Below are 1153433 nucleotides of genomic sequence, written 5' to 3' on the forward strand. Positions count from 1 at the left end.
ATACGCGCAGGATAATCGTTAGGATTCCTGTCTCTATCTAAAAATTGCGTTTACTAAATGAATACATTATTTCCTTCTTAGAAACGCAGTGGGCTTGTGTACCTGCTACAAAACAATACTTTTTGTATAGCGCTTCATATTATTGGCTAATTTTCCAGTAGTTAATAAAATGACATCACAAAGATGCAAGTCTAGGTTTGCCTTGCCAGAGTCTAAACCGAAGCCTTGGGCCACGAATTTGTCAGGAGTTTAGGTAGAACTGACTGAGGCATCTTGCAAAAAAGTAAACAAATGATACACACATGGGCACGCGCGCACGATCTCCTGAGTGTCACCTATAGGCTACTATAGGTATTGCCTTTCACTTTAGTGAGGGTCAAAAGTCTGAATATCTGTGAGCTGGGTAATATTAACGGGTGTTACTGCACGGAATTTATCACTGCACAAGAGTTCTATATGTAGTACAGCCATTGATATTATTAAATCCATCCAGTTTACCTGTTAATATTGGAAGCACAAGGATCGCTAAACCTTCATTTCAGGATAAAAATATGGCCGGAGGACCAATCACTGATATGAATCTCTTCTCTGTGAAATCCCCTCCGAGGTGTTGAGACAGGAACTTTCATCAGTAAGTGAATTTAAGGAACTGGGAGGGATGTGGTTCTGTTTTGTTTCTTTTGAGCAAATGAGAAAAGCGCAAGTGCCAGAAATCTGTGGATGGGGCATTTTGAGCATGAAATAGGAAAGTTCACATCATATTTTTATACTCATTCAAGGGTGCCCTTTTGTAAATGGGTGCCCTTTTGTAAATATGATTTGTGTAATCAACGTCAAGCTCTGGTCAACCAGTAGCATCTTCAGAACGGGGATTGGAGAAAGGAGGAATGGGGTGAACAAAGGGTCAACAGATAAAACTGGCGGAGCCATATACAATTGGCAAATGAAACAAGACGCGCTCTGTGGTGGAGGAGGGGGAGGGCAAAGTGCAGGCGCCGGCGCCGAGTGTGAGAGAAAGAAGGACGGACATGAGGGCCAGCAAAGTGACGCGGGCATTGAAGTGAGGCGCGCTGGGTAAGGGAGGGCCTTCACACTTACAATTAAAGAAGCCAAATGGCAGCTGTGCACGATGGCAACTGTGCACATCACGCGCACGCTTGTGTGCATGATAGTAAGCTGGTGGCCGGCAAAGTAGCTCTTTTCTAAGCAGCTGCTAAATGTCTCGGTCAGGCTAGCGCATGTGCTGGATCAGGCCGAGACCTAAAAACCTCACGTCTGTGATAAATAGCATGCAAGGTCTGGCTGTACATAACTGAAAAGGAATGTTCTGTCATTGAAGCTATTCCCATTCCTGGAAGAAAAGAAGCAAGTTTCCCTCCCTTTTCTGGGTCATTTGTGAGGACTTTCTTTGTACTGAGATATTAGGTGTGAAAAGCAAACATTAGGTGTAAACTTCAAGAGGCCTGTAAGATATGGGAATGGGCTCTTGTACACTTTGTAGCTAAGCTGCTGGGACACTTTATTTATTAATGTTATTCTCTACCCTCGAACAGCGTCTCAGTAGGATGGTTTCTCGTTGAACAGCGCGTAATCGCATCACACACAACTTTCACCCTAAAATAAAACTCCTATTTTTAACAGAATCATTTTGAAATCCAACACCCCCATTCTTAACCAACATGCTGATTGCTGAATGAATACATAGGGGCAGATTTATGTTAACTGGCGCATCCCGAGGGATGCGCCAGTTAACGTGCGCCACAGTGCGCCACTGCTCCGCCACCCATGGTGCGCCGCATTTATGATGCGGCGCACCATGGTGCAAGGCAGTGAAGATGCGTGACGCATCTTTCGGCGTACCGGCGGCGCATTGCAGGAGTCATGTCGCAAGTGCGACATGACTCCTGCAATGCACAGGAGCCCCCTCTTCAATGCATGGTGCGTCACCCATACGCCTGCTTCAAGCAGGCATAAGGAATTGACGTAGAAAGTGACTGAGTGAAATCTCATAGATTTCACTCAGCCACTTTTAGGAGGCGTTCCTGCGCAGGAACGCCCCCCCCTGCGCAGGAACGCCTCCTTATGGCGCAGGGCTTTCCAACGTGACGCATCTCCTAGATGCGTCACGTTGTAAATGGGGCGCATTGTTTGCGTCGCCGTTGCGTCACATTAAGTAACGCAATTGCGGCACAAGGAGGTGCAAAGTCCTCATAAATCTGCCCCATAGACTGTGCGCACGTGGCGTAACCTTGCCTCCTTAAATTGACTGTATGTAAATAAAGCTTTTATATATCGTCTTCACTTGAGATTGGAGAAGAAGCTATTGCATCCATTGCAAACAAGCCATTCATTTGACCGCAATGTCAGTAAATTACCACAATAAAATATTGCTGCCAATATGTATGTGTATTGATTCCAGAATATTCACATATGGATGTGCTGCTACTTGTACACAAAACAGTTTTGCAAAATCTCCAGAATTTCCATGACATTCTGCTGAGGCTGCAACACTTATAAAGACCTTTCAGTACCCAGCCACCCAACGTTAGACGTCAATTCACAATATATTCATCTCTTTCTTCCTCGCTCACCCGGTTATCACCAGTTCCACTATAAACACCACTCACTGTGCGGCTTTACAGGAGCTGCTCGGTTGCTGGCTTGGGTTTTGGGTCAGTGCTGCAAACAAGAAAGTGTTGGATCTTGGACCCACCAAGGAATGTCGGATGGTTTCCCTTCCCATCCAGCCGGGTACTATGAAGTCATGTGACTCCCACAAAAAAATGTAACTGCCCAAAACGCACGTGGTTCTCTGGTTGGCTCGTGCCCCTAAGACACTAGACTGAAAACAAGAACACATCTAGGACATGGGGCATCAGGCAGATGACTACCTTTGGCAGGAGGACACATTCATTTAAAATGATGTCGCTGGAAAACTCTGCTACGTGGAGGATAGCAGAGTTATTTCAAACTCCACACTCTGAGCAGAGTGCGTAGTGGCAAAAACTCTGTGACCTCCGCCAACGAGCCGAGTATCCCACCCACCATTAATTTTAACATATAAAAAGTGAAATGTTCGATTGGATTTACCATGCTAAATTATTCATATGCAGTGAATTTAAAGTTTGCATCATTATCATAATATACGTGTAAGAAATTGGGCTACTGGTTGAGGAGGGTAAATCCCTACTCAAGCAGAAACCACATTACTTGTCAGGGTGAAGTCACAAGCAAGCCCCAAATTAATCTGTGCTCGACCCTCTGGTAGCTTGGTACAGAGCTCATCTTAGAGGCAATGTGTAAAGTATTTGTGCAACTCTTCAAACAGTAGTAACAAGAAAACACAACACAAGAGAAATCCCACTCCAATTTAGAAAAATAGAGTTGTAGTAAATAAATCAAGACCACAATGCGTTCTGCGGGAGAAGCACCGCGCTGCGGAAGAAATGCATCAGTTCTGCTGGATCAACAGATGCGGTACAAAAGGGGGTGGTGATGGACGGAGCATCTGAACCAATGACACACTCACACCCAGTCAAAAGATCTAGGTTTAATCCATCAGCGCTCTTTAGCCCACTCTGCCACCCCAGTTCAGACATGGCCATATGCAAATCAGTCTGACCCTGTGCCACAGATGGGCTGGCAGAGCACCTTCAGGCCCACTCCCATTGGTCCAGGAATGGCGTGGCAGGACTTGGGATGGCAGGGGTCACAGATGAAAGAGTACAGGTGCTGGGTTCAAGGTGGTTGGAAGCCTGTTCTGTCGCTGAGGCTTCTGATCAGGAGGCCAGCCAACTAGCCCCTGGAGTCCTTCTGGTGCCCTGGGCTTTAGAGATACAGGTTCCGTTTTTCTAACCCAGTCAAGAGGGCAGCAGGTCAGCACGGTTCTTCAGAGCAACAGTCCAGAAGAAGGGCAGTCATTTCAGCAGCACAGCAGTTCCTCTTCCTGGTAGAGTCCACAGGTCCAGAAGTGTGTCGTGGATATTACAGAAGAAGGGACTGCCTGCTGCCAGAGGACTGCCCTGCTGCTTGAGGCCTGTCCTCCTCTCTGAGAAGGAAGCCTGGACCTGTTCACTTCATTCCAGGCTACCTGAGTAGCTGCAGGGGTCAGCTGGCTGGCCTCCAGTTCTGAACTACGGGGACACAGCAAGTTCCAGAGGCCTCCCTGCAACTTCCCAGATGACCTGCTGCAAGGGGCGCTGCTTCTTTCTGCTGCTAGAGTAGAAGTTTTACTTGAGCGGAAGCTCCCTCAGCGCAAACCCAAGGTTTCTCAATGCAAGCGGTAGTGACCATCCGTGACAACGCGCATTGAGAAGTCTTGCTGGGAAGCAGTCTAGTGCTGAATTTTGCTCGCTTGCCAATGGTAAGAAAAACTCCTCGAGCTCCGCAGAGTGCGAAAAACTGCAAACTGTGCGAACAGAGCTTAAAACCCACCATGCAGAACTGAAAAGATGCTGGTGTGCCAAAGAGCATATGTGAGCTACTTTTATTAATAATTATTAATAATTTTCCTGCAGCAGCCTCATGAGCACACCAGCTCTAAAATGTGTTAGTCTAACCCTTGATGCATGGTACTGGGGAGGGTTGGGGGTCTACATTTGAAGGGACCTTAAGACTAGTTTAAGTGATATATCTTCTTTTTCCCTCAGAAAAATGTCTGGAAAATGTGTGCAAAGTGTGCATTTCAAAACAGGTTTAACCAGACAAAACTTTGTTTGCTTTAAGCACCATTTAAAAGCCTTCTGCTCCTACTCCACGCACCTCTCCCCTGCTCTTTAACCCATTCTCTTTCCACTCCTTCCACCGTATGCTTTTTCTCTCCCACCTCCCTTGATAACTGCCCCTTAACTCGTCTTTCTCCTTTTGCCTTTTTTCTTTTTGCCTCTTTTATTCCATGTCTGTCCAGTTCATGTTCCCTTTTGCTCCTTCTTGCTTTTCCTCTCTGTCATTTTCTGTCTTTAGCTTTCTGCTCCTTTCGAGTACACCCCTCCCTTTCATCCTTTTCTCTCTCTCTTTTTTCAATTTTATTTACCCACTCTTTTCTGTTCCCTCTTTATATATTCTCATTAATTTTCTGTTTCTTATGCTCTTCTTCTGTTTCTTCTTCACTTTCACTTTCTTTCCAGCTTTTTGAATTGTTACCATCTCCTACTTTCTCTTTTTTCATCTTTTCCTTTCTTTGTGGCTCTTTGCTTTGTCTCCAGTTATCACGTTCTCCATTTCCCACGTAGTTCTTTTGTTTCTCAGATTCTCGTTCTTTCCAGTTACTCCAGTTCTTAAGTCTTTTTCTTTCTCTCACTATCTCTCCCTCTCACCTCTGCCTTTTACCACTCATTTTCTCATATCTTCCTCTTCTTTTCAACCTCTCTCCCCTCCACTCTCTACCAGTAATTGCTTCACTTTGCACAGTTTTAGTTTCATGTGGCCAGTTCCATTGATACAGAAAGGACTAAAAGGGAAGTGGTTGGATAAAGCATGGCAGGCAGAGAGCACAATCAGTCATGCTAGTAAAACCCATTGAAGCAGCACAACATTTCCAAAATATTTTTATTGGGATTTTTTTAGACAAACACATATGACAATTAACATTTAAACATTTCGCATTGTCCATACAGGGTAACATTCCATTTGACTTAGGTGCTGGTAGCATGGATTACAAAGGCTTGGACATCCCTGTTCAAAAACGATTTTAAAACATATAACATAAAACATATACTTGTGGCTCTTCAACATTTCATCAGGCTTCAAGCTTTGCCCTTTTTGAACAGTCTTGGCCTTTGGGTCCCAGTCTGCCTGTGTTATTGGAAGGATCAGGACAACTCTTGCAACCCCTTGCCTCCGGTGAGGCACCACTTACTACTTCTTGCCTCCTGTGAGGCACCACATACTATTCCTTACCACCTGTGAGGCAGCACTTACTACCCCTTGCCTCCTGTGAGGCACCACATACTACCCCTTGCCTCCAGTGAGGTAACACTTACTTCCCCTTGCCTCCTGCGAGGCGCCATACACTATCCCTTGCCTCCACTGCTAATGATTTAACTGAGAATTGATCATGTAACCATGACTTTTGTGAAACCTGTGTGTGCAGGACAGCTTTCTCTGCCTCATCTTCAGGCTCCTGATGACAGGAGGAGGGGGCAAGAAGGTTTGAGAGAGGATTCAGCTACAGAATGTTGTTTAACTCTGTAGACGGATTACAGGATTGCACATGTGAGGGGTCTTGTTCAACTACGATCCTCTCACACAGGCACAATCCATTTTGTTTAGCAAACATACTGCGCAAGGCAGGCACAGTATATCTGTTAAAAGGTGGCTGTCGGGTGCACATCAATGTATTCCTAATGCCAATGAGAAGCCACAGAGAGCAGCAGGGGCAGGGTCTCCAGCACTGTCCCAGCTTCTAATAGGGCTGTGCTTTCAGTCCTAGCAAGAAGCTGAGAGAGGGCTTGAGTTTGGGTTTCCCCTTTTCAAACCTGGCCCTGCTGCTCTGTCTAGCTTCTCGTTAGGAAACATGGCTTGCTGGTTCTATTGCACAGTGCCAGATTTCTGTACTACTGCTGACAAGGAGCAACAAGTTGTCAGCAAAGGAAGCAAGGTGAGTATAAAAAAAATATTCTATGTGCAAGTGTGTGTATGTGCTTGTGTGGGTGTTTGTGAGTGATTGAGAATGAATGAGACTGAGTGAGAGAGTGTGTGAGTGAGTGGTATGTATGTGTGTGTTTGAGTGTCAAAAGAGTGAAAGAGTGAATCTGAGTTTGAGAGAGTGCATAAAAAAGGTAGGGTGAGTATAAGGGACTGAGTGAAGGAGTGTGAGTGTGCTAGAAAGAGTCCATAATTGGAAATTATGAGAAGGCATGGATGTGAGTCAGGGTTTGTAGATATCATTGATGCGGCAGGTGCAGTTGCACAAGAGTCTAGAGTCAGTGAGTGTGCAAACATGAGTGTGTGTAAGTCTTTGTGAGAGTGAGAAGCACTGAGTTTGAGTATGTTTGTATCTGAGTAATAGTGAGTGGGAGTGTGTATGTGTAAGAATGAGTAAGTGAGAGAGTGTGAATTAAAGTGAGTGAGGGAGAAGAAAATGAATGTGAGAGTGAGTGAGAATGAGTGAGAGAGTGTGAGAGGAAGAGATGTTTGTGCGTTTTATGATCATACGTCTGCTGCTGGCTATGGCATACTAGGTGTATGGCAACACCCAAGGTAACACGCTGCTACTGGCATAGTGGAGATAACATTTTGGCATAAGGAAGGACACACATGGCAAATAATTCTTGGCATTCCGTGGAATTCTAATTTCTGGCCTCCACTGCTGGGGAGTCCCCCTTTCCCAGCCAGCTCTGGCAAAAGCCTTTGAATTGTGATCAGTAATGATCTAACTATGAAGGCCCAGATTAGCTCAGTGGTCTCCGCTTGTTTTTTCCATCTGCAAAGAATCCGTAAGATCAGCAGATTCTTGACCACAGAGGCCCTGACCCAGGTCGTTCTTGCCCTGGTCATTTCTCATATTGATTACGCAAATTCCCTGTATGCTGGTATGCCAGCATACTAATTGCATCGTCTGCAATTGATGCAGAATCAAGCAACCAGGCTAATCCTTGGTCAGCTTAAAAACCATCATGTTAGACCATTGTTGAAGAGCCTCCATTGGCTTCCTTTGTCCCAACGCTATCTCTTTAAGTTGGGCTGTACCATTTTTAAGCCCTATCGGGATGCGTTCCTGCTTTTATCGCTTCAAAGATACAGCGGTATGCCCCCTCTCGCGACCTACGTTCTTCCAACAAGAACCTGTTGGCCCAAAGGTGGGAAAAGGGCACAAGGTGGGTGCCTTGACTGACGTTGCCTAGCGGGGAGGTCCTCAATCATACCAAAGATATCGCGAAGACATTTGCAGATCACCTCAAAAGAATATATTCTCCTTCCACTACATACACAGCAGAAGACTCACATCAGCTTCTAATAGATAGTGACGTGCCAACCATCTCGGAGCTAGATAGAGAAGCGCTAGACAAGGACTTGACAAATCGAGAGATCCAGAAAGCCATTGGTCAAATTAAGTCTGGGAAAGCGATGGGACCGAATGATACCCCCATTGAGTTCCTCAAAGTCATGTCCTCTCAGGTGTTCCGGCACTTACAGGCTATGTACAAGGAAAGCTATAAGAGGGGGCACCTGCCATCAGACCAGCGTATAGCTAGTATTGTTGTTATCCACAAGACTGGAAAACCAGTGGACCACTGTGGCTCATACAGACCTATCTGGTTGATTAATGTGGAGGCGAAGATCTTGGCGAAAGTACTTGCCACACGACTTGGGACAGTGATTTCCTCCTTGGTACACCCAGATCAGTCTGGTTTTATGCCAGGAAGAAATACGACTCTTAACATACGGTGACTCCATAACATGATGGCACGCAGGGAATTTATGGCGGAAGATGCAGTTATATTGTCCTTGGATGCCTCAATGGCATTCAATTCCATAGAGTGGCCGTATTTATTTGAGGTCCTCACTAGGGTCGGACAAGGCCCTAAATTTATAGTATGGGTTAAACTCTTGTTCACTGATATACAGGGGCGGGGGAGAGTAAATAATTATATGTCCCGGGTGTTCACACTGAGAAGGGGCACCAGACAGGGGTGTCTGATGTCCCCACTGCTGTTCTCCCTTATGCTGGAGCCCCTGGTGGCCTGGACCCATCGAGATGTGATGGTACGTGGCTTGCGATGGACGGTGGAATATGAGGACAGAATATCCCTATATGCCGATAACATATCATTGTATCTTGCCTCCCCTTACAAATCCATACATGCTGTTTTGAATATCTCTACAAACTTTGGGAAATACTCAGGGTATGCAATTAACTGGGGCAAGTCTGTGCTGTTCTTGCTACAGGGACAAACCCCCCGTCTCCCCAAAGACTGCACACTAGAAGTTGCTGTGGAAGGATTTAGATATTTAGGAGTCTTTGTTACACCGGACCCGGCTCTTTTCTATAGACATTGTTAGACCTGGAATCTTTGGCGTGGTTTCCCCCTATCTTTTTGCCTCTACCTCCTGTATTTTTGATGCTGTGATTTTGTTTTTGCTGGTTTAGATGCTTTGGACACTCTGCCACTGCTGATCAGTGTCAGAGTGTAAGTGCTCCCTGTGTAAATTGTTATTATGATTGGATATACAGGATTGGCATATTTGTATCACCATGAAGTCCCTAGTAAAGTGCACTGGGTGTGCCAAGGCTGGTGATGACAAATGCTACTAGTGGGTCTGCAGCATGGATTGTGCCCCCCACAGGAGTAGCCCTAAAATGGTGTCTCAGGCCTGCCACTGCAGTGCCTGTGTGCAGTCTGTGAACTGCCATGTCCTCCTGGTCAGTGTCCCCACTGACTAGACCTAACCCTTCCCTCTCTGTGCACATTGGTCACCCCTATGGAAGGCCCAAGGTACCCCCTTGGGCAGGGTGCAGTGTATGTGAAAGGTAGGGCATGTACTTGTGCAGGTGACATGCTCTGGTAGTGAATTACAGCCATTTTCGTTTTTCACTGCTGCAAAGCTATCTTGCTCCATAGACTATCATGGGGGATGCTGGCTACCATGGCTACCAGCATATCTTCCCATTGGAACAAGATAGGACATAAAAGTCTGGTATCCCTGAACTCAGAATTTAATAACACATCTTTTAGGAGAGGTGGTTTTTAACTCCTGTGTTTGAGAATAGCACTTTTAGAAAGTTGCTGTTCTCTTGTCTGACCTTTCTGTGTGCCTTGGCCTGTTTGTGGATTGACTGTCTGGTTTGAGAGTGACAGGGGCTGGGGATTCCCCAGGAGGCTGGCTGAGTCAGCCCTAGGCTGAATGACTGCATTTGCAGCGTGAGTGGTGGGAGGAGATAGCACCTGGGCCTTAATAGGGCTGTGCCTGCCTTCCACAATGCTGGCTCCACCTCCTGCTGGGCGGCTGACAACCCTGCCCCTCACTCTGAAAGGAAAGGAGAAGCCAGGAAAACAAAGTGCTCAAGGAACACCCAGAACTGGTTCAGACCGGGCTCAGAGCCCTCCTGCACAAAGGGATAAAAGACTTTTAGGGGTATAAGTACAGGACCCCTGACAACATAAAATTAGATCATCCTGGAATCAAGAAGGAACCGCTGCCAAGGAGAGAGCTGAAACTGAAGAAGGAAGACTGTCCTGCTGTTGCTCTGCTGGACTGACCTGCTGTTGCTTTGCTGCCAAGTAGAGGGGAAAGACTTTGCTTGGTGCTGTGACCCCTTGCTTGAAGGAATCTCCAAGGGCCTGAGAGAGAGCTGGCTCCCTGTTCTGAAGTCACAGGAACAAAAGGACTTCACCCCCAGCTTCCCTGAACTCTAATGAGAGAATTCTGTCCTTCCTGGAGTGTGTGGCCCATGTGTGGTGCCTCTGGAAGTTGTATCTGTGATGGGAAGCTGGAAACCAAGATTTGAGAGACTTGCTACAAAAAGTTATCACATCGCTCGCTTGCGGAGTGCATCCCCGGCAGTGCGAGGAAAATCCCGCGGCTTCGAAGGTCGAGATCGTCGCAGCGCCTGTTGTCGCTACCAGAGCAGTCGCATCCTTCCTTTGCGGGATGCACCAGACTGGTGCGAGAAGATTACCATCGCTGCGAGTGTCGTCGCAGAGCCTGCCGTCCCTGGGTGAGATCGCTGCACCACTTGCTTGCGGACCGCATCACGTCGCTGCGAGTGTCGTCGCAGAAGCCATCACATCGAGGAGCTGCGAGAGAGAGATCGCCATTGGTCTGTGCATCATTGCCCCGGAGATCGTCGCAACTCCAAAAGATCGGCGCATCATGCCTTTGCGAGAACAAACTTCCTACGGAACCTACACATCGGAATCCATACAAGTGGCCTCCCTCCCTATACAGACCGGACTCGTCGCAACACGCCTGCTGCTGCAGTGGGGTAGTCGCATCGCCTCCCCAGGGTCTCAGGAGCAGCGTATCACTTGTTTTCCACCGCACCAGCTTCTGTTTTCGGAACTTTGACGCTACTAAAGGTACTGTTGGCTAAACGTGACGCAACTGTGAACTTTTCACGCATATGTGGATTATTTTATTGCAACCTTAAGAAATCTATTGCAACCATATTCTTGAACTGTGTATGTTGGATTTTTGTCGTTTTGGTCTTGTGTAGTTTAGATTAAATACCTTTATTTTTCTAAACTGTTGTGGAGTCATTTTTTGGTGTTTTCACTGTGTTACTGTGAGTGTTGGTACAAATACTTTACACATTACCTTTGGGTAGCCTTGACTGCTCGTGCCAAGCTACCTAGAGGGTGAGCAGGAGTAATCTCAGAGGGGTTCCTCCTTACCCTGACTAGAAGCAAGGGTCCCTATTTGGACAGTGGTACCTACCCCTGCCAACTAGAGACCCCCAGTTCTAACAGACATAAATTGGCAACCCCGTTGGTCAGACTGCGAGCAGACGTAAAACACTGGAGGTCACTGCCTCTATCTTTGGTGGACGATGCCGCTCTTTTTAAAATGCTGGCGCTCCGGCGATTCTTATATATTCTTCAGATTTGCCTGCACCGGATCCCGGACACGTACTTTGTAGCAGTGGAGGGGTACGAACACTGTTGTGGGATGGTAGGGTCCCTAGAGTTGCATTTCAGAAACTAACAAAAAAGTGGTACGACAGGGGGATAGAGTTGCCGGACCTATCAGATTTCGCTAGCCCAAAAACTAAGAAAGGGAACAAAATAGGTCCTGATAATACTCTAAGAAAAAAACTGGGGAAAAAGAGAGATAGACAAAAAAGACACTACAAAGTGAGGTACGAAGAAACCACAGACCCAGGAAGTAATACAGAGTAATCAAAATATACGGTAAAAAATTCAACTCCTAAAATTACATCAGAATCAGACCTCCACCAATTACTGTGCACAAGACTACAGGAAGTGGACATAAGTAACAGGGACTCACACGCCATGCTGGCAAACAGACAGAACCATGTTTGAGCGAAATACTTAGCTCAATCAAAAGCTTGCATGAGGAAGTAAAAACAGACAACAAAAAGAACCATAACGCCATACAAAAATTGCAAGGAGCGATCAAAAAAGTAGGGCTAACATGCTCGGAAATATCAGACAGAATGGTTTCTGTGGAAACGCGTACCGAAAATTTGAAATAGCCGTTGCTAACCTCCAAACGCAAGGCAAAGATCAAGATGGTATCATAAAAGATCTAATGCAAAAGGTTGAAGATCATGAAACCCGAGCGAGACAAAACAACCTCCACTTTTTAGGAATCCCTGAAGGCATAGAAGGAAAGGATATAAGGGCCTTCATGATCCCCCTCCTTAACACAGCATTCCCGGAACTACAGTCATGGGAAATGGAGAGGGAGGTACAGCGTGTGCACCGCTTTCCTTCCAAACAACCATTCACACTACCCAAGAGCAGTACTGATATACTTCGGGAATTTTCTGCTTCGGGAAGCCATATATGATCTAGCAAGGCCAAACAGAAAAAGGGAATACAAAGGGTTCAAGTTCTTCGCACGACCGGACTATGCTCATGTCACAGTGGAACGGAGGTGGAGGCTGCGGCAATTAATTACACCATTTGAGCAGATAGGAGCCACCGTTTTTTTACAAGAACCAGCCAGACTGAAAATCATTATGAACGGGTCACATCGAAGCTTCACGAGCGAAATTCAGGCTAAGGCAAACCTCAAGGAAATTTCTCTCTCAAGCAACTCTAAAGCAGAAAGTCAACAAAAATCAGCGGCAAGACAAAACTCAGAAAGCAAATGATGAAATATAAGGATATTCACTAATATACCAAGGAACTTTATTCTGGCAGGCGTATACAGTAATTTTTATGTCCAGCACATTAGGGTTCGGGAGGCGGGGCGGGCTGGGGCTCTCTGACCAGACCGACGCCCACACCTGGGTACCTTTGGATTCAGGAAACCTCAAGGGGTGGTGAGGGGGGAACGGGAAGGGAGGGGGAGGGTGGGTGGGAAGAGCACACAAGCAAAGAAAACACGGGTATTCACAGGCAAATCAGGATCCAAAATAGGGAAAAGAAAAAGAAAATTGACACAGCCTCGATATAAAATTGTAAACAGGAACAAAGATAATAAGACAAAGACTTGTATAAGGTTGACCCAGAAACTACAGAAAATATGGCCAAGTTAAGGATTTTAACTATTAATATTTGCGGCCTTAACGATGTAAAGAAAAGACAAAGGGTGGCAATCGGTCTCAAGACAATAGGCCCTAATATTATTTGCATGCAGGAGACACATGTTGAAGGGTCTCAGCAGCAACTATTGAAAAACATGGGTTACAGATTGATCATCTCAACATCGCAGGCAACAAAGACAAGGGGGGTAGCCATTCTCGCATTTGGTGGGGGAATGCAGTTTACTAGGTCTATAGCCGACAAACTAGGGCGCTGGGCAATTACAGAATGCCTATATGGTCAAGGGGAGAAAGTCACGATTTGCTCCATATATGGGACATTAATATATGACCCCGAATTATGGATGTTCATTTTAAATGAACTAGCCCACTGGTCACCACCCTTTATCATATGTGGTGATTTTAACCTGAATTTACCCCTGGACTGGCTTTCAAGGGCAGACTTTACATACAAAGTAAGGAAGCCAAGAGTATTCAGCACACTACAAGAAATATGCATCACACTCTGGGTTAGGGGATTGCTGGCAAGCAAAGCACCCCACAGATCCGGGCCATACATTTTTTTCTCACCCACATAATACATTTGCAAGGCTAGATTACATACTGATCTCCAATACACTCTCATGGAAGTGCTCAATAGAGAAACTCCCCCGAGTACTATCCGATCACAATCCCCTAATTCTCAGCATGGATATAGAAGGTTCTGGGTTTAGTCAGAAGCGATGGACCTTTGAGCGGGCCTTACTTTAGAATGAGGAATATTGCAAATGTCTAAACAAATGTATCCCAGAATTCCATGAGTATAATATGGGGAGCGCTCCAATCGAGATCGTCTGGGACACCCTAAAAGCAGGAATAAGGGGAGAGATGCTAAGATTTTCCCTTAACCTTAACAGGGATGTAAAAAACAAAATAAGAAAACTGCAGGATAGGCTAATCAATACAGAGGAAGATCTGATGAGAGCAGTACAAGCGGGGCAAGAGATAGAAGAAACGTTGGCAAAAGTAGCTATCGCCAAAAATAAAGTGGCAGATATTTTTACAAAAAAAGCTATAGAAAATGCTATGGTGAATAAAGAACGCATATACGAACTTAGAGAAAAAGTAGGACACCAATTGGCGGTGTGAATAAGACAAGAAACTATGGCAAATACAATCAAAGAAATTAATAATCCTAAAAATGGTCTTACACAAAACCAACTAGAAATAAGAAATGCATTACATGATTTCTATCAGGAATTATACACAGAAACTGGTAAGAATCAAGGTAAAATTGAACTCTATCTGGAACAGTCTAATAGCCTACAACTATCTATGGAAGACCAAGAAAGTTTGGCGAAAAGCCCAGAATGGGTCGAAATCTTACTATCAATTAACAACCTACCCCCTGGGAAAGCAACTGGCCTGGATGGGATCCCCGTCGAATTCCATGCTAAATTTTATAAACCACTGAAGGAAATCCTAACAACTTTAATGACGCATATTTTTAACGGGGGGCAACCTCCAGGCTCATGGGCCATGGCTAAAATTGTAGTTTTCCCGAAAAAGAACAAAGATCCTGCACAACTGGGATCCTATCGCCCAATTACATTGATTAACTGCGACTCTAAAATATACTCAAAATTACTGGCAACAAGACTGGCTCAATATATACACAAAATCACATCCCCACGACAACACGGCTTTATTCCGGGCCGATCAACCACTGACCATATTCAGAGGGTCATCACACTCTTCGACATTACAGAAGTTGCAGGAGACCCTCTGGCCCTAATCCTTTTAGATGCAGAGAAGGCCTTCGATAGGGTCTCCTGGCAATACCTGTGGACAGCAATGTCGAAGTGTGGTATTGGTAATCGATTCATTAACGCTACCCGTATGTTATACACAAACCCTGAAGCAGTTATCACAATCAACGGAGAGATGACCAAGAGCATTAAAGTTACCAGAGGGACCAGACAGGGTTGCCCGTGCTCTCCCTTATTGTTTGCCATCTTCATTAATCCTTTCATCCTGAAATTAGAATCCAATTCGGCCATATCACCAATCAAAAGCATCAATGGCAATACTAAGACGCTAGCCTATGTGGATGACATAGCAATAGTCACCAGAGACCCTAACACAGCAATTAAATCAATAGAAGAAGATGCCAAACAATTCGGGGAGGTCTCAGGATACAAACTTAGGGGCACATTACGATCACGGACGGACTTGCGTCCGTCCGCGAGCCCTGAGCAGGAGGGAACATACGCATGTGCTGTGGCGTTCCCTCCTGTGCAATTAGGATGTGACCGCCACCCTGGCGGTCACATCCTCTGTTTTTAACATTGCGGCCGGTGCGGCTTCAAGCTGCACCCGCCGCAATGTTAAAAACGCATGCATTTCATTTACATGCACAAAGCGGCAGGCACCGTGCGGTGCCTGCCGCTTTCTGCATGTAAATGCAGGGGGGTACCATAGGTACCCCCCATGTGCACCCCCCACCCCCTTCACCCAGGGCGCCCGCAACGGAAAAGCCGCCGTGGAAAAGCATCTCTTTTACACCATCCTAATATGGCTGGCGGTGTCTGATAGACACTGCCAGCCATGTTACAGCTTTTCCGCCGCGGTCGGAAGGCGACCGCGGCGGAAAAGCTGCGGGCGGAATGCCAGACCCACCAACCATCCTAATGTGGCGGTGGGTCTTTCGAGGCTCCGCAGCAGTTTTCCCGCATCCTCCGGGCCGGTGGTAGTCGTTAATAATAAAATCATATTTCTTGATGATCGGCTAGTCACCAGCGCCATTTATCTAGGAGTAAATATAACATCTGACCTAGACAATCTGGTCAATCTGGTCAATATTAATGTGGAACCCCTAATAAACCAAACAAGCAAAAACCTGCGTAGAATTCACAATCTTCATCTGACCATAGTGGGAAGATGCAATGCCATCAAAATGCTATATCTCCCAAAATTCCTGTATTTCTTCCGGACCATCTGTCTAGACTTCACTACACAAATATTCCAGGAAATAGATAATTTATTCTCACAGTTCATATGGAATTATAAAAAACCACGTAGGGCACTCAAATATATTACCCTCCCGAAAGACAGGGGTGGGCTTTCACTACCGAACTTCAAAATATATTGGTGGGCCACTATCATACAGTATAGCAAAAGACTTCTGACCTCGTATAACTACGTAGAATGTCAAGAAACGATTCCGACACCACAGGGTTTAATATTAGGTAAAGAAACAAGAGCACATCTCTGGCAACTAACTTACAATTGCCACTATAAAAAAGTACGATTTAAAATCCTAAGGGGTTTATACTCAGCCTGGAACAATGTTCGAAAGATATGGGGAATTGGGAGATTCTCATACTATACAGCGCTAGTGGGAAATGCCATTGTACCAGATATATTTAATGACGTGTGCATGAAAAGGTGGCAAAGGGTTGGGATTACCCAGTGTGGTGACTTTTATTCCAACACTGGATTCAAATCATTTGATGAATTAAAATCAGAAATGGGACTAAGCTAATCAGATTTTTTCAAATTTCTACAAATTAGAGATTTCTTAATGAAGAAAGGGGGAGGCCTGGCCAAATTCGGAAAAATTCATATAATAGATACAATAATTGGTACCCACACAAGAATAGGGGGTATATATAACAACCTGATATCCGCTTTACCAGATGATGTTTCAAAATATACATTAAAATGGCACGAAAAACTAGAAACCTGTAAGAAATCATATAAGGCATCTCAATTATGGCTAATGTCGGCAAACCTTCAAGCCCAATATTACAAAACTTTTTTCCAGTTATATTATACCCCGAACAAGATCGCCAAATGGGGATCGGGCAGAGGTACAGAATGTCCTCGATGTAAACAGCACGAGGCAGATATCGTACATATATTTGCGTCATGTGTCGCACTGGGTGCAATACGCAGGGAAATATCCACCTTTCTATCTAAAATCTTTAAATTACAATTTGAAATAATGACGGCAGAATTAATACTAGGTCTAGATGGAGATACCAGGCCAAAGGAAATTCAAGGGCTTATCTCTATTTCCGCGACTGTATTTAGATTATGTTTGGCTTCGGCATGGCTAGACGATAACCCTCCGGCTTCTGAACAATGGCAGACTCCTGGTCACATATAATTTAGAAACGGCTATATACCGAAAGAAAGGTAGAAAGAAACAAAAGACGGGTTAAAAATTTGGGACCCACTTACATGTTGGATACAGAATCTGGGTTGATAACTTTTTATATAATTTAGTTTGTTTTCAACTATTTATCCAGAAAATGCATACTTTGGTTATTATAATTTGGACACCAAAACAGTCAGGTTTTAAGTACCGTGTTCCTATTTTTGTTTTGTTTATGTATAAAGTCAAGCTTGGAGGGGTGGGGGGTAGCGGGTATTAATAATAATTCTTTTTTGTTGTAAAATTAAGGAGGGATAAAATCATGAAAATGCTTCAATAAAGATTGGGGGTGGATGTCGGGTGTGCGGCCGACCTGTTTGCCGGGGCTGGTTTTGGCGATTTTGTTACCAGGGGCGATATTGCATGCCCCGGTAAGAAAAACGGCCCTCCAAGGGCCCACAAGCGGCCCCCACCATGGCGGCCCATTGGGGAAATGCCCGGTGCCCACTACGGCCAGTCCGACCCTGCCAAGTCGAAGTGCTCAATGCGTGGACAGAATCGGCTGTTAATTACTTCTTTATCAAGAAAAGCATCAAACAAAACACTATGGGGCTAATTAACAAGCCCCTTGCACTGCCGCTCCATCACTTTTAATATTGGAAAAAGTGACATACCGGCGGGGCAAAGGGATTGTAAATTCACCCCCTCATTTGTATCCACAATAGGGGGTCCATTTAGAAACAGAAACAGAGTTTTTTGTGTTGAAACAGGTGTAGTTCAACCAGGAGTTGTCAGGTGCAGCAAAATGTTCAACCATGTTTACTTAGTATTATGCAGAGATGCCCAGGTGCTGCTCCTTTAAAAACAAATCTGCCCTCCTGAAAAGCGCCAAAACCCTTGCGCTGAGAGTGACATCTCTTAGTGATTGAATAGTAATCATGAAAACAAGTGTTGTGATTGTACCACTTAAGTATGTAATCCTGCTGAGAAGCGCCATTTGACTTCATTTAAAAGTGAAGCAGCTCTGCTGACAAGAGCTGCAAAGTAGAGAAGGGGCACTACAAAAGGACACCTCTGACTGACCGTGCAGCAGCATTTGTAAAGTGCCTGTAAAGGCACTGTTTAAATGTGATTTTAGTGATCATAATCCAGTCATTTTAGAACTGAATAAAGAATGTGGTTTGGGACGACCCACGAGTCATGCAAGGGTGGAGGTCAGTATTAAACCAACTGATCAGGGCAGAAAGTTGAAATGGCCAAAGATTATTCCCGAGATTTTTGTGGATACTCTTTTCTTGTTGGTAAATGATATGCTGAATATATGTTTAGATGCAACATCTGAGGGCATACCGGGTATTGAGGCCTTTACAGCTATCTGTAAACAAATATCCTTGAATCTAATGGCCCCAGGTAAAATGGGGTAACAAATGGCCGAGAAATGGTTTGATATCACATGCTCACAGGCACATAGTAAGCTAATGAGTGCTATAAAACAGATCCCACAAAATAGGACTAAACTGACCATACTAGGAAAGGACTACAAGTTAGCTGTAAGAGCCAGGAAGAATGATATCAGAAAGGAAGCTTGGGAGGCTTTGATGTCGGTTGACGTTCTTAAAAATAGTCGCAGTTTTTGGGAAATTGTCAATAAGCCCTTTTTTTCGGACAGTGGTAACACCGTGGCTGAATGTAACATCACCGAAGCACAGTGGTTAGCCCATTTTGAGGGTATATACGAGATTCCCCCATCTACAGATTCTGTATCCTGTGATGTCTAAAGAGATTTAACTCCGCCTTTGAGCTTTAATGAGGAGGAAGTAGTACTGGCCATTAAGGCTATGTCCAGTAATAAGGCGCGGGGTCCAGACGGTGTTCCAGCCGATTTGTACAAAACGTATCCCGTTTTTTGGGCAAAAGTTCTGACTAAAATTTTCAATACGGCAGCAAAGGGAAACCACCCAGCTTCTTGGGCTACATCTATTATAGTTCCCATTTTTAAAAAAGGAAGTAGAGGAGATGCCCGATGTTACAGACCGATCTCCCTAATCGATTCTGCTGTAAAGGTTTTGGGGAGGGTGGTCATAGGAAAACTGGTGGGATGGTTAGACGAGAACAAGGTAGTATCGAATTTTCTGCGAGTAGCCCTGCTGGTGTCGCAATTCTTGTGTGCTCGAATGTTTTAAATCCTGTGTATATTTTAAATAGTGCAGTTTTAATTAGTATTGTGGGACGTGGGGCAATCTGTAGCTAATTCTGCTCGCATTACAGTGAAAAGGGAGACTTAGGAAACATTTCGGGGGCATTTAAAAAACGTACTCACATTTTTCTGTGCCTTTCATCTGCAACTGACCCCAGTCCGCCGCGGCTGCCGTGCCGTTTGTGCGGAGGGCGGTTGACTTGACTCAATTGGATCTGCTTCCCCTTGAAGCCAGATGCACCCTGACACAGGCACTCGTGACATCCCGTATGGATTACGCGAATGTCCTGTTTTTGGGCGCCACAGAAAAAAGTTTAAGACGCTTACAAGTCCTTCAAAACTCGGCAGCTCGTCTAGTTCTGAGACTCCCGAAAAGAGCAGCGTCTAAAACTGCTCTTGCGGCTCTACACTGGCTGCCAGTCAAAAAGAGAGTGACGTACAAAGCTCTCCTCACATGTCATCGGATATTATGGCAAAATGCTCCCACCTATCTCCATGACCTAATACAAAGATACGAGCCAAGGAGAGCCCTACGCTCTGTAGGCACGGGACAGCTGATGGTTCCTCGTGCACAAAGAGCCAAACTTGGGGGTAAATCCTTTAGAGTCTCAGCTGCTTTAAATTGGAATAAACTTCCAATTTGCCTCAGACTGGAAAAATCTGAGATCAAATTCAGGAGTCTCCTAAAAACTCACCTGTACAATTCATAGTGCTGTGGCGAATTTGCTGGTGTTTCTTGATGCTCGCTGCTCTTCCTTTCCACAGGAGAAGTGTGGCTCAATGGTTAGAGTGGCAGACCCTGATGCAGAGGTCTATCCCGGGACCAGGGTTCAATTCCCCTCCTCGGCGGGTCTTGGGCTCAAAAATTCCACGGACCTGATAATTCTCGCCTCGGTGCCTATTCCAATCATGGAGTCCCACTCTGCAACTCTGGGCAATAGCTTGCTTAATCTCCACAACGCTAAGGATGCCTGGCCTCCACCTTGGGGGTGCCCAGGAGTGGACACCTCACAGGGAAAGCCAGGATGGGTTCCACAGCAGTATTCGTACAAGCGCCTTGAGACCCTTGCGGGTGAGTAATGCGCTATACAAGTATCAATTTACATTTACAGCGCGGGGACACGCCGAGATGGCGTCACCAAGCGCTCTATAAACTACATTATTATTATTATCGAACATAATTCCTACTTCCGGAAGGACGTGGTCTAGGCGTCCGCCGGAAGGAAAGGTATTTAGCCATACATGTATCGGACGCGCAGCGGACGCGCAGCGGGCGCGCAGTGGGCGCGCCTAAGGCAAGCCCGTCTGCGCCCGGCCGCGCCCGGCCGCGCCCGGCCGGGACCAGGGGCCAGAACCCCTGTTCAAAGTTCAGTTAATCCCGGTAATAACTTAACATATTCTAAATCAACTTTGATCAATCTAAATACACATATCCACTATAATTATGCGGATTGCATTAAGGCTTCACCCGAATTGAAAGAAGGGCCATTCACTTGCTTAAAATGCAAATGGAGTAGCCTCACAACTACTGAATCTGCCCACCACATAGGGAATAAGGGCGCAAGAATTAAATGTCTTTATTTCAATGCAAGATCAGTACCGAAGCATTCACAGGAGATTTGGAACTCTATCAACGACCTGATCCCTGATTTAGTCTTCATCACAGAAACCTGGTTAAGTGATACTAATGGCCCGATCTTGCCACCACTCTCCCCCCAGGATATAAAATCACACGCCTGGATAGACAAGGGAGGAGAGGAGGGGGCCTCGCCATTATATCCAGGGACAATTTTACCTGTCTCCCTATAACAACTACTCTGTATGATGAACATGAGCTACTAGCTTTTCAGATATCTAAAGACAATCATATTTTATTAGGAGGTGCTGTAGTCTATAACCCTTTGGGACATTACACTGACTTCAGTGCAAGGCTACTCTCACAAATTTTTTCCGCATGTCTCAAATATAAAAATGTTATGATAATTGGGGATTTTAATATTCATTTTGAAAAAACTGACAGCCATGCCGCCATGCACCTTAGTAATGATATGTCTATACTCCAACTTAAACAATAGATTCACGGACCTACACATAGCGCAGGCCACATGTTGGACCTGCTGTTTGCTAACATAGACACCATTTTGATTGAGGAGATCAAACCAGTATTATGGACAGATCATTCTTTAGTTCTTTTTTCGTTTGATTATGCTATGTCATCCGACAGGCCTTCTTTTTTAATGCCGGAATTCCACAGGCCTTGGAAACGTTTCACTCCTGAAGGCTTTGAATCTCACTGGCCTGCTAATACCACTCCTGACCTTTTTGGCACTTTATGCACGAATACTATTGCCCAGAACTTGGAAACCGGGATTAGCAACACGTTGGACCTATGCACCCCCAAAATTAAATCTAAAACATCGAAAAGAGTTATTTCCCAAAAATGGTATACTACTGAAATTAAAGTACTAAAAAGAAATTGTCAAAAGAAAGAGCATATATGGCGAATGTCTCGCTTAGACATTGACAAACTTATCTATAAGAATGAGCTTAGAGCGTACTATTTAGCTATAAAAATAGAAAAAAACAACACTATACACAAAGAATAAATGAAAATGGTAATTCTGCTAAAGAATAATATAAAATTATAAATGAATTATGCAAACCCAACTGCCTGTCCCAAGCATTACATCCTTCAACAGGGAACTGTGAAATGATTAGCAATTACTTCACTGAAAAAATAGAGGAAATATATGCTACATTTAACATCAGTGACAGTATGAAAGTACCTACCTGTTCCCCTGAAAACTCTGAAAATCCTATTAATTTAAACAGTTTCACACCGATAACAGAAGATGAAGTGGCCAGCACCATGTAGAAATTAAATCTGGATCACCCCTTGATCCCTGCCCTCATTTTATTTTTAGACAGCTTATACCGATTTTAACTCCTGCCATTACGCAACTTTTTAATAAGTCTCTGGAAACAGCTGTGTTTCCGGAGATATGGAAACAAGCTATAGTTATTCCATTGCAAAAAAAAGCGGGTTTGAATGTAACAAACCCAGTTAACTATAGACCTATATCCCAACTCCCCTACCTTGCAAAAGTGCTGGAGAAACTGATAAATAGACAATTGTCTAAATACTTAGAGGATAACAACTTACTGGACCCAACTCAAACAGGGTTCAGAGCTATTAACAGCACAGAAGCCACTCTTCTGGCTGTTATTGACAGCATTGGAAATTCTCTGGACCACGGCGAAGCTGTGGCCCTGATCCTGCTAGACCTGTCGGCGGCGTTCAACACGGTCTCCCATCATCTTCTACTAGAGAACCTGCTAGAAAAAGGGATAAATGGGAAAGCGCTTGAATGGATTGGTTCATTTTTGCAGAATAGAACGCAAGTGGTACAATTAGGAGCCTTTCTATCCAAACCCAAGCAACTTAAATACGGTGTTCCGCAGGGAGCATCCCTCAGCCCCACATTGTTCAATGCCTATGTTTCACCTTTGGCACAAATTGGAGCACGGTGGGGTCAGGGGGTATGCTCTTATGCGGATGATACGCAATTTATAATTAGGCTGGGGAAGGGGCAAGTGCAAGTAGACAGCAAACTGAGGCTCAACAATTGCCTAACGGAAATGGCAACATGGATGGCAGAGCATTGTCTCAAATTAAATGCGGACAAAACCGAGATCTTATTGTTCGGTGAGGCAAAACACATATGGGACAACTCTTGGTGGCCTGCCTCGCTGGGAAACCCTCCGTCACCTAAGCATTCAGCCAAAACTTTAGGCATCACCATTCAGGACACACTATCCATGCAGGCCCATATTCGAGCCCTGTGCGGGAAAGGTTTTGCCACACTAAAACTTTTAAGAAGACTCTTTGCACGGATCCCCTTGGAAAGTAAGAAATCAGTCACACAGGCCCTACTAGTAAGCAGGATGGACTATGGGAATGCACTCTTTGTAGGCATGCCTGACTACCTATTTCAACAACTGCAGAAAGTGCAGAATGCTGCAGCTAAATTAGTATGCAGGAAGGGTAAATACAGCTCGGCCAAGGAATGCTTGAAACAACTTTATTGGCTGCCTATGCGCCAAGGAGCTTGCTTAAAGCTCTTGGGCCATGCCCATAAGATACTTAATAATAAAGGACCTACTATCCTTCAGAATAGGTTACACTATTACCTTCCTGCCAGACCTTTAAGATCACAACATCTTGCCCTTGCCATAACAAATAAAGTAAAAAAGAATAAAGCAGGAGGACGCACCTTCTCTTATCTGGCTGCACGTCATTGGAATGAACTTCCAGTGGAACATAGATTAACTACCAATTCTAATCTCTTTAGGAAAAAACTTAAAACACACCTTTTTCCTAAAGACTGACGCACGACAATTGGCTAATTCAGCTTTCATCTGTTACCAGAGTCCTTAGCGCCGTGACATCCTTTGGGATAATTGATGTGCTTTATAAATAAATAAATAAATAAGTAAATAAATATGGTTTTAGAAGCGGTAGGGGGACCCACGACCAGTGTCTTAACTTATCCCTGTTAATTGGTAAATATACCTCAGCCAAAGGGGGAATACTCCAGCTGGCGTTTATGGATTTATCGTCAGCTTTTGACCTGGGAAAAAGGTCAAAGCTTTTGCAGGTTCTCCTAGAGATGGGGATGGAAAAGAGTCTTGTTTATTTTTTAGCTGACCTGCATCAGAACCTTTCTGCACGGGTACGGATTGATCAAGATGGAAACTGCACCAAGCACTTTAGCTCTGGCCGTGGAGTCCGACAAGGTTGCATTTTAGCACCATTACTTTTTACCCTTTATATTAATAATTTAGGCCAGTTTTTAGATGTAGCTAGTTTAGATGTCCCTAAAATTGGTCAGGAGCGTTGCCCTGTGCTTCTGTATGACGACGATGCGGTTTTGATATCTCGCACATCAGTCGACCTACAGAAGCTGCTAGAGGGATTTGGACATTTCATGAACTCATTGGATTTAAGGGTAAACATAGCTAAATCACATGTGATGAGTATAGGTCGCCAGAGTAAAAGAAATTGCAGGCCTTTTTATTGTGAAGGCTCCGAAGTTACCAGGGTAACCTCTTTTATGTATCTGGGGGTTCTTTTTGATGAGAACGGTACATGGGTTGCTCAACATAAAATTAAGGTTAATGGTATGGCTAGGGCAATTGCGGCCGTAAATGGGTTCTCGAAACGGCTGGGGGCCAAACCTGTAGAGGCAATGTTGAACATTTATAAATCAAAATGTATTGCAATCGCAACATATGGTTCCTCAATTTGGGGGTATAGACCCATGGAGGGTTTACAGATTGAGGAGAATACATTTCTAAGGGGAGTATTATCGGTCCCCCAGTCAATGCCTACCTATGCTGTTCATCAGGAATTGGGGATGGGCTATATAACAGATAAATTTAGGCTGGCTCCAGTCATTTTCTGGCTTAAATTATGGCTAATCCTGAATTAGATCTTAATCATAGACTTATTAGGGATTGTCTCATTCTGGATTATGTACATAAGATTAGGTGGCTTCTTTATGTAAAGGAAACTTTGGCAAGTGTGGGCCGACAGGACCTTTTTGAAAACCCTGAGAAAATTACAAGAACAGATTGTAGCTGGGTGAAAAAACAGCTTTTAAATTTATGGGCCGTACAACGAGAAGAATTAGAGTTGATAAAAGTAACGGTAAAAGCACATTATCTTTTAAATACTTCATCCACGCTGGAACCCTACCTAAAAATCGTTACTAGGCCTTTTCACCGTATGCTTTTAACACGTTTTCGTTTTAACTTAATTTACCTTTCTCTAGGAAGCTCTAAGGGGTGGTGCAGTCTGAAAGAACTAGGGCCCTGTGGTTGCGATAACTTCTCAGTTCAGGATACAATGCACCTCATAATGTTTTGTGACTTTTATAGGAGATCAGAAAGAAGTTCCTATTCCCAATACTAAAAAGAAAGGGTTTTATTCAATTAAAGCCAGCCTTGTTGTACTTACAGTTATTAAATGATCCGAATGAGATTTTTTATATAGCCAGTTTTCTTGTGGCAGCTGTTAGACTGAGGAATAGCCGCAAGAAAAGTCCACAACTAACGGGGTTTTTGATTACTTGCTTTTTATCCTTTTGAAACTATTTTTAATTACGGTCGAAATCTTAGTGCTGTGTATATTGAATTCTCTGGATGCGCTGTCACTTTCCCCTAAAAATGCACTGCGTTTGATCAGCACTGTATTGCACCTTTTTGCACATAGACTGTTGTGGCCGGATTACATTACATCACATTGTATTTTAGGTATTGTAATTTGTATTCATGCATTTATATGTTTGTATGTTTGTGCTGTACTTTTATTGTTTTAATTTAACCGAATAAAGTGGTTTGATGATGATGATGAGGTGCAGTAGCCACACTGAGATGTGAAAGAAGCCTCATTGGAGGTGTTAAAAGTATAGCTCACATGCTTAGAAATATTGGTACTGCCCCTTTAAAAGTACTGTCACATTTGAAGTATATGCAGCTTTTTGAGAAATAGAAGGTCAGGTTAGGCATCAATGAACAGTTTGCTGTGCTAAAGTTGCCATCTTCCCAGCTTTCAGGAACATGCAGAGCTTCAAAGAGACAACCCATTTTTCCCATACTTTGTGCTCTCAACCTACTTCCAGTTTGTGGATCCAGATAAGCCATAGATTTCAGAAAAGCTGACAAAATTCCAAATACAGCAAGGGGTCATATGTATAGATCGATCAAGAAACGAACTGTTGAAATAAAGAAATATTTAAAATGAGTAGGAAAAAACTTCTATTTTTCTTCTGTAGCTTTTTATTACAATGGCTGATTTACAAAAGCAATATACTATTAGTCCGCTATTCTCTTCTGGTTGTGGGAATTTATAAGATTTGTAGGTTCTTCAATAACCCATGGTACGCAGAGTCAACAACTGAGCTGCATAGTGCAATGTTTTTCATTGTGTACAGGGTATAGACCAAGTCATATGGTGAAATATGCAGATTAAAAAATGGGTATGGCTATGTATTTCTGAAATGGGCAAAAGATGTGGAATTTAGGAACATTGAATATTTGCACATCTCTAAATTCATGGGTACCCGTATTAGCAATAGCATACGATTTAGAGTGTAGTTTTCGAAATGTCTTCTTTCTTACACACTTATCTTATCTTAAGTGCAATTTGTATAGCGCACTAACACCAAAGGCTTCTTGGCGCTTTAAGACAGAGTGAGTGAGGGTGAAGCGTGAGTGGCGAGTTTTAACCAAGGGGAGGGAAGAGGTGAGTTTTAAGCAATTTTCTGAAGTTCAGGAGGGAAGGGGTGGATTTGATGGAGAGAGGGAGGAGATTCCAAAGCCCGAGAGCCAGGTGGGAGAAGCGACGACTGCCAAATTTCTTGGTTTTAGCTTTGGGGGTGACTAGTAAGTGACGGTGGGTTGGTCGATGAGGAATGATTAGAGATTCGAGAAACGCGGGACCGGAGCAGTGGAGAGCTTTGAACGTGAGCCAAGCCATCTTGAAAGCTGCCCTTTGGCCTATTGGTAGCCAGTGCAGTCTGTAGAGTAGAGGTTTTGCCGATTGCCATCTAGGAGTTTTATGAATGAGACGGGCCGCTTGGTTCTGGACGACCTGAAGGCGGTTCAGCAGGGTTTGTGGGAGACCTTAGTAGGGGGAGTTGGAAAAGTCCAGACGGGAAAGTACAAGTGAGATGACAACCTGGGTAAGTGCAGCGGGCGGGAGTAGGTGGAGAACTTTACGGATCTTCCGGAGCTGGTACATACAAAATGAGATTACCGCACCCACTTGAGCTTTGAGGGACAGTTCGATGTCGATAATCACTCCCAGACTCTTCACTGATTTGACCGGGACTGGGGGGGGGACCTAGCTCAGAGGGCCAGAACTGCGAACCCCAGTGGACATGGCTGAGTCCAGGGAGGAGAAGCTCTGTTTTCCCGGGGTTTAGCTTCAGTTGATTCTGGTTCATCCAATGTTGGATGTAGATTATGACTGCATGAAACGTATTGATGGCATGAGGTGAATTGAGAGGGAGGACAATCTGTAAGTCGTCGGCATAGTTGTAGACAATAATGTCCCATTTCTGAAGTGAATGGATCAGGGGCCGGAGGTATAGGTTGAACAGAAGCGGAGAGAGAGAGGAGCCCTGAGGGACTCCACAGGTCGTGGGGGTTTTTGTTGCGGTATGGGGGCCCAGGCGAACAGCCTGTGTTCTTCCAGTCAGGAAAGACTCGACCCACTTAAGGGCGGTACCCTGGATGCCTGCCTGTCCGACACGGTGGAGAAGGATGTTATGGTCCACTGTGTCAAACGCGGCCGAGAGATCCAGGAGTAGGAGGGCTTGGGGGAACCCCGCATCCGCATTGCTCCTAAGTGTGTCCAGGACTGCCAGAATGACGGCCTCAGTAGAGTGGGCGGGTCTGAAGCCGGCTTGGTTGGGCTCAAGGTGGCAAGAGGATTCGATGAAATTTGACAGACAACGGGTGACGTGGGTCTCCATTAATTTGGAGAAGTAGGGAAGGAGGGAGATGGGACGATAGTTGGATGGTTCCATGGGGTCGGCGCCAGGTTTCTTGTGGAGGGGTACTGGGATGGCCTCCTTGAGGGAGCTGGGGACGATGCCACTGCTGAGTGAGCCATTCAGCAGGGGTAGAATACAATCAGGTAGATTGAGGCAGATATTCCGTAAGACAGATGGCGGACAGCAGTCATTAAGGGAGCCAGATTTAACACGAGTAGCGAGTTCACCTAATGAGATAGGGTTCAGAGCAGGGAAGGTGGTGAGGGTCAGGGGGTTATTAGAGGAGGTATCCGAGGGGTGTGGGTGGGGTGAGGAAGGGATAGAGTTTTTAATTTTTATGATCTTTTCCACAAAGAAGAGGTTGAGAATGTCGCATGCCTCTTGGGTGGGGGTCTGGGCTGGGAGGGTTCTGTCGTCTGTGGTAAGTTCATTCATGACTTTGAACACCTCCTTTGATTTGTTGGCCGCAGACGAGATCCTATTGGAAAAGTGTTCCGATTTGGCTAGGGTGATGGCAGTTTTGTATTCTCTGTGCGCAGCCATGTAAGACTGCCTGGCTGAGTTGGAATAATCGCGTCTCCAGATTCGTTCCAACTGGCGCGTTTTTAATTTGTGTTGCTTGAGGTCGTCAGAGAACCACCTGTGGGAGTTGTGATGCCTAGTGCGGGGAAATTTGATTAGGGGGGCAAAGTGGTCGCTGGCCGACTTCAGCCAGGATCCGATGTCGTTTTCTATTACGTCGAAGTTATCAGTGGGATTAAAGACTGGACGGTTGTCGGCCAGGGTCGTGAGGAAGCCCTGGGAGTCATATGTGCTCCATTTTCGTGAAGAGCCACCAGCCATCAGAGGAGCGAGAATCCGGCCGACGACATTGATGGAAGTGTCAACTAAATAGTGGTCTGGCCAGACACAGGGGGATATAACTGGCTGGGACAAAGCCAGATTGCAGGTCCAGATCTGGTCCAGGATATGGCCCTTGATATGGGTGGGTCGGGTGACCTGTTGGGTGAGGTTCAAGCTGTTGAGGGTCTCAAAGAGTTCTATGGCATGGGGACCGGCGTTGGTGTCATTGAACCAATAGTTTAGGTCGCTGAAAAGGGCAAAGCTGGAGTGTTGCGTTAATAGATTGGACAGCTGTTCGCTCATGATGGTAGAGAAAGATGGCATTGGATGTGGAGGCCGGTATAAAAGGAGGAAGGTAAGGGCACCGGTGTCAGTTTCCACGCTAATAAGTAAGTTGTCCACCTCAGGAAGGGGGAGGGAATAAGAAGAGAAAGAGTTCAGACGCTTAGATATGATGGCTGCCACCCCACCCCCGGGCCGGTCGCCGGGGCGATCGGCATGGAGAATGTAATAGTCAGGGGGAGGGCCGCCAGAATATCTGGGAGGGACTCTGACGTTAACCATGTTTCCGTAAGCAGGAGAATATCAGGGTTGTTATTAGACAACAGGATGAAAATGTCCTCATAGTGTTTTACTAGAGAACGGGTGTTCAGATATGACAGCCTGATGGAAGTAGCGTTGCTGGTCGGTTTGACTGAGAGTGTGCGTCCGCATGAAGGGTGTGGGGCAGGGCGCGTAAGGCCGGCTGTGTGTATACGGCGGTTGGTATTGGGAGACAGTGGGGGGGCAAGATGCCGTAGCTCTCTGAGAGATTGTGACGAGTATGTGATGAGATGACCAGCGTGGCTTGCCCTTGGGCCCGGCCTGGCGCGGAACGGGCGCAGACGGGCTTCGCTTTGGCGTGCCTTCGGCGTGCAAACGGTGCGCCCGGTGAGCTCGCCTGCTGCGCGTCCGAAAGATACACATTATTTATAGGTGTGGAGGGGCGGCGTCGGTGGGCGTGGCCTCAGAAGGGGGCGTGGCCTCCGTCCTCGCCGAGATGGCGGCAGGAAGAGATTGTTTGCTCTGGGGGCCGCGGCAGCGCTAGATCCACTGCGCGAGCACAACCGGAGCTAAGTAAGTGCCAAGTGCAACAGGTTAAAGTGACAATCAATGCATTAGTAAATTTTTAAAATTAGGTAAAAAACGCTCTCGGCTTCCGCCTCAAGAGCTCGGTTCTGCGATGGAAAATTCTAGAATCTGTGCGGAGCCACAAACTTCCTGCCACCCAGCATTCCCCCAAGTCTCCCGATAAAAATGGTGCCTCACTTGTGTGGCTAGGTCTGGTGCCCGCGACAGAAAACAACCCAAAAAGCAACATGGAAACACCACATTTTTCCACTGAAAATGTACCCTTTTTTTTGCAATGTAGGTATCTGTGGTGTATGAGCTGTAGCTTTGCTGGCACTTTCGGAAACTTAGCAAACCTGTAAATTTTTTTTAAAATGGACAACCAGGGAAGTATTCGAGTGCATAATTTAATAGGCTCTCACCAGGTAATATTACCAAGAAGAGGCTGCAAACGTCAAACTTTGGTAAAAACACATTTTCTCTCATTTCCATGATGGAAAGTTTTGGAACCTGTGGACAGCCACACATTTTCTACCACCTTGAGGTCCCACTTGTCCCCCAGTAAGAACGGATTCTCACTAGTGTGGGTGAGCCATGAGAACACAACACAAAAAGGCCCTATAGCGCTACACTGAGAGGAAAGCAGAGTAGCTGCAATATTTGGGGTCGTGCTGTGGTGCACCCATGCAAACCTACAACCCACAGACTTTATTAAAAACTAGACAGCCAGGGGATTCAAGGGTGGTGTGCCTCGAGTGAAGCACAAGAGATTTTTGTACCCACAATGCCTTGCAAACTACAAACATTGCCTAAAATCACACAGTTTCCTTACATTTCTGTGATGGAAAATTCCGGAATCCCCAGCAAACCACAAAATTCCTGCCACCCATTGCTAACCCACGTGCCAATGAAAACGCTGTGCCACTTGTGTGGCTAAGACTACTGCCAGCAACAGGAGCTGATCAAACCAAGGTCAATGGGAGCCATTGCAAGGGGACTCCCTGACCTTTGTTTGATCTGTTTCTGTTGCAGATGATCGGTGGGCCTCAGTGAGCTTTCTGTCCCTCGGGGGTGGTGGGGTAGATTGGGAGTTAATCACCCCCATCTGCCCCTTGTGGATGGGACAGAAAGACTGCCAGCATACTTTTTGGGGGAAGAGGGGCCATGGCTACGTCCATGATGGACAGCCTCTTTATATATATTGTTTATATTTCTCTGGTGTCTAGTGGTCTTTTTGCCCCACCAGGGGTTCAGATTGCGAGTAATCACCCCATCCACCCCATGTGGGACAGAATGACTGCCAGCATATTTCGGAAGGATTCGGGTTGGCCATACCCATATTGGGAAGCTCCCACCCGTATTTCTTTTTATATGACCCTGGTGTCTGGAGGGCCCCTTGTGTACAGGTTGGGGTAATCACCGCCAACTGCTCCACATGGGGTCAACAAGAATGCCCACATAGTTATGGGTGGGGTGGGGGCATGACCATGCCATATGGGCAAGCCCGATCCCTCTATTTCTTTTAGATGTTCCTGGTATCAGGTGGGCTTTCTTCTCCCCATAAATCGCCCAGGAGTGCCAGAAAGACTGTCTGTATCATTTGTCGTGGATGGTGGTATGGCCATGTCCACACCTCTATATTCTTTTTTAAATATGCCATGGTGTCAGGTGTGCTTTTTGGCCCTCCCCCCCTCACGAGGGAATATCGGAGTGGTTACCCCATTGCCCCCAGGAGGGCTGAAAAACTGTAAATATTAAATGTGCTGGGGAGAGTACAAGCTCTTGCCTAAGGGGCTACTCCCACTATCCCTGGTGTCTAGTGGGTGGATGCCTGATTGGGGATCGCTCTCCTGTGGCAATACCCAAGTAGGGTTCCACTGGGCAGAGATATCATTGGATAGGAGGGTGTCTCCTCTTCCCAACAATACGCCTCGCACCCCAGTCAGTGCTTGGGGGGCTAAAATGCACTCTTGCTTGGGTTGCCGATTGAAGGTGTCTTGTGGGTTGGTAGAAGTTGAGCTGGTGGTTGAGGTAAGCTAGACAAGTGTTGTGGAGAGTTTTTTGGGCATGGTGAGTAGCTTAAACTTGCATTTTTCTTGGACTGGGAGCTAGTGGAGATTTGAGGTGTGGAGAGTGTATGTATTTCACGGGATGTTAAGGATGAATCTGGTGGCAGTGTTCTGGGTGGTTTGGAGTTGGCGTAAGATATGGTTTGGGATTCCGAAGTAGACGGTATTTCTGTAATCAAGTCTACTTGTGATAAGAGCCTGGATGACAGTTTGTCTGGTGTTCAGTGGGATCCACTTGAAAACCTTGCGTAGCATTCACATGATGTGGAAGCATGAGGAGATGGCGTTTATCTGTCTGCTCATGAAGAGGTTGGTGTCCAGGATGATCCAAAGGTACTTGGCATGGTACGCAGGGGTGGGTGGGGGGCCAAGTTCAGAGGGCCACAAGAGGCATTCCAGGGGGAGTGGTTGTTGCTGAAGATTAAGACTTCGATTTTGTCTGTCCTGCTAGATATAACAATTGTATTCTTGAATAGATATACACTCAAAATTTCCAGTTTTTAATATCGAGTTACATTAATATTGAGTAAAAAAATATAGAATAGACACAATATCGAATGGACAGAATATAGACTACAAAAATATCGAATAGAATAGCATTATTATCGAATCAAAAATATAGAATAGACAAAATATCGAATGGACAGAATATAGACAACAAAAATATAGAATGGACAGAATATAGACAGCAAAAATATAGAATTTGAGGTAAGTAAGTTAATATTAATTTGTTTAAGTATTTTTTATGTTAGTATATGTTTGAAAAGTGTATATTTATTTTATAATTTATTTTAATGAATTAATTTTATGGTATTTAATTGTTGCGTAATATAATTCTGTAGCGGGTTGTGTGTTTATAGGGGAATAGGGTGGGAAGTAATTTAATTATAATTAATTAAATATGTTAATTTATTTATTGGTATTTGTTTTGAATTAATTGTTAATTATTAACTAATTAGTAATTAATTAAAATATAATTGGTAAATATTTTAATTAATTGATTAATTGCTAATTATGTTAATTTTATTAATGTATTTTCTGTAGCGGGTTGTGGGTTTATAGGGGAATAGGGTGGGAAGTAATTTAAATATAATTATTTAATTTTTGTAATGTATTTATTGATATTTATTTTGAATTAAGTGATATTTAAATTTTTAATTGGTAATTAAATAAAATATAATTGGTAATTAATTTTAATTAATTGATTAATTGATAATTATGTACATTTTATTAATGTATTCTCGGTAGCAGGTGATGGGTTTATAGGGGAATAGGGTGGTAAGTAATTTAATTATAATTATTTACATGTGTAAATTTATTTATTGATATTTATTTGGAATTCATTGATATTTAAATATTTTAATTGGTAATTAATTAAAATATAATTGGTAATTAATTTTAATTAATAGTTTTATTGATGCTTATGTTAATTTTATTAATTTATTTTCTGTAGCGGGTTGTGGGTTTTTCGGGGAATAGGGTGGGAAGTAATTTAATTGTAATTAAATAAATATTGTTATTTATTTATTGGTTTTGTTTTTTTGTAATTTTTAATAATTTTTTAATTGTTAATTAAGTAATTGTTAATTGGTAAATCATTTGTATTAATAGGTAATTATTTGTAATAATATATTTTTTTGTATTTTTACTTGATTAATTATTATATTATATAACATTGTTAATTACTTTTAATTAATTTGTATTTTGTATTAACATTTAATTTATTTTTATTCATACATGAAGTATTTACTTTCCCTACTGTTGCACTCTCTGGAGTGGGAATAGCAATTTTTACCCCTACGCTATCCAACGCTTTCCCTACTGTTGCACTCACTGAATTGGGAATAGTAATTTTTACTCCTACGCTATCCAACACTTTCCCTACTGTGGCACTCTCTGGAGTGGGAATAGTAATTTTAACCCTCCTGCTATCCAACGCTTTCCCTACTGTTGCACTTTCTGGAGTGGCAATAGTTCTTTTTACCCCTACGCTATCCAATGCTTTCCCTACTGTTGCACTCTTTGGAATGGGAATAGTAATTTTTACCCCTACGCTATCCAACACTTTCCCTACTGTTGTACTCTCTGGAGTGGGAATAGTAATTTTATCCCTCCCGCTATCCAACGCTTTCCATACTGTTGCACTTTCTGGAGTGGGAATAGTAATTTTTACCCCTACGCTATCCAATGCTTTCCCTACTGTTGCACTCTTTGGAGTGGGAATAGTAATTTTAACTCTCCCGCTATCCAACGCTTTCCCTACTGTTGCACTCTCTGGAGTGGGAATAGTAATTTTTACCCCTACGCTATCCAACGCTTTCCCTACTGTTGCACTCACTGGAGTGGAAATATTAATTTTTACCCCTACGCTATCCAACACTTTCCCTACTGTTGCACTTTCTGGAGTGGGAATAGTAATTTATACCCCTACGCTATCCAACGCTTTCCCTACTGTTGCACTCTTTGGAGTGGGAATAGTAATTTTTACCCCTACGCTATCCAACCCTTTTCCTACTGTTGCACTCTCTGGAGTGGGAATAGTAATTTTAACCCTCCCGCTATCCAACGCTTTCCCTACTGTTGCACTTTCTGGAGTGGGAATAGTAATTTTTACCCCTACGCTATCCAACGCTTTCCCTACTGTTGCACTATTTGGAGTGAGAATAGTAATTTTAACTCTCCCGCTATCCAACGCTTTCCCTACTGTTGCACTCTCTGGAGTGGGAATAGTAATTTTTAACCTCGCGCTATCCAACGCTTTCTCTACTGTTGCACTCTCCGGAGTGGGAATAGTAATTTTTACCCCTACGCTATCCAACGCTTTCTCTACTGTTGTATTTTCTGGAGTGGTAATAGTAAATGTTACTCTCCTGCTATCCTATGGTAAAAATATAGTATATTTTTTATTAATATTATGTTTATATATATATATATATATGTGTTAAATAATTTAATTGTATGTTTATTTATTTTTAACCTAAATTAATTATTTATTAATTTTAAAGTTATTTAAGTATTTTAAGTATGTTTAAGTTAATTATATTTATTATTTCATTACTTTTACATTACTTTTAAGATATTTTAAAAATGCGATATTTTGACTAATTATATTTTTACATCGATATTTTTGATTCGATATTTTTGTACTTACCTGTTTGGAGATAGGAAGTCGATATTTTGGTATTCTATATTTTTTAATCGATATTTTGCTACATCGATATCTATGACATCGATATTATGTCAGTGATCCTCTTGAATGATCTAGTTTAACACATTTATAGTGAATTAACTTGTTTAACAATTTACAGTTTTTTTCTTAATTTTATTATTTGTTCTTTCTGTTATTCAGTTAAACATGCCTATATTATCATTCGTATTTTCCTTGTTTTTCTTGTTCTATATTATATTAAAGAAGGAAGATATGTTGTATGCTCTTTGCCCGTGTCTCATTCTGGCTGATGTGGTGAGATTCTGGAATGGAGTCTCGGGGGGCTAGACTGCAATGGTGAATGTACGTACGGAAGGAGACGGAGCCGCCCATTGTGTTTTTACTCAACTCAATTAAAAAAAAATGTCAAGTGAGATTGACCCGGCAATCCTTATCATATTGTTATCTTGGGACATTATACCCAGGCTATCCTGAGGCATCACAGTAGAATTATTATGGTCCAACAGACTAGTACTGTCAAGAGATATCACATTAAGTGCATCGTCAGACACCCCCAAGGCTCTCCTATGACTTTACACTAGGTCTAGTGGGGCCCAGCACACTAGTGCTGCCAAGAGATATCACACTAAGAGCATCTTGAGACATTACACCCAAGCTATTCTGAGATTTCACACATGGGCTATTGTGAGAGGTTGCACTAGGAACGATCTGATGCAACACATTCAGGCTACCCTAAGACGTCATACGACAACTCCCCGGAGACACCCTATTAGACCAAAAACAAAACATCACTCAGGGCTACAGTGAGGTGATGCACTCAGACTATCCTGAGACATCTCACTAGAGCTTCCATGAAACATCATATTAGAGCTACCTTGTGGCATCTTATTGGAGCAACCTTGAGGCATCTTATTAGAACCACTGGATGTCCCATTAGGGCCACCTCAAAATGTCACACTAGGGATACCCGTAGATATCACGTTAAGGGTAATTGGAACCTTTTACTAGAAAAAACCTATCACACTAGGTGCCCCCAGAAACAGAAGATTAGTACTATCCTGAGACATCAGACTAGAGCCATTGTGTCATTACACCACACTGGGAAGTCACACTCTCACTAGGTTCAGACTCAACACAAGGACCCTACGGAGAAGTCACAAAACTCTTCCTAATCTGAGACATCACACTCTTGCTACCCTGAGACATCATTTCATTTCATTTCATTTTGGAATTTTGTAAAGCGCTTGGTAACGCACACCGGCGTGTCCCCGCGCTGAAGAGAACCTGGAAGAGAGTCAGAGGATTATAACAATGCTAGGCGGAAGAGATAGGTTTTGAGGGTTTTGCGAAATTTAGTCTCAGAAGGTTCGAGACGCATTTCAGTGGGGAGCAAATTCCAATTCTTGGCTGCAAGGAGCCTGAAAGATCTACCTCCCATCCGAGATTTACGGATTTTGGGGACAACAGCCAGACCCATCCCAGAGGATCTGAGCAGCCGCTCAGGTCTGTAGGGAGTAATAAGGCTGTTCAGCGGGCCGGGTGCTTTGCCTCCAAAGATGCGATGGCACATGCAGAGAGCCTTGAAGGTAATCCTTTCCCGGATAGGAAGCCAGTGAAGGGACCTCAAGGCAGCTTTAGAGGGTGCTCTCCTGGGGAGTCTCAGTACCAGCCGGGCTGTGGCGTTTTGTAGAACTTGGAGACGGTTGAGACTTTTGGCCGTAATACCCAGATATAATAGGTTGGCATAGTCAAGTCTCGATGTGACCAAAGCATGCACAAGAGTTTGTCTGGCACCAATCGGTAATAGGTCAAGGACCTTGCGAAGGCTCTTCAGTATCCCGAAGCACATTCCAACCACCCGGTTAACCTGGGGAGCAAAGGATAGATCAGAGTCGAATAGAACCCCAAGATTTTTCGCCTGGTGGCTCGGCGTGGGGGTAGAGCCCAGAGAGTCAGGCCACCACGCTGAGGACCACACAGACGGGCCTCCCCCTACCACGAGCACTTCCGTTTTGGACCCATTCAACTTCAGGCAGTTGTTGGACATCCAGGAAGCAAGTTCCTGCATGCAGGCCCTGAAGTTGAGTGCCGCAGTATCGGGTGCCCGTGACAACGAGATGACCAGCTGTGTGTCGTCAGCGTACGACACCAGCTGGATGCCATGCCTTTCCACAATGGTGGCAACAGGGGAGGCGTAGAGGTTAAACAGGGTGGGGCTGAGGGCCGAGCCCTGGGGAACCCCTTGTTCGAGATTGAACACCCGAGAGTAGTGTTCCCCCTGCCTGACCTGAAAGCCCCTCTCAGACAGGAAGGACTGCATCCAGCTGAGTGCCATCCCGTTTACCCCGCCATTGTTCAGACACTGCAGCAAGGTGGAGTGTGCTACAGTGTCAAATGCGGCACTTAGGTCGAGTAAGATGAGAGCCATGGTATGCCCCTCATCTACACCCTGCCTAATGGTCTCAGTTGCCAGGAGCATCGCAGATTCCGTAGAGTGACGCGCCCGAAATCCAAACTGGGTCGGATGGAGAAGGTTGGCATCTTCCACAAAGGTCATCAATTGGAGATTGGCGATCTTCTCTGCCACTTTGGCCATATAGGGAAGGAGGGAGATAGGTCGAAGATTGTCTAGCCTATCCCAACTGAGGTTAGGTTTCTTTTGGAGCGGGAGCTTCCATTTTTTAGGTACGGTGCCGCTCATAAAAGAGAGATCCAAAACCTCTCTAATGTAAGGCGCAAGAGCTTCCATACTCCCTCCAAGGAGTTTAGGTGATGCCGGGTCGCGGGGGGAGCCTGACTTAATCGAGCAGCAGATTTGCTGAAGCTCATTAGGTGGTGGAGTAACGAATTTGCTTAGGTTATTTGCGCCTTCTTCTGATGGTAAATTTCCACTGAACTCTATTGCCTTCTCCTTACCCCCTGTGAAGGCGGAATAGATAGTAGCCACTTTCTCAAAGAAGTAAGTGGCGATACGATTACAGGATTCCTCTGAAACCAAGGAAGGATCAACAGAAGAGCTACTTAGGGAGATTTCTTTATATATTTTAAAAAGCTCTTTCGTGGAGTTGTGAGCTTCACCAATCTTATCAGAAAAATAGTTGGTTTTGGCGCGCCTAATTAGCTTATGGTATTCCCTGCGTTTGTCTATGTAGCTCAGTTTAGCTTGGTCGAGGTAGGCCACCCTCCATTGTCTTTCCAATTGCTTGCATTTAGTTTTGGCTAAGCGAAGTTCTGCATTAAACCAGGGGGCAGATTTGCGAGGTCTGCTCCCGGGTTTCTTATAGCAACGAGGGGCTGTGCCATCCAGGGCGTTGATAATGCGTTCATCAAGTCTATCAGATGCTGTGGCAGCATCCTCCCCTCCTGGGCTGCCACCGTTGATAAGGGCGGCATCAAACCCGGCTTTAGAAAATGCAGCCCATCTACGACTCAGATATTTAGTATTGTAAAATTTTTGGACGTTGCTGGCAGGAATAGTTATAGTAAAAGGTACTAAAAAGTGGTCAGTCCATGGGAGAGGAACTGGAGCCTGGACTTCTACGTCTGCCCAGTTTGCAAAAATTGGGTCTAGCAGATGGCCCTTGATATGGGTAGGGGCTCTAGATCCAATAGATAATTGGAGGGATTGAAGCTGCTGGTAGAAATCGGTGATATCTTTGTCTGCCAGGTTGTCCAGATGGATGTTGAGATCACCCAACAGCAGAAACTTATCCCTACGCAGGGCTGTCTCCGTAATGCCTTCAGTCAGGCTGGTGACAAACTGGGTGGAGGGACCAGGCGGGCGGTATATTAGTAAGCCATTCACCGTGTTTCCTGTATTAACCTTGATGGAAAACGCTCCTGTCTCGCTATCCGTGATATCGAGAGGTTCTATCAAGCAGCTCAGTGGCTTTTTAAAAATTATCCCTATCCCCCCACCTCTGCCTAGCGGTCTGTTCAAGTGCACCAGATTGTAATCAGTAGGAAGAGAAGCAACTATGTCTGGTTCTGAATTAGAATCCAGCCATGTCTCCGTGAGGAACAATAGATCAAGTTCCATGTCGGAGAGCATATCATAAATATCAAGGCTGTGTTTCCTCTCTTGTTACCCTGAGACATCACACTCTTGCTACCCTGAGACATCACGCTCTTGCTACTGTGAGACAACATACTCTTGCTACTCTGAGACAGCACACTCTTGCGACTCTGAGACATCACACTTTGAAAGCTGAGGCATCACACTTTTGCTACTCCGAGAGATCACACTTGTGCTACACTGAGTCATCACAGTCTTGCTACTCTTTGGCATCACACTCTTGCTACCCTGAGACATCACACTCTTGCTACCCCGAGACATCACACTCTTGCTACCCTGAGACATCACACTCTTGCTACCCTGAGACATTACACTGTTGCTAATCTGAGACATCACACTCTTGCTACACTGAGACATCTGTGTGGCATCACTCTTGCTAATCTGAGACATCCCACTCTAGCTACTCTGAGACATCACTCTAGAACTCTACTGGGAGTCACACTCTCGCTACCTTGAAACATCACACTCTCACTCACCTGAGACATCACAGTAGGGCTACTCTGAGACATCACACTAGGGCCATACTGAGACATCACATTTGAGGTGTCGTATAACATTAGAGAAGAAGAGCTAACAATCTCGGATTTAATAGATGAGCAGCTTAATATAAAAAAGGTCCTATAAATTTGTATGATAGCAATGCCAAAAGGATCACAGTTAAGGCCTTCTACATCTGTACACGGCCCCCAGGCAGGATACTACAGCCCCTCTGGCACATCTAGTAGCTCACTGTGGCTGCTATATGGATGGATGGATGCTTGAGACTGTGTCGGTGGTCAAAGTGTGCTTACAGGGCTTGCAGAAGATCACGTGGGGTGAAAAATACCATGAACTAAGATCGGCAGTGACACTTCATTATTTGATTTGAGCTAGGCATTGAGTGACGTTGTGGCATACACTACACTTTCTGACTTGTCGCATGGGCAATCGGCTGCCTTTGCACCGGTGATGGCGTTCACCCTGGTGTACAGGATGTATTCTAGATCCTGCGAGGGTCTTCTGGATGCCCCCAGCTGGACATCGGCCTGAGCCCTGGAGTAGACCACCTGCTCCGATGCTTTGATGGACCGGAGACTTCTTTTGTCCTCTTCAGTACTCAGCGTTGCGTAGTGCAAGCATTCCTGGATCCCACCAAGTGAAAAAGGAAACACAAGACACCTGTTAACATTGCTGGCAGACAAACATTCCTGGACATCAACTCATGGCAAAGTTCTATTTGTTATTACACACCAAAGCAAGCACAAATGTCCTTTAATGTTACTAGAATATGCGTAATTGGGTCAAATGTCCCTTTGGTCTTGACCCTCTACGCTACCCGGCAGTCATTTTGTGATTTTGTATTCACTTGAAATATTTCCTTCTCAGCAAATTCACATCACAAGCTCCCTGCATGGGACTACACAGTTTGTTGAATGTTATTTCCAAGTGGCAGCTACCGTTTAAAAAATATGACGGGGCTTGTTGGTACCAAACTCACCCTACATAATGCCGCACTTCTCCCCGGTGTTCCACGAGCAGCAATGGAAGTACTTCTTTCCTGCTCAGTGGAATGCAACCAATCCTGGAGCTGCTTTCATCAGCGTGAGAGCAGCTCTAGGATTGGTGGGAGCAGGCTAACCCAGCGCTCATTTTATTTTTGTGTGTTTGCCTGCTACACTCAGGCAGGGCAATGTTATTTCCCCTACACATTTCTAGGCACTGCTGAAGAAGGGGCCCAAGTCCCACCCCACTAATGGCTGATGTTGATCACTGCATCCACAGATCAGGCAGTGGGGTGACTTACCGGTGATGCCAATCACCACTTTTAATGAGTACAATGGGTTGGTTGTGTCCTTGAGCTTCCTGACCCTGCACAAGATTTAGACAGTGTTGATCACAGCCAGGCACTGCAGAAGGTGTGTGCACGCATATATACACACATTCTTCCCACAAACCTAGGCATATGCATGATGCTCATCTCGCACTGGCTTCACTAAGTACTTGGAACAGCAGACTACTTGCAGAAAAAATACTGCAGCACTTGGTAAAATTGCTGTGAAACAAATGCAAGATGTCCAAATACCTTGTTGCAAAATACTGGTCGTATACTGTAACCAGTGTTGTAGTGACCAGTCAAGATTTGCTTAGAACCATCCTATGTACTAATAAATCAGTTCTTAAAATCAAAATTACAGATTCGCAGTCTGATCTAACTCGCGAATATTAATGAGGGAGGGTTCAGATTGCAACTCACTGTGAAGCCATCAATGGTACAGTGGCCTGCTGGGACCAGCAGACCACCATATCTATCATTTCCTTTCAATAGAGGAAACACTTTTTTTTAAATGCAACCAATTTTCCTTAATGGAAAAAGGGCTGCAATTAAAGCACAACGTTTTCTGTTCATTTGAGAGTTGACAGTGGACCACTGCATGCTTTTCAACAATTCTTTTCTTTACAATCACAAATGAGAAGAGGACCCCTTCCCTTTTTCTGATGTATTACCACCTCCTTTGAGGTGTCAGCAAATGTTCAATATTTTGCAACTGAATTTCAGTAGCAAAACATTGATACAGTAGGCAATGACTAGAACATTTGCTGGGTCTGGTGGCTTAGGGGACTAATGCCTCCACTGGCCAAGCGGGTCCACTCAGGCTTTCATCCATCCGAGGCCAATAAAATGAGTACCATTGCATTGGGTAACAATGAACATCTGTTATTCAGCACCAAGATACCCTTGGGTGAATGTGCGCTTTACAAATACACATTTTGGGGTCGATTCCGATTCGGGAAAAACCGCTCCGAATAGCAGTTCGGAGCGTTTTTCCCGTACGAATCGTACCCTGCAACGTCCCCCGTACGTACAACAAAGAACGATTCGTACCGGGAGCCGTACTACATACGAGTCGTACAAGACACTGTACGACTCTAATCTCTGTACGATTCTCCCTCGGAACCCGCTGTACGCAACATCTGTACGGTTCGCGGCTGGTTTTTACGACCCAGCAAGTACGATACGTGTCGGGTACGCACCGTACAACCCTTTTTCTACGGGAGCTGAAAACAGCCGTAAAAGCAGAGTTTGCACCGAAACAGGTACGGAACGGCCCCCCGGGTACGGTGCGTACCCCCCATGATCGCAGGGGTATGCACCGTACCCCTGCGATCATGGGGTGTACGAGCCGTACCCCAATTGTACGATGGGTGTACGAGCCGTACCCCCATTGTACGATGGGTGTACGAGCCGTACCCCCATTGTATGATGGGGGTACGGCTCGTACACCCATCGTACAATGGGGGTACGGCTCGTACACCGATCATACGATGGGGTACGGCTCGTACACCCATCGTACAATGGGGGTATGGCTCGTACACCCCATGATCGCAGGGGTACGGTGCATACCCCTGCGATCATGGGGGGTACGGACCGTACGGTATGTATGTGTTTGTGTGCTTTTCCGTACGACTCGCCCTTACCTGACGTGGACCGTGCGCATCGCGTCCTCATACCCCGGTCCGGATCGTACTCGTCAGGTCGTACGGCATGTGTACGAGTCGTACGGTATGTGTACGGTTCACGGTTTCAGCCTTGGAATACGTACGGATCACGACGATTCGGACGGATTCACGGAATACGGATCGTACTTCACGACTCGGACAGACGGTACGATTCATACGGAGAGGGCTCCGGATACAATTCGTACGGACGGTTTTTTTCCCGAATCGGAATCGACCTCTTAATGTTAAGGTTTGTCTACACCTCTTCCAATTAGAGAATAGGTATCTAATCATAATTCCATTTGTGGCATCTGAAAAACGTTTCTGACTCCTAAAAAGTGATTAGTACCTAAAAAAGCATTTTGATGGCCACAGAAGCAGGATTGGAGTGTTTGAGAGCATTAAAATGCTTAGTAAAATCAACCCGCAACCCTGTGGTGAGTATGTTTCTTTACCCCCAATGGTGCTGGTGATATTGAACAATGTCATGAGTATGAGCTCTTGCAGGAGTTGTGAATAAAAAAAAACACGATAAGGGAGCGATCCCACACCCAAGAGAAGGGGTACCACAGGTAAGTAAAAGACGAGATTCTCCTGGGAATTGTTAATCAAGCTAACATCAGTGCTACTCTTAGATTTTACTCTAATAGTGATCTCACTCTATTATCTACACTCATACACAACACACAGAAAGTTACCAATTGTAACCAAACATATGTGAATTTTATTAAAATCAATTTTGTCATTTTGATAAATAGTGACTTTGAGTATTGTTTGACATAATTGACTGCTGGGGTCCCACTGGGTCATTTGTTTGGTTACAATTGGTAACTTTCCATTTGTTGTGTATGAGTGTAGATAATAGAGTGAGATCACTATTAGAGTAAAATCTAAGAGTAGCACTGATGTCAGCTTGATTAACAATTCCCAGGAGAATCTTGTCTTTTACTTAGTTGTGAATCAAAGCCTTGATCTAATGAGAGTTTAAAATCTCGGCGGCCATCTTGCCATGAATAGGGGCCATGCCCTGTTCTCTTTGCCAGTTACTCCTAGGTATAGCATATGGTTGGAGACTTTCCTGTAGGGATCAAGTTGCAACCAGTTTCATGCTACCTGGAGACCTTGGTTTCCTGAGATGGAGAGCAGCACGAAGGTGCATTTTTGGTATATGAATGGAAAATTCCAGAATCGTCTTTTAAGTCGGAAAGTTGTGACAATATGGGGATGGCAGAGCATTACACAACTCTGGTTTTCTTTGCAAAGACGCTGAGGGAGAAACGGTCACATGAAATTAAACCAGGTAACTCTGAAAAAATTGTTCTTCATTTTGAGAGAAAGAATGATGTTTTCTCAAGACCATTAAGTATCTAAAAGCTAACGGCTCAACATATGTCTAGAACAAACCTGTTTCGAGAAAGACAATCGGGAGAACAATGGCTTAAAGCAGGGTTAAGAGATGCTACAGATATAAAATTAAGGGGGGTAGTGGTGGGACAGACAGTCGCACAGCAGAATAACAAAGAATTGTAAAGGTGGTCTGCATGTTGGAAAAATCCAAGTATGAAAAATAATTAGTTTAGGTGCCAACCAGGGTAACAGAAACACCCCACTACCTTGGGTGTTGATGCAAGGTTCTCCGAAAAGATTGCTGTGCTAAACTTTAGACAGATAGATGTATCCCCGCACTGAACAATATTACTACAAGATTGATTTTTTTAAATTGAAAGACAAGATCTATGTTTTCTATCGATCGCTCAAATCACAGGTTATAACAATATTTGGATTTGTACTGGGGTTCTCTCAAATGTAATAATCAGTGTGACATTTAGTCAATACATACTGTACAAATATTCGTGCAAGACAAATATTTTTTCAAAAGTATTTCATGTTTATACAGTTATTTTTTCAAGGTCCAGTTCTTGTTGCTGGAACAGAATAGCACGGTGAAATAGAGTTATGACAGCCTACACATGTTTCGTTACATTTATAACTTCTTCAAGGCTTAGCTACGTAAGGGGAGATCCTCAAATGCTCATAGAGAATCCGCCAATGTGGTGTTATCTTTATAATGAAAAAGGGTAGCTAAGAAATAAGTCCTTATATGTGCTGTTTGAAATCTGTTGATATCTTTCAAATGTTGTGAAAGATCCACAGGGAGAAATTATTTCAGCAGTTGATGTGGTCTAGACTTCTCAAGCATTAAAGTGCTGGTCAGAGAGAGTATAGGATATGGGCATGAACTTGTCATAATTCATGAGTCGATTCTCCAAATAGGTAGTTCTCCATTCCTAATCTGAGCAAGGTTGTTATCAAAATACGTTGGGCTGCCGGCGCTGTGTCCTTAGCCCTTGCAGTGCCGCTTCCTTCAGACTCAGGCTCAGGCTCTGTGTACTCAGTAGGGTGAGTATTTAAGAAAATCGGGTGGTTCTTTGCCCGCCCTTCCTCACTCTTTCCTTGAAGACCTCTTACAGTCCCTCTAAGGAGTCCGCGAACTGCCGCCCTGCGGCCTCGCCGAAGCTCCACGACTGCTTCCTTCCACCGTGGGAGAGAGGCGGGGGGCGGTACCAGGCTCACACACATCGACACCGCACTGAGCCGAGCCAAGCCGTTCACCGACATGACTGAAAGAGGGCTCCGAGAAGATACGGCTTTACACCCCCCTTACATCCAAAGACCGTCGGGAATTAAACTGCGGGAAAAAGCCGGTAAGAAGCCAGTGAAAGTCAATAGCTACACCATTCCTCCAGGGACTATGGAGAGGTCCGTTAGAGACGCGCGCACCGCCCTAACCAGCTGCCGCCATGTTTTGAGTGTGCCTTTCAGGAGTTCTTCCAGAATATCTATAAGGAGAAGATTACGGAAAACGCAACGGCTAGGGACTTGTGGTTAGACAAGGTCGGACTGCCTACCCTCTCATTAGAACAGAGTGACCGTCTGGACAAGGAAATATCAGAGGCAGAAGTCAGAAAAGCTATTAGCCTACTGAAGCGGGGGAAGGCGGCCGGGCCAGATGGTCTATCTGGGGAGTTGTACCGCGTATTGGGTTCCGCTATTATTCCAGCATTGACAACCCTCTTTAATGATATCTTCTTAAATGGCGCGGTACCACCTGAGTCATGGAGGGAGGCAACGATTGTTTTGATCCCCACACCTGAAAAGGACCGGACCGACTGCGGGTCTTATCGGCCGATTTCGCTACTAAACGACGACTATAAGATCTTCGCCGCTATTTTGTCGGCACGGCTTGGGAGCGAGATCGGCTCAATCATACACCAAGACCAGAAGGGATTTATAAGGGGGTGTCAGTTGGCAGACCTCACCCATGACCTGGTTGGCGCAATAGACATCGCCTCAACTTTCTCTCTTCCCCTGGCTATCTTGACTTTGGATGCTACAAAAGCATTCGATAGGGTCAATTGGCCCTATCTGGCCGCGGTAATGAGAAAGTTTCAGTTTGGGGTTAAGTCTTGTCGAGTCATCAACCTTTTATACAGGGACCCCAGGGCCAGTCTTTTGGTCAATGGTGCCTGCACTGAGCCCTTCCAAATCATGAGGCGTACCAGGCAGGGCTGCCCGCTCTCCCCTCTCCTATTCAATTTATATATTGAACCTTTTGTGCAAACCTTGAGAGAGGAGCCCAGTATCCCCCCTTTTGAATTTGGAGGTTGGGAGAAGCGGGTAGGACTCTACGCTGATGACATTCTTATCTATACAACCGTTCTGGTTCAAGCTTTTCCCATAGTAGGCGGATCTCGGGTTATGAAATCAATGTGGGGAAAACCGAGATTAAGACCTGGAATTTAGACAACTCAGTTTGTAGTGACCCCTTCCATGCGCTATCTGGGAATAAGGATCACCCAGGATACCAGCAAGACGGCACAGATCAATCTGGACCCGGTCTTTCGGGAATGTAGGGAGCTATTAAAATCTTGGTCTTTCCTCCCTTTGACCGCTCTTGGGAGAATAAGTTTAGTAAAAATGTCAATTCTCCCCAAATTTACGTTTATTTTTAATTCCATCCCACTAGCTTTTGACCCAAAACAGCTTTAAAAGTGTCAGCAGGAAATTAATTCTTTCATTTGGAGATACAAAGCAACTAGGCTGGCATGGTAGAAATTAAGGAGGAGGAGGGAAAAGGGAGGGCTTGCACTGCCAGACCTACAATACCACGCTTGGGCATTCCAGCTGTCTCATTCAAGGATGTTGCTGAAAACTCCATTAAGTTCCTCAAACGGGAAAATGTTTAAGGCCATGTTAATCGGGGCGAATTTGCCACTTGACGGATTTGTATTTAAGTTTGGGGACCAGAGGTTTTTTAAAAAGGTGAGGTTAAAGATCTTACAATCATTGGACTCCCCGGGGCTTCCCCCTTGTTTAAAAGACAGTCTTCCAGTCCCCGTAAAGGAGGCAGGGATTCTAAGATGGGGAGAGTTGCTAGCAGGAGGATCATTGGTAGAATGGGAAGAGCTTTATGAGAGGGTTGGCCCAGCCTTATCGAGATTCAAGTATATACAACTAGTTAGTTGGTCCTGGGAGTTGTTCAGGAAAAATGTCCAAGTAGGGAGGAGTAGCTTCCTGGAACAACAACTGGTAGAGAGGCAAATGGGGGGTAAAGAGGTAGCCTTTTGGTATTGGTCTATTCTGAGGAGGTAGATGGGGAGTTTACTCTCCATGAGGAGTTGTGGGGATTGGATATGGGTGCTCAGTGTGAGGACTTATGGACAAGATCTTTCACTCTCCTGTATAAAGCTGTTAAGCCAGCTTGGTTGAGGCGAAATCACTTGTTTACAGTACATCGAGCCTACCTTTCCCCCTTAAGGCTATCCAAATTTCAGCCAGGAAAGTGTTGTAACAAGTGTCACCTCCCCGCAGCCTCCGATATCCATATTTTTATGGAATGTCCCCTTATCAATGCTTTTTGGGATGAAGTAAAGGTTACCTTGGACTCAATTCTTAAAACAACAATATCCCTCACTCTGCCACTAATAATATTTGGCTTGGATGATAATATTACTAGGCCGGACCCTCCTGTTTTACGCAATTCTCCTCGCGAGATGGCAGATTTGCAAATTTTGGGTCGAATCTTAGGCACCATCGCAGGCAGGTTGGTTAATGTCCCTGTACGAAACATCAAAGGTGGATATGGCCAGGTCCTGCAGTAAACGAAACCTCACCTTCTGGAACCTGCTGGTTCAGTGGAGCTAGATTGATCGCCAGGTTTGCGGGGGTTTTCTTTTGGGTTTTTTCCCCCCATGTCCGATGATTATGCCTATACACTCCATGGTCCTGTTTGTGGTACCGCCCGATAAAGATAACGAACTTGGTCCAATGGGCTGAAACACGCCTAGATAGAGTAAAATTTCCTGAAAGCATCTCCAGCCACTCTGGTATCTCTGTCTGGGCTTGGGAAAAGATCATGTTCTTGCCCCGTGCCTAAAGGACACTTAAGGTGGTTGGTGTTTTCTTTGAAACGAGGGTCTGGCAAATGAGGACAAACAAAAAAGAACTGAACCTTAAAAAAGTAACTGTATAAATATGAAATGTTTTTGAAAAAATATTTTTCTTGTATGAATATATGTACAGTATGTATTGACAAAATTTCACACTGATTATTACATTTGAGAGAACCCCAGTACAAATCCAAATATTGTCATATTCTGTGATTTGAGCAATCAATAGAATATATAGATCTTGTGTTTCAATTTAAAAAATTCAATGTTGTAGTAATATTGTTGAGTGCCGGTATACAGATGTCTGTATAAAGATGCTATAGATATGTGCTGACAAGGTATGGAAATATATATGCACATTGATGCGTCAAGTGTGATGTAAATATTTTAGATGCCCAAGCACGATTGAAGGATATACTGAAACAGACATGAAGATGTGAGAAGAGCATCTAAAACCATAGGTATTACTAAGTGAATTAGAAGGTAAGGAAGCATTTGGAATGCTGCTGCACGTTGAAATGATGATAATTTCCATACATGATTTCTGGAAGTAGTTCCAGATCTCCTTCACTGCTGTACCCTCACCCTATCCATTTCCTCCAACCTGGCCATACTGATAGACTGGGAACAATTGCACCAGAGTCAGTGGTGACAGAAGGTGGGCTTCGGATGATTCTGATCATCTGGATTTTGAATCGTGGCACACATTCACACACACCCACGCACACACACAGGCATATATACTTCACATGCATGTGGACGTTCGGTACACATACAATCACTTTCTTCACAAACCTACATACATACTACACAGACTAAGGGTCTGATTAGGAATCTGGCGGGTGGCGCCGTGGTGGCGGTTCGGCCACCACTGCACCAGCTGTCCAACCACCCTATTACAACTAAGACTGTCAGGCCGCCATTGCACTGCTACAACCGTCAGGCAACCGCATTTCCTAGCGCTGGTGCGGTGGTCTGAGGGCCGAAATAGGCCTGGTTGTGTCCTGAGGAACAACAAGCATATTACGGTTTTCCTCACCGCAAGCGGCCCCCTCTTGCCCCTGTGCACAGGGGTGTATGCAAAGGGGTACATGTTGTGCCCCCCTGTATTGCAGCACCCCACATTTTCTGCACAGCAAGAAATGCACTACATGGTGCATTTCCTCCTGTGCAGGAACATGCACTGGCGGTCCCACAGTGGTGCTGTTTCAGGCTCACAATGAGCCTTTCTAAACAGCACCACAGTGGGACCCCCACACCACCCACCCGCCGGACCTAAAAAACATCTAATCTGGCGTGAAGTCAGAAGCGAGTCTTGGAGGTGCAGGAGCGTTGCGGTGGAGTGCCGTCCACTCCAGCACCACCAAAACTCATGATCAGGCCCTAAAAATCTTTACACACGGTCTTCACACACACACACATTCTTCAAACACAAACTAGCTTCACACACATATTCTTAATGTGCAAACATTCTTAACACACACATGGTTCAGACACACATGCATACATTGGTTACACATACACACACACAAATGACAACATTCTTTACACACAAATAATCTTCAAATATATTCTGGCAGTGAGAGTGCAATGCACAGAGGACTTATGGAGAAGTCTCACCTGTAGTAAGGTTGTGGTCCGATCATCCTCGCTTTGTTTGCCTGAAAAAAAGGGTTTTACAGTTACAACTCCAGTCAAACATTCTCCGAACTTTTTCACATGCCTATTAATACATCTGGGTGTGAGTAATTTGCTTTTGTGTAATTACACAAAATTATGTGAAATTATACGTAATTAAGTGAAATGCAAAACTGTCATTCTGTGTTTTATTTTAGAGCAAAACGGATTGTTACACCAATTTGGCACAAGGACATCTTCCTACAAAAGCACTGCAGACGACACCCTCTTGGCTTCTGTTGTTCCTATGGTTTAGCGATCATTTCTTTTTACCTTGAATCACACATTATTACACAAAGTGCATAATGGTGTAATTTGGGGAATTTCACATAACAAGCGAAGCACAAAATTCCCAACATTAAGTAAGATTACCCAGGCCAAATAATGCAATCAACTGGGTGTGACTGGCATTGGGGTTGTCAGGAGGTCTGAAGTATGAAGGTAGGTAACATCTACCAAGACCTTTCTTTATTAAATGTAGTTCATTTTAAGAGCTCTGTTATCTTCCTCGCTCCACTAATATCTTCAGCCTCTCTCCTGGTACAGGGCTGCATCTAGAAAGCTTCCAACACTATGGGGAGACTGGGAAAGGTTTGTAGGCTGGGTAAAGCTTGCAGCACTGAGAGGTGAAGTAAATGCAGCCAGGACACAGAAAGCACCAGCTGAGTAGAGAGTCAAGCCAGGCTACTCACACAGCTAGCTTACACTTGTGAATAATTCACACATGTAATTTACTCTTACATTTATGAGTAACTTGGCTACTTTTGGCTATTCGTACAATCAGAATGTAAAGTTACTGAAAAGTGTAGACTTACGTCTCCACCCCCTAAAAAAGGGGCTAGAGCCAAATTTACAAGTACAGGTTACTACTGATAAAAAAAGAAACAGTAATCCACACCACACATTGGCCAACCACTCATATTACAACACCCTGCCATAGAAAATAATTGAGACAGGGACTTAAAATACAACCCCATCAGAAATATTATAAAAACTGAATTAAATTATTTACAATAGTAAACAACTATAAATAAATATAATTTAATGTTTAAAGGTATATTCAAATAAAGCATATGCATTATTTAATGATATATTTCAACAACATTTTTAATTAAAAATAATACAAGATTTTATTATGTTTTTTGCATTCCGTGAATAGTCTGCTATGTACAATGCACTGATCTGATGCAAAAGTGTATTTTTCTTTTGCTGAATTTGTCAATAAAGGTTTTGAACAAAATAATAATAACAATAATAAAAGATTGAATTTTAATAACATATATTTAAATTTCTTTGAATTAATTCCATACATCACTTTTAATATTTATTCATGCATAATAACAAATGTAAACAAATTTACAGTAGGTGAGAAATATTTTTCTCAATTCAAACTTTAGAATACTACGGGCCAGATGTACGACCTGCAAAATAGCACCTCACAAATTGCGACTCATTTGCAGCTCACAATTTACAAGCGCTATTTGGCATGTACAACAGAGTGTTTAACACGGTTTGCGATTCCAAATGGGGTCACAAATTGCGAGGCTCATAAATATTAATGAGCCTCTCACAATCTGGGAGCCCATTGGGATTGACAGGCCCTCCCAGAGATGGTGGCCTGCTGGGCTCACTATGTCTGGGGCTGCTTTTTTTTTTTTAATGCGGCCCGTTTTACTTAAAGGAAAGCCGGATGCATTCAAAAAAAAAAAATGAAACGTTTTGGTTTCATTTTTTAGGGCAGGTAGTGGTCCCTGGGACCACTGCCTGCCCTTAGGAAATATTTGTAGAGCCAGTCACAAAGTGGAAGGGGTCCCCGAGGGACCCCTTCCATATTGCGACTGCATTACCACCCTCTTGAAGAAGGTGGTAATTTTGTGAGTGTTTTGCGACCACAAATCATTCATACATTGCTTTGCGGATGCTATTAGGAAGGGAACACCCCTTATATATAGCGAGTTGCAATTCCTAAATAGTGAGTGGCTAATAAATTGAGACTCGCTATTTAGGAATTGTACATGGCCCTGGTCCATTTTGCATGCGCAAACGGGTCTCAATCCTGTTTGCCCCTGCAATTTAGGGTCGTACGTCTGGCCCCAAGTTTTATATAATCCAATATATTTAAATTAGGTTACCAGTGCTGTAGTCTTTTTTGATCTACTTCTACAGATAAATTAAATGCATATTTATATTTAACATAAAAGCATTTCTACTAATTTATTATACAGTTTAAATAACGTTTTACATTTTCCCTAAACTTTATAATAGGGAGCTCTCCACCCAGGAATCTCCACACGACTGTGTATTCTCCCTATAGTAAGGCATTGGAAAAAGTAAAGAGGTTTATTTCACTCAAAATAAAATAATAAACATACTTTTATGTTAAATAAATACATTTTCAGAAACTGACAAGTTGATGTTTGATGCCGCATTGGCAAAAAATATTAAAGCTGATATTTGAATGATCACATTCATGCTCAGTTTGGTAATTTTCATTTCTGATTTGGTCTCCTCGGTGAGAGATCACCAGAGTGGACTTGTATGGCTCTTATATTATGATTCACATGCAGATATTTGAGCATCTATAATGAGAAAGCAATGGTGATATTATCTGTGCTGAGCAGGCTGGAGGCTCTAAGATAGGTGCAACTTTCTGATACCTAAACCTACACGTTTTCTGCAGCTTGCATTATAAAGCTTATGTATGAACCTGTAATGTATGCCTGCTCTGCTACCTACACCCTGAGATTGTGGATTTCTTGGATTTGTTAAACTCATAATTTTTCCGTCATGGCCATTCCAAGTAGCTTCTCATTATAATATACGATGGAAAGTTTGTTTAACAGTGGAGGGGGGTATAGTGAAATAATGTAAATCGTAGAAGTGAAGAAAAATGCATTGAAAAATGAATTTTTTTTTCTGAACTACTTGTTGTAAAAGAAATTTTTGCCATAAATTGTATTGAAAATCCATGGTTTTGCCAGAAATTTGCCAAGTGCTCTTGAAACAAGTAAGCTTTCAATTATCCCGAGCTGCATAGGGCTTGTTAGCAAATCATCGAACTATGGGTGTATTTCTTTTTTTTTTATTTTTTTTATTTTTTTTAATTTTATTTCAAAATATTTTATTGAAAATAAATTTTACATATACAAAAACAAAACAGTTGTCTTACTTTGGGCAGCTCTTACAATGTGTACTTTATTGGTGGTCTTTATTGCTGCAAAATGCACAATTTGGTTCCAGTTTTACAAATGTTCTTATGGGCAGAACCCCCTTCCAAGCTCTCCTCCCCCGAGGAACTCACACTTTGCACGCTTGTTCTGTGGTATTGAAGGCGGGAGCTCCCCACAACTTTAAAAATGTCTCCAGCCGACACAGCCCCTTGCACCCCTTGAGGAGCGAGTTGCCACCACTCACACCCCCGCACAAAAGCTGGCCTCTGCCTCCTAGGTAGGAATGCCTTTACCTTGCCTGGGGATCGCCGCATAAGCCACAGCACTACTGGAAAAGAGAAAGAGACCTGTTACCTGCTGAGCAGAGGGCGCAACATATGGAAATACGTCAGGGGTGCTGCAAGGCTTACCTGCTGTCTGGGCAGCTCTCTGAAAAAAGTAAAGCAAATTAATATTACTGAGTGAGCAGATTATTTTCCATGCATTATTTTTAATAGCTATTCTGATGTTGCCCCCACAGAAAATGTGGTGCCAACAGGGGGCCTTATTTATGAGGCCTTGCGACAGTTTTGCGCTTCCGTTGCCTCACTTTTTGTGACGCATCGGCAGCGTAAAACATGCCTCCTGTTGCACCCTATTTACAAAGTGACACATATAAGCAGATGCGTTACTTTGTAAACCCCTGCACTACATTATACCTGCGTCAGGTATAATGTATGCAGGGGGGGCGTTCCCACGTAAGTAAGCCTCGTAGAAGTGACGCAGTGAAATCTACCAGAATTCAATGGGCCTCTTCTAGGGTGCAAATGCGTCAATATCTTACACCTGCCTCACAGCAGGCGTAAGACTGACGCAGGCCCTTTCACATGGGGCTTGCCCCCTGTGAAAGACATTGCTGGAGTTGCGTCATTTTGTGACACACTCCAGCAATGCGTCACTTTTGTGCCAAACAGATACGTCAGAAATACTGACGTATCTGTAACTCCTTGCGATATGATGCATCATACATTAAATATGACACAATCATGTCGCAGGGAGGGTGCACTGAGAAGTGACGCGTCGCTGCTTTCACGCAGGGATGCGTCACTTCTCATAAATGAGGCCCTCATCAATAAGGCCCTAAGGGGCATATTCATAAGCCCCCTGCGCCACCGGTACGTCACTTTTCCCATGTTAAAAATGATGCAAATTTGGCGCAAGGGGATTGTAAATAAGCCCCTAACTGTGGCCTATGGCGACCGTGTTAAGCTGCCTCCATTTTTGTGTGTGACTCAAAGTAACCAAGAACGAAATGCGCCTCTAAAGCAGTATTTTTACCTGGATCTACCATTGAAAAAAATGATTGTCTGAACTTTACCATTATATAAATCAGTTATTTTGCTAAGTTTTAACCCCCATGCAGTAAACAAACTAATAGGTTAGCACTGTGAAAGATGCGTTATGGTTATTTTTTTAAAAAAATTTATAGCAAGCATTTGCCACAAAAAAGAAAAATTAAAAAAATGAATTGTGGTTTCTACTTACATGCACTATAAATGTATTGCATAAAAATCCTACACTGATGTGGCCGTTTACTGAGGGGTGTTTTTAAATGACAAACCTTTTAGTTGTGCAGTTCTCACCTCGCTTCCGGTTACGTAGGCAGAAGATCCACAAAATAGAGGCAAGAAGCAGGCAGGCCACGCCTATGCCGATGCCAATTACCATCCAGTATGAAGGGAATCTGGAACCTAGGGTTTGAGCAGCTAAAAAGATGCAGAAATGGTGAATCATTAAGGGTCATATGTACGAAAATTTGGAATGTGTGAAATGTGCAATTTGAGTTGGTTTGTTCAGGGCGCGTGCTGGACGGGGTGGTTCTGAAAAGTCAAATTAAAAGTAGGTCCTGGAATAAAATTGAAGGCCCTGCTTTAATTAATGGTCTTTTGACAAGCGTGGGCCGATTGACCCCAAGGTTAGAGGAGGCTACTACACATTACACCAATTGGATTCAGACTGCATGTAATGATCTCCTTCCGGAAAAAGTGAGGGTCCCTAGAAGATCCCATCCTACGGCCCCTTGGTATACAGAGGATCTAAGGGAACAAAAACTCATCTGCAAATCTTACGAACAGACATTGAGAAGAGATTATTAGGAAGCTGCCAAAAAAAGTTATTAACAAAGTCTCACAACTTATAAACAAATGATCTACAGAGCAAAAAAGGATTTTTTCTCAAACGGCATCAGTCTTGCTGGGAATTCGGCCAAGGAAATTTTTAATATAGTGTCTGACTTGGCCGCCCCTCGTCCCCAAAAACTTGAATCAACACTGGAATTGTTTGATGATATTGCCTTGTTTTTTTTTAAAAAGCTCAATGTTTTTTTTTTTTAGCCTTTCAACACCCAAGTGGGATGGGGTTGAGGGCATTTTTGGAAAACAGTACCAACACGACCACCCCACTGGCTGTTTTTGATCAATTTGAGCCACTTTTTATTACTGAAACAGAGAAACTCTTGGTGACAGCCAGGTCAGGCTCCCCCTATGATCCCTGCCCGGTGTCTGTAATCAAACGGGCTTCAGGTCCAGTTGCCTGCTCACTTAGCTCCTTATTCGGCTTAATGTTTAAGTTGGGGATTTCCCTAGAAGTTGGAACATCGCCTCAATTCTCCCCCTACTGAAAAAACCCAATTTGGATCCTAAAGATCCTAATAATTTCCACCAAATATCTTGTCTTCCGTTACCAGCTAAGTTGGTTGGAAAAGGTGTGATTAGACAACTCAAGTCTTTTTTAGGTAAGACAAAAGGCCTAGACCCAACTCAATATGGATTTCGAGAGGGCAAGAGTACTGAGTCTGCGCTTATTAACCCCTTCGCTCATGACGAGCTCAGCTCGTCATGAGCTACGGCACTCCGGTGCTCATGACGAGCTGAGCTCGTCACAGGTGTATTGATTCCCATGGAACGCTCAGCACAGCAGGGGAATTCTCCCTGCACCTGAGCGTTCCACGGGCCATGACGAGCTGAGCTCGTCATGAGCGTCGAAGGTGTTAAATCCACAGAAGAGATTAGAGAAGCGTTGGATAGGGGTGGTGAGGCCACTATGATTATGTTAGATCTGTCAGCTGCCTTTGACACGGTCCATCATTACTGATGGACCAGTTGTCAACATGCGGGATCCAGGGTATGGCCTGGAAGTTGATAAAATCCTTCCTCATGGATAGGTCTCAAATTGTGGCACTGGATGAATTTTGTTCCAGACCTTTTGCCCAGCCCTGGGGAGTCCCACAGGGGTACTCCCTTAACCCAACACTTTTTTAATGTTTATGTTTTCTCTTTGGAATCTCTAATTGGTGTATACGGTTTTAACCTTACCTCCTATGCAGACAATACTCACATTGTGGCGCCCAGCATCCTAGGCAGAGTGCAAGCATAGACAGTCGGTTTCACAATTGTATGGAGGCAGTAGGGAGGTGGATGGCCCAAAACTGAAGGAAACTTTACTCAAGTAAGACGGAAGTCATTTTATTTGGAAATGACCCGAATTTCTGGGCCCCAAGTTGGTGGCCAGATTCTCTGAGCACCCTCCCTATACCTACTAGGAAGGTAAATAATCTGGGAGTCATTATTGATGATAAGCTCAATGTTAGTGATCACATAAATGCGGTGGCTTCAATCACTTTTTACACTTTGAGAATGATTAAGAAAATTTTACACCAGCAGACAATAGCGGACAGTAGTTACTGCACTTATCATGTCTAGGTTAGACTACATGTAATGGACTCTACCTAAACTTGCAAGAATGATCCATGAATAAGTTGCAAATGCTGCAAAATGCTGCCACTAGATTGCTTACTAATACTCCGAAATGTATACCTATTCTTAATTAAATAAAAAAACTCCACTGGCTGCCGGAGAGGAAAAGGGTGCGCTTTAAGGCCCTGTGTACTGTGGATAAGGCTCTGCAGGACATTGGCCCAGAATATCTTAAGCAGCAGCTGCAATGGTACCAACCTATAAGAACACTGCGCTCCAAGAGGGCAAAGTTGGTTTCAGTACCAACCACAAAAAAATCTCCATGGGAGGAAGGAGGTTTATAGCGTGTGCAGCAAGAGCCTGGAACGATCTCCCCTTTTACTTGTGAAACTCCACGGATTTGTTAACTTTTAGGGAGCAACTGAAGACCTGGCTTTTTAACTTATAATCCGTGTCTTCGTCTTAACACCCAGAAAAAAGGAGTCAGCGCCAGGACACCCTTGGGTAACCGTTCGCTCTATAGGAACGCCAATAACATACCATAACATAACATTCGAGTTTCTTTTGCCATTCCCAGTATGTGTCGCAAATACACCAACCTTATTAATATTAATGAAGTAGATCTTAGTTTGCAACCCATTGGGAATCGCTAAAATCACAGGGATGATGGCCTGCTGGGGTCAGTCGACCACCATGTCTGATATTTTAAATGAGGCCATGTATTTTATTTTTTAAAGGAAAACAGGATTCATCTCAAAAACAAAAATTGAAAAGTTTTCTTTTCAATTTATAAGAGTAGGTAGTGGTCTGTGGTACCACTGCCAGCTCTTAAGAAATGCTTTTACAAACATTCAAAAAGGGGAAGGGGTCCCTTGCGGACCCCTTCACATTTGTGTATGGGTTACCACCAAGCTGAATTTAGTGGTAAATTGTGAATGTTTTCCGACCACATTTCAGTCGTAAAACATTCATACATATCACTGCAATTCTGTATTAGGAAGGGAAACCCTCCACTTGCAATTCTTAATACCGAAACGCAAATCCAAATTGCTATTCGGTAACTGGATACTGAATTGCTATTTGGGTTTGGTACATGTACAGGTACATGTAAAAATGTCTTTTTGTGTTCGCAAACTGGTCAATTCTGTGAATTAGCCCATTGGCGACCTCAAAAAGGCTTTGTACATGTAGCCCTAAGTCACAAGATGGTTTAAAATGGGGATAAGGCAAATTTGACACCTTGTGCAGTTAGCAAATTTTGTGAACTGTGCAAAATTCCATCTGAGTGTGCAATTTAAAGCAGATGAATGTTTCTCAATAAATGTTCTTTTGCTGCAGACGGCCAGCTAAAACTGTATTTGTGGAAGTACCGGTTTCACAAAATTTACTTTTTCTGCTATCAAATTGTAGCTAAAAAACACTTGGCACCTTTGTAGCCTGGTACATTTTTGAATAAAGTTTAAACCTTTCAATAAGAAATTGGGTTTGTAGTCTGTGGGGAGACAGGCAGTAGTTTTGATCTAAGCTGTTATCTTACATTATGTTTTATATTTTGTATGAAGCAAACAGCACCACCATCCAGCTTCAAAGCACTGTTAGAAGGATACTACCAACCTGAAAAACTTTACTGTGGTCTTCACACAGATATGGATTTAATCATGAGCAAACCAGACAGACAAAATTGTAGATTTTAAATCGCAGGGAAGAGAGTTCCATATTTGTAAAAACATCTGCGTCTAACATGAGCTTTCCTAAACTGTGGTAATTAATGAAAAAGGGTAGCGCTCTATTGAAGAGAATGTAAGGGGTGTAACAACTATATGGGAGCTGATGAATAAGGGAATTCACCACAACAGAACTTGCAGATAGGTCTTCAACTCTCCTTAGACTTGAATGGGAAGCCAGGGAAGGAATCTAAGAAGTGGCTTGGCCTCAGAGATGCATGGATCACCCAATACCTTTTGTGCAGCAAGATTCTGAATAACTTGAAACTTACAAATTACCTATTAAGAAAAACCTAGAAATAGTGCATTAGAAGAGTGAGGTCTGGAAATTTGTACTGCACGTCTTATATCTAAAGGTAAGCATGAGACAAGTTTTCCAAGGATATAAAGCTGGAAAATACAAAAAGATAGGTAGAAGCCTCTTGGGGGCCGGAGTGTGGAGACGCTGTGTCCCAACAAACCTGGAACGCTGGACATTAGCGTCCGCTGCTGCAGTTAGCCAAACCTGAGGCAGAGATATGTGGTGAGGAGCTCTTGGCATGTTGAAATGAGGTAGGCCCGACAGGAGGGAGAGAGGATGAGACGCCCAGTCCTGGCCCTCCTCGAAAGTGGCATGGACCCCTCATATAGAGCTGTTGTAAGAAGGTGGGCTGGTATATGCTGTCCACTAGTTAAAGTGGGCACCTTGTACCAGGCCACACAACCCTTATGAAGTATGAGGTTAAAGATAACCTTATTGAAAGCTATTCTAGTGGTAGCTAGGGAGAGCAGCCTTCAGGCTTAATCTCGAAGGAATGTAAAGCAGCTTGTTTTACCAGAATATCACCACCTGAATGACTAAATGAAAAGAGAACCACACAGTAGTTATATAAAAATATGTATTTATTAATATAACTATCTTACTAATCTCTATACGAGATTAGAACATAAAGCACACAATACTGTAACAGTAGAACATTCTTAAGTAGCAAAATACACAGTGGGCTCCAGGGGGAGACCGAACCATATGCTAACAAAATGGTATAACAATCACAACTTCAATAGGCACAGTGCCTAGAGCACGAAGAATCGTTGGGACCCCAAGGAACCACCCCGAGGAGTGACACAGGGAGCCCACGGAGGGCGAGTGCAGTGAGCAAATACGACCTTGTGCTCCGTACAACTCGGAAAGTTGCAGTTGGAAAGTTAGAGTTTAAGGACACTTCTAAGAGGACTTCAAGCACACCCTTTGGAACATAGGAGGTTCTAGAGCCAACCCACCAGTGAGTACCAGAGTACCCTTGTTACCTATCCCACAGGAGCCGGATGCATAGGGGTCAAGTGGTGTCAGAAACCTTCGTCGTTTTCAGTGGAGAGCTGTAAAGGTGAAGAGTGTCTGTTGGAATCCAAGCCTGGATTTAAGGTGAGAAGAACCTGAAAGCAAAGGGGACAGTTTCTGGTTCACAGCAAGTGACTATGGGTTCGGCAGTCGAATGGGACCAGGAGACGTCGAGGATGTCCAGGATCCGGAGGTGAGCTTTCCCACGAAGGATTTTGGTGCTGAGGGGTCGATGTCCGGCTAGAGCACCAACAAGCCTTGGCAAATGCAACCCACATGGTCAGAGGAAACAGGTTACAGTGAGAACCATCAAGGTCTAGGGGACTCTCCAAGCAATGGAGAGTCAGGGCACATCTGAAAGCAACAAGGAAAGCCCAAGAACAAACAAGGTGACCCTCGCCAGGACCCACAGGCCAATGGACCAGGGATCACAAGGAGGCCTCAAGCAAGTTTACAAAGCACCAGCCCACAGAGCACTCTGTGAGTGGAGGCCAGATATCTTCAGTGCAAATACTGCTCGGGGTCAGGACTACATGGAGTCCAATGCACCAGCTCAGGGATTGCCAAAAAGCATATGCACTTGCAAAAATACGCGTTGCATAGGGGTTTGGGTTGCACAGCCCCCACAAGGGATTCTGGTCTCAGAATCGGCGAGAGGTCAGATCTACCTCAGGGACCTTTGGGAACCCACCTCCTATGTTGCTGAAATCTTCGGAGTCCGCACCAGCTCTGGAGAAGCAAACCAGTCAGATGTATTTAGGGGCCTGCTGCTGCAGGGGAGTAACTTCTATACTCCAAGGGAGATTCTTCAGTCGTGCAATCCTAGTGCAGGCAGTCAAAGTACTTGGCTCCTTCTTAGCAGACTCTTTTTCAGGTAAAATCTATAGTTCTGTAGTCAGGTAACCCACTTTATACCCTTGGGAAGGGGTTGGATGGATTCTGTGGAACCTCATAGGGGAGGGGCAGGACAGAGGAGTGGCTACACCCATGTCCTTTGTGCAGTTTTGCACCAGAGCAGGAGCCAATGGCTCCCAGAACTGGTTTGAGCTGGACTATGCACAGGGACACAAAATGTGCTCCCACCCAGCACCAATACACTAAATACTGTCTGGGAGGTGATCACACCTCCCTGTGACAGTATGCCTATGGCATGCCTTCCTTTGCTCGAGCTTGGCTCAGCAGCAGGAGAGCAGAATCATGTCTGTGGCTGGCAGCATCCATTTTTTACTGCCCAGGTTGAGAAAGCTGGTACAGGGTAGACCGGTGACCCGCAGTAGTGGTTTAGAAGGGTAGAATCATACTGTAGAGATGTCTCTGTTAGAATGTTCATATGTATCTAGGTAACATAGAATGTTATCATTGAAAAGACTGAGGCAGTACAGAGGAAGCTGCTGGATAGAGGAGCTGGAGTTTCCTGTGTCATATCTTCATTAAAGTTATATATCTACAATCCTACAAACATGCAATTTCCTTTATTTCATCTTTACAATGGCGACGAGGATGGGATGATTGTGGATATTTCTGCGCAAGGGGCAGATTTTGGATTCTCCACGCTTGGTTTATCTTTGTCTGATAGATAAAAGAAAAAAGCCTCCTCCACACTGTGAGTACAAATGTTTACCTCTTGGAACTTTAAAGGAAATGTATTTGGCTTCACAAGGACAGTTCTGAGTTTAATTGGAACATTTTAAACTCAAAAGAAGTATTCTGAATTTATTTGAAACATTATAACGATTTAATTTGTGATTTAATTCGTGATTCAAGCTCTGATTTAATTAGTAGTGGTCTTGGATTTTCGATTTTCCATCCGTGGTTTCTTCTGGGTTATAAATTCAAAGAACCCGAAGAAGACAAAGAAACGGAGCACTGAATTTACTGAAGTAAAATAAAAAAATAATTAAATTGATGCCAGTTGTCGATTTCAGGAGTGCCGAGTGAATGCTCCACTGAATGCTCTAGCGGATTACAAAAGCCTGCTTCGAGTCGTTTTCAATACTATAACAAACTTCTTCACATTGGCATTAATTTTGGTAACGTTTCTTACTTCAAATGACGCGCTGCATCCGAACCTTCCGATGCTTTGAAGGACGCGCTTCCATTTCCGCACTTCCTTGTTTACTCATCGTCATCGCCGTGTCATCTGGAAACTATCTCCTTTAGAAACAAAGGTAAACCACGTTACGTGGCGGCCATCTTTTGTCGTTGGGAAGGATTCATACATTAACATTGAGGATGCGTCTTCATCGGACATTAACATTGGAAATGCGATGTTTATCGTAATTTGATCTATAAATACTGTGCTTTAACTGAAATTCTCACAATTTGAAGTGAGTGAAGCGATTTCTAGTGCTTTTGGATGCTGATTACTTTGCTGCATTGAATTTTCATGAACTTTCACAGGATTTCAATCGATTTGATTTTCAAGTAAAGTAAAGCTAATCTATATTTATTTTAGTTTGTTATTTTAACTTCTTTCTTTATTAACCAATTTTCTTCTTACAGGGACAGTGTTGTATTTGAACCTTGTCAATAGTTTTACTTTATCATGGCTGACCAAAGTTTGTCTGCTCCTCCCTCTTTTCTTCCTACTCCTGGGGAGCCTGCTATTCCGTGGAAGTAGTGGAAGAAGTTATTTTTAACCTATATTCTGGCTACAGGTGCAGATAAATATGGGCCGGTACGCAGACAAGCCATTTTACTTCATAATTTAGGGGTTAAGGGTAGGAGATTGTATGAAAATTTACCCGAAGTTTCTTTAGGTACTGGTGATGGTCAGCCTATTAATTTATATGAGATGAGCACGAAAATGTTAGATATCAGATTCATTACTAAGGTCAATTTAGTATTAGAATGGGTACAATAGGTAGATGAAGATATATTATCTCATGTAGCAGCTTTGAGAGGATTATCCTTGACTTGTGAATTTGAACAATTGGCAGACTCTTTAATACGTGACCAAATTGTCAGATGTACAAATAATAAAAGAGTGCGTCAAAAGTTATTAATTAAAGATTCTACATTGGAAGAAGCAATCCAAATTGCCAAAGGTCTGGAGCACACTGATATTTGGATTAAAGAAATGGATAAGTGCACTAATTCTATGGTAAACAAAGATTCTGGATCAAAAATTATGTCATCTAAAGATTCAGAAATGCAAGCTGACATCAGTGAGACTAAAGCAACTAAACCTAAGTCACCCTTTAATAAGGTTGTTGATAAATGTAACGAGTCCTCTCAATTTAAAGGACCTATGTCTTTTGGGTCACGACCTGTTACTTGTTATCATTGTGGTGCACCAGGCCATATTGCTTCTAGTACTAAGTGCATGGGAAGGAATGCAATTTGTAGAACTTGTGGTAGGAAGGGACATTTTGCTAAAGTTTGTAAAACCAAAATGCCTGTTGTACATGAAATTCATGATTCTTGTGAAAGTGTCCATGAATTTATTCCTTCCATTAATGTTGTTACTACTCAAACTGAAATTTTCACTGTTAGAGCTAACTCTAACACTACTGATTCTTCTATCAAAATGGAGAGTACAAGCAAGTTAGAAAAACCTCACTATATAATCGATTTAGATTCTAAGGGAGTAAGAATGTTGATTGATTCTGGAAGCCTCTATACTCTTTTGTCTAAAGAAATGTACCTTAAATCTTGGGGAGAGTCAAGTAATGAAAAAGACTGGGATGCTCCTGACATTAAAGCTGTAGGTTATGGTGGTAAAACTATTGATATTTTGGGGTTGAAATGGATGGTGATTGAATTTGAATCTATAAAAGTTTATGGATGTGTTTATTTGACTAAGCAAGAGTCAAATTTATTAGGATGGCGACATCAAAAAGATTTAGGGATTGTCTTGAATCCAAATTCTAGTGAACCAGTTCAATCTGTAATTGTAAATAATATTGATGACTATCTGCCAGATTCATGAAGCTAAATTGCGATCGCAATAGCTGAGAAAAGCTATTGCGAGAGCAATTGTCAAAAACTGTATTCTTGATGAAGGAAGCGAATTCTCAAACACAGAATAGCGAAATCGCAAAATTATTCACAGAATCCCGGCAGTAGCCCAATAGCGAATCGGAAATTGCGAGAAACCACGGGATCTGCGAATAAAATAGCAAAATCGCAATACAATCGATATTCAAGAAAAATCGCAATTTGCGAAAAACCCGTAAATCGCTTTTTGCGAGGCGCAATTTAAGGACAACCCAAAGCAGGTGGTAACCATCAAAGCCAAGGAAAAAAAGATTTGAAAAACCGTTTCCCAATCAGTAACAGGTGCTGGCCTGACCAAACACACTTAAGGAGATGCAGCAGCAGCATTAGGAGTCTCACAATGCCAGGACTTTACATGGTGGTCAGGCGGCGAAGGCTACAGCGAGCAGCACGGATGAGACGTAGGATCCAGGAGAGGATATTCCGCCAGCGGGTCACCCTGCTGGGCCAAACCAGAGAGCAAATATACGCAAAGTACCGCCTGAATGGGCCAATGATCATCCAGCTAATTCAGGACCTTGACCCCCTGATGCAGCACCCAACAAGGTGGACCAATTCCGTGCCCACACATGTCCAGGTATTGTGCAGCCTGCTCCTTCTGGCCTCCGGGAGCTTCCAGGGGATAGTTGCCGCTGCTGGGGGGATATCCCAGCCCACCATGTCCCGCTGCCTAAGGAGTTTCCTAGATGCAATGCTGACCCAGCATTGCATCTAATCAAATCCAACCACATCAAATTTCCCACCAGCCAACAGGACTTGGATGAGACCAAGCATCAATTCTACAATGTTGCGCAATTCCCACATGTGATAGGATGCATTGACTGTACCCACATCCACATCTGCCCACCAGCTGAAACGGAGTACATGTACCGCAACCGCAAGTCCTACCACTCACTCAACATCCAGATGGTGTGCAATGCTAAGACATACATCACGGACATAGTGGCACAGTACCCGGGGAGCACACATGACTCCTTCATATTCCGGCACTGCGGCCTCCACACACGACTGGCCAGGGGAGACTTTGGGGAAGGACACCTACTTGGTAAGTACACTTGGCCCACAATGTTACACCGTGATGAAGTAGCTGCGCTGCACAGGCACTGACCCTCTGCTCCTCTCATTCAGGTGACAGTGGCTACGCCCTCCGTGAATACCTCCTCACCCCATACCTCAACCCTGCGACACCACAGCAACGGCGTTACAATGTAGCACACATACGCACAAGGAATTGCATTGAGAGGACATTTGGGCTACTGAAGAGCAGATTCCGCATACTGCACAAGACTGGTGGGGCCATGTACTACAGTCCTGATGTGTGCTGCCGCATTGTGGCTGTGTGTGCTATACTACACAACATTGCTACCAAGCGCCGGATACCTGTAGAGATCTCTGGCAGTGAGTCGGAAGGGGACGACCTGCCACCTGCACATGTGCGTCATGCACGCGGGGAGAATCCAGCTGAAGGACACAGACGCCGCAACCACATCACAATGAACAGTTTCTAGTGCACCCACTCCCCTCACCCAACAATTCACAAATGCATGCCAATGGAAATAATGACAGGAGGCCGATGTACGATGCTAGAATAAATATTATTGTTGAAGGCACAATAATAAAGACATTTTGCAATTATTTACATGTGAGTCGTATTGCGCAATACTGCTCTAAATCATACACAGGACATGCTTCTATCATCAGCATGTCCCTGCCAAGTCAAGTGCGCCTCCGGCGCGCGGCACCCTATCGCCTCTCAGGCTCATCCTCAGGGACGGCACGTGAACCCGCAGTGGGCCTGCTGCTGCGGCGTAGGACACCGACCTGTGAGGCAGACAGGCTGCTGACACTGGAGGTCACCTCACTAGTGTCGTCCCCACCACCATTGGCTGGGCCAGTTGGATGTAGTGCCAGTACGGCACTGGTGACCTGCTCCAGTACATGTGCCACATCCTCGCAGCATTGCACCATCTGCTGCTGCATAGCCAGGGACCGACGTGACAGCTGGGAGGTGGCATTACCAATTTCGTAGTTCGAGCGCGTGTAGGCAGATAGGCGCGTAAGTAGCTGGCGGTGGCGGCGGCGGGCGATGTTGCGCTGCGAGATGATGGCCGCAGTGTTAGCCTCCATGGCAGTTGTCATCCGCTCTATCCTATCCGACACATTTGCTACATTTCTGCCAATGTTGTGGAGCTAGAGTTGGATTGCCCCTTGGCGTTGTGCCTGCAATTGATGGATGCGCAGCATCCTGCGCTCTATGCTGAGCCCTGGCACAGGCACAGCTATCCCCCTCCTGCCGCTGCGTGCTGTGCTCTGCTGGCACTCCCTGCTATGCCTGCTATGCTGGCTGGCCGCTGGCAGTGGGTGTGCGCACTGTCGCTGCTCTAGCAGCACCAGATGTTGAGGGTGCCGCTGGTGGTGGTGTTGCGGTTGCCAATGGTGCAGTGCCTGATGGAGCTGGCGCAGATGGTGGTTGTCTAGCAGCAGAGATTGGAGCAGCGCCTGATGGAGCTGGCGCAGATGGTGGTGCTCTAGCAGCAGGTAATGGAGCAGCGCCTGATGGAGCTGGCGCAGATGGTGGTGCTCTAGCAGCAGGCAATGGAGCAGCACCTGATGGAGCTGGATGTGTGGCTGTTGGCACCTCCTCTGCATCCTCTGGTGCCTCGTCTATCAGCAGCCTATCACTGTCGCTGCTGTTGTTGTCAGCGCCACCTGTGAGGGAAAGTGGACGTAGATTAATTGCATGTATCTTTCACATGTGCAGTTGGTACATGCATGCTCGCTGACATTCCCTGACTGGCTGTGGCATTGCGTACTTTGGGACATGTCTGGCTGCATTGGACTTTTTGTACATTGTGGGCAGACTACATGTCCCACAATGCTTTTGAGCATATCCTAATGTGCATGGGTTGCATGACTGGGGTTGATTATGGGAGGCTATAGGGTCATGGCCATTGTTAGGGGACAGGGTCGCAGTCGCATGCCACTTACCTTGGCTATCTTGGGTGGGTCGGTATGAGTCCAGAGGGATGATCCCTATACACGCCTCTTGCTGAAGTGTGTCCTCCACACGATCCTCCATGGGACTGTTGGTTCTCCACCTCCAGTAGCCTGGCTCTCGCCCAGCCTCTCTGCCACCCTCTCCTTTGGCACGACCTCGGAGGTCGTACACCCTCTTTTTTATGTCGTCTATCGACCTGTGTGTCACACCCACAGCGTTGACTTTGGCGCCGATCCCCAGCCACAGTCGGCGTTTCTCCGCCTCTGGCACCCTCCTGGAGTCCTTTCCAAATAGTTTTGTGTGGTTTTCACACACTCCATCTATTAGGTGCTCCAACTCCTGCTCAGAAAATTTAAGCTTGCGCTTGCGCCCGGTGTCACTGGGCCCTGGTGCTGCGTCCTCTGCCATTGCTGCAGTCTCAAAAATGAAAGATTTCAAAGTCTGGAGGTGTTCTGGAAGGTGCTCTGTGTGATGCAGCTTCAATCTCTGCCTCACTGTTCTGAATGGGGGTGGGAACTGCCTGCTTCCTGGTTGTGATGTCATCACTGTGCTCGAAATACGATTTCCCGTTTTTGCGATCTCGCTATTTGCAAGATCGCATTTTGCGATCTCGCAAATTGCGAGATCGCTATTCCTACACGGATTTGGACGGAAATTGCGATTTTTCTGCGATTTTGAAAATCGCTATCGCATTTTGCGCCCACTTGCGAATCGCTTTATTTTATCGCAGATTTTGATGAATGCCGTTCTGCGAATTCTAAATTGCGATTCACTGTCAATCGCAATTCATAATTCGCAGAATTAGGTTTTCATGAATCAGGCTGCATGAGTCTTTGATAATGAGCAAATATGGTGATGTTTTTACTGAGGAATTGGGGAAACTTAAGAATTGTTCCCATAAGATCATTTTTAAGAGTAATGCTACTCCCATTGTTCATAAAGTCAGGTCAGTGCCTCATTTAATGAGGGGTCCCTTGCAAGAAGAACTTGATAAGTTATTAAAAATGGGTATTATTGAGCCAATTGAGGCTTCTGAATGGTTGGCGCCCATTGTAGTCGCGCCAAAGAATGGTGGAAAGAAGATTTGTTTATGCATTGACCTCCGCGATTTAAATAAAAATATATGGGTGGATCGTCAACCCTTGCCCAATATATCAGAAATGCTCACTGCAATGGGTGGGGGGAGTGTATTTAGTGTCATGGATATGTCAGCAGCGTATCATCAGATAAATCTTGATGAAAAATCTAGACATTTGACATCATTTGTAACTCCCTTAGGTGCATTCCGCTATTGTCGAATGCCATTTGGCCTAGCTTCGGCCTCAGCAGTTTTTCAAAGACTCATGCAAAAAGTGTTACAAGGATTGAAAGATGTACTCTGTTTTCAGGACGATGTACTCATTGTGGGCAGGGATTATGAACACCATGATGTAGTAATGGAAGATGTTCTGTGTCGGATGCGAGAAAATGGTTTGACAATCAAGAGGGAAAAATGTCAGTTAAGAAGGGATGTAGTGTGTTATTTGGGTCATGAGATCTCTAAGCACGGAATCAAACCTAAAAAAACATTGTTTTAGATATCAAAGATGCTCCTACTCCAACAAACAAAGAACAACTTAGAAGTTTTTTGGGACTAGCAGAATACTGCTCGAAATTTGTAAAAGGATTTACGAACATTGTTGAACCTTTGCGATTACTAATGAAAACGGGTGTAGAGTTTGTTTGGAGTGAGGTTTGTGAAGCAGCGTTCAATGAAGTCAAAGAAGGGATTTTGTCTGCTCCTTGTTTAGGACATTTTGATGTTAAAGCAAAAACGTATGTCACAACTGATGCAAGTGCTGTGGGGGTATCGGGGCAGTCTTGTCACAGGTAAAAGATGGTGAAGAAAGGGTAATAGGATTTGCATCCAGGAGATTACAAAATGCTGAAACCTCGTACTCTGTAATAGAAAAAGAGGCGTTAGCATGCTGTTCGGGAATTAAACACTTCTAGTACTTTATTTGGGGTATTCCCTTTAAACTTCGAACAGATCATAAACCCCTCGTGCACTTGTTTAAAGGTGGGAAAGGATTAGAAGAGAGTGTGACTCCCAGGATTTCAAGGTGGATTCTTTCTGTATTGGATTATAATTTTGAAATTGAGTATTTGAAGGGTTTAAAAAACGTTGCGGCTGATTGCTTATCTACAATGCCTATTAATGTCAGTAAGGAGGAGGAAATTGTTGAGGATTTGATATGTTATACTGAAGAACAATCCTTTGATAAGGAAGAATGGGAAGCAGCAATGTTGGATGATGTTGAGTTAAAAGAGGTCATTCTGGGAGTGTCTAATGGTTGGAAGGGTGATTCTAGTCATGATTCGTCTTTCAAGGGTTACAAGAATGTGGAGGAAGAGTTGAGTGTAAGAGATGGAAAGTTGTGGAGAAGAGATAAACTTGTACCTCCTCAAGGTCTTAAAGCCAAGATCATCAATATTGCACACGAGGGTCATATGGGAAGGAGTATGACTAAAAGACGCATATGTCAGTCATTCTGGTGGGCAAAAATTGATAAGGATGTTGAAGATGCTGTCAAAGATTGTTATGCGTGTGCTGCTAGTAACAAAACTAAGGTTGTTCGTCAACCACCACTTTCTTGTGTTAAGTTTCCTGTTTGTCCTTGGGAAAGACTAGCAATAGATTTCCTTGGTCCCATTTCTAGGTTGGGGTCAAATTGTAAATTTTTAATGGTTTTGGTGGATTACCACTCCAAGTGGTTTGTTGTGGAAACAGCTGACAGTATTGTATCTGAGAAAGTCATAAGATTTTTGGAGAAAGTCTTTATGAATGAAGGAATTCCCAAGATTCTTGTGTCGGACAATGGTCCTCAGTTTGTTTCTAGGGCTTTTGCAAGATTTTCTTCGTGGGAAAGGTGTGAAACATGAAAAAGTTGCTATGTTCAGACCTCAAGCGAATGGTTTAGTAGAGAATCAATCGGTTAATAATGGATAACATTCAGCTTTCTTTGTGTAATGGGTTGTCGTGGTCAGATGAGTTAAGGAAATTAATTTGGTCTTATAGAGTGACGCCTCATTCGGTGACTGGTGTTTCACCTTTTGTATCACTTAAAGGAAGAGAGCCGGGGGTTAAGGAAATACCTGGGTGGCTAAAGGACAAGGAATGTGTGTGGGTGGACCGGGAGAGTATTGGTAGAAATGTTAGGTGTCAACAATTAGCTGCTGCTTCTCGATACAATCAAATGAGAGGTGTCAGGGTTCCTACTATTGAAGTGGGTGACTGGGTGGTTGTGAAACGGGGTGGTGTTGTTGTAAAAGGTGATAGTAAATTTTCTAAACCTTTTTATAGTCAAAGAAGAGAAGAAAAGTGTGGTGGTATTAAGGGATGGCTCCACTTAGAGTTATGGAAACTTTTCTAAATGTTCATCACCTTCATAGTTGCCATGCAATTGATTACTTTAATTTGGTGTATTTGTATAAGTGTATGTATAGCTGTTCGAATATTCAAATGTTCAAATGTTTTGGTTATTTTTTTTGTTGGGGGAAGATGTGTAGAGATGTCTCTGTTAGAATGTTCATATGTATCTAGGTAACGTAGAATGTTATCATTGAAAAGACTGAGGCAGTACAGAGAAAGCTGGTGGATAGAGGAGCTGGAGTTTCCTGTGTCATATCTTCAAATAAAGTTATATATCTACAAACCTACAAACCTGCAATTTCCTTTATTTCATCTTTACACATACCTGCCACACCAGTTACTGGTGTGGAGGTATGATTCCAAGGTGTTTGACACCAAACACAACATGTTACTAAGCAGCCGTTTTAAAGTTAGCAAAGTTATAATGCACTTAAACATATATGTCTGGCTGCATCACAGACCACCCCGGAGAATGGTCTCCAAAGGCTGCAGAGGGTCTCTGCTCATGCAGGGGCACCCTCTCACCTAAAACCCAGCACCCTGCCTTAAAGATTGATATGGCCTGCCATGCAGGTGACTGGTAGGTTCTTAAGTATAGTGATTTAGATAGATATAGTGAACCTATATCTCAGTAAGTGGTGCAAGCACTGTCTTACACAGTCTGCTGTAGCAGGACCAATGTGCCATTTTGAATGGCCTCTCAGAAGGTGGCATACTACATGATGCAGCCCATGGGAGGCCTCTGGGGTACCCATGCCCTGGGTACATGGTGTACCATATGCTAGGGACTGATAAGGGTACCCCAGTATCCAATCTGGAGTGTACCTAAAGTACATACATAAGAATTTAAGGGGAAAAGCAGGATCCCAGTCAGACTAGTCAAAAACAGTGATACATCAGCAGAAAAGTGGGGGTAACCATGAAAAGTAGATCCTACTTTTGCCCTCCCCAAACGCAAGGACATTAAACTAACCTTGACCAGTTGAATTTTCATGTTCTAAATGGAACTATCTGGAGAGTCCATCTGAATTGGCATGGCTACTCCCAGGTCTATGTTCCACTGTATAGTCCATTCCCTGTAGGGAAACAGAACACTTCAAAACTTTGGGATGTTTACCCTTCATCTGTTTTAGCCATAACAGGGGCTTATAGTCTGTCTGAACAATTAAGTAAGTGGCAAACAAGTATGGCCTCAGCTTCTTCAGAGCCTAAACCACAGCAAAGGCTTCCCTCTCAATAGGTGAGCAATTTGTCTCTTTGGGGTCAGCCTTCTGCTTATAAAAGCTACTGGTTGATCCTGACCCTCTTCATTCAGTTGTGATAACACAGACTTTACCCCCAACTCAGATACATCAGTTTGAACAATGAATTGTCTGGAATAGTCAGGACTTTGCAGAATGGGAGCTGCGCACATGGCCTGATTCAGGCCATTAAATGCCTTTTGACAGATAACTGTCCAGTGAACTTTTTTAGGCATTCTTTTGGAGGTTAAGTCATTCAAATGGATCACTATGGAGCCATATCCTTTGACAAACCTCCTGTAGTACCCAGCCAGGCCCAAGAAAGATGTGATCTGAGTCTGGGTAGTTGGGGCAACCCAATCCATGATGGTTTGAATTTTGCTCTGCAATGGTTGAAGCTGGCCTCCAACCACAAGGTGGCCCAGGTACACAGCCTTCCTCTGCCATATCTGGCACTTAGTGGCCTTGATAGTGAGGCCTGCCTTTTGCAGGGCCTCCAGAACATTTCTCAGGTGGACAAGAGGGTCCTCCCAGGTGGAGCTAAAGACAACAATATCATCTTTATAAGCTGCACTATAGGCTTCCATACCTGTGAGCACTGTATTCACCAGTCTTTGAAATGTGACAGGTGCATTCTTCAATCCAAAAGGCATCACCACAAATTAGTAGTGCCCATTAGGGGTTAAGAATGCTGTTTTTGGTTTAGCTTCCTCAGCTAATCTGATTTGCCAGAAAGCAACTGCACAGTCAAATTTACTTAAGAACTTAGCAGAGGCCAAAGTGTTCATAAATTCATCTTGGAATTGGTTGAGCATTAGTCCTAGTGACTGCATTGAATCTCCTGTAGTCAACACAGAACCTCATCTCTCTATTACCACCCTGGGTGTGGGATTTTGGTACCAAAACTACTAGGCTAGCCCAAGGGTTATCTGAGGGCTCAATACCTCCCAGTTCCAACATTGTCTGGACTTCAGTCCTGATACTGTCTCTGACATGATCAGGTTGCTTGTAAATCTTATTTTTAACAGGCAGACTGTCACCTGTGTCCACCTCAGGTGTTCACCAGGTAATATGACTTGGAGTCAGTGAAAACATATGTCGATACTGATTGACGACATTCCTGCAATCAGCTTGTTGCTGGTCAGTGGAACAGAGACCAACTCCATAGTCCACTATGTCTTGTTTAGGTGATTTGAGAGGTAACTCCCATCCCTCCTTAACCAAACACAAGGGACTACTAACTGGATGTTCAAAAGGGCTGTAACCAACCCCTTCTGAGGAACCTCTCTGTAGGCAAAGAGAAGGCAGGGCAAAAGGATATCCCATGTATGCCTAAACTTTTCTGGGAGACCTTTTATCATGCCCTTGAGGGTTTTGTTGAATCTCTCAACTAACCCATTGCATTGTGGGTGATAGGGTGTGGTGAATTTGTAATTAACTCCACACTCCTTCCACATAGCAGTCAGATAACCAAACATGAAGTTTGCATCTCTATCTGATACTACCTCCTTGGGGAAACCCACTCTGGAAAAGACTCCCAGCATGAGCTGTGGTAGTCCTAAGAAGAATTGCCTCCGATTACCTAATCCCATTGTTCACCACCACTAGTATAAATCTGTGACCAGATGCAGTTGGAGGATCCATGGGACCAACAATGTGAATCCCAACCCTCTCAAAGGGAACTCCCACCACAGGTAGTGGGATCAGGGGGGCCTTTGTAGTACCACCTGCCTTACCTCTGGCTTTGTGAGTAGTACAGGATCGACAAAACTCAATTGTGTCCTCAGACATGTGAGGCCAGTGAAAGTGAGGTACAAGCATGTCCCAGGTCTTAATTTGGCCTAAATGTCCTGCTAATGGGATGTCATGTGTCAGTGTTAATAGGAATCCTCTAAACGTCAGAGGCATAGCCCACCTCCTGGTAGCACAAGGCTTGTGGTCTCCACCCTCTGAATATAGAAGTCTATCATTCCAGTAGATCGTGTCAGACTAACTGGCACTCCCAGCAGCCTCAGCAGCAGCTTGTTGTCTAAGGAGTTCAATAGAGGGGCAGCTCCTCGGAGGAATCTATCATCTTGGCGGAAGGTGGACAGAGAGCGGTGCAGTCAGAGGACAACACTAGCCAAATAGACTCTCTCCTGCACGAGATGAGAGTGGGATTCAAAACACTTGATGTATGATTTGACAACCTGGACAAACATATTGTTGAAATGGGCTCCAAGATACAGGCGCACAACAGGCGTCTTGACGTGGTGGAGTCCCGCACCTCGGACTTGGAAGACGGAACAGCGCAGTCGCTTAAGCGACTCGAACTCGTAGAACGTATCATCAAAGATGTCGCCATCAAGAACGAAGATTTGCAAGCGTGCATTCACCGAAATAACATTCGAATCATAGCCGTGCCCAAATCCACTGCTACTGACCGCATGGACACTTTTGTAGAGACAATTCTGATTGACCTCTTTGGTAGAGACTCCTTCACCCATGGCTTTTTGGTAGAACGTGTGCATCGCTCGTTGGGGCCCAGGCCCAATCCTGGTTGCCCACCCAGGCCCATCATCACTCGCCTCATGAACTTCAGAGCCCAGGACACTGCTCTCCATCTGTCTTGTGAAAATGCCGAAACCATACGGCAGGGCTCCAAATTTTCATTATGTCCAGACTTCACCATCATGGTCCAGGAGGACCGGGCCAAGTATAAGGGAGTCAAGGCCACACTCAGGAATCTAGGCCTGAAGTATGGCATGCTGTACCCTGCTCATTTGCGAGTCGAGATCAATGAGTGGGCCCGCATCTTTGACAGTCCCAAGGAGGTGCAGGAGTTCTGCCATACATACAAGCAAAATAACAAGTGGCCTGGTGAAGAAAGTAGACTCTCCCCACCACAAAGTGGCTCAGATGTGAGTATGGAACTTTTTTCCAGATCAGGAACTGGTTGAACTCTCTCTTAGGCATTTCTTTTCATAGATGACTGGTAACATTGGGATTTAGTTAATTACATACATATTTCCTAGATGCCACCCGGCGGTAAGAACGTAGCCTCTACCCTGTTGGTGTATACCGTGAAGTTGTTCTGTGAATTACGAATGTACCTTGTTTGGGCTTTTTGCATTATCTTGATGATTCAATTGGTACTATGGCTTTCATCAATATAGTTGATATTGCCTCTCTGGTTGGGCGGGGGGGCTGGGGGGGCCCTAGTTTCACTGGTTTTAAGATTCACTGGTCAAAAATGCGTTTGAATGCAGTCATGAATAGCATGAATATACGTTTGCTTCTCTTCAAGCTTTGCTTTTTACTACCCACATGTCCCAGTTAAGACACAACTCCGGCCCCTCAGATTTGTCGCTGATGACATGGAATATCCGAGGCCTAAATAATACACGTAAGAGGCAACAGGTAGTGCATTATTTAATCCGTCATGGACATAGCCTTCCTACAAGAGACCCATTTGTCCACAACTGATAAATCCTGCTTTGCCACTAGCTGGGAAGCCCATAGATACTATGCAAATTTTAGCAATTACACTAGAGGCACTGCCATTCTCATACACAAAGGGGGCCCATTCAGCCTCCACTCTATTATCCTTGATGTTGAAGGTAGATATATAATTGTAGTCAACACATTAATGGGACAACAAATAGCGATGGTGTGTGTGGGGTGATACAAGATGATACAGATGCCCACAAACCCCTTCCTCCTTTCTACCTTGCACTAATTGGGTCCACCACCCATAATGGGTAAAGACAAAGGGTGCCACACGCAAATGCAGCCCAAACTAGACACGTATACTACTGCCTTGTCGGATTCTATGAGGCTGCCTGCTGTGTCCACCCCTGACCATGGTCATCTGAAGTCCACAAAGGTGCTGAGGATCTTGCAGGCACTACAGTCCTCTTGGGAGGCTGTCAAAGCCAAAACTGGGGAGGTGGGCGCTGATGTCACTCTCTTTCACCAGGTTCTGCAAAATGTGGTGGGAAGCGTAATCAAGGTGGAGGGTCTCCGACCTAGATGATGTAGTGGCGGACCTTAAGACAAAGGTGATAAAATTGAGCTCCACTAGCCTCCCCTTGGAGGCCAGGGCTGAGGACGCTGAGAACCGGTCCTGTCATACAAACCTTCATAGTGTTCCCAGAAGGAGCACAGACATCAGCCCTGGAGGAATTTTTGGAGTTTTGGCTTAAATCCTGTCTCAGTGGTTTGTGGTTGCTTTATCCCAGAAACCCCTGCTGGGGGCACCCCCAAACCCATGATTTCCTGGATTTTGAACAATGGGTACTGAGACAATACCATGCACGTAGAGTGCATGCAGAGGACCCTGACCTTTCAGTCTACTCATATCACGGTCTTCCTGGAATACACTAAGGTGATCCAGAAACAATGTAAATCCTTTGATGCTATCAAAGCAAAGCTGACATAAATGTCCCTGCTATGCATGTTAATTTTCCCAGCAAAACTAAAGGTAGTCTTTAACTTCTGCTCACACTTCTTTGAGACTCTGGGAATGGACCACGGAAAAATCAGAACTCCGATGCAATAAGGCTCTGAAATTGGGACCCAATCAGTCTCAGACATCCAGCTGAACCCAGGCACCCAGAGCTGAGCAGAGACCCTAAATCCCGGAGGGGCTGCGTCCGGCATAAACAATTTCCAGAGTCATTGGACTCAGACCATAACTGCACCGCGGGAAGAGAGACTTCACAACGGCTTTACCCAATGACCCCCATTGGCGGGAGTTGGGCCATCTCAGAGGGGGAGGGCTCACCTAGATGAGGCTGCTTGACCTGGAGCAATGGTTTGAAGATGATATTTGTCCATGGACTCTACCCCATGGCTTCAACGGGGGGCGCCTTACAGGCTCTGATGTATATTATAAAGACAACTGTAGACGTCGATTGGAATGAGATCCTGCATAGGAGAAGGTTCACTTCTAATGCCTTGTAATGAGCTATGTCCTTTTTCTATTGTTTAAGTGTTCAGGTGACGGATGGTTCTCATGTGACAAGGGAGGACTTTGGAGGGAGTCGATTTTTTCAAGGGTATATGTGGGTTTCGGTTCAGTTCTTTCACTGTTTTTCCAAGCAGCCACAAGCACACACCATATCCTCTTTGTCATGCCGTTGGTTGAGGGTTACTCCCGATGTGCATCCACACCACACATACCCATGCTAAGTACGGACAAATTTTAGGTAATCCCTTGGAACTTTAATGGCCTTTTAGATCGCATTAAAGGCACCATAGTCCTCCAAATTGCCAGGCAGCTAGGGCCAGCTGTACTTTTCTTACAGAAAACCCATTTTTGTATTTTGGACATTAATTGCCCCCTCGGATGAAGATTTGGCTATGACAGGTCTTTTAATCTGGATTCACTCAGAGGATTCAGGGGAGTGGCTATGTTCCTTCAAAAGCACTCCCCCCTCACAGTGACACAGATCACTCATGACCTACAATGTCGATAGGCAGGCATTGAGGGGATGCTCAAGGGGAAACACCACACCATCCTTGGCATCTACATACGTCTCCAAGAATCCGCACACACCCTAACAGGAATTGTGGCGGGGTTCCCTGCGGGATCACTATCCTTGGGGGGTTAAACATTAATGCTGTACTGAACCCTGAGGCAGATGCAATGGAAGCACCTCTGAAACATCACCTGGAGAGACCTGTAATGTTCAGGACATGCATGGATTCCCTGGGGCTTTGTGATGCGTGGAAGGTCTGGCACACCTCAGTCTCATTCAAAACCCTTTTCCGTATTGACCTGCTGTTCTTGCCCACCGCGAACAAGGTTCATACTACGGCAGCAAGCATTCTCCCTAGAGGGATATAGAATCACTCCCCAGTCTCCCTTTAGTAGATTCCCCAGTGCACTACAAGCAGCCAATCTGGCGCCTCAATGCCTGGTTCCTGACAGATAACTAGTTTGTATAACATCTCTCTGCAGAACTCCCAATTTCTTACTAACTCAACGAAGGCTCAGTAGCAATAACAGGCACATTATGGGTGACCAGTAAGGTGTAGTCAAGGCCTATCTTAAACACATTGAGAGCCAAAGGTACCGCCAGGTGACTAATCTCAAAACCCGAACACTGAAACTGGGGGACAAATGTGCCTCCGACACCTCAGAAATATTTTCCGGCAATTGCAACTCGACAGAGTCCTATTGTGCTAAACAGCCGTGTAGGAGGCTTGCAAATGCTGGAGAGAGACTATGAGCATAGGGACAAAAGTAGAAATCTTCTAAATTGATGGGTCAAAAGGAAGGCAAGGAAAAAACTAATCACAAGCACATCAGGGCGTTCTCTCCACCAGTTCCTAGAGAATGCCGCTGTCTTTGCGAATTGCTATCCAGCGTTATATGCTCAAGGTCCCCAGCCGGCCCGGAAACAGGAGAGGCCTCTCCGTACCAAACACCTTGACCTCCTGAGGCCGAAGCCGGGAGAGACGCATCGCTTAATTTTAAAACTTTGATTGTACTTGTTGTGATTTTAAACAATACTTACCTTCACTCTCCCTTGGGCACCACCGCGCAGCGGTTTAGAACGCTGCCGCGGGATACTTTCTTGTGTTGCCACCATTCCCCGGGACACACAGGCCACGCCCACTACCATCAGGCCACGCCCCCCCCCCCTTTTCAGGGTATTTAAAGCGCGCTGATTCACTACCGCGATCCAGAACACCTTGACCTCCTGAGGCGGAAGCCGGGAGAGACGCATCGCTTAATTTTAAAACTTTGATTGTACTTGTTGTGATTTTAAACAATACTTACCTTCACTCTCCCTTGGGCACCACCACGCAGCGGTTTAGAACGCTGCTGCTGGATACTTTCTCGTGTTGCCGCCATTCCCCGGGACACACAGGCCATGCCCACTACCATCAGGCCACGCCCCCCCTTTTCAGGGTATTTAAAGCGCGCTGAATCACTAGCGCGATCCAGAACACCTTGACCTCCTGAGGCGGAAGCCGGGAGAGACGCATCGCTTAATTTTAAAACTTTGATTGTACTTGTTGTGATTTTAAACAATACTTACCTTCACTCTCCCTTGGGCACCACCGCGCAGCGGTTTAGAACGCTGCAGCGGGATACTTTCTCGTGTTGCCGCCATTCCCCGGGACACACATGCCACGCCCACTACCATCAGGCCATACCCCCTCCATACTTCCTATTTAACATGTGCATCTTCCGGAAGCGCAGCGGACGAGCGCAGCGGCGCGCCTAAGGCAAGCCCGTCTGCGCCCGTCCGTGACCAGACCGTGGCCGGGGCCAGGCATGCTGTCGGCGAGGATGCATAAAAGGGTAGGATTGTGTGGTCGCGGGAAAACCTGCGGCCTCTCAACACCACGGCTGACGACTGCGCTCATAAGACTGACCTTGGGACTGCCGCCCTCCCTCAGGCTTGTGGGGCTTGTGGGTTATCATTGGGAGCGATGGACGCCATGAGGGTGGAGGGGTTTTCTAAACCCAAGCCACCGATTAGCAGAGGTCTCAGAGCTGGGCTTCTGAATTGTAGATCTCTAGTCAAGCATGCAGACGATATCTGGCTGATACTGGCAGGGCATCAGTGGGATGCTCTGTTTTAACAGAAACTTGGCTCAATGAGGATAATATGACCGCCATCGCGCTGGCAGTACCCTCCGGGTATAAAATATGTTTCTCCAACCGGATAGGCGCAAAAAGAGGTGGGGGTGTGGCTGTCATATTTAAAGAGCAGCTTACACTAACCTCTTCCGCCCCTACTCTTCTTCAGGGACTGGAGGGGTTACACTTTTGCTTTCAGGTGGGACCCCAGCTATCCCTAGCGGGACTAGTTATATACCGCCCTCCTGGTGGGGAGGATCCCAACCTGACTACTCTGATGGATACTATCGTTCAGAGCTCCCTCCTTTATCCTCAATTTCTCGTTGTCGGGAATTTTAATATCCATTTGGACAGGGAGGACTGTGTCCCTGCAGAAATACTGAGGTCCACATTAAATGCAGCCAATCTGAGACTCATCAACGAGGGCCCCACGCACAGAGCGGGCCATACGCTTGAGTTAATATTCTCTAATATTAACAATGTGGCGGCAGAGGCGCCATTACCGTTAGCTTGGTCAGACCATTCACTGATTCCATTTCAACTAAAGATAGCGTCTGACAGAACTGTGACAAGCAAGTGCTCCTTTATGAAGAGACAATGGAAGAAGCTAGTCCCTGCTACTATGGGCCCAGTTCTGGCTCATAACACACCTACTCTTACCTCAAATGTCAACACAGACGCACAGTTACTTAATGACTGGGTCGGGAATATGGTGTCATCCATTGCACCGGCAACACGCGCAATATCTAAGCGAGATTCCCCATCCGCTCCCTGGTTCTCTCAGGACCTCAGAATACAGAAGGCTGACTGTAAGAGGTTGGAGAGGCTTTGTAGGTTAAATTACGGACCCCTGGAAAAAGTCCGATACAAGGAAGCATCCAAAAAATTGCATAAAGCCGTTAGAAAGGCAAAAAAACAGTTTTATGCTGAATCAATTCAGCAGGCAGAACATTCGAGCAAAGAAACCTTTAAAGTGGTACAGTCTTTTTTCAAATCTAGGTGTGTTGAGAGGGAGGTTCCCCCGTCGACCACGCTGTGCAACAGTATCTCAGACTTCTTTGACTCTAAAATTAAACAAGTCTATGAGTCCTTCGGGCCGGAGAAGAAAACGGTAAAAACGGATCTGGTTGTTAAGGTGGAGGATGGTGATACTTTGACACAATTCCATCCGATAGCTCTGAACGTGGTTATGCAAGAACTAAGTCGCTGTAAGTCAGGGTCACCTGACGGCCCCTGTCCTCCTAAACTTTGGAGCACCATAGCTGATTTTGTGGCCCCCACAATACAGCAGATATGGAATATGTCCATCTCCTCGGGGGTGTTCCCGAATATATGGAAACATGCCACTGTCCTCCCGCTAAAGAAAAAACTAAATGGGGACCCCAAGGACCTTAGCAATCTTCGTCCTATTTCTCTGTTGGCAGCACCAGGCAAAATGCTTGAGAAAGTAATCCAGCGCCAACTGAATAAATTCATTGAAGAAAATAAAATATTACATGAGACGCAATCAGGCTTTAGACCCGGCTTCAGCACTGAGACAGCACTAATTGAGGTGGCAGAGTCAGTGAGGTGGTCGATGGATTCAGGAGACTCAGCGATGCTGGTGCTCCTGGATCTGTCGGCTGCTTTTGATACGGTCGACCACGTTAGACTGCTGTCGCGACTGGCTGAGATAGGCATCCAAGACCAGGCACTGGGGTGGATACAGTCGTATCTGACTCAGAGAACACAGAAGGTGGCGCTGGGGACCGTTTCTTCAACACCTAAGGCCCTCAGCTGTGGCGTCCCTCAAGGATCGGCACTTAGCCCATTATTATTCAATATCTGCCTGGCTCCACTCTTCACGCTGAATGCCAACTGGGGGGTCAAGGCTATTTCATATGCCGACAACACCCAACTGGTGTTTCCATATTCTGAGGTGTCGGAGGCGTCCTTTTCGAGTTTCAAGGGCTGTCTCCAAGATGTGGCATGCTGGATGAACACAAATAAATTAAAACTTAACGCTAACAAGACGGAAGTGATCTTTTTTGGCAAAGGCCTCCCTCCTCCATCTGAACTCTGGTGGCCGGCGGAGATGGGACTGGCCCCTTCGCCTAGCCATACGGCAAAAAATCTGGGGGTGCGGTTGGATGACAATTTGTCCTTTGCCTCGCACATCCAGCAAGTAGTTGGCTACTGACTGTGTAAGCTGAGGAATCTCCGTAAGATTCTGCGACTCTTACCAGAAAGCTGACGAAAAACAGTAATCCATGCCACAGTGACATCTAGGCTGGATTACGCAAACGGCCTGTATCTGGGCTTACCAAAGTACCTTATACAGCGGCTGCAACTGGACCTAAACGCGACTGCAAGACTATTAATGCGGATCCCTTTCAAGCATTCGGTCTCTCCGCACCTTCTTTCACTTCATTGGTTACCAGTATCAAACAGAATCAAATTCAAGGCACTTACGCTGGCCTTCAGATCTCTGTATGGCACCTGCCCAAATTATCTGAAAACCCGGTTGCCAAGATACACCCAAGCTCGCTCTCTCCGATCCAATGGCTGCGTTCAGCTTGCAGTTCCTCGAGTAAAAAGGGCTTGGCTGGGAGGACGTACTTTTTCGGCCAATGTGGCGGCACTTTGGAACACCCTGCCCCCAGCTCTTCAGCAGGCCCCCTCCGAGCTCTGCTTCAAGCGGATGATGAAAACTTTGCTTTTCACCCAACCGCGCTAGGCGCTAATACCCCCAGTCCTCGTGGTCAAAACCTGTTCTTTTAGCGCCGGGACACCTCCTTGCGAGGTAGCTGTTCGCGCTTTATAAAATTACGTATTATTATTATTATTAATATATCCCTTGCACAGCTCGCGAACTCCTAAAGAGATTACCCATATTCCCTTTTAACACTGGGAATAAAAACATTAAGCCATCTAGTGTTTGAACACGGGCAAGATTCCGGGACTGGATGGATTCCCTGTGAATACTACTTTAAATTCAGAGATATCATTGTTCCGAACCTACTACATCTGTACATGGAAAGAACACAAAGAGACTTCTTCCTACCCCAAATTGGACCATGCAACAATAGTAGTGCTCCTCAAGGAAGGCCAGAAGGGAGACAACTATGCCTCCTATTGTCCTATCTCCTTGATCAATGCTGACATAAAAATATTGCAGATTAGGTTCCAGCAAGTCCTGCATAGACTTGTCCTCTGGACCAATGCAATTTCGTGCCTAACCGTAGCACTTGTCACTGTATTAAGCATGCAAACATCGTGCTGGCTCAAGCCCATTTCCTACAGGACTTTGAGAAGGACCTGCACCTGGACTGTCGGTATGTCTGACTCTTATATTGAGAGCCCTTGGCACAGGTCCTGATCAATGGGGTTCTCTCACACATGTTTCTGATCCAATGGGGAACCAGGAAGGGTTGCCCTCTAACCCCCTTCTCTTCGCACTTGCATTAAAACCTGTAGCTAAATTGATCCGCAGCGATGAACAGGTATAGGGATGGAACTGGGAAGGGTCAAGCGAGGAAAAGAGCGTCCTGTACCCGGATCTCCAGACATCAGGACCCTGTATTCGAGAGATTCTGCTAAAGGTATACGAGGAGACCCCAGGTCTTCGGCTCAACTGAGTCAAATCCCTATTGGTTCCATTGAAGCAAGACAATAAGATAATCACCTGGCATTCCATTATATTGATCTGCTACTTAAGTTGTAATTATCTGGGGGTCTATATATCCGTAGTGCCAGAGCTCACCCTTCTCCTAAGTAAAACCAATGCAGATCTCTATAAATGGAACACGTTCCCTCTGAACATCATGGGTAGAGTGGTGCTCATGAAGATGATGGTACTGTAGACCTTTCTGTATGTACTGCAGATCTTCCTCCTCTTCACCCCGAATACCTGGTTCACGGATATATCCGTCTTGTTACGGTCTATTCTGTGGAATGGACAACTCCCCGCATAGCCTTAGACAAATGCTAGTGATTGGTTTATGGTGGTGGGTTCGGGCCTCAGACATCAGATCGTATTACCACGCTTCCCTACTCTTGGTTATTAATGAGTGACTGTGTGTGGGTTGTAATGACCCAGTGTACCAATTGGTGCTGACAGCACTGGGGTTGGATAAGGTGCTGCAATACTTATATGGTTCACTAATTCCCAACCATGCCATGGAGCCTACAGTAACGGTACTACAGATTTTGCAGGCTGCATGTAAGTTCACAGGATGGGTCACAAGACTGACACAGCAGACACCGCTATGGTGTGGTGACTGGTCGCAATACCACGCACAGTTAGGGGATTTGAGAAGGTGGATTAAATTGGGATCATTACCCTGGGGCACATATTGCATGGATCATACATGCTATCATTTCAAGACCTACAAACCCAATTCAAACTGTTAGACACTCAATTTCACAAATATTCACTAATGGGGTACCAGCCCAGTGGCGGTCAAGCTACCGTTGGGTCAACTGGGCCAGGGGGCTATTGTAATTAATAATATTATATCCCATGAGACGATTGTTTTGTAATTTATATTTAGGACACAATATTTATATCAGACAATATTTCTGCATATGATATTCTGGAATTACAATTTAAATTTGGAAATCTTTACAATGTTTGCAAAGCTGTTAAACTGCATTACAAATTCTGAAGTATGTAAAAGAATAGCACTACAAGTTAGTGCAGTCAATGTGATTATATAAGGGATAAAGTACCCCCTGTTGTACATTATAAGAATATTGAAAGTCATCAAGGAGTTCCATAGCCATATTGAGGAACTATGCAGCTTCTTTATAAGGTTATGGAACTCTGAGGTGACTTACATTATCCTTATCATGTATGCTGGAGGTACTTTAACCCATACAACACCTTTACCATAAACCACTTAAAACCTTGGTACATAAATCTTTCATCATTACAGTTCTGTTGTCTTTTCTTTATAATTGGCGACTGGGTGCTTCACAAGTCGTTGGTTTTAGAGCTATTAGAGATGGCCGTTTATACAGGGATTGCAGGATCCCATGTATTATAATAGAATAATAACTGCCCACCTTGAGTATGGTGAATTTTATGGCATTGGATGCTCGAGGACTCGCAGGTTACGCAGTTTGGACAAGTAACGGGTGTGCCTATTTAATGATTTTTTATTAAATCAGCAGATGCCATCTTGAAGATTGCCGCTTACCCTCTAGCAACAGCAGTTGTGTCCCGTTTCCACGCCCTTTACGATTAATCATGAAGAGCTCCACCTCACAAATGTATGTTCCTGCGTCATTGGGTTGCACATCTTGAATTTCTATGTCCGCCTTCTTCTGTGAGGTGAAGATGGTGTGGTCTGGCATGAAGACCCTACCGCTGAACTTTTCACTGCTGTTGGTCACCTCGGTCATAGAAGAGATGGAGGGATTGATGAAAAACCATTTGTAGCCACCGATACTAGACTTCTCGCGGCTATTGTAAGAGCACTGTAATGTCGCTGTTTCACCAGCTCTCACATTTATATTCCTTGGCTGAGAGACAGTGACTTCCTGTAAGGAAATCCCTGAAAAAGAAATGAAAATACATTAAAAAAATGTCATGAGAGTTATACTGACAAGAAGCTAGCGGAAGACACAACCATACAAAACTAGACATGTTTCACCCACGCTCTCGTTTAGCTATTCAGCCTTGATCATAAGCCATCAAAATCCACTGGGGTCATGTTAATCCTAATGCACTTAACTCTATCCAGAATGTAACTTTGTCACTGAAGTCCAGCATGGAGGCTGATCAAGATTTTATGCACATGGATATACGATTTTTGTTTCAAGCATTAAAAATTAACTTTTCAGGGTAGACCACAAATTGTATAGGAACAAAATGCCAACTGTACCCTCACCTCAATCAATCAATCAATCAATCAAAGCATTTATATAGCGCACTACTCACCCGGAGGTTCTCAAGGCGCTGGGGGGAGGGGGTCCGCTACTGCTCGAACAGCCAGGTCTTGAGCTGCTTCCTGAAGGCGAGGTGGTCTTGGGTCAGGCGGAGGTGGGTCGGAAGGGAGTTCCAAGTCTTGGCTGCCAGGTAGGAGAAGGACCTTCCTCCTGTGGTGGCTCTTCGGATGCGGGGGATGGCAGCGAGGGTGTGGCTGGTCGACCGAAGCTGGTGTTTGGGAGCGTAGAAGTTGAGGCGGCTGTTGAGGTATCCTGGGCCTTGGTTGTGTAGGGCTTTGTGTGCGTGGGTGAGGAGCCGGAAGGTGATTCTCTTGTTGATCGGGAGCCAGTGCAGGTCTCTCAGGTGTCCGGAGATGTGGCTGCGGCGGGGGATGTCCAGGATGAATCGTGCTGAGGTGTTCTGGATCCGCTGGAGTCTTTTCTGGAGTTTGGCGGTGGTTCCGGCGTAGAGGGAGTTGCAGTAGTCCAGACGGCTGGTGACGAGGGCCTGGGTGACCGTCTTCCTGGTCTCGGTGGGGATCCAACGGAAGATCTTACGTAGCATGCGCAGGATGTTAAAGCATGACGAGGAGACGGCGTTGACTTGTCTGGTCATGGAGAGGGAGGAGTCCAGGATGAAGCCCAGGTTGCGTGCGTGGTCTGTGGGTTTGGGTGCGCTGCCCAGGGCGGGGGGCCACCAGGAGTTGTCCCAGGCGGAGGGTGATGATCCCAGGATGAGGACTTCCGTCTTGTCCGAGTTCAATTTCAGGCTGCTGTTCGTCATCCACTTGGCTACGTCTGTCATCCCTTCGTGCAGGTTGGTTCTGGCGGTGGCGGGGTCGTTGGTGAGGGAGAGGATCAGCTGGGTGTCGTCGGCGTAGGAGATGATTTTGAGGTTGTGCTGGCGTGCGATGGCTGCGAGGGGGCTCATGTAGACGTTGAAGAGTGTTGGGCTGAGCGAGGAGCCTTGAGGAACGCCGCAGATGACTTCGGTGGCCTCCGATCTGAACGGGGGAAGGCGGACTCTCTGTGTCCTTCCGGCGAGGAAGGAGATGATCCACTCCAGTGCCTTCTCTCGGATTCCGGCATTGCTCAGGCGCTGTACTAGGGTGCGGTGGCAGACAGTGTCGAAGGCCGCGGAGACGTCCAGGAGGATGAGGGCCGCTGTTTCTCCGTTGTCGAGCAGGGCTCGGATGTCATCGGTGGCTGCGATCAAGGCGGTCTCGGTGCTGTGGTTGGCCCGGAAGCACGACTGCGAGAGGTCGAGGGAGCCGTTCGTCTCGAGGAAGGTGGCCAGTTGCTTGTTGACGGTCTTCTCGATGACTTTTGCCGGAAACGGGAGCAGTGAGATGGGGCGGTAGTTCTTGAGGTCGGTGGGGTCGGCTGATGGCTTCTTTAGTAGAGCGCTGAGCTCGGCGTGCTTCCAGCTCTCCTGGAAGGTAGCGGTGTCGAAGGAGGTGTTGATGATGTCCCGCAGGTGGGGTGCGATGACAGCGTCGGCCTTGTTGAAGACGTGGTGAGGGCAGGGGTCTGTTGGCGATCCGGAGTGGATGGAGTTCATCGTGCGGACGGTGTCTTCGGTGCTGATCGGGGTCCAGGCGTGGAGGGTAGATGTGTGGGGTGGTGGTTCGGTTGTGGCGTGCGTCGGTTGAGTGCTGAAGCTGTTGTGTATGTCCGCGATCTTGTTGTGGAAGTAGGAGGCGAGGGAGTTGCAGAGGTCTTGCGAAGGGGTGATGTCGTTGTTTCCGGCGTTGGGGTTGGAGAGCTCTTTCACGATGTTGAAGAGTTCCTTGCTGTTGTGTGCGTTGTTGTCCAGTTGTTCCTTGAATGCGGTTTTCTTGGTGGTGTGGATCAGTTGGTGGTGTTTTCGGGTGGCGAGCTTGAGGGCAGTCATGTTGTCCTGTGTTGGGTCTCTGCGCCAGGTTTTCTCGAGTGCTCTGCAGTTCTTCTTTGAGCTCTTGAGTTCGTCGTTAAACCATGGGGCTTTCTTGCTGCCTGGTCTGCTCGGCGGGGTCTTCAGAGGGGCGAGGTCGTCTGCGCAGTCGCTGATCCATTTTGTGAGGTTGTTGGCGGCCTGGCTAGGGTTCGCTGTGCAGGTGGGGGGTGCTGGTTCAGGGAAGTAGCGAGCTGGTCTGCAGTGATCGTGTTCCAGCTTCTTCGGGGAACCTGTTGCTGGTGGTGGTGGATCGTGTTCTTTCTGTAGCTGAAGTGGACGCAGCTGTGGTCCGTCCAGTGGAGTCCCGTGGCGTGGCTGAAGGCGATGTCCTTGCTGGAAGAGAAGACCGGGTCGAGTGTGTGTCCGGCGCAGTGGGTGGGGGTGGTCACCAGTTGCTTGAGTCCGAGGTTGGCGAGGTTGTCCAGCAGGGTGGTGGTGTTGCGGTCATTGTTGTTCTCCAGGTGGAAGTTGAGGTCCCCGAGGAGGATGTAGTCAGCGGAGAGGAGGGCGTGTGGACTGATGAAGTCGGTGATGTCTTCGCTGAATTGTGTGCGTGGTCCCGGGGGTCTGTAGATAAGGGTGCCTCTGAGGGTGGTCTTGGGGTTGACGTGGATCTGGAAGTGCAGGTGTTCGGCGGGTGTGAGGGTATCGGTGGTGTTGGTCCTGATGCGGATGGTGTCCCTGTGGATGATGGCGATGCCTCCTCCGGTCTGGTTGACGCGGTCCCTCCGGATGATCTTGTAGCCGTCCGGGATGGCGATGGCGATGGCGATGTCCGGAGCTGAGGAGTCGTTCATCCAGGTTTCCGTGAGGAAGGCGACGTCTGGGGCTGTGGTGTCGAGCAGGTTCCAGAGCTCGATGGTGTGTTTGTGGACGGAGCGGGTGTTGAGCAGGATGCACTTCAGGTGGGTGCTGCTGGAATTCGGCTTGGTGGGTGCAGGTGTGGCGTGGGTCCAGTTGCAGGAGAACTTGCAGGAGTGGCAGCTGAAGGGTCCGTGGGTGCGTCTCGGCGTGGATCGGTAGCAGCCCGGGGTTCGGCCGGTGTTGAGTGCGTTGAGTTCGGTGGCGTCGTAGGTCCGTCGGGTCGGCTTCCGTCGGTGGGGGCCAGGGGTCCTGGCACTGGGCGCAGTCCAGGCACGGACGGGCACAGACGGGCTTACTTTTGGCGCGCCTTGGGCGCGCTTAGGGCGCGCCCGCTGCGCGTCAACGCTGCGCGTTTGCCACTCTGCCATATGAGGAGAGTGGGGGGGTGGAGCGAGGGAGGGGCAGCTGGGAGGCGGGAGTGGGGCGGCGAGTGGGAAGGGTTCAGGTGGAAGGGAGCGGGCCGCAGGGGATCAGCGGCGGGGAGCGGGGAGGTGGAGGGAAACGCGGCGGGGGCACAGCGGGAAAAACGGCGGACTAAATAAAGAAACACCTGAGTCATACCACCCGTGGTCAGTTCTGCAGAACCCATAAAGATGCTACAGACCAGTGGATCCCAAAAAAAATGGTGGTATTTATGCAGCATCAACCTTGCTTCAAATAAAATGAGTACAAATGGTAGACCATTTATACCAGAATGGTATTTGGACATAATATCAAGTTATCCATATCGACCTAAACAAATATTGTGTTTTTAATAGGGGTGGCCGGGTTAATCTGCTCTGCGGGTGGAGTTTGCAGAATTTTATGACTCCACTGGTGAGTGTGGAGTTGAGCAGAAACTATGATTCCATCACATGGAGGAGTTTCCCCTTGCCGCCCACCCCTAGCGGGCACATGGACAGGGTGGCAGGCCCGCTGCTTCGGCTGAGAAGCCCGGTCTAGACAGGTGTCTGAGCGGAGCTTCCAATGGCATCTCAGCAGCAGACCAGCATCCAAGGCTACCTGGAGAAGAACAATATCAGAGCCCTGCTGGAGGTAAGTCGAACCGGGACGGGCTCGCCTCCACCAGTGCCCACCACCTGGTGTCTACGGCGGCCCAGGGACTCACGCTGCCCTGTTGTGCAGGGAGCCATCAGAGCGTGCATGCGATGGGGAAAAACCAAGTTCCCACCTGCCCACCCCCCTGGTACACTGCCAGGCTGCTTCTGCACTCTCTGATTGGAAGTTGCCGGGGTTGTCAGGTGTGAGGTGGCTGTTTTGGGCATTGTGTTTTACCCCCTGCGCTTCTCTGAAGCGGTCACTGCAGATGCTCAGGAGGTGATCATACCTCTGCGCCTGTTGCCAGGTGACTGGGGCTGGAGATGGAGCGCATACAGGTGAGATGGCCCTGCATCTGGTGCGGACAGCTCGGCAGCACAGTTCGCTCATTTGAGTTCTATTTTCCCACTGTGAACTTTTGAGATGCTGTCCGAGTGGAATGCTGCTTTCAGCAGGTTGAGTTGGTCTTTGGGGTAATAACTGATGGCCTTCATGGCCCTACAGTGGTCCGTTGAGGAGGATGGAGGCAGATGGAGTAAGACAAGCCAGGCTTCCACTCCAAGATGGCAGCCTCCTGCTATCTGAGGCACAGGATGCAGACAGATTCCATGGCAGGAGCAGAAGGCTCAATGGTTGGCCTCTGTACTTCAGCAAGGGGCAGTGGAGCTAGGGGGGCTGCAGGTTGTGCGCCTAATCCAGCAAGCAGCAGTAGCATGCAGCATTGTATGCAGTTACCTGTGTAGGCAACGTTTGTCATAGATCCGATCTCCCACGGTGACAACAGTGTATGGCGGAGTAGAGCTCCGCGGAATTCCACTTAGTTTTTATACAATGCAACGGAATTCCACGTAATGGAACTCCGTGAACTCCGTCCACCCCTAGTTTTTAATATTGTGACACTTTGACATTGTGGTGCGGAAATATTGTGGAAATAAATGTAGCTTTTTAGGTAACTAATATTGTTTGCTAGAACGTATATGTCTTTAATATCGTTTGCAATAATATTGTTGTAAATATCTGTAGTAAGTAGGCACTTCACAACGTAGTTACTTGAAGAAGAAGATTTATTTCCTACAGGTGCTGCGCAGCAACCAGAAGAGAACCAAACAAGAGAAGGAATTATTATTCCACCACCAAAAATGCCTGCATCATACATGATAATAGAAAGAGGCTACCACACGTGTGGTCAGAGAATTGGATAGAGTATACCGAAGATGATGGAATGTTAGCATTTACAGAACATGGTACATTTAATGGTAGAATATTGCACAATTTGCGAACTCGCGAGAATGAGCTAGACCCCAGACCAAGATTAACACAACATGAAGCCCTAGAAGAGCTAGAGACAGAGGCTTTTGAGCGAGATAGATCTCAAGGTGACAGAAGTTTTAGTAGATTTTATCCCAGATTTCCAAAAGAAACTCGAGATAAGCAAATGAAATAATGCAGACAATCTATGCTAGTTGAAGGATTATATCCTGTTTTTACCACAGAATAACCTACTGGAAGTAAATGTACTGAGAAAACAAAATGTTTAATGACTAGTGGTGGGGATTCAGATGATGATTATTTAGAGGATTTATTAATGAATAATCCGCCACTTTATCAAGAAGAAAGCAATAGAGCTATCCCTGGTGCTCCGTTTCTACCACCTCCTTTGGTTCCACACATTAAACATGAAACCTCATTGGAAAAAGTACTACAATAAAGAGAGAAAAATGCATTAAATAAACAGCGTCATGAGTTAATTCAGAAAATCACCCAATTAAATACAAGTCCTGAAGCTTTGACAATACCAGTAACTATAGGTCCCATAGTTCCACTATATGTAGATAAGCAAACTAGTCCTAAAATTCCCGTTCTAACTACACCCATAGTACAGTCTAGGAAAGAAACCCTAATAGTTGATGACCAAACAAGTGAGTGTGAGTCGCTAATTTCCTTGATGGATTTACCTATACGGGAACCAGTGTGTGACTCAATCTGGAAAATTACTCCTCGATGTGCAAAGGAAATTCAGATTGAAACATCCTCAGGAATGAGAAGTGCAATTGTAGTAAGCCCAGACAAATTGGAAAGGTGGACCCGAGACATAGAAGAGCCAAAGACACAGCCAAAGGTATTGGAAATATTCAAATTAAGGGTGGAATTAGAAGAGATGGTAGCTGGAAATGTAGGATTCGAAAGGTTAAACTCTTTTAATGAAGAATAATTGTTGTTTATATGCAGAAGTATTATTTGAAATACAAAAATATATCATGAGAAATTGATGAATTTGGCTTCTGAAATGGGAATTGACATTGGCAAATCAAAGGTATTACAGAAACCATATAGAGCTGAATTTTCTGACAAAGATTTGGAAAACATGAATGTGTCAGGATGAAAATTGCAGATAAAGGAATTGTTGTCGTTGTTACAAAAATGGGGAGATCGAGACAAATGGAAAGCCAGATGGACTAAGAAAAAGGAAGAATCCCAGGCAAATAGAAATGTATCTGAGTATTTACTAAAAGAAACAGAAAAGGCTGAAAGGTTGTATCCAATGAGAGAAGTGCCGGGAGGAGGTTATGTACATGTCCCATGGTCCCGACAGGATATATTATCATTTACTAATGACTTCCCAAAGCTTAGAGAAAAACCTGTTGAATGGCATCGGCAAGTTGAAAGGTTTGTGAAAGTTTCAAAGGTACTGTTAAAAGATCTAGATGGTTTATTTGACATTCTTGTTCCAGCTGATTTGTGGACTGAGTGTAAAATTACAGTGGATTGGCCAAATGAGGAATACCCTAGAGATCCAAAGACAGTAGCCCTGTCAGAAGAAGTAATGAAAACGTATAATCAGGTAATAACCTATTTAAAGGGAAAGATTCCCCCAAAAGAAACAGACTGGACAAATATAGACAGAACCACTCAAAATAAAGATGAATCTGTACATACATATTGTGAACGCCTATTGCAGGTATTTAAACAGTATAGTGGTTTAGAAAACATTGACAATAAGGAAATGACACATTTTAAATATCGTTTTGTGTCCGGACTAAAACCAGAAATCTCCCAAACGATTAACGAACATAGATTATGTTGGCAAGCAAAGCCTGTCGACGAGATTCTCAAGTATGCAAAATACTGTCAGGATGAAATTGATAATAAGCGAAAGAAATTAGAAGAAAAAGTAACCTGGGCTCAAGTAAAAATGGTAGAACAACAGGAACTTCAGTTAAGTCAGCAAGCAAATAATCAGAAAAGAGGGGATGGCCAAAGTGAATAAAGTGGAGGTAAACCCAGAGGAAAGATGAGTAAAGAAGAGGCAAAGAAATTTTTTCCCTGTCATGGGTGAGGAAAATTGAGGCATTGGCGGAACGAATGTAAATTAATACAGAATAATAATGTCCAAAATCAAAATTGAATAAATCAACAGATGCAGAATGAGGTGTCAATGAGACAGCCGCAACAGGTAATACAGAATCAGTTACCTCATGCCCCTATGCCATATTTTGTGAATCCAGCCAAATACAGTGTGGGCACCGGATTTCGGGAGAGAAGTGGTAAGAAAAATAGTGTAACATCGCAGTTTCTTTTGCAGGATACATTTTTCGAAACAGAGAACTACTGACGGTGCCTGAGAGGGGTGGGAGAAGAGGAATGCGTACTTGCCGCATCCTTACCGGTAGATCAGTCAGGTCCTTACATTGAGGGAAAAGTGGAGGGAAATGATGTCACCTTTTTGTTGGACACTGGTGCTCCTGCGAGAACAGCAGACATCCCAAACCTACCTCTCTCGGGAGAAGCGATCCAAGTAGTGGGCGTTTCTAATAAACAAATTAGGACCCCTGTCACAGAGCCAATGGAAGTCTGTATCAGTAATTTTAGAGCCATGCGCAAGTTTGTAGTGTGCGACTCTAGCCCTGTAAACTTACTAAGAAGGGATTTACTGTGCAAGATGAATTGCACAATCTTTTGCACTCCAAATGGTGTTGAAATTCAGACTCCAGATGAAGACGGATTGTACAAAATGATGTTAGCCAAACAAGAAACAGAAGTTAAAAAGATGTTCCTAGAAGATTTACCAGAAGAACTGAACACCTTTGTGAATCCTGAGGTATGGGATTTTTCTGTAAAAGAAGTAGGTCTGATAGCAAATGTCGATCCCATAAAAGTGACAGTGAACGAAGGGGCAGTTTAGCCAAATATTCGACAGTACACAATGAGTCCTGAAATAAAAGCAGGTGTCGCAAAAGAAATAGAGCGTTTGGTTGAACAAGGCATTCTAGAAGAAATAATGAGCAGTCCTTGTAATTCACCTATAATTGACATAAAGAAACCAAATGGAAAATACAGGGTGGTCCAAGACCTTCGAAAAATTAATAAAATTGTCGTCCCCTGTTGCCCAGTAGTACCGAATCCAGCAGTAATTCTGTATCAAATACTATGGAGGGCAGGATGGTTCATAGTAATTGATTTATGCCATGATTTCTTTTCCATTCCATTGCATCCGGACAGCAAGTTTTTATTTTGGTTCAAATTTGACGTTCCACACGGGTACACGGAAAGCCCATCCATCTTTAATCACTGGTGCTGCCCGGACAATCTGTTCTGGTGCTGGTGCTGGCTGTTCTGGTGCGGAATATCGATGATCTGTTAATAGCATCGAGAACCAGAAATGACTGTACGATTGATTCCATTGCATTATTGAACCATTTAGCAGAGGGTAGACATAAAGTGTCTCCTGAAAAATTGCAATACTGTACAACCTCAGTCAAGTATCTGGGACACCAGACAGAAAGAGAGGTTAGAAAAGTGACATCCAAAAGAATCAAAATAATTCAGAACATGAAATTACCCCAAACTCAGAAAGAAATCAGAATGTTTCTCGGAGTTGTAGGTTACTGCAGGCCGTGGATTGTGGGATTTGGAGTGCTAGCTAAACCACTGATTCAGCTGACAAAGAAACAGGCAAAAGATCCAGTTGAATGGGATGATGAAAGCATGACTGCTTTTCTATAATGACGCAACTGCCTGTGAGAAGCACCAGCATTAGGAATGCCTGATTACTCAAAAGAGTGTGCACTATTTTGTGACACAAGAGACATTTGTACTCTCTCAGTTCTAATCCAGACCCATGGGTTAATGCGACGCCCGGTGGCATATTTTTCTGCCACATTGGACCCAGTGGCATCAGCATTGCCAGGTTGCCTAAAATCGGTAGCTGCAACTTGCATGAGTCTTGAGCAAAGTGAATCCATTGTCATGGGACACCCTGTAACAGTATATGTCCCACATGCAGTCCTGATTCTGTTAACTTGAACACTAACTCAGTACTTAACTCCTAGTCGGATGACCAAATATGAAAGAATCATTCTTGGTTCAGAGAACGTGACCATAGTCAGGTGTACTGTTATAAATCTGGCGACCTTGTTACCAAATTCACACTTTGAAGAAGTAAGGGAGGAAGTCGAACATGATTGTATCGACCTCACTGAATTCAGTACTAAACCACGCGCAGACATACAAGAAGAACCTTTAAAAGACCTAGAACATGAGCTATTTGTAGATGGCTTGTGTATGCGCCATGAGGAAGGAGGAATAATTGCTGCTTATGCTGTGTGTACATTATCTGGTATAGTCGAAGCATCCTATTTACCAGGAGTCAAGTCTGCACAAGTAGCTGAATTGATTGCTTTAATAAAAGCGTGCAAAATTGGGAGAAATTGGAAAGTAACCACTTACACTGATAGCCAGTATGGGTACAGGGTTGTGCATGACTTTGGCCAACTATGGATGCAAAGGGAGTTCATGACTTCTTCAGGAAGGAACCCCTATTAAAAATGGACAATTTGTAAAAGAATTACTTGAAACAATTCAATTGCCAAAAGAATTGGCCGTGGTCAAGTGTGCTGCTCACCAATCTAGATATTACAATGTGACAGCTGGTAATCGTTATGCTGACCAAGTGGCCCAACATTGTGCCAGATACAGAATGGCAGTAAACAGGAAAAATCGATGCATGTGGAATCAGCTGCCACCTTATGCTGCTGAGAGGATTAAATACATGGGAGGGAGGGAGGGAGGGATTTTCAAAACGAAGCAGAACCCAAAGAAAAAGAAGATAGGGAGAAAATAGGGTATCAGATAAGACCTGAAGACGGTGTGATAGTTTACTTATATGAGAGACCAGTACTACCTGATTGTATGCTTGCACCAATGGCCAGGATGTACCATGGGAACTCACACATAGGCAGAGATGCTATGATAAGATTGTTCAGACAGGATTGGTTTAATGCAAAGTTCAGGAACATAGCGGAGAGTCTTTGCCAGAGATGCTTGATTTGTCAGCAAATTGACCCTGGTAGGAAAACTGCGGTTTGTCCTGGGAAAATTGGGAAGGCAGAAGGCCCATTTATCAGATTACAACTTTATTTTATTCAGTTAACTGTTTGTCGAAGATTAAAACATGTTCTTGTCATCGTATGTTTATTTTCCAAGTGGGTAGAAGCATATCCAACCAGAAGGAATGACAGCTTAACTGTAGCCGAACTATTTTTAAGAGAGCTCATTCCTAAGTTCGGTTTTCTAGTAACGATAGAATCAGACAGAGGGTCTCATTTTAATAATTAAATAATTCAACTAATTTGTGAAGCATTCAAAATTGAATAAAAACTGCACTGTGCATATCGCCCAGAGGCCTCTGGAGTGGTAGAACAATTGAATGGCACAATCAAAGCAAGATTGGGAAAGATGTGTGAATCTACCCAATTGGAATGGCCTTATGCTTTACCTCTTTCCCTGATGGGACTCAGAAGCATTCCAGACAATAAAACAGGCTTGAGTTCCCATGAAATACTTATGGGAAGGGTAATGAGGCAGGCAAGTGTGCCAGGACACAAGCTGTTAACTATATCTGATGATTTAGAGTTGGCTGACCAAATGTGTTCTATCTCTCACCAGGTTGGGGAAGACGCTGTTGCCAGACAATCAACTCCAGCACATGATTTGAACCCTGGAGATTGGGTAGTGATAAAAGATCACACCCGGGAATCTTGCCTAGCACCAAGGTGGAGACAGCCACGCCAAGTGATACTGGTTACCACCACAGCTGAAAAGTGCAAGGGAATTCCAAACTGGATCCATGCCATCCATACCAAAGGGTCACAGAACCTGACGAAGTTGAGGCTGAATGTTGCGCAGCTGAAGGGTCTCAAGAAGTTGATCCTGAAGTAGTTGACGAAGAACAACCAAGCACCAGTCAGGATGAATGGATTCCAGTGGTTGACATACCGGAAAAAGAATAAGAACAAGAAGCCAAATGTATTTAGATAGTCAGAGTGATAGTGAGGATGAGACAGGAATAGAAGAACACACTCAGATTACAGAAATCCAAGCTAATAGTAATCTTGAGAAGGACCAGGTGAGCAAAGAGCAATATACTCAGACCAACGAAACACCCACCGGAACACCTGTGTCTGAGGAGGGACAGATGAGTATTAGAGAAAACGCACAGGCAGAAGGCAATCAAGAAGTTACAAGACCTGTACATGACAAGACAGGATTAGCAAAACGGGTTCGGAAAGAAGAACAAATTCCAGGCCCAGCAAAGCAATGTACTGAACCATGCCAGACTAGTGTAGAAGAACCCATCCAGGCAGAAAAGTCATCAATAATAAGCCATGGACAAGGTCAGATAGAGAGGATACTTGAAGACAACGAAAATCAAATTGTGCCACAACTCAAAGAAAATAAAAGAACATCTGAAGAATCCAAAAGCACAGTACCAGTTAAAAGACTTAGAAAAGGTGATATATGGCCTGGTTTTGATAAAAGACTGAAATATCACCTAGTCACAATAAATGAAGAACCTGAACAAGTTGATGAAGTAACAAATCAAATCGAACCATCAACAAGTAATCAAAGAAGAAGAAGTCCACGCTTGAAAACACTGAACAATAAATTCAAAGGTCCTAAATGGACTTATGTTATTCTCGAAGAATTCGAGAATCTGGAAATCAGTGACGAAAGTGATGAAGAATTGATTGCTGATCAATCTATCGAAGAAGTGAGACCAACTTGAGATAAAATTCACAGGTACATTCTGTGTAAAGTTTACAAAGAGGGGTTAAGTCTCCTTAGTCAAAATGGCTGATGCTAGAGTTACTGGAAACTCAAAGGACAGGATTCATCAATATCATCAAAGAGGTGATTGATGGAGCAAGGCTTCATACGTACAGAAACTTGCTTGTACTCAGCCCTCTCTATAACTAATTAATCAACCTGTTTTGTTTACTAATATTTGCATTGCACAACATATTTAGTATCTAAGGGGAGCTTTCCTATGTGCTTTTAATAACATTAACCCGAATGCATTCAAATGGCCGCCGAAAATGCGGGATCGTTTCTGCCCATGCGTCTGCCACATCTACGTGGTGTGACACATCCCTGCTTTGGTGGGAATTTCTTGCATCTGTGCACTAGTGCCAAGATGGTTCCTTCATGTCTCACACACTAAAGCACCTGCTATTGCTTCAACTAAACTTTGTTCGTTCTGCTTAACTATTAATGCTATAGTAAAAATAAAGTAATGGGGTTAGAGTAAAACTAAGTGGTAAACAGTGCATTCATTTATTTTTGTATTCTAATATGTTTTTCTTTGACTTTGTTACTAGCTCGTATTTGGGCCTAAGGGTGACATGAACAGCCATCTTGAAAATGGCTCTGCGCATGAGCCGAGAACTTTTAGAAACCTCAAGCAATGGCATTGAACTGGTGCCAGTGACTGTCTTTCCGGCAACACGCTTGGGAACCACGAATACAGAACCTGGGAAAGGAAAAGGACTTGAAACTTTGTATATTGAAATTAAATAATATTGCTGGGTGGAATAAAATCATGGGAAAGTAAATTATGGGCAGGAACTTGATCAATATAAAATGAAAATTACCTCATCTTAATATGGTGTGATGACCTCTCCAGGTCTTTCTGACCAATCACTGAAGGAGAACACATAGATTTGCAACATTTAGGGGTGGTACAATGCCTTGGAAAATGGTATAACTAAGGTAGGCTTAGTTAGAGAAAATTGTCCAACTTGTCTGATTATCTGACCTGTCACTGACCCAACGCATGCTATAGGCGATCGAGAGCAGCGGTGCTGGTGGAGCACTCTGTCAGAAGAATTGGGGTGTTGCTGAGGGAGAATTATCAATTATCCAATATGGGTATCAGCATTTGGCGTAGAGAGGGGTGTGACGCTGGCATTGCACTAGTGGAGGTTACCTGTCCTGATCTGCACATGTTCTGTCCTGTTGGCACCTGATTAGTCAGGAGCCCTATCTTTGCCCCAGCATGTGGCCAGGGTTGGTCCTCACACCATTGTAGGTAAATATAATCCATGTGGTATGTCCTTGTGCTATTTCCCTTTCTCACCCGTCCCAGGTACCAATGTCTAAAGGTGTTACTGTGATTTCTTGCAAACTTTATGTCCTATTAATCATATTCTTACTTGTAAAATTTATAGTCACTGTATTGTGGATGCTGACACAACAAAACTTGCATAGAAAAAGTGTTTAAAACTTCTCCTGAGTCTGTGATTATTTCAGGAAAGGTAAATTATTAAATGCTACCTATTATGCTAACTCCCTTTTTGATCCCTAGGACTAATAACAGAGGTGACAAGGATTGGTAAGTCATGGTGTACAGGTATAAGTCCTAAAAGGAATTAAGGAACAGATAGGCTGTAAGTAGAAGCAGGATTACTAGTTCAAAGTGTGAATGTTTATGGGCCCAGGTGAATATGGTAATTGAGTTGGTAGTCCCGCGCGCCATCACTGTTAGGCAACTTAATAGGTTGTAAAGTGGAGTTCTGATATTAAAACTCTTCTCTGCGCCAGAACATACTACACAATCACCCACTTACAAATCATTGCTTTATCCATCTGAGGCCACCAAAAATACTCTTGTAACCTCCTTTTAGTAAGGGTCTTTCCCAAATGTCCCTCATGTGCTCCTCATACTAAACGTAACCTCAAACCATCCGGAGGAACCAACCTGTCACCATGCCCCAATAAACCATCTTCCACAGAGAGTTCCACAGAGACCTTCACAAAAGTCTGCAAAGCATGGGAAACATTTGTTTCTCTACGCCAACCATCTTTTACATACTTAATGAAGCAAGAAAGCACATAGTCCTTAGCAAGTTTATCTCTCCATTCCTTTTCACTAACTGCAAACATGTTATTCAGAACTAAACTTGCAACAAAACATTCATCTTCATCATATTTATCCAATTCACAATTATCATCAACAGGAAATCTAGAGAAATAGTTAGCTCTCCCATTTTTGTTGCCTGGGATATATACGATACTTCAAAATCATATTGTAACAGCATTGTAGTGGGGGTTCCTCAAGGTTCCATCCTGAGCCCCCTCCTTTTTAACATCTTTATGGCCCCCCTGGCGGTGACGGCGGAGTCTTTCGGCGCCCGGATTGTCACCTATGCTGATGACACCCAGCTCCTCTTTGTAAGCAACAAAGATGGCCTGTTCGACGGTGCCCAGGTCAAGGGCTGTTTGAGCGCTGTTTTTGAGTGGTTTGGACGTCATGGGCTGAAGTGCAACTCCGACAAGTCGGAGTTGCTCTTCTTTGGCTGTACCTCTGAGCCTGATTGGAAACCCTGGTGGCCGCAAGATATGTTTCCTCCCACTAGTTCATCTTTGAAAGCCAAAAATTTGGGAGTTATGATTGACAACGAGCTATCTTTCGGACCGCCTATTTCATCTCTTACTGGGAAATGTTTCGGCATCCTTCGGATGCTTCGTAAATTCCTCCCTCTAGTTTCTATCCAGCACAGAAAAATCATTGTCCAGGCACTGATTGGCTCTAGGCTGGATTATGCTAATGTTTTGTTTCTGGGACTTCCCAAATATCTGGTCAGGCGTCTGCAAATCGCCCAGAATTCTGCAGACCGAGCCATCTTTGGTCTTCCAAGAAAAGCCAGAGCCACTGATCTTCTCTCAACACTACACTGGCTTCCAATTGCTAAAAGGATTCTGTTTAAAACTTTGACCACGACTTTCAAGGCCTTACATGGCATAGGCCCCAAATATATTTCCAAACGATTGTCCTGGTATAACCCCCCAGACCTCTCAGATCTTCGTCCCTATCAAAAATGAGTGTTCCCATTATCAAGCGTGCTACAGCAGGAGGACGGTCTTTTCGCTACTTAGCTCCTCATGCTTGGAATGACCTCCCAATCTCTTTGAGACAGACCTCTAGCCTTCTGTCCTTCCGAAAGGCCCTTAAGACATGGCTTTTCCCTTAATTTGATGCTGCTTCCTGTGTCTGCACGTCCTCTCAGTGTTATGTTCTCCCTTCTTCGGTTGGGTTTCCTTCGATAAAGCGCCGGGATACTCCGTGGAGTGGCCGTGCGCTATAGAAGTATAAAAATAACAAAAAAAATAAAAAATAAATAACATAACATAACAAACAAGCTATTCTCGAAGTGTGTTCCTTCAGCCTTTCTCCTGATAGAGCAGAGACAAGAGGACTATGATTAGTGAGTAGTTGGAAATGTCTTCCCCAAATATACAAATTAAATTTCCTCACAGCCCACCAACAGGCCAAAAGTTCTCTTTCGATAACAGCAAAATTGAGTTCAGTACCACGCAAAACCCTAGAAGCATATCTCAGAGTGTTCTCAGTCCCATTGACACATTGAGCACCCAGCCCTAATCCGCTAGCATCAACAGTAATAATGCACATAGCACTTGAATCAAAAGGTTTGTGAACCTTAAGACAAACTAATTGCGTCTTAATCTACTCAAAAGCCTCTTGAGATCGATCATCCCAAACAAATGGGACATTCTTCTTAAGCATATTGGTAAGAGGTTGAGCCCTGGAAGCATAGTCTTGAACAAACCAAGAATAAAATTCACAAAGTCCAATAAACGACTTAAGTCCAACCTTGTCTATGGGAGCTGGACTGTCAACAATAGCCATGACTAGACCAGGCCTAGGTTCAACACCCTGCTCGGATAGAACATGACCCAAATATTCAACCTTTTTGACCTTAAACACACACTTCTCTTTCTTCAAAACGACTCTGCTGTCTTGCATAACCTCAAGGACATGAAACAGGGCCTCATCATGAGAGTCACTTGCATCACCATGTATCAATACGTCATCTTGGAAGTCAACAATACCTTTAATACCTTTAAGCATACAAGACATAATTTTTTGAAAGACAGAGGACGCAGAGGCCAACTCAAAGGGCATACGCCAATATTGGAAAGAACCAATAGGTGACACAAACGCTGTGAGATGTCTTGTAGAAGGATCAAGGACAACCTGGTGGTAAGCCGACACCAGATCCAACTTGCTGAACCACTTAGAACCACAGATCATGGTCAACATATCGGAGATCTTGGGAAGGGGATAAGAGTCCACCCAAATGTTTTTATTTAGACTGCGTAAGTCGAAACAAACGTGAAGATCTCCACTTTCCTTCTTTGCGATGGCCAAATGGGACAACCAAAGTGAAGATTCAATAGGTTCTATGATTCCTTTTCACACAAACCATTACATTCTTGTTCCAATTTGTCCCTGACACTGAACGGTACATTTCTTAGCCTGTGCTTAACAGGAATAGCCCATCCTTAACTCTTATGACATGAGTGAAACCTTTAATCTTGCCTAGTTCCTTGCCAAAAACAGAAGGATAATGCTTAGACATTCTGTCAACGAAATCATCAGAGCCAACAACTGAAATTTGATCTTTTGTACCAGGTCAAAGTACCATTTTAAACAAACCCTGATGGAACCACCCCATAATTGACAACCCTTTGATGGCCACCTAAACTTTCCCATGTATTCTCTTCCCCTGAATTCCATAGAATCTTCAAGAAATCAAGCCAATTCAATTCTCCTCCCTTCATATGAAACAGGGGACCTATCTGGTGGCATCAAAGAGCGAGCACCCCAAACCTCAAAAAACAATTCTTGAGTTACCATTGTTATTCTTGCTCCAGAATCAACTAAAAACTCACATTCTTGCCCCCAATGTTCACATCTACATAAGGGTCGACACACTCAGAAATGTCCCCTTTTGTGTCATTCATGTCACCCACATCACCAACCATATCTTTGAGGTCATCTTATATGTTACTGTAATTCACAGCACTACTCTCAGCAATAGACACATTCGCAACAGATGAAGTAACTTGTTTAACTTCAGAGACACAGCGCTTCCCACTTTGACAGATTTTAGCAAAATGTCCCATTTTACCAGAAACTCTGCAAACGCAGGGCCCGATTCACAGAACTAACTTAAGACAAAATCCTAAACTTACTACCATTTTGGTATTCACAGAAGGCACTTACTAATTTTGGTAATCACAGAAGGCACTGACTCATTTCAGTATTCACAGAAGTTAGGAGTCCTAACTTTAGGACTCCAACATGCCTTCTGTGAATACCGAAAGTCTTAAAGTTAGGATTTTTATCAGTTTAGGAGTAGTAAAGTTAGGACTCCTAACTTTAGGAGCAAATATTGCTTTATCTAAATTGTTTGTTTTTCAAACGTGAAGTAGTCTTACTCTTATTGACCTTTGTGCGGACCACTGTTACAGATTCATTTGTTACAACTTTTTCATCCAGTTCCTCCACTGAAACTTTAGGAAGCTCAATGCTCTTTGCCGTACATATAGTCTCATCAAGAGTGGGATTGCCCATCGACAACAATTTCTGTTGAATATTCTTGTCTGAACATTTATAAAAATATTGATCTCTAATCAATTGTTCTGTGAACACCTCAAATTGACAGTCCGCACTCAACTTCCGCAATGCAGAGATAAAAGTTTTAACATCTTCACCAGGTCTTTGCTCACGCTTAAAAAACATATGTCTGATAACTACAATGCTAGGCTGAACATCAAAACGAAGTTCCAGTTTCTTGACAGGTAAATGTTTGTACACAGATCTACCTTCAAAGCCTAAAGAACTGAGGAGAAGACATTTTCTACATTCCGCTCTAAAACGTGATGCACCAATAGCACCAATATAAGTTACAAAAGCATCATACCAATTTCTCCATAGAATTGGTGGATTATCTGGTGATTCCAGAAAAGTTGGAGGGAGGGAAACATATTTAATTTCCAAATATGGCCAAATACTATAATGAGTAAACAAAATATATTAACACATGTAAATAAAACCTAGATAAAGCAGAGTAATAACAATGAACTTGCACACCTACCCACTGTACATCATGCTTTCAAAAGTATACAATTTTGTCATGTATGCATTAAGACATGTACCAAATCTGTTAAACAGGAAATTTCTCTGAAAAAAAATAATAATTTGGCCCACTGAAAAGAAAAATAATATGGAATAAGATAAACCATCAGAAGTGTGCATATCACTGTGTCTCCATACGTAAATTAAAACTTCAGTTATAAATCTTAAAAGTGTACAAATAACTGTACTCTAACACACATGCAAACTTTTTGTAAATTAAGGGGTCGATTAGGATGGTGGACTGAAATGTGTACCGTCCGCTATGGTCGCGGGAAAAATACTCCTGACCGCTCCACGGATAATCCACGAATAATCTGTGGTAGCGATTAGGATATAACTGACATCTAACACTGACCGCGGCGGACGGATCACATGAAAGACCGCCGCAAGCGGACGGTACCACATAGATACCCTCCACCGCGGGCCAACCGCCGCACCACCTGCGGAGGGTACGGCCGCACGATTAGGATAACCCCGCAATCCCTGCGGAACTCACCAGCTCCCACGACCGCCGCGGAATCATCGACAAACGGAGAATGACTGCGGAAGGACCAAACGAACATCACCCCTGCCTTCAAACCGATTAAAAAATGGCAGACGGAAGGAAATAGAAAACACACAAAACAGGACACCACCCACCTGAAACACCCACCACCAACAACTACACGCCCCAAGCCCCCTCTCCCCCAGCATAAACAAGAGCACCCAAGTCACCACACCCACAGAACACCTGACTGGCAACAAACATTGGGACACAACAACCACACAGAGTATAAAAGGAATCCCTCCCATTACCACAATCGTTTGCATCACAGCACAGCTGAAAGAAAGAGGCAGATTAGCACAAACAGCAGACACACACAAACACACATACAACCTGCACACCAACACACCCACCACACAAACCCCCACAACACCATCCCTACATACCACACAACTGCACACCCCACACCACCCCACCTCACCCACACCTTGCACATCACACACCATGGCACCCAAGAAAAACCCCAAGTTCACAGACACTTAGTTGAAGGTCATGGTTGATGAAATCATCCGTGTCGAACCACATCTCTTCGGCAACCTAGTCCAGCAGACCACCTTGGCAACCAAAACCAACATGTGGAACAGGATAGTGACCAGAGTGAATGCTTCAGGGACTGTGCCACGCACCAAACACAAGATCCAGAGGCGGTGGCACGACCTCAAGGCAAGGGTGAAAGGCATCAGGGCCAAGAACCACCTGCGGGCACACCACACTGGCGGTGGCACTCCCCCGGAGCCCATACCTTTTGCCAAATGGGAGGAGAAGGTGCTAGGCATACTGCACCCTGAGAGCCTGGAAGGAATAGAAGAGGGACTTGAGGCTGGTAAGTACAAACCAATGATCACTATCACACAGCACTACAACTCCCAACAGGCCCCCATGTCTACAGGGAGGGTGGGGGTGGGTGGGGGTGTTGGTCCAGCACTACAACTCCCCACAGGCCTCCATGTCTACAGGGAGGGTGGGGGAGGGTGGGGGGTTGGTCCAGCACTACAACTTCCAACAGGCCCCCATGTCCACATGGAGGGTGGGGGTGGGTGGGGTGTTGCGGGGGTTGGTCCAGCACTACAACTCCCAACAGACCCCCATGTCTACAGGGAGGGTCGGGGGTTGGTCCAGCACTACAACTCCCAAAAGGCCCCCATTTCTACAGGGAGGGTGGGGGAGGGCGGGGTTGCTCCAGCACTACAACTTCCAACAGGCCCCCATGTCTACAGGGAGGGTGGGGGGTAGGTCCAGCACTACAACTCCCAACAGGCCCCCATGTCTACAGGGAGGGTGGGGGGGTTGGTCCAGCACTACAACTCCCAACAGGCCCCCATGTCTACAGGGAGGGTGAGGTTGGGTGGGGGAACGGTGGGGGTTGGTCCAGCACTACAACTCCCAACAGGCCCCCATGTCCACATGGAGGGTGGGGGTAGGTGGGGTGTTGTGGGGGTTGGTCCAGCACTACAACTCCCAACAGGCCCCCATGTCTACAGGGAGGGTGGGGGAGGGGGGGGGTGGGTCCAGCACTTCAACTCCCAACAGGCCCCCATGTCCACATGGAGGGTGGGTGGGGTGTTGTGGGGGTTGGTCCAGCACTACAACTCCCAACAGGCCCCCATGTCTACAGGGAGGGTGGGGGGTAGGTCCAGTACTTCAACTCCCAACAAGCCCCCATGTTCACATGGAGGGTGGGGGTGGGTGGGGTGTTGTGAGGGTTGGTCCAGCACTACAACTCCCAACAGGCCCCCATGTCTACATAGGTCCAGCACTACAACTCCCAACAGGCCCCCATGTCTACAGGGAGGGTGGGGGGGTTGGTCCAGCACTACAACTCCCAACAGGCCCCCATGTCTACAGGGAGGGGGGTTGGTCCAGCACTACAACTCCCAACAGGCCCCCATGTCTACAGGGAGGGTAGGGGAGGGTGGGGGAGGGTAGGGGGTTGGTCCAGCACTACAACTCACAACAGGCCCCCATGTCTACAGGGAAGGTGGGGGGTAGGTCCAGCACTACAACTCCCAACAGGCCCCCGTGTCTACAGGGAGGGTGGGGGGGTTGGTCAAGCACTACAACTCCCAACAGGCCCCCATGTCTACAGGGAGGGTGGGGGTGGGTGGGGGGTTGGTCCAGCACTACAACTTCCAACAGCCCCCCATGTCCACATGGAGGGTGGGGGTGGGTGGGGTGTTGTGGGGGTTGGTCCAGCACTACAACTCCCAACAGGCCCCTATGTCCCATTCCAGAGCAAGATGGAGTCCGCCCACCATTTACTGACCAGTGCATCTCCTCCCTCAAAACCACAGGTAGGTAGCCATCTTCACAGGGGCACCATCCAATAGCAGGACCGGACCACACGTATACAAGTATTGTCTCCCCACCTCAACAACACCTTAATGCCCATTACTGTCTACCACACCAACATGATGACACCAACAACCATGTCCTGATTGTATAGTAATGTGTAATGTAACAACAACTAACCTGTCAAGTCCACATCATTGATTGTTAATTTTTTTTCCCTCAGGTGATCGAAACTTGAAAGGCAAAACCAGCACCCGCCAGCACCAGTCGCCCCCCTCACAGCCAGGACTCTCAGGAGAAGAATCCATGGACACCTAGGGTGCAGAGGACGAGCTGGGCCAAGCACACTTCCAGGGCCATCAGACTCCCAGGACATCCCTGCCTCCACCACCTTGGCCAGTGTCACCACACCAACACCTGCCATTGTGAGCTGTGCAGCTACCACCACCACCACCACTCCTGCCTGTGCCACCCTGCCTGACCCATCGTCACATGATGGGCCATCGACATCCCAGGCTAGCAGGGAGAGTGGACGGGTGAGGACACAGGTGACGCCACAGGTCACAAACAGGAGTGTAGCTGCAAGGCGAGGTCGTGAACAACACCCAGCCCATCCTGGGACAGAGACCCTGGATGCCATTGCCAGAGTGGAAGCCTCCTACGAGCGGTCGCAGGCACAGGCCGATCGTGCACACCACGACTCGCTAGACACCTGCCAGCTGTTGCGGTCCTTGGACACCCGATTGGGACAAATTGTTGACATCATGGGGCAGCAAACAGCTCTTTGGAGGGAGTGGTTATCCCGCACCACACCACCTCCCCCTCCCCCAATTGGCCAGTGGGACAGGGCACCAACACCACCTCCCCCTCCCCCAAGTGGCCAGCGGGACAGGCCACCAACACCACGGCCTCCATCCCCTGAGGCCACTGACAGGGAGGTGGACCTAGAACAACCTGCCCCCACAGCTGGCACCGCTCCGGCTCCAAGACGGAGGGGCCGTCCGAGGCTTGATCCAGCTGACAGCAGTGGCAATGCACCATCCACCCGCTCAAAGAGGGGCCGCCACTGACTTCACCCTTCAATGAGCTTGGCATTCACTCTGCGAACCATCTTGCCCCACAATGCCAAGCATTGGCACACGTCTGTTGGACAAGGTGTACATCACACAATGTGGTGTCCCCATGGTGTTTTCATCTGACATGACCTTCAACTCTCACTTCCCCACCAACACCTATTTATAAATATGCACAAACAGTAATCCACACCCTGTAAATAAACACCACGTAAACACTCAATGCTGTGTGACCTCCATGTTTCAATCACAGGTTTGTCTTAGTGCAACCCGGGTTGATCGTGGAATCTGCTCCGATGTTATCTCCGCCACATTCTTGCTGAGACTGGAGATGTCGTCCCAGCGCTTGTGGCAGTATGTGTGTCATCTATTGCACACCCCCACTGCCCATACATCACGTGCTATGGTCCTCCACATGGCCTTGCGAAGGTGCAGCTTGACCTACCATGATGGGAGACAAAAGGGGAAAGTCAGTGGACATTTGGCCATTCACACAGATAGGAGCAACACGTATCCTTCAGCAGCCATGCACAGTACAGCACATGTGAAGGTCCCACAGCACACCGCCAAGATTTCAGAAGCCAGGAGTCAGTGACCACCTCATGATCACCAACATGTCCCCCACTGCACTTACCACTTGTCCGGGGGCACAGTAGAGTGCCCCCCGCAGTCATAGTGGCGGAGCACACCGTCCACAAGGACATCCAGCTCCGCTGCGGTGAAGGGACGAGACCGGATCTCTCGCACTCTCGACAAGGCAGGGTCCCGGACTGTGGCACAACAGCAGCAGTTGGTGGATTGCTCAGCAGCAGCTGGTAGAGGAGATGGGTGCAGGCAGCAGTTGGTGGATTGCTCAGCAGCAGCAGGTGTCGCGTTCTAATCTAGGACCCTGATCGATACTATGACCTTATGTCCCTAAACGGCTATAATCCCCTTATTCCCCTATATTGGCATAACCGATCAAATGCAATATTCAGAAACTCGTCTCTGGCCTTACACGAACAGAGCCACATTTCAGAATCGCTTCCTCTGCAACTTCCTTTGCAGCTAATTAGTGCAATGACATAGCAGAAGTTACTATCTAAGATTCCTAGATTAACAATCCGAAGCTTCTACTTCTATTTTTAGATACATCTAGAGACATAATAACTTTAAACCAGCCTCTAGCACATTTTACTGAAATGCATTTATATGTGATGAAATTATCTCGCCTTTTTTTCTGTATTCAGAGATATTTCATGTGTAATTCTTTTTGCAAAATCGTTCATTGATTGCATATGCTATAATTTGAATGATTTCTATGCTTCAAAGACGTACAGTACCTACATTTTCACGTATTTCAAATACGCCTATTTCAAATGCATATATGTATTTTGGGTTGGGCAATGTTACACATGCATCTTATTGCTCTAGTTTTAGTAATTTGATGGACATAAATTTGTGGAGTGGGTATCGCGTTCTAATCTAGGACCCTGACCGATACTGTGACCTTATGCCCCTATACGGCTATAATCCCCTTATTCCCCTATATTGGCATAAACGATCAAATGCAATATTCAGAAACTCGTCTCTGGCCTTACACGAACAGAGCCACATTTCAGAATCGCTTCCTCTGCAACTTCCTTTGCAGCTAATTAGTGCAATGACATAGCAGAAGTTACTATCTAAGATTCCTAGATTAACACTCCGAGTTCTTCAACAAGATAAAAACTCAGCAACCTGGGAAAGCCCCGCTTGCTATGTTTTGATTAGTAATAGCACTCTAATGAGCACTGATAGACGATCACTTCCTAGTGACATCTTTATTGACGTCTTATGTCCAAAAACTTACGTCAAACAAGGCACCTTTCAGGTATAAATATTACCAACGTTGCCTTCAGCAAATGCTGAAGCTGTCTCGCTGAAGTTGCTGCTGTTATGCTGATGATAGCATCGCTGCTATCACTACTGCTATCACTGCTAACGAGCAAACGATGGTGTGGTGAACTTAGGAGCTGAACAGCCGTCCCCTGCAAGAGCCCAGCAGATGCAAGCTGCCCACGGACGCTGCCCCTCCTCTTCCTCAACGCGCTGAAAGAGACGCTGTCTTTTCTCCTGCAGAGAAATCCAGCTCCTGCGTTTCCAGCCTAGTTTTGCGAGTGACTGGGATATCGAGTCCCCTGAAGGAGATACCAGACCTCCATCATTCTATTCCAGAGGTATGGTGTTGACTAAACCCTTAGAGAGACTTCTTGAAGCAAACCTTGGCAAAACCAACTTAACTTAAAGTTACTTACTTACTCCCCTCCCAAGTATTAGGCTTAGGTCAGGTACACTGGGGTAGGCATAGTTAGAAGCACCAGTTGAGTATTTTAGCCTAATGTATATATGAATGTATATATGTTTTATTCATTTTAAACCATTGTATGGCTAAGAAACCACATCAATGCTTTTACAGTATTATTTCGCAATACTCCTTTTACTGTACGTACTTTTTATAATAACAAGTCTTGCAATTGTGGCAATTCATTTCTCTTGTACGAGAAGAAAGACTGTTCAATAAATGTTACCTTTTATTGAAAACGCCCGTCTCTCTATTCTCTACGTATTGTGAAAGTAATCTGCACAACAACTGACTGAGTAAAATAACTGTCTATTGTTTCACACGACCCTAGAGATTGACTCTTATCTGAGGAGCAAAGTTGTCATGTTGCACGGTTGTTGGAAAACTGAATCCCTTCTTGTCTGTACCAAGGAAGCTGATCACTTCCTATTCAGAGAAGAAAGTTTCCAGTGACCTCTGAGCTAGTTGGTAACAAACCCAATTAAGTTTAGCATAGTCAGTGGAGGCCTGGAAGATCCGCACTTCTACGTCGATACTACTGTTTATGTTATTCCAATGCCCAGGGCCTATTGGGAAAATAGGAACTACACTACATGGCGCCCAACATTTGGTAAGGCGATAAACTAACGCAAGACGTTAGAGTAACTCAGTCGTGCATTTTTCACACAGACCCCTTTCTCCCGTAAATACTCCAATAGACGTCTGGAGTGGGTGAAAGGTTAAAATCCGCCCTAACTCAGTCGGAAGAGATTCCTATGTAAAGCTCTGGTTTATTCAACGTTGAAGGATACAGTGTTCCAAAATATTGTGCACCTAATCTTTGTCTCCTTGGAGACCTGCTCTGCAAACCTTGCATTTATACAATGCCAGGAGAAAACGGAACCACTGGGGGTGCAGTAAATGCGACTCAGCAGGGTCCCGACGGGACTACTGAACCGGGTGCAATAATTATCCCGGCACATTTGAGAAAATCTATAACGTTAAAACTTATAGAAAATGGACTGACCACACAAGGTGGCACAGTCGTCTTCGTGATAGAGGCACACGAATATCGGCAGACAGAGGTATTCTATTCATGGATAAAATTTCCAGCGGCAAACGCTGCAACACATGAGTTCCATTATTATAAAATAGAGGATCCACCGGGAGAGTACGCTCCTTTTGAGGAGATTGAAATCCCATTAAAATACCAAGAACATTTACTTTGGTTTAAAGGCGCCCTAAAACATAATGATCATATTACCAGGCTCGGTCCACTAGGTAGACCAGGAGCAACGTGGCCGGTTCTAGCCAGCTACACACCACATCCGGACATTGAAAAAATGTCAAAAGAAGAGCTGTTAGTACAGCTAAAGACATTAATTAAAATACATAGGCAATTAGTCCAATATGTAATGCGGACTGCTACAGTTCAAACAGCTGTTAATACACCACAGCTGACCCCTCATCAGGGGAACACTAATAAAATTACACCACAGAACATACAGTCATGTCTTGGTAAAACACCCGTAAAACGGGAACAAATTCCTTTCTGGTTAGCGCAGAAAATTACTCAAATAGAGGCAGTATTTCCAAATACTACCCCTATTGAAAAACACAGGATCCTGACCATCTGCCTTCCAATGGGGGTCGCACCACACATGGAGGACTGTGACACTTGGGGTACAGTCTTTGCTTCCATTTACACAAAAACACATGGTGTTCCGTCTATGGCAGTAATACCAGAAGTGCTAAAACAGATTCAAAATGAATACGGTCCAGAACCTGCTTTAACTCTTGGTATGAAATTACTGAAAGACTTCAAGCAGGTCTCGGCTATATTATTAGCCAACATAAAAGGAGAAGCAGCATCTGTGGCGATCCGCCAGAAGTTGAAGGAAACAGATATAACAGATCAACCTATTGAGCTTGCCAGAATCATAGAAAAATGCTATGAAGAATTAGGTAGAGACAGCTTGGGTGGAAAACCAGTAAAGCCCCAACTGCTCGAAAATCCTGAAAAATGATTTATTAAAAATAATTCAAACACTCCTAAAAAGAGCTGGGATGGAAATAAACAATCCACTCCCAAGGAAAAAGTTTTCCAGTCCAGAGGAAGGTCTCCTCGACGGAGGGAAAGAACTCCGACTCGAGAACACCAGTGTCAGGACTATGCCGACCCCCATTAAGAGACCTCTGTCAGTCCCTGCAGCTAGGGGAAGATTTCCTGTTTGGCGGTTGTTTCCACTTTGGGGTTCCCTGCAGAAATTAGCTCATGACCACTGTCTGACGGAGGCGTAGTACGCCTCCGGCTTGTGCCACCATTTTGATGTGGTTAGCGTTCTAGCCTTTTTCAGCAGTCCGCCATTTCCTATTCCCGCACGTTCTATGTGGCGCACTTCAACTGTCCCTTTCGAGCAGTTAGACGCCCTGAGTTTGGCTCCTGTCAATTCACCGCGTTCTTTCATAGTTTTCCCCTTTTCCAGTCAGCATTCTCAGAGACTTAGTTCCGGAACCCTTGGAGCGTGTTTACGTTCCGTTCCCGTTGGATTCCTGCATTCCGGATTGAAAGTCCCCCCCTCTTGCCGCGGCCAGTGTCCGGCTGTGCGGACTCATTCAGTCAGCGCTCCTCGTCAGAGTTTCGTCCCGGTGGGCAAGTACCTTCCCGCATATACTCAGAATTGCGGTAAGAACATTTCATTCTTCCAGACTTGTTGGTGCTATCCTTGCCCAGTGCCTGTTGGTCCATTCGTCTGCTTTAGAGCGTTCCTGTCAGTAGGAAACCTGAACTCCTGTGCAGAACTATCTCGAACTTGGCTCCCTCCTAGTTTTCGTGACAAAGACTTTTGAGAGTTTCGATCCGCTTCTGTGGTTCAACAAGTAAATGAGAGTATATATTATATGCATATGGTAATACTGTTGTCTACCACATCTATTCTTCGCATCACCATTTCTACAACTCTACACAAGCAACAAGAGTTTCCAACCCTCATATGAACTTATTGGGACTCAGTAAGAGAGAAGCTAACTCCACACTTTAACCAGGTATGATTGAGGAGAGTTGAGGGTGTGAGAGTGTGTTGCCCATCTATTATTAGAACGTTAGTAATGTTCTGCTCCCTGTTGCAGGTGTTCCCCAGCCACTCCTTCCAGAGGTAGTTGCGAAGACACCAGTGTGGAAGACTCTCTTTGTTGTTTGTTATCCACTTCCCCTTTCCCTTCCATTCCTGGGCTTGGAGCAATCCGGGTGCAGGGGTGTTTGGGAATTTGGAAATTAGCATCGTAGAAGATAGCCGCTCGCTCCCACGGAGATCCGGATATTTCAGGTACTGCTTCTGACAGAGTGAAGTGCCTCAATTATCTTCCGTCTGGGCGAGATGGCCGAGGGATTGGATGTCAAAGCCTTGACTTCCGTGTTAGAGGGACTACAGAAACAGTTGAGTGAGACGAGGGAGGAAGTTAGGAAATCTAACCAGGAGGCTAGTTATTTACGTCAGAGATTAGATGAGCTAGCAGAGAGCCCGCGCCCCAATTTTGGTAGTATAAAATCATCTGCCTTTGGTTCCGCTCCCTCCTCATCCTCCTCTTCGGAGTTTACCACACAGGTGGTGCACGCAATGTCCCCTACCATTCCGTTGGCCCCACCCGAGAGATTTCAGGGAGATCCCCACAAGGCCCAAATCTTCCTGACTCAGTGTTCGTTGCATTTCCTTTGTAAGCCCATTCTGTTTAAAGAGGATCAGTCTAAAGTGGCTTTTGTGCTGTCCTACCTGAGCGGAGATGCTGCAGCGTGGTCTTTGCCTTTGGTGGCAAGCAACGATCCAGTGTTGTATAAATTTGAAGAATTCAAAGCTGAGTTTCTGTGCATTCTCGATCGAAGAAACGTCTCACAGACCACCGACAATGAACTATTAGAATTGAAGCAAGGGAATCGAGATTTGGTGGCTTATTTGGCACAATTCAATAAATTGATCGTTGAAACGAGTTGGCCCGAGGCTAAGCGGGCGGCCATTTTCTACCGAGGCCTCAAAGATGAGTTGAAGGACGGTTTGGCGCAGATTCCCAAACGACCCACAGATGTGTCAGAACTCATAGATCTAGTATTGCAGATTGATCAGCGGCTTGCAGAAAGGGGAAGTGAACGTCGAAAGGATGTCCGCACTCTTCCGCCACGATTTGATCGGTCTCGACCGGAGGTTGCAAAAAACCCTGAAAGCCAAAATCAGGAAGAGCCGATGCAGGTGGGAACTATTGGAGGCCCTCTTACGCAGGAGGAACGAGAAAAGAGACGACAAGGTCGATTGTGTATGTATTGTGGGCAGTCGGGCCATTTTGTCAGGGAATGTCCGAAGAGATCAAAGGCAAGCACGTGGGTAAAAGATCGGCTCCACCAGTAGACGGAGTTGCACTGGTGGGAGCGAGGGAAGAGCCAACTCCCAAGCCACAACTTTTAGCTAATACCCTGCAATCCGCGGCCCCGCATCTGAATCTGCTGTGTAAGATAGAGTTTGGAAAAACTCAGAAGGATGAAGTTTCGGTGATGGTTGATTCGGGGGCTACCGGGAACTTCTGCGACATCCAGTTTGCCAAAGCTATTGGAATACAATTCGAAAAGAAGTCCAGACCGGAACCGGTGCGAGCAGTGGATGGCACCCAGTTGTCGTCGGGACCAATTGCTTTTGATACTGAATTGATGACTGTGGTGGGACCCGGTGAGCATCGAAGCTTCATTCGATTTAACCTCATCGATGCCCCTCAGTTCCAACTCATACTGGGGTTGCCCTGGCTCACCGAGCATAACCCGCAGATCGATTGGTCACGGCGTTCTGTAAAGATGAATTCCGGATTTTGTTTAGAGCATTGTTTCCAGTCGACTCCAGAGAGCCCAAGTTCCACGTTGTCGCAAAACCTGGCCTATCAGGTTCAAATGGTGTGTGCTTTGGAGGCCCCAGAGATTCCAGAAGAATATCAGGACCTGAAAGAGGTATTCAATGAAAAGGAAGCTAAGAAATTGCCACCTCATCGAGAATATGACTGTCGGATAGAATTGGAGCCTGGGGTGTCTTTACCATGCAGTAGAATCTATGCACTGTCGGAACCGGAGAACCTCCATTTGAAGGACTATATTGAACAAAACCTAGCCAATGGGTTCATCCGCCCTTCTCAGTCTCCAGTTTCCTCGCCCCTCTTCTTCATTCCCAAGAAGGATGGGACTTTGAGAACTTGCATTGATTATCGGGCCTTGAACTTGGCCACCAAGAAGAACCGTTATCCTCTGCCCCTCATTTCGGAACTCCTAGATCAGGTCAAGAATGCATGTGTGTACACAAAATTGGATTTACGAGGGGCCTATCATTTGGTGCGTATGGCCGAAGGAGAGGAGTGGAAAACTGCCTTTCGAACCAGGTTTGGTTTGTATGAATACCAAGTGATGCCCTTTGGGCTCTGTAACGCCCCCGCTGCTTTCCAGCATTTTGTAAATGACGTGCTTCGAGAGTGCCTGGACCGCTTTGCAGTGGTCTACATCGATGACATCCTTATTTATTCCAACAGTTTAGAGGAACACGTTCATCATGTACGAGCCATCTTGAAACGCCTGCTGGAGAACCATCTGTTTGTCAAACTTGAGAAATGTGTCTTTCACTCTTCCCGAGTGGAATTCTTGGGCTTTGTTTTGTCTCCGGAAGGAGTATCCATGGATGACTCTAAGTTGCAGGCAATTAAATCATGGCCGGCGCCCAGATCTGTGAAGGAGATCCAAAGTTTCCTGGGATTCGCCAATTTTTATAGACGCTTCATCCTGAACTTCTCGGAGAAGGTGAGCCCAATTACTAGACTGCTAAAGAAAAATGTACGATTCGTCTGGGAGCGTGAATCGGAGGAGGCGTTTCAGCAATTAAAAGAAGCTTTCGTGACAGCCCCAGTGCTACAACACCCTAATTTGAGTGAGCCCTTTTTTATTGAAGCTGACGCATCCAATTTGGCCATCGGAGGAATCCTGTCACAGCGCCAGAAGAACACTGGCCAACTCCATCCAGTGGCATACCATTCTCGCAAACTTACTCCTGCAGAGATAAACTACTCCATCGCTGATAAGGAGCTTTTGGCCGTCAAGGAGGCATTCAAGGTTTGGAGACACTATTTGTTGGGAGCGAAACATGTAGTCACCGTCTTCACCGATCATCGAAATTTACAGTTTCTCAAGTCAGCTCGCACGCTCACCCCCAGGCAATTGCGTTGGTCGCTCTTCTTTGCAGATTATGATTTTGTCCTCACGTACAAGCCCGGGTCCTCCAATGGAAAGGCGGATGCTCTTTCACGTTTGAGTATGGGAGAGGAAACCAAAACCAAAATGGAAGGGTTTATCATTCCTGAGGAAAAGATAGTGGCCATAGCTATAGAAGACGATTTGGAGACCCGAATTAAGGAAGAGTTTGCCAAGGCCGAATTTTCTGATTGGGAATCAGGCGGTCCAGATCGCAGTGTGAGAAATGAAAAACCCTTCTGGCAAGAAAAGATGTTTGTTCCCAGTGAGAAATTGCAAAATGAAGTCATTCAGCATTTTCACGACCACCCATTAGCAGGCCACAGAGGAGCTAAGAAGACCTTGGACTTAATCAAGAGAACCTTCATTTGGCCAGGCATGGACGCTCAGGTGAGGCAGTACATCGCCACTTGTGAGCCTTGTGTTAAGGGCAAGAGTATGAGGCAGTCCCCACAGGGCCTTTTAATGCCGTTGCCTATAGCCCCGTCTCCCTGGCATTCAGTCTCCATGGACTTCATAGTAGACCTGCCTTCCAGCCAGGGGTATTCAGTCATTTGGGTGGTGGTGGATATGTTTACCAAGATGAGCCACTTTGTCCCCTTGAGGTCCCTCCCCACAGCGTCTCAGTTAGCTACCCTGTTTGTGGAACACATTGTAAAATTGCATGGGGTTCCAAAGGTGGTTATTTCCGACGAGGGCCTCAGTTTGTCTCTCGATTTTGGAAGGCTTTCCTAAAGGGTCTAGGAGTCGACTCTCGTTTGTCCACCAGTTTCCACCCAGAAACGGATGGACAGACCGAGAGAGTGAATCAGGACTTAGAACAATATCTCCGATTATATTTGATGGATCAGGAAGGAGAATGGCCCTCTTTGTTGAGTACGGCAGAGTTCGCGTACAACAATGCAGTCCATTCGTCTACTGGGTTTTCTCCCTTCTACCTGAACTCAGGTCGGCATCCCAATATGCTAGTGGGTCGGGTAGACGTTGAGGTCCCAGCAGCAGAAGAGGTGATACAAGAGTTACAGAAATCCTATCAGGTAGCCTCTTCCAACCTCCAGAAAGCCAAGGATGCTTACAAAGTACAGGCAGATAAGAAAAGAAAAGAGAGTCCCATGTATGAATCTGGAGAAAAGGTGTGGATTTCCACTCGACATATGCGGTTGAGAGGAAATCGAAAGTTCCAACCTAGGTTTGTAGGTCCCTACCCTGTGGTTCGAATGATTAATCCAGTGAGTGTGAGGGTGGCTCTTCCCAAGTCCTTGAAGATCCATCCAACGTTTCATGTGTCATTGATTAAAAGAAACCCACCAAACTTCAGGCGTGTCCTACCACCAGCTCCAGTTCAAGTTCAGAGTTCAGAAGAATTCGAGGTTAAAAGAATCCTAGACTCCAAACTCAAGAGAGGGAAAATCTTTTACCTCGTGGACTGGAAGGGTTATGGCCCGAGGAAAGGTCATGGGAACCCAGCAGTAATGTTCATGCCCCAAGACTGGTCAACGAATTCCACAAGGTTCATCCCCAAAAACCCAGGGAGGGGGCTTTGGTGGGGGGTACTGTCAGGACTATGCCGACCCCCATTAAGAGACCTCTGTCAGTCCCTGCAGCTAGGGGAAGATTTCCTGTTTGGCGGTTGTTTCCACTTTGGGGTTCCCTGCAGAAATTAGCTCATGACCACTGTCTGACGGAGGCGTAGTACGCCTCTGGCTTGTGCCACCATTTTGATGTGGTTAGCGTTCTAGCCTTTTTCAGCAGTCCGCCATTTCCTATTCCCGCACGTTCTACGTGGCGCACTTCAACTGTCCCTTTCCAGCAGTTAGACGCCCTGAGTTTGGCTCCTGTCAATTTACCGCGTTCTTTCATAGTTTTCCCCTTTTCCAGTCAGCATTCTCAGAGACTTAGTTCCGGAACCCTTGGAGCGTGTTTACGTTCCGTTCCCGTTGGATTCCTGCATTCCGGATTGAAAGCCCCCCCCCCTTGCCGCGGCTAGTGTCCGGCTGTGCGGACTCATTCAGTCAGCGCTCCTCGTCAGAGTTTCGTCCCGGTGGGCAAGTACTTTCCCGCATATACTCAGAATTGCGGTAAGAACATTTCATTCTTCCAGACTTATTGGTGCTATCCTTGCCCAGTGCCTGTTGGTCCATTCGTCTGCTTTAGAGCGTTCCTGTCAGTAGGAAACCTGAACTCCTGTGCAGAACTATCTCGAACTTGGCTCCCTCCGAGTTTTCGTGACAAAGACTTTTGAGAGTTTTGATCCGCTTCTGTGGTTCAACAAGTAAATGAGAGTATATATTATATGCATATGGTAATACTGTTGTCTACCACCTCTATTCTTCGCATCACCATTTCTACAACTCTACACAAGCAACAAGAGTTTCCAACCCTCATATGAACTTATTGGGACTCAGTAAGAGAGAAGCTAACTCCACACTTTAACCAGGTATGATTGAGGAGAGTTGAGGGTGTGAGAGTGTGTTGCCCATCTATTATTAGAACGTTAGTAATGTTCTGCTCCCTGTTGCAGGTGTTCCCCAGCCACTCCTTCCAGAGGTAGTTGCGAAGACACCAGTGTGGAAGACTCTCTTTGTTGTTTGTTGTCCACTTCCCCTTTCCCTTCCATTCCTGGGCTTGGAGCAATCCGGGTGCAGGGGTGTTTGGGAATTTGGAAATTAGCATCGTAGAAGATAGCCGCTCGCTCCCACGGAGATCCGGATATTTCAGGTACTGCTTCTGACAACCAGTCTCCCCAGAGGGAGCCCTCTGAGAAAAGATACAACCTTAGAAATAGGGATAATTTGAAGAAGCCTGATAGATATCAAAGTATTGATACACGTCCCTCTCGATCTTTTTCGCAGAAATCGGAAAGAAGAGGACGGTCAGACCAGGAGAGCACACCAAGTCCAAAGACAAGGAACCTGCTCAGAGTAAAAAATCTCAATTTCCAAAAAAGAAGGTAGCCAGTGTTAGAGTAATCGAACATGCCAAGAATACTGAGGACACAGTTGAAAAACGGGGAGTGGGCACAGACAATGCTAGACAATGCAGCAGAAATCACTATAGCCCGCAAGATCTTGATGAGTCATCTGGAGACAGTGGACACGAATAAATACATTCAGGTTGAAACTGCCGACACCAGACTTAGCGAGCCTCATAAGATATACGAAATAACATTGCGTATAGAGGGTGATAAGACTAGGAAAATAAAGGGTCTCTTTTGGGATAAATTCTCAAAAGGCTATGATATTCTCTTAGCTGAAAAAGATTGGCCCCCAGAGTTTGTCAGGGAGTGCTCTCGTGGCGAAGAAATGATTATGCCTGCCTTCTCGAATCACATTCCGATTCACAAAAAATATACTTATGCAAGGAAATGGGCAGTAGCCCAGGCACCGGCATTATATAAAAATCATGTAGGATGGGATGAGGACTCACCTCCTCACAAAATCCAGTTAAAAAGTGAACCAACTGCCCAAAGGCAGTATTCCATTAAGCAAGAAGCTAAAAAACAAGTCAGGGAGATCTTAGATCAACTTGAATACCAGGGGGTGATTGAAACATGCACCTCTCAAATGAACATCCTTTGTTTCCTGTCTCCAAGCCAGACAATTCATATCGTCTAGTTTTGGACTCCAGACAACTTAATGCATGTTGCAAAACTTTTGCAGTACAAAATTCACATAGTGCTGCACTAATGAATAACATAGTTAGGAAAAAATATAAAACGACATTAGACATATCTAATGTTTTTTTTTGTCAAAACATTGCACCAGAAAGCAGATACTTGACCGCTTTCTCCGTAATGGGGTCTCAGAAAAATTTCTGTAGGCTCCCACAGGGGTTCAAGAACAGCCCAGGACTATTCTCAGCTAGAGTAACGGAGTTACTACAAATATATGATGATGAGGCATTATCTTACGTAGATGATATCTATCTCACAGATGACGACTTGGATACTCACTTGAAAAGAGTGAACACCATTATACTTGGGTTCGCAGCAGAGGGTTACAAATTCAACTTTAAAAAGTCTCGAATTGCCCATCTGACAGTATTATTTTTAGGATACGAATTATAAAGTGAAGGAAAAAGCCTAGCGGACAACTTCTTAGAGAAGTGCGCTGTACTCCAAGCTCCAAAAACGCTGAAGAATTTACAATCGATTCTAGGTTTTCAGAATTTCGGAAGAACTTACATTCTAAATTATGTGGAGAGGGTTAAACCTCTCTACGAACTAATTAAACCTGATTTTAAACAAATCACCTGGACTCAAAAACACACAGAAATTTTGAGATCACTGCAAACAGACATGTTATCAAAAACAAAATTAGATACACGTGACAACACACGCGTTCTTGTAATCCGAGTCATCCCAGGAAGATGCGGATTCACGTACCTAACGTCTAATGAGGGAGAAAAGGTACCAATAGCTTACAAATCACATTTGTACACAAAGGCTGAAATAAAATTCAGTTCAACTGAGAAAATTCTAACTGCGGTTCAGACTGCTGTAGCAAAAGAAAGGCCCCTAGCACAAGGTAAACGAATGATAATCGTTACACCCATACCAGCTTTAGAAGCTGTAACTAAAGCAAGCATTCCTAATGCTAAAGCTTTGCATCCAAGATGGATCCAGTGGGTTAATTCTCTTGCTGCAACAGACGTAGTTTACGAATTTGATCCTAATTTAAAGACACAGGAATTTTTACAATATGAATATGAATGTCCTCTGCCAATTGAAATCCTGCCTCTCGAAGAATACGGAAGTATTATATATACTGACGGATCAGCACAACCCGCAGTTGGGGGCAAACAAGCTTATAGTGCTGCGTGCGCGATTGTTAAAGGTCGTTGGCACAAAGGAAAATTTAGACCAGTGGTCACTAAAACACAATCTCTAGGAGATTGTTCAGCTCAACGAGCAGAATTGGTAGCATTTAAGATGGCGCTAGAAAATACCGATCGCGAATTCCCCACACTCATAGTGTGCGATTCATATTATTGCGTACAATCTTATAATGAATACTTGCAGAATTGGGTGGAAAATGGTTTCAAAGATGCAAAAGGTGGCACAATCAAGCATAAAATGCTTTGGGAACAGGTAGTTCTTTTACAGAAAGAACTACAAAAGACTCACGTGATACACACTCTGAGTCATCAACGTGATGACGTTCACGTTGCAGGGAATTCATTGGCTGATGAAGCCGCGAAGGCAGCTGTGCAAACGGCTTCCGTAGCTGCGATTACTCGGTCACAAACAAAAATAGACAGCGACATTCTACAAGTTGTCAGTGCGTCAGTAAAAGATGATAAGAAAACACTCCCAAAAGGCTTTCCAGAAAAGTACTTATATTCAACAGATACAAATAATGTTCCTTTTGCTCGAATCCCTGGAGTGGGGGATACAGTAATTCCAAACATGGAACACAGGTTAGGACTAATCAAAGCGGCACACAAAGGGCTTGCCTCGGCACACGCTGGCGTTTCGGCAACAATATCATTATTAAAACAGAGATATTGGTGGCCTCGCATGAGAATACAAACTAAGAAGTATGTATTAGAATGCGAAATATGCTAAAGAATGAAAGTATCAACAGTAAAACGACCAGCGCAGACTCCCCTTCTCATCTCGGATAAACCATGTGCATGTGTTTACCTGGACCACTGTGGTCCCCTACAAAGGGACGGCAACTATAAATATATCATGGTCGCAGTGGATTCCTGTACGAGGTTCATATGGATGTGGCCCCAGCGCTCGGCTGATGCCAGAACGGTTATAAAAGATCTGCAAGTCTTTATCGGCACATACGCAATTGCCATGTTCCATTCTGGCCAGGGTCCTGCTTTTAGCTCTCGAGCTTATAAGGAGGCCATGGCCAGCATGGGAGTTGGGTTGCGGTATTCTTGTCCGTCGCACCCCGAAGGGAATAGTGTGGCTGAAAGAAAAAACCGGGACATAAAGCAATCTATAACAGCGAAGGTATTAGGTTCGGGTGCTGGGTGGGTCAAACATTTAATAAGTGTCCAAATCAGTCCTAATAATTTGCCAAGAAATTCTCTAAAAGGTTTCAGCCCATACGAACTATTGTTCGGAACTAGAATGCGAGTTCAGGACCTAGATAGTCAAGTATCAGTGGTACAAGATAAGAAAACAGACTTTGACATCAAAGATCGTTTGGCTGTTTTACAGGACTTGAATGAAACAAGAAAATCCTTAAGCAACATAAAGTTAAAGCAACAGCCAGCTAACACTGACGAGGCACCACAAGCAACAGCCCCAGCAAGGCCTGTCTGGATTCCAAAGATTGGGGATCTAGTCAGGGAAAAAATAGGGGTGAAGAAGGAATTTGGGCCTTCTTACAGAAAAGCAGTACCTGTCTTGGCAGTCACTGGAACAAGATCAGTAGTACTACCGCCCCTTGCTGGTAAAAAGGAGAACAGAGTTGTATCTATCGACCTGGTAAAACCACAAGCATGTGGCCTATAATCAACAGTAGGCCCATTGGATTCCCGAGAAACAACAGAATACCCAAACTTGCAACAATCCAAGAGGTTCAAACTGAAAGACTAATCACATTCGATCAGTCTGCAGTGCACAGAGAGGGACTATGCAATAATGCCATGGAACTCGTGCCTCTTGAGACACAGATTGAAACAGTTCATCAAGAAACACCAGTCTACAATGATGTGGCATCAGAAAGTGCTACCGAAAGACAGATTGAAAGAACAATCCCAATAATTGACAGAACTGCCTCTGGTTATTTCATCGACTTCGACAACTTTTCCGAGGATCAAAGCAACCCCGAAGTGATGCCAGAAACAAAAAAGACTTTTAAAGAAAAAGCAACAGAACTCTTTCATCAACTGAAGGAAATCTACCTTATTTCTCAATGGTTAGAGTTCTGGTTTGGTCTAGGTGTATTTTTCCTCCTGCTTTGGCTCATCATGGTACTTTGTTTGGGAAAATTCATTGAGGGAAAATATAGTACAATGGACACAGCAAGTCAGAACATCAACTTAGTCCTCAAACCACACAGATCATCCCACGTGAAGAAAAGAGAACTGTCAACAGTGAATGTCACAGCCATTCCAATACCCGGTGGGGTAGTATGGGAGAAAACTGACTATGAGATCTATGGTCCGGTCGAGATCCTGAAGTATCCTCATCAACTGAAGATTTCCTTAAGTGACTTTGTAAAACCTAGTACATTCTCTGATGATTGGGACTTTGACAGTATTAATAACATGATGTCTGATTTAGTAATGTCAGCTAGATTCACAGAACATGATTATTTACAAGGTTTGTCTAGTTATGAACAAATGTTCTGTTTTACACATTATGGCGATCATTATTTGCATAAATCTGCACAGCCTAGAAATGTTTTTAAGTATAATCAATGGGAACATTGTGCTACACCACCTAAAAGCAGTTCTAAAACATTCTTTGAGAAATTCAAGTACTTCTCAGGGTTTAACACCAGTGATGCAGAAACGTTTTATTACAAACTGTTAGATAAAACAGGATTGAAAACAATGCTGACAAACACTAAATTGATATATTCAGAAGCATTTTATGAAAAAATGATGACATTTGGTTTTGATTATTGGAAAAATAACATTGAAACAAAAACCATTTGGGGTACGAAAGAGTGGCAGGTACAAGGCCTAGAAGCTTTATTCATAACCTGCATGATACCAGAACAAATGATGTTGTCTTGGCCTAGCTAAGATTAAAGACCTTAGCAAACCGTCTATTCCGAAACCAATACCTGAAAATACAACAACAGATATTGAGATAGACGTATCTAAAATTTTACATTTAAACAGAACACATCCTGATTGGAAAAAGTGGTTAATCTGGCCTACTGACACAAACAACTGTCAAGATAGATTCCTGAATAAAACACAGGGGTTAAAAATGACCAGACAAGACCCTAGATACTCCCAGAGACAACATCCAGGGATATTAACAACAAACAGTGTAGGGAAACTCTGCCTCGAATGGCTAGGATTATCCATACTTGCTGAAATTAAGCAACACTTGTCTTTACTTAAAGAGGGTGCTGATTTGCGCGATTTTATAATGGGACCACGCAAACAGCGTCAAAAGCGTCTCATAGCGACCAGTATCTATGCTGCATACAACGAGGCTTGGAAAGTCACGCAAATTGAAACAGCAGAAAAAACACGAGAAATTGATCGTATTAATTTGGAAAAATCACTTTCTGTAGTGGACAATGGGTTAATGACTCTGTCCTCCAGAATATATTCGTTGGACAATATTGTATCCTCTGCCTTTGATATAATAGACAGAGACTTGCTAATGTTACAGCATGGCCAGTCACAATTACGTTCTATTGTACAATTAAACTGGACGCTGCAAAATCTTCGTTCAGGCTATGTGCCTTGGCGTTTAATTAACACAACGTCATTGTTTTCCACTTTTAACCTTACTGATAAACAAATCAGCTTGGCACAGAAAGGAGCAGACTATACAATCCTGAGCATCGAAAAACTTGAGAGATTACCATTGACAATGTCAGAAAGTCCTGTCATTGAATGGATAATACACGGTATTATCACAATTCCGATAACAACTTTCTGATTTAAAAAGTGCCTTGAATACATACCTACTGGCCAGTATGAACGATTGGGTAAAGGTTATGTTAAGTCAGCATGGAAATTACCATACACGCATTCATGCTATAGTGACAGCGACAAAAATGTATTTCTTAGTGGTGAAAACTGTAAACGTTCACTAAGCGGTATACTTTTGTGCCAGGGTATTAATTTACACGGAGCCTGTGAAGGTAATTCGAACAACCTTTCATGCCACCAGCTTGTCACATCTGCAACGCAGATAGAGCCTTTCTTTATGCAACTCGCAAATGGGAGTTACATTCTAAGAACGGATCACAGATGTTGTGGCCTTTTGCCAGGAAAAGCGTATCTCGTAAGCGTAACTTCCATGGTCAAATGCTGTATGCAAGCATTGTTCCCGAGCAGCCCTGGAGACATAGAGACTCCCATCTGGCCTCGTCTGCATTTCTCTTCTATATGAATTGATACTTTAAGCAAAATGAAGTCTGTGCTTTTGCAGACAACAGTGCCCATCACGTCATCAAAAGAGACGTATGATCTCCTAGTTGCAAGGACAGCTACGGAGGTTCATGACCTTTTATCAACAAATTGCCCCGTGCATTTCATAGAAATGCTTAGCCAACTCCTTAACATGTCTAGTGCCACAGGCATCCCAGGCATATTTAAGACGATTTTTACGGGACTGCTAACACCATTTCAAGCAATTCTGGGAATTGTTCCCAATTTTGTCCATTCAGTTTTTGGCGGCATACCCCTATTTTTGGGCCTTGTAGCAGGGATTTTATTTTTGACTCTCCTGCTCCGATATGGCAAGCCACAGCTCAGACATGACTCCTATGGGAATGGAAGGAACAATCCGAGCAGTGCGCTACCGGAACAGAATAACTAGAGTCCTTGGATTGGCCAGGCTGAGAGATCTAAACATGACCTGGTTCCTTTCATTCAGACCTATATGGCAAAACTGCATCTTACCTGTACTTCGATGTATGCTATGCGGAGATGAGTGCGTGTTGGACACCTGTCTTGCACTTCCATCAGCAGTACCAATGGATATCAATACTTTGCTCAGTCCGATAACGGCTCACGCATTGTGTTGTCCCCAGCGGCTACCAATCCTGATGACGGCATTCGTTGAGACTCCTGTACTATGACTAGGTGGTAACAGTGGAGCGAGTGACAAAAGCAACATCACCCAGGTACAACCTTCTGTGAACATTGCTGATCCAGCCTTTGATGACAGCAATCATTCTCACACCTGCCAAGTTACAGCACTATCGAATTTGGTCGAACTGTCACCTGATTTTGTAGACCAATTCTTTGAGAGCCTGTCTGATATGATGTTCTCACCCGAACAGAAACAATAACTTTAGAGAAGCATTCCGATACACAGCGTTCCCATGAACTCTAAATTCGGCCTTCAGTTTTGAACAACAAAAACTGCTAAAAGCGTTGGAACTCTATTTTCCCCGTTCAAGAAAAAATTCTTTTGAATTGAACACTTTTTAATTTTCACCTTTTTTCTGGCACGAGAAATTCTTTGCTTAAAGTAGAACTATTCATAGAGAACAGAAGCTTCTACTTCTATTTTTAGATACATCTAGAGACATAATAACTTTAAACCAGCCTCTAGCACATTTTACTGAAATGCATTTATATGTGATGAAATTATCTCGCCTTTTTTTTCTGTATTCAGAGATATTTCATGTGTAATTCTTTTTGCAAAATCGTTCATTGATTGCATATGCTATAATTTGAATGATTTCTCTGCTTCAAAGACGTACAGAACCTACATTTTCACGTATTTCAAATACGCCTATTTCAAATGCATATATGTATTTTGGGTTGGGCAATGTTACACATGCATCTTATTGCTCTAGTTTTAGTAATTTGATGGACATAAATTCGTGGAGTGGGTATCGCGTTCTAATCTAGGACCCTGATCGATACTGTGACCTTATGCCCCTATACGGCTATAATCCCCTTATTCCCCTATATTGGCATAACCGATCAAATGCAATATTCAGAAACTCGTCTCTGGCCTTACACGAACAGAGCCACATTTCAGAATCGCTTCCTCTGCAACTTCCTTTGCAGCTAATTAGTGCAATGACATAGCAGAAGTTACTATCTAAGATTCCTAGATTAACACTCCGAGTTCTTCAACAAGATAAAAACTCAGCAACCTGGGAAAGCCCCGCTTGCTATGTTTTGATTAGTAATAGAACTCTAATGAGCACTGATAGACGATCACTTCCTAGTGACATCTTTATTGACGTCTTATGTCCAAAAACTTACGTCAAACAAGGCACCTTTCAGGTATAAATATTACCAACGTTGCCTTAAGCAAATGCTGAAGCTGTCTCGCTGAAGTTGCTGCTGTTATGCTGATGATAGAATCGCTGCTATCACTACTGCTATCGCTGCTAACGAGCGAACGATGGTGTGGTGAACTTAGGAGCTGAACAGCCGTCCCCTGCAAGAGCCCAGCAGATGGAAGCTGCCCACGGACGCTGCCCCTCCTCTTCCTCGACGCGCTGAGAGAGACGCTGTCTTTTCTCCTGCAGAGAAATCCAGCTCCAGCGTTTCCAGCCTACTTTTGCGAGTGACTGGGATATCGAGTCCCCTGAAGGAGATACCAGACCTCCATCATTCTATTCCAGAGGTATAGTGTTGACTAATCCCTTAGAGAGAATTCTTGAAGCAAACCTTGGCAAAGCCAACTTAACTTAAAGTTACTTACTTACTCCCCTCCCAAGTATTAGGCTTAGGTCAGGTACACTGGGGTAGGCGTAGTTAGAAGCACCAGTTGAGTATTTTAACCTAATGTATATATGAATGTATATATGTTTTATTCATTTTAAACCATTGTATGGCTAAGAAACCATATCAATGCTTTTACAGTATTATTTCGCAATACTCCTTTTACTGTACGTACTTTTCATAATAACAAGTCTTGCAATTGTGGCAATTCATTTCTCTTGTACGAGAAGAAAGACTGTTCAATAAATGTTACCTTTTATTGAAAACGCCCGTCTCTCTATTCTCTACATATTGTGAAAGTAATCTGCACAACAAATGACTGAGTAAAATAACTGTCCATTGTTTCACACGACCCTAGAGATTGACTCTTATCTGAGGAGCAAAGTTGTCATGTTGCACGGTTGTTGGAAAACTGAATCCCTTCTTGTCTGTACCAAGGAAGCTGATCACTTCCTATTCAGAGAAGAAAGTTTCCAGTGACCTCTGAGCTAGTTGGTAACAAACCCAATTAAGTTTAGCATAGTCAGTGGAGGCCTGGAAGATCCGCACTTCTATGTCGATACTACTGTTTATGTTATTCCAATGCGCAGGGCCTATTGGGATAATAGGAACTACACTACACAGGTAGAGGTGATGGGTGCAGGCAGCTGTTGGTGGACTGCTCATCAGCAGCAGATAGAGGTGATGGGTGCAGGCAGCAGTTGGTGGATTGCTCAGCAGCAGCAGGTAGAGGTGATGGGTGCAGGTAGCAGTTGGTGGATTGCTCAGCAGCAGCAGCTAGAGGTGATGGGTGCAGGCAGCAGTGGCTGGAAGCAGTGGATGTGTGCTGCAGAGATTCACACATATATAGGGCCCTGAGCTGATATCAGTGGCACCCGTCTGCAGCAATTGGTTTTCCCGGGCTGCCTCTTTCAAAAAGAGCCAATGACTGGCCCTGCTACGGCGGTGCACGGCTTCCCCTATTTTTTTAATTCGCTTACGCACCCCGCGTTACCTGTTTCCATTGGCTACATGTGCAAGGACCGTCACGGTCACACACCGGCAACCGCATGTGCGCGCTACTGTGATGGTGCATCATTTGAAATTCAACACTCACTGGCGTTGCAATGGCGGAGCACGCTTTCCGCGGGGGAGGGGCATGCTAACACACACATTTGAATGAGCAAGTGGGAATGGCAGTTGGTACCCCCCCCCCCCTTTCAGTCACATTGCAGCACCCACCGCAGACCGCCGGGCCTTGCCCCTCTCATGTGCTGCTACTGATGTCCCTGCTGTATGCCATGGACTGTTGATGCACTTGACCCCTCTCATGTGCTGCCTCTGATGTACCTGCTCTGTTACGAACACTGCCCTGTTGCTGTTAGGATGCTGCATTGTTCCCTCTCATGTGCTGCCTCTGATGTACCTGCTCTGTGCCTTGCCATGGACTGTTGTTGCACTTGGCCCCTCTCATGTGCTGCCTCTGATGTACCTGCTCTGTTATGAACACTGCCCTGTTGTTGTTACGATGCTGCATTGTGCCCTCTCATGTGCTGCCTCTGATGTACCTTCTCTGTTATGGACACTGCCCTGTTGCTGTTAGGATGCTGCTTGTGCCCTCTCATGTGCTGTCCCTGATGTACCTTCTCTGTTATGAACACTGCCCTGTTGCTGTTAGGATGCTGCATTGTGCCCTCTCATGTGCTGCCTCTGATGTACCTGCTCTGTGCCTTGCCATGGACTGTTGATGCACTTGGCCCCTCTCATGTGCTGCCTCTGATGTACCTGATCTGTTATGAACACTGCCCTGTTGCTGTTAGGATGCTGAATTATGCCCTCTCATGTGCTGCCTCTGATGTACCTGCTCTGTGCCTTGCCATGGACTGTTAATGCACTTAGCACCTCTCATGTGCTGCCCCTGATGTCCCTGCTGTGTGCCATGGACTGTTGATGCACTTGAACCCTCTCATGTGCTGCCTCTGATGTACCTGCTCTGTTACGAACACTGCCCTGTTGCTGTTAGGATGCTGCATTGTGCCCTCTAATGTGCTGCCTCTGATGTACCTTCTCTGTGCCTTGCCATGAACTGTTGATGCACTTAGCCCCTCTCATGTGCTGCCACTGATGTCCCTGCTGTGTGCCATGGACTGTTGATGCACTTGGCCCCTCTCATGTGCTGCCACTGATGTCCCTGCTGTGGGCCATGGACTGTTGATGCACGTGGCCTCTCTCATGTGCTGCCACTGTTGCCCCTGCTGTGTGCCATGGACTGTTGATGCACTTGACCCCTCTCATGTGCTGCCTCTGATGTACCTGCTCTGTTACAAACACTGCCCTGTTGCTGTTAGGATGCTGCATTGTGCCCTCTCATGTGCCGCCTCTGATGTACCTGCTCTGTGCCTTGCCATGGACTGTTGATGCACTTGGCCTCTCTCATGTGCTGCCACTGATGTCCCTGCTGTGTGCCATGGACTGTTGATGCACTGGACCCCTCTCATGTGCTGCCTCTGATGTACCTGCTCTGTTACGAACACTGCCCTGTTGCTGTTAGGATGCTGCATTGTGCCCTCTCATGTGCTGGCTCTGATGTACCTGCTCCGTGCCTTGCCATGGACTGTTGATGCACTGGGCCCCTCTCATGTGCTGCCTCTGATGTACCTGCTCTGTTATGAACACTGCCCTGTTGCTGTAAGGATGCTGCATTGTGCCCTCTCATGTGCTGCCTCTGATGTACCTGCTCTGTTATGAACACTGCCCTGTTTCTGTTAGGATGCTGCATTGTGCCCTCTCATGTGCTGCCTCTGATGTACCTGCTCTGTTACGAACACTGCCCTGTTGCTGTTAGGTGCATTGTGACCTCTCATGTGCTACCTCAGATGTACCTTTTCTGTTATATCCATTGGCCATGCTCCTGCCTACTCTAGGAGTAATTTACTAATATGTGCAATAAAACAATTTATTCATGTGTAGTGGTTTCTGTGTGTCATTCCTGGTTGTCTCCTTGCATTGTTGATATATTGGTGCTATTGTAAATGCTGTTTCCACAACATGCACCTCCCCCTCCCCACGTCACAGCCCTGGCAGGTACTCCCCTTCCGGCAGAGATTGTTGTGTTTGCGTACCTGCGTTGTCGTGGGCGACGGTCCATGACTTGCTGGTGGTGGAGCACGAAGAGGATCGGAAATGCATTCAGAGCTGGGTCCATGACAAAGATCTGCCTGTGGTGGGTATCTCTCTGCAATGTTTTGCCTCTCCGCTGTGGTGAATCCGCCATGTTCAGTCTGGTGGTTTTTCCGCTGCGATTTGCTGTGTCTTATCCGCTATCGTAATTACGTCGACAGTCGGAGAAGTCATTCCGTACGGCGGTGTCTCTGGTTGGTTAGGTCCGCCGCCGGGTCGGGTGTATTTCCGTGGTGGTGCTTGTTCTTCCGCGACGTACGTAAATTTGACAGTGCTTCCCATCCTAATATGGCAGATGGACTGGCCGCGGTTGGCGGACTGAAAAAAGGCATTTTCCACCTACTTCATGCCGGCGGATGTCCTTCCGTCCGCCATCCTAATGACCCCCTAAGTATGCGTGTCACTGTACTTTTACACATAAGCAACACGCAAACAAACATGTAAATTAAAGTGTGCGTATCACTGTGTTTTGAAACACATGAGAAACCTTTGAAAATAGAGTGTCACTGTACTTCAACATTGTCCCTTTTTTTTGTGCTCCAAAACTTTTCTTCACCTCGTTTGCATAACTATCATAATAAAAGTATGCACAAGTATAATTTTAATATTCAAAATGTGTGTGTCGCTGTAACACGCTGGTAAAAACTCCTTGAATGAAAGTGTGCATGTCACTGTAATTCGCCATGCAAAAAAAAAATGTTTGCATCAATGTATTGTGAAATGACCACTTGACCTGCAACAGTGTAGCACCGATGAATGCACAATGCCAATTTGTCAATAAGCGACGGACAATAACGTTGAAAACAAAACGGTTGCTGCGTCCTACTTAGACAAACACTTGCTCCAACCACAAAATGGCCGCTAACACGTTCCTCTTCTTTCTCAATCTGCAAGTTTGTAAAACGTGCCACAACCAAAATGGCGTTTACGTTAGCATAATAAACAACTGGTACGCTGACATTTCCTTAGATACGTTCAACCATTCGTCATGTGCATGTCAGTGACGATATCCTCTATTCCACCGTAGCCGCTTAACGAAAAGATGTCATTATTTTACTTGACACAGAAATACCACAATCGTATTTTCTCGTCTCCGACTGTGAAGAGCAAATTCACTGCTCCTTGAAGATACCGGCAATCTCAATGACGATGAACGAAGATAGCCGGCAACCTCTATGACGATGAACGAAGATAGCTGTGGGTTCTGTGGACACTTGCACCCCGTCGCCACAAATTCTGTAGTAAGTAGGCACTTCACAACATAGTTACTTGAAGAAGAAGATTTATTTCTTACAGGTGCCACACAGCAACCGGCAGAGGGAAACATCTGACAGCAACTGACACGACAATTACAAGTCACTATAAACATTTCAGAATAGAACCACTTTGCTCCCTAGCACGAGCGTGCTACCACGTAAAGGGTATGAAGAGGAGACCACTTCAATATCATGTTCTAATTGTATATGTCATATATTGTATGAATAATTGTTGGTAATTTTAAATTATAGTTTTTAAATGTAAGTTCTTTATCATTTTTTATTTAATTGTTAATAGTAATTTATAGTGTCATAGCAGGTTGTGAGGCTTGCTGGGGTACAGGTTGGAAAGTTAGTTATGTATACTTAACTAATAATGAATCTTTTAATTAATATTAATTAGTTAACTGATAAGTTGTATTTTTGGTGTGGTTGTTTTGTTTGTATGAGTATAGGGTGGAAAGTTAATTTAGTAATAATTTATTAATTATCAATTCAGTGTTTGTTATCAATTAGGTAATTCATGATTAATTAGGTAAATTGTGTAAATATAAATGTGTTTGTTGTTTTTTAAGTGTAGGTTGTTGGATTTGTAGGGGTATAGAGTGGGAAGTTAGTTACGTAATAATTAGTAATCAATTAATTATATATTTTTTATTAACTATTTAGTTTGTTAATAGGCATGTAAATTATATATTGTCTTGTGTTTGTAGAGGAAACTGGTGGGAAGTTATTGAATAATTAATCATGTATTAATAATTCATTTATATATTACTTAATATGTTCATTATGTTATTTTTTATTTTAATTAAATTCAATTGTGTGTTGCTATATTTGTGGGAATATAATGTATTTGAATAATTTCATCAATTAATACCACATTTTCAAATCTCAAATTAATAATTACAATGGAAAATAATTAGTCAAATTATTTAATTATATATATATATATATATATATATATATATATATATATATATATATATATATATGTATCCTTATGAAGCCTTAGCGAGCACTTGGGCGTCATTTATACAGAACCACAGTCCACGTACAGTCCAACAAAGTGATCATCTTCCATCTGACACGAAAGTAATCTATTTTATAATGTCTACACTAACTTACATGGTTGCAAATGTCACCTACTTACAAACTGTCATTGGCCAAATTACTTTCCTTAGTTACATGAAAAGACTAGTACTAGAATATTTATACCTGAGCAATAAATGAGATGGAATGTAATTGGTTATATATACAGTGTAGCTTGCACAATATGATGGCCTAAACACCAAACTATATATGGGATAAAACCAGCTAATTCATAGAACCTCTATTCCACTAACCAGGAATTAATTTGAACCCCCCCCATAGCAAGGTAAGCCATTGCCATATATTTGTAAACAATCCATTCACAATCAAGATGGCTCATGGTTACCATGACAACCGCCGGTTACACTCGGCTCCACTCTATCCGTTTCTCGGGACTCGAGGGGCAGCTCTGACTCACTCCGTCAGAACATCTAAACCGCATAGTTTTATCCCTATAGTTTGGTTAAATAAAATCGGTTTAATGTCAAATGATGTAATTTGAATGAATTGAAAAGTACACAGAAACAATAATTTACAGAAATGTCTAATCTAATAATGACAACCAGTATAATTGATATAAACAAATAATGAACTATAACGAAAGCACACTAGCACGAAAATGTAAAGTTTCTAATACGTGTACTTTTTAACTGTTCCAACATGGCGGCACCAAAACACCCAGTCTACTTTCCATGTTGATGACCGAGTAAACTTAAATTGTTTGTTATGGTGACAGCAACTTGTGTGATCAAGCGCTCCTTGGAGTGCGAAACGCGTCACGTGGATTTATGAAGCAATAAACTCAACTTTGTTGGACTTGTACGTGGACTGTGGTTCTGTATAAACGACGCCCGAGTGCTCACTAAGGAACTCCGTTTTCATAAGGATATTGTAAGCCGGTGGCTCCGCCGGAACGAGCCACCTCAGCGGAAGGCGAGGGGTTGTCAGAAAGAGCAATTCGTTCCAAGAAAAAAAAAGTATTATATATATATATATATATATATATATATATATATATATATATATATATATTTTAATATTAATTGTTTTATATTTTTGGACACTTAATAGAGTTATTAAAATATGGTATGTGTTTGAGGTGAATTACATTTTTTTTTACTGTTGTACAGACTGGAGTGGGAATAGTAAATTGTAGACCTCCAGTGTCCAATGCTTTCCCAGCTGTTGCATATATTGGAGTGGGAATAGTAATTTTTACCCCTTTGGCGTCCAACACTTTCTCTACTGTTGCACAAACTGGAGTGGGAATAGTAAATGTTACCACTCCGGCATCCAATGCTTTTCCTACTGATGCGCAAACTGGAGTGGGAATAGTACATTTTACCCCTCCGGTGTCCACCACTTTCCCTACCGTTGCACAGACTGGATTGGGAACAGTACAATTTACTCAACCGGTTTCCCACACTTTAACTACTGTTGTGCAGACTGTAGTGGGAATGGTAAATTTCACCCCTTCAGTGTCCAGTGCTTTCCCTATTGTTGCACCGGCTGGGGTGGGAATAGTACATTTTACCCGTCCGGCATTCAACGCTTTCCCTACTGTTGCAAAGGCTGGAGTGGGAATAGTATATTTGACCCCTCTGGCATCCAACACTTTTCCAGCTGTTGCATAGACTGGAGTGGAAACAGTAAATGTTACACTTCAACATCCAATGCTTTCCCCACTGTTGCACAGACTGGAGTGAGAATAGTAAATTTGACCCATCCGCTGTCCAACACTTTTCCTACTGTTGCACAGACTGCTTTGGTAATACTGGAGCCGGGAAACAACACTTACAAAGCAACTTTTACAACGCACTACCTTTACAACAAAACTTTTACAACGCAACATCCATTGCAACGCATGCCATTACAACGCAACCATTACAACGCATGTCACTACAATGCATACCACTACAACGCATGTCATTACAACGCAGTCATTACAACGCTTACCATTACAACGCATACCTACACTATCCAACACTTACCCTACTGTTGCACCCCCTGGAGTTAGAATAGTAATTTTTACCTCTACACTATCCAATACTTACCCTACTGTTGCACCCCCTGGAGTGAGGATAGTCATTTTTACCCCTACACTATCTAACACTTACCCTACTGTTGCACTCCCCTGGAGTTAGAATAGTAATTTTTACCCCTACACTATCCAATACTTACCATACATGCAATGTAATGGTATGCGTTGTAATGGTATGGGTTGTAAATGTAGTATGCGTTGTAGTGAAATGCGTTGTAAAGGTAGTTTCAAAGAATTTGTTGTAATGGCATGCGTTGTAATAGAATGTGTTGTAATGGATGTTGCGGTGTAAAAAATGTGTTGTAAAGGTATGCGTTGTAAAAGTATGCGTTGTAACGACATACATCCACTGGGGCCCATTAGGATGGCAGGCGGGTAGCCCCTGCTGGCCCGGGAGGGAGGGTGATCTGCCCGCCATCCATACCTCAAAGACCCCCGCCATATTAGGATGGCTGGGGGGGGTCCAGGGCGGACGGAAAGACCGTCCGATGCTTTTCTGCCGGTCGACTCGTCAACCGGGCGGAAAACATGATTAATATGGATGCAGTGTCTGCAAGACACCGCCATCCATATTAGGATTACGGCGGAGATCAGCCTTTCCATGGCAGCATTGCTGCCATGAAAAGGCATGTGGTCTTTGCTTTTGGGGGCCCGTAGCGGGCCTACTGGGTGTTGGGGGGTGTGGAGTGCACATGGGGGGTATCTATGGTACCTCCCTGCATTGTCATGGACAAGGTGGCTCGCACCGCACTGTGTCTGTCACCTTGTGCATGCCAATGCACAAGGTGCATTCCCAGCATTGTGGCAAGCAATGTGTGTGTCAATATCAAGTTGGCAAGCACGAGCACGAGCGCGAGCGCGGAAAATAAACATCCCGGCGAAATTTCTCAATGTGGGGGGGGTCAGGTTTTTCATTGCAAGTCGCGAGTAGCGTATCCTCGCGACCGCTTGTGATGAGAAACTGCTTGTTTGCGTTGAGAAAGCTGCTGCTCGCATCTACTTGATCATCAGAAAAGGGAAAGAATGGACTGCTTGCGCTCTGCAAGGTGCCGTTCACCATGATTGCACAGTGCAGACAAGCATCCGCACTGTGCAATCACCGTGAACAGCTTTTTTATACGGGACTCCACTGCTTGCCGAGCTCCGCGTAGCGCAGCGGAGTATTTTTGCCACTTTGCGGAACTCGGCAAACCCCGCCCAGGGTTACTAACAAGCAACACCTTGCCGTATCAGAGCTATCTGTTGATCTCATTCCTATGTCGTAGTGTGAACTTGTAGATTCTTGCAGAACATTCAGCCAATTAGTAATTAAAACAAAATAGTATTTGTTTCTGCTTGTGGCCATTAAGGATAGAACACAGAAGGATCTCCTAGAGACAGGCCTGTGTGGGAAATGGAAAAGGTCTGACGTCTTGGAATACAGGTGCACATAAGGTGAAGAAACAGTATTCCTATGATGAGGGGACTCTAGTTTAGGGCCAAAGAGCATCAGTTCGATTTTGGAATATGCTCCCTGTTTTCATCATGGGTCGAGTCATAATTGCAAACATGGTGATGCTTCCTCAATGGCTGTATACTTTACAAAATTCTATGTACTGAATTTGCAGTGGCAACCTTTACGTAGTCTTTTGGACTCATTAGTACGGGCAGGCAAATTAAGTATGGTTCGGCTGGAAACTGTTAAGGGGGACAGAGAAGAGGGAAGCCTGAAACTGCCTGATCTAGAGTTTTATTGTGTAGCAGCAAGATTCCAACATGCTGTGCAATGGTGTACCAACGAAGTGAACTAGGAGAAGAGACTCCTTGTAGGGACCTTAGGAGAGGCAACACTGTCTGAAATAACTCAAATTGTTCACCAGGTGTAGCTTGCATAGGAGAAGGAAGTTAAGACAGTTTTGAAGTGACCCTCATTTTCAAGTTCTCTGCAGACCTAGTGGTTACAGTAATTTCGTAGGATGAACCTGGTTATGTCAATGGCCAATGGAGCAAGGGAGGGTGCCTTTCACTGGGTGACTTGTGTCCCTTCGAAATATTCAATACCTTCAAAAAGATGTTAGAAATGTTTGAGGTAGGCATTGGACAGTTCATGCGAACTATAGGGCTGTTGACTATAGGGCCATAGGAGCTTGCTTCCCTCTGCACATTGTTCCTATGTGACAGATGAAGTAATACACAAGACAAAAGCCCTGTATTATAGGGCCTAGACAACAAAGATGAGAAGCTCACCCTTTACAGAATTTGGTGAATTTAAATTTCATAGACATACACTATGAAATACTGTAGAGCATTACAATTACTTCAAAATTATTGTCACTCTCTGAACAAGACTAAGGTCCTTATTACAAGTTTGATGGTCTATAGGACCGCTGAACCTGTGGTGGTGGTTCGACCACCGCAACACTGTGGGCCCGCTCGCAGCATTATGAGTGTGGTAGTCAAACCGCCATGAGACCCCCGGCACAGCCAGGATCAAGTATCCCACCGGACAGGCTGTCTTTCCCTAGCAGGAATATGCTGGCTGTGCTAAAGCCAGTACCGCGGAGCATATTGCGAGTTGCCATTTCACCACCCTTCCCTTGGTGGTGAAACTGCCATGAAAAGGGTAGCCAAATGGCAATAAAGGGGACATTAACATGGCTTGCTGCCAAACTTGAGCCTGGGGGTGCATGCCGAGGGGCACATGTAGTGCCCCCCTGTATTTGCACCCCCATCCCCTGCGCGGTGTGGCATGTATGCCACACAGTGCAGGAAGGTGCAGTCGGTGTTCTGGCTGCGGTGGTCTGCATGTGAGGTTCTTCTATGAGCATCACAGACCGCAGCTGTCAGACCACCACACGGCCCCCCGCCAGACCTGGACTGAAGTCTTAATCTGGGGGTCGGCAGCACCATGAATTTGGCTATCCTACAGCGCATGGCATGTTGCACCGTCCGCTGTAGGACTGCCAAAGTCGTAATAAGGCCCTTAGATTTTAAAGACTTTATTTGGTTTCAAACAAACCATAGAATCACATCATAAATTACGAAAAATAAAATTTCCTTTAAAAGATAATAAGGGGGGCGTGGCCAAGATGGCGGGCTGAGAGGACGCACCATCCGTGAGCTCCCGTAAGCCTGGGCCCTTGAACCGCTGGAATTCGCTGATCTCCCCCCAAATTGCACAGGGATCGGCGCCAGAAGCGAGGGGCACACGGCGGATCCGGTAGTTGTGGCGGCGGAGGCCCCGGAGTGGGCCCGGGCGGAGCGCCATCCGAGCGCTGAGGACACCGGAGTTGCGAAAGCCGTGCCCGCGAAGGGGTGAATTCGGAGGCGCACGGTCCATCTGGTGGTGACGAGAGAATCCTGCCCGACACCCCACTGAGACCCAGAGAGGAGTGCGGACGCTCCTGAGTCCCGGAGCTGCTTCCGACGCATGGGGATCCGTGTGGGGTTGCCGCGCGGAGCCGGAGGCCAGGCCTGTTAGTCGAAGCTGTGCGACTTCCCCCGCTCCCCTGGAGACCAGCACAGGAGAGAGGTGGGTGGGTGGACGGCCGCCTTAGGGTGCCTCCGTACGCCGCAAGCTGGGCCGGTGCCCGCGGCGGCCGGGCGCACGGAGGCTGAGGTGACGGGAATGCAAACAGCCCGGGAATGCAACCGGAAATAGGCCTCTGAATGCGCATCCTCCCAACGGCCTGCAGACGCTCGGCGCCGGGGGTGGGGGAATCATCGATAACCCCCCGGCGCTGCGAGGAAGCCGGTGGACTACCATAGCAGGCACCAGAAAGAGCAAGACTTGCGGGGGGCCCGAGGAAGGGCCGCGATAGCAGGCACCAGAAGGAGCGAGACTTGGGAGGGCCCGGGGAAAGGCCGCAACATTGCGGCGGCAGAGCCACATAACCTGGGATATCCCCTGCTCCTTGGACAGGGGGGTCGTGGTTCCGCAGCAGTACCGGCTCACTGACAAGAGCCTAACATCCCGGTGGGGGGGAGGCAGTCGGATTGGCGGAAGGTGCCCCACGGCCAAGCTCAGGAGTCTCTTGACACACTATTGTGGTGGTGGGCGCGAGGGATCGATTCCGACCGCCCCCTCGGACTGAGTCCCTAGGTATATCCCGGGGGCCGGCACGCAGAGGCAGAGCTAGCTGCGACACTCGCTGGAATGGGACCGAGTCCTACGGGGAGCTTCGCCAGTCGATCAGTGGACACCTTGACCTGATGCAGGGTCGCACAGTTCCCGCCCGACAGCCACGCCATTGGGCGTGCCTCTCCATACTTATGATGTCCGGTAACAGAGGGAGCAGGAAGGGAGACCGCACGTTGCCCGAGATACTGAGCAGGGGTACCCCAAGACAAGACAGACAGCAGCAGACCCCAGGCCCCTCAAATGGCTCCCGGGGGGCGGAAGGAGGAGAACCCCCGGTGACCAGATCCTTCCTTGAGTCGCTATTTAGTTCCCTCAGGGAGGATTTTCAAACGCTAAAGCAAGAGGTGGCCGGAGAGGTCCGAGAGGTACGGAGAGAAGTAGACTCCCTTGGCGAACGAGAGGCTACTGTGGAGGACGCCGGCCACTCTCGTGACGAAGAGATAGCGCAGTTACAACAGGATGTGTTGAGGCTACAGGACCAGGAAATTGACCTCCAAGCGCACAATGAGGATCTCGAGAATAGGTCTCGGCGCAATAACATCAGGATCCGGGGGATTCCATCTAAAGAAGAGGGCAGTGATGTCGCTGGATACCTGCGGGACTTGTTCAGAGAGGTACTGGGCGAATCGGCAGACTTCCCTATAAGAATTGACAGAGCGCACAGAGTGGGCCTGCCGCGCCAGACCTCGACGCCGCTCCCTGATATCTTGGCCTTCCTACCGGACTTTCCATTGAAGGAACGGATTCTTCGTGAGGCACGGAAGCGAGAATCCCTACGCTTCAGGGGGCATCAGGTGGCCCTTTTTCAGGACTTGTCAGCAAGCACGTTGCAAATAGCCACGTTGCAAATAGCCACAGATTTTCTGAGGGAACATGACACGCAGTACTCCTGGGGCCATCCCTTCAGACTCATCTTTCGGTGGAACGGGACATTGCACCAACTTCGGTCCCTGCAGGACACCTGTGGAGTGCTGGGGATCACAGCGTCGGACGAGGATGCACCTACTCCCCGCCGCCGACGGAGCACTAGAGACGGTTGGCAGACGCTCCAGGGACGGCGATCCCCTTCTGCGCCCATACGACCAGACTCACCCACCATCAGAGCGGAGATGGACAATGCAGTGCAGGAGGTGACCAGAGAAACGGCGTCTGGTGATGTGGCCTTGACGGCCTGAGTGTACTCCGGGGGGAGATCAATATGGCTTCTTCTCTAATGCAGGTTCGAGGGTTCCGGGGAGGGAGGAGGAGAGCGGTGCGGGGGTGTTGTGTGGCTGGACGTCCACTTGAATAACTTACCAGGGACCTGTCCACTGGGGACCGGACTTGGACAATGGGGTTTCTTGAACAGTTGACCGAGGTGGAGGGAATGGAGGGGGGAAGTTGGGGAAGTTTTGGGTTGGGAGGGGGTGATGAGAGGCGGGTTGTTTGCAAGTGGGGACAGTTGGGAAGGGAGTGGGGCGGAGTTGGGAAGGGGGGGAGGGTCATCCAGTGCACTGTGTGGTTACTAGATATTTTGGCGATATTTACACATCTTAGTTTGCCCGGACAGGGTAGCTGTGCGAACACCTAAATTTTCTCCTTAGCCTTGCTGCCTATGGTTACGTTCTGGGCGTTCATGCACTCCGGTGTATCCGAGCGGAGACTTCATGCCTTTTTTCACATCTTTTTCTATGCCTCCTGACACTTTTAAGGTTGTGACCCTGAATGTCAGGGGTCTGAATAACCCTGTCAAGCGGCGGGCAGTGCTTTCTCTCCTGGAGAATACTCGTGCGGACATATCTCTTCTCCAGGAGACGCACCTGCTGCCACAAGACACACATAGACTGCGTTCCCATAAATTCTCGTCACAATTCTTCTCTTCCTGCACCACTAAGACAGCGGGGGTAGCAATACTGGTAGCCAGAAACTTTAAGGGGGAAATCCTCCACAAGCTTACCGAGCAGAAAGGCAGATTGTTGGCATACCGGTTTAGGATTGGGGGTCTAACTTTTACGATCGGGTCCCTGTATAGCCCTAATGAACAGCAGGAACGCTTCCTGCAATTGGCGGTTGAGGATATTACTGTCTCCCAAGATAGGCATATTATTCTAGGGGGAGATTTTAACATGGTTTTCGATTCGGCTACGGACAGGTCGGCGCAGCGCTTCCCGCAGGTCGGGGAGTTCTCCGCCAGCTGTAAGGCGAGGTTAGCGGAGGTAGACCTCCTTGATCTTTGGCGACACATGCACCCTACGGACAGAGATTATTCATATTATTTCCACGCACATAAGACGTATGCGAGGCTTGACCACCTTCTGGTCACGTCTACGGTGCGAGCGCTGGTCTTAGGGTCAGACATCGGAGTGTTGTCTCTATCGGATCACACCCCGGTCGATGCTACGTTGTGTCTGCCTCCGGCAGCTCATCCCCCCAGAACATGGTGCCTCCGCGACACTCTGCTGCATAGGAAGGTGGACCGCATTGAGGATGCGATCCGGGAATATCTGACCCACAACGACAACTCTGACACTGCTCGGGCCACACAGTAGGCGGCCTTGAAAGCAGTCCTCTGAGGGGAATTTTTGGCGATCTCCTCAGCTGAAAATAAAGAGCGGCAGGCCAAAAGGGGTGAACTCACCAATAGAGTCCTCAAGTTAGAACAGATACACCGCAGGACAGGGGCCCCCAGAATTTGGCGGCAGCTCAGGGAAGCGAGAAAGCTTCTGGCGGCCCTGGACTTGGACCGAGCGGAGTACGCTGCACTCCGGCTGCGCCATACCTTCTACACAGGGGGGGACCGTTGTGGCAAGCTGCTGGCCAACAGGCTTCGGGTGACGCGTCAGAGTCAGCTGGTGAAGGAGATCGCTGGCCCTGCGGGGACGGTAGAGACGGAAGATGCCCACATCGCGGCTCTATTTCGCGGATTTTACGCGGATCTCTATACTAGTGAGCCTCCGGATGAGACGGCCATGGCCTCCTATCTGGACTCGGTTTCCTTGCCCTCTCAGGATCCCCTGCAGGCAGAGCACTTAAATCGGGATATCAGGGTAGAGGAGGTGATTTCTGCTATTGCCAGGCTTAAACATGGCAAAGCGCCAGGCCCGGATGGATACACCACGTTCTTTTACAAAACGTTTTGCACGTCGCTGGCCCCTATCCTTACTCGTCTTTTCAACTCGTTTGCCGAACCGGGGGCCATTCCACCTGATCTTTTACGGGCCTCCATTACGGTTATCCCCAAGCCGGGGAAGGACCCGAAGCACTGCGGATCTTACAGACCGATATCTCTCCTGAATGTCGATTTGAAATTATACACGGGGATCCTAGCCGCCCGACTAGAACCTCTCTTACCCGGTCTTATTGACCCTGATGAGGCTGGTTTTGTCCCGGGGAGGCAGACGGTTGACAACACGAAACGGATCGTCCACCTGCTGGAAAAGGCCTCCCGGATTCCGGGGGAAAGAATGTTGCTGGCGGTGGACGCAGAGAAAGCGTTCGACCGCGTGCATTGGCCTTACCTGGAGCGAGTTCTGGTGAAGGCGGGCATAGGTGATAAGTTCCGCTCCATGGTCCTTAACTGCTACAAACAGCCAACTGCTGTGGTTCGTGTGAACGGGTATAACTCTAGGGACTTTATCAACGAAAGAGGCACTAGGCAGGGATGCCCGCTCTCGCCTTTGCTCTTGGCTCTTTATATGGAGCCGTTCGCCCAGCGGATCCGCGACAATCCGCCGGTGGCGGGGGTGCGGATGGGAAGTTTCACGCACGCGATAAGCCTCTACGCTAATGACGTCATCTTATCGCTTGACGAGCCCCAGACGGCCCTGCCGGCCTGCATCGAGGAGATGGCCTCCATTGGCGCGGTCGCGGGGTTTAAAATGAATATGGGGAAATCAGTGGCGCTAGATATTTCCCTTGAGCCGGCTACCAGGACCCACCTACAGAACCAATTCCCCATGCTCTGGTCATCAGAGGCGGTACCCTATCTGGGAATCCAGATAGCCCCTACTTTACCGACCATGGTAATGGCCAACTACACGGCCCTGGGTGCGAAAATCAGGGAGGAACTGGGCTGCTGGAGCCGTGGCACTTTCTCCTGGTTGGGCAGGATAGCCGCCATCAAAATGACGGTCCTCCCTCAGGTGCTTTACTTGTTCCGGGCCCTACCGTTCCAGCCACCGGTCGGATAGATCCCGCAACTACAGGCGGACGTCTCGCAGTTTGTCTGGCAGGGGAAAAAGCCTAGAATGCGCAGAGCCCTCTCATTGTTGGCCCCTGAAGCGGGAGGTTTTGGGAATACCTGATTTCCGTAAATACTTCCAGGCAGCGCAGTTACGTTATCTCGTGGAATGGAGTAGGTGGGAGTCTGATAAACACTGGCTCTTCCAGGATCAGGTGGTAGTGGGCAGACCCCTGCAGGAAATCCCATTTCTGCGCCGGATCCACCGGCCCAAAAATTTGTACGCCTCCTTTGTCATGAGAGTGCCCCTGTGGGTCTGGAATGCCACGAGCATTACGCATGGCCTCACCTCCTTCCCATCGCCGCTCACACCGTTGGTGGACAACCCGGACTTTAGCCCGGGAATGGAAAAAGGAGCATTTACACACTGGAGGCAGGCGGGGTGTAGAGCCCTGTGTCACATGTATAGCCCGGAGGGGGTTGTTCCCTTCCCGCAGTTTCGCCAGGAGTTTTCACTCCCTGAGACCGAGAGGCACCGCTATATGCAGGCTCGCCACTGGGCTCTTCAACCACAGGTGAGAGAGACGGCCGACAGGCACTTTCTACCATACGAACGGTGGCTATTGTCGCGCACGTCGGACGCGAAACTGATCTCGGATCTATATAGGTTCCTACAACCGCCTTCAACACACCTATACAACCCGGGGAGAGAACGGTGGGAGCGGGAGTTGGGACAGACTCTGAGCCCCAAAGAATGGGAACACATATCCTATAGAGCAAGGCATTCAGCATACCACATGGGTCTTACTGACACACTGACCAAGGTTTCTACCTATTGGTACTACACACCAGAGCGGGTTCACGAATTTGACCGCAGCAAGGAGGACACATGTTGGCGAGGGTGCGGGCACCGTGGTACACTTCTACACATTCTATGGGATTGCGCACATCTGGAAACCTATTGGAAGCAAGTGCTGGATGAAATTGATTCTCATTTTGGCATTGAACTACCGCGCTTCCCCGCATACACCTTGCTGGGGCTCCCGAACGGACTGATGTACCCCCTCAGATCCCGTACGGGAAAGGCAGATAGCCATTGCACTGGGTTCAGCAGTCCAAAACATCCTGATACATTGACGCACTACCACGATACCCTCTATCACGGGCTGGCTCCATAGATTATGGCACGTGTTGGGCATAGAGAAATTGTCGCTCACGATGGCAGGGGATGTAGCGCAATTTAATGAGCTTTGGCAACCATTTCATTCTTTATTGCTCACAGAATTTAGGGAACTTACCTGCCCCAAATACCTCCGCCTCAAATACCTCCGCCTCATGCGGCTTACGAGCCCAGCAGCACCGGCTCCATGACTTGAAGGGAGACTCACTTCCCCTGTGGGAGGTAGCTTTGGTATACACTTTGGATAGGGTCTGTGCACTGGACGAGGGGTGGGGGGGCGGGAAGGGGGGGTCGGGACAGGGGAGTTGGGAAGTTGGGGTTCTGGGGGCGTGTTTACAATGAGAAAAGTCATCTCATGCGGGGACATGCATGCTAAGTACTGCTGTGATGGACTTACGCACACGAATTGCACCTGATAGTTTTTCGCCAGGGATGAGCTCCGGCCACCCTCACAATACGCTTCATGATGATGTATGTTTGTGCTTGGATGTTGTGCTGAATAAAATACTTTAAACCTAAAAGATAATAAATCATGCAAGCCAGTTACCAAACAATCAATGATTAAATTGCCTTAGTGCATAAAAGTTTAAGATTAGTTAATACAATTTTCTTTAAACCAGGTCATTAAAAGATTAAAATAGGCAGGAGCCGACCACTAATTAATCTCTATTTGCCAGCTAGTTTCCTACATTCAACTACAGAGGCAATAAATGCATCTATAAATAGTTAAGCACTACTCACAGGTTTGGAGCAGTTGTAAATATTCCAAGCCTCTTTGCATTTCCTAGTGTTTAAGTCCCTCAAAAGAGGTTTTAGTGTCCGGATTCTTTGATATTTATACAGCTTACAAAACATCATCATGTGTACCTCAGCTTGAATTGCATAGGCATAGTATCAGGTCTTTTCAGTATATACATTAGAGGGATAGGGCACTGGAAAGTGTACCAAGCAAAGCTGAAAGCTCAATATATAACATCTTTGGTGATGTGACACCATGAACAAGTATGGCTCAATACCAGGTGATGAAACATGGGAAGCATGACACTACCAATCTCTTCCTCGGTTTACACTTCTGTCTCTCTAGATCTAAAAAGTTCACTCTTCACCAAGGGTTTGGCAAATTTGGTAATAAACAGGGGATTTTCATACACATCAGTTCTATTGATTGCTCACAGTTCATTATTCACTAATGTCAGACATTTAAATTTATGGGCCCCTGCACGTCCCAGTAGAACCAGCAGGAGCTGCTCTGTGAATGACTACATGTTGGCGAATACTGTGGATTCCGGTAGGCCTAGTATGCACACATTGTTACACCTAGAACGTACTTCCAAGTCCTCGTCGTGCAATGTCGCCAGTATTTTGCCCATTTGCAGCTGTGCTGTTCTAGTTTCGAACTGCGCTTCCTCCGCCTCAGACACCCTGCACTCTACCATGTCCATCCTCTCAGCATGTTTATCCACACGTTCAGACATGCGGTCCATTCTGTACGATAAAGTGCCAACCTTACCATCTATTGAAGGCAGATTTTGTTGCATAGCCATTAATATACTGTTGCATGTCCTCACCAACTTTGGCGGCAGTGTCCCCTTGTTCTGGTGTAGAGGATTCAATATCGTCTTCCGGGGCCCCAGTAGTTTTGTCCCCTTCAAAAGTGATCTTGGGTTGGGCTCTATCTGTTTACCCCAGTGCTGGGCCTACACAGTTCTGCAACAGGGGGGTGGCCAGCTTGCAGAAGGGTCACCTGGTCACTTGCAAGCACCCCCACCTTGTCGCTCTGTTAAAAGTATCTTGCACTGTGGGGTCGCGCCGGTGGGATACGGGCCATGAAACGCTGTTCAGTTGCTGGATGCCGGGGGTGGGGGGAGAGGTGGTATAGTGCCTCAGAGCAATCACTCACCGATACTGGAGCTAGGTGTACAGGCCACACCCAAGCGGCGCGTGGCCCCGCAGCTGGGGGGCCTCCCGGCTTCGTTAGCTTCTTGTCTCCTGCTGTCACTGTGGCGCCCCCTGAGCCTTCACTAATTATGATCACAGGATCCTGTATGCCAGTCTCCACTGTCCAGGCCCTCTGCAGTCGGGCAGTGCTGCTCTGCCTTCCCCTCTGGCTTCAGTCCCCACACCTGAAGTCGGTATCTCCCAGTGCGCTAATCTTTGTCCTCCGAGATGGGCGTGCACAGGTTACGCCAAGGTCCCCAAGCACTGCACGCAACTGCCCTGGTCTCTGCACCGTGCTAGGCCGCATCACACGGTTTCCGTTGTAATAGTTTGATCTGGACTAGCGACACAACATCTGCTTAGTACCAGACGATATTTGTCCTGGATGCAGGCAGATTCCTTCAGTATAGTACGTGGGCTCCCGGAGCTCGTTCAAACTGTGGCCATTTTGTTGCTCCGCAGGCTCCACTTCCCTTGTCACTCATATTTGAGCACTCATTTACAACCACTGTCAACCCCATGTTCTCTTAAACGCCGGTGAGACTCTCCAAGCAAATTAACAATTGCTCTCTACTCCCCATATCCAATCTTACATATGCAAACTCACTATAATGCTGACACATCTTCACCACTATCAAAGTCTCTTGTGGATGGTCACTCAGCATTTGGCTTTTCTGCATATCATAATTTGTACTTCTATTCTGGCTCTTTCACATGTACTCACTCACCTTCAGACTCACTCAAAGTGTCACTCAGGCTCGATTCCACATCCAAACTTACTCAAAGTTCTCTTACATAAGGTTGTCACACAAAGACTTTTACACACATGTTCACTCATCAAACACCCTCCTAGACATGTTCATTCACTCTAATACTCTATTACACTGCACAGCCCCTCACATACTCTGTACTTACTTATACTTCTATAAGACCGTAAAATTCTCTGCTACATATCTCATTAGTTATAGAGTCTCACCTACAGGCTCTCATATGCTCATTCACTCAGACTCTCTTGGAGCTCAGCCCCTGCCTTGGACTCCTTTTCAGATGCTCACTCTCAGTCTCTCTTACAGCTTCTGACTCACCCTCAGGTTCACTTAATGATGCGGACGCCCACTAGGGGCCTTGAATATGCTCATTTACACCTTTGACTGCCGTGCATAAGTTTACCCACCATGATGCATCATTACACATACATACTCATCCTTAGACTCTCTATCACAAACTCTTCCTCAAGCTCTCTTACAAATCTTCACTCTTCCTCTGGCTCTCTTACACATACTAATCCTCATGCCCTATTTCACATTCTAGTTCATCCTGCATCTCTCTTCTGCATACTCATTACTTACACTTATTCTCCTTCAGACTTTTTTTTACATACTCTTCAACCGATCGATTATGATCGATTTGCAATTTCAGTCAGAGGCAAAAGGCTGCAGTATCTATAGTTGTTAGCAGTAATACTCACCTGGATATTATTTTATTTGGAGGGCGGACAGAGGCCATTCGTAAGTATAGGTAAGTGGGCAACCACCACCTGAAGTGTAATACACACGGAAAATAAGTTCAATATGGTTCTTTTTTTGTTATTGGGTAGGGTGGACTGTTCAAGTCAAGCCATGCTGCAACAAAGGACTATCAAAAAACAATGGTTCCAGTGGAACAGGTAAAATAATATATAATAAATACTGAACAATGTCAAATAATAGTGTGAAGGTTACTGAGGATGTAGGAAGGAGAAACAAAACTCATGACACCTATTGAATTACCATCAATTGTTATTTTTGCAAGAATACAAAGAGTATGCAGTAAAATACACTTAGTGTACAAGTAACAATGTGAAGACTTTAGAAAAAGGAGGGCGTCCCAAGTGTAAAGTGTGAACCAAAGGAGTGGTTAAAGCACACAGAGGAGACAACAAGTGACAATATGTGCACGGTTTCAACAGGGGTATATTTACAAGGGAATGGGAAAACGACCAAATACACAATATTCAATGATTTAAACAATGACTATTGAATTCATAGACATTGATTGAAAGGTTTATTCCCAATGGGCGTCGACGGCATTTCGACCCTTTATAGGATGGAGGGTCTCATCAGGACAGGGACAATGTGGGACATCTTTAATAAGACAATCAAGAGCTCGTGGTGGAAAGGTGCCAACCATGCGTGAAAGGAAAGAATAAACGTACTTACAGTGAACCCTGCTGGGTACTCACTGTAAGTAGTTGGATAGAGCACAATGGAGTTAATCTTTGGTGGAACCAACACGCAATGCGTCTGTTTGTTAGATCATACCCCGAGTGCTGCAATGAGCACGAGTTCGGCGCTGGCCAGGAAGATGCCTGTTAGTCACCGCAATTAGCTTCCGTCCGATTGAATCCAATCGGACGGAAGCTAATTGCGGTGACTAATCCAATCGGACGGAAGCTAATTGCGGTGACTAACAGGCATCTTGTACAACACTATGTTGAGGCTGGGCACGATGAGAACGATATCAATTGGTCCGTACTAATGGGAGTGAAGGCGCAGAGTAAAATGATGGTACAAACGACCCTCAATAAATTGGAGGCAAGGATGATTGAGAAATATGAAACTGCCAGGGGAGGGCTCAATGACCGTGATGAAATTTGGGCACTGATAAGACCTTAGGCTCTTGATGAGTTGTCTTTGGAAACTCGAGCACCGCCACTGTTCTGAATGTATGTATAAGCTATTGTGTATATATTGTATATAAAATATCCTTATGTTTGTATTGGTTTTGTTAATGAAAATGTCATTTTTTCCATGGTATGAACACTTGAAATGCTGTGCCATATTGTCACTATGTATATACTTCAGTGTAATTGCTTGGAGATGACCATTCACTCTATGACCACCCCGCGCCCTGTCCCTCCCGTTCCACCACGGGCCACCACCACTAGTTGGCATTTATTGTGGTTAAGTTGTACGGGGGAAGTAGTGTACAATGTAGATGCCTTGTGTACTTTACACCAGAAGTCTTACCCCACCTCCTTATAATTCCGCGTTAGTTCTACCCTGAGTATAGTTTTTAACGTTTGATTAGGCAGTTTACTTATTGTGTTATATTTAGCTGCATGTACTTTGCACGTTGATTTGGGCAGTTGCTGTCCCGAGTAAGGAGGGAGAAGGGAGCTTAGTAGGGACAGAGTGTAGTCCCCTTTCTATGCTTATTGCGTGCACTCGGTACGTCCCGGTCACGTGGGGGCCCTTGGCGAGGACTGTGGATTTATGCCGCGAAAGCTGAGTCAGTGAATGATCCGACCTTGATGGCGACTTGTTGCTGCGGTTCTTTGGACTGCTGACTTTTTCGGTGAGTCTTGGAGCGCGCTTGATACAGGGATTTCGGCCTCTGACACAACGTGGGTGTGGTTTTGATCTGGTTGGTCTCCACAGTAACGCGGTTCCTTTCTTCCCCTTCGTCCATTCCAGTTCTCTCAAGATGATGTTAGAACCCTGCGATTGACCCCTTGAACAAAAGATAGGACAACGAAAGGTAGGACAGTCGGGTTTGGGGTGTCTTTGTACTTGTAAGTGGTTTTGCCATCTTAGCCCGCGTTATACCCCTGGGGTTGTTCCCGACTACCATGTGCCTTCATTTTGACCCTCTTTTAGAAATAGTTGGTGTTTGTCGACATAGCAGGTGGCTTGCCACCGTGAAGTTCAAGTAAGTAGGCTGGTGCAGTTTTGTGGTTTCGGGAGCATTTGCTAATAGTTTTAGACATGCGGTGTTCACTGATTATGCGCACCTTTTCTTACTTTGAGCACAGATATACCACCTTGATGGTTCTTTGCACTATGTGGACCTGGTGCACAGACTTCCCCGACCCTTACTTTATTGATTATTCTTTTAGGGGTTGTTACGGTTTCACAGGTTGGCCGTGGGGTTATTCTCTACTCTTCTCTCCCTTTCGAGCTTGCTGCTTGGATTTAATCTTGAATGGTAGAGACACGTGACCTTAGTTGAAGTAGGATGGTGACGGTTGTGGACCAGGGTGCGGTGGCACGTGGAGTGTTGATCATCTACCTGCAAGTTAATGTATTGTATTGTATGTATTCTAGGTTTTGTTTCCCCCTACTTTTGTCGCCCTGTCCTGAGGAGGCCTAATTCTTTGGAAGGCCGAAACGCGACAGGCGTCGACATTTCCCAATTGGAGGAGTCCTGTTGTTTTCAATTTATTTGTGAGATATACTTCACTGGACACATGTGAAGAGTGGGGTTCCACAAAGTTTTTTGTTTGGAACTGGTGTGTCTGACTACCTCCCAGTGTACTACCTAGATTCAATAGGAGGACACTTCTGTAGTACTGATCCATAGGGTGAAAGATAGGAAGTACTTAACAGAGATATATATATATATATATATATATATATATAAATTATACCCCCTTTATTTTGTTATATATTGTTTTTGACATATGTTTTTGCTGTATAAAGTGTACATGTTGTTCTATTGTGTATAGTTGTTGTATATAGGTATGTACATAGATAGGCTTATTTGTTGTATATATGTATACATTTTTTGTTTATGTTTCGTGATATATATAAAAGAAATGAAAAAAGTATAATTTGAACAGATTACAAGAAATAAAATATGTAATCTACTCCTCCTGTGGGTGTGATGATATTAGAAAACATTTGAATAATTTTGCAGTGGAAGTTAGCCACAGGACCAATAGGAGAATTTACGGTCATCTATTGTGAAAATGTGTCCATATCTGTTCCTCCTTTTGCCATTTTTTCCTCTTCTATATACTCCTCCTATCTTTAGGCGTTAAAAATACTGGTAATAAAAATGTGCATCCACGCACGCCAGAGCATGCGCATTTCTTACGAGAAAAGCGCATGCGCTGGCGTGCACGCATGCGCAGTTTTATCATCAGTATTTTTAATGCCGAAGAAGACGAGAATTGCAGCCCGGGGACCCTGATGTTTAAAGGGTGTAGGTGGGCGGCGGGCCAGCTCCACTCCGCTGCGGCGCTGCCGAGTTTTGCCTACTCCGCGTTCTCTGCATAACACTGCAATCAGATTTGGCTTATTGCTCCACGCAGTCAGACAATTACAATACCCTAATTCCAGATAAATGCGGACCCAAACACATATGGGGACCATACCAGACTTATATGTGTTACTGGTGAAGCGGAGCACGAGGGACCCAGCCAAACAGGTGTAGGATAAGAGACAGGGTAGGCTGTGGGGGGGTGCTAAAGGTCACATAAATATACATAGTATGCATGTGGGGAAAAGGAATAACTAGTTTACAGATGCAGGCACCCGTCGATGGAGGGCACACATAGATCAGCAGTGTAAACAAGTGGTGGCGAGTAGTGTTACTATCGAACTGACGACAACGTATTATTATGTGATGTTTGCGACGGTACGTGATATTTTGTTTATATATAATGTGCTGCTTGCCTGACTGTAAGTAATGAAAAACCTAAATAAATAAATTTAAAAAAATATATGAGTGAATAAATGTGGGTCAGAGGGTGAGTAGAAACGCGTGAGAGACCGTTAAGTGTATAAGGAAGCGTGAGGTTCAGTGACCAATCATACAAGTTCCTAATGGGGATAATATGTAGGACAGCCTGTAAATTAGCTTGTGTGAGTGAGACTGTAAAAGAGAACCTGAGAGTAAGTGAGCATTATGACGGAGACTAAGAGTTAATGTTGAAGAGTGGGTGAGCATGAAGAAAACAACTGATGATGAGTACCAACATGAAACATGTTCTTTCTATAAGAAAGTGAATTAATAATTGTTATGGACGATTGGCCACCACAAGTAATAAAGATACTAACCTTTTAGGTCCAGTCAAATGTTTCTGTAATTTAAACCTGAATAAATAAAGCATTTAGAAGTACCAAAACAGCTACAAAATCAAAGATACAACTGTGATGGAGCCAAGGACAGATATACTAAGTGGATTGGTCCTGGTGAATATCTGAAAGTCAAAAAGTCAAAGAAGTTTTCAAATCCCAATGCAAAAAAGGGACTTTGTCATTTTTCAAAAAGAAAAATCCTCCCAGAGTGGGTCCTCCCTGAAACTAGCCACCAACTGTGGAACCCAAGGCCGGATACTTAAAACTGATTGATCCCGCAAGAGATCCACTAGAGCCTTTGAGATCCCTTGATGAAAATGTTCTAAGTCTTAATGCAGAATGGGACTTAGTGTTTTTTACCTATGGTGAGGGGGCCTGTGAGCAGGAAATCCAATCCAATGCCGTGGAACTGTTGGTCGGATACTGTTTCTTGTAGATCACGTTGAAGCTCTCGAGCTCTGGAGGAAACGTGTTTAAAAGTTTCCAACCTTTCTTCTTGTGTCCAAACAACCACATGAGTACACTTCTAAGTCACAAGTTCAGTGCCTAGCTCCATAGAGAGTGCATGTCTGTGTGAATTGCTGGAAAAAATATTTTTAATTTGCCTATTGTTCTAAGCCCATGGAGGTGTGTACACTGAACAGAGTTGAGTAGAACTGACCAACGCCAAATGGCTTTAAGAGGTGCATGGCATTGCAAGAGTAGCCCTGCTGCTGCAAAAGACAGATCGGATCTCAAGTAGGTCAGTCAACCACTGTGTGCTTTGCTTTTAAAAGCAATGTAGAGCAACTGTTGTGGGGGGACCTTAGATTGGTAAATCCACAACATACCTAGTGGTGACACGAATAGTTAAGCATTTTTATATGACAATGGACCACTGTGAAAACAAAAACTGGCAGACATACACAGTAGGTAATTTGGGTCAGATATATTCAGCATTTTAAGGAGAAATGTTTTATTAGAATGAGTTGATAATACCAATATCTATAGGTTACAGTGCTTACAAACTGCAGAAGTCCTGATCGAAGTGTTGTATAAAAAACAAGTTACAATATTAATAATGATAATAAAAATAATAACAACTTGTTTTTATACAGTGTTTCCTACCTGAAAACAGAAATATGCTCCTAGAAATAGTCTATCCACACTTGTCCAAAAATCACTGAAAATACAAAGTGGTCCCGAAAACATTTATACCGAGTGAACAGACTTTGGTATATTATTATTATTATCACAATAATACATGTAATATTGGTGTTAGTATTTTTATGTTGAGTAACAATAATAACACTAATGCTAATAACAATAATAATAACAAGAACAAGCACAATAATGGTATCCATGGAGTGGATCCATGCAGCCTGTGTGCATACTGATTGTGAGACAGAGATGAGTCTGCACATATGTTTTTATGAGGCTGCACCAGGGCATGTCAGCCACACCTGTTTGAGTCTGGGAAAAAGAGGGCTCTGGCTGAACTTATGCAGATTTCGGGGGGGGGTGTGGGTGGGGGGAATCCTTGGGCAGAACTCTCTACCTGTCTGTCTCTCTCTGTCTCTGTATCTTTCTTTCTCTCTCTCTCTGGTGTTCTGTTTGTCTCAATGTATCTCACTTTCTCTCTCTGTTGTCTGTATCTCTTTCGCTCTCCTTTTCTCTCTGTCTCTCTATCTCTCTCTGCCTGTTTCTCTTTCTTTCTCTCTCTCCATATTTCTCTTTCTCTGTATCTTTCTCTCTCTGTATCTTTCTCTTTCTCTCTCTCTGTATCTTTCTCTCTCTGTATCTTTCTTCCTCTCTCTCTCTTTCTGTTTATGGCCCTATCTCGCTCTCTTCCCTATGTTGACCTCTCTCTCCTCTGTTACTTTCTCTATCTCCACCTTCTCTACCTACCCCCTTCTCTACCTCTCGCTACCTGTCCCCAAAGCTCCACTCTCTACCTTTCTACTGACCTCGCTTTCTGTTCCACACTCATTGCTGGATGTTTCCTCTCTCTCTCCATACATTACTGTCTATCTCCCTTCAAGTTACTTTTATGTCCTGATGTCTTCTGTCTGTTTCTTCTCTTTCAACCTCACCTTTGTCCACTTCGTCTCTCTCTATCTCCACATTGTAGAATGACGTCTCTCTCTCTGCCTCATGCCCAGCTTCCGCCCCTCGTTACCTCAACTCACCAATCACAAGGGCTTGGATAAGTTAAAGATAAGTAACACATGTAATGATGTTTTGAACGGGGAACCATATGCCCTGCCCAGGGCTTCATAAAACCTAAAGACACCGGCAAACAAAACACAGGCAGTGCGTGAGCGATGATGACAGGGAACACCGCCCACCCCCAAACCTCTGCTTGTGTCGGACGCATAGCTATAGCAATAGTACAGCAGGTGCAGGGGGCATCGGGTCCGTGGATCTCAGGGGCCAACTTCAGTTCAATTAGAGATTTTTTAACTACTAATTAATGTGATTGAGGTACGTTTTTCATGCTTGCACAAGGTCCTTGGCACCCTTTCTATGCCTTCTATACAGTGTGAAGTGAGATTTCTTGGAGCTGTTATGTGCCATATTACATTTTGATGTCAGAATTCACAGATCGTAATTTAGAAGAGGGACTTTTTTTGTCGCACTTCACTTATAACAGATGATTGGCGTTATAAAAACTAATGCGCAGTAGGAACATTAAAGACAGTGCGAGATTCATATAGTCCATTTTTTTTCTGTCCCATTACCATCATTTTCTATGATATCCCATATGTTTAATGATAAAATAAAGTACACGCACAGATATCACATGTACCGCCAGTCGTGGCCGGCATTACGCGCGGGTGGGAGGGGGGGGTGGCAATGGGGTCGTCGTGCCGCAGAGGGGATGGGGGGGGGACGGGATAAATAAAATAAAAGTTAAACTTACCTTTCCGCTTTTCTTAAGACCCGAGACTCCAGACTCCCGACTCCCGCCGTCCTGCGTTTCAAATTCCTAGGGTGCTTGTCATCAGGAAAGCAGCAGGCAGCCTCCCTCCCCTCCACTGCTGCATTGTGATTGGTGAGGCTGTGCCCCACCCGGGTCATTTTCTCTATGTATGCTGCAGCATACATAGAGCACAGGGAGAGTGGGCGGTGTTGCTCGAGGGCAGGGGGGAGTGGCTTGCCCACTGTTGTTCATAATGACTGTTTGGGCGGCCTTAGGCTGCCCAAACAGTCAGTATGAACTACAGTGGGAAAGCCACTCCCCCCTGCACTCGAGCAGGACCGCCCAACCCGAACCAGGAACTTCTGCTTGCTCGCCGTGCGAGAAGGCAGAAACAAATGGTACTTATTACCATTTATGTTTCTGCCTTCTCGCACTGCGAGAAAGCAGGGTGGCGTCGCCCAAACGCCCCTATAGAGGAGCCGCCACTGATCATTAGATGATTGCACCTGTGATGACATGCCCTTGTGCAAATCACTGTTGTATCTCAGACATACAATGCAGCCTCCTGCTTTAGATATGGATGAAAACGTACATGGTGTTATCTATTTTAGTGTATTTCCTATTATTATGGTAACTTGCTTTTATTGTAAGCCTTTCAAGTTCAATGATTTACATTCTGGAAAGTTAACCAGTGTCAAGGGTCATGAGATCACTTCCTGTGATGTCATAAAGGGCATGTCAAAGTGTGTGATACCTCTTTCACTACCTGGCATTTTAGTGAATTGACATCCATGTAGCTCTGCTGTCTGAGGTGAAAGAGTGTAAAATGTGTGAGCTTGTAGAATAGCTCTGGTGTCTGAGGGATGGATTATGGTGAGATGTACACCAGCCTGACAACTTGTCTTGTCACTAAGCCTCACCCTAGTGACAAGGGCCAGTGTGTGGGGGGGTGGGAGCAGGTAGGTGAGTTTGAGAATCGTTGTTTTGATGGCCTTGTGACCCACTCTGAGACTGACTGTGTATTGTAGTAGTGGGTGGCCCATTTGTAGCTCAGCTACAGGTCAATTTTCAAGTCTGTTGCTCTGCAGCGGTCTGAGCAGCAATGACAGGTAGGTGCACTGGCGATGCTTCATCCTTAACACAAGTGTGACTATAAAGCATCACCAGGCAGCAGACACACATGACCTTTGAACATCCCAAAAACAGGTACCCTCAACTGACAGAATACTGGTTTATGTGAGAGCCTTAGACCTCATGTATGTGCATGGAATGCATGCGTAGCTAGACAGGGATACGTAATTTAGCCCAGAAAAAGGCTGCAGACCTGGCTGGGCTCTGGGTGTAGGCCGAAACACGTTGGCATAGACAAACTAGGGTTAATTGAGAGATTAAAGCTCAATGGAAAGCCTATAACACTTTTTTATTCATATCCCCAGTACCCCACAAATAAAGAATTAGTTTGGGTATAATGTGAGCTATTTTTAACTCTCTTTCCTTATCTGGATCCCTGCTCGTCCAGCAAGACATTATCTAAGAACTCCCATCTTTTTGGTTGAGTTCGCCCTGATGGTATTGAAGGGGTGGTGGGTGGGAATGGGCGCCAATGATGAAGCATGTCATGATAAAGTGAGTGAGGTGTGTCTGTTCCAATATCTTTGGATACCTTGGCAGGACTATGAAGAAGTTTATTTCTCAGACTCTGTCTATCTTCTCTTTCACCCAGTTGCTTGATTGTGAGAAAAGTGATTATTTGGGACAATGAAAATGGGTATGTAGTATCTCGTTCTCAGTGTGTGACATTTTACAAATCTCCCTTTGAACTTCCTGGTCCTACTAGGGAGGAAACATGGATTAAAGCTCTGGGTATCTTTTACTGTAGGGAACCAAAGGAATTTCTGGCTTGGTGATTAAAAACAACAACAACAAACCTCTATTGAGGCTCAAGAATGGACCCCAGTAACTGATCCACAGAAGTCTTCCCCCATATCAAGTCAAGACATTTGGGCACAAAGAGGGCATGAAGCACCCAGAAAGGGCATCTGCCCTCTTTCACATCTGGCATAGGCAAAACTCTGCTCCTAAGTTAATTAACAGAGACAACGAGGAGAGCAAGCTGAAAACAATTCACAGAGACATTTTAGGCCTTTATTACAAGTTTGGCAGGGTATTGGGCCGTCGAACCCGTGGTGGCAGTCCACCCACGCAATTACAGGTATAGCAGTGGGACCTCCACAGGACCTCTGCTACCGCCGGAACCCTTGATTCCATGATGGTGGTGCAGCTGCTAAATCAAGAACGTACTCAGATGCTTTGAAATAGCAATTTTACATGCTTAATAACATGTTAACAATTCACAAAAATGAACTTAAACAATGAAAACATTAGGCAATGAGAGAGCTGATGATTTTGGGGTCCCCCATAACCTAAGGGGAGGACCAAGCAGATGCCTTGAACACATAGAGCATAAACAAAAAGCACATTTTGTTGAACTTCAGTGGTGGTCCCATCCTCTTAGGGCCACCCCCAGCACAGTTATTGGCAAAAAAACAATCCCAACCAAAGCCCTGTAAAGCCTTATGGGACGAGATTAGCAGTGGACAGTGAATATTATAGTATCCAATACCAAAATAATTCTACAAAGAGCTCCAGTTCACCTAGTCGTTACTAGATGTCCCTCACGAGTCAAATGCAAAGCATTGAAATTATTCTTACATCAAGCTGCAGTTCCACTAGTCGTTACTAGATGTCCCTCACGAGTCAAATGCAAAACCATTGAACCTATTTCATCAAGCATTCGCATTTGACTCGTGAGGCACATCTAGTAACCACCAGTTGAACTGCAGCTCTTTGTAGAAATATTTTGATATTGGATACTATATAATATTCCCTGCCCACTGCTAATCTCATCCCATAATGCTTTGCAGGGCCTTTGGTTGGGAATGTTCTTTTGCCAATAACTGTGCTTGAGGTGGTTCTCAGAGGATGGGACCACCACCAAATAGTTCAATAAGATGTGCTTTTTTGTTTTCAAGGCATCTGTTTAGTACTCCCCCTAGGTTAGGGAGGATCCCAAAATCTTCACCTCTCTCACTGCTTGCTAATTTTTCAGTTTCACTTTTGTGACTATATGCACTTTAGCATATAAAGATAGAGATACTTATTTCATCATAACTGACACTGCGCAGGATGCCAATTGCAGTTATTTTGCCATTTTATTCACAGTGCAAACAAGTACACAGTGTAGCAGACTATACAGTACTACTGCTGAGTTTCCTGATTCCACAGTTTTCATGGTGGTGAGCCCCATGAAAGCTGTGGTGGTGAGGAAAGTAAGGGGGGCCTACAAGGCCATGGGGCTGCCTGCAGAGGGGCACATAGCATGCCAACCTGTCTGCAATAATACCCAGTTCCGGCATGACTTGGACTTAATAGTCCATGCCATGCAGGAACTTGCTTTGGCGTTCCCATTGCGTGCCTTTCTAAGGCTCACTGCCTGGGAACACCTCCTGCCAGACCAGGCAAAAACTCCTAATCTGGCGGGTGGTGTCAGTACGTTTTTGGCAGTGTACCAGCGGTCCGCAATCCGCTGCTACACCACCAAATTCATAATTAGGCCCTGAGCCCGTGGCCTCAAGCTTTGCCCACGTCTTGACAAGAAGGCAAGTGTTGTGCAGAGATGTTGATGGTTGCACATTTGGCTTTATAAACCTTTCAGGTGCCTATCCCCAGGTGTTATGTTATGTTATGTTATGTTATTGGTTCTTGTAACGCGCACAGCTGCCCCAGCAAAGGGGCGTCCTGGCGCCAGGAGAGATAAACACAACATCACAGAACGCAGCAAAGTCAGGAAAAATTAGTTAAAAAGAAAAGTTTTGATGGCACGTCTGAATAGCAGTAAATCCTCCATAGCTCGGATTTCACTGGGAAGAGAGTTCCACAATTTGGCCGCTAATACCCGGAAGGAGCGGCCACCCATCCTGCTCAGCAGAAAGCGTGGAACAACAGCCAAATTCTGGCCCATCGATCTCAAGGATCGAGAAGGAACATATGGGGTCAGTAAATTCCTCAAAATAGGTGGAGCCATACCTTTCAAAATTTTAAAAGCTAGGCAGAGCACCTTGAACTCGATCCGGCGAGCGACAGGCAGCCAGTGGAGCGATTGCAATGCTCTAGACGCCGAGCAACGACGAGGCAATCCTAGTACCGCTCTTGCGGCGGCATTCTGTACTCGTTGTAGCCGCATGAGTTCTGCCTTGTTCGTACCTGCTAGTAAGACACTGGCATAATCTATCCTGGATAGGATCGAGGCCTGGACTACAAGCTGTCTAGTGGGGGCGTCGAAAAATGTAAGCACCGGCCTGATACCCCTGATTATGCCGAAACAGGAGGCAGCCACCCTCTTAGTTTGGCAGATGAAGCTCAATGTAGGGTCCAGCCATACCCCGAGATCTTTTATCTCGATGGCAGGAGAAGGAATCGTTCCTAGCTCGGGGGGCCACCAGTTGTCATTCCACCATCCAGGTTGCTTACCCACCACCATCACCTCGGTCTTCTTTGTGTTCAATTGGAGGCAGTTTAGGTTCATCCAATTGGCCACGGCACGTAGCCCCTCACAGAAGTTGTGGGCGTCCACAGCTGAGTCCCCACTTAGTGTGACCGCCAGCTGCGTGTCGTCCGCATAGGACACCATTGTCAGGCCCCAGCGTTTGACTACCGCAGCCAGCGGGCTCACATAAAGGTTAAAAAGCATGGGGCTCAAAGATGAACCCTGTGGGACTCCCAGGGTGAGCGGGTGAGAGGTGGATTTGCCAGGTGGTATCGCAACCTGAAAGGATCTGTTGGTGAGGAAAGAGCGGAACCATCCTAGAGCCGAACCTCTAACCCCAGCTTCAGCTAATCTCCGCAATAGGAGCTCGTGGGACACCGTATCGAAGGCGGCACTCAGGTCTAACAACAAGAGTGCCGCTGTTCGTCCGGTGTCCAGCACGGAGCGCAGATGTTCAACCATGTATAACAAGGCAGTCTCCGTGCTGTGGCCTGCACGGAATCCATTTTGCGTGGGATCCAAGATGTTAGCTTTGGCAAGATGGTCGGCCAGGATCCTATTCACGTGGGCTTCGGTGATTTTAGCAGGCCACGGCAGCAGTGAGATGGGGCGATATTTCTCGGGTTTTACCGGATCTAGGGTAGGCTTTTTTAGGATGGGGGTAACTACCGCTTGCTTCCACTTGGTGGGCACCATCCCTGAGGTCAGAGACGTGTTGATAAGGGCCAACAAAGGAGAACGACATGTTGCCTGCATGTTTTTGAACTGAGTCGGTATGAGGGGATCTGCTGGGGAGCCAGATTTAATTTTTTGGCTCAATAGATCGAAACCCTCCTCAGAAAGGGGGGCCAGCATATCCAAAGTTGGAGCATTGCCCTTTGGACCGACATCTAAGTCCAAGTGGTGCACGGCAGTTGGGAAGGTGCGATAGATTGTATGCACCTTTTGGACAAAGAAAGAGGCCAGACTCTCACAATGAGAGTCTGTACAAATTTCTGCAGCAGAGGCCCTCTTTGTCGTCAGGTCTTTTAGGACCTTGAAGATAAGTTTAGAGGGGTTAGGGCTGTTCCGGAACTCCTGCGCATAATATGCAGCCCGCGTTCGGCAGACCGCTCTATGATATGCCTTGGATACGGTAAGGTAGCAGGATTTGCGCACGGGATCATAGGCTTTCCTCCATTGCCTTTCCGCTTGCCTGCACTCTCTCTTGAGAGACGCCAAGGTCTCATCATACCACGGGCTATGAGCCTTAGTACGGCACTTGGAACGTACCAAGGGGATAAGGGAATCCAGGGCCGTTTCAATCCAATTGCAGAAAGAGTCATACCCTCCGTCGACATCCGAAAAGGTAGGTAAGGGAGTCTTTCCAAGTAGGGAATGAAAATCTTCTAGTTTTAGTTTGCTCCACTGGCGAGAGAAAGAGGTTTTGTTCTGTGCCACAAAGATAGGGTCTGTCACAGGAATAGCTGCCTTCACATGGCACATGGCATATGCTTTAGCTGTCATGCCAGAGGTGTTTCTACTTTGCAGGTGTGGGCCCCTTTGATTTGTGCTTTTCCCTGCATGCAATGCTTATTTTTTCAGTGATTCAGCTATTTCCACTTCTCTAAACAGCAACTACATTTTGACATGTACTTTTTGTAATTCATACTAGGTTTGATTTTTGGTGGGTATGTGCACCAGAGGTGCTTTTGGAGTGATCTTTATTTTTTGCATGTCATGCAGTGGAGCCATTCATTATGAGTGTCGGGCTACACCCATCTCTCTATTTTCCAGAGCAAGATGAGTCAAAGGTGTACTTGACAGACATTAGGTATGTCAGGCAACCAGGTGCTTATCATCGAGGCGTTTTGGGGCCAAGGTTTGCGGTGCGGAAGATCTTACAGTCCTGATGGCAGTGGCATATTCTGCCTGGCAACGCTTTGTGAAGATCCCCATCTTGATCACCAGGTGGAGTGTCACTGATAGAGTCAGATCTGGGCACATTAGGTTTCAACCGTGAAGAGCTCAGGGCTGACTGTCAATCAGCGAAACATCACACCAACCTTCCTCATCTCGGCACAGAATGGGGTGGGATCAGCATGTCTTTACAATGGTTCATTCTTGTTCTCTGAAATGCAACAGATCAATCATCAGCAGTTGAAATAACTTTGAACCCGAGGATGACCCTGGATCATCAGCCAAAAATCCCATAAACACCTAGGGCCGGATTTGGAGTTTGATGGGCAGGGTACTCTGTCACAAACTTGGCAGAGTATTTTGTCCGCCAAACTGACCGACTGCCATGTAGAAATTCAACAACCATGGCTTGACAGAGGGGGGGGGGGGCATTGGTTTAGGTGCAATAGATAATCTATCCTATTTTGAGTGGACCTTAGGTTGTTTTCCTATCTGTTCAGGACCATCAGGACCACTTAGGGGTCCCAAACTGAAAACTTAGAAAAATGAGCGCCACACTCTGGGAGGCAAATCCAAGGGCAATTCATGGCCATTTATTCCCATTTATTCTTTGTTGTTCAAGAAGGAAAAGTTTAATGGGCAGGTACCTGAAACATGGCGGCTAATCACCAAAGCTGCAGTGCCTTCAGAGGAGCCACTGTGACAGCAGCTCCTCTGAAGGTACAGAGATCTATGCAGGGCTACTGGTCATCGTTAAGCATAAGGGCAGTAGTCCAGCCATGGTGGCAGAGGAAATTACCTCTGCCAGCGTGACATGCAGCCAATAATTTACACAAAAGAAGGGTTTTTCTATGATAGTTTCCCCATGTAAATCAACTCTTGCTAGTTATTTTCCTCACAATTTAAATTGGGAAACCTTTGTAAGCTTGTAAAATATTGAAAAACACTATGAAGTATTTTAAGGAATAATATTTAGAATTGGTGCAGCCCTTGTGATTATAATAGAGTAACAGCTGCCAATCTAGAGTTGGGTGAATGCAATGTCATTGCATGCTTCAACACCCAGAAAGTGTGAAGTTTGGAAAAGTAAAAGGTTGCACCTCTTTGATAGTTATATTATATCTTGAGGACATTGCACACAATGCCATCTTACCCTTTTGTACCAAAAGCTGTGTCCCATTTCCACGCCCTTTGTGATTGTTCATGAAGAGCTCCACCTCACAGATGTATGTTCCTGCATCGTTGTGTTTCAAGTCATGAATGTCTATGTTGGCCTTCTGCTGCGAGGTGAAGATGGTGTGGTCTGGCATGAAGACCCTTCCACTGAACTTTTCACTGCTATTGGTCACCTCAGTCATAGAAGAGGAGGAGGGATTGATGAAAAGCCATTTGTAGCCACCAATGGTAGTCTTCTCACTGCTATTGAAGGAACACTGTAAGGTCACTGCATCACCCGCTGTCACGCTTGTATACTCCGGCTGAGATACAATAATATCCTGTAGTGAAATTCCTGCAAAAAATCATGAAAAAATATTTTAAGTTCATTTTTAAGGACAAAGTGGCCATATTTTACCCTATTCTCATGTCTTCAAATTCAGCCTTCACCATAAGCCATCAAAAGCCACTGGTCTGGATTTTCCTGATGTAGTTAACTTCGTCCAGCCAGTTCCACCCGGATGCGATCTTTATCAGTGAAGACTAGCATAGAGGCTGGTCGGATCAACAGGCTTAAAAATTAGAGGAACAAATATCCTTGTGCATGGATATAGAACTCTTGTTTCAGCCATTATAGATGAACCTTCCAGTGTAGACCACACATTTGACAGGGTCCAGATACTCATTTTGCCCCGCAATAGATCATTGCACCAGTGGTCAGGCCTGCAGAGGATGCAACAGACCATTAGACTACAACCCAAAAATTGCCACACCAATGGTGTGATTTATATGGTTTAAATCCAGCTCTAATGCTCGAGTGTTCTCCTTTTCTACCAGAATTCCTCGTGGCTTCCAAAGAACACCATGCAATGAGGCACCAGACACATAGTGCGTTTTGGTACAATGTCTATTCTGACTGGCTCAGTGGCAGGGGATATCTGCTCTCCTGTGGACATCAGAAATGATGTGTGCTTTGTAATGGAATAGTCTCTCTCTTTGGCAGCCAGGAGTTGAAGATGTGGCCTAGTCCCAACTTCCATGTCTGCTCTCTTCATCTTAGGATAAGTACTCGGTCCTTGTGCCTTAGTTTCCATCTCTACCTACAGTGGATATTCTTCAAATGGGTTAAATTCTAGTAAGAGACCCTTTTAAAAAGTGTGATATTTCCCATTGGTAGAAAGACTCCTTTGCCATAAATTATTGATGTTTCCTTCTGTAGCTGACAGTCCCTGCTTCTACCGGTGATCTGCCCAGCATAGGCAGACCTACTGTGAAATAGCATTCATTCTGTTTCCACTACTGTAGGTGTTTGCAGACGTACCCTGAGATAAGTTAAAGCTTGCTCCTTGGTATTATTTCCTGTTTCTGGATAGAACATAGGAAGATTCCTGCAGATTATGTACCTAGACTGATCTAAGTGGATGCAATATATTTGTTCATACGTTGGAGAGAAATTAAATTGATCTGAACATGCTACAATGAGAATGTAACATGTTATAAGAGGTTTTCATCAAAAACGTGTAGGAAACAAAAACAAAAAGATCAATAAATGTAAATGTCTCATTTCTATACCTATGTGGCACATTTACCTAATATCACGCAATATTGTCAAAGAGAATCTGGGACCATAATCTTGAGGAAAGATTGTCAAAGCCATGTGTTTGATCCACACTCATGCTGATGGGAAAAAGGCATATTTCGTATACAAATTCATAAAGAAAATATACACAGGTGCAAAATTAGATGTATGTGTGGGCACACATCTTTTCCTCATAAAGGTTCAGGTATTCCATTTACATATTGATTGCAAATACTTTCTGATCAAATTATTCTGTTAAAAATATTGTGACTTCAAAAGTTTTGTGGAAAAAAATATCAAAGGTGAGTATATCTAAATGTTTACTTTTTTACACTATTAAAACTAAAAATATGAACTTTCATGTCAATTTCCACTATGTTGTTCTGTTGTATTGTGTTATGTGTTTATTTTATTGTATATGTTACTGTGAAATTTATTTTCATTGTTTTACAAAAGTATTGTATTTTTTATTGGTTGTTGAATTTATTGGGGAATTGAGTTACCAATAGTTTTGCATTATAAATTATTGTTAATTATTTAAAAATGTAAATTATTTGTGTTGTAATTGCTATTTATTTGTTTACATGTTCAATATATTTTTAAAGCATTTTAAATTGGAGTTGTGTGGGTTTATTGGCAAATTGAGTTGGTAATGTTGTAAATACAATTTACATAAATTGATATTAATTGAATACTGTGTAAATTAAGCAAATGTTTTATTTGGAATTTATTATGTTTAATAATTCTGAATTATACAATCAATTATATTTATTTTTTATTATTTTGTTAATTGTCATATGGGCTGTACTAGTGTTTAGAGTCTTTATAGTGTAAATTCATTAATTGCTTACTATGTTAAAGTGGTAATATCCAACACTGTCTTTTATTTGTTTACATGTTTAAAAATGTTATAATCATGTATTTTGGAAGGTTGAGTTTATCGGAGATTAGTGGATCATCTCTTAATTAGAATATTTCTTAATTTATTTTGATCAATCAGTTAATGAATATGTTAAGTTTTCACTTAAAATGTATCTTTCCTTCAACATTGTTTTTTTAATGAATTATGTGAATATATGTGTAATTTAAAATGGTTCATTGTATATTGGGGCAATGAGCCTGTAGTGTTTTAAAAAATATATATAATAATTAATTAAAGAGTAAAATATGTAAAATGGAAAGAGCCCCCGCAACAGAAGGCGGGGACAACTACCACCCAATGGGAGTTGCCATCACTAAGACAAAAAAAATGGAAAGACCATCAGCATTGTCGTGATCAGTCCCAGTGCAATGTTCCACCATGAAGTGCATACTCTGTAGGGAAATGGACCTCCTCAGCAGTATAGAATTTTCACACTGCATTTGCCATCTGAGGGGTCTGTTGTCTGTCTGACCCCAGAAATAGGTTCCTAACTGTTGTGGATTTAGGGGCCGATTAGGATGGCAGGAGGACTTTGCCCGCCCGCCACCCTCGCGGAAAACGGGACCGTCCGCAAGCTGAGCGGCGGTCCCGCAATGCATATTAGGATGCGCCCACCACAGTGGTGAGCGCATCATGCATTTTTAACATTGTGGTGGGCGGTGTTCTCAGCACCGCCAGCCACATTGCTAAAAATGCATGTATGCATTTGCACAGACAAAGCGTCAGGCACCGCGTTGTGCCTGCCGCATTGTGTATGCAAATTCAGGGGGGTACCACAGGTACCCCCCTTGTGCACCCCCCATCGCCCCTTCACCATGGAGGCCCGCAGGGGGCCCCTGAAGTGAAGACTGCATGCCTAAAGGTATCTGTTCAAGCCCATCCTAATATGGCTGGCGGTGTCTGATAGACACCACCACCATATTAAACCTTTTCCGACCCGGTCGCCTTCGACTGGGCGGAAAGCGGCGGACGGTCTTTCCGTACACCACGGTCCCCCCGCCATGCTAATATGGCAGGGGGGAAATGGGTGGCGGTCGGACCTGAATATCGGGCGGATCGCCACTGCCCGCATGGCGGTGGCGATCCGCCCGACATCCTAATGGGCCCACTAGTTTTTCCAGTGTCCAGACCACTGCAAATGCCTCCCTTTCAATTGCACTTCACCTTTGGTCCCTGGGAGGTAACCCCCTGCTGATGAAGGCTACAGGTTGGTCCAGACCCTTAACATTCCACTGTGAGAGAACATTCCCTATCCCATGCTCTGAATCATTTGTCTGCAGAAGGACTTTTTTGACAAGTTGAGCCTTGAGTACGGGTACTGTATATATGGCTTTCTTTGGAGTGTCAAAGGCTTTTTTGCCATGCCTCCGTCCAGATCACCTTTTTGGGCTTCTTTTTAGAAGTCAGCTCGGTCAAGAGGGCAACAGTGGTGTCATATTCCTTGAAAATCTCATGTAGGATCCAATGAGACCTAAGAAGGCCATCACTTCAGTTTCAATCTTGGGGGGCACGATAGTTTGTAGCTTGAGCTGGACAGGTTGTACAGGGTCCCACCCACTTGATGGCCCAGATACACCAATGTGGCCTGCCCTCTCTGGCAATTACTGGCCTTGATGGTGATAACTGCCTGGAAAGGGCCGAAAGAATGTCCCTGAGTGATACATGGTTGTCCTCTCAACTGGAGATTAAGACAGCAGTGCTTTCCAGGGAAGCTGCACTGAAGTCTTTCTGTTCAGCTAGGACCTGGCTGGTCAAACTCCGGAAGGTAGCAAGGGTATCATTTAACCAAAAAGGCATCACTTTAAACTGACAGTGCCCTTCAGATGTGGAGAATACTGACCTCTCATCGGCTCCACTGTCAGGTCAATCTGCCAGTGCGTGGATGTCACATGAAAGGTACACAGAAACTTGGCAGCTCCTAACCTACAATGACATTATCGGCTCTGGAAGATGGGGTGAGCATCAGTCCTGGTGACTGAATTGAGCCTCTATAGTCCACACAGAATGGGAGCTTGACAACTCCAGCATCTTGGAAACCTCATTCTTGATACAAGTCTAACTTCCTACGACCGCTTGTAAATTTCCGGCCGGCAAACTACTGTATTAATTACAGTCTTAAGACTCTGACTCTCCCTCCACTGTTGTAAGGGTATGCGTAGCCAGATAGGTTTGGTATGGAGCCCGAATATCCAGAAATCTGAATTTGATGGGCAGTGAGAAGCTGTGAGTGATGAATGCATCTTACTGTACGCTAGATCTCTATGCCATTCTATGATGGTGGTTAGCAGGCCTCGTCCCCAGTGCATAGCCATACTATGTTTGACTAGTAAGTAGACCAAAGTGGTGAACATTCAGATTGCTGGTAGTATCTCTTTCACATAGCCTAGAAGTGATATCAGTGGGTCTGGTCATTTTGGTATTTCTATTATTTTGTTGAAATCTTCAAAGATGTCATCCCAGTTTGCGCTGACACCTGGGACAGCCCATGCAAGATTTAGGAAATCTGCACCTGATGAGTGACAACTCATACGTTCAGAGCTGTCCTTAAGTCCAGATTTGTGTAGTTGGTCTCATGTGTGGGAGTAGTTTTGGGTATATTTAAAGTGTAGAAGTATGTCTATTACCGAACGAGATGCTTCTACTGAATGACCAGCAGTCCTTCTGCAGCACATTGGCCCACTCCATCCAGCACCTCAGGTGCAGGCGCCCCTCCTCTGGTAGGTGAATATATGTGTGATATGATGCCTTTGGAATTAAGGGATTGTATAACATATGTGAGAGTGCTGAACGGCATGGTCTCAAGGAGCGCCTCTCCTAAGGCTTCCCAAAAGGCATGTCACAATCTAAAGTACAGGAAGAAGTCTAAGGCGTGTGATTTGGTTCTAAGCCTTTGAAATGATTGAGGAAGATAAATATAGTGGGCCTGATTCACAAAGGTAAACTGCACATTTGTGAAAGTTTACTCTTTTACAGTATTCACAAAACTGCAACTTAATAGTAGGTTTGGGGGTGCGAGACTCCACAGTCAGGACAGAGAACTTTGCACATAAAAGGATGGGCCTGTCCTATCTTTTTATTTACAGTTCTGTGACTACTGAAAAAGAGTAAACTTACACAAATATGTAAGTTTACCTTTGTGAATCAGGCCTAGTCTCTACTAACAGGTTGCTGATGGGAATTATCTGCAGTCGATGTATTCTCTCGGGGATGCCCTTGTCCACACAGACCGCAAGCCACATGGCCCACCCAATTCGCATTGCCGGGAAGTACAGTTGGTCATGGCAGGTCCCTCGCAGGCATCGCCAGACATGCGCAGTGCCGCTCATTGGACCTGTAGTATTCTATCTTTTGGGGGCAGGGAGCTAACTAGTGCCACCACTTCTCTCCCTTACCACAGATGCAGTAGGTTCTTGGAGATGTGTATCCCATAGTGGGCAATTTGACCTTGAGCAACATTTTAATATAATTTAATATCTGGGATAGCCCCTCCCCCCTTTTCATATGGCAATGTGAGTGGAGTCCACTGCTGCTTGCCAGCCAGGCCTGCCTCAGTGTGTCTTCGGAAGCAATACTGGGATGTTCTGGAATAGGTAAAGCAGGCAGGGCAGCTCCATCATTTTCATTAGTGATATTCACCCTACAAGTGGTAAATACAGTTTAAATACAGTTTAATCCACCTTTTCATCTGAGGCGGAGGCCTGGTGAAACACTACTCTACTGTCTCTGCCTACTGCGTCTAACTAATCTTGTGCACCTGAGGCGGAAGCCGGGTGTTAGCCTGCATGTAATTTTAAAATAGTGTGTTATTTTACCCCCTTTCATTTGCGGGATAATTTTTGTATTTTAAACTGCCCACTGCCTAAATCCACATACCGCATTGTTTGTGCGAGCCCCTCCGAGCTCACAGACGATTAGGTGCTGTGGCCGGAGACGCGTGATCAGCCCCCTCACGATTTCGGTGAGAAACTACAAGTCCCAGCGCCCTTGAGCTACAGAAGGGACTACAAAGGAAGATGGCCACCGCTTCGCGCAGCGAACGCGAGCAGCGGGCGCGCCATAGTCACGCCGGAGTCGAGCCTGAGTCCAGCCCATCTGCGCTCGTCCGCGCCGAGGACGGGCTAAGGGCCAACCGCTATGCACAGGTGATGAACCTATCTAGAGGGGACATTCTAGCCCTGAATAAAAATGTACATATCAACTGCAACCATGCACTCAATGTAGATAAATGGGTGGGTCCTATCAGTTGTCCTGCCTGTAGATACACCTTGGAACCCCACCACTTTAATATTAAGATAGAGAAACCCAAGTATATGAAGTGTGGTCTGATAAATGCGCGATCAATGTGCAAAAACTCCCTCCACATATTTGATCCAATCAATGAAAATGAGCTTGATTACCTATTTATTACAGAAACCTGGCTTTGTGAGTGGTCTAACCCAGACATAGTGCATGCCCTACCCCCTGGTTTTTCTATTTGCAGACAAGATCGCGTAGAACAGCGTGGGGGCGGCTTGGCTTTCATATATAGGGACACTATTAAATGCTCAGTTAGGGAGCTTCCAGACATTAGAGGAGCTGAGAGCCTGAATTTCTGCATACAAGTGCACAACACTTTCACCTTTTCGGGGGCATTGCTATACCGCCCTCCCGCCAACCCACGCAGTTTCTTGCCAGCGTAGGGGAAGTGCTGGGTGATCTGACCCTCAGGTACGCCAATTTTACCCTTCTAGGAGATTTGAACCTCCATTTAGACGACCCTAATGACCAGTACGCCTCTAGTCTCAAAGAAACGTTGCAGGTTCTAGGACTAATGCTAAGGACTCTAGAAGCTACTCATGAGGCGGGGCACACCCTTGATTGCGTTTGCTCCAATCTAGATGAAATGACGGTAAAAGGCCCCGTACCACAAGTCTGGACGGACCACTACTTTATTTAATTCAATATTGAATTAAAGGTGAATGAGATGATGGCAAAGGAGGTAGCAAAAAAGGGGAAAACTCTACCTTGTTGGGGAAAAATCATGGAGCACCCTGACCTTGGCAGATGGGCCAAGGAGAGTAAACCAACTCTCTCAGGGAACACCACGATAGACTATCAGAGGTTTGAGAGATGGATGACAGAGATTGGGAATAAGATCAGAAATCCAGAAAGAACTGGTACCATGGGGAAAAGGAGACTATCCGCCCCCTGGTTCTCAGACAAACTTAAAGTACAATTAGTGGAAGTCAGACTTTTAGAGCGAAAATGGCGACGGAGCTATGTGAATGAAGCAAAGGAGATATATAAGAGTGCAAGGAGATTATATCATGCCTCTATTAAAACTGCAAAAATCAAGTATTTTACCTCCTGCATCGAAGCATCTAACAACAAACAAAAAGAAATGTTTAAAATCGTTAATAGCTTCACTAAGCCCAAAGTTCTTACCCAAGAGATTCCACCTTCCCAGACACTGCAATGACATAGCCAACTATTTCACCCAAAAAATAGACACCCTCACAAAAGACTTTCCCCAATTTGAGAAAGAAGAGCCTGGGAATGAAACGGATATAAACTTGCATCAACCCAGATGAGAAAGCTTTAGCCACATTAGCCTGGAAGACTCCCATCAGGGAATATCTGCCCTAAAATCAGGATCCCCTTTTGACCCCTGCCCCCCTATGCTGCTTAAGTCCATAATACATGAGGTCAATCCATGTATTAACTCCATCATCAACTCATCCCTCCAATCAGGGGAGATACCCCCACAATGGAAGGTGGCGGCAGTGAGACCGCTGCAGAAAAAGGCTCTACAGGACCCTACAACCTTGTCCAATTTACGTCCCATCTCCCACCTCCCTGCTATTTGTAAAATTACAGAATCTTATGTCAATAAACAATTGATGGCATTTCTGGAAGGAAATGACATCCTGCATCCCTGTCAAGCAGGTTTCAGGACTCACCACTCCACCGAATCTGCACTTCTGTCATCTACCGAAACCATTCGTGCTGCATTGGATCAGGGAAAGATGGTTGTCCTGATCCTATTAGATCTCTCTGCAGCATTCAACACGGTTTCCCATGCTATCCTTCTACATCGCCTTGCTAATGCAGGCATAGCAGGAACCGTGCGCGAATGGTTTAAAAACTATCTGGCGCACAGGCGTCAGATCGTTATGCTGGGCAATCTCTGCTCCAAAGAAAAAACTATGAAAACAGGGGTTCCGCAGGGCTCAAGCTTGAGCCCCACTTTGTTTAACCTATATATGGTCCCCCTACTTAAATTAATTTCCTCCAACATTAGTACAATTGCCTACGCCGATGACACCCAGCTGGTTTTGACTCTTGATAAGAATCAATCTAATGCTGAACTGACATTGAGAGAATGCCTGTCAGCAACCTTTAAGTGGATGACACACAACCACTTAAAATGTAATTCGGCTAAAACAGAGATTGTGCCTTTTGGTCCTAACAACTGTTTCTCTCCACAGGATTGGTGGCCCGAAAAGGTAGAAGCCCCCCTAAGACTATCAATGCAGCATGCAACTTGGGCATTACATTTGACAATACCCTGTCATTTAATCAACAAGCCAAAGAAGTAGCAGGGGTATGCTTTAGTATCATTAGGGGTCTCAGAAAATTCTTTCACCTTCTCCCTCTGAGTGCCAGACGAACGGTTGCTGTAGCACTAATAACATCCAGGCTGGAATATTGTAACAGTCTGTATGCAGGGCTAAATAAATCAGCCCTGCACAGACTTCAAATGGTCCAGCACGCAGCCGCTAGGTTGGTCCTCAGACTGCCCAGAAAGTCCTCGGCCTCTGCAGCATTGGATGCCTTACATTGGCTCCCGGTACATAAGCGCATCCTGTTTAAGGTTCTCACCATCACATACAGAGCCTTCTATCATCAAGGCCCACTGTATTTGCGCAAGTACTTTAGACAATACCATCCGTCACGGGCACTCAGGTCCTCCACAGCAAATTTGCTCCATGTTCCCAGGTTTAGGCTGATGACTAGAGGAGGGAAATCCATAGCAGTTATTGGCGCCAGGGCATGGAACAAACTACCCCTTTCCCTGCGTCAAACTGCAACAGAGCATAAATTCAGAAAACTATTAAAAACATGGATCTACTCTCTATCAGACTCCGGATGCATAGCGTTACTCTGATCCTCCCCGCAGACAGGTAATTTCACCATTGACACTCTGCTGTTAACTGATAACTAGGAGTCTAAGCGCCAAGATGCTCCTTGGAGTGGTAGCGCGCTATACAAGTGCCAATTCACATCACATCACAATTCACATCACATCAATGTCTGCCTCTGATGTGTACATTACCCCACCATAGTGCGTTAAAAGAAGTTGCCCATGGGCAGGGTCAGTGTTGTCGGCGGGCGGCCCCAGTAAGGGGAAACATCAATGATTTGCCCCAGTTCACCCCAAGGCCAGCCAGCTTGCCATAGCAATTGCTCTCTGATGGTATCGGTGAGAAATGTTGCCCAGGATCTCAGACATAAAGAAACATGTTGGCCGCATAAGTAGACAGCATGAGTCTGCAACTGGGGAATTTGAGGCCTCATTCTGCATGTAGTTCTGACATGGATCAGGAATCAGGAATGACTCCTCTTCCCCAATCTTGGCCAGATCACTAAACTTGGAGACCCACTCTACTGAATCAAATGCCTTTTCTGCATCTAGGAAGTCTGCAGCAGAGCTGATATCTGGGTTGAGTTGCTCCCAAAAAAAGTTCCAAAGTTGAATTGAGTGGACCATCCCAGTATGAATCCTCATCGGGGTACTTAGGTGGTAGTCAAGGATCTTTCAATTATTTTGGTGTCCACGTTTAGCATTGACAGAGGATGGTATGAGGAGCATAGGTCTGCAGGCTTGTCCGGTTTCAGTATCATGAATTTTAATGCATCACAAATTGTGGGGTAGGAGTCCCCTGGCTTGACCATGTTTAAGAGAGCCTGGGGTTCGGGCGGATATGAGTGAGTGACAGTGATTAAATGGGAGCCAGAGGATGGGCGGAAATGTGTGAGTGACAGTCAAGTTGAGTGTCATTATGTAAGAAAGTGGGATTTTTAGTGTAAATGTGTAACAGAGAGTATTGTAAGTGTGTAAGGGATCATGTGGCTCAGTGACCAAGCATATGAGGGCCTATTGAAGAGAATGTAGAAGAGAGCCTGAAAGAGAACATGTGTGAGTATCAGACTAACTGAGAAGGGAAAAGAGAGCCTGACAGTAAGTGAGCACTATGAGAGAGCTTGAAGAAGAGAAGAACTGAGGATTATCAACATGGAACACTGTCTTTTTGCCGCCTCTCTAATTCAACTCCTGCCCTGCTTTCCTTTCCCTTTGTACTCCATCCCTTTCTTATCTTCAAACTCCCTCTCTGCTTCTCTCCTTTTCATACTTCTTTTCTCTTTGAGAAATGATTGTGATAGAGAATAACGAGTCCTGATTCTCGACGGGGCAGAATATTGTTACAACAATATTGTGGGGCACAATATCGAAAGGTAAGTCCAGAGAGGAAGGTAAGGTTTACTACTTTTACTCCGATATATGTGGAATTACGTATAGAAATTGTAGGGAAGCTTACGGTTCAATATTTTTCTTTCAATAATGATATTCTGTCCCATCGAGATTTGGAACTTGATATTCCAAGTTTATACTTTGACAAACTAATTTCTATTCCCTCTTTTGATTGTACTCATTCCCTCTCTCGTACCCATCTTGCCTCTATACTGTCTACTAACTACCTTATACTTTCCCTTTTCAACAATCCTCTTCTTCTCTTTGCATTCCATCTTTCTCTCCTTTTTCTATTCCCTCCGTCTCACCATGCCAAACATCTTCTCAATCTCCCCACTATTTATGTTGACCTCTTGCCTGTTCATACACTTGCCCTTTACTTGCCTTACTCTGCTCTCCTAAGACTCATCTATCTCTCTCTTTATACTCATGCATTTTCCTCCCTGTGTATGTTCCTTCCATTTGCCTCTCTCATCTCCTTACAATGCTCTCCTTTATTCCGCCTCTCCTCTCTTTTTACACTCAATCCTTCAAACTCTGACATGGAGCTGCTTATAGTGTGTGTCCATGTATCTCCAGCTCCTTGCCTTGTCTTTTCGTGTGACTACATCTCTGACCATTCCTGTGAGCTACTCATTCTATCTGCCCATATCTCCTTCTTTGACTCTCCCACAGCATATCCGTTTGCCCCCAGCTCCTCACACTGACTTTCCATGTGTCGTCCATTCTTTTCACTGCATCTGTGTGTGTTCTCAGCTACTCACACTGTCCTGTAATGTGTGCTGGCTTGTTTCAGCTCCTCACAGTGCCTTCCTCCTATGTGTGCCCAGCTCCTGACAGTGCCTTCTTTCCATGTGTCCTCAGATCCTCATAGTGCCTTCTTTCCATGTGTCCCAGTTCCTCACAGTGCTTTATGCTTCCCTAGCTCCTCACAGTGCCTTATTCTTCCCCAGCTCCTCACTGTGCCTTTTTTTACATGTGTCCTCAGCTCCTCACAGGGCCTTCTTCCATGTCTTCCCAGCACCTCACAGTGCCTTCCTTTGGTGTGTCCAAGCTTCTCACAATGCCTTCTTTCCATGTGTCCCCAGCTCCTCACACTGCCTTTTCATGTGTTGCCCGCTCCTCAAATTGCCTTTTAATGTGTCCTCAGTCTTGGTTCAATGTGCCCCCAGCTGCTCACAGTGCCTTCTTTCCATGTGTTTCCTATCCTGACAATGCCTCTCTTTATGTTCCTCCCCTCATACTGTCTTTCCATGTACCCCCAGTTGATCACAATGTCTTGCCATGTATCCTTAGACCCTTGTGCTATCTGTCTATTTCTCCACTTCTCCACAACCCCTCAAATTGCCTCGCTGTGTGCCTCTAGCTCACTACAGTATTTGTGTTCCCAGCTCAACCGGTTGTGCATAGACCCCAGATCTCTCCTCTCTTCCCTGAGAAGAGTAGGGGGCGATGACTGTTCTTCCTTTATCTAAGCTGATCATCTACCCATCACCTTATGGAGCGAAGAAAAAAACACATTTCTGATTTTCAATGGTTTTCCCGGGCGAGGCAACAAGTAGGTTATTACAGTTTCCGGCTGATGCTGAATTAACCTGGGGAAAAAGTTTGCTTAAGATTCATAGCTTGCGCTATTTCTGCTTGTTTATGTTGCATCTATTACTGTTATTCAATATATATATATTGTAATTTGCATTTGCAACTATTCATTTTATATTGTTATGTTTTATCTCTATTTCCATTCTGATTTCTCGTAAATCTGAGGCAGTATCAAAAAGCCATGGATGTTGCGGGAAACAACTCCAGAAACACTCATTTGTGCAGCCCCTTTAATGCAGAAAACTGCTTAAATGGGAAAAATATTTCTGAGGCAGCATTAAGCCAAAAAAAGTGGCTTAGTGCTGCCTAATAAATATGGAGCAGGCTCCTGCGCCACAGAACGTCACAAAACCTGACGTTCTGGCTGCACAAGAGGCCTCATAAATGAGGCCCTCATGCTTTACCTTGCCTGCATAAGCGGCACTACCATCCTAGGAAGAGCTGTGACACACTTGCTCGGCCGACGATCATCCTTTCAAGTTCCTGAATTTGGGTGTTGGAGCAGTTTCCCTGCTCAAGGTGAGGATTGGTTGAGTTGCTCCTAGTGGAGTAAATCTACTGCCATCAATGTTTCTGATACTTTCGGTCACGACACCTGATGTGATTTTGACAAGCCCATCTCCCTTCCTCTGAGGACCTTTCTCGTGACCAACTGCTCCCACCCTGAGGAGAGGCTGCACCGTCCCCTGCTTCCATAGGGTATATTATCCATTTGATATCACTCGGGTTGATCTTTGTTGTCCTCGGTCACCAATTGGACTGGATTTTTTCTATAACCGTTGTCGTTCATGCCTCTCAATGCAACTAGCTATTGAGAGTCTGAGAGTGCCTAATCCGCATCCCATGTTCTCCAATGGAACTAGATGAGTTAGCATGACTATTATATTAAATCAATCAATCAAACAGTATTTGTATAGTGCTACTAATAACCCATAACAGTATCCAGGTTCAGGCTCAGTCGAAAAACCAGGTCTTGAGTCTCTTCCTGAATTCCACGAGTGAGGGTGATGTCTAGAAGTGGAGGGCAAGGTTGTTCCAGGACTTGGTTGTCAGTTAGGAGAAGGAACAGCCTCTGCTGTAGCTTCGGCTGCCGTGCGGTGTTTGTGCGAGGGCGGTGGAGCGAAGGTCTCTGGATGGCTTGTGGAAATTCAGGCGGTGGTTGATGTAAGCTGGTCCTAGCTCATAGAGGGATTTGTAGGGCTTTGTATTCATGTGACAATATCTTAAAGATTCTCTTTTGTTCACATCACCATTGAGTTGAGAGTTGGAGTGTTGGCATCCACTGCGACATCCGAAAAGATAGTGTGTGATCCTACACACCTTTTAAGTGTCAGCTTGCTGTTTGATCCACCACAAATATTTCTGAAAAATAAAGGGGAGCCCTCAATTGCCTGGAAAAGGGTGGATAGTGGACTTCTAGACATATTTGGTTGCTTCTGATGCAGTAGAATTACAGTTGAGTGGAAAAAATGAATCTTGTTATATTGTTAAGGATCCTATTTTCCGCACAGTACCAAAAGTCGAAGGACGTGATGGAGAGGAGGAGTATGATGATTTTGAGATGGCACCGATGAGAATACAAAGAAGGTTTAAGCCCACAATAAGTTTTATGGTTGGGCGTTATCATTTTTATTCCAGGAGACAATAGGAGTGAGATTTGTTAGATGAATTCCTAAGAGCATTGAGTGGATTATTCATGACATGTAGCTTTGGGAAGTCTACTGATGAAATGATTCATGACCAGTGAATGCCCAACACTAACAGCAAACAAATCAAGGAGAAGTTGTGGGTTATTGGCGAATAGAGGAGGAAGTCATCAAGTCCTCCAAGGCCAGTGAACCATCGGTTTCCTGGGTGCGAGAAGTTAATGATGAAAAATTCATTAAGCAAGCCTAGATAAGTAGAGGCAAGTAAACCTAGTAATAGTGATGGAAAACTGTCATGCTTTAGCTCCTCACATCTGGCTTCATTTAAAAAATTGCCCTGCCCTGTGTAATGATTTTAATGTTTGCAGGCACACCGGACAACTTGTAGAGTGTGACAGTGGGCAGATGTTTAGAGAGACTAAGAGTTTCCCAAATTTCAAATGACGCACACCATGGCGATCTGGAATCAATAGAATATGAAGAGAAGCCTGTTCGAGGAATGGCTAAGTCGTCAGAGGAGTAGAAAGTTTGACTGAAAAGGAAAAGGATACACCTCCAATGTCTACCTTACAGGCCTTGAACAATGAATTAGAAATACGGATTGCTATATACCATAATTACTAAAGAAATACAAAGGTTGCCCCTTTGGTTGGCTCACTGTTAAACCCGGGTGTAATGGCTGTGGCCTTTCGTAGAATGTCAATTGATTTTCTTGGTTATTTTTGTACTGATGCTGAGGAAAAAGAGCATGCATCAAAATGTATGTGACCACAGGAGATGTGTGAGTTTTGAGATGGCAAGACCAGAGACTTTTGTGTACAATCCTAATGCCTCAGAATTAGTTTTAGTGATACAGTAGGATGAACTGAGTCACACGTTGATTTAAGTTTTTCCTAAAACCACATTTTGCATCAAATTAAAGAATTGATATGTGCCAGTTACGCGGAGGCTAAGGCGTGTACCTTTTTGCATAAGAAAGGACTTGCAAAAAGGATTGCAGGATCTCCTTTTAAGAAAGATTATTGAAGAAGCAAAATCTTCAGAATGGGTGTCTTCCATTGTTTAGACATCAAACAATCAATGGTAACCTTTTCTTATGTGTGAACATCAGGGCTAATGTGAACATCATAATTGATGAGTATCTCTTACCAAGGTGAACAAACTCATATCTATTCTAGACAGAACTGCAGTGTTCTCAACATTGGATTTGTGAAAGGCATATCACCAGGTTGAATTGATGGCTGACTTAAAACCGCTAACTGTCTTCATCAATTCATTTGGTCATATTCCAATACAAGAATATCCAATTTGGCCTGTTGTCTGCATCTATTGTCTTCCAGCGAGCAATGTATCACTGTAACCGGGTCGGGACGGGTGGCCGGGAAGACTGGTGGACACCTGATGACGCCTCCCCTTCTGCCCCACAGTCGGAACCACCGAGGGATGACTGGAAACCACGACAGGAATTATACGAGGAAACAGCCGAAGGCTCCTTTAACTGGGCGTACGACAACGGAGAAGAAGCCACACCTACCTCTGACGTGGACGCATCGGGATGGCTGAAAACGGGGGAAGCCCTGGACGCGGCGTGTGACGTCACCGACGGTTCGAGAGGAGAGCGCGAGGAGAATCTTACGGAGGAGATCGAGGAGGACGGACGGACCGGATTACCAGAGTACAGAGGAGAGCCAGGAGGCCAACGACCCTGTGTTCCGCCGTGCCACACTCCCGAGGGAGGAGTGTGGCTTGCTCAGGTACGGCGGCGTTGGGCGGCTTGGGTGGGGAGAAAGAGTGCTCCCAGTAAATAATTAAAAGCACCCCGTACGTACCTTTCCTTGGTGTTATTTCCCGCTACCCGTTCCCGCAACCCCTCCCTCTACCTTCCTTCCTCACCTCGCTCCTACTTCCCTGAAGCACTAGACACGAGTGTGCCTGTTCGACTGCACGTTTGCACCGGTGTCCCATCACTACCACTTGGTTCCCCTGGGGGTTGGACTGTATCAGACTTACGAATAACGGCCTCCCTCTTGTCCGTTTTCTTTCCCATTTGTGACTCCTCCATCGCTAACCCGAGGAAGGCGGTCCCGAGGGAACATCACGTGCCCAGAACCCTGGAGAAAGACGGCCCCACCACGGACAACCGGGAGTTCGCGAAAGAAAGGCTAACTTACAGGACAAGACGAACTCTCAAAATAAAGCCAAGCCTAATCCGATATTCTAGTCAGCCTCTTACTGTTGCGGCGCCTCACCCCCGCTTACAATCACATTTTAAGGAAATGGATGAACTATTAAAATGTTACCAGGATTATATTCTTGTCTTTTCCAAAAAGAGTCAGCAAAATTTTGAGGTTTTACATAAGGCTTGCTCTAGATTAGAAGCCAGATTAGAAGCCAATGGCCTAACTCTTTCTCTAGATTAGTGTAAGCTTTTCGAGCAGTAAGTTAAGTATCTTGCTCACAGTTTATCAGCAGGGAGCGTAGTTCCCAATAAGTCCCTGATCAATGCAATTAACATGGCTGCATGACTAAGTAATAAGGGACAATGTTTTTGTTTTGTCTATATAAATATTATTCTTGGTTTATTAAAAACTTTGTAACAACCATCAAACCCCTTTGACTTCTGCTCTGCAAGGACCAAAAGGACAAATAGGGAGAATGGCAAGAAGAAGCATTTAAGTTGATAAAATTAAATATTACAAATGCTCTCACATTGAGACCCCTCATGAGCAGCAAGAACTGCACCATTACCATTCATTTTAGTGCATTTGGTTTGGGGCCTGCGCTGTTACAGCAGCAGGGCCATGACGAATGGGTGGTGGGTCATGCATCCAAGACTCTTAATGACACTGAAAGACTGTATGCAGTAATCAAAAGAGAACTGATCGCCTCTGTCTTGGTAATTAATCACTTCCAACATCTCATATGGGGTACCAAATTCAATTTCCAAAGACCACAACTCTCCGGTCAATAATTTGTCACTAGATGGTAGGTTAAATTCTATGGCCCGCATTGCCAGGTTATGCTCAAAATGACAAGAATATACCGCCGCCACCGCCGAGAGTCACACGTGGGCAGAGAGCAGACCATTGGACTTACCACCGACACCGCCGACACCGCCAAGAGTCAAAGGCCACCGGACTCCGCGCCGCCGCTCCGGGAGACTACAACTCCCGGCAGGCCTCGCGGTGGCGCGTGCTGAGTGACGCGGGTCGCGCCTTGAGAGCGCACACGGAGGCATAAATCAACCAGAAGCCCGGCAGAGCGGGGGAGACATTCAAAATACCGCCGCCACCGCCGAGAGTCACACGTGGGCAGAGAGCAGACCATTGGACTTACCACCGACACCGCCGACACCGCCAAGAGTCAAAGGCCACCGGACTCCGCGCCGCCGCTCCGGGAGACTACAACTCCCGGCAGGCCTCGGGGCGGCGCGTGCTGAGTGACGCGGGTCGCGCCTTGAGAGCGCACACGGAGGCATAAATCAACCAGAAGCCCGGCAGAGCGGGGGAGACATTCAAAATACCGCCGCCACCGCCGAGAGTCACACGTGGGCAGAGAGCAGACCATTGGACTTACCACCGACACCGCCGACACCGCCAAGAGTCAAAGGCCACCGGACTCCGCGCCGCCGCTCCGGGAGACTACAACTCCCGGCAGGCCTCGCGGCGGCGCGTGCTGAGTGACGCGGGTCGCGCCTTGAGAGCCCACACGGAGGCTTAAATCAACCAGAAGCCCGGCAGAGCGGGGGAGACATTCAAAATACCGCCGCCACCGCCGAGAGTCACACGTGGGCAGAGAGCAGACCATTGGACTTACCACCGACACCGCCGACACCGCCAAGAGTCAAAGGCCACCGGACTCCGCGCCGCCGCTCCGGGAGACTACAACTCCCGGCAGGCCTCGCGGCGGCGCGTGCTGAGTGACGCGGGTCGTGCCTTGAGAGCGCACACGGAGGCATAAATCAAACAGAAGCCCGGCAGAGCGGGGGAGACATTCAAAATACCGCCGCCACCGCCGAGAGTCACACGTGGGCAGAGAGCAGACCATTGGACTTACCACCGACACCGCCGACACCGCCAAGAGTCAAAGGCCACCGGACTCCGCGCCGCCGCTCCGAGAGACTACAACACCCGGCAGGCCTCGCGGCGGCGCGTGCTGAGTGACGCGGGTCGCGCCTTGAGAGCGCACACGGAGGCATAAATCAACCAGAAGCCCGGCAGAGCGGGGGAGACATTCAAAATACCGCCGCCACCGCCGAGAGTCACACGTGGGCAGAGAGCAGACCATTGGACTTACCACCGACACCGCCGACACCGCCAAGAGTCAAAGGCCACCGGACTCCGCGCCGCCGCTCCGGGAGACTACAACTCCCGGCAGGCCTCGCGGCGGCGCGTGCTGAGTGACGCGGGTCGCACCTTGAGAGCGCACACGGAGCCATAAATCAGCCAGAAGCCCGGCAGAGCGGGGGAGACATTCAAAATACCGCCGCCACCGCCGAGAGTCACACGTGGGCAGAGAGCAGACCATTGGACTTACCACCGACACCGCCGACACCGCCAAGAGTCAAAGGCCACCGGACTCCGCGCCGCCGCTCCGGGAGACTACAACTCCCGGCAGGCCTCGCGGCGGCGCGTGCTGAGTGAAGCGGGTCGCGCCTTGAGAGCGCACACGGAGGCATAAATCAACCAGAAGCCCGGCAGAGCGGGGGAGACATTCAAAATACCGCCGCCACCGCCGAGAGTCACACGTGGGCAGAGAGCAGACCATTGGACTTACCACCGACACCGCCAAGAGTCAAAGGCCACCGGACTCCGCGCCGCCGCTTCGGGAGACTACAACTCCCGGCAGGCCTCGCGGCGGCGCGTGCTGAGTGACGCGGGTCGCGCCTTGAGAGCGCACACGGAGGCATAAATCAACCAGAAGCCCCGCGTCGCGGGACGCGAGCGGGACGCCCGGGCGAAGCCCGGGCAAAGGGCGGGCCCTCTTAGGCCCTCATAGGCCCGAGGAGCCTGGCCTGTGCCAGACACCCTGCCCGATTGCTAGTTGCCCAAGGACAGCAAGACATCATAACTGTAAGTTGGCTAAATATTGAAGCTACCCAACATCGTGAGTCTGTAAGATATTGACAGTCTGAGATTGGTATTTGTAACTGGCCAAAACTTTCACCTGCTTTACTGTTGGATATTACTTGGGTCTGTCATGAACTGCCCAGAGACCAGAAGCATGGCAGCTGCTGGAGTAAAGAAGCTGACCGGTACCCTAGATGAGTTTATCGTCCGTACCCATGCCCTTATTGATGAAGGGATTATATTGATGGACAGAAGGGTGTCCCAAGATTTAGCTATGGCTAAGCGTTCCTCTTTAGGCCATATTGCACAAGCTTGTACTCCTAATAGTGTATCTGCTCTGAACACTCTTGTAATGGTACACAAGGATGAGGGCTGTAATGTGCTAGGCTCCCAGGAAGGCCTGGAGGCAACCCCTAATCTCTCCTTATTAGTGGATAGCGGCCCGGCTGCTAATGAGACTGAAAACATAACTACCGCTAGTACTTTAAATGAAAGGGGTAGGAAAGAGGGGGCAATCCCTAAACAAAAGAGTAATAAACAAAAGTCCATTAAATCCACCTCTCGAAAAGGGAAAAAAGCCCATATTTGTAAGAATCAAGACCCAATTCATTTGGATCCGATGCCCTTGAATGTGAGCACCAATTTAGCTGTTCATACTCATACTAATGACATCATGGGAGGGCCTCGGGCAAATGTGGGCTTACCATTAAGTCTACCAGATGAAACTGTCTTAGATAGTAGCTTGGAGGGAATCATGGAACTAAGCGGTGAAGTTGACAATCAAGCTAGAGGTAGTGAGGACAGTAGTAGCCTAAGCATGGTTAATAATAACATCTTTGAAATGCTAAAAATCCTCCTAGAACCGATTGAGGTTAGGTTACGCTGTTTGGAAACTATACTGAATAATATTCATAAAGACATTAGTGCCCCTAGCTTTAATATGAACAACAAAGTTCCACAAAAAAAACCACTACGAATAGGCCACCCGCAGCTGCTAAGAATGTCCCCACCATTAATCTACCTCCAAAACCCACCACTAATCCACCTCCAAAACCCATACCAACACCTATAATTCCCACCACAATTGACAAAGTAGCGCCACTCACACAAACTCCCAAATTACAACAGGACAAAGATAATTTAGAAAAAAGGGAGGTGCGTAGAAACATACACCTACCCCCAAAAGCTGCACCATATGTCGTGGTCCTCACCGGAGTCCCTCAACCGGATTCCAAATCAAACGAAAATAATGGGGGACTTGTAAATAAAACAATACACTGGCTGAATGATAACTATCCTCTTCCCCCAGCCATCAGAAGTAACATTCTGATGGTTGAAAGGGCTCCATGGGTTGGGTATAATAATAAAAAAAGGACACACGGTGACTGCGTGGTGATAACATTTGAGAACCCACGCACTGCCGAATATATCACAACTAGGCCCCCAAGAAACCATGGTCTGTCCATTGTGGCTAGGGCACTATCTTACTTCTACCCTGAGGGTGAACACCCGGATAATAGGTGGAGTTGGACCAGGGATAATCGACACCAAGGTGGTAATAACGGTCAGGCTTTTGAAAATAACTACTATATCACACAGTGGGATGGGAGGTATGAGGATGGTTGGAATGTAGTGAAACATAGAGGGAGGCCTCCTTACTTTCGCCCACAAAGTTATGATCCAGGATGGCCAGGCAATCTGCAATTTCCTCCGATCTTTCCGTGTTATAACCGGTTCGATTGCTTGGAAGCGGTGGATTGACTCCCCAAGACCAAGGAAGAAGCTCTGAAGGCAACTAAATCTGTGGCCTTGGGTTTGATAAACCTTTCGGGGCGTGAAGAGACACTAGAAACACGAGTGGGGGATGAGACTACACAAGGGAGCCAGGTCAGACAAGCTGGTGTTACTGTAGACACTCTACCCACAGAAGAAGACTATTGTAAGGTGGTCTTTTGGAACGTGGCGGGGTTAAAGCAGAAGATTTCCAATCCATCCTGGGATGATGCCATTACTGACGTGGGTATATTAGCCCTTCAAGAAACTTGGGCCACCGCGCCAATACATCTCAATGGCTATAAAACTTACTTCACCCCTGCGGTGGGAGGAGTACACGGAAGACCCAAGGGAGGGTTGACTGTGTATATATCCAATCTGCTAGTTTATGATAAAATCTCCTTTTCCCCTGGATCCAGCTACTATCAAAAAATAGTGATAGATACAAGGAAGGGTCCAAAGATGGTTCTTTTTAACTTTTACAATAACTGCTTAGGTAGCATGATTAAGGATGTACTTGCTGCTCTAACCTTAGATATGCAGTATGAACTTGATATGAGTAAAAGGGGCGAAGTTATGTTATTATGGGGGGGTGATTTTAATTGTACTCTTTGTAAAAAGGGTCAGAAGGGTATTTGCGGTTTAATGTTGGAACAGGATATCAACCTGACGCATTTTGAACATACCCTATTAGGTGATCTATTAAATGAGATGATTTTTAATTTTGATTTTGGGTTCTCAAATGAATTAGCCCATCACACAATGTCATTCGTTCCAACTTTTGTTGGGCGGGGGGCCTCATCTACTATTGATTTTAGTTTGTGTACGCACAGCTCTGCGGGCAGATTGATTAGCTCGAGTATCATGGACCTACCACTGAGTGACCACCTTCCACAGGTATTAAAAATGGAGAACATATTTACTGTACCCGATAATAGAGTATGTCCCAACCAAATGGTCCAGGATGTGAAGTTGGGTACCCAAAATGGCTATAACCTTAAATGGAGTAGAGTGGTCCCGGATGATTTTCTGTTTAAATTACTGAATACGTGCATGAGTAGTTTTTTGATCTGTTTAGATGAATATGCCGAGAGCAGCGAAATAATAACCCATTTTAATATCATCTCTACCACAATTAAGGAAGCACTGTGGGTTGCAAGGAAAAATTCCCTAAAGTCCAATAGAAAATGGTTTGATAAAAAGTGCACTAAAGCCTTAACAAAGCTTAGATACGCGATTCATAAAAGACCACGGTATGTAATCCTAATTAGAAATTCAAGGAGGGATTATAATATAGCATTGAAGGACAGGAAGGCCACGATAAAAAGGGAAGCATGGGACAACTTATGTGCGGCGTCACAATCAAAGGATCCGGCTGCTTTTTGGAAGGTCATTAACACCCCCCTCCTATACGAACAAAAATCACGCATGGAAATCGCCGTGTCAGAAGATGATTGGGTGGTTCACTTTTCCTCCCTTTATAGGGCTGTGGAACCAATCCCTGAAACAGGCCAGGACGCGGTGCTGTTAAATTTAGATACATCTAAAGCCCTGGTTGGAACCCTTCCTGAAGTTCTTGCGAGCTTGAAGGCGACTAAGGGGGGTAAGGCGGCTGGACCAGACGGTATACCAGCTGACCTCTATAAGGCTAACATCGAATTATGGGGGCCACTGCTAGTCCAGCTTTTCAATGTTGCTTTGGCAAATAGTCCAATTCCTACTTGGTTTACATCGGTCATAGTCCCAATCTTTAAGAAAGGGGACATGCTAAATTGTACTTGTTATAGGCCAATTTCTTTTTTGGACTCTTCCATAAAAATTTTGGGGAGAGTGGTTTTAGCTAAATTGCAAAGCTGGGCTGAAGATAATGGGGTGTTAAGTGATTTTCAATTTGGGTTCCAAAAGGGTTTAGGGACCATAGAGCAAGGATTGAATTTGTTCACCTTGCAACAGAAGTATATAAAGGTTAAAAAACAACGTCTATACCTCTCATTTGTTGATTTATCATCAGCTTTTGACTGTGTGTCTCATAATAAACTGTGGTCAATTATGGCTGAATTGGGGGTAGACAATGCTATCATATGCTTTCTGAGAGATCTATATTCCGGGGCCACCGCAAGTGTCCGATATGGGAAAAATGGTGAATGCAGTAGACAATTTGGGATTGGTCGGGGTGTCCGCCAAGGGTGCGTTTTAGCCCCCTTTTTATTTTTGTTATATATAAATGGAATGGAGAAGCACCTCGTGCAGGAGGGTAGGGACATGCCTATGGTGGGTGGAAGGCCTGTCCCTGCCCTGATGTACGCTGATGATGCTGTTTTGATGGCACGCACCCCAATGGCTTTACAAACTTTGGTCACATCTTTTAACAGTTTCATGCTTGGTTTAGATCTGAAAATCAATTGTTCTAAAACTTTGTCTATGTATTGTGGGACAAGAACAAGCAAGCACTTGAAGCCAATTTTTATAAATTCCAATCCCCTAGAAAGGACCCCCACCTTCCCATATCTGGGGATACTGTTTCATGAAAGTGGCTCATGGACTACTGCAATTCATGCTAGATCTTTGTTATTTTCTAAAACTATTATGGCCCTAAAATGCTTTATGAAAAAATTAGGAAAAAAACCCATAAAGGAGATTTTAACTGTTTACAATGCGACTTGTTTATCAGTAGTTACCTACGGATCAGGATTGTGGGGTTACTCAAATATTAGTTCAATTCAAACTATGGAAAATAAGTTTCTATGTCACATTCTGTCCGTGCCCGTAAGTACTGCTACGATGATATGCCACGCTGAATTGGGAGTACCTTATGTTACTGAAACTATCAAAATTCAGCCAATCCTTCTCTGGCATAGGGTCTGGACAAATGATGAATGTGTGGTTAACCGGGCTATTTTAAAGGATATTCTAGCATTGGACAATATTAATGACTTTAAATGGATATGCTATGTCAGAAACTTTCTCGAAGAATTAAGTTGCCCCCAATACTTTGAGGATCCACTATCAATGGCATACATATCTAGAAGAGACTTGAAAAACTTGTGTATGTCGTACCTCAGGGAAAAAAGACAAATAGAGGAGGCGAGAAAAAAGACTGTTTCTGCCAATCAGGATATTTTATGTGGTGAGAAATTACAGCCATATTTATCATTGTATATGTCCAACCATGAACGCTTCCTTTTGACCCGGTTTAGACTTAATATTGTTTTTAGGACATTTTCTTTCCCTGCGATGAATTGTTGGTCGAAGGACTTATGTTTTTGTCCATGTGATGATGTATCCCCACAATCTGACATACATATATTATTTTTTTTGTAAATTTTATACTTTTTTCCGAAGGAAATTCATCATCCCTATTCTTAAAGATTTAAACGTATACAGATGTCGCCTAGCGTTTTTAGAGTGCCAGAAAATGGAAACTGTTTTTATGGTAGCCTCACTTGCCGAATTTTTAAAATCAGTTTTTAAGTGTCGTAAATCAATTCAAATGGATTAATTTTTTATGTTGTACACATGTACTTAATTCTGGTGTTTTCTTTTTCTCTGTGATTTTAAAAATGTTTACTTGACCCCTTGTAAATTGTACCTTTCATGCTACTTTTATGGTTATTCTTCTTTTATAACCGAATAAAGTATTTTTGAATCTTGACAAGAATATTGCATCCGTTTTTTCCATGTTCCTGGAAAAGGTAACATATGTGCAGTTTTTTTTTTCTAGAGCACCTTGTTCGGATCAGGTTGGGGATGAGGATGATCAGGACATGAAATTTGTGCTTTTCAAAATGTACCTTTGATGGGAGAGGTATGGTTCATTGACGATGCAACTGATGAAGACACTCTGGTGGCTGATGAACAAAGTGTGGCAAACAACATTGTGTTTAGGAACGCACAAATGTGAGGGTCCGGAAGCAGTAAGAGGAATCATTTATTAGGATAGTGACTAAGTTAACACGGGCATGGCGGCCTTAAAAAATTAGTTAAGAGGACAATTTTGGTGGCCAAGAATGAACAGTGAAGCAGATCACTATATGAGGAACTATGAAGTGTGTCAATTGTGATAAGACCCCAAAGTGTGTCACACCTGATGCATCCAGTTACCTTGCTGTGTGTTGTTTCCTCCTGAGGCGGAAAGCCGGGAGGTTGTGCTTTGCGTGTGTGGACCTCCTTGTTGTGCTATTCTCCCACCATTATTTTTAAAATCGTTGTATTTTACATTCCTTTTACAAACCTACCCAAATATTAATTTGGAACATACTTGGACCCCTGCTGACCACTCGGCAGTCGTTGGCCCCCTTTCCCCACATTTGATGCTGATCATCCGGTGTTCAGCCGACTGAGGCGCTGAGACATACGGGCCTAGGACCTCGGAATCTAGCAGCGGCCATCTTGGGGGTAGGCTACACCTGCAGCGCTCTAGTCTCCAGCGCATAAAAGAGACGGGCATGGCTCCGCGCAGCAGACGCGATCTGCGGACGCGCCGCATCAGCGCCGGAGTCACGCCTGAGTCCAGCCCGTCTGCGCCCATCAGAAGAAAGCGCCAGAAGCCAGGATGGCTGGCCATTTAAACACCCAAGTCCCAGTCAGCGCCCTGTATTCTTTACGGACATTACATACACTCAAACCCCTGTGGAAGCCTTGTCACCATACGCTTCTACCTGAGGGGCTACTTGACGCTCCCGAGTGCCAATGCTTCGGGAGAGGGACTAGCTCTACCCTCCCAGACCTATGTCATAAACGGCCCAGATCAGGGAACCACGACGTCCCCCCGCCGATTAGAGAGACCGGGTTCCTTATCAACGCTCGATCCCTAATCAAAAATAACATTGCTTTCAGAGACTTTGGGCCCGATGTAGGTAAATCCCATTTACCGATTTTGAAATACCGAATGCTACCGATTCGGTATTTCAAAATCGGTAAATGGGATGTAGGTCCCAACATCTGGAATCGTTACTGATTCCTTACAAATTCGGTATTTACCGATTCGGTAAATACCGAATCGGTATTTGCTATTGAATCCTATGGGCCTTTGAAGCCCATAGGATTCAATTCAAATACCGAATCGGTATTTAATGAATCGGTAAATACCGATTTTGTCAAGGGTGCAGGGGGTGTCACTTTGACACCCTCTAGCACCCCCAAAACGGGCATGTGTGCAATGTGGCACACAGACATGCCCTAAGGGCACGTCTGTCTGTCACATGGCACATGTGTACATGCACAGATGTGCATGTACACAGGAATCGGTATTTTACCATGGATTTGTATTCCATGGTAAAATACCGATTCTGTCAGCCATGTGCCAAAGGTAAATAGCCTACCTACATTGCATTTTCGGTAATTTTACCGAATCGGTAAATATTACCGAATCGGTAATTATTTTACCGAATCGGTAAATATTACCGAATCGGTAATTATTTTACCGATTCGGTACATATTACCGAATCGGTAAATTTACCGATTCGGTAATGATACCGATTCGGTAAAATTACCGAAAATGTGCCCCTACATCTCGATAGCCCTTTACCGATCGGAAACGGCCAAAAATCGGTATTTTCGGCCGATTCCGATCGGTAAAGGGCTACCTACATCTGGCCCTTTATCTCAGACAGAAAACCATCCTGGGCATTTATTACTGAGACCTAGGCTTCAGAGTACACAGGGCCTGAGCTCCTAAATGCCATTCCCGAGGGGTACTCCCTGGTAAGAATGGACAGAGAGGGGTGCTGGGGGGGCTGGGAATACTTCATAAAACTTCTATAAGATGTCGGACCGAGCCTCTCTCCTCACCGCGGGACTCCTTTCAGGCCTTGTATTTTGCTCTCAATCCCTCCCCTACGGTCTCCTTTTCCGGTATCCTGATATACAGGCCCCCGGGCCCTAGGTACGCTTTCAGTCATGACTTGTTAAAATTGCTGGAACCCTACATTGATAGACCTAACCTGTCCATACTTGGAGATTTTAATTTCCATTTAGAGAATGACAGCTCTGCTGATACTGCCCTTCTGCTGGATTCTATGGCCCTTTCTGGCCGCAGTGGCAGAATCAGTGGCAATAGAGGTGTCGCAAATAATGGGTCTATCCTTTAAAACATCTAAGGTTCCCGAGGAATGAAAACAGGCAAAGCTTCTTCCCTTGCTGAAGAAGACGGGTGCTGATCCTGCTGTGCCGGGCAATTATAGACCTATTTCCCTGCTTCCAGCCATGGCGAAAATTGGAGAGAAACTTGCTTTTCGTCAGCTTAATGCCTTTGTGGAATCTTCTGAGGCTCTCCACCCTGCTCAGTCCGGCTTTCGTGCAGCACATAGCACGGAGTCAGCGCTGGTGGAGATCACAGAGGCTATTAGGGAGTGTTTGGACAGTGGCGGCAGAGCGGTTCTAATTTTATTGGACCTCTCTGCCCCGTTTGACACTGTCCCGCACTCTCTCCTCCTGACTCGATTGGCTGAGATTGGTGTGCTGGGCTCAGCACTAGAATGGGTGAAATCTTTTTTGTCCGATAGGTCCCAGCAGGTTTGGATCCCACCTTTTTCTTCCTCGGCCAAGCCTCTTACTACCGGGGTACCCCAGGGGTCTACATTGAGCTCCTTGCTTTTTAATGTGTATCTTACCCCGCTCATAGTGATGACTGAACAAATGGGGGCCAAAATTATAGTGTACGCAGATGATACGCAACTTTTATTTACATGGCCTGATACAGCACTCAACACTGAGGTCATTTGTTCCTGTCTTTCTTCGGTTTTTAACTGGTTAGCAGCGGCACAGCTGAAATGCAACGAAGACAAAACAGAAATTTTGTTGTATGGCCAATTTCCGCCTAATTTCAGAGAACTCTTGTGGCCTCCGGATTTTCCCCAGCCAAGCTCAGTTACCATCCCTGCAAAGAACTTGGGAGTATGGTTTGGGGAGGATCTGAGGTTTGAGGCACACATAGAAAAACTTACAGGGGTGTGCTTCGGATCTCTCAAGGCTATGAGAAAGTTATTTCCATATCTCCCATCTTCGGCAAGAGAGTCGGTCGCGAGGGCTTTAATACTATCACGGCTCGACTATACCAACTCTCTTCTTAGTGGAACCCCAGCCTTCCTAGTCGCCAGATTACAGATCATCCAAAATGCGACGGCGAGCCTTCTCTGCAATGTGCCCAGTAGAGAGAGTGTGCGAATCCATCTGAAAGAACTACACTGGCTACCAGTAACTCAAAGGATTACTTTTAAAATCCTAACACTAGCATTTAAAGCAGTCAATGACCTTGGGCCTTTGTATCTGAAGAAAAGATTCAGCCGCTACACCCCCACTCGATCTCTACGCTCAGCTGATTGTAATTTACTGAGCGTACCCCGCTTTCGGCGAGTGCGCCTTGGGGGCCAGTCAATTGCTGTCCTTGCGTCTTCGGCCTGGAACACTCTGCCTTTGTTCTTAAGATCAATTCAGAATTTTGTACCTTTTAAGAAGGCACTGAAAACGCATCTTTTTAGGTTTCCTTATTAGACTATTTTTAAATTTCTTCTGTTTCCTTTGGCCACCTGCTTGTTTTTTTTTTTTTTCTTTTCGCGCCAGGATACTCTGGTAGTAACAGTGCGCGTTATAAAACAGCTAAAAATAAAATAAATAAAATAAATTGTGGGCTGACTCAAGGAGTAGTAGGCTCCACCCACTCAGCCGGACACACCCTGGACGGGGTCTTTACCAACGACCCCAGGGTAGGGTTAGGACCTCCCCTCCCCCTGTCCTGGTCAGATCATCTGGCCGTCCCACTTAATTTTACACCCCCCCATCCTGTTATATCCTTAGCAGATCCCAGTAAGTGGGAATTAAAAAGGAATTTTAGGGGTCTAAACAACGAGACTTTAGCCCCTCTGATGGCTAGTCTTATGCCCACCTTAGCGAGAGATACTGATACTGCTGCTCTTGACCTCTTTAACTCTATCTCGAGGGCCGTGGATATCCTGGCCCCGATCAAGCAGCACTATTCTGCTAGAAAGCGACCCTCAGCACCCTGGTACTCAGACACCCTTAGGCTGCTACGGGAGGGTTGCAGGAAGCAAGAGAGGCTCTGGAGATCACACTTTGACCCACACGAAAAAGATAAAAATAAAAGCTTACTTAGGGACTATAAAGCCGCGGTGTTGGCGGAAAAGAAAATACACTTCACCAAATTGACTGCCTCCCCCAGTTCCCCCAGGGAACTGTTTAAAATTGTTGATTCCCTGGCAGTCCTTCAATCACCCGACCCCATAATAGCAACACAGGAACTCTGCGATCAGATTTCAACCTTCTTCCATGTTAAGATAACTGACATTTATTCAGGCCTAGAAGCCCTTAACCTAGACCCAGGGGCCCCTCCTGCTTCAGTAGCACGCCCCTTGGAAGAAGTTTCGGTGAGGGCTCTGGGTTGCGATCTCACTAACTTCCCTCCGCTTACACTGGTGCAACTGAATCTGCACCTGGACAAACTTAAATCCGGATCTCCTCTTGATCCCTGTCCTTTGAAAACTCTTAAAGAGTGCAGTTTTACCTCCTCCACTCTTGGAGGTAATCAATCTGGCAATCCATGAAGGCGTCTTCCGACAGCGCGGAAAATGGCCATAGTTAAGCCCCTCCTTAAGAAGGCCTCTTTGGACCCGGCGATTTTAAAGAACTTTCGCTCAATTTCCTTACTCCCAGCCCCCTCATAAATGCTAGAGGCCCATCTAAACAACCACCTGAGTGCCTTCCTGGACAATTCCAGCCTATTGGACTCCTCTCAGCACGGTTTTCGGAGGGCACATAGCACTGAGTCCGCCCTGACAGTAGTCACAAACAACATCCGCACTAAGGTCGACAGTGGCCAGACCACCCTTCTGGTCCTGCTCGACCTTACAGCTGCTTCCCTTCCATCTTGGCCAAGCGCCTTAGGGGGATAGGAGTGGACGGACCAGCGCTTAGCCTCCTGACATCCTTCCTTGACCACCGTGAAGAGAGGGTCAAGCTGGGTGATTTTCTCTCCCCAGTCAAGCCTGTGCAGTGTGGGGTGCCTCAGGGTTCGTCCCTGAGCCCCACGCTCTTTAATATCTATGTGGCACCCCTTGCCAGGCTTGTGAGATCATTTGGGCTGGAAGTCCTATCTTATGCTGACGACACCCAGATTAAGGTCTCCCTCTCGCAATCTGTAGACATCACGGCCAGAAACTTCAGGAACTGTATGGTAGCAGTGGCGGGCTGGGTGATAAGGAACTTCCTCAAATTAAATGGGGAGAAAACGGAGGTCCTTATCTTCGGATGCAAGGATGAGATCTGGTCGATGGAGTGGTGGCCTTCTGCTCTTGGAGCATGCCCCACGCCCTCACAGTTTGTCCGCAACCTGGGTGTAATTTTTGACACCAAGCTCTCCTTCAACAAACAAGTCAGCAGGACTGCCTCAACCTGTTGTGGGGTCTTAAGAATCCTGAGGAAAATTGTACACTATATTTCCATCGAGGCCCGAAAACAGGTCACTGTGGCCCTCATATCCTTAAAGCTAGATTACTGCAATGCACTATACCTAGGAATCAGCAAACAACTAGTCCACCGCCTTCAAATAGTGCAGAATGTAGCAGCTAGGTTCGTTGCTGATGCCCCGAGGCTCTCATCAGGCTCCTCCATTAGAAAAAATCTGCATTGGCTCCCCATGCAGGCCAGGATAGAGTTTAAGGTCCTGTGTCTCACCCACAGGGCCCTGTATGGATCCAGTGCTGAAGACATCAGACCCCTTGTGTCCCTCTATAACCCCGGCAGGGCACTTCGCTCAGCATTTAAAAATCTTCTTTCTGTGCCACGAGTCACCAAAGCCAGGTGGGGCGGGAGGGCCTTTTTCTCCCTCGCCCCCAGGATCTGGAACATACTTCGGGCTGAGCTTAAAGGACAAACCTCCTTTCCTCTCTTCCGAAAGGCATTGAAGACCTGGCTCTTCAGGGAGGACTACCCATAGCCGGCTCACTCCTTTCTCCCTCCATACTGCTAGTACCATCCTCAGCGCCTTGATGCCCATGGGCAAAGTTGCGCTTTATAAATTCTTACTCACTGACTCACTCACTCACTCACATGGCCCCAAGTCCCATGGCCAAAGGCATCCTTTGATGTGTCCGGTCACTTTAAAGGACTACCAGCTCATATGCATATGCCGTTGTGATAGTTGATTATTTCTCAAAATGGGCTGGAGAACTTCTGTTGAAAGAGTATCAACTTAGGAAGTTTTGAATATCATGAGGTAAATATTTAGCAGAGCGCAGTACCCTGAGTTTAGTGTCACTGACAATGGTATGCCTCCTCAGTCTATAATGCAAGGAGTTGGGGAAGTAGGAGAGATAAGAAATGCTTAAGAAATTTGGTTGGGAATTTATCTGGATCCAAGGTCTTTCCCAGGGTCAGAGAGGAGAGTGCCTTGTTGATCTCCTCAACTGTAAGCAGTAGGTCGAGGTCATGGGCCATCGACTGGGCATCCAAGGACAGCTGGATTTCGCATAGTAGCGGAGACGCAACTTCCCATGGGGGTGTGGGCGTTGTTGCGTAGAGCATTTGGCAATAATCCGCAAAGAGCTGTGCCTCGTCTGTGGTATGCTCATGGAGGCAGACTGCGGCATCGCGGATAAATTAATTTGTCCCCACGTTCGACGTGGGGTCTAAACACTCCAACACTGCCTGGCTTCCTCCACGGAACCCAGCCTCAGCTTAGTTTGCGGTCCAGATCAGCCGATATCTGTGACAGTTTGCATGCCTCTTTGCCCAGGGAGATAGAAAATTGTACTGTCTGCTCTTGAGTGTGCTCTCAATCCCACATAATACCCTTGGGGTTATCATGGAAAGCAGAAACCACTAGTGGAAACCCCTATGTAGTAAAACCACCACCCTTCGGGAACCTCGGGAAAAACCAGCATGGAACTACTGGTCTAAGCAACCAAAAAAAGGAACATTGCATACCCAACAGGTGAGTCTCTTGAAGCTACTACTTCTGGCTGGAAACATTTCTCATACTGTGAAACGGCTGATCATTAGATACAATCCAGGAGGTCATTAACATTCCATAATAAAACCTTAAGCATCATTGACAGAAGGGAGGACCAAAGGGTTGGCTTTCTCCAAGTGGAGAGACCAGGAAATCAAGTGAAAGACCGTCAGAGTGTGACTTTGGAATATGGTATGCCATAACACATGTGTGTAACATGTAAGAAATATATCAACCATGTGTGTGGTCAAACCTAAACAAACAAACAAAATAACCCATCCCGCAACCGCTCTCCTCCCCACACTTCAAACCCTGAAGTATATGTCACCCCAACCCCAAACATAGCAAGAGTCAAATAGGGCCAAGGGCCATCTGAATACTCCCAGTGGCCCCCACAGAATGATTACAGGGCCTGACAGCAATCTCGGTATACCCTGCTACAATATAACAAGCAGTCAAACAAAACCTGCAACCCCAAACAGTGTGTCAAAAAGTATGCCTAGCAGGGAAGCAGTGTCTCCTCAATGTACAGCCTTGTCTGGTTACCAGAACAGTTCCACTCAAAGTGTAGATACAGATTTCATGAAAATGTCTCATTATCATCATCCTGGGATTGGAAAGGGTCCGAGGTGTCAGAGAGCAGGGCTTCTGGATCAAGGGTGTCAGGACCAACAGCGATGTGAGCTTGACGAGGGCTGCCTCCTCTGCAGGTCATAGTGAGAATTCTGGGAGTGGGGTCATTTACACCAAGGAGGTTTAGGATAGGGAATGCACCCACCTCCCCGATCAATGACTCGACCCCTTCCGGTCTGTCAAGATGTAGGAGTAGGAGATGTAGGACGACATTCTGATACTATGGAAGGGGGACCGAGAGAGCTGCAATCAGTTCTGCACTTGGATTAACCTACAGAATCCCTACCTTAAATTCACTGGGACTATGTCAGAGACAGCTTTGCCCTTCCTTGACCTCACGATACGGCTGGGACCAGCCGGTCTGAGTACTACTCTGTTCCGTAAAGAGACGGACAGAAACAGCCTCCTTCTGTTCAACAGTCATCACCCCAGAGCACTACGCGAAAATCTTCCCTTCGGTCAATTCTTGAGGATACGTAGGAATTGCTCCTCTAGGGATGATTACAGACAGGAAGCTAATACCTTACAGAGTAAACTGCTTGACAGAGGGTATCCCACCAAATTGATACGAGACTCTAGTAAGAGAGCCCTTAACAACCATAGGGAGGCCCTTCTGGAAGTACACCAGAAAGAAAGCGACAATATTATGACATGCGTCACTAGTTTCACCAGAAATTCAAACTTCATTAAGAAAACAGTGAACAAGCACTGGGGCATTCTCAATTCAGGGGGCACTGATTTACCCAAGCCTAGGTTTGCATTCAAACGGACAACGAACCTCAAAGACTCCTTGATACACACACGTCCTAAGAAATCACCTGTTGCTGGACAACGTACATTATGGGACCTCCCACCCGTGGTTGGACACTACCCTTGTGGGGGCTGTGCCGTATGCCCCCAATCTAGACAGTGCAAAGAAATCACGTTAACAGACTCTTTCACCTGGAGACTGAATAGACATACTAACTGTAATAGCTCCAAGTGTGTCTATCTCCTTATCTGCCCTTGTGGCAAATTCTACGTCGGGATGACCATGAGACAGGTCAAATTGAGAATAACGGAGCATAAGAGCAACATACGATGCTCCAAGACTCATACGAGACTGTATGAACATTACCAACAACATAATCACCCGGCCGACAGCATCCAATGGTTAGTGCTCGAGTCCCAACCAGCTATGACTAGACAAGCTCTGTTCAGGCTTGAACAGAGATGGGTGCATCGCCTCCAGCTAGACACAATAGGACTGAATGACGCTATTCCCTGGGCGAGTGTCTCGAGGTAGACACCTTATTCTCTAACACTTGTTTACCCCTACTGTAATGGTATCACTTCCCAGAGATTCCTCTCCCGCCTTATATATCTCTGACCAGCGGTGCAACATTAACCCCTGCCCAACCCCTTACCACTTACTGTTACCGTCTCTGCCATCCCAGTCCACCTTGATCCCTCCTAACAGTACACCTGTAGGACATTACTTCACGGACTGACTGGGTCTAGCCATACAGTCCCGGCAGCTAACAATCATTGCAGACAGTGTCTGGACATTATGCGTAGACTATGACACAATAGGCGCCTACATCCGCACCTTTACACCCCTTATGGCTACTTTCGTTAAAATACTCAATCAGGCACTTCCTGTTACGTTTCCCCCTCTGGTCTAATGACACTTGCCTTCCTGAGATATTGAGTTTGAAGCCTTTCGCGATCTGTTCAAACATGATTGCCACCTCCAAGATGGCCCCTTTACTTAGTCATTCGAGCATCTAGCTCTGCCCATTGCATCAGACCGGTTACTGCGCATGCGCGTGACGCATTCCAAATGCGCCCTCACTCCCTTCAAAACGGCGAACACCGGCAGAAACCTCCACCAGCTGCTCCGCACCCTGACCAGGTGCCGTGAGCGTGAGGGGTAGGTGTTCCGCCGATCCAGTGTCTTCAGCAAGGTAAGCTTCACCTCGAGACCGTAAAAGCCCCATCGTCTCCATGGAGCGTTGATGCCGAGACAATATCGGGCGGAGTTATGCGATTACCGCGTTGGCCCCGCCATAGATCCCGCCACAGATCACCCTGCTGTTCGGAAGCCTGCCCTGAGGCCCCGCTATGCAGAGTCTAAATGATTCAATTATGCCTCGCCTGGCCACTGTTCTGACCCGCCCCTAGCCCGCCGGGTCTCCATCTACATAGAAACAGGGCAGGCTGTTGCTTCACATAAGCCTCCCTGGGGTCCATCTGAGCGTATGTCTAAGTACAACATTTTAGAGCATACTATTATGGCTCTTTTTGACCATGTACCCGCCCCCACCCCCCACCCCGCCCGTCCTATTTCTGAAAGGGGCTGAGGGTTGTACTTCTCCTGCCTCCCTGTCCCCTATCACAATGGATAGGAGTGGTGTGAGTGATACGTTTCCAGTGCTGTTAACTAGGGAGTCAGAGTAAATGGGGAATATCCCGCCCAGCCCTTCTCCACACCTGACACGACTATGAACTGCTGCTGGGTGAATGTTTTACACGCTATCTGGGGCCGCTATTTGCTACTACTAAGTGTACCACCATTCATATCTACCTTACCTGTCTAGGTTATCAGCTACCAATTTTTACATCCAATAGGTTTATCCAAACCCTATAACGCTGGCCTCACGGGAGCAAGCTGCGGGGCCCAGTCTTTATCCCCTTAGGGTAAGAACTTGATTAATGCTGCATGCCAACTGTTGTTTCCGGAGGAACGGGTTGTTATCTTGAAAGCTTCGGTTATATACCAAAATAAATTTTCTTTTAAATAAACACACAATGGTAATTCCCCTAGTGTGACATCTGGGTGGTGTTTGCCAGAGAAGGGACATTGCACCCAAAATTCCCCGGTTCAATTGATTCTCCCTTCCACACCACCCCCCTTCACCTTTCACAGTGTGGAGCCTGTGTCACAAGAGTCACGCTGCACGATTTGAGCATTGAGTCACTATGTTTCATTTGACCTGAGCTGTTCTTTCTTTCTTTATATTTTGTTTTCCTACCTCTAGGTCGCCTAAATAGAGCAGGACCCCTTGGCCCTCTTGTCCTCCGACCCAGCGAGGTTGTATGTGCTTTCTTTATATAGATAGAGCATTGAGTCCACTTTTGTTTCTTTGTGTAGTACTTTACTTTAGGTCCTGACGAATCGCCTTCTGGCGAGAAACATGTTGACCACACTAGGGGGTAGAGTTATTGCTCTGTACACCTTTACGGTCTCTAAACTCCCCTCCCACCCCTTTTAACTAAGGAATCAGCCACGTTATTAAAGTTGCAAGTGGACTGACTACCTTTTTTATCGCCTTCACTCACCATTGCACTGACTACACCTTCTCCCATCCTCACCCACATCCACCATCGGCTAGGAACTAAAAGAACCCCGTCAAAAGAGTACCTTTGGGCACTCCGTCGGACATTGCAGCGCCGGTCTGACGAGGGGCAGTGAGCCGATGATGACACCGGACACCCTCCAGTAAGGGTGTGTTTCACGCTTATTACTTTGGGTGTGTGAGGCTCTCTAAGTTCCGACTAGGGAACCCTTTCTTCGCAGCCACGGTATTGATTATACCAACTCCCTGCTCCACATTGTCTTAAACACCCCCCCGGGGAACTTTGTACTCTGCTGCTAGCTTTACTTTAGGACATGTACACTGGACCCCATTAAATATCGTCCGCGTCTGTTCCCCTTTTGTTAAAAATCTTTGCGTGGGCCAACCCACGGAACCGTTTAGGCTACCTCCAGCGACAGTTCGCTGTGAGGCCCACTGGGTACCTCGAATGACTTGCTGCATTTGATCGTTCCCCACATACCTTTTACCTTACCCTTCACTCCCCACGACTCTTTTCCCCCGGGTGACCGTCCCACCATGGAGGACGTCCCGGGTCTTAGTTTCGATGAGGAAACTATAGCCGAAGCCCTGAGGGATACACCCTCACTCCTGGGAACATCAGAGGCTGCCGCCACTGGCTCCTCTACTGACGACTGGACAACACTTTCCACCTTGAAAAAAGAGTGGTTACGTATTACCATGCATGGACTTATGATGGCTGAATACCTGAGGGCCAATATCGCCCCCCAGGGACTCATAGTCAACCTTTTCCCCAGGATCTTCCTAGAAGACAACCAGTTCAAAGGGGACTGGTGCCAGGTCTCCTGGAAGTGTACGAAAGACCTACTTTTCTTGATTGTCAAAACAGCCAAAAGATTGGCAGATGCTCTGCTGGACAAAATTACAGCTATAGAAACAACGATGAAGACAGCCGTTAGTAAAAATTCTAAAACGGCTTTCTCAGCTAAACTCGCGGAGATTAATCAGGAGATTGCCGATAATCAGGAATATCTCCTTAAACAGAAACTGTCCAAACTTGAAAAAGACGTAGCAAGGTTTGAGAAAGAAAAAGTTTACCCTTACCTTAAGGAAGGATACACCAATAAGAAAACTGGGTATTCCTCCGATGAGAATTCTGGCCCTGGAAGCCGAAGAGGGTCCTCAAGCAGTGACTCGAGCACCGGCACCACCCATAGCAACAACCGCCAGCAACGGCGCCCCAACTGGAACCGGGGTTTCCATCAAGGACCCTTGTTCCACGGACCCCCACAAATGCTGCCTCCATGGCAATACCCCTTTTACCCGCAAGGCCCCCCACAATTCTACCCCCAGAACCCTTTTCACGACAGAGGTTGGGGCAGAGGAAAAGGGCGCAAACGGAACGGCACAAGAGGGGTGCAGTGGCAAGACCAGCCATCGACATCAGCCCCGATGGAAACCAGGAGTGCAGCGAGGGGGAGAAGAGCTTAGTGGTCAATCTCTCAAACAGAGTTCTCTCTCCTATAGAAATGACTACTCTTGAAAAGGGCTTAGGGTTTGTTCCCACGCCCATCCCGGACAGGTTTACAGAAATATGCGAGATTAAACAATTTTTCCGCAAAGTACGCCTTAGGACCTACTTCCAGGACCAGCCTTCCAGTGAAAAAACAGATACGGGTCTACATAACCCCTCCACCTTTACCCCAACGGACGGGATGGTCCCCGCTGAGGTATTGACCTTTGAGAAGGCTGTACTTAAGTCCTTGGAGAATAAACCAAACTCCAGTAGTTATAATAATCTGAGCAAAGCTGAAAGACAAGCAGTCCTATCCCTTGGCAATGACACCGCCATCGTGATAAAACAAGCTGATAAAGGGGGAGCTACTGTCATACAAGACGCCATCGATTATGACACAGAGTGTAAGCGCCAACTGGCCAACACTACCCATTACAGACCCCTCCCAGCAGATCCAACCAACAGACTAATCACAGACATCTCCAGTCTGATCATTGAAGGTGAAGCTAACGGCTGGATCTCTAAGAAAGAGGCAGAGTTTCTCCTGACGAAGCACCCTGTGGTCCCATATTTCTATACTCTGCCCAAAATTCATAAAGGGACCAGTCCAGTCCCAGGGAGACCCATTGTCTCTGGGATTGGCTCATTACTGGAACCCTTATCTAAGTTTTGTGATGTGTTTCTTCAACCCATTGTAAAGGAAATACCCTCCTACCTCCAGGATACAAGAGATGTCTTACGTCTCATTGAGTCCATTGAAGGGCGAGAAGATGTAGACCTACTTCTCACGCTTGATGTAGAAGCGTTATATACGAACATTCCCCAAGCAGCCACACTAGAAGCCGTGGAATCCGCCCTGATGCAGCAGGAGTGGTCCTCGCCTACCCCCATATCTTTCATCATGGCATGTGCAAGTATTGCGCTGACGGAAAACTTTTTCCAATATGGTTCACAGCTGTACCACCAGGTCAGAGGTACCTCTATGGGTTCGACCTTTGCTCCTAGCATTGCCTGCATTTACATGGCGGCCTTTGAGAACCAGATCATCTATCCCGACTCCAACCCCTTCCGAGAACATCTCACGCTATGGCGTCGGTACATCGACGACATTCTGATACTATGGAAGGGGGACCGAGAGAGCTGCAATCAGTTCTGCACTTGGATTAACCTACAGAATCCCTACCTTAAATTCACTGGGACTATGTCAGAGACAGCTTTGCCCTTCCTTGACCTCACGATACGGCTGGGACCAGCCGGTCTGAGTACTACTCTGTTCCGTAAAGAGACGGACAGAAACAGCCTCCTTCTGTTCAACAGTCATCACCCCAGAGCACTACGCGAAAATCTTCCCTTCGGTCAATTCTTGAGGATACGTAGGAATTGCTCCTCTAGGGATGATTACAGACAGGAAGCTAATACCTTACAGAGTAAACTGCTTGACAGAGGGTATCCCACCAAATTGATACGAGACTCTAGTAAGAGAGCCCTTAACAACCATAGGGAGGCCCTTCTGGAAGTACACCAGAAAGAAAGCGACAATATTATGACATGCGTCACTAGTTTCACCAGAAATTCAAACTTCATTAAGAAAACAGTGAACAAGCACTGGGGCATTCTCAATTCAGGGGGCACTGATTTACCCAAGCCTAGGTTTGCATTCAAACGGACAACGAACCTCAAAGACTCCTTGATACACACACGTCCTAAGAAATCACCTGTTGCTGGACAACGTACATTATGGGACCTCCCACCCGTGGTTGGACACTACCCTTGTGGGGGCTGTGCCGTATGCCCCCAATCTAGACAGTGCAAAGAAATCACGTTAACAGACTCTTTCACCTGGAGACTGAATAGACATACTAACTGTAATAGCTCCAAGTGTGTCTATCTCCTTATCTGCCCTTGTGGCAAATTCTACGTCGGGATGACCATGAGACAGGTCAAATTGAGAATAACGGAGCATAAGAGCAACATACGATGCTCCAAGACTCATACGAGACTGTATGAACATTACCAACAACATAATCACCCGGCCGACAGCATCCAATGGTTAGTGCTCGAGTCCCAACCAGCTATGACTAGACAAGCTCTGTTCAGGCTTGAACAGAGATGGGTGCATCGCCTCCAGCTAGACACAATAGGACTGAATGACGCTATTCCCTGGGCGAGTGTCTCGAGGTAGACACCTTATTCTCTAACACTTGTTTACCCCTACTGTAATGGTATCACTTCCCAGAGATTCCTCTCCCGCCTTATATATCTCTGACCAGCGGTGCAACATTAACCCCTGCCCAACCCCTTACCACTTACTGTTACCGTCTCTGCCATCCCAGTCCACCTTGATCCCTCCTAACAGTACACCTGTAGGACATTACTTCACGGACTGACTGGGTCTAGCCATACAGTCCCGGCAGCTAACAATCATTGCAGACAGTGTCTGGACATTATGCGTAGACTATGACACAATAGGCGCCTACATCCGCACCTTTACACCCCTTATGGCTACTTTCGTTAAAATACTCAATCAGGCACTTCCTGTTACGTTTCCCCCTCTGGTCTAATGACACTTGCCTTCCTGAGATATTGAGTTTGAAGCCTTTCGCGATCTGTTCAAACATGATTGCCACCTCCAAGATGGCCCCTTTACTTAGTCATTCGAGCATCTAGCTCTGCCCATTGCATCAGACCGGTTACTGCGCATGCGCGTGACGCATTCCAAATGCGCCCTCACTCCCTTCAAAACGGCGAACACCGGCTGAAACCTCCACCAGCTGCTCCGCACCCTGACCAGGTGCCGTGAGCGTGAGGGGTAGGTGTTCCGCCGATCCAGTGTCTTCAGCAAGGTAAGCTTCACCTCGAGACCGTAAAAGCCCCATCGTCTCCATGGAGCGTTGATGCGAGACAATATCGGGCGGAGTTATGCGATTACCGCGTTGGCCCCGCCATAGATCCCGCCACAGATCACCCTGCTGTTCGGAAGCCTGCCCTGAGGCCCCGCTATGCAGAGTCTAAATGATTCAATTATGCCTCGCCTGGCCACTGTTCTGACCCGCCCCTAGCCCGCCGGGTCTCCATCTACATAGAAACAGGGCAGGCTGTTGCTTCACATAAGCCTCCCTGGGGTCCATCTGAGCGTATGTCTAAGTACAACATTTTAGAGCATAATATTATGGCCCTTTTTGACCATGTACCCGCCCCCACCCCCCACCCCGCCCGTCCTATTTCTGAAAGGGGCTGAGGGTTGTACTTCTCCTGCCTCCCTGTCCCCTATCACAATGGATAGGAGTGGTGTGAGTGATACGTTTCCAGTGCTGTTAACTAGGGAGTCAGAGTAAATGGGGAATATCCCGCCCAGCCCTTCTCCACACCTGACACGACTATGAACTGCTGCTGGGTGAATGTTTTACACGCTATCTGGGGCCGCTATTTGCTACTACTAAGTGTACCACCATTCATATCTACCTTACCTGTCTAGGTTATCAGCTACCAATTTTTACATCCAATAGGTTTATCCAAACCCTATAACGCTGGCCTCACGGGAGCAAGCTGCGGGGCCCAGTCTTTATCCCCTTAGGGTAAGAACTTGATTAATGCTGCATGCCAACTGTTGTTTCCGGAGGAACGGGTTGTTATCTTGAAAGCTTCGGTTATATACCAAAATAAATTTTCTTTTAAATAAACACACAATGGTAATTCCCCTAGTGTGACATCTGGGTGGTGTTTGCCAGAGAAGGGACATTGCACCCAAAATTCCCCGGTTCAATTGATTCTCCCTTCCACACCACCCCCCTTCACCTTTCACAGTGTGGAGCCTGTGTCACAAGAGTCACGCTGCACGATTTGAGCATTGAGTCACTATGTTTCATTTGACCTGAGCTGTTCTTTCTTTCTTTATATTTTGTTTTCCTACCTCTAGGTCGCCTAAATAGAGCAGGACCCCTTGGCCCTCTTGTCCTCCGACCCAGCGAGGTTGTATGTGCTTTCTTTATATAGATAGAGCATTGAGTCCACTTTTGTTTCTTTGTGTAGTACTTTACTTTAGGTCCTGACGAATCGCCTTCTGGCGAGAAACATGTTGACCACACTAGGGGGTAGAGTTATTGCTCTGTACACCTTTACGGTCTCTAAACTCCCCTCCCACCCCTTTTAACTAAGGAATCAGCCACGTTATTAAAGTTGCAAGTGGACTGACTACCTTTTTTATCGCCTTCACTCACCATTGCACTGACTACACCTTCTCCCATCCTCACCCACATCCACCATCGGCTAGGAACTAAAAGAACCCCGTCAAAAGAGTACCTTTGGGCACTCCGTCGGACATTGCAGCGCCGGTCTGACGAGGGGCAGTGAGCCGATGATGACACCCGACACCCTCCAGTAAGGGTGTGTTTCACGCTTATTACTTTGGGTGTGTGAGGCTCTCTAAGTTCCGACTAGGGAACCCTTTCTTCGCAGCCACGGTATTGATTATACCAACTCCCTGCTCCACATTGTCTTAAACACCCCCCCGGGGAACTTTGTACTCTGCTGCTAGCTTTACTTTAGGACATGTACACTGGACCCCATTAAATATCGTCCGCTTCTGTTCCCCTTTTGTTAAAAATCTTTGCGTGGGCCAACCCACGGAACCGTTTAGGCTACCTCCAGCGACAGTTCGCTGTGAGGCCCACTGGGTACCTCGAATGACTTGCTGCATTTGATCGTTCCCCACATACCTTTTACCTTACCCTTCACTCCCCACGACTCTTTTCCCCCGGGTGACCATCCCACCATGGAGGACGTCCCGGGTCTTAGTTTCGATGAGGAAACTATAGCCGAAGCCCTGAGGGATACACCCTCACTCCTGGGAACATCAGAGGCTGCCGCCACTGGCTCCTCTACTGACGACTGGACAACACTTTCCACCTTGAAAAAAGAGTGGTTACGTATTACCATGCATGGACTTATGATGGCTGAATACCTGAGGGCCAATATCGCCCCCCAGGGACTCATAGTCAACCTTTTCCCCAGGATCTTCCTAGAAGACAACCAGTTCAAAGGGGACTGGTGCCAGGTCTCCTGGAAGTGTACGAAAGACCTACTTTTCTTGATTGTCAAAACAGCCAAAAGATTGGCAGATGCTCTGCTGGACAAAATTACAGCTATAGAAACAACGATGAAGACAGCCGTTAGTAAAAATTCTAAAACGGCTTTCTCAGCTAAACTCGCGGAGATTAATCAGGAGATTGCCGATAATCAGGAATATCTCCTTAAACAGAAACTGTCCAAACTTGAAAAAGACGTAGCAAGGTTTGAGAAAGAAAAAGTTTACCCTTACCTTAAGGAAGGATACACCAATAAGAAAACTGGGTATTCCTCCGATGAGAATTCTGGCCCTGGAAGCCGAAGAGGGTCCTCAAGCAGTGACTCGAGCACCGGCACCACCCATAGCAACAACCGCCAGCAACGGCGCCCCAACTGGAACCGGGGTTTCCATCAAGGACCCTTGTTCCACGGACCCCCACAAATGCTGCCTCCATGGCAATACCCCTTTTACCCGCAAGGCCCCCCACAATTCTACCCCCAGAACCCTTTTCACGACAGAGGTTGGGGCAGAGGAAAAGGGCGCAAACGGAACGGCACAAGAGGGGTGCAGTGGCAAGACCAGCCATCGACATCAGCCCCGATGGAAACCAGGAGTGCAGCGAGGGGGAGAAGAGCTTAGTGGTCAATCTCTCAAACAGAGTTCTCTCTCCTATAGAAATGACTACTCTTGAAAAGGGCTTAGGGTTTGTTCCCACGCCCATCCCGGACAGGTTTACAGAAATATGCGAGATTAAACAATTTTTCCGCAAAGTACGCCTTAGGACCTACTTCCAGGACCAGCCTTCCAGTGAAAAAACAGATACGGGTCTACATAACCCCTCCACCTTTACCCCAACGGACGGGATGGTCCCCGCTGAGGTATTGACCTTTGAGAAGGCTGTACTTAAGTCCTTGGAGAATAAACCAAACTCCAGTAGTTATAATAATCTGAGCAAAGCTGAAAGACAAGCAGTCCTATCCCTTGGCAATGACACCGCCATCGTGATAAAACAAGCTGATAAAGGGGGAGCTACTGTCATACAAGACGCCATCGATTATGACACAGAGTGTAAGCGCCAACTGGCCAACACTACCCATTACAGACCCCTCCCAGCAGATCCAACCAACAGACTAATCACAGACATCTCCAGTCTGATCATTGAAGGTGAAGCTAACGGCTGGATCTCTAAGAAAGAGGCAGAGTTTCTCCTGACGAAGCACCCTGTGGTCCCATATTTCTATACTCTGCCCAAAATTCATAAAGGGACCAGTCCAGTCCCAGGGAGACCCATTGTCTCTGGGATTGGCTCATTACTGGAACCCTTATCTAAGTTTTGTGATGTGTTCCTTCAACCCATTGTAAAGGAAATACCCTCCTACCTCCAGGATACAAGAGATGTCTTACGTCTCATTGAGTCCATTGAAGGGCGAGAAGATGTAGACCTACTTCTCACGCTTGATGTAGAAGCGTTATATACGAACATTCCCCAAGCAGCCACACTAGAAGCCGTGGAATCCGCCCTGATGCAGCAGGAGTGGTCCTCGCCTACCCCCATATCTTTCATCATGGCATGTGCAAGTATTGCGCTGACGGAAAACTTTTTCCAATATGGTTCACAGCTGTACCACCAGGTCAGAGGTACCTCTATGGGTTCGACCTTTGCTCCTAGCATTGCCTGCATTTACATGGCGGCCTTTGAGAACCAGATCATCTATCCCGACTCCAACCCCTTCCGAGAACATCTCACGCTATGGCGTCGGTACATCGACGACATTCTGATACTATGGAAGGGGGACCGAGAGAGCTGCAATCAGTTCTGCACTTGGATTAACCTACAGAATCCCTACCTTAAATTCACTGGGACTATGTCAGAGACAGCTTTGCCCTTCCTTGACCTCACGATACGGCTGGGACCAGCCGGTCTGAGTACTACTTTGTTCCGTAAAGAGACGGACAGAAACAGCCTCCTTCTGTTCAACAGTCATCACCCCAGAGCACTACGCGAAAATCTTCCCTTCGGTCAATTCTTGAGGATACGTAGGAATTGCTCCTCTAGGGATGATTACAGACAGGAAGCTAATACCTTACAGAGTAAACTGCTTGACAGAGGGTATCCCACCAAATTGATACGAGACTCTAGTAAGAGAGCCCTTAACAACCATAGGGAGGCCCTTCTGGAAGTACACCAGAAAGAAAGCGACAATATTATGACATGCGTCACTAGTTTCACCAGAAATTCAAACTTCATTAAGAAAACAGTGAACAAGCACTGGGGCATTCTCAATTCAGGGGGCACTGATTTACCCAAGCCTAGGTTTGCATTCAAACGGACAACGAACCTCAAAGACTCCTTGATACACACACGTCCTAAGAAATCACCTGTTGCTGGACAACGTACATTATGGGACCTCCCACCCGTGGTTGGACACTACCCTTGTGGGGGCTGTGCCGTATGCCCCCAATCTAGACAGTGCAAAGAAATCACGTTAACAGACTCTTTCACCTGGAGACTGAATAGACATACTAACTGTAATAGCTCCAAGTGTGTCTATCTCCTTATCTGCCCTTGTGGCAAATTCTACGTCGGGATGACCATGAGACAGGTCAAATTGAGAATAACGGAGCATAAGAGCAACATACGATGCTCCAAGACTCATTCGAGACTGTATGAACATTACCAACAACATAATCACCCGGCCGACAGCATCCAATGGTTAGTGCTCGAGTCCCAACCAGCTATGACTAGACAAGCTCTGTTCAGGCTTGAACAGAGATGGGTGCATCGCCTCCAGCTAGACACAATAGGACTGAATGACGCTATTCCCTGGGCGAGTGTCTCGAGGTAGACACCTTATTCTCTAACACTTGTTTACCCCTACTGTAATGGTATCACTTCCCAGAGATTCCTCTCCCGCCTTATATATCTCTGACCAGCGGTGCAACATTAACCCCTGCCCAACCCCTTACCACTTACTGTTACCGTCTCTGCCATCCCAGTCCACCTTGATCCCTCCTAACAGTACACCTGTAGGACATTACTTCACGGACTGACTGGGTCTAGCCATACAGTCCCGGCAGCTAGCAATCATTGCAGACAGTGTCTGGACATTATGCGTAGACTATGACACAATAGGCGCCTACATCCGCACCTTTACACCCCTTATGGCTACTTTCGTTAAAATACTCAATCAGGCACTTCCTGTTACGTTTCCCCCTCTGGTCTAATGACACTTGCCTTCCTGAGATATTGAGTTTGAAGCCTTTCGCGATCTGTTCAAACATGATTGCCACCTCCAAGATGGCCCCTTTACTTAGTCATTCGAGCATCTAGCTCTGCCCATTGCATCAGACCGGTTACTGCGCATGCGCGTGACGCATTCCAAATGCGCCCTCACTCCCTTCAAAACGGCGAACACCGGCAGAAACCTCCACCAGCTGCTCCGCACCCTGACCAGGTGCCGTGAGCGTGAGGGGTAGGTGTTCCGCCGATCCAGTGTCTTCAGCAAGGTAAGCTTCACCTCGAGACCGTAAAAGCCCCATCGTCTCCATGGAGCGTTGATGCCGAGACAATATCGGGCGGAGTTATGCGATTACCGCGTTGGCCCCGCCATAGATCCCGCCACAGATCACCCTGCTGTTCGGAAGCCTGCCCTGAGGCCCCGCTATGCAGAGTCTAAATGATTCAATTATGCCTCGCCTGGCCACTGTTCTGACCCGCCCCTAGCCCGCCGGGTCTCCATCTACATAGAAACAGGGCAGGCTGTTGCTTCACATAAGCCTCCCTGGGGTCCATCTGAGCGTATGTCTAAGTACAACATTTTAGAGCATAATATTATGGCCCTTTTTGACCATGTACCCGCCCCCACCCCCCACCCCGCCCGTCCTATTTCTGAAAGGGGCTGAGGGTTGTACTTCTCCTGCCTCCCTGTCCCCTATCACAATGGATAGGAGTGGTGTGAGTGATACGTTTCCAGTGCTGTTAACTAGGGAGTCAGAGTAAATGGGGAATATCCCGCCCAGCCCTTCTCCACACCTGACACGACTATGAACTGCTGCTGGGTGAATGTTTTACACGCTATCTGGGGCCGCTATTTGCTACTACTAAGTGTACCACCATTCATATCTACCTTACCTGTCTAGGTTATCAGCTACCAATTTTTACATCCAATAGGTTTATCCAAACCCTATAACGCTGGCCTCACGGGAGCAAGCTGCGGGGCCCAGTCTTTATCCCCTTAGGGTAAGAACTTGATTAATGCTGCATGCCAACTGTTGTTTCCGGAGGAACGGGTTGTTATCTTGAAAGCTTCGGTTATATACCAAAATAAATTTTCTTTTAAATAAACACACAATGGTAATTCCCCTAGTGTGACATCTGGGTGGTGTTTGCCAGAGAAGGGACATTGCACCCAAAATTCCCCGGTTCAATTGATTCTCCCTTCCACACCACCCCCCTTCACCTTTCACAGTGTGGAGCCTGTGTCACAAGAGTCACGCTGCACGATTTGAGCATTGAGTCACTATGTTTCATTTGACCTGAGCTGTTCTTTCTTTCTTTATATTTTGTTTTCCTACCTCTAGGTCGCCTAAATAGAGCAGGACCCCTTGGCCCTCTTGTCCTCCGACCCAGCGAGGTTGTATGTGCTTTCTTTATATAGATAGAGCATTGAGTCCACTTTTGTTTCTTTGTGTAGTACTTTACTTTAGGTCCTGACGAATCGCCTTCTGGCGAGAAACATGTTGACCACACTAGGGGGTAGAGTTATTGCTCTGTACACCTTTACGGTCTCTAAACTCCCCTCCCACCCCTTTTAACTAAGGAATCAGCCACGTTATTAAAGTTGCAAGTGGACTGACTACCTTTTTTATCGCCTTCACTCACCATTGCACTGACTACACCTTCTCCCATCCTCACCCACATCCACCATCGGCTAGGAACTAAAAGAACCCCGTCAAAAGAGTACCTTTGGGCACTCCGTCGGACATTGCAGCGCCGGTCTGACGAGGGGCAGTGAGCCGATGATGACACCGGACACCCTCCAGTAAGGGTGTGTTTCACGCTTATTACTTTGGGTGTGTGAGGCTCTCTAAGTTCCGACTAGGGAACCCTTTCTTCGCAGCCACGGTATTGATTATACCAACTCCCTGCTCCACATTGTCTTAAACACCCCCCCGGGGAACTTTGTACTCTGCTGCTAGCAAGATGTAGGAGTTCACATTCTTTCATCGCCCAGGCCCAGGCCTGCTCTGGAGTGTCAAAGAAATAGGTTGAGGAGTTAAATTTCACTTTTAATCTGGCTGGAAAAAGAAGAATATACTGTAGGGTTGAGAGCCTGAAGTTTCTACTTGACATCCCTGAAGGAACATCTGTGCTGCTGGACTGTACGGGTGTAATCAGGGAATACCATCATATTAGTATTCTGAAACTGCAGGTCTTAGTGTTGTCTGGCTTCAAGGAGAATGACATCTTGGTTTCGGTGATTGTGGATGCATGCTATGAGGGAATGAAGGTGGAGCCCTGGGGGAGCTGATGAGCCAGGGACTGATGCCCTCTCTCCACAACAAAGCTCTGGGACAGTTTGTCAGAGGGGATCCAGATTGCAACCAGTTTTCCAGCAGTTGATTGGTGCCCTCCATCTGAGAGAGCGCAAAACTGAGTTAGAAATTGTAGGGGTGCACCATATTCATGAATAATCAGCACCCAAATATATAAAGGACTATAATCATGTTTAATTGTGATGTAGAGCTATGAAATAATGTGCCAGAAGTTACATAGAGTAACGTAGACTGTTTTGAAAGCACTAATGCCATGTTAATCTAGAAATATTGTTTGCAGTGAAGTATTTACCCAATTCATTAATGTATTAAGATGTTCGACTAGAAACTCAATATTGTATTCATATAACGAGATAGAAGTGCTTAAGTTAGTAAATGTGTTTAGAAAATGTATTTTTGCTATAATGATGAAGGCCTAATGAACGAAAATGTATTGCTCATGTTAGGATGTGATACCTAGAAACGTGCAGAGGCCCAGGTGGGAAGAAAGATTGTGTAGGCCGGACTGAGAATGTTTCACTCGACATTAAATCATGGAAATGTCTTTCCTAGAAGGTTGCTTTAGAAAATTAATTGCAAGTAGCATAGAACTGTGAGCCGATTTATGTGCGTTCTTTTGCAGGTGCAAGGTTAACTAGAGATTGTAGAAAAAGGGCCCATTGTGTATGAGCGTTAGGATGGTAGTCCCAGACATGGAGGAGTGGCTGCGGAATTTAGGGAAGCAACTTCAAGAGAAGAAGACTCTGGGACCCAAGGACGTTTTTCAACGGACAAGGATGAAGATGTCGTAATGGAAATTACTGAAAGTTAATACCTTTGAGAGGGGCATACCTTAGGGCGTGTCGTCCATATTGTGGGGTTTTGTATTAGGGACAGCACCCCGAAGGAGAGGCAGAGCAGATGCGCATGAGGGCGAAGGAAGATGTTGGTCAGGCAGAGAGCTTTGCTATGCGAGATGGGTTCTTAGGCTAAGTCTGAACAAAGTGAGTGTGCTTCTTTGGAAGTCACTACGGCTGACACCTTTGATAGGAGGGAACTTTGTTAAGTAGGGATGTCACTTCGTATGGTGTAGGGACAGATTAATCTGGATTTATTCCTTTCTTTTCCGATGCCTACTAAAACCCAGGTTATAGCAATTCTTGTTAGCTTGATGATTTTGGAACTGATAATTGTATTGCTTCTTAGTCGATTAAGACTTTTCCGTAGAATTATGTTTGTATTAGTGCCTGTTTATCTTCTGAATCTTTTACTGAGGTGTTTATATACACAACTGTTTTTGGCTTTATAATAAATCTTTAAACTCGATCTTATGTCAGTGGTTCTTTGGACAAAGCAATGGGGATCGTTCAAGTTGATATTACACTGTTAAGACAAATTGCCTTCTACACTCTATGACAGGTAAAAAGGTCTAGTCGACCTGTGACGGGATTCTAGAAAATGCTATTCTGGTTCTAGAGTAGAAATCCCGCCTTTCCAGTTGGTATCAGAGGATGGTTTATCTTCTGGAGTGAGGGTAATCTAGGTTAGGTTAAGATTTCCCCAAGGCCCATAGAGATCTGGAGATGTGCGTCCGCAAAACCGCGGACGGAGGATGGCGTTCCACGGACAATGACGGAGAGTGACGGTGCGGCAGAAAGTAGCAGGTCGTAAGAGAGTGAGTATGAAAAGGGTCATGCGTGTTAGATTGCGGTGTGCATTGTGTCGTTGAATTGTGTTGTCTAGCAAAGTTGAGTGCCTGTAGTGTGAAAGGAGATCAGGTTGTGAGCGCGCGCAACCGGTGAAAATCTTAGACTCAAGGAGAGTTTAAGTGGTTCGGGTGTATCGAACACTCACAGTAATTGTCGACCATTGTAAGGGGGTCATGAGGTACCATTGATCGCCCGCAGGACCGTGATAGGGGGAACGAATGTGTGAATGCGTGGGTAACAGACGCTGGTCGGAAGTTGCCGTGTGTATGTAACCTATCAGAGAGGCGATTGTCTGGTCGTTAAGTGGACAGAAATTTGCCAGTTCGGTGACAATTACAGTCAGACTGTGGACGTACAGTCAAGGAAGTGGTTGCTTGGTCGGAAGTGATCATTTCAAGTGTATGATTGGGACGCATGCATGACCGAGAGACGAGCGGAGAAAGGAGGCGAACTGCTGCGAAGCGGAGGCGAGAGACGTCTGAAAGAGCCGCGCTGGGATAGGACGGTTAGTGTGAAGCCGCGCTGAGATTGGGCGGTTAGCGAGAAGCGAGTGATGTCAGAAGAGAGCCGCGCTGGCATAGGGCGGTTAGAGTAAAGCTGGGCTGGGATTGGTGGATTGTCATCAGGAAGTAAACGAGCACCGTAAACAAGGAAACGTTGTGGGTTTCATCATGAAATGTCTAAAAGGATTGCGAAGCTGTTTTAAGGGAGAAAAGAGGCTAGAACCTTGGGGTGGGGAAGAAGCTCCACCCGAGGATACGCCAGCTCATTACATGGCTACGAATGTGGGGTTGCATACCATATTGTGGCTTGAGAACTGGTGTAAGATGACTGACGGAAATGAGGAATTGACTTTTCCTAGGGATGGAACGTTTAGATTGGAGGTGTTGTACCAGTTAAAAGCGACTATGGCTTCTTTGCGACCTTTGCCTAGACCAACACAGTTTGAAGCATTGAATGCATGGATCAGGGCAGCCTACGAAAAGAACAGAGATAGGCGACAGGAGAGAGTGAAGAGATCAGTTAGGGCGGTACAAGATGCGAGATGGGATGCACTGGCCAAGAGGTGGAGAGTGCAGACCATCGAAGGAGACAGGTTATACCAATTGCTGGAGAATGTAGGAGAAGCTCAGAAAAAGAGTCCAGAAGATGATGACAGTGAAACAGACGACAGCCTGATAGAAAGACTGTTGTCGGAGAGACCACCTCCATACAATCCTGAGATAGAAGGGAGGCCAGCACCACCAATGGGAAGAGAGACATCTGTAGTAGACGGTGGAGTTCTAAGAGAGAGCGACTTGGGCCCAATAGGGGACAGGTCCGGCTCAGTGGAAGGAGAGGGGTTATCTCAGCAATCCCCAGAAGCGAGAGTAGTGGGAAGATTTACAGTACAGAAAATACACTGCGAAGAGGGGACCCGTGCTCAGAGGCTACCAGATGCTCTTACGGTACCTGTCACCATAGGTCCCATAGTATCAGTGTACAACCCAGAACAGACACAAAACGAGAGTCTGCCACAAATAAACAGAGAAAGGAACACCAGCGAAGGTAGAAGTAATGTTGCGGACGAGTGGAACCAATGGTCCAGACCCATAGAAAGGAGCACCCCTTTGGCAGCATCAGCAGACTCATCCAGAGAACAGGGAGGTTTGAGAGGACCGATGGATCTGAGGGGACCACGACCAAGACGGATTAGGGAATTGAGGCCAGATTTGAGAACCTGGGAGACGGTCGTAGATACCCAGCGCGACAGGTCAAGGGATGGCTATGGAAATGGAGGTCAGGACAATAGGGGGGTGTCTCACTGTACGTCTAATGGAAGCAGACAAGAATGGGACTGTGGGGGGGAGGAAAATAGAGCCCCCCCCTGCATCTACAGATAGAAAACAAGACTGGGACCGTGAAAGATGGGAGTGAGGAAGTGTCCCCATAACACACCCGAGGAGGACAGATGAGTGAGTCAGGAATGTAAGGGAAGGGACTCTAGTGAAACCTCTAGTCAAGGCACATTGAGGGCAGCGATAAAGGCAAGGAGAATCGATGTGCTGAGACTTAAATCAGAGGTGGAGGAAATAATAGAAGGTACAATACCCCTGGAAAGAATAGAACTCTATGAACCGGATGAACTATTGTTCGTAGTGAAAGATGTGACCCGCAAGGCTAGGACAGCTCACGAGAAGCTAACTGAACTAGCGGACAAATATTCTGTGGATTTGACGAAGACCAAAGCATTTCAGAGTGGCCATAGGTTGCAGTATTCGGATCAAGATCTAGACGAGAAGAGAGTGATCGGATTAAAAACCCACATCAGAGAATTAATTGTGGGAATCCGAACATGGGTCCAACTGGACAAATGGGAGGAAAGATGGTCAAGGAAGAAGAGCGTTAGGCGAAGCACTATAGAGACAGCACCGGGAGCGGGGCTGATGCATGCAGAAGCATACCCCTTGAGGGAGGTGGCTCATGGGGGATATGTGCATGTACCTTGGAGTAGGGGAGATTTGGCTGCCTTTAGGAACACATTTCCTAAATTGAGGCAGAGTCCAGTAGAATGGTACAAGCAGGTAGAGAGGTTCGTAAAAATATCAAAGGTACTGTGGGTTGATTTGAACACGTTGTTTGACATCGTGGTTCCGGGGGACCTGTGGGTAGCATGTAAAGTCAGCGTTGAATGGCCCACAGAGGAACCAGAACGAGATGCAGCCACGAATGGTCCCTCACCTAGGGTGATGATAAAGTACGAGCAGGCGATTACGTGGTTAAAGACTAAGGTACCACCACAGGACATAGATTGGGTGAAAATAGATCGAACTAGACAAGAACCGAAGGAGACAGTTCATGAGTACTATGAGAGATTATTGCAGATATTCAAGCAGTGCAGTGGATTGGATGTGATGGATCCAAAGGGACAGTTTGTGTCCAAGTTTGTTCTGGGACTGAGACCCGATATCTGTCTCATGATACAACAACATTTGATTTGTTGGCAGAACAAACCTCTAGACGAGATCCTGAGGTATGCCAGGTACTGCAGTGATGAGATAGACTCTAAGACTAAGAAGCTCAAGGATAAGCTGATGCTAGTCCAGATGCAACCGGGAGGACAGGGCCAGTCTGGAAATGGAACATTAGGGAGGAAATCGGGCGGTCAGAAAAGAGACAGTGAGGATGGTCTGAGGCCAAGGGTAGACCTGGCGACTCTGAAAAAGACAACTAAGTGTCATCAATGTCATGAGATCGGACATTGGAGACGCGAGTGTCCCCATAACCCGGAAAATCAGGTACAGGAAGAGGAAGAGGAGAGTCAGGCTCCTCAAGTACCAAGGGCAACAGTAGCTAAGTTCAAGGCGGCAAAAGGGAGGACTCCTGCTCCTAGAGCTCCGGTTCCCCAGCCACCGAAGATTACGGCAAGAAACAAGGTTTACCAGCAGATGCCTCTCATGGTAGACGGAGATGAGTACTATCACTTTGACCCAGTGACAGGACGGTGCCTAAGTGAAGAGGAGGACTGTACCCTAGGAGCAGTGTTGGAGATAGACCAGAGGGGACCCTTTGTAGAAGCTGATGTAGCTGGACACCCCACCACCTTTCTGGTGGATACGGGTGCTACTCGTTCTACGGTACGGTCTGAGGTAGTTCCTAACTTGCCCCTTTCCGGACAAACTATCCAAGTTGTAGGGGTCACAAATAGGAGGATGACAAACCCACTGACTGAGCCAGTCCCAGTAAAAATAGGGAATTTCAGGGACAACCACCAATTCGTGGTATGCGATTCTAGTCCTGTGTGGCTGCTAGGAAGGGATCTGTTGTGTAAACTTAACTGCACCATCTACTGTACACCTAAGGGAGTAGAGTTAGAGACAAATGATTATTTATTTATTTAATATTTATTTAAAACATTTGTATAGCGCAGCTGTCACCTAGCAGGTATCCTGGCGCTGAGAGATTACTCCTAAAATGGTAAGTATCAGGGGGCTGGGAGCGGGTTGTCGGAGAGGGAATTAGGGAAAAAGCCAGGTTTTAATCCGCTTTCTGAATGGAAGAAGTTGCGATGTTTGGCGAATGTCGACAGGCAAACTGTTCCAGAGTTTAGCGGCTGCCACTCTGAAAGATCTTCCCCCCGTCCTGACCTTGTTGAATCTAGGTACCATGAGAAGGCAGGCTGAGGCGGATCGGAGAGTTCTGGTAGGGGTGTACCAGGTAAACATTTTTTGCAGGGATCTGGGTCCAGCTCCGTGCAGTGCTTTGAAAACAAGGCAGAGTGCTTTAAAAGCTACGCGTTGCTTCAGAGGGAGCCAATGTAACTCTGCTAAGGCTGCTGTGGCCGAGGATCTCCTGGTCCAGCCGAGGGCTAGTTTGGCGGCGGATGTCTGGACTCTTTGGAGTCTGTCCAGCAGAACAGCTGGGGACTCGAGCAGAAGTGCATTGCAATAGTCAAGGTGACTAAGGATAGTACACCTGACTATTAGTGCTCGTGCCTGTGCGGGAAGAAGTGGCATGATCTTGCGTAGAGAACGCAGTAGGGCCGAGCAGGTGGAAACTGTTTTTGCGACCTGCGTTTCCATGCTGAGCTTATTGTCCATCATGACACCTAGATTGCGGACAGTGGTGACCGGCTGAGGTTTTTCTGGGACTTCCGGGGGCCAGAATTCTGCGGGAAACAGGCAAGGAATCCGGCTTCCAGCGCCGAACAGAACCTCGGTTTTGGAGGAGTTGAATTGCAGGGAATTTTTGTGCAGCCAGCCAGCTGTGTCTCTCAGGCAGTCGTGGAACGATTCCATGGGGATAGAATCTTCCCCCTCCCAAGAGAGGATAAGCTGGGTGTCATCCGCGTAATTTATAGCTTTTAGCCTGTGGAATTTGATCAGAGTGACTAAATGTTATGGCTGTCTTTTTGCCAGCTCTCTGGAGAAGGAGAATGATGGAGAGTGACTCCAGCCTATCACCCTCATAGCATAGGGATTAGGCCGATAGACAGGGATCCTGTCTTACAGATATAAGGGCATTTTCGTGCCATTTCCCTTAGAGTAAGGCTTATGAATTTAAGTGAGGGGTTAGATATATAAGTATTAGTCATGATTTACTCATTTGCTAACATGCCGATCTGTTTCTCATGGAGCTATGTATATTATGGGCTCCGTAGGCCTTAAGCGAGACAGACTCCATTTTGCTTTCTGCCTGGTAGCTCGAGAAGGCTTTCTAGGTTAAGAGTGATGTTTTAGTTTCAAGCTGTTGTTTGCTTGGAGAGAACCGGTTCAGGCTGACCCTTATCGAAGGAATGTATTTTTCTCCACTCCGAAGACACAACTTCAGGCCGGCCGGCTGGGAAAGTGTCCTTGGTACGGGGAGGTACAAGAATTTGGTGGGCGGCAGGTTACTGGCCGTGAATTTCCATGAAGGAACGGGCTTTGATATTAGCGAAGGTGTTGGTCTTTCAGTCAGTTAGTCCGTAGGCGGCATCTAGCCGTTAGCATCTCTACCATTATTCATTTTCATGGTGGACAAGTCGCCATCTTTGAAGTCGGAGAAAGATTTAAGACCGAAACTCTCTGAAAATAGACTGAACGAGAAGTGGCGCGGAGCGCACTAATGCAGAGAGAGAGAGACGGTAGCTAATTAACAGCAAGGTTCCGAGGTCCTGAGGGAGAGCAGACGAGTTTGAGCCTAGCGGTGCAGACGTGTACTTGTGACGGCTGAGGGTGACTGCAAGGCGAGCCAGGACCCAGAGACGAGACAGGAGCCTAGATGACTGCCGAGTCCCGATTTCCCATTAACCAGGTGAAGTCCGACCGATTCTTATAGTGCGTGCACTCTAATCTTTATCTTTTATTCCCTTTGCAAATGTAATGCTGCATAGTAATGTGATTTATGTTTATTGTCAATAAATACCCTAATTCATATAGAATTATCGTGTACCTGGTGCTTGTGTTCGATCTTGGTAAATGGCACTCCTAGTTGAGCATTGTTTAGACGAACGGATGAGAAATCCCGATCAGACGAATGGTAGCCAAATAAAGAGGGAGTGAGTGGACCTTTGATGTTATGAGCACGGAGTACATTATACAATCTGAATCCATATCCAAAGTTATTATTTTAGTTTTATCCTAAGTAGACTGTTGAGATATCATCCCAATAATGTTTCATAGGAATGTGGTCGTCGTTGATATGCGGCGTTAATGAGAGCGGCGGGAGGGACACCGCCGTGTAAAGCCACCGGATTGTGGTATAAGACTAAATGAGAGCGTCAGGGGGGATACTGACGTGTATGTTTCGCAGGATCGCGAACGCTTTGGAAAAGGGAGCATTGGGTTCTGCAGGCCCGTGTGTAGACACGCCGGATTGTGTGTCAGATCTGCCCTGGGGTAGAACGGTCTGGGTCAGAGTGACCGCGAGACCAACCGATGTGAATAAGACATTGTAGAAAATCCATATATGTATATTGTTATTCCCCATTCTTAGGTGCAACCTGTATATTTATCTGTATAGCTACTTATTGTGGATACGATCTAAGAAGGGAAGGTGAGTACGTTTTGGCTGGGTCACAGGGGCCCCTGGGGGCTGATCCCATCTAAACAGAAAATCCAGCCATTACATCAACGGTTTGAGATAAACTTTAAAAAGGATCGGGCTGATGGACGAGCCCTGGGGCAACCCGTGAGGTACTGGGAAGAAAGCGGATTGAAAAGGGGGAAGGGACACAGCCTGCTTCCTATCTCGCAGGTATGAGTGGAACCAAAGCAGGGCGGTGCCGTCGACCCCTGCCTCTCTGAGTCTCTTTAGCAGAATCACATGGTTGACCGTATCGAATGCGGCAGACAGGTCCAATAAGATCAAGGCCACTGCATGGCCCCTGTCTGCGTGCATACGAACTTCCTCCATGGCTGTAAGCACAGCTGTTTCGGTGCCATGGGCTGGGCGAAAACCAAATTGGAAGTCGTCCAGGATGTGATTCTGCTCCAGATGTGTCGATAGACAGGAGCTGATGATGATGATGCTGCCTTTAAAGTGGCAAACACACACGTGTGCATAGAGCTGTATCCTGCACTAACGGTGGAAGAACTCCCCTGGGATTTGAGAGAGGCAGTCAGACAAGAAGTTTGGGACTTTACAGGAGAGGAGATTGGGTTGATCAAAGGAGTGGAGCCAGTTAAGATTCAAGTGAGACCTAATGCAGAGTTTCCAAGAACACCCCAGTACAAGTTGACTCCAGAAACAATTGCGGGAATAAAACCTGTGATTGAATCCATGATTAGACAGGGAATTCTGAAGGAAGTAATGGGCAGTCCATGTAACTCTCCGATCATGGGCTTGCCGAAGCCTAGTGGGAAGTTCAGGATTGTGCAGGATTTACGAAAAGTGAACGACATAGTTGTTCCATGCTGTCCAGTGGTACCGAATCCATCAGTGATATTGTTTCAGATTCCAGCACAGGCTGACAGGCTGAGTGGTTCACAGTGATTGACTTGTGTCAGGCATTCTTCTCAATACCATTACATGAGGAGAGCCAATTTCTTTTTGCATTTAAGCTGGAAGATCGCGTGTTAACATGGTGTCGTATCCCTCAAGGGTGTACAGAGAGCCCATCGATCTTTAACCAATTGTTAAAAAGGAATCTCGAGAGTCTAGTACTGCCCCAGAACTCGGTTCTCGTACAGTACATAGACGACCTTCTTGTTGCGTCAGAGACAGAAGATGCCTGTAGAATAGACACCATCGCTTTGTTGAACCATCTGGCAGAAAATGGTCACAAGGTATCTCCCAGCAAGCTACAGTACTGTCTGTCTGAAGTCCAGTATCTGGGACACAGAATAGAAAAAGGCAAACAAAAGGTATCCCCAGATAGGATAGAGGCCATAATGAAAATGATGGTGCCCTCGACACAGAGAGAGGTTAGAATGTTCTTGGATATGGTTGGCTACTGTCGCCAGTGGATTGCTAACTTTTCCCTGAAGGCGAAACCCTTGCAGAAACTGACGCTCAAAGACGTAAGTGATCCGGTACCATGGGACACAGACTGCATGATGGCTTTCCTTGAGTTGAGAGAGGACTTATGTCGTGCTCCGGCTCTGGGAATGCCTGATTACAACAAATTGTTTTCATTGTTCTGCTGCGAGCGAGAGGGTTGCGCGTTGGCAGTTTTAACCCAAGATCATGGAGGTGTCCGTAGACCAGTTGCTTATTTCTCGGCTACCTTAGACCCAGTAGCCGCAGCGTTGCCCGGATGTCTCAAATCCATTGCTGCAACAGGTGTCAGCATTGAGAGATGTGAAAGCATTGTGATGGGACATCCATTGGTGGTACATGTTCCACACTCAGTAGAACTGCTAATGACCAGGACCAAAATGCAGCACTTGACCAACAATAGGCTCACACGCTACGAGCAGGTTATACTTGCCGCGGAGAATGTGACCCTTAAGAGGTGCTCGGTTTTGAACCCTGCTACGTTAATGCCATTGCCAAATGTCTTAGATGATGATTGTAAAGATCACGACTGCCTTGAGGTGACTGAACTGTGCACCAAACCTAGACCAGACATTGTCGATGAGCCATTGGAAGACCCTGATGAAATTTACTTTGTTGATGGCTCATGTATAAGAGACAGTGCTGGACAGTTAAGAGTGGCTTTTGCTGTTTGCACGATTCATGGGATAGTCGAAGCTGCCTGCCTAGAAGGAGTACACTCCGCTCAGGTAGCTGAGATAATTGCGTTGACGCGTGCCTGTTTGGCAGCCAAAAAAATTTGAGTCACCATATACACCGACAGCCGATATGGGTTTGGTGTGGTTCATGACTTCGGTCAGTTGTGGTCTCAAAGGGGTTACATGACATTGTCAGGTTCCCCTATCAGGAATGGAGAATTTGTCAGGTTACTGCTGGAGGCTCTGCAGGGTCCAGCAGAAATCGCTGTGGTGAACTGTACAGCACACAGCAAAGGTGCTGATTTTGTGTCCTTGGGTAATCGTTATGCTGATGTAGTTGCACGCTATTGTGCAGAACAAGGTTACTCATTTACTAATCAAGTTATCGAGGGAATGCAGGGAGGGACCGAGCTAAACATGATACTTGAAGTGGCTGATACCTGGGATGAATTGAGAAAGATGCAGGAACAAGCGTCAGACTTCGAGAAAAGAGTGTGGGTGACCTCTGGGTGTATCAAAGGGGAATTGGACTTGTGGATTTCAGCTGATGGGAGAGCTGTGTTGCCGAATGAGCTGGTGAGCCCAATGGCTCGACAGATACATGGTCCTGTGCATTTGGGAAGGGATGCAATGATGCAAGTGTTAAGGCAGACTTGGTACAATCCCAAGTTTCGAACGGCTGCGGAAGCAGTATGTCAGAGGTATGTTACGTGTCAACAAATGAATGTTGGGAAAAGGACACCAGTCACACTGAGTCACGTTGGAAGGTCTGGTGGGCCTTTCAATAGGATGCAACTGGATTTCATTGAAATGCCGAAGTGTAATCGCCTCAGATATGTCTTGGTGATTGTATGTGTATTTTCCAGGTGGGTTGAGGCATACCCAACTCGTAGGTGCGACACACTCACAGTAGCAAAATTATTGTTGAGAGAGTTAGTGCCAAGATTCGGGGTCCCGACCTCTTTGGAATCAGACAGAGGGACGCATTTTAACAGTGAAGTTGTGAAAATGCTCTGCTCTGCACTGAACATTGACCAGAGACTGCATTGTAGCTATCGACCAGAGGCTTCTGGCATAGTAGAGCAAATAAATGGAACACTCAAGGCTCGAATGGCGAAAGTGTGCTCATCCACGTCCCTGAAATGGCCAGATGCTTTACCGTTGGTGCTAATGAGCTTACGTAGTACACCAGACAGGAGGACAGGACTCTCACCCCATGAGGTGTTGATGGGGAGAGCTATGAGATTGCTGTCCGTCCCTTCAGCAGCCCTGTTAAATATCACAGATGATCTGATTCTTGATTACTGCAAGGGACTATCTGATGTCATCCATTCTGTGTCTCTTCAGGTGCAGACTGCTGAAATTCCGGCTTCTAGAGACCTTTGTCACGACCTGTGTCCAGGTGACTGGGTCCTGGTGCAGAAGCACGTGAGGAAAAGCTGCCTGGATGAGCGCTGGCGAGACCTGTTTCAGGTTATCCTGGTGACGAACACTGCCGTGAAGTGTGGTGGGTTGCCGAACTGGATACATGCTTCTCACACCCGAAGAGTTCCAGCACCCCTGGAAGAAACAGCTCCTCTCGTGGATGGAAATCCAGCTGTGGAGGAAGATCCACTAGAGGGGACAAGTCAAGCTGTGGGGGTGTCTGAAGAGGCTGGTAATCTATCTGACCGAGCTGAAGAAGATCACAGTGACAGTGACACGGAATCTGCCTCTGAAGGGGGAAGTTGCTGTGAAGGTGATCTCAACCCAAAGCAAGCTGAAGGCAGTGATGAGCAGGTTGTGCCAACGAGAAGCAGAGGAGTGAACAGCACAGAGGCAAGTTGGCCTGAGAGGCGAAGAAGGCTGAACGTGAGGCTGACCTCTGAAATAGATCTTGCACCTGTATCTGAAGAATCAGACCCGGAAGGGGGAAACCAAGAGTCAGAGGAAAAAGGTCCGAGGAGATCAAGGAGGGTGAGAGTACCGTGTCGAAGATACGCCACCCCGGAGTGGACCTACCCTTTGACAAATGCCAGGTGTACTGAGGTCCGGGAGGGTGAGGTCAGTGACTGTGACCAGTACGATCCCCAACGTTAAGCTGGAAGTGATACTGTTGGTACCTGGACTGGAAATTGAAGGCATACTGATGATCACAATTCCTAATCCCCCTTACCTAAGCAAGATACATGATTTAATCCTGAATAGACTGATCTTTCCTACATTTGGTCCTGAGATACCTGCCTATGAATCAGTAGTCCTTCGAATGGAACTCTTGGATTACTTGCTATGTGCAGTTGGAGCAAATATCATCATTGATCAGTAAAGACTTTGTAAATAGCTGCAGAATTTACTTAGAGCCGAGTGGAAGAAGAAGAAATTTAGGGACATCCCTTAGAGGACGGAGAAGGGTCAGGGTTGCCTGGAGGCGGATGGAAACCAAGAAATGAAAGGGGATTTCTGCTTCTAGGTGTGGTTCGATTCATAAAGCCAAGAGAAAAGACTTTGTGTTGCTGCTGAAAACGAATCGCACTGTTTGAGACCATGGAGGCTGGGAACCCGACTCGTAGGGCAAAGTGTATTATAGGCACACTTATAGGGGTAGTGATATTCTTTATATTTTTAGTAGTTTTAGTTTCTTATTTAGCACCACAAGAGCAGGAAGTGGAGGTCAAGGGAACGCCTACACCTACCACTCCTAGCCAGAAAGAGGTTAACATAGGAGCCGAGAAAGCTTTGTTAGTAGAAGAAAGCCGTAGATTACATGTAGATTTGTCTAAAGGAAACTTTGGAAAGAATGCGTATGCAAAGTTGTTGTATGAGTATATTGATGCGATGGATGCGAAAGATTGTTATGTGTGTATGCAATTGCCGGCTTCAGTAGACGAGGGTATTAGATACCGTTACCTGCCATTGACATATGGAATTTCATGTAATTTGCTGCTTAGCATATATTCTATGGGCGAAATCATTTTGAATATTTATTTTCGAATTATGATGCTGTGCTTCCAGAAGTCCCTAATTATAAACACTTGAACAAGTGGGATTATTATAAGTCAGAGGATAGACTTAGATACTTTTTCATTCCAACACGAGAATTAGACACCTCATATGCTCATCGACACAATTTGACCTGCTCATTGGCAGAGGTGGAGAAGAAGTTCATAGAACAGGTAGAGGATAGGTATCAAAAACAAAAGCAGTTGCAGGCGTCAGGGCAAGGCAAAGTAGATTGGACGGATGAGGAGAAGTTGCATAAGACAAGGGGAAGCTATGGTCCGATAGCATTGGACGAGGTACAGAAAGGGAAGTTGTGCCTGCACAGGCCAAAGACATCTTATGAAAATGTGTATGTGGGTCAGACAACTTGTGAACACACTTTCACATTGGAGTATTACACCAAGGATTTCCTGAAGAGTGTGGTACAAGTGATCCCTACTGTGTACTTTGTCTGTGGGAAAAATGCTTACGTGAGGTTGCCGGATAAGTGGTATGGGACATGCTACCTGGCGATTATTTTTCCTAAGATATATCACACCGAGAACTTTGCTCTTTTGGAAGGTGGACACTTGACGAGGGTAAAGCGAGGAGAGAGTGCTGGTGTGATAGTGGGGGATGTGTTTGGAGCTGCAATACCAATGTTGGGAGTGATCTTGAATGACGTGAAGATACGGCGGTTGGCAAATGTGGTTAATGAATTGTCAATGAGTACAGCTAAGTCATTGGTGTTGATTGAGGGTAAGATGTTGTCGATAAGGACAATGGTTTTGCAGAACCGTCTTGCTCTAGACGTCCTTCTGGCGAAAGAGGGCGGAGTCTGTAAACTTTTAAAGGTTCAGGAATGTTGCACGTATATTCCAGATAATTCCAAGGATCTGAAGAAATATATACGTAACATTACTGCAATTCATTATGAGATTGAGGATCTGACGCAAGAGAATGCATGGGAAATGGTCGGCAAGGGATTTGGAAAGGTTGGGAACTGGTTTGCAAGCCTGGGAAGGAGTTTCCTTGGATACATACTGAAACCCCTTATCATCGTAGTGGCATGTGTGATTGAATTATGGGGCTTGCTGAGACTGTATAAATGGTATAGGTCAAACAGGTTGTCAAGATCGATGAGAGTACAAGAGCAGAGAATGGAGAACTTGCAAGACAATCAATATCGAAGTTTAAGAGCATTGGAGATGCTCAAGCGAGGGAACCTTGCGACAAGTTCTGTGTAGCTCGGTCCTTACCCTAAGAGATGTTGGGTTGGTGGTGATGACACAGGTCATCAAAGGGGGGACTGAGAGAGCTCAAAACTGAGTTAGAAATTGTAGGGGTGTATCATATTCATGAATAATCAGCACCCACATATATAAAGGACTATAATCATGTTTAATTGTGACGTAGAGCTATGAAATAATGTGCCAGAAGTTACATAGAGTGACGTAGACTGTTTTGAAAGCACTAATGCCATGTTAATCTACAAATATTGTTTGCAGTGAAGTATTTACCCAATTCCTTAATGTATTAAGATGTTCGACTAGAAACTCAATATTGTATTCATATAACGAGATAGAAGTGCTTAAGTTAGTAAATGTGTTTAGAAAATGTATTTTTGCTATAATGATGAAGGCCTAATGAACGAAAATGTATTGCTCATGTTAGGATGTGAGACCTAGAAACCTGCAGAGGCCCAGGTGGGAAGAAAGATTGTGTAGGCCGAACTGAGAATGTTTCACTCGACATTAAATCATGGAAATGTCTTTCCTAGAAGGTTGCTTTGGAAAATTAATTGCAAGTAGCATGGAACTGTGAGCCGATTTATGTGCGTTCTTTTGCAGGTGCAAGGTTAACTAGAGATTGTAGAAAAAGGGCCCATTGTGTATGAGCGTTAGGATGGTAGTCCCAGACATGGAGGAGTGGCTGCGGAATTTAGGGAAGCAACTTCAAGAGAAGAAGACTCTGGGACCCAAGGACGTTTTTCAACGGACAAGGATGAATATGTCGTAATGGAAATTACTGAAAGTTAATACCTTTGAAAGGGGCGTACCTTAGGGCGTGTCGCCCATATTGTGGGGTTTTGTATTAGGGACAGCACCCCGAAGGAGAGGCAGAGCAGATGCTCATGAGGACGAAGGAAGATGTTGGTCAGGCAGAGAGCTTTGCTATGCGAGATGGGTTCTTAGGCTAAGTCTGAACAAAGAGAGTGTGCTTCTTTGGAAGTCACCACGGCTGACACCTTTGATAGGAGGGAACTTTGTTAAGTAGGGATGTCACTTAGTATAGTGTAGGGACAGAATAATCTGGATTTATTCCTTTCTTTTCCGATGCCTACTAAAACCCAGGTTATAGCAATTCTTGTTAGCTTGATGATTTTGGAACTGATACTTGTATTGTTTCTTAGTCGATTAAGACTTTTCCGTAGAATTATGTTTGTATTAGTGCCTGTTTATCTTCTGAATCTTTTACTGAGGTGTTTGTATACACAACTGTTTTTGGCTTTATAATAAATCTTTAAACTCGATCTTATGTCAGTGGTTCTTTGGGCAAAGCAATGGGGATCGTTCAAGTTGATATTACAGTGTTAAGACAGATTGCCTTCTACACTCTATGACAGGTAAAAAGGTCTAATCGACCTGTGACGGGATTCTAGAAAATGCTATTCTGGTTCTAGAGTAGAAATCCCGCCTTTCCACATCTCAACATCTCAACCCCATCCGGGAAGCCAATGAATCTGAGATTGTTCCTCTGCAACTGGTTTTCTGCGTCCTCAGCACATTCTTCCAGGGATACCATAGTAGAGAGCAATTTTGAGACCCAATCCTTGCGGGTGGCAACTCGTCTTTCATCGAGGAGACTCTGGTCTCGGCCTCCATCACCCAGCCAGCAATATTGTGGAGGTCTTGCCGAATGAAGGACATGTCCATGCAGACTTCACCCCCCTTAATTTTGACCTCTTCCCTGGACTCTTGAATCACCTTAAGAATAATCTCAAGTTTGGCCTGCAAGGGGAGGCTCATGGGGAGAACAGCAGTTTCATGTGCACCAGAGGCAGGCCTGGTATATTGATCAATTTTTTTCTGTGTCGTCACTGGGGGGGGGGGGGGGGGGGGTTGCCTGTCTCACCCCATCTCCAAGTGTGTGTCAGTCAATGTCATCAGAAATGGGTGACTGTACCTCCTGTTGCCTGCTTACCCCAGTAGGGCAGCACCAGCAGACAGCAGAGTCGGGAGGTCGCAGGTATCCCCACTCCAGTGTGTCAAGTCAGAGCATGGTGCACTTCTGGCATATTCTCTCTCACCTCCGCAATCCCCTCTAAAAAACAATCGAGGTCTCCCCAATGTGTGCGAGTCACCCAGACGGGTCCAGCAGAGTCCAGTACAGTGCATCAGTACTGCAACACAGTCCCAAGAGTGGGGGGGTGATGGCGTGGTCATCTCTTAAGAACTGGTGCCCCCACTCCAAAGCTCATGCTGCTATACTCAGAACCCCCCACGTCATCAAGGGAAGCGGGTGGGGTGCAGCATCTCAACCTCCAGGGCAGCCTCTCCTCGCCACTCTAAAATGGGCCCATGGCAGATAGGCACACATGTTTCCTAGGCGGTCACACAGAAGCAAATGGGAAGGGTGCCCGTGGCCACGAATCTCAAAGAAGTTGAGCTCTCCACCACCATCTAGGGACTAGGGAGACAGTAGTTGCTGTGGCATGCGTCCAAGGGGGCCCGCCAGTTATGGTGAAGGTCTCATGTGGTACACTAACATGGGGGAGAGAAAATCCAGCCCGAGGCAAAAAGACAGCCACTCTCTGCTCACCACCGTCTGCCAGGAAGAGCAGGGTCCCAGTTTCGCCTTCAGACTATATGCGGTTGTGGTTGTAAAGACTGTGGCCTTTCGGGTTCTGCGGCATGCTCAGTTTCCTGGCCACAGTCTTGAGGCGCATGGAGTCAGTGAGGGTCAGCGCCGCCGTGCCCAGCAGCGTCACCTACCCCTGACAGCTCGGTCAAGTCATCTGTGTAGCTATCCGCTGAGATTCACGGGTGCATGACCTGCAGAGCACCAGGCCTCCCAGTACCTGTGGTTCATCTCGGCTCTGGCTCAAAAGGAGGCCGCCATCTTGCTTTAGCCTCATGGTGAGTGTATAATCTCTGGCTGAAAGCACGCCCCCTTCCACCCAGCATGTTGATCTCCAAGCGTCTACCCGCTGCAATGTTGGTGAAGGATGCGATGATGTTTGCTATCGGGCAAGGAAGTCAGAGGATGTTCCTGGGAGCCAGCCTAAAATACTGCTCAAGCCACGCCCCAGTGTTAAACATATGTTAACTGCAGTGTATGACCCACAAACCAACGGTCTTGTAGAACAGGTCAACCGTTACCTCAAGGATAGTTCAAACCAGAGGGGGACCCCACATCAATATAAGGCAGGTTGACGGGGAAAGTAAAGATCAAACAAGAGAGGAGAACCTGCCCTGTAAGGTCTAATATATGGCCTCGAAGAGGTCCACTATATTATGAGACGTACCCAGAACCCACGAAGAACACTTCAAAAATACATTGACTCTGATTTATCAAAATTATTTTTTATTTTAAAGTTCATTTTTCTTATAGATGGGTTGACCTTACAGGGCAGGTTCTCCTCTCTTGTTTGACCTCAAGGATAGTGCCCACATGGACTTGCAAAATGCAATGCCTGTTTGTAATTAAATCAGGTAAAGGTTGCGGGGATACCACATAAGTCCTCATTCTACCTGACTAAAGAATACAACACAGGGGTTCATGCACTACACTTTCCATCCATAAAAGGAGGGAGGATGTGGGTTAACGGCCTGAGATGCCCACTTTGGAACTGGGTAAGTAGGTTCTAGTCTCGCGAGGGCTCAACATCCTGTGATTCTTGACAAATCACTTAGGGGCAGATTTATGTTGGGGATGCGCCACGTTTGCGTCACGCAACTGCGGCGTAAACGTGGCACATCCCTACGACCCATTTACAACGTGACGCATCTAGGCAGATGCGCCACGTTGTAAAGCCCTGCGCCACTTGGCGCAGGGTGGGCGTTCCGGGGCAGGTGCGCCTCGCAAAAGTGGCTGAGTGAAATCTATAAGATTTCACTCAGTCACTTTCAGGCCAATGCTGCGTCAAAACCCTGCGCCTGCTTGAAGCAGGCGTAGGTCTTGACGCAGCATTGTAAAGATGGGGCACCCCCGAGCCTTGCTGGAGCTGCGTCGCGCTTGCGACGCAACTCCAGCAATGCGGCACTTTTACGGCACAGATGCGTCACGCATCTGTGCCGTTTTTGCCCCATGGTGCGCCGCATTGTAAATGCGGCGCACCATGGGTGGCGGAGCAGCGGCGCAAGATAACTGGCGCATCCCTGGGGATGCGCCAGTTATCATAAATCTGCCCCTTAAACTCACCGTGCCCAATAAAAAAAAAAAAAATGTGTGTCCTTGTTTAATGTAACTGGTGCTCACCTAAAGCGCTCAAATTCCTTCGGGTCGAGTTCAGGCGACATGAAACTACAACATCAGAAGGCGGTGTTGTACCGTTGATCGGGTGCAGTTTCCGCACCCACTTTCTCAGGAAAATAAACATTAATGACCCGCATGGTCTGATTTCCACTTTTGATGCCTGGTCCTGCATAGTTTTATCTCCTTTCCTTTACAACTAATTTGCAACGGTGTGTTTTACTCGGTGACTTTTTAAATTGTTTTTCTGGGGCGGAGTTGTCTTTAAGTTAAAACGCGGCTTAGCTTTTCTTGGTCCAAGATCAACTGACATCACTCCCTAAAACTGACATCAGATATGGCAACAACAAAAAAAACCTGAGGTCACATTATGGCATCGCTCAAGGAATGTCTAACTGTGCTATCACTCCAAGGAACTGACACAATACTGTAATATCGCTGTCGGAAGCTGATATCCCTCTGACTGACGTCACTTGCAGGGTCACGAGAGCAGGCGATGACGTCATTGTAGGAATATGAGGTCGGACTACGAAGGCACTACAGGGACAATGTGTGCCCCCCGTCACCTCTCCCTCCAAATCCCCCCCCCCCCTTTGATATCAACATCCTATGCAAGTCCATGTGGAGTGAGTCCAGAGTGATGTCATACTTTCCCAGATAGCGCGGAGACCACCGGAAGACTCCGTCCAAACGCTATAGACACGAAGACTGACTCGAACACATCCGAACACGTATTTACAAACAACCAATTATCAACAGACATTCTAGATTTTAGAATGAGCTTTTGATGATGTCTGTGGCTTTCATGACTGACTCTGACGTCATTCACTGGATGGCCACTTAAAAACTGCAGAAAGGTCACATTGTAAAACGATGATTGGTGAGGCCCTTAACTGGAAGCAGGGGAAACAAATGAGGGGCAAAAACGAGTGAGGTCTGCACCCCAAGACCCCTAGAAAAACTATCTGAAGGACTCACCTGACATCGCCATAAGCATCGCTAAAAGACACAGAAAACTCATCTCCAGGGCTTCATGTGAGGTCTGGCCAGGCAACGAGGACCATCGGTGGCTGGGCAGGGGCAGGAAGCGACGCCACAGCAGACGTGGGGTGGGCTCGTCTGCTCTGACTGGAAATGAGGCAGGAAGTGATGTCGTGGAACTTGTTTTTACCTACCTAGTGAAGAGATCATATCTATTCAACAAAAATAAGTTTAAAAAGGTCAGCTGTGGTCAACGCGAGGCCAGGCTTCAGTGACAACGTCAAACGATAGCAGCGCAGAGTGACCACAGCCACAAAGCGTCTTCGAGAGGAAGTTCTCAACTTTGCACATTAAATGTGGTTTCATCATTTCATAACTCTTAGAACTTCGCTTCCCTTTATGAGGACACCCAGATACCGAAGGACTCCAAACAAAGCTTTACCGACCTTGGTTGAGGGAGTCTTCCTCAATTGCCATTAGTTTTAAAAATGTAAAGATTATCGCAGATAGTCAAGCCTATGTTGCAACCTGTCCTTATAAGGTGAAGAGCTGTTCATCTCTGAATCCTGATTGGCTGGTGCAGTGATAACACTGCCTCAGAAGTTTTTGAAGCCCTTCCGATGGTCTTTTCATTCTTCAGGGACCGACCTTTGTCGTGTCCCTAATATAATGAGGACAGACACAAGGATGTATATTCAAGAGCTTTATTCTACACGTCTTATTCTATCCCTGTCCCTACTCTAACTGCCCCTATCCTGTCCAGTCCCCTCCTCTTCCTTTCCACCCCACTAACTCCGCCCACCCAGCTACTAGAATGCTGATCACATAACATCTCCCCCTTTCTTAACAAAATAACAAAATGACATGTTAATCCATTTCTTCAATGAGTCTCTTTGGTGGCTGTATGTCTCAACGGGGTCGCGTAGACATGGTTCTAGTAACAGTACCACTCAAGGGTTCACTTGGCTGACCCCTCTGCTCTCGATCACCTTGGTCAAACTCTTCCAGAGTGAGCATGTCAGTCCTGTTCACCAAAGGTCCTTTCACATCTCGTGGACATTTCTTGAAATGCGAGATGTTTCTAGTGACTCGCCGTTGCTCAGATTCTGCGGTTAGCATGGTGCCCTTCTGGTGAGTGACCAATAAAGGTTCATCTCTGAATCGACAGTCAGTCTTTCTTTGCTGATCCTGTTTGACAAGAACATAATCTCCCTCGTGCAAGGACGATGACCGCGCTTTCCGGCATGTATTGTGGTAATGAGGCGTAGCATAGGCTTTTATAAGTCTTGTAATTCTTGTCAAAGTCTTTTTGTCGTGTTTTGTTGGTGATTATCGATAAGGAGATCCAAGCGGGTTCACAGGGGAGTCAGTGGTTGCCTATTTGTTTCCTTTTAAGTACACCTCGTTGCCAGAAATGGAAGCCATAAATGCGGGGAGTCTCAAGAAGATGGCTTTATTCAAAGCAACCACCAACAGAGTAAAGATGTGCACAGCAGCGCGTCCAAAGCCAGAATGTCCCTCAACAATCCATTAAGGCAGGAGCGTTCCACATTCTACAGCTCAATATGAGATGTTAATTACAACACATATCTCTAATACACTGACATTATCTGTTTACAGGAAACTTGGGCACTAATCCCCACAGTACTATACGGTTTTTATGAGATCGTTAAGCCCGCCACTCCTACAGTCTTATTCAAAAGCCCATCAGGTAGCCTCTCAATTTTCATAAAGAAATCGGACAAAATTGAAGCAACTCCATTCAACCAAAATTAGCAGGGGCTGCAAGTAGTATCAATAAAAGGGCTAACGTTCGGACAGAAGGTCCTTCCTCTGCTCCTTAATAATTTCTATTTTAACCCTCAAAAAACCCTGAAATCTCACACAACCTCACACGGGGCGGAATCCACCAGGACAAGACCAGCATATTGACCTCCCGCCGGAGGTAGAACCTTATGTTATTGTACTTACCGGCGTACCAGAGCTGCCAGCGGGAAAGTATGAAGGTCATCAGGACCTTAAAAACAAGGTAATACACTGGCTAAGCAAAAACAGGCATCTTCCACCCGAAATCGATGGTGAGATATTGCTTGTCAGAAGATTAGGGTGGATAGGAAGGAGGCCAAAGGACATTCAGAGGGACACCATCGTCATTAATTTCAGAGACCGTAGGGCAACAAATTACAACAGAGACTGGTTCCCTGATGGTTATGGGGGCGGCATATGTAAATGTAAATGTATTTGTACTTGTATAGCGCACACCTACCCGCAGTGGGTTTCCCGGCGCTTGTACGAATACCGCAAGGGAACCCTTCCTGGCTTTCCCTGTGAAGTGTCCACTCCTGGGCACCCCCATGGTGCAGACCAGGCATCCCTCGCGTTGTGAGGGCCGTTGTGGAGACTAAGCAAGCTATTGCCCAGAGCTGCAGCGTGGGACCCATGATCAGAATAGGCACTGAGGCAAGAATATCCAGTAAGGGGAATTAATGAGCCCGAGACCCGCCGGGGCAGGAATCGAACCTTGGTCCCTGGCCAGAGCTCTGCATCGAGGTCTGCCTGCTCTAACCATTGAGCCACACTTCTCCACCAGGGACTTAAGTTACTTTTACCCACGTGCCCTAATAGGGACAAATTCTAGAGCCCACTATCAGTCCAGCCGGAGTATGCAAGGTACTGCCGTCAATGTTACCACCCTTAATAGGTTTGCCCCACTTGAGGGAATGGAGGGAGTAGACTAACGCCCAAGTGGGATAAAGGACTTGCGGGAGGATCATGTCTAATCCTTATCTGGTATCAGTTTACCTGTAATACAGGAAGCAGGTGTATCCCATGTCTTGTTGGACATGGGGGGATTCCTATTAGTAATAACAAAACCCACGTAGGTCATCGGTATCTGTCCTGGAATTTAGCAGGGTTAAAGGACAAAATGGACCTTCCTGATTGGCTAGATCTGGTAAAACATCACAAAATCTTGTGTTTTCAAGAAACCTGGACGGTGAAAGAGTTTAATTTATTGGGCTACAAAACTTTTAACACTCCGGCCATTGCTACCCACCACAGAAGAAACAAAGGGGGCTTATGTACCTACACTGCAACCACCTCAGACATAATAGTCCACAACTTTATAACAGAAGACTGTTACCAGATTTTGGCATTTAGTTGGCCTGGTCAGTATAGAGGGGCAATTATACATTTTTATAACAATGCTCACCCTTCTATTTGGGAGGAAATCATCACAAGTCTTAGAAATTAACTTAGAGGGCTAGAAAATTCAAGAGATGGGGACTTACTAATATTATGGATGAGAGATTTCAACTGCTCCCTCTGTACTACATACTCCACAGGCCCGCGCCCTTTGATGGGTAAAAGGGTGGATTCTTTGACTCACTTTGCCCACTCTAAGTTAGGGGATTTGCTCAATGCACTAATATATGAGTTTGATTTGTGCTTTATTAATGAAAGCTGCTCACCAGAGGAGAGTTTTAAGCCGACCTTTATTGGTAGAGGGGCCAACACCCTAATCGACTTTACTCTCCTATCTTCCAGATATCAATCACTCGTTACATCCTGGGAGACACTCAATGTCGCCATGAGTGACCACTATCCTATCTCCTTTTGTTTGAAAACAGAGGGTGGGATAGCAATTACTAAAGCCTCATATCCCACTCCAATTAGTTTAGCAAGCACAAATGGTTACACCATTAGATGGGCTAAGGTAGATCCCAAACTGTTCGTTCAAAAACTAGTTACGAAAATGTATGACCAACTACTTATCTGCCTTTCTACAACAGCAGGAAATTGCCAGGTTCTAGATGCATTTGGTCAGATTACAAATGAGATTAAAAAAACAGCTGACAATATAAAACCCAGATTAAGAAACGCAAGAGCTGGTTTGATAAAAACTGCCCTAGGGCACATCAAAATCTGAAATCTGCCTTACAGGAAGTCCCTAGATCTATGGAACTAGTAAGACGTAACAGGAGAGCTTACCTGGTAGCTATGGATAGAAGGAAAAAAGAGTTAAAAATAGCAGTGTGGCAAAATCTCCACGACGCATGCCTAGTAAACGATAACATAGCGTTTTAGAGAGCAGTGAATGCCCCGTTTTTAAAGGACAAAGAAATGGATTCTATTGATATGCACATTTCTGGTGACTCCTGGGTTGAGTACTTTACTAACTTATATAATAATCAACCCGCGCCCGGGCTAACTATTTCTAGCGTTAATCAATTGATCCCACAGTTAGAGCCAGAAGGAGCAGAAATCTTCCCCTTGGAGATTATATTTGAGCATGCAGAGGTTGTAAAGGCAATCGAGGACAGTTCTGCAGGGGAAGCACAGGGACCAGATGGGGTCCCAATTGATTTGTATAAATCGGAGCTACCTCTCTGGTCCCCGTTGATCACTAACGTCTTAAACCATGCAAATGGTGTTGGCTTCATTTCAACTTGGTCAGAGGCAGTGGTAATACCCATCTTCAAAAAGGGTGATAGAAATAACCCCGCCTGCTATCGCCCTATCTCCCTACTGGATGCCTTAATGAAGGGGGCGGGAAGGATAATCCTCAATAGGCTCCAGGAATGGGCAGAGGAAAGGGATATCATCACTGATCTGCAAAACGGCTTCCATACTGGGAAGGGCACAATCGAACAAGGCTTAAACCTAGCACTGTTAACTGCAAAATACACGGAGGCTAAAAAGGAAAGCCTGTATATAACATTCGTGGATTTGAGCTCCGCGTTCAATTGTGTGGACCATGCGATGCTGTGGAACATCTTATATGATATGGGCGTGGATCAACGGATTCTGATATTTATAAGCTGTATAGAGATGCAGGTGCTAGAGTACGCTATGGGGCGGGGGGTGTGCTCGGACAAAGTTAACATCAGAAGAGGTGTGAGGCAAGAGTGCATCCTTGCACCCTTCCTCTTTACACTATACATTAACTCAGTGGGGTATCGCCTCATGGAGTTTCAGTTCAACTATCCAGCTGTGGGGGGGGGAAGCCCATTCCCATCCTCCTGTATGCCGCCGACGCCGCCTTAATGTCACGCACCGTTGTCGGTCTACAGAGGGCAGTCACTGAATTTTCTGAATACATGGGCGCCCGCGGCTTAATAGTAAATGTTGCAAAAACGTATTCTATGACTTGTAGTACCCTGAAGAAAATAAGTAGAGCCATCTACTTGGGAACCAAAAGGATTGAAAATACCAGTAGTTTCTCCTACTTAGGAGTTACATTTGATAGCAGAGGGAGCTGGAAAGAGGCAGTGTGTACAAGAAGATTGGCCCTTAGTAGGGCTAACGGTGCTTTGATTAACTTTTCAAGAAAACTAGGTGGGAGACCAGTGCGGGAGCTCACCCAGATTTACAAAGCTAAGTGTAAACCCATTGGTACATATGGGGCTGGTCTATGGGGAATGGCCAAAGCAAATCAGATACAATATATCGAAAATAAATTTATTCGCTATTTACTGGCGGCACCAAACTCAATGCCTACCTATTTTTGCCATGGGGAAGTGGGGTTACCATACATAGAAGATATTATTAAATCGTCCCCACTTCTTCTATGGCATAACATTTGGGTGACCACAGAAACATCGCTAAACAGAGATGTGGTGCGAGACTGCCTATCTCTAGACGGAGCAATAAAAATCAAATGGCTCAACTACATCAAGGATATGACAGCGGAGTTAGGGCATAAAGAATATTTTGACAATCAGTCCTGTTTAGAAAATAATTTCGAGAAGAACTCTTAAAAAATCTTTTATGGAACACCTAGATAAAAAAGGTGGCACAAAGAAAAGCAGATGCAATCTGTCATGGCGAATTAGTTGCTGATCTCTCATGTTGGGATACAACCCAACTTACTGCTAGATCCCAGCCCCTATTCAAGAATGTTGTTGACCAGGATGCAGGCGCACATTTTCTTTTGCCTAGTGTCTTTTCCCAAATGTAATGATTGGTCTCTTCACCTAGAGAAGTGCCCCGGTGATGAACTTTCATGCCAGACTAAGATTCACTGTATCTTCTTTTGTAAATGTTATGTTATCCCCAGGAACAAGTTTTTGATACCAATTCTAAGGAACTGGGGCATTAGAGGGTGCAGTGCCGCTTTCTCTAGATTGAAAAAACTGGAAACAATTTTTTTGATGAAATCGGTTTCTTTTTATTTAAAGATTGTCATTGCCTTGAGGAAAACTTTGTGACATGGGCACTCCTTGAACATGGTTTACATCTTTCTGGCCTCTTCCTTTTTGTTGTGGTATATGATTTATTCTCCCTATACATGTTATGAATCATGAACTTTGATGGAAATGTTTTGCTGATTTTAATATTTTAAATGAATATTTTTAGATGTGCTTTTATGATTTTATATAAAAATCGAATAAAGCTGAATTTTGACCTTTTGACCACACAACCAATCTTCTTTGCACTAGCTTAGAAGAAATGATTTTGTCACATCCCTCCTACGAAGTAGTGATTGTGGGGAATTTTAACACTAAGGGCCATATGTATGAACCAAATTCGCATTCGCAAAGGCCGAAATTCGCATGGGCTGTATGGATGAAAATTCTGTGCAAAATAAGGAATCGCAAAATTTGCGATTCCTTAAATGCAATGTATGAAGCTAAAGAAAAATTGCTAATTGTCACTAAGGAATCGCAAATTACCACAAACTTCAAGTTGGTGGTAATGTGCGAATTTCTTGACAAATGCCAATTTTTGCATTTTTCTAAGTGCCATTTGACGCACATACATACCCTTAGGGCATGTATGTGCACCACATGTGCACCCATACTTATTTCAGGGGTGCAACAGGGTGTCCTTTGGACACCCCTGCACCCTTGAAATTATTCTCAATTTGCGATTAGCAAATTGCGCATCGCAAATTGAGAATAAATTCCCATTCCTTCCTATGGGCCAGGAGGCCCATAGAAATGAATGGGAAAGTATTCCTTAATTGCGATTAAGGAATTTCAGGAAATTGCAAAAAAATTGCGATTTTCTTAATATATACCAATTAGCGATTCTGAAATAGCAATTTCTTAAAAATCGCTATTACAGAATCGCTAATTGGTATCTTGATACATATGGCCCTTAGTCCCCTGGCAAAGATCCCAAGAAGGTACAAATGAACAAGGAACAGGGACAACTCAATGGACTACTTGCCTCTTTCATCGTATTGTCAGCGGATCAAGTTACGTCACACCCCAACGTAGAAATCATGTCCTGTCCCACATTTAAAGATATTTCAACAATCGATTATATTTTAATGACCTTGCCCCTGGCAGGTCACCCGCACAATTCTGAAATAGCAAATCGAGACGAAAGTGATCACAAAGCCCCTAGCCTTAACATTGGATCTAGGACTTCGGCTGCAGACAAATTTCACGTAGTGGGTACTTCATCAGGAGCAAAATCAAAGACCCTAGTCAGGAGAATCGAATGGTGCCTGTCCCATTCTGCACAGGTGCTCACATGGCATAGCAGCCTAATCAGCAAGCACAGCAACTTAACTGGGGAGGTGATTTTAAATCAATAGGACAAAATAAGCAAAGGGTCTGGAAAGCACAATACAAACACTGGTACAATAAAGCACAGTACCCCTGGCTGGAGCTGTGAAGAGGCTCTGATGACATCACTCTTCCGGCAATGATGGCTTTTTAAATAATTTGACACTTTAATTGTAAAGATGCTCAACCACAAAGTCTGAACACACATGGCTCAGGGTTTTACTGTTCACAGTATTAGAGTGGTGAAGAGCATTGTTACCTAATGGAATGGTGCTAACATTTGTTACCTTAGAAGCATTAAGTGTTGAGCTGGGCCTGCGAAGATTCAACCATTGACTTTTATCATGCACAAGTGGCTACAGATGCAGCCATACTTCAGCCTTGCCACTACCTTTATTTAGGTTTTAATTTATAAATTTCATCCTCTTTAGCGTTAAAATAAAGAATTTTAATTCAAAAAAAGCACCAATATGTATCAACAATTCCGAAACCACGTACAGAGCATCCAACTCTAAAAATAAGACAGTGCTAATCTACACAGGATGTAGTTTTCAAACTTACACCTCACTTCACTATGAATAAACTCCACTGCAGCTTTTTAGAAACTCTCAGTCAATCCCAACAACTGTAATCAAATGATGTTTAGCTTGTAACAGATCCCTGCTGTAGGGCCTCAACCATGCACTTACAGCCTTGTACCTCCTACCAGCTCAATGCATTGGGTGCCATTTTGGAAATCCACAGCTCACAGAGAGATCTTTTGGTCTCTCAGCTATCCTCCATCATGTTTACCTGATCATCTGAGACTGCCATTTTTGCTGATCTTCAGACATTGGCTTTGGTGGACACCGCCCATCGTCTTACCACCGCTGCAGCCTGTGAATTATCTGGCTAGTGGGCTGCTGGCCTGTGCTGCACTAATAGGTACCTGGAACCAATATAAATACCAAACTGGCCCTTCCATTTGTGGCACCCCAAGCAGTCCCTGTCTCTTCAGCAGTAGGTCATTGCACTTGTAGTTTTCATTTGATCAACTATCTGCTTGGCACACAAAGTGCTGTTGATTGAAAATTAGGACTGGCTAAATTGTCTCAGATTAAATTAGGTCACTTAGCAGTTATGAAAGAACACATTACTCACCATATGTCAGGCCTCTGTTTTAGAGGTGGATGAGGAGAGTATTATTAGTTTTTCAGATGTTTGATTTCAATTCCTTTCAGATTGATCATGTTGTATAGCATTCTCGTGTCCTTCCTTACTCATCTGTTGAAGCCAGTCATGTACAGATGCATCGCAGATCTTTCATCTCTATGACACTTTTGCAGTTTGTTTGTATAGTGCTTCAACATAAATCACTGAACACGTTTGTATTTTCTGTTGTGTCTGTATTGCAGTCAGAAGGGCTGTCATTAAAAAATGTACATTGATTTATGCAAAAGTGGATGTTCTGCAGTAGTACATGAATATATGAATGCTCATTATTTGCCAGTAAAAGGATTCCATTCTCTTTTCCTGTGCCTAGGCCCAGCCCCCACCCACTTACCTGGGACCTGTTCTCCGATCAGGTTAGGCCCCACCCTGTTCAACATCTATATGACCCGCTAGCCAACATCATCCAATCCCAAGGCATCTCCATCATCTCATATGATGACAAAAGGCATCTCATCCTTTCCCTGACAGACAAGGCTACCACCTCCAGAACCAACATCCCTTACTGCATGACTATAATAATAATAATAATAATAATAATAATAATAATAATAATAATAATACTTTATTGTATAGTTAATAAAAACCATTACAAAGTATAGATACGACAATATACTAAAACACAAAAAATTAACACTGCTGTGTAAATGATAAAAAGTTATTAAAATAAGAATGTCTTTCAAGTTTGAAGATAAACATGTTACTGATTCAAGACTTTGCCAGTGTTCTTTGCTTTTTCTCAAAATTGTCAATGAATTTGGCTGCCCTGCAAATGAGTTGCGGATCTACTGAGCATAGAATTTGTATGATCGCAGACCGGCAGGTACGTATTCCGTATTCCTTAAACTTGGTTTTTAACCAAATTCGACGTTCCTGAATCAGAGCCGGACAAATACAAATCAGATGAATGAAGTCTTCTCTTCCTGCCCCACATAAACCGCATCCGTCACATTCTTGGGGCTTCCACTTTGGTAAATCAGCATTTGTTGGGAAGCTACCCAACCTTAAATTGAGGTGTTTACGTTTGATGAATGGCGAGAAAGCAAGGTCTAGGAAGGCTGCCGGTACTAGTTTTTTATAAGATTGAATTGCCATCCAGGCATGGGACCGATGACTGAAAGTGAATTTATCGTCGAGCAACGAATGCCTGTTGGCAGCCTTCTTTACCAACTGTTTAAAGGAAAGTACTGGAAGCTTAGTTTCCCAGAGTGCAGCCAACTCAGTTGATTCTAATGACAATTTAAGGTACTTGGCGTAGTGAGAGTTGGGACTCTTGCTAATTGTTTCCCACATGGCACGATAGACCGCTATTTCTTGGTTCATGCAGACATCGTACCAACATTTTATGGTCCTATACTTTTTCAACAGCACTTGGGATTGCAAACCAAATTCAAGTCTAACTTGTGCGGGCGATGCATTGCTTGGTAACGCAAACACACGCTTGTAGATTTTCATTTGGACTTTGTCCAGGAGTTGTGCTCTCTTGCCATGATGTAATACGCTCCCATAAGCTATTGTTGGGAGTAACTTAGCTTTCATTATTGTTAGCAGGGGGGAGACCAGAGGACCTTTGAGTTTGGTCGCTAGGCTACTAAAAGCGTACAATAAGACCGTGCCCTTCTTTTCAATGCTATTGAAATGCGTAATGAAATTAAGGCGCTTGTCCAGTAGTATCCCGAGATACTTGTAACTTTCAACCGCTTCCAGTTTAACATTGGCGATTGTGAAGGTTGGTGGTACTTTGTGGCGCCGAGTTATAACCATGGTTTTTGATTTTGCGCTGTTTATTTCTAGAAAGTTCTGTTTTGTATAACAGGTCAATTCCTGTAGTAGACGTTGCAAGCCTATTCTCGTCTGGCTTAGTAGGACCACATCGTCGGCATAGGATAGGTGTGTTACACAGAGATTACTTAGCCACGGTGGATGAGCATTGATCTGATCAAGTCTTACTGTTAGGTCGGCCATGAATAAATTAAAGAGGTGGGGGGCCAACACACAGCCTTGCTGTAGTCCATGAAAGGTATTGATCTTCCGGGTTAACCTCTGTCCATTGTCGATCTTTACCTGCATCCAGGTGTTACTGTACAAGTCGATGATCGGTGTTAGGATTGAGTCTGGCAGGCCCTGCTGCTTCAATTTGGCCCATAGTAATTTCCTGTTGACACAGTCGAAGGCCGCCTTAAAGTCAACAAAACAAATGTAAAGTTCCTGATGGCTTTGTAGACTTTTCTGAGCAATCAAGCATAACGCCATTGCATTTGCCATAGTTCCTGTTCCACGACGAAACCCTGTCTGATTTAGCGGGATTTTTCTGTTCATATCCGACCATTGTGCTAGATCGGCTAGCACCAGGGATGCGTAGTATTTTGCTTCCGCATCGATCAGGGCTATTAAGCAGTAGTTAGTTGGATTTTTGCGGTCTCCACCTTTATAGTTGGGATTAATGATAGCACTCCTCCAGCTTTCCGGGATCCGACCTGAGGTGCTACTTAACCGAAACAGGAGATTGAATTTGCATGCCTAAAACTTGGGGTCCGCTTTGTAGATTGCCTGCGGTATGCAATTCGGCCCCGGCGCACTATCTTGCTTGCTTTTCTTGATTATTTGAAATATTCGGCAATCGTCATCTGTCCACATTGATTGGCTCATGTCTTCCTGGCGATTGGTCATGCCATTGGTGTTAGAAACAGCCATGCTTTCCTGGTCCATAACTCTTAGTGTTTCACATGCAGTTATTGACGTTGTAATCTGGTGTGCCAATGACTTTATCGAGAATGTATCGAGTATGTGTTGGGCCCAATTGTTTTCAGTGATGCATGTCATGCTTATAGGTTGTGCTGCTCTATTAATGGAGTTGACTTGCATCCAGAATGCCCTGGAGTCAGATTTTTTATATTATGCAACAACTTAGCCCAGAAGTCATTGGCTTTGTTCCTTTTTTCCATCCAAACGAGCTTCTTGTATTGTCTCCTTGTTGATCGGACTTCTTGCCAGATACTTGGATTTTTTCTTAGACCTTGTGCTCGTCTTGTGAGCTTCTAAAGATGTTACTTCATAGAGAGTGTAGTTTTTGTAAGTTTGGTATCGGTCTTAGGATAGGTCTTCCTTTTAGCGTTGATACTGGACCTTGGTAACATTTCCAAGAAGTCAGACCAAGTTTCTGAGCATATGTCCTTCTCTGCAGTGGATGTTTTTGAATAGTTTCTTAGCGTCCAACGCTATTTGAGGTAGTGTGTTGCTCGTCCACCTTAATCGCTTCGGGTTAATTGTTGAAGTTATGCCTGGTATGGTTGGTGCCTTTACGTACCTAGAAGATCTCAGTTTCATCTCGATGTGTTGCATTGAGTGAACGCTATCTAGTGAGCAGATTATTTGGAATTGTTTTATTAGACTCAGCAGGGGTAGTGTTACTATTGTGTAATCCAAGATGGAACTTGCATTGTGGCCTATATAGGTGGCGGCAGGGGGTTTATCGTGAATGGCTATTCCATTTATAACCCGTAGGCCAAGGCGTTCAAAGTCCCACATCCACTGCCTACCCACTTTGTCTGTCTTCATGACCGATACAATCTCCTGGGGTTCAACATCCCACAGTTCGTTTGCTACAGAGATGTTGTCCTCATCTTCCGGATGGTGTAAAAGGTTAGTGTTGAAATCACCCGTGACAATAATCTCCCAACTTGGTTGTTCCATGAGGATGTTGGTTACAACATTAACAACACGTTGGTAGAGAACTGTTTTGGCTATTTTTTTCGGGTGGGCGTATAAATTAATTAGAATGATTGTTCTCATCTTGCCTTTTATTGAGCTCTCCAGTTTAATGATTTGCATATCTGGTGCTGATATAGCCATTTGCGAGGCATTGATCTTCAGTGCAATGGATATATATATTGAATGTCCCCCCCCTTGCGCGCCCATAGCGCTGAGGACTCGTTGCACTTTCATGGAAACATAATCTTCCTGGTACATCAATTGGCTCAGTTGACCACGTTTCCTGCAGTGCTATGATGTCATATTGGTCCCAGGTAGCTGTCTTTCTGCTATTGTTTAAGATGTTTTTCGCTCCTGTGATGTTCCAGGAGAGCAACTTTATTAGGTTTCCTTTGATCTCGCCTGCCTCGCAGTGGGTTCAATTAACATTAATGCCCAGTATCTCTCTCAAGTGATTGTTAATGGGAGTTTCAGCCCCCCTGGCACCTTGAAGTACTGAGTGAGTGGTTCGGCTTTTGTAGTCATCTCTTTTCCCACATCTTCTTAGCAGGGGTGACGGATAACCCTTTTTTTTTCTTCTTTCAGCGTGATTCCCCGCTCTTCAAATTTAAGTATTTCAGTGAGAATGCTTTCTACTATTTTTGCGTTCCTCCAGGTAGCAAGCGTGCCTTCCTTAGCCACGTTGTCCCCTAACGTGATAAATACAATTGATAATAAATCGGCGGATGTTAGGTGGCTTAGGCTTGGGATTGTAGATGTCTGATGGAGAATATTCCCTCGATTTAAAAGGTCTTGTGTGCCTTGGGGCTCGTAATTGGGAATAAAAAGTATCTTTCCTGCTGTTACTTTTTGCATCTCCGTAGCTCGGCCGCTGCTAATCTGTGCTTTTTCATTTGATGAGGGTCTAGTTGACTTGTGATCATCGTAATCCTTTGCATTAAGATGGAGATATTGCGCTATTTGATTATACGCATCGTTCTGAGTTTGCTTGAGTGGCATACTGGCCATGGCCTTTACTTCCCGGCCTGTTCGTGTAAGGCCGACCTGTTCTGGGTGGTGCCCACTAACTGCGGCGGCAGCCCAGGGGCATGGTCCTATCCTTTCCACGTTTGTAATTTCTGTAGTTTGTTGCATACCATTGTTACCTGTAAATATCGTTAATTGTAATTAATCATGCATATTTCTGTCCGCCTTAGTTATTACTTGTCTATTGATCATGGGGCATGGTCCTATCCTTTCCACGTTTGTAATTTCTGTAGTCTGTTGCATACCACTGTTACCTGTAAATATCGTTAATTGTAATTGATCGTGCATATTTCTGTTCCCCTCAGTTATTACTTGTCTATTGATCTTTTGGTCACTTTTCCCTGCAGTTGGATTATCGCTTGGTATAGTGACACTTTTCCCTGCAGTTGGATTATCGCTTGGTATAATGACACGAATAGGGGGAGCTTTTTGATTTTTGTCCGTACCTTTAACAACAACCCAATGGGGTCCCTGATTACTTGGTTCATGTTTGTTGTGTGGCTCGATCCCATTTATGAGGTGCCTTTTATCCTCATGAGAAGTGCGCCCTTTTTGAAAAGAGATAGACTCGTTTTTTGGTGGCTCACACTGCAGTCTATCTGAGGTTTTATTTAGTTGTGTAATGTTGCTGGGCCCTTAATGCGTGCTCCAGTCAGTGCCATTTGCGGCGGTCGTTGAACTCGAAAGATCAGTGTTACTGGAGTTCCCGGCTCCAGGGGTTTTAGCAAGAATGACCCCCTCTGTATGCGTAGATTTGTTTGATGTCGTCAGTTGGGTCATGTCCTTAGGACTTTTAGTTAATGGTATTTGACCCTCTTCTAGGCTTTTCCGATTATTGTATTCTTTTTCTATCCCGATTGATGACTGGTGTGTCCCCTCTTTAATATTAGGTTCATGCTTTGGTTTGATTTTTGCCTGATTAAAGATAGGAAAAGTAACCAGCGTCTGCTTATTTGCAGGTGGACAATTTGGCAGCTGATTTCTGTTTTTTCTTGCCCGTTTTTTCTGCCGCTTGGTTAGACCTTTTGGGTCGTTTTGATTTCTTGCCCCATCCTGGTTTGAATGCTCTATTCCTAATAGATTGGAACCGTTGTTTTGTATTATTAGGGGTATTACACCTGTTATTTTGTGTTCCTCTATTATATTGTCAGATATCGTTGTCAGTTTGTTTTGTTTATTTTTTTCCACTGCTATTTGCCGTGCTGATTCGTCTGCTTGGTCTGCATTAAGTTTAACCGGATATTCCTTTTGTGTGGTCTTACAATTTTCAAAATAGATAAGGTCGCATCCGATTGATGTGCTGTTGTTACTCTGGTTAGCTTGCTTGCATTCCAGTAATATGTCTTTAAGTATTGAAGGCAAATCCTTCAATTTTTCCAATATTGGATGGCAGGTACATGACTGGGATGCTGCCCAGGGTCGGATCTGATCCTTAATGGTGTCGGAAATGCTAGCCATAGTATCTAACTTTATGTTTATATTAGATATGTATTCCGCCATTGTACTCATAAGATGTATATAAATGTCGAGTTTATCTGACTGCATATTGAGAGTTTTTATAGAGGTTTCCAATATGCACCCCTGTGCACTGTGCAATGTGATTATAGATTCCAAGTTTTTGTTGATGTCGTGCCCTATTTCATGCTGGTGCTGATCTCCTGTGTTGCAGTTGGAGAATAATTCCTGTGAAACTTGCTTTTTAGACATTGCGTCATTCTGCCGCCCTTTAAATTTTTGCCGTATTTCTGGGCGCGATTCGGGGCTATTTATTGTTGCAATAGCTGAGACACTTGAGATCTCTATTATTGAAATTTCCTTTTGAGCACCAACGTCAGACACTTTTGAGGAATCTATTAGTGCATTAATGTCCACCTCCTGATTGGTTACACTGGATATCTCGACTATTTTATTACTTAACGGCTCCTTGATTGGAGAGTTTTTTGTACGCCAGCCGATTGGTGATGCTCCCTGGTCCTCCTTTACGGTGATGATTGATTTGTTGGGGATTTGTAACCCCTCAAAGTTGCTTTCATTTGCTTCCTGGCCCTCCTTTACGGTGATGATTGATTTGTTAAGGATTTTTGATCCCTCCAGGTTACCTTCGGTTGCATGGATGTACGAGTTCCTTTGTTAAGAGTTGGCACTTGAGGCGCCCAACAGGGGTTAAACTCCTTTGTCTTTTCTACGGATTTATTCATTACTGGGGTCATGCGTGTGTCCAGTCTTGTGGTTGATTGGCTGTATGGTGGTACCTTGTATGCTAATTCATACGTGCTAGTTGTAGGAAGGTACATCCTGACTATGGTTGCCCCCAACTTTTTGCCCTGTGTTTTAGCTGGTTTTGGACATAGTCGACCTGGGACCCTGCCAATCAGGACCCCAGGCCTACTGCTCTCTCTTTAAAATGGATTCCATGTACCCTAGGTACATTTCCAATTGGTACTGGGCCACCCTATCAGACCCTGTAACTCAGGGCATAGGTGTACCCAGGGCTGCCAGGGGCTGCAGCATGTATTGTGCCACCCCTGGCTGGCCTCCTAAATTTGACACAACTGGCTGCATGACAGCTGGGGCAAAGTCGTGTAATCACCCTTTGCTGTAGGTGTAGTATACCTATACCTAACCCTAAAATGGACACACAGATTCCTATCAGTCACTCCTATGGCAGGCCTTGACAATCCTGAAGGCAGAGTGCTTGGAATCGTGTGAGATGGTGCTCTGGCATGAGCTGAGCCTGTCTGCAGCTTGCGGAATCAAGTCCTAATAGCTGTTCCATGATATCGCATACCATATACTCTTAAGTGCATTATAATCCTCGCGGTTAAATGCTATCTTTGGTATTGCTTTATCAAAACATGTCGAGTAAGGTGTCATACGAATTGGAATACTAACCCCTCGCCAATTCTGGCGACGGGGTTAGCATTCCACCCTTCTAGAGGGACACGACATGTATGTAACTGTGAACCCCGGTTAAAGTTAACTGAAGCCTCAGCTCCACAAAATGGATGCTGCCACCACAGACACGAGTCTGACCCCCTGCAGCTGGGAGTCCTTCCAGCGAGGGGAGCCTGGACAAAGGGTTTCCTGTCAGGGGCGGTGCTAGCACCGTCCCAGACATGGTTTTGTGTATCCTGGGTAGGCAGGGCTTTACAGGAAGGTGACTGCTGAGTGGCACCCCGGTGCTCACTACGCATAGGCCGGTCTGAACCAGTTCCAGGGGCACACCAGCCCCTGGCCTGGGGAAGTCCGGCATGGCTGAGGGGTGTAACCACCCCCCACCTAGTCCCACCCATAGGCAGGACCTAGTCACCGGGTCAGCCCCCTTTTTTAGTATAAAGATGGGAGCGGGCCCCCTGTTAAAATTAGATCATCTTTGGAATCAAGATACCACTTTCTTCGAAAGGACTTCACGATTTCTTCTTCAAGATTCTCCCTTGTGGCTAAGGAGTAGTCACCCTGCATCCGCAGGCACCATCCTAAAGAACACTGCGGTCTGCTGCAAGTCCTTCATCACGAATCCGACGACCCAGCTCGACGAGACCCGGCTTCCCTGGCCCCTCTGACCTCTACTCACCTCTACAGCCCAGCTGAGAACCGTGAGTGCGACGAGACCTCAAGGGACCGACGATCGCCAAGACTGCACGACATCTTTACTGCAAGCCCACCGTGTCCTCCACTGGTGAGTGCTTTGGGGTCCGAGAAGCCCCGACCCTGCGCAGCTCCAGCACCCAAGATCAGCCCCCCTGCATCTCCACGATCTGCGTGGGGCCCTTCTGCTGTTTGCTGTGCACCGCGTTGTTTGGCTACTAGCCGGCTGGCTTGTGGCCCTCTGAACGACGCCCAACGACTTCACGACTGCTGGTCTGGTTGCTCCAGGCTGGCCTTTGCTTCCTTCTTCAAGAGAGGCACCCCGGACCCTCCTGGTCCACTCCAGACGCCATTTTAGGTCCACCGCGTGGGCTTGAATTTGCCAAGGCTTTGTTGCCCAATCCTGGGTCCAGCGACGCCGACAGCTTCTATCTTCGTGGGACAGCTCGATCCTCCATCCTGGTCGCCGACAACGCCTCCTGGTCCGTGAGATCTTCGAGTCAAGCGTCACCCACTCACCTAGTCGAGGTGGCTACCATCCGGTGCCCTCCTGGTGCCCACTGACTACTGGCTAGTAGTCTCGAACTTGGTCCCCTCTGCTTTCAGGTGTCATCTATCTTCAAGATCCAGGCTTGGATCCGACTGAACTTTCTTCACTGGTCACCGGCCAGCATCTTTTCTTCCGGCTCCTGGTCCGTCTACGAGGATTCCCGACGTCTTTTCAGACCTATGCAGCTGCAGCCCCTGGGCTAGGTAACTTCGGCATTTCGGTGCCCCAGCATAGCCTCACTATCCAAGGGTCAGAATCTACTTTCGTTTTCTCCCTACCAGGTCGGGTTCGCCCGAGAACACTAACTTTCTAATTCCTAGCTACCATAGACTTTTGTCCCGCATCTCGCGTGAGAGTGCACACACTGCACCCGAGTCCCCTAGGCCTCCTAGACATAATCTAACGATTCCCTAGTCAAGTCCTAGCGATTCCAAAAGCTATTAGTACTGTACTTACCTGCTAGGAATTTCGCATTCCACTTTCAGAGTATATGGTTTTCCGTGCCCCTCGGGCATTTGTATATACTGTGCTAACTTAAGTATTTTTGTAAGAGTTTTGGTTTGTGCTTAGTACCCTGTCCTCATAAAGAGTACAGGGCTGTTGTGATCTTTAAATAAATAACTGTTTATTTTCATAACACTTGTGTGGTGTCCTTTCACTTGGTATTCAAGGGGTATATGTGTGGTAAACAGCTGGCTTAACGCGCCCTCTCGAGTCTTTAGCCTTAGACTGCTCGTATCCACGCTACTAGGATAGCTGGTCTATAAGGTTGACTTACAACCAATCATCAATAAGGGTTGCTGGACTGATACATAGTGTTCACTAGAATAGTGAGCACTGCATATCAGGCCACCTTCTCACATTGGTGAGCAGCGGTTGGGATTTGAGCTTGCTGTTGTTTTACCACACGTATCCTAAGAATATCTTGTTGAAAGATCACATAAGTACTGTTAGGTACACATAACTAAAGCTTAGAATACTCTGAGTTCTACTGAACCAGCTGTTGTAGCTCCTCAAGGCTTAGCACACCTTGGCTGCAACTCTTAGCAAGGGATCAGTAGGTAAACACATAGTGTAGGTAGGTGCATCACTTACACCACACTAGAAACAGTATGTCGGACAAAGGAGGAAACACTGAGGTTCCCCTTGTGTCAGTTGACCCTCCACAGGTCATCCCTTCAAGATATACTGCGCTTAGCTTCCATGAGTTACGACAAGTGTGTACCTCTAGGAAGATTAAGCAGGGGTCTAACCCCACAACTGCCTTTCTGATTGGTCTCTTAGAGACTCATGATGCAAGGAGGGCTGGTAACCCAGACCCTTCTAATCCAGATGGAAGTTTGCCCTCCTTACAGGGTCCCTTTGATATCCATCCCCTCCTTGAGGCAGATGTTGCTGAGGATGAGGATGAGTTATCAGGGGATGAGGCAGATAAGGGACAGGTAGAAGTCAGCAGACTAAGCAGGTCCAACTTAAGCAGACATGAGCTTGGTACTGGGGAACTCCTGGGCCCACTCTCAGGTCAGCTTAACATTGGGAATGGACGAGTTAGGTCTCTATCAAGAGGCTCTAGCAGATCCTTTCGAACCAATGGCTCTCTCAACTCTTCTCACAGAGGAATGTCTTCCCCTAAGAGGAGAGTGTATGAAGCTGAAGAAAGGGCAGTCAAACTGAGGATTGAAAGGGAAGAACTTGCCCTGGCCAAAGAGAGACTTGCCCTTGCTAGAGAGCAAGAATTATGTGGGCTAGTTCCCACTGGTGGCAGCAATAAACCTAGCAATAGGGAAAGGAGTTTTGATACAAAGCACCTGAATAAGATAGTGCCCCCCTTTAAAGAAGGGGATGACATCCACAAATGGATTACTGCTTTGGAGAGAGCCTGCACTGTGCAGGGTGTTCCCCAAAGTAAGTGGGCAGCTATCTTGTGGCTCTCCTTTGATGGTAAAGGTAGAGATAAGCTCCTCACCACAAGGGTGGAGGATGCTAACAATTACCAAGTCTTGAAAAATGCACTGGTTGATGGGTTTGGTTTAACCACTGAACAATACAGGATGCTGTTCAGAGACACCCAGAAAACTCAGTCTCAAGATTGGACTGACTTTGTTGATTGTGCCACTAAGGCTTTTGAAGGCTGGCTACTGGGTAGTAAGGTTACTGATTTTAAAGGATTGTATAATCTAATTATGAGGGAGCAAATCTTAAATAATTGTCAGAACCAGTTATTACATCAGCACCTGGTAGACTCTGAGTTGACCTCTCCACAGGAATTGGGTAAGAGGGCAGACAAATGGGTCAGAACCAGGGTTAGGCCTAAAAACCAGGGTGGTGACCAGAAAAAGGAATCAACCAAGCCTCAAGAGAAGGGTGGGGATAAATCCACAGAGAAGACTTCCCTAGGGCCCCAAAACTCCAACAAGGGTGGTGGGTCCCAGAACACTCCTTCAGAACAGAAGAAACCTTATTGCCATACCTGTAAACAGGTGGGCCATTACAAAAGTGATGCCAGTTGCCCTAAAAATGGTAATAAGGGAAATACACCCCCAGGTAATACTCCTAAACCTCCTGTTACCACTAGTGGTAATCCCCCAGGTGGTGGGAGTGCCCCCAAGAATGTGGTGGGCATTACTTTGGGCAATCAGGAGGACTATGGCTTAGCCAGGTTCCCTGGCCACACTCTTGTCTGTGAGACTGGCATGGGGTTTGCCAACTTCACTACTGGACCCCACATTTTGGGAAAGTATAGACAAGAAGTGTTAGTGAATGGTCAGAAAGTTGAGGCATTCAGAGACACAGGGGCCAGCCTCACCATGGTGAGTGACCATCTGGTCCCCTCTGCTCAACTGACCCCTGGTTTTACTTATCAGGTGACAGACATTCATGGAATGAAGAGAAGGCATCCCATGGCAGTAGTCAAGCTCAGCTGGGGTAATGTCACAGGGCCCATGAGAGTGGCAGTGACAGATAACCTACCTGTAGATTGCTTACTGGGGAATGACCTGGAACTCTCAGCATGGGCTGAAGTGGAACAAGAAACTCATTCCAGAATGATAGGCCTATCCAGACAGGTTAGTGGGGCAGTAATAGCTACAGCCCCAGTCCAAGCACCAGTCCTCCCTGAAAAGGTTGGCAAGGTTGAAATGGTCTCAGCCTCTACTCAGACAGATAGTGAGGTTGTGAAGCCTGAAACAATGGATCACTCCACTCAAACAGAGAGCCTTGAGGAGGAAGAAGAGTCTCCCCCCTCCCAGACACTAGGTGAGAGCCAGCCTCCTCAGGGAACTGACTCTACCCCTGTTGAAGGAACTGCCCCAGAGGTAGTCAGGCCTAGCCTGGCAGAGCCCCTGATGGCAGTGGACCCTTCCCAGGTGGGACCCAGTCTGGAGCAGGTAACCTGCACCTCTCTACCCTGCCTCAGTCAGCCCAGGGCTGAAGAGACCAGGGAGGCCAGTGGTGGACCCCAAAGGGCCCCCTGTCCAAAAGAACCACTTAATCAGCAGATTAGGGTCACTGAAGCTGGTAAACCCAGCCAAGTGAAAATAAGTCAGACTCCTGAGGGATCCCCCTTAAAAGTAGTTAGGGAACTCCCACAGCTGGACACTGTTGGGCACAGCCAAACATGGGGCCTAAAAACCCCAGACCTGACCTGTCCCTCCAGTAAGCCAAACAGAGGGACCCAGCCTCCAGCTTTAGGTAGCCAGAGGCTGACCCTGAGAGCTCAGTGCATCTCAGCTAAAGAAAGAAAGGCACATATGATGGATGGTGATTGGAGGAAGTTGAGCCCAAAGGTAGAGGAGCCTCACTTCAGTACTCCATCCCAGCATCAGCCTTCTTCTTTCCCAAGACACACCAGAGACAGAGATTCCCTATGGTGGAGACCCTCAGATACCCTTAGGGTGAGGGGTTGCCTAGTGGACCATGACACAGGGGGAAACCAAGCCAGAGCTGGTCCTTCCTTATATGGCCACTTAGGTAATAGAGGCTTACCTGGACAAGGATAGCCTTATCTCCTTTCGTTTGGGGGGGGGTTGTGTAGGAAGGTACATCCTGACTATGGTTGCCCCCAACTTTTTGCCCTGTGTTTTAGCTGGTTTTGGACATAGTCGACCTGGGACCCTGCCAATCAGGACCCCAGGCCTACTGCTCTCTCTTTAAAATGGATTCCATGTACCCTAGGTACATTTCCAATTGGTACTGGGCCACCCTATCAGACCCTGTAACTCAGGGCATAGGTGTACCCAGGGCTGCCAGGGGCTGCAGCATGTATTGTGCCACCCCTGGCTGGCCTCCTAAATTTGACACAACTGGCTGCATGACAGCTGGGGCAAAGTCGTGTAATCACCCTTTGCTGTAGGTGTAGTATACCTATACCTAACCCTAAAATGGACACACAGATTCCTATCAGTCACTCCTATGGCAGGCCTTGACAATCCTGAAGGCAGAGTGCTTGGAATCGTGTGAGATGGTGCTCTGGCATGAGCTGAGCCTGTCTGCAGCTTGCGGAATCAAGTCCTAATAGCTGTTCCATGATATCGCATACCATATACTCTTAAGTGCATTATAATCCTCGCGGTTAAATGCTATCTTTGGTATTGCTTTATCAAAACATGTCGAGTAAGGTGTCATACGAATTGGAATACTAACCCCTCGCCAATTCTGGCGACGGGGTTAGCATTCCACCCTTCTAGAGGGACACGACATGTATGTAACTGTGAACCCCGGTTAAAGTTAACTGAAGCCTCAGCTCCACAAAATGGATGCTGCCACCACAGACACGAGTCTGACCCCCTGCAGCTGGGAGTCCTTCCAGCGAGGGGAGCCTGGACAAAGGGTTTCCTGTCAGGGGCGGTGCTAGCACCGTCCCAGACATGGTTTTGTGTATCCTGGGTAGGCAGGGCTTTACAGGAAGGTGACTGCTGAGTGGCACCCCGGTGCTCACTACGCATAGGCCGGTCTGAACCAGTTCCAGGGGCACACCAGCCCCTGGCCTGGGGAAGTCCGGCATGGCTGAGGGGTGTAACCACCCCCCACCTAGTCCCACCCATAGGCAGGACCTAGTCACCGGGTCAGCCCCCTTTTTTAGTATAAAGATGGGAGCGGGCCCCCTGTTAAAATTAGATCATCTTTGGAATCAAGATACCACTTTCTTCGAAAGGACTTCACGATTTCTTCTTCAAGATTCTCCCTTGTGGCTAAGGAGTAGTCACCCTGCATCCGCAGGCACCATCCTAAAGAACACTGCGGTCTGCTGCAAGTCCTTCATCACGAATCCGACGACCCAGCTCGACGAGACCCGGCTTCCCTGGCCCCTCTGACCTCTACTCACCTCTACAGCCCAGCTGAGAACCGTGAGTGCGACGAGACCTCAAGGGACCGACGATCGCCAAGACTGCACGACATCTTTACTGCAAGCCCACCGTGTCCTCCACTGGTGAGTGCTTTGGGGTCCGAGAAGCCCCGACCCTGCGCAGCTCCAGCACCCAAGATCAGCCCCCCTGCATCTCCACGATCTGCGTGGGGCCCTTCTGCTGTTTGCTGTGCACCGCGTTGTTTGGCTACTAGCCGGCTGGCTTGTGGCCCTCTGAACGACGCCCAACGACTTCACGACTGCTGGTCTGGTTGCTCCAGGCTGGCCTTTGCTTCCTTCTTCAAGAGAGGCACCCCGGACCCTCCTGGTCCACTCCAGACGCCATTTTAGGTCCACCGCGTGGGCTTGAATTTGCCAAGGCTTTGTTGCCCAATCCTGGGTCCAGCGACGCCGACAGCTTCTATCTTCGTGGGACAGCTCGATCCTCCATCCTGGTCGCCGACAACGCCTCCTGGTCCGTGAGATCTTCGAGTCAAGCGTCACCCACTCACCTAGTCGAGGTGGCTACCATCCGGTGCCCTCCTGGTGCCCACTGACTACTGGCTAGTAGTCTCGAACTTGGTCCCCTCTGCTTTCAGGTGTCATCTATCTTCAAGATCCAGGCTTGGATCCGACTGAACTTTCTTCACTGGTCACCGGCCAGCATCTTTTCTTCCGGCTCCTGGTCCGTCTACGAGGATTCCCGACGTCTTTTCAGACCTATGCAGCTGCAGCCCCTGGGCTAGGTAACTTCGGCATTTCGGTGCCCCAGCATAGCCTCACTATCCAAGGGTCAGAATCTACTTTCGTTTTCTCCCTACCAGGTCGGGTTCGCCCGAGAACACTAACTTTCTAATTCCTAGCTACCATAGACTTTTGTCCCGCATCTCGCGTGAGAGTGCACACACTGCACCCGAGTCCCCTAGGCCTCCTAGACATAATCTAACGATTCCCTAGTCAAGTCCTAGCGATTCCAAAAGCTATTAGTACTGTACTTACCTGCTAGGAATTTCGCATTCCACTTTCAGAGTATATGGTTTTCCGTGCCCCTCGGGCATTTGTATATACTGTGCTAACTTAAGTATTTTTGTAAGAGTTTTGGTTTGTGCTTAGTACCCTGTCCTCATAAAGAGTACAGGGCTGTTGTGATCTTTAAATAAATAACTGTTTATTTTCATAACACTTGTGTGGTGTCCTTTCACTTGGTATTCAAGGGGTATATGTGTGGTAAACAGCTGGCTTAACGCGCCCTCTCGAGTCTTTAGCCTTAGACTGCTCGTATCCACGCTACTAGGATAGCTGGTCTATAAGGTTGACTTACAACCAATCATCAATAAGGGTTGCTGGACTGATACATAGTGTTCACTAGAATAGTGAGCACTGCATATCAGGCCACCTTCTCACACTAGTGTTATAACAATCCTCGTTATTGGATTGGGCCGGATGGATTCCCTTTATTGTTTGATCTTGAGTTATGGCCTTGGTTGATAGTGACAGTGTTAAGGAAGTTCTTTCACCTGTATTCACTTTTTTGTTAGGTGAACATCTTATTGTATATCCTTCATTGTGGCAATCCGTGGACCTGATTGATCCTGTTTGGGTTGTTAATAGTTTCTCTTGTCCTTGCCTTTGAACTGAGTCGTGCTTTTTATTTTCCTTATGCACTTGTGCTTGAAATTGAAACATATTTTTCTCAGTGGTGGCATCCATACACTTGGGTATTTCCTCTATTCCATTGGCCCTGGCTACATTGGTGTTTAAGACGCTCAAAGGAGTCCTTATGTCTGTTGACCTTATATCTACTTTTTTCGGCGACATTGGTTTTTTGCAATCCATTTGGTGTTACCGGCATTGCATGAATTGCAGTCATTGGGTCTTTCAAGAAAGTAAATTTGCCGGTAGGATTCATGTTGCTGAAAACTGAGTATATAGGAGGTATTAATGCAGTGGTCGCACTCCCCTCAGCGGGGGTAATGGGGGTTTTGGTCTTGGACTTAACTTTTTTCTTTACATTATTGGGTGAGTTTGTTCGTGTTCGCCCAGACCTCATCCCCTGTTTCTTTTTTCTCCACGCCTTGTATTCGGTATGAGGCAGCTTGGGCAACTTAGGCAGTGAGTGGCAGTGTTTGGACAACGTTTGTACAGTATTGGGCTAGTGTTAGGCGGGGCTGGATAGTAAATGGGCGAGGCGAGAAATGGAAGTACGGTGGATCAGGTCTTGCGGCGAGCGGAGCACTCAGGCGGTGTCTTCAGCCAAATCGGACCTAGTCAGATGGGCTTGGGCTGCCCCCGGCTCTTTCTTGGCAGCTGCCTCTAACGGCAGCCGCGCTCGTGCTTTAAACCTGGGCCCTTCCCTGTACTCGGCTATGCTTGACTGGCCAATTTCCCTTGGGCCCCCTTGAATCCTCCTGAATCCCGGGGCAGTGGCAGTGGCAGTGGCAACAAGGATGAACGCCTGTATTGCGCTATTGCAATCTCGTTGCTCGTTACTTGCCTGCCCAAGCTGGATGCCAGACGCCGCGCCTTCCTCTCCTCCTCTCCTTCTCTCGGGAGGCAAAGCCGCTCCTCACCGCTCCTTAGCCCGCTCCTTTGCGGCTCTCAGCGGCTACAAACTAGCAAAACAGAAAAAAACAGACAGGAGGGCGGGTCCGTAGGTCCGTAGGCGGAGCAGGTCGCGCCGGTGCTAGTGTGGACTTTTGCTGTACAGCCGTACTACTCAGCACCTTGACCGATTTCAAGATGTGACTGTAATCACTCGACGGGCGGGCAAGCAGTCCTAAGGGCTCGCTTCACACTTCACCTCCGGTCTCCTTCAGCTTCAGCTCCGATGCAGCCTCTGCTCTGCTGCACTGAGGCTGCTCTGGGGCCGCGCACGCGATCGCCACCTAGCCAACTACTGCATGACTATAGTATCAGACTGAAGGATAATAAACTACTTGAAGCTCAATTCCAGCAAAACAGAAGTTCTGATCTTCGGAAACAAGACCTCCCCATGGGACTCCACGTAGTGGCCGTCAGAGCTAGGGCCAGTACCCACCAGCCATCCCAGAAACCTCTGGATCATCCTAGATGACAAACTCTCAATGGTACAAGTCAACTCAGCAAGCACCTCCTGTTTCCACATCCTAAGCATGCTGTGTAAGATCTTCAAGTGGCTGCTACAGAACACCGGATGGACTATTACCCAAGCACTCATCACAAGCAGGCTTGACTACGACAATGTACTCTACACTGGAATCTCCAAGCAACTCCTACAGACTCCCGGCCATCCAGAACACTGCCGCAACACTCATAGTGGAACCCCCACGCCGCACCCACATCACACCAATCTCAAGAAACTCCATGGGCTACCCATTCACAAATGCAGCCAAATCAAACTACTCATACATACAAAGCCCAAGACTGCATTGGACCAACATACTTTAAAAGTCTCATAACAAAGCAAGAGGTTGCTCATTCTCCTATATAGCACCCAAAACATGGAATGACCTCCCTCTGCACTTCAAGGCCTCCTCACTTCCTAAGTTCTACAAAAAGCTGATGACCTGGCTCTTCGAAAAACTGTGTGGGGATCATACGACAACTCACCTGCTCAAGCGGCTGGGTACCCTCACCGGTGACTAGTGCGCTCTGCAAATAAATATAAAATAAAATACCACAACACATCACTCATTTGTTGAAGCCAATTGTGTGCACATGCACAGCAGATATTTTAGCTATATAAAATGGTTGCACTTTTGTTTGCCTATTGCTTCAACACGTGCCAATCAAGCACTTTTATACTTTGTGTTGTCAGTATTCCAGCCAGAATGGCTGCCATTATCAAATGTGCATTGGTTTATACAAACGTGAATGTTCTGCAGCAGTACATTAAGGTATGCATGCTTGTTATCTGTCTGTAACAGGATTCCTTGGATGAAGAGTAAAATAATACTAACAATATTTCTAAAAAGGATTTTTGACAGTTCTATGCACTTTTGTAAAATATGTATTTTTGAAATAGCAAAGTTGTGGCTTAAAATAAAGATAATGGTTTAAATCTTGGAATGCGCATGTTATGTGATCTTGGAAAATTGCTCACAACTGGTATGCCCTAATTCCCTAATTGCCTAAAATGGAAGCATGTAGAGGTAAGTAATTGTGCAGGATGTGCATAGCTGCCACCCTTCAACATCCCAGGAGGGTCATCTTCACTTTGGCTTATATTATTTTAGACAACTGTTTCTACATACTGCTTGCAGCAAGTCACTGAATCAAAAATGCTTTTTGGATAAAGGTATTTCTCTGTGACATCTGTGTACCTTTTTATTTTTCCTCTCCTGTGTACCTATATACTTGTCCTCCGATGCCTTCCACATTACTTCTCAGCCATAGCGTGACTGATAATTTTCTTGGACAGTACAAAATGTGAAGCTGGTAGGAAGATGAAAGATGAAGTGGAGGGAAGTATTTTATGATTTCTGATAAATGTTAGGGCATTGTCAAGCTGCAGTCTATATTTTGAGGTCTCACAGTGGCTTGGCTGATACACATGTGCTGGGATATTTCCCGCATCCCCAGATGTTAGTTTGGCAATGGTTGATTGGAGGTTGTTATGAGTCAAACACAAGTGTTCCGTGCATGTGGAAACGACAGGCTGACACATCAGTCCAAGACAGGCTGTATCCGATCAACATATCTAGCTGCAATTATGATGGACTTCATACTACTAGCAGCAATAAGTGTTGTTGAGAGAATATTGTTTTGGCATTAGTCAAACACCCAAGAATGTTCAAGGAGCACGTGGGTGTGTATGTGTGTTATTTTGAGGTTTTTGAGTCTCTCCACCATATTATTTGTAAACCTCTAGAGGTTAGCTTATCATAAAATTGTGTACACGGGCCTAGACCATAATATCGGTAAAACTATCATGATCAAGTGTTCCGGGAGGAAGAGATTGCTCATTGTCCTGGGAACAGCTCTGGGTGGGAATACAGGCTCTGCATAAAAGTAAAAGGCTTTCCTCAGTTTGGAATTTAGCAGTCTGTGGATTTTTTGAAGTAGGGCAAATAGGAAGTGCTTCAAAAGAGTAAATGGTAACCCCAGGGATACTTTTACCCCAGTGGTTAGGGAGGATTCAGGAGTCAACCCCACCATCTAGGTGATGCCAGAAATAAATGTGGCACCCAAGGCACTGTCGTCAGAATCCTTTTGAACCTGTAGAAGTCCCAGAAGGACTGGACCTGCTCCGCCTTGTACCACGATAGCGAAGTAAACGTCAAGGGGCAGTTGGCTGACATCCTGAGTGACTAAGGGCTATAAATAGCTCCAAGGGGCCTTTTCCTGATGTTTTCAGCTGACCAGTGCTAACTAGACCTGATCTGGACCAGACTGGTGGCCTCAGCTGGATCGAGTACTGTTAGACCTGGCATCTTTGGCGTGGTTTCCCCTGTCTTTTTGGCTTCTACCTCCTGTATTTTTGATGCTGTGCTGGATTTCATTTTTGTTGGTTTAGATGCTTTGGACACTCTGCCACTGCTGATCAGTGCCAGAGTGTAAGTGCTCCTTGTGTAAATTGTTATTATGATTGGATTACATGATTGGCATAGTTGTATCATCAAGAAGTCCCTAGTAAAGTGCACTGGGTGTGCCAGGGCTGGTGATGACAAATGCTACTAGTGGGCCTGCAGCACCGATTGTGCCACCCACATGAGTAGCCCTAAAATGGTGTCTCAGGCCTGCCACCTCAGTGCCTGTGTGCAGTCTGTGAACTGCCATGTCCTTCTGGTCAGTGTCCCCACTGACCAGGCCTAACCCTTCCCTTTTTGTGCACATTGGTCACCCCTATGGGAGGCCCAAGGTACCCCCATGGGCAGGGTGCAGTGTATGTGAAAGGTAGAGCATGTACTGGTGCAGGTGACATGCTCTGGTAGTGAATTACAGCCATTTTCGTTTTTCACTATTGTAAGGCTACCTTGCTCCATAGATTAACATGGGGGATGCTGGCTACAGTGGCTACCAGCATTTCTTCCCATAGGAACAGGATAGGACATAAGAGTCTAGTATCCCTGAACTCAGAATTTAATAACACATCTTTGAGGAAAGATTGTTTTTAAATCCTGTGTTTGAGAACAGCACTTTTACAAAGTTGCTGTTCTCTTGCCTGACCCTTCTGTGTGCCTTGGCCTGTTTGTGTATTGACTGTCTGGTTTGAGAGTGACAGGGTCGGGGGATACCCCAGGAGGCTGGCTGAGTCAGCCCTAGGCTGAATGACTGCATTTGCAACTTGAGAGGTGTGAGGAGATAGCACCTGGGCCTGAATAGGGCTGTGCCTGCCTTCCACAATGCTTGCTCCACCTCCTGCTGGGCAGCTGACGACCCCGCCCCTCACTCTAAAAGGAAAGGAGAAGCCAGGAAAACAAAGTGCTCAAGAAACACCCAGAACTGGTTCAGACCGGTCTCAGGGCCCACTTGCACAAAGAGAACAACGACTTTTAGGGGTATAAGTACAGGACCCCTGACAACAGAAAATTAGATCATCCTGGAATCAAGAAGGAACCTCTGCCAAGGAGAAAGCTGAAACTGAAGAAGGAAGATTGTCCAGCTGTTGCTCTGCTGGATTGCCCTGCTGTTGCTTTGCTGCCAAGGAGAGGGGAAGGACTTTGCTTTGTGCTGTGTCCCCTTGCTTAAAGGAATCTACAAGGGCCTGTTTTGAAGTCCCAGGAACAAAAGGACTTCACCCCCAGCTTCCCCTGAGCTCTACTGAGAGAGTTCTGTCCTTCCTAGAGTGAATGGCCCGTGTGGTGCACCTGTGCTGGGAAGCTGGAAACCAAGATCTGAGAGACTTTGCTACAGAAAAGTTATCGCATTGCTCCCTGCAGAGCGCATCCCAGACAGTGCAAGGAAATTCCCGCTGCTACGAAGGCCGAGACCGTCGCAGCACCTGTTGCCGCTGCCAGACCCGTTGCATCCTTCATATGCGGGACGCGCCAGACCGGTGCGGGAAGACTAACATCGCTGCGAGTGTCGTCGCTGAGCCTGTCGTCGCTGGGTGAGATCGCCGCACCGCTTGCTTGCGGACCGCATCACGTCGCTGCGAACATCGTCGCAGATCATTGCATCGAGGAGCTGCAAGAGAGAGGATCACCTCTGGATCGCGCATCTCGCATCGCGCCCCGGAGATCGTCGCAGCCCCACGAGATCGTCGCATCGTGCCTTTGCGAGAACAAACTTCCTACGGAACCTACGCACCGGAATCCATACAAGTGGCCTTCCTCCCCATACAGACTGAATTCGTCGCAACTAAGCATGGGCAAAATTTGCGAATTCGCGTTCCGTGAATTCGTGGATTTCCCTGCGAAATCGCAAAAAAATCTGCGAATTCGCGAATATTCCAGCGAAATCGCTGATTTTTTTGCAATTTGCCCTGGAGTACTTTCTACTGGCTAATCCAGTAAGTGCTCCCTCATTGGGTAAATGTATAGTGCTTTTACTACACTGCAGCTGCGTAAAGGGCCAGAAGATGTGTCTCCAGTGACCATGTGTGCCTGTAACACAGGCACAGGCACACATGGTCACTGGAGACACATCTTCTGGCCCTTTACGCAGCTACAGTGTAGTAAAAGCACTATGGGGCAGATTTACAAGCTGCTTGCGCCTCTTTTGCGCCGCAGTTGCTTCACTTTTGTGACTCAGCGGCAGCACAAAAGATGCGCTATGGTGCTGGTTTTTAACAACGTGACGCATCTGAGAGATGCATCACGTTGTAAAGCCCTGCGCCATCAGGAGGTGTTCCGTTACTTTTAGGCCAATGCTGCGTCAAAACCCTGCGCCTGGTTGAAGCAGGCGCAAGGCTTGACGCAGCATTGGGGAGATAGGGCCCCCCAGAGCATTGCTGGAGCTGCGTCGCGCTTTCGACGCAGCTCCAGCAATGCGCTGCTTTGACGGCACAGATGCGTGACCCATCTGTGCCATTTTTGCCACATGGTGCGCCACATTGTAAATGCGGCGCACCATGGGTGGCGGAGCTGCGGCGCACAATAACTGGCGCATCCCTGGGGATGCGCCAGTTATTGTAAATCTGCCCCTTTACATTTAGCCAACAAGGGAGCACTTACTGATTAGACAGTAGAAAGTACTCCAGTTGAGTAGAGGTATTGCACAAAAAGGTGGCATCTTCGAGGACAAACACGCAGGGCGGGATACGTTCTGCCCCCTGTTAGACTCGTTTTTTGTGCCCTTCTGCCCTCTGTTACACTCAGTTTTCCCTTGTTTTTCTGCCCTTCTGCCCTCTGTTAGACTCGTTTTTCCCTTGTTTTTCTGCCCTTCTGCCCCCTGTTAGACTCGTTTTTTGTGCCCTTCTGCCCTCTGTTAGACTCGTTTTTTATGCCCTTCTGCCCTCTGTTATTCCCTTGTTTTTGTGCCCTTCTGCCCTCTGTTAGACTGGTTTTTTGTGCCCTTCTGCCCTCTGTTAGACTGGTTTTTTGTGCCCTTCTGCCCTCTGTTAGACTCGTTTTTCCCTTGTTTTTATGCCCTTCTGCCCTTTGTTAGACTGCTTTTTGTGCCTTTCTGCCCTCTGCATCACCACATCATCACTCAGCGCTACCCCAGCATCACTCAGCACCACCACATTATCACTCAGCACCACCACATTATCACTCAGCACCACCACTCAGCACCACCACAGCACCACTCAGCACCACCACAGCATCACTCAGCACAACCACAGCATCACTAAGCACCACCACTGCACCACTCAGCACCACCACAGCACCACTCAGTACCACCACAGCATCACTCAGCACCACCACAGCATCACTCAGAACCACCACATTATCACTCAGCACCAACACAGCACCACTCAGCACCACCACAGCATCACTCAGCACCACCACAGCACCACTCAGCACCACCACAGCACCACTCAGCGCCACCACAGCATCACTCAGCGCCACCACAGCATCACTCAGCGCCACCAAATTATCACTCAGCACCACCACAGCACCACTCAGCACCACCACAGCATCACTCAGCACCACCACAGCACCAATCAGTACCACCACAGCACAACTCAGCGCAACCACAGCATCACTCAGCACCACCACAGCATCACTCAGCACCACCACATTATCACTCAGCACCACCACAGCACCACTCAGCACCACCATCGCATCACTCAGCACCACCACAGCATCACTCAGGGAAGAGGTGTGGCGCCGCGGCTAGGGCGACTGACTCCGGAATCCGGGGATCACGGTTCGATCCCCGGCCCCGGCGGCAGGTTAGCCCAGCACCATGTGACTCTGGGCAATAGCTCGCTTAATCTTCCCGTCGGCCCCCAGCGCCTAGAGACCCTTACGGGTGATTGTGCGCTTTACAAATGTGGATTATTATTCTTATTATTACTCAGCACCACTCAGCACCACCCCAGCATCACTCAGCACCATCCCAGTATCACTCAGCACCACCACAGAACCACTCAGCATCACCACAGCACCACTCAGCACCACCACAGCACCACTCAGCGCCACCCCAGCATCAATCTGCACAACCATTCAACAGTAACTGGTTCAAATATGTTCTCTCGATGTTTCAAGCTTTATTACAAATGTCACAAAAAGATGTTAATATTTCACTTCTGTTCTTGGATTTTCGTCACAATAAAATACACTGAACATAATCTTCACAAAAATTATTTACAAAAGTTTAAGCTATTGCCATTATAAATTAAAATCACTTTTATTTAAGTATTAATTATTTAAAAAAGTTAAAAGCTATTGTAATGTGTAATATCGATACATCTAAGTCACGTAAATACAAAACATGTTGCATTACAAATGCTATAGGTGTCACATTTGCGAAAGTTATAACTATTGGCATTGTAAATGACAAAGCTATTAATTTAGCTATTTTCAAAACCAACACATAAATAAAAAAAATTGTCATTTACAAGACCAATAGCTCAAACTTTCCTAATGCGAGACCTATTGCATTGCAAATGCTTGTTTTTATATCTGTCAGTGCTTCCTGTTAGGGTTTAATTTTCGTGACAGGCGCCTCATTGCCTACTTGTAACTATTCTCTGACCCTGCTTCAAGGGTCAGAGCAGGGTCAGAGAATAGTTGCAAGTAGGCAACAAGGCGCCAGGAAGCACTTACAGGCTTACAGCAGCAGGTGCCCAAGTTGAAGTAAATTTCTTTGTAACCCTTTTGTAAAAGGTTACAAAAAATTAGCTTCAACTTTTGCACCTGCTGCTGTAACCCTGTAAGTGCTTGGCTGAAAATTCGTCCCCGCTGATTAGCAGATTTTACCGTGATTTCGCGAGATTCGCGGATCGCGAAATTGCAGAAAATCCGCAAATTCCGCGACCGGAACAAATTTTCAGCCCATGCTTAGTCGCAACACGCCCGCTGCTGCAGCGGGGCTGTCGCAAAAGCCTCCCCAGGGTCTCAGGAGCAACGCATCGCTTGTTTCCCACCGCACCAGCTTCTGCTTTTGGAACTTTGTCGCAACTAAAGGTACTGTGAGTTAAACGTGACGCAACTGTGAACTTTTCACGCAACTGTGGATTATTTTATCGCAACCTAAAGAACTTTTATCGCAACCTTAAGAACTCTTTTTGAAACCATATTCTTGAACTGTGTATGTTATATTTTTGTCGTTTTGGTCTTGTGTAGTTTAGATTAAAGGCCTTTATTTTTCTAAACTGTTGTGGAGTCAATTTGTTGTGTTTTCACTGTGTTACTGTGAGTGTTGGTACAAATACTTTACACATTGCCTTCTGATTAGCCTTGACTGCTCGTGCCAAGCTACCTAGAGGGTGAGCAGGGGTTATCTCAGAGGGTTTCCTCCTTGCCCTGACTAGAAGCAAGGGTCCCTATTTGGACAGTGGTACCTACCTCCGCCAACTAGAGACCCCCAGATCTAACATTGTTGGTCAGCGGTGGGGATTTTAACTTGTATTTGTACTAGAACCACAGCGATTGGTGTACATCACTAGTAAGTGCAGACCGCTACGCCACCGCATACTACTGTTTTTGATTTTTTATTCTATTTTTGAGTAACTCTTCAAAGCATCATGTCTACTGAAGGAAAGGCACTCAGTGAGGGGGCAGAAGTAGAATTGGAGTTTGTCTTTGGAGACTTGTATTCCTACAGAGCAAAGGATCTTAGGAGATTCCGCCAAGAGTTTGGATGCCCCGTAAAGAGTACCTACAGGAAGGATGAGCTGCGGGAAATCTTGAAGACCCATTGGGAGGCACAAGAGGGAAATGATGATGTGAATACCGGGAAGGGTTTTCAAGTCACAGATCTGCCCGTGGGCATAGTGGGCTCAGGAGTTGGCAGTAACCATTCCAGTAGGGGGCTGAACCAAGAGGAGTTAGATGAGAATCAAAGAGTGAGAGAATATGACTTGGAAGTCATGAAGATAAAAATGAAGCAATTGGAAATGGATAAAGAGAGAGAAAAGGTGGCGGAGGAGAGCAAAAGTGCCCGCGCCTTGGAAGAAAATAAATTGCTTCTGGCTCATGAGTTGACCATGAGAGAACTGGATCTTAAAGCCAGGGAGCTGGATGCCAGTTCAAATGGTGGTAGCGCGCAGCCAGTGCATGGGGGTAAAGTATATATTCCCATGGACTTGGTACAGAATTACAATAGGAGTGAGGAAATTTATGCCTGGTTTACCTCTGATGAGATTGCATTGAGAATGAATGGTGTGCCTGAACAGCATTGGGGGGGTGGGCCTGTGGAAACATTTTGAGGCTTCTGGGAGGAGTGCTCTAGAGCCCTTAAAATTAGCAGGTGCCATGACCTACCCCAATATGAAGGAGGCCCTATGTCTCAGGTATGGACTTACTCCAGAGCAGTACAGACTGCAGTTTAGAAATTCTAAGAAGAAAGAATCTGAGACTTGGATGGAGTGTGTGAATTTGTGCTCGCTTGCACTGGAAGGTTGGATGAAGGGCAGCAAGGTAACTGATTATAAGGGGTTGTTGCATTTAATTAGTTGGGAGCACTTGAGTAGTCTTTGTGTTCCAGAGTTGTGCCAGCATCTTTTAGTCGGCAAGCTGACAGACCCCATTGAGCTTGCTAAGAAGGCGGACTGCTGGACCAGTACCAGGGTCCACAGAGGAATTGTGGGTACCACAGCCAAAGGTGGGCAGGGCCCCCAGCAGAAGAGTGGGGGGACAATGGTAACCAAAAGGAGTCCTTGCAAGGGCCACAAAATAGTTCCCAGGAGAAGGAATCCCAACCCCCCAGATCTAGACAGCCATGGCCTCCTAGGGGCAGGCGGGACTACAGAGATCCCAGGGGCAACAGAGGTCCACCTACCTACTGTCACTGCAATGAGGTGGGACATGTTATCAGCCGGTGCCTCAAAAGACCCCCAGCACCCACTGGTGCTCCAGCCCCAGGGTTAGCAAGTGTAGCTTTGGGGGGGGTTTGGTTTCTAGTGGGGAGGTGGGGCTAGCAGTTATGTCCCTTGTCTCTTTAGGAGACCAAGAGATGGTCCAGGAAACCTTACTGCCCCCGAACACTAAGAAATATGGGCAGAAGGTGACCGTCAATGGGAGGGAGATAGAGGCTCTGAGAGACACAGGGGCCAGCGTGACATCCGTGAGGTGTCAGTGGGTATCTGAAGAGCAGTGTATCCCTAATGTACTCCACCCTGTGGTAGCAGCTGACAGTTCAGTGCGCCTCTGCAAAGTGGCACGTGTTCCCTTTGAGTGGGGGGGGAGTCTCTGGTCTTTTGGAAGTTGTTGTCAGTGATGCCTTGCCTGTATACTGTCTGCTAGGTAATGACCTGGAGAGTTCTCCATGGAAGGATGTAGAACACCGATCTCATTTGGAGATGTTGGGGTTGCCTGTGTGGATCTGTGTGACCACGCGTGCTATGGCAGCCAGTAGGGGTGATTCAGCAGAACTGGAGCCTGAAACAGTGGCCCAGAGACCTGCCAGGAGAGGACAGGGCAGAGGGCGCGGGAAACCAGCCCCAGCCGTTCCCATGGTCCAGGAGGAAGCAAACCCTGAGGGGGATGCCCTGGAACCTACAGGGGAGCAGGTAGCTGAACTGGGCGACCTACCTGAGCTGACCCATTGGCAGCAAGAAGGTGGGCCCTCCAGGAAGGAATTCTGCCAGGAGCAGAAAGAGTGCCCGTCTCTCGTGGGTCTGCGGCAACAGGCTGCAGACCAGGTAGCAGGTGGAGCAGCCAGAGATCACTTCATTTACTGGGAAGAAGACTTAATATATAGCGAGCCTAAGTTTGCTGAGCCCGGTGCAGCCCGTGTGCTGGTGGTACCCGCGCGCTTCAGGAACTTCCTACTGGGTCGGGCTCATGACGTGCCTCTCGCAGGACATCTGGGGCAAGACAAGACCCTAAACAGGCTTGTCACCCACTTCCACTGGCCCCAGATGAGGAAGCACATTGGTTCCTTTTGTAGGTCTTGCCAAACATGTCAGACCAGTGGCCAGACTGGAGTGAAGTGCAAGGCACCCCTCAAACCCTTCCCTGTGGTGAGCACCCCTTTCGAGCGGGTAGGCATCGACATCATGGGGCCCCTAGACCCCAAGACAGCCTTAGGCAACAGGTTCATCCTGGTCTTGGTGGACCATGCCACCTGGTACCCGGAAGCAGTCCCTCTCAGGACAATGACAGCCCCCGTGGTGGGACGTGCGTTGATGGGGATCTTTTCCCGTGTGGGGCTCCCCAGAGAGGTGGTCTCCGACCGGGGTACCAGCTTCTTCTCTAGGTACATGAAGTCTCTGTGGGAGGAGTGTGGGGTAACTTATAAGTTCCCCACTCCTTACCACCCTCAAGGAAATGGGTTGGTTGAAAGGTTCAACCGCACCCTGAAGGGTATGATTTTTGGCCTTGAAGAGCCCATGAGACACAAGTGGGACGTCTTGTTACCATGTCTGTTGTTTGCCTACAGGGATGTGCCTCAGAAGTCCTTAGGGTTCAGTCCCTTCGAACTCCTGTATAGCCACCCTTTTAGAGGACCTCTCGCGCTGGTGAAGGAGGGGTGGGAGAAATCCCAGGGGAAAACCCCCCAGGATGTGTTCAGCTATGTGTTGGCCATCCGCAACCAGACACAACGCTTCAGGAAGCTCGCTCAGGAGAACCTGGAAGCTAGCCAGGAAGAAATGAAAAGATGGTACGACCAGAATACCACTCTGGTCGAATTTCAACCTGGGCAGAAAGTTTGGGTGATGGCCCCAGTGGACCCTTGTGCGCTCCAAGACAAGTGGACTGGGCCATATGAGGTGGTGGAAAGGAAAAGTGAAGTAACCTACCTGGTTAACCTGAGGACCCCCAGGCAGACCCTGAGGGTCCTGCATGTGAACCGCCTAAAGCCACACTTTGAGAGGTCTGAAGTGACAATGCTCATAGCTACAGATGCTGGAGGGGAAAAGGAAAGTGATCCTCTCCCTGACCTCCTGGCAGCTAAGGAGCAGGACGGGTCAGTGGATGGTGTGGTCCTCTCACCCACCCTGACCCCAGAACAGCAGAGGGACTGTCGCCAAGTGCTGGGTCAGTTCGCCCCCCTGTTCTCCCTGACCCCAGGAATCACCAATTGGTGCGTCCATGATGTGGACACTGGAGATAGTTTTCCTCTGAAACTAAAATTTTACAGGGTAGCTGACAAGGTCAGGGCCAGCATCAAGGAAGAGGTTTCCAAGATGTTGGCGCTAGGGGTGATTGAGACCTCCAGCAGCCCCTGGGATAGCCCAGTGGTGTTAGTGCCAAAAGCTGCTGCGCCCGCTGCCCAGTACTTCAGTACATTTGATTTGACTTCTGGGTACTGGTAGATTGCCTTAACTGATGGGGCCAAAGAGAGGTCTTCATTCTCAACGCCAGAGGGGCACTTCCAGTTCCGAGTCATTCCCTTTGGGTTGAAGAATGCCCCTGCCACCTTCCAGAGACTGGTTAACCAGGTAATGACCGGGCTGGAGGAATTCAGCACCGCATACCTGGATGACATTGCGGTGTTCAGCTCCACGTGGGAGGAACACCTGCACCTCTGTGAAGTGTTGAAGGCTCTGCAAAGGGCAGGCCTCACTATCAAGGCCAGCAAGTGCCAGATAGGGCAGGGATCTGTGGTGTATTTGGAACACCAGGTGGGGAGCGGCCAGGTGGCGCCCCTACAGGCAAAGATTGATACGATTCTGGCTTGGGAGCCCCCCCAAGACCCAGAAAGAGGTGGGAGCCTTTTTAGGTCTCACCGGGTATTACAGACGGTTTGTCAAGTGATATGGCACCATTGTTGCCCCCTTGACAGAACTGACTTCTAAGAAGTTGCCCAAAAGAGTGAACGGGACTGAAGCCTGCCAGACTGCTTTTGATACCCTGAAGACTGCCATGTGCACAGCACCGGTGCTCAAGGCACCTGATTTCTCCAGTGAGTTCATAGTGCAGACAGACGCTTCAGAGCATGGTGTGGGAGCAGTACTCTCACAAATCACTGAGGAGGGTGGGGACCAGCCCGTGGCTTTCATTAGTAGGAGACTACTCCCGCAGGAACAGAAGTGCAGTGCGATTGAAAGGGAAGCTTTTGCTGTGGTCTGGGCCCTGAAGAAGCTGAGGCCCTACCTGTTTGGGACTCACTTCCGTGTTCAGACCGACCACAGGCCCCTCAGGTGGTTGATGCAGATGAGGGGGGAGAACCCAAAACGGTTGAGGTGGTCCATCTCCCTACAGGGAATGGACTTTACGGTGGAACACTGCCCTGGTACAGAACACGCCAACGCTGATGGTCTGTCCAGAATTTTCCGCCTTAGTGAAGAGAACTCCCAAAAGGGTGGGCAGTTCCCCCACTTTCAGCTGGAGGGGTCACGTGTTAGACCTGGCATCTTTGGCGTGGTTTCCCCTGTCTTTTTGGCATCTACCTCCTGTATATTTGTTGCTGTGCTGGATTTAGTTTTTGCTGGTTTAGATGCTTTGGACACTGATCAGTGCCAGAGTGTAAGTGCTCCCTCTGTAAATTGTTATTATGATTGGATATACATGATTGGCATATTTGTATCATCAAGAAGTCCCTAGTAAAGTGCACTGGGTGTGCCAGGGCTGGTGATGACAAATGCTACTAGTGGGCCTGCAGCACTGATTGTGCCACCCACATGAGTAGCCCTAAAATGGTTTCTCAGGCCTGCCACCGCAGTGCCAGTGTGCATCCTGTGAACTGCCATGTCGACCAGGCCTAACCCTTCCCTTTTTGTGCACATTGGTCACCCCTATGGAAGGCCCAAAGTACCCCCTGGGCAGGGCGCAGTGTATGTGAAAGGTAGAGCATGAACTGGTGCAGGTGACATGCTCTGGTAGTGAATTACAGCCATTTTCGTTTTTCACTATTGTAAGGCTATCTTGCTCCATAGGCTAACATGGGGGATGCTGGCTACAGTGGCTACCAGCATTTCTTCCCATAGGAACAAGATAGGACATAAGAGTCTAGTATCCCTGAACTCAGAATTTAATAACACATCTTTTAGGAAAGATTGTTTTTAAATCCTGTGTTTGAGAACAGCACTTTTACAAAGTTGCTGTTCTCTTGTCTGACCTTTCTGTGTGCCTTGGCCTGTTTGTGTATTGACTGTCTGGTTTGAGTGACAGGGGCTGGAGATTCCCCAGGTGGCTGGCTGAGTCAGCCCTAGGCTAAATGACTGCATTTGCAACTTGAGTGGTGGGAGGAGATAGCACCTGGGCTTGAATAGTGCTGTGCCTGCCTTCCACAATGCTGGCTCCACCTCCTGCTGGGCGGCTGACGACCCTGCCCCTCACTCTGAAAGGAAAGGAGAAGCCAGGAAAACAAAGTGCTCAAGAAACACCCAGAACTGGTTTAGACCGGTCTCAGGGCCCACTTGCACAAAGAGAACAACGACTTTTAGGGGTATAAGTACAGGACCCCTGACAACAGAAAATTAGATCATCCTGGAATCAAGAAGGAACCTCTGCCAAGGAGAAAGTTGAAACTGAAGAAGGAAGATTGTCCAGCTGTTGCTCTGCTGGATTGCCCTGCTGTTGCTTTGCTGCCAAGGAGAGGGGAAGGACTTTGCTTTGTGCTGTGTCCCCTTGCTTGAAGGAATCTCCAAGGGCCTGAGAAGAGCTGGCTCCCTGTTATGAAGTCCCAGGAACAAAAGGACTTCACCCCCAGCTTCCCCTGAGCTCTACTGAGAGAGTTCTGTCCTTCCTAGAGTGCGTGGCCCATGTGTGGTGCATCTGGAAGTTGTACCTGTGCTGGGAAGCTGGAAACCAAGATCTGAGAGACTTTGCTACAGAAAAGTTATCGCATTGCTCGCTGCAGAGCGCATCCCTGACAGTGTGAGGAAATTCCTGCCGCTACGAAGGCCGAGACCGTCGCAGCGCCTGTTGCCGCTGCCAGAGCCGTCACATCCTTCGTTTGCGGGACGCACCAGACCGGTGCGGGAAGACTAACATCGCTACGAGTGTCGTCGCAGAGCCTGACGTCGCTGGGTGAGATCGCTGTACCGCTTGCTTGCGGACCGCATCACGTCGCTGCGAACATCGTCACAGATCATCGCATCGAGGAGCTGCGAGAGAGAGGATCACCGCTGGATCGCGCATCGTCGCCCCGGAGATCGTCGCAGCCCCTACGAGATCGTCGCATCATGCCTTTGCAAGAACAAACCTCCTACGGAACCTATGCATGGGAATCCATACAAGTGGCCTTCCTCCCCATACAGACTGGATTCGTCGCAACACGCCCGCTGCTGTAGCGGGGCTGTCGCAAACGCCTCCCCAAGGTCTCAGGAGCAACGCATCGCTTGTTTTCCACTGCACCAGCTTCTGCTTTTGGAACTTTGTCGCAACTAAAGGTACTGTGAGTTAAACGTGACGCAACTGTGAACTTTTCACGCAACTGTGGATTATTTTATCGCAACCTAAAGAACTCTTTTTGAAACCATATTCTTGAACTGTGTATGTTGGATTTTTGTCATTTTGGTCTTGTGCCGTTTAGATTAAATGCCTTTATTTTTCTAAACTGTTGTGTAGTCAGTTTGTGGTGTTTTCACTGTGTTACTGTGAGTGTTGGTACAAATACTTTACATATTGCCTTCTGACTAGCCTTGACTGCTCGTGCCAAGCTACCTAGAGGGTGAGCAGGGTTTATCTCAGAGGGTTTCCTCCTTGCCCTGACTAGAAGCAAGGGTCCCTATTTGGACAGTGGTACCTACCTCTGCCAACTAGAGACCCCCAGATCTAACAAGTACTCACCCCCAATTGATGGTCTTAGACCCTTGGCGGTGTCTAACAGGGAATTTGAAAATATCTGGACATCAAGATCTCTAAAGGACTGGGACAAACTACCTCTGCGTAGCTAACCAAGGGACGACCTCAGTGAGCTAAGAAATCAGATTCTTCCTACTCAGAGCTTCTCCTCAGCAGCAAATTGTGAACATGGACTTCTATAATAATATCACTCATCTTTTTCAGGCAAGTTCACTGCACATCGGGGACATATGCCGCTACTAAAATTTATGTCAACCTCTCCTCTAGAGGTTAGCTTATCATAACATTATGCACATGGTCCTTCACCATAAGATCGATCAACATACAGGCTCTTCATAAAGGTAGAAAGTTTTTTCCATCAGGTATAAGGGACACTGTGGGATGGTTTAATAGTAGAGCAAATACGAATTGTTTCAAAAGTGAGTAGGAAATGTTGCTCAGGGGGCAGCATTCCCCCTTCTGGGTTTTGTACCTACCTGACTGGGGGGACAAAACCTGGAGCCTTTCAAGCTGCCTGTTACCCAGCATTTGGTTGTGACAGAAGAAGCCCCTTTGAAGTAAATTATGTACCTATTGCATCCCAACTGGTCTTCCTGTCATGTGAAGGGAAACACGCATCACACCCAAGCCACTGCCTCTACTCTGGGAGCAGTTTTCACGCATCATCAGGACTAATTGGCCACTGGCCTACTGCTAAAGAGCTAATGCAGATTAGCAAGCAGAAATATTAAACTGGAAAAGATAACTTTTTAAAAGTTATTTTTCCATAATTTTTATTCAAAATTCAACTTCAATAGTATTTGAAAAGAAGGTTTGCTCCTGACAAAGAAGGGTTGTTTTGGCAAGTCATATTGCAGATTTTCCACTGCAGTAGTCAGTCTACACAGGATAGGCCCGAGGTCAATGATTTCCTGGCACTCTAGTGGATGCCGGAATATGTACTGTGCTCCATGAGTGGCCTGTGTGCACTTTCTACAACATGTACAAGGGACTTATTGGTGGGGTAATTGTGCCAATTAAGAATAATCCAATTTATCCATTTTTAAACGAAGAGCAAAGACAGCAAGGCAGATAGAAAAAACAAATTCAGGACGACCAATCAGAAAAGGCAGACTTACTACAGAGTGTATTTGTTTGCAAACATATTCCAGTTTGCAACATTTGATCATCATAAAGTGTGTATCTGTAATTACTATGTTGTAGATTCGGTTTTCAATTTTTAGTAACTTTTATTTTCATTAGTATTTGTTATTTTATTACTGTCATACAGTATTTTATCGTAGTCACTTTCTAATTTATAGAGCATGTGGATATATTTAGGGAACTATTTAGAAATGCATTGTTTACTTTACAGCAATGGGATTTTCATTGTAATATTTACATTTGCTTCTGAAATGTTTCAGTTGGATTTAAACACATTTTCTATTTGCCCACCATGTCACTGGGCATTTGCCTGATTAGTAAAAAGAAACGTCCTAGGAAATTAGTGTCTTGGCAGGATTTAGGTGAGTCCCTTTCTGGTTATATTTGCAATGGTATCACTCTGCAGTCATTTAACAATTACTTGTTATTACAATGTATTATCTGCTATTTATCTCTTATTGTACTGCAGTTACAATACATTTTGTCTGGTATTACTCTTTTACTACAGTACATTTGCATGCACTCTGCTTTAATTGAATAATGCCATTATCATGAAGTTTCATATTCCCACTATGTAATCAGTAAATATTCATTTCTCGCTCCTTATTTATTGAATATATTCCTTTGTAAACGTTTGGTATTTGCCTGTTATCCTGCCTTAACATTTTTCTTATTGTATATTGGAGATTACTTTTTTAGTACAGTTTTTGGCTGTAGTGTATTTTCATTATTTAGTTTTAGTAATAGCAATTATTATTATACAATATTTCTAAATATGTTGTTTCGTAAATAGCCCTTTTTCCACAACTACCCCAAACTTTTTCCTTTCTTCTCCTATTTTTATGACTTCGCTTTTTTGGGCTTTAGGACTCTGGACACTTTATCACTGCTAGCGAGTGCTAAAGTGCATGTTCTCTCTCCCTAAAACATGGTAACATTGGCTCCTACCCAAATGGCATCTTTCATTTACCTATAGTCCCTAGTAAAGTGCACTACATGTTTCCAAGGCCTGTAAATTAAAAGCTACTAGTGGGCCTGCATCGCTCATTGTGTTAGCCACTTAAGTAGCCTTCTAACCTAGTCTCAGGCGTGCCACTGCATGGCTTTTGTGTACAGTTTACTGGGACTTCAACTTCGCATTTAAAACTACTTGCCAAGCCTTAAACTCCCCTTTTATTATACATATGTCACCCCTGAGGATGGTCCTGGGTAGCTCTATGGGGCAGGGTACTGTGTAAGGAAAAGGTAGGGCATGTATGTTTTTGTTTTACATGCCCTGGTGGTGACAAACAGCTAAATTCATTGTTCACTGCTGTGAGGCCTACTCCTCCCATATACTAGTATTTGAGATTCCTTAAAACATCTTTTAAGCTGTAACTCCTGATTGGAAAAGAGTAGATACTTCATGTTTAACATCTTTGGAATGGTGGTGATAAATCCTCTTTAATGGTAACATTGGATTTTATATTACCATTTCAGTAATGAATTCATCTGCACACTGATAGTCTTACTGGGCAGGAAGGGGAGAGGGGGCTCACACTTAAATCTGAATAGGTTGTGTATTGCCCTCACGCAAATGGCTGATTTATCCCCTGCTGGTAGTCTGGACCGAGGGCTGGGCTGAAAGGGATCCTTGTGCACTTCAGAGAGTTCCTTTGAAGTCACCCTCTACTTCAAAAGCACTTTTGGGTGTAATGCCACGGCTCTTACCCTATCAAATCAGTACACTACTAGACCTGAGAAGAACTCTGCTGGAGTAGGCTGCTGTGCTAAAGAATTCATCATCATCATCAAAAATATTTATTTCGGCTAGATTGCCATAAAAGATAAAGCACAACAGCAATACAAATAAAAACAAACAATTGCTTCCCGGACAGATAATCAAAGAAAGTTGTGTTATATAAACAATAGCCGGAATCCTTAATACATGTCGTCATGCAAGAAGCTATAATGAGTCCGTTGAGGCGATAAAATTAATAAAAGATAAATACATGTTGATGATGTTTAAAATTATACAGATAGTCTACAGCCCTGGGTGCAAGAAGCTGTGATAAATCCATTGAAACAGTAAAATTGTTAAGAGGTAATTACATTTAAGGATAGTTAAAATTATAGAGTTAATCTACAGCCCTGGGTAGCAAACGTCTTCTCTTCTGCCAGAAGGTTTCCAAGTATTTGGCTACCGCAAACACTATCATGCTAGAAAGGTCCGATTTGAAAACCCTGTATGCTTGCAGGCAATGAGTAAAGCCTAAGTTTTTGCAGGCCGAAACTATCCACTTCCTTCTCGCCTGCCCATAGATTCGACAGAAAAACAGTATGTGCAACTCGGTTTCCTGATCGTAGTTGCACCCGGGGCAGTGACTAAAGGGGGGGGTCAGACCATTTACTAGTGAAGGCTCGGATTGGTAAACTTCCGTACCTCCACTGTAGGTACAGTTTCCTAGTATTAGATGGAAATATAACATCTAGGATTCCCTCCAACTTATAAGTATCCTTGATCTTTAGGAAGGAGTCGGTCAGGGTACCTGACTGTATGCCCTGTCTCTGTGCCACAATTTTACTTTCTCGGTAAAGTGAGAGTAACTGTTTCCTTGAGACCGTGGAGCAGGCAGTCGCAGGGTCAAGCCACAGATCAAGTAGTCCCATGCGCATAAACTCACTTTTTATGTGCCGGAACCAGGGGATATTCCCTGCACTCGGATAGTTCACGATTTCCAGGAGCTCAGACCTATAGCTTACCAACTCTGGAGAGGTCCAAACTCTGCGCCAGAAGATTAGAGGCCTAACTCCCAGATCTTCGTCAAGTGGCCTTAATCCCAAATCTAGCCTCATTGGCAAAAGGGGGGAACTAGGGGGGAGAGATAAAAGCTGCCTAATAAATTTGTTCTCCGTTACCACTAGCTTGCGATTACAAGTATGGCCCCAGAGTTCACTGCCATACATGACCGCTCCCCTAGCCTGCACTCTGTATATCTCTAGCGGGGGATCAATTGCCTTGATGGAAGATTTGTTTTTGTTTATCAGGGCGATAACTCCTCCCACTATTTGGGCCAGTTTGAGATGTGATTTTGTTTGGTGATGACGCCAAGACATATGCTCATTTAGAGTGACCCCTAGATATTCAAAGGTTCGGACCCTCTCCCACCTATTTCCGCCAATGCATGGGTTAGGGCGTGTTTTTGGTGGGGGATTAAAAATCATATATTTGGTCTTGAGAGCATTAATCTCAAGGCCATGGATTCCACAAAATTCCTCAAAAACCCTTAAGGATTAGTTGAATCCCCATGGGTGTCTTAGACAGAAGCAGGGTGTCGTCAGCGAACATAATCGCCGGCACCCTGCTTCCAGCAAGTTTGGGGACATCACCATCCACTACCCCGTTTAGGTGAGAGATTACCCCGTTGACATAGAGGCAGAACAGGGTCGGTGCTAACACACAACCCTGTCTTACCCCCCTGTCAACGGGGAATCTATGAGATAAAGCACCATCTCAGCCACATCTAACCTGCGCATAATTATTTGTGTGCAGGCGGATGATCATATTTAGGAGATGTTGTGGTACCCCCATGTTGGACTGGACAGACCAAAGTTTTCTGCGGAGTACGAGGTCAAATGCCACCCGTAGATCTACGAAAACGGTATAGAGGCTGCCACCCTCCATTTTTACTGTTTTTCAGTATAAAAGAGCCAAGCGAAAAATTTGGTCTCTTCTTTCTGAACCCCGCTTGGTAAGGGCTCAGAACTGAGTGTTCAAGCATCCACTCCAGTAAACGGTCCAGAATTAGCCTTGCGAAGACCTTTTGGGGGACATCTATGAGGCTAATAGGCCTGTAGTTGGCTGGGAGCAGAGGAGAGCCCTTCTTGAAGATCGGTACAATCTCTGCTCCCAGCCAAGTACTAGGTACCTCCATCCCACCCAAAATTGACTTAAAAAGGACCTGAAGGTATGGAGCCCATACAGTTGGTTCATGCTTGAACAAGTCTCCAGGGAGCCTGTCCAAGCCCGGAGCTTTCTCCACTCTTAGTTTTTCAATTGCAGCACCAACCTCCCCAACAGTGAATTCCTCCTGGGCCAATTCCGAAATAGGGCCCTTCACCAGATTGGATATATCCTCAGGATGATCTATGTTATCCGGGGAATATAGAGTGCGGAAGTGGGCCTCCCAAACACTAGGAGCAATGTTGGCTTCTACTGCTGGTGTTGGGTCCACGGAACCATTTTTAACGATCTGCCAGAATTTCCGGGCATCTTTCAGAATAAGAGCACCCACCATTTCAGACCAATTTTCGTTATCCCACTCAGTCTTGGCAATCTGTATTTGATGTCTGTATTCTGACCTTTTTGCCCTAACCAACACGATGCTAGCCCTTTGCTTCATAGCCTCAAGAAGTTCAGCTTTGGCCTTCCTGCATGCTGTGTTATACCATGAGGCTTTTATTGATTTGCTATGCTTTTTTATTACTCGCGGGTTCAGCACCTCTGCTATTGCATTGGTGAGCTCTAAGTGGAGATCACCAAGTGCATTGTGTTTCTCCGCAGACGGGCTTAATAAAATGAGCTCTTCTACGCTTTGAAGTACCAGTAAGATTGTGACATAAAGCCGGGAAATAGATGCAGGGTTCTCTATGACTTTTCCCCATCTTATTCTGCGTCTATCGCTAGATAGAATCGCACTATGGTCCGGGGGGGTGTTAAGGGTCTGGTTCTCAATGAAAGTGCCAGGAACCTGGAAATTCAAGACCAATGGATTGTGATCGCTTTCATCCCGTGGAGTTACCTGAAAACTCTTTACCATAGCCCAGTTACGGGTTTCTCCAAAAATATAGTTTATACGTGACTCGTACCCTGGTTTGTTATAAGTGGGTTTCGGGGGAATGTGCCCGCTGACCCGCCCATTACAGGCCCTAATAGAGTTGTTAAGAGACAGGGCCATAATTTGGGTAGCAAGCGGTGTCCAGGACTTAACTGGTAAGCCCCCAACAGATGGTATGTCCCATAGATCATCATCCTCCAGTGTGGTACCTTGCAGGAAGGCTGGCAGTGGCTCGAATTGACAATTAAAGTCACCCCATACCAGATATGGGATGCCTTGGGGGATAGACTCAAGGAAAAGAGATAGATCCTCAATTGTTCCTGAGTCACTAGTCACGCCAGTTGGTCTTGAATATACATTGAATAGTATTAATTTAGCCGCATTGGGCCATTCCAATGCCACACTTTGGATATCCGCGGATTTTTTCTCCAATTTCGTTGCAGAGCATCCCAAGTGTGAACCCACCCAAATGAGTAGTCCACCTGATGGGCGTCCCTTCCCACCCCATTTTGCCTCGATAGAAAATGAGGCGAAACCAGTGCGGTGATGGTCTTCCCTTGCCCAAGTTTCCTGAAATAGGCAGACATCTTGTGAGTCAATGAATGACCCCCAGTCTGGCAAGTCGAATTTATTTGATATTCCTGCCAGATTCCAGGAAACAATTGACAGGGAGCCATGTTCCTTGTTTGCTATTATTCTAGGCTTCTTAGCCCCATTTACAGCCAGGGATGGTAATGCCTGCATTGCGAATGGGCTACTTGATCCATTTAGGTGAATCGTATCCTCGCTATTTGTATTAGGGGGGAGACCGGTGAACCCATTTGGCTTTCAATTACAATATTCTCAACGACTAGTTTAGGGAGTCAGTCTACACCCTCCAGATCCTTTAGAGGATCAAACCTATTGTGAAGTGATAAAGGGTGCACTAGCCTATGGAATGGTTTTGCTCCACGAAATCCTCTCTGACGAAAAGTAGAAAAAGATTTTTGGGGAACGTTGTTCATACCCCCTAGGTAAAAGTACTCAAGGCCCAGAGATTGGATATCACCCTCTCTGCCAAATCTGGGTTCTCTCCGTATAGTCTACAGCCCAAGTGTCTCTAAAATTCACTAGGATGCAATCCCCTTCAAGGTCTTTAGGGTTGTTGCCCACCCAGTGTACCCTTCTGACACCCAATAACTCTGTACTCGAGGATGGAGGATGGACCTATTCCTATCTAGCCAAAAGACCACCTTGTTCCAACCCCCAAAGATCGCACTCCCACTAGAACTATTGTATAAGGTGCAGCCTCTGGCGGAAGGTTTACGCTAGGGAGTTGGTCTTTACTAGCTTCCTTATCCTGCTGGAGTTGCCTATTTGGCCTTCTGTCTGAAGGTAAACCGCTAAATAAGGGCTGAGCTGCACGTACCGGGTCCATTACCTTCCCACCCTGCCTTGATGTACCTACTTGATTCTTCAGTGCAGGTTTTGGGATGGGTATATTTAATTTTTTATCTGTTTTTTTTTTAGGTTCCTCAGCTACAGCCCCAGCAGTTGCAGTACTGGGGCCCGGGCCCCTTTTAGTAATCCCCGATGGTCTATTATGGGCATTACCCTTGGCCAAATCAGCTAATAGGAGTGAATTTTCTCCAACCTGCTTTTCAATCTGATCTAACTTAGAGTTGATCATCCTGGTTCTCTCTAGAAGTGGCAACATAAGGGCTTTCATCAGGATCTCAATTTTACCCAGGAGATCACCTTCAGGGACTGTTGGACAGACAAAGGGGATAGTGACGTCTGTGCCGGGCCTAGGAGAGATGGAGGGTTGGGGAACAGCTTTCGGGGACAAATCTAAGGACTTCTTTTGTTGCTGATCAAGATGGCCCATTAGAGAACTGCCCCTTCTTTTCCTGCTATTAATTTTCACCCTATCTGGGGAGCCTTGAGACAAACTCGGAACAGATTGGATAACAGGCCCTGGGGAGTTATGCACCCCAGCGGTGTCACTGCTGGGGGCCGGGCTCAGGGAAGATAGATTTAGGCTCGAACTGTCTGATACATCCCCAACATCCACCAGCCTAATTTAATCTCCTGCGGTGTTAATTGGCGCAGGGGAAACCGTCGTGCCTATGCGCCCTAAAGAGGAGCGTTTCCCCGTTATTAAGTCCAAGGAGAGATGTTTTTCAACATAGGCAATCTCCTTTTCCAGTATGGTGGAGGCTCTCTTAAAGAAGTTATCCAGAGTGCCAGTAGCCATCCCACCGGAAGTGGGGATTGCAACATGACGATTTTTCCCAGACCGTAGAGACATACTACTGATAACCAGGACCAGCCAACAGTTTTAAATAGCAATCACACTCGTACCTGTGGGCCTTCAGAATATATCGAAACTTAATTTACTGCAGTTACCACACAAGAAAAAGTCAATAAAAAGGGGGGGCCCAGCCTGGCCTTGATCGTCCTTGGACGGCCTTAGACGGCCCGCCCTTTGCCTGGACTTAGCCCGGCGATTGCCCGCGCTCATCCCGCGTGCGCGGGAATGAGAGTGGCTAAATAGCGGGAGGTGGGGGCGGGAAGAGGACCAGCTCCGGCAGATGACCAGCCGCACTGCAGGCTGGTCCTCGCAGTCCCACCGGTGGCCTCGGGGTCAGATAATCCTGCAGATGCGCTGTTCAAATGCGCCCCTTGAATCCTTTGACGAGTCCTTTCTCGAGTGGCTCCCGCGAAGCGGGGGCCGCGAGGAGTGGGGGCTTAGGCGGCAGAAGGGATCCTGAAGAAAAGCGGGAATCCGTGAGTCCTGGAGCCCAATGGAGAAACAACAACACCAAGTAAGCGCTGCCCCAAAGAGTCTTTTTAGCAGGCAGGAGGCGGGGCGGGAAGAGGACCAGCTGCAGCAGATGACCAGCCGCACTGCACGCTAGTCCTCGCAGTCCCACCGGTGGCCTCGGGGTCAGTTAATCCCGCAGATGCGCTGTTCAAATGCGCCCCCTTGAATCCATTCACGAGTCCTTTCTCGAGCGGCTCCCGCGAAGCGGGGGCCGCGAGGAGTGGGGGCTTAGGCGGCAGAAGGGATCCTGAAGAAAAGCGGGAATCCGTGAGTCCTGGAGCCCAATGGAGAAACAACAACACCAAGTAAGCGCAGCCCCAAAGAGTCTTTTAAGCAGGCAGAAGGCGGGGGCGGGAAGAGGACCAGCTGCGGCAGATGACCAGCCGCACTGCACGCTGGTCCTCGCAGTCCCACCGGTTGCTTTGGGGTCAGTTAATCCCGCAGATGCGCTGTTCAAATGTGCCCCCTTGAATCCTTTCACGAGTCCTTTCTCGAGCGGCTCCCGCGAAGGGGGGGCTGAGAGGAGTGGGGGCTTAGGCGGCAGAAGGGATCCTGAAGAAAAGCGGGAATCCGTGAGTCCTGGAGCCCAATGGGGAAACAACAACACCATTTCAGTAATGCATTCATCTGCACACTCATAGCCTTCCTGGGCAGGAATGGGAGAGGGGGCTCACACTTAAATCTGAATAGGTTGTGTATTGCCCTCACGCAAATGGCTGATTTATCCCCTACTGGTGGTCTGGACCGAGGGCTGGGCTGAAAGGGATCCTTGTGCACTTCAGAGAGTTCCTTTGAAGTCACCCTCTACTTCAAAGGCACTTTTGGGTGTAATACCATGGCTCTTACCCTATCAAATCAGTACACTACTAGACCTGAGAAGAACTCTGCTGGAGTAGGCTGCTGTGCCGAAGAATTGCCACTTTGCCATGAATGTCTGTTGTAAAACTGCTTCTCTCCCCTGCTGAGGCTAGTGACTGAACCCAGAGTGACTCCGAGGCCTTGCTGGCTTGCCTCCTGTTTCCTGAAGTCTCAGGGACACATATACTTCCTACACCTATTTTGGAGCTCCCTTCTGTTAGTCCTACCCTTGCCTGGGGTGCCCCTGCCACACTCTAGGCGAGCCATCGCAGCATCATCTCTCCGCACAGCGAGCATCACCACCAGTGACCACGAGGTCTTGTCTGACGTCCGTGGCGCCCGGCCGACCCTCTGCACCTCCAGGATCATGGTCAGCGATGTTCACTGTGCTCCTGGCGAACCTCTTCTCCACAAATGGGACTCTTGGCTCAGCTTTAGAAAATAAAATATCAGCCAGACCTGTTTGGAACTATATCCAGCCAGTGCATCACAGTCACCCTGTACTTTCCCCGGGCATAGTGTGACCTAAAGTAATCTTTTAGCGCTATTGACTTCTAAGCATTATTTATGGTTTATTTTTTTTAACATTCAGAACTCTAGTTCTATTTATTGGATATTTGTCGGTTTGGAGTATTTTTGTAGTGTATTGATTGTGTTACTCTGTGTGTGTGTGCACATATACTTTACACATTGCCTCTTAATTTAAGCCTGACCCGCCGAACAGGTGCGCATCCTACCAGCCTTTATCTTTGCTTAATCAGGACTATAAAATCCTAGCTAAGATACGTGCAATCCATATTTATCTTTTAATAGATCAGATTATAACCCTTTTTCAAACTGGTTTTGTTCTGATCCGATCTGCATCTGTTAATCTCCGTACGGTGTTTGGAGTAATTAATCAAATCGAACCAACCCTCCCTGCTGTAGCTATACTTTTAGATTTTTCATTTCTTTGTAATGGCCCTTTCTATATGCTACCCTGGGTGAGCTGGGCTTTCCACAAGCATACTGTGATCTTGTATGCCTCTTATATACGGGCCCGGTGGGCCGGCTTCGGGTGAATGGCGAACTCACAGAGCAATTCGAATTATCGCGGGGCACCAGGTAGGGATGATCGCTTTCACCCCATCTATTTATTGTTGCTATGGATCCTCTTGTGCATCATCTCAAGGAGCGACATCTGCAGCGGGGACTTGGATTTCATTGTAGCCCTTTACTAGCCTCGTTCAAAGTAGATGACAACTTTCTATTTGTTTGTGAGCCTGGCACTAACCTTCCTCCACTACTTCTGGAGGTGGTATGGTTTGGTGTTTTCTCCAGGCTAGTTATTAATTGATTCAAATCTGAGATATTTCCATTGACTAATGGCACACTTCCCCTGCAGCTAGATTTTCCCCTGCGCTGGTACGATGACCCCCCCTTGTTACCTTGGCGTCTTTTTGCACCGTGCTGCCTCAAAAGTTATTTGACTAAACAATGCACTTGCTTTTGACCGGTTATCATCCCAAATAGATAGGTCAATTAAACTTCCATTATCATTTGCTGGCAGAATTGCTAATATTAAAATGATCATACTGCCCCGCTTTTTGTATCTTTTCCTCAATATCCCTATTCCACTCATGGCTAAATTCTTTCAGGTATTGCGGAGCAAGCTCACCAGGTTAATATGGGCCGGCAGGCAGGCACACATTAGCTGGCAGATGCTGATAATGCCTTTTCAATGTGGAGAGTTGCAAGTCCCGGATTTTTACTTGTACTATGTCGTCGCACAGGCACAATATGCATACTCTGGTATCATCCATATGCTAGGCTGCAGTACTTGAAGCCAGAATGTTCACAGGTTCGCCCTATCTCTCTTTCAACAATTATGCCCCACGGACTAATGAGGTCTCTCTCGGAAATACAAATGCCACATACCATGTCCTGGGCCTGGGAGAAGCTGTGTCAATATGTTAATGCTGAATAATAATAATAATAATACTGAAGTTTATATAGCGCAAACAACTACCTCACAAGGAGGTGTCCTGGCGCTTTGTAAGCACCGCAATAAACTAAGTATTAACAGAGTAAAACAAACAGGTTAATGATTGAAAAACCAAGTCTTTAGCTGTTTCCTGAAAACGGGCTCAGAATTTCTATTACCTTTACTCTCGGCACCTGCCACTACTCTGCAATACATGGATTCCCCCAGCGACTGAAACATTGACTAAACAGACACTATCTGTTGGAAATGGCCCTTTTTGCAGAGTTATTCCTAAACCCTTTGCTTTTTCCTGACCTGTTTGTGTTGGTTTTATGACTCTGGGCACTTTACCACTGTTGATCAGTGCTAAAGTGCATATGCTCTCTGTTGTGTAAAATGTGTTATGGATTGGTGTTTCCATGATTGGCCTATTTGATTTATGTGTCAGTACCTAGTAAAGTGCACTGCGAGTGCCAGGGCCTATAAATCAAATGCTGTTGGTGGGCTGCAGCACTGGATTGTGCCACCCACGCAAACAGCCCATAAAGTGTAACTCTGGCCTGCCATTGCAGAGCCTGTGCGCAGTCTGGGGCTGCCATGTCGACTTGGCAAAGTGCACACACTTGCAAGTTCCTAAACCTTCTCTTTTCTACATGTGAGTCGCCCCTAAGTTAGGCCCAAGGTACCCCCTTGGGCAGGGTGCATTGTATGTAAAAAGGTAGGACATGCCCTGGTGTGTGTGGCATGTCCTGATAGTGAATTACAGCCTACTTCGTTTTTCACTATTGCAAGGCTATCTTTTACCCATAGGCCAGAGTGGGCAGTTTGATTATAACATCCTATAATCCTAACTGACTCAGGGAACATGGTAGAAATTCGAGTTTACTATGCCTGAACTCAGAATGATAAATACATATTTTAGTGAAGTTGGTTTTAATATTCTGTGTTTGAAAATACCACTTTTAGAAGGTAGGTATTTTCTGACCTAACCATCCACCCTGCCTCTGCTAGCTTGTGTATTGTCTGTCTGGTTTGTGAGTGACAGGGGCTAGGGGAGGATCCAGGAGACAGGGTGAGTCAGCACAGGGCTAAATAGACATATCTACACCTAGATGGGTGGGAGGAGTAGCACCTGGCTCTGAATGGGAATGTGCCTGCCTTCCACAATGCTGGCTCAACCTCCTGTGGAGCATCTGATGACCCTGGCCTACATTGACAAAGGAAGAAGGTGCACACTTGCAGGATGCACCCAAAACTGGTCTGAACTAACTCCAGGCCCCTCTGCCTTCAGAGGACAAAGAAAGTGCTGGTATAAATATTGGGGCCCAAAACCCCAGAGCTTTAGATTACTTCTGAACTAAGGAACCTGCCAGGAAGAAGAACCGGGATATCTGGGGGAGGAGTACGGCCACTATGCTGGGTGTTGAGGGGTTGGCCTGCAGTGGTTGCTTCTGTCTTGGGTAGGCAAATGACTGGATTGTGCTTTCATGTGATTAATTATCAAGGACCCCCTGAAGGAATTAAAGCACCAGTCCTAGGTCAGGGAAAAATAAATGAAATAAAACAACCTAGGCACGATGGCATTGCATTTGTCAAACTGGAAGATAATAAAGAGGTGGGACTACACAGGATCAGTTTCTAGCATTTAATAATATACGTATTAAAATAAGAAAAAACTTAGAACCATTTAATATAAATAAAAACTTTGAATCAATACATCACAATACATAGGGATCAAAACTTAAAATAAATCAATTAACAAAACATAATATAAACATCACAATTTAAATTATCTCACAAATATCACAATTATAAAAAGTGGCAAGATTAATCTATATTTCTCGACGCGCGTTTCGGCGACCAGCGCCTTCTTCTGGAGGAGCCACAGTATGTTCTAAAAATAAGAAAAATAAATTAAATCATCTATGCTTGAAGTCAAGAAAATGTAAATACATTCGTATAACTTCAACCTGTAACGTCCTCATAACCTCTTAAGTTTGACAATATTACATCACAAAAACAAACCCGAGATGGGTTTTCCATTTCCTTGTACATTTTACAACTGGGGAGGCAACCCAGTTTAAGAGGACGGACGGGCCAGGATAGCGAGGGGGGGGGGGGTGGCCCTAAAGGATAGATAGGGGGTAGACGATTAGGTTAGGGTCCCATAGGGACACAGATATTACTGACATGGGTGGGAATAGAGCAAACATGTCTCTAGGTCAGATTTCATTTTATGAAAGCACAAACAAGTTGTAATGTTCAAGGCATAAGGATAATATTGATATATTTCAAACTTTGGATATCACACCATGAGTTTATAAGGTAAATTGGTTTAAATATAGGGGGTAGATGATTAGGTTAGGGTCTCATAGGGACACAGATATTACTGACATGGGTGGGAATAGAGCAAACATGAGTTTATAAGGTAAATTGGTTTAAATATAGTTCAGTTAAACAAATATATACCTAATTATTCTACACGAAGGTGGCGCTATTCATAATGTAAAGATACTAACTTAAGCATACGGAGCATATATCTCTTTAATTTTCTAATTTAACTCACCTATTTTAATGTGATGTGGGGGTAGTATAATTGCCAATGATTTTGTTTTGACGTGCAGGCCTCAAGCTCTTAGATAAAAATGAGTCGTTCTTGGAACTAGAAATAAACCATCATTCGATGTAAAGATTGGAATAGTTAATAAATTCCTATATAAACAGAACTACATAGCAATACACTCCACGGTTTAAGAAAGATGGCCATTACTGATACACTATGGAGCCCATAGATAGGTAGTCTATTGCTTATGATATCTTATTAATAATTACCTTAATGTCAAAAAATTTCTCAAATACGGCAGTTGGCACAAGGAAATTTCACAGATATTCTATGTAGCATGAATTTCTATAAAAAGAGATATGCACATTAGAAGCATGATACCTCTTCTTGGATCGAATACCTAATTACACTACGATCATAGCTACCTGGTTGGCTGTTGGATTCAGCCTCACTGATATATCGAGGACACTTTATGTGACGTGCAGGCCTCAGGCTCTTAGATAAGAATAAGTCATTCTTGGAACTAGAAATAAATCATCATTCGATGTAAAAATTGGAGTAGCTGATAGATTCATGTATAAGCAGAAATACATAGCAATGCACTCCAAGGTTTAAGAATGATGGCCATTACTAATACACTATGGAGCCTATAGATAGGTCGTCTATTCCTTATGTATTCTTGTTAATATTTACCTTTATGCCAAAAAGGTTTCTTAAACACGGCAGTTGGAACAAGGAAATTTCACGGATGTTCTATGTAGCATGAATTTCTATAAAAAGAGAAATGTACGTTAGAAGAATGATACCTCTTCGTGGATAGAATACCTAATTACACTACGATCATAGCTACCTGATTGGCTGCTGGATTCAGCCTCACTAATATATCAAGGATACTTTGTGTGATTCAAATTCTATAAACAGAAACATATGGATTAGACTAATGAGTGCTCAAACACAGAATATTGAGCCTCTAATAGCGTGTAAGGGTTACGATGGTAGATACCTGATTAACGCTTTCATCATCCTGCTGTTAGAGTTTTCTCCAAGGGCTTGAAGTAGAGCTTGCCTCCTGTTGGAAGTCTCAGGGATAGAAAAGACTTCGAAGAACTCACTGGAATCAAACAACCTGCCAAGAAGAAGAGCTGGAAGAGCTGCCAGGAGGAGTACTGCCCCTTTGCTGTGCTGTTGCTTTGTTGGGTTGGCCTGCAGCTGCTGCTTTTGTCTGCCTTGGGCAGTGAAAGGACTGGACTGAACTTTCTCTACTTGTGCTGAGTATCTCCAAGGGCCTGAAACCAAGCTGGCCTCCTGTTAAGAAGTCTCAGGGACTGCAAAGACTTCACCAACCTCTGGGTACCGCTCCTGGAACCTCTGTTTCAGTTGCCACAGAGAAGAGGGAACCACAACTGACTCTGTCACCAACTCCGTCACTGGCCTTGTGTCCTGAAGGTACTGCAGGCTGCACCGTCTCGCCCTGCACCACACACCTTGGCCTCACCGCCGCCGTCTGCACGATCATCACCGAGCCGCTGCCTGCACAGCATCGAGAAGCAACGCAACCTGCACCGCCTTGCTTCACTTCGTTGGCCTGGTCTCACCGACACGATCGCCGCTGACTCGACACCCGTGACCGCCTTGTCACGCACAGCTGTCCGGCTTGGCCAGCACCAATTCCCGCCAACAGGCTCTGTCGCCTGCATTGCAACCTGCCAGCACCGCATCGAGCACCGTCTCGCCCTGCACCGCACGCCTTGGACTCACCGACGCCGTCAGCACGATCGCCACCGAGCCACTGCCTACACTGCACCGAGAGGCACCGCGCCCTGCACCGCTTCCACTTTGCACCGTAACCGCGACGGACGCCACGACCGGCTGTGTCACCTGCACCGCAAGCCTTGATCTCACCGACGCATCTAGTCAATCGTCAACAAGCCACTGCTCACACCGCATCGAGAGGACACCGCATTGTGCACCGCTTCCACTTTGCATTGCAAACACGAAAGATCCCAAGACTAAGCTTGGGCGAATTTTGCGAATTCGCAATTCGCGAATTTGCGGATTTGCGAATCCGCAAAATTCACGAATTCGTGCGAATTTGCGGATTTTTTTATTTTTGCGAGTTTGCGGGTGTTCGCGGGGCACTTCGGGTGTTCCCGAGGCGCTTTGCGTTTTCGCTGTTTTTTTTTTTGCCTGGTTAATCACTGCCACCCTCTCGTTTTTTATGCCCATCTGCCCTCTGTACCACTCGTTTCTGTGCCCTTCTACCCTCTGCCCCACTCATTTTTTGTCCCCTTCTGCCCTCTCTCCCACTTTTGTGCCTTTCTGCCCTCAGCCCCACTTAGAATGGCGCCGGCAAGCTGCCAGCGCCATTCTAAAATAGCTACAAATAGCTTCAACAGGATAGATAAAGTAAAACAGGTGCTCGAGTTGAAGGTCAAATTAAGTTACACAATCATTAATCACCCCAAGTTTGGGGTGATTAATGATTGTGTAACTGAATTTGAGCAGCACCTGCTTTACTTTATCTATTAGAGCTTCCTGTTGAAGCTGACTTTTGTAACTATTTTAGAATGGCTCTGGCAGCTTGCCGGCGCCATTCTAAAAGAGTTACAAAAGTCAGCTTGAACTTTTGACCCAATCCGTTCTGCTCGCGGATTTTGTGGGAAATTCGCGAATCTCGCGGATTGCGAATTTACCGAAAATCCGCAAAATCCGCGAGCGGGGCGGAGTTTCCGCCCATGCTTACCCAAGACCGACTCGCACCTCCATATGAGCCGCTCAAAGAAAGGTACTGTTAATGAATCTGTTCACACTGTTGCTGGCCCTTACTGACGAGGTCAGCCGGAACTGCGAGACACTGTTGTTTTCAGCATCGCGGTAGACTCAGACCTAGCTACAGACTCGTAAGAACTGTGTTTTCAACTTATTTTTGCCATTTAAAGACATCTGGTGAATTAACTATTTTTAAAGTACTGTATTGTGGATTTTTATCGTATTTGGTCTTGTCTTGAGTATATAAAAATATTGGATATTTTTCCAAACTAGTGTGGTGTCCTTTTGTAGTGCTTACACTGTATTACTGTTGGTTATGTACAAATGCTTTACACACTGCCTCTGAGATAAGCCTTACTGCTCGTGCCAAGCTACCAAGGTGGTGAGCAGGGGTTATTTTAGGAGTGTAACTCCCTTATCCTGACTAGAGTAGTGGTTTCTGACTGGCTTTGGTGCAAACCTTAGCCAACCAGAAATCCCATTTCTAACACTATTTCAATGTGAGCTACACACTATAGGGGATCTATTTCGGGATGCTGCACTGCAATCCGTACCAATTCTTGCAGAAGGGCACAATGAGTCCCGGATGTACCATTTTTATTGCACAGAACACAGGTTTGCACACACGCTGCATTGGGCTCCTCGACCGTGGAGCGGAGGGATTTCCCGCGCTATCTCACATCTGCTAGCAACACCCATCTGGTCTCCCATCTGTATCACTTAGCTCAGACACTCCGGCCCCCTGCGGGGCGAAGGCTTGTGTTGAATGGGAGAACGATCTGGGCCAATCTTAAACAGATAAAATTTGGGCATTTTGTTCTGAGCAGACCCGGCTTATACCTAATAATTACAGACACAAACTTCTCCACTTTAAATATCTTCATAGAGCCTACATCACACCAAAACTCCTTGCCAACATGGACTCCTCTAGATCTCACAGTTGCCCTAGATGCATAGCAGAAAATTACGGTTTTATACACTTAGCATGGAACTCCCCGCCGGGCAAGGCATAGTTGGGGAAGTTTTCTGCCATCTCACATTGATAACTAATTTTGAATTGACACCTTCGCCATTGCTGGCACTGCTGGGATATGTCGAACATCTGGGTGCTGGAATACGACGTTCATTGCTATTGGCCTTCTTCTTGCAAAAAGTCAGGTCTCCAAGCAATGGGGCAGCCCCATGGCCCTAGCAGTTAAGGCCTGAGTGAGAGATTTAATTTATTGCGATATGACTTGTGATACCTATGCAACACTGCTGCCCCTCTCCTCCAGGCCCTAAAATATATGGCAGCCCCTCCGCTCCTACCGTTTGCTCCATCCCAAGGAGACGGACTAAAGATGTACATCTCCAATTGTCCCAGGGACCCTTTAAACAGCAAAGGGGAGGGATTGTGGAGAATGCCACATGAGGACATGTAGCGACCACATGTTAGAATATACTGATGGCATACTATTGTACCTCCTGCTGTAGATTCTATGTACCTGACGTTGCTGTGCTCCCCCACTTTTTATCTCCTTTGTTCTACTTTTGGTGCTTCTGCAGCTGGACATTTCACAATTAGAACAGGCCTCTGCGTTGCTCGCGGAATTTTTCTACGCTAAACTCCGCAAAGTTATTAAAAAAATCTGCAAAGTTCCACAAGTGGCAGAGTGCCGTGCAAACTGCAGTTTGTGCTGGTATTCCTGCTGCTCAGGTAGAAATTCTACCCGAGCGGCAGCTCGTGCTCGCGAACTTACCGTTCACGATCGCGAGCAGGGAAAAAACTCCGCTGCACTACACGGAGCGCGGAGTGCAGAAAACTCTGCAAACGAAGCGGAGTTCACAGCCAAGGCCTAGATTAGAAGTGCTATTGATTCTATCACTGTTACTGACCTCTTAATGATGCTATGGTCAACATTCATACTGTGCTGTGTGCTAGGCCCTTATAGGAAAGTCAGGGTGTGATGTCAGTGGGATATAAGGAGTCTATAGTAGCTTTAGTTGTGCTTTCTGTCTAGGCTTATCACTTACAGAGTATTTTGAGGTGTCATTCATCCATATGGCTACACTGAGCGGGACAGAGTCCTCAATGCCTCTTCCCAGCGCCATGTACCTTTCAGTGGCAGCTCCTCTGCTTTCAGCAGGGGAATAAAGGAAATATAAAATTATAATAATTCATTGTTATTATCATTTTATTTGTTCCTGCTGTGGCGTCTTTGTGGGTTGGGCGGGGCTGCTCTGCTCTCAGAGCAGGGGAGAGGGGTGGTGGGCACACTGTAAGTACACAATGACTAATTAGTCAGCCCTCTTGGGCTGGCTAAACTGTCATGCGTACTTTGCATGTTCTCCACCCTGGCTGCATTACAGCCTGGGTGGAGAACTTGCCGAGGCTTCGATTCCCTGCCTGAGCACTGATCCATGGTGCTCAGACCAATAACAATGCTGCATTGCAGCATTGTGATTGCACAGGGGAGCCTGGATGAGGTTCCAGTGCCTGGCTGGGAGAGGCACGGCAAGAAGACGGTGGAGAGACGCAGCGAGGACAGACTAGAGAAGGAGCTGATGGAGCGGAAATCTCACGGTAATCTCTCTTTAGAAAATTTAGGAAATGCAGCAGCACTATTACCTTTGATCACCATTATCCCTGTTTCCGCTCAAGGAAATAGATCTTGGCTACCATGTTTTGACCAAACACTCCTACATAAACATGGGCAATTAGTCAATTGCAAATAAACAATTTAGTCAATAATGAGTGTTGTGAGTAATTTTAGAGGGATATATTTTCCAATTAAAACTTTAACGTTCTCTGACACTTCAATCATTAGTCAGGTATCAATCAAGTTACGGAATTGAAAGTAGAAAATGTAAGTTAGTACAAAGCATCATAAATTGCATACAAGCGTTCCATAAAGAAACAATCCCTGTCTAAGACAGTGAGGTACAAATGATGTCAGTCACAACTCATGAAGAATAGAAGCAGGAGTGAGCTTAACATAAAGCTAAATCAATCATTAATGATTGCAGAATCTCCTATCAAGAGAAGTAAGGCATAGAGCAAATAAGCCTTAACAAAGCCAGTTAGTCAAAGCATAAAGTTTGGGGATTTTAATAAAAGTCAGAATGGAACTAAACCTACATCTGAACTGCCTTCGTCTGTCTCCATTATTCTATACATCAAGTCTGCCCTCTCTTTCCCTGCATCTGCAAATCACATCTGCTTGCTCCCTTCATTTCTGCATTGGAGTCTGAAACTCCTCTGCAGCCTTCAGCCTCTAAATCTGTCTGCAAGGTTTCTGCCTATCGCAAAGGTCTTTACAAGAGTTCTGAAAAACTCCCAACTATGAATGTTTTTATCAAAGAATAATGTTACAAAGCAGGTGGCGTGACTTCATCTCCATCCTACTTTAATCCAGCAGTCTCTACAAGGACAACTCCACCCCTGGGAGGGCTGCATACGTCATTTTATCAGACAGGCAAAAGTCCCTCCCATGGCACATTCTACATCTTGTTTAATATAATTTCATCTCCTAACCCTCCTTTTTTTAAAAAAAATATTGTATTTCTAACTAAACACATAGCATGAGCTGGAAAAGAACCTTTTAATTAGCAAGAAACTTTAAATAGAACATGGTAAGGCACCTTTTAAAATATGTATGTTTTCTAGTCTCACTAAAGGAAAGAATTAAATGAGTCTTTGTTTAAACATTTGCAGCAACTACAGAGATAAGCTCTGTGGTCGCAGCTGTAAATTATGCCACTATTCGGCCTTCACTGGGAGAGAGAAATTCCTAAAAACTAAATCACGAGCTGTTTCTGTTTTCTACATTATGCCACTATTCTGCCTTCACAGGGAGAGAAAAATTCCTAAAAACTAAATCACGAGCTGTTTCTGTTTTCTACATTATAAAAGGTTGTGCTAATTCGAAAACAAGTTATATTCTACTAATGCACATTTTTAACACTTTTACAAGTTAAAATCACATTTTCATAGGCAGAACAAAATCTAAACTAACTACATTTAAGTCAGGCTATGAAATACTTGCACATGGGTTACATAAACTGCTAAATGAAAAGTGTTTGGCCAAAGCCTGTGAACTTTCAAAACTTAATGTTTTCACTTTGTAGCACTAATGTCTGCGTGTCACTTTTCAAATGCAGTTTAATTCATGAAACAGGTTTTCTACTAGTGATGGTATATTTCAAAGCACATGTTTAGGCTCTTTCAATCCTCCCTCTGATGATTCAAAATCATCACACCTCTGAGGATTTGTAATAATCGCACCAAGTTTATTTCACATGAGCACCATCATCACTAACATAATCAATATATTTTTCCCTACCTAAAATATTGCTACTCGTCTGTGGTGTGTTTGTAGATGTGTTAATTTCATTAATAGACCTAATTTCTACCTGGAATGTAAAAGAACCTTACTAAAACTAGTATCATCAGTATCACTTGTTATTACAAAAATTTAGCAAAATTGAGCACATAACAATTTTACATCTATTTCTAAGGCAACACAAGTGTTTCTCCAATCAGATCATATATAGCCAAGATCAAAGTTCAGTGCAGAGTTCTGTAAGTAGCTTCTTAAATAGATTAGTTCTCAGCAGTTCAAATTTCTAAATAGACATTCCTTAAACCTACTCCATGTTCTTCTCAAATGTTATCCCTCACTCTTCTTGTAGCTTTTTCTCAGACCTAGGTTAGTCTTCTGTAAAATGAGTAACTAAAATAATAAAGATTTAACAGAACACATTTTTTTTTAAATAATTCTTTTATTTTCAGCTCTGATAGTTCTCAGTCATTCTATCAGCTTTTCTTAGTTCTTTTTGTCTCGCACTTGAAATCATGGTGTCTTATACAGTTTAGATCCTCCATCACACAGTTCATCCATTATGACATTCAGTACTTTGTCCACTTTTGTTTCAAATTTGTTCTGATTCAGACGTTTCAGCTATGAGTGCAAATGTTTTTTCAGGGGATAACTGCAGACTTTTGGTATAGCCCTTTAGCCAGCTTTCTTCCAGCCCCACTCGTGGGCCCACAGAACTTGTTCTTTCTTCAGAGGCTCGACAAGGCTCTTACACCACTTCAATATCAATTTCATCCAAGCCAGGTTCCACTTCTTGCTTTTCTAGTCCCACCTCAGTTTGCTTTAGTGCTGCTTCAGACTCAGTGTATTCCCCTACAGGGTGGCTGATCCTCTCCCGTGGCCTTTAGACCACTGCTAGCATCTCTTCTGGAAGAGGAGCTGTTTCATCATGGAAACACGGGACCCTATGAGTATGGAAGACGTGCACCCAGATCGAAAGGCCACCACACTTCACAGCAATCATTGTTACCTGGATTATTCGGAACGGGCATTTCCATCTTGATTTCAACCAAGCCCCTTACAAACGTCGCTCTCAATCACAACATCATCTCTCAGACCGAGGTTGTTGCACAGTTCACTATGCAGATCTTGTATGGCAGCTGCAACTTGGTGAGAAACTGTATACGCCACATCAGCCAATCCTTCTCAGCAATGGCGTATCTTCTCATCTGTGATTGTCACAAGTGCTTTTACAGGTACATCATTAAGTCACTTCAGTGATGTTGAGACACAGACTTTTGCAAAGCGAGACTCTATGGTGACTTTGTGTTGCTTGATTATGCTTGAAACTTCGGGTTGATAGCTACAGTGCAATCCTTGTTCAGTCTATAGTTCTGCACACATCATTTTGAGGACCTCATTGATAGAGTGGGTCTTTTGATCTGATTTCAGAGAAACTGGCAATCTATACCAGGAGATACATTTTTGCAATAACACATATGCTACCATGTGGTTGTCATTCCTCTGGTTGTTTAGGAATCAGGAATTTCAATGATGTTCTTTTGCATTCTATTGAAGGGACCTTCTGATCTCCCTATGTGACTCAATGTAGTGTGTGTTCTTTTCTCTGCATTCATTTGTTGACATGTCACATCTCATAGACACACTGCTTCTTAGGCTTCCTAAACTTTTGCTGGTATCTATTTTTCCTAAAGAGGTGTTTAATTGAAACCCTCTCTAAGTGTGTCCAGATTGAAACAAGGCTGCATGCTTGCCCCAATACTTTTTATCCTCTTTATGGCAGAGTTATCAGCCACTCTCAATGAAAGCAACTCACATGCTCATAAGCTAGGGGGCCTCTAGCTATCTAATCTATTCTATGCAGACAGACACCCATAGGCCTTTAGTGCTTGCTCGACATTACATCTCGATACTCGGAGGGTAACAAACTCAGCATTAACCAAGAAAAAACAAAAGTCATGAGCGTGCACATCCGCAAAATAAAGTCAAACCACCACTGGCATCTGGCAACACACAAGCTGGAAGCTGTACAAGACTATAAAAACCTGGGAGTTATCATCGATAACAATGGGAACTACATAGCACAACGTAAGGCCATAAAGAAAAGGGGGAATATGACAGCAAGTGGCACCAAGAAACCTAAAAAACAAGATCTCTGGCCCAAGTTTCTTCCCCCTAACCAAGGTGATCCAGTCGAAACATATACCGTCTATCAACTACAGAAGCAAAGCCATGAGAGGGAGAGATACTGAAACACTGAATGGCACTATAGCAAGAGCATTGCGATTGATCTATGGGTTACTAGGGTACACATCCCTCACACAAGTGAGGCTAGAGTATGGGATACAAAGACAAGAGACAAGAGCTGGCCCGTAAAGGAGCATTCATCAAAAGCTGGTGCCAAATCAGATGGGGGCAGCCAGAATCACTAGACGTCTGCTTGTGGAAATAACTGCAAACCATGGAGGCATGCTCAGCCAGACGCTACTTGGACAACTCACTTGATCAACTGGGGCTTTGGCACCTTTGGGAGGTATCAGGGACCTATGCAAGCTTGAAAACAAATAGTAAACAACACTGTTAAAAAAGAATCTCTCATACAAGACAAAGCTACTCTGTCAGAGCCCGCAAATGGCTGGTTCACCATACAATCTTACAGCAAAGCCTCACCCCAAGCATACCTTCACACTAGCTTCTCTAAAACCACGAAAGAGAAGTTTCTGAAACTCTGCCTAGGCATATTGCCATCCGCATATCACATGCCACCGTAGCTACGCCCTCCAAAGCCAGCAATCTGTCGACTCTGCGGGGAAGGAGAAGAGGACATAGTACACCCCATCACCATATGTAGGGAACTAATACGGGAGCACCGGACCCTTCTTAAGACAACTCTTCAATAAGACACATTAACAGACTTGTAGGCAAGAGGTGTTAGCAAGCTTCTCCGGCGAGGAAGTCCAACTAAGCTGCAGCTTGGTAAAATTCCTAACCGCAGCAGAATCAAGTATTAAAAGAAAAACTAACCATCTAGCAGGCGGTAATTCAGCTGGGCAGAACCTGGTACCCTAGCCCCCTTTGCACAAGACTCTGACTGCACTGCAACTTTACTGAAAACTCTAGCACAGTCAAGCATTGGCACATCACGCAATTTAAATTGATTAACTGCTTCTGTATGGTCGAAGGGGCAGCCCTCCCATGTTCTAACAGCCCACCAAAATAGCAACCGGGCTTGGAGCTTCATGTTGTGGAATTCTAGCACTGAATTTGTTAAAATTTGTCGTTCTGGATTTTATTGTTTCATAGAATCCATTTCTATTTTGTAGAATCAGTTTCTTCCAGCTCTTCAATGGTTTTAAATTAATGCATTTGTTTTATTTTAGCACAAAGGTTTTAATCAACTATGCACTCAAATAAAGAAAGATAGCTTGATGTACGCTCAGAGCCAACATCCGATGCAACAGTGGGTTAACCTTTGCACTCAGCACTTTATTTACCTGCTGTCTAAAAATGAATGCTATGTGGAAAGCTTATGACAATTATCACAACCTCTGCAGAGGCTAAAATGTCGTTCATGCACTTTGCACTTACCCTTGCACACTTTGGCACTTTGCTTTTTGCTGCTTTATCTACTCTGCTGCTAAGTATCCGACTAATGAGGACAGTTTTTCCTGCTCTGCTGCTAAACTTCTGTCTACAAAAAATTGTCTGTCTGCACGTTTGCCTTTTAAGGTCTTAACTAACTCCCTTGGGAGTATGGGGGTTTATTTTAATGTCTTTTTAATGGTGGTTCACATTCTGTTTTAAACTGGTGTCCTGAAAATATGACATGAAATGCATGTTTGTAAAGGTTTTAATTAACTGTACAATAAAATACTACTACTCTCTAAGTTTGTGTGTCCATGGATGTATCGTGTCATTGAAAACGTCAAACTGTTTGGCAACACTGGTCCCCATCAGCAGATACTTGGATGTCATTTGTGTTTTTCTCAAAATCTGTTCTGATCCACCCTTGTTGTTCTGCCTCTAAAACATTTTCTTGTACCCCTTTCAACTCTTCCCAAGTGTACACTATTGGCATCAACATTGGGTAGACAGCGTCCTTTTAAGATCCACGTGTGAAATTTCTCTTAAATGTGTATGATAGCAGGACACATTACTGGGCAACCAAATTACCATCTCTCGTTCCCATGACAATAGTGAATCCCATTTGAACAGCTAAACTGCATGCTATGTTAAGGGGATTCAATTTTATATCTTGTGCTGAGGAAACTTTTTGAAGCCATGAAGTTTTGTCAACATAGTTCATGGTGTACACGGCATATGCTTCGCCTAATGTGCCATTGTTACCTCTTAGCCTTGGGCCATCTACAAAATGGACATGATTGGGTTCAATCAGGGGTTCATCATTAGGGTCTAACCTTGGCTTCATGCATTGATCCATGACACCCAGACATTCAGGTTCAACTTCATCACAAACAATTTCCGTTACTGGCAGTGGACTCAATACATTTTAAATTTAGAGATGTTTTGATCACAATAATTTTCAGTGGCAACTCCACAAAGTAAGAGACCATTTCAGTTACTGGACATTCCATAATTATATTCTCACTCTTTTTGTGATGGACATCAACCACAGCTACCAAGTTAAGGCAGCTGGGCATTTCTGTGATGATAGGGTCAAGGGACGTTGGGAAACACATCACAGACTTTTAAACATCTTCATGTTTTTGAACAGGCACTGAGAGAGCGCACCCTTCCCTCTCACTGCAAATTGGTGTATATTATTTTAAATAAACTTACATCCCTAGTGTCGGGGCACAACACCCTTTCTCTTTTGACTCTAGGTATGCTTTTGTGCAATTGTTGTCCAATGGAAGCGGATCAGAAACATCCTTGTGTGTCAGCCTCAGTAAAGGCTTAGCCACTAGGAAAAAGTTTGGTGTTGACTGTCTACAGTAGCCAACCATTCCCCAAAACATCCTAACTTTTCTCTGAGTTCGAGGTGGATTGATCTTGTGAAATGCTTCCACTCCCTCTGGTGACACCATTCTAGCTCCTTTTTCAATTATGTTTCTGAAATATTGATCTCCTTTTTGGCAGTACTCCTGACGATCCTCACATAATTGCACTATGATATAAACCTGACAAAAATCAGTAACAGAAAGCCATTCTTCAGTGTCAACTTGCATGATGGTGTTGCTGAATACATGGCATCTGATTTAAATTTGACTAAGACTGGTTTAGCACGTTTTATTAATCCAACATCCCTCCCTGTGACCTCACATACTGGGCTCATTGTTTCTTTCACATCAGAGGGTCATTTTCTAACTGTCACTTCAGAAACCAATCCTACAGCTGTCTCTTGCTGGTCCAATTTTAACTGTACATCCTCATCAGGAGTCTGATATTCAATATCCTCCGGTGTACAGTAAATTGTGCAGTTTAACTTGCACAGCAAATGTCTTCCTAGCAGACCTACTGTGCTTGAGTCACAAACATCAAATTGGAAACTTTCCACAAATAAACCTGAATTTGCTATAACCTTCTCTAAAAATGAATTTGCAATATGTCTGTTGAGAACTCCTACGACTTGGATCTCTTTACCTAAGTAAGGTAGGTCTGAACTTCCACTGTTCTCTCAATGGATCTGGTGATATCAGAAATGTTAGGGCTAAAACTATCACTTTCAAATACAGCAGACTGTTGAAATATGTTCTGATTTTGGACCTGAAAAAAATTCAGATTTGTTTGGACAACTGATTTAAATACATTTTAGGGATTCCCATATATTGTGGTACCATCTGAGCTTGGAGAACTTGTGTCATTGGTACATGACAATTGTTTCTGAATTGACATTTGGTTTTGCTGAACTGGCAGATTTTGCATCTGCATTTCCCCCTGTATTTGCACATTTCCATCTACTGCATCAGGTTTAAATCTATATGGCTGAGATACCCGCCACCCCCTCTCAACACAATCCCCAAAAGGAGGGAAACCGGAAACAGTTCTTAAAGTTTTTGGATGTGGGAGGGAGTGACCCTCCCGGCCGTATTTATTAAAACAAAAAATTAAAACATTAAACGTTTCATATTATGTACAATTTCATTATCACATTGCGATGTTTGGCTAACCTTAACATATTCTCTAATACAGAGGTTCTCCTAGCCGAACTAGCATCCTACAAAAACATTTTCTAGAAACACTGAAATTGTACATCCTAACGTTTAAGGGCCAACGGCAAGGTCATAACCGGTGTCAAGATCCCTAACCAGACTTACCCCTCCCACTTGGGAGGGGCGACAGCACAGAGGCTTACCTCAAGTGCAACTACTAACAATTTCCCTTGACTTGACGGGGGCACTTAAGACTCGACGCCATTTAAAGGTCGTTCGAAGACTTGTGTGTGGTATCTAGAAGGTATCGTGGACCTCCCCCCACCCCACACAACTTACCGCATCTGCCGTCGCAGATGACACTGGCCCCGGGAAATTCCCCAGGAGGGGGCTGTAACCCCTCCTACAAAGGAAGGGGCCTTGACCGCCTTTCCTTTACTTCCGGCGACCCGCCCTTAGACGGGACCGCCTCCCCATTGAGGGGCCAATGGCCACCTCTCCCGAGCGCTCCCATCCGTGTTGGGTGACGCCCACTCATAGGGATCTTCTAATTAGTGCTCACCGATCATGACCTTACCGCCTACCAAAAAATAAATACGACAATTCTTACTCAAACCTATGAAAACATTGGTCGCTACGACCGAAAGAGCATGCTTAAAAATGTAACACTACATCAAATCATTTTAATCGTAACAACCTACACGATATTCACCATTCTTTATTAAGATCAACAACAAACTGATACTTTCACAGCCTGTAAACGAAACGGAAAACATACTTATAAAATTCACTTTATTGCACAACAACTTGCTGTCCTCAGGGGCTGGTGGGTGGGTCAAAATTGGCTCTTCGTTCTGTCCCGAGCTCACGTGTAGCGAGGAGGTGCAGCTTCGGAGCACAAGAACAAGAGGACGTCTTCTGGTCTTGCGTCTCTTTTTATCCGTCTTCAGGGCGGGCGTAAACCCGCCCCTGCCTGCCCCTAGGGCGGGGCTGGTTACGTTGGTGTCTAGGCCAGCCCACTCTAGGGCGGGAAAAAGCGCGCCCCGGCTACGCCGCTTCGGGCATACCAGCCGAGACGCGCCTCCCGCCCAAAAATGGCTTCCCGGGGGGATCGAGGCACTCCGCCATACGTTCGGGGGGACCGAGTGGTCGCCCCTTTCCATATGGCTGAGATACCCGCCACCCCCTCTCAACACAATCCCCAAAAGGAGGGAAACCGGAAACAGTTCTTAAAGTTTTTGGATGTGGGAGGGAGTGACCCTCCCGGCCGTATTTATTAAAACAAAAAATTAAAACATTAAACGTTTCATATTATGTACAATTTCATTATCACATTGCGATGTTTGGCTAACCTTAACATATTCTCTAATACAGAGGTTCTCCTAGCCGAACTAGCATCCTACAAAAACATTTTCTAGAAACACTGAAATTGTACATCCTAACGTTTAAGGGCCAACGGCAAGGTCATAACCGGTGTCAAGATCCCTAACCAGACTTACCCCTCCCACTTGGGAGGGGCGACAGCACAGAGGCTTACCTCAAGTGCAACTACTAACAATTTCCCTTGACTTGACGGGGGCACTTAAGACTCGACGCCATTTAAAGGTCGTTCGAAGACTTGTGTGTGGTATCTAGAAGGTATCGTGGACCTCCCCCCACCCCACACAACTTACTGCATCTGCCGTCGCAGATGACACTGGCCCCGGGAAATTCCCCAGGAGGGGGCTGTAACCCCTCCTACAAAGGAAGGGGCCTTGACCGCCTTTCCTTTACTTCCGGCGACCCGCCCTTAGACGGGACCGCCTCCCCATTGAGGGGCCAATGGCCACCTCTCCCGAGCGCTCCCATCCGTGTTGGGTGACGCCCACTCATAGGGATCTTCTAATTAGTGCTCACCGATCATGACCTTACCGCCACAGGTCCGGATAGTTGACCGGCTATCCGGACCCCCCACAAAACTCCTGCCTAAAGGTCATGTTTTAATGTTTTTAACCAGGCTAAGAAGTCTCCTATGAGTAACTCATGCCCCACCCTTGACAAATGCACACCATCCCCCAAATACATACTGTCATCGTTAATACAACTATGTGAGATCGAATGCAATGTCTTGGAACGGAACAACCTACTCACTTTGTTATTCAATTTTTTAACAGAATGATTCAAAGCAGGGATCGAGATAGCCCCCCGCCACACTTTTCGTGGGATCATATGAGACCACGCAATTATGCACCCCGGAACTCTCCTCGCTAACCAACTTACCGTGGAAAGCATAGCCTCCAGGAGAAGTCGTCTACCGGTGGTGACCAAATCATTGCCCCCCAAATGCACTATGACTATGGACGGCGGTGACCTCATCCGCTCTAACAAACCCTCAAAGAATGCTTGAAACTGGTCAATACAGAGACCGCCTCTTCCGTAGAAGGACACTCTGTACCCGTATTCCCCAGGTACGTGAATCATGTCACCTGCTTTGAATACGTCTGCGGCCCGTCTCACGTATGAGTGGCCCACGACCCACACCTCCTTACTCTCAGCCGGTGATGTCTGACCGCTGGCCTGGTGTTGGGTCGACTGCACAGTCCGCCCTGCCGCGTAGGCTTGCGCAACTGAAAACAAACAAAAGACAAGAAGCGTGAGTACATGATTACAGCTTCACAACATGTGCAATCGCACATACCTCTTATAACAATTGGAGGACCAACGCCCCACTCGTTTCACTTGTTCTACATTAAGACCCCTGGCTGTAGCTTCAGTGGCAGCCCCTATTCGAAAGGAATGGGTCCCAAATTCGCCCGGGTCCAAGCTCGCTGCGGCAATGGTCATTGCAAGCACCCGCTGAAACTGAAACCTCGTCAGCGGGGTGGCGTCTGCATGCCTCAACAATGTCCCCCCCCATGATGCCACCCGTCGTGCTAGGTAATCTTCTAAACACTGTACCGGACACATGGAGGACCCGGAGGTCCTGCGAATGATCGTGCAGTCCCCCCTCCCATCTTGATCGGTCTTGGACCTGAGAAAGGAGACAATCATCGCATCGCCCCTGATCTGAACGTGTTCCCTGCACAAGCCCCCCGCCACATCCTGTTTGCTCCTTGCAACCAGCTCACTTATTCTCATAGCCCCGTGAAATGCCAGCGTAAATGCAGTCCGGAACAAACAGGTCTCGAAAGGAGACGAGCATGTGTTAGGGAGTGTGGCCAGTAACTGGGACAACCTATCTAGACCTATCGGTCGTCTTACGTCTACTCTGCGACCCTCTAGGCGTTGCCACCCACGCAGCGCCTTTTGTACTGTAAAAGACGCTGTCGGGTCCTGGATGCCATGGGCCCTGGCAACAAAGGAAATGGCGGCACGATGCCTTTGGGCCGTAGCCACCGACTTCCCAGCCCTACGTAAGGACATCAGAAAATGTACTACCCACTCTTCCTGACCCCAAAGTCCCCCTCTCTCAGCCCCCAAAAAGGCTAAATAGGCCTGAAACGCCCCTTCATATGCCTTCCTTGTCCTGGGTGCTAGACTCTCTCCCACGAGGTGACGAAGTTCGGGGCACCGAGAGACCAGAGAGCTTCGGGGAAGGGTGCCGGCTCTGGGTCCGCTGAAGGAAGGAAACCCGAGAAAGCCTGCATGTGAAAACGAGACAGTGCATCAGCAGCCTGATTCATCACCCCCGGGACATGTTTTGCTCTGAAAACCACGTTCAGTTGCATACACAGTAAGACAATTTCTTTGAGCAGCCTCAAAATCAATTTACAACGGGCTGCCTGACTATTGATGCATTCTACAACGGTCATATTGTCGGACCAGAACACGACAGAATGATCTCTGAACCCCTCAGGCCAGGTTCTCAGGGCCACCAGAATGGGAAATAGTTCAAGGAAAGCAATATTACTCGTCAGCCCCTTCTCGTGCCACCATGGGGGCCACCTTTGTGCAGACCATTTCGTGCCGAAGATGGCGCCAAAGCCTATGCTTCCTGCTGAATCTGTCCATAGCCCAAGCTCTTCGGAGGACACGGCTGGCTTGTTCCAGACGACTCGACCATTGAAGTCCGCCAAAAATGCTAACCAAATTCGCATGTCCTGGCGGACCTCAGCCGATAACCTCGTACGATGATGACCCTCCTTTAGGCCAACCATCGCTTGGGCAATTGAGCGGGAAAAGGGGCGGGCCATTGGGATCACCCTCAAGGCAAAGTTCAACTTTCCCACCAATTGTTGCAACTGATGCAGTGTAACCTTAGATGCATTTAAACATACTTGGAGGGCTGTCCTGAATTTCAACACTTTGATAGCTGGTAAACGGAAACACCCCTCCCTTGAGTCCAACTCGATCCCCAAAAACTCGAGGCAAGTCGTGGGACCCGTAGTTTTACCCGGTGCCAATGGCACGCCAAAATGACCCATCAACACACAGAATTCAGCTAAGGCCTGGGCACATTCGGAATTTCCGGCGGGGCCAAGGAACAGAAAGTCGTCAAGGTAGTGCATTACATTTCGGAAACCCGTTTTCTTAGTGAACACCCATTGCAGGAAAGTACTGAATTTTTCAAAATAAGCACATGATATAGAGCATCCCATTGGCATACACCTATCCATGTAAAATGACCCCTGAAACCCGAATCCCAGAAGACGCTGGTCGTCTGGGTGTACCGGGAGCAACCGGAACGCTGACTCGATATCTGATTTCGCCATCAACGTTCCGGGCCCCAGGCGATTCAAGATGGCTACTGCCTCATCAAACGATGCGTATCGCACCGAACAAACTTCTGGATCAATTGCATCGTTCACCGAAAGACCATGTGGAGCAGACAAATTATGGATCAAACGAAACTCACCTGGGTCCTTCTTGGGGACCACCCCTAACGGAGAACAGACAAAACCCGGTACCGGGGGTACACTAAACGGGCCGGTGACCCGTCCCCGGCTAACCTCTTTCTGAATCTTCTCTTGCACTACAGATGTATGTTGAAAAACGGAAAGTTGATTTTTGCACGTCCCTACACCCTGAAAGTCCCCCACCGGGATGCGGAAACCATGTGTAAAACCGTTCCGCAGCACCCCGGCAGAAGTACGATCCGGGTATTCGCTGAGCCAGGGAATCATTGCCAAGGTATCAATCGGGGTTGGTAAAGGCGCCCCTCGGACTATCTTAGACCTGTTTGGCGCCTCCCTTTCCCCCATTCTCACTCGTTCTGGCTCTGCACGATGACTCAGGATGGGACGACCCACAAGTACTACATTCGTGTTTGAATTTACACGATCCCGGAGGCCTGGTACATTTCCCTTTGTTGAAATTAAAGCAGAAACCCTTTCTCCCTGTATTGCCTGCGGGTCTCGAATAATCGTCGGTGCTCGTACTTGGTCGAAAGGGCGTCCCCACATTTTGGCGGGAGTAGTCAACAACATTGCTCCCAACCAATGGCATTTTTAACATTCCTGATTCCTTCATTTTATCCCATGTCACAGAATCGTAACAATCCCAAGTCAAACTCTTGTTATGCTCCTTTTCTTTCCTGAACAGATTGTCATAACAGAACCAATGGTTACCTTGATACGCTGTCGAGTAACCCATAATTCGTGATTGATAAATGGGAAATTCGGGAAGCAACTCGGGCCTACGTTCCCCCAAAATCGATGTAAAAATACCCCACGCATTGCCCCAGTTGCCAATATTCTCATTTACCTTAAAGGCGGCCATTTTTGCGCGCCAAACACTTGGATGCATTAAGTCCTTCTGACTTTTGACATGCTCTACCTCATAATGATCGACAAGCAGGGAGAATATATTCACGTATTCCCCCGCCCAAATCCTTTCTTTTATTGCTAAAGGAACATGCTGCCCCAATCTTTCTCTACGAGAGGGTGCTGACTCGTCCCTTGCGATCGGCAATGGCCGCTTACCTGAACCGGATGCTGCTTCTGCCACTTGTGGCTTTTCTATCACTGCTACCGGTGCGGTCACCTTGGCTGCTTCTTTCTCCTTACGCAGCTTTCTTACCAGCGCCTGTGCCTCGGCAGCCGTGGCGCCCTCAGTACTATCGCCCAACCATGCTGCTAGCTGTGCTGCCAGCTCGGGGGGCATATCCTCGTTGGTTGTCGGGGTGATGACAACTGGGATTGGATTCCCCTCCATCGGTAGCGGGGTCGGCACCTCGAGCGGGGCAGAGGGAGCCGGGACATCGCCCCCGGCTGGAACCCTTCTCGGCCTCTTAGGTCTCCCTCCAGCCGGTGGTAGGCCCGATCCCTCCTCACCGTCTCGCTCCGCCAGCCGCTTCTTTATGTCGGACATATCCTTACAAAGGGCCCGAACCATCTGCTCAGTCGTCATTCTCTTTGCGCCTTTCTTGGGCATCTCTCCGACGAAGTATCTAGAAGACAAAGAAAAAGATCAAAACGCTCAAAATTGGCTCTTCGTTCTGTCCCGAGCTCACGTGTAGCGAGGAGGTGCAGCTTCGGAGCACAAGAACAAGAGGACGTCTTCTGGTCTTGCGTCTCTTTTTATCCGTCTTCAGGGCGGGCGTAAACCCGCCCCTGCCTGCCCCTAGGGCGGGGCTGGTTACGTTGGTGTCTAGGCCAGCCCACTCTAGGGCGGGAAAAAGCGCGCCCCGGCTACGCCGCTTCGGGCATACCAGCCGAGACGCGCCTCCCGCCCAAAAATGGCTTCCCGGGGGGATCGAGGCACTCCGCCATACGTTCGGGGGGACCGAGTGGTCGCCCCTTTCCACACTTCCTCTTCCAATGCTCAAATCTGTTACAAAGAAGGCAAAAGGTCACTTTCTTCAGATCATCCCCAGTCCTGCAGTGTTGCAGATATCTAACATGAGCCTGGCAACTGACCCTCAGTGCACCTGTACTCACGCTAAGGTGTATGTTTTGGTCACCAGAGGTGTGTGGGTGGGGATACAGGCGATTCAGAAGCGTTGGTTCTCAGCTGTGAGTACCGGCTGGTTTAACACAGTGATCTTTGACAGAACACTTCAGAAAACCACAAAGGCCTAAATGGTGCTTGTAAACACAACATTAGTAGACCTCTAATGTCTCTAATTTTTAAATCAAAGAACAGTATTGCACAAACTTTTTTTTTTTTTTTTTGTTTTTTTTTTTGGTGTAAGACATTTATTCTTGACCAAGGATAGAGAAGATGTACACTGCGTCACGCCAACAACCCGGAGGCAGGCCGCTATCAGGAAGGTCATACAGAGATTACTGAGAGACAGACTGGAGGCCATCACCCAGCCGGTTGAAACATATAGATGTAATCATGAAATACAATAAAATGTTGAGCGTATGCAGTACAACTTCAGCAAGTAAACGGTCTTACTTTTCGCACAGTGCTGTCGACATTTGAAAGATATTTGAAAGCAATAATGCCGCTCCTAAGTATGTAGCGGTCAATCACCCGCCACAGCGGTCAATGAAAAGGATGTGCCTGTCAGCACCATTTTTCTCCCAACAGACCCCCCCAACAAGCCAAACCAGAAGCAACAAACATTGGTGCAAGTACATGGAAAAAACATCCACACAACATGTCAGTCCACAAAGAGGTCATATGGGCCAGCCTCAGGTCATGTAGAGAAAGGGCTAGCGATATCCAGGGCGAGAGCGTAAAGTTACCTTGTCTGCTCACGTATAGGCGAGGGGTGGGCGGGCGGTGGGGGGGGAGGGGGGCAGGGCGAATGACTAGGTCACAAGACTACCAGTGGGGCGCGGGGGGCCAGGGATTTGATCCGGGTCAGCGTGGGCAGCAGTCGCACAATGTGCGTCCGGGCAGGGTTTGTCAGTGTTAGCGCAGGATTGCGGGATCACCTCAATTTACTTACGCATCGCGCACCTTCAGCCCATGTCGTCTGAAACACTCGTATCACGCGAGGTACCTGGGGTGTCTGAGCTCGTGCGTGCTGTGGTCCACTGTATAAACGGGCCCCATATGTCAGCGGGTCTGGAAGCGGTGGGCATGGTCTCCCAATAATGCGTCAATTGCGTGTGGCCGTAAGTCACGTCTCTGATCCAGCTCTCAAGAGAGGGGGGGGCCGGTCTGCCCCATTGCAGTGCTATCTGTCTCTTGGCATATAAGAGGAGTAATGCATGTAGTTTCCTGTCACAGGGCTCAGTAGCCTTAACATACCCCAGCAGACCCAGCAGTGGGGAAGGTGAATCCTCCCTTCGGGTGAGTATTGCACAAACTTTGAGTTTTGTTTTCGAGTTCTATGCTGTTTTTAGTATCCTTCACAAAGGAAACATAGTTGAAGAAAAGCTGTCTTCAGCACAACCGCACGTGTCAGAAAGGAAGTTTCTTCACTCCTAAATTTGGTCAAACAGAGGGGCAGATTTACAAGAAAGTGACGTATCTATAGAGATGCATCACTTTCCCTGCGCCACCCTAAAAAATGCTAGTGCCACCATGGATGCACCGTATATACAATACGGCGCACCATGGGAGAAGGATTGACAGATGCTTCAGAAATTCTGACGCATCTGTTGGGGCAAAAGTCACACATTGCTGGAGTCCTGACGCAAGCCCAACGCAACTCAAGCAATGCATTTTGTGGCCTATTCCCACTACACTCCTCAGTAAGGTTTTGACGCAGTGGCGTCCTAAAAGTGACACAGTGAAATCTTGTAGATTTCACTGCTTCATTTTTATAAGGCTTTCCTGCGTAGGAATGCCCCCTGCATACATTATATCTGACACAGGGCTTTACAACGTGACACATCTCCCTAGATGCATTGCGTAGTAAATAGGGCGCATTGATTGTGCCGCCGTTGCGTCAAAATAATTGACGCAATGGCGGCGTAAAGAGGTGCAAGGGGATTGTAAATCTGCCCCAGAATGTTTAGCCAAGAGCAAATACGCTAATATGGTCATAAATTTAAGAAGAAAGCATTTTCAGTAAGATGTATCTCTTGGAAATGACGACGGGAGCAGTGACCAGCAGAGGGCGCCAGATCCATCTGCTGACGGTCCGGGCTCCTGCTGTTTATGTGTGTTGTTTACGTCCACTCGTGTTACAATGAGTCACCCCACGCCGGATCCCATCTACACAAGTGTCTCCTAGAGAGGCTGCGTTGCCAGAGCACAGATAGTTGCTCCAGTGATGCCCTATTTTAGAAATATGCCTTTGAATTTTTAGGCATTCAGTGAAGCCAGGAATGTGGCGAATTCTCTCTCAGCCACTAGATGGCAGTGTATAATTGTAAACACTAAAACGATTATCACAGTGGTGCTTGATGACAGCGAACCTTAAAATTAAGGCTCACAGTTTTCTGTTTTTACTGATTTATACAGATAAATACAGACAAAAAAACATCGGGCCATATTACGAAGAACGGTGATAGCATTATCGTTGCTTTAGCGGCAGGAAACTGCATCTAAAGCGGCGATAAGGAATTTGATAATATGTCCTTCTGAAGGGAAACAACAGTTACAACGCAACTTTTACAACGCATTCTGTTACAACGCACACCATTACAACGCAGAATCCTTTACAACGTATGCCTTTACAACGCATGACATTACATAGCAGATGCTATTACAACGCATGCCATTACAACGTAAGTATTGGTAAGTATGTCATTTTATTTAATCATTTATTTTTAAATTTAAATTAAATAAATGTATTTAAGTAATAGTATATTTTTAGTTTTGGGTTTTGGGGTACAGGGGTATTTTTAGGGTTCAGGGCTGTGTATGGGTTATGGGGTACAGGGGTATTTTTAGGGTTCAGGGCTGGGTTTGGGTTATGGGGTACAGGGGTATTTTTAGGGTTCAGGGCTGGGTTTGGGTTATGGGGTACAGGGGTATTTTTAGGGTTCAGGGCTGGGTATGGGTTATGGGGTACAGGGGTATTTTTAGGGGTTCAGGGCTGTATTTGGGTTATGGGGTACAGGGGTATTTTTAGGGTTCAGGGCTGGGTTTGGGTTATTGGGTACAGGGTTTTTTTTAGGGTTCAGGGCTGGGTTTGGGTTATGGGGTACATGGGTATTTTTAGGGTTCAGGGCTGGGTTTGGGTTATGGGGTACAGGGGTATTTTTAGGGTTCAGGGCTGGGTTTGGGTTATGGGGTACAGGGGTATTTTTAGGGTTCAGGGCTGGGTTTGGGTTATGGGGTACAGGGGTATTTTTAGGGTTCAGGGCTGGGTATGGGTTATTTGATATTTGATATTTATGTGCATTTGTAAAGCGCTAGCGTTCGCTCCCAAGGGAGCATCATGGCGCTGGGCAAGCTGCGGAGAATAACTGAAAGAGTGAGGTGTGATAAAGGGAAAAGCTAAATGGCAGCCAGGACGGAGGAGTCTAGTTGTTTGTTGGTAGACCCATGTCTTGAGAAGTTTTCTAAAGTTGTTCTCATTTTCTATGGATCCGAGGTTGACAGGTAAATTGTTCCAGGCTTTGGCGGCCAGAACATTGAAGGATTTCCCACCCTTGGTCTTATATTTGAATCTGGGGATTAGAACCAGATTTGTCCCAGAGGATCTCAAGCAGCGCGGGGGGTTATAGCGCGTGAAACGATTTGCGAAGTAGCGGGGCCCTGTATTTTGCATGGTTTTAAAAACTGTAAGGAGCAGTTTAAAGAGGATTCTTTTATGCAGTGGCATCCAGTGCAGCGAATTTAGGGCTGCAGGCGCTGATGACCTTCTGGGGAGTTGTAAAACCAGTCTAGCTGCAGCATGTTGGATGCTCTGCAGCTTTCTGAGAGTAGATTTTTTCACTCCGGCCATAAGGCCATTGCAGTAGTCAAGTCAGGAGAGTGTGAGGGCTACCGCGACTGACTTTCTGGCTGCAATTGGGAGGAAATTAAAAAATTTCTTCAGAGATTTTATTAGTCCAAAGCAGCGACCGGCAGTAATCTTAACGTGGTCATCGAAAGAAAGAGATGAATCGAATTGCAAGCCTAGGTTTCTGGCTGATGGAACTGCACTTGGGGGGGCCTCTGAACCTGGGGGCCACCAATCTTTCGGGCAGAAAGAAAGATTTTTACCTAATGGGATGATTTCCGTCTTAGCACTGTTGCATCTAAGATGGTTCGTGTTTAACCACTTAAAGACATCAGAAAGGCAGTTTTTAAACCGGAGATCTGCGTCAGTCCGCTGTTTGTCAATGGTGACGACCAATTGAGTGTCGTCAGCGTAAGACGTGACAAGAATCCCATGTGATTCTATCACAGCTAAGAGGGGTGCCATGTAGATGTTAAAAAATAAAGGGCTCAATATAGACCCCTGGGGCACTCCAGATGTGATGAATTTTTCGCAGGATAGGTGGGGTCCAAGGGACACAGTCTGAGACCTATTTGATAGAAACGATGAGATCCAGGCCAAGGCTGTGTCTGTCACGCCAATCTCTCGCATTCGATTAATTAGGATGGAATGCAAGATAGTGTCGAACGCTGCTGTGAGATCCAGCAGGATGAGGACTGCTTGCTTGCCCTCATCCCGCAGGAATTTGATGGAATCAGCAAGCTCGATCAAAGCTGTTTCGGTGGAGTGACCGGAGCGGAAGCCCGATTGCTGAGGGTGTAGGATATGGGGTACAGGGGTATTTTTAGGGTTCAGGGCTGGGTTTAGGTTATGGGGTACAGGGGTATTTTTAGGGTTTAGGGCTGGGTTTGGGTTATGGGGTACAGGGGTATTTTTAGGGTTCAGGGCTGGGTTTGGGTTATGGGGTACAGGGGTATTTTCAGGGTTCAGGGCTGGGTTTGGGTTTATGGGGTACAGGGGTATTTTTAGGGTTCAGGGCTGGGTTTGGGTTATGGGGTACAGGGGAATTTTTAGGGTTCAGGGCTGGGTTTGGGTTTTACACTAACTGGATTTTAAATATTATTTTATACACCTACACTATTTGAAAAAAATATTTAAATATCTTTACAAATATATTAATAGAAAATGTATTTAATAAATAAAATGAAGTCAATATTTATTAATTACATTTGTTAAAAAATAATATACTTACCTAGACGTACGTTGTAATGGCATGCGTTGTAATAGCATCTGCTATGTAATGTCATGCGTTGTAAAGGCTTCCATTGTAAAGGAAACTGCGTTGTAAAAATTGAGTTGTAATGGTGTGCGTTGTAAAAGTTTGCGCTGTAACGTCATGCATCCCCTTCTGAATTCCCATAGAAGCCTAGCTTCAGGTATGGGGCGAGATTCTAGAGTGCAGTGAATATTATAGTATTAGCTTTCAGTTGAGCCTGGAGAGCCTAGCCCTTGAGGAATGTTTTGATATTGGATACTATAATATTCACTGCACTCTAGAATCTCGTCCCATAATGCTTTGCAAGGTCTTTGATTGAGATTGTATTTTTGCCCATAACTGACTGTGCTTGGGGTGGTCCTAGGAGGATGGGACCACCACCAAATCATTCAGCATGATGTGCTCTTGGTGTTCAAGGCATCTGCTTGGTTCTCTCCCTAGGTTAGGGAGGACCCCAAAAACATCACCACTCTCACTGCTTGCTTTCTTTTTATTTTCACTTCTGTGAGATGACTATATGCATTTTAGCATGTAAAGATAGAGTTAGTTGTTGTTTAACTAATGGTACTGTTTGCTATAATTTTATTTACACTTTTGTGAGATGAATATATACGTTTTACCATGTAAAGATAGTTATTTATTGTTTTACTAAATGCATGTGAAATTTCTGTTTTATTGTTGGAAAGTGGGTTATTGGTAGGGGCAAATGTATGTCTGCCAATGTTAATAAGGCAACTAACACATGGTAGGACCCAGCATAGGTCTTAAAAAAGCAGACAGGCTTAACTTCAAAGACAGGTATGTAAAGCATTTAAAAACACAATTTCAGTAAACAATTAAGACACAACACATAATAAAAATCCAACACCAATTTATAAAAATAGGACATATTTTTATCTTTTAAATGACACTAAAACAAAACAAATCCACTGTAAGGAGCCAGAGATATGAATATTTAAAGATTAGTCACTTTCTAGTGCTTAGAAACCAACAGTGTCCCTTTTAGTCATTTTGTTCTCTCTGACAGGGACACCTTTAGAAATTGTTCTGGAGAATCTCACCAAATGTGCTGTGCGGCCTTCTCAAGCAAGCAGGGACCAGTTAGAACTCCTTCCTGAACTTCTGCTTGGGGGTCCCAAAGTATCCAACACACAATCCAAGGTTCTGGAATCTCCAAGAGGGTCCTTAAAAAGTGTGAAACTTCAATTCCGCAATCCACTTGAACAAAACCCTTACAAATCCACTGGTACTCCAGGCTGGGAATTCTTTGGGGGGATGTCCCGATGTACTCTGTTAACCTGTAGCTTGCAGAGAGTCCACTCTTTAGTACTTTTGCAGCAAGGTAATCCACAGGGCTGCAGTTTCAGTTGGTGCAGTCTTCAGAGGTCAGGCCTTAAAAATCTTTGCACAGCAAAACCTCTCAGCAGGGCACTTCTTGCTTCAGTAAGTTTCATACAGTAGATCTGGAGGGCTCTGCCCCTCTCAGATAATTATTCCAAGTTCTCTGGGTCAACAGGAGGTCACTTCTGCCCAATGGGAGCAGGGTAACTCCTCATAGTTATGACCACATCCTGTAGAGTGTGGCAATATTTTGTCCCAGAGTGCATCAAATCTTCCAAATCCATATGGCTGATTTTTCAGCAAGGAGGTAAGAGCTGGCCAAAATCACCCCCTGGGATGGCTTATTTCCATAGACTCTCCCCCTACCATCTGCACATACCTTCCCTAATCCTGGGTCTGGTGGGGGTCAACAGTGCAAAGTGGAAACTGATACTGTGGCCATCTCTCTGCCTTTGCAGACCATGGTTTACGACTCCTCCCCCTGGCCTTGCATTTCTATTGAACAGCACACTGCCCTGCCAGCAGAGCCAGTTAACCCCAGGGGCTCTTTATCACCTCTTCAAAGCATCTTGGCTAATTCACTTAACTCTGAACAATCAGGGCAGACCCCTTGAAGGCTGATTATTGGATCCACAAACAAGAAATTCTAATAACTTCTGGTCTGTACATTTCAGAAGAAATTCAACAATATAATATTGTTGGATTGTTCACTATCATTCTAGGAAGTTTTTGAAAGGTAGCTCTATCTCCTTCCTATCAGAAGTTATTATTTAATAACTTCCTGCAATGTTAACCTATGGGCCATGGGATTTGCAATGGGGAAAACATATTTTATAAGTATTTCCCTAATATTCGACAGGATTCCCACCCCCTGTGCAACCAGGGGAGACTTTAGGGGTACTGAATCTGCAGAAATGTTGCAGATCCTCCTTACCCAGAGCTCCTAGCATGAAGGTCAAATTTGAGCAGCACTTTAACACAATGTGGGGAGTGAAATTTAAAAATCACTTTACCCAGGCATATAACAACTCATTTTATAAGGGTGTACCTTATGCATATCTGACCCCCCCCCCTCCACCCCTGGGATACCTAGGGAAGACCCAGGTGGTCCGTAATATACCAAAACATTGTAGGTTATCCATTTTTAAGTGCCCCTTACACCAAAGTCAAGTTTGGGCACAATGTACTTTTTAAAAGCAGTCCTGGCACCCTGGGCTGTTTTTAAACTGACCTCAGGCTTCAGCAGTGCACACATGCAAGTGCAGAAAAAGCTGCTAGCCTCTAAACCGCCATGTCCCAGGGTACTGGGGACTTCTATATAGTTTTAACCCCCTGCCCTATTATGTACTAGGGGCTTATGGGATAGGTCATGCCAATTACAGGGATAGCCCACCATAGTGTACCCTAGTGTATGTCAGGTGTTTTAACTGTATTCTAATGTGTTCCTTTCAGCTTAGCACTGGCCCTGAGCCTGGTTAGGCAGAGCCCAGGGTCAGACAAAATCAGTTACCTCCAGCATCAGTCAGCAAAAAGTTAGGGGGTGCCCAGGATGAATTTGCAACATTTATTAACTGAAATGAGGTGAGTTTCTCAAAAACGCAATTCATGCAAAAACTCTGGAATAAGCTACTGCACCCACAACCCTATGATAAAGCAATTTTACCTTTACATGCAAAAAGCATATAACCAATTCATAAAAGTGAACTTTGAAAAATATCAGGCAATGACAGAGGTGATGATTTTGAGGACCAAGTAGATGCCTTGAACACAAAGAGCATATGATTGTGCTGACCTCTGAGGCGGAAGCCGGAGGACTTGTTCTTTTAAAACTGTTTAATTGATTCTGTTAAAAAATCTATTTACTCACTTTCACGGGCACTGTGCACCGCGCCGAGCAGTCCCCCGCAGACCCCCTGACACAGCGGATCTTATCGCTGCACCAGGGATTCCCCTCCATCGCGGTTACAAGGCGGAGACACGTCCACACGGGAGGCCACGCCCACCCGCTAGCATACTTAAAACGCCGATTGAAAGCGCGACAGTAGATTGTGCTGACCTCTGAGGCGGAAGCCGGAGGACTTGTTCTTTTAAAATTGTTTAATTGATTCTTTTAAAAAATCTATTTACTCACTTTCACAGGCACTGTGCACCGCGCCGAGCAGTCCCCCGCAGACCCCCTGACACAGCGGATCTTATCGCTGCACCAGGGATTCCCTCCATCGCGGTTACAAGGCAGAGACACGCCCACACGGGAGGCCACGCCCACCCGCTAGCATACTTAAAGTGCCGATTGAAAGCGCGACAGTAGATTGTGCTGACCTCTGAGGCGGAAGCCGGAGGACTTGTTCTTTTAAAATTGTTTAATTGATTCTTTTAAAAAATCTATTTACTCACTTTCACGGGCACTGTGCACCGCGCCGAGCAGTCCCCCGCAGACCCCCTGACACAGCGGATCTTATCGCTGCACCATGAATTCCCTCCATCGCGGTTACAAGGCGGAGACACGCCCACACGGGAGGCCACGCCCCCTTCACCCCCTACAAATGTGCCAGCCACGCAAGCGCAGTGGACGAGCGCAGCGGGAGCGCCGTTTGCGCCCCGAAGGCGCGCCTAAGGCAAGCCCGTCTGCGCCTGTCCGCGCTCGACCGGGCTTAGGGCCAGAACCCATGCCGGAGCCAGCTCCCACAAGGGTAAGCTATTCGCGTTGAGACCTTCTTAGTCTCAGACCCACCAACGATAGCATTTGCAACTATGTGCATGATCTAGACGGACCCTTCACTAGCTGCATCATCTGCAACCCAATCCTGCTACAACTCCCCAAGCCACCAGTCTCCCCCCCGGGCCTTAAACTAGCCGCATTAAACTGCAGGTCTCTACCCATGCATGCTCTGCTCATTAATCACCTCATAGCAGACCACGACCTGGATATTCTGTTCCTCACAGAAATGTGGCTCACTGACCACTCGGATTCGGATGTAGTCATGGCCCTACCCCCGGGCTTCCTTATCCAGTCCCAACCACGTCCCACGGGCAGAGGAGGCGGACTTGCCATCCTCTACCGGGATCACTTCTCTTGTAGATCTAGCGATGCCCAAATCCTGGATTCTGAAAGCTGCCTTTTCACCATCCAGCTAGCCCCGACAAGTACGCTGTCTGGCCTACTGGTATATCGTCCCCCTGGCCATTTTGGCCCTTTTGCGGGCGCTCTCCTTGAATCTATATCATCCTTGGCCCATCTTACCTCCAACTTCTCTATTCTAGGAGACCTAAACATCCACTTCGACGACCCTCTAGACACAGGGGCATCCGACCTGATCACTGACCTGGCGGCCTACGGCCTTCATCTTACCAACTCCGGAGCCACACACAATAAGGGACATCTTCTAGACCCAGTGTTTACTAACATACATTCCCTACAAACCAAAGAGTCCTTTCCCCTCCCGTGGACGGACCACTTCTTGGTCGCTATCCACTTGCCAGGGGCATTCAGGAAACCCCACAAGCCAGCTACCTATACCAGGGACAGGGCATGGGCCAGACTCTCGGCGGAGGACTGGACCAGAGCCCTAAACTTAATAACCCCTGGTTTTCCGGATGACCCGGCCACTGCCGACAGACAGTTCAGGGAGTGGATTTCCACCTCCCTCGACTCCATCCTCCCCATAAAAACTTGTGAGGAGAAAAACGGGAAAATTGGCTCTGCCCCTTGGTACAGCCCTGAACTTAGATCTCTCCGCAAAGAATGCAAAAAAGCAGAGAGACTGTGGGGAAAGGACTGGCTCCATTCCAGTAAGGACACCTACCGTAGGTCGGTGAGAATCTATAAATCCACCCTGAAGCTTGCTAAAGCCTCCTACTATGACGCCAGAATAAAAAATTCCACCAACTCGGCGAGAGAATCTTACCTCATCGCCAAAGAACTGCTTAAAATACCAGTGCCACCTTCTTTGCACCCACCTCCACCGGACAGAAGTAACGAACTGGCAACCTACTTCGGTTCCAAAATTGCCCGGATACTATCCCCCCTCCCACCCCCTAGTCCATCCAACCACACGGACATTGAGGTGGCCACCAATCCTATAGGTAACACCTCACACCCTCAGCTGTCCACATTTAGAGCAATATCTCTGGACGAAGTAGTGTCAACCATGGCCAAGATGAAAAGCGGCTCTCCTCTTGACCCGGCCCCTGTCAGATTCCTGAAAACAGTGTCCCCTACCATAGCTCCCACTATCATGGAACTAATCTACAACTCTCTATTGCAAGGCTCTGTTCCTCCAAGCTGGAAGAGCGCTGTTGTCAAGGCTCTTCTAAAAAAACCTCAACTAGACCCCGCGGATATGGCCAATTACAGACCGATCTCGCTTCTCCCATGCATTAGCAAGATGGCTGAGAAATTGGTTAATGTGCAACTGTCCCAGTACCTCGAAGCCAACAATCTCCTGCGTCGGTCTCAAACTGGATTCCGCCCTGGCCATGGCACGGACACCTCCCTCCTCACTGTCATCGAGGAGGCAAGGTGCATTCTGGATTCAGGAGGGTCAGTGGCTGTGATCCTCCTGGACCTCAGTGCAGCCTTTGATACGGTGGACCACCGTGTCCTTCTCCATCGGCTGGCCGGGGCAGGAATCGCGGGCGCTGCGCTCGCTTGGATAGACTCCTTTCTATCAGGCCGCTCATTCCAGGTTTGGGACGGCAACTCACACTCTGCCCCTCTTCCACTCTCAAGCGGAGTCCCCCAGGGGTCGTCGCTTAGTCCCACCCTGTTTAATGTATACATGGCCCCTCTTGAGGATGTCGTTGCCCCATTCGGGATAAAGATAGTGAGCTACGCGGACGACATGCAACTGGGCGTCTTACTATCTCACCTTGACAACCACCCAGATAACCTATTGAATTGCCTCCAGGATATCCACAACTGGATGTGCGAGTCATCTCTAAAGCTCAACGGAGCAAAAACTGAAATCATGCTCATGGGCAAGAAATGGACAACCATTCCCCCTTCGGTCTGGCCAGACGTTTTCGGTGAGGTGCCCACTCCAAAAAAAGAAATCAAGACACTGGGAGTCTGGCTGGAACCTGAACTGACCATGAAGACCCAGGCAGCCAAAATAGCAGGAACCTGTTTTGGACTCATGTGATCTATCCGCAAGATCCTTCCACTTCTTCCTCCCTTATAAAGGAAACTACTGGATCAAGGTCTGATTCTTGCCCGGCTAGACTACAGCAACGCCGTCTACCTCGGTGCCCCTGAATCCACCCTGGCTAAACTCCAACGCACGCAAAATGCGGCTGCGCGGCTCATTATGAGTCTCCCCCCCAGAGCCTCGGCCAGACCTGCGCTCAAGGACCTACACTGGCTGCCAGTGCGTCAGAGGGTAGAATTCAAGGCTCTGTGCACTGCCCATAAACTCATCAACGGCCTAGGCCCCGCTGTCCTGAAAGACATGGTCACCCCCTACATAGCCCCCAGACTCCTGCACTCGGACAACGAATGCTTAGCCATTGTCCCTAGATTCAGGAAGGTACGCACCGGCGGTCGACGCTTTGCAGTAAAAGCGTCCTCAGGATGGAACTCACTCCCCCGCAGCCTGCGTCTGGAACCCTGTCATTCTTCTCTTTTGTAAAAAACTGAAAACTTTTCTTTTCCCCAAATAGTACCTCCCCAATCTCCCCCCCCCCCCCCCTCCGGTCTCCACTAATTTCACAGCGCGGGGATGCCTCCGGGTCACCAGGCGCTCTATAAATCGCTAAATAATAATAATAATAATAACAATCATGCTCAATGATTGTGGTGGTCCCATCCTCCTAGGACCACCCCGACAAAGTTATTGGCAATAATGCAATGCCAACCAAAGGCCCAGCAAAGCATTATGGGGCGAAATTCTTGAGTGCATTGAATATTATAGTGTTAGCTCTCAGCTGAGCGGGAGAGCCTGCCCCTCGAGGAATGTTTTGATATTGCATACTAGAAAATTCACTGCACTCTAGAATCTCGTCCCATAATGCTTTGCAGGGCCATTGGTCGGGATTGTATTTTTGCCCAGAACTGTGCTTGGGATGGTACTAGGAGGATGGGATCACCTACAAATCGTTCAGCATCAAATTGTGTTTAAGGCAGCTGCTTGGTTCTCTCCCTAGGTTAGGGAGGACCCCAAAATCATCATCTCTCTCACTGTTTGCTGTATTTTCATTTTTACTTTTGTGAGATGACTATATTATGAAAGGTATGTGGGGTTTCTGTTTTATTAATTGGCATGAGACGGAGTTGCGGAGCGGAGTTCACTGAGTTTTTGTTCAACTCTGCAGAATTCCATGTAGTGGTACCCCGCTAACTACGCCCACCCTTCCGTATTATACAACAAATCCTGATAGCTCGTTAAAGCTGCGTTCAAGCTGCGAATGAATGCGACAGATAAATTGCAGAGGTAGGAAGCTGTTTACACTTACTGGAAAATTATGCTTGACCAAATTAACACTTATCTCAACACACACCAACAAAACAATAAAGTTTATGAAAATACTTTTGTTTATATTTAAAGAATGGCTTGTGCGTGTCTTGAGTCAATTTCCCTTCTACGGTTTTAACCAACGCGGAAAACTCTAGAACATTTGCTATAAAGTGATTTTTTTCCTTATTTGCTCCAAATGACACCAAAATAAAATATCCATATTCTTGTGGTTAGGGCAATAACATCTGCTACAGGTGTTAAATTAGAAATATTGCACAAATAAATAAATTGCCACCATTTAAAAAAAAAAAGTGAATTGCTCAGTTTAGTCGACCTTCTCGAAGTTGCTCTGCCAAAAGATAAATATAGCAGTCTCCAATGACCTGATAGCTTCTGTTTAGCTTGCTTTGTTTGCAGTAAATTAAACACGCAGAACCACAAATGCAACTACTTCAAAACAGAGATTATGAATCCTCTTATTAGTAATTCTTTTTCTCTCACTAACTTCGTGTGCTTGTTTCTCAATGAACAAATTGCCTTTCCAACATGGTGTCAGTTTTAATTGGACTGAACTGCCCCTCCACCCTGGTCCGATTTCAAGGTCTTTCAAGAGTATGAGTTTCACTTTCAGAAGAGAGCCTCCTGGTGTGACATCATCAACAGTATTTACATATTCATGATGATCTGCGATTTCAAAAGAATGAAAGGTAAGGCTGTTGTTAAAGTGTGAATAACTCACTAGACATCTTGGACTACATAAGAAACAGTAGCCATAGACAAGCTCACGTTTGAAAAGCACCCTTACTTTGAAATATTATGAAACGTAGGATTTATATATCCGCTTGATCGGCTTCAGGTTTGTTCTTGCTTTTGCAGCACATATACTCAAATTGGAACATGGGGCTTAAATAAACAGTGAGCGGCCATAAGCGCTGACTAGCAAAAGCACCCATTGGAGGCCTAGGGAGAAGACGCTGTTCCTTGACCGCTGCCTCGAACTATGGATCTCTTGACTGGGGGTGAATGTTTGCAGTTGTTTTGCATTACGTCCATCAATTGTGTGTCTTTTGCTTTCTCGCCCTAAGTGCGCCAGGTATGCCCAGACTTGGGTCCTGGGCTCACTGTGCCACTGGAATCAAACTATCCTGGCTGAAGAGGGGTGAAACCCCGAAACCAGTCCTAGGATGCTTGTTTCCGGTCCAGGGTGGACCTGGCTTGGCAGTTCGGGCTGGACTGGTCTCATGAGGCACAGGGCCAAGACTGATTTGCATATGACCATCTCTAAACTGGGGTGGCATGGTGAGCAAAAGAATGATGGATTTAACGCAGATCTCTTGACTGGGGGTGAATGTTTTGATTCGTTCTGCATTCCGTCCCTCAAATGTGTGTCTTTTGCTTTCTCGCCCTAATGAATGAATTTATTCTTGTAAAGCACACTTATACCCCAACTGGGGTTTCCTGGCGCTGTATTCATACTGCTGTGGAACCCTTCCTGGCTTTTCCCTGTGAAATGTCCACTCCTGGGCACCCCTAAGGTGAAGCCAGGCATTCCAGCGCTGTTGGGCCGTTGTGGAGATTAAGCAAGCTATTGCCCAGAGTTGCAGAGTGGGACCCATGATTAGAATGGGCACCAAGGCGAGAATTATCAGGTCTCTGGAAATTGAGCCCAAGACCCACCAAGGCGGAAATTGAACCCTGGTCCCGGGCCAGACCTCTGCATCAGGGTCTGCCGCTCTAACCATTGAGCCACACTTCTCCACAGTGTGCCAGGTATGCCCAGCTGTGGGTCCTGGGCTCACTGTGCCACTGGAATAGAATGGAATTGGATTTTTAAAGCGCGTGGCAACCCGTGGGCGTCCCAGTGCTGAGTGTGTGGAGCTGGCTAAGGAGCAGGGGTAACCTAGGGGAAAAGGCTGGTTTTTAGGAGTTTGCGGAATTTAAGTAGGTTTGCTTCTTTGCGAATGTTAAGGGGGAGAGAGTTCCAGAGCTTTTTGGAGTTATGGGAGAAGAGGCATCCACCTGTTTGTGCCTTCTTAGTTCTATGAGTTTTTGCAAGGAGGCGATGATTGGATCTTAGCTCTCTGTTGGCTTTGTAAGGAGTGATGAAGGCTCTTAGAATGGGGGGGCCTTTGCCCTGGATGATTTTGTGCATTATACATTGGGACTTAAATATAATTATCTCCTCGATTGGGAGCCAGTGGAGGGAACTTAGGGCAGGTTTAGCTGAGAACCGCTTTTTTGTCCCTGTGAGCAGTCTGGCTGCCGAGTTCTGGACGAGTTGGAGTTTGTTTGTGACAGACTCCGGAGAGCCTAAATAAAGGGCGTTTCCGTAATCTACTCTAGACAAGATGAGACCCTGAATGAGGAGTTTTCTAGAGTGGAGTGGTAGTAGAGGGAGGATTTTCCTTGCGGTGCGGTGCGGTTCGAAGCAGGCCAAAGCAGACAGCAGCGGTTTTCCTGGCTTGGGTTTGGAAGGTGAGGTCCTGGTCGAGCCAGACACCAAGGCTTTTTATTTCATTTTTTGGAAGGGGGGCTGGCCCCATGCATGTCGGCCGCATGGAGTTGGGGGTGAATGTGGCTTTGTTGCCCAGCACCAGAAGCTCCGTTTTATCTCCGTTGAGTTTGAGGAGGGAATTGTTCATCCAACTGGAGATTTCTGAGAGGCAGGACCGTATATTTTATGGGGAGTGATCCGACTGGTTTAGTGAGACGACCAGTTGGGTGTCATCTGCGTACATGATCAGTTTGATACCGAAAGGGGAGACGATATCCTCCAGTGGGGACATGTACGCATTAAAGAGTGTATGGCTCAGAGACGAGACTGCGGCACCCCGCATTGGAGAGGGATTGCTCGGGAGCGGACGTTGCCCTCTGATACCTGATAGGTTCTGTTTTCTATGAATGATTTGGGCCATGCTAGAGCTGACCCTGTGACTCCCAGGCTGTTGAGACGGTGAATGAGGATACAGTGATGAATCGTATCGAAGGCTGCGCTTAAGTCCAGGAGGATCACAGCTGCTGAGCCTTCTGAGTCCAGGATCTTCCTTATCTATTCTACAACTGCCACCAGGGCGGTGTCCGTGCCTTGTCAGGAGCGAAAGCCTGTCTGGGAGCAGCGTAGAAGCTCACAGGCCTCCAGGAAGGCAGAGAGTTGTTGGGTAACAACTTTTTCTGCAACCTTGCTGATTCCCGGTAGTAAAGAGATGGGCCGGTAGTTGGCCATCTCCAGGGGGTCTAGAGGAGTTTTTTTTAACAAAGCTCTTACTGTGGCTCTGACAGAAGAGGCAATAGTGGGGGTCAGTAGCTTCAGGATATTAAGGGGTGCGGGGTCTAAAGGAGAGCCACTTTTTATTTACTCTAAGATTGGGGGGAGCAACTCCACTGTTAGGGGGGAGAATGAATCTAGATGGAGTGCGTCATTTGAAGGGACTGGGGGAATGAGTACTGGTAGCTGATCGATGGTTGGGAGGGTTTTTAGGATATTTGGGATTTTAGTTGAGAGGAATTCTGCAAGTTCGTTACATCTACGGCCTGAGATGTCGGGGGTAGGGGGAGGGTCTGGGATTTTAAGAAGTTCTTGAACAATGCGGAATGTCTCCCTAGATGAGTTCGCAGAGGCTTGAATTTTCTCTTCAAAGAAGGCTGCCTGGGTAGTTTTAAGGGAGGTTTTATAAGACCTGATGGCTGCTCTATATTCTGTTTTGTTATTAGTGGCCCAGTTTTTCCTCCAAGAACACTCTAACTTTTTGCATTGTTTTTTCAGGTCGCGGAGTTCTGGGGTGAACCAAGGGGATTTGAAGGGTCCGCTCTTTTTTGGTAGGATTTTTCTGGGCAAAACTAGGTCAAGTGAGTTTTCAATCCAGGTTGTAAATTTCTTGTCTGCTACCAGGGGATCTGAGTCATGTGAGGGGGCAGTCCGCTCTAGTTCGCGTCTCCATTCGTCCAGGGGGAGTTTGGACCAAGGTCGTTCAATCAAGCTATCCTGGCTGAAGAGGGGTGAAACCCCGAAACCAGTTCTAGGATTCCTATTTTTGATCCAGGGAGGACCTGGCTTGGCAGTTCGGGCTGGACTGTTCCCATGAGGCACAGGGTCAAGACTGATTTGCATATGGCCAGGTCTAAACTGGGGTGGCATGGTGAGCAAAAGAATGATGGATTTAACACAGATCTCTTGACTGGGGTGAATGTTTTGATTTGTTCTGCATTCTGTCCATCAATTGTGTGTCTTTTGCTTTCTCACCCTTAAGTGCGCCAGATATGCCCAGACATGGGTTCTGGGCTCACTGTGCCACTGGAATCAAGCTATCCTGGCTGAAGAGGGGTGAAACCCCGAAACCAGTCCTAGGATGCTTGTTTCCGGTCCAGGGAGGACCTGGCTTGGCAGTTCGGGCTGGACTGTTCCCATGAGGCACAGGGTCAAGACTGATTCACGTATGACCAGGTCTAAACTGGGGTGGCATGGTGAGCAAAAGAATGATAGATTTAACCTAGATCTCTTGGCTGGGGGTGAATGTTTGATTTGTTATGCATTCTGTCCATCAATTGTGTTTCTTTTGCCTCAAACTATAGAAGCACAGGGCATCAGGGAGCACACAGATCACCTACACCCACTCACATTATGACATAACACATAAAACACAATACATGGATGAAGAGCTGTTCACCCTTTTTTTTTAAGTGCCTGAAAAGAAAGTAAAATAGAAAAAAAGAGAAGCTTATTGGCCCTGGGCGATACTACAGGAGAGTGAAGGAGTTGTGAAAAGGAGAGACATCTGATTCAGTGTCTATCCCTGCCCTGGCCCTTCCTAACGGATATCTGATGCAGACACAGAATAGGCCCCTTGGGATGGGTGGAGGACTGGAAGTCATATTTAAGTCTGTGTTTGCCTGCACTCTTTCCCCTCAAATAATTCCAGATTGTGAAAGTACTATGTTTAAAATAACTTTGTCTCACAATTTTACTTTCTCTGGACTCCTAGTATACCGACCTCTGGGCCCTGTCAAGGCCTTTCAGGAAGCCCTAGTACACACTATCTCCACTCTCACTCTAGGAGCAGTGAATTTTAATATCATAGGAGACCTGAATTTACATCTTGAACTTACTAGCTCCCATGAAATTGCTAACTTCTTGGGAGATCGGGAGGCTTGCCAACTGACTCAACTGGTGAAGGGACCGTCACACACAGCAGGTCATTTACTTGATCCTATATTTACAAATCTCCAGTCTTTGGAAGTCAATACCCCATTTCCTATGTCTTGGATGGATCATTTCCTTATTTCCATTCGTCTCTATATGCCAGGTACCCATTTGGCAACCCCTAGACAATCTTATATGAAGCGACCATGGCACAAACTAGACATGGCTGCCTTTGCCACTATTTTAAATGTGTCCTGTACAGACTGTCCCACTAACTTAGAGGAAGTGGATAGCGCTTTTAGGGGCTGGATCAATAACTCACTTGACCTCTTTATCCCTATGAAATTGACAGGGACCAAGCCCACACAAAGCCATGCTTGGTCCAATGGGACTCTTTACATAGAAAAGAAAAATAATTACATTTTGGAAAGAGCCTGGGGGCGAACGTATGACGTTGCCGCAAAAATAACCTACATGACTGCAATCCAAGCCTATCAAAAATTAGTTCAGAAGACTAAAACTGTGTTCTATGCTAATTTTATATCTTCTAGTCCCAACCCCTCCAAAACTATGTTCTCCTTGATGAAGGAAATGGTGAAACCTCAGGCAGGGATATCCAATATTACATCTACAAACACACAGTGTGAGTCACTAGCAGAGTATTTCATCAAGAATATGGAAAATATTTATGGCACTCTTGATACTAGGCAAGAAGGTTCTAAATCTTTAGAAGCCATTAACCCCTCAGCCAATTCTTCACTCTGTATCTACTCTTCCACCCACGTCCATTAAAGATCTGGATGCCTTAGCAGCTAAGGTTAAATCAGGCTCTCCCGATGATACTCTAAAGACTGATGTTTTTAGAAAACTTAAAAACTGTCTCATGATTGAGGGCAAGGAACTAATTATAATTAATAAGTCTCTTCTGCTGGCGGAAATCCCTAAATCATGGAGGCATGCTAAGGTTATCCCCTTACTAAGAAAGCCCACATTGGACCCATCTTTATCAGAGAACTTATGGCCCATTTCACTGCTTCCGTATCTAGCTAAGATTATGGAAACTCATGTTAATATCACTCTGACTCGCTATTTGGAGGTCAATGAGATTCTGGATAGTTCCCAAAATGGTTTCCATTCCAAACATAGTACTGAGTCGTCTCTTTTGGCGGTCACCAAGCAATTGTGGGCCACGCTGGATGAGGGGAATACGTCAGCACTGATACTGTTGGATCTAAGTGCAGCCTTTTACACCGTCTCTCATGAAATTCTGCTTCAAAGACTAAAAGAGATTGGTGTCAAAGACAAGGCACTGACCTGGTTCTCATTCTTTTTATCCGAGCGCTCGTTCCAGGTACATGCTCCTCCCTATGCATCCAGTATTCACTCTCTGGGATGCTGAGTCCTTCAGGGCTCGACCCTGAGCCTGACGGTATTCAATGTATATGTCCGCCCACCGGCCCTATTGGCCAAAGCACGTAATATCAAAATTGTATCATATGCTGATGATACACAACTAGTCTTCACCTTCTCTGACAATAGCGATCTTGACCAACTGAAATTTCGTGAAGATCTGCTGGCCATTTCTGACTGGATGGCGGGCAACTATTGAAAACTCAATGCTTCCAAGCGGAGGTGCTCTTACTCGGGAATAATACACATCAATGGGAAAGTCAATGGTGGCCCACAGTGTTGGGCCCCCTCCCCTACGGAAAACGGTAGTCAAGAACCTAGGGATACTGAGATGGGGACCTTTCATTTGAGCCACATGCTGAAAAAAGTAGCCAGGCTATGCTTTGGTTTTCTCCGTGGCCTTAAACCCATTCTGGGTTTTTTTGATGCCCCAATTCGGCAAACAATTGTCCAATCTGTAGTCCAGTCACGGCTAGATTACTGCAATAGACTGTTACTAGGGGCAAATAAAACTGTGACCAAAGGATTTCAACAAGTACAGAATGTGGCTGCACGTAATCTTTTTGGCGCACCCAGGCACTGCTATACTTCCAACCTTCTTCCTCGTCTGCACTGGCTGCCGATTGAACAGAGAGTTAAGTTTAAAACCCTCTGCACCACTCATAATATTCTTCCTGGTCAGGGCCCTCAAATTCTCCAGGGTCTGTGTATGACCTATGTCCCCTCTCGGGCCCTACGCTCTGCTAATCATCATCTGGCCCGCACCATTTAAGTGCATAGGCGTGGAGCAAGGGGCGTTCCTTCAGGGCTTGTGCCCCGATCTTGTGGAACTCTGCCCCTCTTACTGCCCGGAGTACACAGGATCCCTGGATTTTTATAAAACTGATCAAAACATGGTTCTTTTCCACCATTTAGCTCCATTCTCTTTACCTCTCGTCCGACTGCACTGGGACGCCCCGTTGCTAAGGCAGCCATGCGCACTACAAGAACATTTAATATAACATAACATAACATAACATAACATAACATAACATAACATAACCAGGAAGACAAATTACCCACCAGCAAGCAAGGAATTTTAAAAGGCATTTGATTTGACAAATGAAAAGCGATGGGAGGAGTTCAAGCCCACAAAGTACATATAACAGATCATCATGACAGCACAAGCGCTGTCTAGGCTGGACCTAATAAGAGATAGGGAAAATAAACAGTGAACTCATATTTTTACTAATTGAATACATTCTGTTTAATGGGCTCAGTGTGGAAAGAGAATCCACCTGAATACAAGACCCTTTACAGTTTAAGGGCCCGATGTAATTCTTGTCAGTGAGGATACTCCTTCACAAAGAAAACAGAGTATCCTCACCATCAAGAATTTGGTCCACCCGCTGCATTTAGATGCGGGAGCACTCTTGGGTTAATCATGGCAGAGGCTACTCTGTCTCTGCCGTAATTAATCCCCTCCAATGGCCCTGGACAGTACAGGTCCAGGGAGAAATGACTACATGTCCACCACCCAATTTAGGGGCTCATTAGGATCGCGGTTTTCCTACATCCTCCGGGCCGGGGGAAGCCACCGCCGGCCCGGAGGATGCGGGAAAACCGCTGCTGAGCCGCAAAAGACCCACCGCCATATTAGGATGGCGGTGGGTCTGGAAATCTGTCCGCGGCTTTTCCGCCGCGGTCGCCTTCCAACCTCGGCGGAAAAGCTTTAACATGGCTGGCGGTGTCTATGAGACACCGCCAGCCATATTATGATGGTGTAAAATGTATGCTTTTCCGTGGCGGCTTTTCCGCCGTGGAAAAGCATACGTACCTTCACTTCGGGGGCCCGTTGTGGGCCCCCTGGGTGAAGGGGGGGTGGGGTATGCACATGGGGGGTACCTATGGTACCCCCCTGCATTTGCATGAACAAAGCAGCAGGCACCGCGCGGTACCTGCTCCAAGCAGCACCCACCGCAATGTTAAAGATACAGGATGTGACCGCCAGGGTAGCGGTCACATCCTAATTTGGACGGAGGGACTGCCGCTGCCCCTGCGGATGGTCCCTCCTACTCTATGGTGGCGGACAGACTCAGGTCCATCCGCCATCATATTCGGCCCCTTAGTTAAGCAGATATCTTTTTTGATGTTCCTTACCGCTAGGAAAACCTGGCGGTAAGGTACAATGAAAACATTTTAATGCCCCCCTCCATGGGAGAACCCTACCATGGCAAGGAAAGCATATCTTTTTTCTTTACAAAAACAAAATCCTGTAAGGAAATCCAGATTCAAGATTTTCTGTTTGAAAAGAAAAAAAGATTACTGTTTGTTAGAGGGCACTCCTTCTTATGCAGCCCTATAAGAAACAGTAAATTGCACTGACAGGAACCGCAGTGACGGTGTTTCCTGCCGAAGCTTTCATAAATGTATAAATTTGGGGGACGGATTAGTCACGCCCTGGCAGACGCAAAGTCCTCTGCAAGGCCAATGGTGACTACTCCATCCAATAGGAAGCTTGGCCCATCTATGTAGTATATTAGAATTAGTACAGTTGTGTTAAAAACAAGCATTGGTAAAGCCATTAGAGCTTGCCCATACAATATCTATTGGTATTGCCAACATTTGTTTATCCATGTTGCACAACTGCACAGCTGGTGTGCAAAATGGCTGAAAGTAAAGAAAAAGAAGTGATATGAAGTGACCAAGGTTGACCGCATGATAGCGCTTTTATTTTCTCTAGCTTGAGCCACATTACACAGCAGTGAGGCCGCACTTTCTCTCTGACGGGACACAGGAAACACCAAGGACGTGGGAGGTGAGGTGAAGAGGGCAAACAACGACAAAGTGGAAGGGAGATGGAAGGACGGGGCAAGCAACGGCGAAGCAGGAGGGGGTAGGAGACGCAGGGGCAAGCAACAAAGACACGGGAGGATGTGAGAGGGATGGGAGAAGCAACAAGGACACGGGAGGATGTGAGAGGGATGGGAGAAGCAACAAGGAAGTAGAACAGAGTGGGAGAGACAAAGTTGCACAAGGATACAGGAAGGGGTGGAAGGGACAGGGAGCGGTAGAAAGGAGCGGCAAAGAGATGCATTCTAATGGTGTGCTAGAGTAAAAAAGCGTCTGAAAGTTCGCAGCCAATGGAAGGGCAGTGGCTGCAGACAGGAAACTGTACTTGGTCCATGCGGAACAGAACTTGACATACATATGAAGAGAATATGAAAGCTAGTGCTGCTAACCAATGAGGAGCAAGTAAATGTGAGGGATGTGGACGCCAATCAATGGTAAGTAACAGGCGAACTATAAACCCCTTTTTTAAAAAAATATTTTTATTTCACAAGAGGCTTGCAAGTGACAGTGTGTGTGCTGTCTCAGGTGAAATCTAAAAACAATAAAGTGACCCAAAGAATAGAGAGTCTAATCATTTAGAATATTACTTCAGCTTTGAGAGAAATGCATGAAAGAGAGATATAAGGGGAAGAGATGAGAAGAAGTGGTGATGGGAATGAGGGGGAGAAGGTCTATGCGCAATCCCAGTTGCTTGACAGTGCAGCAATCTTGTGCCTTCTTTAGAGGTGGGTGGTAACAGAAACTCCTCTGATTCCTAGAGGAAGCCCTACAGGGCTAGTATCTTGAGGGAAATATCACTGGCGGAGCCTCCTTCAGCTGTTTTATTCTTCCAGAAAGAGAGATTTCCCGTTACCGCCCTACTTGCTCATCAGTAGTACAACTGCCCACCGCAAGGAACAAGCAAGACCCTTCTCTGGCCTGGCTCTCCTTCTAAAGCACTTGAATCTCAAGGTACAATCAATACAAGGACAAGAATAATGCACTTGTGCAAATGTTAGAGGGGTATATTATCAAGGGGGTTTATCTCCGCTTTTTTGGCTTTAAAAGCCAAGAAAGCGGAGATAAAATGATCTCCCTATTACCTAGCTGCCGCTAACACCAGTTAGCGACAGCTAGTAGGAGATAGCGACCATCTTGGGCCCCACTTTGCATGTCAGTGATATTTATCACTAATGACATGCAAAGTGGGCGTGCCAAGATGTTAGCGACTGGAAACAGTCGCTAACATCGCTATCTCCTATTACCAACTTTTGGAGATATTTGCGCTAAGAGCAAATATCTCCAAAAGCTAACACCTGCCCTGAGCAGTTCTTAGCCATGTTATCCAATGGGAGGTGGATAACATGGCTAAGAGCATTAGCTCGGTAATGCATGAATATCACTGACTTTTCAGCGATATTCATGCATTGTGGCCGATTTTTATCGCATTTGCTATAAACCTTGGTAATACCAAGGTTTATCTGCGATAAAAATCGCCGCAGCTCAGCGGTAAATTTTTGTCTCTAACCAAGCAATAGCGATAATTATCGCTATTGCTTGGTAATATGCCCCAGAGTTCTCTACAGTCGGCAGGCACAGGGCCTATGTTCTGCATGCTTATTTTAGCCAGGTCGTTATTTGTGGTTGTCACTCAAGGTCGTTCCTCGTCCAAAGTCTTTCACCAGCACAGGGCCCGGGGTAAACAGCGGGCACGTTTGGCGCTTTTATTTTTATTGTTTTTTTTTTATTGGAGTGAACACCCTCAAACTCAACAGGGAAACAGGCTCACCCACTGGCAGCCGTGATGGAAGTGCATCAAAGTGTAGGGGTACTTCTTTTTCTGGCAATTCCCTTGCACATGCACTCTCGTAAATGTATTTTTACGTTCCATGTAAAACAGCCTGAATAAAGTATTTGAAGGCAATGGGATAATAATACAGTAGCAGCCGGCAGTCCCACACCTGACATGGGACAATTTGGGTTGCTTGCTGTTACAAAGATTTGTATTCTGACGTAGGTCTAAAAGCACACACATTATCTACTTTAATTGAAACACAGGTCTACAATCACCCTTTTCAGGTGGCACCATGCCAGATCGTTAACCGAGAAGCAATGCTCAAGGCTGTCATTTTGATTGTCATTTCTGAACGGTATTCTACAAAAATCTGTTTTATGTTGACTTTGATTTTCTTGTTCATTTCCCTTTCGTATGTTACAGGGTCACCCTGAGGCTGATCGGATTACCATTAGAGATACCGGGGAACACCCTTTACAACGCGGATTTTACTCCGGAAGGCTTTCACAACACGTCCATTACAACGCAAGTCGTAACCACGACTTGCGCTGGAGGGCGCTAGAGGATTGAGAATAGTATATTTACTATTCCAACACCTTCCCTAGTGTCCACGGGGAATGGTGTTAAAATAGTAAATTATACTATTCTCAATCCGCAACCCCAACGCAAGTCGTGGTAACGACTTGCGTTGTAAGGGACGCATTGTGAAAGCGTGCTTTGTTATAGTAAGCATCGTAACGTCGTATATCCGATATACCTTTTCTGTGGTACTTTGAGAGGAAAGTATATTATAAACAAGTCCGATGCCTTAATGGAAAGAAAAGCACAGAGGGACCCTGGAATGCCCACCGGATGCTGGCAGTCGGCCCATCCAAGGAGAGTAAAGATATCCCAGAAGTGCTGGTTCAAGGGCCGGCTCTGATCCACCAGCGACAGGCCGAGGGGCTGTACCTCCTCTTTCGGCACCACTTTTCCCGGACAGCCGCCGGTGTACTTCTGTCTGTCTTAGAGCTTTATTGGTCCTAAGTGTAGTGATGTGGGCCCTGGGCCTTCATGCTACTAATGATGGACATGGACACAGTGTAGTAGTGTACTGGAACTGGCCCAGGGCACCTGCGCCCTCCCCTTTTATTAGCAGGGGCACCTGACTGGTGACGCCTGTGGTGGGTGGGGGTTCAGAGTGGGTACAGCAGGAAGCTGAACTCTAGAACGTGTCCAGCAGGACACTACATCCCTCCCAAACTTTAATGACAAAGAAACAAACAAAAAGTCCAACCTCTGAAGAAAACAAACAACAATACACAGCACCAATGAGTCTCTTCAGGTCATCTGCTGTGCGGAGCTGGAGCACTGGACCACACTGTCAGGAAGCTTTGTTCCGCCTCAGCGATGTAGTTCAGGCTGGCTTGTCTCGCAGTGTTGGAGTCTATCTACACAGTTCAAATAGCGGTGCATCTGGAGCGGTGGTGGAGGTCTTGCAGGCGCTCAGGCTCTAGTGGACTGCAGACCTGCTAATACAGTGGATGACCTTAGTGGATGATGGCCTTCCTTGGAGGAGATGATTGTTTCCAGGTCCCGCTGGCCGTGCAGTTTCAGACTTGCCCCTCCTGCCTGGACCCCCACCCCCGTCACAGGAGTCTCCTAAATGACCTTGTTTAGTGGGGAGAACTGGAGGGACTTCGTGGCCACTTACAGTTGTCTTCTGGCAGGTGCACTTGCTAGACGTGATACAATCGATGCCAAGCAGCCGGTGACAGGTGAGTGGATGGTCACACTGTGAACTGTGGGGTCTGGACGCAGATCTTGATTGTTAGCGGCTTATGGTTGGTGTTCCCGCAGAGCTGTCTCCAGTGGCGTCTCTGCACCCCAGTGGCTGACTTGGGTTGGTGAACATCATTTCTAGTGCTGGCACGAGTCCTCTGTCCTTTCGCTCTTCTCCTTTTCCTTCTTGTGCGCATTGTGGTGGTTGTTTGCCCTGTGGCAACATGCCACTCTCCTCTCCTCCTTCGCGAAGTGGTGTCCTGCCACGCTCTTCTTTGCTTCTGACCAGGTTGCTCGCTAGGATGTGGCATCCTGCTTCATGTCTTATGTTTGCCCCACATGGACATCTCGCTGGTTGTGTCCGGTTCTTAGGACCATCTTTAATTTGCTGCGGACCTTTTGCAGGTCTGTTTTGTCGCTAGGACTTGCTTCTTCTCCTTGAGGACTTTTGTGGGCCCCATCCCAACCTCAGGAATTTTTGCAGTGCTCCTCAGCCAGGATGTCAGGTTCCCTCTTCGATTGAGGGTGTTGTGCTTGCGCCTCAAGCCTGCGCCATCTTGGCCCCTGCTACTGACTCCATTCAGTTATGCTTGGCTGGCCGGTCACTTCTTGTGACATGCTCCTTGCTTGCGGTAGGATGTGGCATCCGGCCAAGTGTCGCCTGTTGTCGGACAACATGTTGCGGTGGCAGCTTGCCACGTGGAGTATGCAACTCTCCTCTTTCCTGTCTTGGGCCACTGGTGACTCCATTGTGAGGCAGTGTGAGGGAGGACACTTATTGCTGTCTTTGGCCCACTGCCGGGCTTTGCCTAGTGCAGTGGAGATGTGGAGGCTCTCCTTGCTGCCTTCAGCATTGCTTCTTCTCTGTGGAGAGACAGCTTTGAAAACAGTCCCAACGAACAATCCTCTCCACCCCCCTCAGAACCTAAATCAACAACCTCAGCGCCTGGAACCCAATCACCACTGAAGACACCATCCGCCTAATGAACTCCATCCACTCTGGCTCACCAACCGACCCGTGCCCCCACCACATCTTCAACAAAGCAGATTCCATCATTGCACCCCTTCTCCGTGATGTCATCAACTGCTCCTTAATCTCTGCTACCTTCCCAGAAAGCTGGAAACATGCCGAAGTCATTGCCCTCCTGAAGAAACCCACAGCAGACCCTGCTGAACTTAAAAACTACCGCCCCATATCCCTCCTCCCATTCCCGGCCAAAGTCATTGAGAAAGCCGTCAATAGCCAACTCGCCGCCTTCCTCGAATCCAACAACTCCCTCGATCCCTCACAGTCCGGCTTTCGAGCCAAACACAGCACCAAAACCGCCCTCATCGCAGCAACAGGCGACATCCGTACACTACTGGACAACGGAGAAACAGTGGCCCTCATTCTACTCGAGCTCTCCGCCGCCTTCGACACTGGCTGTCACAGCACCCTCATACAACGCCTCAGCAACATCGGCATAAAAGGAAAAGCCTTGGATTGGATCATCTCATTCCTAGCTGGAAGAACTCAGAGAGTCCATCTTCCCCCATTCAAATCTGAGGCCCCCGAAGTCATCTGCGGCGTACCACAAGGATCATCACTCAGTCCTACCCTCTTCAACGTTTACATGAGCCCACTCGCTTCCATCGCACGTCATCACAACCTTAACAACATCTCCTACGCTGACGACACCCAGCTGATCCTTTCCCTCACCAAAGACCCCAACACCGCCAAAACCAATCTTCACGAAGGCATGAAAGAAGTAGCCGTATGGATGAAAAACAGCCGCCTTAAACTTAACTCAGACAAAACGGAAGTGCTCATCCTAAGACCATCCCCCTCTGCCTGGGACGACTCTTGGTGGCCTGCGGACCTGGGCTCAGCACCCACTCCCACAGACCACGCACGTAACCTTGGCTTCATCCTAGACTCTTCACTCTCGATGACCAAACAAGTCAACGCCGTCTCATCCTCCTGCTTCAACGTACTTCGTATGCTCAAAAAAATCTTCCATTGTATCCTCACCGAAACAAGAAAGACTGTCACCCATGCACTGGTTATGAGCCGACTAGACTACGGAAACACCCTTTACGCTGGAATCACAGCCAAATTACAGAAAAACTCCAACGCATCCAAAACGCATCAGCGAGACTCATTCTGGACATCCCTCGCCAAGATCACATTACCGGCCACCTGAAAGACCTCCACTGGCTTCCCGTCAACAAGAGAATAACATTCCGTCTCCTCACCCACGCACACAAGGCCCTCTACAAACTAGGGCCCGAATGCCTCAACACTCGACTATCCTTCTACACACCCACCCGCCAACTAAGATCCTCCAAACAAGGCCTCGCCGCAGTTCCACGGATCCAAAGATCCACCATGGGAGGTAGATCCTTTTCCTACTTGGCGGCCAAGACCTGGAACTCACTACCCACTCACCTCCGCCTTACACAGAACCACATCTCCTTCAGAAAAGAACTTAAAACCTGGCTATTTGATAAATAATGAACCCATCCCCAAGCGCCTTGAGACCCTCTGGGTGAGTAGTGCGCTATACAAATTCTTGAACTTGAACTTGAACTTGAGAGGTCTCTCTCCTAGGTGCCTGGCCGTGCTGTCAGGTTTTCAAATGCAGCTCACTGCGCACCTCTGACTTATTCATGGTCGCCCTTGTCCGGTGCTTGGCGTGCTTGCTCTTCCTTCTTGCGGTGGTGGCCGTTCACCAGCAGGGTGGGTGGTGCAATTTCCTCGCTTGTGGTGGAGTCAGACAGCCAAAGAGGGTTGCACGCTCTGTGCGTGTTCTTCACGCACTTCATCTGGGGCTTGCTGTCTTCTTGGACTTTGCTGTTTTTGCCTATTTGACGCAAGTATGGGCTGGTGCAGCTTCAGGCTTCTTGCGGACTCTTTGCTGCTGGGGAAGGTACACTGTCTTGCTACCTTCCTGCCGGACAGGCAGATACGCGGGGGGTTGAACGCTCTTTTTCACAAGTTGTTGCTGCCTAGGGGAGGTACTCTACAGGCTTCTGATAGCCATTTCTCTTGCAGGGCAGATGGGTGCAAGTAGTGCTCTTGTTCCACTACTATCAGGTGGCCACTAGCGGGCATGTATTACTCTCATGGGCAACATCTCCATGTGGGTGGCATGAATGATTACTTATTTTGTTTGAGCGTGTAAGCAAGGCTGTTGTTATGCTGCTAGAGGGACAAAGTTTATTCATGAGGAGCAGGGTGCAGTCAGCGCCTGTCTTAGCTGTCCTTCACAGCCTCTGTCTCTGTTGATCGAGATGGTTGGAGAGCTGTAGATGTCCCTGTTTGTAGCTGTTCAGTCAATGTGGGGAGTAGTGCATTACCAGAGGCGTGGTCGTGGGGCAACGCTGAGTCTCCTGCCAGGGCCGGCGTGCAGTACAACAGAATGGCGGCTAGGTGGCACCATTATGAGAGTGTTTCTTGAGGCATCAGGCTATGCGCTAGTTGGGAGGTGAATGACTTTGGTTGGGGTAGGTAAAAAACTTTGTTGAGCTGTGCCTTCAGTGCGGTTCTTTCACGCTTTGTCCTCTACTTTTCTTTCATTACTGCCAGTGATATGCATCACAGCAGCACTGGAGGTTCAGGTCCTGGGGTGAGTGTAGGCTGGTGTCTTCAGGGAGGGGTGGGAGTTGCGAGCTGATTATATTGGCGTCCTTTACCTCCTAGGCCGCTTCCTCTGTTAAAGGAGCTCTGCGCTGGCTCCAGTGGCAGTCAAGTCCACCACAGCAGTCTTAGACTGAGAATATGGAGCACTTTACTTCAGTCGCCAGCCAGGCTGAGGTGTGGTAGACCACTGCTAGGGGGCGCTGCAGACGGTTTTGGAGGAGGCAGCGACTCTCTTTGCTGAAACCGCAGGCCATGCTCCAATTATAAGTGCTTATGCTCGAGGGGCACACAGTGCTGGGAGGCTCTTATTTTAACCCCAGTCAGGGCCGTCATATGGAATCACTCTGGTAAGTGCTATCTCTTTACGTGCAGGCCACTACTGGTTTCCCAGGATGATGGGCGTTACTTAACTATGTTGGTGTTGTAAAATGGCTGCAGGGAGCATTGCCATTGTTCCTGGGCACTGTATAGCTGCTCCAGGAGGTGTCAGGGGCTCGCTCTACTCATGCTAAAGGGAGACTTCAGTCCTTTAACTTGCCAGTGGGGCGATGCTGTTGGCTCAATGTATGCTGTGCAGGGAGGGTACGGCATCAGCCCTTGACCCTCTCCACCTGCAAGCAGCTGCTGTCTAGTCGACCGAACACAAGTCGGAGAGCATCTCCTGGGGCACTGTGGGCAAGGAAGAATCTATATTCGAGCCAGGTCAGAGTGTGACTCTCCTCTCACACTTGGGCTGGAGTCTCCTCCTCTAAAACATTCTGTCGACCGGTGCCTGATCGGGAGACGTCCGCGTCGTCGATGCTGCCATCTGTCACCTTCACTTTGGGCAGCATGGCAGGTGGGGTCAGACCCACTTGTCGCCATTGTAGTGTTGTGAGCCTTGGCCCAGCATGTTACCAGTGATGAACCCAGACACAGTATGGTAGTGTACTGGAACTGGCCCAGGGCACAGGCGCCCGCCCCCTTTTATTTGTAGGGTCACTTGACTGGTGACACCTGTGATGGGTGGATGTTCAGAGTGTGTACAGAAGGAAGCTGAACACTAGAACGTGTCCAGCAGGACACTACATCAAGCATAGAGCACGGCCATCTTAGGACTGGTCCAACGTAAAAACCGGGACCAACCTAAGCATGGCATACATTAAATACACATTTATCACACAATCAATGCTTGAGCGCACTTTTTGATTTCTTTTAACCCCAACGATTATGACTCTTATGATTTGTTCGGTGAAAGACAATAGTCAAACCAATATTTCATAAACACGCACCCATCTATCAACACTCCCAAATGGTAATTACTGGGTGTGGGCAAAGTGAGAAAAAAAGACTTGGCAAAATAAAACCAAAAGTTAATTATAGCCAGTAAAGCTATGTATTTTGTTTGTCCTGCTGAGCACTTTTCCACTTCTCTTTAACAAGAGTGCACCTGCACACACCCCAGAGCACCCTCCACCCTTGCAGCACCTCTGATTGGAGCACAACACCTGGTCTTTTCCGGCTTGGGAGGAGGTGAGAGGGAGTATTGCAAGCAGCAATATAGCCTGAAACGCCCAGAGCGTAACACCAGCAGGTGTAATAAAGTAGTCCAAAAGGGGGTGGTGATGGACGGAGCATCTGAACCAATCAAACACTCACACCCAGTCAAAAGATCTGGGTTTGATCCATCACCGTTCTTTAGCCCACTCTGCCACCCCAGTTCAGACATGGCTATGTGCAAATCAGTCTGACCCTGTGCCTCATAGGAACAGTCCAGCCTGAACTGCCAAGCCATGCCTTCCCTGGACCGGAAACAAGCTTCCGAGGACCAGTTTCTGGCATTCCAGCCGTCTTCTGCCCGGCTTGCTTGAATCCAGTGGCAAAGTGAGCGAGGGACTCACGTCTGAGCATACCCTGCCACACTTATGGCGGCCAAAAGTGGTACAAAAGGGGGTGGTGATGGACGGAGCATCTGAACCAATCAAACACTCACATCCAGTCAAAAGATCTGGGTTTGATCCATCACCGTTCTTTAGCCCACTCTGCCACCCCAGTTCAGACATTGCTATATGCAAATCAGTCTGATCCTGTGCCTCATGGGAACAGTCCAGCCCGAACTGTCAAGCCATGCCTTCCCTGGACCGGAAACAAGCTTCCGAGGACCGGTTTCTGGCATTCCAGCCATCTTCACCCCCTTTTGTACCGTAATAAAGTAGTCCCCAAACCAAGAGATAAAGAACCAAAGCATAAAAAGACAGAACTTGGTCCCTGCTATCTGGGAGTAAACAAAAGAGCAAAAGGAGGGACAAAGAGGCACGACTGATCACTAGAAAGCAAGGATTTTTAAAGGACACTTAAACAAATAAATTAAAAGCAGGAAGATGGCTGTAAGCCCCAAAAGAAGTATACTAAAGTATATCAATAAAAACTGCTGCACTACGCGGAGCTCCACGAGCCGTGGAGTGTGTTAGATAAATGCCAGTTTGCAGTGATTTTCAGTACCAGGTGCTTGTCCGCACTTGCAATGATCGCAAACTGCACCATGCAGACCACAAGCGGGTGCTGCTTCCTTTCTGGCACTCAAGTCGATTTTTACTTGAGCGGCAGCTTTCTCAACGCGAATGGATGGTTTCTCAATGCGAGCAGTCGCAAGCATACGTGAACGGACGGTTTCTCAACGAGAGCGATTGCGAGCATACGCGACCACTCGCAATGCGAAATATTACCCCATGCATTGAGAAATGTTGCCGGGAGGTTGATTTTCCACGCTTGCGCTCGCCAACTTAATGTTGACGATTGTGAACGAGGAAAAATCTCACAGGGAGGTGGATTTTCCTTGCTTACGCTTGCCAACTTGATGTTGATGAACGTGAGCGAAGAAAAAAACTCTGCTCCGCAACACAAAGCGGAGTTTTTCGGAACTCTGCAAGCTCCGCATAATGCGTATTGCGGAAAACTCCAGATACTCCTCGAGCGGGGTGGAGTTCACCGCCCAGACTTACTAAAAAGTACATTAGAGCAACTGCCATAAATTGAGAAGACAGTATGAGGTAATTTAACCTACAGCCTAATTTCCGATGGGCTCTGGTTAAAGCTTTCTGCATGTGAAGGCAGTGAAGGCTCTGCTATAGTAACTTGGTGGTTCTGTGGACTCTAAATTGAGCAGAGAACCACAAATTTAGCGAATCAATCAATCAATCAATCAATCAAAGACATTTATAGAGCGCACTACTTACCCGTATGGTCTCAAGGCGCTTAGGGGGGGGGGGGTGCCGTTACTGCTCGAACAGCCAGGTCTTCAGCTTCTTCCTGAAGGAGAGGTGGTCTTGGGTCAGGCGGAGGTCGGTCGGGAGGTAGTGCCAGGTCTTGGCGGCCAGGTAGGAGAAGGACCTTCCTCCTGTTGTCGCTCTTCGGATGCGGGGGACGGCGGCGAGGGCGTGGCTGGCTGATCGGAGGTGGCGTTTGGGAGCGTAGAAGTTGATTCGGTTGTTGGGGTAGCTCGGGCCTTGATCGTGTAGGGCTTTGTGTGCGTGGGTGAGGAGACGGAAGGTGATTCTTTTGTTGACGGAGAGCCAATGCAGGTCTCTCAGATGTCCGGAGATGTGGCTGTTTCGTGGGATGTCGAGGATGAGTCTGGCTGAGGCGTTCTGGATCCGCTGGAGTCTCTTCTGGAGCTTGGCGGTGGTACCGGCGTAGAGGGCGTTGGGTGCGGTGCCCAGGGCGGGGGGCCACCATAGGTCGTCCCAGGCGGAGGGAGAGGAGCCCAGGATGAGGACCTCCGTCTTGTCTGAGTTCAGTTTCAGGCGGCTGGTCGTCATCCACTCGGCTACCTCTTTCATCCCTTCGTGCAGATTGGCTCTGGCGGCGGCGGGGTCATTGGTCAGGGAGAGGATCAGCTGGGTGTCGTCGGCGTAGAAGATTATGTTGAGGTTGTGTTGGCGTGCGATGGCCGCGAGGGGGCTCATGTAGACGTTGAAGAGGGTGGGGCTCAGCGAGGATCCTTGAGGGACGGCGCAGATGACTTTGGTGGCTTCTGACTTGTACGGTGGTAGGCGGACTCTCTGTGTTCTTCCGTCGAGGAAGGAGATGATCCATTCCAGTGCCTTCTCCTGGATTCCGACGTTGCTGAGGCGCTGCACTAGGGTGCGGTGGCAGACAGTGTCGAATGCCGCGGAGAGGTCTAGGAGGATGAGGGCCGCTGTATCTCCGTTGTCCATCAGGGCTCGGATGTCGTCGGTGGCAGCGATGAGGGCGGTCTCGGTGCTGTGGTTGGCTCGGAAGCCAGACTGTGAGGGGTCGAGGGATCCATTTGTCTCGAGGAAGGTGGCCAGCTGTTTGTTGACGGTCTTCTCGATGACTTTGGCTGGAAACGGGAGGAGCGAGATGGGGCGGTAATTCTTGAGTTCGGTGGGGTCCGCTGTGGGGACAATCGGCATGCTTATAACGGAGGACCCCATCTGCCAAACTGTAAATGAGGCCTTTAGCTTTAGTAAGCTGCAAAAAAATCAGCAGGCACGTACAGAGCCAATGACTTTGAGCAGATGCAAGTGATATGTGTGGTATAAAATGCACTATTTTACCCCAAAATGTTCTCTTGGAAGAGCTCCACTGAATTTCCTCCACAGAAGGCTCACTGTAGTTAAGGTCAGGAATTACACTACATCACTTTAAAGATCTCCATCAGCTTTGATCTAGCCTTCTGGATTGTGCATGGCTTCCCTGGCAGTCTGAATACAACCTGATGTATGAACCTACAGCGCGGGTCTGTAAGCAAAAAAGTGAAAACACCTCTTCAAACACACCTTGTACCACTCCCTGATGGGCAGGCTGCCAGAGTAGTAGTGAGAGCTACCGGAGGCCTTGGGCAGTGTCCAGGCATGCAGTATGTGGTGCCAATACTGGATGCTGAAGTGGGCAGAGTCAGTGATGGAAGGAAGCAGTGCCAGTGATGGACGGAAGCAGTGCCAGTGATGGAAGGAAGCAGTGCCAGTGGTGGACGGAAGCAGTGCCAATGGAGGAAGGAAGCAGTGCCAATGGAGGAAGGAAGCAGTGCCAGTGGTGGACGGAAGCAGTGCCAATGGAGGAAGGAAGCAGTGCCAGTGGGAAGCACCAGTGGCAGAAGGAAGCAGTGCCAGTGGGGGCAGTGGGCAGCGCCAGTGGTGGAAGGAAGCAGTGCCTGTGATGGCTGTGAGCAGTGCCAGTGGTGGAAGAAAGCAGTGCCAGTGGTGGACGGAAGCAGTGCCAATGGTGGAAGGAAGCAGTGCCAGTGGGCAGCACCATTGGCAGAAGGAAGCAGTGCCAGTGGTGGCAGTGGGCAGTGCCAGTGGTGGAAGGAAGCAGTGCCTGCGATGGCTGTGAGCAGTGCCAGTGGTGGAAGGGAGCAGTGCCTGCGATGGCTGTGAGCAGTGCCAGTGGTGGAAGGAAGCAGTGCCAGTGGTGGGCAGTGGGCAGTGCCAGTGGTGGGCAGTGGGCAGTGCCAGTGATGGAAGGAAGCAGTGCCAGTGGGCAGCACCAGTGGCAGAAGGAAGCAGTGCCAGTGGTGGCAGTGGGCAGTGCCAGTGGTGGAAGGAAGCAGTGCCTGTGATGGTTGTGAGCAGTGCCAGTGGTGGAAGGGAGCAGTGCCTGTGGTGGCAGGGGCAGTGCCTGTGGTGGAAGGAAGCAGTGCCAGTGGTGGGCAGTGGGCAGTGCCAGAGGTGGGCAGTGGGCAGTGCCAGTGATGGAAGGAAGCAGTGCCTGTGATGGCTGTGAGCAGTGCCAGTGGTGGAAGGAAGCAGTGCCAGTGGTGGAAGGAAGCAGTGCCAGTGGTGGAAGGAAGCAGTGACAGTGGTGGTGATGGGCAGTAGCTCCTGAGTAAAGTGTTGGGTCCAGGCACTTACTCCTTTTACAGCTTAAGTGCCAATCTTCATCGTTTTATCAACATTTATTTTACTTCATTGTTGCTCATAAATGAACGCTTTTCACACATTTGAAGATGTCGGTTAATGATCAGCATTATCCTTTATTAGCCAAAGGGTTTAAATGCTCTGAGAAAGACGCCCTGAATAAGTAAATGTGGAACAAACAAAAAATGTTTTTAGTGAGCCATATACATCTTCAAAATGTTGTTATAACACTCATACATAAAATAAATGAAAAGATTGGCAGGCAATCAAACATTTTGTTAAATGAACTGCACCAATGAGCACTGATGGCTGGAGTCAGCCTATAGCTTCATCTTTGAGGCTCTGCCTTCAAATATCAGCGGTTTCTTGACATCAAGAATCTTTCAATATAAACGAAGAAGGAGTCTAGCGCCAGGACACCCTTTTCCTGCATCTTTGAGCAAGTTATGCATTTCTCAATGAATTCAAAATCATACGGGGAAAGCACAGTGTTAGACAGGGAAGCTTGGGAGCATGGCTGAGCAGCAGGGGGCAGGATGTCCGGCAGACGTGTTGCTTTAAGCACGTCTCAAAGCCGACCTCTGCCTCACCAAGGCAAGTCAGCTACAAAATCAAGAAAAACATGTGCGACTGAACCTCTGCTATGAAGGAATCCAGGGAAAATCTAGTTTGCATTAGTAGAAGATGCCATATGTGCGATGTGTGACCGTGGGCAGGTCCACAACACCTCTGTCAAGAGATATCACACCCAGGGCATCTTCAGACACTACACCCCGGCTATCCTGGGACTTCACTCTAGGACCACCCTAGTGCTGCCAAGAGATATCACACTACGGGCATTTTCAGACACTACACCCGGCTATCCTGGGACTTCACTCTAGGGCTCCCCTGGTGCTGCCTAGAGATATCATACTACGGGCATCTTCAGACACTACACCCCGGCTATCCTAAGACTTCACTCTAGGGCTCCCCCAGTGCTGCCAAGAGATATCATACTAAGAGCATCTTCAGACACCACACCCAGGCTATCCCGAGACTTCACTCTAGGGCCACCCTAGTGCTGCCAAGAGATATCATACTACGGGCATCTTCAGACACTACACCCAGGCTATCCTGAGACTTCACTCTAGGGCCACCCTAGTGCTGCCAAGAGATATCATACTAAGAGCATCTTCAGACACCACACCCAGGCTATCCCGAGACTTCACTCTAGGGCCACCCTAGTGCTGCCAAGAGATATCATACTACGGGCATCTTCAGACACTACACCCAGGCTATCCTGAGACTTCACTCTAAGGCTCCCCTAGTGCTCGCAAATGATATCATACTACGGGTATCTTCAGACACTACACCCAGGCTATCATGATACTTCCCTCTAGGGCCACCCCAGGGCTGACAAAGGTTGTAACACTGTGGCCGTCTGGGGATTTACACCCAAGATATCCTGAGCCATCAGAGTACGGCTACCCAGGTCCATCACACTAGCGCTGCCAAGAGACACAACACTAAGGGCACCATGCAACATTACACCCGGGGTATCCTGTGACTTCACACTAGGGCTGTCCTGGAGAACTTGCACTAGGAACATTCCAAGACACCACATTCAGGTTCCTAAAACTCCCCCAAGACTTCCTACTGCCCCAAAACCAAAGCATCACTCAGAGCCAAGGTGAGACGATACACTGAGAATAACCTGAGACATCCCACTAGATCTACACCGAGACATCACAATAAAGCTCCCATGAGACATCATATTAGAGCTACCATGAGACATCCCACTGGATCTACACTGATACATCACAATAAAGCTTCTATGTGACATCATATTAGAGCTACCTTGAGACATCACCCTCGATCTACACTGAGATATCACAATAAAGCTTCCATGAGACATCATATTAGAGCTACCTTGAGACATCCCACTGGATCTACACTGATACATCACAATAAAGCTTCTATGTGACATCATATTAGAGCTACCTTGAGACATCACCCTCAATCTACACTGCGATATCACAATAAAGCTTCCATGAGACATCATATTAGAGCTACCTTGAGACATCACCCTCGATCTACACTGAGATATCACAATAAAGCTTCCATGGGACATCATATTAGAGCTACTTTCAGACATCACACTAGCGCCACTGTGGCATCACACCAAAATGGGAAGTCACACTCGCTAGGTTGGGTCATTATGCACGGACCATACTGAGAAGTCACACTCTTGCTACCCTGAGACATCTCACTCTTGTTACCCTGAGACATCACACTCTTGCTACCGTGAGACATCACACTCTTGCTACCCTGAGACATCTCACTCTTGCTACTCTGAGACATCACACTCTTGCTACTCTGAGACATCACACTCCTGCTACTCTGAGACATCACACTCTTGCTACCCTGAGACATCTCACTCTTGCTACTCTGAGACATCACACTCTTGCTACTCTGAGACATCACACTCTTGCTACTCTGAGACATCACACTCTTGCTACTCTGAGACATCACACTCTTGCTACCCTGAGACATCTCACTCTTGCTACTCTGAGACATCACACTCTTGCTACTCTGAGACATCACACCCTTGCTACCCTGAGACATCTCACTCTTGCTACTCTGAGACATCACACTCTTGCTACTCTGAGACATCACACTCTTGCTACTCTGAGACATCACACTCCTGCTACTCTGAGACATCACACTCTTGCTACTCTGAGACATCCCACTCTTGCTACTCTGAGACATTACACTCTTGCTACCCTGAGACATCTCACTCTTGCTACCGTGAGACATCACACTCTTTCTACCCTGAGACATCGCACTCTTGCTACTCTGAGACATCACACTCTTGCTACCCTGAGACATCACACTCTTGTTACTCTGAGACATCACACTCTTGCTACTCTGAGACATCACACTCCTGCTACTCTGAGACATCACACTCTTGCTACTCTGAGACATCACACTCTTGCTACCCTGAGACATCTCACTCTTGCTACTCTGAGACATCACACTCTTGCTACTCTGAGACATCACACTCTTGCTACTCTGAGACATCACACTCCTGCTACTCTGAGACATCACACTCTTGCTACTCTGAGACATCCCACTCTTGCTACTCTGAGACATCACACTCCTGCTACTCTGAGACATCACACTCTTGCTACTCTGAGACATCACACTCTTGCTACTCTGAGACATCACACTCTTGCTACTCTGAGACATCACACTCTTGCTACTCTGAGACATCACACTCCTGCTACTCTGAGACATCACACTCTTGCTACTCTGAGACATCACACTCTTGCTACCCTGAGACATCTCACTCTTGCTACTCTGAGACATCACACTCTTGCTACTCTGAGACATCACACTCCTGCTACTCTGAGACATCACACTCTTGCTACTCTGAGACATCACACTCTTGCTACTCTGAGACATCACACTCCTGCTACTCTGAGACATCTCACTCTTGCTACTCTGAGACATCACACTCTTGCTACCCTGAGACATCTCACTCTTGCTACTCTGAGACATCACACTCTTGCTACTCTGAGACATCACACTCTTGCTACTCTGAGACATCACACTCCTGCTACTCTGAGACATCACACTCTTGCTACTCTGAGACATCCCACTCTTGCTACTCTGAGACATTACACTCTTGCTACCCTGAGACATCTCACTCTTGCTACCGTGAGACATCACACTCTTGCTACTCTGAGACATCACACTCTTGCTACTCTGAGACATCCCACTCTTGCTACTCTGAGACATTACACTCCTGCTACTCTGAAACATCACACTCTTGCTACTCTGAGACATCACACTCTTGCTACCGTGAGACATCACACTCTTGCTACTCTGAGACATCACACTCCTGCTACTCTGAGACATCACACTCTTTCTACTCTGAGACATCACACTCTTGCTACTCTGAGACATCACACTCTTGCTACCCTGAGACATCTCACTCTTGCTACCGTGAGACATCACACTCTTGCTACCCTGAGACATCTCACTCCTGCTACTCTGAGACATCACACTCTTGCTACTCTGAGACATCCCACTCTTGCTACTCTGAGACATTACACTCTTGCTACCCTGAGACATCTCACTCTTGCTACCGTGAGACATCACACTCTTTCTACCCTGAGACATCGCACTCTTGCTACTCTGAGACATCACACTCTTGCTACCCTGAGACATCACACTCTTGTTACTCTGAGACATCACACTCTTGCTACCCTGAGACATCACACTCTTGCTACCCTAAGACATCACACTCTTGCTACTATGAGACATCACACTCCTGCTACTCTGAAACATCACACTCTTGCTACTCTGAGACATCACACTCTTGCTACCGTGAGACATCACACCCTTGCTACCCTGAGACATCTCACTCTTGCTACTCTGAGACATCACACTCTTGCTACTCTGAGACATCACACTCTTGCTACTCTGAGACATCACACTCCTGCTACTCTGAGACATTACACTCTTGCTACCCTGAGACATCTCACTCTTGCTACCGTGAGACATCACACTCTTTCTACCCTGAGACATCGCACTCTTGCTACTCTGAGACATCACACTCTTGCTACTCTGAGACATCACACTCTTGCTACTCTGAGACATCACACTCTTGCTACTCTGAGACATCACACTCTTGCTACCCTGAGACATCTCACTCTTGCTACTCTGAGACATCACACTAGCGCCACTGTGGCATCACACCAAAATGGGAAGTCACACTCGCTAGGTTGGGTCATTATGCACGGACCATACTGAGAAGTCACACTCTTGCTACCCTGAGACATCTCACTCTTGTTACCCTGAGACATCACACTCTTGCTACCGTGAGACATCACACTCTTGCTACCCTGAGACATCTCACTCTTGCTACTCTGAGACATCACACTCTTGCTACTCTGAGACATCACACTCCTGCTACTCTGAGACATCACATTCTTGCTACCCTGAGACATCTCACTCTTGCTACTCTGAGACATCACACTCTTGCTACTCTGAGACATCACACTCTTGCTACTCTGAGACATCACACTCTTGCTACTCTGAGACATCACACTCTTGCTACCCTGAGACATCTCACTCTTGCTACTCTGAGACATCACACTCTTGCTACTCTGAGACATCACACACTTGCTACCCTGAGACATCTCACTCTTGCTACTCTGAGACATCACACTCTTGCTACTCTGAGACATCACACTCTTGCTACTCTGAGACATCACACTCCTGCTACTCTGAGACATCACACTCTTGCTACTCTGAGACATCCCACTCTTGCTACTCTGAGACATTACACTCTTGCTACCCTGAGACATCTCACTCTTGCTACCGTGAGACATCACACTCTTTCTACCCTGAGACATCGCACTCTTGCTACTCTGAGACATCACACTCTTGCTACCCTGAGACATCACACTCTTGTTACTCTGAGACATCACACTCTTGCTACTCTGAGACATCACACTCCTGCTACTCTGAGACATCACACTCTTGCTACTCTGAGACATCACACTCTTGCTACCCTGAGACATCTCACTCTTGCTACTCTGAGACATCACACTCTTGCTACTCTGAGACATCACACTCTTGCTACTCTGAGACATCACACTCCTGCTACTCTGAGACATCACACTCTTGCTACTCTGAGACATCCCACTCTTGCTACTCTGAGACATCACACTCTTGCTACTCTGAGACATCACACTCTTGCTACTCTGAGACATCACACTCTTGCTACTCTGAGACATCACACTCTTGCTACTCTGAGACATCACACTCTTGCTACTCTGAGACATCACACTCTTGCTACTCTGAGACATCACACTCCTGCTACTCTGAGACATCTCACTCTTGCTACTCTGAGACATCACACTCTTGCTACCCTGAGACATCTCACTCTTGCTACTCTGAGACATCACACTCTTGCTACTCTGAGACATCACACTCTTGCTACTCTGAGACATCACACTCCTGCTACTCTGAGACATCACACTCTTGCTACTCTGAGACATCCCACTCTTGCTACTCTGAGACATTACACTCTTGCTACCCTGAGACATCTCACTCTTGCTACCGTGAGACATCACACTCTTTCTACCCTGAGACATCGCACTCTTGCTACTCTGAGACATCACACTCTTGCTACCCTGAGACATCACACTCTTGTTACTCTGAGACATCACACTCTTGCTACCCTGAGACATCACACTCTTGCTACCCTAAGACATCACACTCTTGCTACTATGAGACATCACACTCCTGCTACTCTGAAACATCACACTCTTGCTACTCTGAGACATCACACTCTTGCTACCGTGAGACATCACACTCTTGCTACTCTGAGACATCACACTCCTGCTACTCTGAGACATCACACTCTTTCTACTCTGAGACATCACACTCTTGCTACTCTGAGACATCACACTCTTGCTACCCTGAGACATCTCACTCTTGCTACCGTGAGACATCACACTCTTGCTACCCTGAGACATCTCACTCTTGCTACTCTGAGACATCACACTCTTGCTACTCTGAGACATCACACTCTTGCTACTCTGAGACATCACACTCTTGATACCCTGAGACATCACACTCTTGCTACTCTGAGACATCACACTCTTGCTACTCTGAGACATCACACTCTTGCTACCCTGAGACATCTCACTCTTGCTACTCTGAGACATCACACTCTTGCTACTCTGAGACATCACACTCGTGCTACTCTGAGACATCACACTCCTGCTACTCTGAGACATCACACTCTTGCTACTCTGAGACATCCCACTCTTGCTACTCTGAGACATTACACTCTTGCTACCCTGAGACATCTCACTCTTGCTACCGTGAGACATCACACTCTTTCTACCCTGAGACATCGCACTCTTGCTACTCTGAGACATCACACTCTTGCTACCCTGAGACATCACACTCTTGTTACTCTGAGACATCACACTCTTGCTACCCTGAGACATCACACTCTTGCTACCCTAAGACATCACACTCTTGCTACTATGAGACATCACACTCCTGCTACTCTGAAACATCACACTCTTGCTACTCTGAGACATCACACTCTTGCTACCGTGAGACATCACACTCTTGCTACTCTGAGACATCACACTCCTGCTACTCTGAGACATCACACTCTTTCTACTCTGAGACATCACACTCTTGCTACTCTGAGACATCACACTCTTGCTACCCTGAGACATCTCACTCTTGCTACCGTGAGACATCACACTCTTGCTACCCTGAGACATCACACTCTTGCTACCCTGAGACATCTCACTCTTGCTACTCTGAGACATCACACTCTTTCTACTCTGAGACATCACACTCTTGCTACTCTGAGACATCACACTCTTTCTACTCTGAGACATCACACTCTTGCTACTCTGAGACATCACACTCTTGCTACCCTGAGACATCTCACTCTTGCTACCCTGAGACATCTCACTCTTGCTACTCTGAGACATCACACTCTTGCTACCCTGAGACATCACACTCTTGCTACTCTGAGACATCACACTCTTGATACCCTGAGACATCACACTCTTGCTACTCTGAGACATCACACTCTTGATACCCTGAGACATCACACTCTTGCTACACTGAGACATCACACTCTTGCTACTCTGAGACATCACACTCTTGCTACTCTGAGACATCACACTCTTGCTACTCTGAGACATCACACTCTTGCTACTCTGAGACATCACACTCCTGCTACTCTGAGACATCACACTCTTGCTACTCTGAGACATCACACTCTTGCTACTCTGAGACATCACACTCTTGCTACTCTGAGACATCACACTCTTGCTACTCTGAGACATCACACTCCTGCTACTCTGAGACATCACACTCTTGCTACTCTGAGACATCACACTCTTGCTACCCTGAGACATCTCACTCTTGCTACTCTGAGACATCACACTCTTGCTACTCTGAGACATCACACTCTTGCTACTCTGAGACATCACACTCTTGCTACTCTGAGACATCACACTCTTGCTACTCTGAGACATCTCACTCTTGCTACCGTGAGACATCACACTCTTTCTACCCTGAGACATCGCACTCTTGCTACTCTGAGACATCACACTCTTGCTACCCTGAGACATCACACTCTTGCTACTCTGAGACATCACACTCTTGATACCCTGAGACATCACACTCTTGCTACACTGTGGCGTCATAATAGGATTCTACTGGGAAGCCACACTTTCACTACCTTGAAACATCACTCTCTCACTCACCTGAGACCTCACACTAGGGCTACTCTGAGACATCACACTAGGGCCATACTGGGGACTCACACTCTCACTACCCTGAACCATCACACTAGGTTCACACTGATAAAGCACATTTGGGTTATCCTATGGCATGAGAGAAGATGCGCTAACAATTTCTGACACAATAGATGAGCCGGTGAACAACAAAGGCTATCCTTTAAATTTTATGATAGCAAAGCAAAAAGGATCACCTTTAAACCCTCCTGCATCAGTGCGCGGCGCCCATGCAGGACACTATGCCACCTCTGGCACAACTAATGGCTCACTGTCAGTGCTATATGGATGAATGGATGCTTGAAGGTTTGCTTTAATGCAAGATCCTACCATACTGCAAAATACATTGTGGTCAATTCACCTAGTGACTATCAGTCATCAAAGCATGTGGCATCAAGAGGTAGTGAGACTGTGCCTGGAGGTCAAAGATTCCTTAGAGGGCTTGCAGAATATCACATGGGGTGAGAAAGGGAACGACTACGGTGAGCCATGATCATTATCAACACTTAATTTTTTGGTTTTGGGCTAGGTGTTGAGTGATGTTGTGGCGTACACCACACATTCTGACATCTCTTGTGGGCGGTGGGCTGTATTCGCACCAGTGATAGAGTTCACCCTGGTGTACAGGATGTGGTCTGGATCCTGAGAGGGTCTTCTAGATACCCCTAGCTGGACGTCGGTCTGGATCCTGGAGTAGACCACCTGCTCTGAAGCTTTGCAGGGCCGGGGGCTTCTTTTGTCATCTTTAGTACTCAGCGTTGCGTAGTGCAAGCATTCCTGGATCCCACCAAGTGAAAAAGAAAACACAAGACACCTGTTAACATTGCAAAAAGGCAAACGTTGCCAGACATCAACTCCTGACAGAGTAGTATTTTTATGACACACCAAAGCAAGCATAAATGTCCTTTACAGTTACTAGAATATGCATAATTTGGTCAAATGTACCTCTGGTCTTGACACGCTAGCCACCCGCCATCTATTTTGTGATTTCCTATTCTCTTGATAGTTTTCTTTCCCAGCAAATTCACAGCACAATGTTCCTGCACAGTACTACAAGCTTTTGTTGAAGATTATTACCCCGACAGAGTGCTAAAAGCTGCAGAAGAAGGGGTGCACTCCAAGTTACACCACACCAATGTCTAATAGTGATTGTAGTCTCCTCAGACCTGGCTGTGGGCTGACTGACGGGTGGTGCAATCACCACTTTTAGTAAGTAGAATGGGTACGTTGTGTTCTGAGTGTGTCCTCGGGTATCCAGACACTACAAGATTTAGACCATGTATTGATCACTGACGAGCACCTCCCAATTGTGCGAATACTTATACACACACTCATGTACACACACATATGCACACAAATGCACACATTCACACACGCACACACATACCCAGGCATATGCATAATGCACATTAGACCGTTGATCTGCCGAGAAGCCGACCGTCCCCTCCTTGGCCTCTGCGTCCGTCCAGCTCATCTCCTCAACTTTGCAGAAGACGCACTCAGGAGCCCCAACGGACCCCTTCCCCCTCACATCTTCCACAGGGCCATCGCTGTCATTGCACCTGAACTAGGACGAACAATCACCTCCTCCCTCATATCCGGCATCTACCCAGGCGACTGGAAGCGTGCGGATGTGAAATCCCTCCACAAGAAACACACGTCCGGCTTTCCTTGCGGAGTGACTGGCTGGTCCCTTCCCATCCGGTGACTAAGGTCGACTGTCTCTGTTTTCCTTTTGTAGGTCCTTTGAGTCAGCCTCGCGGACCCCTTCAGGGGGGACGGTGTATGATCTATGTCTGGATATACTTGTGACTGACATGACAGGTTGTCTTGTGGAGTGACTGAGTATTCAGAGACCTTAGTGTGTGACCTGTTGCTCTTGACGGGAAGGATGTCCTTTTGTTCCATGGTGCGTTCAGGTGGTTGACGCCATGGCTGTTGTCGGGACCATGACTCAGTCGACTCACGGGATTGAACAGACGTGCTTTCTGAGTCAGAGAAGTCTTTTGTCGACTTCCAGGATCGGACAGACGCGCTCTCTGAATCAGAGGAGTTCCAGGCCATACCCCTTTTAAAGGATCGGACAGATGCGCTCTATGAACCAGAGGAGTTCCTGGCCACACCCCTTTTAAAGCGTTCCTTTGAGAGTGTATCGAGTAATGGATTTCTGAAATGAGTAGGCCGTGACACGTTGTTCTTTGACTCAGGGTTGTCTTTAAGACGCTTCTCCGGGCGCCTTCGTCGATTTGTCTTTGACGTTGTTTCATTTGAGAAGTTGTTCAACAACCACATGCTTGTTCTTTGTGTTTGATCTCGAGGTTTTTCATCTTTGCCTTTCTCACATATCAACGACTTCTTCTCAGTTTCTTCGTTGTCCCGGGTGCCATTGATGCGTTGGTCTTTTCCTGTTCGTTGTTGGGGAGGATCAGTTCGTCTTATGCAACCTATTTCTTCTTCCCACTTATTTGGTGCTCGGACACCCATGATACGGGTGTGATGTGTTCTCCTGCTGGATGTTCCCTCAGACTCATCTTCACAACTTGGCGAAGAGTGTTCCTGCGCTGACTTCCAGTTTTGACCATTTTGATTTATTTTATTTTAATTTTATTTTATGTTCTTGTAGAGCACCTGAATAGACCCCCAGAGGTGTATCTCCGCGCTTTTGCCAGTGGAAGAAATACAGATTGTGCTGGTCCATGTTCAAAAGTGACTGATTAGATAAAAAGTGGTTTTTAACTATTTATGAAGAGATGAGTTTTAAGGGTTTTTCGGAAGGTTAAGTGGTTGGTGATTTGTTTTAATGTCTGGGGCAGAGAGTTCCAGAGGACAGGTCCAGTGTGAGCAAGGGCACGACCTCCCTGCCTAGATTTTTTTATTCTGGGTACCTGTAGTAGCTGGAGATTACTGGAACGTAGGGACCGCCCTGGGACATTGGGTGAGAAGGCTTCTGGGAGGTACTTAGGCCCCGTACCTGTCCGACATTTGTGGATGGTACATAGGATTTTAAACTTAATGCGTTGCCGCACTGGGAGCCAGTGTAGTTTAGCCAATAGAGGGCGGGAGGGAGTCCTAGGTTGATCTCTTCTTCTATAGTTTGTCTTCCTTACTCTCTTGTTGTGCAGGTTGCCATCTTGTCCAGGGGTGCCATCTGTCCCACTTGACGCTCCCTCCTCGTCAGACTTTGAATGACACCTTGAGGGTGAAGAACTCCTTGAGGTTGTCCTATGACTGATTGACTCAGAGTACTCCTTGTCACTTTGTCTCTCCCGTTGTCTTTTCACTGGTCTGCCTTCCCTCTCTCTCCTTTTTGTTTTGTGTATTTTCCGAGTTTCATCAGTCCAGGCATCTTGATATTTTGCCTTCAGAGGCAGGTCCTTTGATCTGTCTCTTGCCTTGACGTGTATTCCAATTTCAGCCTTCCTAATGATTTCTTCTAACGACCAATTCCCTCGCAGGATCTTGAGCTTTGTGTCGGGGTTTGCGCAGCATTCAATTATCCGGAGTCGAACTGCGTCCTCATTCGTAAAGGTGTTGAAATGGCAGCCTTGTACCAGGTTTTGCAACCGAATGATGAAAGTTGGCAATGGTTCGCCTGGTTCCTGCCGAGCTGTGTTGAAAATGATGCGATCATGATCCACCTCTGCTTTTGCGGAGAGACGGGCACATAGCTTCTCTTGGAATCTTTTATAGATTTCTTTGTCTTCTTTGGAAAATGTTCTGATTGGGCATCGGCCCTCAGGACCCACCAAATGGAGGAGCAGCATTAGACATTTTCTCTCTCTTTGTTCACCATTGGCGTCCAGGAAGTCACCCAATATTGCCAGGCATTGGTTCCGTTTGAGACACAGACTCCAAGTATCCGTTTGCACCCTTGGGGGTGGTACTTCAATGCAGGGATGGAACCGTTGTGCTACTTCTTCCCCCGCCATGAGAGGAGGATTCTGATAGATTATATTCGCAGGGCACGGGCTGTTCACTCGTCTTCTCGTCTTCTTAGCTGATCCTCTTTAGTCGAGGCCTCCGGTCTGGTCATTTGCTGGCACGTTGATAATCTTTGCAACCATCACAGTATGTGCCAGTGAATCAAACTTAGATTCTGTGCGTTCCGAAGTGTCCACCACCCAGCTGCACTGTGCTAGGCACAGGGCTCCTTCTCTTTCGAGTCGCATGCTAGTGGCAGGTGGTTACCGACTCTTCCGCGGTGATGCTGGGCACGTTTGACATCTTTGTTCGTTCGGGCGTTCCCTGTACACTAGGGCACGTCCTCCAGTCACTTCAGTGTATGTTGTGCTTGTTTCTGGGACTGTCCTTCGCAGTCTTGCCCTCTTCTGAACCTCGTGCGGTTCTGTCCAGCAGCTCCTCTCCCTTTTACGCACTTCGGTATTTGTTCACCATCACCTTTACCCGTTGCTTGCGTTTGCTTATGCTTGTTTGCTTCTTCTCTCCAGCGCTTGTTTATGTTCCCTTATTACGCCTCTTGCGTTTGCTTGGGCTTGTTTTAATATTATACTCCTTGCATTTGCTCGTGATTATTTGTGTCCACTTGTCGTTTTTACCTGGCTCTTGCATGCGTCTGTGCTCGTTTCTTTTCCTCACTTGAGTTGGCCAATGTTTGTTGCATCACCTTTGTAGGTGCTCGTGCTGGTTTGCTGTTTCTCGCCAATGCTTGTTTATTTGCTTTTATCAATGCTTGTTTGCTCCTTCGCTCCAATGCTTGTTTATTTGTTTTCGCCAATGTTTGTTTGTTTGCTTTTGTCAATGCTTGTTTGCCTCTTTCTGCCAATGCTTGTTGAAATTGCTGGATGCCTGACTTCAAAATGGCCGCCCTACAATTACTAAGGGGTCTGTCTCGAAAGGTGCCTGACTCTAAGATGGCCGCTGCCACCGAATTCTCATCTCTCACGAGGCTTCACCTCCAGTCATTCACTCTTCTGGACTCACCGGCAGCTGATCCCAGGGGCAGCACGCTCCAGATTCTGGGTTCCTTCACAGCTGCCACAGTCAGGTGAGGCTTGGGGTGGGCTCCCACTGCGCTTTACTAGGTCCCGCACTCACTCTGCGACCGCGTGCCAATGCTCACGCATCGGGAGTGAGGTTTCCTATGCCGGGACTCCTCGAGCTCCGTCTTGAGCTCAGCTTACGTCGCGCTCATTGGCGCCTGCCAGCCAAGCAGCCGGTGACAGGTGAGTGGATGGTCACACTGTGAACTGTGGGGTCTGGACGCAGATCTTGATTGCTAGCGGCTTATGGTTGGTTTTCCCGCAGAGCTGTCTCCAGTGGCATCTCTGCACCCCAGTGCCTGATTTGGGTTGGTGAACACCTTTTCTAGTGCTGGCACGAGTCCTCTGTCCTTTTGCTCTTCTCCTTTTCCTTCTTGTGCGCGTGTGGTGGTTGTTTGCCCTGTGGCAACATGCCACTCTCCTCCTTCGCGAAGTGGTGTCCTGCCACGCTCTTCTTTGCTTCTGACCAGGTTTCTCCCTAGGATGTGGCATCCTGCCACATGTCTTATGTTTGCCCCACATGGACATCTCGCTGGTCGTGTCCGGTTCTTAGGACCATCTTTAATTTGCTGCGGACCTTTTGCAGGTCTGTTTTGTCGGTAGGACTTGCTTCTTCTCCTTGAGGACTTTTGTGGGCCCCATCCCCACCTCAGGAATTTTTGCAGTGCTCCTCAGCCAGGATGGCAAGTTCCCTCTTCGATTGAGGGTGTTGTGCTTGCGCCTCGAGCCTTCGCCATCTTGGCGCCTGCTACTGCCTCCATTCAGGCATGCTTGGCTGGCCGGTCACTTCTTGTGACGTGTTCCTTGCTTGCGGTAGGATGTGGCATCCGGCCACGTGTCGCCAGTTGTCGGACAACATGTTGCGGTGGCAGCTTGCCACGTGGAGTATGCAACTCTCCTCTTTCCTGTCTTGGGCCACTGACGACTCCATTGTGAGGCAGTGTGAGGGAGGACACTTTTTGCTGTCTTTGGCCCACTGCCGGGCTTCGCCTAGTGCAGTGGAGATGTGGGGGTTCTCCTTGCTGCCTTCAGCATTGCTTCTTCTCTGTGGAGAGGTCTCTCTCCTAGGTGCCTGGCCGTGCTGTCAGGTTTTCGAATGCAGCTCGCTGTGCACCTCTGACTTATTCATGGTCGCCCTCGTCTGGTGCTTGGCGTGCTTGCTCTTCCTTCTTGCGGTGGTGGCCGTTCACCAGCAGGGTGGGTGGTGCAATTTCCTTGCTTGTGGTGGAGTCAGACAGCCAAAGAGGGTTGCACGCTCTGTGCATGTTCTTCACGCACTCCATCTGGGGCTTGCTGTCTTCTTGGACTTTGCTGTTTTTGCCTATTTGACGCAAATATGGGCTGGTGCATTTCAGGCTTCTTGCGGACTCTGCTGCTGGGGGAAAGTACCATGTCTTGCTACCTTCCTGCCGGATAGGCAGATACGCGGGGGGTTGAACGCTCTTTTTCACAAGTTGTTGCTGCCTAGGGTGAGGGACTCTACAGGCTTCTGGTAGCCATTTCTCTTGCAGGGCAGATGGGTGCAAGTAGTGCTCTTGTTCCACTACCATCAGGTGGCCACTAGCTGGCATGTATTACTCTCATGGGCAACATCTCCATGTGGGTGGCATTAATGATTACTTATTTTGTTTGAGCGTGTAAGCAGGGCTGCTGTTATGCTGCTAGAGGGACAAAGTTTATTCATGAGGAGCAGGGTGCAGTCAGCGCCTGTCTTAGCTGTCCTTCACAGCCTCTGTCTCTGTTGATCGAGAGGGTTGGAGAGCTGTAGATGCCCCTGTTTGTAGCTGTTCAGTCAATGTGGGGAGTAGTGCATTACCAGAGGCGTGGTCGTGGGGCACCGCTGAGTCTCCTGCCAGGGCCGGCGTGCAGTACAACAGAATGGCGGCTAGAGGGCAGCATTATGCGAGTGTTTCTTGAGGCATCAGGCTATGCGCAGCGCTAGTTGGGAGGTGAATGACTTTGGTTGGGGTAGGTAAAAAACTTTGTTGAGCTGTTCTTTCACTCTTTGTCCTCTACTTTTCTTTCATTACTGCCAGTGATATGCATCACAGCAGCACTGGAGGTTCAGGTCCTGGGGTGAGTGTAGGCTGGTGTCTTCAGGGAGGGGTGGGAGTTGCGAGCTGATTATATTGGCGTCCTTTACCTCCTAGGCCGCTTCCTCTGTTAAAGGAGCTCTGCGCTGGCTCCAGTGGCAGTCAAGTCCACCACAGCAGTCTTGGACTGAGAATATGGAGCACTTTACTTCAGTCGCCAGCCAGGCTGAGGTCTGGTAGACCACTGCTAGGGGGCGCTGCAGACGGTTTTGGAGGAGGCAGCGACTCTCTTTGCTGAAACCGCAGGCCATGCTCCAATTAGAAGTGCTTATGCTTGAGGGGCACACAGAGCTGGGAGGCTCTTATTTTAACCCCAGTCAGGGCCGTCATATGGAATCACTCTGGTAAGTGCTATCTCTTTACGTGCAGGCCAATACCGGTTTCCCAGGATGATGGACCTTACTTAACTATGTTGGTGTTGTAAGATGGCTGCAGGGAGCATTGCCTTTGTTCCTGGGCACTGCATAGCTGCTCCAGGAGGTGTCAGGGGCTCGCTCTACTCATGCTAAAGGGAGGCTTCAGTATTTTAACTTGCCAGTGGGGCGATGCTGTTGGCTCAATGTATGCGGTGCAGGGAGGGTGCGGCATCAGCCCTTGACCCTCTCCACCTGCAAGCAGCTGCTGTCTAGCCGACCGAGCACAAGTCGGAGAGCAACTCCTGGGGCACTGTGGGCAAGGTAGAATCTGTATTTGAGCCAGGTCAGTGTGTGACTCTCCTCTCACACTAGGGCTGGAGTCTCCTCGTCTAAAACATTCTGTCGACGGGTGCCTGATCGGGAGACGTCCGCGTCGTCGATGCTGCCATCTGTCACCTTCACTTTGGGCAGCATGGCAGGTGGGGTCAGACCCACTTGTCGCCATTGTAGTGTTGTGGGCCTTGGGCCAGCATGCTACCAGTGATTAACACAGACACAGTGTGGTAGTGTACTGGTACTGGTCTAGGGCACGGGCGCCCGGCCCCTTTTATTTGTAGGGTCACCTGACTGGTGACCCTTGTGATGGGTGGGTATTCAGAGTGTGTAAAGCAGGAAGCTGAACACTAGAACGTGTCTAGCAGTACACTACATCAAGCATAGAGCACGGCCATCTTAGGACTGGTCCAACGTAAAAACCGGGGCCAACCTAAGCATGGCATACATTAAATACACATTTATCACACAATCAATGCTTGAGCGCACTTTTTGATTTCTTTTAACCCCAACGATTATGACTCTAACGTTTTGTTCGGTGAAAGACAATAGTCAAACCAATTTTTCATAAACACGCCGCCATCTATCAACACTCCCAAATGGTAATTACTGTGTGTGGGCAAAGTGAGAAAAGAAGACTTGGCAAAATAAAACCAAAAGTTAATTATAGCCAATAAAGCTATGTATTTTGTTTGTCCTGCTGAGCACTTTTCCACTTCTCTTTAACAAGAGTGCACCTGCACTCACCGCAGAGCACCCTCCACCCTTGCAGCACCTCTGATTGGAGCACAACACCTGGTCTTTTCCAGCTTGGGAGGAGGTGAGAGGAAGTATTGCAAGCAGCAATATAGCCTGAAGCGCCCAGAGCGTAACACCAGCAGGTGTAATAAAGTAGTCCCCAAACCAAGAGATAAAGAACCAAAGCATAAAAAGACAGAACTTGGTCCCTGCTATCTGGGAGTAAACACAAGAGCAAAAGGAGGGAAAAGAGGCACGACTGACCACTAGAAAGCAAGGATTTTTAAAGGACACTTAAACAAATAAATTAAAAGCAGGGGAATGGCTGTAAGCCCCAAAAGAAGTATACTTGAGTATATCAATAAAAACTTTGCTGCACTACGCGGAGCTCCACGAGCCATGGAGTGTATTAGATAAATGCCAGTTTGCAGTGATTTTCAGTACCAGGTGCTTGTCCGCACGTGCAATGATCGTAAACTGCACCATGCAGACCAAAAGCGGGTGCTGCTTCCTTTCTGGAGCTCAAGTTGATTTTTACTTGAGCGGTAGCTTTCTCAAAGCGAATGGACGGTTTCTCAATGCGAGCGGTCGCGAGCATATGTGAACGGACGGTTTCTCAACGAGAGCGATCGCGAGCATATGCGACCACTCGCAATGCGAAATATTACCCCCTGCATTGAGAAATCTTGCCGGGAGGTTGATTTTCCTTGCTTACGCTCGCCAACTTGACGTTGATGAACGTGAGCGAGGAAAAAAACTCTGCTCCGCAACACAAAGCAGAGTTTTTCGGAACTCTGCAAGCTCCGCATAATGCGTATTGCAGAAAACTCCAGATACTCCTCGAGCGGGGTGGAGTTCACCGCCCAGACTTACTAAAAAGTACATCAGAGCAACTGCCATAAATTGAGTAGACAGTATGAGGTAATTTAACCTACTGCCTAATTTCCGATGGTCTCTGGTTAAAGCTTTCTGCATGTGAAGGCAGTGCAGGCTCTGCTATAGTAACTTGGCGGTTCTGTGGACTCTAAATTGAGCAGAGAACCACAAGTTTAGCGAATGGGACAATCGGCATGCTTATAACGGAGGACCCCATCTGCCAAACTGTAAATGAGGGCTTAAAGCTGTAATGACAAAGGATTAATTGGTGTGTTTTAAGACGCGCTTTTCGATTAATGTTAAATAGGTCAATGTGATGATGTTCTGTTTTAAACATGATTTTAACTGTATCAATTCTACCAGATCATAACAGTGTTAGTTGTTTTTTATGAAATGATAATTGTGACTCGAATGTGCTTTTTATATGAAATTGTTTTGTGATTCTTTTATGGCAATTCAAGCCGAAATAAAGATAATAATGAATGATTAAATGAGGCCTTTAGCTTTAATAAGCTGCAAAAACATCAGCAGGCACGTACAGAGCCAATGACTTTCAGCAGATGCAAGTGATATGTGTGGTATAAAATGCACTATTTTACCCCAAAATGTTCTCTTGGAAGAGCTCCAGCGAATCTCCCCCACAGAAGGCTCACTGCAGTTAAGGTCAGGAATGACACTACATCACTTTAAAGATCTCCAGCAGCTTGGATCTAGCCTTCTGGATTGTGCATGGTTTCCCTGGCAGTCTGAATACAACCTGATGTATGAACCTACAGCGCGGGTCTGTAAGCAAAAAAGTGAAAACACCTCTTCAAACACACCTTGTACCACTCCCTGATGGGCAGGCTGCCAGAGTAGTAGTGAGAGCTACCGGAGGCCTTGGGCAGTGTCCAGGCATGCAGTATGTGATGCCAATACCGGATGCTGAAGTGGGCAGAGCCAGTGATGGAAGAAAGCAGTGCCAGTGATGGACGGAAGCAGTGCCAGTGATGGAAGGAAGCAGTGCCAGTGGTGGACGGAAGCAGTGCCAATGGAGGAAGGAAGCAGTGCCAGTGGGCAGCACCAGTGGCAGAAGGAAGCAGTGCCAGTGGTGGCAGTGGGCAGCGCCAGTGGTGGAAGGAAGCAGTGCCTGTGATGGCTGTGAGCAGTGCCAGTGGTGGAAGGAAGCAGTGCCAGTGGTGGAAGGAAACAGTGCCAGTGGTGGAAGGAAGCAGTGCCAGTGGTGGCAGTGGGCAGCGCCAGTGGTGGAAGGAAGCAGTGCCAGTGGTGGCAGTGGGCAGTGCCAGTGGTGGAAGGAAGCAGTGCCTGTGATGGCTGTGAGCAGTGCCAGTGGTGGAAGGGAGCAGTGCCTGTGGTGGCAGGGGCAGTGCCTGTGGTGGAAGGAAGCAGTGCCAGTGGTGGGCAGTGGGCAGTGCCAGTGGTGGGCAGTGGGCAGTGCCAGTGATGGAAGGAAGCAGTGCCTGTGATGGCTGTGAGCAGTGCCAGTGGTGGAAGGAAGCAGTGCCAGTGGTGGAAGGAAGCAGTGACAGTGGTGGTGATGGGCAGTAGCTCCTGAGTAAAGTGTTGGGTCCAGGCACTTACTCCTTTTACAGCTTAAGTGCCAATCTTCATCGTTTTATCAACATTTATTTTACTTCATTGTTGCTCATAAATGAACGCTTTTCACACATTTGAAGATGTCGGTTAATGATCAGCATTATCCTTTATTAGCCAAAGGGTTTAAATGCTCTGAGAAAGACGCCCTGAATAAGTAAATGTGGAACAAACAAAAAACGTTTTTAGTGAGCCATATACATCTTCAAAATGTTGTTATAACACTCATACATAAAATAAGTGAAAAGATTTGCAGGCAATCAAACATTTTGTTAAATGAACTGCACCAATGAGCACTGATGGCTGGAGTCAGCCTGTAGCTTCATCTTTGAGGCTCTGCCTTCAAATATCAGCTGTTTCTTGACATCAAGAATCTTTGAATATAAACGAAGAAGGAGTCTAGCGCCAGGACACCCTTTTCCTGCATCTTTGAGCGCGTTATGCATTTCTCAATGAATTCAAAATCATACGGGGAAAGCACAGTGTTAGACAGGGAAGCTTGGGAGCATGGCTGAGTAGCAGGGGGCAGGATGTCCGGCAGACGTGTTACTTTAAGCACATCTCAAAGCTGACCTCTGCCTCACCAAGGCAAGTCAGCTACAAAATCAAGAAAAACATGTGCGACTGAACCTCTGCTATGAAGGAATCCAGGGAAAATCTAGTTTGCATTAGTAGAAGATGCCATATGTGCGATGTGTGACCGTGGGCAGGTCCACAACACCTCTGTCAAGAGATATCACACCCAGGGCATCTTCAGACACTACACCCCGGCTATCCTGGGACTTCACTCTAGGACCACCCTAGTGCTGCCAAGAGATATCACACTACGGGCATCTTCAGACACTACACCCGGCTATCCTGGGACTTCACTCTAGGGCTCCCCTAGTGCTGCCTAGAGATATCATACTACGGGCATCTTCAGACACTACACCCAGGCTATCCTAAGACTTCACTCTAGGGCTCCCCTAGTGCTGGCAAAAGATATCACACCGAGGGCATCTTCAGACACTACACCCGGCTATCCTGGGACTTCACTCTAGGGCTCCCGTAGTGCTGCCAAGAGATATCACACCGAGGGCATCTTCAGACACTACACCCAGGCTATCCTGAGACATCACTCTAGGACCACCCTAGTGCTGCCAAGAGATATCATACTACGGGCATCTTCAGACACTACACCCAGGCTATCATGATACTTCCCTCTAGGGCCACCCTAGTGATATCATACTACGGGCATCTTCAGACACTACACCCGGCTATCCTGGGACTTCACTCTAGGGCTCCCCTAGTGCTGCCAAGAGATATCACACCGAGGGCATCTTCAGACACTACACCCAGGCTATCATGATACTTCCCTCTAGGGCCACCCTAGTGATTCCAAGAGATATCATACTACGGGCATCTTCAGACACTACACCCAGGCTATCCTGAGACTTCACTCTAGGACCACCCTAGTGCTGCCAAGAGATATCATACTACGGGCATCTTCAGACACTACACCCAGGCTATCATGATACTTCCCTCTAGGGCCACCCTAGTGATTCCAAGAGATATCATACTACGGGCATCTTCAGACACTACACCCAGGCTATCATGAGACTTCACTCTAGGACCACCCTAGTGCTACCAAGAGATATCACACCGAGGGCATCTTCAGACACTACACCCAGGCTATCCTGAGACTTCACTCTAGGACCACCCTAGTGCTACCAAGAGATATCACACCGAGGGCATCTTCAGACACTACACCCAGGCTATCCTGGGACTTCACTCTAGGACCACCCTAGTGCTACCAAGAGATATCACACCGAGGGCATCTTCAGACACTACACCCAGGCTATCCTGAGACTTCACTCTAGGACCACCCTAGTGCTACCAAGAGATATCACACCGAGGGCATCTTCAGACACTACACCCAGGCTATCCTGGGACTTCACTCTCGGACCACCCTAGTGCTGACAAGAGATATCACACCGAGGGCATCTTCAGACACTACACCCAGGCTATCTTGATACTTCACTCTAGGACCACCCTAGTGCTGCCAAGAGATATCATACTACAGGTATCTTCAGACACTACACCCAGGCTATCATGAGACTTCCCTCTAGGGCCACCCTAGTGATTCCAAGAGATATCATACTACGGGCATCTTCAGACACTACACCCCGGATATCCTGGGACTTCACTCTAGGACCACCCTAGTGCTGCCTAGAGATATCACACTACAGGCATCTTCAGACACTACACCCAGGCTATCCTAAGACTTCACTCTAGGGCTCCCCTAGTGCTGGCAAAAGATATCACACCGAGGGCATCTTCAGACACTACACCCAGGCTATCATGAGACTTCACTCTAGGGCCACCCTAGTGCTGCCAAGAGATATCACACCGAGGGCATCTTCAGACACTACACCCCGGCTATCCTGAGACTTCACTCTAGGGCCACCCTAGTGCTGCCAAGAGATATCACACCGAGGGCATCTTCAGACACTACACCCAGGATATCCTGGGACTTCACTCTCGGACCACCCTAGTGCTGACAAGAGATATCACACCGAGGGCATCTTCAGACACTACACCCAGGCTATCCTGGGACTTCACTCTCGGACCACCCTAGTGCTGACAAGAGATATCACACCGAGGGCATCTTCAGACACTACACCCAGGCTATCATGAGACTTCACTCTAGGGCCACCCTAGTGCTGACAAGAGATATCACACCGAGGGCATCTTCAGACACTACACCCAGGCTATCATGAGACTTCCCTCTAGGGCCACCCTAGTGCAGACAAGAGATATCACACTACGGGCATCTTCAGACACTACACCCTGGATATCCTGGGACTTCACTCTAGGACCACCCTAGTGCTGCCTATAGATATCACACTACAGGCATCTTCAGACACCACACCCCGGCTATCCTAAGACTTCACTCTAGGGCCACCCTAGTGCTGACAAGAGATATCACACTACGGGCATCTTCAGACACTACACCCGGCTATACTGGGACTTCACTCTAGGGCTCCCCTAGTGCTGCCTAGAGATATCACACTAAGAGCATCTTCAGACACTACACACGGCTATCCTGAGACTTCACTCTACGCCCACCCTAGTGCTGACAAAAGATATCACACTATGGGCATCTTCAGACACTACACCCAGACTATCCTAAGACTTCACTCTAGGGCTCCCCTAGTGCTGGCAAAAGATATCACACCGAGGGCATCTTCAGACACTACACCCAGGCTATCATGAGACTTCACTCTAGGACCACCCTAGTGCTACCAAGAGATATCACACCGAGGGCATCTTCAGACACTACACACGGCTATCCTGAGACTTCACTCTACGACCACCCTAGTGCTGCCAAGAGATATCACACCATGGGTGTCTTCAGACACTACACCCAGACTATCCTGAGACTTCACTCTAGGGCCACCCTAGTGCTGCCAAGAGATATCACACTACAGGCATCTTCAGACACTACACCCCGGCTATCCTAAGACTTCACTCTAGGGCTCCCCTAGTGCTGGCAAAAGATATCACACCGAGGGCATCTTCAGACACTACACCCCGGCTATCCTGGGACTTCACTCTAGGACCACCCTAGTGCTGCCAAGAGATATCACACTACAGGCATCTTCAGACACTACACCCAGGCTATCCTGAGACTTCACTCGAGGACCACCCTAGTGCTGCCAAGAGATATCACACCGAGGGCATCTTCAGACACTACACCCCGGCTATCCTGGGACTTCACTCTCGGACCACCCTAGTGCTGCCAAGAGATATCACACCGAGGGCATCTTCAGACACTACACCCTGGCTATCATGAGACTTCATTCTAGGACCACCCTGCTGACAAGAGATATCACAGCGAGGGCATCTTCAGACACTACACCCCGGCTATCCTGGGACTTCACTCTAGGGCCACCCTAGTGCTGGCAAAAGATATCAAACTACGGCTATCTTCAGACACTACTCTAAGGCTATCCTGAGACTTCCCTCTAGGGCCACCCCAGGGCTGACAAAGGTTGTAACACTGTGGACGTCTTGGGATTTACACCCAAGATATCCTGAGCCATCAGAGTAGCGACATTACACCCGGGGTATCCTGTGACTTCACACTAGGGCTGTCCTGGAGAACTTTCACTAGGAACATTCCAAGACACCACATTCAGGTTCCTAAACCTTCCCCAAGACTTCCTACTGCCCCAAAACCAATGCATCACTCAGAGCCAAGGTGAGACGATACACTGAGAATATCCTCAGACATCACACTAGATCTACACCAAGACATCACAATAAAGCTCCCATGAGACATCATATTAGAGCTACCTGGAGACATCCCACTAGATCTACACTGATACATCACAATAAAGCTTCTATGTGACATCATATTAGAGCTACCTTGAGACATCACCCACGATCTACACTAAGATATCACAAGCTTCCGTGAGACATCATATTAGAGCTACTTTGAGACATCACACTAGCGCCACTGTGGCATCACACCAAAATGGGAAGTCACACTCGCTAGGTTGGGTCATTATGCACGGACCATACTGAGAAGTCACACTCTTGTTACCCCGAGACATCACACTCTTGTTACACTGAGACAACACACTCTTGCTACCCTGAGACAACACACTCTTGCTACCCTGAGACATGTCACTCTTGCTACTCTGAGACATCACACTCTTGCTACTCTGAGACATCACACTCTTGTTATTCTGAGACATCACACTCTTGTTACCCTGAGACATCACACTTGTGCTACTGTGAGACATCACACTCTTGCTACCCTGAGACATCTCACTCTTGCTACTCTGAGACATCACACTCTTGCTACCCTGAGACATCTCACTCTTGCTACTCTGAGACATCACACTCTTGCTACACTGAGACATCACACTCTTGCTACTCTGAGACATCACACTCCTGCTACTCTGAGACATCACACTCTTTCTACTCTGAGACATCACACTCTTGCTACTCTGAGACACCACACTCTTGCTACTCTGAGACATCACACTCTTGCTACCCTGAGACATCACACTCTTGGTACCCTGAGACATCACACTCTTGCTACTCTGAGACATCACACTCTTGCTACCCTGAGACATCACACTCTTGCTACCCTGAGACATCACACTCTTGATACCCTGAGACATCACACTCTTGCTACACTGAGACATCACACTCTTGCTACTCTGAGACATCACACTCTTGCTACTCTGAGACATCACACTCTTGCTACTCTGAGACATCACACTCTTGCTACCCTGAGACATCACACTCTTGGTACCCTGAGACATCACACTCTTGCTACTCTGAGACATCACACTCTTGCTACCCTGAGACATCACACTCTTGCTACCCTGAGACATCACACTCTTGCTACCCTGAGACATCACACTCTTGCTACCCTGAGACATCACACTCTTGCTACACTGAGACATCACACTCTTGCTACTCTGAGACATCACACTCTTGCTACTCTGAGACATCACACTCTTGCTACTCTGAGACATCACACTCTTGCTACTCTGAGACATCACACTCTTGCTACCCTGAGACATCACACTCTTGGTACCCTGAGACATCACACTCTTGCTACACTGTGGCGTCATAATAGGATTCTACTGGGAAGTCACGCTTTCACTACCTTGAAACATCACTTTTTTACTCACCTGAGACATCACACTAGGGCTACTCTGAGACATCACACTAGGGCCATACTGGGGACTCACACTCTCACTACCCTGAACCATCACACTAGGTTCACACTGATAAAGCACATTTGGGTTATCCTATGGCATGAGAGAAGATGCGCTAACAATTTCTGACACAATAGATGAGCCGCTGAACAACAAAGGCTATCCTTTAAATTTTATGATAGCAAAGCAAAAAGGATCACCTTTAAACCCTCCTGCATCAGTGCGCGGCGCCCATGCAGGACACTATGCCACCTCTGGCACAACTAATGGCTCACTGTCAGTGCTATATGGATGAATGGATGCTTGAAGGTTTGCTTTAATGCAAGATCCTACCATACTGCAAAATACATTGTGGCCAATTCACCTAGTGACTATCAGTCATCAAAGCATGTGGCATCAAGAGGTAGCGAGACTGTGCCTGGTGGTCAAAGATTCCTTAGAGGGCTTGCAGAAGATCACATGGGGTGAGAAAGGGAACGACTACGGTGAGCCATGATCATTATCAACACTTAATTTTTTGGTTTTGGGCTAGGTGTTGAGTGATGTTGTGGCGTACACCACACATTCTGACATCTCTTGTGGGCGGTGGGCTGTATTCGCACCAGTGATAGAGTTCACCCTGGTGTACAGGATGTGGTCTGGATCCTGAGAGGGTCTTCTAGATACCCCTAGCTGGACGTCGGTCTGGATCCTGGAGTAGACCACCTGCTCTGAAGCTTTGCAGGGCCGGGGGCTTCTTTTGTCATCTTTAGTACTCAGCGTTGCGTAGTGCAAGCATTCCTGGATCCACCAAGTGAAAAAGAAAACACAAGACACCTGTTAACATTGCAAAAAGGCAAACGTTGCCAGACGTCAACTCCTGACAGAGTAGTATTTTTATGACACACCAAAGCAAGCATAAATGTCCTTTACAGTTACTAGAATATGCATAATTTGGTCAAATGTACCTCTGGTCTTGACACGCTAGCCACCTGCCATCTATTTTGTGATTTCCTATTCTCTTGATAGTTTTCTTTCCCAGCAAATTCACATCACAATGTTCCCGCACTGTACTACAAACCTTTGTTCAATATTATTACCCTGACAGAGTGCTAAAAGCTGCAGAAGAAGGGGTGCACTCCAAGTTACACCACACCAATGTCTAATAGTGATTGTAGTCTCCTCAGACCTGGCTGTGGGCTGACTGACGGGTGTTGCAATCACCACTTTTAGCAAGTAGAATGGGTAAGTTGTGTTCTGAGTGTGTCCTCGGGCATCCAGACACTCTACAAGATTTAGACCATGTATTGATCACTGATGTGCACCCCCTTATTGTGCGAATACATATACACACACTCATGTACACACACATATGCACACAAATGCACACATTCACACACGCACACACATACCCAGGCATATGCATAATGCACATTAGACCGTTGCTCTGCCGAGAAGCCGACCGTCACCTCCTTGGCCTCCGCGTCTGTCCAGCTCATCTCCTCAACCATGCAGAAGACGCACTCAGGAGCCCCAACGGACCCCTCCCCCTCACATCTTCCACAGGGCCATCGCTGTCATTGCACCTGAACTAGGACGAACAATCAACTCCTCCCTCATATCCGGCATCTGCCCAGGCAACTGGAAGCGTGCGGATGAGAAACCCCTCCTCAAGAAACAAAACGGCCGGCCCAACTGGCCTGAAGAATGACAGGCCCATATCTCTCCTCCCATTCACAGCCAAAGTCACCGAAAGACTCCTGAACGTCCAGCTGACCACCTTCATCGAAGAAAACTCCATCCTAGAGTCATCCCAGTCTGGCTTTCTCAGCAACCACAGCATCGAGACCGACCTCCTCGCCGCCACTGACAACATCTGCATGCTGCTACACCAGGGACAGGAAACATCCTTTACCACGCGGATTTTACTCCGCAAGGCTTTAACAATGCGTCCGTTACAACACAAGTCGTAACTACGACTTGCGCTGGAGGGCGCTAGAGGATTAAGAATAGTATATTTACTATTCCAACACCTTCCCTAGTGTCCACGGGAATTGGTGTTAGAATAGTAAATTATACTATTCTCAGTCCGCACCCCCAACGCAAGTCGTGGTAACGACTTGCGTTGTAAGGGACGCGTTGTTAAAGCATGCGTTGTGACGGTATGCGTCATACTGTCATACATCCACCAGGGACACACCGCAGCCCTCATCCTCCTAGACCTCTCCGCAGCCTTTGACACCATCTCACATCGCACACTAGCCGCCAGACTCCACAACTCAGGAATACAGGGATCCACCATCGACTGGATCCAATACTTCCTCTCTGGCAGAACCCAGAGCATCAGACTCCCACCCTTCTTAGCAGTCCATGCCATGAAGGAACTTGCTTTGGCTTTCCCAGTGTAGTGCCTTTTTTAAGAGCACCTCCGTAGGAACGTCAAAGGACCGCCTGTCAGACAATAAGGAAACTCGTAATCTGGAGGGTACATGGCAGTCGAGTTTGGCGGTGCGGGGAAGTGGCATGCCATCCTGCTCCAGCACTGCCAAACTCATAATCAGGCCCTGAATCTTCACACACACATTCTTCATACACATTCTTCACACACACATTCTTCACACACATTCTTCACATACACATAATTCATACACACACACACATATTATTCCCACACACATTCTTTACACACATGCACACACACACACACATACACACACTCATTCTGGCAGTGACAGTGCAATGCACTGAGGTTTTACAGAGAAATCTCACCTGTTGTGGGGGTGCAGTCTGACCATGCGTGCCTTTTTTGCCTGCAAACAAATAGGGTTTTACAGTTACAACTCTATTCATACAGTCTCTGATCATTTTTACATGCCTAACAATAAATAGGGGTGTGCACAAATTGCATAATTTGCTTTTGTGTATTTATACAAAATTATGTGGAATTACGTGCATTTAAGAAAAATGTAAATCCATAGTTCTGTGCTAAATTTTAGACCAAAATGCATCCTCGCACCAATTTGCCATGAGAACATATTTAAACAAAAGCACTGCAAACAGCAACCGTTCGCCTTCTGTAGTTCACACACATTACCAGTAATGTTTTGTTAATCGTGAATGGCATTTAATTTACACAAAGTGCGAAATGGTATAATTTTCCAAGGCCAAACAATGCATTTCAGCTAGGTGTGACCAGCTTTGATTTGTTAGGAGGTCTGAAGTGTGTGTCAAAGTAACATCTGCCAAGAACTTTATCCAATTTACTACATTTCATGAGCTCTGTTATCTTCCTCCCTCTACTGAAACATCTTGATCTTCTCTTCTGGTTAAGGGCTGCATCCAGGAATCTTCCAACAATGAGGAGAGGGTGGGAAAAGTGTGTGGCATGGGGAAACATTGCAGCAGAAAGAGGTGAAGCAAATTGAGCAGTAGCTGAGCAGTGAGTCATGCCAGGCTATTCCCAAAGCCAGCTTACACGTGATTAATTTACACATGTCGTTTTTGCTATTAACAAAAGCAGAGTGCAAAGTTACTCAGAACTGTAGACTTTCATGTCTCCACCCCCTGAAAAAGGGGTGGAGCCAATTTTACGAGTATAGTTCATTACTGCCGAAAAAGATACATGGCCGACCTCTGATAGTGCAACACCCTCCCATAGAAAATAATTGAGACAGGGACTTAACAATTGAACCCATATAAAATATATTAAACAACATTATTTAAGAGAGGCACAAATATAAAAAAATATGATTTATTGTTTAACAGCATATCCAATAAATAATATGTATTATTTAATTATGTAGTATTTAAAAAGATTTTGATTGAAAACAATAAAAGAATAAATTGTATTTAAATATAATTAAATGACTTTCAATTAAGTCTGTACATTGCTTTTAATAATTGTTCATGCATAATATTTTTATTTACAGTAGGTGAAAAATATTTTTCTTAATGTAAACTTCATAAAAATATGTTTTATTAAATTTAATATATGTAAATTAAGTTAGCGGTGCTATAGTATTTTTATTTTCTTCTGCATTTAAATTGCATTTATATTGAACATAAAAATATTTCGATTCATGTATAATAAAGTTTAATTAAATTTTTGATATGTTCCATATCCTTCCACTTTAGCATAAGGTGATCTCCATCCTATGGTACTGTGAAAAAAATATTTTGCTGAAAAACAATAGTAAAAAGACTTTTATGTTAAATATGAATGCAAATTACTTTATATATTAAGAAAAAATGCAGCAGGACTATTAGCTTGAATGAAAATACTTAGTTTCATAAAATGACAAGTTGATGTTTGATGCCACATGCTGAGTTTGGGAAACTTATTTCTGGTTTGGTCTCCTTGGAGACAGATCACCAGAAAGGAATGGTATGGCTTGTATGTCATGATTCATATGCAAATATTTGGCCATCTATATATAGAGGTGGGCAGTAGACTTCGCAAAAGTTTGCTGATTTTTGCAACAGTTTGTCAAAAAGTCCGCCAACCACCGGGTGACTGAGTTTACCGCCCCTCTCACTCGGAAATGCTCATTGATATCAATTCAGGCTTTACATTCTCTGAGGTCTATTGGCCATTATGTCTTTTTAGGTGAAGGTTTTCCCTTGAAATATAAAAATAACAATCATACATAAAAACCAACAAGGCTGACATTCCACAGGTAGTGACTAACTCTCGCCTCAAGGCACTTTATAATCTCACAAACAGCCCGGACTTGCCGTCTTCATAATCAAAATTAGTCTGACATTGGGGCACCAGGGCTTCAACCGTAAGATAACCCACCAATGTTGGCATATTTGCAATGCTAATAAACATGCAGCAATTTTCTCCACAAAAAAAGGTGTCTTGTCTGGTTATTGCTCTAGGAGAATGCTCTATTGGGGAGAGAGGGTGTTTGCCGATATTGGCACTACGACATTGCACCTTGAGTAGCGATGTTTTTTTGACGTGAGTGAGAAAGATGCACGACTCTCAAAGACACATTACCTCCTCCTATATTTTTCCTTAAGTAATCACTTAATGAGGCCGCCGCACCTCACAGACACACCTAGTTCCCAAAGTTAAAACCCCCTCTGCCACCACACGACCTCCTGTTTTAGTTGGGTCTTTGCATATACCCAGTAGGTCGTGACTCTGTCGTTACTACAGGGTTATGTATTTTTTGTATTTTCCTGATCTGGTTTGATGCTCGGAGTCGGTGGATTGCTCCTTCACTCAGACTGTATTCAGCTATTCATCCTGCTGCTTGCTGAGTCGGCTTGAGTGGTGGCATGCTGCTCCATTTGGGCGAAGGTGGGGTTGTGCTCCCTCGCTGTAGAGCGCCCAATGGGAGGCGCTAAGGTTTGGATGAAAGGACGCCGAAGGGATTTTCGGCATGCTTCTGTGTTATTCTTGGCCCTGAGGGGTTTTTAATGAACAGGGCAGCATCAGAGGTGACTGAGCGCCTCTACTGTACATGCTGCCTGTATTAAGCCTCTGCAACAGCTTGGAAGGAAGTGGCTATGAGTTTGGACAGACTGCCTGAACTCTTCGGCCCAAAGGGAGTTTTGGGAGGCAGATGACCACCGGGAAGTCTGTCCCCCAGGCAGATTGGGAGGGTGGTGCAGTACTGGAACTGCCATTTTGTAGTGGGCTACATGCGTAGCCCAATTATAGCCCACACATATATATAAGGGAGTCATTTGGGCTCCCTGCCCCCATTTTAAGTACAGGTGACCTGGTGGTTCGTGACAAGGAGTGACTTGCAGAACTTGTGTGCTCTCATAGACACTAATCCTCCTATATGTTGTTGTTTTAATAAACTATACACAAATGTACAATTCAGCCCCTTTTATTATTAAAACTACTAATCTTTTTTGGAAAGCCATATCTGGTAATGCTATCAATTCTTGAGAGAGTTCATTGAGCTGTGGATATTATAAGACAATGAATACTGCAAAATGATATTCAGAGTTACCATAATTGCCTTCCTCACATCATTCACTAGGTCCTAGTGCTATCACCAACCGTATCTACCGATGGTACTAAACACCATTTGCTTATTTAGGGGTGGGCAGAACTCGGCAAAATATCGCTGAGTTTTTATGTAACACTGTAAATTCTGTGGAGTAAAAAGGTGCAAGGTACGGCCATCTAGAATCTATAGAGAAAGCACTGGTGATATTATCTCTGCTGAGTAATCTGGAGCCTCTAAGATAGGTGTAACTTTTCTGATACCTGAACCTACACATTTTCTGTAGCATTCATTAGCTTTTGTATGAAACTGTAATATATGTGTTATACCTGGTATCAGCCACGGCCGATGCAGGTAAGAGTGGTCGGGTGGGGGGGCAGGTTGGTGGGGAACCCGTGAGATGACCACAAAGGACAATTAAATTAATAATTAATTTTCTCTCATGGTCATCTCTCGAAATCTCCCCCAGCTGGTTCCACCACACTTACCTGCAGCGGCCGCAGATGCCTGGCATCCTTGGTGTTATAATCCCTAATATTTTGGCTTCAAACCTCCTGTTTTTGCTGACTTTGTTTTTGCCAGCCTTAGAATTCTGTGCAGTTTGCCACAGCTGACCAGTGATAAAGTGCATGTGCCCTTTCTATAAAATGTGGTAACATTGACTTATCCACAATTAGCATATTTAATTTACTTATAAGTCCCCAGTAAAGTGTGTTACATCTTCCCAGGGTCTGTGAATTTAATGATATTAGTGGGCCTGCAGCACTGATTTTGCAACCCACTTAAGTAGCCCTTTAAAGATGTTTCAGGCTTGCCACTGCAGAGCCTGTGTGTGCACTTCAACCTGCCATATCGACCTGGAAAGGTAAATTTCTTGCCAGGCCCAAACCTTGCTTTTTAATTCAAGAAAATCACACCTAGAGTAGGCCCTGGACAGCCCAGAGGGCAGGTTGCAATGTTTTTAAAAAGCAAGACGTGTGCTTTTCAGTGTTACATGTCCTGGTTGTTTTTCATTACTGCAAGGCCGTTATCTCTCTTAGGATAACATTGCGATTACCCTATTACATTTTATAAGTGTAATTTCCAAATGGGAAAATATAACTGACTCAACTTTGGTGTCTCTAGTATCATAATTTAAAATCCCAATTTATGATGACATCAGATTTGAAATTACAATCATGAAAATGCCACTATAAGTGGGCATTTTCTTTACTCAGCCATTTGGTGTCTGCAGCCTGTCTCTGATCATGCAGCCTGTCTCTGATGTATGGGTGTAGTTGGCCTATGTGTATTTCACCTAGACAGCCCCACACAATGGGAGCTTAGGTGTGACTTGATAGCCCATAATGGCAGGATGGGAGGGCAGAGCTGGGCACGGCCTCACTTACACCGGAATTAGCTGTATCGGTCCACACATAGGAAGGTGTCCCTTCTTGCACAAAAACAATCCTGCTTGCAAAGCAGGCACCCTAGCACCATGGTACAAGAGTGCCTGCATTCGTGCAAGGCAGCACATTGTGCGCCAGCGATGGGAAAGGGCAGGAAAGTTTTGCATTCTGATAATATGGCACAATTCTGCCATTTCCTTGCCAAGCAGCGCAGCAAGAACACTTGCAGTGCTGCGTCACAATTTGATAAATTTGTCCCAAAAACATTTTTGTTTTGCAGTTCTCACCTCGTTTTCGATTGCGTAAGCATCTGACCAGCAACACTGAGGCAAGAAGCAGGCAGGCCACGCCTATGCCGATGCAAGGTTTTATCCAGAATGAAGGAAATCTAGATCCCAGAGTTCGAGAAGCTAAAACGATGCAAAAATGATGAGCCATTAAGTCACAAGATGGTTTCAAATGAGGTGAAGTCAAAGTTGACAAACATTACTCCTCATGCAGTTAGCAAATGTGTATACTGATCAAAATTACACCTACGGAATTAATGTCATGCAAAAATGTATTTGCACAAGATTTTTTCTCAGTAAATGTTCTTCTACTACAGACGTCCAGCTAAAACTGAATTTCTGAATGTACTGTTTCCACAAAATTTACTTTTTCTGCTACCAAATTCTATTGAAAAACCCTTTGCAGCCTTTCTAGCATTGCAAATGTATGGATAAAGTTTTTAATTATTGTGGAGGAAAACCTTTCTGTAGGAAACTGTGCTGTTGGTCTTTGGGGAGCTTTTGAGAGCTGTTCTGTTACAATATGTTTTATTTTTTTATTAAGCAAACAGCACCACAATTCAACTTCAAAGGGCTAGTAGAACACTACCACCAACCTTATAAACTTTACTGTCTTGACACACAGGTGGTTTTATTCATGGGCGATCCAGACAGAAAATTAGCAGATTTTAATTGACAGGGAAGAGATTTCCATAGTTAGAAAAACATCTGCGTCCAACATGATCTTTCTGTGGTAATTCATGAAAAAGGACACTGCTAAATGACAGAGAAGAGAAAGGGGTGCAACAACTAGATGAGAGCTGATAAATGAGGAAATTCGCTACTGAAGAATTTGGCTTCAACTTTCCTTGGACTTCAATGTGAAGCCAGTGAAGGAAATAAGAAAGAGCTTGGCCTAAGAGAAGCATGGAGAATACAGTATCTCCTCTGCAGCAAGATTCTGAAAAAAAGCCCACAAATGAGCTTTTAAGGAAGACCTAGAAATAGTGCATCAGAATAATGAGGCCTGGGAACTTCTTGTGCAAAGATGGCTGACCATCTTCAATGTAAGGTTTAGCATGGGACATATTTTTCCACTTTCTAAAGCTGATTGATACAAATTTCACAGGTAAAACCACCTTTGAGATCCTGGGGGAAATAAGAGCCTGATTTAAAGTTTGGCGGGGGGTTACGTCATCAAGAACAGGATGGATATCCCGTCCACCATATTACAAGTGTATTATATCCTGGATATCCCGTCCACTGTATTACAAGTGCATTATATCCAATGACTCTTGGAATATGGCGGACAGGAAATATGTCACATTTGTGACAGAGTAACCTGTCAGTCGAACTCTTAATCAGGCTCTAAGACTGAGGGTGTGTGGATGTGATGAACACAGACCAAAAAACACCGTAATCATTGAAGGTAAAGAATCACACATTTGTGGCACGCCCTTAGCCTTGGGGGGAGGAATAGCACAAGTTTAAATGGTGGTGCAAATGTCAATGTATTTTGCAGGTTACACAGATCTCGGCAAAACTCTGTAACATTTTACTAGTAAGTGAACATTTTGGCAAAAAAAGTTTTAGATGAACATTTTTTCTGCATCAAATTTTATGAATATCATCTGACACCAATATTGTGTCATAAATATTGTTTACAAAACAATGGCTCTATTGAAGGTAATAATATTACAACCAATGAGATGATTTGTTTTGTAAATTATATTAAGGATGGAATATTTATGTCATAACATTTTCTGCATATGATATTCTGGTATTGCAATTTAAATTAGGAAATCTTTACATTTGCAAAGCTTGTAAAATGTCAAAAAACATTATGAACTATGCGAAGGAATAAGACTATAAATCAGTGCAGCTTGTGTGATTATATAAAGAATAAAGTACCGTGTGCCATACATCAGGAGGATATTGAAAGTCAGGGCCGGCTCTGGGGTGGTGCGACCGGTGCCACCGCACCAGGTGCTGACCTCCGGTACTGGGGGGGAGCGCCGTGTTTGCAAGGTTATTATTACTTCAAAGCATCTGCTGCCGCATTCGATTCCTCCAGAACAATTTCCAGGCAACCCCCAAAAAAATTCTGGATAACTCATGTGATTAATATTCTTTCTGATGAGCGATCAGAGTTTTGTTTAATTGGGGCTTTGACTCGCTATAGAAGAGCAGAGGGCTAATACCCATGTTGCAAAAAACAAGTACTGTGCAGATTACAAAGTGCATCGAATGTAAATAGACCAGTGAGTTACTTCTTTTAAAAGAGACATCAATGTGTTACTTTCAATTTATAAGTTAAAATCCAAATACAGAGCTCTTAGCTTTTAATAAAGAATTGCAGCACACTGCAAAATTTAGATTTGAGCAGAGATTAATTTTGCAAAAATGATTAATTTGGGTAGAAATCTAGTCTCATTATTAAAGAGAACCCCCAACTATGGTATTCCTTTTTAAATTTTAAGTTTGTGATAGTCTAGACCAATCACTAATAAACTATACTGCCTACCAGTATTGATGACATGTGAATCCTACACCTTGTAGTCCTCTGTTTTATGTAACATTTCCTATATACTGATTTGCAAACATATGATTGATTGTCTCTCTGTAATGTGAGTGTGATGCAACGTGCTCTGACACCTACACTGGTATGAATGGCGCTATATATTAAGTGTGAGCGGGAAATCCGTTACGCTTGCGGATTTTGCGGATTTTTGGGAAATCCGCAATCCGCGAATTTTGCGGATTTCCCGCAAAATCCGCAAAAAAAAATCAGCGAACGTAACGGGTTCAAAAGTTGAACCCCCACTCATGCAACTATTTTACAATGGCGCCAGCAAGCTGCCAGCGCCGTTGTAAAATAGTTACAAAGTTAGCTTACACAGGAACCACTAGATAAAACGAAGCAGGTGCTGCTTTATTTTATCTAAGTGCTTCCTGTGCAAGCTAACTTTGTAACTATTTTACAACAGTGCTGGCAGCTTGCTGGCGTCATTGTAAAATAGTTGCATGGCTGGGCACAGGTCTGCAGCTCACTCAAGGGACCCCTGCGCCCTTCGGGGCGATTGCATAGTAACACACACATGGTCGCTCGAACTAGTTGATGCTCAAATTCAGTGACTCATTCATTAGCCCAAAAACAATCGTGAGCGTCGTCGAGGCTGGACAGGTGTGCCTTCTTCCCAAATCTACCGTGGAAAATCAGCTGTGATGCTGGATAGGCTTTGCATCCTTGACTTTCACAAGCGCAATACCCGTGCTGTTCCTGTGACCAGGAGCTTCTTTCTCTTCATCTGCTGAACTGATCTTTCTCTGACCCTTTATTCACACAAGAGGCACATACCCTACTGGGCACATTGTGTTTGCACGGGTTTCTGCAAGTTCGTACGCGTTTTGTACAATTTCGCAATTTGCGAAATTGTACAAAACCCTCGCGAACTTGCAGAAACCCGTGCAAACATAAAAAAAATCCGCAAATTCGCGGGAATTCGCGGATTTTGCGGATTGCAAGTTCGCAAATCCGCAAAATTCGCGAACGCGAGATTCGCAATATTCGCCCATACTTACTATATATGCATTTAGGAGAGAGTGCTATATATGCATCTGAGAGAGAGTGGTTATGGAGCTTTGGGCACTGTTGAAGGGTGGTGGTGATGGAATCCGTGGTGGAGGTGGTCATGGGAAGGGGGGGGCAACAAACATTTTTGCACCGAGCCCCACCAGCTCTAAAGCCGGCCCTGTTGCAAGTCATTGAGGACTTCCATATCTATTTAGAGGGACAAGGCTGAAGTCTGAGTTCCTCCATTAGGTGACTTGCAATATCCATATCATGTACACAGGGGGCACTTTATCCCATAAAATACATGGTCACACTATCACCTAAACCACTTAAAATCTTGGTGCATAGCTCTTTCATATGAAAGAACATGTTTACAAACATGAAGAGTAAAAATAGAAACTCTGGTGCAAAATGAAACACATCAAAAGATATGTGCTGCAAAACGATATTAGAAACAGTTAAATGAAAGCCAGTTTCTTTTAAAGAAAAGCTGCAGTAGCTCGGACTGTGCAGAAAGATTCTAACTTATAATTATCTAAAGAGTGCAAATAAGATGTTATTTCTGCTTGTCATTGTAAGCTTGAAAAATAGAGCAGGAAACAGAAAAGCAGCGGTTTATTTTTGTTGCTTTAAACAGCTGCTGCATGACCTGACCTGACATTCACCTGGCTCTGGCACCAGGCATTGTGACATCGGAACTGGACTGTAATAACTTATTACAGTTGGGTTCTGACGTCTTTTTATTATAATCGCCGACTGGGTGCTTCTCAAGTTGCCGATTATAAAGAAATTTGAGACAGGTGTTTATACAGGGATTGCAGAATCCCATGTATGTCAACAGAATAGCAACTGCCCACCTTGAATAAGGTAAACTCAATGCCATTGGAAGCTCCTGCAGCCACAGGTTCTGCAGTTTTGAAACGTTATGGGAGGGGTGCCTATTTGGTGATTATATTAACACCTTGGCTGCTAGAGGTTTTCCCCTCCTGTGCTGAGCCTCATCGAACCCCATTGTTCATGACGAGCTCAGCTCGTCATAAGCACAGTTCAACCATGCCTCATGACGAGCTGAGCTCATCATGAGCATCGAAGGGGTTCAATCAGCAGGTGCCGTCTTGGAGATGGCCTCTTACCCTCTTGCACCAACAGATGAGTCCCGTTTCCACACCCTTTGCTGTTATTTTGGAAGAGCTCCACCTCACAGATGTATGTTCCTGTGTCATTGGCTTGAACATTGTGAATTTCCAAGTTGGCCTTCTTCTGCGAGGTGAAGATGGTGCTGTCCGGCTTGAAGACCCTTCCGCTGAACTTTTCACTGCTGTTGGTCACCTCGGTCATAGAAGAGGAGGAGGGTTTGATGAAAAACCATTTGTAGCCTCCGATGTTAAACTTCCCGCTGCTATTGAAGGTGCACTGTAAGGTTGCTGTATCACCGGCTGTCACAGTTGTATGCCTCGGCTGAGAGATTGTAATGCCCTGTAATGAAATCCCTGAAAAAATCATGAAAGCTCATCAAGTTATTTTTTATGAAAGTTTTGCTGACAACCAGGCACACATGAACCTTCTATGCTATGGCTATGGCTGAGCAGCAGGGCACAAAACACAAATGAAGAAATACATAGCTGTAAGAGCAGGATACCACACACCTCCCTCCTTTAAGGAGACAATAACACACAACACTCCAAATAAGAAGGAAACACTCATCATCATAAAAATAGATATATTAGGAAAGTGTAAATACAGAGACAAATCATACACTTACACAATCTCCCCTTTAGCAAGTGGGTGAAATACATGTGCCCCTACGGGTGCAACACATATTCCCTAGGAATAAATGGTGCAAAGTAAATGCCCCATCACCAGAATTTGTACGGGGAGAACCAGGGTGCAAGACATGCACCCCATAAAATGTAACTGTATCACGGTTTGGACAAAAATGCCCAAGACCAGTATACGTAAATAGTACTTGAGGTTATATCCAATATATCCCATCACATAAAATGCAAAATGTTGATGCTAGAAATGTTTGAGCTTAATGCAGATGCCCATCACCAATAAAAGGTAAGCACTGCGTGGAGTCAAAACTAATATGCCCCATCACATGTGAGAAAGGTCTGAGCAAAACAACAAGCCCCACCACCAGTAAAATTACAAGTAAAGATTGAGGGGCCCATTAGGATGTCGGGCGGATTGCCTCCGCCAGGGTAGCGGTGGCCACCGCCACCCTGGCGGAGGCAATCCGCCCGACATCCTTCCCTGCATTCCCCCCCGCCATATTACGATGGCGGAGGGGACCGCAGCAGTGGGAAACACCGCCCGCCTGTTTTCCACCCCGGTCGCCTTGCGGCCGGGACGGAAAAGGGATAACATGGTGGCGGTGTCTATCAGACACCGCCAGCCATATTAGAATAGGCATTTTTCAATGCCTGTCCGTGGCGGCAATGCCGCCACGGAAAGGCATGCGGTGTGCACTCTGGGGGGCCCCTGTGGGCCCCCAGAGTGATGGCCAAAGGGGGGTGGCACACGGGGGTACCTGTGGTACCCCCCTGCATTTGCATAATCGCAGCGGCAGGCACAGCGCGGTGCCTGCCGCTTCGATTATGCAAATGCGTGCATTTGTTTTTAACATTGTGGCGGGCGGTGCAGTGAGCACCGCCCACCACAATGTTAATTTGAGGAATACGCCCGCCACTGTGGCGGGCGCATCCTAATGCCAATGTCGGGACCCCCGCCCTTTAGGCGGGCGGTCCCGATCTCCGTTACGGTGGTGGGCGGTCTTTTTCCGCCCGCCATCTTAATGGACCCCTGAGTTTGCAAGATGTTCCCTCAAAATGGTGTGTAAGTAAGTACCCTCAAAATGGATTGCACATACATACTGTTGGGGTGTAAGCCAGTACTAGTAGAAGTAAATATGGTTTGTGTTACAGGAACTTTGCCCCATCACCAGAAACAGTAAGACTAGTTTGGGATGCAAATTACATGCCCCTGCAGTTGTAAATGTATTTAACGTAAAATATTGTAATAAGTAGCAATAGATAAGGACTGCACACGGAGTAACACTCACACTCTCTATGGCCTAACCCACATGCAGCACACATGAACTTACTCCTTAGCATACCAAGTTAAGAAGTAAGCATAGTAAAAGCACAAATTCTGCAAAATTCATAACTTTTAAGACACATACAGAGATAGAAAATTAAGAATGTCTTAGCTCCTTACATAAAGATCTCTCCAGCCGACATTCCCATTGTGCAAATACATCGCAACCTGGAAAAAAAAATTCAAACTTTCCTAAGCAAAACCTTTTGTAAGCAAAGCTACAAAACACCACCAAAGACACCTCTTTAGACTCCTTAACTTAAGAGCTTGCAGGACCCAATCAAGAAAGTTACTAGAACAGGCAAAAAAAGAATGGGAAGAAAAGAATTGGAGCAAATTACTTGTAGCAGCCAGAAACAAGGACCATACGGGCTTTTAGAAACTGTTAGCCTAGGGCAGTAAACTGGGGAATTCTATCCTTGACTTTTACTTGGACCCAGGCACCTGGCAAAACCACTTCACAACATTATACTCAGATATCGTTGATCCTGTTCCAGCTGATATCAACAACCTCTCAAAACGAAATTGGTATGGACTAAATGGCTCTACTTACTTTACCTTAAAAGACACAGAGGCAGCAATAGAAGCAATCAAACTAGGTCAAGCCCTTAGCCCGGACAAAAACCCAGGAGATATGCTGAGGCAAGGTTTGGGCACCTTATGTAAATTTGCTGTGCAACACTGTTGCTGCGGGTGCACCTATACCTGAAACATGGAAGGAGGCTGAAATTATTCCTATTTTTAGGTCGAGCCTACAGCGGCAGCACGCATGCGCTGCTCACTTTGCGAGGCATGCAGTATTGAGTACAGAGTGGAAGCTTCATGGAAGCTCCGCTCACTCTTCGCCCACTCTCCGCCCATTGACTTGTGTCTTTGTCCTCTGTAAATGCTGTATTTTGATCAATTTGTAGGCTTATTAGGCCCTCCTTATGACGGCTATGTCATCATTTGTCACCTTCCATGGCTACTGGCCCCTTTACTTTGAGTGTTACACGGTACGTGGACTGTGAGCACTCCTTTTCCCACCGCCAGCACTCCCATTGTTCGTGGACCCACCCTCCCGCCCATTGTTTGTGATGCAATATGCAATAGGTCTTGTGTAAATGCGAGTCCTATTGCATTGCAAATGCTTATTTTTGAATACTTGTCAAGAAAAGTTAGTGCTAGACTTTGCACTGGTTGAAAGGATTCTTTACAGTACGCCCTGCATCTTGAAAAGCTTCACGAGACATCACATAGCGTACAAACCCAGCACTCTGAAACCAGCCTAGAGAGTGTCCGAAAGGACAAGCCAAGACAATCTTGCAGTAAGTACCTCTGGAAGTGCAGCGGGTCCCAGACACATCGAGGAATCGTATAAGTATAGTAACTGAATTGTTCTTGAAAACCTTTCACAGGTCTGTCACGCTTCAACCCAAACCCCTTATTTCTCATTGTCCCAGAAGGAAAGCTACTAAAAGTATTCAAAGTGTCTCCAAGTTTGTGGAGGAGACGCCTCGTCGCCTCTTCAGAGTAGGGCAGTACACGCTCATAGTCAGACAACAAATTAATAATATGATATCCCCACCGAGCTGAGATTTTCGAAAGGATCATTGCCCTGTGTATATACCCTTATTTTGTGATCTCACATGACATCCAGTGAACACAACAATACACAACTGGAGTAAAATACAGGGACGTCACGCTAATCCTCTTGCCAATAAAATACTTCAAAACACAGTACACCTCGGAGTATTCAAAGGAATGAGTTACTGCTCATAAACTTTTTGCCCACGTTTATCAATTCACTGTTAGTTAGGCATGATATAAGCATTTGCAGCCTTTAGAACTCATTTTTCGGAGTCGGTTATTTACCATTTCCCGCATCAAAAGTATACTTTGTTAAATGATTTAATTTAACTCGTATTTCCCTACACTAATCCACCAGTAATACTTTTGGGTTCCGGTGTAGCTTGCTACTCGCCGAAAAGCGCTTCGACGTCTCGTCAGGGGTAGTAAGAGCTGTATAAATAATTGTAATTACATTGATGCAAACCATGACATAAAACTGAAGGGCAGACCAGTCCTTTTTTGGATCCACGACATGGCTGCAAATGCCGACCAAGCTCCACAGGAACTATATATCAGAGAGCATCACAAGGCCTGCTTCTAAAAATATGTGCGCAACTCTGACTTGAACACACAAAACGTGAAGGCTGCGGGCAAAATTCTGATTCTTAAGTCGGCATCTGCTGTTTTTTGTTGTTTTTTGTGCTGTGATGAATGTCATGAATGTCATGAATGCCACAGATGGAATTTTACTGTACCCGTTACACCGATGCAAGGGGTTTGGGTGTTTATAGAGGATTCTTTCATACAAATATGTTGCACGTACACAAAGTGGAGTGTTTTTGGCTATTTGCAAACATTTGCAATGCATTTCCCACCTCTTGTGCACTTCTAAACTTAAGCATATGCAATGCCCCTGTTTTTAAGGCTAATATGTCAACCGTTTACAATTAAGGTTACTTTCTTGTGACTGAAAAATAGAAGGTAAAGGTGAAACTTCACACTAATGCCTGTGATTTTTTTTACGATGCTAAAATGCGAGCAAGTATGGTTAATGGTTACATATATGTTAGGGTAAACTACACAATGCAATCTCTTTTTCACTGCTGCAACAGGAGCTTCAGATTGTATTAAAGATTCAGAGGTGCATGTGGCAGATAATCTGTTTTTGGTTTCCTGTGTCAGTATGTGCATTCCTTTTACTATACTGGTATAACTCTCTTAATCCTGAATGCAATATTTTGAATTCTCGGGGTTGAAGGTTATATCAGAGCTTTTCTGCAGACATTTAAACAAGGAAGAAAAACGTTCCACAGTGAAACACCATCAGTACAGTCTAGTGCATGTCCCTCTGTCCTACATAATCCACAAAGTCTGTAGCAGGCCAGCCTACAGAAGACATTGTCTGACACTATTCCTACTTTACATTGCGGACAGTCCAGCTGATAATGTCTTTGGAATTGAAAGCAGAATGTTGATCGGCAGATGAAAAACAGCTCCCAGAACTTGAAACTCCAAAAACCCTACAACTCCTGGGTGTATTTGTAAATGTAAATGTGGGATACTTGTAAAGCGCACTGTTACTCTACCCGAGTGTCCTGGCGCTATAGACCGCTGGGGAACCCGTCTTGGTTTTTCCTGTGAGATAGTCCCTTTCTGGGTATCTCCAGGGTGAGACCAGGCATCCCTGGCGTCTGTGGGGGGCTGTTGTGGAGATGAGGTAGGCTTAATGCCCAGAGTTGCCGAGTGTGTTCCCTGGTTAGAGTAGGCACTGAGGCGAGAATTATCGAGTCCGTTGACCCTGGTCCAAGACCCTGCCGCGTTGGGAATTGAACCCTGGCCCCGGGCTGTCCTCTGCTTCCGGGTCTGCCGCCTCTAACCAGTGAGCCACACCACTCCACTTCAAAATGAAAGAGAATACAAAAGATAACAACACAATGCAGAGGTTGGGAGGAATAATCATCGCCCCTGTGTCTTTAAGAGAACTGAAACCTTTGGGAATGCTAGTGGGGGAGATTTTGCATTCGATGGCAGGACTGGAAGCTCAGTTGGGACACGTTTAATGCTAGACAGTCACATTCTGAGATAAATAAGCCAGATGCTTGTAACTGACGACTCTACAAACAGATGCATAAGACTAGTCTGCTGCTTTCTTAATGTCCTACAAGCTAAAGGAAATAAAAAAACTCTCAGACGCATTAGCTCCTCTGACTGAATAAGCACCAAAGACAGATGTAGCTTCTTTACTAAATCATTCACCGTATAACCATCTTACTAGAGATGGGGAAGAAATCAAAAGCTGTGAGCAAAAGAGGACACGAAAGCCATACATAGCCTGTGTTTCAGAAAGTCAAAGACATTTAACAGTACACTGTTCAACATCATGAATAAAAAAGGAATAAAGAACTCTGATAGAAAAGTATTTGGGGGCGTGGCTTCGACACCAATCCAGATAGCGGCGTGACTACGGTACTCCGCGCCGATCTTCCACACAAGTTTTCGTTTCACGGAGAATGCGCCTCTCTTCTGACTTGAAGATGTAGGCTTTAGGATCTCTTCAACAGAGGAAGCATTTGGTCTCCTTTCCCGCCGCTTTTCTCTCGTTTTCGGCACCCGCGGCGATGCGAGCCATTTTTCTTCACAACAGCCGACATTTTAGATCGCCTTCATCATGCGGATTGCTTCTCCTCAGAAAATGCAAACCATCTACTGACTGGAGAATAATGGTGACTCACTCCTCATTTCTTTTACCCACTACTTCTCTTGGCATATTCTAGGTACTTCAGGGGTCATAATATGTTCTTGCTCACTAACGACCGGCATTTTATGATTTCCTTTTCCTCATCCTACCTGTGACACTCGGTCAGAATTTGACTGTTATCTGTGATTTTTTATTGAATTTTGATTTTCCTGAGGTATTTTTCACAATGTTGTGCTATCAGTGATACGAGGGTCTTGGATTATTTTCAGTTTCCAGTTGAGTAATTATTATTGAAGCCACTGCATCTTAATAAGCTCACTTTGCTCATCTGACCTGACTCCCTTATTACATAACATAGAGCTTAGGCATTAAAAAGGTGGACCCATTGACCGCAATTTGGATTTGGCACTTTCTTTTCTTCGCGGGTCCCTTTGTTTTTTCCACTGTGTTACCTTTCAGAGCTCAAAGTTCTAATTATTGCTTATTAAATTGCTTTTGCCTCTTCTATGGTAAGATTCAGAAACCTTAAGCTCACCCCATCCTCCAATCTTATTGCTCACTCTGATTCGGATTCTGCTGCCAACGACATGGAGGATATTTCGCTCCAAAAATCTGAATACTCTTTTTCTCTACACTCTTTCCTATTCACTTTATTTCAATTTAAAGAATGGTTTTATCATGGTATGCTTAATGAATGTTCATATTTATACCTTTTGGTTACCCTCCGTGTTACCTCATTGAATATTAAAGGATTAGGTAATCCTATTAAAAGACAACAGGTGCTTACCCATTTAGCTAAATTACAAACTGACATTGCATTACTGCAAGAATCGCATTTATCTGAGGCTGAAACTTCCAAACTTAAGAAATGTTGAGTAGGAAATGTATTTTCAACTCCAGCCCTTGGTAAGAAAAATGGTGTTGTGATTCTCTGTCACAAAAGACTTCATGTTTCTATTGTTCATCAAGAATCTGATTCTGAAGGTTGTTGGGTTATTGTTAAACTTCTTATCGATAAAATACTCCAAGTTATTTTTAATGTATATGGCCCTGTTTCCATTGACAGAGTTTTCTGGATGCAGATCTCTGATAAATAAATTTTGCTTGATGATGACTATATTATTTTTGGTGGTGTTTGCAAGCAAAATCATGACCCCTTATTGGACAGACACTCGCCTGTTAAATTTGTAAACACTAAAATGCACTCACAATTTACCTCCACTATACGTCGTAGGTCTCTAGTCGATATTTGGAGACTTTGTAACCCGGATCTCCAGGAATACAGCTACTTCTCACCTCCACACCTTAAAGTAAATCTTTAGCTCAACATGTTTTCCACTCCGGTATAGGATCTATTTTAATATTGGATCACGCCCCTGTTTTTGTTGATTTTGATTTGATACCTCTTGACCCACATTCTGGTAGATGGTGCTTTAACAACTCATTACTTGGGGGCCCTAACTTCTCTAGCCAATTCAATTCTTTTGCCACTGAATTTTTTGTCATTAACGCTATCCGTGATTTTTCCCCTGTAATGATTTGGGATTCTTTTAAGGAAGCTGCTAGAGGCTTTATAATGATTTTTTTTCTTTTGAGATAAAAACTCCTCACTTACTTAATAATTAATAAAATCATACAAGTACAAAATACTTATTATCACTCTAGCACTCAATCTTCATTAAACAATCCTATTGATGCCAAGCTCACCTTTAATAGACTATCGACAGAAGCCGCTTCTTCATATCTGTTAAAGAGGCCTTACATTTCCAGACTTTAAATCTTATCACTCTGCTTTTTCTCCCTCTGGCTTTCTTCAGACTGCCCCACTAATCCTCCAGTTTGGGTTTCTATAGAGGAATCTCTAATCACTCCTTTTTCTTTTTAGGAAATTCTTGCTTTTTCCAACAAAATTTCCTTTTTACGCTCTCTCATTATTTCTTTTACTCGTAGAATTTTAACTTCACATATACCTTACTCATATCCTTCATCGTTTCTCTTTCTCATCAACCTATTTGGTGTAATACATTATTATGTATTAAAAATCATACTATTTATTGGAAGACCTAGAGATCCAAGGGCTTGCTTTGGATTTCCCAACTTTTGCATGATAATCATCCTCTATGCTTCTCTGATCTTCAAACATAAAAAAACCTGTGTGGGTAAAATAATGCTAAAGACATAGAGGTTGAACTTCACATTTATCCGATTTAAGACAATATCCTCATAGTTTTATCCATTTTATTTTGTTTTTTCTGTATAAATGAGTCTCCAATGTGTATTTCTCCACATTTAATTAACTGATAAAAGTACGATTTTTAATACATAATAATGTATTACCCCAAATAGGTTGATGAGAAAGAGAAGAAGATGAAGGATGTGATGAAGGTATATGGGGAGTTAAAAATACCAAAATAGGCCTTCTTTGAATGAATATTTTCTACTGTCAGTGATGAGTGCCATGTCAGTAGGTGTACAGATTGAGAGTTAGGAGAGATGAAAAAAGATACTAGATTTCCTAATTCAACTTAATTAAGTGCAGATCTACAGTTATTTATGCTCTTCTGCAATCATATAACACTATTGCGCTGTATACTGCAAAACCCTTTTGGACATTCAAATGCAAGTGTACATTTATCAGTTAATTAAATGTGGAAAAATACACATTGGAGCGACATTTATACAGAAATAAACAAAATAAAATGGGGAAATACAGATAAAATTGAGCAAAAAATTTATATGGATAAATACAGACAGATATGTTGAAGAAATAAATTCCATAAAACCGGTAGCCCTAATTATAATCGTTCACACCGTCCAAGTTTGCTGCTATTGTGAACAGCTGTTCAAAGGTCTTCACGGATGTTTCTCTTTATTAGCGCAGCGCCCACTTCATCCTTACATTATTATTAGGTTAATTTGGGGTAAAATATGCAGCAAAAAAAAAATTTGCAATTTGTAGGCACGAGGAGAGGCAATGCAGAGACTCGAACTCGGTTCCCCACGGTCTCCAGTGATATCACTCAGCTCCTGCTTCACTCCCCATAAAGAGATTATATAACCGGAGCAGCTGCCCTCTGTCTCCCATTTGTGGGGCATCTCCGACCCTAGTTTATATTGTGTATGTTTTTGCTCTCTACGTGTGTAACTTGCTCAAAGACCAGAATGCTCTGGCAGGAAGGACCCTATGCTTATGCTCGTGCTCAATTTGAAAATAGATCATACACATAGGGGCCGATTCCTATCCGGGTCGGACCGGCTCCGAACCATGTTCGGAGCCCTTCCGACCGAATCAGTCAGTGCCGGCCGGATTCCATTCCGACCAAGCCATTCAATCAATCAATCAATCATAACATTTGTATAGCGCACTACTCACCCGGCAGGGTCTCAAGGCGCTAGGGGGAAGGGGGTCCGCTATTGCTCGAACAGCCAGGTCTTGAGTTGTCTCCTGAAGGCGAGATGGTCCTGGGTCAGCCGAAGATGGATAGGGAGGGAGTTCCAAGTCTTGGCCGCCAGGTAGGAGAAGGATCTACCACCGGCGGTGGCTCTTCGGATGCGTGGTACGGCGGCGAGGGCGAGGCTTGTGGAACGTAGCTTGCGGCTGGGCGTGTAGAAGGTCAGGTGGTCGTTGAGGTACTTGGGGCCCAGGTCGTGGAGAGACTTGTGTGCGTGGGTGAGGAGCCTGAACGTGATCCTCTTGCTGATGGGGAGCCAGTGCAGGCCCTTCAGGTGGCCATTCCGATGGGCTTGGTCGGAATGGAATCCGACTCGGATTTCCGGATGGCCCACGACGGGCTTGGAAACTGTCTTTGGGGGCCCCCGATGGGGCCCCAATGGGTGCAAGGCTGCCGAATGGCAGCCTGGGGGCACCTATGGTGCCCCTCTGTGGTTCCCTGCACCCGGTGTCAGGCACCTTGGCCTGCATTGTGAAGTACACGAGTGCGACCAAAGCCTGTTTGGTCGCATCGAATTAGCAAAGCCATAACCCATGACAGCAGGTCGGTGGGTTACTGCTCCTGACCGATGTCGGACGGACCTGAGTCTGTCCGACATCGGAATAGGCCCCTTAGAGTCTTTTCTGGTGTACAATGCAGATGCTGTGTGTTCTACAGAATAATGTACAGCTTGATTAGAACATCCTTATTTGCATATTTTATATATATGCCGTACATTCTCAATTCACATAAAAATACAGTAACAAATGTTCCAATAAATGGAAATACATGCAGAAATTAACATTACATTTTTCTGTATGATTGTGATCAGCTGGATCACTGACAGAATATCAAGGAGCAAAATATTGACCTGCCGAAATATAGAATGCCAGAATATCGAATTCCTATCTACAAACAGGTAAGTACAAAAATATCAAATCCAAAATATCGTTGTAAATATTATAATTTGTAAAAATATTGTATTTTTTAAATGTCTTAAAAGTAATGTAAAATTAATGAAATAATAAACATAATTAACTAAAACATACTTAAAAATACTTAAATACCCTTAACATTATAAAATTATTAATGTTAGTGAAAAAATAAACATGCATTTTAATTTTTTAATACATATATATATATAACAACTAAATATGAATTAAAAAAAATCTATATTTTAGCGTAGGATAGCGAGAAGGGTAAAATGTACTATTCCTACTCCTGTGAGTGCAACAGTAGGGAAAGCGTTGGATAGCGGGAGGGTAAAAATGACTATTCCTACTCCTGTGAGTGCAACAGTAGGGAAAGCGTTGGATAGCGTAGGGATAAAAATTACTATTCCCACTCCATAGAGAGCAACAGTAGGGAAAGCATTGGATAGCGTAGGGGTAAAAATTACTATTCCCACTGCAATAATTACATAATTACAATTAAATTACTCCCCACACTATTCCCCTATAAACCCACAACCGGCTCCGAATAATACATTAATACAATTAACATAATCATCAATTAATAAAAATTAATTACCAATTAATAATTAATGAACAATACATTAATTATCAATACCAATAAATAAAAATAAATATTTACTTAATTACAATTAAAATATGTCCCACCCTATTCCCCTATAAACCCACAACCCAGTACAGAACTAAAACGCAAAATTAAATAAAAAATAATTAATAATTCCTAAAAATGAATATTTAATTTTGTATAATTAAATTACTTCCCACCCTATTCCCCTATAAACCCACAACCCGCTAGGGAATTAAATTATGCAAAAATTAAATAACATAAAATTCATTACTTTATAAAATTAAACATACATTACAAAAATAATATACATGAAATATTTTAATGCCTATAAGATGCACTTTGATATTTTGACAGTCGATATTACTTACCTGCATTTCGATATTATTAACTACTATATTATGTCCATTCGATATTATGTCTATTCTATATTTTGAATTTGATATTCTGTCCATTCTATATCTTTTTTCGATATTGTGTCTAGTTACCGATCAGTTTTTACAATGTGCGACCCAGCCATATGCAAATCAGTCTTGACCCTGCTCATGGGAACAGTCCAGCCCGTACTGCCAGGCCAGGGTTTCCCTGGACTGGAAACAAGCATTCTAGGACTGGTTTCAGGGTATCAAACCCTCATCAGCTAGGCTAGCTTGACTCCAGTGGCATGGTGAACACAGCACACATGTTTGGGCATACCCGTCCCACTTTGGAACACAAATGCAAACAGAACAATTTATGGATGGAATGCTGACTCAATGTCAAAAATTCACACCCAGTACGGAGATCTGGGCTTAAATCCATCAATTTGTCGCGCACCATGCCAAGCAGTTTAGACCAAGACATATGCTAATCAGTCTTGACCCTGCTCCCCTTGGGAACAGTCCAGCCGGAACTACCTGGACCCGTAACAAGCATCCTGAGACCGGTTTCATCCCCCCTCATCAGGCAGGCTAGCTTGACTCCAGTGGCATGGTGCTCACTGTGCCACTGGATTCAAGCTAGCCTGGCTGATGGGGGGTGATACCCTATAACCGGTCCCAGGATGCTTATTTTGGTCCAATATATTAAACCCGGATTGGTGGCAAATGTTTGCATTGTTCAGCATTCTGTTCATCATCTTTTCTTTTTTTCTTCTTGCATCTCATATCATCATCATTTAAACTTTATCATATTTTTTGATAAAAATCATAAAAGTATACACACCAAGCACAATTCATATATATTGAAGAAGAATACATCATACAATATGGTACAACATAATAAATAACATAAAAACCATCATTTAAACTATTGCACAACAACCCGGAAAATAAAAATAAATTGCAGCATTACAGAAAATTCATATTTATAAAATATGCAAAGAATTAATGGACAGAAGCTAAAAATAGTGCCTCAGACCAGCAGTCAAGTAAAAATCTCGAGCTTAAAACTGTGGCTAAAAACCATGACACATGAAAACAAATTTTAAGGGAAGTTAGGAGATGCAGATAAAGGAACACAGGTCTGACCTGTCATAACTCGATAAGTAACAAGAGGGAGCATATACATTTATGGAAGAGATAGTGTAACCTAGGACAAATAAAGTTTATATGCATGCTGTCACTTACCGATGCCTTATCACACTCACATGCCAGTATGTCCGAATTTTTATACCAAACACTATTTAGGAAAATCAACTGATGGAATATGTCCAGTCTAAAGTAAGTCACCAACCGACAATGGTAATTAGATATCACCATAATAATATCACGCTTAATTCCCATCATTGACTTCACCATAATGTTCTGGTGCATCAGCTGCTTGGTTAACGCAGAGGCCACACAGTCTGCTGCCACCCTGAAAGAGGACACCTGCTTCACCAAAGCAAGATCTTCTTTGACAATGACACTGGGGTTGTAAAAAAGATCAAGTCAACCCAGGCCGTTAAAATTAGACTTTATGTAGGTCAGCCATGGTATCTGAAGCTCTATATCCAGGCTCAAAAAATCACAGATGATTAGTCTGTTAAGTTTTAATTCCACCTTGAGCCAGACTGTGCACCAGAGTAGAAGAGGCCAGAGGAATATAATGACGAATATATATCCAATGCCGAGTTCTTCATGTACTATCTCTGAAGGAGTACCCTGGACAACCCTTAAAAGGCCCCTCAAGAATTTACTTTCCACTACCTAAATCGGTGAAGAGGAGTAATACCCCTAGATTTCACATCCAAAAGAGGCTATAGGGATACATTTTGCATTATATACCTCTAACAGTGTCTTGATTGACTTTTGACCTAATCAATGAGAAAAATCATTAAGAAGAGATATTGCTCTCTTAACCGTTTCTGTGTTCTTCAATTCAATTCATAAGTCTTTATTTCGACTTTTAGATCATGAAAGACATTTACAGCAACTAGACATATTCAAATACTTAGAATTAAAATTACCCTCCGTTAACAGTTAATAACGACCACTAAACGCTGCATCAATTATTGGCCATCCAAAAAAAATTTAACACATAAATTACATACATATAAGCAAATAATAATTCAATCTGGTAAAAATCATTACTATGCAATTTTTTTAAAACCATTTCTGTACTTAAAAATGTTTTTAAACTTATAAATTCATCATTAAACACATTCTCTAATTTCTGGTGAAGTTAGCCCATAGAAAGACATTAAGGAAAAAGGAAGTGCCACTAAAATATCACTGTAGGCTCATTTTACGGGACCGGATGATCCACATCCAGTGGAGGAACTTAGCCACAGCTATAACCACAGCCTGAGAATTATCAGTTCGAAGGATCCTGACAGACTCACAACCTGTTTTGAGACCTAACTGAACACAAATGGGTTTTAGCCAGGATAATCTAGGGACCTCATATTCAGGGCAGGCAAATAAGATGTGCCCAAAGTCTTCCCGCTGGGTGGGGCAAAAAGGGGCAGACAAAGCCTTGACCTCCGCGCCACCTCGCAGTGAAGGCATTAAGTGGTGGTGTCCCCACCCTGAACTGATGGTATTTCTTCCTGTCCCCCGGGATGGTAATCCAATCCCAGTAACCCTCAAAGGCTGGAGAGTGTTTCAATCCTAGGAATTCCGCCGTAAATGATGGTTCAATACAACGGCCAAATCTTTTTACCTTAAGCATATTCCAGTACAGGTCTCTAAAAGTTTTTCTAGGTGGGAAGGTATTCCCTGTTGGGTCATCCCACAATGGGGAGAGGCCCATGGCCGTATATATTGCTTTTACCTCCCTCAACCATAATATTTTGTGAGCCCTATCGGCATCTCTAACCTCGAGAAAGGCTCGAGCATACTGGGAGAATTCCGGGGTAACCCATAATCTCCTCCAGTAGGCAGCTGATCTGTATCTGGCCATGTCTTCAAGGCAATAAATTCCAAGGTCGTAGCGAAGAGGAATCAACGGAGTAGAAGCTGGGAGGCCTGTAATATTGTGCAAGAATTTACTTTGCCCACCCGTCAACTTTTTTAAGTTACTAAGTCCCCACAGTTCCGCTCCATAGAGGACTACCGCTCCCACTTTGGCATCATAAATCTTTAAAACCGGAGTAATTGGCCTGGTATGTGACAAATAAAATTCCTTGGTAAGTGCTCCCGATAGTTGTGCATGCTTCGTGACCAGCTGGTTAGTGTGGTGTCTCCAATCTAATTTGGATGATAGGGTGATACCCAAATAAGTGAATACTTGAGTCTGTTCCAATTGAACCCCGTCCATAACCACTTTCCCTCTAACATGTCTATTTTTATGTAAGACCATGAACTTAGTCTTATTTGTATTAATGACAAGTCCATGGTCATTGCAGAAGACTTCAAAAACATCAATGGCCTTCTGAAGGCCCTGGTGTGTTTCTGAAATTAATAACGTGTCGTCTGCAAACATCAACAGGGGGATCAGCTTACCATCCAACTTCGATGCATCAGTTGGTTGCTGTTCATAGTAGCTGATCACCCTGTTGATGTACAGTGAGAAGAGTGTAGGGGCTAGCACGCACCCTTGGCGGACTCCCCTTGCGATAGGAAATTGATCAGTTACACTCCCCCACTGGTTCCAACGAACTCGGGCAAAATTGTCGTCATGTAGTCTAATTACGAGGGACAGGATATCCAAAGGGATACCCTGATCTTTTAGGGCTGCCCACAATTTTGCACGTGGCACCAGATTGAATGCTGATTTAAGATCAACGAAGGCTGCAAACAGCATACCCCCCTTAACAACACTACTCGCCAATATATTAAAACAAATCTAAAAGCTTGCTCAACCGTACTGGTATGGCTGCGGAACGCGGCCTGGAGAGGCGATAGAACATCATTGGTTTCTATCCAGCCCTGAATACACTGTAGTAAAAGCCTCGCCACCACCTTTTGTATGCATGCTATAAGGCTAATTGGCCTGTAATTTCCTGGGTCCGAGCACTCCCCTTCTTAAAAATTGGGATAATCTCGGCGCCCTTCCAGGACTCCGGTATAGGTGAGCCCATGGCAATGCCGTTTACTAACAAGTGGATATAGGAAGCCCAAAGATCCTTGTCATGCATGAAGAGGTCTGCTGGGACTGAGTCTAAGCCTGGAGCTCTAGCTTTCGGGATATTGTTCAGAATCTTAATAACATCTGTTCTGGTGAAGGAAAGATGATTTGTACCCTGGGTTATATTAGAAAAAACCTCACGTTCATCACCATCTTTGTCAGTAGACACAAACTGGGATGCATAGTGAGAAACCCAGGCATTAGGCGAAACGTAATTAATAGGTTCGCCCCTTTTAACCCCCCTTCCCCATTTGACCATATCCCAAAAGGAGCACCTCGATCTTTCACTACTGGCACTCAGCAACTCCCTCCAGTATTCTTCATCCCAGTCATGTTTTGCTTTATATTGGGTTTTTTTATACATGACTCTGGCAAGCTTAATCCTAACTATGTATTTGGTTTTTACTGCATCTGATAGGGCCTTTTACGCTACTCTACAAGTCTTGCCATACCTTTGGTCTTCCTTCCTCAGTAGCCTACTCTGTTTTTAGTCACCTTTTTAATGAAAAAACATCTTAACTGATTAAATTTCTTTTCATGGATTGGGCCAGTATTTGATACAATTTCCTCCACAGTGGAGTTGTTCTGAAGTTCCTCTATAGCCTGGAGAGTCAGATCCCTCATAGCAACAATACTTTCTTCTTTCATTGCACAATTAGCCCATCTTACTCGTCTATAGTCGTGTGAGAGGGCTATTTCCACACAATCATATTGGCCCTCGCTTTGAGATCATTCAAATAGCCTAAATGATAGGAGTAATGGGTCGTGATCGGTCTCTACTCGTTCAACTATCCGCATATCCTCAATGCTAGCCCAATTCTCTTTATTAGTGAGGATATAATCTATACGGCTATGGGATACACCATTGTTAAAGGTAGATGCGCCCTGTTTGTCGGAACCCGTTCTTCCATTCGTGGCACGTAGGCCATGCTCTACACATAGGACTTTAAGTTGCAGCGCGGCCTCTGTCCATCTTTTAATAGGTGGTTTTTTCAACTGAGGGATATTCCAGATATAATCCTCTTCCACCGTGAGGTCTATGTCAGAGCTGTCTAGAGGTTCGAAATAACAATTAAAATCTCCTGCTACAATATTATCACCCTTTGAGCGATAGCGCTCAAGAAGAGCATCTAATTGGTCGACTGCTTCAGTATATTTGCCACCTGGTAGCCCCCTGGAGTAAATATTAAAAACAAATATGTCCTTATAATCAGGACATTTAAGTTTAATTAGCAAAATGTCTGGGCTACTGGTATCCAACTGGGAAGTAGAATACCTACTATCCTGCTTTACCCATGTAAGTAGGCCTCCTTTTGGTCTACCCCGCAAGCTAGGACTAGCCGGAATATAAAAATTTAGATATCCTTGCTTAAACTCCGGGGTCACCTGCCATGTTTCCTGGAGAAGGATTATATCCCTGGTATCTAAAAAAAGGCTAGCCAATCCAGGGATGTTAGTTTACTTCTCAGCCCTGTCACATTCCATGAGACCAGGGTGGGTACATGTGGATGGTTGGTACTGTTGGGTTGAACAGAGGAACCAGTGCCATCCTTGCCCTCCTTTGATGTAATACCCCCACAGTTGCTGACCTTTACTAAATCATGAATTGGGTCAGTACTACTCTTTGCTAAGCCATCAATCCCAAAGAAGGTGGAATCCTCCGATGAAATATTTACCATGGGGCAAAGTTCTATCACATTTCTGAGAGACCATAATTCCTCATGGTCCCCCTCCTTAACTAGAGGGAGTCAATCATTACAATCTAGAGAATTAAAGATCTCAAATCTATTACGTAGTGGAAGAGTACTACTTAAGGGGGCAGTCAGTGGCAGGCCCTGGCACTTTGTATATATTCCTGATTCGGAACGTGGACGATAAAAGTAGCCCAGTGGAAGGACATTTACAGAGTCCTGATGAATCCAAAACGATCCAGTCTGCCTAAGAATAAGTCTGACCAATTCTGGTGAACCAAAATTTACAATAAGACAGTCCCCCTGCATTCCCTTGTTTGAGTGACCCAACCAAGATACTCTGCGAACCATCTTGAAATTGGCATATAAGTGTTCTCCCAAAGCTGTTTTAATACTCAGGAAGTGAAGGGCCATATTTTTCAGCGATGACCAATGCTCCACCTCACCTTCTGGAAGCTTGGGGACATTAGCCAAAATGACAGTATAGGGACAAGCCTCAGGGCGTAAATGAAGAATAGCTTCCCTTAGGGAATTTTTCACATTTGGAAATAATCTCCCACTCGGGCCATTGGGGGGAGACTTAGCTGGGGGATTAATGGTTGGCATAACTAAAGGAAGATCCGGGGCTATGGGGACATTAGTACTAATGATCATTGAACTTCCTGGGTCATTGGGCTTTAAACCTACAGGAGCAGGAATGTTAGCAGTTAATGCTGATATTTTCTGAGCCCTTTGACGGGCAGACAATCATTTCTAAGATGATTTTCCATTAGATCCAGCCTACATTCTATCATCTCAAGTTTCTTCATTACTGGACGAAGAAGGGATCCGAATGGCTCCTCCATGTGCCCAATCAGTTTGGACATGGTTCCTTCAATGGGGCCATTTGAAGGAAGGGACTGTGTATCAGACCTGGGATTGGGCACTGGGCGAAACATTTGAGGGATAGAGTTTTCTAGATTTTCACCTGACCCAGTTGCAGAATTTTTGTTTTTTGCTAACTTTGCTTGTTGGCGGCTACCCTTCGGGGGACCCTGAGCTTTTCTCTTCATAGGTTGGTCTTTCTGTCTAGCCCCGGGAGGAAGTCGTGACTGCCTAGTACGTGTGGAGGGGGGGGGAGTGAGGGGCTAGATGTAGGTGAACCATCTGAGTTTGAAATTTGCAGAACTGCCACACTATCGTCCAAGGAGGGCGGTACTAGCACCTGTGGGTAATCAGGGTTAGAACATATATTATCGGAAGCATCTGGGGACACGGCTAAATCAGGGTTAGAATTTAGACTTTGTAATGGCTCTAGCGAGAGTCTCCCCTCTGCTAGTGCTATCTCCTTATTAATTTCCACTTCAGCCCATTTGAGAAATGCGCCCATTGTCCCAACACCACCACCACCCTTTACAATAATTTTGGTCATTGTTCGCGGGATAGGAACCGCCTTCAAAAGCCAGAATAATATACCACCTTACCCCAAATTAATGCAGACAAATGAGACTCTAAAGTGAACACCAATACTGTTGAATCATAGATGTCGCGAAGTTAGGGGGGTGGCCCGTCCCATCCTCCTCCGTCCCCGGATGGCCACAGACGGCCCGCCCTTTGCCCGGGCTTAGCCCGGCGCGGTCCCGCGCGCGTCCCGCGACGCGGAGGAAGTCTGGTGTTTTTATGCGCCTCCGGGCACTGGCTGTAGGTGGTGTCCGGTGCAAAGGCTCTTGAGGGTTGTAGTCCCCCCCCTCTCAGTGGCCAGTTGGAGTAGCATCGCTGGCGGCGGGGGGGACCTGGGCAGGAGCAGGAGCCCACAACAAGAGAACAAAGGAGCCGATGAAATCCTGGTTGTATGGCAGGAGCCCGTGGAAAAGAGCGTTGCTAAGGCAGGCAGGTAGGTGACTATCAGAGCGGAGGTTCTGTGTTATTCTTTAATAATGGATTCCGACTGAGTACAGAGCCTAGTAAAATGCCCAGATAAGAAAAAAGATTCACTGTGCTTGTGTTCTATTGACAGGCCAGAAAACCAGATATTTTGGTATTCTTAGGGCCCACCACCATAACATGAGTTCTTGTTTTTTCAATTGGTCGGCAAGTCAAGACTTTTCATAAAATCAATAAAAAGATCTAAAAGAAGCTGGAGACTCCATGCCATGCTTGCAATCAGGATGGCATTGTCTGCATATAAGAGAGGGAGGGCAGCCTTCTGGATGTGGCACTGTCCTTCAGGTCACTAGCTGACTACAAATTCACCCACAACATTTTCTTTAAGTCACTCTTTCTGATCTTCCTTGCTAGGCGGTATAGAGTCCTATACCTTTTTGCCTCACTTCTGTCTTTAGGTATCTTTTATAGGACAACTAACAACTCATAACCTGCCCTGGAACAGTTTTTATCGAACCAACTAGAAAATGGTGGAGATACAGGTACACCCTTCTTAGTCAGGGCGGATTTGACCTATCCAAAAGTGAATCAAAAGCTGACAGAATGGATTCATCAGGGGCATCCTCATCCAGAGATATCTACAATTCAGACTGACAAGTAGACAACATCCCAAAGTTGAACTCCCCAGGTATAATCTTTGCCCATTTTAATATACACCCCTGATCTTTAAGAAAAACTTAAACCTCAACAAAAAGAAATAAGACTGGAGCCAGACTGGAGCCCAGAGCATTCGTACCCCACTGAACAGCTAGAAGAGGATTGGAATCACTATGAATATTGTATTCCACAGAAAATTTAGTAATAGAAGAAAATAAACCAGCTCAGGCAAAAATATAATTGATAACTGTCATTCCCCCAGCACCTTTAAAAGTAGTCTTCCGAGTTAGCAACTTTCTTATTAAGCAGGTTAACCAAATTATAGTCTAGCATCAAGTTGTTTAAAAGATCCCCTTGCTCAGTGTGTTTAAGATGGACTTGTTCACCTGTTGCACGATCACTATCAGACAATTGATACAAATAACAATCCAGGCAGGGGTGCAAATTAAAATTGCTCATTAACATCAGTGCAGTATATAGAGAGTGACACATTGTTGGGGAGTTCCCTGTCCAGCCCACTCTCCTAGTCATTATAATCCCCTCAAAAAGAAACTGTCTAATATTAGAGGAAAACTTCCCAGCAAGCCAGTGAATCACCTTATTTTTGAGTTGATGGTCTTCCAACTCATTCCTATTTAGGGTAGGGACATTCATCAAGACAAAGGCATCTGGGGTGCATGCTGGGGAGAGTCGCAGGGAGCAACTCCCATAGGGGATTTACCTGGGATATGCCAGGGTCTCCCTGATCTATCGTCATCTGGATTTGGACCAAGACTTTTAGCAAAGATCCTTCCACTCCTAAGTCCCGTTATTGCCTCCCCCCCCCTTAGATGTTTGACCGAGCCCCCTGAGTTGGTGATAGAGAGCAAGTGGGATTATGTGCAGAACTACCCAGGTCCCTCATCTCCACAGCATGCCCTGATAATATGGGAATAGAAATCCTGAAGTTACCACCTTCCTGAGTTAGGCCGTTATGAGCGGAGGGGTGGGTTCTTGGCAAAGATACTTTGCTTAATATATTGGCCAACTGGCCACAAATTGACCCCACAGTTTTCCACATTGTACCCACAGCTCCTTCCAAGTTTACATATTCTTACATAAAGAGCTGCAAAGGCAGTTGTGATCTTTGTTTCCAATTTAGAAAAAGAGGTCATGTATCAAGCAATTCCGCGGGAAGCTAACAACAGGACCCCCTTTCTTCTCCCTGTTTAATTTTATTGCCTGGATGGGGTTTATGGGGTGACGCCCCCTTTCTTACACTTGGACCTGCTCCTTCCTCCTTCTCCACCAGGTGGTTTTACAGATACAACTTGCCACTGAGGCTGAATAAGTATGACAATAACCTGATTTTCCTGTAAAATTGAAGAACATGTAACATTACATAGAATCTGTTTGTTCCCAGCCAAAGTGTCTCTACAGGTAGTATCCAGGCCCCTCAAAGTCAAGTCTGTCCCCTGGTGAGTTTGGGTTAGCTGCTCTTCTACACTGGAGGTCTCCTCTGAGAGTGCACCCGTAGCATTATTTAAAAAAGATTAAACTGTGTTGCTGGTTCCGGGCCACTTATCAGCCACAGGTAGCAAATCCACTTTTCTCTTACCCTTGATGCTGAGATGAATAAGGGTCAGAAAGCAACCACTACCATAGACAGACCAGGCAGCATGCAAGGCCAGAAGCCCTTCAAGTCATAGACAAGCCAGAGGACCAAAACCATCACACCAGAGCTGCTGGGGGCAAAGTCTTAGACGTATTCCCACCCCATCTGTTGCCAGTAATGAGTTTGCGGGTCCCCCATGAAGCAGGATGAATGAACTGCTTCCCATGCTGTGGGACAAAGTGAATGCACCAGGACGTTTCAGAAAGTACCTCATATATGGACAGAGCACACCCTGAGACCCACTCCAGGGTCCTTCAAATTGAGGCCCAACTCCCTACGATTGTGGGTTGATTTACAGTGGATCCGTTCTTGAGCTTCATTCTGGACCACACCCACACCGTGATCAGATGTCGGGAGACGAAGAGAACCCCAATGATGAAGCATGCCACCTCTGGTGGGTAAAGAAATTTGTCCTAAAAATGGTACATCCCTGTTCAGCTAGGTTTCTCTTTCCCTCTACCCAGATGATTCTTTGGAGCAGATGTATCAAGCATTAATGCATTTGCACACAGGCAGCTTCACAGAATCTGCCCGTTCGCGAACACAAAAATTGCTCTTCTAATGCAGCAAACCTAATTATGCAATTCGGTAACCTGTTATCGAATCGCAAAATGGGTTTGCGATTCTGTATTAGGAAGGGGCGTGTTTAAGGCATCCCTTCCTAATACCCAATCGCATCGGTATGTATGAATGTTTTGTGACTACATTTGTGGTCACAAAACATTCGCATGTTACCACCTCCTTCAAGTAGGTGGTAACCCATTCGCAATTGGGAAGGGGTCCCTAGGGGACCCTTTCCCCTTTGTGAATAATTGTAAAACCATTTTAAAAATCAGGCAGTGGTCCTGCGGATCACTGCCTGCTCTTTAAAAATGAAAAGAAAACTTTACATTTTTCGTTTTGTAAAGCATCTCGTTTTCCTTTAAGGAAAACGGGCTGCCTTACAAAAAAAAATGATTGCTTTATTTAAAACCAATCACAGACATTGTGGTATGCTGATCTCAGCAGGCTACCATCCCGTGATTTTTGCGATTCCTAGGGGATCGCAAATTGTGACCTACCTCATTAATATTCATGAGGTAGGTCATTTGCGACCCTCTAGGAATTGCAAAAGGTGCACTATACACCTTCATACATGGCATTTTGCGATTCCCAAATTTCGAATCCTTTTAATACGCAATTAGGGAATCGCAAATAACTATCTTGATACATCTAGCCCATTGTGTGTTAGCTATATGAATTGGTAGCAAACTCCTCAGGCCCTCTTGTTTGTGTTGACACATTCTCCTGCCTTAGCCATTTAGTGCCTGTAGCCTGCCTCTATGCACATGACTGGGTGTAGCTGACAGCTGGACTTTGTATATTCCTCCTAGACAACCACATACAATGGGGAGCTTAAGTGTGACTGGATAAGCCATCACTGGCCAAAGGGGAGGGAGGTAGGAGCTGGGCAAAGCCCCACTTACATACGAATAGTCTGTGTTCTGTCTCCACACAAAGTTATGTTATGTTATAGGGTTTTTATATAGTGCAGGTTCACCAACTGGTCTCTTCGCGCTTCAGAGAGGAAGGTAGCGTCCTAGTACCATGCAAAGACATCAGAGAAGAAAAGTAGTTATTCTAATGACTCTCTAAACAGGATAGTTTTAAGAAGTTTCCTAAATTTCAAGAGAACTGGTTCCTTGCGCAGATGTTCCGGCAAGTTATTCCAGAGGTGTGGAAGAAAAGTCGAACAGGCTCTGCCTCCCTTTGAGGCGAGGTGAAACCGAGGGGGGACTAAAAGACCCACCTCCGAGGACCGCAGAGTACGTCTCGGGGTATAGGTGTGAAAGCGCTCCTTTATGTAGACAGGGGCCTGGCCATACAGGGCTTTATGAGTGATGCAGAGGCCTTTGAAGATGGCTCTTTGCTTCATAGGTAGCCAATGCAATTTAATAAGACGTTCAGAGGCATGCGCCCCTCTGGATAAGCCGAAGATCAGTCGGCAGCATCGTTCTGCACCACCTGCAATCTCCTGGTCAGATTTAATGGCAGGCCAATATACAGGGCATTGCCATAGTCCAACCTTGAGATAATGGTATCAGACACAATCGTCTGCAATGAGGTAGTAGACAGGAGGGGCATAAGTTTACGTAATTGCCTCAGGAGGCCAGTGCATGTCCCCACAACTGATGTTACTTGCTTGGCCATGTCTGAGATCAGAGTCTATTTTTATGCCTAGACTTTTCACCACGGGGACTGGGGAGGGGGCAGGCCCCAGCTTCCGTGGGCAAAAAAAGCTCACACCACGGGCTGATTTTAGGGGGGACAGTCAGGACTTCTGTCTTATCGGGATTAATCTTAAGCGAGACATCCACTTTACGGTAAACCGTAATATATCTTGAACTCGTTCCTGGGCTAGGCTCGAGTTATCAAGTTGTAGCAGAAGTTGTGTGTCGTCGGCATAGTTGAAAACCTGGCAATCCATACGTGCCAGGCTCTCCACTAGTGGTTGGAGGTACAGATTGAACAGAAGAGGGGACAATGCAGAGCCTTGGGGGACTCCGCTGGTCAGAGAGCCCTTATCTGATATCTGTGCGCCCAGTTGGACCCTTTGGGTACGCCCGGACAGAAAGGGCTCCAGCCATTGGTATGCTAGTCCCTTAATACCTGCATCCATAAGACGGGTCAGTTAAATTTTATGGCTAACCGTATCGAATGCCGCTGATAGATCGAGTAAAATCAGGGCATTCAAAGGGCTGCATACCCCTTGTACTTAGTTCTAAGCCAGGTCAGGAAGGAATGGCACTAGTGCACTTCAAAGGCATGCCTCTAAAAGCTTCCCCCTCAACTTCAATGGCACAACTGGGTATAAATACTGGACCACAAACACCACCACTTCAGTACACTTCAGAACTTGTGGATACTCAACCAGGAAGGACTACTGGGCTGCTGAACGGACTGCCACTCTGATAAACTGATGCTCTTAAGGAACTACTACCCTGTTGTGCTGGCCTCTGGCCTGGAGAGGAAGAGCTGGACCAGCAACCTCATCTTGAACACAGGACCCCAGAGTGAGTCCAATGGCTGGTCTCCTGATCTGAGTCTCAGGGACATAAAAGGCTCCCCAAACAGCACCTGAAACCAGCTTCAGTGAGTTCCTGACTGTAAATTGGCCCATTCGCACAGTGGATGCTGTTTTATTCTTACTTTCATCCATATTGATGTTATGTTTCATTGTAATACAGTGTAATGTATCTTGCGTCTTTCAATGTTATTCAGTTGCATAGCAAAGGAGAATGTTATGTTTTGGAAGCTTGATGGTCAATTGAGGCTGGATGCTGATGAAGAGGGACATTCTGCTTGGATCTTGGGTGCTGATTTTACTATGAGAACAAATCCAATTCAAAACCTACAAGCTGGAAACACCTGAATTCATTACAGAATACAACATACAATTGGCGACGAGCGGGCGAAGTCAGCACCCCACGGAACCACAATTTTTCAATTTCTTCGGGTTTCTCTTAAGGTCCAACAGACTTACTACTCAGTGTCATCTTCTTTGTTAATTTTCTCTAATACTACCTTTGGATTTAATTCATCCTCGGACTTTTGACTTTCATCTGAATATTTGTATCCATATTTTTCGCTGAACTTTGATTTTGTTTATTTTTACAATTGTTTAATTTGTTTTATTTCAGTAATTAACATTGTTGTCTTCTGGAGGAAGACTTGGAACTGTTATCCCTGAAAATCTCCTGTTTCTACAGCCTTTCATACATTTTTGGCAAATTTTTGATGTTTTTCAGGCACTCAGCAAGTCGAGGCATCGTTTGAAAATAAATAAATCTTCACGGGCAGCTTTACTCATCGCGAGCAAGCCGTGCTAGTATCTAATCTCCTAGTTACCTGAAGCGTCCTCTGTAATCCTCCTCCATGCATTCAGCACGCTTCCATCATCTTGGAAGTAGCTTTCTGCATATTCACATTGTTGCAGCAACCTACAGTGCATTATTTAATATTTTTACTTTTGTCATTTATTTATTTGTTGATGCGCTCGACTGCGCATTTCCTCATTTAACTTCATCTCTTTGTTAGAGCATCCATCGCCGATGAGCTCGACAGTGCATCATTTCTACAGTAATCACGCGCTTGACTGCGCTTTTCCTCATTTAATTTAATCTCTTCATTGGAACATCCATCGTCGATGCGCTCGACAGCGTATAATTTCTACAGTCCTCATTCATTATTAATTTAATTTCACGTTCATCTTTTATAAAGAAACTCAACTCAAGGTACTCTTTTTCTTATAATTTTGTGTACTCCTTTGAACATTTTGCTGATGTGCACAGCTTGATTATTTAATAACAGAAAATTTCAATTTATATGTATTACTGTCAGTTATTTATTTATTTATTTCTGTATGGTTGTTCTCACATTTATATTTAGAATATGTTTGTTCAGACAGCTGTTCTGCCTACCCCATTTGTTCCTGAACCTGGCACTCCAAAAATTAAATGGACACAGTGGTACAAATCTTTTAATAGTTATATTATAGCTATAGATGGTACAAAATTTTCTCCCATCAGAAAAAATGCAATGCTTTACAACTGTCTAGGTTCTGAGGGACAAAGAATTTTTGACCATCAACCTCCTATAATTCCTCCTCCATCTGATGATTGGAATGAATTTACTGAGGCTGTTTTAAGATTAGAGACATACATTTTATACTCGAAAACAACATGAACATGAGAGCATTGATAATTTCTTAACAGAACTTAGAGTACTCGCTTCCTTGTGCGAGTTTGAGGGTCCTATTGAACAATATTTAAGAGACCAAATTGTTGTGAATTGTTTCAACAATAAGATTCAAGAAATAATTTTGTGCTGTAGGAACCCTTCCCTTTTTGAAACTTTAGAAATGGCTAGAGGTATTGAAAGATCTGCTGCTGCTTCTAAAGAATTAGGAAATACTAAAAATATTACCACTGAATCAGTGAACAAGATCTCTCATACAAACTTCACAGAATGCTTCTCAACATAACAAGTTGTCTACTAACAAACCTGATTTTAAAAAGCATGATAAATCTTTACAATGCTATAGATGTGGGTCTAAATCACACCTAGTTAATGCTCCTCTTTGTCCTGCTATTAAAAAACTTTGTACCAAGTGAAAAAAGTTGGACACTTTGCTACTGCATGTAAATTTTAATCCAAAGTAATGTCTTTAGAGTCCATTGATACTAATATATCGAATGTACATTCTGAAAGCACTATAGTTCACAAAATGTTATTGTCTGTAGACATGGTAAAATCTTCATAAGATAGTAAAAGTAGTGATCCTGTATGTGACATCAAAATTGGTAATGTTATCACATAAGTTACAGTAGATTCCGGTTCACCTGTCACAATTCTTTCTAATCAGTTCTTTTTAACGGAATGGGAAGGAATTGATCTTCTTCCTCCTGATATTCGCACAGTAGCTTTTGGTGGTCAGGAAATTGATATGCTGGGTTATTTCACTGATGATCTTAATTTTAAATACAGAACTATCCAGTCAAAAATCTATGTAGCAAAAAAGGTTACAATATATTGAGTTGGAAAGACCAAGGTAAATTTGGCATGATATTAAGACCTGGTACTAATAATCCCATTTCGTTATCTGATATTTCAAATGTTAAATCTTTATATGCTGAAAATTCTTCATCGGATGTGATTCTTAATAAGCATAAAGTTGTGTTTGCTGACAAATTGGGGTCAGTCAAAGGTTTCCAACATAAAATTATTTAAAAACCCGATGCTATCCCGGTGATTCATAAAGTGAGACATGTCTTATTAAGCATCCGGGATAAGTTAAAAGCTCATCTACAACAATTGTGTTCCGATGGAGTTATTGCACAAATTGATTCCTCGTTGTGGGTTTCTCCCATTGTTGTAGCACTTAAAAAAAATTGTGATAAACTTAGGCTTTGCATTGATTTAAGATCATTAAACAAAAATATTCAAGTGGATTGTTTTCCTTTTCCACGCATTCAAGATCTGTTAGCTCAGTTAACCCCTTCGATGCTGATGACGAGCTCAGCTCGTCATCAGCCACGGGGTGCGTGTGCGGATGACGAGCTGAGCTCGTCATCTAACGCGGCTTTTGGAAAAAAGCTGCGTAGGGGAAAAATAACCGCCGCAGCGATGCAGTTAAAAGGAACAAAATAATTTTCTACTATAGACTTAAGAGCAGTGTATCGTCAAATTGAATTACACAATGACTCCAGAGATTTGACTGCCTTCAACACCCCATTTGGTGCTTTTAGATTTCTTAGAATGCCTTTTGGACTGGCTTTGGCAGCCTCTGTTTTCCAAAAACTCATGTTTCAGCTTTTTGGGGACATTAAAGATATCTTAGCTTACCAGGATGACATTTTAATTTTTACTAATACTGTACAAGAACATTAAAAAAAATTAGACCAGGTTTTGAGCGTTTTAGGGAAACATAGTATGACAGTCAAAGGACAAGAATGTAAATTTGTATTGAACAAAGTGGAGTACTTAGGTCATGCGATTTCTGAGACAGGAATTAGTCCAAAACAATATTTACTAAAAGCTATCCGAGAGTGTGCTCAACCTTGTGACAAAGATCACTTAAGATCATTTTTATGGTTGAGTGAATACTATTCTCGCTTTGTCCAGAATTTTGCCTTTATTAGTGAACCTTTAAGGAAACTAACCAGAAGCAATATCAAATTCATTTGAAGAAATGAGGAACAAATTTTGTTTGAAAACTTGAAGAACCTAATAATTAATGCTCCAGCACTCAAACCTTTTGAATGAGAGTATTATGTCCTACATTACAGTTGACACAAGCAATTTAGGTCTTGGAGCTGCCCTAAGCCAAATGGTTGATGGTGTTGAAAACAATGTTGCGTTTGCTTAACGCAGACTGTCTCCATCTGAGAAGAACTACAGTACTATTGAAAAAGAGGCGCTTGCCTGTGTATGGGTTGTGAAACACTTTGCTACTTATGTATGGGTAAAATAATTTGTTTTAGTTTCAGAACATAAGCCATTGGTTTTCATGTGGAATGATAAGGGTTTAAGAAATGACAGTCCCAGGTTAGTACGCTTATTTTCAAAGTTGTATGACTTTCATTTTTCCATAAGACATATTCCAGGTGGAAAGAATTTTAAAGCTGATTTTTTATCTAGGTGTCCTTCCTGTGATTCGGATCATGAAATCATCATGAAGTTGTTAATTTAATTGAGGGTTTGACTTTAACCAAGGAAACTATTTCTCAATCAGATTGGATACAAGCGTCTTCATCTGATAGCTATCAGATCAATCTCAAGAAATTAATTTCAAATGGATGTCATAGAGAAGGTCAGGTAGATAAAGATTTTATTACCTATTTTAAAGTCATAGATGATCTAAGTCTGGAAGGTGATTTTATTATGAGAGGTTCACATCTCGTTCCTCCGGCCATTATTAGAAATAAACAGATGTATTTAGCACACAAAGGTCATGGTGGCATTACAAGTACAAAGAAGAGATTGCGATTATATTACTGGTGGCCAGGTATGGACATTTTGGTAGACACTTTATTAAACAAGTGTGTTGTGTGTACACATTCTGAAAAATCTCTTCATACTTCCAATTCTCCTTTATGCCCGGTTGATTTTCCTCACAATCCTTGGGAAAAACTTGGAATTGATTTCATTGGTCACATAGGTGGATTGAACCAAGGTGTTAGGTATATTTTAACTGTTGTTGATTACTATTCAAAATGGGTCTCACTTGAATTTATGAGAGATCCTAATACTGAAAATGTCATCAAATGTTTACAACAACTTTTTAGATCAAAAGGCATACCTGCTTTCCTGGTATCAGATAATGGTGTACAATTTGTTTAACGTAGCATGAAGAATTTTTCATAGACGTAGCAGCCGTACCGCAGACCTTACGACCCGCAGAATCTATATGCTTACTCTCTTTATCAGGGGGTACCATGGATGATGAAGCAGTAGCATGTTGTTTCCTGGCGGCCGTAACGATCACCGAATCTGGGACCGGGTCCGACCTGAGAAACGCTGGATCGGAGTCTGGAGGCCTGTATTACTTCTGCAGCCTGGAGGGGGCGGATCTTGTTGACGCCAGCGTCAGGAAAAGTTCCATCGCCGGTTCCTCCAGCACCGGCACTAAGGGCAACAGTGGTCGTGACAATTGCCGCTTATAGAGGGTCTCGAAGATCACTGACGTAGAAGGTGTGGGCACCGCCAGGGTAATACCCAGCTTCGCCGCCCCTCGCAATAACACCTCTTGAAATGACACAATGTCATCCATTGGTGACAGTCTCGTGTGGGGTGAATCTGACAGAGTGGACGAATACCCCCGAGCACTGGACGAAATCCTATGACGGAGTCTCGACCGATCTCGTCTGTGACGCCGCCGGAACCTTGTAGAACGGCGTCTTCACCTGGATCGCGATCTGGATCGTGATCTGGACCTCCGAGGTCGTGGACGATCCACCAGCCTGGTCGGGGTGGACGCTGCGTAGGTAGAGCCGGAGTCTTCGGCTGTGGCGTCTCCTTAGGTGGTGACGGGAAGCGCGGCAGCGAGACTGACCGTGGAGGAAGCCGTGGTGGAGGAGGTGGAGGCCGCTGTGGAGGCAGAAGAGGAGGAGTCTTCAATGGAGTAGGAGTCCTCGGAAGTGGCAGAAACGGTGGAGGAGTGGGTGCGGTAACGTAGGAGGCGTAGATGACCTCGGCTGAGAAGGGGAGTAGGTTTGAGAGTACTCCAAGTCGGAAGAACTAACCACTCTCTTCTTCTTTGTCGGCCTTCTCGACGAAGTCCTAGAAGCAGACCTTCTACTGGACGAGAGCCGCCACTACCGGGGGCTTGTGGAAGCAGTGGACAGGCTGACCACCGAGCTCGGGGACGCCGCCCTTGCCCTGGATCGCTTCCTGGAGGTTGACTTCCCCTTTCTAGACGTCGACCTCTTCCTCGACGTTGAATGCCTCGACGTCAACACATCCCTCGACGGCGATCTCCTTTTCCTTGACGTCGAGTGCCTGCTCCTCGACGTCGAACGCCGAGTAGACCTCGACGGCGAGTGGCTGTGTCGCATCGACAGCGAGCACCGGTGCCTGGAACCATCACGACGTCGATGACTCCTCGATGTTGATGTAGTTCTCGACGTCGACCTCGTCCGAGATCTCAACGTCAGCCCCCTCGACATCGAAAGGCGACGCCGCTTCGACCCAGAGCCCTGGGTCGACGGGGAGCACACGGTGGTCAACCCTCTTGACACTGACGTCGAGGCCATCGAAGTCGACGGGGAAATGTGCCGCTTCCTGGCCTTCCCTTGACTGGGGAGCCCCCCAGAGGCCTCAGCATGGGCAGAGGACTCAGATTCAGCCCTCCCATGCCCAGACCCACCTTCATCCTGAAGTTTCCTCAGCTCCAGGCCTTGGAGCCGGATCTTCTCCCTCTCTCTCCTAGTCCTCTTGGAAAAGGACTGACAGATTTCACAATCCTCAGGGACATGGGATGAAGGGAGACAGAGGATATACACTCTGTGGCAGTCCGATTTGGCCTTCTTCCTGGCACACTCAGGGCATCTGTCGAACAATGCAGGCATTCTCGACAGAAAAGGTGGCAAAAACTGGCTAAAAACTCCAGCAAATGGAAGAAGTAATAGGTAGACACCGAGTGGAACACTCTAAACACTTGAAAAGTGTCGAAAAATTCGAATTAAACCCAAAAGGGGAGAGCTCAATGCTCCAGGGTCCTGCTAGCAGGAGCCGGAAAAAAGAACTGAAAGTTAAAGGACTTGGCTGTGCATGCTGGGATACAGAGGGTCTCTGGAGAGTTCCTTAAAGGCACGGTATCCCTTTTCCAGAAACATAATGGCAGCCTATGGAGGCTTGTCTGTCCATCTCTTCCTCTCTATCATTCCAATGTTTTTACGAAGGGGAAGTTTCTCTATAGATGGAACTTGACACATTATGGTAAATGTGTTGTTGGTAAAATATCCTTGGCATATCTAGTTGAAGTACTGGACAGTGTAGCCTTGTAGGTACAGGCTGCATTATTGTCTTTAATTTTCTCTTAAGTGTCTATGCAGGATTGCAAGGAAGACGACTTAAGAGATTATTTTTGATTGCTCCGGGGTCCACGCACATGGGCGGGACTATTCAATAGATTATGACTATACATAGAGATCCTCTACTACAGAAAGGTGGTACAATCTCAAACTAAATCTAAGATTAGATATGATGAAACTAAACATGTAAAAGAAGAAGTTTTCAATGTTGGTGATTGTGTTCGAATTAGAAGACTTTTAAGAAAAGAGGTTCTAAATTTTATCCTGAGACTACCATAGTCAATGTCGGTAAACAAGCTGTTATGGTTTCAGGAGGTAAGTAGTGGGATGAAAGAAGTGTTGCTAAGGCAAGGAAGCATGAAATTGCTTCTTCCAATACTTCTTTTCAAGAGAAGCGTTCTAATTCCATGTTTAATGACAATACCCCTGATGCTCTAGTTCAAGTTGACAGATGTGAAAACTCCCCATGTGATATTTCTTTGCAGGAAAAGGTTTCACAAGGTAACAGTCAACATTTAGAAGCATTTGAGGGTTCTTCAGTTGGAAAGCCTAATGTGAATATTGAAAATTCTTGTGTTTCTGATGATTTGAAGTGTTCTAATCTGCCATCCTCTAGACAGAAATGTAAAGCTAAATATTTAGAAGATTATATTACTTACATTTTATTTGCTTTTTATTCTTGTTAATTTTCTAGAAGAGGGAAGGTGTGTTGTATTCTTCTTTCATCCACATTGATGTTATGTTTTATTGTAATACAGTGTACTGTATCTTGCATCTTTCAATGTTATTCAGTTGCCTAGAAAAGTAGAATGTTATGCTTTGGTAGCTTGATGATCAGTTGAAGCTAGATGCGGATGAAGAGGGACACTCCGCTTGGATATTGGGTGCTGATTTTACTATGAGAATAAATCCTATTTTAAACCTACAAGCTGGACTCATCTGAATTCATTACAGGATACAACAACAGCACCACTAGCACCAAATATCAGCATTGATTGCCGCCAACCCTTCTCTATGCCCAGGAGTATTGGCGGGACCACCAACATGAAGCTCAAGCTCGGCCATTCACAACACCAAGCCTGTTCTTCACCCCCACACTGACAGCCTCCCACAAAGATCCCTTGCTCCTCACGGCCCTCTCCAACGTGAACGGAATTCTTGGCACAAAAACATGGGAATGTAAAACTTTAGAGGGGCTAATCTGAGAATGTAGCCCACCTGCACACTATCACGGGAAGCCTGAACATTTGACTGTGACCTGGCTGAGAGCGACCAGATAGTCGCAGTTGGCACTCTGTACTTTTAGGCACTAGTTTACACTTTATAAAAATTCATAACTCCAGTTCTACTGATTGGTTCTTTTGTCCAGCTCACCCAGTCTTCTAGATCTACCAGCAGGTTCGAAGCATAAATCTTACCCTCAATGTCAATTAGTGCGATTATTCTATAGTTGCCATGGTCTGAGCATGAACCTGATTTATATATATATGGTTTAAGATGCTTCCTCGCCAGGAGTCAGAGATTGTATCTGATGCTAGCACATGTGTGAAGAGCAGAGTGAGGATACCAGACCAGAATGAGGGGTTGTGCTGGATTAAAGCATTTTGCAGACCGTTGGGCCCTGGAGCTCCTTTAGGCCTTACGTTTTTTGTGATGTTTAGGACCTGCACTTGTGAGATCTACGGGGTGAAATCTGGTAGTTCTGACTTTACTATGTCATGGGCTATTCCTGCATTAGAGACTCTGTATTTTGCAATGTCAGTAGGTGGAGTGGCGTTGTATGTATGTTCGATGTGCGCTCTCCAGGCATCCTCCATTATTTCTGAGTTAAAATGGCGGTTCTTGCCATTTGATACCTGGTTAATGACATCCCAGAAGCGCTTGGAGTCTCTTTGTTTGCTGGCATGATGGAGTTTTGCCCAGAGAAGTTCACTATAGTTTTTATTAGCCGCCTTAATGTCCCTTTTTAGATTTTTTCTTAATTTTGATATTAGGGAAAGAATGTCCTGTGAAGGTTCTGAACCTCGGGTTCGTAGTTGTCTTACATGTTTATTCAGTTGTTTTTTTTTTGTTTCCTTAAGTTATTATTAAACCACGCTGCCCCCACTGACCTTCCTACTTTACGGCCGTTGCTTTTTCTTGTGAATTCCTTCTTAAGATCATGAGTGAAGTATACCCAAGCCTTTATACATGATGGTTCGAATTTAAAACTTTCCAGATGAGCAGTGCTTGTGGCCAAGATATCATCTATATTTTCCCTTTTCCAAGTGAGTCTTTTTAGATTGTAATAGTGTTTTTGTTGGGACATTGCATTATCTGGTATTGAATTAGCTGTCCTTAAGTGCAAGGAGAAGGTTTTGGGGATAGTGGTCACTTTCTGTCCTTTCTTTAATTAGGAAATTTGAGTTGTGTAGCAGAATGTCATGATCTGTTAGTGTATAATCAATAGTAGATCCTGTTTTTGCGTGACCCTGGTGTATGCTGGGAGACACCCCAGTGAGACTTGTCCGTTTAATACGCACATGGACTGATCCTCCAGCATGGATGTGCATCTCTTACAGTGTGTGTCACCTCGTTTGCTAGATCGAGTATGGCCTATTGATCTTTCTTTGCGGCCTTGTAATAGATTCATATTGAAATCTCCTGACAGTATGATGTTGGCATGAGGGTAAGCGAGTTTGAGAGTAGCCAGTGTTGCTGTTAAGGTCTCGATATTTGATCTCTTTTGTTTTGTGATGGGTGGATGTAGACGTTCAATATTAGCAGCCTAAAAAGGGTGTTGCCTTTAGTTTGATACATAACATCCAAGCTGAGTCGCGGTCTACTTCAGAAACTTGCCATGAGATGTATGTTGAGACAAAGATGGAGAGGCCCCCTTTGACTCCTCCGTATTTCGATTCTCTTATTGCCGGAATTAGATATTCTTTATATCCCACCATTGGTGAAGGGTTTGTCTGCCACGTCTCTTGAAAAAGAAGAAGGTCATACTGTTCAATGAATTCCATGAAATCAGGATCTTCTGGTTTTGCGCTTAGGTCATTGACGTTCCAGGAGCAGATGTTACAGCCGTTGTCTGGTTTTGTTCCTCTGGTTGAATTTAATCATGCCATTCCGTCAATGGTTCCAGTTATGTTTGACTGCCTATGACTATGCTTAATTGCTTCAGGGTGAGCAAACGTGATGGTGATTTTCCTTCTGGTTTGAAATGTGCTCTTTGTTGTTCTGTGTTCATCCTGGCCTTTTGTGCCTCTCAGCATACTCTCTGGTGGGTTTGATTGTTGTAGCGGACTTGGGTAATGCGGGGAGACTGCTTTTTTATTTCTATGCTCCATTTTGCAAATTACTCCTGCTGCCTCCAGATCTGCTCGATGGTGGAATTATCAAAGAAAGTAGCAGTTGGCACTTTGTACTTTTAGGCACTAGTTTAAACTTTATAAAAATTCATAACTCCGGTTCTACTGATTGGTAGGTTTGTCGTTTCGGTTTTATTTATTAAATTTAAGCCTATTTTTTTAACCTGTTGTGGGATACTTTTTGTGTGGTGTTTTCACAGTTTTACTGTTTGAAGTATTGTGCAGATAGTTTACACATTGCCTCGCAGTTAAGCCTGACTGATCTGTGCCAATCTACCAGGGAGTTGAGCACAGTTTAATTTGGGGTTTATTTGTGCCTTACCCTGACCAGTGTTGTGGTTGCTGCTTGACCAAGGCTCTCAACCCAGTGAACCAGAAACCCAATTTATTACATGCCTCCATCTCTGACCGCCCATGTGAACGCCTCATTCTGTTGGCCCATATCTCCTTGACCAATTCTCCCACAGTATCTCTTTTTGCCCCTTGTTCCTCACACTGCCTTTCCATTTATCGCCTGCTCCTCATTCTGCCTCCCTGTGTGTCGCCTGCTCCTCGCAGTGTCCTTTAATGTGTGCTCAGTCTTGTTCCATGTGCCCTCCGCTCCTCGCAGTACCTTCTTTTTACATGACCCAGCTCCTCACGGTGCCTTCTTTCCACATATCCGAGCTCCTCACAGTGCCTTCTTTCCATGTGTCTTCAGTTCATTAAAGGGCCTTGTTTCCATGTATCCCAAGCTCCTTGCAGTGGCTTTCCATATACACTCAGCTTCTCACTGTGGCATTATAGGTACCCCCAGCGGCAATAACTTTCTTTCCGTGGGTCCCCAGTGTGGTATGGATGTCCCTGTGCAGCACTATGCACAAGATAATAGTTGGTAGAATGTTGGGTGGTGGAGGGTGGAATGCAAGATTAATGGTTATTACTGTACGACGGAGAATGGAGAGGGCGCATGTAAATATAGTCCATAATAAAGCTATTTCATGCATAGGTACAGTGCCACCTTGCAGTCTGAGAGTTTAAACTTAATACACAAGTGGCATCTTGGAGTAATCAAATCGAAATTTAGGGACAGAGCTTCATATTGGTGGCCTGTACTTGACCTTGAGGTAGACTGATTTGTGTGCGATTGTATTCAATGTGCCAATGTGGACAAAAGCTGGGAATTACAGGTTGGTCCTGTGTAGTGTCCGGAGGGTCACTGGGAGATTCCAGCTGTTAACATATTGAGACCAGTTCTAGATTTCTATGAGACTCCTAAGTATCTAGTGGCAGGAAATAGAGATTTTCTTTAAAATAGAATCCAAGGCTGTGGTTTTATTCCTAGAGAAAGGTTTTCTTAGAAAAGGGATTACTAAAGTGTTGCTGAGGGATAATAGTCTGAAATTTGTGACTGATATCATAAAGACATTTCTGGATAAGATTGGCATCAAGCCAGACATACTTCATTGTACCATCCTGCTGGGAATGGAGCTGTAGAATGCTTCAATAGAGTGAATATGGGCAGTGTGCCATTGGTAGTAGAATTTGTTGGGGAAAGGAACTCAACAAATTAGTGTAGGCTTAAAGAATTACCCATTTACTTACAGGTTACAGCCGCTTCAAAATACTTAGGAGTAGGGAACCATTTACCGAGGAAAACACTGCCTGATAATCTGGTGATCGGAGAAAAGAGTGGTCATCAGAGATGATGAGGAACAATATTAAGATGGCTTAGAGTATTTACATGAAGTATTATGATCAGAAACATGGCTTGAGAGTTGAGGAATTATAGTTTGGGTATTGGGTCAGAGTAAAAAAGAACACATTAGGGCCATGAAAGGAATGAATAAGTAAAGTCAAACTTTGGCTGTGGTCACACCTTTTCCTAAAGCTGCACAGTTGACTGATGACAATGTGTGGCATTTTAGTAAGTTAGCTAAGTGCAGTAAACTTCTCTTGTGGAGGGATGATAGAGGTTCCGCAGGGCCAACAAGTAATTCCTTTTATTGGGATGACATTGATTGTATGAACAAAGTGGCAGTGAGAAGTGAGGGGTGAAGCATGGTGGGTGTACCAGACAAGGGTGTGTGTCTAAGGTTGTGACAGCAAGAGTATCCAAGCATCCAATAATTCTGCCATGGAGAATTCTGTAGATCACAGTTTTGTTCCACCTTGGAAGGTTACTAGAAATTGTAGAGCAGTTTACCACCAGAGAAATTGAAGGATTTTGTTATAAGCTGAATATTTAATTACTGATTGTTCTGATTGTGCATGCCGTAGAGGTTCATTATCATATGCACAGCAACTCATACTGTTTTATTGTAGATTCCTGTATGAAGCTATATATTAACTATTATTTCATTAAGATTGTTTAAGAGCCCCCTTGCCTCTTGAGGGTTCCTAGGGGCCAACTAGCCCTCCTGTTAACTCCAGTAAGCCCCACACTGCTGGATTGCTAAGTGGTGGTCAGAGGCTATGCCCCATTTTTACACCACTCTGTAAACGTGCTCCATTGCGCACTGCTGCTTGTCGAATGAAGTCCATTTTAGTTGTGAATGTCCTCAGGACACAAGGGGAGCTCGTAAGCCCACCAGCAGAGCGCCAAGAGGCGCATTTGCAGAGTGGTGTAAAAAGAGGCATGGCTTCTGACTACCTCTCAGCAATCCCACTGTGTGGGCTTACTGGAGGTAACAGGTGGTCTAGTTGGCCCCTAAGGTCCCTCATCATCAAAGGGGACTTCATCCCCCAACCAAGAGCACATTTGCAGAGTAGTGCATTTAGGGAGCAGGGCCTCCGGTGAGTTGCCGGCTTCCCTTCCTTTTTTATTTTTTAGGACTGTGGCTGTGTGCCTCTCCCTTCCCTTGATTGTTTTGGGCCCCGGGGACTCTATCCCCTAGGGCCTGACCCATTTTCTTTTTCAAAAATTGACCCAAAAAAGGAGAGTAGATGATTTCGGCATGTGCGCTCTCCTCCCGGGCCATTTTCAGACCGGGGACCCCATCCCCCGGAACATGGCCATCTGTTTGGGGACCATGGGGGGACCATGAAGCCCCCATAGTCTGTCTGGTTCCGCTTCTTCCGGGAACCAGCATGGCTATTTACCCCCAGGGAGCTGCTGACATGCAGCTCCGTAGGGGTAAAAAGGAAAATTCTCCACTGTGAACAAGTGAGAGAAAAATGGTCTCCCTTGTTCAAAGAGGAGCAATTGTTTGCTATGGGATGGTTCCCATAGCAAACTGCACTGTCCCGGAGGTGGGAACCCCAGGACGTTGCTGGAGCCGGTCCTGGGGGGTGGTGGTCCCCAGGGCCATTTAAAACTCCAACATGATTAAAGCCCTGAGGAGGTGGTGGTCTCTGGGACTGACTGGGGGGGGCAGGAGCCCCCCGCCCACGTATTTTTTTTTTTTTAAAAGCTCCGGGGGGTAGCGTTGCCCGGGGCTGCAGGGGGACACATGGGCCCCCTCATCTATTTAGATCATTGCCCCAGGGACCTGTTTACCCGGGGGCCTAAAGGAAACGAAGCCCAGAAGACCGGGTTTTGTTGTTTACAAAAAGGTTTCGGCAGGATTCATGGACCCAACGCGACATCAGCTGAATTTTTTGTTAATGCTTTTTTTGCCCTGGGGTCCCTGTGGGACCCCCTCAGCATGCATAGGGGGGTCAGGATGATTCTACCCTGCCCCCATTTCCTAATTTTTTTATGTTTTTCAACCTTTTTCCTTGTGACTCGGTTCAATGGAGTCACATAATGGCTGCCAACACTTCCTGGTTGGAACTTTTTGCAGCCAGTCAGAGCACAGGCTCGAGATCGGGAGGGTTTGGCAAATCCTCCGTGCCCATATTTGGATATCTGACAAACATTTAAATTTCTCAGGAACTACTGAATGGATTTACACCATTTAACAAAAAGTGTGCTTTCTGAACCAAGAGCTACCTTTTTTTCCAAATTTGTAGCCATGCCTAAAGTTTCCAATGGAAATGAACATGGGACACCCCTTTTTCTCAGCCCCGCTTAACGAATCACCCTGATACTGGCAACACAGCAGCTGACCTGACTGCCCCATTAGTTTAGAAACTTTAGCGAAGATTCGTCAAACAGCGCCATAGATATTGGCCAAAAAAAACCTCTTTTTCTATGGGAACTAGGTCCTAACTAGGCTGACATTTCACTTTTACAAAACCTATGAAATTCAGCCGTTATAGTTAGCTGAGCTAACTATAACTCGCACCCCGCAACGCACTGCTGATGACGTCACAAATTACATCACTCATGACATGGTCATTGACATCACTGTGGGGCTTACTGGAGGTAACTGGTGGGCCAGTTGGCCCCTAAGGACCCTGAGGAACAAAGAGGACTTCATCCCCCAACCAAGAGCGCACCAGGAGGCGTTTTTGCAGAATAGTGGAGAAAGGGGGGGGGTCTTTGACAAGTTACCGGCTTCCGTTTTTTTTGTATTTTAGGAAGTGATGCTGTGTAAGCCCCTTCCCTAGATCCTTTTGGGCCCCGGGAACCCCATCCCCCAGGGCCTGACCCATGTTTTTAAAAAATTTAAATTGAATTGGCCCCCCTCCTGAGTCCTGGGGCTGATTTTGGTCCTGGGGACCCCATCACCCGGGGCTAAACAAAGAGTCTTTAAAAATATCCATTATTGAGTCCCGCATTGAGGACAAATTAGAAATCTGCATCTTTAAAATTGAATTCTCACCCCAGGAATTTTGGAAAGGAGCTTTAGTGTACCACCCCCCAATCTCTCTATAGGACTTTACCCTCAAACTGTAGGATCTAATCGCTTTAGATGCTATTTCCTCGACACACTTTGTCTTATTAGGTGATTTTATTATACACAGCGAAAATAGCTTCAATTTGGAAGCTGCTTAAGTTCCTGTCTGAGTTGGCCTCATTAGGCCTGGAAAAGACCAACATGGGCTCTACGCATTCGGCAGGCCACACATTGGAATTAATTTTAATCAATTCTCCTAATTTATAGTCCTAGGCCCCCGTCAGGCGTCAGGAAGTATGGTCAGACCACGCCTTAACTTATGTCCAGATAACTGGAACTCTAGTGGACACTGCCTATGACACTACCTCACACAGATTTTGGAGAAAATGGCATAGAATCACTCCAGACTCTTTTAAGAAAGAGTTCGGGGCTCCGTGAAAATTTGAATTAGGGGATATTAATTTAAGCATTGACAACTATCACAGACTTTCAAATCAGCTATTGACTGCATTGCCCCTCTAAAACAATATAAAAACACTCGATGCCCTAGTGTTCACCTGAGTTACATAAAGAGAAGTCAATTTGTAAACAACTGGATAGACGTTGACGTTCATCTAACAATTTGAAGGAGAGAGAAACCTATAAAGTCACATTAGCACTTCACTAAAGTTATATAAAAAAAGCTTGCAAAGTACATATTGCCTCCCAACTCAGCCGAGTTGGGAATTCTTCTTAAAGTTCTTAAATCCTTTACGAACTCCACTTCAGCTGCTGATATCGCTCCTCCTTTTCAGGCATTATGCGATAATATAGGAACTACTTGGAAGAAAAAATAAATTTGATTTATGTTATGTTATGTTATGATGGGTTTTATAAAGCGCAGCTACTCAGGCAGAGTGTCCCGGCGCTATGAGACCTAGCAGGCACAGAGCACAAAAACTTGAAGAGATCATTGGCCGAACTGCCAGGTTTTGAGATCTTTCCTAAAGGAAATTTATGACGAACTTTCTGGAGATAAAGACATCCTCCAAGAATCAACCTTCCTCCCCCCTATAAACAATAATAACGTTAATCATTTAGAAAGTTTTACCTCCTTACAAGTAAATGCAGTGGAGGAAATGTTGAGTCTGAGTCACCTCTTGAGATTATACCAGCTAAGATTGCTCCATTGCTATCCACTCAGCTCGATCCATCCATCTGCCCTATACTAAATCTTTCTCTGAATGAGGGCCAACTTCCCCTTGAGTGGCATTCAGCTCAAGTAATCCCAATTCGCAAAAAGGCTAAACTCTTGTTAGCTTTCTTGTCCACCTACTGCCCTATTTCCCTTCTCCTGCTGATGAGCACATTATTGGAAGGATATATCAATAGAAAAACGTACAGAATACACAGTATACTGGCTGTTTAGACCCCTCACAGTTGGGTTTTAAACCTATGTACAGCACGGAGTCTGCACTGATGGTGGTATCAAATCACATTTGATGTTCTCTTCATAATAACCAAGCTGTATTGCTAGTGCTGTTGGATTTATCTGCAGCTCTTGATACAGTGTCTCATCGAACTCTGCTGTGAAGATTGGAATTTGTGGATGAGCCTTACAATGGTTCATGAGCTTTTTAACTCATTGCACGCAGGTCATCACTTTAGGTCCTTTTTGGTCCTGCACTATGGACCTCACCAAGGGAGTGCCACAGGGATATGTGGCCCCCCTTGCAAAGATTATTAGAGAATTTGGTTTCCCTCCCCTTTCATATGCAGATGATACCCAACTTCTCCTATCTTTTAATAAAAGCTCTTTGACCACAAAATCTTGTTTTTGGGAGAGCATGAAAGCACTTTCTTCATGGATGATGAAAAACTCTCTCCAGCGATACGCTGGAAAGACTGAGATTATGATTTTTGGTAATGCGAATATACTCTGGTGTGTGGAGTGGATTTGGGCCTTGCCCCTATCCCTAAGAAGGTAGTAAAAAACGTAGTTGTGCATTTAGATCAGGCCCTGTCTATGAAGGACAAAGTAGTGGCTACCTCTGGTACCTGCTTCCATGTGATGGGTCTTTTTCATAGAATATTCCCCCTTCTCTCACTTTCTGTATGTAAAACCTTGGTTCAGGACTGGTTACCAGTCGTCTGGACTACTGCAATGCACTCTTGGTTGCAGTTAAGGAATCATTACTGATTAAACTACAGGTAGTACAGAAAACAACGGCGCGCTTGTCACACATATGCCCCCCAGAGCAGCCTCCCTCCCCTTCTTGTAACAATTCATTGGCTGCCCATTCGCCAGAGAATCAAGTTAAAATTAGCTGCATTATACATAAAGCCTTAACCCCTTCCGTGCTCCCGTCGGCCGTCGCAAGCACTACCTCCCTAGTGCTGCAAAAGGCCAACGGCCGAAGCAGTCCCGCCCACTCCGCGGAACGCCCGCACTGTGGCGAAATATTCGCCGCGGTAAACTGGTTAAATGGCAAAGGACCCAGTTACCTAGCTGATAAACTTATCCCATATCAGCCGGTAGGGCCCTATGCTCTGGAGAGAAATCTCTCCTTATCACTCTGAGCTTCAAGAAATCCCGTGCAGTAGGTAAAGCCTTTTCATATATGGCCCTCCTGTTATGGAATCAACTGCCCCTTAAACTTCGATGATACAATAATCTTTCGATTTCTAGAAAAGTCCTTAAAACTAAACTCTTTGCCGTTTAATCCTCAGCTGATTCTGCTCTGGTACTGCTCTAGCATGGAGATACCCCTTCAGGGGTGATCCGGGCACACTATACATTTTTTAATTAAATTAAATGAGAGCTTTATTTATATTTTTAGTTACAAAGGGGAGAGGGGCCTCCCCCCAGGCTGATTTCGGTCCTGAGCCATTATAGGCCCTAGGGACCCCATCCCCGAGGGCATGGCAAGCTGGTTGGGAACCGCGAGGGAGCAAGAAGGCCCCCATGGTCCTGGCCGACTCCGGCCTCCTGCTGGAGCCGGCATGGTGTTTTACCCCCAGGAAGCTGCAGACATGCAGCTCCCTGGAGGTGAAAAGCAAAGTGAGAGCCCTTTGGTTAGTAGCCCCGGGAAGGTGGTGGTCCCCCACGGTGTGTGGGGGGCTGAAGCCCCCACACATTATTTTAAACATAGCTCCATGGAGCCCCCCACGCATTTTCTGTCAATATAGCCCCGGCAGGGGGCCGACCCCAGGGCTGTGGAGGGCCATGTAGCCCCTGCATTCAATACATAAGTCCCGGGGAGGTGGCGGTCCCCGGTGCCTAAAGGAAACAAAGCGCGAAGCCTGTGCTTCGTATTTCTTTATCATTTACAGATGGATTTGCGGATCCACCACGAATCCCGCCTGTTATTTTTTAAGAAACTGCTTCTTTGGGCCCTGTGGGTCCCTGTGAGACTACCTGAACAGGCCTCTGGGGTCAGGATATTTCTACCCTAATCCCTTTTCTTGTTTTTTCAGGTTTTTTGACCTTTTTACTTCTGACCCCGGTTCCACAGAGTCAAAAGATGGCTGCCAACACTTCCTGGTTTGAAGTGTTGGCAGCCAATCAGATTGCAAGCTTGAGATCGGGAGGATTCAGGGATCATAGTTGTATATTTGGGAAATGTTTAAAGTTTTCAGGAACTGCTGAAAACCTTTATACCATTTAACAAAAAGGGTACTTTCTGAACCAAGAGCTATATTTCTGTCAAATTTGGTCTCATTCCGTTCAGCAGTTCAGTTTGTAGCTGTGTCTAAAGATTCCTATGGAAATTACCATTGGGAAAATGTCTATTTTTGAATTTTGAAACTTTTAAATTAAATAAAAATTAAATATATACATATATCAATAATTTAAAATAAAAAAATAACCATTTTTAATGAATTCATACATTTCGCAATATAATAAATACAACAGTAGGGAAATTGTTGGAAAGCAGGGTAGTAAAAAATACTATTCCCACTCCAGTCAGTGCACCAGTAGGGAAAGTGTTGGATAGCGGAAAGGTAAAAATTACTATTCCCACCAGTGAGTGCAACAGTAGGGAAAGTGCTGTGTAGCGTAGCGGTTAAAATTACTATTCCCACTCCAGTGAGTGCAACAGTATGGAAAGTGCTGGATAGCAGAGGGGGAAAAATGACTATTCCCATTGCAGTGAGTGCAGCAGTAGGAAAAGTTCTGGATAGTCAGTCCAGTCGCTCCTCCTGCCGCGTGGCCACCCCGAGTGTGCCCGATCTCCACCCGCTGCCGACGCCGCTGCCGAGTCAAGACTGCCCCTGTCTTGGTTTGGCCCTGTCCCTGACTGTCCCTGCTTGTTTTTCTCGTTGTAAGCTGTATTATTTGGCTGCCGTTTTCTCGTTTTTCTCGTGTTTGCCCTGTAAGTTTTTGTCCCATTGTCCATCGTTGTTCCCTGCCCCACCCCGCTCCCTGCCGCTGCTCCCCCGTGGCCCCACCCCGCTCCCTCCAGCATCTCTGCACGCTCCCCCCCACTCGCCACCCCGCTCCCGCCTCCCAGCTGCTCCTCCCTCCCACAAAGGTACATAAGGAGAGGCTCACGGGGCAAGGAGCTGTGACCTGGCCTGACCTGGTCAGTCCGGTCGCATCCTGCCGCGTGGCCACCCCGAGTGTGCCCAATCTCCTCCCGCTGCCGCCGCCGCTGCCGAGCAAAGACTGCCCCTGTCTTGGTTTGGCCCCTGTCCCTGATTGTCCCTGTGCCTGCTTGTTTTTCTCGTTGTAAGTTGTATTATTTTGCTGCCATTTTCTCGTTTTTCTCGTGTTTGCCCTGTAAGTTTTTGTCCCATTGTCCATCGATGTTCCCTGCCCCACCCCGCTCCCTGCCGCTGCTCCCCCACGGCCCCACCCCTGCTCCCTCCAGCATCTCCGCACGCTCCCCCCACTCGCCACCCCGCTCCCGCCTCCCAGCTGCTCCTCCCTCGCCCCGCCCCCCCACTCTCAATTTATGGCAGAGGGCATGCTTACGCGCAGCGTTGACGCGCAGCAGGCGCACCAATTGTGCGCTGAAGACGCGCCAAATGTAAGCCCGTCTGCGCCCGTCAGCGCCTGGACCGCGCCCGGCGCCAGAACCCCTGGCCCCCGCAGATGCCAGCCCACCCGCCGGACCTACGACGCAGCCACCCTCAACGCACTCAACACCGGCCGGACCCCCGGCTGCCACCGAGCCACCCCAGGACGCACCCACGGACCCTTCACCTGCCAATACTGCAAGTTCTCCTGCATCCGGACCTGCACCGCACCCGCCAAGCCGAGCACCAGCAGCAACCACCTGAAGTGCATCCTGTTCAACACCCGCTCCGTCCACAGACACGCCGTTGAACTCTGGAACCTCCTCGACTCCACATCCAGAGACGTCGCCTCCCTCACGGAAACCTGGATGAACGCCTCCTCAGCGTCCGGCATCGCCATCGCCATCCCGGACGGATACAAGATCACCCGGAGGGACCGCGTCAACCAGACAGGAGGAGGCATCGCCATCGTCCACAAGAACACCATCCGTATCACGACCAACTCCGACGACACCTTTGCCGCCGCCGAACACCTGCACTTCCAGATACACACCGACCCCAAGACCACCCTCAGAGGCACCCTCATCTATTGACCCCCGGGACCACGCACACAATTCAGCGAAGACATCGCCGACTTCATCAGCCCGCACGCCCTCCCCTCCGCTGACTACATCCTCCTAGGGGACCTCAACTTCCACCTGGAGAACAACAACGACCGCAACACCACCACCTTGCTGTACAACCTCGCCAGCCTCAGACTCAAGCAACTGGTGACCACCCCCACCCACTACGCCGGCCACACGCTTGACCCCGTCTTCTCCTCCAGCAAGGACATCTTCTTCAGCCACGCCACCGGACTCCACTGGACAGACCACAGCTGCGTCCACTTCAGCTTCAGAAGGACCACGCTCCACCACCACCCGCAACAGGTTCCCCGCAGAAGCTGGAACAAGATCACAGACGACCAGCTCGCCACATCCCTAAGCCAGAACCCTCCCATCAGCTCAGCGAACCCTAACCAAGCCGCCAACAACCTCATAAGGTGGATCAGCAACTGTGCAGACAACCTCGCTCCACTGAAGACCCCCCCCGTCAGACCCGGCAACAAGAAAGCATCCTGGTTTACCTACGAACTCAAGAGCTCTAAGAAGAACTGCTGAGCCCTCGAGAAAGCCTGGTGCAGAGACCCAACACCAGACAACATGACCACCCTCAAGCTCGCCACTCGAAAACACCACCAGCTGATCCACACCACCAAGAAAACTGCATTCAAGAAACGTCTAGACAACAATGCCCACAACAGCAAGGAACTCTTCAACATCGTCAAAGAGCTCTCGAACCCTAGCGCCGGAAACAACAACATCACCCCATCGCAAGACCTCTGCAACTCGCTCGCCTCGTTCTTCCACAGCAAGATCGCAGATATACACAACAGTTTCAGCACACAGCCGACGCACCCTACGACCACGCCAACGCCCCCCACCACCACCCTCCGCGCCTGGACCCCGATCCACAACGAAGACACCATTCGCACAATGAACTCCATCCACGCCGGATCACCAACCGACCCCTGCCCTCACCACGTCTTCAACAAGGCCGACTCCATCACCGCACCCCATCTCCAGGACATCATCAACGCCTCCTTCGACACCGCCACCTTCCCAGAGAGCTGGAAGCACGTCGAACTCAGTGCCCTACTGAAGAAACCATCAGCGGACCCCACCGACCTCAAAAACTACCGCCCCATCTCGCTCCTTCTTTGTTCTGCCAAAGTCATCGAAAAGACCGTCAACAGACAGCTGGCCGCCTTCCTCGAGACGAATGGATCCCTCGACCACTCGCAGTCCGGTTTCAGAGCCAACCACAGCACCGAGACCACCCTCATCGCAGCCACAGACGACATCCGAGCCCTGCTCGACAACAGGGAAACAGCGGCACTCATCCTCCTGGACCTCTCCACGGCGTTCGACACGGTCTGCCACCGCACCCTAGTGCAGCGCCTCAGCAACATCGGAATCCAGGAGAAGGCACTGGAGTGGATCATCTCCTTCCTCGCCGGAAGAACCCAGAGAGTCCGCCTCCCCCCGTTCAGATCAGAGGCCACCGAAGTCATCTGCGGCGTACCACAAGGATCATCGCTCAGCCCCACGCTGTTCAACATCTACATGAGCCCCCTCGCGGCCATCGAACGCCAACACAACCTCAACATCATCTCCTACGCCGACTACACCCAGCTGATCCTCTCCCTCACCAACGACCCAGCAACCGCCAGAACCAACCTACATGAAGGGATGAAAGGCGTAGCCGAGTGGATGATGAACAGCTGCCTGAAACTGAACTCAGATAAGACGGAAGGCTCATCCTGGGATCATCACCCTCCGCCTGGGACGACTCCTGGTGGCCCCCTGCCCTGGGCAGCGCACCCAAACCAACCGACCACGCACGCAACCTGGGCTTCATCCTGGACTCCTCCCTCTCGATGACCAGACAAGTCAACGCCGTCTCCTTGTCTTGCTTTAACATCCTACGCATGCTACGGAAGATCTTCCGGTGGATCCCCACTGAAACCAGGAAGACGGTCACCCAGGTGCTCGTCACCAGCCGACTGGACTACGGGAACTCCCTCTACGCCGGAACCACAGCCAAACTTCAGAAAAGACTCCAGCGCATTCAGAACACCTCAGCACGACTCATCCTGGACATCCCCCGACACAGCCACATCTCCGGACACCTGAGAGGCCTGCACTGGCTCCCTGTCGGCAAGAGAATCAAGTTCCGACTCCTCACCCACGCACACAAATCTCTCCACAACCAAGGCCCCAGATACCTCAACGACCGCCTGACCTTCTACACTCCAACCTGCCAGCTACAATCGACCAGCCACGCCCTCGCCGCCGTTCCCCGCATCCGAAGAGCCACAACGGGAGGAAGATCCTTCTCCTACCTAGCGGCCAAGACGTGGAACTTCCTCCCCATCCACCTCCGCCTGACCCAAGACCACCTCTCCTTCAGGAAGCAACTCAAGACCTGGCTGTTCGAGCTGTAGCGGACACCCCCCCTGGCCCCCCCCAAGCGCCTTGAGACCCTCCGGGTGAGTAGCGCGCTATACAAATGCCTTGATTGATTGGTTGATTGATTGATAGCGGAGGAGTAAAAAATACTATTCCCACTCCAGTGAGTGCAACAGTAGGGAAAGTGCTGCATAGATCTGAGATTCTGCACTGCCGAATCCATCTTCCGAGCCAAACTCAAAACCTGGCTCTTCTCTGGACTTTAATTCAACCTTCTGTTCCCCTTGCTCCACGCTCCTCCCCTGGAGGCTCAGGTTCTAGCGCCGGGACACCCCTTCGGGGGTAGCTGTGCGCTTTATAAATCACATAAAATAAAAATAAATAGAGGAGGGGTAAAAATTACTATTCCCACTCCAGTCATTGCAACAGTAGGGAAAGGGCTGGAATGCAGAGAAACAAAAATTAATAACATTTAAACAGTTAAAACAAATTAAACAATATAAAAATAAAGAAACAATATTTGATAAATATCAGATTAAATATATTAAACATTTACATTAAACATATTTATTACATATAACAAAAAGGTAGAACTATTATCTATAAAAAATATATAAATTAATAAACAATATTTATTTAAAAGAAGCACATATTAACAAACAAACATATTTTTTAATATAAATGTATTTATTTTATTTCCTACCCTATAAAACCACACTAATGAATAAAACCTTCAGCATTTCATTTTTATTTATTTCCATAATTAACATAAATATTAATGATTTTAAAAAGTATTATTAATAAAAATAATTAATAAACATTGAATGAATACGCATTCTTTAACACTGTAATATGCACAACATACACCTAAAATGAAGTACACAATTACCATATTTAATTATTTGAAATAATTAACAACTCATTATTATTCCATCAATTAAAAATTAATTACTTCCCACCCTTTTCACCTATAAACACCACAACACACACCTAAAATAAAAAAACATTTAACATATCTAATTACCAATTCATTATTTAAAATTAATTAGCAACTAATTAATAATTTATCAATTAAAAACTAAGGGGCTCATTATGATGGCGAGCGGAGGTGTTTGGGACCGCCCAAAAGACATGCAGCGGTCCCACCACTGCTATTACAATCCCCCTGTCACTCGCTGGGCACTCATAATGAAATGGCCTAGGCACTAACACATTCACTGCTACAATCCCCAGAGCAGTGCCTATGCACTCCAGCATTCCCCTTGTCACTCAGTGAGCACTCTTCTAAGCCACACTTACATGCAGTCAACCATCAATACGCCATTATCATATGCATTCACATATCTATACAGACACTCACACACCACCACTCATCCATAGAGTTAGTCACACACCTAGTCAATCATGCAAACAATCAATCACACTCCCATTTACTCACCTATGAAGTTAAACACACACCACCTCACTAATTCAAACATATACTAATACATACTCAAACTCATACAAGCACACACTAATCCATGCAGCCACTCTCATAATCACTCACTCTCACATACAGTCATTTATACACTCCAACACTCACATATACTGCCTTTCACATAAGCAGTTACTCAGACATGTACCACTGAGGCATCCATTCACTCACCAACAAACCCATACACACACTCACCCACCCATACAGCCATTCACAGATACACTTTTGAACCTATACACCCAGTGAATCATCCACTCACACATCAATGCACAGAGTCACGCCCCCTCCCACCCACACAGACACTCGTGCATCCATGCAGATACACAGACAGCCAATAAATAACCCATATAGATCCTCATTTAGCTACTCACCAACCCATGCAACTGCTTACACACTCACTGACAAACTAAACTGTGTAAATGCAGCATCAGTCACTAACCCATGTATTCAGTAAGACACATTTAATCACTCACTTATAAAGTCAGTCACGCACCGACTAAGTCATCCATCCAGACACTTATACACCCACTCATTCTTCAATACACCTTGGCAAATATATAAAACATATTTAAACTTTATAGATACACACAGTCACTAGATGATGTCATCAGTGATGTAATTTGAGATGTCACTGACCATGTCATGAATGATGTAATATGTGACATCATCAGCAGTGCATTGCGGGGGCGCAAGTTATTGTTAGCTCAACTAGCTATAAAGGCCGAATATCTCTAGTTTTGTACGAGTGAAATGTCCAACTAACAGTGATCGCCCTGAAACCTGTGTTTTTTTCAGAGAATATATATATATATATCCACAATAATTTCCTCCTTTGCAAGAAAACACAGGGACAAAGTGGTGAGTTCCAGGCCAGCAATTTATTGAAATGCTGGCATAACACGTTTCGGCAATAAGATTTTGTCAAATGTCATAATGCTTGAGGTGATTTCTATTTGCTTTTTTTTAAAGGAATACTTTCTTTCCCATTGGTGGGACAACAGCTCACTCAATTTGCAGAGTGATGATCATGTAGTCCTCGGCACGGACTGCAGATCCCATGATCAAACTTTGTTTGAAAGCTGGTACAACGTTGCTCACTGCCCATAGATTGCTACAAACTCCCGTGGTGAATATAGGCAATTTGTCCTCCAAGCACGGTCATCTGTTCATATATTTACACCGGTTCAATTGTGGCAAAATCACTGTCCCAGTCCCCACACATCCAGCCACAATTACTTTCAGTGAGCGAACCCGGAGACGTAACATGTGTGATGTCACTGACCATATCATGAGTGGTGTAATATGTGAGGTCATAAGCAGTGCAGTGCAGGCGCGGTTCGTACATTTGGGCGTGGCTCCCTCAGCGTCTTTGAACTTAAGTAACTGATTCAGTTTACTTAAGTTCAAAAACGCCGAGGGGGAACTGACAATCATGTCAGTCAGCATGACGTCGGACCGCCCACCGGTCTGGCGTCATGTTGACTGACATGATTGTCAGACAGTGGGGGAAACAGGCAGCAGCACAACAAGTGCCCAGGAGTGGGGAAGAAGGGCGAATTTTCTCACCGTGCCCACTCATGCGCACCTGTGTTTTGAGTTGTTTGCGCATGCCCATTAGGAGCCCTCCGGGCTCCTAATGGGCGGGCTGCGGGCGAAGAATAGCCATGCCCTTGGCTGAGAGGGGCTGTAGTGGCGCCAACGGACCCGGGGCGGCGCGGACCTGCTCGGGACCTCAGGTAGGATTTTTTAAATGTATTTTAATAACCCTCCTCCTCCCGCATGACCCCCCCGCGCGTCAGCACTCCCCGCGCGTCACCCCCCCTCCCAACCACCTGCATCCCCCCACCCCTGCGATGCGCGACTGAATTACAGCGTAGAGGAGGGGAATTAAATAAACAGAAAAGGAAGGAGGGAGAGAAAAGTATGAGAAAAAGAGACAAAGGGAGAAGGAAAGGATGAAAGTAACCCGTTATTCTTTGCACAACACATAAACTGAACATGTGAATGAACACACACATGTAAAATGTATGTGCTCCTTGCACGCGGTTTAGAAAATCTAAATGATTATGAGAAGAAGGGGACAGATGGATAAGGGCTACACGACTCAAACGAGCAATTATCCGTGTGAAACCCATACAATTTCAGGAGGAATAGTGCTCACTACCGAAGACGGATTTGTGAATCAGGCTCTAATGTTCAGATGTAATTCACATGAAAGGCAGGAGTAAGATACTAGTCTCAGAAAAAGCTTTTATAATCAGACTAGGACAGTCCATTATCTGTCTTTCCGAGCAGGAAAAATGTGCTGTGAAACCTTTTGGATGCATAAGCTGTATAACTCACATAGGAAAGATAACATATTTTAATAAATGATCACTGAAGCAAGGTCAGTATTTATTTTGAAAAGTGAAACTGTAGAAATCAATTAAGTCTGGTAGACAGCTCTTGTAGTTGTAGTTTATTCTTCAAGTTACAGCTTAGTAAATTCCAATGTAAGTCTTAATATAAGCCCTACCAGGAGCAGCCTCCTGCCTGCTCAGCCCATCTTCTCCAACAGCTCCACCTTCAAGTACAAACATCCATAACATTCCAAATGACATCATATAGCTAGAGCATCAGGCAGAGAACCAGGGCCAGGGAGATGCATTACAGAAGAAGCAGATTACCACACAAACACAATTGGAAAAAATAGCGTTTAGTTTGATGTTTTCCATACGAATTTAGCATGGGAAAGGAAAATGAGGGCCAGAGATGGACTGGTTTTTGAAATGATGAAATTAAATTTAAATTGATGTTAGGGATTTGGGAGGCATTCTCCGGTACCCCAGAATGCAGAAGATGTGCACTTTATATTGCTTTGTTTTATTCTGTGCAATTTTCCAAAGCTCTGCTATTTGATCTGTCTAAGGAAATGGTGTTTCCAAATTAAAGATGCTGGAAGGCTTTTCTGCTGCTTGTCAATTACGCCTCACATAGACTAAATGATATGTTTGTCAAAAAAAGAGGGAAAAAAAACATCATCCGGCTGGCAGAAGGTTTCTTTGTGCCTGGAGAGTCTACCTATTCCTCTCAAAAGTGTGTTCACACAATACGCAGCTTCCTGTTGAAACGCCCATTGTAAGATACAATTAGGCATTACAGGACAAGCCCCCGTTCGCCGCAAAGCCTAGTGCATCTTTGTTCAACTTTTTCCACCACAACATGTTTTTTTTTTAAGCATTGTGCCACAGCGCGGTATTGAGTGCAGAGAAGCTCATGGTCTTTTAGTGTCTTTTTTTATTTTTTCATGCACACAGATCGCAGAATAGATTCGTTTTTTGGTAACCCATGCTTGGGAGCGATGTGCCTGTGTGAGTCCAGGGTTTGTGATGGCTGTGTGAGTGCAGGTTGAGCTGTGTGCCTCTGTGAGTCCAGGGTGAGTGATGTGCCTTTTGTGAGCCCAGGGTGAGTGATGTCTGTGTGAGTGCAGGTTGAGCAGTGTGCCTGTGTGAGTCCAGGGTGAGTGATGTGCCTGTGTGAGTCCAGGGTGAGTGATGTCTGTGTGAGTGCAGGTTGAGCAGTGTACCTATGTGAGTCCAGGGTGAGTGATGTGCCTGTGTGAGTCCAGGGTGAGCGATGTGCCTGTGTGAGTCCAGGGTGAGTGATGTCTGTGTGAGTGCAGGTTGAGCAGTGTGCCTGTGTGAGTCCAGGGTGAGTGATGTGCCTTTTGTGAGCCCAGGGTGAGTGATGTCTGTGTGAGTGCAGGTTGAGCAGTGTGCCTGTGTGAGTCCAGGGTGAGTGATGTGCCTTTTGTGAGCCCAGGGTGAGTGATGTCTGTGTGAGTGCAGGTTGAGCAGTGTGCCTGTGTGAGTCCAGGGTGAGTGATGTGCCTGTGTGAGTCCAGGGTGAGGGATGTCTGTGTGACTGCAGGTTGAGCAGTGTGACTGTGTGAGTCCAGGGTGAGTGATGTGCCTGTGTAAGTCCAGGGTGAGTGATGTCTGTGTGAGTGCAGGTTGAGCAGTGTGCCTGTGTGAGTCCAGGGTGAGTGATGTGCCTGTGTGAGTCCAGGGTGAGCGATGTGCCTGTGTGAGTCCAGGGTGACTGATGTCTGTGTTACTGCAGGTTGAGCAGTGTGCCTGTGTGAGTCCAGGGTGAGTGATGTGGATGGGTGAATGCTGGCTTAGTGATCTGTCAGAGAAGGGTGAGTAATGGGTCTATGAGTGCAGGGTGACTGTGCCTATGTCAATGCAGGGAGAGTGATGTATCTGTGCAAGTGCAAAGAGACTTGTCTGGCTACTTCCAGAGATGTGTTCGCCAAGCCACCTATTTTCTTTCTCAAATTTGCTTGAGAATGCAATATTTGCCCACTCTATTTTTCAGAATTTTCTCGGGGAGACCCCCAGAACCCTCCATAAGTGGTTTGGGCTCATTCTCTTGCCACAGTGCAGTATTAACGCCCACCACTTTCAAAGGTCACCAGCCGCCCCTGATCTACATAAATATATATATATATATATATATATATATATATATATATATATATATATATATTCACTGAAAAAACCATAGGTTATAGACCATATATAGTTAGGGATTAGCATTTACAAAACCTTATTTTACTCACACAAAACCATTGAAATTCGCATATATAGTTAGTTGCACTAACTATATATCGCGCACCCGCAATCCACTGCTGATGATGTCACATATTACATCATTCATGACATGGTCAGTGACATCACTGATGACATCATCCAGTGACTGTATGTTTCTGTAAAGTTAAAATATGTCTTACATATTGAAGAATGAGTGGATGTATAAGTGTCCGGATGAAGGATTTAGTAGGTGTATGACTGACTGTATGAGAGAGTGATTAAATGTGTCTCACTGAGAGCATGGGTTAGTGACTAAACCTTCTTAATTTGTGCATCATTATATCTGTTGTTCTGTAAACTGCTGCATGTGTTGATCAGTAGCTATATGATTAACTATATGGGTTATTGATTGGTTGCCCAAGTATTTGTATGGGAGAGTGAGTGTGTGTGTGGGTGGCTGGGAGGTGTGTGACTCTGTGCATAGATGTGTGAACAGTTGATTCATTAGATGTATGGGTTCAAAACTGCATGTGGAAACAGCTGTATGGGTGGTTGACTGTGTGCATGAGTGTATTGGTGAGTGAATGGATATCTCAGTGCTACATGTCAAAGTAAGTACATATGTAAAACACAGTACATGTGAGAGTTGACATATATAAATTACTGTGTATAAGAGCCAGTGAATGTGTGAGTGGCCGCATGGATCATTGAAAACTTGTATCAGTGATTGTATAAGAGAGTAAATATGTGTTAGAATATGTTTGAATAAGTAAGGTGTGTATAACTGTATAGTTGAGGAAATGGAGGTGTGATTGATTCTTTGCATGACTGACTAGGTGTATGAGTAACTCCATGGATGAGTGACAATCTGTGAGTGTCTGTTTACACTGAGTGTATGTAAGGTTATATTAGAGTCTGAAGAGGTTGATCGTATTATCACATGAATGATGTCATCAGTGATGTTGTCAGTGATGTCATTTGAGTTGTGATCAGTGAAGTCATCAGTGATGTCACTGACCATGTCATGAATGATGTAATATGTGACATCATCAGTAGTGGATTGCGGGTGCGCGATATATAGTTAGTGCAACTAACTATATATGCGCATTTCAATGGTTTTGTGTGAGTAAAATAAGGTTTTGTAAAATGCTAATCCCTAACTATATATGGTCTATAACCTATGGTTTTTTCAGTGAATTTTCAAGGTTTTGTAAATGCTAATTTCTAACTATATATGGTCTATAACCTATGGTTTTTTTCAGTGAATTTCAATGGTTTTTTAATAGCAAATATCAAAAGCTGTAAAATGTATTCTTCTTTTAAAGGAAAAATGTATTTTATATCTTTTTAATATAATTTTTTATGCATCTGCCAAACCCTGACCTCTTAATAGTGCACTGTGGTGGAAATGATTTTGGGACTATGACTGGGGTTGGTCTGGAAATGCTTTTAAAGGACACCTTTCATCAATTGATGACACTTTTTCCCCAAACTGCCTTGGTATATTCCAATATATGTCAAAGACAGAAATGGAACTGGTCCAACCAATTTTGTCCACAATTTGAGAAAGCACGGAAACATGTGAATAAATCTGTTTCTGCTTACATGAGAGACTTTAGAATGGGTTTAATATACAACAATAACTTGCGTTACAACATGCAAGACATCTACAGAGGAGATGGTGTGCACTTCTCCGATGAGGGGAATAGAATATTCCTCCTGAATTTAAAACTGTGCTTTGGAACCTACTTGTAGGTACCTAAATTAGCCACAGAACCCAATAGCTCTTTTCAGAGCTACCCTACCTCTGATCATTCAAAACGTTTATCTTTTTCTAACTTTTTTCACTATTTTTCACCAAAGTACGCTCCCCGGTTCGCTTACCGGTGCGCGTACCGGGCGCTCCCTACGCGATTTTTTTTTTTTTGGCCTATATGAGCGTCCTAAGCCCCCCTCAGAAAACTTAGAGGGTCAGGAAGTGTCTACCGTGCCCCCTTCTACCCATTCCGAACATTGTTTCCCCTCCATCTTGTGTCTCAATTCTACCGATGCACAAAATGGAGGACTCCCGTAACGCTGCCGGTACGCGTACCGGCGCGCGCACCGGTGAGCGCTCGCTAAAAAAATGTGGGAAAGTAATTTACAGAAAAACCACTGGAGACACTTTCATCAAATATAGAATAGGCCCTACTACATAGCAGTCCCTACCATTTACCCACATTTGATGGAATTCCATTGAGAAAATTATGCTGTAGGCCTGACTAAACATCCTGAGGTAAATTACATGACAAAAACACATATGAAGTGTTAGAATTGACAACCAATTAAAATGTTACTTTCATTTTCCACTATTATTTCAAGACATTTGATTGGTTATGTACCTGAATATATATAAAGAAAGAGATAGAAACACAGCCAGTAATAGTTCTACTTCCTGCCTGAAACCATGCACTGCCCAAAGATAACTTCACTGTTAAAAACTCACAAGTACCTGTCTGAACTTAAACCCAACAGTGCCCTATCTCCACTGATATATTTATTTTGTATGCAATTTACAGCAAGAAAATGGAAGCACAGCAAAAAGAAATTACAATTTCATTTCAAATTAAGATTGAAAACAATCCTAACGAAGAAAAAGAAGAAGTAGACTTTATGGATGAAACAGTAGACCAAGAATTAATAAAATGTGCTGAAGAATGTGATTCTCGGAATGAAAAGGAGGGCATACCTGATGATTTAATGTTACAAATTCTCTTAGATTTTGAAAAATCAGAACAATAAATTTTAATTTTAAAAGTTAAAATTGTTTGAGACATTATTCTTTTTAATATGAAAATTATGAAATAGTACCCAAAAAGATAAAATATAAAGTGAGACTTAAAATATACTGTGCAACTTTTTTGTGTTACATAGTAAGTTTGCTTATAGTTACTTCCTTTTTCCCACTATATTATCTCCAATGTGTATTTTATCATCTCTTTATCATCTCCTGCCTCCATGTTCTTTCTGCTTTCCTGACAGACTATGCTATGAATTCCATATACCACAATAACTTCTGAAACAACATGCAAGATATCTACAAAGGAGACGGTGTTTATTTATTTTTAGACTCTGCATTTGTACCTACATGTTGGTACTTAAATAAAATAAAAAAAAATACAACAAAAAGAACAATCAATAAACATAAAATATTTGAAAATTCTTTCATTCTTTTTTCCCTATATTACGCTCCCCGAACCGCTTCCCGGTGCGCGTACCGGGCGCTCCCCCCGCAAAAAAAACGATAATAAAAATTATTTTTTTTGCCCCGCGGGGCCCTTTTAAAGCCCCCTCATCAAACCTAGGGGGTCAGGGAGGATGTACTCTGCCCCTTATGCTTATTTCCCCCTTTGTTTTTGCCCCCCCAAACTTTCAGGGGACGCACAAAAACAAAATGTGCCATTTTCCTGAAAATTTCAGCCAATTCTGTCCTTCAACGCCAAAGTTATTCAACATAGAATTTTCAGAAATCCCGATTTAAAAAAATCCTAACTATATATACCTACTGGCGACCGCCAGTAGGTTATATATATATATATATATATATATATATATATATATATATATATATATATATATATATATATATATATATATAACAGGAAGATCCATGAAAATACAGAAATTCATTACATGCAGTACTTTGTATGTAGTGTACTGTTTGGTGTGCCCGTGTGGCCTCCGCTACATTGGGAGCACCATCAATCAGCTGAAAATGAGGGTGCTGGAACACCTCCGGGCTATCGACAAGGCAGATCCTTCCTATCCAGTAGCCCGGCACTTAGCGGAGCATCATAACAAAGATCGTAGCAAACTGCAATATTTTGGGTTGGACTCTATACCTAGCAATGCTAGAGGTGGTGACAGTTTAAGACGACTCAGACGGCTAGAATCGAGATACGTCATCGATTTAGCCACTAATCATCCTGGGGGTCTGAACAGCGGGGAGGAAATGGCCGTCCACCTAGGAAAATGAATTACAACAGGTGGCAATGGGGTACGGCTGTTTATTGTATAGGATTAGTCTGCATAGTGAACTCATGGCGGGGTCTTATTGGATGTTTCATGATGATTTTTTGCAATTATCACACACATTTTGTTTCCATTATTAGTATGTATGTATTTGGTTATTATTTCCATTTCATTTCCTCCATTTTCATGGGTGGGACTGTTGCGTTGGTCCACTGACTAACTCTCTTGTAGGGTATGATATGATATAAGACTGCTGCCTATCGTTTGCTCCTTGGAGTTTATGATGTATAGAATATACATGCAATTGAGGACCATTTTTCTGTATTTTTATGTAATAGCTTTCATACAATGTCTGGCTGACTCATACATGGCTTCTAGTGGGGTAGATTGACTGTTAAGGGACCCATGCTGATCCACGGCTTGACTTTGTTACATTTTGTAAATATATCTATTTATGCCCATATCTTTCTTGTATTTGTACCGATTTACGGTACTACTGTTCTGCACGATGTGCATATACATATAATGTGTATTTGACTTTATCTTTTACAAGATGGCGTCGAAAATCGACATTTGGGGAAGTCCCTTGTCTATGTTTACTCCCACAATGGAGCTTTAAGTGGGGTCATGTGTCAAGTGTCATTGACACTGACGAAGGCTTACGACGAAACGCGTTTGTTGGCTTTTCATTAAAAATAAAAAGACCGCTTTGGAAATCACCACTCCCGGAGTGATGTTGTCCTTTTTGAAGTAAGAGGATTTTGAGCGCTATATATATATAATTATATATATATTATAAAAAAACATTGGTTTCAATCCTTATATAGTTAGGAATTAGCATTTAAAAAACCATTGAAATTGCTCCAATATAATTAGTTGTACTAACTATATTTCGCGCACCCGCAATCCACTGCTGATGATGTCACATATTACATCATTCATGACATGGTCAGTGACATCACTGATGACATCACTGATTACATCTCAAATGACATCACTGATGACATCTCATTTGACATCACTGATCACATCACTGATGATATCATTCATGTGATAATACGATACACCTCCTCACACTCTAATATAACCTTTGATACACCCAGTGTTAAATACTACCATTCTTGAAACCATTGACACACCAATACCAGTTACTATATACGAACTCACTGATTCCTAGGTCTACACACATATTCACTCATTCACCCATAGAATCACTCATACATACAGTCACTCATCAATACAACACTATCAGATGCACTCATACACCTATACAGACACTCACACACTGCCACTCATCCATGGAGTTACTCACACACCTAGTCAGTCATGCAAAGAATCAATCACACTTCCATTTCCTCAACTATACAGTTATACGCACAACACCTTACTTATTCAAACATATACTAACACATACTTACTCTCTTATACAATCACTGATACAAGTACACAATGATCCATACAGCCACTTGCACATTCACTGGCTCTCATGTATAGTCATTTATATATGCCAACTCTCACATGCACTGTGTTTTACATATGTACTTACTTGGACATGTAGCACTGAGATATCCATTCACTCACCAACACACCCATGCACACAGCCAACCGCTCATATAGCTGTTTCCACATGCACCCTTGAACTCATACACCTAGTAATTCAACTGCTCACACATTTATGCACAGAGTCACACACCTCCCAGCCACCCACACACACATTCAGTCTCCCATTCAAATACTTAGGCAACCAATCAATAACCCATATAGCCACTCATATAGCTACTGATCAACACATGCAGCAGCTTACACAACAACAGACATACTGATGCACACATTCAGAGAGTTTAGTCACTAACCCATGCATTTAGTAAGACACATTTAATCACTCACTCATACAATCAGTCACGCACCTACTAAATCCTTCATCCAGACACTTATACATCCACTCATTCTTCAACATGTAAAACATATTTAAACTTTACAGAAACACAAAGTCACTGGATGATGTCATCAGTGATGTCAAATGAGATGTCATCAGTGATGTCATTTGAGATGTCATCAGTGATGTCATCAGTGATGTCACTGACCATGTCATGGATGATGTAATATGTGACATCATCAGCAGTGGATTGCGGGTGCGCAAAATATAGTTAGTACAACTAACTATATAACTATATAGGAGCAATTTCAATTGGTTTCCACTCCTAATTCCGCCTGTCCACTGGTATTTTAGTCAAAGGACTGTTTTTTTCGTTTTATGTTTTTTGACTGCAATTGATTTGGATTGTATGTATTGTATTTCAAGTTGCACTTTGGTGTCATGTAATTGTTTGAATATTTAGTATTCACGTTTGTATATTTTGTATTCATTATGCACACAATTGTTTGTTTTTGCTTTTGACTTGACTGTTTTTGACAGTGCCCTTCTTTTGAAGTCATGCTTTTATGAACTTTGAAACTTGATTATGAACTAAAATAAATGTTTTGCTAAACAAATGGCTTGGTCACGCAGTACTCATGGTCTGTGTGGGTTCTAATTTGAAATCAAAGTATCCTGTCTAGCCACTTTGTTCTTTTTTTCAGCTGTCGAGGTCCAGGCTGGTCAGTTTGTCGGACCCAAAACCTTTTGTATACACGTATTTAATTAGGAGACAGACCAGCCGCATTGAAGCTTCGAGATTACTGTCCGCCCAATCTTTTAGTAATAGTGGATTGGGATCTTCGAAGCTGGGGGCAAGCATTATCCTCAAGCCTCTTGGTACTCTGTTAAGTTTGTGATACTTTTGTAATGATTTAATTTCCCACCATTTTGTGAGTTCATTACGTGTATTTTTTTCCAGCGCTTTTAGTAAAGATTTAATATCGGAGTTCTGTTCGGCATTTTGTGTTGGTTTTTTGACCGGCTCAGTTAACGTCGGCAAATTGTCAAACAGGTCCGCAGCTGCTTTCTCTCGCTCGAGCAGCGCCTCGTCTGACATTGTTCCAGCACCCAAATTTATGTAACGGCTTTTATAAATGTCTTTAAGGGTGTAACTGTTCAGCAATCCATCCCGCCTGCAGTGATAAATACCTCTCCTCCTGTTAATGTGATTTCTTTTTCTGCTGTGTAGCGGAAGATCCGGGCGCTGTCTCCCGTCGGGTGAACCGCAAGAGAAAACACTCGCCGTCTCCTCCGATGAACGTTTCAGTTACACTCTATGGCAATCACACAGGCGGCTTATCCAATTAAGCTCGAATCAGCTGCATTTCCTCTCGGTTTGTAGTCCGGATAGCCTGCTTCATGGAGAGGGGTCCGTGTTAAGAGGTACAAGCCAACCTCCTCAGGTAACATCCAATTACCACTCCGGTGCTAGTACCACCCTCAGGAGAAAAACACGAACACGAAGATTTATTTAATCACTCGTGGCCACAGTGACTTTTTATTTTGCCAGGTGCGGGATTTCTTCAGTCAGGATGACGCGTTTCGGCTAACGAGTAGCCTTGCTCACATACCTGAGCTGCTCGAACAAGTGCATTGATGTGATGTCAAAAAAAACTACTGAAATAATAAACAGTGAGAAAATACTGCATATGCGAAAACTACAACCAACAAACGGCTGGGCTAGTTATTTTAAACTAATTTTCACCCAATGACAAAATGGTATTCATATACATTTACTGAAAAAAACGTAGGTTTCAGGCAGGTTATAGTTAGGAATTATCATTTAAAAACCCTTAGAAATTCATTGAATAAAACATAGGTTTCAGGGGTGTTATAGTTAGCTGGACATTTACTCATACAAAGCCATTGAAATTCCTTCGTTATAGTTGGTTGTACTAACTGTAACTATCGTGCCCGCAAAAGCACTGCTGATGATTTCACATATTACATCATTCATGGCATGGTCAGTGACATCACCGATGACATCACTGATGACATCTTAAATGACATCACTGATGATATCACTGATGACATCATCCAGTGAATGTGGTTTGGATCGGTATTTAAATATGTATTATATATATAGCAATCTGCATTGAAGAATGAGTGGATATATAAATATCTGAAGGGAAGATTTAGTAGCAGTGTGATTGACTGTTTACTTGACTAATTTATAGTGTCTCACTAAATATATTGGATAGTGACTAAACTGTGTGAATATCTGTATTACTTTGTCAGTTGTTGTCTAAACTGCTGCACCAGTTGGTTACTAGCTACGTGAAAGTCTATATTAGTTATTGATTAGTTAACTGTGAATTTGTATTGGAGAGTGAATGTGTGTGTGGTTCGGTGGGGGGGTGTGTGACTGCCCAAAGATGTGTGAATAGTTGATTCAGTAGGTATATGAGGTTAAGACTACATGTTATAACAGTTGTTTGGGTGAGTGAATATCTTTATGAGTGTGGAGATGAGCAAATATATCACTCAATGGTACATGTCCAACAAACTACAAAAATAAAAGGCAGTGTATGTGACATTTGTTTTATATAAATAAGTATACATAAGACTCAGTGATTGCATGAGTGACCATATGGATAACTATATACTTGTAATAGTAATTTTATAACACACTAAATATGACCTGCTATCTATATGAATAAATACATTGGTGTTTGTATAAGTGTGTAGCTGAGTAAATGTAAGTATGATCCATTGTTTGCATAAGGGAGTGGGATGACTGCATATGTTAACAGGATGTGTGCTGGTGTGCAATGTCGATATAGGTGTATAAGTATATTTGACAGTGTTCTATTGATCATTGACAGCATGTATGAGTAAATCTATAGGTAAGTGATTAGATGTGTTTATAGATCTAGGAATCACTGAGTGGGTTTTTAGAAACTTCTATTAATGTGAATGGGTTCCAATATGGTACTCTGTTTTTTACAGTGAGTGATGAAAGGTTATACTAGTGTATGATGAGGTGTATCTGATTATCACGTGGATGAGAGTTACAGTTAGTACAACTAACTATAACGGAGGAATTTCAATGGTTTTGTATGAGTGAAATGTCCAGCTGACTATAACACCCCTGAAACCTATGTTGTTTTCCAATGAATTTCTAAGGTTTTTTAAATGATAATTCCTAACTGTAACCTGCCTGAAACCTATGTTTTTTTCAGTGAATTTTAAAGGTTTTTTTAAATGTCAATATCTAACTACAATATCCCTATAACCTAGAGTGTTTTTTAAGTAAATTTTAAAAACATGTGTATACTTTGTATAGTGAAAACAAACTTAACAGTAGTGATTTATAACTCATAATTTTAGCTCCTGGTTTTATGGTATTTATTTTTGGGCATCTCCATCTGTATTTATCCATATTTTTTTAAGATAATTGCATCTTTATTTACTCATATATATTTCGGGTTTTGTAAAAAAATGAATCTGAAATGAGTATATTTCCACATTTATTTTACTGATAAATATGTACTCATGGCTGAAAGACTGACCATTTTTACTCATGTAAACACTCTTAGAAGAAAAACTATACGCAACCTCCATATTAAAATGTGCAAGTTTTTTATACAAGCATATTTATTGCTCTCTAAAGCTCTTTACTACCAGTCTTTTATTGTTTTTACCCGTTTACTTTTATAAGGACAGACCTATTGGCCTAGTACTCATCATTGACAGCATTTAGAATCACTCAAAAAATATCCCAATTTCCGTATTTATCCACACTTTAAAATAAATACAGAGAGGAAAATAAATACTTTTCTATCTGTATATATCTGTAAGAATCAGTAAAAACAGAAAACAAGGAGCCCTACTTATAATTTAAGAATGTTTTCAACTTAATTAGCAGTAATTAACATATAAGTGTGGTAAAAGTATGATGCACCACCTATAATACCTGACTTCGAAGAACAGCATTCACAGTTCGATTCCAAAGTCCAAATCAGCATCTTAGCCCACCCTTATTTCACTGTTGGTAACACCTTGCTTAATCTTTTCAACACCCCAAGCGCCGGCACACCTTTCCAGGGGTAGCTTTACGCTTTAAAAAGGCTGGCTTTTTTTAATTTAACAGCATAGTGATGACAAATATTAGCACTTTTTTTTTTCTTCTATTGTTAACGATATTTTTTTTTACGTCTTCTATTTAGATGTTTTTAATCATGTGAATGCAAAGGACACAGTTTACCGGGTAACACTTTTTAAACTCTCCAACATATGTAGATAATAAGGACCTTATACGTGTTACTATGGAACTCGAAACCTTTACAGCTTTACAGTTTGGAACTTTTCCCAACACGTGACAAGTAAAACAGTTAAAAGGTGAGCACGTGTAAACTGTAAAACATGTAATCTAAATAGACGGAGCCGCATCTTCCTTCCATAGACTACTAAACAACCGAAAACTATATAAACCAAACCTATTGTGCGATTAGTTTCGTTTTCACGAGTTATTTCTGCGTCGCCAATCTATGATGCAGGTTCCCCTTTCAAGCATCAGATTCTTGTTTTGCATCAACAAAACATATTCCGGAGTTGTAAGTTGTTTCATTATGGCATAGTAGATAGTTATAATTTGTGTCTATTTGTCAATCCTTAAACATTTCTATGTAAAAAAAAGTGTTATTGCATGTTTTTCCCTTTTTTTCTGTAAAATCAGCAGCTTATTTTCAGAAACAGACAGATTACAACAAACATTGCTCCTTTTCTGTCTCCTTTCAGCTTATATATTGTGACTTTCTATATTATAATATTGACATTGTACTTCGCTTCAGAGGTGTTGGTGACCCGTCGGCGCAAACCTTAAACATTTCCAATCAACATCACCACCTTCCAGGTGTTAGTCTGTTTTCCCCTAGGGATCATATACTCTTAATATGTATATAATAATATTAACAGTTATGCTGATCTCAGTGGAGTTCTTGACCCGTCGGCACAAAGAGTAAAGATATATAATCAACGTCACCAGCTTCTGGTTTTTAGTCTGTTCCCCCCTTTTGATCATATACTGTGAATATGTATATATCATTTCCTCAGTCATAAAGATCTCAGAGAATTTATGACCCGTCGTCATGAAGATCAAACTTTTCGACGTCCCAGAGAAAAGAAGCTCAGAAAATAATTACTGGTCGAAAGTATTTCGTTATGGAATTTCTGTTCTATAGATAACTTTATTTTCCTTTTCTTTTTACTGTAACAATGGTGTCATTCGTTATATTGTAATAGATTGTCCTATTGTTACAGAAGAGGAATAGGAGACTTGTCGGCGCCATCTGTAATACAGCTTACGAATCATTAGAACGTGCTTATTCAGATATTTTTTCAGTGAGCATATTTTACGAAATTGCAGAATTAAAAAATGTAGCTTTCATACATACTTTGTTACTTCAAACATTTGATAAACCCTACATTTCTGAATGTTATTTTCTAATTTCTATTCTTCTCAGTTGCGGTTCCTATTCACCTTCTCCCTATAGAATATATAGGACCAGTACTGTATATTATAATAGTACTATCCTATATATTCTTAAATGAGTATGTGATTTGTTAGCAGAACAGTGGGCGACCTCTAAGCACTACGACAGAACGTTCCTGAATTATACAAAATACACATTTGAAAAATAATAATGTATACATTTCCATGTAATATGAAGTCACTTGTATTTAACTGTTTTTTACTTGTTCTCCTGATCTCAGATAATGTAGTGCGGGAGTGTTGGTTGTAGCACTTCTATTCGACTTTATCTAAAAGTAACTGATGCCCTCTCACTACAAAGAATATGGGGCAACACTTTTACAAACTATAGCAGAAAAAAGGAGGGTATGGCCACGCTTAACTGATATTTTGTGAAATTCCATTTTTATTTGTCACTCCTTTCATATAAACAACGTCAGTATCTGAAGAAAATTTATTTGTAATTGCTAAAAAAAACTGTTTCAAACCTAGACTGAAATTTTTGCTGCACAACCACACCACCCCATCAGAAAAGTAAACGGCGCATTGTAAGTAAATAGTGCTCCTGGGAAGTATCCCACCCGCAAACTTGATAAAAAAAACAATGTAATTTTTCCGCCGTGATTTGGACACCCCACGGCATTTATATAAATTGCCCTTAAAACATATAAAAACAATTTTTACCTTCACAATCCCTGTCCACCACCTTGTGACCACTGTACAGATTTAATAGTGTTCCTACCCTCCCCTCTACTACTTTCTTTTCCCATACTCCTTTGGAAGTGCGTCACAAAATGACTGACAACAGTGAACATTTCCCACCCAATAAGGAGAAAACTTGTGCTCAGAACACTTTAGCCAATAAAATGTCCAAGTTGTTTCGCAGATGAGGAAGGAATGGCTGCCAACACTTCTACTTTTAATGCTTCACAGCCAATGAACATTAAGCTTCAAAAGGTCCCGCTTGGAACACGTTACCAAATGAAATGTCCCTAATACTCCGCGAAGAGAGAAGGAATCACTGAGAACACTTCTACTTTCAACGGTTTACAGCCAATCAACATTAAGCTTGGGAAAGTCCTCCTTGGAACACGTCAGCCAAACAGATGTCCCTCCTACTCCGCGGAGAGGAAGTGAATGGCTTGCAATACTTCTACTTTCAATAGTTTGTAACCACCCAACATAAAGCTCAGGAAGGTCCTCCTTACAACAAGTAGGCCAATTAGATGTCCTTGCTACTCTCCGGAGCCGAAGTGAATTACAGAAAACATTTCTACTTTCGATGGTTCGCACCCAATGAATATTAAGCTTGTAGTTGTAACATCTAAGCCTATTAAACGTAAATTTTGTTCCACGCACACATACAGAACACACCCTCCCAATTCAACTATCTATCTGTGTCTGTGTATTTATTATGTTTGTAAAATGCAGCTCCTGTGCCCTACCACATTATATTGTGATGTAAACAACGTATGCAATCATCTTACCTTTGCAATAACAAAAACTTCGATTACATAACTTTCTCTCGCTCATTCTACAAATACGAACATACAAAGGGGATCATTACAATACTGCAAAGAAACTGGATAATCAATTTATTAATTTGTGCTATTTTTTTTCTTTTACATATTTATATAGCGCGAAGTAGACCCAAAAATATATATGCAATTTACATAAGCACCGTATTAACAGTACATTTTCAGGTAAGCGTAGATTACATCATTACTCTACAATAACAGGATGTAGACACAACTCCCAGCCTCGAACACTGATTTTCAGCACCAAGTTCGACAGTATATCCAAATGACCACATACGTATATATATTAACTGCCCATCAAGTGCCAAAAACTACATCCTAAAGCTTTCATAGCCCTGTATTACTACAACTACAACACTCCACTGAGAGTACAACAAACATTCATATTCGCAGAAATGCGTCATGTCTACCATCTTTTATGTTTGCAACTTTGGATGAATGTAGGATCAGTGAGTTCCCGTACCTTCCATATTGGCCAGGTTGTGGGACTTCACAGACATAATGACACATTTATGTGTAAGACCCGGGTGAGAGCAGCACTACAACGCGGACACCCGAATCACTTGAGACGCTCCTGGGGGGTGGTGTTCCCCAAGGCCTTAGACTGCTCCAGAATGGAGACCACGCAGCCCCCTCTCAAAATATAAAAGCCCTGGAGAGTGGTAATCCCTGGGGCTCAGACGGACCTTAGAGCTCACTCACCCATTTATTTTGTAGCACCGAGGTATGGCGGTCCTTAGGCTACAGGGCCCCTCTGGACCACTATCAAATGTAATATTTTAGACCCCGGGTTTTGACCATTCCAGGTAGCTAATTTCTAAAGAAGCACAGGAGCCCGCACTTCCTTTTTTTTTTTTTTAATGGCGGATCCATGCACCCAACGCATATTTCTCAGTTTTTTCGAAAAAATAAAGTACAACATTTTTGGGGACCCCCTGAGCAGGTATAGAGGGTCAAAATATTTCTTACCTGCCCACTTTATACATTTTGAACACTTGTTCTACTAATTTCTAGATCCTCGCTTCTACCGCGGCACAAAATGGCTGCCAACACTTCCTGGTTTTGAATTTTGACAACCACTTGACAGCCAATCAGCATTCAGTGCGTGATCGGGACGTTGCGCTTATAGTCCGCGGAAGATGTGCGCATCCACCGAGGCCATAGATATATATGTACTTTTAATTGGCATTTTCTCAGTAATTACTGAACAAATTTACACCACATAAGCAAAAGGCATGAGTCTGAACCGAGGACTACAACTTTGCCAAATTTGGTGTAATTCCGTTCAGCCGTTCGGGCTGTAGCCGCGATGCAAAAATAACAGTTGATGGACAGAATGCAGAACATTGTCATACATTCACCCCAGTACAGAGATCTGGGCCTAAATCCATCATTTTTTTGCACTCCACACCACCCCAGTTCAGACACATGTCTTTCCTGGACCGGAATCAAGCATCCAATGGAAAATTCCATGGGGAAAACACGTTTTGGGACACCCCTTTTCTCTGAGCCCCCACTTCACGAATCACCCCAAGACTTTCAAATATGAGCAGACCGGAGCGCCCCACCAAGTTTGAAAATTTTGTGAACTTTTTTTACGGAGGATCCATACACCCAGCGCACATTTATTGGTTTAAAAAAACAATTGGGGGCCTTAGGGGTCCTTGTGGGACCCCCTCAGCATGTCGAGAGGGTCAACATATTTCTTACCTGCCCACGTTATACATTTAGAACACTTGTTCCACTAATTTCTAGATCCTCGCTTAGATCCTCACTTCTACCGAGGCACAAAATGGCTGCCAACACTTCCTGGTTTCGAATGTTGACAACCACTTGACATCCAATCAGCATTCAGTGCGCTTATAGTCCGCGGAAGATGCACGCATCCACCGAGCCCATAGATATATATGTACTTTTAATTGTCATTTTCTCAGTAACTACTATACAAATTTACACCACATAAGCAAAAGGCATGAGTCTGAACGGAGGACTACAACTTTGCCAAATTTGGTGTAATTCCGTTCAGCCGTTCGGGCTGTAGCCGCGATGAATAGTACTGATGGAAAATTGCATGGGGAAAACACGTTATGGGACCCCCTTTATTCTCAGCCCCCACTTTACGAATCACCCCAAGACTTTCAGGATAGGAACGGAGCGGAGCACCCCACCAAGTTTGAAAATGTTGTGAAGATTCGTCAACACACACACACGTGCCCTTACAGATGAAAAAGGAATTACCGCACTCTGGTAGGGGGTAGGGAATTATATTTCAATCAGTCTTGGTTACAGCAATGGTCCTTTTTGGAGGCGATTTGGCATACTGCCTTTGCCTATATATACACATACTGCCCCTGCCCCTAAGCCTGCAGTGAAGAACTTGGGGGTTTGGATGGACGCTCCACTTAAGTTTCAGACTTAAACCAAAAAGGTAGCAGGAACCTACTTTGGGCTGTTTCACGGACTCAAACCCATCTTGGGCTTCTTGATGCCCTTACTAGGCAGATCACCATCCTGGCTTTTATCATGTCAAGGCTCGACTACACAAGTTCATTGTATTTGGGAGTCAACAAGTCAGAAATACAAAGGCTAGTGAAAGTCCAGAATGTGGCCGCAAGATCTTTACTCGGCCTGGGCAGAGCCTGCTCAGTGACAAGAGCCATTCGCCGTCTCCACTGATTGCCTGTTGCTAGGCGAATCGAGTTCAAGGCACTTTGTATAGCCTTTAAAATCCTGAAAGGGGCATCTCCGGAAATATTGACTGACTTACTCCTACCCTACACCCCCACGCTTTTGCTCCGTTCTATGGGACAATGCGGGTAGCGGTCCCCCGCGTGAGAAGGGTTCGCACTGGGAGCCATTCCTTTCAGAAACACACACATACATTTACACGCCTATTACGTGTGTGTGTGTGTGTGTGTGTGCGTGTGTGTGTGTGTGTGTGTGTGTGTGTATGTGTGTGTGTGTGTGTGTGTGTCTGTGTGTGTGTGTGTGAGTGTATCTGTATAAAAGCGCACATATTTACATGGCTGTGCAAAAAAAAACAGGACAGGACAGGATAGCTACAGAACTGAGACTAAAGGCTTTAGTCCTACTTTTATGATTGGCCTGTCCCGTTTTTTACTTCTCAGCATAGTACTTTATATCCATGTATACCCTACTCCTCACAGTGCCTTCATTCCATGTGTCATCAGCTCCTCACAGTGCCTTCCTCCTATGTATCCTCTGCTCCTCACAGTGCCTTCATTCCATGTGTCCTCAGGTCCTCACATCCTTCATTCCATGTGTCCTCAGCTTCTCACAGTGCCTTCTTTCCATATGTCCCCAGCTCCTCACAGTGCCTTCTTTCCATGTGTCCCCAACTCCTCACAGTGCCTTCTTTCCATGTGTCCCCAGCTCCTCACAGTGCCTTCTTTCCCTGTGTCCCAGCTCTTTACATTATCTTTTTATGTGTCCCCAGCTCCTCCCAGTGCTTTTCTGTGTGCCCCCAACTCCTCACAGTGCCTTCTTTCCATGTGTCCCCAGCTCCTCACAGTGCCTTCTTTCCCTGTGTCCCAGCTCTTTACAATATCTTTTCATGTGTCCCCAGCTCCTCCCAGTGCTTTTCTGTGTGCTCCCAACTCCTCACAGTGCCTTCTTTCCATGTGTCCTCAGCTTCTCACATCCTTCATTCCATGTGTCCTCAGCTCCTCGCGGTGCCTTCTTTTCATGTGTCCCCAGCTCCTCCCAGTGCCTTCTTTCCATGTGTCCCCAGCTCCTCACAGTACCTTCTTTCCATGTTTACCCAGCTCCTCACAGTGCCTTCTTTCCCTGTGTCCCAGCTCTTTAAATTATCTTTTCATGTGTCCCCAGCTCCTCCCAGTGCTTTTCTGTGTGCCCCCAACTCCTCACAGTGCCTTCTTTTCATGTGTCCCCAGCTCCTCACAGTGTCTCTTTTTGTGAGCCCCAGTTCCTCATGGTGCCTTGCCTTGTGTCCTTAGAGCATCGTACTATCTGTCCGCTATTTGTGTCCCCAGCTCCATACTGGCTGTACATAGACCCCGGCTCTCCCCACTTTCTCCTCAGGGGAGATAAGTAGGGGGCACCATGTTGTTCTTCCTTTATCTCAACTGATCATCGGCCCGTGACCTCAAAGAGCCAGAAAAATATACATTCCAGGGGCCTTATTTATGAAGGCCTTGCGTCAGTTTTGCGCCGCCGGTGCGTCACTTTTTGTGACGCACCAGCGGTGTAAAAAATGCACCTCGTTGCGCCATATTTAAAAAGTGACGCATCTAGGTAGATGCGTCACTTTTTAAACCCCTGCGCCACATTATACCTGCGCAAGGTATAATATATGCAGAGGGGGCGTTCCCCCGCAAAAAGCCTAGTAATAGTGACGCAGTGAAATCTATGAGATTTCACTGCGTCACTTTTAGGACACTGTTGCGTCAAAATCTTGCGCCTGCCTCACATCAGGCGTAAGACTGATGCAGGCCCTTTCACATGGGGCTTTCCCCATGTGAAAGGACGCATTGCTGGAGTTGCGTCACTTTTGTGACACACTCCAGCAATGCGTCACTTTTGCGTTTACAGATACGTCAGAAATACTGACGTATCTGTAACTCCTTGCGACATGATGCGTCATACATTAAATATGACGCATCAGGAATGTCGTAAGGAGTGCGCAGTGAAAGGGCCTCATTTATGAAAAGTGACGCATCGCTGCGTGAAAACAGCGATGCGTCACTTTTCATAAATGAGGCCCCAGAGTTTTAGTTGTATTAGTTTTCCCAGGAGAGGCAACGAGTAGGTGGGGGTCGATGCATTAATTTTCTAATATTACAGTTTTGCTTTTTCAGCTGATGCTGAATTGACGCGCCAAAAAGTCTGCTTCATGTGCACAGCTAGCGCTGTGTCTGCCTTTTTCTGTTCCATCTAAGACTGATATTCAATATATATTGTAATTTGAATGTATTTCTTCTGTTTCTTATAAATTTTGTGATGTTTTATCTCTATTCCCATTTCCCTTCTCCCCATCCCCTGAAGTGGAATGTTCCATAGAACGTTAGGAGAGGGGGTATGCGGGGGCGGGGGGGGCGGGGGGGAGGAGCGCAGCACCGTTTTGTGTAATTTCAGCTCTGTGGCTCAAGGATATAATAAAGAAGTTCATGCTTTACTTTGCCTCGTGTTGCTACAGTTTCTGTCCTTAAAAGGCAGCTGCTCACTGTAGAACTGTGAACCCAGGTTCTAGTCTTGGCATTGGCTCAACAGGCTGTCATTCTGAAGAAATCACTTAAACTCAAGATACTCAACAAACCTCTGAATGTGCAATCCTTGGAAAGCCCCAGAACCTTTAGGGTCGAAGGCTGTATTATCCTGCTCGTTTGTAGTTTCCACGCGTGTTTACTTAGGTAAATGACCCGCATGGATGGCAGAGTGTTACCTCATTTCCGTTACAGTTAAATCTCAACTCTATATTTGAACTCTGTGACGTTTTTGAATTGGCTTTCTGCGGTAGAGTTTTTTTTTTAGATTAAATCACTGGATGGTCACTAAAAAATATAAAAGAGCGCATCATAAAATGAGAATAAGCGAGGCCCTTAACCTGACGGAAAGGAAAGAAAAAAACTTCACCCCAAAAATCCTAGAAAAAGTATCGCAAGGACTCACCTGACATCGTCACAAGCATCGGTAAAAGGCACAGAAAACCCATCTCCAGGGCTCCATGTGAGATCCGACCAGACAATGAGGACCATCCTTGGCCCACAGGTACCATCTGTGGCTGGGCATGGGCAGGAAGTGATGGGTCGAGCAAGTATGCTCTGATTGGCAGTGAGGCAGGAAGTGATGTCATGGAACTTGCTTTTACTTATCTAGTGAAGAGATTATGTCTATTTAAAAGCAAGTTCAAAAAGCTCAGTTGAGGTCAACGTGAGGCCAGGCTTCAGTGACAACCTCAAACGATAGCTGCGCAGAGTGACCACAGCCACAACGCGTCTGCGAGAGGAAGGTCTCAACTTTGTACATCAAATGTGGTTTCATCATTTCATAACTCTTTGAACTTGACTATCCTTTGATACCCATGATACCAAAGGTCTCCAAACAAAGCTTTGCCACCTTTGTTGAGGGCGTATTCCCCACCTCCCATTAGTTTTGGAAATTTAACATGGATCATCAATCAATCAATCAGGAGTTTGTTAAAGCGCCACTACTCACCTGTGAGGGTCTCAATGCGCTAGGGGTGGAGGGGGAGGGGGTGGTGCAGGTTCCATTCCATCAAGGAGGGGGTCTGTCGAAGGGCCAGGTTTTGAGGTTTCTTGCGAAGATGGGGAGCGATGTTGTCTGTCTAAGGTGGAGCGGAAGGGCGTTCCATGCTTTGGCGGCGAGGAAGGAGAAGGAGCGGCCTCCCGATCTGGTCTTTCTGGTGCGGGGCACCACAGCGTAGGAAAGCTGGGCTGATCGTAGGGTCCTTTGGGGTGCGTGGAATTTGAGTTGGCTGTTCAGGTATGCTGGTCCGGTGCCGTGTAGGGCCTTGTGTGCGTGGGTGAGCATCTTAAAGGTGATTCTCGCCTCGACGGGGAGCCAGTGGAGTGTGCGCAGGTGCTGGGAGATGTGTCAGTGTTTTGGCAGGTTGAGGACCAGTCTTGCTGTGGCGTTCTGGATGTTCTGTAGCTTGCGGATGAGGTTTTTGTTTATTCTGGCGTAGAGTGCGTTGCCGTAGTCGAGTCTGCTGGTGACCAGGGCGTGAGTGACTGTCTTTCGGTGTTCGAGGGGGATCCATTTAAAGGTCTTACGAAGGAGGCGGAGGGTGTGGAAGCAGGAAGATGAGACAGAGTTGATCTGGCGGTCCATTTTGAGCTCGGAGTCCAGGATGATTCCCAGGTTGCGTGAGTGGTCTGTGGGGGTTGGCGGGTTTCCGAGGGCAGTGGGCCACCAGGTGTCGCTCCAGGTGTCGGGGTTTGGGCCCATGATGAGTACTTCTGTTTTGTTGGTGTTTAGTTGTAGGGAGCTGTTTTTCATCCATTTGGCGACGGCTTCCATGCCTTCTCGAAAGTTGCGTCTGGCGGTGTTGGGCTCGTTGGATAGGGAGAGGAGGAGCTGGGTGTCATCTGCGTATGACACGATGTTGAGTCCGTAGGTTCTGACAATGGGGGCAAGTGGAGCCATGTAGACGTTGAAGAGTGTCGGGATGAGGGAGGAGCCCTGGGGGACTCCGCAGGTGGTAGGTGTGGGGTCCGAGAGGAAAGGGTGGAGTCTGACCCGCTGCATCCTGCCGGAGAGGAAGGAGCAGATCCAGTCGAGGGCCTTGTCCTGGATTCCTGCATCGTAGAGTCTGCGTATTAGGGTGCGGTGGGAGACTGTGTCGTACGCCGCTGATAGGTCGAGGAGGAAGAGGGCTACTGTTTCTCCTTTGTCCAGTAAGGTGCGGATGTCTTCTGTTGCGGCGAGGAGGGTGGTTTCCGTACTGTGTTTTTTTCTGAAGCCGGATTTGGAGGAGTCGAGGATGTTGTGTTCTTCAATGAATGTGGTGAGTTGGCTGTTGATGGCTTTCTCAATGACTTTCGCTGGGAACGGGAGCAGGGAGATGGGTCTGTAGTTTTTGAGGTGGGTGGGGTCCGCTGAGGGTTTCTTCAGGAGGGGGTTGACCTCGGCATGTTTCCAGTCTTCGGGGAACGAGGCGGTCGCCAGGGAGCAGTTGATGGTGTGGCAGAGCATGGGTGCGATGGTGTTGGCGGCTCTGTTGAAGATGTGGTGGGGGCAGGGGTCCGTGGGAGCCCCTGAGTGGATTGACTTCATTGTCTTCAGTGTGTCTTCGGTGGTGAGGGCTGTCCAGTCATCAATCACTGGTTTCCGGGTGTCGGGGGTGGTTGGTGAGGGTTCAGTGTGTTGGTTGTCTTCGTCGAAGTTGTCATAGATGCTCTTGATTTTGTGGTGGAAAAAGATGCTGAGTTTGTCGCAGAGGTCTTGTGAGGGAGGGATGTCGGTAGACTCACTGGTGGGTTGGGCGAACTCCTTGATGATGCTGAAGAGTTCCTTGCTGTTGTGTGCGTGGGTGGAGATTCTGTCTTCAATCGCTTTTTTCCTCGTTTCTCTGATGAGTTGATGGTGGGCGTTGGTGGCGGCTCTGAAGTTGTTGTGGCCTTCTGTGGATTTGGTGTTTCTCCAGGTCTTTTCGAGGCGGCGGCATGTGCGCCTGGACTCTTGAAGTTCGGTGGTAAACCATCTGGCTTACTTGGCACGGGTATTGTTGTTTTTCTTGAGGGGGCTATGGTGTTGGTGCTGTTCGAGATCCATCTATGCAGGGTTCGGGCTGCGGGGTTGGGGTTGTCGTTTTCCGCGATGGTTGGGGTGGAGTTGTTGAGTGAGGAGGTGAGCTGGTCATCGGTGATTTTGGTCCAGTTTCTTTGTGGAAGCAGGTGCTGGTGTCTGTGGATGGTGGGTGTTCTGAAGGTGAAGTGGACGCAACGATGGTCGGTCCATGGGAGTTCGGTGGTGTGGCTGAAGGTGATGGAGTTTCCTGTAGTGAAGAGGGGGTCGAGGGTGTGTCCTGCTGAGTGTGTGGGCTCGGTCACGATCTGACGGAGTCCAATGTTGTGGAGGTTGTCCAGGAGGCATGTGGTGTTGGGGTCCAGTTGATTGTCGAGGTGGAAGTTGAGGTCTCCCAGCAGGGTGTAGTTGGTGGATGTGATGGCCTGCAGGGAGATAATGTCAGTGATGGAGTTGGCGAAGGGTCCGCGGGGTCCAGGGGGTCGGTAGATGAGGGTTCCTCGGAGGGCGGCGGTGGGGCTGGCCAGTATCTTGAAGTGAAGGTGTTCCATCAGTTTTGTAGACTCGTCAGGGAGTGTGCTCAGGCGGAGGCTGGATTTGTGGACGATGGCGATTCCTCCTCCAGGGTGGGTGGGGCGGTCCTTCCTGGAGATCTTGTATCCTTGGGGGATGGCGATGGCGATGTCCGGTTCCGAGGTGGTGTTGGTCCAGGTTTCGGTGAAGAATGCTACATCTGGGGTGGTGCTGTCGAGGAGGTCCCAGATTTCTGTGGTGTATTTGTGGAGGGATCGGACGTTGAGGAGGATGCATTGCAGGGTCTTCGGTTCGGTTTTGTTCTTGTGGACGGGTTGTGCTGGATCCGTGTTCTTGGCGGTGCTGCAGGTGTGCCGGCAGCGGTGACAGCTGAAGGGTCCATGGGTGTCGGCTGGTGATCCTAGCTTGCAGTTGCTGTTGCAGCCTGGGTTGAGTGCGTGGAGTGCTGCTGGGTCGTAGCGTTGGCGGAGCGGAGGTCCAGGGTTCCTGGTGCTGGTCGCGGACGGGTCACCGACGGGCGCAGATGTGCTTGCCTTTGACGCGCCTTCGGTGCACCAGCTGCGCGTCCGCAGCAGTGGCCGCCATTAAGTAGGGGTCGGGGAGGGCAGGACAGCTGGGAGGCGGGAGCGGGAAGGGGAGCTGAATTGGGCCGGTCGCGCTGGGGGGGAGGGGCCGCGGGGGCAGCAGCGGCGGGGAAAGGTAAAAGAGGAAAGAAGGGATAAAGAAAAAAGGGAAAATAAGCAGAAATAAGGCACAAAAGAGCAGAGATGCAGAACAGAGCAGAAAGGTGAAAGATAGAAAGGGTAGAAAAACGAGTGAAGGAGAGAGGGAGAGAAAGGGAAAATGGGCAGAAATAAGGCACAAAAGAGCAGAGGTGCAGAAAGGTGAAAGATAGAAAGGGGAGAAAAACGAGTGAAAACGAGTGAAGGAGCAGAGAGAGAGAAAGGGAAAATGGGCAGAAATAAGGCGCAAATGAGCAGAGGTGCAGAAAGGTGAAAGCTAGAAAGGGGAGAAAAACGAGTGAAGGAGCAGAAAGAAAGAAAGGCGACAGAGGTCCACTGGACCACCAGGGATGAGGCGCAGGGAAACCTGCGGGTGGGGGAGGGCCTCGATCACCAACACTCAAGAGTGCAGGGGCAGGGGCACCTCACTCAATGGTGGAGCTGCGAGGGTGGGAGAGCAATTTCACTGACAATGAGTCAAGCCAGTCAAGTTCATGTCTTAAACAGTCCATATAAGGGAAATCCATGCTCATCTTTGAATTCTGATTGGCTGGTGCAGTGATGACACTGGCTCAGATGTTTAGAAGCCTTGAGGATGGTCTTTTCATTCTTCAGCAGGACATTCCTTAAATCATGTGAGTGCTGCTGAGTAATGCCAAGAGTCTTCCAGTTGGATCCCCATGAACTCCCTGCTCACAGTCACATACACACCGAAGGTGGATGATGCCGGCTGGGGTATCGAGTACACGTATTCTGTCATCTTCTCTTAGACACTACTTGCCTCTATTTTCTTGTTCTTCTATGTTTAGCCTTCCCTCTTGACTGATCTACACTGGTCCCTTTTCTCAGATGAAGGGCTCCCTGACTGACAAATGTAAATGTAAATGTGTAAATGTAAATGTGAATGTGTGTGAATGTGTTTTGTATTTATATAGCGCCTTCTACCCAGAGGTCTTGTAGCACTGTTTTCATACCGCTGTGGAACCAGTCCTGGCTTTCCCTGTGAGGTGCCCACTCCTGGGCACCCCCAAGGTGGAGGCCAGGCATCCTTAGCGTTGTTGGGGCCGTTGTGGAGATTAAGCAAGCTATTGCCCAGAGTCACAGAGTGGGACCCATGATTAGACTAGGCACCGAGGCGAGAATGATCAGGTCTGGGGAGATTGAGTCCAAGAGCTGCCGAGGCAGAATTGAACCCTGGTCCCGGGCCAGACCTCTGCATCAGGGTCTAACCATTGAGCCACGCTTCTCCAGCATTGACCAGAGGCAGATAGCGATTACTGGCATCCACATTTCTTTTAGAATGTTAAGTAACACCAGTGAAGATGTTCCTTAGCATTCTAAAAGGAATCTGGAAGCCTTGTGCCACTGCTGGAATCGGACTCCTACTGCGCTGTTGCGTGCCCCATGACGCTAAGACATGGGCGTCAAGCAGGTTTCTTGTGACATATGTGCTTGTGCGCATGTGTCCAATAATTGCTATGCCGCTCCTCTGAAAATATGAGCTGATATGGTGCCAGCCCTACAATTCAATATATTGTGGGATGTCCTTGGAGACATCCCACAAATGAGGTGAGCAGCGCCATGTTTTAAAGCAACCCCGGGCGGGTACAGTAAAAGCCCTGGTCCACCTGAGGCTGCTTATTTCTTAAGCAGCAGTGACGACCTGCTCTTTCCTAAGTCGTCACTGGATGGGGTGGGGTCATCAGCATAACTGACCCACCCATCCCTGTAACGGGATGGGAAAGGGAGGGGTAATTTATTCATTTTTTGGTACAATAATCACAGTACATTGTATTGTGCTGTGATTGCTGTAGTCACTCTGCATTTTGTGAAAAGTAAATATGTTTGAGCTAATGATGTGACCTGTCAGAGTCATGAGACTCAACTCATCACCATGTGGCGTCTGTCACATGCTGCTTGCTGTACACAGTTACAATAGGCCTGCTTGTGCTCAGTGTATCTGTGTATAGCATTTTTGCCGAATTAGCAGAGTAGAGTTTTCACTGTCAGCTTCTCTGCGAACTGTGGCTCGAAATAAAAAAAATGTCTTAGCGTATGTGTCAAGAAATGTCGATTCTATTAAGGACAACTGTAAAGTTTTCAGCAGCCAATCACATTCAAATAAACAAAAAATTACATTAGCCATGTACCCAAATACATCACGTCACATGCCCCAATCACTATAAGTTTTTCCCATATATGTACAGATGACTCCATTTAGTGCTGTCTTTCTTGGGAACAAAACATCGTAAGTACTGAAGTCTCCACCAATCCTAACAATGATCCAACATCTTCCAGACGATCCAACAGGAGATAGAAAAACCAAAATTGGGCCAGATGTAGACATGGAGTGTAGAAGGCAACAAGCTGTGCTCGACCCTATTTTCACAAGTGAAAGGCAATGAAAGCTGGAATCACCTTCTCAACCATTCTTCTGTTCATTCCCTAAAAAGCAAAATAACAACCGTAAAGCCTGCGAATGGATAAAGACAATTCAAAATACCCCCAATATCACAGGGTGGGAAAATAAACCATCATACTTGTAAAACTTTGTTATGGAAAATCAATAAAATATATATGAATACAGTCATGGCATAAAATGGGCGGGATATTCCTCACCTCCGTGTCCTTAATAGAAATGAGAACTCTTGATGCATAGGCTAGAATTTTTTTCATTCTATGTCAAGACCAGAGGCTCTGATTATGCTGTTCAAAGCTGCGTTACCACAATAGACGGAACATCCACAGTAGGCCTACAGTAAAACGTTTGAAATGTAGTTTTGGTAGACCAATCTGCTGCCCTCATAATGTCCTCCATGCGAGAACCTAAAATTTCAATGCCATGGCTCCACTAGCACAATGTGCTCCAAAAGCGGAGATGGCAATACCTGCTTCTGATAGTATCTCATCGATCTGGCTAACATAGCTGAGGAGACTTGTCTAAAAGGCTTTTGTAAAGCAATGTGCAGTTGGCCACCAGATTCCTGTCTCACTTCACTAGTAGATGCCTCCTATTCATTTAAACATTGAACATTGAACAACACACAACTGAGAATTATCCAGAAAAGCTGGGTAGGATACCAACCTGGAATTTGTTTTAGTTTGATAGGTGATATTGAACATACCTCCCTCTAGGGTAAAACAACCTTACCTGCCAAATCCACTCCTTGAACATCAGATACCCTTTTACATGAAATCAGTCCTAAGAGCATAGTGAGCGTGGCCGAAACTGTTTGTGCAACAAATCTCTGTTCGCCGGCTATCACTCCAGGAATCAGAGCACCACAATCACATCCCACAGCGATGAGTATTTGGCACCGGAGGATTGGACATACAAATGCCCCTCATTAGCTTGCAGATCAAGGGATGCTCACCCAACTGCTTACCTTCGAAAGGTAGATGACCCTTTGGAAATAGCAGACCTGAAGTTATTCACTATTCTGTACACCAAACCAAAAGATGGCAGGCGGGAAAGAAATTTTCCACCATGCAACTCTTTGCTCCCATGGGATCAACACCCCAATCATTGCAGCAAGCCCACCATTGCCTCCAAGGTGAGGCGTAACGTTTGTGAGTGCTTTCTGCCAATGCCTGCCTGATGAAAACAGCAACTTGTTGCGAAATCCCTGGGGTATACCATCTGTTCCTGAAAGCATTCAAGCCATCAACTTGAGTTGACTGGACAAGACTATGAGATGAAGAAGGCCCTCTGGATCTGATAGCAGATCCGGACAGAACAGGAGTTAAACTTGAGGAGTGCTCTCTAGAGCTAGGGCTACCGAGAAACAAGGTTGAGCCCTTCAAAATGAAATCGCAGGAATGATATCCAAACTCTGACGTCTGATCTGTGCCAGTACTTTGGTTATCCTGAGGAAAGGGGGAAAAGCGTAACCCCAAAACTGAGACCATTCCTGGAGAAATGCATCCATAGCATGGACTTCTGCATCTGGGTGCCAACTGAAGAACTAAAGTGACAGATGATTGAGCCGAGATGCAAACAAGTCTACTCTGCAAGAACCCCACAGATAGGGAAGGCCCTGGAATACAGTGGGATGCAATATCCAGTTGCTAAAATCCCTCAGGTTACAGTTATTCTAATTGGTTATTGTGTTTTTCTTGCCCTGGAGATATTCTGCTATGATTGAAAACTGATGACTGAGGCAGAAGATGATTCCTTGACCTCTGGTCAAAGGTAGCACTCCTCCCAGCAGGGCCGCTTGTCAGCCTTGTTAGTCGGTTCACCCGAGCCTTGTGCCTCTCTCCCTGGGTTCGAGGCTGCTCTGCTCCCTCCCGATGTTTGCCGCCTCTCCCCCCTACCGGCACCTATTGCTGCGTGACTGCTGCCTGCATTGGTCCGTATTCTGCATCATTCACTGTCCCTGTACTCTGTCTCTGTCCCTGTAATCACTTCCACTCCCCGCCACTGCAACCCCACCCCCCTCCCCTATTGCCTCTTGCCTGCTTCCTGCCGCCTGCCTATTCTGCCATCATTCCCCACCCCCTCCCGCTGCTGCTTCCCTGAGGCCCGCCCCGCACCCCATTGGACACCCTGCTCCCGCTTCCCAGCTGCTCCCCCCTCCTTATTCCCCTCTTATGGAGGACGCTAAGGCAAGCCCATCTGCGCCTGGACCGCGACCAGCGCCAGAACCCCTGGACCCCGCGAATGCCACAACACCAAACTCCGCTACGACGCCAGCACCGTCTACGCACTTAACGCCGGCCGAAACCACACCTGCTTCCAAGCCGCCCGAAACAGACTAAGGGACCTTTCTCCTGCCACACCTGCAGCTTCACCTGCGACAGAACCACCAAACCTCGAAGGACTGGACCCAACCACCTCCGCTGCATACTCCTCAACACCGGCTCCTCATGCAAACAGGCCGTCGACCTATGGGATCCGCTCGACACCTCTGCCCCAGGTGTAGCCTTCCTGACCGAGACCTGGTGGAACGACTCCTCGGCGCCCGACATCGTCATAGCCATCCAGGACAGCTACAAAATCACCCACAGGGATCGCGCCAACGGAATCGGAGAAGCAATAGCCATCGTCCACAAGCCACACAACCCACGCAGACGACGCCCTCAACACCGCCGAACACCTGCACTTCTGGATCCACACCAACCCCAACACCACCCTCAGAGGAACACTCATCTACAGACCCCCCGGACCCCGAGCTCAATTCAGCGACTCCATTGCCGACCTTGACAGCACCCACGCACTCGCCTCCACGGACTACATTCTCCTTGGGGACCTGAATTTCCATCTCGAGAACAACAACCAACTCCACCACCCTGATCGCCAACCTCGCCAACCTCGGCCTTAGACAACTCATCACCGCACCCACCCACACCACTGGCCACACACTGGACCCCGTCTTCTCCACAGGCACCCACGTCACCTTCGACCACACCACCGAACTCCACTGGACCGACCACCGCTGCATCCATTTCACTTTCAATAAACCAACCACGCACCACCGCATCCAACAGCTACCTCGCCGCTGCTGGAGCAAAGTCACTGAAGGCCAGCTGAGCCAGTGGAGAAGTGTGGCTCAGGGGTTAGTGGAGAAGTGTGGCTCAGGGGTTAGAGGCGGCAGACCCAGAAGCTGAGATCGGCCCTGGACCAGGGTTCAATTCCCCGCCTCGGCGGGTCTTGGGCTAAAAATTCCACGGACTCGATAATTCTCGCTCCGGTGCCTTCTCGACTCACGGGTTCACACTCTGCGACTCTGGGCAATAGCTTGCTTAATCTCCACAACGGCCCCTCGCGGCGGGATGCCTGGCTTTCACCTTGTGGATACCCTGCCGGGGTTATCTCACAGGGGAATACCAGGACGGGTTCCCTAAGCAAGCGCCGGGAAACCCACTACGGGTAGCTGTGCGCTATATAAGCTCAAATACATTTACATTTACAGCTGATCACAACCCTTGCCCAAAACCCACCCACCGACCCCACCAACCCAGACACCGCAGCCCGCAACCTCAGAGAGTGAATCGACGACTGCGCCAACACCCTCGCCCCACTCAAGAAACCCTCCAACAACCACGCCAGCAAGAGAGCCACCTGGTACACCGACGAGCTGCAGACCTCCAAACGCACATGCCGGAAACTGGAAAAGATATGGCTCCACGAACGCACTGCGGACAACCACACAGCCCACAAGGACGCCACCCGCAGACCTCATCAGATTTGCCAAGATATCCTCCTTCAGAGACCGCCTGGATAACAACGCACACAACAGCAAAGAGCTCTTCTGTATCGTAAAGGAACTCGCCAACGCCAATGACATACCATCCTCACAAGAACTGTGCAACTCACTAGCCATCTTCTTCCACCGCAAGTACACTGACATCCATGACAGCTTCAACACCATGACCGCCCCGACTACACCAGACCCCACCTGCCCTGTGAACACCACCAGCGCCAACCGCCTGACCTCCTGGTCCAAAGTCAACGACGATGAGACACGCACGGTCATGAACTCATTCCACTCAGGATCTCCTCAGACCCATACCCACACCACGTATTCAACAAAGCAAATGCTGCCATCGCACCACAACTACGGAAGGTCATCAACATCTCCTTCAAAACAGCGACATTCCCTGAAAGCTGGTAACACGCCGAAATCAACACCCTCCTCAAGAAGCCCAAGGCAGACCCCAAGGACCTCAAGAACTTCCGGCCCATCTCCCTGCTCCCGTTCCCGGCAAAGGTAATCGAGAAAATCACCAACATACAACTGGCCCGCCACCTGGAAGACAACAACATCTTGGACACGTCCCAGCCCGGGTTCAGACGAAACCATAACACCAAGACAGCCCTCATCGCCGCCACAGACGACATCAGGCGCCAACTCGACATCGGCGAAACATCAGCCCTCATCCTCCTGGACCTGTCAGCTGCCTTGACGCGGTCTGCCATCGTACTCTAAAGACACGCCTTCTAGAAGCCGGAATCCAAGAGAAGGCCCTTGAATGGACCACGTCCTTCCTCTCCGGCAGAACCCAGAGTGTCCGCCTCCCGCCCTTCCGATCCGAGGCCACCAACATCACCTGCGGCGTCCCCCAGGGCTCATCCCTCAGCCCAACACTGTTCAACGTCTACATGGCCCCCCTCACACAAGTGGCCCGCCAACACGACCTCAACATCATCTCCTACACCGACGATACCCAGCTCATCCTCTCCCTCACCAAGGACCCGCACACCGCCAAAACCAACCTCCATGAGGGAATGAAGGCCGTCGCCGACTGGATGAGGAACAGTCGTCTGAAGCTGAATTCGGACAAGATGGAGGTACTCATCCTCGGACCCGCCACCTCAGCCTGAGACGACTCCTGGTGGCCGACCACACTGGGAACAGCACCGACACCCACCGACCATGCACGCAACCTAGGATTCATCCTCAACTCCTCCCTCTCCATGTCTAAACAGGTCAACGCCATCTCCTCCTTCTGCAACAACACCCTCTGCATGCTCCGCAGGATCTACAAGTGGATCCCAACCGAAACTAGAAGAACGGTGACACAGGCCCTCGTCAGCAGCAGACTGGACTATGGCAACGCACTCTACGCAGGAATCCCAGCCAAACACCTACGACGATTACAACGCATCCAAAACGCCTCCGCCCGACTGATCGTCAACGTCCCCCGCCGCAGCCACATCACCCCCACCTGAGAGACCTACACTGGCTCCCCGTCGACAAGAGGATCACCTTCAAGCTCCTCACTCACGCACCCAAAGCACTCCACAGCCTACCTGAACAGCACACTCAGCTTCTACACCCCCACCCACCAGCTCCGCTCTGCCAGCCTCGCCCTCGCCGCTGTCCCCCGCATCCAACGAACAACCGCTGGCGGCAGATCTTTCTCCTACCTCGCGGCCAAGACCTGGAAAACCCTCCATACCCACCTACAGCAGACCCAAGACCTACTCGCCTTCAGAAGACTCTTCAAGACCTGGCTCTTCGAGCTGTAGCGGCACCCCCTCCCCTCAGCACTTTGAGACCCTCACGGGTAAGTAGCACGTTTTAAAAGTACTTTTTTGATTGATTGATTGATTGAAGTACCAGAAATCTTTGGCAATATCTGCTAGCAGACGGGATGTCATCCTCTCTAGTTTGTTGATATACCGAACAGCTGAGATGTTGTCCATCCTCAGCAAGATGCAATAATCCGTATTTGAGGGAGATAGGACCACACCAGGAGTTCCAATTGATATGGAGCCTTAGCTCCTCTTTCTACCAGCAACCAGGGGCGGATTGGCAAGGCGGGCATTCGGGAATGGGCCGAAGGGCCGGTGCCTCAGTGCCCTCTGTGGGCCGTTTTTTTTCTCCCCTGTCCAAGTCCACAGAGAGTGGACTAGGAAAGGGGAGAAAAAAAAACGGCCCATAGAGTGCACGGACACAGAGACACAGAAAATTAAAGCAGCCTCGCTGTGCGGCCAGACAGCGATTGTCAGCTGTGGGCTCTCCTTCACCCCTACCCTGCCAAGCAATCAAGCTGAGGCTGGGCTTGGGAGGGGTGATTGTTTGCAATAATCGGCCTCCCTGGGGGCCAGGTGTTTCTCAGGCCTTTGAGCCATTTGCACCTCGGCCCCCTGGCGCCCATGCAGCCCAGAAACGGTGTTAGTCTTGCTGTGAGGGCCTGGTGATGTATTGATGACATTTTTGTGGGGGTGCTCTTGCTTCCCGTCAAAAGGTTCAAGGGCTGCCAGTCCTGTTGATACGCATAGTTGCGTAAAAGATAAGTAAAGAGACCCAAGACATGGACTAAGGCCTTATGAACTGATTGCTGTACACTACAGTCAAGAGCATCCAACAAGTCCAATTCCAACTGCTCATCATTATCGTCAGGGAAAGCCTCCACATAGGGTTCCCACTGTGCCATTGTCTTAATATCCTTCTAAGGCTATTGGTAAAATTGATACTTGTATAGCGCACTACTCACCCGCAAGGGTCTCAAGGTGCTTTTACGAATACCGCTGTGAAACCCATCCTGGCTTTCCCTGTGAGGCGTCCACTTCTGGGCACCCCCAAGGAGGAGGCCAGGCATCCTTAGCGTTGTGGGGGCCGTTGTGGAGATTAAGCAAGCTATTGCCCAGAGTTGCAGAGTTGCACTCCATGATTGGAATAGGCACTGAGGCGAGAATTATCAGGTCCATGGAATTTTGAGCCCGACCCGCCGAGGCGGAGAATTGAACACTGGTCCCGGGCTAGACCTCTGCATCAGGTTCTGCCGCTCTAATCATTGAGCCACACTTCTCCACGGTAAGTCAAGAGAGAGAGTGGGAGTATGGCCCCAGGCAGGCAAATACGGTGACTCAATTTAAAATGTGGAGGGAGCAGCCTGGAAACACTCTAGGCTAAGTCTGCATTAATAATTAACAACCCTGCGCTAATTTTATCTTACAAGGCATTATGGGAGCAATATAGGGCCATCATACAAGTAGGCTCAATAAACGCTGCTGGCAGGATAATCAAAAATGCTTTGTCTGATTTTATGAGCGTCATGGGAAAAGACCTGAACATGCGCGTTGGAGGCACAGCCAAGTATGGAAAGAGAAAAAGGACTAAACCTGTCAGACAGATGGACATAGTCTGCTTCCGCTCCACGGAGGCAAAGTCGGCATCAGGGACAGCCGACTAACAACAAAAGAAATCGCCCAGCAGCGTGCTCAAATATGATCAGAGGAACAGCAGTACGAAGCGCAACAAGCACAATTGGCACAACACACTCGGCGAAGATTGCAAGTGTAAACAAAGTAAGCCACATAAAGTTACACCAAAACCAGACATCGGTAAATGCCTCAGCAAGCCGCAAGTCGCATGAGAAACAGCGTGGCACCAAGCAACATCAACAATGCAAATACAACAAAAATAAGGTTATATCTATGTATTAAGAAGGGTATAAATGAACTTATGGCTGCGGAGCAGCAAAGAAGGAGGATTGTGTCATTGTACTTATATGGGTTGCCTTATAGTGCTTGGGACGTGTGGCATGTGACACAATTGGGTACATGAGCAATGTTGTTTTTGTTATGTATTTAAATGTGATTGGCCGATGAAAACTTTACAGTAAAGAAAGAAGCATAATCAGAGCCTCCAGTCCCGACATAGGGCCCGATTTTGATGCGATTAGGAAATCCGATTTGGAGCCTTTGTTTCATCCACCTTTCCAGATGACCAAGTACGATGCGAGGAAGCAGTCCAGGCTGACCGAATCGATTCAGAAGGGGATTCAGGCTCTCCAACTCATTCGGAGCCGAATAGTGCAGCTCAATGGGGACGGTTTCCAAACGAGGGCGTACGATGACCGATTCTGACAGTCGTCCCGACTCGGTTTTGCTGAGATGAAACGGCTGTGGGAGTCGGACTTTGGGGGCTCGTAGCAGGCCATCCAAATCAGTCACAGGGGGTACCCATGGGTCCTCCCTTTCCATGTATGCTCAGTGTGGTGGGCACAATGGGGTGCCCGCTACAGGGTGTACACTTTTCCCCACCCATCCCTTTTTAGGTCTCGCCTAGACGAAAGCAAAAGCGAAGCTTTTGCTGTCTATGCGAGACAACTTATGTTGCCACTTTTCTGGGAATGGTGTGGACATCAGACTGTGACGAGCCTGTCCTGGAGATTGCAGCTCGTGAGCGCGCACGTCGCGTCGCCCTGCCTGCTATTCGCATTCACACAAAGGCTCCCGCACGCATGCGCACATACACACACTGCATACACACACACGCACCCCCCTTTAACAGACACACGCGCAGACAGACACACGCACGCACAGACACACTACAACAGACACACGCGCACACCCCACCCCCACTCACCCCTCCTCCTCCGCAACACACTCACCTGTTCTGGCGGACCGGGACTCGATCAGGAGCCTACCACAGACACACGCGCACACCCCACCCCCACTCACCCCTCCTCCTCCGCAACACACTCACCTGTTCTGGCGGACCGGGACTCGATCAGGAGCCCGAGGGCTCCTCGGACAGTGGCTTCTCTCTCGTCTCGCGCCGCGATGGGGGCGGGACTTCCGGTTGGGGCCGCTCTGCGATTGGCCGGCTGCCCAACCGCTTCCGGGTCGCCGCAAGCAGCGCGGCGGCCCGGCGGGAACTTGATGAAACTCCCTGGGCTGCGGTGGTGAATAGAAATTCAGCTGCGTGGCAGAGTCTATGGTGGTTTTGCGACTCCGCAAAGAATAGACTGCTGTACAGCGATCTGGAGGACCTGGGCGTCAGAGAGCCCACAGACTCTCCTTTTGGTACCAGGAAGGAACCGAGACTCTGCAACAGTGCAAATGCCGAAGTCTGGTCGGGCTGTAATTGCAGGTACGGGGCTACAACTGCTTTAGCAGTGATCACTCGGTGCAGGACTGCAGCTACGAAAGTTGTGGCCGCTTGCAGGCTGATCACAACTGCCTAAGTTGCGACCGGCCTCTGTAGTAATACAACTGCTGAAGATGTGACGGGCACGTGTAGGGGTGCATCAGCGGAATTTCTGGTTAGGCACGAGGGGTTGCACCAGCCAAGTATCTCCAGGTCCTGTTGACGGCTTAGTCGTGAGCCTATTGTCAGACCAGCGCTTTGGGACAATACTGTTAACTAGCTGGGACAGCGTTGAATCAAGAAGCGCCACAAATGAGCAGCACCGGCTCACTCAGCTGCAAAGTCCTGTTCTTCAGTGGGGCACACAAACCCACAGCGCCTTTCGCCGCTTTCTGCGTGGTATATTACGTTCAAATGTTACCCTTACATTGGGAACGCAAAGCTCGTAAAATTTCCAAGTCCAAGCGTAAGTAGCATAATTAGTCCAGTTTTCTACACTTGCATTCTGGACCTGAAGTTCGGAGTTTATCATGTGATTAATGACTACATATCAAGGAATGCAGAGAGAAACCTGGACTGACTGAGCTTCTCAAGCACGAACATAGGAAACATGGGAATAGGGGGGCACTCTCACTAGAATGAGCTTTCTATCTTTACTGTTCTATGCTGGGAATAGAAGGGCACTCTCACTAGAATGAGCTTTCTATCGTTACCGTTCTATGCTGGGACAGGCAATGCCCTCTTCAGACCTCTCAAGTTGACCCATGTTCACCTGCTCCAGTTTATTTTTTTGTTGTCTGGGGATTGTAGTCATGCATTTGTTCAAATTGAGATTTTATACTGCAAGCATTAGAAATATAATGGCAAGGGAAGAATGGAAGATTACATAATAGGTTATGATGGGTTACGGTAGTAGCAAACTTGGTATAACAAGCATTTGCAACGCAATAGGTCTCGCATTTGCGAAAGTTTGAGCTGTGTTAGCATTGTAAATGACAGTGCCTTTTATTTAGGTTTTAAAAAACAAAACTTAAATAAAAGGCATTGTCATTTACAATGCTAATAGCTCAAACTTGTATAAATGCGAGACCTATTGCATTGCAAATGCTTGTTTCATTGGGAACCTGTGTTCACATGGAGTTCACAGGCTCCCATTGCATTCAATGGGAGTCTGATCGAACCGAGTCTGTAAACATACAGACACATAGTAATCGGTCAGTGAGACTCCTGGGCTGCAATTTGTATGGAAAGCTTTCCTTAACCGACTCACCCAGACGGCTTTCCTAACGTCTTCGAAATCAGGCCCATAGAATCGGACACCTCCCTCTGCGACAGCGACAGGCAGCACAGAAAACCGGGCCTCATCTCACCAACCCGCAAGACAGACTGAGACAGTTTCTGCTTTTATGACTAATTTCTGTTTCATGTTTGAGTCTGTTTTGTTTTTTTCAGAGTTATACTTCCTCGTGATGGCCCTCTGATTCCTTCTGCTGCATACGGTCAGTTGTTTTATCATACGTGAATCCTTGCTCTATGAATCTTCTCCTGAGAGCCCAGGGCCTCATCTCTCCCATCATCTCCTCCATAGTACTTTGGTCCTTACATCCTAAGTACTATTACCTCTGAGGTATTTTGGCCTTTCCATTTTTCTTTAGTTATAGTTTCTGGTGTCGCTCCCGCTAGCATTTTCCATTCCTTATGCAATACTGTATCTCCCTCCTAAATTGTTATCCCCCCTGTTGGATACTTACTACTAAATTAGCCTCCATTGCCAGAATTTGTGGGTGACCTGTTGAACTCATTCCAGGTACCCGCTACATAGCCAGTCCACATCTTTCAATTTCTTTTAATCATACGAGAGCACACAACTGATCCACAGGCCTTGCTTACCTGTACACTTTCTTCTCACCACATGACTCCAGCTGTGGGTGTATGGACATACTTATTTATTTTTGTTTCAATGTAGTAGTCTTGTACACATTTTTGTTGACATCTACCACGTGGTGTGTGATTGTGGGTATTGGGCAATAAGGTCCTACCACTTGGGCACCTGGCATGATTCTGTTCCCTTTCCTTTTTACTTATGTTGGTGAGGATTTTTCCCACACTACTCGAGCTCCAGTGTGGATGTTTTTAATTAAGGTTTCAGTATTTAAGTTATTCTACTCAGGATCTGTCTGTATCAATTTTAGATCTCCCAAGCATGTGCTGCCCCTTCTTCTCATCCAAATTGCGCCCTGAAGAAGGTGTGACCCTTGTACCTGGGTCTCTCACCGAAACGTATGTCAGCACATTTCTTCTACATGACTGATGCAACTCTTCTACAAGTCTGGATACTATCAGTTGTTTCTGGAAAAAAAGTAGTAGATTCCATAAGTTATTGTTTCTCCTGAAGGCAAATAGCGATCTAGGGGGCAAATGTATGAACAGTATTTTTAGTCGCAAATGCTGCGAATCGCAAAAAAGCAGCGTTTGCGAGTAAAAATTTGCAAAACAGGATGTTTTAGGGAAATCGCATCGGAAATTTAAGGAATCGCAAAATGTGCGATTCCTTAATTTTGCGCAAGCATTTAAGGAATCGCAAATTGTGATTCCTTAAATGCTATGCAGCAAGCACTCAAGTTCTCTGATCTCTCTTAAAGAAATTGCAAATCACCAGCAACTACGAGTTGGTGGTAATTTGCGATTTCTTTCACAAATGCCCTTTTTGGCATTTGTGAAGGTGCCATGTGGCTCACATACATGCCCTTAGGGCATGTATGTGCGCCATATGCGCACACATGTTCACTTCACGGGTGCATCAGGGTGTCCTGATGACACCCTTGCACCCTTGAAATTATTCTCAATTTGCGATTCTCAAATTGCTAATCGCAAATTGAGCATGACTTCCCCTTCATTCCTATGGGCCTCCTGGCCAATAGGAATGAATGGGAAGGTATTCCTTAATTGTGATTTCGCAATTTGCTAATCGCAATTAAGGAATACTAAGAAATCGCCAAAAAAATGAGATTTTTTACATACATCCCTTTTTGCAAATCTCATAAAATTGCTATTTGAGAATCGCAAACAGGGATTTTCATACATATGCCCTTAGCAAGCCTATTTTCCTTGCTGTTGATGTTTAAAATATGCCATTGAGTGTTCACAATTTGTCTAGTTTTCCAATCCAAATTCGAGTGTTTGGTGACACAGACCAATTTATCTTCGTTGTGTTTATTCCTCAGATTAAACATACTCACTCTATTGTAATAACGTGCCGTCTTGAGGGGCTTTCATGTATTATAATTATGGTTCTCTCGTCTGTCTGGGTGGTGTTCTTGTAGTCATTTTTATATAAATAAATGTCTTGTGTATCTATTTTATTATACTAGCTATAATCAATGTATGTATTTTGATAATATTGCGCATCACTTACTTGCACAATAAATTAAGGTTGTATATCCTCAATAAAAGGAAAGACTGTTTATCACTCAGGTTCTTATTTCTGTCATTTTCATCTGCACACTGTGCTTGGTCGTTAGTGAGGAGGTTACCTTTTTCCTTCTTCCTTATATTAAGACGTTGTTATTTAAGAAATAGGTTGCATGCAGTGGGTTTGGCTGTTTGACTACTATGGACTTTCTGACCGCTTTCTGCCTCCTCTGTCCAGCAGTCCTTCTGACCTCCCTTGGAATTCAAGAGGGCCCATGGGATCCGGCTACACTGTCCGCTGTCCAAAGAAGGCGCAAGGCAGATTATTGACTGCTTCTTACGTCAAAAACAGGTCCATCAAGTTCTCCAGCTCGTGAGTAAACATAGCTTTTACCTGCATGATGGGCACAAGATCTTCCTTTCCCAGGACTTCTTCCCTGAAAATCAGGCTGCCCATCAACGTTTCCTCCAACTACACTGTTGCATCCTGCTTTCCCTCCTCTTTGTCCTTTCTTAGGGCCAGATGTAGGTAATCCAGATTTACCGATTCTAAAATACCGAATGTTACCGATTCGGTCTTTTAGAATCAGTAGATGGGATGTAGGTATTCAATTGGTAAATTTTACCGAATCGGTAAGATTCGGTAAATACCGAATCCGTATTTCCCATTCATCCCTATGGGCCTTCAGGCCCATAGGAATGAATGGGAATTACTGAATCGGTAAATACCGATTCGGTAAAATGGTGAATACTTTCAAGGGTGGTAGGGTGTCACTTTGACACCCTGTTGCACCCCTGAATAGTGCATGGGTGCACATGTGGCAGACATACATACCTAAGGGCATGTATGTCTGCCACATGGCATTGATATAATTTGCAAAAATTCGCTTTTTTTTAGGGTTTTCGATATTTACCACCAGCTTTTAGTTGGTGATAAATAACGAATCCTGAAATGGCAAAAGCACTCATTTGAGCGCTCCCTACATTAAGGATTCGGTAATTTGCCGAATCGTATTTTAATGAATCTGTAATTTACTGATTCCTTAAAATACCGATTCGGTAAATTACCGAATCCGTAAAATTAGTAACCTACATCACAAAAGCCTAATACCGGTCGGTAACGGCCGAAATTCGGTAATTTCGGCCGTTACCGACCGGTATTGGGCGACCAACATCTAGCCCCTAGTGTCTTGTTCTCTGCTGCTCAGCCAGTATCTGTGATGTCATGTTGATGTCATGTACTGTGTAAGTTTATGTGGATTTGTCAGTTATCTTGGAGGCTGAGCAGCTGCCCTGCTGTTCCAACAGCTCCCACAGCTCTAACAGCTTGGCTTTCCATACCGCCTTCTAGACCCTGAGGTCATGCTCAAACACTCCAATAAAACCACAGATTTCTTGATCCTGGTCAATTAGAGGGGGGCCTGGAGACAGTTGTTCCAACTGATACATCGGATATAGACAGAAGCCCACCCGCAGACTCTGTCAACACCCTCCCCACGCCCAGGGCCTTGGGCTCCACGGGGTTCCCTGTTGCAGAGCGCCACTGATTGGAGGACTTAACCAGACAGAGGTTGGGGGGGTCTGAAGACCCACCCACCCCCAAGGACACTCATTACAGGGCCTCTGGCTCTTGTTTCTAAGAAAGTCCAGTCATATCCTGCTTCACCAGAATGTATGACGTTACAACGCATACATTTGGAACACATGCCTTTACAACACCGTTTTTACATCGCAACATCCTTTACAACACATACATTTACATCCCATACCACTACAACAAATTTTTTAAAACTACATTTACAATGCATACCATTACATCACATTATACCTTTACAATGCATATCATTACAATGCATACCATTACATTGCATTTAAGGTAATTGTTGGATAGTGTAGGGGTAAATATTACTATTCTAACTCCAGTGGGTGCAACATTAGGGTAAGTGTTGGATAGTGTAGGGGTAAAAATTACTATTCCCACTCCAGGGGGGTGCAACAGTAGGGTAAGTGTTGGATAGTGTAGGGGTACTATACGTTGTAATGACATGCGATGTAATGCCTGCGTTGTAGTGACATGCGATGTAGTGTCATGCGTTGTAGTGACATGCAATGTAATGGATGCGTTGTAGTGACATGCGTTGTAAAGGATGTTGCAATGTAATGACTGTGTTGTAAATGTAGTGCGATGTAATGGTTGCGTTGTAAAGGTTGTTTCCCACCTCACCATAATAAACCACCGTTATTCTCCTGCCCCCCTCTACTTGCCCGGACCCTTACAGACACCTGACCCTCAGCCATGGCCTACCGCCCCACCCTTCCACATGGAAGGGTGGGATGCCACGGGTTATGCATATAGTACCTGGCCTTCATTCTGCACTCTCTCACATCATACCCCCTTCTTTATTTCTCCATTTGTCTTGCTTTCTTTCCTCTTACTCTCTTTTTTCTTGTGCTGGCTTTTCTGTTCTGTTCAGTTTTTGCTTCGAATTCTGTTTTCCCTTTTGCGACCTCTCCTTCCATTTTTCCTCTTCTTTGCTTTCAAAAACCTCTCAGCCATTTCCATTTACTCCCGATTCTCTGCACTTGCTGCCATCAATTTCTTTCATTGTCTCAATACCTTTGTCCTCATTTCTCACCACTACCCGTTTTTCTTTCTCAATTTGTCTTCAGCTCCAAATTTCTCTCACTTATGCTTCATATGTCCTGTGCTCACAGTGCATGAACTAACTAATAAAATATTATAATACATTTATTTTTAAACATACAATGTGTTATTATTACCACTGTTTTTTTGGGTGTGACATTCCAAGTACATAAGGTGGGTTTCCTGGATACCACTATGTTCTTGGGAGAGGGGCATTTGCCAGAAAGCACTTCTCCCCCCATGAAGCGGGCAGAGTGCCAGTCTGTAGTAAACTAGACCCACCTTCCCCAAACATGACGAATTGTACTAAGTCCTTGCATGATAAGGTTAGGGAATCTATACCTGTAAGCCTAGGATATATTCCTAGGAGATGTAACAGTGTGACAATACTAAAGAATGAAATGTGATCTATGTACACGATCATTTTATTTCAAAATATTTGAGTATGTGTACTTGTGGAGTGTTGGTAGAGTGTATATCAAAAGTGATCGGTGCAACAAACTGTAATAAATATCATGTAAATTGAAATGTAAATTGATACTTGTATAGCGCACTACTCACCCGCAAGGGTCTCAAGGCGCTTGTACGAATACCGCTGTGGAACCCGTCCTGGCTTTCCCTGTGAGGCGTCCACTCCTGGGCACCCCCAGGGTGAAGGCCAGGCATCCTTAGCGTTGTGGGGGCCGTTGTGGAGATTAAGCAAGCTATTGCCCAGAGTTGCAGAGTGGGACTCTATGATTGGAATAGGCACCGAGGCGAGAATTATCAGGTCCGTGGAATTTTGAGCCCAAGACCCATGGAGGCGGGGAATTGAACCCTGGTCCCGGGCTAGACCTCTGCATCCGGGTCTGCCGCTCTAACCATTGAGTCACACCTCTATCATGAGATAATACAGTCATAAACTAAGTCAGTAGCTAATTATTGAATCATATAGGTCTGTTTGTTGAAAATTTTATCGACCGTCAGCATAATTTTCAGAGCCTTCATGATGCAGTATTTTGGTTTTAAACTAGGAAACTTAGGTTAGCTGAGCAAATTTTTCATTAGTTTTTCTTTGGCCTCACAGTGGCAATGGTAAGTTTGAGGACCGTGTCCCAAAGATGCTGCATAGTCTTGACTTTAAATATAAATGAATACTTTTGAATGAAAAAATTGTTAGGGTAATATTTTTATTATTTTTATTAAGCACTCATGCACAGTGTAAGATAGGAGCAGGAAGCGTTGTGATATGCAATTCACCAAATCAGGAAAACCAAAGTTGCCTAAAGTGAGTGCCTGGCCGTTTTCTTGCTGCTGGATGGAGTTAAATCGATTGATTTGATTGATTTTATTTAAGAATTTATAGAGCGCACAAATGCCCTGATGCGTCTTGGCGCTGGGTCAGATGCTTAGAATCTAGGACTGCCAAGTTGGAAACGGGCTAAGCCGAGAAGAGCCAGTTTTTCTAGCATTCAGGCCTCCTGAATGCTAGAAGTAATGGGCTGTTTTTTATTAATAGTGGCAGCTGGTTCCAGGTCTTGGCTGTGTGCAGCAAGAAACTTCTCCCCCCTATCTTAGTTGTTTACATCTGGGGGTCTTCATCAATTTCGCATTGCTAGATCTGAGATTCCTTATTGGTTCATATTGTTTTAGGTTATGTTTTAGAAAATGGGAACCAATCACATGGAGGGCCTGGTATGCCAGGCAAGCTGACTTGAAAGGCACCCTTTTCTCCATTGTAAGCCAATGCAGGCTCCTGACTCTGTGGGCTACTGGTTCATACTTAGGGATGTCCAGATTTAGCCTAGCAGCCGCATTTTGCAGTCGTCGTAGTTTTAGAATCAGTTGATTCTGCATTCCTGCATACAAGGCGTTTCCATAATCCAGCCTCGAGAGAGCCAGCATGGTTACCAAGGTTTTGCGGGTATCTACGGGGATAAACATCAGTAGCTTTTTTATCAGCTTCAAGGTGTACCACACCGAGGAAGACAGTTTGTTTGTCTGGGCTAGAAATGTAAGTTTATCGTCAAATACGAAGCCCAGGTTCTTAACTTTATCCACTGGTACTTGGCAACCGCCCAGGCTGTCCGGCCGCCACTTCTGTGACCAGATGTTGGGTTTTATCCCAAATAGCATTACCTCAGATTTATCGCCGTTTAATTTCAAACAGTTTAGTTGCATCCAGTGGTTGACTTGTTCCATGCATTCCCTAAACCTCTCCGCTGTTTCGTCTACGTTGTTGGAAATGGACACCACTATTTGGGTGTCATCGGCATAGGAGACCGGAAGAAACCCACAGTTTCTGATGATTGCAGCTAGCGGGGCTACATATATATTGAAGAGGGTGGGGCTTAAGGAGGAGCCCTGTGGCACCCCCCACGGGGACTTAAAAGATTTGGAAGTGCACTCCCCTTATTTAACTGTGACGTTTCTGTCTCTAAGGAAAGATGCAACCAGAGCAAGGGTAGAATCATGAACCCCCTGATCGGCGAGACGGGACAGGAGTGTATCATTTTCAATAGTCACCAAGATATCACAACAAGTGTCAGAAGCCATTCCTGCACCGTCACAAATACTGTGCAATACCTTAGCGGATTATTTTTACGACAAAGTGAATAATATCTATTCTAACTTTTCTGTCCAAAGAACCTTGTCTGCTCAACTTTCATCTTTAAACGTTCCTGAGCATCTCCTAGTCCAATTTCAAAAAGTCAGAATAGCCCAAATCATTATTACTATGACTACCATCAAATCCGGCTCAGCTAATGATCCCTGTCCACCAGCTGTTCTTGCTCCTGTCACTGAAATTATAGCCCCTGTACTAACAGAGATATGTAATGCAATGTTTTCCTCTGGAACATATCCGACCACCTGGAAAAATACTAAAACCTCTACTGAAAAAATCCTATCTGGATCCAGAGGACACCAAAAATTACAGGCCCATTGCCAGTCTGCCTTTCCCGGCCAAAGTGGTTGAAAAATTAATGAACAATCAAATCTCTAAGTTCATAGAGGATCATCACAGACTAGACGATATCCATTTTGGATTTCGCAAAAGTCATAGTACCGAGACTGCGTTAATTAAGGCATCAGAGGAAATAAGATTCATCCTTGACCAGGGAGGGACGGCAGTTCTTATTCTGCTGGACCTCTCTGCTGCATTTGACACGGCCGATCATAACACCCTGATCGACCGTGTCACTGCAATGGGCATTCAGTACAAAGCAAGAGACCTGCTTTCTTCCTTTGCTCACCAACCGGACCCAGACTGTCACACTGGGCAACTTCCACTCTGCCCAGATGGCATTACCGTGCGGTGTTCCACAGGGCTCATCCCTAAGTCTGGCGCTTTTTACTATCTATGTGTTGGACTTAGCCAGAGTCATCAAGGCACATGGGATGGGCCTAACATCGTACTCTGATGACACACAGCTGGTGCTCGCCATAAAGGACAACGGAGAAAGGGTTGCAGCCAGCTTCCAAAAAGGCATGCTGGCTATCAGTAGTTGGATGGCCAACAATTGTCTTAAACTAAACTCCGACAAAACAGAGGTTATGATTTTTGATAAGCTCTCTCCCATCTGGTCTAGCTCCTGGTGGCCATCAGCTCTTGGTCCCCCACCAAACCCAGTTTCCAAAGTCAAGAAGTTAGGTATAATATTCGATGACAAACTGACTGTTGCACCTCATGCTAATGCAATTGTCTCAGCTTCTTTTCATAAACTTCGAATAATCAAAAAGATTCTATGATATCTACCCCTTAACGCAGGAAGGACTTTGGTCGGTGCAATGGGGATGTCATCCTTGGATTATTGTAATGGTCTCTTTTCTAATGCACAGAAAAGGGTTATTCAAAAATTGCAATCTGTGCAGAATGCAGCAGCTAGAATGCTGTCAGGAACCCCCAAATTCCATCCCATTTCACACGTAATTTAAAGCTACCACTAGCTCCTGGTGAGGAACCAAATTAAATTTAAGGCACTGTGCATTGCCTACAAAGCCTCTTGACATGTAGTTCCTCAGTTCCTACTAAACTGTCTAGCCATCCATATCCCCAATAGGCCTCTCTGATGATCCAATGCATACCTCCTGTCAGTGCCGCAGACCAAAACTGCCTCTTGGGGCGATCAACGTTTTGTTGTCTCAGTTGCAAAACTGTGGAACTCTCACCCGCTGGAGATCAGATTGTCTCAAACTTTGTTGGCCTTCAGAAGAAAAATAAAGACACAGCTTTTTTAATCTATAACCTGCTTATCATTCTGCCATGTCCGCAGTGCCGAGACGCCCCTGGGCATTTGCGTGTTTTATTAGTTTAAAAAATAAATAAATATCATGGTTAAGGGTATCGAAGGCTGCCGATAGGTCTAGAAGAATCAAGGCAGCCTTCCCTACCGCATCCAGTACACTCCTGAGCTCCTCCAATGCCATGATCAGTGCTGTCTCGGTCCCGTGTTCTTCCCTAAACCCATACTACGATTGGTCTAAGGCATGGGTGGACCTAAGGAACCCTGTCAGCTGTAAGTTTAGAATCTTTCCCAGCACTTTTGCCGAAAACCGTATTCTTGAAATAGGCCTGTAGTTAGCCGGGTCTAAGGGATCCAAATTAGGCTATTTTTAACAGTGGTGTAACAGATGCCATTTTCCAAGCATCCGGGAAGATGTTTGCCTGTATTATTTTATCAAAAAGTAGTTGGAGTTGTTTACTTAGTAACTCTGATGGAGGACCTTAGGTGGGCACGGGTCCGTGAGACCTCCAGACTTGGTTTTCAGTATTATTTGGTGTATCTGTTCTACTGATGGGGTCACAAACCTGAACCCTGAGTCCCCAACTTCTCTAAACCAACGGAGGTTGGGATATGCCTCTGTTTGTGATGAATTGGCGTGATTGGTGGAGCTAACAGATTCGTATACTCACTTCACTTTGTTAACATAGAATTGTCCCAGCGTGTTGCAGAATACAGTGCTCCCCTCCATTTGCTTGTTTGCATCAGGGTTAGTCAATTTCTTGACCGTAGAAAACAGTTCTTTATAAGAGTTTTTGGCCTCATTGATTTTCTTTATAAAATATGCAGATTTTTCTATCAGAATTAATTTTTTATAGGATGCCAAACTCCTACAGTAGGTTTCTTTGGCCCCTCCTTCATAGTTGGCCCTCCATTTCCGTTTGGCCCTCCTACACGTCTGCTTTTGTAGCCTTAATTTCACAGAGAACAAAGGTTCTGAGACATTATTTCTTCTTGAGCTTAACTTTTTTATGGGGGCAGCTTTCAGAACCGCAGATTTGATCCAGTTATTTATTTGCTCGGTAGCTATGTTTAGTTCAGGGGTGGTCAGATCCCGTTGTTCCTGTAAGTTGGGTGTGTTTATTTTAGCCCAGTCCTGATGTATATAGTGTCTTACTTGAGTAGGCCTTGTCATGATAGCTTGTTTAATCGCCAGGGAGAATTTGATGACTTTGTGGTCCAACCAAGGTACCGGGATAATTTCACCAAGTTAGTGTTGGAGGAGAATTTTCCATCCAGTGTGTACCCGGCGGAATGGGTACCCTGTTGGACCCTTTGTGTCAATGAGCAACTGGCCATGGTCTTTGAGATCAACAGCGTATTTTTGTCTGAGTCTTTTTCTAAGTGAAGATTGAAGTCCCCCAGTATAGTATAATCCGCCCCTTTTAGGCTAGATTCTAGGAAAGGGTCAAGTAGTTGTGTCAGGGGGATTTTCGCTTTTGGTGGTCTGTATAGCCTTTGAAGGTGCAGTTTTTTGTAATAGTGATGTCAAAGGATAGAATCTCGCAGTCAGGGCTGCTACCTGTGGCCGATCCCCTAACTTGTAGATCATCTTTATAAATGATGGCTAGCCCGGTTGCTCTTTTTCCTATCCTATCCGCCCAAATTATGGAGTAGCCCCCCGGGAGAGCCAGTGCCAGGTCTATGCCTGAGGCTTCATCAGCCCAAGTCTCCGTGATAAATAGTAAATCTAGAGCGTGGGTCTCGATTAGGTTGGCTGTATCAGTGTTATGCTTCACCAGGGACCGAGCATATTAAGCAAGGTAGTTTTTATTACTTTATCTGTCTTTCGACTGTCGTGTGGGTGTTGCTGTAATGAAGCTCCACTCCGAGTGTGATTAAAAGTGAGTAGACAGGTTGGGCAGTTTTTCGTTTCAGTCATCAGGGTTAGAACAGCGCAGTGTATACTGGAGTGTCAGTAGCTCGTTACTGGTGTAACTTAGTCTAGCTCCCGGCCTCCTGTTTTTGGCAGGGGTTCTGGCCCTAGGCCCGGGCCAGGCGCGGACGGGCGCAGAAGGGCTTGCCTTTGGCGCGCCGGCGGCACGTCCGCTGCGCGTCCGTTCTGTCATGGATTAAGTAGGGTTTTGGAAGCGCCAACTGAGCGACTAGACTGCTCAAGGCCGGAAATGCCCCTGCACCGGAAGTGTGCTCCGTTTCAAATCCCCTCCGCACCCTCCGTACAACCGGCACTTGCTGTGACAGACCGGGGTGACTGGGGAAGAGCTGAAGTGCAGCGTGAATTAGTGCAAGTGGGCAACAGGTAATAAACCCCAATTTACACAATTTAAAAACCTTTTCCTTTTAAAAACAAAATCACTGTTTTTCAGCATCTAATAGTTTGTAAGTTTAAGCAGAGCTGCGGCAGTCATGTATCATCAGACTCCGCGTCCGCTCTGCCTTCGATTTAAGTAGGGCTTAGAAATAGAAATAGAAATCGAATTCAAAAAGATGTGGGTCAGCAAGTAGGCCAAAGAGGGAAAACTTGCAACATGACTACAGAGGCAGCAGTGGAGGCAACTGCGATGTGCCCTGGCAATATTAGAGGTCTACAGTGGCAGCCCCTACGCTAAGTTGCAGAAGCGTTACCCTACTGCGCAAAAAGGAAAAATAAAATGACAATAACATATCGTTATTGTCATTTTATTTTTCCCATTGCATGCAGTCTGTGTGCACTGTGGGGCGGGGCTGGGGAGAAGTGGTTTGCACTAACCCTGGGCGGGCAGCTACGCTCCGTGCACGGAGTGTGCATAGTGCTGGTTCCTACGCATTTTGCGTAGCATGCGTATCTGCCAGCACTACGCACGCTCCGCAGACGGTGCGTAGCTGGCCGCCACCCGCCTCCCTCCCGCCCTCTCTAAATCCCCCCCTTAAAGTGTAAAGTGTTATAAAAGTAAGTTTTAATCACGTACCTGGTCCGCGGCGCGTCCCGGGGCTCCCTCTTCTGTTTTGCTGCACGTCGTCAATCCCAATGCGCATGCGCGGCCGCCCGCGCATGCGCATTTCTCGTGACAAATGCGCAAGCGCAGGCTGCCGCGACTGCGCATTGGGATTCACGACGTGCAGCAAAACAGAAGAGGGAGCCCCGGGACGCGCCGCGGACCAGGTACGTGATTTAAACTTACTTTTATAACACTTTACACTTTAAGGGGGGGATTTAGAGAGGGCGGGAGGGAGGCGGGTGGCACGTAGTGGGGCTACGCGGAGTGTGCGGGTGGGCGTAGCTTTGTGCCCACTTCCCGTAGCTCCGCGTAGCCCCACTACGCGAACTACGCCCAGGGTTAGTTTGCACTCCCAAAGTGCGCATGAACTGTTTGGTCGGCCCAACAGTTCATGCCCACTTTGCATGTTCCTACCAGGCTGCATTACACAGCATGGTAGGAACATGCACAGGCTCCCTGTTCAAGTCTGAGCGTCGATCCACGGCACTCAGACCAATCACAACACTGCATTTCAGCATTGTGATTGGCTATGGGGAGCCTGTGTGCCAGGTGCTTCCTGCTGCGGGTAGGACTGCAGGAAGGAAGAGGACGCAGGGGAGGCGGCAGCCGGTCGGCCGTTCTAAGATACCTTTTTTTTTGGTTAATTAACCCCCACCTCACCAAACACTCACTGCCCACCATCGCCTGCAGTAGGAGCCGCTACTGGAGGTCTACACTACTTTATTGTATAATGGTCTCAATTCTTGAGGTCTAAAACCTGTCCCTTGAGTTCTCCTGGGTGCCTTTTAGTGATTCATTTTTCAATGACCATCACATAAACCTTTGCTCCTTCACTACTTGGAATCTTCAAACTTACAACAGGCAATGAAGTCTGCAGAACCCTATCGGATTGCAACATCTTTTGTGTGCAACCACACACTCCAAACCTCCTGTGAAACCTCTCTCCTTGCTCACTCGGTGGCAGGCTGAGGAAAACTTAATCCCAAACATAATTTTGGTGGCAGGAAAACATGTTGGCAAACAACAGAAATGGTTGTGCAACCCTGTCTTGTGACCCCCACATTGTGCTTTCACCTTTGTGCTTTGAAACTCAAGGAAGATTAAACAGTTGAGATTCTTTGGTTGTGAGGCACAGTGTGCTGAGATGCTTTGCTCTTACCAGGGCTGCTGAACAGGAGCAGTAGTAAATCTAGGTTCTGTGGGCCCAATTCACAGAACTAATTTAAGACAAAATCCTAAACTTACCACTTTCGGTATTCACAGAAGTTAGGATTCTGTTTTACGTTAGTCTTAAAACAGACTTAAGACAGACTTAAGTTAGGATTTTGTCTTAAATCTGTCTTAAAACAAACTTAAGACAAAATCCTAACTTCTGTGAATACCAAAAGTAGTAAGTTTATGATTTTGTCTTAAGTTAGTTCTGTGAATCGGGCCCTGTGTGTGTCGGCTTGTGGTCGAAAACTGCATTCTCGCCTTGGTTTCAGAGATGTGGTCACCTTGTCTCATATGCGTGAGAGCACGACTTGATTGAACGAGTTCCTGTGGCCAGAGAGCCGGGGGGTGAGGTGTGGGGTTTCCGGAGTCTGCTGTTCACAGGCCTCACAAAGTCACACGCAGGCTTCCAGGAGGACGTCAGCAGCGGGCTAGTGAGAAGAAAGCACAGAAGGCCTGAGAACGGCACGCGCGTTCTAAGAAGATGGTGTCCTGTGGCTTTCGTCACTTCTGTATTACAGTCAAAGCTGACAAACATAACAAACTACCTTACGCTGATCTTGGTTGGCTGATGGAATATCATGGCAAAAATATTCTGTGGCCAAAATATTGCGGCAAAAATTTTGAGGTCAAGAATATCAAGTAGGTAAATGCAAATAGGTAAGTACAGATGTACTATTCTTAACTTCACATCTACGCACCTTGAAGATATGTACGTGGTCAAGGTACTTATATGTGGAGTTCTGCAAAGTAAATCTTTGCTCACCCATAAGAACTTACCTTCACAATATTCTTGTCATCATTCTTAAGATGACATTTTGGCACACAATATTTATTTTCGACATTTTGGTCAACAAACACCTGTGGTGTAGGTTGTTAAGACATAACCAACATACACACTATGACTCTTTTTTAGTGCGTCTTATCTACGCAATATGCCTAGGGAGGTTACATGTCAGAATATTTTAGTCAGATAAACCGCTTGACATCAAAATTGCATCCAACAGATTATTTACAAAGATATTGTCCAACTAGTTGTAGATGTCTTATAATGAACTCCAATGAGATGACATTTTCGTCGGATTCTTTTTTTACATGGATATGTTGGTACCGCACCACCTGGGGAAATGTCTGTCAAAAGGAATTCGATTTTTTTTTTTTTTTTATAGCTACACCACTTAAATTCACTTGTCCAGGCTGGACTGTTTTTGAACTGATATTTTGTGAAGGCAAAAGAGCCCTTTACCAACAGCCTGCTTACTTTTGTCCACCTTTTTGAAAATGTTTACCTTTTGCACACAGGCTGAAGTTATGGGTATTCACCCGCATGGGCATCTTATAGGGGTAGCATTGGTTGCAGCTGTGGGACCTGCCTTGTCCCATCTGACCCCTAACGCCTCATTTACGACCCTGACATCAGAGGCGGCAAACGCAGTTACAAGAACAGATATTAAAGAGTGTCCTGATGAGTGTTGCTACTTTCCTGCAGGTCCAACTGGGACATGACACTTTCTTTTTCTTTTTGGTAAAATAAATGAATAAGCAGTTCAGCGCCCTCTATAATACATTATAAAGTGAAAGACATGAAAATAATATGTTTTTTAAAACTTAATATCATGCTTCCTTATTGTGAAAATACAGCAATGGCAAAGCCAACTGGTATGGCATTAGTAAGCTGGCAAGATGTTTATTTTGTAATATTGCAAGGATAAGTCAAAAACTGAAAAGAAAGAATATGCCATCTGAACATTTCACCATGTGCTTGCAAAAATAATTTTAAATACAAATAATTCCATGCAATTTTAATAGAAGAGTATGTGTCGTTTTTAGAAGTGGTGTACTCATAATGTGTAGAAACTCTTTTTAGTTTTATTGCATGTGATTGGAAAATATCATTTATTTTCATGCAAAGAATATGTGCTATTAATTCTGAATTACTATAACCTGAAGATGTAGTTGGTAAAAAACAAAAAACTGAGGGTAGAAGCTATTTGAATTCACACTCAACAAATAAATAATGCACAAAACCAGTGAGCACTCCCCTCTATGCTCCCCAAAAATAGGAACAAGTCCTACAACAACATTCAATGCAATACGTTTCAGCACTATATAAGATGATATAAGAATGTCTCATCAAAGTTCGAAAAACAATTGGCGCATAAAGAAATGTCCAGATCCAGGATGTATATTTCTTGACAAAGTTTCTCATTATTTTTCATAAAAGGATTTTTCTTTAATTTTCCATAAAGAAATGATCATTTATAACTTCAAGGTAAAGTTAACGCTGACTACATATCCTGGTGGTTATTATGCCACTGTTGAGTCTTTGACATTTCTAGAAACTAAATGAATACTGGATTTGAAATTGTATGACCATCTAAAGAACATATTGTATGCAATACAGTGAAGCCCTGAAGAAGTCTCTTGGGAGATGAAACGCGTTGGTTATGATCAGGAGGAGAGAAAGCCAACCACCCCCCTCAATATGGACCAAATCCCACGATAATTCAACAATTGCTCCAAGCACACAGAATCTTCAAAGCTGAGGTAGTGGTATCAGAAGTCTTTTATTCCAGCGTTTTTACAGATGCCATTATGCCAAAACGTTTTCGTCCATAGCTGTGTCAGTTACAGCAGACTTCATCGGGGCAATACATCTAAAACAAAAACATTTTGCTAGATCAGGAGGAGTAGTCTTAGATTTATTCTAAAGTAAACGTCACCAGAGTAAGGTGTCCAAGATAGTTCACCGAAATATGTCATCAAAATTCTAGATAGGTTCCATTGCTCCAATGGGTGAAGTTAGGATTGATAGGAGTACAATTGTAAGTCTAGTGTGTCTACACTTCCTTGCACCCAACAGTATATATATATTGTGTAAAATTAAATATGTGCAGTGCCCTAAATTTATGTTAACCTTGAGAGGTGGGAAAATTAAGGACTGGTACTCACTAAATCCATTAGCGTCAATACCAGTCAGGTCCAAAATATAAAATACTAGCAGCCCGTCACAACGTTGCTGCCGGCCAGTAGTATATTGTTTTGTAGGATTTCGTTTTGACAGCATTTCTTATCTGTGACAGGCCTGTGAAACACTCCGATTCACAGTGCACTGCTGATGCACTTAAGAGTGCGTGTTCAGTAGTGTGTGAACTCGAGTTTCTCTACTTTATTTTTCCTTGCATTATTATAGAGCTCAAACTCGACAACATGGCATGAGCACAATTTACATTACAGAAGAACACATTCATTTGTGGTAGGCACAGGGAGACAAACCGATTTGCCTGGAATCACAGGATGTTGAGCTGATGCCGAGATTCGAACGTAGCTCCCAAGCTCTAAAGTTCGCAATTCTAGAACTTGTGGCGGGAGGTGTGTCTAAAAGTGTATGTCGGTGCTGGCTATCAATGAGAGAGACATGTGCATTTTTCAAATGGGTGGTGAAAAAATATGAGTATGTTGCTGGAGATGTGGGCCGCCGTGCCACCAATGTCCTTATCGGGGAAGGGTAAACACCCATTATTCCGCATACCATCACTCTGCATACTTTCCGCATACCATCACTCTGCATACTTTCATTACGAAAGTACCATGACTCCGCAATGCCATTATAACGCATGGCATTACATTTTATATGCTTTTACCACGCATACATTTACAACGAAATTCGTTGTAAATGCATGAATGGTAAAAGCATGTTTTTTTAATGTTTGGATAAGGTAAGTATGGGTATAGGGGTATATGTTTTGGGGTACTGAGGTATATGTTTTGGGGTGTTTCTGTATTTTAAGGGTTCAGATATAGTTTTGGGTTAAGGGGTAATTTTAGGGTTTAGGGATAGGTATGGGTTTTGGGGTACATGGGTATTTTTAGGGTTCAGGGCTAGATTTGGGATTTGGGGTACAGGGGTATTCCAAGGGTTCAGGGCTAGGTTTAGGTTTTGGGGTACAGGGTTATTTTTAGGGTTCAGGGCTAGGTTTGGGTTTTGGGGTACAGGGATATTTTAGGGTTCAGGGGTAGGTTTGGGTTTTGGAGTTCAGGGGTTTTTTAAGGGTACAAGGCTAGGTTTGGGGTTTGGGGTACAGGGGTATTTTAGGGTTCAGGGGTAGGTTTGGGTTTTGGGGTACAGTGGTATTTTTAGGGTTCAGAGCTAGTTTTGGGTTTTGGGGTACAGGGGTATTTTTAGGGTTCAGGGGTAGGTTTGGGTTTTGAGGTACAGGGGTATTTATAGGGTTCAGGGCTAGGTTTGAGTTTTGGGGTATAGGGGTATTTTGAGGGTTTAGGGCTAGGTTTGAGTTTTGGGGTACATGGGTATTTTTAGGGTTTAGGGTTAGGTTTGGGTTTTGGGGTACAGGGTATATTTATAGGGTTAAGATGGGTTAGTGTTTAAGGGTGTTGGGGTATTTTAAGGAGTAAGGGTGGGTTATGATTATGGGGTGCAGGGGTATTTAAAGGGAGCAGGGTGGGATTAGCACACGATATGAGACATGGCATGAAGGGCGGAATGTACCATAAGCCCCCAGCGTTTGTCACGCCCCCAGCACACGCCCACAGCACAACGCAGACACGCTCACAAGGCACTACTTTGCTGGCATGGTTCTTTTACCTTTTAAATGTATATGGTGGGCGTCTGCATAGCCTATGTCCTTCTGCTGCAACTGCCCTTTCCAACGCTGTATTGGGTGTTGTGATTGGTGCTGTGGTTCCTGAGATTACCCGCCTCAAAGGTTTGGGCTCTCTCTTTATTATATTAGTATGGATATTCGTAGAGTCAGAAAGTTCTGAAAAATTTACATTTACTGATAAACATTAGACTTATTATTAAGCCAATATGATGGTCAGATAAGTACTCCGAAAGTAAATATTTGTACCCGTTGGTCTTTAATCCATATCCCACATCCAAGAAATTGAAGATGAAATAAAATAATATTCTAATTAAAATACCTTAAGATATCAAAGTAGCTGATTTTATATTCAGACATGAACCCAATTGTGTCAGTAGGGCCAATTTCTATATTTGAATCATAGAAAAACAAGTAACAAAACGCATACCATTCAGTTGAAATGAGACATGTCTGCTGTAATATTAATGTTAAAGTATAAACTCCTTGGGTTGTCATCATTAAGGCCAAATTGTATATTAGATCATGACAAAACAAGTAACGAAAATGCATACCACTCACATGTCTGTCATTATATTAATCTTGAAGCGTAAGCCCCTCAGGTTACCGGGGGTAAGGTGAATACTATTCTATACATCGGAAAACACATGCCACTCAGTGGAAATAAGCCACGTCTGTCGTAATATTGATGCCAAAGCAAAAACTCATTGGGTTGCCATTGGTATGGCCAAAGTCTATATTAAGTCATGGCAAAGCAAGTAATAGAAATTCATACCACTAATGTAAGATAAAACATATCTGTTGTATTATTGATCTTGAAGCGTAAGCCCCTTGAGCTACCTGGGGTAAATAAGACGCATCCCACTCAGTAGGTCCAACAAGAGTTATATTTCTCAAATAGTCATGGGTAAAAATTCTAATACTCTTGACATATCCACTCAAGATCCCACAACCTTGCACTCAATACTCACTGTTTGTGTCGAATATGAAGCATTGTAAAGTCCGTCGTCCGCCGAGTACGCAAAGACGAATTCTGGCGTGGACGATAGGCACCATTTTTAAATGTCTTAATTAGTTCCAAATAGACATTCCTCACGTAACAAAGTGGTACAAACCAGAGAAACCGCTATGGCCATATTAGAATGGCAGGTTTAATACGCAATCTATCAGTGATAACATAGCAGCTATTTTAGAGTGTCCACATTTAAATAGAAGCAATAAGAAACTGGCTATATGTAAATACGATTATGTATGAAAAGGTACTCAACTTGAAAATATCCCTCACAAAAAATGATCATTCAAAATAATGGCATAAAACAGAGATACCGTGACGGCCATCTTGGAACGGCAAAATAAATATGCAATCTATCAGTGAGAATCTAGTGGCTATTTTATAGCATCCAAATTTAAATAAAAGCAATAGGAAACAGGCTATTGGTAAAAAAAAAATTATACATAAGAAGGTATCAAACTTGACGATATCCCTCACCAGAAAATGGTCATTCAAATTAATGGTACAAAACAAAGAAACCGCGACGGCCATCTTGAAACGGCCAAAATAATACGCGGTCTACCAGTAAGACCGCAGCAGCTATTTTAAAGTATCCACATTTACATAAAAGCAAACAGTGGCTATGCATGAATTTTAGTATGTATGAAAAGGTATCAAATTTAACGATATCCCTCACGAAAATGTGGTCCTTCAAAGTAGGAACTGTGGCAGCCATCTTTAAATAACAAAAGGCTATTTACCACGTTTCAATTAAAGAGATCGGAGGATATGCACTGATGCTTACTTAAGATCTAAGTATCATGTGCCTCACAATACCCTTGGTGTTATAATACCTCATCATACTAAATATTCCGGTTAAATATACATCAGTAAGTCGGTCACTGAGTCAATTGTATGGAGAGAGAGGTTATGGTGTAAGTTTAAATATAGGTTCATCAGTATTATCAAATAATTATTTATTTATTTATTTATTTTTGAAATTTTTATTGCGCATACAAATACCCGAAGGTGTCTCGGCGCAGGTGTGGGCTAGCGGGAACCGGAGCAACAGAATTCACTGGTTGAACAACCATGTCTTTAAAAGCCTACGAAAGCTCATCAGGTTGGGGGCGTTTTTGATAGTAAGTGGCAGAAGATTCCAGAGCTTTGGCGTGGCAACCAGAAAGCGTCTGTCTCCCAAAGTTGCTGTTCTTGTGCGGGGTACTGGTAGGAGGCAGGTGTTGGCAGATCTCAGCAACCTTTTAGGGGTGTACAACTGAAATGCCTCGGTCAGAAACTTGGGTCTGACGCCATGCACTGCCTTATAGGCAATGCAGAGGGCCTTGAATTTAATTCGGCTCTCTACTCTAAGCCAGTGAAGCTGGCGAATGGCGAGAGTAGTAAGCTGGCGGCGGGGAATGTCTAAAAGAATTCCAACAGCCGCGTTCTGTATAGACTGTAGCTTAGACAGAACGAGTTTCTGAGAGTTAAGAAATAGGGCATTTCCGTAATCAATTTTGGAAAACACCAGGGTGGTGACTAGGGTCTTCCCAGCTGAGATGGGGAGGTAAGGCAGCAATTTCTTAATTTTCTTTAAAGTAAAGAAGGCGGATGACACAACCTTGTTGACGTGAAGGTTGAATGTCAGCTTGCTGTCAAAAATAACTCCCAGGTTTCTCGCCTTTTCCACTGGGACCGGTGGAGAGCCCTACTGGTTGGGCCACCAGATGGAGGACCATTCAGGGGAGAGATTGCCAAAGGTCATAACCTCGGTTTTGTCCGAGTTAAGCCTCAGGCAATTGGAGGACATCCAAGTACTGACAGCGAGCATGGCCTCCTGGAAATTGGCTGCCACCACTGGCCCGTCCTTATGGATCGCCAGCACCAGTTGGGTGTCGTCTGCATAGGATGTCAGTCGCACCCCGTGGGCCTTTATTACCCTCGCTAAGTCCGCTACGTAGATGTTAAATAACGTGGGACTTAACGAGGAGCCCTGTGGAACTCCACAAGGTAGTGCAGAGACGGGAGAGTAGAAATTACCCAACTTGACAGTCTGGGTACGGTCGGCCAGAAAAGATGAAATAAGATCTCTGGCCGTGCCGGTTATCCCCAGAGCTGTGACACGGTCGACCAAAATAGCATGGTCGACCGTGTCAAATGCTGCGGACAGGTCCAGAAGAATCAGAATGGCCGCACCTCCCTGGTCCATAATGGCTCTGATCTCATCTGAGGCTTTTATTAGAGCAGTCTCGGTGCCATGCCCTTTCCTAAAGCCAAACTGCGTTTCGTCTAGGAGTTGGTGAGTATCGACGAACTCTGAGAGTTGTTTATTCATCAGTGCTTCGCATATTTTGGCAGGAAAGGGGAGACATGCAATGGGTCTATAACTGGCCAGCGCAGTGGGATCCAGGGAGGGCTTTTTCAAAAGAGGTTTAATCACTGCCTTCTTCCACGGGGCAGGATAGTAGCCAGTTTGAAATGCGGTGTTACAGATTTCCATAAGTGGGCGAGAAATCACCTCACTTAAATTGGCCATCACTGAGGGAGGGCAGGGGTCCAGGGGGGAGCCAGACTTGGTGATGGAAATGAGTCTGCTAATTTCGTCTTGTGTGGTGGAGACGAACGAGGACAGGAGATCATGGTCTGTGACAGGTACTTCCTTACTGCTAACAGTAGATCTTGTCCCTACATCCCCAGCAAAAGACGCATAGATATCTGCCACTTTAGTGATGAAAAAGGTGGACAGTGCGTTACAAAAAGGCTGGGAAGGTTCAGCTCCAAGGCCCGAGGAAGGAGTGGACAAGGAGGTGACCACTGAGAACAGTTCTCTAGCAGAGTTCCTGGCATTATCTACTTGGGTCGAGAAGAAGGTCATTTTTCGAGCAGTGATAGCCTTTTTATATATTATCAAGGCATCTTTGTAGGATTGCTTAGCTATGGGGCAATAGGATTTCCTCCAGCGCCTTTCTAGGTTCCTACAATGTTGTCGGTGAAGCCTAAGCTCTTCTGTGTACCACACTGCCGACGGGGATCTTCTGTTAGGTCGAATAGACTTCTCCGGGGCTATCTGATCGGCAGAGTTCCTAATCCAATCTTGGAAATCGGAGGCTGAGGGGACAGGGTTGGGTCCTCTTATAGGGGGGATAGTGTCAAGATATCGACCATCTGAGTATTATCAGCATTCTTCCAGGCACGGATTCCTACCCTCCTAGGTGGCCTAGAAGGGGGAAGGTTAACCGGTCGAGTATATATACAGAAGATAATGGCCCTGTGATCAGTCCACGTAAGGGGCAGGATATCTAGAACAGAGATAAGAGGGTTGTTAGTTAACAAACCATCTAATGTGTGTCCCGCCTGGTGAGTGATTCCCTTTACCAATTGTTGAAGTCCTAGGGTTAGGAAATCAGCAGTGAGTTGAATGGTGTCGTGGTTTCCCTGTTCCTCTAAAGGGAAGTTAAAATCTCCCAATATCGTGTAGTCAGTTGAGCCTATAATATGGTCATTTAGCTCAGAGAGGGAACCAAGAAAGGAGTTCCGAGGCCCAGGCGGTCGGTATAACAGAATACCTTTAAAGGTTTGTTTACAATTAATGTTAATAGCGAAGGTTGCTGCTTCACAGTTAGAGGATTGAATGGGGTCAAGCGTAGTGCGGTACTGATTCTTATAAATGATAGCGAGTCCTCCACCTCTTCCTATTTGCCTGTCATGTCTCGCAACAATGTAACCATCAGTGGTTGCCTGGCAAAAGTCCGGTCCTGAGCCCGCATCTCCCCAGGTTTCAGTGGCAAAAAGGAAGTCAAGATCGTGAGCAATGAAAAACTCACTAATAAGTAAACTATGGCAAGGAAGGGAGCGCGTATTAGCCCTTGCCCTAGAGTCATGAGATTAGGTGTGAAGAGGGGATGAAAAAGGTAAAGTAATCACAATTATTCCATGCACTACAGTTATAAGAAAAGGTATATCGAAAGTGTAATAGAGATGAGAGTAATCAGAGATGGGGATCATCATAAGATCTCTATAACACAAATATCAAACTAGTATCTCATCATAAGATCTCTATATTACAAGTGTCAAACATATTCAGTCTTCAGGAATTGTTCAACCATTATGCCAAATGTAATACATCATTACAATATCCTTCGGTTTGGTTTATGTATCAATCACAAATTATAGAAGTGTCAGTTCTAGTATGATCTTACAATTCATATTTCATTCCACAATATTATTCAGAATATTAAGGCATATTTTTGTGTTGTAAGCAATTGGCACTTATTAAATGACATAATCATTCATAACATACAAGGTGTGCGTCCATACCCCAATACCATTGTGGGTAACATCTCCTCACTTCCTTTGTAATCATTGGTAAAAAGTAGCCTCAACATTATAGAAGATATAATAGCTACCAGGTAAATTCTATTCCCCTAAAATGTGGTGCAGTTCCTGGTCAATGTTCAGACCATAATCTACTGCTCTCAGACGCAAAATCCAAATTGCCTCCTGACGTCTCAGCTGCAGTTCTCGATTACCACCCCTTTCTCAGCAGGGAATAATTTCAAGTCCATGGTAGTCAAAGGTCTTATATTTTGTTTGATTGTCACATGTGAGTGTGTTTAAGGCAAGGTGACAAAAATGTTCTGTTTTTAGATGTATTGCTCTGATAAAGTCTACTGTAACTGACACAGCTATAGACGAAACACGTGTTGGCATATGTGGGCATTAGTAAAGACGGAGGAATAAAAGACATCTGAAACCGCAAACTCAGCTTTAAAGATTGTGCGTTTGGAGCAATTGTCGAACTATCATGTGACTTGGTCCATATTGATGGGATGGTTGGCTTCCTCTCCTCCTGAAGCACCAGTTGGACAGTTTTATGAAGAAAATGTTTTATGCGGTATACTTTTTTCCTAATAAGTGGCAGAATACACAAAATATATTCAGCTTTGAAGATTCTGTGTGCTTGGAGCAATTGTCGAACTTTCACTACTTTTGCTGAGTTTGGAGTGGCAGTAGTGAAATTCACTCTTCCAAGCCTAATTTTGTTTTATCTGATTTTTAAAAAATTGTTTTAACACACACCTTTGTGATTTAGTTTTAAAATTTAGTTGAATTTAAATAATGTTTATGATACTTAGAGTAATGTTTTTATTATTGTTTGTTTAAAACTGTTCGGTTTCTTGTTCAATATTTTTTGTTTTATTATTAGTGAAGTAGTGTGGCTCACTGGTTAGAGGCGGCAGACCCGAGAGCAGAGGACGGCCCGGGACCAGGGTTCGATTCCCGGCGCGGCAGGTTTCTGGACCAGGGTCAGCGGACTCGATAATTCTCTCGCCTCGGTGCCCACTCTGATCAGCGATCACACTCGGCAACTCTGGGCATTAGCTTGCCTCATCTTCACTAACGGCCCCACCAGACCGCCGGGGATGCCTGGTCTCACCCTGGAGATACCCATTATGGGACCATCTCTCAGGGAAGCCAGGAAGGGTTTCGCAGCGGTCGAAGAGCGGAGATACTCCTCCGGGAGTCGATCCTAGCGCTATATAAACCTGCAATTAATTAATTAATTAATAATTAATTAATCTATACTACTATAATAAAGGAAGAACTTTCAGCCTTTGAGGCGGGTAAACTCGGGAACCACAGCGCTAATCCACACACCTGATACACCATTGGAATCATCAGGGTGTGTAGATGGTTATAGGCTATATACATTTTTAAATAAAACGTTATTTAACCCCTTCCATGCTCATGACGACCTCAGCTCGTCATGCAGTACAGTGCTCCTGTGCTCATGACGAGCTGAGCTCGTCATGAACAATGGGAAAAAGGGGCATGCAGCACCTTGGGAAAATACCTTTAGCATTGAAGGTGTTACAAAAATGTACAGTAAAAAAAAGTAGTCCCTCCGAGGTAGCGCCGGCCCCGATGTGCGTGCTCACGTCAGGAGCGCGGGGAGGAGCGGCGACCAGGAGCGCGACAAGGAGTGGCGGACATGGCGCGGGGGAGGAGCGGTGAGGTGAGGAGCAGTGGACAGGCCAGCGGCGGTGCGAGCAGCGGACAGGCTGGAGGAGCGGCGGCTGAGGTAAGGGAGCGGCGGACATGGCGCGGGGTGGAGCGGTGACGTGAGGAGCAGCGGACAGGCCAATGGCGGTGAGAGCAGCGGACAGGCGGGAGGAGCGGCGGCTCAGGTAAGGGGACAGGCGGGGGTCTGGGCAGGCGGGGGTCTGGGCAGGCGGGGGTCGGGGCCGGCGGGGACGGGCCGGGCGGGGCCCAGGCTGCTGCACAATGCCAGGGCGGGCGGGGGTCGGGTAAGCCTGTTGCACCCGGACAAGGTCGGGACGGGCTGATAGTATTACCATATCTGTGTTTACATTATTAATTGCATGTATTTAAATATTATGTTTAGTTTTTGCAATTATTTTAACATATATTTTCTTTAAGTTCGTAAATGATACATGTTTATCAATTTTTGATGATATTGATAACTTTTTTTAAATGTCCTCTTTTTAAAGTGTGAAATGACTATATGCATTTTAGCATGTAAAGACCAAGTACAAGTTGGTGCTGAAGTGCTAGAGGTGACTCCTGATCCCTGAAGGGCTGGGCTTGAGTCCCTCTGTCTTGACCGGAGCCAGTCTACGTCACTAGGGGTGAAGGTTAGCTGGAGATCGAGACTTTCTGTCTCACTAATCCTGTGGGTATGGGCCTTCGTACCCTGGCTTGCCCTAAGCCAGGGGCAAGGCTGACACTCCTGGGTGAGGTGGACAGGCCATCACTGGGGAATGGTCGCTAAGGAATCACTAAGGCGGCGAGGACAGGCCTGCGACTCCTGGCTTGCCTGGGACCGGTGGGAGACATGTGGGGCTTTCTCTGAGTAGGAACCAGCAGCTGCTGAATGTGGATCCCAGACTACGGAGACGTGTTGCAACATTGTAGCAGATACAGCAGGAGACCAGCTGGCCCCATCCTCTATTCCATTCGCGAGGAGGTGCCACGGCTGCATTGTTGCAGTAGGGGTGTTCTCGTACAGAGATCCCCCGCTTGGGAGGCCGTGGTGCCCTTGGCACAGAACTGTTACACCCAGTGGTCGAAGATGGAAATAAAAAGTAGGGGAACTGTGGGTGGAGAATCAGGGGGCGGGAATAACCGAAGATTGAATCAGTGGGTGGAGTCAGGGATGTGGCTAGAAATAGCAAAACATACAAATTTTTAGTACGTTTAGCATTTCACTGACCAGTTACAGCTTATAACGTTATTTAATTCTAACAATGGATAAACATGTTTATTTGAGGTTTAATTCAGGAAAAAGCAAACACTCATAAGGAATACAATTTTATGTAAAGCGTGTGAAATATAAGCCGGAACAACATGTTACCTTAATGCTTTGAATCTCATTGTTCAGAAATCCATGAGTATTTTTTTGCCTCAAACATTGAGGTCATGAATACAGGGCTCCTCCTGTACAGATGTGTTAAGCAGGGCTCAGAAGAGAAAGGGACTCTTCAGGAGAATCTAGACTCACGGAAACCCACAAAGGCTCCTTCATATTCATGTCAGCCAGCTAGCTGCTCAATCATAATATAGCAAAAAGAACCACTGAATGCAGAAAAATATCATACATTCACCCCAGTACAGAGATCGGGGCCTAAATCCATTGCTCCTTTGCTCACCATGCAATTCCAGTTTGGACCCAGCCATATGCAAATCAGTCTTGATCCTGCACCCAATGGGAACAGGGTCCTCCCTGGACTGGAAACAAGCATCCTAGGACCAGTTTCGGGCTTTCAGCCCTCATCAGCCAGGATAGCTTGATTCTAGTGGCAGGGAGAGCACGGGACTCATGTCTGACCATACCTGTCCCACTCGGGGTGACAAATCCAAAAAGAACAATTGATGGACAGAATGCAGAGCAATGTCATACATTCACCCCAGTTCAGCGATCTGGGCTTAAATCCATAATTTTTTGCTCACCATGCCATCCCAGTTTGGACCCAGCCATATTCAAATCAGTCTTGATCCTGCGCCCAATATGAACAGTCCAGCCCGAACTGCCAGGCCATATGTATTCACGTGTCCTTTCGTTTGGGAAGTGAAAACAAAGCAGTAACCCCTGAACTATGCACATAACATATTGCTCTTTGATATGCATGGTACATGTTCTTTGCAGGATGCATATTTCCCCTCTGCACTACCTTAGATGAGGCAAACAGCCACCAGACAAAACATGCTCCCATCTCTCTCCAGCAGGTAAATTGATCACCAAAGTTATCTTGGCACTTGTATTGTTGACCAAAACCTGCTGAATATACAAAGAAATTTGCTGTGTTTTTAAAACTCCTGCACTTATACAAGACCGGGCCCCCCAAACTAAACTGGCCCCCTACCCTTCCAGTCGCCCTGGGAAACGCCTGCTCCTGTCCTTTCACTGCTCCTGTCCAGTCAGTACTCCTGCTCGATCAACACTGCGGCTTCATCAATTCCCCTGCCGCCTCCCTTCTCCTGCCCTGTTCACTGCTCCTGCCCTGTTCCCTGCTCCTGCCCTGTTCACTGCTCCTGTCCGTTCCCCGCTCCTGTCCGTTCCCCGCTCCTGCCCTGTTCACCGCTCCTGTCCTGTTCACCGCTCCTGACCGTTCCCCGCTCCTGTCCGTTCCCAGTGCCTAATCCCTGCTTCTGCCCCGTCACCTCTCCTGCCCCGTCACCTCTCCTGCCCGTCATGTCACCTGCCTGTCATGTTGCCTGCCCGTCACTTCTTGTACCCGATCACCTCTCCTGCCCCATCACTTATCACTTCTCCTGTCCCGTCACTTCTCCTGTCTTATCACTGCTCCTGCCCCGTCCACCGCTCCTGCCCCGTTCACCGCTCCTGCCCCGTTCACCGCTCCTGCCCCGTTCACCGCTCCTGCCCCGTTCACCGCTCCTGCCCCGTTCACCGCTCCTGCCCCGTTTACCGCTCCTGCCCCGTTCACTGCTCCTGCCGGCTCAGAAGAGAAAGGGACTCTGCTCCTGCCTGGTTACCATTCCTGCTCAAGCCTAATCATTGCTCCTGCCCCATTACTTCTAATGCTTCATCACTTCTCCTGCCCCGTCACCTCTCCTGGCATCACTTCTCCTGCCCTGTCGCCTCCCCTGCCCAGTCGCCTCCCCTGCCCAGTCGCCTCTCCTGCCCAGTCAGCTCTCCTTTCCTGCAAAGTTCACATAGTGCCAAGAAGTAACTCAGTTCTGTGAGACTGCTGTACAGACTGCTCACTCAGAGTTACTAGCATCCACCTCAAGAGCTGTAGCTTTAGGCTCGCTGGCCCAATGCTGTTAAATTTCACACCAGCTGAAATTCGTTTTGGCAAACAGCCTTCTGTCCAGTCCACTACACAGCTCCAGACCCTGCTGTTCATATACAATCCTTGGGACAATTAGGAGCTTAGCAGAGAAGTGTATGTTCTTGTGTGCAGTTTATCATACCCAAATCCCCCTCAACATGCACAGCTACCAAATTAAACATTGATACCATCTCTGGTGGTACGTGCATAACACCCCAAATTAGTGATACATGCTGAGACATTTGCTGGAATCTCCCATCCACCCCCACCCCCACCCCAGCCCTCCACACGCCTCCCTTGGCCCACGAGGCCTGCATGCGACATTTAGTAGCCCGATTGGCTCCTGTAAGACACAGCCCTCTACTGACTTCAGACGGAAACACTTTTACTCAGCCATCAACAAAAATCAGGAATTTGAGTGCAGCTGGAGTTAAAATGACTAACAAACCGCATCAGTAATCTATGCATGTGAGTGATGCAACCTACTTTCTATTGGTGTCTATTCAAGGCAATTGGTTTCATATCGCGTGGTAAAAAACATACCGTATATTTTGCAGTGAAATACTCCTTCCGAATGTGCTGCAGCTTCTGCCTCAGAGTTCAAACAGCCTTTCACACTGATGCATTCGTTGGCATCTCAGCACGCCCGGGCTGATGAGAAGTGAAATTTGAGCTAAAAATGTACTCGAGACTTTGACTTAGAGGGCATATATAATTAATAATTATAGCATCTGTTCGCGACACCCCTGTTTAGTTTTAAAGGCACACCAGGGTGTGGCACAGATTGGGAACCCCTGTGCTAAAGGCAACGGGCAGGCGCATTGTCAATCGAAAGGGGCTAATCAGCCTCAATCGGAATGACAATGGGCCTGCCCTCAGGCTGAGAGCGCTCAGGGAGGGGCTGCGGCAGCCTCTGGAGTCACAGAGAAGTGCGAGCAGCCCCTGGTATCGGGATGGAAAAAAAAAGTTCTCGTTTTTATTTAGGACTATTCTTGCCGTCCCGGGATGCTTTGTGGAAAGTAAGAAGTAGGGGAACGGACTGAAAGAATTTTTAGAAGTAGGGGCACGCCGTGCCCTTCCGTCCCCGCCCACTTCTATCACTGGTTACACCTCCTGTCAGAGAGTTAAGACTGAGACATTGTTTCCATTTCTTGCTCTGAGACAGGAGCTGCAGAGAGGACTCGGAGGTGGGGGCTCTGCCCTCCTCGCACAGATTTTCACCTGCTTCTTTGCAGCTGTGAGCTGCAGCACGTCTCTGTCCTCTGTCCTCTGCTCCCTACCCCGTACTCCCCCCTCCCTTCCAGACACAGAGGCTTAGGCAAAGCGAGGTGGCAGCAGCCTTCTTCGATTTATCCCCACGGCTGCCCTTTATGTTTTTAATACTGCCACTTACGTGGCGCATGGTGTGACTGTTAGGGGTCTCCATTATGGCCTCATATTCCCGCATGTCAAGTCAAGTCAGTCAAGTCGAGTAATTTATATAGTGTACTACATACCCAGAGGGTCTCAAGGCGCTTGAGGGAGGGTGGAGATTTACTTGTCAAATATCCAGGTTTTAAGCTGCTTTCTGAAGGCTAGGTGGTTTTGAGTAAGGCGGAGGTGAATGGGAAGGGAGTTCCAGGTTTTAGCTGCTAAGTAGGAGAAGGATCTTCCCCCCATGGTGGTTTTGTTGATGCGTGGAACAGCAGCGAGGGCTTGGTTGGAAGAACGTAGCTGGCGGGAGGGGGTGTAGAAGGATAGTCGCGTGTTGAGGCATTCGGGTCCAAGTTCGTAGAGTGCTTTGTGTGCATGGGTGAGGAGGCGGAACGTTATCCTCTTATTGATGGGGAGCCAGTGGAGGTCTTTCGGGTGACCGGAAATGTGGTCTTTGTGCGGGATGTCTAGTATGAGTCTGGCTGATGCTTTTGGATGCGTTGGAGTTTTTTCTGAAGTTTTGCGGTGGTACCGGCGTACAGGGTGTTTCCGTAGTCCAGGCGGCTTGTAACCAGTGTGTGGGTGACCGTTTTTCTAGTTTCGGTGGGGATCCAGCGAAATGTTTTTTTGAGCATGCGAAGAATGTTGAAGCATGATGATGAAACGGCGTTGACTTGTCTGGTCATCGAGAGTGAGGAGTCCAGGATGACGCCCAGGTTCTGTGCGTGGTCCGTTGGGATGGGTGCTTTTCCTAGGGCCGCTGGCCACCAGGAGTCGTCCCAGGCGGAAGGGGAGGTACCTAAGATGAGGACTTCTGTCTTGTCCGAGTTCAGTTTGAGACGGCTGTGCTTCATCCATTCGGCTACTTCTTGCATCCCTTCATGTAGGTTAGTTTTGGCGGTGTTTGGGTCTTTGGTGAGAGAGAGGATAAGTTGAGTGTCATCAGCGTAGGAGATGATGTTGAGGTTGTGTTGGCGTGCGATGGTCGCGAGGGGGCTCATGTAAACGTTGAAGAGGGTAGGACTGAGTGAAGATCCTTGTGGCACGCCGCAGATGACTTCGGTGGCCTCTGACTTAAACGGTGGGAGGCGGACTCTCTGAGTTCTTCCAGCAAGGATCGAGATGATCCAGTCCAAAGCTTTTCCTTGAATTCCGATGTTGTTGAGGCGATGTATAAGGGTGCTATGTCAGTAGTGTTCGAATGTCGTCTGTTGCTGCGATGAGGGCGGTTTCGGTGCTGTGTTTGGCTCGGAAGCTGGACTGTGAGGAGTCAAGGGATTTGTTGGTTTCGAGGAAGGCGACGAGCTGGTTGTTGACGGCTTTCTCAATGACTTTGGCTGGGAATGGTAGGAGCGAGATGGGGCGGTAGTTTTTGAGTTTGGTGGGGTCTGCTGCGGGTTTTTTCAGAAGGGCGCTGAGTTCGGCGTGTTTCCAACTTTCCGGGAAGGTGGCGGAGTTGAGGGAGCAGTTGATGATGTCTCGGAGGTGGGGTGCGATGATGAAGTCTGCTTTGTTGAAGATGTGGTGGGGACATGGGTCTGTGGGGGATCCTGAGTGGATGGAGTTCATCAGGCGAATGGTGTCCTCAGTGGAGATTGGGTTCCAGTCATAAAGGATGTTCAAGGGGGGTTTAGGTTCGGAGGTAGGTTGGGTGGGTTGGTCTCCGGGTTGATTGTCGAAGCTGTTATGGATGTTGGCGATTTTGTCGTGGAAGAATGAAGCTAGGGAGTCGCAAAGGATTTGAGAGGGAGTGATGTCGTTGGAGTTGGCGATGGGGTTGGTAAACTCTTTAACGATGTTGAATAGTTCCTTGCTGTTGTTGGCGTTGTTGTCTAGTCGGTCTTTGAATGCGGATTTCTTGGCTGTTCGGCTCAGTTGGTGGTGTTTACGGGTGGCGTTTTTGAAGGCGTCTCTGGTGCTAGTGTTTGGGTCTTTTTTCCAGGCTTTCTCAAGGGAACGACAGAGTTTCTTGGATTTCTTAAGGTCATCGTTGAACCAGGGGGCGTTTTTGCTGCCTAGCTTGATTTGACGTTTTTTCAAGGGTGCTAGGTTGTCGGCGCTGTGGGTTAGCCATTGTGTGAGGTTGATGGCTGCTTGGTTAGGGTTCGATGAATAGGCAGGGGGGTTTTGAAGAAGCGATGTGGAGATCTGGTCGATGGTGATTTTGTTCCAGTTTCTTCGCAGAGTTGGTTGAGGGTGGTTGTGGATTGTGGTCTTTTTGTAGTTAAAGTGAACGCAGCTGTGGTCCGTCCAATGGAGAGCTGTGGTGTGATTGAAGGAGATGTGCTTGCTGGAGGTGAAGATAGGGTCGAGTGTGTGTCCTGCGTAGTGGGTGGGGGTGTTTACTAGTTGTTTGAGTCCGAGGGTGGCGAGATTGTCCAGAAGGGTGGTGGTGTTGCTGTTGTTGCTCTTTTCCAGGTGAAAATTGAGGTCTACCAGTAGAATGTATTCCTCGTTACTTCCATGTTTGCCCCAAAGGAAGTTATTCTTGTGGTACACATGTACAACCCATATACTGATCCAAGGTTGATTCAGGTGTTTTTGGAACGTTACTGCAGTACCATCAGGGGTGGGCAAAAAATAAAAAGCATTTGTGGAATATGGAGTGGGAAAAGGAAGTATACAGTCACCTTTAAGGAAGACCCAACTGGTATACGGGGCTTGGCTCACCTTCCACAGACTTTCTCGCTGGGGGCAAATAAGGGGTTCTGGGTGTATTCATGACAGCCCCTATTCTGCAGACTTTGCCAGCAATTTTGGCCATGCTAAAGAACAGTACTCTGGCATGGTTTGCAGGAATTGTTGGGGCACAGATCATAAAGTGCAAGACTGTGGTCCCAAATAATTTAACCTATGTGGCAGTACAGAACATCTGTTTAAGAATTGTCCTAAAGGGAAGTTTTCCTATGCTTCAGCTGCCAGTGTGCAGGGTCCTCCCCCATCTGCCCCACATGCTGCAGCGGCCATCTCTGATGCAGGCCAGGATGTTACTGACTCTGAGATTTTGTGTCTCGGGAGATTGATGAGGAAAATGATGAGGCGATTAGGGAGGACCCCTCACCAGAAATAGACCCCGATTTACAGTCCCAACAGGCAGAGGAAACAGAGGCAGAACGTGCTTAAACCCTGCGCCTTAAACAGGGCGTTGGATAGAAGGGATAGAAGGGCGCGGCATGCTGGTCTTTCACCAACTGAGTGAGTTCCAGCCCCCTCTCAGGGTTTTGACAGGTACCCTCCACTTCTGAGGATTCTCTTACGGTGGTGCCTGAGACAATCTTTTCGGTTATTTCCCCAACAGTGCAACCAGCTCCTAAACAGCAGTGGTTGGTAAAGGCAGCAAAAAAAACAGCAAAATCCCCAGTTTTGAAAGTAGGCCTTTCTGCTGGGGGCAAGAGTCAGGACAAATAAATGGATCACAGTGGGTGGTCTACTTATACCTCAAATAAGAGAAAATCACGTACCTCTAAACAAGCTACGGATCCCTCTTTTCCTAAGCGTCGTCCTTCCTCTCTGGATCGCTTTCCTAGAGGGGGAAGGTTTGACGCCTTATTAAGCCTCTCTGATTCAGAGGAGGCATATCAGGATGTCGCCCAGGTTCTGGAAATCGCAGATAGTCTGCTTCTTGATTTGGAGAGCACGCCAAACTTGACTTGGAGGCCCTATTTTCGGCGTCCACTCGCCAGAGTTCTGAAGAGGTTTCCAAGGCTGGATGTGATGGTTCTGGGGAACATGTTCCAAATTAAGCAGTATGGCTGTTTGTTTCCTTTTCATTATCATAGCCACATCCCTAGCCTCTTATAATGTGAGAGGTTTGGGGACAGCAGTGCGTAGGAAGACAGTCCTCGATTATTTTGGGAATACGAATTTCAATGTTACTTGTTTACAAGAATGTTATCTTTCTTATCAATTAAAATATTTTTCTTTTCAGCAATATTGGCCCTATGGGACCTCGGCATGGTCTGTGGGTTCGATGGTATAGTAGTTCTTTTAATCATAAGCATTGGCAGATTCCAGAGGAAAAAATAATGTGGCCAGGGAGAGCTATATTGTTGTCCGTGTTAATGGATGGCCGCCCTTTCAAAATTGTGTGCAGTGTATGCTCCTGCTACCAAGCCAGAGAGAGAACAGTTGTTTCAAGTTATCAAACTTTTTCTTGCAGGTGCCACCCCAACCCTTCTGGTGGGGGATTTTAATTGCATTTTGCATTCTAAGGATAGGCAGGGTGCACAGGTGACTTACACACTGGATGTGATTTCTAAACTGTTGTCATCTCTCATTCATCATTTAGAACTCTATGACACTGACAGGAAACACCATCCTCCTGGTACAGGCTTTACGTGGGAGGCAGATCATGGAAACACCCGCTCCCGCTTGGACTTTGTGTTTGCATCCAAAACTTTGAGCGCAGATAAATGCAGCCTTACACCAGTCCCATTTTCGGATCATCATATTCTGGCTGCCTGATACACGACACCAGTCCGGCCTCAAAGGGGCCCTGGCTTTTGGAAATTAAATAATGAGCTCCTTCACGTGAAAGCATTTGTGATAGATACATCAAACACTAAAATACATGGGAAAGACAGAAAAACAGGTTTCCAAACCAGTACAAATGGTGGTGTTGGGTGAAACATAAAACAAAAATGTTCTTTCAAGAAGAAGGCCAGCTCAAACGCCGAGCTGAATGGGACGCTTACCAGAAATTACATTGCTGCCTTATTCTTCTCCAACAATTAGGGGAGGTAGGAAAAGATGTGAAAGATGAAATCCGCTTGGTCCCACTGAATATGAATAACTGGTTGGCAAAAAGAAATAAGGCTACAATATTCCATTCTAGAGTTAAATACTATCAGGAAAATGAAAAATGTACATCTTTCTTTTAAAAAAAAAGCAAAATCCTCCCATAAATTGCTGACAAAGCTACGTAATGAGCATGGAGATATTGTGCAAGGTATTCAGTATTGCAAACAGATAGCTTTTGACTTTTATTCACACTTATATACTGCACCACCACCTAACCCTTCTTCTTTTCAGGACTTTGAAGAATATTGTTTAGGACTGGAAGGGGGTCTTAATACTGATCAAGTAAAATTCCTGGAACAGCCTTTTGATGGGGATGAATTGCTATCCACATTACAGTCCTCTCCCAGAGGTTCTAGCCCTGGGATGGATGGGCTCACTTGGGAGTTCTACCGCCCTGTTATGTATAGACTACATGGCGGTTGTCAATGAAGGTTTTACTAATAACACGTTTTCTGCAGCTTTCTCTGCTGGGGTCATCACCCTCTTGTACAAAACCGGGGACGAGACCTCCCTGCAAAATTGGCGGCCAATTTCACTTGTGTACGTTGATTGCAAGCTCATAGCTAAAGTACTTGCGCGCCGCCTTCGAGGAGTTATGTACTCTTGTGTTCAACCAGATCAAGCTTGTGCTATCAGAAGGCGCACTATTGTGGATAGCTATGTTAGCTTAAGAGATTTGTATTTGTATGGGATATTTCTAAAGCGCTAACTGTCGCTCCGAAAGGAGCATCCTGGCGCTGAACAAGTGTACAAACCAAATGTCAAGATCTAAATGGCGGCCATTCCAAAGCCATCAGGCAGACTGAAAATCCACGTTTTTAAATGCTTCCTGAAAGAAGTTTCCTGTGCAGGTTGTCTAAGGCTGAGGGGCATAGTGTTCCAGGCTTTAGAGGCCAGGACTGTAAGGGTCTTTCCTCCTTTGGTTTTAAGCTTAAATTTGGGAATATTGATTAGATTACCACCAGATGACCTCAGACATCTCAGGGGGTCATAGCGGGTGAAACGTTTCGTAAGGTATCTTGGGCCTGTCTTATTGAGGGATCTAAAAGCGATTAGCGAGATCTTAAACAGAATCCTTTTATGTAGGGGTAACCAGTGAAGGGTCTGGAGAGCAGCGGAGGCAGAAGATCTCCTAGACGATTTAAGGACCAATCTTGCTGCAGCATGTTGCACGTTTTGTAGTTTTTTTAGCGTAGCTTTTCTAACTCCAGCCATTAACCCATTACAATAATCTAGTTGTGATAATATCAAGGCCACTGCAACCGACTTTCTAGAGTCCGTAGGCAGGAAGTCAAAGAACTTCTTAAGGGATTTAATAAGACTAAAACAGCTTCCTACAGTATTCCTAACATGTTGATCGAATGAAAGAGAGTAGTCAAATAGGACTCCTAAATTTCTTGCAGTTTCAACTGAGTGAGGCGGGGCAGGTGAATCTTCAGGCCACCAATCCTTTGGGCAGAAGAAAGCCTCCTTGCCCAAAGGTAAAATCTCAGTTTTATTAGCATTGCATCTTAGATGATTATTTGCCATCCAGCGGAATACATCCGTCAAACAGATCTTAAAATTTTGTTCCGCATTGGTGGAATTTTTATCCCAAGAGACCACAAGGTGAGTGTCATCGGCATATGATGTTACTAATATGCCGTATGACTCTATCAATGCAAGAAGAGGAACCATATAAATGTTGAATAGTAACGGGCTCAAAATCGACCCCTGCGGGAATCTGGATGAGGCCCTTTTTTCGTTAGAAAGAAAAGGGCCCAAAGAGACCGTTTGAGTTCTCTTGGTCAAGAAGGAAACTGTCCAGGCCAGAGCAACGTTCGTTATACCTATGGCAATCAGTCTACCGATCAGGATTTCATGAGAGGTGGTATCAAATGCTGCCGTGAGGTCCAGCAAAATCAAGACAGCTTTTCTCCCATCGTCCTGCAGGAATTTAACAGAATCAGTGAGCTCAATGAGCGCTGTTTCTGTAGAATGTCTCGGTCGGAAGCCTGACTGTTGGGGGTGTAAAATGTTATTGGTATCTACAAAATCCTTTAATTCCTGATACACTATCTGCTCTGTTAATTTCCCTAAGACTGGGAGAAAAGATATTGGGAGAAGGTTAGACAAATCAGTGGTGGATTTATTGCATTTCTTCTTTAGCGGTTTAACAATTGCTTTTTTCCATTCCAGTGGAACCACTCCTGAGCTTAATGATGCGTTTACAATAGCATTAATAGAGGGATTAACTATATCAATTAGCTGATGGAGAATCTGGGGAGGGCACGAATCAGAGGGTGCTCCTGACTTACAGGCCAAGATGAATTCCCTAGTTTGAATAAGGGAGGCTGGTTGAAAAGCACTCAAAATATGAGTATTATTGTCCGCCCTCCCTAGGTGACTAAAGGGGGCGGAGAGGAAAGGTCAGGAAAATCCCTCTGAATGAGCACAATCTTCTCCTCAAAGTAATCCGCAATTTGATTGCAGAATGCTTCCGAAGGAGGAATTATCGATTGGAGAACTTTGGGATGCATAAAAGATTTGACTATGGAGAAGACCGTTTTCTGCTTTTGCTGAGCCTCGTTAATGGCCTTAATGTAATAATCTCTTTTAGCCAATTTGATGTTGGCAAGATAAGATTTTCTTTGTTGGACATAGGCCATTTTGGCTGAGTGGTCATAGGATTTCCTCCATTTCCGTTCCAAATGGTACACTTTGGTACAATCAAGAAAAAGCACTCCCTCTAGGGGTTTGTAGCCTGGACTTTCATAAGGATTTCAACAAAGTTTTACATCAATTTCTCAATTTGGTATTCGAAAAAATGAATGTTCCCCCTGCATTTGTTCACATGATACGTACCCTCTACCAAGGTGCTCAGAGCAAAGTTAGTATCAACGGATTCTATACCATTGCTTTTCCTATTCACACAGGAGTGCTCGGGGATGCCCATTGTCTCCTATTCATTTTGTTTGTGTGTTGGAGCCATTTTTGTGCAAATTAAGAAAAGACAAACTGGTAAAAGGTGTATTTGTACCTTTGGGTTCTGGGGTCAAGAACAAGGTCATCGCATACATGGATGATGTGACCGTGTTGTGTACTACAGCAGCTTCTGTGCACAGAACTCTTTTGCAGACTTCTCTTTTCCAGGAAGTATCAGGTTTGGGTTTAAACATGGGGAAGAGTGTCTGCCTGACTACAGGTCCCTGGGATCGACTGGCAAATCTGCCGGTAACTGTTACCACAGAACCCACTCAAATTGTGGGAGTGTATTTTGGGGGGCACGGGCATGTGGAAAGAAATTGGAAGGTTGTCCAGGCTAAAGTACTAAAGAAACTTTCTCTTTGGTCTTTCCGCAACTTAACCTTAGAAGGAAAGGTGTTAGTCATTAAAGCTGTCTTGTTTCTACTGTTACTGTACCTTGCTATTGTTTTCCCTCCTCAGCACCACACTTTACAGAAATTGCAAAAAATGCTTTTTACCTTCCTATGGAACTCTAGGATGGAGAAACTAAGTAGAGAGAAAGTTTGTAAAACCTGGAAAAATGGGGTAAAAAATTTGCCAGATCCTAAGACCTTTTTGCTTTCTAAGTTGTTATGCTATGTTGTGTCCCGTACAGATGAAGACATGGTTTCAGTCCCTGCCTTATTTACACGTTATTTTGTGGGGGCAATGCTCAGACGTTTTGGACTATTTGCCCATTCTAACCTTTCTCATCTGGCACACAATGCACTGCCATTCTACAAGGGGCTTCGCTCCTTCATACAGACTTTGGACATTGAACTTTTTGATCGAGATGTATGCATCCACCCAACCAGACTGAAAGAGGAGCTACGGAAACAAGAGCAGCCTCTCGTGTTGGGTATCATGTCAGAGCCACAGTCTTTGAGGGTGTGGAAGATGGTGGGCCACAGAGACATTATCCTTAGTCAACAAGACCTGGCTTGGATGGCGGTCCATTGATGCCTCCCTGTAAAAGTCTTGCACCATCGGCGAGGATTGGTCCCCACAGCATGATGCCCACGCACGAGATGCAGCAATGAAGAAACGGTTTTCCACCTGAGGTGGAGTTGCCTTTAGCCAAAAACATTTGAACTTTATTGCAGCCTTTCCTTTTGAACATTGCAGGTATTTCTGCTTTATCCTTTAATGCCCTTCTTTATGGACAAGACATTTCTGCCAAACGTCGCCCTACTGCGTGGCGACTTTTAAACTGTGCTAAAGAGGACTTATGGGATGCATGAAAACTGTTTCTTTACCTCCATAAAGATATGGATACTAAAGCATGTAGAAATCTTTTTCTTGATAGTCATGACTTATGTACATGTAGATCGTGCTACTCTGGGACTGGAAGAAGCTAACGCTTTTTGGCACATTAAAAACTGGAAAGGTTGGGTCACGTAAACATGTCTCGAAATAAACTAATGGACTTTGCTTTCTGCCTTGCCACCAGGCCATAAGGATTGGCACTTGTATAGACCATCAATAAAATGTATTAGTTCACTTTAGGGGGGTGGGTGAAACACCATGATTGATCGAAACTTCATCTATTTCAAATATTACCTGGTCTTTCAACTCTTGCTGTACATTATGACTTGTGAAATGTAACTCTGTATGTGTGCTTTTATCAAACTAATAAAGGTTTTTGAAACAATGTAAAGACAGAGATACTTGTTATTTTACCAAAAGTATATTAGGTCTCTGTTTTGGGAGTCAGACGGAGCGAAGTTGTGTATCCACAGTTCTGCCTGATGAAAGAACTCAAAAGGTCTGTCTTGTAGAGGAACTTCCTATTGTAACAATTTCAATAGAAAGTGTTCAGCAATACATCTTTACTTGTTTCGCATCCATTCCAATACACTGATTTGAAGCTATCTACCCTCTATTTGGCAGCTTCTGCGCCTATCCATCCCTCTGACTTTTTCTAGTAATCACGACTTCCAAGTCACAAGAAATTAGAATATGGCAGTAAGAGATATTTCCATCCCCTCTCCTGACCTTGTGTGATTCATAATGAGAGGTAAGGGAATAACACAAGCACACACAAAACTACATGCAGATTCAGAAAAACACACAAACACGGAGACGCACATGCACACATACGCACACAGATATAGAAACACACACATAACCACAAACACACAAAAATGCAGAATCACAGATACGCACATATACTCTCAAAGATGCAGAAACACAGACAAACACGTAGACACATGCGCACAAAGATGCAGAAACACACACAAACATGTAGACGTGCATGTACACATACACACAAAGATGCAGAAACACACATAGACACATATATGCACATGCACACATACACACACAGATGATGAAAAACACATGCGCATAAAGATACAGAAACAGACATACGCGTAGATGTACATGTACACGTACACACAAAGATGCAGAAACACACACATAAATGCATATGCACACAAGCACAAAGAGGCAGAAACACAAACAAACGCATAAAGGCACATACACACATAGATGAAGAAACACACACATAACCACATAGATGCAAATGCACACATACAAAGATGCAGAAACATACAGACAAACGCATAAACGCACACACACACAAACAGAATCACATGCACACAGACACACAGTTCACTTTAATTGAATGTGTACTGACTGACCTAATTACACACTCACTTGCAAACTGAAGTATGTGGTTCAGAGGAACAAGGAACACTGTTAGAAATCAGGCAGAAACAGGAAATATCTTGAAAGATTTATTTCTGGTAATGCGGCACAGCAACTCAGCATCTGGCTGGCAGGCAGGAACAGTGGCAACTGACCTGGTGCCTAGCAGCAATACAGGTTCTAAGGATTGTAGTAAGAACACTGAAAGATGCAATGCATTTAAAGGGACATAACATATGATGAAAATATATACAGAATGTAACACATCTCCCTTCCATAAAAGAAAAAGAGAAAATAAAAATAAAACTTAAGTAACATAATCAGCCAATCTAGAAGGGGGAAATCTAGAGCGAGCCGATATCTTAACTCTTGAAGCAATGTCATCATTGGGATACAATTGTACATCAGGCTCAGAATTTTTTTGAAATGAAGGACATTTAGCAACACGTTTGATGTTCCATAACTTGCCATCCTGAGTGATAACACTGCTGGTAAAAACTTTAACAATCTTCATAGGTTTACCAAATTTGTTTGAACATTTTGTGATAAAACCAGGTTTTTTAATCCTGACCCAATCCCCAATGGACAAATTAGGCTCTTTGGTCTTCCATCTGTTGTCATACCATTCTTTAACTTTACGCTGTTTACATTCCACTTTTTGTGCAACATCTTTTAACAAATTCTCAGAGAAAGAAATATTTAAACATTTGTCTTTTAACCACCATGGACAAATTAAGGAAGCTGGGTCCCGCCCCTTTAATAGACGGAAAGGACTGACTTCAGTTGTAGAATGGGGAGTTATTCTGTATAACCACAGTTTTTCTCTTAACGAATTCTTCCAATTGGACCCAACTTTAATGACATCGGAAACAAAACCTTTCAAGACTCTGTTAAATCGTTCAACCAAACCATTTTCATGTGGTTCATAAACAGAAACTAAAGAATGTTTTATGTTGAGTTGTTTAAGAAAACTTTCCATCTCTACAGAAGTAAGTTGCACCCCGTTATCAGTAACAAGCACTGACGGAGTCCCCTCTCTGGAAAATACCTCCTTGAAGAAATCTATCACAACATTAGTTGAGACTGAAGGCACAAACCTGACCTCAGGCCACTTAGAGTGGTAATCCACAAGAACCAATGCATAGCGGGAATCAACTGGGAGACACATAAATGGACCAGAAATATCGAAAGAAATTTTCTTCCAAGGTTCACTTGGCCAAGTAGAACACTTCAAGGGAGGAACATTAACTTTTAACATTTTTTCACTTCCCATACAAACCTCACATTCTCTTACCTTGCGATCAGCCATTCTATCGATACCAGGCCACCAAAAGTAATTTCTTATGAGACGCTTCATAGCCGACATTCCTGGATGCATATTATGTGCCAAATCCAAAATTACCTTCTGGATACCAACAGGAGGAACACATTTGCCAGACTTAAAAATCAAATCATTTTCTAATTCTAGCTCATCCATAACAGAAAACATAGGTAAAACACTATCTGATAAGTTCTTTTTGTCAGGCCAGCCTTCCAAAATGTACTTCTTAATGCTCTGTAACGTGGCATCCTGTTCATCAGCAAGTTTCCAAGACTGTTCAGAAATGTCATCGAAAGAACCTGACAAAACATCTTGTAAACACATAACAATGTCAGCATCCTCAGATTTCTTTTCCAAGCTAGTCTTACAAGGCATGCGAGACATAAAGTCTGCAATAACATTCTTCTTACCAGGAACAAACTCTGGAGTAAAACAGTATTCCTGCAATCTTGAAGTCAGTCTGGCTATGCGAGCAGTAGAATTCCATCCACCCCCCGTAGACAGAATGTTAACAAGGGGTTTATGGTCAGTCCTCAACAGAAACTTACTGCCCCAAATGTAATTATGAAAATGTTCTATGGCCCAAACACAGGCCAACAATTCTTTTTCAATTACAGCATATCGCCGGTCAGTTTCATTGAGTGTACGTGAAGCAAAGCAAACATTCCACTCCTCCTTCCCAGAAATTTGAGACAAAACAGCACCCAAACCATACATACTGGCGTCCACAGTGATTATGCACATTTTGTTTATACAAAAAGGCCTAAGAGTGGGAGCTTGTAAAATGTCAGACTTGATAAGCTCAAAAGCTGTTTGTTGTTCCTGTCCCCAAATAAAAACAGAATTATTCCTGAGAAGTCTTCTTAAAGGTTCCATCTTAGATGCAAAGTTATATACAAATTTACTATAATACTCGCACATACCTGCAAACGAGAGTAATTGTTCCTTATTTTCAGGAGCAGGTGCATTAATAATACCATCAACATTTGATTTTTTCGGAACTACCCCATCCCCGGACAAGGTATGTCCCAGATATTCCACAGAATGTTGGAACATTTTACACTTGCTAGATTTTAATGTAAGACCATTCTCCTCTAGCTTCCGACACACACTACGTAGATGTTGTAAATGCTCATCAGTTGTAGCTGAAAAAACTAAAATGTCGTCCTGGAAGCACTTGACAAAGTTATCAAAATCTCTAAACAAATTGAACATGACCCTCTGAAATACTGAAGCCGCTGAAGCTAAACCAAACGGCATTCTGGTATACTGGTATAAACCTTGAGGAGTAATAAATGCTGTTAAACATTTTGAGTCTTCAGTAAGTGGAACCTGGTGGTAGGATGATCTTAGGTCTAAAGTGGAGAAAACCTTCGCCCCCTCTAACATTGATACCACTTCATTTATATTGGGCAGGGGATGATAGTCTACAATGATATTGGCATTAAGGGCTCGAAGGTCCACACACATTCTCAAACTTTTATCCGGTTTCCTAACTAAAACGATGGGCGAAACCCATTCTGCAGACTCTATCGGTTCAATAATTTTCTCTGAAACTAAATCATTAAGCATTTTCTTAAGCTCCTCTCTAACATTAATGGGTACGCCTCTCAATTTTTGTTTGAGAGGAATCACATCCTGCTTAAGTTTGATTCTGTGGGAATAATCTTTAATCATTCCCAATTTATCTGAAAAAACATCTTTGAACTCTGTTTTAATTAACGTAGTCAAATTGGTTAATTTGTCCTTTTCAACCAAAGCAATGTTACATACTTCCGCATTCACATCCAACATCACTGGCTCGTCTGCACGAGGATTGAGAGTGATCCCAAATTTCCATTGGTCTCTCCAACCCAGTACATTAATACCTTTGAGAGCTATGTACAATTTAACACTCACACATTTCCCTTTGAAAGTGAGATCCACAACAAAAAAACCTAACATATCAATTTTGGTTTCATTGAAACTTAAAGCACAAATATCAGATGGTAAAATGTTTTTAAGACAAAGAACTGCACTTAATTTGATGTCAAAATATTCCTTGGTAATAATTGTCCATGGAGAACCTGAATCAGCCATAAGGTTCAGTTTGATATTTAACACTTCAACTTCACACAGTGGTTTTTTAATACCCAAGGAATCAGTGAGATCATTAACATTTGACATAGCCTCTTTCACAAACACAACAAAACCCTTATTATCACCACAGCGCCTTGAGACCCTACGGGTATGTAGCGCGCTTTATAAGTGTCACTGATTGATTGATTGACAGTGGTTACCCGCACATTCACACTTGCATACTTTGGGAGCTTCTTCCAGAACAGATGCCATCTTTACCTGGAAATTAGGAACAGATTTTTTTACATCCTTACACATGTTGGAAAAATGCCCCAACCTAGCGGGACAACCACCATATGAGGCTAAATGAGTTTTACTTCCACACCTAAAGCATATGAATGTTTTATCAAATTTTCTTACAGTGCCATGAAAATTTGTCCTGCTGGGATTAAAATTAGAACTGGGATGAAAAACTATAATTGAATGAGGCTCTATGCTTTTGAGTGCACAGACTTCATCCACTAACTCACTTTTATGTTCAGTATGTTTTTTAACTGTACTCATCCACTTCTCGGACTGTTCTAATGATTTAGCAATAGCAATAGCCTCAGACAATTTAGGATCTCCTAACTCCCAAAGTCGCTCTTGTGTTTTCTTATTTTTAACGTGAACAATAATTTGATCCCGTAACATCTCATCACACATAGTGCCAAAATTGCAATGAATGGATAACGACCTGAGAGCAGTAATGAAATCATCAAATGATTCAGAATCATGTTGTGCTCTAGTATAAAACTTGTATCTATTTAACGCAATATTTGTAACTGGTTTAAATCTTTTCTCTAGTCTTAACAAAGCTTCCTTGTATACATTGCTACCCTCACCTTCACCTTCAGCAGGTGGAATTTGTGGGAGAGCCCTAAAAACCATTTGTCCCTCTGACCCTAAACAGTGTAGTAGAATGCTTTTCTTCCTTTCAGCTCCCATGCGTTCCCCGTCGATTGCCTTCATATAATTGATGAACTCCTCCTTCCAACGTGTCCAAGGTAAAGGAGGGTCCCCTTTGTTTTGCAAAAAATTGTCCGGTGGATCAAACTGCATGGCCATAACTTTAAAATATGTGTGCCCTTATATACAAAAAATGAATGAATACTCAGTGTTATGAAGGAAGTTCACTGTTAACAAAATGAATTGCGATACAAAAAAAAAAAAGAATATTTGAAGAACACAAATAAAAATTCAGTATTTTCTCTTAGTGCTGAACAGTGTCAAATGTAAGCGCCACCACTTACTTGTAGTCTAAACAGGTATGTATTGATATTAAAATCGTGAAACCATGAAGATTAGCGCAGATCGAATCGGAAACATGTTGCCATAGTAACGAACACAAACAAAATGGCCGCACGTAGAATCCAAAGGACGTAGGACGCTCCATTTTCTCTGCGTCAAGACGCCCTAGTGAGCAGTGTCCTTCGCGTGAATGCGCGCATGCGTCTTGTTTTCCTATGAAGTACACACGCGGGTCGAGGAAGCGATGCAATCCGGAGAGCGAGACTCGCGTCTTTGTTTGTTTACCTTTGAAATGTTCACGGGTCTCAAATCCGGAGAGGAAGACTCGCGCTGAGCAATACACGCAGTGAAACAGGTAAAGCAACCTCGCGCTGACGTTCGGTTTTCAAAAGATAACAAAGGTTTATAAGTACAAATCCATATAAAAATGTATTACTCCCGAACCAAAAAGGATAAAGTTACCGGGTTTTCAGTGCAGTAACAGGGAACGTCTTCTCAAGTAGTTCTTCTAGGTTTGAAGTTGCTTGAAGGTTTAAATACAATTTTACTCCACACCTGTGCCGCTTTAAAAGTTGATGGAGTTGAATCCTTATTCTTCTTGACCCTCGTCGCCAAATTTTGTTAGAAATCAGGCAGAAACAGGAAATATCTTGAAAGATTTATTTCTGGTAATGCGGCACAGCAACTCAGCATCTGGCTGGCAGGCAGGAACAGTGGCAACTGACCTGGTGCCTAGCAGCAATACAGGTTCTAAGGATTGTAGTAAGAACACTGAAAGATGCAATGCATTTAAAGGGACATAACATATGATGAAAATATATACAGAATGTAACAAACACCCTTTATGCTCGTATCTATACGGCCCTGTCCAATCCACCCTCCACACGCACATACAATGATACTGAATCACAAGCATACAAACGCATACACGCACACATACGCACACATACACTCAAAGATGCAGACACACACACAAACACTTGGGACCTGATTACCTGTTTGACACAGTTGTGCCGGCTCTCTGCCAGCACAGCTGCACCAAACCCGCGCAAGTTCAACTTGTAATCTGGCTGGTGGTCCTTTGCCCTTCGCATGGCAGTGCCTAGAAAACAGGCCCCGCAATGGGAATGGCAAAAACTTTCCAGCACAGCATGGACATCCATGCCGTGCTGGAACTTGTTGTACCCCCCCTGAATGTATATCCATGGTGGGTGGCACATGGGGGCCCTGTTGGGCCCCCTTTGTTCCTACACCGCCAGTCTTTTCATGGTAAAGATCCTCCATGAAATGGCTGGCGGTGCAGGAACTCATATTATGCTGAGCTGGACTGCAACAGTCCCCTCTCAGCATGTTGCGTTGTGGCGCAAGTGGGCCACCCCCTGGCACAGCCGTTGCGGCGGTGAACGTTGTAATCGGCAAAACAGTGGATTGCCACTGCTGTGCTACCTGGAGTCGGGCGGTCCGAAGACTGCTATACTCGCAATCAGTCCCTCAGACGCACATGCACACAAAGATGTAGAAACATACAAAAACGGATAGATGTACACATACACACAAAGGTGCAGAAACACACAAACAAATGCAGAAACGCACTTGCACAGATACACACAAAGATGCAGAAACACACACACGCAAACATACACACATGCATGCAGACCCACTGACACACAGACACACACATATTTAACCAGCAGTTCACTTTAATGCAGGGGTCTCCAAACTGGTCCTGGAGGGCCGGATTCATTCCAGATTTTTGGGATATCCCCATTGAGATACCTGTAGTAATTTTAAAAATCTGGCATGGATCCGGCCCTCCAGGACCGGTTTGGAGACCCCTGCAGTTTAATGGAATATGTATTTACATTCCGAATTCCAAGCTCATTTGGAAACTGTCTTATGTGGCTCAGAGGACCGAAGAACACATTTTTTGTGCTCATACATATCTACTGGCCTGTCAAATCTACCCTCCACAAGTATACAGTACACCTAATACAAGTGAAATTACAAGCAAGTGAGTTGTAACACACTTGATGCACAACCCAACATTTGCATTGTCAAGGAGCAGCAATATTTGTCTTCACTGGTATAGGCAGTCCATGTTTCGAAAATGCCAACATGATCACTACCCAATATGTTACTTGAGTGCAAATGTATGATAAAGCTCAGTGTTTCATCCGCAGAGGTAAAAGAAAAGTTGAAGGATGCTCAGGGCAAGCTGGTACAAAAGACCACAGAAATGCATCTTAAATGCAAAGACATTATCTTCCTCAACAGGTTTCTTATGGGGGGCATGGCTTGGAGCCCGTGGAAGATGGCAGCGCTCGAGTGAAGGTCCTCATTTCGGCACGGATGGACCGCTTCAAAATGCTGTGTTTGTACACTCAGTAAGAAAATACCCTTTCACACAATTTTCTTGACTTCAGGACCTGCTTTTAATTATGGGTAGCTCTGTCCTCAGAACAAAGTTCATAACGGCTGCCATTTTGACTAAATGAACACAGAGTTTGCCTGATGAGAGGAGTTATCTTTGGAGGTCTTGAATGGAATAAACTTGCGTCTGTTTATCATTTGGTATGAGGGAAGCATTATGACCCCTGTAAATTAGGAGTTTTAAAAGTGACTGCTTTCTATCTTTAATTGATATCACTCTTTCCCTCAGAGTGATGATATTAATGGCCGCCATCTTGATTTGAGATATTTTATTGGAGCTTTACAATTTTGGGAAAGAAAATGACTGCAACCACTTCTTTGCATTGATATTTTTATGAGGTAAAGCGCCCTAACATAAAATTCTGCAGGCAGGATGATTTTTTACTTGTGCTAGTTGAAGAGAAAAGTACAAAGTTCCTTACCATATTACAGATTTCATATTCACCTTTATTGTGGGCTCCTTCTTACTCAGTTTATATCTACATTCCTGTACACAACTGAATCTTCTCCTATGGGAAGAATGAAAAATGTGGGCTCACCTGCATTGCGCTCTACGCAGTCATACAAAACTCTAAGATCTTTACAGTATTATCTAAAATGGAAGATTCTCTGTTGTCTATATCTAAAGGGTCTTCCTCGCCTAGCCCTATCCCTTTGGCAACTAGGGAAAGCAACTACAAAATGTTTGAAAAAGGACCCTCCATCTCCACCATCTCCACCAAAACCCTCCTCTTCTGTCTCCTTAGACTTGCGGTTGGAGGAGATCCCTGCTCTCCGTCCCTTTATGGAGGACACAAATACCAAGCTGCAGTTTCTTACAGACAACTGGTCTAGGATGGATAAGCGACTCACAGCAGTAGAGCAGGATGTCTCTTATCATGGTTTCACTGATGTCAAAGTCAACACTCTCAGCAATCACATGTTTCCACACTTCAAAGACAGGTCAAAGACCTGAAAAATCGAAATAGAAGAAATAACCTCTACATTTATGGTCTGCAGGAAGGTATGGAGGGCTCTGAACCCCTGTGATGCGCCGCCTTCACTTACCCTGCCCGGACCTCCTATCCTCAGATGTTCGCCCTTCTCGTAAACCAGTCCTGCGGCGTCCTTGGAGACAACCCTGACAACCAGAACCCCACCCCTCTCTTTCTTCCAGGAACCAATCCAGAGCGGCCCATCACCGGAAACACACTGCCATGACCCCGGAAGCTCCGCCTCGATTCCAGCACCGGAACAGGGAAAAGACGGAAGCAGAGACAGAAGCGTCATCGGAGCAGCGATCTTGTGGCAGGAGACTCGGACCGAAGCGGAGGAAGAGCAGGCAACCGAAGGAGAAGACGTGTGGAGTGAAGACTGGTGGAGTCCCCAGGAGGTGGCTGAAGAGCGGCCGCAACTCATCGGAGAGTTGCGGCGGAGCGTGTGAGTACAAGCGAACCACCTCCTTAGCACACTAGGTGCTCTGTATATAGATTTCCCTTTAGTTGCACCAGACCTGCCCTCACTGTAAAAAGATTTTACAGCACGTCTTCACTTGTGTACAGCACCGAAGACTTAGTCTATCCCATCACGAGCCCTCACAGGACACCCTTTCTTTCTACTCTCTAACCCTTCCTTCCCTATTCCGTCCCGATATCCCCCCTCACGGTCGTTCTTTCAATCCCCTCACTCGAATCTTGGTGTTGGTTACGGTTTATGCTACATTGAGTCCAGCAGGACTAACGGCTCCTTATTTCTTTCTCTTCCTGATACCTCCGAGGACCACCCCAGCTCCGGACCTCCCCGAAGACCCATCACCCCAGTGCAACCCCGGAGAAGACCAAGACGCCCTACATCGGAGCCTTACCTTTGTTTTTCCTACCTCCTCCTGTAATACTGACTCTAGTCTTTAAATAAAGAACCGGCATTGCCCACTATATCCGGCCTCCTTGCCTGCTTTTACAGCCCGCTGCCACCCCACGATCACAACCCCTCTTTTTCTTTAAATCCTTTCTCCCGATTATTCTGCATTGACCAGAGGGAATGCACTTAATATCCAAAGTGCTCACAGTTTAGGACGCCAGACAATCAGCACATCAAGTCCTCAATAAACTGAGAGGATCATCATATATTTTCTTGAATACATTGACCTGCTAAAAGTCCTCACAGCAGTCAAATCAATTCAACGCATTGTGTGGTCGGGTTCTACTTTATTTTTCTCTCAAGAATATGCCAAAGCTACTGTGAATAGCTACAAGGAATTTCTAAATATAAGACCCGATCTACGTTCTGTGGGAGACCGATATGGACTTTTTCATCCCTGCCTTTTGAAGGTTACCTACAAGAATAAAACCAAAATATATGAGCATACTGTCAAGTTGCAAAGCTTCCTTAATTCTTGTGGATTAGGTTGCATGGACTACTCTGGAGATTCATCATCCCAGAACATTTTAATGTTAACAGTCCTTTATTGAAGCTTTTCTCTTTCTCCTGCATTATCACAATAATACTTTATTATATGGTTGTCTAGATTATAATGGTTTGTTATGATGCTTTCTGATTTTCTTTTTTTAGCTGCGACTCCTTGATATAATACTTGCCTTTTTTCTGTTTTTGCAGGTTTTCTTTTTTTTTCTTCTTTGATATATGTGCTTGCCTCGTTTCCTCGTCTTATGTGATCGATTCTTCCTCGCCCTTTGTTTGGTTGCATTTGGGTGTGTCATCTGTTCCATGATGTTTCACCCCGACCCTTGTATTGTATTTTTAGTTACGTTTAACTTCACTTACCCTTATATTCTCTTTTCTTCTTTCTTGTCTTTTTCATCTTTCTCATACTCCATCTCTGTCTTCTTCATCTACCCACTGTGTTACATTTGTATCTGCATTCTTTTCCACTATTTGTTATGTACTGTTTTGTTAATTCATTCCACAGTTGTATTGTTATATTGGTTTTTTTAGTGGCTTGATGGCTTCTTTAGATTGGTGTAGTCTATTTTTTCCTGAATCATTCCTATGTCATTGAAAATTGTCTCTTGGAATGTCAGGGGTTTAAACTCTCCCATCAAAGGACAATGGGTTTTAATGCATTCGGCTAAATTAGAGGTTGATATAACCCTCATAGAGGAATCTCATCTTACGGTAAATTAATCTTTAAAGTTGAAGAGGGGATGGATGGGGGAGGTCTTTTTCACACCAGGGGATGGTAAACGAAATGGAGTCTTAACCCTTTGTCGTAAGTCACTTTCTATTAAATTAATCTCTCAGAGCTCTGATGAAGAGGGGAGATGGCTGTATACAAAATTGATGTTCGGGAATGCTCCGGTTTCTTTACTCAACGTTTATGCTTCCACCGCTGGGAATTCATCTTTTTGGACATCCCTTGCTCAACGAATCTCACACTGCATTGAAGATAATTTTATCCTGGCTGGTGATTGCAACCAAGTTGTTGATCCCTTCATTGATCATAACTCGATGGCCTCCTTTGTTTCACATAAGGCACATAAGCTTTTAGTTCAAACTATTCAGCATTACGAGTTTATTGATGCTTGGAAACTCTATAACCCACCACAAGAGAATACACTTATTATTCTCCGGCCCACCAAACTCAATCACGAATAGATAAATTTTTTTAATATCTCACAACATATCCCAATTCCTAAGCGACATGGATATTGGCTCTATTCCAATATCCGATCATGCCCCAACCTCTATTCAATTGGATATCTTGCAAAAACCTGATACACCTAGGAAATGGCATTTTAACCCCTTCCATGCGTCTGCGATTCCCCTGGTGTGCTGTAAACAACACGAACAGGGGCGGGCCGTGACGAACCCCAGCCGTCATCAGCACACGAGCACCGTAGTGCATGACGGCTGGGGTTCGTCATCAGCATGGAAGGGGTTAATGATGCTCTCCTCTTAGACCCAAAGTTTACCTCCTCTTTTGCTTCCTTTATCAATGAATATTGTTTGTTTAATAAAACAGATGCTCTTTCTTTTCCTGTTACTTGGGATGCCTTTAAGAGAGCTGCTAGAGACTTTTTATTGGTTTTGTCTCTAAAAAAGGTAAAACTACACACCAACTTACCATTGATCTTTTAATTAAGATAAAGAGACTGGAGCATTCTTATTTCTCTTCCAAGCCGAAAGAATGTTTATCTGAACTTGTGAGTGCCAAGTTTCAATTTATCAAGGTATTGAAAGATAATGCCTCAACTTACTTATTGAAAGCTAGTGCAAAATGTTATGGTCGCCAGAACAAGCCTGGGAAAATATTACCCATTAATTTGAAAGTTAAACAAAATAAGCTTAATATAGAGTCAATTATGGCTGAACAACAAGCGCTGAAATTTAAAGATACTGAAATTTCAAATGAATTGCTTACTTATCATAAAACATTATATATGTCAGAGAATTCCCCTTCAAAACTTCACATTTCCGAGTTTTTCTCTGACATTCGGCATCCCTCTAATATTGTTAGATCTCACCTCCTTAGAGTCTGATTTATCGCAGAAAAAACTCATGGCTGATTTGCAGACTCTCAAAAAAGATGAAGCCACTGGTCCACATGGCTTCACTGTTGAGTTTTTTTTGCATTTCGCACAGTTGCTCCTACCCAAATTGCACACTCTCTTAGACTTCTACTTACACTCGGGTGGATCCTCTGGTTCTTTTTCAGATGCCCTAATTTACCTTATTCCTAACGAAGAGAAGGACTTACGATACTGTAAGAACGATAGACCCATTTCATTAGTAAACATTGACTACAAATGTTTCTCTAAAGCTTTGGCCATGCATTTGGAATCCCACTTACCCCATTTACTAGATGCAGAACAATCTGGATTCGTTAAAGGCAGCCTTGTCACTGATAACACCCAATTATTTTTTTATATATTATCTAAATCTTCCCAACTACTCCAATCCTTGGCAGCTGTAGCATTAGATGCGGAAAAAGCGTTTGACCGAGTGAATGGCCATATCTTTTTCACACACTTAATTGGTCTGGTTTTGGGCCAAACATTATATCCCTATTCTCGATTCTCTACTCGCAACCACGGGTGGCTGAGTGTTTAAATGGTACTATATCCTCTTACTTGAATTCTGACGGAGGTGTTAGACAGGTCTGTCCATTAGCCCCTTTTCTTTTTAACCTAGCCTTAGTACCTTTTTTTCTAGAATTCGTCAAAACCAAGCTATACGTGGATTTGATATCAAAGCATCATATTAAATTGGCAGCAAACGCTGACAATGTATTATTATTTATCTCACAACCCCAATCCTCTATCCTAGCTTTCTTACAAGAAGTTATCCGGATATAAACTTAACAGGTACAAAGGTGAACTATTACCTTTAACTAAATACACTGATTTTGCTGCCTCCAACTTTACATGGAATTCTAACTATATACAACATTTGGGTTTATACTTCACCTCTTCTTTCCCAGCAACACTTTCTTTATGTGTGGATAAATGTATTCAAATAATCTCCGCACTGACTGCTAAATGGCACCCTTTATATTTATCTTGATGGGGCCATTTAGATACTACAAAGAGGATGATAGTATTCTGTACAGTTTCCAATATTCCAATACCCATTCCCTCAACATTTTTAAAGAAAATTAATTCTGTGTTATCTTCTTTTTTATGGAATAACAGAAGATCTCACATTTCATTATCAAAATTGACATGACCAAAATCAGAATTTCCAGTCATACCAAAAATTGTTTTTACTTGTCAATCTTCCAGGTGGCTCTCTGAGTCTCTTTTGGATTGTCCTCTGTGGGTGAATCTTGAGCATTCTTTTATCACTTCTTACTCATTTCAAGAATATTTATCCTTCACCCGCACTTGCGGGGTCGGTGGGGGCGGTACTGTTCTACCGCTCTCCCCAACTTAACATGCTGAGACAGCGGACGTGCAGTGAACGCGGGCAGCGGGCGCGCCTAAAGCAAGCCCGTCTGCGCCTGTCCACGCCTGGATGTCGCCAGACATGCTGCCAGTTCTGCCAGAGGTAAGCTAACTTACTCCTGTGGAGACCTTCAGGCTATTAGGAAACTGGTGAGCCTCTGCAGCCACCCACCATGAAATTTGCCTAACGGCCCATTCTGCTGTAAAGGCTGTAGCTTCAGTTCCTGGGCCATCACATCACCTCTTATTTCCCCTTCCCCTTCCAGGCATAGTATTAAACTCCTTAGCCTTAATTGTCACTCCTTAGCTAAGCACTTTTTTTATGTCTACGATCTGCTGCAGGTTTAATCTCCGGATGTTCTTTTTCTAATGGAGACTTAGCTTTCAGTTTACATAGTGGCTGAGCCAGGTTTGGCGCTTCCCCAGGGCTTCAGCATTGCGACTCTTAATAGAGAGTAGAGAGAGGGCAGTATCGCAGTTGTTTTTAAATCCTGCTACACCTGCACCTTTGTCAAAGAGACTTTGGTTGGCTGTGAGTGCGCGCGTTTTGGGATTTCTTTTAGCGCTAGCTATACCATGTCCGGGTTACTCGTGTACCGCCCGCCAGGGCCGTCTAAAGAGTTTAGGGCAGCACTCATTGATACAGTTAGTTCCTTGGCAATGAGAGCTGCCAACTTCAGCGTTATTGGTGACTTGAACCTGCATCTAGACAGCCCTCATGACTCAATTGGTCCTAGGTCACACCCACACCGCTGGCCATTTTCTTGACCCAGTTTTTTCAAACCTTACCTCCACACAGTCAACACTCCTATCCCGGTGTGCTGGTCCGACCATTATCTGATACCCATGACACTTTGGGGGGTAGACAAAGATCTATCTGACTGGATCCTTCAGCCTCTAAACACACTTATTCCTGCTAAGTAGTCTAAGAGCCTGTTATGGCAGGGTTTTTGGCTCTATTTAGCAGTGATATAGACTTTAATCTTGCTCACATCTAGGATAGGTATTCCTAGCTTGTGTTGGCCCTTTTAAGCCCTTTCTTCCAGACCTAGAAGAGGATAGCTGCTTAATATGATGATAGATCCCTTATTCTTGACTCTAATCTGTCTATTGCCTATTGGCTTTGACATACTTGACACATTGGTATGGTTTATGTAGGTATTCTGACAGAGCTAAGGGGTATTTCATCCCTTTCAGGCCTACAGGCCTAGAACTAGAGGGACTCCATCTTGATGGAGCTGAGAGGCTTTTTAGAGTAAAGGTAAAGTTTATAGTTAAAGCTGTTGTTCGCTTGGAGAGAACCGGCTCAGGCTGGCCCTTATCAAAGGAATGTATTTTTCTCCACTCCGAAGACACAACTTCAGGCTGGCCAGCTGGGAACGTGTCCTTGGTACGGGGAGGTACAAGAATTTGGTGGGCGGCAGGTTACTGGCCGTAACTTTCCATTAAAGGACAAGCTTCCATATTAGCGAGCTGCAGGAAAGGAGGAGTGTTCATTCCAGCTTGTGTGCAGTTCAGCCTGGAGCTCAGTTCAGCTTGGAGCTCAGTTCATTCCAGCTTGTGTGCAGTTCAGCCTGGAGCTCAGTTCAGCTTGGAGCTCAGTTCATTCCAGCTTGTGTGCAGTTCAGCCTGGAGCTCAGTTCAGCTTGGAGCTCAGTTCATTCCAGCTTGTGTGCAGTTCAGCCTGGAGCTCAGTTCAGCTTGGAGCTCAGTTCATTCCAGCTTGTGTGCAGTTCAGCCTGGAGCTCAGTTCAGCTTGGAGCTCAGTTCATTCCAGCTTGTGTGCAGTTCAGCCTGGAGCTCAGAACAGCTTGGAGCTCAGTACAGCTTGGAGCTCAGTTCAGCTTGGAGCTCAGTTCAGCTTGCAGAGAGAACAGGATGTCTGCTGGAGCTGCAGAATAGAGTGCAGTTCTTGAATGGAGGTGAGGGACAGAGTCTCTGAATTAAACAGAATACTCTCACCCAGTCAAGAGATCAGGGCTAGATCCAACACCGTTTTTTAGCTCACTGCACCATCCCAGTTTCAGAACCTGGCTGTATGCAAATTAGTCTGTTCCTGTCCCAGTGCATGATGGGAACAGGGCAAACCAAACTACAAAAGCCAATTCTTACACTGGGAAGGAAACAAGCTACCGGGGACCGGTTTCTGGCATTTCAGCCTCTTCGGCCCGGCTTGCTTGAATCCTGATGGTGCAATGAGCAAGGGACTCACATCTGAGTATACCCTTCCACGCTTAGGGTGGACAAAAATATTTACAACAAGGGGTGGTGAGGGACAGAGTCTCTGAATTAAACAGAATACTCTCACCCAGTCAAGAGATCAGGGCTAGATCCAACACCGTTTTTTAGCTCACTGCACCATCCCAGTTTCAGAACCTGGCTGTATGCAAATTAGTCTGTTCCTGTCCCAGTGCATGATGGGAACAGGGCAAACCAAACTACAAAAGCCAATTCTTACACTGGGAAGGAAACAAGCTACCGGGGACCGGTTTCTGGCATTTCAGCCTCTTCGGCCCGGCTTGCTTGAATCCTGATGGTGCAATGAGCAAGGGACTCACATCTGAGTATACCCTTCCACGCTTAGGGTGGACAAAAATATTTACAACAAGGGGTGGTGAGGGACAGAGTCTCTGAATTAAACAGAATACTCTCACCCAGTCAAGAGATCAGGGCTAGATCCAACACCGTTTTTTAGCTCACTGCACCATCCCAGTTTCAGAACCTGGCTGTATGCAAATTAGTCTGTTCCTGTCCCAGTGCATGATGGGAACAGGGCAAACCAAACTACAAAAGCCAATTCTTACACTGGGAAGGAAACAAGCTACCGGGGACCGGTTTCTGGCATTTCAGCCTCTTCGGCCCGGCTTGCTTGAATCCTGATGGTGCAATGAGCAAGGGACTCACATCTGAGTATACCCTTCCACGCTTAGGGTGGACAAAAATATTTACAACAAGGGGTGGTGAGGGACAGAGTCTCTGAATTAAACAGAATACTCTCACCCAGTCAAGAGATCAGGGCTAGATCCAACACCGTTTTTTAGCTCACTGCACCATCCCAGTTTCAGAACCTGGCTGTATGCAAATTAGTCTGTTCCTGTCCCAGTGCATGATGGGAACAGGGCAAACCAAACTACAAAAGCCAATTCTTACACTGGGAAGGAAACAAGCTACCGGGGACCGGTTTCTGGCATTTCAGCCTCTTCGGCCCGGATTGCTGAAGATGAGGAGAGAGAGAGAGCAGTGCAGAGAGCATCAAAGAAGGCTGTCAGCTGGAGCAACTGAACCAGAGGCGTGGTGATGTGGTGAAGGAGGGAGAGACAGAGAGAGCCCTAATCCCACCAGAGGCAGAGAGAAATCTTCCTTCTAATAGGTGAGGTAGTCTGAACTAGTACACTTTAATCTTGTTCTTATTCCCTAGGCTATCGTATGTCTAATCTTTTCCCTTTCAGCGGTGTGTTAAAAGATCCTGTTGCCCCGCAGATAAATTGTATGTCTAATCCTTTTCTTTCAGCGGTGTCTTAAAGTTACTGCTAGTTATAGAGACCCTATAGTTTTGTATATGTGTACTTTATTATTGTTACAATAAACATCCCCATTAATTAGTGAATTAGTGTGCATGAGTTTTTTTATGATAAAGCTAGCCTGGCTTCTAGCCAGTTGCCGTTGAGCCACTGATGGATCAGAAGGGAGTAGGAGCGCTTAAATCAAGAAATAACTCAATCACATAGTGTGTATATCTTTATCCCCATACAGTGAGGGTAATCTCCTTTCCTGGTAGGTATTACTGTTTGAACAGATGCTACCCCTGATCAGGTAAGTAATAGTGAGGGAGAGAGGAGACCTGCAACTAAGGGACCAAGTTAGTACACCCTCCCATAATCCTGTAAACAGCGTCTTCTGTTCCAAAGCATAGGTAACCTTTTTCTCCTAGTCAGATGTTACAGCCAGAACAGATGCTGCCCCTGATCCGGTAAGTCTGAATGAATAGGGAGAACAGGGAGCCCTTGAGCTAGGGAATTGTTGACACTAAGTAATTCGGCTATCCCATAATATTATTGTAGTAGCAGACCCTTAGTGAAGAGACATATAACTGAAGGTGTTCATAGGAATGTGGTCGTCGTTGATATACGGCGTTAATGAGAGCACTGATTGTGGTCAGTGTGTATACCCACAGGAATGTGGCTTGTGTAAGTGAGAGCACTGGGGAGGATTACCAGCGTGGAGGTTTGCCGGATTGCGAACCGTTTGGAAACAAGGGAGAGCACTGGGGCTGCAGACCCACGTGTGTAGACACGCCAGATTGTGTGTCATATCTGCCCCAGGGTAGATTAGTCTGGGTCTGAGTGGCCGCGAGACTATAAGGTATAAGTGTAGTGTAGGGCATGGATATCCTTAGTAATCAGTGAGTATTCTTAGTATCCCTATAGATTTAGTGGTGTTTCTAATAATATGAGCTTGTATATTGCGAGTTCCCCATCCTCAGGTAGGTACCCAGGTGCCTGGATAGATGGTCCTGAGGAGGGATGTGGTTACGTTCTGGCTGGGTTGGAGGGGCCCCTAGGGGCTGATCCCATCTAATCAGAAAACCCGGCCATGACAGAGCCGTAATACTAGATCCAGTTATTGGTATAATGACAAGCTCACTACTAAGCGTAAAGCATGCAAAAGGTTAGAGCGGGCATGGAGACGGGATTACGACCCGATCCTGAAGGGGTGCTAACAGGCAGCCATCAAGAATTATCACAGGGCTATCCAGATGAAACGGGCAGCTTACTTTGCGGACGAAATCAGGAGCAGTAGTAACCCCGGTAAAAGTATTTTCTCTATACTTAAAGATCTTAAATTGTCTGGGGTATCTACAGCGCCTCTGATATCGTCGGATCAGCAATGTGAGGTTCTCACCACCTTCTTTGTTAAGAAGGTAGAGAACATTTATAAGACCTTTCCTCATTCTTTAACATGTCCAGGTCCTGTTCTCAGACTCTTTTCTACTCACACTCTCGCTGTCTTCCCATCGATCTCCCAGGATGAGCTGCACATGCTATGTAGCAAGGTGAAATCGGACTCTCCTGCTGACCCCCTTAAGCCTGCACAATTTATGAAATTTCTACCTGTGCTCCTAACACCTCTGTGTCAGGTGATCAAAATGTCCCTGTCCATGGCAGTCATCCCTAGGACCTTGAAGCAAGCAAGGGTGGTACCCCTGCTAAAACAAACCACCTTGGACACAGCCAAACCAGAGAACTTCCGCCCCATATCTCTACGGCCGTGGGTATCCAAGATCTCTGGGCCTACATTAATTCCATCTTGACAGGATTCCTGGAAAATAACAACATACTAGACCCCTCTCAGAATGGCTTTTGCCCGGGTCACAGCACGAAGTCCGCTCTCCTAGCTGTGACCGAACATCTGAGAGTAGCACTAGATGCTGGACGCACTTCCGCGCTGATTTTATTAGATCTCATTGCCACGTTTGACACGGTCTTCCACCAGATCCTGCTGCAAAGGTTGAGAAGGCGGGCATTGTGGGCTCTGCCCTGGATTGGTTCACCTCTTTTCTTTCCGAGAGAACCTTCCAGGTGACGGACCCCCCTAATGCCTCCCTGATTCATACTATGAAACAAGGGTGCCACAGGGCTCAGCACTGAGCCCAACGGTATTCAACCTGTATGTCCAACTGTTAGCAGCTGTGGCCAGGAGCAGAGGGCTTACAGTATTATCATATGCTGATGATACACAGTTGGTAGCAGCACTCTATGACTGTTCCATGCAGGCCACTCGCAAGTTTCGGAGCGATCTTGCAGCTATTGCTGAGTGGATGACTGCCAACTGCCTTCACCTTAATGCCAGCAAGTCTGAGGTTTCGCTGGTTGGGAGAGACTAAGAGTTGTGTTGTGAATGCTGGTCGCCTGCAACCCTGGGCTGCCCACCCACCCCCAAACAGGTGGTAAAACTTTAGGTGCCTGGGTTGACTCGGCCCTCAGTTTTCAGGTCCAAACCAAGGAAGTGGCAGGGACCTGTTTTGGAATATTGCGGGGGCTCAAACCGCTGCTGTTTTTTTTTTTTATCCTTCCATCAGGCAAGATATCATTCAGGCCTTCATTATGTCTAGACTGAACTATGCCAGCTTGCTCTAGCTAGGGACTAACAAGACATAAATGCTGTGATTGCAGAGGGTCGAAAACGCAGCTGATAGAACTCTCCTTGGCCTTCCTAGAACTTGTTCTACGACTAACACCATCCGCCGACTAAACTGGTTGCCGGTGGCTAGACGCGTAGAGTTTAAGTCCCTTTGCATTGCCTTCAAAATTATGAATCTCTCCTCTCCTGGCATCCTGGCCAACCTGCTCTTACCTTATACACCCACTTGCCAACTCCGCTCTATGGGTCAGCATCTGGCAGTTGTTCCCAAGGTGAGGAGGGTGCGTTCTGTTGGACGCTCTTTCCGCACCTTGGTAGCTAAACTCTGGAACTCTCTTCCTATGCACATCCACAGCATACAACGCAGACACGCCCACAAGGGACTACTTTGCTGGCACGGTTCTTTTACCTTTTAAATGTATATAGTGGGCGTCTGCATAGCCTATGCCCTTCTGCTGCAACTGCCCTTTCCAACGCTGTATGGGGTGTTGTGATTGGTGCTGTGGTTCCTGAGATTACCCGCCTCAAAGGTTTGGGCGCTCTCTTTATTATATTAGTATGGATAACATAACACAACATAACCCTAAATCCATATCTACTCCCATACTTAAATACACATGCAAAAGTATGGATCCTAATGCATTGATATCACCCACAGATCTAGACTCCTTTCTTGGATCCACATTATGGCACAACAAGATGTTACTGATGTGAGGCAAACCTTTGTACTGGAGATCCTGGAGACGGAAGGGCTTAGTGGGCGTATATCAGCTTTTTGTACAAGATGAAGTCATGCCTTTTATACAAGCTAGCCGACTTTTCAACCTTCTTACCTCCTTTCAGTCTGAATACAATCATCTAAAGCAAACTCTTTGGACTGCTCATGCTCAATTTCCAGCCCCTAATGCTAGTTCCTCTTCTTCTGTGAGTAGGTTGCATACTCTTCTTCACACATATCCCAAGGCTTCTAATATTTATACGTTTTTACGTACCCCACTTAACGTTATAGATAAAACTAAAGTAGAGCTCTCCTGGGAGCATAATTTTCAAGTGTGTAGGTCAACTTCCCAATGGAATAAGATATGTACTAAAATCAGGAAATCCTCCAGAGCAGCAAATGCCATGCAAACGCTCTTTTTATTTATAATAGACTCCTGCCTTGCCTGGTAACGTTAAGCAAAAGACACGTTGACCTTTTGGATACCTGTTGGACGTGTACCTCCCCCCTGGTTGATTTAACTCATTTACTTTTTACATGCCCGCATGTTCATAAATTCTGGAAGAGTGTTTGGTCTCAGATTAATTTAATCTTTGCTTCCAAAATCCCCTTTTCTGTCACACATTTATTTTTTGTCAGTTTATCTTCAGCCTTGATTAACTGTAATTCTAATACAAAGATTATAGACCTTCTGATAGCAGTTGCTTTCCAGCAAATAACCAAAAATTGGAAAGATTTCCCCAAATTATCTTATCAAGCTTGGTGGTACGCCATCTGTCATAACCATAGACTGGAGACAGCTTTTGTACACTCTATTCATATGGCTTAGAATCGTTTGAACTTATGGTCACCTGTCACATTGTTTATGGATGCTAATGCCAACCTCTCCTTCCCCTCAACCCCGATTCAACAAAAAGTCTTCAAACTTCTATGACTTTCCACATGTTAGTTTTATACCAATCTGTTCATATTAACATAATTATTGTATTCTCTGTATGAAATGCATTACCTCTCTGTACACACCAAATTAAATCTCATGTTGTTTCTTTGTTAATCCTTTTCTCATGTCATGTTAATCTTATACTTACAACCAACTATTTTGTTGTTTATATGTTAAACTTAATTCATGAGTATACTTATTGCTTGACTATATTATGTACCTTTATCCTAATTCTTTTCAATAAACTTACTTCTGAACTAAAAAGAAAGATGCGCCTCCCAAGGACGCAGAGAAGACTTCAGAAGCAGCTTAAAAAACTGTTTCTTACGGTGAAACAGGAAAAGGCATGTTAGCTGCATATTAGAAAGAGGCAAATCCTTTATAACAGAGAGATCCCAGACGTTAATCCAATAACAATATAGATATGGCAGACAAATCTCAGACAATACAGACATTTGGTGAACACCTACAGAGTGAAGAATGGCAAATGTTTTCTTGTTGTATAGTGTTAAAAGATGCTTATCGATTACTACAGAATGAGATGAGACAAATCTCCAGCAACTAGAAAGAGATGCAGGCAAATGATATACAGAGTGATATGTAAACAAAGGTCTGGCAATCTCAAAACGAGGCCCATTCATAAAGGCATTTAAATTACATGAATGGAAGTGACAGTAGCAAAATCCGCAATAAATATAAAGTGTTAGAATCCAAAGGCCAAAAAATTACGAAGTGATACTAGCAAATACCCCAATAACTGCATATTGTTGGCAAATCTCATATAACTGTAGAGTGGAAGGGTATTTAAAAGCTCCAGAGAAATGTTAGACAAATAACTTGAATTATAGTACATTTTATACAGAAATATCCTATCATTTCAAAGTAATGAGAAATTAAACTTTGTTATGTAAGTACAGTCAAAGCCCATGCCACTACATCATGATAACTGACACTTTTCCCTATGTTCTTATCAATCTTTAGAACACCCCCATATGACAAGGTAATTGCAGTCAATAGACACCATGTCAGTATAAACTAATTACAAATACTCCATAACTCAAATACACTTACAAATACTTTACACCAGCACCATAGTTGCATACAAACACCTGATTATTACGACTATCCTATAATCAAGTACCAAATAATCACAGATTATTTACAGTTAAAAAACCTAATCTGAAGATAGTTATAAATGCCATTTTATAATAATAATTTTCATTACTAAAACTGAATAATGAAAATACAGTACAGCTGTAGAGGTATTACAGTCAAAAACGATAGTTATAAAGTAACTTTAAAAATACACAAGGTACCATAACAGGCAAGCACCAAACCATTACAAAGAAATGTATTCCATCAATAAGGAGACATATGAGAAAGATTACTGATTATATAGTAGGAATAGGAAAATTCCTGATTATAACATAGCAGTAGCACAAGCAGGCTCAAAATGACAGAGCACTGTTTGGCCAAGGCTGAAATAAAGCAGAGCACATGCATATTTTAAATAGTAAAAGAGTAAGACCAGACACATGTCTGCACAATAGGAGGTAGGTAAGCAGCCAGTAAAACATTGTGATATCAAGTAAATTTTAAACAGCTGCAGAATGACTCTAACTTTGTATGCTTTTTCTTTTAGACAAAACAGACATATGTATAATAACACACAAAAGCTGTATAACTGACGATTAAATGAAAATATTTTCAAACACGGGAGAAACATTAGAGATGCAAAATCACATATACAAATATAATAGTGAATATCCAATTTTTGCAAAGTACAGCACAATGGGCCTGATTCATAAAGGTAAACTTACACTTCTGTGTAAGTTTAATACTTTTCGATATTCGCTAAGGTAAACTTAGACCAAAAGTCTAACTTTACTACTTTACGGTATTCATAAAGGTAAGTTGTTACTAGAAAAGTTAGGGGCATATTTACAAGGGCTTTAGCTCCGCTTTTTTAGCTTACAAAGCGGAGATAAAACGAGCGCCCTATTTACAAGAGGGTGCTAAAATGCATAATCGCATGTTAGCACCTTTTTTCCCAATGCCTACCTTTGCATCTCTAATGAGATGCAAAGTGGGCGTCACTGGGCGTACCCCAGATGGACTACCTTGTAAATATCGCTGACGTTTACAACGCAATATTTACAAGGCAGCCACATGATTTTAGCACACATAAAATTTTGGCAAAAAATCTAACATCTGCTAAAGTCCTGACTTAGCCATCCCTAACAGAGGGGTTGGATTATGCTGATAAGACCCTGTTATGTTATGTTATTTCCATTTTTAAAGCGCACAGCTGCCCCAGCAAAGGGGCGTCCCGGCGCTGTGTCTGGAAAAGAAACACAACTCAGTCAGGGCGAGAAAAGAAACCAAGCGGAGAAACCCTAAGAGCCAATGGGAAAGATGAAGGTCTTAACGGCTCTCCTAAATACCAGTAACTCATCCAGGGCGCGAATATGGGCAGGAAGAGAGTTCCACAGCTTGGGTGCCAACACTCTAAAAGAACGACCACCTGCTCTGCTTCTCTTAAAACGTGGAACAACGGCCAAATTTTGCCCAAATGACCTCAGCTGCCAAGGAGGAGCATCAGGAGTAATAAGATGCTCCAGTATCTGAGGCGAAGATTGTTTCAGAATTTTAAAAGATAGACATAAATTCTTGAATTCAATCCTCTGAATCAGGGGTAGCCAGTGAAGCTTACAGATAGTTTCTTTTGCCGAACAAAATCTAGGAAGGCCTACCAGAGCCCTGGCAGCCGCGTTCTGAACGCGCTGCAACCTGGTAATTTCCGCCTGGTTAACTCCGAGCAAAAGGGAGCTCGCATAATCGAGTCTAGATAGTATAGCAGCCTGAATTATCAGCTGTCAAGTTGGGGCGTCAAAAAATTTCAGAATCGGCCTAAGTCCGCGTAAGATCCCAAAGCAGGTGGCTGCTACTTTTTTTGTATGGATGGAAAAGCTAAGAGAGGGGTCTAGCCACCCCCCCAGATTTTTCACCTCAGCTGCCGGAGTGGGGATGGGGCCCAGTTCTAACGGCCACCATTTGTCGCCCCAAAGATTGCTCTGCTTGCCCACGATCAAGACCTCGGTCTTTTTAGCGTTAAGCTGTAAGCAATTGGCTGTCATCCATCCAGCCACTGCACTGAGACCCTCACGAAATCTGGTAGCCTCAGGGTCTGAATCCCCACTAAGTGCGACCGCCAGCTGCGTGTCGTCAGCGTAGGAGACCATAGTCAGGTCCCAACGCTTCACGACAGCAGCCAGCGGCTGCACATAAAGATTAAACAACGTGGGGCTAAGTGCCGAACCCTGCGGGACTCCCTGCTCAATGGTATAGGGTTTCGACTCGAATGGTGGAGTAGCAACCCTAAAGGTGCGATCAGTAAGAAACGACCGAAACCAGTCAAGTGCCACACCATTGACACCTGCTACTCCCAGACGCTGCAAAAGTATTGCGTGCGATACAGTGTCGAACGCGGCACTGAGGTCGAGTAATACCAGTGCCGCAGTTTGACCCGAGTCCAACATGGAGCGCAGATGTTCTGTAATGGAGAGAAGTGCGGTCTCGGTACTGTGTCCAGCACGAAAACCATTCTGCGAAGGGTCCAGAATGTTAGCGGACTGAAGATGGTTAGACAGAATGCCATTAACATGGCCTTCTGCTACCTTCATGACCCAAGGGAGAAGGGAGATGGGTCAATAGTTCTCCAGTTTGAGAGGGTCCAGTGCAGGTTTTTTCAAGATGGGAGTGACATAAGCTTGTTTCCATTTGGGAGGAATTATGCCCGAGGAAAAAGATAGATTTATAAGTTGGCGTATAGGGGGTAGGCATAGTGAAGCTAGTTCTTTAAATTGTGCTGGTCTAAGGGGATCTGCAGATGACCCAGATTTGACTTTGGCTACCAACTTGTCAAACTCCACCTCCGATAAGTCAGGGAGTGTGGATAGGGCCAAGTTAGCACTAGGAATGGAGCACTGATCCTCCATTGTCTAACTAGTACTAGGAAAAGAGCGATAAATATTAGACACTTTTTCCACGAAGAAGGCCGCAAGATCTTCACAATGTGAAAGTGAACAGATCTCAGCCACAGGTACTCTGTTGGCTGTAAGATCTTTTAACACTTTGAAGATCAACTTCGTGGGATTAGAGCTAATATTAAATTCATGAGAGTAGTAGGCTGCCCGCGCCCTACAAATAGCTCTATGATAGCTCTTAACGTTTGCTAAATAATACGTTTTTTGCCCAGCCTCATAGGTCTTACGCCAAGCTCTTTCTGCTTGCTTACACGTTATCTTTAAAAGCCGAAGAGAGTCATTATACCAAGGGCTAGGCTCTAACAAGCGACTCTTGCTCCAAGCTGCAGGAATCAAGGAGTCAAGGGCTTTAGTGACCCATTCACAAAAAAGGTCGTAGCCAGACTCAACACCCTCAAAAGAGCCTAACGGAAAACCACCGAGAAGATGATGAAAATCAGCTAATTTAAATTTCTTCCAGGGACGCCTAAAAATGACTCTATCTGATACTTTAAAAGGACGATCCTTGATCGTAACATGAAGCTCTATCAGATGATGATCAGTCCAAGCTATAGGTCTTGGCAGGAGGACCTTAGCCATAGTCAACTTTGTGAATATCGGGTCCAGAATATGTCCCCCCACCCCTGTGAGTAGGGTGAGTGACCAACTGGGGAAGCTGGAGTTTCTCCAGGTCCGCGAGAATGCTACTAATCGCTGGGGTGTGGGGAGTGTCGAAATGAAGATTTAAGTCCCGGATAATGCTAAAATTAGCCGACCCCAGTGCAAGAGAACTTACAAATTCTGGGAGAGCTTTCCTAAAAGACACATCACTACCTGGTGGTCTATAGATCAGCAAACCAGACATAGTGAAATGATGGCTGATCGTGATGCAAAAATATGCACTTTCACAGCCAGCTATGTCCAGAATTTTCCAGGTACAGGGGTAGCATGATTTAATTGCCATAGCAATCCCCCCTCCCCTTGAGTTTCGATTGTGCGTGAAAATAGAATATTCCGAGGGGAATGCTAAATTTGGCACAGCCATGACCTCATCATGCAACCATGTCTCGGTCATGAAGAAAATATCGGGTGTCTCATCAGATAGCAAGTCTAAAATGGCCTGATGATGCTTGGTCAGAGATCTGACATTAAGATGCCAGATTTTTAAGTCACAAGGGGACAGAGATTATAGGAGGGGCGACTACCGGGGCGTCACCCAAAGAAGGAAGCACCGTATGAGCTGAGATGGGAATACAACGAGGAAGTGACAGCTTACCACAAGGGCACAGGAAAGGGCCACAAAGTGGATCAAGGGGTGCATGTTTACAAGGTATAGAGAGGCTCCGTAGCCTAAGGAGGTCCGCCCTAGAGTACATGCCTACCGTCGAAGAAATGTACATAGTCTCTGGCGCCCGGCGCTTCCTTAGCGCTGACGGGCGCAGACGGGCAGGACTCTGGCACGACTCAGGTGCGATGAAGGCGCGCCCACTGCGCGCTACCGCTGCGCGCTAGGCAGACTGGTTTAAGTAGGCTGACCGCGTGGCTACCGGAGCACTAGAGCGCTCAAAATGGCGCCCAAGAAACGTCCCCTCTACTAGCAAGATGTCGGCCGATTCTCGCAAAAATCGGAAGCCCCAGGTCCGGACCCGCTAAAGCAGCGGTGATCAAACGATTATAGTGCGGGTAAGTGGGAGAATGCCAAGTACATAAAATCAGGAGATACAGAAATAAAAATGAACCAAAATACAAAAACAGGTAATTTAAAATACAAAGCGCGCCTACAGCACAGCGCTAGGAACGCAAGAGTCCTGAAATGCTCTGAGGAGCTAGGGTACCTTGTCCAGTGGGTCGTATCAGCAAGGTTATCGCCCTTTTGCAGGGAACATCGCTATAAAACCAGTGATGTTCCCTGCAAAACGGCGATGACCTCGCTATCTCTGGAATTTTTATCGCCCTGGAGTAACGCGTTGTTAACAACGCGCTACCAGGGCGATAAATGGCAGAGAAAGCCTGCGATAATAACATTATCGCTAAGCGCGGCCAGCGATGATTATCGCTGGCCTTTGTTAATATGCCCCTTAGACTTTTGATCTAAGTGTACCTTTGTGAATCGGGCCCTGTATCGCTAAATAGTGCTCTAAATACATCCACAAGAGCTATACTATAAAGTGACTAGAATAAAATACTGCAGTACTGCAATAAAATAACAAATACCAATGAAATTGAAAGTTTCTAAAAATTGGAAATCGAATCTGCAAAGGAGTAATTATAGATACATACTTTATAATGATCAACGCAGGCCCAAAAACTCATAAGAATTTTACCATACCTGCATGTCTAGTGAATCGAATATGGCTGAGATACCCGCCACCCCCTCTCAACACAATCCCCAAGAATGGGAAGACGGAAACGGTTCTGAACTTTTGGAAGGCGGGAGGGAGTTACCCTCCCGGCTGTATTTATTAAAATATGAAACAAAATTAAAACATTAAAATAACAGTTTCATATCATGTACAATTTCATTTACACATTACGATGTTCTTGGCTGACCTTAACACATCTCTAATACAAAGGTTCTCCTAGCCGATACTAAACATCCTGCAAATGCATTTCTCAAAATTGAAATTGTACATCCTAACATTACGGGCCAACGGCAAGGTCGTAACCGGTGTCAGATCCCTAATACCAGAACTCCCCCCTCACTTGTGAGGGGCGGTCGCACAGAGGACTGTACCTCTGTGCCCACTTCCAATTTCCCTTGTCTTAGCGGGGGCCCCTGTTAACTCGACGCCATCTTAGTGGTCGTCCGAGGACTCGTGTGAGGTGTCTAGAAGGTAGCGTAGACCCCCCTCCCACCCCACACAACTTACCACATCTGCCGTCGCAGATGTCCTGGCCCCGGGAAATTCCCAGGAGGGGCCCGCAGCCCCTCCTCCCCAGGGAGGGGCCTATGGCCGCCTTCCCTTTCGGCGTCCCCATCATTAGAAGGGGACCGCCTCCCCGTTTGAGGGGCCAATGGCCGCCTCCCCCCGGGCGCTCCCATCCATAATGGGTGACGCCCCACCTCTAGGGATCTTCCAATTACTGCTCACCGATCATGACCTTACCGCCCGACCAAAATAAATACGACAATCTAAGACTAAAGAGGAGAAAAGACAATTATACTTAAGCAATTCAAAGTATAACCTCTACTGAACATCACTGTTCAACTCTGGTGCAACTACTTTGCTGAATAAAACATGCTGAAAAAGAAAAATTATCAACTTTATTACATACCAAATTACCAACTTTTATTCAGAACAACCTGTAAGAGAAACAATATCACGTCACACGACTTTATTCAAACAAATCGCTGTCATCAGGGGCTGGTGGGCGGGTCAAAATTGGCTCTTCGTTCCGTCTCGAGCTCACGTGCAACGGGGAGGTGCAGCTTCAGAGCACAGGATCAAGAGGATGCTTCCTTGGCTTGTCGCTCCTTTTATCCTTCTTCGGGCGGGCGTGGACCCACCTCCAATCCACCTCCGGGGCGTGGCTAGCGGTGTCGGTGTCTAGGACAACCCTCTCTTGGGCGGGAAAAGGCGCGCCCCGGCTACGCCGCTTTGGGCATACCAGCCGAGACTCGCCTCCCGCCCAAAATGGCTTCCCGGGGGGATCGGGGTACTCCACCATACGTTCGGGGGGACCGAGTGGTCGCCCCTTTCCATATGGCTGAGATACCCGCCACCCCCTCTCAACACAATCCCCAAGAATGGGAAGACGGAAACGGTTCTGAACTTTTGGAAGGCGGGAGGGAGTTACCCTCCCGGCCGTATTTATTAAAATATGAAACAAAATTAAAACATTAAAATAACAGTTTCATATCATGTACAATTTCATTTACACATTACGATGTTCTTGGCTGACCTTAACACATCTCTAATACAAAGGTTCTCCTAGCCGATACTAAACATCCTGCAAATGCATTTCTCAAAATTGAAATTGTACATCCTAACATTACGGGCCAACGGCAAGGTCGTAACCGGTGTCAGATCCCTAATACCAGAACTCCCCCCTCACTTGTGAGGGGCGGTCGCACAGAGGACTGTACCTCTGTGCCTACTTCCAATTTCCCTTGTCTTAGCGGGGGCCCCTGTTAACTCGACGCCATCTTAGTGGTCGTCCGAGGACTCGTGTGAGGTGTCTAGAAGGTAGCGTAGACCCCCCTCCCACCCCACACAACTTACCACATCTGCCGTCGCAGATGTCCTGGCCCCGGGAAATTCCCAGGAGGGGCCCTCCTCCCCTCCTCCCCAGGGAGGGGCCTATGGCCGCCTTCCCTTTCGGCGTCCCCATCCTTAGAAGGGGACCGCCTCCCCGTTTGAGGGGCCAATGGCCGCCTCCCCCCTGGCACTCCCATCCATAATGGGTGACGCCCCACCTCTAGGGATCTTCCAATTACTGCTCACCGATCATGACCTTACCGCCACAGGCCGGATAGTTGACCGGCTATCCGGACCCCCCACAAAAACTCCTACTTAAAGGTCATGGCTGCAAACTCTTTAACCAAGCTACGAGGTCTCCTATGAGTAAAGTATTCCCCACCCGGGACAAATGGACCCCATCCTCTAGATACATATGGTCCCCCCTGATACATCCATGAGGAATAGAATGCAATGTACTTGTACGGAACAATCTACCAAGTTTGTTATTCACTTTCTTCACCGAATGATTTACAGCAGACACAGAATTAGCCCCCCGCCACACCTTCCGTGGAATCATATGGGACCATGCAATCATGCACCCCGGAACCCTTCTCGCCAACCAACTTACTGTGGATAGTATCAACTCGAGAAGTACTCGTCGACCAGTGGTCACCAAATCATTGCCCCCAAGATGCACTATGATTACAGATGGCGGTGACCTTGTCCGCCCTAACAAACCCTCCATAAAAGTTTGGAACTGGTCAATACAGAGCCCTCCCCTTCCGTAGAAGGTCACCCTGTACCCGTATTCCCCAGCCATGTGAATCATGTCACCTGCTTTGAATACGTCTGCGGCACGCCTCACGTATGAGTGGCCCACGACCCACACCACTCTTTCCTCAGCCGGTGATCTTTGACCGCTGGTTCCCAGGTGTCGGGTCGACTGCACAGTCCGCCCCGCCTCGTAAGCTCGCAAAACTGTAAACCAAACAAAAAACAAGAAGCGTGAGTGCATGACATTAGCTTCACAACATGTGCAACCGCACATACCTTTTATAACAATTCGAGGACCAACGCCCCAACTGTTTCACTTTTTCCACACTCAGACCCCTTGCTGTAGGCTCTGTAGCAGCCCCTATCCGGAAGGAATGGGTCCCAAACTCGCACGGGTTCAAGCCCGCAGCTGCGATTGCCATTGTAAGCACCCGCTGGAACTGAAACCTAGTCAGTGGGGTGGCGTCGGCGTGCCTCAGCAAGCTTCCCCCCCATGATGCCGCCCTCTGCGCCAAATACTCCTCAACGCATGCTACCGGGCACATGGGAGATCCCGGAATCCGTGGACTACTACGCTGTCCCCGATCGCTCCCTGATCGGTCTTGGACCTGGCAAATGAGACTACCATTGTCTCCCCCTTACTTTGAATGTGCTCTCGGCACAGACCTCCCCCCGTATCCTGCTTGTTCCTTGCTACCAGTTCGCTTACCCGCATAGCCCCATGGAATGCTAATGCAAAAGCGGCCCGGAATAGCACTGTCTCTGATTGAGATGAACATGTCGCAGGGAGTACGGACAGTAACAGGGCCAACCTTTCCAGACCTATCGGGTACCTCTCATCCACTCTGCGACCCTCAAGGCGTTGCCACCCACGCAGCGCTTTTTGTACCAGAAAAGACGCTGTGGGGTCCTGGATGCCATGAGCCCGTGCCATGAAAGAAATGGCGGCCCGGTGCCTATTGGTCGTAGCCACTGATTTGCCTGCCTGATGTAATGATAACAGAAATTTCAGGACATACTCCTCTTGGCCCCAAAGCTCCCCCCTAGCTGAACCCAAAAAGGACCAATAGGAACGGAACGCCCCTTCATATGCCTTCCTTGTCCTGGGTGCTAGACTCTCTCCCACGAGGTCTTGTAGTCCGGGGCACCGAGAGACCAGAGAGCTTCGGGAAATGGTGCCGCCACCGGGTCCGCTGTGGGCAGAAAACCCCAGAAGGCCTGCATACGGGAACGAGAAAGCGCATCAGCTGCCTGATTTAACACCCCTGGCACATGTCTTGCCCTAAAGTGGACGCTTAGTCTCATACACAGCAGGACAATTTCCTTCAGCAATCTCAAGATCCATTTGCAGCGGGCTACCTGACTATTGATACACTCAACCACGGTCATATTATCAGACCAGAACACCACAGAGGGATCACGAAACCCCTCAGGCCATGTTTTTAAGGCCACCAGAATAGGGAACAGTTCGAGAAACCCAATGTTACCTGTGAGCCCACTCTCGTGCCACCATGCCGGCCATGTTCGTGCTGACCAATGATTACCAAATATGGCGCCAAAACCCACACTCCCTGCCGAGTCCGTCCACAACCCCAGCTCCTCGGAGGAAACCGCTGGTTTGTTCCACACGACACGACCGTTGAAATCCGCCAGGAATGCCAACCATATGCGCATGTCCTGGCGAACCTCTGCCGAGAGCCTTGTGCGGTGGTGCCCTTCCTTAAGGCCAACCATGGCTTGAGCAATAGAGCGGGAAAAAGGGCGAGCCATTGGTATCACTCTAAGGGCAAAATTCAGCTGACCCACAGCCTGCTGCAACTGATGCAAATTTACTTTCGTCTCGCTAATACATGTTTCAAGCGAGGCCTTAAATTTCATTACCTTTTCCTTGGGCAAACGGAAGCACCCCTCTTCGGAATCGAGCTCTATTCCAAGAAACTCGAGCGAAGTAGACGACCCCACTGTCTTACCTGGTGCCAATGGTACGCCAAAGCGTCTCATGAGATCACAAAATTCATTCAAAGCCTGTGCACATTCCGTGTCCCCGGCTGCCCCCAGGAACAGAAAATCGTCAAGATAATGCATAACATGTGTAAACCCCGTTGTTCTTGTGAACGCCCATTGCAAAAAACTACTGAATCTCTCAAAATACGCACAAGAGATGGAGCAACCCATTGGCATACATTTATCCATGTAATAGTGTCCCTGAAACATGAAACCAAGGAGACGCTGATCATCTGGGTGTACCGGGAGCAACCGGAACGCCGACTCGATGTCTGATTTAGCCATCAGCGCTCCGGGCCCCAGGCGATTCAAAATGGTGACGGCCTCATCAAAAGATGCGTACCGCACCGAACAAACTCCTGGGTCAATCGAATCGTTCACCGAAAGACCCCTTGGAGCTGACAAATTATGTATCAACCTGAATTCCCCTGGATCCTTTTGGGGACCACTCCCAGAGACGAACAAACAAAATTAGCAACTGGCGGCATGTCATAAGGTCCAGCAACCCGACCTCGGGCCACCTCTTTCCCAATCTTTGCTTGTACCACCGCCGTATTCTGCTGAACCAATAGTTGGTTCCTACATTGTGCTTTTCCCTGAAAATCCCCAGCCGGGATGCGGAAACCATACGAAAAACCATCTCGCAACACCCCAGCGGAGATATGATCCGGGTATTCGTTCAGCCAAGGAATCAGTGCCATGATATCAACCGGGGTAGGTAGAGGCGCCCCTCGGAATATTTCAGACCGGTTTGGCGCCTCCTCTACTTCCCGTATCACCAGTCTTGGCTCTGCACATAGTCTCGGGATGCGAGGACTGCCCGCACCCTGCACATTCATGCCTGAACCTGCAAGACCCCTGTGGCCTAGTACATTTGCCTCTGTTAAAGCTCCAGCAGACCCCTTTTTTACCTGAGTTGCCATTATTCCTTGTGTTCTGATCATTGCTTGATCCCGCCCGAATGGGCGCCCCTGACGAATGGCGGGAATACTCGACCACGTTTCCCCCTAAAGATGGCGACTTCGCCGTGCCTGACTTCTCCATTTTTTGCCAGGAAATGGAGTCGAAACAATCCCACGTCAGGGATGAGTCGTGCTCCTTGGACTTACGAAATATGCTATCATAACAAAACCATTGACTACCCCCATATGTTTCATAAAATTCCATGATACGTGTCTGATACACGGCTAATTCCACCAATAATTCGGGCCTACGTTCCCCTATAATTGCAGTGAAAATTCCAAACGCTCTGCCCCAATTGCCTATCGATTCGTCAACTCTGAAACCGGCCATCTTTGCGCGCCATACACTAGGATGCAAAAACTCTTTTTGATTTTTTACATGCTCAATCTCATAGTGATCGGTCAACAAGGAAAACATGTTCACATATTTATCCGCCCATATCCTTTCTTTTACCTCAATCGGGATATGCTGAACAACTTTTTCCCTCCTTGAAGGTACCGATCCCTCCCCCGCCATCGGCAATGGCTGCTTACCTGAACCGGTAGCTGTGACCGTAGTCCCCGCCGAACCAACGCCCGATACTGGTTGTTCCACGGGAGCCTGCGGGGAAACAAAAGGACACGGTGCCTTCGCAGCATCTTTCGATTGCCGCAACTGCTTCATTATCGACCTGGCTTCTTCAGCCGTGGCCCCCTCGTTCTCTTTGCCCAACCATGCCGCCAACTGGGCAGCCAGCTCAGGAGGCATATCCTCCCCGTTCACAGGAGTGACCACCACAGGGATTGGTTGCCCCGCGTTCGGGACCGGAGTCGGGGCCTCGATCGGGGTGACCGGGTGCGTTGGAGGTGCTTCGGGAACCGGGGCCTCCCCACCCGACGCTCCCCTCTTGCCCCTTCTACCTCTCCCGTTGGGGACCACTCCCGGCAATGCTGGTCCGATGACTCTCTTTGGTCCCCCCGCACCATTCATTGCCGCCATCTGCTTCTTCATGTCCGCCATGTCCTTCATCAGCATACGAAGCATCTGATCGGTCCCGACCCTCTTTCCGACCTTCTTGCTAGGCATCGTCCACGGATACTCCTCAAGGTCCTAGGTCAGGAAGCTCTGAACACGCTGAAAGAAGAAACACAAAATTAAATTCTCAAAATTGGCTCTTCGTTCCGTCTCGAGCTCACGTGCAACGGGGAGGTGCAGCTTCAGAGCACAGGAACAAGAGGATGCTTCCTTGGCTTGTCGCTCCTTTTATCCTTCTTCGGGCGGGCGTGGACCCACCTCCAATCCGCCTCCGGGGCGTGGCTAGCGGTGTCGGTGTCTAGGACAACCCTCTCTTGGGTGGGAAAAGGCGCGCCCCGGCTACGCCGCTTCGGGCATACCAGCCGAGACTCGCCTCCCGCCCAAAATGGCTTCCCGGGGGGATCGGGGTACTCCACCATACGTTCGGGGGGACCGAGTGGTCGCCCCTTTCCATTATCTACTTGACCTAACTGTAAAGCACTTGACCCATAAACTTGTCTCGAATTGTGTAATACTAGGCAAATATCTCATTTCACTGAGTCGCCTTTATCCCATATGAAAGCACCTTCAAATATGTGAGTTCATCATGCCTGCTCTACAACAAACTCCTCTGTTTCATTTAATAAACTAAACTTTTGGTCCATATATAAAATAGTAGCCAATCTAAAGGGTACATGTAACCCCTGACTAAGCTTGGGCGGAATTTGCGAATTCGCGATACGCGAATTCGCGTGAATTCGTAATCATGATTCGCAAAATCCGCCAAATTCCGTGAGCTTGCGAATTTTTTTTGCGAGTTCGCAAGATTTTTTTACCACTTCGGGAATGAGAACTTGCGTGTGCCGCCGCAACGGTCGCAAACATGTTGTTTCCACTTAACCAGCCTGCTTGCGATGCCTTTTTCCTGTTTCGGGTTGCAATGACGTGTTCGCGTTCGCAATTTCCTGTTTCGGGTCGCAATGATGTGTTCACGTTCGCAATTTCCTGTTTCAGGTCGCAATGACGTGTTCGCGATCGTGGCGTCGCTCGGCCAGGTACCAAAATCTCGCAGCGTACGCGAACAGGGAGGAAAACTCATCAGCGAACGCAGAATCATGGTAAGTCAATGCCGTGCGCGCGAGATTGTATTTTTGAAGCGCGAACAAGAAAAAAAATCCGACAACTCTCGAATTGCGGATTTTTGGGCAATTTTGCGCGATTCGCGAAATTGCCAAAAATACACAAATTTTACAAGCGGAATGTTTTTTCCGCCCATGCTTACCCCAGACGTGCCTCCTAGTTCACTAATAGCACTGTCATCAAAGTGGAGGACAGAGATGTTTCTCAGTTCATATTTAAAAACTCTCTTTTAATAAACATATAACTAAAGCATGATGTGATAGTGCACTTTCACTTACTGACAGACATTTTTTATTGAAGTAGCCACAAACTTTCCCACTGACATGCAGTTTTACTGATAAAACTATGTAGCTTATGACTGATAATGTGTGGAAATCAAGTTTCAAGAAATGATTATCTTTTACCTATCACTAAGTAAAGTATTGTGATTTGTTTTCATCCTAGTAAAGTCTTTCTTTGCATCTCTCTTCAGAATTACAGGAAACTACTTTCCTAATTATTGAAAAATATTTCAAAATATGTATATAGTTCATATATAAGCTATTTAACTGTTTTGCGCTAAGCACAATTGTCGGACAGTTCCCTTTACAAAATTATCTAACTTTGCAATAAAAGAAAGAAAAATAAACATCAATCTCCAGGATAAAATAATCAGAAATGTGTTAGATCCCATCAGCTCACATTTGACCTCTGTTTTTTAACAGCAAATGTGACAAATTAAAAACAAGATTTAAAGGCATCTTTATTGCTCAGTCACTCTGTACACCTGTCATTGTCAGCTTGAGCACTCTCACCGTACGGGGCCAGTAGGGCCTAAAATAGCTTGCCCTGTTAAAATCTGACTCAGCATAGCAAGTGGGCAATTAGGTTTCTCGAGGTCCGCAAGATTTGCAGACCTACATAACTGCTTACAATCAATCAATCAATCAATCAATCAGGATCTTCTATAGAGCGGCTCCTCACCTGTGAGGGTCTCAAGTGCTGGGGGAGGAGGCTGCTGGTCGGACTGGGTGGAGGATCATTCGAACAGTTAGGTCTTGAGGTCCTTCCTGAATTGGATCAGCGACACGGATTGCCTGAGGTTGAGGGGCAGGGTGTTCCAGGTCTTGGCGGATAGGTAGCAGAACAAACCTCCTCCGGTTCTGGTCTTGTGGATCCTGGGGACAGAGGCAAGGGCAAGTTGGGAGGATCGGAGTTGTCTGCGGGGTATGTGGAATGTGAGGTGGTGGGTCAGGTATGCTGTTACTTCATCATTTAGAGCTTTGTAGGCGTCAGTGAGGAGCTTTAAAGTGATTCTCTTGTTGACTGGGAGCCAGTGGAGTCATCGGAGGTGTTGCGTGATGTGGCTGTGGCGGGGGATGTCGAGGACCAGTCTGGCTGCTGCACTTACACACAAATACACTCTAAAGGAATTCCACTTTTTCTGTGTAGACATCCTAAATTGTTGTGCTCTATCTGTGTTTCTAGCTTTGCATCCCTTGGTTGAATTGGCTCATTCCCATATGGTGTGGAAAGCGCACCAAGAACACAGATGTTAAATGCTACTCATGCAATATATCCACTACAGTGGCAGGGACAACATTGACTGTTGCCTACCTTGTGTACCCTAACTACAGCAGAGGAAAACCTGCAATACGACCTGTCACAAGAACCCTTTTTTGACAGTAGAAAACCTTCTTTTAAAATATTAATGCAGTTACATTTTGAATAAATATTAAGGTAAATTAACTTTTTGAAAGTTACCTTTTCCCTGCCGAAAGCTCATGGAGGCTAATCTGCATTAGCTCTCCAGAAGTAGACCAGAATCCAGTTAGCCCTGATGACATGTAAAAATTGCTACCAGAGCAGAAACAATGGCTTGGATGTAGTTGGTGTTTTCTATTCTCATGGCGGGTAGACCAGTTGGGGTGTACTTATGAACTTAATTGACTTCAAAGGGGTCTCTTATGTCACAATTAAATGTTAGGTAACAGCTTAAAAAGCTCCAGGTTTTGTCCTCCCAGTCAGTCAGACATCAAACCCAAGGAAAGAAAGCTGCCCAAAGAGCTGGTTTCCCAACACACTTTTGAAGCAGTTCCGAGTTGCCCTACCTTGAGCAATCCCAAAGGGCCCCTTTCTCCTAGACTCCAATAGGGGGACATTTCTACCTTTATGCAGAACCTGTATACCCACTCAGAAGTATGCAAAAGACACACAATTGATGGATGGAATGCAGAAGAAATCAAAACATTCAACCCCAGTCAAGAGATCTGGGTTAAATCCATCATTCTTTTGCTCACCATGCCACCCCAGTTTAGAACTGGCCATATGCAAATCAATCTTGACCATGTGCCTCATGGGAACAGTCCAGCCTGAACTGCCAAGCCAGGTCCTCCCTGGACCGGAAACAAGCATCCTAGGACCGGTTTTGGGGTTTTATCCCGCATCAGCCAGGATATCTTGATTTCAGTGGCACAGTGAGCCCGGGACCCACATCTGGGCATACCCGGCGCACTTAGGGTGAGGAAGCAAAAGACACACAATTGATGGACGGAATGCAGAAGAAATCAAAACGTTCAACCCGAGTCAAGGAATCTGGGTTAAATCCATCGTTCTTTTGCTCACCATGCCACCCCAGTTTAGACCTGGCGATATGCAAAGCAGTCTTGACCCTGTGCCTCATGGGAGCAGTCCAGTCCGAACTGCCAAGCCAGGTCCTCCCTGGACCGGAAACAAGCATCCTAGGACCGGTTTCAGGGTTTCACCCCTCATCAGCCAGGATATCTTGATTCCAGTTGCACAGTGAGCCAGGAACCCACATCTGGGCATACCCGGCACACTTTGGGCGAGGAAGCAAAAGACACACAATTGATTGACAGAATGCAGTAGAAATCAAAACATTCAACCCCAGCCAAGAGATCTGGGTTTAATACATCATTCTTTTGCTCACCATGTCACCCCGGTTTAGACCTGGCCATATGCAAATCAGTCTTGACCCTGTGCCTCATGGGAACAGTCCAGCCCGAAATGCCAAGCCAAGAACTCCCTGGACCGGAAACAAGAATCCTAGGACCTGTTTCGGGGTTTCACCCCTCATCAGCCAGGATATCTTGATTCCAGTGGCACAGTGAGCCCAGGGCCCATGTCTGGGCATACCCGGCGCACTTACGGTGAGGAAGCAAAAGACACACAATTGATGGACGGAACGCAGAAGAAATCAAAACATTCAACCCCAGTCAAGAGATCTGGGTTAAATTGGTAATCATTGGAGCTGCCTTGTAACATCGTATAAGTATAACTTTCAATTGGGAAGAGATAGTATTTTGGAGTTTGGGCTCCCTGAACTAGAAGTTAAAAATATATATTTTAGTGAAGTTGGTATTTATATTATGTGTTTGAAAATGCTCCTTTTAGAAAGTGAGATTGTTCTTGTTTAACCATCCTGTGCCTCTGCCTGCCTGTGGAATCAATGTCTGATTTAGACTGACAATGGCCTGTTTGGGCATTCACTCTAGTCAGTCACACTAAGGGAGCTGAGGTGTGCCCGGCATATCCTGATGGCCCATCACCAGCCTGATGGGTCTTTCTGAGCTAGAGTGGTGGGAGGAGCCGTCACTGACACCTGAATAAGGCTCTGAATATCCTCTCATAATGCTGCCTCCGCCTCCCCGGAGTGTGTCTGGAGCCAAGGCAGGGCTAGTCAGGAACTTGTGAACAACAAAGAATCTCTTTGAAGTATGCCTACTTCAAAGGCTAAAAGGGGTATACGTTTTGGACCTAAAACCCCAGATTTTTAGAACACTTACGGTTCAAGAGCTGAAGAGCTGTAGGGAGTACTGCCCCTTTGCTGTGCATTGATTTGTGGGTTGACATGCAGTTGCTGCCTCTGCTTTGGAGAGAAGAAGGACTGGACTTTGCTGTGTACCCGGCTTGAGACGTTTCTCCAAAGGCTTGTGTGTGCTTGCCTCCTGTTAAGAAGTCTCAGGGCCATCAAAGAGTTCACCTGCAGCATACCTAAATGCCACTGCTGGGAGTACAAATGGTGCCAATTCCAGTTCTGGGCCCTTGAAGGTGGTCCTTGCTGCAAACAGCTTCAAAAGACTTGAAAATTGACGCTTCGCTCTTCCAGCGTCTGATTTTTTGATTCAGAGCCGTTGTGTGTGAGAGAAGTTTCCATGCACTGCTGCCGTGTGGCTGAAGAGATCGACACAGCACCTGCGCGCGTCTGAGGAAACCACCGCAGTCCGGGTTCAACGCACCATGTCACCAAAGTCCAAGACCACGCACTGACTCATACCCCAGCCCTGCTGTGCAGCGGAAAGAATCAACGCATTGTTGGACCGCAGCTGAAGAAATCGGCAGAGCGCCTCTTTGCTGCTGCCTCATCGACCTTCCGCGCACCCGGATTTTGATGCATCGCAACTGTGTGTCAAGTTTTCGAACGCATCACCTGCAGACCAGAACCGTCTTGGATTTTGACCCATTGTTTCCAGTTACAGTCCAGATTCGAAGCAACACTTCTCCTGTGTGCAGCAGAATTGAGGCATCACCTCCCCAAGTTACATAGCACTGCCGACTAAAGACCCCCATTTCTAACAGCATGCCTACAATAACATTTGGATTCATCAAAGAAAGTATATTAAAACATTTTTAAAAGAATTAAAACCATGAGTCTCCTCACAACAAATCATGGTAGTCGATTACTACCAGATGCATATTTCCTCAATAGCTCAGTAAATTGTTTACAACAGCTGGGACTTGTGACCTGCAGGATACCCAAGGCTCTGTGAAACAAAAGTATTAACCCACTAAATCATTACACAGAATAGAAATATGATCTATCATTACACACAATGCTCATCAGTAGGAACAATAACCCTCTAAACTATTTCAGTATCATTGGAACAAGTGGAAAGCTCAGTCATAGGCCTCTATAGCATGTGCACTATCCACCACAATTATCTAGTGTGATATAGTAGAAAAAACATCACTTACAGTGATACTGCAGCATGGAGTTTTACTATAAAAATAAACATAACACCTTGTGCAGGTGAGTCCTGTGTAAAATGGTGCATGGCTCTCTGTGTGATGGAGAGTGATCAATGCTATGCTATAGATGTTTGTTCAATGCACCACCAGTTCCCAGGGCCCACTGGTCGAATTATAAGTGCAGGCCCACCAGTGACATGACAGGCAGGAGAGATGCTTACATGGCAGTGCAGTGAACCTCGAGGACTCAACTTGGAGGCCCTACTGGATTGCCATGTTTATATGTCCAGTGTCTGGACTCACAGAGGAGAGAGATTGAAGTGTTCTGTCCTTTAACTGCTCAATGCTGCCTAGCACAGAGAAAGACACCACAACACTGAGCCTTCAGCCAAAACATGTTCCTGTCAGTTTGAGACTGGCATACTTTGAATGGTGTGCTACTAGGCAACAATCGAGGTTGTTGTTTCTGAAACTGTAGGCCGGGACCTACTGGTGAGTTGTGATTCATTTTTTGGTGGGTTGCCAAAGTCGATGTCAATATGTGAGTAATATTTAAGATGATTAACTCTGTTTGTGAACCAGTGCAAAGGTGCTGAACAATGTCCCCAAGTGAAGTTTTTAAACAAACCCTTGCAAGTATTCCCAAGGAAGATTCCGGGTGAACCTCCCAGTATTTTTTGCTACCTCTTTTTTACTCCACAAAGCCATTACCACAGAGTATGTGCTTAAGGGAGACAACCTTTACTACGCCGGAGTTTCACTGTGGTAGGTTTACAACGCAGGCTTTACAACGAAAGTCGTTTCAACTGTAAGCTAAGGAATAGTATGATTTACTATTTCAACACCTTTCCTACTGTACGTAGACTGTTGTTGGAATAGCAAATCGCACTATCCCTAAATCCAGCACCCTCCAGCGCAAGTCGTTGAAACTACTTGCATTGTAAAACCTGTGTTGTAAGATACCGCAATCAACATAATCAACATGATCGCGTAGTATCGTCATACATTTAGACCAAGGAAAAACGGCAGTTGTGGTACTCTTAGATCTGAGTGCCTCTTTTGATACGGTAGACCACTCAGTGCTGAACCAGAGCTTGGAAAATGCTGGAATAGGAGGAACTGTAGTTCCGTGGTTTGAGGGTCCGTGGTTCGGTGGTTCCGAACCCGTTCAATAAAGGTCGTCGGAAATAGACGATTTTGGTGTCAGCGGACCGCAAATCACGAATGTGGTATGGACGAGTGTTTTCGCATTAATCGATCAATGAGAACACTACGTATTTAGAGATTTCGTTCAAACCCTTGGGTTCCATTTTGTGTGTGCCAGCCATTTTGTGTGGTTGCCCTCACATAGGCCAATGACTACGGCCGAACGAGTCTTTGGGACACGTACACCTTAGCTGACTTCTGAATGACCTGGCCGAACTGACTCCCTTGCCCGAGGCTGACCCCGTTGAGCCAGTTCCTTGTTAAGCAGCTGGTCAGATAAAGATCAAGTGCTTAAAATCAAATTAATCTGACCTCATGTAATGTAATTTGGGGCTCATGTAAACTTCTATTGTCCTTGGGCTGTGTTTGCGATATATAAAAATGCAAAATATATTTATATGGAGCCAAAATACACCACTGGGCCTCCCAAAAATAGATATGAGGCATTGCCTCATACTCTGATGCAGAAGGGGCTTCTAAAATGTGCTAAAATCACTGGAATCAACGCCAAGATTTTTCAGAAGCCATGTGATTGTAGTGAATGAATGCCACAGGCCAGCACCCCACTCAGGAAAGTGCTACAGCTCCAGACTCAGGGGTAGCTCACCATCTTTCACTATTATGGGCAGATTGATATCTTGACCACAGTCAGATATCAAGGGCATTGTCAAGGTTGTGACATCTGATAAGAGTGGCTCAAATCCACCCGAGTGACTTACCACACTCACCTATAGTTACTCAGTAAGTAGTCAGCCGGACAGTGGAGTAGAATAAACAAGGTAATTTTATTAGGCCACAAACTCCCATATGAGAGGGCCCTGTCCGACCCACCCCAAAGAGTGCGCCGAGAGGACTAACTCATATCATCACAGCAATACATTATAACATGGTACAGTGAAGCAAAACACGCCCCTTCTGGAAAATTACTGAACCCCAGGGAGAGGAACAATGGCATCATACAAGAGGCATCTGCACCTGCAAAGGCAACATTTGGCTATCTCTGCCCAAGGCCGCGGAGCCGGGCCTCAGCGTCTCTGGTGTATGAGAACATTACTGATAAGGAACTTGTTAGTTTCGGCCACAGCTAGCTGAGAAACAAAAAACTGCTGCATTAGGGTTTTTCTTATTCTTACGGGAGGGGGAATGAGCAAGTGCGACTCGCAGACACAGAGGAATACTCAAAATGGAGGCACACAAGCTAAGCTAAGGAAACTGAATATCACCACACGTATAAATGAATAATCACATGAAGAGGAAAAATAACGTAAGAGCATAAGTATATACTTCATTAGTTAGACACATGATGCTAACTTGCATATGTAAATGTTAATGGGTGGGGCATCGAAAATGAAACCTATCAGACCCTCCTTTTAGCATCATTTGGCTAACTGGAGTGTAGCCTTTATTAGCTAAAAAGGTAGCGCCTTTACATTCCATTCTAGGGGCGGGGCACACTTCAATCAAAAATATCATTATCAATAAGCATGAACCAGCGAATATCTGGAAGTTCAATTTCAGTAGTAGCAAGATATTGACCGGTCACTTTTCTTGAGGGCCGTAAATTACTAGCACACATTGAGCAACAAGGGGGGAGGCAGTAAACACAAAGGCAGCATGTCAGGAGTACACCCACTACTCCTACTATCCCCATTAGTATTTTCCAGCCCCACGAGGAGAAAACACCCCAGAGCCACCCCTGTAGTGACCACGTCCCAGTGTCCTGATGAAGTTCAGTCGCTAATCTATGTAGTTTCTGTACCGCTAAGTTAACTGTCGGGGCTGAATCTGGAATATACACGCAACAAGACGTCCCGATGACGCGACAGGCTCCGCCCCTATCAGCAAGGATGACGTCTAACACCATCCTGTTTTGGATCGTGAATAATCTCATAGCCTGCATCTCAACGGACATATTAGCAGCAATGTCTGCTTCAGTGTTAACCACTTTCTCCATCACCCTCGACAATCTACGGATGGCCCTACTGTTAAATATCGGACCCCAAAATGGCAATAAGCCCTTAGAAAAATCTGTCCATTGCTGTAAAGAAGTGTCAGTCTGATCTACATCTTCAACCTGAAGTGCCCCCCTTATGTGCTGCCCTGGCGGGCTGGTAAACCTACGGTGAGTCTTATGATAGTCAGAAGGTGCCACATACACAGGTGGAAGCAGATAGGCCAGATAACAGACGCCACACCAACCCTCGGGCAGCCATAGATACCCATTGTTCCGCATACAAAGTATATATTGGGGGGCGTTACTAGAGAAGGACTAAGAGGCAGGCGGATCGATGCAGTCATGTTGCAAGAACTATTCCCAACCTTTATAGGACCCCTCCCCACTATGCAAAAGAATGGTGACGGTCCTACAACTGCTAAGGGCATCAAAGACTTATTGCTACCGTTCCCTTTTGGGGGTTGTCTGTATGACAGAGAGGAATTTAACTGTAGAAAACTCTCCCTAACTTTGTCAGTGTCATTGGGAGTCATAAATCGTCCTACTTTCTACGAGCATGTCTCTAAAAATGTTTGATCAAAGCGTCCGTCAGTAAACAATTGTCCAAGAGAAGAAGCGGGCATAGGGCGTACCCGCATTGTCATAGTAGATCCTCTGTCTGATATTCGGGGAGATAGGAAATCTAGCTGTTGAAAATATTTGACCATACCAATCAAAGTGTACCACCCCACACAACTATTCACCGGTGTCAGGGGAAGTGCTAGGAATCTATCTTTTTTATAGGCAGCAGAAGGTAACAATCCACAAATCCAACAATCGGTCACATTATATACTGCATGAGCATGATGTAGAGTCTTAATAAAAACATTATCTCTATAGCCTTTGCGTAAGCTTTTTTCACCATAATCAATAAGCATGGGCGGAAAATCCGTTTCGCTCGCGGATTTTGCGGATTTTTGGGAAATTCGCAATCCGCGAGATTTGCGAATTTCCCGCAAAATCCGCAAATTCGCACGCAGCGGATTTTTTTTGCGGCGCGCGGCGTTGGTGATACAATTTTTGCGGCACGCGGCGTTTATCATCGTTTGCCGAGTTGTTTTTCTCGATAGTTTGCGAGTGCTGCGCCATTTTGGATCTTGCTGTGTGATCCCGCGGGAATTGGCGAGCGCGATTACGTCATCGCGGCTTGCCAGCGATAGTTTGTCAACGCGAGTACGGCGAGATCACGTCTCGCGGTACTTCGCAATTGCGAGATTTGAGATGCGGCGAGCAGCAAGAATCTCGCACAAGCGAAAATATAAAATTTGCAATTCTGCACAAGAAATCCACCAGCAAGCAGCATAAACCTTCTTGAAATGATGATTTTTATCTGAATAACTCCTTAGGTTGACATTTGCCTGCACTTTTTTAGCGAGGAGTCCATTTTGGGGAGGGGGGGAGGGGGGTGGGAGGAAGGAAGTGCCCCACAGTCTTCAACTTCCTGTTCCTGTTCAGCAGGCTCCTTCCAGTGCTTTGTCCATCTCCTGGTCACTTTTCATTTGGATCTGGAGCTGGAAGGATTACTTTTTGTGGATGCTGCTGGATCTTTGGATTTGAGGCCTTTTTGACTTTCTTTGGATCACTGTTGGATTAGAAATTTTACAAATAAGTTTGTTTGGGGCCTTTTGCCCAGGGGTACTCATTGGTGGGTGGACTGAGTCTTTCTGTGGGTTGTCTTGAACTTAAACATCATGGAGGGCATGGATGGATTGGGATTGTGCTGATTTTTCAGTGATTTTCGTTTTTTGGGGCTGTACTTGTGGCCTTTTCACCAGGGGTATTTGAGTCTAGCATGGGCCTAGTCTTTCTGTGGGCTGTCTTGAACTTAAACATCATGGAGGCCATGGATGGAATGGGATTGTGCTGATTTTTCAGTGATTTTCGTTTTTTGGGCCTGTGCTTGTGGCCTTTTCACCAGGGGTATTTGAGTCTAGCATGGGCCTAGTCTTTCTGTGGGCTGTCTTGAACTTAAACATCATGGAGGGCATGGATGGAATGGGATTGTGCTGATTTTGCAGCGTTTTTCGATTTTTGGGGGTGTTCATGGGGAGGGACAGGCCATGTGGCTGGTGGCCATTTTGAGTGCAGCTACAGGCACTGGCCTTGTGCTGGCAGGCAAGTGGCCATTTTGAATGCAGGCTTTGTTGTTAGGCCTGCAACCATTTTGCCTACTTTTCAACCTTTATTTATGCCCAGGGGTAGTGAGTCTTGCATGGGCCTAGTCTTTCTGTAGGTTGTCTTGAATTTAAACATCATGGAGGGCATGGATGGATTGGGATTGTGCTGATTTGGCAGTGTTTTTCGATTTTTGGGGGTGTTCATGGGGAGGGACAGGCCATGTGGCTGGTGGCCATTTTGAGTGCAGCTACAGGCACTGGCCATGTGCTGGCAGGCAAGTGGCCATTTTGAATGCAGGCTTTGTTGTTAGGCCTGCAACCATTTTGCCTACTTTTCAACCTTTATTTATGCCCAGGGGTAGTGAGTCTTGCATGGGCCTAGTCTTTCTGTGGGTTGTCTTGAATTTAAACATTATGGAGGGCATGGATGGATTGGGATTGTGCTGATTTTTCAGTGATTTTCGTTTTTTGGGCCTGTACTTGTGGCCTTTTCACCAGGGGTATTTGAGTCTAGCATGGGCCTAGTCTTTCTGTAGGTTGTCTTGAATTTAAACATCATGGAGGGCATGGATGGATTGGGATTGTGCTGATTTAGTGATTTTCGTTTTTTGGGCCTGTACTTGTGGCCTTTTCACCAGGGGTATTTGAGTCTAGCATGGGCCTAGTCTTTCTGTGGGCTGTCTTGAACTTAAACATCATGGAGGGCATGGATGGAATGGGATTGTGCTGATTTTGCAATGTTTTTCGATTTTTGGGGGTGTTCATGGGGAGGGACAGGCCATGTGGCTGGTGGCCATTTTGAGTGCAGCTACAGGCACTGGCCATGTGCTGGCAGGCAAGTGGCCATTTTGAATGCAGGCTTTGTTGTTAGGCCTGCAACCATTTTGCCTACTTTTCAACCTTTATTTATGCCCAGGGGTAGTGAGTCTTGCATGGGCCTAGTCTTTCTGTGGGTTGTGGGTTGGATTGGGATTGTGCTGATTTTTCAGTGATTTTCGTTTTTTGGGCCTGTACTTGTGGCCTTTTCACCAGGGGTATTTGAGTCTAGCATGGGCCTAGTCTTTCTGTGGGCTGTCTTGAACTTAAACATCATGGAGGGCATGGATGGAATGGGATTGTGCTGATTTTTCAGTGATTTTCGTTTTTGGGCCTGTACTTGTGGCCTTTTCAACAGGGGTATTTGAGTCTAGCATGGGCCTAGTCTTTCTGTAGGTTGTCTTGAATTTAAACATCATGGAGGGCATGGATGGATTGGGATTGTGCTGATTTTTCAGTGATTTTCGTTTTTTGGGCCTGTACTTGTGGCCTTTTCTCCAGGGGTATTTGAGTCTAGCATGGGCCTAGTCTTTCTGTGGGCTGTCTTGAACTTAAACATCATGGAGGGCATGGATAGAATGGGATTGTGCTGATTTTGCAGTGTTTTTCGATTTTTGGGGGTGTTCATGGGGAGGGACAGGCCATGTGGCTGGTGGCCATTTTGAGTGCAGCTACAGGCACTGGCCATGTGCTGGCAGGCAAGTGGCCATTTTGAATGCAGGCTTTGTTGTTAGGCCTGCAACCATTTTGCCTACTTTTCAACCTTTATTTATGCCCAGGGGTAGTGAGTCTTGCATGGGCCTAGTCTTTCTGTGGGTTGTCTTGAATTTAAACATTATGGAGGGCATGGATGGATTGGGATTGTGCTGATTTTTCAGTGATTTTCGTTTTTTGGGTCTGTACTTGTGGCCTTTTCACCAGGGGTATTTGAGTCTAGCATGGGCCTAGTCTTTCTGTAGGTTGTCTTGAATTTAAACATCATGGAGGGCATGGATGGATTGGGATTGTGCTGATTTTTCAGTGATTTTCGTTTTTTGGGCCTGTACTTTTGGCCTTTTCACCAGGGGTATTTGAGTCTAGCATGGGCCTAGTCTTTCTGTGGGCTGTCTTGAACTTAAACATCATGGAGGGCATGGATGGAATGGGATTGTGCTGATTTTGCAGTGTTTTTCGATTTTTTTGTGCTGTATAACTGAACTGATGTTCCTCTATCTTCCATTGTTTTTAGGTGCACAAGACTCAAGAGAACCACCAGTGCCAGGAAGAAGTCCTGCAGCGGTGTGTGTGTGCAGCATAACGTCACGCGACGTCACGTCTGGCCTCAGACAACTCTACAATTCGTGCAACTGCGGCCTGCTGTCTGACCTGCTCTGAAGAAGATGGCCCCAAAAAAAGGTCTCCGTAGCTCCTCTAGCAAGAAAGTTGCTAGTAAGGAGCAGAAGAAGCAAGTTACTAAGGAGGCTGGTGTGCCACCCGCCACGTTTTTTGGGAGAAAAAAATAAAGTACGCCTGCAGCAGCAGGATCTGCTGGGGACCAAGCTGGGAGCAGCACCCCTGCTCCATTGGGTTCAGTGCCTCCACCACCACGCCAACTTAAGTCAAAGCCCTTGAGTGCTTCAGAGGCAGTCAGTGTACTTCTCCAATCACCATCGACCAGTGATGTTGGCTCATCGCAAGAAAGTAGCAGCAATGTCCCTGAATCAACACAGGTTGTTGTAACTCATCTGACAAGTGTTGAACAACCACAGCCGCAACAACAACACAATGTGCAAGTACACGCCCAAGTACATGTGGAAGGAGAGGCAGCAAAAGGAGATGCGCAAGCAAAGGTGCATGGAGGTTCACAAGTGCCCACAATAGTTGTTCCTCCCGAAGTAGGGGCACATCAGGAAATCGACAATGAAGCCGAGGTATCATTGGAAGCCACTCCTCCTGATGATCATTCATTGTCTTCCACATCCCTAGCAAGGAAAAGATCAAGGGGGGTGTCTACATCTTCTTCAAGCCCACCTCGTTCTGATGCAAGTGATCTGTCTTGGGAACTACAACTGCGGTCTGACAGTGAGGCACACCATGATCTGACACAGGTACCTAAGCGTAAAAGGAAGGTCGTCGAAAAACTCATACCTATGGAGTGTGATGAGGCTCAACAAGAAGTGACAGATACTGCTGGTGATGAAGCCTCTCACGATGACGACGAGCCAGTCATCACAAAGGTCACTGCAGCCCCACCGGGCATGCAGCAAAGAGACATTTTGACCCTATCCCGAGAAGCTGCTGAGCGTGATGATGATGTCGACGAGGAGGCAATGGAAATGGAATCATTAGATTTGGAGTTAAGTAGTACACCAAAACCTACCGCTTCCATATTTCTTCCTCGCAAGAAGGTACCCACCTCGTCCTCGACCTCAATTCGTGCTGGTGAAAGTGCAAAACGTACTGAAGTTCGGCAATCCACATCCTCCACTTCATCTGGCATTAGCAGCAGGACCACCACCACCAGTATCGCCGCCTCCTCCGGCCCCCAAAGACATTTCAAGTCTCCAGTTTGGGACTTCTTTAGTGTTTGCCCAAAAATGGAAAACGTAGCCATTTGTAGCCTTTGTAAGGTTCGAGTTGGTCGTGGTAAGCTTGGTTCTAACTATGGTACCGGAGGCCAGAGAGGTCATCTTAAGAGAGCGCACCCTGTCCAATGGTTTCCGCACCTAGAGGCGTTTAAGCAAGCCAGAATTGCACGTAATGAAAACGTTGATTTTTCATCTGATGATGACGAGGAGGAAGAAGACGATTCAAACACTTCACTTACACCCAGTACCCCTGTCAGCAGCACACCCCATGTGAGGCACACTAAGAGTGTGGGAGAGAGTGAGACATCAATGCGGAAAAGTTCATCAGCGAGCGTAACTGGGTCGAAGATATCATCATCATCCCGTAAATCCTTGGTCCAGGGCAACATTAAAAAGATGTTGTTTACAGAAACGCAATATGAACGCAACCACCCACTGACGCGTCTGTATAACACTAAGCTGGCTAAAATGCTAGCTCTGGACCTTCTCCCTTTTTCTTTTGTAGAAGGGGTTGGTTTTCTAGAATTAGTGGCAGCGCTCTGCCCTAAATGGAAGGTTCCTAGCCGGTTCTATTTTGCCCGAGTTGCGGTTCCAGCACTACATGAAGATGTTCTGAAGGTGATTGGGGCAGCTTTGCAGAAGAGTGCTGTTCACACTATACATCTGACACCAGACACGTGGACCAGTGGCGCAGGCGCTGATTACATGTGCATCACTGCACACTGGGTCTCTTTTTCAGGGGCTAAAGCAAAGCTAAACGCAGGTGTTGACGCGGACATTGTTTTTAAAGCTGCTCGGAAACATGCAACACTAGCCATGTTTGGTTTGGAGAAACGTCACACAGCAGAAAACATTTTGGATGTCTTTAAGACAAAGGTCCTTAACTGCCTGTCCCCACTAAAACGCCAGGTTGGTTATGTTTCCACGGACAATGGCGCCAATATAGTTAAGGCCATGAGGCTGGGTGACTATTTCAGAGTGCCGTGTTTGTCGCACTGTATAAACCTGGTTGTCCAAAAATTCTTGGGTAATAAAGGCAGTGCAGCGTACAGTGTATTGGACACCTGCCGAAAAATGTGCAAGCATTTCAGCCATTCTTTTAAGGCCCGGAAGCAGCTGAGGAGCCTGCTATATCAACATCAAATGCCAGTGAAAGCACTCATCCAGGAGGTGGTAACACGTTGGAACTCAACCTTCTACATGCTTGAGCGTCTGTATGAGCAGTATACGGAACTCGATCAATATTTCCTTACAGAGGGTACAGAGGAGCTGAGGATGGGTGCGGCGCAATGGAACATAGTTCAAAGCCTGACACGCATGCTTCGTCCTTTTGAGTTCTTCACGCGTGCAGTCAGCAAGGAGGACTCTAATTTGGGAAAAGCTATCCCATTGTTGTACATGCTGGAGGACCAACTGAAGGAGGTGTGTTCTGTGTATGAAAAAGATGACAAAAACCAAGACTCTTTGCTTCTGGCTGAGAAATTATTAGAGCTCCTACAAGGTGATGAACGTCTTAAAAAGATCCACTCAGAACAGCATTACATTTGTGCTACTATTCTGGATCCACGCTACAAAAAGGCGCTGGCAGGCCAAGCATTCTTTCCTTTTGATGATGAACATGTTCCAAAGTACAAACGTTGGCTAGCCTTGTCAGCCAAGAGTTTTGAAAGAGAACGGCTGGAAATTGAAGGAAATGGCAGTACATCAGCAGGCCATCCCCAGTCAAAACAATCCACTTCTGCACCTGTGGCTGTGGCACAAGTGACCTCTCAGCCGTTAAAGACACCGGCAACCGGATCATCTGCACGAGACACAACAGAAACATTGGAGGCTGAAGAGGATTGGCTAGCTCTGCGTGGGTTTGGTTCTCAAAAGGTCAGAGGCACAGCAAGAGCTAAGCAAAGTGGAGGAACCTTGGATGAGGACCTTGAGTCGATGGTGAAGGACTATCTGAATGACTCAACAGAGGTCTATGTTAATTCTGACCCATTGGCGTATTGGCATGGTAAAAAAGAATTGTGGCCACAGCTCACCAACCTGGCTTTAAACTACTTGTCTTGCCCACTCGCAAGTGTGTCTTCTGAACGGGTTTTCAGTGCTGCTGGTGGCATTGTAACTCCCAAACGGAGCCGCCTCTCGCCCAAAAATGTGGAGAGGTTAACAATGATCAAGATGAATCAGCACCTCATACCACCAGATTTCAGAGTACGAGAAAGCGTGCCGGATGAAGAGGAGGTGGCCAGCAACATAGATGAGGGAATTTCTACTCTGTCAGGTGACACTGAGCTCACCCTGCCTGAATTCGCAGAGTATGATGACGAAGCCTTATTCTTATTCCTGGACCGTGATACCGAGCCCTGAAAATGAGACAACGAATCAATAACTTTCTTTTTCATCCTTATTCACTTTTATTCCTGTGTGTCTGTCTTTCTTTGTTGTGCACAGTTAATATATTTCAAACTTTAATCAGATAATCACAAAATCAAGCCCATCAGCAGAACTGTCTTCACTGGTTTGCTAATTGATTTGAAGTTGCCGCAGTCTGCATTCCTCAGGTTCACAAGTTCAGAAGAACATGCTCCTCTATCCTCCTCCTCCAGACTCCTATTTCCATCAAACCAGAGGGCTGGTTTACGCCCAATGAAGAAAGACTCAGCACTTGTGGGGGTGTTGTTGTACCTCTTTGCAGGTGAGTTGACGGCTCTGGGGCCATTGCTGGGAAGCTCTAATACAGGATAAAAGTGTTTTGGACCAAATACCAGGCGGAATTTTTTTTGTGTTTTTGATGACTTGCTTGCCTTTGAGGTGCTCTTAGGGGGGGTTCCGTCTGTTTGTGGGTCAGTTTCGTGGTCTGGGAGCACTGCTGGGACACTCTAATCTTGATTGCATTTGCTTTTCAGGAAATCCGTCGTGGCAACCCCGACTTATGGCCTAGCTACGCAGCGCGTTTGGACCGAAGGCCGAGAAATATTGCAAGTATGAGATTTTGCTTTTGGCCTGTTTGGGGGTGTTATGCTTCTTGGCGGGTGGGTTGGCGGGTCTTGGGGCATTCCTGGGATGGTCTAATACCGGGTAGAAGTGGTTGGGACCAAATCCAGGCCGATTTTCTTTTGGCTATTTCTGACATTTTGCTCAATGTAGCCTTTTCGGGGGCCTGTTTGGGGGGCTTCCTGGTGTTTGTGGGTGAGTTTCGGGGTCTGGGAGCACTGCTGGGACACTCTAATCTTGATTACATTTGCTTTTCAGGAAATCCGTCGTGGCAACCCCGACTTATGGCCTAGCTACGCAGCGCGTTTTGACCGAAGGCCGAGAAATATTGCAAGTATGAGATTTTGCTTTTGGCCTGTTTGGGGGTGTTATGCTTCTTGGCGGGTGGGTTGGCGGGTCTTGGGGCATTCCTGGGATGGTCTAATACCGGGTAGAAGTGGTTGGGACAAAATCCAGGCCGATTTTTTTTTTGGCTATTTCTGACATTTTGCTCAATGTAGCGTTTTCGGGGGCCTGTTTGGGGGGCTTCCTGGTGTTTGTGGGTGTGTTTCGGGGTCTGGGCTCACTGCTGGCTATATATACTTTACTTTGCAAGAGGTTTGAAGCAAATCCATGGTGGCAGAGGGGAGTTAGGGCCTAGCTGCAGAGCGCGCGCGGAGTGATTTGGGAAATTAGTGAAAAATTGACTAAGTCCCCATTTTTGTACTTTTGCTCTTTGGCTCTTTGGGGGTCTTCTACTCGTTTTCTCCTGGGTTGACGGCTCTGGGGCCATTGCTGGGAAGCTCTAATACCGGATAAAAGTGTTTTAGACCATATCCCAGGCGGAAATTTTTTTGTGTTTTTGATGACTTGCTTGCCTTTGAGGTGCTCTTAGGGGGAGTTTCGTCTGTTTGTGGGTCAGTTTCGTGGTCTGGGAGCACTGCTGGGACACTCTAATCTTGATTGCATTTGCTTTTCAGGAAATCCGTCGTGGCAACCCCGACTTATGGCCTAGCTACGCAGCGCCTTTGGACCGAAGGCCGAGAAATATTGCAAGTAGGAGATTTTGCTTTTGGCCTGTTTGGGGGTGTTATGCTTCTTGGCGGGTGGGTTGGCGGGTCTTGGGGCATTCCTGGGATGGTCTAATACCGGGTAGAAGTGGTTGGGACCAAATCCAGGCCGATTTTTTTTTGGCTATTTCTGACATTTTGCTCAATGTAGCCTTTCCGGGGGCCTGTTTGGGGGGCTTCCTGGTGTTTGTGGGTGAGTTTCGGGGTCTGGGAGCACTGCTGGGACACTCTAATCTTGATTGCATTTGCTTTTCAGGAAATCCGTCGTGGCAACCCCGACTTATGGCCTAGCTACGCAGCGCGTTTGGACCGAAGGCCGAGAAATATTGCAAGTATGAGATTTTGCTTTTGGCCTGTTTGGGGGTGTTATGCTTCTTGGCGGGTGGGTTGGCGGGTCTTGGGGCATTCCTGGGATGGTCTAATACCGGGTAGAAGTGGTTGGGACCAAATCCAGGCCGATTTGTTTTTGGCTATTTCTGACATTTTGCTCAATGTAGCCTTTTCGGGGGCCTGTTTGGGGGGCTTCCTGGTGTTTGTGGGTGAGTTTCGGGGTCTGGGAGCACTGCTGGGACACTCTAATCTTGATTGCATTTGCTTTTCAAGAAATCCGTCGTGGCAACCCCGACTTATGGCCTAGCTACGCAGCGCGTTTGGACCGAAGGCCGAGAAATATTGCAAGTATGAGATTTTGCTTTTGGCCTGTTTGGGGGTGTTATGCTTCTTGGCGGGTGGGTTGGCGGGTCTTGGGGCATTCCTGGGATGGTCTAATACCGGGTAGAAGTGGTTGGGACAAAATCCAGGCCGATTTTTTTTTGCCTATTTCTGACATTTTGCTCAATGTAGTGTTTTCGGGGGCCTGTTTGGGGGGCTTCCTGGTGTTTGTGGGTGTGTTTCGGGGTCTGGGCTCACTGCTGGCTATATATACTTTACTTTGCAAGAGGTTTGAAGCAAATCCATGGTGGCAGAGGGGAGTTAGGGCCTAGCTGCAGAGCGCGCGCGGAGTGATTTGGGAAATTAGTGAAAAATTGACTGTCCCCATTTTTGTACTTTTGCTCTTTGGCTCTTTGGGGGTCTTCTACTCGTTTTCTCCTGGGTTGACGGCTCTGGGGCCATTGCTGGGAAGCTCTAATACCGGATAAAAGTGTTTTAGACCAAATCCCAGGCGGAAATTTTTTTGTGTTTTTGATGACTTGCTTGCCTTTGAGGTGCTCTTAGGGGGGGTTCCGTCTGTTTGTGGGTCAGTTTCGTGGTCTGGGAGCACTGCTGGGACACTCTAATCTTGATTGCATTTGCTTTTCAGGAAATCCGTCGTGGCAACCCCGACTTATGGCCTAGCTACGCAGCGCCTTTGGACCGAAGGCCGAGAAATATTGCAAGTAGGAGATTTTGCTTTTGGCCTGTTTGGGGGTGTTATGCTTCTTGGCGGGTGGGTTGGCGGGTCTTGGGGCATTCCTGGGATGGTCTAATACCGGGTAGAAGTGGTTGGGACCAAATCCAGGCCGATTTTTTTTTGGCTATTTCTGACATTTTGCTCAATGTAGCCTTTTCGGGGGCCTGTTTGGGGGGCTTCCTGGTGTTTGTGGGTGAGTTTCGGGGTCTGGGAGCACTGCTGGGACACTCTAATCTTGATTGCATTTGCTTTTCAGGAAATCCGTCGTGGCAACCCCGACTTATGGCCTAGCTACGCAGCGCGTTTGGACCGAAGGCCGAGAAATATTGCAAGTAGGAGATTTTGCTTTTGGCCTGTTTGGGGGTGTTATGCTTCTTGGCGGGTGGGTTGGCGGGTCTTGGGGCATTCCTGGGATGGTCTAATACCGGGTAGAAGTGGTTGGGACCAAATCCAGGCCGATTTGTTTTTGGCTATTTCTGACATTTTGCTCAATGTAGCCTTTTCGGGGGCCTGTTTGGGGGGCTTCCTGGTGTTTGTGGGTGAGTTTCGGGGTCTGGGAGCACTGCTGGGACACTCTAATCTTGATTGCATTTGCTTTTCAGGAAATCCGTCGTGGCAACCCCGACTTATGGCCTAGCTACGCAGCGCGTTTGGACCGAAGGCCGAGAAATATTGCAAGTATGAGATTTTGCTTTTGGCCTGTTTGGGGGTGTTATGCTTCTTGGCGGGTGGGTTGGCGGGTCTTGGGGCATTCCTGGGATGGTCTAATACCGGGTAGAAGTGGTTGGGACAAAATCCAGGCCGATTTTTTTTTGCCTATTTCTGACATTTTGCTCAATGTAGTGTTTTCGGGGGCCTGTTTGGGGGGCTTCCTGGTGTTTGTGGGTGTGTTTCGGGGTCTGGGCTCACTGCTGGCTATATATACTTTACTTTGCAAGAGGTTTGAAGCAAATCCATGGTGGCAGAGGGGAGTTAGGGCCTAGCTGCAGAGCGCGCGCGGAGTGATTTGGGAAATTAGTGAAAAATTGACTGTCCCCATTTTTGTACTTTTGCTCTTTGGCTGTTTGGGGGTCTTCTACTCATTTTCTCCTGGGTTGACGGCTCTGGGGCCATTGCTGGGAAGCTCTAATACCGGATAAAAGTGTTTTGGACCAAATCCCAGGCGGAAAGTTTTTTGTGTTTTTGATGACTTGCTTGCCTTTGAGGTGCTCTTAGGGGGGGTTCCGTCTGTTTGTGGGTCAGTTTCGTGGTCTGGGAGCACTGCTGGGACACTCTAATCTTGATTGCATTTGCTTTTCAGGAAATCCGTCGTGGCAACCCCGACTTATGGCCTAGCTACGCAGCGCGTTTTGACCGAAGGCCGAGAAATATTGCAAGTATGAGATTTTGCTTTTGGCCTGTTTGGGGGTGTTATGCTTCTTGGCGGGTGGGTTGGCGGGTCTTGGGGCATTCCTGGGATGGTCTAATACCGGGTAGAAGTGGTTGGGACAAAATCCAGGCCGATTTTTTTTTGCCTATTTCAGACATTTTGCTCAATGTAGTGTTTTCGGGGGCCTGTTTGGGGGGCTTCCTGGTGTTTGTGGGTGTGTTTCGGGGTCTGGGCTCACTGCTGGCTATATATACTTTACTTTGCAAGAGGTTTGAAGCAAATCCATGGTGGCAGAGGGGAGTTAGGGCCTAGCTGCAGAGCGCGCGCGGAGTGATTTGGGAAATTAGTGAAAAATTGACTGTCCCCATTTTTGTACTTTTGCTCTTTGGCTGTTTGGGGGTCTTCTACTCATTTTCTCCTGGGTTGACGGCTCTGGGGCCATTGCTGGGAAGCTCTAATACCGGATAAAAGTGTTTTGGACCAAATCCCAGGCGGAAAGTTTTTTGTGTTTTTGATGACTTGCTTGCCTTTGAGGTGCTCTTAGGGGGGGTTCCGTCTGTTTGTGGGTCAGTTTCGTGGTCTGGGAGCACTGCTGGGACACTCTAATCTTGATTGCATTTGCTTTTCAGGAAATCCGTCGTGGCAACCCAGACTTATGGCCTAGCTAAGCAGCGCGTTTGGACCGAAGGCCGAGAAATATTGCAAGTATGAGATTTTGCTTTTGGCCTGTTTGGGGGTGTTATGCTTCTTGGAGGGTGGGTTGGCGGGTCTTGGGGCATTCCTGGGATGGTCTAATACCGGGTAGAAGTGGTTGGGACAAAATCCTCACGGAAAAGCCTTTTGGCACTTTTTGTAACTTAGGGTTCGTTAGGGTTAGCCCTAGCAGCAGGATTGCATGTGTTTCGGGGTGTTCTAGATTTTTGCAACTGAGTTCTGGGGTCTTAGAGCACTCGTGAGAATGTGTAATTTTGGTTGCAAGTCATTTGAAGAAAATCCATGGTGGGAAAGGGGGGATTTGGCATAGTTAAAGAAAGCCTTTGCCACTATTCTTAACTTAGGGTTCGTTAGGGTTAGCAGTATTTCTATTGCATGTGTTTGAGTGGGGGGGATTTCGAGTCTTGGAGCGATGCTGGCTATGGCTACTTTTGCTTGGTTGCTTGCAAGTGGTTTGAATGCAATCCACGGTGGGTAAGGGGTAATTAGGAAGGGGGTACTTCGGCCTACTTTTACTTTCAAAGTAAGTTTTGTCACCAGTTTTCTGCTAGGCCTCGTTTTTTGAGATTTGATTGGGGGTCTTCTACATTTTTGCGACTGGCTTTAGTAAGGGTCTGGGTGGGAGCACTACTAGGAAGATCTAATTTTGTTCTAAAACACAGTTTACAGTACACCTAGCTTGAGGGGAAAGATCCACTACATTAATTTGCCCATACTTATTTATCCTTCAAAAGGTGACTCAGACAGAGTACGCACTTTCAAAAATATTGTACTGTCTACTAGGAAAATCAAATTGTGACTTTTTGCACTCCACAGCCTACATACCTTATATTTATTTATCAGTGGTGTTGTAATATTATATCACTTCCTGTTTTTCGTTGAATAATTACAGGCCGGGTTTCAGTCTCTGCAATGGGGAAAAAAGGATGGAGTCAGGCTTCACAGTAGCGAGCCACAATTCAGCATCAGGCAGCCAGTGGACAGGGTGTCTTCTGGTGACCAACATCGATGGACGAAGCGTCGGCTGCAATGGAGGAGTGCCGCTAATAAGAGGATTTTTTTTCTGCAGGCAACTTACTTACCACTTCCAACAGGACAACTACAACCACATAGATACAGTATCCCTTCCCTTGCCTTTTTCTCTGACTGTGACTGCATTTCTTGGATCTCTCTCTGCTTCTAAATTGATCCCTTAACACATCACTTAGTCCACTCCACTATCACATCTGCACCACACATAGTCATTTGTAAGTGCTCCTACGTAATTCGCAAGTCGCAGCACGCCCCGGCCCGTAGAGGACTGGGATGGCCCCAATGATGAAGCATGTCACCAAGGGGCAACCCTGGTGAGCGAGGGGACACCTAGAAAAAAAGCAATTTCTCCTTTTCTATCTACTATACCTTCCAGACCAACCCCATTGAGTGTTGTTGTGAATGGATTTATAGTGACCAGCAAGGCTCTCGGGTATCTGGCTAGTACAGAGACCTTATGTTGAATATCGTTATCATTAATTACACACAGGCCCTGTACTGTCGCATTCTTTCTTCCACAGTTGTCGAAAGTACTACTTACTTTTCACTGACATGCATGCAGTAGTGCATGCACTTTCAAAGATTGATGGATAGGTTTGTACCCAAAGAATTGTTTATGTTCAATTGTTTGTCTATGCTGTGCTTTTTTTTTACAGGGTGTCTTCTGGTGACCAACATCGATGGACGAAGCGTCGGCTGCAATGGAGGAGTGCCGCTAATAAGAGGATTTTTTTTCTGCAGGCAACTTACTTACCACTTCCAACAGGACAACTACAACCACATAGATACAGTATCCCTTCCCTTGCCTTTTTCTCTGACTGTAACTGCATTTCTTGGACCACTCTCTGCTTCTAAATTGATCCCTTAACACATCACTTAGTCCACTCCACTATCACATCTGCACCACACTTAGTCATTTGTAAGTGCTCCTACGTAATTCGCAAGTCGCAGCACGCCCCGGCCCGTAGAGGACTGGGATGGCCCCAATGATGAAGAATGTCACCAAGGGGCAACCCTGGTGAGTGAGGGGACACCTAGAAAAAAAGCAATTTCTCCTTTCTATCTACTATACCTTCCAGACCAACCCCATTGAGTGTTGTTGTGAATGGATTTATAGTGACCAGCAAGGCTCTCGGGTATCTGGCTAGTACAGAGACCTTATGTTGAATATCGTTATCATTAATTCCACACAGGCCCTGTACTGTTGCATTCTTTCTTCCACAGTTGTCGAAAGTACTACTTACTTTTCACTGACATGCATGCAGTAGTGCATGCACTTTCAAAGATTGATGGATAGGTTTGTACCCAAAGAATTGTTTATGTTCAATTGTTTGTCTATGCTGTGCTTTTTTTCTTGTCTCCCAAAACCTTTCCCAAAAACCCCCGTACCCATCCATTTTTCAAACCCTAACCCTCTTCCCCCGGGCTGTGTGGTTTTGATTGATGTGTGACTAAATTACAGCAATAAATCCACACACTTGCTGGGGAGGATAAGGTGATAGCAACAGGCTGGTGAAGAAATCCGAGGATATATTCTTACTCTGCTTGACAAAGACCCATGGCTAATGTCAAAGAACTGCAACCGAATTAGTAGTTATACTTTACCATTTGTTAGGCTACAATGTGGCACTGTTCTAGTGTACTTCTGTCACCTGCTATATTCTCAGTTGTACCGTTAAATTGCTCAGGAGGACAAACCAGATTTATTTTTCTTTTTTTTCATAGGCATGCAACTGCCACTGTGTCACACCACTAGTACCACCGCTATGAGGAAATTTTATCCGACCAAGATTGCCAACCTTATTCGCTGGTTATCGTGGAGCCAGCCCTGGGTCTAGCCCTACTTTCAAACACAAATTACAGGTAAGATAAGCTTTTGGTGGTTTGGGGGTATAATGGAGTATTAGTAGGAGAGATGAGAGACTGACGGTAGCACTACTAAAGTCCTAGGACTCTTGGATTCACTTCAATTACTCTGTGAGAGGCACTTAGTGTTGAAAACATTTGGGCATTTACACTTAAAGGAAGAAAATGGAACTAAACTTTCAGGAAAACAAAGTCACTGTAAACCCCCACCCACCAGGCAAGCAGTAAGAAACGGGTATGCTCAGATAAAGTTTGAAAAAGTATATTTATATCCCTAACAAAATAATCTCCCGCAAGACCCTCCCTAACCCCAACGATTGTCCTTCAAAAGTCCCCAAAAACCCAACTCCCAATTCCCACCCCCCAAAAGTCTCTAAAAAAGGGGCAAGGGACACTATGGGTGGATGCTGTCTACTTTTTGGGCCAGGGCATCATGCTCCTGGCGGAGCAAGGCGTGCTCTACGCGAGCCCCTCCAACTGGTTGGAAAAGTGGTGGAGCTCCTGCTGGAGGCGGGACACCATCAGGGTACTGCGGCGCAGGCGTGCCTTCAATGCCTTGCAGGTGCAACGGCTGTGAGAGGAAGCTGTTGTCCTTGCTACTCGGCGGTGGCGTTTGGCTTTGGCAGCCCGGCTCAGTCTGGGTGGACCACTGTGCTGGGTGGCACTGGCAGCCCGTGGGGGCACGGAGGCCGATGCAGACGACGTAGTTGTTGTGGTCGACTGCACACTTTCTTCGTCCTCCAGGGCCACCAGCCGCCGATATTCGGCCACAGTGGCATCGATCCTCCGTTGCCGGGCCTCTCTAGCCAGCTCCTTCCTCCTTGTTCGTTTGGAAGGAGAACCTATATGAAGAAAGAAAGACATAGTCTGTAACCAATGCTCCTTAAGATTAACTCAATCATTCAGCAGAAATTTGTGTTGCACTACAACTAGCTAATTGCAAGCGCATTACATAACTATTGAGGCCAGTATCTATCTAACCTCACACTTCTTCATCCTTGCTCTAACATTAGTGGGAGTTTAAGGAACAAATCCTACGAGCACTATGGACTTCCATTGGAGTCGACGATGAAAGTACACCAGTCTTATTCTTCTTCTTGTCTCTTGTTTAGGAAAATTGGTACGTTATCTTCTGCAAGCCGGCATAATGCCAGCGCAGTAAACTTGCACCCGAGAAAAAGAGACGCACGCCATGAGGAGTGACCTAGACTTGCGTTGCGTTACTGTACCCGTCCAGTACATGCAGGTGGTGAAGCTCTTACTTTTCTATTGCGGGTGGCACTGAGAATACTCTGTTACAACTCAAGGGCTACTGCTTAATTAATTTAACTTTCACCCTACAGTGGAAATGAGTACTAGAAATGGAAAATTGAAGAAGATAAATAATCTGATTATCTATCACTTCACATGGGATGTTTTTGCTTATATATGGGATGACTTTAGGTGCTTTGCTTTTTATTGAGTGACCAGTGATACATCCACACATGAATGACTGAGTACTACTAAACTTATTAAGAGAGGTAGGGAGTGGCCACCGTAATAACCGGATCTATGCTGTGCTTGCAATACAAACTACTGCTACTATTGATGGTAGTATTTGGACAAAATTAAAACTTCTTTTCCTTGCCTTTCCTACACTGGAACGGACGTGCGGATGCAGTGTTACATGCTCTTCAAAGTTACACTTAGTTCATCCACTGACCGTCTACTCTCTCTAGATCATGGGTACTCACAAACTTTCTCTCAGGGGCTAAATTTACAGTGTAGTTTGTGGCCGAGGGCCGCACTGGTGGGGGCGGAGTCAGAGGGGGCGGGGCTAAAGCAAAACGAAAACTTGTGACCATGAGGTTCTCACAGGTCCCTGCAGCAGATGCCTTCATCCACTGAGCCACCAGACCCAGCATTTACATACATCTCTCTCCCTCCTGCTCTCACTCCTGCCCTCCCTCTCCATCTCTCTCTCCCTCCTGCCCTCCCTCTCCCTCCCCCTCTGTCATCTCACTGTGTGTGTGTCTATCTGTGTCAGCCTTCAGCCCGGGTTGAGACCGCTTCCTCAACGCGCACACACAGACAACACCAAAGTACTTAACAGGTCTTTAAAAGACCATTAACATATTATTGAGGCTTTGTTTGTTGTAGCGCCCCTGCATCTCCACCCTGACAATCACTGCTTGCCCGGCCCCACAGAGCAGAGGCTTTGTTCTATTTCACCTCTTTGTGGCCTTGCATCTCCACTCTGCTCTGTGGGGGCCGGGGGAGCAGTGATTGTCAGAGTGGAGATGCAGGGGCGCTAACAGGTGAAATACAAAAAAGCCTCTGCTCTGTGGGGGCCGGGGGAGCAGTGATTGTCTGCAAGGTCTGCGCACCGCCAAGGAAGGCTTGCCGGGCCACCACCGGCCCGCGGGCCATACTATGAGTACCCCTGCTCTAGATAAACATATGCTATCTAAGAGTCAGATAGTAGCATGATCCAGGTATATGGACACATACAGTTTCTGTGTCACCCACCCAGGCTGTTGTCCTTCCACCCATCATTGCTTCATCATTCACACAGCCATGCATCTCATATTCTTGCCTTCCCAGCTAGTCTTCAATCTCAATAAGTAAGGAATATATAAGAGCTTACCTCTGGCTGCCACCACCACCGTCTCAACTCTCACAGCCGCCGCCTCCTCCCCTGAAGAATCGCCCTCCGCCTCCGTGTCGAGCACCACCACCTCCACGCTGGCCCCGCCACCAGATGTTCCACCTACAAAGTACATTGAAGAATGTTAGAATAAAGCACTCACTAGTCTTTGGTCTAGGAATGAAGACATGTGAAAACAATGTAATTTGTGACTGTCTACTTTAAAGTTAAAAACAATGTCCCTTTTTCCAGGGAAGGTTGTCTTGCTGCACTTTTTGGCACAACTGATGAAGGCTGGTTTTTTAACACGCACCATTTTTCTCCACACAGACAGAAGATGGACTTCTAACAACAAGATCAAGTTGAAACCAGGTGAGAGCTCGGCTCGACCACAAGAAATGTCTTCAATTAATCGTCAGCACTAACCACTTTTCCATTATCAGTTACACGTTTAGTTTTATTATGACTTCATTTTAATAAATGTGTTTACTTTTAATAAAGCTTTTAAACTTAAATACAATCTGTGTTTTTTGGTCCAGACTAGAGTGACTGAGCGAAAGGTTTTGCAATTTTTGCAAGCATGAGTCCAGATAGAACACTTCAAAAGACATTATGGACAATCCCAGAGGACTGCACTAAGTTGATAGAGCTATTGCGGACTAGAATCATGGGAGTTTCGCCAACCGTGCAATCTTAGTTAGCTACACAGACAGACTAATAAGAATAATCTAGTAATACCACAGGGAGTCATAGTAGAGGCAGGATAAGAATTTAGATACAGTCTACAAGAAGACCAAAGACAATTTTGAAAAAAGTCAAATGAGGAACGCTAGGAAAAATAGGTACTAGTCTAAAATGAAAACTTACTGGGGCCAGCAAAGGAGCCCTCGCCTGCCCGATCCTGGCCCTGTTGAACAGCATCCGCCGCCTGCTGCTCCTGTGTCCTCCTCTCGCCCCTGGGGGGAGCTGACGTACAACATGAAAGAAAGAACAGAAAACATGGATGATTGTTGCTTGTCAATGTCAACTAAATCAAACATTTCAAAAGAACAATAACAAAATATTTCCGCGAAATTATATTGATTAGGGTTAGTTTTCATTTATTTGCGGACCTGTGACTTCGAAAGTCACGTAACTCACTAAACAAAGTACTGAAAGGTTCACCTAGGACTGGCAGGCAGCAGTCCGCAGGCAAGACGCAAAGTGACAGACAAACTCCATTGTGATTTCAGTCAGATCAGTGACAACACTAACAGTTGCCTGCTACATTACCAGTCATTTAAATAGTCAAACTATCAATCCACCGCCACTATTTTTCTTATTGTCAGGGGTACAAAGGAAGGGGCAGATTTAAGCCCCTTGCGGCTCTTTTGCTCCGTTCTTGCGTGACTTTTGTGACGCAGCAGCTAAACAAAAAAGGGCGCCATGGTGTGGCGTATAATATTATAACAACGTGACGCATTTGAGAGATGCATCCCGTTATAAAGCCCTGCGCCATCAGGGGGCGTTCCGGCGCTAGGGAGGGCATTCCTGCGCTGGAACACATCCTAAAAGTGGCTGAGGGAAATCTACAAAATTTCAATCAGTCACCTTTAGGACAATGATGCGTCACACAAACCCTGCACCTGCTTGAAGCAGACGTACGGCTTGACCCAGCATTGGGGAGATAGGGTACCCCAGAGCATTGCTGGAGCTGCGCCATCGTTGCGACGCAACTCCAGCAGTAAAGCTTCGGTGACGTTTTGGGCCCATGGTGCGCCGCATTGCAAATACGGCGCACCATGTTTGGTGGTGGTAGCGGGCCGCACAATTAATGGCGCATACCTGCTACTTTGCAGGGATGCGACGGTAATTGCAATTCTGCCCCTTAGGGGCATACTTACTTACGCGTTCTGGCGCATCTCCAGAGAGGCGCCAGATCAAATGCGTCACGCAAAACTACCCTTGCGACACGGCAGATGCGCCTCATTTACAATGCGGCGCGCCCTGGCGCAAGGGTAGGCACTTGCGTGACGCATCTCGTCACGTAAGAGCGGCGCATCGCTGGAGTCACGTCGCCAACGCAATGCAACTCCAGTAATGCTCAGGGCCACCCAATACTTAACATGCTGTGTCAGTCCTTTCGCCTGCTTCAAGCAGGCATAAGGAATTGAATTGACGTAGCAGCGTCGCAGAAGTGCCTGCGTTAAATCTTGTAGATTTCAAGCAGGCAATTTTGCGAGGCGCACAGCCGCCGGACCGCCCACCCTGCGTACTAGGAACGCACCCATTGTGGTGCAGGCCCATGGCTTTATAACGTGACGCATCTCCCTAGATGCGTCATGCTGTAAATGACTCGCAGGGATGCGGCACGTTTACGCCGCTGTTGCGTCACGCAAGGCAACGTAAACGTGGCGCAAGGGGCTTGTAAATGTAATCTGCCCCCTAGTGTCTAGCATTACGCAGTTCTGTAAAGTACACTCATACATAATAGTTACTCAGGCCAATGAGACCACGAAATAGAAAACAAATAAGCATAGTAGCAACGCCACTGAGAAGGAGAGCAGTGCACCTGAAATGCACAGAAGATTTTGAAATATAATTTAACTACAATGTAATCGTCATCAGCGGCATTATTGGCTTGCTCCATGTAAAAAACAAATATTTGCAATACAACAACACAGAGCAGGAGAAAACATCATAGTAGTGAGTGATTAAATGGCTACTACTACTCACCAAGCCCGGGGATCTCCAAGCCGAGCTGGTCCAGCAGGTCGCGCTCCTGGTCCAGGAGGTCCGTCCAGCGATGGGTGACCTGGCTGTAGGTGCGCTGGACCCCGTAGAGGTGGGATATGGCCCAGCACACCTTCTCCCACCGCTTCCGGCGCTCCCGCATGTTGTAGCCGCCGGCCGCGATCCTGCCGCCTCCCGCGATGGTCCTGGGCAGGCGGCGCTGGACGAAGTAGACCAGCGCGCCCACTTCCTCCGGGCTGAATATCTCCCGTCGCGTCACCTGCTCCCCCCTCAATCTCCCGCATGCTGTCCTGGCACTGGGTCCAGTACTACTCCCCGCCGCCGCTGCGGCCCTCAAGTGCCTGGGCAGCTTCACGGCGCCTGGCTTGACCATGGTCTGGGCAGGTAAGGTAGGAAGAAGTAGAAAATTAAGAAAGAATAGGATAGGGAAGAAGAAAAGAAAAGAGTTTAAAAAAGTAGTTTAAAAGTAAAGAAAAATAGCAGAAAAGACAAAAATATACAGCTAGGAAAAGAGAGGGATAGATAAGAAGCAAAATCGTAAAAAAAAAACTGAAAACAAGCAAAGGATGGCAAAGATACCAAGAGGATTAAACACCATGCCCAGACACAGGAAATGAATGAAAAACAAGATGGCCCGCGCCCGTTCACGAGCGCGAAAGTAAGTTCGCGCGAGATTTCCCTTGCGATCTCGTGCGAACCTCTAGATTTCCCTCGCGATCTCGTGCGAACCTCTACTCGCAATGCGCTTACTGCGCGAGATTATACATAGCGGGCGGAAACGGAAATACGTCACGCAAACAAAATGGCCGCGCCCGTACTCGACCTTGGGGTAAATTCGCGTGTTGCGCTGCAAGCGGCTCGCGAATACTGCAAAAAAACTCGCGAAACAACAAGCCGCAAAAAAATAAAAAGCTCATTCGCACGAATTGGCGGCTTCCGCGGTCGGTTTCGCACGACGCCGCGCCCCGCGAATAGCGCGAAAAAAACGAAAAACGATTTTAGCAAAAGCAAAAGCAATGAGCAGGTGCAAAAGGTCAACCTCATGATTTGTAACGATTCCCTGTAGTGCTTCCTGAGGGGGCCCTCCAGAATTCGGTTGCCTGCTTGCAACTATTGTGTGACCCTGCTCTGACCTTAACTGTATGCCACAAAGGTCCTGATTTACAGCTAAAGGAGCAGACAAGCAGGTGCCAGGCTGGAACTTCAAATTCTTTCAGTGACACAATAATTAGCCCCTAATTCATTATTGTCAGTTGGGGCAGGGCAGGTGTTGTTAATAAACTAACCCCAAATTAATTCATGTCAGTTCAAGCAGGGCAGGTGGGCTTTCTTTTCTCCCCCATCTTCTACAGTGATGATGAACCAGAGGGTGGCATTGATGTAACAGAGGGTGGCATGGGTCAAAGAGAGGGTGCCAGTGGTGAAACAGAGGGTGCTGGGAGGCTGTGATGATGAACCAGACGTAGAAACAACATAGTCGCGACCGTTGCAAGCCGACAAGTAAGTTCGCAATTGCGAACTAGTACCAAATCCTCGCGAACTGGCAGAAACACTTGCGAACACAAAAAAAAAAAATCCGCAAATTCGCGAGAATTCGCGGATTTTGCAGATTGCGAATTCGCAAATCCGCAAAATTCGCGAACGCGAGATTCGCAAAATTCGCCCATGCTTAATAATCAACAGTAATCATGGTATGTTCGGGAATGGCAGAAGGCGTGGGGGCAAACACATGTACAGGATAGAATTTGTCCATAAAAAACAATATTCCAAGGACCACAATGAATGCAATGAGCAGTATGACAATGACCACTATTTTTCCTTTGCGTGATAAAGCCAACCATGGGGAATCAGGCTCTGGTCTACGAGGAGCTGCAAAAGGCTGCTCCTCGTCGGGGACGGGACGACCAAAGGGGTACATTTCTTTTATCAAAAATCAAAAATTAAAAAGAAAAAACTAAACTAGAAAAAATAGTCCCAGGCACTCCAAAACCGGCCAGAGGGGTTCTTCAACCCTTAAAAAGGGATCTTCGTCCCTGTGTCCGTTAAAGCCTCACAGGTAGACTTCTATTGTTCGTTCCCTACTCCCTCATTGGAGTTGCACAGCAGCAGCAACTCAGGAGCACTAATCTGGGCCCAGACACCGCTCTAATGTCTCGTAAAACAGAATCTTCGGCCAAACACCAGGGCTCTTACTAGTCCATCCCTATCACTAAGCTTATTCTGTAAGATATTGTACACACCTCTACCTGTTCCAGCACCCTATCTAGGCCCTTCTTCCAGTGTTTAGTCCCTCATGCCCTTCTCCTTTCTGGGCAGCAGATTATAGCGAGTGCTCCCTCGCACTTCAGGATCTGTGAACAGAATGGGGATGTCTTTGGCAAGTGTAGCGTCCTTCGATGCCTGATCACTATTCTCAATGGGAGCCTTGGAGCTTGCAACAATTGTTTTCTTTCTCTTTACTGTACTCAGCTCCTCTCCCCTCAGTGAGGCATCAGAGAAAGGTGTGTATCTTGGTATCACTTCACACTCTTGATCAGCAACGCCATCTTTCACCCATTTGTCATACGGCAGTGGTAGTGGAACCTTCTTTACATGAGATGCGTGGGTCCACGCCTTTCGACCCTCAACTCGAAGTGCGGTGCGTGTTGTCAGGAGCACCTGCCTCGGCTCCGACCACCTTGGTTCCAGGCAAGACTTCCGCTGATACTTCTTCACCACAACCCAGTCCCCGGGTTGTATGGCATGTCCTGGCCCCTCCGGCAACGGCTTCAGGGTGTCTGCTACCTGCTGGTGAATAGAACGAAGATCTTTAGTCAAAGCATACAAGTAGTCTATCAACAGAGGATACTCAATTTCTGAAAAACATTTTGGTCTTGGTACTCCCCACACATTAGAGGGGCAGCCAAATACCACCTCGTGAGGGGAGACACCCGTTCTGGAATTAACTGTCACTCTGGTGGAAAGTAATGCTAAAGGAAGGGCATCTGGCCAACGGAGTCCTGTACTCTCCTGTATTTTGGCCATCTTCAATTTTAGCGTTCCATTAAATCTCTCCACAAGTCCCGCAGCTTGAGGGTGTTGGGCCGCGTGGAACTTTTGGGAAATCTGCAGACCCTTACATATCTGCTTCATCAATTCAGCATTAAAGGATGTGCCATTATCACTCCAGATCACTCTAGGCAGGCCGTATCGGGAGAAATACTCTTTTATCAACATTTTGGCTGTGGAAATGGCCGTACAATCTTTTGTTGGGAATGCCTCCACCCACCTGCTAAAAGAGCATACAAACACCAGGACATATTTGAGGTTGTTAACCCTTTCCATTTCAATATAATCCATCTGAATCACCTCGAAAGGGAAAGAAGGGGGAGCGAAATTGCCTACTGGGACAGGTGTTCCCTTTCCTGGATTATGCCTCAAACATACCATGCACTGTTGTACTAAATGGGTAGCTACTTTAGAAATATTCTTGTTACTCCACACTGGGTCCAGTAATTTGCATATACCCTTGGCACTAATATGTGCTGGTCCATGAGCCATTGTCACCACTGGGAGGACATATGCGTTTGGGAGTAACCATCGTCTTTTGTCTGTCATATCTGTCCAACATTCATCAGAATTCAATCGCCCCCCACCATCCTTCCATGTCCTCAATTCGTCCTCAGTCGCCTTGTCTTGTATGTTCTTTACACTCTGTACAGTATCTGCAAACATATTAACATCTGGTACCCATCTAGCTGGTCCTGCCACAAACATTTGTGGGAGTTTCGTCCTAGCTGTCTCCTTTGCTGTCTGTTCTGCGAACGCGTTTCCCCATCCTACATCATCCACCACCGCCTTATGTGCACTGCACTTTATCACAGCCAGTCGTCTGGGTAACGTCAATGCTGTAAGTAGTCGTAATATCAGTGGACCGTGTTGAATTCTCTGTCCGTGTGATGTCAAAAACCCCCGTTCTTCCCACAGTCGCCCGTAACTATGAGCCACGCCAAAGGCGTATTGGCTATCAGTATAGATATTCACATCCAGTCCTTCACTCAACTCACACGCTCGCAACAAGGCTATTATTTCTGCAGCCTGAGCCGAATCAGATGAAATCCTAGAAGTCTCCACTACTGTCTGTAATGTCGTAACTGCATATGCTGCCGTCGTCGTACCGTCTGCAAGTTTAAAACAAGACCCGTCAACATACAATTCCCCATCAGGATCGCCTAGGGGTGTATCAGTCAAATCAATTCTCTCTTTTGTCTCCTCTTCTGTCCGAAACAAACAATTATGTATTTCATCGTCCTTTGTGTCTGATGGGATGGGTAGCAACGTGGCTGGGTTCAGAGTGGCACATCGCCTTATAGTGACATGGGGTGCGAATAGTGTCATTTCATAACCAGTAAGGCGAGCACTAGTTAAGTGCTGCGTCTGCGTTCTGTTCAATAGAATATCCACAGCATGCGGTACCATTACTGTGAGGTCTGAACCCAGCACGAGCCCTGCCGATTGTCTAATAGAGACCGCAGCAGCCGCTGTGGCCCGGAGACAGCTCGGCAGCGCTCTTGCCACATTGTCGAGCATAGCAGAAAAGTAAGCACAAGGTCTCTGTTTCCCCCCAAAACATTGTGTTAGGACAGACAACGCGCAACCTTCCGCCTCATGTACATAACGATTCAGAAAAGGGGGTGGTGATGAACAGAGTGTCTGAATTAAGCAGACCACTCTTACCCAGTCCAAAGATCAGGGCTTGATCCATCACCGTTATTTATCTCACTGCCCCATCCCAGCTCAGAACCTGGCTATATGCAAATCAGTCTGTCCCTGGCCCAGTGCATCATGGGAACAGGGCAGACTAAACTACCAAGCCAATTCTTCACCAGAAAGGAGACAAGCTACCGGGGACCGGTTTCTGGCATTTCAGCCGTCTTCGGCCCGGCTTGCTTGAATCCTGATGGAGCAGTGAGAAAGGGACTCATGTCTGAGTATACCCTGCCACACCTATAGTGGCCAAAAACGATTCAGAAAAGGGGGTGGATTCAAGCAAGCCGGGCCGAAGACGGCTGAAATGCCAGAAACCGGTCCCGGGTAGCTTGTTTCCTTCCCAGTATAAGAATTGGCTTGGTAGTTTGGTCTGCCCTGTTCCCATGATGCACTAGGCCAGGGTCAGACTAATTTGCATATAGCCAAGTTCTGAGCTGGGATGGTGCAGTGAGCTAAAAAACGGTGATGGATCAAGCCCTGATCTTTGGACTGGGTAAGAGTGGTCTGCTTAATTCAGACACTCTGTTCATCACCACCCCCTTTTCTGAATCATTTTTGTCCACCATAAGCGTGGAAGGTATACTCAGATGTGAGTCCCTAGCTCATTGCACCATCAGGATTCAAGCAAGCCGGGCCGAAGACGGCTGAAATGCCAGAAACCGGTCCCCGGTAGCTTGTTTCCTTCCCAGTATAAGAATTGGCTTGGTAGTTTGGTCTGCCCTGTTCCCATGATGCACTGGGCCAGGGTCAGACTAATTTGCATATAGCCAAGTTCTGAGCTGGGATGGTGCAGTGAGCTAAAAAACGGTGATGGATCAAGCCCTGATCTTTGGACTGGGTAAGAGTGGTCTGCTTAATTCAGACACTCTGTTCATCACCACCCCCTTTTCTGAATCATTTTTGTCCACCATAAGCGTGGAAGGGTATACTCAGATGTGAGTCCCTAGCTCATTGCACCATCTGGATTCAAGCAAGCCGGGCCGAAGACGGCTGAAATGCCAGAAACCGGTCCCCGGTAGCTTGTTTCCTTCCCAGTATAAGAATTGGCTTGGTAGTTTGGTCTGCCCTGTTCCCATGATGCACTGGGCCAGGGTCAGACTAATTTGCATATAGCCAAGTTCTGAGCTGGGATGGTGCAGTGAGTTAAAAAACGGTGATGGATCAAGCCCTGATCTTTGGACTGGGTAAGAGTGGTCTGCTGTTCATCACCACCCCCTTTTCTGAATCATTTTTGTCCACCATAAGCGTGGAAGGGTATACTCAGATGTGAGTCCCTAGCTCATTGCACCATCAGGATTCAAGCAAGCCGGGCCGAAGACGGCTGAAATGCCAGAAACCGGTCCCCGGTAGCTTGTTTCCTTCCCAGTATAAGAATTGGCTTGGTAGTTTGGTCTGCCCTGTTCCCATGATGCACTGGGCCAGGGTCAGACTAATTTGCATATAGCCAAGTTCTGAGCTGGGATGGTGCAGTGAGCTAAAAAACGGTGATGGATCAAGCCCTGATCTTTGGACTGGGTAAGAGTGGTCTGCTTAATTCAGACACTCTGTTCATCACCACCCCCTTTTCTGAATCATTTTTGTCCACCATAAGCGTGGAAGGGTATACACAGATGTGAGTCCCTAGCTCATTGCACCATCAGGATTCAAGCCAGCCGGGCCGAAGACGGCTGAAATGCCAGAAACCGGTCCCCGGTAGCTTGTTTCCTTCCCAGTATAAGAATTGGCTTGGTAGTTTGGTCTGCCCTGTTCCCATGATGCACTGGGCCAGGGTCAGACTAATTTGCATATAGCCAAGTTCTGAGCTGGGATGGTGCAGTGAGCTAAAAAACAGTGATGGATCAAGCCCTGATCTTTGGACTGGGTAAGAGTGGTCTGCTTAATTCAGACACTCTGTTCATCACCACCCCCTTTTCTGAATCATTTTTGTCCACCATAAGCGTGGAAGGGTATGCTCAGATGTGAGTCCCTAGCTCATTGCACCATCAGGATTCAAGCAAGCCGGGCCGAAGACCGCTGAAATGCCAGAAACCGGTCCCCGGTAGCTTGTTTCCTTCCCAGTATAAGAATTGGCTTGGTAGTTTGGTCTGCCCTGTTCCCATGATGCACTGGGCCAGGGTCAGACTAATTTGCATATAGCCAAGTTCTGAGCTGGGATGGTGCAGTGAGCTAAAAAACGGTGATGGATCAAGCCCTGATCTTTGGACTGGGTAAGAGTGGTCTGCTTAATTCAGACACTCTGTTCATCACCACCCCCTTTTCTGAATCATTTTTGTCCACCATAAGCGTGGAAGGGTATACTCAGATGTGAGTCCCTAGCTCATTGCACCATCAGGATTCAAGCAAGCCGGGCCGAAGACGGCTGAAATGCCAGAAACCGGTCCCCGGTAGCTTGTTTCCTTCCCAGTATAAGAATTGGCTTGGTAGTTTGGTCTGCCCTGTTCCCATGATGCACTGGGCCAGGGTCAGACTAATTTGCATATAGCCAAGTTCTGAGCTGGGATGGTGCAGTGAGCTAGAAAACGGTGATGGATCAAGCCCTGATCTTTGGACTGGGTAAGAGTGGTCTGCTGTTCATCACCACCCCCTTTTCTGAATCATTTTTGTCCACCATAAGCGTGGAAGGGTATACTCAGATGTGAGTCCCTAGCTCATTGCACCATCAGGATTCAAGCAAGCCGGGCCGAAGACGGCTGAAATGCCAGAAACCGGTCCCCGGTAGCTTGTTTCCTTCCCAGTATAAGAATTGGCTTGGTAGTTTGGTCTGCCCTGTTCCCATGATGCACTGGGCCAGGGTCAGACTAATTTGCATATAGCCAAGTTCTGAGCTGGGATGGTGCAGTGAGCTAAAAAACGGTGATGGATCAAGCCCTGATCTTTGGACTGGGTAAGAGTGGTCTGCTTAATTCAGACACTCTGTTCATCACCACCCCCTTTCCTGAATCATTTTTGTCCACCATAAGCGTGGAAGGGTATACTCAGATGTGAGTCCCTAGCTCATTGCACCATCAGGATTCAAGCAAGCCGGGCCGAAGACGGCTGAAATGCCAGAAACCGGTCCCCGGTAGCTTGTTTCCTTCCCAGTATAAGAATTGGCTTGGTAGTTTGGTCTGCCCTGTTCCCATGATGCACTGGGCCAGGGTCAGACTAATTTGCATATAGCCAAGTTCTGAGCTGGGATGGTGCAGTGAGCTAAAAAACGGTGATGGATCAAGCCCTGATCTTTGGACTGGGTAAGAGTGGTCTGCTTAATTCAGACACTCTGTTCATCACCACCCCCTTTTCTGAATCATTTTTGTCCACCATAAGCGTGGAAGGGTATACTCAGATGTGAGTCCCTAGCTCATTGCACCATCAGGATTCAAGCAAGCCGGGCCGAAGACGGCTGAAATGCCAGAAACCGGTCCCCGGTAGCTTGTTTCCTTCCCAGTATAAGAATTGGCTTGGTAGTTTGGTCTGCCCTGTTCCCATGATGCACTGGGCCAGGGTCAGACTAATTTGCATATAGCCAAGTTCTGAGCTGGGATGGTGCAGTGAGCTAAAAAACGGTGATGGATCAAGCCCTGATCTTTGGACTGGGTAAGAGTGGTCTGCTTAATTCAGACACTCTGTTCATCACCACCCCCTTTTCTGAATCATGTACATAAAGCACAAAAGGCTTCTGGTAATCAGGTGTTCCCAAAACAGGTGCAGAACATAAAGCACTTTTTAGTAACTCAAAAGCTTCCTGACATGCGGGGGTCCAGGGTAGGGGTTCGCGTACCTCTTTAGTAGTCAGATACAATAGGGGTTTTGTTACTAAAGCATAATTGGGTATCCACTGGCGACAATACGAAGTTATGCCCAAAAACGCGCGCACCTCTCGCTGCATGTTAGGTACAGCCATGTTAGTTATCGCTTTTATGCGTTCCGGTGTCAACCTCCTCCCCTCCTTTGAAAGGAGATGACCTAAGTAGGTTACATCCGTTCGACAATATTGGAATTTAGGAAGGGACACCTTGTGTCCCTTGTGTGCCAAATGATGTAGCATCTCGACAACCGTCCTCGGTGTCCGATACGACGAGAATATCATCCACATATTGTAACAGAACATTGCCTGCGGGTAATTCCAAATCATCCAATTGAGCTTTCAATGCCTGGCTATAAATGCTGGGACTCTCTGTATATCCTTGAGGAATACTCGTAAATCTAAAACTTCGGCCAGCCAATTAGAATCCGAAGAGATAACGGCTATCTTCATGTACAGGAATACTGAAGAAAGCATTCTTCAGATCCAGGACAGAAAAATATTTAGCCGATGGGGGAATCATTGTCAAAATCGTTGTAATGTCGGAAACCACTGGGTACTGGGGCTCAACCACCTTGTTAATGTGGCGTAAGTCAATCACAAATCTATATACATCAGGCGTATCATCTTTGGCATCAGCTGACCGTCTTTTAAGAATCGGAAGAATAGGACTATTACATCTGTTAGAGTCTGTCTCCTCCACGACCCCCGATCGAATCAAATCCTGTATAATCTGTAATAGGGCTTTTTCGCCATCCCTAGATATCTTATATTGGGGTATTCTGGGCAATTGAGCTCCCACTTTAACCTTGATGGACACAGGGGCAATATCCATTTTTCCCACATCCGTATCACTGTTAGCCCACAAGCTCTCTGGGACCCCTTCAAATTCAGCCGGCAGAGGCTCATCTTTGGAAAAACATTGCTGTGCACGCGCAACTGTAGGACCCAATGTGAGGTACACACCGTCCGGAGAACAATAAATGGTGGCATGTAATCTCTTCAGTAAGTCTAAACCCAACAAATTTTCACCACAATTGGAGGTCAGTAGAAAAGGGGAATATACAGTGAAAGGGCCAATCGTAAGAGCAAGAGGTTTAGAGATGGGGCTGATCACCAGAGTACCTGAGAACCCCAAGGAGATATTATTCTTGCCAGACAGAGCTGCCCCTGGGACCTGAGAACGAGCCACTGAACTTTTCATAGCACCCGTATCTACCAGAAATGTCTGTTGGGACCCCGACAAAGCTTCAGTCACATAGGGTCCTCGTTGATCTACATCCACAGAAACTGGTCCCTCGCTCTGTCCTACGCTGTCCTAGTTATGGGAGAATCCTGTCAAATCATCCATCGTATAATCATCATTGTAGTACTGTCCACCTTCCCTCTGAAAGTGTTGTCGATCCCTGTTGCCATCGAAACAATTTCCTCCTTGTCTTTCTACACCATCAGACTGCCCATCATGTCTTCGAAAATCACCTCGACCTCGCCCTCTGCCTTGGCCCGCATTCGACTGAAACTCGGAACAATCTCTCAAACAAGTGCCCCTCCTGTTTACATTTGGCACACTGATTCTGTCCCAATCTCTCTCTCTTGTCATCCCTTCCTTAACCACTTCCCCCTCGTCCCGCTGCCGCAGGTGAAGCACCTCGGCCTCGACCTTTGGACACCTGTTGTAACAAAACCCTCGTCTTCAAATCCTTGGCTTTCTTTTCTTGCTTGTCCTTACTATCATTTTCCCTATGTTCGTAATACTGAGCCATGCTTAGAATGCCAGAGGGCGTGGACGTCGTCCACGTACTCTCCGATGCCTGCAACCTCGCCGATATTTCCGGTAACAAGTTCATTACGAACCTGTTAACGAAAAGTCGTAGCCCTCCGTCCTGTGACATGTCCTGTTCACTGAAATCCATAAAAGTCTCTTCAAACCTAGTAAAAAAATCGGAGACAGCTTCATCCTTTTTCTGTCTACAGGCTGTCAACTTATCCCAGTCCACCTTCTTTGGGGGGATAAGAGAATGCATATACTTAATAATCCGCCCCGGCAAAGCTAAAATCTCTGCTTTCGGCTTCTCACCTGGCTTTCGCTCCTTGTCCAAATCCTGCAATTCCACCCATGTACCACCTAGTTCCTCCGTATGATCAGTGCCCTTCACCTGCCTCCACACGTCCACCGGGACTAATAATCCAAAGAATAATTCAATGTCCGCTAAAGTCATAACAGTCGAGGATGCAGCTTCCGTCAATTCTTTGTAATAGGCAGTCGGATTTTTTCTGGAATCTGGCAGTTGAGCCTTCAAAGCTAACACCTCACTCCTTTTCCACGGTGTATATACCCACTGTTCTTGAAAATGGGCGTCTACACGAGCCCTAGTGACAGCATGTGTGACTGGATCTACCACTTCGGGGGCTTCAGGGTGAAAAATAGGGTGTACCTCACGCATTGGGTGTATCCCAGGAAAATGGGGTGTACCCGCAGAAGGTAATTCATTTCTATACTCTAACAGGGATCTCAAACTTCGCATCACCTCCCGTACCCCAGTGTTAGCCCTATAGGCTCCGTTTTTTATATCTTGTAAAATTGCGGGTGCCGCTCCTCCATACCCCTGTTCCCATAGCGCTATCAACGTTGTCGACATATGCCACAAAGCATGTTGCTGCATCAGAGGTTCAAAATCTTTCATTGTGGACCAAATGTCCTCAAACGAATAAATATTATTCCTGGCCCACTGACAAGTTTGATTAGCCACCACCGTTTTTTCATCTAAGCCAATTGTGGAGCGTGTAAGCAATTTTCGCACTTGGGAGAGCAACCCACTTCCCATACCTCTATTCGGTGTCAACAACCCCTCACTGGGAGTAGCACTAGCAGAGACAGCAGGGAGTGCTGAGAGAAGCTGAGAGGAAGCGGGTGAGCTTGCCGCAAGCAAAGAAACAAGGGGCGCTGGCAACGATGGAGAGACAGAAGACGACACGCCAGATGGGTGTGGGGCCCTTGCTTGCGGGTCCGAAACCCCACCGGAGGAAGCCGAACCCGGCAACGTGGGATATAATGGCTGCGGGGCATAAGGGGGAGGGGGTCGGGTACTCAAAACATCCTCCATCTCGTCCTGCTCATCCTCTCGCACTACATAACTTTTATTTTCCTTCAGCCTGAAAAGCCTATCTGCGCGCTCGATCCGCTGCTCGTTCTCTTTCTTTGTATGCTCCCTCGCTTTCTGTGCCCTTGTCTGCGCCGCCCTCTTCTGGGCCACCTTCTCCTCCCTCAACTGAAGTTCTCTAACTTCCTTCTGCCACATCCGTAATGAGTCAAACATGCTCTGACGACTACGCCTAGCGAACAATCTGTCTTGTAAATAGTCTAATTTTGCCACGTCAAAAGAGCCTGTCAATGGCCACTGCAAATCCACATTGTCCTTGGTATACCTGTGCCACAAAGTACCAAACAAAATCGGGGGCAATCCATGCTTCACATACATATCAAAATTAGGGGAGCCCTCCACCGGGGCAGGTTGGCTTTCAGCCAATCTAGTGTCCGAAACGCGACAGCAGCATCCGAAACACCGCAACTTGCTGAAACACGGCATCTTCACACCAATGTAATCACACCTTCTCACTGTTCAATAATTTCCTATTACACAATAGCTCCTAACACATCCACACTTATATTGTATACACTAAATTCAAAAACACATACATTCTATACATCAAAATCCTGCCAAACACGTGTTACCAAAATGGGACAAGGCCCGTCGACCAAGTCCTGGGGAACCTGGACCCTACCGCAGACCGAACAGTATACTAACTGTTCTGAGGCCAGGGGACACATCCACCACTCGGGCGGCACTGTGGGTCACTGCGCACTTTACCGCAAGAGGCCCAGAACTCACACCTACCAAATCGCCAGCCTTAGGCGTTCGGGGTGAAGTCCGGGATCCGCCGCAATGAGCCACACCTCCACCACAGTGCCACCCGGTCGGATGACCGCAAACAAACGTCCCCACAACTCCTGTTAAGTCTGTCAGAGCGCCACTCGCACTCTGAGTTCCCCGGAGCACACTAGCCCCAGGAGCGCACCGGCTCCTCAAACCATTAGAGACACCCCAGTCTCTCGGAGCACTCCAGCTCCTTCAAACAACAGGTGGACCACTCACCTTCCGTATGCGGTACCGACCTCTACCGTTCTCCACCTCCGGCTGCCAGGACCAACACGGTCAGCTCCAAGTTCCGCCTTCCGGACCCCGGCGTAGGATCCCTAACCGAGACCTCTCCCGATCAGCAAGGTGGGGCAGCGCTGCGAGAACCAAGCTCGGCATCAATGTGGGTACCCAGACCCACCGTGCCGACCAGAGGGTCCCCGGTCTTCTGCTACCCACCTACGGGTGAGAAAGATCCTTATCGCGGGGTCCCTGTTCCGGCGCCATCTGATAAGAGTGGCTCAAATCCACCCGAGTGACTTACCACACTCACCTATAGTTACTCAGTAAGAAGTCAGCCGGACAGTGGAGAAGAATAAACAAGGTAATTTTATTAGGCCACAAACTCCCATATGAGAGGGCCCTGTCCGACCTCACCCCAAAGAGTGCGCCGAGAGGACTAACTCATATCATCACAGCAATACATTATAACATGGTACAGTGAAGCAAAACACGCCCCTTCTGGAAAATTACTGAACCCCAGGGAGAGGAACAATGGCATCATACAAGAGGCATCTGCACCTGCAAAGGCAACATTTGGCTATCTCTGCCCAAGGCCGCGGAGCCGGGCCTCAGCGTCTCTGGTGTATGAGAACATTACTGATAAGGAACTTGTTAGTTTCGGCCACAGCTAGCTGAGAAACGAAAAACTGCTGCATTAGGGTTTTTCTTATTCTTACGGGAGGGGGAATGAGCGAGTGCGACTCGCAGACACAGAGGAATACTCAAAATGGAGGCACACAAGCTAAGCTAAGGAAACTGAATATCACCACACGTATAAATGAATAATCACATGAAGAGGAAAAATAACGTAAGAGCATAAGTATATACTTCATTAGTTAGACACATGATGCTAACTTGCATATGTAAATGTTAATGGGTGGGGCATCGAAAATGAAACCTATCACATCTACAAACAATCTCTATTACTACATTGAAAAATCACTCAGGCTCATGAAGTTTGTCATTCTAAAAAGTGGGTTGTGGTTCTAAAAAGTTAGTAAAACACTGCCTTAGATGAAGGGGCAAGTTGAAACAGAACACCAGGGAGGAGCAGCTACTGTTGAAATATCCCAAAGCTGTTTTGTGTTTTGCTGCATTTGCAATCTGAGGGCAGGGGTCACAATACAGAGCCAGGGATAGCAAGAGGCAGGAGACGGGTTGCAACCGTGACTCCTGGTGACCCCAAATGATCTCCGTGCCCTTGAGATGTCTTCACATGAACACACACACGGGGCACATACATGCCCACAATATACTAGGCACACAGTCACTACCTGAAGCTCAAAGATCAGCCCCTGCTCTACCATCCAGGTTCGACTTCAAGTACATCACTTACCAAAATCTTTCCCACAAGGCAATCCTTCCAGCAGTTGTCCCGGCTGTGAGAAATTGCCCTCTTTCTGCATGGTTGCCCCCACTTTTTTCTGAACTGCTGACGTACTTTGACTAAGTGTGCCCTGGGTTCCTGCCAATCAGGTGCCCAGGGCATATGTTCTTTCCCTAAAACTTCCTTCAAGACCAAACCCAATTGGCACTCTCTGGCCACAGGTCAGTCCATGGTAAATGGTACCACAGGTACCCAGGGCACTATGACAAGGGAAGGTATCGAAGGGCTGCAGCACTTATTGTGCCACCTTAGAGGCCCTGTACCTTTACACTCCCACACTGCCTTTGCAGACTGTGTGTTTTGGTGCAGAACAAAGTGAAGGGTCGACATGGCACACATCCCTGTGTGCCATGCTGACAAACCACTGCCCTGGCATAGATCAGTGACCCCTCTAGCTAGGTGCGCTATACCAGTGGTGAGGGTACAGGTGCATGAGCCTGTGCCCCTACAGTGTCTAAGCCAATTCTTTGGCATTGTAAGTGCAGTGCTGCCATTAAGAGTATATGGTGCTGGGAGTTTGTCATTGCGAACTCCACAGTCCCATAATGGCTGCACTGAAAACTGAGAAGTTTGGTATCAAACTTCTCAGCACATTAAACCCACACTGACGCCAGTGTGGGATTTAATGAGAAATGCACACAAAGGGCATCTTAGAGATGCCCCCTGAAAAACGACCTACCACTAGTGTCCAGGCTGAGTTGCTGCTTTCAGCTGCCACCACCAGAAATGTTTCTAGATCCCTGGGTCAAGAGCCTGCTGCTTTTGGGGCACATCTGGGGGCGAGGTGCCAAGCCTCTTCCCCCATGATGGGCAGGGTCCACGATGGGGAAGCTTCAAAGGCTTTCCGCCTTTGTGAGTGTCCCCAGGCCTTTTTCTGCTCCCAGCAACTGGTCCCCACCGGTTCTGACCCCCACTTTTGGGCGGGAGAACCGTCAGGAAAACCAAGTGAGGAAGGAAGGTGTGCCCACCTTTGCCAACCCCAGCCCTCAGTTGGGGGAGGCGAGGTGAAGCACAACTCTAAGTCCCCGCCATCTTTCAGATTGGGGGACCCAGCCAACCACAGTAGGGCATATGCCCCCCTCCCACTGGAGGGTGGCATAATAGGGGTGTACCCACCATAGGGAAGGGACCCATTGGTCCCAACATTTTACCTCCCTGTAACGCTCCTAAATCTTGTATTTAAGGGTACCCCTGAGCCTTGTTTCCTCAGGCAAGAAACTACAAGGAGAAAAGAAGAAGAAGGACCTAACAGCCGTGCCGAAGCTAAGAAGAGGAGGACGCCCACTGACTTGACCCCAGCCCTACAGGCCTGTCCCCACCTCGAACCTGCAGAAGCAAAACTCCGGTGTGTCCTGCAGCCAGCAGCCTCAAGAACCACGAGGACCTGCCCTGCCTTCAAAAGAAAAGACTCTGTGTCCCGTGAACACTTGATTTGTTCACCAACAGACTCCAGCTCTGGCAAGATCCGCGAGTCTGCACCACTCTGTACCCGACGCCCATGGCCCGAGTACGAGTGGCCCATGAGGAGGTCTCCCCAGTAATCCTGACTCGAGATCTGGTGATCTCTGACCTGCCTCAAGTCTCTAGCCAATGCCTGCATCAAACAGGAAAGTCCCCCCAACCGCTCGTAAGAAGATCCGACCCGAAAAGACACCACTACACCCGACGCCCCATGGCCTTGGGTGGCCCAACCAACGGTGTCTAACTAACCCCCAACATCCCAACTTAACTCTCCAAGTGGTGGTCACACCCAGAAGACCTTCGTCCCCAAGCCTGCAGTGTGTTTGCAAGCTACAGGGCGCCCAACCCAAAACAGCACTCTGCACCTGGCCACCCCAGTGCCGCTGAAGTTGCACGTTTTGTGCTGGCTTGAACTCCCATTTGCCCTGAGCTTAAGTCCAGGAGCTTTTCTCCCACAACCCTGCGGCCTGCTCGTAAGCAGCCATCAACCGGAGGCCCCCAATCCCCAATTGGATAACATTGGGCCTCAGCACTCTGCACCTGGCCACCGTAGTGCGGCTGAGGGTGTAACAAGAGTGCATCCTTGACCATGGGGGACCCCTGAGTCTACCCCCAGAATACCAACTCCCACAACTGAATACTTACCTTGAAGAGCTGAAATCTTCATTCTCAGGGGTCTCACTAATACAAAAGAACTTGGCACAGAAGCTGAGATATCAAAAGACATCTTTATTAAATTTAATAAGTGAGGCCACGACATCCAACTGCCTTAGCAATTGAATGAGGCAGTCTAAAAAGTACAAAACACAGGGGCCTTTTATATGTTCAGAATTACAAACTCAGCATCAAAGAAAGGGGCAGTCCTAGCTTCTGCAAGCATACAAAATACCCAATATGGACATACAAGATCTGCAAAATAGTAGCCAATAGAAAAACATCATGTAACCAGAATGTCCCCCTTACGTCGTGTTTCTGCCCAACCCATAAGTCAATCAATTACAGCACTTATAAGTCAATCAGTAATGGCAGAACATGTCTGTATGCCTTTAGGCCAGCTGGTGTCTAAGATTGCTTTCAAAGCAAGGACAGAGGGGGGTTTTCTACACGTTGCAGTCCAAAGGGGAGAAATACTTCCTGAATAGAGCAGTCTGTGTAAATGCAACACAAATTGATGACAAATATAAGATGGAGTCAAAATTAAAGAACCTCAACCTTTGAACCGATTACCCTATTTTCCTCCATAGGATAACATTGACTGTTTTTCTGTGAAAAGTTTCTAAGTGTGGAGTTGGAAAATCTATAAAAATCTCTAAAACTGTAACAAAATAATCAAAACGCTTTTACTTACCTGTTTACAGGAAATGTCCCAGCGCAGTATCCAGGTATACTGCACTGTGTAAGAAAGTAATCTGTAAAGTAATCTACTTGACATTCTACTAAAATGCCAATACAAAGTATATGTACAATATTTCAAAGCATTGTATTACTAGTAGTTTTACTGTAATCAAACCAAAAGTATGCATACAACTGCAATACAAACTGTTTACAAACTGTATTATTACTGCAAAGTACTTATCACTTACCTGTGCCAGGCTTGCTTGGTTCTAGGAAATAAAATAACTAAAAGAATATTTTTATACAAAACCAATTGGTCTGAAGTTCAGTCTTTGAGTTGTAGTGTAGTTCCTATATCCCTGATAGGCTCTCCGCATTGGAATAATATACACTATAGTTTTGACATAGGACTTAGGTCAGTATGTCTCTATCGAGTACATTAAACTTAATTGTGTGTGTGCCAGCTAACTCAGAGGTCACTAGAAACTTTCTCGAATAAACAAGAAGGGATTCGTTTCTGACAACCACATAAACATGAAAACCTTTGTTTTCCTTTGGAGTCGGAATAATATCTTCAGAGTCGTGGAAACAATAGATAACCGTTTCACTCAGTCAATCGTGCATGCTTCGTTTCTACAGAGTTGCATAGAAATAGTGAGACGGGCGTTTCAATAAAAGCCTGCCTGTATTTGGTTAGCATGCCTGTATTTGGTTAGCATGAGCAATGCCTAAATAAGGGCTTGATTTCTATGCCTAAATAAGGGCAATTTGAATTGCATCTATATAAAGGCATGAATCGGGAAATTCATACGGAATCTAAATTGACACACAACAGAGTGTGTGAAATCCTTTGCTGATTCAGTGTGTACAACAAATGCTTAACACTACCCTGTGATAAAGCCTTACTGCTCAACCACACTACCACAAATAGAGAGTAAGGTGCCATCTACTTTTACCTCTGCCTACCTTTGGGGTTCCACTGGACTCTGTGCACACTATACCGCACTTTGGTATGCTATATACAGAGCCAGCTTCCTACACCAGCCAATTGTTTTATTGCCATTCACATGTACGTATCATGATAACGTAAAATATTATAACATGATATGATGACCACATATAACATGTCATGACATAAAGATAATATATCATAACATGTAAAAACATGGTGCAGTATAACTTAAAGCAAGGAGACAATGGCTAAATATGGAAGAAGAGTGGCAAGACAGAGAGACAGAGTCAAAGATGTGGGAGAGAGGAATAGAACTATAGAAGGGAAAAAGAAAGATATGGAGAGAGGGAGATAGAGAAAAAGAGAAATATCACAGAAAGAGAGTGAGATAGAGAGGATGACAGGAGAAGAATAGAGAGAGAGAAATAGAAAGGAGTGACAAAGACACAAAAATAGAGAGAGACAACAGAGGGACAACATAAGAGAAAGAAAGAGGCATAAAGGAACAAAGTGAGGGGGAGGGTCAAACAGATGGAAGTAAACCTGGAAAGAAGTGACAGTATGGAATACTCAAAGTGGGGGAAAGAGAGAGAGAGCAAAGAGAGGCATCAGGGAGTGACAGCATTTTGGGCAGTGTAAGGAAGAATGGAAAGCAGAAAAGAAAACTATAGAATAGATGGATCAATGGAGACCATAAGTGAGAGATATTTAGAGCTAAAGAGAAAATGAGAAAGAAAAACAGGCAGTGGTAAGACTTGAGTATAAATGTCATGAGACAAGGAAACAATGAAAGAACATGATGGCAACAAGTAGAGAGAATCAGGAGTAAATAATTATGGCTGAGAAGTTATTGGAAGCAAAGAAGAGGGTAAAATAGATCAAATAAGAAGAGCATCATAAAAAAGGAAAAACAGAATTCGAAGAAAAAAATTATCATGAAAGAAAGAAAGCACAAGGACACAAGACAGCAAGAGAAAAGAAAAGAGGACAAATGGAGGAATTAAGAAGGTTTAAATAATAGCTCAACTATGAGAAAACAAAAAACATAATCCCCAAAGAATTAGATAAAAAAAATTATAGTTACATAGAATGGCTAGATGGAGAAGGAAATTAAGTGTCATGGAAAAAGGCATAATTATGGAATATCACAAAGGACTGGTGAAGAAAATAAGTACTTGTTTCGGAAAAGATGAGAACCAGTGAGAGAAATGTCAAGATACATATAAGGCAGTTGGTGGAAATCAATCAACCAATCAAGAATTTGTAGAGCGCACTACTTATCCGTGAGGGTCTCAAGGTGCTGGGGGAAAGAAGGGGGGGTGCTACTGGTCGAACAGCCAGGTCCTCCTGAGGGTCAGCAGGTCTTGGGTCTGTTGTAGATTCCGTGGGAGGCTGTTCCAGGTCTTGGCGGCGAGGTGGGAGAAGGATCCGCCACCAGTGGTTGTTCTTCGAATGCGAGTGGCGAGGGCGAGGGCGGCGGAATGGAGCTGGCGGTTGGGGATGTAGAAGAAGAGTTGTCTGTTGAGGTAGGCTGGGCCGGTCTTGTGGAGTGCCTTGTGTGCGTGGATGAGGAGCTTGAAGAAAATCCTCTTGTTGACGGGGAGCCAGTGCAGGTTTCTCAAGTGGGGGGTGATGTCGCTGTGGCGGGGTATGACGAGGATCAGGCGTGCAGAGGCGTTTTTAATGCATTGCAGTCGTTTAATGAGCTTGGCCGGGGCTCCCACGTAGAGGGCGTTTCCATAGTCGAGTCTGCTACTGACGAGGGTCTGGGCGACTGTTCTTCTTGTATCTGTTGGGATCCACCTGTAGATCTTGCGGAGCATGCAGAGGGTGTTGAAGCAGGAGGAGGAGACTGTGTTGACTTGCTTGGTCATGGAGAGTGTTGAGTCGAGGATGACACTCAGGTTGCATCCATGGTCGGTGGGTGTCAGGGCTGCTCCCAGTGCCGTAGGCCACCAGGAGTCATCCCAGGCTGAAGGGTTGGAGCCGAGGATGAGGACCTCCGTCTTGTCCGTGTTCAGCTTCAGTTGGCTGATCTTCATCCAGTCGGCAATGGCCTTCATTCCTTCGTGGAGGTTGGATTTGGCGGTGAGGGGGTCCTTAGTGAGGGAGAGGATCAGTTGAGTGACGTCAGCATAGGATATCATGTTGAGGTCGTGCTGTCGGCCGACTTGTGCGAGCGGGGCCATGTAGATGTTGAACAGTGTCAGGCTGAGGGATGATCCCTGGGGTATGCTGCAGATGATCTTGGAGGCTTTGCATCAGAATGGGGGAGGCGGACGCTCTGGGTTCTGCCGGAGAGGAAGGAGGTGGACCATTCCAGGGCCTTGTCTCAGATCCCTGCGTCGTGGAGGCGTGTGCGTAGTGTGTGGTGGCAGACGGTGTTGAAGGTGGCGGAGAGGTCCAGGAGGATGAGGGCCACGGTCTCACCGTTGTCCAGCAGGGTCCTGATGTCGTCGGTAGCGGCAATGAGGGCAGTCTCGGTGCTGTGGTTGCGGCGGAACCCTGACTGGGATGGGTCCAGGATGCTGTTTTCTTCGAGGTATCGGGTTAGCTGTCTGTTGACCTTGGCTTGGAACGGAAGTGGGGAGATGGGCTGGAAGTTCTTGAGGTCTCTCGGGTCCACCTTGTATTTTTTGAGTAGGGTGTTGATCTCGGCATGTTTCCAGTTCTCTGGGAAGATCACGGTCTCAAAGGAGATATTGATGACATTGCGCAGGTGGGGTGCGATGGAGCTGCTGGCTTTGTTGAAGATGTGGTGCGGGAGTGGGTGTGACAGAGAGCCGGAATGGATTGTGCTCATGGTCTTGATGGTGTCATCTATGTTCACGTTGGCCCAGGCTGGCAGGGGGTCGTGGTTGATGGTGTGCGGGGTGTCAGGAGTGTCGATGTCTGTTGGGGCTGTCTGGGCGTTGAAGCTGTCGTGAAAGTCAGCGATCTTGCAGTGGAGGAAGGTGATGAGGGAGTGCGACAGCGGGATGTCGTTAGTGTTGGAGCTGGGGTTGGAGAGTTCCTTTACGATGTTGAAGAGCTCCTTGCAGTTGTGTGCATTGTTGTCGAGGCGGTCTTTGAAAGAGGTCCTCTTGGCAGACCTGATGAGGTGATGGTGTTTGCTTATGGCGTCTTTGTGGGCTGCGAGGCTGTCCGGTGTCTTTTCATTGTGCCATTTCTTCTCTAGTTTCCGGCAGATTCGCTTGGAGGCTAGGAGTTCTGGGATGAACCAGCTAGCTCTCTTGTTGGTGTCTCTGTGGGTGGGTTTCTTCAGTGGGGCGAGTGTGTTGGAGCAGTCGTTGATCCAGCGTCTGACGTTGCAGGCGTCGTCGTCGATGTTGGAGGGTGTCGGTGGGTGGGCTGAGAGCAAGGTTTGCCTGTAGTTGGTCTTCCGTGATTTTCCTCCAGCAGTGGCAGGGGATCTGTTGGGTGCGGTGGTGTGTGGTGGGTTTCTGGAAGGTGAAATGGATGCAGCAGTGGTCGGTCCAGAGGAGTTCAGTGGTGTGGCTGAAGGCGACGTGGGAGCTTGAGGAGAAGACGGGGTCGAGCGTGTGGCAGGCAGAATGGGTAGGCGTAGTGACGAGCTGCCTCAGTCCGAGGTTGGCGAGGTTGTCGATCAGGGAGGTGGAGTTGCTGTCGTTGTTCTGAAGGTGAAAGTTCAGGTCTCCGAGGAGGATGTAGTCAGTGGAGGTCAGGGCGTGCATGCTGATGAAGTCGGCGATGGAGTCGCTGAATTGGGGTCGGGGTCCGGGTGGGTCTGTAGATTAGGGTACCTCTGAGGGTGGTGTTGGGGTCTGTGTGGATCTGGAAGTGCATGTGTTCGACAGGGCTGAGAGTGTCGTCCGTGTTGGTCGAGACCCTCACGCTGTTCTTGAGGACGATGGCGATTCCTCCTCCGACTCCATTAGTGCGGTCTCTAAGGGTGATCTTGTGCCGTCTGGGAAGGCTATGGCGATGTCGGGTGCGGAGGAGTTGTTCATCCAGGTCTCTGTCAGGAAGGCGACGTCCAGGGATGATGTGTCGAGCAGGTCCCAGAGCTCAACGGCGTGCTTGCGTGTGGAGCGGGTGTTCAGTAGGATGCATCGGAGGTGGTTGAGGTTTTTCTTGGCGGGTGGTTTGGAGGCTTGTGTATCTGCAGTTCCGGCAAGTGAAGGGACCATGTGTGCGTGTTGGTGCGGCCTTGATGCAGGTGTTGGTCCATCTGGGGTTGAGGGCGTGCAGTGTGCAGGGATCGTAGCGGCAGCGGTTGTCGTGGCGGGTGCGGGGGCCAGGGGTTCTGGCGCTGGGTGCGGTGCAGGCGCGGACATGAGCAGACAGACTTGTCTTAGGCACGCCTTTGGCACGCCAGTGGCGTGCACGCTTAGCAGCCGCCATTTATTGATAGGTGGGAGGGAGGAGCAGCTGGGAGACAGGGGCAGTGAATGGGCAGTCAGGGGGGTGGGGCCACGGGGGACACAACGGAGGGGACAGAAGGAGACAAAGGCACAGAATCACAGGGGGCAGCGAAGGGGACACAAGGAGAAAAAGGCACAGAGCCATGGGGGCAACAGAGGGGACAGAAAGGGGAAAAAGGCACAGAATCATGGGGGCAGCGAAGGGGACAGAGGAGAAACAAGGCACAGAATCACAGGGGCAGCGAAGGGGACAGAAGGAGAAAAAAGGCACAGAATCACGGGAGCAGCGAAGGGGACAGAAGGAGAAAAAAGGCACAGAATCACGGGGACAGCGAGGGGACAGAAGGAGAAAAAAGGCACAGAATCATGGGGGCAGCGAAGGAGACTGGAGAAAAAAGGCACAGAATCACAGAGGCAGCGAAGGGGAGACAGACAACAGCAGTCGCGGACACCAAGAGAGTGCAATACAATGGAATGACAAACAAACCTAAGGCCTACCACTGGCTACCAGGGATGAGGCGCAGGTGGTAGCCTGCGGGTGGTGGAGGGCCTCGAACTTCCTCAGCAGCAGCAGCTGAGGCAGGGGACACACAGGCGGTGCAGTGCCGAGGGGGAGCGACCTACCTGGTGGGGTCAAGGGTCGCTCTCCTCACCGCGCAGCGGGCTGCCTATATGGGGAGGTGGGAGGGAGGAGCAGCTTCGAGGCAGGATGCGGGGGCAGCGAATGGGCAGTCAGGGGGGTGGGGCCACGGGGGAAGCAGCGGCGGGATCAGAAGCAAGGGCACAGAATCCGGGGGGCAACAGAGGGGACAGAAGGAGACAAAGGCACAGAATCACGGGGGCAGCAAAGGGGACAGATGGAGAAAGGCACAGGATCATAGGGGCAACGAAGGGGACAGAAGGAGAAAAAAAGGCACAGAATCACGGGTGCAGAAGGAGAAAAAAGGCACAGAATCACTGGGGCACAAGGAGAAAAAAAGGCACAGAATCATGGGGGCAGAAGGAGAAAAAGGCACAGAATCACAGGGGCAGAAGGAGAAAAAAGGCACAGAATCACAGGGGCTGGAGGAGAAAAGCACAGAATCACGGGGGCAGCGAAGGGGAAAAAAGCACAGAATCACGGGGGCAGAAGGAGAAAAAAGGCACAGAATCACGGGGGCAACGAAGGGGAGACAGACAACAGCAGTCACGGACACCAAGAGAGTGCAATACAATGGAATGACAAATGACAAACAAACCTAAGGCCTACCACTGGCCACCAAGGATGAGGCGCAGGTGGTAGCCTGTGGGTGGTGGAGGGCCTCGAACTTCCTCAGCAGTGGCAGCTGTGGCAGGGGACACACAGGAGGTGCTGTGCGGAGGGCGAGCGAACTACCTGGTGGATTTATCTAGGGTGCTTTCCTTCGACTTTTTGCTTTTCTCCTTCCAAGTTTTCTACTGATCTAGGTGCTAACTGTAGGACTTTGAGCACGTTTGACACTACCATACAGTGCCAAAGCACTGTGCTTGTAATGTACATACTGGTGATTGGTGTATACATGATTGGCTGATTCAAGTTAGCTGTAAGTCCCTTGTCTAGGGGTAGGACACATATCCAGGGGATGTATTCTCCTGCGTGGACATGCAGCACTGGTTTTGTCATCCACATAGGTAGCTCATCGATCGTGCCACAGGTTTGCCCTGGTGGGTCCTGTGTGTACAGGTTACTGTAACTCAGCTTGGCATTAAAAAGCTATACATAAAGGTTTTGTATGTCTCTTACTATATCACAGTTCTCCATGGTGACAGGGTGTGGTGTTGAGAAGAGGTAGTGCATATGAGCGTGTGTATTACATGCAAGGGCCGTGAATGGCACTAGATGGTCTGTTGGATACGACAGGGCCAGCTTCTTGCATTGGATTAGCATGTGGGAATGTAGGGAAAGGCTATTGAGCAGTATTTCCTATGGGAAGAATAGTAGCAGTAAAGTGTTTGATATTGATTAGTTCATAATGGTGAATCTTCTCCGGTAGTGCGAGTGGATATGACATTATGTATGTGGAAATGTCACTTTGGGAAAGTGGGCATTTCGATGATATTAGCCCTCTGTGCCTGTCAGCCTGTCTCCAATTCACATCTGGGTACTGAGGGTAGAGTTACATCTGTGCATTCCTAATAGAAGGCCATAAACTAGGGGCTCAAGGGAAACTGCAGACCTATGACTCTGAGGGGACTTTCTGGGATGGTTACATGCGGGTGGAATTGGCCACTGCATTCCAAGGAGCAGGGTCTTGGTCCCACTAAAGATAGTGAGCAAACCTCACAGGGTAAGATGGCATACAGGCCAAAATTTAGAGAGGGCCTGTGCATTTCAAAGGTGGTCTTTTGAGCTGATCGTATCTTCAAAGGCCATTGTGGGTAAAACTACTAGGGGTTTGGCCTCCAAAAGGAGAGACTATTTTGGATTTGGTACTATACTATGCTGGTTCAACTCTGGGACATCAATAAGAAGTATTGTTATGTCAGGAGGGACTGCAACTGGATTATCCCCAGACTTGTGGTAGCGTGGAGCTTGTTGTGCTCTGGGAAGGGGACTATCACTTGGTGGATTCTGCCTGGATGTTGCTGGCCTGCAGCTAAGTACCAACTGTCTTGGCCAGGGTCCCTACGTACTCTCTGAAGGCCATTTGGCTGGTTTCCTGTCAACAGGATCCCAGGGACACAAAGGATCTCCCCGTTTCCATGATATCATAAGGACCGTGCGCGCAGAAATGGGTGGAAGTGATCATCATTTGGGATAAGGAGCGTCCTGACGTACACTGTTATCAAACTGTGCCGACGAGTGTGCTTGTAAAGATCAGCAGCCACCTGCAGTGCCGGGATGTGAGGATTTCGAGGAGTGCGGGGGAAGCTTGCAGAGTCTGAGGGAGCCGTGCTTGTAACCAGGGAACCTGTGCTAGCTTGCACTCCAGAGTGTGTGTAGTCTGAGCTGGGAGCTGAGAATGTCCTCGACCTTCAGATCGAGAGGATGGCAAGGCCTGACATCACAGCCTCTGTGCGAGGTCGTTGGCTCCCTCTCCCTGGAGCCATGCCACAAGGTACTGGAGAACAGCGTGATGGGCCCAATGTGGTTTAGTTGTGCCTTGTGGGCACCTACGTCTGGCTGTCGGGAGCTACGGCAGCTCGCACCTCCGCTTGAGGGGAAACATTTCTCCAGACTTGGAAGCGCGCCAGCTTCCTGGGTCACAACATTTTGTCTACGGGGGAATAGCGATCCCGCCCTCGTGCAGGTGCCGCTGGGTGCCTGGAGGTCTAATTTGGAAGGACGAAACAACGCAGGTTTTATTGCAGTTTTATGTAGTGCAAACTCGACCCAAAGGTATCAGAGCGATTTACATGAGCACCAGTTACATTACAGATGGACACATTCAGTTTTAGGCATGGCGAGATTAAGTGATTTGTCCAAAATCACAGGGTGTTTGAGCCTCACGCAAGACTCGAACCTAGTTCCGCTGCTTCAAAGTTGGCCACCCTAGCCAGTAAGCCACACACTGTAAAGTAACTGTTTCTTTCTGTTTTAGGTGGTTCCGACAATCTAACCAATGTGGCACCAGTAGGGGCAACGTTTATCGTTGGCTGGTACAGTTAAGTGACTGAGGGGCTGGGTCACTAGGCATTGTCAAAGACCTGTGATTGCTTGACCATTGCACCTGGTGGGGTTATGTGGTATTGGGGAATGTCATGTTGGATGAATACCTTTGATTACAGCATATATGTTCATGTTGTTATGCTGCTAATGGGAAAGTTGGACAATTGCTATACTTTAAAGTGTATATACAATGTGTATCTCATTTTGATTTCAATGTGTGTGTAATACCGGACACGTGCATCGTACTCATTCTATCTAGAAAGGTGGATTCTGACTGGCTTCGATGCGTCCCAGCCAGCCACAAAATGCTGGTTCTAACAGCAGTGAAACAAGTAAAGCAGGAAATGTGCAAAAAAGATTTGTAAAGATGGGGTATCAGGGGATATATTTTATGCAGATGATGGAAACAGGAAACAAAAGATAAGAGGTGGTAACCCTTTGCATCAGTATAATCTACCGCACAACAGCTTTGGGATCACTGTCTAACAGCTGCACCCCACAATCCTTTTACCAACTTCCAGTGGTAAAAACTGGACAATGTTTGTAAGGGAACTCTTCAACCGAGAAAAGTAAACAAGTGAGATCAGCCAAGAGGGAAGGCCATAGATGGAGTAACAAAAACAAAGAGGCAAGTAGTGACTAAAAGCAGACAACGAAACGCGTGGACTCGATACCCCGGCCGGCCTCATCCACCTTTGTTGTGTATGTGACTGTGAGCAGGGAGTTTATGGGAATCCAACTGGAAGACGTTTGACATTACTCAACAGCACTCATCAGGTCCTCAAGGTCTGTCCTGCTGAAGAATGAAAAGACCATCCCAAGGGATCTTAAACATCCGAGTCAATGTTGTCACTTCAAAAGCCAATCAGGATTCAGAGATTAGCAGCACTTTACCTTATATGGGCAGTTTGAGAGTGACACATGGACTAGAGCGGCTGTGATCCATGTTAAATTTCCCAAACTAAGAAGAGGTGGGGAACACGCCTTCAACAGAAGGTGGTAAAGCTTTGTTTGGAGTCTTTCCGTATCTGGGTGTCCTCATAAAGGAAAGTTAAGTTCTAACAGTTAAGAAAAGATGAAAGCACATTTAATGTACATAGTTTAGAACTCCCTCTCGCAGACGCTTTGTGGCTGTGGTCACTCTGCGCAGCTATCATTTGAGGTTGTCACTGAAGCCAGGCCTCACGTTGACCTCAACTGAGCTTTTTGAACTTCTTTTTGTTAAATAGATATGATCTCTTCACTAGTACAAGTTCCATGACATCACTTCCTGCCTCATTTCCAGTCAGAGCATACTTGCCCGACCCACGTCTGCTGTGGCATCGCTTCCTGCCCCTGCCCAGCCACAGATGCGACCCATTGCCTGGTCAGATCTCACATGAAGAACTAGAGATGAGTTTTCTGTGTCTGTTACTCATGCTTTTAGCAATGTCAGGTGAGTCCTGGGATACTTTTTCTATGAGTCTTGGGGGCAGAACCCACTCGCATTGTTCTCATTTGTTTCCTCTCCTTCCAGTTAAGGGCCTCACCAATTCCCGTTTTACAATGTGACCTTTCTGCAGTTTTTAAGAGGCCATCCAGTGAATGACGTCAGAGTCAGTCATCAAAGCCACGCAGAAATCATCAAAGAAACATTCTAGAATGTCTGTTGTTGATAATTGTTGGTTATTGGTAAATACGTGATTGGATGCATGTGAATCTGTCTTCGTGTCTTTAGTGTTTGGATTCGTTCTTCCACGCTATTAGGAAAGTTTGACATCACTCTGGACTCCACATGAAGGTGCAGAGAATTTTGATGTGACGTCTATGGTGGGTAAGGAAGGATGGCATGCATTGTAGTCTGACCTCATACTCCTATTATGACGACATCGCCTGCTCTCCGGAACATGCAGTGATGTCAGTCAGAGGGAGTTCCGGTTTCTGTAGCGATATTACAATATCGTTTCGATCTCCCGGAGTGATACCACAGTTAGATATTCAAATTCAAATTCAAAATTCCTTTATTCGACTGTATGCAATGCAGTCATAAAAGTACAATAAAAAAGCATATATATACATAACTGTATTAAAAAGACATTTCATCAAGAGCAAGAAATCGCAGAAGAGCATATAATTTCTAAAACAAATATGGGTATACTGTTTATCAAGAGACATATTTCCGGGGGAAGAGTGATTAAAATAGCGGTTAACCTTCCATACTTTTTCTGAATTTCAGGGCTGTTTTCAGGAAGTTACATAAAAACAAAGTGCTTTCACAGTGCAGCATTTGAAGATAGAGTAATGCAGGCCTTATTTGCACAAAGTTCAGCTGTTTAAAAAGGGGTTTTAAAAACATTTTCCGTGGTATCATATAGTAGGAGCATATAAATAAAAAGTGAGCCAGATCTTCCGGAGACTTACTGTCGCAGCCGCAAGCTGGCAACACTTGTCCCCTATGGGCCCCACTAGGCACAGCTAGCATCAAGTGAAATAAATCAAAGCGAAATCTGGACAGCAGAAAACGCTCATATCTAGAGATGGGCCAGGATAGGTAGGGTTCAATTTGCAAACATGATTTTGTTAAGAGATGCCTCCTCACACTACCCTTTTTCAGCTCTGACTCTTCCCTAGCAAGCTGTCGATTCAACAGGAAGGTGTCCTTCACATAAGTTACATCATGTTTGGTTACTTGCTGTGGTGCTAGGAAAAGTTCCGGCCGACCCAGGTCATGAAGACAGTTTCTGATATATTTTAACCAGGGTATCTTAAATTTCCCTTCCCAGTTGAGTGCTTCAAGAAGGATATTTTGAGTAAATGGTATTTCATCGTTCAACCAGCAGTTTAACCAACACAGCAAGGGGTTTACTGCGATCTTGTCCCCTAGGTAAGGCATACCCAATTCCTCGTGAATAGAAAAGTTGGCTGTGCCTTTGGGTAGACATAATACTTGTTTTAGGAAGTTGTTTTCAATTGTTACAAGGTCGCCCACGGGGACAAAGCCCCAAAGATCGCTCCCGTAACAGGCCACAGCGATGCTTTTAGCTTGGTACAGTTTCATTAAAGCAACCACTGGTGTATTTCCCATTTTACGCGCAAAATCAGTTATTGCAGCGTTAGTCCTTGCTATTTCGCCCTTCTTCTTTCTTACTGCGGGACCCCATGACAGTTAGTGGTCAAACAATACACCGAGGTATGAAAAAGTCTTGGTTATTGGTATTTCAGTTAGATATTCTTTGCGTGATATCACGTGACGTCAGGGCGATGTAGCAATCGGACATCAGCTTAAGAGAGTGATAATTTTAACAAAACTCTGCCCCAGAAAGACAATTAAAAACACACCAACTGAAATACACAGTTTTCTTTTCTTTTCTTTTCTATGTCCGATCTGTCAGCTCTCATGAGAAAATGGGTGCATACACTATAGCCGGGCATCTGTATAAAACCTCCTTCTATTCTTTTTTATTTTTTTTATTTCGCAGTTTTACGTAGCGCGAAATCGACTCGATGGTAGCTGAACGCTTTACATGCGCACCAGTTACATTACACAAGGACACCTTTATGTTTGTTGGACACGGTGACATGAAGTGGTTTTCCCAGAATCACGGGGTGTTGAGCAGACGCCGAGACTCTCCCCAGTTTCAAAGTTCGCAGCTCTAGCCGTTAGGCCACACCCACTGTCAAGCTAATAGGAAATAGTCAGAAATAGCTCTAGCTATGCACTAGCAGCTAACTCTTTTGAGCCCCTCAATTCAGCCAAAGCGAAAAGAGCAAAACAATTGTAATATTATAAAATGAATGCACGGGCTGGGATAGACACTAGAACTAAAACTAAGCAATGTATATTTTCGGGATCTATTAGATAATGGACAGATGATCAGTTTCAGATAAAGGAAAACAACATGCCCCCCCCCCCCCCCCCCCATGTCCTCCAGAGAGAGCAAGAAGAGCCGAGAGCTGCTAACGTGAGGGATGTGGAGAAATGGCGTAGGGAGCTAGGTTGCATGGAAAGAAGGCACTGTGAGGGGTGGGGACACATGGAAAGAAGGCACTGTGAGGGGGTGGGGACACATGGAAAGAAGGCACTGTGAGGGGGTGGGGACACATGAAAAGAAGGCACTGTGAGGAGGTGGGTTGCATGGAAGGAGGCACTGTGAGGAGAAAGGAGCACATGGAAAGAAGGTACTGTGCGGTGCTGGGACACCTGGAAAGAAGGCACTGTGAGGAGGTGGGGACACATGAAAAGTAGGCACTGTGAGGAGCTGGGGACACATGGAAAGAAGGCACTGTGAGGGGGTGGGGACACATGAAAAGAAGGCACTGTGAGGAGGTGGGTTGCATGGAAGGAGGCACTGTGAGGAGAAAGGAGCACATGGAAAGAAGGTACTGTGCGGTGCTGGGACACCTGGATAGAAGGCACTGTGAGGAGGTGGGGACACATGAAAAGTAGGCACTGTGAGGAGCTGGGGACACATGGAAAGAAGGCACTGTGAGGGGGTGGGGACACATGAAAAGAAGGCACTGTGAGGAGGTGGGTTGCATGGAAGGAGGCACTGTGAGGAGAAAGGAGCACATGGAAAGAAGGTACTGTGCGGTGCTGGGACACCTGGAAAGAAGGCACTGTGAGGAGGTGGGGACACATGAAAAGTAGGCACTGTGAGGAGCTGGGGACACATGGAAAGAAGGCACTGTGAGGGGGTGGGGACACATGAAAAGAAGGCACTGTGAGGAGGTGGGTTGCATGGAAGGAGGCACTGTGAGGAGAAAGGAGCACATGGAAAGAAGGTACTGTGCGGTGCTGGGACACCTGGAAAGAAGGCACTGTGAGGAGGTGGGGACACATGAAAAGTAGGCACTGTGAGGAGCTGGGGACACATGGAAAGAAGGCACTGTGAGGGGGTGGGGACACATGAAAAGAAGGCACTGTGAGGAGGTGGGTTGCATGGAAGGAGGCACTGTGAGGAGAAAGGAGCACATGGAAAGAAGGTACTGTGCGGTGCTGGGACACCTGGAAAGAAGGCACTGTGAGGAGGTGGGGACACATGAAAAGTAGGCACTGTGAGGAGCTGGGGACACATGGAAAGAAGGCACTGTGAGGGGGTGGGGACACATGAAAAGAAGGCACTGTGAGGAGGTGGGTTGCATGGAAGGAGGCACTGTGAGGAGAAAGGAGCACATGGAAAGAAGGTACTGTGCGGTGCTGGGACACCTGGAAAGAAGGCACTGTGAGGAGGTGGGGACACATGAAAAGTAGGCACTGTGAGGAGCTGGGGACACATGGAAAGAAGGCACTGTGAGGGGGTGGGGACACATGAAAAGAAGGCACTGTGAGGAGGTGGGTTGCATGGAAGGAGGCACTGTGAGGAGAAAGAAGCACATGGAAAGAAGGTACTGTGCGGTGCTGGGACACCTGGAAAGAAGGCACTGTGAGGAGGTGGGGACACATGAAAAGAAGGCACTGTGAGGGGGTGGGGACACATGGAAAGAAGGCACTGTGAGGAGCCGGGACTCATGGAAAGAAGGTACTGTGCGGTGCTGGGACACCTGGAAAGAAGGCACTGTGAGGGGGTGGGGACACATGAAAAGAAGGCACTGTGAGGAGGTGGGTTGCATGGAAGGAGGCACTGTGAGGAGAAAGGAGCACATGGAAAGAAGGTACTGTGCGGTGCTGGGACACCTGGAAAGAAGGCACTGTGAGGAGGTGGGGACACATGAAAAGTAGGCACTGTGAGGAGATGGGGACACATGGAAAGAAGGCACTGTGAGGAGGTGGGGACACATTGAAAGAAGGCACTGTGAGGATAAGGGAGCACATGGAAAGAAGGTACTGTGCGGTGCTGGGACACATGTAAAGAGGGCACTGTGAGGAGCTGAGAAAACATGGGAAGAAGATACTGTGAGGAGCTGAGGACACATGGAAACATGGCACTGTGAGGAGGTGGGGACACATGGAAACATGGCACTGTGAGGAGCTGAGGACACATGGAAAGAAGGCAGGACAGATGGAAAGAAGGAACTGTTAGGAGCTGAGGAGACACGGAAGAAGGCACTGTGAGGATGTGGAAACACATGAAAAGAAGGCACTGTGAGGAGGTGGGGAAACATGGAAAGAAGGCACGGTGAGGAGGTAGGGACATAAGGAAAGAAGGCACTGTGAGGAGGTGGGGACACATGGTAAGTAGGCACTGTGAGGAGCTGGGACACAAGGAAACATAGCACTGTGATGAGGTGGTGACACATGGAAAGAAGGCCCCGTGAGGAGGTGGGGACACATGGAAAGAAGTTACTGGGAGGAGGTGGGGATACGTGGAAAGAAGGCACTGTGAAGAGGTGGGGACACATGGTAAGAAGACACTGTGTGGAGCAGGGGACACGTGGTAACAAGGCACTATGAGGAGGCGGGGACACATGGAAAAAAGGCACTGTGAGGAGGTGAGGACACATGGAAAGAAGGCACAGTGATGAGAAGGGAACACATGGAAAGAAGGAACTGTGGGGAGGTAGGGACATATGGAAAGAAGGCACTGTGAGGAGCTGAAGACCAATGGAAATAAGGCACTGTGAGGTGCCTAGGACACATGGAAAGAAGGCACTGTGAGGAGGTGGGCACATGGAATGAAGGCACTGTGAGGTGCAGAGGACACATGAAAACAAGGTACTGTAAGTAGCTGGGGACACATGGAAACAAGGCACTGTGAGGAGGTAGGGACATATGGGAAGAAGGCACTGTGAGGAGGTGGGGACACTTGGAAAGAAGGCACTGTGAGGAGGTAGGGACATATGGAAAGAAGGCACTGTGAGGAGCTGAAGACATATGGAAAGAAGGCACTGTGAGGAGGTGGGGACACATGAAAAGAAGGAGCCACTGTGAGGTGCAGTAACACATGGAAAGAAGGCACTTTGAGGAGCTGAGAGCACATGGAAAGAAGGCACTGTGAGGAGCCGAGTGGCAAAGGGAAAGAAGGCACTGTGAGGAGGTGGGGACACATGGAAAGAAGGCAATGTGAGAGGAGCTTGGGACACATGGAAAGAAGGCAATGTGAGGAGGTGGGAACACATGAAAAGAAGGCACTGTGAAGAGCTGAGGGCACATGGAAAGGCGGCCGGCAAGGAGCTGGCGACATGTGGAAAGAAGACACTGTGAGGAGCTGGGGACAAATGAGAACAAAGTACTTTGAGGAGATGAGGGCACATGGAAAGAAGGCACTTTGAGTGTTGGAAATGGGATTTCTAATTGGCTAGGGTATGCACCTACAGCAGGTAGAACCAACCACTATAGTGAGGGCAAGTAAGTTACACCCCCAAGATAAGCCCTGCTCATCCCCTTGGTAGCTTGGTATGAGCAGCCAGACTTATCCCAGAGGCAATGTGTAAAGCGTTTGCACAACACACTCACCCTAGTGACACAACTAATACACCACAAAAGAGGATAATATAAAAATGCTGCTTATATATTACATAACACATAAACCAAACCTAAATTCTAAGTACTGTGCATCCTATGCAATTCTGAGATAGAGCTCACGATCCTGGCAGTGTCAGGATCAATGTGATATAATCACAATGAGAAACAATCACCTGAAATGTAATTCGGGTAAAACAGAAATCCTGCCGTTTGGACAACAAAATTTGTTTGTTCCTAAACAGTGGTGGCCTGAGGATGCAGAAGCGCCCCCTAATACAATTTGTGCTGCCCGCAACTTGGGAATTAAGTTTGATGACACTTTGTCGTTTAAACAACAGGCGTTGGCTGTGGCAGGCACCTGCTTTAACATTATAAAAGGGCTGAGAATTTTTTTTGATCTACTCCCACTAGCAGCCAGACGAACGGTGGTGGGTGCACTGATAACATCGAGATTGGACTATTGCAACAGCCTGTATGTGGGATCGAATAAAGCGGTCCTACACAGGCTGCAGGTGGTCCAGCATGCAGCCACCCACCTAGCGCTTAGATGGCCCAGGAAGTCCTCTGCCTCGGCAGCGCTAGATGCCCTTCATTGGTTACCAATACACAAGCACATCTTGTTTAAAGTAAAAAAAAGTCAGCACTTTTAGGGCCTTTCATTCCCAAGGCCCTAAATATCTTCAGGAAGCCTTTAGCCGCTATTGCCCATCGCGTAACCTCAGATCCTCAAACGCGAACCTGCTAACCATACCCAAGTTTAGGCTTGTCACTAAGGGAGAGAAATCCTTGGCAGTGATTGGGTCCAGGGCCTGGAATAAACTCCCCTCCCAACTACGTCAAATCCCCTCTGAAACTCGGTTCAGAAAATCACTTAAGACCTGGATATATAGTCTTACCAACACAGCATGCAAAGCGTTAGTATGAGTGTCGGGCCCCAGGGGGCGTGGCTTGGGCGCCGATGGCGATGGTCGCCTGAGAGCTCGGCTCCGGGACTAAGCCCGGGATTATCCTGAAAATCGGAGGCTGCGGGGCACCCCTGACCCCGCATTCTGCTGAGCGTGCCGACGGCAACCTGCCGGGGCCCCTGGCGGAGCTTGGACGAGGGTTGCTCCGGAGTAATACCGAAGTTTGCGGAGGTGCGGAGTGCGACTCAACATGGCGCCCGGACTCCTTTGTCCCCCTGGTCGGAACTACTGAGTTGAAGAGGTGCCGCGGGTGTCGACTAGCGCCCGGCTTCACCATCCCCGGCTGTACTGGACATTGGGCATTTACTGGATTGGACCTTTTGCAACGGATTTGCACTCGGTTGGATGGCCGGACGGGTGCCCACGCAGTGGAGGGCACCGAGAGCGGACGCCCTGTGATCCAAGCGGCGGCCCACCTCGCGACTCCGCAACTAGCTACGTCTTCCTGGCTAGTCCACCTACATGGGAGGCGCGACACTCTGGCGCCACAGATCATCCGAGGGGGTTGGTGGCCCTCACCCCGGGGCTACAGTGGGTGAACGGGTCTGCCCGACTCGGCGACGGCTGTCTCCGCCCCCTCATCGGTGCCCTCGGACACCGTGGCGGTGGCGTGAGCCGAAGCGGCGGAGTCTCCACAGGCTCTGGAGAAGGTGGTCGCCCTTACCCGAATTGAGGACAAGCACCCGGGAAGGTCGTGGTCAACACCTGTACACGGAGACGCCTACTCCGAGACCCTCACGGAGTGCTCCTGGAAGCATGGGGAAACCTAGAGGTGCCAAGGGATCCACCCAGACCACCTCGGACTCTGAAGCCCAGGACAAAGAGGAGCATGGAGACCCCAAAAGCTCTGGTAGCGCGCCGATGCAGCAACAGTTCGACCGTGTCCTAGGGGCGATAGAGGCTACGAGATCAGCCCTCCAACAGGACATTGCTCAGGTGGCGACGAGCCTGGGCCTCCTCAGGGCGGACCATGGCAAACTTTCAGACCGGGTCAAGGAGGTGGAGGGCACGGTGAGAACTTTGGAGCCGGCGCAGCGAACCTTGGCTGCGACGATGAAGGACGCCTTATCCCGAATTGAGACCCTGGAACGGAGGGCGGAGGATGCGGAAGGCCGCAACAGGAGGAACAACATCCGAGTGGTGGGCCTGCCGGAAAAGATCGAGGATGGCGACATGGTGCGATACTTGGAGACCTGGCTCCGAGACACGGTGGTCCTGGAGGGTCTGTCCTCCTTCTACACTCTGGAACGGGCCCACAGAGTCCCAGCACGGCCCCCACAGCAGGGACGTACCCCGAGGCCGGTGGTGGCGCGGTTGCTGCATTTTCGGGACAGGGACTTAATCCTCAATGCCGCCAGGCACAATGGCCCGTTCCAAGTAGCGAACAGTCAGGTGAACATCTTCCCTGATTACACCTACGAGACGCAGCGCAAGCGGTTCTCCTTCCTAGCGGTAAAGCGCGAGCTCAGGAGCGAGGGCATTCAGTATTCACTCCTATATCCTGCAAGGCTCCGCGTCATTGTCGATGACAAAACCCAGTTTTTCGACACCCCGGAGGATGTCTGTGACTGGCTCGAACTATACCGGACAGGGAAAGATGGTTTTGGCACCTCGTCCCAACAGGCAGATGAGCCGGACCAAAGGAGGCGATCCAAGAGGGTCAGGAATCGCCGCGGCCGCACGGGAGGGCCCTCGACTGCGGAGACATCATCGGAACGGAGGGGAGTGCTGGAAGTATTGTCGGAGCTGTCGGGAGCAAGGGATGAAGCCATCGAGGAGGAAGAAAACCCGGGTGCTGAGGGAGCACCATCGGACTCGGAGGATTCAGTGGCAGATAGTACCCATACACCGGTGATCACACCGAAATCGGTGGAGGACCTTCTAGATGGACAAGGGTAACGGGGTATACTGCCTTGTTTTGGGTGGGGGCCCGGCGGGGGGGAGGCGGTTGCCGTCCTTTATTGCTGACAAAGAGGGAAAGAGGGTTGGGGGGCCTCTGCTTTTGCCCCGGAAGGTTTTGGCACTGTTTGGGGCTTGTTATAGTCCTGGTGGCCTGGGCGACGAGGGCCCACTGCCTCCGCCCAGCCCACACCTGGCCCATAAGGCCTTCCTACGGTGGCGACCGTAGGATTAGTGGGGGTTCTGGGGTTGATGAAAGACGAGGTTTGGATGGGATCTAGATGGTGCAGTTTGGGTCCTGTTCTGGGGTGGGTGGGGGGGGGGTTTGGTTGGTTCTAGGGTTGTTTGGTTTTGGTTGGGGAAAATGGCCGCCATCAGCGCTGGGAGGATTGATGCCTTTTCTTTGTGGGGACCCGGATGGGGGGACTGTGCAAGGACAATCTGGGACAATGGCTGATGTTGCTAACTTGAAATGTGTTACTTGGAACGTGAGGGGGCTTCACACTATGTCCAGGCGCCACAAGGTCCATGCTTATTTAGTGCGTTGGGGAGTGCAAATGGCGCTGCTGCAGGAAACTCATCTGAACAAGGCGGAAGGGGCGGCGCTTCAGCGTAGATGGCGGGGGCAGGTCTTTTCCACGTCGTACTCTGCTTATGCCAGGGGGGCGCTAATATGGATCAGGGCAGGGGTCCCCTTCCAAGTCACGAGGACAGTGTTGGATCCGGAGGGGCGTTTCGTGGCCATCTCAGGCACTCTAGGAGGGAGAGACCTGAACGTTTGCTGTGTATACGCTCCTAACGTAGACCAGACTGCCTTCCTTTCCAGGTTATCGGGCTCGTTGGCCCACTTTTTCGCCGGGCCCCTCCTGTTGGGGGGAGACTTTAACTCCGTAGTGGATGTGGACATAGACCGCTCGCATCCCCCGCTCCCCGATTCCCCGGTCTGTCGCACGGCTAAGGGTCGTCAGGATTGGCAGACCCGCTGGGGTTTGACGGATATTTGGAGGGCGCATCACCCCGCATCTAGGGATTATTCATATTTCTCGAGCCTCCATGAGCTGCATGTCAGACTAGATGGCTTTCTTGGTTCGCCCGAACTGGTTTCGGCAGCGGTCCGATCGGAGTACTTATCGAGGACCATCTCGGACCATAACCCCCTCCTACTGGACCTTCGCTGGTTTCCTGGGACGCCGGCGGTACCCACCTGGAAGATGCGACCCGAGATCCTCGAGGACAGTGTCTTCAAGGCGGACTTGGGGGAGAGAATATCGGATTATTTTGCGTCCAACGGCGGCTCCGCGAGTACTAGGGCGTTAGAATGGGACGCTTTTAAGGTAGTGGTGAGGGGCTACTGTATCTCTAAGAAGGTGGGCATGAGGCGCGTTATCCTGGCTGATTTAGACACTGCGGACCGGGCACTCCGCGAGCTTGAAGTTCGCCGCCCCGGACACCCGGAATTGCAAGCACAAACGGCGGAGGCGAGGGAAAGGGTAGCGGTGGAGGTCGAACGGCTCCGCTGTTTTGATTATAAGGCCTATACGGTCCGGTCTATCGCGGAGGGAGACAGGTCGAGTGCGTTGTTGGCGTGGTTGGCCAACCCTACGCGCCAGTCCCAGACGACGACAAATCTGCGTGGGGCAGACGGAACCGAGGTATGTACCCAACCGGAGATCCTTAGTTGCTTCCGGCATTATTATGAATGTTTATACCGCAGTCGCTCCGCACGTGACCCAGACCGCCTTGATAATTATCTTCGCCCACTGGAGCTCCGCACAGTAGAGCAGGAAGTGGCGAAAACTCTGGGTTCCGACATCAAATTAGGGGAGATCCGCGGGGCCATTAAACGGATGGCGAGGAACAAGACCCCGGGCCTAGATGGCCTACCAGTGGAGTTCTATGCAGCTTACGCTGACCTCCTAGCCCCTCGGTTACTGGTGGTCTACAGGGAGGCGAAGAGGCTGGGGCGACTCCCGAGCTCGATGTGTGAGGCGTTGGTGGTTCCTCTCCTCAAACCGGGCCGAGACTCATCCGACCCGGGGTCCTACCGTCCCCTATCCATGTTGACAGTGGACTACAAAATATTGAGCAGCATCTTGGCCTCGAGGCTGCTGGGACATATGAGTTCCCTGGTGCATGAGGACCAGGCCGGTTTCATCCCACGGCGGAACACGACTATGAATATTCGTAGGTTGTTCCGCTTGCTGGGGGAGTCATTTCTGGATGCCCCGTCCCCGGTAGTCTTGTCGGTGGACCTGGAAAAGGCTTTTGATAGCCTAGAGTGGGACTACCTCTGCACGGTGTTACGGAGATTCGGCCTCGGGGAGGGATTTGTCAGATGGACCGCGGTTCTTTATGCTTCTGCTTCGGCCAGGGTCCGAGCGGGCCCATTGATTTCATCGCGGTATCCGGTAGAACGAGGCACGCGGCAAGGGTGCTCCTTGTCCCCGCTTCTTTTTGCGCTAGCGGTGGAGCCACTGGCGATGCACCTTCGCTCGGGAGCCCACTATACGGGCTTACGGACGTCTGCGGGCCCGCACTATGTCTCGCTCTATGCGGACGACCTGTTGCTCTTCCTTGAGGACCCGATCGATGCTTTATGGGGAGCGGAATTGGCGCTCACGGAGTTCGGAGAGGTCTCGGGCCTCCGAGTGAATTGGTCTAAGACCTGTCTTTTTCCGGTACGCAGGGGTACCCCCACCCCTGCGCTAAGTAGGGAGATTAGATGGGAGCCCGACTGCTTTAAGTACCTTGGGGTATTCGTTTACCACGACCAACCCGACCTCCTAGATGGGAACATTGCCCGCTGCATTCGAGCACTCCGAGGTTGCATGGACTTTTGGGCCACGCTGCCGCTCTCAGTGGCGGGACGTGTTGCCCTGCTCAAAATGGTGGCGCTTCCCCGGTTATTGTATTACTTCCAAACTTTGCCGATCTGGGTCCCACCGGCCACGTTTCGTCGCTTGCGCTCTATGGTGGTCGGATTCCTCTGGGGAACGGGCCGGCGGCGGGTGGCCCTCAATACCTTGATGAGGCCGAAGGACGAGGGGGGGCTCGCTGTGCCGGACTTCGAGAAGTACTATCTGGCGGTGCAGCTCCAGACCTTCACCCAGGAGATTGCCAGGGAATTCCGGGGCCCGGAAGACGGTAGAGGGACGGGTATGGCCAGGCATGTTCTCTCCTTTATAGCGCTGCGACAACGTTTGGTCCTGCGGGACTTGTCGATGGAGGAGCGGACTGTCCGACTGTGTTGGAATCGGGCCCACGCCCGAGGCCACCTGAGAACACCGTATGCGCCTGAAATACCGTTGGGGATGTTGACGGCCCTCCCCCACGGAGGGGATTGGTCACGTTTGGCGGCCTGGGAGGATTCCGGTTTACAGCTCGTCGGTGATCTGTACGAGGACGGAGCGCTCCTGCCCTTTCAGGATCTCATTGACCGCTTCGGGATCTCCCGGGGTGACTTTCTGCTGCACTCGGCCATTGTACGAGCGATCCAGGCACACTGGAAGAACGGGCAGGAGGAACCCCACTTGTCTCAGGTGTGCCAGTACGTAATGATGTCGGCGGGCACGGTGAAGGCGGTTACTTGCCTCTACGGCAGGTTGATTACCGAGGGATTGGCTCCTCTCGCCACTTTGAGGACCCGCTGGGAGGAGGACATTGGTAGGGAGATCCCGGAGACGACCTGGACCCAGTTGGTGAGACGAGCCTGGAAGGGCACACGTAGCGCCCGTTTCCAGCTGGTCCACTATTATGTTCTCCATAGAGCGTACCTGACCCCGGTGAAAATCAGGCGTTATTTTGCCACGGCTTCGGCGGAATGCCCTAGATGCCCGGCTCAGGAGGCGGACCTCCTACACATGTTATGGGCCTGTCCAGGACTGACGTCCTACTGGCAGGAGGTAGCGACGACTCTGGAGGAGGTGACAGGGAGACTCTTATCATTGGATGCGGCGGTGGGGCTCTTGCACTGGTTCCCCCATACCCCCAGGAATAAAATTTCCAGTAAATTTATCGACCTGGGGCTCCTCCTTGCTAAGCGAGAGGTGACCAGGAACTGGAAGGCACGATCTGGTCCGGCAGGCAGCAGATGGCACAGTGAGCTTTTGAAGTGGGCGGCGGGAGAGAGCGCGCTGAGATATCAACTGGCTTGGAGGCAGGGTAATGAGAAGGCGCAGGAGGCCGCGTTGGAGTGGGAAATGCTAGTGCAGGCCCTCAGGGATTATTGTGCCCCCAGCGACTCTGAAAGTGAAGAAGCGACTCGCCCCGAGTCCCGGTGAACGTCAGTACTGACAATCCTCTTGCCTTCCCCGTGGGTCAAATAGCAGATCCTATGTTGATAGCTCCCTGGCGCTGGTGGTGGGGGGGAGGGGGGTTTTTCTTAGTTAGCAGACATTTTGAGGGGGAGGGTTTATTTTGGGAGTTTTAGGCTTGTTTGGAAAAGCAGATGACGGACAGTGTATTATCCGGACCAGCTCCAGCATCCTACTGACCCCCGTTGCATTTCGCCGCCCGACCCCAGGGTTGTGGGCCTGTTGGCTGTGTACAGACTTTACGGAGGGGGGCCAGAGGGCTTTACTCTGTTAATATTGCTTATGATACAATGCTGGTCGCTACTGTACTGATTTGCTGATTCCTGCAATAAAAATATATTTAAAAAAAAAAAAATGAGTGTCGGGCCCCACTGATAAGAGCTGTTTCTGGTTTTCAGCGCCAAGATGCTCCTTGGAGTGATAGGTGCGCTATAAAAATGTTCCCTTACATTACATTACATATATATTATGCCATTAAGGTATTAAATGGAGCAGTTTGGTTATAGACTACATACAAAATACACGAATCAGCAGTACAGTGCAAATCCAAACAATGCAGGACTCAATATGGTATAGTACATGCAATGTAGGCTTGTTTAGGGTTAAACACATGAAATGCCATATGTTCTCTTCATAGTACGAATATACTGGGATAGCTGGGATGACTTTTTTTATCCTGCCTGAAACACGCCTAAATGATAAACAAACAAGTTAGTGATTCAAGCGGTAGTTAAAAGCTCAATGCCAAAACAGGGCATACATCATCCAGGCCTCTTTTAGAACCGAGACGGTGATTTGTCTAGAACACTTGTATTCCATTTAATTACAGCCCCTCAGGACCGGGAAGGCAGTGAGGCAGATGCGGACACAAGGGCTTCCCTAACTGGCCTCACTGTTGGACCGAGAGAGCAATGTGGCCATGGTTCCAATTGTCAGCCCCGGCCACGAAGAGGTAACCCAATACTCAGGCCAAAACTGAGCTGCCCGCGAGCGTGCACGGTATAAGGGTTCGGGCCCTATGCCTTCATGCTCAGCTAATGATCACACAAACAACATGGTGGTATGGACTGGAACTAGCCCAGGGCAGTGCGCCTGGCCACCTTTATTACCCGGGTCACCGGACCAGTTACACCTGTGATGGATGGGTGTGGGGTAAGTGTAGAAGCCGTCCATGAAGGAGTGGCTGGTCAAAACAGTATTTTTGTAAACACTGGAATGTAACCAGCAGGTCACTACACGCTGGACGGCTTTGGCATGACCTCTGAGGTCCGATTTCCAACTCCCATGTCTTCCTTGGCGATGCAGTCAGTAGGGTGACAGGCTAGGTGAGCACCGGCTGGCTAAGGTTATCAGCAGGCCTCTAGCACAGGGCCACAAGGCCGGGCGCTGTCCTCCTCCTGTGGGTGAAGCTTGCGTCGGCTCAGTCGTTCCGGTCAGGCCGCTCGGGCTGGGGCTGACATTGAGGTGGGTGCCTCAGCATCCCTCGATCAGCATACTGGTGCGGGAGGGCCGCGCTCAGCGGATAATTTTCTTTTTATTGTGGGGTATTTTTTTTTGTATCTTTCTTTTCCCCCCTGTTATAGACGTCAACACTCCCCATAAATAAGTCTTAAAGGCATCCCAGACCAGTTGCTCACTTGCAGAACCTACATTAGTTAAAAAATATTCCTCGGTTTTCTTTCCCAACTCTTTAACCACTATTTCATCTAATAATACGGTCCTATCTAACGTCCACCTCCTTGGCCCTTGCATTTGATAGGAGTTTACAGTCATCGTAACAGCAGAGTGGGCTGATAAGATTGCTGCAATGTGTGATACTGTTTCTATGTTTGCATATATAGTTTGCTCTACAAGAAAAAAATCTATGCGGGAATGATGTCTGTACTTTTTTCTGTGATAATTAAAATCCCTTATTACCTTATTCTTATTACGCCAAATATCTACCAAATTAAATTCTAGTATCATACTTTTGAATTTAGGAAAAACTTTTGGTGGGGTAATATACTTCACACGTGACGTTCTGTCTAGCTCTTTGTTAAAAACTAAATTGAAGCCTCCACCTAAAATTACAGGTGCTTCTGTTTCCAACAAACAACTTTCGAGCTTCACTAAGGGGTCCTGATTATCTTCGTTCGGTCCATAGTACACCGCGCAGACCAAGGGCTTATTTTGTATTAATATTGTGGCAACCAACCATCTCCCCGTGGTATCAGTCTCATATTTCACCACTCTAATTCCAAAATTTTTCCTTATAATAATACCCATCCCTCTTGAACTTCTCTTTTGGTCTGAACACAAGACCTCTTGGGCCCAACGTGCTGTACAAAAACACTACCTACACTCCTTCCTCTCTAAGTGCGTCTCTTGTAGGAAAATAATGTGTACATCGCTTTCCATAAAACATTCTAGTACCCTACATGCCTTTTTTTCTGCCCCTTAGACCATTTACATTCCATGTCAGAAAGCGTATTTTTTTATGATTATCCATACTCTACTCTTTTTACTTTCCCCGCGATTTTCTAGCTCCTTCCACTTATACCCTTTATCATGCTTATAATTATTCTTTTTAGGTTTCGCCTGGGCCGAAGCACTAACTCCGCCCAGGAGACATCTTATGTTCCTACAGTGTGAGGCTTAGTCCCGCCTCTGTCTTCCATTGGCTAGCTCCATAAATGGAGGCTAGCCATTGGAAGAGATTGGCTGTCAATCACGCTTTCCCAGTGAAAACGCGATTTGGGCGCGTTCCTGACTCTTTTTTTAAGTCCCGCCCCTTGTCCCGGGCCGCGCTGTGATTGGCTGCCGACCTGGGACACCCCCGTGACGTCATTCCCCGGGCCGCACTGTGATTGGCTGCCGCCCGGGACTTCTCCGGCCCGGGACACTAACTGGTTTCATTTTAATGCGCATATATAGCATTCTGGAGAAAGGCGTGAGTTCTGTGAAAAAATATACGTGTATTTGTCATGAAACTAAACTTGGCTTGTGGTTTTAACGTTTCAACGAAACACAGACTGCCAAGCTCTCAATTAGCTCTAAATTGAATATTCAGCCAGTCCCGACTAAAGCTGGGCTTTCTGGCCCACGCAGTGTTTAAACATTTCAGATCCCCCAAGTACGGGTAGAAGAATACACGGTTTAGACGTGTTAAAACACCAGGGCTGGGCGTGAGCCCGATCGTGACCCGATAGATAGACCATTCAACTGGAGAGCCAGGAGGCGTCAGCAGATGAAACCAGGGGCGGTCTACAAACTGACAGCACCGCACAATTTTCAAATGATAACCACCGGAAAGATGCACAGGGATGGGCCTTCGGCACCCCATCCAAAGGCCACAGAAACTGATCATAGCCGCACACAGGCTCTAAACGGCCACATCCTCATTACAGGCTGCAGAGCCGGTAGAAACTCTGGGACGGTATGACATTGACAAGTCACCACAGCTCCTTCCCAGTCTGCTGGGAAAGAGGCCAGTTTCTCCAGGCGCAGAGAAACCCCCAGCGAAATACCATATCCCGCGTCTCACACACAGGCTGCAGTGCCCAGATGCCAGATGTTTAGCCAAGGGAGCATCTGCAAACGTACACCAGAGCGTTTTGTTCACTCGCAATAGCAGCTTGCGTGACCAGGGACAGTATGTAAATTACCACTTCCGACCCTCATCCATAGCCTATATAGCTTTATGGATAGACAGGGGCCGTCTCCAAGCTTCCGACCGCACGATCGAAATTGCAGGCTGCAGAAACTACACATTTCTTGACACAGAGGGGAAATTACCATACCCAGGATGTTGCTTAGGGCAGAAAAGATACACTTGCCAGCATTGTCAGTAAATTAACAGATACGCGCCACATTCAGACTGTTGTCAGTAAATTAACAGATACGCGCCACATTCAGGCTGGAGAGTTACAGATACGATGTCTCAAGACAGGCTAGAAACTACCATCCCCGCATCCGTAACAAAGTGCAGAATATAGAAAACCACGGAACAGGTCACAAAATAGCATTTTAACTTCTCGCAACCTGTCACTGATCCCTTTAGAACGTAAGGGGCACCTGGGTCAAGCAAACAACTTTATCAGACGACCCACTGTTACAAGCAACGCAGTGGTCTAGTACAAGGATTTAGTTTATCAAGCGAATGCATTTTGGGAAATGTAGTTCTGGTTCTCTTAATTTAAGCTAACGCAAACAACGACCTGTAAAAGACAAGTCACCAACTGGAGCATTTGCATGATTGGTGAAATGCAGTAATCTGGTACCTTAAACGTTATAATGCCTAAGTATGTATTTTTCGTTGCTTGCTAAGACCTTGATGACACCCAAGGACCAAAACACAAGAAACTTCAAAAGGAGCGATTAATGGTACAGAAAGGAGGGAACAAAAGTGTGAGCGAGAAAGGAGAGCATGACAGCTCTGAGTTGGCACATTGTCTGCAGCAAGTTTTAGGGATTCATTTGCGTGGTTTACAAAAAGGAAAAAGCCAAGGCAGGAGAGAGCAGAAGAGGTAAGGGTGTAGAAAGCAGTCAGTTGGCAATCAGAAGAATCATTTATGGCCAGGGCCATTGCATTTACACAACAATAAAAGTTTGAAATTATGCAGCAGGGTGTTCAAAAGAATGCAGCAAGAAAAGGTATATATTTCGTGGAATGTGACACAAATCTTTTGTTATTTTAACTTTTGTACATATATTAATTCTGATAAAGTGGTGCTTCATTAGTAGTGCCGGACAGGCTGTAGCGGGCACCTGGCGTCTTCCAGGTGCGCCACCAGGGTGGGGGTCAGTTCTGGACCCCTCGGGGAGCCTATGCATAGCTGCAATATCGTCCACCTGTAGCAAAGTAATGGTTTCCACCAGGCTGGCCAAGCTGTTTGCCAGGGCCTGTTTCGGTCCACAGACCCGCCCTGTTCATTAGTACCAGTTTAATACCGGAAGACAATAGTCAGTAACTGAAAGTTCATCAGCTAACCTTTGCCTAACAGCCTGTGATGCAGCTTAACAGTTGCACCACCATCACCCTCAGTAGACCAGTCTATCTTGACATTTATTATCCACTTACCACTGTTATTGGAATTTGTTATGTGTATATTTATTGATGCCTAGTTTGAGTTTAGCATTTGATGTAAATTCACTGATAAATGTCTTGATACTCCACAGATGTTTCTATACCACAGCACGCTATGTGCCACATATGTTTTATCCTTTCATGAACTGATTGTGATATACATGGTGACACTTCTTTTTATGCATTAATTTTATTCCCTTATATTATCATTTTATGCTGCTGCCATTTTAATGGGCTTGATTATCTAAATAAAGTATTTAAACTCGTTAGTTAACCTTTGCCAATGGCCATGTGTTGCGCAGAACCACGTTTTGCATAAAACCACGTTTTGGCACAAGTTTTGTATGTTTGAGCTGTCTGGTGGTGAAATGTGCAAAATATGCAAAAGATAGACAATTATGTGGCAATGTGGAACATCCATAGATATGAGGCGAACACCACAGAATCACATACTTATAATGGCCCTGATCACAACACGGATGTGAATCCCAGAGGCCATTGTTCCTACACAGACAATAGAAGAGAATCCGATGAAAAAGAACACAAACAGATGCCTTGAGATGAACAGACAGATAGGGTACAGAAGACACCCAAAGGTAAGGAAGAGGTTGGACAAAGTTCTACTTACTTCCATGGCTCACCAGAAATAGTAGTGGAAGAGCAATTAGAGGTGGAACCCCCATAGGGTTTTCTTAGGGAGGTGTTTTATTAAGTGCATATCAAACATTACCAAAGTAAATAAAGATGATTGCCAGTCATAAATATTTACTTAAAAGGCAAACTCTCTTTTAATGCGCAAACAAATGACAGTGCCATAAAGATAAGACCTTGGAAGGATGCCAAAAGGTTTCAACTCTGAGCATTCCAAAGTTATCACGTAAAATATGTAGGGATAATGCTGGGGCCTCAGCATACTTAAAAATAATGGGGCTAATGGTATCATTTAGAGGATAAAGTTAAGCCAATGGTACAAGGGTATTCTACGATGTTCAGCATCTTGGGTCGCTATTTAGTTGCATAGGTATTCAAAAAAAATATTTACTTTGGAGTTATATTTACTACTGTGCACCTTCTCTGGTTTATTCCAGAGCACTGTACATTTTGAAATTGAATTCTCAAATTACAGTGATGTATGAATCCCAATCGCCCGATGAGGCAGAACTCCAATACAATATTTCTCACTCTTTACTATCTAGGTCCCATATGACTAATTCTGTTTTGAGGAGTTTCTGAAGGGTAGATATTTTGGGTATGCTCTAAAGTTTAGGCTCAAATCATTCCACAGCTTTTGGCTATAAACTCCCAAAGAACCACTCCTTCTTTTAGTCTCTTAAATATTTATTGAGTAATCCTATATGATGTAGTTGAGCAGACAGTCTTGGCTGGGGTGTAATATGAATGTAATGTGGGCAATATGTTTTGTAGTTTGATATTCAAAGGTCAATCTTGTTTCAATGAAGTGAGGATTTGCCCTATGATGTTAGCTAATTTAGCTTCAATGCCTCTTGAAGGTCTGAGCCCTGACTGGTGTTCACGTAGGTAGGTAGTTGATTTTGTTCCACTAATCCCACACAGTTTTACAGTTGTTCTATAACTTCTTTTTTCCTGTGTGAATTGTCTTTTTTTAAGGATTTTGATGGGGAAGGTAGGAGGGAAATCTGGGCATTTTAAATGACAGTGCCATTTATTTATCTATTTTCAAAACCAACACAAATACAAATTTTGTCATTTACAATGCCAATACCTCTAACTTTTTCAAAGGCGAGACCGTTGCATTGTAAATGCTTGTTCTCTTTGAAGTTCAGCATCTTGAGGACATTTTTTTCGTTTTTCCCCTATGCTCCCCACACCCTGTGCCACCCTCTCCCCCCGCTGAGTGGATCATGAAGGCACTGATATAGGCAAAGCTGCTAGGCTGACGAGGCCTGCTGAGGGATGAATTCACAGTGGCAACAAGTAAATAGGCTGGTTGCTGTGTGCTTGCAGTGAGAGAGGGATAATGGCCTGCAGGCCAGCTGATCTCCTTGGTTTTGGGGAGAGTATAAAGTGCTCACATTGCGCTTAGTGGTGAAAAGATGGAGGCAAAGTAAAATGTTCACCAGGCGCTTAGCTTGAGGCAGACAAGGGGTAGAAGACAGCACCCGCTTTGCACTGGGGCCCCATGGAGAACACTTGTGCGGGGCACAAAGCAGGCAGGCAGGCGAGCACCATAAAGGCGATCAAAGGCGGTTCCTCATGGCAGTCCAACAACGCCTAGGTAGTCCAGAGTTAGGGAACAGACTGGCAGCAGGGCAACAATCAGAAAAGCAATCCAGTGAGTTCTTCATGCCATCCAGAAGCAGCTGGTGGCAGGACAACAACAGAAGGGCAGTCCAGATGAGTCCTTTTGCAACTCAGCAGTCCTTCCGACAGTCGGAAACTTCTCCTACCTCATAGAAGCAAGGCACCAGGGTATACGTCCCAGTACCCAAAAGTGCTCTATAAATGTGGGGTCAGAGCACTTGTACTTATACCCTGGTGCCTTGCTTCTACGAGGTAGGAGAAGTTTCCAACAAGGCCTGATAAGTTCCAGGAGTTTCCCTCCTCCAGTGCTCTTGCTCTAGACATCAGTAGGGGGTAAACAAGCCCTTTGTGTGAGGACAAGATACAACCTATACAAATGTCAAATGTCAACACCCCTCACTCCCCCAGCTCAGGAAGACCATTCAAAGTTCAGATGTATGCAGATGCAACCTTGTTCCACCCAGCCCTCCCTGTGTGATGGCTGTCTGGAAAGTATGCACAAGTTCAGCTGTCACTCTGCCCTAGACATGCATTGGAGTCAGGATGAAAAGCACATAGAGTTACACGCACAGAGACTCACTCATGTACAAGTGCAGAGACTCACTCATGTACTCACTCATCCTCAGGTTTTCTGAGATACAAACATAAAGCTTCAGCTCCATTGCATGTATCTCCTCATTTTTTCCTGTACACACTCACTTAAGATCTCTAACATATACACCCCCAGAGTCTCTCTTACACGGATAGGCACATCTCTTGCATATGCTCATTCATCCTTAGGCCCTCTTACACTTGCTAGTTGATTCTCATGCCCTCATTCACATACTGGTGCTAAGTATCTCTTACATATACATGCAGGGACTTTCACACATGTTCATTCATTCTCAGGCCCGTGTTCACGTTCTCATCCCGAGTCTCTCCTACACTTATACACCCATCCTCAGGCGGGTAGCTTAGTAAATAATGTTAGATGGTATCAGTCTGAGATTTCCTAACAAGGCGTCCCTAATTAAAAAGGACATGGCAGAGTGAAGCCACTACACAATGTTAATGGACAATGTGAGGGATATTAGTTATCAGTTATTTGGAAAAGTAAGGTCAATCAGCGTAGGGCCTAAGTAAGATAGTCTGGACTGTGTTGTTCACTCTAGTTCTGTTGCACCACACAGAAATATAGGGCAAGGACCCCTACGAGAGCAGGTTAGCATAAGCCCATAAGTAAGATCAACAAACAAGGCTTAGGGTGGCTAGCAAGGCAGACCTTGGGTGGAAGACGAGAGGAATTAGAGTGAGCAGGCTAGGGGAAAGGTGCAAAATAGTAGCAATACTGCAGAATACCCAGCACTGTGTAACAACACAAGGCCTGTGCAGTAGCCTGTGTGTCATGGGCCCTAGCATAAGGAAGCCAATGGCCCCCCTGCCTGCTGTTTGAATGACAAAATGCAGCAATAATTAGGTTTCAGGGGACCCTGATCCCTCTGTGCCCAAGTGCCACTGCACTTGCTTCACTATGCAAAGCTACAAACCTGCACATGGCACGTAGAACTCCAGGCAAGGACAGTTTAAAAGTGCCTGGTCTGTTAAACCCTGTACACTGTGGTGATCTGCACAACAAAGAATACATGATCCCTCTTTCTCTGTAGAAATGCTATCACAAATTTAAAAATTTGTAGAAATGCTATCACAAATTTAAAGATTTGAAGGAATGTTTAATGTGTACTGATGTTATAGGATGATGTGCAACTGTGGCTCAACTTGTTCACAGAACAATCATGATGCCTGTTAGCTGATTGATTGCCCCAGACCCTGTCTCCTTGCCAACTGGCATCTGCCAGGACAACACGATGCAATGACTTGAAGGGCGATAACAATAGAAATGGTAGATGGAACCAGGCTGAGACAGGGAAGATGATGGTGCGAGTCCAAGTCAACATCACACTACCGCGACATGTGCAGCATATGATGAGGGCCTCTAGACAGATGAAAACAGAAAGGAGCAAGTGGAGGGCAAAGTAGGCAAAAGCTGTAACCTCTAAGTTATCTTAATTAAATCTCAACCATAATTACATATAAAGCTCTGGTGCAGGTACCTTAACCATCCAAGCTACTTTCAGAAGATTCAAACTGTGGCCATTGGTCTAATATTTGTTTGTGTGCCAAGGTAGATCTGAAAAATCACCTCAATCCTGTGTTTCTCTCCTTTGAAATATAAACATAGGGTAGCAACAATAAGATGAAATCAAGTTAAAAGAGCTGTCTATACTGTTCCTAAATATGTTGTTAATCAGGAACATTTTAAAATCAAAAATCAATTTGCATGTGATACACCACAATATTTTACCACCTAGTCACGTACTTCTATTGGCCCCAGATGAGGACCAACACAGATGCTTTCTGCTGATCCTATGTTACTTACTAAGCCAGTGGTAAGTCAGCTATAAAGTGTAAGACTTCCCTGCAACCTTTCCCCATAGTATACACCTACCTGAAGGCCACTTAGGATGAATGTGTGTAACCTACAGGTTCTTCATGTCATTGAACCCATAAACAAATTGGCTTGTTGAAAGATTCAACAAGACTCTGAAAGTCATAAATATGCACCTACCGAATCCCATGAGGCTTACTTGGGTTTTCATTTTACCATGCACTGTGACTACCGACCTGGAGGTGCTACTGAAGAAAATGGGTTTAGCCCAATTGAACCTTTATTGGGCCATCTTGTGAGAGGAGGTGTTGGAGCAAGCTCCCAAGAAAACCCCTCAAGGTTAGTGAGCTACATGTCAGTTCTCTGGTCACAGATGAAGCGCTTCTGGAGAGAAGACACTGAAAACATATTCATAAGCCAGAATGTGAAGAAGCAGTGGTATGACAAGAACATCAATCTCGCCAAAAAGGTTGGGTCATGGATAACTAAGCCATACAGGACCAGTGGACAGTGTTCTATCATCTCAAGTCACTCTTTGAGTGGTTTGAATTGACAATCCTCATGGTGACAGAAGATGCTGAAGAGGAGGAGGTGAACCACTCCAATACCTCCTGTCTTCAAAGGAGCAAGAAGGGCCAGTCAAAGAGGCTGTCACCTCTTCTACCTTATCCCAGAGCAACAGAGGACTGTTGCCACTGGTTGGGGCAGTTTGTCTCTCTCTTCTCACTTAACACCTTAGCAGCTATGGAACGTCCAGCTCCAGTGCTGAACGTTCCATTGCGCAGGTGAGGTTCGAACGTCCAACGGCCGACGGCAGCACTCCCGAGGTAGTGGTGCCGTCGGCCGTTGGACTAGGCGCAGCACTTATGAGGCTAACCTAAGGCTCACCAATTAGTGCATCCATGACATTGACAAGGTGGATCCATGTCTGTTAACAACAACATTAACATGCTGTGTAACAAAGTAGGAGATGTATCAAGGATGAGGTTTGCAACCTGCTGGAGTTGAGGGGTGATGTCCCTGATTTAGCCCAGGAATCTAGCTCCTGGTCTGTGCGGACTAAAGAGACGTCAATTCAGACAACAAGATTGACAGTCTACCCGATCCCCAGAGCAGATAAACTCATTGACAGATTAGGGGCTGCTACATTCCTGGATACCTTTGATTTGACATTGAGGTACTGGCAGAGTACCCTGACTGAAGGGGCGAAGGAGAGGTCAGCATTCTTTACCCTGAGTGGAACCGTCAGTTTAAAGATGATGCCCATTGGGTTAAAGAATGCCCCTGCACCTTCCAGAGGTTGGTGAACCGGGTCCTAGCTGAACAGGAAGCCTTCAGTGCAGCCTACCTGGATGGAATTTCTGTCTTGAGCACCACTTGGGAGGACTACCCCAGGAAGATGCTTCAGGACCTGCACCAGGCAAGCATCAACATCAAGGCCAGTATGTGCCAGATAGGGCAGGCTGTGGTAGTGTACCTGGGCCATGAAGTAGGTGGGACCATGTACAACCTGTCCAGCTTAAGATACAAACTATCCTGGCTTGGGATCCCCCAACACTCAGACTGAAGTGAGAGCCTTCTTAGACCTCAATGTATACAACAGGAGATTTATTAAAGGACATGGCAACATTGTTGCCCCCTTGACCGAGCTGACTTATGAGAAGTCGTCTAAAAAGTTGATCTGGAAAGAGGCCTGTAAAAAACCTCTGACACTGTATAGAAAGCTACTTATACAGCACCCATACTCAAGGCTCTTGACTTCTCAAAAGAGTTTCCTGTGTAGGCAGATGCTTCAGAGCATGGGATTGGAGCTGTTCTCTCACAGATGGATGATGAGGGCCTGTACCAACCTGTAGCCTTCATCAGCAGCACATTACTCTGCAAGGAGCAAAAGTGGATTGCAATTGAGAGGGAGGCATTTGAAGTGGTCAGGACACCGAAAAACAAATTTATACCTGTTTTGAACTCATTTTGAAGTTCAGACAGACCACAGAATCCTCTGATGGCTGCTGCAAATGTGGGGTGCAAATACTATACTGTTGATATAGTTCATTTCCCTACAGGGTATGGACTTTACGGTGGAACATCACACTGAGGTTGACCACCCCAATGCTTATAGTCTCTCCTGGTTTTTCCGTCTTAGTGATGAGAACTCCCAAAGGGGTAGGTACTTCTCCCTGCCTTTTGCTGAGGGGACCAGTGTTGTAGATGATCATCTGTTATGATGCTGAAAAATGATTTTGACAACTCATAAAATGTACACTTTTTGAATGTTACATATTTTCCGCTTTAATTAATTATCATGTATGTATGTATATATATATATATTTTAAAAACACTACCCACGCAATGCTCCAATGCACAGCAATACCCAAAATAAACATTGTAAAAATATTTTTCATTTACACATAGTCATATAATTCATTCAGTTGAAAAAAACTATGTAAAAAATAAATTTTCCATGAAAAATTAACACAATTATTAACTAATTGATTAAAACAAATTAATAAATATGTTAATTGAGTGCATTTATTTAGCACACCCAAAAACAGAAAGACCTCAAAAAACACATTTTGCAACTCAATCCAATGCCATCCATGCCCTAAATGATGTTTAAATTCAACATAACACACAGAAACACTTGTTTCATGCACCAATGGCTACATCTGAGCCTACTGGATGCAAGGCCTGTTGGCAGACTAGGCCACACAAGCTTGCTGGCCTATGGCAAAAGCCCACTAATGGGCTTCAAAATGGCCACCAGCCACATGGCCAAGCCCACACAACTACAAGAAACTGAAGACAGACAATGCAGGCCTATTGCAAAAGGAGCACTGCCTGTCTTCAAAATGACCGCCAGCCTCATGGCCAGGCCCACAACAAAAAGCCTAGTCCACAAAGGAATACCATGCAGGCCGATATGGCAAAAGCAGCACACTAATAACTCCCACCAGAAATGCCCACCAGCCACATGGACAGTCACAAATCACAAGCAACAAGCAGGAGGCCTGGGAAACAATGTACTAACAAAAGGCCAATAATAGCCAGGCAAATGATGCATGCTAAACCACACTGCTTTGCCTTTTTAATGCAATAAAATGCAAAAACGAAAATCCAAAGGGCTAAACAAGGTCTTCAAGGTACACAACAACACACCACTCAAACACAACATAGGCATTTATTAAACACACACCCAAAAACAGAAATACCCCCCAAAAAACACATTTTGCAACTCAATCCAGTGCCATCCATGACTTAAATGATGTTTAAATTCAACAGAACACACAGAAACACTTGTTTCATGCACCAGTGGCTACATCTGAGCCTACTGGATGAAAGGCCTGTTGGCAGACTAGGCCACACAAGTTTGTAGGCTTATGGCAAAAGCGCACTACCGGGCTTCAAAATGGCCACCAGCCACATGGCCAGGCCCACACAACTACAAGAAACTGAAGACAGACAATGCAGGCCTATTGCAAAAAGCACACTTCCAGTCTTCAAAATGGCCGCCAGCCTCGTGGCCAGGCCCACAACAAGAAGCCTAGGCCACAAAGGAATATCACGCATGCCTATATGGCAAAAACAGCACAGTAATAACTCCCACCAGAAATGGCCATCAGCCACATGAACACTCGCAAATCACAAGCAACAAGCAGGAGGCCTGGTAAACAATGTACTGACAAAAGGCCAATAATAGCCAGGCAAAGGATGCATGCCAAACCACACTGCTTTGCCTTTTTAATGCAATAAAAGGCAATAACGAAAATCCACAATGCTAAACAAGGTCTGCAAGGTACACAACAGCACACCACTCACACACAACAAAGGCATTTATTTAACACACACCCAAAAACGGAAATAACCCCCAAAAACACATTTTGCAACTCAATCCAATGCCATCCATGCCCTAAATGATGTTTGAAAAAAATTCAACAAACACCAAAGAAACAGTTGCTTCATCATGTACTCACCCATGACTAGCTCTGGGCTTACTGGCTACCCACAATTAAAAAAAAAATAATGCTAAGTACCAAAATTGTATTTGCAGCAACTGCAATGCCCTAATCAAATCAACAACACCAACTTACTTGTAAAATATCAAATGCAAAGGTCCTCAAATCCAATTATAATGATGCAGCAGACACAAAGAGCGATCTTTCTAGGTCAAAATCCAAAGGCAGAATGAACAGGAGAGGGACAAAGCACTGGGAGGAGCCCGCAGGACAGGAACAGGAAGTTGGAGACTCTGTGGCACTTCCTCCCTCTCCCCCCAAAAGTTTTTTTTTTAAAAGGACTCCTTGCACAAAAAAGGACAGCCAAATGTCAATCTGAGGAGCATTATTCACCCAAATCATCATTTATAGAGGTTTTATGCTGCTAGAGATAATATTCTTCTCCAGATTGTGTGAACGGGATCGCAAGCTTCACCATACTTCTGCCGGATGTCGATGGCGCGTCCAAATGACGTGTTTGCAAACTCACGCTCTCTCTTGCGGTGGAGAATGACGTGTTTGCGATCTCACGCTCTCTGCCGCGGAGGAGAATTACGTGTTTGCGATCTCAGACTCTCGCGGTGCCTATTGGCGAATGATGGGATCGCAATCGCGAACTCTCGCGGGATAGCGTGACCGACTTCCAACAACCCGTGGAGCGAACGGATTGGAAAACTTGTCAGGGAACGCAAGGATCCTGGTAAGGAGAGAACACATTTTCAAAGCGCGAGCATGAAAAAAGTCTCTGCAACGCCGCGGATCGCAGAAATTTCAGGCATTTCCGCGGTCTCCGCAGAACATGAAAATGTCAAAATATAACAAATTTCGCGAGCGGAACGGAATTTGACGCCCACCCTTACTTTAGATGTGATTCTTGCAGATAGGGGTGGAGCTTGTTCCCTCATCGGTAGCAGTTGCTGTGTTTACATCCCTGACCACGCCCCTAATGTATATTCTGCTATCGAGAACTACAGAGGCTTGCATCTGATATTCATCAATACAATGGTTCATGGTCCTTGACAGGGTGGTTCTGGGGTCTGATATCATCCTGGGGTTGGAATATACTTCTTTTTCTAGGTGTCATCTTTACGTGCTGTCTATGTGTCAACTGCCTTCCAGCATGCTGTACTTATTGTGTGAGCAAGCTCACCCCTACCCCTAAAATGCCAGAACAAGATAATGAAGTATCCACTATGATGATGCAAGACATACAGGATATGATGTTGATAGATGAGGGTATTTTTGAATATTACAGATGTTTGATATACAGGTGCATTGTTTTCTTCCCTGCTAAGAATAGTACAGACCCTACCAGATAGCGACAATAAAGCATTTAGCCTCCACTGCTAAAAGGAGGGCCTGTTAGGTTTGAAAAACCTCATTCTCATTATATACTTGTTTCGTGCCATCGTAGGTTAGCAGTGTGCGGCTAAATTAGATCTCATTTGTATTCACGTTTTGCAACCCACTGAGTTATCCTTGTAATGTGCAAGCTTCAGTTAGCGAGTGTGACCCCATTTTGTATATTGCAATCCAAATTAGGCTGTGTCTGAACACTATATTAAATTAATATTTCTTTTCTGTTCAAGGTTGCCTTCTGACTTACTAATGAATAGGCCATTCTGCCTTTGCATACTTATTCATGTGTATTGCTCTGCTCCCACGTTAGGAGACGCTGAGACCCGGCAGGTCAACCTTAAAACTGTTATAGTGTGTACCCATCTAGCAGGTGGTAGCCCATACTTCTGTGCCTCCTTAGCTTTTCGCTCGGCCTAAGCCGGTAACTTTCCACTGTGGGCATGGTTAGGGGTTCTTGGAGAAATGGTTATGCGTTACAGACTGTTGGGGGCCCAGTCCCTTGGCAGACATCTTAGGGTGCAGGTCAGATTGGACTCCTCAGCATAATATTACTAATAAATGCTTGTTTGTATTCTCTACAGTTTGACTGACTCTTCATTACTTGGGAAGGCATAGCAGGTGGTTTTCAGTAACCCAGGTGACTCTTTCGGGTCACTTCCTTCAGGTATAGGGTGGTAAGAGCCTTTTTATGTTTAGGACTGGGTAGGGTGTTTTTATGGTCGCGGGGTGGGTAAAGATAATGGGTGGTAAGGGTGATTTTAGGGTTTAGGGGGTAAGGGTATTGGTGGTAACTGTGTATTTTGGGTTTAGGGGTGGGTAACGGTATTGGGTGGTAATGGTGATTTTAGGTTTAGGGGTGGGTAATGTATATGGTGGAAAGGGTGATTTTAGGATATTGGGATGAGAAAGGGTTTAGGGTGGTAAGGGTGATTTTAGGTTTTAGGGGTGGGTGAGTCTAGGGATTAGGGGTTCAAAAGAGTGTAGGGTGGTAAAGTGAAAGGGTTGACAGGTTCGCCCCAATGTATTTATTTTTAATTTATAAATCCAAGTATATGTGTGTGTGTGTGTGTGTATATATATATATATGTGTATATATACCAACACAATCCAGTAGCGTGAATCAAATAACTCACTGGTGCCGTGGCCTCAATTAAAAAACGGTGTTTATTTTAGCAACGGGTGCACCCGTTGCTAAAATAAACATCGTTTTTGAAATGAGGCCACGGCACCAGTGAGTTATTTGATTCACGCTACTGGATTGTGTTGGTGTATTTGGGAGTAGCGTCCCTGCCGTGTTGCCCGCCATGGAAGTGGCTCGGAATTTGCAGAGTTTTACGTTTGGATATGTGTGTATATATATATATATATATATATATATATATATATATATATATATATATATATCCTACTGGCGGCTGCCAGCCGGTGTTTATAGTTAGGTCCGAGTTTCCATAGGAAGAGCATTTTTTGTTTTTCTTATAACTTTGGTGTCGCTTGATGAATCTTCATGAAATTTTCAAAACTAATTCTTTGTTCATATCAGCTCCTATAGTGAAAGTTTGGGGTGATTTGTTAAGGGGGCATAGAAAAAAGGGGTTCCCAAAAACGTGTTTTCTCCATGTTAATTTCCATAGGAAACTTTAGACAAGGCTACCAGTCAAACGGGTGAACGGAAGTACCCCAAATTTGGCAGGGAGAAGGGTCTTGGTCTAGAAAGCACGCTTTTGTTTATTTGGTGTAAATCCATTCAGTAGATTTTGAGAAATATCGAAATTTACAGATATCGATATTTGGGCACTTTGCCATCTGATTGGCTGAGGCGTTACGAGCACAATCTTGCTGCTGATTGGCTGCGAGCGATGTGAGCGGTTGCAACAAGGAAGTGTTGGCCGCCATTTTGTAATTCCGTTGAAGCGAGTAAGGGTAAAAAAAGTAGGAAAGAGGAGGGTAGTAGCACTGTAACCTCTGTGGGGTGTTTAGGGTGTGCTATACAGGGGGTGCGAAGGAAGTATTTACCCCTACTGGTGTGAAAGTGTTGTTTTGCTCACTGTAAGATGGTGCTGAGGTGAGGTGTGGTACACTCAGGGATGAAAGCGTGCATGTAAACCGTGAGCTTAGTGCTGTAAACTGATGAATTCTGGACGCTGTAGCATACTGGCTGAAGCAAAGTATTTACCCCTGCCAGTGTGAAAGTGTGGTTTTGTCAACTGTGAGATGGTGCCGAGGTGAGGGGCCGGTGAACTCGGCGATGAAAGCGTGTGCCTAAACTGTGAGCTTAGTGCTCTGTAGCATACTGGCAGAAGCAAAGTATTTACCCTTACCGGTGTGAAAGTGCTGTTTTGCCCACTGTGAGATGGTGCGGAGGTGAGGTGCCTGTACACTCTGGGATGAAAGCGTGTGCCTAAACTGTGAGTTGAGTGCTCTGTAGTATACTATCAGAAGTGAAGTATTTACCCTTACCGGTGTGAAAGTGCTGTTTTGCCTAGAGTGAGATGGTGCAGAGGTGAGGTACAGGTAAACTCAGGATGAATCCGTGTGCCTAAACTGTGAGCTGAGTGCTGTAAACTGATGTGTTCTGGGCGCTGTAGCATACTGGCCGTTGTAGCATATCTGTGCAGGTGGTGTTAGTTTGCGGTTAGAGTATAGCGGGAGTAGGAAGCAACCTACTCACTGGTACAGGTCTGATGACTCGGGGATGAAACTGTGAGTGTAAGTCGTGAGTTTATTGCTGTAAAGTGATGTGCTGTGGGCGCTGTAGGATACTGCCCGCTGTAGCATACCTGTGTAAGTAGTGTTAGTATGCATTTATACAATACAGGGAGTGGAAAGGGAACTACTCACCCCTACCGGTCAAAAGACTCGAATGAAGTGTTTTAGCAAGCAGGAATAAAGAAATAATTGTGAAGAATATAATGCAGAATGTTGCAAAGCCACAGAAGACAAATGGTGAAGTGAGGTGTGTCTAAGCAAGTGGCTGTGTGTAATAAAGGGATGGAGTTTGAAAATTATATAGAAAGTGTCTTTATTTAAGAACCATAATTGGACCCACTGGTGCAAGAGCTAGGGCATCCAGCTGATGCAAAGTTGAACCACTTCTGCTGTATTCAAACGAGCTCCTGCATCAGTGAATTCCATATTACATGCCACAGTTCCATGTGACATAAACAATAGCTATTACACTTGAAAGACTCTAAATTCTATGAGGAAAATAAAGGTAGGATACGATTACCACATGTATCCTTTAAGAAAAGAAAGAAAAACAAAGAAATTGCAAAAGAAATCATCCAACTTTTTAGCTATCCTGTCAGGGCTGTTTTGTAACACACAATTAGCAACAATAGAACAGTCAACAATCTGTTGTACAGTAAATTCAATGTGGTGCGTGTCAGAATTGTTACTAGTTCTACCCACATTGGAACTTTGAGGATCAATACAAACATTGCGCTTCTGAGAAGAATATTTGGTCACTTTCTAGTCAAACCATACATTATTGTCTTCAGCTGTTTCAAAAACTATTGTTGTGTAGAGAGCTAAGGCATTGAGCTGAGAAAAAGTCCAACCGCTTCTGTTGTAGTGAAATCGAAGCTCCTGCATCAGTGAATTCCGCATTATATGTTACAGTTCTATGTGACATAAAGAATAGCTATTAGACATGAATGAACAAATTGTATAATGAAACTAAAGGTAAGATACGATTACCACACTGTGCCAACCAGTTCCTAAATAAAGTCGTCTTTTTTCATTTTTATCGTCAGGTTGTGACCAGAGGCTGAGTATGAGTAAATTTGTGTGAAAGGGCTTTGTGAATAACAGGCAGGCGGAGAGGTGCGTGCACAAAGAATAGATGTGGTTTCTAAATGGGTGTCAGGTTTAAGATAATTTAGCAAGTAAATAGCGTATTTGCATATGCCATGCATCACCGATCCCTGGTCTGAGTGGAGACGTAAGGGGCAATAATTAAGATAGAGTTCGAATGTCTGAGTAAACTTAGAAAGTTATTATATCAAAGTAGTAGGATTGAAGTGTATTATAAAAAACGTAAAGGAGGAGTGTGGCTCAATGGTTAGAGCGGCAGACCCTGATGCAGAGTTCTGGTCCGGGACCAGGGTTCAATTCCCGCCTCAGCGGGTCTTGGGCTCATAATTCCTCGGACCGGATTTCTCGCCTCGGTGCCTATTCTAATCATGGGTCCCACGCTGCAACTCTGGGCAATAGCTTGCTTAACCTCCACACCGGCCCCAACAGCGCTGTGGATGCCTGGCTTCACCCTGGGGGTGCCCAGGAGTGGACACTTCACAGGGAAAGCCAGGAGGGGTTCCACAGCGGTATGAGTAATAGCGCCAGGAAACCGCTTGGTGACAGTGCTCTCTACAAATACCTTGACATTTACATTTTTTTACAAAAAGTAAAAAATGATGGAAAAATCCATGCAAGAATAACTTGAGTTTCTTACGTCTTGGAGATTGCAGTCCAGGAGTTCTTCAGCGGCTTGAGATGCATAATGTTCCAAGAGGCTATTGTTACCATCATCTGAGAAAAGCGAAGTTATCCAATTCATATCCTCGAAGGGACAGTAATGTTCCTCGAATGTTGTAGCGGCACTTTGAATAGGGAGGCCTTCTGCGATGTTGTGAAAGGTCGCATGTTGCAGGTGATCTTTCGCGGCTGCGCAGGAATCCCATTCCGCCACGAGGAGGTTTGGTCAGGCATAGAGAAAAACCATAAGCAGTAGTAGGACGCTGGTGTCACATGCGGAGGACTCACGAGCAAGCATAACGGTAATCAAGCGTGCGGCATGCAGAACAATGAGAGGCGTACGACAGAGCGCCCTTAATTAACTCGAGCAAGGTGATGAGGCTCCAATAAAACCAATAACAAAGGAGTGACATGGTCAGTCTATAAAGCAATGTAAAATGCACAAATTGGAATGACCACATACATAATAAAGTAGCAGTACTAAGAAACCTTAGGCTGTCTCCCAGGGCACAGGTTGGGGGTGCTGTGTGTCCAGCGTAAGTTCATTCAAGATATATTTGCATTCTTTATCAATGTTCTTTGACAGATGTTTTTATTTTTTCTTCACATCTTTTTCATTTAAAGCTTTTTTGTGGAAACTTCAATTCCCATAATGCACTATTTCTTCATATGCATCCTTGGTTAATTATTTCCTTCCCAATGCATTTTGGCTTTTGAAGCCTTCGTCAGGAGAATATCTACAAAGCAAAATTGAATGCAACGTGTTTACTTTGACCTTTAAGAATCGCCCAAGTTATATCCGCCACCGTGCTATTAGTTGGTTTGACTCAAACGTAACTCAATAAGATGTGCGCAAGAAAAGCAACAGACAGAAAAAACATCTTAAGATATGAAAGTTCCACCCTGAACCACTTAAACAACACTTACCGTACTCTCAACTACTGAGGGTCAAAAGGGTTGCCTCGGAACAGAGCAAACTAACAGATGATAACCCGCTTCAAACAATGAGGATACCCAATTAATATACTAAACCAAGCCAAGGATCCAGCAGATAAGACCACAAGACAAAACTTGCTAACATCACAGTCCACCGTAAAGAAGGATAGAATCACAGTAGTGAGCAAATACTCTAACATAAGTGGTCAATTCAAGCGAATTATTATTTATTTATTTTATTTTATTTATTTAAACTTATAAAGGGCACGGCTACCCGCAGTGGGTGTCCCGGCGCCAAGGGATAGACTGAGGAAGAAAGAACTACCAGGCATCAATAAGTGAAGCTACCAAAGAAGACTGTTCAAAAATTATTGCTGGAAAAGCCAAGTTTTTAAGCCCTTACGGAAGCAAAGAAGATCTGTTTCCAACTTCAACATCACAAGCAGGGCATTCCAGGATTTAGTGACCAGATGAGAAAAAGAGCGGCCGCCCATCTTCACTAACCTAAATCTAGGAACAGTAAAATCTCCTTTTCCTGAGGATCTCAGACTGCGACTAGGTTTGTAAGCATGAATGAGATTCTGTAGATACCTCGGGGCCGAGCCCTGTTTTATCTTGAAGATGTAACATAAGGCCTTAAATTTGATTCTATTCATTATTCTCAGCCAGTGCAGATAACGAAGGGCTTGAGAAGCAGATGTTTTCGGAGGAACATTGCGTAACAGCTGTGCGGCCGCGTTTTGAACAACCTGAATTTTGTTCAAAGTTGTTAAATCGGCACCAAGATAAAGGACGTTCCCGTACTCCAGGCGAGATATTACCAAAGCCTGGACTACCGTCCTTTGTGTAGAGGCAGGAAGCATCCACAACATTTTTTTAAGCCATCTTAAGGTGGCAAAACAGATAGAAGCCACCTTGACAGCCTGTTGCCGCATTGTGAGCTTTTCGTCGATTAAGAATCCGAGATTGCGAACCTGGGTCACGGGTTGCGGGGTAGGACCCATACTATCGGGCCAATGTTGAGGACCCCAGAAATCTTTACCCTTGCCCAGGATCACAATCTCGGTCTTATCTCCATTTAACTTAAGGAAATTCTCCGGCATCCACCTTGCCACCAGAGACAGACCCTGCTTACGAGCCGAAGTATTATTACCTTCCCTGTTAGAGAGGGAGAAAATGATTTGTGTGTCATCGGCGTAAGAAAATAAAGTCAGACCGGCTTCCTCCACAATGGTGGCCAGTGGTCTAACATAGATATTAAATAGTAATGGGCTAAGAATAGACCCCTGGGGAACGCCATACACCGATGCACACATTTTTGAGGATGCTTTAGCCGAAAAAACCTGGAAAGTACTCTCACTTAAAAAAGAAGCAATCTAAGCCAGAGCTGAACCCCCAACTCCCAGAGACTGGAGAGATGTGAGAAGAATGGAATGGGACACAGTATCGAACGCTGCACTTAGATCAAAAAGGATAAGTGCAGATGTATCCCCGCGATCGATACTGTGCCGTAAATTCTGAGTAACTCCCAAGAATGTAGTCTCTGTGGAGTGGTGTGCTCTAAATCCAGATTGTGATGGATGTAAAAAGCCAAAACTCTCCACCAAGAGAGTTAGTTGTGAATTAATGTGCCTGCGCGGAGAGGCGGGCATCTTACTTTGTAGTCCTGTGTACAGCGCAAAAGCGCTGGGACTTGTAGTTCTTAATGAATCAGGCTGCCGTGTAACACAAGAGACAAGAGACGTCTCCGGCCACAGTACCCAAATCGTCTATGGCAAAACGGGAAGGACAGTGCGGGCAATAGGAGAGTCATGGAAGGTTTGTAATTTATATAAAACAGTAAACAGGCGCAAAGGAAAATATAAGTAAAAATATTATTTTTTAAAACAGCGAGCAAACTATCACCCGACTTTGCACTTCAGGTGAGCTAAATCCTTGGTGAAATACAATACAGTCCTCAGGAGCAGCACACGTAATCTGAGTGCCCCCAGTAAGCCAAGAGTTCTCGCGAACAAACGCTCACCCCTCACTTTGTAGTCCCGTGTACAAGCGCTGGGACTTGTAGTTATAACTTAATTATCAACAAGCATTGGTACATACTAAAGATGGAACCAGGCTTCAAGAATATCTTTGAAAAAGAACCACTCTTCGCATACACACGGTCGAAAAATCTGGAAGAAATGTTGAAAAATCCCAAGATAAGCAAGAATACAAAACAATATAATGGTAAGACACCGTGTTGGAACTGTAATAACTGTCACAACATTATCAGAGGAAGTAATATCACTCATCCCATGAGAGGGCACAAAATTCCATTAAAGGTCAACGCTACATGTGACACAACCAACATCATTTACATGTTGAAGTGCCCCTGCGGGAAAGCATATGTAGGCCATACAGAACGCAAACTGAAAATCAGACTCAATGAACACAAGAGTAATATACGAACTAAAGTGTTGAAGTCTACGGTGGCCACCCACTTTATAGAAGCACAACATCAAATAAGCCAATTTAAAGCCTGTGTGTTGGAAATTGTAGAGCGAAAAGAGGGGATTGACCATAGAAACAATCTACCCTAAAGAGAAAACTATAGGATCTATAATTTGAATACACTTAAGCCGCAGGGTTTAAATGAACGGGTTGAATTTTTATGCTATCTATAATTACATAGATATCCTGGGCTTGAACATTCAGGACAGACTTCTGGCATAGAACTATGATTTGTACACAGTATTGTAATTCATTTATTATTGTGATTATCGTTGACCCATAGATGCACGAAATATAGGTGTATCACGAGTTATTCTTAGTCAGATAGCACGCAGCTACGCGCCTGATCCTATATGCATGTTTAACATAGAGCACCAAATGCAGTTTTAGCTTTTTTCACTATACGACATGTATCTTTATTTTCAAAACACATCGGGTCCCTTTAACTAATACGAGTAGACCACGTGCATTTAACGCAAGCGCGTATAAGCACGTAGATAAACAGTCAGCTGCACGAAAGCCAGTACATGGGCACAGCACAACGCTGCACATTTCGGTAAGCGTTTACTATGACCAGAATACTCTTAATATTAACCACACAGTTATAACCCGTATTATACGCTCACGATTTATTAGTTTGACCTTAACCAACAGGTGATTCGTTCGCAGCGAGGTTAAGCGCGTTTGAGAATACCCGCGCAATTGCACCATAAATCACGGGGAGCCCAGAGCACCACACGTGATTATAGAACCTTGGGCACATCTTATTGAGTTACATTTGAGTCACACCAACTAATAGCACGGTGGCGGATATAACTTGGGCGATTCTTAAAGGTCGAAGTAAACATGTTGCATTCGACTTTGCTTTGTCGATATTCCCCTGACGAAGGCTTAAAGAGCCAAAATGCCTTGGGAAGGAAATAAATAACAAAGGATGCATATGAATAAATATTGCATTATAGGAATTGAAGTTTCCATAAAAAAGCTTTGAATGAAAAAGATGTGAAAAAAAATAAAAACATCTGTCAAACAACATTGATAAAGAGTGCAATTATATCTTGAATGAACTTACGCTGGACACACAGCACCCCCAACCTGTGCCCAGGGAGACAGCCTAAGGTTTCTTAGGACTGCTACTTTAGTATTGATGCACAATCCTGAGTGGGGAGTGATTCCCAGGAGCACGGTGTACACAAGAAGAACAGATAAATTTCAGCAGTACACGACCTTCACCCCATTGACACATACATAATAAGACACAATAACGTCAGGTTCATTTCAGTTTGCAATCAAGGTTACCATTTACACGAATTATACGGTATGAATGAAAAGTGAGCCACGTGCAGGGGGAATCAATGCATGTTAACATCCAACACAATTTGCAATATAATTAAGACATAGCCATAATCATATTGAAAGAAGTGCCAGAAAAGAATTAGATAAGGCCACTAACATTTCTGCTGTTCACGAGGGGGGACGGTGTGATAATGAATTGGAGGGGGGGAGAAACGTGTCCATGTCACTCCTTTATTATTGGTTTTATGGAGCCTCATCACCTTGCTCTAGTTAATTCAGGGCACTCTGTTGTACGCCTCTCATAGTTCTGCATGTCGCCCACTTGATTACCGATATGCCTCCTTTTGAGTCCCCCGCATGTGACACCAGTGTCCTATTCTGCTTATGGTTTTTCTCTATACCTGACCAAACCTCCTAGTGCAATCATTACAAATCACGTCGCCCACTGGTCTTATCTGCGGCATAGACTAAATAGCCACACCTTTCCTATACCTTCCTAATTATAGTTGTGCATGTCAGTCAGTACTCACTATGTTGCATGCAACGTTGTCGACACTGACTCCTCTATAATTGTACTGTCCCTAATTTTTCCGCCTGGATATTTTCCCTCCCTATTCTTTCCCCAGGCATATGAGGCTCTTTCCTAACAGGCATACATTCTATGTCCTGATGATGATCCGCGCATTCTTTCAAGGGATCGAAAAGCCGTTGACACCTTAAATACACCATATATGTTAAAAAACTTTCGTTTACTTCAATGTAAAGGTGTTTTGTTGCGATTTGTTCTCGAAATAATATGTAATTCTTATGTGTAACAAACCAAGAAAGCTTTGCCTGAGCCCCCCTAGTATGTGTCCTTTCCCCGTTCTGTATTTCACTGGCTATGTAGGACACAGGTTTGTGTCCCATTTTATGTAATGTTGTGCATTACTGACTTAATTGCTCTAAATTAAATATTAGACCTCTGTCCGGCTGGACAAGTCCACTTAATATAGCAACGATCAAGCTTGAATCCAGTGGCAAAGTGAGCAAGGGCCCCACGTCTGGGCAAACCCTGCCTACTTAGGGCAAAGAAAGCAAACACAAGGAGATGATGGATGGAGCGCTGAAACTTTTCAGACACTCACCCCCCAGTCACAGATCAGGTTGAAACCATCATCATTCTTTAGTTCACTTCGCCACTTTAGTTCAGACCCAGCAATATGCAAATCAGTCTTGACCCTGTGCCTCTTGGGAACAGTCCAGCCCGAACTGCCAAGCCATGCAGCAACAAGGAAACCCCTTTGAAATGACTGAGCCTATGTGACTGCACAACTTTGTGACCAAACTATAAGTGGACAACGATATAAAGACACGTATACTAGATGTCCTCGAACATGGATCAAAACTATATGCAGAACTGAAGCAGGAGAGATTTGTATTGAAAGAAAAAAAAAGCTGTCTGATGTAATCACTAACGCTAAAATTCCACTCTTTAATTGCCATAGTTTCCTCCAACCAGCCACTACAAAACAGGTTACAAAAAAACAACTTTTGCAAGCACATAGAGAGATGGATGTAGCAAAAGAAGGGGATACATTTATCAAGGACATTCTGTCGCATGACCTTCTTCCAAAAATCGCATTATTTAATGGAGATGCTGCAACCAAACCAGTGAAGCGCAAACTTGTACAAGAGCTCGAAAAATTGTTTCGCTGAAGAATTTCAATTTAAATAAGTGTCCATTGAAAACTGCTGTTGTTGTGGACTATATGTTATAATAGCGAAGGGTCAAGATTGCATCCATGCAAAACTTTGGAGAGATCGTTCAGACTGTACTACAGATACCAAAGTCAGTGTTCACCTTGCAACAACTGCACATTGTCCTTGAACTATATGTCAAAGAATGTGGCAGAATCAGGCAAATGTCTGTAAGTGGAACAATGGACTTTGCCTGCATCATTCCTATATATGTCTCTTCCTCTACTATAGCTGCCATTTTGGAAAATGATAGAAGGGTTCCTCTGAGGAGTTATTTTCTGTCTCTATGAGACTACTTAACCTTCAAAACCTATGATGTAAGTTAAGTATATAGATCTCATAGTTCCTGAAATATTACATCATCACTGCAACATATCCGCTATTTTTAAAAATGTCATCCAGAAAAATGTGACTAGCAAATAGCACTCACCTCATTTATTTAATATTTGCAGAGGCATGCATCATCAGTTCTGCCCACTTTCTCCACTAATCTTTGCACTTGCAATCGTCTCCCTAGCCTGCTACATGAGGTAGCTACACTCTCAATGTGTGTTGTGTCTCGGAAATAGTTCACTGATATACGCCTATGTACAGAAACCGGACGATAACCTTTCACCCATGATCCGGAATATAACCCAATTTGGGAGTTACTCTGGATTGCAGATCAATCTGCCCAAGTCTGAAGTCTTCCCACTTACTGAGTTCCATACTGCCCCTCTCCTGGATTACCCCCTGCAATGGAGTCCAGAAGGTGTACCCTACTTGGGTGTGTGGATTTCTAGGGATTATGAGGATCTCTTGCACAGTAATTTTAGAACAGTACTTGAAAAGATGAGAGCATCCATGAAATGCTGAATGTGTCACCCCCCTCTATCTGATAAGGAGAATCTCTCTGATTAAAATGATAGTCTTACCAAGATTTTGTACCTTTTTGCTAATCTACCAATGGCACTTTCACTCAACGTCTTTCTGCCAATCCGGCTGATCCTTCTCTGGGTGTTTTGGCATGGAGGGAAGCCTAGGGTGGTGTGGGATGTGTTAACCAGACGGTTACAGTTGGTTGGTCTGGCACTGTCAGATTTTTAGACATATTATCTGGTCACAAAAGCCCATTACTTAAAATAATGGTTGTCGCCCCAAATGGTGCAAATGCATGCCTGAGAAGAGCGTGCTATTGCCAGGATGTTATCCCTTCTGGGGAGAGTCAGTGTCACAGATCTGGACATACTTGTGGCAATGTGTCGCGCATGGTGGGAGTTGGTTCGGGAATCGCAGATTAGAATGCCATGTTCACCAGTATTGCCTCAAGTGGATAATCCACTGCTCCCACCCACTCAGGAAAGGTTTAAGAGCCTACTGGGGTTGATGACATTGGGAGAGCCCTTTGAGGATTGAGTGTTCATATTGTGCCTTAACTTCTGCCCCTGCCCTGGGGCAACACCATTTGTGTACTTCTGTTACCTCAGGGTGCGATCAGCGGCCAAAACGGGCATCCCTGTGTTGTCTGCAGAGCCATCTGAAATGCCACTCCTATGTCCTGCATAGTTTGTGCCAACATGGGACATTCTACCTGCTTCTTACACGTGACTTACATGACTAACACGGCAGGCATGCCCTTTGAAGGTAGGTGAAAATGGGAAGATTCCCCAGTATAAGGGCTTACTGAGAAAACCTGGGTTCACTGCTGTTCACAAGTGAACACACCACTTCACTATGGACATAAGCTGATACAATTTAAATGCTTGCATCAATACTTTTATAGAGCACAGCGTATAGCTAAATTTGGAGGGATAGACTCTGTTAAATGTGTGAGATGTCGTACTCTGTCGGTTGATTTTCCACATATGGATTGGGCATGTCCCACACTTACATCATACTGGCAAGAAGTTTTCCATAGTATGCCAGCTATGCTGGGTCCCTCACCCCAGGTGGTGCTATTTGTGAATGCCTCAGATATTCCCTCGACCAGTCTTGTTAACATCAGGTTTATTTCAGCTAAGACGCATGTTGCCCTCTTTTGGATGTAAAAAGCGGGTACCACTGACTAAATAGTGGCTCCAGGGGGTCGGCCTTTAGCATGGGCGAGCTGGGCCCAGGTGCCCATTTTCTGAGGGGTGAATAGGGCTGTCTGCATTAAGGTTATGCCAACAACAGCATCCATCTCATCTTGCTCCAGCCTTGTCCTTTGTCCCTGCCTGTTCATTTCTGTCTGATTTGCCAGTTTAAAGTGGTTTTAGTTCTTCATTATCACATGGCATGAGACATCCCTGAAGCCCCCTTCCTGGCCCTGCGATCACCCTCTGATCCCTGCAGACGCACATCAAGAAAATCAACATCCACGCGAATCAACTAAACTATCGGTGCTTGAGGTGAGCTGGGAGAGGTCCGGGGATGTTTGTGTTCAGGGACCAGTCCCTGCTCATCCAGGTACTGACCAGTTAACACAAAAGTGACTACCCCTCTCCCTTCACTGCATCATTTAATTCACTACCATCAGCAAGGGCACAACATTTCTCTTCGCCCACACCCACGGCGCTATCTTAGCAAAGGGGCTCCGTGATGCAGCGTACTGCCAAGACATGAATGAACAATATGCTGAGACTCCCCACTCCTCAGCCCTCCCCAAAGATATTTGGTCTCCATTTTTAGGTCGAGCATTCGAGATCTCTTGTGTATACTTTAGTATATACTAATTATATACTTATATGTGTATGTACTTTGTGGGCTCTGGAGATCAGCCCTAGGACTTGTCTGCTTCCGCTTAGGGACTTTGTTCTCTGTTCAACTGCCTCTATTTAACTGTCTTGACAGAAAATGACCCGCAGAGGTCAGTAAAATACCAGAATTTCTTTCTGCTGAGGGACTTTTTTTATTTTTGGCAACCACCTCTCTTTCACTTTCTTGATAGAAAACGACCAGCAGAAGTCAGTAAAATATCAGAATCACTTTGGCATTCTCTAGATCCTAGTTCATAGAAATTGTCTTCTAAGAGCACCTGCAGACAATAATATTTTTTTCAAATCTTTTATTTTCAGTGATATGACCACCGAAGGCCCTGATTGTTTATTAAAAACAGAGCTTTGGACTACACCATTTCCAGCAGAAAGGCAATATTTCTCTCCATGTGTTCCCATACCACGCAGTTTGATGCTTACTTTCCTTCATGTTAAAGAACAGTAGATGTTTCAGCACCCAGGCGAATGTGCTGCATAGCTAAATACATATAAGGTCCCAAAATCGAGACTGATTGCATTGCAAATGCCTGTTGAGTAATCTGTGCACTACTGGAAGTCTCTCCTCCCCCGCTTCCCAACCTTCGAATTCCCCAACAATGCTTACATAATGCTGAAAACTGGTATTCTGCATGCGGACTGTTAATCGGATGCTTCTTGGATGATGATATCTAATACTATACTCATACCTGTGCCTCTATAGAAGATGTTGAATGATGCCCTAATGTTGAAACTGTTGTTGTTATATTGTGCAAAACTCAATACATTAACCTCATAGGAGCGTCGAACGTTTAGCGCCCAGTGCTGAACGTTCGAAGAACGAATGCTGGCCCGTCGGCCAACGGTCGTGCGCAGCACTGGCAAGGTAGTGCTCGCGAGACCTATGGCCGACGGCAGCACTTAAGGAGTTAAAAGGTGGGAAACAAATAAAGAATTTTAGCTCTCTCTAATCTTTCAGCCTGTAAAATCTCCCAGCCGCAATGCTAGTCTTCACTGATAAAGACAACGTCATGGGTGAAACTAGTTAGATAACTGTATTAGGAAGAACCAGACACCAGTGCCTTTTGATGGCTTATGGAGAAGGCTGAATGTGAAAAACTGGAGGATAGGATGAAATACATCTAGTTTTTTTGTGGTTGCGTCTTCCTCTTGCCTAGTATTGGCAGCATAACTCTGATTAAGAATAAACTTGATATATTTTCATGATTTTTCGCAGAGACTTCCTCACATGATATTAGTGTCTCTCAGCCTCGAAATACAACTGTGACAGCGGGTGATGCAGCCACCTTACAGTGCTCATTCAGTAGCAGTGAGAAGTCTACCATCGGCGGCTACAAATGGTTTTTCATCAAACCCTCCTCCTCTTCAATGACCGAGGTGACCAACAGCAGTGAACAGTTCAGCGGAAGGGTCTTCAAGCCAAGCCACGCCATCTTCACCTCGCAGCAGAAGGCCGACGTAAAAATTCACGACGTGCAACACAATGACGCAGGAACGTACGTCTGTGAGGTGGAGCTCTTCCTGATTAATAGCAAAGGCCGTGGAAACGGGACACAGCTGCTGGTGCTCGAGGGTAAGAGGGCATTGTGTTTATCATCTTCTAAGTGGCACCTAAAATTATACCATATAGACGCACCCTCATTACTTTCCCAAACTTAACAGAATTGACGGGTGGTGCAATGGCATTACATTCACCATTATTTACATAGGCTGCTATTAACTATTGTAATCGCAAGGTATGCACTCATTTACAATGCTATTCTTTAGCATATTTCGTAATAGTTTTCAATATTTTACAAGCTCCAAATTTCAATTGTGAGGAAGAAAAACTAGAAAAAGTTGATTGTACATGGGAAAAAAATCGTACCAAAACCCTTCTCGTAGGCGAATTATAGGTTGTATGTCAGAATATCATATGCAGAAATATCAAACACAAATATTATGTCGTAAATATTATTTAGAAAAATATCTTATCATTGATCTATACTATTCTTAAGTTACGTAAATGATATTAAGATACTATATTTATGTCAGAAGATGTTCTCACAGCAATATTCTGATGCTGCATTGATTTATCAATTTATCGATTTCAGCCACGTCTAATTTTTTTGTCAAAAATGTTCACTTGCTGGTCAAGTCTTGCAGGGTGATTTTAAGGTGTTTTATCAATATACAGCGACAAATTAAATACCATTTTAACTTCTGAAATACCTCCCCTCAAAAATAAGGGCACGCTACGAATATGAGAATCTTCACCTTTTAGGAATACATTGTTTTGGCTTTGTGCTATTTCCTGGATAGCAATTTCTCAATGTATCTTTGAATCTTTTCTGCTTCAGAAACTGGATAAAGTTCTGCCGTGCTTAACTTGAGATTGGAGATGTGCAGCTGTCTCTGAAGTAGTGGGTTCCAGGCCTCACTATTCTGAAGGGGGTTTACACAAAAATATCGTGGGACAAAATATTGTGTCAAGAATATCAAGACAAAAATATTGTGTAGATACATATATATGTATAACTCCACATATATGTACCTTCGCGATATATATGTCTTTAAACTATGTAGCTGTGGAGTTAGGAACAGTAAATCTATACTTACCCATGTGCACCTACCTTCTCACTATTTTGGTCCTCAATATTTTTAGCACGTTATTCTGTCCCCTCGATACTTTGTTTCCGATATTCCGTCAGTGATCCGTGTATGAGATGCACTGTGCTTCTCTCATGCACTTTCTCTGATCCCTTCACTGGCATTCAGGAAAACAGTTTCAGCTGGAGGATTCAGTGGCAAAAAAAACACTTTTGCAGAAAAATTGTTCCCCTAATATCCCCTAATATCTTTTTTGCGTGACAGTCAAAATATACAAACTTCACAAGGTGTAATGTTTGTCAACATCATCTGCAACCTTATTTGAAACCATCTTGTGTCTTAATGACTCACCATTTTTAATTCCTTTTAGCTCCTCGGATCCAGGGGCCTGCATTCCCTTTCTACTGGATACTACGTTACATCATCTTTGGCACGCTCTGCCTGCTTTTTGCCACAGTTGGGCTGATTGTCTCCATCACAACCAGAAACAAGGTGAGGAGTGAGGAGGATTCGCGGTGACAAATTCCAAGTATTACCTTAGCGCACCTGTAACGGCTGCAGCAGGGCCGGCTCTAGGCTCATAGTGGCCCTGTGCAGGGAGCGTAGGTGGGGGCCCCGGAAGAGGTGGTTCGGACAGGGCGGAGCTCAGGAAGGTGTTTTAATAATATGTCCAGAAAAGTCGTTAGATGATTGACCAGTACCTGCGGCTGCTCCTACCCTTCCGAATTCGTCTCAGAATGATACAATTTAGGAGGAGGAGAGCTAGCTGCCTGTCTCCCTTAGACTGGTGAGAGGGCACTGTACCAATACCCCAGCGGGCTTCAAAAACAACAAGGAGCACGTCCAGTGAGATCCAAGATAGGAAGCCTTTCGTCCTTACAAAAAATCTGCTCTGCCTTCCCCCCCCAAAAAAGGACCTAATCCAGTTGGCTCTGAAATGTTATGTGTTTTGGCGAAGGAACTATGCCAGCAGCGGTGTTCTAACAAGGCGACATTTACTTGTTGTTTTTAAGCAATCTATGGTTTGTGCACTCATATAATTCACACACATTGTTACACTTGCCATAAGCCCTAGCTTTCCGCTCAAATCATTCTTTTAATTGTTGTTGGCCCTTGAAAAAAAAAACTTCCTGTTTGGAAAAAAAAGCGAAAATGATGGCACGCGCGCTGCTAGGAACAGTAATGAAACATGAGGAGAAAATTACAAGTGAACAAATTACAAAAGCAAACGTTAAGTTACAATGGGCAAGAGTGACAATTGTGAGCAAACAAAATACATGAGGTTGCACACGGTGCATTACAGGAGGAAAAAGTGACATGTGTGCAGGTTACACAAGTCCTTAAAAGATGACTGAAGGCAGGTTTTGAATTTTCCAATCCCTGAATGTAAGAGCTTCGCATCCACTGTCTGAATGCTAGATGAATTATCTACACGAGCAATTAAACTAATAACAGTGTATAAAAGCAATTACTACTAATGCTTCTTTATTACTAAAGGAACACTTTTGGGAAAAATTTGAAAAATGAAATACTGAGCAAAAAGCACTGTTTCTAAACGTATACCTTGCAGTTACCATCCATGCAATTCCTTAAAGATGGTTCATAATTTATTAAGCAGGTATATTACAAGGTGGTATTTAACCTGAGACCTATCTCACTAAAGAATGTCTGCAATGATGAAAGCAGTAACTCGCTGAGCTTCCTACGTAAAATACAAATCTGTGACCAACATGGTGCATGCTTCACTTTGCATCAGGGACATCACATTTAACTCTGTCTCTTTATACTTTGTATGAGTGACTGAGGCCGGCCTGTAACTAGACTGCACACAGATCTCGCCAGTCGCCAGCAAGTGTGTTCACCACCCAAAGTTATCTTAGAGCTACAATGCTTTGGAATTTGTTGGGTAAACAAAGATCTAGGTGTCTACAGTCTAATCCCCTGCAATAAACTATTTTAAAGTGAAGCCTGCTCGAGAGAAAACAAAGTATAATTAGAGGAGGTATAATACAGCAATATATGGTAGACACTCGAGCACAAGAACAAACGTTACGTTCGTAGGCAAAGGCAAGGGGGCATTGGTGGCACTTGTGCAAGTATCAAAGCAAACAAAATGCCATTACCACGCAGTCCCCAGCCTAGGGCTGGCCCTGCTTACCTTGCTTCCAACACCAATGGTTAATCTTTTATGTCCATTGAGGGACAATTCATGAGGGGAAAGTAATTTTAACAATAAATGAGCCAAACAAGCCAGGATCCACAAAGTCAAATCCAACATCTGTAGGTATGAAGTTTGTGCTGCCAACATAGTCAGATCCAAGAACGAAAGTAAGACCTGCCTAGTGAGCACCAATTCTATCCTGCCTGAAGTCGCCTTCTTTTAATGTTCAACAATGAAACTGAGTTACCTGGCAATCCGGAGACTCGGAGTCGGACACGGGACAGGTGTTCTCTGATGATCGTCGGTGGCCGCGTAATTGTTCTTTATTCTCACAGTCACACTCCAGACACGATGACGACAGTCAGTGGCACCACCTCTCACGCACTCTCCCTGGCAGTGGCACGGGAGCGTGACCCACCCAGGGCCGGACTGGGAACTGAAAGCAGCCCTGGCAAATTTTGCCAGACCAGCCCTGGTCCAGCGCGTACCCCGCCCTAGAGCTGGCCGTTCTCAAGGGTCCTGTGATCTCAGTGACAGGGTTACTGTTGTTCTATTGTCTGCTGCTTCATAGGCCTACTCACAAGACTGGGAGTGAACTTCAGTATGTATTGTGGTGGACAGGCCTTGAAACTTAACCTACACATGCCATGGTAGGGTCCACCTGTTGTTGCTATGACACCGGGGCTTCTAATGCCTTGCGAAGCCTTCTATGGTCTAGCATGAGATAGTGCTCTCTCAGGAGAGTGGTTTGGCAGACTGGTTATTAAGGCTGAACCTGGTCCCCAAGTTCCAAATTCAGCAGCTCTGGCCATAGTGCCACATCCTCTCCCACACTGAACACCACATTGCCCCACTTCAACTACAACCCAATTGTTGCCAGCTATAAACACCTGGATGCAGCTCAATTTAAATTACGCACTAGGCAAGAGCAATATGTAAGCAGGAACAACATGGCTACCTTAACGCTTTTACACTCACTGTTCAGAAATCAGTGAGTACTTTTTCCTGAAATCAGTGAGTACTTTTTCCTGAAAAGTTAAGGACATGATTACAGGGCCCTGAATGGACCCATTTCAATGGCCAGACTCAATGCAGCCTCTAAGCGCTATGTAGGGTTATGAGATACCTCCTTGTTAACAAGGTAGCATGTTTCCACTCCAAAGCTTTTTTTTTACAAATCATTCTTATGAAGTTTGTAAGTCCAGTTGTTCACTTGAATATAACAACACTGACAATGCAGTGGTTTTCTGAATGAAAGTCCAGGACTGTAAAAGTTATTTTACAGCCGCAGCATTAATAGATGATTCAAGGCAAAGCATTGCACCGAGTAGAACCCATAAATAAATACAAATCTGAACATTCTTCATTCCTTGTGTGCTCAACATAGTTTTCCACACGGCCAAATAATTTCTACTGCAGTAAAATGAGGTCGTTGCAAAGCATCCTTAAAAAAAAAACATTTCCTAAAACTAGTGCTACTGTTGATGCTGAAGGAAGGAAATAATTTGTAGCTGCCATGGACCCACTTTATTCTGCATCATTTTCAGTCAGTCTTGACCTTTCAGATACTAGCGCATTGCATTCTGTAGCTTGTAGTTTATTACCACCTGCCAACTATGAACTGGCTTCTTAAGTATGAAAGTGAAAGTGAGACGCAGTAATACCTTGCGATTACTAGTCCAAATGCTAACAAAATAGTAATACCGCCCCAGTACCTACACAGATGCAAATCGTTAACTAGTCTGCAAACGTTCCTAGTGACATGTTTAACAAAATGCACGAGGTGGAGGTTTCCAGGCGCTGTACTAGGAATGTGCTGCCTGTGACATGTTTTCCGGGCTCACCTCAGTTCATGAGGCTGGAACAGTGGAAAATAAATGTTCTTATGGTGATACGCCCCCTCCATAAATGTTCTTATGGTGAATCGCCCCCTCCCTCTTACCCAATCCAAGTTTGGAGGTGATCCGCCACCCCTCTAACTTTGCTCTTTAAGAGCAGTTAGTTACACCCGGCCCGCCATTTGCTGGGGTAACATTCAGACCATTTCAGCAGGACTGGGAAAGGATTGCATCGGATTAAGTGAATGTCCGTGTCCCAGTTGCTATTCTGTAACTAACCTCTCTCTACTTACACAATATTAAAAATAAAAGTCAGGGGAATCAATTAAACTCACCTGCTGTGTTGGCGGCAGACAGGGTGGGCTACGTCAGCGGCTTGCCTAGGAATACAATTAAATGATTGTGGCCCAAACTCCGGTGGTCAACACCGTGCCACTGCTCCTCGTCGTCACTTTTAATGCTGCTGCAGGCCAGTCACGCGCACTGGAAGGCCCACTTTTAATGCTGCTGCAGGCCAGTCACACGCACTGGAAGGCCCAAATGCACATGCGGGGGAATGAATCAGCTCCTGCACCCGGGCCTAGAGAGGCGCGCGGCGCAGACTTGGCCGAGAAGAGGAGGAGACAGTGCTCACTGCGTACAGGCACCACCTTCTGAGTCGCGAAATTTTAGATTGCACTTAGTTGCACAGCATTGCACACACCCCACGGCGTTGGCGGCATGGGTCAAACAAACAATCTGCAGGTTGCTTTCTTTGTTTTCCTCCAGTCCTGGCTGCAGCTGCAGGCTGCTTGAAGTCACGTCACAAATCCTGCCAGGGGGCCGCCACTGCCACGATTATCAGATCCTTCCGATCCGATCCTCGTCGTCGTGGCGGCCCCTGGGGTTTGGCGGCCCTGTGCAGGTGCACACTTTGCACATGCCTAGGGCCGGCCCTGGCTGCAGCCATGTTTCTTGACCATGCTAACCATGCCCAAGGGAAATGCCTCTTTTTCACATCTTGCGTCCCCAGGCAAGAAATGAAATTCACATTCAGCCAAAAATGTTTACATTTTTGCATTTTACTTTTTTATTGCAATCTGAAGGTCATCTTCTTTTCTCATGATTTCATACTCTGACAGGTGAACTCCCTTTATTTTAAAGTCATGTGATCCTAACTGGATGTCGTAGGATTCTATAAATGTGTGCCCTGCATTTGCTTGCCTTGCTTGCCCCATTACTGTTTGCTGGGGGATCCCCAGGTTGGTCAACTCTGTGATTCACAGATAATGAATGTGGGTTTTGTTAAAAAAAACACACACTCACTTTCAGATTTTGATTGCCCTGAGAGTAGATGCTCTTTATCCCCTGACTCCCACTTTCAAAAGTAGACATCTTTATTGTATGTTTAGGGGGTTAAAAGTTGACAAAGAAAAAAATGTCTGTAATGCCAAAGCACAAATAATATTTTTCTAAAATATAGGGCCAAATAATTCCTATAGAAGCCCAGGTTCTGGTGTGAACCTGGGCTTCTATTGGAACTCTCAAGGGCATATTATCAAGCCCAATATTGCCGCTTTAGCGGCAGTTTTCTGCCACTAAAGCAGCGATAATATTAACGCCGTTTCTTGGTAATATGCCCCCAAATTTGTTAATTCACAAGCGCTAATTTGCTATATTTATTTTCTTCAGAGAGCTGCTCAAGAGAGCAGGTATGTCTTACTGCACACCTGACACATTTCTAATATGCTGCACAATTTACTTAGCAGATAGTCTTTTTTTCATTTCCAGTAATGCTGTCATTTATGTGGCAGTCCCCGGGCAAGGTAGAGGCATATCTACCTAAGTGGCATTGGCTGCCCTTCTTTTTTTTTGCTAGAGGTGTCAGTGGCCAAAGAAGGACCATGCTTAGACGCAGTTGTAGACATTTTTAAAGTTGTAGGCTACATCCGCCTGCTAAGCCAGATCACGCAAGAGTTTCTCAGGCGTGACGCTTGAAGGGGGTTCTCCCAGCGAGAACATTTGCAAAAATGGGACTAAGTGGTGCATTTGAAAGCAGTAAAGAGCACCTATGATAATATTCTCATTCTTTCATGATGTGCGAATTACGCCAAATCTAGGTTAAGAGAATTTAAAGCTCACTCGTCCCAGCAACTCGTGACAAATTGGAGGCAATAGCATGGATTTCCAGCATAACGTCGCTAAAGAATGATTTAAGCAACAGGAAGGTCAAAAAATTTTCATGCCTTTATTTGTCATAGCATCCCTCTTTCTTCTATATATTACTTTCTTTCATATTTCCACTCATCACTTTCAAATAAATACTCTACCATGTCTTATTATCAGAATCTTCTTCGAATGCACAAGATGGAAAAAATAGTATTTAACACATCTCAAAATCTCACAATCTCAGGGTGTAGGTAGCAGATATTACAGACTCATACAGGTAGCTGGAAAGTTGCAAGCATCAAAAGGCTCAGGCTTGAGCAGCAGAGAGTATGTCACTATTGCTTTCTCATAGTAGATGATCAAAAGTCTGCATAGGAATCATAACGTAACAGTCACTCCAGTCCTATCTGGTTCCCTGTTACCAAGGAAAGCAATCCCTGAACAGGTATCCCAAACATAGCTTGAATTATCATTCAAATATCAACCTTTATATATATATTGGCAATGCAATGATTTTAACCTCAAACAGCACCTTGACAATTTCAGAAAATACGCGTAATTTAAATCAAAGGCAGGATTTTCATTTTGGATAAATAAACTAATTTTCTCCAATCAAACGTGTGTAATTTTAAAGAAAAAAATACCAGCATTATAATCAAGTACTCTCATTCACTACTGCTACAGGTGGACAGCTTTTGAATTCTCTGTCAATGTACCATCAGCACATACTAGGCATGGTCATTATATGCCAGATGTCTCAACCATTATGTTGTGGATGACCATGGCTATGTCATGAAAGCCCACAAGGATTACCATCACTATGCCAAGCATGCCAATTGTATATAAAAGATATCCAGCATACTGCTGGTCTTGCTACATCCTGGAACTTAGCACATCGAAACACAGATGCAAACAACTGGAAAGAAAGTGGTGAACCAGCAGGAACAACAGGGACCGAGCCACCTTCAAGTCAGCCCTCAATACCTACCAGTGCCAACTCAAAGCCGTGAAAAAGTAGACCCTGACACACCAGATCAAAACCAGCGCCAACAAAACAAGGAACTCTTCACCATTGTCAGAGAGTTCACCTGCACATCAACCACAGAAAACTCTATCCCTTTCTCACAGGAACTCTGCGACGCCTTCGCCGCCCACTTCCACAAGATAGCAATCATCTACAGAAACTTTTATCCCCAACCCACTGACCTCCTCATCCTCCCATTGACCACTGCAGACAACCACCCACTCACCATACGGGAACAGCTCAGTACAACAAACACGCTAATGAACTCCATCCACTCTGGAGCACCCAACGACCCAAGCTCCCACTGACTTTTCAACCTCGGAATTGTTGAGATCAGCTGCCAGCTTACCACCATCCTCAACACCTCCATCGCCACAGCCACCTTCCCGATGCTCGGGCGCAGAACGTACCTCAAGAAATCCTCTATAGACCCCAGAAAGCTCCAGGACTAGTGTCTCATCTCACTGCTCCCATTTCCCACCAAAATCCTGGATAAGGCGATCAACCTGCAGCCCACTGAACATCTGGAGAGAAACAACCTGCTGGACCCTTACCAATCAGGATTCCGAGCCAATCACAGCGACAGCCGCAAAAGACATCTGCACCCTACTCGACAAAGGAGAATTAGCCGCCCTGATCCTACTCGGCCTCTCTGCAGCTTTTGCCACAGTCTCCCACCACCACCAGCTGTGGTCCCATACAGAGGCATCCTTCATGAAGATCAGTACTTCTGTTTTGTGGGAGTTGAGTTTAAAGCAGTTGTCTCTCATCCAGTTGGCTACATTGTTCATGGCGTTGCACAAATTGATTTTGGTGTTGGCGGGGTCCTGGGTGAGCAAGAGGATTAGTTGCATGTCATCTGCATAGGAGATTATGTTGAGTCCGAAGGATCTGACAACGTCTGTGAGGAGAGTCATGTAGATGTTGAACAGGATGGGGCTAAGGAACGTTCATTAGGGTACGCTGCAGAGGATATCCTTGGATATTGATGTGAAAGGTGGCAAAGATGCTCTGTGTGCATTCTGTCTAGAAAGAGGCGATCCACTTGACGGCGCTGATGTTGTAGAGTCGGTCCATGAGGGTGTGGTGGGAGCGGGCATTGAATGCAGCAGAGAGGTCGAGGAGGATCAGGGCCACAGTTTCTCTGCAGTCGAGGAGGGTTCTGATGTCACCTGTAGGAACAATCAGCACATTCCCCATGCTGTGGATGGCCTGGAATCCTTATTGTGAGGCATCAAGTTGGTGGTTTTTTTCCAGGTATTCGGTGAGCTGCTAGTTAATGGCTTTTTCGAGTACTTTGGCTGAGGAGGGGAGCAGGGAGATCAATCAGTAATGTTTGAGGTCATTGTGGTCAACAGAGGGTTTATTTAGGAGGGGTCTGACCTCTGCATGTTTCCATCTGTCCAGGAAGATTGCTGTGGTGATGGAGGTGTTGAGGATGCTGGTGAGTTCCATGCTGATGGGGATGGTTCTGAGGTTGAAGACCAGCGCGGGCGCCCCCAAAGTGAATGGATGACATGATGGCAAAGGTTGTCTAAGTGGTTATCGAGGCCCAGGTGGGTGTTCAATCGTTTGGCTGGTGTTTGCTGGTTGGTTAGGGTTGTTGAGGCTGAGAGTGGTGTTATGGGGATCTAAGGTGCTGTCGAAGGTGGCAATCATGCTGTATAAGTGATCCAAGAGATGTTTCTGAGTTCTTGGGAAGGATGGATGATGTTCTCTGTGGCTGTCCGACCGGAGAATTCCTTAACTATTCATTTGTGTGATGTCAACACGGGCATTGAAGGCTGCTCTATTGGCTTCCTTGATGTGCAGGTGGTAGTTGCCAAGGGCTGCTTTTTGAGCACCTCTGTCAGAGGGGTCCTCAGTGACATGCCAATGCTCAGAGCCACAGCTACCCAGGGTTGAACTAGAGAGGATAACAAATTAAACCTACTGGTCTTAAAGGGGTTAATAAGTGTATTTACACCATATAATACACTTAATTTTCTGAGACTCTTTGGTGTAATACATGCACTAACATTTCTGGATAGATGACAGTGCTGTGAACATAACGAAACACATATGCAACACAGCATAGCTTAATATCACTGTGTTGTATGCATTTAGTTTCAATTAGACAAACAAAAAGAAGTAATGCATTAAACAAATTTAATAAACTTTCCAGTGTATTCTTGTGTCCTGCACATGCGGGGATGGGGTCACTGATAATAATAAGGAAACGAGGGCTGGCAGACATCCTTCACACCCTAGCTTCACCACCGGCCACTACTGACCCACCTAATGTGTGTTGTGAATGGTCTGGCATTCCTTCAGTCTTAGCACTCTCTCCTCATTGCTAGGAGACTGCCCTATCAGACCTGCCCACATCTGTCAGTGTTGCTCTTTTTGTTTTTCACAATGTTCCCAATCTTTACACATTCCCCAGGCAGACCCTGAAACTCTGCTGTTCCTGTAGGGAAACATTCAAGACTCCTTGGCTCACTTTTAGAAGACTCTGGGGCATATTCTCAAGGACTGATCGACGATTTATCAGCACTTTAGCGCCACAAAAGAGGCGATAGATTTTACGCCCTATTCTCCAGCGGGGGCAAACTGCAGATATCACCTGTTTCCAGCGAAAACACCACTTCGCGATATTCTCAAAGACCAGTCAGATCCGCGAAGTGCTCCAAAAACAGGCAATAAGGCGCGTTAGCAGCAGGGATTTAACACCTGCCTTTTACTGGTGTTAAGCAAGACGACAACCCGCAGTATGAATGGGAGCCCAGCCCAGAGCCACATCTGAAGACCAACACATGTCATGGAGCTACTGATCATGCAGCTTTGAGACCCAAGAGCCACCGCCTCCACCCCAAGTTCATCCCCGGACCTCTCCCCCGGACTACACCCTAGGCAGCGCAGAACAAGTCAGCGGCGTTCCTAAAACGCACCAGCCTCAGAGACTCAAAGCCAGAGGATGCCATTGCCTACTACAGGCTCAAAAGGACAACCATCCTCCGCATCCTAACCCACATTGCCCGCAGACTGACAGTACCAACACAGCGGAGTGTGAATTGCAGGCCTGGCGCAGCTCATTGCTGATTTTTTTTTATCGCGGTAGGGCCCATCGCCACTTTTTTCATGTTCGGCTTTGGATATTTATCGTCATCCAGGTAATTTTATCACGGACATTTGATGAGTTATTAGGGAACTATCGCATGTTACAGCTGTGATGAGAAACAACGTTAATATAGAGTTATATTCCCATGATTGACGGCAATATGAAAAATTGCGTTAACCTATTTTGGCGATGATTATCTCAAGTTCTTGAGAATATCCCCCTCTGTTTTTTTTCAGAAACCGCTCCCAAGTCATCAGGTCCCAAGTCCATCTCCGCTGACGGTTGGGACACTGCCCTACAGGACTTTACATGAGTTGGGTAATAGAACCAGCAGTAATTACAAAGAGACCTTGTAATGGGTCTGGATCAAGCCTTACAGTCACAACCCTAACTTTACATGCAAATACAGTGATCGACTGAGAGCCCTGGGGCTGAGGCAGAATGCAGTGTGTGTTTCTCACAGTGCCTCATAAAGTTGACCAGACTACCTGCACATCGAATTATTGGCCTATCTGCGGAGCTCAGAAAGCTATGATCACATCACCTATGTGCCTTTTATAATTGTATGAAAGTGCTCGAAGGAGAACCGCTGCCATCGGAATATGGACAGCAGTAAAGGAAAATAAATTGTAGTGCTTATAGGTGAGTGGGTATGTTGTATTCATGAGGGTGAATGGTTAAGTAGAGGAAGTAAATGCAGAAGGAGAGAGCGAAGAGGAATGACCAAGGGAAAGAGATGATGTAGGAGATACATAGAAGGAGGATACCAGAAATAGTTGGGGAGAAAAAAGGGAGTAGGTGCCCAACAGATTTAAAAATTGCAGAGGAAAAAAGTGTGAGGGGGTTCCAGAGTGCAAGAGAAACTATAAAGCCCACTTCCCATCCCACAGAACTAAATAATGATAATTCACAGTCTCCTATTTTCAAAATTGAAACATCTTCAATTCTAAGCATTACAATAATCGGGACAGAGATCTCCATATGGCAAAGTACAGGGAAAAGTATGTTTATGAAACGTGGAAAAATAATTGTGTGCTAAATATTAGTGTAATTTATTCGTTGTTTTTTCTTATATTGTTATTATTGCAAGAAGAACATCTTCATTAAATTTACATAGTATAACAAATACAAACAAGAAAAACAAATATAGACTAACAAATATCAACTGAGGCAGAGGACGACCTTATTCAGTTTCAAAAGTATACTTTAGAAGATACAAACAGAAATTTAGACTGGTCTTTTTTAACATTTGTATCCTGAATTTCACAGTTCGAAAAAAGTTCTCCAAATTTTTTCCTTCTTTATCAAAGTCTTGGGACCTCTAAGTCTTGCTAGCGAAAGTTCCATTACATTTATTTCGTTTATCAAAATCCACCATTCAATTACTTTCGGAGGATCCCTTGATATCCAGATGTAGCTATGACTAGCCTAGCACAGGCATATACTATAGTTATTAAATCTTTATAATGGCTATGAACATATTGAATATCTAATAAGATCAAATGTGCCAAAAGTGATGGAGTGATAATTTGTTTCCTAGTTAGAACATCTGTTATCCCCTTCCAGAATGAAGTTAGCTCCGAGCACGAAAAAAGCATGTGCTCAATGCCTGCTGCTTCCATATTACATTTCGGACATTTTGTTCGATCATTTAATTGGTTTCCTAGTGTCCAGCTTGATATTCTTTGAGGAGTATAGTACAGCTGAGTTATTGTTCTATATAGCTACAACCTCAGATTGGAAGATTGGACTACCTGGTTGATTTGGCGTAATGAAGATGATATCTGTATGGGGTTGATATTTATTCCCAGTCTAGACGACCATTTGGCCGCTATTTTCCCACTATCATCTATTTTACCTGAGCTCAGATATCCATAGCCCAAGCTTATGAGTGATTTTATTTTATACGAATACAAACATGCTAATGTATCTGAGTGAGACACTTCTACAATTTTCATCTTACGAAGTAAAAAGTCTCGTATTTGAATGTATTTAAAATACATATCATCATTTAGTTTGAATAGAAGTTTTAGTGTATCAAAATCTAGAAAGCCTTTTGGGCCATAATAATCCCCCAAAGTGCTAACGCCATACCTGGCCCAAAGATTCCCTGTCCATTCTGAAAAAATACCAGGTAGTCCTGAGTTGCCCCATATTCTAAGCTCAGCATTATAAAAAGAGATCTTATCTATAGTCATAATTTGGTCCCAAATTTTCTTAAAGTGTCTAGCTGTCTTGAATTTTACTCTTTTAAAGTAATTTGGGTCGTGTACACGAAATAAAAATTGATTGCAATCAGGTCCCAACATGTACTGATGGTAAAATAACGAGCTCTCGTTTTTCAACAAGCTTTGTATGCGACAGAAAAAGGTAGCAAAAAAAATAGCCTAAACTCAGGGAACATTAAGCCTCCCTTTTCAATTGATAAATTCCAAAAGTTTCATAGATCTGCGCGCTTTTTTGTAGCCCCACACAAAGCTACTACAAATACCTTCCAATTTCTTAAAAAAAAGTTTATTAAGTTGTAGAGGGATGGATCTAAATAAATATAAAAATTTGGGCAAAATCTTCATTTTTACTAAATTTATGCGCCCCACTAAACTAAGCGGTATCTTGTGCCATTTTTTTTTAAAGTTAAAGTGATTTCCTTTAGCAGTGAGTCATAGTTCATTGTTATTACCTTTTCGATGTTAGCTACTTTCAAATGATTCGTTTTGAGAGCAATCAAACTGGAATCTTATCTCAACTTTGCGGGTACTTTGCACATAACCACATTATTAGTCGCGTGTCTTGTCTGCACACGAGCATGTGGGTGTGCAGCAGGAGGAACCAAAACTCCCGTTCCTGCGGTCTGTAGGATGTAAGTTCCCACCTAAAGCTAAAAAATATTTTAATTATTCATGAATAATTATTAAAATGTATTTTACATTACAAATGTTGCTACAATACTTATATTTAAATAATAAATATGTTTTATGTCATATATTTTTTACATTACACTATATTTATTTATATTTCTAACACTTTTAATCAATTTCAATTAATTCAACATGCTTTTCTATAGGGTTTATTTTAAGTCCCTACCTCCATTATTTTCTATGGGAGGGTGTTGTAGTATCAGTGGTGGCTGTTCTTACGACAGCTAGGTTAGGGAAGTTTAAAAAGTGCATGACTGACATTGCAAGACGGCCAGTCAAAGAGACATGCGCATTATAAACTTCAGTGCAGAGCTCCCTGCCTCCACTCAGCAGCAATGGCCCGCCACGTCCTGACACTCAGTTCAGAAAGGGTTAGTTGCTGAAAAATAAAATACTAATAAATAAACTTTATTACCATTTTATTTGGCATCTCTGGCCTGGGGCTTTTCTTTGTAAGGAGCCGCCCCTGTTCACCACATGTAGTGCAGTATGTTAGAATAGGCCTCTAGGGAATCCGAGATCTAGACGGCCCATGCTAGCTACTTATAGTCCACATATGGATGTAACATATTTAAGAGTTCCAGAAATATACAAAATCAATTAGGGAGAATGTATAGATGAGTACAGCAATACATCCTACAGACCGCAGGAACGGAAGTTTTGGTTCCTCCTGCTGCACACCCACATGCTTGTGTGCAGACAAGACAAGCGACTAATAATGTGGTTATGTGCAAAATACCCGCAAAATTGAGATAAGATTCCAGTTTGATTGCTCTCAAAACGAATCATTTGAAAGTAGTCTATTCTCACCCTCTACCCCGGGACAAGCATAGCATGTTAACTATGTATGATACACTTAGTCCGGTACTACCCATAGAGGATTGTACTTCATGGAAACAATATTGGTGAGTATTTACTCCACTAAGTATTGCACACCCTCTTTTGTGGTGGTACCGAAGGCAATTAAATAAATACAAATGAATCTACTTCGGCAGGGGATTTGGGTACAAAACTGATAGGTCATTTTTAAACTGTTTCTTCAATCATTCTTAGTAACATTTGAGGGGAAGGGGAAGTTTTGGCTGTGTGCCAGCACTTGTTCTGACATGAACTTCCTTAAATTATTTCAGACATCTATACCTCTGTAAAGGGGAATGCCTCAGATGCCTATACCTCAAAACTGCAACTCAAAATTAAAAATAAGTCTGAGGGTTTGGTGACAGATAAAGCACCATCAACAAAAAAAGCTGAAAACTGGAACTGGATCTCCACACATTGGGATTTCAGTAAGGGTGGATACAGTTTGAGAAACTGTGAAAAAATAAAAAAGCCAGACGGGGATCAGTATTCTGATAGTGATAGAGCACGGGTTCAACTGCCCAGAATGTTACCATACTCACCTAGTCCCGTGAAACACATACACACTTTGAACAGGTAAACTTATGCTATACCAGTGATGTTGATTAACTTTTTAGGACCTATACCTTTGACTTACCAATCCTAGTCATCAGTACCTAGAGTCCTAAGCGATCAAGGGAGTTAGAATAATAGGCAGTAAATAAACATTTGCACTCATAAATAACCACAGACTCGGGAAAGATTTAAACACTTTATCTAAATAATTTCTTAAATGTTAGAGTCCAAACTAAATTAATCAGAGCTTGATCGAATAAGAATAAAATCAAAGCAAATAATGCGGAAATATTATGAGACTTTCCTTAAGCATTGAAACATAGGAAGGGTAAAAAGAGGGAAACAGCACAAATGAGATATCCCACTCAGCTTTATGTTTACTTAGAATGGTGTGAAGACCAACCCTGGCCACGGGCTAGGATAAAGGACAGGACCCCCGATAGTGCTGGTGCCAACAGGATAGACAGGTGCAGACCAGAATCAGGATGAGTACGGACCAAATTGGATCAAGACAGGACCTCCGCAGGTCGGGACCGGCACCCACAGCTAAAGTATAACGCCAGCGTCACACCCTCTCTGCAGCTAACAGTCGGATCCCGATTAGGTTAGCGAATCTTCTCCCTCCAGAACCCCAATTGGGTTATTGAACTCCTTCCCAGAGCCCCGATTGGGTTATCGAATCTTCTGACAGAGTGCTCTGCCAGCACCTCTGCTCTCGATCGCCTATTGAGTCAGTGACAGGTCAAGTCGGACAATCTAACTAGCTAAGCCTACCTTAGTTATACCATTTTCGAAGGCAGTGTACCACCCTCCAATGTTGCAAGTTGTGTATTCCCGCAATTTTATTGGTCAAAAGATGAGGAGAGGTCATCACACCATACCAGTTATGAGGTCATGCTCTTCAATATTCATATTAATGATTCCGACCAAAATTGTATTTTCCCATGCACTTTTATTCCACCCGGCAGTGAATGTATCAATAAGAACTACAATGTAATATAACAGTTCGGTTGAGCTTCCTCTCCAAGGGTCAAGAGGTAAGGTTCCCAAGAACATCTTCTAGCAAATCAAGACTTGGCTGAGTTTCAATATCAGTGCTTCTGGACTCTTTAGCTCTTCTGCGCAGTCACAGGTTTTGCAAGATGGAGTGCAGCGAAATTACATCAGGCCCAAAGTACCATACATGTAAAAGTAGAAAAGAAACAGTTTTGGAAAAAAAATAAATCAATGCACTGTATACCACTTATCTCTACTCTATTCCCATTACTTTATTTTAACTAAAGCGTTAAGGATTAGGCAGAGCGAACACCTTAGTAAAAGCAGCAATGCAAGCTTTAGTACATGAGAACATAGAGCACCCACATTTAGTTCTAGTGCGCAGAAGCAAAGATTTCCCACCAAAGCAGTAAGTACGTCATGTCACATGAGTATGGCAGACGCATGCGCAGAAAAATTGCCGCTTTGCAGCAGCCATTTTGAGTTAATCGAGTTACAGTTAGTAAAAGCACATAGAAAAGCTTCACCTAGATACTAGAAATGTTGTGTTTTGCATTGTTAATAAGAGGAAACATGTTTATTAGTGTATTACAGTTTATTTCGAGAGGGCTGAGTCCAAGCAAGGCACTTTACGTGCGAAACCTTGTTCCATCAATCCCCTCTTTGATGATATTTTATATCATCACAAACTACAGAAACAGATGCCAACTTTTCAACATTTACTCATTTACTCATTTCTATTTCTTAAAACACTCTTTTAGGGTTTTCCCCATTATTCATGTGGTAGTTTTTCATTTTCTTATACAAATCCCCATTTAATTCTTCAAACTCAATTTCACTGTAGTTTCTTTTCTTTCCTCTCTGATTTACCTTATGTGTCTTCTTACTTTTGCGACATTTGCAGCAAATTATTATCCCTAAAATCAGTAGTGCTACTCCCACCATCGGCATCAGTATTTTACCTACAAAACTTTTTCCTACGTTAATGATCCAACCACCTATTGAGGAAAAACCATTAATTACTCTCTTCCATGCACTGTCAACCTCCAGTGGTTTTAATTCTCTCAAATTGGTAAAATTTCTTGGGTACCTTTTTATTTCTAAGCTTTCGCCTGGAATGTAAGTGCAGCAATGTTGCGTCTTCAGCATTCTACAGACTCCGCCCTCTTTTGCCAATAATATGTCAAGAGAAAGTCGATTTTGTAAAACCATTGATCTTACCGCAACTAATTTGGTATTGATCATTAAAAATCCACTAGCAGTGTCAGTCGATAAGCGTTCTACCACTGTTGACAATTTGCAGATTCTTTGAGTATTCAGAACCACTCCCACTGAAGGTATTATTGCACTACATATGTCACCTACTATTTCAGCAAATGATGCTCTTTTACTACGAGTTAGTCCATTATTTCTTCATTGCTTCCAGTGATTTTCTCTATGTGGTACACTTTTTGGAATACTATTCCAAAATAGCAACTCCCGTAGCAATGATCAGGCAATTTAAAATAGGCTTTGTGCCCACAAATGTAATAAATTCCAGGATAAACTGGTTCGGTTCCTTCTTTGAAACCCCAATCCCCAATAACTTTGAAATTGTGTTCACATTCACTGGAACCAATGAATATATTAATATAATAATCTGTTTTCTCCATATGGAGACAGAGTTTCCCTTTCTTTTCGAAATCCAGCAACATAGCAGCTAGAGTCCTGCCATTAAAGGTAAACTCTTTATTTTCAGCCCATTTAGGAATCTTTCGTTTATGATCAGTGGCTTTTCTATGGAAATCCTGTCTCCTTTTCTCAACTAAATCTAAAAACATCTTTTATTTTTTTTGTAATATACATGTTAGATTTTCTTTGTGAGCCTTGGCTACATCTATTGATCCTACTGCTAGAAAATAATCTCCCATAAAGTATGTGGAGTCTCTAGTACTAGAAATGTGACTTAAATGTCTACGTAAAGGAACTTCAGAAAAGACTACATCAAAATTAGAATAATTATATTGTAATTTTCCAGTTCTATAAAACAGACTAGCTAAAATGCTACATGAAATACCATAGGTTAGTGGTAAAGGATGGTAAGTGACCCCCTCAGCTACTGATGTGGGCAACTTCATGCACACGTAGCAGTCACTGATTTCCATAGCTTTTACATAATGTACTAACAAATTAGCAAATACATTTAAGTGAGTTCTATTTCTAGCTCTTTTAAAATGTAAGTCGTCCTCATCTGGTGCTTCTAAATCTACTCTAGGTTGCTTAAGACTTACTGCTTTCTCATGTGTATGTGCATCTATCGTTTTAGATGAATCTGCATGCTCAGGTATATATCTCAATCCAAATCATACTATAACTAACATTACTACACTACATGTGCATATTCTACAGCTTGTTTTTCAACAATTTCTTTTCGGTCTTCTGTTAACATTATAATCAGCCATTTCTGACTAAGGAGATTTTATCCCTTCTTTGTAACTTTTCCACAGACTTTAACCTGTGTTTCTTTTCTCAAGTTGGTCGCACTTCTTCGTCAGTCTGATCAACAATCAGAATGTCATCCTTCAACTCTAGATTTTCGAAATCTTCAAGTATGACGTAGGTCCACTCAGGTCCTTTAAACTTGTTATTCAGTCTTTTCAGACGTTGCCTTCTCCTTCTGGGTTGCTCTGTGGACGGTTCAGTTTGGCTTGTTATTTCATTTATTTGCTCTAGTTCTTCATTTATTGTTTTAAAGCGAAATGTCAGCCTTTTCACAAACCTAAGACATTTACCTCCTTTTCTGAGTCGTTTAGCTGGCACTGGGCTTTGACTTTCTTCAGATGCTCTTTTATTTTCGTTCAATTGTGGCACTACTTGTTCTCTGTCAACTTCTGAATCCCTCTCTATCTGACTTGATCCAGGTCTTATGTTTGTTTCTTCTGCCTGAATACTAATCTGGCCTTGTTCCGGAATTTGCTGTATTTGACTTTGACTTTGTTCGCCTTCTTCTTCCTGAACATGTTTTTCTACCTCTATCTGGTCCAGCTCAGGTCTTTGGGTTTCTTGATCATCTTCTGCCTGAGTTTTTGCCCTAATACCTATCTTTCCCTCCTCAGACTCTGGAGTACTGGCTGAAGTTTCAAGTGTCTGAGTACACCACCCTTCCCTTATCTGGTCCTCCTCAGAATCACTTTTGTCTTGGATTTCTATGATCTGAGTACCTTCTTCAATTTCTGTCTCGTACTTACTATCACTCTGTCTATCTAGGTAGGTTTGGCTTCTAGTTCTTACAAAGTCTGCAGGTATGTCGACTACTGGAATCCATTCATCCTGACTAGTGCTCAGTTGCTCCTCATCAACTACTTCGAGATCAACTTCTTGAGACCCTTCAGCTGCACAACCTTCAGCTCCTACGTCATCAGGTTCAGTCACCCTTTTGGTGTGACTCGCGTAGATCCAGTTTGGAATTCTCCTGCACTTTACAGCTGTGGTGGTAACTAATATCACTTGATGTGGCTCTCCCCACCTTGGTGCTAGGCAAGATTCTCGAGTATGTTCTTTTATCACTACCCAGTCACCTGGATTCAGGTCATGTGCTGGAGTTGATTGTCTGGCAACAGCGTCTTCCCCAACCTGGTGAGAAATAGAACGCACTTGGTCAGCCAGTTCTTTGCAGTACTCAAGCACTAAATCATCAGATATATTTATCAGTTTGTATCCTGGTACCCATGCCTGCCTCATTGCTCTTCCCATGACTATTTCATGAGCACTCAAGCCTGTGTTTCTGTCTGGAATGCTTTTGAGTCCCATCAGAACAACAGGTAAAGCATCAGGCCACTCCAATCGGGTAGATTCATACATCTTTCCCAATCGTGACTTGATTGTGCCATTCAGTTGTTCTACCACTCCAGAAGCCTCTGGGCGGTATACACGGTGAAGATTTTGCTCAATTTGGAATGCTTCACAGATCAGACAAATTATTTCATTATTAAAATGAGACTCTCAATCTGATTCAATCGTTACTGGAAAACCGAAACGTGGTATGAGTTCCCTTAGTATTAACTTAGCTACAGTGATGCTAACATTCCTGTGTGTAGGGTAGGCTTCCACCCACTTTGAAAATAGGCAGACAATGACAAGAACCTACTTCAGTCCTCGTCAAGGGGATAATTGGATGAAATCAATCCGGAGTCGTATGAAGGGACCTTCAGCTTTTCCAATATTACCTGGCAACACTACTGTTCGCTTACCAGGATTCATTCTTTGGCATGTTATGCACCTCTGGCAAAGACTCTCTGCTAACCTCGCATTAAACCAACTCTTTCTGAACTGTCTGACCATCACGTCTCTACCTATATGTGAGCTTCCATGATACATCCTAGCCATAGGAGCAAGCATACTATCTGGTAACACAGGTCTCCCATCAAGGTAAACAATAACACCATCCTCAGGCCTTCTCTGACATCCTATTTTCTCCCATTCTTCCTTTTTCTTCATTTCCGCCTCATTTTGCAAATCACTCACTTCTTCCCATGTTTTCACTCGTTCAAGCAACATAAGTTGGCAGCTGTTTCCACATGCATCGATTTTCTTATTTATTGCCATCTTATGTTTGGCACAATGCTGGGCTAGTTGGTCAGCATATCGGTTACCTGCTGTCACTCGGTCATTTCCAGATTGGTGAGCAGCACACTTGACCACAGCCACTCCTTTTGGTAATTGAATTGATTCCAGTAAATCTTTTACATACTATCCATTTTTAATAGGAGTACCCGATGAAGTCAGACACTCCCTTTGCATCCAAAGTTGGCCAAAATCATGCACAAACCCGTAACCATACTGACTGTCAGTGTGTATGGTTACTTTCAAATTTTTCCAAAATTTGCAGGCTCTGGTCAATGCAACTAATTTGGCTACTTGTGCAGACTTGACTCCAGGTAAATAGGATGCTTCCACTGGACCCCATAAGGTACACACAGCATATGCAGCACTCAATCCTCCTTCCTCATGTCTCATGCATGAGCCATCTACAAACAGCTCAAATTCAGATGTCAACAATGGCTCTCCTCTTATGTCTGGTCGGGGCTTTGTACTGTATTCTGTAAGATCGATGCAATCATGCTCGACTTCCCCTTTCACTTCTGCGATGCACATTGTTTGTTTAACCATACATGTGTATGTGACAAAGGGACCTTGATGTTTTTTTGTTTTTCGAATGGATGTTGGTGTGAATGTGATATGAATGTGGAATTGGCCAAGTGGATGGTGATGACTCTGTTTTAGCGTGCCTTTATCTTTTGTCCTAAAATGTGTTTATGTCTTGTTTGTATTGAAATGCACAACTAAATATGCAGCCCTCTTTAAAAATAATTGAAAAAAATAAATGAAGGTTAAATAATTTGCGTTGGACTAAGTTGCAATTCTTAAAGCAACATTTCATGTTCTTTTTCGTGAAATGACCCTATGTAAGTGTATAGTCAGTCTCAGCATTGGCAACTAGCTTGTTCTATTATCGTATTGGCTTAGCCTTGCTGAGTGAGAGCCAAGACCCATTACTGTTGTTAAATTCTTTTGAGTAAGGCATCCCTAAAGCTGGAGCTGAACAGAGACAGTCTCCCAGCTTCAAGAAGGCCGTCATGCTTTCGTCATCCCACTCCACTGGGTCTTTTGCTCTTTTCGTTGTCATCTGTATCAGAGGTTTAGCTAGGACTGCAAATCCCACAATCCACTGCCTGCAGTAACCTACAACTCCGGGAAACATTCTGATTTGTTTCTGTGTCTGAGGTAGATTCATGTTTCTGATTATTTAGATTTTTTCAGAGGTAACTCTCCTGACACGTCTTTCTATCTGGTGCCTCAGATACTTTACCGATGTAGTGCAGAATTGCAATTTCTCAGGTGATACTTTATGCCCTCCTTCTGCTAAATGGTTCAGCAATGCAATGGTATCACCAACACAGTCATTTCGAGTCTTAGACGCCACCAACAGGTCGTCTATGTATTGCACCATGACAGACTCTCCGGGCAAGATCAGAGATTCAAGACATTTTTTCAATATCTGATTGAAAATCGATGGGCTCTCTGTGTAGCCCTGAGGGCCACGGTTCCAAACGTAGACATGGTCGTCGAGTTTGAACAAGAAAAGATATTTGCTATCAGGATGTAATGGTATGGAGAAAAATGCATGGCACAGATCTATTACAGTGAACCATCCGGCTCCCCACGGTATCTGATACAGAATCACTGAAGGATTTGGCACAACTGGACAACATGGGACAACAATTTTAATAATTTTTCGATGGTCTTGTACGGCCCTGTATTTCCCACTCGGTTTCTTTATGCCAATTATCAGTGAATTACATTGACTGCCCATTATTTCTTGTAAAATACCTTGTTCAACCAAACCTGCTTTTATTTCTGGGCTCATTTTGTATTGACAAATGTTTGGGTAAATTGCACATTCTTTCACTGTCACTTTTACTGGGTCAAATTTGCCATTAATCCTACATCTTTTCCAGTGACATCCCACACTTCAGGATTCATCGTATGCTGTAATTCTTTTGGGTGGTCTTCCACTAGCATCTTTTTAATTTCTGTTTCTTGTTTGGCCAACATCAATTTATAAACTCCATCTTCATCTGGGGTTTGAATTTCAACACTACCTGGGGTGCAAAAGATTGTGCAATTCATTTTGCACAACAAGTCCCTACCTAATAGGTTTACTGGACTGGAGCCGCACACCACAAGTTTGTGCATTTCTTTAAAATTCCCTATTCTTATTTCCTTGGGTTCTGTAACAGGGGTACTAATTTGTTTATTAGAAACGCCCACTACTTGGATCGCTTCTCCCGAGAGGGGTGGGTTTGGAACGTCTGCTGTTCTCACAGTAGAACGGGTAGCGCCAGTGTCCAACAAATAGGTTACATCCTTTCCCTCAATGTATGGACCTGACTGATCTACTGGCAAGGATGCCCAAATACGCACTCCTCGTCCTCCCCACTCAGGCACCGTCAATAACTATCTTTCTCAAAAAATGCATCACTTAAAAGAAATTGTGATGTCACTGCGTCTCTCCTTCCACTTCCCTCCCCTCCCAATTTGTGGTATCCACTTTGTAATTTGCTTTGCTCCCAGAATCTGGTATAGGTGCAAGTGGTAACTGGTTCTGTATTACCTGTTGCTGTGGTTTCCTTGACACCCCATTCTGCGTCTGTGGATTCAAATTATCATTTTGTACAGGGTTACTCAAAAGAGCTTTACACTCGTTCCTCCAATGCCCCTTCTTTCCACACTCAGGACAAGGAAATTTCTTCTTTGCCTCCTCTGTGTTCATTCTGCCTCTTAGTCTACCCCCATTTCCATCTCCCTGGTTCTGATTATTTTTCAATTGATTTAACTGGAGTTCCTGTTGCTCTGCTAATTTTACTTGTGCTCACCTTTTCTTCTAAATTCTTTTGTTTATTGTCAATATCACCCCCACAATATTTTGCATACTTAAGTATTTCATCTATCGGCTTGGCCTGCCAGCAGATTTTATGATCTTTAATCATTTGCGAAATTTCTGGTTTTAATCCTGACACAAATCGATAAATAAAATGGGTCATGTCTTTCGTGTCAATGCTTTTCCAAACCACTGTACTGCTTGAATACCTGTAAAAGGCGCTCATAATAGGCATGTACTGATTCATCTTTATTTTGGGTAGTTCTGTCTATTCTTGTCCAGTCAGTTTCCTTTGGGGGTACCTTTCCTTTCAAGTGTATAATTACTTGATTACATTTCTTCATTACCTCATCTGATGGGGCTCCTGTTTTCGTGTCTTTAGGGTACTCATCATTAGGCCAATCGACCACTATCTTACATTCTGTCCATAGATCCACAGGAACAACAATGTCAATAACCCATCTAAATCTTTTAGCAGGAGGCGTGGCCAAGATGGCGGGGGAGTAGGACGTGCTTTCTAGTCCCTCCGGTGCCGTGAATTTCATAGCTTTGTATTTTGCCCTGAAAGACGCCCTTCCTTGGCCCAACGAAGGTGTCCTATGCCTGGGAGAAGACCAGAGGTGGTTTGCAACCCTGATTTTTGATTTGGGGCTGCCAGCGGAGCTGTGACACAGTGCGGCCTAAGAGAGTGGAGCGCCAGGGGAGCCTCGTGGCCTGTCGGGAGCGGAATACAGTGAGCCCCTGCTCAGAGCGAGTTGCTCTGCGGCGGCGGTGTGACGGGAGGAGACGCTCAGGGTTCTCAAGGTACTCCGGGTGCAGCGGCTGGGCGTCCCGAGCCCGGAGCAGAAGGGGCAACACTAGCACCCACAAGAAGCGGGCGGGCCACGCTGGGCACCCGCGGCAGGAGCGGAGGAGACCGGAGGCCCTGAAATTGAGCTGACGGCTGCCCGCCGGAGGCGCTGCTTGCCTCGCAGCAGGAGGTGAGGTGTGGGAAAGAGACTGCAGGGGCGGAAAGTAGATCGGTCCGCAGACCGGCGGACATTGGTGGTCGGCCCGCGCTGCGGAGTGGGGCGGTGAGCCTGGCCTGGAGGGGAGCAGTGCGGCTTGGTCTGGCGTGTACGCCCGTGCTTGCAGCCTGGGGGCCTCAGTAGGCCTATGTCTCAAGGAGCTTTGCGGAGACCTGGTGGGCACAGTGAGGCCCCATTTCCCACCTCTAGCATTCAGTGGGGCGGAGCACGGAGCCCGGAGGGAGGCTGCAGGCCCTCGTTACCACCTTCCTTACAACCCGCGCTGCAAGAGGAGAGGTATGGAAAGGAGACTGCCTGAGTGGCCAGTAGATCGGTTCGCAGATCGGCGGACGCCACTGGAGGTTGGTGGTTGACAGGCGCGGAGGAGTGGGGCAGTGAGCCTGGTCTGGAGGGGGCAGTGTGGCCTGGTTTGACGTGTGCGCTTGTGCCTGCTGCCTGGGGGCCTCAGTAGGCCTACATCCCGAGGAGCATTGAAGAGGCTTGGTGGGCACGGCAAGGCCTTATTTCCCGCCCCTAGCGCCAAATGCAGTGGAGTACGGAGACCGGAGGGGGCACGGCAGGTCCTCGATGCCCATTCCTTACAACCCTTGTTACTGTCTCCCACCTTGAGTCTCGGCTTTCCTCACGGAGGGTGCGGGGCGATTGTGCTGGTCTTCCTGTGCTGGGGGCTGGGTGAAGTGACTGAGGAGAGCATTCTGGGCCGGCCGCTGCGGTGGGGCTGCGACTGGAGTGTGCCATCTATACCTGTTGCGACCTGTGAGGTGGGGGCCTGAGGTTCCGTAACGATCGTAAGTGGTGTTTTCGACTCGCACGAATATGGCCGAGTCTGGTATCTATGAACCGCAAATGACGAGTTTAGTGGGTGTGTGCAGTTTCGTTGTGCTAACCTGAACCGTTCGTTTGTTTCGTGGGTTTTCTATCTGTACCCACGGGTTCCATCTTAGATATGGCATCCATTTTGTCTCTTGCCCTCAAGTAGCCAGCGAACGGACGCTGTCCGCTTCGCGACCCTGGGATTCCCAAGACTCTTGCGGAAGACACATTTCCTTTGAAAGTGTCTTTATGATGAGGGGGATGATACTGTAAGGCAGATGGCCCCGCTCGAGGCTCATCTTGCCGTGCCGGTCTATTGTCTCAGCCGTGCATCTCATTAGGCACGTCCCTTTGACGCCTGCAGCTCGTGTTTCCCGATACCACCCCCCTTTACACCCTTTCTGATCTCCCCACTGTTTCTGCCTTCCTCTGCACCTGTCTCTGTTCCTTCTTCGATCTGTTTACTGCCGATTGGAATGTACTAATGGTGGGAAGATGGGTTTTTACAGTTGGGAACCGCCAAATGTTTCTGTACTTATGTTCCGGACCTTGAATACATCAAAGCGACCCCTCTCGGGGATAATTATGGGAACCAAGTTGTAAACCTTTGTGTACCATGGTAACCTATGAGAGAAATGTGTATAAAAAGGAGCGATCCACAGTAGCAAATTGAAGCAGATCCCGCGAACATACTCGCTGTGTACTTCACGTGACTTCTGTGTTCCCTGCAGTAAATAAACCTCGAATCTTTGACGCCGAAGGAAGTGTCCCGTGTCTCTGTCATTTGTACGCCGGAACAGGTAACCCACGAAGGTTTCAGGTGTTGTCCCCTGGCACCGCTGGGTCTTAAATAACCCAGTCCTTCAGTTGGCGCCCAACGTGGGGCTGCATCAGTGGTACCGGTCCAAGCCCGACGATCGTGAGGAACTTCGTGTGAAATCTCCGAGGGAAGGTGCACCCCGCTTCATCGATCCTGTTGTCGAAACAAGTGGCCCGACGACTTTTCCCGCGAAGATTCCCGCCTCCTGACGGCTGCGACGGACTGCTGCCCTGACTGTAGACCTGTTTTGGCGCCTGGCGTAGACCTTGGTACAGCGAGACGATTGACGGGCCTTCCTGGTGACGTCATCGATCTTTGAGTTAAGTATTTGTGGGTCGCTCCCAGAGTCCTTGGTTATGGTTGCTTAGTGGTTGCATGGTTCCATTGCATTTGTGGTTCTTCGTACTTGGTTCTTTGTTGTGATATTTGACGACTGCAGTCGCCAAAAACCGAGGGTTTTTGCTCTTTGCTGGGACTTGGTAAATCCCGTAACCCTTGAAGTTTGTGAAACTCGGCTAGTGTGCAAGATGCCTGGTCGTAGTACTTTGTTCAGTTGTTTCAGACGTTGTGGTACGGATTCCCGGCTGGAGGACTCGTGTCCGATACCTCCGGTTGGAACTCCAACTTATGAGCTTTACAGTAAGCATGGGTTAGGTCCAATCACCTTTAATGAATATTGGATTCGTTACACCAAAAAAGATGGTGTCCTTAGTTGGCCACCTCATGGTAGTTTCGAGACCCCGATTTTAGATAACCTCGAGGCAAAATTGTTTAAAAAAAAATTAAGGCCGGCCATGTTTGATGCCTTTCGGTTGTGGCGTAAAGAAGCCCGACAGAAAGAGATCAGACAGACAAAACGTAATCAGAGAGATGGTGTTGCTACCATTGTAAAGAAAGCAGAGCAGTTTCAGCGTGATAAGGAGGAAAAGGATAAGGAAGTTTTTGACAGGCTTCAGCGTATGACTATAGATAAATGTTATCCCGCTTTGCCAACGGAGTCGGATAAGAAGGAGGAATTAGTTGAGGATCCTTTAATGTCCTATCTTATGAAGTCACCACCTCCGTACGCACAGGGTACCACAGTTCCCGTGGTTCCTCCTGTACCTGCTCCTGTACCCGCTCCTCAACCTGTTCTTCCGACTGTTCCTGCTCCCTTGCCTATTTCTGTCCCTACTGCTCCTCCGCTTGTACTTCCACATCCTCCTGCTCCCGCTACTGCTCCAGTTCTACTTACTCCTACTGCTTCTTCTGTTCCTACTCCTTCTCTTGTTTCTACTCTATCGTATACTTCTCCAACTACTCGACGTCGTACCCCTTCAATGGCTGATAATTTTGCTAATTCTCTTGGACCTATTCTTGAGTCTGCTGATTCGGACGGTCCACAAAGACGTAGTCAGCTTCCTGGTAATAGGGAACGTGCTGCGTTGTACAATATGGCGATGTCATGGATGCTGCACCCCTATAGAAATCCACCACGATCGGTATTAAATACGTTTAGTCAATTCAACATACCGACACAACGATATGTTTTTGAAGAAATGTGCAAGGCTTTGCGCGATCAAATATCGGCAGATGCATCGGAAGATTTATTAACTACTTTGACTAACTTACAACTTCAGTTTTCCAGCGGAATGGTGGTGGGTACCAATGTTCGACGTGCCATCGAGCAATTATTGTCCCTCCGTCCCTCTCCGATACCTCAAGCATTGTTCGTTGAGGATGTTGAGAGACAGTTAGATGCGTCTGGTCAGTACCCCATGCGCGAAGTTCCACCAGTGTGGATGCCAGGTGATGACAATGCTAACCCCATTATTTTACCGTATTTCCAGAGAGTATGGATACACCTCCCATGGAAACGATCAGAAGTTTTACAGGTGAAGCAATCTTTGCCTGATCCTCGCAAAAATCCTGCAGGGTATTATAAGGAATTGTCGCAGCTTGTAGACGCTACGATAATGAATCTTGCCGATATCGATATGTTGTTTGGAAATGTCGTACCGCAACCGGTGTGGGCCAAGATTCGTCAGGAAGATCATGTAAACGAATTAGGTGCTGATTGGGCTGCTCTTACTGCGGCAGATACACGACAAACTGGTGGGGCTAAGCCTGAACAGCTCATTACTGCTCTCCCTCAGAGAATCATTACCCTGATGAAAACGCTTATGCCAGCTATGAGGGTGAACTGGGACAAGTTGTCAGCTTGTCGACAGAAGAAGGACGAGAGTGTCTCTGATTTCTTTACGAGATTTGAGGAGGCATTTATCGACCACAGTGGTCAGGACATGAGTACTGAGGGTGGTCAGCGGTTGTTTGTGGATAAATTTGTTTCTAACTTATTGCCCGACTTGAGCAATAAATTAAAAAATTCTGAGAGTGTGTGGGCTGTCTCTACATCTGCTCAAATATTGGCCACGGCACAAAATTATGAGAATAGGGAGAAAGAAGAGAATGACCGCGCCGATAAAAAGACGAAAGAACTTAAGACTAAAGTGTTGTTGCAGCAAGCGTATCCTCCGCGTTCGAATCAGAATGATTCGCAGCAACGGAATCGATCGCAGTCGCAATCTAATAGGTCACAATCACGAAATGATTCCTCATCGCAAAGATCTTCGTCAGGGTACAATCAGTGTGCCTATTGTAGACAGGAGGGACATTTAAAATTCAACTGTCCTGTTTTAATTGAGCGTAACAGTGGTAATTCGTCTAGATGAGGTCGTGGTGGTGTTCAGCAGACGTTCACGTGGTAGGGGTCGGGGTGCTCTCAACGATCGTTCAGATAATTCGTCAAATTCTAACAATTGTTTTGATCAGCGTGGATCATCGCAAGGACGATCTGCGCAGTACAATGTAGATGATTATTACGTCGATCAGGATGCTGACGACGGTAATTACTAGGACAGCCATAGACAAGGAGAGGGAGTGGTATCAGTTCTGGTTGATCAGAGAGGGCCTTACGTCGCAGTTGCCACCTCGGGCGTCGTTGAGCCTTTTCTGTTGGACACTGGTGCAGCGAAAAGTTCCATAATGCATTCGAAACTCCCTGGAGCACCTTTGTCTGGCTTAACCAATGTTTCCGTTGGATTCTCTGGCGCCCCTGTTAGCAATCCGGTTTCGTGGCCTTTGCCACTTACAATTGGGCCTCGTGAGCTGAAAGCTCAGCTGATTTTGACCACTGGTTGTGGTGAAAATCTCTTGGGCCTGGATTTGCTAAAACGTCTGTATGCGACTTTGTATTGTTCTCCTGCGAGAGTAAAGCTTACGTTAGGTGAGAGAGTTGTCTCTCCTATGTATTTGTCTCTCGATAAGCTTCCACCGGAATTGAGTTCTCTTCCTGCATCTTTGTGGGCAACAGGTCCAAATGACGTGGGCCTGCTCGACATCTCCCCTTATGTTGTTCACGTGAAATCTAATGTGCGACTGCCACGTATTCCTCAGTATCGTATCTCCCTTGATGGTGAACGAGCATTGTTGGCGATCATCTATGATTTGATCGAGAAAGATGTTATTGAGGAGACTCGGGGAAACGTGTGCAACAGCCCTGTACTGCCTATTTTGAAACGTACCGATCCTTCGAAACCGCCTGTTTATCGTTTTGTTATCGATTTACGGGAGGTAAATAAAATTGTGATTCCTCAGTTCCCTGTTGTGCCTGACATCACGGCGCTACTGACTCTGATTCCAGCGTCTGCATCTTGGTTTTCAGTAATCGATCTGAAGAATGCGTTCTTCAGTATTCCGATTGCTGAAGAAAGCAGAGACCTTTTCCGTTTCTCTCTTGGTGGCCGTAGCTTCCGGTTTAAACGAGCTCCTCAGGGCTACTGTGAGAGTCCATCGATATACAGTCAAGCCTTGAAGGGCCAACTAGATGCATTTGTGTTGCCGGATGGTGCGGCTTTAATCCAATACGTCGACGACTTATTGGTGGCTGCAGATACTCAGGACATTTGCAAAATTGCTACGGTATCGTTGTTGCAGCATCTCTGTGACTTACATCACAAGGTGTCTCCTTCTAAACTTCAATATTGTTGTCAAGAAGTAACCTACTTAGGTCACTTATTGTCAAAGGAGGGAAGAAGGTTGACCCCAGAGAGAATTGCAGCCATTGCGCGAATATCTGTGCCAACAACCCAAAGAGATGTGCGTGCCTTTCTAGGTATCACGTCATACTGTAGACAGTGGATTCCGAATTTTTCATTGTTAGCGAAACCATTGGTGGCTCTTACGTGCAAGGATGTTTCAACTCCTTTACCATGGACGGAAGAATGTCAGAAAAGTTTTTCTGAACTACGTGATGCGTTGTGTTCGGCTCCTGTGTTAGGTACTCCTGACTACAGCAAGCCGTTTACATTATACGTTCAAGAGAGGGAAGGTTGTGCGTTGAGTGTCTTAACGCAACCTTTCGGTGATAAGCAACGTCCATGTGCATATTTTTCCTCGACCTTGGACCCGGTAGCTAGAGCATTGCCGAGTTGTTTGAGAGCAACAGCGGCAGCTGCGGTGTCCATCCGACAATCAGCAGGATTGGTCATGGATAATATGCTTACGGTGATGGTTCCGCATGCAGTTGACACTCTTTTGAATCGTACGAAAACTCAGCACTTGACGAGTGCGAGGTTGTCTGGGTATGAGTTGACGCTTTTGGCAAGTCATATTCAGATAAAACGTTGCAATGTCCTGAACCCGGCGACTTTGTTGCCAATTAGTGTAGAGTCAGATGAAGTAGCAGCGCATGACTGTTACTTAAGGACTGAGAAGGAAACAAAAGGTCGAGTGGACCTTAAAAACACTCCTTTGGAAGATCCCGATGGGACTTTGTATGTGGATGGATCATGTTTTAAATTGCCGAATGGTGATGTGACGACTGCTTATGCTGTGGTAACGTTGAATACTGTTGTGGAAGCTGCAAGATTGAATCAGAACTCTGCCCAGGCTGCAGAGCTGATCGCTCTAACTAGAGCGTGTGTGTTGGCGAAAGGGAAACGAGTGAATGTATTTACCGACAGCCAATATGCTTTTGGCGTCGCTCATAGCTTTGGACGATTGTGGAGAGAGAGAGGTTTTATGACGTCGCATGGTACGAAGTTGCAGCACGGACAGCTTGTGAATGATCTTTTGGATGCACTTACGTTGCCTAAGCAGGTAGCGATTGTTAAATGTAGTGCGCATCGTAAGGTGACGGATGATGTTGGCCGTGGTAATGCGTTTGCGGATGAGACTGCCCGGAACCTTAGCACTAGAATGTATGTGACGAGTTCGGTTAGGTGGCCTACAGAGACTAGTATGTGTGAGGACACTATTGAGAGTGTGAGAGCAATTCAGAATGAGGCCACCGAGACTGAAAAGACGAAGTGGAAAGAGAGTACGGGAAAGTTGGATGCGAATGGTTGCTGGGTCGATTTGTCGGAGCACAAGAGGTGGATGTTGCCAGATGCGTATGTGCTGGCTGTTGTGACAATGGCACACGGGTTAGCACATATTAGTGCAAAAGGTATTTGTAAGTTGTTGTCTCCTGTGTGGAAGAATAATGGTATTACGAAGTGTGCTGAGAGATTGGTGAAGAATTGCATGATATGTATGTTATACAATCCTGGTAAGGGGACCCCCACACCTCCTGGCCATTTTGCTCCCCCTTCATATCCCTTTGAAGTAATCCAGCTAGACTTCATCCATATGGAGCGATGCAATAACCTGAAGTACGTTTTAGTTGTGGTTTGCGCGTTCTCCCGATGGATTGAAGCCTATCCTCTTAAAGATAATACAGCTTTGTCTACTGCGAAAATCCTGCTGAAGGAATATTTTCCTCGGTATGGAATGCCCCGAATTGTATGGTCTGATAACGGAAGTGAGTTTGTAGGGAGTGTGATGAAGAGTGTGTGTAAGGGCCTTGGAATTAATCAAAAATTCCATAGCGCCAATCATCCCCAGTCAGCAGGTTTGGTTGAGGGGTATAATGGCACCCTTAAACTCAAGCTGGTTAAGATTCAGGCTACGACTGGTCTTTCGTGGCCTGACGCTTTGCCCCTTGCCTTGTTGTCAACAAGGGCGACAGTACACTCCCGAGTAGGGCTCAGTCCCTATGAAATAGTGTTCGGCCGTCCTGCGAATGTTTGGGGGGTTCCTAGACCGGGTGTATTTTCTAATCTTGAGTACCCAATGTTGATCGATTATCTCCATGATCTGACTGCTAAACTGAGGTTAATTCACCAACAGGTTCACGAAGCACTGCCGACGCAGACGGAGGGTCCAGGCCACCAGCTCCAACCCGGAGACTGGGTGGTTACTCGCAATTTTGCTCGCAAAAAGAATTTGGAACCCCGCTTTACTGGACCCTTTCAGGTTCTCCTTGCCACGAGAACTGCCGTCCGTTTGGAAGGGCGCAAAAAATTGGGTGCACGCCACCCATACGAAGAAGGTTCCTATACCTTTACCGGCAGACTCGTGGGTGAGGAAGGGCATTGCTTCATCTGAAACCGAAGGACTACCGACCTTTGTACCCTTTAGCGACGCACAGCCTGTCTGAGAATCCCCAGTGCAGCAGAAAGACATTGTTGAACATTTGTCATCACGAGACTCAAGATCTGAACAATCGACTGATCAGCAGAACTCTGTTCCTTCATCGGATCCATTGTTTGATGAACAGACACGTCCTGGGAAAACTCAATACTTTTTGCGAACCAACACCAGAGACAAATAAAGAATTTCCGTTCTGTCCCTTGACAACTGCATTATCGCATTTGCCACGATCAGTCTAAAACACCCGTATTATTGTGATTATTTTGTAAAAATTGAGTTTCGTTCCATCTATGTGTTTTTACTTCCACAGCTAAGAGACTTTTTGTACATATATTGTGAGTAAGATACCTTGCATCCAGGTGTACCGTAGGGCCGCGCGTGTACTTCCTTCTGGTTAGTAGGTCTTGGCGCTAGGTCAAAGACCGTCGGTTCCTGGGAACTCCTAGGGATTGACTACTGCTACACAGAACGAAGTGCGTCAAGAAACGTTGCAGACGGTTGTAGGGGATGGCGTTTTCAAAGCTGATGGACCTGGAAGAAGCTCAGGCGCAAAGATTCAAACTGCAACAAATTATTCGTACCAAATGTTTTATGTTTCAAGTGTTCCTACTGTTTCTGACTGTTTCTTCGCTATTGGCGGGTGGGGTGTATTACATGATGTCGTACTTCTTACCTTCTGCCATACCTACTCCTACTTCTGAACCCAAATCTACCTCCACTGCATCCCCTCATTCTTTCCATATCTTACCCGAACACGAACAGGCTAGACGTGTGGAATTCAGAAATAATTCCTTTATTCAGCTCCTTCTTCAGCATCAGTTAGTGGTTAACACTACTAATTGTTGGGTGTGTGGGTTAATGCCACATACCACGGATAAGGGAATTCCATATCTGGTCCTACCTTATAGTTCCCAAGGTTCAGCTCGAGCATTCCAAACAATGTTTCGAAGTGCACTAGATTCCTACCCCAATCGAGAGCCACGTTCTCCCTACTCTGGTCCTGGCTCGTATCAGAAGCCTTTGTCTATAGCGATAGAGGATTTAGATAGAGATATCTATGAGCCGTCGCTCATCCCAGAGGAAGAGGTACAAGCCTATAGGGTCCTGAGTAAGGTCGAGTATAGTGCGCTCACGAGTGAAAAACAGCTTAGAAGCTCGCCTCCGATCTGGGTCGTACCCCACCTTGGTAATTTCTGTCTAATGGGTCGTGGCCGAAGATCGAAAGCTCGTCTTGGAGAGAGTGCTTGCTCCGAGACTTATATCCTGCCGATGGTCTCGTCCCCTGTGTTTCTGGCTGCCAAGGGTACATACTTTGTCTGCTATGATCGTGCGTATACATGGTTGCCCTCCGACTTTGTGGGCTCATGTTTTATCGCAAATCTGTTGCCTCCGACGTTCACTGTAGATGCAGACTATCACAAGACTAGAGTTGTGAGAGGCGTGATTAGCGAAGAGGACACTGCCGGTCAAGAGGCAGGAGACTTTTTCAAGGGTTTCCTCCCGTTTTGGGGACCTATGGTCAATAGTAGGAACCTGAGACAGTTGACTCGTGTGGTGGAATCGACAGCTAATATCACTGCCAGTGCCCTTGGTAATATCACCACAGAACTTCAGGCGGAAAGGCTTATGACGTTACAAAACCGTATGGTTTTAGACGTGGTCTTAGCAGATCGAGGTGGAGTATGTAAGGTGATCCATTCGAGCTGCTGCATTTTCATTCCAGATAACGCTCCGACTGTCTATCAAGCCATCTCAAAGTTGCATAAGATCTCTGAGTCCATACACGTGGACGTAGGGGATTGGACGCTGCTTGGGTGGTTTTGGGGCCTGATGTCGACTTGGGGTTGGAAGATTCTGATGATCATCGGAGTCGTTGTAGCATTTCTGTTCACGTGTTGCCTTTGTGTGCAGTGTGGTCCTGCCTTATGTAGCCTCTGTGCTACGACGTGTATAAGACAGCCGCCTATTACCAAAGGAGCTCGGTTGGACAGAGTTATGTTGCAGCAACATCTAGACGGTCTGATGAATATCGAGTATGATTCTGACTAGTGCTTGCCTACATGAGGGCAAAAGGAGCGTCTGAGGTTCCGTAACGATCGTAAGTGGTGTTTTCGACTCGCACGAATATGGTCGAGTCTGGTATCTATGAACCGCAAATGACGAGTTTAGTGGGTGTGTGCAGTTTCGTTGTGCTAACCTGAACCGTTCGTTTGTTTCGTGGGTTTTCTATCTGTACCCACGGGTTCCATCTTAGATATGGCATCCACTTTGTCTCTTGCCCTCAAGTAGCCAGCGAACGGACGCTGTCCGCTTCGCGACCCTGGGATTCCCAAGACTCTTGCGGAAGACACATTTCCTTTGAAAGTGTCTTTATGATGAGGGGGATGATACTGTAAGGCAGATGGCCCCGCTCGAGGCTCATCTTGCCGTGCCGGTCTATTGTCTCAGCCGTGCATCTCATTAGGCACGTCCCTTTGATGCCTGCAGCTCGTGTTTCCCGATACCACCCCCTTTACACCCTTTCCGATCTCCCCACTGTTTCTGCCTTCCTCTGCACCTGTCTCTGTTCCTTCTTCGATCTGTTTACTGCCGATTGGAATGTACTAATGGTGGGAAGATGGGTTTTTACAGTTGGGAACCGCCAAATGTTTCTGTACTTATGTTCCGGACCTTGAATACATCAAAGCGACCCCTCTCGGGGATAATTATGGGAACCAAGTTGTAAACCTTTGTGTACCATGTTAACCTATGAGAGAAATGTGTATAAAAAGGAGCGATCCACAGTAGCAAATTGAAGCAGATCCCGCGAACATACTCGCTGTGTACTTCACGTAACTTCTGTGTTCCCTGCAGTAAATAAACCTCGAATCTTTGACGCCGAAGGAAGTGTCCCGTGTCTGTCATTTGTACGCCGGAACAGGTAACCCACGAAGGTTTCAGGTGTTGTCCCCTGGCACCGCTGGGTCTTAAATAACCCAGTCCTTCAGGCCGCGAGACTGCAGAGATCCTGGAGGATCTGATTGACCGGATGTGGCGTGAGCACGCTGACCGCTTTGTGTGGCCTATCGCCTTGGTCAGAGAGGCGTGCAACCTTGGCCTTCCCTTGTACCTGAAGCAGTGCTCCCTCCGTGACTTGCCAGGGGTGATTGGACATTGGCTGGAGCTCCCTCCATTGCTACTCTGCCTGTGGGCTCCATCAGATGACAAAATGGCGGCAAACGGGATAAAGAAGGACAAACTGCCGAAGGAGAGTGCTCAGAAAGCTGCTTTACAGCAGGCCTCGCCGGCCGCCGACAAGTCTCCACAGCGGGATGACGGCGAAGCGCCTGCAACCAAAGCTTTCATGTTAGAATTATTCACTGCTATTAAGGAGGACATTACAGAACTGCGCTCCCAGCTGGCGTCTGATCTGAGAGAGATGCGGTGAGACGTGGATGGCATGGGGGAGCGAGTTGCGACACCGGAGGAGCATGATCTGGGGACGGCAGAAGACATACATCAGCTTCAGCAGGACGTAATACGTCTTACGGAGCAGAACCTGGACCTGCAGGCCCATACTGAGGAATTAGAGAATAGATCTAGGTGGAATAATATCCGGATCAGGGCGGTTCCAAGGAAAGGCGAGGGAGCGGACCTGCGGGAATATGTAGAAGCTCTCTTTCGGTACATCTTGAGCGAGGAGGGTCTGCAAGAGCTTCAAATGGAACGAGTGCACCGTGTCAGCCTACCGCGGGGTCCCAAGGCCCCTCCATCTGATATATTGGTGTGTGTGCACGACTTTCAGATCAAAGAACGGATTCTCCAGGGGGCACGTGAGAATCGGACCCTTCGCTCAGCCCTTACAGGGCCTGTAGCTGGTGCCGGAGGAGACTGCTCACAGGATCTAGATGAGTAGTATTTTCGTGTCCTTATGTAGGGGGGTGTCCTGTATCAGGAACTGGGTGGAAGGTGGGTTGGTGCCATGTTCCCCTGCTGTTGGGGCCTGTTTAACGGACTATCGTTTACTTCTTTTGCTTACACTGTTGGGTCCTGTCTTTTTGGGGTTTTCTTTGTTCTGGGGTAGGGAAGTGCAGTGGGCGGGGGAGTTTGGGGTAGGTGGGGGGGCTCCGCATCAGCTACGGGGGGTTCTGAGTAGGCCCTGGAGGGTTCCACATCCATATGCAGGGGGCCTGAAGGGAGCTTTTTGGAGGACTGTAGTGTTTTGGCTATGCAGTTTTGGTCTAGGCACAGTATTAGGGATTGGTGCTGCTCCTCTGATGATTGTAGACGTGGTGAGTCTCAATGTTCGGGGACTAAATATCCCAATGAAGTGTGCTGCGATTCTATCCCTTCTGGAGAGCGCAGATAGTGATGTGTGCCTCTTACAAGAAACGGTTCTCCTTTCTAAGGATGTCCGGCGCATGCGGGATAAGCGCTTTCCTCTGCAGCTTTGGTCCTCTGGCCCGAATAAGAAACATGGGGTTGCATTACTGTTTAGCGCCCATATACATTGTAAAGTGCTTTCCCAGGTAGTTGACATCAGAGGGAGGTTCCTGGCTGTGTGGGTGCAGTGGGGAGGGACGATCTTTACGATAGGATCTATCTATGCCCCTAATGTCCAACAAGAATCCTTTCTGCGTTCAGCCCTTGCCCAGGTACTGGCGTCTTCAGATGCGCTGATCTTGGTGGGTGGTGACCTCAACCTTGTGATGGAGTGTGGAATGGATAGATCGGAGCAGCGGTCACGCCAAATGGGCGCTTGGTCACAGGACGGGAAGCAGTGGCTTGCAGAGGGGGGACTGCATGATGTGTGGCACGTCCAGCATCCCCAAGAGCGCGATTACACATACTACTCTGCGGCTCACAAGACCTATGCGCGTCTAGACCATTTCTTAGCTTCATCCCCCTTCCAGCCTCACTTGTCTCCTGCAGACATCACGCCACGCTCCCTCTCCGATCACGCACTCATATCCATAGAGGTATCGTTCAATGATGCCCGGCCGCCTGCGGCTGGCTGGCGCCTTCAGGACTCCATGCTACACTCTGACTCTGTGGTGGCGAAGATTCGTGACACCATTACTCACTATCTGGCAGAAAATAGGGTGGAGGACAAGCCGCTAGCCTCGATCTGGGAAGCGCCGAAATTAGTGGTAAGGGGTGATTTTATAGCGCTTTCAGCAACATACGCTGGGCAGAGCAGGGAGAAGCGAGCGGAGCTAGAGGAGGAGGTGCGGGGCCTGGAGGCAATACACAAGAGAACAGGGGTGCCTAGGGTATGGAGGGAGCTTGAGATGAAAAGACGTATGCTGAAACACCTGGATCTTGACAGAGCGCCACATGCACTATTGCGCTTGCGGCACACGTTTTTCCTCTGCGGGGATAAAGGGGGTAAGATGCTTGCACATTGGCTTTGAGCGCGGATGCAGTCGCACACAATCCAAGCAATCAAAGATCATCAGGCGCAGACCCACACTACTGACGCTGACATTGTTAACACTTTTTGCCACTTTTACCAAGAGCTCTACCAGAAGGAGGGAATGGCACCTGAGTGCATATAGGAGTATCTTGCATCGTCGGGTATTTCGCCTTTGTATCGAGACTCGGCGGAGGCGCTGGACACTGAGATACGAGTGGAGGAGGTTATCTCGGCCATTGCGTGGCTGAAACTGGCCAAATCGCCGGGGCCAGACGGGTTCTCAGCTATCTTTTACAAAACATATTGTAAGGAGCTGGCTCCTATCCTGACTCGCCTCTTCAATTCTTTCCTCGACCCTGGGGTGGTCACTCCCTCCATGACTGAAGCAGCCATAGCAGCCATTCGCAGACCAGGGAAGGATCCTACGGAATGCGGCTCTTATAGGCCAATCTCACTCCTCAATATTGACGCTAAATTATTTGCGGGAGTGTTGGCTGCGAGGCTTAGCCCTCTGATGGATGGAGTGATCGACCCTAAGCAAGTGGGGTTTATACCAACTAGACAGGGGGGTGATAACACTAAGAGGTTGCTCCACCTACTGGACCTGGTACACTGCTCCAGGTCGCAAGCCTTCCTGCTTTCTATCGACCCAGATAAAGCATTTGCCCGCGTTGACTGGGGCTACATGTTCGAGGTACTACGGGCTCTTGGGATAGGCGATAACTTCCGTCGGTGGAATCAGTGCCTCTATGCTGCTCCTACAGCGGTGGTGCGGGTGAATGGGTGTTGGTCTGTCACCTTTTCCATCACTAGGGGGATGCGGCAAGGGTGCCCCCTATCACTGCTGCTCTTTGCGCTCTATATGGAGTCTTTCGCCCAGTGCATGCGTTCCCACGTTGACTCTCGGGGATCCGTTTCGGGGCTGATGTCCATTAGGTCAGTCTGTATGCGGACAACATTATCTTGGCTCTAACTAACCCCCACCCTTCTCTGCGGTGTCTATCCGCGGAACTTTTGGCCTTCCAAAACGCAGCAGGATTTAAATTCAATTTTTCTAAATCGCAAATTCTCAATGTATCTGTTCCGGACACTAATGTAGTAGACTTGCAGAGAAGCTTCCCCTTCCAATGGCTCCAATCAGACAAAACGTACTTGGGTATACGGCTGGCCCCGACCCTACCCAAGACCCTCTCCTTAAATTATTCTATATTGCCTGACAGGTCACCAAGACCCTGTCCGACTGGTCCCACCTTAAGTTGGCCTGGTTCGGGAGGTTGGCCGCTATCAAAATGACGGTGCTGCCCCGTATTCTATATCTTTTCCAGATGTTGCCTCTGAGCCCACCGCCGGGCATGCTGCAGAGACTTTAGGGCCTCCTCAATAAGTTCTTACAGAACCACAAGAGGCCTTGCTTTGCGTTTGCCGTGACCACTACTCCGAAGGCCGCTGGTGGGCTGGGTTTTCCGTTGCTTGCTGCATGCTTCCAGGCATCCTGTCTCAGGTACATAGTTGAATGGAATAGGCCTTTGTCCAGTAAGCACTGGAACTTTATGGATCAGTCGGTGGCTGGATGTACTGTCTGGCGAGAGCTATGGTTTCTGCGCAAGCGGAGGGCATGGGGTTTGTATTCTTCCCCGGTGACATCGCCGACACTCAAAGCCTGGGATCAGTTGGCGCTGCTTAAGGGATGGACGTCCTTCCCCTACCCAATGACACCCATAGTTGATAACCCTGACTTTCCACCGGGTTGTGCATCATCGGTCTTCCATCGCTGGCGAGAGGAGGGCTGCAAACGAGTGGGTTCGCTCTTCGATCTAGATGGGCTGATTCCGTTTCCCACATTGCGCTCGGAATACTTGCAGGTGCACAAGGAGGACACGTTCTATCATGCACAAGTGGTGCATTGGGTGACCTAACCGGCCAATGTAGCCCACATGTCACGGCCACTAACAACCTTTGAACGGTGGCTGGTATGCAAAAAAGATGACCGGAGTTTTATCTCAGAGCTTTATGCGATGATTCTACGTTGCCCGCGGAAGCAACGTACAAAAGCGCAGGCCCGTTGGGAGGTGTAGTTAGGGCGTCCTCTGTCGACCAAAGAATGAGAGCATGTGTTCTATAGAGTGCACCACACAATATCTAACACTGCTGTGACTGAATCGGCCTACAAAACAGCGACCTACTGGTACTACACGCCTGCGCGCATTAAGATGTGGGACAAAGCGAAGTCAGGCCTCTGCTGGAGGGGTTGTGGGATGTCCGGGACCTTGATTCATTTGTTATGGTGATGCCCGAAATTGGAACGCTTTTGGGCCACAGTCTTTGACGAGCTGGATTCTGCTTTTCAGATTACACTTCCTCAGCTACCTGAACATACGCTGCTGGGGTTACCCCATTCTAAATCTTTTCCTTTGCGCTCTCTTAGGGGCAGGCAGATTGCAATGGCTTTGCTAGCTGCGCGTCAGGTCCTTTTGGCTCAGTGGGGTTCCCCGGCGATACCTGATTCTCGAAATTGGATCCAACGATTGTGGCATACACTTGCAATGGAGCACTTATACTTGGGCATAGACGGGAAGGGCGCGGAGTATGCTAGGCTCTGGGGTCGCTTTTTGCAACTCCTGTCCAAAGAGCTGCGGGAAGTGACAAGCCCGAAGTACTTGCAAATCTTACAACTTATACCCCTGGAATCTGTGGGGGCCACACCGGTCGCTTGAATGACCATTGCATGCAGTCGGGCTGACTGGATGGAGCCTGAGGATAGTTAAGGTGTAGAGAAGCTTATGCAGAGCGGGGTGGGTCTGAGAGGTGGGGGGGAGGGAGGTTTCAGATGGGTACAGGGCTAGGGAGGGGGAGGGCTTGTTTTTCCTGTTTCCTTCTGTTATTTTTCCCTATAAAATGATGGCTATGAATCAGGTCGGGCGGTGGAGTTTCTCCATTTACACGGGGTCGACCTCCGGGATGTAGACCCAGACGCTGTGTCTTTGATCTGTGTATCCGCCTTGCCAGCAGGTTGATGTAGGCAGCTGGGCTGTGTTCTGAGATGTCCTTGCCGCATAATAAAAATTATTGATTCTAAATCTTTTAGCAGTACTTTTGAGACCTTTACAAATCTTTCAACCTTCCTATACCACTCTACAGGTTTCTCTCAGAGTTTTGGGAAATCATTCGTAAATGACAAAATATCCTGTCAGGACCATGGGGCATGCACGTAACCTCCTCCAGGCACTTCCCTCATCGGACACAACCTTTCCACTTTTTCAGTCTCTTAATAAATATTCATATTTTTTTGCTTGGGCCTCCTCCTTTTTCTTTGCCCATCTAGCTTTCCATTTGTCTAAATCACCCCACTTTTGTAATAATGACAGTAACTCCTTGATCTGCACTTTACATCCTGACAAATTCAAATTTTCTAAATCTTTGTCAGAAAATTCAGCTTGGTAAGGTTTCTGTAAAACTTTAGATTTTCCAATATCAATTCCCATTTCAGAAGCAAAACTCATTAATTTTTCATGAAAGATTTTAGTATTTCGAGTGGTACTTTTGACATATAAACAACAATTCGTCCTCACTAAGTGTTTAACCTGTCTAATCCCACATTTCCAGCCATCAGTTTCTCTAATTTGACTCTTAATTTGAAAATATCCAATACCTTTGGCTGTAATTTTGGTTGTACCTGAGGATGTTTCCATCCTTGCCTCTCTAGAAGTTCCCGGAGTGTTTTCCTGACAGAATCACTCACCGATTCTCTCATAGGTAAATCCATCAGGGAAATCACTGATTCACATTCACTTGTTTGATCATCAACTATCAAGGGTTCTTTTCTATCATTTATTCACACATTTATACAGAAAATCCCTAATCAGTACTTCCAGTTTTACCTAAACCTGCACTTACTTCCTTAGGCAAGTGACCTCAATGTCAGTGGCTTCAATTTACCACCTGCTATTCTGCCCCCGGGGATTCCAAACAAACATAAAACAATACAAACGGGTTTTGGTTAATACATAAAATCAATGCAATTTCCCAAAAAATCAATACACGACTAACTACCGATCTTAACTAAACCCTAACCATCCTCTGCTACCAAAAGAAATACTGATAGAGCGCAGGTTCACCTGCCCAGAATTTTACCATACTCACCTGGGCCCAAAAAACACATACATACTTTGAACGGGTAAACTTACGCTATACCAGTGATTTTCATTAACTTTTTAGGACCTATACCTTTGACTTACCAATCCTAGTCATCAGTACCTAGAGTCCTAAGGGATCAAGGGAGTTAGAATAATAGGCAGTAAATAAACATTTGCACTCATAAATAACCACAGACTCAGGAAAGATTTAAACACTTTATCTAAATAATTTCTTAAATGTTAGAGTCCATTCTAAATTAATCAGAGCTTGATCAAATAAGAATAAAATCAAAGCAAATGATGCGGAAATATTATGAGTCTTTTGTTAAGCATTGAAACATAGGAAGGGTAAAAAAGAGGGAAACAGCACAAATGAAGACCAACCCTGGCCACGGGCTAGGATAAAGGACAGGACCCCCAATAGTGCAGGTGCCAACAGGATAGACAGGGGCAGACCAGAATTAGGATAAGTACGGACCAAATTGGATCAGGACAGGACCTCCGCAGGTCAGGACCAGCACTCACAGCTAAAGTATAACGCCAGCGTCACACCCTCTCTGCAGCTAACAGTCGGACCCCGATTGGGTTAGCGAATCTTCTCCCTCCAGAACCCCGATTGGGTTATCGAACTCCTTCCCAGAACCCCGATTGGGTTATCGAATCTTCTGACAGAGTGCTCCATCAGCACCTTTGCTCTCGATCGCCTATTGAGTGCGTTGGGTCAGTGACAGGTCAGCTATTCGGACAAGTCGGGCAATCTAACTAGCTAAGCCTACCTTAGTTATACCATTTTCCAGGTCAGTGCACCACCGCCCAATGTTGCAAGTTGTGTATTCCCGCAATTTTATTGGTCAAAAGACGAGGAAAGGTCATCACACCATACCAGTTATGAGGTCATGCTCTTCAATATTCATATTAATGTTCCCGCCCAATATTTTATTTTCCCATGCACTTTTATTTCACTCAGCAGTGAATGTATCAATATGAGCTACAATGTAATATAACAGTTTGCTTGAGCTTCCTCTCCAAGGGTCAAGAGGTAAGGTTTCCAAGAAAATCTTCTAGCAAGTCAGGACTTGGCTGGGTTTTAATGTCAGTGCTTCTGGACTCTTTAGCTCTTCTGCGCAGTCGCAGGTTTTGCAAGATGGAGTGCAGCGAAATTACATCAGGCCCAAAGTATGATACATGTAAAAGTAGAAAAGAAACAGTTTTAGAACAAGAAATAAATGAATGCACTGAAAATCACTTATCTCTACTCTATTCCCATTACTTTATTTTAACTACAGCGTCAAGGATTAGGCAGAACGAACAACTTAGTAAAAGCAGCAATGCAAGCTTTATCACATGAGAACATAGAGCAGCCATCTTTAGTTCTACTGTGCAGAAGCAAAGATTCCCCACCAAAGCAGTAAGTACGTCATGTCACGTGAGTATGACAGACACATGCGCAGAAAAATTCCTGCATTGCATCAGCCATTTTGGGTTAATCGAGTTACGGTTAGTAAAAGCACATAGAAAAGCTTCCCCTAGATACTAGAAATGTCATGTTTTGCATTGTTAATAAGACGAAACATGTTTATTAGCGTATTACAGTTTATTTCGAGAGGGTTGAGTCCAAGCAAGGTGCTTTACGTGCGAAACCTTGCTCCATCAATAGTCGCTCCTCCTGTTCTTTTCAGAACTCTTGAGAAAGTAGAAAGACAGAAAGAAGCAGTTGAACTGAGGATATCAGACAAAAAAGTCAAAGAGAGCCTGCACTTAATGTTGATGCTAACATGAAGAAAGCTTATTTTAAGAAAATAAAAATTAGCTAGACTGATAAAGAAAAAGCATGCCTCCGAAACTGCAAGTATGTCTGTGGAACAGGACCTGGTCCATGGCGCTTAAAGCCAGAAGAGAAGTATGATATAAGAGACAACCTATATCAATTGCAGTATCAGTGTATGGTAGTGCCTTGGCACTCCCCTTTTTCCACTGTTGAAACAAAACAACGTATATGCAATTCTGTTAGAGTGAAGAGATTTAAATGCACATACATGCACACGCGGTTCGAAATTCTCACAGTACTGGACTGATGACAAACGTAGGAAATAATACAAACAATGCTGGATATCTTAAACATATTCTTTAGTCAAATTATAACTCCTGATTCACAGAATCAAATAGCTTTCTTGTTTGACAGAATTCAGTATGTTATGTTATGTTATGTTATGTTATGTTATGTTATGTTATGTTATGTTATGTTATGTTAAATTGGTCTTCTATAGCGCACGGCTACTCCAATAGAGTGTCCCGGCGCTTTTATTGGCAACCAGAAATAGACAAACACAACACAGTGAAAAAGAAGACAACAGTAAGGATAACAACAAATCCAGCAGTAGAAAGAGAGCGCACTAATGGGCAAAGAGCCATGTTTTGAGGCCTTTCCTAAAAGTCAGTAGGTTGGATGTACTGCGTGGTGCCAAGGGCAGAGAATTCCAAAGCTGCGGTGCCCGCAACCTGAAGGAGCGGCCTCCAATGCGGGCCTTTTTTACTCGAGGAACCACAGCCAGGAACAAAGACTCAGATCTCAGAGATCGGGCCGGATGGTAAAAGGCAAGCCTCCTTTGGAGATATTTAGCTCCCGAGGCATACAGAGCCTTGTGCGCCAAGGTCAAGGTCTTAAACACTATCCGCTTCCGGATAGGCAGCCAATGGAGTGACTGCAATAGGCCAGAGACTCTGGCTCGCCTGTGAAGGCCAAAAATGGCCCGCGCGGCCGTATTCTGGACCCCCTGCAGACGTTGGTATAGAATGTTGGAGTGGTCCAATCTTGAGCCAATTAAGGCCTGCACCGTAGTCTTCCTATGCTCTTCAGAAAGCAGGGGGAGAAACTTCCGGAGCATCCTGAGGAGGCCAAAGCAAGTTCCTCTGAGAACCAGAACCTGGGATCTTAACGTCAGCCCGTTATCAATCTTGATTCCCAAGTTCTTTGCTAACTGGGACGAGCGCGCTGGAGGGAACATGTTGGCAGGCCACCATTCATGCCAGTCTGGATCAAGTGATTAAACAACAGGGAGTGGTGATGGACAGAGTTTCTGAATTAAGCAGAATACTCTCACCCAGTCAAGAGATCAGGGCTTGAACCAACACCGTTTTTTAGCTCACTGCACCATCCCAGCTCAGAACCTGGCTATATGCAAATTAGTCTGTCCCTGGCCCAGTGCATCATGGGAACAGAGCAGACCAAACTACCAAGCCAATTCTTTCACTGGGAAGGAAACAAGCTTCCGGGGACCGGTTTCTGGCATTTCAGCCTTCTTCGGCCCGGCTTGCTTGAATCCTGATGGTGCAATGAGCAAGGGACTCACGTCTGAGTATACCCTTCCACGCTTATGGTGGACAAAATAATTAAACAACAGGGGGTGGTGATGGACAGAGTTTCTGAATTAAGCAGAATACTCTCACCCAGTCAAGAGATCAGGGCTTGAACCAACACCGTTTTTTAGTTCACTGCACCATCCCAGCTCAGAACCTGGCTATATGCAAATTAGTCTGTCCCTGGCCCAGTGCATCATGGGAACAGAGCAGACCAAACTACCAAGCCAATTCTTTCACTGGGAAGGAAACAAGCTTCCGGGGACCGGTTTCTGGCATTTCAGCCTTCTTTGGCCCGGCTTGCTTGAATCCTGATGGTGCAATGAGCAAGGGACTCACGTCTGAGTATACCCTTCCACGCTTATGGTGGACAAAATAATTAAACAACAGGGGGTGGTGATGGACAGAGTTTCTGAATTAAGCAGAATACTCTCACCCAGTCAAGAGATCAGGGCTTGAACCAACACTGTTTTTTAGCTCACTGCACCATCCCAGCTCAGAACCTGGCTATATGCAAATTAGTCTGTCCCTGGCCCAGTGCATCATGGGAACAGAGCAGACCAAACTACCAAGCCAATTCTTTCACTGGGAAGGTAACAAGCTTCCGGGGACCGGTTTCTGGCATTTCAGCCTTCTTCGGCCCAGCTTGCTTGAATCCTGATGGTGCAATGAGCAAGGGACTCGCGTCTGAGTATACCCTTCCACGCTTATGGTGGACAAAATAATTAAACAACAGGGGGTGGTGATGGACAGAGTTTCTGAATTAAGCAGAATTTTCTCACCCAGTCAAGAGATCAGGGCTTGAACCAACACCGTTTTTTAGCTCACTGCACCATCCCAGCTCAGAACCTGGCTATATGCAAATTAGTCTGTCCCTGGCCCAGTGCATCATGGGAACAGAGCAGACCAAACTACCAAGCCAATTCTTTCACTGGGAAGGAAACAAGCTTCCGAGGACCGGTTTCTGGCATTTCAGCCTTCTTCGGCCCGGCTTGCTTGAATCCTGATGGTGCAATGAGCAAGGGAATCACGTCTGAGTATACCCTTCCACGCTTATGGTGGACAAAATAATTAAACAACAGGGGGTGGTGATGGACAGAGTTTCTGAATTAAGCAGAATACTCTCACCCAGTCAAGAGATCAGGGTTTGAACCAACACCGTTTTTTAGCTCACTGCACCATCCCAGCTCAGAACCTGGCTATATGCAAATTAGTCTGTCACTGGCCCAGTGCATCATGGGAACAGAGCAGACCAAACTACCAAGCCAATTCTTTCACTGGGAAGGAAACAAGCTTCCGGGGACCGGTTTCTGGCATTTCAGCCTTCTTCGGCCCGGCTTGCTTGAATCCTGATGGTGCCTGATACCACCTCTGTGCTGATTGAAATGGTGGTGAAGAGGTCTGATGATGGTGGACTTGTGCAGTGGCTGGGGAGTCGTCCATGGACGCCATGTCTGGCAATTCCTTTGTGTTCTACTGGCGACATTCATTACTTTCTCCTGAAGCTGATGCTACTGCTTTGGCCGACTGACCTTGGCGGATTGCTGCAATGCGTTGTCCCCCTTTCTATCGTTGTTGCACACATGGCTTTGAAATGGACAGACTCTGGTGGACAGCGTCCTACTCTGTTGGGATCATCCCGTTTGCTTATCCCATTCAAGATGGCTACCGTACAGCTGGACGGGGGCAAGGTTGAGTGTGTTCCCCCTTTCTTGGACTGCGGTAGCTTACACTGCTGGAACTACGGAGGATATACGGTGGAGTTGAATATTGTTTTACATTGGTTCGGGGATCCGGGGATGGGCGGCCGAGAATGCACATGCTGGTTGTCTAGAGCTTATATGTACGGCCCTCCTCCGACTTTATGTGATACCTTCTTTCTTCCTTTTCTTTCTTCGTCTGCAATTTGGGTACTCTTTTTTGGGCGACAGGCACACTGCTAGGGGGGGGGTAGGCCGTAGCCTCTGCATGCGTGTAGGGTGGGGGTAGGGGTGTAGGGTTTTTATTTTGTCCGTTCTAGTTTCTATGGGCCTTCTTTTTCTCTCTATTCTTGGTTTTCTTTTCTTTTCCTGTTTCTTACTTGGGTCAGTAGGGTGGTTCGGTGCGAGGGGGGCGGCGACTGGCATGCAACATATTTTGTTATCATTTATCCTGTCGTATCATTCTCATGCCGCTATTCTGATTATGTTTTTCTGTTGGTTGGATTTCTTCTGGTTTGACGTTCCCCTCTTATGTCATCGGTGGATTGTTGGAACTCTGATCCTTCTTATTTCTTATACTTTGGAACATACTTAAAAAACTTTAAAAAAATTAACCTTACCTTCTCCTGTTTCTCTGTAGTGCGAAGATACCCAGTGTAACCCAGGCTGATTGTTATTTTGTACTAAGGTACTACCGAGTTGCCGTATAGCTTGCTAACTTGCTTTAACATATGTCGTGGCCGGCCGGATGGTTGTAGGCCCGTATTTGTCTTGCTGATATTGTGCAATAAAGGTTTCAAAAATAAAAAAAAAATAAAAAAGACTGATCCATTAGTTCCCACACTGATCATGTCAGATTCAGTATTCTGTACAAGGTTACAATGTGGACTAGCCACATTGGCATCTGAATGAACTCAAATATTCCAAACATTTGAGGAAAGGTAGCTTTTCTACAGGGCAGCTCATGAAGGGACAGCTTCAGCTCATGCTAGCATTATTGCTACAGTGGTCAAGGCTACAGAAACACATTTGGTGGCCTTATTTAGCAAACATCAAAAGAAGAATGTGCAAACATTTAACATTTGTCAAACAATTAAGCATTCTAGCTCTCAAAGACCAGCCCATATTTCCTTCATGCTATCCATTAAACAGTTTGGTCTTGTTTTCTGTTCTATCCTCAGTATTGCATTTACATGTAAACTGTAGTGCCCTAGAATCAGTTAGCATTCTAGTGCTAGCTCTGTGCATACACTTAACACCCACCCACCACTGATGTCACCGGTCAGGTGACAGCATTAATAAAAGATGCCGAGCCCACGTGCTCTTGGCCAGTTGCACCATACCTCCAGTGGGTCCTGTGTCTGCGTGTGTGTGACTGATTGCCAGCATGAGGGCCTGGGCCTATCCAAAGACCCCACATTAAACCAGCCTAGGTCCTCCTAGCTGCTCAGCCAGAGTGTGAGTTGATGACAGAATGTTGGTGTGACTGTGATGCGTGGAATGCCAGGGTGCATGAGTGGATGAGTGGTGACAGTTAGAAATGGGCTGAGCAGCTAGGCAGGCTGGTATACAACGGTTACCACGCATATTTTACTACGCGGTACCGTTACCACGCTACTTTTACCACGCAGGTTGTTACAACAAAATGCGCTGGGGGGCGCTCCAGGATAGTAAATACTTTAATTTACTATCCAACTCCTTTCCCTAGAGTCCACGGGGACTGGAGTTGGAATAGTAAATTAAATAATTTACTATCCAGCGCCCCTCCACGCAAGTCGTTGTAACGACTTGCGTGGTAAAAGTAGCGTGGTAACGGTACGCGTTGTAAAAGTACGCGTGGTACCGTCATACATCCGGCAGGCTGCTCCTGGTGGGGCTGGTACTTGACCAGAGCTAGTTGGACTAAGAAAGATGTTAACTGGACATCAAACCAATAAAGAAGACTTGGAAATACTACAAGGCTACCTGTGTCTCTAATTGTACACGGCACAACATTTTCTTTGAACATTTTGGCCCATTTCTAATAGTTATTTAATAAAAGTACATATTGGTTGTGGTCAATTCTAGCTTTAGATTCCTCCGGGTGTGACCACAAAAGATTGCCACTGCTAAAGCTCTCATGAAAGACCTTCAGTGCTTAGAAGGGGAGCCGCTTCGCTGCATCAAGGGCACTTTGTTTTCAACAGGACTCCAGGTCCCAGGAGCCTCGCTGGGGGTGCCGCACCTGACACGCATTTGCCTGCCTGCCAGCTACATAACAGCTCGGGCCCCCGCTTTTGGGAATGCACGCAGGAGTGCGCCGGTCGAAGCCCGGGCCAAGGGCGGGCCGTCTAGGCCCATCCGAGACTGGTAGAGACTTGGCTGGGCCACCCCCTTTTCACCTGCACGTCGTGAGTACTAGTGTATGGACATTTGCTCCTATTGATCACTATTGGACTGGAGGTCTTAGAGAGCGACAATTTCATTGCCCATAGGTTTTCTAAATAGTAAATGGGGATTCTGTGTTGCTGTGGAACATTTATCACATACAACAGTTGTTACAGCTGCAGGTCTTGCTTGGTCGAGACAGGAAACAATCATGGGGAAATCTACTCCTCCTCGCAAGAGGCCTAACACTAGACAGAAACTCCCTAATCAAACCCCCATAATACAGCCGACTGCGATTGATAGAATGTAAATGTAAATGTAGACGTATTTGTAAAGCGCACTGATACCCCGGCAAGCAGTGTGTCCTGGCGCTGTACTCATACCGCTAGGGAACCCGTCCTGGCTTTTCCCCGTGAAATGTCCACTCCTGGGCATCCCCGGGGTGCAACCAGGCATCCCCAGCGCTGTAGGGGGCCGTTGTGGAGGCTAAGCAAGCTATTGCCCAGAGTTGCAGCGTGGGACCCATGATTAGAATAGGCACTGAGGCGAGAATATCCAGTCAGCAGAATTTATGAGCCAGAGACCCGCCGAGGCGGGAATCGAACCCTGGTCCCTGGCCAGAACTCTGCATCAAGGTCTGCCGCTCTAACCATTGAGCCACACTCCTCCACAGAATGCTGCAACAGGTCTCCAGTAAAGTAGAACGCACAGAGAGGCGTCTCTCATTAACCCCAAGTATCCTTAACACCTCACAATCCATGGAGACAGACACACCTGTTGTGTTCCAATCACTAGTCCTCTCCACTTCTCTAGAATTACCACCTGCACAAGTTAATTTAGCGAAAACATAGTATGGGGTAACCCAGTATGACTCAGAACCTGGGCAGTACTATTTGGATACAAACAATGGTTCCGTCGGGTAATATCACTTTCAGGTAAGAAACAAATCTTTCAACAAACATATGCATTATAAATCAACATATCCTGTGTTTTTATCAAAAGAGATTAACCAAATGCAAAACCAACCAAATGAATAGGGGTCATGAACAGTTTTAATCACTGTATTTGTTCAATTTAACGTTCATATCTTACATGTGATAGACCCTCTGTAAAATGCTTTGAAAAACAAGAGAAGCAATTAATACTTCATATTAAACGGCGCAACAATATAAAAAGTGAATAGTGACATTCCGTGACTTTAGTGACATAAATAGTGCTCTATATACGATTGTGAAAAGGTAAAGGGAAAAGACAAAAATTTTTCTGTCTCAAGGCAGTTTCCAAATAGTGTCTCTTTGGTCAAGTAAGCTACCCTAGTAGACTAAAGTTACTTGACCCCAGTATACTGATCCTATGGGAAAGATTCATCCCATAGGATCAGTATACAGAGCACTATTTATGTCACTAAAGTAACGAATGTCACTATTCACTTTTTATATTGTTGCGCCGTTTAATAGGAAGTATTAATTGCTTCTCATGTTTATCAAATACAGTGATTAAAACTGTTCATAAAAACACAGGATATGTTGATTTATAACGCATATGTTTGTTGAAAGATTTGTTTCTTACCTAAAAGTGATATTACCCGACGGAACCATTGTTTGTATCCAAACAAGTTAATTTAGCTGCAACAAGAACTGGTAGGGTGGGCACGGATGAAAAGGAAAGGTTCCCCTTTGGAAAAATAGTGTTCATAGGGTTGTAAATCATGTGGAGCATTCCCCAGGGACTGTGTCAAATAATACTCTAGTGGGTGGAAACCCGAATGACAACGGTAATAAAATCGCCGAGCCTCCGGGATGGGTATCATCGTTGACAACGGAGCTCAAATCATATTTAGACCAGCTCATAAAATCCAAAATTAGAGATGTAATGAAAAGCATCACTAAATTAAAAACACTCATAGATGCATGGGGATCTAAAGTTGATGCTGCTCTGAACATCATTAGTACAACTGTTCCCCTAGAAAAGGCTATTACCCCTCAACAAACAAAGGTTATTTTATCTCCCTGTGTCCAGCATTCTCCACTTGAAGCCCTAAAGGATGCCCCACAGGTGAATCCGCATGCATCGACTGACGGCCCCCCTCAATTGGCCCAATTACCTAGTAGTTCCCACCGGAGGACAACACACTCTCCTGTTAATGCGCAAAACCATAGGGCTGCGGTGCCCACTACAATTACATTAGATGAACAGCAGTCACAAACAACAGCACCAAAAACCATTAGGAACCCAAAATCATCCAAGCCAAGATTGACAAAATCTACTCTCCCTTGTATTGACCTGCTCCCAGAATCAACACCTTATGTGGTAATTCTAGCCGCAGTTCTTCCACTGGAAGACGGTCGAGAGGAAATATACCCTGAGTTAAAAAATAAAATCATTCACTGGCTTAAGTAAATCCCTCTCTTAGATAGAGTGGGTAGTGTCTACAAAAAATGGGAACTGCGTGCCCAAAGTAATGGTCTGCCATATATAGGTCAGGTTTGGGGTAACAGATAGCAATTCAATATCCCTGTTAGTAATCGATTTAGTCCTCTGGATATGGCCGACTGACTAGTTCCCAGGTATAAAAATTTGAATTCGGCACAAAATCGATTAACTAATTTTCATCGCCCAGAACGATTTAAAGTTAGTGTCCAACCCTCTGAAAACTGTTATGAGATCATACCTCTGGTTAGTGCCGTTGGAGCACCGGACTCCATTCTAGGTAACCTAGATCGCATCATACAGGATGAGGTGGGGCGACATGAGCAGGATCAAATTATTCATCAGGCAGTACACCGGGGAGGGCCCTCTTCACAGAACACAAAGATTTTATCCTGAAACAAAGCAGGTCTTAACTCAAAAATAGATCTCTCAGATTGGGGAGCCTTTATAGACACTCATGAGTTATGCCTCTTTCAGGAAACTTGGTCAAGAAAGGTTTTATGTAGAGTGAGGTATGTAGCATACTTTACTGCTGTCTTCCAGGGGATCCGGTGGGAGCCCTCTGGTGACCTTTGCAATTGGGTTGGCATTCACCTGGGCTGTACCATAAAAGTGATAGACTCCCCATCCCCCGACATTTTGTGTATTCTCCTTACTTTTTTAACAACTTGAAAATTACTATCATTAACATCTACTCGCGGCCTGTGAAACAGGGGTTGACATCACAGGTTTTAGATTGCTTGGCATCCTTTTTACATACATTGGCCGAGCCCTCGCACATAATGTTTGGGGGGACTTTAACTGTCACTTCGAACAATTAAATGGTTTGAGTACTACTATTACCAGTGAGGAGGACTCATCCTGGTCAATCCCCGATTGTAAGGGGTTGGACCCCTCTAGTCCTGCAGATTAACTCCTTTATTCTTTCTAATCTGCTAAGGGCATGTAATGGCCAGTTTCCCACTGACAGTCTGGGCATTCCTACTTATAATAGGCCGGGCCATACATCTATTATCGATTACATACTGGTAGATGTGGAGTTATGGCACAGTACTGTAGACTTTGTAGTCAACCCTCGCTGTGATCTTCTGATGGATCCCAACCGAAACCAGGAAGACGGTCACCCAGGCCCTCGTCACCAGCCAATTGGACAACGGAAACACCCTCTACGCTGGAACCACAGCCAAGCTGCAGAAAAGACTCCAACGCATCCAGAGCGCCTCCGCCCGACTCATCCTGAACATCCCCCGACGCAGCCACATCTCCGGCCACCTGAGGGACCTGCACTGGCTCCCCGTCAACAGGAGTATCACGTTCAGGCTCCTCACCCATGCACACAAGTCTCTCCACGACCTGGGCCCCAAGTACCTCAACGACCGCCTGACCTTCTACACGCCCACCCGCCAGCTACGGTCTACTAGCCTCCCCCTCGCCGCCGTACCACGCATCCGAAGAGCAACCGCCGGAGGCAGATCGTTCTCCTACCTGGCAGCCAAGACATGGAACTCCCTCCCCATCCACCTTCTGCTGACCCAGGACCACCTCGCCTTCAGGAGATAACTCAAGACCTGGCTGTTCGAGCAGTAGCGGACCCCCTCCCCCAAGCGCCTTGAGACCCTTCCGGGTGAGTAGCGCGCTATACAAATGCTATGATTGATTGATTGATTGACCATAACCCGCTGGTGTTAGAAATGACCCTCCCAAAACTCGAAAAATCTCAGAATCTACTCGAATATTCTGCCCCAAATTTGGTAGCAATTGAAAAAGGCAGAAGAGTTTGTTGGGTTATGTTTGTACAGTCAACTGAAAAAGTGGCCACTCTTTATGGTCAAATTATTCCCCACTTAGAACTTGCCTTCCTAATGTCTGCAAGTGACCAACTCTTAGATTTCCTTCCGGTAATAGGCAAGAACCACCAGGAAATGCTCTCCAAACTTGCAGTGTTTTTTTTCTAATGGAGAGCCAAAAAATCACTCAGACCTCAAAAATAGACATATTTGGTTTAATAAAGCGTGTAGGGATGCTAAGTGTGCCTTAGTGCTGGCGGTTAAAGATAAGGATAACCAACGTACCAAAGAAATCAGGGCTATATATAAAAAATCTGTAGTCGAAGCAAATTCATCCTGGGAGCTAGAAAAAAGGGAAGCTATTAAAATGGCTTTAGATAATAGAGATATGAGAGGCTTTTGGAACCTAGTGAGAACTGGGAAGTCTGAAGGCAACTCGGCAATCAAACCAAATCTGGGGGAGGAAGTCTGGAGGCCGTATTTCTAAACTTTATACTCCAGACCTGTGGATGGAGTTGTATTCACTAGGGATTCAATATCTTATAACATTCCCCTGGACACTAATGCTCCTTCGTGTACTATAAAGGAGGTTTCTGCAGCATTGGGTAAAATGCTACCAGCCAAAGCGCCTGGGTTGGATAAAATCCCCGGCGACCTATTTAAGAACGAAGGATTTGTGTGGGTACCCTACATCTGGGTGTTTTTTATCGCTATCCTTTAAGGGATGGAGTTACCATCGACTTGGGCAGGTGCAGAAATTATCCCGATTTATAAGAAGGGTTCCCCGCTTAACCCGGCTAATTATCTTCCAATAAGTTTAATTGACGTGACTCAAAAGCTACTTGCCCATGTTCTCCTGGGTCGATTGCAGTCCTGGATTGATGATAAAAATGTTTTAACACCTTTGCAAGCTGGCTTAAGAAGTAAAATTTCAACTATTGACCAGATCTTCAGACTGCAACTGATCCACTGGAAAACAGTGATCTTGGAGGGAGGTAGTCTGTACCTAACCTTTGTGGATCTTAAATCCGCATTCGACATATGTGCAGCATGATCAGTTATGGGTCATACTCCAGGATATGGGAGCGCCAGATTATTTATGCCACCAACTGAAGCCTCTCTACCAGGATAGGTATGCGAGAATTAGACATGATGAGAACGGGGAACTGACAGCCCCCTTCCCAGTAGAGGAAGGAGTGAGACAGGGCTGTGTCCTTGCGCTGACCCTGTTCTCCCTCTTTTTGAAACTGTTAATTGAAACTCTGCTGGTGATAAAAGATATAGATTCACCAAGGCTAGCGAATCGAAAAATATCTGCGTTAAAGTTCGCGGATGATACGCTGCTACTCTCCAAGACACCAATGGGTATGTAGCGGGTACTGGAGGAGTTCTGCAAATTCTGCAAGAAGAGGGATCAGGAGATAAATCTCCAAAAAACGAAATATATGGTATTCCATGCAAATACCAGCAATTGCCCACAACCATAAATGGATGGCAAGCCGTTAGAAAGGGTATCTACTTTTGATTACTTGGGCCTTACCATTTAATGATAAGATGGATTGGGGCACCCAAGTAAAGAAAGCACATTTAAAACTCACACAATCCATTGGGGGCATTTTAAAAGTACATAAAAATTGTACCCAAAAAATGGTAGGACCTACAGAAATTTACAAAATACAGGCCCGGGGAGCGTAACTCTATGGAGCTGAACTTTGGGGTTCCTGCCCCTCTAATGCTCTCTCCATAACAGAGAATACTTTCCTTAGGAAACTCTTGAATTTACCAAAAAGTACTCTCTTTACACCACTGAGAATGGATTTGGGGATCGGCCCGATTAGTGATATAATTGCCTCCCGTCCGCTTTTATTTTGCCGCCGCTTATGGAGCACGCCTGAGCTATTACACTTTAGAGACGAACTGAAGGATGTAATGTCTATTTTAGGAGCAGGGAATATTCTATGGCTGTCCTATATTTGTAACACATGTTCTAAACTGGGACAGACAAACTTGTGGTTATCGCCTGAGGAGACCTGCTCCTCTATCTAAAAAAAACCCCTTCAGCTCGCCATTAAAGAATTCAAATTAGCACTACTCTCGCAGAGCACCAATACTTGTTCTTTGACCTCCAGGTTCCTGGATGCCAAACAGCTTGAAAAGTTTCTTGATAACATTCAACCATTGATTGCCAAGAAACTATTTCTGTAATTTAGTCATGGGGTGCTTCCCCTTAGAGCATTTACAAATAATTGGAAGGGTAGCACTAAAATGGACTGCCCAGGGTGTATGTTGACCGAAAAGACTGATCTTCATGTTCTTCTCTTCTGCACTGCTTATAGAAGGCCAAGGTCCAAATGGGTACTCCAGGCGTGCAGAAACATGGGAATTAGAGATCACACTGAGGCTTATAGGCTACTAAAATATGAGGCAGACCCATTAATTGTTTTTGCCATTTCTAGATTCTTGCTTGCGATGTGGCATTTGCATAGAATTACTATAGTGAATCAGAGCTCTGGAACAAGCTAAGCGTGCCTACTCAATGAGTTTGTTGCCATTTTAAATCTGTATAACCTCCCACGAGTGTACGTGTACAAAAGATTGCTTTTTATTCTGAGCTTTTTAAATAGTTTTTTATTATTGGTTTTAACACTATTTATTGTACTGGTTCTAAACGGTTTTAATTGTGAGTGTATCTGCCCTGCTTTTTATTGGTACTTACGGGTCTTCTTATTGTGATATGCCAGCTTTTTGGGCTCGGAAGTATTTTTTCTTGTACCTTGTAGTCTTTGCACTATACTTAAACACAATTCGGATTGCCTTCATGATGTTTAAATTAATGTGCAATAGTTTGGTGTTTTATGTAAGCTTTTCATCTGTGCTTTTATGGCTTATTGCCAAAATAAAGTTTTTTGACTGACTGACTGGCTTAGAAGCAATGTGAGCAGTACATACCTTTCATTCGACATTGTTCTTGCATTTGCCACTAAGGCATTTGTGGATATTAAGGGGCCTATTACGATGTCGGTCCTAAGGCCTGTGACCTTATGACTGACATTGTAAGTTTCAATTCCAACCAGCTAATTATGATTCAGCTGGTCGGAATTGAAATAGGCCGGTCATTCCGGCTGGCTTCTGACAGGCTCAAGGAGCTCGTTATCCAAATGGACGGCGGTTTACGCCGTCCGGATTACAATGCACATTTCTAGCAGGGTTTCCATGCTGGACTTTCCCACATGGAAACCCTGTCAGAGAGCGTGTTTGGGGGGCCCTAGTAGGGCTACCTTTCCCTTACAGCCTCCGGTTTTTGGCCGAGGGGGCACTTATGGTGCCCCCCTGTTAATCCATGCACACCGCGGCCGGCACCCTAAGGTGCCTGCCACGGGGTGCAGGGATTAACGCCACCTCACATTTCCCCTTGGGAGTATGTACTACAGCCGGTTCACATGTTCCCATAGGGAAATGTCATGGTGAGGTCACATCACAATGAAGCAGTCGAGACCGCCTACCAGAGGTCGTCGGTTCCATTTCCAAGACGGCGTCCGCCCGACATCTTAATAGGACCCTATGTCAGTGTGGTTGAATGAGCCAATAGTATGGTAAAACAAGCCTTGACTCCTGGGTTATTGAATTATCATGGTATCACAATTTGTATAGAGTTCAGCAACCCCTCAATAATTTACCTACAGTAGTATTAAGTGGCAGAACGACATTAGCATATTCTCTTGTTGGACCAGTGTTGATTTCAGCATTCCTGAAAGAATGACAGAGTCTAAAAGCATTTAATCTGACCCTGTTTCATGATTTGATCTGTTTCAGAAAATTCAAGAAGCTAGACAGACCTTCTCCACTAAAAACGAATCTGCCACTAAAGATAAAGCTGCTTCCCAAGGTGAGAGAGCTTTTTAGGGAACCCATCCCTGATAAGCAAGTCTTCAGACCATCTAACCAAGCAAATGTTCCAGTTCAAGTGGTAGAAGGCACAAGCTCTGTAATCCTGAAATTACTTCCTGATGTGGTAAAAAAAGAAGAAAGTGTTGTTCAGTCACATTTAAAGGAACTATGCGGTCAATTGAGTTCATCAGTCCACCACAGACACCAAATTGGCTGCAGATTCGTCTGTGCTCTCCCTATTCTAAAACACTTCAAGAAGAGTACAGCTATGTTGAAACCACTCACCATATTCCAGGATTGATGCAGCCTATGTTTCTCTAGCTTTATACCAGTCATCAAGTGGATCAAGCATCATCTTCAACAAGTGAACTTGCTGCAACTTCAGCTATGATTGCTATTCCAGTAATTGCAAGAAACTGTGTTACTGAACAACATTTCCATCCAGAACCTGAAATGGGAGCAGTTTCCGTCTCTCCAAGAAGCATGAGAAACATCCACTTCTGCAATCAGTCACCCCTTCAGATGGATTCTCACCTGTTGCTGAAGCCGTGACTGGTATAGCTGCCCTCATTTGTCCAACGTTTATATCTCTGACCCAATATAATTTATTTTGTGGCTTACAATGATTATAATGATTTTGCTGGTGGTGCATAGGCACTATCTTCATGAATGTTTAACACGGTCTCCTGTGATTCAAGAATTGCTACAGCAGTCTTTTTCTGAGAGAGCTAAAATGGACTATCCTGCTTACAAAATACCTTTGCTGGATGGTGTTCTTTGGAGGAAAGTGCCTTATCAAATTCCTATGTCCTAAAGAAAAGAGAAATGAGAATTCCCTTGAACAGGACTGTATGGAATATGACAAGAAACAATCAAGGCCTAAATGACAAATTCATAAACAAATCAACAAATAATTATTTTATTTTTATTTATTTTTTAAAAGGAAAATTACAATGTCTTATGTATACATACAAGAATAAAATTCACACTGAGGTATTACATTGAACACCAGTAAGACATGCAATTAAAAAACCATCAACACAAATAAAACACTGATATCAATCAATTATGACCCGCATAATTGGCACAAGAAAAGACAGAAACAGTAAGACATGAGAAATTGTGCAATACTACAAGTACATTCGGACTCCTGGTTAATCACATCGATGTCATGTATATGAAGATCTATATATCTACAGCGATAAGGAAGTCATGAATTATACAAATTTTGGAAAGCGTCGACGTGTTTCGGTGGGATTTCTTGATTCTTGCCACCTTTTTCAAGACTATATGTAATGTCTGTCAAAACCAGGGGGTCATACAATTTCCCTAAAATGAATATACAACATATTAGCAAAAATTATAAAAAAACGTATTTACATTTTGCATTTCATTGATATAAGGTCACATGGATGTGGAACAGCATTTCATATATGGTCTATTCAATATCCTACCATATTAGCATCCCAAAGGTGAAACCTACCCTAATTGTCTAGGTTAAACTACTCATAAACGACTTATAAAGTGATAAAACCCAATTGAAAGTTGTACGAACATATCTACATCTCTATATTATAGACAGAAAGCAGGAATAGTGCCCTATGTGCCTGCCCTAGTTATGTATAAATTGTAAACAGTCATTCTATTATACTCTTGCACTTTTACAACGTCTGTACAGATAATCTCTATAGGTATTTTAATATTTGGTTGTTAAGAAGGAAACTTCTAAATTTAGAGAAACAGTTCTTTGCCGGGGTGGTTTATAAAAGAGGGAAATCCCATTCAGGCCCTAATGGTCAAAACGAAATCCCATATTATTAGCAGTGAGCAAGAAAGCCAGATGGGAATACTTCACGTAGATGCCACTTGATATACTACATTCCCTCTAAGAAAAAAAAATATCTATATTTGTTGATTTGTTTATGAATTTGTCATTTAGGCCTTGATTGTCCTGGTCAAGGGAATTCTAATTTCTCTGGTTGGTTAACCCTACTTCCCTTGACCAGTTTAAGGGGTACCTCTCTTTTCTTATCCCTAAAGAAAAGAGTCCAATTCTCTATATTTGAAGGATCTCATTGGCTGGCATTGTCACTCCAGGTCCCTTCTCAAGTTCACGGGACCTTAATACTGTTAAGTAACTGATGACTGACAATTTATTGCTCAGTGAAGATCCATATCTCGATGCAGAGAATCATCAGGAGCGAGTCTGTTTCCATCATTATGAACAACACTAAATTCAGCAATCCAACAGCCCAAGGGAAGCCTAAAATTTCACACATTTGCAGAATTGTCAGACCCCTTAACTTAACAATCCTAAAAGTTTTCCGAAAATATTTTTTTAGTGCAACAATAATGATAGATCAGCCTCATCTATGTTTTATCATATCGAGGAAACTGAAACGTTTAAAAATGTTGATATCACCTGTTGTAGATTTATCTGTACATCACAATTCATTTCTAGAGCAAGGTTATACATATTGGAAGAAAATATTATTGAAAAACTATTAGGGGAACTAATTTTTGGAAATTTAGAGTATTAGAGCATGTGTGATTCTTAGAGAAACTATTTTTTTAAATGAACAACTGCCATGACTATGCTTCCCCTTCAGATTTAAAAACACCATCACTTACTGTTAAGAAAGTGGATTATTAATGGGTATGGATGGGAGTCCACAACAAGAAATGAGGTCACAACAATGTTAATGTAAACACAGTTTCCATAATTTATACCTTGGCTCCACTCTCTGGTAGTTATGTAATAGGGCAGTCAGGCTTACATTAGGAAAATGAGTACAGCATTCAGCAGTAGCAAAACTATTAAGTAGTCAAAACATAACATAATAAAAATAATACAACCAATTTAGAAAAATCTAGAAAACCTTAATAAATAAAACAGAAGGTTTTTTGAGGAGGGTGCCAGGGGATGCCACATTTATGCCTGGCACTAACCTGCGGGAGTGGGTTATTCCTGGCCCCTCTCTAATAAATAGGGAAAATGTTCTCAGGGGTAACCCAATCCACTTATATACCATTTCCTGTGTGCCCTACTGAAAACAATCCCTTCAGTCATAAATCCAAGATGCAGAGGCTGTGTGCCCACCCAGAAGTGTAGTGAGGGTAATGGGTAATCCCCATCTCCATGGTCACTGCTAACCAGTTATGGGGGCAGCTTTTCCCTACTTAGTTTTGTGCCTGTCAGACTGGCAGGATAAAAGAAAGGGCCTGTGCAGGTGTCTTCTGCTATATATTGTGATAGGGGAAGCTTCCTTGAAGTAAAGTAAATTCCTGGGCATTGCTCAATGGATCAACAATTATGAACAAAATTCCTAGGCAGTTCAATCGATAAACATTACATCAACATTGTTTTCATCAAGAGTCAACTGATAATTAAGAACTCAGTGTAAAAAAGAACAAGTTTGTTAAAACATACAAGTAGTAGTAGTATCATTCAATGTCTGCTACCCCGTGCCCTCCATTGTAAGGGGACAAAGCCCACCTCAGAAAGGAGAAGCATGGATGTTCACCTGCCCACAAAAATCCACTAATTGCTGAGTGCATGGAGTCAAAAAAGAACCTTGGGACTTCATAGGAAAAGTTCTGGTGAATGTAGAATGGGGGCAAAGGTAATCATTTCAAAAAAAGCTCCCCTGCAAACCTTGCCGAGGGGAAGAGAACCCCAAGATTCCATATCTAATTTGACCCGAGAAACAAGGTATGTGAGATTCAACTCGCATGCCTTCTGTGGATATAGACTAATGTACATGCCCAGGCATTAAAGTGGTCTGTGGCCCTTTGAAGAAAAATCAGTAGTTACTATATGCAGGATCGCCCATAACTGCCATATACAAGAATTTGTTCTAGTTGACAGTCCAGATGCATCTCCATATATTTCTAGTATTTGCATCAATGTAACCCAAGAAGTCTCTGGGTCGCATATGTAAAGTAACACATTGTCTCATTAAAAAAACAACAGTCCCCTGCACATTCCAACAGTATATTAATTATATCAATAACAGTGTGACAAAAGCTTAAGTCCTAGCTGGAACATGCACTTCATTTTATCCACAACAGCCTTTGCTAAAATGTGTTTTGTCGCGCTTAAGGTTGTGAGCAGCGACTTCCTTAGGGCTTTACTCAATTTGTGAAGATCCTTAAATCCAGTTGTATTTCCGTCCTGAATGAGATTCAATTGGGCCCAATAATAGACACACAGTTAAGACTGCTCATATCTTGTGTCCAGAAATAATCCCTCCTATTCACAGTATATGTATCCTGGATGTTCCTTAAACGAGGATGTAGTGGTAGTGCAAGTTTATTCAGGCATGACTAAATAAAATCCGTGGTGCTTTGCGCCCTCTCAATGTAGGTTGTGTTAAATAAAATAAGCGGCAGTCATATCCTTGCCGGTATTATTGTGAGATCTTTGCCTCTGTGATGTACAGAGCGCCTTCCGGCGTGTATGCTGGAGACCTGGAAGGCAGCATAGAAAGATATTCTGTCTTCCCTGAAGGTCGCCAAACGAAACTCCCACAGATGTGTATCTCTGCACACCCTTTCGGTCAGAAGCTCAATAATGAGGGCAAACAGGAGCGGCAATAAGGGAGAAATCCGCCTAGTGCCTCTTTCAATTGTAAAGAGCAGAGACATAACCCTGTTAATCCTCCCTCGAGCACAAGAGTCAGTATCAAGGACCTGGATGTGCCTCCAAAAGAGTGGACCGAATCTCCTGTATTCAAGCATGCACATCATAAAGGGACCAAGTCCAAGGCTTTTTCAAAGTTGAATAATGCCAGACCTCTACATTCCAATGTGAGATGAATCTTTAAGGATGTCAGGGTCACTGAGCAAGGTCAGCTTGGATTAGGGGTTGAAGAGATAATAAAGCTGGAGATGTCTCCTTGATGTATGTGTGACTACTGGAGCGGCCACACCCACCAGACCATGAAGCAAAATATAACCCTGAATGAATAGGTTGGTGAGGTTAAACAAGGTAAGGTAGGAACTACCTGACTTTCCTCTAGTAGCACACTAATAAGATTAGAGATAGAGATCCTCCGATAGCCCTGACGAATGCCACCGACTAGCTATCTAGCACTTTGAGTGGGCGGAAACATGTCAGCACATTTAAGGATGGAGGGGGCATTGTACCCCGAAATGTCCAGTAATCTCTTGTTATTATTTAAGTCATTCCTAAGGTACCAACTAATAGAAAATATACCTGTGGTATACCTTAAGGTATTTTTAAGTAGGAACTGGATCCTCGCCTTATCCAGGTAACCAATATATCTTAAGAACGCTCTCATTAATTGAGGTTGAGTCCACCCTGGTAGTATCAGCTTACCAGTTTGGGATAAAGTGGCCAATAATGAAGCATGCCACATTACGTGGGGGAGGCCACCTCATCCAAATATATTTAGACTCAAAAGTGGTTTTGCACCTGGGATAATTAACTAGGGATAGGGAAATTCCCCTCCTATTAAACGTATACACCGTACCTGCATTGTTTACATGTTTCTTCAGGAGGGAGTGCGGTGTCTAGTCCTCCATTTCTACCTAAGTGTGTTGATGTATGTGTATTGTCCACCCCCTTTGTTCTCTGGACAGTGTATGTAATCTTTTCTCCAAAGTCATACTCACATCCTACACCAATAGTGTGGTGTTCTCTCTGCACATAGTATGCATTGGTTTTGTTAGACATTGTACGAGAAAGTGATTTATGTTCTCCTTTGGTTCAGTGCCTATTGAGACGATTGGGGGGTGGATCAAAGTGCAAAGCACCATCTATGGAAGACATGGGGGACAGAGTGTCATTGCTGCCTTTGTACATTACGTTACATAAATTATGTGCTAAACATGGTGAGTCCCACTCAGTTTCCCAGCCTAAGCGCATTCTACTCACAGATAGAGCCAAATAGCTCACCAAAACAAACATGACCTTCCACCAAACAAAAGGGTAATCACATAAAAAGCTGTCACATTTGCAGAGGGTTTCTGACCCAGTGCCTAAATACAATGAGGCTGTGCGTCACTTTTACGCTGCTGGTGCGTCACTTTTTGTGACGCACCAGTGGCGTAAAAAATGCACCTTGTTGCGCCATATTTACAAAGTGACGCATCTAGGTAGATGCGTCACTTTGTAAACCCCTGCGCCACATTATACCTGCGCCAGGTATAATGTATGCAAGGGGGGCGTATTGACGCAAGGAAGGGTCGTAGAAGTGACGCAGTGAAATCTATGAGATTTCACTGCGTCACATTTAGGACGCTGGTGCGTCAAAATCTTGCGTCTGCCTCACAGCAGGCGTAAGACTGACGCAGGCCCTTCCACATGGGGCTTGCCCCATGTGAAAGGACACATTGCTGGAGTTGCGTCACTTTTGTGACACACTCCAGCAATGCGTCACTTTTGCGCCTAAAGATACGTCAGAAATACTTACATATCTGTAACTAATTGCGGCATGATGCGTCATACTGTAAATATGACACATCATTGGTGTCGCAAGGAGGGTGCAATGAAAAGTGACGCATCGCTGTTTTCACGCAGCGATGTGTCACTTTTCATAAATGAGGCCTACTAAGTCTGATGAGGTACAAGTTAGCACTAGGGGGAAATTCAGTGGATCAGTGGGTTCAAACTCTTTCAACTGAGAAGTGGTCAACAAAGTCACAAGGCACACAGATAGTTTAAATACCCTAACAATTGTTGCTAACCACTACAAAAAAGGGCTTAGTGTGTCAAAGAAGCTGGCTTGCCAAGTGTTACACATTACCTGTTCTATTTGCGCAAATTTTAATTCCTCCCAGATCCCTGTAGAGTGGAGATTTGGCCATGCAAATTTTTCATATTTTATATAGCTGGATTTGGTCTTGTCGGGACAGGTTTTAGATTTGAAATGTGCTTGAGGCAACAGCTCGCCAGACTCAGTCAAATTCTGTGGCTGAAAAATGTTCTCAATCTGGCCTTTTTCTCATTGTGGCTATTTAAAGATTCACTACCGCCCTAGTCAGTTGATATTTAAAGGAAGAGCCTCACACATCTAGCCATAGACTCCATTCAAACACCCACTGTTCACAAGTGTGGCAAATAGAATGTTACTGCTTGCAAATATTTCAGAGAGTATTCCATGTTTTTGTGCTAGAATGTTATGAATGCAGACAGTTTGCTGTGAATGGTGGCAAGAGATGGACTCACTCACAATGCACCACCTTTCAGATAGCTCACTCTCAGTGCGCCTCTTGAGAGCTTCTTTGCCTCTGCGTCTTAAATATGGCGCAGGTGCAGAGGCAAAGGGATCTACTACATGCGCTGCCTGCATGTGGTATGCTCATGCAGTGGAACATGGAGTGGGATTCTGATTTCGATATCGAAGGAGTGTTAGTCGAATGCTGGGTTTCTGTGCTCCTGGTATTTTAAAGATGCACCACAAATAAAAGTATTTCTTCTTGAAGATCGTTTGTTATTATTGCTATGATCACACTATGACAATTTGGCGACGATTCGTTGGAAAGGAACCAGGCCTTGGGTACACAATTTTTAAGAGACAAGTTGCAGAACTTGGTTAACGGAACTTCGTGACAGTGCAGACACAAGTCGTGTCGGAGGTTGTCAGAACTACATTCACTGTACTGTAATTACAATTCATTTTGCAGGTGAATTTGACAATGGTCCTAAGAGCTCAGAACTTTGTGTCAGTGCAGACACAAACCGTGTCGGAGCAGCGTCGGATTGGTAACACGGACATTCGGGCAATGCCCGAGGGGCAGGTGTCCGAGTTCTGCTATGAGCTGCTTTTTTGAGCAGTCTGGGGGGCCATTTGGGCGCTGTCTCTATTGTTCAATCAGCCAGCGGCCCAGTGGGTGTCTGAGTGGCCTTTCTAGAAGCAGATGGGCATCCATTGCCTCCGTTGTGAAACAGGCAGAGGTGTCACTCCCTTTGTCTTGCTGGCCAGCCCATTAATGTGTGCACATACTGAGCGGGGGCAGGGGGCCTGAGCAGAAGTGGCCTCACTTGTTTCACCATTATAAACTAACGCGTGCATTTTTTTTAACCCCCCCCCCCCCCCCCCCCCCCCCCCCAAAAAAAGCTCTTTTTATAAGATTACACCAAAGCAGTGATTTGACTGAGGAGTGATTATGCAAATGTGGGGGCCGATTTTTTTTTTTTGCGTGCCCGGGCCGATTTTCAATGCCAATCCAACCCTGTGTCGGAGGTTGTCCGAACTACGTTCAGGGCACTGTAATTATATTTCGTTTAAGAGCGAGTCTGACAGCGGTCCTGAGCGCCCGAAATAAGTGTGAATGAGCAATAGTGCTGTGCCAGCATTTATATAACCAATGTTTATTTATTAGTTGGAGACTTACAGTTGATGCTGGTAAAACTTGAACGTGAAGGTGCTTGTAATTTGGCTCATCACAAGCTTACAGGCGCACATCGTTTCCTGCAGGAAAATTCCTCATGGCAGACACGCAGGGCAAAAGGGACACAGCGTGTATGGTATCCAACATTCTGTGACGTCTAGGCAGCCATATTGGATCAGGGTGCAGTATTTGCCACCTTATACACGTTATGTGCGTTATCGGTGATAAGCACACCAACTGTATTTACTAAATTTGGCTTTGTGATACAAGTAAAAGTTGATCATTATTCATTATTGCGTGTTGCAAATATATCACAGCTGCATTTATATTTGGCGTGTTTAACCCAACTGCTGCTGTGAAATGCACACATGTAGTCTCACATGTTCATTTCAAAACTAGAGTGACCTGTACACTCAACTATACTAGCGTGTCAATTGCAGTTTTAAAGCCAACAGTGACACGCACACTCAAATTACTTTGTTGGTCTTTATTGAGTGGCTTTATTTTTTATTTTTTATTTTCTTGTTTTTGTGCTCATATAGCTTCTGACTAAACCAAAAGTGAACATATTGTGAAATTTTTTTTGTATCTATGAATATCTTGTTGTCAATCAACAGCTGGCCGGAAGTAATAAGTATATGTGTATTATTTCTATTTCATTCTTGTTTTTATGTGTTTTGAATAACCAAAATGCAATCTGTAACTGCACCTCCCCCCTTTTTACAGTCTCCGGGTGAGCTACCTATCAAATGGAAGACTTGATTCTGTGCTTTCACAAAATATATGGGGGCAATAGATGAGAATAGATATTGCCAGGAAAGAAAGAGGTTTCTATTAGGGTTGCGAGGACAAGCAGTATATGAACATTTACCAACTGTCCATGTAGGATTGGATGAAGAAGAGGAACTTGAAAAGTATCAAGTGGCAATAAGGAAATTAGAAAAACTGTTTGATGTTCAACCTAGCTAAATTGTTAACAGGCATACATTTTATACTAGAGAGCAGCACCAGGAGGAATCAATAGATTCATACGTAGCAGCGTTATGAATACTGGCAGCAGATTGTGGATATGATGATTTTACTAACCAAAGAGATCAAATTGCGGTCAGGTGTTGGGACAAAAATGTTCAGGAAAAATGTACTGATTTATAAAAATCCATCATTAGTGTAGTCAATTGAAATTTTCAAAACAATTGAACTTTCACCAAGGTGTCGAGAAAATTAGTAAACAAAGAGGGTGCTAGGGTGCACGTGGTTACTGATAGTGATATGAAAGATCAACATGGTGGTAAATCTGTTTATCAAAAGAGGAAGTATGACTCTCCTGAGAATTAATTTCAGAAACAGGATCAAAATAATTGTTTCAAACTAAAGAACATATGTTTTAGGTGTGAGTACCCTCAACATTCACCAAAGGGTAAACCTTGTCCGACTAAGAATGTGGCGTGTAAATGTTGTGTGAAAATATGCCATTTTGCCAAAGTGTAGCAGTCTAAAAAAAAAAATGTATGCGGTGGTTAAATATGATGAAGATATGTTCAACCTTACAGAAATATCATAAGATGTAGTGCTAGTGGTAACTGATCAAGAAGAATCTGACTGCAGGGATCCCTACACTGATATCAGGGTGGATGACAACGTTTTAAAGTTATTAGTTGATTCTGGTGCAAAGATGACTATCTTCACTGATGCTTTGTTCAAAGATAATTGGAACAACAAAGTATTAATGCCATTAGACAGATGTCCAGTGTCATATGATGGGAACGGAGCAATTTGTTAGGTTACTTTGAGACCAAGTTGCAGTTCATAGAGAAAGTAATTGTAGGGAAAGTATATGTTGCCAAGAAAGAACTTAACACCTTGGGATGGTACCATCAAGGTCTATTAGGCATGACCTTAAGGCCAGGCAAGGAAGTTCACATTTCATTAATTAGAGAGCAGGAGTCAGAAACAAAGAGCATTTGGATCAAGAAATTTCCATAAGTCTTTCAAGGGAAGCTAGGTAGATTTAAGGGATTCCAACTCAAAATTAAGGTTCAGGAGAATGCGGTACCTGTCAAGCACAAATTGAGGACTGTGCCTTTCAGCGTCAGAGAGGAGTTGGCCAATATGCTTGACAAAATGTGCATTGAAGGGGTTATTGAGCCGGTAGAATCGTCCTTGTGGCTATCTCCCCTGGATATAGCCCGCAAGAAGACATGTGATTTGAGGATCTGCATTGATTTGAGGACCTTAAACAAGTCCATCTGGGCGGATTCTTTGGAAAAACAGCCAATCTCTAGCGAATACTCAGGCTGTTTGGCGCAAGGCACCTCTAATTCCCAATATCAATAGTTACCAAAATAAAGAGGCAGGCGCTGGGAACTGGAAAGCAAGAACAGGTTTATTTCTCTAGAGGAGAACACTTCAGGTCTGACACAAGGGATGTCTTCAGGAGGTGTTCTAACAACTTCTCCGCTGCTCTCCTTTTTATACAATTTACAGTAACTTTATTGATAGTCAAATATCCCAGGAATTCCCGCCCCAGCAGGTTTTCACAGAGCACCAACAGATTGTCGTCCCCCACCCGGGTCTTAATTAGTGATTGATATCTCACAGCTGGATATTCCGACAGGATCTGTAAATGTGTGTGATCAGTCACATCTAAGGGTTATGCAAGTGATAAGATCAAGTATTTCTGTTTGTGCAACAAGTCCTGCTGTGTGGGGGCAATAAACTACATCCGCAGGGCTTGGTTTACAGCCTGGGACTGTAGCGAGTGGCCAGGTGCAGTTGGGGGTTATCAGAAGGGCCTCCTCGAGTGTGGAGGATGAAAGGACAAACGTGTTTAGGCGGGAAGTGGCTCCAGGGTCTTGTCACGAGGACAAGGTTTTATGACCTCAGTGCATTTGGTCATGCTGAATCAGGGCACCGGGGATGGTTGCGAGGTCAGGGTGAATCGTGGGTGACTTGCAAAGCGCGAGATGGCCGCGGCACCTAAAATGGATGCCGTTTACATGCAGACAATGGCTCTTGTTAGGCAAGATGGCACCGGTGATGTTCACGTTTGTAAACTGCGATTTAACAGTCCTCCCTTTGAACATTCCCAAGACATCTTGCTAATCTATTTCGATCCCCATAATGTTCTGTATCTCTGTGTCATGTATTACATTAATTTGTTCTATGCGAGAATCTACAGTCTTAGGGCACAAAGCGTTCAAACATAGAGAACACAAGGGTGGTATGCAGTGTATCCCCAAACAGCAGCCACATATTATAAAAATCAGAACCAAGACCAGCTTCCAGGTGTCCAGGTCTCTTGTTCTTGATGGATCTCAGATACTAGTCTGTGCAGATGTTCGATCGCCTTATAGACAGAAGGCGAGCTGTCAGGGACAAAGGTACAACAACTGGCACCGATGATGCGGCATGCTCCTCCACGGTCTGCTAGTACCACGTCTAAAACAAGACGGTTTTGCAAAGTCATCAGGCGGACCGCTTGAAGCTCGGAAGAAGTGTTGTTGGTGAGGATGCCAGCTGTTACGCTCAAAGCTGTCTCTACTGCTTGAGACAGGTGTCAAATGGCCCGCCTGTTTGCCATCGGACCCAAAAGTGGAACAAGGCCTTTAACTGCATCAATAAACTGGGAAGCAGCAGAATCTGCTTGGTCTGAGTCTCCGGACCGCTTTTCTCGGTGATGTCCAGCAGGTGCAGTGTAGATCGGAGGCAAAACAAAGGCAATGTAGCAAGCGCCCCCCCCCCAGCCTTTTGGGAGCCAGGTGTAGGCTTTAGGACCACAGATGAAGTACATATTGGGCGATGCAACAAATGAAGGGGGGTCAGCAGTGTGTAGAGTCCTGGAGATGTGACAAGTACTGTGGCCCACGACTTTTCCCATGGCCTTCGATGCAGACAAGACCTGAGACGTTCACCACAGATAGGGCCACAGTTGTGGTTGCAGCTGTTCTTTTCTTTAGAAAGGAGAAGTGGGTCTGGCTGGATTATTGAACACTTGCATTTCCACTCGTTCTTTTGCAGGAATGTTCATTGGGAAGGTCGCATTTGAAGTGAGAGGACAAAAGGGAACAGTCGTTCTTCCAGTCTTGTTCAGCCAGAACTCGTTATAGATTTGTTTTATTGTCCCATCGGATGTGGCATTGTCTTTGTAGCGTTCTTGTAGGAGCATTAACCAAGCAAGGCAGGACCCATGAACAGAGAAAGGTGAAGGGATGAAAGGAATAGAATGTTCAGCCCAGAGACCCAACAGTTCGTAGCATTTGTAACAAGGTTGTGCTGGTGCAACAGTTGGACGAAAGAGTTATTCCAGAACTCTCTGCATCGTTCTCGGAGGCGTGGTGACAGTGATACCAGATAGTGTTCTTTTTCAGTGGTGGGTTGCACAGTGGGCATCGATGTTCGATAAGCAGGAGCACTCTCTTGATGATCCAGATTACGACCATTAGCAAGAGGCTGGTGAGAGATACTGCTATGAGTGCGATTGTCTTAACTGTGTGAATTTTGGCAGTCTTGGCGTTGTTGCGACGGTTCTTTGGTTGTCCGGATCTCCCATCATTTTCAAGGGGCTCGATGACTCACAGGACCACATACTTCGTCTAGCGTATCTCCTGGTAGCCTTTGTAGTGTTTGGCTACCGATCTTTGACTTTTGACTTAGTTGGTGGTCTGCGTGTCGAGACGCCATCCTTTTGTCGACCTCAGGTTGTACCCTTTCTTGAATGGTACAATAGGATCGGGATACTCTGCCAGTTCTAGAGTCTCTGTCTGTGGGTAGCAGTTCAAGGCTGGTCTATCTTTGGTCAGGAGCTCTTCTTGGACGTCCACTTCCTTGCTGGTTGTCAGGGTTGGTGAGATCTACCGACAGTGGTGGGCGTGCAGCCAATTTTTCTTTCCTTCTACTCGAAACGCAGTTCGGGTGGTGATGAGGACTTGCCAGGGGCACGTCCACCTGGGTTCCAGACTCTTTGACCTCTGGAAATTTCGGATTAAGACGAAGTCCCCAGGTCTGATATCATGTCCTGGGCCCCTGGACACGTCCAAAATGGCATGCAGCACCTGTTGGTGGATAAGGGTTAGCTCATTCATTAGTTTGTACAGATAATCAGACATTAATATGTCCAGGACATCATTAATGGTGGTTGGTTTCGGTGCCGCCCAAATATTCATGGGCCTGCCAAAGACTATTTCGTATGGGGTCAGTCTGTGCTTGGTTGGGGCGGAATGCTTCGATAGCAATGCCAGTGGGAGTGCGTCGGGCCATTTCAGCCGAGTTCTGGCGACTATGTTTGCCAACTTTAACTTTAGTGTGGCATTGTGTCATTCCACCAGGCCCGCTGATTGGGGGTGAAAGACGGCGTGGAACTTTTGCTTCACCCCTAAGCCCTTCAGAATGTTTTGAATCACTTCCGCTACGAAATGGGGGCCATTGTCGCTCCATAAAATTCGACAAAGGCCGTATCTAGGGAAGAATTCTTTTAGCAACACTATAGCAGTAGCTGTGGCGGTATTGTCACAAGTGGGGTATGCTTCCACCCATTTGCTGAAAGTGCACACAATGACTAAGATGTATTTAAGACCATGGCACCTTTCTAACTGTATGTAATCCATTTGAAGGATTTCAAAGGGGTGATCAGGGATTCTGAATCCTCCCTGTGGTACTGCTGTCCCCTTCCCTGGGTTGTGTTGCAAGGACACCATGCATTGCTGTACTAAACGTCTTGCTGAGTCTGCAATCTTGCCGTTATGCCATATCCTAGTGATTAGTTCGGTCATGGGGGCGGATCCTATGTGTGCGAGTAAGTGTGCCATGGTCAATATGGGGATAAGATATGCATCTGGTAACAGCCATTTGTCACCGTCTTTTGTCCTACCGCAGCCTTCTTCATCTTTCAGTCCCACCCGCGCCCATTCAGTCAGTTCACTCTGTTGCCTGTCATCTGTATGTCCCTTACAGTCACCCTAGCGTCAGTCCAGTGTTCTGCTTGTGACCTGGTCACATACATGCGTGTCGTGGTTCTGTCTTGTGCTGGGTTCGGGCAGTAATGTCTGCTAGTGCATTTCCCTGCCCAATGAAATCGGTCACCTTCTTATGAGCCTGACACTTAATTACTGCTAGCTGCTTGGGGAGGAGGACTGCTTCTGTCAATGCGGAGACTAGGTCTCCGTGTAAGATGGGTGTGCCGTGTGACGTCAGGAACCCTCTTTCCCTCCAAAGGAGTCCAAAATGATGAACTACCCCAAAGGCGTACTGGCTATCGGTGTACATGTTGACTGTTGTGCCAGCCGCTAGAATGCATGCTTGTGTAAGGGCAATGAGCTCAGTTGCTTGGGCAGATCGTTGGGCAAGGCGGGCAGTTTCCAGGACAGTTTGAGCTGTGGTCACAGCATACGCTGCTGAGGTAGTGCCATCAGGGAGCTTGAGGCATGAGCCGTCTACCCATAATTCCCCCTCTGGTTCTGAGAAGGCAGTGTCTCAGAGATCAACTCTACTTTTAGTCTGCTCGTCAGTGAGGGTTACGCAGTCGTGTAGCAAAATTGTATTAGGGTCGTTTTCTGGAAGAGGCAGCAATGTGGCTGGATTGAGGGTGGAACATCGTTTCAGCCTAATGTGTGGTGCTAACAGGGTCAGTTCGTATCCAGTCAGTCGGGCACTCATCTAATGTTGCGTCTTAGTCTGGTTTAGCAATGTGTTGACTGCATGTGGTACTAGCACTGTGATGATGGGGTTGGAGAGCACTATTCCCTCGCTCTGTCGTATGGAGACTGCTGCAGCTGCTACAGCGCGTAAGCACGCTGGCAGCGCTCTAGCTACTGGGTCGAGGGTGGCAGAGAAATACGCACAGGGGGGTTGCTTGTGGCCAATTGATTGTGTCAAGACAGATAATGCACATCCCTCCCTTTCGTGTGTGTCGAGGGAATACGGTTTGGAGTAGTCTGGTGTCCCTAGAACAGGTGCTGAACAAAGGACATCTCGTAATTCCTTGAATGCTGACTGGCATTCGGGTGTCCAAGGGAGTGGAAAGGGTGTGTCTTTGGCTAGGAGGGAGAGAAGGAGTTGAGGATGAGGCTGAAGTTTGGTAACCATTGACGACAGAATGAGGTGAGGCCTATCAGTGAGCGGACTTGTTTCTGGGTTTTGGGGACAGGAGTGTCTAGTATGGTCTGGATCTTGTCTGATGTGAGCTTTCTCCCTTCCTTTGACAAAAAGTGTCCTAAATAGGCATTGACTCTTGCCATTAAGGCGCTCCACCATATGGGGGCCAGATATATTAGGAAGCGTCTGGCCTTCTATATGCCTTCTAGAACTTTGAGATCGGCTTCTTTGGCTATGGCTTCTGTTCCTTCTATCAGGCGGGCTAGAATTGGAGGTCGCTCTTTTCGATGCTTGGCACCTCGATGTTGGAACTCTCTGCCTGTTTCTCTAAGGAAATCAGCAATTTACTGGTTTTTAGGAAGGAGCTGAAGACATGGCTTTTTACCCAGTAATTTTCTTGTTTCGCCCTGCATCTGCCCCAGACTTTTTCTTTCTCGGGTTTTTGTCAAAGCGCCGGGACACTCCTAGGAGTAGCTGTGCGCTATAAAAGATCAGTTTTAACATAACATAACATAAATACGTCACTTGTGGTTGGCAGAATTGCAGTTTCTTGCGGGAGACCTTGTTTTGACCATTCTCGACGAGGAAATGAAGTAACTGAATGGTGGCAGTGACCGCTATTGGAGTGGTGTCTGCTGCCAGCAAGTTGTCGTCTACGTATTGTATCAGTGCTACTCCTTCTGGCAATTGTAGAGCATCCAGCTGTCTTTTGAGTGCCTGACTATAGATGCTCGGACTTTCTGTGTACCCCTGGGGTGCTCTACAAAATCTAAATGAGCGGGATTTGAGTGTAAATGCAAAAAGATAGCAGCTGTCCTTATGAATGGGTATAGAAAAGAATGCGTTTTTGAGATCGATAACAGTGAAAACGGTGCTAGTGGATGGGATGAGGGTCAGGATGGTGGTAATGTCGGAAACGACTGGATATTGGGGCACTACGATCTTGTTTACTTCTCTTAGGTCAATGATAAAGCGGTAGGCTTTTCCGTCTCCCTCTCCCTATTTCTTTATGATCGGCAGAATAGGACTATTACAAATGTTGCTCACCACTTCTTCTACCACCCCTGCTTCTACGAGTGAGTGAATGATGTCTGTGAGTGCTCTCTCCCCCTCTGGTGAGATTTTGTACTGCGGTATCTTTGGCAGAGTCGCGTCCTGTCGTATTGTTACATGCACTGGGTCAATCATCATTTGTCCTACGTCTGAGTCAGCCCTAGCCCACAAGTGCGATGGTAAAGTGTCCAATAGGGATGTGTCTGCTTCGGAAATGGGATACATGCGTTGGAGTGTACTGTCTCTCTGGTGTTGGTGGTTGTCATATAAGATGACTCGCACTCCATCAAGGGAACAACGAATAGTTGCATGGAAGTGCTACAGTAAGTCGAGACCCATAATGGCGTCTGAGGTGTTGGAAGAGAGAAGGAATGTCGTGTTGATGATGTGTTTTTCTACATTAAAAGGGATGGGCCTAGACAAAGGGTTAGTGGAGGGCGTACCATCAAATCCTATTGAGGTCACATGTGAGACAGACAAGGGTGCCCTTGGAATCAGTCGTTTGGATAGTGCACTACGTGTTGCTCCTGTGTCTACCAAAAATGGCGACTCTGTGCCCAGGACCTTTGCAGTAACATAAGGGCCTTGCTGATCAACATAGAGCTTGACTGGATCCCTCCCTTGCCCTTGGCTGTCCTATGCAAAGTCATACGTGTTGTCGTAGTCCGATTGCTGATACTGGTTCTGTCGGGGTGGTCAAAAGCATTTGTCCTACCTGGCCTCTCTTCACTAACGTCGTTTGCGTACCCTCTTTCTCGTCCTCTACCTCATGGTCCATTTGCTAATTCTCTCGTTCTTTTTTTCTTTCTTTATTTCTGCCTGGATCGGGCATTGGGATTTCCAGTGTCTTTACCCCTTACAAAATGCACACTGATCTTCACCCAAGTCTCGATGTCCATTGTATGGGGTAGGCACGTTATTTCTAGGTGGTGGTGCCCTAGGGATATTTTGCTGATATCCTCCCTTGTACTGTTCACTTCCTGAATTTACACCCTGTAGTTGCGCTATCATGACTCTTTCTTTCAAATCTTTCTTTTTCTTTTTGTTGGCCCTTTCATTTTCGTTTTCTGGTGTTCATAATACTGGGCCATCTGGAGGATGGCCGCTGGTTTAGAGGCCCCCCAACTGCTCTCACTAGTCTGTAGTTTCTGTGAGACTTCTGGCAACAGTCCCTTAACATAGTTCTGTACCAACAAGTGGTGTCCGGTCGCAGTGGACATGTCTTGTCCACTATAATCGGAGAACACTGTCTCGAACCGGGAGAAGAATTCTGAAACATCTTCTTGAGCTTTCTGGCGGCAAGCTGTTACGATAGACCAATCTATCTTTTTCTCGGGAATCAGGGTCTTTACCTTCTGCACTATTTTGTCAGGGAGGTCTAGTATGGCTTTCAAGGGTTTCTGTCCAGGGTTTCGCTGTTTATCCAGCCCATCAAGTTGTCCCCAGGTATGACCGAACAGGTCTGTGTGGTCTACTTTCCTGATCTGTTTCCACATATCGGCTGGAAGATATAGCCCAAAGAACAAATCGATGTCGGCTAGCATCATAATTGTCGACCCTAGGGCTGTACCTAACTCTGTGTAAAATGCGGTAGGATTCTTTCGTAAGTCCGGCAGGGATTTTCGGAACATCGGGATGTCCTGTCTATCCCAGGGCTGATATACCCAATTATAGACCACCCTTCCCTTAGCGCCTTGGTGATTTATGTAATCGTGAGTTCCTTGTCCTCTAGGGGTACCCAATAGGGGGCAGCTTCCTTAATTGGCATCATGTTATCTGTTCTCTCTATCGGGGGTTCCGTCATAGCAGATGTTGCATTTTTGTCTACCTGCCCTTGCTCCATGAGGTGGTGGAAGACTTCTATTGTATAGGAGAAAAGTTCCGCTACATCGCATTCACTCTCGTCTCCTGTATCTACCTTTCTGTAGAAAGTCACGAGTCGGTCGGGCCCTTTATTCCTATACTTTTCCTCATAGGCTGTGAGTGTGTAATAACAAAAGTGCACAACAAAGTGTTGTTTGCGGTTGTCGGCGTAGGAGTTACATATATCGGTTATGTATGCTTCTGTTTCTTTCCTGTCTACTAGGGTTTTAACTATCCTATCAATACCTGCTCACTCATTTCTGCTTAATCGTGTGATTCTCACCAGCCCCTTCACTTCGATTCTTTCTGATGTGTCGTCTGGCAAGGCATTAGGCGTGAGAGGCTCGGTCGGCGCAGAGGCCGAGGATACCGAGGCCCCGGCGCTACCTTCAGTTATATTCTGAGATCCTTGTTGTTGTACTAGAGGACGGGTAGGGGCATAAGGAGGTGGCATGTAGATAATCGGTGGACCTAGGAGTAGATCGTCATCTACCCTTTGTTTCGATGGGAGCTCAGGGTAAAGAGTTGAGGGAGCTCTAACCGGGTATTGACCTGAGATCTCTGCCTCGCGCTTCTTCCTAGCTTTTTCTCTTTCTTTAACTTCCTCTTCTAACTTTTTGCCAGCTAGGTGAGCTGATTTTCGTAGTTCTTTTTCTATTCTTGCTTCATCTCTTTTCTTTCGCTGTGTTGTTTCTTTTTGCCATAAGCCGAAGCTGTCAAGCATAGTCGGCGTGGTTTTCTTTTCGCGTAAGGCTATTTCTAGCGTTTCTATTTTAGCAGGATCAAAAGATCCCGTAAGTGGCCACTGATTTTCTCGATCTTTCTTAGTGTGCTTGTGCCATAGTTTGCTATAAGCTACAGCGACTATTCCATGTTTCATATACATGTCCTTATTAGGGGTGCCCTCCGGTGGAGCCGGATGACTGACCTCTAATAAACGGTCCGGGCTGAACCAATTACCAATCAGTGGGGAGAAGATAGGCATGACGTATAATCGGACAAATAAAGATCTCAAGCAGTTGTGGACAAAGGTCTGCACTACCTATCCTTTGCTGCCTGCAAAGAGAGAGAATATTCCTATTCTTCGTTGTTTGCAAACAGGGAATATCTCAAAAAGAACCAACGTATCAAATAGCTAACAAGCTAAACGAACCAATAAAGCGTAATACTAGTATTCAATCCAAACAATTCCAATACAATCAATCATTCGACAGCAGTCATTTTCACGACCTTACCCGGACCGTATGGACAGTTCTTCGTCTTCCACTTCCAGCGCCCGCTCATCCTCTTTCCTCCATATTAGCCGCGGCACTCTTGTGGGATCCCAGTCAGGACCGTAAGTCACTCGAGAGAGGTCCGTTCGGAACGGGCGAAGTTCGGATGATCGGCTGCCAGACGAGGGTCTCTTTCAGGCAGGTGCACTTTCCCGATCGTTGCAGTCGTTCACTCCGTCGTTAGGACCTCTCTACCGGACCTCATGTCGCTGATGGGCTCCACGTTGGGACGCCAATTTGTGGAAAAACAGCCAATCTCTAGCGCATACCCAGGCTGTTTGGTGCAAGACGCCTCTAATTCCCAATATCAATAGTTACCAAAATAAAGAGGCAGGCGCTGGGAACTGGAAAGCAAGAACAGGTTTATTTCTCTAGAGGAGAACATTTCAGGTCTGACACAAGGGATGTCTTCGGGAGGTGTTCTAACAACTTCTCCGCTGCTCTCGTTTTTGTACAATTTACAGTAACTTTATTGATGGTCAAACATCCTAGGAATTCCCGCCGCCAGCAGGTTTTCACAGAGTCCCAACAGTTTGTCGTCCCCCACCCGGGTCGTAATTAGTGATTGATATCTCGCAGCTGGACATTCCGACAGGATCTTTAAATGTGTGTGATCAGTCACATCTAAGGGTTATGCAAGTGATAAGATCAAGTATTTCTGTTTGTGCAACAAGTCCTGCTGTGTGGGGGCAATAAACTACGTCTGCAGGGCTTGGTTTACAGCCTGGACTGGATCGAGTGGCCAGGTGCCGTTGGGGGTTATCAGAAGGGCCTGCTCGAGTGTGGAGGATGAAAGGACAAACGTGTTTAGGGTGGGAAGTGGCTCCAGGGTCTTGTCACAAGGACAAGGTTGTATGACCTTAGTGCATTTGGTCATGCTGAATCAGGGCACCGGGGATGGTTGCGAGGTCAGGGTGAATCGTGGGTGACTTGCAAAGCGCGAGATGGCCGCGGCACCTAAAATGGATGCCATTTACGTGCGGACAATGGCTCTTGTTAGGCTAGATGGCGCCGGTGATGTTCACGTTTGTAAACTGCGATTTAACAATTCCCATCCTTTACCTAGAATAGATGACATTTTGACAAGTTTTGCGGGGGCAAGTGTGTTCAACAAGATTGGCTTAGCCTCTGCTTATCCTTAAGTAGAGTTCGAGCAGTCTTACAGGCACCTTACAGCTTTTATTTCCCTGGTGGGTACATTTCTGTTTCACCAAATGCTATTTGGCGTAGCTTCAGCAGCTTCTGTTTTTCAATATATCATGGAGTCTGTTTTAAAAGGGGTTGATAGGGTTGTCGTATTTCAGGATGACATACTGATTGCGGCAATTAACAGGAAACAACCATTACAGTGCAGTCATTATAACGCACTACCTTTACAACGCAGAGGTTACAACGCAGCTGCCTTTACATTGCATGCTATTACAATGCATGCCATTACAATGCATGTCACTACAACGCATACCATTACAACTCATACCCCTACAACACATGCCATTACAACGCATTATAAGGTACGTAATGGGGATTTTTAAGTTTTAGAGTGGGTATGGCTTATGGGGTACATGGGGATAGTATTTTTACCCCTACACTATCCAACACTTACCTTACTGTTGCACTCACTGGAATGAGAATAGTGATTTTTATCCTTACACTATCCAACACTTACCCTACTGTTGCACTCACTGTTGTGGGTATAGTAATTTTTACCCCTACACTATTTAACACCTACCCCACTGTTGCCCCAAAAGTATTATGCACTGGAATGGTATGCGTTGTAATGGTATGCGTTGTAATGGTAGTTTCTAAAAATGTGTTTTAAAGGCATGTGTTGTAAAATAATGCATTGTATTGGTAGTTGCGATGTAAAAACCACGTTGTAAAGGTATTTGTTGTAATTGTTTTCATTGTAACATCATACATTCTGTTAGAAATGGGGGTCTCTAGTTGGCAATGGCTGCCGCCAATATCCAAATAGGGACCCTTCGTCCTAAGTCAGGGCAAGTGGACTACTCCCTTGGACAACCCCTGCTCAACCCTGTGGCAACGTAACAAGAGCAGTTAAGCCTATCTCAGAGGCAGTGTGTGAAGCATTTATGAGCATGCATGATAAGGCAGTAATGACACCACAAAAGGACACAACTCACGTAGATATTTAAAAATAGTAACTTAATCTAAAGTTAAACTCAAGGCTCTCAAAGCATTTTAACAAGCTACAATGCACATAAATCAGAAGGGACTTAGGAATGCAATAACGTATTCACCAGAACGAGGCACTGACTGAGTTCAAGGCCGGAGCCTACGTGACCCGTTGCGCACCGGATACCTGCAGTTGGAAGGGGACTCAGCACGCAGCTTCTCGAAGAAGCAGAGATAGTGACAGGCGGACTCCCAATGACCACTAGTCTTGGCTGCAGTGGTCCGCAACGTGCTCCGACAATGATTCGGGTACTCAGGGACAGGCGGGCTCTCAGCGGCAGCAGCACACGGCTGCGGTGGCCCGGGCTGGTGAAGGCAATGACACTCGTCGTGCACCTCCATGGTGGGATCCGTGGTGGGCTCACAGCGGCAGCAGCTCTCTCTTAGCTGCGGTGGCCCACGAGATGATAGCGACAATCTTCGACAATGGTGAACAAGAAGCGGGCACACAGCGGCGTCAGCTCTACCTTAGCTGAGATGGCCCACAGGACAAATTACGATGAGGCAAAGTTGGCAAAAGTATGGGCACTCAGCTGCAGCAGCTGTCTCTTAGCTATAGCGGACCCCAGGACAAATCACGATGGTGCAAAGTTGGCAAAGGGGCAGGCACTCAGCGACAGCAGCTCTCTCTTACCTGTGGAGGCCCACAGGACAAATCACAATGATACACAGTTGGCAAAGGTGCGGGCGCTCAGCGGCAACAATTCTCTCTTAGCTGCGGTGGCCCACAAAACAAATCACGATGATGCACAGTTGGCAAAGGTGCGGGCACCCAGCGGCAGCAGCTCTCTCTTAGCTGCGACGGCCAACAGGACAAATCACGATGAGGTGGGCTTTCAGCGGCGGCAGTTCTCTCTTAGCTGCAGCGGCCCACACGCAGAGTTAACAAGGGTTACCAGTCTGCGCTCCTCACAGTAGAACTAGAGGCTCCGGATTACTCAACAGAAGCCTCACCTGCAAGTTGAATTTCTTACACAGGGATTCCAACGGCTCACGGGGGAATTCTAATCTAATGTCCCTGAGACTGCAGCAGGAGGTGCTCTCGATTCAGGCCCTCGGGTAGTTGCTTCAGCAAACTTGGTGAACGTTTCAAAGTCCTTTCCTCTGTTCACTCGGACAAAGTTTCGTCTTGACATCCAGAAGGAATACACTTGAACAAGGTTCCAGCGCAGCGTTTTATACCTAAAAAGTCTTTGTTCTCTAAAGTCACAAATCACTCAATCAATCAATCAATCAGTGACACTTATAAAGCGCGCTACATACCCGTAGGGTCTCAAGGTGCTGGGGGGGGGGCGAGGGGGGGGTGCCGCTACTGCTCGAACAGCCAGGTCTTCAGCTTCTTCCTGAACGAGAGGTGGTCTTGGGTCAGGCGCAGGTCGGTCGGTCGGGAGTTCCAGGTCTTGGCGGCCAGGTAGGAGAAGGACCTTCCTCCTGTAGTCGCTCTTCGGATGCGGGGGACGGCGGCGAGTGCGTGGTTGGCTGATCGGAGGTGGCGTTTGGGAGCGTAGAAGTTGACTCGGCTGTTGAGGTAGCTCGGGCCTTGGTCGTGTAGGGCTTTGTGTGCGTGGGTGAGGAGGCGGAAGGTGATTCTTTTGTTGATGGGGAGCCAGTGAAGGTCTCTCAGATGTCCGGAGATGTGGCTGGTTCGTGGGATGTCGAGGATGAGTCTGGCTGAGGCGTTCTGGATCCGCTGGAGTCTCTTCTGGAGCTTGGCGGTGGTACCGGCGTAGAGGGCGTTGCCGTAGTCCAGTCGGCTGGTGACGAGGGCCTGGGTGACGGTCTTCCTGGTCTCGGTGGGGATCCACCAGAAGATCTTCCGTAGCATGCGTAGGATGTTGAAGCACGCCGAGGAGACGTTGTTGACTTGCCTGGTCATGGAGGGGGAGGAGTCCAGGAGGAAGCCCAGGTTGCGTGCATGGTCTGTCAGTTTGGGTGCGGTGCCCAGGGCGGGAGGCCACCAGGAGTCGTCCCAGGCGGAGGGTGAGGAGCCCAGGATGAGGACCTCCGTCTTGTCCGAGTTCAGTTTCAGGCGGCTGGTCGTCATCCACTCGGCTACCTCTTTCATCCCTTCGTGCAGGTTGGATCTGGCGGCGGCGGGGTCGTTGGTCAGGGAGAGGATCAGTTGGGTGTCGTCGGCGTAGGAGATTATGCTGAGGTTGTGTTTGCGTACGATGGCCGCGAGGGGGCTCATGTAGACGTTGAAGAGGGTGGGGCTCAGAGATGATCCTTGGGGGACGCTGCAGATGACTTCGGAGGCCTCTGACTTGTACGGTGGTAGGCGGACTCTCTGTGTTCTTCCGTCGAGGAAGGAGATGATCCATTCCAGCGCCTTGTCCTGGATTCCGATGTTGCTGAGGCGCCGTACTAGGGTGCGGTGGCACCCCGTGTTGAATGCCGCAGAGAGGTCTAGGAGGATGAGGGCAGCTGTTTCTCCATTGTCCATCAGGGCTCGGATGTCATCGGTGGCGGCGATGAGGGCGGTCTCGGTGCTGTGATTGGCTCGGAAGCCGGACTGTGAGGGGTCGAGGGATCCGTTCGTCTCGAGGAAGGCGGCCATCTGCTTGTTGACGGTCTTCTCGATGACTTTGGCTGGAAACGGGAGGAGCGAGATGGGGCGGTAATTCTTGAGGTCGGTGGGGTCCGCTGTTGGTTTCTTGAGTAGAGCGCTGAGTTCGGCGTGTTTCCAGCTCTCAGGGAAGATGGTGGTGTCGAAGGATGTGTTGATGATGTCTCGCAGGTGGGGTGCGATGACAGCGTCGGCCTTGTTGAAGACGTGGTGAGGGCAGGGGTCGGTCGGTGATCCGGAGTGGATGGAGTTCATCGTGCGGATGGTGTCTTCGGTGCTGATCGGGGTCCAGGCGTGGAGGGTGGTGGTGGGGGGTGGTTGTTCGGTCATGGTGTGCGTTGGTTGGTTGTTGAAGCTGTTGTGTATGTCCGCGATCTTGTTGTGGAAGTATGAAGCGAGGGAGTTGCAGAGGTTTTGCGATGGGGTGATGTCGTTGTTTCCTGCGCTGGGGTTGGAAAGCTCTTTCACGATGTTGAAGAGTTCCTTGCAGTTGTGTGCGTTGTTGTCCAACCGGTCCTTGAATGCTGTTTTCTTGGCGGCGCGGATCAGCTGGTGGTGTTTCCGGGTGGCAAGTTTGAAGGAGGTCCAGCCAGAACCAGTTTGGTGGGGTTGGGGAGCACTTGCTTTATGAGGCAGCATCCCTCACTTTCAGAATGAGGGAGTCTGCTATCAGACGCCCAGTGGGAGGTGGAGCCATCATTTACCTTGCCAGGCAAGGCCCTGCACAGATCAAAGAGTCACCCCTCCCCATGCGCTGAATGCCGATCTCTCTCTCCAGCCAGGTCTGACCCAGCTGTCCCTGCTGCTCCAAAACCAGATGGCCAATACACATACTAGCAAAGCCTACAAGAAAGCTTGGGCAAGAAAATACAGCATTTCCAGAAGAGGCATTTTCGAACATGGGATATATAACGGGTCCTTACTAAAAGGTGTATCTCAATGTTCTGAGCTTCAACATATCAAATTTGAATTTTCTATCAGGTTCCTGGGGTCAGAAAGGATTATGGAAGGTAATCCTCAGCCTGCCCATTGTGGCCTATGAGAATGGATAACTTCACAATAGTAAACAGTGAAAGGTAGGGTAACTCGCTATTAGAACATGCTACACAAACCTTGGCATTATGGTTATCCCAATTCATACAGTCATCTTTACACAGGGAGCATTCCGCTGTGGCACTGATTAGTAGTAGCAGAGCGCCCAGAGCATCTAAATCTAGCCCACATAAAAGATAGGAAGCGAACCCGAGGAAGGGATACCCATGCCAATGAAGGCAGGTCTAACATATTCCAATAAACTTACAGGAACATGAATAAATAATGTGTGCAGTGTTGGAAAAGTTGCAGCAAGCAGGCATAGCTGCCAATCTAAGTAAGTGTGAGTTTGCTAAATCTAGCATTGGATTTCTAAACAAAGGGTAGGACAGCGCAAAGGTCTGGTGAATACCATCACCAAAGCCCCAGTCTCAACAAGCAGAGAGCAGGTGTCATCCTTTTTGGGTGTTTGTGAATTCTATGGCAAGTTCATAAACTTTTTTTCCAGATAAAACAGAAAACATCAGCAAGTTGCTTAAGAAAAATGTGGTGTTTCAGTGGGATGAAAGGTGCCAGGCAGATTTTGACAGGTTGAGAGAAGAAATATGGTTTGCATTGATACTGGTGTCCTATGATCCTTCTGCCCAATGCATTATTATTGTTGATTGCAGTAACAGTGGTTTGCATGCAACGTTGTCTCAAAAAAATGGCCAGATAGAGAGGATGGTAGGAGTTGCATCCCGGGCATTAAGGGAGAATGACAAAAAAAATTCAATAATTGAAAAAGAGCTTTTCGCAAGTTTTTGGGCTGTCCAGAGATTCAAAAGTTTCATTTGGGGTAGGACGTTTCACTTGGTTACAGATCATAAACCATTAGTTGGCATTCTTGTTGGGGTTATAATCACAGTTCTCAAATCAAGAACAGCCTGATTGAGTGCCAAGTTACTATAGTATTGTTTTGACATAATCCTTGGGGTAAAAACAACAAAGATGGTTATTTGTCTAGATCGATCACCATGCATGAGGGTGGTGACACAGTGGAGGAAGATGAGGAGTGTCTGATTGCCGCTATTGGTTGGTGCAATAAGGGGACCTCGTAACACAGTGGATAAGTGGTTTGGAGAAGGGTGAAGTTTTGAAAATGGTTTAGAATTATATTGTGAGAGGTTGGCTTAAGGAAAAGTCTTTGCCATATGATCTGCAACCATCTTTTTAAATTGCTGATGAGTTGAGCATAGAAAAGGAAAACATTGTTTTGAGGGTAGATAAATTTAATCCACCCAAGGTCTAGGATTATTTTGGCTGATCATGATGGACATTTAGCCAAACCATTACTATAAGGAAAATACGTTCTGCGTATTGGTGGCCCAGCATGGGCAATGAAATAGAACAAACTGTTTGTGAATGTGTGATTTGTGCTACCAGTGACAAACATTTGAAAACTGTTACTCCTTCACTCCATCCTGTGATATTACCGGACAGACCGTGGTCCAAGATGGCAGTGGATTTCATAGGATCTTTTAATTCACTCTCAATTAGGCACAAGTATGGCATCGTTTTAGATAATTATTACAGCCAACGGTGGGAAGTAGAGATTGTTCAGTAACCCTCAACCACCACAGAGATTTCATTTTTCAACAAAAGTTTTGTGCGGGCAGGTTTGCCTAGAGAGTTGGTATATAATAATGAGGTACAATTTGTATAGAGAGAAATGCGAAATTATTTAGAAAGAACAGGAATAGTGCAGAAAAGAGTTGCACTATATCACCCTCAAGCAAACGATTTGGTTGAGAAGATGAACCCAACATTAGTTGAGTGTGTGCAATGGGCAATGAAAAACAAAACAGATGTAAGGTTGACGGTAGATAGTATGTTCTTCTTTTCTCATCGTACTTGTCCTAACACTGGTACTGGTAAGTCACCTTTTGAGGTCATGAGAGGTTGGGGGCTGCTGGTAATATGTTTCCGGCTTAGTTGAAGGAATTTCAAGCCCCATCTGTTCATGAAAGGGCTATGGATAGAGATATTTGTCCCAAAGTTGAAGTCATCCAAACAAAGATGAAGGACTCAAGCATGGTGTTGGTAAGGTCCATGACAATATGTGTGTTGGAGACTAGGTTTGTGTTAAAGAACCTGTTAATTTTCCAAAAGGTTATTTGAAGTTTAGAGAGCCAGTCAGGGTGGAAGCAATCTACATCTACATGGCCCTCCTCACCGCCATCGTCAGACAGCAGGGTCTCAGCATCGTATCCTACGCCGATTACACCCAGCTCATCTTCTTGCTTACAAAAAATTGTGGCAGCCTGGATGAAGGACAGATGCCTGAAGCTAAACTCAGAGAAGACTGAGGTCCTCGTCCTTGGCCCCAGCACCTCTGCCTGGGACAACACCTGATGGCCCTCCACCCTTGGGAGCCCACCCACCCCTACACACCACGCTCGGAACCTCTGCATCATCCTTGACTCCCTCCCTCTCCATGAACCACCAGATCAACACCGTCGCCTCCACCAGTTTCAACTGCCTCAGCATTCTTTGTAAGACCTTCAAGTGGATCCCCCCCAACTGCAGAAGGACAATCACCCACTCATTCATTACCAGCAGACTGGACTATGGCAACGCCCTCTACACCGAAATCAATAACTCTCTCCTGCACAGACTCCAGACCATCCAGAACGCCGCAGCCAGACTCGTCCTTGGGACACCGCGCCATGAGCACATGACCCAACACCTACAAGGCCTCCACTGGTAACCTTCAAGCTCCTCACCCACGCCTACAAATCCCTCCACACCATAGGACCCAAATACCTCAACGAGAGAGTATCCTTCCACGTACCCAAGAGGAACCTGCGCTCTGCTGAACTTGCCCTGGCAGAGGTCCCCCGCATCCGCAGAAGCAGAACCGGTGGGAGAGCTTTCTCCTACATTGCAGCCAAAACCTGAAACGCGCTCCCTGTGTGAACATCAGATGCTCCCCGACCCTGCACTCGTTCAGGAAGGACCACAAGACCTGGCTTTTTGACTGACCTGGAGCTGCTACCCCTCCCCCTAGCGCCTTGAGACCCTCATGGGTGAGTAGCACGCTATATAAACCCCCTGATTGATTGATTGACTGATTAGTTGTGCGCTCAAAAACAAAGGGCATGAATGGTGGAATGCGTCTAAAGTTGTAAAGGTCCACCACAATACTGATCGCCATCGTCCAAGCAAGGGTTTGGTCAGTGTACCTTCTCAAAATGGATGTCTTGGAAAATTCCAGGAAGATGTCAGGGTTAAAAGAATTGTCAGAAAACCACCAAGGGTCAGGGATTAAAGTGTTGTCCTAACTTTATTTGAATAAGTATGTAAAGTGTACATCATGTTCTTTTTATGTCATTCTTTCTTTTGGTTGTTTATCTTTAAACATTAAGTAGTGAATTGTTTCTTGTTGCTTCATGTAAAATTTGTACATGTTTCATATTTCCCATGTTGCATATTATTTAGTAAAACTGTATCTTTGCAGAGTCTTTTTATGCAAGGAGGGAGATGTTGTGGTAATATACTACATGCGCTGCCTGCATGCGGTATGCTCGTGCAGTGGCGCATGGAGTGGGATACGGAATTTGATAAAGAATGTGGTGGGTTTGAATAAGGAGCGTTAGTCGAGTGCTGGGTTGATGGGATGTATGATGGTACAACGCATGGTATTACCACACGTACCGTTACAACGCAGGTTTTTCAACACAAGTCGTTAGAACGACTTGCGTTGGGGGGCGCTGGATAGTGAATAGTTTCATTTACTATTCCAACTCCAGTCCCCGTGGATAGTAGGGAAGATGTTGGATAGTAAATTAAACTAATCCCTATCCTAGAGTGCCCACCAGCGAAAGTCGTTGTAACGACTTTCGTTCTAAAACCTGCGTTGTAATGGTACTGCGTTATTAGGGTTTCGTTGAAAAGGATGTTCCCCGGGTTGATGTGCTCCTGGTGCTATAAAGATGGACCACAAATAAAAGTACTTCTTCTTGAAGATCGTGTGTCGTTATTGCCACAATCACACTACGGGGTCCTATTTGTTTTAAAAAGAAATGGCAGCTGCCATTTTGTATTATTTCTTTTGCAGCAATCCTGCTGGCGCCACACAGGATCGCGGCAAAATGCCCATTCTATGCTGGCCCTAGGGACCCCTCCCACAAGGGCTAGGGTGGGCAGGGTATACCTACCCAACCCCGCTATATTATTTTTGTAAAATATTTTCGGGACAGGGGGCTAAGTCCCTGCAGTCCTGTAATAGCCACCACAACATTTAAGTTCATGTTGTAGCCAGCCACTTAGAGTGTTCGCTCCTGTGGGAGAGATATGGCCTGAGGGGGGAAAAGCCCTGCTTGCCAATCAGAAAACTTTTTATAAGTTGTGCTCACGGAACTCCAACAAAAGTTCCACAAAATTAACTGTTCGGATATACAAATATTTTTTAGCCCTAATTTCTCAAGAACAATTGAAAGGCTTTACACAAAATCACCAAAAGCATGCTTTCTGGACCAATATCTAGGTTCTGAAAAAATCTGGTGTGGTTGTGTTCAGCAGTTTTTGTGCTATCTAGTTTCAAAGAAGTCTATGGAAAATGCATGGGGAAATTTGGTTTTAGGACAACCGCCCCCTCCCCTCTCCCCCTCCCCTTATTTTCTCGGTCTCCGCCACATGGTGACCTCGAAATTTTCCAGGAAGGAGCTGAGGTGGATAAACATTTTTTAATTCAAATTTCTTGAAGATTTGTCAAACAGCACCAAAGTTATAAGCAAACCAAAAAATGCTTTTCCTATGGAAATGCAGGCCTAACAATAACTACACAGTGGTGACTACCACTGGGTATTATATATTGATAGGTAGTGTAAAGGTGCTGAGAACTTGTTTTAAGGTGCCAGTCTGAACAGATGATGGGTTCAGAGAGAGTTCAAGAATTGTTTTGATATGACAATGAGATCCTTACCGTATACCTAAAGGTCAGGAGAAAAACTATTGAAAACACATAGGTGGCTCGATAGAGAAGGCCCCCTGCCCCCTAACAGAGACACCCCTACTTCTGCAACCTTGTCTGTCCAAATCCAAAGTGCATTCCACCAAACCTGGTGCTAATTCAGCTGAGCCATCAGCGGTGTGAGATCCGCCGCCATGGTTGGGGGAGTTAGTGCAGTGAAAGACTGGGACATCTTTTGCTTGGCCCGGCCCTGGTGCACTAAGCCTTGCACAATGACATTGTGTAGGTGCACGGTTGGACCCTCATTCAGAGTTGGGCACTATCCCTTTAACAAATTCTGCACACAGTTACACATTTTGGTGTTTACTAACAGCACAAATTACTCCCTATTCTGAGTTTGAGACATTTGAATGTACTTTCTATCCATATTGTAGGCGCACTCTGGGGCATATTACCTAGAAATAGCGATATTTATCACTAAGCAGGGTTAGCGGGAATAATTTTATTGCCGCGATACGACGATTTTTATCGCTGAGATACCTTGCTATCATCAAGGTTTATCTCAGAAACAATAAAAATCATTTGAAATGCGTGAATATCGCTGGAAATACAGCGATATTCACACATTATCGTGACAATGCTCTTAGCCATGTTATCCACCTACCATTGGATAGCATGGCTAAGAACTGCTCTGGGCAGGCGTTAGCGCGAATATTTCCAAAAGCACGCCATTGTAGGTAATAGGAGATAGCGATGTTAGCGACTGTTTACAGTTGCTAACATCTTGGCACGCCCAATTTGCATGTCATTAGCGATAAATATCGCTGACATGCAAAGCGGGGCCCAAGATGGTCGCTATCTCCTACTAGCTGTCGCTAACTGGTGTTAGTGACAGCTTGGTAATAGGTCAATCAAATTATCGCCGCTTTAGCAGGAAAAAGTCCTGCTAAAGCGGCGATAAGGGCCCTTGGTAATATGCCCCTCTGTGCTGTGCTTATTCAAAATGTAAATCATTTTCCAGCACGCACTTGTGATGTACAGTTTGCACGACAAGTGTTGGATTCCCGTTTTGCACACAGGCTACCTTTATCACCCAGAATAGGATTTGCACTCAAATCACAATGTGAGCCTTTTTTGTGAAGAATATCTTTAGCATAACTGCAAAGACTCAAACTTTTTATTAGATCTTCAGAATGGTTGAAAAATAAAACTTTCTAACTTTGCGTACCCATAGTTTACGGTTCCTAGTTGGAGCGGAGGAGGTTTGGTTTCAGGCCTCCATGAACTTTCATGAGCTGGAGTCAGGTCTCTAGGAGAGAGCCTGAACAGACCTTTCACAGCTGTTGACTACAGGAGATTTCAGAGTTAAGATCATGTGGCCCGGAAGTTGGCAGAGCAGCTTAATATAGTTACACAGCCGTGTTCACATGGCTATGGAGGGACTTCTGGACTAGGCAAAGAGTCTTGATTTATGATGTCTCCTTTTCCAGGAGTTGGTGGAGTACCCAGAGAGTTGGTGCAATGTGGTTGATAAAACAAGGCCATAGAGATGCGAGCTCAATAGATCTACAACAGGTGCAGTTAATAAATACTGCGTTTCTTTGGGTTGGACGGCGGCCCATAAGGATGCTGCTAAAATAGTCCAATTGTGATGTCACAATGACGAGGACCACAAGGACTTTTGATGGATTCAGTGGAGGGGAAGGATGTTGACAGCAGTTGAATGTGATGGGAAGTTGTCTCTGTAATTCCATTCAAGGAAGGGGTGAAGCGAGGTTGTAGAACTGGTGTTTGTTGTGGGCCCGTAGAAACCGCAGAGCCTACACATAGCAGTGGAAAAATCATTGGTCCAGGAAACATGCTCTATTCCTTCTGTTCAGGGAGAGACAGTTTTGTTGGCTCCAGTGCTGAGGTTTTTGAAGCAATTTATTAGCTACTACCTATTCCCAGACCCTGCATCCCCCTAGACCCCACATCCAGGCCGACATAGAGCTGTATGTCATAAGCACACGTGGTAGCTGAGGTTGTAAAGAGACATGTAGTGAGCTAGAGGATGAAGAGTGTATTGAAGAGGACTTATAAGAGGTCAATCCCTGGGGTGCTCCACAGGGGTGATGGGTAATTGATAGGAGGCAATCAAATATGACTTCCACAAACCCCTCTGCATACTTTTATCAAACATTGTTACCCTAAAGGCAAGGATCTCACCACACATGCAAAAATGCAGCTTTACACAGAGGAACTTCAAATTCAGAATAAGAACTTTTTATTGGTGCATTCTGCATTGAGAAATGCAAAATGTGAACTTGTTTTAACATAATGGGAAATACACACCATATAAACGGATGTATGTCGTTACAACGCATACTTTTACTCCGCATACCATTACAACGCGGTATTTACAACGCATACCGCTACAACGCATAGCGCTTTGGGGTGCTGGATAGTGGTAAGTATAATTTACTATTCTAACTCCAGTCCCCGTGGACCCTAGGGAAGGTGTTGGATAGTAAATTATACTTACCTCTTATCCTAGAGCGCCCCCCAGCGCAATGCGTTGTAACGGTATGCGTTGTAATGCCTGCGTTGTAGTGGTAGTGCGGAGTAAAAAATGCGTTGTAACAGGTGCATACCCATATAAACATATTTAAAACATGATTAACAAAACTACATATCTAAAGCTATCGTGTTAAAAAACATGACACGTATTTAAATCAAATATTGATTAACTATTATGTATTCCTAGTGCTTCTGAGAATGTAAGTGAATCCGCTGTAGGTCTCCTCCTTGGATAAGAAGTACAAATCAGAACTGAGTGAAAAAAATGCATTCCTCTAACTTCTAGAGGAAAAGCTAAATCTGGAGAGGATGGGTTTTGGGGGACAGCCAACCAAAGAGAGTTGTGCCCCTGGGAAATTTGGGACAATGTGGCAGCCCGGGTTACATTTGGACTTCATTGGGCTAGTTCTAGGCTAGGCTATGTTGGGCTTCATGCCCCATATACATTCATCCATTTTATATGGCCAATCACCATTTTGGTAGGTGACACAGTGATCATCAGCACCAGCTAGGGACTTTTTGCAATTGCGACCAGAAGCATTTAATTAGGTTTTTTTTTGCGAGGAAGTTTAGTATTAGTACAGAATTTATGAGCATGGAAGACTTCAGGGTGCAGGAGGCCATGTGCCGGCGCACCGAGGCAGGACAAATGGATTTGCAAACCTGGGTGCTCGTGTCGTGGCATGAACGGTGAGGCGGCAGCGCGCGCTGTGGTGGTGGCGATTCTTGACTGCTCACCTCCGTGACGCTTCTGTTTTTCAACATACCATGGAGTCTGTTTTGAAAGGGGTAGGAAGTAGTTAGGATGATCTAGGTTGGTGTTGGTTGCAGACCAGTGTGAAGAGTAGGGAGAAAGGGACACTAACTATGGCACACAGGACCTTCCTTTTATTTTTCAGGGCCAACGGCAAGGCAGACATGCGCACTTGGGAGAGACTTATGCAGCTCACAGACCCCAAGGGAAAGAGATGGCAGGGTCTCAGGCGGCTGGCCGGATAACAACATGGAATGGCTACAACACTGTCACAAGAAGGTCTGGGGTGGTCTCGGTAGTGCACCAACCGGGACGGGTGAATATGGACCCTCAGACATTCGACCTCAGAATGGGGGATCAGAAAAGAGGGCGTAACAGACACCCTGGCATCCCTCAGATAATGCATTAGGTCTGGAATTGAAGAAGGACAACAGGTTGGATGCGCAGGGCAAGGTGCCCCTGTGGAAGTGGGATATAGGTGAAGATCAGGAACAGTTGAACTATGACAAAAATAGTCTAGAAGAAGGTGAGGTGGTAGATGACGAGGTACAAGAGGAAGCAAACAGGTGGTGGGCAAGGTGCGCTGGGGGAGGTTCAGATAATGCAGGTGTTGCTAGTTCCTTGCAAGAGCGTCAGAGCGGCTAGGGAACACGTCAGAAGAATTGAATGGTGGTGCCCCTTCACCAATCGTTGGGCAGCTGGATCCAGGAAGGAGGCTGACCCTGACCCCAGGGGCGGCTGGTGACATTTTACAGTGGTGGGGCGCAAACTGATTTGCGAGTGCGGGCCCCAGGCCATTCAGGCCGGAGGCGACCCCCCGACCCACATACACAACACTCAAAGAAATGTATTCACACACGCATACACACAAACACATCCATTCACAACACTCTCCACCAAACATTCATGCATACATGCACGCTCGCACCAAACACTTTAAAATAAAAGAAAAAACGCACACTCTTACCTTGCTGCCGGTCCCGGTCCGCGCCACCTCTGGGCTCTGCTCCCCACAAGTCACAGGCTCACAGACCTGGCGCCAGGGGCACAGGTACCTTCTCGCCCACAGCACGCCCATTAGGGCTCCTAATGGGCATGCGCAATGTCGCAAAAACACAAGTGCGCATGCGTGGGGACGGGTAAAAATTCACCCTCCGTCCCCACTCATGCACACTTGTGTTGCCATCTGTACAATCATGTCAATCAATCAACATGACGCCAGGGCGGTCTGACGTCATGTTGATTCATTGACATGATTGACAGTCTTAACTCAAAAACGCCGAGGGAGCTGCGGGCGGCTTCGGGCAGGGGGGGCTACGCCCCCACGCCCCAATGGACGAACCGCGCCTGCCTGACCCCAAATAAGGGTTCTGGAGGGGCTGGGTAAAATACAGTACACAAATGCAAGATGTCTGGGGGATGAATGAGGGGGAGATGAGGGTAATAGGGACATACGTTTGCGAAGTGGTGAGTATGTCAAAGATGCCAGAGTAAGCACAGAGGTGCATTTTGGTGAGAATAATTCGGAGGTAGGCCAAGCACAAGGGAATGGGTATGGAGACAAGGGCAGGAGCCAAAGGCAACAGACACAGGAGCAAAAGGACTACAGGACACACTGCAAAGGAAAACAGAAGTGCAGGGGAAGACAGGGGCAGAGGGCACCAAATGTTAGCAACCAAGGAGAGAATATGGAAAGGGGAGTCTGTGTAGATGTTGAATCTCCTCCACAGGTAACTGAGGTCAAAAGAATGGTCCAAAGAGGAGAAATCTGTAATTATCTAAGGGGGCTAGGGTGCCTACGACAATAGAAAATTGGGCAGGGGCATTTCTAATTTATGCAAGAGTACATTGCGAAAAATACCCTGAACGGTGTGTTTCATATTTAAATATATGGACGTGATATTTAGTGTCGGGTATGTCTGGGCACACTACGACACGAAATCTCAGGCATGATTAGCACGGGACACGAAGATAAAATGGGGGGAAATTAAGATCAGGAAAACAACATACATGGCAAGTGGCCTAACATTGGTAACTCGGCCCTTTCAGACCTGCCCCACCCAAATGGGGGTTGGGGACAGTGGCCAAGACGCAGGGAGGAACACTTGGGACATGTTGGGACTTTAATATTGGCTCAAGTACAAAAGACTACAGTACGTTCCGGCAAGAATGTTCCACGTGTGCGAACAGACACCCACTTGTGAAGTGCTATGCGGCAGGAGATAGCGGACAGGGTACACAGGCAGGACAGTGGAATCACCATCAAGGGGCCTACAATGGACAGTAGGGTAATCAAGCAGCAGGAAACAGGGGAGAATGTGAGGCACATGGGAATATGGGCAAAGGCTCTTATGCCAATTGATGCTAACAAAGTAAACGGATGGTAGATTGCTACCATCATGCTAAAACAATGAATACAGGCAAGTATATAAAATACATGACAGTAAAATGCGTACTCTTACGATGCGTCCCTAACTAGATGTACCTGAATGTACCTAGCATGTATGTGGGTTTAAAGCAAAGCAATGCTCTAGGATAAAGTCAACCCCATTATCTGAAGTGCAAGACTGTGGGACCCCGTCTTGGTCTCAAGATGGACACCCCGCAAGGGATGTCAGACCACTGCGAGCTGGAGTGTCTGCATGCAGGCCCCTCAGCGTCTTACATTAGTGTAAATGTAAGTGTAAATGTTTTGAGCTTATATAGCGCACAGCTACCCGCAGTGGGTTTCCCGGTGCTTGCTTAGGGAACCCGTCCTGGTATTCCCCTGTGAGATAACCCTGGGAGGGTATCCACAAGGTGAAAGCCAGGCATCCCGCCACGAGGGGCCGTTGTGGAGATTAAGCAAGCTATTGCCCAGAGTCGCAGAGTGTGAACCCATGAGTCGAGAAGGCACCAGAGCGAGAATTATCGAGTCTGTGGAAATTTTTTAGCCCAAGACCTGCCGAGGCGGGGAATTGAACCCTGGTCCAGGGTCGATCTCAGCTTCTGGGTCTGCCGCCTCTAACCCCTGAGCCACACTTCTCCAGTGTGTCAGCATGGAAATCCTTTTCTCCTCTTACTATCTCAGGAAGAGATGATGTATATATACCCAAAGTGGTACCCCCTGGGGATATACTTTGCAGTGTCATGTCCGACTGGGATGACGGAAGGAATGACCCTTATGCATAGTTATTAAGCAGGAGATGGAAGGCCTGCTGTCCTGCTGTGATTCCAAGAATCCTCATGCATAATGAATGAGGCTTAAACTTTTCAGAGAAAACCCCATGTCATCTCTGGACATTACCGTAACTAGGTACAAGATCAGTACTAAGAACCGTTATGCAGTGTAATGGTAGGGGAGAATATAGGTGAAGGGTTAGGTGACTACCTGAGCCCAAATTGGGGTACCTATATGGAAAATTACACCCATTACCAACCTTGACAGGCAAATCAAAAACTGGCACTGACGCATGGGGAGAAAACGTTATGCAAATCATGGCTATTGTGTTTTTATTCTGTTTATCAAACACATTTTTGCTTTGGGGGTTTTCTCTGCCTTCAGCAATAAAGAGCCCTGCCAGGCAGACAGAACATATAACTATGGCTGTCATTCTCTGTCAGGGGAGCAAAGTTCGGGGCTTTGCTGACCTGGCAGTCTGGCCAGGGGCGTAACTTTGTCAGTAAGATTGAGGGGTTAGGGGGAGCTTCACATTTCCCAACAATCACGCTGGCATATAATGTTAAAATACATTATATGACAATAAGGGGGTATGAGAGGGGCTTAAGGGGCACCGGAGAGGGAATGGAATGAGGAATGGTAGGGGTACTAAGTGTGAGAAGACCTAATTATTTTGTAAAGTAACCAAGATTTCTGGAGACTTTCAAAGCAGAGAGGGTGAGAGAATGTGTGTGTTTTTGTCTGTGTGTATGTAAATATTTCAGGTCAAATCTGACAAACCCTCACCATACCCGAATGAAAGCATCTGTACTCAACTATACCAGAAAATATATTTATTAGAGGGGTATAAAATGCCAAACACCTCCTCCCCCTCCTCCCCCAAAAGGTGCACCCTCGAGACTGGCAGGCCACCCACCAAACCATAAATGAGTCCTTATGTGTATTATCAGTCAAGCCTAATAACAAATTTCTTGCAAAGCGGAATGAAGACGCATGTGAATCATTTCTACCTCTCTATGCGATTGAAAGTTCAGCATTCTAACAACAAAATTCTGGGTTAGATAGGAAATATGTTTATACTAATCAGAACAGAGTGCTGCGGAAAATAATTTTGGAGATACTTTGCCTCAAACTCTTGAAAGGCCATTTCTCAGCAACTCAATCTCAATTTGAAGCTCAGTGTCGTAGGAACTTTTGGTTCCAAATCGCATATTTTTTATCCTAGTTCTACCTTGCTCTGACAAAGGGGTGTATAGTTGACAAGGACTCAGCTGTCACAATATAGTCCCATAAGCAGTCGCTTTAACCCTACAGTGTCTTGTTGAAAGAAATGCTTTCCTCACAGATGAACAGTTAGGGGTTTTACTAGGACATTTGCTGCTGAATTTCTGTCTATGTGGCAGATGTGTGTGCTCTTCCACAGTGGTGGTAGAAATTCTGTTTCCTTAGGTGTTTTACTGGTCGACTTACAAGATATAGGCTCTAGAAAATATCTGGTACCACTACATTGACAAAGAAAGAATATAAACGGAATTGCTACAATACTTACTGACATATTGATGTGAAATGACAATATAAATATGTTCTATATATGAAGACGTAGCGTTAATAGTAAATTTATACTTGCCTATATATATTTACCTTGACAACTTAGTGGTAGCCAATATTTTAGAGCCCGTGTCTTTGTAGACAAATATAAACGGAAATCCTTATTATATTGACATCCAACAGTTTCCTAGTATGTTAAGAACCTTACACTAAGGGCCCGATTTCGATGTCAGACGGGCCTGAGTCCGTCTGTCCAACATCAATTCGGTACAAGCAATTAGGTGCCCCCTCAGCCTCCAACCAGAGGTCGTGCACCCATCGGGCCCTGTTGGGGGCCCCCAATGTCGACTTCCGACGGTCTTTCTGTGTCTGAAAGGCCGGCACAGAAAGGCTGAAAGGCTGTCGGAATCTGACATTGTATTCCCTTGTGCGTAAAGAGCCACCCTTTGGGATTACTGGAGGATTTACGATTGGCAGAAGGGCTCTCCGAGCCGGTCGGAAGCCATTCTGAACTCCAGTTCGGATTCCTTTTTGACCGACTCCATCCAAATTGGTTGATCGGAAAGGAATACGAACAGCTGATTACGATGCCATTTGAACAGCTCCGATCGAGGGTCGGAGACATTTACTACGGCATTGCATTCAGCCCATTAGTCTTTTTCTAGAAAATTCACTACCTTTTCCACAGTGGCCTTTTTCAGTGCGAACTCCCTCAACTATGGTGGTGGTTCTGAATCAGCACTGTATGTAGCGGAGTTGAATTTAGACCTGGGCAGACATGACTGCTGAAACAAGGGTGTCTCTGCTGACGGGAACTCCTCCTCTGAGCCAACATCAAACGAAGAATTGTATTTGCCAGTAACACAAATAGCTGTCAGTTCACCCGCATTTTGTGAGTGTCAGCTTTTTTCATCCTCTAAGAGAAAAGAAAGCCTGTATATACTTTCCTGGGGTCACTTGCTTTTCAAATGTATATCACACCCTCCAAAAAAAGTATTCATCTCTAGTCACTTCAATAAAGTTACCCTCATTTCTTGGTATGAAAGACGTGTGATTTTAACGCAATTTTTGATGAAGTCCTCTTCTACAGGCACCCTTCAAGCGTCTGTGTTCTCAGGGCTTTAAGTGGGCCGGGTCTCACCGGGTCTGAGCACCGGCAGTTTTTTTACGCAGGCCTTGAAACGGGTCTCTATCGGGCTCTGTTTTGTGCCCTGGCCCAGGAAGTCCTTCTTTTTTCGTGTGTTATAGGGGAAGAGAAATCCTTTAAAGAGAGTCAGTTTCTCTCTGGATTTCTCTTCTCTTTTCGGAACTAAGGAGTAGCAACATTGTCGTGGTGTCACCAGGTCTTTATGTGGAAGCTTTTTCAATATTATATACAAGCCGCAGTTGCTGCTTATTTATCTTATGCAACTAACAACCACTGACAAAGCCAATAGTCCTTATTTGTTGTAAGTATGATGTTATTTGTTGTATCATATATCTGGATTTAAAGACAGAAACAACAAAATACCAGTCGGGCGGCACACTATGCTAAGCGCAGATTTTTAGCGCAAGGTTTTTAAGCCACGCCCTTAATTGCAATGGCCTCGCCCGTTTGCGAGACCCTCCAGTTTTTTCATCCCACTTAAAGCCCTGTGTGTTCTTCTTTTTCTTCTTATCTCTCGGTGTAAGGAGATTATCCCATGGTCATGCTCAGTCAGTTCTGGGCCTCTCGATGGAACCATCATCTGTTCACATTGACACCATCAAACCAGGGTGACCAACCGTCCGTAAATTTCACGGACAGTCCGTAATTTTGGCTGTCTGTCCGTTGTCCGTGAAGGATTCTTTAACGGACGCCATTTGTCCGTAATTTTAACCGGGCACAGCTTGCCCCCACCTCCCTTCTTGACTCCGATGCTGTATGAAAGCTCAGACCCCCAGCAGCACTGTAGAGGCACAGCGGGATGGCCTCACACCTCCAGCCCTTGATGAGCTATTAAGAGGTGCTTGAAGGTGACAGAGGGAGGGGCTGCAGGTTCAGGAACAGGGGGCATCCATTCACATGCAAACAGCCCTGAATGCGTCTTGCTTCTGCTATTTAGAGGGGGGCTCACACGTTCCATTTCTACCCAGGGCCCCAAACATCTCAGACTCGGCCAGATTACACACCTGATTACACCGAGGCAGCACCTGCTTCTCTTCACCGAGCTTAATTACTGTCACTAATTTGTAAGCAAACCTCGGTTCTTCAAACATGTATAATGTAATACAATAAAGAAATGGCACAATCGCACCCACACTGATTAACAAAGTATGGAAGACAATCAGTTCAATCAGTTCTCTTAGAGTATCTCCTGTAAGTACTGCATATCACAGTGGGGGATGGCATTTTGGACAGAGAGCCTGTCTTCTCGTTGTCTTGTGCAGGAGGGGGCGAGAAGCCCAAGATGATACTAGAATACTGCATGCCCACACCTGTGCCCACCCTGGTGGATCGCGTTCCCTCTCCTGTGATGACTCCTGCTCTTGTCCCCCCATGTGGTGGCTCCAGCCCACCCCCCCGCCTGTGATGGCTCCTGTCCCCCATGTTGTGGCTCCAGTCCACCCCCGCCTGTGATAGCTCTTGTCCCCCCCTGTGGTGGATCCTGTCTCCGCCCGGGGTGGCTTCTGTCCCAGTCCTGGAACGGCCCCTGCAGCGAGGGTGAAGTTCTTGATGGGCCTCTTCTCAAAAGGGCTCAGCTCAAAATTAATATGGAAAGGTTGGCGAGTAAGTAAGTGAAGGGATGTGTGAATGGCTGGATGAATTAGTGAAAGGGTGAATGGATGAATGAAAGATTGAATAGATGGATAATGAGAGGATAGATGGATTGATGAGTGAGGGGAAGGATGGAGAGAAAATGTAAATAGCTGGATGTATGGGTGGAAGGGTAGCTGGATGATTGATGAAGGGAAAGATGGATGAGTGAAAGGATGATGGATGGAGGGGAAGGATGGATGGATGAGGGGAAGGATAAATGGATGAGGGGAAGGATGGATGGAAGGATGGATGGAAGGATGGATGGATGAGGGGCAGGATAAATGGATATGATGGATGAATGGGTGAGGGGAAGGATGGATGAAAGGAAGGATGGATGAGGGGAAGGATGGATGGATGAGGGGCAGGATAAATGGATGGGATGGATGGATGGGTGAGGGGAAGGATGATGGATGAGGAGAAGGATGGATGGATGGATGGATGGATGGATGGAGGGGAAGGATGGATGGTTGAGGGGCAGGATAAATGGATGGGATGGATGGATGGGTGAGGGGAAGGATGGATGAAAGGAAGGATGGATGAGGGGATGGATGGATGACTGGAAAGGATGGATGATGAGGGGAAGGATGGATGGATGGATGAGGGGATGGATGGATGGATGAAGAGGGGGTGGGTGAAAGGATGGATGATGAGGGGAAGGGTGGATGGATGGATGATGAGGGGGTGGGTGAAAGGATGGATGGATGATGAGGGAATGGATGGATGATGAGGGGGGTGAAAGGATGGATGGATGATGAGGGGAAGGATGGATGGATGGATGATGAGGGGAAGGATGGATGGATGATGAGGGAAAAGGATGGATGGATGATGAGGGGAAGGATGGATGGATGACGAGGGGAAGGATGGATGGATCATGAGGGGAAGGATGGATGGATGATGAGGGAAAAGGATGGATGGATGATGAGGGGAAAGGATGGATGGATGATAAGGGGAAAGGATGGATGGATGATGAGGGGAAGGACGGATGGATGATGAGGGGATGGATGGATGGATGATGAGGGGAAGGACGGATGGATGATGAGGGGATGGATGGATGGATGATGATGAGGGGAAGGACAGATGGATGGATGGATGGATGGATGACGGGTGGGTGAAGGGATGGATGGATGGAGAGTGGGTGAAAGGATGGATGGATAAGTGGGTGGGTGAAAGGATGGATGGATGATGAGTGGGTGGGTGAAAGGATGGATGGATGGGTGGGTGGGTGGATGGTGGGTGGGTGAAAGGATGGATCAGTGGATTGGATGGTGGGTGGGTGAAAGGATGGATGAGTGGGTGGGTGGATGGTGGGTGGATGATGGGGGGTAGGTGGATGAGTGAAATGATGGATGGATTGATGGATTGATAAGTGCACGGGTGAATGAATGGAGATATGAGTGAAAGGGTGGGTGTAAGGATGGATGACTGAGTGAAAGGGAGGGTAGATGGACAAAAGGATGAATAGATGTGTGAAGGAGTGAAATGATAGATGGATGAGTGATAGGGGCAATGGATGGATTCACGAGTGGATGAGTAGATGGATGGATGGGTGGGTGGATGGATGGATGGAAGGAAGGCTAAGTGAAAGGTCGGTGGAGAGAGAAAGGGAGGATGGATGGATGACTAAAAGAGTGGATGGGTGGAAGCATTAGTAAGTGAAAGGATGGCTGGATTGGTGAAAGGGTAAATGGCTGAATGGATGAGTGAATAGATGGATGGGATGAAGAGTGGATGGATAAGTGTACATATGGATGGGGTGAAAGGGTGGATGGATGGATGGATAATGGAGGATGAGTGAAAGGATGGATGAGGGGATAGATGAAGGGATGGATGAGTGAAATGATAGATGGAAGGATACATGATGGATAGGTTTGCAAATGGTTGAATATGTTTGGAAATGGCTGGGCTTACTTATATACTATTGCGCGACCTCTGATGTGTCTGTAAAACGTACCTATTGTCCTGAAGTTTTGTCCTGAATTTTGACCTCCTGTCCTGAATTTGTGTCCTGAATTTTGACCCTTTGTCCTGAATTTTTACACTCACCGTCCTGAATTTACACCAATGCCAGTTGGTCACCCTACATCAAACGAGTATCGAAGATGCACTCTGCCTTTCGGTATCCAGCACTGCACTGAGCTGGGAATGTTTCTTCAAACGAACCGATGTGCAACTCGCTATTCCTCCACTTGATGGCAGAGTTGCTCCACAAGTGGTTTTTATGATAAGCCAGGTGTGCCGATGTGGTTTAGTTTAGTTTAAGCACGCCTATACTGTAAAGGGAATGTTAGAATCTAAGTTTCTGAACTAGATTATCTGCTGCATGCTTTATACAACGCCAATGGGCCTACTGAATCTCACCTCTGTTTTTGCTCTTTGCTCCACTGATGCTGTATCTATATAAAAAAATCGTCATCATAATAATTATAAAAAGGTTCCTATCACAATAATTACCAGAACCCCTTAGCCTACTCCTTCTGCTAGACACCCCTCCTGCATAATACTGTGTTTTTGAATCTTCTAGATTTTGGATGAGAGCTCAGGGGCGGTTCCTGCAAACAATGCAACAGACACTCAGCTCTCCTCCCTTAAGAGGTCTGCACGAGCTAAAAAGTCACTCCTCAAAACAGCCACTAGGGAGCAGCAGTGACTTAGATGTTTGCAATAAAAGTAAACAAGAAGCTTGGCTGCTAGTTTAGAAGATGAACGTTTTCAGTAAAGCTTTGTGTTTTTACCAGTTCTGCTGCAGTGCAGCACCAGATGTTCTTGTTAAAATGTACATTGGTGGGAAGTGTTCATATTCTCCAGACGGATTCCTTAGACTCCAGTCCACGTATTCCTTAGACTCCACCTCATGGTTTCCAGCTGCAGGAGGCGCCGCCCCCTGACCAAGGATCCTCAGCCCAGTGTGCAGTTATCACTTTATCCTGTTCTTCCTCTGCATGCAGCAGCCTCACTTCCTTCATCTCAGCACTCCCTGGCACAGGGGACAGGCAGTAGAAATGTTCAGTGTCTCTCTGGGTGTCTTCCAGGTGGCCAGTGCTCCAGCTGTCCCCAGGGCCTTCCTTCCACACTCCCCGGCCATCAGGGGTAGGTAAGTTCCACAGGAGACACGTAGGATTCACTGACAGGAAGTGACCACCTGTGCACCTGTGGATCAGAAAAAATCCACTTATTTTTCAACAGGAGCCTCTTCAGATCCAGAGAACAAAGACAGAATCTTTCTTTCTGGCCTCAGTCCACAGGCTGTCTTCACGCAGCAGTACTCATGGCTTGTCTTCTTTGGTTCCAGCCAGCTCTCTGCTGGGATTCAGTCAAGCAGGGTAAAGTGAAAGGTGACACCAGTTTGTGATTGATGATCAAACTAAGGCCCTGATTTAGAGTTACTCCATCACCGATGGGACAAAATGTCAATCCCATAGGATATAATATGATTTATATTTCAGTGGACAGAATATCTATCGCTGTTGTGACATTGTAACCTGTCCACCAAAATCTAAACCAGGCCCTAAGAGCCCGTGCTTTATTCATGAAGTGTGGCATCAATGTGGATTTTATTTATGAACTCATTTTTATATTTATAAAGTGCTATTATCAGAGAGAATACATCGTGGCGCCGGACATCACATACAAAAGAAGGCAGATCTGAAAATACACCGGAGAGAAAACCACTCGCCCACTATCAAAAGAATGGTGTTTTCAAAGCTTTAAAGAAAAGAGTATCATAGACCTATCTCCAGTCTCGCATTGGTGCCAGGTACCGCGCTGTGTCTGCCTGCACGTGGCCCAGAGAGGCTATCCTTTTGCAAAATAATTGTTCTGTTGTTGGAGCTATTCACAGTCACATTTCTGTAAATCAAGCAAGTTTAGCTCCTTCGCGTGGGTTCTTTATGTGGGATTCTTTTTACTGAAATATTAGGTGTGAAAAGCAAAATGTATGTGCATACTTCCGGATGGGGGCTTGTTGCACATTGCAGGTCAGCTTCTGGCAGACTGTACATATTCATTTTAACATGAAAAAATGAAGTATTTGATTGAATTTACCATATTGGGAGCTAGTGAAATCCAAGTTATGCACTCTAAAACCAATTGTGCAGAATGCCATGACAGCTATGTAACGTTTTAGGTGCAAGTGGAAAAATATTCCCTACAATCTTGCAAGGCAATATTAACTTTGTGCAACTGAGGACAACGTTTGCATGCACTTCCAGGAGACTTAGCAAGGTGTTTGTGATGCAAACTGTTTTATTTCCCATGCCACACACTTGTTGCTAGGGCCTGGTCAGCATCGGACAAAGAGCAGCAAGGCTGGTCTGCCTGATAGAGATGGACCCTTCTGGGAACCCGGATAGACGCATGCTGGGAGCATCATCTCCATCTCATGTCAATCAATCAATCAATATTTGTTAAGCGCAACTACTCACCCGTGAGGGTCTCAATGTCCCGTCACAGCAGTAACAGCTGGGCAGACATCAGTCCCACAGCCCAGGCTCTGGCGGGGAGTGGAAGTTTCACACATCAGTTCAGGGTCATCCTCCACTGTACCAAGTTTCAATTCTATGATACCTGTGTATGATGGCACCCTGCATGAATTTACCCCGCATTCACTACCCCGGCTGCAATGTTACCATGCGCTACTTTACCAGGCACGTCATTACAATGACTTGCTTAAGGGGGCGCTGGACTTTGGAATAGTATAAATTACTATTCCAACTCCAGTCTACGCAACAGTGGGGAATGTGTTGGAGTTAAAAATCGCAACATCAGTCCAACAAGGGGCCCCATACAGCAGGCCATTGTAACAACTCGCGAGTTAAAGTAATACATGGTAACTTTGCAGTCGGGGTAGTGGCTGCGTTGTAAAGGCTGGTCGTTGTTGAGACTGTGGGGTACAGGATGTTGCCCCCATGGGACATCTGGTGAGTGTATTATTAACATTAATCCACAATAGTGTAAATAAAACCAAAGTATAAATAAAACCAAAACTGGAACTTTTTTAACAACCCAAATATGTCACAAAAGACAGAAGCACATTGTAATATTGAACGTTTATTATTCACTGTTATTAGTAACGGATAAACCAGGCCTTCGAGTGGCGCTGGATGAATTTCAGGCCTTCTTGGACCAAAACTCGACTAGTACCGTGATCCTCCCCGACGACTCTAATAATCATTTATGATTGAATCACTGGAGGAATCCCCATCAGAGGATTTCCCAGACGTGTCTTCAAATGTACCCTCTCTTTTGACTGCAATTGGTAGAACTATGCAAAGCCAAAAAGCAAGTATATGCGGAAATTTCTTCTCGATTTTGGTTTTTTACTTTAGGAGACTTTTTTGCAAACCAACCTGCAAGACCAACTTTTAATTCATCTTATCCTAAAATGATCATTGTGGGACAAGCAAAGAACACGTCCAGTGACGCTTTTTTACGTTCAAAGTGCGGTTATACTGTTCTCGCATGCATTAATAGAAAGCACTTGCAGGGAATACATCATTTGCTGGACCTGTGACCAGCGACTGATGGATGACAGCCTGTGAGCTCGGTCTCCGAGGCTGTCTCTGCCTTCAACCAGCAGCTGCCTCTTGAAACCATGAATGTTTGAAGGCACAAAAAAAAATCTAGCGCCAGGACGCCCTTTTCCTGCGTATTTGCGCGCTTTATAACTTCCTAAACTAAGCCAAAACCGACGAGAAGGACACCGTGTCAGCAGGGGTAGCCTGGGAACATTCCGCAGCTGCAGAAAAGCAGGGGGTCCGGCAGATGTGTTGCTTTAAGCATATGTCAAAGATTACATACGCCCCACCGAGACAAAGGCAGCTGTAAAAGCAAGAACAGTGTGCGTGACTGAACCACCGCTCTGAAGGCACCCGGGGAAAATCCCATGTGCGCTGGTGGAGCACGCCATGTGTGAGAATGGGCAGCTCCGCTTCTTTTCACGCTATCTGTGCCTTTGAAGTGGGTCGGAATCCGAGGTCACTTTTAGGGGACGGGTTTTGGGGTGTTCAAAATATTTGTGTGCTCTTGGACACTTCTGCGCATGTCTCATTTGGCGGGGCTCAAACGCACTTACCATTTGCCGCCAGAGTACAGTTGGTGGTGCCCTGTGCGACAATCTTTTTTGGCACTCTATCGCCCCCCCCCGCCCACCCCTTCCTCCGCACCCACCCCTCCTCACCATATGAGCTTCTCCTCGGATTCCCTCCCTACCACCCAGCAAAAGTGTCCCTCATATCTTCATAGCCCCTCTCTCACAGGAAACAGTTTTTGGAATGCAATTTTTACATGGCAGTGTCTTACCACGCGTTTGTTTAGCACGCATAGGCCTTTACCATGCATGCCTTTCCAACACATTTAAGGTGGAGGGTTGTGGGTTCTCCCCCAAAAAGATAAAAAAATAACAAGCATTGGCATAGCCAATAGGTCTCGCCTTTGGGACCTTATAAGCGTTTAGCCATGCAACAGTTAATGTTGTTGCACCAAGGATTTTGTGCTGGATAACTAAATACTTATAAGGTCCCAAAGGCGAGACCTATTGGCTATTCCAATGCTTGTTTTTAATGCACTTTGACTGCTGGCCAACAAACTAGTAGCTGAAGACCGGCAAGTCAAGGCTCACCCCACACATCTGCTGGACTCCCAGATATTATGTCACTGCACGCTGATGTCTAGCACTACACAAACTTGCAAATATTTAAATAGCCTTTTGCTTTGTCAAGTGGCATTGAGATGGGTTAATGATGGGGGTTATACTTAGAACGCTGAAAGTGCTTCTTTGGTATTGGATCCGTGCCTTTCTTTGGGAATGATATGCTTGTGATTCCATGCAAAATTAAAAAGTCATGATCAATAGACGTTTTATGATTTTCTCACATTGAAAGTGCTTCGAGTCACAGCTGTATTTATTGCAGAGCTGTTTCCGGCCTGACTCTGATCACATCTGCACAGACAATTATCTAACCTCCTTCAACTAGTAAAACCTGGAGCAGGTCTGTTACTTTTTTTTTGCTCTTTATTTGAAACTGAAGGAAATTATGCTATTTTATTTTACTGTGTTTGAAGAGAGAAAGGATAATAAATACACATCTAAATTTATTGCATACTCTTTGGTAACTGTGATTCCTGCTTTTGTGCATGTGTGGCATTGAACCTTGGGAACGCTCATGCCGCACACCTCTGAGCATGTAAATGTTGCACCTGGCCATGCTGAGACTGTTTAATCCTTCTTTTGTTTCCTTTAAAGTGAAAACATGCCGCGCTGGTTTTGTTACTTCAAACGATCTTCTATTTAAAGTGATTCTTTTGTCCTCTCTTAAAACATGTTGTGCTTTTTGTGTGCTCACCAGTGCTCTGGGCAGATCAGTACCTGCAGTGTGGAAGTGATGTGCGGTATAAAAACCAGCATTATTGAGGGTTGAGTTTGTAACTGTTCCCAAATAAGGTCAGCGCGCTCGCAAATGTCTTTTTGTCGCTTTAAAAAAAAATGTATTTATTAATGTGCATTTATTTTCGTGGCAAAAAAACAGTTTAGTCTTTCCGAAAATAAAAGGAATGATAGTGTTTACTTGAGCAAGAAAGATGTAAATGCGAATCTTGAGCAGCATTTCTGTTCTGTAAAAGGTACATTGTGACCTCCTGCCCTTCTCTTTAGATGAGAAGCCGCGAAAGTAAAAGAAAACAAGCACGTGAGTGATGCGTGAGTGCGTGCCCAACGGATGTGTGGAGAGATTATAAAAGCCAAAGAAACAAGCATTGGCATAGCCGAGTGGTGCGCGTGCCCGGCAAAAGTGAAAGCAGGCGCGCGCGCGACGACAAAAGTGAAAGCAGGCTGGCGAGTGGTGTGCGATGTGCATGCACCATGACGAGGGTGGAGCCTCTGCACGTCATTGAACGCTTAACCGCAGGCTCTAGGTCAGCCAGCTTTTGGTAGGACTTTAAAAGCCCACCCACTAAATGTCTCGCAGGGCAGCGCATGCGCTGGCTCAGTCGAGACCTAAATATGCATATACATATATATACTAAATGTATCAATCAATCAGAGATTTTGAAAGCGCGCTACTCACCCGTGAGTGTCTCAAGACGCTGGGGGGTGGGATTCGAGCAGCTCCGTAGGTCAACTGAAGAGCCGGGTCTTGAAATCCTTTCTGAATTGATGCAGTGTCGGGTTTCATCTGATGTAGAGGGGGAGTTTGTTCCAGGTCTTGGCTGCGAGTTTAGAGAAGGATCTGCCACCTGCGCTGGTCCTGCGGATGCGGGGGGGGCTAGGGCTAGGTTGGCTGAGCGGAGGTTTCTCTTGGGGGAGTGGAAAGAGATTTGTTTGTTGAGGTATTGGGGTCTGGCGTTATGGAGGGCTTTCTAGGCGTGTGTGAGCAGTTTGAATATTATTCTTTTTTTCGACTGGGAGCCAGTGGAGGTCACGGTGGTGTTAGCTGATGTGGTCATGTTGTGGGATGCCGAGGATAAGTCTGGCTGCAGCGTTCTGGACGGTCTGGAGTTTGCAGAGGAGTTTTTTGTTGATTCCGGCATAGAGGGCCTTTATGTAGTCTAGTCTGCTGGTGATGAGTGCATGGGAGATGGTCTTCCTAGAGTCAGGTGGAATCCATTTGAAGGTCTTGCAGAGTAAGCAGAGGGTGTTGAAGCTTCTGGAGGACACAGCATTGAGTGTAGAGCCAAGGATGAGGAATTCTGTTTTCTCTGAATTGAGCTTCAGGCAGTTGCTGCTTATCCAGGTTGTGACGTCCTTCATCCCTTCTTGGAAACTGCACCTGGTGATGTTGGGTCACCTTAGTAATGCGTGGTAATGGCATGCGAGGTAAAAGCATATGCATGCTAAACAAATGTGGGGTAACAAAGTCATTTCAAAGGCTTGCAATGTTGCACCGTCATCCAACTCTCTCTCACATACATTTCACTATTTTAAAGCCTGGTAAATGCTGGCTTTACAAATACACTCCACGCTCCACTATCCACATAAAATGCAGATATTCTTTTCAGCTGGTATATTAACCCTCTCTGCTACTTTATGGCAAGTGAAAACTGCCACTAGACAAAACTATGATCTCTCTCTCTAGCAGGAACATTAATCACAAGTGTGACATTTTTATCACTGCCTGAAAGCTGGAGGCACAAGGAACTCTGCAGCAGGTCATTTTAAATCCTATATTACTGTCAAACACAGCACCCCCCGAGGTTGGTACCCACCCTTCAGGTCAGCCCCCAGTACGGCCGCACCGGTCGCATCGCCCCAAAGCTGGCCCTGCCAGTGTAAGCACATAACGCTTACTGTATTTAAACTGTTCACATGCGAATGTCTGTGGGCACATGATAGTTCTCATCTGAGTATCCGATTGTTTGGTAGGAGGCCATGTTTGTTTTGGTGGGGACTTCTGCACCATCTTGTCAGCAGAATGGGCTTAGGCTGGGACTCACTAGGGTGACCATCTCGCACAGAGACAAATTGAGGGCAGGACTGTAAACATTTATGACAAAGCATCAAAATTCAGGACAAAATATAATTTTTTACTCACAAATCCACTACTTTAGCAATGCATTTATTTACTATTTTTATATTGCACTATTTATTTACATTGCTCTGTATGAGATTGGCTCTAAGTATGCTGCGTTCAGATGGCGCATTATGCCTTTGTTCAATAGAAAATCGATGCCAATGGGCACGTTGTCAAGGGCATCCCCCTACTCAAATTTACCCAATCTTTCCTGGAGCCAAAGCAACAGGAACGTTTTGATTATGTATCTCAACATGATGGCAAACACTTTGGAAACTTTAAGGTCAGTTACCATTCCAACTTCTGCTAGTTTGCAGAAGTGGTACAAAAACATCAGGCTCACCTCATCCTCCACTAGACGTCAAACCAAAAACATTTAACGAGGCAGACCAGATGTTGTGGGTAACAGTCTAACACCTAATGTCAGGATATGTCATAGCCACAACTTGTCTGACCCAAAGCACCAAGAAGGCTTGACTGATGTATTAGAGTGTATTGGAGTGTGCGTCAGGGAATCTACCTTTCTCTCAGAACAGGGTGCCCAGACCACCAGGCAGAGTATTAAAGAGCAGGATGAAGACGAGATCAGATGAGAGATCAGCAGGAACAGATTCAAAGAGTTATTGCTAAGAATCGGACAAATAGAAAAGAGAAGCAGGACGATTCCCAAAATCCGACAAAATAGGCCCTCAGTGAGTATCGAACAATATTGCTTACTTGGAGAATACTCTTATCAAAGAGGCCAGAAACAGAAAAGGCATTGTAAAGTGGTTGCGTAATTGGCACCCAGTCACCCACCCACCTTGGCAAACTCTGCCAGTGCAATGGTCCATTGATAGTGCTTGTGAAGAAGGGGCAGTCGCAGGGCCCCTTGGAAAGTTGGACCAGTTGTCTGGCTCATCAATAACTGCAAAACACCATGAAGACCCTTCAAATATTACATAACATCAAAGTATAAGAACATGATACAGACTTTAAGATGCAGAAAGTATGTCTTTAACATATGGAAATGTTTCAATATACTACATTAGATCACCAAATTGCATTGATATTTATTTGAAATGAAAGTTTCTAAACATGAACTTTAAAATATATATTAACCCTCCCTCCAGCAAAGCCATGAATGAACAAAGTGAATCAATTCTCTGGTGTCCCTTATATCATGGCCAATACTATTTTTACAGGTGGTGGAAAATTGCAGGCCATTAAAGTGTACCCAAGCGAGGTTTTATACAGGATCCATCTTGAACTGCTCTCAAATGTCACTATCAAGTAAATTAGACACATGAACTAACTTGATTTGACTTAGATCACACAATTTAGTCATGCCAGGATTTGAACCCAGGTTTCCTGGTCACACATAGTGCAATTAGGCTATTGACTAGATTAATGTATTTTAATCAATTCCCTTTAAGACCGGAGGGCAGTGTTTTGTACAATTCTGTCGGATGAATAGTTCATTGTGTTAAGTAAATACAGATCACAGGTTAACTTGACACAATATCTAGAAATAGAGGTAGATAGTGAAGGTGATGGACTGCAGGATATCATGTGCTAATATCTGGATTTCTCAGGCTCTACATAGCTATTAAACGCATTAAAGTGCATTAACCCCTTAAGTGCTGATGACGGAACCGCTCCGTCATCAGCTGCGGTGACGCTGTGCTGATGACGGAGCGGTTCCGTCATGGCCCGCCCGCCGCTCATGCGCGGCGAGAATTCCGCGCCTGCGCTGAGCGTTCTATTGAGGGGGCGGGGCCATGACGGAACCGCTCCGTCATAAGCACAGCGCAACCGACGCTGGTGACTGAGCGGTTCCGTCACCAGCATGCGCCCGCCGCTCTTCCGCCCCGCCCCCTTAGCACTGCGGCGGAATAGCCGCCGCAGTGAAGGGGTTAAAAAAGTATGGATACTGTGCTCCTGGGTGCAATGGGGAAGGGGTCAGTGGGTGTGGACGAGGAATTAAAGATGTGGCTAAAAAGAAAAAAATATTCTGCAAATATTGTGTTGATCTTTCATCATCAGGTAACTTGATATAGAATACACATAAATTCAGTTAAACTAGTTATTGGAAAATGCACTATTTCATATTACAAAACCTCTGTTGGTTAATGTGATCCCTGCAGAGGTCTGTGTATGCCTCCAGAGGCAGATCGAATGTAATCCTGTTTGGTACAGTAGGGAATAACGACTTGTGTGTCTTTAGTGCTTGAAGGTCCCTGCCCATCATAGAAGGCACTGTGAATCTGCTAGTCATTATTTTAAATTTGCATATTACACATTATAAGATAGACTTCCACAAAAATGCAGAAATTAATTTATTTAAAGACAAAACGTGTTTTCAAAGTATAGATTTTAATAATATGCAGGTTGTACCTAATGCAGAGTTTTACAACTGTCTAATAAAAGCACGCACTCCACAGCTTAGCTTGGAACACTATTACAAAACCTTTCAAAAAGGCAAATCTTTGTTTCAAGAAGGTCAAAGTGACACCATCACTTAAAGCAATGCTGTCATCCAAGCAGCCTTTACATTTGCAGATGAATCAATTTCAAATATGTAAATGTAAATCCAGGACTTGTATAGCACACGAATCACCCCCAAAGGGGTATCTTAGCGCTGGGGCCATTGGGAAGATTAAGCAAGCTATTGCCCAGAGTCGCATGGTGCTGGGCAGACCCCTGCCACTGGAGCCATGGATCGAACCGTAATCCCCAGCGTCCAGCATCAGTTGCCCCGGCCGCTGCGCCACACCTCTTCATTTACATGTGTTTCAGGCAGCAGGCACCCTGGCAAGAAGGCGTGTTTCTTGTTTAGCTGCCTGCGCTTCCTTCGGGATCGCAGCACAGGAGACTCCCTCCCTTCCACTTCAGTTCAGCCATTTCATCTGCCGAAATGAACATTTGTCTTTTTGCAAAAAGGCTAAAATTATGAACAAATGCCGTCCGTTGAAACCTCCATCATGGACAATGGACATTAGGATTATTGTATGGACGGTCCATGTAAATTACGGACGGGTGGTCATCTAGGACTCATCAGATTTCCCATGTAATTCAATTCATGGAGGCAGGGAAAGATTTGTGTTCTGTCTCATGAAGATTGGGGTGTGTTGGGATTTAACAGTTTGCCTGAGCAAAGAACCACAAGATTGGTAAACGATTTTGTGAAGGTGATTGCTGATTGGATGAACCGTCCAAGGTAATCAAGCGTATCATTAAAGAATGTTTGTCTGCAGGGGCAACGCGATCACCAGGCATTAGCATCTAAAGTGGAGGTGGAGGTCTCGATGGGTCTCTGCGCTTATAAATAACGTGAGAGGGTGGGTTGTTGGTTGATTAAGTGAAAGGACTGATGGATAGGTGTGTGAGTGAAGAGGTGTATGGGTGAATAAATGAGTGAAAAGATTGATGTAAGGTTAGATGAGTGAAAAAATGAATGGGTGAGTGAAAGGGAGGTGGGATGGATGGGTAAAAGTGTGGATGGATGGATGATGGATGGATGGATAAGTGAAAGAATGGATAGATGAATGAAAGAGAGGGTGGATAGATGGATGTTTAAAAGGGTGGATAGATGGATGAGCGATAGGATGGGTGGATGAATGAGTGAAAGGATTGATGCTGGGATGCCATGAACCTCCAACTTTAGAAGTTCCAACAGGGTGGAGGTCTATATGGGCCTCTTCTGTCTGCAGCTTGGCAAAGGGGAGTGAGTGAGTGAATGAGTGAAAGGATGGGTGGATGGATGGATGGATGGATGGATGGATCTGTGAGTGAAAGGGTGGGTGGATGGATGCATGGATGGATGGATAGATGGATGGATGGATGGATGGATGGATGGATGGATGGATGGCTGGCTGGATGGATGTATGGATGGATGAATGGGCGGGTGAAAGAATTAATGGATGAGTAAAAGGGAGGGTGGATGGATGAATGAGGGAAAGGGTAGATGGATGATGAGAGAAAGGATCCGTGAGTGAAAGGATGGAGGGCTGAGTGAAAGGGAGGGTGGATGGGCTGATGCAGGTGATGACTGAAATGGAGGATGGCTAGATGGATGGAGTGAATGGATGAATGAAAGTATGGATGGATGAATGAAAGGATGGATGGATGAGAGAAAAGATGGATGAATGAAAGAATGGATGGGTGAGTGAAAGGTAGGGTAGATGGATCAATGAATGGATGGATGAGTGAAAAAATGGATGGATGAGTAGAAGGGAGGGTGGATGGAATGATGAAAGGATGAATGAAACAATGGATTAGGGAAAGGGAGGGTGGGTGGATGAAAGGGTGAATGGATAGAAGAGTGAAAGAATGGATGGATGAGTGAAAGAAAGGGTGGATGGGTGGGTGTATGGATGAGTGAAAGTATGGATGTACGTGAGTGGAGGGATGGATGAGTGAAAGGGTAAAGAGATGGATGAATGAGTGGTTCAGTGGCAGGATAAGTGAAATGATGGATGACTGAGTGAAAGGATGGATGGGCAGATGAATGTATGGATGGATGGTGAAGGAATAGATGGATGAAAGGGTGGCTGTAGAGATCGACGAGTAAATGGATGGATGGATGGGTTTTGAGATGGATACATACGTTTGTATATGGATAGGTGAATGGACGGAATGTTGAAAGACTGAATGATAGATGAATGAATGAATCGATGACAAAATGTAAAGGTAAAATTGTGGATATTTGCAGGTGGATGAAAGGATGAATGGATAGATGTTTGTATGGAAGAGATTAGAGAGGTCTTCTGGGGAGGGTCGTGATGACTTGCTTTGTTTGTTTGATGCCATATGAGCTTTGTTTCTAAGTGGAGGGAATTTTCATTTTCTGGCTACTCAATTGTTTGTCCGTCAGTTATAGAAACAATAGCAGACAAGATTACCCACGGGCCACCATGAAATGTTAGCTCAGACTCTCCTGAGTCATGACACTAGGACTAGTGGGGGTCATCACACTAGTGCTGTCAAGAGATACCACACTTGGAGCATCTTAAGACTTTACACCCGGTACATCCTGAGACATTACACTAGGGCTACCCTGAGACCCACACTAGAACCACTACACGTCATGCTAGTCTCACTCCAAAATATCACGCTAGATATACCCTGTGATATCACATCAGGGTAGCTAGTGGCGTCTTACTAGGAAACCCTTATCACACTAAGCACCCAGAGAAACATAAGATTAGGGTAACCCTGAGACATTACACATGAACCACTAGGACAGCACACTAGAGCCAGGGTCATAGCACATTCCCCTGCAACCCCCGCAGTGTGGAGGGCACTGAACCCTTCAGGGGCCCTTCAATCCTTCAAAGTGCCCCATTATCCCAAAGACCAATGAATTTCTCTGAGATATGGAAAACTATGGGGCCTCTTTTCCCATTCTCAGGGGCCCCATCATTTTGGGTTATGGCACTGACTCGAGCCACCCTGAGACATAACACTAGGGTTACCTGAGACATTACATTAGAGCAACTTTGAGATCATACTGGGGTATCCTAAAACATCACACTAGGAACAAGCTTTGGCAAGGCCAGTAGGTCTCTCGCTGGCTACCAGCCTTTTGGCAATTCTTGTTTTATTTTGTCATGGTTTTTCCAAAACGTTTTTGTTCCGTAAGCTGCAGGCCCCTCTTAAATCTAAACAAAAACATTGGTAAAGACAAAAAGTGGTTGTCTTGATCTCAAAAAAGCATACATTGCTGTAGTTCTCGCTGACATTGAAGGGACCTACTTTGTGTGTTGTTGTGCTCTGTAACAGCAATCTGTAAATCCTAGTGAAGTCAGCCAATGGCTGAAGTCAGCTGACATGTTGCTCCTTGATACACGCTGGAGTAGGTGGAACTAAAATGTGAATGACTGAACCACAGAGTAAGGAACTGGGGCTGCCTGAAAACCCCTAAAGGTAACTATGTTATGTACATAATTTTAGCAAAATCAAAAGTTCTTGTCTAACATAGACTTAAAAAACCCAACTGAATAGAAAAGAAGAAACAAAGAAAGAAGCAAAGAAAGAAAGAAAAAAGAATGAAAGGAAGTAATGAAGGCAGGAAAAAAGGAAGAAGAAAGAAAGAAAGAAAGAAAGAAAGAAAGAAAGAAAGAAAGAAAGAAAGAAAGAAAGAAAGAAAGAAAGAAAGAAAGAAAGAACGAAAGGAAGGAAGGAAGAAAGGAAGAAAGAAAGGAAGGAAGAAAGAAAGAAAGAAAGAAAGAAAGAAAGAAAGAAAGAAAGAAAGAAAGAAAGAAAGAAAGAAAGAAAGAAAGAAAGAAAGAAAGGAAGGAAGAAAGGAAGAAAGAAAGGAAGGAAGAAAGGAAGAAAGAAAGAAAGAAAGAAAGAAAGAAAGAAAGAAAGAAAGAAAGAAAGAAAGAAAGGAAGGAAGAAAGGAAGAAAGTAAGGAGGGAAGGAAGGAAGACAGAAAGAAAGAAAGAAAGAAAGAAAGAAAGAAAGAAAGAAAGAAAGAAAGAAAGAAAGAAAGAAAGAAAGAAAGGAAGGAAGAAAGGAAGAAAGTAAGGAGGGAAGGAAGGAAGACAGAAGAAATAAACAAAGAAACAAAGAAGTCAAGAAAGAAAAAATCAGGAAAGAAAGAATGAAAGTCAGAAGAAAGAAAGAGTAAAGAAAGAGAGAAAAATGAAAGTCACGAAAGATGAAAAAGAGAAGAAAGAAAGAAAGGAAAGGACAGAAAAAAGAAATGACTGGATTGAAAAGATAGAGTATCCTCGTGAGCTTATATTCAGAGTTCATGTGAGCTGCTGGTATGGTGTGAAAGAGCAGCAGTCAGATAAGTAAAGGGCACTTCTAAAGAAACTTGCAACAGCATTGGCAGGAGACAGTAACTGATACAGGCAGAATGTGCCCTGTGCTCTCATTCTACAGCTCAATAAACAAAGGAAACACTTAAGTAATAATAAAGTAAAACCAAAAACAGTGACACTGAAGAGAACTACCGTGTGTATGGATATACTCCCTGAGAAAGGGCTAAAGACAGTCACTCAAAGTGAAGTTAGCCAGTGACTGAAGTAGCCTGACCTATTGCCCCATGTTATATGCTGAAGTGGGTGGAAGCAAAATGTGAATAACGTAAGAAGAGACCAAAGGATGAAGTGATGTGGCTGCAAGCCACTTTGAGTAAATATATTATACATATCATTTTAGTAAAATTTAAAGGTCTTGGCTAATTCCAGACCTAAAGACCTGCGACATCACATTAGAGGTGCAAGGGGATATCATACTAAGAATACCCTATCAGACAAACGGCACCCAGAAATATCAAATCGGAGCTACCCTGAGACATCATTGAGTAGCTAAACTGAGCCAGGCATGGTGGCACATGCCTGTGTCCCTGCCACCGGGAATGGCTGGACTAGTGGATTTCTTAGTTAGATGGTTTGAGCACCCACCAACACTGATGGTGTCATAATATTATAGCACTGCATAGCTTAACTGAGGCTTCAAACTAGGCCTACTCTGAGAGAAAACAAATAAATGCTGCCAGGAAACATCAAACACAGCCAAGATATCATGACAGGGCTGCACAGGGATGTCACAATCAGGCTATCCACCAAAATCAATGTAACACCAAAAGAGGGCCCAAAAGATTTAAAGACCAGCAAGGGTTACATCCCGAAAGAATAGATTCATAACACACTAGAACCCCTGGGTTTATAAAACAAGAAGGGAAAGAGCAGAAAAAAGAGAGAAAAGGAAAAAAAGAATCTTATGCTAAAAGAATATTCCTTTTATAGGACAGTTCCCCTCACCCACCCAAAGGTGGAATCCATCATATTTTGGGCAACTTCCTCGCACTGTGACATAGTCACATGGGGGCTACAACCTCCTCACTGAGAGGGAGGAGCTCAGGGATGTTTTTGTTGTTTTGGAGTAGGTATATTAAATAACCTATGTGAACCTGGTGTGGTGAGACGGATAGAAGGGAATGTGAAATAAAACTAGTTTGGAGGTGTGTGTATCAACTTTATTCGGGCACCCTCCAACTAGGATTAAAACTTACAGAGACGGAGTGAGATTAAATCTGTCAAAGAGTGCATGGATGATTATAGGTCGACATGTTTCAGCCTAATACCCTGATAGGAGGTGTGGGGGACTTCTTCAGGACCTCATGACAACTATTACGAGTGTAGATCCTTCTCACCACCAAGTTCAAATAGGTTATATAGTATACCTACTCCAAAACAAGTAAAACATCCCTAAGCTCCTCCATCTTTGTGAGGGGGTTGTAGCCCGCACTGTGACTAGCTCACAGTGCCGGGAGGCTGCCCTATGATGAAGCATGCCACCTTCAGGTAGGTGAGGGGAACTGTCCTATAAAAGGCACAATCCTTTAGCATAAGCTACTTTTTTCTATTTTTCATTTTCTCTCTTTTTTTCCACCCTTTCCCTTCCTGTCTTACAGACCCAGGGGTTCTATTGTGTTATGTCTCCACAAAATCACCTAGGTGCCACCCTAGGAAATTCCACTACACATTAATTTTGGCTATCATGAGGCGTAACACTATGGCTTCTCTGTGTCATCACATATGGGTTATATAGGGGAAATCACACTCTCACTACTCTTGAGACATCATACGCTGCTACTTCACACAAGGGCTACTCTGAGACATCACACTAGGCTCACACTGAGTGATAACATTTGGGCTATCCTGTGACATCAAAGAAGAGGAGCCAACAATTGCTGATAACACAAATGAGCCGCTGAACATCTAAAGAGGTACCTCTTTGTGGTCAGGTTCACCTAGTGACTATTGGTATTCAAAGTATGTCGCATCGACGGGTAGCAGGAATGGAGCAGGTTGGTAAAGGGAGTTTAGAGGGCTCATGGAAGATCAAACAGAGGTGAGAAAGGGAACGACTACGATGAGCCATGATCAGTATCCACACTTCATTATTTGGTTTTGGCTAGGCATTGAGTGATGTCTTGGCATACACCACGCTTTCTGACTTCTCACGTGGGCGGTGGGCTGCCTTTGCGCCACTGACTGAGTTCACCCTTGTGTACAGGATGTGGTCTGGATCCTGAGAGGGTCTTCCGGATACCCTTGTCTTGACGTCTGTCTGGACACTGGAGTAGACCACCTGCTTCGATCCCTTGCAGGGCTGGGTTCTTGTTTTGTTTTCTTCAATACTCAGCGTTGCGTAGTGCAAGCTGTCGTGGAACTCATCCTGTGAAAAGAGAAACATGAGGACACCTGTTAACATTGCAGGCAGGAAAATCTTTTCTGGACATCAACTCATGACAGAGTACTAGTTTTATTACACTATAACACACCAAAGCAAGAACAAGTGTCCTTTAAAGTTACTAGAAGCTGCGTAATTGGGTCAAATGTCCCTCTGGTCTTGACCCACCATGCCACCTGGCATTCATGATGTGATTTCTTATTCACTTGATACTTTTCCTTCTCAGAAAAATTCACATCACAAGTTTACTGCTAGGTGTTACAAGCTTGTGTTGAATATTATTCCCTCGGCAGAGTACTGTACGAGTTGCACTCTGCCAATGGCTAATGGTGATTGTGGTCTCCTCAGATCTGACTGTGGGGTGGCTGACAAGTGCTGCCAATCACTTGTCATGGTCTGCAGGTGTAAGGTACTTTTATTTAGTACATGTAAGATGTGTTCTGACTGCGTCCTCAGATTTTTGAAAAGCATAAGGTGTAGACCACCTATTGATCCCAGACATGCCACCCAGATTGTGTGTGTACACATGTGCACACACACTTCATACACACACTACTAAGAATATGTATGATGTGCATCTCGCCCTAACGCCCCAAAGCGCTTGGAGCAACAAACTACATACAGGAAAAAGACTGAAACGGTTGTTAAAATTGCCATAGAACACAGGGTGAATGTACAGATATCTGATCGCAAAATACTGGCCGCACATTGAGACCAGCATTTTTGCGTCCTTCAAAGATTTTAAGAACCAAGACATGTACTTTTAGATTCATTTTTTAAAATCATAATCCCTGTGAGTTGTAGTCATCTGACCTATCTTGTGAATAATAAAGAGGTGTGTTGCAGATTGCAACTCACTATGATTGGAGGCCACCAGAGAGATGGTGACCAGCTGGGACCAGGAGACCACCACCCTTTCTGTCATTGCTTTTCAATAAAGTGCACTTTTTTTAAATGCAAAAAAATGTTCCTAAAGGAAACAGCTTAAGAGTTGGCAGTGACCCCATGGACCCCTGTATGCTTTTCAACAAATTTTTGTTTTACATTCACAAAAGCAAAAAGGTGATTCAATACGTAACAGTTTGAAGATTTGTCTATAATATGTCCCATCCAAATACCGAATGGGTATCTATTCATGATCCCATTTTTGCAGTCTGAAAAACTTTTCTGTTAGACCTGTAAGCTGTAGGGTGGTCTTCCTCCAAACATTTTTCCTTCGCACATCCTATTTTTGCTAATTTTGTTTTGCTGACCTTAGGGCTCTGTGCACTTTACCACTGCTAACAAGTACAAAGGTGCTTTTACTCTCTCTTTTAAATATGGTAAAAATAGGCTTACACTTAACTGGCACGTTTAACTTACTTGTAATTCCCCACTACGGTAGTTCTACATGTATTCAGAGACTGTAAATTAAATGCTACTTGTGGGTCTGAAAAAGACACATAATTGATGAACAGAATGCAGAACAAATTAAAACATTCACCCCCACTCAAGAGTTCTGGGTTAAATCCATCATTTGTTTGCTCACCATGCCACCCCAGTTTAGACCTGGCCATATGCAAATCAGTCTTGACCTTGTGATTCAAAGAACAGTCCAACCCGAACTGCCAGCACTGATTGTGCCAATCACTTAAGTACCCCATTTAAACATGTCTCATGCCTGCTGTTGCAGCCTGTATGTGCAGCTTTAGACTGCCATTTCGACCTGTCAAGATACAACTCTTTCAAGGCCCAAATCTTCCATTTTAATACCTAAGTCAACCCTAAGGTAGGCCATACACAGCCCAGAGGGCAAGGTGCAGTGTATTTAAAAGTTGGGATGTGTACGCTTAAGTTCTACATATCCTGGTAGTGAAAAACTCCTTAATTCTCTTTTCACTACTCCAAGGCCTACCTGTCCCACAGGATAACATTGGGTTACCTTATTACATTTAATAAGTGATAACTTTCAATTGGGAGCAGGTAGATAGTTTGAGTTTGGTTTTTAAAGAACTGCAATTAAAATACCTCTTATATGGTAAAGTCAGCTTTTTTGTCACAGTTCCGATAATGGTACTTTAGAAAGTAGCAAAAACAACAAGGCGATGGATGGAATGCTTGAATTAATCTCAGCCACTGGCAATTGCTTGAGCCGATACCCAATCCATTGTTTTTTGCTCATCATACCACCTCAGTTTGGACCCAGCCATATGCATATCAGTCTTAGCCTGTTCCTCATTGGAACAGTCCAGCCTGAACTGCTAGGCCAGGTACACCCTGAACCAGAACACAAGCAACCTAAGGCTGGTTTTGCCCTAGTTAGGGTTCTTCAGTCAGGTATAGATTGATTCCAGACGCACATGAGCCCTGGGCCCACGTCTGGACCAACGCATCGCATTTAGGGCATCAAATGAAAAAACAACAAGGCGATGGATGGAATGCTAGAATTAAGCTCAGTCACAGGCAATTGCTCGGGCCACATCCCAATACATCATTTTTTTGCCCACGATGCACCCTCAGTTTTGACCCTGTTCCTCATGTGAGCAGTCCGCTTGGAACTGCCAGACCAGGTCCTTCCTGAACTGGAATACAAGCACCCTAGGACCAGTTTCACCCTAGTTAGGGCTCTACAGGCAGGTAGTGTGAGCCCGGTACCTACATCTGGGCATACCCAGCGCACATAGGGCATCAAATGCAAAAACAACAAGGTGATAAATGGAATGCTTGAATTAATCTCAGGCACTGGTAGTCACTCATGCCGCATCCCAATACATTGTTTTTGCCCATCCTGCCACCTCAGTTTGGACCCAGCAGTATATAAATTAGCCTTGTTCCTTGTGGAAACAGTCAAGCCCGAACTGCCAGAACTGGTCTTTCCTGAACTAGAACACAAGCATCCCAGGACAAGTTTGGGCCTAGTCTGGGCTCTTGTTTTTTGATACTTTTAGAAAGTTTGCATTCTCTTGTCCCAACCATTTGGTGTCTACTGTCTGTATCCTGGGTCATGTGACTAGGTGTAGTTGGCAGTGGATCTTTGTGTTTTGCTCCTTGACAGTGAGACAAAGAGAAGCTAGGTGTTGGCAGGATGGACCACTCTGAGTTAACGAGGGAAAGGAGCTGTCACTTACAACACTTTTACCCTGCTCTATAAAATTATCAAGCCAGCATGGCTGAGGCGCAACCACCTTTTTACACTTCACAGAGCGTACTATTCCCTTAAACGCCTGTCGAAATTTCAAACTGCGAAGTGTTGTTGCAAATGTTCTCTTATTGCTGCCTCAGATCTTCACATGTTCTGTGAGTGCCCGAGCATTGCTACCTTTTGGAACAAAGTTAGAATAACACTCAAATCTATTCTTGGCTCATCTATTCCGTGCTCATGGCTTTTAATTATTTTTGGAGTTAATGACAACATCAAGGGATTAGAGAGAGAATTTCTGTTTTACGCCATTTTATTGGCAAGAAGAGAGATCTGTAAAAACTGGATCAACATAAACCCCCCAACACATGCAGAGTGGCTGTCTTCATTATATGCAACGTCAAAGCAGGACTTATCTAGAACTTGTAGCCCTCGCTCTCTGAGATTTTGGGACCTTTTGATCAATTGGAAAAGGGACAGTTAATCAACCCGGGGTATTTTTTTTTTTTGGTTTTTTTCCCCCCGGGTCCGATGATTAGGCCTAAAATCTCTCTGTCCAAAGGGAGGCTCCGGACAGCTATTGGACAACTGGCCGAATTGGTCTGAAGGGAGAATGTACATCCATGCTCTGCTGGCGACATAGGGGACTGACTCTCTGAGTACTTGGAGCTTAGTATTGGGCTCCTTGGTGCTATAGGGGGGTCGGGCCTCTTGTCTGTGCGGAAATGAGCACAGTTGGATCGACTAAACGGCTAATGAGGACAAAAAAAAAAAAAAACACTTGAACATCACAAAGGTCCTGCCTGGGCCCTTTTACAAAGGGTTTGACAGTAGTCTATTGTGACCCCAGACAATCTGCCATGAATTGGGACCGTTCCCTATTCTCTTTTCCAGCTGTTCTTAGGTGTAGGATATGGTTGGAGGCTCTCCATTTTGAATCGAGCTGCAGCCAGTTTGATGCTACCTGGAGACCTTGTGTTCACAGCCGCAAGGAGGTGAGTTTTTGATATTTGAATGGAAAATTCCAGAACAGTTGTTTAAGTCGGAAAAGAGTGACATTCCTACAGAGGCTGATAGGGCCTTGCTGCAATTCTGTTTTTCTTTGCATAGATTCTAGGGAGAAAATGGAACATGAAATAAAACTAAGTAACTCTAAAAAAAAATGCTCTTTATTTTAAGAGAAAGTGATGCATGCTTAAAATAATTTAAGGATAGTACAGTCAATATCTCAATACTTCTCATGAAACAAAAATATTTTGAGAGACATTCAGGAGAACAACAGCTTATGGCTAGATTGAGAGATGCTAGTGCTATGTGTTGACAAGATATGTAAATATATACGTTCATTGATGCCTAAGGGGTGATGTTAACATTTCAGATGCAAAATTACAATTGAAGGACATACAGAAACAGACATGAAGATGCGAGAAGAGTATCTGAAACCATTGATATTCCTAAATGAGTCTAACTTAGAAACAACAAGTAAGGAAATATTCGGAAAGGTGCTGCTCGTTTAAGTTATGCTAATTGCCGTATATGATTTCTTGAAGTAATCACAATTTTTCCTTTGGAATAAAGCATAGAATGGTGCACCCAACAACGGGAAGTCCACAGTCCTTTTTTTGTATTTGTAATTACCTTTATTGAAATTTGATGTCTTTCATAAAAACAGCCAAGATCACAGCTAACGCGTTTCATTCAAAAGAATTGAACTTCCTCAGGGCTTTTTTTAAATATATAATGCAAATTTCTCTTTCAGTAAAGGGTTTCATGAAAAGTCCCGTCTGGATGATCACCCCCTAATTTTCCTGTCGCAAAGTTATCATCCATATTAAGGTGGGGTTACAATGCCCCCCAACCGCAACACCTGTATCCGGTTCTCTCCTCAGTACGTCTGGTCGTCCCTCGGGCGACAACTGACAAATATTCATACATACTTTATATATTTATACACACACATATGCATACATATTCTTCAGACACATAAAACTTGACACAAATTCTGCACACACACATATTCTTAACACGCACACATTCTTCATATGTACATTGTTCATGCAGACACACTTTTATTTATTTATTTATTGAGTTTTGTATAGCGCTGGCTAGACCCATAGGTATCAGAGCGCTTTACATAAGGTTCAACAATGTTACAACAATGATAACACTTACACGTTACATCATTCTAGACACAAACACACGCATTCGGGCAGTCACAATGGAAAGCACAGAGGCTAAAAGTAGAATTCTCACCTGCAGTGGGTTTGTGGTCTGACCATTCTTGCCTTTCTTTCCTACAAGCGAAAAGGGTTTTACAGTTACAAATCCAGCTATACAGTCTCCCATCAATTTTACACCCCTAATAACAAATACACCTTTAACTACCTTATTTAATTGAATGTAAGTACATTTTTCGACCTCAGCTGCCCTCCTCCCCATCTTTATCCCCTCTTTCTCGAGTGGGCGGGGTGAAGGGATGCGTCACTTAGGATAGAGTGAGAGAAGTGGAGAGGGATGAGGAAACCTGGCAGCAGTAAGAGGTGAAAGAAGTGGGGTGAGACACAAAATGTGCCAGCTCTGTAGAGAGTCATGAAGGGGAGTTTTGTGAGCCTGGAGAGGGTCAAAGCAGTGAGGAGAGATGGATCTGCCTGGGGAGTCTTCTGACACAAACTGTAGACTCACAAAAACATGGCAGAGAGCAAGAGGAGAGAGTGTTAGGAGTGAAGGAATGCCGGGTCAGTCACACCACACATTAGATGGATCACTGCTAGAGCTAACGGGGGAAGGAATGCCGGCCATTCACTCCACACATTAGGTGGATCACTGCTAGAGGTAGGGGTGAAGGAATGCCTGGCCATTAACTCCACACATTAGGTGGATCACTGCTAGAACTAAGGGTGAAGGAATGCCTGGCCATTAACTCCACACATTAGGTGGATCACTGCTAGAACTAAGGGTGAAGGAATGCCTGGCCATTAACTCCACACATTAGGTGGATCACTGCTAGAGCAAGGAGTGAAGGAATGCCTGGCCATTCACTCCACACATTAGGTGGATCACTGCTAGAGGTAGGGGTGAAGGAATGCCTGGCCATTAACACCACATATTTGATGGATCACAGCTAGAGCAAGGAGTGAAGGAATGCCTGGCCATTAACTCCACACATTAGGTGGATCACTGCTAGAGCAAGGAGTGAAGGAATGCCTGGCCATTAACTCCACACATTAGGTGGATCACTGCTAGAGGTAGGGGCGAAGGAATGCCTGGCCATTAACACCACATATTTTTTGGATCACAGCTAGAGCAAGGAGTGAAGGAATGCCTGGCCGTTAACTCCACACATTAGGTGGATCACTACTAGAGCAAGGAGTGAAGGAATGCCTGGCCATTCACTCCACACATTAGGTGGATCACTGCTAGAGGTAGGGGTGAAGGAATGCCTGGCCATTAACACCACATATTTGATGGATCACAGCAAGAGCAAGGAGTGAAGGAATGCCTGGCCATTAACTCCACACATTAGGTGGATCACTGCTAGAGCAAGGAGTGAAGGAATGCCTGGCCATTAACTCCACACATTAGGTGGATCACTGCTAGAGCAAGGAGTGAAGGAATGCCTGGCCATTAACTCCACACATTAGGTGGATCACTGCTAGAGGTAGGGGTGAAGGAATGCCTGGCCATTAACACCACATATTTGATGGAGCACAGCTAGAGCTAGGAGTGAAGGAATGCCTGGCCATTAACTCCACACATTAGGTGGATCACTGCTAGAGGTAGGGGTGAAGGAATGCCTGGCCATTAACACCACATATTTGATGGATCACAGCTAGAGCAAGGAGTGAAGGAATGTCTGGCCATTAACTCCACACATTAGGTGGACCACTGCTAGAGCTAGGAGTGAAGGAATGCCTGGCCATTAACACCACACATTAGGTGGATCACTGCTAGAGCTAGGAGTGAAGGAATACCTGGCCATTAACACCACACATTAGGTGGATCACTGCTAGAGCTAGGAGTGAAGGAATACCTGGCCATTAACACCACACATTAGGTGGATCACTGCTAGAGCTAGGAGTGAAGGAATGCCTGGCCATTAACACCACACATTAGGTGGATCACTGCTAGAGCTAGGGGTGAAGGAATGCCCAGCCGAGCCGCCCTCGCCCCTCCCCCTTCCCACCGACCATTTATGACAGCAGCTCATGCGCGCAGCGTTCACGCGCAGCGACCGCGCCCAACCCGCGCCGAAGGTGCGCCAAAGGTAAGCCCGTCTACGCCCGTCCGCGCCTGGACCGCGCCCAGCGCCATACCCCCTGCCCCTCGCGCTACCCAGCCCTCCTGCATTACCTACGATGCCGCCACCCTCCTAGCCCTTAACCCCGGTCGCGCTCCCAACTGCGTCCAAGCCGCTCCTGGTCGCACCCATGGACCTTTCTCCTGCTACTCCTGCAAATTCATCGGCACCGACAACATCTCCGCTACAACCCCACCACAGATACCCGACCCCAACCACCTACATTGTATCCTTCTCAACACCCGATCAGTCCACAGGCACGCCATCGACCTATGGAACCTACTAGACACCATCTCTCCGGACATCGCCTTCCTTACGGAAACATGGATGAATACTTCCTCAGCACCAGACATCACCATTGCCATCCCTGATGAATATAAGATCACACGCAAAGACCGCACCAGCCACACAGGAGGAGGAATCGCTATAGTCCATAAGAAAACTATCCGCATCTCAACCAGCTCTGACGCCAACCTCGCCAATTCCGAACACCTTCACTTCCAGATCCACATCGACCCCAAGACCACACTCAGAGGCACCCTCCTTTACAGGCCTCCAGGACCCCGCGCAAAATTCAGTGAAGACATCACGGACTTCATCACTCCACACGCGCTCCCCTCCAAAGAATACATCCTTCTGGGAGACCTCAACTTTCACCTCGATAAGATCAACGACCGCAACACCGCCACCCTCGTGGACAACCTCACCAACCTCGGACTTAAACAACTGGTCACTTCCCCCACCCACATCGCAGGTCACACACTCGACCCCATCTTCACCTCCAGCAACCATGTCTCCTTCAGCCACACTACGGACCTCATCTGGACTGACCACAGATGCGTTCACTTCACCTACAACAAACCAAAACCCAACATCCACCTCCAACCTACCTTGAAAAGGAACTGGAACAAAATCACCACGGACCAAATCTCCGCATCGCTCCTTCAACACACCCCAGCCCCCTCCTCCAACGCTAACGAAGCCGCCGCTAATCTCACCCTATGGCTATCTAACACCGCTGACACCTTAGCACCTCTGAAAAAACGTCAAAACAAACCTGGCAGCAAGAAGGCCTCATGGTTCAACGATGATCTCAAGAAGTCCAAGAAACTCTGCCGCTCCCTTGAAAAGGCCTGGAAAAAAGACCCAACCACCAGCACCAAGGACGCCTTCAAAAACGCCACCCGCACTCACCACCAACTAATCCGAAAAGCCAAGAAAGCAGCATTCAAGGATCGACTCGACAACAACGCTCACAACAGCAAGGAACTTTTCAACATCGTCAAGGAATTTTCCAATCCCTCGGCCAACTCCAACGACATCACCCCCTCTCAAACCCTCTGCGACTCCCTAGCCTCTTTTTTCCACAACAAGATCGCAGACATCCACAACAGCTTTGACAACCAACCCGGAAACCAACCCACCCTGCCGTCTGCTGTCCATCCTCCCCCCGTGAACACCCTTAACGACTGGAAGCCAATCTCCACTGAGGACACCATCCGCCTGATGAACTCCATCCACTCAGGATCCCCCACAGACCCATGTCCTCACCACATCTTCAACAAAGCAGACTCCGTCATAGCGCCGCACCTCCGAGACGTCATCAACTGCTCCTTCAACTCCGCTACCTTCCCTGAAGACTGGAAACACGCTGAACTCACCGCCCTTCTGAAAAAACCAACAGCGGACCCCACCGAACTCAAAAATTACCGCCCCATCTCGCTTCTTCCATTCCCGGCCAAAGTCATCGAGAAAGCCGTCAACTGCCAGCTCGCCGCTTTCCTCGAAGCCAACAAATCCCTCGACCCCTCACAATCTGGCTTCCGAGCAAAACACAGCACTGAGACCGCCCTCATCGCAGCAACAGACGACATTCGAACTCTACTGGACAATGGAGACACAGTCGCCCTCATCCTCCTCGACCTCTCTGCAGCATTCGACACAGTCTGCCACAGCACCCTTCTACAACGCCTCAATAACATCGGAATCCAAGGAAAAGCACTGGAATGGATCACCTCGTTCCTCACCGGTAGAACCCAGAGAGTCCGCCTTCCTCCATTCAAGTCCGAGGCCTCTGAAGTCATCTGCGGCGTACCTCAAGGATCCTCACTCAGTCCCACCCTCTTCAACGTATACATGAGCCCCCTCGCGGCCATCGCACGCCAACACAACCTCAACATCATCTCTTACGCGGACGACACTCAACTGATCCTTTCTCTCACCAATGACCCCGGCGCCGCCAAAGCTAACCTGCACGAAGGAATGAAAGAAGTCGCCGAATGGATGAAACAAAGCCGTCTGAAACTGAACTCAGACAAAACAGAAGTCCTCATCCTAGGCACATCCCCCTCTGCTTGGGACGACTCCTGGTGGCCGGAAGCCCTCGGAAAAGCACCCATCCCGACAGACCACGCACGGAACCTTGGCGTCATTCTGGACTCTTCACTCTCAATGAACAAACAAGTCAGCGCCGTATCCTCTTCCTGCTTCAACATTCTTCGCATGCTCAGAAAAACATTCCGCTGGATCCCCTCCGAAACTAGGAAAACAGTCACCCACGCCCTGGTCACGAGCCGACTGGACTACGGAAACACCCTCTACGCAGGCACTACCGCTAAACTCCAGAAGAAACTCCAACGAATCCAAAACGCCTCAGCCAGGCTCATATTAGACATCCCACGCAACGAACACATCTCTGGTCACCTTAAAGACCTACACTGGCTACCCATCAATAAGAGGATCACTTTCCGACTGCTCACCCACGCACACAAATCACTTTACGACATCGGACCAGACTGCCTCAACTCCCGACTGTCCTTCTACACCCCCTCCCGCCAACTACGCTCTTCCGACCAAGCCCTAGCCACTGTACCTCGCATCAACAAGACCACCATGGGAGGCAGATCCTTTTCTTACCTGGCTGCTAAAACATGGAACTCACTCCCCGCTTACCTCCGCCTCACCCAGAACCACCTAGCGTTCAGAAAGCAGCTTAAAACGTGGATATTTGACAAATAATCCTCCTCCTCTTCCTAAGCGCCTTGAAACCCTATGGGTATGTAGTGCGCTATACAAATTTTATGACTTGACTTGACTTGACTTGACTAGGTGGATCACTGCTAGAGCTAGGAATGAAGGAATGCCCGGTCATTAACTCCACACATTAGGTGGATCACTGCTAGAGCTAGGAGTGAAGGAATGCCGGACCATTCAGATTATTAATATTATGCTATATTGTGTTATGTTATGTTGTGAGCATTGGTATTCCTCGTGGCACTTTCATCTACCTGGCATACACAAATTCCTTTGCTGCCCTGCGTTGCATGAAATAATAGTAAATGTGCCCCTTTTAGTGCTTGCTCTGTGTTATTCAAGGCGTATGCATCCACACAGCTTTAAACATGTTTCCAGCTGTCAATGACCATTGCACCCCTTGAGGGGCCTTCTACCACCACTCACATCCCTGGCACAAAAGCCAGCCTCTGCCACTTGGGTAGATATGCTCCTACCTTTCCTGGGGACCTCCGCATAAACCACAGCATTGCTGCAAAGGAGAAAGAGACCTGTTATCTGCTAAGCAAAGGGTGCAACACATGGAAAAATGGCAGCTGTGCAGTAAGACGTACCTGCTGTCTGGGCAGCTCTCTGAAAAAAAAGAAAAGAAAATTAAAGGTAGGAATTAAACAACTTATTTTTGACTGCATTATGATTATACACATATCCTGATGCAACTCCACTGAAAATGTGATGCCACCAAAAGTATGTAGTTAAACAATAACTGTGGCCCATAGACCTTGAGGTGAGCTGCCTTTGCGGGTCAATGTAGGCCAGGAAGTAAATCCAAGGGACGACACACATCTCAAAGCAGAGGTTTTACCCAAAACCTATGTTTTAGAATACATTTCTTTGAACTTTACCGTGATATAAATCTGTCGTTTTGCCACTTTTAACCCCCATACACTAAACAAGCACTGGCAAAGACAATAGGTCGGCACTGTGCAAGCTGGGAAATGGTTAGTTCTGTTTTATGTAGCAAGCTTATGCAACAAAAAGAAATAGAAAGAAATGGAACGTGGCTTCCACATGCTTGCATTACAGATTCAAAAATTCTTCACTGGCAGTGACAATTTTACAAGTGATGTTATAAGTAACACATCTTTCAGTTGTGTCTTGCATTATATTATTTTTTAATATTATCATGTGTGAAGGATACAAAAAGAAGCCACTACAAAACCAAGCTGTCAAGGCAGCTGCAATCTTAAGTGAGCACGTTATAACTTTAAAAAGGAGACAATGGAAAGGTGTGCTGACCAACTGCCTTATGCTATATGCTAATACACAATAGGCCAACCCACTAATCCCCTTGGGACTGGGTATAATCAATCACAAAATACAAATGTCCCTCGTGGAATCATTCAAATATTATTTCTTGTTTCAAATACTGTCACACAAGTGAACATAATTTCTCATAGTCAGGGAATTTCTCAAACCACAATTTTATTCAAATGATTGTTTTACTCCAGTTTTTTAGATAAATGTTCAATTAACAAGTGCGGCAACTCAAACACTACTGATAATATCTATTTGACCACAAGTGCAGTAAAAGCATGTACTTTAAAAGGAAAGGAATGGAAACTGCGACAACATTCAAATTGTTTATCAAAGACTGTTATTTATTGAATACAATGTCTGTGCTCTCTATTTTATATTGGGAAGACCACAAAAGAGGTTAAGAAACGTATTATGCAGCATTAGTCAAGAATACGCTGTAATGTAACAACTGCGCCATTGGTTTAGCACTATCTACAAAAGTCTCATACTGCATCTGACATGAAATGGTTTGTGTTAGAAACTGTAAAAAGTTCAAAGAGAAGACATAATGTCGATCGGTTGCTCACACTTAAAGAGAACAGATGGATTTGGTCATTTAAAACTGTTGAAAAGGGACTGAACTCCAATATAGAATGGCATACACTAGCAACTCTGTAGTCTTTTGATTGGATGACTAGAGATTGCCAACAGTACACATTGATGGTGGGACTGTCGAATTCCAGTGGTTGTATGGTGTTCATATACATTGTTTATATACACTGTGTGGAGTATTACACTTATGGCTTCAGCTGGAGAATAGTGGTTCTATTATGGCTTATGCCTTCTGTGTTTTGAAGGACCACAATGAGGGTACACGGGTATTTCATTTTCGTAATTCATATATGTTTTTTAATCTAAATCATGGAGTAAGGCGAGCTATACTTCAAATACGGCTAGGAATATTACCGCTGAAATCATACACTTTTAAGTGGTCATCAGATCAAGGAGAGACAAATCACTGTTACTTATGCAAGGGTGGGATGCAAGACCTAGAACATGTTCTGTTTGTATGTCCAAACGAGATCGTGGTAGCAGCTAGGAACAGATACATTACCCCGATCAAAACAAAATGTAATATAAACTCGGTCCAGATGTTGATTTCCCTCTCCAATGCTCCACCCAATGAATTTGTGTGTATTAACCTGTACAACTTTTTAAAGTCTTTTTTAAAATTATATTAATGTGATCATTTTTTTTATAGCAAAAATTGAATTTGTATTGTGTATAAATTTGTTGTTCTCGTAAGAGAACTAAATCAAATAAAATAAAAAACTCGTAATTCATTCCCATGTTTTCATTTCATTTCTATGCTATCTGTTACTATGTGACATACACTTTAGATGGCCGATGTGTAAGGTGACCACTTAACACAATGAAATATGTACGGGTACACTAATGTTGAAATAGGTATGAATTCCCTGGAGTAGTGGGAATATATATTGCGAATGGTCCCTTCGGGACGATACACAAATTTAAAATTTGCATTTTTGTTCATGATGTTCAGAAGGACTTAGTGCCATCATTTAGCGTTACAACATTAACATGTAGGTATTTATCTGTACACAAACTTTAAGCCTTTAGAAATCTGGAGAATTGTGGATGATTATTTATACTAGACATTTGGAAAACAATAGTATCTATATCCCCCATACGTATACTCATCCAATTTGGCCACTATTGACAAGACGCTTCTGATGTTGGCTCACGCGAAAGGTTATAGGTCGGCGTGAGGTGGACGCCGCACTCGGTCTTATGATTTGGGTTGAGAAACTGAGCGGCGCCAGTTTTTGAATGAAGTAAGTTTACATGACCTGCAAATGTATTTGTCCGTGTTTTCTTACGGTCCACTATGCTGTTATTGATGTTGGCGATTGATCCTTTCATTCATTGTGATCCTTCTATTCATTTTTAGGCCCCTTTATGATTTATTCATACAGCTTATTTGTGAGTATTATGATTGGTGCCACACTATTGGGTGCAATGGGGTGAGAACTAGTGTGTAATTGGTAGCGATGTTTTGACATTCATCGTTGATTCTTTGTAGATCCGGATTGTAACGGAATGGTGGGAAGGAGTTTCTTGTGAATTGTTGGAATTTTTTGTAAGTGATTAGTTTTTTTATCAGAACAGCGATCCTAATGGTCACTGATGATGACACTGTTGCCTACACTCGAATATCTTTCAATGTTCTTAGGTTCTGGTGGCACTGACGGGTGTGACACTTAGGTGCTTTAAGAGTGTGCACATTGGTGTGCGGTGGCACTTTATTTATTTATTCATTCATTTATTCTTTGTTAGACACTCTATAGATGACTAATCCTGGTGTTTTCTTGAGTGTTGAGCAGACGATACCTTTGAACTCAGGGATTTTTCATACATGTTATATGTATTTTTATGTTTTTATTGTATTAGATTGATTGTGCAACTACACCGTCCTGAAGATGGTCTCGTGGATTTTCTAGACCGTTAAGAGACCGAAACGTTTACGCTCTTGCCTCTTTTTGTTGTACATTTATGTTCTTAATAGACCTAACCAAAGCAATTGGGAAGGTTTTTTTAAATTCTGATATATGGTGTTGGTCATCCATATGTTTAGAAATACAAAAGGTGTTGGATTACTACTGCAGAACAAATAGATATTATCGGTAGTGTTTGAGTTGCCATACTTGTTAATTGAATATTTATCTAAAAAAATGGATTAAAAATTGTGTTATGCTAAATGCAACAAACTGAGAATTTAATAGAATGAAGAGTGCTCTTTGATTAAAAGCGTGTGTGTGTTTGTGTGTGTGGGTGGGTGAGTGTGTGTGTGTGTGTGGGTGTGGGTGTGTGTGTGTGTGTGTGTGTGTGTGTGTGTATGTGTACAATATTTATGTATATATGCATATATTATATGAGAGAGAGAGAGAGAGAGAATCAGAGAGAGAGACAGAGCGGGAGAGTAGGACTTTTAATAATAGTCTAGTGAGCCAGCTAAAGCTGCCTCAGAAGCCAGAACTAAAAGTCCCAACTTTTGTATCTGGAAATAAACCTGGGCAGCTGTGACAGGTCCCAAACCAGTGAAGGAGTAAAAGCAGGAGTCATGTGTTAAATAGTCCCCCAGGAAACCACAGTGAAGCAAGTTCCACCAGACCAGGCAAGACATAAATGTATAGACTTCTGCACACAGATATTCAGTGAAGATCACATGACTTTGAATAGCAAAGGGAGTACACCTGTGTCTGAGTCTGAGATCATGAGAAAGGAAGAAGACAACCTTATGATTACAAAAATGTTAATTGTTTAGCTTTGCAAGCTGGACTTCATTTCTTGTTGTGGGAGCTTAGGTGGAAAGACAGGCTCTAAACGTCATAGACAGGAACCCTCTGTTGCCCGGTTAACATGATCAAGCCAACATGGCTGTAGCAGTTACACTAAGGCTACAATTTGTATTTCACACAGATGATCCTCACCTCCTTTGCGCTTGCGTATGTAGGCGATCAGCACAACTGTCAGGAGAAGCAGACAGGCCAGGCCTAAACCAGTGTAAAGTATGATAGGGTTGGAAATGACTCCAGATTCCTGGTTCCGAGGGGCTAAAAGGAAGCAATCATGATGAGTCATTAAGACACTGGATGGTTTCAAGCAGGGATGCAGGCAAAGTTGACAAATATTACACCTCTTGCACTTTGCAAATTTTGTCTGTTATGCAAAAAAAGTATATGTGGAAGATTTGTTCTGCATAAATGATTTTTACCACAGGATTTTCCAGCTTAAACCGTCCTTATTAATGCATTGGAACCACAAAAAGTGCTTTTTGTGCAAGGAAACTGATTTTAAAAACGCTTAGCGACCTTTGTGATATATGCCTTCAGTTCAAGTTTTAGACGTTTATGGAGGAAAACCTTTATGTATGTAAACTATGGGGGAGACGTGCTGTAGTCTTGATGTGGGCTGTTATGTTATTTTAATTTTTGATATCTTTTATTAACAAAACAGCAGCATTGTTTCACCTCAAAGCACTAAGGGAAGGATACCACCAACTTTATTTCTGACACAGTATGGATTTATTCATGGTTTTAACACAGACTAAAAAGTTGTAGATTTTAGATAATAGAGGACAGAGCTCCACGCCCTTTTGACAAGCACGGAAAAGTTTCGGCCTCCAATGCGAGCTGTCCTAAACCGTGGCATCTCATGTACAAAGCAGTGATTGGCCCCAGTGTATGACTAGAGGCGTAACGTTTGAGAGGGGAAACAACCTTTACAATGCAGCCATTACATCGCAACATCCTTTACATGGAATGTCATTACAACGCAGCCATTATATTGCATATCACTACAACGCATGTCATTACAACGCATGTCACTACAACGCAGGCATTACGTAGCAAGTCATCACAACACATACCATTACAATGCATAGTACCCCTACACTATCCGACACTTACCCTACCGTTGCACTCACTGGAGTTAGAATAGTAATTATTACCCCTACACTATCCAACACTTTCCCAACTATTGCACTCATTGGAGTTAGAATAGTAATTATTACCCCTATACTATCCAACACTTACCTTAAATGCAATGTAATGGTATGCATTTTAATGGTATGCATTGTAAACGTATAATGCGATGTAATGGTAGTTTCTGAAAATGCGATGTAATGGCATGCTATGTATAAGAATATGTTGTAAAGGATGTTGCGATGTAAAAACTGCGTTGTAAAGGCATGCATTGTAAATGTGTGCGTTGTAACGTCATGCATTCTTTGAGAGGGATCAAATAGGCAATACAAAAGGTACTAAAATCCTCTCTGACTTCAAAGGGAAACAGGTGGAGAGATTTATTAAGGTTCTTAGCGTGGATCATCCAGTTCCCATCAGGTTGCAAGATTCTGAAGAATTTGAAGCTTACTGATCAAATACTTAGGTAACCCAATGCATTGAAGGAACTCCATTGACTTCCACTGAAGCAGAGGATTATCTCTAAAGCCATGTGCAATGTGTTTAGGGCACTACAGGAAGAGGTCCTGTGCCTCTACAACACAGACAAGGATATACTCCTGGGAGATATATCTGCTTGAGTTCTGCAAATTTTGTTTGTATAAATACATTTCATAAGACAAAACAAGGTGGATGGGCATCTATAGTTAAGGCAGCCCAGCTGTGGAACAGCTGCCACCCACTGTCAGGTCATCAAAATAATTGTTGCAATTCAGAAAAGATTGAAGACATGGTTCCTCCCTAGGAAGTTCTGCTTTCCGCTTCTGTGCGTGTTTTATGCCAGCTGCACTGTCAGCGTCAGAATACCAGATTGGTGACAGGTGCACTTTACAAATGCTATAAATAAAATAAATATATATTGAGGAAAAGCCAGAAATAGAGCAGCATATTGGTGAGTTATGGAACCTAGCCGCACGGGAGAATTATGTACAGTATCCTTAGGAGGAAACTAAATATACCAGTAAAAACCACCTTTAAGATCTGGAGAATAAGACTGAGGTCATGTGTTTAAGCTCAACAAGAAACCAAATCAGTGTAATCCTTAATATGTGGATAAGAGTTACATATCTGTGGCATGCCCTTATTCTTAAAGATTGCTAAAATATCAATGGTGGTGCATATGTAACTGTCCATTGTAAGTCACATTCCTTCCCAAAAGCTCTGCACTTCACCAGCAAATACACATTTTTGCAGAAAGAAAGATTTGGCTAAAAAACATTTCTGCATTAAATATTTTGTAAGATAACCCAATGAAGCACCTGAATATTGCTGTAAGAAAATCATCTGATATAAATATAGTTTCTAAAAAATATTGTTATATATGGAAAGATAGGTGTACAAATTATATTTCAGATGCCATATTTATGTCAGGCGAGGTTTCTGCATATGGTATTCTGACCTACAACTGATAATTCGCTGACTAGAAAGACCCTACTACAATTTTTTCCATGTAAAACCAACTTTTGCCAGATTTTTCTCACAATAATTTTTTTTAATGTTTGAAAAGTTTACAAAGATTGTAAAATATTTAAAAACATTATCAAATATGCAAAGAAATACATTTGCAACTTAGCCCAGCACTAGTGATTATAATAGAGTAAAAACAGTCCATATTGATAATGGTAGAGTAATGCCATCATATGCTTCACCACACGTAGATTCTGTTAAGTTTGGGAAAGTTATTGGGGGGATTACTTTTGGTGCCATCTTGAAGACTTTAAACACAACGCCTCTTACCCTCTAGCACCAGCAGCTGTGTCCCGTTTCCACGTCCTTTGCTATTAATCATGAAGAGCTCCACCTCGCAGACGTACGTTCCTGCGTCATTGTGTTGCACGTCGTGAATTTTTACGTCGGCCTTCTGCTGCGAGGTGAAGATGGTGTGGTCCGGCAAGAAGACCCTTCCGCTGAACTTTTCACTGCTGTTGGTCACCTCGGTCATAGAAGAGGAGGAGGGTTTGATGAAAAACCACTTGTAGCCGCCGATGCCAGACTTCTCACTGCTACTGAAGGTGCACTGTAAGGTCACTGCATCACCCGCTGTCACGCTTGTATTTCGCGGCTGAGAGACACTAATATTATGTGAGGAAGTCTCTGCAAAAAATCATGAAAATTCAACAAGTTCATAGTTAGTAGGAAAGATGCTGATAAGAGGCATGTGGAGACACAACGAGAAAAAAGTGGACATTATTTTACTCAGAGTTTTCATTTTGGTATTTGACCATAAGCCATCAAGAGCATATGGTGCCTGTTTTTAGGGCTGCTGTTAGCCACGGCCATTTCCTTTTAATTCTATTAAATTATATATACATGCATACATATGATATATACTTCTATGGAATCTATTTAATCCAGCCTTCTCCTGAAATGTGTGTGTGTATGTGGTGGGGGTGGGGGGTTATTGGTGTAGTGTCCGGAGACACGGGGCATGGGACGCCTAGGCCGCAGAGTGGGGCCTAACTATAACTTTCAAATAACCACACGACACTGTCTGATAGTTAGGGCCAAAGACCCCGAGCGGTCTTCCGGCCGTTTATTTATACCCAGGGGCTACCCCGCCCCTGAGGCGTATGCGTGCGTGTGTGCGTACGTGTGCGGGCCGGGTGGCTCCGTTACTACATCCCTCCAAACTTACGGATCAATAGTCCCGGCCATGATTAGCCTATCATTAGTTCATAGTCCATGCATAGTCCTTTAGCTTTTGGCAGGGGATCGGATTCGGTCGCAGGTGGTATCTTTGGCTTTGGCGACCTTCCGAGCCCTCCACCTCCGCTGGTGGCTCAGGGCAATGTTGAGTGTCGCTCGAGGTGTTTCCGTGACTGGATGGGCGTCCCGGCTCGAGTCTCGGTGGGGTCGATCTTGTTTCTTCTGGTGGGGTCGTGGGTGACTCCTCCTGCACCGGTTCCAGGTCTCCGTCCTCAGCACACTCGGATGCAGAGTCAGCTCTTCCATTTTCACGGGAGACACGCTTGAACCATGACACGTTCCTGGTCACGGCTCGGGTGCCTCTGGATGCGGACACCATGGTGCCGTGTATGTTCACGACCTCCCACACTTCCGGTTCAAAGGCGGGGTCGTACTTTGAGTGTCGGTGTCTGTTTTTGAGGACTACTTTGTCACCAACTACCAGTGACCTGGTTTGGGCCCTCCTAGCCTGACTGGCCTTGTCATTCGTGCGTTGTCGTCGTTCTTGGGTGGCTTCTTAGTCCATCTCTGGGGGACACCAGGTTGGGGTAGCTGGCACGCAGTCTCTTGGTACTCTTTTGAACACCAGGTGCGCTGGGGCGCAGCGTGTGGTCGAGTGGGGCGTTTGGCGATATGCGCTGAGGAACTGTGACAGGCACTCCTCTGCGTCCTCACTTCTTTCCATTCCAATTTGCAGTGCGCGGTTTAGGGTCCGCATAAATCTCTCGACTTCCCCGTTTGCCTGGGGCCATTGTGGAGTGATTTTTCTGTGGCGAATGCCCCGTGCATCTAGATATGCCTGAAATTCTCGTCCCTGAAAGGGAGGGCCATTGTCCGATCTCAGTTCCTCTGGCAGGCCCACCATGGCGAACTCTTTCTCTAGGGCTTTCTTCACGTGGGTGAACGCTGTGGAGGGTACGACCTCTACGATGGGAAAACGAGAGTAGGAGTCAATCAGGACGAGGGTGTGCCTCCCATCCGGGAAGGATCCGAAATCCACACTGACTTTTGACCAAGGCTCTTTGCAGGGGTCCTCGGTGCTCACTGGGTGGGGAGCCGGTTCTCGGCCTGTGATGGTGCACGAGTGGCAGCTGCCAACTTCCTTCTCTACTGCAGCATCCATGCCGGGGAACCATACCTTGCTGCGCAGGCGTCCTTTGGTCTTCGACACGCCTTGGTGTCCCTGGTGCGCGAGGCGCACAACTTCATCCTGTAGCCTTGCAGGTATCACGATCGCCGTCCCTCGGAGGATCACACCATGGGGTACGACACTCAGTTCACTCTGAGCCCTCCAAAGTTGTTGTCTTGCCAGCTGTTCCTGAGGCGTGAGGGCACTGACCCCATCCAGGAAGTGCTTCCAGCTCCGGTTGGACAGTGTGGTTTTCACTTTGAGGAGACACTCGTCCGCGTCTGTGGCCTTTCCGATGTCTTCCAGGGTCAGGGCCACTGGGCAGGCTTCCCGAGAGATCATTCGCACGTACTCCTAGACATCTTCCACTTCGTCCGGGGTTAGGGCCGCATCGGCGGTGCCAGGGTGCCTTGAGAGGAAGTCCGCGGGATTGTCGGCGCCTGGCCGGTATATGACTTCGAAGCGGTATGATTGAAGTTGTACAGCCCACCTCTCAATCCTGGGTGGGGCAAGCCTGGCTGTTCCAGCGAAGAGAGGTACAAGTGGCTTGTGGTCGGATACTACTTTGAACTCGTGTCCATATAGGTAAAGGTGAAAATGCTGGCAGGCCCATTTGATGGCCAGTGCTTCGCGTTCAATTTGGGCATACCGCATCTCCGTCGCAGTCAGTGCCCTGCTGGCATAGGCTGTTGGTACCCATTCGTGTGCTTCGGTCTCTTGCATGAGGACGGCCCCCAGGCCAACGGGGCTTGCGTCAACGACTACTTCTGTGCGCCTATGAGGTCTGAAGTAGGCCATGACCTTGTCGTCGATCAGAGCAGCTTTGATTGCTAGGAAGGCCTCGTCTTCCTTGGCGGTCCACGCCCACGGTTGGCCCGACTTGGTGAGGGTACGTAGTGGCTCAGAGAGGGATGCCAACCCGGGAATGAAGCGTCCACAGTAAGTGGCCATCCCCAGGAAGCTCCTGACCTCAGTGGCGGAAGTGGGTTGGGGAGCCGTGCGGATGGCCTCCGCTTTCTTCGGGTCGACCTGAAGCCCCTCCCGGGAAAAGATATAGCCGAAGAAATCCACGGATTCCTTGTAGAAGGAGCACTTTTCCTTATGGAGAGTGAGGCCGTGATCGGCGAGGCGTTGTAAGGTGGCTCGAAGGTGGACGTGGTGTTCCTCTAAGGTCTTGGAGAAGACAAGGATGTCATCGCTCAGGTTGATGACTCCTGTTAGCCCTGAGAGCGTCTCCCTGATGGCGTTTTGGAAGACTTTGGCAGCTGACGACACCCCGAAGCTCAGCCTTTTGTATCTCCGGAGTCCGACATGGGTGGAGAATGTCGTGATGTTGCGACTGTCCGGGTGTAGCTCGAGCTGGTGATATCCGGCGTTGAGGTCCAGTTTGGAAAACCAGCGAGCGCCGTTGAGGTCTGCCACGATGTCGTCCATAGTCGGCGTCAGGTGCCGTTCCCTTTTGACTGCCTTGTTCGGGAGACGCATGTCCACGCACAGGCGTATAGCGCCTGGCTGCTTCGGTTTTGGGGCGACCACAAGCGGCGACACCCACGGTGTCGGGCCCGACACCTTTTCGATCACCCCTAGCTTCTCGAGTTTGCGCAATTCCTCCTCCACTTGCGGCCGCAGGTGAAATGGTACTCGTCTGTGTCTGAGGGCAGTGGGTCTGACAGTTGGGTCCACATGTAGCTTGAATGTTTTTCCTTTAAGGCAGCCGAGTCCTCTAAACAGGGTCGGGAAGTCTCGCAGAATGGCTTCCGCGTGTAGTTCATGCACTTGACGCGCGAAGAATACTAGTTGCAAATCTTCAGCCGTGTGGCAGCTCAGAAGCGTGCCGCGCCTGCCTCCCGTGACGTGGAACTTGGTCTTGACTTGCTGATTATTGCACGAGGCCGTCACCTCGATCACTCCTCTCAGGGGAAGCGGGTCGTCGCTGTCGTAGGTGTAGATTTTGGCGTTTGAGGGTGACAGTGGTGGGCGGGGTGACAGTAGTTCGTATTGGGTGCTGTCCATCACGTTGACTGATGCCCCGGTGTCAATGAGTGCCTGCACGGGTGAGCCGGCGATGGAGATTTCGCACATCGGGGGTGGTCTTCTTCTGGAGCCTTCCCTCCCCACGAAGGAGACGAAGAACACGTCATCGTCATCGTCATCAATGCGGAATGCTGACCTGGAGGCATCGCCACATGGGCCCGGATCATCCAAGGAGAGTTGCCGCACCGCCTGTGCAGGGCTCTTCCTGCTCGAGCTGGGGCGGCGGTTGCCGCTGCTTCGGCACACTTTGGCGAAATGGTTCATTTTTCCGCAGTTGGAGCAGACTTTCCCTCTCGCAAAACACTTTCCTCCAGCGGGATGGTCCATACCGCAATTCCCACAAGAGTTCCGGGAAGAAGCTTGTGCGGCCCCCCTCTGGGTTGGTGGCCGGCGTCTGATGGCGTCCACGTGTTCCTCCTTGATGTGAGGGATCTTCACGGGAGCGCCGGGTCGGTCGAGGGCAGCCTGCATCGCGTCTGCCCTGGCGTTGGAGAGTTCATGCGAGCGTGCCAGGACAAGGATTTCATCCAGGGAGATCCGCGGCTGCCTGAGGATGAGGCGTCTGAGCTGAACCGACCGGCACCCTTGGATCAGTTGTGCGCGAATCTCCAGGCGCTGGTCTGGGAGTTCGCAGGCTATTGCCAGCTTCCGTAGTCGGGCATAGAACGAGTCGATGGGCTCCGTCTCACCTTGCCTGGCCTGACGCAGCTTGAACCACTCGTAGTCGGGGTTTACCCTGGGGTCAAAATACAGGTTCAGCGCTCGTACCGCGGCGTCGTAGTCCTGTTCGCCACCCCGATCGGGCAGCGTTTCGAAAAGCTCATACAGTTCATCACCGCCATAACACATGAGCAGGGAGCGTTTGACTTTGCCATCAGTTTCACGGACGCCGACAAAGTAGTGCTCCAACCTCCCAATCCACAGGCGCCATCTTGCCGCAGCCGTAGAGGGATCCGCGAGTTCGCTGAACGGGGGCAGCGGCGCCGCAAGGCCATGCCCCGGGGGTGCCGGCGCAGCGGCCGCTGCAGCGCCAGGAGCGGGGCCAGCACCAGGAGGCGGCATTGTGGCCGGGGGCCCAGTTGGAGCAGGGGTTTGGTTCTGAGCAGGAGTCGCGGCCGCGGCACCGCCGGCATCCTGTTGGACGCTCATTGTCGCCGATGTGGTAGCACGTGGCAAAGTATGCAGAGCGAGGCACGGAGAGGCCTAGATGAACAGGCGTGGAGGGAAGCAGGTCCCACGTGGCAGAAGAGGGGCGGCGCCGGGCGTCTTGTCTGTGATACGCGAGCAGGAGTAGGCCCCAGGAGAGCAGGACGGCCAGGGGCGCGAATACAGAAGATGATGCAGCAGGTATGGCCGTAGGCGTGGTGATGCAGCAGGCAGGGCCGTAGGCGCGTAGGGAGCGCAGCCGGGCTGAGGACCGAACACACCCCCCGAGTGTAGAGACGTCCGCCCGATGCGTGAGGGAAACGCAGGGCTCTTCACGCCGGTCGGCCGCCTGAAGCGCGAGCTGATCAGGGCTTACGCTAACCAGCACGGTGTGCGCACGCGCGAGCCTGGAGCTCCCTGCGCGGCGGCCGAGGGCTGGGCGCGAGGGCCGAAGGGCGCCCCCCGAAGCGCCGGCGGCAGACAGAGGAGTGCACACCCGGGCAGCAGGAGGCCACACGCCGCGGGAAGGTGAGCGCAGGCGTGATCGCAGGCAGGCCGCTGGGGGCGGGCAGGATGGCGGGCCGTAGGCCGCGGCCTCGGAGAGGCGCGAGCTCACCTGTTGCACCACGGCCTGGTGCAGGTCACACGCGGCAGTGCCGACGCCGGGGCTCGTCGGAGCAGGGCCCGGGCGAACACGTGGGCACTGGAGGACTGGCACCGCTGCGTGGCGAGGCGCGGGTAACAGAGACCGCCTCGTCGCCAGTGTAGTGTCCGGAGACACGGGGCATGGGACGCCTAGGCCGCAGAGTGGGGCCTAACTATAACTTTCAAATAACCACACGACACTGTCTGATAGTTAGGGCCAAAGACCCCGAGCGGTCTTCCGGCCGTTTATTTATACCCAGGGGCTACCCCGCCCCTGAGGCGTATGCGTGCGTGTGTGCGTACGTGTGCGGGCCGGGTGGCTCCGTTACTACAATTGGGTGGGTGTGTGCGTGTGTTTGTGAATGTGTGTGTGTGTGTGTGTATTATACATACTTACATTGACCTTATCGATTGGTCTGCCAGAGTGCCATTCACATTTTATTTTGCTTCTGCCTACCACAGCTTACATTGTGGGGTGCAGGGTGAGTTCACATCAGCCATTGGCTCATCTGACTATGAGTGATGACATTCCACTCTTGCACAATGTGTACATCCTTGCAATAAGTACTTCCCTTCAGAGCTAATCGTTCAATCTGTTTTATATTGGCTTTTAGACAATGCTTGTTTTACTTAGGCAAGACAGTTCCCACAACACCCCTGGTGGGTCAAGTAACTGAATGCAAAAAACATTTACAAAGAAAATGAGCATTGGCACAGCAAAAAGGTGGAGAGCCAAAGCCAGACCCATTAGCTTGGTCAATGCTTATTTCTGAAAATGTATCCACCACAGCATCAACCTATCTCCGAATCATATGAGTGCAAATGGTAGACCATTTATTCCAGAATGCTGCATAGCATGGCTTCCAAAACCAGCATGCATGCAACGAGCCACCAGACCTGGAGTATGTTCCAGAACAATGCCCATACTGAGTGGCAATGGGGCAGGGGGCATCCACTGTCCTAGGACTATCAGCATCTACAGCGTACTTCCTAATGGGTACACCTTTCTCTCTCTGTGGCAGCGTGGGCACAGAGATGTGGTCCAGTCCCTTAATTGCCGGTTGTAACTCCATGAACCCAGTGTTAAAATCTTAACTTTCATATCTGTCCATCTCAACGTAGGACAAGTGTCTTTTTATTTATTTTATTTTTATTTAATGCGATTTTATATAGCGCGAACATTACCCAAAGGTGTCAGAGCGCTTTACAAAAGAACCAGTTGCGATACATAAGGACTTTGGATTACCTGAGTTACATAAGAGATACAGCAGGTAAAAAAAATGCAAATGTACAAGGTGTAAAGTCACTCAAAGGAGAGATATAAACAGGAAAAAATGTCACATATACAAGTTGTAAAGTCACTCAAGGAAAGATACAAACAGATACACTCTAAAATCACATAGGAATGGTAGTAAGTACAAAGGTCTACTACATATACTAGTGGTTAGAGTTCTATATATACAAATACTAAATTCACACAGGATTACATTTTAACAGCGATTAGGCTTGGACAATTATATAATACATGCATACATATATATATATAGTCCAGTACAGCAACAAGAGAAAATCGATCGAGGGTCATCAGGAGGAGTGGGGAAGGAAGAAAGAACGGAACAAAGGTCAAACAAAATGGCGGGTCTGGGTCGTGGGTATAGATGGAGACCATCTCCAAAAATAGTGGGATGCACAAAAGTCACCAAAGTCAAGAATCCAGAAGAGGATCCCAGAGAGCAGGATTCCGTTAAGTAGAGTCAGAGGGGGGATGCAGCCACAAAACCAAAGGTGAACAGAAGGTTGTAAGATGTGTGCACAGGCTCTGGACCACGGAGGTATCGGTGTCGACGATCCACAAGAAGAAGGTCCGGGGAAGTGAGCATGGGAGTTAGGGAGTAGGTTTGGCAAAAAGGGAGGCAGCCGGGAGGTTAGGAGGGAGGGGGCGGACGTGCCTCCCAGGTTCAGAATGGTAGGGAAAAGCCCAGGAGCATCGCACAGCAGGCAGTGCGAATAGATTCACTACCACTGCACCCCCGTAGCTGGAGAGGACTCACGGGTCCCAGATGTGCGATCGAGGTTGCTAACAATAAACATGGTGGCTCTGGAAGAGTTGCGCGAAATGGAGTGCTCGGCGCTTGGGCGTCTACTGCAGTGGGAGGATCCTCGCTCTTGCCCGGCAGTGCTGCGGCTCGATTGCAATAGCATTGTGAGGCAGAGATCGTGGGGACGTCCGAGCCTGCAGCAGATCCTAACTTGTGGCTTCCAGGCTGCACCGTCCATGGCAAACCCAGAGAGCAGCGCCAAGGTGAAAAGCTCCTCTCTCACTGCGTCTGTTTGCACCTCCCCTGTCAGGGTGTCCTTAAAATATAGCCAAGCAATGTGCACACTTCCATTTGTGTACCCTCTTTAGACTATCGTTGCCATGGAAATGCAGGTGATGCAGGACAGCCAACAATAAAGCATTGACAGCAATGGGCAAAGAATGTAAACCTGGAGCGCCGCCGGAACCGGCTGTCAGGACGGATTGGCGTCAACAGGCCGTAACTGCTGCACAAGCTGCCACTTCTGCTCACACTGGATGGTCTACAAATAGGCACCTGCTAGTGAGAAGCACGTGTAAAAGGCAGAGCATTGCCCATTGGCAGAAAGTCTCTCCTGGCCTAGATTAATACTGTTTTTTTCTATGGCTGCTACCACTTTTAGTACATTGCTTGGGGGATGAAGTCGACTTTAGTCCTGAGGCCCTCAGGAGGCAAGGGGACCTCATCCTCCCACCAGCAGTGCGCCCAGAGGCGTGTTTGCAGAGTGGTGGAGAAAGGGGCGTGGCCTGGGACCACCTCTCAGCAATCTCACTGTGAGGGGCTTACTGGAGGTAACAGGTGGGCTAGTTGGCCCCTATGGACCCTCTGAGCGAAGAGGCCTTCATCGCCAAACCAAGAGCACGCCAGGAGGCGCGTTTGCAGAGTAGGGGAGAAAGGGGGCATGGCCTCAGCGATTTGCTGGCTTTTTGTTTTTTTCCTATTTTTCAGTACTGTGGGGCTGCATGGCCCCTTCGTCCTAAACCATTTGGGCCAGAGGGACCACATTCACGGGGCCTGACTTTTTTCATGGCCAGCTGGTTATGGACCGGGGGTGGAGCCTAAAGGCTTCCCCTGAAGGCCCCCGCTGTCCCGGCTGGCTCCTGCTTCCTGCGGGAGCCAGCATAGCTTTTTATATCCAAGGAAGCTGCTAACATGCAGCTCCCTGCGTGTAAAAAGCAAACTGTGCTCTGCTTTGAACAAGAGAGAGCATAATGTTCTTGCTTGTTCAGAGCGGAGCACACCATTTGCTATGGGATGGCGGGAGCATCATAGCAAACGGCAATGTCCCTGGGGGGTGGCGGTCCCCAGGGCCATTTACAGCTCCAGGAGAGGTGGCCCCCTCCCATCTTCTGCAGTGCAGAGTCCTAGGGAGGTGGCGGTCCCTGGGGCTGCGTGGGGGGGCTGAACTCCCCACACACATTATATTGTCACATAGCCCCAGGGAGGAGGCCGTCCACGGGGCTCACATTTTAATATTTTAGCCCCGTGAGGTGGTGGGCCCCCAGGCTGCGTGGGGGTCTGGGGCCCCCCAAACATCATATTTTTATATAGCCCCAGGGAGGTGGCAGTTCCTCCCCGCATTTGAATATATTAGCCCTTGGAGTTGGTGGTCTCAGGGGCTGCGTGGAATGACCCCCCCATGCAATTTAATTAGCATTAGCGCTAGGGAGGTGGCAGTTCCCTGGGCTGCGGGGGGCCGCATGGGCCCTGCATCATTTTTTCACACAGGGGCCTAATTAAACTAAGAACCGGAGCCCAAAAAAAAGATTTTTGAGCCCAGGGAGTTTCCTGTGGGACCCCCCCAAGAGGCACAGGGGGGTCAGTGTGTTCTTACCCTGCCCCTTATCTTTTTTTTGTTTTAATGTGAGTTACAAGATGGCTGCCAACATTTCCTGCTTTGAAGTGTTGCCAGCCAAACAGAGCTCAGGCACGAGATCGGGAGGTTTCGCGCATCCACCGCAACCACAGTTGTATATCTGAGAAATCTTTCAATTTCTCAGGAACTACTAAACCGATTTACACCATTTAACAAAAAGAGTGCTTTCTGGGCCAAGAGTTACCTTTTTGCCAAATTTGGTGTAATTCCGTTCAGCAGTTTGATGTGTAGCCTTGTCTAAAGTTTTCTATGGAAATTAACATGGAGAAAAAGCATTGATGGATCACCCTGAAATTTTCGAGACAGGGGCTGAAGTGGCTGGCATATTAGTTTTAAAAATGTTGCGAGGATTCATCAAATGGCAACAAAGTTATTGGCAAATAAAAAAACGTTCTTCCTATGGAAACTAGATTTTAACTATAACTACCTACTGGCGAGGTAATTTTAGGGTTTAGGGTGGGTATGAGTTTTGGGTGGCAAGGGAATGTTTGGGTGGCAAGTTAATTTTCGGGTTTAGGGTGGGTGTGGCTTGTTAGATGACAAGGGTAATTTTAGGGTTTAGGGTGGGTATGGGTTTTTTCGTGTGCAAAGGGAAATATTAGAGTTTAGGATGGGTATGGGTTTTTGGGTGGCAAGGATAATTTGAGGGTTTAGGGTGGGTATTGGTTTTCAGGTGGCAAGGGTAATTTTAGGGTTAAGGGTGGGTATGGGTTTTAGGTTGCAATGTTAATTTTAGGGTTTAAAGTGGGTTTGGGTTTTGGGTGGCAAGGGGAATTTTAGGGTTTAGGATGGGTCTAGCTTTTCGGTGGCTAGGGTCATTTTAAAGTTTAGGGTGGGTATGGGTTTTCTGGTGGCAAGGAATATTTTAGCATTTAGGGTGGGTATGGGTTTTAGGGTGGTTAGGGTCATTTTAGGGTATTGGTTTTCAGGTGGCAAGGTGGAATTTAGGGTTTAGGATGGGTAAAGGCTTTCAGGTTGCGAGGGTAATGTTAGGGTTTAGGGTTGGTATGGGATTTTGGTGGCTAGGGTAATAATAGGGTTTCGGGTGGGTATGGGCTTTCGGATAAGGGTAATTTTGGGGTATACGGTGGGTATGAGTTTTCAAATGGCAAGGGTAATTTTAAGATTTAAGGTGAGTATGGGTTTTCTGTTGGCAAGAGTAATTTTAGGGTTTAGTGTGAGTATGGGTTTACGGCTGGCAAGTGTAATTTTAGAGTTTAGGGTGGGTCTGGATTTTTGTTTGGCAAAGGTGATTTTAGAGTTAAGGGTGAGTATGGGTTTCAGGTGGCAAGGGTAATATGAGGTTTAGAGTTGGTATGGGTTTTTAGGTGGCAAGGGTAATTTTAGCTTTTAAGATGCATATGGACTTTAGGGTGGCAAGGATAATTTTAGGGTTTAGAGTTGGTACAGGTCTTTGCATGGCAAGGATAATTTTAGGGTATACAGTGGCATGGGTTTTCGCAATGCTAAGGTCATTTTCGGGTTTAGGGTGGGTATGGATTTTTTGGTGGCAAGGGTAATTTTAGGTTTTTAGGTGGGTATGGGTTTTCACATGGCAAGGGTAATTTTAGGGTTTAGGGTGGTATGGGCTTTTGGGGGGCAAGGGCAATTTTAGGGTTTAAGGTGGGTCTGGGCTTTCAGGTGACAAGGTTAATTTTAGGGTTTAGGGTGGTATGGATTCTTGGGTGGCAAGGGCAGATCCCAGAACGTCCGTCCCCCCCCATTCCGTTCCAAAGCCTCGCAGATCATCTACGGCGTACCCCAGGGATCCTCCCTCAGTCTGACGCCAGTCAACATTTACATGGCCCCGCTCGCACACATAGCCTGACAGCACGACCTCAACATAATCTCCTACGCCGACGACACTCAGCTGATCCTCTCCCTCACCAAGGACCCCATCACCGCCAAAGCCAACCTCCACGAAGAAATAAAGGCCGTTGCTGACTGGATGAAGACCAGCCGTCTGAAGCTGAATTTGAGCAAGATGGAGGTCCTCATCCTCGGCTCCAACCCTTCAGCCTGGGACGACTCCTGGTGGCTGACGGCACTGGGGGCAGCCCGACACCCACCGACCATGCACGCAACCTGGGAATCATCCTCGACTCAACGCTCTCAAACACCAAGCACGTCAACGCCGTCTCCTCCTCCTGCTTCAACACCCTCTGCATGCTCTGCAAGATCTACAGATGGATCCCGACAGATACAAGAAAGACAGTCACCCAGGCCCTCGTCAGCAGTAGACTCGACTACGGAAACGCCCTCTACGCGGGAGCCTCAATTAATCTCATTAAACTACTACAACGCATTCAAAACTCCTCGGCACGACTGATCCTCGACCACGCCACGGTCACATCACCCCCCACCTGAGAAACCTGCACTGGCTCACCGTCAACAAGAGGATATCCTTCATGCTCCTCACCCACGCACACAATGCACTCCACAAGACCGGCCCAGCCTACTTCAACAGACGTCTCTCCTTCTACATCCCCAACCTCCAGCTCCGCTCCGCCGACCTCTCACTCGCCACCGGCCCACGCATCCGAAGAATAACCACCGGTGGGAGATCCTTCTCCCACCTCGCCGCCAAGACATGAAACACCCTCTCACTGAGCCAACGACAGACCCAAGACCTGCTGCCCTTCAGGAGGATACTCAAGACCTGGATGTTCGTCCAGTGGCGGACCCCCTCCCGGGTATGTAGTGCGCTTTACAAATGATTGATTGATTGATTGATTGATTGATTGATTGATTGATTGATTGATTGATTGAATTTTAGGGTTTAGGGTGGTTCTGGGATTTCAGGTGACAAGGGTAATTTTAGGATTTAAGGTGAGTATGGGTTTTTGTTGGCTAGGGTAATTTTTGGGTTTAAGGTGGGTATGAGTTTTCGGGTGGCAAGGCTAGTTTAAGGGGTTACGGTGGGTATCAGTTTTCGGGGTGGCAGAGGTACATTTTGGGTTTTGGGTGGGTATGGGCATTAAGGCGGTAAGGGTAATGTTGGGGTTTAGGGTGGGTATGGGCTTTTAGTGGCTAGGGAAATAATAGGGTTTAGGGTGGGTATGGGCTTTCGGATAACAAGGGTCATTTTAGGGTAGTAGGTGGTTATGAATTTTCAAATGGAAAGGGTAATTTTAGGGTTTAACATGGGTATGGGATTTTGATTGGCAGGAGTATTTTTAGGGTTTAGGGTGAGTATGGGTTTTCGGGTGGCAAGAGTAATTTTAGGGTTTAGGATGGGTAACGGTATTCTGATTGCAAGGGTATTTTTAGGGTTTAGGGTGGATCTGGCTTTTCGGGTGGCAAGACTAATTTTAGGTTTAAAGGTGGGTATGAGTTTTCAGGTAGCAAGGTACATTTTAGGGTTTAGAGTTGGTATGGGTTTTTGGGTGGCAAGGGTAATTTTAGGGTTTAGGTGGGTATGGTTTTTCGGGTGGCAAGGGTAATTTTAGGGTGTAGGGTGTGCATGGGTTTTCACATGGCAAGGGTAATTTGAAGGTTTAGGGTGGTACAGGTTTTTGGATGGCAAGGGCAATTTTAGGGTTTAGGGTGGGTCTGTGCTTAGGGGTGACAGGGGTAATTTTAGGGTTTAAGGTGAGCATGGGGTTTTTGTTGGCAAGGGTAATTTTAAGGTTTACGGTGGGTATGGGTTTTTGGTTGGCAAGAGTAATTTTAGGGTTTAGAGGGAGTATGGCTTTTCGGGTTGTAAGAGTAATTTTAGGGTTTAGGGTGTGTATGTGTTTTCGGGTGGCAAGGGTAATTTTAGGGTTCAGGGTGGGTCTGTTTTTTTGGGTGGCAAGGGTAATTTTAGAGTTTAGGGTGGATGGGAGTTTTCGGGTGGTAAGGGTAATTTTAGGGTTTAGGGTTGATATGGGTTTTCATGTGGTAAGGGTAATTTAAGGGTTTAGGGTGGGTCTGGGTTTTCAAGTGGCAAGGGAATGTTAGGGTTTAGAGTATGTATGGGTTTCTGGGTGGCAAGGGTAATTTTAGGGTTTAAAGTGGGTATGGGTTTTTGGGTGGGAAGGGTAATTTTAGAGACTAGGGTGGGTATGGATTTTCAGGTGGCAAGGGTAATTTTAGGGTTTAGGATGGGTATGGGTTTTCTCATGGCAAAGGTAATTTTAGGGTTTAGGGTATGGGCATTCGGTGGCAAGGGTAATAGTAGGGTTTAGGGTGGGTCTGGGCCTTTGGGTGACGAGTGTAATTTTAGGTTTTTTTAAATGGGTATGGTTTTTCAGGTGGCAAGGGTAATTTTAGGGTTTAGGGTGGGTATGGGTTTTCAGGTGGCAAAGGTAATTTTAGGGTGTATAGTGGGTATGGATTTTTGTGTGGCAAAGGTAGTTTTAGGGTCTAGGGTCAGTATGAGAGAAGTGTGGCTCAATGATTAGAGCGGCAGACCCTGATGCAGAGGTCTAGCCTGGGACCAGGGTTCAATTCCCCGCCTCGACGGGTCTTGAGCTCAAAATTCTACGGACCTGATCATTCTCGCCTCGGTGCCTATTCCAACAAGCACTGGCGTTGCCAATAGGTCTCGCAGTAGGAAAGTTGGAGCAATTGCAAATAACAATGCCTTTTATTTTTGTTTTCATTTTAAAAACATAAAGGTGTTTGTCATTTACAAAACCAATAGCTCCAACTTTCCTACTGCGAGACCTATTAGAAATGCAATAGGTCTCGGATTTATTTGAGTTAGAGCTAATGGCATTGTAAACGGCAATGTTTTTTTAGCCATGTGTTATGGAGCGTATGCATGTGGTGTGTAGTGGAATTATGTGGGTTGGATTGGAATTGTTAGTTGTTGAATTGTGTGGCGTGAAAATGTGTGGTGTGAATTGTATTTGTGTAGTGAAATGGTGTGGCATGGTAGAATGTTGTGGGTAGTAATTATGTGGTATTGAGTTTACTGGAATTGTGTGGAGTGGGATTGTGTGTTATTGAGTAATTATGTGTAATGGTATTTTGTGTTGTGGAATGGTATGTGATGGAGTTTACTATGTGGTGTGCTGTAGAATTTTGTGGCATTATGTGGAATTCTGTAGTGTGGATTAGATGTATGTGGTGTGTTGTGTTATTGTGTTGTTGAGTTGAATTATGTGGATTGATGTCAAATTATGTGGAGTGTTTGTGTGTGTGGTTGTGTGTGTGGTTGTGTGTATGTGGGTGTGATTGTGTGGTTGTGTGTGTGGTTGTGTGTGTGGTTGTGCGTGTGGTTGTGCGTGTGTGGTTGTGTGTGTTTGGTTAGGTGTGGTTGTGGTAAACAGTTGTTTATTAATTGAATGTGCATTGAAAAAGACTACACCTCACCCAAGCCATTCTTATAGCTTCAGGGGCTGGGAACAGTCTGAATTGTCTTACTTGGCAGCGCTGGCAGAGGCCATGGGTGGTGCAAGCTGCAGTGGCCTCATGACTAGGTTCTGGCTCTTATTTATTTCCAAATTAAGCACTGAGCTAAATATTACCTATCCTGTAATATGATTATCAATTCAAGTCAAAGTATGCTTTTATTATCAGGAGCACTGCCTCCAGCCTGAAATAAATACTCCAGTTACAAAAGTGAGCTCCCCTGTTGCACACTATAAAAATATTAAATCCCGTGCAGCGATAGCTGGGCCAGCAGGTTTGAATAGTAAACACTGGTATAATTTCTCTGCAAGACCCCCATGTGGAAGATGGCTCTTGGTTCTAAGAAGTGGAAACCTACCAGAGTGCGTGGCGGCCAGATGGGGCCATCTGCCCTGCAGGATCTGTATTTAGCAAGAGATGGAAACAAGCACTGGCGTTGCCAATAGGTCTCGCAGTAGGAAAGTTGGAGCTATTGGTTTTGTAAATGACAAAGCCCTTTATGTTTTTAAAATGAAAACAAAAATAAAAGGCATTGTTATTTGCAATTGTAATAGCTCCAACTTTCCTACTGCGAGACCTATTGGCAACGCCAGTGCTTGTTTTTGTAGGTGGCTCTATGTGTGGGTGTGTGTGTGTGTGGGTGGCTCTATATGAATGACTGTGGATGGCTCTGTGTGGGTGGCTCTGTATGTGTGTGTGGCTCTGTGTAGGTGCAAATGCAATAGGTCTTCCATTTGCGAGCGATTAAGCTATTGGCATTGTAAATGACAATGCCATTTATTTATGTTTTAAAAACCAAAACATAAATAAAAAAATGTCATGAGCAATGCAAATAGCTTTAACTTTAACAATGCCGACACCATTGCATTGTAAATGCTTGTTTTCTTCTGATTTCCATATTACCAAAAAACATTACCTGTGGAAAGCAAAAATGCATGAGTGCCCCATATAACTATAAAAACGTGTCATTACAAATTCAAAACTGCCCAATTTGCAAATATGGGCCACTTATCTTACTATTTGATTCACTAATCGGGGCAGCTTTTACTATGGTGCACGGGGCTATTTCCTGTCCCAAGGGCGGCGGTCAGTTACCCTAACCTGCACGGACATGAGATCGCTCTGCTGGTGAGGCATTCACACCTGACGTGTGCAGCAGGAGCGCCCAGGGTGTCTCGCGGGCTTGGCTGTACATGCGAGGCGGGCATAAAGTTTTCGGGGCGGAGAAAAAAACCAGGAACAACTTTCAGTAGCTACGGGAGTAAAAACAGAGGTAGTAGAAGGCGAGTGGGGCTAAAGAAGGGGCAGATTGTAGTAGGAAAAAAAACGTATGAAGAGAAGAGTGTTGATAGAAAACCAACAGAGAGAAAAAAGATTCGGGGGGAAGGGGGAGGGGCGCGGTGGAAGCCACATACCGAGGACAGGCTGAGCAGAGAGGATTTAGGAGACAGTCGAGGGGCAGAGGACAGGGGTGGAGGGGCGCCGTGCCTCCCTGAAGCTAGACTCTGAATGACAAGACATGCTGCCCGCACTGGTGAGGAAGTGGTTGAACAGACCCAAGGTAAGAAAGGGGACCCACTTGTACATGGGGGCGGGGGGCTGGGGTGGGGGCTCGTAGGGCTGAAAGGTAAGGAGACAGGCAGTCCCGAGGAGGCCCTATATGAAGACGCGATGTTTACGGGATAGAAATGGAGGGTGGAGGGGGCATACCTGGGATAAGAGGGTGAGATTTAGTGAGATTTTGGCGTTACCTCGTGCCACGACAGAATACCCCCTTTGCACTTGGAGAGAGGTGTTAAATCCGGAGTGGCAGAGGGTTAAGCGCGGAGGAGAGCTGCACCTTGTGGTGGAGGGCAGAAGACACATGCCCCGAGAGAGGGGTCCCGGGGTCAGGGGGTTCCTAAAAAAGACTGAAGGAGTAAACAGTAGGGAGAGACTGCAGTGGAGTGTAAACAGGGATCCCCTGCTAAGGGAAGGTCATCGGGGGTCCCTGCGGGTGGGAAGAGCCGTCTAGAGATTGGGAAAGTGCTGCCAGTCAGCCTAGACCTGGGCTTTAGATGGCGATTATTTTGTATTTTAGCTTCCCCGTGTTTTGTATGGGTCTGTAAGTCCCCGCATGCTACGAATGAGCAGTTGACAAGGAATCCGATATTCCCTGAAGAAGTCCAACCTGACAAGATGTTGAGCAGTTTCGAATCTCGGCTTCGCGTCCACGTCCTGTGATTCTGGGCAGATCAATTATTCTCCCTCTGCCTTCAAACAATGAACGTGTCCATCCATTTATGATGTAACTGGTGCTTCTGTAAAGCGCTCCAGGACCTTCGGGTCGCGTTCGCGCTATATAATAAAATCTGCAAACCAAAAAAAATGGGCGCAGTATGCCCGCTAACTTTTTGTCCCAAGGCAACGTAGGGTGGTGGTGCTTTTCAGGAAATCCTATCACGTTGGTTCAATCAAAACTACAACAAGCGGAAAACGAAAGCCGCCGGGAGAGCCTGGGTCGGGAATGCGAGCGAGGGGAGGCAGGCAGATTACGAGGGAAGCCGGATGGGGGCGGGAGAGCCTGGTGGGGGAGCCTGAGGGGGGAGGAGAGAGTGCGATGCGAGCAGCAGCAGGGAAGGCAATCAAGCGGAAAACGAAAGCCGCCAGAGAGCCTGGGTCGGGAATGCGAGCGAGGGGAGGCAGGCGGATTGGGAGGGAAGCCTGATGGGGGCGGGAGAGCCTCGCGTCCACGTCCTGTGATTCTGGGCAGATCAATTATTCTCCCTCTGCCTTCAAACAATGAACGTGTCCATCCATGTATGATGTAACTGGTGCTTCTGTAAAGCGCTCCAGGACCTTCGGGTCGCGTTCGCGCTATATAATAAAATCTGCAAACCAAAAAAAATGGGCGCAGTATGCCCGCTAACTTTTTGTCCCAAGGCAACGTAGGGTGGTGGTGCTTTTCAGGAAATCCTATCACGTTGGTTCAATCAAAACTACAACAAGCGGAAAACGAAAGCCGCCGGGAGAGCCTGGGTCGGGAATGCGAGCGAGGGGAGGCAGGCAGATTACGAGGGAAGCCGGATGGGGGCGGGAGAGCCTGGTGGGGGAGCCTGAGGGGGGAGGAGAGAGTGCGATGCGAGCAGCAGCAGGGAAGGCAATCAAGCGGAAAACGAAAGCCGCCAGAGAGCCTGGGTCGGGAATGCGAGCGAGGGGAGGCAGGCGGATTGGGAGGGAAGCCTGATGGGGGCGGGAGAGCCTGGTGGGAGGCGTGAACGCCGGATGGGGGCGGGAAAGCCTGGTGGGAGGCGTGAATGCGTGAGGGGAGGCAGGCGGGAGGCAGGCGGATTGGGAGAGAAGCCTGATGGGGGCGGGAGAGCCTGGTGGGTGAGCGTGAATGAGGGGAGGACTGGGCTGGGCTTGCATGCGATGCATGTGCATGTACACGGGCACTGCATGAAAACCGCGGGGCTGAAAGCCCTTTGGTTTGAAGATGTTTTCGCCACATGAATTCTCGCTACGCTCGATGCGCTTGCGCGCATCGATAGGTCGCGAGACCTAAAAAGAACAGGCAAGCCCGGGCCAGGCAGGTGACAGATCTCACCCGGACCTACTCGTTTATTATTGAATGACTCGGGTGATGACTGAGGCCACTTCAGAGCGTACACATGGGTCTTCCAACTCTCGGACACAGTTTTAGAGAAAGAGACTTGTTGGCGAAACAATGCAAGAGGAAATCAGATAAGTGTCTGAAGAGATAGAAAGCAAGGGGGTGAAGTCTGCAACACAGGATGACACGAGCAGCGTTCCCTTCTTGTGTACTTCCGCCGCCCTGCCCTAAAATGTAAAACAACGAGCTTATCATACAGAGATCGGATAGGAGGACGAGGACATCCGTAACTAAGGTTTGTGACTAAAATGCAAGGCGTGTACCTTTAATTCCATTTAGTTCAGGTGTATTAACAATTAACATAAGAAGAAAAACTAAAGTTAAGAACGCAAAATACCCACGTGCAAACCAAACGGTAGTAGATTCATGCTCACACAGGTTTGTGCAGTCAAAGCGGCCACGCATAAATAACAATGAGGCTGTGGGGCTGACCAGCAAATGAGAGTAATTCAGCCTTTTGCGCGCAGCAGCGAGGCGGTTCTGGGGGTGGTAGGGAGGAGCAGGTGGCCTACATCACACCCATTTATCATCCATTTTGGGGCTAGCAGTTGGAGATGACAGCCCTTATGCTCACATGAGGCCGCCTAGTGTCTGTAATCCTTTCCGTTACCCCTTCTTGCTGAGGGATGCAAGTGATAACAAGTTATGGAAGGCAGCATGGATGTGTGCTCGCTGCAGGCAATGCTCGGTTTAGTATCAGGGAAATTAACGGGGAAAACCGGCCCAGCAGAGGGTAAAAAAGGTCCACAACCAGTCACATAAGTGGGCCACACACTACCCTTCGGTCCAGCCCATCAGACATTTCTCGATTGCCTTGTAGGCCACCGTGGGCACCAGGAGAGGAAGCAGCATGTTTCCTACCTTGCATGTCACACATAACGCTCCCTGAACCCCAGAGCAGTTGTTCTTGGCGCCTGCTACGCTTGGTTGGGGTTGGTGTGGAGTGCGCGCCTTTGTCGGGGTGTGAACATGACATCCTCATGCGACGGGGGAAGGCAACAGTGCTGACTCTGTCTGACCCTCGTCTCCGGGAAACCAGCTCCACCGGTCGGTCAGGGAAGACTGTTTTACTGAAAACAAAAAATGTGCCCACCCGACCTCCTGCTGCGAAGAAAGATGTTGAAAAATGTAACGCGAAGAAAGATGTTGAAAAATGTAACCCATCAAACTCAGACAAGCGGCCGGACTGCACTGCGCTGCACGCATGCTCGACTCATCTGCCTCTTCTGAGCTGAGAAATCAAATTCCCTATCAAACAAAGGAGACGCTAGGTTTAAAGAAGTCGCGTCAGTATAAAATGGCAGAATAGGGACTGGTTTGAGTGGTTTACCTATTCATCTACGCTCGGGCTACTTTTCGAACATTAGGAAACACTGCCTTTACCTTAGAGTTGGTAAGACAGCTCAGTGAGATAAGGAACTTGCCACAGAGATTTGTACACAGTTCGAATGTCACAAGTTTCAGTCATGGTTGGAACCGCTCAACATTTCAATTTCATCCTTTTAAGATTGGCAAAGGGAGTGACATGTAGTGCTGTCTCGGTGACACCTGATATTTACAATAAAAAATGTTGCAAAACATTTTTCCCTCCCACGATCTGAAACGAGATATTACTGAAGCCATGGTTAGCCCAAATACATTAAAAGTTGAACTTACTGTGTGTCCCTTTTCACCAAAACCTATTTAAAGAGTTCAGGTTAGCAACGTGAAGAGAAAGAGATTGTCATTTACTCAAGAGGACTGCACTTACAGCAAGGGGTGGATCACGTTAAAGGGGCTGTAAGAAGCGGGACTGAAAACGATCGGTTTCGCGATCAAAGAGTTCAGGTTAGCAACGTGAAGAGAAAGAGATTGTCATTTACTCAAGAGGACTGCACTTACAGCAAGGGGGGGATCACGTTAAAGGGGCTGTAAGAAGCGGGACTGAAAATGATCGGTTTCACGATCAAAGAGTTCAGGTTAGCAACGTGAAGAGAAAGAGATTGTCATTTACTCAAGAGGACTGCACTTACAGCAAGGGGGGGATCACGTTAAAGGGGCTGTAAGAAGCAGGACTGAAAACGATCAGTTTCGTGATCAAAGAGTTCAGGTTAGCAACGTGAAGAGAAAGAGATTGTCATTTACTCAAGAGGACTGCACTTACAGCAAGGGGGGATCACGTTAAAGGGGCTTTAAGAAGCGGGACTGAAAACGATCGGTTTCGCGATCAAAGAGTTCAGGTTAGCAACGTAAAGAGAAAGAGATTGTCATTTACTCAAGAGGACTGCACTTACAGCAAGGGGGGGATCACGTTAAAGGGGCTGTAAGAAGCGGGACTGAAAACGATCGGTTTCGCGATCGTTTTTGTAGACAAGCGCAAAAAGGTACAAAGGGCAGAGGAAAGGAAAAAAGGGAAGCGAACACAAGGGAAGAAAAGAAAGAAACAAAGATGAATGAAGGAATGGCGCTTGTAAGAAACATTGAGAAAGAAACAGTTTAAAAGTGTAAGGCCGGCCTGCGGCCGGCCATGAATAATTAGGGGAGGAGAAGCCCTTCGGGAAACTGAAAGTACGGCCGGCCTGTGGCCGGCCATGAATAATTAGGGGAGGAGAAGCCCTTTGATGTGCTGTGCTGGGCGTGAATTCGCGTGCTTGTTTGCTCACGTGATTCACGTGAACTTCAAGAAAACCGCGGCTGAAAGCCCTTGGTTTCACGAGCATTTTGCCTACTTGAATTCTCGCTCCCTCAATGCGCTTGCGCGCATTGTAGCTCAAGAGACCTAATCATGGAGTCCCACTCTGCAACTCTGGGCAATAGCTTGCTTAATCTCCACAACGGCCCCCACAACGCTAAGGATGCCTGGCCTCCACCCTGGTGGTTCCCAGGAGTGGACGCCTCACAGGGAAAGCCAGGATGGGTTCCACAGCGGTATTCGTACAAGTGCCTTGAGACCCTTGCGGGTGAGTAGTGCGCTATACAAGTATAAATTTCTAATTTTAGGGTTTAGAATGGATTTAGGTCTTCGCATGGCAAGGATAATGTTAAGGTTTAGGGCGGTATGGGTTTTCGGATGGCAATGGTAATTTTAGGGTTTATAGTGGGTATGGATTTTTGTGTGGCAAAGGTAGTTTTAGGATCTAGGGTCAGTATGGGCTTTCGGTGGCAAGGGTATTATTAAGGTTTAGGGTGGGTCTGGCTTTCGGTGGCAAGGGTAATATTAAAGTTTAGGGTGGGTTTGGACTTTCGGTGGCAAGGCTAATATTAGGGTTTAGGGTGGGGGTGGGCTTTCGGGTGACAAGGGTCCTTTTAGGGTTTAGGGAGTAAAATGGTTTTTGCATGGTAAGGAGGGTGGGTATTGGTTTTTGAGTGGCAGGGGTAGTTTTTGGGTTTAGGGTATATATGGACTTTCAGGTGGCAAGGGTAATATTTGGGTTTAGGTTGGGGCTGGGCTTTCAGGTGATAAGGGTAATTGTAGGCTTTAGAGTGGGTATGGGTTTTCAGGTGACAAGGGTAATTTTAGGGTTTAGGATGGGCATGGGTTTTCGGGTGGCAAGGGTAATTTTAGGGTTTGGGTGGGTATGGGTTTTCAGGTGGCAAGAGTAATTTTAGGGTTTAGGGTGGGTCTGGGTTTTCAGGTGGCAAGGGAATGTTAGGGTTTAGAGTATGTATGGGTTTCTGGGTGGCAAGCGTAATTTTAGGGTTTAAAGTGGGTATGGGTTTTCGGGTGGCAAGGGTAATTTTAGAGACTAGGGTGGGTATGGATTTTCAGGTGGCAAGGGTAATTTTAGGGTTTAGGATGGGTATGGCTTTTCTCATGGCAAGGGTAATTTTAGGGTTTAGGGTGGTATGGTTTTTTGAGTGGCAAGGGTAATTTTAGGGTTTAGGGTGGGTATGGGCATTCAGTGGCAAGGGTAATAGTAGGGTTTAGGGTGGGTCTGGGCTTTTGGGTGACAAGTGTAATTTTTGGGTTTTTTAAATGGGTATGGTTTTTCAGGTGGCATGGGTAATTTTAGGGTTTAGGGTGGGTATGAGTTTTCAGGTGGCAAAGGTAATTTTAGGGTTTAGAATGGATTTAGGTCTTCGCATGGCAAGGATAATGTTAAGGTTTAGGGCGGTATGGGTTTTTGGGTGGCAAGGGCAATTTTAGCGTTTAGGGTGGGTCTGGGCTTTGGGGTGACAGGGGTAATTTTAGTGTTTAAGGTGAGCATGGGGTTTTTGTTGGCAAGGGTAATTTTAAGGTTTAAGGTGGGTATGGGTTTTAGGTTGGCAAGAGTATTTTTAGGGTGTAGAGGGAGTATGGGTTTTCGGGTTGTAAGAGTAATTTTAGGGTTTAGGGTGTGTATGGGTTTTCGGGTGGCAAGGGTAATTTTAGGGTTCAGGGTGGGTCTGTTTTTTGGGTGGCAAAGGTAATTTTAGAGTTTAGGGTGGATGGGAGTTTTTGGGTGGTAAGGGTAATTTTAGGGTTTACGGTTGATATGGGTTTTCATGTGGTAAGGGTAATTTTAGGGTTTAGGGTGGGTCTGGGTTTTCAGGTGGCAAGGGAATGTTAGGGTTTAGAGTATGTATGGGTTTCTGGGTGGCAAAGGTAATTTTAGGGTTTAAAGTGGGTATGGGTTTTTGGGTGGCAAGGGTAATTTTAGAGACTAGGGTAAGTATGGATTTTCAGGTGGCAAGGGTAATAGGGTTTGGGGTGGGTCTGGGCTTTTGGGTGACGAGTGTAATTTTAGGGTTTTTTAAATGGGTATGGTTTTTCAGGTGGCAAGGGTAATTTTAGGGTTTAGGGTGGGTATGGTTTTTCAGGTGGCAAAGTTAATTTTAGGGTTTATAGTGGGTATGGATTTGTGTGTGGCAAAGGTAGTTTTTGGGTCTAGGGTCAGTATGAGAGAAGTGTGGCTCAATGATTAGAGCGGCAGATCCTGATGCAGAAGTCTAGCCCGGGACCAGGGTTCAATTCCCCGCCTCGGCGGGTCTTGGGCTCAAAATTCCACGGACCTGATAATTCTCGCCTCGGTGCCTATTCCAATCATGGAGTCCCACTCTGCAAGTCTGGACAATAGCATGCTTAATCTCCACAACGGCCCCCACAACGATAAGGATGCCTGGCCTCCACCTTGGGGGTGCCCAGGAGTGGACGCCTCACAGGGAAAGCCAGGATGGGTTCCACAGCGGTATTTGTACAAGCGTCTTGAGACCCTTGCGGGTGAGTAGTGCGCTATACAAGTATAAATTTAAAATTTTAGGGTTTAGAATGGATTTAGGTCTTCGCATGGCAAGGATAATGTTAAGGTTTAGGGCGGTATGGGTTTTCGGATGTCAATTTTAATTTTAGGGTTTATAGTGGGTATGGATTTTTGTGTGGCAAAGGTAGTTTTAGGATCTAGGGTCAGTATGGGCTTTCGGTGGCAAGGGTATTATTAAAGTTTCGCGTGGGTTTGGACTTTCGGTGGCAAGGCTAATATTAGGGTTTAGGGTGGGCTTTTGAATGGCAAGGGCAATTTTAGTATTGGTACGGCCTTTCGGTGGCAAGAGTAATATTAGGGTTAAGGGTGGGTATGGGCTTTCAGGTGACATGGGTGATTTTGGGGTTTAGGGTGGGTATGAGTTTTTGCATGGTAAGGATAATATTAGAGTTTAGGGTGTTATGGGTTTTTGGGTGGCAAAGGTATTTATAGGGTTCAGGGTGGGCATGGGTTTTTAGGTGGAAAGGGTAATTTTAGGGTTAAGGGTGAGTCTGTGCTTTCGAGTGACAAGGGTAATTTTAGGGTTTAGGGTGGGTATGGGTTTTTGCATGGTAAGGATAATTTTAAGCTTCAGGGTGTGCATGGGTTTTCGGGTGGAAAGGATAGTTTAAGGGTTAAGGGTGGGTATGGGCTTTCGGTGGCAAGGGTAATATTATGGCTAAGGGTGGGCATGGTCTTTCGTGTGGCAAGGGTAATATTTGGGTTAAGGGTGGGTATGGGTTTTTGGGTGGCAAGAGTAATTTTAGGGTTCAGGGTGGGCATGGGTTTTTACGTGGCAAGGGTCATTTTAGGGTTTAGGGTGGGTATGGTCTTTCGGGTGGCAAGGATAATTTTAGGGTTCTCGTGGGCTTTCGGTGGCAAGGGTAATATTAGGGTTAAGGGTGGGTCTGGGCTTTTAGGTGACAAGGGTAATTTTAGGGTTTAGGATGGGTATGGGTTTTCTGCTGACAAGGGTAATTTTTGGGCTTTGAGTGGGTATGCGTTTTTGCATGGTAAGGATAATTTTAAGGTTTAGGGTGGGTATGGGTTTTGGGTGTCAAGGGTAGTTTTAGGGTTTAGGGTGGGTATGGGGTTTCTAGTGGCAATGGTAATTTTCGGGTTTAGGATGGGTATGGGCTTTCGGTGTCAATGGTATTGTTAGGGTTTATGGTGGGTATTGTCTTTTGGGCGACAAAGGTAATTTTAGGGTTTAGGGTGGGTATGGGCTTTCAGTGGCAAGGGTAATATTAAGGTGTAGGGTGGGAATGGGCATTTGGTGGCAAGGGTAAAAGTCAGGTTTACTATGGGTCTGGGCTTTTGGGTGACAAGTATAATTTTGGGGTTTAGGGTGGGTATGGATTTTCAGGTGGCAAGGGTAATTTTAAGGTTTAGGGTTGTATGGGTTTTCAGGTGGCAATGGTCATTTTAGGGTTTAGGATGGGTTTAGAGCTTCACAGTGTGAATGGGACCCATGACTGGGCATGCCCACCACACTTAGGGCAACACACAAAAGTACACAAAAATAAATGGATGGAATGCCTGAAATAATCTCAGCCACTGGTAATTACTTGGGGCTGCATCCCAGTCCATCGTTATTTTGCACACCATGCCACCTCAGTTTGGACTCAGCCATGTGCCAATCAGTCTTGACCCTGCTCCTTTGGGAACAGTCCAGCCTAAACTGCCAAGCCAGGTCCCTGCACTGGCCACTTCAAAGCTGCTCTAATGGCATCTTAGGTATGTGTTAAGAGGCTTTCACATCTACAGGCCAAGATAACTTAAGGGAGCCAATGTATAGCAGCAAAGCAATACTGCACCAATTAGTTTGTTATGTTGAGACACCAGTCTGCAAATGTTGGTGCAGCTGTTTGTCTCTCCCACTGCCTGCAGGACTCATTCATGAATTAGGACCTGCATGATTTGAAGCCACAATTTGCTCCTCACACATTTGTGGCCGTATTTTTATGAACTCAGCTCCTGGGTTTCCTATATATATAAAAAAGTACATGACTGGTAACTGGGTAGTATGACCAACTATTAAAATCGTATTATCCAATGACTGGTTCCAATCACACTCTGGCTTCTGTAATCTGGCTTCAGCTGGACCCCATACACAGTACTCTTCTAGGTACAGCTGCCCTGTGCTTGAGGTGCCGCGGCTGCACTAAAAATGGTCTCTGCTGCTCCATGGAGCTAGGTTAGCAGTATAATAAATACCTAAAATAATTAATCAATTCTATTTGAAGCGTTCTTTATTATGTTCTGGATTCCATGGTTAAACATTCATTTTGAAATAACATTAATTATGTACATAGTAGGGGTGTGGCTTCGCACGGGCAAAAGATGGCTGTGTGAGGAGAGGGCTCCGTCCTCGGGCCCAGCCCACGACTATCCTGAGGGATATTTCGTAATATCCCCTCGACAGTAACAGACGTCAGAACTCGGTCGGAGCCCATCCCGCCGACTCCAAGACTCGGAGGAGACCCAGGAGTGGAGAAACACAGCCTGACAGTCCCGGCTCCTGCCTGGGCCTGAAGCCAGGACGCCCAGTGTAAAGTCTGCCCAAGAGGGAGCTCCTGCCAACATCCGGGAGTAGGGCGGCGGCCCCGCGGGCGGCGGTGATGTCGCCTGGGACCAGAGCGGCATCCGATCTTGGACGAGGGGGCTGCCGCTGCTCTGCGCAGAGCGTGTGGATGCCGGGGGGGCTGTGGGGGAGCCCCGACACAGAAATCTGCGCCTGAACTGGGAGAGAAGGGGCGAGCCGGACACGAAAGGTAAGATGGCAGCGGCTCGTCCCTGAAGAAGTAAGAGGCGTGCCGGTGGCCCCCCTCCCCGCCATATACACGCTTGGCCCTGTAAAGGTGTTGGTGCCGGGCCGCTGGTCCGGAGCCCCCTCTGATTTAGGACCTCAAGGTGCAGCCCCCGGTGTGAACTGCGGGGAGTGTGCCCTGGAGGTGGAGACGGCCACTGCCTGGAAAGAGGGATTGCGGTACTGAAGAGACCTCGTGGGTGCTTCACCGCTGACATCGAGGTTTTAGAGGCGAGCCGGCTGCGTGGACTGCGGTTGTGGCGGTTCATCCCGGGGGTCGGACCTTCTCCGCTGGCGCTCCCTCCCTTCCAACCATGCAGCTCTTGGCCTTCCCTGGGGGGGGGGCTGTTGTTGGGCCGCCGGCCTGAGACCCCCCTGTTGTCTGGGTCACCGCCTGAAGTCAGCTGCAGGGCTCTGTGAGCGGTGGGGGGCTGCCACCGTGAGCCCGTTCAGAAGTGCCCAGTTTGCTGGTGGAGATCATTTTTTCCCGCTCCCGCCTGTGGAATCCTGGACCGGCGGGGCGGGGTGGGCCTAGAGGCGTGTAAGGCCTAGTGCAGACTGTGGTGCCAGGCCCCCGAGTCGTGACAATGGCGGTGGCGTGGATGGTAGAGGGGCAGAAGACTGGCCTGGTGGTGCGGTGCTGCGTGCCCTTTCCTGCAGGGCTCTTTATGCGGCGCCCGTTTGTTGCAGCCAGGAGTTGACAGTAGGCTGGCTGAGATGGACCATGGCAAGACCACGGGAGCCCGTGGTTCCAAGCCCACGCAATACAACAAACTTGACAAGTATACAGTACCTAAGGAGGTGCCACAGACCAGAACACCCAGGGACTCTGGTTCCGGGGGACTAGGTGAGGAGGAACCGGAAATATCACTTTAGGACGTTATGGCCGCCATTACAGGAGTTAAGACCTTGTTGGATACTGTGGCTATTGGGGTCAACCTTATTCGGGCAGACATGGGCAAACTCAATGAAAAAGTCAAGCAAGTGGAGCTTACAATGGCCAGCCTGGTGGATGACGTTTCGCAGCTCCAGGGTGCGGTGAAGGAGCTTCAATAGAGCCGCAAGTTCACCGATCTTAAACTGGACAACTACGAAGGGCGCTTGCGCCGGAACAACCTGCGCATTCTTGGGCTTCCGGAGAAGGCGGAGGGGCAGACACCGGACCTCTTCGTGGAGGACTTAATTTTGAAGCACCTGCAACCAAAGGGCCTCAGTAATTTTTTTACCGTTGAGCCCGCCCACCGGATCCCGGGCAGCCGTCCCAAGCAAGGCGCTCCCCCGCGGGCCATGTTGGCGCGGATCCTGAATTTCCGAGACAGGGACGTCATTCTTCAACAGTCCAGAGCTGGTGCTCCCCTGCGCTATGAGAACTCGGATATTTCCTTTTTTCAAAACTTTACTCAGCGGGTGCAGAAACAGAGACGGCTGTTCATGTCGATCAAGCGGGTTTTGCGGGACCAGGGATTCAAATACTCCATGTTGTTCCCTGCCCGTCTCCGTGTGGAGGCGTATGACTGTGCATGGTTTTTCGAACACCCAGAGGTGGCGGCAGACTGGGTTGAGGGCAGAGGAGCAAGAAGCCCAGCGGGACGGAGTGGAGATGGGACCGGAGGCAGTCAACCGGTCTAGGAGGACACTTACCTCATGGTTGGACAGTATTGTTTGCTGTTTATGGGCATTCTTTCAGTAGTCAGATTAGCATTTTTAGTAATGTGGGGTGAGCGAAGCAGTGAGTGGGGAACTTCTTTCGTTATTGGGATCGAGTGGGGGGCCTTTCTGAAGAATTCTGTGGAATGTTTTAAGTTGGGATATGATGCAGATATGTCGGGCTTGGGTGGGACGGACCCCGCCCCCCCCCCCCCCCCCCCACCCCCCTCTACAGGGGTTTTCTCTTTTTTCTTCCTTGAATTTTTGGGGCGACAGGCACTCTGCCAGTTTTTCATGGGCAGTTCTAAACCCAGTAGGCAGGGCAGCGGGTTGGGGGGAGTTGGAAGGGCTGGTTTATTTGTTTGGTTGTAATTTGGTTTGCATCAGCAGCAACTATGGATATTTTGATTGAGGGAGCAATGTCGTTTTTAGTGATGTTGAACAAACGTGGAGATGGCATCGGTCGGGGGCAGGGGGTTAAACTGATGAGTTGGAATGTCAATGGGTTGGGGGAAAAAATTAATCGCAGTGTTGTCCTTCAGTGTATTAAGCGGCAGGCACCTGATATTGTCCTCCTGCAGGAAACCCATCTGATCGGCGGCACATGTACAGCGTTACACGGGGGGGACTATGACCTATTAGCTCACGCTGGATTCACTACGGGTTCACGGGGAGTTGGTATCTTGATGAAGAAGTCCTTCCCTCTTGTGGTGTTGGATACTTGGACCGATGCGAGAGGTAGATATGTGGGGATCTCCGGCAGGTGGGAGGGCCATTCTATCACCTTCCTTTCAGTCTATGTGCCGCCCGGCCTTCAAGCCTACACCTTCAGGGACTTGGGTACGTTGTTGTTGGAAGTCCCGGAGGGCCTTTTGGTGTTGGGCAGGGATTTTAATTCAGTGGTCGCTAGAGACTTAGATCGGTATCCCCCGCGGGATCTCCCCCGTTCGCACCACTGGTTGCCCGAGTTTTTAGATTCCATGGGGCTGGCAGACGGGTGGAGGGCTTTTCATCCTGATTCCTCCCAATACACTTTTCATTCAGGGGCTCAAGAGAGCTTATCTAGAATTGACTATTTCCTGTTGCCGTCCTCGCAACTCTCACACATTCGGGAGGTACACCATTTAGCCAGGGGTATCTCTGACCATTCGCCGCTATTGCCCCACTTGATGCTTGGCTTCCAACAGGTAGGGCGTGTGGCCCCCATCAATGAATGGTATCTGCGGGATCCCCATATCCGGCGGGAGCTCCTTAAAACCAATGAGAATTATTTCAACGAGAGTGTGGACTCGGTTGAGTCCCCCCAGGTGCTTTGGGAGGTATTTAAGACGGTGATACGGGGTCAGGCATTCTCTCTCATCTTGGGGAAGAAGAAGGAACAGCATACAGAGTTGGTGGCCTTGGAGACAGATAAAGAGGCTGGAGGGAGATTTGGAGTCGGGCACATTGCCGGACAATCTTCATCTGCTCAAACTTAAGCAGCAGGAGTACAGGGCATTAGCGACGGACCAGGCGAGAGCCATGGTCAGAGCAGCTCAGGGGCGGTTATATGAGGTGGGCGACATGGCCAGGAAACTCCTGGCCTGGCTGGAAAAAAGGAATGGTCCAGTAGACTCGTCTCGGAACTTTGCAGTTCTGGGGGTGACTTCCTGTCGGACCCACAGGTAATAGTAGAATTGTTTGCAGCCCACTTACAGGATGTTTACACCTCGGCTGCCCCATACCAGGTCAAAGACTCCCGCCAGCCGATCACTGACATTGCCCAAACTGCCTGAGGTCGAGCGTGACCTCATTGACGGCAACTTAACTAATGATTAGGTAGCAGCAGCAATCCGTGCTCTCAAGGTGGGCAAGACTACGGGCCCTAACGGGATACCGATCCAACTGTACAAGCTTAAGCCCGACAAGTTGGCCCCATATCTCAGAACCATGTACGAGCAGTCGAGACAGCTGGGTTCCCTCCCTTTGGACCAGCGTACTTCCACCATAGTCACCATCCACAAGGAGGGTAAACCCAAGACCGAATGTGGCTCTCATAGGCCGGTATCTCTGCTAAATTCGAAGCTTCTTGCCACCCGTCTTCTGTCAGTGACCGGGACCTTGGTTCTCCCGGATCAGTCGGGTTTCATACCGCACCGCAATACGGCGCTGAACTTACGAAGGGTCCACGGGGTGTTAAGTAGGGCCTCAACGATACTGGAACCTGCAGTCATAATCTCCCTAGATGCCACTATGGCCTTCGATACCATTGAGTGGCCATACTTAAGGGTGGTGTTGGAGAAGTTGGGCTTTGGTCCGTAGTTCATTCAGCGGGTGCAATTATTGTACTCCCTGCCTATGGCCCAGGTAGTAGTTAATAAGAAGTCAGCTGCCTTTCTGTTGGGCAGAGGGACCCGACAAGGCTGTCCCCTGTCCCCTCTACTGTTTGCTTTGGCCCTGGAGCCACTGGCGGCTTGGATTCATCAAGACCTGATGGTGCGGGGCATGCGCTGGTCCTTGGAATGGGAAGATCAGATCTTCCTCTATGCGGATGATATCCTTCTATATCTGACCTCCCCCAGGAGGTCCCTGAGCGTGGTCTTAGACATTTTTACAACTTTCGGGTGGTACTCCGTCTATTCCATAAACTGGAGCAAATCTCTTATGTTTGTGGTGGAGGTAAAGCCTCCGATTCCGCCGAGGGGCTGCCCGCTGCAGACTCGCCCTGACGGGTTTATGTACTTGGGTATTTTCCTCTCGCTGGACGATTCTCTCCGTTATTCTTGAAATCTCCTTCCTCCGCTGCTGCAGTTGTCCATAGATATCGCCCGGTGGAAGACTCTTCCTCTTTCGCTGTTGGGAAAGGCCGCCTTGTTTAAGATGATGTCCCTGCCCAGATTTCGGTACACGCTCCAGAACGCTATGGATTTGGTCCCTGCATCAAATTTCCGGGAGGTGGAGAATCTCCAGCGGGATCATCTGTGGAATGGCAAGCCTCGTATGGCCCTTGCCAAATTATCACTGAACTGGTTTCACGGGGGCATAAGCCTCCTGGACATACAATTGTACTACTGGGCATCACATTTGTCCTTCATCAGTCATTGTACTTATGCGCAGCCAGGCAACCCGGGATACAATATGGATAGGTGGCTCCTTTCTGGGGTACCTTGAGCAGAGCTCTATACTCCAGACCCCTGCGCTATTCCCTAATGGGGCCCACTAAACATGCGGTGCACATTTGGCACATGGCTACTTCCCGTCTGGGTTAGCGACGGAAGCTATTGCTTGCCACACCACTATGGGACTCCGAGCAGGTAAGCGACCTGTGGAAAACTAAGGGGTTCGACAGATGGGATCTTATAGGACTCTCTCGCATAGGAGACCTGTGGGACAATATGGGTGTTAATCCCTTTGGTGCGCTGCAGCGGCAGTATCACATGGCCGATTTGGAACACTTTCGCTACATACAGGTTCATCATGCACTTCGTACACATCTTAAACCTGGGATCGCCCTCCCGGAGTCATCCCCCTTGGCGGATAGGGTGCTAGATGGTCTTCTACCTCAGGACACCCCCACGCCGCATGGCCCACCAGCTGTAGGCGCCCCCTCGCTGCTGCTCGCTCTCCCTTCCGCTGCTGCCCCCATCTGTGCCTTCATTTGTATTTCATCCCTGTCTCACAGTAGTGTTGGATTCGTAGTGTTTCTCAGCGATTCTGCCGGTATTGTTCCCCTGTTGTGACCCCCCCTCCGCTCCCCGCTTCCCGCCGCTGCTCCCTCGCGGCCCGCCTCCTTTTATTTCTGTGTACCCGTTGGCCGCCCCGCTCCCACCTCCCAGCTGCTCCTCCCTCCCACTTCGCCTTACATGGAGACCGCGCGTACGCGCAGCGGTCAAGCGCAGCGGGTGCGCCGATTGCACGCCGAAGGCACGCTAAAGGCAAGCCCGTCTACGCCCATCCGCGCTCGGACCGTGCCCAGCGCCAGGACCCCTGGTCCACGTCAACGCCAACCTTCCCGATGGACCTACGACGCTGCCACCCTCCACGCACTCAACGCCGGCCGGAACGCCGCCTGCTACCGAGCCACCCCGAAACGCACCCATGGACCCTTCACCTGCCGAGCCTGCAGATTCACCTGCCTCCGGACCTGTACCACACCCGACAAGCCGAGAACCAGCTGCAACCACCTCAAGTGCATCTTGCTCAACACCCGCTCCGTCCACAGGCACGCCGTCGAACTCTGGAACCTGGTCGACACTACATCACCGGACGTCGCCTTCCTCAAAGAAACCTGGATGAACGCTTCCTCAGCGCCTGACATCACCATAGCCATCCCGGACGGATACAAGATCACCCGGAAGGACCGTGTAAACCAGACTGGAGGAGGCATCGCCATCGTACACAAGAACACCATCCACATCACGACCAACCCCGACGACACCTTCACCGCCGCCGAACAACTCCACTTCCAGATACACACCGATCCCAGGACCACTCTCAGAGGCACCCTCATCTACAGACCCCCGGGACCACGGACACAATTCAGCGAAGACATCACAGACTTCATCAGCCCGCACGCCCTCGCCTCCACTGACTACATCCTCCTAGGGGACCTCAACTTCCACCTGGAGAACAACAAGGACAGCAACACCACCTGCTGGACAACCTTGCCAACCTCGAACTCAAGCAACTGGTGAACACCCCCACCCACTACGCCGGCCACACGCTTGACCCCGTCTTCTCCTCCAGCAAGCACATCTCTTTCAGTCCACTGGACTGACAACAGCTGCATCCACTTCAGCTTCAGAAGAACAACGACCCACCTCCACCCACAACAGATTCCTCACAGGAGCTATAGCAAGATCACCACCGAGCAGTTCACCACCTTCCCCCCGCCAAAACCCTCCCGCCAGCACAACGGACCCTAACGAAGCAGCCAGCAACCTCACTCAGTGGCTCACCAACTGCGCAAATGACCTCGCACCACTGAAGAACCCTCCCAGCAGACCCGGCAGCAAGAAAACATCCTGGTTCACCGACGAACTCAAGAACTCCAAGAAGAACTGCCGCACCCTCGAGAAAGCCTGGTGTCATGACCAGACCACAGACAACATGACTGCCCTCAAGCACGCAACCCGCAAACACCACCAGCTGATCCGCACCACCAAGAAGACAGCATTCACAGAACGACTGGACAACAACGCCCACAACAGCAAGGAACTCTTCAGCATCGTCAAAGAGCTCTCCAACCCCAGCGCCGTAAACAACAACATCACCCCCTCGCAAGACCTCTGCGACTCACTCGCCTCGTTCTTCCACAGCAAGATCGTCGATATACACAACAGCTTCGGCACACCTACCACGCACCCAGCCACCGAACCAACGCCCCCCACCACCACCCTCTGCGCCTGGACCCCGATCAGCACCGAAGACACCACCCGCACGGTGAACACCATCCACTCCGGATCACCAACCGACCCCTGTCCCCACCAAGTCTTCAACAGGGCCGACTCCATCATCGCACCCCAACTCCGGGACATCATCACCACCTCCTTCAACACCGCCACCTTCCCGGAGATCTGGAAGCACGCCAAGCTCAGCGGCCTCCTGAAGAAACCGACCTCAAGAACTACCACCCTATCTCGCTCCTCCCTTTTCTTGCCAAAGTCATCGAGAAGACCGTCAACAGACAGCTTGCCGCCTTCCTCGAGACGAACGGATCCCTCGACCCCTCGCCGTCCGGTTTCCGAGCCAACCACAGCACCGAGACCGCCCTCATCGCAGCCACCGACGACATCAGATCCCTGCTCGACAACGGGGAAACAGCGGCCCTCATCCTCCTGGACCTCTCTGCAGCGTTCAACACTGTCTGCCACCGCACCCCAGTGCAGCGCCTCAGCAACATCGGAGTCCAAGAGAAGGCACTGGAGTGGATCATCTCGTTCCTCGCCGGAAGAACCCAGAGAGTCCGCCTCCCCCCGTTCAGATCAGAGGCCACCGAAGTCATCAGCGGCGTACCACAAGGATCATCACTCAGCCCAACCCTCTTCAACGTCTACATGAGCCCTCTCGCAGCCATCGCACGCAAACACAACCTCACTATCATCTCCTACGCCGACAACACCCAGCTGATCCTTTCCCTCACGAACGACCCCGCCACCGCTAGAACCAGCCTACACGAAGGGATGAAAGACATCGCCGAGTGGATGAAGAACAGCCGCCTGAAACTGAACTCAGACTAGACGGAAGTCCTCATCCTGGGATCATCGCCCTCCGCCTGGGACGACTCCTGGTGGCCGCCTGCCCTGGGCAGCGCACCCAAACCAACAGACCACGCACGCAACCTGGGCGTCATCCTGGACTCCTCCCTCGCGATGACCAAGCAAGTGAACGCAGTCTCATCATCCTGCTTCAACACCCTGCGCATGCTCCGAAAGATCTTCCGATGGATCCCCACCGAAACCAGGAAGACGGTCACCCAGGCCCTCGTCACCAGCTGTCTGGACTATGGAAACACTCTCTATGCTGGAACCACGGCCAAGCTCCAGAAAAGACTCCAGCGCATCCAGAACGCCTCAGCACGACTCATCCTGGACATCCAGCGCCGCAGCCACATCTCCGCCCAACTGAAAGACCTGCACTGGCTCCCGGTCAACAAGAGGATCACGTTTAGACTCCTCACCCACGCACACAAGGCTCTCCACGACTTGGGCCCGAAGTACCTCAACAGCCGCCTCACCTTCTACACACCCACCCTCCAGCTCCGATCCGCCAGTCTTGCCCTCGCCTCCATCCCAAGAATTTGGAAATCCACCATCGGAGGAAGATCCTTCTCCTATCTGGCAGCCAAGACATGGAACTCCCTCTCCACTCACCCACGGCTGACCCAGGATCACCTCTCCTTCAGGAAATTACTCAAGACCTGGCTGTTCGAGCAGTAGCGACCGCCCCCCCCCCCCCTCCCTCAGCGCCTTGAGACCTTTACGGGTGAGTAGTGCGCTATACAAATATCTATGATTGATTGATTGATTGATTGACAGTACCATCTCCCTGATATACAAAAAGCTGATCAATAATCGCTCAGACCCTCTCAAGTCACTCAGAGAGAAATGGCTTGGGGATGGCATAGAAATGGACGATGAGGAGTGGCAGGAGGCAGTCTCCTCTCCCAGAGTCGTGGCCCTCCTCCGCCTAGTCCAGCTCAAACTTCTTCATCATGTTTATGTCTCGGGGACTCAGCTGATGCGAATGGGTAGAGTGGATGAGGGAGCTTGCAGGAGTGTCTGTGGCCAGCTGGGCACCTTTTTCCATATAATCTAGGAGTGTACTGAAATCCAATCCTTCTGGTGCAAGGTCCACGATATTATCAATACGGTCCTGTCAGTACAACTCCGAGTGGTAGCCTGCAGGTGTCTCCTGAATGATTGGGAGCCTACTGATTTGAATGTTTGTCAGACACAGTGGGTAACGTTGGGGTTAATGCTGGCCAAGAGGAACATAGCCCAGCGATGGAGCGCGTTGGACCCGCCCACGGTTCAGGATTGGGAGAGGGACTTTGATTGGGCTATGTTCCGAGAAAAGACTGTGTATCTAGCACGAGGGTGCTCTAAGAAGTGGTCTCGGGTGTGGGGCCCTTGGAACTCCCACCAGGTGAAATATGTCAGCCTCCCCTTTCCCCTGTGATGGATGACCCCCTGACTCCTTAGACGTTCCACTAGTGTGTCTTGAACATTTCCTTGAACTTTCTCGCTGCACCGATGATGCTGACTGTGATACCCCCCTTTTTAGGTCGAGCGTAGCGATGGACCTCAAGTATACTTTAGTATACCTATATGCTTGAATATGTGGACACCAGACTGGGGCGCGCATTTTCCATCTCGGATTTGGCCTCGTGAGCGCGCGTTTGCTGCTGGCATGAGCTGTGAGCGTGTACGGCAGCGTCAGCAGCGTCTGTTCTCGCGCTCCTGCTTTCACTTTTGAGACGCGGGCGCGCACATGGTTTGTCTCCCTTCCAGCACCAACAGCCTGTCCGAGCGTGCACATGTTCTGCGAGACGGAAGTATACTTCAAAATGCGAGTCATGGAGGAAATTTATTGATGAGCTTACTTTCTGCATACGGGCGCATCGCGCACATTCACTTTCACCTCCCCCGTCGGCTCCATGGAGACAGCTAGTTTCCATATTTTCCGAGTAGTGGTAAATGAAAGTCACGTACGCAGGCGCACCAAGGACGTGAATTCAGGCCACGCTTTCGCCCTTCTGACAGGTTCGCATTTTCACAGTTTAGGAATGTGTCAGTGCCAAACTCATGAGCAATCCGATTCTTTTTAATTAAACACATTTCTAAGAACATTACCTCACAGGCGTGTTGACTGAATGGATATTTAGAAAGGTGCACTATTTGCCTTAAAGGCAATTGCAGGGTACGATCAAGGGTATGTTTTAACTATTGTGCCGGTTCTAATCCGGGCTTCAACGTTTGACCAAGATGTGTGATCCTGTGCAGGTAACTCATTCTGCCAATAGTGGATACTGAAAGGTCGAAATGGAGAGTCCTGAAATTGGTGAATACAATACCGTCAGTTATTTACAGCGCTTGGAAACAGCAGACCAGCGCTATAACACGCAGTAGAATAATTGTTTCCAGCTACCAGAAAGAGAGGAGCTTGTTGCAAACCCTTTAGAAATATATACAAAATTGTACCCACAATCGCCCTCTTTGCCTCAAAACCTGCAGAAGAGGGAAGCCCCAGATGTGCGGTTTCTTAAGGGATCAAAGGTAGGCGCGGTCTGGATCGGAACACCTTCACGCCACGCGCAGTCGATCACACGCCCCGTATTGTGTATAATATTCGTCCTGATGAAAGTGCGGGCGGATCTCCTTTCAGTGCAAAATATCACGCAAGCTGCCCAGACCTCTGCTTTCCCGCGCTGCTGTTTTCATGTGTGGCGCCAAAGAGCACACAGGGCAGTCGAGGGGGCTGTGTTCTCAAGGAAGAATATTGTCCAAAAGTGCCCCAATTGTTTGTTTTCACGCGTCCAGTGTTCATCTTTAATTGAACCCGAAAAATTGAGACAGTGAGACTGGCCGGCCTGGGGGCTAGAATGAAGCTGAATTGTTACATATTTGGTAATAATGAAGAGGTAATTGATCTAAGTGTTTAACACCTGTCGGCCAAGAGTTCCAATAAGGGCCACCTCAGCCTTTCATCTTTTCAAATCGGAACACTGAGCACCATTACTGCGTGTCAACCTGGCTCTTGCACATTCCAGGGCTTAGAATCGGTATAGCTCCTTCTTTAAACTATTTATTGGCAAAAAATCGAGTTATTCATGGCCACCGATGTTTGGGAAATTAAGTTGAGTGTTTTTGAAAATAATAAATACAAAAATTACTTATCCAGCCAATCTCCTAATTTGGTGTTGCACGAGTGAAAATAGGCAAATAAGCTAAAATGTAGGTAACTGACAACTGACCGAAAGAAAATCAATAAGTGTTTTTGATATGCTTTTTTTTGCACTCCCTTTTACCTAACGTGACTTGACAAATACCCTTTTTTCGTTTATACACAAAAACAGATTTTGTGTGAATCTGAACTGAAGACAGAAAGTGTCGGTCCCACATTAGCATATCACCACTAACATGTATGGAATCGACTTGCAATGTTTGTTTTGCCCTTAAGATGGGCTCAGCCATACAAAAAATAAAAACACAAAAATTCACCATCTAGATTCATGAAACACGGTTTGGTGTAATTTCACTCTCTTAAGGGTGCACTTACAAATACGAAAACTCAGTTGGGGGGCACACAAGTTCAGGGCGAGGGCATTTTCTGGGTAGGCCATTTTGTTATAAAAAAAGGTGAATACCTCAAAACTCGCTACTTTTTGGTATTTACGTACCTCTTGCAGGACGTTTCATCCAATTTAGACATGCTGTTCTGGCAAAAGTAAGTGCCTTTGCAGGGGGCAATAGATAAATAACCCTCTAATATATAATGCTGCTGTATAATATGATGGTGTATGGTCGCCATTATTTAAATTAGTTGCACTGAGGTGCATCGCATGCAAATATATCTCCTGAAAACCTAGGGTGAATTCAGCCCTCATGGTCCCACATGGACACCCCTGATCTATGCTCATCATGGCTCCGAAACCTGCGCTATTAAATGGCACGACCATAACGGTCTGATTCCTCTAAATTTTCATCTTAAAAATTAGTTCTGGTTTAACAACCAGGTGTCCTATGTTTTACAACAGATGTCTCATATTTGATTACGATTAGATCTAGGTTAGGAAACTTGAAAATGCTATTAGGGACGGACCTGATTATATGCACATACATTAGCTTGTTCAAGTGCCATGATGACCGAACAGTCAAAATGATTTCAGTATTCCATAAAGCTATTATTCAAGTTTACTCTACTGTTGGCCACACCAGAGGCTAAACAACATTTCACTGAACACTCAAAAAAACCGCTCACATTTGCAATGCAACAGGTCTCGCAGTTGTGAGAGTTTGAGCTATTGGCATTGTAAATGGCAATGCCTTTTATTTTCGTGTTGGTTTTTAAAACATAAATAAAAGGCATTGTCATTTACAATGCCAATAGCTTAAACTCTTGCAAATGCGAGACCTATTGCATTGCAAATGCTTGTTTGATTTGTGATGTCTTGCTGATGTTTATTTGTTACTTTTTCAATAAAAAAATGTTAAAAAAATAAATAAATTATGTATACAGTAAGAGCAAAACTGACACAGAAAAGTGTCACTTTTGGAGAATATCACTAAGCAGTTTCTAAATATATAGCACTACCGGCAAAACTGGATCTACTTTTAAGTGGAAACTAAAAAAACGAAAGGAGACCCATTTGACATGTACAGTGGCAGTATGTGAAAATGAAAACACAAGAGACAACATGCAGTACTATGGAAAAATCATAAAAAAGCAAATAAAAACTAAAATACCTTGAATAAAAATGATTATGAAGAATTTATAAGAACACTCATTACATAGTGAAAATATTATTGTTGTTATAATGATTTGAGCTTTATTAGGGTGGCGTAAGGGTTCGGGATAAGATTCGGTAAGTTTAATGCTAAAGTTGTGTTAAATAGGGTTAGGATAATGGGTACTGGTTACTGTTGTTGTTGAGGTCAGGACCGTAGTTATGCTTAGGTTCAGAGCCACTGTTAGGGATGGGGATAGGTCTCTCGCTAGAACAAGTGTTTGTTAGCGTAGAGAAAAGTTTAGGGCTAAGACTCAGTAAGGTTAATGCTAAAGTTGTGTTAAGGGCTAGGGTTTGACTACAGATAGTGTTGTGGTTGGGGTTAGGACTGTAGTTATGCTTATGTTTAGAACTACAGTTTGGGTTAGGTATAGGTCTCTGGCTAGAGCAAGTGTTAGTTAGGGTGGCGAAAGGTTTATCGATACGATTCGGTAAGGTTAATGCTAAAGTTGTGTGAAGGGCAAGGGTTTGGATATAGGTAGTGGTTAGTGTTGTGTTTGGTGTTAGTATATTGGTTATGTTTAAGTTTGGAGCCACATTTATGGAGAAGGTTTGCCCTGTGGTTAGAGCAAGTGTTAGAGTTGATTACGGGTTAACATTAGGCTAAAGACAAGGATTAGAGTTATATTTAGGGTAAGGCCAGTGAATGGGATTAGGATTAGATTTAGCATTGGGATTAGAATTAGCTTTTTTGTTTAAGGCCGCAATCAGAGATAAATAAATATGGGTTTTACATCAAAAAAGGGTAAGGGTTAGTGTTATAGCTGTTTAGTGGGGTGCTTCTCAATCATTATAGCACAGTCTCTAAATAAAACTGTAGGTTTCTTCATTATGAGGTTGGCAAAATGATTTATTCATGTTTGCTCATTATTTCATACCTGATAGAGATGTTTATAAAGACTGTATGCGGATCAGGCCTATAACTTGGATTTAGAGCAAACAACCGGTATAGCCCTCTTCCACAGGCTATAAGGTTATAATATTTTCACTGGCTTCTGTTTAAAAAATGTATTCATCTCTGAATAGCCTTCTTTGCCAATTTCTGAATATTGTGCATAAGCTGAATTATTCTACTAAATTTAAAATTAAAATCCTCATTGTCTGCCTAAATGTATACATTAAGGAATTCACTTCATAGGAACGTTAAAAAAAATCTTCAAATCACCCCATTACTAGGCTACCTTCGTTAACATATTCTTTATGAATGAAATGCTTTTACCTTCCCAACTATAATGCTTTATAAATCGTTAACGCTTTTAAAAATATAGCATTCTATCTTCAGAGAGTATTTTATAAAATTGAATTGAATTAAAAAATGTTTGATTTAACATGGGCAAAACGACCTTGGTCCTGTCTTCAAAGGTAATTGGTGCTTTGTTTTCACTCTGTTAAGGTAAAACTAAGATAGTTAAACTTCTTCTCAACATTATTACACATATTTAAAAGTCTCTGTTTCAATGGATGAATAATAAATGTTGTGATATAAGAAAAATGAATTGCAACAATTTCCAAAGATACTTGTTTGTTATTTTTAAACAAGCTTGCATCCTTTAAAGTTTTATTTTCTATTTTTCTACATAGTACCTAGTTCTTGCTTTTCTCATATGTGAAGAAAAATTATTTCCTTCACCATTTTGAAGTACTGTCTTGTGTGAGTTTTATTTTTTATTTTTTTAACAATATTTTATTCTGTACAATGCAATTTAGAACTTAATTGTGAAGTGATGCTCCAGTTTACTGTCCAGATATTTGGGCAATTAGCTTTGTAATATATTACACTTCCCATCATTTATTTTGATGACAAATATATCCAAACCTTAGCCCAAACACGTTGCTCCATGGTTTGATAAGGAACTGATAGCCCAAAAAATTAGATGGAAAGTTCTTGAACGAGCTTGTGAAAACTGTGATTATACTGAAAACAATACCTACTCCATAGCTATTAAAAAATATCCTAAGGCCATTGGGAGAGGGAGCATCTCATGCTACTCAAACAGAATTGAATCAACTCAAAATTTGAATGAGGAAATGTTTTCCATAGTGAAGTCGCTGTTGGTCCTTCTCTTAAGGCTCTGACCACTATTCTATCAAGGATCACTGCAATAAACAGTCTGATAATTTCTTTAAGAAAAGTGCTGATATCTAGGCTACCTTTCCGGCCAATGCTCGGGACATTGCTCTTGTGTCAACGGGCAAGGGATGACGGAGCTACTTTCAATTTGATCAGTTGAAATATTTTTCAAAGATTGATTATTAAGATCAAATCTGTTCTCCTCTGACCCCACTTCATTGTGTCCTTGAAATGAGAGACCAAATTCCTTATTCTAAAATAGTCAAGCTTCTTAATTTTTCTATAATTACAGCTAAAGTCCCCAAGTTGTAGAAGCTTGTGATTATAAATCTGTTATTAAAAAATCTTCACTTGATCCTATCAAACTGGAAAATTGTCGACTGATTTCCATTTTTCCTGTTTTGTCTAAAGTACTGGAAAAACACACCTGTCACCTCCTGCCCCTGTACCTGCAGTCTTATTATCTTTGACATCCTTCCCAGTCTGGTTTTCGACCTTTACATAGCCCAGTATCAGCACTCATGGGGGAAACAAAAGAGCTTTGCTGATCTCTAGATCAAGGCAGCTCCACAGCACTGCTTCTATTAGATTTGAGTACCGCATTTGACTCTGTATCTCGTAAAGTGCTTCTCACTAGAATGGGCGATTATATAGTGAGGCCTTGGACAGTTTTTTATCTTTACTAGAACTTGCTCTTTTCAAGTGGCCTCAAATTCTTTTTCGTCTTCTAAGCGTCATCTGGAATTTTGAGTCCTGCAAGGCTCCTCTTTATTATTATGTCCACCCATTGGCAGACCTTGTCGAAGCAGCTGGCTTCTCATTCATTTGGTAGCAGTCACCGAATGGATGAGGCTGAACTGTTTGGAGCTCAATGGTAGCAAAGCTGAGGTTTTGGTTTTTAGGAGCCACTCGAGACAGAGTGGGCACCCCAGTGGTAGCCAGAAACGATAAGGGACATTACCACTCTCACTCGTGTCATAAAGGATGTTGGAATCTGGTCAAATAGTCCCCTCACCTTTGAACATCAGAATAAAACGACTACCTCATGTTTTTATGGTTCCTCAAATGCCTAATAAAGAACCCCTGGAACTTCTCGATATCTGTCCAAACCATTATTAGTTAAGCTGTCATAATAGCCCATCTAGATTAGGGGAAAAATGAATTCAAATCCTACTCACGCCTAAGGGCTCTCAGGTCATCGAATCTTAGATTAGCTATGATTCCTAAAATAAAGAGAACCAGAGAGGGAGGGTGATCTTTAGTTATTTCGCTTCCAAACTTTGGAACCATCTTCCCTTTCACCAGCGCTTCAATCCCAATGACCTTACATTTCGCAAACTCTTAAAGACCAAGGGGCATATTAGCAAGAACCTCGTTAAAATTATTGCTGTTTTAGCGGCAGGAAACAACCGCTAATATGGCGATAATGGGCTTGCTAATATACGCTATAGAATTCCAATAGAAGCCCAGGTTAGATATGCAGGACATCTAACCTGGGCTTCTAATGGAATTCTATAAGGCATATTAGCAAGCCCTAAATCGCCGTTTGAGCGGCCGTTTCCAGGCGCTAAAAGGGCAATAATTTTAACGAGGTTCTTGCTAATCTGCCCTCTGGTTATTTTGAGCTGCAAATCTAGAAGTTCTCATGGCAGTAGCTTGATGTTCATAAGCACTGGCAAGCCCCGGTTTGCACTAGCTATGCCTAGTATAAATCAAGATAACATTAACATAATCCACTGACTGAATATAACCCTTAAATTGGTGTTGATGACAAATTCATTATTTTAGTCCCAAGTATGTCTTCAGTGGATGCATTTTTGTTGAATTTGTAGAACTTCACATCTCAGACTATTATTTTTTCTTGAACATAATCTCTGTTTAATCCTCTTGCCGTGACAATACACATCTTTGCTTGCATTTAACTCCACTAGGTGTGATATAAGTGAACAATTACTTATAGGAAATAATACTTATTGGAGTCAATCAAGTTGACAGATCCATCCCACTTTTTTAATAAAAGTAGTCACGGGTACATTAAAGCACAAAAACTGCAGTTTCCAAAAAACACATGCCAGACTTTTGAAAGGCTGTAAGATTGTTCTCAACTTTAAGACACCTTTTGCCTGCTTCAAAATAACATTATTCATTGTCATTTTAACATTATTAGTTTACTTTTTTAACTTTATGGGAGAATGGTAAGCGGAAATCTATTAATTAACATCAAATGGGTTTTCAGCTTCCTGCTCCAGTAGGCCACAGTTCAGAAAGCATACAAAGTAACATGCAGTTCACCAATTGTGCTCCACTAGTCAGGTTCACATATCCAGTAATATGTTCAGGGTCCTTATAAAATCAGCCAAGTCTCCCTGAACAGTAGGGGGAAGTACAAATATACGCGTTGCTGCAACTCTGGAAAAGCAGCAGATTAGAAAGATTGTAATTTAAAGTGGTAGATGAGAAAAATTAAGTGGAAGGGTCATGAAATGCTAAACCATGCATCTCAATGATATTGGTAGTCACCTTGAAGGTTTATTACCCTAAATGTCAAGCCTAACCAATGGCTAATATTCCGCCTGGGCTGCGTTATTCTGTAAATCATGTGCTTGCATCCTGAAAACGTAACTCGCAGAAGTAAACTGCATGCCATGCAGGGTGATTTTAGATTCATTTGTGATAAAATCCTAACAAAGATATTTTTATCTTTTTTGTCAGAGCTGTTAGATTGTCATGACATCTTCTATATTTGTTTTCACATGCTAAGATTTGGGGTTCTCATGCACCTACACATATATCTCTCTCAGTTGGCCTAAAGCATTGAACAAAAAGTTCTATGACCATGTATTTTTTTTTTTTTAAATCAAGGTAAAAAATCTAATTTTGAAATTACTGTCTAATTGCAGTAGACATTTTCTCATGTGTTTGAAACCTTGCAAATCCAAATGTCAATTTCTGATTTTAGAATTACTCTTATCACAGTAAAATACAATGATGATGTACCTAAGTTTCTTTATATGATCCATTCCATGTACAAGTCATTGACACATTTTTATTAGAATTCCTGTTGTTAAATTAAAAAAACACTTTCTAGGAGTCATTAATCCTGATATGTGAAGTAACATTGACATTACTATGGAAGGCAGAAGCGGATATTGGATGATCACAAATATTTTATACTACAAACCCCCACATTTTAAACATCACATTAAGTGCAACTGATTTGGCCACAGACTCATGGCTGGGTAATTTGGAGTAGTGTTTTATATTAAAAGTGATTTTAAACTGAACTTAACTTGATGTTTACATTATCAGTAAGTAATTTCATTTCCAGCTTAATTCAGTCACATTTTTCTTACGTATAGTAAATTGTAAACTATCTTTTTTGTTCCTAAATCCCTACCTTTTTGGGCATTTACTCTGGGTAAGCAAAGTTAGGAATATTTGTCTCAGAAAAGTTCTTCTTTTTTTTCCATAAACCTTACAACTTTTATAAACGTTTTACAAACGTTTTTCAAAGAAAATGTTCAGGGGCAAAAAGTGCATAAATGTATTGTATTGTAATTGTAATTGCATTTATATTGCACTACTACCCCTGATGAGGCGTCAAAGTGCTCTTTTGGCGAGTAGCATGCTACTCTGGAACCCATAATGGATTAGTGTTGAATTAGTATAGTGAAATAGTAAAGTAATTTGACTGGTGGATAGGTGAGTCAGTTATTTGGATTAAGACGGATAGCAGAAGGATAGAATAGGGGAAACTGTTTACATTTATATAGCGCTTGTTACCCTTGATGGGGTGTTAAAGTGCTTTTTTAGCGAGTAGCACGATACTTTGGAACCCATAAAAGATTAGTGCTGAATTAGTATAGTGAAATGTGAAAGTAATTTGAGTGGTGGATATCAGTCAGTTATTTGGATTGAGAAGGATAGCGGAGGGATAGAAGAAGAGGAAAGTAGGCTATAAGGGAAACATCTAGCTTTGTTTGGAGAATTTTCGTTCAGAAATTAGTTTTGCCCTAGTATTCTTCTGCAAAAATCATTTTCTGCAGAAATTCTGGTCTGCCGGAATGGTTTTGTAAAAATAACAATGTTCTCAACTTCTTAAAGTCTAAAGTATGTCAAATTCGGAGGAAAAAAATTCACATTTGTTGTAGACAACAGTGTAACAACAACCACCTCCATAATTTATGGAACTTTAAAAGAAATTAAAAGAAGAACTCATATAATGCCGAAAGTTACGGATGATCAGACGCCTCCCTAATACAGAAGAAATTGTATTCCATTATCATTTTGAAATTGTTTCAGGAGATAAATAAATACAATAATAGATTCAGACAGGTAAGAGATTATTTCTTATCATTGGTGATTAATACAATGCGATGTTTATAATGTGACTGTCAAATTGTGTATCTACTTTTTGATATTTACAATTAGGACTGCAATATATCAAATCACCTTGTACTGCTCTTTCATATTTTAAAGGTTAGTTAAGCATTTGAACTATAGAATATGAAGCATTACTTACTTATTTTTGCTGATAGGGCTCACTTTCTTCTTTCCACTGAATTTTGTATTAATGTTTTGTTCCCTAATAGTTAAACAATATCAAACCGAACAGTAATAGTTTTACCAGCCACACTGTCTAAGCAAAATAGGAACAAAAAAATAGCAAAATTACATTTACTTGATTCTGAAAAATGGATCCTGACAAGTGTACTTGCTACTCAAGAAGAGCTCTTTACATTAGTTAAATGCTAAAAACAGTCATAATTAATTGCCTTTATTAAAGATGGTGTTAGCTGTATAGTTATGTATTATTTGCATAGCTAATTTTCATTATGTTTTTTCATATTGTTTAATTTTTTTCTTCGCCAAATTTTTACATTTGACACTTCGTTTTGCTGTACCCATCCGCTAAGTGGCCTGCATCACATTTAAATAACTTTAAAGAGCCAATCGATAAGAATAAACAGGGCATTGCATATAACCTAAGAACAGTCTTTGGATTTTAATGCAGTCGGAATTTAGACTTCATTTTTACTCGATTATTGGTGCTTTTTCTGCCTTCTGAGCTTGCAAGTAAACTTCCTGTTACAGTAATTAGGTATCAATTTTTTTCTTTTTCTTCAAATAAAAGCGATTACTCTCAGATAACCTAACTCGTGCAACATGATCCCAGTGCACTGTTTCTCATCATGTCAATACAGACACTTTTTTCCAGGTCTGGGCTTTTGTATGAGAGCCTAAAGCCTTCTGGGTGCTGTAGTTTTGTTTGGTTCCATTAAACTAATTAGACTAACACACCTGATTTCAATAATTTGCAGGTGAAACGTTAAGAAATGGAGGCATTGTCCATGATAACTTGGAGTTAGGCGAGTCACCCTAGGCTTAAGATGAACGCACCAAGAAATCAAAGGTGATGCCATTGGTGAAGACATTGTTCATGACATCACACATACCACTAATTACATCCAATTTGGAATCGTTGGGGCACACCTTGGTGTCAGGTGATGTTAATATTTTTGTCTTATTATTTCATTCTCTGTAGAATGTTACTTTTTTATTCCAAGATTACAGCCTGCATTTAATTTTTCAATTATTTTGCAGCAAAACATGAAACAAATGTATACATGTCTGAACGTATTTTTTTTTTTTAGTAACACACTTTGCCTAAGAAATGCACCTGTTGGTTAATGCATGCTGCAATTTAAAAATTAAAAGGTGATTGGTAGATACTTTTTAAAATAATTCAATGTGGAATGCCTTATATCCACCGGAGATGTAATAATCACTCATTAAAAGACACAGTAATAAAAAATAACTTATGAACAGAGCAAAAATGGGTACCCCAACACACTTTTGCATGCAAAACATGGGGCAATAAATGAGAAAAGAGCAAATGCAGAGCGTAAGGGCTAGAAACTCGCCCTATACAAATTTTGGTGGTTTGAAATTTCCATTGTGAAATAATGTAGATTGCTAAATTTACTTCTACAACATTTCCACATTTCATGTGAACTAATTTGGGGGAGATGGGGAAGACCAACAAAAACACTTCTAAATATTGACAGTGCCCACGTTGAGCAGGATAAATCCATTGAAGATAATTGTGAACATTTCAAACCCCCAGACATTGCAGCAGAATTTGTTGAGGAGGACTGAGTATGTGCAAGAGGGATTCAGGATGGCTGTATGCGTGTATGAGAGAGGCAGGATGAGGATGTGTAAGAGAACCTGAGAATGAGTGATTATGTATGAGAGAGCCTGTGGATGAGTGAGCATGTGTAAGGGAGACTCAGGATGAGTGAGTATGTGTATGACAGACTCGGGAGGTGTATGTGTAAAAAAGCCATGGGGCTGAATGTATATGTGCAAGACAGTCAGGTTCAGTGTGCGTAAGAGAGCTTGCCCATGAGTGAGTGCCTATAAGGCACATTAAGGAGGAGCATGTGTAATGGAGCTAAGGAGGAATGAGTGTTTCTAAGAAAACCTATGGATGAGTGAATATATCAAAGAGACATTAAAGATGTGTAAAAGGATGTGAGGATGAGTGACCAGGTCTAAGAGAGACTCAGGATGAGTGAGTATGTGTAAGTGCACTTGAAGATGAATATGCATGACAGAGGCTGGGATGAGTCAGTATGTGTAAGAAAGCCTGGGTAAGACTGAGAATCAGTTAGTGAGCCTAGGATGAGCATGTGTTAAAGAGAGTGAGGATGAATGTGTGCAATAGTGCATCAAGATAGGTGAACGTATGCACTGCAGCGAAGGGGCGAATTAGCATGTGCAAGGGTGCCAGTGTGAGTGATCATCTATAAGAGAGCCTGAGTGTGAGTCAGCATCTGTAAAAGAGTAGAGGAATTGTGAACGCTTGAAGGAGGCTTAGGGAGAGTGAGTGTATGTGAGAGAATCTCAGTAAGTGAATATCCTAGCACACGTAGATGAGTAGGTCGATGAAAAGATAACAGACGAGAGTGAGTGAAGCTGTGTGACTGAGTCTGTGGGTGAGTAAGGATTTGGAAGAGACCCTAATGTTAGTGGATATGTGGAAGAGAATCTGAGGGTATGAGGACATAAGAAGAGTGTAGGGTGAGTGAGGGTCTGTGAGAGACTAGACAAAGGGCTGAAATTGTGTTAGGGAGCCTGAGGGTGAATGAACATGTGTAAAAGGATGTAAAAAGTAGTGAAGATGAGTGAGCATGATAATAAATGTGTGTACATGTAAAACTGGACATGATAGATAGAGAGAAAACGTTAGTGAGCAGGAGTAGTGTCATCAATGTTTTCGAGACCATGGGGTGAGAGTGAGCATAATTAAGAGCTCAAATGTAAGTGATCAAATATAAGTCAGAGGGTGGGTGCAAATGTGTGAGAGTTTGTGAAATTGAGTATGAATGTATAATTAAGTGTGATTTTGAGACTGAATGTCTAAGAGACAGTGAGTTTCAGTATGTAAGGGAGCGTGAGGAGAGAGTTTGAGAGTAAGATGAGCAACAGAAATATGAAAGAGAGTCTGAAAGTAAGATGAGCAACAGACTGAGTGAAAATGCGAAAGAGAGCCTGAGTGTAAGATGAACGACTGTATTTGGGCAAAATATTGAATTTTTAATATTGGGAGACAGAAATGTCAGAAAAAAATATTGTTATACAGAAACATCTTTGTCAAGAATTATTTTTTTTTAGGTAAATAGAAATTGTTGTTAAGAATGTAATTGTTTTTAAAATAGTTTTCAACAATATCATTGTTAAAGATATCTTTTTTGATTAACTTAATGTGTTTCAGAGCATCTATTAATTTGATGTTATTATTGTTTGTATAATTGTTATTCATTTTTTTAAATATAGTTTGTAATTTTAAGAGAGCTATATTTTTTCATTTAATTACTAACAGTAATTATAATGTTGTAGCTGGTTGTTAGGTTTGTAGGGCTATAGGGTGGAAAGTTAATTAGGTAATAATTATTTATTCATTAATTAATCATTTTTAAGTAAGTATGGAATTGATATTAAATTTGCACATTATGTCATAATGATTTATTTTAGTTTTATTTTAGTTAAGGGTTGCTACATTTGTTGGGGTATATGATGAGAAGTTAATTGATAATCAATTAATATAATTTGTCAAATCTTTCTATTAATATTTCAATTGAATAATAACTATGTGCAATGTGTAAACATTCCATATTTTGGTTATATTTTAGGTGTGGGGTGCTGGGTTTGTAGTGGTGAGGGGTGGAAGTTAATTATGTAATAATGAATTATTTTTGTATTGATAATTAATTATAAAATAGTTTATTAATTCTTTATATTGTTTTTTTTATATTTTATGTAAATTAATATTGTTTATATCCTTTTTGTTATAAATGACTAGGCTTATTCAAATATGTAATGTGTTTGAAGTGAAGTTCTTTCCCTACTGATGCACAGAATGGAGTGGGGTGAGTACATTTACCCCTTTCGGAATCCAACACTTTCAAAACTGTAGAACAGACTGGAGTGGGAATAGTAAATCTTACCCCTCTGAATTCCAAAGCTTTCCCAACTGTTGTACAGACTGGAGTAGGAATAGTAAATGTTATCCCTCCGAAGTCCAATGTTTTCCCTACTCTTTAGAGTTTTCTTAGTAAATGTGTTTTGGGGGGTTTTAAATGTGTAATATTTTATTTGTTGTCTAAATGAATTCATTTATTTTTGTCATTGAATTGTATATATTTTGTATAGGTTTATTGTCTATGTATTATTTTATGTCTTATTTTCCAGGTAATACATTTCAAATATTAAGACGAAATAATATAATGTAAAATAAATAATGTTAATAATTATGCTAAACTAAATATATTTATATAAACACAAACATATATAAATGTATATATATATGTGTGTGTGTGTGTGTTTTAAAAATATAGATGTATACATCATATGAAACATTAGTGGAATTTGTTTAATGAACATTATAATAAATGTATATATTTATATATTTAAAATTTACTTCTTTAAACTCTATTTATATTTTTGTATTCGATATTTTTTGTATATTTTTTGATGATATGATTGTCAATATTTTTTTATTAATATTTTTGTATTTACCATTATAAGTATAGGGATATAACATTTTGATAAACTATATTTATGACCCAATATTTCTATCAAATGATATTGTTTAACTAGATATTGTGTCAGTGATCCATGAGTGACAGACCCAGTGAGAATGTGCAAAAGAGCCTGGGCGTAAGAAGAGTGATAGACCGAGTGAGAGAGTGAAAAGGAGTGCGAATGCGAGAGAGCGCTTGAGAGTAAGATGAGTGACAGACAAAAGGAGAACGTGGAGACCCTGAGGGTAAGTGGGCAGTGTGACAGAGCCTGACGGTCGAGGGAGCATTAAGACTGATCCTAAGAGCAGTGAATAACTTCTTGGAGCTGTAAATGTAAATCTTATGCCCCAAGTCTGACCCTGCCGTCTAGGCCAGTGTTGGGTCTCCAGAGTAACAAAAACCGGGTTCGGTAACCAGGCTTTGGAGTCAGCTGGCCATCTCCTCTCTGCCTCACTGCTCAGAAAACACGTTAAAACTATCTTTTCTGAGAGTGGCTCATCATATCTTATCATCCCTTCGGAGGCTTCTTAGCGCCATGATGCCCTTTGTTTTGGCTGTTTGTCAAGCTCTATAAAATCGAATTTGATTACATTCCAGAGACTGGAGGTTAGTATGAATGAGCCTGAGTGTGAGTTAGCACGAGTGTGAGCGAGCACGAGTGTTTGTGACCCTGAGTGTGAGAGCACCGGCGCGGAGTTCGGGAAGAGAGCAACTGATGCTGATTATCAACTGATGCTGATTATCAACTCGAAGCATTACTTTCTTCTCTTTAATTCAACTCCTCCCGCTCTCCTTTCCCTAGGTTCTCCACCCACCACCCCGCTTCTCTACTTTTCATACTTCCTCTCTGTATGGTAAACTCATGTCCGCATCCCTCCTTCCCTTATTTCTCCCTCACGGCTTGCCACTCGTAGTGCCTACGTGCAGTGCCTACGTGCGTCTCCCCAGCTCCTCACAGTGTGTGTCCATGCGGCCCATCACAGCCTCACTGTGCCCCCGGCTCCTCACTACCCGGTCCTTCTCACCCTCTCCTCAGGCGAGAGTAGGGGCTTCGGGCGAGAGTAGGGGGCTGCCATGTAATTATTCTCTTCTTTATTTCATTTGCAGTTTTATATGGCGCGAACTTGACCCGAATCGGGCGTTACATGAGGACACACATTCATTCATGGCACGGGGAGATTTGCCCTGAAGATGTTTGCGTCGTTACCGAGACTAGAACCCAGATCCCCCGGTCGAGCGCCCTTGCCGTTACGCCAAACTCCTCTCCCCCATCTCAGGTAACCGTCTGTGTCACCTAATAGACTCGAAAAAAAAGACATTTCTGAATTTTAATAGTTTCCCTAGGAGGGGTAAATAGCGGGTGGGGGCGATGTTTTAACTTGCTAATATTTCAGTTTTGGCTCTTTCCGCTGACGTTCATCGAGGCACCAAAAATCACCCCCGGGTGTGTAGATAGCGCTACTTGTGCCTCTCCAGCATTAAAGATCGACCTTATACCACTGCTCGGAGGCAGCTCGCGCGCCCGTTTTGTCATGAGCGTCGACAGATCGAGCCTAGAAGATATTAGTGACTTCATTTCCTCTTTAGGATTCGCGATTTAAACTAGTTCTCCTTTCTGTCTGAATATTCTGGAACTGTGTATTTCAGTAGTTCACTTTTCTTTGAGTCTTTTAGGGGGTGGAAGTTTTTTTTTTTTATGAAACTGTGGTTTAGTTTGTCAGGGTTCAGAATTTGATATCAGACTGTGACATAATTCACAGAACTGATGTCATTCATGGTGACGTTGCTCAACGAACATAACGTGTATCCCTTTCCTGCATCACTACCCTAAATTGATATGATACTGTGACATCACACCAGTAACCTGGCATCAGACTGTAACACCACTACAGGAACGTGAGCCTCCTCCTAATGTGACATCACACCAGCAAATGTTTGTCTGTGACATCACAGCAGGCCCAGAGATCAGACTATGACATCACTATAGGGTCCGAGGTCAGAGTACACTACAAGAACAATGTGTGTCACCCTCCCTACCCCCACCGGTAGATATCAACATTCTCAGGAAATCCAGAATGTGCTTTTGTTAGGTGAGATCTTCTTGGGGTTTGTGACCCCTTTTGACATTATTCACAGGATGGCCCCTTAAAAACTAGAGAAAGAGCACATAACAAACGGAGAATGTGGTAAGTCTCAAGCAAAAGAAGTGGAGGAAGCAAATGAGAATAAAAGAGTGGGTCAGCCCCCAAAGCCTCCTAGAAAAAGGACTCACCTGGCATCACACCGAAAATGACGAACAGGCACAGAAAAATCATCTCCAGGCCTTCGCGTGAGGTCTGATCGAGAATGAGGACACTCCTTGGGCCGCGAGGACCATCTGTGGCTAAGCATGGACAGGAAGGGTTGGCTGCTCTGACTGGCAATGAGGCAGGAAATGATGTCATGGAACTTGTCTTTACCTATCCAGTGAAGAGACCATACCTAGCTAATAAAAAAAGTCTAAAAGCTTCGCTGAAGTCATCGTGAGGCACGCCTTCAGCGACAATCTCAACCAATAGCAGCGCATAGTGACCTCAGCCAGACAGTACCTGCGAGAGGGAGTTCTCAACTTTGTACATTAAATGTCCTTTCTTTGTTTTATAACTGTTAGAACTTGACTTTTCTTTCTGGGACACACCCATGATACCAAAGGACTCGAAACAAAGCTTTATCACCCTCTGTTGAGGGAGCACTCCTCAACTGCCATTAGTTTTTGAAATGTAAAGACTATTGCAGATAGTCAAGTCTATGTTACAACCTGTCCTTATAAGGTGAAGCGCCGCTCATCTCTGAATCCTGATTGGCTGGTGAAGTGATGACACTGCCTCAGATGTTTAGGACCCTTTGGGATGGTCTTTTCATTCTTCATCAGAACAGACCTTGAGGACCAGGTGAGTGCTGTTGAGTAATGTCAAACGTCTTCCAGTTGGATCCCCGTGAACTCCCGGCTCGCAGTTACATACACTAAGAAGGTGGATGAGGCCGGCCGGGGTATCGAGCACACGCATCCGTCGTCTGCTCTTAGGCACTACTTGTTTCTAGTTTCTTGTTCTTCTACCGTTGGTCTTCCCTCTTGACTGATCTCCCTTGGTTCCTTTTCTCAGTTGAAGGTTTTCCTTACAAAAATTGTCCAGTTTTAGCCTTGGAAGATGGTGATGGGATTGTGGGGCGCTGCAGTTAGACAGAGATCCCAAAGCTGTGATGTACAGACACAAAGGGTTTAACTGAGGAAATTACAGCCTCTATCATTGTCTATCTGTCTCTATACTCTCTATATATTTCCCCAATTTCCCATCTTTACGATTCTCTTTTGTGCGTTTCATGCTTTACTTGCTTCACTGCTTTATATGTTTCTTGCTTTTTCTCACAGTTTCTTATCTTTTGTGCAGCAAGAGCTTATTTCCTTCATCACTCCCTTGTGACATTCAATAATTATGCCTTTTTCCATGACACTCAATTTACTTTTTCATCTTTCTCCCATGTATCTCTCTTTCCTTTGAATTCCTACCGCGTTTATATAATTTTCTTAATCTTTCTTTTTATTCTGAATGCTTGTTCCCTTCCCATTCTGTCTATTCATTCAACCTTCCTCTTTATTTCTCCCTTTCAACCAGCTTTCCTCCTTTTTTATTTCTTCTTTTCTCATGCTTCTCTACGTTTTTTCGCTCTTTGTTTCTCATTCTAATTCAGTCTAATTATGTTCTGTTCCCTCTCATGCTGTCTGTGCTTTCACCTCGTCCTAGCTTTCATCCACTTTTCAACCTCCCTCTTTTCACTCTCTATTCCCTCCATTTATTGCACCATCTTCTTTTATTGTTTCATTAATGTTGCTCTAATTTCTCAGCACTGTCCGTCTTTCTCTTCCATTCACTCTTTATCTCCAATTATCTTTCACGAATCCTTTCTCATTGTTCTTCTTTTCTATATATTTTTTCTGTCTCATATTTCAACCGTGTTTTGATTTGCTTTTTTTTCGGTGCTGCGTATCTTCTTTAATTTTGTTTACTTTATCATATTTTGAGCTCTTCTTTTAGATTAGTCGTTTCTGTTTTCTTTTTTTTCATTCCAATCCTTCTTTTCTGTTTGTTATTTTCTTTAGTTTGCATTTCCTTTTTTCATGTCTCACTTCTTTTTTGGGTTATGCATCAACTGTTTATTCTTTTGTTTCCTGTTTTTTGGTCATGTGTCTCCTCTCTCGTTTTCAAGGTCCTTTTTTATGGACTCACAGATCTCTAGAGTTGAAGCATTATTGTTGGGCAATGTCTGTCACTCTACTGCTGTCCTTGTTCAACTCTCTTTGAAGCGAGGTAAGCGTGAGCTAACAGGACTTTCATCGCGTTTTTTGATTCCATTCCTTTCATGTCTATCTCTAACTGTGACCTATAATCTGTCTCTTTTCCTGTCCTCATCTGCTCTCCATGTTTTCACAAGTATTAGGCTCCCTCACTCCTTGCACTAGTCAACATACTGTCACACTCTGATGACGCTCTTTGCTTTCACCCTCTTTCTCCCTCTTTGAGACTCCAAACGTCCAAGGATCACTTTCATTTGTCTGCCTCTTTTCTTCACTCTTTCTTCTCCCTTTCTTCCATTTTGAGTCTCTCATACTGCCACTCCTTCCAAGGCTCATTTCCACCTGGATGACTCTTTTCTCTACTCTCTTTCTTTCTCTCTCTTTCTCCAACTTTGAGTCACCCAAACTGTCACTCCTTCCCAGGCTCACTTACGTCTGTCTGACTCTTCCCTTCACTTCCCTTCCCTCTCTTTCTTTCCCTCTTTCTCTTTCTACCACATTAAGTTTCCCATACCGTCACTCCTTCCCAGGTTCACTTCCATCTGTCTGACTCTTCCCTTCCTTCCCTCTCTTTCTTTCCCTCTTTCTCTTTCTACCACATTAAGTATCCCATACCGTCACTCCTTCCCAGGTTCACTTCCATCTGTATGACTCTTTCTCTAACTCTGTTTCATTCTCTCTTTCCGACTCTTGCTTTCTCTTGCTTTGTTTTTGTCTCTTCTCTTTGTGTGTGTCTCTCCTTTTTCATCCTCTTTCACACTCTCTAACTTGTTCTCTCTTTTTCCAACTCTTTCTCTCTGTCCCACTCCTTCCAGCTTTTCTCTTTCTTGAGTGGCTATGGTAAGATTTTGTCTCTATGTCATGCCGTGTTATATGTGATCATCACGTTCTGTTATAGTATGCTCCTGTGAACTGCGCATGTAAAGCACGGTTGCCTGTAGCAGGACCCTGGGCCATCTCCTGGAAGGATCACCCCCAGAAGGATTTTGCCAAGTGATGTACCTGGGGTAGACCCTGGTGTTAGAGCAGTGGGTGATCTTTGAGCTGCAGTGAATGAATGTGGGTCTAGTATGTTGTGGCCATGTATGTGCTGTGTGTGCCTGCGTGTGAATAATGGTTTTTGGCAGGATTTCTAAGTCTCCCATCCGGATATTTCCTGATACATGTTCTCCTTTTTACCATTAGCCAAATGCAAGTATTGAATATATGTGTCCGTTTTGTGCATAGATGCTTTAGCCAGCACCCCTAATTTTTATAAGTATGGACTAATCAGAAAGTAAAAACTTACCTTAATCAAGGCAAGAAAGATCAGATTCTGATCTTGTTAAAATTATGCATCTCCGAATCATCCTCGAGAAATAGGGTTCGGTAGTTATGTTCTCCGATGAAGCCAATGCTCGGTTTTAAGGCCTGATTAAGAAATGTTTTCATAATATGTCTCAATTCAGGGAGAATGGCTCTGATTAATAAATGATTATATCCTAGCTTTAGATAGTCTGGAGGCACTATTAAGGCTATCTTTAGTATATGTATATCATGTCTTCCATTTGACAGTCGTAAGACTGGGGTAAGCTAAGGAAAATGTTGGTAGAGCAGACCTAAGTAAGTGTTCGTATTATCAAAAGAGTAAAGTTAGGAGAGATAGGTTCTGGAACTCTTCCTAGATGTGCCTTGAGACCTCTGAATGACATTGAGAGATCTGAACCACCCTGACCTGGTGTTTAATGGGCCAAATTCAACCATTCTAGAAATTTGTTGACCTGATGGGTCGCAAGTTTGAATCTTGTTGAATCCACCCAGTCCTTCATCCTTCCGAGTAGCAATGAGCTGAGGATCTATAAACAGCAGCCACATGCCCTAAGGCCAGTGGTCTTCAAAGTTTTTAATGCCGGCACCCAGTGAAAAAATGAAAATAATTGGAGCCCCCTCAGAATTTTTTCACAAATATTTTATTAAATTGTCAATATTTAAACATGTCTAAACTTATTTAAACAAGGCAGTTAAGTTTGGTTACCCCTTTCAAAACTTTAATCAAATACATGATTGCCAAACACTATTCTGATCAGGCAGGCCTTACTAACCTGTAAAAGTATCAACATTGTGATTATTAGAAATCAGGGTGGAGGTGTTTTTTTTTGAAGAATATTTGGAGTCGCTTCACTTTTGACACATACTCTCAGCTGGGTTATCCATGACAAAATATGTTCGTGATAGCCCATTACACAGCAGCTTGCTGCCACAATTCTTTTCCACTTAAAACAAAGCACTCCTATCAGCATAAAGCCCCCCCTCCCCCAGTTTGAAGACCCCTGCCCTAAGGGATGGCATTGCACTTTCAAATACATGTTATGTTTATGACGATGATGATCTTCAAGTATAGCTAATGACTTGTTATTATATGTGTCTGTTGTTAAATAGTATTTTTCTAAAACTACTGTGCAGTTACATGCTTTTATTCGGTAACTGCTCTCTAGCTGTCATGGAGTACTCCCTAGTTCTTTATTAGTCAGTAACTATTTTGCAGTGACAGGACATTTACAAGTGTTTTGCATGTACAATTTCTGTTATTGCCTCTTTAACTGTAGGACATATGAAATTATTATATGAGTATATCATATTTAGCTGTCATAACACTGTAGCCATATAGTCTGTGCACGGTTTACTTTTGCGAAATGATAATAATCATGTTATAGATTTTGTATGTTACGATTTTACAACATTTGTAGTAAATGATATGTTGATATTTCCTACTTGGCGCTCATTCATTTGTGGATATAAAAATGTGTCTATAACTACACTATAGTTATTAATTAGTTTGTGACTGAAGAGGTTTTAACTTTAATTACTTTTTGATTCTAGGAGATTTGTAATTGCTTTAAGAGTCTTAGCTGTTTGTTATTGTGCTGAAGTTGGAGTCTATTTGTGTGTAAGCATGTACCAAATAAAGGGGCTTGAAATACATGATAGCTATAACGTATTCATCTGTAACTACTCTATAATAGACTAGATTTTTGTTTTTTGAATTTTTTATTATGATTATTATTTGTTATTGTATTGTAGTTATGCAACATTTTATTGTCATCGCTTTATGGTGTAGAGTATATGGGTGTACTTCTAGATCTTTGAGGTAATGTAGTATTTTCTGGCACTAACTTCCAATAATGGAATATTTTACTGTAATATTTAGTTTTATATGATCTTGCGTGTCAATTGTTTCTCTTGAATTTTAAAATACTTATTTTGATTTCTCACCAGCTACATGTATTTTATTTGTCATTGGGAATTTGCCTCGATTTTACTGACAAGGTCAGTCTAAAAGTGAAATCATGGAAAGTTAGAGTATTATCGATTTTGGGTGAGCCTCTTTCTGATTTTATTTGAGATAGTGTCACTCTGTGGCTATTTAACATTTACTAGCTATCACCATGTATTATCTGGTATTTACTTCTTATGCTACTGCATTTTCAATATATTTATCTGGTATCACTCTGTAGTTACTGAAAATGTGCCTGTACTTGCACAATTTGAGCATTGCCCTGCCAGTGCTTTGTCATTTTCAGCATAATCTTACTATTGATCTGTTATTATCAGAAATTTTAATATTTCTAGTATGTACTCAGTCTTTTTCTTTGTTATAACTCTGCATTTATTGAATACACCCTTTTGTCATGTTTTTAGTATGTGCCTGGTACCCTGTTTTATGTATTATATCTTTTTATTTATTGAATACTTGAAATTGATGTTTAATTATATAGTTTTAGACTATAATACATCTACAGCTATAGTGTATTTTAATTCGTTTTTTAAAAATAATTTGCAATAAATAATAATTATAATACATGGGATTCTGAAATCCCTATATGTAAGCAAATGTCTAATTTCTTTATAATCGGTGACTTTTGACGCACTCAAATGCAGATGATAAAGAAAATACCCCAGAACTCGACTGTAATAAGTTATTACAGTCGAGTTCTGAAATCTCAATGCCTGCTGCCAGACCCAGCTTGCAAAGTGAAAGGCAGGTCAGGACAGGGAGCACAATTGAAGCAGCTGTTTAACACCTTCGATGCTCATGACGAGCTCAGCTCGTCATGAGGCACGGTTGAGCTGTGCTTATGACGAGCTGAGCTCGTCATGAACAATGGGATTCGATGAGGGTCAGCACAGGAGGGGAATACCATCAGCAGCGATGGTGTTAAAACAACAAAAATAAAGTGTTGCTTTTCTTCCTCCTACTCTATTTTTCTTCTCACAGTTAAAAGCAGAAATAATACATTATTTTATTTGCCCTCCATAGATAATTATAGAAAAGTTAAAATTGTTCTGCATTTTTCTATACATCCTGAGCTACTGCATTTTTTAAAACTGACTTGAATTGAACTGGTTGTAATATCTTTGAGCAAAAAATAATTAGCTGGTTTAATTTTGCACTTAAGGTTCAATTTTTATTCTTCGCGTTTGCAAATATGCCCTCTCTTTCATATGAAAGAGCTAGGCATTACAATTTTAAGTGGTTTGTGGGAAAGGTGATGGAGTGACAAGTATTGTATGGGATAAGGTATCCCTTGTCGTACATGATAAGAGTATTTCAAGTCACCTCAGAGTTCCATAACCTTATATAGGAACTCGGCCTTCGGCCTTGCTCCTCCATATGGTCATGTAACATCCCAGTGGCTTGCAATATCCTTATAATTTACGGAGGGGGTACTTTACCCTTTATATTGATGGATATTTGTAAATATTCTCTGATTACAATATTAACTGTAAATACTTTGATTATTTGGTACTTGATTATAAGAGATTTGTAATTATCAGGTGTTTGTGTGCAACTATGGAGTAGGTGTAAAGAATTTAGAAGTATCTTTTATGTATGGAGTACTTGTAATTACATTTTAATAATGTTGTATTTGTTTGTTAATACCTTGCTAAAAGGAGATTTATAAAAGTGTTAAGATTATAGGGAAAAGTGGCATAGATAGGGCATTTGGCTGTATTTACTCTGCAGTATACCATGTGTGGGTGTACATACAATACTAAGTTTAAATTTTAATTAATTTTAAATTGTAGTCTATTTTTACTATGTTTCAAGATTTTTTTATCGAATATTTTGCTTTTGTCTTTCACACAACAGTTAAAATTACATTTACCTGTCACCAACAGGCAGTTATTGGGGCATTTCCTGGTATCACTTCATATTTTTTTAGCTTTGACTTCTAAAACTTTGTATTTATTGTGCATTTTCCTATTATCAATTCCATCGATTAACTATGGTGTTGATCTTCTACCATGGGGCATGCGTGGCACATGGTACTCTGATGTTATTGGTGCGGTACCTGGACATTTGATTGGATCTTTACAACTCTTGCTTTGGGTCAGTTCCAATGTGGGAAGTATGAAGAACGGTGTCACAAATACTGACTGACAAAAGCTTTTATGAATATGACAAGTTGTACTAGAGGAGGACTCAGACATTTTTGGGCCAATTCATAAAGCCATGTAGGTACTACTCTTCCCGTATTGATCATTTGTCTGCTTTTTTGTGTAGTTGTTAGAGATTTTTCTCATATCATTCTGTATTTCAATACACACCTATTAACACTCTCAAATTATTAAACATTTGCCTGTCATCACTCTCAAGGTCTTTGCCAAATGTCTATATTTCTCCATATTGTCTGAGATTTGTTTGACAGCTCTATGTAGCTAATGGATAATTAAATGGTATCACTGGGTTAAAAAGAATTTGCCCCTTTCTACTATGTAATTAGCAGGCAATTTCCTGTTTCTTATAAAAAATCTGTGGAGGAAGATAATATCTTTGCATTTAACATGCATTTATGTCTCACTTGCCGGTGTTTGCATGAATGTGGCTGGAAGAGGTCTCTTTAGCTACCTTGCCCTGCATGTCCGTGAGCCTCCCTCTTACTTGGGTAGGTGAAACACCGACCTTTATCAAATAGTTGCACTCAAGCAGCAGACTGGGCAGCATTTACCATGGCATCGCCCGAAGGAGCGGCTGACTAAACAACAGAGCACAAATGTTGCTTCTCTTTGATAATACATGTGTGGGGCTATGCATCAACATTGTTAGTGAATGCATATTCCATTAAAGTCAATAGCCAGTCCAGAGAGAGAAAGAGAGAAATAGAGAGAGTGTGTTTGTTTGTGTCAGTCAGTCAAAATATATGTTTATTTGAGCAAAACCAGCTCGTAAAACAGCGTGTGTGTGTGTGTGTGTGTTGTGGTTGCATGTGTGGATGACCAAAAGAGAGTGAGTGGGGGGCATGAGCACGTGACTGTACTCCTTGATAAATCAGCAGTCATCTCTCTGTGGCTCTGCCTTATTCTATCATTGAATACAACTTGTGTATTAACATATCCCAAAAGAGGGGTGTGGGCCGCCATTCTTAGGGGCCGAGACATATTAAGGCACAAGTAAAATGTGCAATTGCCCAGGGTGCCTACCTTCCAAGGGGCACCTGAGAAAGTGATCTCTCTAGCTCATGTCTGTGTATTTGTGAATTGTAACCTTTGTCTTATAATTCAGTATTGTTAATCACCGTAGGGCATGAATTAGCAAAAAATGGGTAATACATTTCAAAGTTGTTCCGCCACCAAAATATTTTTCCCCGGAGCCCCCAAAATCCTAAGGATGACACTTCTTGGGTGAACCCTTTCATACAGGGCAACAAGTGTGTGTGTGTGTGTGTGCGAGGGTGTGTGTGTGTGTGTGTGCGTACGGTGTCCGTGTGTCTGTTTGTGGCTGTGTTGAGTGTGTGAGCTGTGTGTGGTTGTGTATATATATATATATATATATATATATATGTGTGTGTGTGTGTGTCCATGCAGTGTGTGTAAGTTGTGTGTGAATGTCACTGTCTTTGTGTCTGTGTCAGTGTGTTGTATGAAATTAAATGACATTTTTATTTAGAATGTGCCCTAATACCAGAGGGTGTCTAGGCGCAAAGAAATCCAGTTTCAAACTATAGAGAACCAGCTAAACGATACGGAGCAACAGCCCCAATTGTCATTCCAATTTAGTGTTTTTTAAATAACCAAGTTTTTAACAGTTTAGGAGAGGAGTTCTGTTTTTTTTCTTTAATTCCAGCGGAAGGCTTTGTTCTGTATGCTTCCTTAATTGCAAAGCACATGAACTACATCAAAACGAGGGAGCCTCCAAATAGATGAAAAGCCCTAACGTTTTTTGCTTGTGTGCTGGAGTTAAAACATCTGAATAGGCCTTTAAGGTTGGATAACTTAGGCAGTCTGTTAGTGGATGTTTCTTTTTTTCCTCCACAAAATGTTGGTGTAAAGTGAAACCCAATCAAGACAACGGAATTTAACTCCCTGTGGTGTAGCTATAAAAATGATTGGGAAAGACATATCCCCAGGTGATATAATACTGAAATATCCTTGTACCAATATAGTCTAACAAAAGGATTATCATATTGGATTTCATAATACAAAACCTACACCTAATGTGATAATATCTTTGTAAACAATATTTAGGCACAGTATTTGCGTTAGTTTTCTGTAGGCAATATTCTGACATACAACCACCCCAGGCACACTGTGCACATAACATGTTGGTTATTTCTTTGAAAACCCAAACACCAGCTTAAGGTAAGTGGATAAAGAAACGTGGTATGGCTTTTCTATATTTCAGAAGAGATGAAAGCCACAAGGCACCATCTTCTCTGACCATGCGTGCCGTTCTCAAGCCTTCTCTGCTTTCTTCTCACTAGCCCGCTGCTGACGTCCTCCTGTTTGTGGCTTTGTGAGAGCGTGGACAGCAGACTCTAGAGCCGAAGGCCTTACCCAGGCTCTCTGACCACAAGAACCCATCCGCCAAGCTGTGCTCTCACGCGGACGAGACAAGGTGACCACATCTCTGAGACCAAAGCGAGGATGCAGTGTTGGACCACAGCTGGACACGCCATGAACCTAGCCTTACTTCTGCTTCTGTTCAGCAGCCCTGGTAAGAGCTAAGCATCTCAGCAGCCAGTACCCTGGGCCTCCCACACAAACACCACAGAGTTGCACAGCCATTTGTAATGTCCGCCAACACATATTTTCTTTCCATTATGATTGGGATTGAGTTTTGCTCAGTCTGCCATTGAGAGATGTAGAGAAAAGATTTCACAGGAGGTTTAGAGCATGTGGTGCATAATAAGATGTTAAAATCAGATAAAGATCAGCACGGACCTAAGCTGCCCATATTATTACCCATTGTAGCTTTATAGATCCTAAGTAGTGCATGAGCAAATTTTTATGTCAAGTTCATTTCAAACTGAAGGCCTAAAGTGCACCCAAGAGAATGTAAGGTGCATGGTGAGCCCTCGAAAAATTAGACCATTATACACTACAGTCATCTATAGCAGTTTAGACATCTCATATTGTCAGCTGTACCAGGCCTTATTAAATTCTGTTTCAGAATTTGCTCCATACTCATGCAGCAAGAGAATGTCACTCCTGACAAATTTTCTTTTTTGTTTGTTACCAAATTAAAGTTCAAAACCCTTCCTACTTCCATCTTATTACGGGGCATGCAGTAGTAATAACGTTTATTGTATTAATCAATGACTACAATAAAAATATAAATAATCACATTTAGCACATATATCTTACACAATATTCTGCAATTAAAAGTTACAAATCTAGCTTACAAAAATTAAATTCAATAAATACATCTTCAAGTATAAAATGCTGTTTGTATTCCGACTTCAACGATTCTTTACTTATAATTAATCCATATATTTTCCCAATTACAGCCATTGGAAGCACTGGCCACATTGTTCGACCTTCGACCAATGCATTTACGACTATCTTTAGCTCAGTCTATTGCCTTTTACTAATATGATAAAGTGCTGGTGTGCCCAAGTGTGCAAAATGCATACAGTGCATTGAATTTGTGCTACCGACAATTGTTCCAAAAGGGAACTCCTTCTGTCTATTAAATAACGTTATATCCCTTTAAGTGTGCAGGTAAAGGTTAGTAATCACGCAGCTAATTCTTAATAGGCCCGATCTCAAAATGTTACCCACATTATTATTACACTGCCTTCTCTGAGCTTAAAACAAGATGTAACAACATCCGCAGTTGTTCTTATTTTAGTATTTTTTTAACAAGGAGCATAAATATATCTTCCTTAAGGACAACAGTTTGGGGCAAATACATATGATATGTATAAGGGATTCAACTGCAGAGCCACAGAGACAGCAGACTGTATTTCTCTTAAGAACTGGGTCCCATTTCCCTTCAAACTCCCAGATCGAAATATATAACAGTCTGAATCTTAAAAATGTCAATCTTACATGGCCTTGCAAATTTAGTCCGGGACAATTTTGGATCTGTGCAGTGTAAGTGTCAATCACTAAGTCCAAATGCTTATATTTTGCTGTGTGTATCAGCTATATGGCCCACTGCTTAATAGTAAACGTTTCGCGGATAAAGTTTTTGGGGCCCTAATCGTTCATTTGCCCAGTGGAGGCTGGTGACATTTGAAAGAGGTGGGTGTAAAAGTCAGAGGCAGTGCAATGTGGCAAGGGAGCAAGCTCTAACCTATGAAGGAGACTCCCCCCCCCCCCGAAATTTTTTAAAAAAGAGTGGGCATATGGTGCATTTTCAAGCACATTTCAGAAAGCAAGAATGTTAATAAACCATCCTATATATTCGCACCGTCCTACAGTTACTTCTACTTACTCATACTTCCACAAACTTGCACCTACTCAGTTCTATTTACACCAAATCATACTTTTAATTAGTCCTACACTTCTTGCTCCTTTTCTTGCTTATTCCTCTTCATACTAATATGCTGACGCTTTACCGCAAATACATAATGTAATAGCAGTGAAGGCTCGCAAATTATACCAAATGTAAACTGTGACTGTCCAACTAGATAGGTACGGACTGGATGTAACCCGACTGAGGCAGAAGCCAACTTTTATGCTTGAGGCAGGCACTACGTATCATATTAATAGAAAGCAAGTTTTGTGAACATAATAAACTGTTTTAAAACTAAGACGCACGCCACTCTTGCTTCCATAATGGAATGTAAATTAATTACATCCCGTTTTGGAAGCAAGAGTGATTGTGCTTCTTTTAAAACAGTTTCTTATGTTCAGCAAATTTGTTTTTTTAGTAATATGATGCGCAGTGGCAGTGCCAAATTTGGTGAACAACATTAACTGTTTTAAAAGAAGCACAATCCCGTTTTGGTAGCAAGAGTGATTGTGCTTCTTTTAAAACAGTTTATCAATTGAGGCCAGGCCCAGGGGGGGTCGAGTGCTTCTGCAAAGGGCCTGGTGCATCCTGAGGAAGCAAGAGGGGTATTATAAACAATGAGTCGTTTTTTATGTGATTCTTCTGCCTCTGTTTTTGGGTCACATTCAATTTGGCATTCACGGTATTTGTTACTAGAAATCCGAGCTGTAATGTAGGGCATGCTAAAATATGATCTAGTGAGGAGGAGAATGGGAAATTCTGGATTCGGACCGAGGACAGAGCGTTAACTGAGCCCACACGCCACTGCATAAGGATTCCAGTACGTTTCACAGATATTATTTTTAACATTTGGCAACAAAAAATCTAAACTAGTTTCAACGCCGTCAAAAACGGCACAAAGCCTAGCCTTGAAGTGCGCTCTGCTGTTGAACTAACCTGCCATTTTTTGTACCTTCGTGTGTTTCAATCTAAAGCAGTTTGCATTGATATTTGAATTCCCTTCACGTCTCTCTAGGTGTTCGCTTTCTGCACTGGCTTCATTTTGCAAAAAGTCACTTTACTTTAACTTTAGGACGTGAATTTAAGTAGCTAGTGAAACCCATCCATCTTACACAAGAGTCCCATCAGACCCAGGGCCACTCTCAGGATACTCATTGGGAGGGAGGGGTGAGGGGGGCAAGCAGACCACAGACAAACTTCTGTGTGTGAAAAAGGCCGCTTTATTGAAACAGGTGCACATTAACAAATTAAAACCTCGGCAAACGCCTTCCAAAACTAATCCTCACTAAATAATACCTTCCTTAATTCCCACACCCCACTCCCACCCCTAAACGTCATTGACCCCGCCCCCACCCGAACATTACATCATTACAAATCAAACAATGCAAAAACCCAGCATAAACATTTAAACTTATCAAACCCTCCAAACCATGAAACAAACTCAACCGTTTGCCCTCAAACCCCTTTTTGTCCCCCAACCTCTGTAACCATCCCAACAAGTCATCATGCCCAATTACCCCTGACGAATGTGCCAACCAAGTAAAAACCAACCACAAACTTGCCAAGCCTGACAAAACACAACTAAACCCCGCCACCCAGAAAGCGGGGGGGGGGAGAACTACACCCCCCCCCCTCTTTCTGCCCCCCAAACAGACAGTGAAAAGACACTTAAGAACAAAAGGGGGAATTAACCAGCAAACTCCAGAATCTTCAAACAACGAGACAGAACTTCTCGCAACTACAAAAGATATAAATCCATACCCAACCTGGAAAGGTGAACACCATCATCTCGAAAGAACTCAACTGCATCATACCGAATGTCACTATGCGTCACACGACCAAAACCCAAATCTCTGCAAAACCTGGAAACCTCTAGGTTAATCTTTTTCCGCACCTTATCAATTGCTTTGGGCTTGTGAGCCCCCCTCCAAGATCTCCTTGGGACTAACTCCGTCCAAAAAACATGGCACCCCGCCCACTGCTGCCGCAATAGAGAAAGATCCTTCTTCATTGCTCGTAAGAGAACCACTCACTTCATCCTGCACAGATCATTTTCCCCCAAGTGGATAACCAAAACATCAGGACAAAGGCCCCCGCCCAACCAGGAGTTAAGAGCAGGAATCAAATCCTTCCAACACATACCCCCTCTACCCCTCCATATCACATTGAAAAACGCTCATTAAAACCAAGCATTGATCCAAAATAGCTATGTCGTGCTTGCATCTGTGCCCACTTCACAAATGAATGACCCACAATCCAAATGGTCATAGCCGTTGACCGAGGGCCAGCCACCGAACCTGAAATGAGAAAAGCAGCATCAGATTTTAAGACAACGATGATGACGCAAGCGCCTAGACCGCGTCATTTCTTACATAGCGCTGAAAACACCTGGATGACCAATGCCCTAAGCACATGATGTCTTGCCCAGACCAACACCGATTATGTGCCTCAGTCGCTGCCCCAATTCGAAAAGAATGAGTACCATACTTTTTCTCATCCAAACCAATGCTCCTCAACGCTTTGCATAATACCATGCGCAATTGATATTCAGTGACCCTGGCGCCATCTGCATGCTGAAAAACACCTGCTTCTAGAACCCCCCCAGAAGCAGTACACCATCTCCAGGCCCACTGTAAGGGGCATGTTTGCCTCTTTGATCAGTTTTCGAACGATGCAGCCATAAATGAACACATTTTTCAGACAAATGAACATCCTCCCACCCAATACCCTTATTAAACTTAGAACCCAACAACTCCGAAACCCTAAATGCACCAAAAACATCCACACCATGAGCGTGGAGAACAAGCAGACTTTAAAATCATCTGTACAAATAAGAGGAAGAGCCTCCACCACCCGTGCCAAATTCTGCCAAGACAAGGGATTCCGAACTGACTGCTGCCCTCCGTGCTCTCGAGCCCACCCTTCCAACAATCTCCTCCCCACTTCACCAGCCAAAGGAGAGTATCCCCAAAGGAGCTTACCCATAAAGGAGATGCCCGCTAACTTCCCAGCAATGGTAACCCTAGATAAACCTCTATCCATCAGATACAGAATGAATTGAACTACATCTTCCAAACGTCTCCAACCAGGATCACATCTGCGAGCCCCCGACGCCAAGAAATCCCTCCAGGCCAGGTCATATGCGGCTCGAGTAGATGAAGACAACAAACCTACCACCAACTGTAAGACCCTGTGTTGCCGACCTGCCAAAGATGCTCCTGCATGCGTGTCGGTGTCCTGTCCGCCACCGAGGCAAGCCCATGGAATCTCTCCCACTGCGAACGAGACAAAGCATCCGCAATGTCATTGTCCACACCAGGAATGTGTAGAGCCCTAAAGCTGATGTTATACCTAAGGCACCCCAACACAAAGACTTGCAGCAGTTTCAGAATCTGAGTATCCCTGGCAGACTGTCTGTTGATAATGACGACCACAGCCCGATTGTCAATGCGAAACAGAACCTTTCTGTGAGCCAACTCCTGCCCCCACAGCATCAAAGCCACCACCACCGGAAACAATTCCAAGAAAGCAATACTTCTGCCTCCCTCTTTCCACCTGTCCGGCCACTTCTCTGCGCACCAACTGCCTTGCCAGTACAGGCCAAAACCATCACTGCCTGCCGCATCGGAGAAAATCTGGACCTCCCACAACCAGTCTTCCTCCCGAGCCAAAGGAACTCCATTGAATGAATGCAAAAAGGTGGACCCCATCCGTAAATCCTCTTTTACCCCAGCAGTCAATCTCACATGCTGATGAGGCAAATGATGTCCCGACAGAGCCCTGCCGAGCCGCCTGCAAAAAGTTCTCCCTGCTCTTACAACCCTGCAGGCAAAATTCAAATGACCCAACAGGACCTGCTCCTCTTTCACTGTAACCTTTGTTTTTGCCAACATTGACTGTAACAGATCCAGCATTTTCACTTTCTTATCCAGTGGCAAGCGAGCCTGCATCGCCCTTGAATCAAGCTCAATGCCTAACAAAAGACATGGTCGCGCAAGGACCCATGGTCTTTTCTGGCGCCAATGGCACTCCCAAATATTCCATAAGTTCCTGAAATTTATCCAATGCAGCCTGACACGCCGAGGATCCATGGGGCCCCACAAAAAATAAATCATCTAGATAGTGTGTGACTAGCTCATGACCAGATTGGCGAGTGAAAAACCACAGCAAAAAGTGCTGAAGGTTTCAAAAAGAGAACAGGACATTGAACAACCCATTGGCAGTGCCTTGTCCACGTACCATTTCCATTGAAATGGCTGCCCAGAAGACTCCAATCTTCAGGATGGACTGGAAGCAGTCTAAATGCAGATTTTATATCGCATTTCGCCATTTCCGCTAAAGGACCTGCTGTCACCACTAAAGACATGGCCACATCAACCGAAGAATAGGACACTGAAGCTGACTCTTCATCAATGAAATCATTAACTGATGCCCCTTCTGGCCATGATAAGTGTTGGATTAATCGATACTGCCCAGGCTCTTTTTTAGGAACAACACCTATGGGTGAAATGATCAAGTCCACCTAAGGCCAATCATCAAAAGGACCTGCCATACTACCTTCTTGCACTTCCTTATCTAGTTTGACCTGCACCACTGGTTTAAGTTTATCAGCTGATTTCAAATTCTTGGACCATCGCCGCACACAAAGCCCTGAATATCCTAATCTGAAACCTTCTAGGAAACCTGTCAGCAAAATTTGTTGAGCTCTCACATCCTCATACCCCTTCAGACTGTCTGCCAAATGATACAACTTAACCGGAGTACGAGCCTTTGGGCCCAACCCCTGAAGCATTCTTTCCCCCTCTGTTTGCCTGGGATTTCGGAGAGGGACCGTATGCGCTAGCACTCTGCTGGGACCACTGTTGCCCACCTGCTGGTCGAGGCCCCCAACACTTGACCGATGGGTGTCTCCTACCACACTGAGAACATTCATGTCGAAATCTGCAGAATTCCCTTGAGCACCGACCTTTGTTAAAGTCCCAACATGCCCCTCCTCCTGGCTTTCCCTGAAAGAGCCGATAAAATTAATGGTAAGCCACTAGCAGTAAAAATAGTCTTACCACCGACTGAAACACCCATCGTGTGTTGCCAAAGATCCGTGTCCAACTCGCCCCACTTGGCATCCGGGTCCCAGGCCATACGAGCCCTAAACTCTTCGTCATATTGAGCCCATGCAATGCCACTACCAGTGATCTGCGCCTTTCTGATAACATCCATGTATTTAAATAAAGCAACGCAGCGCTCCGGAAACTTTTCGTAATATACGCTAGCGTATATTAAAAATGCTGACGTCCAATTTTCAATAGTCAGCGATACCTTAGGGCGCTTAGCCAGCTCATACTCTTCCTCCTTTGAGCCTTCTTTAGAGCGCACTTCCCTATGGAGCAACTTCACAAGCTCCACATACTCACCTTTCCAAAATTCTCTCTTTAGTAGAAACCATCAAATGGGCCCCCAAAGGATTAGTCACACCCATATATGGTAATTTTTAATTTTCAACTCCTTACTGTGTAAAGGATCTTTCCCCCCCGATCGACACAGTGTTCGTGCCACACTCAACCTTGGCAGCCGCACCTTCCGAAACACCTGTGCCTACCCCTTGATCCTTGACGTAGCGACCCTTATACAGTTTACCTCCCGTCTGTCCCTCCAAAGACTCACCCCCAGTCCCCACGGACACCATTTTTGGTTTGGCCCGTGGTTCATCAAGCTCACCTGGGTTTAATAAGGGGGCTTGCCCTATCCCCGACCGCCATGCCATTTGCTCCACGTTGTCCACCATCTGAGGAACCCTTCCAGCGGGGCCACGCTCTCGAGCTGGTCCGGACACCACCACTTTCTAAGCTTGCACCTCCACCGGTGCCTGTAAAACACTACGAGAAGCATGAAAATGCCCCCCCCAGACACAGTATCACGCAATTTCCCTTCCTCTGGGCTATCTTCATCATAGTCCAAAATCAAAGGCTCCTCCAACTGGGGAGGGCTTGACACCAACAACCTCTTATGAGCTGTCACAGGCTCTTCCACAAAAGAATGGGCCTTACCAACCTGTTTTTGAACACTTAAAGGGGGAGCCGACTGTACCCGCCGGTACTCCCCCAACCTTTGAGTATTCCTGTGAAGATTGTCGGCAGTCCAATCCGTCCTCCTTGTGTGAAGATATGTAGGGGCCAGCGAGGTCGCGCCGGACCTGCATCTGCTGACCGCGTCGGGCTCCCCAGACGGTATGGAATGTGCCGCGCTAGGCTCCACCCTCCCTTCTCCTCGGTGACCACGGGCCACACTCCGCCCTACCGAGTCCGCTGTCCCACGCCGATCCCTAACCTGTAAAGAAAAAGGCTGGACTGATGTGCCGGGCCCCTGACTACCAACCTCACCAACACCAATCGAATCCCTGGACCAAACTCCCTGCATAGTCTCCTTCCCTTGAATCACCACATTACCTGATGAAAAACCCTGTGTGGAGGAGGGGAAGGCTCCACCACCTCCTCCCCACTAGTCCTATCTAGCATGGCCTGTAACACAGCTGAAGCAGGACCCAAGGCTTGGCCTCCGGACACCACCTGTTCCTGAACCCCTACCTCACGAGCCTCCAACACCTGATCCCCCAACATAGGATTGCGCAACTCAACCACCCCCCCATCTCCTCCTGACATTCAAAACCTGCACCACTCCTGCCTTTGCCAGCGTCACGAACTCCCTTAGACCAAGAAGAAAAACATCAAGCCCCTCCCAAGACCTTGCTCCCACTCCATACCTCTTACTCACCACACCCCTTGAAGAAAAGGTGCCTGACTGCAACAGATTCCCAGCAACCTCCCTGGTAGACCCCAAAGAATGAACAGGGGAAGTTAAAGTGCCTGCATCATGACTTCCCAACCCCCCACCTGCGCCCATTCCCCCTCCCCCACTGACCCACTCTGCACAAAGATCACCTCACCTCTATTGGATACTGTGGGGGGAAACAACAGGGGGCTGAATTGCCCCATCGCACCCTGATCACCAAAATCCTGTGCGACCTGAACTAGTATCCCCTCCTGCCTCACATACCTTCCTGCTCTCCCACAGACGCACGAGCCGGCATCACAAAGCTCGCCCCCCATCCCCAACACACCCAAATGCGGCGTCACCTGAATCTCCAGGACAGAAATGCCCTGTCCCCCAAATGGCAGCGGTACAGGATTAATTAGCGGGCGCGAAGGCGAGCAAGAGACTCACACCAACTCCCCCCCCCCCGTGTGACCGCAGACAATTCTGAAGCGGAGGCCGAAGCAGAACGCTTCTGGCCGTCGCTCTGTGCACATTTCTTTCCCCGCAAGGTTGGAACCGAACCTGCCCGCACCGAAGCCGCAGGAGCAACAAATAGCTCCCGCGGCCCCCCCGCAGACAAAGCCTCAACCTGAGCGGGTCTTACCTGCACCAAAGACCGCTCCGCCTCCTCAGTCGCCGCCTCCTCCAACCTCCGTGCTTTCACATTCTGGACCGCCTTCCTCACACGGGACCGTCCCGTTCACTCAGCGCACCCGAGCGAGATCGCTTGGGGGTGACAAAGGCCGCCACCACTGCCGCCACACCGTCAGAAGCTTGACGGTGAGGCCGCGACGGGCCCTCCGTATTGCCAATAACCAAATCAAGCCTCCGTGCCTCACTAAGAAGCCGAATGGCCTCCAACACTCTATTGTCTTCAGTCGCCATTACCACAATAATTGGAAGACAAAAGGACTACCGTAATAAAACGCTAACACTACCTCAGAAAAAATTTCTAGCTCAACCTCCCGGCCACCAGGTCACCAAACCTAAAATGGTGGCCAGGGGAGGGGCCGCAAGCATTTATGCCCCCCATGCCCCCCTTCGAATAAATGCATATCCTTACGCTCAAGAACGGATTATCGAGACCTTTGTTTCCTTCATGTGAAAGTTCTAAAAACAAAAAAAACTACCTTTTTCAAATGGTCGAGAGAGTACAAACATGTAGTCAATGCCAGCAACATCCTTTATCATTTAAATGAGGAGATGCAGAGAAAACGATTACGCGCCAGAAGCCACAAAGATCACATGGTAGAAACGAAAGACAAAGGCCGTGCATACAACGTACATACACGCACACTTGTCTTCATGAAATCGAAATTACCTTTACATCCGCTCCGAAAACATCATTACTCTCGAAGGCTTTTATTGAAAATGTATTTTTTGATTTTTATACGTCTTATAACTAACTCACATGATATGGAACGTTCTTGCGCCCAGGCTCCTAGTGTCTGCTGACAGCGTGGCAAAGATGGAAGCCAGAACGGAAAATGCTGGATTTTCACTCCTCCCCCAACCCCCAGCCCACCAATCATTTAGAAAATAAGCAACTGGAAGGAAGAGACATAAGTGACTGACACTCCCCCACGCCTACAATGTTTTAACCGGACTACCCTGCCCACAGCCATTGAAATGAATGGAAGGCTTCTGACTCCTCCCCGCGCTGTGTGACTAACGCCCAAAATCAAACCCTATCCAGCATTTTCCGGACTGGTGCAGTCCATAATGTGCAGGTACTGGGGTGCCTCCAAAGAGGGGGCACAGCATAGCACTCCAGGGCCTTGAGGCAACAGTGGTCCTCTCTGCCACGGTTTTTATAGAGTAGGAACTGCCATGAAAACCGTGGCAGTGCAATAGCCTTGGCGGGACCGCGGTAGTTCAACCAAGCATATTGTGACCTCAACACCTCTGCGCCACCGCCAGGGATCTTTGATACCTGGGATTGCGGCGGTGCAATGGCAGTCCGACCGCCCTAGTTGTAATAGGGCAGTTGGACCGCCAGTGCAGTGGTGTCGGATCATCATCGCTGCGCCACTATGAGTCTGGCGGTCCATGGATCGCTAGACTCATAATCAGGCACTGAGTGTGGCGGTGTTTGTACGGATCAGTATACTGAGTGTGTGGGTGTTTGTCCAAACCAGCATACAGAGTGTGTCGGTGTTTGTCCCTACCAGCATACAGAGTGTGTCGGTGTTTGTCCGTACCAGCATACAGAGTGTGTTGGTGTTTGTCCCTACCAGCATACAGAGTGTGTCGGTGTTTGTCCCCACCAGCATACGGAGTGTGTTGGTGGCTGTCTCACAGTGAAATGTCTGTAAGTCGAAAAAGGGGATGATCCAGTACAGAAACTGGATACATGAGACATTACAGTTTAACATGGGTTCAGTTGGAGCATTTCTTCAGTACTAAATGGAATATCGTTGCTTCAACATTGGTACATTAGAACAATTTTTCTGAATCGGAATAGAAGATCATTTCTCAAAACTAGCCATGGGTCACTCTCACTTAAAATACATTTTAGTTGTTTTAGGACAGTGGACGAGGAAACCAACACATTTAGTTGTTATGCATTTTTCACTGGTACATAACATAAAAATTAAGATTTCAGTAACAGGATTAATCACAATTAAAGCGTGTTCCTCCACGTGCTCTGCAGGTGAAAGAGATGCCAAAATCAAGATAGATAGCTCGCATTTATGGTATTACAGGGGTGAGACCAAACACTTTATAGAGTGTTAGTCACTAATATTTTTTAATTTGCTGGTAGGTTGTCAATGTTCATACCTGCACCTCAACAGCATTTCAACCTTATTGGTCAAACGATCCACGATCATCAGGTTGAAAGTCCATAGAAACGAGCACTGTTGATGATTGGCTATATTTAACACTGTTGATGATTGGCTACATTTAACACTGTTGATGAATGGCTACATTTCTGAGACTAAGAGAAAATGAACAGCTAGAGAAGCTAAAGTAGGTACAAGAAGCAATTCCAAGGTTCTTAGGCAGTGGTCAGATGATCTGCAGGGCAGCACACGTTGAGGCACACTGAGACCGCTCCAATGTCAACCTATCAGGTCGTGGCAGATCATGGAAGTTTGGAATGTTCTGCTGAGGTGGATGAGAGGAGCACTGTGCTCTGATGGGCAGGGAGGAGTTATGTGTTGAAAAAGGTTGGACGTGTTCACAAAATCACTTTGATCAATATAAGCCAGCTAAAAAATATTGATGCAATCCTGCATACTTGACCCAAAATTAATTTGTTGGCCACATTTAGGGCCTAATTAAAAAATACTACAAAAAAAATCACAGGTGCACATTTGTCATGAGGCCCTCATGTATATGTCCTTGAGCATGCAACTTGTGTTAAACAATTAAATATATATATATACAGTAGCTGTACCCGGCCACGCATTGCTGTGGCTCAGTCTGGTTAAATGGAAGAGAAAGAAAAGAGTAGGTGCACGTTTCTAATATGTTTAATTTCACAATGCTTGTGGGTATACAATATGTTTTTGTCCATCCTAATATATGTAGACTATTGTCTATATGCGTCCCTTGTATTTGTTGCGCAGCAACCAAACCAATATGGTCTGTTCGGGTTGCAAAGTGAACCAACTCCTCACCCCTCCCTCCACCCACTTCCCGGTCTGCCATCCTGCCATCCTGACACCAACTGTCTATCCTAATATATGTAGACTATTGTCTATATGCGTCTCTCGTATTGGACACGCATGTATTCAAAACCAAGGTTGTGTAAATATAAACACGCGCTAATGTTGCCAAGTGAACCAACTCCTACCCCCTCCCTGCACCCACTTCCCGGTCTGCCATCCTGACACCAACTGTCCATCCTAACATATGTAGACTTTTGTCTCTATGCGTCTATTGTAGTTGTTGCGCAGCAACCCAATCAACAGGGTCTGTTCATCCTTTAGATTAAAAACATGCACGTATTTGACACGCGCGTATTCAAATCCAACGTTGTGTATATATAAACACCCGCCTATTCGAATTCAACGTTGTGGAAAGATTTCAAATCAATCGGTGAAGAACTTTCGTCGATTTAAGATTTTTATCAAACACACATTGACATTTTTATGTGTCTGTTTGTGCTTTCGATTAAAAACGCGCGTATTCGACACACGCGTATTCAAATCCAACATTGTGTATATAAAAACATTTGTGGATTCAGTCAAACTTTCAAAGTAATCAGTCAAGAATTTTCAGAGATTTGAGATTTTGAACAAACGAACAGTTAAATTTTTATTTATTTATATATATATATATACTAGCAGCCCGTCCCGACCTTGTCCGGGAGCAATCAGGCTTCCCCGACCCCCGGCCGTCCCGACATTGACCAGCAGCCCGGGACCCCGCCCGCCCCGACCTCTAACATTGTCCAGCAGCCCGGGCCCCCGTCCGCCCCGTCCCCCACCTGCCCCGTCCCCCGTCTGCTCCGACCCCCGCCTGCCCTGACTTAGTCCGTGGGTCCTCCGGAGCCTTACCTCAGCCGCCGCTTCTCCCCCGCGCTCCTCAGTTCACCGATCCGCCGCTCCTTGGCGCTCGTCACCGCTCCTCCCACCTGTCCGCCGGTCCTCACTGCCTGTCCGCCGTTGGTCACCGCTGCTCCTCGCACTCCTCGGCGCCGCTCCTCCCCACGCTCCTGAGGTCAGCACGCAGGTCGCGGCCGGCGCAACTTCGAAGGGACTACTTTTTTTTTTAAGGTACATTTTTTAAATAACGCATATTTTTATAGTTTATATAGCCTATGTCCATCTGCACACCCTGACGATTACAATGATGTATCGGGTGTGTGGATTGGCACTGTGGTTCCCGAGTTTACCCGCCTCAAACGTTCGAAGTTCTTGCTTTATAATAGTAGTATAAATATATATATATATACTAGCAGCCCGCCCCAGCGTTGCCTGGGGCAGAAGGGGGCTGGGGGCTGCATATTTTGGCCGGGGCGGAGCGAGCAGAGGTAGGTGTGATGTACCTCACGACCCCCGCAGCCCCGACCCCCTGCGCTGACAGATTGCTCCTCCACCCTGCTCCGCTCCGTTCTAAGCCGCCCTCAGCCCTCAGCCGGTCAGCTCTGCTCCGCTGCTGCAGCTGACGGGACTCCTCCTTCTCCTTCTCTGGAAACACGGACATGTTCATGGACACGGATCACCTCCCCCTCCCGCCCCCGCTCCCGCTCCTGCCCCCACCCCGACATGTTTGTAAATGCCTTACCTGATCTCCTCACATCACCGCTGCTCCATGTCCCGTCATCACGCACGTCACGGGCAGCTGTTCACGGACACGGATCACCTCCCGCTCCCGCTCCCGCCCCGACATTTTCAGTGTTTGTAAATGCCTTACCTCCTCACATCACCGCCGCTCCATGTTCCGTCATCACGCACGTCGCGGGCAGCGCGTCGCGGCCAGCGCTACGTCGCGGCCGACGCTTCTTTAAGGGGACTACTTTGTTTTTAAAGTAAATTTTTTTAATTTACGTTTTTTTTTAATTTTATGTAGCCTATGTCCATCTACACACCCTGACATTTTCAAGGATGTATCGGGTGTGTAGATTGGCGCTGTGGTTCCCGACTTTACCTGGCTCAAAGGTGAGAGTTCTCTCTTTATAATAGTAGTATAGATATAGATATAGATATATATATATATTCACTTAAAAAACCATAGGTTTCAGGCCTTATATAGTTAGGAATTAGCATTTAAAAACCATTGAAATTGCTCCTATATAGTTAGTTGTACTAACTATATTTCGCGCACCCGCAATCCACTGCTGATGATGTCACATATTACATCATTCATGGCATGGTCAGTGACATCACTGATGACATCACTGATGACATCTCAAATGGTGAACATCTCTTTGGTGAACACTATGACATCTGTAAGAAGCACATCATACGACGGTATATATACATCGATGATGTGTTCTTAATCTGGCAGGGGACACGGGCAGAGGCTATCCAGTTCATTGAGAGGTTAAATTGTAACAACTACAACCTAACTTTCACCTCAGATATCAGTCAGAGCTAAGCTCATTTTTTGGATGTTACTATCGAGATCAATGAGGGACACTTAGAAACAACTTTGTATAGGAAGCCCACGGCTGGTAACACGGTGCTTCACGCTGCGAGCCACCATCCGCCTCACCTGATCAGGAGTATCCCCTATGGGGAGATGCTCAGGATCATGTGAGTGTGCAGCACAGAAGTCCAGTGTAAACTAGCTCAGGAAGCCAGCAAACAAAGGTTCCTAGCTAGAGGATATAGGGAGAGTATATTAGATGCGGCAATGGCGAAAGCAATTGCCCTGTCCCGAGAGACCGTCCTGGTACACAAAAAAATGCTGAAACCCACTGCAAATGAGAACAAGCAACCAACCAGATTAATCTGGACCTTTAACAGGCAGCATGGGGCATTGAGAAAAATTGTGAACAAACACTGGGATCTAGTCAGATTTGATCCAGTGATTGGCGAGCAGATGCCTAAGAAACCTGCGATCACATTCAGAAAAGCATACTCTATGCAGGATGCATTAGTAAAATTAAGTCCTGAAGTGATCGTGCCAAAGAATTGGTTGGCAGGGAGTAAAGGCTTCAGGAAGTGCTCTAGCTGTAAGGCCTGTTTACACAGAGTTAGTAAGACCGAATATATTACTCCATTCTCTCCTATGCCCCGTAAAATTACCAAACTGCTGACCTGCAAGAGTGAGTACGTGGTGTATGTGCTGGAGTGCCCGTGTGGCCTGCGATATGTTGGGAGTACCAAATTGCAGGTCCACAAGGGGGTGCTCCAGCACATAAGAGCCATCAATACAAGCGACACCACGTACCCAGTTGCTAGGCATTTTAGAGAGTGTCATGGTAACAACAGTGCACTTCTCAGGTATTATGCGATTGCTACAGTGGGTCCATTGAGGAGAGGCGGCAATAGGGAGGGTATCCTTAGAGCTCTGGAGACAAAATATATATTAGAGCTGAATAGTAAAACCCCCTGGGGTCTGAATTCCACTGAAGATCTCCATACGTATTTATGAAAATCCCTCCTACATAGTCTATCAGGCCTATAATACACAGCGCAATGTTAGTTCATCATATCATTCCTTGAATCTATGTAAGGGCTTCTAAGACGTTTGTTAACTATACGTACCAACTAAAAAAGTATCTCCAGTAGGTTGAGTCATAGTTTGTCTTTTTCAGTCTGGTTCTAGGCACGACACTATGTCACCAACATCAAATGTGTAGGTTGGGAGCAGCCTACAATAAGATCATAAATCATTTGAACGTTTCTTTTCATAAAAGAAAATTTAGAATTTTTATTTATTCACTGATTACACATGAAATTGGACACATTAAGCGTGTATATTGGTTTATTTAGGAAACATAGGCACATTAGGAAAAAATTAGAATATAGTTTGTATTTATACAGGTATTGGAGGGAGAGGAAAAATATTATATTTTTTTATTTTCCCCCCCGGGTTTTTTTCTACCCCTTTATGTTGCACATCGTTTTCTAGCATGTCATACATATGTCTGAAGTAGTGATTCAATGGGCGGCTGCTAATTTTATTTCTGTGGTAGATTGTTTTATCCGTGGATTTTTACTTGGATTTATCTTGTAAATATCATGAAATGATTTTTCAAATTGCAAAAAACTTTTTACATTTAAAATTGCCGATCATGTAAGGCAATTTGGATACATTTTATTAGGCATGTGAATCTTAGAAATGATGGGTTTGCTTATCGGGATTATCTCAATATGTGCCTCGACAAATTTGTCTTCTATGTTGTTTCGTTTTTCACGCTGTTGCCCAATCAAATGTCTTAAAATTTTGGCACTTGCACTTTAAATACTGCCCAAGCTCTATATATATATGTATATATATATGTATATATATGTATATATATATGTATATATATATATATGTATATATATATAGATATATGTATATATGTACATATATATATATATGTGTATATATATATATATATATATATATATATATATATATATATGTATATGTATATATATGTATATATATATATAGATATATGTATGTATATATATATATATATATATATATATATATATATATATATATATATATATATCTATATCTATATCTATATATATATACATATATATAGCTCCGGTCAGCTTCTACCTTGAAAGTTTCAGGGGGATTCAACAACCGGGCAGAAAAAAAAGGGGGGCCCCAAAACGTGTTTTTCCCATGTTAATTTCCATAGGAAACATTCGACAAAGCTACAGCCCGAACTGCAGAACGGAATTACACCAAATTTGACAAAAAGGTAGCCCTTGGTTTAGTAAGAGACCTTTTTTTTTAAAAATGGTGTAAATCCGTTTAGTATTTCCTGAGGAATTAGAAAAAGAAAAAGTTTCGATATCTGGGGCAGCGGTGGGTTCGCAAACCCTCCCAGTCACGAGCTTCACTCTGACTGGCTGCCAACACTCCAAACCGGAAAGTGTTGGCAGCCATCTTGTGACTCGGTAGAACCGAGTCACAAGAAAATAAGTGAAATGTAGTGTAAAATGAAGAAAAGGGGCCAGCGTAGGATCACCCTGACCCCTAGGCCTGCTCAGGGGGTTGCCCACAAGGACCCGCAGGGCCCAAAAAAGCTTTTTTTTGTAAAACGGCAGAATTCGTGCTAGGTGCGCGAATCCTGCAGAGAAAATAAAAATAAAACGAAACGCGTCTCCGCGCTTCTTTGTATTACAGCCCCCGGTTGGGCCAGGTCCTGGGGGCATGAGTAAATATGTTGCGGGGGCCAGGAGGCTCCCGCAACATATTTTCAAGAGATTTAAAAGATTATGAGCTGGGACAAATTTATACTTTTTCTAAAAAATTCGATCATGCCAAAAAACTGAAGATTAATGACAAGAAAATAAATCCAAATGCATTGCCAAGCACATCCGGAATAGAGCAAAATATCGATACAGATGGGGATACTGTGTCGTTATCTAGTGTTACAAGTACGGAGAGCAGTAATTTATCAACCTTGGGAAGCAATCGAGTTTTAAATTTAAGCGAAGAGGTCGATTTTTTAGTCGAGGACAGGCTGAAAATATTGCATCCAAGAACGAAGACTGTCCAAGAAAAAGGAGGAATGCCAGACGCAGGGCAAGAAGAAAAAAAACAGCAGCCAAAGAAAAAGCAGTGGTTCAAAAAGAAAAAACAATAGATTTGACAATCACGAATCTGTCTACAACCACGTTAACGACTGCTGAAGAACAATTACTTGCCCTGGGACTCAATTTCTGTCCAGAAAGCTCTTTTAATTATGCCAACACAAGAGCCAATGTTTTCTGCTTTATTAGAAAACTAAAACTAAAAAAGTTGTTCACAATCAAAGAAGGAAGTAACAACAATCAAGCCACTATTATTCAGTCAAATGACCCATCACTACAAGTGATACAAGCAGTGGATGCAAAAAATCTTTTAACCCTCCATGATTTGGCAGCATCAGGATCAAATCAAGTTAATTTACTTGAGGAAGATTTACCAAGTACACAAGAGCTCCTTGGAGCATTAGAAGTCAAACAATAGGGAAGCAGGTGAAAGTCCCTTTAAACCAAAAAGTGTCTTTGTTCCCAACATGCCCAAAGACGCAATAGACATTTTCAATGAGTGCATTGTGGAAGACCTGAAGAAAATGAATCGAACTGTGCAAAAACATAATCAAAACACAAAGAAAAATTACAACATGGAACAATATGCCAGGCTTATGAAAAAGTTATCTGAAAATCAGGAGATAATAATAAATAAATCGGACAAAGGAGGCAACATTGTCTTACGGCCTAGAAGTGAATATATAAAAGAAGCCATGAGGTAGTTGGAGGACACACAGTGTTATTCTAAATCAAATGGATTGGAATATAAAAAAGCGAAGGAAGAAATAAAGAAATTGTTATACGAATATGAGAGAAATGGTTTGTTATCTTTGACAGAATGTAAGTACTTACATGTAGAACATCCGGTTATTCCAATCTTATATTTAATACCGAAAGTTCATAAAAATGTTTTACCAACACCAGGCAGGCCTATAATTTCCGCAATTAATAGTGTGGCGGAACATGTGTCCCAATATATAGATTTTTACCTCCAGGGCCATGTGAAAAGTCTCCAAAGCTATGTATCAAATTTGTTATAAATACGACTCATTATAAAACCCCTTTTTCAGACAAGAGTGTAGCCATCAGGGGCAGTTACGGATGCCGTACTGAGTATGCTGTATATGTTCTGATGTGCACCTGTGGGCTTCGCTATGTGGGTAGCACAAAGCTGAAGGTGCATGTCAGAATATTGCAGCATCTCAGAGCAATCGTCAATAATGACGCTGCTTATCCGGTGGCAAGACATTTTAAGACAACACATAATAACAATTTGAATTGTCTGTCCTACTTTGTGATAAATGCAGTAGCACCACTACGAAGAGGGGGAGATAGGGAAAAACTGTTAAGAAAAATAGAAACTCAAATGATAATTGAGTTAGACAGTAAGAATCCCAATGGGTTAAATAACACAGAAGATCTGCAACACTGTTTATAGAACTCCATTTAGAGAATAAATTAGGGCCAGGACTGCATACAATCAAACTTAAAATATTAAAAGGAAATTATTTAACATATTACCAGTGAAATGAAATCTAAAAAACAATAAGTATATAAAATAATTGTCTGATCAAATGGAAATAAATTAATGATGCTCCTTTACCGCCAAATGATTTTTAACATATTTAAAATATTTTCGGGTATTTTTTAAGGGATTTAGTACTGTACCTCACTTTAAGCACTTTATATTTCACAAGCACTTTAAGCAGCCTTTTAATATGTTTATAAATTGTAGGTTATTGCATTCATGCAGAAATAATGACTTGTGGTATTTAAAAATATAATGCAACTCCAAGGGAGAGTTACTGTGATATATTCAACCCCTTTTTGTAAATATGTACAGACTCACATGAAGAGTGAGAAAGCTGTATAAGATCTGCATTTATATGAATTTTAGAAATTTGTATATTTATGGTTTAAAATATAAATTATATGTATGAGAAAAAATTCTTTTGCAATTAGCTAATATGTACATACTGTGAAAAGTGTTTATATATTGTGTTTATTTATAGCAGAATTTTGCACAATGTTATCTGAATTGAATTTGGGGATGCAGCAATAAAACATTAAAGCCGAGTATAAGAGTCTTTAGTCATATAGTTAAATTAATGTATGACAAATAATTATAATATGTTTCACTACATTGGAAAAAACAAGAGGCAAGTTGCACCAGTATGTCGTTTATGTCTATGCTGAAAAAACATCACATGATTATGTGCACGGTGGGCGGGCAGTTTTTAAGAATTTAAATACCACATTTGCTGCTAAAAACTTTTTGTGTGAGCAAGAGCATGGCTGTGCTCGAAACGCATCGCAGCAGAGCAGGAAAATAAAATACCTTCCTGCCTGGTTCCTTGTGGTCCGTCTCCTTCATTTTCCTGGAATGGATTGTTTGTTTGGAGGATTGTTGCTGTGATATATATATATATATATCACAGCAACCTTGAAAGTTTCAGGGGGATTCAACAAGTGGGCAGAGAAAAAAGAGGGGTCCCAAAATGCGTTTTCCCCATGTTCATTTCCATAGGTAAATATGTTGCGGGGGCCCATGAGGCCCCTGCTCCCCCAGGGACCGCCACTTCCCCGGGGCTCCATTTATGAGTTGCGGGGGCACGCAGCTTCCCCGCAGCCCCAGGGACCCCCACCTCCCTGGAGCTCATAATTAATTTTTTTTTTTAAATGAGTGGGGGGCTCGATCCTCCACACATGCCCCGGGGACCACCAACTCCATGGGGCTTTTCATATTTAATGCAGGTGGCACGCAGCCCAGCCACAGCCCTGGGGACCGCCGCCTCCTCGGGGCTCAGTTTAAAAAAAATAAACAAATGTGTGGCGAGGGCATGAGCCCCCCCCCCCCCACATGCCCCTCGGATCACCATGCTGCAAACACGGCTTCTGGCGCACTGCTGCTCGGACGATGTAGTCCACCAGTGTCCTGAGGTCCTCAAGGGTACTTAATACCCCAATTTACAATGCACCAGGGTGCACGTTTGCACACTTCTTATATCGCACCCGCACCCTCCGGGCACCACTGTGCAAACACGCCCCCGGGCACGTTGTAAGTTGGGGGATTAACCACATCGATGCGGCGGCTTTTCCCGCTGTGTGCGGCATTTTTGAAATTACCGCGTTACATGACGAGCTCAGCTCGTCATCAGAACACGGCTGGTAAGCCTGATGACGAGCTGAGCTCGTCATCAGCATCGAAGTGGTTAAGTCCCCTTTAATCCTGAGGGTCCCTGGTGGCCAACTAGGCCACCAGGTACCTCCAGTAAGCCCCACAGACCTGCTTTGCAGGGAAGTGTAAAAAGGGACATGGCCCCAGGCCACCTATCTGCAACCATTGAAATTCACTGAAAAAACCATAGGTTTCAGGGACGTTATAGTTAGAAATTAGCATTTAAAAAACCATTGAAATTCACTGAAAAAACCATAGGTTTCAGAGACGTTAGTTGGACATTTCACTCATACAAAACCGTAGAAATTCGACTGTTATAGTTAGTTCGGCTAGCTATAACTCGCGCCCCGCAATGCACTGCTGATGACGTCACATATTACATCATTCATGACATTGTCGGTGACATCACTGTCCAACAACTATAACGTCCTAGAAACCTATGGTTTTATCAGTGAATATATATATATATATATATATATATATATATATATATATATATATATATATATATATATATATATATATATATATATATATATATATATATATATATATATATATATATATATATATATATATATTACAGCTCCGAGTTTCTCTCGTTGTTAGCAGAAAGAAAATCCGGCACTCACAGGGGAAGTGTTCAGGTTGATTTTAATCAGAAACACTCAGCAGACAAACGCGTTTCGGTTTTCCTTCGTCAGTGTCTACCATTGACATGGAAGGAAGCGAGTTTAAAAGCTCTCCGTTACATTTTTTTACATTTTTAGCATGTGCATAGAAAGAGGACTGACGTTAAGCCCCGTGAGAAACAATATCACATAGTATATTACTTTTTACTTAGCATTCAAGCATCACATAAAAAGGCACTATGAATGAAATACAGTTATGTTTTCAAACATTAATTTCGGGCGTTTTAAATACACCATTACTGAAATTATTTACATTTTGTCTCGTTTTAATTGCCTTTTGCTGTGTTGTGGGTGTTATTAAGCTGTGGATCGGCATTGCTCACGGGGTATAGTAAGTCTCATTAGACGTAGTTTACAGAGTTTATGCTTTTCCCAAATGAGATGCTAGTTCCTCATTCCTGTTTAATCCCAAAGGGGCCTTTGTCTGGAGGTCTATTATGTAGCGGGATTCAAGCCTTCTTAATTTCCGCAACCTGTCACCGCCCCTTGGGTCCACTGGTACGTGGTCTAATGCAAAATATTGCAAAAGTTCTCTATTGCTGTTATGCTTAAGGGCAAAGTGTTTAGCTAGGGGATAGTTGAAATCCCTATTCATGATAGCACGTTGGTGCTCCAATATGCGTAACTTGACATTCTTGACTGTGCTGCCTATGTACTTCAGTCCACATGGGCACAATAAGCAATGCACAACATGGGTGGTATTACAAGTAAGAAACTTAGATATTTTCTTGCTGTGACCTGACCCTGGTATTTCAAAAGTTGTTCTCCTTTTGCTTCTCTCACAGGCTTTGCATTTGCCGCAAGGGAAGAACCCTGGCATGTCCTTGATTCTTCCTGTCATTGTCATTTTCTCTGGCAGGTGACTATGTACAATTTTATCTCTGATGGATCTCCCTTTCCTAAAGGTGATTAAAGGAAAAGCTGGGATCTCTTTTCCTATAATCTGATCCGTTTTCAGGATATGCCAACTCCTCTTCAGAATGTTTCTCAGGTGATTTGAGTCCTCTGAGAAAGTCGTAATCAGTCTGAATTTTCCTTCATTTTTATCATTCAGTTTTGTTTTCCTGATTTGTTCTTTTAGAAGTTGGTCTCGGGGGATTCTTTCAACTTTTTTCAGAGTATTTTCTAAAAGTGTTCTGTTGTATCCCCTGGCTTGGAATCTGCTAATGCTCTCTCTTGCGGCTTTTGCAAAGTCTGCATCCCTGGAGCAGTTTCTCTTAATCCTAAGAAGTTCTCCATAGGGGATACTTCTGATTAGGGTCGGGGGTGACTGCTTTCGGAATGTAAAACCGAATTCCCGGCTGTTACTTTCCTAAACAGTTCTGTTTCAATTTTCGTACCTGTCAAGTTCACTTTCAAATCCAGATAATTCACTGTCGTTAAGTTGATATCAGCAGTGAAATTCAGATTCAATTCATTAAGGTTTAGATATGCCTCAAACTCTTCTGCTGAAGTTACTGACCCCTCCCACACAAGGAAGAGGTCATCAATGTACCTATACCAGACTTTCAAGTTTCCTGCCCATTTCTGGAAACCAGGGCTCTGGGTAACCTGCTCCTCCCACCAGCCCACGAATAAATTCGCGTAGCTGGGGGCGAAGCAGGTTCCCATCGCCATCCCAGTCACCTGCCTGTACAATTGTCCTTGAAATACAAAAATGTTGTTAAAAAGACAATATTCTATAAATTCAAGTAGCATTCTAATGTGTTTTGTGAATTTCATTGGTCTTTTGTCAAGGTAATATTTCATGGCCAATAGTCCCTGGTGATGATCTATACTCGTATACAAACTAGTAATGTCCATAGTTATTAGTATATACGAAGAATTACATTACACATTTTCAATCTTGTTCACAAAGTCTTTGGTGTCCCTGATATAGGACTGTAATTGTAAAACACTTTGGAAGAGAAAATGATCGATATAAATAGACATGATTTCCGATACACTTCCAATAGAAGAGACTATTGGTCTACCAGGCGGGTTTCTGCTGTCCTTGTGTATTTTAGGTAACTGATAGAAGGTGGGCACAGTCGGGTTGTTATTTTTCAAAAAGAAATACTCCTCAGTATCCAGCATATCATTGCTGTGCCATTTATTTACAAGTGCTTGGAACTTTGCAATACTTTCATCATACATCTTTCTCGTCGTTTTCTCGTATGATGTTTGGTCCTCCAATTGCCTATATGTTTCTTGGCAATACTGTTCTCTTGACATCACCACGATATTGCCACCTTTGTCGGATGGCTTGCAGATAATGTCTGGGTCATTGTCTAAAGTTTTGAGGATTTCTCTTTGTTCCTTTGTCATATTAGGTGTTTTTTTCTTCATTTTTCTTTGTCGTGTTCTGAATTTCACCAAGTCTTTTATCACAGCCTCCGAGAAGGCATCGATTGCGTCGTAGGGCATTACCGGTACGAACAATGAGGGAAGTTTAAAATTTGTTGTTGGTGCTTCTTGTTCTACACCAATCCTTCTGGTTCGTTGTGTGATGGAGTCTATATCTTCTGCTCCAACATTTTCCTCAGTTCTTAATTCTTCCAAGATCTCCCAGGTTGTGATATCATCTGTTGTCAAGATATCAGTCTCTCGTGTTTTCAATTGTCTCGTTTCTTTAGATGATGGTTTCAGTTTGAAATATTTATGTAGTTTCATTTTCCGCACAAAGGTAAACAGGTCAATTCTGGTTTGTGTGAATTCAAGTCTTTCGTTGGGGCAAAATGATAGGCCAAGTTTTAAAGTTTTCTCTTCTAGTGGTGAGAGAACTTTATCGGTCAGGTTCACAATTGTTAAGTTTTCCTGATTCTCTACCATTTCGCTCCTCGTTTGCTCCTCGTGACACTGGGCGTGAAATTGCCCTGATTTCTGCCTCTGCCTCGGCCCCTTCCAGCCCCCTCTTCGGGTTCTTCTGTTGCTTCCGGGGGTTTGCTTTTTCCCCCTCTGAGCCAAGTTGACCGGACTAGATCGTACTCCATGTGAAAAGGGGTTTTCTCTTGTGATGTACTTGCCAATTCATCCCCGGATTGCTCGTTTTCGGTTACCTCCGATTCGGATGTTTCCACTCTTGGCAAGACTGTGCGGGCTGCTTTCTTTTTGTTCATCTCTCTGCGAGGAGCATCGAATTTTTTCGCAAATGTTTGTATCCTTCCTAGGGAATAATCTCTTTCATCCCTCTTGAATTTTTCTTGTTTCCTTTGGCGGATTTTTAGTTCATATTTCTCAAGCCGTTTTCTCATTTCAGATCTTAGATCATCTTTCCTTTGAGTGTTCGTATCCTTGTTAATCTCATCTTCCAATGCCTTAATCTCGTCGATTGCCTTCTCTCTATCGCTCCATGCAAACTGTATCAACAATTTTAACATGCCTTGACTGGATAGGGCTGTGTGTTCCGCCCATAGTTCCAACAGTCGAGGGTCTGGATTCTCATATGCCGGGGCAGTGTATATTCTAAGTCCTCTCGGCACTCTTTCTACATCCACGTAGTTTTGTAGGCAGGTGGCTTCCCACCATTTTCTAATTTCCCTTTCGCACAATCTCTCAAGTTTGGTAAAGAGATTGGTCAGTGAGTCTTTGCCATTATAACTTTTCTTCCCATTAGGTTTTGCACCCTCTGTCTCTTTCTGGCGTTTTTGAAACATGCCCATTGCTGCTTCCTGCCGAGCCTTGTCACCAAACATTTCGTCCTCCATAGTTTGGTCTTTGTATCAACACTCCCCCTCCGTCTTGCTTCTCACATTCACATCCAGCACACCTGCACGCACTCGAGCTTACCCGGTCGTGAAGCCTCACTGTTTCGGGTTTCTCTTCTTGGCGTGGTCTTCGGTATTGCTCCGTTTAGTGAGCGCGGTGCCCCGTTTAGTATTCCAGCTCCGTTGCACCAGTTATCCGGGTCACTCGCAGACGGGTGCCTCTCGTGGGCGCCACCACGAGAGGCACCCGTCTGCGAGTGACCCGGATAACTGGTGCAACGGAGCTGAAATATATATATATATATATATATATATATATATATATATATATATATATATATATATATATATATATATATATATATATATATATATTCTATGTATTAATTTATTTATCAAAGCTACTATTTATTTAATTATTTAACACACAAGTTGCGTGCTCAAGAATAGTTTCGTACACTGGAATTACAAACTGATATCACAAATCTAGAGCAAGTAGCAACAGTGAACATATGTCAACAACAAGAAACGTATGACGTTTATGACACATATTTTTTAAACTTGTGGCAACCTTGAAAAGAAGGTGGCATGTCCGTCAGGACATCCCCATATCTGGAAAAGTCTACATGTCTCTGCATCGCCCTAGTCACTTCCGGGGCCCTGGTTCTAGGCCTGTTCTACCTTTTCCTACTCTATAAGATTCCGTGCCTCAACACTGGCTGAATCTAAATCAGGGGCAAAGCTCCTTTTATGCACCACCCACCATTAACACATCATACAGAGAATTACCATGATAAACAAGGTCATAATGAAGCTTATTTCTTTATAGAAGAGCAAATACTTAAAGACGAAACACTCAACAAATTAACATGGCAAGCAAGGAAGCCAAAAATCAAAGGGGCTCAGACACATTTAGCAGGGATGCTAAAGCACAGATGATGAGCACCTGAGGACACACCTGAACATATTATAAAGGCAAAGGTGCTATTGCCAGCATCTCCCCAAAACACTCACACACATGTCAAAGCAGGGACAAAGTGCGAGGCCTATCTGGTATGTGTGAGTGACACTTCCACCACCAAGGGAATATCCAGAGAAGTGAAATACCACCCACTTGAAACATAACATACCTCTAATCACGGGAGCACGGGAAGCACACGATTGGGACCCGCCGAATGAGAGTACCTTTTCCCGTCCTTCCATCTATTAATCCATCTTTCCATACCTTCACACTTACACATAGCTACCTATTCCCCATCCATCAATCTGTCCATCCATCTTTTCACCCATCAGTATGTTCACGTATCTATCTGTTAACCATCCATCCATTCACTCTATTTCATCTGTGCATTCTTCCATACTTCCAACCATTAAAGCTTTCACCAGTCAACCCATTCACTCTTCCATCAGCCATTTACCCTTTCATCCTACCTTTCATCTTTCTTCCATCTTTCATTCTTTCATTTCATGTTTGTTTTCTTCCTGTTACCCTTCCATTCTCCCAGGTGCAGCTTGCATGGCTCATGGGTGGGGGGGATAAGAGGGGTTTTGCGTGAGGGGTTTGTGGGAAGTCATAAAAAAAACTTAACTTGAGGCTGGCTCCCACGTCTTCTCTGCTCCTGCTCTCCTGCCTCCGACTCGGACTGGAACAGGAAGCAGGCAGCCAGGTTCCCTCCCCTAAGCCAATCAAAACACAGCAATGCAGTGTTGTGAACGGTCTAAGCACTGTGACACGGTGTTCAGCCAGGGGCTGGAGGGGTGGGCATGTTCTCCATGCAGGCTGCAATGCAGGCTGTGAGCAGAGCAGCCCCGCCCATCTGCCGGCCCACAAAGGAAATATAAAATGGTCATAACTAGAAGTTATAACCATTTTATGTTTTTGCTTCTCGCACTGCGAGAAAGCAGTGTGGCGACGCTCCTCCGCCATTGCTAAGGAGCCGCCACTGCTTTCTCTTGCTGTTCTTTTTTTGCCTTTCTTTCACTTTTTTCTCTGTCATGCTCATTGTTTTACACTTTGTTCCTCTCTCTGAGTGTTCCACAGTTTATTGTTCTTCATTATGTGTTTCCTTTCCTGTGCATGCCATGTGAAAGCTCACAACCCTCTCTCATGGTATTTTCTAGCAGTGCTATTTATCAGCATTTTGTCTGCAGATATAAGAAACCCATGAACAACTAATTAATGTTTATGTGGACCCAGCGCACCAGCTTATCAGGCCCAGTGGGAGCCCCCGCGTAATCTGCTAAAGTGGGGGTTCCCTACTCCTCTGTCCCTCACTCCCTTCCATGGTATATTACGTGTATGTGGTTGACAATGTGTATGTAAGAGATGCTTACACCACTGCTTTTCATGCTTTGTGGTGTGTGTGTTCCTGGTATGGGTTTGTGTGTGGGGGAAAAGATTACACTACTGTTTTCCATTTTTAGTGTGCATGTGTGTGCAAGTGCAGAGCTATCTTCTGTGTGTGTCATGCAAAAGAGAGAGGTGTTGGCTCACTGTATCCATGGTGCATTGTATATGTGAGTGAGTGAGTGAGTGAGTGAGTGAGTGAGTGAGTGAGTGAGTGAGTGAGTGAGTGAGTGATTGATTGAGTGATTGAGTGAGTGAGTGAGTGAGTGAGTGAGTGAGTGAGTGAGTGAGTGAGTGAGTGAGTGAGTGAGTGAGTGAGTGAGTGAGTGAGTGAGTGAGTGAATGAGTGTTGCTGTGCACAAGCGTGAATGTTTGTGTGGGCACATGCATGTTTGTGAAGATCCATGTGCATGCTTTCATATAAATGTGTGTCCACATGTCAATCTGTGTGTATGTGAGTGTGGGAGAATCTGGCACTACTGCTTTCCAAGCTTTATTTTGTGTGTGTGTGTGTGTGAGTGCATGCGTGTGTGTGTATATGAGTGTATGTGTTAGTGTGTGTTTGTGTATATCCATGAGAGACAGTGAGAGGAGCTGGTACCACTAGTTCCTAAACTACATTTTGTGTGTGCTTTCTGTGTGTTTGTGAGAGAGAGAAGATGGCACTACTGCTTTCCATGCTCTGTGGTCTGTGCTCAGAGGTGTTCATGTGTGTGTGTTTGCAGGAATGCATGTGCATTTAAGTGTGTGTTGGTATGCATGCTTGCATATGAAAGTGTGTGTAGCTAGACCTGTGAGCCTGTGTGTATGTGAGAGAGAAAAAAGCTGCCATTATTGCTTTCCATGCATGCATGTGTGTGTGATATGTGCGTGTGCTTCCATATGTGTGAATTTGTCTGTGTGATTCAGTGAATGTGTGCGGGCATGTGGATTGTGTGTGTGTGTATGTGTCTGTGTGTGCATGTGGGTTTTTGTGTGTGTTTCAGTGAATGTGTGTGGGCATGTGGATTGTGTGTCTGTACATGTGAATCTTAAGCTAGCACTACTGCTTTGCATGATGTAAATGTATTGTGTTCGATGGGCCTATGAACTGATGTTGCCCACAATGAAACCCTCAAAGTTAGTTGTTTTTTTCCAATGGATTTTATTATATTTTTCATGTTCCTTCCTGTCATTTTCTTACTCTCTTAATTCCCCTTGAGAAGTATATATAGACGATTCCAAATATTAACAGAAACATTCTTTATTTTTTTTTACTAAATATATATATTTTTAATTTCTCAGTTCTGCGTGCTCAGCCCTTGACCGTGTCCCAGCCGGGCACAGCTTCCACGCAAGAAGGGGCCGCAGTAATACTAGAGTGCATCTATGAAAGCGCCTCAAACTCGACCATTGGCCGCTATACCTGGTACCACCATAATACCTCCAGCTCTTGGGCTACGGTGTCCAATGAGACAGGACGCCACAGTGGCAGGGTGGCTGCCGCTGACAAGGCCACGTTCCACACCAGCAGGAGGGCCAGCATCCAGCTGCAGAGGGTGCTCCCCAGTGACTCTGGTCTGTATGTCTGTGAGGTGGAGCTCTTCAATGTCAGCCAAGGCCGGGGGAACGGGACTCTGCTCTGGGTACTACACGGTGAGTTGGGTTCCTAGGGTCTCAGGGGGGTATGCCTTGGGCTTGAGATTGGCTCCCTAATGTTTATGTGGCTAATCTTGCTCCTCAGTGAGAGAAGGAATGAAGACACCCTGGGACAGATTTACAAAGATTTGATGCAATTGTGTGCTGCGTCAAATGGAGAGGGCAGGAATGGGATGTATGACATTACAACGCATGCTTTTACCACGCATGCCTTTACAACGTGGTATTTACAACGCATGCCTTTACAATGCATAGTGCTTTGGGGCGCTGGATAGTGAATAGTTTAATTTACTATTCCAACTCCAGTCCCCGTGGATAGTAGGGAAGGTTTTGGATAGTAAATTAAGCCTATTCCCTATCCTAGAGCGCCCCCCAGCGCAATGCGTTGTAATGGTTTGCGTTGTAAAAGTTGCGTCGTAAAGGCACTGCGTGGTAAAAGTTGCGTTGTAAAGGATGTTTCCCGCAGGAATGCGCCATATCTACAAAGATGTTCCTGCGCCAACGCTTAGAGAACAGCCTAGCGTCAATGCAGGCACCCTTGCACCACTGTGCAACGGTGCCTGCATTACGGGCAGAATTTGGTTTGATGCCGGAAGGGATACCTTCATTCACAAAAAAAATCCTTAGTACCATATTCCTCTTTGTATGTGTGCTGCCGATGCGGCATGCATACAAAGGGGAAGTAACGTGGATGACGCACCACCAGGTTTACTAGTCTTAGCAAATCAGAGAATGCACCATAAACCATGGGTTGATGTATGGGCACACCCACACGCCACAAATGAAGCGCCTCCCATTTGCAGAGTAACACAGGTCAGCGACTTGTTCTACTTTGAGTTATTCTAGATTTACTATTCCACGCAAGGTGGCCCTGTGTGGCATAGTAAACTGACTTAAGGGCTTGCATCACCTTGAATGATGCAACAACGACGCAAGCCGTAATCAGGGCCCTACTATCTCCCATACATTCAACAAAAGAGCACTTGTGATCACCGTAGATTTCCATCTGAGGAAAAACACAAACTTTTTCTTGAACTTGACTAGATTAATTACTTTTGGATGTACAGTGACCTTTCTCAATTTCAATTCAATTATAAATCTTTATTCGGCACTTAAAAAGACACCATAAAAGCACATACACAATATACACACATATATTTAAATACAAGATTTTAAAAAGGTTAAAATTTGGCTAAAAAACACATTTCATAAAGATAGGGAAAAGAGGAATTTACTTTACGTAATTAGGGAGCATTAAAATCATTTACTTCTCTAGTGTTCCTTAGCCTCAATGCAACCCGGATAAAACTTGTAATGCACAGCAACGTATGGGCATCTGCGGCTTCCTGGAGGAATCTCAAGGCCTTTTTTGCTTGTCTGAGTTTCGTTTCTTTCAGGATCCCTACTAAAAACTTACGTCTAGGGGCAGAGTAAAAGGGGCATAACAAAACAAATTGAAGGGTATCCTGCGGAGACCTAGTGTCGCAGCCGCAGGTACCCTTCGCCTCCACTGTAAGAGTGAACCCCGAGTGGACCGCAAGTAAATGGTGAAGCATGTTTAGTCTGAATCGGGTCATATGGTACCGATCCTGAGCATTATGCATGACCCTCAAATATGGTCCCATTCCTTGCTTCACTGTTAGTTGGCAATAAGATAAAACAGTGGGCTTGTGTCTTTCCATCTCCGCCCTAGTCGTAAGGGACCAGTCTGAAAAGAGTTTTTTAACCATAGTTTTGTTCTGGCCAGTTAAGGATTCTGGGTCTGTGAAGAAATTTATACAGCCTATTGCCTCCAGAGAGTCCTTTATATATTTTAGCCAGGGTATGTGACCCCCTTTGTCACCTTTCTCTTTGGAGGCAATCTTGTTTTTGGCTTGCCCATTGTCCCTAGTCCTATTAGTTGCAAATTGGACTCGCCATCAGTTCAACACTGAAGAACTAAAGAACAACTGGAGACTCAAGCAGAACATACTGCCACTCGGTCAAAGCTGAAAGATTAACCCCATGACTTCCATGGAAGACCGGATGGATATTTTTAAGTAGCCAAATGTGGTAGCCACCAAATTGCGCCACATATATACATAAAGAGCTTTCACATGGTGGTGGAATAATTAGTGATAGAAACCAGACTAAAACAGCGAGATGAGTGGTTATGTAAAAAAAATCTCATAACAAATTAGGCATACAAAAATTGAAGCCCAATTACGAATAAATGCAGTTAACACGCATTTCTGCTCAAATCCTAAAATAGTTTAAAAAAAAATACTTTATGTAGAATCAAACTATGTAATGTCCCTGCTCCTATCCTTGTCCATTTGAACATTTTAAATACTGAAATAATTATTAAAAAATAGAAAAATATTGTGGGCAGAAGCACTGCAGCCATTTTGTGTGAAATTATAAGGAGTGTTATACAATAAATAATGGTGGCATTTCTCCACAAATGCCCTCTTGCAATGTAAACAATGGGAATTATAAAATGTCTATCATTTTTATATCATGAAATCTTAAAACTGACCCATAAATTAGACCTATATATATTTGTACGATATTATCTATTTTCTATTAAAAATATCAAATGTGTTAATACCATGGAATCTTAAGAAAGAACTCAAAAACTGAGCCTGTCGATATTTTGGGAATATTATAAAAATGTATTTTGTGATTTTGTTTTAATTGACCCTTTAGGTTTAATAATTTTTGGTTACCACTAGAGTTTTTTTAGATATCTTTGTTTATTACCTTTGTACTTTGGTATTAGTACTGTACACTGAAGTGAGCTGATCGCACCAGGCACGTAGGGATCAGAATGCTGAAGCTCACTTTCACGGGAGGGCGGGAGGGAGGGATGAGGGAATAGGATGGTGATAATGCTGATCTATAATTGATTATATCTTATTAGTGATAATTGATAAACCCTGTGGTAAACAGGGCCAGACTGACTACCAGGCAGTTTGGAATGCTGCCGAGCTGGGGGCTGATTTCACTGCGGTGGGGGCTGATTTCGTTCATGGAGACCTGCCTGTGCTTTGAAATAATTAATGCAAAATTAATTTCGTTTAGCGCACGCAGGTCTCCATGAACGAAATCACCCCCCGGCTCAGCAGCATTCCAAACTGCCCGGTAGCCAGTCCGGCCCTGGTGGTAAATACAGAGGGGCTAATTTATGAGCCCTTGCGTCACTTTTGCGCGGCAGGTGCGTCAATTGTTGTGACGCACCAGCGGGGTAAAAAATGAGCCTTGTTGCACCATATTTACAGAGTGACGCATCTACCTAGATGCGTCACTTTGTAAACCCCTGCGCCACTTTATACCTGCGCCAGGTATAATGTATGCAGGGTGGGCGTTTTGACACAAGTAAGCCTCATAGAAGTGACGCAGTGAAATCTATGAGATTTCACTGCGTCACTTTTAGGACACAAATGCGTCAATATCTTACGCCTGCCTCATGGCAGGCGTACGACTGACGCAGGCACATTTCACATGGGACTTGCCCATGTGTAATGACCCATTGCTGGAGTTGTGTCACTTTTGTGACACACTTCAGCAATGAGTCATTTTTGCGCCTACAGATAAGTCAGAAATACTGACGTATCTGTAACTCCTTGCAACATGATGTGTCATACTGTAAATATGACGCATCATTGGTGTCGCAAGGAGGGTGCAATGAAAAGTGACGCATTCCTGTTTTCTCGCAGCGATGCGTCACTTTTCATAAATAAGGCACATATACTCTTACTATAAATAAAAGCATTGACATAGTCAATAGTTGCCCTTAAAATCTGGCTTGAATGTAGCACACATCAACCTACATTTGACACCTTGAGCTAAAGAGATGCAAAAAACAAATCTCTGCTCCACCACTGCTCTGCATCCCAAGAATATTGAATGCTGAAACATTAAATTTTATGACACTCAAGGACCACCATTCTGATCCCATCTATCCATTCAAGCCCACTATCATTACCCAACTTTTTTCTCTGACTTAGCCCTTACTTACTCACCGGTGTTGTTCCCAGACCGACATTGGTGTAATCTCTTGTAATTAGTTGAGATGGAAAGTGTACTGGTGTGCGATATCCTGTGAGTCAATTTAGAATTAAAACAAATCAGTTAGGCTGTTTCCTCAATCACATGGCCAGAATTAGATTTGAAATTATTCACTTTGCAGAGTGGGGCATAACTAGCTTCTCTCAAATTTAGTTAACAAATCGATCCTGGGAAATTTATTCTAAGACATTGGTTCCAGGTCCCTCATACGAAGATCTGACATCGAATTTGTGTTTCATGCGATCAAAGAAACCCCACAATAGAACCCAGATTAGGGACATGGTGCCTAAGAGATGGAAGTGAAGCCAGACCTCCCAGCAGGAATGACACACAACTCTTTCTTAGGTTGCTCAGTGTGGGGAAAAGGCATGATTTTGCACATACTAGTACATTCCATCCCTATCGATAAAGGCATGTTCCATCAGATGTGATTCTCTTCAACTCAAGTGATCTAGGTTTTAAAATTTTCTTTTGATGTTAATTCATCCTGTTTAAATTTGGGTGGTAATGGAAGATCCTTCATTTCGGCAAGAAGTGTTAATCCATAATAGAGTCCATTGGCAAACTTTCTCCAAGAGACACAGAGAAAAGTAACCTCATGGATTCTCCTCTGTATTGATCATTTCTTCCAGAAATTGAGAATTTGCTACTTATAGCCATCCTACTCTAAATCCAGCCCTAGCTCTTCAATGTTTCTCTAAACAATGGAAAAGGAGTACAGAAGGGGACCTCCACTGGTGATCTATCTATGCAAATTATTCCAATCTTGATTTGTACTTTTTAGAGGAGAGGCCTAGCAAAGTTATACTGTTTTAAAATAATTTTGTGTATCTTGTTGCTCACAAAATAGTCTTTTAAATAGACCTGTTGGGAGTATAATAGCACTTGGTGTTTGTAGATAAAATACATTTTCTTAGGTAAAATAAATCCTCTACAGTGGCATTTTGATACTGTGTGATATGTAAGAGCACCTCTCTATGGGAAACTACCTCAACCTTAAAACTCATTGAGTGGCGCAAGCAGCCTGACATCCGATGGCGTTCTACTCATCTTGCCGATCTTGTACTCAGCCGGCATGTTTAGAACAAACTTCTTGTATCTCAGTTAGCACTTCTTCTTCATGGCACCATTGATAATTGCTTCTGGCTTGTTTACTTGGTTAGCAAAAAATCAAAAGTTCCATCATACTCATATCCCTGCTAAGCAAATCATTGTTTTTCACTTTTTTCCCCAGGAGCATTATCCAAGGAGATCAGCTCTGATGAGATCGACCTCCGTGTGATCATCCTCTGGTCCCGCACAATCGGGGTGCCTCTGCTCTTCATCTTCTCTGTTCTGCTTATCAACCTCTACTATGCAAATAAGTGACCGCTGCCCCATACTGCTGGTACCAGCCCAAGCCGTGGTGACTGCACAGCATCCCTAATCCTGTGCTCTATATATTGCCTTCACCTGTGGTACCAGTGAAGACCGCTCCGTCAAGAGATTTCCTACGGTACCTGGGCGCTACCTTGACGTCTGTCCAGTGGCTCCATCCATGGGACTCCTGATCCTGCATACAATTGTTTTGCTCTGTTGATAGTCTGCCATGGGGATACTTTTGGGTCTTTTCTGTCATCTACCTCCTTATCCATTAACCCTTTCCATCAAACGAAGCACTTATCAACGCGTTCAAAGATACTTGTAACCATTCACCCATCTGTCTAACCCCTCCCAATGGCTGCCCACTGCTCGTCCATTCTTTCATGGTAAAGCTGGAACTCCTATATGAAGTGGGTGCTACGAGCAGGGCATTAGTGCAACTGAACCTTGCATTTCATCTGAGCCAATCATATCCTTTCAAGAATGTGACATTTGTTGCTACCATAGTCAACTTGTATCAAGAACCAAGGATGCTCCAAACGCATGTGTCCAACTCCAGGCACTTGCAATCGTACCCATGGTGGACTTTTTCCAGAGTTCATTCCATTTCCCTTCAGGCTAGTCTGCCCACTGGTTTTATAAAGGCTCCGTTTGTGGAATGGATCTGTACTGTAATAATTGCCCCTCCCCCTGGGTCTGTCTCCTCTTAACACCGAAAACCCTTCTGAGTATTAAGCTTTATGCCTTCAGGTATTAACACTTCTCTTTGGAGTCCGCATTCCCACTACGCTTGTGTACTTTTGCCCAGGGCATTAAAAGGACAAGAAAGATTTGGGAGAAATGATAACACAGAAAACTTTTGCTTCATACTTTTTCCACCAAAATATATCCCCGCTGATTTGGAGTTTTACTGTCTTTTCCTCTTGCAGAAGATGTTTAGATAACATTTCTCAACTTTGAGTAGACAAAGTTTCACAGCTTTTCACATCTATTGCCACCTCCTCTCCTCAACATATAAAGTCTCAATTGTCCACTAGTGCTTAAATCAACCCGTGAGACACCCTCAGCTCCCCACTCAACACTCAAATGTACATCCCTTCCTTGAGGAAATTGTTAAATCCCGCCTCTTCCCTCTTGATCTGAACTAAATACGCACTGGTATGTGCAGCCTGGCCACTTTTTCCATTATTCGAATGTAAATCTGCTTGCTTTATAATGGTAAATGTAACTCTTTGCTCTGCTTAAGGCGCTGGAATACCTATTAGGTCCAGCTATGGAATAGGCGTGAAAGACATAAATAAATAAGGTGGCCCTGAGTCCTAAGCGCATCCTTGTGCTGATGTACTCTTTCACCCATCCTATGGCGCTTCCATTTGGTACCACGCTGCCCCTCCCCTGATCCAGAGCATCCCCTGCCACACTTTACATTGTTCACTTTATAATGTGATTTATTGAAATAATTCTTTTATAGCTCTCCTTGCTCAATTTTAAATCATATTGTTATTTTAGGAAAGTGTGCCTTAGGTCAGGATGATAAAACCTCCTGAAGAGGAGAGTAATGTCTGAAACATGTCGTAGTCTGAGTCCTTCGATGATGAACAGTTCCAACACACATCTCATTCTCAGAGCCTTGTTTTGCTAAATTGGGCATACACCTTGATGGTCAAGGGTGAATGAGCATGATGGCTGAACTGCAGCATTCCCTGTAGAAGCTGTGCCTCAAAAGAGAGGCAAAGGATGCATTAGTCATATGAAAGCCAGAGACTTGCTGAGGCCTCCAAGTTCTACTGGAGGTGAGGTCGGCTAAGCAGACATGCCTTTTGTTCATTTTCTACTTTCACTTTTCACCGAGGCCAAAGTCCTTCCTAGACCTATACACAATAGACATCAGAATCCCTGACAACCTGCCCAAGTGATTCTTGTGGTACAAAAGGGGGTGGTGATGGACGCAGCATCTGAACCAATCAACCACTCGCACCCAGTCAACAGATCTGGGTTTAATCTATCACCGTTCTTTAGCCCCCGCTGCCACCCCAGTTCAGACATGGCTATATGCAAATCAGTCTGACCCTGTGCCTCATGGGAACAGTCCAGTCCGAACTGCCAACCCATGCCTTCCCTGGACTGGAAACAAGCTTCCTAGGACCGGTTTCTAGCATTACAGCCGTTTTCAGCCAGGCTTGCTTGAATCCAGTGGCAAAGTGAGCAAGGGACTCACTTCTGAGCATACCCTGCCAACTTATGGTGAACAAAGCGGTACAAAAGGGGGTGGTGATGGACAGAGCATCTGTACCAACCAAACACTCACACCCAGTCAACAGGTCTGGGTTTAATCCATCACCGTTCTTTAGCCCACTCTGCCACCCCAGTTAAGACATGGGCATATGCAAATCAGTCTGACCCTGTGACCCTGTGCCTCATGGGAACAGGCCAGCCCGAACTGCCAAGCCATGCCTTCCCTGGACCGGAAACAAGCTTCCTAGGACCGGTTTCTGGCATTACAGCCGTCTTCAGCCAGGGTGCTTGAAACCAGTGGCAAAGTGAGCAAGGGTCTCACGCATGAGCATACCCTGCCAACTTATGGCGAACAAAAGCGGTACAAAAGGGGGTGGTGATGGACGGAGCATCTGAACCAATTAAACACTCACACCCAGTCAACAGATCTGAACGAGCATGATGGCTGAACTGCAGCATTCCCTGTAGAAGCTGCGCCTCAAAAGAGAGGCAAAGGATGCAGAAGTCATGTGAAAGCCAGAGACTTGATGAGGCCTCCAAGGTCTACTGGAGGTGAGGGTGGCTAAGCAGACATGCCTTTTGTTCATTTTCTACTTTCACTTTTCACCGAGGCCAAAGTCCTTCCTAGACCTATGCACAATAGACATCAGAATCCCTGACAACCTGCCCAAGTGATGCTTTTGAGCACAGCAAATGAGAGGGCCCTGACACCAAAAAACTGACCATTACGATAAACCAGGTAACATGCCCTGCTTCCCCACATTATGATGTTGCATTGCATCTTTCAACATCAGTCATATGTGCATGTTCGGTGCCTAAGTGCAAGCTTGTGTGTGTGGATGTGTGTGTGTGTGTGTGTGCGCGCACCAATGCACAGTTGTAGTTCTATCAATATTTCTTCCTAGTCCTGATGCATCCTTTGCCTTGCCGAGTCTTGTACCTTTCTTTGCTGACTCTGACACTAAGCCCCATGCCAATCTGAGTCACCAAGCTCTACTACTTCTGCCTGGACACTGATGCTACCACCTGAGGTGTCTGTGTCCTTAGCCATGCATTTATCTCTCTCTGACCCTGGGTTCTCTGCCCTCTAAAAAAGTGTCACTGGTGTCTGTCCGCTCTGCATCTCTTGGAAGACCCCGAGGCTGGCTTGCACCTCCATTGGCCCTACCGACAGCGTGGACCTCATGCATAACAACCTAGTCTCCACTCCTGTGGCCACAGTCCTTGCACTCGCCTCATCTCTGGTCCCAGATTGGCATCCCTCCTCCTCCTCGATACGTCCTCATTCCATTTGACATTGTGCTTGAGGATGCTTCTGTTGTTCCTTCCGGAGAGCTGTGCCTGTGTTCAGTGATGATTCTATGTCAATGGAAGATGAAACAATAATTCACCATGGCCAATTGTCAAAGGGACAATGCGGATGAGGACTGGCAGAGATGTCCAACAAATCTCAGAAGTTGGTTATTGATGCATGCTGCAGGTGGGTCAGTAGGACAGACTGTGAGTCCTTCGGTGCTGGTACCACTCTATGAGCAGAGCAAGTTGGATTCTAGAGAGAGCAGTTGGGGGACTGGTTCAACTCTACTTTCCCTGAGGCTGGGTCTGGTCTCCATGCTGGTGGAGAAGTATCTGGAAGGAGAGCAGCAGCGGGTCTGAGTGTAGACAGCTTCATCTTGGATCAGTAACTTCAGACATCCTAGACAATGCCGGCCTGCTGTACAGCCGCACTCGAGTGCTAATATACCGGCACCAAAGCACCGGCTGTGCACTGATAACAAATGAGCATCTAACCCAAGAACATATTCAGGAGGCCACATGAGTCAGTAACCTGAAGGGGATGTGAAGTTGGCAGTTCTAGAGGGGTCTATTGGCCATATTTTGCATGGTCACGCCTTTGACTGTCTCTACAGAAGAGACACCCACAAATCGTTAGTTCTTAGCTCCTTCTTGCCCTTTTTGTTTGAGACCCTAGACTCATGTTTGCACCCATATGATTTGTTCATGGTGGCATGGCGCTGAGGGTTTGTTGTGCAGTCCCAGTGGCAACCTACCATGCCTGTCTCTTAAGAAGTCATTTCTTCAATTGCATTGATCTTTAGATACACATATATACTCTGCCTCATTCCGCGTAATCCCCTGGGGATTTATGGAGGCCTCTCTGTCTAATTGTATAGCAGCTTCGCATGGTGTTCACCTGGATAATCTACGGGGTGATCGCAAACACCTCCACAGGCTCAATTGTGAAAAGAAAAGATCGCACATGGAGCATAAGCGCTGTGTTAATGCAAGGGATCAGATCTCTGGCTGGGCAGGAGCTAGAAAGTCATGCTTTGCTTGGTGTACCCCTATTGTATGTCTCTTATTGCCTTTTACATGCATTAAACTGAAGTTCTTTCATAAAGTAAAGCACTGACTGGACCATCGGTTTTTTGGCGGGTAAATGTTAAATGTTAAATGTCGTATACTTGTAAAGCGCACAGCTGCCCCAGCAAAGGGGCGTCCCGGCGCTGTATACCGCTGGGGAACCCATCCTGGCTTTCCCTGTGAGATGGTCCCTCCTGGGCATCTCCAAGGTGAAGACAAGCATCCCCGGCGCTGATGGGGCCGTTAGTAGAGATTAAGCAAGCTATTGCCCAGAGTTGCTGAGTGTGACCCATGGTTGGAGTAGGCACCGAGGCGAGAATTATCGAGTCCGCTGACCATGGCCCAAGACCCTGCCGCGTCGGGAATTGAACCCTGGTCCCGGGCTGACCTCTGCTTCCGGGTCTGCCGCCTCTAACCAGTGAGCCACACCACTCTACAGGGTAATGTGGTGTTTGTTGTTTTCTGATGGTCTAACGCTCATCACCTCCTTGAGTAAGACTTGGACTGCTCTGCCTGGTCACCCTGGAGAGTCAACTGATGAAGGGGAAGAATTTAGGAATTCCTCAGGGGGTCTAGTTGCACTGTATCCTGGTACACCATAGGTAAACAGCTCCACCTGTCATAAATGGTACCCAGTACAGCCGGTTTGCCCTGTGGCCTTAGACATCAGGTTTCACGCCCACCAGGCACCAAGAGATTTGTGGATGAGTCGCGTCCGGGATTGACAGGGTTCACCAGTCAGAACTGGAAAGAGTCGCTCGGGGGACCTCCTAAAGAAGATGACTCCTCCAACACCATCCTTTGTAGCATTAGGTCCACCACCAGGGTGGTCCTTGCAGTATAGAAAGCAAAGGCTCTGCCTTTTGGGAAACCACCATCACCTGCACTCTAAACGAAGTGGGGGATGATGTAGGTGTGCAGACACTTATGGAGACTCTTCGGTTCCCGCAGCCTATAAATGAGGCCGTCAGAGAAAGATCTGCGTTTAAAACAGTGTCTATGATACAAATATACATTTTTGCAAAGAGAATCCATAATTTCTTTTCTTGTTTCTAGATGCAGACCAAAGCCCTTCCACAGGTCCATCAAATGGGGCTGTTTAAGTGTCTCAATATTGTAAATAAATGTGGCCAGTCAAATTTTGCAATGTGTTAGGTACGGTGCAACATTCACTGTGATGCAGTTTTCATGGTAAAATAAATGTATTGTTACAAACTGCAAACTTTGCAACAACTGGTGGATATTGCAGCACGCGCAGCAAATTCATAGGTACAGAGGAAAAGCCGGACTGAGGATGCAAGAATTTCAAGTGGTCCTGACACTAATTCAGCACCAGTAGAAGAAGCACAGCTACAACCCTCTCATGAAAACTCCACAATCACATTGTATTGTAGAAACATACAAGGCTGTAAACTACACAAGAAGTGCTGCAAATCAACACGGGTACACAAGTGCCACACCAATAACACTAGGACTGCAATATAAGTAAGTATAGATGTTTATACTGATATACAACTGTGGACCATGATACAAACTCGTACACATTGAGTGAGAATTTACAACTTTGAATTATAAAGTTACATTTCTATGGCATGGAGATAAAGTGGTTGGCCCACAATCACACAGTTTATTATCAAGTGCCAGAGCTGAGATCTGAATCCTGGTGGGGAGGTACCAACATCATAGGTTTAGCCACTAGACCACGTTCTACTCCTACAGCAACACTACAATACAGAAACACTAAATTTACAACACCAAGCATAACATTAACAAATGAGGCAACAAACGCTATTGCAACAAGCGTAGAGAAGAGTGACATAAAATGCAGTGGCCTGGAGTGGTGCAGGTAGAGTGGGGTAGAGTGTATTAGTGTAGAGTGGAGTGGCATATAGTGTCGTGCTGGAGAGTGCTGTGGTGTAGAGTGCAATGGTGCAGAGTAAAGTAGAGTAGATTGGTGTAGAGTAGAGTGGGACAGAGTGCAGTGGCTTAGAGTGGTGCACAGGGCCGGACTGCCCGTAGCGGGCATCGGGCGTTTCCCCTGTGGTCTTCCAGTGTGGGGGCCGGTTTTGGGCCCCTGGGGGCGTTTTTGTTACCGGGGGCCGGCAATGTCGGCCCCCTGTAACAAAATCATCAGAAAACGGTCCTGGAAAACAGTTGTGCAGAGTATAGAGAAGTGGCCTAGACTGGAGTGGTGTTGAGAACAGTGGCAAAGAGTGCATAAGTGTAGAGTAGAATGGTGTACAGTGCAATAGCATAAAGTAGAGTGGTGCTGAATAGAAGCATAGAATGAAGTGGTGTAAAGTGGAGTAGAGTTCAATGGTGCAGAGTGCAGTGGCATGGCGTTGTGTACAGTGGAGTGGTGCAGAGTAGAGTGCAGTGGTGTGCAGTGGTGCAGTGTATATTCGAGTGGTGTATAGTGGAGTATGCATGGTGGGGTATCGTACTGCCATTACAGACAACACCTTTTCATTTGAAATGACCATTACATTTGCACAGACATACAGGTTTACTAATAAAACTATACAGTGCACAAACGATAATTTGTGGAAATAGCATTACCTAGTATATCGTTTAGTTTTTATCATATTAAAGTGTTTCCAACACTCCCTCAGAATTGACAAAAGATTGCTTAATTTGGGCTTTCCTAATTTTTCTCGATTCTAAAATACTTGCACAGTTCATTTAAATGTCATTCTGTGCTTAAAAAACCCTTTCCTATACCTAGTATCTAACAAGATTGTCACATAAATCCTCGTGCCTTGAAGTCAGAGAAAGAAAAGTAAACACTTAGCTCCCAAGAAGACAGAGCCTGACATTTGACCTCGGGGTTTCAATGCACAGCAAACGTTACAAGATAAGAACAAGATGATTAGGACTGGTGACAGATAAGAGCACTGGAAGAGAAAAATGAGAGGTAATGTGAAAAGGTTTTGCTCCTTTGAGGGGTGGGAAGATGTACTGAAGCTGGACAACCTAAAACAGATAAAGCCATCAAATATAAAGCCAGAAAATGTGAGTTACAAACCAAAGAGCAATTGGTAAGCAGTGGGTGGAATGCAGTCCAAGGGCAGCTCTCTGAAAGTCCCCAAGATGTCTTTAGCAAACCAGACAGCGCAAGGTAGGCTTGGACCTATAAAGGGCCTGGGGTCTTCTGCCACCCTTCAGGTCTGGGTGCATTAAAACAAACAGTGGCGCTTGTGCATGATGCACTGGGCTGGCTCACAACACTGGTACAATGTTGACTATCTATAAACACTGCATTCTGCTGCCATTTTACATCCCTCGAACAACACCGCGTCTCTGCGCATTGTGAGGAGGCCAAAGAGAAACCGAGCTGTGCACAGGGACATTTTAAGGATTTTGGGGGGGCCTGGGCCAGGCGTATTTTAGGAGCCCCTTGCACATCCTTAAAAGTTATGATCCAGTTTCAGCTTTTTCATGCTGGCTAGGTCACTGACAGCGCACAGGCACATTATTCCAAATTCTAAATGTGTTTGCATCTAATATTCAGGGATAGTGATGTGTGTTTTCAATATTGTAACACAGCAGCAGCACACTAATATTACTGCAAATAATCTCTGTGACACCCTCCCATTTCTCATATGTGATGTTTTGATCTAAAAAAACTGTTTTATGGATGTTGTATGAAACATAAACACATTTTTCTGTAAATTGTCTGTAATGGCTTCTCACACATCACCCACATTAAACATACATTTAAGGAAAATAGTATTTTAAAACAATATTCGCCAAATTCGATGCAGTGCACGCAACGAAATTCGTTTTATTTATTTATATGTTTACTTACCTGCATTTGGCCGTATTCCATAGTTTACTAGCCCCCACCCTATCCCTCCCCCGCCCCACGTCACCACCCAGGGCACTCCCACTACCAACCGCTACTGCATTTGACCCAGCTGTTCCTCCGCCCTTCGCTGTCCCCTCGCTTCTCTCTTCCTTTTTTCCTTTATCCCTTCCAGCACTGCCTCCCTGAACATCCAATCCCATCCCTTCAGTCCCCTGCACTAGTTCTAGTCCTTTCTCTTTCTTCCTCTCCTGTTATCCACATCGGTACTTACCTCTTTCACTTATTTTTCTCTATAGAGTCTCCAAGTAATTCAGAGTTTCCAAAAAGTAATTTATTAGCGCTGTATAAACACGGAAAAGAAATACACGCAATACTATCCAGCAAAACCCCAAGGACCATGCACAATATCTCGAACTATACATAGATGCGAGCACTACATTTATACTTTTTCATTTACATTTTCAAAGAGACAAAATATACATTCGATTTACAGATACCTTTAATCCATAGCGTACCTAAGGTGCCGTGGGCCCAGGTGCAAGCAAGGAAAATGGCTCCTTTGACTGCTACTAGGGTAGTAAAACACCCCACTGCCAGGAGTCTATGAACCCCCCGGGCCACTGCATCTGCTGCACCAGTGGTAGCTACACCCCTGCATTCAATGGTCTTACTATATGAACATATACACAGAGGGGCGTATTTACAAGCCCCTTGCGTCACTTTTGCATCAAGTTTCCCATGTTAAAAGTGACGCAAAGTGGCGCAAAGGGCTTGTAAATCTGTCCAAGAATCTTCTTCCAAAACTGAACGTCCCCACCTACTTCACTGAGGGAACTGGAGCCTATAACATGAGGCCAGGCTTCTGTTCCCTCCATAGAAACAACCAAGAGGAGCATTGGAGGGGGTGTTTAACTAGATACACTTGATAAGGTAGCTGTGCTGGCCAATCACACTGCAGAGATCTAGATGCAATGATGATATGATGCGTGCCCCACCATGTCATCCTTCGATGTTTATGTGTAAGACCGATTATTTATTTTCAGTTTTCGTTGTAAATAAGCGGCTGGTATATTGAGAGTGAAAAGCAGCCCAACCATCCCATACATCCCCCAATGGGGAAGTTGTTGAAGCTCCAGATGGTTAACCGAGGAGAAAGGAGATGTGAGCCGATCTCACTTCCTTACTCCTGCGACTGACGTAGCTATGGGACGAGCTGCTCCCCTGTGGGTTTGGTGTGCTTAGTTTTGGTTCACTATTGGGGTTTTATCGATTCCTCACTCACTTCAGTCATCAAACAGATGTCCTTTTTATCCATCGACACGGCAGCACTGTTGGAGTGCCCTCTTCCCTCTGCCCGCAGTCCCATCAGAAGCCCTCTCTTGTTCCAAGAGACAGACGTGGAAAGGAGAGCTTCACATCAGGGACAGCCGAGTACCCAGGACTGAATCACCGGAGAGAGATCCAGGTACTGCATGGCGCATTCGCCCCAGGGATGTGTGATGTGCTTGCCCTTGTGAAGAGCGACATGGTTGGTCAGCGATGTGTCACACCTTACCACATTGAGTTTACTACAGCGATGTGTGATGTGTGTGCCTCCTTCAGTCTTTCATAGGCCCTCAGGGGTTTAATGCTTTACCAGGGTCACATGGGGTTGTCATGTTTAGTGGTGTTTTAAGGGGGCCGTGGTTAACTTGGCTGAATGTGTTCTTGGTGATGTCTCGTGTGGTTTACATGATTGGTACTGGTTGTCAGGTTGACACCATTGTTGATATCCTGGATGAGGTCCCTGTGGGGCTAATATGACTAGGCTGGGTAGCAGGTGGAGTTGTTCATGGTGTCCTTGCTCTTTTGTAACACAACACAGATGGGGAGGGTCCGAGGGGAAACTATATTTAAAGACCAAATAAACCAGCCTACACCCCCAATTAAACTAGTCACAAAAAATAAAGACTGGTGGCGGTCTGTTGTGAACCCTGAAGACTGAGCAAGAAAAATATATAGAGTCAAGTGTATGAGTGTTAGAACATACAAGTGTATGAATAAGAGGAAAATAATCCCATCAGCCCACCCATATGGTGGAGCCTCATCATCTGGGATTAAGTGAGGTCATGGTCCAGATAAGGAGACACACCTGATAATCATGTGTGTGTTTATCTCCAATTCTCCAAGACCGCCCAAGATGGATCCGACCCAAAGTACTATGTGTGGGTGTAATGGTGTGGGAAAACAAATATGCAGTGAAGAAAAGTGTAATCAAAAAGCAAAAAACAAGTGCTAGTTAAAATTGGCTACCATGATGTAGGGAAATCGTTATTAAAGGTAAATCATGGTGTCAAGATTAAAAGAGAAAGTGTATAACAGTCTGAAATAATGACTGTCCTATATAGTTGGTATCATGGTCAACATGTTTCTGCCATGCAGGGGCATCTCCCATACCAGGCTTTCATCAGGACCAATTAGGATACACTACTGCAATAACGTACTTGAGACCAAAATTGAATCAAATTAATTGTTACCAAATTATTATACTGGATATTGTGCCTGAGGCTCGGGGGGAGCCTCAGGACAAGGCCAGAGGTACCGACGGACAGAGCGGGGCCTCCATTTCCTGAGCTGTGGCCAGGAGAGGTGAGGTTTACTCCCAAGAATCTTTGGGAAAGAATCCTTTGAAAAACTGGGAGTACTGGCGCAGTGAGTAACGTGCGGGCGGCACAATATCCAGTATAATAATTTGGTAACAATTAATTTGATTCAATTTTGTTCTCAAGTACGCTATTGCAGTAGTGTATCCTAATTGGTCCTGATGAAAGCCTGGTAGGGGAGATGCCCCTGCATGGCAGAAACATGTTGACCATGATACCAACTATATAGGACAGTCATTATTTCAGACTGTTATACACTTTCTCTTTTAATCTTGACACCTTGATTTACCTTTAATAACGATTTCCCTACATCATGGTAGCCAATTTTAACTAGCACTTGTTTTTTGCTTTTTGATTACACTTTTCTTCACTGCAAATTTGTTTTCCCACACCATTACACCCACGCATAGTACTTTGGGTCGGATCCATCTTGGATGGTCTTGGAGAATTGGAGATAAACACACACAAGATTATCAGGTGTGTCTCCTTATCTGGACCATGACCTCACTTAATCCCAGATGATGAGGCTCCGCCATATGGGTGGGCTGATGGGATTCTTTTCCTCTTATTCATACACCTGTATGTTCTAACACTCATACACTTGCCTCTATATATTTTTCTTGCTCAGTCTTCAGGGTTCAATACAGACTGCCACCAGTCTTTATTTTTTGTGTCCTTGCTCTTTTGCCTGGACGTGCTCAGTGATTTCTTGTCAATTCACCAGTGGAGTTCACTCAAATGATGTCTCTATGGAGATCCCTTTAGTGACCCAGTTGGTGGTTATTTGGTGTGGCTGATGGTGTCTCCCTGGGGGCCCAGGTAGATATAACACAGCTGAGCTCTCTCTGGTGGGCACAAGATGTGATGAGGATGGTGTGGTGCTTCCCTGTTGCATTTATTTTCAGCATCTTTGACCCTCTCCCTGTGTGATCTTGGGCTTGTACAAACTTAATGCAACCCTGAGTTCAACATTAACTGGTGACTCTTGGGAACTTCCTGTATTTTCCTCTGTGATGAGAAATTTAAATGTGGCTCACTCTAGTCCCTCTTCCAGGGATTGTTTACCTTCCAGGGAGCTCTAGTCTCCCATGGATCACTTGCCTTCCAGGGATCTCTTGCCTTCCAGGGATCTCTGGTCTACCAGGGATCACTTGTCTTCCAGGGATCACTTGTCTACCATGGATCTCTTGTCTTCCAGGGATCTCTGGTTCTCCAGGGAGATCCTGTCTTCTATGGATCCCTTGACTTCCATGGATCTCCTGCCTTCAAGGGATCTCTTGCCTTCCAGGGATCTCTTGTCTTTCATGGATCTCCTTCCTTCCAGGGATCTCTTGTCTTCCATAGATTTCCTACCTTCCAGGGATCTCTTGCATTGCATGGATCTTGTATCTTCAGGGGGCTCTTGTCTTAAAGGGATCTTTTGCCTTCCAGGGATCTCCTGCCTTCCAGGAAGTTCTTGCCTTTCAGGGATCTCTTGTCTTTCATGGATCTCCTGCCTTCCAGGGATCTTTTGTCTTTTGTCTTCCAGGGATCTCTGGTCTTCCAGGGATCTCTTCTCTTCCATGGATCTCTTGCCTTCTAGGGATCTCATCTTCCAGGAGTCTCTTGTCTTCCAGGGATCTTTTGCTTTCCGGGAATATCTTGCCTTCCATGGATCTTGTGTCTTCCAGGGATCTCTTGTCTTCCAGAGATCACTTGCCTTCCATGGACCTCTTGTCTGCCATGGATCTCTTGCCTTCTAGGGATCTCATCTTCCAGGAGTCTCTTGTCTTCCAGGGATCTTTTGCTCCCCGGGGATCTCTTGCCTTCCATGGATCTCGTGTCTTCCAGGGATCTCTTGTCTTCCAGAGATCACTTGCCTTCCATGGATCTCTTGTCTTCCAGGGATCTCTTGTCTTCCAGGGATCTTTTGCCTTCCATGGATCTTTTGCCTTCCAGGGATTTCTCATCTTCCATGCATCTCTTGCCTTCCATGGATCTCTTGTCTTCCATGGATCTATTGTCTTCCAGGGATCTCTGGTCTTCCAGGGATCTCTTATCTTCCATGGATCTCTTGCCTTCTAGGGATCTCATCTTCCAGGGGTCTCTTGTCTTCCAGGGATCTTTTGCTTTCCGGGGATCTCTTGGCTTCCATGGATCTCGTGTCTTCCAGGGATCTCTTGTCTTCCAGAGATCACTTGCCTTCCATGGATCTCGTGTCTTCCAGGGATCTCTTGTCTTCCATGGATCTCTTGTCTTCCAGGGGTCTCTTGTCTGCCATGGATCTCAAGTCTTCCAGGTGTCTCATGTCTTCCAGGTGTCTCTTGTCTTCCATGAATCTCCTGCCTTCCAGGGATCTCTTGCCTTCCATGGATCTCGTGTCTTCCAGTGGTCTCTTGTCTTCCAGAGGTCTCCTGCCTTCCAGGGAACTCTTGCCTTCCATGGATCTCTTGTCTTCCAGGGATCTCTTGTCTTCCAGGGATCTATTGTCTTCCAGGGGTCTCTTGTCTTCCAGGGATTTTTTGCCTTCCATGGATCTCTTGCCTTCCAGGTATTTCTCATCTTCCATGCATCTCTTGCCTTCCATGGATCTCTTGTCTTCCATGGATCTATTGTCTTCCATGGATCTCCTGCTTTCCAGGGATCTCTTGTCTTACATGGATCCTATAAACAGAAAGGAAAATGGCAAGTGGGGAGGCAGGTTTCGGGGTGCGCAGAGGCAAACAGGAGTCTACACCATGCCATCTTTCTAGGGGTTGCTTGGGGCAAATAAGACACTGTGTTTGGAACAAATAAGCTGGATTTATTCTTTATAGAAACTAACAGTTAAATATAGGACAAATTGAAAATTAGTTGAAAAAAGCAGCCTTTTGTGCCAACTTTTTCACCTGTAGCTTCTTCTAATTATGACAACTCTTTAAAAGCAATATACTGTTGCATCCGCTGGATGTTACTGGTTGTGAGGATATATAGGACTTGTAGGTTCACGAAGAACCCAACGAACCCAGAGCCAAAACCTGAGCAGCGACTTGCAATGGTTTTTATTACGTACCAGGTAAATAGCAATTATTCTGGGAAAATGTATACATGGAAAAAAACGGTATGAAAGACAGCTATGTATTTCATAAAATGGGAACAAAATATAGAGTTTAGAAACAGTAGATATTTCCACGTTTCCAAAATTGGGGAATACTCACACTAGCATAAGAATTATCAGTCATTTTTCAAAATTACTTCTTTTTTACACATTGTCTTTCATTTGGAAGGCAGAAATGCATCAAAAGTCAATAGGTAATAAAAGTTTCTTTACAAATCTGAATGACCCTAAGTCTCCCAATAAAAATGGAACCTCACTTGTGTGGGTAGGCATAGTGCCCACGACAGGAAACGGCTCACAACACAACGTGAACACACCACAATTTCACGGTGAAAAATGACCCTTTTTTGCGAAGTGACTAGCTGTAGTTTTTTTAACCCTAGCTCTGCCGGCACTTAGTGAAACCTAGCAAACCTATGCATTTTTGAAAGTTAGACACCCAGAAGAATCCAGGACAGGGTGACTTGACTGCCTCCCACCAGGTTCTGTTACCCAGAATCCCTTGCAAACCTAAACAATTATCCCAAAAAACACATTTTCCTCACATATCTGTGGTGGAATGTTCTCGAATATGCGTAGATCCACAACTTTCCGCCCACCCCGCTTTCCCCAAAGTATCATCCATGAAAAATGGTACCTCACTTGTGTGGGTAGGCCTAGTGCCCGTGACAGGAAACAGCGCAAAACTCAATGTGGACACACCACAATTTCACAATGAAAAATGACCCTTTTTTGGCAAAGTGCCTAGCTGTAGTTTTTGACCCTAGGTCTGCCGGCACCTAAGGAAACCTAGCAAACCTATACATGTTTGAAAACTAATCACCCAGGGAAATACAGGATGGGGTGACTTGACTGCGTCTCACCAGGTTCTGTTACCAAGAATCCCTTGCAAACCCAAATAATTGTAAAAAACCCCACAATATCCTCACATTCTGTGGTGAAAAGTTCTGGAATCTGCGTGGATCAACAAATTTCCACTCACCCGCGTTCCCCAAAGTCTTCCAAGAAAAATGGTACCTCACTTGCGTGGGTGGGTCAAGGACCCGTGACAGGCAAGGGCCCAAAACCTATTGAGGCAACATCGAAATTACCTATCACAAACCAACCTAGTTTTGCAAGGGGGGTCCCATGTGGCTTGGCAACCACTTAGGGAAACCTACCACATCCTCACATTTCTGAAAATTAGACACCCGGGAGAGTCCCATTTTTATCGGGAGACTTGTGCAAACACTGGGTGGTAGGACATTTGTGGATCCACGTAGATTCCAGAACTTTCCCACACAGAAATTTGAGAAAAACTTGATTTTTTCAGCTAAATTTGAGGTTTGCAGGAAAGTCTGGTAGGAAAACATTGGGAGGTCCACGCATGCCATACATTGCTGGACGCCCCCAGGTGTCTAGTTTTGAAAAATGTGTGGGTTTGGTAGTTTCCTAAGATGGCTGCCGAGCCCAGGGACAAAAACCCAGGTGAGCCCCTTTGTTAAACCAGGTTGTTTTGTGATAGGTAATTCTGATGTCTCCTCAATAGGTTTTGGGCCCTTGCCCATCGCGGGTACCTGACACAGCCACGCGAGTGAGGTGTTATTTATATTGGGAGACCCGGGGAAATGCTGGGTGGGAGGAAATTTGTGGATCCACGTAGATTCCAGAACTTTCCCACACAGAACGCAGTTTTCAGAAATCTGTGGGTTTGGTAGGTTTCCCTAATGGCCGCCGAGCCCGGGGTCAATAACTCATGGGACCCCCCTTGCAAAACCAGGTTGTTTTGTGTTAGGTCATTTTGATGTCGCCTCAATACGTTTTGTTTGGGCCCTTGCCAGTCGCGGGCACTAGGCCTAACCACACAAGTGAGGTACCATTGTTCTCGGAAGGCTTTGGCGAATGCGGGGTGGGTAGAATTTTGTGGATCCACGCAGATTCCACAACTTTCCACCAAAAAACTTTAGGTTTGCAAGGGATTCTGTGTAACAGAACCTGGTGAGAGCCAGTCAAGTCACCCTATCATGGATTCCACTGGGTGTTTTAAAAATGTGTAGGTTTGCTTGGTTTCCCTAGGTGCCGGCAGAGTTAGGATTCAAAATCTACAGCTAGGCACTTTGCAAAAAAAGGGTCAGTTTTCACTGTGAAAATGTGGTGTGTTTATGTTGCGTTTTGGGCCATTTCCTGTTGCGGCCACTAGGTCTACCCATGCAAGTGAGGTACCATTTTTCTCGGAGGACTCCGGGGAATGCGGGTGGGTGGAATTTTGTGGATACACACAGATTCGAGAACTTTCGACCACCGAAATGTGAGGATAATTTGTGTTGTTTTGGACAAATGTTAAGGTTTGCAAGGGATTCTGGATAACAGAACCTGGTGAGAGCCAGTCAAGTCACCCCATTCTTGGTTCCCCTGGGTGTCTAGTTTTTAAAAATGTACAGGTTTGCTCGGTTTCCTTATGTGCTGGATACGCTAGGGCCCAAAATCCACAGTTAGGCACATTGCTAAAAACAAGTCAGTGCCTAGTCAGCTATCTGCCGCCCTGTTGGGATATCGGGGGGTGGGGTTGCCCCAATATGCCCCCAAGGGGTGAAGAAACACTGGCTATTTTTCTGGGTGTGTGGGGGCATTGGTATGCTCATTCTGGGTAGCCCCCACCCCAGGCATAAAAAAGCCAGAGTAATCGTTGGCGTCTAGTGGGCTTTTTGCCCCCCCCGGGGGAAGATTGGGGGCTACTGCTCCATTTTTCCCCCACGGGGGCAGAAAGGCTGTGATTTTTGCAGGTGGGGGAGGGAGCATTGGCCTGCCCGTTTTGGGCAGCCCCCACTCTAATTAAAATTTGCCCAAATAAATCCCTGGCATCTAGTGGGCTTTTTTGCCCCCGGGGGGGAAGATTGGGGGCTACTGCCCCATTTGCCCCTCAGGGGAGGCAGGAAGCTGTAACTTTTGCAGGGACTGTTTTTTGCCCGTTTTGGGCAGCGCCACCCTAATTCAAATGCCCAGAAAAATCGGGGGGGGGGGGGCAGATTTGGGGTTGATGCCCCCATCTGCCCCCCAGGAGGGGCAGAAAGACTGTACGTTTGCAGCGGGGAGTGGGGACATGCCCTATCCCAAATTATATATGTTTTTAACATCTCTGGTATCTAGTGGGCTTTCTGCCCTCCGGGGTGGCAGATTAGGGGCTATGGCCCCCATCTGCCCCCCAGGAGGGGCAGAAAGACTGTAGTTTTGCGGCCAGGGCATGGTGACAGAGGCATGCCCGTTTTGGGCAGCTTCCACCCCTCATAAATATGCCCATGAAAATTCCCTGGTGTCTAATGGGCTTTCTGCCCTACCCCGGGGGGGCAGATTGGGGGCTACTGCCCCATCTACCCCCCAGGGGTAGATGCATACCAGGCCTATTGGCCCTGGTATGTATTTTTAATAAGGAGAATGTAGATTAGAAGATTAACCATCTCCCAAGAATAATTGAGTTATCTTACCCTCATCCTATATACCTTGTATACAGGGAATTGAAAGAAGGGCTTTCCAAACATCTTTTGAAGTTAAGAAGTTCACCATATTTGAACATTAGGACGATATCCCTTGAGGACATTTTTGGGCAACCTGTGCTGAATATGGTGGGTATCATTGGCACTATGTGTGCTTTAAACAAAATGAAGGAGGTTGTTAAATCTCTTCCTTCCACATTTGTCTTTCATAAATAAATATGTACTTTATCAGACATAACACCCACTAGTATTAACTAACAGTGGGTTGGATGCTTAGTTCATATAAGTAAGCCTTTACAACATAAGAAAAGTGAATGAGTGGATGTGTGTTTAGAATTAATTTGGAGGTCCTTGAGTTGGGTCTTTTTTGTTAACAACACCAGTAAACTCAAATATTAGTGCAGCACCTGTTGGTCTAACTAAGTCCACAAATCTACCAGAAACCTTAATAATTTAAATTAACAGAATTATGTGCAATATACATTGTTGTTGCTAAATAATATAAATAAAATGTTTTTGTATGTATATTTATATAGATACGCAGTGTTGAAATAGATGTGTAGCAAGCCTGAAGAAGGAGGTGGATCAACATAATCCTCCGAAACATGTCGCTGTCTTTTTGCTCACAAACCACTGAATGTATTTGTACATTATCTTTTGACATAAGTAATCAATGTTATACCAATGTGAAGATTGTTATTAATTTCTATTTTTTTTGTTTGTATTTTTGTGACTTGGTTTTTATAGATGTTTTTAATGTGTATATTGTTGTGCTATTTTTAGCAAGATATTTTTAATGATTTTAAATGAATAAGCTTAAAAATAAACATAAAATTTTCCTCACGGAAAATAACTCCTGTCTACTTGTTGACTTTCTGGTGTTGAAGGTACTGACCCAATGAATGTTTTGGAGTGTTGTTGATTACTGAGGTATGATTGGATACATTGTATGACAAGAGAATATCCCAAAGGGAATTTTTCTCAGACTTAAGTGAAAGACTAATCATGCCAAATATTTATGGGGGGAGCAAAGGCCCTTGCCCAAGGGGCCGCTCCCCCCTCCCTGGTGTTTTAGTGGGTGGATCCCTGCTTGGGGATCCACCTCGAGGGGCGATCCCCAAGCAGGGATCCACTTGGGAGGGATACCATTGGAAAGGGGAGATTCTCCCCTTTCCAACAATATCTCTCCTGAGTTTCTACATGCTCAGGAGGCTGAGATAGCCCCCTGAGCATGTAGAAACTGAAACTGAATTGAGCCTCTTGGCTCATTTCAGTGTCAGTATCACTAAAATGACATCAGCGTGACGTGCGCGACGATCGTCATTTCAGGGAAACCAGGGGGAGCCTCGGGAGCTGGGGAAACTCTTCCCCAGCTCCCGAGGCTTTAGGGGAGAAAAAGAAATCCCTCTGTTGCCCGCACCAGAGGGATTTCCGGTGCTGAGTGACATTGCGGCCGGGAGCCGTCGTGCGCACATGAGCACTGCTGCACACGACGGCTCCCGGCCGTCGTGCGCTTAGAAGGGTTTAAGAGGCAGTGGGCAGTAAAAAGCCTTTTAATTTTGTAGGAAGCAGAGAACTGTGTGCTGTGCAATATAGTGTGCACGCTAGGGAAAGATGTGTGGGTGCGAGCGCAGGCGCGCATGCTACCGGGAACCATGGTCACTACTCCTGTGCCTTGTGGAACTCATCCTCGGTTGGCCCCTCAGCAGATAGCAAACCTTGCAGCCCTGGACGTGACCCAGACTCCCACACCTGGCCAGTGGCATAGATAGGTACTCTGCCGCCCGTGGCGGTCCTTGCCTTTGCTGCCCACATCAGTGCTGAAGAGTGGGGGGGTGGTGCTGGAGGGGCGGCAAACACATGTTAGAGTGGGGAGAGCTGCCCCCCAAAACTTGTGCCGCTCAGGGCAGACCGCCCCCAAACCCCCTTGATACGCAACTGCACCTGGCCCACTTCAGAAGCCTCATCCTCCTTTTCCTCTGGAGCAAAAAAGATGACTTCCACGGGCAGTGCCTTTCTGGAGTCTGTCATTCCACAAAACTACCTTGTACTAGTCCCTGCAAATCAAATTCTGAGACTACCATGCTGCCTGTGCACTGATCAACACAGCAGACACTGTGAAGACATATATGCTTCTGCTGCTGGTGCTAAGCCAGAGAAAATCAAATGATTGCCGAAGGGACAACCTGCACCATACTTCTCTCTCACACCTACATATACCATAGCCGCCTTGCCATTGATTTCTACCACAACTCAGGCAAGTGGGTACTTCATGTCTTTCCCTCTGGCTACCAAACCTGAATCCTTGGCACCAGGGAGAATTTACAGAGGCTTGAGATACTTCCTATGCTATGCTACACTATGGAATTTGTAAAGAGCATGGCGACCCGAAGGCACCGAGTGCTAGTTCAGAGAGGTTACACCAAATGGAACAGGGAAGACATCTAGGGGCTTTTACTAATTAAAGAGCCAGGTTTTAAGGGCTTTTCAAAAGCATAGCTCTTTATTTGTCACTCGGTTAGCTAGAGGGAGGGTATTCCAGAGCTTAGCTTCATTGAAGCCGAAGGACCGTCCTTAACTTCTAGCTCTTTTGACAATTGGGCAGTCGTCAACTGGAGGTTCAAGGATTGAAGTGGTCTATTCGGGATGTATGGGGGAGGTAAGCTGATATAGAATTGGTGGGCTTTGTCAATTTGAAGCACAGTGAAAAATGAACAGTGAATTCAATTTAATTCTTTGGGTGATGGGTAGCCAGTGCAGGTCTCTCAAGCCTTGTCTAACTGACTGTAATCGAGGGATTCCAAGAAGCGCACATGCAGCTGTAATTTGCACGACTTGAAGTATCTGTATAACTCCTTTAGGAGAGCCCTGGTACAGTGAGTTTCCATAGTCTAAGTGGGAAAGAACAAGGGCCTGTAACACCACCCGTCTCGAGCTCTGTAGAAGTAAAGGCAGAATCTTATGCAACATCATCAGCACTCCAAAGCAGCTAGCAGATATTTTGGCGGTCTGGGCTTCCATTGTTTAAGTGGCTAGAAGGCCAGCCCATGACTTGTTGAGTGGAGACATTGTTTCCAAGAACCATTAATTCTGTTTGAGCGCCATTGAACTTGTTCATCCAGCTGGCCATCTGCTCCAGACAAGGTCCAAGGCTGGAAGAAGAAGGTTCAGAGTCTGGGCAAGAGAGAAGACCAGCTGGGTGCCATCTGTATAGGAGACTATAGAGATTCCATAGGGGGCTACAATGGCCACCAGAGGTTGCAGGTATATATAAGAAAAAGTGTTGAACTAGGCGAGGACCCCTGAGCGACCCCACAAATGATAGGCATAGTTTCTGATGAGAAATCCTTATCAAAGAACTTGAATGTTCGTTCTCTCAGGAAATAACTCACCCAATCCAGGGCTTTTCCAGCAATTGCAGCCATGCCCACCCTATCTAGAATTGAGGGGTGATCAACGGTGTCAAAGGCTGCACTGAGATCCAATAATATGACAGCCACCATAGCTCCTCACTCCAGTCTCCTTTTAACCTCCTCAACCACAGACAGAAGAGCTGTTTCTGTGCTGTGTTTTGGCAGGAAGCCCATTTGCATTTGGTGCAAAATGGAGTTAGCTTCCAGGGAATCTGATATACATTTTTCGACATATTTTTCTGTCACTCTGCTAAGACCAGGAAGTAGTAAGAAAGGGTGACAATTTCGCAGGCAGTCAGGGTCTAGGTTGAGGTTCTTTCCGTCAGCTCTAGCCATCGCATCGTTTCCACAGAACCCATTTTCAATGAAAGATCAATCACGTCCAGCAAAATGGGGAAGATGATTTCAGGCTCAAGAGCAAGTATTCTCAGGGGTGCCGGATCCAGCGGGGATCCTGACTTGATTTTCCTGAACAGGGCAGTGAACTCATCCAGGGAAAGGGGAGTACATTGGGATATAGGGAGGGGTCTCTCCTTACTTTTATTTATTGAAATGGAGTTACCACTTTCATTGATCACCTTAAATGAACAATAAATGTCATGAAGTTTACTACTGAAGTAGGTGGCTCAAGCATTGCATCTATCAGTAGAGGGTTCAGAACCCGGAGGATTGATGTTGTTCCTCTTAAACAAAGCCCCATTGTCCCTCAGGGCCGGTATCTGCTTCCCCTTGATTCTGACTTCCTGCATGAACCCCATTGTGCTGGGATGAATGTGCTTCAGAGCATCGGGAGCAGTTGGTACAGGATCTTTCACCTGACAGTCATCTCTAAAGTTTCCCACCTAATGGCACTTATAACAAGTCACCACCTTGAACATGGAAGAACCTTTGGGGTATATTCACAAGAACGTGTGCTTAACATCACCAAAAAATGCTAACCCAACTTTACACATCACAGCCTATCGCGGAAAAATAACACAGTGTAAACGTGGAATTCACAACAAGGCGGTACCATGCGATAGTCTGCCGAAACCGCGGCCAATGTCTGTGATACAACCACGTCGATGGAGATAAAAACACAAACTTCAAATTTGAAAAAACATGCGATGGGCCAAAGCGCGATGAGGAAATCAGCAACAAGCAGCGCCAGGCCTGAAATACACACATGGCAGGTGGGAAAATCACTATAAAAGTAGAAAAAACACTCAAACACAAACTGACCAACACCCAAGCACCATGGAGGCAGCAGGACAGAGGACGAGCGCAAAACCAGAAGCACCCCGGACGACCAGCCTGGAACCTCGTGGACAGGGAAGGGCAAGGACAAGAAGAAGAGGATGACGAAATTCAGTCCGCAGGAAAACAGAATCCTGATAACGGAGGTGATGGAACACTGTCAACAACTGTTCATCACCTCCAACTTGTCATTGGGCACCCAAAATGGGATATGGGTGGATATTGTGAACAAGGTGAATGCCGTCAGAGAGCACAAGAGGTCAATGGACGAGGCCAAGAGGCGATGGATTGACATCAAGTGCAAGACCAAGGAGAAACTCCAGCCAGCCAGATGGCAGCAATGCAGACTGGAGGTGGGAGCCCAGCGCCACAGCTCGTGCTGGATGACATGGAGGAGCTGGTGTCGACAGTCATCATTTTGGAGACTGTGGCTGGAGTCGGGGGACCGGACACAGCTCGACAAGACACAACACAACAGGGTGAGTGACCACCAGGTACTGGGGGGACGGGTGGAAATGGCCACAATGGCACACTTACACAATTAATCAGAGCACAGTGCACACCCACAATGACTCTGGGTCATGGCCCTGATCTACAGACTGTCACAATGTACAATGCCATGCTGTCTGAATGTCAACATGTACCATGTGGCAACATACATGTGGACACATTGTAATACCCCATCTCCCCTTCAAATTGCAGGGTCACCATCAACACCTCCTGCACAGCAGTCCCAGCCACTCTTCACTGATGACGAGGAGGACACCACCATCATCTACACCCAAGCCCTCCAACACATCATTGACATTATCCGCAACTCACCTCCAGGATCAGGGCAGCCAAGCTGCATTGAGGAGACCCCACCCACCACCCAAACCACCCAGCAAGAGGCACCCACAGCCCTGCCAGTCTCCCAAGACCCCCAGGAACAACACATGGCCTTCCAAAGGTGTGTGCTGGAGGGCCAGAGGGAGATGGCTGAGCAGGTGCGATGGGGTTTTGATAAGCGTGGCTCAAATCCACCCGAGTGACTTACCACACTCGCCTATTATTACCAAGTAAGAAGTCAGCCGGACAGTGGAGAAGAAATAACAAAGTATTTTATTAGGCCACAAACTCCCATATGAGAGGGCCCTGTCCGACCTCACCCCTAAGAGTGCGCCGAGAGGACTGCCTCATCTCACCACAGTAATGCATTATGGTACAGCAGAGTAAAACACGCCCATACTGGAAAAGTACTGGACCCCAGAAAGGTTGAACAATGGCCTCATGCAAGAGGCATCTGCACCTGCAATAGCAACATTTGGTTATCTCTTCCCAAGGCCACCGAGCCAGGCCTCAGCGTCTCCAGAGCCTGCGAACATTATAGATAAGAGTTTTGTTGCCAGTTTCGGTCACAATTAGCTAAGAAACGAAAACTGCTGCATTCAGAGTTTTCTATTCCTACTGGAGGGGGGATGAGCGAGTGCGACTCGCGCACTGAGAGAAGCACCCAAAATGGTGGAAAACAAGCTAAGCTAAGAATACTAGATCTTGTTACATGCATAAATGAATAATGAAATGAAGAATACAAACATAAATGCGTAAATGAATAACTCATTGGTTAGACACATCAGGCTAACTTATATATGTAAAAGAGTGGGTGGGGCATCGGGAAATGAAACCTATCAGACCCTCCTTTTAGCCTGATTGTGGCTAACATGAGTGCAGCCTTTATTAGCCAAAAGGCAGGGTCTTTACACACCAAACTACGGACAGGGAAACATACTAATCAAAAACATCATCATCAATAAGCATTAGCCAACCAATGTCGGAGAGCTCGATGTTATCAGAAACAGGGTACTGGCGTGTCGTTCTTTTAGTACGTGGCATATTACTGGCACACATGGAGCAACAAGAGGGGAGGCAATATACACAAAAACAACAAGTGAGCAACACGCCTACTATTCCTACAACACCCATCAAAATCTTCGAGCCCCAGGAGGAGAAAATGGCCCAAAGCCATGCCCGTAGGGACCAAGTACCAGTGTCCTGATGAAGTTCAGCTGCTAATCTATGAAGTTTTTGCACCGCTAAATTAACAGTAGGGGCCGAATCTGGAATATATACACAGCAAGACGTCCCAATGACGCGACAGGCTCCAACCCTATCAGCAAGAATGACGTCAAGCACCATCCTGTTCTGGATCGTAAATTATCTCATAGCCTGCATCTCAACTGACATATTAGCTGCAATGTCTGCCTCAGTATTTACTACTTTCTCCATTACCCTGGACAGTCTCCTAATTGCCCTACTATTAAATATGGGCCCCCAGAACGGCAGTAAACCCTAAGAAAAATCTGTCCATTGTTGCAAAGAAGTATCAGTCTGGTCTACATCTTCAACTTGGAGTGCCCTCCTTTTACGCTGTCCAAGCATTATGGCAAACCGACGATGAGTCTTATGATAGTCTGAGGGTGCTACATAGACAGGGGGAAGTAGGTAAGCCAGGTAACAGACCCCACCCCAACCCTCAGGCAACCACAGATATCCATTATCTCCACAAACAAAGTAAATATTTGGAGGGGTGACCAGAGAAGGGCTGAAAAGCAAACAAATTGACGCAGTCACATTGCCGGAGCTATTCCCAACCTTTATAGGGCCCCTCCCCATAATACAGAAAAATGGTGAGGGTCCAACGACTGCCAGGGGTACTAAAGAATGACTACTACTATTAGTCGCAGGAGGGTGTCTGTAGGCCAAAGAGGAATTTAACTGTAGGAAACTTTACCTAACTTTGTCAGTATCATTAGGAGTCACAAACCGTCCCACTTTCTTCGCACATGTATCCAGGAATGTCTGATCAAAACGTCCGTCAGTAAACAACTGTCCAAGAGGGGAGGTGGGCATGGGGCGCACTCACATAGTCAAAGTAGAGCCACTACTAGGCAATCTAGGATTTAGAAAATCAGGCTGTTGGAAGAATTTCACCATACCAATTAAAGTGTACCATCTCTCACAACTATTTATAGGCGTTAGGGGAAGAGCCAGTAATCTATCCTTTTTGTAAGCTGCAGATGGTAACAGCTCACAGACCCAACAATCTGTCACATTGTACACAGCATGGGCATGTTGTAGAGTCTTGATAAAAACATTATCTTTATAACCTTTTCATAAACATTGTTCACCATATTCAACTGTTACCATATTGTGCTCAGGAGGAGCAGGAGTTGTTGGAATAAACACATGGACAGGGTAGGCTTTGTCTAGAAAAAACAGTATCCCAAGAATTACTAGAAAGGCAATGACTAATATCACGATGACCACAATTTTCCCTTTTTGGGGTAAAGCTAACCATGGAGAGTCCGGGTCTACTCTACGAGGAGCTGCAAAGGGCTGCTCCTCCTCTGGAATAGGACGGCCAAAAGGGTACATATTCACTAGCTAAAAGTCCAAAACTAAACTAAAAAGTAAACAGTCTCAGGCACACCGAAGCCGGCCAAGGGGGTTCTTCACCCTCGGAAGGGATCTTCTCCCTGTGTCCGTTAAACCCTCACAGGCAGGCTTCTATTGTTCATTCCCTAATCCCATGTCGGGGTTGCACAGCTTTTGCAACTCAGAGGAGCACTTAATCTGGGCCCGGGCGTGGTCCTAGTGTCCCATCTGACAATGTCTCGACAGTGTACCAGGGCTCTTACAGCAGTCCGTCCCTCACACTTAACTACCTTTCAACACAGTTCGCTCCTAGATCCCTATCTCAGCCCTTCTTTCAATGCTCAGTACTCCTTTCTTCCTTTTCTGGGCCGCAGATTATAACAAGTGCTCCCTCGCACCTCTGGATCTGTGAACAGAATGGGGGGCTCAATGGCAGGGGACTTATCCGCTGATGTTTGCTTTTGCGATCAGGAGAGGTCTCACCACCAGTAGTCGGAATTGGCCTCTTTTCTTTCTGATCCGGCTCCTCACCCTTCAACAAAGCATCCGAAAAGGGTATATATTGAGGGATTTTCTCACTTTGGTCATCAGCGATGCCTTTTCTCACCCATTCATAATACGGCAGTGGCAGCGGGACGCCCTTCACATGAGAGGCATGGGTCCATGCCTTACGACCTTGTATCCGGAGTGCAGTGCGGGTGGCGAGGAGCACCTGTCTAGGCTCCGACCACCTCGGATCCAGGCAAGACTTCCGCTGGTACTTCTTGACGGCAACCCAGTCCCCAGGTTGTATGGTGTGTCCTTCCCCATCCGGCCGTGGCTTCAGGGTGTCTGCTACCTGCTGATGAATAGAACGGAGATGTTTAGTCAAAGCATACAGGTAATCTGTCAACAGAGGGTATTCTATTTCTGAAAAACATTTTGGTCTAGGGACACCCCAGACGTTGGCCGGACGCCCGAAAATGACTTCATGGGGGGAGACACCTGTTGTGGAGTTGACTGTCACTCTAGTAGAAAGTAAAGCCAGGGGAAGTGCATCCGGCCAACGTAACCCTGTACTCTCTTGTATCTTGGCCATCTTCAACTTCAGCGTTCCATTAAACCTCTCTACCAGACCTTCAGCTTGGGGGTGTCGTGCTGCGTGGAATTTTAACTTGATCTGTAGTCCCTTACATATCAGTTCCATCAATTTAGCATTACAGGATGTGCCGTTGTCGCTCCAGATCACCAGAGGCAATCCGTAGCGAGAAAAGTACTCCTTTATCAACATTTTGGCTGTTGAACTAGCTGTACAATCCTTAGTCGGGAAGGCCTCCACCCATCTGCTAAAAGAGCACACCACCACCAGGAAATATTTTAGGTTATTCACTCTTTCCATTTCAATATAATCCATTTGGATCACTTCAAAAGCGAAAGAAGGAGGGGCAAAATTTCCAACCAGGACAGGTGTTCCCTTTCCAGGATTATGTCTCAGACAAACCATGCACTGCTGCACTAAATAGGTGGCCGTCTTGGAAATGTTCTTATTGCTCCACACTGGATCTAGTAATTTACAAATGCCTTTGGCACTAATGTGAGGTGGCCCATGTGCCATTGTCACCACTGGGAGGACATATGCATCCGGGAGTAACCATCGTCTTTTTTCTGACACGTCTATCCAACACTCATTCTCATCCAACCGTCCCCCACCATCCTTCCATGTCCTCAACTCATCCTCAGTCGCCTTTTCTTGTATGTTCTGCACACTTTGCACAGTATTCGCAAACAAGTCAACGTCAGGTACCTACCTAGCCGGTCCTGCCAAAAACATTCGATGGAGTTTCGTCCTAGCTGTCTCCTTAGCTTTCTGATCTGCAAATGTGTTGCCCCGTCCTACATCATCTACCACCGCTTTGTGTGCACTACATTTGATCACAGCCAGTCGTCTAGGAAGTGTCAGTGCTGTCAATAATCGTAGTATCAACGGACCATTCTGTATCTTTTATCCATGTGATGTCAGAAAACCCCTTTCTGCCCACAGTCGCCCGTAACTATGAGCCACGCCAAAGGCGTATTGGCTGTCAGTGTAAATGTTCACATCCAGTCCTTCACTCAATTCACACGCTCGCATCAATGCTATTATTTCTGCAGATTGAGCTGAGTGATACGGGACCCTAGAAGTCTCCACCACTGTCTTTAATGTTGTGATTGCATATGCTGCAGTTGAAGTCCCATCCGGAAGTTTAAAACAGGAACCATCAACATACAGCTCCCCTTCAGGCTCGTCTAGGGGAGTGTCCGTCAAATCTATTCGTCCCTTCGTCTCCTCCTCTGTCCAAAACAAACAATCATGGACTTCATTGTCCTTTTCATCTGAGGAAATTGGTAGCAATGTGGCTGGGTTCAGAGTAGCACATCTTTTAATGGTGACATGGGGTGCAAATAATGTGAACTCATAGCCAGTGAGACGAGCACTAGTTAAATGCTGCGTCTGCATCTTGTTCAATAAAGTGTCCACAGCGTGCGGTACCATCACTGTGAGGTCAGAACCCAACACGAGCCCCACTGATTGTCTAATTGAGACTGCAGCAGCCGCTGTAGCTCTGAGACAACTCGGCAACGCTCTCGCCAAATTGTCGAGCATAGCGGAAAAATAAGCACAGGGTCTCTGTTTTCTGCCAAAACATTGAGTTAGGACAGACAAAGCGCAACCTTCCGCCTCATGTACATAGAGCACGAAAGGCTTCTGGTAATCAGGAGTTCCCAAAACAGGCGCAGAACACAAAGCAGTTTTTGGTGACTCAAAAGCTTCTTGACATGCAGGAGTCCAAGGTAGGGGTTCGCGCACCTCTTTAGTAGTTAGGTATAGAAGGGGTTTGGTTAGTAAAGCATAATTAGGTATCCACTGGCGACAATACGAAGTTATGCCCAGAAACGCGCGCACCTCTCGCTGCGTGTTAGGTACAGCCCATGTTAGTTATCGCCTTAATGCGCTCCGGTGTCAACCTCCTCCCCTCCTTCGATAGGAGATGACCTAAGTAGGTAACCTCCTGTCGACAGTATTGGAACTTGGGAACGGACACTTTGTGCCCATTCCGACCCAGATGATGCAACAACTTAACCGTAGCATCTCGACACCCATCATCCGTGTCAGACGCTATCAAAAGATTGTCCACATATTGCAATAAAACATTGCCCTCAGGAAGTTCCAAATCATCCAATTGAGCCTTCAAAGCCTGACTATAAATGCTGGGGCTTTCAGTATAGCCTTGAGGAATTCTACAAAATCTAAAACTTCGGCCAGCCAATGAGAATCCGAAGAGATGACGACTGTCAGGGTGTACCGGGATACTGAAGAAAGCATTCTTCAGATCCAGAACAGAAAAATATCTTGCGGTGGGAGGGATCATGGTCAAAATCGTTGTGATATAAGTAACCACTGGGTATTGGGGCTCAACCACTTTATTAATATGTCGCAAATCAATTACAAAATGGTAAACGTCAGGTGCACCATCACCTGCATCAGCAGAGGGTCTTTGAAGAATCTGCAAAATGGGGCTATTACAGATGTTAGAGGATGTCTCTTCCACCACACCTGACCGTATCAAATCCTGTATTATTTGTAGCAAAGCTGTTTCCCCATCCTTCGATATTTTGTACTGTGGTATTCTGGGCAAACAAGCTCCCACTTTAACCTTTATGGACACGGGATCAATATCCACCTTCCCCACATCAGTATCACTGCTGGCCCACAAGGTCTCTGGAATCCCTTCAAATTCAGCTGGGAGGGGCTCATCTTTTGAGAAGCACTGTTGTGCTCGCGCTACATGAGGACCCAAAGTAACAAACACACCGTTCGGGGAGCAGTAAATATTAGCATGCAATCTTTTCAACAAATCCAAACCCAACAGATTCTCACCACAATGCGAAGTCAAAAGGAAAGGAGAGTCGACGGTGAAGGGGCCAATCGTAAGCAGTAATGGTTTAGAAATGGGGCTAATTACCAGAGTACCTGAAAACCCAACGCAAATATTATTCTTGCCAGACAGAACCGCCCCTGGGACCTGAGAACGTGCCACAGAACTTTTCATAGCACCCGTGTCTACCAAAAATTTCCGTGGAGACCCCAACAAGTCCGCAGTGACATAGGGTCCTCGTTGATCGACATCCACAGAAACTGGCCCCATATTGTACGCATCGTGGTAGCGCTGGTTGTAGTACTGCTTGTCACTGTCATGGCTACTCTCAGTCTGAAAATGTTGTCGATCCTTCTCCCCATCAAAATGATTTCTACCCGGTCGCCTGTCCTCACTACCTTGTCTGTCCCTGTCGTCTCTACGATAGTCACCATGTCCTCTGCCTCTACCTTGTCCAACATTGGACCTAAGCTCCGGGCAATCCTTCCACCAATGTCCCTCCTTTTTACAGTTCGCGCACTGATTTTGCCCCAACCTTTCTCTTCTGTCTCCCCTTCCATAAGTACCGCCACCTCGACCTCCTACCATAGGTGGTACTCCTCGTCCCCGTCCCCTCGACACCTGCTGCAGCAACACTCTTGTCTTCAAATCCTTTGCTTTCTTTTCCTGTCTGTCCTTATTTTCATTCTCCCTATTTTCATAATACTGTGCCATACTCAAAATACCAGAGGGAGTGGACGTCGTCCACAAACTTTCTGATGCTTGCAATCCAGTCGCTATTTCCGGTAACAAGTTTGTAACAAACCTGTTCACAAAAAGTCGCAAACCTCCTTCCTGAGAGAGATCCTGACCACTAAAATCCAAGAAAGCTTCTTCAAAACGAGTAAAGAAATCGGAAACCGCTTCATCCTTTTTCTGCTTGCATGCAGTCAACTTATCCCAATCCACCTTCTTTGGAGGAATAAGGGAATGCATAAACTTTATTATTCGCCCTGGTAATGCCAAAATCTCAGCCCTCGGTTTGTCTCCTGGTTTCAGTTCCTTATCCCAGTCACCAAATTCCTCCCAAGTACCTCCCAATTCCTCCTTATGATCTGTACCCTTCACCTGCCTCCACACGTCCGCCGGAACTAACAGCCCAAAGAATAATTCTATGTCAGCTAAAGTCATAACCGTCGAGGAAGAAGCTTCCGTCAATTCTTTATAGTAAGCAGTCGGTTTTTTCTAGAGTCGGGTAACTGCGCCTTCAGCGCCAACACCTCGCTTAGTTTCCAAGGGGTATATACCCACTGTTCCTGAAAACGAGCATCCACCTGAGCTCTTATCACGTTCTGGGTCACTGGGTCTATCACTGCGGGTACCTCGGGATAAAAAATGGGGTGCACCTCCCGCATGGGGTGCGCTCCAGAAAAGGGGGCTCTTCCCACCGATGGCAATTCATCTCTATATTCCAACAAAGTCCGTAAGTTCTGTAATACATCCTTCAGTCTGGTATTAGCCCTATAGGCTCCGTCCTTAATGTCATAAAGAACCCAAGGTGCCGTTCCGCCAAAACCCTGTTCCCATAACATTATCAATGTAGTCGACATGTGCCACAATGCATGTTGCTGCATCAGGGGCTCATAATCCTTCATCGTAGACCAAATGTCTTCCAACACATAAATAGGGTTTCTAGCCCATTGACAAGGATGATTAGCCACCATCGTTTTTTCATCCAACCCAACCGTAGAGCGCGTGAGCAATTTACGTACTTGTGTAAGCAACCCACTTCCAGCACCCTGAGAATTCACTCCGGGGGGTAACACTAGCAGAAGTAGTGGGGAGCGCAGAAGAAATCAGGGGGTAGGCGAACTCGCCGTCAAGAAAGAAATCAAAGGTGCAGTTACGGAAGATGCGGTGGAAGACAACGTTGATGCGACATCTTTTAGCAAAACAGGGGCCGAAACAGAGGAGGTGGTGAGATCAAGCAAGGGTGCATCAGCCGCTGGTGGAACTGAAACCACCGCAGGGGAAGCAGAACTGGTCAGCACAGGGTACAACAGTTGTGGAGCATACGGGGGAGGGGGTCGGGCGTTCAAAATGTCCTCCATCTCATCTCGCTCCTCTTCTTTTACGACATAACTTTTATCTACCTGTAGCCTATGGAGTCTGTCTGCACGCTCAATCTGTTGCTCGTTATCTTTCTTAGTATGTTCTCTCGCCTTTTGCACCATAGTCTGCACTGCCCTCTTCTGAGCTAGCTTCTCCTCCTTTATCTGTCGTTCCCTTACTTCTTTCTGCCACACTCTCAAAGAATCGAACATACTTTGGCGGCTACGCTTAGCAAACAATCTTTCCTGTAAATAATCAAATTTTGCCACATCGAAGGAACCAGTCAATGGCCATTGTAAATCTACATTGTCCTTAGTGTATCGGTGCCACAGAGTATTAAACAAAAAAGGGGTCAATCCATGTTTAACATACATTTCAAAATTTGGTGAGCCCTCCACCGGGGCGGGTTGGCTCTCAGCCAATCTAGTATCTGAAGTGGTGCAGCTGCACCCGAGGCACCGCAACTTACTGAAACACAGCATCTTTTCCACACTCAATCACTCATCAACACAAAATTCACGCTTACCGTCTCACCAATGCTCAATCACCACTGGAACACACGCACACACGCATTCACACTTCCTATTTACCAAGATCCCTACCAAACACGTGTTACCACAAATGGGACAAGGCCCGTCGACCAAGTCCTGGAGAACCTGGACCCTACCGCAGACCGAACAGTACACTAACCGTTCTGAGATTGGAGGACACATCCGCCACCCGGGCGGTACTACAGATCACTGCGCACTTTCCCACAGGAGACCCCGGACCCACTCCCGCCGAACCGCCACCCTAGGGGTTCGGGGTGAGTTCCAGAGCCTACCTGCAATGAGCCACGCCTCCACCACAGTACCACCCGGTCGGATGACCACAAACAAACGTCCTCCCAACCTCCGTTAAGTCTGTCAGAGCACCACTCGCACTCGGAGTTCCCCGGAGCACACTAGCCCCAAGAGCGCACCGGCTCCTTTACCACTGGAGACACACCGGTCTCGGAGACACACCAGCCTCTGGAGCACTCTAGCTCCTCCAATCAACAGTCGGACCACTCACCTTCTGTACGCGGTACCGACCTCTACCGTTCTCCACCGCCGGCTGCTGGGACCAACAAGGTCAGCTCCAAAGTTCTGCCTTCCGGACCCCGGCGCAGGATCATGAGCCGGGACCTCTCCCGATCAGCAGGGTGGGGCAGCGCTGCGAGAACCAAGCTCGGCATCAAAGTGGTTACCCGGACCCACCGTGCCAACCAGCGGGTCCCCGGCCTTCTGCTACCCACTTACGGGTGAGAAAGATCCTTATCGCGGGGTGCCTGTTCGGGCGCCATGTGATAAGCGTGGCTCAAATCCACCGAGTGACTTACCACACTCACCTATTACCAAGTAAGAAGTCAGCCGGACAGTGGAGAAGAAATAACAAAGTATTTTATTAGGCCACAAACTCCCATATGAGAGGGCCCTGTCCGACCTCACCCCTAAGAGTGCGCCGAGAGGACTGCCTCATCTCACCACAGTAATACATTATAACATGGTATAGCAGAGTAAAACACGCCCATACTGGAAAAGTACTGGACCCCAGAAAGGGTGAACAATGGCCTCATACAAGAGGCATCTGCACCTGAAATAGCAACATTTGGTTATCTCTGCCCAAGGCCACCGAGCCAGGCCTCAGCGTCTCCAGAGCCTGCGAACATTATAGATAAGAGTTTTGTTGCCAGTTTCGGTCACAATTAGATAAGAAATGAAAACTGCTGCATTCAGGGTTTTCTATTCCTACGGGAGGGGGGATGAGCGAGTGCGACTCACGCACTGGGAGAAGCACCCAAAATGGTGGCACACAAGCTAAGCTAAGAATACTAGATCTTGTTACATGCATGAATGAATAATGAAATGAAGAATACATACGTAAATGGGTAAATGAATAACTCATTGGTTAGACACATCAGGCTAACTTATATATGTAAAAGAGTGGGTGGGGCATCGGGAAATGAAACCTATCAATTTGACCTCATGGTTATTAAACTGGACGCCATCCATGGGTGTCAAGGTCCCATCAGGGACCAGCTCCAGTCCCTAACGGACACCCACAGCCCACACCATGGTCTCCAATGAGCCCTGACTGACATCGCTGGAGTTATGACGTGGAGAGAAGAACACCTGTCCGCTCAGACTGTCTCCAGTGATCCCAGCCGTGAGTTGGCACACATATGGAGGCTCATGGAGGACATGGTGCAGATGGAGGTGGAAAGGATGGCACCCACCGCTGTACATCACCGAAATGTAGCTGGGATCTACCATGCCCTGCAGATCCTTATCATGGCATTGCTGCAACAAGGCGTGGCGCTGATGAATGCTGCTGCCCCCACACCGTCAACATCTCTGACCCCTGGTGTATCAGTGCCTCACAGTGCGGCAGGCGTATCCACTCCGGCACCTGATTTGTCACTGCCACACAGTGCAGCAGACAATTCTCCTCCGGCCCCTGATGTGGCAGTTATTCAAAGACAGTGGTCTCAGACACTTATTTATACTTAATACTAATCAATAGATGGTAACCTTCTCTTAGTCAAGGGGCATGTCCAGTGGATCAGCCCGGGTACATTCAATGATTATTAGTATACAATCAAGCCAAAAAGCAACAGCAGTAAATATGAATCCAGGGCAATATTTAATTCATGACAATCATTGCTATCTCAATATATAAAAAGAGAGAATTTAGGTTGCCCAAACGAAGTATGTGCAGGAAAATGAGTATAGAGTGCTAGAATAGAAAGTGTAAAAAGAACATAGAGTAAAAAGTACTTCAAATTTTTATATACATGCAGTAGATTCGCATAATGTACAATTTACAGATGACATGGTGTGGAATAGATTCAAACCACTTTTTTATGGAGACATTGCTTCCAAAATTATATTGCACATGAAGGTATATATCAACATGCAGGGCAGAAACAGTTATATGGCGTCGACATTTCGACTCGTCTTTAGAGCCTTATGGAAAATTAAACCTTAGCCTTGCGAGTCTTCATCAGGACTATTGATATGGGGAGCCAGAGGAGTAGCACAAGCCCTGAAACAGATTGGATATATATATAAGGCTGTTGCATCACCAAAATGATTGTCCAAGTCTCAGAATTGGGTTATAAATGAGATTTTGGCTTACCTAACCAATGAAGGTAGCGGAGGGGTGATGTTTTCAATCTCACACCCAGGGGTAGGGAATTAATACCTAGGGAGATAACAAAAATGGTCACTGGACCAATCCTACAGTAGTTATATTTCACTAGTAGGGCCTCCTAATTAATGAATTTACCTTATTCACAAGGTGAGCCTGCGTTGTATGTTAAATCCAGTATTGCAGGTATTATTGACACTCTTGCCCCTCAGAAAAACGTAAAAAAACCTACCATGGCCAAAAGGGAAGCTTGGTACACCGAGGCCCTAAAAACTGAAAAGCAGGGATGCAGAAAATTAGAGAAAATTTGGAGACGAACAGGCAAGGAGGAAGATTAAACCCGTTATCTGGAAGTAATGACCTCCTATTATAAAAATATCAAAAAGGCCAGGAAAGTAGGCCTTACAGCCCAAATTGAAGAGGCAGGTAACTCTACAAGAGAGCTTTTTAAAATCATTCAGACTTTCACTAATCCTGAGGTGTGTGAGAGCCCAGATACTTTCACCCAGGTCTTGTGTGATGATATATCTCAGTTCTTTGAGGACAAAATAGAAGGGATATACAAAAAAATCACTGCAGTCTCAGATCCTTTGGGAAACGAGGTCCCTGAAATGTCCCCTATACTGACCCCTGTAACGACCCTTCGGGTAATCCCAGAAATAACTTTTGAGGGCCTTACCATACTTATTCATCAAGTAAAGACTGGCTCCCCCACTGATTTGCTACCTGCCAAACTCATTTCCCCTCTTATTGACATAGTAGGACCTTCCATCCAGAAATTACTTAATCTCTCCTACACTGAGGGCTTGCTCCCATCAGCCTGGAAGGAAGCGGTGGTGAACCCCATACGCAAAAATTCCATCTTGCCCTGGTCTGAACTCTCCAACCTTCGTCCGATTTCTCTCCTTCCTTACATCAGCAAACTGGCAGAGAAGCATGTAAACACCATTCTTTCCAGTTTTATCGAAGCGACAGGGGGCCTGGACCAATCACAATCTGGGTTCAGGCCCAACCACAGCACTGAATCAGCCCTTCTTTCTGTGACTGATCAGATCAAAATGTCACAGGACAGAGGTGGCTCCATGATTCTAGTGCTGCTGGACCTGTCTGCAGCCTTCGATACCGTGGATCATAACATCCTTCTCAGCCGTTTGCAAGGAGTAGGAATCGGAGGCCCTGCACTATCTTGGTTGGAGAGTTTCCTTTCCGGGAGGTCACAATCTGTCAGCCTGGGCCCCTTCCGCTCCACCTCTAGGGGGCTCACAAAGGGGGTGCCACAGGGCTCGTGTCTTAGCCCAACATTGTTTAATGTATACGTGGCCCCCCTTGCTGAGATTGTGCGGAAGTATGGGTTCACACCGATCTCCTACGCTGACGACACCCAGCTCCTCTACCCTTTTAATTCCCTTGACTCTAGAGTCAAAGAGAATTTTGCTGAGGGTATGAGGGCGGTGTCACATTGGATGGCGACGAACTGCCTCCAATGCAATGTCACAAAAACTGAGGTCATGCTCTTTGGTAAAGCAAGCATTCTCTGGTCCCCTGACTGGTGGCCGGTAGATCTTGGCCCTGCACCCACATCTAAACATCATGTAAAGAATCTCGGGGTGAAGTTGGATCAAAAGCTAACCCTGAAGGAGCACACCAACTACATTGCAGGATTGTGCTTTTATACTATTGGTCTACTTAGACGTGTCTTCCCGTATCTCCCTGCCACCTACAGAAAGACACTTGTGCAGGCTCTAGTGACCAGTCGTCTGGACTACTGCAACGGCCTGCTGACACTAGCAAATGCTGATGCAATAGGTCGCTTGCAGGTAGTCCAGAACACGGCAGCAAGACTGGTCATGGGCGCACCAGCTAGAACCCCCTCCAAACCCTTGCTGAAGGAATTACATTGGCTTCCCATACGACAGCGCATTGATTTTAAGATCTGCTGCACGGTCCATAGGTGCATTTATGGTGTAGGTCCTAAATACCTGTCTCAATCTCTGGTGTTATATCAGCCGAGCAGGTCTCTTCGCTCAAGCAACCAAACGCTTTTAAAACCTCCGGTCACAAAGAAATCCAGACAAGGAGACCGTGCCTTTTCATCGGTTGGACCTGCCTTATGGAACAATTTGCCACCTGATGTTAGATCAACTACTAACTACCTATCTTTCAGGAAAACATTAAAAACCCTTCTTTATCAAGAAGCATTTCTGTCCACTTAATTCCCCTAGATGCACTGACTGAGAACTCTATAGCTGGCTCAGCGCGGAGATACCCTTACGGGATTGATTCCAGCGCTATAAAAGAAATTAAAATAAATAAAATAAAATAAATAAATAAATTAGAACTCTGCTTCTTCAATGTCCATGGGAATGAACCCTATTTACAAAGGGAGGGAAAGTGGACCCATGAGGAATTAATCTTAAAATTAAAAACGTCCTTTATGTGTGGATAGAGATATTCGATATACTCTTACCCGGCTTGCTTGCACAAGGCCCCTTCAACCGGCCAGTTTTAGGGTAGAATCAAAGTCAAGGAGGATAGTGTACAGCAGCCCTTCGGTTCGCGCTGCGTGTCGAGTGCCTAAAGGTGCAACGGAAAATGGATCAGTTGCAGCGTTTTGGCCAGATCAATGTTATGGAATTCAAAGCGGTAAAGAACCGCACTTACCAGTTTAATTATCAGTCAGAGCAACTCGGCGTTCAGTTTCGAGTGAGTCTGTCATCCGTCATTGAAAGAGAAGACGGACTGAATAGGAACGACGGACTGAATCCACCGGCATGCCGGGAAATCAAGGCTTATATCTAGTAACTACATTGCTCATGGGGGTTGGGTCAATTTCCAGAGGCTCCCATAATGATGAAAAAAGAAAGAAAAGAGACCTCATTACATTGCGCAGCTACATTTGGTATAGAGAATGTGTAGTGTGTCGGCCATTTTGGGTTGGGACCGCCGATCATTTCTTTCACATTACAATACACAGCGCTCTAATCAGTCCGAGGGGTAACATATCAGACCTATTTAGATAGTGAACCATAATGCAATAATATTTTACATTTCGGTATATTAATACTTACATTCCAAAGTATGATCTAGATTAACATTTAGCTTAGCACATTATGCAATAAGTCACCAAAAACATTGAAATTCATATTTTTACATCACATTTTTCAGGTGCATAATGTTACACAGTAAAACGGGGTCATACAGAGGGGAATAAACACTCAAGTCTACAGATTGATCAAAACTGTGGTAAAGATTATTCCCCAGACTAGTGTTGCTCATGATATCTATGCAGTTGTTACTCGGTTGTCATAGAAACCTAAACCTTCAGCAGAGATACCTGTCTATTAATTTCCTCCTGTTCGTTAAGTCCCTGGTTCACAGTGTTGAGTGAATATATCCATTTACATTCTCTTAAACTGAGTATGTTACCAAAGTCACCACCACGTGCATGCGCTGTGACCTTCTCAATCACTCACCATCTGAGGCTGTTACAGTCATGGCCAAAAGTAGTGAAATGTTCAACCAGAGGTGCTCCTGGTGTTTTGCATCTAATACGACTGCAATGCTGGAGAATTCTACATTTCACTCTTTGTGTAGTTTGACCTACATATAAAAATCCACAAGGGCATATGATCGCGTAAATAACCCCTGCAGTATTGCAGTTGCTGTGTTGTTTTAGAATGTGCGTTATTTTATTATGACTGAATGTGGTGCATTCTTTTGTTAAAGGGCATGCACGACAAGAGCCACACTTTGTGTGACCCTTGATCGGGTCATCAACATCTCTGACTACCAACTCAATGAGAGCGAGCAACAAATCTTGTGCAAGGGGTTATCCTTTGTCCCTACCTCTATGCCGGATAATTTCACTCTCAGGATGGAACTACAACAGTTCTTCAGGAAAGTGAGATTGAAACACTATTTCCTAAAAGTTCCATTTCAACCTGTTTTCTCTGAAAGTGGCCTGAGGCCTCCCTCCAAATTCAACCCCCCAATACATCTAATGGACCACAAAATCAGAACATACGAACAGGTGGTTCTACGTGACGAGGACAAGATATTGGCCACTAGACGTTACGTCTCTTACAATATTTCCAAACCAGAGAGAGAAGCTCTGGCTACTCTAAAAAACAACAGCAACATCGTGATAAAACCCGCGGACAAGGGGGGCGCGATTATTGTCCAGAGCTTTGAAAAATATAAGAATGAAATATTGTCCCAACTATCTGTAGTGGGAAATTACACCCTCCTGAAATCTGACCCAACAAAAAGAATTGGTGCATTAATCAATAGAATCACTACCCAAGCACAGGAAGATGGTATAATCACTAAACAGGAATTTGAATTTTTGAATAATAAGAACCCACGTATGCCAACAATCTATACGCTACCAAAAGTTCACAAGCGGATGGAAGACCCCCCTGGAAGACCAATTATTTCAGGTTGTGGGTCTCTATTGGAGCCTCTCTGTAAATATATAGATATATTTTTAAAAACCATCGCAATATCTACTCCTACATATTTGAGAGACACAATGAATGTGATCAAGCTAGTGGATGGCCGCAGGTATGATCCTGCGATAAACATATTGGCCACAATGGACATTGTGGCTCTATATACAAACATTCCCCAACAGGCGGCACTAACGTGCATTGAGAATGCCTTAAATGAGAGACCTACACCACATCGCGTTCCGACAGAATTCATCATTCAACTTCTCACTGTAGCGATGACACAAAATTTCTTTACATTCCTGGGTCAGTTCTACGTTCAGACGAAAGGAGTAGCTATGGGGCAAGTTTTGCCCCCAATTTAGCTATAATATATATGAATGAGTTTGAACATAGACATGTCCTCAATGTGCTAAATCCATACTATGACCACATCGCCCTATGGGCACGCTACATCGATGATGTGCTGCTAATTTGGCAAGGAAGCAATGAACAACTAACTGAATTCCACAATGAGCTTAATACTTACTCGAATGATATCCAGTTTACTCTCGAATACAATAGGGCCTCAATCAGTTTTTTGGACATTCAAATCAAATCAGACGAGGGTAAACTGTATACTACACTGTACTGCAAGAGTAGTGAACGTAACACTTTGTTAAGATATACGAGTCACCACCCCCGCAACCTCAGAGATAACTTGCCATTTGGCCAATTCCTGAGGTTGCGGAGGAACTGCTCTAAACAGAAGACTACTTTGAGGAATCTTCTTTGCTCATTGTGAGACTTCAAGAGCGTGGATATCCTATGCGACTCCTAAAAAAAGCCCGCAAGAGGGCGTGGCACAACCACCGTGAGAATCTATTGGTCCCAACCCTCAAAAAGCAAAGTGAAGACCGCCTTGTGTGTGTGACTACCTTTAACACCAAGAGTAGCGCCATCAAGAAATCCATCAATCTCCATTGGCACCTAGTAAGTGACGAACTCGGGGGAGCACCCCCTCCACTGCATGCATTCCGCAAGGCAATGAATGTGAGGGACCATCTGGTTCGATCTCTCTTACCCATGAAACAAGTGGTGGGGCAAACCACGCTTTGGGACCTTCCCCCGATCAAGGGTCACACAAAGTGTGGCTCTTGTCGTGCATGCCCTTTAACAAAAGAATGCACCACATTCAGTCATAATAAAATAACGCACATTCTAAAACAACACAGCAACTGCAATACTGCAGGGGTTATTTACGCGATCATATGCCCTTGTGGATTTTTATATGTAGGTCAAACTACACAAAGAGTGAAATGTAGAATTCTCCAGCATTGCAGTCGTATTAGATGCAAAACACCAGGAGCACCTCTGGTTGAACATTTCACTACTTTTGGCCATGACTGTAACAGCCTCAGATGGTGAGTGATTGAGAAGGTCACAGCGCATGCACGTGGTGGTGACTTTGGTAACATACTCAGTTTAAGAGAATGTAAATGGATATATTCACTCAACACTGTGAACCAGGGACTTAACGAACAGGAGGAAATTAATAGACAGGTATCTCTACTGAAGGTTTAGGTTTCTATGACAACCGAGTAACAACTGACTAGATATCATGAGCAACACTGGTCTGGGGAATAATCTTTACCACAGTTTTGATCAATCTGTAGACTTGAGTGTTTATTCCCCTCTGTATGACCCCGTTTTACTGTGTAACATTATGCACCTGAAAAATCTGATGTAAAAATATGAATTTCAATGTTTTTGGTGACTTATTGCATAATGTGCTAAGCTAAATGTTAATCTAGATCATACTTTGGAATGTAAGTATTAATATACCGAAATGTAAAATATTATTGCATTATGGTTCACTATCTAAATAGGTTTGATATGTTACCCCTCAGACTGATCAGAGCGCTGTGTATTGTAATGTGAAAGAAATGATCGGCGGTCCCAACCCAAAATGTCCGACACACTACACATTCTCTATACCAAATGTAGCTGCGCAATGTAATGAGGTCTCTTTTCTTTCTTTTTTCATCATTATGGGAGCCTCTGGAAATTGACCCAACCCCCATGAGCAATGTAGTTACTAGATATAAGCCTTGAATTCCCGGCATGCCGGTGGATTCAGTTCGTCGTTCCGATTCAGTCCGTCTTCTCTTTCAATGACGGATGACAGACTCACTCGGAACTGAACGCTGAGTTGCTCTGACTGATAGTTTAACTGGTAAGTGCGGTTCTTTACCGCTTTGAATTCCATAACTTTGATCTGGCCAAAACGCTGCAACTGATCCATTTTCCGTTGCACCTTTAGGCACTCGACACGCAGCGCGAACCGAAGGGCTGCTGTACACTATCCTGTTTGACTTTGATTCTACCCTAAAACTGGCCGGTTGAAGGGGCCTTGTAAATGTATGTAAATGTAAATGTGCAAGCAAGCCGGGTAAGAGTATATCGAATATCTCTATCCACACATAAAGGACGTTTTTAATTTTAAGATTAATTCCTCATGGGTCCACTTTCCCTCCCTTTGTAAATAGGGTTCATTCCCATGGACATTGAAGAAGCAGAGTTCTAATACCTGCAATACTGGATTTAACATACAACCCAGGCTCACCTTGTGAATAAGGTAAATTCATTAATTAGGAGGCCCTAAAAATGAATTATAACTACTGTAGGATTGGTCCAGTGACCATTTTTGTTATCTCCTTAGGTATTAATTCCCTACCCCTGGGTGTGAGATTGAAAACATCACCCCTCCCGCTACCTTCATTGGTTAGGTAAGCCAAAATCTCATTTATAACCCAATTCTGAGACTTGGACAATCATTTTGGTGATGCAACAGCCTTATATATATATCCAATCTGTTTCAGGGCTTGTGCTACTCCTCCGGCTGCCCATATCAATAGTCCTGATGAAGACTCGCAAGGCTAAGGTTTAATTTTCCATAAGGCCCTAAAGACGAGTCGAAATGTCGACGCCATATAACTGTTTCTGCCCTGGATGTTGATATATACCTTCATGTGCAATATAATTTTGGAAGCAATGTCTCCATACAAAAGTGGTTTGAATCTATTCCACACCAGGTCATCTGTAAATTGTACATTATGCGAATCTACTGCATGTATATAAAAATTTGAAGTACTTTTTACTCTATGTTCTTTTAACACTTTCTATTCTAGCACTCTATACTCATTTTCCTGCACATACTTCGTTTGGGCAACCTAAATTCTCTCTTTTTATATATTGAGATAGCAATGATTGTCATGAATTAAATATTGCCCTGGATTCATATTTACTGCTGTTGCTTTTTGGATTGATTGTATACTAATAATCATTGAATGTACCCGGGCTGATCCACTGGACATGCCCCTTGACTAAGAGAAGGTTACCATCTATTGATTAGTATTAAGTATAAATAAGTGTCTGAGACCACTGTCTTTGAATAACATTTATTACCCGGGTCTCTTTGACGTTCTGGGTCACTCCATTGTCTTAATGGTTACCTGATGTGGCAGTGGCACAGAGTGCCGCATCTGGTACTGCAACATCCATAGGTGGGGCAGAGCACACATCCAAGGACGAGGATGTGGATGGGATTGTGTTCAGAAGGAGGCACTAGCATTCATTTCGCCACCAGGCCTGTTTCTGCTTGGTGACGCACATCACCCCATGACCTTCCCTTGACCCTGAGTACACTCCGCTGCACTCACCTTGGACTACGAAATGGACTGACATATCCTGTTTGATGACCAATGACACAGTGACCAGACTGCGGACTATACCCTTCCTCTTCTGCAGTACTTGTCATCCCCGGATGGACTCTGGCTGGCTCTCCAAGGGCCCATATTGTGTAGTGTGCTTGGCATGGCCCTGCACCGCTCCTGCTGCAAAACTCCACTGGATGTGCAATAAACATTCAGTAATGCACTGCTATGTCATGTCTTTCATCATTCATGTGTAAATGTGTGGATGAATGTAGGGACAGTGATTTTCCTTACGTCAATGATGCTCATTTAGTGGGATGCCAGTCACAGTGTGCTACATCGCCTATTGTGTTCCAGGTGTCATGGACACTACAACAGGGGCACACGTATTAGTCACTTCCTTGTCCGGACATAGACTGACCCACGCCCAGAGCCCCAGAGTCATTGTTGCAAGCCCTGCGTCGGTCCGGCGTACGCCAGGCCAGACCACTCTGCTTACGCTCCGAGGGGGGGCCATATAGCTACCTGTCGCAGGGGTACTCGCTGGTGGTGTGCAGGTCACTGGTCTAGTTGTCAGCATGTCACAGCCAATCCCTGAGGACAGGTTTGCACACACACCACATCCATCCAGCACAGGCGTCACAGGCCTTGTGACCCCGAGAATATAAGGGGCCGACAACGTCACATTCCCCTCCGCCGGAGGTGACTGGATGACGGACGCTCCACAGTTCTCAATCATAAAGGGCCCATGAGTTGTTGCGCACAGGCTTTGTGGCACCTGAAGCCTTGCGGCCGTCACAGGCCTACCACCACGTGGCGCTGACTGGCGTTGCACACGGTTAGTTGCACCCGAAGCCTTGCGGCCATCACGGGCCTACCACCACGTGGCACTGACTGGCATTGCATAGGGTTAGTGGCACCGAAATAGCTGAGCAGGTGTGCAGCCTTCGTTGAGGACGTGTGCACTGATGTGGTCTCCGCCATTGATAACTCAGTGTCATGTGTGGGACCTGCTGGGCTGAGGGGCGGGCCCGCATAATGTGGACCATGCCGTGGTGGCGGGACCAGGGCTGGAGCTTGCACGGGCATGTGGTGTGCCTACTGGTGGACGCACCATGGCAGCAGGTGAATAGTGGGGGCTATGTGCACTGGGGTGGCAGTGTCTCTCTCTCTCTCTCCCTTACTTTCTGTTTCTCCTCACTCTCTCTCGTTTCCCTCTCTCTCTCTCCTTTCTCTCTCTCTCCCTTCCTTTCCTTCCCTCTCTTTCTCTCTCTGGCTTACTTTCCTTCTGTTTCTCTGTGTCTCGCTCCTTTGATGTGCACATGACACACGTCCTGATTTAGTGCTTTATTTTCCAGTCTGTGACTTCGAGATTGTCCCTGACTGACCCGACAGCATTGGTGTTTTGTGTTGTATTTCAATAAGGTTTTTGGTTGTTACTTCAGGGCTGTGTGATTGTTTCTCTTTCCTCTGCCCACACATGTGTGTATTTAATTTGGCAATGTACGTCATCATGCATTTTTTGTGGCTCTTGTGTCGGTCACGGTATGTGTATGTCCAGGGAGAGGGTCAGGGGCTGGGGGTGGTGGCGGGGGATGTTGTTGCCCTCATGGGTATCGGAGCTGCATGATCATTGTCTCCATGGCATCTGTGGGTCTTCAGGTGGGGCTCTTTGCTGGGCTCCTTTTCATGCTGTAGGTAGTCATCCTTCTTAGCACCAACAAAAGGCAGGTGTTAAATCCCTGGTGCTATCGCAGCTTATCGCCTGTTTTTGTTGCGCTTCACAGATCCAGCAGTTAGTTGTGAAATTGGTGTTGTGGTTTTTTTTGTGTGTTTTTGCACGGGAACGCCTTCTCTGCATCTCATTAGGAACCACCCTGGAAATGAATTTTGGGGCAGTTATTGTGGGAATACGGGCGATGTCAGCAGTTTGCACCAGCTTCTGAATGGGGTGTTAAATCTATCTTCACTTTTGATGTGTTTAGATGGAGATAAATCAGAGATATGTCCTTGTGAGTATCCCCCTTAGAGTCCTCCCTTCTCATGATAATCCTTACAAGACACACCATCACCATTTCCATTTCTGTTGGGCCCTCCTCAGGTCCCTTGGAAATTATCCCGACTCTTATCCACAGATATGGAACCAGTTTGTGGCAAGTTCCTCTCCTCTTTATGTTTATAACTATGCTGCTCCAGCCACTTGAGAACGCTGTTAGCTAATCGCTTGTCAACCAACAGTGCATGTTTCTCTGGATCCCTCTCTTGTAAGATATGGCAGGGACTGGCTCAATGTGGGGGAGAGCACTCCTCATCTGTCAACATCAGCTGATTTATGTCTCTTACCCTCCAATTCAATTTGCACACTACACCATAAATCCATGTTTGAAACAGACCTCAATCTGCTGTCTTGCACTACGGAAACCTCTCAAGGTACTGAACTGGCTTGATTCCCAAACCATCTAATGTTATCTTCCTTCATCGTGCACTTGTAGACCATCTGGTCTACCACAGGCATCCTTCCAATGATTGCTGTCCCTTCCAAAGTTTAACAACCCATTAAGGCAGCTTCCTTAGACACCTCATTCAAGACCTATAACTTACAAGCGAGCTCAAAAATCACAAACTCTTTCACGATATCCTCCTAGAAGAAGCTGTCCCTGCTACCATCCTAAGCTTATCCTTCACATGGGTAACCTTTTTCTTCTCCAGCTCTCTTTTTCTTTCACTTTCCCTCTCTTTCCACTTTCTTATTTTCACTTCCCCCTCTCAATTTCCCTTCCTCGGTCCATTCTTCCTGTCTCTCCCATATCCTCTCTTTTTGCTCCTGGTGAGCTAGCCTCTACTTCTCCTTCTGAGACTTCCTGGCCTTCCCCACCTGCTCAGTTTTAGCTTCCTGCAGAGCCAACTGCAAATTCAGGATCTCCACTAAATTCAACCCACCCAAGGGATTTGTTCCTGGGATTGGTGAGAGTGATACCCTAGTAATTAGAAGTGGTGAATAGCTTGGGGAAACTCTGGAAAGTGCAAGAGGGGACTCCTTTGGTGTGTGTCTGGGATAGATCTGTGGTAGGGAGACACAAGAGCCTGGCTCCACAAACCTCTTCTTCTGGGTTCCTAGACTGTTTCCCTTCCCAGAGCCTACCCCAGCCTCCTTCTCAGTAACTCTGCCTCTCAAACTGGTACCTAATGAAATCAACAAGGACCTGCCAGTCCCTGCTTCTGACAGAACTCCACCCTCTCACCCTATATAGATCCTTCAACTGATCGCTATATGTGGTGCTGAGGTCTGCTCCCAACCCTATATTCTCCATTATTTTTGGGCGCTGACTCTGTGTGAAAAAACTGGACTTAATGTGCAATTGGAAATGGCCTCTGCAGAATTCACTCGGTTGCAAGGATTCTGTGCAACACACAGAACTATGCGTAGGATTATGGGACCTTAGTGTATAGGGACTGAGTCATCCTACCACCTTCGTACCCATGAGCCCAGGACCAACTATCTATAGTGTCTCACAGAGGAACAAGTCATTAGACACCCCAGAATACAACACTCCCGACTCTTTCAGGAATCACGGTTGCAAGACACACCCTTTCGCTCCCACTCTTGAACTTGTCCACAATAAGATCTGACAGAGGCACAATCCAGTTTAAAATATTTATTTTACCTAACGCGCTCTAATATGCAGTATACGTGCCACAACAAGCAGGAAAATGCATAACACAAATATGGTAAAGATAGCACTTGGTCCGTAACTCATAAAAGGAGCTGTCATTATAAAAATACAGTATAACCTAATCTCCCTCCCCTTATATAAAAGCTGCATGATTACATATCAGAATATCTCTGGGCTTTATCTGCAGACCCCGTACCCATGGGCCATGTGACAACACCCTGGATTCTAGATAGTAGGCGTCCCACCGTTTGCGACTACCTTTCAAAAAGCCTGTGCCCCATAGGGCCACAGGGTAAGCACGTCCAATCTTTGGGTTTTGAGTAACTGGGCCCAGTACTACCCCTTACAGCACTTACCTCTCAGTGGTAAAGCAGGTCGAGATTTCCAATGGTCCATGCTGGGGAGGAAATTGTGAGACATACACCTGCCCAACATTTAAATGCACAGAGTAACAATAATAAGATGATCGTCCAGTCAAATAGATGCTTTTATAAAGGAAAGGAGTATTTAATGGAAGCATACAAAGCATGGAGGCAACGCACTAAATAGACCCAATGCACATGGAATGCGCCTTCCTTGTTTGTACCAGGTCCTGCATTTTTCTATATTGGTGTCAACTGTTTATTGTGCAGAGCTGAGCTACTATTACAGAAAGCATGCTAGGGGGTACAGGTGCATGGAAACACACCTGGGCAGCAAACACCTTTTGTAAAATGCCCATGTTCTTCAGTCTTCCATTTATTTTCATTCCTTCTCTTCTGATTTCTGTTGTGCTGCCACCAAAGTGAGAATCCTTTCAAGTGGCCCTTGGCTACCTGAAGTCTTCAAGTGAAAGCAGGATCTTTTATTATGGTGCCATGTTTTGTTTAACCCTTTTAAGTTTTTGATATCAATGTATTTTAGGATCTTAGATCATGAGGAAAGATGTCATAATACCACAGTTGGAACTTTGCCTCATAGGCTTCTCAGCCAAGCACATACACCACACATGCAAACCTGTGGTTCCACCAGGGGCGCAACTAGACCCGAAATTTATCGGGGGGCTAAAACTCCCAGACAGGGCTGACCCTTGCACTGGTCGCACACAGTGCAACAGTCTTTTTTTTGCGCCCCCGCCCCATTTCCTCTTTCTTCATGAATTCCCTCACTACCACTCACCAACAATGCACCTCATCTCTCTATAGCACCTTTCTGACAAACATTTCATTTTTTTATAGCGCTACTCACGCTCTTTGTAGAAAGCACATTAACCCTCTGCGCTGTGTGGGTGGCAGCAGTGCCCATGTGAGGGCACGGTGAGCGATGCGACAATTTGAGAGTAGGGTAAGAGGAGTGACTGCAGGGTGAGTGAGGAGACCATATGAACATTGGATGTGAATGTAAGTGCAGAGTGGGACGAATGAATGCATGGTTAGTGAATGGCTTGTTTGAGTGAGATTGCAGATTGAGCCGTGAGGGGGACAGGTGAGTGAAGCATCATATGAGTGCAGGGTGAGCAGTGTGCTCATGTAACTGCAGGATGAGGTACAGGGGGAATAGCGCACGTGCATTGCGAGTGCAGAGTAATCACTGTGAGTGCAGGGTGAGTGGGTGAATGGTGTGAGTGCATGGTGATCATTGTAAGTGCATTGTTATTGCTGTGAGTGCAGGGTGATCATGAAAGTGAAGGGTAAGAATGAGGAGTGAGTTGTCTGAATTCATGGTGCATTCCTAGACACTTGAAGTAACTCAGCATGTTATTGATGGCAGCGTAGGGTTTCAGATATAAGTTAAACTATTGCTATTATGGCATTAATCAGGGATCGAGGGTGGAGAAATAAATAATGTGCTAATCTTGCAACAAACTTCGGTCCAGATGTACGACCATTTGATTTTGCGAGTCGCAAAATCCTATGTACAACACTGTATCAGACACTGTTTGCGATTGCGAATGGGGTCGTAAATTGCATGCCTCATGAATATTAGTGAGCCTGTCGCAATTTGCGACCCCATTGGGAATGACTGACATTCTCAGGGAAGGTGGTCTGCTAGGGTCGTTTTCTTAAAGGAAAATGGGATGCATTAAAAAAAATTAAAATGAAATATTACAGTTTTATTCTTTAAGGGCAGAGAGTGCATCCCTTCCCGTTTGCGAGTGCTTTACCACCCTTCTGAGAAGAGTGGTAAACATCTCGGTCATAAAACATTCACACATAAGTTTTGGAGTCGCTACTAGGAATGGACGCCTTTGGCATGCCTCTTCCTAATAGCGAGTCGCTAACCTATTTTGCGAGTCACTAATTGATTAGCGACTCGCAAAATAGGCTTAGTGCATTGGGCTGACCAATTTTGCGGTCGCAAAGGGGCCAAAATCACCTTTGCGACCGCAAATAACGGTCGTACATCTGACCCTTCCAGTCTTATGATTTGGGTTGCAAGGTCATTATTTGATATCCCAGACAGTACAAAAATAAACAGTCACCTAAAGCCGTATTTTCAGCACTTATCTGTGTATACTTCGAACAGCAAATATAACTAGAAAGCACTTTTCATTCAAGTCAAGTCAAGTCAAATGATTTATATAGCGCGCTACATACCCAGAGGGTCTCAAGGCGCTTGAAGATGGGTGGGGAATTACTTGTCGAATATCCATGTTTTGAGTTGCTTTCTGAATGCTAGGTGGTTCTGAGTGAGGCGAAGGTGAGTGGGAAGTGAGTTCCAGGTTTTAGCTGCCAGGTAGGAGAAGGATCTTCCTCCCATGGTGGTTTTGTTGATGCGAGGTACATCAGTAAGGGCTTGGTTGGAGGATCGTAGCTGGCGGGAGGGGGTGTAGAATGAAAGTCGTGTGTTGAGGCATTCGGGTCCAAGTTCGTAAAGTGCTTTGTGTGCGTGGGTTAGGAGGCGGAAAGTAATCCTCTTATTAACTGGGAGCCAGTGGAGGTTTTTCAGGTGACCAGAGATGTGGTCTTTACGCGGGATGTCTAGTATGAGTCTGGCTGAAGCGTTCTGGATGCGTTTTTTCTGGAGTTTTGAGGTGGTACCGGCGTATAGGGTGTTTCCGTAGTCCAGGCGGCTCGTGACCAGTGCGTGGGTGACCGTTTTTCTAGTTTCAGTGGGGATCCAGCGACAGGGCCGGCCCTAGGCATGTGCAAACTGTGCACCTGCACAGGGCCGCCAAACCCCAGGGGCCGCCACGACGAGGATCAGATCAGAAGGATCACTGGCGGCCCCCTGGCAGGATTTGGCAGCCTCCTGGCTGCTTCTATTATTTTTTACGATATCTCGTGCTTCCCCTGTCTCTCTCTCCATCTCTCAGCACGTGTTGTTGTTTTTTTTGGGGGGGGGGGGGGGGGCAGTCTCCAGTAGTTGAAGGGGACCCCTCAGCTGAGCCCTCCGGTAGAGAGCTGTGTCTCTCTCCCTCTAAAGCAGCTGCTGCTGTCTGCAGCCTGCTCCTCGCTCCTCGCTCTGCAGACCTTTGACTGAAGAGAAACAAAGTATCAACTTCCATTGTTTCTCTTCAGTCAAAGCCACGAGCCAGGCCCGGAGAGAGGAGGGGGTGGGGGCCCTAGGATGGTGCATTCTCCTCAGGGCACTATTCCTTTGAGAAGGGAGGAGGGCAGGGCTGTCTGTGAGGGGTGAGGGGTTGTCAGGGTTTGGGGGCCTACATGGGCTGGGGACCTCTTAATGTGATTGTGGCACCCTTAAAAAACTGCTTCCCTGCCTCCCACTACAAGTTATCTAAAGACACAATTACAATTTTGAAGCTGGCTCTGTTTCCACATCAGCATTTTAAAAGCATGCTTACATTTTCTGGATGATTTTAGCCGGCTTGACTACACATGTCTAACATGCGAAAGTGAAAGCGATTTGCACACCCCTCTTGAGTGGGCCTCGGTAAATGTGGAGAGCTGGCATGTGGCGAAGACGCAGTGTTCTGCTATGTGATTGTGCACAGGTTGGCCCATGGTGAATTATAATTATTAGAAAGAACGCTCCAGATGCAGATGCACTTCCTCAGCCACCAAGTTTGGGACAAGGAACGAGACAGTGAGTAAGTTTATTTTTATTGTTGAAAGGTGAAACAGAGGTCTTGGTGGAATGGGATAACGGGCCTGCAAGTAAGGGAAGATTACCTCTGTTCAGACAGCCTGTAGGTCCTTTCTCCAACATACGTGCCTGTGTAATATAGTTTGTAATCACTGTTTTCCGACAAGTCATGGTTCTTTTAAACAAAATACAATTTTAATTGCTTGCTTTATCGTAGTCCGTTTCACGCTCACCCTGACATCTGTTTAAGTCCTCCGAGTCATTTGTTATTCTCTCGGTGTACCAAGTCAACCTTCCCTCTGAGTTCGGTAATCTGAGTTACAGTGACAATCGTTATGTACAGCACATAGAGGTGTCAAAATGGCATTTGTACAAACATTAATTTTATTGTGAGAGAAAAGCATCCTCATTAAAACATGAATGCATGTGAGGGTGATGTGCTCTCTGCCCACCCTTGTTTGGCCGATATATTGTTGGTAGTTCTTAGTATTTAGTGTGTATCCTTGGCTTGGGATGGTGGCACTTTCCTTGTATAGCCAGAGTACATATGGATACTGGATGAAAACTGCAAACTGATAGTAGAGCACCTGCCATGCATTTACTAAAAATAAAAAGCTTGTCTATTAGGTCAAAATTATTTTGTTTGAAGAAAGTGATCAGCTTACGTTTTGGAGTCCAGGCGGAGGGGGAGAAGGGTGCAAGGCAGAGGGGAGAAGGGTGCAAGGCAGAGGGGAGAAGGGCGGAAGGCAGAGAGGAGAAGGGCGCAAGGCAGAGAGGAGAAGGGCGCAAGGCAGAGAGGAGAAGGGTGCACGGCAGAGAGGAGAAGGGTGCAAGGCAGAGGGGAGAAAGGTGGAAGGCAGAGAGGAGAAGGGTGCAAGGTAGAGAAGGGTGCAAAGTAGAGAAGGGAGCAAGGCGGAGGGGAGAAGGGTGCAAGGCAGAGGGGAGAAGGGTGCAAGGCAGAGAGTAGAAAGGGTGCACGGTAGAGAAGGGTGCAAGGCAGAGGGGAGAAGGTTGCAAGGCAGAGGGGAGAAGGGTGCAAGGCAGAGAGTAGAAAGGGTGCACGGTAGAGAAGGTTGCAAGGCAGAGAGGAGAAGGGTGCAAGGCAGAGAGGAGAAGGGTGCAAGGCAGAGGGGAGTAGGATGCAAGGCAGAGAGGAGAAGGGTGCAAGGCGGAGGGGAGAAGGGTGCAAGGCAGAGGGGAGAAGGGTGCAAGGCAGAGAGGAGAAGGGTGCAAGGCAGAGGGGAGAAGGTGCAAGGCAGAGGGGAGAAAGGTGCAAGGCAGAGAGGAGAAGGGTGCAAGGCAGAGGGGAGAAGGGTGCAAGGAAGAGGGGAGAATGGTGCAATGGGGAGGGGGAGAAGGGTGCAAGGCGGAGGGGAGAAGGGTGCAAGGTGGAGGGGAGAAGGGTGCAAGGCAGAGGGGAGAAGGGTGCAAGGCAGAGAGGAGAAGGGTGCAAGGCAGAGGGGAGAAGGGTGCAAGGCAGAGAGGAGAAGGGTTCAAGGCAGAGGGGAGAAGGGCACAAGGCAGAGAGGAGAAGGGCGCAAGGCAGAGAGGAGAAGGGTGCAAGGCGGAGGGGAGAAGGGTGCAAGGCGGAGGGGAGAAGGGTGCAAGGCAGAGGGGAGAAGGGTGCAAGGCAGAGAGGAGAAGGGTGCAAAGTGGAGAGGAGAAGGGTGCAAGGAAGAGGGGAGAATGGTGCAATGGGGAGGGGGAGAAGGGTGCAAGGCAGAGGGGAGAAGGGTGCAAGGTGGAGAGGAGAAGGGTGCCACGGGGAGGGGAGAAGGGTGCAAGGCAGAGAGGAGAAGGGTGCAAGGCAGAGAGGAGAAGGGTGCACGGTAGAGAAGGCTGCAAGGCAGAGAGGAGAAGGGTGCAAGGCAGAGGGGAGAAGGGTGCAAGGCAGAGGGGAGAAGGGTGCAAGGCAGAGAGGAGAAGGGTGCAAGGCAGAGGGGAGAAGGGTGCAAGGCAGAGGGGAGAAGGGTGCAAGGCAGATGGGAGAAGGGTGCAAGGCAGAGGGGAGAAGGGTGCAAGGCAGAGAGGAGAAGGGTGCAAGGCAGAGGGGAGAAGGGTGCAAGGCAGAGGGGAGAATGGTGCAAGGTAGAAAAGGGTGCAAGGCGGAGGTGGAGAAGGGTGCAATGGGGAGGGGGAGAAGGGTGCAGGGGGGAGGGCGAGAAGGGTGCTGCAAGGCAGAGGGGAGAAGGGTGCAAGGCAGAGGGGAGAAGGGTGCAAGGCAGAGAGGAGAAGGGTGCAAGGCAGAGGGGAGAAGGGTGCAAGGCAGAGGGGAGAATGGTGCAAGGTAGAAAAGGGTGCAAGGCGGAGGTGGAGAAGGGTGCAAAGGGGAGGGGGAGAAGGGTGCAAGGGGGAGGGCGAGAAGGGTGCTGCAAGGCAGAGGGGAGAAGGGTGCATGGGGGATGGAGATGAAGTTAAAAATGTGCCCCCCCCCCGGAAACATTTCTGCGGATGCCCATGGAACGCACACTACTTTGTGAGAGAGAGTGGGAGAGAGTGGAGAGAGAGAGAGTGGAGAGAGAGTGTGGAGAGAGAGACTAGAGAGCGAGAGTAGAGAGCGAGAGTAGAGAGAGAGAGTGGAGAGAGAGTGAGGGTGGAGAGAGAGGATGGAGAGAGAGAGTGGAGAGAGAGTGGAGAAAGAGTGGAGTGAGGCAGTGGAGAGAGAGTATAGAGAGAGTGGAGAGAGAGAGTAGCGAGAGAGTAGAGAGAGAGAGTCAGTGGAGAGAGAGTGGAGAGAGAGTAGAGAGAGTGGAGAGAAAGACAGTGGAGAGAGAGTAGAGAGAGAGTGGAGAGAGAGAGTGGAGAGAGAGAGTGGAGAGAGAGAGTGGAGAGAGAGTAGAGAGAGAGAGTGGAGGGAGAGAGGGTGGAGAGAGAGAGTGGAGAGAGAGCGTGGAGAGAGAGTAGAGAGAGAGAGAGTGGAGAGAGAGTAGAGAGAGAGAGAGTGGAGAGAGAGTGGAGCTAGACAGTGGAGAGAGAGAGAGTGGAGAGAGCATGGAGACAGTGGAGAGAGTGAGCAAGAGAGTGGAGAGAGAGAGTGGAGGGAGACAGTGGAGAGAGAGTGGAGAGAAAGACAGTGGAGAGAGAGTAGAGAGAGAGTGGAGAGAGAGTAGAGAGAGAGAGTGGAGGGAGAGAGAGTGGAGGGAGAGAGAGTGGAGGGAGAGAGAGTGGAGGGAGAGAGAGTGGAGAGAGAGAGTGGAGAGAGAGTAGAGAGAGAGAGTGGAGAAAGAGTAGAGAGAGAGAGTGGAGAGAAAGTGGAGCTAGACAGTGGATAGAGAGTGGAGAGAGAGAGAGAAAGTGGTGAGAGAGACAGTGAAGAGAGAGAGAGTGGAGAGAGAGAGAGAGAGAGAAAGAGAGAGAGAGAGAGAGAGAGAGAGAGAGAGAGAGAGAGAGAGAGAGAGAGAGAGAGAGAGTGTGGAGGGAGTGGAGCTAGACAGTGGAGAGAGAGAGAGAAAGTGGAGAGAGAGACAGTGGAGAGAGAAAGTGGAGAGAGAGAGTGGAGAGAGAGAGTGGAGAGAGAGAGAGAGAGTGGAGAGAGAGAGAGAGGAGAGAGAGAGAGAGAGTGGAGAGAGAGGAGAGAGAGAGAGGAGATAGATAGTGGAGAGAGAGTGGAGAGACAGTGGAGAGAGAGTGGAGAGAGAGTGGAGGAGACAGTGGAGGAGACAGTGGAGAGAGAGATAGAAAAGAGAGAGAGTGGAGAGAGAGAGTGGAGAGTGGAGCGAGAGAGAAAAGAGAGAGGAGAGAGAGTGCATAGAGAGTGGAGAGAGAGTGAAGGGAGAGTGGAGGGAGAAAGTGGAGGGAGACAGTGGAGGAGACAGTGCAGAGAGAGATTGTGGAGAGAGTGGAGAGAGAGTGGAGAGGGAGTGGAGAGAGAGTAGAAAGAGGGTGGAGAGAGTAGATAGAGGGTGGAAAGAGAGTGAGACAGAGAGTGAGAGAGAGAGTGAGAGAGATCGGAGAGCGGAGAGAAAGAGAGAGTGGAGAGAAAGTAGAGAGAGAGTGTGAAGGGAGAGAGGGTGGAGAGAGTGGAGAGAGAGAGTGGGGAGAGAGTGGGGGGAGAGTGGAGAGAGAGTAGAGAGAGTGGAGGGAGACAGTGGAGGGAGATAGTGGAGAGAGAGTGGAGAGAGAGTAGAGAGAGAGAAAGTGGAGAGAGAGACAGTGGAGAGAGAGTGGAGAGACAGTGGAGATGGAGTGGACAGAGTTGAGAGAGAGAATGGAGAGAGAGAGAGAGTTGAGAGAGAGAGAGAGACTGACTGACTGACTGACTCAGAGACTGAATACTGACTGACTGAGAGACTGACTGGCTAGGAAACTGACAGAGAGAGAGAGCAAGATTGGCTGACTAAGAGAGTGACTGACTGACTAACAGAGAGAGAGAGAGAGAGAGAGAGGCAGAGACTGACTGACTGAGAGAGATAGACTGATTGACTGCGAGAGAGACTGACTGACTGAGAGAGACTGACTGACTGAGAGAGACTGACAGAGAGAGAGAGAGACTGGCTGAGAGTGGGACTGACAGGGAGAGAGAGAGAGAGACTGACTGAGGTAGAGAGAGAATGACTGACTGAGAGAGACTGACTGACTGGGAGAGAGAGAGACTGACTGGGAGAGAGCGAGACTGGCTGACAGAGAGAGAGACTAAGAGAGAGAGAGAGAGACTGGGAGACTTACTGGCTGAGAGAGAGACTGTCAGAGAGAGATAGACTGACAGAGAGAGAGACTGACAGAGAGAGAGAGACTGACTGAGAGAGAGATTGACTGACAGAGACTGACAGAGAGAGAGACTGACTGACAGAGAGAACAGAAACTAAAGAGGGCCCATGGAGCTTTGTTTACTTTTCTGTTGTCTCCATTTCTTGCTCTTTCCTTAACACCTCAAGCAGTAAATAAGAGGCCGTCGAAAGTCCAAGGTTAGACACGCCTGTGATGTCACTGGGTGTGAAAGGGAGTGACATGTCGCTTTTGTCACCCATAACATTTTGGCGAATCGATGTCCATGAGGGTCCGGACCCCCTCTTCCGGGGCCCCCACCTACGCTCCCTGCACAGGGCCACCATGAGCCTAGAGCCGGCCCTGCCAGCGAAAAGTTTTTTTGAGCATGCGAAGAATGTTGAAGCAGGATGATGAAACGGCGTTGACTTGTCTGGTCATCGAGAGTGAGGAGTCCAGGATGACGCCTAGGTCCCGTGCGTGGTCCGTCGGGATAGGTGCTTTCCCAAGGGCCTCTGGCCACCAAGAGTCATCCCAGGCGGAGGGGGAGGTACCTAAGATAAGGACTTCTGTTTTGTCTGAGTTCAGTTTCAGGCGGCTGTGTTTCATCCACTCAGCTACTTCTTTCATTCCTTCATGTAGGTTGGTTTTGGCAGTGTTAGGGTCATTGGTGAGTGATAGGATCAGTTGAGTGTCATCAGCGTAGGAGATGATGTTGAGGTTGTGTTGGCGTGCGATGGCGGCGATGTGTTCTAGGACTGCCTGAATGATCCATGACTGATAATTAAAGGGAACAAAGAGAGAAAAGTCACATTACAAATTAATATATTCTTGTTTACTTATAACTCTATTAAGTGTAAAGAAGAGGTCTTTGCAGGTTCTTTAAACAACACATGACTGGCATTTTTCTTTTCCCAACCCTACTTTATATACCTTTTCATGAAATGCATTCTCACACTATGGCAGTAAATGCAAAATACAAATGTACGGAATGGGCAGAGAGGGGGCACAGGGGGTACTGGAGCTGCAGCAGCCCGGGCTGAAAAACACGAAGGGGAGGGGAAGGGGGGTTAAAGGGGATGGGGGCTGAAGCCCTTTTAGCCCTATGGGCGTGGCGCACCATAATGAGCAGTATTATAACTGCTATAACACATCATCACACATTACCTAGCTAAACCTCCCTTGGAAAGATGTGGTGTACCAGCTTGAGAAGTAAACATCAAGGCACTAGGGCCCAGATGTAGGTAAATCTGATTTACCGACTCTAGAATACCGAATTTTACCGATTCGGTATTCTAGATTCGGTAAATCAGATGTAGGTAAAAATTCGGTAATTTTTACCGAATCTGTATGATTCGGTAATTACCGGATCGGTATTTACCGATTCGGTAATTGCCATTGATTCCTATGGGCGTTGAGGCCCATAGGAATCAATGCCAATTACTGAATCGGTAAATACCGATTTGGTAAAATTACAGATTTTGCAAGGGTGACAGGGTGTCACTTCGACACCCTGTTGCACCCCTGATTTTGGCTTGTGTGCCATGTGACACACATACATGCCCTTAGGGCATGTATGTGTCCCCTTAGGGCATGTATGTGTGCCACATGGTACAGGTGTACATGCACAGATGTGCATGTACACAGGTATTCGTTATTTACCATGCAATAGAATTACATGGCAAATAACGAATCGGTGATGGCCTGTGGCACTGTTTTCAGTGCCACCTACATCTGGATTTACCGATTAGGTATATTTTCCGATTCGGTATTTTACAGAATCGGTAAATTTACAGAATCGGTAAATTTACAGATTCTGTATATTTGAAGACCCCTACATCTCCATTTGCAAATACCGGTCAAATGAGCGGTGGAACATGGAAACCAGATCAAAGCGGTAGTTTATGACTTTTGATGTTTCCTTCTGTTCTAGTCTATAAGAGGTGAGTGGAGCACAGGGCCAGATGCATGAAATTCTTATTTTGCATTTCCTCGCTATTTAAGAAATGCAAATGGTATGTAAAAAATGTGCAATTGCCTAATAGCGATTCCTACAGAGTAGAAATCACTATTAGGAAATCGCAAATAGGAAATGCTATAGCATTCCCGCCTATGGCCCAAATAGGAAATTGTTTGTATTTTCTAAATTGTGATTTCCTAATAGAAAATTGCAATTTAGGAAATCCCAACCCAAGTGTGCTTCTGGGCTTAAGGACCCCCTGGAGGCACCCCGAAATTTGTAGTGCACATGTAAGTGCACATATGCCCTAGGTGCACCCATTGGGACCCCTTCCCCTTTGAGAGACTGTTTTAAATGTTAAAAACATATTTGTTAAGAGCAGGAAGTGGTCCCATGGACCACTGCTTGCAAAAATAAAAATGAAACTTTTCGTTTTTTTATTTTTTAACGCATCCCGTTTCCTTTGAGGAAAACAGGCTGCATTTAAAAAGAATGATTGCTTTATTTAAAAGCAATAACAGACATGGTGGTCTGCTGACACCAGTGGGCCACCATCCCTTTGATGGCAGCAAATCCTAGTGGGTCACATATTGCAACCTTCCTCATTATTATTCATGAGGTACGTGTGTGTGCGGATCGCCAGGAAATCCTTTTGTACATTGGTAATAGCTGTTACCAAACAATGATTCTCAAAAAGTTGCTATTTGGTAATTGCTATTACTAGTCTTTGTACATCTAGTCCTTAATCCCTTGGTGAAAAAAGGACAAAGGGTGACCATATCTGCACATGGACAGAAGAAAGGGGCATACCCCGCTGGGCTGCTCAGGGGAACACCAACTTCTGAGCCGGCCCCCCAGGCCCAAGGTCTTGGTATATCTGTTGGACAGCTCGCCTAAGGACCCCTTGCTTCACAGGAGGTCATCATTTTGTGTAATTCTACTATGTCTAAAACTGACAAGTGGCAACTGGACAAAGAGCAGGGGAGGAATGTCAGGGCAACAATATCAGAGAGAAATCTACCCAAGTACTGGAGCTGAGCATAAGTGAGTACAGGAGTGAAAGCTTAGTGAGTTCTGGAGTCAATGCTAGGTGAGTACTGGAGCTAATGCTATGTGAGTATTAGAGCCAATGCTGGAGAGTATTTAAAAAAAAGGGGCTGATTTAGATCGCAGAGTACAATATTTATTCCCTCACGGGGAAGTAGTAAAATGCTCCATCACCCTGATTAAGTAACCGTACTCCAGATTTAGAAATGTCTGCCGCACCAGCGGACAACTCCTCCACTGGCAGGAACCACTGTGATAGCGGTTACTATCAATGCATTGAATGTGTGCCGACTGAAAGTGTGCTGTGTGGCCCCTTTATTATGACCTAGCCATATGGCAAATTTACCAATATCTTTTTTATTTTCAAAAACATAATCCCAAAGCAGGATTTTCTTTTAGGAAAAAAAAACAATGACCCCCCTAGCCATGGGAGTTTTCTCCTACTTCGTGGGGGCATTTAAAATGTTCATGCTTTGACTTACTGGCACGTTTTGGATGGCAGTGTGTGAAAGTAACACTGGCCATTTGTCCGCCCACTCTAAATAGGATTGGGCAGACAAACGATCAAACTTCTGGCGGCTCTTACTAGACTGGGCCATCGTAGGTGCATGTCGGTGGAAGAGACAGAGTAGTCTCTTTCGCTCAAATACTTAAGCTTCACCCTACTCTAACGGAGGGGCTGGACTTCTGTCACTGTTGAAATGGAGTACCTTCTCTGTCAAATTCTAAATCAGGCCAAAGTTATGTGAGTACCTGAAACAACGCTATGTGAGTGTACTGGTTTTAAGGTAATGACAGCATGTAAGTCAAGGCTATGTGAATAAAGAAACCACGTATTAGACCTGGCATCATTGGCGTGAGACTCCCTTCCATTTTGACAGATTGAGTACTCTGTTTTGATATGTTTTTGCTGGTTTTATGCTTTGGGCACTGAGTCACTGCTAATCAGTACCACGGTGCAAGTGCTCCCTATGTTAAATTGATGTACTAATTGTTGATTCCATGATTGGGTTATTTGATTTACCTGTCAGCCCCTAGTACAGTGCACCATATGTGCCCAGGGCTTGTAAATCAGATGCTGCTGGGGGGCTTGCAGCACTGGTTGTGCCACCCACAGAAGCAGCTTGTAAAGTGTGTGTCAGGCCTGCCATTGCAAGGCCTATGTGCAGTCTAGCACTGCCATGTCGACTTAGCCAAGTGCACCCACTTGCCAGTCCCTAAACCTTCCCTTTGCTTCATATTAAACACCCCTATGGTAGGCCCAAGGGCATGGTGCATTGTAAGTATAAGGTAGGACATGCTCTGATGTGTGTAGCATGTCCTAATAGTGAATTACAGCCATTTTCGTTTTTCACTATTGAAGGCTACCTGTTCTCCATAGGCTATAATGGGCCGTTAGATTATTACATTCTTATAATCCTAACTGACTCAGGGAACATGGTAGAAATATGAATTTAGTATGCCTGAACTCAAAATGATAAAATACATCTTTTAGTAAAGTTGGTTTTAATATTCTGTGTTTAAAAATACCACTTTAAGAAAGTAGGTATGTTCTTGCCTAACTGTCCAGGCCTGCCTCTGCTAGGTTGTGTATTCCTTGTCTGGTGTTGTGAGTGACAGGGCTGGGGGATTCCAGGAGACAGGCTGGGGCAGCCCAGTGGTGAATAGAGAGATCTGCATCTAGATGGGAGGGAGGAGTTGCACCTGGGACCTGAATAGGGCTGGGCCTTCCCTCTACAATGCTGGCTCCACCTCCTGTCGTGTCTCTGCCCTGCACTGTGAAAGGAGAGAAGGAATCATGTTATCAAAGTGCTCCAGAGCTGCGCCTTCCCTCCCCTGTGCTGGCTCCACCTCCTGTGGGGCAGCTGATGTCTCTGCCCTGCACAGTGAAAGGAAGAAGAGAGTCATGTAAACAAAGTGCTCAGGAACTGGTTTGGACAAAGCAGAGGCCTCTATGTCTTCAGAGAACAAAGGATTTTGGGGTATAAATATTGGGACCCTGATCCCAAGAAATTAGATCACGTCTGGAACAAGAAAGCTTTTGCCAAGGAGAAGAACCAAGGAAGCTGCAGGAGTTTTACTGCCCCTCTGCCAGTGTGATGTTTGCTGGGTTGGCCTGCATTGGTTGCTTCATTGCCAAGGAAAGGAGAAGGAACTTTTTAAGGACTTTCATAATTTACAGAATATTCTCCAAGGGCTTGAACTGTGCTTGCCTCCTGCTGAAGTCTCAGGGACAAAAGACTTCACCTCCAGCTCCCCTCTGAATTTCCTTGCTGGGAATTCTCAACTCCAGACATTTACGTGTCGCTGGGAGCTGGAACCGCGACGCATCTAGAGGAAGAGTTTTGCCGGCCCTGCAGCTGGAATCGTCGCATCGCCAGAGAAGCGAGCCTTCGCCGCATCTCCCTGTAAGCGTGTGTTCATTGAAGCTGCCTGCTGTCGCATCACCGGAGAAGCGTGACCCTATCGAGAGAGTCGCCATCGCATCACCGGAGAAGCATAACGCCATCAAGAGAGTTGTCATCGCATCAGCGGAGAACGTGTCGTAGGGCCTGTCGCGGCTCCAAAGTACAGAGTCGTCGCAAGGCTGCCAGGGCGTCCAAGCATCGTCATCGCATCGCCACATCAAGGGTGCGATCTTCTCGCATCGCAACCAGATCATCGCATCGCATCAAGGCACCATCTTGCGCACCGCAACGGGCCCGCAGGCCGAGAATTTACGCATCACTTCCGCACCGGTAAGGATCACAACACATCCCCTACTCTGCGCAAGCATTGAGGCACGACGCATCATCTCCCATGGATCACTGAACTGACGCATCTCCCCTTTTGTGAGCCTTTTGTTTACTTTACGTTACGCATCAAGGTACTTTGTCGCATTTATCATCAACTTGAACTAAGCAACTTTAATCATCTTTAAGTCATTTTTAAGTATAGTATTGTGGATTTTTGTCGTTTGTGGTCATGTGTTGTCTATATAAAGAATACTTATTTTTATAAAACCTGTGTTGTGTCCATCTGTAGTGTTTTCACTGTATTACTGTGTATATTCACAAATGCTTACACACTGCCTCTGAGATAAGCCAGCCAGCTTGTGCCAAGCTACCAAGGGGGTGAGCAGGGGTTATTAAGGAGTGTAATCCCCTTATCCTGACTTAGAAGTAAGGGTCCCTATTTGGACAAAGGTGAATACCATTGCCAACTAGAGACCCCCAGATCTAACACCACATGTAAGTGCTGCACCCATAACTAAATAAGTACAGGTGCCTATGTCAGATGAGGATTGTAGCCTGTTGTGATATAAATGTCCCTTTCATGGAAGTACAGATGTTCCTCCCTGCCCTGAGTGACCACAGCTGTCGGTTATCTGGTATCCTAACACTTTTGTCCTAGCACACACCTGCATGTCTGCTTGTAACTGACCATGAGACCCAGAGCCTGGCTCTGGAGGCGCACACCAAGGGCACTCTCTAGCTGACATATGACCATGCCCTAGGACATATATATTAAGCAGCGGTGGCAGCATAACGATTTAATGATTGTACTAAGCACACCATATTTCTTGTTTTGATATGTGTATAGTGCCTACAGTCCCCACTTGAATGTAATGCCCTGGCACTGTGCTGACATCTACATGTATACGTCATGCATGCTGTGTGTGTAGTGATTGGTCGCAGAATTCCATGGTTATAGAGAGTGTACAGATGCAGAAACCAGTGTGATCCATTTTGGATGTCTCTAGTAAAACATAGGACAAGATGGTGTCTGTAGTACAGCCTGTCCATCCGGTAGTGTACTACTTGCTTTCCAGAGTTGCAGAAATTATCTGCAGATACAGGAAGGATGGAAACAGGACTACTTTAAAATGTAGCAGTGACCTTTGTTGGTAAGGGTCTGTTGAATCTCCTACCCTGAGCACTGCCTTTGACTGATGGTGGGTGTGTGTAGGTGAGGCAAGGCTCTCTGTTTTTGTGAAGAGAAAATCTTCTAGGCAGAGCTTCTTCTTTGTCTCTCAGGTGCAGAGTCTACTCATATTTGGTGTGCTCCAGTTTGGAGACAGCACCGTCAGTTCCTGCTTTGAGAAGGAGAAGGTGCATTTGAAAGGGAGCCACTTAAATCTAATTCCAAAACAGTGACAGTGGAGTCGACATCTCAAATGACTATAGGAATGGGATCAAAACTATACCATTTGGTTCCAGTTCCAAGTTCTCCATGACCAAGGGAGACAGTGCTCCGCAGCGTACTCGAAAAACAACTAAGATGCATGGCTGGGGTCATTGACAGCCAGTATCCCAGAGGAAGGAGAATCACTCAAAGTCTACACCATCATGCTGGAAGAGCTGCCTGACCTGCTGAGAGAGGCAGCTATCTCTTCTTGCAGGGAGATTAATATCTGAGGAGGAGAAGCCCTGCCGCTGTGCCCGGAGTGAAGATCAACCAAGAAGAGTGGACAGAATCAAGCAAGTGTCACAAGCACCAACCTGGGTCTAGAAGTTGGTTCGCTTGCTGGATGAGTTGTATGTTAATAGAGGCAGACAACATTGTTGCTCAGTTGCAAACCCAGATGAGTCCACCCCTTTTTTAGTCCACCTATGGCACTGAATTTGCTTTAGAAAACTATCTTCACTTCAAACTACACCATAGCACTACACTATCCCCCACTCACCTCCTTATAACATCTTCTTTATCATTATATCCCGATCCACAGCAGAACGGGATGGGCCTGATGAGGAAGAATGTCACCAAGGGGTAACCTTGGCGGGTGAGGATTTTACAAGTAAAACGTTGTTTTTAATTTTGTGGGGAGTTACTGAGTGTAAAGTTACTGGGTTTCTTTTTTGGCATACAGAATTTGTACCTGAACACAGAAAAACATTTCTATTTGGACTGCCTGCACTTTTGGAACTGCACAACATGATCCAGAGAGATGCGAAAGAATACTGGACCTTACAACGTAATCTCTCAGTCAAGTTGTTAAAGATTTTCCCCTTTGGTTGTATGGGCTTTTGTTGGTTGACGTAAAGCATTGAAATGGAGAAGACAACAACAGTACATTTCTAACTTGTGAAGACAATGTAACTTCACAATAAGGATAAGGAATCACCAATTATGGTTAAAGGATTTTATTTTGGATTACCAATCAATGCAGTACATAAACAAACCAATAATAATTTCAGGACGTACAGCAAAACAGCATATAAACTCAAATATATGAGTAGGTTGAGCCAAAATAGAATGAGATACAAAATTGAGTTAGCCACAACAATAAAGAAACAAATTAAAGCAAACAGTTGTTCAATAAAAAACTTCCCTTCTCTCTTCTAAACATAAGTCAAAAACAGCGCCATCTAATAAGGGTGTCCAATTAGGGTGCATAGAAGTTGTCAGCATGATCAGGCTTTAGTAGAAGTCTTCGAGAAAGGAAATGAGGGGCATATTAGCAAGGGTGGTATCGCCACTTTAGCGGCACTTTTTGCCGCTAAAGCAGCGATATTTCTAGCGCCCTATTAGCAAGCTGTCGCTAACAGCTGTTACCGACAGCTTTATGGCAAAAGCGACCGTTTTGGTGCCGCTTTGCATGTCTGCGATATTTATCACCAATGACATGCAAAGTGGGCATTCCTCCACACAACTCCTTGGCAAACACTCGCTAACAAAGCTTTGGGATATTAGCAAGGCTGCATAAGACCCGCGATGCGAGCTTGAAAGCCGCGGTAAGCCCCCTTTATCGCAGGTTTTTAACACCTGCTAAAAATACAACTTAGCCATCTTTAACATGGGAGGTGGATTGCATGGCTGAGACCATGCCTGCCTATCAGCAAGGTTTGCAGCATCACAGGGAAATCATCGCTTGTTTTCCCACAATACAGCATGTTACCACGGCTATCGCTGGATTTAATATCGCCTTGGAGATGCACGTTGCTAATAATGCGCTATCTCGGCGATAAAATCCAGCGATATTGGGTGATAAAAAAATTAGCGCTAAGCGCACTTTGTGATATTTATCGCAAAGCGTTGCTAAAATGCCCCTGAGTGTTTAGCATAAAGCTTCACACTTGTAAGAATAAGGCAAGCAGAGCGTTACGTACCTCTCAAAGTCTAAAGGGAATCTCATGTCTTCTAATAGTGAGAACACCAATTTAAAAGTAACAGGAGATTCAAAATATCTCCTTTCACAACACCAGGAACCAATCAAATCATTACTCGAGTGCATCTGAAACAACCCTTCAGTTTCAGATCACATCGAACTGATTGCCTTTTCTACTCTTTTTCTGCCCATTTTTACTTTTCAGCTTGTTTTTCTGCCCTCTGTTTTGCCCTCTACTGCTGTTTTGCCTTTTTCTGCTCCTTGCTTTGACTCTTTCTGTCTCCTCCCTCCTCCCGCCACTCAGTGCCCTGCCCTACCCCAGGACCTACTTAATGGAGGGTGCAGTATAATCCCATTGAGAGGGTCCTCGTGCCAGCTCCCCTCCAACAGTTCTCCTATCCAGCTTGCCCGCATTCTGCTACCCTCTGCTGCCGTCTACCTGCTGCCCTCTGTTTGTGCCTCCTCTGCTCATTACTTGCTCTGTTTTGCCTGTTTCTGCTCGTTTTTCTGCCCTCTGTTTTGCAATTTCTTCTCGTTTATCTGCCCTCTGTTTTGCCTTTCTGCTAATTTTTTTGCCCTCAGTTTTGCCTTTTGTGCATGTTTTTCTGCCTTCTGTTCTGCCTTTTCTGCTACTTTTTCTCCCACTTCCCGCCATTTCCCCCCTCCTGCCACCCAGCGCCCTGCCCTCACCCAGGCCCTATTTAATGGAGGCCGCAGCTCGACCTCATTGAACTTATCCTCATGCCAGTTCCCCCTGCAACCTCCTGCCCTCTCCACATTTCACCTGTCCAGCTTGTCCATTATCCTCTGATGCCTGTCTACCTGCTGCCCCCTGTTTGTGCCTCCTCTGCTCATTTATTGCTCAGTTTTGCCTGTTTCTGCTCATTATTCTGCCCTCTGTTTTTCATTTGCTGCTTGTTTTTCTGCCCTCTGTTTTGCCTTTTCTGCTTGTTTCTCTGCCTTCTTTTTTGCCTTTTCTGCTTGTTTTTCTGCCCTTTTTTTGGCTTTTCCGTGCATTTTTCTGCCCCCTGTTTGTGACTCCTCTGCTCATTTATTGCTCAGTTTTGCCTGTTTCTGCTCATTATTCTGCCCTCTGTTTTGCTTTTCCTGCTAGTTTTTTTGCCCTCTGTTTTGCCTTTCTGCTTGGGTTTAATTTTCCTGCTCGTGTGTCTGCCCTCAATTTTGACTTCTTGCTCATTTGTCTGCCCTTTCTTTTCCCCGCTTCTGCTCTGTTTTTCCTTTTCTGCTAGTTTTTCTGTCCTGTTTTGCCTTGTCTGCTAATTTTTCTGCCTCTGTTTTGCTCTCTTCTGCTATGTTTTGCCTTTCCTGCTTGTTTTTCTGACCTGTTCTTTGCCCTCCTCTGCTCTGTTTTGCCTTTGGTGCTTGTTTTTCTGCCCTCTGTTTTGCCTTTTTCTGCTTGTCTTTCTGCGCTCTGTTTTACCTTTCCTGCTTGTTTTGCTGCCCTCTGTTTTGCCTTTTCTGCTTGTTTCTTCCTTCTTCCCGCCGTTTCCCTCCTCCTGCCACTTCCTTCCTCCCGCCACTCAGCGGGACCTACTTAATGGAGGCTGCATCGCGACCCCATTGAGCAGGTCCCCCTGCCAAACCCACCTTGCAACAGTTCTCCTCTCAAGTTTGCCCAATGTCCAGTACCCTCTAATGCCTGTCTACCTGCTGCCCTCTGTTTGTGCCTTCTCTGCTCCTTTCTTGCTCTATTTTGCCTTCTCTGCTCATTTTTCGTCCCTCTGTTTTGCCTGTTTCGGCTTGTTTTTCTGCCTTCTGTTTTTCCTTTTCTGCTAGTTTCTCTGCCCTCCGTTTTGCCTTTCTGCTCATTGTTTTGCCTTCTGTTTTGCTGTCTCATGCTCTGTTTTGCTTTTTTCGCTTATTTTCAGCCTTCTGTTTTGCCTTTTCCGCCTGTTTTTTTGCCCTCTGTTTTTCCCTCTTCTCCTCTGTTTTGCCTTTCCTGCTCATTTTTTGCCCTCTGTTTTGCCTTCCTGCTTATTTTTCTGCACGCCATTTTCCCTTATCTGCTCATTCTTTTGCCCTCTGTTTTGCTGTCTTCCGCTCTTTTTTGCCTTTACTGCTTGCTTTTCTGCCATCTATTTTGCCTTTTCTGTTCCTTTCTCTGACCTCCGTTTTTCCTTTTCTGCTTGTTGTTTTTCTGCCGTCTGTTTTGCCTTGTCTGTTTCATTCTCTGCCCTCTATTTTTGCCTTTTCTGCTCTGTTTTGCCTTTTCTGCTTGTTTTTCTGCCCTCTGTTTTGCCTTTTCTGCCAGTTTTCTGCCCTCTGTTTGTCCCTCTTCTACTCTGTTTTGCATTTCCTGCTCATTTTCTGCCATGTTCTGCCCTCTTCTGCTCTGTTGTGCCCTTTCTGATTGTTTTTCTGCCCCCTGTTTTACCATTTTCTGCTTGTCTTTCTGCCCTCTGTTGTGCCTTGACTGCTCATTTTTCTGCCATCTGTTTTGCCTTTTTCTCCTAGTTTCTTTCCTCTTCCCGCTGTTTCCCTTCTCCCACCATTTCCCTCCTTCTGCCATCTAGTACCCGCCCTCCCCCGGACCTACCTAATGGAGGCAGCAGTGTAATTCCATTGAGCAGGACCTTATTCCAGTTCCCCTGCAACAGTTCTCCAATCCAGCTTGCCCACAGTCCACTACCCTCTGCTGCCTTTCTATCTGTTGCCCTCTGTTTGTGCCTCCTCCTCTGCTCGTTTCTTGCTCCGTTTTGCCTTTTCTGCTTGTTTTTCTGCCATCTTTTTTGCCTTTCTGCTCGATTTTTTACCCTCTGTTTTACCTTTCTGCTTGTTTCTCTTGCCTTATCTGCTTGCTTTTCGACCCTCTGGTTTCCCTCTCCTGCTTTGTTTGCCTTTTCTACTCGTTTTCTGCTCTGTTTTGCTATTTCTGCTCATTTTTCTGCCCTCTGTTTTGCATTTTCTGCTCATCTTTCTGCCCCCTCTTTTGCCTTTCCTGCTCGTTTTTCTGCACTCTGTTTTGCCTTTTTCTGCTAGTTGTACCCTCACTGTTTCCCTCCTTCTGCCATTTCCCTCCTCCTGCCACCCGGCACCCCGCCCTCTACCAGAACCTACTTAATGGTGGACGCAGAGCAACCCCTTTGAGCCGGATCGCATGCCAGCTCCCCCAGCACCTGTTCTCCCATCCAGCTTGCCTGCAGTCCACTGCCCTCTGCTGCCTGTCTACTTACTGTCCTCTGTTTCTAACTCCTCATTTGCTTGTGTCTTGCTCTTTTTTGCCTTTTTCTGCTTGTTTTTCTGCCCTCTGTATGGCCTTTTCTGCTTGTTTTTCTGCCCTCTGTTTTGCCTTTTTCTGCTCGTTTTATTCCCTCTTCCTGCCATTTGCTCAAGATCTGTCACAGGGGGAGCTAGCACAATGGAGACTTCGCCCCCACCGCCCAGATACCCGCAGGAGTGATAGTGCTGCGCTGTATAAATGCTGATTGATTGGCTGATAAATTGATTGATATACTGGCAAAGCAACATGCATTTCCATTGAAGTTGTTGTCAGGCTAAATTAGCTAGGCCTTTATTATGCCCTTCGAATACATGGTTATACATGCACACATGTAATGTTAAGAATAAATGTAAAACGTGAGTAAAAGAGGACGTTTATACATTTCAAATGAACTTAAGTGTATACGTGTATACATTTCTAATCCCTACAATGATTACATTGTACATTTCGTTAATGCATTTAAATGTTTCACACACATTAATGAAATTAAGGCATACAATAAATATAATATCAAATATGAGTATATAATTGCATATTTCTAACATAGAAGGGTGGTGTCAGAGCTTGGCTCCGCAGGATCCGATTGTAGCAATATGAGGTCCACCTCCTGACCTCACCAACACCCCTTTTGTTATACAGGGTGTTCGAGTGATCAAGCGAGGGATAATATGATAACAAAACAAGAACCAGGAGGGGAAGGAAGGGGACAGCTGGGAAGGGATGGCTGAAATGAGAAAAATACACAAGGTTAATACACAGACATTGATCCTACTCTCATTTCATTCTCGCTACCCTCCCTTTGTCCTATATTCACCTGAATAGTAGAAAACCACTGCTCCACTCTTTGATTAGCACCTCGTACTATCTCGTATAAAACAGCCCCCTACATGAAACAAAGACACATATTAAAGTTATGGCCAACAATCTTCAGACTAAACAAAAAGGAGACCACACCAAGAATCACACCTACCCTCCTGGTTTGTTAGAGGTGTGATATCGTAAATATTCCCAAAAGTACTTTTCCACTCCTTCAGAAGTAGATTCAATAGAAAATTATAAGTGATGTTCACCCAAGAACGTGCTCCAAAGAAAAAGTATTCAATACTTGTTGCCCAAAATCTGCACACGGTATGATGTAGCTTCCTACTACCATCATCCGCGAGACAGTCAAATAGGAAATTCAAATCCACCTCCGTTTACCATTAGACAAAGTTCCAAGATCGCCAAACACGGTAGAATGTAGGGCGCTACCCCACTATCCTCCGCTCTGGGGAAGACTGAAGATAATTCCTTCCTGCGACCTAGGATCGCTACAAACACAGTCTTTATCTTACCTAGTCACTCCGTGCTAGTAAGGAAAAGATTAGACACAATCACAGCGAGCCCGCTGCGCTTCACAACCGAGTTTCCTCCGTTCTTCCAGCTCCGGAAGAACGAGACGCCAGCAAGGAGCGTAGCTGTTCAGGCACAGTCCGCCCTTCGGTACCTGTCTTCGCTATGTGAACGTCGTTCACACAGCCGAGGGAAACTTCCACTTTCCATTTACCAAGGTCCTCAGAAGTCGCTCTGGAATACAGCGACACAACCTTCTTCCAGGAACACTCCGGCAAAATAACAAATTACGTGCAACGAATCTATGCCACGCCCCCTCTTTTATTCCCCACTGTAACACCGGGAATTCTGGGAGATGTAGTTCTAAACGCTAGGCAGGCGCGCTGATGTTTGTGAAACCTGACAGTATGTCCCCGTCCCTAGCGCCTCCTAGGACCCGGCTTATCCGGACAACGCTGATGGAACGATCTCACTGCTCTGGGGGCGTGGACATTGAACCATGGCTCCCAGGAATCATCCTCTGCTGTATACCCCTTCCAGGAAACCAGGTACCACAGTACGCCTCTGCGCAACTTGGAATCGCGAATGCTCCTGACCTCGTACTCCACACTCCCATTGCTCATCACCGGCGGAGGAACCGCCCTTCTAGATGCCAACGCTGGTTTTAACAATTGAACATGGAACACAGGATGTATCCGCAGCGATCCGGGCAACTTGAGTTTATAAGCTACAGGGTTGATTCTTTTAACAATTGGATATGGGCCAATGTAGCGAGGGTGAAACACGCTGCGCAGCTTGAACCGAATGTTTTTTGTTGACAGCCAAACCCTATCGCCCACCGCATACTGTGGGCCCTCCACCCGGTGCTTGTCCTCCCATTTCTTATAGGTTTCCTTAGCCTTGATCAAATGAGCCTGTACCCCCTTATGCACCCTCCTCAATAGTCTCACCTGCTCTCTCACAGCAGGCTGGTTTTGAACCTCTTCTGGAATGTCCACGGGCAGAGTGTGTGCATCAAACCCATAATTAGCTCTAAAAGGGGACATTCCCGTCGAGCTATGCCATGCATTATTGTACGCCAGCTCAGCCATCCACAGCAGGTCTACCCAGGATTCATGTGCTTCCTTGGAATAGCACCTCAGATATTTTTTCAATGTTTGATTGAGCCTCTCCGTCTGCCCATCGGTCTGGGGATGAAAGCTGGTTGAAAGAGACACATCGATATTTAACGCATGACACCACATGCGCCAGAAGCGTGCTATAAACTGTGGCCCTCTGTCGCTGACTATCACCTTGGGTAGGCCATGCAATCTGATTACATGACTGGCCAACAATTGCACCGTTTGACCAGCTGTAGGCAAGTTTTTGCAAGGGATGAAATGTCCCATTTTGGTAAGGCTGTCCACAACAACCAGTATGGCATTATATCCTTGGTCCATAGGAAGACCCGTCACATAATCCAAACTGATGTTTAGCCAAGGGCGTCTAGGAGTGGGCATAGGGATCAGTTTACCCGCTTTCCCTGTAGTAACCCCTTTTGCTCGGGCACATACATCACATTGCGCTACCCACAATGTAACGTCTTTAACCAGAGAGTCCCACCAGAAATGTCGTTGGACGGTGACAATTGTTTTACGTATGCCCGGATGTCCAGCCATAGGCCCTTCATGACACCATCGGAAAGCCTTCTTCTGCAAAAGGACTTCGGGAACATACAAACGTTCATTTTGGAACGGTAATCCCTGTTTCACCTTCCTTGCTGGATTACCATCTGCCCATGCTTGCCATCCCCCAGGGTATGAATGTGTTTTTATCTCCTCCAAAAATGTCTCGGCTCTCACCACACACACCACCTTCTCTGCTGGGATTATTGCCTGCACTTCCTCTTCCTTAGACACCACCGGTAAGGTCTGTCTTGATAAAGCATCAGCTTTGCGGTTTTCAGACCCCGGCCTGAAGGTCACCACAAAATTGTATTCCGCGAAAAAGAGCATCCAACTCATCTGTCTTTGCGTCAGATGTCTCGCGGAGGACATGTATTGTAGGTTCCTATGATCGGAATATACCGTGATGACATGACGGGCTCCCCACAAATACTGTCTCCACTCCTGAAATGCCCTTTTAATAGACAGAAGTTCTTTTTCGGCTATCGTGTAGTTGAGTTCAGCCGAACTCAACTTCTTGGATAGATACGCCACCGGGTGCAACTGTCCCGTTTGTTTGTCTCTCTGGGACAACACTGCACCGATGGCCTCGTCAGAAGCATCCGCTTCCACCACGAATGGATGTTCCAAATCCGGATGGGCTAATACTGGTGCAGTGATGAATGCAGTCTTTAATTTCTCGAAAGCCTCCCCCGCCTCACTTGTCCATGAAAAGTTAACGCCTTTTCTTAGCAATCTTGTAATTGGAACAGCCATCTGCGAGAACTGTACAATAAATCTACGATAGTAGTTGGCGAAGCCCAAAAAACTCTGGACTTCCCTTACATTCTTAGGAATAGGCCAATCCTGGACTGCTTGTACCTTACGCTCTGACATCTGCAGCCCTTTAGGACTAAGCATCACCCCTAAGAACTCCACATTGTACACGCTAAACTCGCATTTACTTAGTTTAACATATAAGCGGTGTTCTCTTAACTTTTCCAACACCATACACACATGTTCAGAATGACTAGTTGTTTCCATGGAGTACACCAAGATGTCGTCTATGTATACCACCACGAACAAATCAATATACTCTTTCAGCACATCATTGATTAAATATTGGAATGCCGCGGGGGCGTTGCATAGACCGAACGGCATGACCAAATACTCATACAACCCATACCGCGTCTTGAAGGCCGTTTTCCACTCATCCCCCTCACGAACTCGGAACAAGTGATAAGCACCCCGCAAATCCAATCGGGTATAAATTCTTGCTTCCCTCACTTGGTCAATCAATACAGTAATGAGGGGGAGAGGGTACCGGTTGCGTATTGTGTTTTTATTCAGGACGCGGTAGTCCACACATGCCCGGAGATCTCCATTTGCCTTCGCTATAAAAAACAGGGGGGAGGCTGCAGGTGATCTAGATGGTCTAATAAATCCCAATTGCACATAATGGTCCAGATACTCTTTCAAATGATTCGTCTCCGGGACCGACAGTGCATATACCCGACAGGACGGTATAGTAGCCCCGTCTATCAGGTCAATGCGACAGTCGTATTCCCGATGTGGTGGCAACGACTCAGCTTGACTTTCACTGAAAACGTTCTCATAGGCGGTATATTCCACCTGGAGTTTTACGTCCTTTTCTGCAGCAGTAGCCACAAGAAACGGACTGGCCAACACTGCTACATGAGAGACCTCACTAGCTACCAAATGCTCTTGACAAAACTCAGGCAGGAAATGAATGGTTCTGGATTTCCAGTCTATTCTGGGATTATGGTATGTCAACCAGGGCACTCCCAGGATGATTTCATACTGTGGGGCTTCTATGATGTTCAATTCCAACATTTCTGAGTGCCTCCCTTCATCCACCTCTATAGACACCAACATTTCTGCCGTTTTTTCTGTGATGAGACCTGATTTAATCGGTTGCCCATCGACCGCCAACACCTCCTCTGGGCTATCCCTAGGAACCCTGGATAACTCCAATCGAGAGACCAGCCCATTGTCTATAAAGTTGCCGGTGGCTCCAGAGTCTAACATCACTAAAACCTTATGGGTTCTGTTATCACTTTCAACCAGCATATTCAGTACCAAATGGGCTTCAGTCTCCGTTATTACATTAGTAGATAAGGATGTAAGCTTCCACTGAAGGGTTCCGTCCTCCCCCATCTGCGGGATTTCCCTACCCTCCACTGTCTTTACAGTTGATGATGCCACAGCCTTCTTGTTTTTATCCCAACTGTTAGCTCCTTTGTTTTTTATTGGGCACTCCCTGACAAAATGACCTTTCCTACCACAATACATACACAACCCCTGGACCCTCCTACTCTCTCTTTCTTCTCTTGACAGGGGTGCTCGTATAGCTCCGATTTCCATGGGTTCTGGTCCTGGTTCTACTACACTCACAGTTTTGCGTGGAAACCGATCATACCTATAACTCCCTTTTTCCCATCTTTTCCTATCCCCACCTCTTTCTGACATTCTGCTATCCAGTCTCAGAGCCAAGTTGATCATGTCAATACACGTGGTGGGCTGGGGATCTATTTGAGCTATCACATCCTTAATCTCATCCCTAAGCCCTTGATAGAAAAGAGACATCCGTTTTCCTTCAGGCCACTCAGATTCTGCCACCAGGCGATTAAAGGAGGTCAGATACGTGATTAATTCGCCTCTTCCCTGTTTCAACTCCATTAATTCTTTATCAGCACTTAAGGTATTGGCCCTTCTGTCAAACACCTTCTCAAATGCCTTCCTGAACTCTGTCCAATCCGAGAGTATAGCATCGTCATTTCTGACCAGAGGAACGGCCCAATTAGCTGCCTCCCCTACAAAATACGAAATGGCAAACGCCACTCTGGAATGGTTATTTGGAAACGCAGCTGGTTTGCAGGAGAAATGAAGCAACACTTGGGTGAGGAACACTTGTATCTTACGAGGATCACCTGAAAAACGCTCGGGGTTCGCCAAAGGAATAGGAGGGGCAACCGTAACCTGGACTTGGGCTGGACCAGAAGAAAAAGGGTTTTTTGACAATTGTTCCACCCTATCCTTCAATGCAACTGCCTCAGCCTTAGATGCTACCAATTCCTGTTGCACCAATGCTAATAATAATAATAATAATAATAATATGAAATTTATAATGCGCTCAGCTACATCATCTAAGGTGGCCATATCTACCACAATCGAACCCGGCGGAGTATAATTAGTGGGCACGTAATTCTGTCAGAGCTTGGCTCCGCAGGATCCGATTGTAGCAATATGGGGTCCACCTCCTGACCTCACCAACACCCCTTTTGTTATACAGGGTGTTCGAGTGATCAAGCGAGGGATAATATGATAACAAAACAAGAACCAGGAGGGGAAGGAAGGGGACAGCTGGGAAGGGATGGCTGAAATGAGAAAAATACACAAGGTTAATACACAGACATTGATCCTACTCTCATTTCATTCTCGCTACCCTCCCTTTGTCCTATATTCACCTGAATAGTAGAAAACCACTGCTCCACTCTTTGATTAGCACCTCGTACTATCTCGTATAAAACAGCCCCCTACATGAAACAAAGACACATATTAAAGTTATGGCCAACAATCTTCAGACTAAACAAAAAGGAGACCACACCAAGAATCACACCTACCCTCCTGGTTTGTTAGAGGTGTGATATCGTAAATATTCCCAAAAGTACTTTTCCACTCCTTCAGAAGTAGATTCAATAGAAAATTATAAGTGATGTTCACCCAAGAGCGTGCTCCAAAGAAAAAGTATTCAATACTTGTTGCCCAAAATCTGCACACGGTATGATGTAGCTTCCTACTACCATCATCCGCGAGACAGTCAAATAGGAAGTTCAAATCCACCTCCGTTTACCATTAGACAAAGTTCCAAGATCGCCAAACACGGTAGAATGTAGGGCGCTACCCCACTATCCTCCGCTCTGGGGAAGACTGAAGATAATTCCTTCCTGCGACCTAGGATCGCTACAAACACAGTCTTTATCTTACCTAGTCACTCCGTGCTAGTAAGGAAAAGATTAGACACAATCACAGCGAGCCCGCTGCGCTTCACAACCGAGTTTCCTCCGTTCTTCCAGCTCCGGAAGAACGAGACGCCAGCAAGGAGCGTAGCTGTTCAGGCACAGTCCGCCCTTCGGTACCTGTCTTCGCTATGTGAACGTCGTTCACACAGCCGAGGGAAACTTCCACTTTCCGTTTACCAAGGTCCTCAGAAGTCGCTCTGGATACAGCGACACAACCTTCTTCCAGGAACACTCCGGCAAAATAACAAATTACGTGCAACGAATCTATGCCACGCCCCCTCTTTTATTCCCTACTGTAACACCGGGAATTCTGGGAGATGTAGTTCTAAACGCTAGGCAGGCGCGCTGATGTTTGTGAAACCTGACAGGTGGAGCCGAAATTGTGCTGCTACAACGATTAACAACAAATATTTTGATTGGTTGCAACCAGCCAATTAGAATGGTCCAAATGCAAGGCCCAGTTCTTGGGATGGTTCTTAGGTCAGTTAAAAGGTTGCTTAATCTGAATTATTGAAACAGTATGTTGTTCTACCAATCTGAATGACCACCGTTACACCCAATCAGAATAGGGATCTGCGCCCAAACAATTCTGATTGGCAGCTAATGAGAATACCTGTTGCTTGACTGCACACCACTCACATGCAGATGGAAATCTCTTAGCAGTACATATACTGATCTAGGATACCCCCTCCTGTTTGAAGTCTTTTTCCAGTGTGAGGTAGGCAGAAGCAAATCTCGGAAAATAGGGATTCAACCTGGGTTACACCACACTTACCATGGAGTGAACAAGAAAAATTCACTCCGCCGTATTTGAATGGTTGCCCTTTTTTAGACCACTTTATCCTAGCGGATTGTGTGCATTTTGCATCATTTCTTTTCCATCTCAGAGTTAGGTCACTAACTTCCTAGACTCTAGTCTGCTCTTTCTGGTGGGCTGGTGATAAAAGCGCTCAGACTGGAGGATGTTGAAGAGCTAGCTTTAATGTACAACCATCAACAGCAAAAGATGCAGTAACTGAATCCAGCAATTGGAATGTAATCATTCCATTAATGATGTAATCAACAGTGTGTTCTTTAAAGTGACAGTAAACATAACACATCCCCTATATACAGTAAAAGAAGGAAAAATGAAGAAAAGGATGTAAAAAGAATCAGAATAAGAACAGTAAACATAACAGCTGGTTCAACCCTGTACCAGTGGTAAGCAGTTTCCTGACATTACTCTATTTTTACCTTTGAAGTGGTGGAATCTCAATAAGGTGTGATAGTTGAGTTCTAGAACATCTAAACGCTCTTCAGTGTGTGACACATCTTTGTAGTTTTTTTGTTCTAAATGTGTTTAGCACTAAACCGTACTCGCTGCACTTATATCTCTGAGATGCCTGCATCCAGGGTGAGCGTTGTTGTGTGGGATGGGTTAATATTCCCACTGAAGAAGAGGAAGCTAATCAGCAACTAGTCTAGCCACAAATGGGGTTTCACATCTACATTTGCTGTTCTGTAGTATGGACTTGATTATGAGTCCTGTGAAGCAGTATCCTCGGGTGGTTGCCCTGTATTCCCGCACCTAGTTTTCTGGTGAAGGCACACCGGACTTGATTTTACGGTGTGTACATTCTGGCTGGTAAAATTGTATGAGGTTTTGGCAGCACTAGCGAAGAAGCTTCCTCCCTCGGTTCCTGAATAGCTTTATCTTTGAAAGGGGGAGTTTGCAATGCTGCCCCTGCCCAAGCTATTCTCTCCCTCCCTTTACCCCCTTGTTTGTCCCCCCTCGTCACAGTCACCACAACCTCCTATCACAGGTCCTTGACCACGCTTTAAGAACAAAGTCCTACCTTTATGTTCATGACCTACATGGTTTAAGGCTCCTCCCCCAGGTCCAGTTCTGTTTGTAACAAAGCGATACAAAAGGGGATGATGGACGGAGTGTTTGAACAAATCAAACACTCACCCCCAGTCAACTGATCTAGGTTTATTTAATCCATCACCATTCTTTAGCTCACTCAGCCACCCCAGTTCAGACATGGCCATATGCAAATCAGTCTGGCCCTGTGCCTCATGGGAACTGTCCAGCCCGAACTGCCAAGCCATGTCTTCCCTGGACCGGAAACAAGCATCCTGAGACCTGGAACCGGTTTTATAATCTTCATCAGCCCGGCTATCTTGAATCCAGTGGCCAAGTGAGCAGGGGACTCACGTCTGAGCATACCCTGCCAACTTAGGGCGAACAAAGAGATACAAAAGGGGATGTCTGAACTGGGGTGGTGTGGAGTGCAAAAAAACGATGGATTTAGGCCCAGGTCTCTGTACTGGGTGAATGTATTACATTGTTCTGCATTCTGTCCATCAACTGTGGTTTTTGCATCTGTCACCCCGAGTGGGATGGGTATGCTCAGACGTGAGTCCCATGCTCTTCACACCACTGGATTCAAGCAAGCCGGGCTTAAGATGGCTGGAATGCCAGAAACCGGTCCTCGGAAGCTTGTTTCCGGTCCAGGGAAGGCATGGCTTGGCAGTTCGGGCTGGGCTGTTCCCATGAGGCACAGGGTCAGATTGATTTGCATATGGCCATGTCTGAACTGGGGTGGTGTGGTGTGGAGTGCAAAAAAACAGTGGATTTAGGCCCAGATCTCTGTACTGGGGTGAATGTATGACATTGTTCTGCATTCTGTCCATCAACTGTGGATTTTGCTGTTTGTAACAAGACACCAGAGAAAGGAGGTACAGAACCCCTCACAAGGGAGGGAGGGGGGGGGCTCTGAGTTGGATGAGGGGGACCATGTTTGGGGTAATGAAGGCAGAATTCCATGTGGAGATACTGCATGGAATTTCCCCTAACTTGTAATCGGGGTCTATGTGTGGGCCCTTGATTGAATTTGTTCACAGTTCCATTTATGGTCCAGTGCCTAAGAATATATGACGTTACAATGCATGCTTTTACAATGCAGTCTTTCCTTTCGTTCGTTCAAAAACTTTATTTCGGTTAGTTTTAACCATAAAAGCACATACAAATATGTATACAGTTTTCAAACAATTCATTAGTATTATGTTATCTAAAATACGTTGTCTCAGAATAACAGAGGGGAAAAGACAATATTTTAAAACTTTAAAACTTTAAATAATCTACAAATATTTAAAAATGGTAAGATGTCCCTTGCTGATCCACTTAATTCCATGAGTCTCTACAGTGAAACAAAATATAAAATGTGCCAATTTTAACTGAGTAATTTCCTTCGGGTAATCCACATTGAAAATAGAAACTTAACTACAGCGGACACTATCACAGGATTTGTATCAGATTTCAAGATCCTGAAGAAACCGCGATAATTCTTAATACCCAAATTGTTGCACAACTCGATTATCCACTTTCTCCGGATAGTGGCGTAGGCCGGACAGAAGAGGATGACGTGGAGAATAGATTCATCCTCTTGTCTACAGCCTCGGCATGGGCGTGCAGGACCCCCCGACCACCTGTCGATCGATGAATAAAGAGGCAGTGTTCCGTATCTAAACTGTAGGTACAGTTTCTTTGCTAGGGTAGGTTGAATTACATCAATCTCCTGTTCAAAGCTATAAAATGAATATGATCCAGGAAGACATCAGTCAGACTCGCTGGTGTAGCTGACCAAAATGTCTTCCTGAGATTAAAGTCTTTTATGATGTTGGACAATGTTTTCTTAGAGATAGCTGAGCAGGAGGCCTCAGGGTTTGACCATAAGCTTTCGTATCCGATCAAAGTAAAAGACTTTCTAACAAAAGATAACCATGGAATCCTGCCTACTCCTAAGCACCACCTTTAATTCCTCCTTATAACATTCCAGCTCGGGAGTGCTCCACAGTCTCCTCCAATAGAGGAGTGGCTGTTAGGCAATGGCGTCAGCAATAGGAATAATGTTCAAATCCAACCTAAGTGGGACGAGAGGGGTATTTCTAGGCAAAGATAACATTTTCCTAATAAAATTGTTTTCTGTAATGGTTAACTCAGAGGATGAGACGTGCCCCCAAAGTTCTGCCCCGTACAGGGATGATGACCTAGCTTGAACTTTGAATATTTCTAGTGGGGCACTAACTATTTTAAATGCACAATGCTTTTGGACCTTTAAAATCCCCCCAGCAGTCTGGGTTAGTCTTAAATTGGCCTTGGCCATTTGTGGGCCCCATCCCATTCTGTTGTTAAGGGTTAAGCCTAAATAGTCAAAGATTGGGACCCTTTCTAGGGGTCTACCTTCCATCATAGGATGGGGACAGTTGGTAGTGTTAGCATTAAATACCATGTACTTGGTCTTGTCGATGTTGACCACCAGGTTTCTTTTATTACAAAAGTTAATGAACTGGTTCAACACCCTCTGCATGCCCATTGGCGAGCAACAGGGTGTCGTCCGCCAACATTAATGCGGGAAATCTCTGAGAGGCCAATTTTGGGGAGTCAATGTCTTTAATAGTTATAAGATCTTCTATAAGCCCGTTGAGAAAGAGGGAAAAGAGGGTTGGGGCAAGAACGCAACCCTGCCTAACCCCCTTCTGAACCGGGAAGGGCCCCGTTAGTTGGCCGTATTTTCCATAATGTACTTTGGCAAAGGTGCCATCATGGAGGAGTTTAAATTGGTAGCATAGGTATGGTGGAACTCCCATAGATAATAAAATGGACTAAAGCTGGTTCCAGTCCACCATGTCGAATGCTGACTTTAGGTCCACGAACGTTAAATATAGACTTCCCCCATCCAGAACTACATGCTTCCAGTGGAGAACCTGGAGCCAAAATAATTGGTCAGTTGTGGACGTTTTGGCCCTAAAACCCGCCTGAAGCGGGTTCAGAATATTATTATCATAGATCCAGTCCTGTAACCGTTGCAAAAGTAGCCTGGCATAGATTTTCTGGCTAACATCGATAAGGCTGATCAGCCTGTAATTTAAAGGCTCGAGCGGAGAGCCCTTCTTATAAATGGGTTTTATCTCCGCCCCAACCAAGTACCTGGGAGCAATAGGTCCTGCAAAATTGCGTTATATAATAATAAAAGATATGGGGCCCAGACTATCGGTTCCTCTTTGAAAAGGTCACCCGGAATCCTATCTAGCTCAGGGGCTTTATTATATTGTAGGCTGTGCACAGCAGTTTGTACCTCAGCCAAGGAGAATAACTGTGTAGACCACATAGGATCCGGGGCTAGGAGGATTGGGGGGGCTAAACTTCTTAATGTAGGAACAATGAAATAGAGCTCTTTAAAATGCAGAGACCAAGATTCCTCAGGGATATTTTGATCCATCGAGGTCTTGCCTTCTGATTTCCCGGTGTGAACGAGATTCTAGAAGGTCCTGATATCTTTTGCCACAAGTGCAGATCTGATGGCGTGCCATCGTTCTTCTTCCCACTCTGATTTTGCATTACAAATCATAGCTTATAAGCGCGCCTGGCTTCAGATACTGCTACCAACGTGCCTTGTTTCAGTGCCCTTAGCAGTGCGTGCTTCGCTTCCCTACAGGCCCCATTGAATTAAAGGTGTTTATCACCCTGTATCCTAGGTTTAATGGGGCCTGTTTTATAAAAACAATTCGCCAATAGTGCGGTAAGTTCCTTATGTATTCCTGAGAGGACACTTTCCACACTATTTTCGTATGGGAGAGCAGCAATTGATTTTGCCCTTTCTAGCAGAGGAATTAGGCTCGAGTACCTATTAGCCAAGTTTGCAGTGGACATCTTCAATTTTGCCCAACGGATTCTCCTCCCTCCTTGGATTATTCTCATGTCACTGATTTTAGGGGAATCACTGCCCTCAGTGGTCAGGTCGAAGTTCATCTCAATGGACAGGGGGTTATGATCACTTTCGAGCGACTGGTTATATGGAAGTTAAGGATTTTAGGCCACAAGGACAGACTAACCATAAAATAATCGATTATAGAAGTGCGCCCCATTCCACTGTAGGTTGAATGCCCTGGACTTTCCCCCTGGAAACGCCCATTACACACTCTTATGGAGAAAGAATAGGTAAGGGAAATTCGTTGAAGAACCAGGGCTGACCAATGTGTCACTGTGTAAATATTCGGGTTCGGGATTAACCATGTTTCATCCTCTTCCGTTGTGATCTGAGATACACAATTAAAGTTACCACCGATCAACAGTGCGACATCTCCTGGAAGAGAGTGAAGTAAAGTAGACAAGGAGTCTAAAGTCTGGGAGGTGCCTCCCGATCGAGCTGGCCTCGAATAGATATTAATGAGTGCCAGTTTAGGTGTTCTAGTATGAGACAGTAAAATACATGTCAGATCGGGACTGTTGGTATCTATTCTTTTCATAGTAAATCCAAGATAAGCGCCTACCCATATACACAGTCCCCCCGATGGTCTGCCTCTAGGACCCTTTATGGCTGGCTCCATATAGGTTACATAGCCCAGTCGATGTATAGGGTTAAGGGCCCGAGTTTCCTGGAACAAACATATCCCGTGAAGGTCTACAAAGTCACACCAATCCGGAATTTCTAGATTGGCATCAAGACCCGCTACATTCCAGGATATGATTTTTAAAGTCACATTTTGATTAGGTAACCTACATACCAAATTATCCTGTAAAACCAAGCTATTCGAACACCCAAGAACATTATTGGGCCCATGTTGTGCCGGGGTTTATTGTAAAAGCAAACTTTGGACAGATGGTGTAGGAGAGTAGGGTCTGCAATCCTATGATCACCCAGATTTTTTGCTTTTGTTTCACTGGTTTACGACTTTCTCTGGCTGTGGGCCTGCCAATCAGACCCACAGCCTAGCTGTTCTCTCGCTAAATTGACATGTGTACCTTAGGTGCATTACCCAATTGGAACTGGGCCACCTTGTCAGACCCTGTAACTCAGGGCATCGGTGTACCCAGGGCCTACCAGGGGCTGCAGCATGTATTATGCCACCCCTGGATGGCCATCTAAATCTGACACAACTGGCTGCACGACAGCTGGGGCAAGGTGGCGTACTCGCCCTTTGCTCTAGATATAGTATACCTATGTCTAACCGTAAAATGGACACCCGAATTCCTATCAGTCACTCCTATGGCAGGCCTTGACAATCCTGAAGGCAGAGTGCGTGGAATCGTGTGAATTGGGCTCTGGCACGAGCCGAGCCCGGTTGCAGCTTGCGGAACCAAGACCCAATGGCTGTTCCATGATAACGCATACCATATCGCTAACTTCGGTATCGCGTTATCAAGACATGTCGAGTAAGGTGTCATACGAATCGGGATCCTGACCCCTCACCAATGCTAGCGACGGAGTTAGCATTCCACCCTTCTAGAGGGACACGACATGTACGTAACTGTGAACCCCAGTTAAAGTTAACTGAAGCCTCAGCTCCACAAAATGGACGCTGCCACCACAGACACGAGTCTGACCTCCTGCTGCTGGGAGTCCTTCCAGCGAGGAGAGCTTGGACAAAGGGTTTCCTGTCCGGGGCGGTGCTCGCACCATCCCAGACAGGGTTTTGTGTATCCTGGGTAGGCAGGGCTTTACAGGAAGGTGACTGCGGAGTGGCACCCCGGTGCTCACTATGCATCTGCCGGCTAGAACCAGTTCCAGGGGCACCCCAGCCCCTGACCTGGGGAAAGTCCAACATGGGAGAGGGGTGTAACCACCCCCCTTTCTGGTCCCACCCCTAGGGCAGGACCTAGTCACATACCCACCCCTTTCTTTAGGATAAAGGCAGGAGCGGGGACCCTTCCAAATTAGATCATCTTTGAATCAAGAATACTTTCTACGAAAGGAACTCTCGACTCTTCTCAAGATTTCTCCCTTGTGGCTAAGGAGTAGTCACCCTGCATCCGCAGGCACCATCTAAGAACTCTGTGGTTTGCTGCAAGTCCTTCCTCAGGAATCCGACTGCCCAGCTCGACGAGAACCGGCTTCCCTGGCACCTCTGACCTCTACCCACATCGTCAGCTCAGCTGAGATCCGTGGGTGCGACGAGCTCTCGAGGGACCGGCCATCATCAAAACCACCTGCACAATTTCTTAAACTAGCACGACCGCCGAGGGATCCTCTGGTGAGTGCTTTGGGGTCCGAGAAGCCCCGACCCTGAGCAGCTCCAGCATCGAAGTGCAGCCTCCCAGCATCTCCACGATCTGCGTGGGGCCCTTCTGCTTTTGCCGCTCATCACGTTGTCTGGTTACTAGCCGCTGGCTTGTGGCCTTCTTGACGACGCCCAACAACCAACGCTGCTGGTCTGGTTGCTCCTGACTGGCCTTTGCTCCCTTCTGAGAGAGGAGCACCCCGGACCATCCTGGTCCACTCAAGACGCCATTTTAGGTCCACCACGTGGCCCTGAATTTGTCAAGGCTTGTTGCCCCAATCCTGGGCCCAGCGACGCCGACAGCATCAATCTTCGTGGGACAGCTCGCACCTCCATCCTGGTCGCCGACAACGCCTCCTGGTCCGTAAGACTGCAGAGCCTAGCGTCGCCCTCTCACCTAGTCGAGGTGACGATCATCCGGTGCCCTCCTGGTACCCTCTGCCTACTGGCTAGTAGTACGAACTTGGTCCCCTCTGCTTTCAGGTGTCATCCATCTCTGATCCAGGCTTGGATCTCTACGAACTATCTCCACTGGTCGCCGGCCAGCAACTCCTTCCTTCCGGCTCCTGGCTCTTTAGCGAGGACTCCCGACGTCTGTAAAGACTTGTGCAGCCGCAGCCCTTGGGCTAGGGAACTTCGGCATTTCGGTGCCCGCATAGCCTCCTTAATTAAGGGTCCCGAGTCCCTACCGATTCCGACTTGCCTTATCGGGTCCGCCCGAGACCACTAAACTTTCCGTGCCTTCGGGCACTTGTATTGATTGTGCACTTGAAGTATTTTCCTAAGAGTTCTGTTGTGTGCTTAATACCCTGTCCTCATAAAGAGTACAGGGCTGTTGTGATTCTAATAAATACACTGTTTATTTTCATAACACTTGTGTGGTGTCCTTTCACTTGGTGTTCAAGGGGTATGTGATGGTATAACAGCTGGCTTAACACGCCCTCTAGAGTTTAGCCCGAAGACTGCTTGTATCCACGCTACTAGGATAGCTGGTCTAAGGTTGACTTACAACCAATCACCATAAGGGTCGTTTGGACTGATGCATAGTGATCACTAGAATAGTGAGCACTGCATATCAGGCCAACTGTTTTGGGCCAAATGGTTTGGGTAAGTAATGGAGTGACCACTGGTTCCCTCATGGATTTACCCCCTTCATAGGAACATACTGCAATAGATAATAACAAGTCCAGGGAACCTTTCTTCCCCCCCTGTCCTGCCCTCCCATAGTCTTCTGGTAAGGGTAATACATCAGGGGCCTCATTTATGAAAAGTGACGCATCCCTGCGTGAAAACAGCGATGCGTCACTTTTCACTGCGCACTCCTTGCGACACCAATGATGCGTCATATTTAATGTATGACGCATCATGTCGCAAGGACTTACAGATACGTCAGTATTTCTGACGCATCTGTAAGCGTAAAAGTGACGCATTGCTGGAGTGTGTCACAAAAGTGACGCAACTCCAGGGAAAGCCCCATGTAAAAGGGCTTGCGTCAGTCTTACGCCTGCTGTGAGGCAGGCGCAAGATTTTGACGCAACAGCATCCTAAAAGTGACACCGTGAAATCTCATAGATTTCACTGCGTCACTATTACGAGGCTTTTTGCGGGGGAACGCCCCCTCTGCATACATTATACCTGACGCAGGTATAATGTGGCGCAGGGGTTTAAAAAGTGACGCATCTACCTAGATGCGTCACTTTTTAAATATGGCGCAACAAGGCGCATTTGGTACGCCGCTGGTGCGTCACAAAAAGTGACGCACCGGCGGCGCAAAACTGACGCAAGGCCTGATAAATAAGGGCTCAGATGTGGGGGGCATTTGTGGTCAATCCACTTGATCCAATAGGCTGAACCTATTATTTACTGGAAAGCCCAGAACAACATCACTCTCCCTCCAGCCCCACATACCCTCTTCATTCCATCGGGTGTCTTCTTGTAAATAACAATGGTCCAGATACCCGGTTTGGTAAGAATAGTGTGGGTTGGCTGGGGGATAAAAGTAGCTTAACTTTAGTGTTTTGATATTAGAACCCAGGCTATCAAAGCGGTTACTACACACGTAATCAATTACCCTGCTGTTCTGGAAATTTATTACAATAAGGTCCCCAATCAAGTCTTTCGATTTTGGGCCCACCCACCCAACTCTTCTGACAAACCGAATCTTACTTTGAACACACTTTGGCAAAGGTCTATGTGTGTTCAGCCAGTGTATTGTTTTATATTTGAGGTCCATAAAAGATTCAGTTCTGTTCGGGGCCAACTTAGAGTCCCCAGTGAGGACTACCACATAAGGGGCACTCTCGGGCGGTAAATCGATATGTGGTGGGTTCAAAGGGCGTTGGTTCTCCCTTGGTCAATTTATAGGGACTCTGCCTGAAGATTTTTCCTTGTCTGATCTTAAAGATGGTTCTTTACCAGCAGGGATTTGCTCAGAACTGCTGAGGCTTGCACCTGGTCGTTGGATAGTAGTCGCGACCAGTGAGTTGGTGGGGCATACAGTTTTAGGCTTGGGTTGCGATAGCAGTGCCTCCACTACAACAGTCGGAACTTATAGTTGTGCTTTGGTGTCAGGGAGTTCTTTAACGTAAGCCATATTTGACGCAAATGAAGTCTCCAATTTCGAGAGCTTTTTTTCAATAGATTTTAGTGTTAGGTCCATGGGCTGAAAAAATGTTGCTAAGATCGAGCTCAGCTTCCCCATCAACAGGTCTTCACTAGAGGTAGTTAAAGGTATGAAATCAGTACGAACCTCAGAAGAACTCTGTGGCGGAATTAAAGTCTTGTTTTGTTCACCTTACTCTACAATATGGATCTCGGTGCAGTTGTTGTGTTTGGACTGTTTAGGTTTTCTACCCTGGAGTGGAGCACCCACCCGTTTCTGTTTAGGCACTGCACCTTCATTGATAGTACTGAGATTAGGAGGAGTTGTGGTACGATCTAGGTGTACAATCGCTTTGTGGGACACCAAACCAGATGATGGTTGATTGGTCAAGTTCTCCATGCTCTGTGGATTAATGAGAGGGATATTTATGCTCCCTGGCGACCCCTCCGTTCCAACTATGTCTTATGGGGAGCCAGGGAGCGCGCTTGAGCCAGAGGGCCCAGGGATGATCGGCTGAAAAATGCCGGGTCCTGAGAAATCCTACGTTCTGTCATGGCGATCTCACGTTCATTATAAATTGGTCCAAAGTCCCTGCTACGTGCCCTGTTGGTGTAGGTTTCATACCCCTTCGGTTCGCCATGCTAGCTAGGGACAAGATGGGGGCAGACAGTACTCACGGTTTCCGTTGGGCGTTTGAGGATGGGCCCGGTCCGGTCTCTTCCGGTCTGTAACGAGCTAGAACGGGCCCGCCCTTGGCCCGGGCTTCGCCCGGTTTCGCCCGCGCACGTTCCGCTGGGCGGAGAAGGCCAGCTGATGATATCCAGTAGGAGGGGCGGGGCTGTGCGCGCTGCTGCCTGTCGGGACAGTGAGTCCCTCACACTGATGTTTCCCTGCCGCTCCACCTCTCTCAAGGGTCCTGTGGTCCGTGTGCCAGGTCGCTGTGTGTCCAAAGGCGCTGCGTCTCCCGCGGAGCTGGAGATGCGAGGTCGTTTTCAACTGCCCGGTAGGAGGGGGCGGGGCTGTGTGCGCTGCTGCCTGTCGGGACAGCGAGTCCCTCGCGCTGATGTTTCCCCGCCGCTCTGCCTCTCTCAAGGGTCCTGTGGTCCGTGTGCCGGGTCGCTGTGTGTCCAAAGGCGCTGCATCTCCCCCACGCAGTCTTCACATCACAAGTACCATTACATTGCATGATTTTACAATGCATGCCATTACAATGCATTTTTTAAAACTACCATTACAACGCATTCCATTACAACGCATACCATTATAACACATACCATTACAAAGCATATTACTTTTAGGGCAACAGTAGGGTAAGTGTTGGATAGTGTATGGGTAAAAATAACTTTTACCACAAGTGAGTGCCTCAGTAGGGTAAGTGTTAGATAATGGGTTGGAGGTGACGGACACCATAAGGATGACTCTGGATAGAGGAACCCCAGTGATCCTACTCCTCCTTGATCTGTCAGCAGCATTTGATAACATCTCGCATAGGCAGCTGCTAGACATATTAGGGGGGATTGGAGTGAAGGGTGGGCTCTTGAGTGGATAAAAGGCTTCTTATCGGGCCGTACCCAGAGGGTGTCCCGCAAGGATCTGTCCTGAGTCCTACCCTGTTCAATGCATACATGACTCCTTTGGCCGATATCATCAGAGGCTATAGCTTCGCGACCATCTCCTATGCTGACGATATGCAGCTAATTGTCCCCGTTGAGGAGGACATTATGTCAATGCGATGCGCCGCCTTCGCTTACCCCGCCCGAACCTCCTATCCTCGGACGTTCGCCCTTCTCGGAAACCAGTCCCGCGGCATCCTTGGAGACGACCCTGACAACCAGAACCCCACCCCTGTCTTTCTTCCAGGAGCCAATCCAGAGCGGCACATTACCGGAAACACGCGGCCATGACCCCGGAAGTCCCGCCTCGATTCCAGCACCGGAACAGGGAAAAGACGGAAGCAGAGACAGAAGCTTCGTCGGAGCAGCGATCTCGTGGCAGGAGACTCGGACCGAAGCGGAGGAGGAGCAGGCGACTGAAGGAGAAGACGTGTGGAGTGAAGACTGGCGGAGTCCCCAGGAGGTGGCTGAAGAGCGGCCGCAACTCATCGGAGAGTTGCGGCGGAGCGTGTGAGTACAAGCGAACCACCTCCTTAGCACGCTAGGTGCTCTGTATATAGATTTTCCCTTTTGTTGCACCAGACCTGTCCTCACTGTAAAAAGATTGTACAGCACGTCTTCACTTGTGTACCGCACCGTAGACTTAGTCTATCCCATCACGAGCCCTCACTGGACACCCTTTCTTTCTACTCTCTAATCCTTCCTCCCTATTCCTCCCGATACCCCCCCTTACGGTTGTTCTTTCAATCCCCTCACTCGATCCTTGGTGTTGGCTACGGTTTATGCTACATTGAGTCCAGCAGGACTAACGGCTCCTTATTTCTTTCTCTTCCTGATACCTCCGAGGATCACCCCAGTTCCAGACCTCCCTGAAGACCCATCACCCCAGCGCAACCCCGGAGAAGACCAAGACGCCCTACATCGGAGCCTTGCCTTTGTTTACCCTACCTCCTCCTGTAATACTGACTCTAATCTTTAAATAAAGAACCGGCACTGCCCACTATATCCGGCCTCCTTGCCTGCTTTTCCAGCCCGCTGCCACCCCACGTTCACAGTCAACCCAACTAAAATTTAGGAGCTGCATGTCCAGCATTGCCAGTTGGATGAGGAGGAATTTTTTACAAGTCAACTCCTCGAAAAACTGAGATTCTACTGTTTGAAAAGATCAAAACCATCGAGCTGGGTGAAGCCCCCCTCTCTAGGAGCTGGGCCAAAAACCTGGGTGTCAAAATAGATGACAAATTGTCTATGGAGGAGCAGGTCAAGACAGTGGCCGGTGCCTGTTTTGGCACAATGAGAATGCTTAGGAAGGTCTTCCCATGGGTCTCGTTGTCAGCAAGAAAAACCCTCACCCAGTCACTTCTGGTGAGTCGGTTAGACTACAGCAACTTGTTGCTGGTGGGGGCAAAAGAGGATCTTCTATCATGGCTTCAGGTGATGCAGAATACTGCAGCCCGTTTAGCCCTCAACAAACCGGCACGGACCCCTTCAGCCCCCCTGTTGAACCATTTACACTGGCTCCCGGTTAAGAAGCGAGCCATTTTCTAGGATGCTCTGTGTGGTCTTTAGATCATTGCAAGGGAGTGGCCCTGCCTATTTTAGTAATAAACTTAGCTGGTATCAGCCTGCTCGCCAATTAAGATCTGGCAATGCCAAATTGTTGTGTCCCCAGAGAATACATAAGGTTAGGATGGGTGGCAGAGCCTTTTCCTATCTGGCAGTCAGCCACTGGAATAAATTGCCACAGAATGTTAGAGCTTGTTATGAGATCACTACTTTTAAGAAACTTTTAAAGACATGGTTATATTAGTTTCATTTGTTCATTAAGGACAGTTCACTCGAAGCTCCAAGAGATCCCTTTGGGGATGATTCGTTTGCGCTGTACAAATCCACAAGTAAGGTAAAGTAAATGGGTAAAATGTACTAAGTGTTGGATAGTGTAGGGGTAAAAATTACTATTCCTGTGTACCCCAAAACCCATACCCACCTTATTACTAAAATAATCTCCACTACTTATCTTATAATGCATCGTAAAGGCATGCGATGTAAAAGCAGTTGCGTTGTAACAGTCATGTTGTAAAGGTAGGTTGTTGTAATGACTGCATTATAATGGCATGAGATGTAAAAGCAGTTGCGTAGTAACAGTTGCGTTGTAAAGGTAGGTCGTTGTAATGACTGCGTTGTAATGGATGTTTTCCACTGCCTCCTTGTTTCAATCTTAGGGTAGTCACGTTTGCCATTACTTCAAAGACTTGTTAACTATGAGGTCTACGTACCTAAAGAACAGCTTCACCATGGATTACAGGTGTAGATCTAATTTGAGACCTTCATGAAGGAAGTGGGTAGGTGTAAGAGCAACATAGACGAATGAGATGTTGTAGTCTTTCATGATGCTGTTGACAAATCATTCCAGTGATGTGTTCATACTTTACGTCATCACTCTCTCAGCACATCACGTCATCCAAAAAACACCAACACTGCTCAACCTCATCTTTAGGCTTCTGGTTTGGGGAATGATCTAATAATTAGGAGAGACCTTGTTAACGAGCCTTGTGACTGGGTAGTCGCAAGCCAAGTGTCTGTGGTTTTGAATAGGTGGTATTCCATCAGTTCTGCTGTAGGGGGCGTTGAAACGGCAATAAGACCCACATATACATAGGTGCTGCCTAAGGCCAGAGCTGAGGTGGTGGTCAATTGCATATTTTGCTCCATAGGCTCTAGTAATTCTCTTATAAATCATTTATAAAGGCTTGGGTGGAGTAATGCATGATATGGAAATGGGCAATTAGGATGCTGCCTGGTGTTAAGTAGTTGGATGTCATACCAGATGGGAATCCTTGTTTGCTTGTTTTATTTCTCTGAGATTTTTTACTGCTGCTGGACAACTGCTCTGGGCTCTGAAGTTCTCTTGAGATCTCCAAGTGTGATTTCCTGAAAGCCGCCATGAGGCATACATTTGCACTGATGGATGAGGACTGGGCAATGGTTTTGTTTTCTAGCTCATTCATAACATTAAAAAAAAATGTAAATTGATACTTGTATAGCGCACTACTCACCCGCAAGGGTCTCAAAGCGCTTGTACGAATACCGCTGTGGAACCCATCCTGGCTTTCCCTGTGAGGCGTCCACTCCTGGGCACCCCCAAGGTGGAGGCCAGGCATCCTTAGCGTTGTGGGGGCCGTTGTGGAGATTAAGCAAGCTATTGCCCAGAGTTGCAGAGTGGGACTCCATGATTGGAATAGGCACCGAGGCAAGAATTATCAGGTCCGTGGAATTTTGAGCCCAAGACCCGCTGAGGCAGGGAAGTGAACCCTGGTCCCGGGCTAGACCTCTGCATCAGGGTCTGCCGCTCTAACCATTGAGCCACACTTCTCCACCTGCTGGCTGTGAGATGCTTTTGGGTGTGTGGTAGGTTGTTTCTGGCTTGGCAAGGGTTGACTAGTCTATTTTGGTTGTCTCTGAATTGTTTTGTACCTGTATAGTATATCATATGTTTGTCAGGTGACTGCAGTTTTCTCAAGTCGGTTGGTCCTCTCTAAGGTGATTGCTGCTGCACAACATGTGACTGTGGGTTTTCATAGCTGTGCAAGGTGGGCGAAAGATAGCCTGATCCCTTTGTTCCATCTTTGATCTTTTTATTAAATAGGTTGGTAAAGTACTGCAGTCACACGTGCTTTCTCTGAGGTTTGCATTGTCACTTACGCGAGGCCAAGTAAAGTCAACTTTGGTATCACAATCTAAATTTCTCACAATTCTGAGAGCTTTTTATTATTTATATTTCTGGCTCACCCTTATGTTTCTGACCTTGTTTCCCATCCAAATAGGGCCTTGTGTTTTTTCAGGCGCCATTCAAGGCGACAAGGCAGGTAGGGATTACCGGGCCACCACCATGGTGGTTGGTGTCAGATGTCTTTGGTGATCTGGTGTCTGTCCTACTATGGCTCTGCAAAGTGGACCGATTACACCCTGTCTGCTCTTGATTCTCAGGACAGCAAGAGTGAGCAGTCAAAGTCTTCTTGGTGAGGTATGGGAGGGGCGGAAATTCAGAACTCAACCAGTCAAACATGGGAACAATAATGCATTGTCCGGCCAAGTGCCTTAGTTTAGTAAAAAGAGCAGAACTTTAATCACATGATGTGTTAATCCTCAGAAGGCTGCAAAGGCCAATTCGTATTTCCTTTACTACATGGTTATGTTGAAACTGAGTTATTGTTATAACATTGATCCTACATAAATCTTAGTAAAGTTTACAGTAAAGCTTTAATTCAGGCCATGGTTATACTAGAGATAAGGGGTGCTAATCATGCTTGCACATTGCTTATCTGTGTGACATTTGCACAAACGCACGAGGCGCTCACGGTTGCAGTAACTCGGCCAGAGGACCCTGCCTACTTCTTTTCTCCTGGTCTCGTGCAGGTTCAGCGGCTTTTGGGGAGTCAGCTCTAACCAGGCAAGCCTCTGGGCTCCCGGAGGTTGGCTTCCATCCTCTGGTCTGTGGTGTGGATCTCTGGCCTCGGTGTGCAGAAGGTAGAGTGACCTCAAGTCCTTTCTGCGCCTCTGGTGGCAATCACTGGGGCAGGAATGTTTGTGGGAGGGGGCAGTGAGCTGGTTCAGTTCATAGTGCTTAAACATAGACGTAATCGGGGATGCCAAGAGACCATGGGGGGGGCTCAGGTCAACTCCGGTTTATGTCACAAAGAGTGGACCACCCTTCACGTGGGCTCAGCAACTTGGCCTCTCCTTCCTCAGGCAGTCGGCTCCTGTGGGGCCACAAATGCGTCTATCTTACTCGAGCTCAACAGGTCAGGCAGGCCGCCAGGTCAGTGCTGGACCCAAGAGTCTTCCAGCAAGATGTGCAGCCTTTAGATAATGCCTCCTCAGCTCTGGGAGTGCCAGGGCCCCAGCTGAGCCAGGGACTAGACTAACAGGAAGAGCTTGCTCTCTGCAGGATCAAGGTAATTCAGAAAGAGTGGATTAGCACATTCAAGGGAGTCCCTGCAAAGAGGCAAGGCCAGGATAGAAGCTGACGACTGGAGCAGGTTGGACCGGGCTTGGATCAAGAGACTGGACATGAACTTGGCTACACCTGTGAAACACAAAACTAGAAATACAACAATAATGCAATATAATAGAATAACAGGAAGGTATTAAGAAAGTATTAGCAGGAGGGGGCGTGGCTTGCGCCCGACGAGGACGGCGGCTCTCATGTGAGCGCTCCAGGTCGTCGTGGGACTTCGCCACTTCTTTCTGACTCCCGACGCCTGCAAACGCCACATACCCTTATCGGAAGCCTAGGACAGCACCAGGCTCCTAAATGCGGCAACTCCCGAGCGGCGGAACATCCGCTCTCCTCAATTTCTCGGTGGACGCGGTTCCCTGTTAGCCGCGACCGCCATCTTGAATCACCACAGCTCCCGCTACGGAGCATCCGCTCACAGGACATGCCTGCCGAACGAGGAGCCTCCCTTCACGCCGACTGCTCCTGCTGAGCTCTCATCCTCAGGTTAGCAACTCTGCTGAATGGCTTTGAGGAGCGCTGCTTTTCTATGACTTTTACTCGCATTTTACTATAATTTCACATCGGCGGCCATTTTGCGCAAGTTAACTTTCCTCACAGAACCTACATGCAAACGCAGTTTCTGCATACTCCCCAATGTCAGCGCTATAATTTACTACGCTTCTGGACATACATTCGCTTACAACTGGTGGTGTTCCTATACAATAAGCTGGCACATTTCCCTCTACGTGTGCAGCTTTATTACACATTGCTCCTCGCTTGAAGAGTTTATTATGCCACCTACTGCGCCAACTATCAGCATCACATTGTCTTGTTGATTTTTCTTGGGCCTCAATCATTTGTGGGCCACTCCCATGAGTTAATTGCATGTAGGCTGCTCTAAATATCATCTGACTCTTGGGCACTCCTGACTTCAAGCAGACAGCTTCTCCTCTTCTTCATTTCCATCTTTTGGAGCCTGTGTACTCTGCCTCACTCAAGTGTTCCTGACCAGACTTTGAGACATCCACGAGTGCGCACTGATTATTGCTGGTCCTCCGTCATTTCAAACATTTTCTCTCTTATATGGAACAGAGGGCAACCCCTCGAGCTCTCAAGACCCCACGTCGTGTTTTTATCAAAAACTCGAAAGTCTTCTCAGCATTGGCGCACCTTGAGGCCTCCCAAGCGCTCGCCACCCAGATGTCACAGTCTAGCACAGAACGACCCACCCAACCTACAGGGAAAGGGACCACGAAACGCCTCAAAAAAGACCCTCCGTCACCGACTGGATCCACATCGGCTGTCTCCATGGAGTTGCTATTAGAGGAGATCCGTGCCCTCAAGCCATTTATGGAAGAGACTAATTCTAAATTGCAAGTCCTCACTGATAACTGGTCTCAAATGGATGCTAGGGTGACCACTGTAGAACATTCTATCACATCTCTTCAGGAGTCATCCTCCAAGGTGACACACATGCAGTCTCAGATCTCCTCTCTCCAAAAACAAGTCGAGGAATTGGAGAACCGAAATAGACGCAACAACCTTCGTCTCTACGGCCTGGCGGAGAATTGTGAAGGGACTGACCCCATTGCCTTTTTCAAATCATTTCTACCCAAACTTCTTCATCTACCTGAAGGCACAATGCTTAACATTCAGCGTGCACATAGGCTGGGTCGCCTACCTTCTACTCCTTCCTCCTCTTCACGGCCAAGAGGTGTCATCATGTACTTTTTAGAGTATACTGACCTACTCAAAGTCATCTCAGCGGCTCGCGCCTCACCTCGTCTTCAATGGTCAGGTTCCAATCTCTTCTTCGCGCAGGACTACGCCAAGACCACAGCTAGTCGCCGTAAGGCCTTCCTGGATATGCGACCGGAACTTCGTGCCCTTGGAGCTAGATATGGCCTTTTCCACCCTTGTCTGTTTCGAGTAACTTACAACAACAAGAAAACGAACTACGAGGATCCTGTTCGTCTCCGAAGCTTCTTGAATGCAACACAAACATCTGACATGGACTTCTCCAGTTCTTCGTCAGCTTTCCCTCCATGATTTCTGCATGATGTAGCTTAGCTGCTTCACTTAACCTATATGTTTTATACTTGTTGCAGATTGTGCTGTTGTTTCCCTTCGCTAGGCTTCCTAGCGACTTCAATTTCTATGTTCCTTTCTTCGTTTTCCCCATTTCTCACGCATCCCGGTTGGATGGTTACAGCATGATTTCTGTGTGACACAGCATTGAAGTTTTAATTATTACGCATGCTTATCCCGCACTGTTGAATGTTATGTTATGTTACTGAGATTTTTGAGCGCACAGCTGCCCCAGCTAAGGGGCGTCCCGGCGCTACGACTGGAAAAGCAACACAACAAGCAGAACAGAAAAGATCAGAAAATATTAATAAGGCAGGGGAAAGAAATGCGTTTTAACAGCCTTCCTAAAAACCAAAAGATCCTCCAAGGCTCGAATGTGCACAGGAAGCGCATTCCAGAGCTTGGCAGCCAATACAGTGAAAGAACGACCACCTAGTCTACTTTTTTTAAAACGCGGTACATGTGCTAGGTTTTGACGAGCAGAGCGAAGACTGCGAGATGGCGTATACAGGGACAAAAGATGCTGGAGAATGGAAGGGGTGTTGGTTTTAAGAATTTTAAATGCAAAACACAACGTCTTAAACTCTATACGCCTGATTACTGGCAGCCAATGTAATTTGCAAATTGTACTGCGGGCTGAACAGAACCGTGGCAAGCCTACTAGAGCCCTGGCAGCCGCGTTCTGCACCCGTTGGAGTCGCAGGACCTCCGCCTGATTAGCGCCTAAAAACAGTGAACTTGCATAGTCAAGCCTTGATGCTATGCTGGCTTGAATCACCAACTGGCGGGTGGGGGCATCAAAAAATTTGAGGATAGGCCTCAAATCACGCAGGATGCCAAAGCATGTAGATGCCACCTTCTTAGTGTGACACGAGAAGGTAAGTTTGGAATCAAGCCACACGCCAAGGTTTTTGAGTTCAGAGACCGGTTCAGGCGGAGGACCCAGCTCGTTAGGCCACCAACTCGCACCCCATAGATCAGGATGTTTCCCTAACACCATCACCTCGGTTTTGAGGGCGTTGAGCTGTAGACAGTTGGTAGTAAGCCAGCTAGCAACAGCCCTCAAACCATCCGCAAAAATGGATGCCAGCTGGTCAGAGTCCCCATTAAGAACAACTGCCAGCTGGGTATCGTCGGCGTAAGATACCATCGTGAGACCCCAACTCTTCGCAACCGTCGCCAAAGGTTGGACGTATATGTTGAAAAGAGTGGGGCTCAATGCCGACCCTTGCGGAACTCCTTGAGTAATGGCGTGAGGTTTTGATCTGAATGGTGGCACTACTACCTGAAAAGATCGTTCCGAGAGAAACGACTGGAACCAATCCAGCGCCTTGCCAGATATGCCCGCCTCACCAAGCCTGCGGATAAGAATGGTATGGGATACAGTGTCAAAGTCGGCACTTAGGTCTAATAAGACCAGTGCCGCCGTTTGACCTGCATCTAGTACAGAGCGGAGGTGTTCAACCATATATAGGAGTGCCGTCTCTGTACTATGGCCAGATCTAAAACCATTCTGTGTAGGATCCAGAAGGTGAGCGGAGTTCAGATGTTTCGTTAAGATGTTATTCACATGGGCCTCTGTGATCTTTGTCACCCATGGAAGGAGAGAGATGGGTCGATAACTCTCCGGCTTCACTGGATCCAGTCCCGGCTTTTTTATAATGGGCATAACACAGGCCGCCTTCCAACTAGGTGGCACTGACCCAGTGGTGAGGGATTGATCCACCAATTTTCGGATCGGTGGGAGGCAAATAGACGCCGAGTCCAAAAACTGGGCCGGTCTCAGAGGGTCATCCGGCGACCCAGACTTAACCTTGGCTACTAGGAGATTGAACTCCAGTTCCGATGGTATGGGAAGGAAAGCCAGGCACTGTGATGTACGCAATGTAAAAGTCGTACTGTCAGAATCAGCTTTGGGAAAAGAGTGATAGATGGTATTTACCTTCTCCACAAAGAAGCTGGCTAACAAATCACAGTGTGCCAGGGAGCAAATCTCCGTGTTAGGAAGTCTGTTTGCAGAGAGCTCCTTCAAGACCTTAAAGACCAGCTTGGATGGATTGGAACTAGCCTGAAACTCTCCAGCATAGTAGTCGGCCCGAGCCTGACATACAGCTCTATGATAAATCTTAACCCTCGCCAGGTAGAGTACCTTTAGATCTCTGTCATAGTTTTTCCTCCACGCTCTTTCGGCTTGACGGCAGGTGGCTTTAATCCATCTAAGTGCCTCTGTATACCAGGGGTTCGGTTGAGAAGAACGATTTCTAGTCCATTTAGCTGGAATAAGTGCGTCTAGCGCTTGGACAATCCAGTTGCAGAAGGTGTTATAACCGGTTGCAATGTCCTCCTTAAGATCCAAAGGAGAAGTGGCCAAGAAACGATGGAAATCCTCCAGTTTGAGCTTTTTCCATTACTGTTTGTTTATGTCACGTCTCCAGCGACTCTAATTTTCCAGCTTTTCCCCTCACCCTCCGTCATTTTTCCTGTACTCCTGTTCGTCAGTTAGTATTGCTTACTACCATTTCTTCGCACACCTTTCTGTTACTCCTCATTGTTTTGTTCTCCTCTTCTTTCATTCCTCTCATGCATCATTGTTTTTCCCCCTTTTTTCTTCCTTGCAGGTTTTACGATACGTATGGCGTCTTCCCCCCGACCTGTTGGTTCGCTTGCATTGGACGCTTGCTTCCTCTGCCTGGCGCTCCCCCCTCATCCATTTCCTCGTGCATCCTCCCCCTGATGATCGAACCTCCCCGTCTCTACCCTTCGTAAGTATGTTTTCCCTCTCCTCCCGGTTGTTCACTTTCCTTTTTGTATCTATATCACTTTTAAGTTCCCCAATTTTCCTTGTTTCACAGGTGTCTCTCTCTTTTGCCTTTCGAATACTCTTCTATTATCGTCTTCTTTCTGTCGTTGTAACTATTTCTTGGACTACCCTCTCGCTTTTTCCACATCGTTCGCCTCTATCTTCATTTTCCTCATCCTATTTTTCTCTTCCTCATCCTTTCCCTCAATGTTACAGTTCTCACCACTCCCTTCCTCTCTCTCTCTCCCTCTTTCTCTCTCTCTCACTTCACCTCTCTCTCTCAATCTTTCTCCCTTCTCGCTTCCTCTTTCTCGCTCTCTTTGTCTCTCCTTCTGCTTACCATACTGGCTCTCTCTACCCTATCTCACCACTCCCCTCCTCTGTATCTCCTTTTCTTTCTCTAAAACTCACTTACGTTTTCCTCTGTCCTCTTTCCCTGCTTTGCTCGCCCCTCTTTACCTCTTTAATTCCCTTGAACTTACTCTTAGCTTCCCTTGTTCCTCACATCTCTTACCATTCCCTCCATTGTTATCTCATCTTTCTCTGTGTCACCTCTACCTTCTTCTATCTCTCTTTCTTGTTTTATTTCCTCTGTCTCTAGCACACCAATCACTAAATCCCTCTACCGAACTTCTATAGATACCACTCCCTCTGGCTACCTCTATGTCACCTCTGTGGACCCCTCTGTCTCTCGCTGTCTGCTTCACCTGTCTTCCTGCCCGCGTCACACTTCACTTCTTCTACCACTCCACTCTCTTCCTCGAACACTTTATGTTCCTGCCGGTCTGCCTCTTTATCTTAGTCTCTCTACTTCGTAGTCTGTCTACTTTACCTCTCTTTCACTGACTCTCTCTACTGCACATCTCTCTACCTGTCTCTCTCAACCTCACCTTATACCTCTCTCACTGCCTACCTCTAGGTCTCAGGCTGAGGCTCTCTGGGCCCTATTTGTACCTTAACCCTCTCCCCCTCACTACTCTCTTCCCACCTCACCTACCTGAATTTCTCCTCTGTTACCCTCCTCCGTCTACTACACTTCTCTCTCAAGTTCACTTTACTTTGCCTCTGCTCCCTCTCCATCAATAGTTCACCTCTCTCTACCTTTATTTCACCATCTCTACCTCACCTTTTTCTCCCTCACCTCACTCTACCTCGTTTCTTTTTATGTCTCACATTTCAATCACTCATTTCTCTATACCCCACCTCTCTATCACTACCCAACCTCACCTTTCGACCTCATTGGCGTAACGAAAATTGAAGGGGCCTCCCTGCACGGTGCGAAGAGGGCCCCCCTCCAGGCTCAATTAGAAGCTCTCTGGCCAGAGTGCAGTGCCGAGGGGGCCCCTTGGAGCTTGGGGCCCCCCGCTCTGCAGGGGCTGCGGGGGCCTGTGTTACGCCCCTGTTCGACCTCTATCTGTTTTCCTCCCTCTGTTCTGTTTACCTCGCCTCTCTCACTAGCTTACTCTTTGTTTCTTTAACACACTTTGTCTAACTCTTTTACTCCATCTACCAGTACCCTCTCTCCCCACCTTTCTCGTTCTCACTCACATTTCTCTTCACTTCTCTTTTTTATTTCAACTCACCCTCTTTATCTCACCTTTCTCTACCTCTCTCTCGGTACAGCTATCAACCTCATCTCTTTATCTCACCCTACCTCATCAATTTCTTTAGCACTCTCTTTACCGCTCTATCAACCATTTGTCTCTCTCTACCTCATCACTGTCTGTAGAAGTAACCTCTTTTCTCTCTGTAGCTTATCTCTTTCTCCCCTTCACTGCTTCATTTTTACCTTATTCTCTGCCTCACTACTTCCTTTACCTAACCTGTCCTGCTGTGCCTCACTTCTACAAACATCTACCTCAATATCTACCTCTACCTCTGTCTCTAACTAACCATTCTTTCTACTTAAGCTCTCTATACCCCGCCCCTTAGTATACCCTCTCTTCTCCGACTTCTTTTCTTCTCCTAGCACTCTCCACCTCACTCTATACAAAAAAATGTGATCCAATTTCAAAAAGAAATCCCTTTGCCAATGCTTGTTCAAACCTTCTTTTGGTGCTTGTCGGATTATTTTGTGGGGGCAGATTTGTTGGCATGAGGTGCACATAATGTAAGAAAATAGCCTTTTAGCTAAAGGTAAGGACAACTTTGGCCTTGTCGTCCATCTTGCTGCGAAGTTTTAGCCTAACACGTGACTCTATGTGCTGTGTTTATTCTGTTTTATAATAAAGGCAATAAAGGCTCGAAGAGTTTCACAAGCTGAGAAAGGACTTCCCATTAATAACTAAGCGCAGTGCACCTTTTCAAAGACAGGGCAACTGTCCCAGCCTGAATAACATATTATGTAACATTGTATGCAGATGCTGTGAACACTAGAATGCCATCTATGAGAAACTCCTCGAATGTATTTCATTATAAATTGTGTCTTTTTCTTTATCTCTATTGGTTGTGAGGGTGTGAATCATGTATTACTATAGTAAAGGCATGAAGCCTTTGTCTGAAGCCCTATTAAAGGGAGGGATTCTTCTGTGTTGGGAGGGGCCCTTTCCCACTTTCCGAAGGCGAATCTATGCTGGACATTGACTAGAATTCTACTGGGTTTCGCTGCACTCCCCATTGCATCTGATGCCTGGTGGTTTCACTTTGATGGCCCAGCTTGAGCATTTCTGTATTTTAATTCTTTAAGTAAATCTGAAAACAAAGCTCCTTGTTTGTTGTTCTTTAGCATAAATGCCTTGCTCTTTCCTTCAGTACCATTGTACATCTGTCCACACCGCCAAAGAATGGAACTCACTCCAAGCAACAATATGGGATGCAGTAACTCACCTGAGGCCTTATTTATGAAGGACTTGTGCCGCCGGTGCGTCACTTTTAACATGGGAAAAAGTGACGCACCGGTGGCGCAAGGCTTTCATAAATGAGGCCCCTGGAGTTTAGAAGGAAACATGGCTATTCCCCTGTAGAATCTGGGACTATGAAATCGAGTAAGATCTCACTACCAACAGGAAATGGGGACTTAGTGTAACACTGAAAAATCAATCAATCAATCCGATGAATTGTAAGCATGCTACTCACCTGTGACGGTCTCAAGGCGCTGGGGAGGGAGGGGGAGGGTGGATCAGCAGCTCATAATCCTGGGGCACATAATCCTGAGATTGATCTAAATGTATGGTGTTCTAGAGGAACACATCTAACACATTGTAGGAAGGTGGATACCTGATTATGGTTGCCCCCAACTTTTTGCCTAGTGCGTAGCTGGTTTTCGACTTCGTTGGCCTGGGATCCTGCTATTCAGGACCCCAGGCTATCTGCTCTCTCTGTAAAATGGGCTCCATGTACTGTAGATACATACCAAATTGGATATTGGGTCACCCTTGTGAGTCCCTGTATAGTGTACCATAGGTACCCAGGGCATAGGTGCACCCAAGGCCTACCAGGGGCTGCAGCATATATTATGCCACCCCTGGCTGGCCACCTAAATTGACACAACTGGCTGATCACTCAGCTGGGGCAAGGTCGTGTAATCACCCCTTGCTTAGGTGTAGTATTCCTATACCTACTTACATATAGACACATAGTAACCTATAAGTCACTCCTATGGCAGGCCTTAACAATCCTGGAGGCAGAGTGCCTAGTTATGTGTGAGATAGTGCTCTAGCATGAGCTGAGCCTGTCTGCAGATTTCGGAACCATGTCCTTATAGCTGTTCTTTGATATTGCCATACCATATACTTTTAAGTGCATTATAATCCTCGTGGTTAAAGCTAACTTTGGTTTGGCTTTATCCAAACATGTCGTGTAAGGTGTCATACGCTTTGGAATACTATCCCCTTGCCAATTCTGGTGACAGGGGTAGCATTCCATCCTTCTAGAGGGAGAAGACATGTTGAAACTACTGTACCCGGTTAAAGTAACCAGACCCCAGCATCACAAAATGGATGCTGCTGCCACAGACACAAGTCTGACCTCCTGCTGCTGGGAGTCCTTCCAGGCATGGAGGTTTGGACAATAGGTTTCCTGCTTGGGGAGGTGCGAGCACCACCCCAGACAGGAGGATGTGTATTGGGACAGGGAGGGCTGAATAGAAACAGACACTGCCTTGAGGACACTAGGTGCTCCATGCTTACCCCAGTTCAAACCGGTTGCTGGGGCACTCCAGCCCCAGCTCTGGCACAAAACTGGACAAAGGAAAGGGGGTGTAACCACCCCCCTTCCTGGTCCCACCCACAGGAGGGACCTAGTGAGTAAACCAGCCCCCTTTAGTTGTATAAATGTAGGAGCTGACCCAGGAGACTTTAGATTAATCCTGGAATCGACTTGAGACGAAACTCTGGACCCTTCGATATTCACCTGAGCTGAAGACTGAAGAATCTCCCTTGCGGCCAAGGAGTGACCACCCTGGGCAACCAGGCACCATCCAGCAACTCAACGGCTTGCTTTGTCCCCGTTCCTGCCGGAACCCGAGCACAGAGCCCGACAAGATCCAGACTCCCAGACCTCCTTGACCCCACTGCATGACTCCAGCACAGCTGAGCACCGTGGAAGGCGTCGAGACACGTGGGACCGGACATCTTGGAAACCCTGCAACTTGCTAACAGCGCAGCTCCTGAGGTATCCTAGAAGCTGTGCACCGGGGACTGAGACACCCTGACACCGAGCTCCACCTGCACCGAAGACCAGCCCTCCACACTCCACGAGATCTGCATGGGGCCCTTCTGCTTGTGTTCTGCTCGACGCGTTGTCCGGTTGCTGGCCTGTTGGCTAGTAGCCCTGTGGCGACGATCCTTTTAAAAATCCATCACTGATCTTGTTGCTCCAGACTGGCCCTTGCTTCCCTGAAAAGGTGAAACACCTCAGACCCTCCTGGTCTGCACGAGAAGCCTTTTGTGTATCATGCGTGGGTTGCCTTTGCTTAGGCTTGTTGGCTCCGATCTTGAAGTCGACCCCTCCATCTGCGAGAACCTTCGTGGGACAGCTCCTCTCCAGCACCTGGTCATCCTCGACGCCTCCTGGTCCGCGTTGCTGCAAAGACAAGCTTCACGACAGCACCTGATTGCTCCTCGACAACGTCTGGTTCCTTCCTGCTTCCACCCGGTCACTGGCTAGTGACCTAGACTCTGTCCCCTCTGCTTTCAGGTCTTCTTCATCCTCGATCCACCCTTGGATCCACCGGGACATCTTCCTCCTGGTCGCCTGCAGCATCTTTTCTTCAAGGCTCCATAGGCTTCAACAGCAAAACCCGACACATCTTCACACCTATGCACCGGCTTCCTGTGGGTGAGGTAACGCGAGTACTTCGGTGCTCCCAAGGGTATTGACTACCCAAGTGTCTAGGTTTTTAGTTGTTTCCTCATAGCTAGATTAGAAGTGTCCTTGGCCAGGATTCGGGTTATAGTCTGAACAAATCTAAGACCCAGATAATTTGTAATCAGTATGTTCAAGGGGGGATGGACCCAAGAATTGTAGCCTCAGCAGTGTACTTGGGAGTGGTAATTTCAGCGGATGTTGAAGTTGTGGTGCAGAATAATATGGCTCCTTTGATGGCCAGTGTAAAAGCGGATCTGGAACGGCTAAATAACCTCCATCTTTCTCTAGTGGGGTGTACAAATATAATCAAAATGATTATATTACCTAAATTTCTGTATCACTTTAGGGCAATCCCTCTTTTTTTTTAAGTAAAGTGGTTCAATATACTGGAAGGTATCCTCAACAGATTTATTTGGGCACAGGGCAAGACCCGCAGAGCATATAGGTTTATGACACTACCGAGAGAAAGAGGTGGATGGGGGGCACCGGATTTCAGATTATATTATTGGGCCGCAGAAATTCAGTATATGCAGGGACTTATAGGAGGAGGGGGGTAGATCAAAGAATAACAGATTGCTCTACTAGAATCTATGCTGCTGTTTTGGGGGAGGAAGCGGAAAATTGTTTTTTAAAATGTATAGAGTATGGATACTATAAAAGAACCATGTTTAAGACAGTGGAGGCAGGGATTAAGATATGGAGTGCTTTTATGAAGAAGCTGGGCATAGGGAGATTTAACCGGTACACAAGGTTGGTTAAAAACAGATCTTTTCCGATAGAGATTTTTGGAGATTTGACAATGGAAAGGTGGGCAGTGAAGGGAATTGTTCAGATTGGAGATGTTAGGAACTCGGAGGGATTTTTATTATTCTCAGATTTAAGAGATAGGTACGGATTGGATAGACAGGACTTTTTTAAGTACTTGCAGATAAGGAGTTATCTAGGGAACAAGCAAGGGGGGCAGGTGGGGTTCAATACAATCGAGATCATCGAGAAAATAAGGCTAGGGGGGGACTGTTCGATACGAAGTTTCTATGCCAGCCTCTCGGATACAAAGCAAGATGATATCGATAAGTATAGTGAGAAATGGGCAGACAAATTGGAGGGCGAGTCAGCGTGGTTTCAGGACTCTTTGGAGCTAGGACGGACACTTTTATGTTCCCGTCGCTGCAGTCGCAACATTATAAAACCCTTTATTCACTTTATCATACCCCGGCTAAGATAGCGAAATGGGGTGGGACTACAGGTACTACCTGCCGGCGGTGCAATTCAGGAGAAGCGGATATAATACATATGTTTGCACTATGCCCACAGCTCCATACACTTTTAAAGGATATAGAGACCTTCTTCGAGGCTTCTCTTAAGATTAAGATAAGTCTCAGACCTGTACATATATTGCTAGGAGTTGTTCCCGAGGATGGTTTCCCACAGCGGGAATTTATTTTTGTTACCATGGCAGTATATAGGTTATGCATTGCCAGGGCTTGGCTGGATAAGAACCCCCCAGGGTTGCAAATATGGCTATCTAATTTGCTAGCATCATATAACTTAGAAAAACCTATCTATGCAAGGAAAGGAAGGAGAAGAAGGCAGTTGTGAATCCGGATTTGGGAACCGGTTAGCAAATGGAGAGAAGGGCTAGGATAGGATAGGGTCGTGGGGACGAGCAGAAAATGTTTGTATGTGTAAATAGATTAATTTGCTTCTTTTCTCTCTTTTATGTATATGTCTGAGATGAAGTATTATCATGACTACATTTACGTTTGCACTTATGTTTGCGATTATTAATTTAGGGCTTTTGAATGTAGATGTATTGTTTAAATTCTCTTTTTTGTGCTGTATGGAAAATAATAAAAAAATATATAAAAAAAAACAAAGAAGTGTCCTAAATCCGTCTTTACTTACCTTCTAAGTTCCCATTGACTTTCTATTGACTCTCGCGTGAATGTACTGACACAGCACGCGCCGCCTGTGGGCCTCCTACTCCTAACCTAAGGGTCAAATAGTGTAGCCCCAGCGATTCCCTAGGCCCTAGGCCTTTTCCTTTCCCAAGTCGTGGTTTATTATACCACTTACTTAGTATATGGTTTTACGCGTCCCTAGGGCCTAACTGTAAATAGTGCGATTTAAAGTATTTCTGAGAGTAACTTGTTATATGCCTTTGCCTCCGACCTCATAAAGAGTTCAGAGGAGTGTGTTGGTAAATAAATACATATATATTTTATATATATCCTGTGTGGTGTCCTTTCATTTGGTATTCAAGGGGTTACATATGGTAAAACAGCTGGCTTTACACGCCCTCAAGAGTCTTTTAGCCTAAGACTGTTCTGTCCACACTACCTCTAGGATAGCTGGTCTATAACGTTGACTTTACAACCATCACCATAAGGGTTTTTTGGACTGGTGCAAGGTGTTCACTAGAATAGTGAACATCATATACCAGGCCAACTTCTCACATTGGCGGCAGCGGTGGGAATAGAGCTTGCTATTGTTTTACCACTTGTAATCTTGAGATATCCTTTGAAAGATCACATAGGTACATATAAAAACAAGTCTTAGTATACTTAAGTTCTACTGAACTTAGCTGTTGTAGAGCCTGAGCTTAGCACACCCTGACTACAGCTCCTAGAAAGGTTATGTAGGAAAACAAATAGTGTAGGTAGGTGCAACACCCCACCTCACTAGAAACCATCTCTCAGACAGGGCACCCAAGTGGTCCTCTGCCTGCAGAGGTAGATCCCTTGAGGTCTGCTTCGAGATATGAAGCCTTAGCCTTCCAAGAATTGTGACAATAGTGTACTTCTAGAAGGCTAAAACAGGGTTCAAACCATACCCTCAGATTCCTGGTTTAGCTCTTAGAAGAGTATGATGCTCAACAACCACCAAAGCCAGGTGATTCAGGTAGTGCAGATGAAGTCCTTCCCTCCTCAGATGATAATGCTGATACTGTTGTACCAGAGTAAGAAGAAGAGGAGGTAGAGGGGGAAGATTCTGATCTAGAGGCAAACAGCCAGGTCCCAGTCAGAAGACTTATCCAGGCTAACCTAAGCATACATGGGAGTCAGTATGGGCAGCCCCTATACAGACTCCCAAGTCGGCTTAACCAGAGGCAGAGAAAAGGAAGATCCCGCTCCAGGGAATCTTTCCTATTTCAGGCTTCAAATGTCTCTCATGGCCCTACTCAGAGAGGGATGACCTCCCCTCAGAGGAGAGAACATGAGGCAAAAATGAGCGAGGCTGCTCTAAGGATTGAGAGGCAAGAATTAGAGGTTGCCTTGGCCAAAGAGAAGCTTACTCGTGCTAGAGAGCACAGAGGAAGTAGGTTAGAACCCACTGTTGGCAGCAATATCCCTAAGGATGAAGACAGGTCCTATGACAATAGACACCTGAGAAAGATTGTGCCCCCTACAAAGAAGGGGATGACATCCACAAGTGGATAACTGCTTTGGAGAGGGCCTACAAAGTACAGCAGGTACCCCAAAGTCAGTGGGCAGCAATCTTGTGGCTCTCCTTTTCAGAAAAAGGTAGAGATAAGCTCCTCACAGTTAGTGATGGGGATGCTGATAACTACAAAGTCCTGAAGAGTGCTCTGATTGATGGGTTTGGCTTAACCACTGAACAGTACAGGTTGATGTTCAGAGATACCCAGATGACACAGACTCAGGACTGGACTGATTTTGTAGATTGTGCTACTAAGGCTCTGGAGGGCTGGTTATTGGGCAGCAAAGTACAGGACTATACAGGATTGTATAATTTGATTATGAGGGAGAAGATCCTTAGTAATTGTCAAAATCAGCTTCTACACCAGCACCTGGTGGACTCTGATCTCACCTCTCCACAAGAATTGGGTAAGAGGGCAGACAAATGGGTCAGAACCAGGATTAGGCCTAAAAATCAGGGTGGTGAACAGAATAAATATTCTACCAAGCCTCAAGAGAAAGGTGGGGATAAATCTAAGGACAAATCCACTACAGGGCCCCAAAAATCCTCTGAGTGGGGTGGGTCCCAAAATCCTTCCTAAGAAACCTTATTGCCATGCCTGTAAACAGCCAGGCCATTGGAAAACTGACAGCAGTTGCCCCAAGGCCAGCAATAAGGAAAATATTCCTCCAAGTAATACTCCAACACCTCCTGTTACTACTATTAGTAATCCCCCAGGTGGTGGGAGTGCCCCCAAGAATTAGGCTGGGTTTACTTTACCTACCACAGCTACTCTTGTCTGTGAAAATGGCATGGGGTTTGCCAACTTCACTGCTTGTCCCAACACTTTGGGAAGGTACAGACAGGAGCCCCTCCTAAATGGCCAGAAAGTTGAAGCCTACAGAGACACAGGGGCTAGCATCACTATGGTGACTAACAGTCTAGTCCCCGCAGGACAGCTTTTACCTGGGTTCACCTATCAGGTGATCAATATTGATGGAGTGCAAAAAGATCATCCCATGGCAGTAGTAAATCTCAGCTGGGGAGGTGTCACTGGCCCCAAGAGAGTGGCAGTGTCTACAAACTTGCCTGTAGATTGTCTACTGGGAAATGATCTAGAGATCTCAGCCTGGGCTGAGGTAGAACAGGAAACCCATTCGGGAATGGTAGGCCTTCCCCCAAAGGTCAGTGGGGCTGTGATAGTCACAACCCCTGCTCCAGCAGATTTTCTCCCTGAAAAGGTTGGAAGCTCTGTGATGGCCACAGCCCAGGCTCAGGCAGACTTCCCTGAATAGGTTGGCAGGGCTGTGATGGTCACAGCCCAAACTCAAACAGATTTTAGTGTTGTGAAGCCTGAAACTATGGATCACTCCACTCAGACAGAGAGCATTGGGGAGGAAGAAAAGTCTCCCTTCCACCAGACATTAGGTGAGAGTCAGTCTCCTCAGGGAACTGACCCTACCCATTGTGAAGGAACTGCCCCAGAGGTAGTCAGGCCTAGCCTGGCAGAGCACCTGATGTCAGTGGACCCTTCCAAGGTGGGACCCAGTCAGGAGCAGGTAACCTGCCCCTCTCTACTCTGCCTCAGTCAGCCCAGGGCTGTAGAGGTCAGGAAGGCCAGTGGACCCCAAAGGGCCCCCTGTCCACAGGAACACCCCATCAGCAGATTAGGGGCACCAAAGCTAGAAACGCTAGCCAGGTGAAAATTACAAGAACCCCTGAGGGATCTCCTTTACACCTAGTTAGGAACCTCCCCCAGATGGACTCTGTTGGGCACAGCCAAACCTGGGACCTAAGGGCCCCAAACCTGACCTGTCCCTCCAGTGAGCCAAAAGAAGGGACCCAGCCTCCAGCTGTAGGTAGCCAAAGGTTGACCCTGAGAGCACAGTGCAACTCAGTCATGGAAAGAAAGGCATATATGGTGGATAGTAACTGGAGGAAGCTGAGCCCAACATTAATGGAGCGTCAGTTCAATATTCCATTCTCACACCAGCCTTTTACTTTGCCAAAACACACCACAGGTAGAGATTCCTTATGGTGGAGACCCTCTGATACCCTTAGGGTGAAGGATTGTTTAGTGGACCATGAGACGGGGGGTAACCATGCCAGTGCAGGTACTTCCTTATATGGCCACTTAGGCAATATAGGCTTACCTGGTCAAGGATAGCCTTATCTCCTTTCGTTTCGGGGGGTTGTGTAGGAAGGTGGATACCTGACTATGGTTGCCCCCTAACTTTTTGCTTAGTGCTTAGCTTGTTTTCGACTTAGTTGGCCTGGGATCCTGAAATTCAGTACCCCAGGATATCTGCTCTCTCTGTAAAATAGGCTCCATGTACTGTAGATACATACCAAATTGGATACTAGGTCACCCTTGTGAGTCCCTGTATAGTGTTGTAGCAGGGTTTCCGTTCTCCCACAGAACTGTGCATAGAGATCTAGAACCTTAGTGAGTTAGGATGATCCAAAAACTCATCTTAGTGTCAGAAATCTAGTTACCTAGCTAGCTACAGTGTCTCATGGATCATTATGGAATGATACATGTATTAGACAAACCAGAACATGATCTTTAGAATACCTCAGGAGTCGTGGAACACATGAACACTCTTTCGTTCTATAATCATTTCAAACCAAAACTGAGAGTCAGAGAACACAAGTGCAAGTTTGAAATATTTATTATTCAATGCAAAGTTCTCAAACGCAGTATCTTGTATAATACCAAAATGCAGATTATAAAAATCAGAGTCAGCAGCATAGTCACTAATCCATAGTAAGCAAAAGGTGCTAGCATGTTATAATGCAATTTCAATAGAAATCTATATCACCTATATTTCGCGCACCCTATCTAGCATATTATATTATATCTAAGAAGGTCTCATTCGGGCTTTAGCAGGGCGACCCCATACCTCTCAATGTCAGTAGGAGCAGTTCACATCAGCATCTACCAGTTCTCTTCATGCGCAGCACCAAGTGTCTGCGTTCATTCCGTGTAACTCTATCTTAAACCCGCGTAGAGCCCAAAATGTTGGCATCAACATTATTTGTGTTATGTCTAATGTCTAATGTGGTGCGAGGATCAGACTTCCCAGCAACCTTGTGTTAGGTTAATCTTAGAGTGTGCAGCTCTCAGTGTGCAGACAGTTGTACCAAATGTACAAGGCAAAGCTGATAGCTTAGGAACAACATATTATTCTCAAATAAAACACCTCACCACTTCTAGGCTGAAAGCTACAACAACAAGTACGTGTCGTGTGCAAAACTGAAGCCTGAAGGAAAAACGGCTGTTTAAACATGTAATACACTCATGCTAACTTAACGCAATATATGTAATGAAGTATCCATATGACACCCCCCCATTGGTCCGAGCACCGCCAATCATAAGGGAAAAGGCAATACTAAATCAGATACACAATTTGAAAGCAAAATTCAATAGCTTTGAGCTAAAATAAGCTAAAATATGTATGAATGAATATGTATGAATGAATATGTATTAAAGAATATGTATGAATGCCTACAGTGGCATTAAATCTAAAAAATATCGAAAGTCTTGAACCAAAAGTCTTCCGCCCGGTTCAAAAATTATGAAATGTATGACCAGTTCGCATCCATTCAAATGTTTGTAAGAGAAAAAACCAAGGCACTCATCCGATATCCAAAGTCATGTGCCACTTAGACGTTATCTCCAGCAACATCACGTGAGCGAACTCTCCATCAGCTGAACATAGTCCATCCCTCCAATTCAGCGAGGGGAAAGTCATATTTCACAACAAAGCATTCCTTCCAGGCATCTCACGATTGGAAAGTATATGCAAAGAAAGTTGCAACAGCCTCCAGTATGAAATCACTGCCATCATCCGAAAATAGTTCAGCCATCCAATTTAGCAATGGGAAAGAACATACGTGCTCCTCCAGCATCGGATCCTCTTGCAACGTCAGAGGACAACTCGGTGGGTTCACCAGAACGCTGTGTGTCAGAAAGGCATTCGCCGCTGCAGAGATCTCCCATTGGCCCAGAACTCCATTTATCGCTGCCAAGGCCATAACTCTCTCGCCAGAACAGATCAGCTCGTGAGCCACAACGGGACGCATTAGCTGATCAAAATCGACGTCAGGAGCAGTCCTCAAGCATAGACACAAATCAATGGCCCAATCGAACTCGCAGTTTAGGCAGTGAAACACAGGTTGGACACACGTGAAGTCGGTGAACCGAAATGACAATCTATAGGCCGTGCTTAATGCTGCAAGCGGCAAAGTTCCATAGTAATTGAGCATCCGATTACGGCACAGTGTCAGGAGGCGTTGAACGGCGTCTTGCGCAGGATGGGCATCCATGTTTTATGAAGTAAAACACCAACAGAAAGCCTGCGGCCACAGCCAGCAACACAGGTATTCCACCAAACAAACTCCCAAAAATAGTGTGGAAAAACGTGGGAATGATACCAAAAACTTTTTCAAACGTAGTCACGAGTCCACTGCTTATTAGTTTGAAAAAATGTGCCAGCCCAGTCGTTGAAGAAGCATTAAAAATCTGGTGTACCAGCTCGCAGAAATGAAATGGCAAATCAGTGTTTAAAAGCGCCTGCACCTCTGTGCGGGTGTTAGCTATGTGAAGGACATAAGTTTCCCGGGCCGAACTCAGGGTCACTTGTTTTTGAGACAAAAGAGCCCTTATTCTGCTTAAACCATTGAATTTCGCTTCCAAGGTTGGGATCCGTGGCCAGATGGAGACATCTGAAGAGCCATGCGTGGGTGGGTAAAGCACGTTCTTGCAGCACACTACACGCTCTGATACAGTAACTATATAAGCCACACCAATTAATAAACCACAACATAATTCGTTGTTTAAAAGCAAATAACTACCATTAGCTAATAATGTAAATGTGGGCACTACTGCTGGAACTGGCGTGCCTTTTAAAACACATGCTAAATTTGGGCGGTCCTGATTACAAGAACCGTGTAACTGAATGTGTCTGCATATTAATGAATGGTCAGGTGACTGTGTGCATTCCTCACCATTAAGATTCACTTCTTTTCCATCTTTCAAACATCTGTATGTGTATGGTAAGGACCATGCCTCATGTAGGAATGCATTGCCTAGTGGCTCATATCGTCCTATAGCAATATATCGCATACAGTTAGTAAATTTATATAAAGGAAATGGTAATGTAATTAAACCATGAATAAGCCACGTGGCAGTGGTTGTTTCAGCAACAGAGAAAGGTAAGGATTCTAGTTTCTCAATATGTAACATAGAAAACGATGCATCACGCATTGAAAGCATGCGCTGTTTATCAGTAAGATTAAAAGGTGCAAAAAGTGATGAAACGTTCAATGAGGTCCAGGGAACTCGACCAGCCTTAATTGTCTGTAGAGTCCAGGCAAACTGCATTACAGAACGTAATTGATTTTGACCATGGTATAACGTGGACACTTCATCATGTACAATATCAACAACAGAAGAAACAATATTATCCAATGTGTAAATTCTGGATGAAAGCGTGTTAATACTATTATCGACCACTGCAAGCACTTTTTCCAAATTGGCTTGATCAATAGCCCTCAGGCGTTTAGCTGCTTCGACTCTTGAAAATTTCCAAATTTCATTATAAATAGCATAAATAAAGCGTTTAGACCTACCCATAGTTGGGCCTTTTATAAAATCATTTAACTCTATGTTTTCATTCAACTGGGACAGATGCAGTTTAACTGCAGCTAAAGTGGAATGTTGTAACCAGTTCTGACACAATTTGCCTACTGAATAAGTTGTAATAGTGTGATCTTGGTCAAACCTGGGATCTGGCCTGATGTGTGTAAAACCCTCAGACAAACCCAAAAAACGACTCTGGCAAGAATCAGAGCTTCTTTGCCATAAAAGCCACCCATCCGGATCAAAACTGGAAATATTAAAGGAGGAATTCTGCAAAAGTATTTGTATCTCACTTATGGACAATGTAGTGAAATTACTCCAACCAGAATATTCTTCCAAATCAGGGATAGTAGGGGTATTTAATTTTTTAGATGTGGCCAATCCAAAACATGTTGTTTGGGAAATAGTCGAATTTAAAAACAACATGTGATTTGGGATGAGACATGCACGATGCAAAGCCTCAGTGCCTTGTACCTGCCAATCTTTGGTACCCCAAACCGATTTAAGGTCAATAACATCCTTCCATAACTCATAGCCATCCACAGATAACCTTTCTAGAAAGGACTTTGAATACAACAATTTTGTGTCAGTCAGTCTAAATTTTGGCATTGATTTTTGTTTCACCTTGAAGTAAAACGACTCAGGATTTGATTGATTAAAATCTGTAAAGTAAGAGTATTTTCCCAAAAAAGTACTTGAGCTCCCCTGTAAAGGAGCAGGGCAATGTTCCCACTGAGTGTAATTCACAGGAACCCGCCTGGAGCTTGTCTTGTGCAAGAAATGATTTCCATAATGTTGGTAACAAAATAAATCACCATAATTGACAGAATCTAAATACAAATCCTCATCATCAAAGGCCGCATAATATTTTAAATCAGAGAACAATGCTTCTACTGCCTGAAGATCCCAATCATCAGAACGAATATTTTGCTTAATCACATCTCCCATGTTTACTCTAAGCACATTAGGAACATTAATAACTTCTGTGGGGCCATGTATCTGAAACCTAACCGCATCCCACACAATCCCATCAAGGACAGGCCAAGCAGTAATTTGTACTGAATGTAAGTCTCTCTTTAGTCTGTGTGCTGAATGCGAGGAGGAGTGTGGGGCCAATGTTCCATTAAGGTACCGAATTCCTGTTCTTTCTTTCACATAATGGCCATCAATCAGGCGGAAAAAATAAAACACAAAACCAATTGACATAAAAAGATAAAACGAAAATAGTATCAGCCAAACGTATGTCCAAGGCGGAATTAAAAAATGTTTTTTAAACAACGTGGCATATTTTGCAATACTTGATGGCTTCTTTGAAAGTTCCGAATCAGAGTCAAAAGAGAATCTGGACTGGTTAGCCAAACGTGCATGTAAATCGGACATGGATAAATCAGCAGGATCTGCATAGGTCACCTCATCAATGTTAGTAACTGGAATAGTATTTAATAAAGGACTTGTGATGGCAGGCATCTCGAGGGACACCTCCTGATCTGCACCGGATGTAATAGCCAGCACAGAGTGCCTCACCATGGAAGGACAGGATACAGCCGGTGTCATGCTATGAAGAATCGGCCACCCTGTGTGTCTTGACATTGTCAATAGAAATAAATCTGTTTTCTTTACGACCTGGAAGTGGTGGTAAAATGACTGTTCTTGTGCCCTTCACTCCAAGGACCCGAACTGGTGCTCGATATGAGGGACCAAATTCCTTTTTGTTATCGATCTTCTCTCGAACCAGTTCTCCAACTTGGGGTAGCCAGCCAACTACCGGGATCTGCAACGCATCATCCGACGTGGAGGGCAAGTGTTCCTTTGCAAGACTGTCTCTGGTCTTTTGTAGATCCTGTAAAACATTGCAATGTTCATCTACGTCAAAGGCCGCGGCCTGGGCCTGGCAGTCTGCACCATCAAGGTCAGGGACGTACATCTTGATACCAAAGAGCATTTCGTATGGGGTCCGCCCACCCAGAGACCTTCTAGGGAGATTATTAAGCGCACGCTGCACGCCATAGAGGTGGGTCAGCCAGTTTCTACCAGTGCCTATAACTCGGGCTGTCAAAGATTGCTTTAAGTCGCGGTTCATTCTTTCCACCACAGAATTGCCCTCAGGCCTGTAGGGGCTTGAAAACTTCACCTGTACTCCCAACGAAACCATAGCATCCTTATACGCCTTAGAGGCGAAAGCCGGACCCTGGTCCGAATGGAAAGCACCACAAGCAAAGATTCCCACAAAGACACGCAAATCCTTAATGACAGTCCGTGAATCAGCGCTGCGATGCGGCCATAACCACACAAAGCGTGTGCATGAGTCAACTGCTACTAAGATGTATTTATACGCAGTATCAGAAGAGAAAGGACCGCAGTGATCCAAATAAACACAACCAAGCGGTTTATTAGAAATGTACAACCTTGTCTGAGGCGGACGCGCAGCAGTAGAAGGCTTAATCTGCTGACAAATGTCACACATAAGGACATAATCGCGCGTCTGTTTGTACAGTCCCCGCCACCAGAACCTCTGTTGTAGCTGTGATACAGTGGCTGAGACGCCCGCATGCGCAGACGCCACACCTTCATGAGCCGCTGTAATCAGAGAAGCTCTGCGATCCGAGTTGGGAATCAGACGCTCTCCAACTTCAGGAATTTTCACATAAGGAACCTTATCGGGACTTAAGTGGTATGTGTATTTCGAAGGGAACCCCGCAGGATATTTACCTCCCTTCGCCGTGGCAGCAACAGCCGCCAAGATGTCGTCATCTATTTTGCTCTTGGACCTCGTGACCGCTGCAACTAAGTATTTTGATACCGCAGACTTCGCTGCCTCATCAGCAAGCGAATTGCCAACAGCGTGGACTCCCACGCGCTGGTGGCCGAGAGTATGAATCACAAACACGAGCGGCAGCTTTTCTTTAAGTTCCGCCACTCGGACCCAGATCATTTTATGTTTTATTGTGCTACCTTTGGAATCACGAAAATCATTCTGAATCCAAAAGAACAAGTTCTCATTGTAAGACTGGACACAGTAGTAAGAATCACTTACGATTAAAGTTGTCACACTAGGATCTGCGTACTCCAATGCAAGCATAAGAGCACGGAGCTCTGCTAATTGTGCGGTGCAGTCTCCAAGTGTCTGCGTGTGCACGACACTGGATTTGAACACATCGTTCACCATGGCACCGACCACAATGGCGCAAGCGGAAACGTAGGCATGTTTAGAGCCATGCGCAACCTGCGCCGAACCATCCGTGTAAATGATACAGTGGAAATCCTCCAACGGCCGCATTGCTAAAGGAGCAGGATGAACAAATTCATACTGTAAATACTCCTGCGACCGTAAAGCGGCGTCAAAAATAAACGTGACATCCTGAGATGTCAAGGAAGTAGCCCACTGAATCCACCGAGGGTGCAAAGCTTTAGAATTAGGTACACTGGCTTTCGTGACCGCCTCCAAGGCAGGACACGGGGTTACAACCAACATGCGCTTTCCCTGCGACAGGGCACGTTCTTTAAGAATTGCCATCTGCACAGCCGTTAACACTTTCTCCACAGTGGAAAAACGCAGTTCAGCCGAAGTGTACAAGTGTGACTTGTAAGCAATAGGTACAGTATCCCCCTCATTAAAAGTCAGGTACGTGAAACCCACCGTCCCAGGGATTATTCTTATCACCAGGTTGGTCCGGTTATCACGGGTCTGTAAGTAGTCAGAAGTGAGCAAATCAGCCTGCAAAGACTGCAGAATGGCTGAATGCTCAGGCAGCCAGCATGATTTGGAAAAAGATGGTTGTACCAAGGCATATAAAGGCTTGATACGCTGGGCATATTCCGGAATGTATGTCCTCCCGAAATTTAAAAAACCCAGTAAAGACTGTAATTTTTTCAGTGTTGTCGGAGAGCGCAACTGCGCGCACTTCTCCAGGAAGTGAGGAGCCAATCCCTTTCCTTCATGGTTAAGTTCATAACCTAGAAACAACACTGTGTACTCCGCAATGTGTGATTTTGCAAAGTTAAACTTGTAACCCATGTCTGCAAAGTTACAAATTATGCTGTTTACTCGACACAGATGCACCCAAAGCTCGTCGTCTGTGAGATAAATGTCATCCACATACGAACATGCAACTGGGTCGAAACTCTCCAAAAGAGAGACAATGCGAGCGGAAAACACTCCAGGACTATTTTTATATCCCATTGGGAGTCGTTTAAACTTTTTTTGTATGCCGCCGCATGTAAAACTGGTCCATTGGGAACTTAGACCATCTAATCTATGTGCATAAAAACCATTGGAAATGTCAAGCGTGGTTTTGAACCGTTTACGCTCAAGACTATTCACTAGGGCAGAGCCGTGCGTATTCTGTACTGCACAGTTACGGCAATGCGAGTTCAAATGCCGGTAATCCAAAACTAGACGATATGAGCCGTCCGGCTTGTTAACAGTAAAAAGGGGATTATTCATTGGTGACACACACGTTTCAATTACACCTTGATATTCCAATTGTTCAAGGATAGCCGCGACCGAAGCTTTAGCTTCACGCCGTATGGGGTACTGGGGTTGTGGCTGAGGCTGCGACCGTAATGGAATCTCATGGCTAGGGGACAATTTATCCCAGCCACACTGATTTCGGTACACAGCCGGCGCAAGCGCCAGAGCCCACTCTTCTGCAAAATGCAGCGCTTCCACTCTCGGTACAGTGTGCGCGAAACTGGGGAGGATTACCTCCTCCCCTCGCGGAGCTGCGAGAACAAAAGGTGGGGGCCAGTCAGCCTCCGAAAGCAAAATGTCATACGTATCTGAAAGATTTTCCCAAAATACCCCTTTTACAGTTCGCTGCATGTCACCTTCAATTAACAGGACAATTTCAAAAAGTCTTTCAGGGGGAGCAACATGTGTATCAGCCGTTTCGATCACAACATAAGTGTCAGTCGCTGTCACCTTCAACAGTGGACGGAGGGCCTCTCTCACTATGGTAATCTCCGCCGCGCTGTCCAGCAAGGTCAGAGCCCACGTCAGATTCCGAAGCCGCGTTCTCACTATCTGGGGCATATCGATGCGCCGTTAAGGCAGCGACTTTCTTCTTGGCAAACTGCGGTCTCTTTGGCGTAGAGTCGTCCCGCTTGTCCCCTTCACTTCGCGTGCGGGGCTGGCCACGTCCTTGCTGACCACCCCTGCCCCTGCCGCCCCCTCCACCACCGGTTGACGGAGCCGATGAGTCCTGAAAGGAACGAGGAGAGCGTTGGTCAGTTGCCTGATATCTGTCAGGCGATTTAATCATAGCGCGATCGCGCAATTCATAAACTCGCTCAGACTGCGCAGGTTGCGAAGGTGTCGGACTAGAGACCTGTGTCTGTCGTTGCTGTTGGTTACCCCTATTCTGCTTTTTCGGCCAAGTTTGTTTTTTGGACTTGGGCTGTCCACCTGTTTCCGAAGACTGCCCCTGGGGTTGCTTCTTTTCTTTTTCAAGAAAAACTTTCGCACCCCTTGAATTGCGGCCAACCGTTTTATAAGCCGCCACAATAATTTTTGCCAGCTGACGGGGTTTCTCGGCATCGGGTACTAACGCCAGACCATTGGCCACTTGAAAGTTCATTGCATCCCCTTTTACATTGGCAAGGATAATACCGCAAACTGTCTCAAATGAACCGTTCAGGCGCATACCCAACTCAACCGCCGACTCAGGTCCGTGATCATCCTGAACACGCTTGAGGATCGCAGACAGGTTCGAAACTGACGGTGTGCCAAAGCACCTCGAGTAAACCGCTGCAAAAGTCTTACCCCATGTCTCACAGTCAGCAAGGTCCGGGGCTATTTCCTTCGGTAAACTAAGCGTAAGAATCCGGTGTTTTTCACTCGGAGTCGTATTAGGAAACACAGCCTCTAACTGGTCGAATTTCTCGGCTAGCCAGTAAGGAAATTCATCCGTACTATCTGGCTTTCTGCCCATAACGGAATTCACCAAGACAGGACTGATTTTCAAACCAGCCTGTTCTGCTCGAAGCTGCGCACCTGCGGGGGCTGCGCCTTGAATATTACGACTAATGTAATGAACAAGCGCTCTAATCACTCCAACCGAGACCTCATGTAGACGTCTCAGGTCGGCTACGTTACACGTGGCGCGATTAGGATGAGGAGTAAATCCACCCAAGGCGGGCCAATTTGTGCCCGGAATGGACAAAGGACCTAACCTCGTAGCGTTCAAAGAATGGGGTAGGGCGCCACCAAACCAAACACCGTGCTGCCAAGCGTCTATAGGTACTTCCAGTGCCCTGTACGGAGCATAAGCTGCCGGTACTGCTGAGGCAGTGTATGTGTGATAGACACCCGAATTAGCGTCTACTTCCGGAAATGTCACCCAGGAATAAAACAATTCGTACGGGTACGCATGTTCCGCACTCACAACTAGAACCACAGCTAAGCCTTCAGCGGGTACATTATATCCCCGCAAGTGATCGCGAACCGCGACGCGGCTATGCTGCGCTATTTCCACTGCCATGTTAGCACAGGAAGATGAAAAACCAGACAAAGAACTGTGTAGCACAACTGGGTAGTAATTCAAAGAAACCGTTTTTTAGAAGAATTCAAGCTTGAAAACACCTATCACATAAATAGGTAGGTTTTTCCGACACCACCGTTTTCCGGAAACGGGAATGAAGGTGTCAAGGTCTGAATGTTATACTACTCGAGTGTCATGAAATACGGCCAACCAATCCGTTGGGCGCCATGTAGCAGGGTTTCCGTTCTCCCACAGAACTGTGCATAGAGATCTAGAACCTTAGTGAGTTAGGATGATCCAAAAACTCATCTTAGTGTCAGAAATCTAGTTACCTAGCTAGCTACAGTGTCTCATGGATCATTATGGAATGATACATGTATTAGACAAACCAGAACATGATCTTTAGAATACCTCAGGAGTCGTGGAACACATGAACACTCTTTCGTTCTATAATCATTTCAAACCAAAACTGAGAGTCAGAGAACACAAGTGCAAGTTTGAAATATTTATTATTCAATGCAAAGTTCTCAAACGCAGTATCTTGTATAATACCAAAATGCAGATTATAAAAATCAGAGTCAGCAGCATAGTCACTAATCCATAGTAAGCAAAAGGTGCTAGCATGTTATAATGCAATTTCAATAGAAATCTATATCACCTATATTTCGCGCACCCTATCTAGCATATTATATTATATCTAAGAAGGTCTCATTCGGGCTTTAGCAGGGCGACCCCATACCTCTCAATGTCAGTAGGAGCAGTTCACATCAGCATCTACCAGTTCTCTTCATGCGCAGCACCAAGTGTCTGCGTTCATTCCGTGTAACTCTATCTTAAACCCGCGTAGAGCCCAAAATGTTGGCATCAACATTATTTGTGTTATGTCTAATGTCTAATGTGGTGCGAGGATCAGACTTCCCAGCAACCTTGTGTTAGGTTAATCTTAGAGTGTGCAGCTCTCAGTGTGCAGACAGTTGTACCAAATGTACAAGGCAAAGCTGATAGCTTAGGAACAACATATTATTCTCAAATAAAACACCTCACCACTTCTAGGCTGAAAGCTACAACAACAAGTACGTGTCGTGTGCAAAACTGAAGCCTGAAGGAAAAACGGCTGTTTAAACATGTAATACACTCATGCTAACTTAACGCAATATATGTAATGAAGTATCCATATGACAGTGTACCATAGGTACCCAGGGCATAGGTGCACCAAAGGCCTACCAGGGACTGCAGCATATATTATGCCACCCCTGGCTGGCCACCTAAATTGACACAACTGGCTGATCACTCAGCTGGGGCAAGGTTGTATAATCACCCCTTGCTTAGGTGTAGTATTCCTATACCTACTTACATATAGACACATAGCAACCTATAAGTCACTCCTATGGCAGGCCTTAACAATCTTGGAGGCAGAGTGCTTGGTTATGTGTGAGATGGTGCTCTAGCATGAGCTGAGCCTGTCTGCAGCTTTCGGAACCATGTCCTTATAGCTGTTCTATGATATTGCCATACCATATACTTTTAAGTGCATTATAATCCTTGCGGTTAATGCTAACTTTGGTTTGGCTTTATCCAAATATGTCGTGTAAGGTGTCATACACTTTGGAATACTATCCCTCGCCAATTCTGGCGACGGAGGTAGCATTCCATCCTTCTAGAGGGAGAAGACATGTTGAAACTACTGTACCCAGTTAAAGTTAACCAGAGCCCTAGCATCACAAAATGGCTGCTGCTGCCACAGACACAAGTCTGACCTCCTGCTGCTGGGAGTCCTTCCAGTCACGGAGGTTTGGACAATAGGTTTCCTGCTTGGGGAGGTGCGAGCACCACCCCAGACAGGAGGATGTGTATTGGGACAGGGAGGGCTGAATAGAAACAGACACTGCCTGGAGCACACAAGGTGCTCCATGCTTACCCCAGTTCAAACCGGTTGCTGGGGCACTCCAGCCCCAGCTCTGGCACAAAACTGGACAAAGGAAAGGGGGTGTAACCACACCCCTTCCTGGTCCCACCCACAGGAGGGACCTGGTGAGTAAACCAGCCCCCTTTAGTTGTATAAAGGTAGGAGCTGACCCAGGAGACTTTAGATTAATCCTGGTATCGACTTCAGACGAAACTCTGGACCCTTCGACATTCACCTGAGCTGAAGACTGAAGAATCTCCCTTGTGGCCAAGGAGTGACCACCCTGGGCAACCAGGCACCATCCAGCAACTCGACGGCTTGCTTTGTCACCGTTCCCGCCGGAACCCGAGCACAGAGCCCAACAAGATCCAGACTCCCAGACCTCCTGGACCCCACTGCACGACTCCAGCACAGCTGCGCACCGTGGAAGGCGTCAAGACACATGGGACTGGACATCTTGGAAAGCCTGCAACTTGCTAACAGCGCAGCTCCTGAGGTATCCCCGAAGCTGTGCACCGGGGACTGAGACACCCCGACACCGAGCTCCACCTACACCTACACCGAAGACCAGCCCTCCACACTCCACGAGATCTGCTTGGGGCCCTTCTGCTTGTGTTCTGCTCGACGCGTTGTCCAGTTGCTGGCCAGTTGGCTAGTAGCCCTGTGGCGACGATCCTTTTAAAAATCCATCGCTGGTCTGGTTGCTCCAGACTGGCCCTTGCTTCCCTGAAAAGGTGAAGCACCTCAGACCCTCCTGGTCTGCACCAGAAGCCTTTTGTGTATCCTGCGTGGGTTGCCTTTGCTTAGGCTTGCTGGCTCAGATTTTGAAGTCGACCCCTCCATCTGCGAGAACCTTCGTGGGACAGCTCCTCTCCAGCACCTGGTCGTCCTCGACGTCTCCTGGTCCGCGTGGCTGCAAAGACAAGCTTCACGACAGCACCTGATTGCTCCTCGACAACGTCTGGTTCCTTCCTGCTTCCACCCAGTCACTGGCTAGTGACCTAGACTCTGTTCCTTCTGCTTTCAGGTCTTCTTCATCCTGGATCCACCCTTGGATCCACCCGGACATCTTCCTCCTGGTCGCCTGCAGCATCTTTTCTTCAAGGCTCCATAGGCTTCAACGGCGAAACCCGACACATCTTCACCCATATGCAACCGCTTCCTGTGGGTGAGGTAACGCGAGTACTTCGGTGCTCCCAAGGGTATTGACTATCCAAGTGTCTAGGTTTTTAGTTGTTTCCTCCTAGCTAGACCGAAAGTGTCCTAAATCTGTCTTTACTTACCTTCTAAGTTCCCCTTGACTTTCTACTGACACTGCACGCGCCACCTGTGGGCCTCCTACTCCTAACCTAAGGGTCCGATAGTGTAGCCCCAGCGATTCCCTAGGCCCTAGGCCTTTTCCTTTCCCAAGTCGTAGTTCTTATACCACTTACTTAGTATATGGTTTTATGCGCCCCTAGGGCCTAATTGTAAATTGTGCTATTTAAAGTATTTCTAAGTGTAACTTGTTATGTGCTTTTGCCTCTGACCTCATAAAGAGTTCAGAGGAGTGTGTTGGTAAATAAATACATATATATTTTATATATATATCCTGTGTGGTGTCCTTTCATTTGGTATTCAAGGGGTTACATATGGTAAAACAGCTGGCTTTGCATGCCCTCAAGAGTCTTTTTAGCATAAGACTGTTCTGTCCACACTACCTCTAGGATAGCTGGTCTATAAGGTTGACTTTACAACCATCAACATAAGGGTTGTTTGGACTGTTGCAAGGTGTTCACTAGAATAGTAAACATCATATACCAGGCCAACTTCTCACACACACATCTAAAAATTTGACATACTAGGATACTTCTCAACATGAGGATGAATTCCTGCTCCTATCAGCACATTTGCACAGACCAGAACAAACAAATGAGATTCCAACAACTTTCAGTACTCATCTATTTCTGATTGTCACAAATCTGTAATTGCAAATAACATCAATTAAATGAAATGTCTTTATGTACTCCTTGGCATGTGAGCCATCACTTAAATGTATGTGACTTTTATAACAAGCTTATTTCAAACCCATACAAATGGAATCCTGGGGGCATATTTACAATTACTGGTGCATCCCTGCAAATTAGCAGGGATGCGCCAGTAATTGTGCGCCATGCCTCCGCCACCTATGATGCGCCGCATTTACAATGCCCCCCTTTTCTGAATCGCATTTACAATGCGGCGCACCATGGAGCAAAAACGGCACAGATGCGTCAAGGCGTCGCATTGCTGGAGTTGTGTCGCATGCGCGACGCAGCTCCAGCAATGCTCCTGGGGGCCCATTCTACTAATGCTGCGTCAAGCCTTACGCCTGCTTCAAGCAGGCGCAGGGTTTTGACGTGGCATTGGCCTAAAAGTGACTGAGTGAAATCTTGTATATTTCACTCAGCCACTTTTAGGAGGCGTTCCTGCGCGGGAACGCCCCCCCCTCACTCCCCCCCTGCACCAGAACGCCTGCTTAAGGCGCAGGGCTTTACAACGTGACACATCTCCCAGATGCGTCATGTTGTAAATAGCCCGCACCATGGCGCATCTTTTGTGCCGCTCCTGCGTGACAAAACTGACGCAACGGCGGCTCAAAAGAGGCGCAAGGGGCTTGTAAATCTGCCCCCATGTTTCTTTCTATCCTATACTGCTTGACATCTAGACTAAATCCTACTGAGCTCTTCCCGCCAGACTCCCTGACCCAGTCCGTATAGGCATAATTTTAAAGATGTACCACTCTATTCATTGAGCACACCATTTAATTTATTTATTATTTAATTTATTTAAAACATTTATAGAGCGCAGCTGTCGCCTGGCAGGCATCCTGGCGCTAGGGTGGCTACTCCTAAAATAGAAATAGTGGAAAATTGTTTAGTAGTGACGGAGGGACTCTAGGGAAAAAGCCAAGTCTTTATTAGTTTTCGAAAAGGCAGGAGCTGTGAAGTATGGCGGATGTCGGCGGGCAGACTGTTCCAGAGCTTTGCAGCCGCCACTCGGAATGATCTTCCCCCGATCCTAGCTCTCTTAAATCTGGGTACTGTTACAAGTCGAGCGGTGGCGGATCGAAGAGCTCTGGTTGGTGTATACCAGGTGAACATCCGTTGTAAAGGGATAGGTCCTAGCCCATGTAATGCCTTAAAGACCAAGCAAAGAGACTTGAAGGCAATACGTTGCTTCAAGGGAAGCCAGTGCAGCTCGGCTAGAGCAGCCTTGGTTGAGGATCTTCTGGTCCATCCAAGGGCCAGTTTGGCTGCTGCTGATTGGACACGATGGAGTCGGTCCAGTAGTACCAAGGGAGAGTCAAGCAGGAGAGCATTACAATAGTCAATGCGACTAAGAATGGTACACCTGACTATCTGCGCTCTAGCGGATAGTGGAAGTAGTGGCAGGATTTTGCGTAGTGATCGCATAAGGGCAGAGCAGGTGGCAACTGTTCTCGAAACCTGTGTTTCCATGCTCAGCCTGTTATTAAGCATGACGCCCAAATTCCGAACACTGGCCACAGGTGACGGATTGTCCGAGTTTTCTGGAAGCCAGAAACCAGCAGGCAAAGGGCGAGGTATGCGGCTGGCTGGGCAAAACAGAACCTCGGTTTTAGAGGAGTTAAATTGGAGGGAATTATGGTGTAACCAGCCAGCAGTATCTCTCAGGCAGTCGTGGAATGCTTCTAAAGTAATAGAGTCTTCACCCTCCCAGGAAAAAATAAGCTGGGTGTCGTCTGCGTAGTTTACTGTGGTAATGTTGTGTGATTTAATGAGAGAGACCAGTGGTAGTAAATAAACATTAAAGAGAATCGGGCTGATAGAAGAACCCTGGGGTACACCGTGAGGGACTGGGGAGAAGGCAGATTGATAAGGGGGGAGGGATACAGCCTGTTTCCTGTCGCTGAGAAAAGAGTGGAACCAAATCAGGGCTGAGCCATCAACCCCAGCCGCTCTCAGCCTCTCTAGCAGGATCACGTGGTTGAAGGTGTCGAATGCGGCAGACAGGTCCAACAGGATCAAGGCCACCGCCTGGCCCCTGTCTGCACGCACTCGAAGTTCTTCCATGGCCGTAAGTACAGCTGTTTCGGTGCCATGGACTGGACGAAATCCAAATTGGAAATCGTCCAGAACGTGATTCTGCTCGAGGTGAGATGACAGGCAGGTGCTGACCCATCGCTCCACCACTTTCGCTGGAAAGGGCAGAAGCGATATGGGGCGAAAATTGGAGAGGCATTCTGGATTCAGGGATGGTTTTTTCAGAAGCGGGGTGATCAACGCTTGCTTCCAGGGGTTTGGAACCACTCCACTGCGGAGAGATTGATTACAAATCCTCCGCAGCGTGTGGAATAGCTCGTGCCCGTAAGCCTTCCAGATTTTTGGGGGCAGTGGGTCAAGGGGGGACCCAGAGGTAATGCTCAGTGCCAGTCTTTCAAAATCTGCTTCGGGAATCTGGGGGAGGGCCAGGAGACTTTCCCTGGGCAGACCGACTGGCCTGGCGGTGTAATTTGTGGGGCAGGTTGCATGAGAGGTAGGTGGGTATTGGGATTGAGAAGATCCCAGGTTGTTAATGATTCTCGTGATTTTATCCAGAAAGAACTCCGCGAGATTATCACAGAGCGTCTGGGATGGGGGAATAGTTTTCTTCGTACAGTCTGGATGTATGAGATTCTCTAGGATCTGAAAAATGTTTTTTGAGCTGTTAGCTGCATTGACAATTGAGGAGCAATAGTAGGTCGATTTGCTCACTCTAATGGCCGCTTTATATTCAATAAGTTTGTTTTTCCAAAGGGTTTTATTAATGTCACAGTAGCCGTGTCTCCACTTCCTCTCGGCCTGCTTACAGGCTGACTTGAGGGTTTTCAGAGAATCAGTAAACCAGGGAGCGGATCCTCGCCCTTTAAGAATGCCGCGTTTTAAAGGGACGATGGAATCCGTGATAGAAGTTATCCTGCTACTGAAGGTTCTGTAGTTGTTTTCCACCGAGCTAGTGGGGGAGACACTGTCATCTATATTGAAAACAGGGGTAGCAGAACCGAGCTTTCCTAGAGCTTTCCAGTTCCGGTATGTAAATTCAGCTGGACGACAGTTTTCAAGCTTGTTAACGGTGGTACTGGTGATGTATATTTTAATGAGTGAGTGATCAGTCCAGCTCATAGGCAGAATGTTGCCCACTTGTGTTAGGCCTGCACTCGAGAAAATGAGGTCTAGTCGATTGCCTGCAGAGTGGGTTGGTTGCTGGATTAGTTGGTGGAGCCCCACACTATCACAGGAAACCAAAAGGTTATTTAGTGCTGTGTCAAGGTTACCATTAAGCCAGAGGTTAAAATCTCCCACAATAATTAATTTGTTATGGGAGGTAGCCATGTTTGTAAAAATTGTAAGTAGTGCTTGTTGTTGCGAAAGGGAGAAAGCTCCTGGGGGCCGATAGCAAATTATGGCCGTGAAAATATCTCCCAAGTGGGAGTTTATGGCCACACCAAAGAGCTCGACCCCCGGCATTGGGTCTATGTCTATAGTGTCAACAGTCCAGGAGGCACGGAATATAATACCAACTCCGCCCCCACGGCCTTTAGGTCTAGGGAGGTGCAGGATATTAAAGTTGAGTGGACAGGCGGATGCAAGATCAATATTACAATCGGCCTGCGTCCAAGTCTCGGTTAGAAATAACACAGGTCCCGATTCACAAAGGTAAACTTAGACTTTGGTCTAAGTTTACTACTTTCTGGTATTCACAAAGGTAAGTAAACTTACTAGCAGTAAAGTTACTAGTAGCAAAATTACTACTAGTAAAATTACTGGTGTTAAAGTTACTGATAATAACTTACCTTTGTGAGTACCAAAAAGTAGTAAACTTAGACTTAAGGCTAAGTTTGCTACTAAAGTCTAACTTTACTACTTTTTTGGCATTCACAAATGTAATTTAATTTACTACAGTAACATTACTACTAGTAAACCTACTAGTAGTAAAGTTACTAGCAGTACCTTATCTTTGTGAATAAAAAAAGTAGTAAACGTAGACTTAAGTCTAAGTTTACCTTTGTGAATCGGGCCATGGTGTACTAGGACAACCAAATAGGAGAATCATACACTTCCATGCATTCCTTTTATTCACAGAGACACAATAAGGAATACAAATTGATGCATAATTAAAGCCTCTGCATCAGTAAACACAATAATAACTAAGGGGCATATTAGCAAGAAGCTCGTTAAAATTATTGCCTTTTCTGCGGCAGGAAACTGCAGCTAAAACGGCGATAATGGGCTTGCTAATATGCGTTATAGAATTCCAATAGAAGCCCAGGTTAGATGGACATCTAACCTGGGTTTCTATTGGAATTCTATAATGCATATTAGCAAGCCCATTTTCGCTTTTTGAGCGGCAGTTTCCTGCCGCTAAAACGGCGATAATTTTAACAAGCTTCTTGCTAATATGGCCCTAACTTTCTTCTAGACTAGAAATTGTATGTAACTAATTAATGTACCAACACTAATAATGCTGCACAAAATACCATAAACTGCAACACTTCCAACTAAAACTACAGAATGACTCTGGGTTCCATGGAGTACCTCATTATCCTTCTGCAAAGTTCTTCAAAATCTCATCAGGGGTAGTATGCACTATATAAATCTACAATTCAAAACAATAAAACAGAGTACTAACTCCACATAGCAATTGCACCACATATCAAAGCTACCACTAAGCATTGGTGCCTTAAAGCGTTGGTAAAACAGAGGTCTAGTGCCACAAAGCACTGCCACCACCAGGGCTTGAAGTGGGCCAGGTCCAGTCGGTGCTCATCACTAGCAGTTTTTAAAATCAGGTACCGAGACAGGTCCCTATCGGGCTCTCCATTTTTACCCTCGGATGATGAAAAAACCTTAACACTGCAATAGTACAACTCGTCACTGCCTTTGATGCAACTTCAAAGCCTCGTTTTTAAGTTTTATAAAGCGCAAACTTGGAGCGCTTTACATGAGCACCAGTTGAATTACACAAGAGCATATTCATTTTTTGACTCACAGGAGGCAGGCTCTAACCTGTTTTTTCATCCTTAAACCACAATCTCGCCTACAAGAGTGAGTAGCATTTTCAATATTATATACAACGAAGTGATAGTAGTTGCTTATTTATCTTATGCAACTTACAACCATTGACAAAGTCAATAGTCCTGGCTTGTTGTAGGTGTGATGTTACTTGTGTTATATATCTGGATGAATGGACAGAAGCAGCAACATACCAGTCAAGCACCACACTATGCTAAGTACAGATTTTTAGCTTAAGTGTTTTCAGCCACGCCCTCATTTACAGCTGCAACGACCCTATGAGATACCCACCAGTTTTCTCATCCCACTAACAGCCCTGGCCACCACCCAGTACTGCTGTCAATGGTGCAAAGGGCACGGATGCCATGGAGCACTGTTGCAACAGGGTACTGGGAGCACAGAGCAGGGGTGCCCCAGAGCACTTCTAAAACAGAACAATTTTGCTACATAACACTTAACATGAGGCACTAGCGGTACACAGCAAAAGATGTTGGGACACGCCAGAAGAGAGAGTAGTCAAGATACATTTTAAAAAGAAAGCTGAGAACCATACAGGGAAGTGGTGAAACCTCCTGCACGAAATCACTTTCCCCCATATCACTCCCCTCCCCTTTCAGCTGCTTCCACAGCTCCTCGGTTTCACTTCCTTATCCTTCTGCTTTAGACCTATGGTCATGCCTTGCATTTTCTTCCTCCTCCTTTGTGGCTCTGATGTCCTTACTTGCCTCTGAATGTAAAAGCATCTCAATAAGAGAATGTAGGTAGCTTCATCTAGAGTATTGCACCCAGTTCTGGACGTCTCGTATAGAGTATGGCCCACTCCAATCCAAAACAATCTGCACCACTACAATCCAAAACAATCTGCCACATTCCAATGTTCCAAATTTGCAATCTGTCCCACTCCAATGTGCCCCATTCCAATCTGTCTCACACCAATCCACCTCACTCCAATCTGACCCACTCCGATCCGCCCCACTTCGATCTGCCCCACTCCGATCTAAAACAATCTGCCCTACACTAATCCGCCCCACTCCAATCTGCCCCACTTTAATCCAAAACAATCTGCCTACTCCAATCAAGCCCACTCCAATCACCAAAACAATCTGCCCCACTGCAATCCATCCCACTCTAACCTGCCCCACTCCAATCCAAAACAATCTGCCCCACTCAAGTCTGCAACACACTCGTCTGTCCAACTCCAGCCTGCCCACTCCAATCCAGCATAAGGTCTCTGTTACCAGATACCTGAGAGCCTTGCTAGTTACTATAAACCATACACAACACTCAATGGGGTTGGTCATGGAAAGTCATACTAGATAGAAAGGGAGAAGTTGCTCCTTTTCTTGGTGTCCCCTCACTCACCAGGGTTGCCCCATGGTGACATGCTTCATCATTGGGGCCATCCCAGTCCTCTACGGGCTGGGGCGTGCTGCGACTTGCGAGTTTCGTAGGAGCACTTACAAAAGACTATGTGTGGTGCAAAAGTGATTGTGGAGTGGACTACGTGATGTATTTAAAAATACCTGCCCAGTAGGTTTACAATAAACTTTATTCTTGCCTCTAGGTGGTAGTATTAAAAATGGGGTGGAAAGATAGGGGGCCCTAAACGTAATGTGTCAAGGTGTACCTATCAACTCCTATCGTCAACATGTTTCGTGCATACCCCAAGCACTTCTTCGGGACTACACAGGGACCAGCCCTGTGTTCGCCACTCCTTAGCTTATTATTAATAAGATAATTAATTGCTGCAAACTATAGTTTTCGGACCGGAGGGACGCAAGTAGGTGCCTATAAGAGGGAGGTATCTTTGAAGCAAATTGGCTGGGATACTGAACCCCTCCGAGTCCATGGGGCACAGTTAGGTCCCATGACATGAACCACGTGTTTGGATTAAATACGTAGGTATTACTGCATGCACTAACTATAGTTTGCAGCAATTGATTATCTTATTAATAATAAGCTAAGGAGTGGCGAACACAGGGTCCCTGTGTAGTCCCGAAGAAGTGCTTGGGGTATGTTGACGATAGGAGTTGATAGGTACACCTTGACACATTACGTTTAGGGCCCCCCTATCTTTCCACCCCATTTTTAATACTACCACCTAGAGGCAAGAATAAAGTTTATTGTAAACCTACTGGGCAGGTATTTTTAAATACATCACGTAGTCCACTCCACAATCACTTTTGCACAACACATAGTCTTTTGTAAGTGCTCCTACGTAACTCGCAAGTCGCAGCACGCCCCAGCCCGTAGAGGACTGGGATGGCCCCAATGATGAAGCATGTCACCATGGGGCAACCCTGGTGAGTGAGGGGACACCAAGAAAAGGAGCAACTTCTCCCTTTCTATCTAGTATGACTTTCCATGACCAACCCCATTGAGTGTTGTGTATGGTTTATAGTAACTAGCAAGGCACTCAGGTATCTGGTAACAGAGACCTTATATTGAATATAGTTTTTGGAGGGTGAGCCTTAGCTTTATTTTTTTTCCCTCTGACTTCCTCTCTTTAGTGTTGTTCACTCCAATCCAGCCCACTCCAATCCAATCCAATAAAGTCTGCCCCACTCTAACCCGCCCACTCCAAAATCTGACCACTCCACTCCTTCCCCAATCTACCCCACTCTAATCCAGTCCACCACAATTCACCTCACTCCAATTCAAAACAATCGGCCCCACTCCAATCTGCCCCATTCCAACCCCCCTCACCCAATTCAGTCCACCTCACTCCAATTCAATCCAACTCCTCCAATCCACCCAAATCCAGCCAAATCCAATCTACCCCACTCCAAGCCACCCCACCCCACCTCATTCCACCCCACACCAATCCAATTCACCTCAAACCAATACTCCCCACCCCAATCCAGTTCACCTCACCACACTCCCATTCACCTCAACCCAATCCTCCCCACACAATCCAATCCACCTCCCTGCAATCCAATCTACTTTATTCCAATCCACCCCACTCATACCAATCCAATCTGTCCCACTCCATTCCACCCCACTCCAGTCAACCCCATCCCAATCGAATCCACCCCACTCCAATCTAATCCACCTCATCCCAATCAACCACACTCCAGTCCAGCCCACTCTATTGCAGTCTAATCCACCCCACTCTACTTCAATCTACCCCACTCTACCCCAATCCACCCCACTCCACTGCAATCCAATCCACCCCACTCCACTTCAATCCACCCCATGCTACCCCTCTCCAATCCAATCCACCTCATCTCAATCCAAATACTCCATCCCAATTCACACCACTCTAATACACCACAATTCACCACACTCCAATCCAATCCACCCTGTACTAATTCAAATCCAGCCTAAACCAATCTACCCCAATCCAGTCCAATCCGCTTCACCTCAATCCAATCCCCTCCGCTCCCTCCCCAACCCACCCCACTCCAATCCAATCCACCACAATTCACCCCACTCCAGTCCAAAACAATGTAACCCACACCAATCCAAAACAATCTGTCCCACTCCAATTCAAAACAATCTGCCCCACCCCAATCCAAAACTATCTCTTTCACTCCAATCTGCCCTACCCCAGTCCAAAACAATCTGCCCCTCTCCAGTCTACCCCACTTAAATCCAAAGCCAACTGCTGCAATCCAATCTGCACCACACCAATCCAAAACAATTTGCCCCACTCCAATCTGCCCACTCCAATCCAAAACAATCTGTCCCACTACAATCTGTCCCACTATAATCCAAAACAATCTGCACCACTCCAATCCAAAACAATCTGCCCCACTCTAATCCGCCCCACTTCAATCCACCCCACTCCAAACCCCCTCAGCACAATTCAGTCCACCTCACCCTAGTTCAATCCAACTCCACAAATCCAATACACCCACATCCAGCTAAATCCAATCTACCCCACTCCAATCCACCCCACCCCACCTCACTCCAATACACCCCACCCCAATCCAGTTGACCCCACCCTACTCCAATCCACCACAATTCAGTCCACCCCACTCAATCCAATTCACTTCACTGCAATCCAATCCACCCCCTGCAAGCCATCTATTTCATTCCAAACCTCCCCACTCATACCAATCAAATCCACCCCACTCCATTCCACTCCACCCCACTCTGGTCCACCGCAGTCCAAGCCAATTCACCCCACTCCAATCCACCCCAATCCAGTCCACCCCACCCCACCCCAATCAAATACACCTCATCCCACTACAATCTAATCGCCCCCACTCCAGTCCACCCTACTCCACTGCAGTCTAATCCACCCCACTCTACACCAATCTATCCAACTGCACCTCAATCCAATCCACCCCACTCCACTGCAGTCCAATCCACCCCATGTTACTCCAATCCACCCCATGCTACCACAATCCAATCCACCCCACCCCACCCCAATTCAGTCCACCCCACTCAATCCAATCCATACAGCCCCCCATACTCCAATCCACCCCACTCAAATCCACCCCACTTGAGTCCAATCCACCACCTCCACTTCACTCTAATTCACCCCACTCCAAACCATCCTAATCTAATCCAATGCACGCCACCCCACCCCAATCCAATCCACCCACCTCAAACTAATTTAATCCACCCCATACAATCCACCTCGCCCCATTTCAGTCCACCCCACTCCAACCCAATCCACCCCATCCAGTCCACCCACTCCAATCCACCCCACTCCACTCAATCCCTCCCATTCTATCCCAATCAAATCTACTCCAAACCAATCCACCCGACTACATCAATCCACTCCAACCCGCTTCACCCTATTCCACCCCACTCCACTATACAGCTCTGCACTCTGTGACACTGCGCTCTTTGACACTGCACTCTATGACACTGCACTCTAAGGCATTCTCTGCCACTGAGCCACTGAACTGTACTCCCTTCTACTCAACTCTACGCAAGTGTACTCCACCTACTCCATTCTATGACACGCTACTCCAACAAATCGAGTCTACAACACTCTATTCCACAATCTCCACTTTAGGACACTTCACATCACTAACTTTTAGCCATGCTGAAAAGCAGCCACACTGCTGCACGACATGGCAAAAACCTATTACCAAAGCCAATAGCTCTTGTACAGGCGAGGCCAATCGGTTTTGCAAATGGTTGTTAGATCTTGCTTGCAAGAGCTGTCGCTATGGCGACGATCTCTTGTAGAAGGGGGCTTTTAGAGTCAGTCAATTACTTACCATTTGTTGGCATCATTATCACTCCTCTTTGCTGCCTTCTAATTCGGCAGAATATTCAAGGCATCACTTCCTTCCTTTGTGTGGCACGTGGGCCAAGTACAACTTAATTAATCTTAATTAGCGTCCATCTGCTGCTTGCAGTGTGATTGAGGTACTATTTCCTCTTTTTCTCCGACTTTTTTTTTGCGCAAACTCTTCCACCCTACATACTCCTCCTCCAGTCCTCGTTGTTTAGGTCGAGGACCTAAAGGCTGCACTTGCGCAGTCTTTGGTCGGAGATTTAATGTTTTTTAGACGGGGCTTGAACCCGCCTCTCTCCTCCATCTCTCCTCCATTGGCTGGCTTCCTAAACGGAGGCCAGCCATTGGAGGAGAGAGGCGTCACTCCAATCAAGGCCTGTCTCTTTCGGATTCGGGGGCGTGTTTTTTGTGTTCTTTCCACCTCTGACGTCATCCGTCACTCAGAACACAAACACACGCCCCCGATTCCGAAAATGTTCGGAGCCTTGCAGCCGCCCTTTTTGCTTCTTGTTAAGATGGTCGCCCGCTCCTGCTGTCCTCGTTCCCCCCCCTCCCGCTGTTCATGTCTTTGTTCCCGCCCCCCTACCGCTGTCCGTGTCCTCGTTCCCGTTGTATCCCACCCTCCTCCCACTGTCCGTGTCTTTGTTCCCGCCCCCTCCCGCTGTCCGTGTCTTCGTTAGCGGCCCATGGAGTTCGAGGCCCTCCTTAGCCCGCAGTCCCAGTCCCCCTAAGCGCAGGAGGGGCGCCCCAGCACAGTACAGGCCCTCAGAGGCCGCTATTGGAGGAACCGCGTTCCCCCCAGCAGCCGCGGCAGGAGCACCTGGGCCGCGCCAGACACTCCCCTCGTCAGCCGGATGGGTCATCCCCGGGGTCTCCAGCGCCGCAGTCACATCAGCCCACACAGCGCCCCGCCAGAGGGCATCGGGGCCTCCTCACAGCCTCCGCAGGCAGCTCCCCTCCGCCGCGGGGGAGCGTCAGCCAAAGGAAGCCCGCTGCTATGTGGGGGTCAGCAGCGTAGTTGATCTGCGACAGCGCCTCCTCAATCTGCCAGTATACACCTCAGCTGGCCTCTAGAGCGCGCAGCCGCCATTTTGAGATCTCCAGCGGCGGGGACAGCGATGTGAGTATTCCAAGTCCCAAGCAACTCCGTGATCTCCAGCCGGTCTCTCAGAGTGTTTCGCAGCAAGAGCAGTAAGGTAGGACCTTTTTTTCGACCTTTAGCTGTTATTTTATCTGCTACTATGTGCACCATACACCACAAACCACACTAACATTGAGGAGTTAATTTGTACAGCAGTGTTGTTGACTGGCCTCTGTGCTGTGCTCCTGTGAAGGAGAGGGTACAGGAGAGAGGGGGCTCTCCGTCCGGCAGCTTCTGCACCTGTCCATCCCTAGCTGTTTATCCGCGAGACCCACACCGGGAGCACCTCGCTGATGATCCGCAAAACAACCCTCTCTAGGGGCAGGAGGGCCCGGGCCCAGACCCCGGGCTCAGACCCCGGGCTCCCCTTCCTTATCTCACCCCATTGCTGATCCGTGAGAGCCCCTCACCTGGGGCATGCGGGCGACCGTCTTGACCGGGGTTCCCTACCTTATCTCACCCAGGGATAGGCATGAAATCCCCCCAGTCCCTCGCTCGCCTCTGTGACCCAGCACTACCTTTCAGTGCCCCAAAACCCGACTCTTCAGTGCCCTGCAGCTGGTGCCCCCTCAAATGCCCAGGACTTAGGCTTTCTATATCGGTCTGGTAGTAACCCTTTTAAGGTTGTAAGACACTCCTCTCCCCCCCCTTGCCCCCGACCCCTAGGGCCAGACACATCACTTCAGTTTCAGGACAGAGCATCACCAGAGCCAGATAATAACCCCTCCAGTGTGGGACTTAACTTAACCCCCACCCAGCCGGAACATACTCCAACCTCCTCCGTGCCAGGACTTAACCACTCCAGTGCCCGACATAGCATCGCCTGTGCCAGGATAGTGCCCTTCCGGTGCCAGAATGATCGCCACCACCCAGCAGAGCGTGACTCTTGACCTGGTGAGTGCACCCGTGTATTGAGTGAGGGCAGGGGTGTTTGAGGAAGGGTCAGGAGGGAGGTGGAGTTGTTGGGGAGCCCGCTGGGACACAGGCAGTAGCTGCGTCAGGGAGTCATGGGCACCAGTGTGAGGAAGGAAAACTCCCCCGCCAGCTGTTCTCTGAATTGTGATATACAGCAATATTCAGAATGAAATTGGGCGTCACGTGCATCTGGGCCCCGGAGCCACTGCACCTGCTGCGCTAACGGAAGCCGCGCCCCTGGATACAGGGTCACACCCCATGCTTTCAAGCGCAGTCCAGGCTCAGACACCCACCTGCAGCGGACGGTTGGTTGCCCGTCGGGGCTTTGAACATGATAGTTCCTCTCTTAGCGGCCACCGTCCATTCATTCAGCCATTCATCGGCCTGGAGCGGCCAGTCCCGGCATTGACGCCTCCGCACAGCTGTGCGCCTCTACAGGCCGGCCCACTGCCCCCGAGCCGGCAGAGTTTGTGGGTTCCTGCCCATGGAGCGCTGCAGGGCGCCGTCCACCGCCCCCCTCCTGCCCCCTGTCCCCGTGCGGGCAGAGTATGTGGATTCCTGCCCAGGAAGCACTGCAGGGCGTCGTCCACTGCCCCCCTCCTGCCCCCTGTCCCCACGCGCCTGGCGCCTGGATGTATCTCTCGGATGGGGTTATGCGCACCCGCTCTCTCTGAGCGTTTTCCCTGCAGTGCCTGCTGGGGGGCAGTGCCGCCTGCACTGCAGCCATAAGCAAGTGACTGCTGTCCAAGCGCTGCATGTGCCGCCTGCACTGCTGCACCCACGTGTTCACTGTCTCCCCAGCACGCAGATCTAGTCCCAGTGCTGGGCTGCACCGCAGCCCTTGTGTGTTCAGTGCCCCTTAATTAGATCAGTGCATCCCCCGTGCGTTAGTGTCCCCAGCACGGCACATATCTACTGCCGTGCGTGCAGTGCTGCGGCCCTTACTGTCACCAGAACTACTAAGACCCACTGGTCCAGTGCCACGTGCACTGCAACGCCCATACGTTCACTGCCACCGGAACTGTAAAGAGCTGCTGAGTGGTAGGACCCCACCCCGTGAGTCCACTGCAGGGAGTCATGTAAATAGTGTTGTCTTCGTTGCAGTCACTCTGAGATCACCGTTCCGGCACTGTAAAGACCCTTTGATTCTGGCACTTCGATGATCTGTTACCACCTGCACCTCTCCAATGCCCACTGTCTGTCTGTCTCTCACGGTGCAGGTATCTAGAACCGCCCGCACTGTATCTGCATATGCCCACTGTTCTGGTAGCCTTTGACTTGAACACTGCACTGTCTCCCCTGGTCCTCAGCACCACAAACACATAGTGCCACTGCACAACATACCCACTGTCTGCCAGCGATGCCCACATCCACGTGCACTGCCATCCTGCAGTGCCACACAAACTATAATGCACTGCAACCCACCTCCAGTGTCCTCAGCACTTCCAACGGATAGTGCCCACCGTACGGAACACTTATGTCTGTTAGCATTGCAGAGATGCAGTGCCAGTTACGTCAAGAAGCAGAGGATTGGTCTCAGGGGGTCATGCAAACAACCATGGCATTGTGACGTCAGAGAAGTAGGTAAACATTTGGACATTGTCAGGTAAGAGAAGTACATCCCTGTAGCTTATTACGTTGGAAGGTTATGTAACCAACCAGGACATTGTGGCGTCAGAAAAATAAGTAAACCAGCAGGACATTGGGAAGTCGGGATTTATGTACACACTTTGGGCACTGTAACTAAATAAGCCAGCAGGGCCTCTGTGTGCGTGGCTCTGTCTGTGGGTGTGCGTGGCTCTGTCTGTGTGTGTGTGTGGCTCTGTCTGTGTGTGTGCGTGGCTCTGTCTGTGTGTGTGTGTGTGTCTCTGTGTCCGCAAATACTCTCTACTACTCTCTAATGCTAACCTATTGCCATTGTAAATGACAATACCATTTATTTATGTTTTTTTTTAAAGAAAAAAAATGTCATGAGCAATGCCAATAGCTCTACCTTTAATAATGCAGAGACCATTGCATTGTAAATGCTTGTTTTTGCCATGCTGCCCAGCAGCGCAGCTGTTGTACAACATGGCTAAAAGACATTGACAAAGCCAATAGATCTGGCATAGGCAAGACCTATTGACTTTGCCAATGCTTTACTAAAAGCTCATCTGAACTGTCTTCCCAGGAAAATGCCAAATGTAAACAATGGCTCCAAATGCCAGCATCTGTTTACTGCATGAAAGGTACAGTCAGACACCACCTTCCTCCTAAATCCCCTCGCCTCATCTTGAGAGCCAGTTTGGCACACAGGAAGTGCAGCTATGCAAGCTTACTTCCTCTTCCAGGTGATGATCACAGAGTTAGGAGCCCATGAGAGAAGATGGGCTCTACGCTGCCTGCACATTAACCTGTGTCTGTCTAGCCCTTCTATTGGATAAAAGTAGGCAGCAGAGACCATATATGCCTCTTTTTGGTGTGAAAAAGGACACTTTATTGAAAACAGGTGCACATCACAAATAAAACCTTAGGCCTTTGCCTTTACAAAACTAAAACTCACTATACACAAACTGCCTAAATATCAGGGGAACTGCTCTCAAATGGTTAGCTTAATTCCTAAGGAACAGAAGTTTCCAAGTCTGAGAAGAATCTTTATGCTCAGACACTCAATCCCTGGAATATGGGGTACTCCAGGGTCCTCATTAAGCCCCCCTGTTTAATGTCCATGTGCAGCCTCTGACAGACATTATTACGGAGCACGGTTTCTCAAAGGTATTATATGATGATGATACCCAAATGATCATCTCAACATCTGGCACAGTAGCACTTTCCGCCCAACTTAATGCTTGTCTAAGAGATGTCACTGATTGGACATTTGTCAGCAATATGAAACTCAAGTGAGAAAAGACAGAGGTCCTGGTAGTCGGTAATAACCCCACCATTTGGACGAAACTACACTGGACCGACCACTTAGATGAACTACCTTGTCTTAAAAAGGAAATAAAAAGCTTGGGCTTCTGGATTCACAACCATCTTACCATGAAGGTCCAAGTAAGAAAGCGTGCAGCCTCCTGTTTTGGCCTACCCCGGAGACTCAGAAAGATTTTATGCTGGCTTCCCCTTGGCACTCAAAGAGTCGTGATCCAAGGTCTTATCCTGTCTTGACTTGACTATGATAGCTTAGTTCACCTAAGAAGTCTTCAGTAAATGGCCAAATGGTCGCAGGTGGTCCAGCATGCTGCAGCCCACACCCTGTTAAAGATCCCTAAGCACCATTCAGTCTACTCCTGCCTTGCAGTCCTACACTGGTTGCCAGTATGCAAAATAATCAAATTTAAATCTCTGCCTGGCCCATAGAACAATGTACAACAAAGGTTCTCCCGTAATTCAGAGGTTGCTAATACCTAACAGCCCAAATGATCAATACACTCCTGTTGGACCTGGGCCTCTTGGCAGGGTCATCCCTAAACTTTTTGCCTTCCTCCACTACTCTCTCTGACCTATTTTGTTTGGTTTAATGACTCTGGGCACTTTACCACTGCTGACCAGTGCTAAAGTGCATATGCTCTCCCTACTGTAAATTGTACATGTGATTGATGTCCATGATTGGTGCATTGGATTTACTGTTAGTCCCTAGTAAAGTGCACCAGGAGTGCCAGGGCTTGTAGATGCCAATACTGCTAGTGGGCCTGCAGCGCTGGTTGCGCCACCCACAGAAGCAGCCGTAAGATGTGTCTGGGGACTGCGACCGCAGAACCCGCGTGCGGTCTCGTACTGTCACGCTAGCTGGGCAAGTGCACCCACTTGCCAGCCCCTGAACCTTCCCTTGACTACATATTAGTCACCCCTATGGTAGGCCTGCGGGCAGGGTGCGTTGTAGATGTAAGGTAGGACAGGCCCTGATGTGTGTGGCATGTCCTAGTAGTGACTTACAACCAAAATCGTATTTCACTATTGAAGGCTACCTGCTTCCATTAGGCCAGACGGAGCTGCTGGAATTATTACACCCTATAATCCCAGCAGGCTCAAGGAGCATGGTAGCGAGTCGTGTTTAGTATGCCTGAACTCAGGATGATAAAATATTTCTTGTAGTCAAGTTTATTTTAGTATCCTGTGTATGCAAACGCTACTTTTAGAAAGTTAGCGTTTGCTTGCCTAACCATTTCAGCCCGCCTCTGCTGGTATGTGTATCTGACTGCCTGGGATGTGTGAGTGACAGGGCTGGGGGATGACAGGTGGTGAATGCGCAGATTACACCTTAGTGGGAGGTAGGAGTGGCTCTTGACTCTGGATCTTGCTGTGCTCTGCCACCACAATGCTGGCTCCACCCTCCTGGGGAGCGACTGATGACTCAGCCGACACCTGGCCCAGGAAGGGCGAAGCCCCATCAACAAGGTACTCTGGCTGCCCCTGTCCGCACAATGCTGGCTCCACCTCCTGTGGGGCGTCTGATGCGCCTGCCCCTCACACTGAAAGCAGAAGCCGGAGTACACCCACCAGGGTACTCAAGGACTGAAAGTGGCTATGCAAAGGCCCCCCTGGCCTGCGAGAACAAAAGAAATGCAGTATAAGAGAAGGAGCCCTGCTCCTTGAAAATTAGATCCTGTTTGGGCTACAGAAGGAACTCTGCCCGACGAGAAGGACCGTGAAGGACAAGGAAGGGTGCTGTCTCTTGCCTGTGTCTGGTGCCTTGCTGCCGAAGGAGAGGAAAAAGGAAAGACTGCGAGAAGACTTTTACTTGACAAGACTTTGTGCCAAACTCTGCTGAAACGATCTCCAAGGGCTTGCTGCTGAACTTGCCCCCTGACCAGCGCCCCAGGACCAGTGGGCGCTACACCCTGAAGAAAGCGACTGTGTGTGCTGCTTATCGCTGCAGTACTAACAGAGGGGTCTGGGAGCGCTGGGCAAGCCTGCCACGCTCCCCGTAATCCAAGGCATCGATATCCTCCCGAACACCGTGACCGGGACCCAAGGCAACAGCGAGAGCAAAGTGAGGTCCAGCCGCCGCTGGCCTGAACACCGTGACCGCACCTGCACCGGGAACCGAGAGCAAAGCGAAGGAGGACCCGTCTGGTCCAAGCTCCCGAGCTGACTGTGCTTCGAGCCGTCAGCCCACCTGCAAAGACGGACAGCCGCCCTGTGAGAACCCCCCTCTGGTCGGTATCCTGCCCGACAGCTCAGCTGTGAGCGCACAGCTGCAACCGGCCCTTGGCTGGGTACGTCCTGCACTTGGGGACCGTACTGCCACTGGCCGCCACCACAACAGCCGCCGCTTCCAGGGTCGGAGCGGATGACGAGGAAAGGACCCTGCCGCCACAGAGCACCGCTGCCCCGGATGACCCGTGACCTGCTTGGCTGAGAGCCGCAACGAACAGCGACCCCGGGAAGGCAACGCGACGTGGGACAGCTCCCCTGGAAGCCGCCCGCTCCACAAGAACTTTGTTGAACCGGCCAGAAGGCCTCAAAGAACGCTTATTGCTAGAAAGAACTGTGGCAACTTGAACTAAGTAACTTGGCACCGCTATTTGAAAGTCTGATAACTGTATTCATAAGCCTGCTTGAAATTTATATAAAGATATATATTTTTACAGAATACAGTTTGGTATCATTGTGTGGTGGGTTGGTTGTGAGGGTGTAATATTGCAGGTGTTTAACCCTATGTGCCCCAAAGATTAGCCTAAGACTGCTTAAGCCACACTACCTAGAGGGTAAGCAGATGTTGTCTGGAAGGTAACCCTCAGCCCTGACGAGGAAGAGAGAGTCCCTGCTTGTCGCTAGTGTTACACTGCGCCAACTAGAGCCTCCCCCTTCCTACATTGGACGCTGCGGTGAGGATTTTCGAATATACATTTGCAGTGTTTATTCCTTAACTTCTGACCATTGCACAGTGATTACAGTCCGGTAACTTAGCCAGAGACTTTTTTTTGATTTATGTTTTGCTAGAGGAGATATCCATGTGTTTGTGAAATCATGCCTGTGTCAGTGAAAATGGAAAAGGCACCATCCATTTCTTCTATTGACTGTGATTGGGAGAAACTAGAAAACTATACCGGGAAACAGCTGAAGAGCTTCTGCAAAAATTTGAATATTTCCATGACCGGACTCTCCAGAAGGGAGCAGTTCCAAAAGGCGCTGAGGGCCTGGGTCAAGGCAAGGAATGCCCCTGGGAAGGATTTTGAATTTGAGGATGCAGAACAGCAGCTGGGGGGACCCCTAACTCCAGAGTGGAGGGGTGCAACCTCCCCATTGGGTAGCAGTGTTTCTGGCCGAGGTCTGTCACCAGAGGAGCTGGCGGACAGACAGGCCGCCCGAGATCATGAAAGGAAGCTGGCAGAATTAAAAATCCAACTGGAACTTGAAACCAAGAAGTTGGCCCTGGAAGAAATGAAAATGGAGCTTGCGCATGACTTAAGAATGAGGAAACTTGACATGGAGCTCGAGGGGCTTGAGGCCAGGAGTGCTTCAGCCCAGCAACAAGAAATGTGTGTAGCTCAGAGATTGAGCTTTGCTGAGTTGGAGGTGGAGTCCAGCTCAGATGGTGGCAGCAACATTCAGGTATCTAGTGCTGACAGCATAGTGCGCACACCTAGAGATATGGCACCTGACTTGGAGGGGGTTAACTTACACCAGGAGGTTCAAGGGCATGAGGTTGCTCCAGCAGTGCGCAGCGACCCTGAAGGGAATAGGGTGACTGGCGTAGGAGTTCATGGTCCTAGTGGTGGGAGGGATTCCCCCATGGTTGAGGTCCTGGTGGGTGAGTGTAAGGACCGCCCAGAAGAGTGTGGGTGGTGTGACAGAGACAGTCCGCTACTGTCTGGCCAGTCTCAGAAGGATGGTGTGCAGTATGTGTGTGAGGCGCTGAATGGTGAGGTGAAGGATAGTTTGGTTAACCCTGCTAGGGGGCTGTGTAAACCAATTGTGGGAGAGCATACTTTAAGTCCCAGTTTTCCAGAGCTATGCCAACACCTGTTGGAGAGTGAGTTCTCTGACCCCAGGGAACTCACATTGGAGGCAGACCGTGTGGTGGATTCCAGTGGGTCTGGAGAGGCATTGGGGTGTGATCCTGTGGGGAGTGGCTCGGGTATCTTCCAGCCCAGAGTGGTGGAAGTGGCGCAGAGTAGCCCAGCTAGGTCCTGTAGTAGTGAGAGGGGTGTAGGGCCTCACGTCCTGTCCTTGAGGGCAAGGAGTGAGAATGGGTTTTGTCCCGGTAGTGCCCAACCTCAGTCTCAGAGCCTGGATGGTTCTTTAAGGGAACACCAGGTGGGGAGCCTAGGCTGTCCGGATGAGTCACCCGCTGAGGGGGATCCCCCAGTGGCTAGAGAACGTGGAGGCTCCGTAAACAGAGCTCCAGTAGTTCTGGTGACTGGCAGTACCACTCCAGTTGGTAGGGTGCAGAAGTCCAGAAGGAGGGGCGAAAGGGGGAAAGAGTCCCCAGTGGAAGAACCAGTGGGTCAGGGGCCAGCCAGCAGGGCTGCGTCCCCAGTGAATGACCATGGGGACACCACTTCTGTCCTGGGGGATCTTCCCGCACTGTCAGATGGACAGGGGTTGGGAGATCTGCGCCAGGCAGACTGTCGCACGGCACATGAGCTATGTGCCACCCTCAGGGGGGGCATGCGTGCTCCACGGGAAGTCCTGGTGCGCCAGGCAAGAGTTCAACTGCAGGGTTGGGTCCCTGAGTTGGAGAGCCAGGTTCAGGTGTTGTCTGACCTGGAGGGCAGGACCACTGAATTCAGTGTCCTGGCCCATTTCACTTCTAGGGGTACCACTCCAGTTGCGAGTGGGCAGTACTCTGGAAGGGGGTGCAGGGGGAGGAAGTCCTCGCCTCTGACCCCGGTTCAACTAGAGGGTCTAGACCCTAGGTTTAAGGGCCAGGTGCAGGGTGTCCCCCCTGACCTGGTGCCCCAGTTGCAGGATAGCACCCCTGAACTGGTGGGCGAATTGTGCAGATCACCTGCCTCAGGTGCCCTGACAATTCTGGAAGGGGGTACCACTCCAGGTGGGAGGGTACAGAGCCCCAAGGAGGAGGACCGGGAGTGGGAGAGCCCACCCCAGTGGTTGGTCCAGCCGCCAGGTACAGGCCTGGGGCTGGTGGGTCAGTGCCAGGATGTCATACCTGACCTGACAGGAGAGAGAGTGGACCAGGGGTGCCAAGCACCTGGGGCTATTGCCCCCCGCTCTTTAAGGCCACAGAGGTTTGAGAGCCCTGAGAGGCATAAGGCCTGGGTCTCATTCCTGACTACTGTCAGTGGCCACTGTGATTTGATGACTGTCTGTTGGGACACACCTGGGAGCGAATTAAGACTAGGTGCTGCCAAGGTGGTGTCCACAGAGGAAGAGAAGGGTGCCCCATGGAGTAGCTGGGTGGACCCTGAGAGTATGTACAGAGGATTTAAAATAGGTTCTGATTGGCGTAGAACTGGAATGTGCCCCTGCTGTTGCGGGCCAGGTCCATGTTCTATCGCCCCAAGCAGGGAAGTCCATCACAGTGGTGATTGGTCTACCCTGCGTTTTGGCTGGAAGGGGGTTGTGTTGGACCTGGGCCTCTTGGCAGGGTCATCCCTAAACTTTTTGCCTTCCTCCACTACTCTCTCTGACCTATTTTGTTTGGTTTAATGACTCTGGGCACTTTACCACTGCTGACCAGTGCTAAAGTGCATATGCTCTCCCTACTGTAAATTGTACATGTGATTGATGTCCATGATTGGTGCATTGGATTTACTGTTAGTCCCTAGTAAAGTGCACCAGGAGTGCCAGGGCTTGTAGATGCCAATACTGCTAGTGGGCCTGCAGCGCTGGTTGCGCCACCCACAGAAGCAGCCGTAAGATGTGTCTGGGGACTGCGACCGCAGAACCCGCGTGCGGTCTCGTACTGTCACGCTAGCTGGGCAAGTGCACCCACTTGCCAGCCCCTGAACCTTCCCTTGACTACATATTAGTCACCCCTATGGTAGGCCTGCGGGCAGGGTGCGTTGTAGATGTAAGGTAGGACAGGCCCTGATGTGTGTGGCATGTCCTAGTAGTGACTTACAACCAAAATCGTATTTCACTATTGAAGGCTACCTGCTTCCATTAGGCCAGACTGAGCTGCTGGAATTATTACACCCTATAATCCCAGCAGGCTCAAGGAGCATGGTAGCGAGTCGTGTTTAGTATGCCTGAACTCAGGATGATAAAATATTTCTTGTAGTCAAGTTTATTTTAGTATCCTGTGTTTGCAAACGCTACTTTTAGAAAGTTAGCGTTTGCTTGCCTAACCATTTCAGCCCGCCTCTGCTGGTATGTGTATCTGACTGTCTGGGATGTGTGAGTGACAGGGCTGGGGGATGACAGGTGGTGAATGCGCAGATTACACCTTAGTGGGAGGTAGGAGTGGCTCTTGACTCTGGATCTTGCTGTGCTCTGCCACCACAATGCTGGCTCCACCCTCCTGGGGAGCGACTGATGACTCAGCCGACACCTGGCCCAGGAAGGGCGAAGCCCCATCAACAAGGTACTCTGGCTGCCCCTGTCCGCACAATGCTGGCTCCACCTCCTGTGGGGCGTCTGATGCGCCTGCCCCTCACACTGAAAGCAGAAGCCGGAGTACACCCACCAGGGTACTCAAGGACTGAAAGTGGCTATGCAAAGGCCCCCCTGGCCTGCGAGAACAAAAGAAATGCAGTATAAGAGAAGGAGCCCTGCTCCTTGAAAATTAGATCCTGTTTGGGCTACAGAAGGAACTCTGCCCGACGAGAAGGACCGTGAAGGACAAGGAAGGGTGCTGTCTCTTGCCTGTGTCTGGTGCCTTGCTGCCGAAGGAGAGGAAAAAGGAAAGACTGCGAGAAGACTTTTACTTGACAAGACTTTGTGCCAAACTCTGCTGAAACGATCTCCAAGGGCTTGCTGCTGAACTTGCCCCCTGACCAGCGCCCCAGGACCAGTGGGCGCTACACCCTGAAGAAAGCGACTGTGTGTGCTGCTTATCGCTGCAGTACTGACAGAGGGGTCTGGGAGCGCTGGGCAAGCCTGCCACGCTCCCCGTAATCCAAGGCATCGATATCCTCCCGAACACCGTGACCGGGACCCAAGGCAACAGCGAGAGCAAAGTGAGGTCCAGCCGCTGCTGGCCTGAACACCGTGACCGCACCTGCACCGGGAACCGAGAGCAAAGCGAAGGAGGACCCGTCCGGTCCAAGCTCCCGAGCTGACTGTGCTTCAAGCCGTCAGCCCACCTGCAAAGACGGACAGCCGCCCTGTGAGAACCCCCCTCTGGTCGGTATGCTGCCCGACAGCTCAGCTGTGAGCGCACAGCTGCAACCGGCCCTTGGCTGGGTACGTCCTGCACTTGGGGACCGTACTGCCACTGGCCGCCACCACAACAGCCGCCGCCTCCAGGGTCGGAGCGGACGACGAGGAAAGGACCCTGCCGCCACAGAGCACCGCTGCCCCGGATGACCCGTGACCTGCTCGGCTGAGAGCCGCAACGAACAGCGACCCCGAGAAGGCAACGCGACGTGGGACAGCTCCCCTGGAAGCCGCCCGCTCCACAAGAACTTTGTTGAACCGGCCAGAAGGCCTCAAAGAACGCTTATTGCTAGAAAGAACTGTGGCAACTTGAACTAAGTAACTTGGAACCGCTATTTGAAAGTCTGATAACTGTATTCATAAGCCTGCTTGAAATTTATATAAAGATATATATTTTTACAGAATACAGTTTGGTCTCATTGTGTGGTGGGTTGGTTGTGAGGGTGTAATATTGCAGGTGTTTAACCCTATGTGCCCCAAAGATTAGCCTAAGACTGCTTAAGCCACACTACCTAGAGGGTAAGCAGAGGTTGTCTGGAAGGTAACCCTCAGCCCTGACGAGGAAGAGAGAGTCCCTGCTTGTCCCTAGTGTTACACTGCGCCAACTAGAGCCTCCCCCTTCCTACAACTCCGCAGATCTGAGGCTTTCTTAAGTGCCAAGAATAAAGGAAGCCAGAAGTGGAGACTTAGGGCCATATGTAGGTAGGTAAATACCGGTCGGTAACGGCCTAAAATCGGTAATTATCCCGTTACCGACCGGTATTTAGCCTTTTCTTATGTAAGAGGCAGGTTTTAAGGATTCGGTAATTTACCGAATCGGTAGTTTAAGGAATCTGTAAATTACTGAATCTTTAATGTAGGGAGCACTCAAGTGACTGCATTTTTGATTTAAGGATTCGTTATTTACCACCAACTACAAGTTGGTGGTAAATACCGAATACCTTTAAAAAAGTAATTTTGTGCTTTTTTAGGTCTCGCCTGTCGATGCGCATGCGCATCGAGCAAGCGAGACTATGGGGGCTTATCCACTCTTTATCCACTGCAAGGAATCGTGGCGATTCCTTGCAGTGCCCGTGACTTTTAAGCTCAATGCGCATGCGCATTGAGCTTAAAAGCGCGTGCACGTCCGTCTTGTTTTACCCGCTCCGCCCCCTCCCCTTCCCGCCGTGTCGCATTTCTCCTCCCCCCTCCCCTCTCTTCCCTCCATCTTGTTTGTTTATTTTACCCGCTCCGCCCCCTCCCCTTCCCGCCGTGTTGCATTTCTCCTCCCCCCTCCCCTCTCTTCCCTCCGTCTTGTTTTTTTTGTTTTGTTTATTTTACCCGCTCCGCCCCCTCCCCTTCCCGCCGTGTCGCATTTCTCCTCCCTCCTCCCCTCTCTTCCCTCCATCTTGTCTTGCCAGTAGCCAAGATCACACAGTACACCGAGTGAAGGGTGCGGCGTTCCCAGGATACGGGGCCGTAGCTTTTGTAACCTCTGTCAACAATATTGCATCCCCAAAGCCTCCGTGTATCCAGGACCCCCCTCAAACTAGATAGGCTCTGGCCCAAGGCCATCTCTTGCTCGTAGCTGGCAATAAATGTGCATATATATATTCTCCCCGCTTTAGAGGGCTTCTTGGAGCTGAAGCCTACCCCCGGAGTTCCTCGCAGCGCTGGAGAGATACATCGAGGGTGTCCATCATCAGAAACGTCACCAACTCGCCACCGGGGTCCCGAAGCCCACTCTCGATCCGCACGTCTGCTTTGCAGCCCAAACTTTGCCCGAGGTCCCTAGAAGTCTTGGAGCACCGGCCACCGAGCAGGCGCCTCTGCTTCCAAGGACTTATTTTGATACTAAACTTCTCCCCTGGCCCCCTCGCCCCTCCCCTCTGCTCGCTATCTTCCCACAGCCCTTCTCTTTAATAATCTGCACTCCTTCCCTTGTGCCTCTCCCTATCGCCTCCTTCCTTCCCTCCCTCCCTCACCTCTCCTTTTCCCTTTCCTCAACACACCCACCACAACCCCATCCCCATCCCCCTTTATTTAGACGAACATCTCCAGGGTTTTATTTTCAAGAGTATGATCTTGGTGCAACAGCTCGATGTTTAGGAAACCTTGCGCAAAATGCCAAGTAGTGTCAGAGTTGATTTTAAGAGGTCTTGTTTTTTTTGGCGTAAATGTTCGTCTGATGTCATTGGGGGCGTGGCTTCAATGTTTTTACTTATGCGACATCTCGACCACCATCCTGGACCTTCTGGGCTTACGTCCTGTGGAAGCTGCTGCACAGCACGCATTGGATGGTTGGAGGGTCCATCTGTAACTGCCTTTCTTTAATTAACTGTATTGGTATTTGTAATGTTAACACGTGATGGTTCGTGAACGAGACACTTATCTCAAGAGTTAAAAAAAAAAAAACTTTATTACCGTGCACTTTTGTAATGCCACGTCGAATTATACTGTATTCGGTCAGGCAAACACAAAGTATCCAAGGGGGTCACACGAGCGATACAATCTTTTGGTAAACTTTTACCACAGCTCTTAAAGAGTAGCTCACCCACTTAAAACTTTGCAAATGTCGAGCCACATGGAAGAATGTAGCACGTTCCTACCAGACTTCATATATTTAATGCGCCCTCGTTGTATTTCATTCAACCTTGGAAATACAAAAGTTAAAGCGGCAAAATGTGCGTTTTACATCTCTTTATAGCTGTATATTTACACACTCGTGCGTTTATAAGCATTCTGCGTGAAATGGATATGCATGGTGGTTTGATCATTTATAAACATTATCCTTTAAAGCTTTTTTTTTACATACCATTACATTTTTTAGAGGCTGTATAAAAAAAACTTTGCAGTGCATCTAAAAGACCCTCAACCCCTCACCCCCTCACCCTCACTCACCCTCAACCCCTCACCCCCTCACCCCCTCACCCTCACTCACCCTCACTCACTCACTCACCCTCACTCACTCACCCTCACTCACTCACCCTCACTCACTCACCCTCACTCACTCACCCTCACTCACTCACTCACCCTCACTCACCCTCACTCACTCACCCTCACTCACCCTCACCCTCACTCACCCTCACCCTCACTCACCCTCACTCAATAAAATCCATTTTATTTACGTATTAATTATTAATTGTTTTTTAAAGCCATTGATTTTTTTAATATCAATACATATAAGTCACATATAAGTCCCGTTAATACAAAACATGTTGCTTTACAAATGCTAGAGGTGTCACATTTACAAAAATTATAACTATTGGCTTTGTAAAGAAGAAAGCTATTAATTTAGCTATTTAGAAAAAACAACAAATAAATAAAAAACAAAAAAATAAATAACACCTATAGCTCAAACTTTCCTACTGCGAGACCTATTGCATTTCCAATGCAATAGGTCTCGGAGCATTTGAGTTAGAGCTTTTAGAAATGTTTATGGCTTTTTTTTTTAATTCTTTAGCATTGGCTACAGGAAACAAAAATGCTAAAGATTTACAAAAAAACCCATAAACAATTCTAAAAGCACTAACTCTAATGCTGCGAGACCTATTGCATTTCTAATGCTTGTTAAAAGTGCCATGTGGCAGACATACATGCCCTTAGGGCATGTATGTGCACACATGTGCACCACATGTGTGCCACATGTGCACAAATGCACGATTCAGGGGTGCAACAGGGTGTCAATGTGACACCCTGCCACCCTTGAATATGCTGCCCCTATTACCGATTTGGTATTATGGTATTGAGCGCTGATGCCAGACTGCTGCTTGCAAGGCACGCTGCTTATCTTGTCAAGGTTAAATGAAATGCCTCCTTCTATTTGCTCTCTGTTGGCTGGGGGTTCCCCAGAATCCACCCCGGACGCTCTAATCCAGTCCTCTATCCACTTAGTGGCTGACTTTCTGACCTGTATAAACAGTTCCGTTTATATCCAAAATGAAACCTTTTCCGGCCCTCGCTCATATAAGTGGCCTACTTAATGCAGGAGAAAGGCAGTGCCTATTTTTGTATTTTATTCATGTCTAGTGAAGGGGGTGGGAGGCGTGGGGGCCCTCCTTACAGTAAAGGGTCCTTGGGTGGGCAGGCACGAACTCCACCCATGTCTAACTTTCTGCTCCGAAGGATTTGTTGCAAAAAGTTTAGTTCAACCGTAATTTTGAATTAAATGTACTCTGTTTACAAGAGGCCATAAGTAAATCTGTAATTCGGGAAGCCCTTCACGCACCAGGAGCCGAGCCAGGGTGTCCTCAGGCCTGGTGCGAAGAGGGACGCTTTTGTATTTTACTAGTCATGATGCAGTCAATTAAAACCTTTACGTGATCAAAACAACACGTTGCACTTATAAAAAGAGTCAGGAGAACTCTACAATAATTGTCCTTTTGGTGCCAAACGGGCAAGAATAAAAGTGCCAGAGCATAGTAAGTGCAAATGCAGGCGGCAGCATTGAGGAATGAAATAAAATAACAGGCTACAAGTGTAAAAACATTAAGATACAGAAGCGCAAGAGTCAGGAGGACTCTACAGTAATTGTCCTTAATGGTGTCAAACGCACAAGAATATAAGCTTTCTGCGTGCAGATTGCAAAGTGGGACACACGCACAGTGTATCTAAACAATATTCTCCCGGCCCCCGGCACAGCCTTCATGGCGGGGAGCTGTGTTCAGGGGCCCGGCGCATCTTTCGTCGGTGAGAGGCCAAATCTTAGCGCTAAAAGTCTGGGTGGGTAGAAACCTTTGATGGATTCCACAAGCGAGCTGTGTGGAGTTGGGGGTGTGTGTGTGCTGATGCAGAGCCGGGAGTGTGTGTGCTGATGCAGAGCCGCGAGGGCTTCCGTTTTTGGAAGGTTGTTTGTCTTGCGCCCACGGTAAAAGCGCTGTTTGTTTGTTCATTGCGAGCGTCAAAGCATTCTGGGGCAATCCCAAAGATAGCGCGAGTCCAGCGGTTCGAAGGCCTCCCTGCTTGAGTGGGACAAACCGCGCGCGCGACTGTTATCATAAATCTCTTTCCGAGTTGGTGCTTTCAATGTGTTTGGGGGAGAGGGGGGAAGGGGGAGGCGGAAGTCATTCTCAAACCGGCGCGCTCCTGTTTCCAGAACTGGAAATCCTAATTCCCACCAGCTAAAAGCAGTAGTCGCCCATTTGGACACAAAGTGGGGTTCACGTACCCCAAAGTGTAGTGGGCCGACTTGATATTTGGTGATGCCAAGGGTGAAAACAAACCCGCTGTAGTGGACTAACCTCCACACTGGTTCAAGCTGCGGGGTGGGCGCGCACGCACTATATAGTGCACATGCCTCACAATGGCTGATGTCATGGGGTGGACACACACACACACACACACACACACTGCAGTGGACGGACCTCGCACAGCATGGACAAACCTCATATTGGTTGATGCCACTGGTCGGGCGCACACACACACACACATACCTCCCATTAAGGGATGCCATGGGGTGGAGACACACACACACACTGTAGTGGGCAGCAGTGGCAGCTCCTCTGCAAAGGCGGAGGAGCGCCGCCCCACTGCTTTCAGCAGTGGAAATAAAGGGAAAATAAAATAACTTATCATGTTGTTTGTTCCTACTGCTGCAGCGTTGTGGGTCTGCTCTGCTCACAGATCATGGCAAGGAGTGGTGGCACTCTACAAGTGCGCAATGACAGATAGGCTGGCCCTCTCGACCGGCCAAACCGTCATGCTGAGGAAATATAAATTTTATGGTCAAGAAATGTTCCCTAACGTGTACCCCACCGTCTCCATGTACGAGCTTAAAGTGCATGTAACTTCCCTCCTGTGCCAGCTATGAAGACGCAAATACATTTGCGTCCAACGTTAACATGTCCTCTTTCAGATCCACCCTGAATGGGTCGGATATTCCGTTCCTAAGTATGCCGTGCCACCGTCTTTGTATGGTGCACTTTCACGTATTTCTGGCTCTGTGCGAGCTAGGCCCTGTTTTCTGTCATCGAGCCTCTTCTCAAAGTCATCTCTGCCTCCTGAAACTGCAGCGTGGGATGCCCCCCCTTGAACTCTGTCCTACTCCCTGCCAGGCGAGCGGAGCCTGGCTCGGCCTGCTTGCCTGCCAAAGACAGTATTTTACCTTCACATTATCAGTATAGCCAAGCTCAGCTTCCCGAAAACACATTCCAGTCCAGTAGAATAGATAAACAACCCCTCAGCTGCAGAGCAAAGGGCCCGGCCTTTCTGTCTCCAGACAAGTAATTCACAGCTCCCGTTACCGTGGTAGGCCCATGGCCCCCTCGCTTTACACTCAGACACGTAGGCACATAAGCACGTATTCATAGTCAAGTATAGGATAGCCTCTGCCCAAGAGACCTTTCCTTCTAGATAATATGGTTCCCAAACATCAGATATCAGATATGATATAGGAACGAGTTGATCTGACATGCCAGACTTCTGTCTCTTTCCTCTAGTGTAAATGTCAAGTCCCCTGCACCCTCCAACTTCACGTCAATCACACGTCATGCAGCTGCGCGCGCATCCAGACCTCAGATTTCTGCTGACATTGCAAGATTCTGCTATGTACCCACCCACTTGTGACACTTTCATGTGACGTTTCTAGCACACACCTCTGTGTTCACGCCTAGTTCACGCCTTCTGATTACGTATTGCTAACACGTGTGTGCTCTTATCTTGTTTCTCTCAGCTGTTACCCCTTCTGTATTGATTTCCATTATGTGCTTTAAGTATAAAAGTTATGTATTGTCAATAAAGTACGCTCTATCCCTTCCTGAACCCCAGTGGTGTCAGGAACCCGATATCCGGTTCGAGAACCATTCCTTTTTAAGGAATAAAACCCCTAAGAACTCTAACACCACGGACTCTGCGTCTTTCTTTCCGATTGAGTTATTTTATTTTAAGTACTTACCTGCATAGAAATTAGGACGGTAATTAAATATTTACCACATTAATTTGGCGCCCGAATAGGGACCCCTCCCCCACCCCACGCGCCGGTTGGTGCGTTGCAACCTTTGCCCCCTGCCATAAGTCAAGACGGACAACTACGCGTACCCGCAGGATTTCCTGTATCTCCCTCCGGCCTACGGAGGTGACGGAGACTGCGATCAGCACCCAGACGAGGCGGTGAGGAGTGCGGAGGATCCCGACCAGAGCCTAGCCGAAAGAAGCAAGGTCCGAGGTGTCAAGAGGCCCACCAGTTCCGAAGTATTCACGTATCGAGTCGAGTCCAGTCCGGTCCAGTCCAGTCGAGTTTTCCGAGGCCTTCTGTTCCGTGCTTCCCGGTGAGTACCGTTGCTGGGGACGCATCTAGACGGGTGCATTATTATGTATCCGGTAAAGACGGGTTTGGGTACACAAACACGGTCTGCGCTGTTTTAGACAGTGTATCTGTACTGTTTAGCAGTACATCAGGCATTCAAGTTCTTGCACTGTTCTTGACAGTGTATCTGTACTGTTTAGCAGTACATCTAGTATCAAGGGTAGTCCATATGTGTTCAAAAGGTTTCATGTGATTAATGTCGTGGTATGAGTGACTGTTTTATGTACATTACTGTGTTTTTGTGTAACTAGCTGTGTTCAGAGTAAGTAACAAGTATCGAGTATCCGGTACCAAGTAACAAGATGCCGTTTTTCAATAAATTAAGACAGATAGGAACTAGGAAAGGGATACTAGAGGAAGAAATTCTTGTCCCACCTAGGGACACTCCTGGAAATTTGATGTACCATAAGCATGGCTTAGATGCCATACTGTACCTAGATTTATGGGCTGATTATACCAAGCACCTAGAAGAGAGACACAGATGGCCCGTTACAGGAACATGGGATGCCGAGTGCATCATGAGAGTAGAAGAAGCGCTATGGAAAAAGAAAGCCAGACAATCCCAGAAAGATGCCATAGAATTGTGGCGTAAAGAATCACATAAACGTACCGAAAAAGCACTCCGAAAAGCAGAAAAACATAGAGAAGAGTCGGATGAAGTCCGAGAAAACAAATTAGTTACTGAAGGGATCCGAGTAAAAGCAGAACAAGTAGACCGCATGCGAAACACTCTTGCAAATGGCATGTATTTTGTGGCCGAGGGTTTGCCTAAGGCCACTTCAGAAATACCGAAAGATCTGCCGCCACCATTGGTTCCAACTAAAGTAAGTCACAGGACCACCAAAGACATATTCCTTGCTTCCTATCTAGACGATGTAGCTCCCGTTTACACCAATCCACGTGCCCACGTACCGCCTACTGACGGTGACGGAGGTGGCAACCCACTCCAAGACAATGCCCAGCCATTACCGCAACAAAGTTCACCCGTTCGACAGCCTGCTCCACCTGCTCCTCCACCACTTCCCACACCTAAGATTAATACACTAAATCCGTTTAGGCCTGATCCTAGTAAGAGACAAGTTCAGGTACACATACAGACTCCACAGACAAACAATGCTCAAGCCTCCGCCTCAGGAGGTGCGACAGGAGGTTTCCAGACCCCGCCACTAACACACAGATTAAACCTTAGGGACATAATAAAGCAACGTACACCCCGAACACCAAGTTACGACATGCTTAAAGAACCCGTTTCAATTTGCAGATACGATCCAGTACCCGGTAAAGACGATAGAATGTTGTTAGCATCACTACGCTTACGAAAAGTTACAGATTACCTAGTGTTATTTCCAGGAATGACTGAACACCTAGATAGAATATATCATTTTATCCAGACTGGGGAAGATCCTGAAAGTATTAAAGAGGCCCTGGCTCACCAGAAAGTTGACACTCAAGGTTGTATATTACGTTTCTTCATAAATTGCTTAATAAGAGAACGAGACAGGCCTGGAGTAGACGAGGACGAGATGGAGGCACTAAACAAGTGGGGTCAAAATATAGCCGATGGAAACCATGATAAACAGAGTTGTATAGCAAGCATGTACAAAAGAATCAGAAAAGCAGTAATAGAAATACACGAAAAGGAACAAGAAAAGGAAAAAGATAACGACAGGAATGACTCCTCCGAGGAGGACGAACTTGAAGAATCTGACACGGCTAAAGAAATGATAGCGTATGTGGGTAAGGGAAATTACCTTAAGAAAGGCATTCGTCCAGAAAGCAAGAGAGTTTTTCTCTCTGGCTTATCAAAAAGGAGTTCTCCAGAATATCTGTTTCAGGGTACCGATAAAATTCTTCAAGAACGAATGGGGTACCATGTACTCAATTCTATGGATGAACAAGAACTAGCCCGGTCAGCAGTACTATGGGCTGACAATCCTAGCACATACAATGATGATACAGTAGCACAGACATTTTTGAACCTTTCCCCAGACGAGCAGAAATTAGCTGGTATGTACATGATTCAGCATCTCATCACGTTATACAGACATCAACATTCTGATCCAGGTCCCTTACCTGATACATTAGAAGCACTACTTATGAATAGATGGAGAGGCCTAAGTACCAAGTTAATTCAAATAATTCTAGAACAACGGCACAGATATAACGCTTTCTTAGGCCCACAATATGTTTCAGCTCCGCCCCCAGAAAGAAAAATGTTTCATTTTGACAGGCAGAATCCTTTACGAGAAGTACACCCAGTTATGAATAACAATAATACCCTGAGACGTGTGTTTGTGTACACACCTTTAACAAAGTTGGAATTGTTAGAAATGAAGAAACTAGTACCCTGTCACGATAAAGACCCTGCAGGTTTTCACCGAGAACTTAAGGACATGGGAGATTACACGTATACGGATATTATGAAATTGTTAAAAGTACTGCTGCCCACCGGCATTTACGAGAAACTCAAGGAAAAAGAATGGGAGGTGGGAGATAAAAAGATTATTTGGACTGAAATAGAAGACGAGGAAAAAGGTCGTACTCCAGGGCTAGGCCTTGGGGACAAAGCTAAAGCATTACCAGGTTTAATAGTACAGGTTTTGCCAAGATTATTGACAACTAAAAAGGAAGACTGGGACGCAATCTCAGCCTGTAAACAGAAACACGATGAAGATACTAGTGACTTCTATTCCAGATTCGAGAAATGTTTCATTATTAATAGTGGCCTGAAACCAGGTAGCGAGTCATACCCACATCTTTTTGTAACAAAATTAGTCGAGAATTCCCTGACACAAGTTAAGAACCGTGTATATAAAGTCGAAAGTACATGGCAAGCAAATACGCCATCCCAGATGTTACAAATGTTACAATATCACCAGAACAGAATTAGAGAAGAACAGGATCACGAACAGAGACGTATGAAAGACACGAAAATGAAAATGTTAGTGGCCCAGTCGGTTCCAGCCGACGGTCAGAAAAAGGGTGTGACCCAGACAGGTAATTCAGCAGCTCCTGTTAAAGGGACATGCAACTATTGTAAACAACCAGGTCACTACGTAAACGAATGTCCAGTCCTGAAACACAATATATCAACAGGTAAAACTAAAGAAAGACCGCGTCAGCCTAGACAAGACCAGGTCCAGCAACAGACTTCACAGAATATACAGCCTATGCATGCTCCACCACATACAGCACAGACCGTAGCGGTATCACAGCCACAGCCCATTGCCGCGACGCAGCAAGTTTCACAGCAGATGTACCAGTATGCCCAATCTGATTATCCCGATTATCAGCGATACACATGAAACAGCCTAGAGAGGGAGGTTGGCTTGCCTCTTATTGAGATTCCTGTAGATCAAGAGGGTCCTTATGTACATAGTCAAGTATTGGGAAAAGACAGAAAGTTTTTAATTGACACAGGGGCAAGCCGCACAACGATCAGTCATGATGAAGTTCCAGGGGCACCCCTCTCAGGCTCACAGAATGTTTCCCTTGGTTTTTCAGGACAGCCTATTGTAAATGAAGTATCGAAACCCGTCCCCCTAGCAGTAGGTCCATTATCACGTGTTACAGACTTGTTACTCACGAAATCATGTCCAGAAAACTTGCTAGGTATCAAGACACTGAAGGCTCTAGGAGCAGTGAGTGATATGTTGTTCTCCGGAGGGAGTTAGACTTTTTCTACGTGACTTTAAGGGTCACTATGTATTACAAGAGTTTGATGTCAGATTGAAAAATGTACCGAAACACCTGTGGGCACAAGGCCCAACCGATGTAGGTTGTATGCACATCACACCATGCCGTGTTACACTCAAACCAGGAGTGGTTTTACCCCGAATCAGACAATACAAGTTACCACCCGATGCTGTAGTGGCTTTACTGGAAATCATTGAAGAGCTCATTGCCCAAGGAGTGGTCGTAGAAACCGACTCCAATATCTGTAATTCCCCTATCATTCCGATTCTTAAACGTACTGATCCCAATGCACCGCCAGTATATCGGCTGGTGATTGATTTACGAGAACTGAATAAATGCATTGTTCCACAGTATCCTGTGGTTCCCGATATCTCATCCTTATTGACTGCTATTGATTCAGAAGCTACGTTCTTTACTGTAATTGACCTCAAGAACGCCTTCTTCAGTGTACCCCTTGATCCAGAGAGCCAATATCTCTTCGGATTCAGTTTAAATGGCCGAAGTTTCAAATTTTCACGCGCACCTCAAGGATTCACAGAAAGCCCCAGCATCTATAGCCAAGCACTGAAAAGACAACTTGACTGTATCCAAATGCCAGTTAACACTGCCTTACTACAGTACGTCGATGATCTGCTGATCACCGCACGAAGTGAACCCGAATGTGAACAAGCATCACTGACAGTTTTACATTTTCTGGCCAACAAGGGACACAAGGTGTCTCCTTCGAAGCTACAATTCTGTGTTCAGCAAGTGGTGTACCTTGGGCACTTGCTGTCCAAGTGGGGAAGACAGCTCACACCTGATCGAGTTCAGTTAATTGCACAGTTACCACAACCCAAGACACAAAAGGAAGTGCGGGCCTTTATAGGCCTCACCTCGTACTGCAGACAATGGATTCCTCAGTATGCATTTCTAGCTAAACCACTGATACAGTTGACAACACAGGAGGCAGCGACTTCGACTGCCCTCCCTTGGACTCAGGAACATACACAGGCTTTTGAGGAATTAAAGAAAGCTTTATGTCAAGCACCAGTTTTAGCGACACCATGTTACAGCAAACCTTTTACACTTTTTGTTACAGAACGTGATGGTACAGCGTTGTCTGTCCTCACACAAGATCAAGCAGGTTCACATAAGCCTTGTGCTTATTTTTCAAGTACATTGGATCCAGTGGCCCAGGCTCTGCCTGCGTGCTTAAAATCAGTTGCAGCGACAGCCCTAGCAATCAGACAAAGCGACTCAATAGTATTAGGACATCCATTGACAGTACAAGTTCCACATTCTGTAGAAGTCCTTCTAAACCGAACACAGACTCAACACCTGACTATAGCACGACTGACAGGTTATGAATTGACGCTATTCCAGCCACACATAGAAATCAGACGCTGTAACATTCTAAATCCTGCAACATTGTTACCCTCGATTATGACAGATTCAGCCCCGCATGATTGTATAGAGATAATTAATGCAGTAACAAAGCCCCGACGAGACTTAACAGATGTTGCACTGACAAATCCAGACCTGACACTTTACGTGGACGGTTCATGTATGAGAACAAGCACAGGAGAATTAGTGGCCGCGTATGCAGTGACCACTGAAACTGAAGTCAAAGAAACACATCGTATCAATACACTGTCTGCTCAAGCAGCAGAGCTTATCGCTCTGACCCGAGCCTGTATACTAGCCAAGAACAGAAATGTTAACATATACACAGATTCACGTTATGCTTTCGGAGTCGTACACGACTTCGGAGTGTTATGGCAAGAACGAGGTTTCTTGACCTCTCACGGTGCCAAGATCCAACACGGTCCCCTCATTCAAGCACTGTTAGAAGCAATACATCTGCCTTCAGGCATATCCATCATGAAGTGTAAAGCACATACTAAAGTTACAGACTCTATTTCCCAGGGTAACGACCTGGCAGACCAAACAGCAAAACATACAGCATTGACTCACACCCAGACAACTGATGTGACAAAGACAATAGTGCCGACACATTGTATGACAGTTAGGGATCCCACACTAGACGTAATCGACATTCAGACACATGCTACTCCAGATGAAATCAAGAAATGGACTGAACTAGGAGGGGTCCAGACAGATCAGGTATGGATGACGAAGGGAAAATCTACATGGTTTCTCCCCGACTCTATGGTTCAAGTCATAATAAATACAGCACATAGTCCAGCACACCTGGGAGAAAAAGCTATGTTAGACAGTTTACAGAATCTCTGGTTCAACAAACATTTACGAGCAGCAGCAAAACAGAAAGTGCGTACGTGCATGATCTGTTGTCAGTTCAATCCAGGTAAAAGCGTCCCTGTAGAGCAAGGTGGATTTCATCCTCCCGATCACCCTTTTGAAATCCTCCAGATGGATTATATCCAGATGGATCGTTGTCGAGGATTCAAGTACGTCCTCGTAGTTGTTTGTGCACTTTCCCGTTGGACCGAAGCATATCCAGTCCCAGATTACACTGCCCCGACCACTGCCAAGCAGCTGGTTCGAGAATTCTTCCCACGGTACGGCTTGCCTCGTATCGTGTATTCAGATAACGGACAGCCATTCTCATCCGAGCTCATGAAGCAGGTTTCACTCCTGCTAGGATATCAGTGGAAATTCCATTGCGTCCGACATCCCGAGGCAGCTGGCCTTGTAGAGAGGCACAATCAGACACTGAAAACCCGTCTTGCAAAAATATGTAAAGAGAAAGGGGTCGACTGGATAGTCGCCCTGCCAGTTGCACTATTCTATATGAGAATGGTCCCACATTCGAGATCAGGACTATCCCCGTATGAGGTGGTCTTTGGCCGGCCACCAAATATGTGGGGGACGCCCATGCCTAAGAAAATAACCGATGTTGACTGTAATATGCTGACAGACTACCTTGCCTCCTTGATGTCTGCACTCCAATCATGTCGTTCACAGGTTGCCGCAGCCTTTCCCGACAACACTGATGTGAAGCCACACGATGTCCGTCCCGGAGATACTGTCCTGATGCGCAATTTCGATAGGAGGAGTCCGCTGGAGCCCCGTTGGCAGGAGCCGAAGCTCGTCCTTCTGACCACGAGGACTGCAATCAAGGTTGAGGGCCGCAAGGGGTGGATTCATACGAGTCATATTAAAAAATGTAATGAACTGTTGCCAGAGACTGACTCTTCCACCCCCTCAAAGGACTGCCCAGATTCTAGTGACTCTAAACTTCCCATGGTAGAGAAAACTCTGCAAGAGGAGTATAAATTAAAGTTGCGGTCTAGCAAGTCAGACAGTTTAATTGTTTAAGTCCTCCCCTAGGTGAATCGGTTAAATAGTTTCTGACATGTATCCCCTAGACCCCAATAGAGAGAGAGATAGAGAGAAACAGATCAAGAAACAACGATATTGCAAATCTCTCAAAAGTTACTGTATTGTTACCTCATGGATTATGTTTTCTTTAAGTCTTACGATTATTGTCACAAGTATAATTTTGCATATCTATTTTCCTATTGCTACACATGCACATTCTTCTTCTAATAACACTGCCGAGCATTCTTTTAGTGAGTTGCCCCCTCATGAGTTGTCTTACCGACTTGCGCTGCGCAAAAATACATTCATTCGTATGTTACATCACTCTCATCAGACCAGCAACGCTACTAATTGTTGGATATGTGGCCGACTCCCTCCCTACCAGAAAGACAAGGGAGTTCTGCCCCTCTTCCCATACCCGTTCACACACAATGGTTCATGTGGCGCCTGGTTTAGTTTGATTAATTCCTTAGATTCAAATTCCGTAGTTTATCAGGGTAACTGGGTATGGGGAAACCTGAACACAGTTTTGCATAGAATATGTTATCCTGACAAAGAGGGACTTCCCAAAAGGACAGGGACTGATCTAGAAAATGAAGTATATGGATTAGGAAATTTTACACTTAACCTCATGATTCTGAATGTTGAATCCGAAACCGAGCCAGACTTGCCCACTATGTCAGTACTACCAGTCAAAGGTGAATTATGTGTCAGAAAGAATGGTTCCGTACACCTGGGTCATAGTAAATGTACTACTGTGGTCGAATTTAGTGATAAGGGCAAGTCCACATTCAAAGCTACACGTCATTCCTATTTCATTTGTGGTCAGACAGCATACATACGTTTGCCTCTAGATTGGGATGGGACTTGTTACATTGGATTCTTACTGCCACCTGTTTTCCTAGCTCCACCTGATTATCATAGAAATTCCCGTCTAGTTCACAGACCAAAAAGAGATCTCCCAATTGTCGACTATACTGAGACAGCATGGGAAAAGTACACAGATTTCAATAAAGGTTTCTTTCCCTATTTAGGTGCTGTTTTTAATAGTAAGTCTATCCGTCACTTGACCAGAACTCTCGAAGCAGTAGTGAAAGAGACTACTTCCACCCTAGGTAACTTGACTGAGGAACAGTCTGCTATGAGACTTGTCGTTCTCCAAAATCGTCTTGTTATTGACGTCATACTAGCCGATCGAGGAGGAGCCTGTAAGGTCCTCGGGTCAGCTTGCTGTGTTTTCATTCCAGATAATGCTCCGTCCGTGTATAAGGCTATTACACGTCTCCATAAGATAGCTAGTCAGATACATCAGAATCCAGGCACTTGGACTTGGTCCGGTTGGCTCTGGACTACTATTTCAGCTTGGGGATGGAAAATACTGTCACTCCTTGGAACAATACTACTTATAGTATTCAGTTGCTGTCTATGTTTACAATGTGGGCCAGCGATTTGCGGCTTGTGCGCCACATCCTGCACTCCCCATTCAAGTCAACGTTCTAAATCCCATGTGAAAAAGGATGAGCAGATGATACTAACTACACAAATAAATGGATTAATGAAGATTGATATATCATGAAGGGTCCGTAGGGAACAAGGAGGGAATGAGGAAATATAAATTTTATGGTCAAGAAATGTTCCCTAACGTGTACCCCACCGTCTCCATGTACAAGCTTAAAGTGCATGTAACTTCCCTCCTGTGCCAGCTATGAAGACGCAAATACATTTGCGTCCAACGTTAACATGTCCTCTTTCAGATCCACCCTGAATGGGTCGGATATTCCGTTCCTAAGTATGCTGTGCCACCGTCTTTGTATGGTGCACTTTCACGTATTTCTGGCTCTGTGCGAGCTAGGCCCTGTTTTCTGTCATCGAGCCTCTTCTCAAAGTCATCTCTGCCTCCTGAAACTGCAGCGTGGGATGCCCCCCCTTGAACTCTGTCCTACTCCCTGCGAGGCGAGCGGAGCCTGGCTCGGCCTGCTTGCCTGCCAAAGACAGTATTTTACCTTCACATTATCAGTATAGCCAAGCTCAGCTTCCCGAAAACACATTCCAGTCCAGCAGAATAGATAAACAACCCCTCAGCTGCAGAGCAAAGGGCCCGGCCTTTCTGTCTCCAGACAAGTAATTCACAGCTCCCGTTACCATGGTAGGCCCATGGCCCCCTCGCTTTACACTCAGACACGTAGGCACATAAGCACGTATTCATAGTCAAGTATAGGATAGCCTCTGCCCAAGAGACCTTTCCTTCTAGATAATATGGTTCCCAAACATCAGATATCAGATATGATATAGGAACGAGTTGATCTGACATGCCAGACTTCTGTCTCTTTCCTCTAGTGTAAATGTCAAGTCCCCTGCACCCTCCAACTTCACGTCAATCACACGTCATGCAGCTGCGCGCGCATCCAGACCTCAGATTTCTGCTGACATTGCAAGATTCTGCTATGTACCCACCCACTTGTGACACTTTCATGTGACGTTTCTAGCACACACCTCTGTGTTCACGCCTAGTTCACGCCTTCTGATTACGTATTGCTAACACGTGTGTGCTCTTATCTTGTTTCTCTCAGCTGTTACGCCTTCTGTATTGATTTCCATTATGTGCTTTAAGTATAAAAGTTATGTATTGTCAATAAAGTACGCTCTATCCCTTCCTGAACCCCAGTGGTGTCAGGAACCCGATATCCGGTTCGAGAACCATTCCTTTTTAAGGAATAAAACCCCTAAGAACTCTAACACCACGGACTCTGCGTCTTTCTTTCCGATTGAGTTATTTTATTTTAAGTACTTACCTGCATAGAAATTAGGACGGTAATTAAATATTTACCACAATGCGCACTTTGCATTATAGCCAGCATGGAGAATGTTCCCAGGCTCCCATTCCTTGGCCGAACCACTGTGCTCAGACCAATCACAACGCTGCATTGCAATGTTGCAATTGGTTAGGGGGTCCTGGATGGGTTTTCTGTTTCTACCTGGGAAGATGGAGGAGAGCGAGTGTGAAGAGTTACGTTTTTTCTTCTCCTTATTTTTTGTCAACCCTCTTCCCTCCCACATTGTTTGAGGGGAGGGAAGAGGTAAATAGTGTAGTAGTGCACAGACTTCACACCGGTTGACATCTCGGGGTAGAAGCACCTACCTTTGCTGGTGCCACTGGGTGGGAGCACACAATGTAGTGCACAGACCTCCCCTTTGGTGATCTGGCCGGGTGTGCGACCACACTGAGCCTTCCCTTTGCTTTTACCCTCTGGGCGGGCATGTTCCCCCTGAAGGTTTTGTCATGATGATGAGAACTTTCACTGCTCAAGTAATTTACCTTTTAGTTATTTTCATTCTTTTGAATAGCAAAATGGGCCTAAGGCAAAGCGTTGACGTTCGACAAAAATCAGAACACATTATAAATAATTTACGTCCACTATAATCCGTGCCGTCTGCTCGCAGTGTTGTAGGTTCAGGAAATGTTGGGGTCTTCGATAACTATTTTCTATACGTGTCAAACGTCCAAAAATGATCTACCAGCACTAGGCTGTTTCTTGCAAACCTCAAACTGCTGCTACTTCTAAGTGGTCGTTGCTACTACCACCTGCTGGGGGCAGTAGTGCAGGGACCGGCTGTACTGCCCGGCTACACGTGTTCCAGTGGGTAAGAGGAAGGTCTGACCTGTTGAAAGGCGGAGCGCCGGATGGCCGTCCTGCATGAAGCGCCAGTTCTCACCTTAATGAGCCCATATTTTAGTGTTAATAATATAATCCCATTCCATCTGAAAGGTTGTCGAACTGTGCACAGAAATGTGTGTTACGGTTCTTAAATGTATCGCATTTCTGGGGTTCTAATGCTATCAAAAGTTTTGGAGGCCTGCGGCAGAGACAGATTAGATATCCTCGCTGAGAAGGATCGATTTTACTTCACCTGTGGACGTGCTGCGCTCTGGGGCAGGGCGCTGGCCTGCCCACTCACCCGCCTGTTCAGGAAGTGCCGAGGGTCACTAAGTGAACCATTATAACATAATGGGGTAACCCAGGAAACTGTCCACGGACCTGGGTATCAGATGGTATAGAAAACAGAAACCAGAAGGCCACTTAAAGTCATGGCACGAAGCACGCAGATGTCTAGAAGTGCTGGGACCTCTGTAAATGAGTTACAAACGCGAGAATCTGAAATAGTGTCCTTCCTGGCCATTTCTTTAGCACAAGAGGCTGACCTTGGTTATTCTGGGTGTGTGGGTGTGTGTGGCTCTGGGTGTGTGTGGCTCTGGGTGTGTGTGGCTCTGGGTGTGTGGCTCTGGGTGTGTGGCTCTGGGTGTGTGGGTGTGTGTGTGGATCTGTGTGTGTGTGTGTGTGTGGCTCTGGGTGTGTGTGTGGCTCTGGGTGTGTGTGTGGCTCTGGGTGGGTGTGTGTGAGGGGGTTCCGTGTGGCTGTGTGTGTGGGGGGGCTCTGTGTGGGTGTGTGTGGGGGGCTCTGTGTGGGTGTGTGTGGGGGGGGGGGTATTCTGGGTGTGTGGGTGTGTGTGGCTCTGGGTGTGTGTGGCTCTGGGTGTGTGGGTGTGTGTGGCGTGTGTGGCTCTGGGTGTGTGTGTGGATCTGGGTGTGTGTGTGTGGCTCTGGGTGTGTGTGTGGCTCTGGGTGGGTGTGTGTGGGGGGTTTCGTGTGGCTGTGTGGGGGGCTCTGTGTGGGTGTGTGTGTGGGGGGGGCTCTGTGTGTGGGGGGGCTCTCTTATGTATGAAACTTATATAGCACAGGACTTACCCTGGGGCATCTCCGCGCTTGCTTAGGGAACCCATCCTGGTATTCCCCTGTGAGATAGCCCTGGAAGGGTATCCACAAGGTGAAAGCCAGGCATCCCGCCGCGAAGGGCCAATGTGGAGATTAAGCAAGCTATTGCCCAGAGTCGCAAAGTGTGAACCCGTGAGTCGAGAAGGCACCGGAGCGAGAATTATCCAGTCCGTGGGATTATTGAGCCCAAGACCCGCCGAGGCGGGGAATTGAACCCTGGTCCAGGGCCGAAACTCAAGCTCCAGGTCTGCCGCCTCTAACCCCTGAGCCACACTTCTCCACTGTGGGTGTTTGTGTGTGTCATTTGCGAGAGAATAAGCTATTGGTATTGTAAACGACGATGCCATTTATTTATGTTTAAAAAAAACATTAATAAAAATAATGTCAAGAGCAATGCCAATAGCTCTAACTTTAACAAAGGCAAAACCATTGCATTGTAAATGCTTGTTTACCTAGACGTCCAAAGCCTAGCACTCCCTGCCATCATCACTGAGACTGACCAACAAGAAACCAAGTTTCGGAAACTCATCAGAACCCACCTTTATGAGTGAAATGCCCATGGCACTGTCTGTGTGAAGAACATGACGCCTAGCGCTGGGAAGCCCGTTGGGTAGCCATGCGCTTTCAAATGCCTAGCATAGCGCTTTACATATGCCTAGCACATGCCTCTTCTCTTCCTACACTGATCGCCTGTTTTAGAGTACAGGACCCATCCGTAATAGGGGGCCATACCGTGTACCACTGCGATGCAGTCTGATTACTGTGCATGGCGTCCAGCCAATGGACGTTAGCGCTGGGAAGCAGAGTTCACATTTCTAAACGTCCTTAACGTTAAACTATCTTAGGGGTTGGCATGAGGGGGCGGAGCATCATCAGTGTGAAACCAGAACAATAATAATAAAACAGGGAGTCTTCATTCAGGAGCATGATTGACGTGGTCTGTCAGGTCGCAGCCAGCGCCTCTGAAGGCTGTGCTTCATCTGGGGGCATGTTTCTTACAGTATGACGCACGGCGACTGAGCGCGAGCTGCAGCAGCGGACACTGCAAGAAATACTGGGTACAGTTTCTCTTTTGGACTTTACATCCTTTAGCAACGAATGGAAAGAGGACAGTGTGTGGCTGCACTGCACACGCACTGCACGCCGGTGGAGCTCAGAATGCAGATCTGTATCCTGTTTAACCTTCAAAGGCAAAATAAGCGACTGAAAGCTGAATGAATTACTGCATGTGTCAGAAGCACAGTCAGTAAAACAAGCATTGGCAAAGCCCATAGGTCTCGTCATCAGAAACCAATGGCTTTTGTCAATGGTTTTATCCATGATGCTGTGCAACACGCCCAATAAACAGGAAAAAATCGTTCGCGGCCAGTTGACCCATTTTATAGGCACGTGGCCAGGACGAAGCATGTGCACGCCTACGAAGGGATTTCAGAGTTTTGTCTTCATTTTTGTTTATTTATTTATTTATAAAGTTTTATATAGCGCAAACAAGATCCCGAGGGATATCAGTGCGCTTTACAAGTAACCGTCCATGTTGGATGATTAAGAAAAACAAGCAATGACAAAACAAATAGGTCTCGCCATGTTTTGTAGCCATGATGCACAACAGCAACGTCGATGCTGCGCAGTGTGGCTAAAACAAATTTAAAGAAGCGCTATGATGCATCCCGGGCTGATGCATTGTTTTCTAGGTGCATTAGCAATGGGTGTAGCATTGTTTTTTTTTATTATAATTTTTATTTTAGCAATGCTGCACAGCAGTCACATTTCTAAACAGCATGGCTACAAATCATTGCCAAAATTGGCAATGCCCATGCTGTACAGCATGAACAAAAAACAATGGCGAGCAAATAGTCTCAAAGGCAACACCTACTGGCTTTGCTAATGCTTGTTATTCCTTGGTAGAAGCCATTGAATGAGAAGTATCCACCCAGAAGGCAAATCAAGTCCACGATCTTTCTTTAACACTTTTTCCCAGCTCCACCACCAGGCGTAGCCTATCCTGCAGGGGCAGTTCCTCCACTTGGGCGTCGGAGCATTGCCCACTGCTTTCTCGCAGTGAGAGAAGCAGAAATGTAAAACCGTAAATGTAAATACCCATTCACATTTATGCTTCTCGCACTGCGAGAAAGCAGAAGAAGGGTATGCCTGGTAGAGGGCGGGTCGGGGAGGAGTGGCTAGCCCAATGTTATTGGCGCTGACTGTTTGGATGGCCCCAACTCCTACCAAACTAGTCCTGCACACACTCCCATTTTCTCCATGTAGGCTGCATGCGGCCTCCTCACAGATGCCTATTCGGACGGCGTCCTAGCCAATCACAACGCTGCCATTGAGGGAGGCTGCCTGCTTCTGCTTCCTGTGAGCAGAGAGAGGGCAGAAGACGCGACATGAGAGTTCGGGATCAGAGACAAAAGTACGTTTGTCAAAAAAAAAGAATTAAATTAAACCCCCTCTCTGCGCGATCCCCCTCCCCGCGCAGCCATGTGAGTCATGCCGGCCTTGACAGGCATCCTGACACCTTTGTGTTGCCGCCAGGTCCGAGCACACGTAGACTGGCACTCAGTGAAGTTTCTGTGCCTCTTCTGAGATACTGGCTCCATCTCGTGAGTGTCTCTAATACTGAAGAGCAAGAGGGCAGGGGACCTATTTCTGTATTGGGATGTGTGGTTATGTTATGTTATGTTATGTTATGTTATGTTATGTTATGTTATGTTATGTTATGTTATGTTATGTTATGTTATGTTATGTAGGGATTTGTATCGCACACAAATACTCTAGAGTGTCCTGGCGCGTGCGCAGACTGTGAGAGTGCAGGCAGAAAATTACATAACCATTTTGAAGAGATGAGTTTTTAGAGTTTTTTTAAAATGACCGAAGTCCTGTGTATGCTGTAACTCCACAGGAAAGGCGTTCCAGGCAGCGGCTGCTTTCACAGAGATGGACTGGCCACCTAACCGCGCCCTACGAAACCGTGGGAGGACCAGCCGGAGCTGAGTGGCAGATCGTAGAGGGTTGTTCGGCGTATACAGGACAAAACGTCTCCTAAGATACGCTGGTCCTTGACCATGAATGGCCCTGTGAGATAGAATAAGGGCCTTAAATTGCACCCGCTGGGCCACTGGTAACCAATGGTGTCACTAGGGCCAGATGATTTCCTACCCTCTTCGATCGTGATGATGCTCCACGTACATTCACATGACGTGATATTACGTTTACACAATATCTTTATTAATCTTTTCAATTCATTCTCACCAGCCTTGTCCAGGCTACTGATCCTGAGAATTTCCTAAAAGCAGGGGCCAAGAAGTGGCTTTCAAATTCTATTAACTTCAGTAACAAGCAGCTGCATGCACGCCAATATCCTTCATGTTATCTTTTCATGAGCACAGTGCAACTTACCATGAGGTGGTAGCGCTGTAGTCGCTAGCCTGTAGCATTTGCAGAAGTTCTAAAAAAAGAAGTGGGGGGACCAACCAGGTTAGGCCGCATGCATGTAATATGTGGCATCACAGGAAGTGACCTTACTGGAAGTGGCCTCACAAGAAGTGACATCAGATTTAAGACCTCACACATATGATTATCAGGTATATCATGTGTACATTTAAGCTCATTATGAGATTTAACAAATTATATTTGGCGTTGGGGTCAAAACCTAGGCCTCAACTAATACATTCATTTTTTTAAACCCTGCCACAAACAAATTGACAACAAGGAGAAGCATGGTAGTAGACCTGTTATGCTTAATTGGTTGCAAAGTCTTCATTTTAAAATATTTGATTGGATTAAGGCATCTGCTGTGAAGGTGCCCAGTATATCTCAGGGAATAGTAATAATGGTAAGATAACTCTGGTGGTTAATGCACTTGCTGGAGAGATCTGTGTTTTGTAAAGTCCCAGATTTGAATCAAAGAAGTAGAGAAGGTAAATGTGTCTCCTGCAAAGCACATCATCTAACACGCATATAACATCTTTTTATTGTATGTCGATTGAAAAGTGGGTTACTGCCTTTAACATATTGAGCCTTTTGTTACCTGCAGTTCATAAATTTTAATCCTTCTAGGAGACCACAGTGAGGAATGAAGGACATGTGAGTCCTACACCTTGTAACCCCCACTTTCTCATCTAACTCATCTTGTTCATTGATTTATACATGCACATGATTTATTGTCAATGTATAATGTGTATGTTACGTAGAGCTCTGACAGCCTGCATTGGGTTGCATAGCGCTATAAAAGAAATAAAATAGTGCTATTGAAATTGTTATCTGTGTAAATACTGGGGCAGATCGACACATCTGACATTCTTACAGTGCATGCATTTATTATATACAGGGACTGAACAAAGGCAAAATCTGCCTCTCTTACGTACCTATTAAGAAATAACAAGCGGTGTGCCTTTGTTTCCCCCTGTGGCATTTACATTTAAGTGTGAGGTTCCAGGCCACCTCCCGTCAGTAATTTCAAACAAAAGGAGGCCGGATGGCCCCTTAACTTTGACCCAGCTGGAGGTGCAAACAAGCATTTACAATGCAATGGTCTCGGCATTATTAAAGGTAGAGCTATTGGCATTGCTCATGACTTTTTTTTTTTTAATCATAAAAAATGGCATTGTGATTTACATTGCCAATAGCGTAATTGTTAAATAACTGGCATTGTCATTTACAATGCCAATAGCTTAATCGCTCGCAAATGCATGATCTATTGCATTTACACCCACAGAGCCACCCACACACACATACAGAGCCACCCACACAGTCATTAACATAGAGCCACCCACACACACAGAGCCTCCTACACAGAGCCACCCTCACACAGACAGAGCCACTACACATAGAGCCACCTACAAAAACAGCTATCCACACACACACAGAGCTACACAGTGGTGGCTGGTGACATTTGAAAGTATTGGGGCATAAAAGCTCGAGTGAGCGCCTGGTGGCAAGGGAGCATTGTGAGCACACCATCATAAAGGGATTTTGGGGGTGGGTTCTTCCCCTGAGAAAAGTTTGAAAACATAGCGGGCAAATGGTGCATTTTCAAGCATATTTGAGAAAGCAAGAAGCAATAGTTAAAGTGTCTGCATCCAGATATATAACCCAGCAACTGAGATACATTTTCCAAAATAGCAACAACCATATGGAGTAACTACTCGCCAAGAAATTCACACCTGGCAACTCAGAGGAAGTTGAGCACTGAATATTATCACCATCCCCTCCGTGCCTTCATGTTTTGCAAGTCGCTCCTCAGCACGCAGATCTACTTACTGTATGTGCTGTTGCATTATGCTTATGTCATAATGTCTGTTAGAAATTTGCCCCTCAGGGCAGTTAGAAATATTCCTCTGAAGGAAAAGAGACAATCAGTTGGAACAAAAAGCACCCTGGTCCTGCGTGGAGGCATAACTTCCTTGGCTTGTCACCTGCAACAGCAGGACACTGGTCATGTCGGGCAGACCGGAACGATACCGGGTGAAGCACCACAAACCACTAAGTGACACAGGTTATTTGAAAAACTATGGGAAATTGCCGTTTTTGTGTGAGCAACACATTATTTGCTCCTAATAAATTACGCCTATTAAAACACAACGTTAACGTCACTGGAATTTTCAATTGTACCTGCATTGCGCAGAAAGCTGACATCCAAGGTTACTTATCTTTTTCTAAAACATAAAAAATTCTACATGCACTGTGGTGTCCTGCACATTGGGTGTACACATACAGACAAACACTTGCAGCCTTTGCAGAAATCCTATCAAGCACATCTGTCCTGACCAGAGACAGCTGCCCCACCCCATTACTGAGACATGCCCTTGGCTGTCAGAGTGCGCCACTGTGGCGTCTTGCACATTGTGTGTACACACACAGACACACGCACACACTTGCAGCCTTTGCAGAAGTCTTGTAAATTAAAGAAAACTCCAGGTTTCAAGCAATATATGTTAAACTTTCACTTTCCTCAGCTGCTGAAGCTGCAAGCTCTGCCCAGATTGGCACTTAATCATGTCATCAATTGTTTAAACGGACCTGGCACAGGTCACTACCTTGCGGATAATGCGCTCTTCATTAATCACTGCAGTCACATGACCTCGCTTCCCCAGTCACTCATGTGCACGAGGGAGTTTAGAATTCCCTCTAAAATGCCGTGGTGTGTAGCCCCCTTGCATACTTAATGTCACAATGCTTTAGCGACAGACTGTGCATTGTTAGTTGCCCGGTCCCCCAGGGGCCTGTGTAAAAAAAAAAATGGAAAAAGGCATCTCTGAATGGAGGTTAAACAAAGACACACAGAGGATGAACTGGGCTCTTCTAGCCGAGCCCCACCCGTTTACCAGAGCCCCGAACCAGGATCCATGTACTCGATGGATTTAACTGCAGCCACCGGTGCAAACACCCCATGAGCAGTACAAGGCTGCATGTAGTGGTGCTCGCAAGGCCTCTTTTCAAGAACGTACTAGCTAAATCTCTGGGCAATAGGCCCCTCTTCCTAATTGTAGTCGCCCCACTCCCCATGGTTCGGAAATGCAGCGATGCAGCACCCCCTTCTCGCGCCGAGCACCTCCACCCCCCACTGTCCCGCCCCACCACCTTCCTGCTCCTTTCACAGCTAATAAAGCGCCTCTTTGATGCTTGTGACTTTCAGCGCTTTCGGTAGTCCGTCCATGAGGCCAACGAGCGAGCACGATTGAGCAGGGGTTGCCGCCTGAATGGAAAAACATGAGTCATATAATAACATGGTTATGTTATGTTATGTTATGTTAAAATGGGACTTTTATAGCGCAACGGCTACTCCAAAGGAGTGTCCCGGCGCTTTGTGCTCCAGACCTAAAGAAAGAGCTGGAAAACATAACAGTAAAAAGACAGGAGCCTAAAAAGGGGAAACGCACTAACCAGAGAAATTGTGAGAAAGAGTTGAAAAGTCGGGTGAGGGTGCTTGTCTATGAAAGACATTACTTGACACTGTCCACATACAGTATACATAGGTTTACCAGATAGCCAAAAGTTACCTAGGAGGTGCTCTTCCCCCACCCCTTCCCTGATCATCCTTGTACAGCATAAAGCATTCTGGGAGATGTAGTGTTGATTCACTTCAGTTGCAGTAATTGAATTAACACTGCGGGAATCAATATTTCGTGAAAGAAAAGACCAGTACTTCAGCCTTGATGACAGTGAGCCATTGGTAAACGTAAGTATGTGAAACTGCATATGGTTCATGTGAGCTGGGTACACAACCGTGGCTATCTTCTGTGCGTGGTGACGTGGGATTAGTGCAGCTGGAAACGCTGCATCTTGTCAGCTGGAAGAGTTTTCCAAGAGTTCGGGAAAGAGGGAGGGATGCCGGGAGATTCCTTCATCGGAAAAAAAATAGGGCCATGTGAGGGAGAGGTTGCAGTGTTCCTCCCTTCCCCAGCACCAGGGTGTCATCGACAAAGCTTTTTGCAATGAATGGTGCTGCGTTGTCATTATACATTGAATAAAAAACAACAAAATATTAGTGTGTTGGCGAGTACATGGGGTTCTTAAACCATCGCAGTGCGCTCTTGCTGTCTAATAAACTGGTAAGGGGTTCTTTCAAGGGTAGTTCTGCCGTGCGTCTCAAAGAGGGGGTGCCAGAAACATAAAAATGAAGGCGCGTAAAATAACGAGAGGTGTAGAGAGCTTATACGATTTGAAAATAATTAATGAGCCATCTAGGACAGACATAAACTCATTACTTAGGAACTGATCGTACAACCCTGTGCACAGAGCGAGGCTTTGTGTTTAAGTAAATTGTGTGCCATCTCCTGAATGGCAACAGAGCCTGTGCTCGCCCGTATCCGTCTTCCTCCAGAATTAAGTAGCTGGACGGTTTCCAGAAATGTGTGCGTTGTTGTGAGTGCCTCGATCTTTATTTACAATTCATAAACCACCTTATTAGTTAATCTCTTTCCACGCGTTTATTTTATGCAATGGAGACGCAGCCCCAGGACTGCGAGAGTGGCGTGAGCTCGCGGCTGCGCGCAGGGCACCGCATTCCTCCTAATACTTTCCCTGTTTGCACCCGCTAAGGACCACCGTGGTGTAAACAGGCTCCCCTTGTGCCAACCTCCTCTCACAAAGTTTCTCTGAGCGTCGAAAGAACACTGCCAACGGGGTTTGGTGGACACCAACACAGACTGAGGAGGGAGACTGCGTACCTGTGATCCTCTGCATGTCTCCTGTCTGGGCGGAGCTGCCTCCGCCTAATTCCCCGGCAAATATGCAGTAATGGTTTTCATGAGGGGCGAGGACTCGGCGACTTCTTGGGGCAGCGGTCATTGCGAAATGGTTTAAAGAAAAGCGCCGCCGTTTTCCGATTTGGGGGCGTGTTTTTTGCGCCCTGAGTGACAGACGACGTCACAGGGCTAAAGAATGCAAAAAATCACGCCCCCAAATCCGAAAAAGACAGGGCTTCTTTGGAGGGACGGCTCTCTCCTCCAATGGCTGGCCTCCTTTTAGGAAGCCAGCCAATGGTGGAGAGACAGAGCAGGGAGGCGGGTTCTGAAGCCCCACTACAGGACATTAATTCTCTGACCGGAAGCTGCTTTGCAGCTTCGTCCCGAGACCTAAAAAGCCCTCTCCCTGCCTGCACGTTGCTGCTGGGAATCGAAAGCAGACAACATGCAGGTGCTGCTGTACGTGTTCTGGTGTCTGAAAATTACACATGGACAAGTACAGCATATTTCTGTGGTGCCCAACTTCTTGGAAGGGGGGACGGCGTCCCCCCTGTGAAAAGAGTGGGTGGACGCCATGTACCTGCGTGTACTCTCGACTTGTGCCCTGAGCATTTGATACTTGTAAGATCTCTATTTAGCCCCAAATGTCTTATCAATTATAACACTTTAAAAAGGGGAAACATTGAACTTATCCTGATGAAATTGGCTGCTAACTCTTGCTGCGAAAATCAATTCATATGTTCTGTAAAATATTTGGAAAATATGCCGAAATCGCTTACACTTCCTCAATCTTAAGGGTGTTTTATACACAAATATTTGCCTTGATAAATCAGGAGTAGCCACAAAGCACGTAAAAAAAAAATGTAAATCGGTATTTGTAAAGCGCTAACTACTCACCATTACGGGACTCAAGGAACTGGGGCCATTGTGGAAATTAAGTGAGCTATTGCCCAGAGTCACATGGTGCTGAGCTGAGCTGCCGCCGGAGCCGGGGCTCAAACTGTGAAACCTATGTTCCAAAGTCAGCTGCCCTGGCCACTGCACCACACCTCTCCACATGTAGACCCCAATAAGAATTGTGATCGAGGATCAATGAGAAACACGAAATGGCTAGTCTTATGGACTATTCTGCACTGGTTATTGTTATTCACCAATCTTTGGACTATTATCAACTGGCTTCTTTTGTCAACTAATGTTATGGACTGTCAATGTGGAATGCCACCTAGCTACAAGTGAAAAAAGTAAAGTCTGTTAATAAAAAGTCTGGATCAACATCTGCCATATTTCAATATAGCAAAGTGCACCTCTATTATATCTGTAAAATCGTGATGTCAGAGTACTTTACTAAATTTGCATCAAATTTGCTCTTCACTATGCCCATAATTTCTACAAAATCAAAACTTAATTTATATATTTCGTGCCTCCCATAGCATAGCAGGGACTTTATAACATAGTTCTCCGTTCCCTGGCTGTGGATGATTTAAGTGATAACTGGGACAATTTCAAGATCAACGAACATTTAGAGCCAAATGGGATGACTCTTTAATTTGTCTGCAAGCTCTGCATCTTACACCCTAGCAGAGGGTCCCTATCATAGCCTTACAGCCCGCCGCCGAGGGCTATATCAGTTGTTAAAGGGCCAGAACCCGAGTTACAGGCACGAGCCATAGACGAGGGACTGCAAAGAGGGTGAGGGCCATAAACAACAGGTATTGCCAGAGATAGAAGGGCTATAAGGCGTTTCGAAAATTCCACCCACTGAGGGTAGAATGTTATACATTAAAAACGGAGAAACAGAAAGACAAACATTGGAATGTTGGAGCACAAGGTTTATACCAGCCATTATATGCCCGGAGCCAATCCATTGTCTTCAATAGAGCTCTCAACATTCTAATGGTCTAATTTAGAATAAGGACGATTACATGTGAATTATAAGTAAGGCTCCCGGTTTTCCGTTTAAACTGATTTTTACATATAAATACAGACAGAAAGCTTTTTGGTTTTTGTCTGTATTTATATATAAAAACAGGAAAATACTAATAAAACCAATGCTCCTCCTGCCTCTGTGCGCTGTAAAATCGAGTCAGAGGTGCACAGTGGCAGCCAAAATAAATAGGAAATTGCTGCCCCAGAGACGGGGGAACTGGCAGCACTGTGTCTTTAGAGACACTCCAGCACCCCTCACCGCGGTAGCTCAAACAATCCAATTGTTGTAGCAGTGCAAGTAGCCCATGTCCATTAAGAGGTGTAAAAACACCACAGGACATCGGCAGCAGCTCCAGCAACCTTTTGTTTTTTTAGGTCTCACGTGGCGTCACTGTTGTGCTGTAAACATCTCACGCCACCTTAATCCCACCTCGTTTAGGCTCGGAACATTTTCGGGTAGTGTTGACAGGACATATTTCCTGTCTGAGTGATTTTAGACCCATTAAACTGCTGCTGCTGCTGGCATTGTTTTGGTAATTGACGCACATTGCAGGCTCGTGAAGAGTGTTATAGGAGCCGATTAACAGTGAGAGACTCACATGTATCTGGACTGCAAAGGATGTCTGCCCTCTCCCCCACTAGGCTTAGTTTGCATTTCCCAGCTCGCATCTTTCTTAGGACCGAGGATTCATCATCGTTTTCTTTTCCCCTTCAAAACACCAGCTTGGTGCATTGCGGGGCATGTAGTTTTGCTGTTAACAGTTTCCAAACCCCAGCATACAAAGTGTGCTTGCTGTTGACTAAAATCCGAGAATTGCTCACTTCTCGGCTACGTTTTAAAATTTTACAAAGTTAGCTACTCCATTAAAAAAATGCTTGTTTCACACGTAAATTAAAAAATAAACTCTGCTGTCACTTTGATTCACATCAAGCATTTAAATAACCATTGGATATATGAATCTTTTTTTCATTTGCGTATGCTTACAAAACAATAAATAACCTCATCATTTCAGAGCTGAGGCATTTTCAAAATATGCAACGAAGCCATAGTTGTTGCTTAGTTATTTTATGCAACTAACTACCATTGACAAAGCCAATAGTCCTGGCTTGTTACTTGTTGTATTATGTTACTGGATGCGATGACAGAAGCAGTAAAACACCAGGCGGAGGGCACACTATGCTAAGCACAGATCTTTAGTTTAGTTTTCCCCACACCACTTTCAAAGGTCACCAGCTGCCACGGCGTGTGGGGGATTGAGGGCACGACTGGAATTGGGAGTATTTTGCCACAAATGGGAGTGGGCTGTTGAGAAGGGTGGGTTGATTAATGAAAGGCAGGACGTGGGTGTAGTCGATATAATCTAAACTGTAACTAGGATGGGGCACTGCATTTAAACATAAGAAAGGAGGATCACATGTAAACGGAGGCCTGGGGACATAAGCGAAGTGACGTGGCACATAGGAACTAGAGGCAGGGAAGAGCAAAGTTAGGGCATTGCCGTTTGATGCAGAGATTGGGAGCTAGAGCCGCATGGGGGGAATTTGCCAAGGGAGAAAAATCCACAGGGGATTACATATGCCGTAGGCAAGAGATTCTTAAGAACTGTGATGTGCACTGGGAGCAATTTTCAAAATATGTCTTGGGAAATATGCACTGTTGTGCTAAATAGTTGGAGAGAGTTGTACAAGGTGAATATGACACAAGAGCAAACGCTAAAAGCAGTGATAGGATTGGGGGAGGGTCGTTCAGAGACAGCAATTTGCTCCTTGATAGAGGATGGAGGGGCTGGTATGGGAGAAAGCTGCAGGCGGTGTTGTGCTCAGTGGAGGAGTGAGAGGCATGCTTGCTGGTATGTGGGCAGAGATAGAGAACTGCATGTATGAGGTGACTTGGTAGAGACATCTGCTGGCTAGAATGTCCCCAGAGTCTGGGTTTGTTGCAAGCAATGATGTGTTTTGGGAGAGAGAGGTGCAGTGGGTGGAGTGCAATGGGAGAGAAAGCTTCAGGGAGAGTTGTTCCAAAAGTGAAACAGCTGCAGAGGAAGTGCAGTGCCATGGAGACAGAGAAAGGACCAGAAGAGATGTGGACACATCCATGAGATATAATTCTGCAAGGGTAATGTGCTTTAACAAGCTATAACAACCTAGTGCAAGTGTGCATGCAAACTTCAATACATGTGGAAAAATACTAGCTTTAGCGTTTTTTTTGCTTGCGTCAAAAATAAACGTGGATAAATACAGATAAAATTACCAAAAAAGAAATATGGATAAATACAGACGGAAATGCGAAAAAAAAATACCATAAAACCGGGAGCCCTAATTATAAGGTACAGGTCTTCTTCTCAATGTAATAGATCCACTCCAAAGTGCAAGCTCTTGGAGTTAAACATTCTTGTGCTTTGGGTAGGAAATCCCTACGTTCTCTAGTTCAAGTGGTTTATGTGATGTATTGTTGATTTTTACTTACCATCTCTCTTTCTTTACAGGTGTTTTTGCCCAAAATCTCAGTGTTTTCCAGCCTGAGTCCAAGGAGATTACGGAAGGAGACACCTTGAGTCTGGAGTGCATCTATAGCAGTACGGAGGACAGTAGCATCGGCCTATTACCTGGTTCTACTTCCGGCCAGGTTCCTCAGCCAGGACAGAGGTGTTCGACAAAACAGACCACTACAGTGGCCGATTGTTCCGCACCAATCAGACTTTATTCTTCTCTGAGAGGAAGGCTGACATCACTATCCAGGGTGTACGAATCTGTGACTCAGGGTTGTATGTGTGTGCAGTGGAGCTTTTCAACATTGGCATTAGTAAGGGAAATGGAACCTGGCTCCAGGTGGTACAAGGTACGCAAGAGATGAGAATTGAACCCTCAGAGGTGTCATGTTATGTTATGTAATGTTATGTTGTGTTGATTTGTATAGTGCACTAATCACCCGAGAGGGTATCCAGGTGAATATTATTGTCGACTGAATCCAAGATTGTTACAGAGGCTTCACAGATCTTTTTCTTTTTTGATGTAAGGGTTTTATAGAGCACATACTTACTGCAGAGTATGTTTGCGCTACCAACAGCTGGCGGCCCTAGCATAAATGATATGTCACTTTTAACTCAGTTTGCTAAATTTGCTATGACTCTCCATGGACCAGATGGCAGTGGGGAAGGCTCTACCAAAGGAAAGGTGCTCATACCAAGACTGCATGTCCACCTTGTCTCGTATTTTCTTAAACCTGTTTGCCTTCCGGGATATTTATTTGGGTGGAAGTGTGTGGCTATTACTTCTCACAGTAAAATAAAATATGATGGTAAATAGAAAATCTTTCAACACTATTTCGGACAACAGCTGTGTTTTTGTTAGTAGGGCAGACACCATATGGAATAAGAGTGTCATATTGATAATGCACTCTTTATTAATTCATAGATAAAATGTTGGATCTTCCCATCCATTTATATTCTTCACGGGGTAGGTAGACGTTGGACTTCTCTGTTGGACTTACATGGAAATCAAATCTTGCAAGTTTCCTACATTCAAGGTACAATGTGCTTGATTTAGAGTTTGATGGCTAGCATAAAGGAAGTCAGGGTGGCAAGGACTTTACATCTGCATATCTGCCCACCAAAACTAGATTTCAGCTCCGGCCATGCGGCGAACTCTATGGGTTTGTATGAACCGCTGTCACAGTCATTCATACAAAGTCATTAAAAAGTCATTGGTGCCTGCCTGAAGAGGGCTCCCTTCCTTCCTCTTCCTCAGCTTCCATAAGGCATGTATTTTCCTTTCCCTTAAGAGGTGTTATTTCTTTTCCCTCAGTCTAAGGGAGGTATGTATTCTCCCATATTCTTGGGCGCTTCTTTTGCTTGGAGATTGTTGTACATTGAATAAGGGAGGTAGTACATAGACATCTGTTGTATGCCTTGTGCAGCCGCTGATGTTGTTACTTTGCCATAGCAATAACAACAATTGAACAAGAGAATGCAGAACAACGTCATATATTCACCCCAGTACCGCAATCTGGCCCTAAATCCATTTTTTGTTTTATCACCATGCCATTCCATTCCCAGCCATATGCAAGTCAGTCTTGACCCTGTGCCCAATGGGAACGATCCACCCCGAACTCCCAGGCCAGGTCCTCCCTGGACTGGAAACAAGCATCCTAGGATCAGTTTCGGGGTTTCACTCCTCTTCAGCCAGGATTGCTTGACTATAGTGGCATGGAGAGCACGGGACCCACGTCTGGGCATACCCGTCCCACTTGGGGTGACAAAAGCAAAAACAACAATTGGATAGCCCCTAACCAAAGCAGCTGGGCATAACTCAAAGCATTTTGTTGAGGATAAACTGTGGCAAAGTTTAATGTTATAGCACATAAAGTTACCATCTGTTTCCAAGATCGAAATTGGCTACTACTCACCAGTTACTGACATGATCTAGCTAAATCAGTTACCAAGTGTTGGGAAAATGTAGCGAGGGATTCCAGGATTACAAGCCACCCCTGCCCGCCGCAAGGATTGGAACGCGGCTGTAGCCGCTTGTGTTTCGCAGCTCCTGCCGCGAGAATTTGAACGCAGCTATCGCCGCTTGTGTTTTCCGGTTCCCGCCGCTTGGATTGGAACGCAGCTGTAGCCGCTTGTGTTTCGCGGCTCCCGCCGTGAGGATTGGAACGCGGCTGTAGCCGTCTGGGATACACTGCAGCCCCATCGGAGATTTGGACAGAATAAAGGTATGCGACAGGAGGAGTGCCAGAACATTTTACCATCAAAAACTCAACAGGGAATAACATCTTGGGAGCCGTATTCCCCCTTACTTTCACAATTCCCACAAAGGAATAGGTATAGCATGCTGGAACTGGTTGATTGACGCCCTGTGTGGCAGAGTTCCTTACCCCAAGTATGTAGTAGTCTGAGTATGTTAACAGGGCTATCGGTGGGTATTGGTGACAGTAGCACCCCCCAGAAGCGATCAAATACTAGCGCAGATAGTATAGAGCTAATCCCTTGCGGGAGGGATAGGAATAAGGGAGTCATAACAGCTGTCCCGGTAACTAACCAGAAGGTGATACAATTGCTCTCTTGGAACATCGCGGGGCTACAAAAAAAATTGGTCATACCTGATTGGAATAACTTCATTGACAAATTCGACATATGCATGTTCCAAGAGACATGGAGCATGTTCCCTATATACAAATCTGGGTTTTCTACTTTTTACTCCCCCGCAACAAGCTCTGGGAAGGGTAGACCAGCAGGGGGCCTCCATATCTGGATCAAGATTGCATTAAACTGGGATATCACCGTCCACAAATCGTTGACTGAGGACATTCTACATCTTTCAATCCAAGGGCAAGATAAAGACGGCAAGATAAACCTATATAATGTCTATGCAAGAGGGTCCGCTGGGGCCTAGAGGTAGAAATAGCAAACAGTCCCCCGCTTTCTAAAACCATCATAGGAGGTGATTTTAATTGCACCTTCGAACCTCTGAGTACGGAAGATTGCCTGGGAATAGAGGAGGAAGATACTAGATGGTCCATACCTGCTTTGACGCTAGCTCCTATTAGAAAATGGTCCCCGAGGGCAATTCAGATCAATGCCCTTACCCTAGAACATAACCTGAGAGCGTTAAATGGTAGGACAAGATCTGATCCAGGTGGGGCAAATACCTTTAATAGGCTTAATGGCCCATCACGAATAGATTACATTTTATTAGACATCAACCTGTGGCGAGATTTAATTGATATGGAGGTAATACCGTCGCAGGATAGTGATCATAACCCCTTGTGCATGAAGCTAAGGTGGGGCACAAAAAATGATAACAGAACCAAAGCCCCATTAATGCAAACTAAGGAGGTTGTTCCTTTCAATTCCAACCGCCGGCTGAAATGGGATAGGGTTCAATCCCAGGAAGGGAACCTAAGCAAGATTAGCGAGCATTTAGCAGAGACGATTTCAGACCTAGAGAAAATTGCAGCGGTAACAGAAAGTTCTCAGGGACTTTCCTTTCCCTTAGTTTATAAAAACGCAATAGAGAAAGTGGGCCAATATTTCTTTATACAGGGTAGTAGTGGTAGACGGAATCAGACCCAAGTAAAATCAAGCAACCCCTGGTATACGGCTCACTGTAGAGGCAGAAGGAAGGCGCTAACAGCAGCCTTGCTCGAAAAGAATCCCTCACTAGTTAGAGCGGCTCGGAAGGATTATGCTAGGTCATTAGTGCTAGCTAAACGCGAATGGGAAGAACAACACTGGCAGGATCTTAAATCTGCACCCCAGAGGAAGAACTCCTTCCTATTCTGGGATTTAATCAATAAAGCCAGGAGAGGGAGATCGAAACCCATCACTAATCACATAACGGAACAACAATGGCACTCACATTTTTATGATCTGTACTGTGGTGCAGTGGAGCCATGCCCTCCACCCCAAGTATTTGATAGTGATGGTAGAGTCCTTATGGTTCTCGAAGACCCCTTTTCCACTACCGAGGTAAAAACGGCTATCAAACATCTGTCCCCGGGAAAGGCAGCAGGTCCTGACGGGCTACCTGGGGACCTCCTCTTAAATGACCCTGCAACCTGGGCAAACCTCATCGCCCTAATAATGAACCTGATTTCAAGGGGCCAACCAGTTACGGACTCTTGGAAGGGGGCGGAGGTGGTAGCAGTGTACAAAAAGGGGGCGAGAGATGACCCTGCCAACTACAGACCGATCAGTCTGAAAGACGTGGTCCAGAAGGTGGTTGGCAGGGTCATTATCTCTAGGGTAGGGTCTTGGATAGAAGAGGAGAACATCCTTTCCCATTTTCAAGCGGGATTTAGGCAGAAGGTGGGCACGATGGATCAGGTCTTCCGATTCTTCGCTATTTATTGGAAGGCTGTGACCATCGGGAAGGGCAGCCTGTACTTGGCGTTTATAGACCTTAAAACAGCCTTTGATCTAGTGCCACGCTCTAGATTATGGAATGTATTACAAAAGATGGGCCTCCCCATCTCCCTTCTTGAATTTATCAAGAAATTACACGAGGGGAATTATGCAAGGATTAGATGGGGTACTCAGGGCCAGTTGACAGAGAGGGTGGCCGTGAGGAGAGGTGTCCGCCAGGGATGTGTAATGGCGCCGACTCTGTTCTTCCTCTTTGTGAATGGGGTGGTGGACCATCTTAAGGAGGACTCAGCCGACGCCCCATCCCTGGCAGGGGAAAAAACACCCACCCTGCTCTTTGAGGATGACACAATCCTGATCTCTAAATCCCCCTCCGGCCTCCAAAAGCTGTTGGACCGCTTTAGCTCATTTTGTGAGGATAGAGGTCTTATTATCAACACCACCAAGACGAAGCTTATGGCCATCTCGCCTTCAAAAAGATTTAAGAACAAGGTCTCCCTTAATGGTACCCCATTGGAGCTGGTAGACTCATTCGACTATTTGGGGGTAAGGGTTATTAGTAGGATGACTTGGATAGATCATTTGGCTAAAATGCTTTTAAATCACAAACGAGTTTCAGAGGCAATCCTATGGGAACAGCGAGAGCCTATGAGTAAACCTGGAGCCCCGGCTCTCGCGGTGTATGAAGGTCAAGCCCTGCCTTCGGCAGTCTATGGATCTGAGCTGTGGGGGTTCAAGAATACAACCGATCTAGTGACATCAGAAAATAAGTTCCTGAGAGAATTGGTGTCACTCCCCATCTCTACTCCGGTAAAACCCCTACGACAAGACATGGGTAGGCGCTCTCTGAAAGACATAGTTTGTCTGCGCCCGCTACTCTTCTGGGTACGTCTTAGAAGGACCCCAGAACTTTCAAACTATGCAGCTGTCTTGGATGAACTAATCTTACTCAACTCGGGTAATAAGATTAAGTGGCTGAGTAACCTTAGACAGTTGGTTTGAATGAAATATGGGCTAGCCAAACACCACCCCCAAAGCAAGTAATGAAGAAACTATATTGGGACTGGGTACAGGAGGAGGTCTTGTGTAGAGGCAAAAGGGGTACCCTTACAGAGCAGTTCCTAGAGTTTAAACCCGTAAGGAAACTCGAAACATTCCTTGACTTTATACAAAAACCCCTGACAGATCACTTTATTTAAAACTAAGGTTCGGGACCCTCCCGGTGAATGAAATTACTGCAGGGTGGAAAAAGCCAAGTTCCCCAGTAATATCCTGCCCTGGGTGTGCAGCCCCTAAGGAGTCCGTGGCTCATCTCCTCTTTGCATGCCCAGCATATAGGGGTGCAAGGAAGACATGGTTAAAACCAATATGTAAGGAGCTAGGCCTTAGGTGTCATAAGATGGCCTTGTTGGTTTTCACCACCGATACGTCTTCCCTAGTTATTTTCTGTGGGGTAGCAAAATTCCTGGGCAGCGCCTGGCAGACTCGCCTGCGTAGGATAAAGCAATCTCCCCCATAGATGATTTTATATGGATTATGTTATGCTGCTTTTATGTGATTGTTAATATCTGTTTTTATTGTATATACTATTTTTAAAGTAATACTTTTGTATTTTTAATGCACAATTGTATGTAAGAATGGATTGGTGGTTCTTTTTATACTGTAAAGGATGTGTATACTTTTATGATAAAATTTTATCGAATAAAGTAAAGAAGAAAGAAAGACAATTGATGGACAGAATGCAAAATAATGTTATACATTCACCCCAGTACAGAGATCTTGGCCTAAATCCATCGTTATTTTGCTCACATGACGTTCCAGTTTGAACCCAGCCATATGCAATATGCATAAGTCTAATTGGAGCTTTGAACGATCGTTACTTCTGAATGAGGAATACTGCGACCATTTGAAGAAGTGGATACCCCAATTCTTTAAGGAGAATATAGGGAATGCTGGGGTGGATATAGTTTGGGACATGCTAATAGCCGGAATACGGGGAGAAACCCTTAGCTTTTTGCTAAGTATGAATAAGGAAAAGCGATGTCTGCTTAATGATATGCAAGGTAGCTTGGCTGCAGCAGAAAAAGATCTGATTGTAGCACTCCAGGAGGGTGGAGATGCTTCGGAAGCACATTTAAAGTGATGATAGCCAAGTCGACAATTCTTGAAATAATAGCCAAGAGAGATGCAGATAGATTAGCTGTGTGGTGTGAGAACGCATATGAGTGTAGTGAGCAATTCGGGCACCACTTTGCAACTAGTGATAGACAAAGAACAACACAGAATACAATATCCAAGATTAATGATCCTGTAGGAGGGAGAGCTATAGACTCAGAGGGAATTTATAAGGTGTTCTATACATACTACCAAACTCTATATCATGAGAATATCCCTGATCACCCGGGAGATGTTACTTCATATCTTAATCAAGCTTCAGTGGTATAATTTTCCCAAGAGGATCAACAGCAACTTGAGGAACTCCAGCAGGGGGTGGACTTTTTGCTCTGCATTAATAGTCTTCCGAGTGGTAAAGCCACAGGTTTAGATAATATATCTTTAGAGTTTTATAAAACATTTGCCCCACAGCTGAACGATTGGATGCTACAATTAATTTTACATGTATTTAAATGGGGAAAACCACCGCAGTCCTGGACACAGGCCAAAATTATTGTTTTTCTCAAAAGACATAAATCACTGCTCGAACCTGTCTCTTATTGCCCCATTACTCTGATTAATGCGGACAGTAAGATTTACTCTAAAATTCTTGCCACTCGCTTAGCCACTGTTATCCACAAGGTTGTTTCACCCAGACAACATGGTTTTATACCAGTATGTGGCACAATTGATCATATCAGAAGAGTCATCTCACTATTTGATGCCGCTGACATCTCTGGAGAGCAAACAGCACTTATATTGCTCGATGCTGAAAAGGCCTTTTACAGGGTCTCCTGTTTTTTCTTTATGGGAGACCCTGGCTTATACAGTCCTTCAAGATGCTTTATTTCCATCCCAGTGCAAGACTCTTTGTAAATGGTGTTCTTACAGACTCATTTGAAATAACTAGAGGTACCCAACAGGGTTGCCTCAGCTCTCCGCTGTTGTTTGCTCTACACATTGACCCCTTTTTACGGCTACTTGAAAGTAACAGGGGCATTAGACCTATAGAATTTTTTTCCCTAAATTCTTGTATTTTTTAAGGGCAATTCCCTTAGATTTTTCTACTATTTGTTTGAAAAAAATTGAAGAGCTATTTTCTGGTTTCATATGGGCATATGAGAAGCCTAGAAGAGCATATAAATGTGTATCTTTGCCAAGAGAAAAAGGAGAGGTTTGGTTTTACCAAATTTAAGACTATACTATTGGGCCACCACTTTATTATTTAATTTAACCCTTATATCTGAAAAACCAAGAGATAGCATAATGGAGGAAATACCAACACCTATTGAACTTATAATGGGTAAAGACGCCTTGAGGTAGCTTTGGAGATTTTTGAAGGATAGCCATTACAAGAAGGCCCGTTTTAAATCATTAATAGGCGGGTATAGAATCATGAGTTCGGAAATTGCTAGGGCTGGGCCGACTGAATTATTATACACCAATAGGTAATAATCCAAATTTGCCAGAAATTTTTAAAGATCCTTTTATCACAAGATGGTGTGATGTTGGCCTGTCCAATTTTGGTGATTTCTATTCTTTAACGGATATAGTCAGCTTTTTTTTTTTTTTCATTTCAAAATATTTTTATTGAGAATAAATTTTTCCATATACAAAAACAAAACAGTCGTCTTACTTTGTGCTGTTCTTACAATGTTGCGGCCTGGTGGGGGCCTGATAACCTTAAGGAGACATATAATTTAGATCGGAGAGATTTCTATAAATATCTCCAAGTTCGAGATTTTCTAAGCAAAAAAGGGGGAGGCCCAATTGGCTCTGCCAATAATTATATGATGGATAGGCTAAGGAAAAATAGACCGCTCTAGATGATGCTTATTCAATGCACCCTGTTAGGAGAGGTTCTTGTTATCTCCCTGCACTGCATTGCCGCTGCCTTGGACCGCAACCTCCTCGCTGGTTGTTGTCTGTATTGCTCATTGATACTACTGGCTCTGTAAATGTCTGCCCCCACGGACAGATTGCGAACCACTGCTGGAGATATCTGAATCATGAGCTAGAATGTAAGGGGTGCGCTGGACAAGGTGAAGAGGGGGCCATACTCCAACAGGCTAAGCGCTATAGGGTTTATATCTTGATGTGCCGCTCGCAGCGGTTGTTGTGCTCTACTGGACTTTTCCTGGCTTTACTGGTCGCCGAGGGTGTGAGGAAACAGCGGGAATACCGAGACCAAGTGCCCCGCAACCACCACCACCTGTGCTCCTCCCCTGCCACCGCCTTTATAACTGCTCGCGGCCTCCGCTTCGCGGGAGCCGCTCGCAGCGGTTGTTGTGCTCTACTGGACTTTTCCTGGCTTTACTGGTTGCCGACGGTGTGAGGAAACAGCGGGACTACCGAGACCAAGTGCCCCGCAAACACCACCACCTGTGCTCCTCCCCTGCCGCCGCCTTGATAACTGCTCGCGGCCCCCGCGGCTCGCAGCTGTTGTTGTGTTCTACTGGACTTTTCTTGGCTTTACTGGTCACTGAGGCTGTGAGGAAACAGCGGGACTACCGAGACCAAGTGCCCCGCAACCACCACCACCTGTGCTCCTCCCCTGCCGCCAACAGCCTATATTTTTGATCCCGCCACCCCGCTACGCGGGACGCGTGCCGGGCAAAGCCCGGGCCAAGGGCAGGCCCGGTTGAGCCTGTTCGAGGCTGGAGAAGGCTGAGCTGGGCCCCCCTCTAACGCTGAAAAACCTGAAAGACAGAGTAAGTCGATTCATCTGTGTGTGTTCTTCACATTTATTGTACTGGCACAGTTGTAGTACTTCAATATACCTGATATGGCCGGACGTGTAGGGAGGGGGAGGAAGGCCGCACCGGTAGGTTCTGTGACTGGGACACTCAACCAATTTATCTCAAGGGCATCGTCGGTACTAGCGCACGAAATAGACCTTACGGAGCGCCGCCTCTCTCTAGACCCGGCTTTCTCCAAGCGGTCTATTCTGGGAAACTTTGTGTTGTCTGTCACCCCGGAGTGACATATAAATGCTACCACAGAACCAGTGACCACAAACCACAATAGTGGCGTAACAATGGTGGATATGGTGAACACCAGGTCTGACGAGGCTCCCAGTATGCAGGCCCAAAGTAACATCAACACACCAAACACTGCGCCTAGCTGGGTATCTACTTGCCCATCCACGATGTCTGTTTCTGGGGTTGCGCCACTGCCAATAGGACATATATCGGCAGCTATCCCAAAGAAGAAGCGAGGGGGGGGTGTATCAAAGGGAAAATACTCAAAGGTGGCCAAAGCTAAGAATATCAGTAATTTGGCATCTGCTGCACCAACTACTGCACCAACTACTCCTGAACACCAGACGGTGGTATCAAGCACTCCACCTAACATCCCGCCTGCTGGTACTTCGGCTATATTGGATGAGGATTTCTGGCTAAAAGTTGGCGGAATTCTTACGTTTTCTATGCAGCCTATCCTGGCCAGATTGTCGCAAATCGAAGACAGACTAAAGAAACTAGAGCAATTGAGTATATCTATTCTTGAGTATAATAAGAAGAAACGGCCAATAGTCAATCAAGATAAGACCCTGCCGATAAGGGCACAAGGAATACGTCGGTCCTCAACCCAATATCCCATATATCGGAATGTGATCCCACGAAAGGCACCTCACGGACCTGCGTTGGAACCGGACTGAGCACAAATGATGATGCAGTTTCCCAGGGAATCATGGACACAGTTAAGGGAAATACTGCAGACCATCATGTGTTGGGAGGGGGTATAGTTAAAACCTTGCAGGGGGGATGGAAGGGACTCACTGATATTGACGAGCATGAGAATTCGTTACCACAAATAGACTTACCACCAGAATCTATCCCCTATGTTGTTGTCTTGGCAGGGGTTCCAGAACTAGGGAAGGGTAGTGTGGAATCGTTTGTCGAACTGAAGAATAAAACCATCCACTGGCTGAATGCCAACAAACCCCTTCCTTCGTATATGCATAGTAAAATTCTGTTTGTACGCAGAGTTAGTTGGGTGGGCAGGAGAAGGAAAGACATATTGGGTGACTGTATTGTCCTAAATTTTAGAGACACACGAGTAGTGCAGTACATTTGTGAGACACGGACCCATATCACAAGACCCAGAATTCAGCCACTTGATCTTACATACTTTTATACCCCCCACACACGACGAGTTAATCATGTTTTCAATGGAAATGTTCTTGAAGGGAGTTCTGGAGCAAATAATGCCAGAAATTGGCTATGTTCTGGTATCTAGTATCCCCCTCAGTAAGAGGTACAGCGTACTTGATTTGGTGGATTGACTTACCCCAAATAGTGCTAACTTCCAGAATGTTTTCTCAATGGAAAGGGGAGTAGAGGTCATGAGGCAACAACTTGACAACAATCCAATCAACGAGGCTTCTGGGGGGGTTGCAAATTGTACCAAATATAGTTTAGATGGTGCCAGCAAAGAAACGGGATATGCCAACATTGCTATTGAAACTAACCAACCTATATTTAGTGTGGGTGAACTCCTCCCTGAGCCGAATATAACTTTGAAAATAGTAGAAAGGGAAGAGATTCTGGAAAAAAATCATCAGGCCAGACAATATAGATTGAATACATCTGTACGGTATAGTAAATCAAGGAGCACATTAGGAGATGCTAGCACCCAAATAGTTAGTGTAAAAATCATGGCATAATATCAACAAAATAAGTGGGAGAAAGTGCATGAAGGAACCACAAAGGCAAATAATTATAAAAAACTTTGTTTCATTTAATAGATATACAAATGTTCATATTAAAAACAATCAATAAAACAACATAAGTTCAAAACCAATTATAGAAAAAACAATTATACAGTTTCCATACAATACATAAAAGAATATATGTAAAAATTACAGTGGCAATCAATAATGTTCGACGCGCGTTTCGGCGTTATAAGAGACGTCTTCTTCAGGAGCCACAAATTCTATCTAATTTCAGGTCCTAAGGATGATGGTGTACCAAGGACTTTGCTTTCTTTATCTTTCTCTTTTTATGTCTAAGTCCCTTGATTTTAGTCGTGGCACATTATCGCTGACTGCTCGCATTAAGGTAACACCTATATGAATCGTTGCTATATCCCTTATCCCTTTATCCGACTTTCATGTGGTTTTTCATAAAAACTTGGATCGATAAGACAACAGAATGTTGTGTTATTATTGTAAAAGTACAACAAAGATGATTGTTGATGTCCTGGAGCTGCGATAGTTCACGTGTCACGTGGCGGGACGCCAGCAGCCATCTTTTGCGGCTCCCGCGGGTTGATACGAACAGGACGGGAATTTCCCTACCGAATCGAAAGCTTGACGTGGCGATATAACTTTCCCACGGCTACGGGACGTCGGCATTTATCAGTTGCACCGCCCAGACGAAAACATTAGCAACATACATCTTTGCTCTAGTACCTCCTAGTAGGATTAGAAGTTCCTTATAAATGGACACGTGAACTATCGCAGCTCCAGGACGTCAACAATCATCTTTGTTGTACTTTTACAATCATCATCACCATCATCCTTAGGACCTGAAATTAGATAGAATTTGTGTCTCCTGAAGAAGGCGTCTCTTATAACGCCGAAACGCGCGTCGAACATTATTGATTGCCACTGTAATTTTTACATATATTCTTTTATGTATTGTATGGAAACTGTATAATTGTTTTTTCTATAATTGGTTTTGAACTTATGTTGTTTTATTGATTGTTTTTAATATGAACATTTGTATATATATTAAATGAAACAAAGTTTTTTATAATTATTTGCCTTTGTGGTTCCTTCATGCAATTTCTCCCACTTATTTTGTTGATATTATGCCATGATTTTTACACTGTGTATTTCCCTGTATTAAGAATCGATATTCTGAACAGGGGGTCCTTGTTATTTACACTGTGAGCACCCAAATAGTTGCCAGCCCAAATATTAACAAACCAGAGATGGGTAATACTCTCAAGTTGATGTTGTGGAACATCGCTGGGCTATCTTTTAGAATAAGGGACCCCAATTGTTTAACTTTCATACAGGATTTTTCTATCATCTGTGTGCAGGAATCTGGGCAATCGAGGCCATACATATAAATGGCTACCGTACCTTCCACACTCCTGCCAGCCCGAGCTCAAGGGGAAGGAATAAAGGGGAATTATGTACGTATGTGTCTAACCTTCTGAACGATCTAGTAGTGAAATTTGAAAATGAATCTGAATATTATCAGATATTGCTAGTAAGCGACGAGGGAAAGAAGAAAACAGTTCTAATAAACTTCTATAATAACATCCCAAAAATGGAAATTAAAAAGGTATTAAAAGTGTTATGCCAAACCCTGAAGCACATTGAAGAACATCAGTCTGGGGATATGTGTGTAATATGGGTGGGCGACTTCAACTATTTTCTTTGCCCATATAGTCATCTGGGCATTTGTGGTATGGGCACAGATAAAGACGACCCCCTAACACACTTTTCCTATACTACTCTGGGTAATTGGCTAAATGAATTGACCTTTCAATTTGACTTGGGCTTTGCAAATGAATTATGTACTCCTCCAGTCCCTTTTGAGCCAACTTTTATTGGGAGGGGGTGTAAATCAGTAATTGATTTCGTTCTTATATCAAATCGGTATTCTTGTCATGTTTCTATTTGTAAAACATGTGATATAGTATCGAGCGACCACCTTCCAAATAGGCTACTTTTTTCTCTTGCAACTAAAACAACAGAAAAATTATATAACTATAAATTAAGCCTTGCAAAGACTAATGGATATGCCATAAAGTGGAATAAAATAGAACCCACAGCCTTTTTTGAAACCTTCGTAAAAAATAAATATAAGGAATTTGAAACGTGTCTAATTCAGACAGGGGAAAATGTCCTAGTCACTGAGGCTTTCCTCAGAATTACTGAGGAAATATGTAAACTCCTCACAGGGACACAGAAACAGGGTAAGATTAAGGCGCAGGGATGGTTTGATAGGGGCTGTAACAAGACTCATTTATTGAAGGTGTTAAAAAGCGACCCGAGAAGTAAGGATGAAGTGAGGTTGGCTAGAACTGACTATCAATGAGCAGTTAAAAAGAGTAGGAGTCAGTTGAAACGGGAAGCTTGGCAGGTGCTACATCAAGCCTGTCTAACCAAGGACAACATGGGCTTCTGGAAGGCTGTAAATGCCCCTTTCTTTGTAGACAGGGTAACTAATTCAATTGAAGTGGCAATTACAGAAAAAGATGGGTTAATTACTTTAAAGACCTTTATCAGGCAGATGACCCAACCGAATGTGAGGGACCTGGCATAATTGAAGGAGATGTAAATGTGAATCAGGCATCTTTTCCCATGAACATCGAATTCTCACTAATAGAAGTTCTAACTGCCATCGATGAGAGTGCTGCAGGGAAAGCTCCAGGACCCGACGGTGTGCCAATGGATATATATAAATCTAACACTGAGCTATGGGCCCCACTTCTAACTAACGTCCTGAACAGCTGCAATAAACACAGGTTCTTTTCCACCTGGCTAGAGGCCATTGTGATCCCCATCTTTAAAAAGGGCGACCGTAATGAACCAAAGTGCTATCGTCCAATATCATTACTGGACTCACTCATGAAAGTTGCTGGGAGGGTCATAATAAATAAACTACAACTTTGGGTGGAAGAAAAGGGCATACTTTCAAATTCCAATATGGGTTTAGGGCAGGACTCGGTACGACAGAACAAGGATTGAACTTAGTGTTGATTATAGCTAAGTATGTAGCAGCCAAAAAGGAAAAGTTGTTCTTAACATTTGTCGACCTGAGTTCAGCCTTTGACTGTTTAAATCACGACAAACTCTGGATCACATTGACACAAATGGGCGTGGATTTTAATTTACTTATATTTATCAAGGAGATATACCGGTGGGCCGGGGCGAGGGTGCGGTTTGGGAATCAGGGCGAGTGTACATCCAAGTTCAGCATAAACAAAGGAGTTAGACAAGGATGTATACTCGCACTGTTTTTGTTTAACTTATACATAAATAGTGTAGGTTCCCACCTGGTCCAGGATAAGCAGGACCCTCAGATTAGGAACACCCCAGTCCCCATATTATTAAACGCAGATGATGCAGTAATTATGGCACGGACTCAAGTAGGCCATCAAAGAGCAATCCCCAAATTCTCAAATTACATGAATGACAGAGGTCTAAAAATAAATATAAGCAAAAAGTTCACTATGTGCTGTACTACAAATAAAACCACTACATGTAAAACTTTTATCTCAAAAACGAAAATAGATACGATTGATAAATTCTCGTATCTGGGTATTAACTTTGAGAAAACGGGCACTTGGTCATCTGCGGCATATGCGAGAAAATTGGCTTTTTCGAGAGCCATAGGTGCTGTTCGCAACTTTGCCAATAAGTTGGGTGGACGACCAGTTCCAGAGCTTGTGGACATATATAAATCTAAATGCGTATCCACAGCGATATACGGGGCAGGGATCTGGTGAATAGCAGAATTTCACAATATACAACTCTGTGAGAATGCTTTCTTGCGCTATCTCCTAGCCGTCCCTGGGTCCACCTCTACTTATGTATGTCATAAGGAACTAGGTTTGTCATATATATCGGACCTTATTAAAGTTAATCCCCTTCTTCTATGGCATAAGGTATGGTCCACTGATGAGACCGGTTTTAATCGAGATATAATTAAGGATTGCCTTAATCTCTAGGGGGTTACAAGGATCTCATAGATTATGTATGTAAAGAAATTATTTTATGACATTGGTTACCCAGAATATTTTGATTCCCCAAGTTGTTTTGAAACTGTATCAAGGAAGAAGTTGAAAGAAATTTGTTTACATTTTCTAGTAATTAAGCGCTGGCTGACGGAGAAATGTAAGACTTCAGTTATGGAGAACCATTCGATGCTCCAAGGCCAGGGAATTCAGCCATATCTGATACAGACACAAAGTTGTTATTCACATATGCTACTTACACACTTTCATGGGGGGACCTTTTTTAGACTGGTTACATTCCCAGAGGTAAACTCTTGGTCTAAAATTCTGTCATTATGTCCTTGTGACGATATTTCTGCCCAATCAATGTTACACTGCATACTTTTTTGTACATTTTATGATTTGTCAAGGAGAAGATTTTTAATTTCCATCTTGAGAAAGTGGGGACTTAGACAATGTAGAACACCACTTTTGAGGCTACAAATGCTGGAGGATGAATTGATCATGTTCCTTATGTCGTCTTTTTTAAAAGCAATAATCAGATACAGGATTACAATGAATTGATTTATAATAATCCGTCTGAGTTAGTGTAAAATTCTTAAGTATCCAATATGAGCTGCTTTTTTTTACTGTACTATCATGATTTATAGTAATGTTTATGTACTTTTTTAATGGTAAACTTTTTATAATATGACTTGTATTTTACTGTGCTTTTATATATTTTTTTTAATCAAAATCGAATAAAGCAGTTTTGACTTGACTTGATATCTTGATGTTGCAGGAGACACACCTCTTTGGAACGGATACTCGCAGGTGTTCCACTCTGGGTTCACTAGGGGATCCTGGGGGTCTCTATTCTCTATCACCGAAGTGTATCATATGTCGATTCCAAGACGTGAGTGGATTCATAAGAGAGGTACATCTTCATTAAGGATATTATCTACGAGGAACAAGTGGTGTTGGGTAGTGTATATGCCCCCCTCCATTAACTATGGTCCATTGTGGAGCGCCTTATGACACTGTGGCCGGAGGTACTGGATGTATTGGCGGTTGTGGGAGGTGATTGGAATGATGTGAAGGATATGGCTGTAGATAGATAGAGATGGGGAGGCCCGACTGCTGCTTGTCCTGCTACCAAACTATATTCCCTAGTGTCAGGTTTGGGCTGGGTTGATCCTTGGCACCGGCTGCACAGAGAGGAACAGGGCTATACATATCTCTCAGCAGTATATGCCTCAGTTTCAAGACTGGACTATCTCTTTGTACCTTTAGGGGTAGTTGGCAGGGTGAGAGAGGCAGAAATTCTTCCGAGGGGGCTAACTGATCACTACCGGGCTGTGATAATGTTACAGCTTGGCCCCTTAAACCACTCTTTCAATGCCTCTCCCCCTGGAATCTGCAGGATGAGCAGTTTAGAGACAATATAGGACAGGCTATTGACCAATATTTAGAGTTTAATGTGGGATCGGAGGCAGCAGCCAAACCCCTTTGGGAGGCTATGAAGTTGACTATACGAGGCGTGGATATCACATATTGCACCGCAGCGCATAGGACTAAGAAGGAGTCATTACTGAGGTCCGAGGCGCATATCATGGACCTCGAATGGGCCAGTAGGGGGAGGGAGGTGCCTTGGCATGTCGACAGTTGCTAGTGGTGAGACAAATGCATGCAGACTTTTGATGGATGAGGCCCGGCTGGCATGGTTGGTATCCAGTAGTAGGATTTATCAGTGGGGGGGCAAGTCTTGCAAAGTTCTGCATCGTTTGTGCCAGGGAGCTCTGCACCCCCTGGTCCTTCCTGAGATCTCGGGACCTGAGGGGAAGACCCTTGGGGATCCCTCTGCCATCACGGAGAGTTTTGCGCAGTACTATGCAGACCTCTATGACCCGAAGGAGTCCCTACCAGCTGCTATGGTACACCGTTTCATAGAGGACCTTCCGCCTCAGACACTATCCGATGTGGTGCGGGCGGAGATGGATCTTCCGCTTACAGAAGAGGAGCTGGGCTCTGCTCTGGGTGTCCTTAATTCTGGAAAAGCCCCAGGCCCTAATGGATACCCCTGCAAGTTCTTCAACAGATACTCTATGAAATTGGGTCCAATCTCCTCCGGGTGGTGGAGGAAGCACAGGAACGTGGATGCCTCCAGCGGGACAGGAGAAATGCTGAAGCAGTTGTGTTTCATAAACCGGGCCGTCTCCCAGACCAACATGCTTACTATTGCCCTATTTCCTTACTGAATATAGAGGCTAAAATTCAGGCCAAGGCTCTGGCCAATCGCCTCCAGTCCCACATCACTTTGCTGGTCCACCCGCATCAGGCCGGTTTATGCCTCAGAGAGCGACGCAACATAATATTTGTGGTGCACACATCGCCATCACCACTATCTGGAGGCTGGATGTGCCAGCTGCCCTTTTGTTGGCAGACATGGATAGGGCATTTGATTCCCTCAGCTGGACGTACCTCTTTGCCTTGCTTGATCGGCTAAACATGAGTCTGCGCTTTCTGTCCTATCTAAAGCTGCTATATACGGATCTTACGGCGTCAGTTCGCATCACTGGTTCTGCCTCTTTCACCTTCCCTATTGGGCGGGGTACCCAACAGGATTGCCCACTATCGCCATTCCTGTTCGCCGTAGCTATGGAACTTCTGGCGGCCTGGGTCCAGATGGATGCGCAGGTGATAGGATTTGAATGTGCTCAGGGATTATCAGATCGCATCGCCCAATACGCCGATGATGTTTTATTTTTTTGACGGATGTTAACAGAACAGGACCGAGACTTCTTCGCATCATGCATAATTTTGGGGAGTCGTCGGGTTTGTTTATGAACCCCTGCAAATCCACTTTGTGGACCCTTGGGACACAGGTGAATCTGGGTGCGTGGGCATTGACAGGGCAGGTCACTGCGATGGGGTTAAAGTACCTGGGAGTTTTCCTATCGGACTCCCCGATTGTGTAGCGGCTGCCATTAAAGAATCACTTACTGACAAATCAGATTATGCAGGGTATATCCTTGATCCACCATCATCAATGCCTCTTTTTAAAGCAATTAGACTTGAATGATGATGTCATTACCATCCACAAAGTCATCTAGTGTAGACAATATTCACTTGCCAGACATTTTGACGTAGGCATCTAACAAATCAAAAATCACAGTCAGTTGACTAAGGTCATATATTCCCTCTTTCAAAGATACCCAATTTTACTTCCATTTCGAGAAACTGGAATGATACTTAGTTGACAACTTGTATATGGGGCACTACACAACTGGTTCTAATTTAATAAGCTCACTCAGTATCCTATTACTAGGGTTACCAGGTGGATTATTGTCACTGTGATACCACCTTTCCAGTCCTGCCCCCTCCATTTACAAATCAGTTTATACAGTAATTTTATTCTCATTTGTGTCATTGAACTCAAACAGAATTACAACTTCTGATTTGTTCAATAAAATCCTAAGAGTAAAATAAGTGACTGATGAAATGGGGCCAATTGGTAACCCCATATCTGGCATTTGATGCATTCCCGCGACTTTGGGCCCGATTCCGATCTAGTTCGGAAAGCATTGTGACGAATTGGTTCCAGAATGCTTTCCGGACGACTCGGATCGGAGGAGTGTGACTGAGCAAGTACGATGCATCCGGATGGTTCCGGATACGATTCGGTCCGGCTCCCATTGACTTCAATGGGAGCCTGTGTTCCGAACGCAAACACAGGCTCCCATTTAAAAAAGGGCTGGTTGGGGGAAAGCATGGACCCTGTGGTGGGCATCCCATGGTGCCTGCAACACTGTGCATGGGTGGGAAGAGGGGACCCATGGGTACCCCCACAGGCCAGATTCAAAGGGCACGGGGTGAAGGGTAGCCTACTATGGGCCCCCAAAGACTGATTCCGGAAGCTGATGCGTTCTAGTCAAACCCAATCGAAGACGGTCCAAATCGTTCATTGTGCTCGCTCGTTCGGAAACCAAGTCCATAGAGCTGCACAAATCGTATCCGAAACGCTAGTCCTGTCCGAGTGCCTTCCGGAACCTATTCAGTCAGAGCTAATGATTTCAAGGCATCATACTTGGTCGTTCACAACAGTGACTTATTTGGTAAGAAACAAGAGCTCCGGATCGGATTCCAAAAACCCGAATCCGATTCGGAGCCCTTCTGAACGACATTCGAGTTGGGCCCTTTGTGAGTTAGAGCAAGCACTTGGATTTAGAACCGCAAGCACCTTTAAGCAACCATCAAAAGGATCTGATCCTCTGTATCATTAGCCACCTCTTCTGATAAATCTAAAGGGGCAGGAGTATTTTGTGGAGCTAGAGAGAACTCAACAAAGTTCCTTCCATGTTGTTGTGTCTTGGTGCAATGGTAATTCCATACCAGGTCTGTGAAATTAACTTTGAAACATTGCCTTCAAAGACTATTGGGATCTTTTAGACCTCTGAGTTTGTGCTTTTCAGGTACAATGTGAATTTAAGCCAGTTTGGCTCTAACTTGCATAAGGAGATGGATGGCAATTTTGTTCCCTCCTTGCTTCCAGATCAACCTGGTGGTAAATGCCTGTTAAAATCTGTGCTAGGCCTACTAATATATAATTTCTTCTATTTAGCCAGCAGCCGTATAAGTAGGGAAATTTCTTTGTTGTTTGCATGACCGCCATCCAAATAGTTGATACTGCTTGACATTTAGACTTCAGCCAGGTAAATAGCCACGTCTCTTTGCAATTCGCACAGCCACTGGCTAATGTCTACTACTTTTTACTTCTTCCTATTTTTTGGTCCTTCTTTCATGTTCACACCAGTGACATTTTACGTGGGAGCCATTGTTGATTCCTGCTCTAGAGAATCTGGTCCTCTTTTCATTTCTTCTTAATTTTTGGTCCTTTTTTTATGTCAACGCCAGGTCAGGTGTACTCAATCATCCAATCAAATGGGGTATATATACAGGAAGTAAAGGCACTTTAAAATGCCGTCTTTCGTGGAAGGAGCATAGAACCCCCGTGTCCCGCCGCCGGAATCTCTGAGCCCTGTTGATATCTATTGGGTAAGTGTTCGCTAAAATCCCTATGCGGTAATTTTACTCTGATCACTTGTTTAGTTAACTGATAATCTCCAAAGTAAACAGTGGGTAACAGAATTCTCTCTCTCCTTTCCCCCCCCTGTTTGTTCATTTTACAGACAGGGAGTTATTTTAAACCACTTTGAAATCCATCGCTCCTTGAGCACAAGTAAAAAGGTAACTATCAGTCCTTCTTCTTTAAGAGACAGTAAGTCTATGAAGTCGCCATGCATTGACTGTTCTCCAAAAATTGATGCCAGAATTCTTTCCATCCATTCTATAGGCAATCTCGCCATTTGTCATCTCCACATCAGGAGGACTATATCTTTTGGGATCCACAAAAATATTCATTATCGTGGCCATAAATTTTAACTCCGGCAGGCGGGTCTAACTGAAATCCCACTCCTCACTTAAGGTACCTTCATCCTCGAAAATGAAAATGTTTTCAAAAAACTACTAATGTATCCTCACTAACTGTCTAGTTAATATAAAATATCAAAAATAGAAAAGATTCAATAAACTAAAAGAACTCATAATTTCTTCTAGGAAATATAGAAATTCAAAAATCAACAATCAAGACAAACAAATTACATCGTGTGACTATGGAATATCTATCTGCAAACCTTAACTAAAATAGGTAAAACACTAGCTTGGTCCTTTCATTAAATATGGGCTGGTTAGAAAATCATAGACTACACTAAAACAACAATCAATGTTCATGAAATGTCTATGTTTTTTAGGGTCTAGAATATCTTCGTCACCTAACCAAAGAAAAGAAAGTCATTATACAGATAATCCAGATTGAGAACATCAAATAGCATTAATATACTCCGTGTTTTTTAAGTAAGTGATATGAATGTATTGTATACCATTGTTTAAGTCCCGCGTTGATAGCACGCTGCGAATTGCCACCATTTAGAATATTTCGTATTTTCCATCACTAATATCAATCATTTGATTCCTCGCATTTGCCATCCTATGTAAGAACCCTGCTTCCTCACCACCAAAACTTGGGAATAATCTATTTAGTATAAAGGTATCCACTCCTTCTCCCTTTTTTGGCCATTATCTCATATAAGAATATATGAGTTAAAAGGATTCACTCCATTTTTCTATTTTTCTTGATGATCATTAAGGCAAGGAAAAGAAATCCGTCAAAGTATTATTGTAATATTAATAAGCTTGGTCACAATAGAATGGAAAGTCTGAGACTATTAGCCTAACATTGGTTTGTTTTAATTTTCTCTGTGTAACATAATATAAATTGATGCATTATTGGACATAATATTTTTTGTTTTATGGAATTTTCCCATTTCAGATACTATCGTGGCTGCTCCAGAAGAAGGCGCTGGTTCGCCGAAACGCGCGTAGAGATTATTTTAGCCACACCTTTCTCTCTTAAAAATTGTGTTCATTTTATATAACCTTCATTTGTTGGATTATTTGTCCTTCTCTCTTAAAGTGTTGCTGTGTATTGTTGATTTATTATGTCGCATACAATTTGTGAATATGTATTATTATTTTAATGTGTTTTTTAAAAGAATTTATGAATAAAATTGAACTACCCCTTTTTTACAAACAACCTATGTTTTAGCTCAGTTCATTTCGACCACTTATTACGTTCTGTTGCCTAGATTGATACATATCAAATTATTTGCTTTTCCCTGGTCTAGGAACTTCATTTCCATGTACTCAGGGGGTCCTTGATAAATATTTACATAATGTCTACTACTGAACAAGCGCACAGGTAAATAGTGAAATGTCTTTGTTATTTGCATGGCTGCTGGTCAGATAGTAAGTAATCTCTACTATTGATCTTGTGGCAGAGCACAACTCAGTAGCAACGCACTATGTATCCAGCAACGAAAAGCATTAATACTTCTAATACAGCGATTCCATCTGCTGATGCTTATAGAGGCTCTATGGATAAAAAACGCTTGTCACAGCTGAAAGAACATAGTGTAAATAGACAAGTGAAGTGAGAATTCAGACATTGCTAATTTGCCTTTTCCAGGAAAACCTAATACACTGAAGGCAACGGTGCAGAGGAATGCAGCGGAAGTGCAGATCCCCATGAACTTCATGGTCCGAGTGGGCCGCACCGGTGTCGTGCTCCTGATCTTCAGTCTCTCAGTCCCGACCATCGTGCGCTGCTACTCCAAGAAAGGACAGCGGTCAAGCAGCGGTGCACTACAGCAGGCCAACATTTTGCACACATGAAAAAGTGTGCGTTGGACCAGCAGCTGGTTCACGGCTGAGGGGACCCTAGCCTGTCTGCTGTCCGATGATTCTTTTGCTAAAAACAGGATTAGAGAGTGGGGAAAGATAGCTGGACTTTTGCTAAATTTGGTGTTGTATTTGCAGGTATTTCTGACAATTTCCACACCTTTGCAGCACAGAATGTTATAGGATCCAGAAATGTACCTGAACCTTTACCTAATTCTTTGTACATTGCTTCAATGTACCTTGGTAGTAGACGTACATACACTAGATATTTCAAATGATTGCATTTCGTTCTAAGAGTTTAGTGGAAGTGATAGACCATCACCTCAATCTTCTGTTCAGAGTCATTCCTTGGACTGTTAAAAGAAGCATGTATGTGACCAAATATTACAAAACACTCTATCACAGCTACTGCAGGGAAACTGCAAGGAATGTTAAGTTTTACTTTATCCTACCCTCACCTGAGATTTTCTTCAAGGCATAAAACCCTGGTATGGAGTTGCAGGATATGGTCTTTTCTGTGTCATCGTGAAACAAACCCTTAGTTCTTCCCAGAAACAGGACTCAAAACAATTGCTGTCTACACAGCTTCCCAGCAAAACAGACTTCTTCCTTCCTTCCAGTAGAGGGGAAACTATAAAGCAAATCCTCATTAAGACTTCTGTGGATCTTAGTGACTTTAAGAAAATGTGTGAAGTCATTATGTCTTCAACAGAGACATATGTAAGGGGGCACAATGGACTGTGAGTTCAAAGTGAACAATATATTCTGGTGTGTGAATATGGGATTTCTCCAGAAAGGGTTCTACTCCAGTACTGGTTCGCCTATGGCTCAGAGAGGGGAAATTTTGTCCTGGTGGCAAGGCATGCTACTTGTGACCCCTAGTGCTTTGCTTTCATGTTTGTTCAAATTACCAATGGCCATTGTTTGTTAATAAACTCTATTTATTATGACTAACATTTGTTTTATGTTCTTTCTCATTGTTCAAGAGGACCATGATCTACAGTGCGGTGTGTGGACTCCAGTGATATTGACACCATCAGTGGCCCTGTTTTATTAACATATTGGTCCCTGGATGTATGTCAGTAATCTTGTTTCAAACAAACATTGGTCCATAGACTCCAATGGATGTCCCTATTTCACGTAAACATTGCTTCACCGTTTCTCTTGATGTTCAGATTTAAGTGGCCACTGAGCTATAGGTAACTACTGCTGGTAGTTTAATGTAAACATTGGTCCCTTAGTTACTCAAGATGTTCCTTTTTTAGAATAAGGAGCATCTAGTCCAAGGCACTGGTGGAGAAGTGCTCACACCTAGAAGAATGAAACAATTATCAAAGTCCTTTGGCACATGCATCACTCAAAGAGTGGGTCACACAGATCCATAACAGGATCTACCTGGTCGCTTCTGGTATCGGTCATCTCTAAAGCGATGCCTGGCTGGCTGCTATCCAGCATGGCTCACCCTGGAATCAGTATGAAACACAAGAAAACACTAGTCGATCAAGGTGACTCTGGTCAGTGAGAATTCCAGAACCGTAGAGGGTACCATGTTTCCAAAAGTGTTTTAAAACCATACTAATAATGGGGATGTGCTATAAAAATGCACTTAAATAACATTACAAACTGGAATAATTGGTGGGTCCATTAGAAGAGTCAATACTGTTTGAACACCTGTGGGAAAGTGCTCCTTTCTATGTGGTCAGGCAATTTGTTTTTGGACTGATGCTGCTGGTTTTTGACTGTGCACTGGGACACTGCGGTAAAGGATTCAGGTACATGTGCTCTGACCCTCAACATGGTTAACATGGCTAACTCCTGATTAGCCTTCTTATAAAGCCATAGTATATGGTGCAGAAACATCTATGGCATAGAAAGGTAAATGCCACATGTGGACTGTGGAACTTATTGTGCCACCCACTAGTGTGATAACAAAAACATGGGAAACATCCTTAACAACGACGTTTTTATAATGACTTACCTGAACAACGAATCCTGAACCACGACTTTCCTGAACCACGAGTCCCTCCTCTCCTCTCGGCTCCTTCAGACCTGACACCATCTTCGCCCCCTTCATCCTGCCAGCTACCTAATGCGTGGCACATATCTGCCAAGACATTTCCTATGAATCACCCCATGAACTTTGGGCTTCGGGGTCATGTCGTGGCTATGTGTGGTCACAGGCATCGGGGAATAAGCTGTGCATGTATTGTACACTATCTTAAGATGGCCGAAATGTGCCGTAATATGCCTTGAGGCGAATTTGTGGTTTGTAAGTCTCATCGGACGGAAAGAGGAGTTTATGTCAGTCGGTACAGTACATTGTTCAAGTTGATTTGGTGCAAATCAATGTGTGCCTTGTTGTCAGAAACGTCAACCCTTCTAAAACGTATGTATTAAAAAGATATAGCGCTGCTGCACTTTATCAGCTGAGGATCAAACACTATTTCTTTGTGGTTGTGTATATGAATACTTTTTGTTTCGAATTGACAGCAGGGGAGAATAGCAAAACAAAATAATGAAATTTGTCTTTGTGACCAGTATCTTTGGTTTGTGAAACAACACTAAAACATGTAAATAGATATAAATATTATATATGTACACACAATTGTTCCAATGTATTTACGTAAAAGGGAACTAACAATTTTAAACAAGCAGTTTCCTGTTTATTCTTCGAATCACTGCTTTTTGTGGATGTGTAATGATGCTTTTTATTTTTTATTTAATTCTGTTAAAAGTGGGTGTTATGCTGTATACACATACAGCCTTCTCTTTAGCGCATAGATTTGGGTAGATAGCTCAAGAAGTTAGTTCTGGGTATGTTGCCTCACAAATAGAAGTATTGTTATTACAATAGTGCCACCTATTGGCCAGTCACAAGGTAGGTTTTTTCGTGGTTAAGGAACTCGTAAAAAAAGCAGTGGATTGCAATTGCACGTTGTTTAGCCTTCGTGGTTAATGAATTTGTGGTTTAGGCAGTAGTTGTTAAAGCATATATCCCAAAAACATAGCATCAGGCTTACTATTTTAGCCTGACCTGCATGAAAGGGAAAAAGCCTCCTTTTAAATATTGATAAGTCACCTCCTTGTAGGCCTGGTACCCCACAAGGAACGGTGCATAGTATTTAAAAATAGTACATGTAAAAATGTAATGTTACCATGCTGCTACAGTTACAAGCCCAAAAGCTATTTTCAATGTGGGGTTCTTGGCAGTCCTATGAGAAAACTATAGTTCAGATGAATATAATATTTCTGCTATCTCTGCTTTGGGTCCAGCTACATAAATTACAAAAAACTACTCTTTTTAATACTTATTAACAATTAAATTCAACTTTTAGGAAGTTTCCTTTGACCTGCCTGAAGCTCATGGTGGCTAACATACATTAGTTCTCCAGTAGCCCACAAGCATCTGCTTGACCATAATGAGGAGCGAAAACTGCTCGCAGAGCAGGGACAGTGTCCTTGGTGTCGGAGGGTGTTTTCTTCCGCTGGGTTAAAGACCAGTTAGGGGTGGGCAAAGGAACCTTATTAACTTCAAACAAGAAAAGGAAAATTCAGGTGACACCTGGAGATTACCAGCCCCTACACAGGTTGGCACCACACCCAGTCAGGAGCCCTACCCAGAACCAGCTTTGAGTGAGCACAGAGGAGGGAACTGCCCATAACAATGGCCACAGCTCTGGGTGTGCATACAGGCTGTACAAGGAAGGAAGTGTTTCCCTAGATTGAATTTTAGTATTAAGGAGCAATGTTGCATTGTTAACAATAGGGTAAACGGGAATTGCTGCAAACGTTGATAGGGCTGCCCTGGAAACTTTTCTGAATGGCCCGGTAGGAGCTAGGGGCCAGATGTAGGAGCCTTAATACCGGTTGGAAACGGCCGATTTCGGCCGTTTCCGACCAGTATTTGGCTTTTGAGATGTAGGGGACATCTGATTTACAGAATCGGTAAATATACCAATTCGGTAAATATACAGAATCAGTAAAATACCGAATCGGTAAATTTACCGATTCTGTAAATAAATATGTATGTGACACTTCACAGAGTGCCACAGGCCCTTTAGGAGTCGGTATTTACCACCCAATCCTATTGGGTGGTAAAATACCGAATTCAGGTGTGCATGCACATCTGTGCATGCACACCTGTGCCATGTGACACACAGACATGCCCTTAGAGCATGTATGTGTGCCACATGTCACACAAGCCTGTACTTGGGTTGCTAGAGGGTGTCAAAGTGACACCCCCTGCACCCTTGCAGGATTCGGTATTTACCAATTCGGTAAATACCGAATCAGTATTTCCAGTTGATTCCTATGGGCTTCAAGGCCCATAGGAATCAACGGGCAATACCGGTTCGGTATTTACCGAATCGGTAAATTGTGTTTTAAAAATTACCTACATCTGCCTCCTTCTAATTTACCGATTCATAAATACCGAATCGGTAAAATTCGGTATTTATGAATCGGTAAATTAGATTTACCTACATCTAGCTCTAGGAGTCACCAAGTCCTTTAGTTAGTGCCAGGTCTAAATGTGGTAACCCAAGGCACCTTCCTCAGAAAACTTTCAAGACCTGTGAAAGAACAGAGAACTGCACCTGGTGTTTGAGACATGTGAGGAGAACTGAAGGAATCGACTCAGGACAAAGATGTGCACTCCAAGACTCAGTTTGCTGACATCCTGTGTGGCTGCAGGGACACAACAACCAGCAAGAGGCCTTTTTACTGAAGTGACCAGCTGACCAGTAGCAACTGGACTTTGACAGGACACTGCTGGTGGGCTCTGCTCAAGTGAGTCTTAACCCCCCGAGTTCTGTGCTGAGGTTGTGGGACTCTTGACTGTGCTTAAATGAACTTCTTCTAACACCTTTGGAAACTTGGGATTTTGAAAAATTTTGGACTTCCAGACCTCCGGAGAACCGGGACCAACCACCTGAGCCAATCCGCCCAAAGTGCAACATTGCTGGGCTAAAGAAAAAGGAGCCTATTTAAGAGTGGGGTTATGTTATGTTATGTTATGTTATTTATACTTTTGTATAGCGCAACGGTTACTCAAAAAGAGTGTCCCGGCGCTTTGGGTAAGGAGAACTAATTCACAATAACATAACACATTAAAAGCAACAGAAAACACATAAGACAGAAGAGGGGACTGCTAACAGGACTATTGAGAGATTGCGTCAAGCCTGTACCACGCAACGTGATGCATGCGCGACACAAGACTAAAATGCGATTTATGAAGCCATGCATGGCTACCTTCATGGCCTTGAGTGGCTTCATAAATGCAGAGTATGGCAGATCACTGCCTGTGCCAGGGAGGCATTCCAAGGGTGTTGTGAGGGTGTTCCCACACAACATCCATTGATTTTGACACATTCCAAGATTTACCAAAAGTGGTACACCTGGGAATGCACAAAAATGCACGCCTTCCCAGGTGAGACATAACGAGGAGAAATATCTTTTTTTGTCCTCATTACTTTTTCTTGTGGAAAATACCTCGGGGATTTTTTTTGTGCAGGAAGGTACCCCTTCCGCCACCAAAACAACTCTCCTTACAACACAGCAAACCTAACAACATACTGCAAGGGTGCCTGAGTTGGCACTATGCAGACAAAATGGCGCTATCACAGGGACCAAGGCAGGAATGAGCTATGTTTTTTAAATATGCCCCCATTTGGAGATTCTCCCAGCAGCAACTCCATTTCTGCTGGCCCTCGGTGAGAAGGCATTAGCCTCATTGAACTCTCCTCTGATAAAGTCTGCAACCTTGTCCCTCTAGGGAATTCTTAGTCCCGATACAGAGGTTATGAGTGGACTTCTATGGGTGCAAAATTTGAATTTTACCATTTGGAGCTTTAACCCCTGCACCAACGGCATCAGGGGAACCGCATCCAACAGCTGTCTGGCATTGTAGAATCATTCTAGGATGCAGCCTGCAGCTTGATTTAGACTTCCATTTCAGAGACTAAGTCCCAAAGTAAAATCTCTAATTGGGAAGAACCTGGTTGGTGTATCTGACCTAAGCTCCATCACGGTCGGCTTGAAATTGTGCCTAGTTCTGGTTTACCACAACCATTGACTATAATTGGAGCTTTACTTTTCTTGGTTTTTTTGCACTTAAATATGTAAAAATTGATATCTCCAGCTCCCCTGGTTGAGTTTTTGTTGTTTTGCTGTAATTTTGCTTGTCAAGTGTTTCTCTATTTCTGTAAATTAAAGTGTGCTTTGTTATTGATTCCATAACTGCTTTGGTACTTCTAAATGCTTTCTTAATTGTCTTTAAGTTAAACTGGTCATCTATGTACCATAGCTACCAGGGGATGAGCTCAGGTTTAAATTACTGAAACCTTTGAGTGGACCTTACACATTTGTGAATTTATTACTTGTGTGAACTCTCACTACTCAAAACTAAATACTTACTTTTCTACAGAATATAATCATAAAATGCAAGGTGGGTGGTAATACCTAATTGATGTTGACAATTGTACACTGATCAAGAGTTTATGAATCTGTGGGCCTAATTACGATGTTGGTGAGTCCAACGTCGACGACTCGTGGGTGGCGGACCCACCAACATCAGCCCCTGCTGTCCGCCCACTGCATTACGATACGGCAGGCAGAGGCATCTGGTGGAGGGACCTTTAGCTGCGCTTCCAACGGACTCAGGGAGCCTGTCAGAGCGGTGGAGGGTCAGTAATCCCTACAACGAGGGCAGTGACAGCTCAGGCACCACCGTAGAGATTTCAATGTCTCTTTACGCCTGCCCTTTAATGGCAGTTCACCCGTCATGAACAGGCAGGCTGAAAGTGACTTTGAGGGCCCATAGCAGAGCCCCCTTCTCCCCTGGCCCTTCGCTATGGGGCTTGGGGGGCACCTATGATGCCCCCCTAAACATCCCGTCACCATGTGGCAGGCTATGCATGGTGCCTACCACATAGTGCAGAGATGTTTTTAATGTGTTTATTTTCTATTGCAGGCTGCAGCACACGCTGCAATGGAAAATATACAGATTGCGACAGCTGTGAAGGCGGTTGCATCATAATCAGGGCAGCATGACCACCAACTTCTTGTCGGGCGGTCCTGCTTTCGCCATGCTGCTGGTCGGACGAGAGTCCAAGCAGCATCGTAATCAGGCCCTAAGTTCTTGGATGAGTTACTGAAAACATCTTTAAAATTTGACACCTGTAGGCCTCAAAACTTCAAAAATATACTTTATTCGAATATGAATTAAACTCAGGAAAGTGCAGTGCCAAACAATTAAGCACATACAATAACAATGTAAATGTTAAAAACAAATACATAAAAAGCATCCAATGATTAAAGAAAAAGAATTGGGGGGAAAAGCACCCCTCAACAAAAGCACAAAATCCAGATCTAAAAGCAAACGGCAGATCAATAAAGTGTTCATTGTGCGACAGGCTCTAACAACTGCTCTTAAAAAGGCACCCAAATGAATTATTTCCTCCTCATTCACCAGATTAAAAAGCATATTCAATGCATCCCTCAAATTTTTAATACATAATTTCCTTAAAAAGGGAATCAGAAAATGCTTTGAATACATAGTATAACAAGCATTTACAATGCAATGGTTTTGCCTTTGTTAAAGTTAGAGCTATTGGCATTGCTCTTGACATTATTTTTATTTGTTTTTTTTTAACATAAATAAATGGCATTGTCATTTACAATAGCAAATTCAACCACTCATCTAAACACCCAGCCACTGATCCACCCGCTCATCTATCTACGCATGCACTTGCCAATCTCTTCATTCACCCACCCAGCTGCCCACTTGTCCATTCTGGTACCCACTCATCTATCAAAGCAGGCGCCCGCCGACCTCATCATACATCCGCTCCCTCGTCCCTCCCTCCAGCTGCCCACCTACTCATCCATCCACTCATCCTTCCACCTATTCATCCATCCGCTCACACATCCATCCGCCCACTCATCAATCTGCTCATCCTTCCACCCGCTCATCCATCCTCTCACTCATCCGCCTGCTCATCCTTCCACCTACTCATACACCCACTCATCCTTCCACCTACTCATCCACCCACTCATCCTTCCACCTACTCATCCATCCATCCACCCACTCATCCATCCGCCCACTCATCCATCCGCCCACTCATCCATCCGCCCACTCATCCATCCGCCCACTCATCCATCCGCCCACTCATCCTTCCACCCACTCATCCTTCCACCCACTCATCCTTCCACCCACTCATCCTTCCACCCACTCATCCTTTCACCCACTCCTCCTTCCACCCACTCATCCTTTCACCCACTCATCCATCCGTTCATCTTTCCACCTACTCATCCTTCCACCCACTCATCCATCCGTTCATCCTTCCACCCACTTATTCATCCGCTTATCCTCCCACCCGCTTAATCATCCGCTCATCCTCCCACCCACTCACCCATCCTTCCCGCCACTCATCTATCAAATCATGCGCCGTTCATCCATCCATTCATCAGCTCACGTGTCCATCCCTCCATCCTTCCGCTGCCTGCCTGTGGGAAGAGTCCAAGCCCGCACGCATGTCCCCCTCCCCGTTCCATTGAGTGGGGGATTCAAATTTTCTGACACTCTTGCCGTTATAAAACTTTTAAATAAATTATATGACAAAAAGTGAGAGGCGTCCAAGGGGTAAGGGAGAGGAATGCGATTTGGTAGGAGTACTAGGAAAGAGAACACAATATTTTGAAAATAAAAAAAACATTTTTGAAGACTTTCAAAACTGGAGTGCCTATGCGTTTTTGTCTGTGGGTATGTAGAAATTCCTGCTGAAATCCAACTGGCATCTCATTCTCAACCTACCCGACTGAAAGCACCCCTACCATTCTATTAGGAGATACATATATTAGGGAGGGTGTAACCCCCCGCTTGCACATGCCTAAGGCCGCCCCTGAGCACACACACAGGCGTCCCACTAATGTCCTCGACGCGCAATGCCTGACCCTACTCCATATCATGCATTGTCTGGACAGGAGCCCATGGGATGCCACACATGAGCGCTCCCACAATCACAAATGAAAGATGTCAGGTTGGCGACCGCCCTCTCCCTCCTGCAGGCCTCACTCCGGCCAGCAGCACAGTGGTGTGTCACCTGACTCTACAGCACACTGCACGGTGTCTTATGCCCTCAGTTCAGTGCCAAGAATGGTGAACACAGGCGCACATTAAAGGTGTCATGTCTACCGCCCACCACAGCACCCGTGCCAGGCCTCCAACCACAGTGCACATCACACACAGCGTCTGCTAATGCAGAGGATAATAAACACACGGGCTGTCAGTGTCCTGCCTAGCACCCTCGTGACGCCACTGCACCCCTATGCGCACACGTCTCCGTACCACGCTGCACAGTGTCTGCAGCCGGCATCAGTGCCAATAAGGACCCTCGGCCGGATCCCCACCAAGTATGTAGGACAGTCAGCAGCCATCAAAGAAGCACAGATGCAGCTGCACACAGATGCACAGGCACACAACCTAAAACAGACACACGCCTCATGGATGGCATGTGAGACCCTCTTCCAATGCGAACTAACACCTGCTGTTGCAGTGCACTCATGTTCTTGGGCACAGATAGGTGCACACAAGAGCAGCGCGTGCCGAAGATGCAGTGTCAGCCCACCTCCCTGGCCTCCAGTGCAGCAGGTGGGGGGGATCTGTTGATGCACGCCGGTCAGAGATGCATCATTAAAGCAGGAGGGGGGGGCGCGGGGGCTCGCGCAAGCTGCAGGAGGCGTCAGTCATACACAGCAACAAGTGTCTTCCACCAGGCGGGCAGAGCAGCATGAGCCCATGCAACCTTCAGCACCACTGCCCTGCTCTCTGCCCACCCATTCTCACTTGCCCATAAATACGTCACAACATCACCTGCCCGTGCAAGCTTCAGTACCAATACCTGGCGCTGCCTGCCCTGCTCTCTGCCCACCCGTCTTCCTCACCCGCCCTGTCTATGAATGCATCACAGCAGCACGAGTCTGTGCAAGCTTCAGCAACACTGCCCTGATCTGCCCGCTCTATGCCCACCCATGCTCTCCTGCCTTTGTTAAGTGTGCAGCGCGAACCTAGCCAATCAGCTGCAGAGAGATTTACAGGATCAATGGCTGGGACAGTCAGCAGGTGACTGGAGAGGTATTGTTTTTCTGGGAGCAGAAGTGTAATGTCACTGCATCGTGATGTAGTGTTTTTTAATATTGTGCAACTTTTACTCTTTCCTAAACTGGAGCAGGGTTGTCCATTGAGCAGAGCTTAAGCTGCGTGGAAAGAAAGGAGTGAATGGATTTAGTGAATGTTCAGTATTTGCATCCTAATGGCAGTACCTGGGGTCGAAAGAGTGGCTTGCTGAAGTTTAAGAGCACTCCAAGGTGGTGGACTCAGCGTCTGTACATCAGGTGGAAGGAGGCGGTGGATCTGGGTCATGTTCAGCACCAAAGATGCAGGAAGTACATTACGTCCTTTTTCCACAAGTTTGGCTTGAGCGATGACAGCCCCTAATTCGTGCTGGTGGTGGTCACACACTTATTTTTGGCAACCAAGACTTACTTGTCAACATTAACCTGTGGCTCAGAGCAAGAATGAGAAATGCAGTTGTGACGGTTCCACCACTTCCTGGAGTGCATTTCAGCTTGTGATCATGGTGTGTTCTTGAGTTTGGTGGTTTGGGGCTGCCTGTGTGGCTTGTACGGTGTCATTTTTGGCATGTCGCAGCTTAGATAAGCCAACTTCTGCTAAGCTGCGTACCTTTCTCCACTTGCTTTATCCCCTCAAGAGATGGCTGGGGATTGGAGGGAGGGGGGGCGGAGCTTTACGTTTTCTTTGCCACATAATTTGGCCCTCCTCTGCCGCATAATTCTACTGGTGCTGCTATATACGAGCAAGCACGATTTAGGTAATTGAATTTCCACAGAGCTTTCGACTCAGTTCCATACTGAAGACTGTCTTACAGGAAATAGCGGCAATATGGTACAGAGGGCGAGCAAGAAGGGCTGTAATTTAAGAATATAAAAGCTTTTAAGTCCATTTACTAACCTATACTGGGCACTTGGTCTTCTCACCAACTGAGGGGCCACTGTTACATCTCTGTCAACACCACCTTGGGTATTGAGGTTGTAGACAAATATATTTAAGACCCACTGTCTTAAGGGAGAGGCACCAATCTGGAGGCAGGAGTGCAGTAACAAGGGATGTGAGGTAACTAACTGCAGGGTCAGTTATCTTGAGACTACCATTAGTAAACGTGATTCCGAGGTTTGACAACACAAGCACCTGAATGACGACAGAAAACGACGCCCTTGGCAATGAGGCTCCTTCCGGGAAAGAGAGGCGGGGCTGTACCAGCGGCACGGATGACGCCTTCAGGCTCCCTTTCCTGGCGCCTGCCCAGTTTTACAACTCACTCATCCACGCGCTCTCCCCCTATCTCCGTCATTTGCATTTCAAACAGAAGCTGCTTCCTGCTACTCACCTGACAGAAGACGGGAAGCGCAGGGCCTCCCTACCACCCACTACTACAGGACACGAGTGCCAGGAATGTAGGCAATATCTCCAAAGCAGAACCCGTTTTTCAGGGTCACCCACAAGTACTCCAGACGCACCACAGAAGTGTGGATTACCTGCAGATCTCCAACCAGTAGGTTCTTCTTTCGCCATATAGAATATGTGCCTTTGACCCTGTATACTATTCTGCAGCGTCCTCACAGCGCTTCATAACTCCGACGAATCCACGAAGCGCTTTAATTCGCACCGGGATTCAGACACCCTATCGGTGTGCCTGGTTAGTAGGAGATTAGAAGTTCAGCCTATGAGGAGATTGGATAAGGTGAGCGAGGTTTCCAGAAGTGCACTAAACGGGGACTGGCAAACGCGGATGTGCATTAACATATTGCCTTGGATCATGAAAGAATGTATGAGAACTGGAAGTAGTACTGCAGAGCCCATAAATGCAACCACTACTGTCTGCTGTCTGCCCATCCATGCTCTCTTGCTCATGGGTGCGTCATGCAGCACGAGCGCGTGCAATCTTCAGCAACACTGCCCCGCTCTGCCTGCTCTGTGCTCACCGCGCTCTCCGATCCGCCCCCCCCCCCCCGCCGCCGGGGGGCTCCTTGCGACGGCGGCAATCTGTTGACTTCTCCGGTCTCCCTCTTCAGCATGGGAGACCGGCAACGTCCTCCGCTTCTTCCGGGGCTCCCTCCAGGCAGGCCACGGGAGCCCCGCGTGGGCCGCCATACTTCTTCTGGGCCGCCGTCTTCCTTCTTCCCCCGGGCGGCGGGGGGGCGGGCACTTCCGGCCGGCCGCGCTAGGATTGGCCGGCCGGCTGAAGAAACCCCCGGGCGGGGATCGAGGAGTAAGGGAGGAAGGGAGGGAGGGAGGGGGAGGAAGGGAGGGAGGGGGAAGGTCACTCACCTCCAGACCTGGGCATAATAAGGAGACCCGTCTCGAGCAGCAAGGGAGGTGCCGGCAATGCCGGACCAGATTCGGGGGCGTTCCCGGCTTTCGGCTGACGTCGCGTGACGTCGGCAAAAGCCAAAGAATCTCGGGAACGCCCCCGAATCTGGTCCGGCATTGACGGACAGGCCCCTCGTCCAATGGCTAGGCTCCATTTATGGAGCCAGCCAATAAATGACGAGGGCCGACCCAAACCCACACTACAGTTCTCATTAGGTTTTCGCCTGCGCGAAAAAGATGCGCAGATCGCATCTTTTCGCCAGGCAAAACCTAAAAAGGGAAGAAAAACCTAAAATACTGCATTGTTTGCCCTGAGTTTCCATCGCAAAGACAAGGTATAGAATCCAAACTTGTGTTAAAGGCCATTGGGAAGCGCAGAAAATATTTCACTGTGCCTGCCCTATACCGGAACAAAAGACTCTGGGGCAGATTTACAAGCCCATTGCGCCACTTTTGCGTCACTTTTCCCATGTTAAAAGTGACGCAAAAGTGCCTCAAGGGGTTTGTAAATCTGCCCTTCTGTTCCCATCGACCCCTGATTCTGGTCAGATATCCTGCGGTTTTATCTATAGGAGCTACTAGCATGTAGGTTGCCACGCTCATCTTTTGGCTCTCCTAACACATTCTTTCACAACAGCTTAATCTAATAGAGCTTTCATAACTGTTTTTTAATTTACTGTTTGGGTTGGTAAAAACATGTTTTAGGTTGACAGAGCAAAGGCTGGGTCCGTCACTAGCAAGCCATGGAATCTCAAAACCCTTTTCACAGCTAAGGCAATCCGGGATGATATCTCTGGGAAAAGAAGCCTTCTAATTTTTCCAGATGTATAGCCATGGTAGAGGAGGTCGGGGTTTAGTGTTGTCCTCGATATAAGAAATATTCAATTCTCTGTGGCAAGTAAAGGTGGAATAGGAAATAGGTGCCATAAGAGCCTGTCTGCAAAACCTATTTTCCTCGGCCTGAATAGGGTAAATATTCTGGAAGCTCCACACTTCTGCGCCATACGTTGCTGTAGGCAAACAGTGGGTTTTATATAGTTGCAGTAGTGGCAAAAGCATGGCTGTAGGCATTATCCATAGAGATCTAAATGTAGGTGACATAAATATTTGGATCAACAGCTAACCTAAGGCTGCACATGATTTTTTAAACAACATACACAATCATTGCCTGACTCAAGGGCTAAAATTGTGTATAGCTGTGAAAACTGTGACATTTAAACAAAATTGTAAGATGCTGCTTTTTATGTGGTAGTGCCAATGTAAGGTCACACCATGCAAAAAGTACAGCAGACCTTTATTAGTTTACAAGGGTTAAATTAATCATCCCAAGGGCTCTATTTGAGGTAATGTGGTCGAGCCATTTAGGCTTATCAGAGGGTAGTGCCAAGCATTTGTTGTACACACACATTCAATAAATGAGACACGCACTCAAGAAGAAACTCAAAACCAATTTAGAGAAATCGCAATGATTTTTAAATAATTTTAGACACCAAGGGCCAGATGTAGGTAGCCAAATACCGGTCGGTAACGGCTGAAATTCGGTAATTTCGGCCGTTACCGACCGGTATTTGGAAAATGAGATGTAGGAGTCAAAATTCTACTGAATCGCGAAATACGAGTCGGTATTCTACCGATTCGGAATGTTCCGAATCCTTATTTACCAAATTCTTATTTACCGAATCGGTAAATAAGAAATGGTAAAAAATGACTATCGAGATGTAGGAAACCTAAAAAATACAGAATTTCATGAAATTCGGTATTTAAGAGTCGGCATTTTATCATGGATTGAAAGCAGGTGGTAACCAGGTGCAGGCTATAAAATAAGGACCCAATATGCAACAGTGTTACCAGAATGGCGGCATTCTACGTCATAGCAAGGCGGCTACGGCTACAGGCAGAGGATAACGCTCTTCCAACTGACTGAGCCAGACATACTGCAAAGGTACAGGCTACACCCCCAAACCATCCTGGACTTGATCAGGGACCTTCACCCACTCCTGGATCACCAAACACCAAGGGTGTATGCTACCCCACCCCATGTGCAGGTGCTGTGTAGCCTACACCTGCTTGCCTCTGGGAGTTACCAGAATGTGATTGCTGCAGTAGGTGGGGTGTCCCCGAGCTGCCTCTCCGATTTCTTCAGGAAGTTCCTTGGGGCCATGATGCAGAGAATGCATCATTATATTAGGTTCCCTGACACACCTGCGGAACTTGCGAAGACCAAAACAGATTTCTATCAACTGGCACACTTCCCTCACGTCATAGGCTGTATAGGTGGCACCCACATCTCACTCTGCCCACCTGCAGCCACAGATCACATTTACAGGAACAGGAAGTCAACGCACACAATCAATGTGCAGGTGATATGCAACGCTGGCAACATCATAACAGACATTGTGGTCAAATTCCCAGGGAGTACCCACGACTCGTACATCTTCCAGAACAGTGGGATATACACACGCCTTGTTGCTGGAGATTTCGGGGATGGATACCTGCTACGTAAATAACTGTGACACACCCTGATAGTCAATGCAGATGAATCAATCATGAGTATGTAACCAATGGCACTCTCTTTTCCACCTAGGTGATAGTGCTTATGCTCTGCGGTCCTTTGTTCTCACCCCCTACATGAATCCATCTACCAGGAGTGAGAGGCGTTACAATGTGGCACACAGAGCAACACGCAGCGTTGTAGAACGCACATTTGGACTTCTAAAAAGCAGGTTCAGCTTCCTCCACAAGAGCGGAGGTGCACGGCAGTACACTTCAATCATCTGCTGCAAAATAATTGCGAACTGTGCCATGCTGCACAACCTTGCCACCAAGAAAGGCACAGAGGTGGAGATCACACATCATGAGGACATTGATGATGGAACAGAACAGGCAGGGCCCTATGCAGCATGAGCAGCACCAGCAACAGATGGGAGACTGAGACGGGCAGAGATCACACGCAGTTATTTCTAAGTAAGTAAGGAGACACAGGCAGGCTTAGTATTCGAATCACGTAGTTTAATAGTCACTACAGCACTTCACTGATACCACACCATGGTACTACAGTGTCTGTATTCCACACTGGGTGGTCACAGTTTACCTCACCGTGACCTGTCCTCTGGGTTGAGGGCATCATCAATGTTTGCGCCCACGCACTAAAGTGCGGGATGCACGATGCTGGGTGTCAACGGTTGCAGTGGTGCCTGGGTCAGCAGATTGGAGCCTGCTGCTCCTTCGAATGTCAGGAACAGGAGAGCTAGAGCCACTCCTGATGGTGGAGTCTTCTGTGTCCCCGACACCTGTGTCCCCAGCAGTGGCTGCCTGGTGTGTGAGTAGTAGCTCCATGGCAGAGGTGACTCTCCCCATCCCCCTCGACAAATCTGTGCAGCAGTGCACAATGTCATCCTGCATGGCGACAGAGCACCGACATAGCAGGGAGGTTGCTGTAGCAAGTCGGTTCATGGCTTTGGTCTGTTGCCGCATGCACTGTCGATACCTGCGCCTCTCGGAGTGGTCACAATCTAGTTTTTCGCAGAGAGCACTCATGCACTGCGTCATGTCTCTCATTCCCTCTGCCATGGACTGCATGCTCTCTGTCATGGAGCCAATCCCCCGGTCTATGTTGGACATCCTGGTATTCAATATGTGCACCTGTCTATGTACAGCTAAAATGCCCTTTGGTTGCAGGCGCTGGACTTTAACAATGGTGGCCTCAAGACCACAGAAGACCCCCTCTCCATCCTGGCCTTCGCCTCTCTCCCGTACCCTTCGGCCTCGGACACCAGCACGCACAGCTCCAGATGAAGTCTGCTGGCCAGCGTTGTCAGCCAGAGGTGGATTTGTTGGTGTAAGACCCTCCACATCTTTCTCATCTGACGTCTCCAGAATCCTGAGAGGGGGCACATCATGTCAGGCTCCACCTCTATCTCTTCGGAGCTGTGCTGCAAGACCTCTACCTTCCCTCGAAGAACCACCCCAACGTCTGAATTATGCACAGACCATAAAGGCAATTCCCCCAAGGAAGGAAAGGAAGGGAACAGCGGGGAGGGAGATCTGAAACGACAAATGAACAAACCATTAGAAGAAATTCCCCCCATACCCACTGACTCTAACGCCCCTTTTCTGTGAATACAAATCAGTTACGTAACCTTTCCTTCCTACCTGAGGGGGGAATAGGTTAGGAATTAAATGCGAGGAGAGGAGACTTGAGGTAATACCAGGGATTCTGTTTCGCTGTAGAAAAGACAAAGGGAACCAGTATGAAACCCTAATGTGATTAAAGACCACAATGCTCATTCACACGCATTCTTGCATACCGTCTCAGAACTGCTCACCTAACAGCACAGGGCCCCTTACTTATGGTACCCCTCTCTCGGTTCTCCTGCATGTGAAAATAAAGCAAAACAGGGTTGTGGAAACAAACAGAAAAAATCAGCAATCCAAGTTAATCACTCCTTAACACTGTTTGCTTTGTACATTGTCACCGTGTCTTAGTGTCACTTATGCACTTGTTGCTACTTCCTGCAACTCTGGCCATGAGTAATGTCGCAATCCGTCTTGCAACCTTACATCGCACTTCAACAAAACAACGTTTTCCCCGAGCCTTAAATCCTTTCTCTCTCAGCCGAGAGAGAGAGAGCTTGAAGTTTAATACACACACGCTACCTGCGTGTCTTTTACCAGGACAATATCACAAAGTTATATGAAGTCCTTTCCAACACGCTGCTTGCATGTTCAATACAAACAAGATTCTCCCCCACAACAATGAGGGACGAGAAGCTCCCAGACCAGCTTACCGCTACCAAATGAGGATCAAAACGAAGACTCCGTGTTCAGCTGAATAATCGGCGCCGCCACTGGTCTCCGATGCCGTTTTATTTCCGGGTGAGCACCTGACTCTGCGTCTCCTGTGCGCCGCATATTTCGGCATGCCGGGAAGTGTAGTTCTACCTGCCGGCCGTCTAGGGACTTCGTGTGTTTTCAGATTCTGCGCCTTCGGAGGTGGGTACAGAGGGGAAAGGGGAGTTCGAGATCTGACAGTACATCCCCCTTCCAAAAGGTCCCAAACCTACACAGGTTTGTCCGGATAAGCTTCATGGAACCTTGCCACCAGCCGAGGGGCATGCACCGCCTCAGCAGGCTCCCATGAGTTTTCCTCCGGACCGTAACCCTTCCAGGACAACAAGTAGTGCAAGCGCCCCCTCACCCTCTTGGAGTCCAGAACCCTCTGCACTTCCTACTCCCTGTCCTGCTGCACCCAAATAGGCATGGGCACCCGACGACGGGGGCATAGAGATGGCTTCAACAGGGAGACATGGAACACCGGATGAATCCGGAGATGTGCTGGCAGGCGCAATTGTACCGCCACTGGATTGACGTGTCTCACAACCCTGTAGGGTCCTATGAATTTAGGATTGAACACGCTATGCTTTCTAAACCTGATGTGTTACGTGGACAACCATACCAAATCACCACATTTATACACAGGGCTCGGCCTACGGTGTTCATCGGCTTGCTTTTTGTATTTAGCCTTGGCCTGAACCAGGTTCTTGCGAGCGGCAAGTAAGACCTTGCGTAAGTGCAATAATCTTTCCTTTACATCTGGTAGTTTACTGCACGTACTGGGTAGCAGCAAGGGAGTGAATCTGGGGTGATGCCCATATGTGCAAAAGAAAGGTGTATGTTGCGTGGATGAATGCAGAGTGTTGTTGTAGGCGATCTCCGCTACCCATAACCAATACACCCAAGCATCTGAGTTGTCCCGTACATAACAACGCAAATACTGCTTAAGTGTTTGGTTTAACCTCTCTGTCTATCCATCAGTTTGCGGATGAAAACTGGTGGACAGAGAGGACGCAATTTGCAGTTCTGCACACCAGGTCTTCCAGAAACGGGCCGTAAATTGGGCCTCTCTGTCGGACACTATATCTCGAGGGAGACCGTGTAGCCTTACAATGTGAACCAAAAGAAGGTGAGCCAACTGACCAGCTGGAGGGACATGCTTACATGCCACGAAGTGACCCATCTTCGTAAGGTAGTTCACGACAACGATGATGGCTGTGTTTCCCTGATCCTTGGGGAGGCCGATTATTCTGTCAGGCTCCACCTCTATCTCTTCGGAGCTGTGCTGCAAGACCTCTACCTTCCCTCGAAGAACCACCCCAACGTCTGAATTATGCACAGACCATAAAGGCAATTCCCCCAAGGAAGGAAAGGAAGGGAACAGCGGGGAGGGAGATCTGAAACGACAAATGAACAAACCATTAGAAGAAATTCCCCCCCATACCCACTGACTCTAACGCCCCTTTTCTGTGAATACAAATCAGTTACGTAACCTTTCCTTCCTACCTGAGGGGGGAATAGGTTAGGAATTAAATGCGAGGAGAGGAGACTTGAGGTAATACCAGGGATTCTGTTTCGCTGTAGAAAAGACAAAGGGAACCAGTATGAAACCCTAATGTGATTAAAGACCACAATGCTCATTCACACGCATTCTTGCATACCGTCTCAGACCTGGTCACCTAACAGCACAAGACCCCTTACTTATGGTACCCCTCTCTCGGTTCTCCTGCATGTGAAAATAAAGCAAAACAGGGTTGTGGAAACAAACAGAAAAAATCAGCAATCCAAGTTAATCACTCCTTAACACTGTTTGCTTTTTACATTGTCACCGTGTCTTAGTGTCTCTTATGCACTTGTAGCTACTTCCTGCAACTCTGCCCATGAGGAATGTCGCAATCCGTCTTGCAACCTTACATCGCACTTCAACAAAACAACGTTTTCCCCGAGCCTTAAATCCTTTCTCTCTCAGCCGAGAGAGAGAGAGCGTGAAGTTCAATACACACACGCTACCTGCGTGTCTTTTACCAGGACAATATCGCAAAGTTATATGAAGTCCTTTCCAACACGCTGCTTGCGTGTTCAATACAAACAAGATTCTCCCCCACAACAATGAGGGACGAGAAGCTCCCAGACCAGCTTACCGCTACCAAATGAGGATCAAAACGAAGACTCCGTGTTCAGCTGAATAATCGGCGCCGCCGCTGGTCTCCGATGCTGTTTTATTTCGGGGTGAGCACCTGACTCTGCGTCTCCTGTGCGCCGCGTATTTTGGCATGCCGGGAAGTGTAGTTCTACCGCCGGCCGTCTCGGGACTTCGTGTGTTTTCAGATTCTGCGCCTTCGGAGGTGGGTACAGAGGGGGAAGGGGGTTCGAGATCTGGCACATCATGCCTCCTTGGCCTTACCAGCACAGATGACTCTGAGGTTGGTGTGGGGGAAAGTGCTAGTGGTTCCAACTGTTGTGAACCAAACAGCAGAGGTGACAGAGGCTGTGGTGTGGTGGCGCGCTCCGGTATAGTGGCTGCCTGCGCTGTGGGTGTGTGTTGCAGAACAGTGCTTTGACCTGCTCTTTCGGGTGTTTTCTCACTCCTCTCCGTTGCCGGTGCCCTTTCCTCCCTTGTCTGCGCTGTACTGCGTGATGACTCTCCTGTGGACAGATATGAACATTGGGTCAGTGGTGTTGTTCACCTGTGTGTCATTATTAAATCACATTCATATCACACAATTGCCTAGTCCTCAACAGCTTATGGATGTAGTGTGTGGCATGCCTTGCTGATTTCTATGTTGACTGCATTGATGTATGTTCCTATGACTACGTCTCCCATGATGCATTGCTGGAAAAACCTAAAACCAATTCTGAAGTGTGATGCAGACACCCACATTGGGGAAGAGGGTCAGGGAAAAGGGTGGGGATTCATGTCCATGCATCTTACCTTGTTTTTTTGCCGCTCTGGCTGAGCTGTCAGCATCCCCGATCCCATGGATACTATCAGGCTCCAGGGTGGATTCCACCAGCTGCTCCAGGTCTGTTAGTCTTGGTGCACGGTCACTCCCTCCACCAGTGGCTCCGGCATCTTTTCTCTGGGCTGCAAGTTTTTTGTTTTGTTATGATCCGCAGATCATACCACCTTTTTTTCAGGTCATCAATGTCCATGTGTATGACCCCAATGGCATTGACCTTGGACTGGATCTCCAGCCAGGTGTTCATTTTAACAGACTCTGCAACATGCAGAGACTGCTTGCCAAAGAGCTGGGTGTGGTGTTTGACGACCTCCTCCACCAGCACCTGCAGTTCTGCTAGGCTGAATTTCATTTTTCTCGTGCGCTCAGCTCCATCCTTCTGGCCATCCTGGAACTCCATTATGCAGCTCTTGCTATGCTCAGGGCAACCTGTTCCTCTGTGTTTCCTCCAGCTCTCCAAACAGTTCAGTTGTTCTGCACCTGCATGGGTGTGGCCACTTCCAGGTACTGGGGAGGGGTAGTTGCATCTGATTGGTTGGTTCCTATGATGCTTTGTTGTGGGGTGTGGTGGGTGTTCCTAATTGGTTGACAGGCTCAATTGGGTTCTTTTTGTATTTACCGAATCGGTCTTTACCGATTCGGTAATTCCCATTCATTCCTATGGGCCTGGAGGACCATGGGGTTGAATGGATATTACTGAATTGGTTGTTTCCGAATCAGTATTTACAGATTCGGTAAATACCGATACAAAAAATCCGATTGTTACCGACTCGGTAATTTTTACCGATTTTTTAACTACATCCCGTTTTCTGATTCTGAAATACCGAATCGGTATGATTAGGTATTTAAGAGTCGATAAACTGGTATTACCTCCAAACAAAAAGAGAGGTAGGGAGAGTAGATTGACACTCTTATTCCCCGGTAATAGTCAATTTGTTTATAAACTGGGATTACCTACATCTGGCCCCAAGTCTTCAGGGTCAGGTAAGTACTATAGACGTTCTAGATTTTCGCAGGTAAAACAGTAGAAAATCACAGCAGTCCGATTTGAGATATGCGCCTCAAACACGATAATGTTATCCAATGGGAAGAAAAGTCATGTACTGCATAGGTATACTTGCAAATGGTTAAAGAAGGTATCCTTTAGAGATTACGCTGCTTAGGGCCCGGGGTCCTAGAAACCACAAGCAGCTCAGGTCGCACTGCACTGGGGTGTCTGGGTGCAGAGGCGCTGGTCTTGTTGGTAGCCTTGAGTGCAATGTGGTAAAATTTAAAGAGACCTGTCAAACAAAAGAGTCTGCAAAGGGAGACTTGGGGACAAGTCTGGCGGAACCCAACTTGGGGTTCGGCTCCTGGGGAGTCCTAGGCCAAGGGGACGCAGGCAGAAGTCATGTACTTGGGCAGTGGGGTTCGGGTGCTGAGGTGCTGATTGGCTGGCCACTTAGCATTGGAGTTTCAAAAGGTTCTTGGGGTATTTGCAGAGAAGGGAAAAGAAACACAGCAGGGCCACATGAAGAAATATCTTGAAAGTTTCCATGGACAGAATCGTCCGGTCAAACCAGTTGAAATCTGCCAATGGACAAATGGTCTGTTAATATATATTATGCTTAAGACAAAGAGTATGCTATTCCTAGGGGGTCGGAAGGAAGACAGGGTGTCAGACTGTGTCAGTTGCTGGTAGATGCTTGGCAGGGCATGGTAGTTAGTGCTCATCCATGGATAGCTCCAAAAGGAGCAAGGGCCCTTACACACCCCAAGGGGTGTCATGCTTCATCGTAGGGCAGCTCCTCGCTGGGCTGGCGCTGCAATGCCCAACGGGCCCCGCAAGGGGGCTCTTTGCTGGAGGTCTTCTCAGTTTTGCGATCATGAAGCTGGATGGTTTATGTGAGGACAACCTATGTGATGTGAGTAGAAGTGGGACTGTGTGGATGTGATTTAAAAATGGCTCCTGGATTCGCCAAAGGAAGTTTATTAGAGGAGTACCTGGGCCATAAATAAACCCAGACTCAAAAAGTCATACATTCAGTCCAGTACTGGACTGTTCCCATTGGGCGCAGGGTCAAGACTGAGTTGCACATGGCTGGGTCCAAACTGGAATGGCATGGTGAGCAAAACAACGATTAATTTAGGCCCAGATCTCTGTACTGGGGTGAATGTATGACATTGATCTGCATTCTGTCCATCAATTGTTCTATTTGCATTTGTCACCCCGAGTAGGCCGGGTATTCCCAGACGCGGGTCCCGTGCTCTCCATTCCACTGGAGTCAAGATATCCTGGCTGCTGAGGGCTGAAAGCCCGAAACAGGTCACTCAGGCAAGAAATTATGTCACATACTCAAAGACTGATCTCAGACCAATTTGTTTGTATAAAAATATTATTTATTTATACTTATTTTCTAGAACCAAGCAAGCCTGGCACAGGTAAGTGTAAATGGTACTTTTCGAGGAAGGTTGCACAATACAAGCAAGCTGAAAGAAAACAACTTTGTTGCAGGGTTGTAAATGCTTTGAATACAGTTGAAATTACTGTTTGATTACTTTACAGATTACTTTATGGATTACTTTTTCTACTCAGTGTGATATGCCTAGATATCACATTGGGACATTTCCTAGAGTAAAGATAAGTAAAGCAGGTTTTTTTTATATATTTGCAGTTGTCTTAAAGTTCCATACAAACCAACTCCACACTTAGAACAATTTTCAAGAAAAGCAGTCAATGTGATTCTATGGATGGAAAATGGAGTTATCGGTTTACAGGTAAGTACTTGGTTGTGGGAGTTGGGTTTCTGGGGTTAGAACCAGGGTTCCCTCGGGGTCCAGGATGCACTCTCAAAACACCCTCAGCGGAATTAGGGAAGCAAGGTGCAGAGTGCTGAGGCCCAGTCTTATCCAAATGGGATAGGGGGGCTTTGGTTGGTGGCTGCTCACGAGCAGGCCACGAGGTTATGGGAGAAAAGCTCCTGGTGTTAGGCTCAGGGCGAATGGGGATCCAAGTTAGCACACAAAGTGCACCCGCAGCAGCACAGGCTGCAGGGTGCTGTTTTGGCATTGGATGCCCTGTTGATTTCAATGGGGATTCTCCGGTTGCAACAAGCACTGCAGGCTCTGGACGGAGATCTTCTGCAGTTGATCTCCAGTTGGAGAGGTAAGTTGGGATGCCTGGGGATGCTGAGAGACTGTCGTTGGGCCACCCAAGGCCGTGGGACATTGGGTACAGGGGTGTCTTTAGGCGTTGGGTTTTCTTTCCAACTCGGGTCACTGTCGGGGGGATCCTCCAGAAAGGGGCTGCAGGCATTGAATGGAGATTCAAGGCAAATCAGTGATCACCAGATCGCAGGTCAGGATCACCGGGCAGACCGCCTTGTGGTTTTGGGCCACATGAACTCAGTCTGTGGGCGTCAGGTACAGAGTGGGCAGACTCACGGATTTGGCCACAGCCAGAGTCTGTTGGTGAGCCTAATGCATGTATATTAGTTCCTGGGGTAAGAAATCCCAAAATCCCGTGTATGTTTTAGATATAATATTCGTTTTTTATTTGTTGCCAGAAATAAACCGAAAAAAGAGCCGGCATGTGTTTTGCCCATGTGGCCGGCAGGGCAAGAGCTTTCTCAAGACAGAAAGTCTTGTAAATTTATACTCACAGAGTCCTGTAATTATGAAATGTTTAAAAAAGGCTTTGTTAAAAAATGAAGGGCTTAAAGCGTTCTGAGCAAAGGAAAGTCACTGCAGTCAGGAGATGCCCTGCCGGCCCACTGGCAAAACACGTGTCGGCTGTTCTTTTGGTTTATTTCTAGCAAATAATAAATACAGAATATTATATCTAAAACGTACATTGGATTTTGGGATTTCTTACGCCAGGAACTTATATACATACATTAGGCACAAACCTATCCTATATGTTGGCCCTATCCAGACAGTAGAAGAACTGTGTCTGAGCATATGAGTTAGACCAAGCCCAAGCTCGGGAACTGCATCCTGGTAGCGGCTGTTCCCTTTAAGGCCTCAACTAGGCCTAAATCTCACATAGAACTAGGTAAGGAATAAAAACCACCAATTTTCCCTTTTGGCTTTGGTACGAGGACTGAGAACAAAGACACTGTCTTGCCTCTGCACCATCTTCAAAACAAGCTGCATCGTTCACAAATAGGGCTCCCTGTTTTATGGTATTTTTTTTTCATTTCCATCTGGTTTTGTCCATATTTAATTTTTGGTAATTTTATCTGTATTTATCCATATTTATTTTGTGCTTAGTGTAAAGAATTTACTTCCAAAGGGCATATTTCCACATTTACTTAACCAACAATTGCTTACTTATGTTTGATAGTCCAATGGATTTTAGCCATTTACATTACAAAACAGTAATCTGAAACCACTTGCATCATAGAGCAGCTTAAACAGTAGTACTGTTGCAGTTATTCAAGATTTTCATTACGTTTATTTTTTTTAATTACCTCCCCACACTATTAATCTACACAGCTATGGACCTAGCACTATTGATTGATAGTAGTGAATATTGTCCAAAAGAAAACATATTTGTCGTATTTATCCATATATACTAATAAATAAAGAAAAGAAAATAGATAATTTTCTGTCTGTATTTTTCTGAAAAAATCTGAACAAATGGAAAACTGGAAGCCTTATTTAGAAAGCTAAACAAAAGATAGTTTTGGTCCTGTCACTGACCAGCTTGGACCTCAACAATCTCACAAAACAGAACAAAGTAGCTAGTCAGGTTTACTTTATAGTTATTTAGGAAACACCCAGCCTGTCTGTGCTGTGTAAACCACAAGTCTGTTTATAAAGAGATTTTTTATTCTGTTTTATTCAAATTTCATTAATTTGTCGGTATGTCTTCAAAGAACACCTTTGTCAAAACAATCAGGTTAACATTCAGACAAAAAATGTGCGCAATATATACAAGAGTTCACAATAAATACTCAAATTTACAGACACCAAAAAAGAATATGCTATGTACAAGTCAATTGAAACATGAAAACATTTAACAAAACACCAGTCCTTCTAATAATGAACCAATGGACAGGCGGACACACGAATTCAATGAAACTGCCTGCCTGTCTCAATACACCTGTCATTGAATCTTTTTAGGATTAAATAGCTCGGGAGAGTAACAGTGATATTGATTATTCCCTAGCTGAACCCTTCTTCCTTTTCACAGGCTGGGGGTCAACGCGTTTCGAACCACTGGTAAGTTGAGGGTTCTCCTCAAGTAAACCTGACTAGCTACTTTGTTCTGTTTTGTGAGATTATTTAGAAAGCTGTCACAACCAGCACCAATGATTTTCTTGCCGACAAGCTTGTCATCTCTGATGGTTCTCGGTACGGCCGCTGCTAGGATACAGTCAGAGAGCAGACTAAGAAGCGTAAAAGACTAATTAAAAAGGCAGCAGGTCTTTTCTACCAAAGAACCCAGGATCTGGAACAATATGCCCTTGTCCATCAGTACCACCCCAATGCTGCTTCAATTTAGGAAAGAGTTGAAGATGCACCTCTTCATGAAGAACGCTGCATTACCGAGCATTAACCAACCAGAAGAAACCACCTTCAGAACAACTCATTGACTTTATATTTGTCTTTTACTTTGTGCAGTGCTCTTCTGCCTCTTGGCTAGGCTTGAGGTACAGAAGTACAACATACCCACATACATAGATACGCACTGCCATTCAGTGTCACGGTACGTGTTTTTCACCTGAAGATATATGATAAAATTGATTGATTTTTTTGGTTTTTTTTGGGTCAGAGTTTTGTATAGCACGAACTAGACCCGACCCGAATCGGGTATCCGAGCGCTTTACATAGCACCAGTTACATTACATGAGGACACACATTCATTTTAGGCACGGGGAGATTAAGTGATTTGCCCAGAATCACAGGAGGTTTTGGTGTCGTTACCGAGACTCGAACCCGGAATCCCAGGTCCGAGGTCGAGCGCTCCATTTACTTATTCAGTAAGACCATACAACATTAGTTCACTAAATGCATCAATGGCATGGAAGGTAATTCTTCTACGTGGGATGCAATGTATATTTACACCTCATATGTAAATAACTAAGGGTATGGCTCCAGAAAAGAATGTTACGTTCTCACAAGACTTCAGTTTTAAACACATGGAGAGCGAAGTGCTCCTCTTGTAGGAAACATACGTTTACACATTAGTGTGCCATGTAAGCTTGCAGAACTGGGTGCCATACTACATATTAAAGAAAAGTAGGTCCACATAGTGAAACGTTGCTATAAGTTGTTAGTCACTGCACAGGTCAACTTAACATGTTAAAATAACATTTGTAGAATTCAACTTGGGAAAATACTATAAATTAATTTGAAAGTTATTTTCCACTGATTAACAAAAATCTAGTTTAACACCCAAAGTACACTTTGTGGTATGTGTAGTGGAAAAATAAACTATAAAATAAACACTTTGTGCTACCTAAAAGCAAAACACGACTGAACAAGTTCTAATGGCTGCTTGTTCTCCTGTAACTGGAATTAGCATCCAACTTGGATGGGAAGGGTGTTCATGCTACTGAATACAGCCACTTTTAACCCAGAAAAAACTATTGTGATGTTAAGCCGACCAATTAGCTGTCAGATTCGTAGGTAGGTATTACAGATAACCGGCCATGAACACCTATCCTCCCCAAACTGCTCTACAGACACTCGCATTAATATAGGTTCCCACTAAGCATGAAGGGGGAAATGGGGAAAAGGGAAAAACATAGGTATCAGGACATCAACACAGCACATTTCAGGGTGCCTCATCAATGGGGATGGAGGTCATCCTTGAAAGAGTTCGCTAAAGATAGCATAGAAATATAGGGGCAGATGTATCATCCATTTTGTTTGTTGCAAACGCTGCGATTCGCAAAAAAGCAGCGTTTCCGACAAAAAATTTCGCAAATGCGATGTACGAAGAAAATCGCATTGCAAAATTAAGGAATCGCAAAATTTGTGATTCCTTAATTTTGCGCAAGCATTTAAGAAATCGCAAAAAGTGATTCCTTAAATGCTATGTAAGAAACAATAATGTTTTGCGATTTCACACTAAGAAATCGCAAATTACCACCAACTTGTAGTTGGTGGCAATTTGCGAATTCTTTTACAAATGCACTTTTTGGCATTTATAAAAGTGCCATGTGGTGCTCATGCATGCCCTTAGGGCATGTATGTGCGCCATATGCGCACACATGTCAATTTCAGGGGTGCAGCAGGGTGTCCTTAAGACACCCTTTTACCCTTGAAATTATTCTCAATTTGTGATTCGCAAATTGCGAATCGCAAATTGAGAATAACTTCCCATTCCTTCCTATGGGCCTCCAGGCCCATAGAAATGAATGGGAAATGGTTCTCTAATTGCGATTAGCAATTTGCTAATCGCAATTAAGGAATTTTAAGAAATCGCTAAAAAATAGCGATTTTCTACATACATCCCAAACTGCAATTCTCATAGTGATTTCTAAAAAATCGATATTTGAGAATCGCAAATGATGGTGATGATACATCTGCCCCCTAAACATTACTAGATTCGCAGAATTGAACGAAATGTCAGGATGACTGTTCACCAAGGTGGAAATTGCTGCGATCACATTATTTATCAACCAGGATATTGATGGTGAACCCTACAACGCCAAGGCTACACCAACGCCTGAAGGAATTAAGGAGCACAAGCACATAAACAACCAGGAATGGAGAGCTGGGTGACCAACTAGCATGAGTGGAAGCATCTCTGAAAAGGTGACAGGGTGGTCTGTGCCTGCTCTGCCTCGCATGACCTCATGGTGACCTGGAAATGTTCTTAACTCTAGGACTTCTTCTGTAGCCTAGTCTTCCTCCCAAGTGCCACCTTCCTATGTTTCCCTAGTATTCATGCTCTTTTCAGACTAATCGAAAATGTGGACGATTCTAAGTTAGCTTAGTTGTTAGGTGTGAGTTCCTGCCCCTAAGCAAATGCAAGTTGATTTGTATGTTTTCCCATAAGTTCCGTCTAGTCTGAATTTTGACATCAGCTGCAGCCACTTTTAAAGCCAGAAAGAGTGTTCAAATGAAAACACTGACGAAGTAGCTGGGATGAGCCATGCAGAAGGAGCAGGGATCCATGGTACCACAAGGGGCATCAGCAACAGCCTCCTCTTTCACATGGAAAACCCAAATGGAGACAAAGTTAAAAACATCTTCTCAGTCAGAAAGGTCTCCCAAAAAATTATCTCTGCCCAGAGCAGGAGTAGATTAGGGAAGGTCCCCTCATTTCTGTTTTGTATAAAACAGAAATTTACTCCAGGGTGGGTTGCATTAGGGAACAAGGACTCACTGCACGTGAGCACAGAAACCTAGATTAACTGCAGTCCAAACTTAAGGAACAGTGTATAGTTTAGAAAACAAAAGGACACTACAGAGAAGAGTAGAACACAGGAGGGTACCTTCTGAATTAAGGTATAGTTGGAATGTGGTTAGCAAGAATGGACTGTAGTATTAGTTAGGCTCAGGTAACACAGACTCACAGCAGTATTGGTTAAGATCAAGTAAGACGGATTCACTGCCGGGTGGGTTTGCTTAGGTAACAAGGGCTCAATAAAGTGCCCAGTAAGGAAATGTAAAAATTATTGTCTGTACGATTGGGTGAACTTAGGCAAAAAGGATTCACATCAGAATTGGTAATGCTCTGAGTACAAGGATTTACCGAAGTACTGGGTGCGCCCAGAAAGGATTCACTGAAGGACTGGGTAAGCTCAGAAAGGATTCACTGAAGGACTGGGTAAGCTCAGAAAGGGTTCACTGAAGGACTGGGTAAGCTCAGAAAGGGTTCACTGAAGGACTGGGTAAGCCCAGAAAGAATTCACTGAAGGACTGGGTAAGCCCAGAAAGGATTCACTGAAGGACTGGGTGCGCTCAGAAAGGATTCACTGAAAGACTGGGTAAGCTCAGAAAGGATTCACTGAAGGACTGGGTAAGCTCAGAAAGGATTCACTGAAGGACTGGGTAAGCTCAGAAAGGATTCACTGAAAGACTGGGTAAGCTCAGAAAGGATTCACTGAAAAAGTTGATTAAGCTAAGGTGAGAAGGATTCACTGCCGGGCTGGAGGAGCTCCACAAGGATTCACTGCAAGTTTGAGCAACACCTCTTTTTTTTGTGCCGTACATGCACATACAATAGTTGGAATCGCAGTGCATAATATGCTTGCTTCAAGTTATAACCAGCCAGGCCACATTACATAAGACAGCATCTGGCATGTTCCAGCTTAGTCGCCATGTAAGCCTCTGACGTTAGGTAATGTCCAACAGGGAGGAGATGGCTACTGTACTGCTAACTCTTATGACTATGTACAGCACATTGTTGGTGTAGCTGGCTAACCAAACCCCCGGGGATCCCCTATCCTAGATCTGACAGCTCCAGCGGGTGAAGTGGTATATACGCAGCAGGGGATTAATGGGTTATTTCGGGATTATTATACTGACCTCTACCGCAGCAAATTACAACATGCCGGGATGGCCGTAGGGGAGTTCTTGTTGAAAGTGACCTTACCCCAGCTAGAGAAAGAACAGGTCGATCTGCTAGGGCAGGAGATCTTGTTGGGTGAAATTAGGAGGGCGATTAAGCATATGGCGTAGAACAAAACACCAGGGGTCGATGGGCTACCCATCGAATGTTATTCAGTGTACATTGATTGCTTAGCCCCACGTTTTACTGGCCAAGTTCCAGGAGGGCGCGGAAGGTTGGGACGTTACCGGCAACCACCCGGGAGGCTATTATTATCTCACTGCTGAAACCTGGAAGGGACCCAACCGATAAGAAGGCATACCGCCCACTTTCAATGCTGATCACTGATTATAAAATCCTGAGTGGGATCCTTGTGACCTGAATCCTCCTGCACATGACGCAGTTGATCCACCAGGATCAAGCGAGATTTATCCCCAACCGGAATACGTCACTCAACGTGCGACGATTGATTTGCATTATGGGGGAGGACTACTGCACTGTACCATTTGCAACTATCCTTTCAGTTGATATCGAGAAGGCCTTCGATAGTTTGGAATGGCAGTACTTTTTTCAGGTTATGCGAGTGATGGGGTTGGTGGAGACCTTCGTGAAATGGACTGAGACCCTTTATAGATCTGCGACGGCCCGGGTTCGGACAGGGGTGACGATCTCCCTATTCGGTTGGGCGGGGTACGCAGCAGGGTTGTCCGCTATCTCTCATGTTGTTTGCATTAGCAATCGAGTCGCTGGCAGCAAAAGCCAGGTCAGGGAAGTACTACACTGGGATAGAACTACGCATGGACGTGCAGTATATATCACTTTATGCAAATGATTTACTCATGTTCCTGGCCAATACGGGGGAGGCTCTGAGAGGGGGGACACCATTATTGCCTACTTTTGGTGAGGCTTCAGGGCTGCGAGTTAACTGGGCGTGAAACTTGTCTATTTCTTGTGGCTGTATCGATGCCGAGCCCCATCCACGTAAAAGGTATACAATGGGAGCCATACTATTTACCCTACCTTGGCACTAACATCTATTACACAGGAGGACCTGCTAGGGTAACTTAGGTAGAGCTATGAAAGGAATTAATGGTAGCTTAACGTTCTGGAGTACTTTGCCATTATCAGTAGCGGGTCGAGTCGCACTCCTGATGATGGTGAAGACATTTAAAGGTATGATTATGGGACTCCCTGAAAAACTCAAAAGGAGATAGGATGTCCTATTGCCATGCCTGCTTTTCGCTTATAGGGAAGTGCCTCAGAAGGGAGTGGGGTTTTCACCCTTTGAGCTTCTGTTTGGCCACCCTGTGAGGGGACCACTTTGTCTTGTGAAAGAGGGTTGGGAGAAGCCTCTCCAAGAGCCCAAACAAGACATTGTGGACTATGTGATTGGCCTAAGGTCCAGAATGGCTGAGTACATGGATAAGGCATCCAAAAATCTTGAGGCCAGCCAGGAGCTGCAGAAGCACTGGTATGAGCAAAAAGCAGCCATGGTTGATATTCAACCTGGGCAACAGGTGTGGGTTTTGGAGCCAGTGGCACCAAGGGCTCTCCAAGACAGATGGAGTGGCCCTTACCCTAACCTGGAGAAAAAGAGTGAGGTCACGTACTTAGTGGACCTGGGCACCAGCAGGACACCCAAAAGGGTTATCCATGTGAACAGCCCCAAACCCTACAATGACAGGGCTGACCTCACCATGCTGATGGTGACTGATGAGGAACAGGAAGCAGAGAGTGAGCCTCTCCCTGATCGCCTCTCTTCCAGCCCAAAAGATGGGTCAGTGGATGAAGTAGTCTTTTCAGACACCCTCACTCCCCAGGAGCGGGCTGACTGCAAGCTAGTTTTGCAACAGTTTGCTAGCATCTTTTCCTTGGCCCCTGGTCTGACCAGCTGGTGTACCCATGATGTGGACACTGGTGACAGTAACCCTGTCAAAAACAAAATCTATCCACAATCAGACCATGTCAAGGAAAGCATCAAAGCTGAAGTAGCAAGATGCTGGAGCTAGGGGTGATTGAACCTTCTGAGAGCCCCAGGGTTAGCCCTGTGGTTCTGGTCCCCAAACCTCATCAACAGGGCGGAAAGAGAGAGGTGAGGTTCTGTGTGGACTATAGAGGGCTCAACTCTGTCACAAAGACAAATGCTCACCCCATTCCAAGGGCAGATGAGTTGATAGACAAACTAGGGGCAGCCAAATTCCTAAGCACCTTTGACTTAAATGCAGGGTACTGGAAAATTGTATGGCCCCAGGAGCCAAAGAGAAAACAGCATTCTCCACCCCTGATGGGCACTACCAGTTTACTGAAATGCCTTTTAGGTTAAGGAATGCCCTTGCCACCTTCCAGAGGTTGGTGAACCAAGTCCTGACTGGGTTGGAATCCTTTAGTGCAGCCTATCTTGATGATATTGCTGTCTTTACCTCCACCTGGCAGGATCACCTGATCCACCTTGGGAAGGTTGTACAAGCCCTGCAATCTGCAGTACTGACTATCAAGGCAACCAAATACCAGATAGGGCAGGGCACTGTGGTGTACTTGGGCCACCTTGTTGGTGGAGGCCTGGGCCAACCCTTATAGCCCAAGATCCAGAGCATTGTGGACTGGGCAGCTCCAACAACCCAGACCCAAGTCAGGGCATTCCTTGGCTTGACTGGGTACTACAGAAAGTGTGTGAAGGGATATGGGACCATTGTGGCCCTCCTCACAGAACTCACCTCCAATAAAATGCCCAAGAAAGTGAACTGGACTGTTAGCTGCCAAAAGGCTTTTGAAACCCTGAAAGAAGCAATGTGCTCAGCACCCATTCTAAAAGCACCAGACTACTCCAAGCAGTTCATAGTGCAGACTGATGCCTCAGAGCTGGGGATAAGAGTGGCCCTCTCCAAGGTCAATGAGGAAGGCCAAGACCAACCTGTTGCTTTTATAAGCAGGAGGCTACTCCCCAGAGAGCAGAGTTGGAGTGCCATTGAGAGGGAGGCCTTTGCTGTGGTTTGGTCCCTGAAGAAGTTGAGGCCCTACCTGTTTGGAACTCACTTCCTGGTTCAAACTGACCACAGACCTATCAGATGGCTAATGCAGATGAAAGAGGAAAATCCAAAACTACTGAGATGGTCCATCTCCCTACAGGGAATGGACTTTGAAGTGGAACACCAACCCGGGACTGCCCAAGCCAATGCAGATGGACTTTCCAGGTTTTTCCACTTAGACAATGAAGACTCCCCAAGGCAAGGTTAGTCTCATCACCTTTCGTTTGGGGGGAGGGGGGGGAGTTGTGTGAGAAAGTGCCATCTTTCTTGCATTGGTATGCCCCCACTTTTTTCTGAACTGCTGATGTGCTTTGACCGAGTGTGCCCTGGGTTCCTGCCATCCAGGTACCCAGGGCCCTAAAACTATGCTGAAACAAAAGACCCAATTGGCATCTCTGGCTACCTATCAGCCCCTAGTAAATGATACCCTAGGTACCCAGGGCATGGTGACCAGAGAAGATCCCTGAGGGCTGCAGCACTTATTGTGCCACCCTCAGGGGCCCTGTACCCTGGCACTCAAACACTGATTTTTCAGGCAGAGTGCCTAAGTACAGTGCCATGCCCACAGAGCCCACTGCCCTGGCATACTTCAGTCACCCCTCTAGCTGGGTGCCCTATGCCAGAGGTGAGGGCACAGGCGCATGAGCCCTGTGCCCCTACAGTACCCAGGGCCATTCCTGGGCACTGTAAGTGCAGTGATGCCATTAAGGGTATATGGTGCTGGGAGGTTGTCATTACAAACCCCCCAGCACCATAATGGCTACACTGAAGACTGACAAGTTTGGTACCAAACTTCTCAGCACATTAAACCCGCACTGATGCCAGTGTGGGATTTAATGTAAAATGCACCAGAGGGCATCTTAGAGATGCTCCCTCCAAAATCCAAACCTACAATCCTCATCTGGGTTGAGTGGCTGCAGAGGCTGCCACACAGCAGACATGTTGCTGGACCCCTGGGTGGAGAGCCCCCCGCTCTCCTGGGCCTGCAACAATGCACATCCTGGGTGAGGTGCTATGTCTCCTCCCACTTGAGGGACAGGGGGAAGCTTCAAAGGCATGCCGCCTCTGAGAGCTTCTCCAGACCATTTGCTGTACCCAGCAACTGGCCCCCACCAGTTTTACCCCCACACTGGCAGGAAGACTGGCGGGAAAAACTACGTCAGGAAGGGGGGGTGCCAACCTTTGCCAATTCCACCCCTCAGGTGGAAGAGGCGAGGTGAAGCACGAGCCCGGGCTCCGGCCATCTTGTAGATGGGGAGCCCTGCACAATCCCAGCTAGGCTCCTGCCCCCCTCTCACCGGAGAGGAGCAGGCTAGGGGGTATACTCACCCCAAGTCAGGGACCCATTGGTCCCTGCCCTTGCCCTACCTGTAACGCTCCTAAATTTAGTAATTAGGGGCTCCCTGAACCTTCCTTAATCAGATCCCGATACCAAAAAGAGGAAAGAAGATCAAGAAGAAGAAGACCTGCAATGCAGATGCTAACAACAGGACAACAACAACTGTCTTGGCCCCAGCCCTACCGGCCTGTTGATCCTGGGACCTGCTCCTGCCTAAACCCGGCGACTCCCGCGGACAGCAACCTTGGGACACCCAGAGGGCCTGCCTGCCTTGACCCTCTTAAAGATTGGGACTCCCATCAGCAGAGGCTCTGCTGCAACAACCCACCTGGTGCCCACCAGCCGAGCCAGGGCCGGGCCAACCCGAACCAAGACCACAAGGACGTCCCCCCGGAGACTGGGACCCGAAGTCCAGTGCCCAAAGACCCTCCTCGACGAACTAGCCGATGCCTGCAGACTTAGGACCAGGGGCCACCGCGACCAGCAGAGGGTAAGCTTTTCCGACACCCAAATACACCCCTGCACCCGTCACCCTACAGCCCCCTGTGCCTCCCTTTGTGGTACCTACCTGTGCTCCAAGATCCAAACTTACCTCTCGAAGTGCTGGTCGTCCCTGGAGAGTCCCCGTCCCTGAGCCTGCAGCCTTTGTTCCCTTTTCAAGATCCTCATTGGATAACATTGAGCGCCCGACGGCTCAAAAGCACCCGGCACCCAGCCGCCCGAGTGCCGCTGGCTGTGACCCCTTTGTCCTATCCCACTTCCCCCCTGGCCCTGAGCAAGTGACCAGGAGCCCAGATTCCCGAGCTGCGTGGCCTGCTAGCCAGCAGCCACCAACCGAAGGCCCCCTTTCCCACATGGGATATCATTGGGCCTACCTACCTCTGCACCCGGCCGCCCCTGTGCCGCTGGGATTGAACTAACTGTACTTGCCTGACCCTGGGCGACCCCTGAGTCTATACCCAGAACCTTAACTTCACCAACCAAGTACTTCCCTGGAAACCGGTAATTCACTTACCTGCCTTTGGATAACATTGACCCCTTTTGACTCGAAAATGTTCTAAGTGTGAAGTTTTGAAAACTGGATTACGGCAACGCCTTATATGCAAGTATACCTGCATATAGCTTAAGGCGCTTGCAGCAGATCCAAAACCAGGCGGCGCGCCTGGTGTTTAAATTGCCAAAGTCTCACCACGTCACTCCCCTCCTCAAGTCCCTACATTGGCTCCCTGTCCGCGCACGTGTCCAGTTTAAGCTTGCCTCCATCACCTTCCAAGCACGACTGGGCACGGCACCGGCTTATATCTCATCTGAGATCATCCCCTACGTTCCCACTAGGGAACTGCGTTCATCCACTCAATCCCTTCTCACAGTCCCGCGGTTACGGAGGAAGAAATGGGGAGGATCGAAATTTGCGACCCTTGCTCCACTCTTCTGGAACTCCCTGCCTCTTGAGCTTAGAGCCTTAACTCTTTATCCGCAATTCCGGAAACAGCTCAAAGCTCATTTGTTGACTAAATCCTTTAATTAGTTCATTAGCAGTTCTGTTTCCTTTTAACTCAGCTTCGGCCACCCCCCCCCCAGATATCTGTTAGTTGCAGCGCCATGAAACCGCTGGTGAACGTGCGCTTTATAAATAATTTTAAATTCAAATTCAATTCACATTCAAATATTCACATAAAATCAGCCCAAGTCCGAATTCCGAAGTACTCACCTGTGACCAGGGGAGAAGCCAGTACTGTACATTTTCAGCCCAGTACTGAACCGCAAAAGTAATCACTAGCGGGTTTACTAGTAATCTGTATTTTCTCCATAGGAACCTGTAGAAAAAGGTAGGGCTATGACCTTTCTCAAGATTTGCCCGGCGCTAACCGCCTTTGTACCATTCAAATTACCAAGCAATGAGGCAGGCGCCGGAGACCAGAAGGCAGGAAACAGAAGTTTTATTCCGACGGAGCAGAACACATCAGATCGGACAACAAGGTATCGTCTCGAGGTGCTCTAACAGCCTCTCTGAGGCCTGGCCTCTTATACACTGGTTTATGGCATGTGACCTTTCTTTATTACAATCATAACATTGTGAAGTAAGGAAAAGGACATCCCCGTAATCCTCGTGTCAATCCCACCCCCATATACCTTCACAATAGAGGTCCTCAACCTGCTGATAAGAGGAGGGGGTCATCACGCAGCTGAGTGTTTCGCCAAGTCTTAGGATGTGCGCGCCTGATCATATCCCAGGGGGTGGGGAGGCCCTGATCAACAGTGTGTCCTTTGAGGAGGGGCGATTCCATACATTGAGGGGCAGTAAATGGTATCTCCCGGCTTAGGCAATAGCCTCGGACCTGTGTGGACAGTCGGACACGGGGTAAGAGGTCATCAAAGGAGTGGTATTCATGCCGCGTGGACAATTGAGCGCAGAGGGAAGGTTCATCAACAGAGGGGTATTCATGGGAGGAGAGGAGGTGCTGGTCAGGCGCAGGCGTGACTCCCAAGGACAGGGTCATGCAGAAGGGTTAGGCTCATGAGAGGAAGGGAGGGGGAGCCAGGATGCGCGGGGGATGCTTGCTGGGTCAGAGGGGCGCGCTGGCGATAGATCGCGGACAGGGAGACCATGATGCCAAAATGGCCGTTGTGCGCGCTGTACGTGGGTGACAAGCTGGCGCAGATGATGTTTAGCTCGCAAACTAAAATTCCACAGTCCTCCCTTTTAACATGTCTCGCCAACTTGTCAGTTCGGATTTATCCCCATAAGGCCACGTATTTCTACTTCATAGAGGGGACTCATGTGCTCATTTCGGAAGTCCAAAGTCTTTGGGCACATACAGTTAGAAACAAGGCCGTACAAAGATGGCAGACATTGGATACCTAAGCAACAGCCACATAATATCACAACAGGTATCAGTATGAAGGAAAACAACCTCCAACCCCAGTTCTTCAAAGTGTCCCAAAACCAGCTCCCAAGCGACCATCCTTCTTGTTCTTGGTGAACCTCCGAGGAAAGTCTGTGGAGGTGCTCAATTGCTTTGTAGACGGAAGGCGAGTTATCTGGCACGTAGGTACAGCAGCTAGATCCGATGATGCGGCATGCTCCTCCTCGATCGGCTAGGACCACATCTAGGACAAGGCGGTTTTGAAGGGTCACGAGGCGGACCGCCTGAAGCTCCGCCGTGTTGTTAGCGAGGATGCCAGCCGTGATGTTGATCGTTGTTTCTACTGCCTGGGTCTGGTGTCGGATAGCGCGGCTGTTTGCCATTGGGCCCCACAGGGGAACGAGTCCCTTTGCTGCATCCAAGAACTGAGCTCCAGTGGAGTCGGCTTGTTCAATGTCATCTGCACGCCTCTGCCGGTGATGGTTAGCAGGGGCTACATACGTGGGGGGAAGAATGAAGGCAATGTAGCAGATACCCTTCCAACCTTTCGGGAGCCAGGTGTAAGCTTTGGTGCCACACACAAAGTACATATTTGGAGAAGCAACAAAGGAAGGGGGATCAACTGAGTCCAATGTTCTGGTGATTTGGCAGGAACTGTGACCCACCAGCTGTGTTCCCTGACCTTCGAGGCACACAAGTCCTGTGACATTGATAACAGACAGAGCCACAGTCAGAGTGGCGGTAGTTTGTTTTTGCAGATGAGAGAAGGTGGTTCTGGCTGGGTTGTGGAGTACCTGTACTTCGACTCGTTCTTTGGCTGGAATGTCTTTAAGGAAGGTGGCGCCTGTGAGCGCAGGACACAGGGCAGCAGAGGTCTTTCCGGTTTTGTTCAGCCAGAACCCAGAGTAGAAGTGCGACACTGTCTGGCTGGAGGTGGCATTATCCTTGTGGCTCTCTTGCATGAGGATCAACCAGGCGAGGCAGGAGCCGTGAACTGAGAAAGGAGAAGGGATGAAGGGGATGGAGTGTCCGGTGGCATGCGGGAGCAACCCGCAGATCCAGCAGTTCGTCGCATTTGCAGCAAGGTTGTGTTGGTGCAACAGTTGCACGAAGGAATTGTTCCAGAATTCCCTGCGCCTTTCTCGGAGCTGAGGCGACAGGGAGATCAGGTGATGCTCTTTCATGGGAGTCGGTTGTGCAGTAGGTAGCAATGCCTCATGAGCCGGTGTGCTTTCCTCCAGAATCCAGAAGGAGGTCATGAGGAGGAGGCAGAAGAGGAAGACAATAAAGAGGGCGATTGTCTTTGATTTGTGCAAATTGTCAGTCTTTGGGTTTCTATAGTGGGTATTTCCTGTTGCTTCCATCATCTTCTTATCTGGCGCTTCCATCATCTTCTTATCTGGCGCTTCCATCATCTTCAAGGGGCTCGGTAGCGGGCAGAACCACAGACTTCGTTTAGCTTCTCTCCCGGTAACCCTTGGTTGTGTTTAGGTCACCGTTCTGAGATTCAACTTAGTCCGTGGCCTACTTAGCCGAAGCTCCCTCCTTTCGTCGCAGGAAATACCCTTCTCTGTTTGGTACAGTGGGGTCAGAGAATTTTGCAAGTTCAAGTGCCCCAGTATCGGGATAACAGTTCAATGTCGGTCGGTCTTTGTTCAGGAGCTCTTCTTGGGTGTTGATGTTTTCGGTCGTGGCCAGGTTCGCAGAGACCTTCCGGCAGTGATGTGCGTGCAGCCAGTGCCTCTTCCCCTCCACTCGAAGCGCCGTCCGTGTGGTAATCAGCACTTGCCAGGGGCCCGTCCACCGGGGTTCCAGACTCTTGGTCCGTTGGAAATTTCGTATTAGAACGAAATCTCCCGGTTGGATGTCGTGGCCGGGGCCCCTGGAAGCATCGGGGATGGCCTGCTGCACCTGTTGATGAATGACAGACAACGTCTTAGTTAATTTGCACAAATAATCAGACAGTAGGACGTCCGGGACGTCATGAATGGAGGTTGGCTTGGGAGCAGTCCAGAGGTTCATCGGTCGCCCGAATACAACCTCGTAGGGGGTCAAATGGTGTTTGGTGGGAGTGGAGCGCATCGATAGCAGGGCCAAAGGGAGAGCGTCTGGCCATTTAAGTCCGGTGGTTGCCACTATTTTTGACAATTTCAGCTTCAGTGTGGCATTATGGCGTTCCACCAGACCGGCGGATTGGGGGTGGAAGACCGCATGAAACCTTTGCTTCACCCCCAACCCCTTTAAGATTAATTGGATAACCTCAGCTATGAAGTGGGGGCCATTGTCGCTCCATAAAATTCGACAAAGGCCATAGCGAGGAAAGAATTCTTTCAGTAGTACTTTGGCAGTAGTCATGGCAGTGTTGTCACGGGTTGGATAGGCCTCTACCCATTTGCTGAAGGCACATACAATGACTAGTACATACTTCAAGCCCTGGCATCTCTCTAGTTGGATGTAGTCCATCTGAAGGACCTCAAAGGGGTGATTGGGAGTCCCAAACCCTCCCCGGGGTACCACAGTTCCTTTCCCGGGGTTGTGTTGCAAACAGATAAGGCACTGCTGGACTAGGCGTCTGGCTGAGTCGGGGATTTTGTCGTTGTGCCAGACTTTGGAAATGAGTTCGATCATGGGTGCAGATCCTATGTGTGCGGGGGAATGTGCCATAGTCAGTATGGGGATCAGGTATGAGTCAGGCAGCAACCATTTGTTTGCATCTTTTGTTCGCCAGCAGCCCTTATCATCCTTCAAACCCACCCCTGCCCATTCGGTCAGTTCGTGAGGGGTGCTGGCCGACTGGATGTCTCTGATCATTTCCCTTGCGTCAGTCCATTTCTCTGCTTGTGACCTGGTCACATACATGCGTGTCACTGTCCTATTCTCAGCTGTGGTTCGTGCAGTGGTGTCGGCCAGTGCATTCCCTTGTCCGACTAAGTCTGTCACCTTCTTGTGTGCCTGGCATTTGATCACCGCTAGTCGTGTGGGGAGGAGAACCGCTTCAATCAGGGCGGAGACTAGATCTCCGTGGAGGATAGGGGTGCCGTGGGACGTCAGGAATCCCCTCTCCCTCCACAGGAGCCCAAAATGGTGAACCACCCCGAAGGCATACTGGCTGTCTGTATATACGTTCGCGGTGGTCCCTGTGGCTATGATGCATGCTCGTGTGAGGGCTATTAGTTCCGCTGCCTGGGCAGATCGTTGTGTGATGCAGGCTGTCTCAACTATTGTTCGGGCTGTCGTTACTGCATAGGCAGCTGAAGTGGTGCCATCTGGGAGTTTGATGCATGAGCCGTCTACCCATAGCTCTCCATCAGGGTCTGTAAAAGCAGTGTCTCGGAGATCAACTCTACTCCTAGTCTGTTCGTCCGTGAGGGTCACACAGTCGTGTACGGGAGGCACGTCGGGGTCATTTTCAGGCAGGGGCAACAATGTGGCAGGATTCAAAGTCGTGCACCTCTTTAGTGTGATGTGGGGTGCAAGTAGAGTCAATTCGTACCCTGTCAGTCGTGCGCTAGTCAGGTGTTGGGTCTTTGTCTGGTTCGAAAGGGTGTCGACTGCATGGGGTACTAACACAGTGAGGGAGTTTGAAAGTACGATTCCTTCGCTCTGGCGGATAGAGACAGCAGCGGCAGCTACTGCTCGAAGGCAGGCAGGCAAAGCTCTGGCTACAGGATCAAGAGTGGCGGAGAAGTAGGCACAAGGGCGCTGCTTAGGACCAATTGATTGAGTTAGGACAGACAATGCACACCCCTCCCTTTCGTGGGTGAAGAGGGAGAAGGGTTTGGAGTAATCCGGGGTTCCTAGGACGGGTGCTGAACAGAGTGCATCCCGTAATTCCTTAAAGGATGCTTGACACTCAGTGGTCCAAGGAAGCGGGGAGGGGACATCTTTGGTCAACAGGGCAAGTAGTGGCTTCACAATGAGGCTATAATTAGGTAACCACTGTCTGCAAAAAGAAGTTAGGCCAACCAAAGAGCGGACTTGCTTTTGTGTTTTTGGGACGGGGGTGTCTAAGATGGTTTGGATTCGGTCGGGTGTGAGTTTCCTCCCTTCTTTGGACAGGAGATGGCCTAGGTATGTCACTTGTGGCTGGCAGAACTGCAATTTCTTTTTGGAAACTTTATGGCCATTTTCTGCAAGAAAGTGTAGGAGTTGGACAGAGGCTGTGGTTGCGAGGGGGGTGGTGTCGGCAGCCAAAAGGATATCATTGACATATTGGATCAACACCACTCCATCTGGTAGCCGGAAGGCATCCAGCTGTCTTTTGAGGGCCTGGCTGTAAATGCTCGGGCTTTCAGTGTACCCCTGGGGAGCTCTACAAAATCGGTACGAGCGGGATTTTAAGGTGAAGCCGAAGAGATAACGGCTGTCTGGATGGATGGGGATAGAGAAAAATGCATTCTTGAGGTCGATAACAGTGAAGGTGGTGGCAGTGGACGGGATGAGGGTCAGAATGGTGGTGATATCTGAGACTACGGGGTATTGGGGTACAACCACTTTGTTAATCTCTCGCAGGTCGATGATGAAGCGGTACGCTTTCTCATCTCCTTCACCTTGTTTCTTAACAATAGGTAGGATTGGGCTGTTGCAGACGTTGCTAACCACTTCTTCAACCACTCCTGCATCCACCAGAGATTGAATAATCGCTACCAGTGCCTTCTCGCCCTCGAGTGATATCCGATATTGTGGGAGTTTCGGGAGCATAGCATCCTGTCTTACAGTTACATGAATAGGGTCAATCATCATTCGTCCCACATCAGAGTCATTTTTGGCCCATAGATACGGAGGCAGGGTATCAAGCAAGGACAGGTCAACATCAGTTATGGAGCACATGTGTCGTGCAGGTCAAGTTTTGGGTATGCCTGGGTTGTCGTACAGGATGACTCGGATTCCATCTGGGGAACACCTAATGGTAGCTCGAAAATGTTTCAGTAAGTCAATGCCCATGATGGCGTCAGGGGAGTTGGAGGAGAGCAGAAATGTCGTGTCAGTGGTGTTGTTTTCTAGGTCAAAGGTGATAGGTACGGACAGGGGGTTAGTGGAGGGCGTCCCATCGAAACCTATCGATGTAATGTGTGAGCCAGACAAGGGTGCCCCTGGAATCAGTCGTTTTGATAACACACTACGTGTCGCCCCAGTGTCTACCAAAAATGGAGACTCTGTACCCAGGACCTTAGCGGTGACATAAGGACCTTGCTGGTCAACACAGAGCTCGACTGGATCCCTCCCTTGCCCCTGGCAGTCCTATGCAAAATCAGGGGTATTCTCACCGTCAGATAATTGATACTGGTTCTGTCGGGGACGGTCAAATGTGTTCGATCTCCCTGATCTGTCATTGTTGGTGTCGTTTGTGTGCCCTCGTCCTTGTCCCCTATTTCTTGGTCCACCCGCTACGTCCTTGGGGTCCCTATCTCTGTTCATCTCTAGCAGAACCGGACACTGGGATTTCCAATGGCCGAATCCTTTGCAAAAGGCACACTGGTCATTGCTAATGTCTCTACGTCCAGTGTGGGGTGTTGGGGCGTGGTCTTTAGGAGGTGGATTTCTAGGGGTGGTCGATTGGTAGTTCCCCCTGTGGGGTTCCCGTCCGACCGCTATACCTTGTATCTGGGCTATCATTACCCTTTCTTTCAAATCTTTCTTCTTTTTCTCGGACGCCCTATCATTCTCATTCTTCTGGTGCTCGTAATACTGAGCCATCTGAAGGATAGCTGCGGGTTTGGAGGCCCCCCAACTACTCTCACTCGTCTGAAGTTTTTGGGAGACCTCTTGTGATAGACCCTTTACATAATTTTGTACAAACAGGTGCTGTCCGGTTGCGGTGGTCATGTCTTGGCCACTGTAGTCGGAGAACACTGTCTCGAATCGGGAGAAGTATTCTGACACATCTTCCTGGGGTTTCTGACGACAGGCCGTGACTATCGACCAATCTACCTTTTTCTCTGGGATCAGTGTCTTTAATTTCTGAACTAATTTGTCTGGGAGTTCTAATATGTCCTTTACTGGCTTTCTTCCGGGCTCTCGCTGTCTGTCTAGGTCACTGAGTTGCTTCCAGGTATGTCCGAACAGATCAGTGTGGTCAGCCTTCCGGATTTGCTTCCACACGTCAGCTGGCAGGCATAGCCCGAAAAACAAGTCAATGTCCGCTAAAGTCATTATTGTCGAACCCAAGGCTGTGGCTATTTCGGTATAAAATGCTGTCGGGTTCTTTCTCAAATCAGGCAGAGTTTGTCTAAACGTTAGGATATCTTGTCGGTCCCATGGTTGGTAAACCCAATTGTACACAACCCTTCCCTTCGCATCTGCGTGATTAATATCATCGCTTGTTCCCTGACCACGTGGCGGGATCCAGTAAGGGGCCGCTTCTCTGATGGGCATCATAGTATTGGCTACTTCTACTGAGGTCGTTTCAGGGACTGTAACCTTGGCTTCTGGTTTTTGTTCCGTGAGGTGGCGGAAGACCTCAAGCGTCTGCATGAAGAGCTCCGTCGCCTCACGTTCAGTCCCATCTCCAACATCAATCTTCCTATATTGCGTTGTCAGTTTAGCGGGGCCCTTACTTTGATACCTATCCTCATATGCGTTCAGGGTGTGGTAGCTGAATCGCAAAATGAAATGCCGTCTGTGGCTGTCGGCATGCGAGTTATACATGCTCATTGTATATTCTTCGCTTTCCCTTCGTTCTACTAGTGTCTTTGCTATTTTGTCGATCCCATCCCGTTCATCTTTGCTCAATCTGTTTGATCTGGCTGGTGGTTGCTTGCTAGCCTCGGGGTCATCTAGCGTTGTTGTTAACGTGGCTGGTGCGGAGGCCGTGAGGGCTGGTGCACTAGCGCTGAGGTCACTCTCGCTCGCACTCGGGGCTTGCAAGTTTTGTTGGCAGCGGGCATATGGAGGGGGCATATAGATGATTGGGGGACCTAGCAGTAGCTCATCGTTCGCCCGCTGTTTGGAGGGCAATTCAGGGTAGAGCGCAGAGGGAGTCCTAATAGGGCATTGACCCGTTGACCCATATTCTTGGTTTTAGTGCAGCTTCTTTTCTTTCTTTTATTTCTTCTTCTAGTTGCTTAGCGGCTAGGTGGGCTGCCTTTCGTAATTCTTTCCCTATTTTTGCTTCTTCTCTTTTCTTCCGCTGTTCTGTTTCTTTGCGCCACATGCCAAGACTATCGAGCATAGTGGGCGTAGTCTTATTTTTCTGGAGCGCCATTTCCAATGTTTTTATTTTATTTTCATCAAAGGAACCTATCAGTGGCCACTGACTTTCAGGGTTCTTTTTCGTATATTTATGCCATAGCTTAGTATAAGCTATGGCGACTAGTCCATGCTTAGTGAACATGTCCTTATTAGGGGTGCCCTCCAGTGGAGCTGGATGGTTCATCTCTAATAAGCGGTCCGGGCTGTACAGGCTACCAATCAGTGGGGAGAAGATAGGCATGACGGGTTACAACGGGGACAAAAGTCTGCACTACCTATCTTATCACGGCGGACAAAGACTAGACAGAATATTTCTATTCTCCGTTGTTTGCCGGCGGTGAATACCTCGAAAGAACCAATACCGAACAATCAGTGTTCGGTCAATCAAACAATCAGTGGGGAGAATAAGTGGGTACGACGTGTTAAAGGTTTGCGTTACCCACTCTTTCTCTACCTGCAAAGAGAGACCTTGTTCTTCCCTGTTTGCAGACAGAGAATCTCCAGACAACAATCCACGAACGACGGTTCGGGAAAACAGTGGGGGAGGAAGATAGGCACGACGGATTACAATGGGGACAAAGGTCTGCGTTACCTATCCTTCACTGTTTGCAAAGAGAGAGCCTGTTGTTTTCTCCGTTTGCAGACGGTGAATCTCCAGAGGGATCAACAAAGCGTAATACTAGTATTATCCAAACCAAACAATCATTTCTTAATTTGTCGTGTTTACACGACCTTACCCGGACCGCATGGACGGTTTCCTGTCTTCCGAATCCAGCGCCCGATCGTCCTCTATTCTTCGTGATGTTCGCGGCACTCCTGATGGTTCCCAGTCAGGACCGTAGATCACTCGAGAGAGGTCTGTTCGGAACTAGTGAAGGTCGGATGATCGGCTGTCAGACGAGGGTCTATCGGACACGAGCTCTCCCGATCGTTGCAGTCGTTCACTCTGTCGTCGGGACCTCTCCCACTGGATCCACGTGTCGCTGATGGGCCCCACGCTTTGGGACGCCAATTGTAGAAAAAGGTAGGGCTATGACCTTTCTCAAGATTTGCCCGGCGCTAACCGCCTTTGTACCATTCAAATTACCAAGCAATGAGGCAGGCGCCGGAGACCAGAAGGCAGGAAACAGAAGTTTTATTCCGACGGAGCAGAACACATCAGATCGGACAACAAGGTATCGTCTCGAGGTGCTCTAACAGCCTCTCTGAGGCCTGGCCTCTTATACACTGGTTTATGGCATGTGACCTTTCTTTATTACAATCATAACATTGTTAAGTAAGGAAAAGGACATCCCCGTAATCCTCGTGTCAATCCCACCCCCATATACCTTCACAAAAGAGGTCCTCAACCTGCTGATAAGAGGAGGGGGTCATCACGCAGCTGAGTGTTTCGCCAAGTCTTAGGATGTGCGCGCCTGATCATATCCCAGGGGGTGGGGAGGCCCTGATCAACAGTGTGTCCTTTGAGGAGGGGCGATTCCATACATTGAGGGGCAGTAAATGGTATCTCCCGGTTTAGGCAATGGCCTCGGACCTGTGTGGACAGTCGGACACGGGGTAAGAGGTCATCAAAGGAGTGGTATTCATGCCGTGTGGACAATTGAGCGCGGAGGGAAGGTTCATCAACAGAGGGGTATTCATGGGAGGAGAGGAGGTGCTGGTCAGGCGCAGGCGTGACTCCCAAGGACAGGGTCATGCAGAAGGGTTAGGCTCATGAGAGGAAGGGAGGGGGAGCCAGGATGCGCGGGGGATGCTTGCTGGGTCAGAGGGGCGCGCTGGCGATAGATCGCGGACAGGGAGACCATGATGCCAAAATGGCCGTTGTGCGCGCTGTACGTGGGTGACAAGCTGGCGCAGATGATGTTTAGCTCGCAAACTAAAATTCCACAAACCCATTGTCTGCTTTTCTATGAAATTTCTTCTGTCTACTTTTGAAAACTGGAAATATTCTTTAAAAATCATACGAAATACTGAAACGCAATTACCTACCTGTTGAGTTAAGCTCCCAGTGCTGGCCCTAGGAGACCAGAGCGGGGTTACAAAAGCACCGCAACCGTACTTTACCTGCAAGTGTGAACTTTTAAAACAGCTTTATATTCATGAAAATTCACCACAGTAACTAAAACGTTTTTGCTAATCTGGTTTCAGCTTAGACCCGGGACTAAATCTCAGATCTAGTCCTGGAACTATCAAAGTAATCCATATAGTAATCAACTGTACTAATATGTAGAAAACCCATTGAGATCAATGCTAGAGTGTGTTTTAGGATTGTGTTGCTTACTACCAATACTGTTATCATTGTGTGCACAAACTTTATTGCTCCCTTGCAAAGTATTTACATGAGAGTACTCATAACCAGAAAAGTATATTTTTATTATGGGTATGAATGGGCTATTTGGAGGTATTAATGAGTATGAGTACGAAATGGTTGATAGCACACCAAACGACCATGTAATATTTGCACTGACTCATAATATTGTAAAGTACAGTGCCAGATGTCTAAGGTTGGGAGAAAACTCAATAAAAGCATGTTACAAAAAATAAAAAAAGACTCTGTACAGCACGCCGGCTGAGGGTGGTGATGCTGAAGAGGAAAATGGTGGGGGGGCAGAAGAAGTTGAGCAACACCTCATAACATGGATTCATTTTAATAGACGGTACACACAAAAAGCAAGAAAACATAAAGGTGCAATGAGCCAGTCCTGGTATTTCAGTCATGTAGTCTCTCTTGCATATTCCAAGTGCCCTCCAGCTACAAGATTATTTGTGCTGCTGGCCAAGAAAGTGGCAAGCAGAACGTCACCCTCATGGTACACGAGTGATGTATATATTTTTTATAAGGAAAATGAGCGATACAATGGAAAACGGTATCATACAGATTAGCCACGTTAGGCCAAATTATAGGACAGAAGGGTGTTAGAGAAAAAGAACAGAGGGCACAACAGGAGAGAAGCAAATAGAGGAAATAGAAAGGGTTAAAACAGTTTCAGAAAAGACTTTCAGGAGAACAAGATAACATCTGGATTGGGATCTGACTTTGTCCCTGTTTCCTATTCCGGGTTTTTTGGCCATGTCCTGGTCCAGAAAGTGACATTCTAATAATGCTGCCTGCTCTGTTACTTCCGTGCAAATATCGGTTTAGCAGTAACGACAAAACATGGAAGAGGTTCTAATGCCCACATGCATCAAAGTCAATTGCATTCGCAAATGGTGCGAATCGCAATTTTCGGTCGTTTGCGAATGCAATTGACTAATTTGGAATGCATCATGTTTTTCACAACTTTAGGAATCGCAACCATGTAGCGATTTCTAAAATTGCAATTGCATTTAAGAAAGCGCAATTTCAGATTTCTTAAATGCAATGCATGATCATTTTGTAACTGCGAATTCGCAATTTGGAAGTGGTAAATTAGCATGAAGTTGAACTTCATGCTAATTTACCGAAAACTTTCAAATATGCACAAATTGCATTTTTGAAACTTTTAATTTACACACACACATGCCCTTGGGGCATGTGTGTGTGTGTAAATTGCATTCAAAGTTACATTTCAGGGGTGCAGGGAGGGGTTCTTTGGACCCCCCCTGCACCCTTGAAATTGCATTCATATTTTGCAAATCGCAATTTGAAATTCGCAAAATGTGAATGCCTTCCCATTCATTCCTATGGGCCTTTTGGCCCATAGGAATCAATGGGAAGGGTTTTTCTTAATTGCGATTCGCAAATTGTGAATCGCAATTAAGGAAAAATACCGAATCGCAAAAAATATTGCGATTTTTTAATGCATAGCATTTTGCGATTTCTTAATTGCGATTCCTTAATTTTCGCAATTAAGAAATCGCAAAATGTAACAATGATGCATGTGGGCCTATGAGCTTAGGGAGATGTGCCAAACTAGATGATCAAAGAGTGGATCACCAGCTAGAGGGGTTGTGTGCACCGTTCCCTTAAGGCGGGGAAACGTAAATATCAGAAATTACACCCATTTCAGCTACAGAAGTAAGAAATAATTATTAAATGACTTCCATTTAAGATACTCGTGCCTAAGTAAATATAATTAAAATTGTACAAATATCACAAATCTCCTTTGCAACATATTAAATAAATGCTCTGAACTGTAGCTCAGGAACTATTCTTTTGCAGTTGTGTGTTGTTTTAGGCTTGTGCTTCTGTGGTGAATAATAGCCTGCACAAGACACACAGCTATGGAAAGCCACGCCATTTGGCAGTGCGATAGTGCAGACCTTCTGCTTGCACATCAGTGTATTTATTCCCTGCCTGAAAATAATGTTCATCTGCCCAGCCCCGCACTCGCAGACAGTGACAACAGCGAACACACCAGAAGGCTGTCACAGACCAAGTGCTGCCTCTCTGATGATGTATGTGCAGCCGCGCTGACTGTCATTTGTTGCACCGACTGGAAACACCAGTCCACTGTGACTGCGCGCTATGGCTAGGGCAAAAAATAAATAATCAAATATCAACAAACAGGCCCTCACTTTACTTGTTGAGCAGCAATTGCAGGCCGCCTCATCGTTAGAGCCGCAACGACTCCCGACCGAGGCAAACGCCGGCCAGCATAAGTCCGAGGCTCAGGAGGCCTGGCTGCACAGGGTGTGGATTGGAAAGGTGGGTCGGCTCTGGTCACGGCAGGTTCAATGATACCGCAGCACAACGCGGTGCAAGCAGCGCTCAGGTACCCGAGGTACCCATTACGCCCGCTAGGCCCCAATTAGGGCCAGCACGACACAAGCGAGCGGCAGGCTCCCGACGGCTGCACAGTGGCTTAGACTGCTAAACTTTTAAACTGTGCCCCCGTCCTCACGCTGCGATTGGACAAATTAGGGCTCGAGTTTACTGACTCGTGATGTTGTCAATCAGTGAATCTCTCCGCGCCGAGAGGATGTGAAAGTTACATTTGTAGCAGGTCGAGACCGCGCTGAGCGAGCCAGCCCCCAACCAACCCTGCTGCTAACAGTGCATAGAGGCGCTGCCAGTTAAGAGCTTTACTCTCCGTGTGGTGCTCATTTAACAGGCTCTGTCATGGAGAGGAGGCGCTATAAATGCGTGACAAAGCATTTCAGTGCGGTGATGCGGCTCACCGCACTGAAATGCGTTAGTCACACCTGAAGCGTGATACTTGACAGGACTGTGCATATGCAAAGGGTGTCATCAGTGATTTCGTCAATTGCTCATTAATAGAGGGTGAAGTACAGGAAATCACCAAAGTAAAATGTGTAAATTAAAACAAAGGTAAAGAAATACCAGGAGAAAATAAGGTCTTGTGTGAGTTGCAAACGGAGCAGTGCAGGGAGCTGTCCTGGTATTGTCTCTGGACAGTGTGTGAAAGTTTGAGAGATAGAAATGATGTGTAAGACGGGGCGTGGCTTGCGCGCCGGACGGTGAAGACGCACTCTCCGTGAGCTCCGTGACGGACTTTCTTCCCGGATGCCGTGAGAGCGCTAATTCCTGCTGTTGAGTCGTCTGTGACGGCTCCATTATCGGCGGAAGGCTTAGCGACCCTGATGCTACCGTCAGAAACGGATTTCGTGCGGTGTGGAGTCTTCATGCAAAGCGGTAACTTTTCTTGTTGACGAGACGCGGGCGGCCACCATTTTGGACGCTGTGCCCGTGTCGTCGCTCTCCTCACCGCCTCGACTCCCTCCCACTTAATTGGCAATATCCTCCTGCTCTGTCCATCATCTGCTCTAATATGGCATTTTTCTGGCTGTTTTCTGCCATTTCTCTTGCCTCATATTTATTCTAATGCCTGGCTCAGTGTTTTATGACAGAGATAGGATACTGCCATTCTACTCATGCAGCATTTGGTCTGACTGACTTTCTCTTCAATAATGTACCACAAGTATCCTACCACTTGCTGTTGTGACTATATTTCTTAATTCTTCTGCGTGACGTACTCATTATCAATGCACTTTATGAGGATAGATAGCAGTTTTTGAAAGTTTTAACGCATGGTTTCTCCTCTTACCTCAGTGCCATTTCATCCAGCTGGCTCAGTATCTCTATACCACTTTTACTATCCACTGGGCAGTATCCTTTTTACTGTTTGTCACACCTTTTGGCCCCTGCTCACACTTTCAACATGGCCAATGACTCCAAATTGTCTCAGACTGGTACCAAACCTAAGCGGCTTAAGAATGACCCGCCCTCTCCCATTAAGTCTTCCTCTAATCCTGTTCTGGACTCAATACTTGAAGAGGTTCGCGGCCTCCAACCTTTTACGAGTGCAACTAATGACAGGCTCAAACAGATTGAAGACCGTTGGGTTCTTATGGAGGGCAAAGTCTTAAATTTGGAGCAAAGGGTGAGTGACATTCAAGATATCTCGACTAAAATTCCTCTTTTGGAGCAAGAAATTCACAAACTTAAACTGCACACGGAGGATTTGGATAATCGTAATCGGAGAAACAACCTACGCGTTTATGGTAGTCCGGAAAATTTGGAAGGAGCTGACATGGTGTCTTTTTTACAAAAATTTCTGCAAGAACTTTTGGATCTTCAACCTGCGTCACATCCTCTGAACATTCAAAGAGCTCACCGCCTTGGCCGTATTAACTCTGCCTCTAACAAACCTCGGGGCATTATCATGCTCTTTCTAGAATTCACTGAGCTAATGTCTGTTTTAAAAGCGGCTAGACTGAAACATCGTCTCCAGTGGTCTGGTCACAACATATTCATCTCACAAGACCTCTCGAATGCGACTAATGCTCGACGCAAAGAATTCTTGAATCTACGACCTCATATGCGGCAACTTCACATTCAATATGGCATTCTTCATCCTTGTTTCTGCAAGATCACTCATAATGGTCGGACCAGCTCCTTTGATGATCCTCAAAAGCTCCATGCTTATCTCCAGAGTGTTTCTCCTTCAACGATGGACACTGTTCCTTAAAAATATTTCTTGTTACCTTTCTTAATGTTCTTGCTTGTGGTTTTCTTTTTCCTTCTCGCTAGTACTATTCTCCTCTATCTATGTTTGTATCTCCTCTTTTGTCTTTTATTCATATTCTCCTGTTTCTCGCTTTTACAATCTTCTCTTTATCCTTTTATCTGTCCCTTTCTCGGTTGCTTGTGGGGATGTCTCCCCTTCCTGACGTATCCGTGCCCCTGATGTTTTTGTTCTTTGTTATCTCTCCGATCAGGCTTCTGTGCCTTGATCTGTTTCCTTTCCTCTGTCTTTTATCTGTTCTCTTTTCTGGTTTCCCTCTTCTTTCTCTCTCCTCTCTTCTTACTACATTCTTTTCCCTTTTCATCTCGGCTTCATCTCTTTCTTTTCCTTTGCAATCTCTATCTCGATTATTCATCTTCATGGTGTATTTTACTCTTTTGATCAGAGTTTACATTTCTGCTATGAGTATTTTAAGAACCCTCTTTATGCGTTTTTTATGTCTTTGTTGTTTCCTTTTTTGTAGTGCTTTCCCTCTCGTATGTTTTCTCCGAGTGTCGCCCATCGCCCCTCTCCTAAATGGTGTGTAACTTTGTCTCATGGAATGTTCGAGGTCTTGGTCACCCTGTCAAGCGTCAAAAGGTATTGTCTCATTTATCCAAAATTGGTTCTCAAGTTGTTTTTCTTCAAGAAACGCATTGTTCTGATGTTGAATCTCTCAAGTTAAAAAGACAGTGGGTGGGTCAGATTGTATTTTCTCCTGCTCTTCTTAAAAAAGGGGGGGTTGCTATTTTATTTCACAAAGCTTTGAATGTACAAATTATCTCCTCTCAACATGATGATGAAGGACATTGGGCAATGGCTAAGGTTGTTATTCATAATAAGACATTGGTTCTCCTGAATATTTATGGTCCTGTACGTCCTGACCCTAAGTTTTGGACTTCTATTAAAACCCTAATTTCTTCCATTGACTGCCCTGATTTCGTCATTGCAGGTGATTTTAACCAATGGTTAGACCCTTTCTCTGATAGATTATCTTCTAGTAAATTTCAACCTGACAAAACTCATAAGAGCTTCCAATCTGCCATTGCCTCGCGTCCTTTGTATGATTCTTGGAAACTATGTAACCCCGCTGTGTTGGAATATACCTTTTTCTCTCCTGTGCATCACACCCGTTCTAGAATTGATTACATTATGGTTAGTAAATCGTTACTCCCCTCCATTCAAAAATCTGCCATAGGCCCAATTTTTATTTCTGACCATGCCCCTGTTTCTACCTCAATTGATCTTTCCCTTATCTCCTCTAAATTTAGTCGTTGGAAATGTAATGCCTTTCTTTTATCTGACTCAGTTTTTTTGAAAGAAAGTGTGGAATTTTTTAATGAATTTTTTACCTTTAACGACCCCTCTGATACCTCCATTCCCAACAATTGGGATGCTTTTAAAGCTGCGTTCCGAGCATTTACCATATCCTATGTTGCTAAAAAGAAGAAACTCAATAGGAAAAAATACGATGACCAACTTGGTAAAATTAAACACCTGGAACATCTGTATTTCTCATCTAAATCCTCTTCCTCCCTTCAAGATTTAATCTTAGCCAAAACAGAACTCAACAAGATTATTACCAATGAGGCATGTAACACCCTCCTTAAAATCAAATCCAAGTTCCATGGTGGTCAAAATAAAGCGGGGAAAATGTTGGCAAACTATTTGAAAATTAAATCTGAGCGTAAAAATGTAGGCCCCATTTTCAATGACGCTCTAAATAAATTGGTTACAGCAGATGAAGACATTGCTGAAGTATTCCATTCCTACTATCATTCTTTATATACTGATGACACCCACCCCTCTGATGTAAACTTATCTTCCTTTTTTGAAGGCCTTCCCCCTCCTCCTTCCCTCCCAGATGAGTTTGCTCTCCTGGAAGAACAAATTACGCTACAGGAGGTAACTCGAGCCATTAACTCACTAAAACGACCAAAGGCTCCTGGTCCAGACGGCCTACCTGTCGAATTTTATTCTTCGTTTCACACGTTTTTTGCTCCTAAACTCCTTCAACTCTTCAACTCCTTTATTTTAAGTGCGAAAGCTTCTGGGTCCTTTTTGGATGCACTAATTATCATAATCCCGAAACCTGATAAAGACCACACCCAATGCAAAAATTATCGCCCTATATCCCTAATTAATTATGATTGCAAGATTTTTGCTAAAATTCTTGCTTCCCGCCTCGACTCCCTTATCCCCCGTCTAATCAAAACAGACCAGGTGGGTTTTGTTAAGGGTAGACTTGCTGCGGACAATGCTCGAATGTTCTCTAATGTCATTGCTCACAGCAAACATCTTAAAATCCCTTTAGCAGCACTATCCTTAGATGCTGAGAAAGCTTTTGATCGTTTCAACTGGCAATTCCTTTTTCGTACCCTACAATTGTATGGATTTGGCCCATCTTTTATTTCTTTGGTTAAACTTCTCTATTCCTCTCCTCGTGCCAGTATTTTTGTTAATAACCAATTTTCCAAATCCTTCTCCTTGTCTAGAGGTACTCGTCAAGGTTGCCCCCTCTCTCCCCTATTATTTATTCTTTGTCTCGAACCCTTCTTAGAAAGAATTTGTTCCAATCCTGCCATCACTGGTTTTAAATTGTCCTCCACTGAAACTAAATTGTCTGCATATGCAGATGATGTGCTGGTTTACATGTCAAATCCTGAAACCTCCCTCCCACCATTTCTGGATGAGGTCCGGTTATATTCCTCTGTTTCAGGATATAAATTGAACCTGTCCAAAACGGAAGTCCTCCCACTTAATTCACTTTGTTACCAATTCATGTTTAATAATACCAATTTTGCTTGGTGTCCCTCTAAAATTAAATACCTCGGTATTTGGTTTGCTCCCTCCTTGAGAGATACCCTTAAATTTACTTTTGATTCTCTCCTAAAGAAAATCAACTCCCTTCTTCAAATCTGGTCCCCATTATTTCTTTCCTGGTGGGGTAGACTAGACACAATTAAAATGATGATTGCCCCACATGTTCTGTATACTATATCCATGCTCCCTTTCAAAATTCCCCTCTCCTTTTTTTCCCGCATAAACACTATTTGTTCAAAATTTTTATGGAATGGCAAACATCCCCGAATAGCACTGCATAAGCTGATTCGTCCTAAATCTGAAGGTGGTGTTCGTTTTCCCAACTTTAAATTGTATCACTCCGCTTTTTTGATTAAACAATCCTTTTCTTTGGCCTATGACTTTACTGACACCCCTGTTCCTACCTGGGTTCTTCTAGAACGCTCCCTACTGAAAGACTTTTCCTTTCAACATATTGTTTTTATGTCAAACTGTGCTTTTTTGACCAAATTCCCTCTCTTAAAATACTCTCAAACGGTATTACACAATGTCTTCTCCTCTGATCTTTCCTCGTTGCAATGTTTTTTATTATCTGTTGTATGGGATAACAAATTTCTGCGGTATAAAGGTAAATCATTTTATTTCAAGCACTGGAAAGAAAAGAATATTATCTTTGTTCATCAATTTTTTGATAATGACTCTTTCATTACTTTTCCGAAATTACAAAATTTATTCAATTTACCTTCGTCATATATCTCTGAATACACCATTATTATGTCTGCCATTCAGTCACACTTAGCTTCCTTTCCCATGCCTGATGCTTTACCCTCTTTTGCTCCTACCTCTTCACTATATCCCTTATTCTCCACTCAACAACCTAAGGCTGCCCTTGTTTATACACTATTATTGTCAACAGGTTCAGTTCGTCCTAAGTCAGCTGTGGAGATTGCATGGGAAACTGACCTTGATATTTCTCTTTCTGTTCTGTTGTGGGATCGTATATGGTCCAAATTGTTTAAAGTATCTCCTGCTGCTCGCATTACCCAATCGTTACTGTTTATTTATCATAGAGTTCTTATCACCCCTGTAAGTGTTTTCCCCAACATCCTCTATACTTTGTTGGTCATGTACTAAGGAAACTGTGTCACTTAAACACCTACTACACGAATGTCTCCCTGTTTTATCATTTTGGAAAGAAGTTTGGAAGATATGTATGCAGGTTTTTAATTGTTCAGCCCAGTTATCTTTACAGACTATTTTCCTGGGATCGTTGTCATCTGATGTTGATATTATATCCTCTTCTGCAAGATTGTTGGACTTGTTTATTTCTCTTGCATTTAAAGTTATTTTATTATGTTGGAAAGACAATTCTAAAATTTCTGTTCATACCTGGTGGAATTTTGTTTGCAATGAACATAGGATTGCTATTGCTTCATCCTCTTCTGTTCACCTGAAAATTAAATCCGATCTTCTTTGGCTTCCTTTTACCACTTATCTTTCCTTCAACTCTCTCCTTTGAATTCACTCTTTGTTTTCCCACTTATTTTTGCCTTCCCCTATCCCTCTCTTCTCCCTCCCCCTCTTTTGCCCCTTCTTTCTTTCCTTTCTTTCATCTATCCTTCTTTCTATTCTACATGTCTCTCTCTCTTCCCTTTTCCCTCTCTCTATAACCATTTCTTATTGTTCATTGCTCATTACATATGTTTCAGTACTCTTTCTTGATATTATTATTGTTCCAATTTTATTTTTAATGACATATGTATTGTATTGTATTTAATCTAAAAATGCAAATAAAACTTCTTAAACAAAAAAAAAAAGAAATGATGTGTAATGCTGTCAGCCTGGAAAGTGAGAAGGTATGGAATATTTGTCGCTTATCGATTTGTCATGGTGTTTGTGGCTTGGAAAGAGATGTGGTAAGTAAAGGGCGCTGGAGATTGGAGGGGCTTTTGTTGATAATAGGATTGGAATGATAGGCCTGGATGCCATTAAAGAAGGGTTCTCAAAGAAGGAGTCGCTGGATAATCAAGCAGCGATCCAAAGAGGAATAGCGGATGCGGCTGTGAGAACTTTGGAAAAATATCTTTGTTCCTTTTTTCATCGGCTGGTGTTGAGAGATGTAGTGTGTGAAAACGTAAAGCTCTAAGAGACTTGATGGTTTTGTTTCAGGTTAGATTTGAGAAATTCTGGTTTTGTACTGTTTCGTTTTTTGGGTGTTTGTTAGTTTATTTGTATTGTATTGGAAGGAAGGTGTGTATTGTTATGGATGTAGAAAGCATTGTTTGTGAAGGCATGGGTGTATTGACTGGAATAGTGGAATTTAGTATACGTGCTTGGGGATGGAATAGATGAGGTAGGGAGAGATGGGGGTTGGAGGTGTTGGTAGAAATATATGTTCCACATTTTCTTGCAAAGGTTTTATTTATTTGCCTTGGACCTCTGTCCTTTGAGACTCACATGACTCTGATTCTGCATATTGACCCCTTGACGTTTACATATATTGGTGCAAAGCACCAACATTATTAACTGTAGTGACTCTCTTTCCCTCTCTCTTTCGCTCTCTCTCTTTTGCTCCCTCTCTCTTTCGCTCTCTCTCTCTCTTTCGCTCTCTCTCTCTTTCGCACTCTCACTCTCTTTCTCTCTCTCGCTCTCTTTCTCTATCTTTTTCTCTTTCTCTCTCTCTCTCGCGCTCTCTTTCTCTCTCTCATTTTCTCTCTCTCTCTCCCTACCTCCCTCCCTATATCTCCCTCCCTCCGTTCTCTATATCTTTTCTCCACCCGCTCACGGTATCTAGGGACTGAATCTTGATAGGTGAATACAACCACTGAGGCTAGATGATCCAGAGGCCAGCCTTTGAAGATTTTAGTGTTGGAAATTGCTAGTTTGTAAACTGTACTGTGCCTGCAGTCACATTTCTCAGTTAGACATGCATTTTTCAGCATTTGAGTTGTAAAAGTGGTGAAGTGTTCTGAATTCAGGTAGAATAACAAATAGTGGGAGAGATAAAGAAAGAAAACGAAGTGCATACATCAGGCAGTGTACTTTCAAAAGAGATTTCACTTTAGGGTGAAGCAAAGTCTATTGACTCCCACTGCCCGTTCATACTGAAAGATTCCTGACAAGCATGAATCCCTGGTTCCCTCACCCATGAGTAGTAGAAGTACAATATCAAACTATTGTGTCAAGAAAGTCCTTTTTCGTAAAGTGACTGTAGGCTTCTCACTTTGATTCTCGGTCTGTTTGTTGTGCCGGTTCTAAACCTTTAGTACTACACTAAGTTTTTATGGAGGGAGTGCACATAGCAAAGTTTCGGAAACATTGGCACATGATGTAGCATCCAGATTCCAGCTGACTCATTATTCTCCTGACACCCCAGACCATCTATCATTGGTTGTCAACACAAATGTCCAGAACTTCTAATTGCACAAGCATGCGCCTCAGGCTGGACCAAGGTTTCAGATTGCTTATATGTGACATTTTCATAATTTCAATGTACTTATAATGACTAGCATTCGATGGCTAAGGGTGACATTTTCTTGTGGACAAAATCAAAGCAATGAAGATGTGGGAAATATGTAAAAATCTCTGCAAGTAAAACAAGATTTTAAAAGTAAACGTTTTGAGTGACATTTGACGCCGCACGCACGCGCGGTCTGCTTCCTGGCGCACATAGCCATGGTTGCAGCGCACAGAGGCCCTCCACTGCCGCACACAGAGGAAAAAAAATAGAGGAAACATTGGTTGTGTGTACTTAAAATGGAAAAAATAAATAAAAGGGAAGAGTGTAACACCTCTAATTCTATGACAGCACACAAATGGAAAGCAGAATATTTCATTATAAATGCAAGTTCTTCTATGTACGTTGTACAATAGATATATATTTATATACCTGCTAAGGCAGTTTTTGTTTTATGGTGTGATATCACACAATATTTTATTTAATGTACCAATCTATGCTTATAATCACTCTCCTTTCCTGAACCAAGAGGCATGTGTACTGTGTGTAGCAGCAGCGCATCATACGCCTGAGATCAGGTATTTTACATAGGAATCCACTGGGATCATATCTTTGCAATGCTCTGCTAAGACATAAATGGTATTTAGAAGTAGGAAGGCCTGACCAGGCTCCGAATCCTATTTCTATTTTCGGCATGAACCAAACATTGGTTAAGGGATGTTGCTACGGAAGCTCATGGATGTTCTGAGGGGAGATCTGGGAGAGCCAAGGAGCTTGTCCAAGTCGGATGCAGGTGGCGCTGCTCCATTCATCCCTGTTGCCTTCTGGAAGTTTGTGGATCTATTCAGAGTGATAAAGGAGGCAGAGCACAGGACCGTGGACTGTTGAAAGAATTAAACCACTAGAGAGCGAGGGAGAGATAGAGAGAGAGAGAGAGTGAGAGAGAGAGAGAGAGAAGAGAGAAATGAGAGCGGGAGAAAGAGAGACAGGGAGAAAGAGGATGGGGAGTGAGGGAGAAAGAGACAGAGAGACTTAGAGAGAGACAGACAGAGAGGGAAAGAGAAAGGAGAGAGAGGGACAGAGAGAGAAAGAGAAAGGGGGCTAGAAAGAGAGAACGAGAGACATACAGAGAGACACAGACAGAGAAAGAGATACAAAGAAAAAAGAGAAGGAGAGACCCAGAGAGATACAGAGAGAACGCAGAGAGACCCAGAGAAACAGAGGGAGCAGAGAGAGAAAGACCCAGAGAGAGAAAAAGGAAGGGAGAGAGAGAGATAGAGTGAGCAAGAGAGAGAGAGAGAGAAAGAGACAGAGAAAGAGAGAAAGGGAAAGGGGAGAGAGAGGGAGGGAGAAAGAAAGAGAGCGGGGAGGTAGAGAGACATTCAGAGAGACACAGACAGAGGAGATAAAAAGAAAAAAGAGAAAGAGACCCAGAGAGATAAAGAGAAAACGCAGAGAGAGAGAGAGAGAGAGAGAGAGAGACCCAGAGAAAGAGAGAGCAGAGATAGAGAAAGAGGGAGAGGAAGAGAGAAAGAGAGAGGGAGAGAGAGCGAAGGAGAGAAACAGAGATAGAGACGATTGCTGAACTGCAAGGACAGAGATACATGAGCAACGCTCTGGAAGCCTGCCGCCCAGGCAACGAGGTAAGCTTTGCATAGGGACATTCCTGTAAAATCAGAAAGTACTTTTAGTGAGTAGTGAAGTGAACTGGATTTGGAAATGACTGCGGGCTGAGTTGAACCCCTTCTCAAACTGATCAGACATCTGATAGTCATAACAAATCCAGGCTGCCAGAGGATTATTTGCCTGGTCTTTTAATATCGACCTAGTTATATATTTTTGTAGGAGCGCATAGACGTTTTAAAGAAAGAAGTATAAGGTCCATATCATTACTACACACGTTCCAAACCCAAAGATGGCTTTATCTTATGGATGTATGTCTGCGCGTCTGACATAAAAAGATGCATCAGAAGTTAGCAAACACAGGCGCCTAGGTGAGGCCGAGACACACTCCCATCACCATCAGGCGCGAGGCAAGGATTTTATTTATTTATTTATTTATGCAATTTTATATAGCGCGGACTTTACCCAAAGGTGTCAGAGCGCTTCACAATAGGAACAGAAAAGATACAAACTGAGAACGTTACACGAGCAACAGATTGCAGAGGCATTTGTTACGTTACATACGGTAAAGTGATAATTGTGAGCAACCAAGAATACATGAGGTAGTAAAAATTGTGAGAAACCAAAAATACATGAGGTAGACAAGGTAATTGTGACACTTGTGAGCAAACAAAATACATGAGGTAGTAAAAATGTGGGCTACCAAAAATACATGAGGTAGTAAAAAGTGCTCAGGAGGGAAAAGTGACAAGTGTGCAGGCTACAAGAGAAAATAGAGTATAATTTGTGGTATAATACTGCAATATATGTTACACACTCAAGCACAAGAACAAACGATTACGTAGGCAAAAGTGGCACTTGTGCAAGTATCAAAGGTAAAAAACCTGTGAGAGGAAGCAAACCGTGTGTTACAGGGGCAAAGTGGTGAGTGCAAGTTGCAAGAGGGTACCAAACACAGGTACATGGATAATACTGCAATAAAAGGCAAACACTCTAACCGCAAGAACACACTGGGAAGGCACTTCCATGGACATGAGAAGTAGAAATTATCAGTAGTGGGAGATCTTCCTTCAGACAGAAGAGAGTTACTTTTGGAGGTGTCTCTGGAGGAGGAGAGCTTTGAGGTCCCTTTTAAAGGCCTGGGAGGAGGCTGTGGTCCGGAGCTGAGGCGGCAATGAGTTCCAGATTCTCACTGCGTTGCCTGAAAATGATTGGGCCATCGTTCTTTCCTTCTTGAAAGTGGGAGGTTCAAGCAGTAGATTCTCCGCATTGCGTGAAGGTCTAGAACCTCCAGAGAGTTTCAGTTTATTCGCCAGGTAGAGAGGAGAAGAGGAGTGCAGGGCTTTGTGGGTGATACAAGCGGTCTTGTAGATAGCTCTAGCCTCAAAGGGAAGCCAGCGGAGGGTAGATAACATCGGTGTGATGTGATCGCTTCTTTTGGCCCCATAAATGAAACGAGTTGCTGAGTGGAAAACAGACTTAAGTGGGGACACGTGGGATTTGGGGAGGCCAGTAAGAAGAGAATTGCAGTAGTCGAGTCTGGAGAGGACCAGTGCTTGCACCAGGGTTATAAGGTCCCGCTCCGCGAAGAAGCGACGGATTCCCCATAGAAGGCGCAGTTGGTATCGAGCTGATTTCGCAATGGAATTGATGTGGGGAATTAGATTAAGTTTTTTGTCTAGTATGACACCAAGGGATTTGGCGCTGTCGACAATGATGGGTTTATTGTTTAGTAGATTCATCTGATCCATCCATGATTGAACCGGGGGAGGAGAGAGTGAGGAGGAGAAGAGGAGGAATTCAGTTTTGGAGGGATTCAGAATCAGTTGTGCACCAGTCACCTTCAGAAGGGCCACTTCTGAAGGTGACTGAAATGTCGGGCCTTAAGCCCGCATTATGGTGGTGTAAAGAGACACGGACACCGGGATAGCTGGTTAGTTAATGGCCCAGAGCACGTGCGCTCCGCCCTCTTTATTGACTGGGTCACCTGACTCGTGACACCAGTGGTGGGTGGGTGTACAGTGTAGGGTTACATATTATAACAACTAGTCTAGAACGTGTCCAGCAGGACACTACAGTGACATCGAGAAGCGGCGCTTTAAACCACTGTTAACACACTCAATGGGTCCTTTATTTAGAGACTAGCCACCTGTTTATTAATACATTTCGCGTCGTGGCTGCTTTAATGAATGCTATTTATCTGGAAGTTGTTTGAAGTTTTGGCAATAAAAATAAAAAATACCAGTGTTTTTTAATAGCGTTAAAATGGCACTGTTATTAGTATGTTATGTGTGTAATAACACTATGTAATAAGAATAGTGGCGATGTCTTAAATATCATAGTTACATAGGACAATCTAAAAGTCATGCACCATAGTGGTAGACACCAGGAACACGAACACATGAAATTAGTCTCATCTTGACCTTGTACTGGATATCCACTAGGTGGCAGAATTGCCTAAGAAAATTGAAAATATATCCCTTCCCTGTAACATAAACCAGTAAAGAAGCCCAGACAAGGTTGACTGTTCCCTCGGTAACGCTTTGAGCACAGAAGGGGTTAGAGAATATCTATATCACCTCTCTGGAGACCGAACGCTCTCTAAACGAATTCACATGTCTAAGAGAAGCTGCATTGCTGATATCTAAATATATCTATGTTCTTACAATATGGAACATATTCAATGCATGTAAATAGGCAAGAAGCCGATGGGACATCCGTCCCCAATTACGGACCGCTCCTTAATGTCGTATAGCAAAAAGAAGCCCCCTCCCCTGCAGAATGCGACGAGGCACTCGCGATAGAGTGAGTGACCAGATTTTCAGAACCAAAACCGATAAAACCATAGACATAGAAATGGGACTCCATGTTGGCACTATTAACTGTAGTGGATACAGTTAGTCCTATCTTGATGTCAATACTGTACCAGAGAGAGACTGTAGGACTGCCTGCTCCATCTTGGAATGTGTTTTGCAGATGTATATATCGCAAACTCGACTCAGAGGTATTGGAGCGCTTTACCGGAGCACCAGTTATGTTGCACAAGGACACATTCATATTTTTGGTGGGCACGGGGAGAATTACGCGATTTTGCCCAGAAAGCAGAGTCAACCCCGAGGCTCGAACCACGGTTTCCCAGATCCAAAGTCAGCAATCTAGTCGTGAGACCAGATCCCGCCCTGCCTTGGGTGATGGGCTCTGCAGAGAATGAGATGGATTCACTCCCATCATTAAATCTGGCTGCGCTGCTTGAAAGAGGGCAGGCAGCACAGCAGGAGACTTTTAAACAAGTAAACTGTCCCTGATGTGATGAGACAGTTGTCCAACAAACCCCCTCCTCTCCCTTCTACCATAATAACACTAACACACAACACACACACTGCACACCACCAGACATTGTAACTCTTGAAACAAACCAGTCTAAGATAAACACTTGCACCTCTACTTCATTCCCTCCTTCACACAACATACACTCTACTCATAAACACATCACCACCTCCTCTACATCACAACCTCCTCTCACAAACAATACTACACAACCAAATCCGGTGCATGAAACATATACATCAGCACCCCTTTTCATTACACCTCAAAAGCAAAACATATCACACACACCAGCCCAACAAGATCTTCAGAGCACAACACCTCATAATACTTACCATCACAAAATACATACATATACCCATCTTTCAAACCACACAAAGGAACAAACTCCAATACAGCACCTCTCTTCTAACTGCCTCTCATCCATTGGACAATTTAGAACATTACGACATGACCCACATGCTGCACCACCTCCCCTGACTCATACACCTTCCGCCTTAAACATACGCAAAAAATATAAGCAACATACCACACCTCACAACTTTGCTTCCCCAAGTCTACCTCACAACAATGTTACACCACAAAAGCAACACAGCACTCCAATTCACTCTCAAACACCATCTCCAACACATACATATGCAGACCCATCAAAATGTCTTCTTAGCATGCTGGATGAGGAACACGATACAGAACAGCTACACGATTGCTATCCTAACACACCAGCACTAAAAACACACCTGCTACACACCCACACAATACTGATCACTCTTCTACAAAACAAAGTCCCACTATCTCCAAAGGCCACTCTCTACACTGTCTACTAATAAATGCTCGATCCCTCTCTAAAAACAAGCATCACATCTACGACCTTCTCACTGATGCAAAACCAGATATACTATTCATAACTCAATCATGGTTGTGAGAGGATATGGCTCCAGTCCTGCATGAAGCCATTCTTCTAGGCTATCAAATAATCACCCAAAATCGTATAGCCAAAAAAGGAGGTGGTCTAGCTGTCGTATTCAGGCAAACAATACATATCACTAAAGTTGGCAACATCTCCATAAACAATTGTGAGGCTCTTCTAACAAGATGCAATCCTACACCGTCTTCCACCTGTAACTTCCTGCTCCTTTACAGATCTCCACCTAGCAAGGCAACATTCCCAGACGCGCTTCTAGACACAGTTTCAAACCTGATAACAATACACTCCAACCTATCCATTCTGGTTGACCTTAACATTTGGTTTAATAAACCCAATATGACCCATCCAAAAACAATAATCACCGGCCTAGACGCATTGAACCTGCATCAGATTGTCCACAATCCGACACACACCGCTGGACATATCCTAGAAGTCATTTTTGCTAATACTAAACTAGTTACCTTTCAAACTATAACTCCAGTCACATGGTCAGACCACCACTTGCTTGCTTTACAACATAAAACAACACTAAGCGACTCACCTAAAACTACCTTACATCCATCCACCTATCGGCAGTGGAACAAACTAAATTTGGAACACTTGGAAACACAACTAACATCCAGTATAAATCTGGAAACCATAAATTCTGTTCAGAATCTATATGAGTGGCTACAGGAAGCTTTTGACATCCTGATACCCCTCAAATCCACACAACAGAACAAAAGAATAAAAGCGCCTTGGAGAAACATAGGAATAAAAGACATAAAACAACAAATTAGAAAGCTGCAACATACCTGGCTCAAAACATACGCCAAACAAGACAAACTTCATCTACAGAAAATTAACAGATTATATAAGTCGGCTATCAAAAAAGATAAGAAAAGGTACTATTCAGACAGAATTCAAAATGCTAAATGTGCAAATAAAGAATTCTATAAAATACTCAATGAATTTCGAAAACCAAATTGCCTAGAAGGAACTCATCCTGTTACTCAAGATTTCACAGACAAACTGGCAAATCATTACACGGACAAAGCAGACAGGTTGGACTCTTACTTAAAACAGAACCAAAGCACCAGCACTAACCCTTGTACAAAACAACTATCCAAGAATGCTCTAATCAAGCCTCTCCATTCCTTCCAACACATCTCACACGATGAATTTATGGACCTGGTCAAAGCAAGCAGGCCTGCCGGCAGCCCTTCTGACCCCTGTCCGCCACAAACGTTCAAGACAATTCTTTTAACAACCTCTGCTGCCATTCCAGTAAGAAGAATCATTAACGATTCCTTAAGTACTGGAAAATTTCCTGAAGAATTAAAAAAGTCATACATATGCCCTTTAATGAAGAAAACAAACTTGGACCCGTTGAACCCTGACAACTACAGACCCATTACAAATGGACCTTTCCGTGGCAAACTGATAGAAAGAGCAGCATTCGCCCAGATGTCACAATTCATTGAAGAGAATGGCATACTTTCAGATTTCCAAACAGGATTCCATCCGGGAAGAGGCACTGAATCTGCCCTCCTTGCCATCTGGGATGACCTAAAGAATACATTTGACCGCAACGCGGTTGCTGCGCTACTCCTCTTGTACCTCTCAGCTGCCTTTGACACGGTTGACCATGACACTCTGAAACAAAGACTTTATGAAGCCAGCATAGAGGGAACTGCTCGAGACTGGATCGCGTCCTACCTCCGAAACAGAACTAATGTCATCCATACCCTGCTGCTGGATTGTGATATGTTTTAAACCCATTTTAACTTTTGTTCCTCACTACTGAATTGAATTGTGCACTTTTACTTTGAACTTCACTATTGCCTTACCTCGTCTCTCCTTTCCTCCTACCCCGGTCCACCACGGGCTCCGCCCGATTGTTGTGGAGGGTAGTGAGGGCGTTCTCTCCGTTTTCCCCACTTCCGGTCCCGAGGCTGGAGTCAGGGGTTAGCGGGCTAGTGTATTTAAGGGCATGAAATTCACGACGCGCAGAGGACGTGCGCAGCGGGTGCGCCGATGGCGCGCCACCTGTTTTGCACCTGGTACCTGTCCAGCTGCCGGATCTTCCTCCTTCCCTCGGCGCTGCTGGTCTAGGTCTCAGCTGCTGATGATGAATGGCGGGGCCTGCGCCATTGCGGCACGTTGCAGTTTCAAGGATCCTGAATTGCCTCATTTTAAATGTAGGCACTGTGCTTTTTCTCTGCAAACCCTGGAACCCCCCGAGAAAAGTGGTATGACGCAGGCTGATCACCCAAGGCTACCCAGTCAGTCAGTGACCTTTAATGCTGGTATTCTTAACTGTCGATCTCTCCCTCGCCATACAAGTGACATTTGGCTACTACTTTCCACCAACTCGTGGGATATCCTGTTTCTTACAGAGACATGGATCAAAGACTTCTTCAATACTGACATCAATTTGGCCACCCCCCCCAGGTTATCGCCTCGTGGGAATAAACCATGATGGCACAGAGGTGGGGGAGGGGGATAGCCATCACTTTACTATCCCATTTAAACATCACCATCAGGAAAATTGCTAATTTAGGCCAAATTGAAGCGAAGCCTCCTCTGCCATCTCTGCTGGCGTCCTGGTATACAATCCCCCTGGTGCTTCACCTTCTTTGCTTGATGCTCCTTTGGCCACTATTGCGGACTTATCACTTAAGCATCCTCACTTTATTGTTTTAGGTGATTTTAATCTTCACGTAGATGTAGGCACATGTGCATGAGCTAGTAATTTCTGGGAGACTATGCTCGGACTTAATCTGACTCAGCTGGTACAGGGCTCTACACACCAAGCAGGCCATACCCGTGACCTTGTATTATCGAATCATCCCGGCCTTATTATTCTACCTGCTTTACCTCTCATTTGGTCTGATCATTATTTGATCCCCTTTGAGTTGACCATACAAAAGTCCTCTGGCTTCTCAACCAAAGTCAGGGACCACGATAGAAAATGGCATAAGGTCACGTGTACTGCCCTTGAACCTACTTTCACTAAGCTTATTGGGCTGCCTTCCAATGATTTGAATCTAGATGTATCCAAATTTAACTTGTGTCTCTCATCCTCTATTGATCTAGTTGCCCCTATGCGACCACTAACCTCTTCAAGATCCAAACCGTCTGCTCCTTGGTTTTCCCCGGATCTGCGTAAGGATGCAAAAAATTGGAGCGTGATTGGCAACGGTCATATGATCCAGCCGCCAAAATCCTTTATAGAACTGCCCTTAAGAACTTCCATAAACTTAAACGCATTACTATGAAGGATCATTTTGCAGAGAAAATTAAGGCTGCCGAAAATTCGTCAAGAACCTTATTTAGGATTATTAAGGAATTTTCTAACCCCCCCAGCCTTGGCCTGCTCCATTGCCCCAAGCCAGACCCTCTGTGACGGGCTTTCTGACTTTATCCAGGAGAAAATTCTTAATATCTCATCCTCATTTAATCAGAACAGGGCTTCCCAATTGCCTGACTTTAAACCTACTCATGAGGAAACATTTGTCTCATTTAAAACCTTAACGGCGGAGTACGCTCTGTCTCTGTTACACCAGTGCAAATCTGGTTCACCCCTCGACCCGGCCACTGCACAGGTACTGGGCCACCTTGCCCCTTTGTTGATTGGCCCGCTTCTTGACATCTGGAACTCTTCACTACGCTCTAGGCGTATTTCCCTCCTTATGGAAACAGGCCATGCGGATTCCAATCCTAAAAAAAGTAGATGCCGACCCATCACTCTTTAGTAACTATCGGCCTATATCGCTCCTCCCCAAACCAGCGAAAATACTAGAGAAAGTGGTGCAGGAGCAACTGGCTGAATATTTGGAATGTAAGCAACCACTTCACGCTTCCCAATCCGGCTTTAGGCCAGGTTTCAGCACTGAGTCTGCTCTATTAGAGGTATCTGGGTCCATACGGGAGTACGTGGATGGGGGTGAGGAGGCCATGCTGGTCCTCCTCGACCTATCAGCGGCTTTCGATACCGTGTCGCATGACATCCTACTGGATCGTTTGCACGATATCAGTGTTGGGGGGACACCTTTGGCATGGGTAGGATCCTTTCTGAAGGGCAGATCTCAGCAGGTTTTTCTCCGGCTTAAAGTATCATCAGAGAAACCTCTGCTTTGTGGGGTCCCACAGGTTTCTTCACTCAGTCCCCTGTTTTTCAACGTTTACCTGACTCCTTTGGCAGAAGTGGTGGAATCCTGGGGGGTCAGAGTGATCTCTTATGCTGATGACACACAGCTTGTGCTTTCCTTTAGAGACCACTCTGACGGCAACTTGTCCAACTTTCAAAACTGCCTTGTTAACATCTCCTCCTGGATGACTACCAATAAATTGAAGCTCAATACAGACAAGATCGAGGTCCTATTTTTTAATCAGAAATCCCCCTCCTCCATCTACGCTGTGGTGGCCCGCAGAGCTAAACCCCCCACCGGCTCCAGTTCAGGCTGCTCGTAATCTGGGTTTTCAACTTGATAATGCTCTGTCTTGCAAAACCCAAATTAACAAAGTCACCGCAGCTTGTTTTGGCAAACTTCGCATGATTTAGAAAATCTTGCCTTACCTCCCGCTTGATTCTCGGAGGACTGTTGTTCATGCCTTAATCACTTCCCATTTGGATTATGCCAACAGTTTGTATGTAGGAGCCCCTGCTTACCTGATTAAACGGTTGCAGATTGTGCAGAATGCTGCTGCTAGGCTGATTTGTAACATCCCATAACGCCATTCAATCTCACCGTATCTGGTTAAGCTGCACTAGCTTCCGGTGATCTATCGCATACAATTTAAAGCTCTGGTTATTGCCTTCAAGGTCCCTCAATGGCCTGGGTCCTGCTTACCTGAGACATAGGCTCGAACCTGTCCATTCCTTACGTACCCTCAGATCAAACCACCTTCGCCTTGTTTGTGCTCCCCGCTTTCGTCGTTCTAGAATGGGGGGCTGTGCCTATGCTGTGATCACTGCAAAGTTTTGGAATGGCCTCCCTCTAGACCTTAGGCTCACTACATCAGAATTGTCGTTCCGAAGTAAACTTAAAACCTGACTGTTCTCCAAAAGCTAGGCCACGCTGAACTACTCTGGTTGCCTGTTGTCCGCAGCGCCGGGACACCCGCGTTGGGGGTAGCCGCACGCTTTACAAGCTTCAAATAATACTAATAATAATACCCCACCTTTCTCGTCCAAACCGTACTCCACAAAAGCAGGGGTCCCTCAAGGTTCTATCATCTCGCCCATGCTTTTCAACATCTACATGAAGTCTTTACCAGTACTGATCAATAAATTTCACCTCACGTGCTACAACAATGCAGATGACACGCAAATACTCCTTCAACTGAAATGCCCCAAAGACATTGGAAAATCACCAGTTTTCAGATGTCTCAGAGCCGTAGATCAGTGGATAACTTGGAGCCATCTCAAATTGAATGCTTCAAAAACTGAAATACTCATGTGTGGCGATTGGAAAAATTACAACCCGCTTGCCGCATGGCCTGATGAACTGGGATCACTGCCTAAAGTATCAAAGGATGTAAGAAACCTCGGAATGACCATGGACTCCAAGCTGTTGATTAATGCCCAAGTGGATAAACTAGCAAGATCAAGCTTTGCTACTATAAAAACTACAAATGTTCCCTCATTTGGGATTTCCACACAAGGTCCAAGCTACCATCTCCCTTGTTCTATCCAAACTCGATTACGCCAATAGCCTCTACCACGGATCACATTTAACGACCATGAAAAGACTAAACGGATTCAGAACTCGGCTGCCAGACTACTCTTGCCTATCAAACCGCGAGACCACATCTCCCCTGCCTTGAAAGCTCTGAATTGGTTACCGGTTGCCAGAAGATCCATGTTCAAGCTGCTTTGTATTACCTACAAAGCAATACATGGAATAGGACCACTCTTCATAAGGAATAAAATCACCAAACAAATTCAACAAAGGAACCTCCGCTCTAAAGGAGCATCTCGCCTCAAAATCAAGTAGGGTATTAAAAAAAAAAAGATGTGGACTGAATGTCTCCAACTTTGTTCAGGCCGCACAGGACGCACATTAGTGCTAAGAACTGTCACAATGAGGATAATATCTAAACATGACTCCAAATGGCCCATTAGAACCCTGAAAAAGACCCAGACAAGACTGCCACTGGAGGGCGAAACGTGTACTGGTTTTATCGATATGCTTTTTATCCTGAAGTTTGCTACCTCAAACCGAATAGATCCAGCATTTCAAACACAATTATTTATATATTCTCAATTAAACACTTTTTTATCGATCAGAGCTGGGATGCTCCAGGGTAACCATGCGCGACACAAGACTTTTTTAATAATAATAATTGTGAGAAGTTGGCCTGATATATAGTGCTCACTATTCTAGTGATCACTTTGTATCATTCCAAACGACCCTTATTGATGATTGGTTGTAAGTCAACCTTATAGACCATTTATCCTAGTAGCATGGACAAGAGCAGTCTTTAGGCTAAACTCTAGAGGGCGTGTTAAGCCAGCTGTTATACCATCACGACTCGATAATTCTCTCGCCTCGGTGCCCACTCTGATCAGCGATCACACTCGGCAACTCTGGGCATTAGCTTGCCTCATCTTCACTAACGGCCCCACCAGACCGCCGGGGATGCCTGGTTTCACCCTGGAGATACCCATTAAGGGACCATCTCTCAGGGAAGCCAGGAAGGGTTTCGCAGCGGTCGAAGCGCCTTGGGACCCTACGGGTAAGTAGTGCGCTATATAAATGCCTATACATTACATTACATTACATTACATATACCCCTTGAACACCAAGTGAAAGGACACCACACAAGTTGTTATGAAAATAAAAGGATATTTATTTATAACAAGTCTACCCTGAACTCTTTATGAGTCAGGGAGCTAAGCACACAACAAAACTCTTACGAAGATACTTTAAGTTGCACAATTTACACAAATGCCCGAGGGGCACGAAAAACCATATACTACAAAAGTGGAATGCGAAATACTAGCAGGTAAGTAACAAGATCCAGAGGCTTTAGGATCGCTAGGACTACACTACTGAACCTTCAGGTTAGGAGCAGGAGGCCTAGGGAGATCGGGTGCAGAGTGTGCACTCTCACGCGGGATGCGGGACAAAGTCTATGGATACTAGTATGTCGTAAAGTTACAGTTATCGGACGAATCCAACTAGATAGGCTGAAAACTAAAAAGGATCTGGACACTTAGATAGTGAACCTACGTTGGAGCCCCGAAATGCTCAGGTTGCCTAGCCCAGGGGCTGCGGCTGCATAGGGTTCAAAAGACGTCCGGAATCCTCGTTACAGTCTATGGAGCCTGAAAGAAGAAGTTGCTGGCAGGCGACCAGTGAAGAAGTTCGATGTGATCCAAGCCTGGATTGGTGATGGAAACGACCTGAAAGCAGAGGGGACTCAGTTCTTAATCACTAGCCAGTGATTAGGTGGGCACCAGGATGGCACTGGATGAAGTCACCTCGACCAGGTGAGTGGGCGACGCTGGGCTCTGCAGTCTCTCGGACCAGGAGGCGTTGTCGGCGACCAGGATGGAGGTGCGAGCTGTCCCACGAAGGTGTCTGCTGTCGGCGATGCTGGACCCAGGATTGGGGCAACAAACCTTGGCAAAGTCAAGCCCACGCTGTGGACTCAAGATGGCGTCTGGAGTGGACCAGGAGGGTCCGGGGTGCTCCTCTCTTAGAAGGGAGCAAGGGCCAGTCTGGAGCAACCAGACCAGTGATGCAATCATCGTGGTTCGTTGTCAGGAGGGCCACTAGCCAGCAGGCAAGTGACTGGAGAACGCGGTGAGCAGCAAAGAGCAGGAGGGCCCCACGCAGATCTCGTGGATGCTGGGGGGCTGGACTTCGGTGCTGGAGCTGCTCAGGGTTAGGGCTTCTCAAACCCCAAAGCACTCACTCGAGGACCCCTCGGCGATCGTGCTGGATAAGCGTCGTGCAGGTTCTGAAGATGGCCGGTCCCTCGGGTCTCGTCACACCCACGAATCTCAGCTGGGCCGATGATGCAGGTAGAGGTCAGAGATGGCAGGGAATCCGGGTCTCGTCGAGCTGGGCAGTCTTGATCCGGAGGATGGACTTACAGCAAACCGCATGCGCTTAGATGGTGCCCGCTGGTGCATGGTGGCTTCTACTTAGCCACAAGGGAGAGTCTTCAGAAATGTTCAAGAGTTCTTTCGTGGAAAGTAGTCAAGATTCAGAATTATCTAATTTGAGAAGGGGACCCGCTCCTACCTTTATTCTAAGAAAAGGGGCTGGCCCGTGACTAGGTCCTGCCCATGGGTGGGACCAGGTGGAGGGTGGTTACACCCCTCTCCTTTGTCCAGTCTCTCCCCAGCTCAGGGGCTGGGGTGCCCCTGGAACTGGTTTGAGCCGGCATATGCACAGTGAGCACCGGGGTGCCACTTGCAGTCACCTTCCTCTCAGCCCTGCCTACCTGGGATACACAAAACCCTGTCTGGGATGGTGCTAGCACCGCCCCTGACAGGAAACCCTTTGTCCGAGCTCTCCTCGCTGGAAGGACTCCCAGCAGCAGGAGGTCAGACTTGTGTCTGTGGTGGCAGCATCCATTTTGTGGAGCTGAGGCTGTGTTAAGCTTTAACCGGGGTTCTCAGTTACATACATGTCGTGTCCCTCTAGAAGGGTGGGATGCTAACCCCGTCGCCAGAATTGGCGAGGGGTTAGTATTCCAATTCGTATGACACCTTACTCGACATGTTTTGATAAAGCGATACCAAAGTTGGCAAATAACCGCAAGGATTATAAGGCACTTAAGAGTATATGGTACGCGTTATCATGGAACAGCTATTAGGACTTGGTTCCGCAAGCTGCAAACGGGCTCAGCTCATGCCAGAGCACCATCTCACATAATTCCAAGCACTCTGCCTTCAGGATTGATAAGGCCTGCCATAGGAGTGACTGATAGGAATACATGTGTCCATTTTAGGGTTAGATATAGGAATACTATATCTAAAGCAAAGGGTGATTACACCACCTTGCCCCAGCTGTCGTGCAGCCAGTTGTGTCAGATTTGGATGGCCAGCCAGGGGTGGCATAATACATGCTGCAGTCCCTGGTAGGCCCTGGGTACACCTATGCCCTGAATACCTAAGGTATACTGTACAGGGACTGATAAGGTGACCCAGTACCAATTGGTAAATGCACCTAAGGTACATGTGTGTCAATTTAGAGAGAGAACAGCTAGGCTGTGGGTCTGATTAGCAGGCCCACAGCCAGGGAAAGTCGTAAACCAGTGAAGCAAAAAGCAAAAATCTGGGGTGATCATAGGATTGCAGACCCTACTCTCCTACAATAATAATAATAATAAATCTATTCCTTTAATGTCAGCGTTGTTTCATCTATCAATCTGAAACGAAATCGTTCAGAGTGGTGCTGTCTTTGTGCAGCTGCACCTTGTTTTGGTGACACCTTCAAAACTAATTGGACCTTTTTAAAGATGAAGAACTACAGCCTGCCCAGCAGAAGTGCTGGAAATAGATATTAATTCCCCAAAATAGAGTGCATTTAGGGGATCAGGTGAGGGGGGATCAGTCCACAGGCATTTAATCTGTGACACACCCTCATGGGCCTCCACATGGGTCCTTAACGGACCTCACTCAAGGCTGATTTACAATATGCTTAATGCAAAACTTTACAGATTTGTTGTGTAACAGTTTAAGAACTTCAAGAAAATGTTAACATTCCAAAAAAGTTTGTTATAACGGTGAAAGGAAACGTCAATCATTTTGGGCCATATGTAGGTAAAATGGTTGTTGCGATTCTCAAATTGCGATTTTTAGGGAATCGCAATTAGAGAATCGCAAAAAGCAATTTAGGTAGGATTTGCTAAATATTTTGCGAATCCTACATATTCCTTATTTGCGAATCGGAAATTGAGAAATAAGGAATACCTTCCCATTCATTCCTATAGGCTAGAAGGCCCTTAGGAATGAATGGGAAGACATTCTCAATTTACGATTTCCAATTAGAGGATCACAAATTGAGAATGCAATTTCAAGGTTGCAAGGGTGTCAATAGGACACCCTGTTGCACCCCTGAAATAAGCATGTGTGCACATGTGGCAAACATACATGTGCTAAGGGCATTTATGTGCACCACATGGCACTTTGAAAAATGCAAGAAAGTGCCTTTTTCAAAGAAATCGCAAATTACCACCAACCTGAAATTGGTGGTAATTTGCGATTCCTTAAGCCAAAATCGCACAACTTGGGTGCTTCCTACATTGCATTTAAGGAATCGCAATTTGCCATTCCTTAAATGCATTCGCAAAATAGGGAATCGCAAATTTTGTGATTCCTTATTTTGCGAGTGAGTTTTTGTCTGCTACATAGCACACTGCCCAAATTACGATCGCAAACGCTGAAATTCTGCAAATTTCAGCATTTGCGATTGCAATTTGGCTTCCTACATATGGCCCCATATAACAGAATCCTCACCAATCTTTGATCTGTAACACTTGCCCTTCATTTTGGCATAGATTAAATGGTGATTACTGCAGCAGATTACTGGAGTGCCCAAAGGGTGCAGCAGGCATTTACACCTGCCTTTATTCTGTTCCTTCTGGGCCATGTCAAGGGGATTCGCTCATTTGCATGGAGGCATGGTCCCATATAAATGTACTATACAATTGTCATCATATTATTGATCACAGGAGCAAATTGTATCTCATAGGGTGCACTAATTGAACCAACTAGGAGGCAGCAAACACGTAGTGCACCGCCTAAGGTGTACTTTGGAAGGTTCAGGTAGATTCCAAGGTGTCCTAGGTAACACCACGCAAAAGAAGGTCAGTCTCTCATAGAGAAAGAGTGCAGCACTTTGAAGCAGCTGATCAGTTTTTCACTATGACACTGTGTCCCAGCCCCTCCTGGACGCCGTATTTACTGACTGCCCTTTTTTGAAATTCAATAATACCCTTCAACTACACTGGTCTGACCATGTAGGGGGTATGCTAACCCTTACAATCCCTTCTATGGCTGGCAACACGCCCTTTTCAGTCAAAAATCATAGGAGATACCAGTGGCATCGCCTAGATATAACTGAGTTTAAGACCCGATTGGTCAACACCAGACCCCTTCTATCTCAAGATGCAGAGATAGCATCATTAGACTATTACATATGGATTGCTTCATCAGTACAAGCAATAATCCCTCAGAAAGCAGGGAAAACTGGCAGGACGGCCCCCACTGAACCATGGTTTTCAGAGGAGCTAAGACTTTTTGAGAGGTGATGTCATAGACACGAAAGGCGCGAGAGACATATAAGGAATTGCTAATATGGGAAAAACAACCTAGGCCATCAGCAAGAGTTAGTGAACAATTAGTCTAAACTATACAGAGAAAAGAACAATAGAATATAAATATATATTAAAAATATATGTTTAATTAGCATAGATAAAAATCATATAGTAACTGCAACAAGTTGAAACTATATGATACAATAAAAGGAACATAGACACATTATATTCACAATAATTGCACAGCATATAAATCATAAAAATTACAGGTAAAACAATTCATACACAGTTGTCATAGTAGAATTACAAGAAAAACTCAAGTTTAGTTTTTATTGTAATTCTACTATATGATTTTTATCTATGCTAATTAAACATATATTTTTAATATATATTCATATTCTATTGTTCTTTTCTCTGTATAGTTTAGACTAATTGTTCACTAACTCTTGCTGATGGCCTAGGTTGTTTTTCCCATATTGGTTTTTACCCTGCCCTAGGAGTCTGCGTACCTTACTACCCAGGGGGTCCTTGTTTAATTCTCACATATAAGGAATTGCTAACACAATATAATGGAACGATTTATAAAACTAAAATGGTATATTTCTCGAAGAAAATTGAAGCAGCGAAGAATAATTCTAAAGAATTGTTTGCTACGGTCCAGAAACTCAGCCGCTCTCAGAAGTCTAGGAACAATATAATAGATCAAGTTTTTTTGTAACATCCTTGCATCTTCCTTCTGTGGAAGGTATCTAGCATTTATGATGAGTTTGCTTTGCGGCCTTTAAAGCACACAAGCACTCCGTCTTTACATACTGATGCAAAGATGTGAAGAATCAAAAGATCCCAACATCCTCCGAGTTCTCGATTTTCATCAACTCTTAAGACTTTCCACCTGTATCCTATGAGAAGGTCACTAGACTTCTCTTGGCCACTAAAACCGCATCGCCATTGGATCTGTGTCCTCCTAAGATAGTGCAAACAGTGGCAGTGACAGTTGCAAGTCAACTCACGGACATATTCAATCTAGCCCTCAAAAATTGAATATTCCCAAAAATCTGGAAAAAGACCTCTATTTTACCACTGTTAAAAAAAATCCAACTTAGATAAAACAGAGCTTAGTAACTATCGTCCAATCTCCCACCTGCTCTTACCAGCAAAACTCCTTGAAAAGCATATAAACCAAGAACTAACTACTTTCATCAACACAACCACATTCTGGACTCCACGCAGTACGGCTTACGGACTGAGCACAGAACAGAGCTTGCACTTATCACTGCATCAGTAGAAATTAGACGTTCAGTAGAGAATGGAGGCATGGCCGCCTTGATTCTTCTGGATCTTTCAGAGGCGTTCGATACAGTAGATCACATCCTCTTGATAATTCGCCTCCAAGAATTAGGAATTGCAGGCGCAGCCCTTTCAATTTTTTTTAATCTTTTCTGGCAGATCGGGAACAAGTAATGGAAGTGATCGGCTTTAGGTCGCATAGCTTCAATCTTCCATGTGGCGTTCCACAGGGCCCTTATTTGAGCCCAACCCTGTTTAATGTCTATGTCACACCGCTCGCCAGACGGATTAAATCCTACGGTTTTGCTATGGTGTCACATGCAGATGACACTCAGATCATTGTCTCCATTTCAAATATTATTAAGGACACACCCCACAAATGTCAAGCCTGTATGCAACATGTAAGCAGATAGATGTCAGAGAACTGCCTCAAGTTAAACTCTAATAAATCTGAAGTTTTACTTTTTGGCAGACTGGTGGCCTTCGGAACTAGGGCCTCCTCTCACTCCAGCCACTAAGGAAAAACATCTGGGAGTCATCTTTGACATCACATGAAGGCACATATAGAATCTACTTTTTCCACAATAAAAATGTTGGGAAATCTTTTTCCTTTTATACCCCCTGAACTACAAAAAACAGTGGTCTCGGGAACCTGTTTTGTCCAGGTTGGACTATGGTAATGCTCTTCTGGTAGGTATAAATAAAGGACTCCTTGTCAAACTACGTGTCCTTCAAAACTCTGCGGCTCGTCTGCTCTTTGGCATTCCTTAATACTCCTCAGCCAAGGAGGCCCTGAATGCCCTACACTGGCTACCTGTGGAAAAACGGATCAATTTCAAGGCCCTATGCATTGCCTTCAAAGCCCTGCATAAACATTCCCCAGACTATCTGATTAACCGATTCCGCTGGTACATCCCGTCTAGAAATCTTCGGTCCCCATCACACTAGCTTGTTGAGGTGTCTAAACCCCGACTTTCGAATTGGGGTGGTAAAAGCTTTGTAAACATCACGGCCAGACTGCGGAATCGTCTGCCTTTTAAGCTTAAAAACTTGCCTGACCTGCTCTCTTTTAGGAAAGGTCTAAAGACGTGGTTATTTACCTCATAGCTTTTCTCATTCTAGAACTCGAGCCTTTCAGTGAAATCTCAGTGTTGTCATGTGGTTGGATGCGAAGCGCCTAGACGCCTTATGGTATTAGTTGTGCTATATAAATAAACTAAATAAGCAGCAAACTCTCAGTTAACCCCTGTGCTTGAGAGGGGGTATTTTTATGTAAATTAGTGTCTGGTCCAAAGCGGGTGCGCACCAGCACAGATCAGGACTCTGCCCCTGGTTTCACAAGAGGGCAACAATACTTGCCTCTTCAATCTCTTTCTCACCTACCTGTCTCTTTATCAAATTTGTCATGCCTTGCCTCTCTCTTAGCTGTTTCTTTATCATCTGTTTCGATTTGTTCACCCTCTCAACCATTTCTTTGTAACTTGCTTGTCTGTTTATCTCCCTTTTCTCTCACCTGTCTGTCCTTAATCTCTCTGAGCTCTATCACCTATTTCACCTGCCTGCTGCATTCCCTCTGCCTATCTGGCCTGTCACTGTCTCATCCATCTTTAAGCTGTCTCCTACCTATCCGTGACTATATCAGTTCTCCCTCAACTGACTCTCCCTCTTTTAGCTGTCTCTTTATCACCTTTGTCTCACTGATTATTTGTCCTTTCCTGAGCCACCCACCATCTCCCCTGCTCCACCTTTTCTTTCTAACCCGTCTCTCTTTATTACCTTTCTCTCATCTGTTTCACCTCTCTGAGCTCTCTCCCACCTCTTTCTATTAGACCTGTCTCCTACTCTCCCCCTGTCTCTTCGAACTCTCTTTCTCGCCTGCTCCTCCTCTATGTCCCTCCTTTCTCTGATGCTTCTTTTTCACCTACCCAATGCTGTCTCTTTCTAAACGCTTCATTACCTTTCTCACACCTGTCTATGCCTTTATTTCAGTCTATCATAGCTGTCTCTTTCTCATCGATCTGTCTATGACATCGCTCACCTATGTAGTCCAAGTCTCTTGCCTTCCCCTCTCTCTCTCTGCAGGTTCTTTGTGACACACTCACACAGACACACATATCACCTGTCTCTCTGCAGTCTCTTTATAACACACTCACACGCACCTGTCACCTGATTCTCTGCAATTCCACTGGTCATCTATTAACTCTTTCCGATGTCTGCTCTATTTTCTTTTCCCACAGACATAGCGTCACCTTGGTAGCCGGTGCACTCTCAACGTTCCACAATACATATAGTGGCAGATTTACAATAAGTGGCGCAGCCCTGCATATCAGCATGGATGCGCCAATTCTTGTGCGTCATGACTCCGCCACCATTGATGCGCCGCATTTACAATGCGGCGACCAATGGGCAAAAACAGCACAGATGCGTGACGCATCTGTGCCGTAAAGGCGGCGCATTGCTGGAGTTGCTTTGCAAGCGCGACGCAGCTCCAGCAAGGCTCTGGGGGGCCCTATCTTGTTAATGCTGCGTCAATCCTTATACCTGCTTCCAGCAGGCGCAGGGTTTTGACGCAGCATGGGCCACTTTTAGGAGGCGTTCCTGCGCCGGAACGCCCCCCCCTGCGCAGGAACGCCTCCTTCTGGCGAAGGGCTTTACAACGTGACGCATCTCCCAGATGTACATGATGACAACTAGAGGTACCTGTGCCCTACTGGCTGAAGAAAATAAAGAGCCCTGTTTAACACGTTGACCGTTGTGCTGGCATTCTAATCAGTGAGGGGGGTTCAGACAGCTCCCGGCCTCCTCCGCACATGCCCACCGTCACGTGGGACAGACGGGGGCCGTCCGCAGCATCGAAGGGGTTAACTTGTCCTTGTGGCTACCTCCCCTGCCGACCGCTAGATGGCAGCCAAGGGTGACGCGACTTCTGCACGGGTCTAGCCCTTCTTCTCAAATTGTGGGCCAGGAGTGTTGGAGTTGACCTTGACTAGAGAGCCTGATGAAGGTTAGGGAGACCATGAATATTATCTCCGAGATTGTTTTACTCACTCCTGCTGATATGCTAACTTGTTTATCTTTCTTACTGTTGACTTTATTATCTCTCCTCATCTCATGCTTTACATCCTCATCTTTTGAATAAACAATGTTTCCACTTTGGTCCAGTATCTATCTCTCATTCCTACATATATGTAGAACACAGTGCTGCAAAATACATACAATAGGTCTGGCGTGCGAAACAAATTCTTTTTTTATTGTGTCCTCATATAATGCAACTGGTGCTAAGTAAAGCGCTCTGATACCCATTTCGGGTCAAGTTTGCGCTATATAAAACTCTATAAAATAAATTAATTAATTAATTAAAGGAATATTGTATGGTATTGTGAAGCATTACAAGTAAATGGCAAAGGTAATAGTTATGTATTCACGTGGAGCAAAGAACTGAGGAATAATATTTGAGGTTAAAAAGTCAGATGGCAGTTGCACTGTCAAGCCAGACCTAAACATCAA

General features: G+C 45.9%; 3 protein-coding genes and 1 long non-coding RNA gene across 5 annotated transcripts; 2 read left to right on the forward strand and 2 right to left on the reverse strand.

Annotated features, from left to right (window-relative positions):
* Window positions 1-39908: 39908 nt before the first annotated feature.
* LOC147717828 (junctional adhesion molecule-like) lies at window positions 39909-172522 on the reverse strand. Its single transcript, XM_086919883.1, has 9 exons — window positions 172170-172522; window positions 170098-170114; window positions 162252-162608; window positions 84296-84652; window positions 54733-54855; window positions 53521-53539; window positions 53404-53438; window positions 49884-49924; window positions 39909-40457 (listed from the first exon to the last, which is right to left on the reverse strand). The coding sequence occupies exons 1-9, from the start codon at window positions 172520-172522 to the stop codon at window positions 40206-40208; spliced, it is 1554 nt and encodes a 517-aa protein (XP_086776009.1). The 3' UTR covers window positions 39909-40205.
* Window positions 172523-366100: 193578 nt separating this feature from the next.
* LOC147717829 (uncharacterized) lies at window positions 366101-779485 on the reverse strand. Its single transcript, XM_086919884.1, has 6 exons — window positions 779212-779485; window positions 778198-778554; window positions 378169-378525; window positions 373483-373605; window positions 368608-368648; window positions 366101-366639 (listed from the first exon to the last, which is right to left on the reverse strand). Exons 1-6 carry the CDS (start codon window positions 779483-779485, stop codon window positions 366388-366390), a joined length of 1404 nt encoding a protein of 467 aa, XP_086776010.1. The 3' UTR covers window positions 366101-366387.
* Window positions 744455-877312, forward strand: LOC147717830 (natural cytotoxicity triggering receptor 3-like). 2 transcript variants are annotated; one of them, XM_086924607.1, is made up of 4 exons: window positions 744455-744586; window positions 840922-841154; window positions 870044-870394; window positions 875682-876075. In XM_086924607.1, the coding sequence occupies exons 2-4, from the start codon at window positions 841085-841087 to the stop codon at window positions 875813-875815; spliced, it is 555 nt and encodes a 184-aa protein (XP_086780733.1). In that variant the 5' UTR covers window positions 744455-744586; window positions 840922-841084; the 3' UTR covers window positions 875816-876075. The 2 variants fall into 2 exon arrangements, with proteins under 2 accessions (XP_086780733.1, XP_086780734.1); XM_086924608.1 differs by lacking the exon at window positions 744455-744586 and adding an exon at window positions 831670-831776 and having other exon boundaries at window positions 875682-877312.
* Window positions 877313-1071852: 194540 nt separating this feature from the next.
* LOC147717831 (uncharacterized) lies at window positions 1071853-1073607 on the forward strand. Its single transcript, XR_015295823.1, has 3 exons — window positions 1071853-1072334; window positions 1072466-1072762; window positions 1073238-1073607. It is a non-coding gene; the product is annotated as an uncharacterized LOC147717831 (long non-coding RNA).
* The last annotated feature ends 79826 nt before the right edge of the window (window positions 1073608-1153433 follow it).

This window comes from Lissotriton vulgaris, chromosome 5 (genome assembly GCF_964263255.1).
Source record: "Lissotriton vulgaris chromosome 5, aLisVul1.2, whole genome shotgun sequence".
NCBI classification, from domain to species: domain Eukaryota; kingdom Metazoa; phylum Chordata; class Amphibia; order Caudata; family Salamandridae; genus Lissotriton; species Lissotriton vulgaris.

What these genes read in the sequence shown, in the direction of transcription:
- LOC147717828 (XM_086919883.1), bottom strand. Translation starts at nt 172,522, where the DNA reads ATGAGGATTCATACTGGGATGGTCCACTCAATTCAACTTTGGAACTTT. An exon ending in TGCGGCGATCCCCAGGCAAG is followed by an intron (nt 49,925 to 53,403) that starts GTAAAGGCATTC and finishes CCTTTTTTTCAG; the next exon opens with GCAAACAAAGCGAGGATGAT. An exon ending in GGACCACAACCTTACTACAG is followed by an intron (nt 40,458 to 49,883) that starts GTGAGACTTCTC and finishes GGTGGGATCCAG; the next exon opens with GAATGCTTGCACTACGCAAC.
- LOC147717829 (XM_086919884.1), bottom strand. Translation starts at nt 779,485, where the DNA reads ATGGTGTCCGCATCCAGAGGCACCCGAGCCGTGACCAGGAACGTGTCA. An exon ending in ACAGCTGCTGGTGCTAGAGG is followed by an intron (nt 378,526 to 778,197) that starts GTAAGAGGCGTT and finishes TGATTTTTTCAG; the next exon opens with GGATTTCATTACAGGGCATT. An exon ending in AGACTGCACCCCCACAACAG is followed by an intron (nt 366,640 to 368,607) that starts GTGAGATTTCTC and finishes TGGTGGATCCAG; the next exon opens with GAATGCTTGCACTACGCAAC.
- LOC147717830 (XM_086924607.1), top strand. Translation starts at nt 841,085, where the DNA reads ATGCAGTGTTGGACCACAGCTGGACACGCCATGAACCTAGCCTTACTT. An exon ending in GCTTCTGTTCAGCAGCCCTG is followed by an intron (nt 841,155 to 870,043) that starts GTAAGAGCTAAG and finishes TTAATTTCTCAG; the next exon opens with TTCTGCGTGCTCAGCCCTTG. An exon ending in TCTGCTCTGGGTACTACACG is followed by an intron (nt 870,395 to 875,681) that starts GTGAGTTGGGTT and finishes TTTTTTCCCCAG; the next exon opens with GAGCATTATCCAAGGAGATC.